At 37.5% G+C, this 1,138,027-nt stretch overlaps 13 protein-coding genes and 4 long non-coding RNA genes across 37 annotated transcripts; 9 read left to right on the top strand and 8 right to left on the bottom strand.

Moving 5' to 3' along the window:
• Nucleotides 1-10,291: 10,291 nt before the first annotated feature.
• Nucleotides 10,292-27,485, bottom strand: LOC124161096. 4 transcript variants are annotated; one of them, XM_046537296.1, is made up of 11 exons: nucleotides 27,306-27,485; nucleotides 27,130-27,220; nucleotides 26,106-26,279; nucleotides 24,183-24,329; nucleotides 20,477-20,681; nucleotides 16,109-16,194; nucleotides 15,002-15,130; nucleotides 13,972-14,180; nucleotides 12,507-12,722; nucleotides 11,762-12,027; nucleotides 10,292-10,394 (listed from the first exon to the last, which is right to left on the bottom strand). In XM_046537296.1, exons 1-11 carry the CDS (start codon nucleotides 27,349-27,351, stop codon nucleotides 10,341-10,343), a joined length of 1,623 nt encoding a protein of 540 aa, XP_046393252.1. In that variant the 5' UTR covers nucleotides 27,352-27,485; the 3' UTR covers nucleotides 10,292-10,340. The 4 variants fall into 4 exon arrangements, with proteins under 4 accessions (XP_046393252.1, XP_046393262.1, XP_046393269.1 ...); XM_046537306.1 differs by having other exon boundaries at nucleotides 27,301-27,485; XM_046537313.1 differs by lacking the exon at nucleotides 15,002-15,130.
• A 5,108-nt stretch (nucleotides 27,486-32,593) lies between these two features.
• On the bottom strand, nucleotides 32,594-45,016 carry LOC124161132 (myosin light chain 1). Of its 2 annotated transcripts, XM_046537374.1 has the most exons (7): nucleotides 44,926-45,012; nucleotides 44,627-44,654; nucleotides 39,937-40,077; nucleotides 39,013-39,180; nucleotides 37,451-37,537; nucleotides 34,992-35,058; nucleotides 32,594-32,808 (listed from the first exon to the last, which is right to left on the bottom strand). In XM_046537374.1, the coding sequence occupies exons 1-6, from the start codon at nucleotides 44,926-44,928 to the stop codon at nucleotides 35,012-35,014; spliced, it is 474 nt and encodes a 157-aa protein (XP_046393330.1). In that variant the 5' UTR covers nucleotides 44,929-45,012; the 3' UTR covers nucleotides 32,594-32,808; nucleotides 34,992-35,011. The 2 variants fall into 2 exon arrangements, with proteins under 2 accessions (XP_046393330.1, XP_046393321.1); XM_046537365.1 differs by lacking the exon at nucleotides 34,992-35,058 and having other exon boundaries at nucleotides 44,926-45,016.
• Nucleotides 45,017-45,993: 977 nt separating this feature from the next.
• Nucleotides 45,994-74,367, bottom strand: LOC124161117. 3 transcript variants are annotated; one of them, XM_046537344.1, is made up of 4 exons: nucleotides 57,148-57,314; nucleotides 56,944-57,054; nucleotides 56,691-56,819; nucleotides 45,994-51,044 (listed from the first exon to the last, which is right to left on the bottom strand). In XM_046537344.1, exons 1-4 carry the CDS (start codon nucleotides 57,185-57,187, stop codon nucleotides 46,570-46,572), a joined length of 4,755 nt encoding a protein of 1,584 aa, XP_046393300.1. In that variant the 5' UTR covers nucleotides 57,188-57,314; the 3' UTR covers nucleotides 45,994-46,569. The 3 variants fall into 3 exon arrangements, with proteins under 3 accessions (XP_046393300.1, XP_046393291.1, XP_046393308.1); XM_046537335.1 differs by having other exon boundaries at nucleotides 45,994-51,086; XM_046537352.1 differs by lacking the exons at nucleotides 56,944-57,054; nucleotides 57,148-57,314 and adding an exon at nucleotides 74,282-74,367 and having other exon boundaries at nucleotides 45,994-51,086.
• Nucleotides 64,169-199,028, top strand: LOC124161146 (protein unc-80 homolog). Its single transcript, XM_046537385.1, has 66 exons — nucleotides 64,169-64,327; nucleotides 64,950-65,078; nucleotides 65,169-65,217; nucleotides 71,698-71,724; nucleotides 72,188-72,208; nucleotides 74,308-74,453; nucleotides 92,448-92,613; nucleotides 96,354-96,582; nucleotides 100,483-100,622; nucleotides 101,810-101,893; nucleotides 101,983-102,045; nucleotides 103,912-103,982; nucleotides 105,505-105,705; nucleotides 108,027-108,199; nucleotides 114,121-114,314; nucleotides 119,333-119,481; nucleotides 127,415-127,441; nucleotides 127,912-128,047; nucleotides 128,125-128,313; nucleotides 128,988-129,247; nucleotides 129,287-129,322; nucleotides 132,447-132,685; nucleotides 135,472-135,662; nucleotides 137,409-137,557; nucleotides 138,987-139,110; nucleotides 139,674-139,899; nucleotides 141,125-141,272; nucleotides 142,710-142,825; nucleotides 143,469-143,659; nucleotides 143,753-143,968; nucleotides 145,719-145,854; nucleotides 147,282-147,412; nucleotides 147,760-148,000; nucleotides 152,041-152,129; nucleotides 152,874-152,891; nucleotides 155,891-156,107; nucleotides 156,902-157,107; nucleotides 157,207-157,326; nucleotides 157,416-157,588; nucleotides 157,682-157,859; nucleotides 158,425-158,672; nucleotides 159,575-159,782; nucleotides 159,912-160,101; nucleotides 161,017-161,186; nucleotides 162,672-162,920; nucleotides 163,022-163,154; nucleotides 164,143-164,280; nucleotides 164,571-164,764; nucleotides 165,795-165,905; nucleotides 168,846-169,075; nucleotides 169,175-169,370; nucleotides 169,471-169,689; nucleotides 170,271-170,416; nucleotides 170,813-171,140; nucleotides 171,241-171,444; nucleotides 175,536-175,652; nucleotides 175,996-176,142; nucleotides 177,226-177,349; nucleotides 177,446-177,652; nucleotides 177,745-177,929; nucleotides 179,522-179,687; nucleotides 180,461-180,664; nucleotides 189,174-189,329; nucleotides 189,895-190,014; nucleotides 197,103-197,254; nucleotides 198,039-199,028. The coding sequence occupies exons 2-66, from the start codon at nucleotides 64,993-64,995 to the stop codon at nucleotides 198,744-198,746; spliced, it is 10,806 nt and encodes a 3,601-aa protein (XP_046393341.1). The 5' UTR covers nucleotides 64,169-64,327; nucleotides 64,950-64,992; the 3' UTR covers nucleotides 198,747-199,028.
• Nucleotides 199,029-200,717: 1,689 nt separating this feature from the next.
• On the top strand, nucleotides 200,718-205,185 carry LOC124161156 (ubiquitin-conjugating enzyme E2 Z-like). 3 transcript variants are annotated; one of them, XR_006865332.1, is made up of 6 exons: nucleotides 200,718-200,879; nucleotides 201,441-201,701; nucleotides 201,788-201,899; nucleotides 202,047-202,256; nucleotides 203,932-204,202; nucleotides 204,290-205,185. XR_006865332.1 is itself a non-coding variant. In XM_046537393.1 (5 exons), exons 1-5 carry the CDS (start codon nucleotides 200,776-200,778, stop codon nucleotides 204,109-204,111), a joined length of 867 nt encoding a protein of 288 aa, XP_046393349.1. In that variant the 5' UTR covers nucleotides 200,718-200,775; the 3' UTR covers nucleotides 204,112-205,185. The 3 variants fall into 3 exon arrangements, 2 of the variants coding, with proteins under 2 accessions (XP_046393349.1, XP_046393356.1); XM_046537393.1 differs by having other exon boundaries at nucleotides 203,932-205,185; XM_046537400.1 differs by lacking the exon at nucleotides 200,718-200,879 and adding an exon at nucleotides 201,024-201,122 and having other exon boundaries at nucleotides 203,932-205,185.
• Nucleotides 205,186-206,041: 856 nt separating this feature from the next.
• LOC124174213 lies at nucleotides 206,042-208,446 on the bottom strand. The gene is made up of 6 exons (XR_006868905.1): nucleotides 207,771-208,446; nucleotides 207,599-207,658; nucleotides 207,391-207,461; nucleotides 206,987-207,213; nucleotides 206,723-206,846; nucleotides 206,042-206,169 (listed from the first exon to the last, which is right to left on the bottom strand). It is a non-coding gene; the product is annotated as an uncharacterized LOC124174213 (long non-coding RNA).
• Nucleotides 208,447-211,317: 2,871 nt separating this feature from the next.
• On the top strand, nucleotides 211,318-226,971 carry LOC124161176 (tetraspanin-31). Its single transcript, XM_046537409.1, has 7 exons — nucleotides 211,318-211,545; nucleotides 211,757-211,924; nucleotides 212,063-212,161; nucleotides 214,164-214,262; nucleotides 218,071-218,181; nucleotides 220,538-220,659; nucleotides 226,526-226,971. Exons 1-6 carry the CDS (start codon nucleotides 211,486-211,488, stop codon nucleotides 220,610-220,612), a joined length of 612 nt encoding a protein of 203 aa, XP_046393365.1. The 5' UTR covers nucleotides 211,318-211,485; the 3' UTR covers nucleotides 220,613-220,659; nucleotides 226,526-226,971.
• A 1,818-nt stretch (nucleotides 226,972-228,789) lies between these two features.
• On the bottom strand, nucleotides 228,790-573,409 carry LOC124161184. Of its 6 annotated transcripts, XM_046537441.1 has the most exons (5): nucleotides 573,277-573,409; nucleotides 410,256-410,363; nucleotides 348,687-348,785; nucleotides 243,826-244,183; nucleotides 228,790-229,789 (listed from the first exon to the last, which is right to left on the bottom strand). In XM_046537441.1, exons 4-5 carry the CDS (start codon nucleotides 243,972-243,974, stop codon nucleotides 229,639-229,641), a joined length of 300 nt encoding a protein of 99 aa, XP_046393397.1. In that variant the 5' UTR covers nucleotides 243,975-244,183; nucleotides 348,687-348,785; nucleotides 410,256-410,363; nucleotides 573,277-573,409; the 3' UTR covers nucleotides 228,790-229,638. The 6 variants fall into 6 exon arrangements, with proteins under 6 accessions (XP_046393397.1, XP_046393404.1, XP_046393423.1 ...); XM_046537448.1 differs by lacking the exon at nucleotides 348,687-348,785; XM_046537467.1 differs by lacking the exons at nucleotides 348,687-348,785; nucleotides 410,256-410,363; nucleotides 573,277-573,409 and adding exons at nucleotides 237,588-237,662; nucleotides 287,930-288,133 and having other exon boundaries at nucleotides 228,790-229,793; nucleotides 243,917-244,183.
• On the top strand, nucleotides 234,977-238,658 carry LOC124161211. The gene is made up of 3 exons (XR_006865347.1): nucleotides 234,977-235,072; nucleotides 237,578-237,714; nucleotides 237,829-238,658. It is a non-coding gene; the product is annotated as an uncharacterized LOC124161211 (long non-coding RNA).
• Nucleotides 573,410-628,717: 55,308 nt separating the features above from the next.
• LOC124174219 (deoxyuridine 5'-triphosphate nucleotidohydrolase-like) lies at nucleotides 628,718-629,808 on the top strand. The gene is made up of 4 exons (XM_046553315.1): nucleotides 628,718-628,821; nucleotides 628,908-629,329; nucleotides 629,412-629,463; nucleotides 629,540-629,808. The coding sequence occupies exons 1-3, from the start codon at nucleotides 628,718-628,720 to the stop codon at nucleotides 629,417-629,419; spliced, it is 534 nt and encodes a 177-aa protein (XP_046409271.1). The 3' UTR covers nucleotides 629,420-629,463; nucleotides 629,540-629,808.
• Nucleotides 628,734-631,456, bottom strand: LOC124174226. Its single transcript, XR_006868906.1, has 3 exons — nucleotides 630,992-631,456; nucleotides 629,840-630,192; nucleotides 628,734-628,812 (listed from the first exon to the last, which is right to left on the bottom strand). It is a non-coding gene; the product is annotated as an uncharacterized LOC124174226 (long non-coding RNA).
• A 129,865-nt stretch (nucleotides 631,457-761,321) lies between these two features.
• LOC124161217 lies at nucleotides 761,322-767,347 on the top strand. 4 transcript variants are annotated; one of them, XM_046537507.1, is made up of 5 exons: nucleotides 761,322-761,683; nucleotides 761,806-762,046; nucleotides 762,249-762,794; nucleotides 762,881-763,000; nucleotides 766,853-767,086. In XM_046537507.1, the coding sequence occupies exons 2-5, from the start codon at nucleotides 761,853-761,855 to the stop codon at nucleotides 766,875-766,877; spliced, it is 885 nt and encodes a 294-aa protein (XP_046393463.1). In that variant the 5' UTR covers nucleotides 761,322-761,683; nucleotides 761,806-761,852; the 3' UTR covers nucleotides 766,878-767,086. The 4 variants fall into 4 exon arrangements, with proteins under 4 accessions (XP_046393463.1, XP_046393454.1, XP_046393449.1 ...); XM_046537498.1 differs by having other exon boundaries at nucleotides 761,327-761,683; nucleotides 761,802-762,046; nucleotides 762,249-762,783; nucleotides 766,853-767,347; XM_046537493.1 differs by having other exon boundaries at nucleotides 761,327-761,683; nucleotides 761,839-762,046; nucleotides 762,249-762,783; nucleotides 766,853-767,347.
• Nucleotides 767,348-771,607: 4,260 nt separating this feature from the next.
• LOC124161241 (bifunctional purine biosynthesis protein ATIC) lies at nucleotides 771,608-794,133 on the top strand. Of its 3 annotated transcripts, none has more exons than XM_046537529.1 (13): nucleotides 771,608-771,845; nucleotides 772,369-772,424; nucleotides 775,932-776,138; nucleotides 776,993-777,148; nucleotides 779,036-779,168; nucleotides 779,860-780,035; nucleotides 782,780-782,940; nucleotides 784,377-784,535; nucleotides 784,878-785,096; nucleotides 786,501-786,667; nucleotides 789,030-789,133; nucleotides 792,352-792,512; nucleotides 793,723-794,133. In XM_046537529.1, the coding sequence occupies exons 2-13, from the start codon at nucleotides 772,403-772,405 to the stop codon at nucleotides 793,840-793,842; spliced, it is 1,785 nt and encodes a 594-aa protein (XP_046393485.1). In that variant the 5' UTR covers nucleotides 771,608-771,845; nucleotides 772,369-772,402; the 3' UTR covers nucleotides 793,843-794,133. The 3 variants fall into 3 exon arrangements, with proteins under 3 accessions (XP_046393485.1, XP_046393476.1, XP_046393492.1); XM_046537520.1 differs by lacking the exon at nucleotides 771,608-771,845 and adding an exon at nucleotides 772,164-772,286; XM_046537536.1 differs by lacking the exon at nucleotides 771,608-771,845 and adding an exon at nucleotides 772,203-772,282.
• A 6,977-nt stretch (nucleotides 794,134-801,110) lies between these two features.
• On the top strand, nucleotides 801,111-826,732 carry LOC124161260 (transmembrane protein 161B). The gene is made up of 13 exons (XM_046537549.1): nucleotides 801,111-801,274; nucleotides 801,442-801,545; nucleotides 801,779-801,923; nucleotides 813,976-814,089; nucleotides 818,569-818,648; nucleotides 822,288-822,518; nucleotides 823,016-823,132; nucleotides 823,356-823,496; nucleotides 823,885-823,975; nucleotides 824,352-824,435; nucleotides 825,283-825,379; nucleotides 825,851-825,996; nucleotides 826,214-826,732. The coding sequence occupies exons 1-13, from the start codon at nucleotides 801,272-801,274 to the stop codon at nucleotides 826,331-826,333; spliced, it is 1,473 nt and encodes a 490-aa protein (XP_046393505.1). The 5' UTR covers nucleotides 801,111-801,271; the 3' UTR covers nucleotides 826,334-826,732.
• Nucleotides 826,733-830,305: 3,573 nt separating this feature from the next.
• On the bottom strand, nucleotides 830,306-861,918 carry LOC124161269. Of its 3 annotated transcripts, none has more exons than XM_046537569.1 (17): nucleotides 850,705-861,918; nucleotides 848,788-848,832; nucleotides 847,416-847,514; nucleotides 846,970-847,115; nucleotides 839,638-845,527; nucleotides 838,918-839,276; nucleotides 837,938-838,064; nucleotides 836,429-836,575; nucleotides 835,879-836,001; nucleotides 835,669-835,776; nucleotides 835,202-835,362; nucleotides 833,925-834,233; nucleotides 833,648-833,753; nucleotides 832,912-833,107; nucleotides 832,469-832,598; nucleotides 831,992-832,069; nucleotides 830,306-831,114 (listed from the first exon to the last, which is right to left on the bottom strand). In XM_046537569.1, exons 1-17 carry the CDS (start codon nucleotides 861,893-861,895, stop codon nucleotides 831,082-831,084), a joined length of 19,248 nt encoding a protein of 6,415 aa, XP_046393525.1. In that variant the 5' UTR covers nucleotides 861,896-861,918; the 3' UTR covers nucleotides 830,306-831,081. The 3 variants fall into 3 exon arrangements, with proteins under 3 accessions (XP_046393525.1, XP_046393516.1, XP_046393534.1); XM_046537560.1 differs by having other exon boundaries at nucleotides 848,788-848,835; XM_046537578.1 differs by lacking the exon at nucleotides 848,788-848,832.
• Nucleotides 861,919-863,508: 1,590 nt separating this feature from the next.
• On the bottom strand, nucleotides 863,509-865,889 carry LOC124174230. The gene is made up of 3 exons (XR_006868907.1): nucleotides 865,799-865,889; nucleotides 864,848-864,973; nucleotides 863,509-863,601 (listed from the first exon to the last, which is right to left on the bottom strand). It is a non-coding gene; the product is annotated as an uncharacterized LOC124174230 (long non-coding RNA).
• A 236,048-nt stretch (nucleotides 865,890-1,101,937) lies between these two features.
• Nucleotides 1,101,938-1,128,157, top strand: LOC124161287 (sodium-independent sulfate anion transporter-like). The gene is made up of 11 exons (XM_046537590.1): nucleotides 1,101,938-1,102,148; nucleotides 1,108,026-1,108,221; nucleotides 1,111,114-1,111,334; nucleotides 1,112,255-1,112,432; nucleotides 1,113,501-1,113,668; nucleotides 1,119,982-1,120,143; nucleotides 1,122,386-1,122,526; nucleotides 1,124,281-1,124,426; nucleotides 1,125,002-1,125,166; nucleotides 1,125,571-1,125,724; nucleotides 1,128,124-1,128,157. Exons 1-11 carry the CDS (start codon nucleotides 1,101,939-1,101,941, stop codon nucleotides 1,128,147-1,128,149), a joined length of 1,767 nt encoding a protein of 588 aa, XP_046393546.1. The 5' UTR covers nucleotide 1,101,938; the 3' UTR covers nucleotides 1,128,150-1,128,157.
• Nucleotides 1,128,158-1,138,027: the final 9,870 nt, after the last annotated feature.

Raw genomic sequence — 1,138,027 nt, forward strand, 5'->3', positions numbered from 1 at the left:
ATGGGGGTAGGGTGCGGTGTTCCGCGTGTGTGATTGTCTCCGACCCGAGCCATCTCCCAGAGGGCGGAGGAGACAGAGGAGGCGGCTAGGCACATAGGAAGCAAAAATCCGGTTTCCGATATGGGATTCGCGGGAGGCAACCGTTAATCCTATATTGTGTTCCCTCCGGGTCGGTGGGCGGGGGCTGCTGGGTTTAATGCAGGGGCGAATCTTCCGTGTTTCATCTTTCGGCGAGAGGGTGGGGAGGGCCCATATGGAGGATTCAAGGCCTCAGTGTCAGAGGTACGTTGCAAGCCGCAGGGATTAACTCAAGATGTTTGGCGGAAGGTTGGGGAAGATACGGGAGTTCCTCAAATCCTCTCCGGGGTACATCCACCTTCTACCGATGGGAGGCAGACCTTCTGGTTGGTCGGGGTGGAGGAATTCAAAGGGTGGCGGGGCAGAACTTTTTTGACGGCGGGCAAGGCAGGCGGTGGGTTAAGGGAGCCGCGGACCGTGCCGGCGGGTGGGGTGTGTGTCGACCGGGGTTGAGTGATGATGGAATGATACAGTTAAAAGATATTCAAGAGGGTAGCTCATGCATATGAAACGATAATCTAGTGCCACACGCCCCGCGAGGCAATTTTTTTATATTCTTCCCTCCGCGTCCCTGTGTACCTCCCTCCTCTCACGCATGAACGGCACGAGGGTCGGGAGGGTGGTAGGGGGATTTTGGCGTAGTATTTAGGGAGTGGCCTCGGGTCACAGATATAAACGGCACCAATAAGATTTAACTAGATTTATTTGCCGTTATTTTGTAAATTTGTAGTCAGTAACAGCTTGTTAAAAATAGCTACTTCAGCAACATAAGTAGTTTCTCTTAATTTTCGTAACTTTTGTAAAATATTCGCAGAGATTAAGGTCATAAATGTGTTTTAGAAGTAATTTTAAATTGCATTTCTGGTGCATGTATTAGCATTACATTAGTATTAGCAAACAATAAAAACATTTACCAATTAAAACAAGGTTAAGGGATAAAAAGTTAATGTAGAAAAACTCACACATTTTGTTCGCGACGTTTCATATTAGGATCACTGTTTGTGTGGTATATGGAAAGAATAAAGTCTAGAAAATTTATAAGTTTTACAATTCATGGTTAAATATTTAGGAATGTAAAGTATTGGAAGTAAAAATTATCTAAAAGGCCATCTTGGCCAGTAACACAGTTACTCCGGGTCATATTTCGCCTTACATGTCGACGCATCATATCTGCATCCGGCCCTCTTAACCTCCGCTAGATACAACTCCTCCGTTTCGTTGGCACCGTGGGGGTTCACGGCATAATGGATGCGGAGGACGGAGGATTCGAATTTAGGGGGTATCAGAGGCAGTTAAGTTCGCGAAAGACACGGCTGGGATGGGGGAAGAACGTTGCTCGAAATGAGTGCCGCAGCCAGTCGTTGCCATGTTTTCGCAGTCGCGACGACTTAACAGCCCAATTTAGTGCACCACCCTGGTAGATGTTGTTTCTGTTGTTTTTGCTGTTTTCTCATCGTCGCCCAAATACTCCTCTCGAAATAACAAGTTGCCCCCACTTGAAATTCATGGGAGAAGGCGGCGCAGAAACTTTCTCGCGGCCCTCAGACCCTCATTCGTGTCGTGTGCGTGGTTGTAATTAAGAATATCCGTGGGGGCACAAGTTTTTATGATGCAGCGGGCAAATTTTTGGCAGAATGTTATTATTTAGGAAGTCTTCCTTCGGGTCTTCTACCCAGAAGGGCATTTCATGACAGCCGAATTTACATTACCGTAGCCTTTCCTTACTGTATTTACACCATCATGTTTTTACGAGTTACTTTCGCAAGCACTTGCGACATGACTGAAGAATATGGAAAATTTCTTAAAAATTTAAATTAATTGAAAGCTAAGCAAAAAACCACAGAGAAAAAATCATTCGCCTTGACCAGGACGAACGATTTTTTTCTCTGTGGATTTTTCGCACAATTTGTGCATTGCGGGTGACTCCCGTAAAGTTATTACCGTGGTTAGTCCCGGTATTCTTACATTAATTCATTGAAACTTATTTATTTCAACAATACTTACGCTTACGCAAAGCGAGCATCTTCTGCAAATCATGATAATTGAGTCAATTTTATGCTGGTAGTCGGTGACAAACGGTAACTTCCAGTGAAATTTATGTCATACATTTCAAGGAAACACAGTTGCTCTCAACAGGAATTTGGAATAAACATTTTATTTATACCTTCGAAGGTAATAGAGCTTTTTCACTTCCATTTTTCCAATGAATGGATAAAACATGCAGTAAAATATAAATTCGTGAGGAAAATTCGAAGGGATGGCTTCGGTAGTTTTGAAGAAGTACGGGAAAATTCGTTTGTCTCAAAACTTTGCTGAATATACCTACTTGAATTATTGTGGACATGGGCGTACCTTGCGAGAAGCAAGAGAAGGCAGCTGCCCCCCCCCCCCTAGAAGCATAAATCGCAAATGTTTTTAAGGAAAATAATATTTTTTCAAACAAATAAGTTTAAAAACTAATAAAGAGCTGTTACAGTTTCCTTAAAATGTTGATTTCATTCACCTTTTCCATGCTTAAATCTTACATACAACTTTAAAAACTATGGCTTCCCCCCCCCCCTGTGTACGCCCTTGATTGCGGAATTTACGGCTTCAACTTTTAGGGTAAGGTCAGCAAGCCATGAGACTGAGGGTCCAGATAGGACTTCGATGGGTCGGTAGCCGTGAAATACCAATCCATTTTTCTCTTTCTTCACAAAATTCTTCCCTCACAAAATTATGTTATGTGTTTAAATATTCAAGTAGTATAATAATAGGATACATAATAAAGATACACTGTTGTATGCTCCACAGAAGTTTTAATAACTGACCCAGGTTTAGACAATACACTATGTCATTATCTAGGTCTATTTCCTTGATAATGACATAGTGTATTGTCGAAACCTGGGTCGGTTATTAAAACTTCTGTGGAACATACAACAGTGTATCTTTACTATGTTTCCTGTCACCAAGTTCCACCAAATATCGCCGTCCAGCATTATGTTGAATAGTATAATAATCGTCTACTCTACATAGCGGATTTCTTCTGACGCATCTCATGCTTACTTCTCATTTTTATTGACTCGCAAAACCAGATAAACCTCTAAAGATTCAGTACTACGGGATTAAAGTTCTCCCACGTTTATACTCATATTTTTAACGTAATAAAATCATAAAAATCTTTGATTTTTACGTTGGTCCATGATCTCCTCCCAGAATTCATCGATATAAATAGGTCTGCATTCATTATGACTGTTTTCATGAATAAATTCACCTAATAAAGTGAATGTGTGAGCCTTTAATTACAAATTATAGAAATAAATTAATCAATTTCTAACCCAATTTAATGGCCAAAATGCATCGCAGCACGCATTGAAAATAAGCTCAACTTAATGTATTCATAATTGTATTAATTATTATTGTTTGTTGAGAATGATATAAAATTTTACAGTGGAATATTACTTTCCAGCTTATCATCACTTACCATCTAGAAGAGGACTCCCAAAATATTAAGTATAGCAATAAATCGTGGGAAAGCACATTCCCTTCTCCTGGAAGCTTAAGAAAAAATTCTTTCCACTACCGTGAGTCTTAATACAACACATACGAAATGTTGCGTCGTCCATACAAGCGTACTGCAATAATTCCAGTGATTCTCTCTTTTGCTCAATTTCCCGGACTAGTTGTCCGAACGGTAGATAACGGGCCTAGTAGGCCTTTGCGGTAGTCCCAATGCGTCGAATTTTCCCGCGTGAATCGTAGAGCGCAGCTAATGTGACACGCAATGGCTGAAAAAGGTGGCTGTGGTGAAAACCACTTTGCGCAACGCACAACATCCCACATTTAGGGGATAAAATCGTGAATGCATTCATTAATCCCATGTTCAGTAGTGTCTGATCTTGAAGTATGAGCTGAAAGGTATTATTTGTGGCGAATGGGTGAGGTTGAGTTAGATAGTTAGCCAATCATCGGGCTGTATACCGGAGAGATTCGGAGCCTGCAGGTGGTGCTTTATAACGAGGCGCCGTTTGAGGTAATCATTTCAGGGCTACCGTTTGAATTTTGAATGTCCGAGGTGAATGAACCCGGGCGACGAGTTCGATATATGCTATTTCCCCCACCCTCCTCACACCCTTCCTTCTCACCTTCCCATCCCATCGCCACCTCCTAGCTGGCTCGCTCCAACCCACCCAAAAGTTATCCCCTGGTCGCTGGTTATCTCTTCCATTTCCTCAAAAAAAATAATATGTGATACCTCTCGTAAAAACAAAATAAGCTGCCTTATCCTGAGAAGCGTAATTATAGTAGCGCGTAAAACTAAAATTTTTGGGACTGCCCCGTTTATCATAAATTATGTATCCCCGATGATAATATAGAGCTCTTATTCTTTCCAAATGTGGTATTGACCTACGCAATCCATGCCAATTCAGGGCTTATAATTTCGGAGGACTCATACTCGCGACTCGACTTCCTGATAGGCAGGCAGAAGACTTTGTCTTCATGTGGAATTGTATTCAGTTCTTACGCTAATTAAATTTTATAGTAAAAAGTTAAAGATAGATAGAAAAGTTAGATAATCTAAAAAAACAAAAAATAAAAGGTAAAGGAATTATTATATTGAATTTCATTATAATCCAATTTCATTTCATTAACTCCAGGAATTATTTAATCATTGAAAAATAATAATAATAAATTATTCCCTCTTTTCCTGAGAGCTGAAGCCACAGATACATCATCATACTAGCTACGCTGTTTCCGGAATTGATTTAAATTTTTTCCCTGCGAATTCAATTCACAATCCTCAGTAAAACCTTCGGTAATCCACTATTAACTTCAAGTGGAAGCGATCTCCTTACCTTTTCTTTAACGAATTCAGGAGCTTGTAGAGAATTTATGAAGTATATTGGTTGCGTTTCACACAAATATATTTTAACAGCCGGTAACATATTATTTTACTCAATTCTGAAAGATCCCTTCTTCCTCCCGGGTAATAGGCAGTTGGTAATCAATTATCGAGATAATACATGCATATATCAATTTGCATAAAACAAAATATGATTATAACATTTTTTCAAATCTGTATCGAATATAAGGAAATTTATGAAGTAAATTTTATTAATTTAATGAGATATATTAATACGATGAAACTTATGAATAAGTAACTGAATTTAAGAAAAAGAGGACCCACAAAGAGAAAATTCGAAAATGCTGGCGTTGTTACGATATCCACGTCCAGGGAAACTCAACTATGTAAAGAATTAAGTAATTTTGTGTTTATCATGCTGAAAGAGAGTTATTTTCAACATTGATAGATAGTTTTATCCGTTGATTTCTGAATTTTTATGACAAATTCCAAGTTGAGTTAAATGAAATGAATACCATGCATAAAACTAATACGCGACCTCTAAATATCAGACTCAGCAACATGAAACAATTATTAGTTATTGTAACATTCTATAAAAATAACGCAGAATTTTCACAAATCGTGCAGTTAATGGAAATATCTCCATTTGAGTCGGATACAGAGCTTAATACCAGCATTCCCTAAATTCACTCACCAATGTTATACCAATCAAAGTTAAATAGTAGTGAAATTTTACTGCTTTGTAAAAATTGAGTTGCATCGTAAAAAATTGCTTTTACATTAGAACATGTTGATTTCTTTTATACTCGGCGATTACCTATATGTAAATTGTTCCCCGTGAGACATTTCTGTAAAGCGTGTGTTGATTCAGAACAAAATGATTTCTTTTATTTTAGATATATAAGATCAATATTCGTTGGTGCGGCCTTCCAGTCAAAACGATATAAATGCCTTCCTTGAATCCGTTATATTGGCATATATTTTTAGCCTATGGTTATATATTAGTTTCAAGATTCTAATCACATTTTCTGAAATTCAAGGCTTTCTTCGTTACTTTCAGAATGGGCACGGCTTACAACGCTTAGCGGAGCAAGTGTGTAAATCGCATATTACCGTTGGAATGATCTGATTTTTAGGGGCAGAAGTCGTTCACGGCCTTGGAAGAAAATATTTGCGCCATATTTCCCTTATTCATTGCCCGTTTCGAGGGGCCTTCTCTCCGAATTTGGAAAGTAATCAACGAATGAAGGAGCGGTGCTTGGAGTTTAAGATAACGGTCGGGTATTTCTGAAGTTTAAGCAAGTTGGAGGACCGGAACCGCCCAAACTATTTTCATTGGTTCAGTCTTTTTCATACCGACTGACTGAAAATAATCGCTTGGTACACTTAAAGTGTAATTACTAAAATTTCATGGTAAGATTACGGATTTCACATCTGCATTCCTCGCTATTTTCTTTTCATTCTTAGAGGTGAAGGTCACAATAATATTGCTGCTTGAGCTTCAAAAGATACATTTAATCATTTTGGTACTCTGTGAACTTAAAACTTGTGAACAATGAAATCATTACTAACCAGACGTGCAGTGAAAAGTTTTGGCCTTCGCAGTGGAATATTATAACACGGAAAGTGTGTGCTTAGAGGAGACTCTATCGATAAAAACACCATTATTTCTCAGTAAATGAATGTTTGATTTGATTAATAGATTAATAATTATATGACCTGTTGAACTTCGATGCATCTTTTTATTAGATTATATATTATCTTATGTCCATTTTCAAATCAGAAAACAATGTTTCGTCAAACTCTGTTTTATAGGCATATTGTGATTTTCGCACAAAAGTTCCCTTCTCTTCCTAACAGTTTCATTTCATAAATTTTATATATGCGCCATTGTTTAGACTCTTTCTTTTAAATTTCTCATTATACCCTTATGCACATGTTAGAGACTTTTGTATTCTTGTGAAATAGATAATTTTTAGCGTGTTAGCTCCCAAAACGTGGCAATAAAGGAAGAGACTGATAGTTTAGGGACCATCAGAAATTTTATCCAGTATTTAACTTGACTAATTTTATTTTTAAAAGAAAGTTTAACTATATCGTAATATAATACAAAGTAGGGAAAGTGTATTTATATTTCTTATGTTTCTACAAACCAGAAGGGTCAAGGATAATGGCAATAACTAGAAATGGTATACAGTTTGTTTTATTTATAAGTTTGGTGAAAGTCAAAAATGGTCATTTACTAAATTCTAGCCGTCTTGATCGATCTTTTTTTTATAATTATCATATCCTTGTGAGTAGAGAATTTAGTAAACCTATTGCTGGCCAAAAAATGCATAATTTGAAATATCAGCAGAAGTACTGCTATCTTAAGGATACCAATTAATTTTCCCAAGTCATCGGCAAATATTTGTAGAATTAATAGAAACTAATTCCATGGTGAGACTCCCATCGATTTCTTTGTACTTTTCAAACCATTGTATTTGTTTTTAAATTGATGTTCTAACTGATCTGTGAACGCAATGATAGCAAGTGAAGCTGGCACAGCGATAAAACGCAACGTAAAATAGGGCCACGTATAATGAAAAATTAGTAAACCCATGCATAGATATCTGCTCTACAATATGCTAAGGCTGTAACCCTCTTTTTAATCTTGAAAAAAAAAACAAACGAGAAAAGGATGTCGCAGAGAAAAAGGGTCGAGAGGTTAGAGCCTTTTCGAGAAGAGAGGGAGGTTGTTGCACGTTTTAGGGCGAGGAGTGAAGGCGGTTGAGTCCAAAAGAAGAATACAAGGGACGCTAAGGACGTGCAAACATAAGAAACCAACTTGCAAGACAAGTTTTTTCGTCCGAAAGATACCTTTGATTTTTTTTTCTCTTCCACGGAACTTTTCGGAGCCACCGCTTCATAGTGTCCCCCGCTATACTTAGGCATTCTCCTCCACCTCCCCCCAAAAGGGCCATCCCTCTTGGCCCTCCTTTTCCTCGCTCCGAAGGCCTGACCCCGATCCGCGGCGACAACCCCCATCCCAACTCCAGCACGCGATAAACGGGAGCACTTTCGTCCCTTTGTTCTTCGCCGTGCTCCCGATGCCATCGGTGGGTCCCTGCCGAAATTTCCGCCTCGCACCCTTCCCACGCCCTTTGAAATGCCTCTTTGGTTTTTCTCTAGTTGCCATTTGAAATCAATTCTCTTACATCTTCCGCAACATATGCACCCGCCTCTCTTTCTCGGCGTCTGTGGGAAGTAAATCTAGTTTTCGGGGATTGATGTCACTGTATGCCTCCCGTACAAACATCCTCTTGACGCGAGAACAACGGTTTCTTTCTATCCATAGAGCAAAACTACTTTTTTTTAGTTCATAAAAACTGTTTGAGTCGTGATCGTAAGGATAGCTAAGCTTTGCCCTTTAGGACAAGTACTGGCAGAGTTTTTGATAAGTGCTTGACAGAGTCTTTCACAATGAGGCTTTCAATATTTTCTATGCATAGTTCATCGTTGCAAAATGAATCATCGGTAATGATCTTCAGTCATTCCGCGAGGTTTTGTGTGCATTATTTTTTAATTACGTGGTGCAATAATTTTAAAAATAGAATGGGGTCGTTCACGAATACCTGAAGTCGCTAATCAATCAAATAATTTGGTAGTAAAGATGAGTTATGACGATAAACATTTCTACCTCATTCAGCCATAACTTTTTCTCATAACATTTTCTCATAACTTGAAAATGAAAGAAATGCGAAAGTTGACGCCTAATTTCCATGAGCTAGTGACGTCATTAAAGTTTTAGCTCATTAAATCGTCCGGAGAGACCCAATCTCTGACGGAAAGAATCGCTCGTTAGAGTGACAATGAACCACGTGAGGCCGTGCTTGTTTTCGCCCCACGCATAGGATGAAATGTTTTTGTGTTTGCACGCCATGCTAAGATTATACCATACTCGGTTAGAATTCTTCCAGGTTACTTGCGTTCAATCCATAAGGAGAGGAGCTTCGTTGATTTCACATCCCTTTTCCCGTTTTTGTCGGTTTCGCAAGTCCTTCTTCCCAACGCACTCAATGGCCTACGAAAAGTATTCGATTATATAAATATTTTAAGTGTTTTTTTATTTGACTGGTTTTTCTAGGACTCAACACTCAAGTTTCAAAATTTTCAGGTCATTATTGGCAAATGCAAGACAATTAGATCAGTCTGTCTATTGAAGCACCTCTCTGATAATTATTAGGTACGAGCTATTTTTCCGGTAAAATCTGATTTCGAAACACTCCACGTCCATTAAAAGGTTTAGGTGGTAGTATATCGATGTAGTTATTTATTTACTAATTCTTAATCTTATTGATTGTTACAATAGTTTCCTATCACTCTGCCGTTCGATCGCTAGAATAAATACGTGGGAATAGAAGTTTTGATTGAACAAAAACTTAAATATTTTCCACATAACCTAAATATTTCCGTGAAACCCAAGGCATTATAACTTGTATCTATACGGCTTCTAAGAAGTGTAAGGAAAAGAAAGGAAGAGTATTGAAAACGGTGGTCAAAATTTTCCTTTAAAATAAGAATTTAGTATGATTATTGAATTAAGAATTTCTACCTATAAATATGCTTCAAAAATTAGGTCAGCACATTTGTACAGCATTTATATTATGTAGTAGCAGCGTTAAAAGTAACAAAGAACGCCTGCGGTGAAATTCATGCTTTGTTTATGGTAATAATAATGAATTTTGGTAATTAACTTAATTATGAAGTGCATGCGATCAAGTAACGAGTTAAAATCGTCCTTTTATTTACGCCATAATCACCAATAAAATTCTACATAATTGGTCCAAGTTGAATTCTGACCAGCGTAAGGGATTTAATTGTGAGTCGATAGTAAAATATCTGCTAATTTAGCTTTCTATTCACAAAAATCTCATTTCATTAAAATTTTGAAGATGAGATTGTCATTTTTAGAATCGTGCTGCAACTCAACACATTATTTTATACTAACCACAGATTTTCGACCAATTTTTTTTAGAGAAAATGAATGCCATCATTAATGTATGTGTAATTTTGTGAATATTCTTACAGTTAATAATGTTAATACTGGGCAATAAATTGACATGATTGGAGAGATTCGAATTACTATTTGATAGCCATCAGATACGCTTATATAAAATTCTACACAGGTAGTTGTTATCTAGCTCCTCTCCCTTCCTATATCACTCACCTTTCTTTATCTTAACTATCCATTTGGTTGTCTATTATCATATATTTTGTTTGTAAGAAACAAGCTGCAAAAATACAAAACGTTACAATTGATGGTATGGACATCTTTCGTTAAATAATTTAAATTCGTGATGAATTTTTAATAAATAACCAAGTTAGATGTACTTGAAGACAGTATTCATGGTTTAATTTAACAGGTACATAGGAATCTTCAACGATCTTGACAATTTTTCTTACTTATCCAACCCGGAAACTTGCAACGTCTCTGTAATAAAATGTGCAACATTCGTTATTATTTTAATCATGTTAAATAGTTCATAAATTTATTAGGTGTTGCGAAATATATTTTGGGGGGGGGGGGGAAACTATTTTATTTTTTTCAATTTTTCTCAAACCTAGTCGTGAAGTTTTCGTATTATAAGAAAATAATTTCTATGAAAAGTATCGGTTTTTCAATTATTTAACTTCGTAGCATACATTAAGACAATATAAATAAATTTCTTGTGGTTAAATTGTTCCTGTTTTATCTAAAACAAATATACGTAATTAGTGGCTTCCACGAAAATTTTTATTCAAGATTTAAAAAAGCTCATTTATAAGATAATTGTGATTTATGTTCAGAAAATTCTCAACAGAGACCTTTTTTTTTAATACACCCATAATTCAAACCATATCATCACCAAAAGTTGTACAGTATATAACATTATCTTCGAGTTGCCGTACCCATCATTAAGATAACTTGCCGACTTGTTAAAAAATGGGTTTCTTAAATGAGATACGGGTACGTACTGCTAAGATGATATTTTTCAAAATTATAAATCACGCTGCTCAGATAAGTAGCCCCATTTCAATAACAGGCAGATGGGAAGAATCGCTACTCAGAATTAATATCGATGGCTAAGTTCTAGCAACACGTATCTCAAAAATAGTAAAATTTCTGGAGAGGAAAAAAGTGATTTCTTTTTTTTAATTGAATTTAACTTTAATTGAAATTAAAAACCAAAAATACAATAAACTGAAAAAGAAGCATAAGTTTACAGAAGAAGGTGTTTTTTGCTTGAATTTTATTGTTTATTGACAGTATTAGCAGTATTAACTCAGACCGGCCAAATTTTTAGATGTAAGTTGTTAGAACTTAGCCATCGATAAGTGGATAACTAGCCTCCTAACCCCCTGCACCATGCATACAAGCACAATATTTAAATGAGCAGCGCTCAGAAAAGGAGCGAACTGTTTCTTGGAATACTACACCAGCAATTACCTAACCCATGAAATTTTTTTATATTTAAATAATGGATGCTGAGGCAGAGATTAGGCAAGTGTATCTCCCAGATAATTTTGTCTTGGTCAAAATTTTCTGGGGAGATGATTTCATTCCATTTTCACGAATTTATCCTTGCCTTAGATATATAATAGATATATACTCAATTCATTGCATGCATACTAAAAACATGAGGGAACGGAAGATGTCCGCAGTGATATTCATTTGTTTACTCACCTCTCCGCCATTTTCCATATTTTAGTCTTCATTGACATTGAACAATGGCAAACAAATGGTCTACATTAATCTATTAAAATTATCTTGTCATTCCGATCGGAAAAGATTCTGAATGCATTCTTTAATTTACTTACTGGATGTGAAAATAAATCAATAACAAATGACAGAATTTTCTGGACAATATCCGGCATCCAATTCGTTGGAGGTGGCATAGGTTGCTCCTGCTCGTATTCTCCATGGTAGAATGAAGTCAACCAGTCAACATAAATTGGCATGAAGTAATTTGTTGCCACCACAACTACTCCAGTTAGGATAAGAGTCGACAGTATGGCACTGATTACGCTCCAACTTATGTGAATTAACCCCTTCTCGTGGCTTTTTGGCGCAGTAACGTCCAATTCTAACAATGAGATCAGATTAAGGATATTACACACTATTAGATGAATATTGAATTAATATGATATAACCTTTATATCAGAGATGGTAAAACAGAGTTGATATAAAATATTTAGCATGAGTTATTTCAATTGAAATTCGGTATTTGTATCATGAGATAAATATACCCAAGAGATACCATGATATATTTTGCTCCATAAAATATCAAGGCCGTAGCGACTGGGGGTGGTCAAGGGGCTCAACCTACCATCAGGCCTCCCCCTATGAAGCTCTGGAGATACAGTGTACCCCTTTTGCATGAACCCCCCGAGATGTATTGACCCCTTCAAGTAAACCATCCTCACCTCTCTCCCCCATTCCCCTCCGAATTTTTTTCTGCTTACGACCTTGTAAAATATAACTGACTGCTGTGATTTGATGTGAGAGCCCATTTAAATGTTTAGAGAAACTTATTGAAACTTAATCATCCATTATTTTTCTTACCTAATTCGCTCTCAGTACTAGAGTCAGCTAATTTTCTCTCCTCTATTATTCTACATCCGCAATATTTCCTTCTCTCCCGTTTACAATGCTTGCTGATACATTTCAGATGCTCGTTTCTTGCCGTTTGCCATTCCCCATAAGAACTTTCGCTACAAGTCTCCACATACTCCTCGGGGTAATAATGAGGCTCCTTGTACCCATTCATCTTTTTTAGCTCTGAAAAATAAAATTTAAATCCTTTGTATTAAAAAAATTGAATTTGTCTCAATGTAGATTTTTCATGACAAAATCATAAATGTTTTATTGAGTATCAGATGTAATAATCTGATCGTTTTTCGAATGAATCACAGTACCGAAAAAATGTGTTCTTCAAATAAATAGGGAGAAAACTCATGAGGTACAAGATTAAAAAAGTAATAATGTTGGCGGAAATGACGGACTGTATTTTTCAATCATAAAGCTTCAAAATTACCACATAAAACCATCAATTGCAATCAAAATCAAAAATATTATTCCAGAATCCACCATAAACGGTGATAATTAGATCTCTTCCTATGTTTTTGTTTTCCCTGCCTTGGAATATGTTTACTAACAACAGCATATGCCAGTGGATGTCGCTAATTTAGGGTTCATAAGAACATCGTCAGTAAACAAGTTTCGAAGCGGTGTACACCTCTAAACTAAGGAGATACCTACTAATCAATGTCGTGGAATCCTGAGAGTCAACTATTGACTTCGCACTACAAAAACCTACGCAAGCCTTATGCTCAATCATCCATAGTTACTCGGTGTCCATCAAAATGTGATTTTTTAGATCGGAAAAATCGTTTTTTTTTTTTGTAAGTTTCCAGTCAGAGAGACCGGTCGCTAACTGAAACTTCCCCAAGTCACTGTAACAAATTTTAAAGAAAACCAAGGGGTAGTATTCCCTTTTCATTGAGTCTTGCGTTCAAAATGGAAACTCCCCTCTTAATGCTGATTACTAGGATCACTGCTACTTTTCACCAAAGCGAACCTGAAGGAAACGATTTATTTTGGCAAAAAAATAATCAAAGTGAAAATTTCAATCCGTTCGCCAATTTAATACCACTATCGTTCACATACTCAAATGGAATTTCAGCACTGGGTATGTCAGATTGCAATCGTTAGTCATACCAAGATTTCTCAATACTTTATCCAGCGTTAATATTTGTCTCAAATTATTATCTTCGCGGAGCACATGCACAATTGCATTCGAGAAATACTCATTTCCGAAAGAAATTTTTTTGGGTTGCGTTCCTTTCATTTTCCACGACATGTTCGCGGAGCACATGCACAATTGCATTCGAGAAATACTCATTTCCGAAAGAAATTTTTTTGGGTTGCGTTCCTTTCATTTTCCACGACATGTTCCCCATTTCAATTTAAGAATAAATACTACATTTAAATTTATAATTGGGTTTTACACATTTACTATAGGAATTACCTTCTTCAAAGTCCCCTGCACCGAATGAGTAATTTTTAGCCTCACCCTTTGCCGGGTTGTAAAGCTGTGCGTCAGTTTCCTCGTCTTCTCCGGTGCTGTATTCAGTGGACAGGGTATCATTTGACTTACATTTTTCGTCATTATGTGGATTCGTATTTTTTACGAGTTTGTTTCCAATATTTTCCCGTGGAGGATTAACATCAGGGGTGCTGCCGTAGGAAAAAAATAATGTATAAATTTTCTCTTTAAATATAACAGATGAATTTAGGTTTTATTTACCATGATTATGTAAATAGTCAAAAAATATCTATACGCAAAATATTATCTCCTAAAAATGTCAGTGAATTTTAGATCACCGGAGAGTATTTGTGTAAGTTTTCAGTAATAAGTTTTATCTTAGTTAAAAATTATATGAATCGTGCCACCAGGGCCGGTTTAAGCGATAAGCAAAGCTCGCGACCGCTTAGGGCGCCAGTCCAATATATTTATAATTGGTTTTTAAGCTCTAAAAATATCACATTCAATGCATAAGAGCAAGCATGTTTTAAGCTCGCGTTGTATTTATTTTAAAATGTATCCATGGAGAACCCCTAGAGAACCGGCTCTGAGTACCACCAAAATCTGTCGCTGGCGCTCTTACTGCCGACGATAACTCCTGGAAATGGAAAACTTTATTCACCCCCTTGTTCTCGACTTCGCAATTGAGAGTTTAAGTCACTTCAAGATCAAAAAAGTACTTGAATTCTGATCAGTGCTAATTCCCTCACTATAAGTGTACCTTATTAATAATTTTAGGTCTTTAGGAAAACTTCATTATTCTTCGCCTCACATACTCAAAATGTAACATATGCGGGTTAATAATAAATCAGTAAGAATGATCCTTCGAGGATTATAAATAAAAAGTATTTACATATTCATTATTTATTCCTATTTATATTTATTTATTATTTATCCCTATTTATACCTTGTCAAATCTAACCATGTTTGTATTACGTAGTGAGTTTAGTGAATAAATTAATTTTCCACTTACTATACTTTATCCAAATTGCTGGTTTTTTCCGTGTAATCAATTTTTAAACGGGTTGTTTTCACACATTGTTCAGCGTTGATGACACTGTTGATTTGTTGTTGTCTTCCAGCGGCCGACGATAGACTAGAACTTCATTCAATTTTAGAAAATGAATAGGTAAGGATAATTAATATAAAAAATATTGTAAGCAAATAAAGTTTGTGTTTTTCAAAACTTTTTTCTTCTTCGTTTCTCAACTTTTTCCGTATACAATTCATTTTAAAATTTCTCCTACAGTATAAACGCCAGTAATAATAAATATAAGTAAAATACGCCAGGATCCAGGTAATGAAGCTAAATTTAATTCATTAGTATTTCATCATACAAAAATTGTTTTCGCAACGCATGAATATGTCTTAACTTATATGGCAGCAAAAGCAGTAAAATTACCTAAAATATATTATTAGAATAATTCTCTAAGATCCAAGACGTCACTTTTAATAAAGGTTAAAACAATAAAAAGAATAAACGGTTTTGAAAAAAATCGAAGAAAACAATGAACATACTGATGCGCTTTTTTCCAGAGGCGATTTGGACAGTGTAATGCTCATGACATTGAATGGTGTCACCCCAGACTGAAACTAGACTTTGTGACAGTTATCAAGGTTACATATATGTACACTTATGTGATAGATAATAAATTATTTTGGAAAAAATTATTCTGATCTCGAAATTGATGTTCTATGAGTGATTCCACCACAATTCAACAAACTATTAACCTCTAAGTTCTCAAATTTTGGTCTAACTTTGCATATGAATGTATATAAACCTTACAATAAAACAGCTTTTACACGAAATGTTTGCATGGTTCATATGCAAATTTACATCACAACTATTCATATATTATTAGAACATTATGTCCTTTGCAATTGGCTTTCTACTGTTTTTGGACTGCATTATATAAATAAATTATGGCGTGGTCAACTTATAAATCCAGCCATCATATCATATTCCAACCCAAATCTTCAGTTCCACTCTTGCATAAAGTTAGTCAAAGTTATTTTGATCATATGAACCTATAGAATATTCCAAATCAAATAATTATTATGGTAACTAGGAAACACTTACCTGCTATCAGAATACTCTTCCTCTACAACTGGTTTGTGACTATTATTCACCGACCGCGGAGAATTCTTGGAAACATTGGATTGTGCCTTTAAAAGAGCAAATGTTTCAAGAATTCAACATAAATTATTTTTTAAATATGATTCAAACATTTTTGTTGATTGAATTAATCAAATATTTTTGTTTCAATAATTTAAAATTTTAATAGACTTTTTTCATCTGAAAATAGCCTCAAATGGCTTGTTAATAAAATCAATGAAATCAGTGAAAATTTATTGAGGAATTCTAAACCCTTATTCTGCTACCAATGTGGCGCCATTCAGCCACCAACTAGGTATTATTTGAAAGGCGATAGGGCTTGGCATAGGTAACTTTTCGGAATGTTGGTTGAGATGGACCATATAATGCTCTTGCGTAACTGCTCCTGCGAGGAAGTTTGGATCTATTTTTCTCAGCTTTTTTGCGACTTTACGGAATCATGATAACAGGTTCTAAGTATGAATCAACGATTAGAAGATAGTTCGTATTTTCAAAAGAATCACTCCAGGGTCCTTTTTTGCAATTTTCCTATGATCCGAAAATACATGATTTTTATGTAGTATAGTTTATATATGGACATTAAAAAAATACGTCGGAGCGAACAAATGCTGCGTTGCAACGTTTTGCGCGCGAAACTTAGCTTCCCGGTAACCGGCACTGGCCTGGCGCGGCCCTGTTTGGCAACATGACATTGATAGAAGTTATTGACATTCACAAATATCACTACTTTTATAGATCATAGAAAAATTGCAACTAAATTAAGAAGCGTTTCTATCAATTTTTTTTCTTTCGGGGTTAACTGTAGGACTAGATAATTTTTAAACATTTCCGTTATTTTATAGCAAAATATGTGTTTTAAAATATGCAAAGGCCATTTTATTAATCTTCATTAATTTTTTCAACGTATCGTGGAAAATGAATGTAGTATGTAGTAGTAGTTTTCCCTAGGTTTGAGGTACAAAGTTCATTAAGTTGACAAAAAGGCTAATTTTATGGTGCGCGGAGTCATTTATTGCACAGTTCGCGTGTCTACATTTTTTAATTTTTCATAAAACAAAAAATAAACCAGAATTGAAAATAAAATTTCCTTCAAAATGGTGTATTATTCATTACTACGGCATGCACTTAAGTCCAAATATAAGTTTGAAAAGTACAGCGGCACGTCATTTTGACACCGGCAATAGTCAAGGTCAAACTGGAGAGGAAGGGAATAATGGAAATGAAGGCAGCGAGGGAAGTAGGAGTAGAGATAGCATGAGTCATAGCCAGGCACTCGCCTGAGCAGACAAATCTCCAAAAGCCCAGGTTTCCTATAATCCTACTGCGCGATGGGATGATCGCGCGCCCATTACCTTTACGGAAGCTCCGTGTGTCGCGCAGCGGTTTTGAAGCATTCGTGCAAACCAATTTTCTGAATCCGTGATCTCGCCGACACAGGTACGCGGTTTTCGGAAACCAGGCATTACATGGAGCAATAGGAATACGAGTAAAATCACGTTATCGCCGCTAAAAAGATCGCAGTCGAGAAAAGAAAGCTCTAAACGATTCCGGAAAGCGATCTAAAATAACAGACAATGTGCGTAGTTAATAATTGACAGTTTTATTTGCCTAAATTATGAAAATTACTACAAATTACAGTGAAAGTTTGGATTATTCGTGTTTTCCGATTGTTCGTGCCACCTCTCCCCATTATTCCCCGGATAATCGGGAGTATGCTGTATGTACTAGTTTTTCCTGTGTTTGCTCCCCCTGCTGCAAGTGTTATATACCCTCTTTGCATAAAAAACAGAAGGCAGTATCCATCCCTCCTTGTGGAAATCTATAGATCAAAGGTAGAAATCGACTATCGAAATGTTTAAAAGTGGGTTAGGATATTTTAGGAAGGCCAAACCAACAGCCACAATAAAGAAAAGAGTAGCCCTATATTATTATCAATTTTAAGTTCAGTTTTCTGGTAAGAAAATAATGGCGTCCATCATTTGGAACCAGAGGGGATCTTGTTGGTAACCCTTATGCCCAAAAATCATTACTATCAATGCCTTTGCATATTGTGAGACCCAATGGAGGTTGAAAAAAATCAAAGACAAAAGGACATCAATGCTGACTTGAGGTGCTTCACTCCTTCATAGCAATATCAGATGCCATGCCATCCAGCTCAGCACCGAGGATCATGTTGTGTCTTTAGATGGTTGATGGTGGGAATAATAGGGAGGGAATGAATGTGGTGTACTCATGTCAATCGAATTTCTACATCCCCATTTCACTGTCCTGAAGAAGCCAACAGCTGCATTAGCTAAAGTGCCGCCCAAGAAAATACAAATGCATTAAGTAAATCCCGAAAGCAACAGAGTTCCATCTAAATTAATCTGCTGAAGCCTACACAAAGAACTCATGATAGGTACATACTCAATGAAATAATGTGTCAATTACAAATGCTAAGCCTTTTAACTTTCAATACAAATTTCAATTTTCCCTCTAAGATTTCTGTATTTCTGGCTTCAGGAAATTAAAATGTTGACCCTTTGGTCATTTATTTCCATTATTGTTGGGATCCAGGTGCCTACCGATGCGGTCTTCTGAAGCAGGTGGCTGACTAACACAGTGCCAGTGCATCATTGCAGGCCGAACCCAGCTATAAAAGGCCATGCCCCTGCATAAGCAGGGCAGTCTTCTGACACAACGCAGTGGCTTCCTTGTTGTAACATGGGAGAAATAAATTGTTAACCCATTTTATAGTGTTTTGATCATTGAAGAGAAAGCTACATGGTGGCAGTGGAGAGATCCACATGGCAGAATCCTGTGGATTGTCGATTATACAGTACATTGGAGTTGTATGGAGACCCTATGAGGGAGTAGTGTGGAGAAATACCATCCAGAGGACTTTGCCAAAAGGTGGAAGCAAACAGCACATTTGTGCTAACAGTAGGTGTGACGGTGCCATCCCAATTTTTGTTTGTGGCAGAGGATTGGCCACGATGGGTGCGACGTTGGGAGAGATACTGTGTCGTATCTGGGCTGAAGAAGCAGAGCGACAAGGAGCTACTGAACAAGCTGGTGTATGTTGCGGGAGAAAAGGCAGAAAACATACTACATACTTAGTTTAAAACTGTCAGCAGCAGATAAAAAGAAGTAACAGAAGGCGCACGAAGAATTCAATAATCACTGCAAGGGAAGGGTGAACATTGTTTATGTGAGGGCAAAGTTCAACCAATGGTGCCTGAAGGAGGGAGAGCCAATATATGAATTCATCGCAGACCTACATCGCCTCATATAATATTGTGAAAATGGGTCACTCCAGGGCGATCATCTCTGAGATCTAATTGTGGTCGGAGTTTACAATGCAAAGTTGTCGCAAGTGTTACAGATGGATCCGGACCTAACGCAGGAGGTGGCTCAACGGAAGGCACGTGAGGCGGAAGAGGTACAGTACCAACAGATGGTGCTGAGAGGCACCCAAAGGACAATGCATCATGGAGTGGCATCAGAGTGTGAGGTTAGTGAAGTAAAGAAGAGGATTAAACCAATTAGCTGCAAGCGTGCACCACCAGGGGGAGGCAGTGGGCAGAGCCAGCACCAGAGATGCGGCCGATGCTGGCGGAGTCCTCAACAGGCATTCGCAGCCAGCCCCACGAGGCAGTGCATGTGCCAAGCATGCAGTAAGAAGGGTCATTGGAGAAAAATGTGAAGATCGTGGAAATCCATGGGGACCGTCATAGTCCGGTAGTTATGGGAGAAAAGGCAGAAGACGTACAGTTATCTTCTCCTTTTCCACTCTTAAGAATAAAGTAGACCACTGATAATCCATTTAAATCTTGGGAAAAGTCTTATGAAACAGGATACATTATATTTTCATGAAAATTTTTCTTAAAGTTCTGGCCTTGGTTATTGATCCAAACTTTCTCTGCATCTGTTTTCCTCCACTCCCATTGGGGTAAGGGTAGGAAAGCAAAAGTTGGGGCATTGGGGACTGGCTAAAGAACTGATAGTCCAACAACAGGTGAACAGAAAACAAATATCCACAGACAGGAATGATGCCTCGGTAGCTTAAATGGCTACAGCACTCTACAGGAAATTGGAGAATTCGAGTTTGAATACCTGTCAAGGCGAATGATTTTTTTCTCTATGGAATTTTCACACAATATTCGCGGGTGACTCTGTAAAATTATCACCATGACTAGTCCCGGTGCAAGTACTTACATTAATCAAATGATAACTAACCAGTACATCACTATACATGAATATTAAGAAGTATGCTGCGGGAAGTAAAATTTAAATAACATGGTGTGAATTCAAGGTCATGGGCCAAATGAATCAGCTATCCAAAAAATTCACCTGCTCAGTTTCTAAGATGCTATGTGTGGGAATTGCCTCCTTATCAGGGAGTTGATATTTCCTGTTGGTATCATAACTTTCATTAGGAATTTTAATTGTCAGGGTGGGAGAATTTCTTCCTGTTGAATTAACACTATCATTCAAGTCTGTGCTGCTGTCTGCTGTAGTCCTTTTTTCCCACCTGTTACTGGTTGGAGTGATAACTCTGCAATGAAATAGATCAGAGAACATGTATGATTTAGGGCAATAATTCTTTAATCTGGAAAATTCTGGCACAGAAACAATGTCTTATATATCACACTATTTTAATCAGCATTTTTTACATTTATTTACCTATTTTTACATTAATTTAATGGATGTACATGCATCCGAGATCAATCAACATGGTGACAATCAACATAGCCCAATTTCATTCACTGCACTTTGCCAAATTAAATTTTTTAAATCCAGTTTTTCTGATTGCCAATGTGCATATTGCTAGCTCTAGAGCAAGAAGTCCAAAAAATAGTATGCGTATGCATGCACAAATCATAGAAATGAACAATTCTGAATACCTCAGTTATCCAGTCAGTATCCTGGATATCAGCATCATTATGAATCTGACTTAAAATAATTGAGCATTCGAAGTTCATTCAACCATAAAGCAACAAAAATAGTCATAAAATGAATGAGATCTAATTAGAACAAGCCACATCTTTCATGAAATAACATCATAAGCTTTCTCGGCAAACTCGGATAAAGAATTCTTCTTAGGATAAGCACTGGTTGAAAACTCAAGAATAATTTCTTCATACCTATCATTTTTTCACATTCCTATTCAAATTTTTACTTTTTATGCATGCATATAACATACAAGTCATCAATTTTCACATACCATATATTCTAGAATAGAAATATAGTATTCTGGCAGGACAATGTCTACTGGGTTTTGATGGTAATCTAAAAAGAGGTGAAATATCAAGACAAGTATGGATTCAATTATTTTTTTTACTGTATGGTAAAAAGAGCTATAGAAAAATTTTATCCCTTGCAATTCTTTCTTACTCGGTAAGAAGTTGAATTTCCAATAGGGTGGTTTCCTATTATTTTTTTTAATGCCTAAATCGAAATATTATTACTCCTGGAGTACGTATTTCACACTTTTAGGTTTTTAAATGACGATATCTATTTTTCGCGATTAAATGAAAAGTGAAAATTTTCAAGCGCGCGAAAACGCGACGCATAAGTATGAATGCCGGGAAATCTCTCCATGTGACGTATTTCTGGTTCCCGCTGCCGCCCTGTGAGGTGACCTTGAGGCGAAGCTTAGTGCTGATACGACGCAGGCTGCTAGCAGGTAGCTTAGTACCCTGCTGGCTGGTAGCACTTGGCTTAAATAAGGATTATTAATACCTTATCAAACGAGGAAAACTTTCCAACCTTAGCCAGTTTTAATAAGTGATTATTAAGACATGTTTCCCTGAGCTCTGCGCCTCATGCATGCATTGGTAACCTCAGACGATGTATAACTCCTATATTCTTCTATAGAAACTAGGTCCCTGTGACGTCACGTGGAGTGGCATCGCATGGGCGCCAATCTGGCCCTTTTCAAATGAGGATAAAAATGGACCATTGCCATTCCTCTAAACTGGTATATCTAATACGAAATAATTTGTACATTATGAATACACTAATGGTGGGTAACGAATCGCAATCAATGCCTTTCGTTTTCTTTGATGAAGGAAACAACCCTATTGTGTTCAAGACTTACAGCATTTCAGTGTCATCTTTTGAATTCCAGGAAAATTTATGGTCGATCCCTGAATTTATTTACGGTATCAGCATTAATCAGAGAGCCCATGTGTATGTTGAAATCAAAACATGGTGAGTATTGGTGGATTAGGGGGCACATGTCATTTTACATTTATTTACCTATTTTTACATTAATTTAATGGATGTACATGCATCCGACAATCCCCCCCCCCCCAGACACCTAAAAAATAGATAAGATTTACAGTTATCTTTATGTTCGTTTTGTTTTATGTATTGCGCAGCCTTATTTGACTCCATATTAATGATTTTCCTATTAAAATAAAGGGAATATTTCGTATAGTAATTGTTGAATGTGGTTTTTAATTTCAAATATGAGAAGAATGTTTGATGGTGAGTACCCCAGAAAATGTTTGTTGTACCTTGTACATAGTTCCTGTGAGGTGCAAGCATCCTTATTTATATTGCCAGAGGGTGTTCTGGTCCAATCATGAGTCACAAGAAAATGTCAGTGTCAAATTATGGGACTCAGAAGGTTTTGATGTCAATTTAAGATTCTCAAGATATGAGTCACCATAAGGAGAACAGGAGGTTAGCTTATGAGTCCACTATTATAGCAAGTGTCAAATTCATTTGAGCTCACTTAAATTGCAATACCATATTGCAACATAGTTCATTGCTCAGCACTTACAATAATATAAAGGGTTAAAATATTTTAGAAATTTTAGAGAAATGCATATATGAAATAAAATCATATGCAATTACCTACATCGCGGTTGAGCTTAAAGCCACCGAGTGTGTCCACTAGATTACAGATGGTGGGTCAACCTCTAAATAGGGAGGTTAGCTGTGAGATAAGCAAGTTTACTCTTCAAAGAAGCAGTCATGGTCAAAAAGCTATGGCATTCCGAGGGGGTATATGATCTTTCCTTGGGTAAGGTAGGCCACATAAATGATAGCTAAGCCTGTGAAGATGCTGTGAATTTGCAGCTTTAGGCCTCCAACAAATATACCTCTCATCTTCTGGGAAAGAGGCCAGCAGCTCTTCTCCATTCATTAAGGTGGATGCCATCAAAAAAGTGAAATATGCTTTCTATTGAGAAAGCCATTAATGAATTGAAAGGAAAGGCCTTGGTACCTAGTGAATATCCATGGAGAAAAAAATAGCATACTATGATACGCCAATGACATAGCTTTTATAGCGGAGACAGAGAAGGATTTTAAAAAGATTCTAGTTAATATGGGTAAGGTAATGGGTAGATATCATCTGAAAATAAGCATGAAGAAAACTAAGATATGTATTGGTATGTAGCAAAGGATAAAAGAGGTCAAGACTAACATTAAAATAAGGAAACACAAAATGGAAGAGAAATTTGAATTTTGTTATTTCGGTAGCAGAATAATAAGTGATGGAAGGAGCAAGAAAGAAATTATCAGCAGAATAGTCCTGGCAAAGAGAGAATTCCACCAAAAGAAAGATCCACTTTAAGCAGTAAATTTAACCCTTAGAGTGCAGGAATTTTTTTATACCTTTTGCCGTTGACTGCAGAATTTACCCTAAATTTTTATTCCCACCTGGATATCTTGTACTTGGGCACTTATTCTAACCATAAGGATTGATAAGGGGCTTAACTCTACCAGATGAGCCCTCGTGGCAGAGGGGGCCTCCTGCACAGGGGTTCTCGTCTGCACCGCCTAACAACTAAAATCGAGAACTACTGCAGCCCAAGGGTTAAACAAAGAAGTAAGGAAACAACTTTTCTGAACTAAAATTTATAGTATGCTTCTCTACTGAGGTGTTTTGGGGTTGCTCAATCTAACAACCTTACGCAAGTCACCATTGCAGCATCATGTAATCCATATATGTACTCTCACAGTGATTTCATAAACTTAAGGATTTTAAGGTAAATGAATGATTTTCGTTAATATGATGTATAACAGTTATAAAAAAGCATACTTTCTAAAACGAGGATCATTTATGCTAGATTTGCGCTCCACTGTTGGGATATGTGAGGTTCCTTTTGCAGCAGTCCAAGCTGTTGATGATGTGGTTCTGAAAGGCTGTCCCTTATTTGTATCACCAGTTGTGGATTTTATTTCCCTCCTGAAAGGGGTAATTAATTATTTAGTAATGGACAGAGCCATTTACAGCAAAAAAAAATCACTTTGTCGGTTCAGTGGTTTCAAATTTCACTCAAGGTATGAATGGGGTAGTGAAAAACAAATTGACAAGAAAGGCATCTTGAAAAAAGTGATGTGGGAATAGAATTTTGAAAGGACAATGAAGTCTAAAGATAAAATTATTGACTATATTGGCAAAAAATAGAGTCATTCACTTAGTCCCAAAATTGCAATTCCTTATAAGATTTCAATTAAACGGTGCCTTTTTAAAACAGTAGTCAAATTTACTTATGTCATTTTTCACATTTACATACCTGTTCTTAGGTTGTTATATGTTTTACTATTTCATAAAATTGTACTCAAATTTTAGATAAACCAATATCCAAAATGAAATTAATGTATGAAAATAATTAGCATATCATTAGCAATAAAATTGCAACTGGTGTTTCAAGCTTGTGAGTAGATTTACTTCGTAATAGCAATACGAGGGAAAAGTTTTCATTAATTAATATCAGCAGCATGCGCACAGCCAGAGAGGGTTTAGGGGGCTTTAGCCCTCAAAATATTTCCTCTGCCAAGACTACCCGGGACCTGCTAACCCCTGAGCATCAATCCTCAAACACGCCATTTTTTTATACCATTACATTTCATAAGATCTGTCAATAACAAACTATGAATTAAACTTTCAGCATTATGAAAATATATAGCTAATTAAATGAAATATCTGATGTTCTAATGCATGTGCATATGGAATACATAACATAAGTATAGGTAACTGGCATACGTCCCAAGCACCCTATTATGCAAATATCTGGCTGCATGCCTGGTCAGATTTAATCCCTCTCTCAGAATGAGGCATAAAATGCAGTTATATTATTCAGTAACAAAAATATGCAACTACATATGATATACAATTTCAACAAAGAAAAATAATTGAAGCATTAGGAAATGATTACAAATTACAGGGCGAAAGATCCACAGAGAAAAATCATTCGCCTTGACCGGGATTCGAACCCGGATCCCCCGATTTCCGGTCAAGTGCTTTAGCTAGTTAAGCTACCGAGGCGTCATTCTTCCCTGCGGAAATTTGTGGAATGAATGATGCCTCGGTAGCTTAACTGGCTAAAGCACTCGACCGGAAATCAGGGGATCCGGGTTCGAATCCCGGTCAATGCGAATGATTTTTTCTCTGTGGATCTTTCACACGATTGTGCATTGCGGGTGACTCGCGTAAAAGTTATCACCACGGCTGGTCCCGGTATACTTTAAAAACTACAATTACAGGGCCAGAACTAGGATTTTTGTCAGGGGGGAGGGGCAAAGATCAGTTTACGAACCTACAATTTAAGTCCCTCCTCCCCTGATGTCCTTGCTCCCTCCCTTCCATAATTAAAATAGAAGACATGTGTTAGCTATTTTTTTGGGTTGTGGTAGTTGAAATTACACACCGTATTTTTGCATTTAAGAATTTTAATCAATGTTATTGTTTAATAAAATATAAATTAATAATTATAATTAAATAATTTAATTAAAAAATGAAATAACTTTTAAAATAAATTTATCAAATTTTGCCAACCCCTGGAGTCTGCCGCCCAGGGCATGTGTTCCCTCTGCCCTGCTCTGTTTGCAGGCCTGACAAATTATAATCACTAACTCAAAAATTAATTGTTGCCAATCTTTTCATTACCTTTAATTGAATAAAAGTCATTCAGACCATATTATTGGACACTGAAGCAGCATTATTTTTAAGTCTTCTTACCTTGAGGATGCAATAGTAGATGTAAGTGAATGTGATGCAGCAACATTAGGACAATGATGGCCATGATGTCTCATCTCATGAGAAGGTTGACTTTGATGAGGAAAGCTTATTTTTCTCAGACCTGATGGGGCATTACCATTATATTTACTCCTCAGCTGTAATGGTGGAATTCCCCTAGTTTAAAAAAATATATTTGTATGTACTCCACATCCAACATTTTTCAGTGCAAAATCACGTATTGCTGTATGCACTCCCTACAATTTGAACACCAGCTAAGTAATGAATGCATTAAAGACCGGATTTTTTTTCGGCCAGGTACACTTCCCAGCAAGCTTGATATTTTGAAGTCAACTATTACTAATTAAATAACTCAATAAGTAAAGAAAACACTTGATGGCCAATACATGTACATAGGCAATTGTGTTTAACTCATCGTGTAATGATGCAATCAGTGCTTAGACAAAGTACATATATATGTAGCTACAAAGTAGCATTACAGGTGGTAATAAAGGCAGAAGTTAGCTTGAGACCCATTCACAATGTGTTATTGGTCACATCGATACATATTTGGAAATTTGATAGACATACCTAAGTAAATAATTATATAAAAATTAAACATGACGTACCTATTATGTAATTTCAGAGCAAGTGTTGAATATTTTTTAACATGAATCAATTGTAAAGGTAGTCATCATTTACCAAGTTGGATATATTTTTTCCGTATTTGTTTATGCCCTTTGATTATGTACACTTCTGTTTAGCAAATTCAAATGAACTTTTTTTCTTTTTCATGCAATTGAAATTATCTATAAACTAAGAATAATCAATACATATGTGTACATTAAAATGGTATCCTAATGTACTAGTGGTATGGTAAAGGTCATTGGAACACTGAGGTAACACATATTGTTAGCTGTTACGTCATTGATATTACCTAATTTATTCCAATTAATTAATAGATGCTCTGATTGATTCCTCAAAAAGGATCAAATTTGTCTCTTTTGTTCTATAGAAAATGGCATACCTCAGCTTTGTCCCGCGAGGATATATTGGCCGTGGTTTTGGAGCCAAAGTATCTCCTCTTGGAATGGGCATAAGTTCACATCTCTCATCAACTATAATTTCAAAATTGACCATTTAATGCAGTGCTTACAGGGTTGAGCTTATACTTCCAATATAGCCAGTTGTACTCCACCTTACTTGTTCTGAGATAGCCTATTGCACCGTCAGTTTTGGATCTCTCCATTTCAAGAAACAATTAATCATTTTACATTATGATTTAATTAGAGCAATATAGAAAATTTAATTTAAGTACACATAGGTATCAGGCACTGGAATGCACATAACATATAAGTTGGGCTAGGACTTGGAATGTGTAAATATTTATGTAACCTAGTAACCAATGCTGATGGATCCTAAGCTCTTTTTCCATGTCCTATTTGCTTGTGATTCACCGCAAGAGGCAAATAATGAGGCCACCAATATTTTTTATTCTTTCAGTCTGGGAGAACATGTAATTGACATTTATTAAAGCATAAAAAATTAAGCAAGAATTATTTGTAATGAGGTGAATCACATGCCTTTTTTTGTTGCAATATTCACTTATTATACATTTTTTGTCTACTTGCTGTTACTTTCTAAACAGTTCGATTTTGTAAAATGGTGTTATCCGTTGAAATAAATTAACACATTAACCCTGGCATAAAATTTGCTATTCATTATAGGTAGTGGCCACCTGGGCATAAACAATTAATGGCAGTATTTCTCCAAGTATAATCCTCCTCCAAATATAGTCCTCCCCCTAATTTTGAGGCTTCAGTTTTGGGGGAAAAAATATGTTTGAATATAGTCTCCTCTTTCCTTTTACCATAGGCATTTTTGAAAAAAAGGGGGGGACCCCAGTGAGAAATGGGTGGTGGAATCCACGTGGAACCCACGTGGAATCCACGTTGAGTGGTGGATATTTGGTGGTGGTGGATATTGAGTGGTTGGACCCACGTGGAATCCACGTTGATTTCAAGTGGATTTGTGGTGATTATCATAAAATGTTAAACAGAATTTCTAATTTGTGGAACTTAACTCTCTGGTGACATTGCGTCATTTATCATCCTGAAACCACGCTAGTTATGTGAAAATGTATCGCACATTCTATTTTTATATAATTCGTGGAAAGGCAGCCATGAGAGCACAGGAAAAATCGTAGACACATATATAGAAGGTTTAGATATAGAGTGGTTGAGGTTTTAATGGTTTTAGGACAGCAACAACTGCTGTTTTAATTTTTCCACCAAATTTCCACGTGGGTTCCACGTTGATTCCACGACCAAAAACACGTGGTATCCACGTTAATTCTCCACGTGGGTTCCATGTGGATTCCACCACCCATTTCTCACTGGGACTATATTCAGAGAAATATAGTATGTATGTATATGTGAAACCTCACTTCTGGGGGCAGAAAATTTAATTTAGATTATCATCAGGTGAATGTGAAAACTATCTCATAGGATTCTAATTTTAAGCATTCTATGATCCATGGGTGAGTCAAGCTGTCAATCTACATTATTACTTATATATTAAATCCATTCCCATAATTTTAAATGAATCATGCTGGCTTCTGTGTCCTCCATGCAAATATCCACTGGATCTTTTACTACTTCCCTCCTAACTCTTCTCCTGACCTCACTGTCTTGACTGGTGTCCTACTCGTAGTATATAGTCCATATTGACATATTGTTATCTGTCTATAATAGTGAATTCTATTCCCAGATAATGTCTAGCATTTTGTTCTGGGGATCCTCTCCTCATGCTAATGTGATATTTAAAATTCAAAGCCAAATTCAATTCATTGGCAGGAGACACAAGGGGGCTTTGGGGGGGGGGGGGAATAGCTGCAATCTTACTTTATCGTAGTCCGAGTCTGGACCAGGTTGGATCCAACACTCTCTCGTTCCATTTACTGCACTCCTTTCTCCCTTGTTGGAGGAAGCTGCATCCGGAACGGAGATAATGCGTCCTCTTCAGCTGGCCCTTTGCTCCTTCGGACGGGGGGGGGGAATTCTTCTTCCAGATCAATCTTTCTGGAAACGCTTGGGCCCCTTGTCTCCTCCTGCCGTGCGTCGCACTGATTTTGGGCATAGGCTCCGCCCGACAGTCACTTTGGAATTCTCCTCTTTCTCTTTCGTGCACCACCTTTTTATCATACCTCAACTAGGGGTGGGGTAATGCACAATGAAGGGAGGGAGGAGTAATACGCCACTCATTCAGGGAAAACCCGAGCTCCCCTCCTCCCACACACACACACTCACACACAACCATACAAAAATCGACGGAAAACACATTCATCCCCTCTGACTCAACCCACGCCTTCCTCCACGGGCCATGGTTTGGGGGTGGGGTTTTGGAAAGGTCGTGGAACGAGCGGGTAAACAGGTAGGGAAGAAAATGTGCCGAGTAAAATGTATTGTAATGGGGCTTGAACCATTACAGTATATATGTTTAATAATTTAGCCTTGTATTTTCTTCTTTTTTTCCTCTACAATTATGATGTGTCCTATATTTGTACATTTGCAACAAATCCTTGGACAAATAAAAAATTATTATTATTATTAGTCCCAGTCAGGTAGCATTTTTACCTTCTGATTTCTGTTTTTTTCCATCTACCACAGCACCATTGTCATCGTCCTTTTTCAATTATATGTTCCCATCCCTTTCTTTCCTTACCTCTGAATTTATTTGAATGTTTACGCTTAAGGCGTCGTGTGAATGAATGAAGTAGTATATATTTACATATGTAAAACTACCTATACATTTCTAATAAGCCCCGTGTGGAAAAAAATTGCTCATTGCTCCCCATCTCTGCTCACCACTTACTTTCCTGGCGCTCATGCTCTACAGAACATCCTGAAGGACTTGTACCCCATTCTCTCCAACCATAAATCCACCTCCCAGATTTTCACTCCTACTCCATGGATCACTTATAAGAAACCACCTAATCTACGTACCATCTTAAAAGCCACCCGCCCTCTTCAAAAATCGCATTCAGTCACCACTACCCCACCCTCACTGTGCAACCGTCCCAGATGTTAAACCTGCAAGATTTTCTCTCCACCCCAAGCCTCTTTCCTCCCAAAACTTAAATGCCTCCCAATATTTCCCTCTACCACCTGTACTTCCACCAATATCATTTACCTCCTTCATTGCAACTTCTGCCCTGCTTTCTGTGTAGGCCAATGCACCACCCCCCTCAACCTTAGAATAAATAATCACCATCCTCCTGCTGTCCCTCCATCATCCCCCCACACATCTCTCCCAGTCCCCACACATTCTTTGTCTCACAACTCCCTCGTCAGTGAATGCTTCAAAGTATCAGTTATTGCCTCTCTGCCCCCCACCGACTCTGCCCTCAATCTCCACACCCTCAAATTGGCGTGCATTTGGCATTAGCAAGCCAATAGCTTTCTAGGGTTGAACATCTCATGGTAAATCCCTCCCCATAACCTCACCCCTTTACCCCTTTTCCCTTGTCCAATACATTCCTTTCCTCCCAATTCTGGCTCAGGCTGAGGAAGAAGTCACTACTTATCCTATCATATTCGCTAATTTTACATGTCAGAGCAGTCACCTAACTTGTTAACAACCTACCTGAACCTATACAGACCCCATCATAGTAATTTATTTTTAATATCCTTAAAATATTTTTATTCATAAAAGATTTACACAGAATCTTGAATGTCAATAAGAGACACACTCAACAATACCATCGCATTTATTTAACAACCAACCTCAGCATGTGCTTTCCTGTACACGGCGAAAATGCCAATCAGTGGGACATCCATGTGATGCTATAGTGAGTAGGGAGAGAGGGCAGGAGAGAATTCAATTGCCCAAGAAATGTTTAGGATATATAGTCTTAAGAATACTCCCTCAAGGTGATACTCCCAATGAAAAAATCATCGAGTGTCTTTATTTAGACCGAATTAATATAAACTTGCGGCAAAAATTAGGGAGGGGGTCCACACTCTCCCTGAAATGGGGGTTTACGTATGCCATTGCCCCAAGGTATTGCTATGCATATGAACTAAAATTTAGTAGAATTTAATTCATCAGAAGTCATAACAAACCATTTATTTTTACTTTTAAAATTCCCCACCCCTTGAATGCACGTAGTGTAGTTTTGGAGCAATTCCGTTTTGAGCATACCAAGATAAAACATATCTGTGCCTGATTTCTTACTTCAACAACCTCAGCATCCTATTATGTCTTATAAATATCCAGGTGGCACATATATTTTAATGGAAGCATCTACCAAACTTGTCAATAATAACACCTCTGAGCCAAAGCTGTAGCCATAAGAAATTTTAGGATGGGTAGGGATCCCAAGGAGCATGCATGACCCCTGGTATTTTTGAGTATTTAGCTCTGAAAATCCCTTAAGAGCGAAATGGTTAATGTATGCTCATATAACAGCAGCTAAAACTTCCTTGAGCAAAAAATGACTAAATCTCGTTGGAAACGAAGATATATGCCCAATATGTCTTCTCCATTTGGGCCATGACCGATTTGATTTCCATAGAACACAATTCAATCAGCCCAAATAGCAAATTCAGTCATGTTACCTTCAACTACCCTTGACAGAAGTTTTTGCCATAGTTTTCGTTTTAATAGGCAAATGGATTTGCCATGTATGAGCTAAGCTAAAGCGAAATTGGAATTGGCTGATTTTGCTATTCCCATAAGAATATTAATAGTAAAGCCCAATTATTTGCAATAACACTGAGTAGAGCACAATTAGAAGGGAAAATATCATTTTGAATGATAAAAAAATATCATTTACTTCACATTACAGCAGTAGGCACCTCCTCAATGAAATATGAGTGTAACTATCCATAGGAATTCATAAATTTACCCTCAATATATGCCTTTAGGACTTTTATCATAACTTTTTACCATCACAGACATGATTACGTGATATAAGATTGACACCATAATTATATACAAATGACTTCCAATTTAGCATTAAGGAAAGCTGGCCTGACTTGGCAGTCATGCACATCCAACCTACAAATATGTTGAGAATACACATTTTAGGAGTAATTATTTTTGTAAAAATGCTCTCACATTCATATCATTTAAAGCTATGGATCAACATATCATCAACACATCTTCTTATTCTTTGGACCGACTAATCAAATTAGTGTCAATAACTCTCCCTTACCATTAACTGGATTCAGGTGCACCAGTAAAAACACTTCACGATATCCATAGAAGAGTTCATAATCATTGAAGGGTGCACATAGCTAGGCAAACCATTCACAATCTAATAATGGCCTCAATTTATTTAATGACTGGCAACAGGTACATTATAGTTAACAAAGATGATGGTTCCACTGAATGCTTGTTAAAAAAAGCTCATTTGATCTTAAAGAGAGGGCCATTGGAAATGATAAAGAGTGGTGTATTGTACATTTTCTAAAAAAGAAAATCGATCATACAAATTTCAGTTTTTATTTTTACAGTATTAATATGAGAGATGTTATGAAAACAGAAATTATGGCCATGAGATGACGTAACCATATATTCAGTTGTATTTGATGTTACAAAGCTCAAAAAATTGAGTTTGAAGACGCTGGCACTTCCATTTATTCTTTCTTCTCCTCAGCTGGTGGCTCTGGGAATGGACCAGCGACCATTTTCTGGAGAAAGGCTGGAAAATAATGCATAATATTTTAGCAAGAACATTAGCAAGTTTTCCCTGAAAAAAGACCCGATGAAAACTAGCACAACATAATTGAGCAAACAAGCATTGTGTTTCACATTAAAAAGCATAAGCACCTAATAGATTTGCGTTATATTGTATCACACAAAGTTAGAGCATTGCCATTAATTTTTTTTTATGATGCTTGAAAGACCAACACAAGAGTAATCACCATTTGAATGCAGCACTGGAGCAGTAAAGCAATTACTGTTTGATGAGGCTTTAAATGCTTCAGGAACACCACTTATCTTAGCTAAAGCTACCTTGCCTTCTTTCAACTCAAAAAATGATAACTCACTTTCATGCATTGCAGAGATATATCTGAACAGTATGATGGTTTAAAACAGATTCGAGATTTTTCACAGATGACTTGAGAGGATAATATATAAAATGATCTCACTGCAAATATAAATACATATTTATCTGGAAAAAAGTCATTTATCTGTGTATATCAACTAATTATGTACACATAATCTTTTCATTTTCTTAAACATGTATTTTCCCCTTCCATTTTCTCCCTTATTTTCAGACTTCCACTTCAACCCACAATAAATGCTCACAATAGAATCACTTGGCATGTGATTTTATGGTGAACCTTATGTCTCATATGCTCTAGTATTCCTCATATTGCTCAGCACTTCAAATTCCCCAACCACCAGCACAACTTCCAAACTTTCAGCTTACATTCCAGCCTCTCCTCAGGAAAATCCTGAGCCTACATCTGCAGGGGGTCCAGTGCTGATATGCATTTGAAACCTCAGCGGAACTTTTATTGCTTAGAGACATATTTCTCTACACATAAAATCCAGCTAAAGCCTCATCTACCCCAAATGCAGATTTCCTCGCCTACATTCATTTAACTAGCTAGTTCATTTTTCCTATCTACTGCATACAATATCTGCCCAATAAAATACTGATATGATTTTGTTTAGGCAAACTTTGATAATGTTATTAATCAAGAGAGTTTCCAAATATGCCAAATATGACCAACACATTTGTGTTCTCATTTGATGAATCACATCCAATAATTATGGATGTGATTGATAAGCCATGGCTCAAAATTTAATAATGTTACTTGTTTATCTAGAGAGTGAATCATTCAAATTTTATGTTTCCTAATCCAAATCCAATATTAAATCAGTGGATACATGAATGCGTCATATGAAAATATTTTATCACAACGAGGAATTTTACTGTCCATCAAATCCAATCTCTATTAATCACCTCATCTTAATCATAAGGCGATGATGATTCCAGTCTTTCTCTCATAAAGTAAGTAGAATTTTTTTGCTGCTTTGCACTAATCTTTTTCCTTCAAATACCTTTTCCTATTTCATCTCTTTTCCAAGAATACCATTAACCCTCATCAGGTAAATTTTTCTCCCAGCCTTCTTATCGACAATGAATACATCAAAGTTTGCTGTGATGAACAGAAATCCCAATCCCACTTAACAAAGGCAAGGTTTTTCCAGTGTTGAAACACATTAATACACAAACAGTAATCACAAAATTAACACAACATATAGCAGTTCAGAAGTCCACAAGGTATATGAAGTGCAAAATTTGAGTTAGTAATTCATAAGCAATAACAATTTATTCCTGAATGGGTCCGTATTTACCCATACAATAACTATAGTCATTATGTTTCCGCAAATCCTTAGAAGACCCATAGTTGATTCATCATTGCCAGGGGCTTATAAGGGTATTTTTTCAACCTTAATCATTAAAATTATGATTTAAGAGGGCCATTTTCAAAATTGGACTTTGGAATCAGTCAAAAAATGAATATGTAAGTGGAAGGCAAATTGGAGGCCAACTAAACTTGATGACTGATGGTTTCCTCCCTTCCTTTAAAAATTAAGAAAGAAGATAGCCTTATCATGACTTTGAAAGTAGATACCTTTAATACCAATTATGGTACCAACTACTAAAACTGAAATTCAGAATATACTTCACAAAATATGACCCACTTTTACATTTACAATGTAAAATAATCTGTAAGAACAGCTCATGCCATTATAAGTATTTAGATCAATAAATAGTGAAGCTAAGCGAGGAGAAACAATGAAAGCAGTAAAGCATTGGTTAATCTCTGCGAAGCTGGATTTCCATATACTTAACACTTTACTCACATGTCTAGCCTCAAAGGTTCTTAATTGGATTCTGGGAATGGTCCGGCTGCGAGCTTTTTCAGGAAGGCTACAAAAAATGTGCATATTTGGATAGGATAAAGGTTTTCTACAAAAAGTGCATTTCAATAATGGAAGACAGAGTACAACAAAACACATGCTCATCAAAAACTACAATAACAAAGGGAATGGTACTACAAATATACAACTTTAAAAATCATTCTTTTTATCCATGACAAAGAAATTAACTATATGAGAAGACAATTATATAAGGATATCATTAATCTCTTCCATCTTTATAATAAACCTATATTTTAATTTATAAAATTATTAATAAAAGAAGATAATTTGTCAAAAAAAACTTAGAGAAAGTCTGAAAAAGTAGGTGACCCTATAATCACGTCCCCTAAAAAAGGGTCAAAAGTTGACATGAAGGAAAAGTAGCACACAATAACCATTAGCTCCAAAGATTTTTTATGCTATTGAATTTTATGACAGTTTTAAAAGCTCCAAATTCATATCAAGAAAAATTCAATTTAAATAAATTCCACTTATATCAGTGGTGTCACTGTGCCGTAATGCCATTCTGGCACTTGTTAACAAAAGACATAATAGTCAAATACCAGTTTCATCAAGTTTTAGGCCTCAAAATTTCTAATACATATATTGATTTTCTACCAAAACAAAAAAAAATTGCAATAAAATGTAAATAATAACTTGTTATTAAAAAAAACCGGCCTGAATAATATTTCACAACTGAAAAAAGTTAAGTAGAGTGCGTTCTGGCACTGCTAATTTTGCCATGACGTCACTGAGTTGTATGCCACAGGTTAATCTATCAATGATATCTAGATTTGGGGAGCTAACGTCTGATGAAATCATAACATTAAAAAATATACTCAAAAATATAAACTGCACCTAAACTTTTTTAGAAATTAAGTTTCCTTAAATATCAATTTTTATATTCCGTGTAAGGAAAATTTTGGAAATTTAGAATGTATTTCAAAATATCATACATTGATAATTTATTCATTCCTACTTCTCACTCTCCTCATGATGGCACACTAAAATGATTTAACTTCTCAAAATATATTTTAGAAAGTCCTACTTATTGCACAGCACAAATCTACTTCAACTCAGAAAGGTGTACGTGAGGAAGTGATTGAGTGGTTGATTTCATAGGAAAGGGCATGCAAATGAATTTGTAACAAATGGGCAGTGCACATGTCTTTCTATCGAGGAGATGGTGACTACATACCAAAGAAAAGACTTTTCAACAAGGATATAGGAATACATTTAGCACAGAATACGATACCACTCAAGGGAAGATGACACCACAAAGTGGACGGGATGAAATGATTTTGTTCATACCTTACCCCACTCTCCTCCATTTGGCTTTTCTCTCATCAAGAGTCAATGGAAACTAAAACTAAAGGTGTGCATGGGAGTCCTGATTATTTTACCTAACGTATGCAAGAGCCACCATACAGGTGTAAAATACTATTTTACCATTCTCATGATTGCAATTTAAATTAATATGAATTAACTATTACTATGTGAGTTCAACTATAGCTATATGAAGAAACTATGCATTAAAAGACAGTAAATAAATTTAAGGGCTATAATGAGTTTGGAACATTATAAGTAAACCTTAACACAGATAATAATTATGCAAATATCCAGGAAATCTGGATTACATATTATACTCTTAACCACATATTCCAATAATTTTACTGACTAACAAATATTTTAAAACATTCAAAATTATAGACACAATTTCAAATCTAGAGTACGTCATACAAATAAAAATGCTTTGCACAAGGACCTAGACTTCTACAGCTTTGATTTAAGTCATTGGATATAATGCATCATTTAATACATTGGTGAATGCCCCTTCACAATATAGAGGGAAAAATGGATTTTTTTTCAGCCGGCAGATATCTACAAAACTAGCTAAGAGACAATAATCAAAACTCAAACAACATGAGAGCCATGAAGAAATCTTTAGAGGCCTTTTCAATGGCTGAAAATGAATTTACCTATCATGTATGTGCATTGATATACGATTATATTATATAATATTAATAAATTTTTATATTATTATATAATATAAAAATTTTCATCATTCTGCTAAAATCATCGTTGCAAAAAATTTGTAGCTCCAATTATCATCTGCTAAGTATGTATTAAGAATTATAACCCTGGGATCATTTTCCTCTGCAAATATTCAACCAATATTGGTAAATTAGTTCCATACTGTATATCATCAATTAATGGACCCATAACTAATTGTCAAATGACCAACAGTTCATCCAAATTCAACAAACGAGTTCCCATTTCCATCTCTCTTTGAGCAAAAAAAGATTGTTTTGAAGAGGAAATGGCACAACTAGACAGACGGCTGCCATTTCCTTCAAAGGGGATGGATCTTAGTCCATAGCAATTGTTGGGAGAGTGCTTACGAGCATATGGGATGAATCCATCTTCATCCTCTTGATCACAGCAGTCCTTCATGATGGTGTCTACTTCTGCGTCCGTGAGGCGCTCACCTAAGAAAAAGAAATTTATGTTAAATGAATAAACATACAGCATATTACCCATTAAACAAGTATATCCTATAAATCGGGGTTACTCAATACTTTCATACTTGTAGGCCATGTGTTCACATTTGAATGATGCAATGAAATTAGATATTTTCTTTAATTCGCAATTATACCAATACACTCTGCCTAATAACACTCTGCATTATGCAATGTACTAATTAATGAAAATGATAGTCGTGGGTCCCAGAAGAAATTATTTTTAGGTAGGGGTTGTTCAAAAATTACTGACTTAGATGTATCCATTACAAAGATGATTCTGAAAACAAAATAGGGATAGTCTGTGCTGTTTTCTCAATATCTGCATTGCTATCAATGTCCTGTAATAATGTGATGAGACGTATGTGAATACATGACTAAAGAGAGATTTTTTCTTAGACTTTTTTTTACGGGATCCCTCCCAATTATGATGGTGCATTCTCCCCAAAACCAATAACCCTTACTTTGTTTACCTATTTTCAAAATCCTATAGTTTTTCAGTCCCCTTCAATTTTTCAAAATTCACAACTTTTACCATGCATTCACTTGTGGATGGGCAGCTACATAGAATCTCTAAAATAACCACATTTACAGGGAGTAGCAAAGTTGATAGTTAATTTGATAGACTTAAAAAAAAATACTTGATGCTTAATCATGATTTGTTTTCCATGCCATAGAAACATTAACTTGAACAGAAACTTCCAAATCACCCACAAAAAGCTAATTATCATCTATATGCCAAAATAATTCATCCATTGAATGCATATTAATCCTTCTAGACATGAACACAATGATTTCAGAACAAGTCCTATTATCACCGTTTCTAAGCAAAATCATTTCTAAGTGTTGCTGGCAAAACACAGGACATTGAGAATAATTAAGCAGTCAGCAACTCCATATTATGCAGCGTACCAAGTTGTATATCATGAGGTGCCTAAACTTGCTGACCCAGACTATTTTTACAATGCGCGAAACTTCCAGAATCATCATTACGTAGCTAATAGAAACCACATAAACATAAAAAACAATCCCATTGCCTCATTTATCAATGGCATGGTCACAAGGATCGATAAAAATTCAAAAAATTTATTTCTCTATCAACTGTGATATTTGGCAATATTCTAGCACTGAATTGTTGAGGCCTTTACTTTGTAGAATTCCATATTTAATATTTGGAAGGAAATTTCTTAGCTTTTCTACAAAAAAAACACACTTTATTGCTGACTAGTTTCGGTTACACTGTTCCATTTTCATTAGTCTTGAAAATGGTACAGTGTAACCGAAACTAGTCGGCAATAAAGTGTGTGTTTTTTGTAGAAAAGCTAAGAAATTTCCTTCCAAACATTAAATATTCTAGCAGTAGAACTAGTAGTGGTCGACTTTGACGGGAATGTCATTGAATAACCAACTTTAATAGATTATTAAGGAGCTGAAAGTTTTCTCACCAAGGGACATGAGGGTGTGGGAGAGCTCAGCCTGGAGCATGAGGCCATTTTCAGCCTTGTCGTACAGCTTCAAGCACTCAAGGAAGTCCTCATAGGTGCCACTTTCCTTCTCCTTCTTAACCTGGGAGAAAATGGGAAGGAATTCGTCCAACTTCAGCTTCTTCTCGTCTGAAAAATGGCATGAAAACAACAAAATATTAATGCACAACACTGCAGCAGATTGCCATTTCTAAAGGCTTTACTCCGCTTTCATAGACGTGGCTGTTTAGTAAGAATTTGTTTAAATTTGTAAAACTGAATGCAACGCCACATTCAAAACTTTTTAAATGATAATGTACATACAAAAATATTTTCCTAAATTCACATTTTATGTTACATCATTGAAATGTTTCTTGCAGTAGTATTGAGCCATTCCATGTGAATTAAATACTCCACATATCCCAACTCTCTCACAATGCTTTTAAATTTGACACATTAAACTTTTAAGTAATGAAAATTTCTAATTATTAAAGTTTCACAACAATTGATAAGAAATTAACAGGAAACCAAAGTTGGGAACTTTTGTGGAATTTGAACATATTTATAAGATATAGCTCTATTAGTGAACTAAGCAGTTGTAAAATTTATAAATAGGGAATAAATGGAGTTTTAAACTAAAATGCAAAATAGCCTGTTTTCATGGATTTCCCAATGAATTTTCCATCATAATTTGCTTTGCTCTTAATGCATACCGTCTGGTGCAAAGATAACCAAGAGATTTTTAGGGGCCCAGGGCAGAATTAGGATACTTCAACTTCCTTCCCACCTTTAAGAACACAGAGAATGCTTCATTGAGATTCAACGACTAACTACCCCCTTACCCTGCCTCAGAGTGGCCATGCTAGGGAGACACACAAATATATTAAATGAAATAGTTAAACTTACTCTTCTTCTTGGTTCCTCCCATCTTCTCAACAACGGCACAGGTTGGGTTGAGGTTAAGTGCTCTGAGGACATCTCCAATGTGGAAGGCGTCCACGGTGCCATTTCCCTCAAAGTCGTAGATGGAGAATGCGAATGAAGCCCCTGAGAATGAATCCATATCATCGTTGTACTCCACAAAAGTGAATCATTGCAACGCTTTCAATAAAATAATTTGACAATGATATTCTCCACATAGTGAAACCAATGCTACATCTGTGAATGATCCTTATTTAAAAGTCATATCGAAAATAATACTGAAGTCATATAGAGTTTACGCTGATAGGAAATTGCTGCAGAACTAGCCATAAAATATTATCATTGGTTAAGTTGGTATATAGCCAAAGAAAGGAGCTAATTAAAATACGCAAACATAAAAATTTCTAAGATTGCATTTCGGTTCTCTGAGAAGTAAATATAACCGTGGGTTTATGGAAAAGGGATTAATTCAGGACCGCACCTCGAATTTACAGGCAAGAGGACAGAAAATCAATACATATCGACTTCTTAGCGGTGTTAATCGAATATTTCGCGGCAGTGAAGGCAGCATTCCATTTGCGATGGAACGGAAAACCAAAACAAAATCTAATTGGGCAAGAGACTGAGAGACGTTGCAATTAAAAAAAAACTTACGATTATCAAGTTAGAAAGGCCGGTATTCCCAAAACTCGACGCTTTAATTCAACAGGCTACAATATTTTAATGTAAATTCTTGGTGTTAGCTGATCCACCTGCGGCATTGTCACGCGGTTTCCTTTTATATCAGTAAGGTCGAGCGCATTTAGCTCACCACGTTTGAAAATAAGGCGATTTATGTAATAAAAATTAATGAAGAGCTTCAAACGGTAACTTGTGGTGTTACTCAGTTACGTTAATTGTGCTCTTTCTCCTTTAGAAGATATAATATGCGCGGACACGAAAGTTTCCGTTTCCAGATTCTCTCTAGATGTATTTTTTTCGTTGTCGATTACATTTATTGTGCAATATGTAATCCTAGGCAGCAGTAAAATAGGCGGAAGTAGCATATTTGAAAAGTCAAATTCTCCCTCACGCAATTCGGGCCACATTATCCCCTTCGTGGTGGTGGCAGTGCTAACGAGGACTCGTGTCCAACAGGTAACTACAAATGAAGATCCCGATTTTCGTGGAAAATCATAAGAAACAGCCCTCTCCATCGTATTATTCAACGAGAATTTCAATTCTCTCTTTCTACTTCCATATCATTTAAACCCATAGAATAACTGACATGAGCTTCATACTTATAAAACATTGCAAAAATAATTACTCCAAGGTTCCATTAAATTAGATAAAACTTTGAATCGTCCTTATGACATAACTTAATTCCTTCGGGTAGTAATTTATCGTCATCGAAATTTATCTCCAAAAATCAATGAATTGCCTCTCTTGTTACCATGTTTAGCTTAGTCATGAAAGGAACTGCACCAGAAATGGAAATAAATGTGTGCATTCGATATAAAAATTAGCCAGCATTTATTAATCAATAGCCATTGAAAACGCAAGCAACTTAGGACTACGATTAGAAACACATATTATGCAAGAGTATCAACACACCGGAGTAAAAAATGGTAAATCTATTTCTGAACTCAGTAGGTAACGTAGAAATTTTTTTAAAATTATGCGTCAATTTACACAAATACGTTTTATCCTGACGAAAGTAGGAGGCATTATGGATTGCCAAATTAAAGCTCTTTTCAAGACGTACAACACCCCGGCTAGACGTCACGATTCACTGCGTCTAAAAATGCGCGTAGATATTTTGGAAAGCGTCCAGAGTGACGTCCCTAGCCGCCACGAACGTAAGCCAACCTCGCGAAACGGCCGTATTTAGTCGAGAGCGCGTGTAGTCCGGGAAATTGGAGCATGCGACAGCGTTTCCCCAGCTTCCTGAAGATTTAATTACGTTGACATGTTGCTTAGGTACCGTTTTTTCAAGTAGATAAAATTAGTGATTCATACTCGGATAAAGCAATAAAAATGAGGCACACACATTCCTAACGGCCATAATAACATATTTTACAAGGAAATTTTAAAAGCACAATGGCAACAATAACAGTACATTTATGAAGTTGTAAAAATTTTCGCGGTCCATATGCCGTCAATTGATAAAACATTTGGGTTAACTCGCGCCTTGTGTCCCTAAAGTCGTCTACGTTTCTTCCCGTCTGCCGGGGACTTCTTCAGAACTAGTGTGGACAGGACTAGTTCTCCGGCAGATGGAAAGAAACGTTGACGACTTTTAAGACACTAGACGCGGGTTAACCCAAAAGTTTTATCAATTGATAGCATAATAGTGTTAGTTGGTTAAAACATTTTTCTTTGCAACAAAACTTATTCTAATTTGGTTCCGAAAGAAAAAAAAGTTCAGAAAGTTTCCGGAGGGTATCCAATTTCATGCAAAAAAAACGTAGCTATATTGATAATATTGTGGTCTGTAAAATTTTATCATTTTAATACTTACTTATTAAGATCATGGTTAAGATATCAATAAAAAAACTAACTCTTCTTGTGGCGTTTGTAAAATTCCCGTATTCCCGCGATTATGATATTATCATTACTTTTAAATTTTATTGGCTAGAAGAAATTTGACTTAAGGCAATTTTGAAATCTCAATAAATAAAGAAATGGGGTGTAAACACTTGATTCTTCCAGCAAAATCATTTGCAATTTTCCTGAAAGTTAATAGCTATGGATTTGCTTATAAACAGTGATACACTCCTTTATTGAACCTACCAAGTAAGCGCTAAAATAATACAATAAATAACATTCAAATACTAAATTTCTAAAAATTATTATTTACGATTGGTGGACAAATGAAAAAGTTTGAGGATTGATGAAGCCTAAAGATATTGATTAAAGCAACCAAACATTTTAATGGAGTTGCTGCTTCTTAAAAAGTTGGCATAAAAAGTATTTTGATACTGAATCAAAAATTCAAGCACAGCGCATAGAAAAAAATTCAGCGCAAATAAATTCCATCAGTTAACCCTTGAAAATAATCTTTGCGAGAATTTAAAAAATTAAAGTTTTACGAAAACTGGAACAATATTAAATTTTTGGAAACATTAGTAATAAATTTTTCGATAATTAATTTACAATTCATAAAATATTCTATTACAAAGAGTCCCTTCAACATTCTTTCCACGCATTCCTCATGAAATCATTAAAAATATTAAACAAAAATACCGTAATGTGTCATATTTCAATCCTACCGCATTAACAGCGGTGAGATTAGAATGGATTTCCATTGAGACAATTTCCCCTGGAATCGAACCATGAGCCTTTGGTTATGAATCTTTGGATATGGGCCGTGACGAAGGCCACTACGCTATCCAGGCTCCAGATTTCCCGTACCAGTTGTACTGAGGCCGATCGTATTGGCATACAAGATGTTAGGTTCTTACGGTCCATCCAAGATGGCAACGACAGAGAGAAAGGACTTCCCTGAAGCCAAGATAGGTTGAAAGCCTCAAACTTGCGCTAGAGCCCCACATGGCGGTAATGAGTAATATTTCAATCCGCGATCGGCGGAGAAATTCATACGAATTGCCATGAGGCAACAGGGATTCATTCATAAAGTTGAGGTCAAGCGTTATTTTCAATACTTCAGGTCATTACTGAGAGCGAATTCTTTCAACCGTAGTAGTTAGGTATTGCGTTGAGCGCCTGATAGGCAAAATATAAACAAAGCTCAGTAAACCCCTTCCCCAAAGTGAAAACTCGCTTCTCCGTAAAATAACTTTCCCTCAAGGATAAAAACGACCACTCAATTATAAAAATCTCTATGGAGTTCCACCAAATAATGGTGATAACTAAAATTTAATACTTCTATAATGTCCAAATATTTCGATAAGGACATAACATTTTGGTTAAGTTTTCGCCAGCGGGTCCTCACCTATTTCAAAAAAACTAATTCAATATCCACTTCATGGCCCGACTCCATTTGGTAAAAAATACACTCGTAAGGAGAGACAACTGATGACTTCACATCACTTAAATCACATCCTTCCACACCGGCGTGGATGACACCGGGAGTAAAATCTATCTCTTTTCCCAGAATTTGCGCGTAAAGTGGTAGTGATCTGGACACCATTTCCCCATTGGCGCAAAATCATAATTGGGGCGGCCCGTTCTTTTGGGGAAAACTTTGGGGAAGAGATACTCGAAGCAGCTCCTTAAATATCCAATGAGCCCGAGGACGAGCTAAGTATAGCCCTTCTCCTCGTATTCCTCCGCTGCGCTAGCCCCGAAGGCCGGTCGCCCATTCTTCGCCGCGCTGTTCCCCTCCCCGCCCCTCCGACACCCCCGGCCGCCACCCACCCTCCCGAAGGCACGCCTTATATGCCCACGATATAATTAGCTTCCGCGCCCCGTTCGGACTCTGACGGGGCGGGCGGCGAAATATCCCTTTTGGCGGACGAACCCTCCGGAAATCTCCATCCGGAGTTGAATTATGTTCGCGTTCTTAAGACTGTCTATCGATTTATCTGTCTCCCTATGACACCTCTTGAAGCATGCCACTCAACGCAAACACTCCGAAAATCCTCTTCGCCGCGTTAGAACAAACACAGTCGCACACTTTGGTTTCACTATAGGTCCATCTCTACAGCTTTACAGCAACGTTCACTGTACTTACGTTCAACATCCCTTGCACTCAGGTCCGCCTAGGTGGAGAGAGAGAGAGAGAAAATGGATTAGAACGAGAGCTTTTCTCAAGCTAATCCACGAACTCCGACTAATCCTTGTCTATACAATATAATAGAGAAAGCACTAGATGCTCGCGATAAAGTTCGCGCATCCATGATATCGTGGTAATTTCTTCAAAAACAAGAAGAAACTAACGGCACATTCAAACAATCCTCTTCGGAAACTGAAGAAAATTCACTAAAAGCAAGGATAGTAGTCAAACTCTCTCACAGTCGTAGACTAACTCACCATTGCTTCAGCGTATGTACTCCCTTTTTCTTGACTAGCTGCTCCGGAGCGGAATTTGGACCAGAAGTGGAAGGGAGGTTGTTTGGTCCGCCGCTTTTAACCTGGTAGATGGCGCGACGATCTCACCGCAGACCGGCGCCCCTCCAACCCCATATACGATGACGCCTGTGCCCCCACCACTTCCCCCTCCCTTCCCCACCCTGAGCCTCCCCCGCCGAGCCCCCTGGGTGAAATACCCACGAGCCGCGGGTTCCGGCAATACGATCACGCAAAAGTGGGACAAGATGGACCCTGGGGAATCTGTTGGCAGTTAGCAGCGTTCATCACTCGGGCTCATTAGGCAGCCAACCCTTTCCCTTTTAGGCTAGTCTTTTCCCACCGTACCGTCGTCTAGGCATATTCTTTTTGCAAATGGAACTTATGTGGAACTTATAATATGAATATCTCCTCTTTACATATGCACGTAAAACATTTTTGTCGCCACCATGGGCCACGTTTAGGTAATTTTTTGGTCGGAGAGAAGTATTTTTTTTCAGGGAAAAGGGAGAGAGAAGAGGGGAAGTAAATAATTTTGTCCGAAAACTCCAAAGAAGTTCGCCATTTATTTCTCAAGAGAGAAAAAAATGGAGGCATTAAAAATGAGACTAAAATTTATTTATCTTTTTATTGTCGTCATTTGATGTATTATAACTTAACTATATTCAATCGTGCGTTGAGTTACAAGTGAGGGGCTTAAATATCGTCATTTTACACTAATTCTTAAAACGTGAGTGCACAGATATCATATTTACTTTTAATAAAATCAATTTTTATGCAAGGATATTATTTCACCACGCCATCATTTTTTCGAAATCATATTCCCTCTATTATGAGGAATAGGGTTTCATATTCTCTTTAGAATCAAAAATAGGAGGAAGTAAGTAATGAATTATATTTCATGTTATTAATGAAGAAACTACTGATTCATATAATTTTAGTGTGTCGGCAGCCAAGATGTGCGTATATTATCAGTAAACGAAGATTTTTGCATCAGGGTGTCATATTTCTAGTCAAGAAAAACAACTCCCACCTTGGCCAAAAAAGAGGCTTTATTAAACAAAATATCAAGTTTTAAAAAAGAATCGGATACAAATTTCCCCGTTGGATTGATGGGGTGTTCGGAATCCTTTGCCAAACATTCGGCTAGATAGAGAGGTGGTCATGGGTGTGGTTTACATCCCCCTCTAGAGGTACCCAAGAATATCCATTGTGGCCCCGACTGAAGGATGCCTGGGACGAGATGCGTTTTTTTTTACCTCCACCGATGGACGAGCTAAGTAGGGCGAGGGCCTGAATGAAATAAGAATGGCCTTTTACCAGCTCATTCTGAATTTTACTCATTTTAATAGAGATTGAAACTGAAAGCTATGGAATAGGAGAGTCTCTTTATTTTCTTTCGCACGACCCGTGAAACAGCACAATAAGGGAATACGGAACTAATAAGGGAATTGTTGGAGCGAGCCTCTCACCGGCGCATCCTATTTTTAGAGCGTGGTGGACCACGCTTCTTTTTGTGACTCAACACGCAAGAATTTAGTTTTTAGCGCTCCTGGCAAGGTTGGAGCGTTTTCATTTTTACTCGCCCTTGGAATTGATTCGGAGTAATCAGTGCTTGGGTGATCGCTGCATCCCGAGGGCCGAGAAGACAAAGTTTTTCACGCGGCGGCCGAATTTCCACCCCACGCGCCGACCGGTCCGCTCCTTATCCGTCTTCCCCTCGACCGCCCCCCGCCACATCCTCCCCTTAGCCCGCTTGATCTCCTCTTCGCCGAGCGAGGACGCCTTCCGCGCCCCCGCCGTCTCCTCCTCGTTCCCGTCTTTCCTCCGCCGCTTGCGCCCCGACAAACTGCCTTCCTCGCTCTTTCCCCTGCTCTTATCCTTCTTTGTGGGACTCTTGGCCCTCGCACCTCGGCCTCCGCCGCTCTTTCCCTCCGCGGTCCGCGCGACCCGCCGCCTCGCCACGTGGCTGGACCCGACCGCCATTTTAGTTCCCGCGACGCCTCCCGCCGTATTCGAGGCGTCGCGCCTGTCTTCGTCCTCTCTAGCCTCGCGCCCCCTCTCGGCTACTTCCCTCCCGATCACGATGGTATTCACCTCTCCAACGATCGGGTTTTCATATTGCTCCTCTCGCGCGCCTGAGTTCGACCTGCCTTCGAGTGTCCCCACGGTATTATCGGACAGGGTCGCGTCATCCCATAAGGGAGGTGCGGAACTTGTGATTTCCGACAGTTTGTCTTCTTCCTTTTGTTCGTTCGCAACACTATTTGCCTCGTTCAGCTGGGATGAGAGGCCATCAACGGAGCGGCACTGGACGATTGTTTTTCTGGTTGAATCACTCATCTCTTCCATGCAGTTGAACATCCTAATGCTGGCTCTGCTTCCGATGGGAGCGATGCGTGGAAGTTCCGGCGGTCTCTCTTTTGATGCGTCCAGCCCGCCGTCTCTCACAGCGCAATCCTTCTCTTTCATCCCAGAGCCCTCCTGAGCATCACTTTTTAATTCTTCAGCAAGTGATCCCGACAGCACATTTGGTACACTTGTCGAGGAATCTTCAGACTGTGCCATATCTTCTACGAAAACCATATTTTCTACCAAGGAAAGCCTCCAGTTTTTCAGCTGTTCATACCTCCGGACTATCTCTTCAGTCTTCTTCACCAAATTCTCGTATTGCTCACAAATTCTGAAGTCATTCGATTCAAGAAGTGCATTCTCGGAATTTAAAATATTTTGAGACTCATTCGACACACTGCCGTTGTCAAGGAGGGGTTGCACGCAAGAAATTCTATCCGCTGACTCGGGTTGCGTATTATATTCAAAAGCGTATAAGCTTTCCAGCGACCTATTTCCTGAGACTTGATTATTCCCAATTGTTGGGTTTTCGTTTAAGTTAGTCATACAATTTCCATCTTCACTTGTAACTGCATTGTGATCATCTGCGTTTTTCACTGCAGTTTCATTGGAGTTATTTTTTTTCAACGACTCACTCGACTTATTTACATTGGAATCCAAAGGTAACTCTTTCGAGTTAGAACCGATTTGAAAATATTCAGTTTTTTCAATGGTGGATATTATTCTTGGCTGCACGTCGTTGACGAGTAGGCAACGTCCTGAGCATATGTGTGAGGGGTCACTTTCCATGCAATGTTTACAGCTTACAGCAGTCATTACATCTGTTGTCTCTTCTTTATGAGGTGTATTACAAATATTTGTGTGCGAGTCTAATCCGTTGGTTTTATCGCCACATAAATTACCCTTTAAATTTATGCCGTCGTTCTTTGTTATTAAATTTTTTTTGTCAGAGTTGTTTTCGGTCTGGGCCTGCTCTTCGTTAAGAGTTTTCTCGCTCCAGGCGATCTGCTCTGCGAAATCGTTATGAATCGTCTTTGCCGAAGGCTTACTTACAGTTTTCGCTTCTACGCAGAGACTATCGGGAATATTTTTCCTCGGGTGTATTATTTTTTCGCAGATTTCAGGGTCATTAAATTGCGAAGCGATTTCATTCAACTCTTTTAGATCCGTAATACTGATAGATTCAGAGCGGTCTATAATGAGATATCCGGCTGCATCGGCGTCATTGTCCTTATGAATACTTTCCTTACTGCACGATTGCGAGGTTCCGCTTAGTCCACGAGAATTAAGAACTTCCCTTAAATCTTCTTTTCTTTCAAAATAATTTCGAGAATGAACACCGTCTTCACTAGAAACCTCATTCTTTTCGAGTGCAGGAAGTTTTCTGCAGGAAGTTTCCTGACAAATGACATTACCCATCTTCTGTTCTGTTTTAGCTTCAAATGTATCTAGAGCATATTCCTCCCTCCCACGATCATCAAAATTTGACTTCGATAAAGTGTTCGTTTCATTTAGACGTTTTGTTGGCGCTTGACCTAATTGTGCGCTTTGAATGCTGTCAGTAGGAGAGATTGATTCCTTGGAATATTTTGACGTTTCTGCCGAGTCTCTTTCGCTTACTAAGTACGTTTTATCTAATCTGAAATCACCGTCACAACTCGTTTCACTATCATCCTCCCTTTCGCAGGAGGCCATAATGATACTGCTATAATCACTTATTTTTTTGGTGGATTCTTCGTCATTTTCTTTCATGGTACTTGCATTGTTTTGAATCTCTTCTGGTACTGTCCTTTCATTGTTTCTTTCACTAATTGCATTTTTTTGCAATATTAAGGTTTTCTCAGCAATGGACAAATCACCATCTAATCTTCTTTTGGCCTCACCCATTACTTCCATGTCTTTATTCTTCCAGGATTCCAAGTGACTATTTACATGGCTGCCTCTTAAGGGTGTCTGTCGTAAAAGTTCTTTATGATACCCTTCTAGGTACACAAAATCATTAGCCATGTCGAAAACATTAGAACCGTCATCATCTTCTTCCACAGAGTAAATCATATCGTTATCCGTCTCTGAGGCAGGATATATTTCTATTTCTTTGCATTCCTCTTCCGAGGTGTTTACAAAGGTTCCGTTTCTATTCCACGTAGTGTCCTGTATATTTATCGTGACGTCATCCCCCTTGGTTTTCATGTACAGATTTCTCTCTGGGTCGTCAAACTGCAGGAATTCAGGAGGAACATTCACCAGCTGTAGATCATCGGTACTGAGATAGTTAACTTGATAGTCTGTCTCATATAAAGAGAAGGATGATGACTCTAGGCTAAGAGAATGTTGTTTACTCTCTGTACAATCGATTTCATTTTCTAGAAGCAACTCATTAACGTTTGTAGAGAACGTATCACCGCCACTCAACTTAGGATCAGCAGTAAGAAGATTAGATTCATCCAAAAATTCATCCCTAGGAGTGTTCTCCACAATAAGTTTCGGTGGACTGTGGAAATCTTCCTTTTCTTTCTCACTTAGAGGACTGCTGGATGAGGTGTTGCCTTCGATGCATTTGGCAATATTTCCATCGTATATTACATCTTTGTCGAAGTCACTACTTAAGATAGTTGACGGATTTAATTTGTCTAAGTCACTATCATATGAACTTTGAAAGGAAGATTTAGAGTGCCCGTGGCTTGAAGGAATATGATTTAAGTTTTCTAACGACTGCCTTAAATAACCATCACCCCCATGCTCAAATCCTATCATATCTCCAGATTCAAAGTTCACATCTACCTCATTATATCGATCGGGCATTGATCCTCTGAAACAGCAAACGTTGTTTTTCAGCTCTTTGATTATGTTCACGCCCATATTAAACTCGTCCATTGCGTCTTCAAAATCCTCTGCCTCCTGGGACTCGGATTTCTGAAAACAGGAACTCATATCGCTCTTCACAGCACTTATTTCACCTCCAGGAGGATTAATACCAACGTTGAATGGCGCCGCGCCTCGAGGTGTCGCAACCCGGTCAAGTTCCTTCTCTCTGGAAATCAAAACATCAAAATTCGCATTATCGTCGCCGAATACCTGGGTTTCACCCAAAAAGCAGGATTCGCCGTCTCTCGCATTAAAGGTGGGTCTTAGCTCGTTATAAGCCTCCTCGGGCGGCGCCGAAGAGCTTGAAATCTCTCGAATCACCAACCTCCCGCCAGAGCTGTAGGTTGGCTCCACCACGGACAGAACTTCCTCCGTCTCGCTATTCAGTGATTCTTCCGCGCTTAATTCCCAGCTGACCTCCGAGGGGGAATGATTGGCCTCGTCTCCTGGAGAGGAGGGTTCGTTTCCCGCCGCCAATGAGCAGCAGTCGCCACGCTCCCCGACGACTACCTCTCTCTTCCGTCGCATGGCTGTCTCGCGGTTCGAGGCCTTCGGCTCCATCTCGACTGACACCGCCAAGTGACCCGTGCCGAAGTCGATGATGCTGATTTCCTCGAGGAGCCTCTTCAGTTCCTCCTCTACGGGCGTGAATCTTTTCTCCTCGGGAGAACTGCAATCCTTGGTCTTATCCTTACTTTTGTCCTTGCCGCTGTCACCGACATCGTCTGACACATTCACCGTAAGCGATTCAGAGCTCAGGTCGGGTCCGGAGGCTTCCAATCCCGCGGGATCTTCGCTGGCGTGGGTTTCGACATTAGGTCGAGGGTCCGAGACTGCACGCCGCGTTGAGTGTCGCTCTTGCTCATCTACAATGTAATGCAAGTTTTCTATGCCATTCGTATCGTATGCTGTAGGTTATTCAAAATGAAGTCAAAGTGAAAATGCAACATACAAAAAAGAATAAAATTTATACCATTAATGAAAAAACAATCACTCTCATCCACGTTCATTTATCACAATCAGCAATTTAAATGCCTTTCTACGTCAATATTTATGAGGTATTCTATGGTTTTACTCGACAGAAACATTTAATGGCAAATATGAGTTAATATGAACATAGATGGGATAGAAGAAAAAGATGGAACTGATCTCGATGATTAGGAAGTAGATGTATTTTACTCGGGCCAACTAATTTCAAATGAATTCAAAGTAAAAACACAATGTACAAAATATTAAACGTATGCCATCAAAAGAACACGAATTCCCGGTATCTACTTCTTATTTATAGAAATTATTAACTTAAATTCCTGTCCATGTTGGTGGTTATGAGGCATTATTTAACGAGCATTGTAATAATTTTATTCCATTTTTACTGAAAAAAATGGAAGACAACTATGAAATAATGTATACAGAGATATACGAAAATAAAATCATGGAAGATATTTCGATATTTAAGATTTGAATGTGTATTTTACCAAGTCAACTAATCTACGCTACGAACAATAAAAGTGGAAAATAAAAAGATCAAAAACTACAAAAGACCAAGTAAATTGTTGGTGCACCAGATGTCGTTTACAATATCCAATGGATCTCCGTTGGTTCGGCAAAAAGCCTCCCATCCATGATACTGCACCCTCCACCATGGAGCAATTACTTGGGTAGTAGGGTATGGTGGGAGCGCTTAATGGTTTGCCAGAAAGGACCTAGAGTACGGCCAACAAGGTGCATTTTTCTGATAACGTTCAAACGATATTTTTCCTAACATGTCCCATTTCAACATCGCTGTATTAAGAGACTCCATGGCCACACAAAAAATACAACATGCTCTCGCCAGAAGCCTACTTTGGTGTCTAATTTTAGCTTGCTCTCTTTAAGACTAAGTGATAAAACATATTAATACGAATTGAGTACTACATGACATAACTCTTACAGGCAAGAAATTTAAACGACAATATCCTTCATTAAATATAACAACACCAATAATTACTCATAAAGTAGGTAATAATTAAAATCAATTTCTGCTAAGTGTTTTCAAGGACTTTCAAGGGTTAGCAGAAGGATTTCTGGGCAGTTATAATTGGGCTACCATCATTATACACGCAGAGATATTCATATTCCCTTCTCTGAGAGCAATCCAGCTTCTTATGTTTCGCTAACGAAGACAAAACAGTAGATGTTTAAATCAGTTTTTAAACGCAATTCAAAAATGAGGAATCGGACAAATTGTACTCCTCAAAAAAAGCAAAATGCGGGTGTGGGTATCTGAAAAAATTCTGAAAGATCAATTCCTGAAAAACAACTTTTTTCGATTTCAGACGCTTTGAACAGCGAAAGTAAGAATTTTACTCTAAGACACAATGCCGCATGATGAAATCATGGAGTCATTGAATCGAAGGGAGTGTGTGTGATGCGCGGCCTAGAGGCACAACCGTCAGTTTAAAAATAGCTTCCCAAAGCTACTCGTCTGTTCCACATTGGGATCTCCTGTTGTGCAAACAAATAGCTTGAGATTTTGGAACGTTCACGACACCGTTTCCGCCGTTTCCAAATCAATATGTTATAGAACGTTAAAAGCAGTCAATTTCTGCGACATTTTTTAATTGCAAATTTAATGACACCGATTTTACGATAAAGACCATACATATACATCAATGGATTTTTATTTTGCAAGGTCATGTAATAACTTATGTGATTATATTTTCATACCCGACAGCCCAACATCCTTACTGAGGTGTAAGAGAATTCATATTCCTCAGCTGAGCATAACCATATCGGCAAGGTAATTTAGAGGGTATAATTTACATTGAAATTGCTTGTTTCTCCTAATTTTGCCTTTTTGTTTGCATCCAAGAATATAATATCCGCTTTTCAACGACATTCTTTTCCCTGTCTCAGTCACAACGAGCACCAGTATTCATACAATTTTTTCTAAGCTTGTTCCACCTAAAGACTACGAACAAGCTCTCTGGTTTTGTCACATAGTTCTCAGATACTTGTGACGTAGTTCACTTTGTACGTCCTGACAACCTCAATTCACCACCGACTACGTCCACATTTCCGCGCGATTGGTGTTTCTCCATTTGCTTACACTGCTCTTTCTCTTTGCCCCACTCCCTTCACCAGATTTTCAGCAAATTTGCTTCCAATTGAAGTCTACTAATACTCTTTCTCGTGCCTTGCAAAGCTTCAATTTCCATGTTTCATTCTTATCACAATTTCATCAGTAATACGAGACTTGAATTCTATCTCCAGCCAGTATCACCGATTCTTCTTCCCAAAGTTCCTCGTATCTCTTTGGTAAAATTACTTTTCTAATATCTTTGTCCTAACATTCACTATTCTGAAGATTAATGATTGTTATTTTTTCGCTCTCACTGAGTCCATATTTTTTCCTTGCCCAGTTTTATTTATTTAAACTGACATTTCAGTAACTAAGTAAAATAGCTCATCAGTGTAGTTGCTCAAATAATAATAATAAATCGACTTTATGGGACTAGAAAGTCCCATCTTCGCTCTAACCCCTCGTCATAGATTAAATTTTAGCAGATAGAACGTTGTCAAGTAACTCTTGAAATTACATGCAGCAAATTATGAGTTATGTCAAAAGAGACCTGGAAGTACGCTTTTTAATCAACAAACAAAATTATAAGTTAGTAAAGCTACCATTTAACAAGTGTAAAAACATATGAACAAACGTGGGGAAAACCTAAGGATATTGACTTATTGGAAAAAACTCACTGCATGAAAACGCCCACACAATAAGGAAGCGTGAAAACCTGCGAAAACTTACTTAGAAAGAGCTAATGTAAACATGGGTGTCTACAAATACAATAAATTACAAGAAAATATCACCCAATACTTGGAAAGAAAAAGAAAATTAGACGTGTTGAATCTTTCCTAGTGTTCCCATGATTTTTTGCATTTGGAGTTGAACTTGTTCTCGGAGAAGTTTTACATCTAGTGCCCTCTTGAAGGAGAGGAGTGATTATGATTTATGCAGCGATAAGTCAATGTTATTCCATTCGCGACATGCAGTCACAATGGATGATTTATTGAATCTGACTGTCCGGTGACTCCTATCTACAAAAAATCGTAGGATTTTCCTTCCTTATGGAAAATATTTCCTTTTCGTAGAAGCATTAAAGTATGTTTCGCTAGTTGTGGGCCCTGGTCGCTTCTATAGCGGCGAGGGTATTCCCGTCCCGCCCTTCCATTCCTATCCCTACCCCGGAGGCGTCGACGGGCTCCTATCGCGTCGGCGCCTCCATCCTTTCTCCTTCCCATTCCACTCCTCACCCCGGGTGCGCGGGCGTATCAGTCAGGGACGCCGACTTACAAAAAATATTGGGGGGCCCAAATCGGGGATCTTGGCCCGAGAAATTTTATAAGCAGTGAGTTTTAAGTTTTTTAAGCATTTTAGAAGAGATATATGATCAACATTAGAACCCTGATAACTCGAATCTCGATATCTGGACACTCCGAGGAAAATCGACAAGCCTGACACATTTTTCCTCACACCCATAACGAACTTTTGAGGGGGCTCGGGCCCCCTCAGGCCCCATGGAGTCGGCGCCACTGTAATCAGTTGTAGTACTGGGTCCCAGCCCCGGTGCGTTTTATCCTTCTTATGACCCCCCGTGGGTCCTCATACTCTGTCCGGTGGTGAGGTATAACTAGTTTTTCATTTTCCCTCGTATTCGGGTCGTGAACTATACTAAGTGTTTGAAAGTCGTCTCTGAGGCACGCTGGTGTATTTTTTGTAAAATTTGATAAGGAAGACGAAGGATGTGCAGCAAGCGTCGCGTCGTGAACTAGGTTTTAACCAGTTGAGATTGCTAATATGATTGGTAGTATGGACTGATATATGTAAATTAAATATGAACCTAATTCAGGCGTGAAGTTTAGTTGACAGCGCCTGAGATATGTCTTGAAAGGCAACATCGGCATAGTCAAAATGGGGATAAATTAAAGTCGAAACTAATTGCCTCCTTAGGGAGAGAGAAATAACATGTCTGAGACGAATTAAGAGGAAATAATGACTTATTCACTGCTTTACATATCTTATGTATGTGAGATGATAAACACAGACTTTCATCAATGATCAATTCTAGATTAATAACTTCGTCGCAGTACTTCATAGATGCGCAGAATGAATCAGAAATGCGCAGTTACGGTAATTGATCCCTGTCGATTGACTTGAGAATTTTTGGATAGCTTATTATAATAGTTTACTTCTTGCTAGGGTTTATGCATAGAAAGTTGGATTTACTCCATTTTTTTGTTTTCTGGGTCATTATTTTAATTACATATTCAATTGCACAGTATTTTAACATTTGAATTTAGGTATACTTGGAGATCGTCAGCATAAATACGATATTTAGAATAATTAATCACTGAAGGGCAATTATGAATGTGCAGGGAAAATGGTAGAGATCCTAGAATAGAGCCTTTAACTTGGCGATGCTTAGAGCATGGTTGTTACTAACCATTTAATTAATTAAAAATTCGCCATACATAATAGTGCGTTTCACAGGAACCGGTTTCTCTCGAATGTTTTCAAATGTACCCAGCGATGATAGCTAAAATGCCGACCTTCGAAACAGTAAGAGGAGAGCTTTGGACAGAGTGTATCGAGGTTGAACTGATTGTGAGACATTTTGGAACAGAGCTAATTTTTTACTCACGGCTCAAACTCTCCCCGTCTCCGCTTTCATTATGCCGATTATAATATAAATTATAGGAAGAGTCTGAAATTATTTTTAAGAAAATAATTGAGACGTACACACTGCCAGGTGTTCATTCCAATGGACAGAGAGTAAGTTTCGTTTCTATCCGTAACAGGGAATTTCGCCCGTATAAACATTAAAGACCCTAAAAGCGACATTTTTTACAAGTGCTATGAGAAATAATTTCACATTCATCACATAAGACCATAAAATCTATCATTATAGTTAGTGGGAAGCGCATTACTTTTTTAGAAAATCGTTGTTGACCTGCACATTGACCATATTACTCATTCCAAAGTCCTTTTTAGCATTTAGCCCTATTTATAAACCACTTTGAAATAGGAGTCCCCACTTAAGTCATTACACGTGGCAAGTAATATTTAAATTAGTATTAATACGATAAAAAGGAAGACTAACCAGTAAAAGTCTTGCTGTTAGATTCTAACTTTATACCTGAGCATAGGTATATTTAGTAACTGCAAAAACAGAGGTTAAAGAAAAGTACAAATGCGTTACATTATAAATGGTGGAGCAACATTATGATAGAATTCCAAAAAAACTTGTTGTACTTTTTAATACCGACAGTCTGTTGTTCAAGACGCGTTGTGATGCATAGCGTCACCTTAAGGTCAAATGAATAACCTGAGGAAGTCGCTGTGCGTCGAAAGGCGTCGTGAATGAAAAACTCTCGTACTTAAAAAGTGATCCGTGCAAAAGCTTTATTTAATTCTACAGCAACTAAAGATCGAGCGACATCATTGAGGAATTGATAGCATGGTTCCGTACCTTGACACTCCACCTTTTCAACCTCTTGTTTACAGCTTTCTGACGATTCTCGAGGAGCACCTGAAGTTAATTCCTCGTTTTTATCCCCTGACTCGGACTGTTCATTCTCCATTGCTAACAACGTAATAACTGTTACAAGATAAAATTTCAATTATAGCTTATATTCTTGAAACCCACATGAAACAGTGTAAGGTTATAAGGTTTCCTGATCATCAATAAAATAATGTATCATAAAACCGAAAACTTTTCTTACCGCGAAACTCCGCTTCCTTTATTAGATTGTTTACGAATAATCCAGCTAAAAGTTCCACAAGATCCAACGTCTGAGAAACAGGTCCTTCAATCTGATTTTCATTTTCAAGTGCTATATATGATCATGATTTAAGAAGTTTAAAATTGTTATGACTCTTCTGTATATGCTACTTGCCTGTTTACTAATAATTTGAAAATTACTCACCAAAATTTTTCTGCATTTGTTTATTATTATCCCATCTCATTGTTGATCGCAATGAGTATTGCTGAATTACGCGTTAAACCTATTAACATAAACACTAGTTAAAAGCCCAAGAAAACAAATTAACTTGAGTTTTTAATAAGAAATGCACCAATAAAAAAGTTTAATGCGCGTCCACTATAATGAACATCCAAATGCAGCAAAGTAAACAATGCTTTGGTTACAGTTAATTTGGTACTGGGTCTCAAGTGTTTAATTCATTGCATCGTTCACTTCGTTTATTCTTGGATTAACAAGTATGTGAAAAATTTTCGTATTTTCTAAATGCAAGATATACTAAGCAATTTCCATAAAAATCAAAACCAAGGTGAGATTAATAATTTGAAAAGAGTCAACATTGCTTTAAAGATAGCGTCAATAATAGATTTTAAAAGTAATGTAATTCAAACTGATATCGGATAAGTGGATAAGTAGAAATTTATTTACCGGACAGAAACAGCTGTTCAACAGGATAGCAGGTAGTAAAAATTCAATAGCAATTAGTTATTGGTAGTGATGAAGGACCCTGAGTTTTGGCGAGGTGTGCCCATAGCTTTCAATTTACGGAGATTGAATTAAATGAAAAAAGAGGAGTTTATGTTTCCAAAAAAGTGTCCCCTTGAATATAACAATGCACTCCTTGGGCCGCTTGGAGAACTTCAATTAATTGATGTGATTAATAGTTCCTATAATCTAGTTTCTCATAGTAATTTTCTTCCTTCTTTTGTAAGCGTTACTCCTTAATTGAGACTCACCCTCTGGCTTCAGCGTTCGCCAATTTTCTGAAAGTCCATCTTTCACTAAAGCCTTCAACTAATCGTAAGTCTGCATATTTATTGTATAAGGTAGGTCCTTTTCAATTTTTTCAATTTAAAATCGATTTTTGTTGAAAAACTAGTGAACATTAAATCGAAAATGTCAGATTATATTACTGTGTGAAGAATTCTGAGCCTGTTAGATACATTTCCCTTGGTACCCTCCACCATTATCCACTCTCGCAATGTTTGAGCGTAGTTTTTACAAGAGGAATGGATTATCTTTCACAATAAACATAACTACATCACAGCACGCAGATAAATGCTATCTAAAAGGCAAAATTATGTTGAAGGGTGTTTTTTTTACCTAAACAGCTTTCTCTAATTTTGAGAGTATTTAAAGGCAGGTTAGCCAATTTTGTACAGTTTCGTCTATCAACCCTGAATTTTAACCACATTACTCTTCTATTCTTACAACTCCAATGATTATGATATTTTATAAATAAGATGTAATAAAAACTTTAAGCTCGATTGTCGTCACACTTTTCAGTCTTGTTTCCCTTTTTCGTCCTCAAATTAGCATTTATTTGAGACTCTCGCCACGAACACTAACTTTATACGCACATGGGTCATTCCGTAAATTTTTAATCTAATTAACACTGGAACCCCGGATCTCTTATCTCATCAATTTTCGGCTCTCTGCGGAGTTCAGTTCTACGTACACTCCTCGAAATCCACCCTATATCAATCAGTTTCCCTTTTTAACCTCACAGTCACTCACTCAATGAATCTACACTAACGTTGGTACGGAAAGGTGAGGGCAGAGCTCAACCAAGAATAGCCCACACGCGTAATAATTTTGCACATTTAGGGTAGGGGAGATAGTTCATTTCCCTTGGTCGCCCGGCACTTGGATAGTAATTGTTTGTGGTTGTCCGAAAGTTTTATCCGGGATTTGGACACAGGACCCGGCAGTGAGAAACATAGAGCTCTACCCAGCTACGATGCCCCCTAAACTTTGCCATATTTACTTTATTCAATCCCTCCAGTAGTTTTTGTCTTCAATTTGCCCTCTTGATGAACCCTATCTATTTTATCCACCAAGTTCACTCATCATCATCATAAGTCAAAAATCCTAAGATTGGTTTTACGAGGCACAGAGGTTTTGAATTCTTACATTGATTTAAAGTACACAAAAAAATTTACTCTCCCTCCTTTCCTGAGAGCTGAAACGGCGGATACAGCACTGTAGTAGCTTCGCTGCTTCGGGTATTGGTATAGTTTTTTTCGCAGCAAATGCAATTCACAATCCTCAGCAAATTCATCATTAATATTAAGTGGAAGCAATCTCTCTTCCTTTTCTCTTCCAAATTCAAGAATTTACAGAGAGTAAAGAAAAACATTGGGCATGTTTCGTAATCATCATTAGTCAGCAAGCCTAAGATTGGTTTGACACAGCTCTCCTTTCCTCTCTCCTACCCGCAAGCCTTTTCATAGCGTCATATTTCTTCTCTTTTAAATCCTTCATGTCCTATGTAACTCATTCGGGGCCGTCCCTTGCCCTTCTTCCCCTCCACCCGCCCTTGCTTTCATAAAGCCATCATGCCTCATAAGGTGCCCACATAAGTTGTTCCCTTTTCTCCTTGAGGTTTAAGATGACTTCTCTTTACTCCCGCATTTCTAAGCACTTTCTTATTAGTCACTCGATCGACACATTTTATAGTCATCATTCTTCGGTAGCACCACCTTCTGAATTCTTCCTTTCTTGACTTCTCGGCAGCTGTCAACGTCCACGCATCGCTCCATTTGTAGCATTCGCTTTCCATATGTATCACATGTTTCACTACATATGTTGCTCCATGTGTATCAACTGATTATTTTTTTCCTTACTTCTATGCTTGTATTCTCAGCTGTAAAAAGATCCCTCTTTTTGAAGAAACCCCTCTTCGCCAGCGCTTCAATTTCACTAAATATGACCATATTCCCTTCTTCATATATTTATATATTATTTTTATATTCCATACTTCACTGATTTTATTCTCGAAACTAAACATTGTTAGTGATTTCTCTGTTACACTTTTTTCAGCCTCCATCATTTCTTGATTTCCACCAAGCAGGAGGGAAGCATTGAGTATGAGAGTGAGGGTTAGAGAAGATTCTGATAGGGATACACTCGACTGACGCCGAGGAAGGAAAATGACTGGGATCGAGGCGTTCAAAATGTGCGTGTGGAGGAAAATGGAGAGGGTGAGATGGACGAAAAGGAAATGAAACGAGCAAGTTCTTTGGGGTGATGGGTGAAGGGGGAAAACTACTTAAGGAATTGAAGAGGAGTCATGGGACGGAGCTAGATCCAAGGGGTTGCTGGAAATCTCGACGGATAGGCATAACGGTCATGGATAATCGGGGAAGAGGTAGACAGAGAAAACGGTTCACGGATCAAATGAAGATTAATGCACCTAATGCCGAACTGTTAAAATTATAGTCCCCAAGACATTTAAGTATCCATTTCCATAGAAAACGATATTTACAAATAATAAATATCGAGGCATAAGGCTACAATCTTTAAGAAACTAAGAATTCACAGAATACGATTATCAGATTAGAAAATGCAGGGTGGGGCAGAATGGACTCCCTACGGACTCATGACTAAAGAAAGAAAATATTCTTGTCTAAGCACACGAAAAATCGATACCTCCGCCGCAAAAACACTCAACAGTCGCCCACCGAATCAATCCGCTCATTTAGTATAACCCTAATAGTACTAGATGAGCAGATTCAACATAGGTCTTAATTCTCAAATCAGGGAGCCCATTCTGCGCCACCCGTTTCAATACATGTTATGTAACCCGCTGAACATGAACGTATGACAAATTGCCTATCCACCCCGGGGTAGTTAATTATGATACAGAATCAGCTGTCATGTAATAATCTATACCGGGGTGAAACAAACCCTTATATAATACCTACTCTTTTAATACGGAGCGGGCCCTGTTAGAATCTTTACGGTGTTTATTCGAGGTTTAGAATAGATCGTAAAATCTAAATAGAAGGGAAAGAAAAAAAAAACGTGAAAAGTAGCAATCCAGGTTACTATCCCTATTTACGTTATATTAACCAGCTCATTTATAATTATGTATGAGCCATTACACTTCTTATGCTTCTTAATTGGTCATACGACTTCTTATATAACCATCATTTAGTTGTTGGTACTTTTATCTCCTTAACAAGCACTTCTTCGTGCATATATAACGACAAAATTTCTAACGATACCTTTCGCAAATTCACTAAAGAGAGGAACAAAATGCATTAAATCACCATAATTAGTAGTGACAATAATTGTAAATATTTAAATTATACTTTAATCATACGCTAAATGAACTTAAATAAAATTCATAAGTCAAATTTTTCTTTATTAGGTATCCATCTTTCATAAACCTTAGATGAATCCCATTTAAATTGTTACAAGCCAATGGATAGTGGTTCCCACCAACAAAAATGCAATATAAAAGAACAGAAGATCCTTCGGGGGCAACCTACACCACAAAAGTCACGACCTAATCAAAGAAATGGATTCTCGAAGGCAAGAGATTGGTCCAACGTCAATGGACGCGTGAATAATTTGCATAAGGCATCAACAGCATCTAAAAACTTAAAATCACACGGTAATGACCGCGCACTCAAGTTACACTCAAGTCATCTTCAAGCAGATCTAAAATATGACAAAATTTCTGAAAATAGCCGGCTCGAAAATCAAAGTAACCGAGTAGAAGATGCCTCTAAAAAAAGGGAAAAGGACTCAAATCCAAAACCTGAGCGTGTACTAGAAGAAAATATAGAAAAAAATCTTCTCCGTATTCGGAGGAAATTAATGATTAAAGTAGAAGAAACAAAGAAAGAGCTGCAGAAAACTTCATTATCGATTGACAATTCCCTAAAAAGCCTCTTGAAAGGCGTAAGTCAAGCAGAATACGAACTAAAATCTGAAATATCTCCATGGGAAGAAGTACATAAAGATATTTCGAAAGATTTAGAACATTTGAAAAATTTGCTGCGTGAATTAAGAAAGGAGAAAGCCAAAATCGGAGAAAAATAACACAACGCCATCCAGCCTTATTTTTCAAGGAAATGAGTTCTTATTTACAGCGGTCATTAGCTATTTTTTTACACAATTGCCACGCTTAATGCAAATGTTAGGCATTTGTTCATTCCTTCAACAGCGGAAAACAACCAAGAAAGACCAAGAGAAAAGCACTACGACCGAGGAGTAAAGAAGGACACAAAACCAAGGAAACTAAAATAACAGGTTTGGAAGAGGAGGGATGGATGAATACAGTATACCAATCCTAGTATCGAAATGCTACTAAAGCAACGGGAAGTTTTGAAAATACGGGTATTCACTTATGAGCATTTTTTGTTGAAAACTAAAATGGAAATAAACGTTACAAGATTGAGTAGCTTTTCTTAAACACTATCCCTATTTATTGGAGACAACCGAAAGTTAAAGAAAAAAGAAAGCTTAGAAAAATGTATTTGTATCCCTTCCGCCAACGATCAACGTTAGCAAATTAAAAAATAATCGGTCGCCGAAACAGGCCAGGATCACAATTTGAAAATTTAAGGGAGTCTCATTGGGACAACCTAATTTCTAAGTATTATAATATTATTTTGGTATAAAAAACTAATCTTGGTTATTGTAAGAGGTCCTCTCTAGGTCTAGAGGACCTCTTACAATTAGCAAGATTAGTTTTTTATACCAAAATAATATTATAATACTTTGAAATTAGGTTGTCCCAATGAGACATAGGCACTTAGGTATTTTACCCTTAGTATACGACTATTATGAATATAAGGTAAATCCTTAATATTTCAGGATGAGTGTAGCTAATTAATTCTGGAATCAGAAAATGCAATGCAGACGCTTTTACTGCCGTATTATCTGATAATAGGAGCCAGTGCGATCTGGTACATACGTAAAATTAAAATAAACCATTACTAGCCAAACTACAATTTCACTCGACTCACATTTATTACGGCATTTTCCATGTTTTACATTACTGCATCTTTGGAAACAAGATAGGAAATTTAGAAAAATTTGTTCACGCAGGGAAACAACTAAGGTCAGGATCTCATCCCTCAACAATTTCGTAGAATGATCAGCTCAATGAACTAACGACTTTTCAAATTAGGCAGCGGATTCTGGTGGTGCCTCATCCTTTCCAATTAGCTAGCTCTCGAGGCAAATCGCTGGGGGAGACTGTTGACACAAGCGCATAACCCGTTAATATTTTAAATCGGTTCTGTTTGACTTTCCCACGAGAATCAACGCGTATCAATAAAAAAAGATAAAGCTTTATTCAACTGAAGCTAAAACAAATGAGGAAATTTTCGACGCACTTAACGTAAAAAAACCATCGTCACAACAGTTCCTTCAATGTCCATCCAGTCTAAAATGGTTTCACCTAAAGATAGTAATTGGAATATGAAATAGTAGCCGTGAGAAGAGAAACCCACCTACACGCCGGCATTGACCTGCTCTTCGTGAAGGGCTGCAAGGACTTAACAAATAAATGTTCTACCGTCACTTTATGACACCCACTTTAACTAATTATTCAATTCAAATCCTATCACCATATGCAAACTATCAATATTTAAATAGTTTTCCATAATATAATAGATTCTGCATAACTTATTTTGACTACATAATTTAACTAATAAAATTAGCCTATGTTGTACATTTCTTATTTAGGCGAACCACCAGAAAATACATTAATGACATTAAAAAGAATACTACGTCATTACAAGTCTGATTAAGCTTCAGAATGTTTTTAAAGATGCAATATGAAAAGAATGATTTTAAATAAGCAATCGATTTCGACCCAATCATTTTTCCGCGTAAAAGTCATATAGAAGAAAAAGCTTGGGCCAATCCATATACTAAGTAGGGCATCGTTTTTCCGACTAGATAAAACCAAGATATTCGTTCCCCGAAATTCTAAAAAAATCTTCATTGACGATACTTAACCCTTGTACACATACAATTTCAGATTAGACTAAACACTCACGAGAACCGCGTCTGTTTGTCGAGCGATATGGCGGGAGATTTCGTAACAGCTGTTGAGCTCAAAAAGCTGGTCAGTCGCATCGGGCATTTCCGCGCTTGCTCGGCAAACTCCGCTCCAGCATCCCTCCAGCAAACAACGAGGGGGCGAGAGTTCGTTGCGCGCCGAGCGAGAAAGACAGGGCCGGGTGAGGCAAGAGCGGATGGGTTTGACGCCGAGATCAATGAAGAGACGAGGCAGCCCCCAGGGCTGCGATATGGCCTGCTGTCATTTATCTCGCCACTAATAATTCCCCCCGTCTCGCCAACAATATTCCATAATCTTGTCGTAAGTTGATTTTAGTGTGTAGATACGGTAGTGTCCAAATTTCTCCCCTGATACATATTAACGCACCCCCACCGTGTAGTGTCTGTCACTGTGGAAATTCGGCGTCTGAAATTAGAAATAAAGGTGTCCGCAGCTGATTCAGATGCAAGAATATTCTCCAGTGTGTCCCGTTTCCATATTTGGAGGGACTAGCCCTGTTAGTAGTGCATGTAATCGGTAAAATTATTGAGAATTGTGTTGCGCAATCGGGAAGACTGCGCATCACAATGACAGGTCCTTCTCGCCCCCCATCTGGGCGCCTGATATTGGGGCGAGGAGTAGTAGCTCACCTTTAGTTCCGGGCTCTCGAGGAGGAAATTTAAGGCGATATTCATCGTGCGCCTTTGCTTGAAGCACGGAATAAAGACGATGAATCTAAAGATATTGACGATGTGATTCACTGCAGCGCACGCAACTCCTCCCTAAACCTGTTAGGAGATAATAACTATCCTCCTAAAGCATACCAAATTGCTTAACTATCCCTCAATACACTGCATTCAAGCTATGTCATGACAGTTTAAAGAACGCTTCTTATTCATTAGCTCAGCATCTAATGCCAGACGTCGTCTCTTTTACTCTATAGAGGTTTCTGTTCCTGAATCGCAGTAATTTCTCTCTTAGCCGACATGGAGAGGAGAAGTTCTTATGATGACAGCTTTAACGACCAGGCTCTCCCTATACCAATCCAAATATTTTTGTGGAGGCAAACCAGGTGAGTTATCGCGTATTTTAGCTGAATCAGCAATGTGGGTGTTGTTTGTATCCTCCGTGAATGATTAATACATGATCATATCACTTGCAGCCCTTTCATCAGGCCTAAATTGGGAAAGCTACATGAGGCTTCTTGCATGGTAAGTTCAGTTCTGTGCTATGTTTGATTGCATTCAGATTTGTCAAGGCTGTAGAAATGTTACGCTTTCAAGTGCGTATAAATGGGCTTCAGTAAACTTGTTCGCATTTGAAACGTTAATGAGATATTTTCTCCACTTAAATGCATATCAAATTTGAAGTGAAAAATATTTGGAGTTCATCATATTTTTCAAATTTCAGAATAACATATTCAATTAGACAAAAAAGTTTTACAGTTGGAAATTTTGAGAAGAAGACGACGAGTGTATTAACTTGAGTAAAGTAAACTTAAGTGTATTTTGGGCCTTTTTAACTCAACAAAGCATGAAACTTAGAATTAAAAATTCATGGGATGTAAAGACTTGAATTATTTTCAAAATTACGAGTAAGATTTAAATTAGAAAACAATGCATCGTTATAGAATCATGGAGATTGCTATCCCGTCATTCCATTATTATTTATCTTATCCAGGAAGAATAAAAAAAAACATTGCCTACGCTGGCATCGAGCCAAAGGTTGCCTCCTACTCCACTCACAAAGAAATTATTTTTCTGCTCTTACTGTGCAGTCCATTAACAATAGTACTTGAAAAGTCAATGTCACAAGGAATGAATATGAAATTATTTATATTTCTCTCTCTGTACAATAATATGTGAATACTGGTGAATGGCATGCTGTTACGTCGTATGCAAGTCTATGCAATTGTAATCGGTGAAATGAATAAGCTTCAATAAATGTTATGTTGCTTGAGCTTTGTAAAATTGTTTACATGCTGTAAATGTAATGCTAAAAACGTTACTTTATATTATTACACAAGGAGACATCGAGTACAGGTTTAAATATTTAGTACTTTTCACTTATTATGTCTGCATTCCAGGAATTATGACGTATTACACGTTCGTAAATAAGTTGAAAAGACCATATTTCACCTGCATGTCATAAATAGCCTATTTCCACAGGTGTATTCAATTCTTCATTAATTTACGTTTATCAGTAAATGAAACTTACTTAAATAAAAAATACCGTCGCAAGGACGTACCCAGGGTCAAAAATAGGGGGGCAAGCCATTGCTGTTAAAGTTGTAGGTAAGATTTAAGCATGGAAAAGGTGAATTAAATCAACATTTTAAGGAAACTATAACAGCTCTTATTATTAGTTTTTAAAACTATTTGCTTGAAAAAATATTATTTTCCTTAAAGACATTTGTGATTTTTGCTGCCCCCTCCTATCCCTGGCTGGGTACGCCCATGTACCGTCGTAATTTATCTTAAGACAGATGATTTTCACTGCCTTGGATTCAATAAATTTGATTTTCTCTCCCACGATTAAGGATTGGTATCACTTCGACCGGTCGTTCTTTTTATTTTTTCGTGACGGTTAAAACGTGCGGTATTAAATATAAATTATCAGGGTTCATACATTAAACCCTTTATCAACATTTCCCTGTCTCTCAAATAAAAAATTAATCTTTCGATGAAATACAGAGGTAAGATTTTCACATTAATGTCCAGGAAAATTCTCGATACAGTCTAATATGTATACCTTGAAAATTTTAACTTGATAGTGTACGTGTTCATCTTGTATGCCGTGACGAAACAAGAACGGTCGAGCGAGAGGGATGCGTCCCCTTAAGCCAACTGCAGAGCAGTTATTGGAACCAGTCTGTCTACAAACTGTCGTGTGTCTTACGAGAACGTTTGCCGATTCGTTAATCACTCACTTTGTTCACAGACAAAAAAAAGATCTCAACCTTAAGATTTCTGACGCTAACTAGTCCTCAAAATTGGCCATCACGACAAGGGAATGCGACCACGTCTAAATGGCGTAACTGATTCCCAAACACCTAATACGAAAGGATGCGATACTGAGTTTTCGCAATTAAGAACTTGTCAGCGTTAATCGAGAGATAAATTTCAATTATGTACGATGGCTTTCATAAGGCAAGAAGAAAATTTTCTATAAATTTTTAATTGATAAACCATCTTATTCCATAGCCAAAGGTACTAAAATGGATAACTAATATGTCTACATGCAATAAAACAATCCTATTTATTCGCATATTGTGAGAAATAGATCGTCCAAAATTCAAATGGCGGTTTTTGCATTATTTTTCAACTAACACATGAAAAGTAGCAATTTGAATTTTTTTTAAAACAGATAATGAACATTTTTCACCTATAATTAATATAGCACGGAACCAGCCGAAAACTAATGATAAGATTTATAAAACGGCCATCCCACGATAAAGCGTCGAAATATTGGCGTCACTAGAAATTTTACAATTGGGGTAAGAATTCCATAAAACCTTTCTTGGAATTTACCAAAGCTACTGACCAACGGTCCCCTCCACTAGAGGTACGCTTTAAACGGCATACGTTTTCTTCATTGCAACTCTATGTTCATTGCCTCACTGTTTTGTAGACTTCCCTCCCACCCAGAAACTCACGACAAGAAAGATAAACAGTTTATAGTTCTTAATAGAGCTATAGGCTATCAGTTTCCTTTTCCTAAAAGGAGGTTCTTTCCAAATATTTTCTTTACATTTTTACAAATGAATCTCAACCAATCATGTGCCCGATCCCATAACAAAGGTAGTCGTGGCAGCATTTACATCTCCGCCAGATCCGAGATGTGAGGTGAAAACTTGAGACGGGGTGATTTAAGGACCTTCGACATCGACCCATCGTCTCTCGCACTCATGGATGAAAACGTGACCGAAGCGTACTCTCTACCGTAACCTCTCACCGCCTATAGTCCCCGATCCCCGCCCTTCGTTTGAGCAATTTTCCGAGATAATAAACGAAGGCTTATTTTATCCCACACCTACACCTCTAGGCCGTTTAGCAGCGTAACAATGTTGTGAAAACAAGGCCGCAGCGAGCGATTGGGCGGGAGGGTGCTCCACACAATCCCTCCGAAAATTTGGGAGATGCAGTCTTAGGCACGCACGTATCCAGATATTTGCTTGGGGGTGCTAAGTTTGTATGTGGGTTGCCTATACTGATATTTTATATTTTATTGCCTATTCGCACGCATCGGAAAACCATCCATTTCGATTAACCAGCTATGTACTTCATTTTTAGAATGTAAAATGTTGGTTGTTGGCAGACATTATGAAATACAGCTACATAGAAAAAATGGAGTGTCCATAGAAATGAAGTACCTGCAGGCTAGTACGTAGTCTCCTCCGCAGATGTATCGCGGGTGGACGCCACTAGGGGAAAATACTTTGAGGGACTAGTGCGCACCTAGTCCCACCTCAACCCTCTCCAAATTCCCCCTTATTTTTTTTACGGCTACGTCCATACGAGAAATCGTTACATCTATATGCAGTGTTCATTAAATTGGGTAGGAACTCGAGCGTTCTTTAAAGATGCGTAAATCTAGGACGACTCTAGTGCTAAAATGACGTCAGGCGTCTTCCCGTATTAGCATCTCATTCGAACACTTCCCTTACTTTTTTTAGCGCGGTATCCTCACGTGGAAGCTATCAATTTCTAGGTTTCAATTATTCTTAAGGCGTTGAGTTCAGGGAATAGACTCACTTGTCCATTGACTAATAAGGAAGGTTGCAGCTGAGCCGTAAGGAAAATTATTATTTTCAAAACTATTTTCCCTTAATCCTACACCAAAAGTCGTTCCTACGAAACAAAAAATCACCTTCCCTGTTCGAAATAAGTTATGGCTTAGCAATTCATGATATCAAGGAACCAGGTACATTGAAAAACAATATAAGAAAATTAATTTTTCACACATTTTGACCACAGATTGAATTTACAAAAATAGTTAAGATTTACTGCAAGAAAAACCCTCAAAGATAGGCATGAGCAACACTGAACAAATAGGCGAAGGTATTTTTGGACATCGATTAACCTTAATTCAATTCGTTTTAAGATGGTATGGCCGTCGAATTCAGGCAATACCTTTATGGTGTTTAATGGGTGTTGCATACGTACAGGGGCAACACGGTAAATCGCTATATACTAATCGCACGCACATGCTACAGAACTTCATTCTTGTTTTCCCTTAAATCCTGTTTCCCCTCGGTCAATATATATTTTTAGTACCTGAAAACGTACATGCCCTAAGATTATCAGAAATTAAGGCCTGCCAATTCAAAAGCAAGAAAATTCCTTCTCGTGCATTTCAGTAAGATTACTTTTGACAACTGAAATTTCCAACATTTCCCAAGAAAAATACTGATCGCACAAAATCGCTAAATTCCTATTCAGTATGCACTCCATTGTGCAAAATTATAATTATCACTGCAAAAATTGTTCCATAGTAAAAGGTAAGAGCAGGCCAGTCCAAAGAAATCATGGGACCCAGGGAAAACATTGTAACAATGAGTCAGAGACGCTGTGCGGTTAATTGGGATCATTCATTCTGCAATTTCATACATACATTTGGAAAAGAGTACAACAGTACTTATCAGCAACAAGTAAATGATAATACACTCAATCAAGCACTTATACAGACATAGCTAAAACAGTTTTCTGCTCATTCAAAAGGCTGGTTAAGGCATCAGATCTGACTAAGATATGGGAGTGGGAGAGTATTTTAAAGAAACCAAAATCATTAAGCGAAAGCTTCAAGTGACATCAGTAACTTTCCACTCTCCTTTCTATGAGATAATAAACACATTCAACCAGAGGCGGATACAGAAAAGACTCAAGGGACAGGGGGGTGCAAAAGGTATCTTGATCTACCGTAATAAAAAAAATCAAGTGATGTAAAAAGTTTAAGAAAGTTTCATTTAAACTGACTATACAGATATACAAGACAATGCCATAACTTTCCAAGTTCAAAATTAGACCAAAATTCAACAAAAACAGAGTCCAAAACTGGCTGTGCATTGTGGAAGAAAGTAGCCAAATGAAGGATGGGACCCAGCTGTACTATTTTCTAGGCTATATAGAATGGAGATAACTCTTGAGTCACAGAAGGTGATGACCACGTCAATTGAAATGGTACCATATGTCAGGCTCTAACAGATCTAATCGACTGAAATCGTCTACACTGCATGTGTTGTAAGCTTCCATGCCTTGTTGTCAGAAACTCGATAAGCACAGGTGAGCCTCAATTATCCATCATTCCTTTTACCATCAATGGATTACTTGCTAATCATTTCCTTTATCAGGACCCCAAATACCCTTCGTTTCCACTCAAACTTGCCTTCCCATCAAAATTCTTATTTTCCTTCCTTTGCCCAACACCAAATACAATTATTTCATGAATGGGAAGGGCTCAAAAGATGTTAAGAAAGCATGACAGATAAACCAAATTAAAAATTACCATTAAAATAATCTTGGATGGATTATCCATGTCATTCAATAATCTGTAAGTGCTTTTCCATCCATTAGGATATAGAGAAAAAATAATGATACCTATATATTTTTTTATACTCCAGCCTAACTTTCAAATATGATTTTGGACAAGAAAAATTAAATAATTTGGTTGGAAAGGAGCTGAAAATATACCTTGTCTTTCATTTGAGAAGGTGGTATATAATGTGAGGTTGTGCCTTGTATTTAGATAAATTTTCTGAAACAAATGATGGCTTATGTGTATGATAGAATGAGCTTTTGTATTTGGTCAACCAAAGTTGTCAGCATGGCAAGTCCAGGCATAATACCATTATGAAGAATGCCCAAAATAACTTCTCATCAAAATGCTCAAGAATTGAATACTATACCTTGGCTTTTCACTAAGATTTAATCTCTGCTCATGGCCACACCTATCAACTAAGTATGTATATAATGAGGAGTCTCAACTAACTGTAATTCTTTATTTGACACAAAAATCTACCAGGTCTACAATTTCTGAAAAGGAGATTTAAACCAAATTCTACAAATGTGAAGACCTATCATACTTACGGTAAATAGTATTTAGATATTGGCCCAATGGGTTGTTAGCTACCAATGGAAGATTGCTCACTTACATTATCATCACAGCAATAGTTGTTAAATATTTGTCACTTATAGTATCATATTATTTCAGTTAAAATGAGCCTTTTAAACTATTCAATTCTATCAACATTTACAGGTAAATGTGAGAATATCAATAATTCAAATCAGTACTTCAGTAGAAAAATCTTGAGCATCCATAGCTACAAAAGCACTAAGAATGACTTCGGTTACTTTTCTATCGCAGTTGAAGCCAAATATGCAATCATATATGTAATAAGAAAATACCAAAATTCTATTATGTCATGTAAATATTTTTAGGATTTAAACATAAGTGTTCATGTGCTTCATGTGTTACATTTTCTTTGTCAAGGGGAAACATTTCCTTTCTGCTGACATGAATCTGTTCTTGCTATTGACTGTTGCACTGCTCTTTGTTTCCATGAATGGTGATAATTTATGTGCCTTTAGTCTACCATTAAATAATTAATTGTGTTGTCATATTTAAACTACCCTAGGTATAAGAACTCTTCAATGTTATCTGTGCGCTAGTAACCAAATGTTTGTTTCGTTTAGTTCTGTCAACATGCTCCAGGCCATCATGTAAGTGTACAGAATACAGATATTGTATTATTCACATTCATGCATGAGCACTGCTTTATGAGATATAATCCCACTCACTAGTGAAACACAGTAACATTATTTTTTACCCTCATGACATGCTGTATATAATAGCCAAGAAAATGCTTGAAATGTGTCAAGAAAAATATTAAAACAATGCTTTTTTCTTCTGACTGATGCCTTACTTATCCAAATGATCATAATAAATAAATAAATAAAGCTGGGGAAGAAAAATTGCTTTAAAGATAATTCCACAGATAAAAACTTAAACTTAGATGCTAAAAAGTGTACTAAAATAGCAAATTTCACTGTAGTCAGTAAAGGCTATTCAAATCTCATCATTGAATTGCTTAAAAGATTTAATCAAAACTTTTGACACAAATATTATTTACAACTAATACTTCTTTCTATTCTTTACCAATGCACTGTATCCACCTCATCATAGGAGCTGAAAGAAGCTTGTAAAGTAAGTACAAATATTTCTACACTGATTCATATTTTTAGAAACTTACAATTAGTCACCCTTCCCAGTTTCATTAATGTGGATTACACAAAAAACAACCCTTTTACAGTGGCTGTTGATAAAATCGAATTAGAATTTTGCTCCGTGCTACAATGATCAACTTAAGCTCATATGTATTGATAACTGGTGATCTCCAGGTTCTGCAATTATTTTTTAAATAAAAATTTGCTTCAGTTTTTTCATGCACTATTGCAAGCTTCAATATGAAGTCCAGGTTATTTTAGAATTGATTTCTGAGTGGCTACCCTAATCCAGCTATCCCTCCCCTGACATCAACAACCTTTATATGGAGACATTTGTAGAAACAGCATTAAACACAGTAGAGCATCACCAAACAATTTTGTTAAGATATGTGGATGATACATTTGTTTCGAAATATTGTGAGAAGATCCTAGTGGTATCTTTCCTTCTACATTTGAACAGTCAGCATCCTTTGATCCAATTCACCATGGAAGGAGAAAAAGATACACCCCCACCATTTCTAGATGTAAAGGTTTGAAGAAAGGAAGATAGTGCACTAGGACATAGTGTGTAAGATAGAAGACACACCAAACCATATCTTCACGCGCTCATACCACCATTTGCAACAGAAGACAACTGTCATAAAATCACTCTCTTTGATCACACTAAGTTTCCAATTTGGATTCTACAACAGAAGAAATACCCTATTTGAGGAGAACGTTGAAGAAAAATGAATATTGTGAAAACAATTCATTGAGAAAGTAACATCAAAAAACCCTAAGAGTAAGAGACTCCTAAATCTCTTGGATATGATACGCTGCCTTACACTGCAGGTACAAGAGACCAAATAAGTCGAATAATGAAAAAACTGCTATCCAGGAGTAAAATTTCCATTAAATCCCACAAGGCACAAAGGTGTTTACGAAATTTTCTGCAGCTGTAGAACAACATAAGAGAGCAAAATAAAAAGATCTATTGAATTCTGATTAAAATAATATGAATGAATGGTTCGGAAGAAAAACAGTGATGCCATGGCCGAGCACACAGCGTCAAAGGAAGGTCTCAATCATTAACATGGAAGCTTCTAATAAGCTACATAAATAATGCTTTCCATGACCTACAAGTCAGGAATATGAAATTTTAAGAACAGGTTTGTTCATGAATTTTTTATAAGAGCATCAATGCTGAACTTTTGAAATTTTAAGCTATAATAAGTTTATATATGCCATCTTTATGGTAGCAAAATTCATCATAACTTCACAAATTATTTTTTATTCCCATATTTTAATGGTTTTCAGCTTTTCCTGCAATATTTAGAACTTTATAAAGTATATAGAAACTTACACCATGATTTTTTTAGGAAATGTGATATTTTTATGTGAAATACATGAAGAGTTTTATTTGGATAGTATGTAAACACTTTTGATGAAAGTTTTGCTCCTTTGTAACATAATTTCTGCTAACTTGCAGTGTGAAAAAAATCTTCAATGGTTATTTACGTGACTGCCATTATCTTCAGTCTGATGGTGCGTATAACTATGATATCTGAGTAGGTGACCAAATATTTTGCCACAGGATGAGGATGTATCACTATTGTAAAGCTGAAGAAATATGACTTGCAGTTAGTATTTATCCCAAAATGCCATTCAAGCTATTGTGCTTATGCAATAATAGCTAACTACCTATGCTTGAAAAAGGTATCTTACATGTCTTTGCGGTTGGATGAATAGACAAAGTTGTCAATTGAATATCAATTTATTCAAAGAGTGCTGAGCTGTGACTAAATGGTTGTAATTTCTCTTTGAGTAACCAAAAAAAGATGGATGTTAACTGCTGCAGTGTTAACTGACAAAGAGCAAAACTAAGAACATAGAAAAGAATCACCTCCATATCCCCACATATAAAATGAAATGTTACCAGGAGGAAAACCAGAATTCTTTCAAGACATATATCCCAAGGAAATTTGACCAAATTTATTTTCCCTTAAGATATTTCTGGCTTCCTGGGTATTTAGAATGAGAATTATAAGCATAAAATTTTTGCAGAATGATGTACCTTAAAAGGGTTCTTTCAATTTCCAGTCATTTGAAAAAGTGCTGGTCCAAAACATCCAGTTTGGCTTGTCACCTAGTCTAACTGAAGCAATACGTTCCATCCCGAGATGGCGACTTGTTCAAGCTGCATTCCCGCATGTGATGCATTGTGCAGCCACTCTTCTACACAACCGGTAAGAATGGAATAACCTTTCATATGAATTGGTAAGCCTACAATATAAAATTACTTCTTGTAAATACTACAGGACATATCTATTGATTTTTTTAACACTGACTTGATATAACATAGCTAAATGATTATACCTCAGTTTAATAAATCGAATTTCTCATTTAGAAATTACCTAAGTCCCACCAATTATTAGCCAATGTTGAGCTGAGACAATGATGATGGTAGAGATGTTACAATGTATAAAAAAATGGTTAATGAAAGAATAAATAATTTTGGATTCCAATAGGTCAAAAATAAGGACAGTGGAAACTACTGAAATCATAAGTTATGCTTAACTTAAGGATATATATGCAGGGCCGGCTCAAGGTAAAATACTTCCCCGGGCACACTGCTGTTGCGTCGCTCCCCTAACGGGGGGGTTTGTGTGGAATTACCCCCTGTTAAACACTGTTTGGGCATTTGGTCACCCCGGGAAGTTGCTCGGGTTGCCCAACCCTGTGTTTACATATGAAATAGATAGCAGTGGAGATGGAATTCATCAACATGTAGCTTTAGTATTTCATGGGAAACTGGGATGAGGATCGTATTACACATCAAAGCTACAAAAGGATTCTAGGGGTAGGAAGAGAAGCATACCTCACAAACTTTATGGCTAATCAATTATATAGACTAACTATGATAGCCAACCCAATTAATACTTCTGAATCAACTTTAGTACAGTTCGTTTAAACTCTCGAAAGCATTAATATAAATTGTATGTCTTCATTGTGTGCTTATGTAGAGTAATATTTTCCCCTTCACAACCTTAAACTAGAAATTTTATACTGGAAACATGAATTGGCTTACTCTATACTGAAGCTTTATAATCAAGAAGTGCTACATAATGTTTTCAACTAAATTATGAGTGTAATCATGCCATAACGTTTTGGAGTTATTCGATTTACACCAAGTTAGTGAGCCACCTAGGGAAATCACACGTGTAAATACATACGAATACTGGAGGGAAAAACGTGACTCCCTCATCATGCGAGGAAGGGCAGTCCACAGAGACAGAATGGACAAAGATGAATCTTCTAATGACATCAATCAGATTCATTCTAAATGTAAAAATGTATTCACCAATTTTTTTATAACAAGAACTTTACCTTTTCTTCCACTTCAATTTAACTTTCGTGGTATAAATGTTTAACTTGAACTACGGTTGGTCATATATCCTGGAAATCGAGGAAACACCGCGACGATCACATTTCAAAATTTGCAGCACCTGTTGTTATGCCTTGTGATTTGTGAATCGTTCCGATCGGAGGCTTGGTATACATGTGGACGTACATCTAAATTCAAGATGGCTGAAAGCGAAATATTATTGAAAAATGTAAACAAAGGCGAGTTTTAAGGCTCGAGGCGCAGAGAAAAGTACAAATCAATTGGAAACCGTTATTACATTAATATTTGATGTACAATTAGGCCCCGGGAGTGATTTTGGTTTCAGATGGTTTGGGTTAACATTTTTGGTGAAGATCTTCACGTCGGTATTTATTGGGTTATTGGCCTTTTACATTATTTCGTGACTAGAATATGTATCAAAATTATTACGTGGTTTGGTTTTGATGTCATCTAGCTATGGGCAATCATGTTTGACGATTGTATCAGTGTAAATATTCGATGTGAACTTGGGGTAACATTTCTGATGAACATTTTGCTTACGAGGCATTTATCTTTATTTTCATCGTTGTGGAGTAAAAATTCAATAGTGAATAATAAATAGGTAAACATATCGTGTTATTATACAACTAGAATGCTTTTTTGATGCAAATTAAATCAATGGGAGTTATTTTGGTTTCAGAAAGTTTGTGTTAACATTTTCGGTGTACATCTTCATGTCGGTATTTATTGGCCTTACACATCATTGTGACTAGAATCTGTCTCAGAATCATACAGTGGTTTGCTTTTCTATTAGCTAACTATGTGTAAACATGATTTAGGAATATATCAGTGTAAATATTTGATGAGAACTTGGGGTAACATTTCTGATGAACATTTTGCTTACGAGGCATTTATCTCTATTTTCATCATTGTGGGGTAAAAATTCAATAGTGAATAATAAATAGGTAAACATTTCTTGTTATATTTCAACTAGAACGCTGATTTGATGTAAATTAAAGCAATGGGAGTTATTTTGGTTTCAGAAAGGTTGTGTTAACATTTTCGGTGTACATCTTCATGTCGGTATTAATTGGCCTTTTACATCATTTCATGACCATAGAATATGTCTCAAAATGATAAAGTGGTTTGGTTTTGATGTCATTTAACTATTGGCAATCATGTTTGAGTAATGTATCAGTGTAAATATTCGATGTGAACTTGGGGTAACATTTCTGATGAACAATTTTCTCATGCGGCATTTATCCTTATTTTCATCGTTCTGGAGTAAAAATTCAACTGTGAATAATAAATAGGTAAACATATCGTGTTATTATACAACTAGAACGCTTTTTAGATGCTAATTAAAGCAATGGGAGTTATTTTAGTTTCAGAAAGTTTAGGTTAACATTTTTGGTGTACATCTTCATGTCGGCATTTATTGGCATTTTACATCATTTAATGACTAGAATGTGTCTCGTAATGATAAAGTGGCTTGGTTTTGATGTCATCTTACAATGGGCAATCATGTTTGAGGAATGTATCGGTGTAAATATTTTATGTGAACTTGGGGTAACATTTCTGATGAACAATTTTCTTGTGCGGCATTTATCTCTATTTTCATCGTTGTGGAGTAAAAATTCGATAGTGAATAATAAATAGGTGAACATATCGTGTTATTATAAAACTAGAACGCATATTTAATGCAAATTAAACCAATGGGAGTTATTTTGGTTTCAGAAATTTTGGGTTAACATTTTTGGTGTACATCCTCATGTCGGTATTTATTGGCATTTTACATCATTTAATGACTAGAATGTGTCTCGTAATGATAAAGTGGCTTGGTTTTGATGTCATCTTACTATTGGCAATCATGTTTGAGTAATGTATCAGTGTAAATATTCTATGTGAACTTGGGGTAACATTTCTGATGAACAATTTTCTTGTGCGGCATTTATCTCTATTTTCATCGTTGTGGAGTAAAAATTCGATAGTGAATAATAAATAGGTAAACATATCGTGTTATCGTACAACTAGAACGCTTTTTAGATGCAAATTAAAGCAATGGGAGTTATTTTGGTTTCAGAAAGTTTGGGTTAACATTTTTGGTGTACATCCTCATGTCGGTATTTATTGGCATTTTACGTCATTTAATGACTAGAATGTGTCTCGTAATGATAAAGTGGCTTGGTTTTGATGTCATCTTACTATGGGAAATCATGTTTTGAGGAATGCATCAGTGTAAATATTCGATGTGAACTTGGGGTAAGATTTCTGATGAACAATTTTCTTATGCGGCATTTATCCTTATTTTCATCGTTGTGGAGTAAAAATTCAACTGTGAATAATAAATAGGTAAACATATCGTGTTATTATACAACTAGAACGCTTTTTAGATGCTAATTAAAGCAATGGGAGTTATTTTAGTTTCAGAAAGTTTAGGTTAACATTTTTGGTGTACATCTTCATGTCGGCATTTATTGGCATTTTACATCATTTAATGACTAGAATGTGTCTCGTAATGATAAAGTGGCTTGGTTTTGATGTCATCTTACAATGGGCAATCATGTTTGAGGAATGTATCGGTGTAAATATTTTATGTGAACTTGGGGTAACATTTCTGATGAACAATTTTCTTGTGCGGCATTTATCTCTATTTTCATCGTTGTGGAGTAAAAATTCGATAGTGAATAATAAATAGGTGAACGTATCGTGTTATTATACAACTATAACGCATATTTAATGCAAATTAAAGCAATGGGAGTTATTTTGGTTTCAGAAAGTTTGGGTTAACATTTTTGGTGTACATCCTCATGTCGGTATTTATTGGCATTTTACGTCATTTAATGACTAGAATGTGTCTCGTAATGATAAAGTGGCTTGGTTTTGATGTCATCTTACTATGGGAAATCATGTTTTGAGGAATGCATCAGTGTAAATGTTCGATGTGAACTTGGGGTACGATTTCTGATGAACAATTTTCTTATGCGGCATTTATCCTTATTTTCATCGTTGTGGAGTAAAAATTCAATAGTGAATAATAAATAGGTAAACATTTCTTGTTATATTTCAACTAGAACGCTGATTTGATGTAAATTAAAGCAATGGGAGTTATTTTGGTTTCAGAAAGGTTGTGTTAACATTTTCGGTGTACATCTTCATGTCGGTATTAATTGGCCTTTTACATCATTTCATGACCATAGAATATGTCTCAAAATGATAAAGTGGTTTGGTTTTGATGTCATTTAACTATTGGCAATCATGTTTGAGTAATGTATCAGTGTAAATATTCGATGTGAACTTGGGGTAACATTTCTGATGAACAATTTTCTCATGCGGCATTTATCCTTATTTTCATCGTTCTGGAGTAAAAATTCAACTGTGAATAATAAATAGGTAAACATATCGTGTTATTATACAACTAGAACGCTTTTTAGATGCTAATTAAAGCAATGGGAGTTATTTTAGTTTCAGAAAGTTTAGGTTAACATTTTTGGTGTACATCTTCATGTCGGCATTTATTGGCATTTTACATCATTTAATGACTAGAATGTGTCTCGTAATGATAAAGTGGCTTGGTTTTGATGTCATCTTACAATGGGCAATCATGTTTGAGGAATGTATCGGTGTAAATATTTTATGTGAACTTGGGGTAACATTTCTGATGAACAATTTTCTTGTGCGGCATTTATCTCTATTTTCATCGTTGTGGAGTAAAAATTCGATAGTGAATAATAAATAGGTGAACGTATCGTGTTATTATACAACTATAACGCATATTTAATGCAAATTAAAGCAATGGGAGTTATTTTGGTTTCAGAAAGTTTGGGTTAACATTTTTGGTGTACATCCTCATGTCGGTATTTATTGGCATTTTACGTCATTTAATGACTAGAATGTGTCTCGTAATGATAAAGTGGCTTGGTTTTGATGTCATCTTACTATGGGAAATCATGTTTTGAGGAATGCATCAGTGTAAATATTCGATGTGAACTTGGGGTACGATTTCTGATGAACAATTTTCTTATGCGGCATTTATCCTTATTTTCATCGTTGTGGAGTAAAAATTCAATAGTGAATAATAAATAGGTAAACATATCGTGTTATTATACAACTAGAACGCTTTTTTGATGCAAATTAAAGCAATGGGAGTTATTTTAGTTTCAGAAAGTTTAGGTTAACATTTTTGGTGTACATCTTCATGTCGGTATTTATTAGTATTTTACAGCATTTAATGACTAGAATGTGTCTCGTAATGATAAAGTGGCTTGGTTTTGATGTCATTTAACTATTGGCAATCATCTTTGAGTAATGTATCAGTGTAAATATTCGATGTGAACTTGGGGTAACATTTCTGATGAACAATTTGCTTATGAGGCATTTATCTGTATTTTCATCATTATGGGGTAAAAATCCAATAGTGAATAAAAAATAGGTAAACATTTTTTGTTATATTAACATAAGGGGACTGCCATCAATCATTCGGGCCAGGTGATGGACTTATGTTTTTGCTGACAAAGAAATTTTTAGTTAAAAAGAAAAATAGCTGTTTTTCTTTTGGCATTGAATTGAGGCAACAATACTTTCACAGAAAAATTTTCATTTCAAAAAATTATTTTCAGACACACTTTCCAAAAATACATAGACTATTTTCAGAAAAAAATCTGTATGTACCTTAAATATTAAGTACATGAAAGTAACACTCAACAGCTATCCATTTTGGTATTGTTGATAAGACTGCTTTTGATATCACCTACTACCTTTAGTCTGGTTCCTACCCTTGTAAATTATTGGTGTGAATTTACATGACAATGAGAAAAACTTATCATTTGCCAATATTGTGCAGATTTCACGGAACACACAAGCCCTTCCACCGCGACAAGGTAGTAGTCCTTGGAAAGAGACATGCAAACTGCTTATCTACATATTTACAGTATAGGTGTAACTATAAAGTAAAAAATAATGTAACTGAAGATAAATAAATTCCTTGCACATTCTCCTAACATTCTGAGCCTTCAAGACTTAGGAAAATAGAGAGATATGTACATGTGTTATTTATGAAGGATATTAAGAGCCAGTTGTTATTGAATGATTATAGACATGCTGCATATGATTAGAAATGGCTATGCAACTCGGCTTGACGTATTCATTTCTTAGCATGCTGTTTACAAAACGACTGGACAAAAATTTGCTCTCTTAGCAAGCTGTAATGTACATGACGTCAAATGTCAGTGCAAAAAATATTGCACAGTTTTATAGAAAGCACCTTAGCACTTCCATATAGATAAAGCTAAATAAAAGTCATGACCTTGTGGAAGACTTAAGGTGTTATGTATGGAAATGACTAGAATAATCAAATAAAAATTTGCTATCTTGGCCAGGCACGCCGACTCACAAAAAATATTGGGGGGGCCCAAACCGGGGAACTTTTCCCGGAAATTTTATAAGTAGTGAATTGTAAGTCTTTAATGCATTTTATAAGAGACATATGATCAAAGTTAGAACCCTGATAACTCTAATCTCGATATCTGGACACTCCGGGGAAAATCGACAAGCCTGACACTTTTTTCCTCTCACCCATAACGAATTATTGGGGGGGCTCGGGCCCCCTCAAGCCCCATGGAGTCGGCACCACTGATCTTGGCATACCTTCCAATACAAAAAATAAAATATGACTAGCACATAAAATGATACAAATGCTATACTTCTGAACTAGGAAGTATGCTCCATCAAATTTGAAAAGATAGTAGGAAGAAGTAAGTAGAAGATGCATGTGATGCAAGTCATCTCAAGATCTGAAAAAATGTCATGCAAAATATTTAAGGCACACAGGAAAATGAAAAGGTGCAGCTATTGAAGACACTCATTGATTTAACCTCTGGCAATTGGGTAGCCTACATGCATGGTTTTCAGTGGCTTCTCCCAGTGATTGTGTTGAACATTAACTTCCTGTAGGCAACGGGATCGAAAGGGTGATCGCCTGGTTGTCCTTTCAGGTCTTGCTCAGCAAACCTTGATATGTAAACCCCACAGTTAAGGCCATCAATTTGCAACAGATGCTTTGGGTGAAATGTCTTCCAGTCTGCAATCTCACCACTACATTTATGACCAAGGAATATAACCTACCGAGCAATACTGTATTTATACAGAGGCTTAATGCTATCACTGGAAGGGTCATAAAAATCAATTTCTTTTTCATTAAGCCTAACTACTAGGAGAAGCCAATGTGAATTCAATGGATTAAATAGAATAATTAGCTTAGTTACATCTGGAAGGTGATTTTCTGAAAAAGGGATAATACCTTCTCATCATATTGCTAACTACAAACTGCCGGATCTATAATTCTAGCAGTAGATATAGATGAGCTTACAATTGTTAGAAAAACTGCGATTACAGTATCATACAGCCAGCCTCTTTGAAAATCTGGTGATACACACTAGGCTAATTGCTCAACTTCTAAATGACTTATAAAACAATCAAGTGATTTAGATGCATAGAATTGACTGTATATTGGCCACTCCTGCAAACAGTTTTCAGAAGATTACTGTTCGAAGAAATTCGATCTTTGCAAGAGCAACACTCATTATTCATTAATGAATCTTTAATGGACTCTAGTTGTTCTCGGCTAGGCCTCTAGAAGTAGTGCTTGGTGGGTTTGCGATCCTTTGAGGTTTGGTGCAACCTGTACTGAGTTGCTAGTTTAGAGTTAGGGGGTACTCTTGCATGCTGCAGTTTAGGAGGTTCTGTGGTATGCTCAATCGCATCTCATTTCTCGAGCAGTAATTTTAAAGTGTTAAGAACATGGAGAAGGAGAGGCTCTGACTTTTTTTGATTGATGAATGATTTTATTTGCTTCAAACTCTTTTCTATGGAATGGAGTAACTGTTCTTTAGATTAATCATTATTGGAAAGTGATGATGAGCAAAGGTCCAATTTCGCTGTACTTTCAACTTCAAAGGCAGGGGCACATGAAGTATGATGATTTCGAACTTGAAAAGAGTGAACTTTATGAACGTGCTTCCATATTGAATGTTTGTCACTGTATGATCAAATATACATGTGTGAACAAAGACCCGCACAAGATAACCTACAGCATTTTACGAAGCACAACTCTGGAAGGCTACAATCACCATTGGCCAACTTGACAAAGTACAAAAACGAAGGATCAGACTGGGCTCTGACATTCCAACACTAGCCTTTAGTCACTACCATTACATTTTCATCAAGGATTTTGATGCCTTTGTAATGGTGTAAACAAATTACGCTTGCAAATCCAAGAGGTGGCTATTCAATAATCCTATTGTACTTTTGAGACAGGTACGCTGTTTTTTGCATTCTGAAAATAATTGTTACAAGATCATCAATCTCCTGTTAACTTTCCAGTTAAGGTAATGGGTTTTCAGAGTGTTGTGAAATGTTTCCACAAACATATTGGTATTACTGCTGGCATGAGGAGAATGTCTAAAGCACATAGCCCATTTATTACACTTACTTGATAACTATAATTTCAACTTACTCAATTGATCATAGGAAGTCATCAATATGAGCTTTTTTTTACCATTTTACTGAATTTTCTATACATAGAAAAATAAGTTTTTCTATCAATTCCTTGTATGGAATACAACTGTGGTTGGAGAACTGTGGTATATTAGAGTAGACTCTCGTTAATACGAACAACGTTATTACAAAGTTCTCGCTTTTACGAAGCAAATCGTTGGTCCCGACGAAAAGGCCTATCCAAGCTATAGGAAAAGAGACGTTATTACAAAACTTTCGTTTTTACGAAATTACGAACCTCAGTCCCGGTCCTGGTAGTTACAAAATGAACTTTATTACGAAGTACCACGCATAAGCTATGGCATTTAGATGGATATTCACTACGCTAAGTTTTAATAATCTCGCCACGTTTAAGTTGTTCTCCTGTACTGTGACCGAGAGCGTCATTTATGGTTATTTCTTCACCATTCGCGCAGCGTCATATAACGAACTTCATTCCTTGGGAATCATGGTGACAGACTCACAGCTCGTAAATTTGATGTACAGTTAGTTCTCTTCCTTCGCACATTCGATTTACGAACTTGCGGACATGAAAGCATTAAAAAATTTCGAATTTGGTGCCTTTTGATTTAGCCGTTGCTAAGCCGTGCGGCGTAGAGGAAATCGTACTCTGGGAATAATCTGAACAGTATCATTCATTCCGGTGTGAAGTTAGGAACTGTTCAACGATTCGCCCGTTGTTCCTTGCCGCGGAGAGCGATTTTTTCGGCTCCGGTTGCGTTGCACGCCCAGCTAGATCAATTCGTCACAATCGTGAGTTAGCGCACGATTGTTGTGAAGTGTTGCATTCTGCATCATAACCGTACTCCTCGATGCCTTGCATACAGTACGACCGGTCCAATGACGGCACAATAGGAGGTGCGGATAACCCTTCGCCAGCACGGTTTGCAGGCAATCGCTGTCCCCCAAACGCACCTCACACATGCCTAGTCATGCAACGTTGTCAAATGCATACAGAGCAGCGAAATAAGCCTGATCCACTAAAACATGCCCTTTCTTCGAATCCCCAAAACAAGTGATTCTTCCACTGGGTCCTTCACGCTCGTCGTCCTTTCCGTCTCCATTCTTCACGGAGGCCCTTATAGGCGTCTCACTTTCTCACCTGGCAACACTGCCCAGACGTAGACTATTCTGCATGTCATCGGACAACTCTCGGCGGCCGGACCTAAGTTTTATCAACTCAGGAACAAGGTCTTGGAACGCATCTAGTTCGTAAATCGGACTTACTGTACTCGGGAGGATATCAACCCTCGATTACGTCATGCCGCATGCCTTAAACTGAAACGATTTTTCCTGTTTATATATATTTCCAGGTAATTTAATCGCATTTATCACGTACGGTTTTTTCGACGATTCCTAAGAGAAACGTTCATACGAACTTCGTTATTACATACCTCCGGGCTATCGGTCCGATGAACTTCGCAATAACGAGCTTCTACTGTAACTAAATTTTTCCTGCTTCTAGGAAATTATATTGGTAGGTATCTGTTCTTGTTTATTTAGATCAGTACAACACGGAGAAGAAGTTAGGTGTTTGGGTTTCATGTTCACGTGGAAAGGTACATGATAGAGTAAATGTATTTCAGATGTATTTCAGGGCTTCAGTTCTTCCTCCTGTGCATATAACATTAGCAGAGCTCTATGGTATTCTTTCCATTTAGGTCAGACTTGGACCATTACTAATATCTGGAAACATTGCCTAAGAAACAATTCTACTTTAACATGCTATAAACAGTAAACCACCTCTTTCATAATAAATTAATCCATATTTAAATCTTTGCGACCCATTGTATTTAAATGAGTACCACTTGCTAGTTTAGTCAGTACATGAGAATTATTAGCCCATGTATAAAAAGAAAATGACTTCATATACAGTACACTCCCGATTATCCGGGCTAATGATGGGGAGAGACGGCACGAATAATCGGAAAACACGAATAACCTAAAATTTTACTTAAATGTCTGGTAATGTTCCTAATTTACGTAAAAAACAATATAATATTATTTATGCAGGTATTCTGTTAGTTAAGAGTGCTTCCCGGACTCAATGAGAGCTTTCTTCGCCAGTTCTCGATCTTTTTAGCGGCGATAAGATTGTTGTGCTTGTATTAATTATGCTCTATATAAGGCCTGGTTTCGAAAACCATACATCCGTGGCTGTGTGATCACGGATGCAGTAAAGTGGTTTGAACGAATGCTTCAAAACCGCTACTCGACGACGGATATTACTTTCAGGCACCGCGCCACTTATGTTAGTTGCGTCTCGCACAAGTTGCCCAGATTGCAACTGCTGCGGGACGTGTATCCCAAGGTCGGTAAAGGAGTATCCGTGATCACGGAGCGCGGCCGTGCATTGCGAGGTTTGGAAAATAGGAACACGGTGATCCCGTCAATGCAGCTAGCGCGCGATCGCTTCCGTTTTACGTAGGGGATTGTAACGGAAATAATAAGCATGGTGTATCCTCGCATTAATGCAGTAATTCCGATGATTTTGCGTCCGATTGTATTTTTTTAAATATATAGCAGAAAAAAATGAGCAAGAGTGACAATCATGCACGGATAATCCGCAACCCAAATAAACCGTAGCCGGATAATCGGGAGTGTGCTGAACTAATAGTACAAATAAAGGTTTGCCCAGAAAAAGACTGGAACTCTTAAAAGCACATGGAAACACAGTACCTATAATTCTATCAATGATGTCAGTGTATGAGGAAAATATTTGCCATTAAGCCTGTGGTATTTATCACACTGTTGTATGACTTTCAAAACTGATTTTATTAGTTTGAATTATTATTTCAGTTATATTAACTGGTCCAACAATGAGATTTCATGAAACCAAAATCGCTATATGATGCTATGAATAGTTTTTAAACAGTACTTAATATGCTGTTTGCATTTTCACTCCCGTAAATTTCTTTAGTAAGAGTAATTATCCTAAATGATTCATCCCTGCTCTCAAAATTTGGATCACTCAAAATAAAATTTACCATTAAACCTTAAAAAAATGGTGATCGAACTGAGTACATGAAATTCAATCACCTCATCAAGAGATAGTAATAGGCGATCATTAAACCATTTGGTAATTTTTTGGCCTCATGTTACCAGGGCATTAGCTAGGACAGGCGCAGCAAGGAGGAGTTTTGGGGATAAACCCCTCCCCCAGATTTCAGAGAAATTTTTCAATTTAATCCATTTTACTTAATTGCATTAATATTACTTATAGAATAGTGTAAGGATTAATAAAATATCCATCCTAAAGTGGTAAAACTCGCCATTTATCTGAAAAATTTTCTAGGGGAGGGCCCCCGCCTACCTCCCTCTTTTCCTAGTGGGTATTCCATACCCTCAGATCCCTCAGTGTTAGTTGCGCCTATAACATCCCCTTGCCTAATTCCTGACTGGGCACCTGAGCTAGAATGGTGTTCGGGGTACAGTGGTGGAACCCTCTGGGAAAATGTGAACATTTTTATCTCTAAAATTGACATGTTATGTATTTTGCTTCACAAAAATAATAGTCAATATTAGTTTTGCTTCCTAGTATTGGTGGAATTGAATTAATTTGTTTTATAGGTTAATATTTTTCTGCTAAAACTAATGCTTTTGGGGGAGGGGGGCAAGAGACCTTCCTGGCTATGCCTCTGCATGTAACTCATGAGAAAAGTAATATTATTCCTTCAAGAATGCAGTTGAATTTGTGTCCCCACTTCTTAACAAAACATTTAAAATAGCTCTCCATATTATCTTTAACAAGTATCTAAATACTGGCATAATTCCTAGCTCCTCCAAAAAAGCAATTGTGATACCTGTGTGTAAAAACGTTAACACTGTTAAAAAAAAATGAAAAAGTGGCAAGTCACTGCGCAATCAGACTTATGTACAAAGGCACAGTCAAAATTGTGTCCTGTAAAGCAGTGAATTCCTAGGACGCATTCGATAATGCATGGACACGAGATGACAAAATAGCCTCCTTCTAATCCCAAGCTCACATTCTCACAATTTTATGCCATATTGAAAATTAATGCAGTTCTAGCCTGCGCAATTACGTGCCCCATGTAAAGCAGCCTTTAGTGATTGTAGACCATCATTACTCAGTCAGTTTTTGCCAAAGTGTTTGAAAACCTGATTACTGATTAAGGGCAAGGATTTAGGTGCAGTATTTCAACTACTAGGTACAAACCTTTTTGCCTTTTCAGCTCTTTGTAGCTACAGATCTTACTGATCATTTTCAGGTAGAGTGTATTGTGATTTTTCCAAATGCATTCAATAAAGTTTATCATTTTTCTATCAGCAGCAAAACTGACAGCCAATGGAATATCTGGTCCCATGCTATAAGTCAAAGAGAGGACTAGCAAATAAAATCCAGAATGCAGAACCATCACAATTTTATGCAACATCTGCTTTTCCACAGGGCTCCCACCTGGGACCACTTCCTTTATTACTGTTTGTGAATGATAATTATCATGGATTTTCCATAGAGTCCATTAATGGAGAATGGTCTTAAAATCTGAGAAAGCACTCCATCTCCGCAGTTGACTTTAAAATCTTGTATTCCATTGATTCACATAGTGCAGTGTCAGCGGTAATACTACATGATGTCATTGACCTTCAGCAACGGTTAGCTTATCTGCTTTGTAGTACAAGATTAATTTATTGCAGATAAGCATCATTAAATGTAGTGTACTTACCTTTTGTAAATGGAAACCCTTTTTTTTAAATATACTAATTACATGAAAACATATTACATAGGGTCCACTAAAAACAGGACCAATATGTACTGTTGGACTACAAACTAACATTAGAGACAGATATTGATTCAACCGTAAGCAAATAAATATTCGAGTCCCTTGGTTTCACATGAAAGCATTGTAAGGATTACGACAAAATTTCTCAGTTACCCTTTTCTGAATGTCAACATAGACAGATATGCAACTGAATACTTTACATTGGTATGAGGTCCTTGATATCTCAAATGTGTAGCCAATTTGAAAAGGTACTGAAGAATTTTTAAAACAGTTGCATTAGTATATATGATTAACAGAAAGAAAGAATTATTTACTGGTTCAGATTTATTATCATAAATATACAGGTTAACAATTTTTATTCAAGATCTAAAAGCTTATTTTACATATATTAGTTGTATTTATTGTTATTTTTTGTCAAAGTTTTGGAGAGCAAGAGATTAAAACATTAACTTTGCTTCAAAAGTGTTCCACTGATGATATAACAAGAAATGTATACCTATGTATTATTAACAATTGAAAATTATCTTACAATGATGAAAATAAAGATAAATGCCTCATGAGCAAAATGTTCATCAGGGATGTTACCCCAAGTTTACATGAAATATTTAAACTGATATATTCCTCAAACATGTTTACACATAGTCAAATAATATAAAAACCATACCACTTTATGATTTTGAGACATGTTTTGATCTAGTCACGACATAATGTAAAAAGTAAATAAATACCGACATGAAGATGTTCACCAAAAATGTTAACCCAAACGTTCTGAAACCAAAATACCTCCCAGTGCTTAGGTTTGCATCAAACAAGCGTTATAATTGTGATAAAACAAGAAATGCTTACCTGCTTATCATTCAAAATTCAATTTTTTCCCTACAATGTTGAAAATCTAGATGAATGCCTTGTAAGGTTGGTTCAACAGAAATGCTACCCCAAGTTCACATAAAATATTTACACTGACAAGTACATGTTTACACATAGTTAGGTAATATAAAAAACAAACCACTTTATCATTACGAGACACATTCTATTAACGAAATAATGTAAAGGGTCAAAAATACCGGCATGAAGATGTTCATCAATAATGTTAACCTAACCTTTCTGAAACCAAAATAACTCCCATTGCTTTAATTTGCATCAAAAAAGCGTTCTAGTTGTATAATAACACGATATGTTTACCTATTTGTTATTCACTATTGAATTTTTACTCCACAACGATGAAAATAAGGATAAATGCCGCATAAGAAAATTGTTCATCAGAAATGTTACCCCAAGTTCACATCGAATATTTACACTGATGCATTCCTCAAACATGATTTCCCATAGTAAGATGACATCAAAACTAAGCCACTTTATCATTACGAGACACATTCTAGTCATTAAATGATGTAAAAGGCCAATAAATACCGACATGAGGATATACACCAAAAATGTTAACCCAAACTTTCTGAAACCAAAATAACTCCCATTACTTTAATTTGCATTAAATATGCGTTCTAGTTGTAAAATAACACGATATGTTCACCTATTTATCATTCACTATCGAATTTTTACTCCACAACGATGAAAATAGAGATAAATGCAGCACAAGAAAATTGTTCATCAGAAATGTTACCCCAAGTTCACATAGAATATTTACACTGATACATTACTCAAACATGATTGCCAATAGTAAGATGACATCAAAACCAAGCCACTTTATCATTACGAGACACATTCTAGTCATTAAATGATGTAAAATGCCAATAAATACCGACATGAGGATGTACACCAAAAATGTTAACCCAAAATTTCTGAAACCAAAATAACTCCCATTGGTTTAATTTGCATTAAATATGCGTTCTAGTTTCATAATAACACGATATGTTCACCTATTTATTATTCACTATCGAATTTTTACTCCACAACGATGAAAATAGAGATAAATGCCGCACAAGAAAATTGTTCATCAGAAATGTTACCCCAAGTTCACATCGAATATTTACACTGATGCATTCCTCAAACATGATTTCCCATAGTAAGATGACATCAAAACTAAGCCACTTTATCATTACGAGACACATTCTAGTCATTAAATGATGTAAAAGGCCAATAAATACCGACATGAGGATATACACCAAAAATGTTAACCCAAACTTTCTGAAACCAAAATAACTCCCATTGCTTTAATTTGCATTAAATATGCGTTCTAGTTGTAAAATAACACGATATGTTCACCTATTTATCATTCACTATCGAATTTTTACTCCACAACGATGAAAATAGAGATAAATGCCGCACAAGAAAATTGTTCATCAGAAATGTTACCCCAAGTTCACATAGAATATTTACACTGATACATTACTCAAACATGATTGCCAATAGTAAGATGACATCAAAACCAAGCCACTTTATCATTACGAGACACATTCTAGTCATTAAATGATGTAAAATGCCAATAAATACCGACATGAGGATGTACACCAAAAATGTTAACCCAAAATTTCTGAAACCAAAATAACTCCCATTGGTTTAATTTGCATTAAATATGCGTTCTAGTTTTATAATAACACGATATGTTCACCTATTTATTATTCACTATCGAATTTTTACTCCACAACGATGAAAATAGAGATAAATGCCGCACAAGAAAATTGTTCATCAGAAATGTTACCCCAAGTTCACATAAAATATTTACACCGATACATTCCTCAAACATGATTGCCCATTGTAAGATGACATCAAAACCAAGCCACTTTATCATTACGAGACACATTCTAGTCATTAAATGATGTAAAATGCCAATAAATGCCGACATGAAGTTGTACACCAAAAATGTTAACCTAAACTTTCTGAAACTAAAATAACTCCCATTGCTTTAATTTGCATCTAAAAAGCGTTCTAGTTGTACGATAACACGATATGTTTACCTATTTATTATTCACAGTTGAATTTTTACTCCAGAACGATGAAAATAAGGATAAATGCCGCATGAGAAAATTGTTCATCAGAAATGTTACCCCAAGTTCACATCGAATATTTACACTGATATATTCCTCAAACATGATTGCCCATAGATAGATGACATCAAAACAAAACCACTTAATGATTTAGAGACACATTCTATTCACGAAATAATGTAAAAGGTGAATGATACCGGCATGATGATGTTCATCAAAAATGTTAACCGTAACGTTCTGAAACTAAAGTCACTCTCGGGGCCTAATTGTGCATCAAACAATAATATAATAACGGTTTCCAATTGATGTGTACTTTTCTCTGCAGCTATAGCTGTATAATTTGCCTTCTTTATAGTTTTCATTTACAGGAGCACGTATTTCGAATCCGATTTCAGGTTCGGATTAGTACCACTGTGGCGCGGTGGCGCTTTGTTCTCCAAAAAAAGAGATATATCCGCTTGTTGTTACTCATTTGTTTTTTTGATTCCAAATATCAGCATAGGGGCGCTGTCTCCGATGTACGTGAAAAATGTATACCATACCTCCGATCTCTAAAATTCGTGATTTGTTGCATCGCCTGAAAGTATATCGAAGCAAGTGATTAATCGATTGTATCGCCCTGATCGAACTGCCATTCGCGCGAAATCACTCGAAATTCTTACGTGTGTCTTTTGTTGATACTGATGATGATAACTTGACAAAGACGCTTTTTGGTTTATTTATATAATTTTTCGGTGAAAGCATTTTAAATAACCTATTATTATCAGTAAATGGATTTACGCGGGTCACACGGTCTTAGACTGCCGTGACTTGGAGTCTCATTTTTGTAGGGACGACTTCTTCAGGTGAGCATGAATATAATATTTTATTTAGGGTTAAGTCGTCATATGAACTAAAAGTATGATCTTAAGTTCTTTGGGAAATAAGAAATTGACTTATGATTATTAAAAGCTTTGTTGGAAAGTGTCGTTACAACGTAAAGTCTAACTTTTTGGTATACAAAGTTACCGTGAAATAGATAAAGGCTTCATATTTTAACTGCTAAGCTCAAGATTAATGCACTGAATAATTGACTTCGCTTGAGTGATTTTTTAAATTTTTTTGTAGCATTTTCTGATTATGAGAGATATTTACTGGTTTCATTTGGTTTAGCTTCAGGAATTGTCATAGTCAGGCATGAGCCTCTACACCGGTAACAGTAGCCTATGATTTGAGCGTACTACAGACTCTGGCAGGGTTTTTGTCAAAAGGTTCGCATAATTTACGCTATGGGTATTCCTACGTTTGGGAATGTTCTTGAAAATGAATGAAATGAAGTAAAGTACAGGTTGCAAACTAGGAAGTAATATAACGGTGTATGCATCCTCTCCTTCACCTATCAAGGGGATCTTCTTGTTCTCAATGCCATGATGCCAACTCAAAGTTACAGAATTTTAGGTTTGGTTGTAATTGCTCTGCAATAAATTTAAGTAAAAAAGTTATGATTATTTAATTGAATCAATTAATAAACAATTTTATAAGCATGCTTATTAAATTGCAATTTTCTATTTCATGCCATGATCTTAATTTTAAAATTTGAAGCCAAATTTTGTAAAATTATATATTTGCTACTTGTAGGCGTGACACAAACCTAGTCAATCTTGGTGCTGCAGAAACAAAGTTACTGTATACTTTGCACTGGATTATTTTGGATGCTGCTGAAGAATGTGCTGATGCTGATTATGAAAAAGGAATAATTCACTCTTCCCCCTTCTATTATCTGTTCTCAATACCTTCAATTTCAGTAAGTATTGTATAGTATTTATATTCTCTATAGCGAGGCTGCAAATATTGACTTTGATGTTAAGGATGGGTACAATTCAAACAGGGGCGCCGACTTATAAAAAATATTGGGGGGCCCATATCGGAGGTCTTGCCCCAGGAAGAGATTAAATTGAAAGTGTGTCGCAGCACCGAAACACTACCATGATTCACACCACTTGATTCAGTTAACCTGCTTAACCTTATAATTATTTGTTTCAACACTCATCGTTGAATTTATTTTAAAAGGTAACTATCATCAAGCGTGGGAAATAAAAATCACCAATGTATTTTTGTGATTTCACAAAGCATAATATAACTTAATTATTTTCTTGAATTATTGAGGGGGCTCGGGCCCCCTCAGGCCCCATGGAGTTGGCGCCACTGAATTCAAACCAGAATTTCTTACTGTATATCCGTTTGTTGTATAATAATGGATTCCATTGATAACTTGATATACTTTTGTTCTCTCCAAGGTTTTTAAATTAGCTGCATCAAAGTTGTTTTTCGAGATGATGACTTTTGGGCTATGCTGGCCAGAACTTCAGATCAGGTCTGAGTGATGACAGATGGAAATGGCCCTCTATATGTACCATCCTCAGAGTGGCCTACCAGTGGCATGACCAATCAGTGTCAAGGACCCCAATTTGGGCGTGCTTTTGCGTATGAGTCTTTTCCAAGTGGTATTTATACCATTTTTCCGAACTGACGGCAGCTGGGTGGAAAATAGAAACTAGCCAATGAGAAGCGCAGCCCCTTTCACCTCTCCGTTCCCCTCCATCCGGCCGACTGGCTTTGCCATCCTTGGGCATAACGGTACTTTCGGGGGCGGCGGAAGATTCTCGGACGAATGCTGAGCGATTCGATTTGGCAACACTGCTAGATGGAGAGCGATGTGCACTGCACGGAGTTGGGAGCTGCAGGCTCTTCCACACTTTCTCATGTCGCTCTTCTGTGATTGGCTAGAGGAGTGGGTGGGTTTTGAGCACACTCAAGGTCAGCCGCCGTCAGTTCAGAAAAATGGTATAGTCTATGCCCATCATCTCTATTGAAATTGTGTGCTACTTTTTTCAATTTTGTCCCAGACGATATAAGGGAAATATTGCAAGCATTAATCATAATCTGATGCCCAGGATTAACAAACACATGTTCTGCCACTAGTGATTGTTTGCAATGTATGTTTTTAGAGCCCTGTGGTGCGATGTAGAAGATTGGACACCTTCATGCAAAGAATGAACCCCTAATTTGCAATATGAAGGAGTGTACTAAATTCCCTGCTTTTACAGCCTGAAATATGTTGGGCAATATACATGTAATCCCGGGCATAAGATTGTGGCATTTTTTTAGAGTATCCTTCCCCCACCCCCAAATAAATTATGTGCAGAACTTCTCCTGCTAAGGACTTTTTGTGCTAAGGCCTTTGATTTTCAGGCTCGGAGACTCTGAGTCTCAGAACTCTGTCTCCAAACTCCGCTATCCAAACTCTGATATATGTCAGAACCTGCCTACCAGGAGATCAAGACTTAAATAGCAAGTATGGCAGATGAATACCTGGATTTGGGAATTCAGTGGAAATTTGGTGCTTGGCTAAGGCATGATCTGCAGTTTGGAGCGACAAACCTTAAAGAGAGCTCAAGAGAGAAAGCCTCACCTATAAAAACTCTCTCTCCCTCCAAGACCTCATCTGACCATGTCTTTCCCCTCCTTGACTGCCAATGGCCTGCATGAATGTCCATCACCCCCACTTGGCTGGGGTCTCCATCGAGAAGATTGAGGAGAAGAAGCTTGGCTATACGCTGTCCCCCCCCCCATTCCCTGCTTGGTCGACAAGCACTGTTCCGGAGTTTTCTGTCTACTCGGCCACACTTGGGAAAATTGGATTATTGGTGCTGGCCTGCATTTTTGAGGGTGGCTTTTCCTCAGCTTCGAAGTAACCTCCCCTCCGTCGGTGATCATTCCCCTCCGACTGTGCACTCTTGTCTTTTCTGGTCTCCCTCTCTCAAATATCGGCCTTTGGGGTAGTTACATCGCTCGACCTCTGATAGCAATTCTCAACTTAGTTTTGGTGCTGACACACCTTTTTTTTCTTAGATTTTTGTATTGGTTAAGGTTTGTTTTGAGATTATTAATGGTTATTATTGAAATATGTATTTCTTATATTGAATATTTATACATACCTTCAAATGAACATGGCATGTAATTTTGATGCTATTGTTTCTCTCGCTGGCTATTATTCTTGTTTTTGTGGAGTTTTCCCCTCACCTTATCAGTTACAGATGGAAGGAGTTCCCTGTGTCTGGGCTTACGTTATGAATTTCCAAGATTTGACAACATAACGCCACAAAATTATGATTGATAAAGCAAAATTCCCTGCCAAGGAAAAGCATTATTTCCCTTGCCTCATCTGGGAGGATATTGTAATTGAAAAAAGATGCAGACAGTTTCAGTAGAGATGATGGGCATAGACTAAATAGCACTTGTAAAGGACTCATATGCAAGAGCAAACCAAAATCGAGGTCCTTGACACTGACTGGTCGGACCACTGTTTGGCCACCCTGAGCATTGTATGCGTACATATATGGAGGGTCACCATTTCCATCTGTTGGCCCTTAGACCTGATCTGAAAATGTGGCCAGCATTGGCCACAATATGGAAAATCGTAGAAATTTCCTACCTCGCAGGAAATTTTTTCCTTTCGGTAGAAACATTGAATCATGGCTTCACTATTAGTGGGCCCTGGTTGCTTCCATAGCGATGTGGGTTTTCCCGTCCCACTCTTCCATCCTTATTCCTACCCCGGAGGCGTCGTCGGGCTCCTATCGCAGCAGCGCTTCCGTCCTTTTTCCTTCCCTTCCACTCCCCTCCCTGGGTGTGCGGGCGTATCAGTTAAATTACTGGGTCCCGGCTCCGGTGTGTTGTAACCCTCAGAGGAACCCCCCCTTGGGTCCTGATCACTGGCCACAATACGTCATCTTGAAAACAACTTTGATGCAGCTAACCCAAACACTATGGAGGGAACTGAGATCCAGCACGGCGAAAGCCTCAAGCATAAATTTGATGTAGCTTGTGTTTTTGGCCGTTTTCATAATATCCTAATGAGAGTCATGAAAAGTGTTCAAAAATAAAGCAATGAATATAATGCTCTTATTCCAGTAATAAAAATACTGGGGGATATGGGAACGTTGTTCAAATTTCCTTCCTACCTCTACCATAGAAAATTCCAAAATTCCATTTCCAAACTGCGGTGAAAGTGGCCACTGGTTCCATTCATTGCAATACTTTTGAATTAGACTGTACTTATTTGTAATTGTACTGATGAAATGAAGTACTTTTGAAATGAGAAGCATTCTGAGTTGATGTTTATAATATATATTACTTTCTTTATTTCTCTTATAATATGAGGTATAGTATAGCTTTACTGCTTGCAAATAAGTTATTTTAGGAATGAAAAGTTACATAGTTCCTCAATATTTTTCTATTCACCTTTTCATGGTGAAATTAATATATGTATTTTTCCATGGTATCTAGGTCTTTACTTGATCTCTGAAATGGCTATGGCTCTAAGCCATCGATATCAAAAAGCCCTTTCACGGCTTAAGTGTTTCATTTATTTAACTGTTAGCTATGTATGCTCACTACTCTCTTGTGTAACGTCATATCCAAATTTTGTGTTGGTAATAATTTTTATCATTTCATAAATATTTGTTTTTTTTCTTATTACAGCTCTTTATTTACCTTTTTGCTCCTATCTGCCATCATTTAAAGGAGTCAGACTTTCAAACATTCCGTTTAGAAAATGGCCTCAAAATCTGGCAAGCATTATGGGACTACCATCACCCTGACACCCCTTGTTTCACAGCTCACTGTAAGCCAAAGCCCAGAGCACTTTGGGATAGAATGTCAAGCAGTCCTCAACCCCAATTTGGAGATGTTTTTCTTGGCGGAGTTGCTCGTAAGTGAAAAATTGTGGTCGCTTATTGTAATGCATGTTATATTTAGGATGTATTTTAAGGTGTACAAGCCTTTTTAAATGCTCATTTTCTTTCCAATACATTCCAAATTTATTGCTATATTAATTAAGGTATACATCAAGAAACCACTCCAAATCAATTGCTATGCAGTACATGCATTGAGTGGTTTAAGATTTGAGTGAAAACTTAATTATCTGCCAGTATATTAATAATAATCTGTATTTGCTCTGGGACAATTCTGTCCAATGGTGCAAGAAGAGCAGTCATATAAGATTAAATTGGTTTTCCACAGTCTTTCACGGGATAAAGCAACGAGAAAAATTTGTTTCAAAGATTCGTATGAAGAACATTAAAATAAAAATACAAATTGTTAAAGTTCATGGAAACACTGTCTTTAAAAAGAATTAAAAAGAAGATTTTATAAAAAAATCAGTCGAAATAAATTCAGATATTTTTTCGCTGAATTATTCGACACTTCTTACAGATTTTATTCTGATTGTCAATGAGTTCAATTTTTTGCATGAAAAAATTACAAATAAATTTCCATTTACATAAGCCCTAAAAGGTGATACATAAAGAGGTTGAACAGTGTTTTGGGTAATGCAGTTTTCAGAGTTTATATCAAATTTTTATTGACTGTACAGTAGGGCGGATCGCAAAAATCGATTTTTTTCAAATCCATCTGGCCCAATGAAAAAAAGTTGTGGGACCGATCAAAAATGAGGCCTGAAAAATTTGAGACCTGTACGTGAACCCCTGACCCTCGCTCAAATGCAATTTAGGGGGGGAAGGTCAAAATTCGAAAAATACAATATTTTATGGTCATTCCCTATAGATTTTGCCGAGTTACTGCCCTTTAGGGCAAAAATTTCGTGCATTTTGACGTATCTGCCACCGTTTAGCCACAAAATGCCTAATTTGAGTCCGCGTCCGCGAAGAAAATATTCCAACGCCCACGCAGCGTCGCGGATACCAGTGCCGCAGGCCGATCCCTTCCCCTCCACGCTCGCTTCTCCCCCTCCCACGCCTCTAATACAGCAAAATTCATCCCGCGCATGCTGCTAGGAGGTCGTTTATCTTTGATAATATAAATCAGAAGATGGTAGAAGGTAAAAAGCGATGCGTAGTGAGACGACTTGTCCTTTATTTTGCGCCTCGTCGGCGTTAAACAAATCGATGTTACCAACTTTTAGAGAAGTTATGAAATAATTTTAGACCTGCGCACGCAGGAAAGGAGACTACGGTCTATGAAGACGCCTCTCGAGTGGCTATGAAGGTTTGGGAACTTAGGTTATGCATTTCTATTCCGGTATTGTCCGACAGCTGTGACTAAATTGATGAATAAGGGTGAAGGCCGCCGGCGTACCCTCCCCGCTCTCCTCTCGAACGCCACAGATGCAACAAAATTCACACCAAGTGCGTCTTTCTTCGTTAGTCTTACTAATATTTGATGTATCAGCATCGTCCAGTGAGGAACAATCACGAAGGAATTACTCAATTACCTGCTTCCCAGTCTGTATTTCTTATGTTAGTGTCATTCCTCGTCTTTTGCAGCTGTCAACAAAGTTTTGGTAAATTCTTTCGCGAATCTCTCGTCCGTATGTATAATAAAAGGAATATTGAAATTTAAATTTGAACTTTCATCAATAGATTTTTAAATTCCACAGCGCTAAGCTCAGATATAGCCGAAGGAACCGGAATCTCTCTCCAATATATCATCAGCCTGTATGTCGATATTAAAATCCAGCAATGAAAAAAATCTCGGATTGGTCGCCAAACGCATCCTTGCAGAAACGCAAATTGGGTCCCTAGATTACCCTCCCAACGTTCATGTCGCAAATCAAAGTCAACATAGTGCAATTAGCAAAAAGACCACTGCAAGGGATGAAATATGATTTGATGCTTTCCCGGCGAATGATGTGGGTAAACTCTTTTCGGGGTTCAACAAAATTTATCCCTTAGGATGAGCCCCCAGTCGGAGCTTGAAATGTTGGCCATTATGGAAAAATTAACCCGGTGGGAATCCCGAGAAGAGTTTACCCACACTGCAAGGGATGTTGGAATTATGCTTATAGCAAAGGGATGATACCTCCTTTTTGGGCGGTATTCGCTTGGTACCATCATAATCAAATCCTTTTTAATTCTGTGTATCTAATTTTCACTCGGAAAGGAATCGATAATCGCAGATTTTATAACTTTTGCTAATCCTCCGACGGGGGAGGCAAACCTCCAAAAGTGGGACCCTGTTTCTTCAACTAACACCACACATTCCCCTCTAAGCTTGTATTGATAAGTCATCTTGCCTTTTTTCATCAAACAAGAGTATAGTCTTTCATTCAAATTAAATGGAACCCTTTGATGACGCCCCTCTTTTCTTATTTACAGGAGTTAGCATCTTTTTCTGTATACGTAAATAATTCTGGTACACTAGCTTTGATGTATCTTACGAAGTTATGACTTTTGCGTTAGCTAAAGTTGCGGAAACGAGCATTGCTGTTGCTTGGTTCTTGCATATACCTCCATCACAGTTGGCAGACGCATTTCCCCGAAGAAGTTCCAATTTGAGGTTATAGTCCTTAATGTTTATTTCATGAGGAAAGTAGAGATACAAATCGGCTAATTTCTCGCCAGTTTAATTTTATTCGGATGAATTGATGAAGAAAATTTTTTATACTATTTACCCGTACAAGAATTGACGATATCGACTCAACACTCTCCTTTGATTCCCTTTTTTCCTCAGTTGCCGAGTTTCTTTAGGGTTCAATCCAGCAGCCATTATCTTTCTTTTCGTCAGATTGTCTCTCAAAATACTTCTCATTGGGGGAACTTTATGCTCCTCCATGCACTTACACGCAAAAATATCGCATAATTTAAAATGTTCCTTTATAATTGTTTGAGTCTTATACTTCAATAAAACCCACTTTTGGCCTATTACGATTTTCCGTAATTTTTAGTACTTCCTGTGGTACCGCTAAATCCATTTAGTCACATTCATAATGGAAGAGAAGCGCGTCACCATAGTTCGCACACCTTCATAGCCACTCGAGAGGCGTCTTCATAGACCGTAGTCTCCTTTCCTGCGTGCGCAGGTCTAAAATTATTTCATAACTTCTCTAAAAGTTGGTAACATCGATTTGTTTAACGCCGACGAGGCGCAAAATAAAGGACAAGTCGTCTCACTACGCATCGCTTTTTACCTTCTACCATCTTCTGATTTATATTATCAAAGATAAACGACCTCCTAGCAGCATGCGCGGGATGAATTTTGCTGTATTAGAGGCGTGGGAGGGGGAGAAGCGAGCGTGGAGGGGAAGGGATCGGCCTGCGGCACTGGTATCCGCGACGCTGCGTGGGCGTTGGAATATTTTCTTCGCGGACGCGGACTCAAATTAGGCATTTTGTGGCTAAACGGTGGCAGATACGTCAAAATGCACGAAATTTTTGCCCTAAAGGGCAGTAACTCGGCAAAATCTATAGGGAATGACCATAAAATATTGTATTTTTCGAATTTTGACCTTCCCCCCCTAAATTGCATTTGAGCGAGGGTCAGGGGTTCACGTACAGGTCTCAAATTTTTCAGGCCTTATTTTTGATCGGTCCCACAACTTTTTTTCATTGGGCCAGATGGATTTGAAAAAAATCGATTTTTGCGATCCGCCCTACTGTACAGGTATCAGGGTAATTGAGTTTTTATCATTTTATTCATAAAAGTTGCTTTGGCTAATTCTAGTCATCACTTTGCATCACTTCAATTGCAATACAGAATGGCATGCTTAATCTTGTTGACCATATTTATCGATAGAGAAACCTAATTTATGAATTAATTTTATCATTTATGCAGGTTCTCATTCTATAAAAAAATGATTCTCTTTAAATGACAGGTAAAGCTGGCAGTGATGAGGGTGGCTTTGGGCTGGGGGAAAGTCCTCCTTGCCAGTCTGGTGGGAATGGAACTGGCAACATAATAGATGCTATCTTCATATCCAGGCCTGATGGAGCCAAACAGCCCCTGGATGATGAGGTGATATGCCTTTTAGAGTTTCAAGGAATTGATTTGACTTATATGAATTAGAGATGGATGGATCGGATACCTTGGATCCAAATATCCACAGGTATTGCCCTTCACTGGATGCTTCTGATTCAAATTCGAAGACCTTGAATCTGGACCCAAAATTTTAAATTAACGCTTCAGTGAATGCAGCATCCTATTAGAGAGAGTGGAAAGAGTTCCGATCCCCTCTTTGTATGCACCGTCGAACTACGATGCTTGTCCTACTCATGAACCATTTTGCTTAAAATCTCTCGGAGAGGTTATGCAACAGAATTTCATCCATGGAAAATTTTTAGGTAAAATATGATGGGCACATAGTGTGACTCTTCCCAAGAGATTGAACAGTCATTGGGGGAATCGCAGCATTGTAGGATAATAACCTCACCAAAAGTAACTATGTCACAGATTTCAGAAAACTACCCTTGGCCCTCCATAAGGCCGTGCCTCAGATGTTTTATTTTCGTTTCCAAGACTGCGCAGACCATAAACCATTGTCTTCGAAGGAAAATATCAAGTTACACAAGAACAATCGAAGTGTGCATGAGGAGAATTTTAATACTGTCAGTTAAATTAAAAGCTTATAAAAATGACTTTTAATCGGTTAACATATGTATGAAAATCTAAATAGCATTCCTTTGATCGCATGTACCCAGAAGAAACTTGAATAATTACTTTTTTTTACAGCAGACAATTAAAAATGCATTGGGATCTGAAAATATCCAAAGATCCGGCACCTGAAATCAAGTACATATCCGATCTGGATCAGAAAAAAAATCCTGGATCCGCCCATCCCTAATATAAATATGTATAAGCCCGGATAATCGGGAGTATGCTGTACTGCATTTGTTTTATGTGAAAACTTTCATTGACTTAAGTGTATATTAATAAGCCTAGTTAAAAATTTATTGTATGATAAATGTTGGTTATGGGAAGCTTAAGTATGAGTCTTTGATGCCAAAAAATCTTTTCCCATGTAGAATGAAACAACATTTCATTTTTGGGATGTCTAACCCTCATACGAATCCAGCAGTAACACATTTTTTGTGTGCATTGATATTTTAATTACCATGATAAGATAGGGTTTGATATGGCCCGTTTTTTGTTACATTTTGTTTTTGGCCTAGTTACTATTTTCTCGGTTTACTTTTTTAATGTAGAGTAACTGGTTGTCATCACCCAAAGAAACGGCCTTCCCAGAAACCATACCTGAGGAAAGCTCAAGTACTGAGGAAGAGCATGTGGTAAGTTAAAGAAATTCAATGAACATGTGGAGCTAATCTTGAGGATTTATGAAATTTTAGCTAACTGAAGCATTTTTCATTACTTTTAGGTGATTTTCCGCTTGCCGTCTCTTCCAGAATCAGATGGATTGAAAGAGTCATCAATATTTACAGTATGTATAGCATTATTGCATTGTTAATTTATTATCTTACAGGCATTTCTAACATGTATGAGTCTGATGTGACTGCCCGCCTGACATTTGGTCTCTAGTAGAGGTGGGTTTAACTGTTCATTTTGATGAACCGTTCACTTTGAACCTGTTCTGTAAAAAGAGCAGTTCAAAATATCTTTTCATAGTGAACAGGATCATTCAGGTAGAAAGTACTGTTTATCGGATGTCAGAGTAAATGAAAGTTTAGTGTGGTGTCATATAGTTTGTGCAGCTTGTCATCGTAATTTCAAGCAAATTCTGTCGTGCCCCTATACTTGGTTATCCATGTGCAGGACAATGTCTGCTGTCCACTTGTAGAATAAGCCAGATTTAATATTTATCAACCCAGCGTCTGATGCCTGTGGCTCAGTGCTCTGGTCCCTTGGGCCCTCCTGTTGATCCAGCCCTGCATTTGCCCCTACCTCACAGAATCCCACAAACCATCCAAGGAGACGATGGATAGCTTTTTGAGGGAAGAGAGTTTAAAGAATTTGTGCATGAATGTAGATTGAATTTTGTAACTAGCAGATCGGCCAACAAATCTTCAGCTTAACTGTCACGTCATAAGGTTGGTCCCACCTCACCCTCTTTGGCTAGCTTTGTCGTCATAATAATTTAATAGGCTACATCTTAAGCATGGGAACTTACACTGAAGTGGAACCCCCTCCATCTTTTCCCGTGTCAGGTATGGAAGTTGAAAGTGCAAAATTGTCGTAGTTAGATCGGCTCCCTTACTTTGACTTTTGACTTATGGAAAGTTAGAGCAACGTTACCTGTCATTGCATGCTATCCGGCGATGTGTACTTCAATATTTCATTTATGCATAGGAATGTAGTTCCATCAAGACATCGTCAGCTATTGCCATCTAGGAAAATCACAATTATTACCAAGATGGTAAAATAACTATCAACCAATGGTGAGCGAACGAGGACTTGACACTGCCGAGTAATCAACTGTAATAAAATCTGTAAATGCAAAATTACTGTGCTGATAGTAGAAATCCTCTTCTTAGCGACCAATCATAGTGAATCTTCATTATCTCTTCTTCATACTCTCCAAAATTCTGTATGATTCAAACTTTCACATTATATCAGCAAAACTGTGACATACCGTATTCCTCTGAATATAGTCCCCCCCCCCTAATTTTGAGGCTTGAGTTTCGGGAAAAAATTTAAAAATGGGTTTGAATATAGTCCCTCCCTTAACTTTTATCCCGGGCATTTTTGGAAAAAAAGGGGGGACTATATTCAGACATGTACGGTACTTCCACACAATCCCTTAAATTTGTTTAAACGAATGGGTTAACTGAGATGTGGGTTACCCTCAAGGGCTATGTACTATGCAAGCACAATTAAAAATTGCTATTTCCTGCACCATTCCTTTGAATCTCTTGGCAATGATTAAAAGCTCCTACATGCAGACTCCTATGTCAAAAATAATATTTCGCTCCAAATTTTGCGACGCAGCAAATGCATTTTCGCTAATCCGTTTATCTTCGTTAAATACCACGGAGACAAAAGAAAAACTGTAAATACGAAAGATTATGAGACTTCGGTGGGTTTATTCAACACCTTCAGATACAGCAAGCGCTCGGTTTAGTGAGTAATTTCCTAGGGATTATGTGCGTTCATTATACTGGGCTTCTACTGTATTAAATAAAGAATTGATCAGACAAGTGATTGTTATGTATGTGATTTTAAATTAAATCCTTTAAGTTGAGGAAAATATGTACATTGTCATTAATGCTGCTGTTAGATTATATGTGGCAAATAACCACGAAATATTTATACATATCTGGCATAAAAACAACTTTACTGTTATTTTTAGGTGACAGCTATTTCTGGATCAGATACCAAGCAGCAAAGGGTTAAAACTCAACCTACGCCGAAGAAAAAAGAGTAAGTTAAATTTTTTCATTCTGGAAATACATATTTTGTTAATCTATTACTTATTTTACTTTTAATTTAGCTTTCTTTGTGACGTCTTCTTTGGTATCCTATAAAGGGAGGTATTTAGATGACAATGGTTGGAAATAAATCATTTTTTGATTAACTGATTGTCTACCATCTGCGTCAATTTTCAGGCCCGAATGGATCATTTTGTAGCTTTCATCCTTTCTTCCTGCTTGGATTTTGGGTCCTATGCAAGCTTTCTCCTCTTATGTTTAATTTTTCTGGTTAAAAATCTTATTCTGTGTAAGAAATACTAAGAAAATCCCATGTGATTATTTAAAATTTCATTTTTCATTTTTTTTTTCATCAAATATTAGATTTTTCCTTCAAACATTACCACAAAATTATTACTCCTGGAGAACGTATTTCACGCTTATAGATTTTTGAATGGTGGTATCTATTTTTCGCGATTAAATGAAAAGTGAAAATTTTCAAGCGTGCGATAACGCGACGGTTAAGTATGAATGCTGGGAAAAGAAATGTGATGTGTGGTTGCTGCTGTGTGAGGCCACCTGGGTGTAAGGCTATGAACACCCCTACAATACAAGCTGCCTGTTGCCGAGCATGGCAGTAGCATGAGTACCCTGCTAGCAGGTAGCGCTTGGCTTAAATAAGGATTATTAATATCCTATCAAACGAAGGAAACTTTCTCTCCTTAGCCAATTTTAATATGTGATTGTTAAGAGATGTTTCCCTGAGCTCTGTGCCTCATGCCTGCATTGGTGATCTCAGGCGATGTAAAACTCATATATCTACTCTTATAGCATCTTGGTACCTGTGGCATCGCGGGGAGTGGCATGGCATGGGCGCCAATCTGGCTGTTTTCAAATGAGGTTAAAATTGACCATTTTCATTTGTCTAAACTGGGTTTTCTAAAACCAAATAATTTGTTTATTATGAGTACACTAATGTTGGGTTACAAATCACAATAAATGCCTTCTGTTTTCTTTTATGAAGGAAACTACCCTATTGGATGATCCACAAGCCCTTGAAAAATCAGATTAGATAATATGGTACATATACATATTATCAAAATTGAACATGGCTTTATTCTTTTAATGACGAGCATTATTCTGTGAGTTTACAGAGTTGAATCTATGTGCAGCATCCATGGCCATAAAAATTAATGAGAAGAGAATGAGGTGTATTAAATTAGCTTCCCTGTTAAGTATGAGGTGGTAGTAACACAGGCACATTCAAATTATTTTTGTCCCATGTATAAGTGATAGTATCTGCAACTATTGTTAGGTGTTATAATGACTATTATTTCCATATTAAATACCTTACCAGGCATTAAGCTTTCATTGTGAAGTTCGTTAGTTTTGCTGAAATCATGTGATGTGAGTGTTTTAATATAGATATGTATGTATAAATGATTCTAATTCACACGAGCCAAAACAGTGGGCTAAGTATGTATATTGATCCACTGTGCACATTGTGAAAATGAAATCAACTCTTTCATGGTCAGAGTGCCCCCTGAGAAAGAGCCCTTGCCTGTGAAGACTGAACCATGTGCTAAATCAGGAGGAATTACAGAAGGACAATCTGGTCGGAGTACTCTTGACTTATGTGCAGCCACATTTCTTGATGTTGCTGTACTTCGTTGCCTTTTTGTCTCTCAGTGGCAAGAGGAAGGCGTTTATTGGGCACTCCAATTCCTTTACCACAGGTGAGTTTGTACTCAGTTTATTTTTGGCTAAGCTTTCAATTTGTAAATTGATTTTATTTTATCATAATTCTTCCTAAATTTATGTGTCTAATTTAATAATTAAGGTCTCCTGCAGGGTTATTCCACTAACCATATGGCTAGGTCATTAGTCAAAATCGACTATAGCTGCGGCCTTGAGACATACCTATGGCTTTGAGCGATTCTCCTCTAAGCAAAAGATCATAAGTCAGGTGGTAGCTAAAGCTTGAAAGCATTAATATTATGACTTGCCTAGGAGGCCATCATAGCATGGGCCATACCAAATAACATTGCATGCCCAAGGAATTATTAAAGATATTTATGGAGTGTTATCGATTAAATAGTTATCGTTTCAAGAAATATATGAATATTGCATGGGGGCACATGCGGATTCAACGGGCATTGGCAAGGTATGTAAAAGAAAGACATCGATTTCATCTGGAAAAATGGAGGATTAAGGATATTGTGTAATCCATTCACTTATGAAGAAAATATTTTCGTTAAATATTTCCATGCATCAAGAGAAGTTCTTACTTACCTTGTAAGTAGAGATAGTGGATTCACTTAGCGTTCAGTTATAGTTAAAAAGTTAGAAATACTTTTTAAATGGATGCTCTGTTGAAGTGAACAGAGGAACTGGCTTTTTTTTGCTTTCTGTGCTACATTTGCTTACAGATTTCTTGCTTATTTGTTTTTATAAGTTATAGGTGACTTGAAATATCGGTACCGATATGTTTTATAGTATACGGTTCTCATTGTAGTACGGTTCATGAGGGAGGTTATCAAAGTAAGTTAGGGCAAGACATTTTTTTGGCAGTAAGGCAATCTTCAGTAAGTCGACGTGAAGGACAAATGCCATCCAAAAATCGAGGATAGAATGATAATTTCATATTGATGAAAAAATTTTATACAGCGACCTAAACTTAAGCCTCTGATAATAAAATTGATAAATGAAACTTAGAGTTTCAATTTCATCCTTAGATTTCATGCGTTGGCTGGATTTTTCAGGCTTTTGGGGGCAATTGATTGCACCCATGAGACAATAGTTACACCATTGGAAGGACAAGGTTAGCACTACAAGGAGTTCTAACTCTATTCATTAAATGTAAAATACATATTATTATTACTGTATGGTACAAATCACAGTTTAGATTATAATTTCTTCTGCTTCTTCTCATCCGTGATTTTTGCTCTTCACTTTTTTCGAAGCTCTCCAGCATCTGCTCCCATACCAGTGTTTAAAGAAAATCCATATTTGTCCAAAATAGGTGTCCAATTCGATTATGACCATGGAATTAATTTTTTCTCCACATTGTAACAAACTGCCTTCTCAAAAAATGACCAGTGTTTAACCCTTAACCGGTGACGTGCAATTCTTGTTACACTACCAGTGATGTGACGTCTGGGAGACCGCAATAAAACAAAAATTCATAAAACGTAGCAAACTCATTTTTGTTGCTTAGTTTACTGTTTCTTTGACTTCTCAGCTATTCAAACTTATATTCAATATTATGCATTCCCAATACAAACCAAATTTTTCAGTAAAAATTGTTATATGAAACAGGATCAGTAAACTGATATAAAAAACACTTGAGTTGTTATTATTATCGTACCTTTTTTAATTAAGTACTTAATTATCCACGTTATGCAACTAACAATTCTTCCTTACAAATTATTAATTATTATTATAATTGAAAAATCACTAGGAAACATTTTTAACAACTTTTTGAATTATTTTCACTTGCGTTATGTTTATTGGTTTTACCAATTTAGTGACGTGAGGTCTCAAAAGACCGCTACTAAAATTCAGTAGCAAATTTTCAGAAATAAATAATAAGAACGTTAAATTTTAAGAGAACTATGCCCTTATTATGAAAAATTATGATGCTCACGAGGATTATGGTTATTTTTAAATAGCAATTTTGAAAGTGTTCATAATTTTCGAAACGCAGCGGTCTCTTGCACGTCACCGGTTAAAGGTTAAAAAAGTTGAGCCGAACTCATATGTAGTACCAATTATAACTTTCATACTCACCTGCAAAAAGGGCGATAGGACTTCTGGCTGGGCCATAAGATATGGCCCCTTCAGAGAGGAATCTGTACAGACCGTAATTTCAGGTCAGGCCGTACGAAACTTACAGCCGGCCATAAGTACAGCCCTGTTTAGCAGAATAGCCCTGCTGAAGTCTCCCGATGGAAATAAGAGTCACGAACTGAAAATGTTCAGTTATAATCTATGTGTAGTTCTTAATTATAGTTGTAGATCATATGAGGTAAACTTAAAATTGTGTAATTGTTTGAAGGTTACGTGAAATCAATGATGAGACCTTCATGCAACAGCAGCCAAAACGTAGAAGCAACTCGTTGCCAATTCCAAAAATTGAAGTTTCAATTTACCAAAGTCCTGAGCTCAAGAAACGGGAGTCGAAAGACTTTATGGAAGTACCAGAAGTCAAAGATGTTTCTTTACTTACAGGTTAGTTGAAATTTTGTAATTGCTGGCTATTATATTATATACAGTCTAATTTAAGTTGGGCATGGTAATACCAAGTACATATGTAATTCTCGTAGGTTCTCAAATCTATGATGAATAGCTTTAGGTATACTATTCTAAAGCATATACATATCCCACTCTTACTTTCTAATGACCAAATCTCTTTATAAAACCATATCCGTTGAGTTGAAAATTTTCCCTCTATTGTATTTATCTGATTTCAACCATGCAGTTTATAGCCAGATAACAAATACCCTTTCTATCTTATGACACCATTTTATTTTCAAGTTAAAGATTGTTACCTGCCTGATTTTATCGGAAATAGGTTGTCATAAAATATGGATTAAGATGCATGTAGGCATTCAACATGCTTGACATTTTCTTCTGAGATGATTTTTATAATTTATATTTGAGTAAATGAATACCATGTATTCTATAGCTATTCTATGCTTAACAGTGTACTTCCTGAATGTAATTTGTAAATAGATAGTGCTAAAAATCCTTTGTAGTTCATAAGTTATGATGGTCAAGCTGTTTTTTTATTCCTTGTTTAACTCACTTTTATGTAATGATCTGCCCATGATATTTTACACCAAAGTAGGCCATCATAATTGTAATACATATTTAAAAAAATTTTATTCCATATACTACCACATCTGAGTACTTTTCTTTGCCATCTATTTTCTGTATAACCTATTCAAAGTTACAGTTGTGTACCTCTTCCATTAAGTTATGACATGATCGTATCAATAATAGTTAAGAAATTTAAATCACTAAACCCCATTTTTCTTTTTATAATGTGGTCTTGTTGGAATTGTATGTAGCTTATGACCATTTTCAGTGTATGGTTTCACCACAGTTATTATTATAATGGGATGTTTATGACTATTAAATAGTTTCATCTTTATTCTCTCCTTAATTGTAATTAGATTCTAATTTACTGCTCCTTATGCTTATTTTCTACAGTTTTGATTGTTTCCCACTTGAGTACCACTGCACTTATATAAGGTTATGACTCTAGTTGCCGTGAATTATTAAAATATAAGCCATCGATTCCTAAAAATCATAACATGTTTCATTCACCATTGCATCAAAAGATTTCATCACATGTTTTAGGAAGAGGTCAACTGTATTGAGTCATATATATATGTCTTAAGGGTATTTTTTTTTGTCAGGGGCTGTTCCAGGGAAAGTGTTTTAGCTATTAAATCCCCTGTGTGCCTGTAATGTGCTGTTTAATTCATATAGGGAGTCTGAAAAAAACCGTCTATTTGCTTCAATTGAAGAAACTATCTCTAGTACTCTGCCCTTATTTTCTGTACTCTGAATCCATTGTAGATAGAATGAGTTTCACTCCCTATCTAGGGTCTATAATCAACTTTCCTTCTTCTATGCTAAGAGTGTGGAGTAGAGTGATGTTAACAAATTTAATGCTGCTATTATTATTTTGGTCTTATACCATTCTATGTAAAAGTATTTATCCCTTGTTTAGTTCATTTCCTTGCATATTACTGATTTCGGATCAAAGTTATTATACATTTTAGGGCTGGAATAAGCTCAGAAATGATGAGCTTACAGGCTCACAACAGTTAAAGTGTAAATGGACACCCATCCAATATTACTTCAGGCCCAGCATTGCTCAACTTGCTGATCATAAGGGAACAGGTGTATCAGTATGGCTATATCCTTACCCAACAGACTCTCTAACATTCGCTACTGACTGCTGGGATAGGACCAAGGGTGATGAAGCCTAAGTGCCAGTAGTGACTCAACATTAAAAAATAACTGATAACTTCAGGCTTGACTCTGTGAAACCTCTCCATATTGTAAATAAAACAATAAAACTTAGTAAGGTTCGCTCGTATATTTAAATAGGCACAACCCACATTTCGTAACGTAGTTCACCTGAAAATGTAACTATGTTACGAATCCCGGGTCGTGCCTATTTAACCCTAGAACGACGGACTGGGTCCGATGGATCCAGTTGGTAGTTTTGGAAGTTTATAATTATGTCAAAAATGCACGAAACTGATTTTGACGCTGTGACTTTTCCTAAATGTATGTCCTCTAAAACATACCAAGAAATAACGAAAATGGGCTCATTACATTTTTTAGTATACTACAAAGTTACATAGTGGACGGACTGGGTCCATTGGACCCAGTCGACTATTTTCATTGCTATGGGTAACTCATTTCAACTTATCAGCAATTTTCTTATTTACTTTGTATTTTTGGGAGATTCTAGGCTTATGTAGTTATAAACAAAGTCGTAGGTGATACTTTTTACCAATTGGTGGGCATTTTTTATAGATTTGCTTGAAACCTTTTATATGCCGTTACAATGGCACATTTAGAGTGATACGATCAGAAACATGTATCCACATCGTTTCGTAATGGGTAGTTTTTGCAACTTTCTCTGGTTCGACTCATACACAGTGTGAATTATCTGCATTCAGTCCCATAATCTGGTAGTTTTATATGTGAGACCGTTCATCTAGTGTCTGCGGTGCTTTCGTGGTGGTAAGTCAGAAGTTACGCTCGCAAGCTTGAGTGGTCTTGCTGCCTACCGACATTTGCTTTTATTCCAGCTATCTAACTGAAGACATTGAAGAATTTGAATTCCATCATTACATTTTGATACTGTACATGGTCAGTAAAAACCTTTACAGATTATATAAAAGAGTATACTCTTTCATTCTAATGTACTACTTCAGTATTTACCTCATTTACCAAATCGTTTACTCCTCAGATGGATTAGTTAGATGAAGTGGTGTATTGATTTTCATCTACTATGATGTACAGCAATTTTATTATTCCTGTCTTTACAGGATACTTAGTAGTACCAAATTTTGTGTTGTGAGGTATTGATGTGACTGAATTCATAGAGTGACTATTGATATACCGTGTAGTTGAGGAGCTAAGAAATCGGGGTCGCCCTTTGGATATTACAGTCAAAATAACTATCAAGATATTTTTGAGATAATAATAAAAAAGCATTGTGAGCTCTTTGAGTTGCTTGATTATATCAGAAACATAATATGAGACATTGCTTTGCTAATTTTTACCTCAATTCATAACAAAGCACTTTATTCACAGGCTTGCTAATAGTGAGACACATTTAGAGTGCATTCCTCTTAAGATTGCAGGACATGTTCAGCATCTAAACATACAGCGCTGACAGGAGGAGGGTAGTAGTGACTCCGGAGGAGATGAATCCTTAAGTGTTGAATAAGGATGGAGAAGAACTGACCATTATGCGATTTTTTCTTCATCTCGCTAGAAGATGATAGAAATACGGAAATGGGGAATTCCTATCGGGGGAAAATTTTAATTTCGCACAATCTGAAAGAGGAGTGGTAAACAAAATCTCATGCCACTAAAAAGGGCAGAATGCGATGGCGTAATATTTTGCGTCATATCCTGTGCGCCGTGCGGAATTTTTATTGTCTTCTGCTCTTTTGCTAATTTGGCATCCTAACATCTTTGATGTTGTTAGAAAATGGACCACCATTGAAAGGCATATAGTTTTTCAAGCTTTCTAGAATGAAGAAAATTACTCTGAAATAAATAAGGTTGTGGGATTGCTAGTATTTATCATTTTTACAAGTCAAAAAAGAAAATGTTTCACAACTTTGGAGTAAACTAGACGGGCGACTAATATAGAACAGTATTATAGAGTCAAAATAATACTGTGGGTTATTCGATTTGATAATGCGACAGAAATGAGGAAAAGCAGAGGCGAAGATAAGTTGCAGACTATTAGAGAGATATTTGATGGGCAGCATGAATATTTGAAATATGTATTCGTGCCAGGATCCTGCATGACAGTTGACGAACAGTTATTGAGGTTACGTGGGCGCTATACCGTGCTTTAGACAGTTATTTTCATCAAAACCAGGAAAGTATGGAATTAAAATATTGAATACAATTAAAATTTTGTCTGCAAGTGGTAGAAGTGATTCATACAAGTGGAATATCCAAGAGTACACAGGTAGAGACTCTAATAAAAGTAAAGAGGTCAATCAAGGGAAAAGATTAGTTACAGGTATGGTTGAGGGACTAACCAGCCAGAAACATAATATGTGAAAGTAGATCGCCTACTTCTATTCAAAGGTTTAGCGATTGTAGACATCATGAGGTAAAGTAAACGAGGGATTCCACCCGAGCTCAAGTCTGTAAATGCCATACAGCCTACAGGGTTTCCTAACAAAGTGGTATCTCATGAATCTTGTGGAATCCAAGAGAAAATACAATAGCGGAAGAATTTAAATTGTGAAAAAGAAAATGTAACACACTCCTTGACAACCTTAGCAACCTAGGAAAATAAGTGTCGTAGGTGCAGCTACAAAAAGGATAGAAAAACACGAACATCCTCTTCACAATGTGCTCAAAATATATGCCAAGAGAATTCAGAAATTTTATGCTTGTAGTCAGTGCTTGTAGTAGCATAACAGTTTTTAATAACATTTGTAAATGCATCATACTTTTGTTTAATTAAATTTGTTCCATATCTTATTTATCATTGACAAATAATCCATATTGTAATTTGTGTTAATGAAATTGTGTTAATGAACATACATAAAAATAGGAAAGGTGGAGTGATATTTCTGATAGAGGGATTAATATTATGCTTCCCTGCAGTAATAGCTTCAAACAAAATAATTTAATAATGATAAAGACGTGAAGAAATATGTTGAGGAAGTAAATAAGATGGAAACCATCACTTAACTCAGCTTAAATTCATCATAAACTAGTAATATTGTAAAGAAAATGTTTAAGGGTCCATTGGACCCAGTCAGGCTACTACGCGATAATTTTTTTCAGTCTTCCTAGGGTTAAATATGCAAGTGAGCCTTACAAACTCAACATTAAAATAAAATATGGGGAGCACTGTCAAAGCAAAACATTTCCAATGCTACCACAGTAACGAATATTTGCAGTATTCAGCTGCAGGTCTCACAATAGGCGATAAATGTTGACCAAAGACATTATGAAATATTGGTACACAATTCTAATCAACCATGGCTACACCACATTCCTACTGTGGTGAAGATTGGGTAAATGTAGGTCTATCTTCAGGAAAGTGTGTAAACCGAGGTGCTAGACAGCCACTCATACTATATTTATCCCATTTGACTAGATTGTACGTATTGAGCTATGCACCTCTTGAAAAACGTGATTCTATCAGAAATCGTATAAATTGAAGCAATTCACTGAATTAAAGCACGTATTTTGGAGGTTGGCCCTTTTTTATGAACATCATTTTCCAGACACACGCAATACAGAGGGGTTGAAGGTATGAAATGTCTCGGGTGAGAATTTTCATGAAATTTGTTTTTGAGAGATGTGTTTGTTATGCCCTTATTTTTAAAGTTATACACTGTAGATATCTTTAGAGTTACTGCATTGTCCTACAACTTCCCCTAAAATTAATGTGTTGGTGTTAGTCATCTATTTTGTTTCACATTGAGATAGATATGTATTTGTATACCTACCCTTGATGTTTTCAAATTTATGAAAATCTATTATTTCAACATGTAATAAGCATGCATTTTAGCTGAATGGGTAATGAAATTGATAAACTATTATTTTTACCCTACATGTTTTAATTAGTGCTTGATCCTCTTAGCCAACTAGTGTATATAAATTTCCTTCGACTATTCAAAAACATAAATTCATGTTACTATTTCCTTAAGAAATGAACATCAAAAGCAAAAGTTTTTAAAGTACAGTCAAGGTTGTTAATAAAATCATGTAACAATGGATTTTGTCAGAGTCTTTCAGTAAGAAATTTACCTTTTTAATGTAAGTTTGAATTCTGAGTCAATTTATTAAAAATATAAACACCTGACGAAGTTGCAATGTCAGGGTGTAGTCTTACTTCAAGCATCACCTTTTAACAGAATCTCCTTATCATGGCCATAAACATTCAGATGAGCAAGGTAGTCATTCCAGGAGATCAAGTGAAAAAGTAAAGAAAAGAATGAAGATGGCTGACCTGAAAGCATTTGTAGAGACAAAGCTGCTGTCAAAGTCAGAAAAAACTCTGGAGAAAATTGGCCGTGAGGAATCCAAAACCAATTCTCTTTTTGATCAGGTAAGACCTGTTTTTGTATCTATTTGCTTGTGTGATTTTAAATGCAATTTAAACAAGTTACTGTAGTTTAATTAGGTTACTATACTTTGGTACAATCTATGCTGTATAAGATAGTCGCCATCAAATGCGTATATATAATGTCGTTTGAAAAGTAACACATTTAATGAGTTGCTCACCTTAAACGAGCTAACATGGCTAAGAACATGGCTAAGTTTTTAGGCATATGTCTAAAGATGCTCTAAAGTTAAATCACCTAGTTTATTCATAATTTTACTCATTTGAGAACTTTTTTAGTGTTATTGAGCTTTCTACCTTGTGTGTCTTTTGCCGAACAAACTGGTGTTGTATTCTCAAATACATATCATGTCACCATTCAAATACATAGTTCTATTTTCTTTGATTGTTGATTTAGGATGATGTAATGGGGTATGGTCATTCTAAAGAATGTGTTTCATGATACTAGTTCATAAATCACTTAGTAATAGAATTCTTACTTAATCATTTGTTTCTTAGGAAATTTTCAATAGGGGAGAGTGGGCCACAATGAGACAAAAATCTCTTCATCATTTTTTATATTTTTTCCAATTGATATAATGTATTACTATCTTATTAGCTGATAACTTCTCTATTTTCTACACTTTCTTCTCTGCTTACAATGATGCAATGTAAATTTGAATAGCTCTAAAGTTATTTTACAAAAATCCTTGCAAGCGTCTGAATGTGGTCCAATGTCGGGTCACAATAAGACATGGTAATTAGCATTAGAATAATACATTTTAGTAGCTATTTATTGCAAATTTTACTTAAAAAAGAAGTTTATTTTAAAAATAAACCTCTACTACATTAAAAGTAGGTGGTTCGGACCCCTCCCCTGGCTACGCCATTTTAACTTTTTGACCCCTCCCCTATTTTAACTTTTGAACTATAAAAACAATGAAAGTACATCAATCTGCAATAGAGTGAGGGCCACCATATGAAAAGTTGAAGCATGGTTAATTATGAGTTTTATGTTATTCTCAAAATATAACAGTACCTGTCACACAACTACAAAAATAAATATGCTCACTATCTCACAGTGGCCCATGTCTAATTGTTGCCCACTCTCCCCTCAATTATACTTGTCATTACATAGTAGTAATGTCATTGACATGCTTTTTTTTAACCAGAATAAATAAGAAAAATTCTACATCTGCAGTGGAATCTCGATCTATCGTTTTTCAGGGGGATGGATGAAAAAAACGATGAATGCGGGAAAACGATCGACACGGGAATGTTTTGCCGGGTTGCCTATGTCCCAGGAAACACGGAATTTTTTGCGAATTATGATATTCATTAATTATTGTTTCAATTAATTTCAAATTTGAAACAGGTTTATATAATTTTTTCATAGGGGGGGGGGATAGTGGATCTTGGGAAATGTGCTAATGTAACTATCCCACGGCACTCAGCTTCCCTATCGTATTTCAATCTCCTGGGTAAGATACAAACTATGTGTCTGTCGTTATCAGCCATAAATAACACGTTGTAAACACTTCGTCTCATTTTTGTCAAACGATGGATGCGGGAAAATTATATGACGGGACCGCAATCTTCAAATGATCAATGCGGGAAAACGATACTTCGGGGAACGATAGATGTGGGAAAAAATTACATTGTCTTTATGGAACTTAATTTGGGACCAGGAGCGGCGAATGATGAATGTGGGAAAACGATTAATGCGGGAACGATAGATCGGGGTTCCACTGTATTTAAAAGTGTTGGATACATTGCAATGTGATTTTGAACTCTGGAGATAACATATAGGTTATCATAATTCACATTGAGATTTGTGCTCAGGAATAGCCATGATTATTTTTTGTATGTAAGCTATACCTGATTACAGGATAGGTGTTCTATCTATGTATAGGTATGGTTTGAATTGCCTGGGCCTTGCCTGAAAGCATTCCTATTCAATAGGTAAAACTTTTATATTTTTAATGAGCTTAGCTTTGATGCTAGCTCTTTTCATACCCAGAATTATTTCCCACCTCAAACAAAGGCTCCTGTGCTTTACGTTTTTGTCATTTACCTTCATCCTCCCAGTAATACTTGGTATTCTTTAGTCTGAAATAATTTCTGTATGGTATTTATTATCAGTATTTCAACTCATTTACTTTAATTTTCTGATTACCTAGTCTGCTCCATGTCTAACATGCCTTAAAAAATTATGAAGGAGAAACACTCTGCTTTATATGAAGTAAATTGTTTAGTAGGCATTAAAGTTTTGTAACTCATTGAATTGTTAAAATAAAATCTTTGCATTAGTATGCAAGTTAAATTAGTTTCTTTTTTTTATTTTCAACATCTTAGTTCATAATAGAATCTTCTGAACTTAAATATGTACAAAATTGTATCACGGAAGTAGACAAAAAAATCTGATTAGAAAATTACAATAGTTCTGTTACAACTTCATTGTCAATGTAAAATTCTTGTGTATTAAATAACTCATTTTAAAAATCATATCAATCAGAATGTAAGAACCAAAGAAAATGGCACAAAACACAGTACATGTATTATTTCTAAGCTTTCAAGTAACTTAATCAGGTCTGTGTCAATTAGTGAATATTTGAAAAGTTAATGTAAAACACATTTTATGAGAAAATTTTAGTGCTAGTGTAAATTCTGTCCATTGTGTAATTGTTTCAATGTTTTGATGAAATAAATTTTAAGATTGAAAACCCTGAGTTTCGGTAGTTCAATACTCTGCTTTCACTCCACTCTGCCAAGTTTATTAAGGAATTTTCCCTGCAGACGAGGGAGGAAAAGAGCATGGGTGGTGATCAATTGTATCATGGTACAGGAACGTGCCAGAATGCCATTCAGGCACTGGTTAACAAAAGACATAATAGTCAACACTTTTATCAGTCTTGTTGCTTAAAAATTTCTAATATATGCATTTGTAACCAAAACAAAAAATTTTGTAATGAAATGTAAATAATAACTAGTAATTAAAAAAAGTATTTCACATCTATTAAAAGTTAAGGAAAGTGCATTATGGCTCTGCTAATTTTGCCATGACGTCACTAGTGGTAATGAATTGCATGTGTGGGAAATGGTTAATGGTTGTGGAGTGGGGTTGGACAATGCAAATAAGGTATTCAAATTTCAACTGTCAGCTGCCCAAATGGTTATGCAAGGTGGGAGGTTAATTTCAAAAATAAATTCTTAGTATTTTCAGTAGTCATATGTCATCTTCTGGACATTATGTTCTTTCCTTAGAAATTTTCATTACCAGAAATGTGTACGAGTGAGCATCATCCAATCATCCATCACCATGATTTGATCTATAAAAGCTCTGGTTAACACTAGAACTGCTGAACTTTCCAACCCCACCAATACCGCGGCATGGGACTTTTTTGCCCCATTGACAAAATATGTTGATCCTGTCATGTTTAAGTATAATTGACGATTTTTTTGTGGTTTGTGTGAACAAAACACGTGTTTAGGTAATGTTTAAAACGTTTTATTAAGTATAACTAGGAATACAGTAAACTTATTTTGACGTGTTGGTTGCAAGCTCAGACCTGCAGACGCGCCGGGCAGAGGTGACGCGGCCGGCGCTGTGTGAGTAGGCGGCCGGTGCAGTGCACAGATATTCCCTTCTGCGCTTATAACTGGAAGAATAATGGTATCTGTGCATCGATCCCCTTCGTAATAAACTGTTATTATGCTAACTACAAAATAAGTGTACAAAAAAAACTGTAATTGTATGTTTTCCCCATATGGAACAAATAAGTCCCATCCCGCGGTTCTAGGTAAATCGTCGTTTTTCTCGTGAACCAAACATCGTACAATATTTTCAATATGACCATTCGAAAGAGCATAAAAAATGAGCAAAAGTCAGTAAATTTCACAAGGATCAAACCACTAGTACATGAATGGCAAACATTTGCAAAGGGCGATGGGACAAAAAAGTCCCGTCTGCGGTTCTAGTGTTAACACATTCATTCAATCACACACAATTCAACTATTTTCATGAAAGTCGTCAGAATCGGCCGATAAAATAAGAAAGAAAAAGAGGTTTTCGCACCAAAATTCTGTTCAAATAGTGCTATTTATAAACGGCGCACACGATTCGAAAGAGTGAAGCTTGCTGAAGGCCATGCACACGATCGGAAGACTCGGAAGTGGATATTAGTCACGTATGGAGGCGGAGAAAGGGTTCCCGGCCCGACCTGCAGAGCACGTCAATTTATGTGCTCCATATATCGGCTTGGACGGTACCGTGTCAATTGACGTGCTCCGTGCTGAATGTGGTACTTTACCCACTAAAGGTACTTTACCTACTAAACCACTGGCATGATTATACTCACCAGCAGTTTCAATGCCAAATATGCTTGTTGTGTCCAGATATCCCCAGATAAAAGTAAACTCCATTTTTAAGTGAGATGTGCGTGAAAGCATTGTTGGAAAAAATTCAAGGAAAAAGTTGGAGGTGGATATTTTACATGTTACCATATTGTGGCATGTATGATTGAAATTTCCGAGTACAAGGAGTATGTAGTTTTAATGGTCCTAGTTGTATAAGTTTATTACGTGGATATGTTTCTAGAAGATGGACATCTCCTCAGAGTTACTGAGCTGGTCACAATTGGAAACAAATGAGTTGCGCATTAATTTTTTCCACCTCTATTTTTATGCATAATTTGACATATATGTATTAGTTTTTCAAGGAAGAGATGGTTAAGTTCCCCACGTTTGAGATAATTTCTTGCTGAAAGGGTGGTAATTATTACTATAATTCAGGCTTTTTGACACCATTCACATTTTTTTGTGAGCACAGTAGGTAACTGTTTTCATTGAAGTAAGGTTAAATTTTTAAGAGTAAAGATGAAGAGTTGAATTTTCTTATGGTTCGGCAATGAACCTACCTTATCGGCAATCATATGTTTTGAATATTATGAAGAAAGTGAGTGATTTGCATTTTTTTCTAGCAGAATTGAGGGATGCACTTTATTAACTTCTAAAATTTGTTCCAGGACTGTCATCATAGTTTAGATACAGGTGATGAGCATCTTTCTAGGCCTTGCTCTGCTCTTGCAAAAATATTTGAGCCTAAAGCTGACCAGTGTGAAAGAGTTAAGCCTCCAAGCAATTTAGTGAAAGGCAAGAGCATGCCAAGTTTGAGGTAAGGAAATACCCTTAGCCATGATTTAATGTAGAGGTTCTTCATGGATTTCCCTCTGCTATATACATTTGGTTTTTGTCCCCTTTACCGAAACTCCCTTGGTGACCACTGTATGTGTTTATCGTCTGTATAAATTTTGATAATGTATCATGCCATAAAAATAGTATTTTATCAATGATCAACCATTAGCAGAATTACCAACAGCACATGCATGGACAAAGAGATTGTCAGATTTGCCATTTTAGAAGGTTATTGAGGAAAAAAAATCTTGGGTAAAGTAAATGTCTGTGGTTTGTAAATGCCTTAGCTTCTGAAATTTTGCTTCATATTGACATAATATATGAAATATTTGACTTCCATGATTTTCTTTTAAATTATCCACGTGGGTCAAGTATCATATTACAAGAAATTATGCCTTTTTTCACCTGTTACCTCAGTTTTTAAGTTCTTATGAAATAGGTTTTCCTAATTTTTGTCGTAGGATAATTGTTCAAGTGTGGAGGTTATTTTCAGAAACCCATAAATACCAGATGCTATCATCATCAAAAATGCATATGACTATTGGGAAGTGGAAAATGAATCAGTATTTTAGTTTACTTCTCATAGGAGTTACAAATATGTATTTCCATACTATGCAAATTATTTTTTGCCCTCCTGGCTTGAATAAATATAATACTAAATATTTCTGGCTGATATATCCTGGCAAACATATTAAGGAGGATATTTTTGACAATGTAACAATTAATATTAATCTTTCCTCTTACTATCATTCGTGTCAATTTGTTTAGCTGTCCTTGATTTGTTTTATTGTAGTTCAAGCAATATCATAGGAGAGGGGGCCCGAGCCCCCTCAAAAATTTGTTATGGGTGTGAGGAAAAAATGTGCCAGGCTTGTCGATTTTCTCCGGAGTGTCCAAATATCAAGATTCGAGTTATCAGGGTTCTAATGTTGGTCATATGACTCTTCTAAAATGCTTAAAAAACTTGAAACTCACTGCTTAAAAAATTTCCCAGGGCAAGATCCCCGGTTTGGGCCCCCACAATATTTTTTGTAAGTCGGCATCCCTGGAATGATGTACATACCATCAATTGTGCATATAATGAATGAGATACTACAATGTAAGCTTGCACAAATTGCAGCCCCCTGCTGTTAATGTTCCTTATTGATACCCCTTACAGTTGTATTAATACAGAACTCTTTTTCAATGTTTGGTCCAGCATTATTGTTGTATTATTCAGGAGCTATTTGTCTTTCTGATATTTATTCAACACTGCAAAAGTTTTATCTGCGTTTATTTTTTGGAGATGTTTTCCCTCAGGTCTTTTCTTTAAAATAGTAAAGAAAGTATAATAAATAGTGTGTGTCATCTGAGTGGCATATTAATATCCTGATAAAGTAGCATGGTTATCAAGGCTGTGGCCATGAAAGCTTGGTTAATCAAATACCATTCTAATTACTTTTGTAACAATCAGAAGTAACACTTGTTTCTTTTATAAAGTTATATGTATACTTTCTTTTGAGAAATTTTTATGCAGCTCATATTCCTCTAAAATGCACATACATAATTGTTATAATTCGTCTCAATGATAAATATTGAATTCTGGACTTAAAATATACTGAAATTTCAAGTAGTGTTTGTATTCAGAAAGAACATATGCATCCATGAATTTTTATGTTGATGTGAAGGGAGTTAGCATCAAAAGTTTAATTTCCTATCTCCTATAAAGATACTTAAAAATTCTGTTTTTATTTCCTCTTGTTTATGTATCGGTTTAATTGGCATAGTTTTAGAGATTGACTAACTGGTAAATGTACTTTCCTAAATTGATGATATCCTTGTCACATTGTTCCAGTCTGCATATTCTTGAAATAATAACTTCAATTGATGGTAGTAGTCACTTTTCAAGTTAGTTGTGAAATACAAGACTCATAATACAGTGGAAACTTGATAAAATGATACCGCACAGTGCCCAAATAAATCCTTGCTGTGGTAAATTATTGTCTTAGGGGTAAAGCAAATATTGCCGATGAAACCTATTGTCAATGCCTATTTTGGGGCCAGATTTGTTATGGATCAATGCCAAAAGTAGGGGAAAGTTTGTATGACAGTCAATACCCTTACCTTATTTACCAACTATCCTTCAATGTTTAAGCGCTGTACTGACTCGAAAACATGCAAAAATTATAGCAATAATCCCAATGCATGACCAACCAAGCCACACTTGCCTACATAAGTAGTGTATTTACTGGAGCATTCTATTATTTTAATCAGTATCACATAAATTCAACTATGGTTGAGTAATCAAAATTGTAAAGTGGTTATTCTTTGCCTTTACCATATCCTATTTTTGTTATTTTTTTTTGATTGATACAAGCACGTTTAGCATATGTTACGGCAGAGAAAAAGAAGCAAAGGAATGAGATCCTACCTCGAATGACGTTTTTTATCATCTGATGTGATTCAGTGTATTATCTACTGTGAAAAATATTCTGCTAAGTTAGTAAAGAATACCACTGAAATAGCTGTTGTTTCCAAATGCCATTTTTCAAATTTAGTTTAGCACTTAGAATCATTAAAATACTTCACAAGAATATCCTAAACCGTGTAATGATATGAATAAAAATTAAGTATCTTATAAAAAATATTATCTAGACATCATTTTAGGACAACTATTGTGGGCACATAGGCTTTTCAACTAAATAGTGTAAATCAAGTCAGAAAAAACAGCGAAATTCATAATGGTTTGCTCTCAACTGCCCAGAGAACTAATGGTGATCGAATATGTAATTGCAGCTTTAAATGCTGCAATATTTTCCCTCAGTGTAACTGTAAAACAATTGATGGCAGCTAACAGTGTGCAATTGACACATAACACTCTGTATTAATTTCATTTCGAACTGATTGCTAGCAATCACAGCAACTGAGCACTATTGATGAATGTTTTTTGAAGATTGAATCTCTGGCAATGGTAGGTGACTACACCAAAAGGGTCTCATATTAACCATACCTATTTTTTCACATGCTAATCTTAAGTCAATTAACAGTGCCACTGTAATCTCTCATTTTGGCGAGGATGTCACAGTAAGCCATACTAGTAATAATGTAGTGCCACTGAATGTGTGTGGTATACATTTGAAGAAATTTATATTTACAGTAACCTATTCTTTAGCCCTCTCACATTTAAAGTTTTTTTCTGGTAAAATTTGAAATACAGCTTAATATGTATCTCCTAATATGCATAATTTTTTTTTACTAAAAATCATTTCAAATAGTATTGCATATTGAAGAAGGCCTACATCCTGAGGAATACAGACAATGTATAGGGTGCACTAGAATTGTTTGCAGTCCATGTTTAATGTCAATTTTTATTTTGCATGAAGTGTGAAAATTTCTCCTTATTCATTTATAGTCATGCCATCCTGCATTTGTCTTTCAGCAGACTCATTCAAATATGTATAAGAAGATAGCTTTTAACAGTTTTGGCCATCACATAAGCAGCCTAAAATAATATGTAATATATAAATACAGCTCAAACTTCTCTCATAGTTGGAACTTTTAGTCATGCATTTACTCATACACTCCCTTTACTCCTCTATGAAGATACAAAAACTATTAAATCCCTGTGATCTCTCTGTTAAATCCTCTGCTGAAGACAACAAATTTAATCTTGATCTAGCCAGCTACATACCATGGAAATGCTCTGCAGTACACCCTTGCTCTATGATATTAATCTTTTCTGGAGGACCGATCATTAAACAAATTCCATCATAAGTGGAACCAGTATTATTTCTGGACGAGCAATCAGTTTAAAGAGGATCAGCTCAACTAAAAGTTTCATGTATCTATTTTAATTTTTTAATCATTAAATTTACTCTTCTATTTATTTTTCAAATATCTCTCTTGAACAAATGGGGCACACAATTACTTGCTTGAGGTTGTATTGTGCCAGTGGAAACAAAGTCAGCAAAACTTGAAATTTCAATGAGCCCATAAAAAATCAGTCCAATTCCTATGCAAAAATCAACATAAGTTCAACGCATCTTAATGCCAGTACATGCATGTCAAATTATGTACTAAAATGTATAGTTTTCTTTCTTCAGGTACCTGCTTCAATTACAAAATTAACTCATCGTTTTGGCTCATAGCTTGGAAAATGTGAAATAGTAATTAGTAGAAATGCCTCACATGCTGCTTATGTTTCGGCCAATATGTTAAGATGGTGACAAAGGTCAGGTGATAGCTTTCAAGTGTTCATAATTTTCTTGATTCTTGTGGTCTTGTAGATTGATACACTAGAAGTCTAGTTTATCTCTTATAATATGATTAATGTGAACTGTATAATAGTTTTTGTTTTCATGAGTGCATCTATCCTTTGATGCAGTATCCTCTTTATTAAATGAACATATAATACTCTCATTCAACATATGGCTCTGTGGGGACATCTAAATGATAAAATATATTAATAATATATTATAATTAGCATTATCCTCTGTTTTCTGTTAATTCTGAATTCAGTTTTACGCCCTTATGAAAAAGAGGATATTGTATTGAATATAGAGGCTGTATGCCTGTGTGTATTATACTGATTTAGTATTTAGTTTCCCTAATATTTTGAAAAATTATGCCTGTATGCTTAAGTATAGTATTCAGGTGGAATCATAATTGCAAATAAGTAAACTGATCTCAATTAGTTGACAGAAATAATAATTCATTAAAATAAATCATTTTTCTCATTATCTTTTGTTAATTTTAAATTCTGAATCAAGCTTAGTGCTTATTAGATTTTTTTGCTTTTAAATTTTAATACTTAGAAGAAATCGTAATATTTAATTATAATCGCTAATTGTTACTAATAATTTTAAATTGCCATATTTGTACAAATCTAAGATGAACATGATTCTAAGACGACTCATATTTTATGAAACTCCATCAAGGAAAAATTTATGTAGAATAGTACCTATTTACCTTACATCTCCAAATGCAGTGGCGTAACTATGGGGATATGAGGGGATAGATCCCCCCTAAAGCCTCAGAGAAATATATATATATTTAAAACTATTGTCTAGTTTTGAAAATTAATAACTGCATCTCCTTAAGGTTAATTTTTTTGTGCCAAAATAATGTAAAATGTATATCCAAGCATGTCATTTTTCAAAAATTTTCCCCCAGACTCCCCATGACTCCCCATTGCCTGGGGGTGAGGGGGGGGGGTTGCCACCAGGCCATTCCATCCGTACGCCACTGTCCGAAGGTAGTCCTATTTTTGTACCCAAAATCTGTGGGTGATAAGTAATACGGTGCCTTTATCATCAGCATCATATTTTACTTACCAAAGATGCTAATTATTATACAGCTATTTTAACATCTCTCTTTTTGCAAAGGTATTAGGTGGCAAACTCAGATATCCATAATTTGGATTATACGACCCGCAATTGAAGTTGAGATTTTGAATCCAGTTGTAAGAAGGTTCCTCTTCTGGGGTTCGGAGGGAAAGAAACTATCTTAGAATGTGCAAATATGGTTAAAATAAAGTATGGTTAATTTACCACCATCTACTCAATTAGGTTGATAATAATTACCAATCCTCAGAGTGTATCATTCTATAATTATTTTGGCGAAATTATCATAGCTTTTGCTATTTTCTTTGAGGCAAAAGGCAATCAATGTACAAAAAATGATTGGTTGATATCAGACAACATGTTTAAATAATTTACTAAGCAAGTTGTGAGTTTTTTAATTAATTTACAAATGAGGTAAATTGTGGATCATTGGATCAATCGTGGATTATTGGATCACATAAACAAATATTTTTAAACTAAATACACATTGAATTCCGTTCGTTTTTACTTTTAAGTATTCAGCAAATGTGTTTGGTAACTTTTACTTGCTTATGCCTTAAATGAAAAATTTACTTGGTTAATTTATCATGTTATTTTCACTAAATGGCTGTTTCGTTAACAAAATTTCCTTTCGATGTGATAAAATGACACAACATATAAATTGTCATATCTTCTAACATTCCATTAAAATAAATAATAATATGTATCATCTTGAATTTTTGCATTCTTCTAGTTCATATTTGTATATTTATACTCATAATATTTTTAAAACTTTACATTGTTAGCACGGTTTTACTTTAAATTTGCTTGCTTACATTTAATTATTATGTTTGTATTTTTATCATTTGAAACTGAAAAAAGGCACACTCTTAGAAGAGTAAATACATAAATGTATCTTTTAATATTATAAATGTAATTCCTGCGATGGTTTCCTAGTTTCAAATCTAAACCCTGGAGAAATAAACGATAAGAATTTGAGGGAGAATGGAACACGGCTTACGTTAAAATTTGGAGAATTCATGTAAGCCTCGCACCCCCATTTTTTCACCGGCATTTCCGGAAAAAAAGGTGCGTGGCTTCTACAGGTGAATTCGGTAATTCAGATATTGTTGTTGAAAAGTTAAGACCTCTGCCTAGGTTTTTATCTCACCTTGCATAAAGCATATTGGACATAGTGATGTTCCCTCGTCATTATTGCCACTGTTACCATTTGTATCGGGAAAAGTTTCGGATGCATTTAATGTATTCCCTCAGAGCTCAGCGGGGAAATTTCATACATTAGGAACGAAACTGCACACATGAGGAAATGCTGGGATGCTATGCAGAAAAACTAAATACATTAAGCTCACTTTGTTAATTTGTTTTGTTAGAAAATTATTTACTGTATGATTAAAAGTTCTCAAGTAATAATGTATTCATAAAGGAATAGTAATGTTTAAAAAAACTATGATAAAATAATGTTATCATAATATGTAATTGGGTGTTTATGCTATCAATCCATAAATATCTATAGAATCCAAATGATTGAGGGATGAAAATGCTATATCTACTAAAGTAGAGCTGATAGAAAAAACTGATTCCATTTTTAGATTCAGCACCCCAATTGTAGTAAAAATCAGTTTAAGATTTTCGGCAAAAATTTTTTTTGTAGACCTGTGTTATTGATGCTATCTCTCAATACATTTATCTCATTCAAATATCTGCCAATGTGTCTCCTTCTACAAATGATATTTATGATGGAACTTGCCTTTGAGGTGTGGTATTACTTCCCATCTTGAAAGCTTGAATTTTTTCACGCAGATCAGATTCGAGAGTGTAGGGATTTCAAATTTTCAAGCAAATTTTCATCTTTTGAAGATAAGCCATTGTAAATTTTAAGAGAACTGTGTTATCATTAGCAAAGGGGTCTTTCAATTCACTGATCACCACTTTTCCTATGTCCAGCATAAATCTCAATTTTGTGTCCACAGCTGTGACATTTTCAAAGTATTGCCTGGAAATATTTAATAAGAGATTTTTTTCACTTGAGTATTTTTGAGTCTATCGAAATCACCAACCGGAGATATATGGATCCTGATTTATTGGCCTATCTAAATTAGATAAATATGTGATCTAAGTGTGAGCTCCAGTTTATGGAACAATGCCATTTGTTTTGTTCACAATAGATGAGGTCAATAGATGAGTGATATGTGATGCATATGGAAATCAATTCTTGCATTGCTGGTCAAATTTTATGTATGCACTGTGCAATCATCAGTTGGATTTCATTGATATTAGCATGTTACAGATTTTATACTGATATAGAAATATATGATATAGCAAGCATGCTCTCTCATCCTCTCTCTTGCTAAATAGAAAATTTAAAAAAACATTATCAGTCATACTTTTATGTGTTCCTACAGTAGGTGGAATGACTATGCATCACAGTGTTCTTTATCTATACATTACTCTTTGACAGTGATCATGTTAATGTGTTCTGAAAAGAAGTGTAAATTGTGTAATTTTGTTCTTGTATTTCCATCTCTTAATCTTTCCTGTATTCTGTTTCTCTTCTGGACAGTCTCTCATTATTCTTTCTCTCTCTTGCCTCAGCTGTTTGATAGATGAATTGACTGGTGGGTAAGTTAGCTTGATTAAAACTTGCACTTTCTAGTCCTTCTTGAGTAGTTTAGAAAATACTGCACTTTTAATTTAGTTACACATGAAGGGGCTTGGTCCATAGGGGAGTATTTATGTGATTGCTTCTGTGTCGTTATCTTGTTTGTGACTGCACTGTGTAACGTAGTACCTACACAGAAACACGTAATACTCACCCTACCGCATTTGGATTGACTTCGAATTAATGAATACACACCTTTAATTGGAATCCTTAGTTTCTCTGAAGATTTAGAAAAAAAACGTCATTCATCACAGAGAAACAGAAACATATTATTTCTTGTTTTTAAATCAATTAGTTGCTTTTTAGAAGTACATATTTATCTATTTTGGGAACTTTCACCTGCTACCTGTTTTATATAATGTCTCACTTATTTGGCATTGGCAAATTGAAGAATTAAATGAATGCTTCTCATGCTGAAATCTCTTTTTAGGTACATAGGGGAGGTCCATCCAGAGAAACCTAGACCAATCAAAGGACCTTGCATTCAAACCCATACTATCCCAAACCCCATTATAACAGTGACTGAGCACACTCCTACTCCATCACCTGAGTATATGAGGAGACAGGTAAAGTGCATTAACTTGTACATTGCAGAAAATATATTTCCTCTTGGAATAGTGACTGATATGAATTTCTTTGGTAGGGTTCAATTGATAGTCAGCTTGATGCAATTAGTCTTCAAGGGAAAAAGTGTCCGGAGAGAAAACCAAGTCTCACTCGTTCCCAAACTGATTCTAACATTACTTATGCTGTTGAAGAGATGCCTGAGGCAGCTGGTTCTGTATGTTACATAACTAAGGATGGTGATATTGACTACCAAGTTGTTTTGAAGGTAGGTACAAGTCTGTCATGTTATGTAGGGAGACCAGATAAAAATATTTGAATGCATAGTCCAAGTCAATTTGTGCTGAATAAGAGCTTTGGTTAGCAAGGTTATGATTTCCTCCTATCATGGTTTTCAGGGTGCTGAATTAACAAATGTTTTTTGTCAAAATTTTGCCATATTTTGCCATAATTTTGAATTTTAGTTAAAAATGGGGATTTTTAAATTTATCTTATCGTCTGTAATCTTGTTGATCAAGGTAGTGTTAGTGATTTTTTTTTCATTTTGTCTTTATTTTTATCATAAAGATTTTATTAGTGGTTTATCAATTTTATTCCTATTTAGGCTTAACTTAGAACTACTCAAAAAATTTGGTCTCTGCTTTAATTTTGGGTAATCAATACATGTATGAGAATTACATACTTTAAAAACGTTTTAATGGATTTTACTTTCATTGCCTCATGCATTGCTGTGAAAAAATCATAATACCTATACATATATATTTATAGAGATTATGAAGTTATTGGAATACTTAAGGTCTCTTTTTATCAGTTATCCTGCAGCCTGTATTATTATGAGGGCATAGAAGACAGATATCAAATTCATTAGTTATCTTAAATGAATTAAACATTTTAATGGAGTTATTTCTACTCTGCAATAAGTCATTTGATTTGGCTTTTCAGGCTGTCCATTCTGCTGCTATTCGTGACAATATTTGCACTCTGCGTGTTTGTGAAGTGATTCTGAATTTGTGTGAACTACTTATGGACATGGGAGTGCTGAAGCAGTGCTTAAGAGAGGAGGCAGCTGCTTCATCAGGAGCTGGTGGCCCATCTGAAATGTCTGCACCTTCTCCGGGGAATTCAGGTTGGAAGGATGCCACTGCCGCATCTGAAGGAGAAACAAGTGGTACAGCGAAAGAAGATGCTAAGGAGCAGAGTGCGTCATCTAAAGAAGGGAAAACACTGTTATCGGAGTGGAGTTCACCTCACAGCCTGATCATGAATTGTGTTGTCAGGCGAGTCTACATGCTATGTATTTATTTTGTCGACCCTTGCATAGTGTTTTATATGTAAGAGAGCAGTTTTTATCTTAGTTTCAGAAGAAATACATGCCATGTTGCTTTTCATTTCTTTTTCTATTGGGTTTAAAATATGGAATATTATTAAAATTTTTAGGTTTTTTGTTAAGCCAGTGTAAGAGTTTTTTTTACTCTTCTGGTTAAGGAACTCTCTACCTTAGAGTTGATATTATACTACTTACAGCTCCATATCTGAATCCTACTTTTTATTGATAATGAGGAAGTTGGGAGAATGTTATCCTAGTGGGTAGAGTAGTGCATGGCTGCTGACTGAGGTGTTCCATGTTCAAATCCTGAGTAAAGTTACTAGATGCCCTCAGGCAAAAATCCTTAAAGTGCAAGGTGGCCCAAGGAAAGGAGCTGTCTCCCCTTCCCTTACCCTGAATGAGAGAAATACACTTGCCTGTGACAAAGACTGGGATGAGATGTACCCTCACCTATTAAAACCAACCCCTGGGTTTAATCACTAAGTGAGAGAATGCAGATGTTATGTTACTGAGTAAAAATACTTATTGGAGATAAACATTTACTTTCATTTGATAGCATTATTTAGTTCAACAATTTTGTAATTCAGACTACTTGTTTATTGATTCTCATTTTTGCAATTCAAGTTTTGTAAGATTTTATCTTTTCCCGGCAAAGAGAAAAGTTAAAAAATTTAAGTTTTATTTGCATGATTAGGTTTACCTTAAGAGTTTAAATTTCCCATCATCAAAGCTTACCGCACATCATTGTACTTACAAGCACAGCATACTCTCGATTATCCGGGCTATTGATGGGGAGAGGTGGTATGAATAATCGGAAAACACGAAAAATCCAAACTTGGTCATCAATTTCTTGTAATTTTTTAAATTTATGCAAATCAAACGATCTATTATTATTTATGCAAACAATCTATTATTATAGTCTGTTAGTTTAGATTGCTTTCCAGAATCATAATGAGCTTTCTTTTCCTGACCGCAATCTTTTTAGTGGCGATAATGAAATTGTTCTCTTACTTTTACTGCTGCGTGTAATACCTAGTTTCCTAAGGAAACGCATCCGTGGCTGCGAGATCATGGATTCAGGGAAGTGGTGTGCACAAATGCTTTGAAACCACTCCAAAACATCGGAAACTCTAGATTTCAGGCACCACGCCACATAGTCGCGTCTCGCACAAGCTGCCCAGGATGCAACTGCTGATCCATGATCACTGAGCATGATCACACTCGTCAATGGTTGAAAAAAAGGAGCACGTAACTACCTAGAAGGTAAAGGGTGCGCGATCATGCCATTGCCCAGCAGCAGTTATAGGAACTTGCAGCAGTTATAGGACTAATGGCCAATTGTCTACGGTGGGGAGTGCCTGGCTATGACTCATGCTATCTCTCTACTTCCACTTCCCTCACTGCCTTCACTTCTACTATTCCCTTCCCTTCCAGTTAAACCTTGACTAGTTGCGGCGTAAACATGCCCGAGTGCGACAAATTCTCCGGTTCACTTGGGCTGTATTCAACCGCATGTGAAGCCACGGCATTACTTCTGAATTGGTGGTATAAAATATACAATTAGAGATCGTAGATAACATTACTCTTACTTTAAGATTGGTTTACCATTGAAGAACCTTGTAAAATTTATCAATAGTTTTTTTTCCGGCTGCTGATCGTCGTCTACAATGCTAGAGTAGACGTTCAAGTAAACTTGAAAAATTCCTTGTCAGCAAGTAAATAAAGTAATTCTATTTCATAAAGGGGATCATAATTAATAATAAGCCCAGTGTGGCCTTACATTTAAATGCAAATATCTTGGTGCTTTTGCATCCAATTTTATTTTCTTTATAAAGATTGCGGAAAACGTCAAAGTAGCGTGAACTTGTGCACAGATAATCAGCAACACGGATAAACTGCAGCTGGATAACCGAGAGTATGCTGTAACATGATATCTTTGCATTGTTAAAAAAGTTTGTTGCTTCCTCTAGTTCTACTTTCTATGTATTTGCATGTCATAGGAATCATGGTATTAGGCCATCTTAGCCCCGTATGCATAGTCGGACCTTGATCTCCAATTCAACCTTGTTCTCATAGAAGGGTCGATCAAGAGAGAGGCACCTCTATTGCACAGCAAAGTCACTGAAGGAGGCGATCTCCTTAGCTTCGATGATGGTCGCCTTGTCTAGTCATCAGTGTTCTCAAAAACTTTTCATGTAAATGCTGACATTTCCTGTGACGCCTCACAGAAAAAAACTAACAGAAGTGGAGCTAAAATGGGAAGGTAGTTGTTAGAAAAAGAGTGTCTCAAGGAGCAAACAGGATTTTGACCCAGAATAAAGCAATACTTATTAATACAGCATTGGAACACAAATGTAAAATATTAACAATTACCATTAATAGTCATAACATTAATGAAAATATTTTCATGACAAAAGAATTTGCATTGTCGGAAGGGAGATATTCAAAATCATTTGAAAACAGTGTAAGTGTCCTATCTAGCAAACAATACCGGGATGGCCGGTAAAAATATTTTTTAATATGCAGGATACAAGACCATTAAATAGTGATCCACAATATTCAACTTACCTTGATTGAACAAGTGAGAATTACTCATCAAAATTACAATATCACAGTTTGAAAAAAAAATAAAAAAATGGTAAATCCAAATTCTTCCTCCATTGTCTTAAAAAGCACTTTAAGTGGGGAGTGCTGCATTAGTGAGAAAAGCAAATTTTTAATTGCATTGTGGAGTGTTGTAAAACTTTTGATATTTATTAAATATCGCAACAGGTGATACTATAGTAGTGGGTCGTCCATCTTGTTTGTTTACAACAACTCCTTATAATGCCTCCTCCTTGCGAGAAGACACCTGTAACCAACCTTCTTTGATGGAGTCTAACTCAATCACTAGGGAGTTCTGAAGTGACCTCTGGTTCAACTGTGCAATGGAATTTGGAGTTGGAGGTGCTTATGATGCGTTCAGAGATTGAATTGGAGGTGTAGGTCAGACTATGCATACAGGTCTTTTTGTGTTTGAACTTTTAATAGATTGCATTGATGCCATTTAAAATTTTTCTTGTAAACATTCTCAGGGTTCTGAAGCATTTGGGCTGCCCTCATGGATGTTCTGATGGGCAAAGAGGACCACCAGCTGATTTCTTACGCTCACAGGGCCAAAGTATTTTAACAAAATTACACCGAGCCAGTGAAAAGCAGTTTTCACGTTTCCTTCGTGATTTAGTGAACCATAACTGCCTCTCTGAAGTGATGGACTTTTTTCATGCATATGTTGGCTTTTGTGTCGATCCAAGTTCTCTTCTATCTCCACTGAGTGAGTAAAACGTATAGATTTAAGACAAACCACGTAGGCCTGTGCGAGGAGGGATTTTTTTTAAATCGAGGATTATTGAGCAAATGTTTGAAAAAATCTTGAATATAGAAAGAGATTCAAAGTTTTCTTTCCTTATTTAAGGTTTTTCCTCTGCAGTTCTGGTCGCCTCTTTTTCTTAATAAAAGATATCCAACATTTAATAATTTCCTAATAAAAATATCCAATAAAAGATGCCAACATTTTGCCATTTATTTGTGGTATCATCTGAGAGTAGACAGGTCCAGTATTTAGAATTTTGTTGATAACAAGAAAGGGTATGAAATATATTCAAGTGAATCGACTGCCTTCAACATTACAAACTATACAATGTCACAATTATTAATTAGAGGAGATTATTGTAAAAAAATTCATAGTTTCCATAAATTCAGGGAATTCAAAGAAAGCAATGGATTAGAAATGTAAGGTACTATTCAATTGAAATTATTTTCATGTGAATAATGATAATTGGATGTGCTAGTGGAATTTTAGAAGGAAAAATGTTTTAAATTGCTGTTCAATTCTCTCAAAGACTACATGATGCCAAAAATTTCCTATTTACCTAGACCTTTCCTGAACTAGTGCTTGATAAACAGGCATCTGAGCACAAGAAATGCTAAATAATCCATCATATTTTTATTTTATATTTTGTTTAATGTTCCTGGGTAAACAAAACATGTGTTAACGTTGGCTTAAAGAGTTCAATCATGTGAAGTGTTTTTAATAAGAGATAATCATATTTTATATAAGTTTTTTAAACTATAAATTCTAGATTTCATCAAATAAACAAGACTTTCACAATTCCTGGTATGCATGCTGGTAACAAAATCTCAGAGAGCTAGATCAAAATTTCATTTGTGGAAATTTTGTTATGCAATTGTGACATTCTGACTAGGCCTAAATTAAACCAGTTAATTAAATTATTGGATGTATGCTAGAGCTAGAAATGCTTCAGGTTCTCTCGTGGAAATTTTTTGTGTGTATTTTTGTCTAGCCCTATGCCATGGTCAAGGCTCCACTATCTTTCTTGTAAGTTCCTTTTGGGAAATGCTGCATAGAAAATATTTTTGCTCAATGTTTCTCTCCTCCTTATGGGGGTGTTATATAGGGAAAAGAAACTGCAGACAAAACTCCATTTTCTTCTTGATTCTATGCCTGGAACTAAAAGATTTTGCCATTTATGTGGCGTGACATCATGAAATCGTCTCAAAAATGTTAGGGAATTAATATGACTGACTATGTTGCACAATATTTCAAGTCCCAGAAATATTACGTCCACTGCAACACAGATCGCAATCCAGCTCAAGACAAACTCGAGACTCAGTTTTTTGGGAATGCTCATCTCCAAATCAAGTGGTTGTTGACCAGTAATTTTTTCTCCCTTTAATCTAGAAAATTCTAAACTTGCACAGCCCTAATACCACGTATTTTTTTCAGTGTTAGGAATATTTTAGTGAATTCATTCCCATAAATATTGAATTTCATGACTAAAAACAGATATGGCAATACTTTAATTAATGCCATTTTTTCATGAGGGCACTGTACTTTTGGTTATATTTTCACTCATGAAGGATGGAATCTCAAGTCCATGGATTCTGTGAAATCCTTGGATGTGTTTCTATTGATCCCTCAATGTTCTGCCCCTTCTCTAATTATAATTGTCATAAGCAAAAAAGCATTGTCAGCGTATTTGATCAAATATATTGTATCATATCTTTGATATCTTCAACTATTCCATTGTCTTCATAGAACTTTAGTAATCGAACTCTCCTCCAAATGTCTAATCAATCTGAAATTTGTAGTTTTTACTTGCTCACCATAATTTTAATATAAATCTGTCATTAACGTAAACATTATCAGGGTTATTTAATTGGAATAAATAAACTGATGATATAGGTATGTATCTGATGGCATCGCTATATCCTTAGATGTATGCAATTTGCTACGTAAATATGTAATATTGATAATCGAGATTCAGGGGGTTATATATGTATTGCCCTGGATAGATACACTAATCAATTCGTATTAAAGCCATTACAATGAAGTGGTAAAAATGAAAAAAGCCGCTTTTAGGAATAAGAGATACTATAATAAGTGCAAGAGTACTGTTTTGAAACTTACTTATATTCAAGTTTACTTAAAATTAATATTTTTTTCATTACATGGACAGTCATTTGTGTTTGAACTCTTCCCCAACTTGTACTTACAACCTTACACATCAATTATAATTTCTCTCAAGAAATCTACCATCTTTCATTTGAAAAGTAATGATTTTTTTAACGTTGCTGTACCATTGAATGTAAAGCTAACTTCACGGTGGAATTTTTGTAATTTGTAGAAGAATTCAAAGTTGAAGAAAGATTTTTCAGAAGGTAGTACTAATTGGTTGCTATTTATTGGCAACCATATGCCTCTCAGCATTTTGCAAGTATTATGAAAATTTCTGAAATTTCCATAAGTCTGTTACAGAAGGCAGCTTGGGCGGAAAATGGTCAGTGTAAATTCAGCTTAAGTGGAGTTTTAAGTTGCACTTTCATTTAACTGTTTTGTCGTCATTCTTAAAATGGCAAAATTGGCTGAATTTTTGCCCTTAAATAATGGTTTATGTATGGATTATGTCGCAAATTTATACTTTACTTCATGAGCAACTCAGCTACTACATACTATGTTGGTGTTCTAGGTTTCAATCTCTCTTTAAGAAATTTCCTGCTGTATAATAGATGGTCTCTCCTATCTAATTTTTTCATTAGATCAAAAACGAAATGCTAATAAGTCTCCAGATACAGCAAGTGGTTCAGCAGGATATGCCACTAATTTTGGTGCAAATATTGGGCGTGGAGGAAGTAGAGGGATTGAAAGTCACATTATATCTAACGTTTTCAAGAGTCTGGTGTCCAGGATGGTGAATTGCTCCAAGGAATTGAAGTCCCAAGAAAATGTGGTAAGGAAAAACCTATCAAGAGTTTCTTTGAAATAACATTGATAATGCAGTAGGCATCTGTGAGTATAGGAATGGTCTGCTTTTTTTAATCCAGCATATTCTGATCGAATTTTGATCTCTAATTGACAGTGGAAATATTTATCTCTATCTGTATGATTACGGATGGTAGTAAATTTAAATGATCCAAAATAACATTTTGCCATGGTTTATCAGATGTAATAATGTCTTCTGTGTGACTCTGGTTAGCATAAAATATTCTTGTCTTCATATCAAATTATGCAGCTATCTCTTTAGAGTTCTTGGCCATGTACATTACTCTTTCCTACCCTTTAGGCATCATTTTAGTCTTCAATAACATTAATATACAATGCACATTATTTAAAATGCCAAAAACAAGGGTCATTAACTCACCTGATTACTGTGTGTTCAATGGAACTAAGGTGTCGTGCACGTTACGTCGCATTAAGGACAATGTCTACAAATCTATAACTGGTTAATATATCTCAGTCAAATATCCATAAGTACGTCTATTGAAATACATGTGTGGTTTATATTTAATTCATAAAATATAGCTTTCCCTCTTTTGTTCCACTTTAAAACATGTAACTTTGTTCATTTTTGTATTATGTACAGGACACAGGAGTAAATAGCTTCTTTATATTAAATATATTTTGAATATTATTACCTTCCTTTTAAAAACTGTTAACCAAAAGTGTTAGGTCTTTATTAAGACTGGCAATCAAATGAGAGGAGTTTAGAATTTCCATCATAAACATCAAGGAGGATAAATTGTTTAAGATTGCACTGTCATTCAGGTAGCTTGAAAGTGATTTGGCAGTGCCCTAATTGAAAAGCCTATTGCAGTGAGCTATGATTGAATACAAACAATTTTTGAATAAGATTTTGTCTTTAAGACTTTAAAGAGAAGGATAATAATTACTTCATTGGTGTAATGGCTATTTTAATTTTTATGGGTATTGTCCCTATTTATGTGGATTTTTTCTAATGGAACAGTCCATAAAAGACAGGCACACCATTTTTAATGTCTATTACTTCTCATTTCGCTATATAGCAATATCCATAAAACAAAGGAAAATATTAACCAGTTCTGTCATGCAGGGAAGTTAGGTATGACCCTTGGGTTGGTCATGCCGCAGTGAATGTGATAAGCAAGCTAATGAAACCTAATTGATTGCTTGACAAATTTAGTGAGTGTATATAATGGGTGCTCTGTTTTTTTCTTTTTATTAGGCAATAATTCATCCAACTATGTTATTTTGAATTTGTACTTCAAACTTGCCAGAAATGGCTACTAAGTTTCTTTAGAAAAAAATTGGTTCATTGTCACCCAATTTTTAACCTTGAGATTTTCAGTAATGAATTTTTATTTAATCTCTTTCTCTTTTTACTCTACTTCAGTGACAAATTCTATAGATAATATCATTTTTGGTGGACTTTGTGTAGTGGGAGTCATCAAATGCAAATTGAAATATCAAAAGATTGCTGAAGCATTTTGTTTTTTTGTGCTTCATTAACTGTTCATCTTAAGCATTTAAAAAAATGAAAATAGATCAATTATTTGGACACTATGAGCAAGAATTTCTTATCGCTTGTTCTCAGAGCAGAATCTTTGTTATAGTATTTATGTAAACGAGATCTAAAGTAGTGAAATCCAGTTTATGCCCATATGAATTCTGAATGCTAAGATATTCATTATTCTTGACTTTATTATTTGATACTTTTCAGGCTCTCTATGGTGATGTCCGCCAATTAATGACTTATATAAAAGAAGCTCATGGAGGCGTTTTTCGCCGAGTTGCCTTGAGTGGTTTGTTAGATTCAGCCAACCGTCCCAATAAGGGTCATTCCAATCAGCAGTCCAGTAAAGCACCTAAGTAAGACATTTATAACTTGATACCTATCTCAAATGATACTTTTCAATGCATAGTATACTTTATTAATTATGTAGTTATTTTTCTCTTCTTGTCATGGATTTGACCATAATTCTATTTACTTTTTCAATTTCCTTATGTCATATCTCAATAGTTATTTTTTTCCTTCATTTTAAGCTACTTGCTCTTCTGAGCTGAACTGAATAAGTAGGTAGAGTCACAGCTGGTACAGCCCGCACAGCCTCCATATGCAAATTAGAGGCTGTGGGGAAACACTGTGGTACAATTTTTCCTTTTCCTTCCAATGCCTATGCCGATTAAAAATATCACTTTCTTCTGTTGCAGTTTCACTCTAATTCCCACCTTGCTCAATTACATAGGTTTATGTAATATACAATTAAACTTCAGGTACACATTTAAAACAGCTCTTAAATGAATTTTGCTATGCACACAAGAGCAAATTGAAGTGGTGGTTACATGCAGTATAGTCCTATAATAAAATTATATTTAGGCAGTAATGTCACTTTTATATCTCTACACATACTTGTAATGCTAATGCTTCTCGTAAAATATCCTCCTGATGTTTTATGAAGTAATTTTAAGGGCCTATTTCATTGGATCTGGAGAAAATGTTTGAATTGGATTGACGATGTGTGAGAGTAGCATGTAATAAATTCAATTATCCACCAATGAGCTCACTTGCAGACAAAATCATTTAATATTATTGTGATAAGTAAACACAAGCAGTAAACTGGGACTCATCTGTAGTAAACTAGCCATTGATGAACAAAAAATGAGGGGTTATCGTCAAACATTTTTATTTTGTAAATCTAAATAAATGTGTAGAAATGCATTAAATGCGGTATCCAGGTATTACACTTCTTCCAAAAGGAGTTCAACTTTTTTTTAAATTCAAAATGGGTCATAAAAGGAGTACAAAGTGGTGGAGGAGGTGAGGTTGTAAATTTGGGCTGTTGGCATACGTTAAAATCTTTTAGACATTGATTCGTATTTTTGTGTTTTCTTGAAACTTTTCCACCTGAGATTTTCTTTTGCTAATTTATTTTCCTCAATTGTTTATAGATGTCATTCACTTGATTCATTTTTACTCATATTTTACATTTAATTCATATTTAGGTAAGATATATGTCAGCTCTGAAGTAATTTTTAATAGCCATTATGAATTGAGGTAAATTTTGGTTATTAAGCCTGTATACAGGCCAATCGAAGCAGCCTAATATGTGGAATTCTTTATTCTTATAAAATGAATGGTATACATGAGTTGAAAAAAACATGAGATGTACCAAAACATGACTCTTTTGATCACTTAATCACAATTGTGATATGTTATGTACTTGATTTTCAATATGCTACCTATGTATCATGCATGTGGAAGAGTTTATTTTATGTCATATTCAACTTCAATGTTAAGGAATGCAAATCAGCCTGAAGTTGAGGAACAGTCAGATCGTCCCATGGGATCATGTTATATAATGGATGAACGAGGAGGACGAAAATTCTTATTCAAGAAAAGGAGCACCTCATCCACTTTCCCAGTGAGATATTTTTCTCTATTTAGCCATTTATTTATTTATTCACATTCTACAGTAGTTGGTTTTAAAATTAATTTAAAAATGCATGGTATAATTTGGCTTTGCTTGAGGCCTAAAATTTGTCGGATTGTGTCCCTATCACCTAAACTTGGAGCTGATAGAGATACTTCATTTGAAGTTGGAGGCAACACGGCAAATTGGGAAAAAATTGTTTTTTCGTGGACACTGGTCTCATTCAAAAAAGTATTTTAATATTAACTCTTTTATATCCAAATAATGATGCATGCATAGTAGTCTTGACATTATACCATTTTTTTTAAATCAATGTGTGATGAGAAATTAGATGTGTCTGATATTAGCTGTTATCCTCATTATTCATTCAATTATTTAATCCAAGAAAATTGCTGATGCCCCCTGTATAAAAAACTGTAGTTATTTAAATTAAATGAGCCTATGTGAATACAACGGGTCAGCTATGGGCACAGGATACCAATGCTTTGGATGCCTTCACACTATCAGTTGCATGGTTATATTTATTGACATGTATTCTTTTTCTTTTTTTGCAGAGTCTTGCTGAGAGTGAAATTGGTGAAGAAGTAGGAGTAGGGACCATTGGTGCTGCTGCATCAGCTTTTGCCAGAGTCAGTCAAAGTCCAATCGGAAACATCAGGAAAAAACATCATATTCTTACTCCACGACAGAGTGAAAGAAATATGGGTGCACTTGGAGCAAGTGACCCAACTCCTTCTACGAGTAGTGAAAAGTCAAAGAAGACATCTCGTTTTCCCCTTGGTGAGAGCTCTTCAATTCGTGTGTGTATATATATATATATATATATATATATATATATATATATATGTGCTTTTTTTGTTTTCATTTTGGGCATTAATGATATTTGGGAAAATTTACTTTCCGTTTTTTGCAGAGGTAGATTGGGAAATGCAGTGATTGTTGGGCGTTTATGAAAAATTTTGCCTGCTTAAGTTCATTGATCATTGTTTCATTACATTGTTAGGCATATTTCGTGTCAATTCCTTGTAAATTTTTTTCATAATTTATAGTTTCTCAAGAATTTTGTGCACTGTTTAAGTAGGCTTGGATGTGAGCCTATAACTTCAGGACGTTCCTCCTTTTTAGGTCTTTTATGTAGTGTGGTACCGAAAGTGTTGAAGGTCTGAAAATACCTCTTCAAGAGATAATTTTTTTTGGCATTCTGACCTTCAGCGTTGAAATTCATTGCAGAAATGTACTGTCCAGGGTGCCATTTTTTTGCTCTAATCAGCTTTGGATCTAAAATTAATGATTGAATAAAACTGGGCAAATGTTACAGCCTAAATTTCATACCATGCAAAATTAGGAAAATTGATGACACACAATGAACCAGGGCTAATATTTTTTAGGAGAGATGGTACAGTTTCAGTATGTTTTCCGAAGCAATTGAGGCATTTTTTGCTCTGTGATATTCAGTTCCATATCCCTAAGATAAAGTATTTTTTTCCTCTGATAATAGAAATAAAATCGTTTCCATAGCATCTTAAGTCTAAGATTAGCCATGTAGTAACATTCTTTATTCTTCATTTACATACAAAAATAATTTATTTTTCATTCAAGGGGCTTGCATATTGTACAAATAATTGTATGTATTCTATATGCTTCTAAATTTAAGTATGAATTAGGCTCAATCATAACATCCTTTTAGATTTTTTAAATTGTCTTTTCAGCTTCTAATAGAAAGAAAAAAAATTACCTTACATAAATTAGCTTATAGAAATTTGGCACTTTAAAAAATTAGCTTAAGTGTTATGTAAATTTTTAGCTACATAAAATTTTTATTGCAGACCTCTCCCTGCACTATAGCATGGGCCAAGAATGACAAACATATATTATGTATTCCAACTTATAATATTAGCCTACACTCTATTTTTATTAAATTTAATGTAATGTGGCATTAAATATTTCTCAAATTAAATGTTCAGTTTAGTGAACTATTTTTGAGCATACTTTCCTTCTCCTTTAGTCAATTGGTTTAGACGAGATTATGGAAAAACTGATCAGAGTGAAACTCATGATGACAGTGAATCTCCAGTCGAAGGAACTTTTAATCGACAACCATCATTACATCATTCCTTGGGAAGGAGTGTGGAAAAAGTCAGTGTAGCCTCAGGGTGAGTCAAATTCTTCTTTGTAAAATTATCAATTGACACCTGTAGTGTTTATGAACATTCAAGAGATGTGTATAGTATGTACTACATACTATTTGAATATATTATTCAAAATGATGACTGGAATGTTCAAGTTTACCCCTGAGGTTTGGAAAAATTATTATTGTCCCGAAAGTTACCTTTGTAAGGTTTTAGGGTATGAAAATTTCATGCTACAATTTCGTTGGTCTAATGTCCAAAACATGTTACAGTAAAACCTCACTATTTTAAACTCTGTTTATTCAAAATACCGCCTAATTTGAAGTTATAGGCATTCCCCAGCAAATTGCATGAATAATTAATTGCATGCTAGGTGGTATGGACAATTTTTAATACTATCACATTTTTCATCTAAATCACTTACCCACTTTCATGGATTGCCCTGATCGGGGGTAGCAGGGCAATTATTTCAGCATGTGGTGCTGGTAAGGTACCCCCATCTAACATGATGGGTTGAGAAGCTAGTTGACCAAGTTATTCTAATGTTGCCAACTTGGTCACTGAATCGCCAAGACGTTCACCATCCATGGCCTAGATTCTTCTCTGCTTTCTGCCCATTCGGTCCATCCTGTGATTCCATCGGCTGCATTAACCTACCATATTTATTTCAATATAGTCCCCCCTTTTTTCCAAAAATGCCTGTGTTAAAAGTAAAGGGGGAACTATATTCAAACGTATTTTTTGTATTTTTCCCGAAACTGAAGTCTCAAAATTAGGGGGGGGGAACTTTATTCTATATTCGGAGAAATACAGTTTGTATTTGTAGTCTCCAGCATTTTCTCTCTCTCTGGGTCCATCCCTCTCTCCACACTGTCATGACAGATGATTGGAGGTGATAATCCTAGATGACCTTGATTATCATGAATTAGGGGTCAGCACTTGATGCTTTGACCATCTCAAAGGGAGTTGCTTTGGCCTTAAGAGTCATCATGTGAATGGAAAAAAGAAAGCATTATGTAAAGAAAAGTAACCATGATCAAATTATGTTCAGTGTACATATAGTGTTTTATGGTTTGCCCTCATTCTGATTATGTATGGTGGATAATACCTATTCGTCAAAAGCATTTGGAAAGTATCCCTGAAAGGTATAACTTTCTGCCTTTGCAAAATGGAATCAATTGCTGATGAATTAAAATGATAGGTTATTTCTATAATTTTGAACTCAACTTAAATTTGTTTTTACAATAGAGTTAATCCTGCTGTATTTCTTTTGAAGAAGACAATCCTTGATTTGAGTTTAAGGAAGGCGTAACTGTGTCGTTAGGGAATCTCAAAGTTTTGAGAACCCTTCCTCCCCCCTCCCCCCTAGTTTCAGTAATTAGGTAAATCTATGCTCAATTACCACAACTACTTGAATTACTATGCAAATTTCGGCTTCAAAATGTATTGTTTATTTTACAGACCAATGGGAAATACTTTGCTAAAAGCCAAAAAAAGAATGGAAGACCACTTAAAAAATATTGGATTTGGCAAGGGGAAGAAAAGAGATGGAGGGTTTGAAGAGACTACCTCAAGTTGTGAGTACTCCTTCACAGTTGATGAATCATTTTGTTGTAATACCAAGATGGTATTTAATCCTCTTTTGTGATGCCAAAATGGTATCTTTTCCTCTTCCTTATCACACTTGTTGCAAAAGCTTTGAGTGTGGTAAGTTTTTAACGAATTATTTATTTCATTCATTATGTCCTATTTTTATGCATCATTCTTGTTTTCGCCAGTCTGTTCATTCATTTTTAATTATTCAGTAATAGCTATTTTATTCATATCCACCTAATTTCATCGAATGGAAGAAAGATTTGATTGCCGTAGAAATTTCTTATAAAAATAGGTAGATGTTCTTTCTAAAATAAGCTGCTGATATTTTCTTGGCTTTGTAATGAGATTTTAAGCCAAGATTGGGCTAGCTAATCAATGCCAGGCGTACCTATATGAATTTACTTACTTTCATCAGCCATTAGTGAATTTTTTTTATACTTGATTTAGTATTAGCCTAATTTTTCAAGGACTGTCAACGTATAATCTGATGGCTTTTTAATCCAATAACTAATTTTGTTACTACTTAAAAGTTTGTATTTTTATTAAGAATTGGTTAAAAATGGAGGCTCATACTTTTACTACAGATATTGTTCTCAGTGCAATATAATTTTTTCTTTATTGTAGATCTTAGTCGAAGAAATTCCATTGACTTTGGAATGCATTCCAGAGACTCAGAATTTGTGGTCCTAAAAGAAAGGAAACTAGTGCCCCTTCAACCAGTCTTCAATGGAATGCTGCGATTTTCTTTCATTCTGGAAACATGCCATCCAGGATCAGTTCCAGATCCTCATTTGCTTGCAGCTGCTCTAGACCTGGTAAAATTATTATTTAATTTTTGCTCTGTTATTGTTTTTATTTTAATCAATTGTCATGCTGAAATTAACTCTATAATCATTAAAATTTTCTAGCCGCATGCTCCTGTGGTATCAAGAGCATCTTTCCTTTTGGAGTGTGCATATTTTGTTCATTGCTGCAATAAAGGACAATGGCCTGCATGGATGAAGCACAATTTTCCTGTTTTTCGTCAATCTGGTCCTCACTCAAGCAGAACGACCCCCTCTGGAATGAGGCGAACACATGTCCTGCAAAAAGCTGCTGGGAAAATGTTTTTTCAGTGGGCAGAGGTTGGTAATGTAACAAGAATATTGCATTTAATTTACCATTTACAATACAGGCGGTCCCCAACTTTCGTACACAATGCGTTCCCGAAAACTTGTACGAAAGTCGAACCATTGACTTCCATACTAATTAAGGGTTACGTTCCAAAAGAGCGGAATATACGTACTAAAACCTTTTTTTTCACGGAATTCATTTCAATTGACTTCATTTTAATAATATGTTCATAAAACTCCTCAAATCATCTAATTTCTTTCGAAAATACGCAGAAAATGCAAATAAAAGTTTAAAAAACAAGAACTCCGTTGGCTATCGAGTGAAACTTCCTCTTGGCGTTTAATTTGACATTCCACTTATTACGTCCACTATAAATAAAAAGACATATCAAGAAGCATAACAAAATGAAGTTGTTGAACCCGCACTCTGGATACCTTTTAATTTTTACACCAAAATTCGACATTTGGCAGGTGACACATTCGTGATCACGTATATTTCGCATGTTATTCAAAAAAGACAAAAGACAAACGGAATTCGGGTGATATTTCGAGCAATATCGTTGCTGAAGGTGTTACATGAATTAAACAGCACTCAAACAAAAAAAACACAATTAGAAAGAAGATCTTACTAGTTTTATTGAAAGCTATTTGATGATGTTTAGTCAACTTCTTTTGAAAAATATCTTCAATGAAGGCTTTCTTCTTCTCTTGATAAATGAGCCTGTAGCAGGCAGTCTCTCTCCCAAATAAATCACCTAGATTAGAGTCAACTACCAACCATTCCCTTCATATACGTTCGTATTGTTCGCATATACTGCCATTTGAAACAATCGAATGTTGGGATGCACAATAAACACCGCGGGAATTTTAAAAAAATTACAGACCAACGTCCGAAAGTCAAGTAAAAGGTGTCAATTTTGAACGTACGAAAGTGCGAATTGTACGAAAGTCGAGTGTACGAAAGTCGAGGACCGCCTGTATATTAATCAGTGTTCTCTCAAGCCTAGAAAAACTGCAAAGTTGGGGAAAATAATAGTGGTCGTTAAAAGTTATGGAAATTTTTTACTGTTCTTGGAAAAATTGATTGTTCTCATTCAGTCTGCTTACTGCTGATCTCTTGTTGTTCCATTCTTCCACTGACACTGTTCACAATGATGTTTTGAACTTGATACTCCATTCTGCCCCTTGTTCCCCTATAAATAATTTGGATTTTCATTTTTTACTGGTAAGTATAGAATAATCCAGGGCATGATGTTTAATAATTGAAATACATAATTTGGTATCATGCCCTGTATTACTACAAGTAAATCAATTTAGAACTCCAATATTCAATACCCACAGCAATGATTTATTTTTGAAAGGATTTTTTTTTGGTCAAACTATTTATATCGCCGTCTGATTGACCTAGACTGAAGCGCAATGCGAATTATGTATTTGTCAATGGAGATTGATTTATTTAACATAATGTTGAAAAACTGAGGAAAAATATTTGAGGGAGAGTAACGGAAATGTAACTTAATATGCATGTCTGAAATTTGTAAACTGTCAAATCTCATTTGTAATTTTTTTGTGTTTCTGATATTTTGGCTCTAATATTTAATTGTCATCTACCTACTTTTTATACAGGTATCTTTAAAATATTGTGTAACTTTTTTTCAGATATAAAATATCTATTTTCTTGTCTTCTTATGAGTAATCTGCCTGTATTTGGATTTCTGTACTTCATGAACTATAAATAAATAATTATGACCCTGTTTTGTAGGCTATTGGTGCCAGGTTGGAGGAGATGGTTATGGAAGACCGGCAGAATGTGGACCTTGTGTCATCCATGGTGTCTGATGAAACTAAGCAAAAAGAGTTATTACTTCAAGATGAGGAAGAAGACTTCCTTGATGAAGGTTACTAGCCCTTCTATTTTTCACCCTACTTTTCGAAGCATAATATGCTCCGTTCAAAAGGTTCAAGAGTGTTTGTTAGATGCAGACTTTGGTGTCCCCTCTCCCAATGAACCTCCTCCCTAAATGTATTCCCCCCTAATTTAACGCGCCTGAAAATTTTTTGGCCAATGCCTCGTTTGGTATGGTTTTTAACTCACCCTGCTTTGTGCTCACTCTATCTAGGTTGTCTTTCTGGTCCACATTTCTTCACCCACAATTTCTATCACTTCCTTGTGCCTCCACCCATTTAACCTTCTTCTTCATTTTTATACCCACATCTCATATCACATTCTATAACTTCAGCATCCATGTTTCAACTCAATATAGAGCTACGCTCCAAATTAAACTCATCACTAGCCTTTTCTTTACGTTCTAACCCAATGATCTTCTCATCATCTCTTTCTTTTGCATTAATGTCTCCATTGCTAGCACAATTAAGATTAATATATCCTTACTACGGCATTTATTTTATTTTGTGCATTCTATCTAAATACAGCAGACTCCCAATTATCAGGCTGTCGATTACCTGTGTTGCGGATTATGCATGCATGAGTTTCACACTCCTATGATATTTTCTACGATTTAGAAAAAAAAAGCACCACGATTATTACATTTAAGTGCAAGGCCTCAGTAAGCTGATTATTTCCATTAGAATTCCCTTTGTAAAACGGAATTATTTTATTTACTTGCTCATAAGAAATGTTTCAAGGTTATTTGGACATCTGCTCTAGCATTTCAGAAGATGATTAGTGGTGGAAAAAAACTTAAAACGGTTGAACACAATGGTAAATTAAGAGAAATGTCATCTATGTTCTTTGAATGTATTCACAAAGGCATAATTATTGCCGTGACTCCACATGCAATTTAATACAGCCCAAGGGAACCAGAGATTTCGTCGTACCCAGGCATGTTTACTCTGCAACCAGTCAAGATCAAACTGGTGAGGGAGGGAGTAGTAGAAGTGAAGGCATTGGGGGAAATATTAGCGGAGGCAAAAGGAATAAAGATTGCATAAGTCACTGCTAAGCGCTCCCCTATGTACCACATAGATAGTTTGCTGGGCCAAATGGAGCAGCAGGAATATGAGTGCAATCTCATTATTGCTGCTAAAAAGATTGTAGTCAGATGAAGAAAGCTCTCAATGGGAATCAATCCAAAATAACAGACTATGCGGATGGATTAAAAAAAATCGTTTGATATGTGTAAATATTAACATTACAAAAAATTGTAGTGAAAATTTGGATTACCCTTGTTTCCTGATTATTCACACCACCTCTTCCCATGATTAGCCCTGACAATCAGGGTTTTGCTGTAGTTGAATTGCTCCAAATGTTATACATACATGTGTATGGTAAATTTGTAAATAAAATTTAATTCTACTTCCTCAGCCAGTGTCCATGTCCTAGGCAGTGATTGCCCTATTGCTTTAAGATTGGTGGCATGTATCCTCTTGCTGGAAGTGACTGCTTTTCTGCGTGAAACCTACCAAACTCTTCCCAAATCTGGTCGTGCACCTCAAGTGAGTATTTCTAGTTTTTGATTGTGCTAAAATCAGATAGTAAACTGCACTTTCATTATAATGGAAAGAGAATTGAAAGTTGAAAAATGTGTAAAATTCAATTGAGATGAGACAAGAGTTCCAGTCTCTGTAATGCAATAAGTTCACAAGTGCATGTGATGTGATAAGGGGCAATAATAAGATGGCCTGCTCTAAGTGAAAAAGTACAAATTAATCAGGAGTTTGATCACATACCCATCAATTGAGCAAAAATTTTTGCTCTTTATGCGGCCTGAAATTGAAATGTGTTCATTAAGGATTGATTTTCTGCAGTCACCGGAGGATGATTTTATTTATGGTGTGCATAGGGTGGCAGGGGTGGTGGAGGCGGCATTGGTGGTGGTGTGAGTTCAGTCGTCGTTGGTGGTGGAATGAGTGCAGATCGTGGACCTCTGCTAAGTGGAGGAGCGGGTATCTCTGGTGGTGGTCCATGGGACAGAATTTACAATAAGGAGGCTAATCGGCGTTGGAGTATGGCCTTATCTTCAATGGGACACTCTCAAACATCAGCCCAGAGTCTTCAATCCATAGCTGGTGATAGAGATGGAGGTATGTTTAGAGTGCTTGGCTTCCTTTTTGTGTGGGAAACAAGTTCTTCTTAATTTATTTACTGAATAGAGTCACAAATCCTCCCTTACTTTCAAATTGTGCTTGCATTCTTAAAAACTTCACCTCTATATCGCAGTTGGTCACAGTTGAAGACTGACTCTCTGTGAGACACAGTGGAGAGTTAATCACTCTTCAGTCAATTTTGCTGGCATTTTTTTAATGAGATATTCATGTGCAATATAATAATAGCATTTATTCTACCTATTAATAAATTGCTAAATACAGTAGAATCCTGATTTAAGGTTTTTCAGGGGGGACAAAATTTAAAACACTAAATGCGGAAAAACACTAAATGAGGACCTGCCATTTTTTTCAGGTTTTAGGGTCTGTAATGATTGGTATTGCTTTTTAAGAATAAAAAATATTATTTTACGCAACTAAAAGGTGCTGCATGCAGCAAAAAATTCATTGATTAAGTGTTCTCTGCCCTATGAATGTTGGATAATACTTTTCAGGAATCAGCTTAAAAAAAATGGTTAGTAAAAATAAGTAATGAGAGGATGACAATTGTTTTAATGAAATATTTTAAGAAAATTTTAATATTCATCAACTTAAAAGCATTCCCACGTGGAATATTATTATGGACATTAGTGATTCCATTTTTACGTATATTTCAGTGGTCTCAATGAAATTTTAAATTTTTTTCTGTAAAAGTGACATATAGGTGACTATAGAATTTCTAATATAATAAGAAAAGGTACTCGAAAAATCGTCATAGCATCGATAAAGATGAGTGAAATAAAGGGACAGCAGAAGATCGCTAATCCCAAAATCTAAACTACCCGAACATCTTGTAAAAGGGAGGTTTCCTGGATTTATACCAACTCAACATTTTCTCTTGCCTCGGCGAAACGAGGGATTTATGATCCTTTAAAAAGCCTCCTGTGCGCACATTTTGGTTTTCGAGGTCATCCAAAAAAGGAGAATCTTATTTTTAGTATGCGTGCAAGTCAATGGTGATTCAACTCGATGATGACACCAGATTCGTTGTCATATATCCGCGGCAGGTCGAATGGAGCCGGGAGAAGTTGCTTATGCGGCGCGCTGATCACCTTGACTCCGACTCACCTTGTTTCCCGGCAGCTTTTAATGAAATTTGGTTGGACCTTGAATAACGATTAGCCAAACTTTAAGTTAAGTGTAAAGGTTAAATCTTTAACAGAACTGGATTTCATCAGAAAAATTGTCAGTGCCTCTGGAGTTTGGCAATTTCGTCAGGGTTATGATGTCGAAGTCAACCACCAAAGGATACCTGCCGGATTTTCGTATTTTTCCGCGTTCATCTATTATACCGTGAGTATGCGGTGATTTGTTTTCCAGCATGAGCGATTTATATAGAGTCATGGACCGTGATAGTTCGTCAAAACTCCGATTGTCATTCTCTTTTGACATTAATTAGCACCAGATAAATATTTTTGAATCAACAGCGATATCAACCAGCCGCATGTCGATAAATTGGCTCCGGGATATCTAAATTACGATGTAAAATAATGTTGTTCCGTAGGGAAAGAATGCTCTCACTCACGGTCATGACAGGGGAAACACTTCCTCTATTCTTTCGCTGTTCCTCCGTGGCAACTGACCTTGGAATGGATTATAGAAAGAATCTTCTAGTGAACTGCGCAATTGATATGGGGCCTCCTCTTTTGAACAGAGAAAGTAGCCGACTGAAAAAATATTGGGCAAATAATCGACTGCCCGTAGGGAGTAGAGTTGAAAGGGGCATAAGCTATCAATTGAAAACATAACGAGAAAACCACTATTGTAGCGGCCCTCGGAGGATAACTCGTGTCATCAGTCGTCACGTATCATCAAAGTCAAGTTCAAGAAGTGAAGGATAAGGTAGTTTGAGGTTATTAAGGGATGACTTTGCTCCATTAGATCGGATCTGATACAAAAAGTGCCTGGTGTTTGGATCAGAAGGGGAGTGAAACATTACGAGAAGACCCAGCTTGCGAGTTGAAGGTCGCAGCGCTGCGCTCGCGGAAGAAAGCAGTTGAAGAAGCGTTCCCCGGTAGATTCTATCGACTCTTGGTTAACTTTCATGAGACTGTTCTTTTCTTAGCTTAAATTCGAAGATTTGGATGAACCGTCATGAAAAAAACGTTAAATCGGGCAAAATAATCTTGAGCGGGACAAATTTTTACGACCATAAATGCAAAAAAACGCAAAATGCGGAAACACTCAATACGGATAATTTTTACATTGTCCTAATAGAGAATGAATCGGGACCCAAAAGAATAAAAGCTAAATGCGGAAAAACGTTAAATGCGAAGACGTTAAATCCGGATGCGACTGTACATATATACAATAAATAAAGCATTAAAGTAGAATATAGGGGTTACCATCATTTCTTAAAGCAGTGGCTGATCCTGATTTATAAACATTATAAAAATATAATAGGACAAAAACAATTTTGATGATCAAATATATGTGTGCAAGAGCAGAATAGAGAAAATAAAATTCAAGAATAATAAAAATAACAATGCAAATACAAAATAAACCATGAATTTAAAGAAGAATAGAGAATTATTCAATAAAAACTTGTAGAAATGATAGCTGTTAACAATGAAAATAGAAAATAAATAACAAATTAAAATTATCAAAATTATGCAACAACTTTTGGCAATTTTTCAATATTTTCACTCTCTTGGGAAATAAGCCATTGTTTTAGTTTAACCAGAAACAAAGCCATATAATTTTGACTCAATATTTCAACCGGGAGGGAACAGAACAATTTCCGCGCAAGAAAAGTGTACATCTGTTTGAAGGCTTCATTTTTTGGCTTAGGTATAGCTGTTCCTAAGCCCAACAGAGACATGCCTTTTTTTTACCTGATTTTACTTGAATATTCAATTGGTTGTATCCTGTTTCCCACAATAATTTAAAATATCTTGAGCACCTTAACACTTTGAGTGCCGGCTGCTAAATTTAAAGCCCTACTGAAAAATCCAGCCATTTTTACTATATTCATAAATTTTTTTAAAACATTAGCATCAAATATATATTTATATCAATGTGCATTTCAATAAAAATGGACTTTGCTCTTCATTATGAATGAGTTGAATAACATTTACTGCTAATTTTTAAATATATAATTTAACAATGAAGACCTACTGTTTTTGAAAAATAAAAAAGTTGCAAAATATGATGTACCGCCATAACATTCATAATAATTTTTTTGAATACGCTAAATTTGAACTATTTAAAGCATGGAAATCATAAAAAAGTGTTGTTCCAAGCAAAGCATTAAATATCCTGGATGGCAAAAAGGGTCAATGCACCCTCAACGAATGGTCTATTGGCCCAAAGAATTTTCACACTCAGTGGCCTAAGATGAGGATGCCGGTAGCTACGGAGGACTTTTCGTCCTTAAGACATAAAGTGAACTCTTTTTCCATCGAGCAGTTGATTTTTGAAAAAACAGAACCACTAAGCAGTAAACTGGAAAAGTACCACGGGCGAAATATTACGGCTTCACGCACACAAAGCCAATTAAATGGAAAGACGTAATATTACGTCCATGGCAATCCTCAGAAGGATTAGCAGGACGTAATATTACGTCCATGGCACACAAAGTGTTAAATACAAAAAATAAATACCTTAGTGGTAGAACATTAAGTTTTTGGAAAAGAGGTAACAAGTGCTCAGTTTTTGGCTGCATAAATATCACCCTTATAATTTTTTTGGGTAATCTGCAGATTTTGTTATATACCTAATAAAGTCATATTCTCAAACATTTAGTTTACCCATGATCGTATACCCCTTAAATTGAATCAAATTCTTTATTGTATTTCAAAAGCTGGATTTACAAGGAGTTGAATATTTTTGCTCAGGCACTTACTCCAGGTGGAAGCCCTATACTGCTCATTTTTTTCTACATTTTTCAAGCCCATATAACTGCATAATGTCTCTTGATTGAATATTATGTTTGTACTTTAGGAAAAATCCATACTATTAGAGAAATATTTATTTTATAGGAATGCAATCAGAAAGAAAAATAAGTTTCGTTCTTCATGAACCTGATAATGAGTCGGAAGGAAGCAGCAATACTACAGTGACTATGCAGGTATTTAGACAGATTATTTTTTTCCTGTGTTGTCCTAATAATATTCTCATGGCTTATAAAAAATAACTTTCCGGAGTATGTTTATTGGTGCAGGCTCCAAGAGAGGCTGCCCCTGAATTGTTTTATCACTGAAGTGCTTTATATATCCTTCAATTTTGAGCTTTTTCATATATTTCTATTTTCCCCTAAGTTAAACATTATGTTTATTATAATTTTTTAAATTTTTTTCTAATTACTGAACTGTGAACTCAGTGGTTCTGGTATGTGTACCTAGGATTGGAGTCATAAACCTAGGTACTCCGTATACTATTGGTACATACCTGGATCTAAAATCTAAACGGTTATGAAGTTACATCCTTTTATTACTTTGTAGATATTGCAATGGCCAACGTAAAGCAGGCCTTGTTCTCATGGCAGTACTTATCTCAGCACTTAATGACGAAAAAATTGTGATCATGGTTTTTCGATGACAAAACTATAGCTTTCAAAGCTAACCACCATGATTTGTTTCATGTTAAGGCAAACCATTCCAGTGGAGTTATCACAGGAAATTGGCTAAACAGATCCAAAATATTGCCAAAATTCAAAGTTTTGTCATACTTTTGTGAAAGAATCAATGAAAAATTTATACTCCTGAATTCACATTTTAAGTGTTCTGTTTTATTCCTGTTATTATAATTGGAGTATAAAATTTATAATCATGATTTTTTTATAATTTTATTTCCATAATTTCATTTCATGTAGCTGAAGCCAGTGGAATATGTAAGTGTGTTTTCCTTTTTAGTAAACCAGTATTTTAGAACATCAATCCCGAGTGCTAATTGTAGCAAAGGATTCTGTTGTGTGTGAATGTTAATTGATACAGCCCAATTTGATGAATTTCTAGCAAATGGCTCTGTTTGTGTCAATAATGGATGCGGATAACTGTTTCATATTTTTTTGGGCTTCATTTAATTGTGTGAAGCCATTACTTATATTTGAACAACTCTGACTTTGCACCTTTTACCTTTGAAAATGTTGAGTAGTAGTACATATTACTTCCAATGTCTAGTCCTCTTAAGACAGTGTGCTGAACAACTTTTACCATACACAAATTAATTCTTCTATGCTTAATTCCGTAGAATCACTTACTTATAGATTTCTACCATTGTCATGAAATGTTGTAAAGTAGAAACTTAAGAAAAATACTTGTTTTTAGTGAGGTTAAGGAAGCACAACCTTCATATATAGCTTTTCCTTACTAAAACTTACCCATATGTCCCAATACTTAGCCTCAATAGGTATGAAAATCAACTATACATAATGGAAGATGGCTATTTATTAGTATTATTCTCACATGATTGAGGTTGGTTCTAATGGTATCACTTATGCCATTTATAAATACTTTTTTCTCCAGCTTCAAAATTGTTTCTGTGCATGGAATTCTCTGCTTTATGATCTAAAATCAAATGAACCAATTCCCCATTGTAAAAACTTATGTAGAAGCCTATTTTATTTTACACCCATTTCTAGAGTAACAGCAGCATTTTTAGTTGATGCTACTATGTATAAATTAATAAAATTAAAATGCAATGCCAGTGAAAACTTCAGAAATTTATATTTACTTGACCATAATGATTTAAACATCCTAGGATATTAATTCTGACTTATTACTCACAGCATTTCATAATTAAATGTTCAGAAGTCATAAGCACTTAAGAAATTTTTTTACGTAAAATAAGTCCAGCTGTATGTAACAATCATGCTTCTCAAATAATTCTGAATGCTTGAAAATTAAAAAATTCTAAAGTAAAACCTTTGCTGCATTATTAAAAAAAAAGCACCAGGTTTATGAATGAAAACTCCAGTCAATGGGGAATAATGTCTTAAAATATGTCCACCTCAGATGGGATAGTTTTATCAATATTTGAGTACTAAGTACTTCTATGTTTGCTTGATATTATTGCATGCAATTTATTAAATGGCTATGGAACCAAGTGAAAGTAAAATAGTTGTTGGTTCTTTATATGTTTTTTTCTCCTTAATTTTAGAATATCCAACCCATCTGTTATTTCTAATCTCAAAAGCATCACCCATACACCAGTAGTTTTCTTGAGGGTTTTTCTAGAAATTAACTATTGGAAAAATGCCAGTTATTGACGAAAAGGTAGTAAGAATTCTCAGTTTAAATGAAAAGAGTAACTATATCCATTTTAACTTTGTGGCATTGATTCATAGTCATTTTGGAGGTGAAACTCAGTGTCTATACTCTAAAAGTTTCGATCAAGGATCCAGATTTATCCAACATGTTAATCCGCATGGAAAGTATTTATGAAAAGTTATTGTTTGGATCGTCAGTTAGTATCACTGGGCAAAGCAAAGAACATTCTTTCATTCAGTCTTCATTCTTTCCCTGTGGAGTAAACTGAGATAGACGGAGCAGGTGTTTGTCTTTTATGTCACCAATTGATCTTCTTGAAAACTATAGAAAGAAGCAAAAATGCTGTTTTTTTATTCAAATCAATCAAGTGAACAGTAATAAAATTTGCATTAATGTGGAGGAAAAATTTTGTTTCCTGGTAGGTATGTGGGGCCCTCTTGGCCCCAAGTATGCGAGATGCCAGCCAGGGGTAATTATCGCTCAAGTGTTACTAGTCAACAACTGTAGAAACAAAGCAATTGTATCAGAAGTAGTCTGGGACAATCAAAGTAATAGTATTCAAGTGCCATAGATTTGGATATAACTCTGCAGAAATTACGAAGGAATTTCGTTGAAATTCCGAAAAAATGTGTTCAAGGAACTTGTACTCTAAAGGACTTGTGTACAAAAGTCAAAGGCTTTCTGTAGAAAAATTTTTAGGAATATTTATGGAATTTTTAACTGGGATTGGGGAAAATATAGGCATAAGAGAGACAGCAGGTCAAAATAATCGCAAATTAAGCTTTGTGAAAAGAATTATTGGTAAGTGTGATGATAAATCCAAAGAAACGGGCTTCTTTTCCCTCGTGTAATCTCATTTGGATACCTGGGTGAATAAATGGGATCTTCATGGGATCCCTTGCAGAACACCTGAATTCTGCATCCACATGGACAAGCTTAAAAGTGGGGTGGGGGGAGAAGAAGATGCCTCTTTCTCTCCCCTCTTACATTTACGTAGCTTCAGCATTGCCAATCTTTTGGAGACAGCCTGCTAAAATCTGATCACCGGTCATAAAATTGTTTTTGCTCATCGTAGAACCTCAATCAAAAGACGCACTTAATATCTCCACCATCAGGAGCACAATTATTATTTACCTATAAATATCTAAGTATTCAAATAGGTTAAGTAAAAAATGTACTATGACTGGTCATATATTTTGATGACACCTCATGCTGTGGTGACTCTCTCTCGAGGAACCAGATTATCTTACCGAGGGCAAGGAAGGGTCCGGGAAAGGGTCCCGTTTGAGCAATAATTGGCTCTGTGGCTTGGGTCTCATTTATCTGGGGCTATTAGGGCCCCACATAGCTACCGTGAACCAGCATTTTTGTGAACCAGAGATTGAACAATAGAATTTTGACTTAGGTTTGAAAAAATAACCATGTGAATAAAGATCCTGGGTGGTGATTGGCCAGAAAAACTGAAGGTCCTCAATGTGTTTGATCATATAGGTGAATTTTCTCATGGCAATTAATGTACACTATATCTGGGTGTCAAGGCATGAAAGGTATCACAAAATTTTAACTGGATTTAGCATATTTGAATGGAAGATCTAATAGTTGCTCCTGCCTCTTCGAAAAGGGGGAGGAAATGAGAGAGCCTGAGGAAAAGAAAACGACAGTGTCCACAACACGTCGCATACCACAAGGTCGGCCATTCCTGTTAAGACGTGGCACAGGAGGGGGTCCCACTGCTCCCCCTTTGCCCTCTGTGTCCACTGGCTCATTCAAAAGGCGAAGTCTTAAACTGAGAAGGGCTCCAGCCAAGGAAGTGGTCAAGCAGGATCTGGACTGCGATTGTAAGAATTTATATTAATGTCGCATATACTTGTCAAAGCCATGTTTGGAAATGGCATACACTCTCCTCTGAATTTGAGAAATCTTATTGTCATTAACCCTTTTACTGCCACCAGGCCGATATATCAGCCCTCGCTGGTTGAGCGAAAACTGCCAGGGGCCGACTTATCGGCCCGAATTATATCACTTTTTTTCGTGATTGTGGCCTTTTCAACGGCTGTAATTTATGTAAACCCCCATAATCTATCTATGGTTATAAGATGTAAATATATCTTAAGAATTGGGGAAAAAAGCTAGACACATTAAATAAAATTAAGTAGCTGAAAAATTTTTAAATCTGAAATGTTGTTAATTCCGGAAAATAGCCTTGGCAGTCTTCGTACATCCCTCCTGAAATGGGCTGGCAGTATAAGAGTTAAAGTCTTAATGAAATTGCATCTCATTTGATGGTGCTATGGATTGGTGATGAGAACGTAGTGCCTCACTTGAATCCTGAATAATTACTGAAGTGCTTGAGCTATGGTGATGATAAAATGTGGCTGACTCAAGGGCAAAAATATATTATTTTGGAAAAAATGATTTTTCTCTTCTTCTTGAGCCTGTTCCAAAGTAAGGTTACACTAGACCCTGGGGAGCACAGCTTACATCGATAGAATCATTTTAATTTCTGCCTAAAACTCAAAGAATTTTCGATTTTGTTATCTTTCTTGTAATATATGTAATTCATAATAATCTTCATTATTGACCTGATTATGTTTTTATGCTCTGATTGCTGACATCCTCATTCCCTTCACAGTCAGACGCCAAGATTCTATCCAGTCTAAGCGTAAAGTCAGTTCACTCTCTGACAGAAGTGATACATCTGATCATGGAGGTGAGCATGGAGAAGTGAGTGGAGAAGAATCTCCTGGAGTCCTGAGTGATGATCAACCTCCTGAATCTCCTAGTGATAGCAATGAAGCTGATGATATTGCCATCACTAAAAATATGCCATGGATGAGGGTTAGTAAAATTACATCAAGGATCCTCTAAACTAATTTTGAATCTTATATATAGGAAACTTTTACTTGCTAGAGGCTCATATATTTTCTCTTGTTTAAGGTTGTTGTTTTGGTGGCAAATTCATTCAACTTCTACTGCAGTCATCAATCATTTTGTCATCCTTACTGTTATCGAAGGCACATGAGAGCTTGCTCAAGGTTGATAAAGTCAGTCAGAAAGGTAAATTTGTGAAAGATAAGCTGTATAAATGCTCTTTAGCCCTTTGCTCTAGCACTTAACCTTAACTTAAACTTAATTCTTAAACATAGGTTTATGGAGAAGAATTTGGGATAATTGGAGGTGTTGGTGTGGACATACAGGATGATAAGCAGCACCAAGAAAATGCTAAAAAGGATAAACTTCGTGGGCGTAAAGTCTCAGATCAAACCAGCACACAAGCATCACCAATTCGTCGGAAAGATAGTTTCGGAAAAAGAGATCGGTAAAGAAAATTTCCCAACCTACCCTAAACCATTTCATTTTTATTATATCCTCTGCAACTTTTTGAAGTTAAATGGTTGAAATTTTCTTTTAGCGCTGATAAAACCCTTGATAGCGGTCAAACAAATAAACTTGGTGGATACAAGGATTCATCGCGTGATATTGCTGATTCTGAGTCGGAGATGAAAGGGAAAGATGCACTGCTTGGATTTCGCCAAGGAGATAAAGGGAAGAAAGATACTCCTCCAATCTTGAAGTACATCAAAACTCAGGTATTGTTAAACTTTCAAGTGGATGAGGCTGCAGCCAATGATCCTTTTGGTGGTAAATCAGCTGCTTGTCATATTAGATGGGAAGTTCCAATTTTTTATTTTCGATATCATCCTCAAGTATGCAATATTGCCTTTCTCAGCAATTTGGCATCTCTATCTTGTCGTTATAGGAATTGAAATTAAATGTAAAAAAATTATGACCGTGGAGGCTATTTCGTCAGTTTTATTAGTTGCAATTCTTTGTTGGTAATATACAATTCATTAGATGTTATTCATCCCAAATTGATTTAAATTGGGTGGGGTATTGAGAGATGATAGATAGTTATGTAGCTTTAAAATTATGCTGAAATTGTATGCCGTGTAACATGTCTGTATTTTATATTCCATATGGAGATAACATTGTGTATGTGTATTTTAGGAGTAAAACACCTTTGTGTTTTACTCCTAAAAACCATGTGCGTATTAGCTCATGCGAGAAAACAGAAAACTCTTGTGGGACTGGAATGATGAAAATGCAAAAATGTAAATAAAATGCTGTTTACATTTATATTTCTTAATATTTCAGGTACGGGATGTTTTTCATGCTCCGATGTCAGTATTAGTGAAGGGTGCTGTGGTTCTTGCTGAAGAGCATTTTATTGAGTCTTTGCCATTGGCATGGGAACTGCTGCTTGAGAGTAGTCAAGAAGTAGCAGCATCAGCTGCTGCACTCTTCATTCTAGGAGCTGTGCGTGCTCCCGTTCAGGCTACCCACTTAATTCACGGCGCTCTCCAGGACAAAGAGCCAGCTGGTCGGATTAATGCAATCCTCAGGTACTAATTGTTCTTAATACATATCTATTCATTTATAAATAATCTCAAATTGGAGGCTTGAATACATTTCTTCTTGGAGATGTAGTACCCTGAATCTTGAAAAATCAATGCCGTTTTGACTTGTATAGCCAATGAAAGATTGCATACAAACCCAAACCTTGGGAGTAGAAGCCATAAGTGTCATTTAATTCTTCATAAGCTTGTACCTGTGTTGAAAAAGCTGTTAAAATTGTTTTTTAATGGACCAGGCCAAGTATGGCTCTAGCTGAAATAAAAATAGGAGTTTTGAGTGACAGGTATTGGAACAATACTGCAATGGCTAATAGTTATTTATAAAATTTTAGCCTTGTTTTATCCTATAGATTTGCTGCATTTTACATGTATCACCATTTACAGTTTGAGGTTTCACATTAGACCATATGTTTCATGGGGCATCAATGATTATATTACTTACTATCCCTGCTCAACCCTCTGATACTAGGTGCAACAAATGGGAGTTGGAAGTTGGGGGTAAAATTACAGGAAGAGATAGGTGTATGTAATTACCGTGAGGAGTCCATGAGGTAAGGAATTGCAAAAACATTCAAGATGAAAGATGAGTTGTTAGGCACTTGATGAGGAGAATACTGGCTGGTCTATGGGCAAAAATTACACTTCATATCTTGAATTTTCCTCTTTACTGTCAATATTTTAAACACTATCTCTGGAGTATACAAAAGTCGAGGGCAACTGTTCCGCCCCCCTCTTGTACCATAACCCACTAATCACTGTCCTCTGTTACTATGTAGTAACTGACCATATGGTCCAAGTAAATCACTGTTTCAAAGATTCAATTTTGAAATATTGCAATTAATATATGTAGTTATGCATTTACTGATAATATCCAAAATCTTTCTTGGCAGATTCCAAGTTTTATGGAAGTTGCGTTATCAGGTTTGGCCTCGTATGGAAGACGGTGCTCATCTAACTTTCAAGGTTCCTCCTCCTGGAATTGAATTCACTCTACCCTCTCCAAAGATAGGAATTGAAATGCTGCCTGTTGTTGACCCTCCATGGATGCCTCAAGTGAAAACAAAAGTAGAAGAAGTCACCATCAGTCAAGAAAGCCATGTAAGTTAGAATAATTTACGGTTGTGGAATACTCCAAATTCACTTGTGTACTATTTCTATTCTTTTAAAGGTAATGGGAAATCCTCCCAAACTATATCTGTTTTAGCATTATTATTTTTAATTTCACAGCGGTCACTTGTAACAGCCACGAAAACAAGAAAAAAACAGCAGACAGAATTGATTAAGTTGGCTCTTCAAGCAGAAGAAGATAAGAAACGAGTGGAGAGAGAAAACTTCCTAATAACCACAATTCCCATCACCGTTCAAGCTGCATATGAGCCCAGCTTGTATCATGCCATTGGTGATGACCACGATGAAGGTGAGTTTAAAAATTCCGTGCTTACAATTGTTGCCAGGTTGTGGAGCAAAGCCCTAGTTATATTTGTTTGTAGGCCTTCTGTATGACCTATGCTCCTCAACAGTAACTATTGTTATTGTTGCCAAAATGTTTGGGAGATATGGTCTCAATGCATTCAATGCGGGCCTGATTTTCATTAAAGTCATCAAAATCGGCCGTTAAAATAAGAAAGAGAAATAGAAGGAGATTTCTGTGCCATAACTTCCGTTCAAATACTGCTTTTTACAAACGGCTCACACGGTTCAAAAGAGGGAAGCTTGCTGAAGGCCATGCACATGATTGGAAAACTCAGAAGTGGATATTAGTCACGTGCGGAGGCTGAGAAAGGGCTCCTGGCCCGACGGGCAGAGCACGTCATTTGACGTGCCCCGTATCTCGGCTTGGACGGAACCACGTCAATTGACGTGCTCCGTACTGAATGTGTTAAGTGAGGTACCTCTACCAAATGAGCAACCTCCTCCCCTCAAAATGAACTCCCCCGAAAATATTTTTTACATATAGCCTTGGCCCTTGGATTTTGCTTTCCAACCCCCCTTCCTTCTTTTCACTCCTCTTTGCATTCCTGACCACAATATTTGATTGGAAATTTCAACATGAGTTATTATCGTATTCAGTCATTGTACTCTGTACTCAGCATATTGTATTACTTAATCCATAATTTATTTAACTTCTATAATTGCTATAACCTGCCATGTCAAATATTTTGACTCAAATGATATGTGATTAATATTGCAATGTTACTTCTTCAAAAGTATGACCATATTTTAAAGTTTTTTCTCACCGACTATGTCCTTATGCAGCATTTCAATGTATGCATTTTTCAAAGTGCTCATTTGTTCTGAAATGACTGGAAGGTTTTTTATTTTTTAAATCTAGTGGATGAAGAACAGCCTGAATCTCAGCAGAGAAGTGCTACTCACCATGTTCACTCTGCCCATTCCTTGTTTCCCTCTTGCCTGTGCTCTGCTGTGATTGAGGTTATCAATTTGTTGGATGATGCTGCTGTCTCTCCTGATGGAAATGCTGTTTATGAAGTTGCTTATCAGGTAAGCTGTCTTTTTCAGTAAGAAATATTATTCACTACCAAGTATCATCATGCATTGTGAAAATTGTATAAACTTACTTTTTTGTATTTTCTCTCGCCTCATAATTACATCTGACGATGAGAGTTGGTAGTGAAATGTCCATTTAACTAATTTGAGGGGACTGGAAAATGACGCCTGTAAGGTATGGATACATGCAAAGCATATGTAGCGTTTGGGTTGCGTGTAGCCAGGGGCAATGAAATACTTTTCGGCTGGAACATGACCTTGCAGTATCGAGGATTATATATAATTTTGTTGGAGGGAAGTTTGCATTTTGGAGGCTTTCACTATGGATAAAAATCCATCACAAATTTCTGAAAAGAGTATTACTTTTATGAGAACTTATCTCTGTTTAAGTGTTTGTGTTTATCATAGTTAATGGGTCCAAATGATAATCTTCTTACGTATGTTGTTTGAAGTGTCTTTGATGATACAGGCGGTCCCCGACTTTCGCACACAATGCATTCCTGTAAACATGTACGAAAGTCAAACCATTGAGTTCCATACTAATTAGGGGTTACATTACAAAAGAGCAAAATATGCATTTTAAAACCTTATTTTATGCACAGATTTTATTTTTATTCACTAATGCTTAACAATAAATTAATAAAATTCCTCAAAGTACAGAATGTCTTTTGAAAATACACAGAAAATGTAAAAAAAGTTCAAAAACCAAGAATTACGTTGTGGATATCAAGTGAAAGTTCCTCTCGGTGTTTTAGTTGTCATTCCACTTATAATGTCCATTATAAATAAAAAGACTTATGAAGGAGCATAACAATTATTGAACCCTCACTCTTAATGCCTTTAAATTTTTACACCTCGTTTTCCTTGGCGGGTGACATCTCGTCACAGCGTATCTCGGGATCACGTATATTTCGCATGTTATTCAAAAAAGACAGAAGACATACGGAATTAGGATATTTCATACAGTATTTTTGCTGAAGGTTTAAATGTCATGCATGAATTAAACAGCACTAAAACGGTAAAACACTATTAGAGAAAAGCATTTTTATTTATAAATTTTATTGGAAGCTGTTACATGGCGTCTGGTGAATATTTTTGAAAAATCTCTCCAGTGAAGGCTGAACTACAGCTTTCTTCTTCTCTTGATATAGGAGCTTGTAGTAAGCAGTGTCTCTCTAAAAAAAATCATCTTGATTAAAGGCAACACTGCGATCATATACATTTGTTTTGTCCACATGTACTGCTATATGAATCAGTTGAATGTTGGGATGTGCAGTAAACATTGTAGGAATACCAAAAAATTACAGACAAACATTCAAAAGTCCAAATAAGCATACGAAAGTCAAGTAAAAGGTTTGAATTTGGAATGTACGAAAGTGTAAATTGTATGGAAGTTGAGTGTACGATAGTCGAGGACCACCTGTATTAATATATTTTGAATATGTTTTAATCTCAAGCATTTTGGCTTTTTTCTGATAGGTGATATGGAATTGTTTAGTTGAAGACAGTGCCTTATTTCTCCGATATGTCTTGGAGAGGCTCACAAGAGAAAAACAAGATCTTATGTTCAAAGTATTACGCCACCTCATTAGATTTGTACCGAAGCTACCGCAACAGGCTGCCTTTGCCCTTTATAATTATATCATAGGATATGTCATGTTTTATGTCAGGACTCCACAAGAAGGAGGGCAAATGCTGATTGGAACTGCCCTCTCTATTCTTTGGATGGTAAGTATTACAGTATCATTTAATACCACGGTATGTTATAAGATATATTTTATATGTCGTACTGTTATGATATTATTAATTTATTTTTCTTATTAATATAGGTTGTACACAGTGTGCATGGCATTATGTTCAAGGATTTGAAGCAGATTCTAAGGAAAGAGCAATGTGATGCCTCAATTTTGCTTACAGCTAATGTCCCATCTGCCAAAAAGATCATAGTACATGGCCCACAAGGTGAGGTCAGCTAATGAAGTCATTTTAGCACAAAATTCTAATCATTAATGTGAAATGGTTGCCTAATCTATCAAATAGACATAAATGGAATGAAACTTGAATATTTGGTGAAATTTTTAATTTCCATAAAATAGTAATCCATGAGCATTGTGCACAAGCCACATAAAAATCAGTTTAAGACCTCATCCAACTAAACTAGACTTATCGACTGACAACCAAAAATTTTAAGTATCCCTTAAATGGGTGTTGATCAATATCAATCGATCAATGTGAAGAAATAGAATTCAACCTGTAGAAGCACCATAATGAAGGTGCTAGGAAAAAGTACTCATGATATAGCTTGAGGAATCCCGTTACATTGATTTTGAGAAAGTATGCAATGGAAAGCAGAAAAATAAAAAGAAAGTTGGTTTGGAATGGAGGGATGGATGGTGAGGCCTTGTTTGTGTATGCACTAAGGAATGCATTTTAAAGAGAATTAGGGATGGGGAGTCATATGCTTGAGTTTAACACATGTGTTTTCATTGATACCTCTGCTTTATAACTCATACACTGAGGCACTAGTGAAGATAAGAGATAGATGTAGGAATTAAATAGAACAGATATTTGTAAGAAATGTCAGGCATAACATAATGAATGGCAGTCACTGACTTGGGTTGATTAACTATTAAAATTATTGAAAGTGTCTGGGAAAACATGTCTAATAGTGAGAGTGCATCATATTTACCAATTAGTAATTATTGATTCATGAAACTATCTTGAAAAATATCTTAAATGGTATGCATGCCTCTATCTTGAATGGATTCTTGAAAATCACACATTATTGAAATACATATATTCATTGATAATCTGAATGTAATACTTATGAAATTCTCATGCATTCCTTGCATAATATTTTTTTTTACTTGAAGGCAGATGTTGTATTGACTGATTATTCTTGTCGGAGTCACAGATTTTTACTGTTAAGATTTCCAAATCCATATTCCAGATGATGCTGGTGGAATACCCTCCCAGTTTCCTGTACAGGAAGACACTCAGTTTTGCCAAATACTGAGGGAATCTCTTGACTTTTTTGGAATTGATGAAGCACGCCACAAGGAATTCTTCTTGGTGGACCACAAAACTCGTAATTTCATCTTTCAATGCATCTCTTTTCCTGTTTTTTATTAAATAAATGGAAATTTCATCTATTTTTAAGCCAAGAAATTACCTTGTCTGTCATTTTCATTTAATTCCATAGTGAGAATTATGTTTTCATAGCATTACTTAATGAAATATTTTTAATGTTTTACAATTTTTGATGAAGAGTTTCATTATTCTGGGAACTTATTTCAGTGAATTTTGTGTCAAATTTCTTTGCATTTTGTAATAAAACAAGTTGCATAAGCTTGTGTTACAATGAATTTTCGTTTTCAGATCAAATCCATAATCCATCAGCCTATGTGAGAGATTTTTATTTCTTCAAGAGATCTCAATACCCTCAGCTGGCATTGGTACATATGGAGCCAGATGAAGCCTATAATGCACTACAGAAGCAAGCACTTATTCTAAAATTTGTTGAAATTGGAAAAGTTCTCCTTACATGGGCTATATTGAAGAATGTGGATATGGTAAGCAGTGATTCATCTATCCCTACTTGTTCATTGTTTGTTGGAGGAATTTGCTTTTTTGCCGTGTAATTCAAAATAAATGCCAGAGCTTGTATCAGGCAGTGGCGGATACATATGGGGGCACAGGCGGCACGCCCCCCCCCCCCCCCCCCCCCCCCCCCCCCATCTTGCGGAGCCGTCCGCATTGCCTAACATTGCAGAACCACAATTATAACTTTTTTCAATTATAAGATGGGATTATCTTGTATATGCGTATTATTATCACTTTAAGTGAAAGAATCCAAAACTTTGCATGTGACTTAATTATTTGCCATTACAACAAAAGTAAAGGTAGCTCAAGATATATTTCCTCCACCCCCTCGAGTTTTTTCTGTATCTGCTACTGGTATCAGGCCTAAGTAAGACTGTTCATGGCAATGATGAAGTTGCAATGATCATTCATGTTCTTTCTGACAAATGACGTAAAGTGGGCTAGAACAAGTGATCATGTGATGGGTTGGGTCTGGGATATGTTTGCAGTAGCAAGAATGGTTTTCAGCTCAGCAAAATTAATCATTAGTGGTATTCTGATAAGACAAGAAATGCTGGAGAGAATTATAGATTACTTAAAGGATGGATTTGATTGGTTTGCAAAATTAAACGGATGTACTTAGTGGATCCAAGCTGTTGGTTAAAACTTATGGACCGTGGCAGGGACGGGTTGCATTTAAATAGATCATGATTAAAAAACTTTGGAAAATTAACATGTTATGCGGTGGAAATACATTTTTTGGGAAACACATTTCCACTGCTGAAAGGACTAGGTGGTGATGATCATGTGAGTTTTTGGATGCAGTCAAGGGTAAACATGAAATTTGACAGATTCTTCAGAACTTTGAGATGCTAAATATGAGTTACAGGTGGATTTATTAACTTTTTTTGTGGTCAGTAAGGTTGATCTCTATATTTTGGATGTGTGGATGTAATTTTGATGATAACTCTTTACCATTAACCAGTATATTGTCTAATAGTTTTTGTTTCTATTATTTAGGTGGTCCAGAGAGTTGTGTTTTTACATGAGGAGCTGATGAAATTACCATCTTTTCCTAGAAAAGCTTTGGAATCTGATATTGACTTATACAAAGGTGGAGAAATGGGAAAGGTATGACACATGTAGCTTCATTTTATTTTTTTGCAATTTAAGAGAAATGAGCCTTGTAGCTTACTTGTCTCAATGGGTACAGTAAAACTTTGATTTTATGCAGTTGGAGGGACCAAAATATGGGCACTGTGTAAAATCAAAGTGTGTAAAATCAAGAGTTGTTATTAAGGAGGAGTATAGTTTTCAGGATAAAACTTGCTCCTTATTTTTAGAAGGCTCAGTCATACACTTTTGTATAGTTCTGATTTAAGCCAGAACCGAAACCAGAAAAAGTCTCATATGTGAGGTTTTATGGTAAAAGAGCATGAAATCCTTTTCAGTCGCGTCAGATATATGTTTCCCGGATTCAATGACTCATTTGGAGGCTAGAAAATGAAGCCTAATAATCTTATTTACTCTAAAGCAACCACAGATGACGTGTTACCTTAAGAGAAACAACGTTGCATTCCTGAACAATGTTTCCCATGGTTGAATCGCTAGCATTTCTGGTACTAAGATTACTTCTGTTACCTAATGAGAAATTTTGGAATGGTGATACTAAATGCTCGGGGAGAAGCTAATGTTTTTAAATAATCTCATTAAAAGCAGTTTTCAAGAAATCCATTTAACCACCTGCAGACAAACAAAGATTGGAGATTGAAGAAATGAGATATCTGAGGATAGTCATCCAAATTAACCCCATTAACAAGGAGCAAAATTTTGCTAATACATCACGAATGCTTTACACCCTGTGGGCCTGGGTTCAAGTCCTGACAGTAGCAGAAACTTATCAGAGATGGCCCCATACCTACTTGAGAGTAATGTGGTGGGCACTTCCAGTGCACCACTCTGTCCAGCAGATGGGACGTTAAGTCCTGGTCCCTTTGTAGCCTATCATTACAACCTGTCTAATGCCAACATAGGGTTCCTATCCCCCCAGCCCTTACTTCATGGCGCTAATGACCCCAGCTGTCGGTTACCTCCTTCCAAATAGCATACCATAGATAATACGGAGCACACAGGACCGGGGATATTCAGAAATTCAGATTTTTTTCGGTGTTTAGATCACTTCTTTTTAGTGAGCTAATTAAATAACCGTACAACTATCGTCATGCCGCCAGTGATGAATAAGAAAATTATTAATAGTCCAGAACAGTTTTCCCTCTTTATAATTTTTACGCATTAAAAAAGTATTTTCCCATGAAATTTTAGCATTAGTAGATAGAATCTACCGGGTATAGCTTCTCTGTCGGCATTCTTCCTCAAATTCAGCACCGGGGCCCTTCGACTCACAAGCCGTGTGACTCATCTTCATGCAATATTTTGCTTCCCCATATCTGATAACAACCCTGGACACTTTTTGTATTTCAATTTAATGGTGCTAAGCCATTCCTGAGTTTAAAGGGACTGCCTTATCACTCACGTCTTGAATTTGACTTTAATGATTACATCATAAAATGATATAAAGTGTGAAGCTGAACCAAATTGGATTACCTAAATAGGAATCTGGGAATAAATTTAAGTAATCTACAAAAATTCTCTAAATGGGTTTCATCGTTAGACTACTCCATATGAGATCCTCACTCATTCTGAGAGTAATTATGTATGTTATATCATCATAAATCAGCATGCACATTTCATTAATAATGTCCTTCTGAAGCAACTTTTAAGAAAAAAATATTTGAAAGAGCCAGTTGGTTCTGTGGTCATGGATCGTGGGGTTTGTGAGGGTCCATTTAATCATACAGTAAAGTGTTGATTACCTAACTGACGTTCAGTCAACCAACCAAGGGATTGACCGTCAATCAGTCATAACTGCCTCTGCCTCTCCAACTCTTACTGTCTTATCCTACCTTCCCTTTGTGCCCCCCTAATTCTTCTATAGACTTTAATAATCACACTGGCTACCTCCTCCATCACCATAATGAGTGTTCAATTGTAGTTTACTAGTACAGCAAACTCCTGATTATCTGGGCTTATGATGTGGAGAGGCAGCCCGAATAATTGGGAAACATGGTTATTTCAAATTTTCTCTTCAATTTTTGTAATTTTAATGATTTACGCATATCAAACAATATTTTTTTATCTATATACACTGTCTGTAATTTTAGATTGCTTCCCGGACTCATTAAGAGCTTTCTTCACCCAACCGCAATCTTTTTAGAGGCAATTACGTGACTGTACTCATGTTCCCCTCGCTCCATATACTTCAGCGAACTGTCGACGCAGGCGAGCACCTGGCTATGGCTCATGCAATCTCTACTTCCTTCGTCTCTGATTCAACTTCCCCCTCTGCTTCCACATTAACTATTCCCTCCATCTCCCGTTTGACCTTGAATAAACGCGGCATCAACATGTCTGAGTGCGACAAAATCTCGGGTTCCCTTAGGCTGTATTCAACCACATGTGAGGCCACGGCAATAATTGCTCCTTTGGGCATACATTTAAAGATCATAAATACTATTTATCTTAATTTATGATGGCTTAGCCATTGAAGAATCCCTTAAAATTAATTAAAAGTGTTTTCCCGCCACTCATTATCTTCTGCTATGCTAGAGCAGACTTTCACAACATTCCTTGTCAGCAAATTAATAAAATAATTACGTTTTACTAAGGAAATTCTAATAGAAATAATAAGTCCTGCTTAGCTTGCATTGAAATGCAATGATTGTTGTGCTTTTCTGTATGATTTTATTTTTTCATAAAGATCGCGAAAAACATTGATAGAGTGTGAAGCACATGCACGGATAATCCGCAACACGGATGATCTGCTGGCTGATAATGGGGAGTGAGCTATACATAGTTTTTCTATCCTAAAATAATTTTTCTGTTTGTAAATAAGTTTGTGAGTGATGAGATTTCATTGCGATCGACAGAGATTACCTGAATTTGTTTTGGTTTTCATCCAGTACATAACATGTCTTTTGATATTGCAATATTATAACATTTCTTTGTTTCCAGGAGCTGTTGGGCCTGGATATGCTTCATAAATTTATGTGGGTTCGGTTGATTGCCAGAATGTTTGAGGCAATGGCAGGAAATTTTGCTTATTCTGGAGATATTCATTTATTTCTCAATGTCCTCAACGGTGCTCTCATTTTACATAGTGAAGACTCCTGCATTCTCCGCTATGTAATGGCTACATACATTAATGCAGCCCATAATTTCAAGAACATTTTTTCCACTAATGGGTTAGTAAATGTATTTTCTTCGTCATTGACTTGTTGCTTCAACGAATTAATATTTATCCTATTTAATGTCTATTTTCATCCACCTCTTATTTTTTTCAGTTATTTGCTTATCATGCCTACTCTCCTTCAAATATATTCAAACCATCAAACTAATACCTTGGTGACAAGAACAATTGAGTATGCTGTGAAACAGTTTTACTTGATGAACAGAAAACCATTTATTCTACAAATGTTTGGCAGTGTGTCTTCAATTTTGGACACGGATGAAGATAGCCAATATGGAGATGCTCACAAAGTATGCTTTTTTGACTTGCCTCTGATGTATACTTTTAAAAATTAAATGTTTTTAAATTCTAATAAGTTATGTCGTCACTCACAAATTTTTATTGTTTCAGGTTCCAGCCAAGTGTCTTTTTAACCTTTTGCTTAGCCTTGAAACTCCATCTCCCGATCCACTCAACATTGGGGAACTTGTTAAAGAGGAGAAGCCTTTAAAAGCAATCGACTTTTGCTACCACGATGAAAATGAAATGGTGACTGTCTTAGATTGTATATCACTTTGTGTGATGGTGGTTGCCTATGCTGCTGACTCTGTAAGAGGTCATCAAATGCTTGTAAGTAATTTTTCAGAATTTTCTTTATGTACAAACATAAATGTATTTATATCGGATGAATAAAAATTTAATTATGTTGAAGCATGAGGGCACTTTATGGAAATTGGAAATTTTATGAGAAATCATTCATGCATTTAGTAGGCACTAAGTAGGTAATTCACTATGCCCAAAAGAAGAAATGGTATGGTTTTTTTCATAAGAAATTAAAATTAAGCATGATTCTTTTTTCAAATCGATTGTTGAATAAGCTATGTGAAGAATGTGTAAAATATTGAACAAATATGAAAGTTTCATAGTGAAGACTTTATTAATTTCTTTTTAACATGAGGACATACATCTATAATCCTGAAACATATTCAAACTGGATCTTTGAGAATAAATTTCTTAAGATGACCTTCATTTTTAGATAATATGTAATATGAAACATTGCTGAAATTGATTGTTAATTCTAATGAGAATAAATGTTTAAAAAATTTCATTACATTTGTTAGTTGAGAGGTTAGTTATCCGCTGTAATTGGGTAGATACAAACTCAATTCATTTGTCTATTGTGTATTCATAACTATTCCAATTATTTACAGACTATTCTTGAAGCAATTCTTCCATGCTATCTTCAGCGAATTCAGTCTCCACAATATAAAAAAGAAGTGAAAACAGAAAAAGAAATCATAAATCAGTTAGCAGTTACTGTTAAAACTTTGGTCAACAATTGCGAAGCTTTAGCCAAGTAAGTCAAGTGGCAATTTTGTCTCATTCTTCCTCGTTTCTATGTTGTTTCCATCATAGTGCTATTAGTTCAGTTAATGAACTTTTTTATAGTGAAAAAAATCATGTGGTCTATTTTTTAATGCCTAGTAGAGTATCTGTATGTAAGATGGTATATCTATACAAAAAATTGTACTACTTCACTGAAGATTTAAATGCTGAAGTTTCATGAAATTAAAAGTGAGAGGGGTCGGTTGTGAGAGGAGTTTTTGAAAGGGATTTCATTGCAATTTTTGACTGTGGGTTTGATGTGAATATAATTCCTCTCTATTTCAGGGTAACCCTAGCACGTACTTTTTATTGAGGAATCATCTGTGTGTTTTTCCAATTGTTCATTTTCTTTCCCGTTTGCTTTCAGGAATTACACTGGGCCTCAAAAAGCTAGCCCAGACCACAAAGGTTCAAGCCAGAGAAATTATAGTCGGGGACCATATAGTCCAGGATTTGACTTTGATGAAGATTCTCATTCAAAGTATGTTAGTGATCATGGCAGGAGCAAAGCCCCTTATGAAAGAGATCTGGAGGACTCAGAAATACTTCGCAATGAATTTCGCCGACCTAGAGACATATTGCTATCAATGGTTGCTGAGTTCTTGACTAAGTGCAATGCTAGGCTTACTGAGCTGAACAAAAAATCTGGTCAGGAAGGAAAGCCAATAGAACTTTTGGACATTAAATCCCATGTGGTAAGTTGTTTGGCAAAATTGGATTAAATTTTGATATGCTTGAATGCAATTATTGAGGGATGAACTGTATTTGTGGCTCATTCAACTTTATTTATCTCAGCGTCTAGCAGATGTGGCTCATAGCCTACTCAAAGTATCTCCTTACGATCCTGATACCATGGCTTGCCGAGGTTTACAAAGATATATGAATGAAATACTACCTTCGACCGAATGGGCTAATGAGGCCATGAGACCTGCTTTAATCACAATTCTAAGAAGATTAGATAAAACTTTTAATAAAATATACAAGAAGCCATCGATTCGTGTATGTTTTGTTACTTACCAGATAGAAATATTTTACTTTGTCTGTGTCTATTTCTTACTTGAATGTGAATTGAATTAATTATTCACTCGGAGGAGATTCACTATTCAATTCTCTAGGCTGTAAAATTTTGATTAGTGAGTTCTAGATAGAAGTTTGCATCGAACTGATTTTCTGATAATTTCTAGGTACTTAAATTTTTGAATATCAAAGAATTGCCTCTATAATTATGTATTTTCATTTTTCCCTGTTTTACATTAACCCTTAGGTGCACGCATCTGCAAGTATAGCGCCAGTGCAAGCTAGCGGCTTTTTTGCCGCACTTTTACATTTTTGATTTTCCCTAATATACATTCAAATTTGAGGGTGTTTTAACGTATTTGGGTAACTTTTAATAAATAAATATACTTTTATAGCACTTTAAATATTTTTACATTCATTTGCAAACAAAAGTATGGCATAATTAAGTGCAAATTTCTTGATGAATACTTAGACTAATTTTTCTAAAGGAATTGCAGACGATAATCTAGACACTATCAAGTCAAAAAACACACAAAAAAAGGAAATGGATATGCCAAATCGTTAATGCAATCATTTAAATTATAAAAATAACAAACTTTATGGATAAAATTAATTTTTTCAGCCTTATTGACCATCACTGTCTCTGTAATGGCATTCGTGACATTTTATGACGCTGGTGGAATGATTATTGCTTATAAATCGAAGACATTCGTATATTTGCTGTTTTATAAATTTTATATTTTCCACGTTTAAAACAATCACCCGGCCTACATTGAGGTTCACACGTAGAAGCAGAATCTTTAGGAATTTTCCCAATTCTCATTGCTATAAAGAAAAGCCTTTGTGTATGCTGGAAGATTACCTTTTTACCCTGGACTCCAGATGTTCATCTACAAAGCTTAACGCGAGAGCTTCCATGAACTTCATTCTTAGTCTTCGATGGATTTTTTCAATATTATTAGCTACAAAAATCACGTGATTGCTAAGAGTAGCCATATAAAAAAACCGGAGAAATTGTGATAGAGTCCACCTTCGTGTTCGTCTTGAAGGGGAGTAATTTACACACTTCTGGCCCCCGGAATGGACACCTCCCTTGGTTGAGTTGTAGTTAAGGATCATTTCGGGTTTCGCAGTTTCTAGATCGATGTCTACATTGCAGTGCAACGTAGAAAGCAGAATTTCACATTTGTTTGGTTTAGTGAAGTACGAAATAAGAGTGCAGGTATCCTGGAAACCAAGAAATGAAGTTCCAGCCTATCGAATTTCGCATGGTAGAAACTCTCTGCGGATTTAAGGTTTTTTTCACGGCACCTAAGAAAGTTAGACCATTTTATAGTAAATACATGGCTAAATCAAGGCTTGAATGGTAATGTTTTGCTGTTATTTTCCCATTCGAATTCCTGTATTCCCGTTGCTTTCCCGAACACTGTTCTGCAAGTCATCAGGCCTGTTCCATCTGTTTTACAAGCTTTTCTCTAGCATCTGTCTAGCAACTTTTATTTACAGAGAGAGTGTCAATTCCAAATAAAGATATTATTTCTACACGGGCAGTAGTGATGCAATATCTGATTCTCGAGTACACAGGAGATGCCAGTTTTCCTTCAATATTCAATTTGTTATTCTCCACACTTTTTTCAATCACGTTCAGTGAAATCGTTTTCGGCAACAATTCAAGTTCAGTTGTGGCATTCTTAGGAAATGATGTTGGCCCTGGTGAAACTCGAACAATGTCTTTAGCTTTTATTTTGGTGTTAGCAAATTGTATCTAAGAGTTCAGCCAAAACGTTTAGCCGTTTCCGTTGATCTAGATAAACGTTGAAATTATGTGGGTGGCTAACAATATTATTATCATAAGACTGCTAACCATCGCTGGAATTTAATGCGTCTTCAAAAAAATTCTTCCTCCCCTTCACTTTCATGTGAGGAATCAAAAACATATTCTCCATATCGTGGTTGACCTCCCCTTCCCTCCCATACTCATTATCAAGCCTTTGAAGCACTCGTTAGAACTCATAGGGTAATAAATACGTTCTGACCTTGGAATATCATATACTCTACATTAGTCACCACCGGCTTAATTTGTTCACAATTCGATAAAATCATAATACAATTTACACCCACAAGGTGGTTACGATTCCTAAATCTTTTTATAATGCCTTTGCAGCATTATTTTCTTTTCCCGCAGGTAGATACCTACACGAAGTACCGACTCTTCGCCTTCAAACTCCAATGCATAATTCATTATAAAAAACGTGCATAACTTATTTTTCGGTCACTAGTTAAGTGTAAATAACGCATTTTTACACCTATGTAATTCAAATTTGAGTATGAAGATGAAATTTTTAAATTACGACATGTGGTTTGAGGTTGAGATAAATTATATAAATAATAATAACAGCAAAATAATACTGCAAATGCTTACAAAAAATATAATAAATACGAAACATTATATTAACATATTATTGAAAAAAGAATTATGCTTCCAAGTTTCCATGGTAGCGACAGATTATCAGAAGTTCCTTAGTATCGTGTGAACGCCATCTAGCGGCAAATCACCCGAAGTTGTCGCCATTCTCACTTTGTAAGATTCTAACGCAGTAGTTGGTCGTCACATTGACGCAAACATATGTTCTTGGCAGAAGGAAAGGTACAGAAATAGAATACCAAAGTCAACCACCAGTGATCCATGCGCAATAAACGCGCTATTTCGAATTTTTGAAAAATGCGGCAAAATCCCCGCTTAGCGTGCACCTAAGGGTTAAAGTATATCACTTGCATACATATACTCAAAGAAAATTATTTTTCATTCAAAGACATTTATTTGGGTGAATCGTGTTTGTTGCTGGATCAATTAGTAATATTACTACATTATTGCTAATAATTATTTTGCAATAAATTATTTTTTCTTTGCTAGTTGCTTGAATATTGTCACAGGAAATGATTTAAAGTAAGGCACCGAGTTCTTATGTGAAACTTAGCAGTTACTTTTAAAAGCCTTTATTGGGAAACCTTTATTTTGTACGATAATTATAAACTTAAGTATAAATCATTATTGTCATTATAGATCAATAATCCTAAGAATTTGGTTTGACTCAGCTCTCCACTCAACCCTTCCATTATCCATTCTTTTCATATTTACGTTTATATCTTCTCCTTTACATCCTTGATAACTTTCCCTATAGAGCTCATTCATGGCTTATATTTGCTGTTATTCCCTTCCATTTGCCTTTCATCAATTTTCTTCATCAGACAATCAAGCTTCATTATATGGCACATTATAGAATAAGTTGACCTATCCTCTTCTTAGGGTGTTAAGAAGACTTGATCTTTTCTCCTGCTCTTTTAAGCTTTTCCTAATCACTTTTTTGGTCAGTCTGTTTTATCATCATCAATTTTCTGCAGAACCAGATTTTTAATGCTTCCACACTCGATTTTGCTGCTGGTGTCCATCCCATGCTGCCATAAAGAAATAAACTTCAGATGTAGCATTGGATAAATTGTTGCCTTTCGTCTATGTTTGTATTCTATGCAGTAAGTAGGTTCTTCTTAGTGTAGAATGTACACTCTCTTTCCCTGGGCTAATCTATTGACTATTTCCTTATTGGTAAGTTCATCACTGATTACTGCTCATCCTAAGAAGTCAAATTCTTAACCTCTTTAAGGTTTTGATTTCCTAGTTTTGCATAGATCTTGGCCTCCATTATGTGATTTTTGTTGTACAATTGTGTCTATGTGATTTTTCTTTTGAAGCCTCTTTTATTTAATTAATGGCTTTTTCAATTAATGCATCAAAAGTTACCTTGAAAAATTCACACTTTTGTCTCACTACTTTCCTATTATTTTTGTTTCTTCTCTGCTGTGTCAAGATTTAACCATATTACATACGGATTTTATATTAACTGTGTATAAATCATCAGCCATTTTTACATTAAATAAGTTATCCCTTTCTGATATTATTTGCATCATAATGAAAAGATTAATACTGTCACTAGTTTTAAATTGTTACCAGCTGATGTATGAATGTGGTTTACGGCTTCTTTATTTAATAATTTTTCTTGAAATTGTGTTTATAGCGCCATACTGATTGGGATGCTGCAGCTGGTCTTTTAAAAGGAATTTATGAAACACTCTCCAGATATCCATACATAGTCCATATGCAGCACTTGAAAACTCTGTTCAATACTTGTCAGGTAATTAAATGTGTGTTATGTTACTTGATGGTAACCGTAGTAAGGCACTGTGGCACTTCCATTATCCAACTTGGTTTTTGAAAATAATGGGTGATTATAAGTTATCACTGTCATACTCATTGACATCCGACTCAGTTTTAGCATACATTTATCCGTAAAAAATATATGAAGATATTATAATCATGTTATAATTTTTCCTATCTTGAAAATCTTTGTGTACTTATTTTATGCGTATTCTTACCTTTGGATGTTAACCATGAATCTTGTTGGTTTAAAATAATGTTGCATTCCAAATGGGATGCAGTATTCCATAAATGATTTCCTTGAAATAATTAATTCCCAGGCTCTTATTGTTGGAGAATCAAGTAGTACTGGATTAGGCGGAGAGTGCATATCATCAGCCACGACTGCGTTGATGAGTCAAGTACCACCCCCTCATTTTTGCTCTACAGTCGTAAGGTTGATTGCTCTTCAAATCCTGGCAATTGGAGTAAGTTCATTGATGATTCTAGTACTTAGAAATGCTTAATTATTCATGTCTAAGAGTCTTCATGTAAAATGTAATGTGTAATAATCGATAAACCTTTTTGTTAGTTGTCTATTTTAATTATTTTTTCTATTTTTAATCCCATTGAAGTTCTTTAATTTTGAAATTGATCTTGGAAAACCATCTAAATTTAATCCATTGAACCATCTAATGTTTGATCCACTTCCTGAGATGCATTATCCTCAAGGTTTTAATCAACCATTGTAATGAATTTCTAATTGAGATCCTTATTTTTTAAATTTTATTGTTTACTTTAATGTAAATAATTGCTTAGTGCTGCTGAACAACTTATGGTGTAATATTTTTTTCAGATCTTCAGTCATCTGACTCTGGTGAGGGATTTTAATCAGTTCAACTTCTATTCAGACTGTTAATCTTTCAGAAATATGCTTGCATTGATCTTAACGATAATTTTCAAGCAAATTTAAATTATTTCCAATGAGACGAGTGCAGCTTGATCTTTGTGTGGCTGCATATACTTGCTACCTCCTAAATTACATACAGCATGGCAGGTTAAAATTGACATTTCAAAAAACTATACCTAACAGAATCATATGAAATGCATTAACCCAACACATTTCATTAGCTTCTGCACTGCACTTGACTATGGATAGAATGTGATCAGTGGTATTCATATCTTTCCTACTTCTCTAATTTCTAGCTGTCTTAATTTTCTCTCTTAGGCTCCTATTAATCATGCAAGCAATAGTAGTTAGGTTTAATCTTTTTCCAGGTTTCCATTGTAGCAACTACTAACTTTAGATTAAATTATGGAATGATGAGCCTATAGTTAATTTTTCATGTATGTCTTCTTCATTAGGTTGTAGCATTAACACTTGTGGAGAAGTTCCTGAGTAGCTTTAAGCACATTTCAAACCTTACTCCTCTTCTTCAATTTTCTATTAGATTTTTTCTTGTGTCTCCAATGTTTTTGCAGAACTGACAAAAACATTTTCTTTTAGAGGTGAAATATTTACTTGTGTTCTCAAATGGCTTTCACCAAACCAAGACATAAAAAAATTTCAGGAAACATATTCATTAGAGCAAGTTTGTGGAGGAGGATCTGTGTTTCCAACCCATGAGAAGACTGAGAATATGTTGATGAATTTGATCATGCCAATGTGCCTCAGAGTTGGAAGTGGAAGAAAAGGTAAGTTAATCATTTTAAACTTTGTTTCCAATATTCTTTTATTAATTTATAATCTTTCATTTGGTCCATGACATATTTTATATCAATCTCTTAAAGATGCTCCAAAAATGAGACAGGCTGATATAAGTTTTGCATTGACTATAATACTACATGCAATGAATCCTCCTGCCACAAAAACTGCCCCTGTCACTGCACAAAACATCAAGACAGCTTCAGAAATGAGAACTGGAAGTCTTTACAGTTCCAGGGATTCTAAAGTGGGTCATAAAATACCACACTCTCTTTACCAGGTTTCTTTTCTGGGTAAGTGGTTTTTGTATGACAATATGTATGCAGTGCCAAGTGTATTAAATTTATCTTACCTTGGTATTTATCTATTATTCCTATTTTTTTAGCACTCAAGATTATAATGGTGTGCTTTGAAAGTGAATTGGTGTTGGACTGGCCTAGAATATCAAGAACGATCAAGGAATTAGGACGGCGAAATGAATGTGGTGGGGTTTTCTGGAATTTCATTGATTTTGTTGTCACACAACGTTGCCCACTTTTTATTTTACTTATGCCGTTTATCATGCAGAAGGTGAGCACTTGTATTGTTTTAGGTTATTGACGTACATATTTTTATGTTTTAAATTTCCATACCTTAAGTAGACATAATAATTGTCTACAGCCAAGGATGTTGTAAGTAGGAGAGGATCATGTGTACTGCCTTTATGTGAAAGGTTTTTTTCTGAGCTAAAGTTTTTTTAATTATGTAAAATATTATTGCCCCTGTTAGAAAATTGGACTAAAATGTGTAAATATAAAACCTTTTAGGTACTAGGTATTAACACAAATCCAAATGTTGTCTGTTAAGTGATCTCTAATTGGTGAAGAATTTTCCTATTTTAATATAGGCTCAAAGAGTTATTTTGTAAGAATTTGACTGTGGTTCACCCATAGGAGGATCCGGGGGGCACGTGTCCATCCCCCTCCAGACCTTTAAAAAATATGCAAGATTTTTAATACGATCCCATTATCATTGTGTTCATTTTGTATTATGAGGTATCCTTGTGCCCCCACAGAACAAAATCCTGGATACGGCCTTGCTTGTGCCCCATCCCCTCCAGAAAGAAATCCTGGATCCGCCCCTGGCTTCACTTGTTACAAAAATGTTATATTTTTATAATTAAAAATTCTATCAGAAATCACTCTACTAAAACTTTTGTTTTGGACTGCATATCAACTTGATTGTGGTGCTGATCCCAGGACGTATGGCTTCATGTGTGGTTTTGAGTTTTTTCCATCAGTTCTGTCACCTGTTGGCATTGCTTTGTTTTTGAAAATATGCGTGAAATTTCAAAACAAAATTCTTCAGCAAGGATAGCTTTTTTACTTTCATGAGAGTTCTTTTATTGTTTGATCCACTGAATTAATGCAGCTATCTCAAGTTCATGTTTCATTTAATGGCTGATAATTATTTACTAATGTTTCTTAGATATCAGCTCTTACTTTAATTTCCCAATGTGAAGACTTGAAATTCATTGAAACATGAAAAAATTGCTATTGAGAGGACATATCCATAAATGAACTATTCATAATGTATAAATTGCTGAAATACTGTGCATAACTTGATGTGACGTAATCTCAGGCTTAAAATAGTAGTGTGTAGAAATTAGTGACTCTAGGATCCAGTTGATGTTTTAGTTTTCTCTTCATTATTGAGTATTTCATGATTAATAATTTTTTGTGTTCTTGTACAAAGGCCTACCTTAAAAATGGGCTTGATGGGTATGTATTTGATATCAAATTTGCTGGAAAATTGTGTAGATGGTAAGATCCTGATCATCAGATAATGCCTCTTCCATTAATCCTTCAAATGATGTGGAAGATGTGAGTGCCTTCAACTACAATTTAACTGAGTCGCAGCATTGATATTTTATTATTTTTTCATGATATGCTTCCATTGGTGGGTTTGAACCTGTGCACCAGTACATATTTAAATTATCCCACTTTCCGGTGTGGAGAAAGTTTGAGATCCATCACCCATTTTAATGTTCAGTGATGAAAATCATACATTAGGCTAATGTTCCTTTTTCCTTCCTAAAATAATAATTTTTTTTTCAACTGCTCCCAGAATGAACTTCGTGTTTTACTGGGCTAATGAATGCCTTGCTGTCTCACCACTAACAGCTTGCAGCCCCTCCAAGCTGTGACTCAGATCGTCACACACAATTCGTCATCAGAGAAAAAATGCAAGGCTTCAGCCTTCCAGCTCCTAAAAGCAAAGGGTCTTTGCTCATGGAATTAGCTCATGAGATGAAAGAATTGAAGGAAGAAATAGAGGATAGAAAATATGGTGAGATATGGTGTTCTAAATCATTCTGGAAATATAAGTGAATTGTTGTATGCATGTTTTTAAGATGTACAATGAATTTAACAGTAAAGATAAAGATATATTTATTGTTCTTGGACCTTTATGGTCCACTAAGAACATACAAAGGCTTACATTCATATTAGAGCTCAGTGCACAGAAGAATAAGATACATGCAAAAAAAATAAAAAATAAATTGTAACAGAATATAATGGAATATTGGTACAATTACATTTTTTCTTGTAATAGCATTTTAGTGAACATTAGATTTTTAAAAGACATCAGCGGTACAATTACATTTTTTCTTGTAATAGCATTTTAGTGAACATTAGATTTTTAAAAGACATCAGCGATTTTGCGGTTTTGATTCGTTCTGGAGTACCATTCCATAGCCTTGACCCAACAACTGAAAATGAATTATCAAATGCAGTGGTACGATGCTGAGGAACAATTAAAAAATCAGCTGATAATCTAGTTACAACATTGCGATATTTCTCTTTACTCTGAAAAAATTGCATAATGTATTCTGGCTGTTTGCAATTAAAAAGTTTGTATAAAAAAGAGGCAAGCATGTATTGCCTCCTTGTTTTTGCTTTAAGCCATTCTAATTTAGAGAAATAAGGGGATATATGTTCATCTTTTTTAAGATCATAAATGAACCTAACACACACATTTAATTGCCGTAGATTTCAATTTTTTTCAATTTGACTGTGCTTACAATGAAGGAGTTGTAATGTATATTCAATGTGATGATGTAGAGCAAGATGCAAAACGGCGAGCTGGGGGCGACGGGCACTCAGAGTCACAGACTCTTCATGTTGGGGGCCATCATCCAACTCCAGCACGGCACCGACCATCCATTATAGAGCTTTTCACAGGAGGGAGTAGCAGTGGAGGTGACTCAGGCAGATTTCAGCACGGTCATCAGGCAACAGACACTCAACCTCTTCACAAGGCAACAGGTATGCCATTACTTATTCAAATATATCAACTTTCTACGTAATGCTTAGCCACGACATGAGAATTTTTGTTTTCTTTTTTTCGTGATTTCATGTTCTTCAAAGTTATCAACTAATTTTAATATTAACTTAGTGTGCTTATCTTTAAATCTCATAATTTTAGTGAATTTCATTGCCTCCGAAAGTTTTTATTGGCAGTGGTTACAATAGAGACTGTTGTATTGTTTTAATGCAAAGCATACGCAAGCACATGCAACTTGAAGATGTGCTTATAAGTTATCACAAAGTTGTTTACTTTCTGTGACAATCAGCTTCAGCCCAGGCGTAATTATCTAATAATAATTTTAACAATTCTTTGAGACCCCAAATTATACTTTTTGAGTGATGTATAGGCTCCCTCTAAATGTTTTTCAATTTCATCAGCATGTGATTCAATTGAATCTAATTTCTGCACCCTCATATGGACATTATTCAAGATATTCAGTAGAAAATTTTGATTTGATTCAAATTAGATTTTCATCCATTGGAATTTCTGTCAATAGTTCATTACCAACAATTTATTATACCAATGCCTCGCTTAGTGCAAGGGATGCATTCCATGGGGTCTTTGCGCTTACCAAATTTGCGTTATTCGAAATCATTTTAACATGAGGAAGATAGGGATGCATTCCCAGTGGCATAGGTGTTGGGTATCGACTTTCCTTGAAACCATATATATTCCTATTTTTAGCCTCAGATAGCCTTATTTATGTAAACATTTATAATTTAAAATATCTTTAAACATCGTAGGTATGCATTCAAAGACTTTTTTCCCGTTGAAAAACATTCATATGTGCTTTTAAAATTCCCTCCTAATGTGCAGGTGGGCTAACATCTAAGAAAAAACATGCAATCTCAGGGGTTCACTATGCATCGCCGGCAGGTGACGATTTTTCAAACCAGTATTAAAACAATTCTTGTGTCATCCAGGCCCTTTTGTCTTGAGGCTTCCACTTAATGTCTCAGTGTAATCACCACCCTTGTCTCCTTTTTTAGATTCAAATAAAGCTACAGATTTTGTACAAATAACTGCTTGTGATAGAGGAACATCATTTAACCATTTATGATAAATCCAGGTAGCTAGAAGTCTTTCAGTTTTTTATCCATCAATGAACTTCGCGTATGTGTTGACCGCTTGGCTGCAGTTGGTGTGGCTGATGTCACTGATGTTTTAACTTCGTCTCCATTCAGAAAAACAATTTTGCAGAACTGAAAAAAACATCTCCTTTTAGAGGTGAAATTTTTACTTGTGTTCTCAAATGGTTTTCACCAAACCAATATATAAGAAATAATATAATACAAATAGTGCTGACTGACAACATTGTGAGCTTAAACTTACACGCAATATTGCTTTGATGCTCTCCATTTTCAAAGCCATAGATCACTTTCAATTTCTCTTCTCCGTTGATGCTTTTGCTTGATAACTTCTTTATTTTTCTATCCGCATTCCTATTTTTTGCCATTGTTCACTTGGTTTTTACTGCGTATGGCTCTATGAAAATCACCTTCTACTGCTGTAGAACTACCGCACAATATTCCTGAGATGAAGAGGGCTGCTGGAAGGGAAAGAAGCCAATGTGTTTGAGAATCTCTCTGGGACCCTTTTTACGTGTTGATACTATTCGTTCACAACTCGGCCCCCATTCCATTTCTCCCCCGTGAATCCCTATGACCTTGAAGGTTTTAAGCTGGATGCAGAAGTCAATTTGCCTGATAACTTAGGATGGCAAAAAATACATCTCAAACCATATTGTATAAAAAAAAAGCTCATTTCCACTAGCTCCAAGCTTAATTAATGATCTAAGTTAACTAACATCATTCAGTAGAGGAAATGAGATAAATTCCTTCCTTAGATTGGCTACTTGGACCGTATGACGAGTAATATTTTTGGCCATTGCACGGCAATGGACTTCGATGAATATATAAACAAAGAATAAGATTTGAGGCAAGAAATACTATTGATATGTGTAAATTGAGAGTGATATCATGTGTACATAGCTCAATTTCACGTTTTATCTTGGGAATGTTCAGGTTATTTGATTAGGCAAAGCAGCGTTGGGAAGTTTCCCCTAGGAATGAATTTGCACTATATTGAAATTGCACTAATCAAAATTGTGCTAAGCAATGCATGGGTGTAATCTTGTTTGCAACCTGAAGAACCCCTTGTCATAAAAATTGAGATCCAAGATAAATCTATAACCTTTTAGTATTATGATTACTTACGCAGAGTAAATACAATGTGTGGTACGTCTTAACTACTGCTTTATTTTGCACGTTAAAATTCTAATAAATAGGTTTAATCTTGTGGACATATGTTAGGTATCATTTTGAAGTAATTAAAGATTTTGCCTCCTAAGGACCATTCGTATATTTAGGAAATTAATGGAATTGTGTGTATTTTCATGGCCAGTTTAAATTTTGATTCCACAGTAAATTTATCAATTATCATATACTATTTCTTGAGCCATGAAAGTATGGTGCATAGTTACATAGCCAGTGGTAATTTCAATGTGACATCAGCAGTAATCTTAGAGCAAGGTAATGCATCACTTTTTCAATTACAATTATGTGGGGGAAAATAGCACAAAATTCAATGTGGACCTCATATTATTTCATGCCCTTTTTGTGTGCAACAGAATTTACTCAGGGAGTGGCGTAGCGAGGGAGAGCTCCAAGTGGCCTTGACCCCCCGAAATATAAAAACACAATTATGTTCCTTGATATAAGAGAACAAAATATTGAAGAATCATGAATTTACAATAGATTTCTTTGACAAATGAAGTTTTTTCGATTATGAAAAGTGTTAAAATTAGTTTAAAACCCTCTACTTAGAACCCTGTTCTTAAAAAATTTCCTCCCCTGGTTTTGGACCCCTCCAAACGTATTCCTGGATACCCCACTGTACTCAGGCTATGCAATTAAAACCCTTTCTCGAAAAGAACAAAAATTCTTAAGCCCTCGTCGGTTTTCCTTGTCATTATACAAATCTGTGTACATTTGTGTAACCCGGGTTGCATATATTTACGGGGTTGTCCTTTAATTTGATAAATAGAGGCGTCGAATTTTTGCAATCCACATCAACGCTACAAATGGTGAGACATTAACTTGATTCCCTAAAAATTTGTTTTGGCTCTTTATTGTGATTGGCACGCTCATTTTTGGCCAAAATTTGAAGAAAACTCTTTAAGTTTGAAATTTTTGGGGTAATTTCATGTGGAATTACCTCATTCAGGTGATTTAAGAGTTAAATATAGCTTTATTACCTATACACCCTTGCAATTTACGTTTTGCCTTAACTTACATCTTTTCCTTCATGTCCTGATGATTTCTCTATCTCTACATTGTGATATCCTCCCTTGTTTGCTTTTACAAAATATGAAATGGTCCAACATTTACAGCAGGCTATGGAAAGGTCCAGGGCAGTAATCATGCTTATTCAGTACAAATTACGATAAAAAACTAAGGAAAAAGGCATAAAAGTATTAAGTCTCAAAGAATCTCTCACAAAACCCATTTTCTCTTGTCTAAATTTGTATAGTCTTGTAAATTATTGTAAACTTTGTATGGTGTTTAATACTTGTATCAAGTGAAAGAAAGATCATTGATGAGAAGCTTACTTCCACTGTATGCCCATCTTCAAGTTTTCGGCTAATCTTCAAAAATAATGAAAAAGGACATCTCATAATGCTGAGTAAATTTCATTGAGACAAATGCTGTTTGAAAATTTCTTTTTTCTATGAATTTGAAAGGCTTTCACTTGCAAGATTTTCTTTTAATTGTTATAGATATTTATGATGTGGATAGCAGGAGGTAGCATGTTTGAAAATTAATGATATCCATCTTCAAATTTTAGATTAATCTTTAAAAACAATGAAAAAGAGCACCTCACAATGCTCTTAAGTAAATTTCATTGAGTCAAATGCTGTTTGAAAATTGATACTATTTTAGATCAAAATTCCAATATTGAGTGTTAGGGGGTTTCTTGGTCAAATAAAAACGCGAATTGAGTTAATCTTGTATTCCTCAATTTATGGAAAATTAAAGTAGTGTAGGGTTTACTTTTATAAAGGTTGTTACAAAATCATGAAATCCATATTTTTTCTTATATTGGAAAAAATGTTTTATCAGAGTATGAAAATACCCTTGCTGATCCTTTTTTTATTTTTTTAAAACCTTGATAAAGGGGGACATAAAAAGGCCAGAAAGATCATCTTGTGCAAATGCTTCAATGTATTTTCATCAAAGTGAATTCAAGAATTTTCTGTTAATATATTTTCCTCATATCCATTCTCGCATGTTATGTTTAAAATTCTTGTGCAAATAGAATCAAAACAGACCCAAATAATCCAAAAAACTTGTGAGCTCATTTTGACAAGGCCATATCATTAGTGGAGGTTCATTTTCCTCTACAGACAGTATCATTGGCCAATAGTGTTTCATAGACACACATAGTAATATTCTTTCAACATGATAGAATTTATGCATGAATACTACATAAAAGAATGTTGGCTGTTATTAGGGCCTTTCATGAAATTGCATTTACTCATATGATGACTGGCATGGCTTTCCATAATCCATGGTTTAAGCTGATTGTAGAGTTATACTTGAATTCAGCTCCCTTTTTTCTGTGATTTTACGAAGTAACTGATGAATGAAGTTTAAAGTAATGTAGCCAATTTCCTTTGAATGGCTTAAAGCTTTTTTTGCAATATATATATATATTTCACAAAATATTATGAACATCATAGGAAAGTAGATAATAAAGAGTGCAGTGATATGCTTGGCCACTGCTGTGGAGGAAATACTTATGATATCCTATCTTATATTTGCTCCTCAAAGTTGCATCTGCTTAATCGATAACTTTTAAGCTTACAATAAAATATTCTGGCTTGATCATGAATGGGAATCATTAATGGCTTTAAAAAAATCATATTTGCGAAAGAGGTTTAGCATTGTATAGAATTATTAATGAAATATCTGCCTATAACTCAAGTTAATGAGTAGTGATACTGCACCTACATATATTCTTGCTTCTTTCCAAAATTTAGGCATGTAGCTATTATAAAAATAAACCCCTAGCTTGAGTAATATTGTATATACACATGTATTAATGACTAAATAGAGAAAAGTATTCTTGAGTATCTCTCATATTCCATTACATACCTTTCATTACCATTCACTTGAACACTTAAGTAATGTACTAATTTGCTATTTGTAATTGTTTGGTACCAGGTAATAGGTACTTCCATATTTTTAACTGCTAAAAGAATTTTTTTCTGCATAAATTGATATGATATATAAATTGATGATTATAAGGTAAGGTAGTGGTAACTTTATCAGTGAAGGGTGGAAAAAGTGGAATGGCTGGGAGGGAAGATTTAAATACTCTAAACTGTTTATTGGTGCTGAAATTTGTGTTCAACCCTGAGACTTCCTAAGTCTTCATAAACATCAGTTGCTATGCTCTGGAGCAAATGCATCAGCAATACTCACTGTACCTGATGCTCTCTTCAGTTTGCTTGGAATACTCTCTCCAGGGGTTCATGAGAGTGCTCCTAAGCTTAATTCATAAAGACTTGTAGCTCTTCAGACAGTGTCATAAGCAATTTGGAATGCTCCCAAGGATATTGTCAAAAATCATTTAGGTAACAGGTACCTGTATATGAGATGAATAGCAAGAGTGAAAAATCAGATACATATCTAATGTGATCAATGAATCACTTAGTAATGGAATTTATAGGATACATATTGATTAGAAGTTCCTGTTTTTATACTACATATTTCACCTGCCTTCAAACCTGTACATCAGCTTTCTCAATATAAATTTAAATTTTAAGTACATAATTTGTGAATCAAGTGTATTCCCACTACAAGTAGAGTCAATTTAAGATTGGCATGATACATTTTCCAAAGGTCCTCTAATAATAAATAATCTTTTGAATGTGTATTTAAGAGTTCTGTATTTTTGCCTCGACCTGTTCTTTGCATTTGTTTAAGCATGAACGAAAGATTTTTTTCCTCAGAAGTATTATTGTGATGAATGTTGTAACATATAATCTATTCTGGTTTTTATGTATTCCAGGAGTTGCAATGATGATTTGTTTTTGCAGCACTGTGCTCAATTTGTAAAATGTTTGCATACATATACATATATATTGTATGACTTCTGAGAACAAGCCTTGATGAGGTCAACTTAGCCACAGGATCTAGGTTGGGTGAAGCACGATCAGTATGGTAACAAATGTAAAAGAACTGACTCGTATTTTTTGTGTCCCCACCTCATTCTCCAAAAATAGGAATGATATATAATGCATGATAATGCATAAAATCATTGATATTCCTACTACTAAGGAAAGTAGTGGGGCTATTGAAAAAAAAATGCTCAGTGTTCTTTTCTACGTTTGACCTTTTCAACTGTGTTTTACCCAACCTAGATCCAGTGCTTACTTTTATCTGAAACTTTGGTATAAATCTTAAAGAAAATTTTAGTATTGATAAACATTAACCTCATGTCATAAACTTTAGGTCATTTGGTCAATTTATTAATGAGTGAACATGAATTTTCAATTAAATTGCTAAGAATTAATGTTGATGTTGATTAAAAATGTTAGTTCTTTATTCAGCTACCGCATCGCATATTACGATTCGTGTTGGTGGTTTTAAATAGTCTTCATAATAAATATATACTTGGTATTTTTTAACTGTAATAGAACCTTCGCAACCACCGTATATGTCTGAATATAGTCCCCCCTTTTTTTCCAAAAATGCCCAAGGTAAAAGTAAAGGGGGGGACAATATTCAAATGCATTTTTTTTTTACTTTTCCCGAAACTGAAGCCTCAAGATTAGGGGGGGACTATATTCAGAGGGGGACAATATTCAGAGGGGGACAATACTCCGAGAAATACGGTATATCTTCATTAAACCAATCACCCAAAGGCACTTTTTTTCGATGCCCTCTGTATTCTTTTTCTAGTTAATCTCTTTGGCATTCCACCCCATTGTAACATTAATGAAGTGATCTAGTGATGTGTGTTTATCAATTTTGAAACATATTATTGATGTTGTTCACTTTTACTTTTGCTATTGATTTTGGAGCTATGTAGAAAATTGGTTTGGCATACCGAAAAGTTAATTTGATGTGATTGGACTTAATGTGAGAGGATTAATATGAGGAAATTTCTTATAACCTTTATCTTTTCATATTACATATCTTGAATCTATGGGGTGATTTTTAATTTAATGCATATGCATGTACACTTACACTACAGACTTGGAAGGGATTCAGTTTGTATGCCCCCAGTGGTATGGGTAGATAACTTTTTTCGGATGAATTCTATTTTTAATATCATTAGTAATGTTATTCCTGACATTTCTCTATGTATTGGAGGATACATTTACATTCACAATTTTTGTTTGTTAAAATTATGTGTACTTGTTCTCAGTCTTAGTTTCAGTCTAAATGGAACACATATTTTTCACCTAGAAATTATGAGGGCTTAATCTTCATTCCAGTTAGTCCTACTGTACATTTTATTTGACTTGGTTGGTAATTTTAATTATTTGAAGTCTTGCTGGATAAATTTATTTGCTGAATTATTTGGAATGCTTTTACAGCTCGTTAACCTGACAAAGCATGTTCATTGAAGTTGCTAATACTTTTTAGCCTGTTACTGAACTATGTCAAATTACGTGTAGCATTATTTTACAGTGTAATTATAGAAATTGTGCCAAAGAATATCTCTTCAACTAAAAAAGTTGCTTGTCCCATGCTATGTAAGTGCTTCTTTTTAACAACTCAGTTGCTTTTTAGATATAAAACTTAAAGCATGGTAACTTTTGTCAAGTGTTAATAATCATGTAGAAAATTAATATCTGATTAATTGCATAAGTAATTTATATTGTACCTTACTTAAGTAAAAAGTGAACTACATTGCATCATAAGTCATCATTTGTGCAAATGCTTAGAAATATAGAGTTTTTGTGGATGCAAAATTTGCAGTAAGAGTAACTTACCCTGGATGAATAGACTGGGCTAATTTGTATTTTAAAGGACTTAATGATAAATCCATTTCTTTGAATGAGCATAGGGAGGTATTTTCTGTAGTGAGATTTGTAATTCATACCAATAAAATTTTTACACTTAGAAAGTATCTCCAAAATAGTGGTGTGTGGTTTTTGTGTGTGAATTTTCTAAATTTCTGATGAAAGTAGGTCTTTTTGATGCTCCCAAGTATTTAAGTTTTGGCACTTCTATCATAGCTTCTCATGCTGTGGAAAATCTCTATAAATTGTCATGCAGCATAGTATTCAGCATGTGATCAATGGACGTACCACACACTGCTATTCCATTTTGCTGATAATAGTGCCTAATGAAACTTCCTCCACCAGTTAAACCCTTAATGAGGCTTCATGATGTTGATAGTGAGGCCAGTTTTTGTGCTAGTATCTGGTTTGTTGTTGTGTTGATGCAGAGTCTATGTCCAGTGCGAGCTTTGACTCCACTCAGTCCACTCTGAACCGGGATTTGAGTGAGCATGATGATGATCGCGATGATGATGATGATGATGAGGGGGAAGTCCACGCTTCTTCGTGTACTGGTAGTGCTGTCGTGGGAACAGGGCCAACAGGTAGACCATGCGTGGACGTAATTAGTAGATGTGTCATACCCCTGTATCCCTAGGTATATGTCACCTTTTTAGGCTTTTTCCCCTTTTCCCCCTCTTTAATTGTCTTACCATAGTCAATAAATAGTTTATATTCAACACTCACTCACTTAAATGTTATAATTTTCATATTGATTTTCATGTAGGTACTAAAACCCAAGTCAATCCCCAGCTTCTAGATCTCCTTATTCTTATTGATATCCCACCATCTAGTTGATTCCTTGCTACCTACTTCATCATTCATATTGTAACGTTTATATTCTTTTGGAAATCAAAGTGTGAAATTTTATTCAGCTTTGTAAATTTATCAGAGATTGTCTGCAAATCTTTTCCATTTCCTGAACTTATCATTTTCAATCAACTTCAATTGCATGGAATGCTTTCTTTAGAATCCCAAGCAACTTAGATTTTCAAGAATTTATTTTGCTTCCTAATTTGATGATGTGAGATAGCCACTATTGTGTTAACTTTTTTATAACATTGAATATTGTGCTTCTCTCACTGGCAAATTCTACATCGCACGTTTCAGATTTGTCTCTACAAGCCTCTAGTGATGATCATGTAATAAGTCAAAAGTCTTCATTTTTGCCCCAACAAGTGGCCTCACAACAACATGTTGCATCCACTGTAGAGAATAGATACTCATCAGGTAAAAGCTTCCTGTCAATCAGCTTCTAGAGACAGCAGAGTTACCATAGTGATAGAAAGTAGTGGCTTCCCTTAAGTTTTGCATAGATATTAGTGGATGCATCCATTTAAAGAAAGGCCTGGTTATAGTGATTACTTTCAATAGTATTACCTGTGTATCTATGTTTAGTTTGGTGATAAGGCATACTTTTTCTTAATGTGTACTGATGTCACAGCATCAGTTTTGTCAGCCTTCCTCAAGTACAGCAGGCCCTTTTTAAGAATGCAATCGAGTCCCACAAACCCAGGCTAATCTAGACTTAACCCTTTTGATACTATTGACAAAAATTTGGCAGGACGTTTCTTGACCTGGGAGACGAAAGCTGCAAATTTTTGTTGGAGATTTTTCAACACAGGAGAACAAATAGGGAAAATATACGTTTCCTTACTGTCCCCCTTTTATGACGGTCGCGGGTTCGCAAAGTCTAGTTTTGGGACCCAATAAAAAAGGGCATAGGCCATACTCTCCAAGAGCAGGTACCCGTACCCCTTGTCTTATATTACCCCTCTTTGTGGTTAGGGACCGTGGACATTCAGTTGTTCATTCAGTCAGTTTTCGAAGTAAATATTTGTTCCTTTCTCAAAAAATAGAAAGTAAGAATTGAATTCTTTGTCTTTTGAGCAGCATTTACAATTTTTAAATGAAATTCTATGGTAAATATTAACTTATATCTCGATATCGGTATAAACATCAACATGGAAAATTTTGAAGCATTAAATCTGTTAATATTGACGGTAATGTGACAATGCTCACAAAAAAAATGAGAAATTCAATTTGAAGTCTGCAATTAATGTGCAAGCAACAATTATTCATGCAGCTAATTCATATAAACAAATTATAAGTTGACCGCAAACCATTGCCGGGGGTAGGGTCATAGACCTGGAAAGGAGGGAGCCCAACTACCCTCGTAGCCCCACTAGCAAGGGTCGAAAAAGGTTGGTGCTGAGAGTGTATGATTATCCAAGAGACCCTTCGTAAAAATGCTCCATACAGAGGGGACAGAAGAGTCTCTTGGGGCTCAGTCCAGTGGTCATGCTAAGGAGAGAACTCCACCGTCTCGAAAGGGTTAGGGGTGTCTGGGTTTGTGAAATTTCCAGGTTATCCCCAAAGAAGTAAAAATAAAATTAAAAGTTATCATATATATTATTACCGCATTAAACATTTATTTATTGCATAAAAATACAAAAAACCACAGCTAAAACTTCAACATTTTGGAAAAAAAACTAGCTTAAAACTGTAAGCTATAGCATTTGACGTGCGAGAATCCACCACTCTTCTATGGTTTCCAGGTTATCAGAACCTTTGGGGCTATTGGTTTCCAATTTTGCATGACATACTAATGCCATGGAGCATTATTGAACTCCCAAAGTAATTGGTGCTGTCCGCAATGAATGTTTTTTGTTAATTTTGCTGTTAGCACACTGTCCACTCAATTGCTATGAAAACCTTGCTATATGTGATGTTATAACAACAACCAAGTATGTCTGCATATGAATAGGTCAGTTTAACTTGTCTTTGATACTTGACACTTAATGAGAAGTTTAATGGTAGATGCCCTACTCTATAAATCATTTGATCCTGTGTATAATTTTCTATACAATACTATACTCTTATGTGTCACTGCAAGAGAATTGCTGAGTGTAGATGAAGAATAAATGTGTAGGTTTTCTTAATATATTCTTATTGTGAATTTTATCAAAATTTTACTACTCTTACAAAACCACATATCATATCAGACTAGGAGAAATGAAGCAATTATGCTTAAAAAACTGCAACATGTAGAACAAGGTACATTATAGTAATAATTCGTTATTATGGGCTGGTGCCTAATTTCAAGAAGTGACATGAATACATGTAGCATTTGATAAACATAATTATATGAACAACAGGGTATTCAAAGCTAAAAAGATTACAAATGGAACCCACAAGAAAAAACTCTATTATAGGTTGCTTCGGACGCGTCCATTACATCGTTTTCTCAGTACCATTTGTTACGTCACATCATACAACTTCTGCGATTGAGCAACCTGCTGGTTAGGCACACCTTTTGACACGTTAAAAGGGAAAACATAACTCAAAGGATACTTACCTACTCAACTACTTCACTCACTTACCTACGAGGGTCGTTCAATAAGTCCTTTAAATATCTGAGAGATTGCGCTCTTAGGATCAAAAATTAATTTTGCCTAGTATGTAGAACTCTTGACTAATCAGGTGTTTGAGTTTCAGATGTATCCATTCGATACTTTCCTTGTTGTTACCAATTGTAATGAACAACTTTCATTTTTTTGTAAAAATGGATTAAAGTGAGTTTTGTGTGGTGACCAAACAGTTGTTTTTGAAAGGGTTTACACCGAAAGAAACCAAAGCTAATTTGAATGAAGCTTATGGAAGATCTACTCCTGAGTTTGAAACTATTTACAACTGGATAAGTGCATTTAAACATGGCCATACATGCGCATGCTCTTGTTCTCCATGACATCGTTCTGAATGGCCTGTCTAAGTGTCTATCCCCAAAATTGAATGAAGTTTATACTGTTTTTCCACATAAAATGTTATTATAAAATTTTATTTGGAAAAACAATGTTTAAACTTCATTCAATATGAATAAATTCCATAAAGTAACACGCCTCAAACCATCAACTTTATATCCCCGAAATGATTGATAAAATTCAAAATATGGTTGTAAGTGATAGACAAGTAGACAAAAGTGCGCGATATATTTAAATCCTCATTCATATTGCAATGCACAATCTCGTTACACACATGACACATGTAAATACCATCATTTAATCAAAGAATTACAATTTGGAAAAAAAGACAATATGGGTGGCTTATAAATTATTGGCAAGAAATCTTCATGTATGCAGTTAGTACTGGAAAATTAATAGGTAGCTTTGATTGTTGTGTTCAGATTTAATATAGATTTTCTATAGTTTGTGGTCCTCTTGTTCTCCATGTCTTTGTTCAGGGTTGCTTTTTCCCCAACCTATAAACTCATCCCTGTTCCAAGATGTGATGTCTTACCACCCCTTACCTTGCCATTAGTTTGTTTTTCACCCCTCTGTCCCCTCCAAGCTTGAGGTCACCACCACTCTTTAGCTTTATAACTCAGCCCAATCACCCTAGCTGTCTTACTTATCCTCAAGCAATTCTCCGTTCAACTCATTGGTTGTAAAGGTACCAAATGTATAACAATAACTGATCATAGTAATATGATTAACTTTCTGGGGGGCATGATTGTCTAACGGCACCGTGAAAACTTTTCCTGAGATAACTCTCATTTTCATTGAGATTGGTGAAGAGCCAAGAGAACTGTGAATATGTTGTAGAAGATAAGCCGATACGGAAAGTCTGGCAAAGAAAGTTGATGAATCACCCCTTGTCTGTTCATTCTCTTCGTGTACCTTATGTGGGACTTACGGACTGTGGGACTTATGTGCCCTTCAGTACCTACCAATTTAATAATTGGTAATACATTTGTGACAAAAATCTTATATGAATTTCATTGAACAATAGGAATAACTATGCAAATAAAGTATATACACACACCATGGTACTAATTTTTGGTATTATCTAATAAATGCTGCAATCATATTCAAATTATGTTTCATGAAAATGGTGACGTGGTCCGCTTTATAAATCTTGAAAAGCGTAGGTTTGAATTTTATAAGTATTAGCTTTGAATTTTCAATAATCTGTGGACCCTATTCGTGCTCTTTAATACCAATATATTTTGTCTATGAAAGCGAAAATCCTTAAGTCAATGAGAGGAATATGTTCTTCATCAAAATTTGTCAAATCTGTTCTTCCAAAGACCCTTAGCTCCTAAAACTTAAGCTCATCATTGATCCACTTTTTTAGATAGCTGGTAGTAAATAATCTATCCACATTTCTTGTATCCTAATTTTTCTTTTTAACATTATTGGATGTCATTTATGATAGAAAACTTTTTCAGTTATAAATGCCAAAATAATTTTATTTGGATTGAACAGTCACGGCCATATCTCCATCACCTTATCATTTAGTCATAAAAGAATTTGTTGTGAAGTGTAATATTTTTAACCAAAGGATTGATGTTTCTCTGGATATTTATTATTTATTAGTTATTTTTAAGAATTATTCACAAACCAGAAATATTTGCCTTTAATTTTGTACAAAAATGTATGTCTTATGACCCAAAAAATAGAATTAACCTTAAGGCATTGAGAAATAGCTGAATAGGAGCTTGGAAACCAAAATTTAGATTTCATCTTCAGCCTGTATTAGCAGTTTCATTGTGTGAATGTTTGTGTGTTCAATATCAGAATTTGTGTGTTTATTGAGTAAATGTATATTTTTTTAATCAGGCATGATTTATTGTAAAGTATGGTATAGCACTTATTTCATTGAATATCTAAGCATGCCTACTGAAAAGTAAAAATATTTCCTTGGTCATAAGTACACAAAATTAACTGAATTTCTCTTTAGTCTCTATTTTTACTGGTATTTTGAGTGTAGAGGAAGTATATAATATATAATGACTGAGGTAGTCAAACAGGGCTATTCTGTCACAAAATTTGGCTGTATTATTGTGGCAGAAGAAAGTATTAGAGCTCAATCTTATGCCCCACTGATTCTGTATCTGAAGATAGCATCCCCAAAATAGAATTTGGAGCTGTTTAACAGATTCAAAAATTATTCCAGTATTTGGCAGGGCTAATTCCTATTGCAATCCCCTGCCAGCACATATTTAGCACAAGGATCGTTAAACTCAATGGTTTCCTTGGCAAGGGACATGCAAATTGCGCTTAGGATACTTTGAGCAGGAAACTACATATCATGTGTGAAATTTATCATAATAAAACATATGCTGCAGTGAGAATGGGAAGTGATGGGGAATCACTCAAATCCCTTCAAATTTTTTGAAGAAAATATTATTGATGAAGTATGCACGATTTTTTTCTGGTAGAAGGAAAAAAGGTAGGTACTTGTGCCAGCAACTACAGCTGGCATTATCAAAATGTTTTAAATGCACACTCAAGTAGGTTGAAAGGGAAATCTTGAATGAAAAAAGCATTTAACTTCCATTTTCATTTATGTGTTCAAGAAGCTGAGAAAATATTTGACCATAGTTGACCAATCGTTGACTTTGTCATACAAATGGTCAGGAAAGGTTTTAAGTACATTCACTAACATAGGGGCTTGTCCCTTTACGATTCCTGTTAGAAGGATCTTATCCAAGGATGTAAGAAGTGGTTGCCAGCAAACTGTGAGTCTGCGGGCTCACTGCATTAGGTCAATGATATTGGATGTAAATCATCTCATTCCATTCACAGATTAGCAATAGTAACTTTTTCCACTGTCCCTTAGTTTTAAGCAATCTGCAGTGAGCAAGAATATTGGCCAACTCTTCCCAAGTACATATTTTGATAGCTCGCCTCATGCTTACTCATCATACTTACCAAGGTTGTTGTCTCTGTGGTCATTCATGTATTTCACCATTGTTGCTGTCTGCTTCTGCATCATCTTAGAGGCACTTACGTTGATGCTTAAGTTTTCCTCTGTATTGCAAATTTTTACTTAAATTTATGCAAAGTTTATACAGAGTAGATATTCCCCTAACTTATGAATCCATTATTCTCCCATATAATCACATTTGTATGCATTACGTATCAGAATTAGTCGACTTAAGATTTCAATTTGCTCTATGATAATTCTCATACTGACCACAGATTTTTCCACAGTCGGAGACATTAGCATTCAGAGTCAGCGTAATGTAATGTGGCGCAATATACAGAATCAAAATAGGCATTGTTTCAAAAAGAAAATAGTAAAGGCAGTAGAATATTATGCCCTCAAGATACAGAATAGCTCTGAAAATGATATTTTGTGATTTATCGAACATATTCTCATGATATTTTTCAAACTTGTTACATTATTGGCATAGATTCTCAAATTCCCAGCTTCATTTTCGGCTACAGAAGCATGTTACTTCCTTAGAGCTTCAGAAGCCTAAAAAGACATGTTTACACAATGTATTTGCCCATGCAGGTGGATGGATAAAAACTTTCACCATCACAATTGCACTGAGTGAACACCCAAAATTGTGCAAATGCATTAATGACTGTACAGTATAAGTTCTATTTTTGTGCATCTGAGCATTTGTCCAGCTAACATGCATAAATGCATTGTGTAAATATGGCTTAACTTGCCTCTTCCTATCTTAAGCAATTTTTGTAGTACATACTGCCTGAGGAGATTCATCAAGTTAGTTACTTACAGAATGATTTGCTTCTCTATGCATTTATCCATTATGTTATAAATAAATTGGCTTTACAATAAATCTTATCGATTTGGTGGTACCCTATGTATCCTACTCCAATTATGTGGTTAAGTCAAATTTTAATTTATGAATCAAGAATGAACCCAGATCTTTAATCTTTAAATGAAAGAACCTGATATGAAATAAATAAATGAAACCTTTCCCATGGAAGAAGAGACTTTAAACCTCCTTTATTTCAAATATTTGCATTGTATCTGCATGGAAATATATGTGTGTAGTTACATATAAGGCCTAGATAATTTAGGTTAGTTATCAGAAAATGAGATTTGCTGCAGCACGTAATATGTTCAAACTTAGATTACCCATTGCATGCCTACTAAAGTGGTAGTATTTTATTTACCTAGTCAAAGAATTTAATGCATCAGAAACTGTTATAGTGAATGATATCTGTGCCATTTTTTATTAATTCCTTAACATAAATAATTTATGCCACCAATGTCTTTACTAATTATAAGAAGACACTCAATACAAGTACGCATGAAAGTTAGATCATGATGAAGTCAAATTAATTAGGACATAAGGAATGCATATACATTGTATTTTTGGTGTTTTTTTTGGGAGACATGTGCATGCTAATATTATTGTGGGAATGTTAACTGGGCATGATTTGTACCTGTTGTTCATGGCTCTGCTTTACCTGAAAATCTACTGTGAGCTAGGGGTAGGTGAGTCTTAATGTGTCCTTCTCCTCACGCTCGATCTAATACTCCAGTTTCATTTCCAGGTGATACTTCAACAACTCCGCTGAGTCCTAGTAGTCCAATAGAAGAGGGATCAGTTGATATAGCTGGCCATCCAAAACCACGCTTGCAAAGGTCAAAGGCTCAAAGCAGAAAGACTCTCCGCCTGAGAAAGAGTAGAAAAAGTCACATTGAGGTAATCTTTTACTTCATAATCTCCTGTTTTTCACTTTAACAATGGTGCATATTGCTCATGGAAATGATCAATTCACCAACTTCATTTCTTTAACATTGAGGTAGGTTTTGGAACAAAAATAAGTTCTTAATTCCCTTCGGGTCGAATTCGGGTCGGGTTGACCCATTTTGGTACCTTTACAGAATAACATGTTATAAGTCTTAGCTTAGTGGAATAAATCTGCTGAATAATTTCCTTGAGAAGACTCCATTAAAGGTTTACATACTTGAGAAGACAAGCTATCAAATGAGAAATTTGGGAAGTTAGGAAAGTAGATATCCAATTAGGTTTGGTTGTCATAAAGCATGAAGAGTCCCTTTTTAGATAAAAATTGCAATAAGTCTAAAATAAAGTATTTCAGTAACTACTCACAGGCTCATCATCTTGTGCAAAATTAGTCATTGATCATTTTGATCATTTTTTTCTCAGAGTTTTTTAATCAAATCATTGCGAGGAATCAAGGGTGAGATCTTTAATGTTCAAACCTCTTAGTTCAAATAGGCCAATGAATCATCCTGCACCTATGAGAAAGATAACCTAAATAAAGGAAAGTAATGGCCTAAAGAGAGCTAATGAGAGCATCAAAATGAATAAAAAAATTAATTACCCTCAGAATAATTAAATATTTCACTCAGATTATATTACTTTAAAAAATTACCCTCAGAGTAAATTTGGCCTTTCAAAAGCAAATTGTACTTTGTTTTGGAAGAGAGACCATTCTACTCAACATTTTTTGAATTTCCAGGTGTCCCATATTAAAGTGGAACCACAAGAAATCCCAAGAGTGGCTGGATCTCAAGTCCACTCAGATGAACCCCTTGAGCTGTCGGTAGCTGGAATGCCAACTGCTCATGCAGCTGGCCCTTCGCATTCTTCTGTGACCTCATCTACTGCCATGACAACAGCTCCCAGTGCTCCACCTCCTGCGACTAAACCAAAAATCCAGCACCAGCCAAGCATAAGGAAAGCAGACCCACCTTCATGGGATGAAGACAGTGCCATGTCTCAAACATCTAGCACCTCGGGCTACCGTGAAAATCTCAGCACAGCAGAAAGATATGGGCTCCTCGTACTTGAGAGTCCTCCTCTAACCAGTGCACCTCTCATGCCGTCATGCATGCAGCATACACGTTCCTCACATGCATCTTCATCGTCAGTCTCAAAGCATTCACAAAAGCCAGGGTCTACGGTCCCTCTCCTGGCTTCTCATCCTCACCCTCCTCATACACCACCATTGGCTTCCCCAGATATGCATGAATTGGCATCCACTAGCAGTACATCAAGAGAAGCGAGCGGACACTATGGTAGCCCTCATAATGTACCTGGAGGTAGCTCTGTTGAATCATTAAACAGTGGTGAGGACACTGCTCTACTTAAAAAGAGTCACAAGGGTGATTCACATCAATCTCTCTTGATGGCATTTGAAACTCAAGATGAAGATACATTGATATAAGTTGTACCATAAATTTTGAGGGAGAAGAATGTTAGCCAAAATGTTAAAATTGAATCAGCAGAAGATGTATTTATTTTTACGAAATTGTTAAAACTATGGCAATTATGGTGATTTTTTATTGAATCCCACAAAAATTATAGTATAAAGTTTAATGTACGAGTGTAAACTTCTTTTTATCATGCTGAAATCTAATGTATGTTGATATCATAACTCCTCGTTTCCAAATGTTTTATAATTATTATATTTATGTAGATGATGAAGAATACAGTTTGTTGTTTACCACTGTTGTCATTTTCCTATACTCAACTTCCATTTATCTCTGTCATGACACTCCTCTTCTTACATTCCTCTTGTTTCTATTGTTCTCGGTATTCCCTGTCTCCAGTTTATGCTTTGTCTTCCTCTTCAGTTTCTCTGAGGGTCTCCAATCTCGCTGTCACACGTCGCACCTCTTTTAACGCTTACATGATTAACTCTTAACCCCTCAACACCGTCATGCATACCCAGTACGTGCCCTTTAAATTTCGTATACCACCATCATGCGCACCCAGTACACTTCCTGAACTTCTCTATCTAATTATTTTTCTCGGTCTGATATTATATTTTAAATTAAAACTAATTACTCCACTTTTTGAAAAAATATTTTTTCTTTCCAATAAAATATTCTTAGCGACTTTATGCCCTCAGGTTTTTTTTTTAAATGTTTTGATGAAATTCCATTTTAAACCAGCGAGTTAACGAATTCGGTCTAAAAAATCAATGCCTTTCGTCTCAATAGGCAGATCTAGGGGGTGGCACTGGGGCACATGTCCCCCCATCCCCAGACCCTTAAAAAATTGTTAATGTAAGATTTTTAATACGGTCCCGTTATCATTGCATTTCTTTTGTGTTATGAGGTATCCTTGTGCCCCCTCTGAACAAAATCCTGAATACGGCCTTGCTTATGTGCCCCTCCCCCAGAAAGAAATCCTGGATCCCTGGGTTGGAATGCTGGTTGTCCATGTAGTATAGAATAAACCTCAGGGGCATTAATCCTACGAATGACTTGTGGAGATCAACAATTTGACAGTGTGGGTATGTGGGCTGTGTCACTGCATTTGGTAAGCTTGAAAATGTTCTACTCCTTTTAAATTAAGTTTCTCTTTTGCCACCCCTTCGCCCTAGGTGATGATCACTCCTGTGACTTTACAAGAGTAAAGGTTGGATTTTTTTTGCGATTAATCATAGTTTTTTCCGCATTCAAACACCTAGGAAATGAAATTTTCATCGATACTTTCCGGGTTTTTTCTATCTTGAAAGTTATAACACTGAAACCCCACAACGTGAAATCAAATTCTGCGTGTGGACCCACATTAAGGGGGTCAAAATTGTAAAATTTGGTACACATTAAATAAAACATACGATATTATCTGATGTGTGATGCCAATTTCCCAAAAATCGCACTACTTTAAATGCCTGATATTGTATATCAAAAATGACACACGATTAATGGGAGTCTGCATACTGTTGGTTTCCTTCGAAACTGTAATCTATAACGAATTCAGAGACAAATTGAACGAATGAATCCGAAAATATGTGCAACGAGCGTTACTTAAACTGGTAAGCATTGAAGTGCATGGCGTGAGACCGTGAAGAAGTATCATATGGAAACCTAAAAATCCTCGTCTAGTTTGTGACTTCGTTCGTCTAGATAGTTAAGATATCCAGTACCTAACGACCGAATCATGACACCCTTTTCGTTAGTATTTACTCCAGAAATTTTGTACTTTTTTATATCCATATATTTTATGTCTATACACCCCGTTGAGCAAAACAGGGCCTTTTCCCTCTTGTTCACCTAGATTATGAAACTCGTCTGCCAACTACAGATATCTGGTGTTGCCCGCCATACAATCGAATAATACAGCGGCCCCACATGCGTCACATCTGCGCTTCTGCCATCTGACGTCAGCTTCAAAAAATGTTAATGCAAAAACAAAGAAAGCGCACCGAGCTTGGTGGGGCAGTATTTGCGGTTGTCAGGCGGAAAATGTCCGGAACGACGTTTATGAATGTGTTGGATTGGGATCCAGTGACAAATAATGAGCCATCCAAGGAATCACCGAGTCCTCAATGCAGAATGCGGATTAAACGGTTCGTGGCGTAAAATAATTTCGTGAATTATGTTTCACATATTCTTTTGTTTGGTAGGCAATCTTGCCGTTGTCAGCTTGTCATTCATATGATTCATATTATCTATGTTTATCTAAGATGATTATGCTGTCATATAAAGAAAATCTTACTGTTGTGGCAGTTGTTGTCTCATAGAGAACATACATTATTTCGTGGGTTCCCTTGGTTGTCGTATCGCTGATTGCGCGTAATGTTTGGGACTTGGTAAGCTAATGTTAATTGCGTCTAGGAATTCTCTTTTATATGCACTTACCAAAGAAATAATTTATAGTGAGTGTTAATATTTTAACGACTGAAAACAGTGTTTATTCAATTCGTTTTGAATACCTGCATTTACTTCGTAGTACATGTGAAAAAAAATTTCAGTGGAACTAAGTTTTTCAACTTAACTCACGATGACAACAGTGTTTGGCTTGTGGAAGTAATTTTTAATGAATTTTCGTTGAAGTATATTTAGATTCTGGTATTCTAGCAAATTCTTTTGCCATTGAAACGATTAATGTTTCTTCTCTTCCATTTCAGAGATTTGATGTCCATATATAAGGAACCTCCACCCGGCCTCTTTGTTGTTCCAGATAACGATGACATGACCATTATTCATGCATTAATTACTGGGCCGTTTGATACTCCGTATGAAGGTGGATTCTTTTACTTTTTCATCCGAGTTCCACCAGACTATCCATTGCGTCCACCACGAGTTAAATTAATGACTACTGGTGCAGGGACTGTCCGTTTCAATCCGAATTTGTACAAATGCGGAAAAATTTGTTTAAGCATATTGGGGTGCGTACCTATACCAAAGTTTTGTTAAATTGTATTATGATTTTTCATTTTTATTTATAAAGAACAAAATGTCCTGCTGCTTCTAGCACGTTCGCGGGACCATGTTGGAGTCCAGCCCAAAGCCTCTCTAGTGTTCTCATATCTATCCAAAGTCTTATGAATGAGAAACCCTACCACAATGAGCCTGGTTTTGAACGAGTAAGTTTTTGTATAGGGCTATCTTTATATCGATTCTCGGTAATGCCGAGCTGTTTTATCTGATACTACTTATGGGATTGCCCTCATGTAAAAAATTAAATTGCACTTATGAAATACTTAAAGTTTTCATTCATTGTATTTTAACAGGAAAGGTGCCCAGGAGATATTTCAAGGTATAATGACATTATTCAGCATGAAACCATTCGTGTAGCAGTCCTTGGAATGTTGGAAAATGATACTCTTCTTCATATTCCTAACCCACTTGTCGACTTTATGGAAAAGTATTTTCTGGAGTTCTACGACAGCTATGAAAGTATTATTAAGAAAAAAATGCAGCTTCATGGACACCCCATGCAAGTGAGTACACCATCCTTATTAAATTTTTCTTTGTACATGTCAGAAGGAAAGATGAAACTCATGTACTACTGTTAGTGATGTCTCTTTTACATTAATACAAACCCCATCTTGTAGATCTTCAGCATAGTCCTATTCAGTATAAATGACTGGTTTTACGGTTCTCATTATAAGTGGGGCATTCAATCAGGCTTCACTGAGGTTTTCTGTTGAAATTTGGGTCTGAAATGGAATGCTTGATCCACTATGACACTGAATAGGTGATACGTTAAGCTGCTTTAATGCTTATTGTGTTGGTTGTATTTACACAATGAAAGTGAACTTCATCATAGATGAGGCAAGGGCGTTATTGCGTAAAAAAGGATGGGCACCCTGGTCTCTTATCCAATGGGATGTATGTAATTTAGGTTCACTCGCATTTAAGATGTGAACTTTGACAATTTCTTGCTGTAGGAACCTTCCGTGGTCAATTTTTGGAGGACTATTTCAAGTAATTCTGCTGTCATGCACATTCAGATACCAATGAGCATGATGTTATTTTCTCAATGTATGTATGTACTTGGTGTGGATATCCTTAAAATCTGGGCTTAGAAAAGGGAAGGGAAATAATTGTTTTCTATTTTGATTCCAATAGGGTGGTTTCCTTAGATTTTTAAATGACGATATCTCATTTTCGCGATTAAATGAAAAGTGAAAAATTTCAAGCGCGCGAAAACGCGTCGCGTAAGTAGGAAAGATGGGAAAAAGTCCGTGCGACGCATTTCTGGTTCCCCCTCCCGCCTTGTGAGGTGACCTTGATTGAGGCTCTGAGCGCTGATAGGACGCAGGATGCTAGCGGGTAGCTGAGTACCTTGCTGGCTGGTAGCGCTTGGCTTAAAAAAGGTTTATTAATACCTTATCAAACGAAGAAAACTTTCCGACCTTAGCCAGTTTTAATAGGTGATTATTAAGACATGTTTCCCTGAGCTCTGTGCCTCATGCATGCATTGGTAACCTCAGACGATGTATAACTCCTACCCTCTCCTGTAGAAACTAGGTCCCTGTGACGTGACGTGGAGTGGAATCGCATGGGCGCCAATCTGGCCTTTTTCAAATGAGGATAAAAATTGACCCTTGCCATTCGTCCAAACCGGTATTTCAAAAACCAAATAATTTGTGTATTATGAATACACTAATGGTGGGTAACGAATCGCAATCAATGCCTTTCGTTTTCTTTGATGAAGGAAACTACCCTATTGTGAAGGAAAAAGATCATGTGAATTGTGACTAAAAAAAAATGCAATATGAAGTTATTCATTCAAAAATGATTGAACAAGTTAAAACCACACAAGTGCTGTGAAATTAATTGATTTTGATATACCCTCCTTGCCACTATTGCTTGCATCACTGAGATCTCACTGTATTTAATTTGTGGGTTCATAACGAGCTTGATATGTAGATTTATCTATATCAAATTGATATCATAGGTAATTAACAGCTAGGTAACTAATAAGTTTCCATGTGTATTTATTTCTTTAATATTACTAGTTATTGTTCTAATTAATATATAATTAGTTTGATGCCTTCTTGATTGACAAACCTTTTTGTTTCTGGATTCATCAATCTTGATCTATTCGTTTCTTTTTAGTTATATAATGGACTGAACCATGTCATAATCCATTATTCTTTGTGTTCACAGGATCCATTTGGAGAAAAAAGAGGAGTGTTTATGTATAAAGATCTTCTGGTTAGGCTCCAAAGCTTGCGTCTCACAATAATGGAGAAAATAGCTGCAAAGAAAGAAATTCTGAGAAAGGAGAAGGGTGATGAGTTCTCTAGTGAGGAATCAGAATTGGAAGATGAGGAGACAACAAGTTGATGTGCCAAAATATAATTTTGAACTTCCATTGATTCTGATTCACGGACTGCCTTGCCATTTTCTTTGAGGAATACATTTTACTGTGGACCAAGTATCATTTTTGTCTTTCACAAATAGAATTAAAGATTATTATTTTGTAGTTAACGAGATTTTTTCATTATACTTATGAAATTTGTAGATACCGAAAGACTACATCATGATGATGCAGAGGTTTACAAACTTTGTCAAGAACTTGTGCAGCCTCATGGTGGTGGATGTGGACTAAAATATCATTCTGTTGCTGGTAATAAATGAAGCTATTAAAGGGGAAAGAAGAGAGGTTTGTGAAGAAGTGAAACTCAGGTCTGCTATGGGTGAAAAATAGGGAACACTGTGGCCTAATGAATGACATGATGAATTGTGAGGGAAGAGGAGGAAAGAGGACAGCAACGTAAAGTACATGGGGTTGGAGAACCTTAATTAAAATAAGAATTGAGAAGACAGTAGCATTCTGTAAAATGTGGTACATCCCACTGAAGGTTGTGGAAAAGTTTTGCTTCCGAGTAATCCTACTTGGTAAACCTCTGCTAACAATAACTTTATCATATGGTTACAACAGTGAAGTAACTATCATATTCTTCTGTTTATTAGCGTCATGAATCAAATTGTCTTTCTTGTTCAATGGCCTATAATTTCTTTCGCTATTTAGGCAATGTTATTGCTTTAAAGTGCTATGGAAGATCAATATGAAGCTTATGTATCTTCAAAAGTACTTAAGTTTGCTTCATTAAAAATATTGAGATGAGTATCTATTATAATTTCTTTAATTAAAGCCCAATTTTCTCACTTTATTGCTATTTTAAATGGTTAATGTGAAGTGTGCACAAATTGTGTGCGAATCTGAGCCTATCCTGTATTAGGCAGTTATTACTGCTATTCTTTGCTTTATGGTTCAGATTTGTGTAAACGGAATGCAGAAGAGAATAATCAAAAGTATGGGAATGTTAAAACTGGATCTGTAGATATGATTTTGTGGATGTTTGTGTGTATGTACTTTAATTTATTTTTAAATAAATCATAGTGTTTGAGAAATAATTTTGTAATTGAGTTATATTAGTGTGTCCTCTCCACAATCAACATTTACTGTTATGTAATTCCTTTAAATAGCATTGATCTTCTCCCGATCTAAATAATTTCAGTTAAAAGTGTGAGTACCTTCAAGAGAGAGCTATGTGAATTTGAATGGCATTACATTTTGCATACTGTTTGGTATTGCAATCCAAACTGATTAAGTCCAAAAAATGTATCCAGCTGAAAAGCAGTGCCTGATTAGCTTATATCGGTGTGATATGCAGAGGGTAGTGGGATACGATTATTCTCGCCTGTGGAAGATCTAATTTTTCTAATTAATTAACTTTCCTTAACCCCTTAATGGGGAAGTGCTGAGAAGAGTGCGAGACGAGAGGTCTTCTGAAAACATAAAGGAGAAGGTGGGAAAACTTAGTTGGCTACATTGTAAGGTATGATGGCCTGATGAAAACAATCGTAGGAGGATAGGCAAGGAGGGCAAGGAATGGCCCTGAATGAGTCACATATGAGTCTTGAGATTACAATATGAACGAGTACAGTTGGATGTTCCTATTGCCCTTAAAGGAATAATGATGAACAAGATCACCTGGAAGGCCTCAAACTTACAATTTGAGGCTATCGTTAGCTATAACTTTGAATGAAAAAGTCAATGACATCCAAAGCTTGAACTTCACCCATGGTACAATTAAGATCACTCGAGAATACGATGTTACCAGTGTTTACCATGGTTGATATTTCTTGAGCACCCTTTTTCTTTGCAAGTTTCTACCAAATATTTTCAGGGTTATGGGAAATCGATATAGAGGGTATCAGTAAAGCAAAAAGTCAATATGTACTTTTTTATTCTGATACTGCAAAATCATTTACACCATTTGTCAACATCCGCTTTCTCTTAAATCATCCATTGGCTTGCTACAGCCACTCACCAACATCCTTTTGAGACATCCTTCTTCATGGCAGACGAGAACATGACCATAGACTGATTGGCATCTGAAAGAAAATATTTTACTGCAAATTTACTAATTCTACGGAAGGATTCCACACCTTAGGGCAACTACAACCCTCCAACTCAAAGGCGTAAATAAGATGATGTAAGGATTGACAAAACTATTATTAATATTTGCACGCTAAATCCCTCTTTAATATTTTTGATGGGACAAGGAAATAAATTAAGGAGTGGGAAAATATGAATCTAGGGTGAAAAATTTCCTATCAGTAAATTTTGAAAATGAAGTACTTCACGATTAGTGCGAATTATGATGTTTTTTCATTTATCATTCCACAAAGCTATGTTCCATTTCACGTACTGTTGTAAATATGGATACAATGCCAATTCAAACAGCAAACCCATTAAAACATAAGAAATTGAAAATATGATTATTATTTGGGAATTGAAAGTTTAAAGTCTCAAAGGATCATTGATAATTGAGCCTGCTAACTATAAATGGCTTTGAAATATACTATGAATCAGTAGAAGTATACATTTTTCTAGTGTACCCCATTTTATGGCATTAGATTAAATAAGAAGTATGAATCATCTTACCAAAAAGTATTCTGTCTACCTTCAAATCTTTAATACTTGGTTTGCTTCTCCCTGGGACTCCCAAGAATGTGAACTCTCTGGCCAGCTCATCTGTTATCAAGTATGTAATAGCACATGGCATTCCCTGCAGCAACTAGTACATTATTAACCACCATGCATCTTAAGCTTTTCTCTCTGCACTAGGTATGTTACACTAATTAGGTAAATTTCAATTAACAATGAAATATGTAATAAGTATACTACCCTTATATTAAGTGAACTTACCAATAATTCCCTTGAGGAAGCATCTTTTATAGTATCTTCCAGCTCTCTCAGTTTACTCATTGTATTCAGTGGCAAGTGAAATGTTTGAACAGCAATCCCTAGGGCAGGGGCCTTTACGTGCACTCTTCAAGGAATCAATAGTTGTCACAAAAAGCCTAATGTTCTCTAAGGTTTCTGATAACTGGATCTCCATAATATCCACTTTCTTCATAGTAAGTATTTTATTGCTTAAAGAAAATTAATACTATTACAATTCAAGAAAATCAGGAGTGTTTTACCATCATTGGTATATGGGATCATCACCATAGGATATAAGCAGCATCTGCATGAACAATTTACAACATCTAAGAATTTTAATGAAATAGCTATTAAGGTAATAGCTAAATTTCAATGCTCACACTTACTTATCATAGTTTCCAATATTAGTGAAGTTACTGAAGTTATCTTCTGCCAAATGTCCCATCAGATTTTCACCCTGCCAATAACATAAGGTAAGAATGTTAATGAAGCAAGTTAACTATAGTACATAATGAAGTAATTGGAAAGCTTGTCTGTCCACCCAAAAACTTTCCTTGTTATGTCAGCACTTCTAAGACCGTGGTCAGCACTTACCACTGCCTGATGAGGGTTGGCTTTCCATTATATTTGGTTGCTTATTACCATTGGAAGCATCTTCAGTCCCCGTGCAATGTGCGGCAAAAATAAAATTAATAGACTTTAAGCATTTCACCAACAAAGATTCCCTGGTATACAATAATTCAATTAAAGGAGTCTTTCAACCTACACTTCTGAAATTTGGGAGGAGATGGTATCCTCTTCACCGAATCATCCTCATCAGAGGTTTCACCATCACAGGGCACTCTTGCTCGCTTTCTGCCAAATCCACGCCCAAGAAGCTTTTCCATGTCTAAGTCAGAGATTTCTAAAACATAATTTGTATATTATAAATGCACTAATGCGGTGGGTAACGAATCGCAATCAATGCCTTTCATTTTATTTGATGAAGGAATTCCTTAAGTTTAACTACCCTATTAGCAGGATTAGAATAAAAGTTGATATGATGGAGAAAATTCTACCACATGACCACAGTTTCACCATCTTGAGTGCCCAAGTAGTTGATCATAACTGTTTCACCTACTGCCATCAAGACACGTTGTGTTGAAACTTAACCACAGCTCAAGAAAAGGCATTTAAAAAATGGCATCCCCAATTTGAACAAAGCTCTTCACCCCTGACAGGGACATATAATCACTATTCTCTCTACCAGCTTGTTCAACAGAATTATGGTTTCTGCTTTCAATAATCCTCCGCACTTATTGCTTAAATGGATGATTAAAAAAACTAATCTCTTGACAATTGTCTCACAACATCCACTGTAAAGTTTTCAAAGTCTATATTAACTTAAGATATCATAACTTATTCCCTGTGCTGACCTTACTTGGACGAAATTAGGAATGAAATCACTACCCAGACGGCACAGAACCCTCCGTATCTAATTCGTATGTACATAGTACCCATTGACTAAGGGGATACTGTGCCGCTCCGTCGCTTTTCGTCAATGGATACATACCATTCGCGGCCTGTCGACGAAGCGCGTACGCAGCATGTGAATGTCCGCTACTAAGCACGTACGATTGGATACATAGCGCGCAGGAACACGGCACTCAGGCTAATCTCAATCGATTAGGTCGAAATTAGTTATATCGTAACTCGCACGATCGAAAAATGTATCGAACGCAACACAATCGATAACTACCGACCGTAGCGAGAACCTTGATACGAATGAATTGTAAGTTCTCAATAGGTAAATAACACCATATCATGAATTCTAATTACCATGAAAGACTCACGACCGACAAAGTTTTTGTCGGTTGTGAGTTTTTCATGGTAATTAGAATTCATGATATAGTATTATTTACCCATTGAGAACTTACAAAACTTACTCGGCCACTTAAATAACTCTGCGAAAAATGAGATTCTCACGGCTAATTCACGCACCACCAGCATCCAGCATTGTTAAGTGGCTCGTACTTACTTGGAAACCTTGAGATGTTAATGAGAGTAAATTCTTATTAATTTTGACACTAAATAAGACATCACATAGCCCACGAGCATTAAAAAGCTTACCCTAAAGCCTGACGAAATAAGATTTTTAAATAAAAATTGCCGATGAAACAGGATTGCTGACACATCTGCTATTAGTATGATCGAATTCGTCAAAATGCAAGCAAAAATTAACGTATAGTTCAGTCTCAGCTACTTAAACTTACCCATATCAGGCGCTAAAGTATTTGAAAAATTATTTGGTATGAGTAAAAGTCCCTAGGTAACTGCAGTAAATGTATCAACCTATTAAAAATATGAAAGTCCTGCCAAATCACCAGCATAAACACTTGTAAAATAAAACATGTTATCTCTTAGATCACACCTCCGATTTTATACTTACTTTGCATGAAGTCACCACCGCAAGAAATTTTAAAGAGGCAGGAAAGAAAAAACCCACAGAAATACAATACATATATTATGTATTTTCTATTGTCAACCACAATAATATTTCCAATTTTCTCTTCTATCCCACATCTAATTTAGCGAAACAATTACTCTTATTCTCTTTCGAATAGAAAATTATTTAAAAGAGGACTGGTCGGTACATACAAACTATCGTCAATACTTTCTCCGATGAACGTCCACTATCACTGCACCAACTTGCACAAATCAAATCCACATCCACAAATATGTCACTTCTGCCACAATGTCTGTCTTCTTGGCGACAGGTAACAGTGAAGCAATGGTACCTTCCTCCAATCTGGGCACCTTCCATTCAGCAAGAATTTTCTCCTCGTCTTCTCGTCCAAGGCCACAGATTACTTTCTGATATCACAATGGTGCAATGTGAAGCTCACACACCTAAAATTAATAAATAATAAAATACCATGTAACTTATTAGGTCAAATCATTTCCAATTTTTGGTATTTCTGCATGAGAAATCAAATTACTAGGCTCGTAAATATAGTAAATATTTGTATGCCTGATATTTTTATTGTTTTAAACTATAGCATAAGATAATTTGAAATGATGAAAGCCGACGTGTAATACACCATAGGGCAAGCTAAGAAGCAATATTCGATCCTATAAACTTGGCAGCTTATTCCTAGTTTCTCCTTTAACCACACGTTTACCGAATGAATTAATACAAAAAAGACAACTAAAATGCAAGAATTTTCAAAAGAATTGCTGCTACAATATTTTGAATCACCATTTTTAGTACTGAATAGCCACTTCTGACTTAAAATTACATCCAAATAATTACAGCGAGAAAGAGTACATACCTCACAGTTTTTCGTAGGGGTGAAATGTTTTCTTCTTATCGCCCAAATGCACTTCTTCTTCAACTCAGGATCTTTTGGAGAGCTAAAAACTTGAACCATATGTCCCGGAGTTTCCATTACATCCCGACAATACACACACGAAAGGCATTTCTAACAAAAATATCTCACAAACACGTTTCTGAAGCCCAGTGAATGAAATTAAAGAATAAGGGAAACTTCCACATTACCAGACACTCTATCCTTCACTAACTTAACCACAAAAATCCCTGAAATGTAGTGAGACGTGACGTAAACGACGCGATCTCCAACGGCTTGTGAAGGCATGTGATCTTTCTAGGAGGATAGGGCACGATGGCACCAGATGGCACCACCCGCGAAAGAAAATAGTCCCAGACCGAATACAGTTTTATCGATGAGATACAATTTTATCGATGCATATGAATTTGCCAGTCCTCTTGCATCTTTTTTCGTCATTAAAGGAAATAAAGAAACAAAACCTTCTAAGTAACTTCCTAAGCGCGATTTTTGTATCTTGATTGTCCACCCTCGTATTTAGGTACGAAAACTTCCTGTGCCGTCTGGGTAATAACTGTGGACTCTGCTGTTGAATGAATATCCCCTTTACTAATGCACCCTGTGGTTGATCCAGATCTATCTTCAATTAATCTGCGCTCATGTCTAGAACTAATTTCTACCAACGGTTTATACTTTTTACGAGGCATTTTGAAAGTATCATGGAAGAAACCATCAAATCATATAGAAAACAATTGCTGATGATTACAATTTTTTCAAAGAGTAGAATATTCATGCGCACCTGTTAAAATGGAATATATCTCATATCTATTTTTTTAAATATATGTAGAATTTTAATTGAACTTCTTACTTTTGATTTCATGGTTGACACAGAGTGTCAATTTGAGGACCTCTTGTTGTACTCGGAAAATTATATTTTAAATTGGGCGCCATTTTTTGACGACAATGGACATGTGCAGGCAGTTTTGCGTCGCATCACCTCTGCTCATCAATTTAATTCAGCAGCCAACGCACGTCTTCTGGCGGAAATCATCCACTTAACTCAAGTGAAAAGAATCTCAGTTGCCTTAGTCGTCGAAATAAAATCTAAGGTTTTGCTTAGCATACTTTGAAATTTCAGATTTTAATGTGATAACCATGTGTGGAGGGTTTACTTGTTCCAAGAATGCGCTGACAGCTTTGAACATCTTATATGTCGTGAGTTCCTGTGTTATTATCTAATATTCAATTTACTCATAAGATGCATCCTATACGGGAGTGGAATAAATTGAGAAGATGTTGAAACGTGAAAGAAGTGAAGTGGATCAAAATCCTTCTTGATGATAACTGATACTTTGTGACCGTTGCACGAAATTCGTGAGGATTGATTATGTGACCATTGTGAATTTATATTGATTCTTTTTTTCAGCTTGTCGCTTGTATACTTATTGGAGTTGCTGTCTATGGAAGAGCGTCAGCCTTGGTCACCAATCTCCCCATAATTGGGGGAATTTTAGCATGTGGCATTATTCTCATCCTTATATCAATACTTGGTTTGATTGGAGCCATAAAGCATCACCAAGTGATTTTATTTTTTGTATCCTTGAATTATTAATATAGTTTATTTTTATTTTAAGCCATGTTTACCGATTTTCTATGCCGTTGATGTATATTCTATCCATCGTATTTTTATCATTGTGAATATCAAGTTTTTCTTCCTTAACCAAGGTATCAGTATATGCTTATTTTATTTCTGCTATTTTTGGTGCAATTTAGTGTGGCCTGTGCATGCTTGGCTGTAAACAGGGATCAGCAACGTCAACTGGCCGAGCGCGTATGTTATTTATGATTTTCAGACATGGTTTTCTGTGTTCCCATTCAATGTACTATGATGATGTGGCCCTATGTTAAAGTTGTAATGGGTATACATACCCTTAACCACTATAGTCTGCTCGCGGACTAAATCATATACAGTTTCTCATTCATGTTAGAAATAAGATGCGTACCTTATTTATTCCTATAAGTAATTCATGGGAAACATGAAGGAGTATATACTTAGTTTGTTATGAAAACGTTCTGTTAAATTTACAATGCAAAAGCTTCATGGGTTGATTTTAATAATGATTAAGGAACTCATGTTCACCACTCGTTTATTTTTAATTATGAATTGCAATGAGAAGGATATGGATTCTTGACTTAACAATCAATCATATTTTCTCTGGGTGTCCTTTTTCAGGGAAGCATTTCTGATTACGATTAATTCTATTGTTGCGTTAATTTTGTGTTTGTTGTGCTTGATGGCTGTATTAGTAAATATATGAATTCTATCGATACATGCAAATGATGACTCAAGTTACTGTGCTGAATCATTGGTGGAAAATTTTCATTATATTATTGGTGGATTATTTTCATCACATTTAACGATTTAATTATAACTATACTCGAAAAACACTGCACTTCTATGATGTTAAGTAACTGGTGCTCAACTTGGTACTCTGTTCCACGTAGGTGGGATGAGCTATTTTTCTTCGTTAATGTCTGTGGGTTTATTAATTCAATTACACTTATGGTTATTATGAACACTTACTTTTTAAGCCCTCCTAGTGGTTATTCATACGTTAGGGTTGAATATTTTTTTTCTATTTTTGGTAAATATTATTAGATCTTATAGTTACTCCCACTTCATTGTTTATTGTAAAGATACCTGATGTACAGATATATTGGGCAGAGTGTTAAATCGCTTTGGCAGCCATTAGAAGTCCCTCATCAGGAGTTTCAAGTTTGTAATCATAATTTTTTCTCAGCTCCCTTGTAACAAATAAGTCTGTGACTAATCTGCCATTATTCCATATGCATCATGCCTGAAGTGCCTTTTGCATCCTTGCTTTCCATGAATTTTCTACATTTTAGACCATTTCCACTTCAGTATCTGAAGCATAATAATGTCGTCGTCTTTATTTTACAAGTGAATTTAGGACTATATAGTCCTCTCTTACAATTAACTTGTTTGACAATCACATACATCCATGCCCTGGATGGTGGTCAAACCACCCAGGCGGGAACCCGCGACCTTAAGGTTAGCAGTCGGGGACTTTACCCCGGCGCCACCCAGGCCGGCAGGGCTGCTATAACCCAGTCAAATAGTAGAGTCAGGAAATTTAAAACTGGCCATGAAAATCAAGTGTTAGCCAGAAAATGTGGGGAATTAAATTTTATAACCTCCCTTTCTCTTTGTCTCTTGACCCACAGGGGAAGGTGGGGAAGGGAGGAATGGGGAGGTTACAACCGAGGGGAGTAACATAAAGTGCTAGGGTTGAAGGCACGAGAGCTAAGCAAGGGAGAGGTGAAATCTCATGCACCTGGGAAAGGGGATAAATATGGGGTGATGGGTAGGGAGTGGATATGTCAAATTGAGACAATAAATACTTAGCTAGAAGAGCCCTTGACATGGAGAATTTATTGGCAAAACAATTAAACTAATATTCTGAAGCACAACAACAAAATACTCAGCACTGAAAAATACAGTTATTATCCTGTGCTGATGACATGTGAATATGGAAATAAAAACAAATTAACAAAATGGACTTCCTTCTGACAGTCTTCTTATAGTTCTTACCAACCCCCAAGAGGACTCAAATTACATAATAACATTCTTAAGGGCTTTGGTCTTGCAGAGAACTATGCCACTGTAATATTTGATAATGTCTAAAATAGAATCAAAGTTTATTGCTTATTCAGTGTAATTAGAAGTTTTAAGATTGGCCAGGATTTTGAAGAATCGCATGTTGTTTTCATTTTGTGAGGTATTACCTAATAAGGAATAATTTTGTTTTCAGGGCTGGGAACAGGTTAATGATGATCTTCGTTTGAACGTTCAGCAAGTGTTTGGGTGTTGTTACTTGAATCAGACAGCCAAAGAAGACAATACCGGATGTGTAAGTATTTTTTTTACCCATATTAGATTTATCACCAAAATCATCTGAATGGCATTAGTAGGGGTCAGGCTACCGCAGGCTAGATTCACTCAGTAGTGTATGAGAAGATCACTGAACGATTTTTTTTACAATATCTACATTGGAATTCATGTCTTGTGAAATATCTCCAGCAAAATCTAGATTATCCCGGCTGATGATGGGGAGAGACAGCACGAATACAGTGGAATCCCGATCTATCGTTCCCACATTGATCGTTTTCCTTCATTCATCATTTGCCATTCCTGGGCCCAAATAAAGTTTCATAAAGATAATGTAATTTTTTCCCTCATTTATCGTTCCCCGAGGTATCATTTTCCTGCATCCATTGTTTGACGAAAATGAGACGGTGTGTTATAGGTGGCTAATGACGACAGACACATAGTTTGTATATTCCTCAGGAGATTGAACTACCATTGGGAGAAGCTGAGTGCCGTGGGAAAGTAACATAAGCGCATTTCCCTAGGTCCGCTATCCCCCTCCATTCAGAACTCGCATCCCCCCTTCTGATGCTTTCCTATTCTCCGAGATAAAACAAAAGGTCCCAGCTCATGCAGGGATCATGTTATAACCTTAGCTTTGAAAGAAAATATCAAGTTACACGAAAACAATAAAAACGTATTTCGAGCCTCTCCAATTCTCGCCCACTGAATATTTTTAGCCATCCTTCATCAAAGTTGCCAGTTTCTTTAGGTCAACTGCTGGATGAATCACCAATTGGTGTCTAACAATAACTTTTGGCAATTGGTATTATACATTTATTAGATTGAAATATTAGTAATGTGCACATATTTTAAAGAAGAATTAGACCAAACAAGACGTATTTTTATCCTTATTTAAGCATTTTCAGCAAGGAAATAATTGGAAACATACGATGGTGATTTCTGTCGAAACTCGACATACTCGCAGCTGAGCTTCTTGGCTGTTGATGGGGCATTATTTTCTGAAAACAGGACATCAGATTTCAATTTATGAGTTCTACTATAATCCTCACTTGTCAGAGTTACTCACGAAGGGATATCTCCTCAGGATATTTTGTTTCTGCGTACTAACAATCTGAATTCATCAGCTCATCTGGTGCTACGCTATTAGAAAAGAAAGGGTAAGTTGCCTTCTATTTAGGACAAAAAATTTCATGGGGCAGTCATATGGTCATGCTTCACCCTCTGCAGTATGCTCTGCATATGCCGTAAGCGATAGGATCAGTTCTGAACTTCACCTAGTACAAGTGGTTCCGTACTTTCTAGGGTGGGTTGACTTCAAACTAGCGAGTGTTTTCCGTGTGTGTTTTCTAAAGTCAGGTTTCATTTTTATTAGTGAGTATTGCTCTGCCTCAGATTGTCCGTTAGCACATGATGGCAGGGGTGAGGGTAGAGTGATATACCTAGTGAAAACAAGAAGTGGGATGACGCCGAGGATCAGGTGGGTGATCATGAGGAAACATCTCGCTTTACTCATTGCCTCAATTATATTAAAAATTTAAATTTTAGGAACATTTCCATAATAAACTATGTACATATTTCTGGCTTTTGTGATCCATCTCACTAACAATCACTGCGTCGGCAAAAGCAGTTGTTTTAGGCATAACATGCACATTGCTCTCGTAAATATGTGAACTTGAAATTGCATTTGATGGATAAGAGTTTTTACATCAGACAGAAATCCAATAGCAATGCAAATGCAGAGTGGAGTGCTAATTTTTTTTAGTAAGGTGGCGTGTTCCTTTAGGGTATTTGAAAGAAATATAAGTCGAATCTACCATATGACCTAAGTGATTCGATAAAGCACTAATATCCCTGTAATCAGCTAAAATCTTGTTTGAATCCCTTAATCAGTATCATAATTACTCGCCAAAATCTGTGTTTAGGCAACCTAGCCAAACATTCCCGCATTCATCATTTTTTTCATCCATCCTCCTGAAAAACGATAGATCGAGGTTCCACTGTAATCAGAAAACACGAATAATCCTAATTTTCACTTTAATTACTTTTTCTTTTCTTGACTGTGATCTTTTTAGTGGTGATAACGTGATTGTATTCATATTCCTACTGCTCCATATAATACATTTCCGAAAGCCACACACCCATGGCTGCGAGATCACAGACTCAGGAAAATGGTGTGCAAATATGCTTCAAAACCACTGCGTGATGTCGGAAATACACTGTCAGGCACCATACCTTCTAGTCCTGTCTTGCACAAGTTGCCGGGGATGCAATTTCTGCACAATGCAGATCAGTGATCACTGAGTGCAATTGCGCATTGAAATGATTGGAAAACGGGTACACTCAATTCCTGTGAAGGCAACGGGTGCACAATCATGCCTTCACACAGCAGCGGTTATCGGAAACCAGCACTAAAGGCAAATTGCCTATGCAGGGTGGTGCCTGGCTATGACTCATGCTATCTCTACTTCCACTTCTCCTGTTGCATTCACTTCGACTATTTCCTTCCTCTCCAGTTTCCTTTACTATTCACAGCATTAAAATGCCCAGGAATGACGAAATCTCCGGTTCACATGGGCCATATTCAACCGCATCCGAGGTCACTGCTACTTTTGCAACATGAAGTATACAATTAAAGATTGTAAATAACATTTCTTTTAATTGGTTAACTTTTGTCATTTCTTTAATTGGTTTTAATTGGCTAACAATTAGTTAACCATAGAAGAATCTTCCAAAATTAATCAACATTTTTCCCCGCCACTGATCTGCAATGCTGGAGCAGGCGTCCAAGTACTCTGGAAATATTCCTTGTCAGCAAGTAAATAAAATAATAGGGTAGTTTCCTTCATCAAAGAAAACGAAAGGTATTGACTGCGATTCGTTACCCACCATTAGTGTATTCATAATATGCAAATTATTTGGTTTTAGAAATACCGGTTTAGACGAATGGCAAGGGTCAATTTTTATCCTCATTTGAAAAAGGCCAGATTGGCGCCCATGCAATGCCACTCCACGTGACGTCACAGGGACCTAGTTTCTACAGGAGAGGGTAGGAGTTATACATCGTCTGAGGTTACCAATGCATGCATGAGGCACAAAGCTCAGGGAAGCATGTCTTAATAATCACCTGTTAAAACTGGCTAAGGTTGGAAAGTTTTCCTCGTTTGATAAGGTATTAATAATCCTTATTTAAGCCAAGCGCTACCAGCTAGCATGGTACTCTGCTACCTGCTAGCATCCTGCGTCGTATCAGCGCTCAGAGCCTCGCTCCAACATCACCTCACTTGTGGCAGCGGGAACCAGAACGACGTCACACGGGAGTTTTCCCGGCATTCATACTTACCCGTCGCGTTTTCACGCGCTTGAAAATTTTCACTTTTCATTTAATCGCGAAAAATAGATATCGACATTTAAAAATCTAAAAGCGTGAAATACGTACTCCAGAAGTAATAATCTTTCGATTTAGGCAATAAAAAAATAATAGGAAACCACCCTATTCCATTAGATGAAGGGGATTCAAATGGTAATAATAAAACTGATCTAGCTTTGCTGTAAACTGCTAATATCCTTGTGTTTTTGCATCCAATATTTTTTTTATCTCGGAAAAACATGGAAGGAGTGCAAACTCATGCAAGGGTAATCTGCTACACGGATAAACCACAGCTGGATAATCGGTAGTCTGCTGTTTATGGTAGCCCTTATTTTGGCTCTAATTTTCTATGGCTGATACGTTCTTAGTGCAGATCATTCTTTGATTAATTTTGGTGCCTAGCTGACTGCTCACTTTTAATAAAATTAAACTTTCTAATTCTTCTATTTATTTCTTTCAGCCTGTATCTTGTGCAACCTCGTGTCCGTCATGTTTGGAAAAACTTCAGGATGCCATAAATTATGCATTCAAGTTATGTGGGGGAATTGGATTATTTTTCAGTTTTACAGAGGTTTGTATCTGTTTATTCTTATTCTACTCAATGATATTTTTGGAAATATGGCTACTTTACCAGCAATAGTGAAAGATGGTATTTCGCCTGCTTTAACTGCATTACTTACTGCTTTTGTGTCTAGTGTTTCCTGATATGAATCATATCCTGGATTGCCTTCAAAATATTTGAAACATTATTGCTCCATGGAAATTACTGGCAAAAATATAAGCAATCTTATGATTGAAGTAAATTTTTTCTTCTGAAATAATTAAAATATGCTTGACTAGTGCAATTATAATTTTGCCGTGAAATGATCACATGATGATTTTCTGAGAATATGGTACATCTATTCACAAGTTTTGAACAGTATACATGTGACCGCAGTATTAATTTAGTGTAGCAGTGTCTTAAAATAGCCTATTTACAATTTTATCATTAATAATTTTTTTCTAATTACAGTGAAACCTCTATTTTACACTTTTGAATGGACCACTTACAAAAAGTGCAAAATTGAGGATATTGTAAAATAAAGTATCATTTTCTAAAGGCGGTATTGTTTGGGACCTGATAAAAACTGTGCAAAATCAGGGAAAATGTATAATGGGGGAATGTAAAATCGAGGTTTCACTGTATAGCAAAATGCCAAATCTGTTAAAAATTTTCCCTGATCCTATTGAGCCTTCTGCAGATAATTTACCATCTATTATAAAGTAAACCCATTTTTGAAGACTTTATCGATTGAGGTCAAAATGACTACTTTTACTACTACTTTACTACTACTACTACTGGCATTCTAGGTAGGCAGACAGGTGCAGATGTTCTTGTGTTAAAAATTGGCATCATGAATCTGAAAAAAATTACATAATAAACCACATCCTATTAATTATGTACTGCTCTAAAGAGAAAGACCTCTTAATAATAAGCTTGTACCTTAAGTATTTTTTTACCCCTTTGTCAACTTTTTTATGACAAGAATGTAGGAACTTAATTATATGCACAGAAGACAAGCCTCTCTTCAGGCTCTTAACCTGTTCCAAAGTACTGATCGTTCCGCAAATTCCATTGTATGTCAAAATGGCATTATTGCTGGACGAAGAATCATTTTAAAAAAACCAGCACATGTAAATTTTGCATTGCTAAAAATGTATTTTATTTACAAATATGGCATTAAATAATATGATTGATAATGTACCGACCGACTGGAAAAAAAAATCAGTGAAATTAGAATTTTAAAAAAGCATTTGCAAAAATAGCTAAGATGGGAATGCCAATCTGAATCAGTATCCTTAATGCATCATTATCCAGGGATTTACTGCATATGTTAATCACTTTAAAAACTATTTATTTCTTTTTGCTAAGTACTAATGGACTTTACTTTATCTCCCTAAGTCTTTCTTAATCTTTTAACTCTCCTCCATTCAATAGTAGGGTAGTTTCCTTCATCTAAGAAAACAAAAGGCATTGATTGCAATTCGTTACCCACCATTAATGTAATCATAATATACTAATCATTTAGTTTTAGAAATCCCAGTTTATATGAATGTTAATGGTTAATTTTAACCTTATTTGAAAAAGGCCAGATTGGCACCCGTGCGATGCCACTCCATGTGACATCACAGGGACCTGAATGCTATACGAGTAGTCAGGATTTTTACATCATCTGAGATTACCAATGCATGCATGGGGCACAGAGCTCAGGGAAACATTATTTAATGATCACCTATTAAAATTGCCTGTGGTCAGAAAGTTTACTTCATTTGATAAGGTATTAATAATCCTTATTTAAGCCAAGCGCTACATGCTAGCTGCCTGCATCATAGCAGCGCTCATAGCCTCGCACCACAGTAGCCTCACACGGCGGCAGCTGGAACCAGAATGATGTCACACGGATTTTTCCCAGCATTCATACTTAGCCATTGTGTTTTCGATGCTAGAAAATTTTCACTTTTCATTATCGTCATTTATAAATCTCAATGCGTGAAATACGTACTCCAGAAGTAATAATCTTTCAATTTAGGCAATAAAAAAATAGGAACCACCTTATGTTCCTATTTTCATTTTGGAATGAAAAAAATATTATGTACCTTCTTCCGGTTGCCCGAACTTTGATGGTATTTCCGAGATATATTTATTCCCTTGATGCTCATACCCTTTCTTGTGTTTGACACTGATCTTTCATCAGTGCTTTCAGTTATTGTTGAATTATGAAAGACAATAGCCATGAATTAGAGACCTGAGTCTGAAATGTCAACCATCAATTGGTTTTTAAAATTGACAATCTTAGACCATAAAACTTTTTGATTTAGATTAATCATTACGTATTATGCAATTATGTATGCAATTTTGTTCCAATAATTTTCCTTCTTTATTTCAGTTTCTTGGAGTATGGCTGACTGTTCGTTACCGAAACCAGAAGGATCCTCGGGCCAATCCTAGTGCTTATCTCTAGCTCTTCGCAATGTAATAGCTTCTTATTCCATTGGACTGACCGATGATGTATGTATTCGTTTCTTTTTCCTTTTATAAATGTAATTATTTTCATAGGTAGGTAGTATTCTATTTTTTATTCCCAGATTTAAAATTTTGCAGCATTTGTATTTTTTTTACTTCATACCATCATTCTCCTTTTGCCTTTTTACCCATGTTACACTTTCAAGCGTTTCACTTTTTTTTAAACACTTGAGCCTCTGCAAATTAATTAACATACAAAGTCTTCCAATTATTACATCTTCTAGTACCCGATCAGTCTGTTTTATTTTACATGTAAATTATTGCAGTTGTATGTATAGCGATCATAAATTGTTTAAAGCACAGAAGAAGAAGGTGTTTCATTTGTTTTTATAGTAACGATAGGAAGATGGCAAACCAATAGAATACTCAAAAAATTTAGCTGTAAAGTGTAGAGATAATCATTGCTTTTCTACTTTTCAACTTATGTCTGTATCATATGTTAAATGAAAGGAAGTGATTGTGTTATAGAATAAAATCATATAAAATACCACTATAATAAAACCTTGTGATATCAAAAGGAAAGGGACTGAAAAAACTGTGCATACTTCAAATTTTATTGGTTCAAATGTAACAAGACTTGTCATCGTCACTGGTCGTAAAATTGGTTTGACGCAGCTCTCCACTCAATACTCCTGTCAGCTAATCTTTTCCCACCTACGTATTTCTTCTCTTTAAAATTCTTCTTTACCTGGTCCATATATTTTGTCCAAGTGTTTCCTCTCTGGCCATCCAATCTGGCCATCATGTCTCAAGATGTGGGTTTTAGGGTTGTTCCGTCTTCTTATTAAGATTTTCATGAGGCTTTCCTTCTCTCCTACTCTTGTTAGGACTTCCTCATTACTAACTTGGTCGATCCATTTGATCCTCATCATTCTTCTGTCGCACCACATTTCAAAGGCCTCCATCCTTATTTTCTCCACTGCTGTCATTGTCCATACCTCACTTCCATATAGAAGCATACTCAAAATTGAGGTTCTTATGAATTGTTTCTTTACTTCCATGTTTAAGTTTTCTGCTGTAAGCAGGTCTCTCTTTTGGTGGAATGCTCTCGTTTGGGCTATTCTGCCGATAATTTCTTTCTTGCTTTTCCCATCGCTAATTATCCTGCTTCCCAAATAACAGAATTCATCCACCTCTACCAGTTTATGCTTTCCTATTTTAATGTTAATCTTGACTTATTATCTTCTACTGCATACTAATATGTATCTTGGTTTTCTTTGTGTTTATTTTCGGCTGATATATACCCATTACACGACCCACATTTACCAGAATATTGTAAATCCTTATCTGTCTCTGCTGTGAGGGCAATGTCATCGGCAGATCTTATCGTGCTATTTTTTTCTTCATGGATAATCACTCCCAAGACCTTTTTCTTTGATTTCATTAATTGCTTTCTTGATGTAAACATTGAAAATTAGGGGTGACAAAGCAAAGCTTTATCTCACTCCTTGCCCAATTCCAGCTTCTTCACAGCTGGGCCCTGATTTTATCACTTGCTGACTTGGTTTTTTTTTTTATAAACTGTGGATGATTCTCCTGTCATGGAAAAGAACTCCAATTTCTTTCAGGATTCCAAGCATTGTTGTCAAATGCCTTCAAAGTCCACGTACGCAATGAACGTTGGCTTGTTCTTTTTCATGCTCTTCTTTGAGCATGCATGACGGCCATTATTGCTTCCCCTTTGCCTTTGCTTTTTCTGCATCTGAATTGTTCCTCAATCAAATATGTGCTCTTCTGCTGCTCTCCGTTCTATTATTCTATAGATGATCAAAGTCAGTATCTTTGATGCATGTTATGTAGGCTTATGGTCCTAAAATATTCAAAGTTCTCAGCTCTTTTTCTCTTGGGATTGTAATGTTCCTCTCAAAGTCTTTTGTTATCTCACCTGTCAAATACATTTCACTGATGATTTTTTTACAGCTGCTGCAACGCCTTTTCTCCTGCATTTTTAATTAGCTCTGTGGGAGTACTGTCAATTAATTCCAGATGCTTTATTCATCTGAAGGTCTCTTCATCTTCATCCACTTCCCTCTCATTTCCGATAGCATTTGGTCTTAGGCTGCTTCCTTCGTACAAATCTTCCGGATAATGCTTCCATCTCTTCCCTTTGCCTTCGTTTTCAGTCATTATTTCTCCGTTACCGTATAAATTAGAGATGTGCGAATAGTATCCGCGAATACTCGAATACCTCGAATATCAGAAAGTATTCGATATTCGAAATCTCGAATAGTTATGCCAAAGGTACCGTCTCGAATACCTCGAATATTTTGAATTTCGCGTCATAAGCTTTCGCTCGCACGTCATTGGTAGAAGACTCAGAAAAATGAGAACTCTAGTCGTTTAGCGCATGCAGCGCCGTTTTAGGCAAGCTGACGAACTATATCAAATTCGCGGTTTAGAGCGGTGAAAAGAGTTCAACATGGGGAACCGAAATTGATAGGGTGAAAAAATCCGAGAATCCCAGGTGTCCCCCGTCAGGAGTAACTCAGTGCCGTGGGATAGCAACATAGGCGCATTTCCCACGATCCGCTATTCCCTCCATTCAGCATTCACCCCACCCAATCTGACGATTTCCTCTTCTCCGAAATCAAACAAAAGGTCCCAGCTCGTGCAGGGATCATATTACGAAGACTTTAGCCTCGAAAAAATATAAAGTTACCGGAAAATAATAGAATCGAGTTTCACCCTTCACTCTTTCTCCCCCACTGACCATTTTCCCGCATTCATCTTTTGATAAAAATAAGACGAGGTGTTTACCATGTGTCCTTTGTGGCTAATAACGACAGGCACTTATTTTGAATCTTCCCCAGGAGATATAACTACCACAGGGAGGAACTCACAATCAGTGCCGTGGGATAGTGACATTGGCGCATTTCCCACGATCTGCTATCCCCTCCCTTCAGCATTCGCCTCACCCACTCTGACGATTTCCTCTTCTCCGATATCAAACAAAAGATCCGACCTCGCGCAGAGATCGTATTACGAAGACCTTAGCTTCGAAAAAAATATCTAGTTACGCGAGAAAAATAAAAACGTGTCTCGCCCCCACCCCCTTTTCTCACCCGCTGACCTTTTTCTACCAACCTCCTTGAATTTCCCCCTTTCTGGAGGTCAACTGCCGCATGAGTCATCTACTAGCCCGAAAGGTGTCTAACAATGACTTTCGGCAATTATTATTACACTTTTATTGGATTGAAATATTAGTAATAAGCGCGTAATTTAAGAAAGAATAAGACCAAACACGACGTATTTATGACTTTATTTAAGCATTTTACGCAGGAAAATAAATGCCGGAAAGACGAAGAAATACGACGGGGGCTTAGAATTTTGGCGTAATGCTCAAATAGGGCACTTTCCTATAATTTTTTTATTGCCAAAATCGAAATATTAATACTCCTGGAGTACGTATTTAACGCTTTTAGATTTTTATTGGACGATATCTATTTTTCGCGATTAAATTAAAAGTGAAAATTTTGGAGCGCGCGAAAATGCGACGCGTCTGTGGGAATGATGGGGAAAAGTCCGTGTGACGCATTTCCGGTTCCCCCTCCTGCCTTTTGAGGTGACCTTGGGCGAGGCTCAGAGCGCTGATACCTTGCCAAACCTTACCTTATCAAACGAAGAAAACTTTCCGACCTTAGCCAGTTTTAATAGGTAAGTGATTACTAAGACATGTTTCCCTGAGCTCTGTGCCTCATGCATGCATTAGTAACCTCAGACGATGTAAAACTCCTATCCTCTCGTGTAGAAACTAGGTCCCTGTGATGTCAAGTGGAGTGGCATCACATGGGTGCCAATGTGGCCTTTTTCAAATAAGGATAAAATTGACCATTGCCATTGGTTTAGACCGGTATTTCTAGAACCAAATAATTTGTATATTATGAATACACCAATGGTAGGTAACGAATCACTATCAATGCCTTTCGTTTTCTTTAATGAAGGAAACTACCCTATTGTTTACATAAAATTAAAATATTCCATTAATCAGCTAAATTCCTGTTTGAATCCTTTAAAGGCAATCACAATTACTCGCCAAAATCTTGGGTTTCCTGCTGCATAGGCGACCTAGTCAAACATTCTCACATTCATAGTTTAGTATTCGAGGTATTCGAAATTCGAGGTATTCGAATATTCGAGCAATGATTTGATATTCGAATTCGATATTCGAATTCGAGAAATCTACTATTCGACCCATCCCTAGTATAAATATTTTTTCATGAAACTGTAGGTAGCTTTTAACACATATTCTGGCACTCTTCCTAACCATTATCCCTACTCCAGCATTACCATTTAGTGATCCTGTGTGTATCATTCTGTATATTCCACTCCAAAAGTCTCCTTCTTGGCACCACTTCATTTCGCTGATGCCTAATACGTCGAAGTTTATTCTTGACATCTCCATCTTCAAGTGTTCTAATCTATCGCAGGTATGAAGCGATCTCATGTTTCATGTTCCTATACTTAACATTCTACCACATTTGACTGATGTACGCTCTCACGTAGTTCCTGCCCGGAGATCCGAATGGTGGATAGTTTGCTACCAGAATATTTTACTCAAGAGAATTCCATCATTTCATGGTATAAAGTCAGTGGAGAAGCAGCAACTCCTTGGGGTGATAATGTGGTGGTTTCCCCTTGCATTCCAAAATGCTGAACTAAAGCCTTTAAAGTAAATGTTACCAATCCTGTAGTGAAATGTCGCTGTACTGACCAATATGGTCTCCGCAAATATGAAAAAGAGCTGCTGCCTTTTCCCCCAGGTGATGAGAGGCATAATTTTTGGCGGCCTCCAGTCGCTAAGTCACGGCATCTCTACAGGTTTTGGTATCATTTTAACTACCTTACCCAAGGATAGACTAATGCCCCCTCAGAATGCTGTCGCTTTTTGTCCACAATTGCTTATTTGACGAGTGAGCTTGCTTATCCTGCTGCTAACCTCTAGAGGTCGACCCACCATCCCCAACCCAATGGACTCACTTGGTGGCTTAAAGCTCACCCGCAAGAACAGACTTAGGATACAAATAAAGTTAGAAATTTCTATGAAATATTGTAGTACAGTATATTTCTATCAATGGGCTCAAGATATAAAGCATTCAGGGCAGTTGATGGCCAAAAACATTTAATATTGGGGGAATAAATTTTGGCAAATTCACTTACCTTTGCATCCTTAGATACTACTCTGTATTCCCCCTTTCCTGCTCCCAGGGAAAATCTGAAGGTGCCACTAACTTTCAACTTTCTCATATTTTTATCTTTGATTTATTGGTAAGGGACTGATTGTGGAGTTGTGTCAATCTCTTTTCTTTTCCCAATAATATATTTTCCTGTTAATACTCTGAATAATGAGTGAGAATCATATTTTGGGTAATAGTGGATTACTCACAATCATTTAATTCTAAATTAGTGTGAAACAAAGAAAAAAATGAAGAGGATCCTACAATCCTTACACCCAGGGATCTGAATTTTTAAGTACAACCCTGAATTGCTGCTTTGTGTAATGTTTGAAACTATTACTTCTGTTTTTCTGTTACGAAAAATAGAAATAAAATGAAACTGATAGAGCTCTTTCCTGCCCAAAGGGTTGATAAATGTACTTCTCTATTACTTGTTTATGGACATGAGTTAGGATTGAAATAATTTTCAGGTGAGGAATATGGCCTACTTATTGCTTAGTGTCTTAAGATCCATTTTTATTAAACATTTATAGTGTGTTGATTTTTGTATGAGATTGACTTTGTCTTCATTTTTAGGAGATTCCAATCCTTTTAAGATAAAGAAATTGTTTAAAATGCAACTTAAAAAATCGATTGGGTCATGGGAACATACAAAAAGTTTTTCCTCTTTATTGCAGGTTAATTCTTCTGTAATTGCCTTTAGTATTCATGGCCAGATCTGCCCACATACCAAAGCTGCCCTTACATATTTCAATACCAAAGATGATGAAATAAGGAATAAGAAATGAATTTGGGTTATTTTAACATTCATGTGGCCGAAGAGAAACAAAAATATTCTTTTAAGTTTCATTTATATTTTGTTGTTCTTTGAAAAACATTATTTTCTGTTAATTTATGTGTGAATGAATTTTAATGATTTGTAAATCATGCTTACATAAATGTTGAGGGGACAAATATACTATACTGTGTTATTTTCTAGTCCATTGTGCTTTCTGGAATGAATTTGTGTTGAAAAAGTTCATTCTATATGCTTTTGTCTTGTGTGTTGTGCTTGTAAATGTAATATTGTGTTTTTGTTCCTTGTACTTGATATCTACCTAATAAAAAGACATTTTTAGAAATATTGCCAGAGTGAGCTCTTCCTAATGAGAAAAAGTTACAGAACAAAAGACACAGTGGATACCTAATACTGAGCCGGAGATGAATTATTTGTTCTTTTCCTACTTATTCCTTGAATTTTTGGGCAACAATAATATAGTTGCTTTTATTTTATCTAAGTTTGTTTCTAATGAAACATGTTTTCAATTGCTCTAAGCTGTAATTTCTATATTTTGCTATGACAGCCTGGCATGAATTTAAAGTTTCAGCTGATTCTGTCGTATAGTTTTAGTTTGCTATTACACCTGAAATATAGCAGTCACCATGAAAAATGAACTCAGTGTGTATGATAGCTTTTATATTCTTAGAGCTGCACTGATGGAATGAATTCTTAATCGCCCTCGGTAGGGCCTACTGATAAGTCAAAGGGTAGGATCCAGACAAAAGATAGTCCACATGGTGGTGTCTTTTAAATAACCATGCTGGAATGAAAGTAGAAAAGCCTACTAAATATTTCATCCGCGAAAACATGGGAGTACAACCAAATGGGCCTCGGAAACTCATAAAATAGTATCCATCCACAAAATGTGGGTGCCGTTCATAGCAGCAAGGTTGAGGTAGTCAACATGCAAAACCCTTGCAGAGACTTAGCAGTAGTATCGAAGAAAGATGTGAATACCAAAAAAAAGGAGAAGAAGAACACAGCAACAAATTTAGGGACATGGAATGTTAGGTCAATGATGATGGCAAGCAAGCTAGAAAATATGAAACTGGAAAGGGAGAGTAGATGTTTTGGGATTGCGTGAGGTGAGATGGAGGGATAGTGGGGACTACTGGAGTGATGGGCATAGGGTTATACGGATTGGTTGGGAGGAAAGTCAACAATGGGTAGCTTTACTAAATGGGAAGCTGAGTAAGAGAGTGGTAAGTATAGATCAGGTAAGGGATAGGACTCTGGTATTAGAAATTGAGGCATGGCCCACCAACCTTGCGGTGGTTCAAGTCTTAATGCCCACCTGCTATCATAGGGAGAAAGTAGATAAGGTGAATGAAGAGCTTGAAAAAATAATCAGGGAAAATCTCAGGTAAGAAAAATCTAGCGGTGGTCTGGAATACCTCAATTGGGGAAGATAAGAGATGGAAACAAAGTAGGAGAATTTGGATTAGGAACGACTGGGGGGAGAAAGCATCATCATTTTGGTGCAGGAACAAGATATTCATCCCAAGCACGTGGCCCAATCATCATAAAGGTTGGAGGTACACATCTGCATCTGTATGAAGGTTAAACAATATTCCATTTTCATGACCTTTGTAAAAACTAGCAGTATTTGATATTTCAAATAATAAGTATTAAATTCCTTTCATTTACATTGGAGAATTAAGTATTATCTGACTCCATCAATAAGCAAATATAATACTGTGCCACTTTTTATTCGCATGATATCTCAGCATATCATGAGGTGCCATTTTATTGGTTGAAAATGATACACTTTCTGAGACGTATTGACTGAATTCTGTGTTGCAAAAAATTAAGTTGGTAGCATTAACTCTTAGACAAATTAGTGGAAAAAAATGAGGTAAACCTTTATGGAGATTTTTAGGAATTGAATCTGATGTAACCACAGTGATTGATGACAAATGGCTACTCTGATCTTTTTCCATAGGTGAAATCCCTCAAATAGATCAACCTTGCTATTCTGTGTCCAGCTTGTGAAATTTCAGTGGGTGCATTTGAAACTAAATTCAGATATTTATTTGACAGAATTCTCAGATTTTATTAATCAATAATCTTTACCTTCATAATTATTAGTGATTATCATATTCTTTTAAATAAAATTCATTATGGGTTTATTTGATTTTTATTTTATATTTTGATAGGCATCCATTTTCTCTAGAAAGATAGTGAAGTAATCATTATATAAAATAAAATATACATTTCTCTAAATATGGTGTACAGGTATGACCTCAAGAAGGTTAATTTGTAGAAATCATGAAGAAGTTGCGCAGTTCTTTTCTATCCAAATCATTAAAAGGCCAACGTCAAGCCTTCTGTTGGTGTCCTATTTCTTCCATGATATCACTAAATATAACAAAAATAGCTTGAACAATTTATTAGCCAAATAATATCTTTAAAATTATATTTTCCTTCTTCTTACATAATTTTGTACTATTCACACTAGACTTATTAGTGTTCTAACTTGGTCAACAGTGCTTAAGTTGTGCAAATGCCATTATTAGTAGGAGATATAAACTCAACCTTATGAATTAATGAATAACTGTGCTTATCATGTAAATCTCATGATGAGGATTACAGCAAATCATACATTGATTTAGCAAGTGAGGCACAAGGCCTCCTACTTGACATATTTCTAAAGGTGAAATTTCAGCATCTGGAAATATTTCAGAAGGTATTTGAAATGTATATGTTAAAATATATATTTATCTATAATTGAATAAATAATCCATGAAGACCCTTCATTGTTCAGTTCATTTGGTCTAAAATCACTTACAAATATCTTTTCCTTTGGCATTGCTCTATGTTTGAATGACAACCAATGGTTCTCAAATTTAACACATTTCAGTACACAAGATTTTTGGCTTTCATATTCCTTTTGGCATTTTCTTATTTGGTGTCTCAGTTCTCATTTTCCTCCTCTTCAGCATTTAGGGAAATAGTTACAGATGATGACCATTATGCTGTGATATAGTACTCATGAGGTCGCCGACTGCTTCGACATTTTTCTCGAAGGATGTAACAAAGTGCTATTGTGATCAGCAAGGCAATTGTAATGCCCATACCAATGCTGACCCAAATGATTTCTTCGTTGATCCCAGTGTGATTTCTGCCTGAAATGAAGTTTTTGAATTGTTTGAGAATTATTTACATTGGAGAAGAAAATTATTTTGTATTTAAAGTGATTTTTGTGATGAATTGACTTCAAAAATGTTTCTCGGTCCTTGCAGCTGGTGATGCTTTGTAAAGAAATGACCTTTTTTCATTGTCAGGACGTACTCTTTGTTCTCTGTCAGGATTTACACTAAGTCTTTCATTATTCCTGACAGAGTGGGGAAAGTATGTACAAAGGATGAAAAACAAGTTACTTCTCAAAACAGAGATGCTTTTACAAAGCATCGCCCTGTGTGAAATCCGAGAAAAATTTTTATATGGTTTGAAATTATTTGTTGAGCATTTAGACAAGAAAGAGTTCATAATACAGAAAAATTATTTGACCAAATTATCCCCATTGGTGTAATTAATTTCAAGAGTTTGGAAGGAACAAATTTGAAATTTAGGTATATATGTAGCTAAAGAAGATATAAAATGTTAAAAGTAGCTTAAGATTAATTTCTATTATTAAAATTTTGATACCAATGAAAAGCCATAATTACGTGCTCTAGATAAAGTTTAAGCATGTCTAAAGATGCATTGATAGTAAGCATAACAGCAACAGTTTAAATTGATACGAATATAGAATTAGGTGCTGAGCTAAGCAGTAAAGCCAAGGAGCATAGAAATTATTGATGCTGAAATGAAGGAGGAATTTTCATTTTAATTTCTAGTTTTCCATGGTATTTTAGGGTTGTGGAGATTCCCATTTAAGTGATTGTTAACCTTAAAGTAGTTTAAACTAAACAATCATAAACATGGAAGCAAATAGAAAAAGTGATGACACCAATTGAAATGGTATCAGAAAAATGTCTTCTGTCCCAGGGAATTCTTCGAATATCATAAAATATAAAATCACTAATTAGTCAAAAAAAAGAGGACTTCCAGACATCTTCTGTGGTAATTCACAGATAGCCTATTGCTACTCCTTAAGCACAAAATCAATTTATTGATACAACAAAAAAAATTATCTCTGGCATGGTTGGAAATGCAGTGAAACTTTCCTGAAGCTGGCTTTGCTGAGTGCTGTTTCTTATTTATGTATTTGGCTTTCAACTCTATATGTACTTGCTTTGTTTGATGTACTAAGAAAATAATTATTTTATGATGTCTCTATCAGTGGGCTATTGAAAATTCATAAAAAGATTAGAAATAAAATTCTGCTTGATTGCACCTATTATTTCAAGGACAGTGGAGACTCCATTGGTTGAATTATTCACTTTTCACTTCCCTAGCCAGAATCCTCAAACTCTCTTCAACTCTCACTGCCACTTAAACCATTATTTCAATTTAAGAGGATTAATTCAAGCATTAAGTACATATGTACTTCTAAAATAATCAGCCTCCTCTTTTTCGTGCAGAATCTTTTCCTTTAATTTTCAATGCATGGTATTGATGCATTCACAGTAGATGCCCTTTTCTATCTCATCTCACTGTTAAGTTCATCTCTCTTAGTAAAGTGAAGTAATTTTTTTATTTTCCCAGCCCCTTAACAAATATAAATCTCTGGTTAAGCAGGTTTACTTTGATGGTGAACATGATTTGCCAGTTATTTTATTACAAAGAATTGAAAAGCAACTTTTATTTTCCCTAATTTGGTTGTTGGTTATGCTGTAGGAAACATCATAAGTACATATTATTTTGTCTCTTATGCTAATTTAAGGCTACCTTTTGAATAAGAATTTCTTCCCTCCCTTTATATACTTAATTGTGCCTTATTTGTCAAACTAAACCCCTAAATATTCTCCTCTCACCATGATGTGCACCCTTACCACACGCACATCCACCTATCCCAATCCTCTACTTCCCTTTCTCTACATAGTCCTCATCATGCAGCCTCATTAATCTATGTATAACAAATTACCATCTGATATTAAATCACTTACTGCTCTGCCAGTGTTCAAAAACTGTGTAAAGAATTTATTTCTTGAAAAAGCATATTATTGCATTTCTGAATTCATGGTATCTAAGTGTGACTGTTGTCATACTTTGAACTTATTGCATTTGTTTTTTTTTTTACTGAGTCCTGTGGTGTTTTTTTTTATATTCTGCTACTTAACCAATGCTGTTTGCTATAATGTATCATTATCTTCATTTGCCATTTTTGTTTTTTCCCTTTGATGATTTCTATGTTACTTGCTAACTGTCAGAAATAAAATCATTATTATTATTATAAGAATGCATTATCTTCTTTCCTCAAGCCCTATATATTTTCAATTCAGAGCATGCATCTTGAGTAATATTTAGTAAAATTATTACATATTTTAAATAGTCTGTAGAGTTAAGGTTGGTAATTTTCTGTGAAATGCAGAATAATGTTATAGCAGTCATCTACTTCTTTTCAGTCTTTCCATCAATCACTTTTTCAGATTTATTACCAATTTCTAGGTGTATGAACTACTTACAGGGAAACATATTAGTCTGTAATTGGTCATTAAGGTTCCTGTAACTGATTTTGTCCCTTTTTTAATCATGCTGTTAAGTAAAAAGCTTTATGAAAATTCCACGCAATACCTATAACAAGAAGTCAATTACAAATTTGACTTCTCACAACAGTAATACCACAATACCATTTAGCTGCTGCTCAATCCTTTTAGCTGCAGCTTAAGAGTATGATTGTTTGCCATACCATCAATCCAGTCTTGCAGTGGACTCTTTTCTTCACCATAAAGATAATGGTGATATCACTCTCTGTGATTATTATTCCTCTGTTTCATTCCATGAATCTTAGTATGTTTTTCCATGAACATTATGCTAATGCAAAGGAGCTTGAATTATCTATATTTCTTCAAAGTGATTCAGAGGCGGACATCGTCTAGTCCAGTGCAAATATACCAAAAAAGGGAGTATCAGAGGATAAAAACGTGGGATAGTGGTCTCCTCAGAGGACATGACAGCCAGTCACCGTTAATGGAAAACTTTTGAGAGGAGCTGAAGCCTCCAAAGCTCCATCCTTGGCTAAGTGCTTGGTTTGAGGTATTACAATTAGTAACATATGTTACTAATATATATATATTCATCAAACCCTATGAATGCTCCCTTCCAAGAAAATTTGAGCATTAAGAAAGATCATTAAAATACTCTTATTAGCAGATTTACGTAGTTGGAATTCATTTTGTAACAGTTAAAGTTAGGGTGACCAGATGTGAAATCATTCCACAGTAAAGCATGTTAAAGCATAGCGCTGATAAATTTTTATTATTCTTAATTATGAAATTGTGGTTATTTTCCAAGTGTCCAACTTTTTTCCCTTTCATCCTCCTTTTTCACAAGGTGCTGCCCTCTTTTTCATCCCTTAGCATCTGGTCACCCTAATTATAGTACTGCGCTTGAAGTTCTCCATATAAAGCAATGAAGGTGGAATTGTGCTGGGGCTTCTGCCTTCTTCAAAATTTTACCTTTGTGGCAATTTCCTTAGGGGCATCTATTCTCCAGCACTCTATTTTATGGTATAGTTACATTTCATTGTGTGTGCCAATAGTTAGCATTGGATTTAACTTTCGGCATTATTCAATTAGCTGAATTTATGTGATGCATGGTTTTCCGATGCATAGGAATTCGCAATAAAATATCCTTATAGGCAACCTGCATTACACACAAGCACCCCCCAACGCATATTTCTGACTATATTCCTGACTGTAGCCAATATACAGCAACCTCATTCCATATTACAACGCAAAAATTTATGTTTAAGTATGATCATACTTAGACGTAAATAAAAACGATTAAACGAATAAACGATTGGTGATCCGGGGCGTATCCAGGATTTCTTTCAGGGGGGGCACAAGCAAGGCCGTATCCAGGATTTTGTTATGGGGGGGCCCAAGGATACCTCGTAATACAAAACGAATGCAATGATAATGGGAGCGTATTAAAAATCTTGCATATTTTTTAAGGCTCTGGGGGTGCACTTGTCCCCGTTCCTTCCCCCCCCCCTAGATCCACCTATGTTGGTGATGATGATTTTTTTCCACCTATCAACCAACTATGTGGGACACTCATGGGCCTCATCTCCTGCCACAAAATTTGATTCTTCGAGGCTTGTAGTGCATGTAATCCCTGTGTAAAGTGATGCATTTTCAGAATGATTTCAGAAAACCTTAGTTGCATTAAAGTGAATTGAATCAAAGTCTTGAATTAAAAATGAAAAGCTTATACTTTCATCATCAGTCCTAAGATTGGTTTGATGCAGCTCTCCAATCAGCCATTTTTTAACGCCTTGACAATTCTTCCGATTTACTGTCCTCATCACCTACTCTTTGTATCTCATCTTCCGCCTACCTCTACTGTTCTTTTCTTCCACCTATGCCCTCAATGATAATTTTCATTAAAATCTCTTGTCTCATGATGTGGCCAATCATATTGTCCCATCATCTACCCACTGGAAAAGAATCAGTGTTGTAAAAGGAAATCATTATTATCATTTTCAAACCTAGAGCAATGTAATAAACTAGAGCAATCATCATCTTCGTCACTAAGCCATGGCATGAGTCTCAAAATGTTCACGTCGAATTTCAATAGACATAACCACAGCTAAAATTATCTCTAGTTTTAAGCCTATAATGTAAATTTAAAGGATTTTTCAACTCCTGAATAGACATTTTATTTTATTATTTATGTTTTCTTTTTCTGTTTTAAGATTTTTTTGTAATACGCATCAAGGAAGGGTATTCAAAATGCCGCCTTTAGTTCGATGTGAATGATTCGTCAGAACTTGCGATTTGAGAGAAAAAAGACGCGCATTTAAAATCGACACGACAATTTAAAAATCCGATATCTTTTAAAATGCATACTTTATTTGATAAACTATTAATAAAATTATTCCAATTAGTTTTTAATTCCTGTCGAATGAGCAAACTTTGATTTTAGTAGGGTCTGTAGAATATAATTTATAGGTCGAAGTTATCGCTTTTGGTCGCAGAAGAACGAGGCTGCAAGGGATACGAACTCGATACGAGTGTTAAAATGGGTTCCTAGTGTAAATTTTCATGGTGAATTCCGTGAATTCCATGGAATAGCGAAGGTGAAGTTAACAAGAGTGTACTGTTAAGGATTGCCGTAATTTTACGTGGAGTGGTTTAATGTAAAGATCAACATCACAATGAAGCACTCGCACTTAACTGGTACCATATGGTATATACGATACACACGATCACAGAAATCGTGTAGGAAGGGAAGGCCTGAAGAAGGAGAAACGGGAAATCGTTCCAGCTATCCGCAAAAAACGATGAGGCATGAGGTAAAGCACTTTCCTCTAATCATCAAAATTATGTTTCATATTTGTGCAGTCTTTTGGGAACTAACGGAATGAGAATATGATGGTTCGCTTCAGTACCTATTGGCGAAAAAAATGTATATGGTATTATCTACTTAATAATAATCCGTTAACAGATGTTACAGTTATTGAAATAACCTCATAGGTTTATGATGCAAAGAACACTCATCGCCACTGAGAAGTGCCTACCGATTTTGTCAGCCGATATTCAGCTGCAAATGTGATAAATATTTCATTTTGCTTTGTGGGCCTGCGTTTTACAATTAGTATAAAATTTACGTTTGGCTTAAGTAATACATATCTATTTACTTTGTAAATAAGCTGCGGAGTACGCCTAGTACTGCGCATACTCCCCTGATTGCGTGGCTCACTGGTACTTTCCATAACTTTTTTTTAAGTGAAATATCAGTGTGTGGTTTTTTATTACTAGTAATTATTTTCATTTTATTACATTTTGCTTTGGGTTACGAGTGTGTGTATGTATTAGAAATTTTGAGGCAACAAAATTGATCAAATTCGATCTTAAACGTTCCCATCTGAAAAAATTGTATAAACCTGTATAAAATTTGTATACATTCTTATACATTGTCATGGCAATTGTGTAAGAATGTATAAAAAATTTATACAGGTGTATACAATTTTTTCATAGGGGTTATTTGTTGATTAACAGTTAATTGTTATTTGATTACAATGTCTTTTGTTAACCAGTGCTGGAATGACGTTCCGGCACCATATGACATCACTGGTCTTGACCCCCCAAATTTGATCAACAATTTGAAGTCTCTTGTAGTTCAATAGTTTTTCATCCTTAAAAATCTAAATTTGTTGAATTCTACGTATTATTAACAATAAAAAATAAATTTAAGGCTCCAAAATGCATAAAAAATGGGTATTTAACCCTTTCGCTTCGGTGAACGTACCCGGTATGTTTGCATGGTAGGCTGCTGTGAATGTACCTCTACATCCTCCTTGCCATGCGTTCAGCACTTTCAGCGTATGCGACGGGTAGGTTTCCGAACGGTGGCCCACAGCGAGAGGGTTAAAAATATTTTACTCAGGCTAGTGCCCGTATCTCCTGGGGAGTATTCCACACTCTGGACCCAGGCCATTATCCTAATTTGATGCTGAACCCAGCCCTGCACGCAGTTGACCTTATTGTCGCCATCTAAAATGTTTTAAATGGAGACTCATCAGAGAAGGCATAGAAATAAAAGGAAGAGAAGAACGATTTAATACGGTCATCGGCCTCAATATGAGCCATACTTGACAAACTCATATTAATGAAGAACAACTATCTCAATAACCAACTCCTCCCACCTCTCTTTCCTGACACAGATAGCCTCTATGCATATGAATAAAAAGATTTACCATCTCACCAGATTCCCTCGACAATGCAACTAGCATCGGTCAGGAAACATTTGGGCCACCCGATGGTGCCATAGGCCAAAAAGTTTTTAACTGCCTGGCTAAAAATATACTTTTTGCTATAATATATACTTGCAATGCAGTTAGTAGAGCAGTGGCATTACTAGGAATATGCTTTGGGGTGGATGGGGAGGCCAGAGATGGGAGTTGTCATTGGTGATTCGCCCCTCAGGCAATGGGGGTCAGTCGCTGTATTATTATTCAGTGACTCATCTCACTGCCATGATATTAATAAATATGTGTTCTTTAACTTTAACCCTTAGACTTTGGGAACGTTTTTAAACGTGTTGTATGCTGACTGTGGGAAAAATGTTTGATCATTGCTCGACTACTTACGGCAGTTCCAAAATTTTTATTGCTACCTGGGTGGAGACCAAGTGCACTTTCCCTCACTTTAGGGATTGCTTAACTCTCATCGGTCATCCTTCACGGCAAAGGGTGCCCTCCAGCACTTCCTATTGTATGGCCCATTTTGTATCATTTCCTTCCTGCTCTATGCTGTTAATATGCCTACGACAAGTGCCGAATTGTAGTCCCATCCTTTGGTAAGTAAGAAAAAAGGGTTGCTGCATATTAAAAGGGTTCACTCCTTGTGAGACACTCGGCCAGGCTAGAGGGAAAAATATTTCTTGGGTCCCTCCTACACAGGTTGTTAGTTTAAATCATGTACTCCCAAAGATAAAGGGTTAAGTTGTAACAGTTATTATATGTCAAAACTAGACAATAGTATTAAATAATTTTTTATTTCTCTGAGGCTTTGTGAGGACCAGCCAGTTTCGCCACAGTCTTAAAGATAGGTTGCAATTTCTATTTGATCTAACTTTTGCCAGGAAAGTTTCACCTTTGGGTGTTAGAGGTAACTTTGGAAAGAGGTAACTTAGTCCTTGGATTTGTGGAGAGGCCCCCGGGCACCTCCCCAGGAATATTTGTTCAAATTAAGCTCTGAAAACAGCATTTTAAGTACTCTCTAAGACTAAATTTATTTAAACTTTTGATATTTTTGTTTTCAATGTACTTGAATTTACAGGTTTCATACTTTTTTAGGACAAATTACCTCTTAAGTTGGGGGGTTCAGGCTCCTCCTGCACCCCACAAAACTCTGCCCAGGCTCTAGTTGCACAAATGAAAACTGTAAATGCAAGGAACCTATATCATGCATATCCAGTAACTTCTATTAATGGGTAAGATAACATTTTGGGACTAATAAATGAAGAACTATTCAAATATTAGAGTTATAAAAATAAAATAATGATACTCTGGATTAATTTTTTTCTCCACTGTGTCATTTCCATTAGAATCACCAAAGCTTATGGGAGCAGTTAAAATGTGTAATGCACTCACTACATTGGCTCTCCTCTCGTAATTGAGATGTAAAAAAAAAATGCAATAATGACATGCCAGTAGCCAGCGCATTATCAGTACCTACGTATCCAGAATGTTGAAATCCCTGAGATAAGCAATCATGTGGTCATTTGCACAGAGGTAGTTTAGTATTGGCGAATCAATTATAAAATTATGCTTATTGAAAAAAGGGATTCATTTACATTCATAAGCTCTGGCCCAGCTTTTGTACATACATATTTCACTTATGCAGTACCTAACTTTTAAAAAACATAATCCAAGTTACCTCCATTAACCCTTAGCACTGGGATTTTTGTAATCACTCCAAGAGATTTTAAATTACAATTGCCTCATGTGAATTCTAGATGGAACTTCAGCTCCAAGCTTAACCATGAATAACAGCCATTGTGAGCTAAACTCAACACACAAGTGCTAAGGGTTAAGGAATGTACAGTCTTAATTTTTCTAGTGATTATGCGTATACATGTTTGGTGTTTTTTTTAAAAAAATAGAGTCCCATGTGAAAACAATGCTTTTGGACAGAAATAATGTCTATGAATGATTTTTTGATAATGCAATGAGTATTTTCTTTAATATGGAAAATGTAATGGAAATTATTGGTATATGAACCTAATACTTTATTTTTATTAGAGAAAAGCTTGTAAACATTTCTGCTTGCATTGGTTTGACCCACAATGACAGACCTATTGTAGAATACTTAGTTGGAGATAGTGATATATATGTTGTAAAACTATTAGTTGTAATTCATACATTTTATTCAATACATGTTCATAATGACTAATAATGTGTGATTTTATGGAGAAAAAAATGACCAATTTTTGATTTGCATTTAGTTTTTATTTATTAAAGTTAAGAAAACAATCGTTAAAATATTTAACTTTGTTGTTATTATTCTAAGAGTAACTAACTATTAAAGAAGAACTTTTATTGTGATTCCCTTTGTTTAGTGTGAGCTTAAACATTAAAGGTTTACTTTCTGTTCATTTAACTTTTAATATGTTTAGGCTATTGTGGTGATAAGTATATTTTTGGCTATCATAAAATTTGAATATGCATCTTTACTTGCCACCGATGGGCATTTTATGTTAAAAAAAGACATTGAAATTATTGGGAAATACAGAAAAGGCCAGTGAACAAGTTAAAGCAAGCAGGCGTGCCGACTTATAAAAAAATATTGGGGGAGCCTATACCGGAGGTCTTGCCCCGGGAAATTTTATAAATAGTGAGTTTTCAAGTTTTTTAATGAATTTTAGAAGATTTATACGATCAACATTAGAACCCTGAAAACTCAACTCTCGATAACTGGACACTGGGGAAAATCGACAAGCCTGACGCATTTCTTTCTCACCCGCCCCCATGAAGAATTTTTGAGGGGGCTTGGGCCCTCTCAGACTCCATGGAGTCGGCACCACTGAAAGTAAGGGTACTATAACAGTAGCTCCGTTAGTTGCAGGAGAAACAATGTGAAAAGATTGAAAATAAGTTACGGGTTTGCTTGTTTTGGAGAATCTCTGCTGGCACTAATTCCATCCCCTTCATCGAAGACAGCTACGGCATTTAGGTAGGACAATCATCACTGAGGCCAGTGTGTCCCTACTCATTCAGCTTCTCTTGGTCACACTCAGCAGCTCTCTTTAGGAAAGGGGAGCAAAGCTTGACCTCATGGATACTCTGTGACTCAGTTGGATTTGTTTTAGTGCAACCCTCTGAGTTCTTCTGCAGTGGTATTATTTTGTATTCATAATTGAAATTTTTTGAGAGACTAAGATCACCTGCATGATTCTGGCCACAACTGCCTCCATAGTGAGGAATTTTCTGTACTCCAATGGATTCATATTTTTAAGAGATCCACGTAGGGATAAGAACAGATGAGCAGCCTGGCTTTGCTCTCAAATGCAAAAGAACTTCTGGGAGTGAGAAAGAACCATGAGAGAGACGGAGAAGAGTTCTATGAAACAGTTAAGAAAAAGTTTTTTCTGGAAAAACTTGCAGAATCAAGTTCAGTTAAAAATGAGCAATATATTTTTTAACTATTGTAAACTAGCTATTGGTAAGTATTAGCTCTTTTCACAATATGTTAATTATTGCCCTAATATCCTTTATAATCAGCTAAGTGATTATATTGAGTTAGATTTTATTAGAGTCACATAGCAGAATACCCTTCATTATGCATTTACTGCAGTCGTCTATCACAAAGACAGGTCAACAATTGCCTACCAGTACCATGGTGAAACCTGACAGCAAACTCGATAACACTGCTGGCTCAGCGTGGCCCAAATGAGGGCAAATTCAACCCTGTAAAGCGCTGAGCTGCTACTCTTCAGTATACCCACGCTCCACTCCACTGTGCTCCAAGGCATTGTACGGTCTAACTTTTGCATGACCCTTGTGAGAAGAGACAATCCACCCCTATCTGATAGACCAATGTACATGGTGAAAGGAGATGCCTATTTTTGAGTTGATGCACCATACGTATCTGCTAATGAGTCGAAATTTTAATAAAATGACTGTTCCTCCATAATTTGAGAGGGTATCTTGTGTTCCTTCCTTACAATTTTCATGGCATGAAATGATGAGCAACTGGATGCTATGGACTCATTTGACCTACCATTTTTGTTTCTTTTTCTTTAATTTTGCCTGTAAATAGGTATCATAGTGTGGCCCGTAGCAATTTTAATAGTAGCTTCATCCGAGCAGTTTAAATATCATGAGGAAAAGGTGACCCTGGAAATGAGCTACCCACCACCCGTGCAATGATTAAGCTGGAATGTCACTCTTCACCTCTAATTCCAAAATTCTCTCTGCTATGGTCCTAATACCAATAATGCGTCACATGTTGGCTTTGCCACTGTGGTCTATGTCAGAGGAAACTCCTGAAGAAATGTTGCAACTTGATTCTCCTATGGCATCAATTGTGTATGCCATGTGGATTCATTTAAATACAATAATAATGAATAAAAACTTACTTTTGGTATATATATATAAATGACTTCAGGTGTGTATTGAAACTCATAAAGCATCAATATCCATCAAGTTACTCTTTTTAAGTGATTCTGTAGATATAATTGAGAATTTCCTTATTGCCTGTTGATAGTTTTATTTGGAATCTTTTTTTTATATTTTACAGTTGTTTAGCTTTTTTCTTTGCAAGTGGGAGTACAATTATTACCATGCTATCATGAATAGCCTGGTAGTAATTGTAGATTATTACCAAGCTATTCATAGTTGTACTTGCATTTGTAACTACTTTTCATTTATTTCATGCAAATATAAAAGATTCACAATATTATATTTTTTCTTTTCAACTGTTAACATTTAACTACAACATTATTATTTGGCAATAATGCGGGAATGTCCATTAAAATATGTTCTTTTAATTGAGGAGGAGTAGTACATTTCTATTATCTTTGGGGTAAAATTATGGGTGTTTATTTTGGGAAACATGGAATCAGCATTTCTATCATAACTTGGAGCTCCTTGCAAGAAATGAAGGTCTTGATTCGCACTGTATACCTGCATTTTACATTTCCACGTTAAAATCATGCTAACACTTACATGAGCAAAATTACATAAATTCATGCGAACACCTGATCACAAACTTTATCATGGTTGAGTATTATAGAAATTATTTTATAATCCTAGGCTTGTAGTAAATGTGTATAGAAAATCATGCAACCTTTGACTTAGCTTAGATTTGATGTAACTTCAAATTTTTATTTGTGAAGGTAACTAGAGTGCTGTCTGCTGTTTTAAGGATACGTTTTTGACTTCATTGAAATTGATTGTTTGAGGCATAACTTGGTGAAAGCGATTCATAATTAACATTAAAAAGAAGAACTTTGTGCTTTCACATTACCTAATATTTATTCACGACCATGGTTTCAACGTTAGACGTCATCATCAGGTCCTGATGGTGACGTCTAACGTTGAAACCATGGTCGTGAATAAATATTAATGTGAAAGCACAAAGTTCTTCATTGAAATTCATGAGCTAAGCAGCTCTTTAGAAATCATAGTAATTAGTTCCAACCCACATTTTTTACAATAACAATAGCATTTTCAGGAAAATAGTCACATGATGGTAAGGTATGGAAATCAGGCCTGGTTTTTTCCATCTCCTGTAATAGCCTGACTTTTCAATCTCTCAGAAAATATGTCTATGTTATTGGTAAATTTTCGGTTGAAAATGTTGGAAGATATACACTGTGCCTCAGTCAAAGTTGATGGTTATATTACCTATCCAAAAGAAGTGATTGGGCTTGATAATTAAATTAAGCAAAATGTAGCTGATAGCAAGAATTTATTTCTTCTGAAAAAAGTAATTGACTTCTGTTTTTATTACAAATACAAAACTTTGATAGAAGCACGTAATGCTTATTTTTTCCTCAAATTATACTCTCTTTGTGAGCAGAAGCATGCATGTGAAGATGCTACCTTATTAATTAAATCTTTTAATTCTAATTTTTGGGTGCTGTTATGATAAGTCAGGAGTATAAATTAAGATTTGCTACTCAGCAAGACCTGTGCTAACAATACATAAGTGCATTGGGGGCAAAAAAACTGCAAAAAGTTTACATATATGCTATTGGATTTTCGTTTATTTCTATCAAAATGTGCAATATGAATTTTATTTAGTATTATTTAGTTGTAAAATTTTTTCGAATTGCAACCTTTTTGTGGTATGTACTCATTGATAGGAAAAGTTTTGTTGTCTTGCTTCAATATTAAAAAACCAAATTTGTAGCCATAAAAATAAGGATGTTAAAATTCTTCTAGGCATCCTTTACATCCCGAAGTGCAACTTGGGGAAATTTTTTTATTGGAACCAGTTTGATGAAGGGACCATTTTGACAGATATTATATCACCATAATGAGGAAGTTAGTTCCAAAATCTCAGTGAATGATTTAAAAAATTAAAATGATTTCTCAGATTTATAAATGTTCTTTGGAATGAGGATTGTTACTTTTGGCTTTCTGCCTGCATTTTTACATTCTTTTTTTGTATTTACTTTCTCTAAAATAAAGGATCCGGTATTTTAGAAAATTTCTCTTCCAAGTATTCATTCTTATCACTCAGCATCGAGTCATTCTTGGGGAAATAATATTACGTAACCTGTCCCAATCTGCTTTCAAACCTCTCCTCAAGTGGAATTTAAGGCATGAGGTTATTTAGAAATTTATTTTGTCTAATTTTATCTGATATATCCTTTTTAATTACACCAGTGATCCATTTCTTGAGCTAGCATTCATAATACATATTCCTTGCATTATATTTCAAAGATATGGAAATATATGGGTTTTAACCATTCACTTTGATGGCAATTTGCAGTCATACCGTTTTATAAAATTCATTTGTTGGAAGTTGTTTAGTTAATAAATGGCTTAACTAATTCTAATGGCATTTAAAATACTAAATCCGAATATTTTAATATTTTTATCCTGTTTTCGATTAGGACGAAATGGAACTCCTGTCATTTTCTTTCCCCATATAATGTGAAAGGTATGATCTAACAGAATTTTAAATTAACTCAGCAGTACTTAATAAGTCATTTTAGTGTATGTATACGAACCTTGAATGATAACACATTTATATGGTATCATGACCAAATGCATTATGACATTAGGCGAAATGCATTATGATTTTTCAAATGAATGTCATGAATGAAGTGTAGCAGTGCAGTACTTTTTACGTATGGGATGAGGATATTACTAGTATCAGGGTGAGCCTCAAGACCATCAGGGTGAGGTGCTTTGTGTAATTTCGAGATGAATGCAAAGAGAATCTGTACATGCTGTGGCATGCTTATGTTTAGTATAGTTGTTGAAGTGCGTTTTCGTATCAATATGTTGGTAAACTAATTTAAAAGAGAATGAGGAAGATAAAGAAGAAAAAAGAAATGGAACTGTGGCAGCTGGACCAAAGCGCTTACTGGATCCGTAAGAACTTCGGGTATCCCAGAGAGCGACCGACGGACTCCTGCCTTTCCCCATTGTATTCTCTGCTTGGGAAGAAGTGCTCACTGTTTCGGATAGTGGAGATTATTCCGATCTTGCCCGCGACTCGGCCGCCGACTGGCATCCTGTGACGTGGGAGGCGTCAACCTCTCCGCCCGGCTACCGTCCCAGAGGAGGGCACGCCGCGAGCGGACGGTGGGAGGCGGCGTTTCTCTCGGAGGGGTCGCCGCCTATTCGGCTTCTCTGCCTCCGCCTCCCGGGTGGGCCCTCGGGGGCGGAAGCATCGACGACCCAAGTCGCTCTGCTCCCCGCTGACTCTCTCGTGCCTCCCTCCTGTGGTGAGAGAAGGAAGGAAAGAAAAAAAACAATAGAATGGCGTGAGTGGTTCCACGTGTCGGACGTGAAGCGACGTGAGTTGCCTCTTAGGGTTTTATAGGGTCGCGGACGAGATGAGATTCTCTCCCGTGAAATGAAACTGATTTCCGAGTGTCTTAACCCAGTGGCATAACCAGTAAGTGTCTGCCCCCCCGCCCGAAATGTAAAAACACTATCACTTCGCTTCATCAAGGAAACAAAATATTGAAAAATCATGAATTTACAAAAGATTCCCTTTAAAAATGAAGTTTTTTTGATTTTGAAAACTATAATAAATTAGTTTGAAACCCTCTACTTAGTAACATGTTTTTCAAAAATTTCCCCCGGACCACCGTGGTTTTGGACCCTACCGAACGAAATTCCTGGCTACGCCACTGTGTTAACCTAAGAAAGAGTTCCTTTTATGAAAGTTCCATCGTAACTTCGTGATTCAGTGCTTGGATTTTAACTATCGCAATTTCTGTTTAAAAAAATATAGTTACGAGTGATATCCCTTGGTGTTAGGACGACGCTTAGTTTTTCAGTTCAGTTAGTAATTCACTGTCGACCGATCGTATTTTTATTTTTTGAGACGGATACTCGCTTGAAAGTTACAATGCCTTCTGTAAATATTTTCTTCTGAGGATGTATAGAGTAACTTAATAATCAAAAATTGCCTGTATTTCGAGTATAAATATTTAACTTTAAGAAAATACGCAGGTAAACTTTTCCAACATAAAAAACCGACAATTATTTAAAAAAATCTATTCATCTTTCAATTCAAGATTAAGTTAATTAAGTAAGTTACTCTATATATGCCAAGAAAAAAATGTTTACCGAATGTAACGTAACTTTGAAGCGCGTATCCGTCTCAAAAAAATAAAAATACTATCGGTCGTCAGTGAGTGGTGCTGCGCGTCGTCCTAACACCAAGGGATGTCACTAGTGACTGTATTTATTTTGTATTTGAATTGTTATAATTTACAATGCTTGAATTTTCTTTTCTTTATTCCGCTCTTCTACAGAACCCATATATTTGAGTATCAATATTGTTTTTGTGCTATTTTATATTTTTTTGATGTTCATAAATTTGCACCAAGCGCTGCTTTCAGCTATGATGGTAACCTCAATTCATATTTACCAACGGGATACCTATATTCCACTTAACTGTTTTATTTATTGAATATATGTACTTTTTAATCTACGAAAAAGTGAAATATCATTATTTATGATTATTTATTAGGGCCTATTCTATCTACCCTGAGAATGCCAATGTAATCGCGTGAGTTTTAAAAAGGTAATTCGTCGCGGAGAGAGAATGATTGTGCGGTAGGGATGCGAAGTAAAAGTTACGGACGCATGCAAAGAATAAAAGTAAAGAAAAAATTGAATTGAACTACTTTTTGTAGCTGTTATTGGTGCTATGATGCGCTGTGCCTTGATAATGCACTTTTTCGTATTTTACAGGGGCGCGAGTGGACCAAGGATCCCTTCCTTGAAATGACACTTTTTTCCAAGTTAATAACTAGGCATTATAGCATTTATTTCTGTATTTGGAGGCAATTCTTGTCGACAGTTGCAAAATTCCCATCGCGCCAAGTGAGTAAAAAATCTGAATTTAGCTGTTTTTTTTGGTACAATAAGTGGGCAGAAGTGATCAAAAATAATTTTTTTTGCCGCCACTTTTGGTTTGCGAGTAAACGGGTGTCTTGAGGAATGTCTTTTCTTCGGCCACATTCAAGGGAAATTGAAACACGTACCATCGTTCTGCCTTCACGATGCAAGTCGGAGACGGAATGCCTGCATCTAGCCTGCCCCTATTGAAATTCAAGGGCGCCGCTCAGCTCCCCCGTCTGTTGCTTCAAGGTAAGGAGGAAGTAAGAAAAAGGAAGAGCCATAGTGGCTCTACGCGTTGGACGTGAAATGACGCTCTTCCCTGGTCGAACACTTTTTCGGATTTTACAGTTCCGCAGACGGGATGAAGGTCTCATCCGGGAAATGAAACTGATTTTCACTAACATTCCCCGGATTGGAATGAATCGTTGCTTTTGAGGAAGTTGTACCACCCCGCGTGATTCAATCAGTGGATTCATAATTTTTGCGAATATCTTTAAAAAATAGTGATTGAGATTTGACAAGATACTTACATTGTTAATATTACAATAATTAAAAGAAAAGTTTAAAAACCGACGTTATTCTTCTAACTACATAGGAGGAAATAAACCACCCTCGCTCACCACTGCTTTCACTTGTTTTGTTGATAGGACATTTATAGGTCTCTTAGTTCATGTAGTATACAGCGAGCAATGTCTAAAGAAAGAGAATGAAAGATTAAAGAAAATAGTGGATTTTTTCCGCCAAATGAAAATGGCTTCGCTTCGCCAACGTGATTCAAGTCATTCGTCCTATCGAAAGAAAAATCTTCATAAATTTCATGAAAATTATTGTAAATAATTCATTTAATTTCAAATTAACTTTTTAGGACCAGTTATACACCTGGTGATGCCGTACGGTGACGAAACTGGTCGTATTAAACTTACGTAATGCGTCGCGTTAACTTTTAATAAATGTGAAAAGGGAATGTTCTCAATAGTATTCTCAATGTAAAAAAGTGTCAGATTTATCGGTAAACTGTAGAGTGAGAGATATTCAATATAAAAGTTCAAAAGTTATAAGAAAAATAGGAGTTTTCCGGGAACAGCTGTCAACCATAAAACACAAAAGGATACTAGATGAATAGGAAACTTTATATGAGATAAAGCGGGCAACAATCTTTATGAAAGGCAATCGAGAGCACCATACGGACAAAAAGAGAAAAGTTTGACGCTGAGGAACAATGTGAGGACGAAGGAACAAGGTACTTTTTCCATTTATGGGAGAAGTCTCGACGTGACCGTAATACCTATGCTTCAAAGTTTGTTCATGAGCAGCAGAAAAAAAGAGTCCCGTTACGAATCTTACTCGAGCGAAGCTTTGAGTTTACATGAGTATAATTTGCCTCTTCTTCAGTCACAAGATTTTTCGAATATTTTACATAATCAATTGATTACTTCGCGCTGCGTCCACGGGATAATATTATTTCATGTAGGAACTACCTAAGCCATCATTCCTTATAATACTACCTATTTCTGTCGAGAAAAGTGCAGTTAGGTATAATTTTCCTTGAAGAATACTTAGAATAATGTCTGATACCCTTGAGTACGTTGAATGTCACAGCAAATTGGATTTTTTCTTGATGAGATGTATAGGAGAGGATTTTTAACAATGATTATTTGTAATTGCAATTACTATTACGAGGTCTCTGAAGGCGTAAACTATTCCATCGGTAGTTGCATAAAAGATACGAATGAATTTATATAATCCTAAAAAAGTTATTTACTCACAGTTACTCGAAAATTTTGTGCAAACGTCGGCGAAAATGTGTATACATTGAAAGCAATTCATGTTCAAAAATTCACGAAGCAGGCGAAAATTTTGCTATAAATAATTTCAAAATTTCCGCCAAAATATTGCTACTGAGTGGATGAAATTCTTGAGGTTCTTTTACTTATAATGTACTTTAATTTGTAGTGTGTTTAAAACAAACAGAATTGAATTCATTCTGCATGGGTGATTTTTGTCTCTTTTTTTCCATCTTCCATCAATACTAATTGACTGCTTTGTTAAATGAAATCTGTACCTAATCTGGGATTGCAACTAAATATGGGTTTTAACGTACCTACTTTGAAGAATCTGAGATCGCTTGAGGAAAACACTCGACTATAACAGCGATAAGTCTGCTTTGAATCTGTTTCCCTTGGTGACAATTTTGATAATTGGGTTAACATTATTCTCTTCGCAAGGTACACAACGTTACTAATATTTCGATTTGAAACGAAATTAACTTGTAAAACGGCGTATCGGTGGAAAAAAGACTTCTTTTTCCTGTTAAGAAAGCCGTGATTTGAGAGCAAGGATGAAAAAAAATTCCGTGAAATTTAGCGTAATAGGCTTTTATGCGTACATGCCTTGTTTTAAACATTTCTTCACTTCCTCATTGTCGGTATTGTCACCCAATGAACACCCAGAAATGGCACTGGGGAAGAGGCATTAGGTTTTTCGGGCGATATGTGGCGAAGAGAAATGATCCGGCGCGGAAGACAGCGGAGGAGAAAGAGTAATGGCTTCGGGGACTGTGGAAGACGGAAAACAAGGGTGTCTGGGGGATGGGAGGGAGGGGAGAAAAATAGCGGTGGCAGTAAAGAGATCCTTTGAGAGGGGAAAGGATCCCGGGAGGAGTAGGGATTTCAAGGATTTTGTGGGTGGGATAAGGTTAGGGTTTCGTTTAAGGGATGTCTGTCCGCGGAGAGGTGGGGAAAGGGGCTTATGTGGTCCCCGGGGGTGTTTTGTGGATTTACTGGGAGTTGGGAGGGGAAGAATGGGTGGCCGGTGGTGGGCGAGGTTTGTAGAATAGCGCCGTTGGTCGTGGCACTTTGATCCAGCCACTCCCCGGGGCTATAGCTAACCGAGCCGTTAGAGATTTTGAGAAAATTCCTTACGTAGGGCCCTCCCTCCATCGTGGCCCAGTGCCCTCCAATGCCGAATTCCTCGTAATTTTTATCTTGGAGCGTATCCAAAGTTAATAAGCACCTGGGAGACATTTGGCCTGCATTTTCAAGCAATATCTCAGGAAAGCTTACGCTATGCTTCAACTTCTATAGCTCTTTGTCTTTTGACAACTCATGTAATTCCGGTTTATATGTTAAGTTGTCGGCACTTCGGAACTTACTCTCAATATTTCTGACTGGCCATGAGCGTATCAAAAGTTTATAGACAACTTAGGGGCGTTTGATCGGTATTACCGTTATGGTACGGTTCCGTCAGTAACCGTACCATAGTCAGTTCCGGTAGTAATGTGTCAGTAAACGTTTTTTCTTACCCTTCCTAGAGCCCTTCTTTCCTATACATTACGTTTGGTATGAGATACCCTTTTCATGTACTGGAGTCACCTGACCGGTTGAAGGATAAATATTAATCTATGCAGTTACATTTCATAAAGTAATTTTTTTGGCGATACATCTTTTAGAGATTTCATCGCTTACCTTACATTTTTTCTTAAATTAATAAACTGCTTAAATTTTATCGGATGTTGCATTTTATTTGTTTTCGTAATAAAAGAAGGAAACTTTTTTTAATTCCTGATATTTTACAATGCTTATCATTAGTCTCAGTTGTGTGTTGGATGTGCCTTTACTTGGAATTATTGATAGCTTTTTAAGTAAATTATAATGTGTCGTGTATATGAGCTGCGAGAATAATCGGGGTTCATGTAGCTTCAGTAATTTTTTAATGAAAAGATACGGAATTCTTATTGTTTATGATGTTTTTTGGCAAATACAATTAAAAAGTTCACCTTGGTTTTAAAACCGCATGAGGATTGTCACTCCAGCATTTCAACGGCTTGTTCTTTTATCGTAAGAAACATGTTAGTATCATTATTTTCTCTTTGTTGTTCTGCCATTGGTAACTCATTTTGTTGGTATTTTATGGAAAGTATTTTTTTAACCATGTGGCATAAGTATCCGTGAATAGAAAAAAAAGAAGGCGGAAATATCATCTCTCCAGTACTTTTCGTTTCTTTAAAGGTTTAAAATTGGATAGCAACCAGAAAGAAGGGTGCAGTTTAGTCTTATATATTTTGCCAAGGTTTTTGGGAAAGTTTAAATAGTATGTCGCTGAAATGGATAGCTTTGGCATCATCGTCGGTTTTGAGTTGGTAATCAGCGAATCAGAAAGTCGATATGTAATTGGAAGGCAGTCCCTGTAGTATGGAAAATCGTTCTGCTTCAGGTATGCTTGTTTCATTGCTGGTTTTGTGGTATATTACGGATTTTAAGATTTGAAGGTAACACTAAATAATTATATCAACACAATGAAAATACCTGCTCTTAAGATAAAGTAAATTAATATGCTCTGCTATTTGATTTTAGCAATGACGCATACAAATTGCCTAAATCTTGGCCAATAAGCAAGCATTTGACAGGGTTTAGAACAATATTTCTTATCTTCTTAATCTACCTTACCCAACGTTAATATGAATTTAAAATTACGGTTTAAGTGAAATTTAACTTGAGGTGGATTTAGGAGAGTTAGATTACAAATGAATGCAGATGAACAAGTACACCGCATTCACGACCGGATTTTTTCTTCTACTTCAGATGAAATGTAAATGAAAGATTGATAGAATTAACGAAAATATAAAATAAAAATAAAATAATGAATCAAATATTGGTTTATTTAACCAGATGAAACCTAGTTTCTACTGGTTAATTTGACGAGATGAAGCTAATTTTTGGTAAATATTTTAGAATTTAGATATCAATTATTTTTTTCACTCTACTAACCATCGCTTCTTCTTTTCAGTTTCAGACATTAATTAGTGGGTGGCTCAGTCCTCATCTCTTGGTGAGAACAATAGCCTCTTATTGCTAGGTTTTAATACGTACTCAGTTATTAGAGACGTACCATTTCGTTTGGAAGGCTTTAAAATACTTTGTATGCATTTTGAATATTTTGTATAACGTTACCGTTAAAAGCTGTCGCGATAGAGACAAAGCTGAGGAGAAAAGCGGTTCCTTCTCTCCACCAAGCGAAGAATTTATTCGCTGATACTACTCGAATTTCTGTTATATTGTCTTGTAGGGAAAGTAAGGGAAAAGGGCATTTGGTGAACAGGAGCGAGGACCGTTGAAACTTGCTGACTGAGTGAATACATTATGAACGAGCGACCCTCATGTGGAATTCATCAGTTAACGATAGCCTCCTTGTATTTTGTCACTCGCATCATCCATTGCCTCGAGGATTGTTGCTTTAGAATTCGTGAATAATTTTCCTCAACCAGATTCTTAGAATTCGTTCTCTGCGGCGGAAAATATCCTGTGAAATTTCCGAGAAATGTACTCATGTCTGATTTTAAAGTGTGCAACAGTATTTTTTTGAGCAATGGTATTGCTTGATATTGTTACATATGCGTTTTAATATCGGTCTTTCAGGTTTTTTATTTTTTTTGGTGTGGATTTGGACAACTGAGTTACAAATGATTTCGGATGAACAAGTATATCGCACTCCGGACCGAATTTTTTCTTCGTCTTCAGATCTGGTGTAAATGAATACCAATAGAATTAAAGTGATGAAACCTAGTAGATTTTCTCTATAAAATAATTCTCCTTTTACGTTTGTGGATGTTATCACAATTCTCAAACGAAGAGCTAGAAAAAAAGAGGACAGAAAACCGCGATGAACGTTCTAACCATTAATTGCGAAGTTTTAGTGGAAAGTGAAATGGTGTCTGCGTTTTGAGCATCCTAACGTCGAAAATGTACATAATAAAAGTCCTTTTATGAATGTAAAATAACAATTTTCTGTATCACTCGTCATTAGTTGCCACTATGGTTGTATTGATCGAAAGTATCTTTTGAGGGGATCGTATTGGTGTGGTGGCCAAAGTGTTGACTTCCCACCCTGTGGACTCGGGTTCAAATCCCGGCAGTGACAGAGAATTTTCAGAGGCTACCCGATTCCTTCTTGAATGTTGGGCGGAGGAGCAACACTCCGTCCATCGAATGGCACGTCAAGCTGTTGTCCCCTGGGTGCCTTTTGTTAAGAGCAGACTAATGGCGACGCCGGGTTTCTCTCCGCCCTTCTAGCTTTACCCCTACCTCATGGCTCAAATGACCTCAGCTGCCTCCACCAAATACCATACAGTATCCTTTGATAATGCAATCCGCTATATACTTAGTAATCCACGCTGCATACGTTGAAGGATGAGATGGCATAAGATTTTTTTGCTTCCCCGCTGACCAGGTGAGGTAGTTAGTAACTTATGAAGATAGTTCAATATTTTTTATGCCATGCCGGCCCTATACTATTCTTTCAGCTCAAATTATTTTACATTACGGCTGAAAAAGGCGTTTCACGTCGCATTATGATAAAACTGAGACGGAATTATCTAATTCATATTTTATACCCAAGATTTCTCGTATAATTCACTATTAATTGTATTAAATATGAAGCCATCAAAAGAATTAAATGTGGAAAGAACAAACTTCTTATGGCACAGCAATCGATGAACACAACGAGAAAGCACGATAAAAGTCTTCCGCGGAGACCATAACATCAAAAATTAAATTCTAAACAGGCAGGTTACATTCATTAATGCCGGCCATAGTTAGCCCTCTTTTTTCTTCTTTAAGCATATCATTATTAAAAAAGTTAAGAAGTATGAAGGAGAGATTTATATTTGTGCTGGTGGGTAACGGTAGATGACCAATATTTACATTTACTTACGCAAATTAAGCTTCAGTATGGAGAAAAATTTGGTTTTGTATCAGCATTTGTGTTGCAGTATGGTCGTCGAGAAAGTATATTACTAGTGTATCTTGTATGGGAGATTTATTTCTCCACAGGAAGTATATTGCTCGTATCTTAAATCGCGGCAGGATAGCATTTCGCATGACTTATTCTTATTTTTTTTCAATCATTAAGTAGGAAGTTCCCTTTATCATGTACCAAGGAGAAATTATTTTTTGTATTTTATGCGGTGATGGCGAATTCCCATAACCACCTCTTATCTTAATGAGTAAATCCGTAGTTTATTTAGCTTTTCGTCTCTTATCTATTGAATTCATGGAGAGTAGTATTAAACGATTGCCGTTTGAGTATTTTCCATAAATGAGGCATTTTTTATCGAGAAAATTGATTTGTAAACTCCTTCAGATATTCCTATTTATTTTGTGAGTATCTTAAAAAGGCTTGGGAAAATAAAAATGTAAATAATTAGAGTATTTTTTAGAATAATGTGTGAATAGAATAAAAAACCTGATAACCACTTTTTTATACCTTTACCTTACCCCTTTGTTGGAAGATACTCCAACGGTGGAATAAAAACTCATCTTTTTTTATGTAGTGCCCGTTCATTTGCAATTAAAATCCAGTTTCTATTTTCAAGCCGTTTGTTTATTTCCGTATTTATTTCTATCGTGGGAAATGAGATCAAGAAATGTAATTTTGATTGTTACTGTAAGGTCAAAAAACTACTTCTTACTGATAGATAATTAATTTTTGATGCAACGAGGATGAGAAGGAAGCCTTTCCCAAGATATCTTCACCAGTCTAAATATTACAGGCTATTTTTCACACCCCTCTACGACCACTGTAAAAATACGCCACCATCCAGTAAAAGGGTTTAAATTTGAGAGAGGGTCATTTGAGGGAATAGAGTAAGCAAAAAAGTAGACGCAGGCTTTGAGTAATCGAATGAGTAAGTGGGATATGTTTGTACTTTTTCCGTGGTGGAGTGCGGTGGAAGGTGCTGTGGAGGGAAGTGAATGCTGAGGGTGGTGGACGGAGAAGATTAAATATTGTGGAGGTTTGGAAGCCAAGGAGGCTTCACCATTGAATTGCAACGGGCCGTTTATTTTCACAGAGACTTCCTTCCCACACTCAGAGCCAGCACTCCTATCTCACACACTATCCCATCCGTCTGCTGAAAAAAATATCTTCGCTGCACCTAACTATGCGATCCGATCTTAAGTGGAATACTCTCTGCTGCTTCCTCTGTCACAAGTTTTCAAACAGCTCAAGGCCCGTTCAACTATCGCAATGAATTCTTCCTCTTATTTCCCTTCGGATAATTTTCAGTTCGACAGGAACCTTTCTTTCCTGTTTGATTCCGAGCTACTATCTTGTCATTCCGACAAAGAAACACACCCACTCATTTCTCTTCCATTATGCGATTCCTCCTTTATTCATTCATTTATTCTCAATCCAGTTTACTTTTATTTTACGGTAAGGGACTCCTTTTCGTCGTCAATAGTTATATGCACGTTTATAACGTATAATTTGAATGGTTGTTTGAATTTTATCTTTGGATATATTTTGTCCACAGGCTCAAAATGACTCTTAGCAGTAATCCGTCTTTCCTCCTGTTAAAATTTTTTTGAATTGAATATTCGTTAATAGGGCTCGAAAATCAACATTTCACTGTCTTTTACCCCATTGAAGTGGGTAATCTCCCCCATTAAAGTATTAAAATAATTTTCACCTCATATCGTTCTGAATGTATGTGTAGTAAATTGAAGTGATTATTCGTATTTTTAGAATTTTAGATTTATACAGTGTGATGTTTTGCAATATAGTTAAAAAATGTTAGCGGTTTTGAACAATTCGAAGCTAATCGGAATAGAGGTTGGGAGGCCAATCACTATTACCCTAAAATGCAATGAACCTTGAACATTGTATTTATTTTTATTGTTTTAATGAAAAACTGTTTGGCATAATAAACTTGGGCTTCTACTTCAGCAATAAAATCGCATTGATCTAGTCCATTATTATAACATGTGTTTGTATTTTTCCAGCATCATTGCGAAGCGCATTGAGTAAATAAATCATGAACTACCATCGTGATGTACATATAGGTAAGATGTATTTGCACATTTTTTCATTTCTTTGTCATTAGTTGTATGCTATTAGTATTTCCCCTCATTTTATCTGGCATAAATATTCTTTGAATATGCTCGATAGTTACATAACTGGTGCGCAGCTGTTTCCGTTGTCAAAGAAGAAACGCTTCCAACTTTTGCCGTATTTTCGTCCCCCATAACTTAGTTTACTTCTTCGGGGAGGACAGAGAAGGGAGCAAAAGGCGGAATTTAGTGGAAATTCTCGCTGTTTGAAGAAATGGAAATCAGTTAACCTTGGCCTTTGTAAACACCATTCTAGACACGCGCGAAACATCCATATCTTTTGCTGCTTGTAAATATACTCGTGTGAAAATTACGGGGGGTTGAACTCCAGCCTTGAGTACGTATGCTTTTTTTATTTTCAATTGAATTTTCTTCGTGGAGCTGAGCTACGTATCTGTAACTAATTGTAAGATGTAAATTAAACCTCCATATTGCTGCTTCGATGGTGTATCATTTTGAAAGCTCCATTGGTAAGTTCTACCCTATGGATATTATAAGTTGAAAATAGACATTTTCTTTTTATGATTGCAGCTTATCGCCGCGTACCTCTGTTGTTTGATCCTTATCATACTTTGGTGACATCGATCTTTACTGTTTTATTATAATGCATATCGGAAGAAGTCTTTTATTTTTACTAGCTGATCCTTTGCTTTATTTTTGTTTCTTTTTCACAGATTTGCTTCTCTCTCATCTTTATTTAGTGATAGGAATTTTCCGTCATTTACTAAATAATGACTACAATTTCATCAGTTAAAACACTCACTACAATTCTTAGTAACTAATAGTCTTGAGAGCTCAACTCTTTTTAACTCTAGCTTCATAATACTAGATTCGTACCCACTCATTCAAATTTTCTCCTCGGATCCCATCCTCATAATCTTAGTTGTTCCGTGTCCACACCGCTCATTTTACCTCGAAGCAAACCGAAGGGGAAATATTTTAAGTTTAAACGAGTGTATGAAATAGGAATTAATGCTCTTATGTAAACGAGGAATTTTATTATAGGGAGATGAACTGATTTAAAGCTGAAATGTCAGCCATTCTTTAGTCTGTCTTACACGAAACTCTAAAAATGTTCATTTTGGTAGATGCATTCAATGGCGAAGTACTGCACGCGTAAAAGAAAAAATAGTAATTTTTTACAGCTTGTATTCACGTATTTATGCATGGTTTTTTGTAATTTGTCACTTTACATGAAGAAATTATCACTGAGCCTCAGCCTGTACTTTAGAATGTAAGTGCACTGAAATGTTTTGCGTTAAACTGTCGCTTAAGTCGTTTAATTCAAGGTAAAAATCTTGCAAGAAGAGGCGTGAAATAATATATTATAGAAATTGAATGGTTTGAATCAACGGATTGCATGAACAATCGAACAATTGTTGGGCTAAGTCCTCTGAAATATTCCTGTTTTATCATGGAACTTAAACTACTTTTTAAGACAGGATTTTTTCATTTTATGTATGAAATGACGTCGTATGACCTTGAAATGAGCAGATATCTCGTAAATAGTGAACTATTAACATTAATAGGAGTATTTTTTGAATTAAAGTTTGTATTTTAATTACAACTTGCCCAATAGGCATATCAGCTTTAAAGTCAATTTTCCTCCTGCTTCCCAGAAATTGTCCCTATTCATTTATCTCCAGCTTCAGCTGAAGCATATCTCGCTCCACCAATTCGTCTCTCCCTTCTGTTTGAGCCTTAAAATTCATAATGTACAGTTTTTCGTCTCTTTTTTTCCTTACTTATACTGCTCTTCCTCTCTAACGGCTGCTCCCGTCTTCCTTCGTGTGAGTAAGGCAAAAAACAAGCAAATTACCGCGCTGTTGTCGTCGATGTCTGATCGTGTGACGAGGAAATAGAGATACCACCAGGAAAGCTGGGCTTTTTCCGTTCCCCTAATTCTCCTAAACCAATCCATATATCATAAAAATAGTTACTTTCTCTTGGGGAAAATCCCAGCGGTTTGATCGCGAAAAAGGAACTGGCTAGAAGCAGTGTTGTTTTCTTTGTTTGAATGGTGAAATTCAATCATTGTGAACGGCTAAGTTTTTGGATTTAATGTGAGATACGTGCAATAAAAGAAGAGTTGTATCGTACGCCTGTGGGGGCGAATTTTTTCAAGGTCGAGGTCAATATTTTGGGTATAACTGAGGCATGAGTTTACTTGTTTGCAGCTCTGGTTATAACTTCCTCGGTAGTCCAGGAAATGAAGCATTTTGGCTTGCAATTTTTTCAAACTGAATCGATTTTCTTGAAATTTTCACAATAAGCAGAGAATATACCAAGATTCAAAATCTATATCATGCCGACGGGCGCTTTTACCCTGGGGGTGGTTTCCACCCCATCTCGGGGGTGGAAAATTTTAATTACATTTTGACCACAGGAATCGATAGAAAAGTAAATTCTAAGAATAAAATGTTCTTTACATTTTTTGCGTAAAATTAATATTTTCTGAGTTATTTGCGATTGAAAGTAACAGTTTTTTGACGAAAAAATCAATGACTTTAACCGATTTTAGGCAAATAACTTGAAAAGTATTAATTTTATTAGGAATTTGTTAGTTACAAAATTGTAGCTTGTGAAAAATTAAATAAAAATCTTATTTTATATTTCCTTTATGACCAATTCGGACCGAGCTACAACTTGTTGATGGTTATCTATTGTTTGTCATACGCTAAATTTGAAAGATTCAATACCAAATAGCGGGAAAAATGTTTTTTTCGAGGAAAACTTATGCAATCTGTTTAAAAGTGTTTTTAAAAAACTTTCTTAAAATGAGAAAAAAAAATTTTATCATGAAATTTGAGCGAGTTATGATTAAAAATAAGATCAGTCCCTACTTTTTTCTACGAAAAAATCAGTGAAGATAACTCCTTATTACCAGACTAGTCAAAAATGATCAATGCCCTTCATAATTTCTCTTTATTTAAGTATTTTTAATTGATCCTAGAAGTTTGAATGATTTACAATTCTAAATTTTGAAATAATTGGAGGAAAAAGTGAAAAGCCATTTTCTACAATTTCGTTAAAAATGCTCTTTTTTTCAAAATAACTTCAAAAAAACTGGAGACATGAAAAAAATTCTAGAGTAATAAATTGTAGCTTCTTTATTTTCAAATATTTTGGTGTGCTTTAATTTTATATACAATAAATATTTGGTGAGATATTGATAATTAAAACCTTTATTTCCAAGGGAGCTCCGCCTTATTTAAACCCTTAAATCCCTCCTCTTTCAAAATTAATGACTCGAAAAAAATTTAATTCACATGACCTCGTAGTCAGTAAAAGTCCTACTAGATACAATTTAAATGAACTTTCTATCATAAAAAATAAAGGAGCTATGTTTGAAATACCAATCAAATTTATTTTCCAAAAATTCGAAATCCACAATTCAGAGCATAACATTCCTCATAATCAGCATATACTTTGTGTAATTTACGTTAGAAGCTAACGATACTCTCAAATTTGCTACAAAATAAACACACATACCCATAAGATGTATATAAACATACACATATATGAGTATGTGTGCTCTCGCTTACAGTGACTTGCGTGCATGCATGTGGTGGGAAGGCTGGAAGCCATACAGTCTCCGTTTGATAGTGTTTCATGTAATGTCTACCTAAATGTACATTTATTTGTTTATGTTACCATGACGAAGCTCGTTCTGTTTATCCTATTCTTATATCTTTTCTGTGCTGTGATTAAAATCATGAGAGAAAAAAGTGAGTAGATAATAAAAGGAGTAAGAAAGTGAATAAGAAGATACAATGTGATAAATAATTTATATTTTTAGGGTAAATATTTTTTTACATTAACGCCCAATAAGGGTTTATTATTATGAGTTGAAACGCCTTAAAATTATTTTCCAAACAAAAAAATAATTATACAAATAATTTAAACTAAAATTTACCCGTATTTAGCTTTAACATATAATTTTATAAGTTTTAGGTTTTAGGGGTAGTTTTCACCCCTAAAAAAAAATAAAAGCGCCCTTCGGCATAGTATAGATTTTGAAGAAGTGGGTATGATTAGTCTAATTCCAAATATTTATGCAAATCGATTCGGTTTGAAAAAAAGTTTTAAAGGAGGTATGATTAGTATGATCACAAATTTTTATCGAATCGATTCAGTTTGAAAATTCTTTTTTACATTAACCCCAAATAAGGGTTGATTATTATGGGTTGAAACACCTAAAAATTATTTTACAAACATAAAAAATAATAATAAAAATAATTTAAAGTACATTTTACACGTATTTAGCTTTAAAATATAATTTTATAAGTTTTAGCTTTTAGGGGTAGTTTTCACCCTTAAAAAATAAAAAGCGCCCTTCGGCATAGTAAAGATTTTGAAGTAGGGGGTATAATTAGTCTAATCCCAAATTGTTTTACTTTTCCTGGACTACGGTTATATATTTATTTTATTTTGCTTAAATAATTAGTTGAAGAGAGGTGGAATGCAGTGAATGTGTTTACTTATTTGCAACTGTGGATATAGCTTCCTCGATTACATTTTTATTTCATCTAGCTTGAATCCTTAGTTGAACACAGCTTAATTGTAGTGAATTATTAGGGCTTTCGTCTTGGTCGTTGCTTATGTGATGAAAGAGGAATATGAATGGAAATAAAGTTTCGTGTATTTGCATTTTTAGGGATTTAATGCTGCGTATATAGGACCACTCGTTTCTTTTAAAACTAGGATGTACTTATAGAGTCACAGTTAATACGTAAAACGAAAAGTCTTCTTGAGGCTAGCATTTGAATCATTGCTTGTAAAGGTGGCGCGAAATGTTTTTACTCGAGTAAATATTGTCTTTATTATTGAAAAACAGAGTTGAGTTCTGATAGAGGTAAATAGATGAATATTAATTATGATCCAATATTTTCTCCTTTTACTTTCATTGGGTAAACCATAACTCACTTTTTGCTTTAAAAGAAGTGGGAAAAAGTGGCAGGTAAGATAGTTGCAATGATAACCAGGCAGTTAGACCATTAGGTTTTTCCATTGCCAGTTTAACCGTGTTATTTATAAAATTTAATACTCCAGTCAAGGCAGAATTTTTGGCTATGGATACCATCATATGAGTGATGAAATAAAATTGAAAAAAAATCTGATATTTTTAATAATTTCCGAATCTGTCAAAAAGAAAGAGGTAATTTTGAATTAAAATGGCCGATTTTAGAATCTGTTGAATACATAACGCGCCCCTACATTTTTGTTAGTAACTGAATAACATGAATCGCTGTTGTATCATCGAATTTAATTGTGTGATATTTTGAATTGCCGTGGATTAATTAGCTAGAAATTGATCAATTCCGAGTGTCCTGTAAGTGCATTAAAATGCGATAAATTTCAAGTTAAGTCAACAGATTTTCTCTTTTTAAATTTATCATTTCTTTATCCGTTTTTATTCGTGCCTTAGTTTTTCACTGCGCGCACTTCATCAGGTGGGGTTGTTGCTAAAGTGGGGCTTGTATGTTCTAAACTAATATCGCGATGATCAAAGGGGAGGGATGGTGGTTTACTCTTGCCCTCGCAATATGCGAGTGACTGGTTGATTGAACGGGATTATTGAATGCCGAATTTTATGTCAGTGATTTAGTCATTAACTGGGCGCACTTAGAGAACCGATGAAATCAATTAAATTCGCTTTTCGAACACGTCTGTGATCCCTCACGTCATGTGACGCGCGTGTGATTCAAAGGGAGATCCTTCACTTTGACCCTTGTTTACGAGTGTTTTCCATCAGCATCTCTTTGATGAGTGGATCGTTTTAATCGCGATTCAGTGTTGTGGCTATTAAAAGGGTGAAGGCTTGTCATTATATTGACCTCATCGGCTTCAGCGTGTGATTTGGCTCTTTTTGAGGCGTGAAGGATGGAGGCCTTTACTCTCTTTGTCGTCAAAGAATGGTCGTGCAAAATTATCTGCGGTGATTGCAAGAGCTCGATGAAGGGTTAGTATTGGAATGAATCCTTTCACAATGAGAGAGGGCGAGAATGATAGACTTTGGTACTGTGGTATACGTTTTTCAGTATGAGTTTTTGAGAGTTTATGCATTGCAATTTTATTTTTTTATCCGCACTGAAAACCTACATCAGAATATAAATATATATAAAATCGTATTTGTGTATTTGAATATATGAATATTGTATAGTTTTTGCCACTTATTTGTCAATTTTTCCGCATGAAAATACTTTTTATTGAAAATTTACAAATATCGGTATGATTTTTCTCAACTAATTTATCAAAAGAATGTATTCGGAATATTGATCTCGAAAATATGAATTCCCGAGAAAATGTCTGTCTGTTGAAGTAAATCTCTTTTATTGCATAGCTGATATTTTATTGGTTGTATCCGATTACTTTATTTGAGGATTTCACGTTTTTTTGTTCTCCTTGTTTTTTTAGGAGATTTATTCCCGTCAATTTTCTGTTTGAAAATACTAACGCAATTATGTGCCAACATGAGTTTGAGTAGAGTTTTTGCCATTCATCTACCAAATTTTCCGCATGAAAATTTTTTTTGTTGGAAACTTACAAATATTGGAATGATTTTTCGCAAAAATATCCCAAAAATGATTCCTAAAAGCAAAAATGTTTGTTGTCTAGCTAATATTTTAAAGTTTTCTTCAATTATGTTTTGCGTATGAAATTACCAATGGTTTGAATCTTTTTAATGAATGAGTCCTTCAATGGCTATTGCTTTCATTGACTTTGCCTTTCCACTCGTTTTCTTTGATGCAGGTTAGCAACTTTTCTTCGATTCTCCAATAGTATGAAGTAGTCATTTAGTTTTTTTGTATTTAAAATATTTAATTGTCCTGCTATTAATGATTGTATTATCAGCATAACTGATCTTCATTACAACTCGTGGTTAAGGAATGCTAGATTCTCTGTGGTATCCCACTCTGTGGTATGGTAAAAATTTCGACATTGTTGGAATCGTCTTAAGTTCCGACTGATGTTAAAAATTGATTGATTTTACTTTATCATGCACTCGCCTATCTTGCAAGTTTGAAAGTCAAAACAGGATTTTCATTGAACAGTGTATTGGATGAAACTGAATGGCAATTTCCTTGTTGTTTCGTAGCTCTTCCTCTCCTACAAATTATTCGTCTAAAAAATTGGAATAGGGCTTTCATTGATTCCGAGAACGGCGGCCCAGTTACTGGAGCATTTGTCTGTGGTCGTGGAAATTCAGTGAATCTCGTTAAGCCTATCCTCTGGGATAGAAATTCCAATTAGAGGAGGAAAATCTTTTGGGGAGACAGTTTGTAAGTGTAGGCATACAAAGGAGAACTCTGGGTTTTGGGTCTTTTAGCATAATGAAAAGGAGGACGTTGGCGATTATCTCCACATGCCATGCGGCTACCAGGCCTCCCTCTACCAAATCATCCTTTCCCTTCATCACCTTCAATTTGTTTTTTAGCTCTTCACCCAGTGACATCCCTGTATTTTTCGATTTTATTGACACTAAAGAAATTTGCTCTTTGCCCTCACTCGTCCCTCGGCACAACCCAGCCTCCAAATTCTTATCTCATGTAATTGCAAAGAAATTATGGGAGTACCAATATTGAAGTAAAATCTCCAACACTCCAAGATAGACATGCAACATTGAGAAGAGGATAATCAATATTTTTTAAAACCTAGTATACTTTAGAAAGGAAGAAATTATTTATTATTTTCCTCTTCATATCGTGGGGTATGATGACGGAGTGTAGAGTGAGTGAGAGAAGGGTATAAATGCATGTGGATGGTCTTACATACGTAATTGAGCAGAATATAGAAAGGGTTTTTAATAAGATAGATTGAAGGTATGGCGACTGCCTACTTGAAGAAAACATTTGGAGAATGGGAGATTTGATTGTGGAAACTAATACCATCACGCTAGGTTAATTAAGAAGCTACCTACTCTAACCGTTATGTTATATTTGATAGCAGTAACATATGTACGCACCTTTTGGATAGCTCATCTGGTTAAATGTAGAAAATATTCTATATGAATCGTCTTTGATATACGCTTTTTAATCTTTCCATTTCAATCTCATCGTCTTCTCTCCCTCTCCCATCTCAAAGAAATATTTTTATTTCGTGACTGTAACGGGAAGCGACGTGGCTTTTTCTCTATCATACACACTATCTAGAAGTCACGAAAAAGGTGGAAAATCGACGTATTTTCTCACTCATGTTCTACGCTAAAGACTTCATTAATTTTAACAAGAGGCTTCGTGTATTTTCACCTTAAGTTTGTGTTTTGAAGCTTTCCATGACAATGCTTTTTCCATCTTTAGTTCCTACCGTGGAGGTTTTCCATGCGACGTGACTTAAACTGGGAGCCGTGTGGCACTTCTCCATCGCTCACACTACCACTCAACCATGCAAAAGCCGTGTGTAATTCTCTTAAAGGCTTTCGAGTGGGCGTGTGGAGTTTTCCCCGGAGACTTCCCTCAGGGGAGGGCGACGGTTTTGAGTGGGGACGTTTGTTGTTGCCCCGGGATGAGAGGGCGGAGTGCCGTGGTGGATGTGGGCCAGTTCTTCAATATGCGCGACAAATGAGGACTCAAGGAAAGCATCAAGTGGTAGGGAAAATGTCTGGTTACAGGATATCCCTCAGAAAATCTTGTAAACTCCTCGTTCTGGACCTTATTTGCACCTGAGGTACTTCAAGATATTCGCGAAATACGTCCGAATTACAAGCGAGGCAGGAAGGCAGGCAGTGTATCTCTATTATGATTTTATTTCTCTTACGGTGCGGCATGTCACCTCTTTTAAACCGAATCACCGTCATGACAAATGGTCGTCTGTAATCACAATGTAGTAAAACGTGTCTGGTAGTTGAGAGGATGAAGTTTCCGGCAGTTTATTTTCGACATTTTGGACTAATGTTTGATCATGTAAGCATATGCTCCTTGGTGATCAAGGCTGTTATATCCCTGAAAGAAAAGCAGATGGACAAGAAAAGCAGTAAAAATTGCGGGAGATACTTTTAGAATGTTCTAATTCTGTAACGCTTTTTTCTTTGGTACTGCATGGAAACCTGCCTTAACCGGTAGAATACTATAATAATATAATAATTTTATGTAGTAATGGATCATTTGCGAGAAAACAGAAATCTTCAAACTTCATTTCCATGCCGCTTTCAGGATTTCATTGATTGTATAACAAATGAGAAGTAGATTGCTTACATTGAAATATACGTTGGGCAAACCAAAGCGTAGGTATTTTAAAACAATAATACGTATCCAAATTGTAGCCCATGTAGAAACAACTGTATCAAACAATCGAATAAAATACGCAATGATTAACAGTTTTTTTCCTCTTTTTGAGAAGAGTGTTTGCACTAACGAGAGGACTGTCATCGGTGGAAAATTGAGAATTAAACATCCGCATATTTAATCTAAAGTGGTACTCTGAAGTATACATGGATGTAAGGGAGACGCTGGAACATTAAGATGAAAACTCCTTTTCGGGATTCAATAGAATGGGAGGGAAGATGTATGGAATTGACGATTTTCAAGTTTTGGCGATATAGTTCTTTAATAAAAGAACCCAAATGTGATCCTTTCGTCTGAATAGGAATTTAGCGCCTCTATACGATGAATTTCCTGTGTAGACGGAGGGGAATGGGTGAAGTTGACCCAAGGAATGCAACTGCCACCCTTGGATCAGTGTGATAGTAATTTGTCGAAAGTCTTTAAGTTTTAATCAGAAATTTACGGAAAATAGAGACTTAGGCTGCCATCTCTGCTGCTCTCTTTTGGTTCTCGTGCTGAATTGCATTAAGTTTTGCGGGAATGTTTACTCCCGAGGATGTTTGGGAGTAAAATGGGAGCTGAACGTCTGTACAAGGGTCATTTAATGACGGAGAGATGGATGGGTGTAACGGAGTTTCGAGAGGGAAATATAGGTTGGAAGGGTATTAGATTATGAAGTTCTCTCCATCCGTCTCTCGGTGATGACGGCTTCCCAAGGGACGTGTAATATACAGGCTCCTTGCATGTAATCTTCCGTTAAAGCGACTTCGTCGACACGCACTGTCAGATGATGGGGTTCCTCATAGGGTCAAGGGATCCTTTATGCTGGCAACTGAACGAGCTAGCTTTACGCGGCGAAAAAACGTGGTATAATAATATTATAAAGGTGTAACGTATCAGATGCAATGATCTTTTTAAAAACGGACAGCTGCGGCTTTGATGGGCATGACATAATATTAATAATTCCAATTATATAATAAAAGGAATGAATGCATAAACTAGTGGTAGGAGGATGTGAAAAGCCATGTTAGACGCACAGGCAAATGTTAGTGGTTCTGATGTTAAGGTTGAAATTTTATTAAATATCTCATTGTAAACGAGCTCTAAGCCTTAGTTCTTCAAAATATTTATCAACTACAAGTATTTTTATCTAAGGGGTAATAACTATTTACGGACGTATTGATAGCAAACCAAATACCTGATGGTTTGCTGACCGAAGCCCCAAGCTAAATGGGAACCTGGATTTAGTCAAGGTCGTGGAAAGCATCGCGTAGAAATACACATAGAAGAGAATACTTTTCTTCCGCTAAAACAAATGGAATTTGTTGGATTTCCCGAGCGAAATTCCAAAATTATGGTTAAATGTTAGAACGTAGGTTTCCGCGGCGATGGTTTGATCTCTGCATTTCTTCAGGGTTTCCTTCCGCGTCAGCTTGTTTGTGGACAACAGTTTCTTCGCACCTTCGACCTGAAGACGCTGGCAGGATAGCCAGCGAAACTGGTGTCCACAAACAAGCTGACGCGGAAGGAAACACTGAAGAAATGCAGAGATTATGGTTAAATATTTTATGCTTTTTAATTCTCTACGCGTAACGATACGGATGATGTCTGCGCTTTTTTCTACCCGAGGCTGAGGTTTGACTGATGTTAAAGGAAAAATAGACGCCAGCTTAAAGGTGAAATTAGTTAAGGGAAGCACTTAATCCAGGATTAATTTGAGAAAAATGCCAAAAAACACCATTTGGCGGTGAAATGTGAGAACAATAACAGGAAATAGTAGCGCCAAATAGAAATCCCTCTTCATGGAACCGAGTGTGAATGGCACTGCCATTGAGTTATAAGCGTGCAGATTCTGTGGCGTACACGTTGTTTTTGATATAGGAAGAACATAAGGAATGGATAAGTTTGCGGAGTGATTTCGTGATATTACTTCACGGTGCTTGGATTAAAACTGTAATTTTACATGTAATAAAAACTTAGAAGGACTTATTTTTTTAATAGTTTAATGTACGCCTATTTTCGTCGCTTTGTGACATCCTTAATACGACAAAACTGGTTGTACATTAATGTTTTACTATCGACGAAGTCGGACTAGATGTAGTGGAAGGTATCCATGGTAGAAAAACTGGTGCACTTGTAGACAGAACTTATTTAACTCACCGAGCCTCAACTCACAACACCAGGTGCAAGACTTTTTATTATCTCAAAAATTATTTGTGTTTTTTTAGTTTAATTTTAAGTGCAACCTCAAATTTTTACCACCGTATCCCTCTTTCGGTGAACTGTCTCGTGATAGTACTTGTGCTGACTCACATTAAGTTTTGAGGGAATATTATAATAAGATGAGGGATGGACATGCGGAAGTAAAATGGGCAGTTAACGTCTGTAAAAGTAGAAGAGATAGATGGGTGTAGGTTACGGTGTTTTGAGAGAGAAATAAAGGGAGGGAGGGAATCAGATTACGAAATTTTCTCCATCCGTCTCTCGGTGAATCTTATCGACAGAATCCATTACATCCGCCAATAGATGGAGAATTAGGAAAAAAATTAAGCATGCCAAGTGAGATTCTACTGATTTCGTCTAGGTTTGTAAGGCTGGGATAAACTGGGAGGCAAATATCCTGCGGAGGTGAAAGTTCACCGATAGCGTTCCGTGAATCACCGAAAAAAAACGCGACGTGTCAAGTTTGTCGTGCTGTATCATCGAGGCGTGAATGATTGTGGGCGCCAACGGAGGAGAGGTGAGGGAAGTCGGGAGGAAGGGGTCGAGGGTTAAAGAGAGGGATGTTGCCGATATATCGCCAACTAATTGATCTCTTCCCGTCCGCGCTCTCTCTTTCGGATCGTTGGGTGACTCGGCAGGCGAGAAATGGGCGAGTGTGAAGGGCGCCTCGGGTGGAGATTTCGAAAAGGGTCCGAAATTCGGTCGGTTGGATGGATTCGAGGAAAGAGTAAAGTGAAAGGATTGATGCTTCACTCACTCACTTAGGGTGAGATTTCGTGAACCTCCAACCCGCAATTTTTACTCGGGGTTAACTTGGGTGGAGATTTTGGAAAGGGCCGGACATTCGGTAGCATGGATTGAGGAAGAGAAGGAAGACGCTGGTGATGTTGACTAGGGTTTGCCTAGGGTTAGCTCCAAGCCCGTAACCCCCTTTTTTCCTTCTTATTTCGTCCGAATTTTGTTGTTAACTAGTATTATTATTACTTTTCCTCTTCTATTCTTGACCTTGTTTAATAACTTTATATGATATTTCTTGGAGTTTAGGTCAATAAAAAAACCAAGTTATAGCCAACGTTTCGATTTATTTAAAATCATCCTCAGGGCTCTTAACTTTGCACATATTTATTGATGTTGTGTTATTTGTTGTTAACGTGCTTTTTCGAACTAGATGAGTACATCTGATAAAGGGTTGCCGTCAAAAAGTTTGATCAGCTAATTAAATGAGCGGATGAGTTGCCATGTAGTGAATGAATGAGTGTTGTAACGCAACCCTTCCAAATCAGTCATTGGATTATTGCTCGAACATGGGATACGAGTGGAATCGTACTCGCCGTTTGAAAGTGAGCTCTTCACTTCATCGTATGATTGAATATATTCCGATATTATTGGCATATAATTATGACTGTCATTTATTTGGTTTCCAGTGGGGGGAAAATTTCAGAGCACTCGCTAAATTAAAATGGGAAATATTCCTCATTATATAATTACTTTAGTAATGTGAAAAATTAATATTCCTTTCTACATATGTGATGATTTGATAGTTTTAGTACTTTGTTATTGCTTGCACCATACCAGGACATTTTTTATGAGCTTCATTCACGTTATCCACCATTGACTTAGCTTTAATTCAATGGACGGAAATACAAGCACATGAATATAAGTATTCCTGATATCTTCGACTTTTAAAAATTAATTGCGGTCACAGCTTGTGAATATAAAATTCAACTTGGGAGCAAAACAAGAAAATCCGGCTTTTTAATAGGCATATTTTTCATAAATTAAGGTTTAGGTCTGAACATTCACTGTCTAAAACTATTGAAATTGAAAATTTAACTCCCTAATTTTTTTTGTAGAATCCTAAATCTGTTGATGGGGAAAAATGAGAAATGTTTGGGACACAGTCATCAAATCTCTAAAGTCCATTATCTCTGAACTCTGAGGGTTAACGAAAATGATTTCGTCTGGACTAATGCGGAGGAAATTCCAGCGACTGCACGGCTGGTGGACCATAATCAGGTCTTTGCCTTTCTTTATTAGCCTCTGAGTCATTAACCGCAAGTGGATTATTATCAACGGTAGTGAGTCATTTTGGAGGAGGCAAGCATTCAATTTGCAAGGATTTCCTTTATTGCTGGTGAGGAATCAAATTTTACATGAAATGTGTTTTGGTACTAAATGGAACCAAATATGCCTTATCATTTTTTGATTTACCATGAGATCCAAGAGATGCGTCATTTTGTTAACAGTATTTTTTAAAATTTTATTATTTCCTGTGTTTTTCTTGTAAAATGGATATTCTTCCTTTTAATGTGGGCTTTCAATGGGTACATGAGCAAATATAAACAAATTTGGAATAGATAAAATCGAGACTAGAAAAATTGGTGAATCGAAATTTATGAATTTTAATCCCAAATTTAAAATTTGAAACCTTTTTACTTGAATTCGGAATGCCCCTTTGAAATTATTCTCCCATGAATTTTCAAAGGAGTGGTTATCTTCGTGATCGGGAAGTATGGTATATTAATTACTCCTATGAGATTCCTATTTACCCTTAGATAGCGAAGGATAATACTCTCTATCTCATTATTACATTAAAAACTTTAACTTAAAAGGGCCGTGGTATGCTAATCGTTCAATCCTAACCGAGTTTTTCCTCAGGTTGTAATAGTTTTTGAAACTTTCACGTCGCGGTTAGTTAGATAAGCTTAATTTGCGTGAAAATTTATTCGTAAAAGGTTTTATTAGGCTCCTGTAGACATTATTTTCAAATACTTTTATGTAATAACTGCCACGTCAAATTAAACGTGAATTATAAACGAAGATAAAAGGGATTTTTTCGCCTAGAATTCATAACCAATATTAGTTATCCAGTGCATAGTACTCAGAGCAGTATGATTTTCAGAATTATAACGTATTATAGATAGAATGGCCTAAAAATTCTCTTATCGCCCGAGAGTGGGACAGAATACTAACTGATATACTTAAGACAACGGCTGTCATCACAATGTCCTCCAATGGAAACGATTAGTATTCACCCACCGAGTTTAGCATAGAGCACTTCTTCATCGATCTGTCACATCCATGTTGTGAGTCTTGAACGCACCTACGTGTTCACCCGTAGCTTCTAATTTCGGTAAAAAAAGAGGGTGCACTGTGACCTTGCTCCTTGCCGTCGTCGTGGCTACTCGAGCGATTGCGAGTTCGCCGTGCGTTGAATGTGAAATGAGAGAGCTGTGGAGTGGCGCAGGGATCAACCACACGAAAGGAAGGAATGGGAGTGTCTATGGAGTGAGGACGCGGGAAAGAAGGATCGCGTTGCATTTATTTATCTCCATACCACTGAAAACAGCTCCATACGGCCTACAGCTCCTTACACAGGCGGGACTCGAACCCGCGACCTCCTGTTTGGCAGGTGAGGACTCTACCCCGCCGCCACCGATGGAAGAGAATATGGAAGATGTATGTGCTAGACGAGGTCGATTGCGGTTGCTATTTTTTTTAGGCTGAAATGGTTTGAAAAGTATAATTACCTCTAGGCGCGAAGTTTGCTCCGTTGGTTATGAATGGAATGGAGAAATTTACTTGCAAAATTATGGCAAGGAAAGATGCCCCCCACTTTTGCAATATTTTAAAATCATACTACCTTGTAGCAGATTCATTGGTGAGCATGGCGATCTTAGTGGTGCAACTCCCGTAACTGAACTAATGATCCAGGCATATTAACCCAATTACGCCAAAAGTTTTAAAAATGCGAAAGTTACCATGATTTTTACATATTTCATTTAAAAAATACGTGAACAACAATGCCTGAAAGAAAAATCCATTTAACTCTTCTCAATCATTTTCCCAATCTTAAGTTTTCCCAAAAACGAAACAGTAAGGAAAACTCTACCATAACGTACTGAATGTCAAAAAGACATAGATTTTGAATCAGACATGGATTATCACGCAAATGATGGAAATATTTTGGTGAAAAGTCATTATATTAGGACTTATTACATTTCTCTCCCTAGTAAGTAGTTTTTTGTCACATCGGACCCAGCGAAATTGTTTATCTTGCTTTTCGAAATTATGATCCATTATTTGGATGAACATCACATGTAAATTTTTTAGGATTTGATGGGACATGGCGTGAATAAAGTTTGCGCCTTGCACTCATCTTGCCATTTTCTTGTCTTCTTTCTCTTTTGCCGCCCCTTTCCTGTCAGTCTCATGAGTAATACCGTTAATCTTGTTTCATGATCTCTATTCAGCCTCACGGCGACGAGATTGGAGAAGATCCTCTTGGTTCAATTCGCTTATTTAATGTATTTTCAAGTATTCAGTTATATCAATTCAAAGCAGTACAACAGTTTACTTGAGTATCATTTCTTCCCAAGGATCGTTTCTTAACATTTATCAACATATTCATCACCTTTGTCCGCCTCTCCCGAATACTGATGGTAAGTCTCGATCAAATTTGGCTATGTAACTTGTATCTTGTTTCTCTGATTTGGACAAAAACAACTAACCTGCTGGAAGGGATTGACTTCAGTAGCAGGTGATATAATGGTAAAAAAACACTGCTATCATGCCATCTACAAAAATAGTGCCTTTTCCATTCATTTGGCAATCAAATGTGTGTCTATATTTTTTTTGTAGGGTATCATCAGATTCTGGATGTTTGTCAAAGCGATTTTTTCTTGCTGTGCTTGCTGCTGGATAACTCACTGAAGTTAATCAAGGATTATGTCACCACTAGAGCATGATGTAAATCTAGTATTTGCTCCCATTACATAAACTACGACATCGAAAGGTACAGAACCATCCAGGGCAAAAACCGGTAGTACGCGCGGCGGCAAGAATATTCTCTTCTGTGAAAGTCAAGGGCGTAGCCCGAAAACTTCTAAAACCATGCTGTAACAAACATTAATTAGGAGGAAACAGTTTTTTCAGCCATAATTTGCTCAGTGATAAGTTGATCAGGACGCCAGTGTGACCTAAGTATGGTGAAGTGGGTGAAGTCCTGAATGCATGACTTCGCATCGTGACTTTCATTTGTTTTCTTCACCCTGCGCATAAGTAACAACTTATTGATGCATGTATTTCCTCTCCTAAACATCAGCTATTCAGTGTTTCTGACGTCACGTCGTTTCCCTCAGTCATGTCACACTGCTAACCTTATAAGGGAACGAAGCAAATCGCTCAAGGCGGCTGAATGCGCCTATAGTAATTGTGGATTTGTCTAGTATTCCAAAAGCGATGCTCTAAAAATTACAGGTTTTAAGGAAACCAAATTGAAATCGTATCAAAATTAACATCTTATAGCTCTAACGAATTACTGTCTTTGAACGTATGTGGGAAAAATTACATTTGGGTGCAATGACTATAAGTCACTTTTTCATTTCTTGATATGGTCCTCGAAAACTTTGAAAAAAATACCCATATTTTTCAAGACACTGGCCACGATTGGTCGTCAAAAAATACCAACTTTGTTGACTAAATATTATTATATCACCTTTGTTTAGAAATATGGAAAGAAACGTCTCAGCGAGTCTTTCGTAATGATTGGAAACGCGTCGTTGCTTACAGCAGAATCTTCGCCTACGCACTGCATATGATATTATTACAAGAAATTAGTTCCGTGCGGCGAAACGTCTTAATGATTGATTTAGCATTGAGTGTGTTAAGCTCACACTTGTTAAACTCATATTGATAATGCTGAAATAGACGAATAAAAATACGAAAGAGACGTTGTAGCTTTCACCCTGAAATCTCCACTGGGCTTGCCTTCACCGGCCGGTTCCAGTGTGACTCACACACCCATTGCCCTGCATTCCCTTCGCTGGGTGTGCAGAGCCTTGGTTCAGGCAAACACCCCTCCCCTTCTCAAATAATCCTACCACTACCTACACACCCACCCCCCATCAAACCCCCCCTCCCCATCTGGATAGGTCGGTGGGCTGGCCGGGAGAGCCCGGGTAACCATGCGTCAGCCAGGAAGCGAGTCTGGGTGAGAGAGGCGAGCGAGTCGGGTGCGTGTGTGAGGAGAGAGAGACAGAGGACAGGAGATAGACCGGGTGGTCGACCCAGTTGAGTGTCCAGCCTATGTTTAGAGAAACCGCCCGAAGGATATCAAGCTGTATCTCCCGACGCTCTTCGGTAAGTGGATCAGCCTCATTATTGCAAGTGCACAGCATTGGGTGCAATTAACTGGTTTCTGGCCGGTTGCTGAGACATGGGTCGATCCTATCTCTTGTTCTCTCCAGGGCAAGTACTCTGGGGCTGTGGACACCACTCAGGTGATTTCCTGGATATACGTAGCTGAGATTCGGCTGCCTTTTGGCAGATATGAGCCGAGATCCAGCATTCTCCTGTCCCAAATTTTCAAGTTTGGTACCAGAAGAGAAGACACTATTCTCATGGTATCTTGTATGTATCTTGCATTGTAATTTTTTTGGTATTTGTTTAAAAGGAAATTTTATGTTTGTTCAAATGTGCAATAAATTAATTGCCATGTTAAGTGTGACAATTGTGTGAAGCCCTCCCTTCAGTGCTGTCCATAGGAAGGCAACTTTGGTTGCCTGGCGCCCGTAAAAAGAAATTCCTATGAGGTTAGCCCACGACTCAAGAGATCGGAGCCTGCCGAGAGCTGCCGGGTATTAGCTTATGGTAGGCGGTCCCATCGGATCATAGGCCGAGGGATGGCGTGACAACGTATCTATAAACAATAAAATGCATTAAAAGAAACTGGAAGCATGCTTAGGATGGAAAGCAAAAATTAAGACTGCGAACGTAATATTGGTCATCTTTGGGAAGGGATGGCAATTATCGGAGGAAGGAAGCAGAAATGCAGTATTGCGAGGATCGCTTTTTCTTAGTTTCGAAGAATGTTAAGTTTTATGCAGAATTTTTCCATAAATGCTGCTCTTTTGATTACCTATACGAAATCTAATCATAATGGAGAATACCCGATAGTGTCGGTATGGCAACTAAAACCTTTCGTAACCACTTTCGGCTTTCGCTCGAATCCTGTTCAAGCTCAACTATTTATGCTTCGTAATATTTCAGTGACAATCAATGGGTGAAAATTTTTGCAGAATAATCGATCCATACTCAATACGTAATAGAAGGAACGTTAATCACAGAGTATCGCTCACCAGAATGTTCTTCCCTAGAAACTCAGGGTTGGGTATTGTTCTTCAATTCAATTCTAGATATCTCTCGGACTTTCTTCCATTTTCAATCCTATACTATCGACGCAACCAACGTGACCCCGAACTTAAATTTCACTGCCAGCCCATTTCAGGTGGGATGTACGAAGACTGCCAAGGCTATTTTCCGGAATAAGCAAGATTACAGATTTAAAAATTTTTCAGCTACTTAATTTTATTTAATGCGTCTATATTTTTTCCCAATTCTTAAGATATATTTATATCTTATAACCATAGATAGATTATGGGGGTTTACATAAATCACAGCCGTTGAAAAGGCCACAATCACGTAAAAAAAAGGGAAATAATTCGGGCCGATAAATCGACCCCTGGCAGTTTTCCCTCAACCAGCGAGGGCTGATATATCGGCCCGGTGGCAGTAAAATGGCAAATGTGGCGAATTATGGCAGAGTAGCGTGAGTAGTTCTTATCGTAGACTACCGCCTAATGACGTGCCAATTAGCCTAACTTCTCTTCACTGTCCGAAATAATTATATTTATCCCCACTCGTCCGTACTTAATGGTGACAATGGGCTCAGCTAACCGTAGCCAGTTAAAATTGAGGGCTCAGGAGGAAGCTCTGAACAAAGAAGGGGTTCTCTAGAGGGTGGATAGAGATTACCACTTATTACCATGAAGTTACATCCTCCTCGTCTCCATTCTATCCGTTCAGTTTCTCTGGCGGAAATTCGGAAATGAGAAAAATGCGTTCTCATGTCAAACGGGACATTGTCATTCTTCGTTTACAATTCAGCGTAAAATTCACTTTTGGATAAAGAATTCGTGTCGTGGCAATGGACGCTAACTCACCCAAATCCAATCGCATATGAAGTCGTTTTGTAAAGGCCGATCGTTATGTGGAAACGCATTCTTACCTCAATGCTTTTATTTATACAATTTATTAAAATTGCGCATTAAAAAACGTGAAATATCAAAAAAAAATAAAACTCCAATTCTGGAAATACTCTCCCCAGTCAAATGGCACTTTAATGTGTTTACCAGCAATAAGGCATTTAGTGAACTCATACGCTGTCCTTGTGCTTAAGGAACAAAATCGATTAATATAAGTTTACCAGATTTAGGCATGATGTAGAAGAAAGATGTAAAAGCTGTCATGAAAATGAAAAGTGGACCTTTTATGGAGATCTAGAGGCGGTAGGCCGAACCTCTACTCCATTCGACCACACTTCGTACTCGGTGTGTGGGTCGAAACTAAACTGTTCGAAGGTGAAGCACGTGGTCCCTCCAGTGCGAAACATAATCTGTGTTCGTTTCGTCTCTGAGGTGTAGTTTAATTTTGACCCGAAGTAGTTTTTCTCCGATTTCGTTTTGACCCTGAGTTTTGCTCCCCGGGTTTTATTCATTTTCGTTTCGTTTCTACATTTCGCTTCCCGAAACGAAACTATTGAAATTTTACTGATATTACTTTCGTTTAGTTTCGATTGCCATTCCTGGTATTAGCTGATCCCGTGCTCGTTGGAAGGAAATCGTTCTTATAATTTTTTGCTGTTCAGTGTGCCAAAAAATCCTGCAACGTGACCGTGAATTCCAAGTTTGTAACGATTTAGGTCTACGCACATACTGACTTACATAACGATCAATGGTGTGGAGTGGGTTATAAGCGGATCCGATGTATACGGAAATCATTTTTTCCATTGCTTGCTGTTACATATGTCATCATCATACCTTCTTTAATCCTATACCTAAAAATCCTTCTGCGTGACCATGAATTCGAAGTTTCCCACTTCTCTGGGTAGTATCCTTCCCGAGCAACGCAGAGTTGCCTGCTAGTCAATTATAAATTGTTATTAATAATGAAAAACACTTTGTTACTGCCACAAAATTCACAGTTTCTATTTTATTACCGGTTTCGGCTATTACACCATTTTCAAATACATACAATTTATGGTGCGGGCAGGTATATATTAAATATAGTGGTTGATAATGTGGGGGTGAGGGAAAAGGTTTGCATTCAAGCTGGGATTGGTAATTCGTGGAGAAGAATAGGGGGGGGGGGGACACAGTTTGTCAGGTGGGTTGTTGGGGTGGAGGATTTGGGAGGGTGATGAGTAATAAGGGGGATGGGTTGGGAAGTGTTTCGTTCAAAGTGTTTTTCATTATTAATATGGAGCCCCTCCACCACGTAAAAGCTTCAAGTTTCGATTTAATAAATTGTTATCCTTGGTTTAAAGTTTTTGGTAATGTATAAATGATGTAAGGGTGTGTATTTATTAATATTCTGGAAGAGTATGTAAATTGTTGTAGGGATAGGACGAGTGAGAAACTGAAGAATGTCTGAGGAAATTACGGTCGTCGGGAAGGAAGAAGTAATGGTGACGGAATGAAGACGAGTGACCCGGGAGGCTAGGATTAGTCTCCAAGAGCGTTACGTCTGGCACAGCGGGAAGAGGACAACTTCAACCATCGTTCAACACGCCTTTGTAAGCCAAATCATTCTCCCCGATTTAAATGAAATGCCGCGATAGCAAGTCTTACGTGGGATTTGAGGAATTGTGTTGGAACGAAGGCTCAAGCACGGAAAGTGGAGTTTGTCAATAGAGTGGCTTCTGATAACTTTATAGGAAGTAATATCCATAGTAGTACGTATGAATAAAAGCTTTTTTTAATTAAAAATTTTAACTGTAGCTAGTTGTAGAATTCCCCTTTTTTATTTGCTGATTACGGACCGAAAAATGCTTCCGAAGAGGTCTTCATACTTAACCCAATCAAAAATCATCTGCTTTTTCATCTATTTTTTATTCGTAGCTTTTACGTTTTGCATGCGATGGGAATTATGGTGAGGTAACTGCGGTTGAGAAAATAGGCTATTTTAAAGTGTAATGGAATTCAATGTAAATTTACAGGCTTAATGCATACGAAGTATAAAATATTTGCATTTATCGATGATAATTTAGTTCTTGTCATGACAGAGCATAACATATATGTGATGTTTTAGTTCGTTTGATCTTAGCGCTAAGCGTAACAAATATCTAGTTCGTATAAATATTTATCCAGCATTAAAAGAAAATTTGGGGGTGGTGATTATGCACTCAATATGATCGTGCATAAATGATAGATGGGTTGGTGTGGAGGCTAGTGTGTTGGCTTACCACATCGCGGGCTCGGGTTCAAATCCCGGCGGTGGCATAAAGTTATCAGAGGCTACCGATCCCTACTTGAGTGCTTTGGATGCTCTTTAAGTGCAGCACTCCGTGCGTTGGATGGGGCGTTAAGCCGTGGTCTTCTTGGTGCCTATCGTTTAGAGCAGGCTAATTTCGACACCGGGTTTCTCTACATCCTTGCCTTCCATACACTTACCTATGGCGCAAATGACCTCAGCTATCGGTCGCCTCCTCCAAATACCGATTAGCATAAATAATTTTAAATTATTGCAAAATGATATAATTTTTATAAACTAAAGATACAGTGAATCCTAAGCTACAAGTTTCCCTTACTTTTAGTGTGAAGAGTGAGAAACACAGGGTTGTCGGAGGAAGTGTTGGTCTTCGGGAAGTCGGATCGCCTGTAGTGAAGGACGGAGGTCGAGCGACCCGGGAGGCAAGGCTGCGATTCCCGAGAGCTTGACGTCCGGCACTCCGGAAAAAATTAAAGACAGGTCCAGCCAAATTAACATTCCCTTAAACTTTATATTCATTACTCTATTTTTTATGATTTCTGCTAAACATTTCTCCGATATACTCCGACTAGGGTAACTCTTAGAGGTGCTACAATTGATCGGTGACCTTTTCTATTATTTTAAGGCTTTACCCTCGTGAATAACAATTGAGCTATATTCAATTTCTAGAAAAAACATTGTTTTATCTCCTATCCCTTTTTCACAAGCATAAAATTTACGTTCAATGATTCAACTGAAACAAAATTTGAAGTACCTCATCATAATTTTCTCTGAACATCATTTTATGATCATCCGTTTTCCACGAAAAAATTTAAGTGGTCTTCTTTCAGTAATGTCAGCGTGTAGTTCCTCGTAAGCAAAATCACTGGCCATATCTTAACCTGAGATTGCTCTACCGGGACACCGCGCTCTCTCGGTTACTTGTTATACTACGCGAAATTACGAAACCTGAGATTGTTTTTTCCTATCCTTCTATTACCAAAATCTTTGCGAATACTCTTTAATGAAAATTAAATTGCCTGAAATACTTTGTGAAGCGCACTATAACAGCAAAGGCTGGCTGTTATGGCTGCTAATGTGCTTTAAGATTCGCTTCAGTGCTTGCGGTCGTAGTAGAAGGTAATTGACTACTACGCCTTCAGTTTCCGCTGCAGCTAAGTCCTGCATATGAATCCTCAAAGTAAAGTCCGTGCAAGCCCTAATGTGTTATTCTTGTACTTCTATTACACCTCGGCCTAATTGAAGTCTGGAGTCCGCTATGGTTTCCAACATGCGGCACTTCAGTGAATATTATCCTTTACCTGGCTTAGGCATGAAAGGAGTTCTTGGGATCGAGTTGCTATCGCGACCAGCGTGTTAATTTCTCATATCTTTGTGACAGGTTTCAAATCCCAATGGTGACATAGGTTTCATAGAAAACCCGATTCTTTTATCAGGCGCTGAGAGGACGATGTCAGTCCTAGCTATTAAGCTAGATATTAAGCTTTAGTCCCCTCAGGTCATATCGCTAAGAGTATGCTAACTCCGACACACCCTTGCCTCGTGTTCGCGAATGTTATCAGCTTTAAGTCACCTCATACAAAAATCGTAGGTTACGCATTTTTTGAAAGATTTTACATTTTTATTTTGTAAAATAATATGCACCGGTTAGCTATTAAGTATATTTTAATACTCTCGGCAGCGGAAATTGATTCTTAGTTGAACAGATGTGACGTGTACTTTTCTAATTTTGTGATAACATGTCTATTAGTATGTTGAACTCATATTTTTTTTAGCTTCTAGCACCTCGAAGCGTGGAAAGTTTAGCTACAGTACTGAGGATCATTTTTTGCAAGGGATTCACATTATTGGCCAATTATGAAGGATATTTGCCTGAAATTTGTGTATCTTAATGTGTGAAATTTGTGTATATTATTAATGATTATCTTGTTATTTCTATTATTATTATTCTGTATTAATGTCTGTTTTATTAGCTTGTATTCTCATGCCAAGCATTTCGCTGGGCCACTAGGTTTTCCGAGTCCCTGGGAAATTTTAAAAATCATCCTTGTACTTAAACATTTTCCTGATGAATAATAGAGACACCAAAAAATGAAAAGAACCATATTAGGGTGATTTTTCAATGCGGTAATTAATTAAAGAACGTTTTGTTGCTCTGATAGAATGTTTCCTGGAAATGTGAATCGGGCCGGATTAATTATGACGCTAATGGAATGAGGCAGAAAAAAAACAGGGGTGAAATGGAGAAACTTAACAGGCAGCCATATGACCGAGGAGAAACGCTCCCACGCAATTCGCTGGCGGTAGAGGCATACGCTGCGATAGTCGCTCCGCTTTAAGGGAACCAATCTCACGCAAGTTATCTTTACTCGTGAATCTTCCTGGGTCGCCCCTGTAGATGTCTGCGGTGACTCTCGGTGTGGGTGTACGTACTCTCGGAGAAGTGCAGCGCTCTCCTACAATCAACAGCAGTCTCCATTGGTGGCTACTCAAGTCGGTTTGCATCTCATCCGAACTTATTTCCCTCCGCGTCTGAAGAGACGGCTTCATTTCACCATTCTTGACGTAATTATGTCTTACTATTCCCTCATTAGGCCTTAATTCTTGCATTCATCGGAGTAAATGCCTCTCCTTATCTGGCTTTATATGAATTTTTGACTCTTACCTTGATTACGATACTCTCGTTGTTGGGACGCCAGATTTCCACAACCGTTGTTACATGCTGCAATAGAAAACATTTTCATATTTTGAGATGCAAATAATGTAGAACACGGTGGAATTCTAATCACAGCCGACTGTAATTTGCCAGTTACTTGTTTTTCGGCGTAGTATTTTCCCAAATAATTCGGTGGCGTCAGCACAAGCAATTACATACGACTTCAGTAATTTATCTAATCAACTTGATCGATATTTCTTTGTATTTTAGTCATGAATATTGATGAATTGTATTTTCTCTAAACGAGAAAAAATAGCGACATATTCGGAAATTCCATTCGCAGGAGTAGGTACTGGTAGTGCGCTAACAATATAAATATGCTACAAAGTTACTGGAGAAAATTATAGTATTTTCAGCGCGGAAAAAAGTAATAATTAGTGGAGTACTAAGAAATCATGCAACTGTTCATGAAGGATTCCCCACAGTTACTTTGAAACGTAGACCGTATTTAGCTCTGTAAGATTGACCGACCTCGGCTTTAACAGCTTCTGTAAAGATTTTACTGCTGAATTTGTGCGGTGGGGTATACGGTTGGAAGCGAGCAATTTGCTTTGTAGGTTTATTTTTTTTACTAAAAGTGGCGATTGTTGTAATACCCATTACCCTCGGGCCATCGTAAAACTAACCTAGTGAGATAAAGGCATCCCCTTCTTCTTTATTGGACCATCTTTATTTCGCGTCCCTTCCATGGATGCCTCCCCTCCGAATGCCCCCATTCTTTGCCGTTATATGTCATTGACGGGAAATAAAACCCCCGACTCCGGGCGTCTGCTGGATAATTACTGGAATATTCCGTGGCGGTTCTCCGATGGCACTCATCGGGCCTTCATTTCGTCGCCGCTTATTATTACGAGTCCTCAATTGATGCCCTTTTCCTACCCACTAGGAAGCAGCTCCTCTTTCACATATACTAAGCGCCGTTGTGGCTTTTAACTTCTTCGTTATTCAGTCTCCCATGGTGTTTATTTTTTGGTGGATTTTTTTTTCATAGCCACATCTCTCCTCTACAAAGGGAATAATGGTGGTGTGAAAAATTTACGCTAACGAAAAATTTACGCGAAATAACGCTTTGTTTAAGTATTCCTAGTCTCGATATGAAAGAATGCGGGAATGCGACTATTCTCTATTTTCAGAAGAGAGCGTTTAGGTTGAAGAGATTGCTAAAATCATGCAGAAATTTTGAATACCTGATGGTTGGAATTGGTGGTTGTAAAGATTTTGCTTCCTTTTTAATTATTTTTATCGTGAAAATATGCGTAATCTTCTCTTTTTTTAAATGAGGAAATCGGTTGACAATATGGGACTCACTTGTTTTCCGAGTCATGTTTTTAGTTATAGCCGTAAATTATATTTTTAGCTTATCTCTGAGTGATGTTTTGCATCTTTTAAGCGACTGGTACAAGTGTTTTAATCTAAAAAAACATTAAAATCAATTTGTGATAAAAAGATTTCGTTGCCTGAATTAATCGCCGTGCAAATTCACGGCAGACGTTTTCTATTGGTGCAGCGAATGAATATTCTGGTTCACTTTGCGCATGACTTCGCAAGTTGCTGAGGAATGCCGTGGCTCTCAACCCTTTCAAAAATTCCGTGCAGTGACACGTGTTTTTTTCAATCCATCGCCAGAGCACATATTGTCGCACCCCTCGGTATTTCCTCTCTTTCCCTCCCTTCACCCAATGCTTCTCTTTTCTCCCACGCACGTCGCATATTCTCCATTAGCTGTTCTAAAGCATTGCCCCGAAGCTTTTGTTTACTCATATCGCCTCTGCGATTAGAAATTTCAGCCTTTCCCCCCGAATGCTTTCCGCGGAAAAGTTCTCTCATTCTATTAGAGATCACTTTGAAGCGACTCGCATTTCAGCGTTTATAACGCCCTTGTTATTGCAAGATTATGCATCGCTGCAATTCATGTGCTTATGCCTGAAGTTTCAGTCGTCGTAATCGTTAATTGATATTTCCTTATGTAGTATGCTGTGTTCTTTTCCATTGCCGCTCTTTCATAAAATTTCTACGTGATAAAATAATTTCGTACGTGCAATAACTTTGAGCATGTTGTTTTTATTAGCTTCCAATTTTAGTCCATAGTCTTTAAAGTAAAATGTGGACGGGCGTCAAATTAACATAAAGATTTGAGCATATACCTTTAATTTTATGTAAATGTGGATCAGGATTAAAATGTTAAAGTTGACAAAAAGTTAGGCATTGGAGAATTTGGTAAGTATTAAAGAAAATATTTTGAAGACATGACGGAATTGAGGATAACTTAGATATAAAATTAAACAGTCATGATAAGTTTGGAATAATATATTGATTAATATGAAAATATTAGGCATTCTAGTCTGAAGTTTTCGGTAGCTCATATGCTTATTTATATTTATAAAAGATTTTTTTGGCACACACTATTATTTCGTAAAAATTAAATTAATGCCTCAAATTTTCAAACATTTCTGCGAGTGACCAAATACAAGTTGCTGATGTTGTAAGTTGTTGACGTATACATGAGTTGAAATTCACGGCACTCTTCTGTTGATTACACCGAGTGGAAATTACTACCAGTCTTCCTTCAATTTTTTTAAAAACTTAAACTGATGAATACTTTCTGGGTTTAAAATTGTAAACTGGGTTAAAAAAAAATACCTTGTGTAATTGATGTGGTTCGTATATTCTTTGCAACATTTATGCATGGAAGTGAATGTTATTTTTTAATGAAGTGACTGTTAGTGAATAAGAAGTTCCTTATGTTGTTGCCTCCAACAATTCGTATTCTTTTCTATCCATTCCAAGGAGTTTGTAAATATCAGGAGGCGCTGTATTCGAGCGTGGTAAGAATTCCGCCATCTTGGTTTGACAATTTTCGGACTTAGTCTCAAGCAGTGTACGTATATAATCAAGTATTCTATTCCTTATATTGCTACTGATTATAAAATGAAAATGCAACAATTACTTCTTGATTGTCGTCGGAGTTTTCCGATCGTTCGTCATACTACTGTGTATATTAAACTGTCCATATAGTCATATCGTGGTGATAATATATCGTCGTGAACGTACTTTCGTACTATTATTGCGACCGGTCCACTATCGTAAGACTTCCATTGGCTGTAATCTTATAAATTACCAGTAGAAGTGCAGGGGAATAGATATTTTACACTTGTAAAATGTTACTTTCGGCTAAGCTAGTTGCACAGCGCAACCGTGGTGATTGACAGTAATTTTTCCTTAGGAAAAGATATTCGAGGCATGTTTTCACGAAGCCTTCCCATAATGATAGGAAAAAGGTTTACTGTGTTCGTTTGCGATAATTTATTTTTACGTAACAACGATTATGACCGAATATTTCACCAAATAGTTAGCATTGACTCTTACGGGATTATCAGTGTTTTGGTCAAAGTATCCTACCCAAGCACCCCTATTCCTGCCACACTGCGCTCAACGCTCGGAACCAGTGGTGCCCCCTCCAGTATATTTACAACCTTCTCCCTTTTCAGCTACATAGAATTCGTACGGTTACGGCTGTATATATGAAGAATTGACATTGTTGTTGTTGAGTACCTTCAGAGCCATCGAATAATTCTGGTGACGGCTTACCACGGCAGATGGCGCCTGTTCCTATCCGGCGCTATGCTGCCCAGGCTGTGAGTTATGTAAAATAGAGCGTTCCAAAAGAGTAAAAAAGCTCGCTTGCCTCAACAAGCCAAACACAAATATAACAGTGAAGAATTCTATAGTTGGCTACTAGATGTATTGTCACACATCTCGCGTTCAAATGGATTTACTAAAGTCGCCACTCACGTCGATAATGGATCCTAGCGATCCGAATAATTTAAGATGTGCAAGTAGTGCTTTTTGATCTCGAGTCGAATATCGAGTCGAGTTGAAAACTACTCGCGAGTATCGAGTCGAGTCGGGTCGAGTGTAGCAACTGTGAACCAGGCATTACAGCTCGTCATACCAATCTTCGAATTTATGACTGCTCCTGCATAATTAATAATAATAACAATTAGGATAATTTTTTATAGTTTAACAAACCAAATTAATCGTGACAGTGAGACTTAGCAGCCATAAACAAATAAATCGATATTCAGCAGCCCTGAGGATGAGCCCCGAGTCGGAGTCTGAAAAGTTGGCTAATATGGAGAATTCAACGTGGTGGGAATCTCGAGAAGAGTTTACCCACATTCTCATATTTCCTATCCCATTGTGGGTTTTCTATTCAGAAAGCTTAGTATGATGTAAAAAGGAAAAGAAAATGAGGAACGTTGATGTAAATTGTATCCGAATTATGAGATGAATGAAAATTAACGTGTCTTATACAGTTCCATTAGCACAATTGAAATGGATTAACCTGTTGTGATACGCCGTCAATTTAATTGATGCATATATCAAAACTGCTCAGGAGAGGCCTCAGTAAAGGCTTTTGCACAATTGTAATAAATATTATATACGTAAATGTATCACGTAATATTTGATCCTTTCAAATTCTCCTTCAAAAATGGTTATGACGCCTCCATGATACAGTATTAAAATTTATTATACTATGCTTGCAAAATCGCACTTATGTGGCTGGAAAAGTACTTTCTTGCCAAAGTTGCAAGATTTGGGAACTTTGGAAGTTTTTATTAAAAGTAACATCAACGACTTTTATGCATCTTGGATCTTCATGGAGTTTAAGTGAACGAAGGGAACGAACTATAGAACTGAGCTAAGCTTTGCGGAACAAAACATTTTTTATTTATTTCTCACTTCGTTTAATCAACCATAGCAACTCTTTTTTGTGAGTTCAAGAAGGAAACTAAACGCAACAATATTTAGGAAAATTAACATCGGACCTACGTAGTATTAAAAAAGTCTAATGAATGGCACTCACAAGTGACATCAAAAACAGGGAATAACAGGCATTGCCCGCTAAAACCTAAAAGTTGCATTTTTTCCATAGAAATCTCAACAATTTTTACATATTTTCTAGGCGTTTGAGTGAAGAAAATATGGTAGGGTGTATAAGTATCACATAAGAAAGTATGAGCAATACAACGGTCGACTCCGATTACGCCGGATCGGAAGACGGTCGGCCGCAATGGCTATTGAAAAGGTATTCAGCGCCCATTTAGACTACTATAGTGGTTGACTGCTACGCATATAAAAGCCGAATATCCTAGGCCAAGGCACAGAACGACTTATCGGCTTTTAAAACCATATTACTACGTGAGTTTAATGATGGCGCATCCTGTCAGCAGATTTATGAACATTCTGGCCTCAGCAGCTCTGTTACCGAAACTACTCTACTCGACTCGACATTCGAAATGATACTCGAAACACTCGAGTCGAGTACCAACTACTCGACTCGACTCGAATTTTTGAGTACTCGCACATCCCGACGAATAAGGTACAGTTGGCGCTCTAAAAAAAACTTTGTTTTTGATGATATTATTAATCAAATTCACAGCTTCTCAATGCTAATTCTCGCGAGTGAAAATATTCCATCGCAATGGTTGTAATAAATGGATCGCTCCGCGCTCATCAGCAGACATGTTTAAAGACTGTGAATGCGCAACGGGCAACATTAAATGTAGCTTCTCCTAGATGGATCGGGCCCTCTTGTATGCAGTCTCGTTGGAGCTGAGCATGCCCGTCTGATGACCCGAGTGGCGCGATCCTCCTCTAAGAGCTCCACCGGAATGCTCGAAAAAGTCCTATAATCAAATTATGATGCCTACTCTTCGGGTCTTCTTTCGGTTGTCAAGCCTTGGGCAAAAATCGGGTGTGTTTAGGCTTAAAATGGCGTATTTGATTTGAGAAGTTCGCGCCATCTCACTGGCGTGCATGGAATAATTTCAAAAGACTAGCTCGCACCTCTACCGCTACGTAATTAGTAATGAGACGATGGAAGAGCGAATTAAATTTCAAGAATGTAATGCTCTGATACGCGTCTCTTTTTGCGTTGAGATTTGAAATTTAATAATTTAAACTTTGCCCATTTTCTACACTTTATACGGTACACTTCGACCGGTTACAACACTCCCGTGCCATCTTATCGAGGGAAACGGGTCAATTTAGCTCCAAGGCCTCAAAGATGCAATATGGAATTTATTTATTTCCATTACCCCATAAACAGCACATTTTATGGCCTCTACAATGGGGCATTAACAATTAACAATGAAGGACATTCACATACGCCCATGCCCTGGATAGGGGCAACCTACCCAGGCGGGACTCGAACCCGCGACCTTCGGTTTGGCAGACGAGGACTTTACTCCGCCGCCACCGAGGCCGGCAAATGAAAATGAAATGAAAAAAAAAACTCAATTGGCCGGATAATATCAGTCAATGCTCGTCCTTGAAAATTAAACATTGGGTTGGTGTGCGGGAAAGGGGACCAAAACCTCAGCCTCTCAACCGGAATGGACAAATCACTTATAAACGCATGTACACACCCACTCACGCATACAAGCAACCAAAACAAGGCTCTTTCTGTATGGGATGTTGGCATCCAAACTAAATCATCTTGAAGGTAGATTTTGTGCGCTATCGTGGCGAATTGACTGCGTGAAGACTTCTCGAGATCGCCACTGGGTCAGAAACTGCATCACCGCCGACGTTACCATGTCCGACTCGGCCTTCAAGCTCAAAACTCATAACCCAATCCAAGTCCCACTCATTGCCCTGAGGATGATGACAGAGTCGGACATCGAAACGCCGGCATTAGTGCAGCTCCTGACGCGGTGGTGATCTCGAAAAACTCTTCACGCTGAGGCTTCGTGGTTTACATGGCGGGATTATTCACAGAGCCGGAGAGACCCTGCTAAGGTTGGCGGGTTTTTGGACGACACACGCACTCGATAAACAGTCAGACACACACACATCCACCCACCCACGGATGGCTACGACATTTCAGGAGAAAACAGCTCAAAAATGAGCGTGGTCAAGGCTCAGAGCCAGAGAATATAATGATTATTTCCACTTACTCAGCTCGCCTACAATTGAAGATATTTCTATTTTTACACTGTGATATCAATGATAGCGAAACTGAAAGAAAATGATATTAATATCATTAACAAATGTTAGTAACACTCTGCAATCTGGCGTACCGTTAGTCCACACGCCAGAACTTAGAATAGTAGGCGCACATATTCACGGTACTCCTCCGTGGGTAACATCGAATAGAAATTCCTATCAATCGTTCTTATTTTCTCTGCCCTCCCTGATCACTACACGCTATTCTCTCCATTCTATAAAAATGAAGTAGAAGAAAGGATCATCCACGTGTTCTTTAATTAATTGGCCCGTCAAGCTTGACTTAGGGTCGATTTCACACCATTTTTCACTAAGTACAAGTTAGTACTTCGGTCGTTGGGCGGGAGAAGGGAGGTTGCACGTGTTGTTTATCAATATTTCATCGAGGGTTCCTGATTGCGTAATTACTAAATTTGGTTGCATTTATTTTCTAGACTCATAATTTTGAATGCTTTGTCAACCTGATCGCCACGGCCGAACCTTGAGTCGTTATGCTTGGTGACGGATATGTTCACACACAACAAGATTTCTATTTAAAAACTGGTGCCTGTCATTTTAGATTAATTTCGATGCTGATTTTAATTAATGGCTGACACGCACGGCGTATGCTTATTTCATTTCGATGTTATGATTCATCCAAGGTTATGATCGGTAAAACATTAAAGGGTCCAGCTCTTCATTAGATCTCCTCAATTCTCAATGCTCCTAGTTTGTCCTTGCAGTTTTAGTACTTACCGTGCTACCGCAGTTCAATATGTATAAATCTATATCTGTTCGCACAAACTGTAATTTTGAATGGGACCAACTTCATCGGAATCTGTGGTCGCGTGTTCAGAACTACTGTAAGGCGTGAAATAATATTGATAATTCATCTTTGGCGTAGTATGATAAGCTCCTTAAGTTCTTCATGTTAAACTCTATCCTATTTAAATGATTCTATATAATTTTCAGTCGCACAATATGAGGGACCAGCAATGTATGGCTTTTCATCCAGTATCAATTTTATATTCTATATTACAGCAAACCACAATGAAGTATTGTACGATGAGTAAGTTTGGCATAATTTTAGTTGGAGTGGGTATCCATGAGAAAGTTTCGCAATCATAAAATCTACTGAAAATTTTAAAATTAAATTTGAGGTGAAGGAGTCATACATGAACGATCGTAAGATACTAAATGCGTGGCGATTGGGTAGATAAATTAGGCTATTATGAATGTTTTATCCCTAAGTCACTTTTTGGAATATCCTCACTTCGCAAACATGCCACGAAGTTTTGTTTTCAATTTTCTTGCACCCTAAAAATTTATGACAACAAGATAAAAATAACTGGTTTCGAAATTGAACAAAAGGTGGGAATATTTTAACAGTGAAATATTCAAAACAAAAAATCAAATCTCTTCGAAGCTATCCTCGTTTGAGAACAAGAAGGAAAATAAACGGCGCGATTAATCGTAGAACAATCGACGCCAAACGTGAACGTGGTGGCCTTTATCTTGCGCGTTGGGACCGAAGAAACTTATTTTATCCCTAAGGGTTGAATAGATCCCCCTAATTCCAACTCGGTTTTCTCTCTCCCTTCCTTCTGCGTCGCGTAACACACTCTCGCAAACATTCGACGGAACACGACGGAAGAAACGCAACTTGTTGCCCACTTATTTTCACACCAAGAGACAGACGCACCTTGATGATGTTCCCGCCGTTCTTGTGTCTCCGCGATGAGTAATCAGTCGCCCGGGGTGCGGGAGCTCTTGTTCCCGCGCTCCGCTCTCAGCAGCCGCTACCGACCCGAGTGGAAGCGGCGGCGGTCCCGGGGAGGGTTCCCTCAGCAGCAGCAGCAGCACCGCACCCGCTTTGTGGCGCCAGGCGGCATCCTCATCTCTCCTCTCCTACACCACCACTACTACGCCTATCCCGCCACCCTCCCCTCCATCCTTCTCAACCGCCCCTCCATCCCCTCTCCTCCTCTTCCTCTCCCCATCCCCCAACTCCTCACCGAGTACCGCCGCGCTCAAGCTGCGATTTCAGGCGTGCGACTTGGAGGAACGTTGACGCTATTTCGTGCGTCCGCTCAAAGCCTCGGGAGTAAAGAGATGTGAACTCAAGAATAAGCCATTCTCACAGTTCATGGGTCTTATCCCCGTGTAGTCTCCGTGGGAGGAGGTCAGAGGAAGTGTTAGGGGTCTCCTTTCCGGGCAGGAGACATCTAAAGTTCAATTTATCTTGCAAGCCCCCTCTTTGCTTTACTAAGCAGGATCTCTCCCGACTTGCCGATGAAAAATGTTGATAAGGAGAGAATGTTATTTGTTTATTAATTCTCGATGAGTTGTTATTAATTCCATTTTATCAGCACCTTGTGATTTTCTGCTTTTTGAATGTGGATTTACCGGTTTTGACAATTTAAATCAAATAGAATATTGGTTCGGCCGCATGTGTCTTATCGTAGTATAGTCAATTCCATGAGAAAAAAAGAATTTGCAGCTATTAAGTTTGATTGCTTGACGCAGGATTTGGAAATCAATGCTCTTATTTGGATCAAATCATTGAGTTTTATTTTATATTGAGTGTTTTTACTCTCACTTAATTTGTGTTTACATTTCCCCTGCTTTATTTCTCGAACTTATTCTTTCCAGTCTTCAGCGGTCACAATCATATCATTTCATTGCAAGAAGCGTTTTCGTGACGCAATTAAGGCATGAGTATGCGATGACTGCGATTATTTAAAGTAGTTCACCATTCGGGCAATTCATTTAACAAAAATTATCAATTGGTTCTTTTATACTCTCCGGCATTGCCCTACCCCCTCCAATATCCTTATTATACTCTCACCTAATACTTATATGTAAATAATTAAATAATGAAGTTCTGATGTATTAAAATGTGTTTTTTAGGTCGTTATATTTTGAACTCCTAAATTTAGATGAGAGGCAGACGGCTCTGAGAGTCAAAATGTGGAAATGTGTGGAAAAATATCTTCAATGGTGTCTTTTGACGTAGCAAATGCCAACAAGAAGTCAATCCTCAACAGGACAGTTATTAAATGAAACCAGTTACCCGCGGAGTTGTTTGAACCCTTACTTTGTAATGCATTGACATTGGAAAAGAAATATGATATATTCATGCGTAGTCATCGATAAGCACGATTTATGAAATTTTATCGGAGATATCAATATCTATGCTTATGTTTCATGGTATTTTTCATTTCCAATGTTTACGTTTGAAATACGGCTCACACGGTATCTTTTGGTGCAACCTTAGTGTCAACTGACATAAGCCATGTCGTACTTATCTGCGCAAATAAAAAAATATGATAACGTGATACCCTGACATTTGTCCATCCATACTGGTGCATTATTCGCAGTATGGAAATAGTCAGCAGCAAGTTTTCCGATAGAGAAGTTACTTTAAGTGCTCAAAAATTTCTTGCTGGAGGGGACCTTTTGACGCTATTTTTTGCAATTTTAACGGAGTTACCAACATCTATGTTCATGTTCATGTTTCATGTTGTTCTTCATACGTTACGATTTCATTTAAAATAGAACTCACTCGGTATCTTTGATGTTGCCTTTCATTGCCACCTGATCAGAGTCTATTCGGACTTGCCTGTTCAAATAAAAAAAAATGTAATAACGTGATAACCTGACCTTTGTTCATCCAGACTGATGTATCATTCGCAGTATGGAAATTACCAACAGCAAGCTTTGCGATAGAAAAGGTACTTTAAGCGCTCGATTTTTCTTGCCGGAGGGGACCTACCGACGCCAGAAACATTCGTCGCATGCCATCTCCACGGAAAAAAAGCCCGGCGTGACCGAGCTTAGCTTCTCCCCGTCGCCCGCGCTCTCCCACCCGAGGCGAAATCCGCGACCTCCCCTCCGGACATCCCGCTCCAGTATTTCCCAAACCTCCGCTCCCCCCCCACCCCACTCCTATTCCCTTCCCTTCCCCACCTGTTCTCCTCCTCACCGCCATTCGCACCCTCAACTCTTTCCCTCGGCTCCACTCTGCCAAACAACAGCCGCCAGCATTCACCTATCTCTCACTCCTCCCGGGGCTTTCCCCTCCCTCTCCTTGACGGTACGATAACTTTCTATGACCCTCTCACACCTCCCGTCATTAGCCTTTCGCGAACTTCTGCCAATTTTCCCACTCTCCCTCCTCCCCCAAAGGCACTTCGTGTGATTTCGCCCCAACCTGTCCCGCCAATGACGCTAACGGTGCCACTCGCTAACTAACTTTCCCTCTGATGTCCCTACGACGTCCCCAGGCAAAAGTTCCTTGCCAACCCTCGTAAGCGACGGGGTGGTTATTTATTTCGTATCTTTCTCACTTCTCTCCGTATTTTGATTTCGTGTCTTGTGAGTTATATGGAAGTTTTAATAAGGGTTATACAGAAGAGAGGCCTTTTGGAAAACCTTGTGAAGAAGACGAACTAATCGGCCATATGATGTGGCAAGATGCTGTGATGAAAATCATCGTTTACGACAGTCGGAACGGAAGAACGGCAGAGGAAGATGTATAATGAAATTCACAAAACAAGTGTTCAATGATATAAAAAAGAAGTATTATGTTAGTGTTAAAATACTAGGTGATAGGACAATTGAGTGTCAAGCTGCGTAAAACCAATTTTCGGGTTCATGATCGATGATGGTGATAGCCACTTTTTCTCGCCTAACAGGTAAAACATGACTGCAATACCTTAGTAAAGATACTATTTTAACTTTGCTTCTCACTCTTCTACTACTCTCCACTCCGGGAAATTTATGGTTGAGAGGATATCTTCTGAAGGTAGGCCTCCAGGGGGTTGAAGCTAACCAACCTTCTTACAGCTGACTACGGAGTATAATAAGTCTTCCTCTGTCATACCGAAGATGTTAAGGTTTTTCCGCTAAATTTATTTGATTTGTCTTTCAATTTTACTCCTGGATTCTTTATTTGAATGGTTCTTCATCCGCGCTCTATCCCAATTTACCATCCCTAGTATCACTACAAAACACCAATTCCAAAAATTCAACTCGAGGAGTTACTTCCACGATGTAGGCATTTAATTTCCCACAGCTCTATAGATTTATCAAGCAATTTAAGGGACCTCATCAATATTTTTGATTCATACTTGGTGAATTGGAGACATAATACCGAATTGAAATCTGTCTCGATTGATTCCCTAACCTTTTCCCGAATCGTTTTTTCCGACGACCTTTTTCCCGAATTTTTTTTCCGAATCCATTTTTCCCGAATAATCTTTTTCCCGAAAGCTTTTTTCCCGAAACCCTTTTCTCCGAAACATTTTTTACCGAACACCTTATTTCCCGATTGTATAAAAAACAAGCTATTTATCGTAAAATTCAACAAGTGGGACTTCAAGTCCCTTACAATGACCCAACAGATAGAACCCTCAAAACGACAGTTCATATGATGGCAGCTTTAAAGTTTGTTCCAGTTGAAGACGTTGAAACAACTTTCAAGCTACAAAAGCAGGTTATGCAACAACAAAGAATGCATCTGAAGGTTGGAATAACCGCTTTAGGTTACTAGTCGGGAAAAACCACCCAGAAGCCAAAAAAGAAATGGTACGACATGCACGAGAGGCTGAAATCGGTTGTAGAAGAATATGAAGATTACAAGAATGATAGGATTTTTCTTGAATTTCTTAGAGCTATCGCGCACAATATAATTTTCTAAAAAAATAAAGTATCTTGTGTATGAATATATTTGGTTATAAAAAATATGAACTCATTTTTATACAATCGGGAAATAAGGTGTTCGGTAAAAAATGTTTCGGAGAAAAGGGTTTCGGGAAAAAAGCTTTCGGGAAAGAGGACGCGTTACGATTCGGGAAAAAGGTCGTCGGAAAAAACGATTCGGGAAAACGGTCGGGTACCGTCTTGATTAGCTATGAGTAAATATTATGATTTAAAGTCTCATATGTGCTGTTTCTTTTTCAAGTCTCAGTTACTCAATCTAAGTCTTTTTACAAATCTGGTTGTCTAGCAGTTGAATATACCCTTTTCCAATTTTCACCATAGGTTTCTATGAAGTAGCCTTGTAATTTTGTTCCTCCCATGTTGTTTTACACTTACGTTCTTTCTTCTTTTTTATTTTATGAACTATAATACTTTCCTTAATTCGTCGCCGTTGCGTGTTCAAGTCTCGTGGTAAATTCTCCTTAATCAGCAAGGTCACCACCTCGTTTATATCCTTTTCAATACATTTTAGCTGCAAACATTTATATATCATTTGTTTGGGGGGTAAAACAGCTTCTCAAGTCCTTTGTACGTTGTTTCTCCCAATCCTGTTGCAAATGCTAATGATCTCCCCTTTGTTTCACGGGCCTTTTTCCTGTTCCTCACCTCACTTCGTCATCCTCAGCTCCAATCCCAACCTCCGTCCCTCTTCCTCCCCCCCTCTCAATCGATCTTCCCCCACCCCTCGTCTCTCGCACCGACCTTACCCCCTTGCTCTCCTCGCACATCTCTCACCAACTGCCACGGCACCTGGCGGCGGTCGGCATAAACTTTGGTGCTGCGTGCTTTTCAAGCATTCCCCTGCAATCTTTTCGCTTTCACTCCAAATTAAAATATTCATCTCTTTGATAGGAATCATCTCCTTTCTTTGGGTTTTCGTAATTCCTTGCCTGTATATTTATTTAAACTTTGATTTTTCCTTCCTTAACGGCAACAATTTCAATATTTGTAATCTTTCTTAGGATTTTAACTCCCCAAGTCTCATCAGGAAGTATTACATTGGCAAAATTAATTTTTAAATAATAAATAAATAGATGAATTAATAGACCAAATATAATAAATAAGAAAATAGATAAATTAACAGACCTAATAACGAAGTTGCTGATATTTGGGGAAATATTGAAACAGAATAAATTTTTATAAATTATCCAGCATGATAAAGATTGAAATAGCTTATTTACCCTATCATAAAAGACCATTGATTATTTAAAAATACTGATCAAGAAGCCTGTTGAAACAAGTTGAAACATAATTGTGCCAGTTGAGAAATACAAATTGTACCTCCCGAGAGGAAATTATCTATAAACCAGAAGTTACAAAAAGTGTAATTTTAGGGAGAGGCTCGTGCAATTCCGTCTTTAATGGCCTCTACTGTAGCCGTGGGTTGGGTCCAGAGTGGTGTCATCGTAACTTCTCCAATTTCGTGGCGCAACCGTTGTAGGCGGGCAAAAAATACGGTGGGGTTTTTCGAGGTAGATAAACGTGTCCTTCCTTCGGCGACATTGCGACAGAGGAGTTTTTTCCTGCGTTATATTTAGTAAATGTAGACCTGACCATAGTTGAGATTGCACTGACCCAAAGTAGAGCGATCAAACGGTCAGTTATTTTCTTACAGGAGTTGGCGCAATTTCTCAATCAACTGTTCTTCTAAAGTTTTTTTATGCGATGTCTCAAATTAAATTATAAGAAGTGCTCGAGGAAACTTGTTTGATGGAACATTTCATTGATATAGTCTCAGTCAGAAAGTGAGGAGTTGTGAGTTTGAAAAAATAAAAATTCTTTGAATTAATATTCAGCTTTTCGCAAAACCAAGGAACGTGCTTTTTCCTTTGGTCTGACATTTTCATTCTTTTTGCATGGTCGGATTTCTGAAATTGCGGGATGAAATATGGAGTTTAATCCTCTCCTAGTTTTGGCACAAAATACCGCTAATTATTATCCTATATTTCGCAAAATATATGTTTTGTTAATATCTGGAGCAAAAACATCTAGTCACGTGTATGATATGTTATTTGGTAGAGTAGATTTCTTTGGTAACACAAGTTATTGGTTTACATTTTTTGTGATTGTTAAATTTTAAATATGAGAGATGCGAGTCTGCAAACATAGTTGTTATGATGCATTTTATCTTACAAATTTCAGCACAATCTTTCAGAATATCGAGTGTGAAATGTATAACTTTAATATGGATGCTTGGGGCGTGAACAGCCAATGAATTCTTATGCATTTTTTGAAAATTTATTTTGTACCTTATTCCACTGATTCCTGCTATTATTTATACGGCCTGAGAAACTTTTCCTTTTGGCAGATGCATAACATGCATAAAGAAACTCAAGATACAGTAATTTGGAAAATCTGAAATAATTTACTTTTCTTGTTCATTTTTGTCGCAAATATTGTAAAAAAAATTCACATGGTTGTAGATATGGCTCTTTTTTCCAGCAAAAATTTTCAATTGTTTGATTTATGAAGCGTGACGGCACGTGGGATTGAGTTGGAGACTTCTCGGTCGATAATCATGGTCGAGGAAAAGAACTCTTGGCTAGATGCCGAAAATCCCGGTAACTTCGTTGCAAATTGATTTTAAATCTTGCCGTATTTGTATGCACCGTCCATAGAGAATGTGTGCAGAGTGGATGTTAGAGTTAAGAGGATGCAGATTTCCTTCTCAACAGATCTTTTTTGGTGAAGGATTCCTTGCGTCAAATTTATGCTATGACTTCGAAATTTTCAGTGTAAGAATTGTGGACCCTGATTTGCCTGCACCTGAAACGTCATAAAATTACACCTAAGAAAACAATTGAAAGAAAAAAGGTTATAGAGGAAAATTTTAACAACTGTCTTCTTTATATACCCTGAAAATTTCCTCTTGATACCTAAGTTTCAAGCGAAGGATCCGTCACCAAAAAATAATATTCGGGCAGGAGGTATGCGTCCTCTTAGGGGAAATAAAAAATGATGGATAACTTTCTTCAGAACAATTCTTACGCATCCTTATTTTTAATTTTTATATTTTCGTCTACGGTAAACACGTTCAGGACCCGATATTAATTTATATGGCCCTCTTATGACGCATTCCTGTCTGTGGTGAGATCACTTCTAACTAATATGCCGAACTCGTCCATTGCCTCCTTCCGCCTAGCTTATTGAATCCATCCTTTCAAGTCCATGAGGATCTGGGGTGGCAATCAAGACGCAAGGTATGCGTGATGCGCCTCTGGCATGTAATATAGTCGTGTCGTATCTTTGGTTAACGTCTCACATGACGCGCATGTGCTGAGGAGGTTCTCATATCAGGCGTTCGACGTACTGGAAAATGCGATCGTGTGTACAAATTTTCAAATCATTTAAATTCCTTGGTGCATAATAATTGCTCTTTTTCCTTGAATTCAGCTATGTTTGAAAAGTATTTTTTTTGCGTTTTTTTAGCGCAAATAAGCAAATAGCGTAAAGTAGTCTTATTATGATCGAGATTCATGTCCCACTTCCAATGCTGCTGTAGGTAAAAACCACACCTCGGAGTTCCCTATACGTCAGAATCATTTTAGAAGGCTTACTGCATCGAGTCGCAAAAAACTGTGATTAGGAGAATGTTTCAGAAATCCTTATTAACCTAGCAAAGACTCCATGTTACGTGTCTAATTTTTTTATCATCCTTAGTGAAATGAAAATGTACAATTGTACAACCTTGGTAACTTTTCACAGGAAAATTTTATTCGTACGACGCGTTTCGACGCAGAGGCGTCATTATCAAGTCTTGATAATGACGCCTCAGCGTCGAAACGCGTCGTACGAATAAAATTTTCCTGTGAAAAGTTACCAAGGTTGTACATTTTCATTTCAACATGGATTTTCACAAAGTTGAAGCCGAATCAATTGAATTCATCATCCTTAGTATTAGGACAGCGTCTTACTTTTGTGCCATCGCTGATCTTGTGAGCCTCTGCTTTTGATAATCGATTTTCCAACTACAGATAGCTATTTTTGTTGAAATCGAGGGAACGGAAGGCAAAAATTAGTGCGAGGGAGATATGGAAATTTACCAACTTTGCCCTCGCAACATTGCAACGGTGAAAATATTGCGGGACGTAAGGCGGGGGTAGAAGAGGGGCGGAGGCATTTCCTTCCGCGAATTTATCGGGATCTCTGGTGGACGTGCTATGAGAGCTAAGAGCTGCTTTGAAGGCATCTGCATTCAAGGGAGCAGGGTGGTAAATGGATTGAAATCGATGAAAATGGGAGGAAAGGGATGTCAACTAATATATTTGGCGACAGGGCCATGAGGAAAAATTTATGCTAGGAGTAGTCAAAATGCAAGCGGTAAAAAACTCTTCAAGGGTTGGCCTGAGGAGAGCAAAGAGACGTGAAATTCAATGAGGGGAAGAGGAGAGGTGAAGGTCATCTTGCAGTATGTGGAAAAGATGATTTTTACTTTTCATATTTCATTTATTCACCGAAGGTGCTGCTATTTCTCCCAGCTATTTTCCTTCTATCCATCGGAACACTATTCGCATTACAATTTTTTGTTTTTCTACCGAGTGGAAAGTATTTTACATATATGTATAACAGCGGAGGTCGCCAACGGACCCCGGAGCACTTCATATATCAGACTTTTTTTTCTCTTTCTTTTCGCTCGGAATACGGCTGTAAAATGTGGGGAAGAGAATGTTGTCTCTTTTAAGTTTTACCGATTCAGGCGTGAGATAGTGGAAGTTGGACGTATTGAATGAAAAGTAGTTGCACTTTGACGCAATACTTTTTTTAATGCGCAAGATGCATTTCGGCTCACGGAGAAATTATCTGGTGACCAGATTTACCATATTGTACCAGATGATGGCTCTGTGAACCGACATGCCTATTACGCATTGAAGTATTGTGGATAACTGCAATTACCTTTCATTTCGAGTTGCCTCTTTTCCTAATTATTTCCATTCCGTAAATCTTGCTTCAGTCAAGCATCCTGGTGCACGCACTGGCGGGAAAAATTTTAAGTTTTCCTGGATATCAGACAATTACTTACACCACTTATTTTTTATCAGAGCGCGACCCGGATTTCAATGAATTATCATCATCTTCAGGCGCTAATAATTAATAATTTGCGTCTGAAGATGATGATAATTCATTGAAACCCGGGTTGCGCTCTGATAAAAAATAAGTGGTATAAGTAATTGTCTGATATCCAGGAAAACTTATAATGGAATACCACAAAGTAAATCAAGAGTTAGTGAATTTTGGGAAAAATTATTTTTTAGTCCAAAAAATACCCGACTCTGCAGAAAATAGAATAATAGGATTGGTCTCGATGAAGGGGTAGAGGAACACTAAGGCGAAAACCGAGAGACTAGAAAGAATAAGAGCTGGGAAGAGAAGTGGAAAACGTAGCCTGGGAAAAGGTCGAGTGGAACCCGTGCATTTAACATGAGAGCTCACTTTAAAAGGCCCGGATGAGAGGGAACTTTTAGAACTCGGAGAGGGTATAAGAGGGCGGTCGGGAACGAGCAGGGAAAAAGATGAGAGCGAGGGATGATTGCGTGATGGGGAAGCACGGTGCATGCGAGGCAGTCGGTGGGGAAGTTGTCAGGGTGACCACCACATTCGGTTCATAGCGTGAGAAGAGGGTGTTGGTTGGGGTGTGAATGGGGAGGTGTTGGAGACTCGAGGACGGTGAAACGAGTGGGGTATTGAGGGCGAAGGACCCTCGAAGAGTTTGAAGCATTCAGCAGAGGACAAAAGGGGGCAGTCCTCATGCTCTACGTAGGAACCCGCGCAAGCCACCGGATAAGATTGGGTCACGATCCGCGAAAATGAAAAAAACCTGTCAAGTGAAATGATTGCCTACGCTGTTTTTTTTTTAATCTCAATATTATGGTCAATTATTTCCATTAAAATAAGCGATTCGTCTTACTTTGCGGTAATTCTCTGCCTTACTTGTCATTAAGACTCTACAATTTGCATTGAGCCTCCTTGGTAAACGTATACAGGTATCCCTCTACAAATGAGTGAGGCTTTGAAAAGGAACTAATATCTTCGGGATTCAGTGTTGAGTTTTGAATTTTATTTAATAATTTAAATTTAATTGCAGCCTTATTTCTCATTTATCTTCGGAATTCAGTGTTAAATTTTGAATTTTAATTTATTAATGTAAGGTAATTCGCAGCTTCATGTCATTAAGGCGGCATTTTGCATGGAGACGTCTTAGCAAACGCATACAGCTATAAATGAATAAGGCCGTGAAAAGGACCTTGTATCTTTAGCGTCATTGTTAAATTTCGCATTTTTTGTCGTCTTATTCCTCAACTTTCTCATCAGAGGCGTGTTTTAGGGGTAATTAGGATACAAGCAGGGAAAATTTAAATGGTGAGAAAAAGTTTATCTGTTTTTCTCTCTTTATTGTGGTCAATTTGACGTTTTTGTAAAGAAACCAATTATTGTCATTGACCTTCTATTCTATGGTTACCGTTAAGCATAGATTATACAGTGCGGTTCGATTTTGGTTGTATTTTGTCTCTCTGAAACACTGCAGTCCTCAACTACACTAGGTTTCTCAGCCCAGCCTGTAGACATCATGTAGGTGTCCAGTGGTCACGCTAGTTCTGCACAATTTTACATAATTTACGGGGTTTTATAAATCTCCCTGTATAATATAAATAGGATTTTTATCTTCTCATGAGACTCATTTTTTATTAGATGTGTAAACAACGAAATGAAGACGAAATACCGTTAAAAGAATTTCACCATAAAATTTTACTTAACAGTAATCCTTATCCTGGTTTAGATAAATTACTTTTACTCATTGAAAATGTCATCCTTCGTGTGTACTTTTTGGTATCTCCGTAAATGTTTACTGCCGACTAGTCCGCAGTTACTTACCTAAATGTTTCATCCTAAGCATTGATCTCATCAGGAGCAGGCATTAGAAAACCTTATACAGCTGTTTTCTGTGTTAAAAAAATTTGACTGTTAAGTACAAAAGTAATCATTACCAAAGGTCAATCGGACTCGAGCTTACTAGTACGTTTGTATTGGTTGAAGTTTTTGCGAGGCGACCACGCATTTTTTGTGCTAAACCCAATAAATTTACCTCGTAACCAAACCTATATCTCTCCAGTCCAATGCGACTACGTAGGTTTCCGCGGTGTCGAGGTTCCAATGTCTCCATTCTTCCGGTGCTGACCTGAAGACTGACCTTCTTCGACCTGAACACGCTAGCAGCAGTGCCAGAGGAACCGTCGTCTTAAACCAACAACCGACGCGGTAGCACTCTCCAAGCCAGTTTTGATAAAATTGAAATGGGAAATTTAATTGTAATCCACGGTTGTTAAAGACGATTTGCATAAGTAAAAAATGTATGATGCAATAGCTTTGTTTTTCAGGAATATTTTTCTTGAGATAGAATTCAGTGTAATTCTAGTAGAATGATCGCGCCAAAAAGTAAAAAAATTAAAAAAATGAGGAAATAAACTCAGCTTTTGTTAATTTAACCAACTTGAACCAAATTTTTTCCCTGTTCCAGTCTTCAAGCTTGCAGGATTCTTTGCGAATACAATAAATTCTCCAAAACTTTTATTAGGGGAAGAAGTTTGCTGGGGTCAAGATCTGAAGAATTTTGCAGGTGAAAAAAAGGAAGTGAAGGAGGAAAATATGTGTTCTCTTTCCCTTGTGTTCTGCGCTTAGGATGAGGAAAAAAAGGGTGGAATTTTTCCTCCGTACAAAACTCTGGAGGAAAGGAACGTGTATTTTATCCGGGACGCGGAATGCAGTGTTGGCCACGCACGAGAAAACTTTCGTAGCACGGCCTCAGGGGTCGCCTTTGTTGGGAATCACTCGTGGATGAGGGAAACCAGATTCCCGGTTCCGCGCTAAGGTCTTCTTCGTGAAGGATCTCTCTCACCTGAGCTGAGGCATTGATCTTATTTGCCTGGGAGGAAGGATAAAGGGGTCGAGTTTTGTTTCTAAAGTTTTGTGCCCTGACCTATTGCACATCTTGAAAAATGAAGGGAAATGTTTAGAACCGTAGCGAAATGCATATTTTTTATTATTTATTTATTCCCATAATACCGAATACAGATTATATTGGCCATTTTACGTCGGAGTATTCAACAAATTCGGCAATTAAACGTGCACGAACAATCATACCCTGGATAAGGGCAACCTACCCAGGCGGGACTCGAACGCGCGACCTCTCGTTTGGCAGGCGAGGACTTCATCCCGCCGCTACTAAAATAAAAAAAATAGGTGTGAATCGAAGCTCGCGATGAAAAATGAAAGGAAACCACGTATCAAATTTAGCATGTGGTGATAAAAAATGTCAATTTCCATGTCCTTTTGCAGAATGAAATAGAAATATTTACCTTCATCTAACATATGGAGACTGTCTCTTCTCTTATTAGAAATTGAACCGTCCGCTGTTATCGCATCATTGGCCCCCTTTTTTTTTTACAGAATAATGAATATATAGTTTGATGTTGGTCTTTCTAAGCCTCATCAAAGAATTATCAGACACGCATCACACAATGGAGCGCATTATCATTGGCTGATCCTCATTGGAAGAATGTGAATAAGAAGAATCCGACGAATTTCAGAATGTTAAGAGCCGGAATGGTAAAGAATTGCTGGAATTGGAAGAAGGCTGTCCTAATGTATTTCAAGATCAAGAAAATGAATTTTTTTATTTGTAAGAACTAATACTTCGCTCCTTACTCAATCCTCTTCTCCTAAAACCTCAACAGAAATATCTTACCTTATTTCAGGATAATACGTAATATGGGGTATAACAATGAATTTCAGCATATGTTTTACAAAAAATAAATTGTACAAGCTTTGTCGAAGCTTTTCCATTTCAACTCTTATTTGTTGAGTCACAAGTTAAAAATGTACGTACGCATAAATACATTTACCATGTATTTTTTTATATCCAAGGGCAACAATTTGTCGATATTATAATCAGAAAAAAATTTCAGCTGAAATTAATTTTTTCTAATGCTGGAATAGGTACATATTGACGCGTGTGATAATATACGCTTGCATGAAAGCACGTTTATCTTTTGAAATTTATGTGGTGGTACAAGATTTAGTGAAGCAGATATCAACATGCTATTGCAGAACTGCGAGGATAAGGACAAATACGATGCTCGGGAGTGAAAATTAGAAAGCATCCCACGAAAACCAAGCCCTTCGGGGCAATGAGCATGTAGTGCTCTTCACGTCAAAATATGCACGGTATTCCACCATGACTAATTGCTTTTCCACGTTTAATGTGCATTTGAGCGCTGGATAGTCATGACTCATTACCGTGATCGACAAGCAGAAGAAACAGCAAGCTCGTATTAGTATGGATGAGTTCATCCGGCATTTGGTGGTCTGAGGTCTGATTGATTTTTATTTTTAGATGTTATGAGAAACTTGTGTAATTAATAATTTTCAGTTGGATATGGATTTTATAGATCTTTATTTGAGGTATTATATTATTTTCGGAAATATTTTTACCAAAAGTCTCAAGTTAAAGTTCGTAATTTTTTCATTATAATCAGATACTCCTGCATTTTCGTATATTATTTGTAGCATCAATAAGTTTTTCAATGACACTATTTGGTTAAGTAATATTATTCAAAATGCACATCAAAAATATTCGGCGATTCAGAAAAAGTAGCGTCATTGTAGAGGTAACGCTCTTGAAGGTTCATTTTATTTAATTTAATTGAGGCCTTAATAAAGTTTATCTCAGTATTGAACTACTTTTTTCAATCTGAAAGCAAACAGTCGGTGAAAATGCTCACCTCCGCTCTGGAGAAGAGCAACTGATTTCAGTTGAATAGGAAAATAGAGGAATGTTTTTATTAAATTAAATGGAGTGAGGGCTTGGTGATAAAATAGACAGCGATGGCGAAGTCCAAAAGACAAAGGAATTTGTTTATTGAAATTTATTTCTTTTCCTCTAAACCGGGCGCAATGAAAAATCGTAAAAGATCAATTAACTTGTTCTATGTTCCCGTAATAATAAAAATGGCTCAGGAGAAAAATAGCTCAAAACAATTTGAAAGCTTTAATTGCAAATATAGGGGAAACTAAATAAATGTTGATGGTGCTGCTCCCAGGATTGACTTTTGCTGCGGAGTGAATCAGGCCAAAATTAAATTTCTTTCCTCTCACAATCAGTACATTAAAATATTTAAAACTTGTGACGACAAATCGAAAATGAAACCGTTTCACCAATGCAATCTTGTAAACTTAAGGGAAAAATAAGGAATTTTATTTAATTTCACCAAACTTGAAATTTAGATGCACTAGGTATAAAAATAACTGTGGTAGGAAGCATACATTGAAGTGCATCTCAATCACTAAGAAGGCCATCATGTGACAGGTGGTACACGAGGAGTCCACCTCAAGGCCAATCTTTTTAATTTATTCCGCGATAATATATTCTAGGATGAGAAGAGCGGTTGCCGATCGGTGGAAAGGGATCTATTCAATTCAAAGTTGTTATTACTTCCGAAATAATCCACCTACCAGCTCGTATAAGTTGATTGTTCCGCTACTGCTATTTCTGGCCTAAGAGGCCTTGGAAACTGTAATCGGGCTTGAGTTATTGGAGTTACGCTTTCGAAAGGTGACTAAATTGAAAAAGAATTTCATGTAGAAAGAAGCGATGATATGAAGGCTGTTTAAAAATTTGTACTTAAATGCCCAATGAAGTAGGCATTGGAGGCAAACACTTCAAATTTCTCTTCGGCGGGATAGAAATAATCAATGGAGTGGTGCTTATTGTAATAATTTGGAAAAAATTCAAACTACACTGCTTTTCCTGGAACAAGAAATTCTCATTACACCTTCACTAATTTCAATTTTAAATTCATACAACTTTGTGATGCGTTGTTCCGCAATTAGGGATTAGAATACAGCCTCATAAAGATTTGAAGCTTTCTCCCTCTCAGTGCCAATGATTTTATAGGACAGGTACATAAATTGTTCGATCAGTTACTGAAGATGCCCTTATTTACGTAATATGTCTATACCAAAAGGAAACCGCAGCCTAAATTTTCGTCAGCCTTGCAAGCCCAGCACGTTGTTTCTTTAGTACATTTGGCGGTGTGATTTTGTTGTGGGCAAACATTGTACACTCTAAGGGAGGATTCTGATTACATAATTGCGTGAGCCTCTAGACCCATTTGCAAAATATCAGCGAGCGATTTACTTCTTCTGTTAAAAGCTAACTGGACCAATTTTAATATTATTTGTGACCTTCAGACATCTTGGCTTCCTCTTGGTTGAACTCTTTCTTTCTTCTATCAAACCAATCTTCTGTCTGTGACCTTATCACTTATTTTATTACTATTAAAGTAGGGTGAGCTTATTAACTACTTTAATTTCAGTTGTCCTTTGTTTTTTTATATAAAGCGCAGTGCACTCTGTTAGTGCTTGTCACCACTTGTATTTGCTTTCACTTGCCTTTTTTTTTCTTTCTCTGCTGCACCACCCAAAACCTGGCAGTATGGAATATGATACTTATGTCTTGATGAATTTTTCATATCAAGAAATTATGGTAATTTTCTTATGGCCTATTTTTCACAAACGTCTCAGGAATGTTGACGCAAAACAACATCGCGGTGTTTAAAGTAGACTCGAGGATGTATATTAATGTCCATAGTTGGGTGATGTGTGATGGAAATATCTCTCTCTTGGAGAGATCTGTCCACCCTGTCCTCTTCCAACCTCGGTTTGAATGAGACCGTGTCTGACGAGAGCATGCGAAGGCGACTCTAAAAAACGTTGCAGCCTACGGACGACTCGACGGAGTGGAAAAGGATATATCATGGGAAGTGAACTTGATTTGACGAGATGTGATCGCAGTGCGAGCAAAAAAGCGAATGGATGGGAGTACAAGAGCTCTCGGAAATAAAGGGATGCTCTGTTGAGGGACTTGATTTTTGGTGACTGTATGAATACATGCCATCTTGTCTTCTTACTCCACATCGAACCTTTATTCAGAGAATCTAATGAAAAATGATCGGAAAGTGGATAAATATTAATGAAAATGTTGTCCTTATACTTTGAATACTGGGTGCTAGCTATATTAAGAGTAAAATCACAGTTCTGCACCTTTTCGAAAATTTTACCCTTTTGTTAATGCTTAATTTCCTTCAGATCACAATTAATCATTTGCACAAAGTGAATTCAGTTGAGGCTTACGCGGAGGGGGGAGGAATGATTACGACCCTCCCGTAAATTATGAAGCTGAAGAGATGGAAATCGTTAATGTGGCTTTCCATGGAAAGTTTTTATTTCACATATTTAGTAAAATATTCTAAAAATTATTTATGATTGTCTAAAAGTCACTTGTGTGCACTTATTATTGAACCTCAGACGCGTCAGCACTGCGAGGTATTTCGTACCACCACGGCCGCGGCGCCGTGCGAAGTGATGAACCACGCCCCTTCTAAACAGTGACCTCGATGCGCCCCTGTTTATTCTACGAGATAAAATTTAATATTTATCATTACATGATTATAAATTTCCGTGTCTTTGATTATAAAATATACTATAATATGGAAATTTTTAATGCAATGCATAAAAGTTCGCTTTGACGGAATATGAAGTAATCTGCACTTTCAAGGAATTTTTTGTGTTGAGAATGAATAGAAGTTGTGAATACACTGCTCTAATACTTGGGGCTAACGTATCGATGGACTGTTTAAAAAAATCCTCGTAATGTGAAGTGCGTGGTGCATTCATTTACGCTGCACTGAATAGGTGATCTTCTAGACTCGTTGGATATTTGAAAAAAAAATGCTGCAGTGGATGAAGAGGCCCGATGAGAAAAATACGTGAGCATGTCTGCTTGAGAGGATAAGTGTGCGGTGGATATTGAATGGCGATGGGCTTACCATGATAATAGGAGTCTGGAGGTCACACAGTAATAACGCACCGGAAGAGCGAGTCAAGTGCGGAAAGGGCCGGAGGAAGAGGGGGATGTGATCATATTGAAGAGGGCCTCCTACTAGAAATGGGTCAAGGGTCAGCGAGTTATTACTCGCATGGAGATAATGGCTATTGTGGATAGGGTGCAGGGTATCAGGCCAGGAGGCGGTTGCGGTACCGTCAGGGTTTAGGATCAGGGGGGAAACAGTTCACTGGGTGGGAATAGCGTTACCAAATTGCCAGAGAGAGAGAGAGAGAGAGAGAGAGAGAGAGAGGAATGCGTGGATTGTGCAGGTAGCCATTGGTTGTTGTGCCACGTGTAAGAATTTACGCTCGGGTGACTGATTGTTTATTTGATCCACTCGGAGTATAACAGGGGAATACATAGTTTTTTATTGACATAAATCGCATTAAAGTTCTTTCGCGGACAACGCCGAGCTCGCTAAAACCACAAATTTCGCTAAGTACAATCGGTGTTACCCATTCATGTCGTTAAAAATTATTTTTGCATCAGGGTAAATTGAGGAGAAGCTAAGTATACGAGATAGACTCCACGCCCCCTAATCTTCGGCGTTTCCTGACAGATTGCCAGCAGAAGCGCAGTACAGGGACACAGTAGATGCTAGAGAATAAATGAGGATGTCCCGTTTGTTTTTCATTGGTTTTACAGATTTAAAAGCGCAAATACTGTGATGAGTCCGGTGTTTTACCTTCCAAATTTTTCCTCACCTTGAACCAAATTCGTATCGGACGTTGAAATGCTGCTATATTACATTTGCTTGAGGTTTTCGGCAAAAGTAAGTTATGATCGAAATGTTTTCAGTCTAGTTACCTCATATAATCCTTAAAGGCCATAGAGCCACGAGGTGCGGCGTCTCACCCGTAGAGAAAGGGAGAGACGCCCCACTGAACTTCGGTACACATGCCGCATTTCTCTCACGAGGGATAATTGCCGTAACGAATGAAAAATGATTTATTATGAATTATATCACGTTTTTAGCAATGTTATAACTGTTTTAGTGTGTGTGCTAAAACTAAAAATTGTTTTTGGGTTGTGCAGTATTTTATTATTTGTACTATCATTTGCCAAAGTCGTGCAACAAATCGAGCCACTTTCGCTCCACATACGATTGTGCCCGGAAACTGTATGAATTCAGGGTATGTGCAGCATTCCAACACTAGTGTTAATAGTTCAATAAATGGAGAACGGGTCATTAGGTGGGTGAGGTATTTTTTCATCCTTTTCAGTCTCGAGATTTTATCGCTTCCATTTAAGTGAAATTAATGTTCATCATATCCCCCAAACACGCCGTAGCATTTTATGCAGGAGGAAAGATGGAGAGTAATTCCTCAGAGAGATTTTAAAGAGTTTGTTGCTCGGCTCTTTTTGAGTGATCTTAGCTTTTTTAAGAAAGCTGGAAATCACGAGTCGCTCACTGTGGACATGGTACTCTTTTTTTTTACATCTATCAACTCGAGTTGATGTTTTTAATTTAATATCTACGACATAAGATAAGAGGCAGCTCTGATATTCCAAGTATTTGATGATATTAATATCTGAGTAAACGCGTAAAATATGAAATTAGTGAAGTTGATCGGCATTCATCGTTGCGTTAATAACAACAGAGTTCTCCGACGTCCGTCAATCGGTAAAGATGTATTCCTTTCCATGTATTCAAGGTATGACGAGGAAAACTTAATTCCAGCTAAAAGTCCCTTTTTCAATGACTTTCAGATTTCAACAGGTATTGTTTGATAATATGTTCCGCTGCTAAATAAGTGTGGAGGAGCATAATATATCCACGCTGCTATGTTGTTGATGATTAAGTTGTCATATTTAGCTGCAATCTTTTAAATAATAGTCCGATGAATTGGGGATAATTTGATATACTTACTTAGCATCATTAATTAACTTCTCTACTTGCATGAAGTAGGTTACATGATATTAGGAAATGTGTTTGTTGGCAATACATTTTATTTTTAGGGTAAGATTTAAATCAGTGGAACTGCAGCTGATTTCATAAGACCTTTCGAGTGAGAAGGACATAAGCACATCCTAATAGAATTTTCGTTTGAAATGAATTTATACGCTTGATTTACTTAGAAATACAATTACTGAATTAGAAACATAATAACAGATAATAATAACCTATAAGAACGATACCATACCGAAGTCGTAGGCGACTCGAGTAACAACTTCATCATAATATTTCTATACTAACCAGCCGAAACATTAAGTATGAGAAAGCCTCCGTACTCAAGTTATAATTATATAAACGAATGAAAGACTAAACTATACTGAGAAAGTGATTATTTTGATCAAAATTCATTCAATTGAGAAGCACATGACAGCAGCTCAATATTACAACAAATACGATAAATTATAAAAATTGTCGCCCCCAACAATTGAAGTCTTAATAGCGTAGTGGAAGAATACTTGGCTGATAACGGATAGAGCAGCGTTGAAATCCCTCCTATGCGAAAGTTTTTTTCTATCCTCATCACAGCTGTATTTTGTTTTGAAGTTTTTTTATTTTTTAAATTTAGGTTAAGAGGGTTACAAATGTGGAATTTGAGAATTTTTTTGCTACACCTCCTAATTTAAATGATCGTGCGACGGGAATCCTGCGTTGTTAGTGCGGTAGGAAGAATCTTTGCGTTTCCCTTGAGAGAACTCCTTGAGGGAAGAGCCACTGGTGAATGTGATTCCCAGTGTTATAAGGTTTCCTTTACAGGATCGTAACTGCTAATCTTATTAACCTTTGGGATGAGAACTATCCTAGTAATCTAAGGTTTCATATACGTAAGTTCTTAAAGGATAATAGATCAATTTTAGCTAATTTAAAAGAAAATTATGAGTGGTATTTTGTGAATTTTGCAGCAATTATGCTATCCAATTATGCCATCATCAACTTGTCGCCATTTCCTACCAAGTTAATTTTTCCAGTAAAGTTTTCCAGATTAATTTTCCCCTTTTCGGTTTTTAAATGAGCAAGACTGGCGACCATATTTGCTAGTTAGATCAATCGAAAAAACAAGATAGGACAAATTATAGTTATTTTATAAAATGTGCGGCATTTCTCTCTGATTTACCACATAAATCACCCTACATCGCGATTTTGGAGGATTTTCTTAAATAATGAAGCCAATGTTCATGTCAAATTATATTGCCATCAGTAATATCGATCACGAAGATTTCTATTTCGATACGTATGAGTAATTAGTCTACTTCCTGACAGAATACTCACCGAAGGATGTGAATCACGTCTTGATGTTTATATCGGGTATCTCAGCAGATACGTAATTGTTGGATACGGTCTGTGGACTACGGATACCATTTCCGAGTGTGTATTGCTGGAGTCAACTAGACCTTACTCGAGCTCCAAGGGAAGGAGGGTTACAGTGCAATGGCTAACCGTGTATGGATTCTCAGGGAGAGTGGTGGTGGACTTCGAATGAGACTGGAGAGCACGATGATTACACTTAAAGAGTTTAATTTTAGTCTAGACTGGGGAGGTGAAATGAGAAATGCGTAATTATCAACGCCATGACGGTAATTTTACGCAATATCTCATGACGGCCTATCGTTAGCAAATTAACATAGTTGTTTTCCTTTAAACTACTAGAATGCCTTTACAGCTTCACCGTTGAACGTTTTCAATTTGCAATTCCAGTATGTCATCCATCGAATCGCTCCAGCTAAAACTAGCCGTTTGTGAAATTATTCAAAGTGCATTACATACATTGTACCTCGCCAAAATGAGAATGGTTCAAAACGATATGAGAGAAAAATGATATAAGTGTAAGATTTTGTTTGCTCGTCAAAAACAAGACTGGTCACCATATTTGCTAGTTAGTTCAATCGAAAAAACCAGGTAGGACAATATGTAGTTATTTTATAAAATGAGTTAAAAATGCAATTAATACATTCTTTGAGTATGGATATCGGATGAATTGCAAAATCAGCACGTTGTCAATTAATGAATAAGGAAATTTCACGGACGCCGACATAATTCTAGGCATTCTTTGAGTAATTTAGGTACTTTTACATTTCCAATATCTCCCTTATTCGAAAAGAGCGAAATTTTAAGCTTAAAAATAAGGGCTTACTCTAGGAAATGCTATCCGGGGTTATGGGGAAGAATCTCCTTGAAGTACAGTAATAAAGCACATAAATTTTATAATATTTCCTTAAGTACCTACATAAGTAATTGAAATCCTCCAGCATCGTGTTGACCACCATTTTAATTTTGTATCTTAGACAAAATCTCGATAAGATATTTTCTTTTAAACATTAAAGACTTCTCTCATTGAACTTTTGATGGGTATTGTAGGATATTTTATGCTTTATAAATCAATAAATAATACGTTATTTTGGAACATTATTTCAAAAATTTCTCTCCAACCTCAATATTAGCAATAATGGTAATATCTATTGAAAGAGTTTTATTCTTTCATGATGATACTCCTTGATGTTTCCTATCGGGTTAAAGCTGAGTTGGTTGAAGATTGGTGAGATTATCAGTAGTCAGTCGATAGTATCTTTGATTAACTGATTGATAGTCTTTGGCTTGCTTTAATTCTCGTTAGATGTATTTCTTGTTGAGGTATTTCCGTTTCTCATTTTATTCAGTCCAAGGAGAAGAATAGGCATGGGCAATACCATGGAAGAATAGGAGGAGGAATAGTATAATGCCGTTAAAATAGTGGTACTCATGACCTAAGTTACGCCTCATTTTCATGAATATAACCTACCGATCAATCTATTTTGTGGTATTAGGAGTCATTCAGCTTAATATCAGCTTTCAATTTCGGTTCATGCAACATATGCCGTCCACACGAGGATTTGGTGAGATTATATATATATATTATCACTTTAATTCTTATGAGGAAATATTCATTTCAGTTACCTTTTGAGAGATATAAGGTAGGAGAGATAAATATGTGATCGGCATTTTATGAACTGTTTCTCGTGTCTCCCGTACAAACAATACAGCAATTATCAAATTTACAATGCATCGATCGTTTTTAGTTTCTCGTTAATTTTATTTCATGATAGCATTTTACAAAGGCGTTTATTTTTTATTTTTGTTATAATGACAAAAAACATTTGACTAATTCCAATGCCTATCAAAGTTGCTATTTTCGTCTTAACGGCCCTCGGAAATTACATTTCCACTTCAAGGAGTGAAGGGTAGCCTCCGCCTAGATCGATAGGGTATTGAAGCTCTCGATGAAAATATTCGCCGAACCCAGCCACGAGTGGAGTCGGGACCCTTTCCTAGCAATAGCTTCGGGCCTCCATAAATCATTCTGTGGGTTAAGCAAGAACCTCGTCGGTGAGTTTATTGTTCATTTTTTAATATTCATACCTTTCGGCTGAAAAAGTTGAGGAAAGGATTGGGGAGCTTGGGACGGTGGGAGGTTGACTTGAGAGTCGATGGGACGGTGGGATAAATAGGGGTACGGAAGGTGGAGAGGGACTAAGAATGTCAAGGCGGGGCGAGGGAGATTCTGAAGCGTAGGTTGGAAGCGTAGTTCGACGTGGAATGTGAGTGACGCAAGCGGGAGGGGGGATGCCGGAGAGGGTGAGGGCGACGTTGAGATGTGTGGGAGGGCGGCAGGGGGTGCTAAGGAGTTCGTATGGAGGTAAGGCAAGTGTGTAATGGCGTGGTTGAGATGCCTTTCAGTTCAGTGAGCGATCGTGAGGACAATGGGAAATATGTGTAAGCTACAGAGAGACGAGGTTTATTTTTGGATCCGCCCTTCACTGTAATGTGAGTCGGTGTGAAGAAGTCCCAGGTTCGCGGAGGATGCCATAAAGAGGAACACGGAAGATAAGTGACGGGAAGAGGTGTTTTAATATGGAAAAGAAATATTCTGAAATATATAGGAAAATATATATTAGGATATTGCTGAGCCCAAAAAAATTCTCATCGAGTCTAATCTGTATGAATAATTGAATTTATTGAAATATTGATGCAGTAATGTGGTTAATAACCACCATCCCAATGGAAATGCATGCATTGTTTTAAAGTAAACGGTTGTCATTGGAATAATTAGTTGAATAAATAATTAGTTGAATAAATGATTAGTTGAAATTTCTCTAAATATAACGAGCTGTAGGGGTAACATGAAATCATTGTGGTCATTATTTTGTATGCTTGACCTACCGAAATGATTTCATTCCGTAATTGAGTATAGATGCTTATCCTAATACCAGTGTAAATGTATGGATGGAGTAAAAATGGATGAGCTATGGTGATGGAATAGAGGAAAGATGGTTTTTATAAGGCAGGGAGCTTATCTGTTTTTAGAGGGATAAAAAACTAAATGAAAAAGAATTTACGAGGTGCTTTTTTCTTTGCTAAGGTATTGCATAACTAAGTCCGAGTTCGACTTTGAACTTGGAGGCCATTAAGTACAGTTATTGACAGCTGTCTTTTATTCGATGAGGTATCTGATCTCCTTATTGTGGCCGCTGAGCCCTTCTAAAAGGATTTTTTCCGTTATTAATGACCCACCATTTGTGAGAGGTGTTTTCCTTTTCAGTTTTATTTTCATCTTAATTATTTTTATGCTCCTGGAATCTCATAAAATTTGCCTTTGAAACACGTTTTTATGGCTGTCTTTAAGGTCAATTTTCTCTCCTTATTCGTAATTAAAGATTGACAGCCGAAATGGCTTTCAAGTCTTTTTCCTTGAAATTGTCTCAAAGTACGAAGAAGATTAGCGAGAGTTAAGTTCATTCACGGGAAAATGATATTGTGTTTTTCCAATTTTTACGGCCTTTTAGTGAAAACTAATTTTGGTCAAGATTTTACACTGATCCTGCTACTATGCTCAATTATTGCTATTGCGATTTATCGAACTGAATAGTATTGTTATGAATAAAGAAAGTTGTATTTATATTCTTTACAAGTTGCAGTAAGCACTATTTCCGTGTGAAGTCACAAATTATAAAGTAATAGTATGGAGGCATTTGACTTTATGGCACTTTACTTTTGTTTTCTCTCCCTTAAAAACTTGATTCATAAATACTTTTATAGTGTCCTTTATCCTGTTTGTGGTACTTCTCGTACAAGAATATTTGTACCAGGTAAATATTGAATAAAGTACACGGCTAATTTTTCTAAATTTTGGCTGAAAATTCATTTCATAAAATATTTCGTTAAATCGGTTTATTCCTTATTTTTGGAACGAGTGTAAACTGTCATGATCTGACCGTCTTCTATTGGCAGTTTGGCATTTAATCTAACAACCGATAGGATGCTTCCGATGGCTCCTGTCATCCTTTATCATTATCGATTAGTAACGAGAGTCGTAATTTGTGACGGAGTATAGACTTAATCACTGCTACAGGAGAAAGCTAATATTTAATTTTTTGAGAGATCTATAGTTTATAAATACGTACGCCAAATATTTGGAACTTAATATATTGCATACTGATTTCACGAACGTAATCAGTAGTAACGGTGGTTATCGTTTTGTAAGTATAATTATTCATTAAAAATAAGTAATCCTCGTTAGCAATGTAAATAGACTATGGAATTATTATTTTTGCTGAAATCCTACGGTTTCCAAAATTGTTAACATTTTATTAACATCTTTGTTACAATTATTCTTTGCTGGACCTAAGATATACCTATAAATATAAGACCTTATGTAATTCCTATGATAATTGAGGTGTGATTAGTGTTGATTGAAACGTGATTCTGACATCATTAATGAAATGTGGCTGTGTTTGTCGGTTAGTGACCGTATAGCACTTTCAATAAAATTTTCATAAGACCTCATTTGTTAGCAATATGCTACTTAAGTATCTGTAATTTTTTGGCTCATAAATTTTACTCCTATACTTTGCCCGTGTAGTCTTAACCGAACTGTTTTACAACGTCAGAGATGGAAAGAACTCCCAACATGCCAGATCTCGGAGTGAAACCTTCCGCTATTTCAAAGTCCTGAATGGATCTTACTTTTTTTTGAGAATCCATAGGAAAGGAAAGATATCTCGCGACCTCTTATTTCTACCGGTATTTTCTCTCCGAGGCACATGCAGAGGGAGAAATTTCGTTGATAGGGAGGGAAAAGTTTTAAAACTTGAGTTTAAGAAAGGAAAAATAAGTCAAAATACCAACTATACCAGGCAGAACTAGACGGAGACTCGGGGAACTTTGTCTTCCTCTTCCTATTACCAGTCTACTCTCCCATTGGTCCTTTTTTTTATGCGTCACGTAATTGAGGCTATTCTGTAACTTTTGCCCCGGAGGGAGAGTCTGTGTGAGAACGAAAGTTCGTTCTCCCCCAGAATCCCCTCCGGTTCCCCTTTTTATCGCTCGTGAGAAAATTCCCACGCCTTTATTACGATCGAGCGCCGCCATTTCGAACTTTCCTTACGACTTGAGAACCTCCACCGCGGGCGAGACGGGAGACACCCACTGAGCCTTTTGGAGTTGGCTGCGAGATCTTGTATTAGCTCGTGAAGCCTGAAGCGTTGGAGTTAGATGTTGAGTGACAGATGTCGGATGGCGGCTCAACCGCCTTTTGAGGGCGCGTGGGTAGGCCCTTGAGGAAGTACTCATCCGAAGAACGAAGTCAATTTTTATTCGTACTTGAGCTGGTATTGGATGAACGTGGCCTCCAACTTACTCTGACTGCAAATGACTACATATTTCATTTTTAACCCAATGACAAAGTTACAAGGCGCTACTCGAGATACGGCTAAATGAAGGAGAAAACTAGACACGTATTCGCAGTATATATGATCAAGGGCGGATCCAGGATTTCTTTCTGGGGGGGGGGGCACAAGCAAGGCAGAGTCCAGGATTTTGTCCTGGGGGGGGGGGAGGGGCACAAGGATACCTCGTAATACAAAACGAACGCAATGATAATGGGACTTTATTAAAATCTTCCATATTTTTTAAGGCTCTGGGGGGGGGGGGGGGGGTGCCCCGTGCCCCCCACCTAGATCCGCCGATGTATATGATATTTTTGACTTGTTTGTAGCGGAAAATTCGGTGCGATGAATTACTATAGTTATAGATTTTATTAATTTCATAAGAGGATTTAGAACTCTTTGTTCTCAGGCCTAATAAATTATTGTGATTGAACATTTTTATTCCCGTGGAAATGGCGTTTCCATTAATTATGCTGTAAAAGGCTCACGTGTAAAATATATTCCTTTAAACTCGTGGGTCTCTCTATTTCTCGGGTTATCGCCGCGTTTTGTTGTCAGAGGTAACGACAGTTTCGCCAGGATTCCACCGGGCATCTTCAGGTCAAAGTGATGATTTCCGTGTTTTTGCCGCGTATATATAGTTCTCCTTCCTCGCGGCCGCGGTGTTGTCGGCTGGTTACCCTTGCTGCAGCGCCGTGATTGGCCGAATTTCTGAACATTCTCTTCCAGGCGTTGGTTATGTTGTATCATTATTGGTTATGTTGTTGGTGTGTTGTTGTATTTCGTCACGCATCTGAATCTCGTGACGATGTCCTTTTTTTTTTAGGATCCTGGAGATCTTTTCACTTGTGCCGGCGACGTATGGGATGGTAACATATGTTTCTGGCTTATCATTGGGCTGCTTCTCCTTGTCAAGTGCCCTGTTGCGTTTCTCTACTTGCGCGGTCCTTTTCTGGATAATTTCTCGGCTATATCCATTCCTCTTGAGGGTCGTCATCAAGTGCTCGTTTTCCTTGGCCAGTGAATCTACATCCGAGAGTTTGTAAGCGCGGTGCAATATTGTTGCCACTAGTGAAGCCTTCTGGGGTGGATGATGGTGTGAGTGGCGAAAGCAAGTTAGTAAGTTCATTTTAGTCAGTTCATAGCAGATAAGTCAGGGAAGCAGCTATCTTTATAATCAATGGGAAAATGGGCTGTATTCAGTATTTTCCTGCGAGTAATTATCGTAGGCCATCGCATCCGTGATGGAGACGGAATGGTGACGACTTCGACGACGCGGCGCGCCCTTGCGTTGAAAAGGGCGCAAAATTTAGTCGCAGAGTGGGTTGAAAAGTATGACAGCAGCGTGATGGACAGGAATGCAATCGAAACTAAACGAAAGTGAAAACCAGTAAAATTTCAATAGTTTCGTTCCCAGGAGCGAATTGTAGAAACGGATTTAAACCCGGGTTGCTAAGCTCAGAGTCGAAACGAAATTGGAGTAAAAGCTACTTCGGATCGAAACTAAATTAAAACTCCGGGACGAAACGAAACGTGTATAATGTTTCGCACCGTAGGGACCACGTGCTTTACCTTCGAACAGTTTAGTTTCGACCCACACACCGAGTGCGAAGTATGGTTGAATGAAGTAGAGGTTCGTCATACCGCCATTAGATGCACGGGGCACACATATTTTTACCGCTAACAGGAGAACGGTGAACGCAAACCGGCCAATCGATTTTTAAGCTCAATGTTTTAACCGCCCCACACCTATGTCAAACGTAATGGGTCGAAACTATTCCCTCTTTTCCCCTTCTCACCGAAACATTTCCTTAATGTTAAAAATGATATCCTGGTTCTATTGAAAAATCTTCTTCCGGTGGTGTCGGGTTAAAGTCCCCGACTGCTAATCTAGAGGTCGCGGGTTCGAATCCCGCCTGGGTGGTATGACTACCATCCAGGGCATGGATGTATGTGATTGTTAAACAAGTTAATCGTAAGATACGACTATCTAGTCCTAAATTCGCTTGTGAATTAAAGGCGACATTATTATTCATTATAAAGGTCGTCCGCGCAATAAAAGTGGGGAAATTATTTTTGCAGTTAAAGTTACTATGGGGTGAATTGGCAGCACTATTATGAGAATCAGTTGGTCTGATATTAAGTAAACCCGTCGGTTTTAATGGGCTTGGTCATTGATTTCAATTTATTTAGATAAAATTATCCTCTTTACATTAGCCATTCATCAACAGGGAACAAAAATTTAGCCCACCCTCGATTCACCCTCTCACCTCTCTCCTTCCTCTTTTACGAGGAGGAAATCACGGGCCAGTTTTATAATTATAAATGGAAATTTAAATGATGCGGTTCATTTTATTTCTCTGAAAAAGGGTCACGTATTAATCAAGTCCAATAAAAACCACTCAGGAAGCCACATGGAAAAGTATTGAGCAGCCATTAAATATGTAAGTATGTACAAAAATATTAAGTATTGGTTGGTTTACGCTGGTATTTTAAAAATGTCGATTAAATGCATTTGGTTTCTGGCTGCTTCTGTCCTATTTGTTAATAATTAATAAGTATAACTTGTTTTTAACATTATGCTAATCACCATTATGGTATATTCATATTCACCGAGTGTTTTTTTTTTCATTTTTCCTATCTTAAAAATGAAGTTATTACCAAACGAAGCCATTTTTTTATTTGTTTACTGTTTCTCCTTTAGGTTTTAAGTAATTTATTTGAAAATATGAAATTATCTTTCCTTACAAGGTCTCAACGTTTGATGCGAAGTTGATAAACTCGTAAAATGACAGTCTCGTGATGGAAATGCCTTTGCATACAAAAAGTGATTGAAGGATTCCGTTGCCTGCTTATTGATTTGGGCTTTCCAGGAAGTGAAGCACGGCTGAATCGAGTCCTCGAGGAAAAGGCTGAGATGGGAGGCCTGCCTCCGTAGCAGTAGTCCTGCTTCGTCTTCTTACTCCCTCTTTATTGGGCTCGCAGTTTCCTGCCAGACCTTTCGATTGGGGTCGCACCAACGACCCAATGCACTTCGCCTCTATCAAACTCCTTTGTCCTCGTTCCTGAGGTGAACAAAAGGTGGAGATGAAAGTCAAGCCAATACTTCCACGTGTGGGACGCGCAGCATATGAAGGTGACGCACTGCCGCCTTCCTTTCCAAGAATTCCCCATACTTAGGAGCTTGGTTTTCATTTTAAGGGATAAATCTGTTGGCACACTCCCTTCCATTCATACTTACTCTTTTCGACCAAGGTTCTGGCGTTTCTTTCCGTATTCCGATGATGCCATATTCACCGGGGTATTAAGTGCCTATAAAACTTGGTCGACGGTAGTAAGTAAAGAAATCGTGATTTACACTTCTGTATTCATGTGACCACTATCGGAAGAAGTATCGACGGGTTTATTTAATCCGCAGATGTTCGTCATAATTCATGAAAATGAATACCGTGTCACGGAAGTCCGTACTTAGGAAGATTTTTCACTCTTCTCCGAAATGACATTCTCAAAACGAATAGGTAATTGTTTCTTGTAGGATTAAAAAAATGGGGAAATGATTGGGATGTAAGAAATGAATATACTGCGCTGTTCTGAAAGTATGTTTATTCTGAAATGCAGAAAGTCATGATCAATTCGTTGATAAATTTATGAATATTTTTATTTGTTCATTTGATGTATTTAAAAAAACTACTCTGGCCCAAAACCTTATTTTCAGCATAGTTTTCTGAACTATTCTTTGCTGAAAACGAAACTTGATAGTATTTAAAGTTGTTTTTTTTCTACTTCTCAAAGTGTGTTCAATAGCTGTTATTACACCACGAGGGTTGACAAGTATAAAAAGTTATATGCTTCGGTTAATTATAAGATTTTCAGGTTATCCTTATGGATTTCACAAAATGTGAGTTACCATACTCAACTACATATTTCACATTCTGACGTCATTATCTTTCTATGAAAACGCTGGAATGCTATAGCAAAAAGTCTATGTCGTTCACTAAAATATTATTACAAAAATACCACTGCTCAGAGCTTTCAATTACCTATTATACAATTTTTCAGTTCCGGTGCACCTGGTTACATTATGGCAAAAGCGTGCATTCTCTATTTATTTTTGTTAATTTGACACAGTGATAATCCAAAAATATTTGGTTAACCTTTTCCAACATTTTCCAGGACGTGTCAAAGAATTGCAAAAAACTTACCTTCACAAAATGGATGCTATGGTGTCAAAAAGGCCAAAATAGCAGCTTTTTTAAAGATTTGTATTCTGTTACAAACACCATTCGGCCCAACGTGAACTTCTATCTCTGGTACTACTAATCAAATTTTCCCTATTCCTGACCTCGCAATTTAATGGTGCGTTGGTCTTGGGAGTAAATTATCTCATTTGCAGATAACTTTTATAATTTTACTCACAACATTTCTAAAGGCGTTGGCAGTAGCTTTCTAAGTAAGGACTGTGTGCTTTCCTCCAATCCCAGTAATGCGTACATCTCTTTGGCGTTACGGTCGATTCCAGAAAATGCTAGCGGGTTATTGGGTCATTTCCTTCATCGATGAATTTTATGGCTTCTTGCCACTTCCAATCAGTGCAATACTTTTTTCATATCAGTCTCGTAATTTCTCCGAAGGCAAGTTAAATCGGAAAAGTTGGAGATTTGAAATGCGATTCAGAGGAGAGAGAAACTACTTTTTGGACCTTCGCGCTCCTTCCTGAAGGATATAATTTCAATCATGATAAAGGATTATATTTCAACGCCAAGTACATTTTGAGTGTAAAACTGGAATATATATCCATTAAGTTCCTTGGTAATTTTAGTCCTTTCTGCTGATCACGGTACATAAAAACTGTTGGAAATATTCCCTCAATTAGTTTTTCAGATGAGAAACTTCTATGCGTTTAGTTACGACAGGAAAAAGTGACATAGTACGTTAAGTAAGTCATAGTAAAGGTATACATATATGTAGAATGAGTCATAGGAAAGAAGCATAAAGTTAAGAGTTAAATTGATCCCCAGAGGGCAATGCGAAAGGTGTTGAGGCAGGTTGTTAGCGAGCGGTGAAGCGTGTATTTGTGTTGAAGGACGGAGGGGAGCGTCTGCGGCGACATCGGTTCTAGCTGTGGAGCGGGTGGTCTCAAAAAGTTGGATGAGTTTGAAGGTGAAGCGTGGGTGTCGGGAGACTCCTCTTATTTGCAGGTGGAGAAGTGAGAAAGTAGAGATATGGGCGATAAGGAGGACACGGAAGTTGCAAGTGGAGCGTAGAACTAAAGAAAAGTAGGAAACGCCAGAGGAAGAGATACCCTGAGCTGGTGAGTTAAGCTCAGACGTTCGAGGCATTAATATATTTCTATTCAAAAATTCTGAATGGCTTCCAATATACGGAATATTCTTCGTTTTGAATATATAAAAGTGTGTCAATGCTCGGTATTGTATTTCACTTAGGTGAACTAATAGTTACATCACGATTAGTACACATATCGTACGAATATTTCGGAAATATATTAAACAGTTATTGTTGGACGTTGCATGCGCAATTATTTCGTAATAATATCCTAAGGGGGATTTTATTAATAATGTGAGGTAATTTTGATTATTTTCTTGCACTCCTTCTCCCCCCGTAATTGAGATATCGTTAGAATTATCGTGGCTTGACCCCTCTTCCCTCCCCCTCTAATCTCACGTGAGATTGTTCAAAATGAGTATTTTAAGTGTAAATACATTAACCTAGGCTTCATTGCGTTGGATTTATAAAATGTACTGTTTGCTTAATTATTGCGTAAAAAATATTACGTGATACTTGCCAGAATCTTGAGATTGGGTGAGAACCGGCTTGATCCCCTTACGCCTCATGTAATTAATAGATGCCCCCAAGGAAAGATGAACCATTTCCTGCCAAAACGCTCAAACTTCGTGTGATTATGAAAGGTAATGGTAACGAGTATAAATATGCCCACGTAAACCGTATTACGCTGGCTAATTGTCGTAAAGATATCGAAATCAAGTATTTATTTAACCTTGGAGACAAATTTATTGCTCGTAAATATGTCCATCCCGGTGTAAAAGAGTTCCAGTGGCAATTGTAATTTGGTAATTATATATATCCTCATTTGATCGTTGCATGGATAAAATGAGAAATAGAATTAAGTTGCAATTGTTTAAGTATATACTTATTCTGTAACAATTTACTCAATGTATGGACCACAACTGTCACTATTTGAACGTGAGGTGCTAAAAATAAATTTTGTGGAAGATCCATGTGCTTGGCTTTAAATGCAGTGAAAATCAATACTTAGTAGCATCAAAAATACTTTTAAAGACCCGAAATTACCATTTTAGATAGTCTGGACGACCAATATTTCAAAATGATTTATAAGTTCCAAGAGTTTATTATTGGAGAAAGAAGGTCCCAGAATACCCGTTTTTTTTTAAATTTTCTTTCGTACATAAGAACGTACATTTTGCTCACAATTTGTAAAATTGAACATGGGAATAAGTGAATGAACTAATGAGAGGATAAATATTCAAATTAAAAACGTTTTGAATTTGTAGGTTTTATTGACGTTTATGTTTATTTTACACGAAATGGCTTGGGTATAAAATTTTCTGACTGGATGTTTTGTGATCGCAAATATTTTAAATTTATTTTGACTAAATTTTCTGTGTTGGAATGGAAGGGCGTACCCAGGATCAAAACTATGGGGGGAGGGCAAGCCATAGTCGTTGAAGTTGTAACATTTTAGCATGGAAAAGGTGAATGAAATCAAAATTTTAAGAAAATTATAACAGCACTTTATTATTTTTTAAATACGATCTGCTTGAAAAAATATTTTTATGTTCGCTACATGTCTAATATCACTTTTCGTGGGCTAAAATCACCATCCAGTCCTGATTTTGCGTCTGGGGGGGGGGGGGGGGGGGGGGGGGGGGGGGGGGCAGTTGCCCCCATGCTGGGATGCCGTGTAAGGATTTTTTTCTCAATTTGTCGAGCAGTTATCAAAACTCTGGGAAAATGATCGTGGTTCTTTCTTTCAGCAATACATGGTCGGTGGTGAACAATTCGCACTGCTCCAAATAGAGGGACAAAAATACTGTTAAGGTATCAGAAAAATTTAACGCGCCACTCAGGATAGAGAGATAATTTATGGCGTAGAGAGGGAAATCAGATGCACTTTGAGGAACTCAACCCTATAAAAAGATACGAACATAAAGCATATAGATAGGCATAATGTCGTCCTAATGATAAAATGGGAATGGTCGCATGTTGTTAAGGATAGGTGTATGGGATAATATATCGGGCTTATCTGGAATATATAACCGTGGAAAATCTCAAAACACTGCACGCCAGGAAATCGATTTTGATAGACCTTTTTTTGTATGCTGTACAATTCAATCTAAATGCAAAAATGTAAATTTAATGCTTTAAGAAAACCTTTGAGGTATCAGTGGGTACAAACATAAACCTTTCTTATAATTAACGGCCCAAATCATTGACCTATTAAACAAGAATATAGTAATTGTTTTACTCGGTAATGGATTAAGTAAAGCGGAATACTTGAGGAGGTTGGGGAATAAATATTTGAAATATTGTCTTTCAAACTTCAATCAACCAATATGTTTAATAATTAACGGTATGCTTCAGGTTTCCAAGAAAAAAGCTCATAAGGAATCGTGATCAATCAATGCTTTGTTTGATACATTGTAGCAGGGTATATAGATATTTAATTTTTTCATTAAGATCCCTTACCCTGCCGTAATAAATAATGTGGTTAAAAATTATCTAAATTTGGCAAACAAAACTTATTCCAGTAGAACCTTCATAGAGCTTACCTTATAATTTACATCGAAATATTTCAATCATAGCATCATAGCATAAATTGATTTAATCGATCGGAATTGGATGTTCCTTGAAGCACTACACGGTGGAGAAAAATAATATGTGTTATCCGGGTGTAAATTTCTCGTTTTACTCGTTTATGATACCATTTTATCCGGTTCGTTGCCATGCCATTCCCTTGAGGATAGAGTATTTTCTCAAAGTTCTTCTTGTATGCAAAGGAGGCCTATCGGGTTTGCTTTCATGTGCCTTTGTTATGCCTGAACATTGATACCATCAGCTTCGAGAGAACTTGGAGCTTCGAGAGACTCTTGCAGTAATGCGTAAAGGATATCAAATTCCTCTTCTCCGAAGTTCAAACAAAACTTCAGGTAACGTATAGCGTTGGTAATTTCGTACAAGTTTAATGTAGCGGTTTCTAGCAGAGGTAATTTTAATATCAGAGCAATAAGACATCGTGAGGGACATTGTACAGTACAGTAAGGAGTGAGAGGGTGGGATTGAAGAATGCGGGTGTCGGTATTTTCTCACAGAGATGAACCGACCCGTTAGGATTCAACAATATCAAGTATACTGAAGATGGCTTTTCAGCCTTCCAATGAAAAATTAAGTAAAATACTGAACTAAATAATTAACTTTTAACCGCGAAGAATTTCAAGAGAATCCTTGATTTGTTGTTTTGATGAAAAAAAGATAAATAAGTTCAGAACACAACTTTCCAGAATCACGATTCCGTGGAATGATGTTAAATGCAGGTTAGGGTTGTATAATTCGTATTGTAAATGTCTTGCATCAATTAGCATTAATCAATAAAATGCCCATGAATGAAGCACAAAGGTTAAAAAAAAACTTCGCTGTTCCACAAAATAAAATATAATTGCGACCGGTTTCGATACAGCGTATCATCATCTGGCAATTACAAGTATCAGTACATAGAATATATACCCTTGAAGGCGTTAGAGGGGCGGTGGAGTGGAGGTGGAGAAGATGGGGGAGGGGGTAAGGGAAGGGAAGGTAGGTTTGGGAAGTACGTCGCTGATGGGTCACTGCACGGGGTAGCCGAGGGTTGGTGTATGATGACGAAATACGGGGAGGGGTGTTATGGAGTGGTGAGTGGCATCCGTAATGGTTTCTCGGAAAAAACATTGAACAGTGGTGAATGGTGAGAAAACAATTGCTCGTTAATTAATGTGATGTTGGGTGAGGTTTGGCCCACTAAAATTTCCAACTGCTCGATTGCGTCAAGCCTTGGGCCGTTGTTTTCTTTATGTAGGATTGTCGGTTCGAAATCACTTGTGTGGTCGGAATCCAAGAGGTGTTTGGCAAGTGTGAGGTTTGTTTGTTGTTAATAAAACATGAACGATGTTCCTTGGCCCGGATGTTGAAATTCCGTCCAGTTTTTCCTATGTAACAGGAATTGCAGTGCAGTGACCCGTGCAGTGACCCATCAGCGACGTACTTCCCAAACCTACCTTCCCTTCCCTTACCCCCTCCCCCATTCCCCCCCCTTTCTCCACCTCCACTCCACCGCCCCTCTAACGCCTTCAAGGGTATAAATTCTATGTACTGATACTTGTAATTGCCAGATGATGATACGCTGTATCGAAACCGGTCGCAAATATATTTTATTTTGTGGAACAGCGAAGTCTTTTTCTTAACCTTTGTGCTAAAATTCAATTGAAAAAACAGAAAACAGACATTTTGAGAAAATCCTTCCTGCATAGAGGAATTAAAGAGTGGAATGACCTACCTGAAGTGATTTTTAAGATCTTCCCTTCAAATGCCAAAATTTTTAGGAAGAAGTGTGAAGCACTGACCTATTGATTTAGTACATAATGGTTCAAAAAGAGAGTTTGAAGTTGGGTCAATGCTTATTTTTTAGTTGTATTATATTAGAATTAATGTATTTAATGGATTGTTTTAAAATTGTTTTATTGGGATAATGTTAAATTCTTAGTTGTATGTGATTAGAATTAGGGTGTTATTTTTATCATGGATATATATTCTGGTTCTTTTTCTCTGTATTATGTGCTTCCTGATTTTATGTTACCACCCGACATTATGGTCGACTTGTAACAATAATAATAATAATAATAATAATAATAATAATCATGAAGGAGTTCCACCATGTTACGTCAACCACCATCGCATTTCCCATGAATGAAGTCAAGGTACAGTTTTAAGTAAGCATATTATCCAATCAATTACCGCGATAACTCTAATAAAATATTTAATTGCATACTTGCCTTTTATGGAATATATATTTAAGCGAACAATTACTTTATTCGGTTTTTAAGATAGGAAATAGAATTAAAGAAAAAAGATAGGAATAAAATTGAATCAGTTTAATGCTAAAGCATGCATTGACAGTTTGTCGGTATTGAAAAATAAAATTCGATTTCCTTTCCTCGAACGATTCACACTGATAATTTATTTCCGACCATGGTTACGACGGATATGGTATTTTTAAGGCTTGAATAAGTTGCAATAAAATCGAAAGATGTCATTTTCAGCCTTAATAATGACGTAGCTGTCGAAACCATGGAAAATAAATTTAATTTTCTCTTATTCATAATAATAGTGGTTCATGGATTGAATATTTTTCTCTCTCCATAGTGGTGTATAACTTCATAATTCGATCATTTTTGGAAATTAGAGATAGAAATAGAGTCAGATAGATAGTAAAATCTTCCTATTTTGATGGCATACATCGACGTATACGATATTTCAGTTTCGGTGGTATTCGGCTTGGTGATTCAGGTATTAATTGTGAATTATTTTATTTGTATCGAATGAAGTGAAGGCAAATTCTCAGTCAGTACTTTTTATGAACATATGCTGGAGGCTTATTTCAAGTAACTAAATTATATTGTGTACTGTTTTTTTTGTTGTAGGTTACTTCTTGTGGATAATTAAGGATAGAGGTAATTTTGGGAAGAAAAATTTTACCAAGCACAATTTTTCGCATAGTAATCAAATTTTATCGTCAATAAGTTGATTGATAACTCTATGACAGTCATAAATAGGGTAGATTGGCTTACACTAATTTATGGAAACATTTTAGCGATCATAGTGATAATAATGTTTATTTTTCAAGTTAAGAGAGAGGGTATTTATTGTAACTTAATATCTAGGGTCAGAGATATATTTCAGTTGGAGAGTGATTCAGGATTCAGGACGAATCAGCACCTCAAAAATAGGCTAATGCTATGTACTTTAGACAAAAATTCGCAATTCGACTCCAAAGGTTGAACATTTTGAGCTACTGAAATTGTTGAACGGGATCCTAGTTATCTACCATACAAATTTCTATCTCATTAGAGTTAAATATAAGCCGAGAAAAAGTTCGAAATTGCGTTATTGCTAACGTATTTAATCGTCATTATAAGTCAAAAATCATAAGATTGGCTGCACGAAGCTGCCCATTCCGCTCTCTTATCCACTATTTTTTTCATAGTGACATATTTCTTTTCTTTTAAATCCTAAAAACCTGTCCGATGAAACTAATTCGGGGCCGTTCCTTGTCCTTCTTCCTTTCCAACTATCCTTCTAAGATAGTTTTCATCAGGCCGTCATGTCTCATAATATGGCCAACCAAGTTGTCCTCTCATTAAGGATTTTAGAAGACTTCTCTTTCTCCCACTCTTCTTATCACCTCTACATTACTTTCTCTGTCTATCCATTTTATCTTCATCATTCTTCGGTAGCACCACTCTTCGAATGCTTCCACTCTTGACTTCTCTGCACATGTCAACGTTCAAGCCCCGCTTTCATAGAGGAACATACTCCATATGTATCATCTGATGAATTGTTTTCTTACATTTATGCTTATAATCTCTGTTATAAGAAGGTTCTCCTGTTTATTTTTTAAATTTCTCTTTGCCTGAGCTATTCTAATGACTATTTCTTTCTTGCTGCGTCCATACTTCGACGAAGCAATGTATTTAAATGGAGCGAATTCTTGGGTTCCTTATCAAGATGACCAGATAATAATTTCTTGGCTTTACTTTCGTGGAAAGCTATGAGCCTTATAAGATTAAGAGTGGTTTACGGTTAAGAGATTTTCGATTAAAAACGTCGTAGTATCGATTATTTAATCATTAGCCAAAAATGGTGGGCAACTGTTGATTTCCGGTGGCAATTGGCTGCACACACTAAGCGATTGTTGTGATTTATTTTAAAATTACGCTTTTGAGAGGTTAACTATGTTCATTAGTTGAAACATAGACCATAATCCAAACCAGTTGTCAGATATTGAAGTACGCTAATGCATGCCGTCGACTTATGAAGCTGTCGTTACATTTTTGATTCCCAGATTGCTTAGTTTCGATCTGTCGAACCATCGAAAAGGCCTTCCGCAAAATCCACCAGCTCTTCGAACTCTCATCTCTTGTGATCCATCTCATTGGGTTTCTTCCCCATCTACCTCCGCCGATCCCAAACACCAAGGCTCTCTTTTTTATATCCCCACGGATCTTATACGATCCCTCCGAAACCCTTCTTTATTTTTGCTCCCTTCGCAGATCAAAACCCTCCTCCAGACTGTTTCCGAACATCCACAATGATTACCTTCGCCTCACTCAATTTTCCGTCCTCCACTATCTCGCCGTTTGCTTTCCTTTCCTTGCTGCGATTACCATTTGTTTTCTCGAAGTAACTCCTACCCCATTACATCAATGAAGGGCAATTTTTTAAACTTCAGGATGCGGTGTTTCTTTCAGTATATTATTATATTTATCCTGTTATCTAATTGGTTTGGATGATTTTGTCCTTAATCTTATTAATTTAAGTACGTGTATGGTGTAATAATTGTTTACTATATTCATAAATTTATCTGTAACATAATGCGACCCTTTCTTCTCCAATTTATCATTTGAAAATTATGTTCCTCCTCTGCTTTGTATTCGTCTTTATCTTTTTCTTGGGTTTATTATTTCAATGTGCATCAGATTTCCCTGTTGTCACATTAAAAATATCATTATTCCTCTACCCTGAATTACGCGTTCTAGTTTTCTTACGACATTACTATATTTTTGAACTTATTTTTGTACGAAGTGTCAAAAACCTTGCTCGTTCCAACATAAAAGTAAATATCTTAGAGCAATCACGGTCATTGAAAACCCAATTTCGGTAACTTTTTCCATTTTCCAGAAAAAATATTTACTGAAGGGATTACTTGAATACAAGTTTTCTTAGCATCCCGATACTTCTATTTCTTGGTGAGTATGGAATTTCCAGTAGAAATAAACAGCTTTAACACGAACGCTAACGTCGTAGTCAGCCAATAAGTTAGATTACTAGTGTGTGAGTTTGCCATTTCAGTCTTGTCTCCATGCGCAGGACCCGAAAATCTCTCTCGCGGATTTAGGGTTTGTTCGAGAAGCTGAAATGGCGTATCTCACTTGGGAAGTTCTCACCCTCTTACGCTCAAGCCTTAATCCATTCCCTTGCGCCTTCGCTGTCACGTCCTCAGTAAGGAGAGCAATAGCATTGAAAATCCAGGCTGAAGCTGGGAGTGCTATGCTTATTCCAGCCATCGGGAGGATCCTGCAATACCTCTCCACTGCTCCGCATACACCAAAGTAATCCTTCCTCTAAGACTCACGCTCCTCGTTGCTTCTCCTTCGCTATATCTGCCTCTTGAATTTAGCACAACAACTATCTATCATCGAAGGATTGGCTTAAATAGACACGTTCACGATGTTGAGTTTCTCGATTGTACAGGCCAATTATTTTAGTAGGTGAAAAATGTGAAAGAAATGCAGCTTCCTCGGTGTATAATTTTTTAACTAATGAATTAGTCGATTCTTGGAAAGAACTCAACCCTACCAGAAGCTCTCAAGTGTTTTTGTGACGGCGTTTAGATCAATGCAAAATTAAAATACGTTTTTGAGTAAGCCCTTCCCATGCCAAGTGAATAAAAATATTTATAGGTGGCGCCACCGTTTTGGTAGTAAACTCGCATACATATATTTCAGTTCAATATTATTATTATTGTTATTATCATTACATCGTTACAGGAAGGCCATTGGCTTCGCTGTAAAATGAACTTACGATGTAAAAAAAATAAAACATGATAACGAAACCCTTGGTCCCTACCTCTTCAACCGCTTTTTAAAAATATGCAAATTTTTCGGGAAGGGCTCTTATAGTTTTGCTGGTCGGTCGTTCCAGTCCCTTATGGTCCTATTCAAAAGGGAGAACTGCTTTGCATTTGTCCTTTGTGATCGGCACTTTATCTTGAACTGGTGGTCGTTTTTTCCAACAAAGCTGGGTTTCGTAACGCCCTTACCAATATGTCATCTACAATAGTATATCTTGCATGTTATTTTATGCGTCTCTTCTTCTTCTTCATTATTTCCAGAATAGCAATAGTTTACCATTGGGATCATTTTTGCACTTTGATTTCTCTTTCACTTGGAAGGATCCAGGGGCGCCAACACCATGGGGCCTGAGGGGGCCCGAGCCCCCTCGAAAATTCGTTATGGATGTGAGGAAAAAATGTGTCAGGCTTTTCGATTTTCCTCGGAGTGTCCAGATATCGAGATTCGTGTTATCATGGTTCTAATTTTGATCATATGACTCTTCTAAAATGCTTAAAAACTTAAAACTCACTACTTATAAAATTTCCCAGGGCTAGATCCCCGGTTTGGGCCACCCTAATATTTTTTGTAAGTCGGCACCCGTTGAAGGATCCATTATGTGATATAGTTCTCCACTCTTCCTTATTCAACCCGCATGCATTCCTTGCTCAACTCCTAACGCTTCTAACTCTCTCTCCATGGCCTCTCCTTCATGTCTCTCGCTCCCTCAATTTACCACTCGCTCCTTCTCTTCGAGCGAATCTCGGATTCTATATTCATATTCGTTCCCCCCAGGTTGCCCTCTCTTGCCTTCTGTTATTTCCGTATCCGAATTCTATATTTTTCGTCTCGCACTCATCCCTCACTCACCATTCCTCCCTCTTCTTTCTTTCCTCTGCCACCCCCATAACAATCTGCCTCTCACAAGTGTAGTTGGTGAGCGAAATCAATAATGCTTTGCTTTACGTAGGCGTTATTTACACTAAATTCACTAATCTTGCTTTACTTTGTGGTATTCCATTACAAGTTTCCTGGATATCTGATAATTATTCATACCACTTATTTTTTATCAGAGCGCGACCCGGGTTTCAATATATTATCATCTTCAGACGCAAATTATAAATCAAATTATTAGTGTTTATTATTATTAATTTGCGCCTGAAGATGATGATAATTCATTGAAACCCGGGTCGCGCTCTGTTAAAAAATAAGTGGTATAAGTAATTGTCTGATATATAGGAAATTTATTGACACTGTCTCTACGTGAGTTAAGATGAGATGAAATCGTTTTATTATGAGTATGATTTGGGTCAGATTGACAACATAATTATTTTTTCCGAGGAATTGATGGGCAGTTCATATCTCCATGATTTTCGAATTTTCACCGTTTTGTTTCCATGGCAAGATGTGACATCTAAAGACACTGACTGGACACATTTTTTATTCATGCACGCAGTGTGTGCTGCAGCCACGAAAGTTGAGTCTGTGACATCTAAAAAAATCGAGAAAAAAATAAATTCAATGTCACCATATTCATGTAGTGGAAATAATAGACATTGGTTTTCTAAAGGAAGATTTTTATTGGGAGAAAAACGCATTTGCCGCCTATTATATTAAAGTAATGGTTAAAAAAAGGTTCTGAAATTCAATGTTGAAGTTACAATTTTGTAATTATGTTCTGGTGTCTTTTAAAATTACTATTTCTTGCCGTGTAATCTCGTATTGAGAAGAGTTTTTTTCTTCGGATATTGCCACTTTAGTATAACAATAGTCCTAAGTGTTCGTACCTGCCTACGTTCGTCTTTTGTAAGAGTAAGGTATAATATCCAAGCTTGGTGCGATGCTTGGCAGTTGGAATTAAATTTGTAAAAATGCGTCGTAATGAATTTCTGGAAGAAGAATAACTCCCTACAGCGTAACTATATCATTCGAGGCACCCAATTAAATGCAGTTTAATCCGTGAAATATCTAGGCGTTAGACTCAATAATGATCTATCGTGGAATAAACATATTCGAGAAATAACCGGTCAAGCTAATCGTAAAATGGGTTTTGTTAAAAGAATATTAGGAAAGTGCGACGACAAAGTGAGAGAAATTAGCTACTTTTCCCTCGTTAGACCACATTTGGAATACGCTGCCAGTGTTTGGGACCCTCATGAAAAAGGCTTAATAACAGAGTTAGAACGCGTGCAAAGAAGAGCTGCCAGGTATGTGAAAGGTCGTTACGATAGTCTTGTTAGTGTAACTGACCTCTTATATAAACTCGGATGGGAATCTCTGTCGGACCGTAGATTGAAAAATAGACTAATCCTTTTAGATAAATTCAAGAGCAGTGTCTTTTCTGACGAAGTTAACCATATCTTGCGGACGCCAACGTACTACGGAAAATCAGATCATATAAATAAAATAAGAGAGATAGATGTAGAACAGACAGATTCCGAATGTAATTTTTTCCACGATCAATAAGAGATTATAACGGCAGCAATAGAACTCGTAAATAGATTGCATGACTTGTAGTGTAGCCTACTAACCTATGTGAAACTTAATGCATGTTTCTGAATTTCTATTCTATATTCTATTTCTAACAGCATATAGTAGTATAGTTTGTTATTATACGGGACGTTTTTTGGACGGTGTGGTGTGCATGTGGGAGTCCAAATGCATGCTGAATGCTGGTGATTGATCACCCCCTGCCAAACACCCTAGAGGTGGCTCGCAGGGTATTATGTAGATGTATACATTTGAGAAGGAATGTAGCAGAAACCAGGAGTGTATGAGAGAGAAAATACTGCCTTGGGCCCGAATAATTTCAGCATGCAAGGGACGAATGGCGTCGAACGTAAATTTCCATGCTCAAGGATTTTCCACTCGTATTCCTTTTTAAAATAACTTCCATTATACTATCCCCGTATTTACACATCCTCATCATACCTTCCAAAGCTTCCTATCTTAATCAATTACACATCCTCCTCACAATCTTACTTTGCACGCCGCTTTTTCGAAGTCATCCTATTCTTTGAGGTGATTAAATGTCCGAGTGGCGATGTGGAGATAGCAATTCTTGATTAAAGAATCCTGTTCCCTCATTCTCTGCCTGACAGGGCGGGGCGAAAATAGAGTAAATTTTCCTGAGGGAGGAAAAGCAATTTTCCAGTGATTCGGCCTTGAATTTTGAAACGTTGAGCAAATCAAAGAAGCTGTAATTTTTTCTTTTGAAGGCACGTTCTCTGTGTAAGTTAATCATTGACTCATGTATCCTTTTTGAGATGAAAACCTATTTAGTCCATGTCCTTATTGTGGCTCATGGAAACTAATTATGGTTGCTCTATTTTACCTGTCTCTGTAAATAAACCTCTGTCTGCTGAGTGTGAGTTGCAAATCAGCTTGAACCTTTTTTTGTGAAAAGAATACCTAAAAATAAATTAAGGTAAAGAAAATAACTGATGCCAGTTTTAGCCATCTTTTTTCGAAGTAGGTACTAAACTCGGAAATTATCTTTAGTAGTAGATTTGATTTTAATAGATTATAAAGATTTCGTCTTTTATTGAAGTTAATAATCTTCATCAGTATTAAATGGTAAATCTTTTTTAACTCTTCATGAAGCATTGTGTATCATGTTAAAATTGCAGTTTCGTCGCACTTGAGAAAATAAGCCGAAAAAAGTGTCACTAAATCATAAATATAGTTTACATTGATACATTTATCCATAATCCCTCATCCTTGATTTGATTGATTGTATTGTAAAAGTAGACTTTGAAATGAAATTGTTAAATATGAGAAGGAAAATTATTTTCCTCGTTTCTGTTCTCTTCAAAATATTTTCGTGCTTGGAGCGGAAAGAGTACATTCATAAATCACATTTTAAAAACTCCAAACAATTTTAACCAAGTCAGGATATTTATTAGAAAACGTACGGCATACTTATTTGAGATTGTTTTCAGTTGGATTCCAGCATTAAAAAAAAACCTCACACTTTCTAAGGCTTAGCTGAAGTATGGCTGGCATTCTCTCGCGTTTGAAATGAGAATCACGGCAAGAATGTAGCCCTTCCTGTTAAGTTCTACCTTATAAATTTAGAGAGAATTCGACGATTGGTAGCCGGGAATGAGGTTGCATTTTACTCATTGTTATGTCGTTTTCAGGAATCCTGGAAATCCGCGTAGTTTGTGGCCCGTGTGTGTGAACGACGTTGTGCTGAAATTTCCCTGCATTTTCCTCTTGCATCTCCTCATTCAATGCCGTAATACTGATTAGAATTCACGCTGCCGTTTGAACGTTTAAATTAAGAGATGTAAATAAACAGGAAACAGCATAATCCCATATTTGCTCGTTAATAGAGGTGAATGCTTTTTCCCATCAGTTGAGTGGCCTACAAATTCATTTCTGATTTCTAATTTATACATTTCTCTTCTTTGGTGTAAATTTATTCGAATTCCATTTCTTTTTTATATTGTGGCGCTTTTTACGGTCAAATAAGGACGATTTCAATCAAGAGTTTCTAAACTAAAAGAAAGTGATATTCTGGCTGGTTTAGATATTATCCACACAGACAACATCATCTTAATCTCCATGATTTTTTAAAGTATTGAAATTGGCCGTTTACTCCGGAAATATGATAAATTGTTCTGTATTTTTAAACGATGATATGATGATGATAATAAGTTCTCCTACGAACAGTATATATGATACTTTATTGTCATTATAAGTTATTCGTAATATGTGGAAATTTTACGCGTAGAGAAGGGTTAAAAATACTTGCCTCCCCAGTTTTTTTCTATCTAGCACATATGAAATCACCACATATTAAATTAAGCTCTTGGTTTTGGGCAGAGAATCACATTGAAGTCCTCTCACACAATCACCGTAACGGGAATTGTTCAATTGAAACACATAGCCCTAATGGATCGTAAGCCATTATTCAAGCTACCTCAGCGAACTGATCCCCCTTTATCCTTCCACGCTTTTCTTATGGTCCTACAGCTCATATTTCCGAGTCCCGTCTTTCTTTACCAATGCCGAGCATTCCGTTCAATGAAGAATTCCCCACTGTATTTCACTACTGTCTCGTTTACACTTTTCTTTTTTTCGGCGCTAGGCCGGTTTCCAAGCACAAACCACGTTAATGAAATGTGCTCGGATCTTTCTCGATGTCATCGGCGAAGAATTCTCCGACCCTTTCACAGGAGGCCAAAATGATAGTAATTTGGAAGATAAGCACTTGAGAATTTAAAAAATAAATTTATCATCCAATTGATGTTCCAAGAAAGGGTGCCCAGTTATATTTGCCGTGAACTAGATAATAAAATTCAGTAAAATAAATTCAGTTCAGAAAATAAAAACAGTAAACCGTTAGCATAGTCCCATATTTACTCGTAAAGACGGTTGTTTTAACCTTTTTCCTATCAGTAGAGTGGCCTACAAATTCATTTCTAATAAAGTTGATTTTTGTGCATTTCTATTTTATGGTGTACATTTCTTCTTAGTCCATTTCTTTGGTTTATTGTGGCGCTTACTACGGTCAATTTTTTCGGTAGGTCAGCCATAAACAATGTGATGTTGATGGTGTACATAAGGTGTAAGTTTCCATCCTACATCATCACGTGAAATAGTACTATTATATATCAATGTTGAATACGTCCAACGACCTTCCAAACGTGAAATAAAAAAATCAAGAATTTCGTACTGAGAATTGACGAACAAATTGAGAGAGCATAAAAATTTGACTTAGGATAAGAAAATCCGCTATGCCGGTGGAAATATTTGTGGTTAACTCTTACGCACTGCGTTTTAGTGCTATATAGGTATTTATCGAGGAATCGGCGGATAATCAGGAGCTGAAAAGAAATGGATTGAGATAGTGGATTTAGAAATAGAGGAGTTGCATTTTTTGTTCCAGAATGTCCATGATTCACTTCCTGCTTAGTTTCGTTTTTTTTGTTGAGTCGACTAGGGCCGAGGAGGAGTTGTAGCTCAAGGTATTGACTCCGGAGAATATGATAGGCATGGTGTATAATGGAGATGTCGCTCTTTGTGGCCTTAGTCGTAATAAATATTTATTACGTACGTTAGTTTCGGCGATTACGGCCTGTGCTGTGTTCGAAAATAAGAAGACTCTTATCTTTCTGTTTGTCTATCCGTCGCCTGCTTCTCGGACCATTTGCGACAAAATATTACCGGTCTGAACCCTTTCGCGTATGAGTTGATGGCGTCCTGACGAAAGCATTTAGGTTCTGTTTCTTAAATTATTTATCCTGTACCCTTCCACTATCCTTTGCTTTCGTGCTCGATATTTCTTGCAGTTTTTGAGGTATTTAATTGTATTTTTTTCTTGGAACCATTATTGTATTGTGCATTAAAATTTTTCAAGGATGAATGTCAATGCTCATTGCATTGAAAAAATATTTTTTCTTTTGATAGTGGGAATAAAAAAACGAACTTCAATTGGAAACTCGAGATTTTCAATTAAAATTACCTCAGAATATTCCTTTAAGTGTGAAAACTACAGCCTTACACCCTTTCAATCACGAAAGTATTAAAATAGTGAAAAAATAGATCCACCCTACCAGAGGAAAACATCCTTTTTTTGCGCTTCGTTTCACGAGGTAAATCACCTTTTCCTCTTAAGCAAACTTCAGCCCAACCTCCACCCGAACTCCTCTCTCTTCTCTATTTGCGAAACCGCTCCCAACCTCCCGCTTCACCCTTTCTGGTACCGCTCCCTCGAGTTCATCCCCGCAGGAACTCCCTTGTCTGCGAAGCATCAGCTGCCGGCTTCCCTTCTCCTTTCTTCCGGCCATTCATCCCTTCGCCTCGCTAACTTCATCTATCACAAGCATCTAACCCACATCCTCGTCTTCTCTCTTGTCTATATCTCTCCTTTCCTTGTCATCTTCCTCGGCCGATACCCTTCTTACTTATCCCCCCGAAGCTACTCCCAAAGAATCCATCCCGCGAGTGCCACCGCTATGCGCCTAACTACGGCCAACTTCGTGATCCATACAAAAGTTCTCTGTCCGAGACGAAGGATCATGTACAGACTTGGGACTTCCATTCCTTCTCCATCATCATCTCCTCCTCCTTCCATCTTCCTTCCTATGTGCTTTTTCGTCCGCCTCACTTCTGCTTAACCATACAACCTTTCCCCTTTCAGTCTTTTGTGCATCTTCTGTAGTACCTCAATAATTCGACGAAGAATCTTGATATTGGATATTCCGTCACATTTGCGGAAGAATCAAGGTCATTGTTGATCACGAATTGTAAAACAATGTTACGTTATAAAAACTGCGCTGCTATGTGTTTACTCAAATTGCAGAATTTACGACGTTATTGTATCCTCCCATATCTTATCCTCCATTACAATTATTTCATTCTCCTTGTCACGGGACCTTATTTTGAACTCCTTTCAAATTTTAATGTCCTAATAAATTGCTAAGGGTCCAAATTTTTTCTCTTTTGTTACTGAATCTGCGTCTAGATGCTAATTTTTTACTTTCACGTCTTACATACGTTAGGAATCCCATACCTTTATTAAAATAATGGGGAAATTTGAGTTCTACGGCCTCTTAATTCACTGTATTAGATTTAAAATGTAATGGCCGTAAAAATGTTCTCTCTATTGTTTCCATTTTTAAAGAATTCTTAGAAATTTTAAGTTCCATTATACCTAGTCGAATTCAAGCAATTGTTTCACTAATTGAAGTGCATTCTACATCAAAATATTTATGACTGTGTATGAGGGTAACACACCATTCTCCAATTTGTAGTTTTTAATTCACCTATTGTGTACTGTGTATTTCTTCTTTATAGTATTCTTTGGTAACATATGTTGAATAACGCTTCCTCCTACATATGTTTCCCTTCTACCTCGCTTAATCCGTCTCCCTTCTGGATGACCCAGAAATGCTTATCCCTTGCCTTCAATCGTAATCCCCGCTGCGTCCACTTCTTATCTCTCTCCTCATCTCACACTTTCCCTCTTTGTGACAGCTCCTGCAACATATCTCCTCTCCACTCACTCCGTCCACTCAATCGATTGACCCCTTTTGCACTCCTCTCTCAACTGACCCTCTCACACACGAACTACGTCCCATCAAACAGTTTTGCCGCATGTCGGGTTGATGAAAGAATTTCGGCGCCGCTCTGCCGTCTCAAGTTTCCACTTTTCTCTTTCGTTTTCTGTTCGATAAGATTACATGAAAATATATAGAGGGATAAATAGCGGTTGGAAATTCTTATTTCTGGGGATCGGGTTGGTGTGGTGGCTAGAGTGTTGGCTTCCCACCCTATGGGCTTGAGTTCAAATCCCGGCGGTGGCAGAGAACTTTCAGAGAGTGCCCGATGAGATTACATGAAAATGTATAGAGGGATTCCCAGCTTGAATGCTGTGTGGAGGACATTTCAAGGACAAAACTCCGTCCGTCGGATGGGACGTTAAGCCGTGGTCCGCTTGGCGCCTTTCGTTAAGAGTAGGCTAATGCCGACGCTGGGTTTCTCTCCACACTTCCTTACCTACCCTACTTTCATGGCGTAAATGAACTTAGTTGTCGGCCGCCTCCGTTAAATACCATACCATACTAATTCTCATTTTCAACGGAGACAAAGATCAAGGAAATACCATCTAGAGAATTTTCTTCGACTCGAATACGATTCCTTCGGCCGGAAGAGGGCCGGTCCATCAAAGGAGCGTTATCGTGACTTTGCCTTTTTCCCTCGGTGAAAATTCATTCAGAGTGTAGATGAGTTTAAAATTTGATGCTTCGAAATCGTTCAATATTATTCAAAATATTTATGCGTGTTTTAACTGTGAAAGTAGTACATTTATTTCTATTTTTTCCGAGAAACGCCCTTATTTCTCAAAAGCAACCTCTCTGCTGATTCTATACTTCTTGTGATTCATAATTTACGAGGAAAAAAATAAAATAAAGGGTTTTTATTAATATTTTACTAGACTTTACTTGACTTCGAAATTAACGGAAGTGGCATGATTTCCTGGAAAACCTCGTTTCGTGGACAGTGTACATGAACTGTTTGTTTGTCACCAGTATTTCTACTAGTATTCGACAAATTGAATGACAAAAGATGCCCATTTTTAAGAAGAAAGAAGCTCTCTGAAGTAGGGACCTATTTTTTAATCGCGAATGCTGCGGATCGTGGATGATATCAAAGGATTAAAAATAACCGCAACAATTTCTTTAAAAACTGTGTTGATACGAGTATCTATATATTCGTACTACTTTCGTACTCGTATATATTTTGATGTGTATAAAGCATCTTTACAGTGGGTCCGCAGGCTGAGGTAATGAGACTGAACGAATCTGGAAAAGAAATAATTTTTCTCACAGTGCATTAATTTTAGAAAAGCTCCATTTGGTATTTACGTTCATCTAGAGTCAGGCTTGCCTCTGAAGGCGTCTGTGAGATAATTAATGACGAGCGCTTTTAACTCAGCAGGAAGACGAGGGGGAGGAAGAATTTTTAAATCACGATGACAAGAAGAGTAGCGAGAATTCATCTGCAAAGTTAGATGGGTTGGGGAGGGTAAACGCACGTTAACCCAGAGGAAGAAAACAAAACAACAAGAGTGTTGAGAGAGTCGTTTGAGGTGGTAGTCGAGAAAAGGCAAAGGAAGAGGTCCGCGAAGAGGGTTGAATTAAATAGGACTGCATTCATTCTTAAAGCGGGAAAACAAACAGAAACAAAGGCTAATTGGTACCGCGTAGTCTTAGGAAAATCTCGAGTTATACAAGGCGCGTTCTTTTGGCCAATGATGACACGGTGTTAGAAGTTTTGAGACTATTGTGTGAAGAAGCAGTGGGTGGAGGAAACAGGGGCAGGTTTTACAGATTTATTTAGAGGGAGATGATTAATTCTTGTATAAAGGCACTGTAAAGGAAATGGAAGTGCGATAAAATTCTATCTTTGAGGTGGAGAAGGCTCTCTGAATAATTTTCATGCGAAGTTTCATGGTTACGGAAGGTCGAGGAGGAAAAACCACTTACGAGTACGCAAGTTCTTTTTTTTTGCTGTTTACTCGTTTCAAACTTATTTTATCGTCTTGAAATTTTCGGAGTATAAACTGACCATAGAATAGATCCTGGATTGCATTTGCCTGTGTCTTAAATTTGAAAATTTAACACCAGTATTTCACACATGTAAACGTTTTTTGTAATATAAATTCAGGAAAATATTGAACAAGGTCATATCTTTACTCCCTGAAAAGCAAATGAGTTTTAATAAAGAATGTAATTACGTACTTAAAGAGGGCTGCATTGCATACTAAAAATCATTACATACGTAATTGCAATGGTATCAGAGCAATTAAACACGTACTTAAAAATCACTCCCACTTAATCAGTCTCTTAGTGACAATTTTCTCTTTTTTAACATCTGAAATATCCTATGGAAATTTTCAAGATAGTGTGATTTGGGCCTTGTCAGGTCATGCCTGTATCCCAAATCTCAGCCTTTTACGTCAGCATGTTCTCATATTTTTTTTCAAAATGATGACTTTAAGTTTTAAATGAGTAAATTGTCACCAACAAATTTTACTGTTTCTCAGTGGCAAAAAAAGTCTGAGAAAGTAATTTAAAGCCTGTAGGTAAAGTCTTCAAATGAACAAAAATGTTGTAAATGGTCAACTTTATGAGCCCTGATTATATCAATATGACAGCATAAGCTCTGAGTAAAAAAAATAGCTCGTCACAAAAAAAAACCGATCGAGGCTGTGTATGCGTCCTTATACAAATGTGACAACTTCCACTGTCGACGACTTCGTTTGAGTCTCTAATATATTCATGAGCATAACAAGCGGTCGGAGAAGCGAGCCAATTGTACAGGACGGTGGTGCACGGCATCATTATAATTATTTCATGTATAAAAGCTCCCTGGATGTGGGTCAATATTGAAGAGAGGCCCAGTGCAGGATTGTGATGCCTCTGGTGGGGAAAGTTAGGATGGAAAGGTCCTGTATGGTGAGAATTAAGGGGACAATGGGGTGGAAAATGTTCCTTTTATGGGAATTGTTTGTCTGACGAGGGAGTCGACGGACAGGGAGCACATGTGCTTGTGGGTTGTGGTAATCGTCTTGGAACGGTCTTTGGATGGAACTGGAGTGCGAAGTTGCGCCCTCATTTGAGGACATTAGCCATGGAAGAGCCGCCCACGCAGACGGAAGAAATGTGTGAACTTTCACTGCAAGATGATTTAGCATGGGGCCTAGATAGGTATGTAGAGTTGGTGGTTTAAGGGAAACTATGTTGGGGAATGTGTAGAAGGTCCTGCAGCGGGTATATGGAATCTGTCGCAGAGAGACTTTATCTTTGAACTCAATAGAATAATAAGTAAAACTGGGCGATTCGCCAAAAACTGCTACGCGCGTACAGAAAGTGGTACGCAGATGTTAAAAAAATTAGGCTAGGAGCCACTATGGACTCGGAGGATACGCACTAGGTTAGGCACTTGAGTTATTAAGAATAGACTAGCTTTCAGAGCGACACGGGTAATATCATATTATAGCTTCCACTATATTTCCATGTCCGACAGAAACGATAAATTAAGGGAGATGTTTTGCCGAACGGATAGGAATAGGAATTCGTTTTTCCCCAGAACCATTAAGGATTTCAATACAAGATACGGAACTTCGATTTCCTTTCTATTTATTGATGGCCGATGTCCTAACACCCTCACTACTCGCCTTTTAAGCCAGCTTTTGGGGCAGTGCGTTGATGCAGATGTTATGATCACTTATGTAAATGTAATGTTACGCGGCCCTACTTTCAGCTCAAATTCCCGTGTGAACAAAAACATTTTTGTAGTACTTTTATAAAAGTTAATCTGTGACATTGAATGCAAATATTTCCACAAATGTGCTCTGGAAGCTAAAGAGAATGAATCTCTCCCAATTGAACGATGGCGTTTTGTCTTTTTACGACACGAATTACTCTTTTATATCTTTATTTAACACCTTGAAATTTTCAGGTAAAAAGAGTAGACCATTTTTGATATTTGCCTGTATCTCTAATGTAAAACTTTTAAAATTCAGAAAATAATGAGACAATATTCTGACATTTGAGATCCAGGTAAATATTGACTAGACTATACTCTCAATCCCCGAATATTTCAAGAGAAAAATGTATGTTTTTCAGAAATTATTCGTCACAAGAGAGACTGGCTGAGTGGGAGTGATGAGTACTCTTGAAATATGCAGTTACATTCTCTTTGAAACCTACATTATAAATAAATCTCCATCCTCATCTATCCAAATGAATTTAAGCTTTGCCCGAAGCATACCTATATTTCAAGACTTTGAGATATAGAATGAACGTGAGGTTATTTGTCTAGCCATTCATGAAATTGTTTTGTCACCGCTATCGTAATCGGCTTATCTGAGCGAGACTAAGCCGTAACACAGTGTGCGACTGTTGCAGGAAATTTATTTTTGCACTGTTGGCCGTCATGAATTATGCATTTGTGATTACGTTTAAGTTGCTCCATAAATTTAGAGCCATTCATAAAATTATGGCTGAGGATAAAGCGTTATTAATTGTTGCGTGAGTGTTATTTAAATCGGTAAAAAGAGAAAAGGTTATCATCATCGCGCATGTCTAAGTAATTCTGTGAAGGTAGGCGGTGGGAGTTCATTCCGAGAATGAAGGGAGATGAAAAGCACTTGTATTGTCGGGAAGGGTATTGGTGGCGAAGGTATAGAACGAGAAGAGAAGTGAAGCAGACACAGCCCAGCCAGGAGTGGAGTGAGGGGGATGATTTATTGTCTGGACGTGGAGGATCCTTTCCGTTACATCCCCGGATCGGCTGGTTTTATTTGGCTTGCCCAAGGGCTCACTCAGTTTCACCCGTTTCCTTTGTCCTATCGAAAATATATACATTTATTCGGAGAGCTTTTTCGTGTATTCGTATTCATTCACCGGCTTTAACTGTGTTACATTTATAAGACGACTCATCCGTTGTATAAACCTCTTTCTTTACTCTTTATCAAACCCAATGAAGACATGAATTTAAATTCAGTTGGCCTAGGGAATGAGAATGAGAAACATCTGCCCGTATCTCTTGCACATTATAAATCAGCCATTAATGAATTTTGTGCATCATGAAAGCCTTTCCTTGTGAGTTGGATCTGTGGTGCACAGAAATGATAGAACTGTTTATCAGGCCCTTTACATTAATTGCATCTTCACTTGCGATATAAGTATGTGGATTAAGTTCATACGTATGTTATACTTTAAAGCTGAACTTAAATCCCTCTTTTGATTTAAAAGTAAGATGTACTTATAATGCCGGAGACGGCATTTCAATAAAGAAATGAATGTATAAATAAATAAATAAGTAATGTTCTAGATTCAAAAATTACCTTTTCCATACACGATGTTATTCTCTAAAGTGTAAAATGCATTGATGGCTATTAGCTGGCAAACGGCCTGTGAATTGTTTTTTTTTGTGTCTGTGGGTTCTTATTCCTGCTCTTCACTGGTCAGTCATGCTAGGGCAATAAATATTTTGTCTTTTTGAATTGCCCAATTATGTATTCAACGGTGTTTGGCGAGGTGTTGTGGAACATATTAATGATAATTGAAAATTAAAACTTTGTGCATGTCCACAGTATTTATTATTGTACTACGCGTTTCAGCGATCAATCACCTTCGCCATCATCGGCATTTGTACCTGATGATGGCGAAGGTGATTTGCTGAAACGCATAGTACAATAATAAATACTGTGAACATGCTCATAGTTTTAATTTTCAATTTTTATTAGTCCAATTATATTAAGATATACGAGATGACTTTACTTTTTGGTTCAAGTTTTGCGGTCCATGGTATGTAAATACATTTTACGGGTAGTTACTATATGCATATCGAGAATACCCCTAACGTTTCGCGACTTAAGGTGATCCATTTTTATGAAGCAATTAATCTGAATGCCGGAACATACGGGCATACGTAGTTTTCTGCTGGGCGGGTTGAGTGTGATAGGAAGAAGGGTAAAGAGTTTGAATTATTGGCGTTTATTTAATTCGAGCATTGGTTTAGGGTGTAATAGGAGGCCATTATACATAAATGACTTTGGATTTCTGCTTCCTAATCTCGATGACCTATCGATTTATGTAGGCATGAATATATTTTCTCTGGCGAGAACTTTTTAAAAATCTGTTTGGTAACTATTAGGAGCGTCTCCTACGTTTTGCGTCTTATGTTCCTTAGCAATTTTTCTGTGTTTAAAAAATGTGTAGGAGTCTAAAACCGCCATGAGATAAAAATGGGGTCTCTCTATGAAAGGAAAATCATCATTTATTGGTACATAGGACCATGGAAACGTTTCTTAAAATAAAAAGTATTGATTTTACGGTTTGCCTAAGAATCGAACTTGGGAGACATGAGGTGTGTAATAATGTGGTGTGAGGAAGATCATGGAGGTTTTAGAATGAGTGATGCATTTAAACTATTTTGAAGATAAGCGAAGGATATTGAAGTTGAGAGAGATCATGAAAAAAGTATTTAGGTTTAGAGCACGGTATTTGAATGCGGAAAACGAGTGTCGATGGATAAATCGAGTGTCATGAGCGACGGGTGGAAATTGAATGCCGGATTAATCGCTAGATCATAGCTGGAACGAAGATCTATGGCTATAGGTTTGAGGTGTGGGTAAGGGAACGTCACGTGGCCGGATGATGTGCACCAGATAATCGAATGGACCTGCGCGGCGCGGAACGGATGTGCAATATGGAAATAAGGATGTCAAGCCCAGAGATGTCCGGACCACCTCAAGATTTTATTTTTGGGTGCGGCCCATGGACGCCGCGTGTTATGATGTGCGTGCAAGGATCGTGTGTAATTTAGGAAAGTAATTAGGACTAGTCATATGCAAGGGATGAAATTGATTTTCTTCTCAGATAGATAGAAGGATGTAGGAGAATTTCATCGTCCTATTATTTAAAAATTTTGAGCGGATATGTTTTAACAAAAGGTAATGGCTGTACTGAAAATTAGTTTAGGGAAGCAATAACTAAGAAATTACGAACAGATCTACGATATTTCGGCGTCTTAATCCGAGCATTGTTGATATGGAATATCGAAGTAAAACTTTTAATTTGCAGCAAGCTATATGATTGGAGTTAAATATTCCACAAATCATCTCGGTGAGGAATGCGCCTTTGTAATTCTGTCAGTGGGCTACAAAATGAAATATAGCACTATGGCCTGCAGTGTAAAATGTAAATTGCTAGTTTTAAACCAGCTAAACGAGGATAAAAATAGTAAAATTTCCTTATAATTTATTCGTATGACGTGAGAATAACTATTCACAATTGTTGCTACTCACTTTATTTTCAGAAATCGTTCCAATAAAGTCATTGGTGCAACTTTAAAAAGTATAGAAATTCATTTGCTGGCGATAAACGTTCTCTTTCCTCGTTCCGAAATTCTCCGCCAAATTCTCTATCCGCCAATGTACTCTATCCGCTTCAGAAATTTCCTCTTGAAACTAACGTCTGGATCTGATGGTCTTCGACCGTCCTCTTTGCGTTGTAGGATATGAAGGGTAGACAGGATGGGGAAAATTTTTCCCCGAGGAGAAGAAGTCCCCTTTCTTATTTTCATTAATTCGAGTAAATAAAAGGCGCGTGCATAATCTGGCGTGAAAGTATACGAGGAGCTTAGCAGCCTCTTCTCTCGCCCTTTCTCCTGATTCTCTGGTCCGCCGGTGCAAAAACCGGGAGCGAAAAAGTTAAGGGGATGCCGAGCGAGGTTGAATGAGGATCCACTTGGGGGCAAGGGAAAGCTTCCAAGCGCGAAAAAACCGTCCAACACACCAAGAGGGAGAACGTACATATTTAATTTATTTTCAGAAAGAAACTCCCCCTTCAGCGTTATCCCATTTCTCGCCTCGCTGAGTTAAGTAGGGATCGCGATGAATTTTTATTATGAAGATGATTCTTGAGCTGGATGTTCGCGCGAGGTATTTAATATTTTTTTTCAGGATTGGAACTCGTTCATCGTCAAGCTCTACTTATCACTTACGGGACAACATTTTTACAGCGTGTTGCTTAAAATTAACGACAACAGCATCACGCGCAGATGATATTGTGTTAAAAGGTTTTTGAAGAAAATTTAGAAAATTTGCCGCCTCCTTTTGTGTCCTCTAATTTACTGTACACAGGTTTCTACATTTGGCTCATAGGGTAATTTTGCTTTTTTAAACCGCTCTTAATATCTATTGATCATGAATGAATGTTTTGGACGTAAGCATCTATACAAACCGGTTTTGTTTCACTAGAAGTCAATGATGAGTCCATACTCTTCACTCGAACGAGAATAAGAATTTGAAGTTCTCGCTCGTCGGCAAAGATAAGTATATTCCTTCCTGGAATTAGCAATCCATCACAGAAATATGGGAATTAATAAATATTAAAAATATCGGTGTTTTACGACCCTACCCATTACTTTAATTTTCACCGCGAAAATTTACAAATATTAATCCTGAATGGTGCATAAGCACTGATTGCAACGTTTACGCACCATTCAGGTTAAATGTTTATAGTTCATGGTTGGTTTCCGGGTTTTGGCCTCCGTAATAATTTTATTTATAGTAATTTAGATTTTTATTAAAGAGACAATAATCCATCGGTCTTTATGCCCACCATTTTTTAATTTTGCTTGGATGATGGCTCATTGAAAATGCGATGGAATGTGAAACATCTATTTATTTTTGGAATGTATTAGGATACAAATTCATCCATTCATTTTGTTTTGATAACATAACTTATAAGCGCTAAAATTTATATCCTACACGTTCTTAATATCAAGTAGTATCCCAAGTAGTCGAATTCATTGTTAATAATAAATGTATCTATCTTGTGCCACACGCGGAAGTTCCTATAGAGTGTAAGAGAATGAATCCTTTCTTGTAGATTTACATGATATTGCAGTCCACTTACTCTGCACAGCATGGAGAGCTCGTCTAACTCTTATGCATCCGCACCATCGTATAGAAATGGTTAATCTTCTTAAACCTGAGGAAATACCAAGGAACGGGAAGACTGCTTGAGGCAAGAAGGTGTGAACTTCTTTTCTTCGACGATCGAGAAGGCGTTTTTCTCGGAAATTTGTTGGCATGGTAAGGGAACTTGGGCGTAAACAATTCAATAGGAGTGTATAGAAATATTATACTCGAGGTCTGCGGTAAATTTCGCCGGGGGATGTATTTGTGCGAATATAAACTTGCATCTTTTAACAATAGCCTCGCCAATGATGGACATGCTTCGGTGACAAGAAAACTTCCCAGCAGCACCGAACACTGTGTAGCGTCGATGAAAACCTCCCTGTGCTTTCGAGGGAAAAATAACAATAAGTCATGGGCGTAGGTGGAAATCGCTAAACGGTTCATAAGATCTATAGCAGTAATTCATAAAAAATGTTATTCTGAAAATAAAATATCGAGTATGCTTACAAAAGGGTCAAAAGGTTTGTGCAGTGATTTGGAAAACATAGATACAAGCAAATCCTTTGAGTTTATCACTTTAATTAGGCATCTTGAGGTTTCAACAGTCATTATTTGTTCACACGACGCATTTTCTTTGAACTGTACGGGTGCACGTGTATGAGCACGTTTCCTCACTTTATTTTCCTGCTATAGCTCGGTTTCAAGCTACATACAGTGTGAGTGCACTGAGAAGGAACACGTGGTCGAGAATCATGCTGTGTGCTCATAGAGAGGAGTCCCTTTGATATCTAAGCCGAAGGACAAGATCTCGCGCTTACTATACTAGGGATTATATCAACTGCAATGCTCCTGTGGTAAATGTTACGTAGGACAGACCGAACGTTATAATAAAACCAGGATAAGGTAACATGAACGTGCCACGGAGAAGAAGCAGTTCCGCCTTTCCGCCGTGTTGGAGCACGTGTGGTTGGAACCTGGCCACACTGTGGATTTCGATAAGCCTAAATTCATGTGTAATAAATGCCGTTACAATCCTAGGCTAATCCGAGAAGCTATAGAGATAAGCATCCTGAGAACTACAACAGAGAAGACGGCTGCACATTAGCCAACACATGGAAAAGGGTCTTCAAAATCATTGACCAATCGGAGCCCACCTGAGAACCAACGAATCAGAACCGACCTCCGATCCCACAAGTACCTATATAAAACGGCCAAATTTTATGCATCGCTACTTCTGATCTGAAGACGCCAGCAGGTTGGCTGGCGAAACTGGCGTCACCTATGGACAATTCAACGCGGAGGAACGCCCGGAAGCCGAGACTAATATAGAGAGGAGTCCCTGTTCAATGAGCAGTATTCATGTGATAGAGAAGTGGAAGAGGGAACGCACGCAGAGGGAGCTTCTTTTGAGAGAAACGGCGTCTTAGCGGGATGCAGACACCGGCAAGTGGAGGTGACGGCAAAGTGGAAATTATTGCCGTTTCGCAGAGGTTATTAAGAATGGGTCCGCCACGGAGGACATTGCTTCGGCGGTGGCTTGCGTTGACGACCGGCGAGAAGCAGCCTTAATTGGGAAAGTGGAAGAAATGTGGACGTATGTAGGGCAAGAGTTCGCTGGGTGTAGACTTCGGGATAGCTATAGACGTTCGAGCTGGAAAAGAATGGGAAGATTTTTAGTGAGGGCTGCGGTAGAAAAAAAAAAAACCTATTACCCATACCCAAAATTATTTCGTTAATTTCAGTCAGTGTTTTTAATCTCAGTGATAAAGGAGTTCTTTTACGTATCAGGGAATGGAATCACTAGTTTTAAGTAATAATTTGTCCTTATCAAACGATCGAAGGATAAAATTCCCTCGTAATGATAAATATTTACAAGTAGTGCATGGAATTCGTAGCTAGAGTGTATCTATACATGTAGAATTTTCAATTTCTCGCAAATAAAATTGATACGAAGTGATGTAATTGATGTGGCTTACGATAAAAATTTTTAATTAATAACTAATAAATGTTTTACGGCGTTTCGGAAGAAAAAAGTTAGATGTGCTCTGAATTGTCAAACGGAGCCATGTTGAAAGTGAAAGAATTATTGGAAAAAATTATAAATGACATTAATTTTATCCTAATTATTTTTGATTTTGATATGAGACGATACTGCCATACCCTATAACTGCTGAAGTTCGAGGTATATGCAGAGTAATTAGGTCCAGGGTACTGTAATTTTTAACATTAATAGGCCATTGTATATGGTCTCACGTACTGCGATAACCAAGCCATAGTTTTCTTGTTGTAAAACAATGTTTAACTAATTAAACTGGCAATGCAAGGAGTAAACTTGAAATATTTTCGCATGCCAAGATTGATTAGAATACCTTTATACTCCCCTTTTCATTCACTCATGTTCATGTGTTACTTGTAGCATAAAAATATGTGGTATTTTGTTTTTATCAAGTAAAGTTTTTGAGATTCAACTGAATCAGATTTTTATGTTAATTTCAGTTTCTTTAAATTTACTTTTCTGTTGTATGTACTCGCAAATGAAAAATGTTTGTACTTTATAGCATAGAAATTAAGAAGTATAGATACGTCCCTTTTTCTTGTTTTCGTATTAGATGTTATCAAATGTTGCTGCGCTTCATTTGACTCTCTGTCAAGAAGGGCACGTCGGCGGTTAAGAACTAGACCTTTAGCTATGCTTTTACCGTACCTCTACCAGATTTTTTTCCTTCCTCCTCTTTGGAACGATTTTATATGCATGCCCTCACTTTTAATGTTTTTGAACAAGCCCATACTTTTTGTCGCGTTCATTTTAACCCACGTCATGTCGTTATTCTGAGGAGAAAAACTGCGCCACATAAGTCAGTCACGTAAGGTCCGGCAGTTCGTGGGTGTTCTGTTTAATATTTTTTTTCCATATTGGACCAAAGCTTTCCTCGCCACTTCGCGTCGCCTCCTGTTTTTTTATCACACGTACGTGATCACAAAAAATGGATGTCATATTTTTCTCTTCCATAAAGATATTTTTAACTATCAGCCTTACCAACCACCCTCTGGAGAAGTGTGCGAGCATTTTAACTGAATACCTATAATAATTATTGTCTGTTTTAGGAATTTCTGCCATTGATATGGGTTTCATGGTCAAATGTGAGGCCGCATTTGACCATACAACCCATATCAATGGCAGAAACCATGTGAGGCCGCATTTTATACCCTCCTGAATGTCCATTATTTTAAATCCCAGTATTCGCAGCATCATAGGCGTTGAGGAAAGTTATCTTTAAATCATCTACTTCGTTGTTCGACAATTTATAAAAGCAATTACGTTCAACGAGCAGCATACTTTTTTTGTCTCTTATGTGCTTAAATAGTATCCTTTTTTCGCATGTTTAGCTACATTCGGCACATCGGAAAAAATCAATTTTAATGAACGCCCCCGGATGATACGAAAGGAAATAAAAGTTTATTCAATTGCAAATGTAAGAAATATGATCGTATGCTAAGTTGCAAAAATATGTTACAAAATTCACGAAAATATCCATGGGATCCACCGAAGGGCTGCTAGGAACAGAGTGTGATGATAATGAAAGGCAAGGAAGATGAAAACAATGTGTAAAAGACGAAGAGTTGAAGCTTTGCTGAGAATTTGTTGCACACTTCCAAACTTCTCAAGTCTCTAATGACACAATGGAGCAGATTATTTGGATTCACCATGCTCAATGCTGTATATCATTTAGTTAGCTGCTTCAGTTGGTTATCAATGACATTTCTCGGTTTTTACTCAGAAAGCTAAATTTTAAAAGCATACATTTTTCCGCCCATCATGTGTTTAAAACTTATATCTCAATTGTCACTTCAGGTATGAGGCCTAACTGTATGAGATCTCTTCTTCCGGTGCTACGCACTTTTTCTCCCGAGATAGCTGTTTTAATATCCAATTATTAATCAATATGTCAAATTAAGACATTATTAGCAAAATTAAGATCCCAGAAAATAAGATAATTGAAACTATTCCTAAAAAAATGCAAAAATACATTTCTGGAATTTTAGAATGATTAAATGGCATTTGAATAACATTTATAGTAGGCACTTCTCTTGATTAGAACCATGGAAATCGATTTGTCTGCCTCAAGTTCCCCACCCTATGATTGTTTTACTATTTTTACCGCAAAATGACATGGTATGGCTTTCTGCAGTGGCGAGCATGGTTTGCCTGAGCACTCTAGCCAATGAAACTCACCTTTCACTCTGTGAGACCGCCTACGCAACTCGCCTCTTTAAAGCATTTTCCGGGACAGGCAGTTACTCGACACCACTGCAGCTCTCGTGAGCTTCCCACCTGTGGAGAATACATATCTTTTTTAGAGTTAGGTTCCTCATGTTTTTCACGCTTAGCGCCACCCACTTCTTTCACATTGCAATCATATTTGACAACTTGCTTCGTAGTGAAGCAGATCCTTATTATATACGAATAAATAGGAAGCGTTAGAAAACGGTGGTATTATCATCATTATTTCGTTTATTTTTAATGTTGTATTTTGATTTTACTTATTGTGAGAGTGCTTGATACGCTTAACTCGAGAGGCACCTTATCGAGTGAGGATATTCACGATACACTCACGCACTATCGCATTTAGACCATCACCATATCGGACTTCAAAATTCAAGAATTATAAAACGAATGACATTAATGGAGAGCTGAAAGAATGCACTAATCAATCTTTATTATTATTACACATAGCTGCAAGTAGACTATTGCCTGGTAGCAGCATTAGATGTATACACATGAATAACAAGTTCTAATACAAAGTTTAAATCTAATACAAAGTTTAGTAACAGAAAAGACACTGGTAAAAAAATACACATTCATTCTAATCTCATACTACTAAGAATTTAACATTTTCCCAATAAACCAATTTCAAACAATCCATTCAATACATTAAATCTAATATAATACAACTTACAAATGAACATTCACCCAATTAACCCAATATCACACTCTCCCTTTTAAACCACTATGTAATTAACAAATAAGTGATGAGCACTTCTTCCTAAACATTTTCGCAATAGCAGGGAAGTTTAGTTTTGAATCAGTAGGACCTTATTCTTCCTCTTTCTCTAATTACCTTTTGTTATCAGGCGTCAGAGTCCACCTACCACTTTCTAAACTACCTCCTATTCTGAGCGAGCCGCTTCACATCATTCATACTCAGCCCGCGCCGGGCTGCCAGTCTCTCCACATAACCTTCCCACTGCAGCCTTGGCCGTCCTCTTCCTCACCTTCGGTCTTGCTTCCATTGCCTCTCTTGGCTTCCTATCCTCCTCATCCTAACCACATGTCCATCCCATCCTAGTGCTTTCCTTTCCATTGCTTCCATGATTGAGACTTGCTCTTAAGAAATATATTTTTGCTTTCCGCAGAATAACTCGCTCATCACATTTAGCTGTAGCTGCATGATGCTAGTTAGCTTATTTCGGTGCACAGCGAGACAATAATTTGTACTCCTCTGAAGGAAATAATTTTATGCTGCTTGCTACTAATAAATAAAAGCGTATATCATAAAATTTTTCTCCAATTTCGGTTCATTTTATTGTTATCTTAAATTATTGAGGTGTCTCAGTGTTACCACGGCAGGAAGAGTCACTAGCGCAAGTTCGAATCGACATGCGACACAAATTACAGTGAAAGCGTATTTTTGATCGGGAAATGTTGTGGACGAAGCGCAAAATTCAATCCCCATGACATACCCTTTTCTCTCTAGTTTGAAGTAACTCTTGTGAGTAGAAGAATAAAATGGTTCCGAGAGAAACTTTCATGCGTAACGTTTAAGGTTGCTAATTGCATCTTTTATCTCGCGAAAAATTTCTTGAATGACTTCCCCGGTATCCATAATAGTACTACTTCTTCGTGCTCTATTTCCAATAGAGAATCATTTTGATTTAGAATCGGCTCAAAATACTAACTTTTGCGTTTTTAGGCTTTATGCGTCAAAATGAATTCGGAAAACTGCAACGTTTCACGTTGATGCCTATCAATTAATGTTTTTAGTTATGATCGTCACCAAAGGCGCACATGTGTGCTCAATACAAATTTTTATAGGGAAACTTAACGGGGAGCTGTGAAAATTCAAGGAATTTATAGCTTGTCCGGACCCATTCAATGTTTACTTTTGTTTGAATTTTTACGCTTGGACTTCCTGTGATTAAAACACTAGGTGTAAACGTATGTGTCATTCCTTTTTTACAAGTACAAAAATATTGTTTCGTAACCTTGTAATGATGAATGGTCGGCACCATGGAAACGCTCTATGGATGAGTGCGAGGGATAGTTAATTAAAGTATCCTGAGAACCTAATGCATATAACTCCATTCAAAAGGGGATAACCATTTTTAGTAACGGTTTAGGATTCCTAGTTGATTTTTCATTACAAAAACGTTTTTGTTATTGGTAGTCATGAAATTTCGTCTTTTTAGTGAACGATTGTCAGAGTTACGTGAAAAACATATTATTAATTAAAGAGAAATTAAACTTACTGTGTTTGTAGCCTATTAAAAATTCATTTTCTATTTATTAAGAAGCGTAGATTTCCTATGCTGCCAGTGTGCCTAGATGAATATTTATATGTCTAGTTCAGTGTAACTTATGCGAATGAATGCCAAGCCATCTGATCCAGATATAATTTCATCTACGTGCATATCTGTACTTCTACGCACAATATGTGAGAATTGAGATATTTGTGACCTTGTAGCAGCAATAGGCGAAAATTTTTACGCTGGAATCTTTTTCTTCCGTGATAGCTTCGTGGCATGGTGTTCGGCTAAGACTCGAGATAAAACTCACGCAGGCCACCAGGTATGCAACTGATATAAACATTTTTAGGTAGATATATAATTGAAGAAGATAGAGTTATGAAATGGCTGCAGAGGAGTTGACGAACAATTGTAATATTCAGCAATGTTATAATGTTTAAATTGCACATAAAAATGATGAGAACCAATTGGAGTTTATTTCAGCTTGAAATGGAAAGACAATAATCATTATATCGTATCATGGCCGCATGCCAGCTTATAATGTGGTATTATAGCTTCAAATCCTGATGATATCACGGTTTTAGTTTTTGTGTTGCAATATGGCATCTGCCCTTGTGTTTGTTAGGAGGAAATGGGGAGATAAATGTGATTGGGCAGGTGACGTGTGTTCTCGCATATGGGATTAGCGGTAGATATGTGCCGTGTCATTAATTCCGCTCTCGCAACCCCGCCGCTCGCTCGTGCCGTTTAAATGTACGTGGGAAATTACCACCCGTCTGTTATCGGAACGGGAAATGAATGGAATCGTAGCCGCAACTCTATTTAATGCGACGTCCGTAATGCAAAAATATTGTTCGTATGCATGTCCGAGCACTTCTTTACGAATAGTGTTGTAATAAATAAATAATTCACGAATGTAAGTCAAATTGGAATGAAGAGTAATCGCACATAATACCATAGCTCAATATTTTGAATTTAAGAGTTAATTCCTGTATTTTGCCTAATTTTTTTAATATTTAGGTTTCACCTCTCTAAGATATGATGGGAAGAAAAATCTCAGTGGAAGAACTTAAGGATATTGGAATGTGTTATTTGGGCTTTATAGCATACCTCAAGAAACGTTGTCCTGCTTGTATTTTATTTTATCTCTGTGTATGTAAAAATAATTCAAAGTTTAAGTATGTTTAAAGTTTAAGTGATTGTGTAAAAGGAGAATACTCAAATGGGCGTATAATGCTCCCACGACTCGTCCACCTTGCAAGTAAAAAGAGTCACTGTGATGTTGTGCGGGAAGGGGGAGACATTCACCGCAGGGACCAAACCCCAGCCTCTCCTGAGTATCCCCCTGAGTATTCTCCTTTTTACGGTTTTGAGGCCGTAGAAGCCCAACTCCCAGTTTTGCATTACGTAATTGTGGTTCACTTGCAGCACTCAAAATAATACGATGTAACGACGGAATTACAAAATCAGTCATAAATTACTAATTACATTCACCACAATTTTTTCCATTACGAAGTTACAATTGTCAAGGACATCAGAAGAGAGTGTGAAATTTCCTACAAAACACGTGATTTTTAGACAGTGGCAAAGCGTAGCAAAAAATTGAGTGAAAATATGAGAAACTTTATTCACAGAGCCATTCGATAAGAAAATCCCAGGCCTCTGCGTTGAGTGAAAGTACTTTTAAGGAAGTAGAAATTGAAACCGTATCACTAAATCCAGTGCTTAGCATATGAACCATTAAGTGGACACTGCAGGGCCCCCAAAGCGAGTTAGAGCAAGGTAGATTACAAAAAAACCTTTTTCTAAAAATAATATCTATGTAAACATATGAAATTTCATAGTGATCCCTTCTACAGTATAGAAGAATCGCTATCTCGGATGTACGAATATTCAATTTTATATGTAAGAACAATCTCCCTTAAATGCAATGGTTGAACGTTGTAGATAATAACGAAAAAAGTGGCACCAAGCGGCGATTATCCCCTTCCGGCCGGTCGGCATTGACAGTTGGATGGTAGATGCGTGAAACTCAGACCCATCACGGAACAGTCAAGCTTATGTGAGGAATAGAGGAGTTGACATTTACAGAAAACGGAGCGCCTTGAGGGTGAGGTTGAGTTGATTAGTCTATTTTCGATTGGGTGGAGGCGGTCAGTGGATGAGACTGGCTGGTTGTCGGAAACCACACATGCATAAGTCATTCCGCAGAGTATGGGATCGAGTTAAGCATCTATTAGCGAAATGAGCGAATGAATATTGAGGTTCTCGTCATTAATTTCGAGGTACGTCGGTTTTCCTCGTCATCGCTCATAATGAATGCTTATCGCTGTGGTTTCGTAGCATTAATCCTTCAAAATCGCAGAGTTATGGCATAATTTAAATGATGTTAATCACTCAGAATGTATTATCATCGTAACACTGAATCTGTGAACGCTTCAAATAAAGGTTATTCTCATGTTTATTTATGAAGTCCTGGTATTGTTGAGTATGAAATAATGTCAGATTAAATGGTGACGCGGAAATTATTGCGAGTAGGTACAGTCACTTTCAAAAGTCGGTCCACATACCCGGCGCAGCCGTCTCCGCTATTCTCCGAAGTCGACCTTCGCATATTCATTACGCGTTCCTTGTCCAATGGGGATCAATTTGACTTGATAAGGTGGTACAATTGGTGCAACTTGACTACTGTAACCCTCGCAAAGAGCCCCAAACACGATTTCAGTGGTTGGGAAGCCCCGTGAATACTGCCCCCACACAGCCAAACCATTCCACCATCGAAGAGCACGGACAAGAATTTATGGATTTTTCCGGTGAGTAACATATAGAGATGATAGAGGAACATATGAGTCGTTTGGTAAATTTATACAGCACACAAAGTACAAATAAGATTTTCGGAGCATTTAGAGCATAATACTTCAATATTTTTTTCCACATCGTGTTGGGAAAATACGTAAATATATACACCGATGTTAATATTGTCGTTTGTGTCACAGTTATCATCCATGTTCCGTATCACCCTTGTCGGCGACGAAGGATTTTCAGTAATTTTTCAATGTTCATAAGTGAAATAGCAATTACTCCCCAAGTTTTAGTATATTCGGAATATAAGTGGCGCCTTCATTTTGAGTACCGCAACTTACTCCCATCCTGTAAATAGAAAATAAGAAGAAGCATTTTAATTTCTTACCTGGCAAAAACTGCCGGTAAGGCAGTTGTTTTACGTGAGAAGATAATTTTTGAATTTAGTATATTTTTCAGAGCAATAAGTATATGAGCAATCGGATTGGCTTGAATTTATTTATATAAGATAAATATAATTTTTCGATGAAAGAAATAGCGAGATATTTATGTTCATTGAGTGAAATGGCAGACATTTAGACCACAGTGTGTACAAGAAAGTTTTGTCCTTTCCTTTCTCGGGAATACTCGTGCAAAAGTACTGTTCAGTGTTTTTTAAGAAAATTAGTGCGAGCAAAATCAGCGTAACATTATGATTGAGAGTTAACCATTTATGGTGGTCATGGAAAAACATAATTTACCTGCCCTTCTGAAATGTAAAAGGGAGTTTATTTGATTATTATTAAAATTATTATTAAAGGTAGCCTGATAATGATGGATAACATGGGTGATTTTATGAATCATCCCGCCCAGCGCCCCTCCCAACTTGAACTCACCACTTTAATTAACGGTGACGCCCATTCACATAAGGCCTTTTCATTCTATCCATATCCTTTCTTTCATCGTTCCCCCTTACCTCTATTCTCTCCGCTATGGACAGCTCTTCTTCATTTCTTTCGATCCACGTCCATCTCAAATTCTCCATTCTTTTTCATACTCACATCTCGAATGCTTTCATTCTTTACTGCTCCCTCTTTCGTCGGCGTCTAAGTATCTCCGTAAAGTGCCACACCCCAACCAGTATAATTGGTAGATAATAAATATATTTTGTATCAATTGCGCAGAAATAGTCATCTGCTACCCAACACGATATATTTTTATCAAATGAAAATTATGCATGCGCAGTTTTATACTTGTAGGATTGTGATCAGTATCTGTTAACCCGTAAGACAGTCTTAGGATATTCATTGCGTGAATGTGTTCTATTATTGCTGTAAAATCACTTGTATATAATAATGTGGAGGGCATTGACATGCATGATATCACCAGGTTACAATTACGACTGATTATACCAGCAAAAATGAAAAGAAAAAGGGGAAAGTCTTAGTTTGACCTCTCAATGAAAGGGGCAAAAATAAAAGATAAACCAAATGTGCCTTAAAATGGTAATAAATAGGCAAACAAGTCATATAATTAATGCCTTCGATGGGTTTATAATTATCGAAAATATATTTTGTGATAACTATTTAGACTTGATTAAGACTTTCGCGGCTCGTGGTGATTTAAGAGAGACATACGGGTGTATACCGCGTTATGTATCGGAATTGCCCCGACGTTTCGTCACCGACAGCTGGCCACTTCTTCAAGGGAATGGTTTTCATGAAGAAAAGGCCAGTCTTTCCCATTCCCTTGAAGAAGTGGCTAGCTGTCGGTCACGAAACCTCGGGGTAATTCCGATACATCAAGCGGCATACACCAGTATGTATCTCTTTCATAACTATTTAGCCATTCGAACTTTCGATCAATATGAAGATATGAGTCAATCACTTACTGATACCTGGAATATATTAAGCATTACTTAAATATTTTCTTATGGAAATTTTAGCAACGACTGGAATGAATATCATACCGAAGTAAATATAATAATTTAGTACACATTAGTATTTTTGATTTATCGTGCGATGAGGCACGTAGAAAACTGTAGGATAATAAATGTCCCAAGAAAATGCTTAGAAATAATGAATGCGCCTATCAAAATGTTTAAAATACTTAAAAATAGAGCAATATGCATTGATAAAATTTGGTAATAATGTGTTAAAGGTATAATCCAGACGGTTATTTTGTAGACAACCTTTAGAATGCTCTTTCACAGTCAGACTTAAATTCCAATTTTCGTTTTTTCCATGTGCGTTGCGACGCAGATACGTCTCGGTATTTTTAACGCAAGCCAGACTACTAAGACTATCCAGAATACTGCCAGGGCGTGTCACTGAGAACTTATGCTTCGCTTTGTGTTCTCGCACTGGGATTCGGGGAAGTCGCGAAGAATTTTGGAATAGAGGAAAATGCATCGGTAAGACCTTAGCGGACGGTGACAGTAAGTCAAACTGGCCCCTTCAAGGCGTGGAAGGAATAAGCAATACCCGAAGTTCGAGCTCATCGGAAAACGTAGGTGCTAGCGCTGGCCGTAAGGACCGACTTTTGAAAGTGACTGCACATACTCGGGGCATACATTTTTGAGAAAGCACGTAAAATCGTACGACGCGTCGTCGTACGTGTAAAATTGCGTCCATTTCGTCCATTGTTGATTGGTATTCTGACGTACAATTTTATTCGAAAATTTTTTGATACCTACGTTTATATGGATCACATTCTACATATAAAATTTTCTGGACTAGTAATTCAATATACACTCGAATGGAATGGTTTTTTGAGATATTACTTAGTGGCTAGGAGCGGTCGATTTACTGTATGCTGCAAAACTTAATGCATAACTCAGCTCATTTTCTAACCACAGAAGTAGACGTTCAAATACTATTTTTTTCCGTGACCACATGTTCTCTATACTTCGTCAAAGGTTCCTATCCTACCCTATTTGGTGGTAGTTCTCCTAGAAGAAAATCCTCCTTCACACCTTCCTCTTGAATAGATTGCTCGCAATATAACTGGTGCTGTCGTCCCTTATCTTTCCCTTCATCACATCGACCTTCCTTCTTCCTCCATCAATCCACTAGATCAATGCTTTAAATCTTGTTCGCCCGAGGGATTAACGCTCACTTTCTTCGTATGCATCGCTGCTCTCCAGTCTGTGAGATTGCGAAAGAGGGATTAAAACGCATTTACGAACAGAGAAGTGGAAGAAGTACGACTCTCTTTTACGAAACTTATCTTGTTTGCGCAGACCAAACAATCTACTTCCTCTTCTCTTTCAGAATTTGCCTCCAAGGGATAAACATATACTACTGCGGGGTGAAACCCCAGGACGACCTTGACAAATTTAATTTAAAATCAAATTTTATAATTGAAAGCTTCAACCTTTTTGCCTAATTGCATTTAAAAAGAGTATATTTCGCTATTTGTTTAGATTTTTGTTTGGTATAAAAAGTTATCGTGGGAAATTCGCAATTATCTTGTTTTAAAAGATTGCTCTCTCTGCATCATCAAGTATAAAACTTAAATTAATGATTTTTTTTCCACATCAGGTCTATGGATAGTAATTTTCATAATTTTTCATTTTAGGCTTATTAGCCTGACCTGTGGTAAAAATGTAAGGATGCTAAGGAGGTGGATTAGTGATACATGTATTTTCGATGACGGTACCACGTATTAGATGCGCAATATTTGCATTTATTCAAAAGCATTGATTGATTCAGGAGGTCAGGTACTATTTAGTTGTGGTGTTAAGATAAAGTGGAAAAAGAAGTTGATATTATATTTTTATGAATTGAAATGTTTTTTTTTCATGATCACCATATTAGTATTCTCTGTTTTATTAGAATCCCACCTCAAAAATAATTTTTCTTTTTTTCAAGGCTGTCCTCCCTGCTCTCCCTTTGTTCAGTTCACGAAAGTTAATCTTGTGTAATAAACCTTTTTCTCTACGTTTCTCGTCCATTAACTTAATCTTCTGGCTCATTTTGTTTTCTTTGGGTACTTTTTCATGCACACCCTTACTTATATCCCCGAAATTCGTGATACCTTTCTCTGAAGTTGTTCATCTCTATTGCAGATAACAATAGAGAAAATAGTTAAATACTAGAGACGTACCTTGGGAGAAAACGGTGAAAGGAGGACAGCCGTTGAGGGACGAAACCGAGAAAATAACTGCGAGAAAACTTTGTCTGCTTAATGTAAAATTCGTGATATTATTAAGTAATTGCAACTGTTGTTACTCATTCTTTTTACAATTTGGGGAATGTATTCTCCACATTATTGCAAGTAAACATGAAAGACTATAAAGGTACAGGTGTTCTCGTGAATAGCACGTTTCGTGGAGAACTTTCTCTTTTCTATCTCCAGATGGCAGTTGTTAAATATAGTTCCCTAAAAAGTACGTGTTTTTACTTTGAATTTAATCACAGATGGAGATGACGGTAAAAGATAAAAAGGCATGAAAAGATTTCATGATAAAAAGTTGGCGACTAGTAGGGTTATTTTTTCGGTAACAGAGCCATTTCTTTAGAGCCTTCGCTTTAAATTCAACCCGTTCCAGAATTAGACCCTTCTCTGAGTCCAGAGCGGCTTAATTAATCCGTCCGTCGTGTGTTTAAGGAATTATCGGCAAGAAGGGAGCTCGGCGGTGAAGGGAGTATCTGGCTACTTAACTTGGACGTGTTTATTTCCAAGAATCAACAGAATCAGGGAGCTTACTTTCTACGGTCCAGGCGTTAACTACGTATAAGATCAAACAGTCTGTCTCTCTGCAATCATACCCGATATTATAAATTTAATATTTCAGCGTGAATTGGCTAATTATTCTGTTATATTAAAGCTGAATAATTTTAAATCTTCATTATTTGAATTACCTATATTCGAATTTTTCAATTGGTACAGAAATATTTTTTATAGTTATAAATACTGTCTATTTACTTAGCCGCACAATAATTGTATATAAAATTACGATTTATAACCGAACAGAAAATGCAATTAGATGCATAATGAAATTGTTTATACCTACCCGTTTTAATACATGAGAGAACGACAAATATTTTCATTTCCGAGAATGGTTGAATATTACAGTACTCTCTTTCGAATGAAATTACTATTTTAACTAGTGTATTCCTCATAAAATTCATTTGCGATACGTTACGACTGGCGAAGTGATCCTCAGGAACATGCATAAAAAATTTACTGTAGGGATTCAGTATTGTATTGATTTTTTGCCATATTTGATGTGCTTTCTCACCGTGGGAATAATGCAAGTTTTATGGAAAAATGCTTCTACTTGTTTTACTATATTAAACTACATTTAACGTGTTTGATGTTCAATTTTAATGCTACCTATGATTCAGATGTGATTAATTGCTTTCCAGGAATACTTGCCTAAGTTTTACTCAAAGTTATTAAAATAAGAAACTATGTTTGATATTGTAAAGTGCTCTGATAATATATTGAAAGTACAAATTGATTCCATGGTGCTAGTGTATCGATTGATGATGGTTTTGTTTTCCCATCGCAGGTCATGCTGTAAATCTATTATTTCGTGCGACAGTTGTATAGAAAGAATAGCTTCCTCTTAAAATTTCAATTGAACCACTTGTTTTTCCCCAATTCAGTTTCCCTGCTTTGTTCGTCGTGTCAACTTTGCTTGCTATAGGAAAAGTTGATTCAATATCTGGGCTCCCATCTCTGGGTTGACCCGTAAAAAATGACTTTCCAGCAACTTCTTCTGCATATGACGGTTTTTTTTGAGAAACCAGGAATCTGCTGAAGGCAACACGAGGTGAATATTTCATATTATATTTTTATTATTTCACCTTTTTGTATACATACCCTAACTGTAAATGCACAGCTTATATTTTGTAATATGCTGTACCGATTACTGGATGCTGTGCCTTTGTCTTCATTTAACATGCCTTCTAGTTCACGGTTGAGAGTTGCGAACATACGTCTACACGGCCGAAGAATTTTTTTCTTCTTAAAGAATATATTTCTGCCCTAATATTTTTGACGTTTATTGTGAAGCTTTTTCGTGAATTCCAAGTTGTCAGAGTCAAGATATTAGGAAATACTTCAGAATGACCCTATTCTTTTTGGAAATGCCATCTCTCAGTAGTAAACTATCTACGATCTTATCCTATATTCAGTATGAGGCATAGATCATCATCAAATGACTGGAGTGCATGAGTTTCTTGAACTCTAGAAGTACTTCAAATCTATTCTATTCAAATCTATCCAAAGACCATCGGCGTTGGTGGCCATGAGGAGGCTATTTTTAGCGGCAATGATCAAAGTGAGAAATTGATAAAATTTGCGATAAGATTTGGCCAATATCAGCTTGCCATCCGGTGCTCGTTCCTCCTATGCTTGAACTCATCCATCTCAAGAAATCTTGCTTTTCCCCCTTTTCATTTCCACTTCTTCTGAGTCGTATATTTTCGTTCTTCCTAGAATGGAGCTAGCCTCCAATTTAACTTGTATTCTGCCGTAGGGAAGTGAAGTGGAGCAGGATGATAAGGCGTGGGAAGCTTTCCATGAGGACATAATAGACGCTTGGCTGTCAGGCAAAGGATGATGAGGAATAGAGGGGTATGGGATTCTTGAGAGGAAGGGATAAGGGGACGTATATTCCTGGGAATGAGTTGCAGGACGAGTCCTCGAGGAACAAATACGTATCCACAGAGCGTTGCTTAGGGGGGAGAAGTGATGAATAGAGGCGAAGGTTTGAGGAAGGTGTCCTGCTCGGGAATTCATTTGGCGACGATATTGCGGGATTAAGGGCGTTTTCCTTTTCTGCCTCTTTTGGCAGTATCAAATACGTTTTATTAAAGGGATCTTCTCTGACTTAGATTTGAGGAAACACCAGGGTAAGCCGAAGAGGTTGTGGAAATGAAGGTAGAACGCATTCCGGTGAAATAGTTCCTTTATGACTGGCAGGCGGATGGTGGCTATGAGAGTGAATGTGTTGCTATGAAGGAGGAGGAAAGGGAGTTAAGCAAGGGATGAAAATATTTAATCCCGCCATACATAGCAGGAGCCTAACTGCACTTCATACCTCTGTCTGAACTGTGTGAGGTGATACCTGTGTTGAGCCATCGACTCTCCCGTATCCATTAATAAACTCACAAATATCGAAAAATATTTTTAAAAGAGTGAATGCTTCTTGTCTTTATCTGTCTCTGGTGGATCTACAAACTTTGTCGAGTTAGTATTAAATCGTCTTTCAGGTAAAATTTTAGAGCGTATATTTTGTGGACTAACCCATGGAAATAAAAATGGAATACTATTGTTTTTCTTTGTAGAATATTAATCGAAAAATAATCGTCTAAACTTGAATCATCTTTCTTAATACTTTGACATCCGAATTGGGGTAATTTGCACGCGCGTCAGTCGCAAATGTTCCATCAATCTATAGTTTGTTTTGTAAAATCATGAGAACATCACTTTGGTTCTTGTAATAGGTCGCAGAAAAGTGTATGTAGTGGATTTTAGGGCGTGCGTGGAGGGAAAGTTTGGAAATGGGATAACAAATGAGAAGATCGGAGATGATGTTACCTGAAGCAGGCTGGGTAGAGATGGCTGTATTCAGAGGACCTCTCTTTCAGTTTGCTCATAGGATAATGGTTGGAAATTAATTTATTGCCTTTCTTTTTTTTCAGGAAAAATATTGACCTAAGCAACGGTTAATTTTTACAATTAGGTATATGTCCTTAAAAATGAACAGTAACTTAGAACCGGTGCCTGGTACCGGTGTCTTGGGATGATATATCCGCTGATTATGTGACGCGTGATAAATAAATGAATTACATAAAGGAGAGATAATTAGATGAAATTGATGTTATCGTAGACAAGATTAGCATTATTGCTAACACATCGTCCAAGTCAATTATAATTATTAACTCAGTGCATTTAAATGCCAAAAAAGAAACAGGAACCGGAAACCCGCGCTTGGAATCGGTGTGTTTGGGATGATATTTTTGCTGATAAGATGATAAATTGTATGAAATTGATATTATCTTAGACAAAATTAACATTCAGGCATACGAATCTTCTTAATCAAACAGGAACCGAGACCCAGTACCTGTAACCGTGTCTGTGGGATTTCGAAACAAAAGATAAATTAAATGCAATTGATGCTATCGCAGAAAAAATGGATATTAAAGTAAGCAAATTGTTTTAATCACTTGTTGCTTAACCGTATTAAATTGCTAAAAATAGGCAGGAACCGAGAATCAATTCTTAGTATCAGTTTTTTATGATGATTTTTGATATTAAAATGTTAATTTGAATAAGATTGTACCTATGTTATAAATGATTAGCATTCACGCAAAAAAATCGTGTAATAAATTTTTGATGTAGCGTATGCATTATGCTTATAAGATGATCATTTGAATAAAATCGATCTTATAGTTGAAAAAAATAACTTCCAGGCAAGAAAATGGTCTTTCGAAATTGTTTTTTTATCGTATTAAAAAGCTAAAAAAGGAAGATGATTTGAGAAACAGTTTTGGAACTAGCGTCTTTGGGATGATTTTTTCTCTAATTTGATGATCAATTGAATGAAGTTGATATTTCATTAGACTAGGTCAACATTCTGGAAAAAGTTCAAATTTAGTTAAAGATAATAAGCTTAAATAAGTTAAAAAGAGAAAATTGGAATGGAAAACAGGTATTTTAAAGATGATTTTAGGTAATTAGATAATCAATGAAATGGAATTGAAGTAATAGTAGGCAACATTAACATTCATGCAAAAAATTCGTCAAACGCAACTGTTAATTAAGCGTATAAATGAGCTAAAAGAGGTAACGGGAACGTATGTAATCGAGAATCGATGTATTTTTTATGATTATTTTGCTTTTTAGATTATTTTTATACCGTTGATGAGTTTTAAATTCAGGCAAAATAAAATGCCTTTGGGTGTTGAAAATTGAGCTCATATAAATACCTAATTAAGAACCGTAACCGAGAACCGAAGCTAAGCAACCAAACAAAAACGTAAAAAACAGGAACCGACCCTTCCCTAATCAATCCAAATGACTTTCGAAGGTAAATTTAAAATCTAGGTAATCTGCCAAGAGGAAATCAATTTATAGTTACTTAAAATATTAGCATAAGGGTTGTTTGCGTAAATAGGTGCAGCTTTGAGATGTTCCTAAAGAAGTGACATGCCTAAGTATTCATTATCTTCCAGGTATCAAGGCTGGGAATGAGTTACTCTTTGAGAGATTACATTACGATTGAGAGTTCTTTAAAACTATAATCGAAACATGCGAAAATGCGCAAAAAAACTAGAAAAGCCTTTAATCCACATAAAAAATAATGCTTAGATCTTATAATTTATTTGTATCCTTCGTCTACGTGGTTATTTGGACTAAAGCCTGCCAAGTTATCCTAAATTCCTGAATCGTGATGTATTTCTCATATGTATTTTCTATTAACAAAGAAACAATTCATAAGAACCTACATCTGGAGTATGCTCCTATACGGAAGTGAGGCATGGACAATGACCGCAGCGGAGAAAGCAAGGCCTTTGAAATGTGGTGCTACAGAAGAATGATGAAAATCAAATGGATCGACCGAGTTAGTAACGAGGAAGTCCTAAGAAGAGTAGGAGAGAAGAGAAGCCTCATGAAAACCTTAATAAGAAGACGGAACAACCTTATAGGCCACATCTTGAGACATGATGGCCTGATGAAGACAATCGTCGAAGGACAGGTGGAAGGCAAGAATGGAAAAGGAAGATCCCGAACAAAATATATGGAACAAGTAAAGAGAGATGTGAAAGAGAAGAAATACGTAGGAGTGAAAAGATTAGCTGATGGGAGAACTGACTGGAGAGCTGCGTCAAACCAATCCTAGGATTGTTGACCAGTGATGATGATTTTCTATGGCACAGTTGTGCATCTAGTGCTATTTCTTCGGTAAATATTTGCCATTGCACTGAGCTTATCCAGCTGGAGTAAACAAAATTCTAGACATTGATGTGAAATCTGTGCAACCCAGCTAAATTATTTCATTTTATGGCAGAAGGTCCAATAATAATCAACAGGAGGCATGCAGTAACTGCATAGATTTTTAATAATAGTTTTATAGGTTTTTATAGCAGAGGCATGACGAGCCAAGAAGGTGTGAATAGGTTTACTAGGGACGAGGGAATGCTAGACGTGTGGTTGATGGATGGAGAATGAATATCTGAGAAATTGGGAGGGAAAAATAGTGCTCGTGTATAATATGAAGGAATGCAAATCGCATGGTTGGTTGGGAGGAGAAGTAATGGCGGTAGCGGGGGTACCGACTTATAAAAAATATTGGGGGGCCCAATCCGGGGGCCTTTCCCAGGAAATATTATAAAGAGTGAGTTTCAAAGTTTTTTAAAGCATTTTAGATGCCATCTGATAAACATTAGAAACCTGAAAACTCGACACTCGATAACTGGACATTCCGGGGATAATCGAAAAGCCTAACACATTTTTGCTTCACCCCCATAACGAATTTTTGGGGGGGCTCGGGCCCCCTCAAGCCCTATGGAGTCGGCGCCACTGGGCGGTAGACGAAACGGAAGCCGGATGAGAGACGACGAGGGCACCTAGTGACGCTTCATTCTCCAGAGCGGCGTCCTCCGATTGAGAAACTCCTCTCGACATCACACACCCGAGCACCCTGGGCAGTTTGCCTTACAGTTATGCTTCTGCGTAACTGTAATTAGTTTCAATGTTGGGTTAGAGCCAACGGTGCCCTAGGTAAACTAACTAGGTGATCCTATAGTGGATATCCTGTTGCCAAATATGCATTAGGGGAAGCGTGGTGACCTACAAGTAGAAGGGCTAATTACAGGGTTGATTATATCTCGGGTTCAAATAGGTGAAGCTTTCGGACACCCGAGACAAAAACCGTACCCAGTACGACGTGGCCGAAAACAATAGCACTCCTACCGGGACCTACCCCTTAACTTGTGAAATGTTCACGAGTTTGGCTTCATTTTGAATGGGATCTGTCCTTAATCTTCAGGTTGAATCACTCAGTGAGGGAGAATCTATTAGTTACAAACTCGTCAATGGGTGATAGGAAATCTTCCTTATGATTCACTAATGGGGGTGTAAAGATGTTATTTTTCCACTGTTAAGGTATTTTTCCGCTTAGAAATTACATGAAAAAATAGTTATTTAAATATGTCAATACTGAACGGGAACAGATGGCCTGACAGAAACCTCGCTTCTGGAAAGCTTTTCCCCAGCTTATCTGAGTTGCCAAATAAATTCTTTATTTTAGCTTCGTTTTCATTTGTCTGTCCGAATTCTTCTCCATTAGCAAAGGAATAATTCAAATTATTGGCACAAAATGTTAAAATATTGTTAGTGTTCTCTTCGATTGCGTGTTTTTACCGTAATAATATGCTATGATTACAAATGTTTTTCAGCTAAACATATTTTTCGAGAGGGATATTTGTTCCAAATATATTCTTTATGAGACTAAGAAAGCCAACTTGGCCTACAACAGCTATTCATAATCCATATGAGATACATTTTTTATAACCTCTTACCATCAGTCGACGTGTGAGTTCAAGTATTCTGAAACGGATATTCATTAATAGAAATTTCCTCTTCATTATGCTATCGCAAGCGTCATGGATAATTGAGTGTGTGTATAAGGTTGAAAAAAGTATAAAAATTCCATTTAATATGAAAATGCATGCCTAATTAATTTAAACTTTATTACAATATTATAATAAAAATCGTCGTCTAACCACGTTGAACCAGTCAGAAGGCAGCAGGCCCTTACTTTTTATTTTCCACAAGGGATGAACGACGGGTGCCCCCGCTCGCTCACATTCATAACTCAGCACGAGCAATTCTTCAGATTTGGAGAATGGAGAGGAAATCCACAGGAACCGCACCTCCAGCATCCACCACAACAAAGCGGACCAACCGCTCGCTGTGTGTGCATTCCCAGTGTTCCATCACAGAGTCATTTTTTTATTTTCAAATGAGGGCCGACAACTGATCCATTCGGAATACGCTGGCTGTATCGCGATTTTCCATGTGCGCCCTGTCCTTTTGCTTTCCTAAATTAAAGAAATGTGGAGTTTTTTAATTTCCACCACAGGTTACTGAATGGTATCCTGATAGTACCTATCGTAGTCAAATAGACTGAACCTATTTTAAACCTAATACTGCGTTTGCACAGCTTTCTACATCTCAGGAGCAGGCCTTTACTGTGGGCGTATTTTAGATAAACTTTAATTACTGTGTGTGCCTACATTGGTCTAAACATTTCAAAATAATGAGATTTTATTTGATAATACCCACTATGCTCCCATTACAACGGATTAAAGGGTTTTATTTTCATATCTGTAGCTGAGAGATGCTTCTCGTTTCTTTAAGCGTGATATTTACTTTAAATAATTACACGTGGCCTATAAGTATAAGCAACTGTATTTATTGAGCATAATTTCAATCATTTTAAGTCTAATTTCTGAGTTATGTATTAAATTTTATTAGATTTATGCATCCTGTATTATGATGCTTGTTTAAGTGCAGACAAAGCGACCTAACATGGCTCTAATGACCACGATGGTCACCCGAGTGCGATGCATTATGCGAAGTTTGGAGGCATTCATGGGAATGCACTGAAAACTTCTGCATATCGTAAATTTTATCAATTTTTTTCATAATACACCTGTTCAAAATACAAATGTTAAATAGAAAATTCTTTGTCAATTTGAGCATGCGGCCCCTAGCGACATAAACGTTACCGATTCCAATCATAAGAAAGACTTGTTCGTCCTTATTACGAGCGCTGTTTTTTTTTCAACCTCCGATGGGTCATGAACAGAAGACAAAGAGATTGATTAAAAATTATTCTATTGCTAAATGTTGAGCACACTTTTAGTATCCTTTCGATATAATCACCTTGGCGATTGAGGAATTGGTCGTGCCGGTGAACAAGTTTTCCTACGCTATACCTTCTTCATAGGATGTTGCAGCCAATGACTTCCTCAATGAAGTTTTCCTTAGTCCTGTAGCTCATTACCCGTTTGAAAGCGCTTTCCTACTAACCACATCTTCATTTTAGCGTTAACGTGGAAGTCACACTACACTAGGTTGGCATTGCTCGGCGTTTGATCGAAAATGTCTCATTGAAATTGCTTAAGGAGCAGTTGGGCTGCATCGGCGCTGAGATGACGGGCGCTGTCATGGATCAGAACACTTCCGGAAGTCAGCATGTTCCTTTCTTTTTTTTATTGGGAATGGGCGTAATGTTTCGCAGTCTTTCACACTCTAACCATAGTGTATTGACATAATTCTCTTTTATCGGCAGAAAGCTCGAGACATGCCAATACTTGAGTCATCCAACGAGTTTTCTGGCTGTCGCTCATCTGTTGCACACTTGGCGGGAGATTAAATTGAGGCAGTTTAGTTAATGAAATTGCTGCTTACTTTAAACTAACAATTTATGGTCAGAAATTACCTGAGCGTGTGGTGCGTAGGACGCGCAGTTGCCTTATCCGCGCAGTACCCGCCTGTCGCTTTTAGTGTTTTTGCTTACCTATAGGGGGTTGAAAAAAACGTCCCTCGTATTAAAACGTAACTCCAAAGCTTTTCCCTCTTCTACCTTCAAACATCCGTTATATTATTTGTTTTTTATTAAACCTGGTTCCACCTTGTTGTTCTTTCCGGAAGGATATTCCTCCAGTCGCAACTTCTCCCTTCCTCCCATTCTGTCACGCAGGAAGGAAGGTGCCCATTAGTCTGCCCAAATCTTCAACCAAAGCCTCGCTAGCTTATCTGGCATGGTGGCTTTAAAATGTCAAACCGTACTCTGTGGGCTTCTCGCGCGAATTATGTTATTCATATCCTACTCCGTGTATCTTCTATATTTAAAAAATTCTGTCATAAGTAGGACTTTTTCACCTATCCTATTTTAATTTTTTTTATACGCATGCGCGTTCTGTCGTTCATATTATCTCCTCTACTTTCTTCAATCCCTTCTTAATTTTTTTGGTGTCACTCAGTTCATATTTTGCTCCACTTATCCTTTTACTTGGATTAAAGAAAATTTTGAATTTTTCTGATCTATGTAGTAAGTGCATAATTTACTCTTCGTAACACTCTCTGACGCACGAAAACAAGGGTATTCGGGACACACCAGCGCCAGCCGTCGACCTGAGTTTTATTTAATGGAAATAAAGACCGTGGACCTGCCCTTCAGAGAAGCCGGTGCCTGCTGGAAAGAAAACGAAACTGTCGTGTGAATCATGAATCGGCGCGCAAAAAAATCCCGAAAAAACAATCCAGGCCACGCTTATCTTGCTCGTGGCGACTGCGAAGAATTGTTCCTTTTGTATCTATTCTTCTACTGTCTTGAATCCTTGGGTGCATTCTCGTCACAGGTCACAGACCCTTCTCCGTATGTGTCCTCTCTCCGTTGAGGTAAGTGTACATACCCTTGCGCTGGGGACAGGAGGACAGGACGGAGGCGTTCATCTCCGGTGCAACGGGATTCATGAGAGGATTGGTAGAATCAGTGTTTGTATGGAATGTTATTTGGATGCGGCAACCGACAGTTGAGTTCGTATGCGTCATGAGGGAAGAGTAGGTAAGGAAGAGTCGAGAGAAACCTGGCGTTGGCATTAACCTGCTCTTAACGTAAAGCAACTAAGGGGACCATGACTAATTGTCCCATCCAACAGACGGAGTGTTGCACTTAAAATATCCTCCTCAAAATTCTCTGCCACCTCTAGAACTTGAACCGAAGCCCCTCGGGTAGGCAGCCAACACACCAGCCTTTAGTCTGGTGCCTAGCAGGACTGGTTTATGTACCAAAAATGTCCATTATTGTCGCTTTTTGCCGATTCTTCCTAAATCACCTAGGGTCGGTCATATATTACCGGCGCACAGGATTATACCTTGACTCTCTGGTGAGTGACCATGGGGTTTTCGGCAGAAAATTTACATCCGTTTGCGCCAGCTGAACGCAAAAATTGGTTTTATGCGTGTGGTAACGTGGTATCTGGTCGCTTAAAATCTCAGTCAACAATCGTTTTGGATGCTTCTTCATCATTATTAATTACTGTCAGTTATTTCATAGTTATTAATTATATGTTATATTATTATGGTATTTTTATACCAACACCATTGTTAATTTGCCCAAAATAATTTAACTATATGAGGATAATCATTAAATCTATCCATCCATCTAAAGGAAAGCTATCAAACTTTTTAATCCGTTAATGATGCCCCTCTGTGAACTAGCGAGGAGGGGAAGGAGGATAGAATTTAAGGAGATGCGAAACATTTGATGGCATGAAGGCTCATTATTATTTAATGACTCATTAGTATTAATGAATCGTTATTATTCAATGAAAAATGGTAAAATTTTGGCTGCATATTTGCTTCTTTTGGAGATGATTATTGAGATGGCTTTTGCTGCCTGGGTTTTAATTTTTGCAGTAATGTCTCCTCTGTTCACGTGGAGGTCTCTGGACGCTGTCGGACATTCCTCCCTAAGGGTGTAGACCATCCAGTGTCAATAGACATGCTGAATCGCTAAATGTCTCGTAGATTGAGTTAAATTTCGCGAGTGAATGCTTGGAGTTGTGTAGGATGTAGCAAGTTCAAATGAGGACTGAGCTTCTGTGCTAGGGTCGTTTAATCCTGAAGGGCGGATGAGTGCTAGGGGAGTTTTGAGAGGGAATGGAGTGGGTCGGAAGCGAATTAGATTACGAGGTTCTCTCTCGGCAATGACGGCTGCCCCTGGGGCGTATTAAATACACGCGCCGCTCCTTGCGAGTAATCTGCCGTGATGGCACAACTTGGCTCCCATTGTACTTTACTCAACGTGCTACGCCGGATTATAGCGTTGCTGCGATGCCAACGGCTCTTATGCGATAACAACTGAACGCAATTTATGTGCGCGAGTTGAAATATCATGGACTTTAATAATTTAAAGTGTGTCTAGTCTTCACTGTGAAGCTCATTGAACAGGGTTGCGTCTACGTTTGAGTGTAGTACTATTGATCGACTCGTAGAACTAAGAAAGAATTATGATGTTGTCGTTTCCCGGCGAATGATTTCTTGTAGTTGAATTCGGGATCTCCACTGGGTGAAAGTCTACATTGATGCCGCAGTTTCGAAAACCGTGTCGGTTTTCATCTTCAGGGCGAGTGATGTGACTAAAAATATGGCCCGAATAAGATTTACAGATCGGCTGCTGCATTTATGAAAGATGTTGACAAATACACTTATTAATGGTTATAAAAAATATGTATCACTTATGCTTGATATCAATACGTAGTTTTATCGGTATTCAAACAATAATTCAAAAGGCGTAATAATATGCAGTTTTGCCCAAGATTAGTCTTGAAAAAAACAGGGAATACACCGCTTTTTTAGGCCCAAAGAAAAACGGTGCCCGTTCAGTTTTAGTGGTAGAGATCTCCGGATAGATAAATAGGAAAACATATGCTTTGAAACTCTAAATGCCTTATAAGTTTTTCCTGGATATACACAATTCCTTAAACCACTTATTTTTTATCAGAGCGCGACCCGGGTTTCAATGAATTATCATTATCTTCAGGCGCTAATTATGATTTGTTTACCTTATTGTTACCTAGTTACTTGATGAATTTTAAAACGGACGCCAGAATAGGGGAAAAGGATGGGTAAAGATATTCATTTATAAGAGTACTGTCTTGACTTTCAATAATTTTAAAAAACACAAACCACAAAGTAAACCAAGAGTTAGTGAATTTTATGAATGCCTTGATATCAAAATATGAAATAATACCTTTTAATATCCCCAAAGATATTTGGTCGCTTAGTATCTGAGTGAACAATCGATTTGGATGTTTCTCGATTGCTGTTATTATTTTCAGAACGGCAGGTGGATCGCTAAAAATACGACCAGTCTAGTTTTGACTTTCGCGAGCTGAGAGTTTCGGTGTATTTGCGGGCACAAACAGAGGAAGGGGGAAGGTAGCGGGAAGAGATTGGAGGTGAAAGCGAAGGACGTCACCGATTCATCGCCTCCTAATCGATCTTTCCCTTCCACGCTCTGATCTCTCGGGTCGTTCGGTGATTTGACAGACGGGAAATCGGGCTGTGAAAGGCACTGTGGGGTGAGATTATGGAAAGACCAGAGCGCTCGGTGGCGCGGGTTAGAGGAAGAGCATACGAACGGTGACGGAATCGAATGCTTTGCCCCGGATGAGTTCCAAAACCGATGCCACCACTTCCTCGTGGTTCCCCATACGGCGTCTTGCTTGGTGAGATGGTTAAATTGAATTGATATTCGCAGTCAAAAGGTTTTCATTAATCAATTAAATAATGACTTGGTGTGAATGAAATCGTGTTCCCGATTAAATCGACACTTGAAGCTTTAACGTGATGGAAGGGCTCCGTATTATCAATAACAGACACTTTGTTACTTCCAAAATATATATTTTTTAAATTCGACCGGTTTCGGCTGTTACACCAATATCAAGTGCCGAAAATATCACGGATACCTTTTAGATTTTCGGATTAATATTTTCTTTACTTGATAATGGTTTAGCAGCCGAAACCGGTCGAAATAAAAAAAATGTATATTGTGGAAGCAACCAAGTGTCTGTTATTGATAATCGTGTTCCCGAGATGAATACCATTTCAATGATTCAAATTTCAACCATAAACTTTGGGAATATGTGTCTAAAATCTGATTTGTATATGCAATATATTAGCATTCTCTCATAATTTTCTCATAATTAGTTTTTTTGATAATGTATTCGAATGCACCGAATCGATGGCTTCAACAACGTGAGTTAGTGAAAGTCCATGTGAATTAATAGAAAATTATCAATGACGTTCATTTAGGGCTTTGGAGTCACGAAAATTTGCGTGTTTTCCTAAAATATGTGAAAAATCCAAAAGTTGTTATGACTTTCTTGTAATTTAGGAGAACTATTTGAAATTATCAACCGTACTTAAACAAGGAGAGTGATAATCACAAAAAGCAATCAACTTGTGCGTCTAGTTACTAATCATTGCTTCCCGTTATTTATTAGTTATAATTCCTTATTTATATCCATTCAACATCTTTTATTTATCATTTACTCCTCCGGTATTTTCGTTTGTACCTAAGATCGTAAATATGGGCAACTTTGGTGTAGGTATTTGAATTAGTGGGTAAGTCGATTTAACTTTTTCCAATATTTTGGATGGAGGATCAACCCCTTGGAAGATAATTTAAACTTATTTTATAATGAAGCAATTGGAGTCGAGTTGACGGAGTAACATGCTTGTTTTGTTATAGATTTGTTCTTAGTAAAAATTATCTTCAACTGTTTTATGGATGTAAAAGGGGAGATGATTATATTGATGTAGGATATTAGACAAATTTTTAAGTGTTTTGAATATTATTTTTAAGGGACCAAGAGGTAATATTTTTTTCAATTCCAGATCCTCGCACAAACGTGCCAACGTATCTTTCAAAGGCGTAGTGATTCGCTAATTGAAAATAATATGGCTATGCAAAAGCTTTTACCTGAGGCTAAAATAATTAAATCAAGTTAGATTGAATCCTATCATGTTTTGAATCCTGATGCGCTACGATAGGATATTTAAATTTCATTCGCCTTTAAGTTCAAAGGAGTTTGTGAATGAATATGCATAAAAATTAATGAAGAAGAAATTTAAGTGACTTCGCGGCTGCCAGAGCATAAGCACAACTTAGCCTTCCTTAATTAGATTTCTAGTCATTGACCTCTGTTGTATTAGCTTTTGGAAGCGAGTAGTTTTGGGTAACTCTATAACCTCTTAGTTCCTACATTTTTATGTTTTAAGAGAAGGTTATAATAGTGAGGACCATGCTATTATATTGTTGATTTAAAAGAATATGGAGTAGTAAATCTTAATTTGCAAAGATGCAGTGTCAATACTCGAATTTATTTCTTACAAAGGATTCAACTTGAAGTGTGCAAAATGAAATTTTTCTTTTTAAAATGATTTTTAGATTTTTTCTTTTTAAAATGATTTTTAGTAGTGAAAAATTTCTCACATTCATTTGATGAAATAAAACACTTCAAATTTTCATAAGGATTGGCATATATGCTTTGCAGCAGAAGCATTTTTTTTATTTGATGTGTACTTGAACTCTAAAAATATTTTGCGTGGACATTTTCAGAGAACTAGCTGGCGTTTTTTGTGTCCTGCTATACAATTCATGTTTTAGCGATGATATTTTTGCAGTGCTACTATTAAAAAAAACCTCGACAACTTTGATATGACTCGCAAATCATTTTTCCAATAGAAAAAAATAAATATTCACTGCAGGCTTCGTCTGTCATAGCAATGCCGTTCCATCGTAAAAATATCGTGTTTGACTGTTTTGTTTTGCATAAAAATATTTCGCCATTCATCTGTGACGTACAGACTGCGAGTCATGGTCGTATGTTCTCGACGGGTCTCATTTGTACAAAATAAAGGAGAGAGCACTGTGATCCTATTCTCTGCCATCATCGCGGACACTCTGTAACAGATGGGAGTGGATGTGATAACCACCGTATGGAAAGCGAGATGGAAGGATGACTTTAGTATCGTACGCGGGAGAGAAATATATTGGAGGAAAATAAGAGATGCAAGAAATACATGGTGAGGAGATCTTGTGCGGTAGCTATTATTTCTAGAGCTAATGCCATTTTGGCAGCTCGTGTGAATGGATTCCTCTAGTTTTTGTCAGCGACATTTTCTCCATCTTGAAATGTTGCTTTTCCCATATTAATTATCTTTTCGGCAATCACATGAGTGAAAATCGCCACTTATCTTTTCTCCCCGAAATCTCGCCGGAAAAGATTACGTCCTACTTTTTAACGAATACGGATGCATTCAAAAGTGGGCAATCTGAAAATATCTTACTGAGTCTAACTGATTTAATGATGGAAATCAAGCAACTTTGGATCAGATTTTTATATAAGGATGGTGGAATTGATTGAAAATTGTATGTGCCCGGACTCCTGATCCACTGTTTTGTACATTTTGTTCTAAAGAATGATAGATTTTCTTTGGAGTGGTTGACAATTAGAACTTCAGCTACCTTTGCTAGAATCGGCGAATGAAAATTATAGAGCTAAAAATTAATTTGAGAAACAAATCGAAGGTTGCAAAATCAACGCAAATTAGAAAAGCATTCATTAGAAAAATGGGGAAAGAAACACTCCAATGGCCGTAACAAGGGACCTCGTCACAGGTATAAACAAAACACTGTGTGGTATGCTGGAACGGGAAAATTCGCAGCAGTGACCAACCCCAGCCTCTCAACCGGAAACCCTTCACTAACACACGATCAACAGTGTAGAAACCTTCGCGAGGGTTGTGGGACCTCGCTAAGGCTGCTCACGTTGAAACCAATCTACATCTACATCTACAAATTACCCTGCGAGCCACCTCTGGGGTGTTTGGCAGGGGGTGATCAATCACCAGCATGCAGCATGCATTTGGACTCCCACATGCACACCACACCGTCCAAGAAACGTCCCGTAGAATAACAAACTATACTACTATATGTATCACTCGCTTAACTATGAAGAAACCTTCGCGAGGGTTTTGGGGGGCCTCGCTAAGGTTGCTCAAGTTAGAAACACACACACAATCACACAAGCAACACTTACTCCGTGGGTATAAACTCCGGGAGAATATGCTCAAAACTGAGCGATGGAACTGCCACCTGGACGGGAAAAGCGTACCGGTTTCGGAATCCAAGATTCCCTTCTCAACGTAACTGAGGACAAAGCTTCACTTCAACAAGGTTGAGTGACGAAAAAACCATTCTCACCAGATACAAAGAACACCTCTCATATTACAAAAACAATAAACCTGAGAAATCACAACCAGCATTGAAGACCAGCAACCAGCAGAAACCAGCATTGCACAACACCGTACGGACACAGACCACGAAATTACCCCAGACAACCTAACTCTGTTGAAACAAACATCAAAACACTTCCTCGACGCATACGAGAGCATTTTCATTTATAAAAACAAAGGGAAACTCCTTAATAGTGATGAAGGTCCCATCCCATATTCTTCTCTATTTTCTCTTTTGCACTGAGAACGTTACGCCCACAGTTATTTTCCACTCCGTAACGGTCATCCTTACGTCACGTTCCCCCACCCTCCGTCCAAGTTAAACCGTCCCTTTCCCCCTTTCCCCCCCCCCCTTCTTTACCTCCGTCCGTTAACTCTTCCCCTCCTATTCCGCCTCCCCCACCCCAAACCTTACGTCCAACCACAATTTCCCCCTCTCCTCTACCACCCTCTACACCACAACCATTCCCCTCCCCTTCACTCTCCTCTACATATATTTCAGCGGTGTCTATTGTTTTTTCGTCACTCAACCTTGTTGAAGTGAAGCTTTGTCCTCAGTTGCGTTGAGAAGGGAATCTTGGATTCCGAAACCGGTACGCTTTTCCCGTCCAGGTGGCAGTTCCATCGATCAGTTTTGAGCATATTCTCCCGGAGTTTATACCCACGGAGTAAGTGTTGCTTGTGTGATTGTGTGTGTGTTTCTTAACTTGAGCAACCTTAGCGAGGCCCCCCAAAACCCTCGCGAAGGTTTCTTCATAGTTAAGCGAGTGATTGGTTTCAACGTGAGCAGCCTTAGCGAGGTCCCACAACCCTCGCGAAGGTTTCTACACTGTTGATCGTGTGTTAGTGAAGGGTTTCCGGTTGAGAGGCTGGGGTTGGTCACTGCTGCGAATTTTCCCGTTCCAGCATACCACACAGTGTTTTGTTTATACCTGTGACGAGGTCCCTTGTTACGGCCATTGGAGTGTTTCTTTCCTCATTTGACCTTGAGGCCGTAGAGCTCAACTTTTTATCTATTCATTAGAAAATCATAAAAATTTCAATAAGGGGTAATTTATATGAACGATAAAGGACCGATAAATTGTAGTTGGAATAATGCTTTTGAAGTAGCAGAGTGTGACACGGTGTAGTGGTAATTCTTAATCCTGCGTAGGTGGCAGCCGATCTGACCAGTACATGGCCTCGGTTTTTTAGGTGCACCTTCCCTTTAGCGGGTAAAACGTGACCTGACTTTTTACATTTTGACAAGCTTTCTTTTTGTGCATGCACAAATACTCAGAAAAAATCCCTTATTTTCTGCATCATGTACACCCTGCAGATGATTGGTAATTTATTAGTTTAACTAAATACGGCATTTTAGGGATTTTTTTCCGTCATGTGCCTGTCAGGCTCATCGCGCTCCGATTTTAAGAATCCCAGACCGTGCCTTACGTAGGGTTTATATTGTTTAAATAATATATATGATGCAAATTTCCACTTTATTTTTTAGCGCACGACACGCTTCATTGTTTACTACTTACTTATACACTCACTAAGTTCGTCCTTGGTTGTGGGGGAAAGGGTCGTGTTAGGTTCAAGGGAAGTGTGAGTAAAGTTTCGAGAGTACCACATGTGCGTTATGTCTTCTCCCTTATCTTGGAGGAGCGTTAATAATTAGTCTTCAGGGTACAAATGCCGTGCGCTAGTAAATTTCGTGGACTATTGTGGCTTTTCATATTAAATAACTGTATGGAGCATTTGATACCTAGACTGTCGAAGAGCGAGCCTTCAATATTGGGTAGATATTCGATATCTTAAGTACTGCGTGTAGTAAAATATGAAAGGGTGATGGCTTGTTAACTTTATTAATATCTAAAATTATTACATTATGCGCTCAGAAACGTTATTTGTCGTACGGATGCATCGGGAAGTTCCTGAGTTGAGTAGTGTTGGATACTCGGGGTCCCTGATCAAATCATGCTTAGGCACGAATAGAAATTATCGCCAAGAATTAAGTGATGCATATCAATGGTTAACAAATTAAACAGCATTATTTTTCCAAGCTTGAATTTTTATAGTGTGTGCACCTAGTCAAGGGGCTACCATGTGTGAGAATGATGCGTCATGATGGCATCGGGTATGTTGTTCCATTAGTTAAATCTGGATGTTTAACTACCATTCATTCTCTTTCCGGCAATGCGATTCTTTTCTCTCCAACCTACCAACGTGTCCTCAACCTTAATGGCGCAATCATCTTAGCTAATAGTAGCACCGCCAATTAGCGAGCCAATTGCCCCAAACTCCACCGCTCTCCAAATGCCCAAAATAATGCTCTTAATCCGACACTTAATAGCAGAGATGGCTTCACCTTCCCATCGCCCTTTCAAAATAAACGCTGCATTTAGGATACCGAGGAGGAAATGGGGAACAAAGAGAGGTACGAAGCGGGAAGGAGATGACAGCTTAATAGCGTTACAACCTCTCCTCTCTCCACTCTTCCGTGATCGTGCCATTGGGCTTCCCAGAAGGAAAAGCAGCAACAAGGAAATTGCGTCCTCATGTCCGACGACGTCCCATTGTCCAACTCTGTTTGGATTTCGGATCAGAGTTTGCTTCTGGCGAAGGTGTTCTCGCCGGGGTAATGAGTGCGTGCTCGTCTTAATCCAATAGCACGCGCTGATTTTACACGATGACTAGACATATTTTGCGAAGTTAACCCCTCTCTCATGCCATTTTAAATAATATGAGTGACCTGAAATTCACTTATCATGTAGCGTATTTCAGTTATTTATAAATAGCTTTCTCTTTTTATTACTTTCACCTATTTATAAAATTTACAACTAACTGAAATACGTTCTCGTAAGTATGATAATGATGGGAATTTAGTGAATTATTGTGAAAAATGGGACTGTTTTAATGGGTAAGGTGCTGTTGTGGAATTTTTGTGTTGAAAATTCTTTTAGAGAAACGTTGTTGAATCAAGAACTCTGCTACACTCGTTTTTTATGTGAGAATCACATAAAGACAAATGGTGTTGTGAGTAATTTTGGTCTACTGCTCAAAACGCGAGGATTATTCTTGTATTCATTAGACCGTGATTGGAATAAAATGTAGGGCCGTTTTGAATTCTTTTTCTGTTCATTTTTGTGGTTTCTCTATAGTGTTTTAGGGCATACATATTAAAGAATTTATTTTAATTTTTAGATATTTGGCTAATTTCATTTTGTTTACCAGAGTTCACGATTGAAATAACCATGCCTATACATTTATTGAGGATTTTTGTTTCAATCTTTTAATTTACACGGGCTCAGCTACACGGGGGATTATAAAGTTCTTACAAATTACCCTTCTCCCAAGTTGCGCTTATTACCCAGTCGCGGGGCACCAGCTGCCGTGAATTGGCAGTTTTCTTTTATTGATTTTCCCCTGTGAAATTTACGCTCTGGCTATCCACGTAACCGACGTATGTGAAGTTATAAACATTCCTAATTAGTAAGTAAAGTGCTGCGGGTAGAAGCACTCTTATTCAAATTCACCCATACTTATACCCGAATAAATTTCAAAATTAGTTCAAAATAAGCCATAGAATAGTTGGTAAAAAATTCATGACCATAATGAATGCGGTTATTTTTTCCATCTCGTAAAATATTCGCTTTATGAATGATTCTTACTATACCTCTCTCAGTAATTTAACCCTAAGGTTGTTTGGATAGGCGAGGGTAGAAATCACCCCAGTTAAAGCTACGGGCGTGTGATACCACACATTCATGGTTGGGGGCCGGTTTTTTCCTTGATTCACCTCGCACCTTTGATTGTATCTGAACACAGAATAATTCTATCAATAACCGAAGTTGTACCCAATGGGGTAGCAAAAATACCCATTTATACTCTAACGGGTAGCAAGCGAGATAAAAGAACACTTTGAACTCATCTATGCTGAGTTAAGTGTGGTGAAGCTCCCCTATGATCATAAGTACTTGCTTTCTTTGCACAATATGTGTGTGTATTTCTTTAAAAGTGTTTACTTCCAATAGTATATGATGTATGAGCAGTTCTATCTTCAAATTCAGTTTGGCTTTCTCATATTATTTTTTTCATTTTCCAACACGCCATGTCGCTCACAGGCTCGTTCAATTTTCTCCCCGTCCATATTATTTTCAACATGTTCTTCAACGTCAACTTCTCGAACGCCTATACCCTCATCGCATTTCCTACGAGTGACGCAGTTCGCAGGGAAACAACTTTATGTAGATCTAACAGCATTCTGTTGCACATCAATATCGTGATTCGATATTTAGAACTGTCATGTAACTGAAATAAACACACATTTTTTCGAGGTTGTCACCCTCAAGTTATCAATTTTCAACCGTGGAATATTGTCAGGGATTTCGTTGGGATGCCGCTGAAAGGTTTTTTTAATTACTTGAAGTGTTTTGAATTACTTTTTGTGATGTTTTATTATTAATTGAATACACAATGACCAACATCAAAGGGAAATTGTATTAGAATCAATCTTTAATCCATCAATAACTTAAGGGACGTGATGGTTACGAAACCATTTTTACAGTAAAAGTGAGCTTCTCTTAATTTTTTGTGACGCTAATTTAAAATTTTTCGGAAAAGTGACGGAAAAATGCTTGGGAAACCACCTCGACTAAATCTAAACTCTCCCGTTAGTCACGTTGCCGCCTGGAGATGCGGAGCCTCGGTAGTCGCTCTGCTTTAAGGTAACCAGTCCCGGGCGAGTTATTTTGACTGGAGAACCTGCGGACGCATGCCGAGACAAACTTGGGACAAGGCTCGGAGATGTGCATTGCCCTCCATCAAGTACTAAGGGCCTCAATCAGATTCTCACTTTACCCATCTAAAAAACGATCTTCAATCATTTTCGTATAACATTTTAAGGTCTCAGTTTTATTGCGTTTAGCTTATTAATTTGCCTTTAATTAACTACTAATTTAGTGTTTTCGGTTCTAGAACATTTAATAAAATTTTTCATTTATTCCAACGCACACGACTCGTGGAGTTTATTAAGAGGAGAAAAATTATAACAAGCTAACTTCAGTATTTAAAAGTACGGTGTAACTCCGAATGATAAAATGAGGACTCAACTTGATCCACGGAATATTTGTTTTCAACTCCATGAAAAAGTAAAAAACTGAAAAGGGTGAAATTATTGCATTTAGTTAAATCGTTCTACTGCGTAAGAAGGTGCAACAGAAATATCTCCCCAGAATAAGCCTCAATTTCACCCCGAGGTAGGCCTCTGCGCTCCAACGAATTCTAAGTTTTTCAAGGATAAATAAAGCAAACGCAGCCTAAACTGCTTGATGTTTTTAAAACTTTCGCGGTCCATACATAGTCAATTAATAAAACCTCTGGGTTAATTCGCGTCATGTGGCAGAAAATTCAACCTTTCTTCCCCTCTGCCGGGGGCCTCTTCAGGACTAATGTGCATGGAAATGTTGTGATAAAATAAACAGATTCACCACCTTTCCAAAGCCCATTTGTCCGGAAGAGGTTCCCGGCAGAGGGGAAGAAACGTTGACTTTTAATCCACAACACGCGGGTTAACCCAGATGTTTTATGAATTGGCTGCCTCATCCCTTGAAAGGCAAAGAAAAATCGTGAAAAAAGTGTTTGTGACGCATTCAACTTTGAATTAACTAAGCGACCGTTGGGATACTCATTAGCGGCCATCGTAAAGCGAAGATAGTGAGAAGAAGGCGAAAAATCCATTCTATTTGCATTTCAAAATAGAAAACTTTTCTCTCCTATATGAGACCATCTTTATTTTCCATACCTCCATTATTGAATTTCTACCCCTCCAAATGTCCCCATTCTTCGCCTTTAATCTCATCAACGGCCCATAATCTCCAGACTCCGGGCGACTGCGGGATAATTGCTGGAATATTTCGCGGAAATTTTCCAATAGTACGCATTGGCTTTTATTTCTTCGCCACTTATCAGTCAGTCTTCAGTTGATGCCCGTTATCCACTCACCAGCTTCTCATGAGTGTTTTTCATGAGTTGTTCTCATTCTCGCCTGAGTGTTTTAGTCGCAGTTAATGTTTAATTTACTTATAAAATAAATACTGCAAGACTTAGGCCACACTTCAAATGGGTCAATAGGAGTTAATGACACCGATGCAGATATCCATCGTATCGATGTCATAAATATTGCAAAAATATGAATGGTAAGCATCTTAAAATGATAATGGCCCTGAAATTTCTGTGATATGTTGCTTCGTGAAATCCTGATGAATGAATTAAGCTGTCATTAGGAAATTTGAATTCGCGTATAAAAAGAATATTTTCATTCGGTCGTCTCCTGTTAAGGAATTTCATTTATATATTCTGCTGCTAATACTACTTTTGATAAAATTTGTATTAGGGGCAAATTATCCTTTAACCACCGAAGTTATGTTAAAATGACCGTGTATTATTGTTTTTAGGGAAAAAATTTGACGAAGATCGAGGAAAAAGATTCTAAAATTTCTATCTGTGGCCACCCCGCTCCAAGGAGAAATTATTCCGATGGTTGCTTACATTTTTTGAATTAAAGTGATGCATTTGTGATATTTTCATAAGACCACGATTTTTATTGTTCATTAGTAGCTTAAAATTTAGATTTAATTGAAATCAACTGTGCGTCAAATTTTGCCAATTTCTTCAAGTGTGAAATCGTAAAAATAAGCGTTGTATACCACTTATTGCGGCCTTTGAGTCAGCCTGTTTGGCCGACGTGGCTGCAAGTGAAGGAAGTAATAAGGTCTCAGGTGTTATTGCTGCGGAACTAATTGAAACGTAGAAAAAATTGAAAAGTCGAGAAACTAGTTCTGCAAAACAATTTGCGAAGTGTACTCAAAAGGAGTTATACCAAGTGAACTCATGAATAACATCATCTCTTACTCCCAAAAAGAATAGGGCCGAAAAATGTGATGAATGTATAATGAATACAGCTTCTGAACATACTACTAGAGAGGACAAGGGAGGAGAATCCTGGATATAACTCAAAAGAAGTAATCAGAACTGTAAGTGACCAAAACTGATTAAAACCTTCAAAACTTCTCAAGCTCTTTGGCGTCGCACTATATCTCTTATTTCACAAATACAACCATAAACTATCCTTTTTATCAGCGATCGCTTCACAACCAAAATAACCTTCCCTGGCTTAAATGAATGTTGAATATAAAAATACGGCAAAGAAGAGAAAGATTTTTCTTATATTGCAAGGATAAGGTAGATACTTAGTTTATAGATAAAAGTATGACCTTCTTTGAGGAAATTGAGAAAATGCCGGCTTCGTCGGAAGGAGACGGCGAACTGATCGTGGGCAGGATTGCCAACGACTCGTTGTGACACAAGGAATTTCCTTCGAATGGAGGGTGACGGGACTCCTCATTACACCTTTTACTTATTTATTCCATCTCTTAAGCACAGAAATCAATTGTGACGCGTTCTAGGCTGAAGAAATGCAACTTGTTGGCTATTCATTCCACTCTAAGAGACGTTCTTTGATAGTGTTCCCTCAGCTTGCGACTAGTATTCAGTCGTCCGAGTGCTGGAACCTTTGTTCCCGCGCTCCGCTCTTACAAATGGCAACCCCCTGCCCGACCGGAGGCTTAAGAAGTTGCGGCAGTCCTGGGGAGGTTTCCTCAGCAGCAGGCGCTATTCCCTGCCTCCAACTCCTCCCATTTCTTCCACACTACTACTACAACCACGCCTCTCATGCTCTCCAATTTCCCCTCCATCCGTCCACCCCTCCTTCCCCTGTAGGTATGCCCTCCCCTCCTTTCCTTCGTCTCGCTTTAATCTCTCCGGACCGAGTGCCGCTGCGCTCAAACTGCGTTTTCAAGTTCCCGATTTTGCGTTGCAGTTGAGGTCCTGTGCGTATCTGCCAATGTCCTTTTTTCCTTGCCGGGGCGGAGAGGCCGTCTTCAGGGGGATGAATGCCGCAAGTGCCATTAAGAATATAATTGAGGGAATCGCAAATTTTTGGGGTGTATTTAACAATGAATATGTACGTATTCAACAAATATATGCACAAAATAGTGGGAGACAGCAAATAAAAAATATGCTGTCTACCACTGGTATTTTCTCGTGAGTTTTAATATCGGATCTCGCTCGAGACCTTAATGATTGTATGCGGTCAAAGATTCAGTGTTGGAATAATATTTTGAGGGCAGGTGTGAATATTTATGTATATCTCTTCAGAATGATTGTAAATATAATCTATTAGTAATATGAATCAAACAAAATGAATGTGATACTTTTTAGACTCGCATTGGAAGCACATTTGTTATTGGGTTGTTCTTGAGTTAACTTTGGATAGCGTTTCAGATAACATGTTTTAGTAATGCACAAAGGGTAAGAAAAAAAGACTTTGCTGTTCTACAGAATAAAATATATATTTGCGACCGGTTTCGATACGGCGTATCATCATCCGGAAATTTCACATATTTGTACATAGAATTACCCTTGAAGAAGCTAGAGTGGCGGTGGAGTGACCCAAAGCCAAAAGCCTGAACTTAGCTACAATCGTGACAAATGATAGACAGCGCTTGAATTAGCCCGCAAATATCGCTGGTTTTTTTGGTTGCGTTCCCACCTTTCGTTGAATTTTGCTAAAATATAGTACATATATTTTTCCAGAAAGAGTGCTCAGGAGTTTTTTATCTGTCTAAAGTATCGTGATCATTGGAAGATGCAAGTTACCGGACCGTGGAATTCATGCTCCAATAATTTCCAAGTCTGAAATTTTTCTGACTAGCTGGATCCCGAGGTAAAAAAATGCATCTGGTGACCTCGTATTGATACCAGGAGCGATCCCTCCTCTCCAGTCGCAATGGGAGGGACAGCCAAAGTTTCGAACTTCAAATCACAAATGGAAAAAAGTTCAAATAGCTCACCGACCGCAACTAGGCGAAGACCCTCAGTAAACTATCCTTTACTCATCCCTCCTTGCTGATTGTCTTCTCTCCTAGAAGTTTCATTTTTTCTTACCCATCATGCAATTGAGGCCACGAGGTAACTTTTCCCGTGGTGGTAGAGAGTCCGTATCAGACGGTGCGTGTTGTTTGAAGTGTCATATCCCGGGTGAAGTCTTTGGATGCCCTCATTTCAATCTTCAGAGACCGAGGTGGCCAAGGGAAAGAAAGAGGTCCCTTACCTTGAATGCGTGACATGCTCTTAGTTAACTCTGGGGTGAGCTCTACCATCACCTGCCCTAACCAGGTGTAACATAACATAACAAGCCACCATGTTGTTTGTAAGTAATTTCAAACTAACAATGGTAGTAAGGGACGGGGAGATTGTTGTGAAGGGAAAAAGGGCAGTCGTGTATGGAGAGAAGGAGGAGGCAGACGTGTTAAAAAGAAAGATCGGGAGAAAGACTAAAGTAGCGGTTTATTGAGAGAGCAGAGGAAGAGATACGGCAGAATTCAAGATCGGCAGGGAGAAGAAGAGAACGCAGAGAAAAGGTGGCGCCTACGAGAGGAGAAGAGAACGGGAGGAAAGGGATACGAAGAACTCAAGTTCCACAATGGTGCAGTACATGGCGGTGGTTCAGTGAGTGGTAGTACAAAATATAAATGGGATTGTGATAATCATGGTGGCTTTTTTGATGATGTTTTTTTTTCTCCAAAGTTTTAAAATATAGAGCTGGTTTTTTAATTGTACTGAAATTATTTGTTTGGTTAGTAGTGGATATGTATTCTCAAAACGTTACACAGGCTTTGGGTTGATTCACCGAGTGAGATCGTGTGTATGGACGAAGAATAGGTATTATAGTATATTTGTATACACCAAATACAAATAAATAATTCTCATTTGAAAATCATGTGAAGTATGTGCTGTATATGATATATTTTTGGGATAAAAAAAATGATAAAATGAGAGACCAAGGTCATGAGAAGCATAAGGGGTGCTAAGTTCTCTCCCTTGGAGAGGCTGGCGTTGTGTTGAAGTGGGCTAAAATGGTGTCGTAAAGTGGGTGAGTAGCATTATGGAAGCTTTAGCGAGAGAGGTCTTGGCTTCTTCAGAATAAGATACGTTCGTAAAACTCGGAATCGGTTGAGGCTGTCAAGATAACATCTCCGTAAAATTAAAATAATCGCATTTGTCTTTTAAAGTTCTCCTGCGAAGTTTTCTTCCTCCGGGGGCTAATCGTTATATATTTATGAAAATAATGGCATTATGTAGCAATCCAACTTGCAGGCATTGCAAGACTATTTTGGGGATAAAATATGTAGGAGGTGAAATGAAATTATATTTACCCGGTTTATCTAATTAATACTAGGTGTGGTTGAGGTCTGGTGATGAAGGTGAAGGTGGCGATTCTTATGATTATGATTCCTCTTTGAATCTTATGCGCAATATGCCGAAGGATTATGCACATTAGACGACTACCTTTCAATGTATGCACATATTCTATATTATTTTTTAAATGAAACAATTGAAAATGATACTTCATCATGAATAAACAGGGTGTTTCAGTAGGAATCTGCAATACTTCAGGAGGTGGAACGGGACACAATTTTAAGCATTAATGGCCTATGATCATGGGGTCGCAACTCCTTAGTTACTGAGCAATGGCGTCATAAACATCTTTTTGGGGGCACTTTGCAGTTACCATAAAAACAGTTTTCCTTGGGTATCCAGCCTTTTCGATATTTTTTAATACTCTGGATATTTAAGGGCATAAATTTACTAAGAGTGAACGAAAGTTTGCGAATATAAGATTATAGATTGTTCGAACAATTGAGCATGGAAATCTTTAAAAGCGACACGGAGAACATAATATTAGAGCCCCACTATACTTCCAGGTCCAACAGAAGCGATACATTAAGAGAGATAGTTTGTCGAACGGATAGATATGCGAATTCCTTTATCCCCCGAACCATAAAGGACTTTAATAAATGCCGGTCGTAATTTCGTTGGAGCGTTTCCTTTTTATGAACGAATGCCTGGTGTCCACCCCCTTTCACACGCCTTTAGGTGGCTTGCGGGGTAGTATGTAGATGTAGATTTAGATATAATTGCTTGAAACAATCTCAAAATGGGTGAGATTACGCAGTCATATTGTGATACCTGCTCAAAAATCTGGTTTAATCGAGCTCAAAGATTAATTTTTTCATGAACTGGATACTCAAAAAAACCCGTTTTCATAGTAACTGCAAAGTGACTTTAGAAATTTTTGTGTTGCCATTGCTCAGTGACTAAGGAATTATGACCCCACGTTTATGGACCATAAATACTTAAAATTGTCTCCCAATGCACCTCCTGAAATATTTCTGATTACTCCACACACACCTTGTAGGTTTCAAGTAGGAGAATTGGGTTTTCCCAAAATGCTTTTCTTGTTTGCAATGTTTCCTGCGCTAATTTTTGGTAATACAAGCTCTTTTTTTCGAACCTGATTTTCTCGGATGAAATCATTCCCGCCGGTCATCCACAAAATCATTCGGATATTTGAATTACAGGAGGTTTGGGTTACATTAAATTTTGTATTTTCTGCTTTTTTATTTCATCTGTCCGCCGAAAACTCTGGTCTGAAATGTCTCATAATTATTTAACTCTTTAATGGTGACGTTCATGAATATAGAAATAAGCGTCGAAAAAGTATAAGCTGCTACAAATGGACTATCAAATCATCCTGAGATGAAAAAAAACAAACAATGAAGAAACGAAGGTGAAAACGTCCGTCAAAAGGAAGCCATGTGGCTATCATAAAAAACAAACATGGAAACGTGTGTGTGAATGCATAGAATTTTCCAATGGGAAGACAGTAGAAAAATAAGGACTCGACTCTCGGACAGTATTTATGAATAAATGCCCACACCCTCCCAATCTGTGAAACATTTTAGGGACTTAGAATGTGGTGGGAGTATTTGGCAATTTACCAGAAATTTTGAATTTCGTTCAGGCGGTTTGCTTGTGGCTCTCCTCCGAATACAAGCATAAATCCACCATTAACACTATGCCCCTCAACGTCCATTAATATGCCTTCCACCTGTTCTATCTAAACAATTTTTAGTATAAGACACGGTCTCAGGCGTTATTTTGTGGAATTGCTTCATGTTAAATGAAATAAAATAACTATGTTTTATTCCAAACTTTATTTTAAATCGTACGACCCAGGTTTCAACATCTGATGATGACACTAGATGTTGAAACCCGGGTCGTACGATTTAAAATAAAGTGTGGAATAAAACATAGTTATATTATTTCATTTAAACAATTTGTGTTGCCTAGAGGCTTATGATGCTATTTTCCTGTTTGTGCCCGGAATTCGATATAAACTAGGCATATCCCAGTGGTCTACCTTTCATGTACTCGTGGTCTGCATATCGTCCTACTTTCATTACTCAGTCTAACCTTTTTGGAGAAATTTTCCATGCGTGATATCGGGCATGAAATTTATCCTGTTCCTTTCTTGAGAATCCCCTTGCGATTTGGCCTGGAGAATAACTGCTGACGACGTTTTTTTCCTTTTTTTTCTGCTGACCCTATTTCTGATGGCGGCGGGATAAGCTGACGAGTGGTCAGATTATACTTTTTCTTTTGCTCCTGACACAAAAAAAAGTCTTTCATTTCTCGGGCACTCGGGGGGGGATAATGGAAAAAAGTAGGATATGAGTTGTTATTCATCCTTTTTCATGCAGCATCTTGCTACAGAATTCAAATATGAAACGGACAGTGTATTCTTCAGAGCGACGAAATTTTCCTTTAGAGCGGAGAGCATTGGGAAAGCGAGTTGAATCAAACTCATCCAGGCATTGGAAAAAATAATGGAAAGAACTTTCGTATTCTCAGTTCAAGCAATAAAGTTGGAAGGCATGAGTTAAAGCACTTGCACGACGATAAATTTAAGCATTCCGTCCTTTTCGTTATTACGCATTTCGTTGCACATCTTACGGGCGAATACTTTGTCAAATCAAATATTTAATAAATATTCTCTCGAGCTAAGACTGAGTATCTAGTAATCATATTTAATAGGCTTCTAAAAATTCCTTCTGTTTGTATATTTTGGAATATTAAAAAATTGCCTGTATGCTACATTTTTCAACCCATAGTTTCCACGGAGAGTCCTCTTTAATGAGAGAATATGTTCAATTTTACTGTTTATAATCTTATACTATTTTATTACATTTTCACATCCGCGTCGTTGTGAAAAAAAATTGTTTTCAACGAAATACTCAACAAAAACAAAAAAAAAACTTTTGGAAACGGTATTCCTTAAACATTAGCGGTAGTTCTTAAAATTAGTGCTGATCAAATGTTTAGTAATATATTCTGTAATTTAACTATCGATATTGATGGTAAAACATTATAGTGAATACGATAGTGATATTTCGCACATCAGATATGATGTTCCATAAAATGAAGCCTGAGCACATGATGTATACGATATTGATAAGTTATGTGATATTGCTGTGCGAGGGAACGGTATTTCGGCTTCTTATTTTTGGCGTACCTGACTGTAATAAGGTAGCATTTTGTTATAAATATAAACGTTATGTATAATACGTTTTCCTTCATTCGTACAAAGTTCATTATTCCCAATAATAAGAAAACAGAGTATTGTAGCGCAAGAGAATACATAGATTCCTTCGAGATAACGTAGAGAAATGAGATAACTTTGAATAGAGAAGTACTCCAGTAACTCCACCCACTCCCGAGGTTTGTAACGTTTCGTGGAATTGAATATCAAGTTCCGGTAGTGTAAAATTACATGGTTTTAGCATTTGGCCTCTTTGGTTTAACATCGAATTTATCTATCGCTTTCAGTAATATAATAATAAAATAAAAAAATAAATTTCATTAATTAAATCAAACATTTTTTCCCGTATTCATATATCATTTCTACAAAGTAAAATGTCAACAAATTTTACTTTTTAAAACAAGTTTTCTCACTAAATTCCTGTACATCCCCTTAGTCCACCTGAAATTTTACTGTGTTTTTTTACCGAACATTTATTGCCGTTTTATGAAAAAAAATTTCATCTTTACCGCATCTAAAAATAAGTGTCGGAAACATTGTTTGATCAGGAATGCTATTAGAATGCGAGTTTTAACGCCCGTAATAAAGGAGTGTCACCCATGAGTTATCTCCATCGTTAATGCAGGAAAAAAAGTTTTTACGCGTCGCTGTACCGAATGTTTTACGACCTCTCTGGAGGCACTGTCATACATTCAACAGTAGCCTTTACTTTTCTCTTTGATTCGCATTTAACGTCCACGTAAAAGTGCCCATTGTCGTTAAATACTCTCCATTAAACAAACTGCATTTTCAGGGCCAGACATCAGCGAAATAGCAAGCTCGGTTCGTTATCCTTAACATTTAACAATTATAGTAATTAATATGTATGTAAATTATATCCTTTGAGGTTTTAATGACCTTGAGTATCATTTTAAGAATGGTACATATTCTTACATTGCGCTAGTACGTTGATATTTTCTGAAAAAAAATAGAATTTCTGTTCGCAAGAAAGCTTGCGAAGTGGGTGCTTTGTAATGTGCTGTGACTCTGTGAAGTCGTTGGCTGCTAAAATCAAATAGCTGTTGATGCTTGTTTTAGGAGAAGAAAGTGGTAAAAGAAATAATTTTGTTGGTGAAAATTGTATCGCATAAGAAAGGCTTAAAGCGAGCAATAGTCTAGGGCAGTGGCGAAGCGAAGGGGGGGTCTGGGGGGTCTGGATCCCCTCCCCCCGAAATATAAAAGACACAATTACTTTCCTTCATAAAAGGAAACAAAATATTGAAAAATAATGAATTTACAAAAGATTACTTGGGAAAATGAAGTTTTTTGATTATGAAAAGTGTTAAAGTACTTTAAAACCCTCTTATTAGCGCCCTTTAGTTTTCAAAAACTATCCCCCCTAGTTTTAAACCTCCCCTCTGAACGAAATTTCTGGCTACCTCACTGTTCTAGGACTATGCATCATCAACGTAGTACCGCTATTCTATTAAAATTTGAACCATTAATGGGAGAAGAGTTGCATTACCAGCGGCCCGGACCTTGCGTTAGAAATCCTTTCATTTGGCGTCCCACCAATGCAAAAGGACAGCATTTATGTTCCTAATGTTCATTTTTGGAGCCATTTCTTCGCATTTAATTTAGATACCTGCGTCATCAATTTGCTAACTGTAGATATAAACAGAAATTTAGGTTCAAATCAGAGAGAAAATCAGAAAATTCATTTTAAAGTGATGTTGGTTTTCATTCGATAATTAATCGTTTCAGGCTTAACTCTGTGGTAGCTACCTACAGTTCATGATGAAAAATGACCAGTAGCTTACACAGAAAAAATTCAAGGGGGGGGGGGGCGAAAGATATCTTCAGCTACCTTTACTATAATCGTAATGAAAAATTACCAGATCACTTAAAAAGTTTTATTGAAATTGATTAAACTCATACAAGACAATTCCATCTTATGATATAAAAAGTAAAAACTACTGTTCTGATATCTTCGGCAATGCGGGTGGCCCCGAAAGGGGGGGGGGACGCCCCCCATATATATACGCCTCTGAAAATGACTTAGTTTAAATGCTCATAATTTATAAATCGACGCGGATATTCACATCTCGCGGGTAGCTTCATCATCTGGGGCCTTATCTGTGTGTTGGAACCTTTTGCCGGTTTGTTAATTAAAGTGTGCATTCAAAATAAGTTATTATTTATCATGAATGCATTTAATAACTCTTGAACTATTCAGACACAATTTTAATGGATAGTTTGCATCTTTATACCTCAGTGAAAAGTCCTAAATTTTGACGTTGAAATAGATGCCATAATTAATTTGCTCGGAAATTTCACGGACTTCCTTGTTGGATACTTGATATCCTGAGCATTTTGCGTTGAGTCTATCATAGGCCTAAGTTTGGATGCCGGGTGGATTTACAGTTCAGGCTCGGGAAGGGATCATTAGAGCTGCCCCGCGGGAACTCCCATGAATCCACGAGGAACTTTGTGTTTCAACTCTACCCTTACGTGAGATGACATGGTAACGAAGTTGACTGTTTGGGTTCGTGAAAATTTATTGTTAACCCAATGATAGGAAGTGAGGTAATTCAGATTTTTATTTCGTGCTTTCCTACGCTAAACGTTTTACAAGTATTGCTCATTAGCCTGAAGTATGTAATGGTTACTAGTTAGGAAATTTATTAATATTATAATTCACTGCATTACTCTTTAAAGATATTCGCGCGACAGATGATTTCTGATTTTATTTTTTCCGAATTTCGAGAAAATTGGTTCAAATATTGACTCACTACATTGTTTTATCCAGCAAATAAGTATTTAGAAAACCTGGAATGGTGCTTTAAAAAGTATTATTGCTCGCTGGAATCGTTGCTAAATAAAGGCCGATTCATGCTTTTGTCGCATGTTTCATTTCAAGGCCTCGTTAAATTCATTTTAATCGGTATAATATTTCTTAATTTCTCGATAACCTACATTTACCTAAACGCTCATTATTGGGCTATTCAATGCAATGACTCAAATTAATTGTTACTGTATTCTTACAGTGATGACGGCATTCGACTTGTGACCATCACCCTTTCCATGGAGGAAATCATCGATTCTCGCATTATAATTTACCGGAATGGCTTGCGATATTTTTTTACGATATTTAGGAAAAGAATTTTTCTCCTACTGATTTTAATGCCGAAATTATTTTTTCCCTCTTCCCTTCCCTCTACTACTGTGGTGAGCGAATAATTAACCTCCAAGTGAATGTAATTGATTGGTCATATAATGCAACTAAGTTTTAATTTATTGCCCTTAATGTTAATAATGAGTCTGTAAAGTTAATTATTTTAATTACTTTTTGGTGAAGGAATTGAAAATATGCTGGAGTTATATTCGTAAATGAGACGAAAATATATATTTGGAGTGAGTCATACAGTCATGTTTGTCCTTTTAATGAATTGTCCAGTGGCAGGCAAGGTACGGAGGAACGTACTGATACATAACTAAAAATTAGTACTTGGCTGTAATTTTATTTCTTAAATAAATATATTCCTTTAATTTGTGCTGTTTCATCCTATCATATCAATTATTTCGCTTGAATACTCATCATAAGTATTGAAAGCAAGGGAGCATAACTGTTGCTAGTATATATACTGCTTTCACTTATTCTATTCCCTTGCATGAAACGACTGCAACATGTTCAAGCTTCACCTAATATTGTAGCCGTTGTAAGAAACTCCTCTAAAAGAAAAAATTCTGATGATTTTGTCTGGTAGAGATTCATCGCACAGTGTACTGAAATCGAAAGAAAAAATTGGCCGAAATTCATATTAACTACGTTTTATGACTACAGCTGTAAAATTGCCATTATTATGCCCTCGAAGTATAAAATCTAAATCCAAGTGTCAAAATTTCTTTGACCAATCACAGACCACTGTAAAATAACATGGCAACAATGCGCGACGTAAGGAATTGTGCAAGCATTCAATTAAAATTCACTATCTCATTTTCAGTAGAAAATTATTCAGGAGAGTAGAAATAAAATAAATCAGTCAGTTTTAATATTTAACTTCCATTCGATTCTCAAAGATAACGTATGCATAAAAATTACAATTTAAAGTTAAAACGAACGAAAGAATTATAACAAATCCAACAGTGGATTTAAATATTATTATTCAAGCTAAGTCTATTTTTAACTGTTTTTAAATGCACCATCACTTCACCAATTTAGAACTCTACACCATATCACCATATTTATCAATGCAATTTGTTTTCGCTTCTGAACCAATATATCCTTGAATTGATAGCAGAATCAAAATATGGTACTAGTTTATTAAAGGAAATCACAAATTAAAATGAACGTTATCTCCCCTGCGAATTCAACTTTAAACATGCCGATACGATTGAGTTCTTAATATCTCTAAAATGGCCAAGATCGACAATTTGTCTGCATTGTTGAGGTTATTTTTGGAGATTGAGGCGATAAAGGAAAGATGACAATAGCTAAAAACTTTACTGTCTGTGACAAATGAACATTCTTGTTCAATCCAATACAATAATGTTACCATTTATTAGGAAAACAATTTGTTATTTCCAAACTTTATTCTCATTGTTATAAACTCTTGCTCACGCGAACACCATTCTCCTCGTTTGTCCTATTTGTTAGCCTTCGGACTCATATTTGATTCGTATAAATAAATGCAGAGTATTTGAAGCCCAAATAGAGAATAAAGTAAGCTTAGAGCTTTGTGGAAATAAAAAATATTCCTCACTTTGTAAGGCAGGGAATAGGAATTAGTATCGGCTGAGAGTAGCAACAATCGCCTTGAAGCTGTTCGTTTCTTAAATATGCTCTGCGGAAACGAGGTACTCTTGTCGTACATGCAAAATCATTCTCAAGTATTCACTGAAAAATATAGGACGAATTTTAATTTTTAAAGTGACCCCGATATGTTCTTAAGCTGGCAACAAAAGTCGTATGTAAAGGGGTTATAAACTTGCCTCCGGCTTATTTCAAACCTGCATAAAAAGATAATATTTTTATCAAAGGGAAGATGTTATAACTCTGTTTTTTCACCATTGCACTTAGCCATTAAAATTTCTGAGCATGGCAGAGCTGATTTCAGGAATATTCATGTCGCTAATGTATCCGTCACAGCAGAAGTGAAATATTCATTCGCGAGCGTATTAATATGTTTGAAACACCAGCTTTTTACAACATATTTTAGATGAATAGGAACAGTTATTTCGCTTTCAGAAGTTGCTGATCGAACAACTCTGAAAATTCATGCAATAATCGCTGGATGAGAATAAGAGTTACTCCATTAATTAATTGCAAATTAATTGGAGGAGGACAGATCAGGTGTTATGGATGCTATTTCGGGTAATTAACTGAGCCAAATTTTGTATGTTCGTAATTTTACCTTTAAAATTGTAATCCAGTGCGAGGTGATTGAATTTTCATCAAATGTACGGTGATACTAAATGGTCAAAAGTGTTTTTTTTTTCAATTGAATTTTTTTGAACGGTAGCTCCGCTTTGTTGAACAAATACCATCGGCAAAGGAGCGGGAGAAAGTGCAGAAAAGATAATTAAGAAAAATGCGTAGTGGAGAAATTTTAATTTATGTAAGCCTAAATGCTTTTCGTTTCTTTTGTTCATTTTTAAACTTCTTCTAGCTTAGAGTGAGTGTTAGTTAACGGATGCTTTTTTTTTGGCTGTTTACTGAGCCTAATGTTGTATATGGTCGTGCATTTTACCTTTAAGCTTGTAATCTATTATTATTAGCCTTTCGTATGAACAGAGTTCATTTTAATAGAGCAGAAAAAGATTAATGGAGTAGATATCACGATGATTTACTTTGATTAGTATTTTTATTCAAATAATATGACTGAAGTAAACATAGCTGGTTTCACATGGCCACCACAACCACGTGAATATATATGGTGGCGAGATAAAACCGGTAGATTTAAAATGAGATCATTTTTAGTCAAGTTTATGAATCCCTCATGATCGTAAAAAAAGGCTTAATTAATAAACGCATCTGTTCAAATTAACATTAACCCGGCATTAGCAGGCAATTAAACAGAAAAACTCAGTTTCGAAAGTCCAAATTTTTATTTTTTTTCTGTTCGCTTTTTTTCCATTTCAGCCCACTCTGGTACAGATGGGTTATAAATTGCTCTGTATCATGGGATCAAATACATAATCCTTCTCTTTGATCTTTGCTCGGGGTTCCTCGAACAAGACAACAATATTGATTAATAATTATTTAAGACGGAATAGCTTCCCTTACGTCTCGCTCACTCCTGCGGTCGCCCGTTATCTCTATGCCCTTTATCAAAAGCGAGACCCTCGTTCAAAGGGGCATTACTGCTAATAGCATGTAACTTCAGTATCAGATAAACGTGGGTGTTGAGCGCGAGCGTTGAAGAAAATTATGTAAGCAGTATGGATTGGATAATGGATTGTGAGGTTATATTCCAAGGTGAAGTGGGAGATAAAGTATTCGTATTGATAGGGGAAATGGAAAGGAGATATGTATAGCATTTTATGTAGCCTCAGGAGGATTCCACAGACGTCGAGCAGAGAATAAACGGTCCATTAATATCGAAGTATCTCCATTTCGTCTTTTTGCCGATTGCTTGCCCGCTGACCATTAATCCATGGCCCCATAAGCTGGTTTCTTAAGTCACGTATGTTACCGACATATTTATGACCTGAGGTAAATGAACATCGACGCAGAAATTTGAAATCTAAAAATGCATTTTTAAAATCCTCAGCCGTAAATTATTTTTGATCAAAATTAACCGTTTCGCTCAATTGTTTGCGATGGTCTTCGAAAATATGGAATTATGAAACAATGACCGTCAGATACTTAGTCAACAAGCATATTGGAATTCGATAGTTACTTTTTTGAGTCACAAAACCCATTGATGTATTCATAGTGTGGTGGCGAGACAAAAAAAATGATTCCTACAGAGATATTTTCACTTATTGTTAGATCGATGATTTTCGATTATGATATAAAGAAAAGAGCCACTGGACTCGAAGCAATGGAATATTGGTTGGTTACCCCGTACTGAGCGGTTGAAAATTGGCTGAAGCCCGTCCTTCGAAGGGCTTCTTATGTTGGCCCACCACCAGTATTCAATGGGAGAATGCAATGAATTTGATCGATTGGATTGTGAATTTCGGGTTGCAAAAACAATCCCATGTGATCCAAGCAATTTTTCTCATCCAAGTCACACTTTCATCCGCTTTATATGAGATGAGAAAAAATATCTCAAAGCTGCATGATTTCGCATGTCTTTAAGTGTAATTCAGTAAATGAGGTCCATCTTAAGATGAATATTTGCGGCTATTTCTTGGCTCCACTTTCGTATAAAAGAGAAACTGTTTACTATTTAATATGAGTTCAGTGAAATGAGCTCAGAAACGATATGGAAGTTTGCTCGCGACAATAAAAACGTCTGCTCCTATATTGATGCTTGGCACCGGGGAAAAAATTGTCGTAGATTCAAGATAAAATAAGATCGATGATAATCTTGTAATACTGTCGAAATTGATTAATATTAATAATTGATGTTGAACAATAAATATATCTTATAATTCCAAACACTTAAAAATTTACTATTGCTTCTTCCACGGCTGAATTAATGGGCAATGGCTTCTTTAAATTGAGCCATCAAGCAGATATGCTGCCAATCACAGTTTTTTCTTTCATATTTCCTCTCGCTTTTGCCCTTTGACCTGTGCCTTCTCTGACCCCTAACTTGATCCTTCCTTACCCGCTGGTCCTCTCTTTATCTCTCTGCCTGGCTTGCTCCATCGCCAAAGCTCTCTCTTTTATATTTTATCCTGAACCTTTTATATTTTATCTTATACGATCCCTCCGGAACCTTTCCTAATTCTTTTTCCTTCTTAAATTAAAACCCTCCCAAACCCTGTATCCGGACATCTCCTTCGATTAACTTGGCCTTACTCGGTTTTCATCACCGCCATTCCCTTACGTTTTCCTTCCTCCTCCACTGTCGATTTCTATTTGTCTTCTGGAGGACACACCCAACCCATTGCCTCTTAGGGTGAGTTATCATTTGTCTTTCCCATTCGGTGGCAATCCATGGTTTCTTCGGTTATGTATTATGTTCTCTCATTTCTCCTTGAGATGTTTTATTTATTTCATATAAATGTTTTCCGAAGTTTCCTCGCTGATCTTGTTCTCCAAGGAAATATGTGCTGCCTTTTCCATCATTATGTTTTGTCATATAAAGAATTCTGTATCTAAGACTCCAAGATTCCAAGTCTGTATTTATTCTTCCGCATCATGAATTATAAATGAGAAAATTGAGATAAGTTAAGGTGGTAGTAGCAGAAACAATAAATATATTAACGGTCAAATATCCGAGGAAATATCACGAGATATTTGTACAGGAAAAATACACTTCACTGCTCATCAAAACTTCTTTGTCATACTTCATCAGTATATAATCACATTGTCATGTCCTAGCTTCTTCATGCACGTATGTTTTTCACTCCCCCGAATTATTAATGTAATGATAATTGTTATATTTATTTTACAAGATGTTTACTTTTCCATTGAGAATGGGCTCTTTCAATGAGAACTTAGATGGTGGTTATGAGTGACAGTGAACTTCTCTTGCGGAAATTGTTGCAAACAAAATAATTGCATATCTCACTGATTCCCAGCTCAATCGTCGGCCTAACTTTACGAGGGAAGATAGATACAATGACCCAAAAAATATGTTTTGCAAACTGTCGCGTATATGAAATTGCTAACGTAATGAGATGAGTATAGTCCAAGGAAAGGGTTTTGTGGGTGGATAAGGTTGCGGGAAAAGAGTTGAAGGCGTGAATACGGTGAGGTTAAAGAAAGAATAAGGAGAGAGGTGCTTCATATAAGGAAAAAGAGGCTTGACATGGGTGCTGTAGTGATCTCTGCTAATACCAGATTAGTGTGGGAGGTTTATGGAGAATCAGGGTGCCTGGGTGACTTTGGTATTGGTTATGGATTCCAATTTCAACTACAATGTAATAATAATTCTGCAATCCTCTTCGTTGTTTTGTGCGATATTTTGTGAGGTTTTGGTGGAAAATGTTCTATCTATCGCCATTGGTTTTCAAACCCTGTTAATCTCTCGCTCCTTCATTTAATGGAAAGAACACGCACAGATAAAATACTTATACAATATCGGTATATCTACTTATCACATACTTACATACCGCCAGCAAAAAATCATACTATAGCCATGTCATATGTACTGGCTTAGTTATTTTACGGATGGACAAAATGAACTAACGGACTTCAATATCACAAAATCATGAGCAGAATATTTGTCTCATGATCATGAATGGGTGCTAAAAATGGGGTAGTATGTTTTCTCATTTTTCGTCATCAGTTTTCACTACCCTGCGCATGAAGAAAAAGAAGATTGGAGTTGGTACTGCAGTATAGAGTGTGAATATTCAAGCAGCCGCCTGCAGAGAGAAGGTTTCAGTAGAATGCATGGCACATTCAAAATGCAGATATCTATGGATCCTGAAAGTGTATTCAACAATGAGGAAAATGCGTACTCGCTACCCGGACAGTCAATTGTCGACATTTTCCTGATTTCCGCGGATAAGGATTCACAAAGGACGGCGCGCTGGAGTACGTTGCTCATTTCGTATGCGGCAAGATCCGGTCGTAGCTACGGAGGAGCCTCAGTCAATGTGAAGTAGTCATGAAATTTGCTTTTTGGTGCACGATTCACTTGGATCCCATGGAAAAAATGCCTATTCTTCGTCACTTGTAGGCTATCTATCCAATATACATCCACACCTTTCGAAAATCTTATGAATAATCTATTTTATCTCACGTAACTCAATTTACGCTACTGCAGTGTTTCTGTCCGAGGAAGATAGTATTGTGTACACATAGGTACTCTTTGGGATTCTCGTGTTACGCTCGTCACTGTGAGAAAAAAATAAATACCTCCTCTGAATATAATGTAAATTTTACGTAAAATAGCAATAGATTTTGAAATCTTCCTATTTTACCTGTCTTTTTATCAAAATTTTGCTAGCGTTGATTTCTAGAGAATTTTAGAGAAAATCTTTTACTAGAGAAAAAAATCATTTGTTCATTTATGTACTCCTTTATTTGTGTGTCTTTATCGGGTATTTTTCGGATTCTTTTTAAATCTGATTTACGTCTGAAAATTGAAATTTTGTGAAGACATGTCAGCCCTTTTCTGTATGATTTTGTTTAAGTTTCTGCCATAGTTTAATATTAAAGATGACGAAAGTTCTACTACTTGCTTATAGATCTAGTGAATAGCTGCTAGCACGTCGACCAAAAAGCACCAATTGAGGCAATATATTTATTGCCTGATTCACTATTTAAGGATTGTTTACAGCACTTCCTGATTGTTCTAATTATCGTCGCATTTATTTATGAGTTTGTATGAGAACTATTCAAACACTCTAACAATCTTTTCCGTAAAATTAACGTTTTAGTTTACGAAAAGGAGAATAATTTTTCACTCTTAGTTTGCCTGAAATTTATTCGAATTTAATGATGCTATATTATGCTATTAAATGAGAGCTAATGAATTTTTTAGCATGAATATTGAGAATAGACTTGGTGAGAATATATTTATGATTTCTGGTGTAAAAGATCATTCTAATCCGGAGAAATATGATATTAGGATGTGACTGCATTTTTGCATGCTGGCTGAAATTGGCCAATCTTGTGTTCTAAATTTCACATATTATGTCTTATTTTTGGGAGAGGAAGAACTTCAACAATTCATGAAGATACACAGAATGTTACATGAAGATGGAATATACTTAAAGCCAGCTGTAAGGAGTTTAAGTCTCTGTTTAATTCTCTTATTTTGACTAGCTAAAGGCGGCCAATGAGGTATCGCAAATACTTTTCCCTTACTCGGGTTAATGTGTTGCTCTTTCATTCGGAAAGTAATATTAGTTAGCAAATTGGTATCTAACTTGCAGCAAGTGGACTGTAATTTCTCAAAGCACGTCCACAGTCACAGTCCTTTTTTATGCAGGAGTTTAATTTCAACCGTGCATTTTCAATTTATTCAAAAACACTTTTTTTCATTTTGAAGTAATAGCTTTCGGAAACCGTGTATTCCTCATTGAAATGCTCCTTCTCTTTGAGGTTTTAGGATTGCGCCGAAATGAAGTCAGATTTTTAGGTACCCACTCCCTTTGCTTCAATACAGCGACTACGCGGAGAATTTGACTTGGTCTCGCTGCGTACAACACAGCCGAGAGTGGAAGCATTTTCTTTTCATGATGACGAATCAGTGCGAATCAAAGGGAAGTGTTGGGCGAATGCGACATGGTGAGAGGGGGAAGGATGGATCGTGAGTCCGATGAATTTTTGAAAGAGTAATGGAGATGGATGAATACAGAATTCAGCGTGGGGTTATGGGATGAACGGCGCAAGAGGGGAGGAGGTGGGTGTGTTTAATGGGAAGGCCACAGGCGGTGGATGGACAAGGCTCAGCACAATTTGGCACTGGGAATCCTGGACGACCAACATGCGGATGAAGCGGGCACCACCACTCGCAGAAGAGGATCGTGTGAGCCAGTCATAAGTCACAGTCTGTTACGATTGCTGCTTTTGGAATAAATTCGTGCGTACGGCCAGTGATTACCCCGCGGTTCAAAAGAATGAAATGCTGGTGTCGTCATTTCATTATCCTGTCCTTTTTTTTCCTTTTTTTCAACTCTGAAATTCTCCCTTTTATTGCGGCGATCTCTGACGGAAAGATACGCCCGCTATTGAGACGGGGAATATGCAATGTTAGATGAGGTAAATTTTTTAATTGACGTCGTAGTTGGGCATGTTTATTATTTCTGTAAAGGAGAATCTATCGAGAGAATCATTATTTAAATTTTAATCAATAAATTTAAATGCGTTGTTAATGGTACATTATCCCTGTATTAGTGAAGTAAATCTCAGTCTATTTCTTCGTAAATCACTCGCTATTTGGCGGAAAGAAAATGAAATTTTGATAAGTACGAAGAAAAAAGGATAAAAATACCTTTGGGGTAAAATTTTGGTGTAAAAATGTGCCTCAGAACTTTTGGTATTTAACATATTTTTTCCCCAGTTTGCAGTAGGGTCAATGATATAATTTAATAAACGAATTTTTTTTAAATATTCTTTAAGTGTACTGATACATCTTCATTTATCATTATCTTATTTCCTCCTTAAGTCTTTCGTAACAAATATTTTTACTGTAAGCTAAGAAATCGGCGACAGAGAGAAAACGTGGCACAAATTATGACATTCGGCGGCATTTGTTTTTTTTTTGAAACTTTTTCACAATCTTCTTGGAAAGAAAAGCCTTAAATTATGTGCTTACGCAATGCTAATAATTTTCACCGTACTAAGATACTATATCGTTATAATTTAGCATGTCCATTGTAAAATGACGGGTGTCCAGTTAAATTTTAATAATGTCTTCATAAAATATTTTGACGCGAAACTCATCTTTCATTTTTTTGTGAAGACATGATGTTTTTTTCCACGTTACATCTCAGTTGCCATGCTTAGCGCGCGAGGCAAAAAAAAGGACCCCTCTCCCAAGGAAAAATCTGAAGGCTTACAACCACCCATTCGACTAAAGATAGGGTTGCGGAAATTTGCCCCAGGTGATTCATTTAGATTCTACCCACGCAGTGTCTTCTACTTTTTCCTCCTTTCATCAACTTCCCTATTCTCTCGGGTAATCCTCTTAGTTGCCTTATCGCACCCTTGTCTCACCCATTCAAATGCCTCCTTCGTATGTTTGTGCCGTCAATGGTTAAAGGATGGTAACCACGACCCACAGCTCCAATTTTCTCTCTCATCTTCTCTCAGTTTTCCTTACTTCGAATTTTGAGCATCTTCTTTAAAATCTATCTTTAGTATCTGATGATGACGCCGCTGCATTGAGACTACTCCCCCCTACCTTCTTCCTCCCCATAACCTGGAACGTATTTAAGAACCAAGCCTTGGATTCGACCATTTGTATCTGATGATTACGTCACTACACCGAAACTAGTCATACCTTTAAATAAATTGGTAGAGTAAAATATAGTTTTTTAAAATTTCATTAGCATGTTCTTTATTAACTACCACAAAATAAGAATGAGGTCTAAAAGTACTCTTTTATCGTTTGTTGCTTCACTATACTATAATTTAGTGACTTAATTTGTCGAAATAATTATAAAAAACAAGCAGTTTATCAATATTTTTTTTAATCGAAACGAAATCATCCTGAAAGTTTTGCTAAATACCTAAGTTTAAAGAGGCAGAGATTGGAATTTCATTTTCCAGACAGTTGATTCGATGGTGTGCCCAACTCAAACGCTGAAGTAAAAATAAAAAGTGTTTAAATTCTTCTGAATCAGTTATACGATTCCCTTTTTAAAATATGTTCTGAATAACTTACGTAAGATATTTTAGGGAAGGTGATTTCAAATATCCTATTATGTGTTTTAACGTATGCGTCACGCTTATTTAGTATTTTTTCGGAATCTTTGGACGGTTATTGAGGTTAAAAGCTTTGTTGCGTAGCTACATCAGGAAGGTTTTCACTGAGTTATCGTATAGGGTAAAAAGATGGTTAAAATTCTATTATGCTACATTTTTTCAACTCCTTAATTTATTGTGAGGCACAGCTTTCACTTTTAAGAATAATATCATTAACTTTTTAGCTTATTTAAGCATCAAAAAGTTTCTTCAAGTCCATTAGTCCTAATAACATAGCACACAAATTGAGTGATCTTTTTTCCTCAGTGGATTATGCTTCAGAAAGCAATTTTCATAAATCTGCGTCCCTGAACTTTCTGTGGAATCTGGAATATTACTGAATGCAGGGCGAGAGTGTGTCGAAAAAAATCACGGCTCTATTGAAACTCCCACCCATAGGAAAATCAAGAGTCCAAGGAATGCCGGGAACGCTCGGAATTCCTTAAAATTTGCCGCCTATCTGCGACCAAAGCCATATATTTGGCTTTTGCAAAAGGAATCCATTTTCTCGGCGGAGAAGGGTAATAGGAAGAATTTCCCTCTTTCCCGAAGCAGAGTATGCGACGGAGAGAGCAGGCGAGAGCTTACATAACGAATGAATCTAAATATGAGAAAAATTATCCTCTCGGCGATTTTATTTCGACAATACGAACGATTTCCATCAGAAAAATCCTGCGGCAGGTTCAAAGAATTTAAATGTAAGCTTAATGAATTAATCATATGAAATGAAAGATAAACTTTATGAAAAAAATAAAGACGTGATGGCCGGCCCCTATCCTGCTGAGTTAATAGAAATAGCTTTTTAAACTCATTTTCACGGTTAAAAAATGGCTAAAATGGCAAGGAATTATTAATTGTGATTCTAGTCCCCTTTGTTTTTTTCTTAATGTATATTTATAAAGACTAACTAATTTAACCCTACCGGTAATATAATTACTATGTGATTCGAATTCAGTTACGTAACAGGATAGTTTTTCTTATTTTGCTTTTGTTATAATTTTGTTAGCTTTATGGGTCCTAGTAATTTCCTTGCCTGAAAATCTTGGAACCTGATCGCAGATTTTTTATGCTTAATACTTAAATCGCCATGCAATGTGAATTATGTGATCATGGAAGGGAAAAGCGTATGATATGTTACAAAGCATGGTCCCTCATCAAGTTAGGACAGCAGGAACTGTAGTATTATACGAACGAGGGTGCTGGCATAAAGAGATAGCAGAGCGCAGATACATAATATTACGGGATACCATGCATGCATGCATTCCATTTAGAGAGAAATCCCATTACACCAACGATCAGGCGGTAGTCCACGTTCGTGAACACAACATAGACCATTCTAGCTTCCCTCAGAATCTGAAAAATCTTACTATAGTAAGTTCCCTATAAGCACTGTATTCAGAATAGCCGCACCAGCCTACCAATTCTTACATGTATATCTATGAGTTGGTTTCCATTAAATTCTCAGTTGGAATTTTTTTGGTGATTATACTGTATTAACAACAATTGGAAACAATAAAAAAATTGACTTTAAAGTATTTTTTACGGCCCATTTTCTTCATGGATCGCCGAAAATGTATGGTTAATAGCAATAATATCTTTTTCTTCAATTCTTTTGGAGTTATTTCGTTACCGAGTCTTTTATTTGCCCAATTATCGTATCGTCCACGTTAGTATTGTTATTTTGAGTAAAGCGTGGTGTTGGTTTCGGAAACGAGAAATATGTACACATTGGCGGATTCAAGAGTTTTTTCTTGGGGGTCTCAGAGATATTTTCACATTAGAGATTAAAAACAAAATATAATAATTACTGTAGAAAATACTCTCTTTATTTTGATGCGAAAGTTATCAATATTAAATTAAACGAATGAGGTTCCGTAATACACTAAATAAAACGAACGTAATGGTAACCGTATTTAAAATCTTGTCTGTTTCTTAAGCGTGTGGGGGGGCACGTGCCACCTCCTAAATCCGCCTATGTATGTACATAAAGGGAGCGGCGATTGGATCTTATCACGGGGTTCTCGGGTGAACGCGCGCTATGAAAACGGGTCATGGGAGACGGAGTGATGACGAGGAAACTGCGTGTGATGCTACTGCTGGTGGGAGAGAGAAGGATGTAGAAAAATGAGGAGGAAGGGTGCAAACTGGGTGGAAGCGATCCTCTTAATGGGATATCGGACGAGTGGGACGATGGGCATAAGTGGACAGGGAGCAAGCACATTGTGTAAGGGCTGTGGCAGCCACAGTGTGGCTATCGTCGTGGAGCACGGATGGAACTTCAGTACGTGGTGGTGTCTTGGGTGATTTAGCTGTTGGAAATCAAGGGAATAAAGTGAAGCGTGATCAAGGGACACTATTTAGAATTAAATTTTTATTTTAAAAATTGGCTAAATTCAGCAAAATCGCTACCGATTTGATTGTGTAGTTCAAAAGTTTTTATCATATTATGAAGGAGGTTGACGTATCAGAGAAGGGAGAACAAGATTAATAACTATTTTGTCAGTCACGGTATTTGCAGTCCAAGAGGAGGAATCCACATGATGGACGAAGAAAGCGAAATTACGTTGGAAAAAAATGCGATTGCCCCAGAATACATTGCCCAACAGAATGCATTGTTGGTTCTCGAGGAAGTAGTTTGACATTATATGATGCTCTTCTTAAAAATTGCATCTATGAGTTTACACTATGCGACACCACTCGCGCAACTTATGTCGCAACTTTTCTCGCAGGTGTAAACCTAGCTTTAGGAAAAAGCTTGTTATACGCTTGTTGTTTTGCTATATGAATATGCGCTTCAAAATATTTCTCTCTATTTATTTTGGCATTCACGCAAACATAAGAGAACCGAATGGATTTAGGATTAGACAGATCAGTGCATACTTTATAACATGAATTGTTTTCCGTTCTTGCCTAAGGCGCATTTGGAGTTGGACGTGGATAGCTTTTTATATATCCAGCCATTTTTGAAATTAAATTGTAGTGCAAGAGTGTATTACTCTAGTCAGTTTATTTTAAACGATACCAACTAAAAATGAATGATTGAGGTGAATATTTTATATTACTCTTGCATAAAATTCAGTTTATGGCAGTATTTTGAAGGATTAAACACAACCAGAACTTGTGACCACCTTTCTGAATATGTATTTAGATGGCACAATTCCTATGTATGTAGCCATGTCTTAGTGCTTATTTTATTACTTTGTACATTAATTCATGCTAACTTATTGATGTGGATTCAATGGCATTCTTCTGGTTACTATAATTACGAAGTTAGCATGGAATTGCGTGTTAAGTTAGCATATTTGCTGTTATAATCATTATATTTTCCTAAGCATTTTTATATTTTGACGAGCATCTGGTATCTTTGACCTAATCTATCGGGTTAGTATGAGAAGGGAAGATATTTTATTCCTGAAAGGGAGTGAAGAAGGGATGGAATTGAGGATTGAGCCGCTTTATTCAAGCATCAATGCTTTTATGTCATTTAATCTCAAAATGGCGCCTAAAGAAAGGAAGTTTCATTTCTCCGAATTCTGCCATGTATCACAGAATACCGTATTGTGTTGGAGCAGAATACATTTTGCTTCATACTACTTTTCATGCTTGACATTGGATTGAATTACTTACTTGGTATTTAGATGTTGAATGTATCGGAATACGTCACATTGTATTATATGGGACGTTTAGGTTCTTGGAAGAATTAACGGTGATGTTGATGTATCATCAAGAATGCCTCAGTAATTCTGAGAAGGCTTTGATTGGGAGTGAGGTCTGAGAATCGATAGGGAACCACGAAAGGCATCGTATTACCAGAAAGAGGTTCAGAAGAGGAAAGAAGCGAGGATGAGGAGAGAAGTGGAGCAGAAGAGCCACCCAGCTAGGAGCGGAAGAAGGGATGATTTATTGTCCGGACGTCGAGAGAATACATCGTTGGATCTCCGGATCGGCTAGATTATTTGGCTATACCAAGGGCTCAGTTTCACTTGTTCCTTTTACCATCAAATGATTATGACAGCTTTTTTAGATCGTGGATTTTCCGTTTCTTGAGCATTGTCATCCATCCGTAACATGCGCAAATTCTGTTGAAAAGAAGATTCATCGCCATCAATTTTTATCAAACTTACTGTTCAGTGCTATAGAGGCTATCCTTGAGTATAAAATATCTGGGGCAAAGTAATGAGCAGAAAATGGCATATACATCTCTCAGAACATCTTCAATATTTAAATTAGCAATGTTAGAGCCTTTGATGGGGAGACCAGCATAGTGTTAAGAAATGAGAATGATGTTCTTTATTAGAAAATTTGGGCAATATTATCAATTCTGTATTCCGTGAATATAAATTATTTTTGACTTAAGACTTAGACTTCTTATTGATTTTACTGATGTAATTTAACAGCAGAAAAATATTTATGTGGCTTTAAAACTGTCTTTAATACATACCAAACATATTCTATAAATTATTTAGGTCAGTCAGATTGCATTGTAGGGCGGATTGTGGACTACCCTTCGGTGTTATTATTTAATCATGTATTACGATATTATTTTACTCATCTGCCATCACAGTGGTATCTTGAGGTTTTGATGGTAAAGGTGATAGACGAAGAAGGCCGAGAAAATGGGTGTGGCTAGACAATTTAAAGGCCATATGTATATCGGTCGTGAGGGAAGGAAAGAATAAAGCGAAGGTGCTGAGGATATAGAGCACGACAATTGGATGCGGAAAATTGGTGTCTATGGACGAAGTTGAGTGAGGCAAAGGGTGAGAGGAAATTGGATGTTGGAGGGTCAGTCGATTGAGAAGGACCGAAAGAGTGGGTGGCAGGGGGTGCTAGACTTAAGTAGGGCGGGGAGGTAGAAAAGGTGGGAGGAATGAAGGCGTGGGATATGAGACCGACGCAGAGGCGGCAGAGCCAAATAAGGATGTGAAGCCAAGAAGAGAGAGAGAGACCCCTTTTAGGATGTATTTTTGGCTTCAGCACATGAGTGCAGATTTTGGTGTGAGTGTACGCTAGAATGTGGGCGGAGAAAATGAAAACTACGAGTTGGATGATAGAAAAAATAAGATTTTTATCTTCGCTTTACGGTGGAGATGGCGATGAAAGTGATAAATTCTTCCATTTGGTTTTCTGAAACTAATGACTTATGTTATAAAAAGAATTATCAATTTTTACAGTATCATTTTATAGAGTAAATTATCAACTTAAAGTTGTATGACCAACGCACGATCAATAATAGACCTATTTATGCAATTATTCCAATGCCCTTAGGTAACCTAGATGATGAAATTTAACTTCATGAAACTAAGGTCAGTCAGTTAAAACGTTCGCCGATATTTAAAAAAGTTTTCATATTTTAATGAAGTTCTTCCATTTTCAAAAGTTATAGCCTGCCACTGTTTTCAAACCAATGTCTTCAATGATTGGTAAATGTCATATGATCAGCTATGTCTCATATGAAGATATTCGGTCATTTTATTACTGGATTACTCCGCCTGTGGGTTCTCAACTAACGACCGGCAAAGTTTTGTGCCCACACATTCATTAATAGTCAGCCTAAAGTCTCCCCTATGTTCCAAATTCAAGGAATTCCAACCCATTAAGCATTCTAGGAAATTTTATTCCTAAAAGTCGTTATCTGGATTTGCTTCTGTCTTTGATTGCAAGGTTAGAGTGAGTTGAAGGACTGATGCACTGAGGTATTGAGGAAAATTTATCCTCGGGAGAAATTTTCTTCGTAAGATATTTTTATTACTTCTCTTTTTCGATAGACTTGTGGTTATAATAATGCATGAAAGGATTCCAACCTGAAATACCTTTTCCCTTGCTTTTAGTGCTATTCTTCTCGGGTTCACTGACAAAGACAAGAGCCAGTATCTTGTGTGAAAGAGGTTGAGAGACGGGAGCGTGAACAAGGTCTTTTTTTAATAAATAAAATATTGTTGCACTTTTCCACAAAATCGTTTACTGCGTACAACCCGTTTCGGTTCACTGAGCCATCATATGGAACAAGACTCTGGATGATGGCTCTGTGGGCCGAAACGCGTTGTACTCAGTAAAAACTTTTGTGGAAAAGTGCTACAATCTTTTATTCATTTAAATATGTCAACTTCCACCAATTGAAGCCTGAATCTGTTGAACGTATGTGAACAAGGTTATTAGTGGAAAAGTGGAATAGATAGTCGAATCTAAATGCACGATGAATAATTTATTTAGTTATTTAATTAAGTCCAAAGCAGCAAAATTCCAACTACAGAGGACTCTAAATAGCAAAGAAAAGAATTTAAAAATATAGTAAGAAATGCGTAAAAAACAATGAACAAAATAATATTGAACGGTATTATCAAATTAGGAACAAAGAACAGTAGCATTCATAGGGTGGTGCGAGGAGTGGTGGAAAATTACCAGAAGCATAGAAATAAATGAGAAAAATATGGCATAGAAATGGGGTAAAAATGTATGAAGCTCTCTGCTTAGCCTGGAATATGTCTGGAAAGTTTACTTTGCGTTAACTATGCTCCATTTCTGGTTCTCCTCCTTTAATTACGTCCTTCACATATTGTAATCACCGTATTTGACCATACAATTCATTTCCGCAGCGTTCTACTTGTTCTCTTTTTCCAGGCAGTTTCAGCGCCAGGCCAGTGGTTTTGACCTTTGATCCTCATTTCGTAGATCTTTGTTCCCTTACTTTTTATCTTCGTTTACTCTTCTTCTCTCTGTGTGTTTTTGTGTAGTCGTCCTCCTTCCCAGAGGGTCTAGCTTTACTTTCGCTCACAACCGTTGGAAACCGCGTCATGTCGTTTGTCTGAGGAAAAATCCTCACCACATCACCAAGTCACGTATTGTTCTGCATTTAGTGAGTGTTTCGTTCCATATTTCTTTCCACTTCGGATTTGAGCCTTTTGCAGCACTCATTGTCGCTCTCCTCTTTAGTCAGAATTGTACTTTTTTTCTAAAATATGTTTCATATTCCTATATTTCGAAGGGCAAGCTTTCTGTTAGCCATGCTAATTTCCTTGTGGATTAGTGAATAAGTTGTGGAACTGACTTCTTTTCATTTTCTTTCCATAGGTATACCCTCTCATTATGTGTTATTGTAATCAGTGAAAATTAATCTAGTGCTTGGAATTATGATACTGGTCTTACTCAGGGGTGCAGCTAGGAATTAAGGCTGGGGAGGTTGGTTTAGGTGCAATAATACCGGGGTGTGTAGGGGTATAGTATACCCACCAGGATAAGCGGTAGGTGCGAGATTAATAAATTGCGGAATTTTAAGATAAGTGGTTCAAAATGGTGAGTTTTACGGCTCTCTGGGGGATATTTTCTTAATCCTTACACTATTCTATTAGTATTATCAATCCAATTAAGTAAAATGGATTAAACTTAAAATTTCCCTGAACTCTGGGGGGGGGGGGGGGGGGTTTATCCCCCAAAATCCCCCCCTCGCTGCGCCACTGGTCTTACTATCTCGCTGAGTTGAATTGGCGAAGAAAAAAATTAATGAAAATAAATTTGAGATCAGAATTTCCACTGAAATCTGGGTTAAATAGTCAACATATAATATCCTTATATATTATGGCAAACAGTTGTTCAACTCTTTCTTTGAGGTCCTTCTTTTAATTTACAATCGAATTAGGTTTCATGGGGAAAATATCTGCAAATGATTTTTTTTAGATAAATAGAAGAGAAATTGTACTTAAGGGAATTTCCAAATGAAGAAATTAATATAAGACCTTATTTTATGTAAAAATAGGAGTTATTAAATACTGACTTAAAAATTTAATCCGATCATGATATAACTGAAACATTGGCGATGACTGAAATATTGTTCATTAAAAGAAGTTCTCTCGAGGTCAAATTAAAAGGAACACTTAAACAGAATTGGAGAAATATCTTAAGTTTTACTGACAAGCTGATGCACAAATACATCGTTTTTAGTTAGTATTAATTTCAGAATCTAATGGTTGCAACGAAAATATCGTTTGAAACTCTTCAGTTTCGCTGGGCATAATGTGATTTCATGTCTTCAGTTCGACTGCTTTTAAATATATTTCTGTAGCTAAATAGGAATAAAGTAACGTAAATAAATAACTCCCATAATCCGTCGTATTCAATTGAATTATATGTAATTCTAATGGAACTAACCTTTTACATGAGGTTTCTTACGCAAGGAATTATCCAAATCTCAGATTTCATGTACCGGAATCACTATTACTAATTAGTATCCACCACGGAGGCAGCAGATACTTCAGTTAAATTTTAACCCAGTGACTCATTGAATTGGGTCACTTAGAAATCAGAGTAAGTTTCGAAGAGTAAAAATTACAAGACAAAGTAAATTAATACAAATAAGCTAGTGAAGTAAATATTGCATTTAAATCTAAAAGTAAAGATCTAACAATAAGTAATTAGGAGATTGCTGTTATGAGTCAGTATTCCTATAAACCTTCCATAAAAATTTCTGATAAAATAGGACATAAACATGAGTGTTGAAGAGAAACCTTCTCATGAAAAGGACTCTTGTACTTACCTCTTTTACCTCAAGTGTCCCTCTCAAAGGCCGTTATTTCGCACGAAGTGAATGGAATGTATATTAAGGCTCTCTTTAGCTGCGAGAGACTGGTAACTGGAGCTCTCAAGTCGATGACACTCACCTCGCCACGGACAGACCGCCTACGCCACTTTCCAGGGCGTTTAGGGTGGGCTGAATTGACGGCGGTTGCCAAGAACTCGACACCGCAGAAGTCCTCCCGGCCTTACTCCTGTGAAAAAATAAAAAAAATGAGACGAGTAGTGCTCCACATGTTCAGCTTCTCTCATTAAGTGACCCAAGACTTCTCAACTTCGCTGTGGTCAGGCACAACTACTATTCCTTAAGTGAAGCAGAAGTATCTTTCAGACTAAGTAGAAAGGTCGAAATAAAATGGTATAGCATTGCTACACTGTAGCTTTTGTCTGTGAGTTTTTATTGTTATACTTCTGAAAATATGAAGTGAAGAGTCAAGGAAAAAAGCGCCTGTTTGAATTACTCAGTAATATCGATTTTGGCTCTTTTTTGCATGATTGATTACGAAGCAAAGGAGCCAACTCGTAGCTAGCCAATTTTTATTCGTTAATTCGAAAATTAACTTAACATGTACATTTCAAGAAACAATTGATTCATTGATTCGTAAAGATCAAACAATTAACATAGTGTTAATAGTTTGTTCTGTTATTTCGATTTCTTTTCCTGAGGAGACCAAATGGGCATCTCCATCGAGGAAGTAGTCTTCACATTTTCCGTGTTTTTCCTTGGATGTTGTTACCAAGCATATCCGCCCTCTGAAGTCGATGACAATGTGTTGAAAAATACTTCGTCGACCCAGTTTCTTTTTATTTTCATTTTTTCAATTACTTTGAAACATAAAATGTGCAAGAAGAAAATTAATGTTCCTGATGGGAGATGAAACTTGTGGTCCCCACATAAAATTGGCATCGGTCGTGCACGCGAGAAATCGTGTACTCACATCACATGGTTAAAACTTTACTCGTTCACAGTAGTGAAAAATAAAATCAGGTTGTATCATCAATAATCGCGGCGGCGCCTCCTTCCTTGTTCCTTCCCATCCTTCCCCTCCTGAAAGAAAAGCTAGCGCTTACAGTCCCTGCCCCAGGAGTGTAACCCGCGAGCCCGTCCTAAGTGTCTCGTTTCCACTGTATCATCAATAACATCTACGGAAAATCGTAGAAATTTCCTTCCTTATAGGAAATTTTTTCCTTTCTGGAGAAACATTAAATAATGGTTTCGCTAGTAGCCTCTGTGACGGTGCGGGATTCCTCTTCCCTCTCCTTCCAACCCTATCCTATCCCAGGAAGCGTCGTCGGGTTCCTATAGCGGCGGCGCTTCCTTCCTTTCTCCCTCCTTGTCCTCCCCCTTCCGAGGTTCAGAGGTAAAAAGCGAAGTCTTATAGACCCTGCCCCGGGAGTGTAACTCCGCGAGCCCGCCCTAGGATCTCGTTTCCACTGTACCATCAATAACACGACTGGTGCCGAATTCAGGAACGCAAAACCCTGTTAGACAAAAACCATTGAAAAATACAATTAGAATACATAATTTAGAAATTTTTATTAAACAATAATTGTAATCAAATAAAATTTGTAAAAAAATAAGTATGAGCAATTAACATAATCAGTGGAACCGTTGTTGAGGAAAATCAAGTAATTATCTCAAAGAGAAATTCAAAATTCTTGTGGCGGAACAACTAGCCTCTCAATTTATTAATAAAAACGATTTGACTGTTAAAATGCATACTAAATAGTTAGTGAGAATTTCTTACTAATATAAAATTACATCCCAAGGTGTAGTAATCTTTATTTTATTGCGGCACATGCAGGTGAAATTTTTATCTAGTGTTACATGCATTGTGTTTACATCAAGAGGATGTATAAGATGCAAAATAAATAGGAGGAGGAAACCTATAGAATCGATTTCCAAACAGTTGAAAGGGATTCCAAAGGAATAAGGGAACGTATTCATCGAAATAATATCCAGGATGTGTCCTTGATACACTACTCGGGCTTTGAGGGCGGTGCTATACGAATCCTATTAGGTGACTAGGAATGAATTCGGGCAGGCATCCTGCTCGGGTATCTATTCGCTGGAAATTTTCTGTGCCAGATAATTCTCCCCTTTTGCTTCCTTCCTTTACCTCTGGAGCAAAATCCTGGGTAAGAGCAATTTTACATGGTACTAGTAGAGTTTGAAGTGAGCGGAGAACGAATTTTTTATAAATGTGATGCATTATGATAGGTGGGACGATATGAAGTGGTTTCTGGTGGAGTTGGGGGCATTACTGAGCAGAGGTCGTGAGGTGAAGGTCAAACAGCAATGAGAGTTCTTTTATACGCAACTTTAGTTGTCGACCCTGGGGATGTTTTCAAGTTGCCTCAGCTCTTCATGCAGCTCGTTTGTGTTATCTTAACCCAAGCTATGTTTCGCTTGGACTGCCTGGGGAAATTTCTAATTGCCATCGACTCTTCTACGCTGGTTCTCAGCATTTGACGAATCTCTTTTCATAGCTCAGTATATCTACCTCGAACACTAGTCTGCAATTACAGTATATGGTACAATTCTTCTCTTGTTCTTTGGCGTGAAATAGATTTATTTTTGTCTTTCAGCTTTAGATTTATAAATCTATTCTGGATATTTTTAATTAAATGTTTATTTTTATTGAATTTAAAATGTCAGAGACATAACTGTTGTTTTCCGTCATGACAGCGTAAATATCAAAATTTAAACTAAAGATTTTAGACCTTATACATAGGCGGATCTAGGGGGGAGGGCTCGGGGGCAGGTGCCCCCCAGACCCTTAAAAATATGCAAGATTTTTAATGCGGTCCCATTATCATTGCGTTCGTTTTGTATTACGGGGTATCCTTCTGCCCCACCAGAAAGAAATCCTAGATCCGCCCCTGACCTTACATAAATACTTGGGGGACGGTCAAAATTCTATTCCATTAAAATCTCTGTTAAATATCTCATGAAAATAGTTTCTCTTGCACAAGTGTACTTATCACGCGTAAGAGCCCTAGATAATTGATGGGAAATCTTGCTACCAATCTCCATTTGAACAAAGCCAGGTATAATTCAATTTATTCGCATCAGTTCTTTACGAATCGTGTCGCCTTCATGCGATTGGCGGATTAAGTGTCTACGCCTTGGATCCTGCATAATATCTGAGAAATCGAGAAAGGTCTTACCAGCGCAAGTTGCACATCTTACGATCTTCTAAAAATCCTTTTTAGGTACAAATTCTTGCATCTACGTCCTCAAAATTTAGTTGGAGGCTCAGGGTACTGTGATTGATATTGGTTTATGAGCGAATGCGATTTTGCATTTTAAACTTCTAGATAACGCTCCTTTATTCTTCCTCTCTTGGAGCTTTCAGGTGACTCTCCATGCATTTTTTGCACGTCTTTCCTTACCTTGCTTCGTTTGTTTCATCGATGGAATCTTGTAATTGATTTTGAACCCACGCCTCATTGTCGGATCGGCTTGATATTTTGTACACTTGGTTGCTTCTGATGACAATAAAATATTCAGTAATCAGACGTTGGAAACTTTTTTCCATTGTCCAATAATTTATTAACATTATTTCCAAATGGAGAAATAGTTTTGAATGTTATCAATAGATGGCGTCGGTTCTTCTAGAACTTACGCTACTGCAAGTTGTCGGGGGAATGAGTTCAAGCCGACATTTTGTTTTAACTTTTTAGCTATTGGTATATATTTTCATAAGCAATTAGTAGATTAATGCTAAATGCAATTTTTTTGAGGTACGATATTTTCAGATTTTAATTTTAAAAAGTAAGCGAGTAATAAAAATGGATTACATGATGCATTACTAAAAAGTAGAAAATAAAAATAAAAAAGTTCTCAGACATTTAGAGCTATGTATTTGAGAGTACATTACAAAATATTAATCCCAAAAATCGCTTTTTTAATCAGTCGAAGCTAATGATGCAATTTATGCGTTGCACCAATAATAATTGGCAGTAAAGCCGTAATATTTAGTGAAGTCATGTGTCATATTTTTTGCCATTTATTTTTAGATGTTCTAAATTCTTTTGCGATCTATATTTATAGTGTTAATATTCCGTTCCCGATTTTATTCCAATAGACTAATGACCCCAAGATGATGCAAGCAGTAAAGCTGGAAATCTTATTCACTCTGAGGCGTAGGGATTAAAATCCAGTCAACAGCTGCGACCAGAGCTGGACCCTTTCCACGTGGAGTCAAGGGCTAGAGCAATGTGGAAATGTACTAATGACCATCCTACTTTGGGGGAGAAGTAATATTTTTTCCGACCGCAACTGCGCTGTCCAAACGAATTTCCGCCATCCTCCCTGCTATTTGTCTCATTTAACGTGGAATGTTAGCGGGATCAACGCGTGAAACATGAGTAAAAACACTTGTTTCTGCTCTTGGTGCATTTTTTCACCAAAGTACCTTTAATTACCTGCGTTTTATGCCACATTCTTATGACTACCAATAGCCACCCTATTCACGTCATAGAAACAACAATTTTCAACAATTTTCTTTTCAAGGATTTCACGTAACGAACATAAATTGTTTAAGGGTTGGTTCATCTTTTCCCATTAAACAACGGTTTTAATAACTATATTTCTATATGTCAGAGATTATGCAATTAAAGTCCTACGAAAGCTTAAGATTTATTTCAATTTTTTAATGAGTTTGGTGAGGTCAGTGTAAGTGAAGCAGCAAGTCCTTGCATGAAACGAATGAAATTCCTATTTTATCTGTTCTCAAAGCCTGTGGCACTCAAAGTAATCAGTTTTTTTTATATTTTCAAGTTTGCGGCGTAATTAGAAATACCGTATATTCTTTGAGGATCTTTTTGCTACTATGCACGGGGAGAGAAAATTACGCTGCGAGTCCACTATAATTTACCAACTTTGCCATAATGCCACAAAACGTAATTAACACTAGAAAGGTCTGAAAACACTAGAAGGATTAACACTAGAAAATACTCTTAATAAATGAGAAGTTGGAAATAGTTTTCAAATTATTATTTTTAACTAACTCATTGAGGAATAACAAAAATACTCCAGAGAATTATCGTTTAGGTTCCTAAATATGATGAGACCATCACTTGCAAATATGTTACATAATATGAAGGTAGATCTTTTTTTGCGGTATATGCCAAGTTACGCATGGAAAAATCATTGATAGAGATGACGTTGCCTTGTGGTGTTCTGCATTTCGCAACTACCAAAGTGTAATTAATGTTGGAAAGCGGTCAATTCTTTGGAATCATTATCATTATTAGTCAATTTAGTTTATTATGCAAGTGGAATGCTCGTATCAGGCAAAAATCGAATCATTAAACCCATCAATTTAGTAAAATTTCTTCGTCTACCAAATTTGTAGAGCCCCTGATGTAATATGTCAGCTCCCACGCATGATTTCATAAAATTTAACATTTTTTTACCAATATATTTCAAGGTTGTCCTTTCAATATTGTCACCCTGATAAATATGACAGGCTTTTCTGAATCCATTACTCACAGTTTGAAATCGAAATATTTCTTTACAAGAAGGCAATCAAACTACGGCTAACGAAAATTGAAGTTGAAAGAAATAAACGGGAGCCTCTCGGTAAATAGTTTACCTATTGAATTTACTTCATTGAGAAATAAAAGTTTTGAGTGGATTTGATTAAAAAAATGAGGAGCAAAGGCTTAAGTTAATTTTGCACGAATTTAAAACGAGGCTACGCTCTGATCTTTCAATTGAATGTCTGCGTTTTTTTTGCTACAGGATAACCCTTGTACGTCAACGTGCCTCTTTCCAGATTTTTTGCTAGAATTTCGCCTGGCCAGGAACTTTATGTATGAGTTGCTCAGTAAAAGAAATCGCCGACGAAGGAAACTTCAATCATTGCTTTTTTTGCTATACGTCCGTGGTACCAAGGAATGAAACCGATGCCGAGGTCAGCTTTTCCCGCTCTATGGAGCGCTGCATTCTTTTCACCACTCGAGTTCACGGCAGTATTTATATTCGGAGAACGGACATAAAATCGGCGGTGTTGAGTCATCGATACGTGGGGTATAAAGCGACTTCAATGATACCCAGGTCCTCTCGGAATGCGGAGGTCAATCTTAAGACGTATGTGCAAATCCAACTCCCTTTTCTACCAAAGGCGAGATAAAGTACGACGAAACATAAACAATTGCTTGGGAGAATAATTCCCAATTTCGATAAAACAGTAATTTAATTCTTTGTTAGAACGTAGGTTTCCGCGGTGATGGTTTGATCTGTGCATTTATTCAGGGTTTTCTTCCGCGTCAGCTTGTTTGTGGACAACAGTTGACAACAGTTGACTGACAACGACCTGAAGACGCTGGTAGGGTAGCCAGCGAAACTGTTGTCCTAAAACAAGCTGACGCGGAAGAAAACCCTGAATAAATGCACAGATCAATTTAATTCTTTGCATAAGTCAAAGGAATTTCCAGTATTTTGTCTTTGGCACAGAAATAAGAATTTTTAATATAACCGTAAGTGTGAAGGAGAATTTCTCCTCAGAAAGGAGGTCATAAACGATGGGTAGTAAAATCTGCGTGAATTAGTGCCTAATGTTTACTCCACTTTTGGTGTAGATTGTCACGCATGCATATATTTGATTTTACGTGATATGAACCCTTTTTCAGCTTTAGAGTGGCGAATGGATTTGATGTGAACGATTATGCAGAATTTATATTATCGCGAGAATATTTTGAAATAATTGTTCTTAAAAAAAATAAATGAGGAATATCAAATGTGGCCTACGATTTTTATGCCAAACGATTATCGGCTGGAGATGCGAAAACACTTACGGTCCTAAGTATTATGAAATCGCAACTAAAACTGGTGTTTAGCAACAATAGCAAGTACTTGTGCTCGGCTGTGTTTTCGGAAATGTTGTGGTGCTTTGTTGTGTTTTCGGAAACATTGTTGTGCTTTGTTGTGCCCTTGGAATAATCAAGTATTTTAGAAAATAGAAATCATTTAGCCTTGTCGAAATATAATTGCAGAGTCCAAAGACTTGTGATTGAGATGATAGTGCGTGCATGGGTTTTATCCATAAATTTATTTCTAATGAACATGTTTCTGGAGAGGAAGAGAATTACTGCTGGCTGGCTGAAATAACACTCGCGCCGTGACGTGAGTACCGTTGGGATGAATGTGTGCAAGTCTGATAGAGACTAGGTACACGACGACGTGAAACAAAGTGCATATGGAGTGGAGCCGAGGGCTTGTCTCGTGGTAAGAGAAGGGAAGGGAAAGAAGTGAAAGATTGATGTGACCTTGAAAGATTTCACAGTGAGGGCACCCGATAGCGGGTCAAGGGCAGGCGAACCTTTGGTTCATACCTACAACGCGCAAGTTTCGGGGTGGAGGTCATTTAAGAGTGAGCGAGGGTAAGAGTACAGCGAAGGATGAAGTAATGCGCAAAGTTACCTGGGAAGGTGGTGTCGAGGCGGCTACTTTTACGTCGTTTGTTGGGAGAGGTTGGAAGACTAGGTTGGTGGTTTTGGCGGGCTAATTGTGACGGTGGACAAGAAAATGAGCTATAACTCCTAGGGTGTTTCCTCCCATTGCTGCCGATCTCAATATCGTTGCATTTTTACCGAGGCCACATGGAAGGAGAAGAAAGGAAAATGTGGTAGATTAGGAGTGTAAGCAGGAAGATTAGGGAACTGCGTTAACTATTGGTACGGCACCCCAATCCAGCGGGTAATGTTGGACTAAGGTTTGAGATGGACAGCGGTACTGTCAGGAGGTATGGGTAGGTATATTCAGATTCAGATTCAGATATATAGGTATGTTCAGATTCCAAGCATCGATGTATTCTTCACCTACGAATCGTTACTGGGGTGAGTAAGGGCGCATTATTGGTTTCCAAAATCTTTGGAGGTCATCTGCGAAACGCGCATAAAAAAGGACTTAAGGAATGAAATAAAATGAGAGCACCGACAAGTAGCACAAGATAATTTCGTGAAGAATTAGTATCGCTTTGGTGTTTTCCCACATTTTTATTGCAAATTAAAGTTCTCAATATGCTAATGCGTCATCATTAGTTGGATATTGCTTCTCAATAACTCGAGTCTCCATATTTTGATGATTTGTGAGCGTTGAAACGAGATTTGTCTATCAAATTAATTGTATAAAATTACCATTAAGACTATTATTTCAAGGTGGTAGAGTTTTAATTTCTCTAATGATCTTAATAAGTCTTCAAATTCATTTTCGAGTATTATTCAAGATGTAAAACCTTCACTTAATTCAACGCGACGAAGATATTTTCCATTAAGCCCTGTGTTTTTGAGACTATCATCAGCTGCATGTATAGCTATTGAGGGTTTTACATTACATTATAATGAAATAAACTGTGAATGTTACACCTTGATCAACATAGCCTATAGAACTAGCCTACGTTACTTTCACGACCGGTATCAATGCATAGTCTTTTAGGTTATATGTTTCGCTATTATTTATCTTTAGGCGACAGCACAGAAGATAGTACAAGTTGTATTGAAACTGGTTTAGGAAATAAAATCAATTTATTTGTGGAAAAATTCCTGTGACTTTGAATTTACTACTATCCTGCGGTAGCTTACGTTTTCTTCTAAATGAAGTAAAATATCTATCCCCAAATCGTTTTCTTCGAATCTTTTGATAAACGTCGTGTTGCTGTCCTTCGCGATTGACTCTGGAGCTGTTCGCAAGAGGTCTTCTGTTACTTTGCTGTACAGTAAGCTTTTCTCAATTTGAAAAACTGCTGCATTCAGATACTCACGAAATAACTGATGGAGGCGCAAATGGACGCTATTAATTCATGATGAATAAACTCTATATTTAATTATCCTCGGCGACGAACATCGTTACGTTGGGCTTACAAATGTATAATGTAGTAATTTCGGGTCCACTTTTGGTATTGACAGTCGTAGCTTGGAGAGTGCTTTAGAAATACGCCAATACATGAATCGTTAATTGTGAGAATTTATGACGAAATATATACGAAATATGCTCACAGTTTATAAAACCTCCTGGAATTCAATGGAAATTCTACTTGGTTGATTCCAATTAATTACCTTTTTTACTTTAATTTTATTGATTCCATTTTCCCTCCAGTGTCGTTGGTAGTGATATCATATTTCATTTATGGTTACTATATATCAGTAAGTAAGTATATGAAAATAAGACATTGTATCATGAAATTTAACCATTTTACATAGGCGTTTTATTTATGATAGGGTTAAATGATGCTTCTCCTGTTTTAAATTATAAATTTAATTCATTCAAACTATTTATAATAATCGAAAAGCAGTTTCGTTATTCACTGATAAACATTTTGTCCTGAACTTCTTGCTCTAGTGCTTTTTTTGGCTTATCTACTTGTCGAATGAAACACATTCATAATAAGAGGCTCTAAATTTATATTTAACCAAGGCGCAATATTCCTATTTTACGCAGAAGTTCGGTCTAAACAGACAAATTAGATAATGAGGTTTAAATCGGCATTTTTATACGTACTTACGTTAATTATTCAATCATAAATACTGTAATTGAGGGGTTCTAGAATTGAGACATAGGTTGAGCTGAACAAAGCGTATCAGGAAACCTTTGCGGTCTCAGCCGTAACTTACTTTCCAAACTTTTCAGAGTTCATTAAGGAATAAATGGAAGTAGAACCTATTTCCCATGGGAATGAGGGAGTCTGGGTTTGAAGGGAATTTAGTGGCCTCCCTCGTTTCTCTCTTCCCGAACTCTCTCTCGATCCCTCACAGCAGGAAGTACTCCAGACTTCGCGGACACTTACGTCTTTGTCAAACTTTTCTGTGATTTTGTCTGTTATAAAGTACGAGTTGGCTGTTCCATTACACGAATAGACCATATGAATGAACTTGAGTTTTTTTATTTAGACTAATAACTCATGAGGAAAAAAAAGAAAAAATGAACTGAAGTTTTATTCTTTACATTAATAACTCACGAGGAAAAAAACGAAAAATTATGCCTGTGCACTGTGATGTGATCTAGTGTACTCATGGCTTTTAATCAATGTCTTTCACTGAATATTCTCGGATTACGAAGAACGTGAGACAAGTCTTAACAATCAGTTTCTTTACACTAATATTCTTTAGGGCATTAATTTTGAAAGTGTCTTCGTGACTTCAGTGAATCAATGACAGCTATTGCAATACCATGGGATAAATTTATTTCTCCATTACCCAGCGTTTCAACCTGAGGGTTAGTTTGGGTTTGAATCTTGTTTCTATTGATTCGATTACGAACTCCCTCTCAGGAATGGTGTACCCTCTTAATATAATGGTGCCTTTTAGGGATGAGGTTTCCAAGTTATCATTCTGTAATCATGTGAGGCGATCTCATCATTAACTTGAGGTGAGCAAGTGATCTCAGTGTATTTTATGGATTAACTCACCTCACTATTGCTTTCTCAAGATATTCCTATTTCATTCCTTTTGTTGCGCAAGGGCGAAAAATACCCCATAGGAGCATTTATCCTTCTGCACTGGTTGAGGAGAGGTTAGTTTTGTGATGGAGCGAACAGATATTGAGCTAGTCGTCGGCAAAGAAAAACTATAAAAAAAGGGAGAAGCGACTGTGGACTTTTGCTAGCAACCCACTGGGAGTAGAGAGCGCTATTTTCTCTCTTCGCGTAGTAAATACTTTGAGGCATACATTGGCCTATTGGGTAATTTGGGGAATACTTCATGGGACTGTCGCTCTTTCCTCAGCAAACACTTGAGTCCCACTTCTGTCTGTGCACGGTATATCTTCTCCATATTAAGTGTTGTCCTTTGTGAGACATAAACTCTAACGAATCTTACGTATCTCATGCCTATGTTGCGGTAAGAGGATGTTATTTTGCATCGGCGGGATTGCTGACTTGGTAAGTTAAAGCAATTACATCGTGCAAATGGTCTCTGTGGCCGAAATGAAACGACGCTGGACTTTTGAAGAGGAAATATGAGAATCTATAAAAGTACCTATTGTATATTATGAGCTAATGTGCTCTTGTCATTTTAAAAAAATATTCCCCGCTCTTTTGTAATGCAAGGTTCGTTTATGTGGTCATTAATTAAAGGTTCCAACTTCAGAGCAAATGTTTTTCCTTCATGCTGGTTATTTATAGAAATATATTCTATTATAATTCTGTCGTTGAATTTAACGGTTCATGCATTATTTCACGCACGGATCCTGTGCAGAAGACTTTGAGCCTAGCATGATTTTTTCTTGCCTAGTGGAGGACAGCTATTGGAAAATTTATATGTAGTATTTCGAGATGATGGCAGGCAAGTACCCGAAGAGGGTGTAGAGTTTTTGATCAGGTGAGCAAGGTGAAAGTAGAAAACGATGATTTATTGAAGGAGCATCGAATGTGAGACCATACCCCGGTTAGGATTATAAAGGTCCAGGTTGAGGATTGGTGGCTATATATTGACGCAAGAATTTATGACCTTGAGTTCTCAAGGAGGGGTTACCGCGAATAGAAAAGAGGATAATGTTTCATTGTCATGGATAACTCTCTCAGCGTGCACAATCATCAATTAGACGAATTCCGTAGATCTTACTATCCCTATTAATCCGAGGATAGAAATAAAAAGAGGAAAGAAAAGTCTTCAAAATTACTTCTTTGGTGGCATTAATAATTTCCATTGATTTGGTCATCAATTCGACGCGCATAATGCCTCCGATTAAATCATTTAAATCTGCTCTGGAGCATATCAGCAACTTCTCATTTCATTTGATTGGTGTGTGATTTCAAAGCAAAGTTCTACCTCGCGGGCTCTTGTTTTCAAGCGTTTTCCATTACTAGCTCTTTGATTCTTGCTGTGAGATGGAGCATATTCATTGGATGGCCGTCAATCATCGTGTTAGCTTTAACGGTTTTGCAGCGCGTGTGATTTGACTCGTTTTGAGATGTCAAAAGTGTCTTTGATTGACAGATCTTGTATTGTATAATTTCAAACCAATCTATTACTAAAAGCTTTAATATTTTTTTAGGTGTACCGTATTACTAAAATGCTCCTGAATGCACTAGTACTTATTTAAAAAATGCAATTTGATTTGCGCTAAACAAAGGTCACAAAATATATATATATGTTGCCTAAAATAGATTTTATTATCATACATATTTTATTTTATCTATATGACCCGCAGTGCCATCGAAAATTTTTGACATGTGTTACAAATTGTTGCTTAAAAAGTGATGATAATTTTTTTTTCAATTATTCGAAGAATTTATTTGAAGTCTCAACTAGCTTCTTCCCTACATGCAACCTTTAATTTATAATTACACAATGGTTTTAGTACCGAATATTACTAAGGCAACTGATTATCGGTGGTAAATCACTGTGAAAATTTAAAGAAAGGGAATTTCAACCTCGCAATTCTTTAAAAATTTCATCGATGCTATGCTAGGTTTCACAGATCATGTTGTCCCCATAATTCTTGATGATTCTCCTAGTATCTAGAAACCAAGTGCACTAATCATCTAATTAGCTTCATAAAATGGTGAACCAGTTTTGAATGCAGTTTTATATAATGACATTACTCGTGTCATAAATTTTATTTCTATACTCAAGAGTGTTTAGAGAGTATATATATGCATATTATTCAATCTAGTGCTTAAAATTAAATGACGGAAGTCTTTTTAGCTTCATGTCATGTGCATGATGTTTGAATTCATGTGAAAAACTAAAATTATGGCTATTATCTTATTATTTCTCTCATTTGTCTCCTTTATTTTATGCCTCATTATTCAGTAAAATAGTCAGAATTTTAATTTTTACTGCTGAGAAAGACTTTTCATAAATTGTTCTGCGGTGTTATTTATTTTATTTTTTAGCTTGTTCTACTGAAAGGTAAAAAATTTAATTATTTACTAAAAGGTTTTGCGGGGGCTGTAGTGCGTTTGATTACTAATGAGAATAAGCCTGTGGGGGTTTGATGGGCGTTTTTTCAGCCGGATTACTTGGGAGACCGATATCCATTAACTCCTCAGACCTCGTCTTACAAATCTCCCTCCTCCTCATTGTGTCCTCCAATCTCTTAATATCTCTCCTCCCAAGGCCTTTCAATTTCTTTCATTTCAAAACCAACAGAACTGTTTGTTGACGGTCCTCGCTTTCAAAATTTTCCATAGCACATTAGTATTGGCAGCATTCTTTTCTTCTTCTCCATTGATATATTTGAAAGGGCTTATGGAAAAATTGATAGCGTTTTTTGGTATTAGGAGAAGCATTGTCATTTGAAAATGTAGACCCAAGATGGTGCGAATCTTGCGAAACATTCTGAATTCAAATTATGCCGTTTCCTCTTAAATAGGTTCATCCACCTTTTTGTTTGAATATTATCAATTTATTGCAGTGTATTGATAAATGGCTTCATAGAAAAACGCAAAGGATTTGGATGTTCCGAGTACGGAAAGAGACGGGATGAAAGATACATTGAGGAATAAATATTTGGAAATGTGCTGACGTGAAGGAAGCAGGATGGTGAACGTGATGGAAGAGATTATATTTTATTTAAGCTAGAACAGAACATATAATTAAAGGGAGTACACGAAAGTGAAAATCAAATACAACTTTGCTACGTACAATCAATTCTTAGCGTAACTATTGCTTTGTATATAAATTTAAAATAATGTAATTATGAATTGAAACAATATATGAGCTGAAAAGCGATAATTATTCTATCCCAATTATTTTAGAACGCTTTATGCATAGAACTGTATTGAAGTCGTTTCTACTATCATTATCCTATGATTCTGCGCAAGTGAATTAATGCATATGCGTCTTGTCTTTCCGTCGCCTAGGATGATTCTCATTTCCAAATTCTCACGAGGAAAATATCTATTTCTCTCACTATACATAAATGGGTTAACAGATTTTTATTAACATATTTCCTAGGATTTTATCTCTTTCGATTGGGCATAGAGAGTACCTCTTACAGAATTTCCCTCTGGGACGTAGATTGCTTAAAGTGATCTCGTTTACGCTCTGGTACTCAAAGGGAATGGAGTGGCGGAGATGTGTACACCACTTGTTAAGTGTCTGGGTTTGCAGAAGACTAGAAGTCTGTAGGTTTTTTTCAAAAGGTTTGGAAAAGATACAGAGTGGATAGAAAAATTACCTTCCTCGCACTCGATGAGCTCGTAGCTTTATTCATTTCGGAAATGTACCCAGACGTGTTTGTAGCAAAAAAGAGCATAGCTTACCTGAATTTTGAATTTATGACCGGTGAGGTCTCATTGTATGGGTTAAAATCGAATTTTAACAAAGCAATAATGAAGAAGTAAGACAATGAAGTAACTTTATCTGTTATCTTATCCCATTTCTCACTTAGATTGATAGCCAAATTGTTTGAAGTTCATTATATTCTTGGCAAATGGAAGATAAATCTTTTCCATTGAAGTGAGTGGTGTCAGCTTTGCTTTGCTTACACGAGGAAAAGGTTCTTCTACTTGTGGTACTTAATTTTTATCCGATGTAAAGACAGTTTTGATGAAAACTTTTAATGTATTTATACAGTGGGTCAAATTTTATCCATACTGGGATACTTTCACTCCTTTTATGCAATGGAATACACTTCGAATAACAGCTTAAAATAAATACCCTGGGTGTCATCTTGGGCTCCTTACTGATTTTTCTTCCTTTGCAATTGGTAGCATAAATTATCTTTATTTGAGATGACTTTCTATTCCTGGGTTGGGCCTCAATATTGAGGCCATTTAGTTTGGACAGCTTTCACAACTGTGAAAAAATGACTTGGGAAATCCATGTGGGTCACTGAGGTAAGGGTGATAAGGGGAGATGAGCGTGAGGGTGATAGGGAGATTTCAGTTCTGAGGATAAAAGGTTAGAAAAGCATGCGGCTACGTAGATTTACTACGAGTCAAATGACATTTTTGTTTGTATAATAAAGTTAAAAAATACTTTTAATTGGACTTAATACGCAGTGATATGTTATTGACAAATAGAAAATTTTGAACCCATTTCTTACACTAAAGAAGTAAGTGCGTTTGACCAAAATAAACCAACACCTTAAAAATATTAATTATAACTCGTGTTGGTATAATTCATTAGTGCAATGAAGTTGAATCTTAAATTGAGTTCTGTATTTCATTTAATTTTATTGCATCCTCAAGATTGATTGAAGAATTACCAATTTTCAGTATAGTGAAGAATATATTTTAATTTTAATCAGCTTTTATCTTCCTCAAAATACAGGACGGGTGTACATAAAAATCTGTGTTGAGATTATAATATTTCAATCGGATTTTCATTTCTCAGCAAAAGTTTTATCTGATGTTTGGGAATGTCGCGAGCATAATGCGTCTAAATTATAATCCCCAACCTGACGCATGAAAATATTTACGGAATGATAATAGAAATTTGCACGGCAGATAGAACCGTCTAGATATTTCTTAAATAATTTACTTCTGATATATTCTAATAAATTTTAGCAATTACCGAAGTACCTTTTTTAATTTTATTGACTTTGAAAGGGAAAAGGCGTAGTTTTTGGGATCTTAGTCGCTTACTGAGGCATTAGTGAATGGAATGAAATTTCACTGTATTGACATAGGAAAGGATTGTGAGGCTGTTTTAAGACAATGAAACATTGACTTTCTTACTTTTCGAGTCGCAAACGGCTATTGTAACTGTAGGTCTTTGGCGGCTGGTCACTTTGAATACAGTATAAATGCCCTATTGATTGCTGAGAAGGATATAGTACTTTGTGAAATTCATTTTTGATGCGATGGTAAACACGATTTTCGTTATTCATTACCTACCCTTTCTTGAAACATGCAGACCGAAAGGCCAATCAAGAAATTCTTTTTATTTAATTCTCTCAATGACGATGGAGGAGTTTTCTTTCGCAATGTAAAACGCGGCCAAAATTCTTACTCTTTGTAAATTTTGAGAACAATATATAAAAATCCTCTTATTATGCCCTCAGGAACCCTTCACCGAAAAAAAACTCGTTTCGATGCTAAAATATTTTTTTCATCACGTAAGCTTGAACTTAGGCTACTGAATTCTTGGGATTAGTTTTGATAATTTGACCAAACCTTCCGATAAACAGTACGCTTCGAACTCAGAATTTTTTAATGGCTGTAAGATTTTTGAGGTCAGACGCTGGTATTAAATTTTCGCTAATGAGCATACATTTTATCGGCATTAATTTAAGTGAATTGAATTTAAATTTCTGATAAATTTAGCTTACTTGATTATTATTGTGAATGTGGTACGTATTCGCCTTCAGTAAGCAGGAAAATTTCATGTTTGCTCGTGTGAATATGGCTAGGCTCGACTGCTTGCGGGGATAGATGAGGAGGCACTAGGCCCTCTGTGGTTGCCGCGTCCCCATTCGCCTCTACACTGAAGTACTGCTGCTCCTCGTCGGTCCTCAACGAACGACCGACCCGCACTAATGATCTCCTTAAGTAATTAATTGTTCCACTTCGCCCTCATTGAAGCCTACCCTTGACGCTCACTCCACTAATGCGGCATTTGCTAATGCATTGCCCTCTTTTTTTAAATAATACTATTTCTAAATGAAATTTATTTTTTTGGGTCACTGAATATGGGACATATCACGTACGATTATTCCTTAAAAAATGCTAGTGCCTATTATTTCATAATTTTTATCTGTTTTTATACAAATCCATATTATTTATTGTTACTATTTGTGTATTTGCTTACTTGCCTACTTGTATATTTATTATTACCATTTGGAGGTTTGGTTTCTAGAAACATTGGGAAAGGTAGACAATAATAATTTTTCGGCGTGTATATATGGAATGTTAATTTATCTATTGGAATGCCGCTTCAGTTTCGTATTAGTATTTGCTGTCTCGCACTGACTACGCAGTAAAATTAATGAAATGGAAGCGCATCCATCACCTCTGCTTCTACTGGAAGTCAGTCTCCAAGTAGCATTCCCAATCATTCATTCATTCCTCCGATGTCTCCCTTCTCAACGCCTCCATACATTGCTATTAAATCTCTTCGACGCAGGTAGGTTACTCAAATACAGTGGAACTTGGTTATAACGTCATCAAAGGGTCCAGAAGATTTTTAACGTTATATCCGAGTGACGCTATAAAAAAGCAGCCTTAAATCTGAGTGAAAGGACAAAATAAAAACGCAGATGTTCTGCTATATACAACACTGTTTATTGAAATCTACTCGTACATTGGAATATGTCCAGACACCAATAAAACAAAAGAGTTGCATCCCGTCACCAGCTCAACGTCCAGCTTGTGACCTGTTTTTGCTTTTTATGTTTCTACACATAGTTTCTTTGAACTCTGGGACATAATACAATCACACAACCACTTTTGCAACCTAAGTATCGCAAAAGTTTTGACGCTATACCCGAGCGTCGCAATATTTGTTGACGATAGAAACGGGTTTTCGTACAGCATAAAATGTTCAAATGTCCTACAGCATAAAATGGTCTGTATAAAATGTGACGTTAAACCCGAGTTGACCGTTACAGCCGATGCCGTTATAACCAAGTTCCACTGTATTTCATAATAGGTTTATGATTGCAAGAAACGTTGTCATCTAGGAATAGGAATAGAACGATTCACCGAGTAGCCGTTCCATTTTGAGGACGATTTAAAGCAAACGTTAACGTGTATAAAATTTTATCGGGATTCCGCGCGGGGCCAGAGCCTTTTTACCCTATGTTTCTACGATATCGGTAAAAATTTCAAGGGTTTTGAGGAGGTATAACATCGAAAACATCCAACGACCTATGTCAAGTTTAAGAGACCGCCTCGTTTGTGTAAAAGATCCGATTGGCCTTATGACTCCTGAAGTTTATAAAATTCCTTGTGAGTGTGGTGATGTCTATGTGGGGGAGACTGGGCGTACAATATCTACTTGTTTCAAAGAGCACCAAAGGCATTTCCGACTTGCCCATATTCGCGTATAGCCTGGATGAGGACCATAAAATAACGTGGGATGACATCAGAGTCTTATGGCGATGAAATCAATTTTGGGATCGTTTAACTAAAGAGCCTATTGAAATAAGACTGGAATATAAAAATAAAAAGAACTCTTAAAAGAATTATGATTGGCAGAGCTAGGTCTACGCCGGTCCACGGTCCTCCACGACAGCAATCGGGAATCGATCAATCCCGCTATTCCTAATGCTAAGCTTCAACGCTCACTTCAAATATTCAATCAGCAGCCGTGAGAATGGGTAGCGAGTCGGTAGGTACCCGAAACGTCGGCGCTCTCATATAATCTTACCCGCGCGGAATCCCGAGAAAAGTTTATACATTCTGTTCGCCGGGAAAATTTAAATTCTTACAAAACGTTAGCGTATAGATTTAATGGCTTTACAGTAAAATTTGAAATAGTCCGCATGCAAAACTTCAACATTAGATGCGTCCAATACGAGGGAATTTCCAAATACATATGCTTTTAAAACCAAAAAAGACCGGAAACATCGCATACGAAAAAAGATCTGATTTGTGACAACAATAGCATTCATATGGGGAATTGTATTTGAGCTATTATATTTATCACTGAGCTTGGTGACTGTCGTGCTGTTTTCCTTTATGGCATCTGACTCCATTTAATGACCATAAGCCTTCACATTTCTCTCGCAACAACACGGGTGACTCCAAATAGCGAACATTGACTATTGGGATCTTTTTATTGGCCTCCCATCTTTTTTGCTCCTCTCTTAAATTATTATTGTATTTATTATTGTTCCACCCCAACTTTTTTACGCCGCATTGTTCTAGATTGGTATGTCGTGTACCAGGAAAAGAAGTTTTTATTCATCGGCATTGACGAAAGAATATTTTTTAAGCTCGCTATGATCACATTCCGCGTTTTTCGCCTTTTCCAGCATCCCAAACAGCGGCGCGTGCTTTTTAAATTCATCGCCATGGCATGCATTGTCGCTCCCATTGGAATTTCCTCTCCCGTCGCCACATTCTCCGAAGCATCGACCTCTCTCGCTTGCAGTACGTCGCACGGACACGTTTCCCATTAGTCTTCGTGAAGCCTCGCCCTGAGCTTTGTTTACTCATCTCGCTGCTAGGATTGTGAATTTAAGCCCAATTTCTTTTTTCGGATAACTTGACCCGTTTTATGATTTATCATTCTGAACCATGTCAGATTTAAGCGCCCATCATTGTGACCCATATTGTCCTTGCTTTTTTACGAAAATTAAAGAAAAGGCCTCAGGAGTGAGATCCGCGGAGAAAACTTTAGCGTGCTTCAATGGCATAGCTGTCATAGCGGAGATAGAGAAGGACTAGGGGGAGACCTTGGTAATTATGAGAAGGATCATAGGCGGACATCAGCTGAAAATTATCATAAAGGAAACTATGATAGTAACATGCAGCATAAGAGAAGGCAAGGCTAAAATTAAAAAAGGGAAACTAAGACTGGAAGACGTGTATGAATTCTGTCATTTGGGATAACTAGCGACGGAAGATGCACGAAATAAATTATCAGTAGTAAAACCCCAATGAAGAAAGCAATCCAGAAAAAGGAAGGTCGACTAGTTTCAGTTTTACTCATGACTTAGGACAGAGTTTCCTACTGACATAAGGGAATGCCATGAATTCCCTCTCTTTTGTTCAGAGCAACTGTTCAAACTCATTACAACGCATAAGTGCATTGCTCATGCATAATTTTAGCGGTATACCATCATTCTGAAATGGAGGAAATTATCTTGTAACACAGTTCTAACCTCTTTCCCCGCACGAGCTAAATGATAATATTTCCACTATCATCTGACTTGCCGCACTACTTATTCAAGGTGCTTCCTATATTGTTTTTTGTCTCCTTCAACTCATTTTCATTTATCAATGTATGCATAAGCACAATGGATTATCTGCCTTCTTAGGTTCATTCAGCATAAAATCGGCATAACTAAGAAGACTTTGCCGGGGAACACTCTGAAAGTCACTGCACCTCCAAGAATGCTCACTTGCCTCATGCCGTCGGTGCTCTCCATGGACACTTTTTTCTTCAGGCAATTGCCATAAAAACACACTAAGGGCTTATCATAGACGAGGAACGCATATTTATTGATGATGTTTCATTTATTATTGTGGAGTATCTTTTCATTTTGAAATGGCGAGAAAAAGAAATCACCTGGAGGAATGTTCTTAATTTGCAAATAATTTTGCTGTTAAAATCTTTGCATGCATGCTCAAGATGACCACTCCAATATCACTATCACTCGTTGACAATCGAGGAATTTAAAAAGTTGAGCAAAAACTAAGTTTCCTCCATAATTTTCCTTCTCAATTCCTCTAAGATGAAAATTGCTATTGATTTAAAAAAATTATTTTAGGCTCTGCTTTTGTAATTCTCTCGTTTCCAAGTCCCACTCCTTTTTTTACGATGTTCAGGTATCTATCTCTTCCTCCCGTTCCATGCAAACCTGTAACACAACCTTTTCTACCGTTTCCAAGTAGGCTTCCGAGGAGGTTATGACGGTAAGCAGCGATTCTTCCGGGTTTCCTTCCGCGTTTATCCATTTTTACGGGACAATATTTCGCCGAAGCTCCAGTTACATTCCTTATGTCCACTGAAGTGTCGAAGAACTTTAGTCGTCTTTATATACACCCTGTTTGGAGTCTATTTTGTGGTCTTCAAAGATCTCAACGGGTCTTCAAAGATCTCGACCCTGATTGGTCGAGATCTTTGAAGACCCGTTTCCATGCGATGGCGAGTATGTAGCCGTCTTCACGGTTGAAGGTCTTGGGTGTTTTGGCGATTTAAATTGCCTCGCTGATGATCCTAGACTATCAGCGGCCTTCTTTATCTAAAAGAGTGGCGCTGCCGAAACTTCTACCATTTACTAGCTCCTTCAAAGTGATGCGGGAAGAAGTTGGTCCCCTGCCCTCGACCATTTTTTTTCCTTCAGCGTTAAGGATATATCACTGTTAATCTATTTTCATTAAACTGTACTCCGGCAGTTGCAGAGGGAATGTTACTGTGTGTGGAGTTTTGCCGTTTCCATCAGTGTCATAATTAGTATTTTTCCTTTTAGAAAATGGTTTCTTGTACAAATATAGACCCGTGTAGCGGTCTTGATGTTGTTAAATGTACACGATTTTTTTTCAAAACAGTACTTAATCTGAAAGTATTATCTATTCTTTTTCGATATTATAAATTAAACATTCAATGACGTGATTTTAAAACTATTTCACTTAAAATAAAATGCCATTCTTATTTTCTTTCCATTTACAAGTTATGTCATAGAATATAATGTGGCAGCGTAGTTAATAGGGAAGTACACTAGTGTTTCAAATGCACCAAACACATTTTTTAAATTAGAGTTCAGAATAACATAATGTCGTAAAACCACAGTGTAAATCCTAATAGTGAATACTTGATTCGAGATGACCGTCCGAAATATGGAAAAATTCAAAGGCCGCTAAAACGGGTGTCCATGTTGAATATTGGCCGTGACGTCACAAGGCAGTAGCAGAAGGCAGCTTCTACGCCGTTTAGTTCTACCACTATTATTGCATAGAAAAATTACAGAATTTGAGGGTATCCGTTTTTTGCTGTCATAAAATATCTTCAGAATATATATGTGGCTGCTTCTCTTTTGAGTAAATTACTTCATCATTGCGTAATATATTAATATTCATTTACGTGTCAACTTCAAGTTTGGAAAGAGTAGTACGAATGGCACATTGAATCTTTAATAAATAGGTAATGGTATTTATTTTCGCTGGGTATATTTTGGCACAATGCCGTTTATCATGCCAAAACTTTTTTTGTAAGAACCGAGTCAAACTAATAAACCTATTTAAGACGTTTGCTGCAAGACTTATTCGTTGCGTATGTATTCACGCCAGCCGGAACGTTCGCCCTTCACAACTAGAATCATGGGATGTTAGCCTTATTTCTGTGCTGGCTGGTTGTTGCAATGGTTCGTTGTCCAGGATGGGTTCAAGAAAGATAATCTTGGTTGGGAGAAGGAAAATTCCAACGATTTATAAATGGTATAGGTACCAAACTTTGATGTATTTATGGTCACTGATTTTTTTAAAAAGGAGCACAGTTTCAACGCTCCATAGAAATGCGAGACGTTAAGGCTAACAAGGGGAGACCTCGTACCTTGCTCCATCTTTTTCAATTAGGGCCTCAGTTAGGCTGTAATTAATTAATTTTCATGCGTTACTTTTCACAAGCCATATATATAAATTTAAAATATCCCTCGTCACGTAATGGGTCGGATGGGGTAGTGGTAGCGTGTACGAATTCCCACCCTAAAGACCAGGGTTTAAGACTATGTCATGGCATCATTTTTTGTTTTCTTCATTGTGATCATACGGCGTCAAGTTTATCATTAATTATAATTGCAGCAATCATTGACATAAGGCATTTTTTAAAATCATCATAATGGCCTTTAGGTATTTTAGCAGTGTCATTACAAACGCAGAGCTACGATGACTACAAGGATTGGTGTGCGCTAAAATGTTAATTTTTTCTTTGCTTATACTGACCAACTTCCACATTAAATATGAAAACCACTCTTGCAAGAGCACATGCCATTAAAAGCTCGCGGAAAGCAATAATATGTGTACATACATAATTAATAAGAACACAAAGTGAATATAAAACGCCATATATCTCGAACACTTGTAATTCACATTACTCCAAAGGGAGTTTACTTACTCAGTACCTACCAGTTTACCTCAGAAGCAGTGCTAAAAGAACCATTCCGAAATATTATTTCACTTAACAAATAGGATGAAATAAAAGTTGATAACCCTGGACCGGACGCGCTGGCGTATAAAATACGTCAATCTTTGAAAACCAAGGATTTCAACATTGTACGTACATTCTGGGCTAGAATGGTCTCGTGTATTCCTACAATGTACTTTGACTGCCTATATTGCGAGTTTTCAAAGTTCGAGGTATTGTAGCCAATTGTTTAGATCAGCAAGATGAACCCGTCACCAGTGGAGTACAAATTACGCCGCGCGACCTGCTGTGTACCTTTATATCTGTATCACCTATAAATGTACTAATTTCAACAAATAAAGATTAACTTTAGCAAAAATCGTTTGTTATCATATACGCACATATCATGGGCAAAGTACGCATTTTGCCCGGTCGTGTAAAATAACAGTCGCGCCACAATTCTTTAACCAAACTACTTTCAATTTATAAATTACGTAAGTCTACGCGGAAGATGCTATATTTTGACTTAACACACTTTCTGATGTGACTGAGGTACCTACTAAGTAAATTATTATAATATAAATATCAATTTGATCTTACAATACCTTCAAACGAACTTCAAAACAGAATATCATCGATAGGTAAGAGTCAGGAGCAGTCTTGAACCATTTATTCCGTACAGATTGTGCTTAAGGCACGGGAATGAATATCTTCTCCAGGCTTTTGTTTCGACGTCGAGATGAAATTTGGAACAAAAAATCATTTATAATTCTATTTTGAATTCATGTTTTCGGTACTAGACGACATTTTTAGGAAGCAAACTCCACCGATTCCCGGAAACTCTCGCCGCGCTAAAGAAGGCGACGTAATACAGCGATACTCCACTGGTGACTACTGCCTTGTGACGACACATCTCAATCAAGATGGAGGCACTGTGTTTCAGCGCAACATGAAATTTTCCGACTTTCAAAACGTTTTAAAGTGCATACCCCAGATGCAGGAAATAAAAGTGACTATACTAATGTTTCTTTTTTAGGCTAAACTTTCAAATTCAGCAATTAAAAAAAATTAGTGCACTTCCCTATTCAGATACTTTTTTTTTCAAATTTTCCATATCAAAGCTACATCGTTCCTAAACTGCGTTGATCATGTGGTTAAAATCTTCTTCATGTTCTCTCGGTGGCTTTCAATGCACGCGATTTAAATGCCTCGGTAGTACTTTATCATTGTGTTCGATTGATTCGTGAACGTTTTGAATGATAATGGATTTCGTATTATCTTTAATGGTGTTATTAACCAAGCTAAAATAAGCGATTTTACCTCATGCTATCAATTTTCCCGGCTTAAATGATGAAGCGGTTTTGTTTCAAAGGAAAATATGTGATGCATATTGATAGAATCTTCGGAGGCTATCAGTATTGAATTGAATGGATACATTATTTAGCCTAATCTGGAGTGGTTCGAGGTCGTTTTTACTCATTGATGATATTCAAAATCGATTAACCTTCCTATTTACTGCTAATATCAGTCTTCTGAATTTATCTGTGGTATAACTTTGATTAATATTTACCCGGTAGGGAAACCTTTAATTACAGCTGCTTTGTTCATTTATGGATATATGCTCTGTAACCGATATCCCAATGGAGATATAGGGCTCGCATGAATTAATCGAGTGTTTCTTCTAAAGCTATGGCTTCCAAGAAAATGAACAGAGCGTGAAATGCCAACATCACCGTTGCATATTCGACATATTAATTTTCCGTGTCGTACAGTATTTTAGGCTTTTATTTCAAATATCTCTTTTATTTACGTAAGTGAGCAATAAGGTCTGAAATTGCGAATTCCAACAACTATTTATTTTCGTACCTAAACTCTACAATGCAAACAAAAAGCTCATTTTCCGTGCGTGACGAACCGATATTTTTAAATTTTGGCAAAGCATGCCGGAACTTATAAAAATATTTAGATGTGCATATTCCAGGAGAATACTGTTAAAAATTTAACCAAAGAAATCCTTTTAAGATATTCCGTTACTTGAATAATATATTTTTTTAATATTCCGAAAAACTTGCACCTTCCTGATTTCATAGATTATCTATATTCTAATTTAATTATACCCAACCTATCACCAACCTGTCTATCTGTCCGGCTGATGGATATCTTTGGATCCTCAAATTCAATATAAAGATCGTTTCCCTGAAAAGGTAGTAACTTACGGAGGATTTTATTTACGTATTTTTATCAAAATCCTGACACCATCATCTTTTTCGTATATAATGAAAATCGAATATAATGAAAACAAAGTTCGGAATAAAACTGATTTGTGTATTTTTATTCCCCCTGAAGACCAGTCGTGATCCACAAGTCTCTTATCACCCTCTTGCTTTCGACTCTTCGTTCTCTCGTGAACTATTACCTCGTGGATGTGGCTTCGTTTTATTTAATTTCTACCCACCTGTCCCGTGCGAGTTTTGCTGAAGTCACCCACTAACCTAACTACCCTCTGCTGTCACTCCTTTTACCGGAAAAAATTAATTCCTACTTCAATTCAAAGGAAGTTCTTCCTTTATACTGACTTATTTTTTGGTCGTCTCTGCCCACTGATTCTTTTTTTCTCCCAATTTACGCGCGACCGTACATTCCACTCCACTTACCTACATTTTGCTATTCAGTTAACTCCAATCCTTTCATTCATCGCACTCCATACACTTCCCGTCTTTGCAGATAATCTGGATTATTTATCTCTGCTCAGAGACTTTGTACTTCATGGAATCGCGTCAATAGTTCGGCTCCGCTCTTAATTTGTATGTGCACAGCATGGTCTCTAATTGGATCATGATTGGAGAATGAATCGCAATTGAAGGAATAAAAACTCATGATTTGTATCCTTCATTTCTAGGAAACATTGTAATGTGCTATTAAAGTTTCTTTTTTATAAAAATTTTAATGTTCACATTTCATTCAATACTTACTTCCAAACTGAGTGCTCCTGCCTCATAATTGAGAGTTTGCATCTGAAGCCGTAACATATTTCCCTAAACAAGTGCTTCATATATTTCTGCGAAATCGCGTTTCAATTTCCCCATGAGGTTTATTTATCCCCTCACGATATCTGATTTCCAATACCTGTTTGCTTGTATTTTCAAGATGAAGATTTTTTTGTTTCTTGTTTTGTATTCACCTATCCACTTACCTGTAATATCACTCACCGCACGAATCAGCCTCTCTGCCTCCCTATCCTGTTTCTGAATTCCCTGCTCGAATTCCATTTTCTCAGTCTTCTCTCCACTTCCAATCACTCTCCAGCGCAGAATCGATTATCCTTAACCCCTTGTCTATCGCTGCCATACTCAAAATAAAGGTTGAAGTGGATAGGTGGGGGTGGGAGGAAGATTATTATAACCTCTCCCTTTGCAGGAGATAAAAAGCGGTTTGGGGAATGGGAAAAGAAGAAATGGGAGAGGTTTATGCAGTAGAATATAATTTGCTTCACTAACTCCGCTGCGTCTACGTAAGTTGTCTGCTGTGGTTCGTAGGCCAACTGGTGTCGTTATCGCTGCTTCTAAGTGTTCGCACCTAATCCTTCTTTAAACAATATTCGCAAGATCCTTTTTACTTTTCCATCCTGATTTATGACATGTTCTGAGCATACTTAGAAGAACTGAATGGAAAGGAAACTTGAAGGGACTAGGGTTACTTTGTATTGATCTCTGTATACTAGTCTATAATGACTTACCTAGTGTATTTGAAATGTGTCTGCAACGGTTAATTAACTCCTGTACTAGATTTAAATTTGATTTACGTGGAGATGAACATTTCTCCAAATTGTACACTGATCTGAATTGGTTGCCTCTTTACAGCCGAAGGGATTATATCCTGGGATCTTTTCTGTTCTCCTTATTCCAAAAACAGACTCCTGCATACCTGTACGATTTATTCATCCCCCGCAAAAAAGTTACTGGAATTTCCACCCGCCGTGTTTCTGGCCATCAAATTCCTCAAGCCCGCACCAATATATATTTCAAATATTTTCATCCAACTGCGTCTAGATTCTGGAACTCTCTTTCGCCAAATATAAATACGTCACAATCACTTCAGTCGTTTAAAAGATGGCTGTACTCCTGTTTGAAGTCTGGGGCTTAATTCAGTTTCCTCAACTCATTAGAGTTATCATCTTAAAGATGTGATGTTATCAAAACTCTGTACATAAATGTGAATATGTATGCTTGTGTTCATTACTGTCTAAGTTAAAACTTATATTTTTGTGTTATTGGTATTGAATATTTTATATTTTTTGTATAAACATCTACTACTTGTTAGCTAAGCAATAATCTCCATAATGCCTTATTTTTGTCAAAATGCCTTTTATTAAGAGTAGAACATTTCCTGTATGTTCTATTTTTTGCTCTCATAGGTTTTATCTAGAGCATAATAAAAATATTCAGTATGTGATACCAAAAGAAAAGATTGGTTTAGTTTGATTGTTCCGTCACTTCCTAGTGACTGGAATGGAATGGAAAGGAAATTAAAGGTGTGGATGGTGACTTAAGTTAGCCCAGCGGAGGGATGGGAAATAATTTATCTGCTTGCTTGATCGCTCGGGAAGTGGGACATGAATTGCAAATGATTTCCAAAAGTGTCTTCACAAATTGAGGGGCGCCACTTTCACCACAGTGAGATTATTGAGTTTCGGTATTTTCTATAGTATAAGTAGGAGGGAAATTTGAACAACATTCCCATCTCCCGCAATATTGTTATGACTACATCATTAAAGGGCAATGTATCCGGGATATGTGCAATGTTAAATGCCACATGAATTGTCCAAATCATTCTAGAAAATAAATACATCTCCAGAACTTCAATTTATTTTCGCTATTAAATTTACCAATCCATCGAAGCATATTTTCATACAAATAATGCAGTAGCCTTTTGAAATGAACGTGAAATATATAACCGATCTGCCGCAATGCCACTGCAAATAATATCATAAAAATTTAGTCTCACCAAGTCGAAATTCAGTATGACTTGGTGACACGACAAGACTGGTTCGTTCCCATGCATGACTTTAGAAAGCACGTAACGAGACACATGTATAATCTGTGAGGGAGTTGGCATAGTGGTACAGCAGCGAATTTCCAATTGCAGTTATATGAATTTTGTGTTTCGAATGCATCCGAGGGAACATTTCTTTTGAGTGACACACAATGGCAGTAAGATATTTTTCTTATCAAATTAAATGCATAAACTCCATTGCTGCTGTTATAAAATTTGTATAGCAAAAATTCATTATGTATTCCGCGGAGATCGTTATTTATTTGTCTCGAAATTTCATTTCACGAAGAAAAGGGAAAAAAATTTCTGGGGAAAGGGGAAAAAAATAGTCATGCATATTACGGACAATACAGCTCCAGCCTACATTCAAATGGCTTTTTCTCAGAAACGGTAAATCTTAGAGAAAAAAGAGATATGACAATTTTATAGATAATTTTCTCATCTACAATTTTGATCCGAGCAATTTTTATCATAAAACTAACCATTCGGCCAAAAAATGCAAAACACTCATTTTTGTGGCCTCTGACCTTGAATAAAATTTTTTGCACACACGGGATCGATGGGGACTTTTCAGGATTTCATTAGAGTGGTATCCTTGAGGTTCATGCAAATTTTCAGCTTGTTGGCAATTTATGCAAGGGTCAATGCCTATTTTGACCGGGCTAGTAATGCAGAGTATTTTTTAACGGTTCGTATATTTCCTTAGCATGATAATTTGAATTTTTGAGCTAATCATATTATTAATAGACTTTGAGAAGCACAAAAACTTAACGTCGAATCTTCTTATTAATATTAAGCAGCATTGAGGGTGAATTATTTTGTAAATCGTAATTAAACTACCGCTTATGCCTCTTGTGCCTTCCCTTTGTATGGGTAAAACTCGTGGAGATCATTTTGTCATTGACGTGACGTCGTTACCAATTTTCAATTAAGTCCTTAGTTTTTATCAAGTCAAGTTCACGTGCAAGACTCCTCAACTGTAACTTCCATCTCCTTTGGTTATCGAATATATGCTTTCAAATCTGTGATGCTCAAGGGTGGTTATAGAGAAGGAAGACTTGCGTGATGTGCCTCGGGCGTATAATGTGGCTGAATTAGTGCCGCAACGAATTTACGCTCACCTGTTTGAGAGATGCAGCAGGTGTTTGATGAGCAGGAAAATGCTAGCTTGGGCTATATAGCTTCACCCTTTTAAACTTACATATCCTATTTTATGCTTAAAATATCTTTATGATCGTTATTTTTTCTCTTATTTTATTATACATATCGGTAGTATATCTCCTGTGATTCCGTCATAAATCGAGTAAAATAATCTATATACTATTGCCTCTGCCAAATACCTATATTACCTCTACTTAAAAATGTATCTTCTCTCACTTACAACGTCACTAAAATAGACAAACGTTAGTGCGCAAGAGTATTGTATATGATCCCCGAAGAATTAACATGCCCTTGCCCAGCGTGTAATTTAGGCGGTGCTGAAAAGCTCATTTTAAGTAAAAAAAAGTAGTTTTCATTAAAATTTCGGCTAACTTCAACTTTTTTTATTTTTACACTATGCAAGATATATAAAAGGTGTACGGGAAGAAGGGCAAAAGGGAAGGCTCCGAATGAGTTTCATTGAACAGGTAATTAAGAATATAAAAGAAAATATGTACGTAAAAATAATAAAAGTGGCATATAAGAGAGCGAAATTGGGAGCTGTGTCAAACCAATCTTAGGTTTATTGACTTATGATACCGATGAATCATTTCAATGGCATTTGATAACATTTCAGGAATTGTAAAGAAAAATATGCCATTAAATACTATGAAACAGTTTGAAATATTATGAAAATAGTTCGGAAAGTCTCAAAGGATTATGAAGTTTTAATTAGGTAAATTGGTGGCCACCCTAATGTGGTACGGAAATGTACGTATTATTTTTCAATGGGGGCAATAGAAACGGAAGCTGGGGAGAGAGCAACATGTAAAAATGTCGGATTGTTCTCTGGAATTTAATCCGAGGTCTCTCATTAAAGTTCTGAACGAGGGGAACTTTTCGAACTCGGAAGATTTTTGGGTCGTTAAAGCACATGCATGGGAACAAAGCTTTCCTCTGCATGTTCCCATGGGAACCAGCAGAGGAAAGATTTTGCGGTGGGGGTAGGATCTTGGCGGTCATTGTTCCAAATAGAAGCAAGGAGGAGCACAAATGGGATAGCTAGGGGTGAATGGATGTGAATAATTTTAAATCATGTCGGTTTTAGCGATTGAAGAGCCTGGAAAACGAATCGAGTGTACAAGATATTGGACACCTAACGGTGGAAGAGGCAAGGAAGTTTCAGAAGTTTAAAAAGGGAGGTCTCACAAAAATTATGTGTCCAGAAATAGAGAAGAAAGTTCGCGAATTAACCGTGGGGCGCATAACCATTCAGTGAAAATCAAAACATGTTCTATTTTGCTCGCATAATCCTGTGAATGATGGTATGATCATTCAGTATGGTCTTGGTTCGAAGATTTTCGCGGCGTTGATTAGATGATTTCTCCATTCTATTCGGGTTTTCACCGCGTCACTTGTGTTTTAGTGACAACAGTTTCGCTGAATGCAATGTCAGCAAAACTGTTGTCACTAAAACACAACGGACGCGGCGAAAACCCGAATAGAATACAGAGATAATTCAGTATGATTATTCACATGATCAATACCCGTGCATAGCGGCCTCTACACATTTCTACAAAAGGTCGTGCTTAGCCACTTGGCTAAGCGTAATTTTATTACACCTAAATTTCCTACAAACAGGCTATTTGCGAGACCAAAAATCAAGTTTTGCCTATAATTTAGCTTTATTAATCAGGTGGATTGATAAATATAAAGTATTAAGGAATTATTAATTGGTAGATCAAACGAATTACCAAAGAAAGTCGCAGTTGTACAGCCGTATAAAATCACTATACGATCTTAATATCTAAGGCGGAATAGGTAGTAGGTTAAGCCGAATCTTGAAATTGTGCCCTTATTTCAAGAATTGGCAATAGATAGTTGCAACTAATGAGTTGAGAAGTGGAGCATCTCAGCCCTTGGAAATTATCTTCATTAGTAAGAATGCTCTGGTGAATGCAACGCTCCATTATACACTCTTGGTAATCACTCGTCATCCTCCGTGTTATTCACTTGGAAATCTACTTTCAGCCCGGCACTGCACTGTGTTTTAAATGGATGTAAAATTTAACACCGTGCTCTTCGTGAAGTTGAAGCAGATGCTGCGTTATACGCGCAATTAATCCCAAAACTTGATAGCAGTGAGAAATTATTATCTGAGTAGTGGGAAAAGGAGGATGCATTGCTCTAAATACCCCTTACCTTAATCTTACCCCTGGGCGTATCTCCCTAAATACGCAAAATTAATTCTCGAAAAAGTTTAACTAAAAGAATCACTTCCACCCTTTTTTAAACATGCATTTTTCTCTTTCCTACTTGCTGGGTGATCCGTTGAGGTATAAGATGCAATCATAAGTTTTTATTTACTTGCGAATTTTTCGTTACCACACCAAAAAATGCTTTATGTTTCCATTTTTCTCTTCCAAATAACTCGAGGAAAATCTGCATAAATTATTTTAGAGATATTCTTTTAAAACGGCGGTGAATCGATTCGCCAATGCCACTGGAGAGGTCACGTGTTGAACTTTTGTCGTGTAGCAATTTTCGTTGTGGATTTACTAAATGTTTATGTAAATACTAATAAATGTTCTTAATATGATCCTCATAATATGTAGGTACCATTTGTTTCAGCGTTGATTGTCATAGTTTATAGGTAATGCACTTTCGGTTACTCATGCTTACTTAGAACTGCAAGACGAAAACTGTCTAACCTTTCGTTAGGAGAAGGAGAGAGAAGAACCGGAATGAGATTTCATAATCATCTCAAGGGTTTGTTGACAGAACATGTTTAGCATGAACCAGGAGTTTCTTATGTATCTTTGAGGTTAATTCTTCTAACAAGAATAATTATAAAGAGAAAGTAAAACATACAGACGCCTTGTGCAGTGGTACAAATTCACTTTCATCCCAGAAGACGAAATATAGTCTCAAAATATTTCGTAATAAATGTGGCATTTAAATTATTGAAGGTGGTTTTAATTCAGATTATCGATAGCAGCAATTAAATTATACCATATGATTATATTGTGCAGCAACGTTTCAAAAAGGTATGACATACGTAAAATTTTAGCCTAGAGAAAATAAAAATAAAATAAAATAGCACATACCTATTAATATTTGTACAATATATTTTTTGATGAATAATGGGAGGGAGAGTCCATGTCAGACGAAAAGTTAGTTCTCTTCCATCTACGTCAAATACCCTTTTGCCGCTTCTTGCGGGAAGATTCCCACGCCTTCCTCCCTCCGCCATTTCGAACTTCCCTAACGACGTGGGCTCTTAGCAAGGACGAGAGGGCGTACACAAAGAACACCCGCTGAGTCCTTGGGGTGTGGCTGGGGGGCTTGTGTTCGCTCGGGCGCTCTCAAGCAGCGGCGGCGGCGGAGGCAAACGCGGGGCGTGGCGGGTGTTTTCCACCGTCTCTCCGGCGATTCCCTCCGATCCTTAAGATGGTCTATTCGCCAAGTACCTCTCACATCATGTAATTTCTCCTGAGCGTAGAAGAAAATCAAAACTTTGTTTCGACAACTTCATCAATTTATTTTGCCAAGTTCAGCTTTAAGTTGCTTGAAGTTAACTACTACATTCGGTGATAAATGGTGAGATTTTCTTTTCCAGCATTTAACACCGAGTAAATGTCGAAGACTGTTTTGTGCCCCAGAAAAATTGCTCTTAAATATCACTCACTTATTTTCCTTTCATTATCTGAGCCACTGCTGATGCTCTTTATGTGTTATCGGAATAATAAGCATGAAAAATTAGCACGTAGTAAATGTGATATTTTGTGCCTCAGTGAAATTGCTGTGATATGACAATCTATAATTAACCTATCATTTATCTAAGTTCCTACTGACGTTTTTCGGGTGTGTTTGGATTACCAACTATATACAATTTGCCAAGGGAATTCTTGACGCTATGAACGAAAATATAGTCTTCCTGTGTGTAGTCCGTTCTTCTGGCCTGAAAAAGTCGTCATTAATATGTAAGAAAGATAGGACACCGTCATTTTAAGGATTTAACCGTACAAAAGTTCTGATAAATCAAGAATGAGGTGTATTTTGATGCTTTAGACTAAATGGATAATTTTATCGCATTGAATAAATCACATTTTCGTACGTAGTAGAACCTTGATATCTCAGCAGCAGGCGGTGGAGCTGACGCTTGATCTTTCTAAGCATCAGGTGGGATGATAGAAGGTGGGGGAATGACGTCATAATAGGAGAATAAACTTGTTAGTAGATAGCGACGAGAGATATTGGCTGGTACATGCCAGCAGATGAAAAATATGATATTCATTTACAATGTGAACTGACGAAGATTTTGAATGCAAATCTCTACGAAATAAAGAAAATCCATCGCCAGAAAAGTAAGTGGCTCAATATACATCCTCTCGAACAGCCTAATGAAAAAATAGCAGTGATTAATTTGTTTTGTCTTTTATGACGATTTTGTAGAAAAATTTTCGTTTGTGGTAAAAAAACAGTTTTATTTTTTCACTGAACGACTAAGTACAATTTTTTATACGTGGGTATGGATTTACAATATGAACTGTATTGATATACATTGTGTATGGAAAGACATCTGATGAATATCGTGTATGTATATCGTATATGCATATTTATGCTTGAATATTTAGGAAGTGATGTAGAGACGAGAGATTATGTCTTATCCTTGGGACTTAGGGACTTGGGACTCCTTGTAGTATCATTGATGTGATGCAGCAGTGTATCAGTTTGGTTCAATGTCCCCGTGGAAGGTTAAAAAACAATTTTATATTAAATTTAGTATTTTTTCACTCATGATATTTCAAAAGAGACTCCAAATGTCATTCATCCATTGTCCTAAATTTTGTTGGTATTAATCTTCTGCCTCCGTATTTCATCCGTCTATTCTATCATAGTATTCTTGAAAATAGTATCCTCGTGAACGGACCTATTGCTTTGAAATGAGTGGTATTTTTTATCCGATACCAGCGGCTTATTTGCCCTCTGCCACCTGTCACTAGTAACGTCTCGTTTCGTAAGAAGAGTGACGGCTAAGCATTGAGAAATTAGGGGGTGCATATTAAAGAGGGAACTCTGTAACCTCATAATTGGAAGGAAGTAGCATACACTAATTAAATGCAGTATTCCAAACTTCCGTATGGATGTAAAAATAGAGCTCCAATGCATAACGCTAGTTCGGGGACACCGTGCTGGTGAATGTAATTAATCACGTTGACTTCTAATGAGCTTGACATTTGATTTGACTTTCTAGGAAAGACCTTTGCTATTTTTTTAAACAATTGTAATTAAATTAAAGCCAAAAAAATTAATTTTTTTAGCGCGTACCGAGTCTCAGCATTTTATAATTCTCAAAAATTATAATTTTCTCTGCTAGTGTCGATATTAAGCCAAGTAATTTGAAACAGATATGCTTTATAATCTGCTCGTATAATGAAAAAGCATTATATGAATTATATACAACGCTCCAAAAGCAATATTAGGAGATTATCATCGTTATTATGCCACGATTTGGATTCCGTTTCTTTTTTCACATAGATTAGGCTCGACGGCTTGACAAGGAGTGCAGGGGTCACATCTAAAAAAAACTTACGTCGCTGTTGCTTTTATAATTTGGTATCTCATCTTCCTGGTCTAACGTTACCTCCGGAGTGCCTCAAGGTAGCGTTCTCGGACCTTACCTCTTGAACCTATTTATTGATGACCTTGCCCCCATTGTCCGTTCTTCCCAAGTCAATACATTACTCCATGCTGATGACTGCAAACTATTTAAAAAGATAAATAATATCGCAGACTGTAATATGCTACAGGATGCCGTAAAAAAGACCACAGAGTGGTGCACTCTCTGGAGACTGAAATTGAACTTTAAAAAGTGCACCACAATGACAATATCTGCGAAGAAAACTCCTATCATTTTTGATTATGCTATTAACTCCTTGCCTCTTAATCGTGTGTCATCCATGAAAGATCTTAGAATTATTATGGACCAAAAACTTCTGTTCTCTGAACACATTCATGCGATCAAATCTAAAGCCATGTCTCTCTTAGGACTACTCTACCGGTTCACGGATATCTCCAGTACTAAGGCACTCCAATCCTACTTCTCAACCATAGTTCTTCCGGTGATCAACTATTGCTCCCCAATTTGGTCAATGTCTGCTCCCACTAATCTTGCCACCCTTAACAGTGTTACAACTTTTTTTGCAAAAATTGAAAAATTTAGAAACCCAAATCTCCGCGAATCACCTACTAGTGCAGTTTTATCCTCTTTATCCGTCCCTAGTCTATCCCTTCTCCGACTTCAATCAGACATCAAATTCATTTATAATACCCTTAACTCCCACTTCGACAGTTCTGACATTGTTTCCTTCCTCAACTTAGAGTACCTTCCCGCCAAACCCGATCTAATTCTTTACTCCACATTCCTACACCCAGGCTATCTGTAATTAAGCGCTCACTTTTCCATAGGCTTTCCCTTTTAATAAATACTCTACCCGGTGATATTGATCCGTTTGGTCTGGCACTTAAAAATTTCACTCATCGGGCATTCAAATATTTATCGCATAAATGACTAGATAGCCGGATAAATGTTTGTTTTTCTTTTTTATTCTATTTAAGTTTGGAACAAATAATTATTCTTTAATTATTTAATATTTGTTGTTATAAGTGCACTTTAAATTGGCAGTATTGCTGTATGTGTATCTCTTTATTAAAATTAAAAAAAAAAATAAAATAATGAAAGTACTGGTATGAGTCCAAAGATTGTTATATATTTATTTGAAATTCTGGACCTAATTTGAGCTTGAAATACTTTCATGATATGACTTTCAGACCAATTTATAGCTTAACCTTATTGAAAACTTAACTTCTTATTGAAAACCTCAAGCGGGTTTATCCATCAACGTGGTATTCATTATGCCTCTTATGTGGCAACAGCAACGTGGTATTTATTATGCCTCTTATGTACGAATTGTCGTACTACCTTCCTGGAATATTGCATATAATGTTTCGTATAGTATATATTTTTACTTAATTCTTCGTAAACGGTTAGATTTTTACAGCCGTTGTAATTATTCCATTCGTTTATCGTTGCCTCAGTTTAAATTCACCATTAACACTGCCTTGTAATTTTTGGCCTTACCCTCTCTGTGTACTTGATTGAACGAGAACCGGTGAATTGTACGTGGTGTGGCCGTTATCTACCGATTCGATCGATAGATTTTTCTTCCTCATAGCAAAATCTACTAGAATTGGTAGAATATTAATTGCGTATGCTTGGTTTCGCTAATAGTAGGGCCCGCCCGCCTTGTGACAGTACGGGATTCCTTGTCCCTTCCCTTCCTTCCTCGTCCTTTCCCTGGAGGTATCGTCGGGCTCTCATCGCGGCGATGCCTCCAATCCCTTTCCCTTTCAGTCCACCCCCTTCTGGGTGCAGAGGTAAAAAGCTCGCCCTTATAGACCCTGCCCCAGGAGTGTAACCCGCGAGCCCGCCCCAAGGGTTTCGTTCACACTGTGTACTTGATTCCATAGATTTTATTTCAATGCCTCACGCTTAGTAGTCTACGCATATTGATTTAATAATCTCCAATACCATTAAAGAAATGAAAAAAAGTTTAGAAAAGGCGTATGTTTTTTACATTTCATTATAATATTTTAAGAAAACTATGAGGGCTTCAAGATGGATATAATGACAAAAGACAGGTACGAAGACGTATAATAGCAAAAGTGTTGGTTGAAACAGTAATAAGTTTTATTTTTACATTATATTTGCCGTGAAAATTGGAGAAACTCTGTTAACTTTTTCTTACATATGAATTTTGTTATTTTTGTAATTTTTTCTAATATTTAAAAAGCGTTTTACATGAAATGGATATGCATTATCATATATATTTATTATTCTTAGGAAATTTAGAATTCCTTATTTTTTGAGGGTATTAATTTCTTTGATAGGAAGAGTAGAGAATATGCACTACAGAATCCCCAAAAAACAGTTGAGCACGAGTTCTTGGAGTTCTGCCGCAGATTGACAGAATAACAGCACGCATTCGACAGCTTTCTCATATATATTCAGTATCATCGCTGGTTTCCGCTCAATAAACCTCGGAGGATGATGGACGGGATGTGACGTTTGATTTCCGAGCGAGAAGAGAGGAATTGATGGGCATTGGTGAGGGTGATGGAAAAAGAATGTTCGCTCTGCAGCCTCCAGTCTTTGCAAAAGAAAACGATATTTCGTAGAAATAAAAGGAGGAACCACACATTAAGCATAACCCTGATTTTGAGTCTTTCCCTGTGATGTCGCCGTGTATGATGGCAATAATAAATTTTCTCCCTTTACCTTCATGAACCTTAATTTGATTTAATCATTTTTGTCGGTAGTTGCGCAAAAATAGTAAATTATCTCGTGAAAAAGCTCGGATACCTTGAATAGGAGCCATAAAAATAGCTCTAAAAAATCAGGTAAATGATTTGATAAATATAGAAATGGCTGCGACGATAATCACGGTATTTAAAAGTATTATATAATCAGTGATTTTTTGAGCAATTCGGGTGGTAAATGTGGCCTATACATGAGAAAGGTTGCTAACAGACTGCCGAACACTAAAAAAAATATTTAACCTTATTTTAGAAATTTCATCCATATCTTATTAAAACATCACAAGTAACCTCAAGATACATTGAAAAGTCCGGGTGGCCCAAAACTTATCGTTTTCCATCCAAAATTAGTTAAAAATTAGAAAAATTATCTTGATCACCCTATATGACCCTGTTGTATCGCATTAGGATATTCCAGCGTTATTTATTTGAGTTTCTTATAGCATAAAAATTGGGGGCACGAGTGTATTCCCTAGATAACTCTAAGTTCTGTGATCATTTCTTGCTACCAATGCCAGCCATAAATTTCGGGTTTTCCAGTAAATATTGGATTCTGTGAATGAATGCAATGTGGACTTTGTATAAAACTCTTTATTTCTGCTTTAAACTTTTTCATGCACTAATTTATCTATGACTTTATAGTACCCCCCTCTCCTCATGGTGGCAAAAACACAAAAAAAACATTTTAGGTTATTTGTATTGATTTTCTTATCAGCCATAAAGTCAAAGGTATCATCACTATACCAAGTTTGGAATCTAAATAATCTGATTGTTCATTGCGCTAAATTGTATGAATTCCGTGCATTTAGTTTTTAAATATTATTGTTTTATATCGTTAATATTTTCAACCAATTATCTGAAGTCATTTGTTCTCAATTAATTTTATATGTTATGTAAGTTAATAAGAGTTTACTTGAAAAAAAATAGATTCAGATTAAAGACAAGTATTTTATTTCCGTTTCCACATAATTGGGTGTGACCGAGGTTAGCGGAATAGAGGAATGCGTATGTAAAAATTAAAATCAGTCTCTCTCAGAATGTAACGCGAAAGGTGTTGAGGCAGGATTCTAGCGAGTGATAACGGATGCATTTAGGTCAACTGAATCTGGAGAACGTCAGCGGTGAGTTTGGTTTAGAAAGGCGAGAGAGAGAGAGTCGCTGAGGCAAGAAGTTGGATGAGTTGAAGGCGAGGACGGTAGTGCGCTCTTATTCTGAGACGTTGAAGTAAGGATGTAGAGATGGGAGCGGTAAGGTGGGTACTGGGACCCTCGGAAGAAGCGTAGAATCGGAGGCACGGAAGAGAATATGAGATATTTGTTTGCTCTTTTGGCCTACATTAGCATTTCGATATCTTTTCTCCATTCTTTTATATTTTCTCGATTCCTGAGATAGATGTTGACATCTATTCTATATTCCTGAGATCTTACCTCTTCATAAATCGATGGGGCTTAAAATTTCCATTATTATCGGAACAATTCTCTCATTAAAACAACTACCATGTCGTGCGTTCTGTGTGAATTGTACTAGGTTCTCTTGAAATTGTATGGGGCAGTACTAATTCTCGTGAATTTGAAAAAAAATAACCTGAATCTTGGTTCTGATTTTGATGCGGTAGGATAGTCAGTGGTATCATATTGGAGCGTGAAGGGAAAAATGATTTGAAAGTGAAGAAAAATCTGAAGTTTTCACGGCGTATGGTGTTGAAACATTTTTGTCGGGTTTGAATTCGTCTGGCTTTTCATCATTGCGTACATTTCGACGGGCAAGTCGCCCATTGTCCATCCAGCCCTGAGGATGATAGACGACTCGGCCATCGATACGTCGGCAAAAAGCAGAGCCTGACTCGGCAACAAACCCCGACAGCAATTTCTGAGTGTTTGAACTTATTTATGGCATTTGTCGGAACAGACTCGTGATTTGGAAATATCTATTATCTACATTCGATTTTTACTTACCATAGCGGTCGATGACTTGCGGAAGTATTGACCTTCAGGAGTTGCTTCCCAGGTTACCACTCGTATGAATTTTTAAAATTATAAATTAAAAATAGAGGTACTGACCGGTCATTAAACTGCACTTTCAAGTAAATTATGCAAAGAACCACAGTCGTAGGTTCAGTGTGATTCAAGAAGCACTGATTGTCATCAGTTCCATTAGTCATAATCAAAGGGATGAATGTCCTTTATCAGGGGTACTAAATCTTAGAAAATCCGTAATTGTAGTATTGTCATGTACGTTCTTTGAGATTTCATTGATTTATAGTTATGTACTCATTTTTACTTTTGAAATTAAGAAACTGATTCGATTTAAGATACCTATAAATAATGCGATTATACGCGGCTTCGAGGTATGAGAAGTCTCGAGAACAGTCAAGTTATAATTGTAAACAATATTTATCCCCTGGCTATTACTTTTCAGGGTATCTCAAAAAGGAACATGTTGTTTTTCGTGAAGTTTGCGTCACAATGAATTTAATCATTATGGCTCTCGGTGTTCCGGTGCCACTTGGTGACGGAGGTTTCCAATTACATTTTTGGAGAACACTTTCACAGTGACATACAACGCTATGGGGTTCCGGAATCCACGCAGCTTCTTCTGCTAAAATGTCTCGGAACAATAAGACAATATATTCTTTAGTATTTTTTTTGCTCCAACAAGGTAATTATATTTTTATATAAGGCCGTATAATCTTTCCCGTGTTGAGAAAAGCTACTATAAATTCATTTTTTGCTAAACCCTGAGAAAAATTAATTATGTATTTGATGATCCTTAGCTTCCCTTTCAGTGTTTTTACGTTCAATTACGATGATTTAAATGGGTTAACTGGGCGTTTAATATTTGCGGCGAATTCTTTAAAGAAGGCATCACTCATCTTGATTAATAATTACTCCGCAAGGGAGTAAGCCCTGGAGAAACCACCCTTTGGCCTCTTTTTTCCAGAATTGTCGATGAATTCCGAACCTGGTTCCATGATAATCGTGACCCGTGTTTAAAGAGATGCCATTTATGCTGAAAAAAAAGCGTTTCAGTTAAGTAGGAGATAATATGACTCGGAATGAAATGATCTGAGGAATAATGTATTGGGTAATTATAGTGGTAGCTTAGGTTGAGAGGCTTGCTTATTCTTGTGTTAATAAAGGGAAGAGAATATCTGCTGGGAAACGGAGAGGCTGAGGTAGGTGGTGAGGAAACTTTAAGCATTTAAGTGCGGCCCCAGAGCAGAACAACGGAGGCTCCTCGCCCACAAGCAGCACAGAATTCAATTACTGGCAGCCTCCTACTCTTTTCTGCAGACATCACATTAACTCACCCGCCATCCGCTATCAAAAGGGAGGGCTCGGTTGACAATATTACAAAGTTTTTATGAAGTCAACTAGTTGTTTGTCATCTTGTCGGGGTCAAATCTTGCAACATAATTGTAATCCACTTTATGATTAGCTATAAAGCTGAAAATTTTAGGATAAATCAGAACCAGACGACAATGCATTATATAGCACTTGTATTATGATTGGAACTGCATCTCAATTATTATTAAGAATTCAAATTTGAACGTGGAGACTGGTTTAAAAGAATGACCACCAAAATCCGATGGTGGGTGTTACGAGAATGATGCGAGAAAGATAACAATTTTTTTTACATCAAAGTTAGTTGAAAATTTGTCGCGAGAAAAGCGTTGGTTTTTATGAAAATTATTTTCTGACATTGTAATATTATTTTCGCCAAATTTAGAAATAAAAGGTTTATCAATAGATTTCGACAATAATGGAAATCGAGAAAGTGGAATGCTTAATTTTTATCCTTGACTTCTGATAGACTATCTTTCCGAAGAAGCGCATGGATATACAGTCGAATTTTTTTATTTCAGTGATATATTTTGTTTTTTAAAAATGAATTATTAGACTTCAGTTTTGACGAAGGACGTCGTATTAAAAAATAAATCCGATGCCCGTCGATTGTCGATAATCGTTGACACCCTAGTGAGCAATTTTTATGTACTGTGGACAAATTTAAGCAGGAATTTATACACAGGCTTTATGAATGCCTCGCAAAGTTAGGTTTTTAGAGAGTAGTACTGCAAAAACTGTTAACAAGTAAGAACTCAACGTGTGAGACGAGCAATCGCTATATGCATGCATTGTTTGCTCTACGCAGCTAAATGAGTTAATGAAACTTGACTCGAATAAATATACTCTACCGTAGAAACATCTTAATAATAACAAATGATAGAATATATTTTCAAGTTGTTTCCAGGGAGAATTTTTTAATTTAATACATTAAATTTTAGGACGTTACTTATTTTTACGCTTTTTTTACCGCATCATAGCGATTTATCCAAAATTAACACATTGGGCGTACCCTGATGTAACAAATAAGTAAGCATTAGATCAAAAGGTTTATGATGAATAAGTACATACGTTTCTTACATTTACAAGTAATCGTTGGTGAGCGCCAGCAATGGCTCAGGGCTGTTAGAATTATAACAATTCCCATTAACGCGAAGTGAAGATACAATGAGAGCAACGTGATAATGTACAGCAAGTCCTGCTGATGACGTGGAAAAAACAAAAAGAGAGAATTAAAACAAAAATGGGGGCATTCGGTTGTACGTGTCGCCAAGTCTGGACGAGTGTGTTTGCAAAAATATGCTCATTTGATATGTTGAATGAAAAGTGAACGTTTCAGAAAAAAAAAGATTTACCGTCACGTCTAATGTTAGTCACTTAGAATTATAGCAAAAATGAATCAATACAGTAAGAAATGAAATCCATTTTACTCGAGACCTTGATAAACACTTTTTTTAAATTTACATAGAAAATTTCCCAGAATTACTAATCCCTTGCAGATATTTATCGTTTCTCCCCAGGAGTTCAGTGCAATTTTTATAAATTGTTTCAAAAAAGGATTCTATACTATGAAAAATTACATCTTCTTTTCTGATTCTTGGCCAACGTCTGAATTTGATAGGCACGGATAAAAAACAACCACTTGAATAGACTAGAAATAATAACTAAGTATCTCCTTCTGACACCCTTTCTCCACTCTGGGTAGATATCTCCTCGTACAGGATTTACGGAAAATGATGATGCTGTTGAAAAATATTTCCTTGTTGGTACCTTTTTAAACGTTCTCACGTTGTAGCACTTTGATATGAGTTACCATATGAGTGACTCACACGCCTTTTTCTTCTTGATTCCTTACACTATTCAGTTCGTTGGCTGCACAGGCACCGCTCTCTAGCCCGTTGAGATAGGTTCCCAGTATCTCTAATCGCTGTCCAGTCTTTGATGCCTTGTGCCCATTAACATTTTCTTCTTACTCTTGGGTGCTTTCCTTCAACCCTCCCTCCCAATATCAGACTGAGGATTTCGTACTTTTTCCTTCTCAGAATCCAGCCAAGATAAGAGATTTTCCTCTTCTCAATTAACTTCCTTAGAGAGCGATTAAGGCCTGCTTTCGCAGAACCTCAGTCTTTGCAACTCTCTTGATCCATTGGAAGTTTAAGAAGCCGTCTTAAAAACAACAGTTTAGTTACTTCCAGTCTTTTCATTGATGTTTTTTTTTATCGTCCCAAGTTTTTGCACGTCTTACCACTTTGAATTTCAGGCTGAGTCCCCTTCTTCCTAGTGTTAAACATTTCACACCATCCTCCGACTCCTTCTCACATGCCACGTCCCTTTCCTATAAGATGGTTTTGTAATGGCAACCGTGGTTTTTACCCAGCTAACAGATTTTTAAAATTTATTTTAACTACAACCCTTGAATTGTATTTGCGATGAAAATGGAGTGGCAAATACGGCGGAACAGAATTGACTTTATACCCTCATGTAGCAAGATTAAAATAACAACATGGCTATGTTACAACATGTAACAACATGCATTCGTTGTGTTGGACTGTGTAGTAATTCATATAGTTGTTTCTTTGAAACTTTGCTAACTGCAAGTAATATTTATCGGTAGACCGCGGGAAAACTCGATTCCTTCAAAATTGCAATGGCGTCGTTGCGTCTTCAGAAGCCAAAGCATTGATATTTATGTATATTAATAGCCCTAAATGCGGTTTTGTAAAGCATCGTGAGCGAGGAATGTGAGACTCAAGATATAAGTAGGCGGGGAAAAACTTGAGCAGGTAGAGCAATTCAACTATTTGGGCAGCACATTAGAGGAAAACGGACACAGTAGCAAGGACATCAGGAAGCAAATTGCACTAGCAAAGGAGGCGTTCATGAACTGGAAGGAGCTTCTGAGAGGATCGTTATGTAATAGTTTAAAGAAAAGGTTAGTGAAAAGTTTGATCGGGAGTGTAGCTCTCTACGGGTCAGAAACGTGGATACTGAGGAAAGAAGACGAGAGGATATGGGAGACATTTGAGATGTGGGTATGGAGAAGAATGGAGATGGTGAAATGGACGGAGAGGAAAAGGAACGACGAAGTGCTGGATATTGTAAGCGGAGGAGAGGCAGCTTTTAGATGAGATACGGAGGAGACAGAAGGTATGGATGGGAGGAGTACTTAGTGAGGAGGGAATGTTGAAAATGGTGTTAGAAGGTAGAATGTTAGAGAAACGAGGGAGGGGAAGAAAAAGCAGAGGATTTTTAGATAGATTGAAAGGGATTAGACCTTACAGTAAATTGAAGAAGGCAGTGCTGGAAGGAAAGGGAGGCTCCCAGATCACTTCTTTAGTACTCCATGTAAACCTGCCTTAATCGGTAGAACACTATAATAATAATAACCCTAATAACCGAAATAACGGCTAACTCACTTGCTTTCGTGACACATGTCTTCCTCGAATGTTCTCCCTTTGCCACTGGTCGCCCACGAACTCTCGCTCTCTTCTGTTCCCAATTGCAAGTATCCGTTTTTGCCATTTCCACCCTCCCGGTCCTCCAAAGATAGAAACCGCTTTCGCACCTGTTTCCCAACATTCTCTCCATCAACCTCGTCCTACTCAATTCCATCTTCACTCTTTCTTTCTCTTGCATTTTATTTTCTTTCCGAATTCGGGCCTTTTATTCCAGGGCGCTCCAAATGAGTCACACATGGCGATGGTTGAGTCTCGCACATTTTTTGTCATATATTCTCATGAATCGCGTGAGGAGCGTATTCTCATGAACAAATGAATATGTTGCGTTAGATATGTTCTGATTTGACATATTGCGTCACCCACCCTATTTTCATATCGAGTACCACACCGCATTAATTCTGTATTCCAACGTAATCCTTATATTCCTCACGGATACTTGAAGCTGCATCTTTTTCCGTTTTCTTCTTTTACCACTAAAATTTCGCATGGGGAAATAGATTTTTGAATAGAAATGAATTATTTCAGTGTCTTCTATTAACCATTTAATGACATAGAATGTTGGAGACTATCAGTTGTATTGATAACTCCTAATGTATGCATTTAAAAATTGGTTGTGAAACTTCCTAAAAGCTTTTAAATCCCAGATTTTTATTGGAGCGTTTTGGAGTCTGCTGAGTTAGTCTTAAATTGAATGCCTTACTTCGTAGCTTCATTTGCTGCCTTCCGTAATTCTCGGGCATGTGCGCCCTAGAGTTTAATGTGACAATATCAGCCCTAAGTTTCTACTTAAATTCGGCGTAGAGAAAAGCGAACATGGGTGACTTGAGCATTTAGCTAACTCAAAACTTTGAGGATCTCGTAGAGCACTTCGATAATTCATATAATCGATGAGATATGAACTAAAAAATTCCCATTCGAGTTTTACTATCAATTTTTATAATGGTTGATTTCTTGTTTGAAAAATTTGTTCACTCCTAGAAAATTAAATAAAAAATTTGTTTTATCCCCCAATTTTTGAAACTATTATAATTCTTAAACAATAATAATAGTGGCAATACTACTGATGGAAGAATTTAATCGATTTGGAGAACTATCATATGTTCCTATCCCTTTCTTTCCTTACCTCTATATATACAGTGGAACTTGGTTATAACGTCATCAAAGGGACCAGAAGATTTTTAACGTTATATCCGAGTGACGTTATAAAAAAAGCAGCCTTAAATCTGACTGAATACAATTCAGTGTCCCTGTGTCAGTGACCTTGTAGAATGTAGGGGTGGGAAGGGATAAGACCTAGGTATGTGGGACAGCCCCCGCTCCCTCCAGACACCAATTAAACAAAAGAGTTGCATCCCGTCACCAGCTCAATGTCCAGCTTATGACCTGTTTTTGCTTTTGATGTTTCTACACATGGTTTCTATAAACTTTTGGACATAATATAATCACACTACCACTTTTGCAACCTAAGAATCGCAAAGTTTTGACGCTATACCCGAGCATCGCAATATTTGTTGACGATATAAACGGGTTTTCGTACAACAAAAAATGTTCAATTTTGGCTGGTCTGTATAAATTGTGACGTTAAACCCGAGTTGACGTTACAGCCGATGCCGTTATAACCAAGTTCCACTGTATATACATACCAGTTTACAACTTTAGCCGGTTATTACGAATCGATCAGAGGAAAAATAAACAGCAAAATAGTGTCGATTCCCAACGGATGAATTGCTTCCTTTGAATTGCTCACGAGCCACTGTCTTCCACCACCGCTATCGCTTTCTCAACTTCACACTCCTTCGGCCGACCCCTGGCGACGCCCGGAATCTTCTCTCTTAATTTTCTCTTCATCTCTTTTCCTCCCTGCCCTCTCCTCTCGCCCGCTATCTTGCTTTATCCCGAGCAATTCCCCTCGCACCCCTCCTCACAATTCCATTCATCGGCCGCTTGGGCCCTTCCACGTGCTCGGAATTCCCTCGGAATTTCTCCTTTTTTTCTTTCTTCCCCCTCTTTCTTTCTTTTCCAGTCGACCACTCACGAAAACGGTGGTGGCTGATGAGCGCAATGGTTGCTTCTTCAAGCAGGTAGCAGTTGAGAAAGATCTGAGGTTTTCCCGGCGTATGATGTTGTTGAAGTTATTTCGGGTTTCCCACCGGATAAGGTTCTCCAACTCTGCCGACGTTTCGATGGTCGTGTCTTCCATAGTCATCAGGGCTTAATGGCTCAGGGCATCAAGCCCTGATGACGATGGACGACACGACCATCGAAACGTCGGCAGAGATGGAGAACTTTATCCGGTGGGAAACCCGAAATAAATTCAACAACAGGTAGCAGTTCTCGTGAAAATAATGGTGAGGTAATATTGTGGAAGCAGAAGTAGATGACGTGAATCAAATCTGGAGACAAATATTTGGTGCTTGATTCTTGTTCTCCCAATAGATCAATCAATATTTAATCAATTAATATTTGAACTTTTTATTGCTTGGGGGATTTTCAACACTGGTGGGTTATATAAGAGAATTTTTTCTCATTCATTACTCGAATACGTTATATTCAGATAGCAATTGTTTCTGTGATTTTATTTGTTTCCCCTCTCATTGTGTCACTATGAGATTCGCAGAACCAGGTTAAAAACCGACTTGTCTTTTAAAGATAAGGGTCCCTGCATTTATTTCTAAGAAAGCTCTACCTAATGGTCGGTTTATTTTCCGGTAGGATAAAGTAAAAAACAACTTCGCAGTTAGTATTTGTTTACTTTTAGTGAAAAAAGAAAAGTATCCTTAAATTTAAAATGGATTCGTGTCTCAAAGTTTACTTTAAATGTTTTAAAGTTTTAGATTGATTTTTAATAATAGTGATTTGGGTTTTTAATAATAAAAATTGAAAAATGTGTCTTAGTTTTTCTCATAACAATCGCTGTTAGGAACCCTTGTTAGTGGAGTATGTGGTGGGTGCGAATTGAAAGTGGTGCGTATAAATTAAAAAAACAAGTGTAAAGCAGATTGTGGTAAACATATTCTAGATTAGCATTATGAAAAACCGGTCTTAACAACTTAAACTCGGAATACATCTCCTCGAACACGCTCCTAATGTTGCTTCAAAATAAGGTTGCTTGGAGTAATTGTCCGAAATGGGTTTTGTGAAGTAACCCAATGAATTTTCCATCTTGTAAGAAATCCTTCTTTTACGTGTATACTGTCACTACGAGAGTGTCACAAGACGTTGATATTAATGCACCCGTACCACACCCATATTTCTCAGCATGGAGCTTTTCACTCGCTACAGTTTTTCCACTCCAACTTCCGTCCAACCTATACCCACCTTTTCATATCATCACACAAACGTTCCTTACTTCCGGCATCCGTCATCCTTCCCACTTATCGTGTATACACCTATTCACTGTCGTCACATTTTTATAGGAGCTTTCATATCCGACTGAGACACAAGAGATGAACTTGCTGTCCGTGATAAAAGAATCCCTAGTTTTTCCCCTCGACGTCTGGTGAAGAAGTACACAATGAGACTACTACATTTTCCGTATGGGTGAAAGACCTTTTTCCTCTAAAATGTCCATTAATCGTGGGACTAAGAATACGAAAGAAATTTATTTCTTCCGATTTATTTTCAATGCTCTGAAATATTTAATTTATGAATATTTATCATATTCGTTAGACAATGGGAAATTTTTTCCTCATTAATGCATGGTCACAAGCTTGAAATTGAAGAATATCTTAATGAAAAATCATTTTCATTAAGAAAAAATGAAAATTCATGGAAAAAAATGAAAATTCATAGAAACTTTATCCTGATTCTGAAAATCTGGTCTTTAAGAGGGGAAATATGCCACATGATGATTGTTATATACGATTTTAACGCTTAGAATTATCTTGGTATAATTTATGATTGTTGATGATGTGATAAATGGTGTGAATATATGTTTTGACGTATACTTTGAAATTCATTGCTGAAAGGCAAATCCAGAATTTGATTTTTGATGCTTCCTCATGCCTTAATGACGGTTTTAATCCAATTGCTTTATTTTACTCGCGGCTGAAAATAGCTTTCTGTCAACTGTTACCAATGGCTTAAGCTTTTGGTGATAATTATAAAATGTATTAGTTTCCGCATGTAACTATAAGAATGTTATTATATTACTCCACCCACTGCTGTCATTTACTTTGGATATACATACACAAGAATGAAAATAACTACAATTTTGCATATTTCACATTGGTTTTACATTAAATAATCACCATTATGTGGAAGAAATACATGGCAGACCAACAACATAAGAGCGCTACTCAGTTGAAATTGCCCGGGAATAATTGCTACGGGCTTACACCATTGCATGAAGATATTTCGACAAAATCAACAATATCCTATCTTGTCAGCGTTGTGTATAATACAGAAAATTCTGCGCTTGTCTTATCCTCATAAGTCATTGCCATATACCTTCCTCCATTTGCCCCTATCCAATCTCAAGGCACACGAGAAAACAAGTTTGTGCTGGGGTGCGGCTAAGATCGATATTCTGGGGCAATAAATCAGAGAAATCTTCGCTTTCTAACCCGCCATCTCTTCTCTATTCCTATCGCCTCTGGACTTTTCTCCACCTCTTAATATTACTGCAATGGCGTCGAATGTCAAAGCTTTCGACTTAGACGTCGGAAGTACCGAAAATGTTGCTTTTATGGGTTACACTATGATCCTGAAAATTTAAAAAATAGATTTTCAGCAGCGTTTGTTGCTAAAACACTAGCTTTAAATGAGTAAATATCCATAGATCATACGGAAGCTGGTAGTGAAAGATCCTTCATTGATGTTAGTAGTTCGTCCCTTTGAGTTCATTTCCATTGGACTGTATAAAAGTATTCATGTATTGTATGAAATATTTTCCAATGTGGTATTATTATGAAAGCTACATCATTTATCGACACATGATTAAAATATCCTTGCAATTAATGTTTAAAAACAGAGTTAATAGATGTGTCATCTATTCATCACCGACGATTAACTAGGACCGTCTATTGTGAAAGGGTATGACCATTGTACCGTTTGCGATCCTTCTACATATTACATTCCTATTATCCATACAAAGTATATTTATCATTGTTAAATTACAAAACATCTCTCATAATACGAATAAAAAGCTCTTCTTTGAAAGAGGAATGTAAAGAGGTGATGACATTACCGTTGATGATGGTCATTTTTGAAAACGTTGGAAATATTTTATTCAAATTTATTGAGGCTTCTGCTTATAGCCACTTATTGTAAATGCAATTAATTTTAGTTTTCTTGCAATTATATTTTAAATTAAGTTTCATCTTTTAGGTAAATATAGATTAATTAGAATCCGTTAAACCTGTCTTCTCTTTAGCTCGACTCCGAAAATAAATGTAGGTGGTTGTATTAAGTCCATATGTGCTGATGTTAGTTTTTCTGCTATGTTGATCTAGATGAGGATCGCAGATTCTTTTAATTCTATCATTGTGAAATGACGCAGAAGAGAAAACAAAGTAGCTTTTAATCAAACTAATAATTATATCACTGATACCTAGTAAAGCTCGAATGCCATTATCCACCCATGGACAATTGACTATTATTTTGCCACCTGGAGTTGCATCGTTATGAAATTTCTATAAAGATTGTTTTTCATTGGTTATAAGTATTTTTATTTTGCAGTTTCTGCGTTATTGTATACATGAATAAATCATAAAACGAATCTTCAGTAGCGTAGTGAGACTTTTACGAGGCCAGGAGCACTTGGGGAGGAAATTAATGCGTTAAACGTATCTTGTTCAGCAAACTAAATACCGTGGAAGGGCCCTCATTGAATTAACCATCGAGCACAATTCAAGAGGAGGCCTTTCTCGGACCTGAAAATGCATCAGTGAAGCGTTGGCTGTGTTGGGCTCCACGATCGGAGCTTAGCAGCCAGCACATCGTGAATGCATGAGCGGTGGTCTTGACCCTCCTTGCTGCGGTGTAGACTGTGGACACGGTTCCCAGTTACTACTAGATGCAGTAGCCGTCTTATTTCAAAAGAATCTTTTTATTTGAGTACAGCAAGGACATTGCTCCTTTTTTCAAGAGCAAAATTTGAGAAGAAACTTTTTTTCCGTGGATTTTATTTGAGTCTGTTTTCTCTGTCACGCATTCAATAACTGGAAAGGAGATTCATTTAAAAAATTCTAGCTTATACATTGGCATTTCCCGTGCTGAATTTGTTAACGCATATATAGAAGTAAGTATTAATTTCCAGGTATTCAGGATTTTTTTATTTTATGCTAGGAAAAAACCGTCTTAATATGCCTCCTCTTCTTGCCCATAGCACATTCCATATTTATAATTATATCGATTCTAATTAACTAGCCGGATTTCGATTCTTGAAAGTGAATGCAGCGAATGAAATAACGGTCCTTATCACAAAGGACGGCCAAATAACAATTGACGACCTTGCTCTTAGGTCAGCGGATAGTAATTTACTCAAACGAAGGCATTCAGGTTGTTTATGTTGACTGCGTAAGCGGTAAGATCCAATCCAAACTTTATACAAGTCCGTGAAGTCATTTTACAATTTTCTTGTTTTCACATTTTACACGTAGATCGATAAAAAAAGCTCTCATTTTTTTAGTCTCCGATACACAGTTGTATTCTTGTATTGGTAGTCAGGTATATGCAATGATTCTTTCATAAAATGCTTACTCTATTCATCTTCATAAAAACATAACTAGAGATATATGTTTAAAAAGCGTCATTACATGACACTACAGCTCCACGTAGGGTATAGCAACAAAAACGCTGGCTAAATATTTTTTTAATGGTCTTAATTTTTTAAATGTATTTACTACTTATTTGAAAATTTTATTTCTGAGGAAGCATAAAAATACATTTTCCTGATAATTTTCGGAACAACTTTAACGGAGATCTTTATGCCGCTAAGGAGTTACGGATCAACTTCTGGGGAATTTCATTCCTACTTACTGCTCACTGGAGGGAGGTAATCGTGGTACATACTCCATAGTTGACGATTTTAATGCAATTTTATTGGAAGAAGACAAAGCTCTACTATACTGAGCCGTTGGCTGAAAGGATTATGACATCGAAAAGCTTCCTCGGCCCTCTTGAACGGGCGTCAGAACGATCCGTAGGTAGTTGCTCCTCTTTAATTCGAAATTATCTAACTAATAACTTCAGGCTTTACTTTGTGAAACCTCTCCATATTGGAAGTAAGGAAATAAAACTTTGTAAGGTTCACTGTTATTTAATTATGGGCACGACCCGGGTTTCGTAACTTGGTTACATTGTCAGGTGACTGATCTTGCATCATACATTTATACACAGAGTACACAAGTGGCAGTGAGGACATCTATCGGAAAGGAGTCTATCTATCAGTCCTTTTCCTTTCCGATAGATGTCCTTACTGTCACTTGTGTACTTTGTGTATAAATGTTAGATGCATGCAAGATCAGTCACCTGACGATGTAACCAAGTTACGAAACCCGGGTCGCGCCCATAATTAAATAACAGTGAACCTTACAAAGTTTTATTTCCTTACTTCGAAATTATCTCTCTCATGTCTCGCTCCTTCTCGAGCAGATTTTCGTGCGACAGCTCTAATCATTTACTTAACTCTCCGCCTTTATAAGGACGGATCTATGCTTTTCCAACCATCAGTAACCGCCCCAATCAGTGAATAGAATTATCGCATTTCCTTGAAACAAAGTGGGTCGTATAACTCATCCATAACACTTTTAATTCTTAGACACGTCTACCACGCACCATGGTTCTCTACCTAAATGTAACTATAATTTACCTCCAAGGAGGCCTTTTTAGATGAACAACTTCCCTGGTTACGTATCACTTAGTTCCCCATGCATCGTCCTCTCTACATACGCCCGCGCCGATCTTATTCCCATTGCAATTCTTCATTCATCCATGGAGTTATTCATAGTTGCCCATTATTATTACATCGCCTGATTATCGTTTTTCTCTTGCTTTGGGAATCTGATGGATTTCAAATATTCGAAGCCCTCTTGTTGGTTTCCTTACATTGCATTTTTTATTTGTCTCTCCTCACTGATGAGAAACTTAAGATCACATTATTCCGGAAAAAATATGCTACGTTATAAGAGATAAAATAAATGCATAAATTAATGTAACGTTGTTTAAGATTACGGAAGTGTACTTGCTAATGAATTTACTCTGAAACTTTAAACTCAGGATAAGAATGAGGTTATTAAGAAATTTAATTAATTTATGAGATTTTGCACGGTAGACTTTACCTTGTCTGAGTCCTGAAATTTCTCATATATTTACAAATCACGAAGAGTTTTGTGCCTGGAATAAGTAAGAAAACTCTGCTCCCATACGTGATTACTCGTTTCAACGTTCACAAGTATATTTTCAATCCTCCGTGTAATTCGTAAATCGCCAATTGAAATTCCGTCCAAATCGCCGCCACAGATTCTATTTCGAGGAGGGAATTCAGGTTCAATGTATGTTAATACACTCAGCAGCAGTACTCTTTCTTAGAAAAACGCAAATTCTTACTATGTGTGCATTTTCCAATCGCTCCTGCTGCTGCGTTTGCTGGAAATAGAACGAATTTGCCGCACACTCCAGAAGGATTCGTTTCTCTCATTGCCTTTGCTGCAAAAAGCCCGTGTTCCACGTGTCGCATTCCGCCCTAACCCTCCTCTCTCGCTCGCTCTCTCACTCTATTTGTGCCGCGTGTTTTTTGGAATAAAATTGTTTAGTTCCCGCCAAGTTGCGAGGTCTAAGGAACACCAGCTGCACAGTTAAGGAAGCTGTTTGCATGCAGATTGTGGCGCTAATAATCCCATTTGAAGACACCTCTTTGGAAAATACTCGGGATGTGCTATGACTCCACCTACCCAGAAAAATTGAAGTTGCCCAAGTAATTTAGTTCCAGATGTTCATTTCAATTGTAATTAACACTGGATTTTTTTTCCGATTTTTTAAGGCTCAAATTTAAGTCACTGTCATTCCTGTAATTTAGGTGTAGTTTGATAAGAAGCAGTAATATAAAAGAAACAATTTCTCTTTAAGGTTGATTTCGTCGTCGAATGTAAAGTTCTGATATATTTGATAGTTGGGTAACCTATAGGTGATTTCGAGAATGAATTCCTTCGTTAACCCTGAATCACAAATTTATTGAACTTGTTCAAGTTTCAGGATACGTAATATCTGGGGACTAATGTAGGTCGTGTGATTCAGGTTTAGTCTAAGCTTCTCACGTGTATGTCATATTTCGAAATGTAAAATAATTCTGGAACAGGACCTTTATCCGAGACTTTAAAACGATGTGCTGATTTTATTAAGGGGTATCAAGGTAAAATTGCACAAACACCTTTCTTTCGTCTCTAAAATTATTGATATTTGATAGTTCCTTTGATGTTACAGTGTAGTTAATGAAATAATAGCGGTTTTTAGTATTTATAAAGTAACAGTAAGGTTAAAAACTGCTCCGTGATATCCCATGTGTGAGTCTAAGTCGTATTTTAATAGTGAGAAAAAAGTAAGAAAACTGGAATAAGTAAGAAAACTCTGCTCCCATCTGTGATTACTCGTTTCAACATTCACAAGTATATTTTCAATCGTCCGTGAAATTCGTGAATCGTCAATTGAAAATACGTCCATATCTCCGCCACAGATTCTATTTCGAGGAGGGAATTCAGGTTCAGTGTATGTTTATACACTCAATACAACATAAAGCCGCGCGGTGGCGGAGGGGCAAAGTCCTCGCCTGCCAATCCGAAGATCGCGGGTTCGAGTCCTGCCTGGGTTCGTTGTCCATTCCCAGAACATGATTGTGTATGATTGGCGGAGTCCACATTACTTCCCCTGGTGGCCTTAAATGAGCTGTTTTCGAGGCTGTGAAGATGAAAAAAGATGTATTCTGCAACCCTGTAATCTTACGGGTAACGTTTTCGTAACGGGTAAGATTTCGGCTGTGAAAGGGGAGTGGTTTTCTAATAGTGGCTTCGATATCGGTAAACCAATATCATCTATGGGACAATGCATCGCATCGTACCTATACGTCGCGGCGAATATTCTCTGCCACTGTTTGACTGCGGGCTTCTTGATTGTTGTGCTGCATTGGAACATGGGCAAAACCCACTTGAAACACGCGCCCCCGGTGAAGAACGCGTCACCACGTGACCCTCCCCACTCCACCGGAACGCTCTCCTCATCTCCTCACCTTCCCCACTCCAGCCCGCTGCCTTCCCCTCACACCACGCGATTCCCCCACTCCCGCGTCTAAACGCACACCTGGTCTCACACCTGCTCTCACACCACGAACCTTCCCATCCCATTCTGATCGAAAGCGTCACCTCGTGACCCAGCGAAGCACCCTCATTGGACGGAGGGAGGCCAGGGTTGGATATAAAAGACGCTGCCCGGACCATGGAAGGCAGTCGGGGTTGAGGAGGCCGAAGCTAGGACTAAGAGCGAGCATATCCTCATAGTTCCTACCACAGGCCCTCAATCGGCCGGATGCCCCGTAAACTGCGGGTGGACCGGCGCCGCACTCTGCCGGATGCCCCGTAAACTGCGGGTGGACCGGCGCCGCACTCGCACCCTCCGCGAGGAGCGCGCACGCTGTCCCAGAGGGTCCTCTCCCCGGACACCGCCGCCCGCCTGAGGTCATCACCCGCGGAAGCAGACGGAGGACGAGGCCCATGACCCCGCCGTAGCGCCTGGACCCGCCGCCAACGCCGGAACTCCGCCAGAGCTGTCGCGGATCCACTGAGATTCCCAGAGAGGCAGTTCCGGACAGAGCCGGACCCAGCCACGCGGAAGCAGCAGCCGCGGACCTCGCTCGTCCTTACAGACCCCCCCCTGTAACTTTCTGATACTAATAAACGCACCTCCGGGTGTTTTAAAATTCCTATCCCGGCCTTTCCTTTACTAAACGCCATGATCACCCGATCCCAGGTCTCCCTCGCAACCGAGAGTGTCGCTGGAGCCGCGACATGATGACTCACTTAGAGGGGACCGTGAGGGACACCTTTTTTATCATTGCTTTTCTACTAGGTGGATTTATTGATCCCGGCAAGTTTTCATGTGGTCGGGGAAGCTCCTGATGGCTACTTTCCCTGTAAATTTTGATTTTTAAAAACAAACATAACACATCCTATTCAATTTTATCATTATTGCCACTCGGTATAGTAACATTTTTTTGAAAATTAGCGTGTAAAAAGTCCTCGTGATAAATTCTACTGCCCCGTTCAATGAGTTTATAGTTACTTAGAACATCGATCTTTTTAGTTGATAAAGGTTAATGTGCATGAGTTTCATTTTTATATCATTCTTATGCTACCTGCGTTTAAAATTTTGATTGACAGATAGAAAGGGTATTCCGTGGAAAATGAGTAACAAGTGTCGTATTTCACACGAGGGATACGTTTGCAAATCGCTTGGAGCATTTTGAGGGTAAAATAAAATAACGCTTGCTGATGTTATCCTATTCAAGGTCAATGAAATTGTTTGAATCGTCAACATTTCAGTGGCGCTCACTTATACACTTTCTATTGAACTTTCCCAGCACTTTCGGCTTTTCATTATGTCTTTATTATGTATTTTATTTTCTTCTAAAATGTTGCCTATTGATATTTAATGGTATTGTTGACTTATTTAAAAAAAATAGAAGTAAGAGGAGAAATATGTGGTACTAGATTGTAGATTTTTTTCCAGCTCATATGATCGGATGAGTGATGTAGTAATTTTCTGTAAGCAAGGTAGGTAAAAAGTAAGGTATAGAAATTTGAAAAATGACCTTGAAATACTTCATTTTACACCTTAAAAATGAGAGAGCAACCTTATTTTATCTATATCCCGAGTAAAAAGTACAATTTAACGGAGTAAGAGCTCCAAACTACAAAGAGAAGAAGCTCAGTGAAAACTTGATTACGCTTGGCAAATCGCCTTTTTCTCTGAAGAGAGCATCGTCCTACCTGCTGCCATACGTCCTATTCTTCCATTTGCTCTCCTATCTACCGTCCCTACCTTCCCTAACTGTCTCCCCTTCACTTGCCCCTACCCCTGAGAATCGTCTCTCTTTCTCTTTGTTCGCTACCCAAAACATCAGTCGGCAGCTTCCTCTTTTAGTTCCTCGGGCCATTCTCCCTTTCGCCTTGCTAACTTCATCGCACACAAACATCCCTCGTCCCCTCCTACGCCTTCAGCACTTCCCTGCCTTGTCGACTTCCCAAACCAATTTCCTTTACTTACTCACTGCCAGGGGCCATGAATTCATCTTGCCACTGCCTTCCACCACTAACTCCGCGCCAAACAATATCCAAAAGCCGCTCCAGCATTCCGCCAAAAGTCTCTTTGCCAGGCCAAGAGAACTTTGTTAGACTGGGAGCTCATCTATCCTCTCTCGGTCAAGGTATTTGAGCTTCCCTCTCGTTTTTCTTACGCCTATTTTTCCTCATCTTCCACTACTTGTCCTTCTATCCCTTGACTGCAGATGCATTTTTTTCGCATATTTTGTAGCCTTTTTCTCGTCCTGTTCACCATCACTGACGCACAAAATAGAAATTAATGATCATTGCTATTTGTAAATTATATCTGTAGCAATATTAAGATACTATGAACGAAGATAAGCAACCCTTGTGAACTGTCACAGAATTTTTATTTGGTACGACGTACCGCGTAGGAATTCGAGAATGACGCCTTAGCGTTGAAATGCGTCTTACCAAATACAGAATTCTGTGAATATTTAATAATGTTGTTTATTTTCATTCAGCTTGAAATTTCACCAATTGAAAGGCGAATCGATGGATTACTTAAGATAGTAATTTTGGAAATCACTATTGATTACCGCTTTCTTCGTTTGACTCAATTGGTGATATCTGTATTCCCTCAAATACCTGCAGATGGACTATCTCCTTTTGCGTATGGATTTTTTTTACAAATTATTATCCATAATGTTTCTTTGGATAACCGGACAATCCATTAGAACCGATAATCGTTTTGAACGACTGAGTAAGTGGAGAATTCTTATAACTTTTTCCTTAAAATTATTTTGCTCTATCTGTAATCCATCGTCCTTATTTACCTTATATATTTTTCTTCACTGTGATCACCTCTGCGCTGACGTACTACGATTGTTCCTTTTTCCTTTTTTGAATTCATCCAAAGTGTTGTAGTCTTCTTCAATGAGTCATTCCAATAATTATTTTCTATTCTTCCCGCTGAGGCAAATTCTCGAGGAGGCCTCAAGATCTCTTGCTGTTGCTTGTGCTGTTCTTTCCGACTCAACTCACTTCCAAAGCCGTTTCTAGCCCGTTGAGACAGCTCCAACTTCATCGTCCCTCTTTTTCCTCTCCTCGTCTTGCCCTCCCCTGTGCTTCCATTAATCGATTACACCCCACCCCCGGTCTACTCTCTCCGTCAGGTGACCCTTAAATCCCTAGTGGTCCCCTGTACCCAATGCATTAATCACATGAAAAATCTATTTGCAAACCTGGAAAAAAGCTCAATTAAGTATGCTCATCTCTCTTTTTTCGTTTTCTAATTTTCATTCATAGATCATGCAGTTTATTATTTGTTTCTATTATCAAATTAAAGCACGAAATACACTGTTTAATATGATAAATAGTAATAGGCCAAGGCGGAAAAGTAGATCAAGGAAATTCTAGCTGACAATCTGTAAGATGGCATAGCAAAAGCGAATGTCCAACATTTTTTTTTTACTTTCAGCGACCAATTAATGGTTAATGGTCCTTACTTATTTGAAAAGCTTAGCTACTTAGCTGGTCCGGAGCCTCACATCCATTCCTTAATCGCTCTCATGCCACTTTGCCATTGATTACGATTATTGATACTATTAGCCGCAAGGCAGACTACGAGTGTATGACTATGAACACTATGACTATGAAACTGCACCACAGCTGGTTTCATCCCTCCGAAGCTTTTCCTCTTAACATCAAGAATGAGTAGGGAAATCTCCCAGAAATTTTATAGCTATGAAAGTGTGAGGGTGAAAAATTTAGATGTGATGGCGGTGAAGAATCCATATTAAAATATTTGCTGATTTGCACAATACTACTCCAACTACTACAACACCGTACTCGTAAATGACCGCTCAAGGTCGAAAACGAAGTCGTTTTTTCATTTGTGATTTTTAACAATCTTAGGTAGATTTCTTACCATTAAGCAGTATACGCTGATCACTATCTCACTCAAACAGAAAATTTAAGGTCAGTTTCTTAGGCCACGAACTGTTGGATCCCTAATTAATTCTTTTCATCCCTACATATGAGATTGGTGGCGTCATAAATTTCACACGCGATCCATTTATTCCAAAAGATGAATGGGGTAGCTGAAAGAAATTTTCGAATCCTAAGTTTTTCGTGTATTACGCATTTAACTACTCTCAATTGCATGGGGAACACAAAACACTAACAAATAGCAGTAAAAAATTACTTTTGGCTTGGACTGTTTGGAAATTGAATGCGTCGACTAAATTGGACATAGACGTTATATATTAGTGGTAAGAGAACCGATTTGCCCACTCTGAATGACCTAGAAAAAATTCAGCCGGGTGTTCAAAGTGAGGTTACGTATACCAGTTTAACTCCAAAGAAAGAAGGCGATGTGTTGATTGTAGCTTTTGACCGTCGTGTGGTGTTTAGAGCGAAAGAGACATGAGCCAAAATGGGTAGCCGAGGGGTGGCCATTCGCATTTAGGAAGCTTAAATGACCAGACTGTGGGCATGAATATTCATGCTTGCCTCAATATCTGGTAACTTATCGCTTTGCGATCAAATCTTACATAGTGTATGCTTCACTCTGAGATAACATACTGATACCGCGAATTTCCACTAGTTTATGACTGTCGAACGGCTTTATGTACTCCAAACTCGCTATTACTTTGCTGCAGGATCTATGACATGCCGAAAGTAACCTTAATGAATTTTCCTTTTTTTATGCTATACGGAAATTTTAATTTGCAAATTGCGCAAATAGATATAGTATATCTTCTTACCTTGAAAAAGTTCTCATTCTGAAAATAAGTGTGAAAGCATACAGGAAAAATAAAAAAAAATTGAAAACATCTTTTTCGAAGTCTTCGGCCTTCAAATATTAATTTTGTCGCGACGGTGAAATGGATATTCGGTGTAAAAATTGTATACATGAGCAAATTTCCGTCAAATATGATGCTGTATGATATTTTTAATTCCATAGTTTTAATTAAATTCTTTGAATCGCTCTTGTTTGGCATTGATTCTCAGATTTCGGCTGTGTGATATCACTGACGTTCCTTTTTAACCTTTGTGCAATTTATTTGCGAAAATTATAAGTAATTTTTTTCTGCAGATTAGTTTTCTAAGTTTGAATTATTGTGGATCATCTATAGTTAATGATATTTTGTGCTAAGTATTTTACCTTCTAAAGAGGAAATAACACAGGATATGAAATTAATTCCGAGTAAAAATAAAAATGTATCTAAGATGCAATTTTTAAGCATAATATTTAGTTAATATTACTTAAACGTTTACTTTCATACTTTTTAGGAGACGATTAAATTCTCTTCATATTATGATCGGTCTTATTACGTTAGAAAACCTGAGTTATCGTCTTTTTTATCTTTCAGTGACTCAAAATTAGTTTATAGTATTATTAGTGGCAGAGTAACATCTTCAATGGGATATTTGTGTTTTTTTTGCCCACAGGTAGCTTCCATCTTTTCGGATGTAATTTTTGTCGGGATAAAATAGTGCAACAGCACAATGTAGCACACGAAGTTCGTTAAAAAATGAATAGAGGTTGTAAGCTAGGGAAACGTAGATAAATGGCGGGAACGTAGGGAAATGGCGGAGATAGAGGAAAGTTCAAGAGAAAAGGCGAATGTTTATTCTTGGGAGTGAGTCCTTGGTTGTGTCCCTGGGGACAAACTAGGGACCCCGAGGGGTGTGCGCAATGGTTTCTAAAGGGTATTAAGGGACGAATCGGAGAAAGGGATCGGGGAAGAAATTCCGCTCTGGAATCAATGCAGCGGTTATTTCTCAGGATTCAGGAAGCTTGCCTTTATTCTCTTTTAATGCGATGTGAAGCAATTTTGTTGAGGGTTTCCCCCTGCGGCTGATGTTTTTATGGAAATCGGTAAGGTGAGAGCGAGGAAAGAGTTAATGGTGGTGGGTGGCGGATACGAAAAGAGCCTCTGCGAAAAAGTTGCTTTAAATATGCATTGCTGAAGAGCGGGTGGGTTAAAAATGAAGTGATATAATGAGAGAATAGCCGGGAACGAGGATAATGCCGCTGTCAATATCATCACACCTTCTCCTGAGAGACTTTTCGCAGGATTATTACTTATATATAGCCTGTTTGGTTTTGGGACCGCGTTTTACTTTAGCATTTTATGTATGTTGCCTTCGAATTCCTAGTTGCAATAGATGAACCATTGAGTGCTGTCTTCTTCGATGGCAAACTATGAGCGTGGGTTCCTGGAATTTGGCACCATATACATATTAGCTATTTTCTGACTATTATTGTGGCTAATAAGGTTTTTATTAGGCTTCATACCGTAATAATCACACAGAATTGCGTATTTAAAAAAAATATACTTTATGAAACTATACTCTTCAATAGTTTTTTTTGAGAAGCTATAAGCCATTACTTTTTGCAAATATGTGTGGCTAGTATTTCGGTTGATTCTCCGTTGTGAATAAAGCAGCAGGATTGAGAAGTAATGCTAATACCTCTCTTTTCGTGATGATGGGAGGATTTTACTCTGTTGGATGATTGTAAATTTCTTCAGTTTTTTAACATTACCTTATCATTTTGAAAGATAATGAACACGTTGTTCTCTTATTAGTTAATTTGGACCATGCATTCGGCCTCTAAACAGTGACGTTGCGAGGGAGGGTCCGGAGGGTTCCCAGTAAAATCCCCCTACTCCCGAGTCATTCAAACAAAATTACTTGGCATCGTCATAAAAGTAAATATAATATTGAAAAATCAAGGATTCACAAAATATTTCCATGGAAAACGAAGTTTTTTCGATTGTAAAATGTAATAAAATTAATGAAAAACCGTCTACTTAGTAGGTAACCTGTTTTACAAAAATTTTCCCTCGGGCCCCCTTGGTTTTGGATCACCCCGAACGAAGTTCCTGGCTCCGCCCCTGCCTCGGAAGGCCTTCCTACCAAACACCTCATTTTAGTAATCATGACATCTATGTCTCAGAATCGGGACTAGCTATCCCAGCCACATTTTAACTTGGGAGGTTATGGTCGGGATATTACTAAATTAATCTTAGTTTTAATTTATTCCCATTTCGAGTGCATTTTTGATTGATTTAATGAATAATAAGGGAAATATACTGATACAAAACGAAGTTAAATTTTGCGTTATAGCACCATATATCAGAGATGGTTTAACTCGAGGGAACATTAAGTGGAAAGGTGACTTCCTAAGCCGTAAGCTTTCTGTTGGGCTTTTCTTTGGACATAAATATTTGTTATGGCTACAATTTTTAAGCTAATATAAGATGGCAAATTGGTTAACCACTGACTGACTCATCAAAATTCACAGCCCAAACTGTGGTAGGTGTGGATATTTGGCTTATTGGATGTAAAAGTGAAAAAAAATTCATCGGGAGGAAAAATCTTAAAACTTGAAAAAATCGATTAGTTTTCGAGATATATCGACTTGAATTAACATGGGAGCCTTATGGGACTAAAGATTTTTCGCTTTTATTTTGTACTTTAAAACGCTTGAGGAACATGATATTCAATGGACATAAAGTAGATTTTTTGGTCGATGTTTTGGTATGGTTGTCATGGCGACCAATTGATATTTAGTATTTTTTATTATTTTTTGAACGTTTTCTATGCTTTTCTTATGGAAAAAGTTTAGGATTTTTTTTGACCAACTTGCAATAATCGTACGACAAATTCCTTGACTTATTTGGTGGAGGATTTTTTGGTTGATTTTTTGGCTATCTTGAAATTTTCATATGTCGAAACAATTCCGAGGAATAAACGATTTCGATTTTACATTGTCGTGAAGGGCGAATTTTCAAACTCGGATTTCAGCCTTGAGACATGTGCCATATGAAAATTTGGACTCTTCTGGAAAAACCGTTAGAGGGTACTTCGTATCCTCACGTTTAAGCTTACTTTCGCCGTAACCCTCTTGGTTAATTCATAATTAAATTCCGAAAAATGTCCTGCAAGCGAAAAATCATTGTCGCCATTTTTTTGTGGAGCATACAATCTTGAATATCTTAGCAACCATTTCAGCTAGATGAATGAAATTTTCAGGGTAATAGCATCATTAAAATAGTCAACATTTGCAATGATTGCCATTCCGCTCGATCGATTCACGTGCGAGTTATATCGATACCAATCTCCTTGGATACGCTTCAATCGCTAATAACTTTTTTGTTAATCAAGATTTGAACATGAAAGTCATACAAAATACAACTGATAATGTCACTCATCCGACAAAAGTTAAATCAAGCGGATCGATTGATAAGACTCGAAGTTATGATCGATACAAGGTTGTATTCGACTGAGCCTTTTTTTGGGCTTATTTACATAGTTACGGGGATAAAAATTTTAACAATATGTAAAGAAAAGAATGAATTATGCGCACACATAAATTATTTAGATGAGTTATGTTTCCTTATGAAGATACATCGATATGAATTTATACCTTTTTGTATTAGGCCCCCGTAAGAAATACACGCATCCCGTCTATCTACGTCACCAATATAAGAACATAGGCTACATTTTGAAAGCGGGGATAGTAGAGAAGGCAGGGATAACGCAGTGACCATAGAATGGAAGGGATATCAATAGGATTGCGGATGTTACTGTACAGATGTCACTATTGTCTAAAGTACGATTCGATAACTATAGCAAATACGCAAATTGGCATAACTTAATAAGTGTAAACGTTAGACCAATGAAACTTGGTGAACGGGTACATCTTGGTATTCCTAACAATGCTCAATGGTAATATGTTTTGTATAAAGTCTAACGTTCGATATATATCGAATCTACTTTTTCTTAAAATATAACGTATTGCTATAACATGTAAGATTTAACATCCAAGGACATAGTTAACCAGGGATTAAAAAGTAGATACCAATAGACTGGATTTTAAACCAATAGCATTGCGGTATTTGCGGTACAGATGTCAGTATGATCGAAAAATCGATTCAATTATTATAGCAAATACACAAATTGGTATAACTTGAAAAGTATACCCGTTGGACCAATGAAATTTGGCGAAGGTGCACATCTTGGTATTCCTCACAAAGTCCAATAGAAATATGTTTTTTATGTAGTCTAACGTGCGATATATATCGAATATGCTTTCTCTTCAAATATATCGAACTGCTATAACAAATAGGATTTTACATCTAGGGGCATAGTTGACCGGGTATTATATAGAAGATTCCCATAGACTTTAAGTTAAACCAATAGCATTTCGGAATTTACAGTACAGATGTCAGTATGATCGAAAAATCGATTCGATTATTATAGCAAATATACAAATTGGTATAACATGAAAAGTATACCCGTTGGACCAATGAAATTTGGCGAAGGTGCACATCTTGGTATTCCTCACAATGTCCAATAGAAATATGTTTTGTATGTAGTCTAACGTGCGATATATATCGAATATGCTTTTTCTTCAAATATATCGAACTGCTATAACAAATAGGATTTTACATCCAAGGGCATAGTTGACCAGTTATTATATAGTAGATACCCATAGACTTTAAGTTAAACCAATAGCATTTCGGAATTTACAGTACAGATGTCAGTATGATCGAAAAATCTATTCGATTATTATAGCAAATATACAAATTAGTATAACTTGAAAAGTATACCCGTTGGACCAATGAAATTTGGCGAAGGTGCACATCTTGGTATTCCTCACAATGCCCAATAGAAATATGTTTTGTATGTAGTCTAACGTGCGATATATATCGAATATGCTTTCTCTTCAAATATATCGAACTGCTATAACAAATTGCATTTTACATCTAAGGGCATAGTTGACCAGGTATTATATAGAAAATACCCGCAGACTGGAAGTTAAACCAATAGCATTGCGGATTTTATAGTACAGATGTCAGTATAATCGAAAGATCGATACGATAATTATAGCAAATACGCAAATTGGCATAACTTGATTGCTATATAAGTTGGACCAAAGAAATTTTGGGAATTGGTCTATCATGATATTTCTCACAATGACAAATAGAAATATGTTTTGTATATGGTCTCACATGCGATATATATCGAATCTTCATTTTCCAAATTATATCGATTTGCCTTAACATTTAGGATTTTACATCCACAGGCATTGTTGACCAGGAATTATAGAGTAGATGACTATTGACTGGAATTAAAATATACAGCATTGCGGATTTTACAGTGCAGATGGCAGTTAAATCGAAAGATCGAATCGATTATTATAGCAAATATGCAAATTGGCATAACTTGAATAATATATGCGTTGGACCATTGAAATTAGGTGAATAGGTACACATTGGTACTCCTCACAATGCCCAATGGGAAGATTTTTTGTATGTAGTCTCTCATTCGATATATATCGAATATACTTTTTCAATATATGGAATTGTTATAACACATCGGAATTTACATCAATGGGCAAAGTTGACAAGGAATTATATGGTAAATGGCCATGGACCGGAATTAAAATCAAAAGCTTTGCGAATTTTACATTACAGATGCAGTGTAATCGAATGATCGAATCGATTATTACAGAAAATACGCAAATTGGCATAACTTGATTCGTATATCCTTTGGACCAATGAAATTTGGTGAATATGTACAGCCTGGTATTCTTCACAAAGCCCAAGGGAAATATGTTTTGCATGTAGTGTCTCATTAGATATATATCGATTCAGCGTTTTCTGAAAATATATCGAATTGCTATAACATGCAGGATTTTGCATCCGCGGTCGTGTTTGACCATGAAATGTAGGGTAGATGACCTAACGGGAAGATAAATCAATAGGATTGCGAATTTATATTTTCGCATGTGAGTATACTTGACAATTCGTTATGATTATGGTAGCAAATTACTAATTTCCGTATCTTTATTACAATTGACGTTAGACCGAAGACATTTTATGAATATGTTTATTAAAGCATTGTTCATGCTGCACCTATGAAATATATTCGCTTTTAATTCTCCCATTCGACACATATCGAATCTACGTTTTTGTAAAATATATCGAACTGCTATCAACGGGGACAGTTGAACATTCTTCAATTCTTTCTCCAATTCAAGTTTCATAACCGTATTAATATATTTATTGTAATCATTGCGTTTTGTTGTTATAAACCTTCCTTAGATATAAAAAAATGACAGCATTGAGAGACATACATCGTCAGAGAAATCGGAACATTACTTCATTATTCGAGACATATTTATTCGGATAATCATTTCATTAGTCTCTGTTCGTTTATTTTCTAATACTTATGTATTTAATTTCATTAAGTCTGCTGTATTCAAACGTTAAAAATCAAAAATGGAGGTGATACAATCCTAGGGTAAGGGATAAAATAAGAAAAATCGGCTACATTTCATAAGTTCATCTATCGAACACTTTATATTTTTCTATATTGCGTAAATCATTCATATCAAAACGGTTTCCCGAAGCATTGATCACCGTGGTTACTAAGAAGGTCTTAAGTATTGTTGACAGTGAATGAGCGTATTGCCCGCCTATTTTACTCATTTAAACGATATTTGGGGTGTTTCTTTCGCTTTTTGAACCACTTATGGGCACATGACTCGGAAACACGTGACACAACTATGTTCCCACCCCCCTAATTACCCGCTTGATGAATTCAAGCGCCCAATATACTCGTTTCATATAATACAATCGAGGCGGCATTCAGTGACTGTTGATCATTAGCAAATAGCAATCAGGAAGGCATGATAGGAAATTAATCGAATGTGTTGCAACACGTAATTAGCTGGGACGTGAAGTTAGAATGAGTGCCTTTTCTTTGACACAAATCGATTGTCGACTTTCTTAAATAATATGAACGATAGCGGGAAAGTAATTATTTGCATAAAAATATTTGTCAACGATTTAAATCTAATTAACCCTACGAATATCTGCACAAAATTACACCCTAATAGGAGTAAAGCAAACTCAGGAGTGTCTTAAATGTCTCACCAGCTTTTTATGAGGAGCTAGAAAGGGACGCCATTCTGCTTGACGTTTTTATAGCGCTCTACTCCGGTTTCATATCTTTCTGACAAATGCTTGCACTCTAGTGGCATTTAAAAAAACTCATGAAACTATTCTAGTCGCTCTCTGCAAGATGATTATTATTTTCTCCGCGTAAGGCATTTTGCGTACTTTTATGACCTTCACAGCAATTGCGCATCTCAAGTTTCTTTTGCAACCTTTTCTACTTCAGCAAACGTCCGTGACATTCATGTGTGTCATTAGAAATCAACCTGTCTGCTTCCTTTTTACCATTCATATGGTTGATGATATATTTCCTTCTTAACGAGCAAGCATTTTCCATTTTTGTTCGCGCGAATTATGGAAATTTATCCCTGGCTACTAGTCCTTTCCTAAACTCTCTGCGTCTCTCATCTTTTCACTTTCTTTACTTCCAACTTCTTTCACTTTGTGTGATCCACGTCCATTTTCAGGCGAACTTCTCCATGGAGGGGTAAATCTATACTTCTGAATGAAAATGTCCACTTGCGGAGAGAATTTATATTTTCAAATGAATCGTTCAATGAGCCATTCACTGCTTCAGGGAACAGTTATGGCACGGTGGAAATCAACCGTTGCCGCATGTCGCTCAATTGAGCATTTTCTCGCGAGCCACCTTAACGCCCAATAGATACCTTCCCTTCCCTTTTTTTGGCCCTCATTCGCCGTCTCCGCACATAGGGCCGAACTAAGGGCTTTTAATCGAAACATTATTTAAAAAATTCATTTCCTTTGATTCTAACTGGAATAGAGCAGGGAGTGTTCAATCACGCGATATTTTTATCAGTATTCGTGTAAAAAAATAATTAAACGCTCTCACAATCACGGAATTTATGACTTCTTGCCTTGATTTAAATATTGCATTGGTATCTAATTGGGATTTTAATAATCAATCTAATCTATGGCATTTAATAATCTAAATTTGTTACATATGGAGCATGATCTCTATAGAAGCGAGGCATGAATAGAGAAGTCAAGAGTGGAAGCATTTGAAATATGGTGCTACCGAAGAATGATTAAGATAAAATGGATCGACTGGGTAAGTAATTAGGAAGTTCTAAGAAGAGTGGGAGAAAACAGAAGTCTTCTAAAAACCTTCAGAAGAAAACTTAGTTGGCAACATTACGAGACATGATGGCCTGATGAAAACAATCGTAGGGCTGGTGGAAAGAAAGAAGGGCAAGGGACGGCCCCGAATGAGTTACATAGGAAAAGTTATTTAGAATATGTGAAGATATAAGTCACTATGGAAAGGATAGCAGATGAGACAGCGGAATGGAGAGCTGCGTGAAACCAATTTTAGGATTGTTGACTAATGACATTTAAGCTAATAACAGGGAAACATGTGGTGAGAAACCCTGCATTGTGACTACTAGTCTCAAATTTGATTTCGTTTTTTAGTTAAATCTGGAAAATGGTAATATGTGTTAGCCAGTCAATTTAAATGAATTTGAATTTTAGTTGGCGTTGATTGATATGATGATTATATGCCAGCCGCAAGTAATTATGGTAAGACCCATATAAATATTTCTCCTGGTATTGCATTTTAATTTAACATATATATATTGAAAACTGATCCGAATAATTACATTTTTTAATATTAGTGGAGGATCTCTAGGAGCTTAGTAACCTGTTTGTTATTAAAACTCATTTTGGTACCATTGAAATTGGTGTTTAAAATTTCGTATTTTTCACTATCATGAGCAAAATTATGTCTCTGATTTTCCTCGGTATTTAGTTTTTCGGTTTAAACTACTTTCATAAATCGTCCTAAAGTATATTTTTCACGGGAATTAATGTATGGAGAACATTCAAATGAAAACAACCGCTGGAATTTTTCTCGCTATCTCCCAATCTATTATTAAGAGCGTTGCCCTGAAAACCGAGCTTGCTTTTTTACATGCAATAATGACGATAAAAAAATTTCCTTGATGATGACTGAATTTAAATGAAAAGCCTCATTTCTTTATTTTCAATTTCCTATTTCACCTGGAATGAGAATGTATATCTACCGATTTCATGATGTGGTTTAGTATTAACTTTTCCGGAAGCAGGTCAGCAAAAGTAATACCCGAATTTATAAAATGAAATGCCCGTGGGTAATTGTCTAAATAATGGTAAGCTTTTCCTGTGACTGAATTGCGAGGTATTGTTCTCATTGTTTCACCAAAAGATGTACTCTCTTTCAAATGGATCACGCTCTGTGTAATGCAATTGACATATTTACATTCAAAAAGAAATCTTGTTTTAGCCCTTTTGACCTGGCTGGCGTGGATTCAAATCCCATTCTTTCATGCTCAACACGGGCGAAAAACATACTATAACGATAAATAGGTTACGGAGGCTAGAAAAGATTATCATGAACTTTATTATTATTACGCATTATTTATTCAAAATAAAATCATTCAGAACATCCATGCTTTGTTTACTGCGTAAATGAGACAGTGTCTGAGAAAAATGGAATAACAATTTAGCTCGATTTATAGCAAAATTTCAGAAATCATCATAATGTGTGTGACAGACTAACAGCTCCTATATGTATAGCTGATACTATCATAAATCATCTCTATATTTACCATAACACGCTTTATCACTTCCCTCTTACCTCACTTCGGCTTATACTTTTTCCCTCAATGTATTTTGTTTTTATAGACCTCTACACTATGAGACAAATTCATTAATTTCACCCAGGAGCCTTAAAGTCAACTAAGAAATCTGTACGTAGAGTTCTGTTTTTCTGATAATTATTGTTAATTACCAACAAAACTATAATTTGGCGTTGATTGTAAATGTAAACCTAACGAAACTCAAATTATTCATACATTAAATAAGTTTGGTTTTTTCATTCGGGTTGATAATATTTTCCCTTTCAAACTTTCGGAAGAAGAAAAAATGGTTGGTGGTGATGGATAGGTGTTCATTTTTTGCAGTGTGTATTCAGAGAGAGGAAATAAAGTCGTGGGGATTCTCTAAAATTATGTCTGCTTTGACGTGGGGTGAATGTTTTCCAGCCTGCTTGAAAGATTGATGCATGAACGGCTATGGGTTCTCAATGAGGCGGAGCGCAGAGGGCGTTATTCTGAGTGCACCCAAAGAGCGAGTAAAGTGCGACTGGCGTTGAGCGGCAAAGGAGTGGGACGTGTGTGACTCTGAAAGGTTTTCTAGCCAGGAACACCGAAAGAAGGTCAAGTATATGCGGGCCCTGAGTATGTATGCAAGTGCTGACGAAAATTCTAGGGTAATAGAACAAAAACTAGGGTCTAGGTGGGTAGCACAGATACGATAATCATGTTTTTAATCTGATAATTGTTATCAATGATGAAAGTGTGCATTTCAGTCATGTGTGCTTAAATAGCATTCATAGATTTACTTTACCTCTATGTTGAAAGCGAGAGTAAATGTACCTCTGTCAAGACTGATGACAAATAGATCAAAAGGGTTACCACCTATGATTAAAAAAGAGATTTAAGATTCGAGCAAAAATGAGCGTTTAAACTCATTCAGGTGAGGGGGAGAATTAAATAAAAATGGCGAAAAAATTACCAAACTCTTGGATGACCTATTTTTAACTGGACAATGAAAATTTTGTCTGCTTGCAGCGATAAAAAGTATCATGCAGCGAATCTCGTCAATATTGTGCCAAAGCTCCTGTTATAATTCTAGACTGGACTGATGGCGTTCGTCGTGAAGATTGTCTTTAAATTTTGACAACGCATTTGAAGACGTCGTTCTGAAGATGAAAGAGTTGTGATGGCTAGTATAACTTATGTCGTGAGTTTTTACTGGTGTATTGGTACCAATTGTACTAAGGAATATTTTATGCTTTCGGTATGAATATTTCATCTTTTCCAAAAGAAAATATTATTAGTATTCTTGAGGCACTGAGTTTGTGGGATAATATTAATGTCTTAGATCTAGCGGAGAGCAAGAGTTAAGCAGTAAATGTGAGAAAAAAATCAGTTAAGCATGCTTTTGTGACGAATGGCATCTCGGTGCCGTGCTAAAAGCCTTTATTAGGTCCGCTTTTCTGCATTCAGTGTAGGAAGCCCTCATATGAACGCGGTAGCGTCCCCACATGTGCAGGCTGTAGAGACAGACACTTGCTTCAGCATGGACGCGGCCGACTGGCCATCCAGAGAAGATATATATGCCCAATAAAAATTTATTCCGCGTCTATGTGAAAGTATCCCACGAAGAGTCGGCACAAATTTAGCAGGACGCAGGCTGTCAGCACTCATGTTAACATTCCTGGACGATCTCATTGTAACTGCTTTTCAAAGGCATGCTATACTCTGTAAACATAAGCCTGCAGACAATTATGAGCTTAAACTCAAACAATTTAATACTATTTTATAGTATTTTTAAATTACACTCTCTCAATAACCGCTATCAGCAGTGGCTTTATTTCCTTAAAATAACATTCTAAATAAAGGTACTAATACAATGTTTCTAGACAAAAATCAGGATCTGTTATGCTATCTTGCACAGTAAATAAGAATTAAAGGATGCGCATGAGAAAAATACTATGAAGTTTATTGAATGGCCAGTAAATTATACTGAAAATACTGGTCCATGCATCATAATAAGGCAAAGAATGAACAAAATTTTCCTTGAAGAAACTTTTTCCCAGCCTACATTACCTTCTCCTCAAACTTTCCTAAATTCCATCAAGTTACGGAGTTGGCCAGAGCACATTTCCCTCGGGTGTGGGGAAGTCTGTTTTTGATGGGAAGTTAAACTCCTACTCCTTTGCTCCGATCCTTTTCCATCTTGTAGTAGCGTAGGAAAGACCCCAAGCGTACCAGAAGTTCGCGTTGCCTATCAAACTTTTTCAGAAAGTAATTGTTAACTCAAATAAGATGGCAAGTAAATTCCATGGATTGAAATAATGAATATTTTTGCCAACCTTTTCCTCAGTGCAATGATCTCCAAGAATAAATTATGAATCAGATGTAAGAAATTGAATTGCACTTACTTTACTTATTTCAGAATAATTGAAAATACACGAATTCTGGAAATAAAACAAAACGGACGATAGTAAAATTGATTGATTAGGTTTTTACCGCTTAGTTTTTACAGTTTCACTTTGTATTTGAGAAATATGATGGCATAAATCGGTGATGGAGGTTACTCCTCAGGTAACAAGCGTGTCGTAATGAAATAACTGGCGTAGGTCAATGGGCTGCTACATTCATTGGGAGCTAAATTGATGGCTCCATGGTGAGACAAACTTTTTTGGAAGATTGCCAAATAGTAGCCCAAAATTTGATGGTAAATGCAATTATTCCATTAAAATCGTTATTCCATAATTATTAACAAAGATTACGACTGACATGTTTAGTTGTTATTTTTTGGCCCCGCTTTGCAGTCAGTTTGACGAAAGCGAAGGAGATTTACAGGAAGAATGCGGTATAATGCTTATTTTTTGTGCCAATGATGTGCCAATGATTCCCCACCAAGCAAAAGAAAATTACATTTTTGTTGAGATAATTGCGAAAGAAATGAGCTTGAATGTGTTCAGCAATAATTATGAAAAAAAACTTATTCCGTCAGTTGTTTAAAATGGAAATTTCGGGAAGATGCCAAACTTCTCTTGCGTATTTTAGTCTATGCTATACTTGACGATCTAGAAATGCTGTTTTTGACCTTCTCGGATCGTTGATTAGGTGGAATTTCGTTACCTTCCCAATGCTGTTTTATTCTATCCTGTTGGTTATGTTTAATGTGATTACTCGTAAGTACTGACAGTTGCGTCACTGAAGGATGAAAAGGTAGTGGAGGAGCAGCTCGCGGCGCATTTATGTTCTATGCCAACTTAAGTTATGTCAGAGCATCTGTGCTTGACATTACGGCCATGTAAAAGATGATCAGCCTCTGTCCCATGACAGGAAGGTTGTTGTGCTTTCGAGGACATTCTTAAGCTTGAGTGAATTCCTAATGTAACTTTCTTTTCCACTTCATCAAGAGGATTGTGCCATAGACGAATGTTGAAAATTAAGTGAACAGACAAAATATCAAATGAAGAAATATTTAATCAAATGAAAGAGATAAAAAGCATATTGAAATCGGTCGTAAATAGAAGAGTCCAACTTATTGGGCAAATAATGAGGCATGGGGGTATCCTATTGATAAACTTAGAGGGACATGTTGGTGGGTAGGCCCAGAGTAGGTCCATAACTACAGTATATAGATCAAATATTAAGGATGTTGGAAGGAAGACGGAGAGACGGAGGAAACTGAGGAGGAAAAGAGGAAGACGGAGAGACGGGAAGAATGGAGAGTACCAGCCATTCAAGCTGCTGCCAACCAATCACAGGATCCATTTTTTTCATATGAAATCTTCAACATATTGTGTGGGTTTTTGTGAATCATTTCAATGTTTAGTGAAATCACGAGTATTTTTTCCAATTTGTTAATGCAGCGCATTGTTTTCTTATTTTGATTGTTGACTTTCTGTTATCTGTTCAGCTGCTATCGTCTTTTTACACATTCCGCGCGGCGATTCGTATCTTCTTTTTTCATTTCATTCGCACTATCGCTCCCGTCTGCCATTATGATCTCTAAATCAATCCTCCATCCCTATACATCACGTGGACCCATTTTCCAAGTTCTCCCCTGAGCGTTGTTTACTCATACTGTCTCTACGATCATACATTTAAGCCGCGTTTTCCATCCTCTTTGCTCAGAAATGTTCATCCTCTCCTTATTTGATTATTTCCAGTCAACACTCTCGTGAGAATTTATCTTTCCTATTATAGTTGTTTTACGCAGAGAAGATATGTATTGTCTGATTTGTTTTTGTATCATTATTTATTAAAAATAATTAACATTCATTGATAATTAATTTTATTTAATGCTTTACCGAAATAACGGAATCCGTAACTATGCCTTCTCATTAGTTACTTAGACCTTAGACCTTCTTTTTAGTAGAAAATGTTATCAAACGCCCAAAACGTTGAAGACCAACTATCCCATGAAGGTTTAGGAATTTCACAAATACTACAGGCAGAATGGAATATAAAGGATTAGAAGCCGTGAAGAAATTAAGTATCATTCAGCAATATCCTGCCCTTGTTGTTTTTTACTTCTGTTAACACTCCATTCATTTGCACTCGTTTGGAAAACTACATCCTTATTGGCCTTAAAGATTCTCTTTTTACCGACCATTAATTAATGTTTTGCGTGTGCAATTATTCGTTTACTGTAGACCCTCTCTATACATTATTAATTCCTGGGGACCGATCGTGAAGCAAAATTCGTCGCATGATGAATCAGCATTATGTCCAGACGAGCATTCAGTACAAAGAGCATTATTGTATGTAAATTTCCCCATATTAAAAACTGCACTTCGTTAACAAATGAGGCGAAGAGTTACTTAATTAATGACTCATTGTGTGGGTGGAAAAAATCAGCGAAATTTGAAATTTTGTAAATTCACTTCAGATAATTGGCTGAATCCATCATAATTCTAACTCATCGTGAAGCGAAAGTTAACTAAACAGTACTACTTCATGTGGATTTTAATGAGCTAATAATCTTTACATGCTTCATAATATCCAATTCTCGTCACTTGCACTCTCCCTTCACGTTGTTTCACCGACCTCTCCTACATCCCACCCCTCCAATTCCTTCGTCCTCTTCTCCAAGCCGACTCCCCCGTTTGCCTCTAGCACTCAATCGATATTCCCCCCCCCCCCCCCCCGCCTTTCTCTCGCATCCCCCCATCCAACATCGCACATCCCTCAGCAGCTGCCACGTGGCTTGATGGAGGTGTACTTCGAAGTTTCGTGCTTCCCAGAAAAATTTACCGTGTTTCGGTTGTACTATATTCGCAGATGTATATAATAGACGAAGTGCTTATTGCGTTTCTCGGTGCCATGAGAGCAGAAGTTTAACCAAAGAGGAAAGTTTATGTGGTTTCCTCAGTAACATCATGTGTGGACGGCCTCTGTTGTAACTGTGCTATTACGAGAGGTTTCATCATAACTTCTCCGAGTTCGGAAGCGCAGCCCGTCAAAACGCGGAAAAGTATTTTTGTTGAGCTGTTGTCCCTGCTACGATGAAAGTGTCACAATCCTTATAAATTGCTGTCGAGATATTTCTTGCGTTGCTACGTGTAAACATGGACTCAATGCGTTTTTCTTACTCTAATGAAGCTCATAGGAACTTCTAAGTGATGATAGTTGAGCGAGTTAGTGTGTATAAGGAATGTTCCCATGACTTTTGCTCTATATCCATTGAATATACTTTTTTGCCTAAACATAAATGTCTAATATACCAACTATAATAGGATTTTAATCGGGTCACCCTCGTTCATACTCTAATATTGATGCTTTCTTAATTATCATTAAATACAAGTGATGGGTTGTCGAAGTACACAATACAAACGCCCATCGGTTTATTAGTACATACGCCCACTTTAGGATGAAACTCATTCATTTAATTACTAACCACCCTACGGTTAATAAATGGAACTCGAAACCAGAACTACCTCAAGTCATGCTGGTGCTTAACCACTTGATAGGCCGTGGAAATGCGGACGCTACAAAATCTCTCGTTGCGTATAAAAAAATGGAACGAAAGAATCGAAAGTCTGATTTCGGGAGGCTATAACTTAATTGGTCTTTATTGTACTAAAAATATGGGCGGGAAGTTTGGTAGTTATCCGATTTTGATCTGTGCACCACTGCGCCACCACCAACGGCAGCTGGTCCATACCGATGACAGACGTCGATTCTGCTCAAAATAATATCGCGAATTTCCTAAAATTTATTCAGTTTAGGATGCTTACTCATTACACGATCTTTATTTAGCACGTAATCACTGTTGCAATCCAATTTTTGGTCGTTCATGACCAATTCGCACCGAGCAGAACCTCGAAGTGGAAAAAACGGCGCCACGCCGCATGTCTTAAAGATTACCTCTGGACCCCTCCGCCATTATTGAGAGGTCTTTTTTCATCTGAGGTTAGGGGTATTCATAATCTCATCCAGTGGGTATGCTTAAAATTGAAAATTTTCTCGAGGAAAATATCCGACCATGAAATTCTACTATGCTATAGAGGAAAATTTTCCTCATGTGTTTGTTAACGTTGAACTTAACATGTTAATAAGAAAATTATTTCTGTATTATCCTCAGCTTTAATTCAAAATTAGTGAAGATGAAAATCTATTATTCGATTTTGAAAGGATTACAATTTTTTCCATTTGAGGAAAAAGAATGGAAATTTTTATGAAATTAAACAAAATCCATTCAAAGGTTTGGGGGTGTGCGAGCACGCGCAAATGATATCTGCGGGCGGAAGTTTGTCTTATTTATCATGACCAATAGATGTTGAACATGTTGTGCAAAATCCAATGATAAGGCTCCATTTTTAATTTTAATGCCCATGCTTTATTCACCCGCATGATAACGTTTCGGACGAATAATTAGCATTTTGAAAAATGATGGAGACCAATGACAAGTCGGACATATGCTATGAATAACTTGGCGTTAACTCGCTTGTTTATAGAAAATTAAGTTAATGAGTAACACTGATGTTGGAAAATTATTTATTAGGCTGAAATAATTTCCTATGCTATTGTCAATATCAAAATAATTGGATCTGGAATTCCATTTTATTCTCTTTCCGGAAACAGACTTAAGTTAATTATATTTGGCCCTGTTTACGTACTAAAATTGCAATTAAAAAAACTGATCAGGAATTGCATTTACAAACTTGTTAATGCAGCCCTCTGCTTTCATTTTAAACCATTTTTTATCATGTTCAAATTATACACATGTCATTGTCATAATTTGAAGGTGGCAGTGATATTAATATTCTGACAGATAGTTTCTCCTGTTTTGATATGATCAGAAGATACTTTCATTGAAAAAAAACGCCTTTTCAAGACTTTGAAGTATAAAATACGAATTTTTAAATGAAATTCAGTTTAAAACTTGTAGAGGTCAGAATTTGTTGCATTAGAAAAGAATTTACTCTGTTTTTTCAGTGCTTTAAGTCTGTATGCACTATTTTTAGTGAGTATAGTGGAAGACGGTTCCATTCATTTTTTCAGTATTAATACTTGGATGTAGTAAAGTAAAGAAGACTCAGAGACAAAAAATAAAATATGTGATCACTGCGAAAAATAGTAGTGATATGAGAAAATTTCTGAAAAACTCGATGGTAACCAGCCGGAAGAATGACTCAAATGTAGGGAGTGGGAAGTTAGGAAGAGAAGGTGAGGTGGGAGTCGGATAAGAAGGGAGATATAATCATATTGAAGAGGGTTATGCCCTGTAAATGTGATTAGGGTGGGCTGAATATGTTTTGTGTGGAAGTGGCGAATGATGTGAGAGGTGAAATATTTTGCTAGGATGAGTTAATCGAATTACATTAAAGAGTTATAGGTCGAACTACATTGGTTACATTAAAGAGGTAAGCACAGGAAAGGCAACTGATCGCTTCGTTGAAATATGGCGCCGAAATGGGAAGGGTTAAAAGAATTGTAATTAGGGACTCTTACGGAATAGTAGTTGATTAAGTGCAAGGGGTGTGTTGTCTGTAGCTAATATTATCCAGTAGTCTTCAATTATAATGTGTACTTTTGCTCATAAACAACACTACTGAAATCGTCGTTATCCATTTATGGGCTTTAATTGTTATCATTTAAAAACTGATGGAAATGCTGCCACGGGCTAAAATAAGTATCAGAGTGAATATGCATATGAATTTGACGTGCTCGAAGAACATTGTAAATATTGAATCCCTACTTATCTCAAAATACCGTTATTTATCCCTTAAAATTCCTTCTTTATCTCATACTTTCATACTTTCTTCTCTAAGATATACCATTTCTGAGAAAAAGCCAATCGAAAGTTAGCTTGGAGCGGTCCAATAATATTCGGAGGGCGAAAAAGTATAGTAGTATTACGAAGAATACATATTTAGCTAACTTTCGAATGGCTTTTTCTCAGAAATGGTGAATCTCAGAGAGAAAAGGTAAATTAAAATTTTGTAGATAATTTTCTGGTCAACATTCTTTATCGTAAAACTAACCGTTTGACCAATAAATGCAAAAAACCTTTTCTTTAACCTTTGGCCTTGAATAGAAACTTTTGCACACACGGGATTGATTGGGACTTTTCAGGATTACATTAGATATATATAATTCATAATAGATTCATATTTGTACATTCCTGTAAATTTTCAGCTTGTTGGAAATTTTTGTAAGGGTACCCCTATATTTTGGGCTAATTCGACCCTGATATTAAACACAACTGTCGTTCAATTCGAAAACAAGCGTGGCGTTACAATGTTTTATAGTGGCTCTGCGTTCTGATTGACTGAAGCACGGCACCAACGATGTCTGCGACGGGAAAAGGGACATGCCGAGTCATGGAAAAAAGGATGGGATTTCCATCATTCAAGTCATTGCAGAAAACGATCCCTTGAAACGGTAATTTTTTCCGCCATCCTTGGAGCGATCGCTGGAGCTGTCCCTCCAAAGGGATCGAAAAAATGATCATGAGATTCAGGCTTCACCTCCTATGTCCTGGCGTACAGTATGCAATACATCGACGTTTGAATTTTTTCCCGCGACGGTCTACGTGAAATGTCGTTATTAGTCATTAAATGTCGTTCAGTGCTTTCTGAACGATGACAGTAAAATACTAAAGCACGATTCACATAAATCACTAACGTTGTTTGTCAACATCTAAATAACCAGAAAACCTGAAATTTAGATGAAAAATAACAGAAGGTATGTCCTGGCACGGAGGAAGTTAAGGGATTCTAAAACAAGGTTACCCGAAGGTCGGGGAAAGAAAAAAGAAACGAATTAAATGAGAGTGATGTGCTGATGGAGCGGGTAGTTAGTGAAATTTGTGAGGTTGGGAGGAAGCGGCTAATTAGAGAGTGGAGGAAGTGAAGGTATGTCGTCCAGAAATTTTAAGTGCCTCTCTAATCCCTTCGACGAGCGATTTTACGAGGCTCTGTCCCAGAATGTCTCACTCGCTCCTTTTATCCAGCCAAAATTTGCATATTCCTGTTTGGCTGAGCCCTCGGATGCACGCTAACGACGACCTCTTTGTCTTAGTCGTCTCGTCGACGAATCTCCCTCTATTTTGGTTTTATCTCGCAACGATGTCATCGTACCCATTAAAAGTATTGCAGGCTAATGAGTAACATTAAGGTGAGGCGAATATTAAAAAAGTTGACAATTATAGTAATATATTTATTCAAAGATGTTATTTTGCTAATGATGGTACATTTTCTTTTTTTTCCGCTATTTTAACAAATGCGTGGATGATTATTATATAATGATGGTAACCTAAAGCTGATGGTAGCCTTCTAGGTTACCTAAAGCTCCTAATTATTGATATATTTGTCTGTAAATATAATGGAGCAAGAAACATTATTTTTACTATAGATGTAAGAGAAAAATATCTTGCTCCGTCTCTCTGCTGGTAATTTTCTCGTACATAAATTGTTATGCGTTGACATAATCTTTTCTCCTTATCACGTGGTATCTAAACCACGTATGAGAAAAATAGAAAATATTATCAATGAAAATTGCGTAGATTTGTTTTCCAAGTATTTTTAAATTTATTTTTTTAAATTCTTACTGGTATTATTATATTATGTTGTGAATTTAAATTACAAATTCAACATAGTTTTAGGGCAAAATTCTGGTATTTATAAATTCATCCTGAGCTTCAAAAAAATTGAAAAATACTTTTAACATGTGTGTTCTCGCATACCTTTGCATTTAAATCATTTTATCTAAAATCATTTGAAATATATTTACTCACATCAGCTTTAACAGTTATCTTATTAACCGATAATTAATCATGCATTTGTCTCGATAATTCAACGTAACTTCAAACGATATGCAATGCATAAAATATTATTTCGGGTCATTCACCCGTTGCCATTTCCGATGTACGAAAAGTAATTCAAAAGACTCTCATTTTGGACTTAAAAGGGGTATGTATTTTAAATATTACTATATTAACTCTTGAATCAAGTAACTTGCAGTGACATGTTTTTCCACCAAATACCCACCTCAAACTCTTCTTCTGAATTCAAGAGGCAAAGGCATTTCCTACCCTCCGCGAATAATCCTCAAGAAACCATAGTAATTATTCTGAGCGTCCACAAATTATTTTGCGGCACATGTAAAAATATCGTGTGTGAGGTTGTGCACGTTTCTCTCTGACAAATGTTTTTGAGATGCTAGGGAAGCCATAGAGGGGAGTATTGGATAGCAAGCTTGATGGTGACTTTATAGAAACAGAATGATCTTGAGAGATGTCGAAGAAAGGTGAAGAAGATGCCGGGGATCGGAGGGCGTAGGTTGGCAAATTGCTGTGAAATGGAATTCGGAGTGACGCAAGCGAGAGAGGGATGCCGAAGAGGGTGGGGGGTGAGAGGGAGGAAAAAAAGTGGGCGGGGTTGGGGGTGTGGCAAGAAGGGGTTCAAAGATTTGACGTGGAGAATGGGGAAAGTGTGCCGATGGAGTCGGAAAACCTTTCCATCGAGTGAGCGATTATGGCGACTGCCGGAGGTGGTTTTGAACTGTCGCGAGCCTGAGAGTTCTAGGCAAAGATCATCACACTTTGCGATATTAACTTGATATTTGCTTTTTTTAGCGTATTCATTCAGCATTTAAAACATCGATTTCAAGAAGAAGAGGTTAAAATTATAATGGCCTTCTCTAGTGCATTTTATAAACATAATCCCATTCATTCGCATGACGATCAAATGCTTTCTCATAACGAGGACATATTTACTTGAGAGAGCTGAATGAAGAAGCTAATTATTTTCACTGTCATGAGAATAGTTAAAGAGCAACGAAATATGAATATTTTTGCAAAATCGAAAGTTTAGAATATTTTTGCAAAGTTTCCTAAATATTTATTAACTTATCATGAAACGATTCGTTCGCAACATCAGGAAAAATTATACCGTAGTTGTAACGATGCCAATGTGACTCAATGAGTTGATAAATGTCTTTGGAAATTTTATTCTGTCAAAGTTTGTACAATAGGTCTTCTACCCAATCAGTTTAATTAATCAGGGTTAGTCCTTGTTCGCTAGGACAGACTTCACCATTGGTCACTTATTCACCAATTATTTACTGTACTGAATGCTTCTGTTTTTCTATTCTCTTCTGCATGATTTATTTTCAATTAAGTTCCGCTTAAGTGTGATCAAATGAACAGAATAAAAAATAAAATGATTGATATTTTAGAATTATAGCTACAAAAAATTTGGCATGTTAAATGGAAAACAGCCTTTCCTGGGGTTAGACTTCACTCACCCTTAGACTTAACATGTGACAGTTATGAAATAACTCTTCAAGTAAAGTCTTTCGTAATTCATTAGAGTAGACAAATTTACAATCCGGAAATCCTTTCGAAATCAGGTAAATATGAAAACTTTATATCACGATGTCTTATTGGAAAAGAATGCGTCCAGCAGGTTATAGTCGTAAGTCGTCTGGTAGGGTCTAATTTCAAAGTCAATTTTCAATTTCAAGTCTGCACTCAGCAACGTACTACTAGACTTAACATAACATCCCATTTTACAAGACGTATTTCTTTGTCTCAAGGTAAATTTTATTATTAAATCCAAGTTCGGTGCTGTCTTTCATCCCATGGAGTCGCTAACTTCTCCCATGTGGCCACCATCTCGGTAGAGAATGACATTTTCCTCCATTATTAATGGTCCACCATCTGTGTCCGACATACTCCATTCTTTTTTTCTCGTCCTTCAGCCATTATTTTGATGGAGGAACCTTATTAAAATTTGATCTTGAAGGAACTTGCCACCGTTTCGTAAATTTGCCATTTCTGCTCCGTGTTCTTATTAAACTCGGACGTCTTTACGAGTATTCCTAAGATATCTAGTTCTTTAAATTTCTACTGTATGTATGACAAAGCTTAGTTAGATTTCGGACCTATTTTGGATTTATTTTTTAGTTGATCCTATTTTTTAATCTGATTTCCCATGAATTTCAGATGTACAAAGTAAAAAATTTGTTCTCATGTTCTCTTACCTATACCAATTGAACATTCATTCTGTATTTTTTTGAACTAACTAAGATCACTCAGCAACCGTTTTTAGGTTTCTTCGAAGAGAATCTAGCGTTATTATCATAGGATTAATTTCGATTGCCATATCTTCTCTATCTTTTAATATATCAAAGCATTGATAGTCTTTGATGGACGATGCAACTTTCCTTGAGGGTAGGTTTGAAAGCGTTGGTGGGATATTGTGCAAAATAAATGAATGGCCATTTGGGTGTAGTTGTTCTTGATTGCGCTAGATTTGAACCGACTTCGCATTTAGATATACTCTTTACCCATTATGTCTATCATAAGAGTTTGCTATTTGAAGACGCATTAATCAGGAAAGTTACATTTTGTACAAAACAAACAGTTTTCTAAATTGTGGCCTCAATTACCTCAATACTTGCTCACTGAAGTGATATTTATTTTATCCAAGAACCACAGACTAAAATACTTCTAGGCTCCAAATTCTACGTGGTGCAATGTCTAAGAAGACGTGCCTTCCGAGCATAATGCTGAGGACTGCAGTTGATCGGGAGGAACCTAGGTCTATTAAAGCCATACTGCGATAAGGAAATAAGCCAAAATAACAGATCCTGCGCAAGTAGACAGAGAACCTCTAAAGTTTCATCCAGCAGGGAGAGTGATGAAGAGTTCGAAGTCTGTGTTGTTGGAGTGTATCCTGTCAGACAGAAAGTTAGCTCCTTTTCATCTGAACCACATTCGTCGCCTTTGAGAAGTTCCCCACGCGTTTTGTTGGACCATATCCCACAACTTAAACTTCCTTGATGACTTGGATTCTTATAAAGGACGATCAAACGTGCTTAAGGAAGGGAGACGTGCGTCGGCTGAACATTTGGAGTGGCTGGGAAAGAGGTAAAGTTCGTTCGGACACTTCCAAACGCCGTTGCCGCCAGAGGTAGGACGAAAGGCCGGGAAGCAGCGGATGGTTTCAACCGCAACCCCGAATAGTGACCCTCTTTAGATATGAGAATATGCTCACAAAGAAGAAAATCATTGATCCACTATTTATGACTTTTTTATTTTCATCTTAACTAAAGAAGTTTCTTATTCTATCATATGCAGCAACAAAAAATTCTAGATAATGAGATTAGTAGTCGAATCTCGGGTCGCCATTAAATATTTTGCTGTGAAATTTGTATTTTTTTATTATTCTCTTCAATACTTGGGACTTTTATGTCATAGTTTATAGACAATCAGTAATCTAGTTGTCGAGTTATATTTGGTTCTGTTCAAGTATGTTTTCTACCCTGGAGTATATCCTGTATGGTAGTTTATTGGCTACATCATAGGAAGTAATAGACCAAACTAGGAAGTAATAGGTACCAAACTGAAAATAACTTGAAATCAATTGATTTTGGCGTGACTAGGTGGAACGATGAGATATTCATGGTGAAGCAAAAAACCCAGTACTGTTCCACAAACTTTTATTTGCTGTTGACTAGTTTTGACGGCTGTAGCGTAATTTTCAATACAAACTGTTTGTCTTGATATTTTCACAATAGCCGTCGAAACTGTTTGTATCGAAAATGACGCTATAGCCGTCGAAACTAGTTGACAGCAAATAAAAGTTTGTGGAACAGTTTTTGCTTCACCATGAATGAAAATAACTTGTTATCTTATAAACTATATACTTACGTCGGATCTGATATTCCGAGAGAGAAAAATAAAAAAGCCAAATAAAAAGAGAGAGCCTCGGGTTCACTTAAGCCCATCATGTTGCACAACTGAATTGTAATGCCCGAATTTGTTCTAACAAATTCCAAAGAAAACAGGACTTGACAAATTGATATATTAGCTTATGTGAATTTTGCCTGGCTTTTGATTGCAATTTAATTATTTTCCGAGCCGAATTTCCCTGTTGGCTCAGTCGTATGTTTTTGCTCTAATACCATTTTCTTACCCTTCCACAGAAATTTATACTTTATGAGGAATGCTTTTCCATTTTCTATTATATCAAGTAAATATGTTAAGACATGAACAAGAGAAATTAGCGTATTTCCAGGTTATAATTTCCATAACCCTCCGAAAAACACGAAAGATAACTACATTTGTGTGACGAGAAGGAAACTTATACAATAATAAGAGCTGATACCAACGCTTTTATAATTATAGCCAGAAAAATAAAAATATGGAAATAGCCTGCACTTTTCGGAGCCTAGGGTGCACGGATGTTACAACCAAAGGAGACAGAAATCAGATTATATTCACAGGGATAGAGGGTTGCGCCGGAAAGTGTTGGTTAAGTAATGAAACTCCTTATCAGAGCCGTTATTCATCTCCAGGAGATACTGCAGCATCCCAAATACGTTTCAAAGCTATTCTAAGGATGCGGTCAGGAAAAAATACTACAGGGCGAATGTATGGATGTATGAATGAATGTACCTCGCGAATGTATGGATGAGAAAGCTGGAAGTAATGCCAGAGGAAGCTATAATGAAAGAGCACGCATGTATGTTGGGGGTGACCGCAGCAGAGAATCACAAAAATATTGTGAGTACATGATTATTGCGATGTACAACATTACTTGTTCATCGATGACTTCCCGGAAACTTACAAATCCTCAAGACCTGCTACCTTAACGTCCCACCTTCAACTACCACTTTGGTCCAAATCACTCCAACCAAACACTTCACCTTAATTTGACTCCTCACCAGCACCGCAAGCTTACTTCAATTATTATTCTTAGGGCAGCAATATTTGGCATCGAATGGTAGATTGTATTTTTTTATTGCAGATTACTGACAGCCAGTCAGATTTATACATCTGTTCTCCAGATCTGATCAATTTATTAAGCACCCAAAAAAGACGCTTTTTCATTAAACTGAAGTTCCTTTCTAGTGACATGAAGGGGTAAGCATAGAGGATTTAATTATAGATTATTCTCACCCCAAGAACCTACGCAGACGGAGAGTCCAAGTAAGGAGGTAGCAGAAATCCTGTCCCACCGTTTTTAAAACTCCATTCCTCATTCCTTACCGTAAAAAAACCATAATTACAAATTATTTTTGTTCATTCAAGTTGAACACACTACAAAAATATATATTAGCATAATATGAAAAAATAATTTGAAAGTATCCATAGAGCTTATCCAAGACAAAATGAAATTTCATATTGTAAAGGTAGTTCGAAATGGGAGCCACATCGGATTATAATACATTTTTCACAGATATTTGTAAATATATATATTATTATTATTATAACTATTTAATTGTCCCTCAGTACCATGTCATTGTATTTTTTAATAATCATCAAAGGAAAAATAATGAGGATGCACGTATGGTTTAATATGCTTTCCCGGACAATTTATATAGGATTAAATTCCCATTCAAACTCCTTGCATTGAAAAAAATACAACAGGCTTCCACAAAAGCTTTCCCTGTAGATATAACTAAATCAGCGCTGCGTTAATCCTTGTGAATGAAAATTTTGAAGCTTGGTTTCCAGTCTCAGTTTCAGAAAATGAAAAAATGCTCTTGAATTTTGCCATTTGTTCGCCACTAGGATCAAGCACTGAGGAAAAATATCACTACCTCGGTGAAATCATACCCTCAGCTCATTATAACTGCTGCTGATTAATTATTTTCGCATCCTGAGTTTCCTGAAACAGAGCTTTGTTTCGTGGCGTTTTCGTGTCAACTTCAAGCGGAAATTTTTAATGCTAAGTTTTAATGAGCGTTCCTTTTGTCCTTTCCGCATAACAACAGCATGGCTTCCCGTCCATTCTACCTTTCTCCTATCACCTTTCCCCTCTCTCTCACTCACACTCTGCGTCTCCACATTTCCCCATCAAGTTGAATCTATGTCAAACTAACAGCCTTTGTCATCCTATCACTCAGTGTGATTTTTCTCCCACCTTTGAGTGGTGTTTACTTACCTTCCATCGAGAAAAGTTTTCATTAGGAAAACTCAACTTGATAATTTTCCTCCTGCGTTTACAATCTGGTCAACGTTTTGACTGCTCATTCTCTCACGTTTGCATAAAATTAAAGCGTCCTGCGCGATAAGGAGAGAAGGAAAAACTGCCAACTAAGAAGCATGTGCTAAGCGGTAATCCTGCATACATCTTGAGATGCAAGAAAACTTATTTAAGTCCGACGTTGCTGGATGCAAGGGAATCAACTGAAAAAGGAATAGTGAGGATGAACTTCATTTGAAATCTCGACTAGTAATAGCTGAAAACCAATTTAGGATGCTAAGTCCGCCATTCATGCAAGAGCTTCAGGAAAGGAATGAGGAATGTTTTGCAGTTTTCTACAATAGTATTGACTCATCTATTTCTATCTCAAAACGTTGATATACTCTTTATGCTACATAAGACAGAGGATTTGTATTATTTTTTGCGCAGGAATATTAATTAACAAAATGTTCTCAACACTTTGGTATGGCGTTCGATTTATTACGGCTGCTTCTCAGTAGTACAGGGTATGCCGTCAGAGATAACCATGAATAACTTGTGAGCTATATATTTGACGGGCCATGGTTCTGAAAATGGTGCTGCTGAAATTTTTAATTGCTGTATGGAATTAAATATATAATTTTGGATCACAAACTGTCGGCAGTGATATGTAAATGATTCATAAAATGATACCTTCTTTTAGCTGAGCTTCATTATAGTAGGCACAAATGATAATCAAATGCTTTATGAATGCACCCTCAAAATCCAACGTTCTGGCCAATGAAATATCGAGGTAGTTTACGATATTCCAACTATTTAGCCAAGGCAATATAAGAAATATAAAAATACCAATGTATATTTTCATTAACATTGCAATCATTGGCTTTGTCCTGGGAAATATCTGGGATAGCTGAAATGCACGTTGGGGCCGGGTTCGGAGCAGGATATGGTTTCAGTGAAGACTAAGCCAGAGTGGGACGTAGGGAAGATAGATACGTTTTAGTAAAGCATGAGATCCATCCCATCCAGAGTGGCTAACGGAGGTGTCGAGGGAGGACGCTAGCGAGCGATTACGGATGTATTTAGGTCGGCGCGTAGCCTGGAGAACGTCTGCGGTAAATGTACTTTTTGCAGGCTAGCGAGTCACCACAAAAAATTGAGTGAGTTAAAGGTGAGGACTGAAAGACGGAATCGCAGTCGGAAGCCTATAAAAGTAGTGAGAGAAGTAGCGGAGAAGTAGGAGAAGGAATACGAGAAAGGCCTCGGGGGAAGTTTGAAATTGATTTGAAAATCTGAAGCTGGCTAAAGCTTTGAAGGCCACAATGGAATGTTCACATGAATTCAATCCTGATTTCGTATGTGACCGATGAACGATCTGATGGAATTGAAAATAAAAAGCCTGACCGCAGATGCCGTTGTTTTCACTTAACATCACTGCTCGGAATCGGAACCATCTTCAATGTCTGGAAAATTAAGAAAATTCATGCATTTTTTTATCGGCACTTGGCGGGATCTCAAGTCATCCATGCCGCCTTAATTTTCTATTTATAATTGATCTACTTTAATTAATTAATTAATAATTTTTTAATTAATCCATGATATCGTTTTAGGCTTAAAAACGTATTTTAGAGTATTTCATTGCATTCACTCCAAACATTTTAGCAAAATTTTTTTTTTTTACATTATCGAGTCAGATAATTTTGTTAAAAATTTAACCAAGCCCAGCTGTTTTTAAATATTCTTTCGCTAGCGTCGAAAATAATGTCTAATCTGTGACTTTAGTCATAGACATAATCTTAAGTAAGTATATTTTAATCTTAATCCTTATAAGCTTAGAAACGTTGGGAATGAAAAAATCCTTTGCCTCTGCATTCATCTTTCCTGCTAATCTGTAACAGTATATTCTGTCGTGTACATCGCCGCAACATATAATTTTAAATTGAGTTTTAAACGATGCAATCACTGTAAATTTGTTTGTTAACTTAAAGCACTTAAATAAGAAATCCTTCTTAAATAACACATTCACCAGCTTGTTTTCTATCCTGAAAATGTTCATAAAAAGAGAAGGAGCGGCGTTGACAAAAGCATCGCGCGGCCGTGCGTTACCCATGGCATAAAAGAGAGCGAAAAGGTGACACAGAGCCAGTGGCTTTACGACTCTCTCGACGGCGCTGTCACATATATTCCACTGAATGACATTCGTTACATTTTCCTATCTTCGTAATGTGGTAGTAAAACTTAACAACGCCTGGTGCCGTTCCATCAAACAAGCAGTTTTTTACATCATTCCCATCGTTAAATCACAGTGCTATCAACACTTCAAGGTAACAGTACTTCAAAGTACCGGGTGTTTATAAATGAATATCGCGGTTTTAACGCTTTATAATAGTTATTACATTATACTTACAGTTATAAATTATATTTCAAATGAAAGAGTTACTCACACAGTTTTGTTTTTTAATAACGATGCGCATATGCGTGAAATGTTTCCGCCGCGATCCGCTAGAAAGCGGTAATAGCGAATATGGCGACTAGTGAACAGAAAGCATTATGTGTTTTTCAGTTTGCAAAGACTGAATATGTGCAACGTGCGTTCCGCATTAAATTCGGTTGTCATCCTCCAAGTGACAATAACATCCGTAAATTGTATTACCAGTTTGAAGATACAGGCTGCCTTTGTAAAGGGAAGAGCATGGGACGACCAAGAGTTAGCGATGAGATTGTTGAGCGAGTGAGAGAGTCGTTCACTCGTAGCCCAAAGAAATCAGTCCGGAAGGCTAGTCGTAAATTAGAATTTCCTGTGTCGACTGCTTGGAAAGTTTTAAGGAAACGCTTACAACTACGTCCTTACCGGTTATAGTTATTACAGGATATAAAGCCTACAGACCACGGATTACCTGCCAACTTCACCATGGAAATGCTGTTTCATGACGATGATGATTTTCTGGATCATATTGTCTGTAGTGATGAATCGACCTTTCACCTCAGTGGACATGTAAACACTTGTAATGAGCGTATTTTGGGTTACTGTGCAACACACGTTGCACAGTAACCCCAAAGTTGATTCAGTCTTTGCAAACTGTAGAACACAAAACGCTTTCTGTTCACTAGGCGCAATCTTTGCTACTACCGCTTTCTATCGGATTGCGGCGGAAACATTTCACGCACATGTGTATTGCTGCTAAAATATAAAACTGCTTGAGTTGCTTTCATTTGAAACATAATTTATAACTGTAAGTATAATGTCATAACTTTTATATAGCGTTAAAACCCCGATATTCATTTATGAACACCCTATATGTTCATCGATTGGCTAAGATGCTAGGGGGTAAATTTTTCATTATGAATAATTTACTCATGTTTTTTCTTATTATTAAGTGTTGAATTATGGTTGCCATTTTGATAAATTCCAGAGAAAAATTACGAGAAAAAGTTGATTTATTCGTTTCAGGTCAGGCTGTTGTAGGTAGCCTTTCAAACAACAAGATGCTGATTTTTTTTCCATGGGAAAATTCCTTATCGTTTAAAATATTTTCTCTTTGACTTGCTACTCTACTTATAGGTATGTACTCTACAATAATGGTGCTTAAAAGATTCACCTCGTGAACATCTGCGAGTAAATCGCGCTTGCAAAAATGGCATTCTTTATATTTCGATTGAATGGATAGGTAAAAGTTGATCCCAACTTATAGCTGACGATTCTTTTTCCTATCCGAGCAATGTAACTTACTGCATGAGTTTTGCAAAACATATTGATTTTTATTAATAATTAATTGGTTTCTTTAGATTTTTTAATGCTCGAGTTTGTGGGTTAAATTTGCCTTTCGCCATTGCCTTCGATCTGCCCTCAGGAGAAGTACCGGAAAACCGTCGATGTTAATCAATAATTTAATATCAAAGAATTAGATCCACAAAAATCGTCCTCCTCCTCCTTTCTTGAGCCCATCCAATTAACTCCAGACTTTATTTAATCAAGATAGAAACCTAGGCTTTACCCGGCGTAAAAATGGCTCCGCTGACTTTTAATAAAACTATTCAAAGCTGAAGAATTATCTAACCCAGCTGAACCATTATGTTGGGAAATTGGACTGTAGAATTGGGATAGACTTATGATGGAGAGAAAAGATTGAGCATTTGGGTTGTCTAGAGAAAAAGAAACACAGGGTGTTTCAAAAAGGACTTTACAACTTTGAAAATTCATATAAATTTTATTAAACAAGGTACAGAGCTGGTTTTGGTGTTATTTTAAAGGAAAAAACTTCCAGTTTTTTTTATTTTAGACTAAAGATGTTCTATGTGGCTTCCGTTAGTTATTCTTCAGACATCCCAGCGGTAGTCGATTTCTTCCCAGATTCTCAATAGCATTTCAGGTGTAACTTGCTCAGCAGCAGCGTAAATTCTTGCTCTAAGTTCAGCTAGAGTGGCCGGCAAAGGAGGTACGTACACCATATCTTTTATGAAACCCCAGAAGAAAAAATCGAGTGGTGTCAGGTCTGGGGAACGGGGGGGGCATGCAATTGGCGCATCACGGCCAATCCATTGACCTAGGAAGCGGTCATTTAGAAAATCCTGGACGTCAGTCAGATAATGTGGTGGTACGCCATCTTGCATAAAGAAAACATTTCGTTCTCGGTTATCCTCATCAATCTGTGGTATTAAAAATTGTTGCAACAACAAGTTGTAAAGTCCTTTTTGAAACACCCTGTATTACGCAGGCAACAGGTCAAAAGTAATCTTTTAATGAGCAGGGTGATTATTTTCGTTCTTTCCAGCAGTTTTTAACTCAAGATGGCGAAGAAAGTGGAGAATGTCATTTCAATTGCTATTCTTTGAGCCAGATAATATAAGCTGTAGCCGATTCTTAAGGTATGCATATACAATTTATTTTCCCGCACGTGTAGATGCGTATACACTATCATTATAAAAAATTACGGTATACAATTTCACGCATGTAATGTAGGAAATGCCTGCAATTTCACGAATGCATGTCCAAGAAATAATTCTTGTTCCAATTTCGTACATCTATCTAGGCATCTGTCCAGACTTGTACTTGAATGGGTAATTACATTATAAATACACAAATATTCTCTTTAATTACCTTCCTCTCACTCATTTTCACATATCCCTCTTATTGTTTTTCAATTTCGCGTTTAATTTGCTTCATTGAGAGCACTTCCACTACATTACGCTTCGTTGGCCCAATAATTTATTCCTCTTTCGGTGATAGTCGACGATTACTGTGGATTTTTTATTTTTCCAATTTCTTTCTCTCTTTCCTCTTGCCCTCTTAAAGTGTTCTTTTCGGTACATGCAAGTGCTTTCCTCTGTTTCAACGCTTGTGCATAAACTGATGGAGTTGCACCAATTCCCATCATCATGGATCGAGGGAAAACTTTGACCGAAGAAGGAACCACTCCCATCCTTGCAAGAGGAGAACGTGTTTACAAGTCAGTTGTTGCTCATCCTATATGTATTTCCGAACAAATAAACAAAGGAAGTGTGTGGCCGTGACTAGAATTTTTGTGGTGTGGTAATATGGCGAAAAGGCATCGGCTCAGCAAATTCTTTCCTCCACTAATCTATTCATGTATAACCCTTAAGAGCAAGCTGTCGCTGTCTGCTTCAAGCAAGAAATTTATTCTAATGAGTTGCACCCATGCTACTTTGTTTAGGCTTGAGTTTTTTCTCTATTATTAAGTCACTCTCGTTAAGTTTTGGCTCACAATTAAGTAAAATCTGCTGTATAAGATGAAGGGATTAGTTCATCCTAAAGGCTTGGAATTGATATGATTCTCACTTCTGTTATCCACGTACTAGTTTTATTTTAGCTGATATTAATTAGCAACATCACTTACGACAACGCGAAAATAGCTTCCATGATTATATAACTTATCCATTATAGAAATTGGTAAATTCTAGGTGATAGCTCATCCCTGTTAGTAGCATAAGTGAATTTTTATCGTATAATAAGGAATCCACGTATAGCTTTGTTAATTTAGAGCTAACTAATCCCTTACCACATATCAGTTTTACCACCTTAGGGGCGATTTTCTTACATATGTAATGGAATTAATTCAGGGCAAACTAACAACTTCTGCGTTTTTACCACATAGTTTGGCTTGCATACATACATGGCTTGGCATAGTTGACTTGTTGATTGTATCAAACAATAACTTGAATTGTTGATTGTATAATTTCTTGCTTATTCTTTAATGACTCTCACTGTAGTCACTACATTTTGCGTAAACATGATTTCTATATTTCGTGGCATATAAGTTTTCACTATGCATTCAATTCATTTCTTCGTCTCCTCTGATTCATTCATAAATTTTCCTTGCCCAGACATCGGGATTCTCGCACCTTTCTGCGGCTCTTGAGAGAAGCCTTCGCGTCTAATAGTGCTCCGCTCGTCCACACCGGATGAATTCCTTCCTCAATTGCTCACGTCCCTCTCTCTATCTCCGCGCCCTCTCCTTCGCCACTCTCGCCTCCTCAATCTCACCCTCCGCAGTCGACCCCACCTCTTCGAGCGTTTCACGAATTCTTCCTTCTTTATCTTCTCCTCTTTTGCCGCCCTCCCCGTCTCTTTGCTATTTTTCTCAATTCGCCCACTCCCCAAGAATGCCGCCCCGAGTCCCCCCATATATTTTTGCCTCCAGAAAGGGTTCTTCTACATGCTCTGAATTCTCCTCAGACGCTATCACCATTTCTTCTCCTCCTCCTCCGCTCTCTTCTGCGACCTCTTTCCACTCCACCGCTCTCTTCCCCGTTGTTTGCGGAGGGAGATGCGTCCTGCTCATTGTTAGGGAGGTAGTAATTCTTCCGGAACGTGTGGTGAGATAGGCCGAAGTGAAAGCATTGAGAAAGAAAGTGAATTTAGCCTCGTGCCAGATTGCGAGTATTAAGTTGGTACTTTTGTCCGGTAGTTTATTAGCTTTTTCTTTCTCCTCAGTTTTTTTTGGCGTCATTCCACAAGTCTTGTCTTGCGTGACAAAAGTTTTTGAGTGGCGTTGTTGTTTTACTTAAGATTTGTTTGCTTCTTTTAATGACTCGCATGGTAGTCAAGAAAGCAGCGAATGATTACATTCCCCGAAGATTTGTTTGTCATGGAATGGACAGGTTTAGTGCCCCTAAGTCCTTGGAGTTGAAATGATAGTTAGCTTAAACTTCTACCGTACCTCATAATTGCTTACTGTCATTTAAATTGATAGCTTTTGCTCTATATGCATGATCTCTTATGTATGTCTCTCTTGTATTTTTACTTACGTCATAGCGGTTCCTAATGATCTAAATTCTCTTCTGTCTCGCTTATACTTCTCCTTTCTTTGCTACAACCTGTCTTAGAATCTACTAAGTGACCATTTTAAATCAGTTTATCCTTTTACGTGCAGTTGAAAAACTAACCCAAGGCAGGCTGATGAATCGAGTGAAGGTTGTGGCCACAGTGAGTGCAGGGTAAATCGAAGTGATTGAGTGCTAATTGTTGCTTGTCTTTCCAATAAAGAGTTGGGTTTGTGATGTTATTATCATTTTTTAATGTTATTTCCATTCGTTGAAGTTTATGACATTCTTTGATATTAGTAGAAATTTGTTTTTATCGGTAGAGTCATTTTAATTCATCCAAAATTAATGCACTTCTCACAAACGAGGTCAAAACATTTTCAATGTAAAAGCGGAGTGTTGTCTAGGAATCGAAAATGGAAAATGCATGCTTCAAATTTTGATCTTGTGAATAACGAGCACATGGTAATAAAAAAAAGACAACTCACCTGCTCATAAACAGTATTAAGCGATTGAGTATCAGTTGTTGGGTTTGAATGAGAAGGTGATATAAATGCAGAGTTCATAGATATGATGAAATGACAGCAAACCGTTAATCTCATTGGAAGGTAAAAGGAACTTTCTCATTCAATCTATTGTGACAGCACCCGGTAAATAACAGCCAAAAGGTTTATTTCGTTGTGTGTTATACTTTGTCGTTTTCTTTATTATTGTGTGCATTGTTTTTTTTTGTGTCTTTTTGAACAGTGAACAGTGAAAGTGATTGGAAATTAGTTCGCCTAGTTCCCACTATGTCGTCGCTGTTCATGCCCTTGCAGACGACGTTAGTGCGGGGAATGTTGGGTAGTGAGTAATGAGTAAAAAGGGAGACGCAGTAGGAGGCAGGGCAGATAGTGTCACACAAGCAAGTACCTAGTGACACAGAAAGAGAGAGAGAAAGGTTCTAGTGAACGCACCACGACGGAGTTAACACGCCGAGAGGAGGAAAAGTGGGGGATGGCGTTTGCTTTTTGGACTACGCTACGCATGTCCCTATACACATTGGAGGGTCGAAGTCCTGGAAGGAGTACGTGCCACGATCCAGCGGACGCAATCCGCCGTGTGTTTGCCAGAGTATCTTCTACAGTTGATCCTCGCCGGAAAGGAAGTGTAAGCTAACCACGGCCCAGTCTCCTATTTCCTCTAGTGGAGCTTTTAAAGCTTTAAAAAAATATGCTCTAGTACGTGCTTCATGCTCTCATGCATCTAAGGGTGAAGAAGAAGGACCATTTTGTTAATCTCTCACTGTGCACTATATACCTAATTGCCTTGACGATTAAGTCATTTTCTTTTAAAGACATTGCTAAGGGTGTTAAATCTCATTATTCATAAATATTGCAGTTTGTTGTACTATTCAAAGGGTATTTTGTGTTTTGAGGGTTATTTCTTGTTCTCATGTTTTGATCTATTGAAATTGGTATATGTTAAAAACAAATCAACAAACAAAAACAAATGGCCTGGCATCCTGTAATTTAAGGGGGAGATTTGTCACCTTATTCGGCGATTCCTCTAGAACCCTTCAATCTTATTATTTTATGCAATTCAAACGGCGCTGGTCGCTTGAAATCCACGTTCCCACATCTGGATCGGAGGAGGGGAGTGGTGAACGAAGGTCGAGACTCCTCCGACCCAGGGTAAAATAATTACGTGTGCGTTGCTCCGCTGGATAACCTCACTCGTCCAAATATCCTCGCAGCGAACGCAGGGGGTGGGTAAAAGCTTATCCGGGAGTTGGGACCGGCACACTATTGAAGTATTTTTTACGATTTTAATTTAGTTTTGGGAATATTTCAGCGACCACTTTTCTTAAACACCACACTTCCATATGGAGCAACGAATTTTAATGTGTTGAGAGATGATTGATTCCAATGTTTTTATTTTTTGAAATATTCTGGCGTAGTAGTCTGGGCTCTATTCCCGGTGTTGATGGAGAAATTTCATAGACTTCATGATTTTTGCCTATGTTCTTTGTGAAGAGAATTTTAATTACAGCACTTCGTCTCTCGGAAGGAAAGATAAATCGCATTTCGTGGAGGGCATTATCAGATAAATCCGACTCCGATATTCAGTCCATACCGTGCAAATTTTACTGAGCAAATATCGTTGTGTTTGTGATGAACCTCTCCACTCGCAGCACTCATTTGATTGCTTCTGTCACAACAACTTCCTGCATACCATTCTCGCCTTGTCGCACTCTCATTCTTTCTTCCACTCCTTTTAGCATTTATAAAACTACCCTCTTTTCGTGTTCACGGCTTTTCAAAGTCGTCGCATTTGTAAAGATGCTTTCATGTCCGACCTGGGACGAAAAGAACGCCTTTTCCGAGATAAAAGAATCCTGTTTTTTTCTTTCTCAATGCCTGCCTGAGTGCTCGGAAAGACTAGTGCTTTTCCGGACGAGTAAAAGCAATCTTTCCACTGAATTAGTCATGAATGGTTAAACGGTAACGGTGACCGAAAAAAAGATCTTTTTCATTGTTTCAAAGTGCTCAGTGAAAGTTTAAGGAGATCTTTCAATGAGACCTTTTTGTGATGGAAAATGTTCACCCTTGTGAGTTATCACTCAAAAATTTGGCATTGATGACAATTTTGTGATAAATTAAACTCATGAAAAACTTGTTTTAATGCTGGCAATCTCTCTATTTTGAATTGAATTGGAACGTCATTGGCTTAAAATCAAACTTAAAATACCTTGCTGTGATTCTGATAAAATTAAGCCCGTTGCGTTTGCTACTGGTTGATCTAATTGATACCCAAGTGAAACTGATGGCCAAGATAAATCCTAATTAATTTCTTGTAGTGGAAAAAGTGTCTCAGAGCAGTGTGGTCGCAATTTCGAATGCAGCAAGCTGTCGTGGTGGCAAGCTGTCCAAAGCTGTCGTGTTGCCTTAAAGACTGGTCCTTGCTCAAGTTCCAAAGCTAAAAACTTTTATAGAACGTTCTATTAAAAGATTTTATAAATCATTGTCCATACGACTAAGGGAATACTTAATTGAGGTCAACACGATTTGAGTGTAAAATTAGCTGTCCAGCCTTAAAAAGAGCCAGGGGTGGCCGCAGTGCCAAAATAACACAAATTTAGCATTCCATAAGCCATGTCCAAACTTAATCCTATTCACGAAAATTTTGATTTCATGGTTCTTCATATTTTAAAGTATGAGTAAAATGTAAGTAAATATGTACCTGTTGAAGAAAATGGGAGTCGTAAGAGAAATTTTAACGGAAAATTTACCCCTTTATTTTGGACGCCTGAGCTTTAAAAACTACATTGGTTACTGTTTTCTGAAAAGCTTCCTTCATAAGAAAATCGCGAAAAACTGGATATGTTCTAGAATCAGCGTCTAGAGTCGTGTTTATGAATGTGTTGCAATGATTACCCATCATTCTTTATCGTACCGAAAGAACTTATAATGGACTCATTCTTGCCTTGAATCTATTATGTCACAACCTCTGAATAGATGATGAGGTTTCGTTCCAGTTCAGAGCTGGATAGTGTACATCATTGGATTATAAATTTTTGTGCTTAGAGTTGAAGATGGTGAGAAGGCCAAAATAGGCTGAAGATAAACTTGAATCATCAAACATAATGCATGAGGAAATGAGGCATATTTCCGCAACCGTGAACTCGCACGCTTGGAATTTTGGCTGTCCCCGTTCACAGCCTTGCGATCGGAGCATCGTGGACGCATGAGCGGTGGTCTTGATCCTCTTTGTGTGCGGACGAAAGGTGCGGTTCCCTGGTATTGCGTTCTTTTTCTACCGTCTTATTTCAAACGAATTTATCTATTACATTGGAACCATATAATCGGCCGTCTCTTTTCTTTGAGACAAAGAGTTTAAAAGAGAGCCCTCTTCAGAAGACTACTGGAGTCGTTCTCTCATGAACATTTATAAAATGATTAATTTTAAATATATCAAAATATCTGCCAAGCTCATCTTATTCCGTAGTTCTTGGAATTATTGGAATCCGATATGGATCTCAGCGATTCCACCCATTGCGACGTTACCTCTCCTAGTAATTATTACATCTTTTTTATATCATTGTAAAAGCGTTCACTCCATAAAACAAAATTTCATGGTAATAAATATGCACGCATACAACACTAACATTAATACTTACGGGTAATAAATTAATATTTATACTTTTACTTATTTGAGTGGAATTGTGGCTCTATCATGTGCAAAATCTTGTATTAATTTTTCTTTTATGTATGTTTGACGTGTAGCTCGTTAAAAACCTCTTCGTTTCCACTTGGCAGTTAAAAATGCCTGAACCTCGCAAATATTTTTATGAGACTTTTGTCCTTTCTCTATCACGAAATACTCAACATTTCTTTCGATAATTTGTTTAGGTCAAAGTAAACTGAAATCAGCTCTTGTTAAATTTGTTAAGACTGTTTTTTTTACTTAACTCTTTCCTGCCAAATTTTCGCTTGAATTCTCTCCAGCTGGCAAATCATCAAGGCATTAAAATGAGGGTAGATTTTTAGCGTTCCTTTCTTTTACTTCATTGTTAAAGTTAAGAAGAAGTATTCTCTAAGCATTTTCTCAGCATCAGACTAATCGTTCCCGACTCAGACGATGATGGGGGAGGTAATGGCCAGGTAAGCAATGTGAACACTGAAGCCTATGAGTGTACTCACTTTGGGAAATGAAGGTGTACAAGGGTCTGGGTGCAGGAAAGGATTTACAATGAAATGGTGGCGGTGATGAAAGAAAAGTCAATGGTACTAAAAGGGTTGGTTGGAATGGGAAAGGAAAAAGAGCAGTTGGGGTTGGATTCGGGTAGCATTTGTGGGCAAGAAATATTGGAATTGGTTGGCAGAATGGAAGGTCTCTTATCTGAGGTGGGTTAAGAATATCCTGTAACCTCACTGAGACGTTCCTCACCTTTTATGTGATATTTCTGCGTTGTGATGTTCCTTCCACCAAGTTGGAATTTGAACGGTGATCATAAAAAGGTTGTTTTTAAAAATGTAAAGCACACATGATTTAAGGCGAAATAAGGTTTTTAAAAATGGGACATTATTGAAGAATGAATGTGTTATTTTCCTCTTCCATGACATTATTAATTAGTTTAAACATACTAAAATCATCTTCATGAACTAGCGAGGAAAATTTGAAATTGATATTTAATTTGATTCATGATGTTTCAATTCATCACAATCGTTGGCCAAACGTCGTTAATGGTAACCACAGGCTGTGAAAATTCAATGAGGAGATGCAGTTAAAAAGAGAGGGATTCAAAGTGAATATTTCGCTGAATTTCGTCGAGGTCCATTCATAATGCACGTCCCTCGGATTCATCTGAGAAGAAAATGAACCCTCGTTACAGACAGCTAGTTTTCAACTTCGCCCCAAATTCAGCGAATAGGACTTTGCACAAAGGATGGAAATCTCGTCGCGATGCTCATTTCGTATGCGGAGAGATCCAATCATAGCTCCAGACGAGAGTCTCCGTAATAACGTAGCCATCGTACAATTTTATTCGAGACATGCTTTACTTTTGACTCGTTAAAAAATATCTCTTCATTTCCGCATAGAAGTTCATAAAATGTCTATGCATCGCATATATTTTTATGACTTTTCATTCTTCTCATCGCAAGAGACTCAATTAACGTAAGGTCATATTTCGTTGGATTAGAATAGAATTTATTTTACGTCTTCTATTGGGATGCTACATTTCCGGTTGCAAAGAGAGTTGTCACCTGAAGTAAATACATAGACACCAACTTATAGTAAATACCCAGAAATCATAAAACATGAATAACTGCTGTAAATGAAAGTAATATATAAAATATACAATTTTTTGTTTATAAATGGCAATAGTCAATCTTCTCCTGCAATAATTTCGTATTTTTCGTGGAATCGCTGTTAACCTCGTGAGACAAATTGTTCCATCCTCGGACCATCCCCGCCAAAACGTAATTATATATACTTTAGGTCGTACGAAAATTCTCTTTCACCTTGTGGTGATCGTGCTGAACACAATAATTTTGATGCTCTAAATGTGTACTTAAATTACTATATGAGTTAACAGCACAAAGGACTTTATTGAAGGCAGACAGCCTCGTTCTCCCTCGGCGTACATTTAGCTCCACCCAACCCAAGTCACTCAACATGAACTGTACAGTACACTATAACGCATGCCATGGTTATTTTTAACATAACGGGCGTCCTTTGTCTCAATAGGTAACCTTGGTGCGGGTCCAAATAGGCGCTTCATATGAATGCGTGCTCATTGTCACAATTCCATCACTTTTCTATTAACAGTTTTAATAAAACAAGTACCCATCGTCTACACAAACTGTTCCAGCGTTTCGTTTAGGAGGTAAATATATTTTATTCAACCGAAACTCCTTTAAAAAAATCACCCTAAATGTTACATTTTATATTAATATGACTCTAAATCCTTATTGGGATTTTTATCTGCTTAACGTAACCATATTTAACTTCTTCCTTCTATTTTTCAATGAGTAATGAAATTTTTTGGAGAGCAAGTGCAGCTTAGAAAGCGAGAATATGGCACCACTTACCCGTCATCTTTTTGTCAATACTATTTCATCGAAAACCAATAAGGAGAGACAAAATTACCCTAATTACCCTTTACAGAGTTGAATACGCTGTATATTTTGTATTTAGCATCAAAGTTATACTTACTGCCTCAGAAACTTTTGACGGCTAAAGCCTTTATGAAAAGTTCAAGAAACAATCAAACATTTCTCATCGATCTCACTTTTTTTAGACCTGCCAGGTAATCGGATTTGATTTTGTGTCTTATAATTTGATTTTCACCGGTGATGAAATCATGAAGAGAATAAACACTGATAGTGTTTTCAGGCAAATTCAACCGTGATATCTAATGAATCATGGTCGATGTGACTTTTTTTATTATTGCTCTGTCCAGTCATATTGAAATTTCGAGCAAATACAGCTAGGAGAAATGTATTTTGAGCACGATGAACTTGAAAAGACTATTTAGGATGGCTGAGGGTAATGATTCATCAGGATGTAATGCGCTTGAGGATGTCATGACCAGTGTAAGAGAGAAATGAGTGGACGTTTTGGTGTTTGCCATGCTTGCCATCGCTTTGCTTTTCTATCTGTCGACTCGGAGGCCGAGGGGCAACGGGGCCCAGGAGAAAGGCGACAGTCCGTAGCGGCGATGTACGGTGACGGAGACCTGCCTCGTCTCTGATCACACGAGCCGCTCGCTCTTTATATGCAAATACTGGCGGAATTCATTTCAACGTTGAACGAGATATTTCCCCTTTAAATCCAAGGGCTTTGATTCAACAGATGTTACAACAGTCTTCACTACTTTTTGTATTCTTTTAATTTTGATTCGTCAAGGAGTAGTTTCGGAGAGAAATTTCTCACAGTCGAAATTAGTACAATCAAAGACCTGCGTTCGTAGCTCTTCTGTAAATTGATAATATTAGATGACAGAGGTGAGTTTGACAGAATAATTTAAATTAAGTACCCGCGCGTCCTAGAGCCTACATGCCAGACTTTCTGACGCGACATTAATCTTTCTTGGCGCTCTGTGCAAGGCATTGTGTCTCGGCGCTCCTCAATAAATTCACATAGTCCGCGGAGTAAGCGATTTATGTTACCAGCTTACCAGTTTAAGGACAGCGCGAAAAGGAAGAAATATGTTCATAACCTTTGGAGAATTATTATTCACCGGAAAAAATGAAAATCGAGTGAATGGAGATGTCAAATCTACCCATGGGCACACCTTTTATAAAAGTCCCCCGTAATTGTCAGCTGTTTGTGACAATGCATAGCTCTTGGAGTCATACAGCAATTCTACCGTAGCCATAGCAAGGAGTAACCATGGTTAATTTCGTCAACATATTCTATTGTAATTTAATTTCGTGGAGTATATTTTGTTCTGCAAGTCAGTATAAATTGATTATGATTGTGAGTTACAATATGCTTTTATTTTGTAGCAGCTGTAATTGGCAGCTGTTTGTGACAATGCATAGCTCTCGGAGTCATACAGCAATTCTACCGTAGCCATAGCAAGGAGTAACCATGGGTAAATTCGTCAACATATTCTATTGTAATTTAATTTCGTGGAGTATATTTTGTTCTGCAAGTCAGTATAAATTGATTATGATTGTGAGTTACAATATGCTTTTATTTTGTCAGGTCACCCTGGGAACTTAAATTCAATCCACATTCTGTGAAAACTCTTATTTTATTCAAAATTTTAAAAGCTTTCTTGGAATAAAAATGAAGTGAGCGATGAATGCAAGTTCTAGAACGAAACTTTAAAAATTGCTAATCAAATCATGACTTTGAAAAATTATCAAATAAAAAATACTTATCGGAAAAACTATAAAACTGAAAATATATTTAATCATGACTTTAGGTTCTCATGCAATGTTGTTACCAAGATCTCATCATCATTTACGGTGGTTTCAGTGATTATATTCTTAAATTTAAGCTACCGGAACGCATACCTCACTTTTATTTCACATATTATTTTCAAATATGAGCCCCCAAAAAAACTTCCGATTCTTTTAAACTTCTAATAAAAGTTACGATTGAAGAAACATGTTTTACTAAGTATTAAATAACAATGACATTTTAAAAACTGCTGGCGCATCGTCGAATTATAGCTCCCAATTTTCACTGACAGGTGCCGGAATGCCGTTCCAGCCGAAATCGCTAAAGTGGGTGGTTGTGCACCGAAGACGCATTTTCCTGCGAGAGAAGTTTTTTTATCCCTTGCCATCAAGCTGCTAAATGTTTTTGAGGGAAATTTGAGCGTAACAACAAAGTTCTTGGGCTCCCTCTAATTCTTGATTTTCTCCCGAAGGCTTCAGAATGATTCCCAGACTGCGCGTGAGTTCAGTTCGAGGTCACGCGGCTAAAGGAGATAATTCGTTGGAACTGAGTATCCAATCTCCGCCGCAGCAAATGAAACGACCCTCACTTCACGATGTAAATATCTTACAACTCCTATTGTATTAAATATTAATCCTCCAGCGGTGAAATTTCCGTCTTTCGTAATTGGACTTCATCGTTTTAATAATTGGTTGTGATTTATGCCAGCCTCAAATAACAGGCCCATTTTCTATATAGTTTACGAGACATGGCAATAGGTTAAGGCAGTGACGGATTATGTCATTCAAATCCCATAAAAAATATTTTTTCTAATTCGTGCCCACGGTTTGTAGCTACTGTGCCGGGATAGCTGCTATTGTATGATCTAGTATCAGTATGAAAAATGTCGCCCATTTAATGCTGCCTTAACCCTCCAGATAAATGTCTTGCCTGTATTTATTTGCTGGGTCTATTTCTTTACGGAAAAGTAACAACTCGGGAGTTGCGAATCACTCCACTCATCAGACGCTGAATTGTGAGCAATGTGTGCGACATTTTCCTCCCAGGTTCATTATTACAGCGTATATTTTAATACGATTTCATGCCAGCGCGAAATATGAGTAGCGTAGTTATTTGTACATACATCACATTGATCTTAATGTCACCATTCGATGACGTGACCCGTTAATTTTTTCTAAGTTTTTTTTTTTAATTTGTAAGAGAGGTGCAAAAAATATTTCAAAACATGTTACCATATTTGAATCCGGTGAATTGATTTTCAAAGCTAAGACGTCATTCCGAAATATACTCTTTTGCGATCATAAAAACCAATGTATAGATATATTAGTGCCGATGATCACCAGTTTTACCGGCTCTCATTGGTCATAAAATTGCTAATATATCGATCACCTTGAAGTAATTGTACGTTTAAAAATGCTTGCCTGTGAATCATTGGGAATATTATTATTTGAGCATTCTAAAGAATTATTTTTTTTAAACACAGAATCATCTTGTCAACAAAAGTGATAACTTCTGTGAATATGCACGGCACAAGCATAGATGTGTATTCCGTCTAAATTGCGGCGACCCCGAATGTATCAATCAAATTTTCTTACGACATTCCTAATTTTATTGGTTGTAACTCACAATTATTTAGGGTTATATTATTTCTAGTTTAGAGCTTTTTAACAAAGTAAGTCTCAATTCATAGACTTAAACCCCTTATTGGAAAAAATCTAGCCAAAAGGAAGTAGAGCTTCCGTTAATCCTCGTTCGAGGAGCACAATTTCTCTTCCCCGCGCTCGAGCACGTCAAATGAATGTGCATTGTCGGAACTGCCTCGTCGAACTCTCGGCGCCGGAGGGATGCAGAGGGAGACGCTCCGCTTTAACTGGGACTAATCACGACCAGGAGCTGCTCCAATCTCCCGGGAAGGCTCCCATGCTCCGATGGTCGTAGGCACTAAACCCTCCCTGGTTTCACGCGAGGGCAAGGCCTCCAAGCGTTTCAGTCCGTATAGCTGTGTCCCTACCGACTGTTACTTGAATTGAATCGCTTCAAAAACAAAATGGGCCTCTAACTCTGTCGCTAGCAATCGCTTTGCCTCTTCAAAGGCCTTCACTACGTGCGAATTGTTCTAGGAATCACACCCTTTCCCTTCACTCCCCTTTGCTCACTCAGTAGAACAAATAACCCTCCTTGTTAGCTCCTACCTTTGTGCGACTCGTCTCGATTTATTTCCTTCTATCCCTGTCGTTTTATCTCCACTTCACCCATACCTTCTCTTTTCCAAAGATTTTCACCCTCATTTTACAAATTTGTCGGAGCTGTTTTAGCCGTTGTGTTAGAGCTGGTAGTGGAAATGTGGAGGTTCAACCATGGAGGCTTTCCCTCTAGAATGGAATAACGTTTTAAGTACTAGGACTTTGTCGGAGATGAATTGGTGGGAAAATTTACGGTTTTCGTAATAAAAAAGGCATTAATATTTGAAGTTACTTAGTTGCGAAATCGATTTCCAAGTATATGGGGCCTAGGTATGGTTTCAGTGCTGTAATTTAAACTCTAACGGATGAGAAACTTGTACACGTAGTCTGGTTGATCTGTGTAACAGGCGATTCATATTGTGTAACAGTAATCAGTCTACTTGCAGTAGCTGTTAATGTGACGGTGAGTAGTTCAAGCGTCATTCTCAAATTAGAGGAATTACTTATTCCTGCTGGTTTTGCATGGTTTGTAAACACTGAATTTAGGCGGTTACGTGGCATCGCCAATCTCGCGTGGTATACTAAGTGATAAATGCAATGTATTGAAGCATGTAATACGATTGATGATTGATTTATCAAATGTATAGTCAAGTAGCGGAACATAAACACTTTTAATCCAGAAATCATACGTCTGAGATCGAAAAAAAATGTTATTGCATCACATTTCAATTAAAGCTTGCCCCATAGCGAAGCACTTTTTTTCAAAATTGTCGATCGTGCTAGTATTGTTGTTTAATTGCGTAAATTCACCCTAACGACCCTCATATTAGGCAAACAATGTTTTTGCAATACAGTTTAAGTCAGGCTTTCCCGGTAACGAAGCACTTATTTTTTTCAAAATTGTCGATCGAGCCAGTATTGCCGATTCGCTGCGTAAATTCATCCTAACGACCCTCATAATTAGCCCCATTCTCTGGTGCAGCTACCTGTCCCATTTATTCCAGACCCAGACCTTTGTTCGTTCACCTGCGTAATTGGGGAAAACGTGGTCTCCACTATATATTCGCAAAATTCATCCCACATCCCGCTCGACATTCTGTTTTAACATAATGATTATTTCGAATTTTTTGTACTCGCAAAATAATAAGATCGGAGAAATATATCAATATTAACTCTTGAATTTACCTATTGAAATACTTATTCAACCTGTGCGTGCATTTCTATATTTTTGTCACTACAGGCTATAACCACATAATTAAGTGCATGAATGTACATTTGAACGTATGAACAAAAAATGAGTTTTCCTGCTACAATTATATCACTCGACTTTAAATAGTAAATATCTGGTGTGTATTTTTTTATGAATGTCTACACAAAATATATCGTCACGTCTAATGGGACTTCATTAGCAAGGTACAGTTTGATTAACTTCCTGAAGTAACCTATACATTTTTTTAAATTCTTCTCCCTATATTTGAGTGATTCATGGATGATTTTTTCACTTCCTAATCTGTAGAAAGAAAATAAATTGTTTTTTTTTTTAATTATCAAAATGTTTATTTCGTAGAGAGCCTTTGATCCTATTGCAATAATTGAAGGATACGGTATTTGTTTCAGTACAATTTGAAATTTATCTCATCGCTTACCGTGTTAATCATTTAAGTACCATGATACTAATTGAAATATGCCAATTATAAGTCCAAAATAAAAAGGCTCTCAGTGAGTGTTGTAAGGGAATAAAAATTTTAAAAGCGGCGGAACCGTTGAATTTGTGTTCACTTTATGTTTCGTAGAGTACATTTACTGCATTTTAAACGAATAAATATTCTCTCCTAACAATATCGACTCTATTATATCTCTTTTTACTAGTTCTCCTTTTTTTTTCTTCCGCGGAACCTCTTCGTGTTCACGTCTCCCACGCTCGCCTTTCGCATCAGTCAACCCAAGTGTTGGAGGCACATCATGCACGCTCACGGAAGTCGTCGAGGAAATAAATTTTGTGCACTCGTCTAGCACGGGTGACGCGCCTTCATCTGGATTTAGGAATGGGTGTCTCTCCTGGATTACGGTGGCTTTACAAAGGATTTTATGCACCGATTAACTATTTTCTATTCCCGTTCCAAAGAGACTTCTCCTTTAGAAGTCAACAAGCATATTGAAACCACTTCAGGTGCGCATGTTTTTTTTCTGTTCAGTCTATATCCACTCTTCTTATACGAGTCAAAGAAGGAAATTGCTTTCGCCTTAGGCTAATTTATTCATTAGTTTTCCAGCTGTGGTGACCCTCTCGATTTTTTTTATTACGGGCGTATTTTCAAATTATATTGCAGCTGCACAGAGTGAGGATGGGAACTGAAAAATCATGCCGGGGTAAGATGCTTATGCTGCTTTTATTGCACTCAACGACGTGTTGTAAGCACCAGGAGGTATCTTTTAGGGGGAAACTCATTCAATTTCAGGTTCGTCACATTTTCATTTCTTGGTTCATTTCCTCCGCTTTTAATTATCTCTTTTGAACAAAAACGCACCAGATATTTTTCATTACATCCAGTTTTTATAATGCAATATAGTTTATTAATGGAGTATAAACTCCCTTCTTCCAAGGGTATATAACCCTAGACAATATTTTTTTCAAACTTTGGTTAGCTCGGTTAATAATGCAATTTTTGAGTGTCAATCTCTTGATTTTACGCATGAAAATAATAGCAGAGTGCAGGAATATATCATTTTACCTTTTTGTGAATCTGATTTTTTTGCAATGGGGAATTCCACTAAAAATGGATGAATAGGCGATAAAACAATATCTTTCATGCTGAAAATCACAGTGAAAACAGTTTATCACTAACCTGCGTATTACTCGTAAAATTCCACTTTGAAAACTGTATAATAATCTAGCGCTCCCATTGACCAATCACCATGTTGGCTGAGCGTGACGTCATATTCCAGTAAGCAAAAGGTTTACGTGGTGCCAGAAGACTACTTGTCCCAGTTTCAGAAAAACCTATGTATATCTCTATACAATTAATTTTTTATATGTTAATTCCATCATCAGTCACGTGAAATATTTATCCAGAATAATTGGCAGGTTTATAGAATTTATGGATACTGGAAGATGCAGCAGTCTTGAGAAATAGCGCTTAATACTTTTTCATCCTCCTCATCTACGGCGATTTCCACAGTATTTGGTTATTAGTCTCACTTTACGTTCCGGTGTCACCTTAGCCCCAACAGTAGGGTGGTGCGAAAAAAGTCAAGTTGCAAATTCAGTGTCGTAATAGCGTGGAAAAGTTGCGATACGTTAGTACAAGAAAAACAAAAAAAAAATTATTAAAATCGGACGTCATCTTCCGATCCCGCAAAGCACCTGAAAAAATGACAAAAATGAAAAAAAATGTTTTTTTTTGTTGTAAAAAAAATTAAATAAACTTTATATTTTTTAACGCTATAGCTAAAAATGATTACAAATAGTGTAGATTATTAGTAATACATACATATACATGGATTTAAACAGTTATATCCGATCGCGCAAGATCATTAAAAATGTATAAAAATTGCAAATTAGCCGATTTTTCAGAGTTGTGTAATAATTACTTGAGGTAATATTTTAGTCAAATATACATGTTTGATTATGCAGCTCTTCCTTTATTAAGATATGATTTAATAATATTTAAACATCCCAGAACTCTTCGGGGGGAGGTGGCCTTACTTCGGGTTCAACCCTTTCCCTTCCCTCAATCCAACCAATGCAAGGGTTATTGCTACTTACAATATTTACATTTTTTGTCCTACTTTTAGCTTTTAGTTTTTGAACGCTACTTTATACTACGATTTCGTGGTGAAGTCTGACATAATGGACCTTGATTTGAATGTAGCCCTAATAAATCCATCTCTGGATAGATAACCAAAAAGCTTAAGGGATGCCTCTGTTACCAATTTCACTCACGGCTCCACTGCTTGCGTGTGATATGGGATTTAATATCCCAATCTGTTTTACCGCCTGATTCAATGAAGGAAGCTATTTCTTCATTGGTCATTCTCCGAAGAAGAGGTGGAGCAGATAGTTTTACTATATTCCGGTCAATCAATTCTTTATATTCAGTTGCTTTGAAGTCCATGGTAGGAGTAATTAAGTTTCCGATGGGTTTGCCTTTTGGTTAAGTCTATGGCTTTTAATACTCTTTTTAGCCCTTGCTCTCTAATGTGCCTTCTATAGTAAAAAAAACATCGCCATCAATACGTTCTCTGGGTGAGCAAAGTAAGAGTTCCGTTCAATAACCGGGAAAACTACTTTATTTTAATCTTAAGTCAAGAATCAAGAGGTTTCTATTGCTGTGTACACACGAACAGGCATGCAAGATTTAAAATAAAAGTAACTACGTCTTTAAAAGCATCTGAGGGGTTTTCGGTACTTACGTAAAGTCGGAGAAGTCGATTTGGATAGGTAAGCCATCTAGCATGTGAAAATGGTCCTGGATCACGGTTTGCTAAGTCATTTGGAAAGTCACCACAAATAATTGCTTGACTTATGTTAATAAGATATCTTTGGCCCTTGCTCAAAATTTGTCTATCCACTTGTAGAATTTCATATTCAATTATTTGGAAATGCAGTATTGGAAGCTTTCCATAATCATTCAGTTTTAGAATTCCCACTTAAAGATTTTTGGCCAGTTAATTCACAATCCAAATACTGAAAAAGATGGCGGAAAAGTAATTCAATGAAATGAAGTAAACAAACTGCCCACTGCAGTTCTTCGATCTCTCACATAGTGCCACCTTTCTATCCAATGTTGGTGTTGTGCCATCACAGCAAACTAAATCTAAGTACTTCAACGATACTCCTTGATCAGAGAAATGAGATAATATGAAGGCCAAATGTCTTTAGCAGACCTGGAGCTTGGATAAACATGACTTACATACAAAGAGGACGGTTCTTTTATTAGGGAATGGTGTTCCTCTTTAACTGTCCAGTGGTACTCCTTCGAATCAATAATTTCTATTTCTAGGGTATCGTCTATCCTTCCCTCCAAGTATTGCCCGTGTAGTTCACCTAAATTAATTTGCAATCACAATGCAAAGCTGTAGTTTTTCCCTTCTAATATCACATCATTCAATGAACTAGAAGAATCTCCTTCAGTTATAACACCAATGTCTTCAAGTGCACTTGATTCTATAACAGCAGCTGCACGGTCACAATCACAATGCAAAGCTGTAGTTTGTAATTTTACCCTCATTTGCCGTGGTGACAAATTTTTCTTGGATGTACTAGACATTTAATCTTCAAAGTCATCAATTTGCTCATTGATTGTTAAATTTTGTGTCACGTCATTTAAAACCTCAACATCTTCACTATCGATTTCAACAGGGTTAACATGCTGCCTTTTAAAGCACAATTTTGCCTTTCAAGTCTAGTAGTCAGCTATATTGTCTCTTTTTGATCTACTGGATTAACTAAAACTTCACTAAAATTTGTCATAAGTAATTATTACATAACTCTGAAAAATCGGCTAATTTGCAATTTTTATACATTTTTAATGATCTTGCGCGATCGGATATAACTGTTTAAAGCCATGTATATGTATGTATTACTAATAATCTACACTATTTGTAATCATTTTTAGCTATAGCGTTAAAAAATATAAAGTTTATTTAATTTTTTTTACAACAAAAAAAAACATTTTTTTTCATTTTTGTCATTTTTTCAGGTGCATTGCGGGATCGGAAGATGACGTCCGATTTTAATAATTCTTTTTTTGTTTTTCTTGTACTAACGTATCACAACTTTTCCGCGCTATTACGACACTGAATTTGTAACTTGAGTTTTTTCGCACCACCCTACCCAACAGTGCAAACGTTCAAATTTATTAACAGTTGAAACTATCAAACTACTGCGACACACCGTAAGCCTTTCTTCCAGACCTCAGGAATTCTTAGTAAATCGCCGTCAAATATGTTCCGCTTTATTCCTCCAAAACGTTAACTTCACACATTCCCATATTGCAACAAGTACACATTAAGAGCAATGGGTAAATGACAGTAGTTAAATGAGAAACAAACCAAGCTTTATATTCCTAGCGAACGAGATTGTTGATTTAATTTATGTTACATTTCAATTTTGTGGCTTTTAAACTCCGCGCCAAGAAATCTTCATTACTAGAGAAGAAATAATTGATTGACCATGAGTTAATCTACCTTCAGATTGTTCCGAGAATGCGTCTTTACGAAGTCGGAGACAGCCTTTACGCAAAACGGGCAACGTAAAATTTTTACCCACCCTTCAAGTTATGAATCATTATCGTCGTAGATGTTTTTTATTGTCGCTATTATTTTGTTATTGCCATGGAGTGCTTCTGCTTACTCGCATTCTGACGTCACAGGGCTTTCTTGTAGCGCGAAAGAATTTAGTAATTTTGAAGCTCTGTAGCAACAAGATTATTGAGAATTATGAAGTCATATTTTGCATGCGTCAATAACTTTAACTTATTTATCTAGGCATGTAAAAAAATTACCTTTTTAATTTTATGAGATCTCCCCATTAGGTAGATGATCAGTGGGTGTTGCATACAAAATTTAGTAAATAATTCACAATTGCTATTCACTGGTCTTGAAATTAATCTCGAATGTAGTTCCCCGTCATAAAATAAACCTTAAATCCACTGCCCTCACAAAAAACTTTATATTACGATTGAATTGGCTCCAACTCAGAAAAGAAGAAAGCTCCATGTGAACTTTGTGTCACGCGAAGCACCTCCATATTAAAAGCAAATTTCCCCCCATTCTTCTATTTATTACCAGACCCTCTATTCCGCAACGACCAATTCCCTTTTTCATCCAATTCCGTTCTCCTCCCTCGAGTTTCTTTGCACACGAATTACCTTCTTCTAAATACATCCGCCGCCAGTTTCCTCTCTCTCCGTTTCTCCGGACGTTCTCCCCTTCGCCTTACTAACTTCATCTAACACAAACAAAGTCCGCTCATCTGCCCAATGTTACGTCTTTATCTTGCCCTTCCTCGCGAACTTCCCATGATTACCTCCCTCCTCCACGGCTTCTCCTTGTAACCTCATCTTATACCGCTGCCTTCTTTCGTTCCACTTTGGAACAATCTGCCCTAGCACCTTGCAAAATGATCTCTTCCAAGCACAAAGAAACTTGTGACGACCACGAGATATCATCTCCTCTGTCTGAAAAGGTACTCCTTCATTTGTGTTATCTCCATTTAAATTCCAAGACCTTGTCCTTCCTATTTCCAAAAACACTCGAGTCGCTTGTGTTTACCGCATATACGGTCTAGTACTCCACTTTGATATTTTGACGTTCCATAATTTATTTTATTTTTTATTTTATTTATTTCACACACCACCGAAAACAGCACTGTTCGGCCTTTACATCGGGGTTGATAACATTGAACAATCACAAACATCCATGCCCTGGATAAGGGTAACTTACCCAGGCGGGACTCGAACCCGCGACCTTCGGGTTGGCAGGCGAGGACTTTACCCCGCCGCCACCGGCCGGCACCGAGGCGAGGCCGGCCGGCATAATGTGGATGGAATGCACATTGCAATTCATCATTATAGTTTATTTTTAACAATGCTGGTATAAATTACTTTCCCTAATTAGATTTCTTTCAGCTAATGGCTTACTCGGCTCTATCCTTAATTCCCTGTAATCCGTTTTAACTTGTTATCCGTGCTTATATTTATAGCTTTATCACTCAGAGTTAACTCTGTTTATCAGGGTACATCATACTCATTATCAATCTGTGTTGTTTACGATGCCCATATTTTTTCCAAATTTCTGTGTGTTCTGTTTTTCTGATATTTTTTGTATTTTTCTCTTCCACATCCGTATCGAGCCTCATAATACCATTATGGTCCTGTGAAAAGATTAGACTTCTTGTATTAATTACCTATAATTGATGTCTTGCTAACCTAAATCAAAATCGTCAGAGTAGCATCGCGGCATAAAATGCTCTCCAGAAACTTCCGTTTCCTGCGTTTTAAACAACCACGAGCTAGCCAGTGGTATACATTTACGAAGCGAATCTAAATTTCCGTAATACACAAAAAAGAGAAGATAATATTATGGAGGCAAAGTCATGGGGAATAATTTTTCTTATTTTAAGTTTTTTTTAGCTTTGTTAAGTCATTGGACTTATTTAAAATATTTATTTTTTCATGAGTGACACATTCTAAGTACTTTCTTTACGATCAGCATGTTTTTATCGCGTAGATTTCCAAAAATCCTTTGGTGGAAATAGTGAACCACGACATATTTCTATTTATTTTTTATTTACTTACTGATAAGTCTCAACTCACGTTTGTAATTTTTATGTGAGCACTTAAGACACCGCATAATATGGCACCACACGAATTGAAACCAGTTCGGAACTAAGGATAAAAGTACAATAGAATATGTATGAGGTTGTTTATTTAGCTGTGATTAAATTTCACCAAACCAGCACCTCAATAGATAAAAACGGCCTCTAGTCTTTTCTCTCCCCGTTGCTTCGGTACCAGATTCCATTCTTTATTTCCATTTCCAGATTCTGCGACCTCTCCCCACCTATCACCCTATTCCGTGCCCAATACCTTTACTCAATCGATTAACCTCTCCCAACCCTTTCCTCAGGTGGCCTTTCTTCCTCCCAGCATTCTTCCCCAAAAGATTCTCCGCGTCCCAAAACGGTGGCATAGAACTCAGTAGCACTGGGCTTTTACGAGTGTCCATATCTCTTCATTTTCTATTTAGTCAACAAGTTAAAGTTCCCAGGAGCATGAAGAAATAAATGAGGTTAGGAATTTTTGCTTTAGTTTCCGATGGTGACATTTGGCAGGGTGAATTCGATTTACGGGATTCTACCCCGTCTCGAGTTAAGATCCCTTCGGTCGACAGAAGGCTGGTCCATCAAAGGGGAGAGTCTTGTCATAACTTTCCTTGTTCCTGGGTGGAAACATATATATACTACTTCATTCATTCACACGGCGCCTTAAGCGCAAACATACATATAAATTCAGAGGTAAGGAAAGAAAGGGATAGGAATATATAATGGAAAAAGGACGAGGACAACGGTGCGGTGGTAGATGGAAAAAGCCAGAAATCAGAGGGTAAAAATGCGGCCTGACTGGGACATATATATAAAGTGTTTGGAAGTTTTTATTCAAAGGATCTTTTCGTGTCATTCCTGCTTTGATTGCAACGGAAGATTTTAACTATAATTATGCTAATTAATCACCTCCTACCCTCATTAAGTTACTAAATCGAACCCATATACACGAATCATTCCTATGGCTCAAGTAGGTATAGAGTGGTCAAGTCTTTTTCCACTATTCTCTTTTATAACGTGTTCTTCTAGTAAACAGTAAACGAAGAAATTTCCAGCAAAAAATCAGTTCACTTTACCAGAATTTATACCCGAATCTCGTGGCTGCTAAGCGTTTGTGGCAACTTGGTTTTTAATGCTGTGTCTTGACTTTTTAATTGAGAAAGTGCTCCGGCTGTGTCGGAATTTGCACATTATTTTGGTAATGTATGTTTTTTAATGAAAATTATTTCCCTGAATTCATGATTATAATGCTCCCCATCAGTTCGTCAACGTTCGAAAACATTAGTTGGAAATACGTAACCTTTTTTCTCACCTAACTTAGGATAAAGTTATTATAACTACATCTGACCGATATTAAACTTGCTCCTGCATTTAGGGTGTGAAGTATTCAAGCTATGAACCCAAGAATGAGAGAGAATCCTTAATAGGAATGCCGATGGAATGAAAGATATTCTAAATGAGATATCTAATTCTCATGTGTAATCCAACTTCTGTGTAACGTGAATCGTGTGTGAAAAACATAATCAATGGAAGTTGGACCTTAAGGGATTCCTCTTCTACTTTGGAAGCCCATTACTAATCAATTCGAAATTATTCCAGTAATTATGCTTGAATTTCCTGAGCTTTAATACGCAATGAATGAATACGGCACCGTAAATGTGACACATATTCAGAATACCGATTGTTCGGATAGGTGGTTAATTGCTGGGAACTCTGACGAGCAATATTTTCTAGCATTGCTAGGTTTATAATATATGAATTTTAATATTATTAACTTTATTGAATACATAACCAATTATCAATATTTATATTAAGAAAATTGGTGAATTTCTGGTTTAAGATCGATGTTAACGCTTGATAAAGTAAATCTAGGAATTAAAGTGTAATGTGAATCCGAGGTAAAATTTTACAGTCATTATGGAGCAGCGATATTCCCTATAACCCCTTGTATTTACTGCCGTTTCTATCTCTATTTCGGCGAATAACTTACCTGTGCGCATTCCATATTTGAACTATACGCCCTTTCTCGCTTTTCTCCGGTTATATAACATCTTCTCCCCTACGTGGGATATAAATATCATCCTTTCTCTCAATAGAACCTCCAATCTTATCCAGTTTCCTATGCATGACTCTTGTAGTTCTATTCTAGTCCATCAGTAAACGTGAGAAATTCTAGTTTATTTTCTCTCTGTCTATTTCACAGCTATTTTCAATACATTGATGATGAGGGGACATTTGGTGGTGGCAGCAAGGGGCCACTCAGGGTACTGAAGTTGATTTCTCTGATTCATGTCATAGATTCCCTTAAGGGTCGTAGTTCTCTCTATCTTGAACTATGAGACACGATGGGAGAAAGGTAAGGTTGGAAAGGGTGGAAATTTATTTTTCACGTCCCAACCGTTCAAGTCATTTTCATCCATCAGCCTGTGACGTTGATCATCACCATGGATACAAAAAATAATTTAACTCGATCGGCCTCCGTAAAATCGACTTATTACTGGCTTCTGAAATTCTGGATGCGAGTGCCGGAAGATAAAATAGTAAGGTTATTCTCTTGGGGAAAACGCAGGAAGATTACCAACATCGCGAACCTAACTGCAGAACTGTTGTTTTGAAGGTGGAAGTACAATTGCACGCATTTTATCACTATTTTGAAGCATCCGTGTTCTAACTAGCTACGCACAGTAAAAGGTCATGAAATACTAGATAGACTCCGCTTCTTTATTTTATAAGCCAGACGAATCGAAGTACGTAGAAAAATTCCAAACGTAAAATGGAAGAAACCTTTTATAGTTATGATCAAGATAAGTACCTACATTGGTGGTTGTTCGGCAGAAGCTCTCGCAATTTCCTTGCCAAAATATTAATGTCTAATTCATTTAAAAATAGCCGGAAAAATCCTCATTGAAATGCCAAAAAAGCAATGGAATCCAAAAATTTTCTCAGAGGATCATATGACCCCGTTGGTAGTAAGACATTCAGCAGATAGAAACATTCTCTTACCCCTGTTTACTTTGGATGTTTTCAAAGCCATATATGAAAATTATCACAATCTGCAAATGGAGACCTATTTATGTATCGCTGAGGTTTATTTGGAAAAATTTGATTTGATTTATTCCTTACATACATGTAAACCCTTTTTTTTTCTAAAAATTAGTTACATGTAGTTTTTATCGCTATTATTTTATTTGTACATCATCAGCCGTGAAACTACATATGCTAAAAGTCTCTGGAGTCCTCCGATTTTGAAAGTTCTGTCATATTTTCCTGCCAAGCTACATAAATTTTACCTTTTTTATCCATTTCGATGTCACATTTCTTAAGTTATTAGCCTAGACGCACCGTTTCATCATTCTGAAGGGAATTGCGCAGCCTTTTCCATTAGATCATAAACTTGTTACTCCTTGTATTGTTACTGCAGTTGTTACTCCTTGTGTTTCTCAATGAACGAAATTATATCCATCTCTATCTAAAACAAGCTTTGTCTATGGACTTGGCGTTACTTTCCCGATTTGTATTAAAGCCGATTTCATGGTAATAGAAAAATAAACCCTCCCTTTTCGAGGAAAATTAAGTTTACGTCCACTTATCCGATTAAATTGAAGTTTACCTATTTTCTTGCATTTTGATGTTGTCTACCTTTAATTTTTAGCCTACACGCACTATTTTATCAATCTTAAGGGAATTGCATGACTTTTTCTAATAGGTCATAACCTTTTTTTAATTCCTAGGATTTTCCAATGTCTGAAATTAATTATCTCTATTTAAAACAAGCTTTATTTATGGACTTGCCGTTATTTTCCCGATTTGTCTAAAAACCGATTTCAAGGTAATAGAAAAATATACCCTCCTTTATTTAGGAAACCGTAAGACTACGTCCACCGATCCGACAAAATTGAGGTTTCCGGAAATTTGCTCCTGGCGGTCCATTCTGATTCCACCCACGCAGTCTTCCTTCCGCTCCAGGCCTTTTTTATCTTCTTTTATTTTTTACCTTCCTTTAGATTTTCCTTCTTTCTCGTGTAACCCTCCTAGTTCCGTCTCGCACGGCCTTTCGACCTTAGAAAAAACTCCTTTTTTCGTCTTCATTTTACAGTGCAAACACGTGCGATAGATCTAATAATATTCATCCTCATTGTTACTTGACTTTCAATGCCTTCTCATTTTTTACATGTCTTTCTTCGATGTTGCATAATTTAGTGAGTCCATAAAATTTTGTTTTGCGTAGCTGTGTTGCCCTTTTTAATTACTTTGGATTGTACACAGGGTGTAAATTAAGGATTTGGTCATAAACTATTTCTAGTAAGGATTATTTTCGACACTACGCTGTGTTGATTAGACGGAATTCTAATCTGATATTTTAGTTGAAGATGACGTTATGTTGTAAAACCATTATTGGAAGAATGCAATGCTGACTTCCTCTTGATATTGGCGCAAAACAAAGGCATTTTAATGCAGCAATACAAAATTGAACTGTGTCACAAATAAAGCAGCATAAATTGTCTTACCCATTTATCGTAACTTGAAACTAACGAAGTTGCAATTAGGACCTTGTCAATTGAGTTGTGCGAATAATCTCCTTTAGTATGCGCTATTCCCTCTCGATTATTTTAGTAATTCACGGGACAGTAATTTATCCCTCTAAGTCTTGCTGGAATCAAAAATGATGAGTTTTCTTGGTTGACTCCGAAATAATGCATTATGAATGCTCATTTTAAAGACTGAAACTTCAATTTTTACTAGTATTTTCAATTCCTATTTATTTATACTCCTCCAGGATGTAGCTCGTTTTCCCTCAATTTCATTTGTCTGATAAAGCCATGCTACTGTTCTTACTACGCACTGTTTTACTGTTACTTCTACTTCCTGTTCAGCAAATAGTGCATATTCTTTCTGTCATGTTCTCTTTCGAAAAACTCAGGTCTTCTACCGATTCTGTTTTCGACGCAATTTGTTCTTTTCCTCTAACATGATTCATTTTACCCATTTCAATTCGCTATATTATCTTTCAAATCTTTTTGTCGAAAAGATGTGATTTCTCATAATTAATTTGAAGTTAAAGGGTCATAAATGTTTCATTCTGGTGGCATTGAAAGGAAATAGTGTGTAAAAGACGGCTGTGATGGTAATTCGGAAAACATTAACGATAATATATCTTCGTTACTTGCCCCAATCCGATTAGGAATTTCTAATTCAATGAAAATCCTACTTTAGTGTTGAAGTAATGCCTCTGAAAAAGGTTTCTGCTGTATTCAAACTCAAACAAGGGGCTCAGAGCTCATCTAATAATGCTCTATCTATTATGATCAAAAGTTATGGTTATGCCGAATAAAATCTACATTAAAGCTCTTCACTGTATATAAGGCGAAAAGAAAGTGCTTTCAAGGCCGTGGTGCCTTGAAAGCATTTTCTTCCTTTTGCCTTTTCCTGATTTTAGGAAAACAACCTCTGGCACTCACGAACAAGCTCGGGAGAGGCATACGAGTGGTCACTGCCGGAAACAACGAATAAAAACGTTTTTGAAATAAAATTGAATTCGTGACCGAGGGAGTATATTGCTGCGATTTGTTAAATTAGAAACTTTGTATTCATCCTTTTATCTATCATACAAATCCTTGAATTTCGCTGTATTTGTGCCCATATCTTCCTTGCCCTAGGCTAAGTCTGATCGTCTATTGGCAATCAAGGCTAAGTGGTTTTTGTCCTCCGTAATATGTTACCCTCATGTCTTATAATCAGGCAAAAAGTATTCGATCTTGGCCATTTATTTTCTTTTAATGGTTCTTGATTTCTTTGTAGTTACGTTAGCATTCACATTTTGTTGCTCCGAACTTCAAAAATGTAAACTATTTACGTCTAGGCGCATATGTTATATAAATGCTGTAAAAACTAGAAAATGAAATGCACCGCAAAAGTGTATTTTATGTTCAGGACGCTAGTTCCAAATCAAATGAGCGATAAACAAATAGTTCTAGCAAATGATAACTAAAATTGAGCTTTATGAATTTTCACATAATGTGAGACCATTTCCCCCTAATTTTTATGCACATCCGCAGTAATGATGATATAGCTGTAGACTATGTCTGGGGAAGCAAATGATAATAAACAAATGTCAAATAGTCGTTTCAAAATTTGCTCTTCTCGTCTTATTTGCTTATATGAGAAAAATATAAAAATCATGGGCTTATATTTAATTAACGTAATATACATCATTAATTTTTAAAAATTGCCCTGATTTTATAACTAATTTAGTATTGTAGTAATGTCTTTTTAATATTTTCCAAACCAAGGGAGAAATATTATACTTATTGTCATTTTATCAATTATTTTACCTTTTTACCCATGAAATTCGTCATGGACATTTACACATAAAATTTTTCGCAAACCTCCAACGGTAGGAATTGTATTTCTGCAAAATTCCACGCTCTCTTTGCGAATGAACTGCTTTCTGTGTGGATGATGCTTGACCCTGGACCTTCCTGACAACCCCGCCTTTTCCTCCTCATCTATCCACTTCAGTATCCTCGATCCCGTATTCTGCTCTTACCGCGGGATCCATGCCTCCTTGATGCTTTCTTCGACTACATCTTCCATTCCCGGAGAAAGCAAATTCACCTTTCCGAGGATATGGCGAGAGCAGAATAGAAATGAAGAGATGGGTAGAGAAATAAATGCCAAAAGAAAAGGAAAGGGTATTTTTTTCATCCGAGGTCTATTGATGGTTCGTTGCCTTTAACCCTCTTTCAATCTTTGACGAAGGTTCTTGAAAGGACTGAGTGGCATTTTTGGGATTTGGACGAGTTTCTGTAATATACCCGTGCCTTACTGTTTCAGGTAGTTCCTTTTTATTATAATGGCTCGTTGGATAATCTGACATTTATTAGAAAAAAATCAATCTTATGAATGTGGAAAAAATGACAAAAATGAATGTATTATTTGTATTTGTGCAAAAATTACGAGATTAGTTGTTGTTGACCGAATCAGGAAGTACTTATTTTGTTCATTATATAGTTTTCCTGCAAATACTCCTCCATCATCACTATCATTTGTTAACAATCCTAAGATTGGTTTGATACAGCTGTCCGCTCAGTTCTTCTGTGAGTTAATCTTTTCACTTTTACTTAATACTTTTTCACATCCCTCTGTACCTGTTTCATAAATTTTATTCGAGGTCTTCATTTTTACCTGTTGTCCTCTACTCGTCCCTCGACGATTGTCTTCATCTGGCCATCATTTTTCAAGATAGGGACAATTTGGTTGTTTCTTTTTCTTACGAAAGCTTGAATTAGGCTTTTCTCTTCTTCTACTCTTCTTGAGACGTTTTCATTATTTATTCTTCCCTCTCTCTTTCAGAAGTTTTGTTCTTAGGCTGTTTCCGTTGATAAATAACTGATCTTCCAGTTATTTATTCCATCCCTTCAATTTATCTTCGTTTTCAATAATTAGTTCTCCTCTTGCCCCTTAGGGTATTACATCATAACTTGTATTTAATATTTCCTTGAAGTGATTCCTCACTATCCTATAGGCAGCCATTTCTTTTCCATGCGCAAGTTTGTATATACTAGTTTGCAGAGATATTTTTTATCCTCACTTCTCTAGCCTTCCTAGCTTCACGACATCTCCCGTTTCTTATTTTCATGAAAATATTCCGTACTCCTCTATTTTCGCATTCTTGTACTTATTTTTTCTTCAAGAAGATCTAAGACTTCCTGCGATATCCATGGTTTTTCATAACAACTCTTCTTCTACCAAGAACTTTTTTAACTGCTGCCTATAGTTCACCTCTGATGTTTTTCCAACTCTTTTCAAGTGATTTGTTGGTCACATCCTCTCCTATTTTGTTTTCCACGGCTTTTTCCATTCCGCATTAGTAAATTTCCCCTAAATTCATATTTTCTATCACTATTTTTTATCTTTCGGTGTAAAATCCATGGGTTTCAGGTCGTCACCCTTCTGGCTCACTACAGTGCGTTGCCTAAACCCATTTCAATCCGCGATTTCAAAGAGTTGTAAGGGAGAAAAAATGGTCTTGCTATGCTAGTGAAAATAAATTCTACTCTTAGCGAAGTTATCTGGCATCTTGCCAAGTATCTTTCCTTAAAGTGGAATTTCCATCACTTGTTGCGTTGTAATTCACCAGAGGCCATTGCAAATATATTTTAAGCGAAAACCATGACCTGACTGACAATTTTCTACTCCTTACTTATAAGTACTATATTACCAGTGATCTCAATATATTTTTCAAGTATGCTAATCTATACGTCCTGAAGATATTGGCAGTAGAAATTATAATATCTCTCTTTCGCTCTTATTGTTGGCAATAAATTAATTGCATGTTAACTTTTCCCATGAACGATCAGCTGATGAGTTGATGAGAAGATAATGAGACGTCAGAAAAATAGCCGATGGATTCAGTCGTATTCAGAGAAAGGAGGAACGGGAAAAATAGAGAAAATTAAGGTTGAAGAAGGCGATAAAAAGACATTGGTATCTTCTCTGGAAATTCTCAGAGTGATGTTGACAAATGGAAGTTAGAATGGAGAAGAGGGTAAAGATTAAAGATAGTGGTAGGAGAAGTTTATCTGAGACTCCGTGGTATATTTGTAGCAGACCATCCATTTTAGAGGAGCACTTCCTCGCCCGTACACCACCCTGCATCAACAATCCATCTTGCATCCCCTACCTAACCATCCGAAGTCTAGCACCACCCACTCCCTACGGAGATATCCCGCCTGGACCTCGTTGTATGATACCGCGCCGCGCTATCTTCTATCTCTGTTTTTCGTATCTTTTTCTACTCCACGAAAAAATGTCTTGGGGTTTCTTCTCCGTGTATTTCTAAATCATTTCTAATACCTTTGGGAAACGTTTTCCTTTCCCGTCAGTTTATATTCCAAAAGACTTAAAGGCACACTCAGTGGATGGAGAAGGTCCAATATTTAATAATAAAAACATTATGTTGAGTGAAATAAGCCATTCGTTATACACGGTCAAAACTCGAATTTTGTTTTTTATTTATTTTAAATTAATTTTGAATTTAAAATTCTAGAAATTATTCATTTATATTATTCATAAAATTATTATAAAATATGCCCCAAAAATTGTTACAGATACGACTCAAGTTAAATTTGGATTTTTGCCTATAGTCTCTAAGAAAAAAATGTCATATTGCAGGGATGTAGCTGATCTTAAGCAAAAGTATCCAGTTCGTTGATGTATGTTTACATACTAATTATATCTACTGCTCTTTCCATTGATTGCGCAGAAATGCTATTAAAAACATTCTTTTCTACGGCAATACTTCTAGCATAGAAACAATTCCAAGATATTGGATCCATTTACGTTTACTCAGCTCTCATGAAAAAAAATTCTTTCTCAAAATTGAAACTTCCTTTTTTATTAACTCACTGCAATTAATCCGAATTTTCTAACCGTTATTATTCTAAATCATAACTAGTCTCTTTATGGTATTTATAATTTATATTTTTCTCACCATTCGAAAATTAGTGCAATGGTAGGGCGTTATAAAAAGCAACTTATGTAATAAAGGACAGCTTCCCTTTGTGGCTAAATTAGGCTTGCCTTAATTATAATTGAACGTCTGATATGTGCCAATTCAGAGGTTTTTTCCTCCTCTATTCTGACTCTATGCCAACATATGGCATCGAGAGAACGCTAAATCGTTAACTCTGATAAATAGGGATAAATAAATAAAGCGTTTTTATATGTCACAATATTTAACATTCAAATTCGTACGATAAAATTCGTTCACTAGAGATTTGATCTTCACCCAATACTCAGGTATAGCGGGTGACGAGATGACAGGAAAATTCACTGGGATAACGTGAAGAAAGGGTTATATCAAGTGCCCGTCATGCAAAGAATGGTCCTGAACAACAATTCAGTTTTACATCAGTTATGTAGAACACGCTTAAATCACCAACACCCAAATTGAATCGTCTAGGATGGAAATATTACCTACCCCATCAACAGCACACGGCATGTAAACCCCTATTCGACAAATATCCTGCCTTGTGAAAGCATAGCTATAATATACGGTACGTAAAGCTGCTTTCCGTGAAAGCATGACAAGACCGTCGTTGGATAGTCAAAGAATGGTGATAAAAACTGAGAAATCGAAGCGTGTTTTCGTGAGGAGGGGATAAGGGGACCCATATTCCCGGGAATATTATCGAGGACGTATCCCTGAGGACCAGATAGAGATCCCTGAAGAGAGCTATGATCCCTGGGAGGCGGCAGGGGGAGAATCGGGGAAAGGGATCGGTATAGAGTGCCCACTTGGGGATCCAATCGGCGGCAATATTCCGGGATTGAGGGCGATTTCCTCTGCTTTCTCTTTGCGCGATGTGGAACACGTTTATTTACGTGTTCCTCTGCGACTGATTTTTGGGGGATACTCCAGAGTACAAGCGTGAAACAAGGAAATCCCGGTGAAAGTATAAATGAGGAGAGGACGAACCCTTAGAAAGGAGTTGCTTTATGGCTGGCAGGTGGGTTGGAAGATGAAATGTGGAGTACAAAGCCTGGAAAGAGGGTCTCTTGCCTTCTGCTATATAAATCCGGCGTCACTTTGGATGTACTATTCCTTTTGGCTATTCCCTGCACGCACTTCATCCAAGCAGGGCCTCACTTATCGTGAAATGCGTGAGGCAACGCTACCTTTCCCTCCGTGTGTAGCAGTCCTCACTCTTCTATCCACAGCTGAATGTGAGATTTTTTACGGCATGCTGTAAGACTCACTCTCTGACCTTTCGCGCTGTAGATTTTTCCCAAATGCTTCTTTTGTTGGAGCTATGGTGTATCATTTTCAGTACTCGTTGCCTGATACGGAATGCCCATCATATGTTATACTTTTGTCCTCTTTATAATAGCCTCCTTGCGCTTTAAAGAAGGCATTTAAACTACCCTCATATGTACCTATAGCGAGCAGTTTAACTCCTAACATAGAGTTTATCATGCTAATTGCATTTTTTGTATTTTTTGCATTTTATTTATAGAAAATTTTGGGTACCTATCTTTTGTATCATGAAGTTGTATAGGATTCTTCATGCATGCGCATAATACACGATCAGTCAGTGGGGTTTATATTAAGGCATGCACTGGGAAAATAATGGAGAATGATACCAGGACATTTTTCAGCGAGGTATACAAAATAAAAGACTTGTTGCCTTTGCGACAAATCCTCACCATGCCCGAATATAAGTGCCAAGAAGAGAAGAAACCTGTAGGAGCACGGAATCCAACGATTTCATTTTTGGATTTTACTTATTTATAGTAAAATCTTCCAAAATCGTTGGCACATTAAGGCATGGTTTCGCTAGTTGTGGGCCCTGGTCGCTTCTATAGCGGCGAGGGTATTCCCGTCCCGCCCTTCCATTCCTATCCCTACCCCGGAGGCGTCGACGGGCTCCTACCGCGGCGGCGCCTCCATCTTTTTCCTTCCCATTCCACTCCCCTCCCAGGGTGCGCGGGCGTATCAGTTGCAGTACTGGGTCCCGACCCCGGTGCGTTGTAACGTTCTAAGCTCCCCCCTTGGATCCTCGTACTCTATAGGAAAAGGGAACGTTAGACACCAGAAGTAATAAAAATGGCCTACTTATCACTGAAGAGTTTATCAATTTGCCGAGAAAATGAATGAAAGGCGTCAAGCGAAGATGTTTGCTGAGAGATGAGATATTCCGACCAAAGATTTGTTGCAGGCATGTAAAATATTGGGATAGGAGAGAGATATACGAGGAAGAACAAGTATCAGGGCAGAAATTCCTCACATTCTCATTTTTTTTAAGATAGGTGGAGACGAAGTAGAGAAGAGGAAAGACTGTGGTGGTATGTTTGATAGAAGGAGGGTTGGCTAAAGGAGGCGGGCGAGAAGGTGAACGAACTTTTAATGCCCTAATCTCTCTGCCAATTTGCTCAGAGATAGTCGCTTAAACATTCATTTCATCGCCTCCCCTTCTCTCCCTTAATTTTATCGCGAGGATTTTTAGGAACTTACTAATCTTGTACAAATCCTAGAAAGGGACGCAATCAGTAAGTTCCATCGGAAAATTAAATCAACGGATGCGTTGAAGCGTGGAAGTTAATCTGAGCGTGATACCATGACGTGTGCCTTTTCCAAGACCCAATTTAATTAATGACTTTAAAAAAATTAAGAAAGATATCTGAGGCGAAGGAAATATTTTAAAAGAAAATTTTGCACTAGTGGAAGGCAATTGATTTAAGAACCTGAAGAGTAAAATGACAACTTTTTTTCTTTATGCTTTTTCTGGGTCTAATGAAATATATTATGAGTCAGCATCTTCTGCTGAGTTAATTTGGATAAATTTGAGCTATTTCATCGCTATATGCATTAGTATGTACCTTTTCATCTTCACAAAAGTTTGCACAATTGCACTATCATGTATACGTAAAGGTCCCTGATGTTGCGCATTCGGTCCAATAAAAATTTCATCCCAACGGTTGATTCATCCTAAATATCTAATTTGGATTGATTTTTGTATGTGTAGGCATAGTAATATTAATGGTTAAATGGAATATTTGATTAATAATTCTTGTTCCATTGCCTAAGTGTCGCCACCGAAATGCTTTAGAACGTAAATTGAGTATGATCAATGCTGAAAATAACCATCGATTTTTGACGTTAATTTTTAGTGGTAGTCAGTAAAAATGTGTTATTTTGGTTACTAGTGGCTGAAGGTCGTCGTCATGCCAACGAAATTAACAAAAAAAGGACGCTTAATGTGAATAATCATGGTATAAGTGCATAAATTCCATTGAAAGTTATATTTTTAAGCATACGGTATTGATGTTTCTATATTTCAAAAACTCATATTTTTTCGATGCCTCGACTTTTAAAACTCTATGTGGTATATGCGCTTTCATTTTTCCTCATGCCTTTCTTTCACTGTGAAATATATCCTTATTTTCCATCGTTTTCCTCAACTTTCATCTTCCTTCGCAGATTAAATCATTGTTTCATCCCGTGTCTTATTTATTATTTGTTAAGTTTAAAATAATTTATTTCATATTTTCGTTTCGTTAACAACTATTCTCACGAATAGCATTTTTCTACCTTTGAAAAGTTATTTTCTTTAATTCTTCAATTTTTTATTGCCTCAACAAACTGTTATTTCTAAATATTTGTATGTGTTAGCCACTTTTTTTCCGTTCTCCTGTTTTTGACGCATTTACTATAGCAATAATTACATTTTACCTACTGTTAAATTAACTTCCTTTCACTTGTCCAAGGGATAAGAATTCTTTAACAAGGAGTGACCATAATTTTAGCTATAATTCGTCTTGCTTCGCCCTAATAATCGTAAAATGCACATATGAACTCACAAAATACTTCTACTTCTACTAGGAATTCTGATACGTCTGTTTTGTTCGCGGAATTTCCTCGTCGAATGTTTATTTGTGGGGCATGGTTCTCGTGAGTGTGTGTCTGGCGGTCGAAATGTCTATTTGAGTGAGAGCTTTGTGGCTCTTCTTGGTGAATCTGATTCATGGGAGGTCGCTAGAAAGGCGATTCGGTTGAATGTCTGATGCAAGCTTTCAAGCAGATGGAATAGTAAGAGGCTTACGCGGAGATACGGGAGGGAGACAAACAATGTGCGAGGAGAAAGAAGGCGAATTGAAGTAGGCAACATGGGTGGTAGAGAGTGGGGTGGTAATTTTACGGGCGTACTATCTTTAGTTAGGAGACTAAGAGTTAATTAATCAATGAAAATTAATGCGGAGTGCATTTCAAAAGTTAACCATTTAGAGGGGGCAACAGTCTTTCCAGTTGATGCTTGTTTTTTGTTGAATGTATGGAAGCATTTTAAACGGATGATGATAACAGATGTCCGCAACGAAGTGAATGGGTGAGAGCGATCCGTTTTCTCTCAAAATTTACCTCGGAAAATTTAAATTACATTGAGCATTTTATGGAAATATTTGTATTTTTTTCCTCGCATGAATATTAAAATAAGGCTTAACGAATATTGTGCGCGAAATTTTCAATTAATCACAGAAACAGAGGAGATGGAATTAAAAGGTGAAAAAGTGTGGAAGAAGTACACGTGGATGAGGAATTCGGGACACGAGGGTTGACGGTTGGACGACTCGCGCGGTGTATAGCAAATAGTATGACCCTCGTTTGCAGCGGCCGACGACACCGCAACGGTAAACGGTGTTAAACAGGCAAGCACTCTAGGCAATTTTGCTGAGCAAATACAGTTCCCGCGTGAATTTAATTAACTTGAACGTTTGCGTTGTACTAGTAGTCTACCAAAGCACTCTTGAGAACCTCTGTACATCGAAATCGTAGTACCGAGTTACTATGATAACCTTGGGAATGGTTCGCTCATTATTGAAATGTACTAATACCATCTCACTAATTACGCTGGAAAAAAAGAGATATATTTACGATTCCCCTTCTATTCTACCATACACCGCTTCCATCCAATAAATTTCATTTATTAAATTTCTGCCATGTCTTGCAAATAAATGCCTAAATTAAAATTTAACTTCATTAAAATCTAGCCACTATGAATAATTAAGTGAATACGGGGAATTTTTATTTTGAGAATTTTTAGCTTAAAAAATTCATAAAATAGTTGTGAAATCTGCTCAATTATAATTTTTGCACATTTGTATTATGTTGGAAACGAAATATATTAATGTTTTCTAGGTCTTCAATTTATTTAAACACCACCAAATGAGGAGCCTATACGGAGTTACCTGTAGTTTAGATAATGGGAAATACAATAGAGAGACTATCAAGCCTGAATTAAACATAAATATTAAAAGATTGCCTCCGATTTATATTAATATTACTGGCCCTATTCAAGAATTCCACAGTATTTATTCCTGATGAGGAATGAATGATGTGGAATGCTTTTGGGAATTACATTGAATGTATACGTTGATGCACTTAATATTATTATCGATACATATTGCGTTTTACAAATCTGCAGAAATAAGGATTTACTCAGAAGTGGTGAACTCCGCCAACGCTTCAATTTTTTATCATCGCTCGAACGAAGATGAACGTTAAAGAATGAACTTCAGAATTAAACGGCATATTTTTACAGAATATTAATTATTTTCAAAATCCATCAAACTGATTTTTTCTGATGTAATGCGATAAAAATTTTTATAAGGTAATGAATCTGACCTTATCAAGATGCCCCTGACCTTTAATGATCCACCCGGATGTATACCGAGCATCCTCTCTCGATCGCACGTATTCGCGGTTTCACGGGATTGCGCCCGGAGAGAAATCGAGGAGGTCCCCGGGAACAGCACTTCTAGCCTCGTTAAAACCGAACGGGACGAACCGCACAATTTGCCGCGATGTCAAGCAATTTTTTTCCTTTCAACCGAAGTCGCATCCTACCCAAACATGTCAGTCCGGCACATTTTTTATCATCCGCTTGACGACGCGCAGATTTCGGTACATAAATATTGGCAAAGAGAGCTTTCGCAACATTTTATGTTCTATTGCGAGTGATCAGCTGATGTCCTATCAGTATCTTTTTGCGCAATAGTCTTTGAAAAGTGTTATTGAGCGCAGGACTGCGAGAAAAATGCCTCCTTGTCTACTCAAAATAAAAATGCGAGGAATTCAATGTTTCACTCTCCGTTTGTTTATTATGGCTAGCAGGATGGGAATTTACATTTGAATACAACTCTTTCTTTATAAGAGGTATTATTTCTACTTTCTCTCTCGAATATGAGTTTATAACTAATATACGCTTCGCAACCCGTTTGAAGAAGTCGACAATTCTCATCACAAATTGTCATGTCCAAATGAAGCTTCTGCATAGGCCGTTGGAGGTTTTAGCTTAACCTGCTAGGTCATTGGACATATTACCCCCATTAACTTCGATTTTATATCCTGAAAATACGCTTTTCTATTGCATTTCGTTACCGCGGCTGCTGAGGTAGAGAACCCTAGACACATTACTGTACCGCCAGCTTCTATGTGGTCCGCTGAAGCTGCGGTCGTCTCTCCACTCACATTTGACACTTACGCCTCAAAGTGAGGGTGTTTACACCCACGTCCCTACATACCGAAAAGCCTCACGGTGCGAAACCGCTCTCAGAGGAAGGCTCTCATGGGAGAACTTGTTCCCTGACCGCAGGTGCAGCGGTAAAGCGTGTGACCCCAGTCGCGAGTTGTCGGCGACCACTTCAACCAACTGGCATCAACCCTGATTCCTACATTTCCAAACGTCATCCGCTATTCATTCCTCTCTTGGGATCCCAAAATTGACGTCGATCTTTGGAGATTACTTTTCTTTCTCGCCGTGGAACCATTTTATTCGCATACACTCCCTTTTATTCGCTGGTGGGCTTAATTTTTCACCTCATCGTGCCTCTATCGCTGTAAGTACATCTTTATTTCCTCCACCGTCACACCATAGATGCTCACAATTCACTGCATCTTGTAGCGATTTTCCTTGACGATGGGGGAAAACAATGGGAGTCCAATAATGGCGGACAAAAATTCTTGTTGACGACGAGAAAATGAACTAAAAGGGAGTCATATAATGGAAATAGTGGCGTTAAGTCGTACGCTACGTCGATCCCGATTTTTCTTCGTGGGTAATCACCCAGGAAATTGCATTTGTAATTTGCGTTACTTTAAAAAGGTAAACGTTTAAATCACAAGCCTCCAAATTCGGCGTTTCCGATAGACATGATTGCAGCCAGCCATTCTCATTACAACTGCGATAGTCTTTTATTAAACGTCTGATTTTTTTAAAATGCCTTTTGTGCAGTGATTTTGTTTTAATTTGCGGTATGTTGTTCAAACATTTTATTTTTTTACTATTATGAATATCTTTGGTTGAAAAGAAGTTATTGTGGCATTTGAGGAATGAAATTGAGAGATTTTATTGATGATGATGATGCTGGAGATTTTTTAAGGCTATAATCAATCCTCAGTTAGTGTTTACTCTAAATAACTCGTAGGATGTACACTAATTAATGAATGCACTGTACATTTTGCGTATGATAAAAGAACAAAACCTTTTGAATGCATCGACCATCTGTTTCCCACTCTTAACGATCAAGTCATTTGCCACATTCACATGTTACTTTTCAATCAGTATCACGCGTTTCGGAATTAAAATCGTTGCCCCTATTCCTGCGTGATATCTGAGAGAGAACAAGGAACTCAGAAAAAACAAGCAGTCGGTACATAGTGAAGTACGCTCTTTTTTTGGCAATGATTCTAATTCGGTGTGTTTTGTTTAGCCTTTTCCACGTATGTCAAAGTTTGTGGCTGTTGCTAATGAAAGCTACTGCTAATAGTCCTGACTGATAACGATTGATTCCATTATTTTATGAGTCCCACAACTGCTGGAATGTTCTGAGAAACATACTTTACAGATTTCAAAAATTCCATTTGTAGTTGTTGTTTCAACAAATGGAGAGATAACATCGGCTTTGACCGTATATGTGTATAAGTGAGCAGAACGAGTTTTATTTATTCGGAAAATTGTGCTAACCTACCTCTGTAATTCTGTTGAAAATTTGAAAAGCATCGTCGAATTATACGGGATGGGTTGAATTTCAGCTAAGAAAAACTTTGTATTAGGGTGAAATATAAACATGCTGAATAAACTAAATAAGATGATATATTCAGCTACTACTGTCAGTCAGAAAATAAACTATACAATTTATTATTATTTTCATATACAGTTCAATCATTAAGTATCATTTGATGCTTACCCGGCATGTGATTGTAATGAATTTCTCTCGGAATTGCAATCCGATAAATCCAAAGTTACGAGTCTCTACTCGGACGCATTCGTAAGGGAAATTTTACAATGATATCAAACCATAAAAGGCTACACATGATTGCACACGTTCCGGCGAATAGAATGACTTTTCTCTGGTTTCCGTACGGGTAGGAAAATCTAAGGCAGCCGAAGTTTTGAGACCCATCTAGCTAATAATTCTGAAAGCCACCTTGTAACCTTGTAGCCTACCTCGTAGCCTACCTTGTAGTCTTGAGAATGGGTAAAGAGACGGAACCCGCTGCCTTAGATTTTCTTTATCGCGCGGAATCCCAAGAAATGTTTATTTAAAATAGGCTTTGTTTTTCTAGTCTTTGCTTAACGTTTATCCATAATTTGCATTTATCTCCCTACTAGTTTCTGGAATTAATTTAATTGTAATCGTGAAGGGGAAGCAAAATAATATGTACAGAGAAGCGAGCCGAATAACGGTGTTTACGTATGATTGTCCTCATCATTCTAACACAACAGCAACATTTGTCCTTTTAAAAAAAATCCGGTCGAGTGACGCTTCTCTTTTTTCATTTGATTCCCTAATCCCGGCTCGTCGCTACATTTTTCGTGAGATTTCCTCACCGCTGCCCTTTTTCTTGTTTGCGCCCCTTCCTTTTATTTCTGTCTCGCGGAAACAAGGTCATTAGTCCGTGAAAATCCTCGCTCTAAGCCTGGCTTGTTTATCTTGCATGTTCGCTCAGAGAAATAAAATCTCACTCCATTCGATTTTTTTTGTAACTATCCTTAAATTTCGCTTTCCGATATATTTCCTGGGAGGATTTTATAATATTTTTAAATTTCACATACATAATTTCATAGGTTATTTTTCCTGTCCAGGCAGGTATTTTTATTAGTCCATTGCAATTTTAAATTAATTTTCCGAACATCTTTATGATTATTATTACTTTTTATCTCAGATTACTTGTCGCATATTTAATATTAGAAGACGAGCATTAAAAACATTCTCATTCATGCGATATCGCAATTTTATTGCATTTTTTTCGCTATGATACCTAAGTTTCTTGAAAATACGGCGTGACTTGAGGAAATATCGGTGCAAATTTTAAGAAATATTCTATATGAGCAGTCAAAATTGGTAAATGTTTGATGTCCTTTTTAAAACGCTCTTTAAAAGCCTTCGCCGTATTTTTGACACTACTGGAATTAGGTTCAATTAAAAAATTCTCCTAAAACATCAATCGGTAGTCACATAAATAAATTATTATTTCCTCAATTTTGCGGATGAAAGACCCAAACCAAGGTATTATTGACCTTATGCGGGAAAAATAATTTTCCCACAGTATATCTGTCGCTCCAAATTTTCTATAACATTAGTGAAAGTACGGAGATATAAAGTTTTAATTTGCATTTTCAATTCATGATGTATCAATTAGAAGCCACTGTGTGCTGCCATATCACTCAATATGGCTCACTTCAGCCTTGATGGCATTATAGAGCAGTCTCCACTGTGCTCCTAATCTCTAGGCCGTTAAAACCTTACTCTAGCCCACCGCTACTTTCCTCATGCCTCTCCATATGCATGGGGTGACTGTGCAATACCTGTGGGTCAGAGACGGACGAAAAGTAAAGCCCACTTCAGAGAGACGAGATCGTCCTCCTGAATAACGGAATTGATATCCCTGGGGCATAATGTTGATGCTGTGGCTTCGTATTTCGTGGGTCCGGTGGCGGTGGTGACAGATCTTTCAGAGGTAGTAGAGCGACCCTTCCTTGGGTGCTCTCCGGAGCAGACGCTAGATTCCTCGGTCCCTCTGGTGCCTTTTCTAGAGAGCTAATCCCAACAAACCCCAACGCCCAGGTCTAACTACACTACCTTTTCAGCCCTCCTCTAATGACGCAAGTGCCTTCAGCAGTAATCTACAGAAAAATATGCGGAATATTTTTATTTATACGATATTCTTCCATTTCTTTGGAAACATTAGATCATGGTTTCGCTAGTGGTCGCCCTGATGACGTCGCGGGGTTTTCCCGTCCATTCTTTCCATCCCTATCTTGCCCTGGAGGGGGCGTCGGGTTCACATTGCGGCGGCGCTTCCATTCCTTTTTCTCCTTCCTCTCCTTACGCCACCCTAGGATGACTGGGCGAATAAGTTTTTGGTACTTCGTTCCCGCCGTCATGCGTTATACCCTTCTTAAGACTCTTCCTGGTTTCTCATCCGCTGCCTCACGCAGTCGCTTGCCTTCCGTGTACCACTCAATTTCTTTTTTGTTTATGCAATTGGTGTTTGAATGCTCATTTATAGAGAGGTTTTTATTCCTCTATCCGTATCCGTTTTCTACTTATTAGTATTATCAGGTGAGTCAAAAGTCAAGCAGAGACTCCGATAGTTGTTCCTTCTATCCCTACAGACATTGGTCTAACTGGTTAGCACAACTGGCAGGAAAATTTGTGATATCAGCTCTAATTCGAGTAATTAAACTTTGTTTATGGTAAGTCATTACCTTTAGAGTTTCAGCACACGGACGCTCACTTCATTTTTAAAGTGCTTAACCCTTAATAACCCAATTTCGCTTCTAAGCAACATCAAAAATGTATACATTTTCAGCCCTTTTTGGGGAATATCAAAACTACTCATTATATTGTGGAGTACATCTTAATGAAGAAATATTTAGCTACCATGATAAACATGATTTGATGGAAAATTTTCAAGTTTTCAAAATGAAAAGTCTTGAAATTTGATTTCTCCCTGAAGTAGCTCTGGGTTAGAAATAGTTAATGACTGGATAACCGGTAAGTGTATGCGTACAAGTCTATGTATGTAGGCGGAAATGTAGGTATGGTTGTTGTTCGAACCTTTTTGATTGCATGAATAGAGAATAAAAGTATCATAATTTGGCTAATGAATTTATTTCAATGCATATATATAGTTTTCCAATGCTAAAAAAAATACGAAAAAGTCAGTGGTTTTTTTTAATAAAACGAATTTTAGGGCTTTTTGAAGCAGTGAGATAGTAATTGCATAAAGAAAAATGGCTATAATAGTTCAATTACACTAGTTCGTGTATTTCCTTTTGCATGCTCACTTATTATCAACAGCACCCAAGAATTTATCCCACGCTTATCCAGTAGGCTGTTCCACTTCAGCAGATCCCTCGGGCTTTTTTGCTACACTGTTAAATAATGCACTTATCTGCTTCCCTTTCTTTCCTTTTGAGCATAAAATGGATCTTTTTTTCCTTCCACTGAACAAACTGTTCATTTTTCGTCACTAGCCATTGTGGCGGTGACCCCTTCCCTTCCAATCTTTCCCTCCCTTTCACTCCTCCTCTCCTCTTCCTCATATCTCTATTTCAATCCCAAGTGTCCCTGACTTTTTCTCCACCCTCTCCTAACCACCTCCCTCCCTTCTCCTTTTACTTTCAATCGCTCTTATCTTTCCATCTCTTAGACATTGCTTACTTTTTGCGAACAAGCTACTCCCTTTCTGTGTTGGCTAAGTTGTGGCTAAAATATCAGGTGCTAGAAAAAGCCTTGTCGTTGCACATCACGTTGCGCACGGATCGCGAGAGACTTGGTTAAGGACGGACAGCGAGAATGCTCTTTTTTGCTGCTGATTTCTTCTATCTTGCCAATTTAATGTAATAAGTAACCTTTCGTTCATATGCAAAGGGCAACTATCGTTAATAGTTTATATATATATCATAGTTTTGCTTAAGTTTCACACATTTTGAATGCCTGCATATATTTTTTGCCTCAATGAAGAAATTTTTAAAAGTTTCTAATTTTACGCATCCATATTACACCGAAAAAGACTACTAACATCATACTTGAGGAAGTTACAAGAATTCCATGAAAATTATTTAAAAAACTACCAAACATTGGATTTTTAAAGGGAAAAGAGCATATTAAAGTGTTCCAATTTAAATACCTGCAGGAAAATAGTGATAGGAGGGATTGAAACATTGCCATAAGCAACGCGATAAGAACTCCCGTGACGGTGTCCCGAGGAAATGCATTCAGAGCATCATTCGAAACGCGAAAGACCTTAGAAATCGTGCATGCATTATGCTTTGTGATCCGGGAACAATAGAACAATCCGATATATTTTACTTGCTATTATTTTTAACGCCGTGAATAAATACTATCATGAAGGATAATTAAATGGATATTGTCTAAATACAAACGGAACCATTGTCCAAATAATGACATTCCTTCTCATTGACCATAATTAAAGGCATTATTGTGGTTTTAATATTAGGCTCTAATGGCAGAATTACTGTGAAGATATCCATAGAGTATTGAAGTAAGTTCTTACGTTTCCATCGATCGTATCGGAAATGCATTTTCCATCATCCTACGACCCCCATATATTTTTATTGCGATTTTTGGCGTATGATTTGAAAAAGTCATTATCCGTAGAGTCTGTAAACAGCGGGGGATAGGAATATAAACTCTGAGTGGTTGATGTGGTCACAAATCCCAGTGAATAGATCCATTTTCTCCATCAAACAAACATTATACGTTCGGGAGTTAAAAGCCATCAACCGTATGGAACTGCATACCAAATGCGGTCAACTGCAATGCTGATGATATATATTCCAAGGCAGTGCATTTCAATCACTCATCTCTTATATGGTGAAAGCTATCGAATATTTTCATGTGTATGTATTTTATGCATAAACCTTTCGATTGTTTATTATTGTATAATTTAATTAAGGTATGTCGGTACCCGGAAATTAATTCTTCTTATTATAGTAAGTACCTAATATTGTTTTAAGAAGGATTTTTTAAATAATTTTTAATAAATTTTAATAATTTAATTTTTCTTTGTTTTAAATTTTTGGTAACATCGTTTGTTTCTTGTAAGTCACTGGGCTTTTGAAAGCAAATGTGCGTATTTTTATCATATTTAAAATTGTTTATAAGGCGAATTATTTTTTCTCTGTGGAATTTTCGCACAATTTAAAATTATTATTAAAATAATTTTTGTCTCAAACTTTTTTATCTTTACCAGTAGCAATGTAATTATTTTTGTAGTAAACTAAGTTTATTATAGATACGCCTTTTTTCTACAAAGCTAAACTATTATACCGTAATCAAAGATTTCTAAATATTGGGGATTCGTTTCTACCAGAAAATATACTTGAGCAGAAAACGATAAATTAAAAATTCATAAAACCTTTTTTTGTCTATTTTGGGGCGAATTCCGTCGCTATTTTCCAGGTATATACCAGTCTCTATTTAGTCAATTTTTCGGAATAATTTATTTACATGAAAAGTGAATTTCAATTTTTTTAGGAACGCAAGAAATTATCCATCAACGTTAGATGTAACACACCGGGCTCTGAAAGCTTTTAGAGCGCTTTATAGGTAAAATAGGTTAATCATGAACATTACTGATTATGACGTCTAATAGAAATAATATAACATTTTTAGATGTTTTTTTCGTTTTGTTTTCTTAAAAATTTTGTTCCAAATTCTTTGACAACTCCGGTTATTTATTGCAAGTCACCAAACAAAAGAGACCACGAATCAAGTTTCACAAGTTGGAAGTGAGATAGACGTATTTTTATCATCTTTAAATTTTTTATTAAAAGTATTTTTTTTGTACAAAAAAGATTTTAAGCTCTACCAGTGGTAATGTAACTATAGTGGACTTGCTGTACGATAGATACACATTGTTTACAGAAAACGGGACTATCATACCGCAATGGAGGATTTCTAATTATCGGGAGTGCTTTGTTATCAGTAAATATAGTGTAGGAGAATACGACAAAATTTACGTGTATAACAGGTTCATTTATTAATTTTGAGGTGAGTTCCAATTATGCTATGGATGTACAATTGATTTGGAGGTTAAAAAATTCATTTTCCGTATAGACATATAATCAACAGAACATTAATTTATGCAATGTCGGTTCAAGGAGCTCACGCGAAGTATTTGCCCATTATGACCAAATGTTGCTTCCAAGTAGCATCAAAAGTGTATACATTTTCAGCTCTATTCAGGAACAATTGAAACTACGTGCTCTTTTGTACTGTGAAGTTAAATTGCGAAATTTGTATCTGCCACAGTAATTATGATTGAGTAGAAATTGTTCATATTTTTAAAATGAGAAGTCTTGAAATTTAATAACTCCCAGAAGCAGCCCTGGATTAGAAAGGGTCAATATCCTCCGTCTTACTCCCTTGTCCCTCATTTGAATGTGGTCGCTTATTCATGAAATCTCTTCTCATTGTCAGTAGCATATTTAATCTGTGGAATTGTATCACTCTTATTACTTTTAGCGAAGAATTATTCTCAATTTTCTCAATATTAAACGCCTTTCATTTGGCTCATGGGCTGAATTGTAGAAGCGCGTATATAAATTAATGGTGTGAAAGATTCAGACGTATGGCAGAATATGAGAGAGCTCCTTTATGCTTTCAGCATTTCCAGGAGTAATGAGCTGAAATTAAGTACGAATGTTTTTTAAATATGGCTTTTGAACAGAATACGAAATTTTAGCTGCAACTGCCATTTGATTGAATTAATTATTTCCCTCGCTGTGCTGTGATAATAAATTATATTTAAAATTTGTTAAAATGCGTTGCGATCCAATTTGAAGGAAATAATTTAGACACCCAATATCTACGTCTGAATACGGGCCCCTCAAAGTATTAAATATGTGTTTCATTAATATTCAAATTATTAAATCCTTATTAATTTATTTTTTAATTAGTATCCGGGATTTTTATTCTTTATTACGTCTTCTTAACAAACGCAATACACTTAATATAATTATGGCAGCATTTCCCCTTGATAGATTTCGAGGGAATCGCGTGAAGAAAATATAGCATGTATTTTCCTCTCCGTGACGGTGGGCCAGCAATAAAACAAATCAAGCTTATTCTTTTACTCGAATAAAGTGAGTTAACCCTGGCGCATATTCATTTTTAGATCATAGACTTTGATAGAGGTCTCAATTCAATACAAAGAGTCGATCGAGGTTAAATTGCGTTTGAAAATGAAGTAGCTCACATTTTCTTCTTATAATCATTCTCATCCAAAATATTTATATTTGAATTCTAAAGTTTCCAAAGATTAAAAAAAAAATACTGCTTGAGCTATGAGTTCATTCTCCAGACATAATTCAGCGTTGCTCTAATTACATTTTAAGATCGAACGTATTTAGTGTTTGTGCTCACCTGCTTTGAGAATTGAGTATTTTGAGAGCATTCATATACGAATGAATATGGTGATATGTTGACTAATTTTTGGCGTAAGGTTTTATGCATAACATATGTAATCGAAAGTACATTCAACTTTATTGATCCCGGTAAAGAGATGAATTATGACTGATGGGTCCTGCTCTTGGAAGACGAATATTACTGTACCGACTTAAATAATTTAGTATTTTGAGAGCATTGATGTATGAATAAATATGGTAATAATATGTTGACTGATTTTTGGCGTACGGTTTCATGTACAACATATGTAATTGAAAGCACATTCAAGGTAATTGATCCTGGCAAAGAGATGGTTTATGACTCATGGGTCCTGCTCTTTGAAGACGAATATTGATAAGTACTAACGTAGAAGCGAAGAAATAAGAGGAATGGGAAGTGAGGAAAAGAAGACAGACGCCTGAGGCACATTAAGGGACGCCCTTGAGACAATAGGCTGGAAGATTTATGAGGCGATATGCCAGGCTGGAAGATTTATGTTTGTTACCAAGGATACCGGCACCACAATATAGCCATCAGTTCCGTTTTTCTCGGCCCTTGATGCACAAATAAAAAGTATCGAAAAAAGATGCGATGGAGGATGATGAGAATAACATGAGAAGGAAGGGGGATTCGAGCGGAAAGCTTTTATGCGATAAAAATTTTAGAGGTAAGGGAGAGTAAAGCAGGGAAGGAATACGATATGGTTGCCAAGCAAGAGGAAATGTTTTGAAATTTTTCGTGAGCACATTAGCTTACCGTATGCTGTTTATATGCATATTTACCTGCTTTTATTGTCTCATTTTACACAGTTTTGAATCATAACTTAAAGTTGACGATCCTGGATTATATTTGCTGGCACATCAGACATTATTTTTTCATTGTTATTGTATTAATGTTACATTTTAACATATCTTTTCTTGAGTAGTGGAGGCTGAGAAGATAAGCAGAACTGACATGAATACAATGGACATAAGTTAGGTTAAATAAATGGAAGATGGAAGCATGTTTCAGAATAGATGGATACGTTATGGATGACCGAGAATGACCAAGAATAGTTGGACCAAGGCTACGTCTATAGCAGAAAGAAACATCGATTTTTTTGAAGGATACATTAAGGACTGATGAAAGACATAGCTTTATTTTCCAAGGTAAGGAATAACCAGGAAATTATAGAGGAAATGGTAGCACAGGGTGTCATTTGGCTTGGTTATCTATAAATAAGGAGGCTCGAGAGAAGATCAGGGCAAAGGATATGATTTATCATTCTGAGAAGAAGAATAGCGGAGAGAAGAAGAATATATTTTCATGTTTCTCCTTAGGAAATAATCTTTAATTATAGAATATACGTACTGTTGATTGGGAAAGAGCTTTCTTAAAGAGAAGACCCTTAGAACATGAAGACTTAGGGAAAAGACGAGGATTTTTGCGGGTGTGATCATAAAATCATAGTCTTTCTTAGATCAGCTAAACGTTTAAAAACAACTTTTTTACGTAGAAAGTGCAAAATCGAAGTATTAGAAGTAATGTTATGTATCGTTGACGATATCGTTTTTCTGTGCTTATTGATAAGTAACGATTAAGGACATTTTCTTCATTTCCTTGAAAAAAGTTACATGGAATTTTGCCCTCAGTACAATCCCAGCTTTCATCAAATATCAAAGGCTTCTTCTCTCATCAGGAAGCGTGAAATTGATGCGAGGAATAGACAACGGTGTAAAGAAACAACTGCTGAGATTTGAACACCTCGTAGTTATTTCCATGGGATCATGGTTATATAAGGCGGCAAGAAGTATAGAGCGTTTGAGTCTCGATTGGAGGGAGATTATGAAAATTTATTATCCACAAAAGCCGTAATAAAAGGAAAAAATCAAATAAAACTGAATCTTTTCACAACATCGATAAGATACTGATGAAATTAATATTTTCAGTTTCTTCTTTATGGCTACCGAATGAATGAAAAACGGGCAAAGAATTTCTTCCTAATTCTCCCATGTAAAATGCCAATTTTTTTCCCAAGCCACATAAAGTACATTGGTGGGTTTCGACGTGAAGGTTCAATCCATGCAGTTATGGATCATCCACTTCAGACATATAATAGAGAAGTAACTACGTTTCCTGGAACAATATGATGGGCCTTTTTCGAGGTTCAATTTTTTTTGGTTTTCCTTTAGAACTAAGGCATCTTAGGAGGATAGACTTTCGGTTGGTGGATCTCGCAAACATCTAGAAAGAGCTGAGTTGGGTGGGACAAATATTGTCGCCAAGACATGCAGGGAGAGGCACTTCCTCCTGAAGTACCGCACTCATATCTAGATTGAAAAACAGCTGATCTAGCGGTATTTTATCTAAAGGAATTTTTCGCTCAAAATTTGTATAGGGCTCCCACTACTAGAATTAACTGGCTAACATTATTCTTGGGAAGTTTCGCAGAGACCACCTCGTCCTGCGCTAATCTGGCTTATTGAATCTTTAATTATCAAGAAAAACTTTGAAAGGAGTAACCCAGATTACACGGTATGTTTCGTAAGATTAGGTCAAAGGATATCGACTTCGAGCCCCAAATGAGTGAAAATATTTCTTGATCTAATCAATGTGAAGAAGGTAGAAAGAGGCTTAAAATATGCTCGACTGTTAATCCTGGCAAGCATTCTGGGTGCGTATTGAGGTACAGAATGTACATATGCAGTTGATCGCAACGCGCTAAAAATATAATAGTGTTAAGTAGTTACTCATAAAATATATTGGGTCAAATGAAATTCACTAAAAGTTGTTGCTTCAATATTGAGACAATTTGCTATGGTATTGTAGAAGAATCATTCAGGGTAAATTGAAGGTTAGTCCAAATGCATTTTGCTAGTAAATAAAATATCATGGTTTCCCCACAGAACTTTATCGTCAATACCGGGCTGACGTCACTTTTGCTGTGATTTCAGCCGATGTATAAAGAGTAGGTGTTTGTCTTTTGCTCAGCATATCGGCAAAATGGCTTGTTATGAAGTACACGTACGCAGTACGTCGAATGCAAAAGAAAAATCAGCATTTTTGTTAATTGGGACTTCATTATTTTCCGGTGAACGGTGGCGATAAAAACATGGCCGATGACGATGGAAAAGGATTTCATTGAAACGATGGAGATTATCAGGACGAAATCCCGAGAAGAATTTTATTGCCATTTAAGTCAAATTTTCACCCATGTCTCCAGTTTTCAAATCTTCTATGCACTATATAAATATTTACATTACTATATATTCTTACAAAAGTTACTTTAAAATAACCTGTAGTTAGCAATTATTCACAACAGTCTGTGTATTTCTTTCTTTTATGCACAGATAAATAAGTCATCATTTTAATAGCCCATTAAATAGTTTAAAATCTGTCATAACCACTTCATTGTTGACGGCTTGTAGTTGTTTGAATCAAACTTGTTACGGATGAAGCTAAATGAATGTATAAAATGAGCCAGTTTTAATATATTTATAGATATCGTGCGCTAATGAAAAAAATGACCTCTGCTTGTGATCTTCCATCTTCTCGAATCTCTCGTAATATTAGGACTATGGTAACGGCTTTGGTACACATAAATATCCACCTAGCTGTAGCCAGTCAACCGAACCATTTGTCGAATTTTGGAATTAGGGATACGCACCATGGTCGACCAGAAGCCCAATGTCTAAAGTGAACTAGAACAAGAAGTTTCTCCATGGGCATGAATTTCTTTTGGCCGTTTTTTAGTTTTCTTCAAGTCTATCCGCCTCTTTGATTGAAGAGAGACGTAGATTAGCTCCTGTACCTAGTATAGACTGACGCCATGTAAGACGCAGCGGTCTATCATTGGTGGGCACATTTCACCATAAATCGATGACTTAACACCGAAAATTTTATATTCTCTTTTATTTTTCTGTCCTGCCAAATATCGAGCGTGGAAAGGAAGGCACTGTCCCAGAGTGCAGGAATAGGTACCGACCGCATCTATTCCATTTACAGCGCACATGGACGTACTACTAAATATAATCTATTACGTTTTTTTCTGCAGTAAGATTTGTACATACTTTGCCTCTTTAAGTAAAATAAAAGAGTTTATTTTTGAAGCACCAAACTATCTCCAACCTCGGTCAATAACTTGCCTAACGACTTTTCCTTCCGGCATATTATGTTTAGCAGAGAATAAGGTATCCTGGTATTTCAGTCTGATGGTATTTTGGGTTGCGAATCGAAAATTTTACCTAAACTCCAATTTTTTAACCTTTTATGCAATGCTAAATTTATCTCTATACTTGTCTTTGATGTAAAAAATTGTACCTCTAAGTTAAGTGATCTATACATGGACTATAACTTTTAAAATTTGTACAAGATCTTCCATTTAGAAATTTTTTGAGTTTTTACGGCTGTATTTCAATAATATGTTTCAGTGACGCGATAAATTATGATATACAGCTTCATTAAATATTTTTGCTAACCATTATTCTCTCCGAAATATTCTGCTCAATAGCTACACACTCATCTCCCACCTTCCTACTTTAACGTGACATTCCTTTAATACTCTCTTCTTCTCCATTATACCCTTACCCCGCGGATTCTGCTGCAACCATCCCCTTCAGGAAGGCTCAACACACCGTAAAGAGGGATAAAATTATCATTTCTATGATAGTTAATAGTTGAGTGATGATAGCTCAATGTCAAAATATATTCCCATTGAAATGTGATTAACTACTCGAAAAATATCTTTTTGTATATCCTTTCTTTTACATTCCATTCACATTATAATCACCCATTCTGTCGCGCAGGCGAAAATTGGCGCCACCTTTATTTCAATATTAATTTCTCATTTTCATTCAGGTCTCCTCTCACCACATATTGATGTCTGGTTACTTATCATCCAACCTCCTCCTGCAGTTATAAGAGCCACCACGCTTCGCCAACCTTATTTATGGTACTATCCATGGTGGTGTATTACACCGCTAATGATGCCGAAAAGAATTTATTTAAGTTTGGCCATTTTTATACTGCTATAAGCAATGGTATTTGGTGGAATGGAAAAAAAGTTTTGCAGAAGCTTGTTAAAATTGTATTGATGCAGAGGATTTTATTGCATCTGCATAAGAGTGACTCAAATTTACTACATTAGGGCTATTTTATTCTGATGTCACCACTATTTTGAATAATTTCAAAGAGAAGTTCACCACCCGAAAGGCAGATTTTCCCTTCCACCATCAACCATTATAAAAGCTATTGGGGCACAGAGGCAAAAAAAGAGCTATAAAATAAGCCAGGCGTTTGGTCTCACGCAGTCAAAATTTCCATCTGCATATAGAATGTGTAGGTTTACAGACGACTCGTCACATTTTTACGCTAGAAAGATGAAGACTTTCTAAATAGCTCAAAGAAAAAAACATAGAAATATATCCCCATGGTTTTAACGATTCAGTGGTCATAAAATGAGATTCAACAGAAAAAAGATGCAGTTAAACTTTTTTAGGGTGGAAAATGTTTGATTGAGAGAGCCGGTGGTGGCGTTGAAATATTTTATTTCGAGATTAATGGATTGAGGGAAAAAAATAGTGCTGGCTCTACGCAAAAAAATAGTCTCTAGCGTGACGTACGGCGCCAATGGGGTTAATTCTTGCCTGAAAGAAAAGGGGGCTTCACTAGCGGCAATGGGTTCACGATGAGATGAAGGGAAGTGCATTGAGCGTAATGCCGAGCGAGTCGGAAGAAAAGAGGTATTCGGGTGCAAATGTGGAAGAGCGTGGCCGTGAAAGACTTCGTTGCGAAAGCGGGTCAGGGTCAGACCGTCCTTCTGCTAGCGTCAATTTTTGGGCAAGGAGATAAACTCAAAAGAGGATAAGTATAAGAAGAGAAGAGAGGAAGTACTGGAGGGAGAAATTACCTTGTTGAGAGGGGTTGCAATGGGTACATCTTCTCCGTGGTGGAGGAAGGTGACGGACCTGGGCGGAGGATTATGTGGGGAGATGGATGGATGAAGGTATTAGCAGCTTAAGAGTAACTAGGCTTTATGTCACTGGACGGTGGGCAATAAGTATTTTATTCCTATAACACCATCTTTCCGTTTATTTTTAATGTGAAATATCAACTGAGAGGAATAGTTTTCTTTGGCTCCACGCCACTGCCTATACACTAAGTCAATTGGATATCGTATGTACATATTTGTTATCAGATGTAATTTATCGTACAATAATGGCTATTAATCGCCCCATATCTCTAATCCATGGTGTTGTTTTTAAATAAGGGTTTCAACCGTGTAATGGAGAGGGGACAAAGTAATGCTTATTATGGAATGAGACTTACGATATGAAGCTGACGGAAGAGAGAACTCTTAGAAACGCCGCGCCGTCTCTACCATGTTCCGACAGATCTGTCTGGCTAGTCTGATATCACGAGGATTGTGACTAGTTCCAACGTGAATTTCCCACCCAAAATAGCATATTTTGAGTATAAACTATGTATTAAAGGATCTTGCCGTTAGTGAGAAATGTAATATGTTACTTTGGAACTTGGTGTAGTTGGTGTCGTGGTTAACGTAAGCCATTGCTCCTCTTACAATGAAAATTTATCTATTATGAAGCGTATATATATATTTCTCACTTAAAGTCTGCTCGTCGTTTCTCTAATATTTTTTCTGATTCCGTTTCTCCAAATTTCTTATATGATAAATGTATCACCCAGCCATTAAAAAAAATGTAGTGCGTCAATAACTTAGAAAATAGGTTATATAGGAGTGCTAGAGGCCATTTTGTATTCTAGAGTCAGTTTTTTGGCAAGGAGATAAACTCAAAAGAGGATAAGGGTTAGAAGAGAGGAGAGGAAGTAGTGGAGGAAGAAATTACCACGTTGAGAGGGGTTTCTATGGGTACATCTTCTCTATGGTGGAGGAAGCTGACGGACTTGAGCGGAAGATTACATGGAGATACTCTGATTTACGTGCCATTTTGCCTCAAATTTATATTTTCATTATTTTGCATCCTTATTTTCAGAAATATTTTAGCTATCACTTGCAACACTTGAGGATAATAAAATAGTCTATAAATTTGTTCATGAAATTTTCCAATATGTGATCATTTATTTCAAACTGAGGATGAAACTTAATAACCATTTCAACGATAATTTGAAGTTCTCTACTCATTTATACTTTTCATCTCCATGTTCTGTTATAAATGTTACATGAATTTCTCGTTTGAATATAATTTATAAAGTGCTGTTTTAATTTTCATTCAGAAAGCGATGAATTTTAAGGGTTCAGCATTATAACTTAAAAGGTCATTATGAACATAAATTTGTTAGCAAGGGTCTAAATCTGGTTTTAATGAATACATATTCTTTAACTCGCTTCTATATTTGAGGGGCTGAATGAACTTTCACGTTTTCCATCATTTTTTACACCAGCCAGCTATTTCATTTTTGCCTTTTTATTTTTATTCATTTTTCGATAATGAAATATTTCCGGATTCTCTGACATCTAAGGTACAGCTATTATTTTATGATAAATTTTCGTCTCGTACCAAATTAGTTAGAACATAACTTTAGGAGTAATATGCTCATGACTGAAAAAAATGGTCAGGGCTACCTAGCTATCCTAACTAAAATACTAAATATCAAGGGCCGCCGGTTCTTAAGGCTAGACAAAGGGACAGATTCTCATTTACTTTTTAATGATCACATCATTTTCATGAGAAATACGAAGCCATCGTTGGGATATTTTAAACTTTTAAGGCATATAATATGACTTTAAGCCTGATAATATTTAATTTTGATCAAAATTAATGGCAATGAAACACAAAATCGCCTAACTTTTATAATTTCTCATTTTTTGTATCTCTTTACAGTCACACGTGTTGTTAATCTATTCAAAACTATTTCTCTTCCTATTTTTTTTTTCTCATTTCTCTCGACGGGCTCTTTATTTTAATGGATGTCATTTAAAATTTATTATTTTTGAGTTCCAATTAGTTCCGTTCCGATCGGTCCTTTCATCATTTTAAAACAGCATTGGACATAGGGCCACTCGAAATAATTAATGGGAGCGCTGTTGAATAAAAATCAGTTTCCGCTGTACATACTTCATTATTAATCATTTGAGGTATCGTTCTTCACTTTATTTAAGCCGTAAACCAATAATGCCCTACTTTTGTGGCTATTTCGATTGCAAGTCGATGTTTGCATTAAACCTCTTTTTTCTGTAGCTAAATTTAATTCTTCCTGTTTTTAATTGGACTTGTCATAACTATAGCCTTATTCATGACACGTATGGAGCTATAAAACAGGTAATGGAACTAAAAATCGAAATTTATTCCTATAGTTACCTACAGTAGGGCCATACCGGCATCCTTGCGGAAAAATAGGGTTTTACCATTAAGGAAAAATATAATATCTCGTATTTCTTAGGTGCGCAGTGTAAGTAGTTTCGTGATTAAGTGGAGCAGCGAGGTGAGTTTGGGGGATAAAACTCCCTCAAAACTCAGAAAATTTTTTAAAACTAATCCATTTTACTTAATTGAATATATAGTTTAAGGATATTGTTGAATATATAGTGCATAAAGAATAGTGTAAGGATTAATAAAATATTCCTCAGAAAGCCGCAAAACTCACGATTTGAATCGTCTATCTTAAAAAATTTCTGGGGGAAGGGCACCTGAAACTCCCGTACTCCATACCCCGAGTATTAATTGCACTTAAACCCCCCAAGCCTTAATTCCTTACTGCGTGCCTTTTGTGATTAACTTAAACCATTGCTGATTTTACGCTGAAAATTTATCCATTTTGAAGCTTTAACATATTTTTCTCTAAACTTCTGCTAGTCACGTCTCTAAATTTTTTTCCGATTTCGTTTTTCCGACTGTCTTGCTGTGAGAAATCCATCAAATAACAAATAATTTCTTTCCAGTGTAGTGTGTCAAAATTAGAATATTTGTTCAATCTGAAATCATTTCCATTTTTACAATTATTTACGATACCAGGGAATAAAATTACCTGAGCTCAATTGGTGAAATGCATAATATTCATAAGTTTTTACCTTTCTTATTTCCTTGATATTGATTGCTTGTTACCTTCCGTTAAGTATTCATCTTTTTTTACCAAGATGTTTAACAGAAAAATGGACCTATTATTATTATTATTTGAAGTAGATGAAACACCATAAGTCACATGTAACTCAAAATATCACGAATAGGCAGGAGTCTAATCTAGCAGTAGGGAATTTGAATTTTTCGGAATACCTCTAGAGTTACATAAAGTTGTCTCAACAGTGCTATTTCATGCTTATTGGGCTACGAATGATCAGATCACGAGACCTTATCTTTTCCTCAAGGCGGATACTGTACACGGAATTTTTTTTTCTTCCCAGCACCCATTCCACCATTCCATGCTTCCCAAACTTCCATGAATTCCACCAAGTAGTGCAGAGAGAAGAGCCTATTTCCCTTGGGAATGAGGCCGTCTGTTTTTGACGGAAAGTTAAGACACCTTCTTTTCCGCTCTACTTTTACCCAATATCTCTCAAAGGCATGGAAAAACTCGATGATTGCCTTACGTTCATACTGCTACCAAACATATTCAGTAACTTCGACTGCTTGCGCCAACGAGAATAGCTTGTGAATAATCGACACTTCGGATGATTGAGACAGAATAAAAGGAAAATGTACTATCTAAGCTAATATGTAAATAAAAATAAATATATTTTAGGTGTAAATTTACAAAACTTACGAAAGAAAATATTACAAGGTTGAAAATTCAAATTTGAGTTAAATTTATAATTGTTAATTTTTGGATATTTGGCTATCTTTATTTCTTTCAACCTGAAGTAGAGGCCTTCAAGTAAATTTCTCCGAGAACTACCAAGATTTATTTCTCTGAGACCTACCATGACTACTTTCCTAGATTTATATAATGTTTTTCAATACTTGTGCATAATGGTGGTTAATCTTCCTTACGTTAAAGCCGTGATGTTTATGCCCCTTGGGCAAACATGTGTGCAGGCCGTCGTCTCAAATGTTAACTATGAAATGCCTGTTTATGTATCCTATTACTAAAATATCAATGACAATGTTTTTTAAAATGTATAGAAACCGCCAGTCTTCTGGTTTGACTGAATATTCGAGAGTACGCTGGCTGTAAGTCTTAGCCTTTTCGATTGTAAAAGGGGCTGGATCAATCACTCCACATTACTTTTCTACTCATGTGTTAGTATCAAAGACTGTTGGTTTAAGCATCTAACGATTTGATCGTTGGATTATTCTTCCTCATAGGATAATCCTCCAAAATCGTTAGAATAGCAATGGCGTTGCCTGGCTTCGCTGGTGGTGGGACCCGCCCGCCTTTGTGACGGTGCGGGATTCCTCGTCCCATCCTTTCCTTCCCTATCCCGTCCCAGGAGGCGTCGTCGGGCTCATATCGCGGCGGCACCTCCTTCCTTTTTCCTTCCTGTCCTCCCCCTTCTGTGGTGCAGAGGTGATAAGTTTACAGCTTCAGACTTCGGCCCAGGAGAGTAACCCCGCGAGCTCACCCCAGGGTTTCGAATCCACTGTTGGTTTAGGCATTAGGCGTTTAGGACAGCATATCATTTATTGTGTATATCTCAGTATGGAAAGCTTGAAGAATAAACTGCCGCTTAAATCTTTTACGTGACTTTTGCCTCAATGGGTTTTTTCCAGTTCCTCTAATAATGATGTTACGAAATTTTATATTCACATTTTGCTCCGCAGCAGAATATATATCTGTACCCGATCGCAATCAAGAGTGTATATTGAATATCTGACTGGAACGAAACCACTTCACTCGCTTATCGCGATGATATAAATAAGAAAGAAATTGGCGTATGATATGTTCATTTACGTCAGACTTACTCCTTATGAGAATAAATCACATCACATTTTGATTTAAAACTAAACATATCTTAAGGCTTTCGTATAGATATTAAAAATAAATTAATATTGAGTTATTTTTAAAAACAAGAATGGTAACTACGCTGATGTCGGATAAAAGTGTAGAACATGATTAAAAAACTGAGCAAAATAGTCTTTGGAAAAGGAGATTTGAGTCTTCCTGGAAATGAGAATCAAGATTTTTACAAGGTATGAGTTACATGAACAAAAGGTGGGGTATTTCTTTGGTTATACTTTTTTATTGGTGCGATTGGCTTAAGAAAGAGTTGAGTATGAATTTTTTGACATGGACGGAGAATTATGGAGAGCTGGGCCGTGTCACTACATGCCTCATTTTTTCAATATATCACTGACGAAGTAGTGAAGCCTTTGCTCTAGCATTTTGCTTTTAGCCAATTTCCTGAATCCATTCTTCTTAAGTTGAGATAGTATCACTAGCTCCATTGTACACCACTCTTCTTTGTGTGACCTTTTACCGTGACCCTGTATGTTTCCGGTAATGCCATATTTTTGAGGCTCTCTACTACGTTAGCTTGTGACTTCGCGACCCCTAATTTCATGTGGGATTCCAATGGTCTTAAAAGCATTGCAGGAAGACTGTTGCATTACTTTGTTCGGCCATCCCCTTTGTCGCACGGCGATACAAGAAGTTTTTCTCTGTCACAGTTTTCCGTGCTTATTACTTCAACTTTTATGGACACTGCACTCTCTGGGATGAAGGCAGGCTTTCTTTTTTGATTTATTACGATCCACTCTCTCAAAGAATTACATAAAGAACTTTTTCGTTTAATATACTTTTTAACCTAACGTTTTTTGGTTTGGGCTTTTAAAATATACGTTACTTCGTTGCTAATTAGCCATACTGTATGACATTCCACGGATTGATTAAAGTAACTTTTAAATATTTGTCACCGTTATGATAAAGATAAACTTGATGACATTGTCCCACATTTGACGGCAAGAACTATGTATCGTATTTATGCATCATAAACCTAAGAAATTCAGTCAAACATAGACCATGAAACAATGCATTCTTCGATTGACTAACCAATGCCTGAGAATCCACATCCCGCACTAAATTTTGACGTATTTCTCCTCACTTTAACTCGCGTCTCCTAGTCTTCTCATTTTTCTCTTAATATCTCTCCTTAAAGCATGTAGAGAGGTAAGGCGACAGTGCACAGGTTCTTCCCTCACTTCGGCCAATACCTACCCTGATTCTCAGACGATCTCCGTCACTCACTGCAGTCTAAATGTACAGAATACGAATCAGTCGCCCGTAACTGAAATCTACCATTATTTCGATTTAATTATCGATTGAATTAATTATATTGTTTGAAGACGCCTCAAGTCCCTAAATCTATACGAGATAACGAGGAGAAAATGTTTTCGTTTGAGGTGGAGAAACGTTAGTTATTTAAATTTTGCGAGAGTTCCATCTGGATGCCTTTCAAAGGAAGATTTAAGTAGTCTTTGTGAAAATGATTTGGATACAAGGAAGCGGAGAAAAAACTTCAGAAATAGGCTTCTCGTTGGGGCAAGAAAGGAGTGGCTGTGTTCAAAAGAACGCTTTTTTGGACGGGGCAATGATTTGAGAAGTAAATGGAGACGTGACGGTGGAATAAGAGGTTCAGCGATTGTAGGTGAAGCTTTCATTAAATGCTGGAAGGGACGAGGGGACTTCGGTGAGGAGAACGACTGAGGCTTCGAGGGAATGACCTTGCTCCAGGGTGACGGAAACGGTGAGCTGAGGTTGAAGTCTTGGCGGATTTTTCAGGTGACTGGGGAATCATCGGTAGGACTGAATTCAACTTTGGATCTGCTTCCAGCACTGAGCAGATTCATTTTTTTCGCTTTTTTCTTTTCTGGTATTTTTTTTATAGAATTTTAATTTTTTCTCCATTAGAAGTGGTTGTTAAGCGACCTGTATTAAAAAATACTATGAAAATTTATTTCAATTTTCTCCTTTAAATCTTATTTGTTTTGAAAGTCATCTGTCTGATGCCTCATATTGGTTGCAAATATACAGACTATTAACTATATGGTAGATTAAGCATTTCTATGAGTTAAATGCTGAATAATCCAATTTTCAACTTAGCATTAAAAGGTTTTGTACGTTTTTATGAAATAAAGACAATTTTACCCTTCTGCCCATTTTAAACAATTATATAAATTAGCTAGCTATCCTGAACCATTGAGATGATTGACCTTAATTAGGTCGAAAATGGTCATCACTATCTCCGAAAACAACGTTCCCAGATGGGTCACCATTCATCTATTCATTGCGATTCACGGGAAATTATCGGAGTATTAGCGTTTGAACAGCATCTATCCTATGTGCATCCATCAAAGATCCATGCACAGGCTATTATATATCAACTGTAATCCAGCAGTTCGACAAATACTTTTCCTATCATAGGTATAATACCCATATGTCCATCGCGCGGAATCAAATGGGTTTAAACGTGAAATTGCTTAAAAGTTTTGGTTAACATTTTAAGACATGGTGCATACTTATTTCATGCTTGCTGTCCTTATAAAGTGTTTATTTCTCGGTGAGCAAAATAGTTTTCTCGCTAAGAATTCTCCATTAGCCTACTAGGCTCTCTTTAAGCTATCAATTGTTGATAATCCTTTTGAAGCATATGAATGACTTTTTTATGAAAATGGCGTGTATGTGGAGTCCAAAAGTATATATGTGCTTTCTAAGAAAGTCTCAAAATTTGTGTTGAATTGCTGCTATAGCTAAGAGTGTATTTGGGTGCAACGTTTGAAAATTGGCTTGTGTGGAGGTCAATATATGGTTTTTATGTGTAATTGACGGGTTCGTTTGAAAAGCTTTGACTCTGCTTTCGATCTGACTTCATTTTTGAAGATGGTCTTATCAAAAGTTCCCATGAAATATGAGCAAAGAATGATGGAAAAGATAAAATAATCGTCATCTTCATCTTGTGGTGTTCTGCCCGTTGGCAGGTCCCACGCTCCAATGCTGTCTCCATTCCCTCATGTCTCTAGCCATCTCCTTGAAGTCTCCATATCTACCAATTTTTCGTTGTCAATAAACTTCAGCCTTCTCCTTCCCCTTCTTCAGATCTCTTCAACCGTTCCCTCCAAAGCTACTTTCAAAATTCCATTCCCTCTCATCAAATGTCCCTGCCAGTTACCCTTCTTTTGATTTATTTTGTCCATCAACGTTCTTTTCTCATCTATCCTGTTTAACACTTGTTCATTCCTAACTCAATCCGTCCACCGTATTCCCTCCATCTTCCTCCAAACCCATATCTCAAACGCCCCAATCCTGTCCCTGTCTCTCATCCCCATCGTCCAAGTCTCACATCCATACATAAACACACTTTACACATAGCATTTCACCAATCTCTTCCTCAATTTTAATTCCAGTGCCTTGATACACAAGGCTCTTTCCTTCTTCTTGAAAACTCCTTTCGCCATTCCTATCCTTCTTTTTCTTTCTCCTATACTTTTCCAGTCTTCAGTCATCAAAGTTCCTACGTAGCTGTAGGTTCTCACATTCTGTATTTCACCTTCTTTTGTCTTCACCCTCATACCATCTACATTTCTCACTTATATCACTTTAGTCTTCTTAACGTTTATTTTCATTCCATATTGTGACCTCTCCTTTCCCTTGGGCTACAACCTTGTCGCGGTGGAAAGGCTTGCGCGTTCCTATGACCCCTAGAGCTGCACTGGCGGGATTAATTCTAAATTATTCCCGGTAGGGCCACCCATGCCAGATAGGTCGAAGGGTAGGAGGTAGACGAAAGGTAGTCCACGTGATGGTGTCACGAGAAAAACACTGTTGAAATGGAAGTGGGAAACCCTACCAATTATCTCTTCCCTGAAAACATACAACCAAATGAGCCTCGGAATCTCATCGCCCGGGACCCGTCCGCAAAGGGCGGGTGTCGGGCACGGCAGCGAGGTCGGCAAGTTCCTCGGGGTCGTCAACATGCGAAATCCTTGCAGAGACTTATCATCATCATCAGCAGCAGCAATGAAGAAAGAAGAAAAGGAGACCAAGAATATGGAGAAGAAGAAGTCGGCTATAAATGTAAGGACGTAGAATGTGAGGACTATGATGAGGGCGGGGAAGTTAGAAAATATCAAAAGGGAAATGGATAAAGTGAGGATAGGTATCTTGGGATTATGCGAGGTGAGGTGGAGGGATGGGGGGGACTATTGGGGTGATGGGTATAGGGTTATATATAGAGGAGGGGAAGAGAGCCAGCGAGGGGTAGCTTTAGTATTAAACGGGAAGATGGGTAAGCGTGTGGTAGGTATAGACCAGGTAAGCGATAGGATTCTGGTGGTAGGAATTGAGGCGCGGCCCACCAACCTTGTGATGATCCAAGTTTACATGCCCACTAGCAATCATAGGGAGGAAGAAGTAGATGAGGTGTATGGACAACTCGAGGAAATAATTAGATACACACCGGGTATGAAAAATCTGGTAGTGATGGGGGACTGGAACGCTTCAGTTGGGGAAGGGAGGGATGGAAACGAAATAGGAGAATTTTGATTAGGAATTCGGAACGACAGGGGTGAGGAAGCAGCAGAATTTTGCAAGAGAATCAAGTTATTCATCACAAGCACGTGGTTCAATCATCATAAAGGGTGAAGGTACACATGGAAAAGTCCAGTGGATGTAGGGAGATATCAAATAGACTACATTATGGTAAGACAGAGGTTTAGGAATAGTGTGAAAAACTCGCGCAGCTTCCCAGCAGCAGATGCGGATTCAGACCAGAACCTAGTGAGAGAATACTTATGAAATGCAACGTAAGGTTCAAAAGACTCATGAAAGGCAGGAGAGGAAGGAAATGGAATGTAGAAGCGCTGAAGGGGAGTATGAGGAAAGAATATCAGGAACTAGAGGACATTAGTATACGGGAGATTGAAAGTACGAAGACTGTTGAGGAAAGATGGGATAATATTAAAACTGGAATAGCCGATGCGGCGGAGAGGTCAATTGGCTACGTTGACAGCAGAAGGATAAAGAAGCCGTGGATAACGGACAACATGATAAGGGAAATGGAGGAGAGGAGGAAGTGGAAGAACGTGGACACAGAACAGGGCAAAAGAATGTATACACAAATTAATAATCGATTACGGCGTGAAACTAAGAGAGCAAGAGAGGGGGCTTGGTGGAAAAGACAGTGTGAGGAAATTGAAAAGTTACAGAAGGATGGAGAAGTAGGCGCGTTGTACGCCAAAGTTAAGTAACTATCTTGCACCATCTGATCACATAGTTAAATGACAATATAATCAAAAGAAAAACGTACCCTGTCCTTACAAACTAATCCACTCATACACACTCGCACACCGGGCGGGGAGAATAGGACCACAATAAAGATCGGGGGGGGGGGGGAACGCCTCTTTTGCACTGAATGGGGGAAAACAATTCTGGGATTCAGTTTGGGGTTCGTAGACGACACTGGTCCGGAATCTTCTTAACTTGGGGAAAAAAATGTCTTAGTTCGTGGTTTGGGGCGAGGGCACTAGTACTTATCAGATCCGGGTCGCATCAACGCTGAGGGCTGTTTCTGCTTTTTGCGGCTCCTGGTGAGGGCTGTTGCCTTCCGCCGTGTCTCCTTGATGGGGTAGCGCGGGACGGCTTTCCTTTGGCGACGGAAAATTACCGGTCAGTCTCCTTTCTCCTGTCGCGCCTCAATTTAGCCGGTCCACCCACGCCACGTCCCGATAAACCTCCTCCGGCTGCGTGTCTCGCTAGTAACACTTCAAAAGAAAAACAGGCCGACTTCTTCCTTTAGTTTGGCAATCTCACGCCCAGCGTGACCGCGTGACCCGACTCGTTCTCTTTCTCCTTCCGGCGGCCAAAATCGCAGGGTTTTTATCCCCATAAGTCAGGATGGTGTACCGGGGGTGGGGACAGTGGGAGGGCCTGTAAATGGATGCTCTCTCGAGTCATATCACCATGGGGGAAGTGGAAGGGGATGTCTTTGTTCACTTCACAACACGGGGACTCGGGAAAGCGGGAATTGAAGTTGGGCGGGGGAGGGGAAAATGAATCACGCTCACATCGTTCGCTCGCACACAGGAAGTCGAACACACACACCTACAAAAAAATAAACCTCTGCTTGACCATGAGGTAAGGCTCTCCCTCTCTCAAAGCGTCCATTCAACCCGTAATGTCACCGGCCAAACGGCGACGGTTACAATATGTTTCCATTCCTTCCTCCAACCCTGTTACCAATATCTGCAATGACTCTGTGTCCTCGGCTAAAACCACCATATCATCAGCAAATCTAATGCATCTTATTTTTAATCCACCAATACTTATTCCCTCTTCTCTTTCATCCAATGTCACGCTTATCATGTCTTCAACATACATATTGAATAGAGTTGGTGACAAACAACATCCTCGCCTAATCCCTATACCTAGCTCCAACCACTGTCATGTTTTCATTCACTTTCACTGCTGCCTTTTGTCCCAAATACAATTCACTTATTAGTCTTCTTTCCAGTCTTTTCCTTCCAGTCTACTTTCTCCATCTTCATAATTTCGTAAAATAATCGTACCATTGACAAAAAAGCTGCAATCATTGAAACTAACTTTTTCCCAGCCCTAAACGTATATTCCATTTAGTGATGAAACCGTTTTTCTGTCGGAATTATTGCGATTGTATTCATATTTTTTCGACGTTTTAAATATCTATTGGGTGTTCTTGGGGTGTTTGAAACGCCATTTTAGTGCATATTAAGGCGCTCGTAAGTTCTCTCCTTGAGATGAAGGTCTAGTCTTATCCACTTTCTTCACACGACTTAATTGTTTTTTTTTTGCTTTCTACTTCCAATCTCCACCTTTTTCCACTGAATTCACCTGTCCGCACGTCCACAACTGGGTGCTCCACAATCGAATTCTATTCCTTCCATCTGCTACAAAAACCTCTGATTGCTCGAATGTGATAAGATCTCGAGGAGTCGTTTGAAAAGGTGTGGCTAATTAGGGAGCACGATTAAGCGCCAGGGTCGAAAGAGAATTTCCAGTGCAGCCGATGAAGTACGTGACCCAAAACGATGAAACATTTAACTTACATTAAGCTTTTTATATGCCATTAAAGGAATTTCCATTCCTTTCAATTATTTCATAAATATTTTTATGGCTTTTGTTTTACTGTAAAATTGGTTATGATTGAGCGATTAATTGAGAAAAAAATCTGTTACGTGAGACAATGATACTTCCAATTGAATAATAGATGCGTAAGGAATCGTTTCGGGTTGAGAATTTTGATATTACGAATAGAAGTAGAGTGAAGATATACATTAAACGTCGATTATTGAACGCAATATGGACGAGATCTCCTGATTTTTTTCTTGGACAATTACGTTACGAGCCCCTAGTAATTTCTTCATAACAACACTAATAGGTTGTCAAATTTCGCTGGAATGCACTGTGTTAATTAGAAGACCGCAAAGCTTTTCTCCTTTTAGCTTACATATTTTCAGCATGCTTTAACTGCTTCTGTAAATACTTAAGTTTCACATACAATTACAATGCCTTTTTTCAGTGTAGAAGTGAATGAAACAATGTGATTGGAATGAAATTCAAAGATAAAATTTCTCATATTTTTAACCATCTGCATCGGAAAATATATATTTATGAGTTTATTTTATTCTTAACTGATATTTACTTAGTATTGGCGAAAATCATGCTAAAAATACCTTCGATTTCTTACATACTAATACATTGCTAACCGGTATTACTAGACTGATTGCAGGGTTGCATGCATATTTCGTCAGCGGTCACAATATCTAAACGTAATAGCGGCTATAGATTTTATTTGAAGCGACTTCTTTTGTTTTTATAGCTCTATAAGGGTTTAAAATGATTATTTCAAAAAATTAACCCACTGCATCTTATCCCTATGAGTCCGTGCGATTCTCTGTAGCAACGATTCTGTTCCTTAATAATTTCAGCGGAGTGTCGTAATATTTGTAATTTCGTCATAAATTTTCATAACGTCGTGTATTGCATATTTTAGGTAAGGTGAAACGCCAGGAGCTCTTCATTGCGCCTATTTTTCTGCTGATGATCAAATACTGAAGCCTCGTTTTATGATTTTTGAATGGAAAGGATTTGCAGCCAAGAGTGTGACTGGGAATATATCCAGCCCGGAAACAGCTTTTATGGCAATTTTTCCACATGTGGAAGGGAATGAAATTTTGCCAAGCTGTAGTACCCCATCAAACAGGAACAGCCCGTGATTTAAGCACCCTCCTGAGAGGCAGCTGTGCCAAAGACGGATGGAACTCGTTAAATTGGTGTAGAGCCCTTAATGAAAGCAGTGGTTGGAGCATATAGGAGATGGATTCCATGAGCGAGGAAAGAGTGAGGGATTGGAGACAAATTTGATTGAAATGAAGCAAGCTAAGGGGATTCTTGAAATTAACAGCTCAGATGAGCCAATTTATTATACTCAGATTGCAACCGATATATAACAAAAATTGACGGATTATTATTTTAAAAAATAATCGTGCTTGTGAAAAATAGGAAAACCTACGTCACAGTTAGTTTTTTTTGTTTTTCCAAAATATCAGTACCGCATAATTCAATTTCACGGAAAAATGACAGCATTTCAATTACTCCCGTCGTATCAGTATGTAGAACTGTGTAAGTTTTGGAAACACTGCTATGAAGACATAGCTCAAACCAAATAAGAGCGGATGATAGCAACGTAGCCTCAGCATGGAGGGAATGCTGTTTTTTTATTATGCTAAAATGCTTTTATTAGTAGTATTATTTTCTCCACCCCTTCTTAAACTGCCAAATATGTTGGCCCTAAGGTACAGTGTGCAAATGTTAATCGTGGGGTAATGCCAGCTACCATAAGTCGCCTTTTTTTCTTCGTTTTTAAATTATGTAACCGATAATACTTTCTCAAACGAATAATAGCCACCACAAACATCTTTTTCACGCTGCCTAATTTCTTGAAGTTTCCAGTGCAAGCTTAATAAAATTAAAGCCACAACTGCAAATTTAATTTCATACACATAGAGAAGAATTATTTTCTCATTTTATTAAAATAAAGTAGCGAATTTCAACATTCTCTTTCTTCATCTAGTTGATCACTCTTATAATTGTAGCTTTTAATTATTCATAGAGCTAAATAAATATTCATCTTCTTGGAAATTTTCCTTCCAAACGAGAATATCACTTAATTTTTAGGGTTGTAATATTTCTTTCAGAAAAGCTTTTACGAATTCCAGTTTCACAATTGTATTGTACGTAATTAAAATTTTTCTTCACGTTCTCGTCTCTGAAAACTCATATCCTAAAAAATATTATTCCGGTTTTCCAATTGATTTAGTGCGACGGTATGATATTTTGAGTATGTTCGCTATCTGAGGAATAATATGTTTTATCATTTAGGAGTGAATTTCTACCAACTATGGTCTCCTTGAATAAATAAATTGAACAATCACGGAAACAATATATTTTTCATGTTCAGGGAATTTTATATGTACGCAGAGATAATCAGAGTGATAAATGGACATACTTCCGTGTCATTAAATCAACTAGTGACGAGATAAAACCAGGGAACTTCCACGAAAATCTGAAATTTCTACTCATCTTGTGTGTAAGCATGTAACTCACAAAAAAGAACGAGTGAGATGGGAATCGATAAACATACTTTCCATTTTCGTCAGAAGATGGTATATCTAGAGCAAATCCAAGAGTTGCTCTCCTAGTAAAAATTACTTGAAGTAAATTCATTCAAATTACCGAGCAATGTGTGAAAGTGAAACTAAAATATTTTGCATAATTGGATTAATACATAAATGTGAATCTGGATGGATTCACAACTGTTATTACATAGCTTAAATCTATTTTTCTGCTAATTTTGAGCTACGTTTGTAATACCGTGTAAGCTTGGTGTAGGCTTGTAGGTTTCCCATAAGCTCAAGGCTGTAAGCAAGTGAGATAGCAATGTGACTATGTCAGGGAAGTAAATTCTCTCTTTGAAAAGATGCCAGTCATTTATTTAGCGCTCTTTTATTCACAGCTCGGAAAGTACGGTGTTCCATCTTGCTGCAAGTATTTCCATAATTCAATAAGTGAAATATTCTCTTCATAGCTCGAGTTACCTTCCCATCAAAAAATGAAAAGAACTTATTTATGTGAATACAGAGGAAACGCGAGGCATTGTATATCCTTCGCCTATATTACTTGCAAATATGTTATCTGTTTCCCAGCTGATCATCAAAATGAAAGATGAAATGGTAATTCTGTTTTTAATTTGACTCCTCTCTCTGGTGGCCTGCTAACCAATTCCATCGCGCTGAATTAATTGTGCCCACTGTATCAGATGATATTCATGCTCATGTTTTTTTTATTTCAAAATTTATCCCTTGAATGTGGCTGGTTTCCATTTTCACCGAGTATTCGTTTCGATGCTGACACTTTTTTTATCAAGTGGATTATACATATTGCAGTTATATAACCTATATGAAGTGAGGCATTAATTAAATTATGAATTGATCAAGTATTTTACTTGCACAACTGATTACCATTAGATCATCATTTATTAAGATACCCCACGAAAAATGCCTTATTAAAATATTGATTCACCAAATCGTAGGAATAAAAGACGTATTTAATCTAAATTGAACCTAATTCACGAGGTCTAGTACTACATCTTCTGCTGCTTAATCACCATTATTTGTACTTATTAATGTTGCCACACCGAAAAAAAATAATTTATTTTCCGATTTATTAAAACTTTATTAATTAATTTATTTGTTGAATTTTTGAATAGAATGAAATGATAGCGGATTTTATATCTTTTATGAACTTTAAAATGCACTTAATGCTTTTCTGGCCATAGTTAATGGCCATTGTTCACAGCATCTTCAGAATTGTTTGAGTGAGGTTGAACTTCGTCGCTGGTAACACCTGGGAAATCGCTTAAAATTTCACGAGGAAGAATACAAAGTGTAGCAGAGGGTGAAGGAGAACGACGAGACGGCGAAAGAAAGAGCGGACGGCCGCTGCGACGAATGTTTACGGAGTTCAGAAAATAGGTGAGTGACAGTAAGTTAGTTAAGAAAAAAATGAGAGAGGCGGACGGAGAATTGGAGGCCGTCTGGTGACTGGAATTCTTAGGTCACGACTCCTCAGGGAGCAGTCGCTGTTGTCAGAGGAAGTAGAGGGTACAAAATGTAACATTTTTCATGTCTGCCTACCCCTAAAATTTCAAACATGTAGTGCGTCCAATTTGCTTGAATTTAATAATGAAGAGAATGTATAGAGGAACTTAATTGAGATCCTACGCTTTTTGTCTTTTCATTGCTTTTAGTATTCCCTGTGTTAAAGCTCTCAATTTACTTCATAGTATATATGATGATGAATACAACTTATACATTACTCTATGATTTTTTTAGACTGTTTCATGTACTGGATCATGGTGTATTCACCTAAAAGAAAATAAATATTCCTCTACTTTTTTTGAGCGATTTAATTCAAATGTATTAACTTTTAAGTCAGAAACTGTGTACCGATATCGGTTTGTTAAGTTTATTTTTTTTTAAATCAGTAAGAAGAATCATTAAACAAATTTGGAATGACGAGAGTATTAATTACCTGTTCTCTAACTGGAACTAATTTATCATGGCCTTGAGCCGTTGGTAATAATCGCATGAATTTTACTTGCATAAATTTCATGCCATAACATGCTATAACTCCTCCTTGTATTCAGTAACCTTCGCCTTTTCCGATACCCCGTGCTTCAGAGAATGTTTTTTTTTTATTCGTCCCCTGGGGGAAATTCCGTCGCACTCACGAATGACAATTCTCTCTCCTCTCAATCATGGCCGCTTCCCAAGTGATGACGATGTCCTCCTTCTCTCGTTGCTACCCCGATGCCCATTAGGTTCCACAAAGCTTCGCCCTGGGCTCTCTTTTTTGAACAATTTGCTCCTGTCTCCTGAATAAAATAAAACAGCTGTCCAAGTTTTTTTAAATGACTTTTTTTACTTTCTCATTCACCACTTTAAAGCACCCAATGCGACCAACCCATACAGCATGCCGTTATTTCACTCCAAAATATTCTGTCAGTTTTTCACTTTTGGCCAACCTGTAATTTTTTAACTCAAAAATACCGTTGATGAATTGTTGCTAAAGCTTAGATTTCAGACGTAATAATTATGTCCATGTGAAGAAATATTCAACTGCCTTAAGACTAAAATGAAAATGAACGCTTTTTTATGCAATTTTCTGTTCGTCTCTTCGTATGTAGTTCAAAACCAGGCTTTAAGTCTATATAAATTGTTTCATCATCATATGTTATGGGGGAGAGGGGTTAATTTTGCTGGTATTACTCTTCCCTTTGATTCAATTTAGAAGCCGGAACGAACTCATGTTGATTAGTAATGGAAATGCGAATTTGATTGAATATATCTATACTCCTTCGAATGAAGGCGAATAACCTCTTTAAAATCATGTTACTTTAATTTTTTCTCTTTTTACAATTTTAAGGATGCAAAACGATTCATAATTATATGATTGTGGAATTTCTCTGCAACTGACGTGAGTGAATAACGATTTATTTTACCAAATAAATATTGAACTTTACAGTCCAGTTAGTGACTAAATATCAAATAAACAACCCCTAAAAATCAAATAGTACGTTCGTTTTCCTTGTAATTCAGACCGTTGATCATGCATGATGTTCCCAATGTAGCAATGATTTGACGTTGGTCTCTAATTTCGCATCATGACGACCATGAATAGCTTGAACTGGGACACATTTTATGAGACGGGCCTTTTATTGCCGTCCGCTCCGCTGTTATGTTGTAGTCATGGAAACTATTCCCCGTCTCATCCATCACGTCCCCGTCAAGCCAATTCTCCACTGTTTACCATTCTTTTCCCGCCGCATGCCTCTTGCTACTTTGCTTGCTCCACCCTCGCGCCGGAAACTTTTTTCCGTGAGAATTTACGGAGGCGCGTGCCCGTAGTTGGGAGAATAATTGATGGCAACCACGCCGCGATGGATACGCTACAAATGTGTATTCTGAATAGATACAGCCCCCGCTATCTCATAAATACTAGAGATTCGGAGAGTTGGAGTAAAATACTAAAAATAAGAGTTTGGTACTGCGTTCTCTTACTTGAATACGAGTTTCTTTTCTGCCTGCATCTGAAATCACTTGCATTTCAATTGTTAAAAGTGGGGAGAGGCTAAGCACATTTTCTCCTCAAATGTATTAGACTACTAATGTTTGTGCCATTGAAACTATACTTTTTTCTGTGAGTATACTGGTGTGTTTCTGATTTTATTCTGCTCACTGCAATAAATTCTCTAGTTTAACTCTGGGCATAATACTTTAGATTCATAGGAATAGGAGAGAAATACTCTAATGCAGTGAATTAATTCAATCGTGACACTGATCAAAGTTTTTTCAGATCAAATTCACTACTGCCACCAGGAACTCATGGCGTATTAATGAGATTAGTAGGTGTGCAAAAAGAAAGAAAGTTAAAATGACTTTTTAATCTTTGAATCATAGTATTTGCTTACGGTAAAATTTAGTATATATAAGTTTGTAATGCCTCCACTTCTCTGTTTTAATGCATATACGCGGAATTTACTTGCAAACAAATTAGAGATAAACAAGAAATGATCCACCCCTACAATTGTTCGTAAATGGTATAAATATTCTTTTAAATAGCTTAGGTATAAGTTTTTCTTTGCATTGGCTTCCAGGGTTAATAATAGTTAAACTTTATTGTATCACCAATAAAATTTCCCTCCCTATTTTCTATGCGAATTTAAGCTATTCTCCCTGTATTTAACTTATGGCATTCATATTATTCATTCCAATTGTGGGATCTACCTTCTTTGCTGCTTTTAATGTGCGTAGCTAAAATATATCGGCCTAAAATAAGTCACTTATCATATAAAGAGTTCCTTCTAAGAGTATCTTGGTATCCTGATCCTCCATGATTATTTCTCAATAATCTCCTTTTGCGGTGGTAACAAGAGTATTGGTGCTTGAAGGCCTCCTTCTAACGACTTGGCTACATCCTATTGATGTGATTCATCGCCTTCCACGCGCCGGTTCTAATTCCGATCCTAATGCAAAAGCTGCGCCACTGCCTTTAACCTTCATTAGAACTCAGGAACGCCCGCTTGTCCCTCTCCCATCACGACGTACGTTTAAGTCATTTGTACTTGTCTACCATCTGATTTGGATTAATGTCCCAAGGTTTCACAGTTACCCATTACATTGGTGCTTAGCCGGAAAGGCCTTTGCTAGAGGATGCCTGCACCGCTTTCGTACATTTCCCCTTCCTAGTTTATTACCAGGCAAATAACTGGCTTTGTTCGGCATATGATGATACTCTTTATTTTTTTTAGTATGTGAGGAATAATCAAGCTATTCCTAAGTAAAAAATCACACACTATACTTATCCAATGGGTTAGATAAATTTCATATGAAAAATCTCGGTCTTTATTAAAGGTTATAAATTAACTTGAAATAGTATCAACGAGGTTAGTCAATAATGAAGAGTCAATGGCAAGCATTGATTTTACGGATCGTTTAAATTGGTACTTTACGCAGAATATTAGAGTCTTTGCTTCGTTTTTTAATCCCATGATCTCATTGTATTCCATAGCACTTAAATTATGCCGATTACTTTGATGAATGTCACCAATTTTGTGATGAGGAAATTTAAAAATCGTTACCTTTGAACAATATCACTAGTCACTCCAATCCTAAAGTGCCTCGGCAGAATTTTAACCTCAAGTATGGTATTGTTTCTATTATGTATACACATTATCATGTTTAAATGAGAGTGTAATTATTTTGCAATAAGAATATTAAAAGATTATGTAATTGGAATACATCAAGTATAAATTTTGCCAATGTACACTATCCATGGGTACAGTTTATTCTTATCAGTTATCGCAAAACTTAGCAGCCTTGGGGATCTCGGACTATTGGACCGTTTTGATAGCATTTAAGGGGACTTTTAGTATTTTTGGTAATTAAAACCCGCAAAGCTCATTGGTAGCATAAAAATTATTCCTTTTGTAAACCTGTAAATATTCCCAAAGAAAATAAAAGACATGAATAAGGGCTAATGCATCAATGACACAGATTGAATTTATTTCCATGGCTTTCAATAGCTTTTACTCCATTTTATTATTCTTTTCCTGTAAAAAAGTTTACATTATGCGTCGATCACTAAACCTTTTAATCTGACTGAAGCGTTCGCATTGAGGATTCTGTGCAAAGCACTATATCCTATTTACAAATGCATGCCTTAAGAAATGTCGAAATTTTCAAACCTGAATGGAATGGGTTATAAATAGATTGAGTTATCCTGTGGGGTAAGCGATATAAAGTGGTTTGAGAGAATCAAAATGGGAGGTCATTTCTAATGCATGAATAAAAAATTTCGAGAAACCAGTAATTTTTGAGAAACGGTACATAACACACCTTGTGGAAAATACTTTAATTAAGAAAGCACTCCAGGAAATGCTCAAGTCGGTGCAAAATTAGCGACTGCGGTAGTATTGGTGACAATCTCGTACAAGATAAATTAAATTTAGTAAGTTCATTCCCTTCGTGCTTTATTACATTAATTGCTTACCGCGTCTACTCCCTGCCTGCTGGGGCCAGAGTAATTACTCTCGGTTACGAATCAATCAAGCACAGTTCTGAAGCAGCAACAGATTACATCTCACACCTTGCAACGCACCTTGTATTATTGCGGCCGTTGCCTTCCGGCTGCGCTCGGTTTGTCCGGGAAGAGGACCCCTTCCGCCGCCGGCTCCGCTCCCTGCAATCGCCGCCGACGACCGAGCCGCTGCCCCGGGGAGCTTCTTCCCTCTGCACACTCCGCACTGCTAGTAGTACGCCTACCCTATTCGCGACACCACCTCCGCTCCACCCCACATCACTCCGCCCTCTCTGCATCCCACTCCTCTCTACCTCTCCTTCACTCGCAGTTACTGCGTCTAGTGTGGACCGCGGAATCACCTGGTCGCGGACAAATCTTCTGTCATCCGGACTTCAGTAAAATCTGTCAGGCATCACTAACAAAACAATCGATGGGCCTTTTTACCTTACTGATCCTTAATTGGTTTAAAACTTAAATTTTCATTTGAAATTTTCAGTGTTGATTTTTAGATCATTCACAGCATTTGACCTAATCCGAAATAGGTATGAAAATATTTTTCCTCTTCTGAATTATATTTGAGGTAAAATGTTATCATTTAGACACAGGAGAATGAAAGAAAAGGGTTTACTGGGGTATGGTGCTGGCTTCACGGAGTTGTACGCTTCGGTTCCTTTAATAGTATCTCCGAAGTTAAGCAATGTTAGGCGCTGACTTGGTTAACCGTTAACCATGCTGGCTGTCTGCAAATGGCCGACAGGATAAACATGGGGTTGGGGCAGTGAACGAAGAAAGGTCTAAGTGCGAGACATCATTTGATCGTTTCAAGGCCTAAGGCTAAGATTAAAAGTGGAAATGCGTCATAAAAAAGGAAAAATACACACAGTTAATCGGGAATGAATCTTTATCTTAAGACGCATTTGCATATTGTTTACGTCATGTATTATTTAGTGCTTTCTTAGAATGACCTCCCTCCTTAGCTTCATTAGGTGGTTTATTACTGTGTGAAGAATCTGAGTTTTTCTCGGCAAATGACTAGAATAAATTCTTCTCCTATTTCCAACCGGGTGTGAGTCTGCATGTTGAAGGTCGACGTTTTTTTGGGCCACTTTCTTCACATCTTCAGGGCTGATGATGCCAACATCAGCTCTGAAGATGTTGGGAAAGTCGGCCTTCAACATGCAGACCATTTAGCCAGTTGGAAACCCGAGAAGAATCAATTCAAAGTTGCGGTGCGATTTGGTTTGCTTGCATGCTAAATATCGACCATCCCACTTGTATTTTTTCCCACTTTTTTAAATTTTGAATCCAGTGGAAATGGTACCTAAGATCAAAGCTGGATCCAGATTTTTTTCTGGGAGGCGCACAAGGGCCTAACAGGCAAACGGTCTTCTTATATTTTAGATTAAAAACAACAATTACAATGCAAAATATTTTCTTTGTTTTAATATGATAAATATTACTATGAAATTGAATGATTTAGGCTCCTTAATATATAAAAAAAGCGAACGTAATGATAACGTATTCTAAATCTTGTCTATTTTTTCAAGCGTCGGGGGTGGGGGGCACGTGCCCTTTCCCCTAAATCCGCCTATGTCCATCATCCCTATTTTTGTTTTTGTGTTTAAAACACTTTTCTTCGTTGAAAATCCTAACCAATATCCATATCCCCAGTGGAGTCGTTCTCTTCAAAAGAATTTTAGTCCCTATGGGGTGTTGTGCTCTGCCGTATAAATTAAATCGGTGATGATTCATATGTAATCACAATAGGTAAAAATATTTTTGTACTTACTTTTCACCTCCATTGGATTGGGAAGTTTTAAAGTTGGTATAATGAGGTCATTTTTGATTGAGATATAAAACAAAAAAACTCGCATTCCAATAAGAGAAAAGAGCGCCGAACTTTTAGTTTTAGCACTGCACTTCAAAACTCTCTGCATAGAACTAAACAGCTTTCGTCGTCTTTAGCGTGGCCCTGGGCTCTCGGTTCATTCGTAATCCTGGACTCGTTCGGGAAATTACGAAAGCAATCAAGGGGAGTCTTTCACTTACCTCTCTCCCTCTCGCTTCAAAGGCTAACTTAAAATTGGTCTCCCACTCCGTGTCCTTTCAGCGGCTTAGTGTGTTTGCCAAGCGGAATGAATACGAAATTAACCTTCCTCCAAATTCAATTACGTCTAAATACTTTTTATATTGTAGAATTTTCTACAGATTTGATAAACATTAGACTCCGAATATATGTTCTGTCCAAAATAAAATATTGTAACTAGCTATCTATAATATCAATTAAACTGAATTGTGTTCGAGTTATAATGATTCGTCGTAATGTTTCATTTAGTTGTAAAGTTCTTCGTTGTTCTTACTGTGGAATAATAGAATAGTTGTTTGATGTGTTATATTTAAACAAAAAATGTTTATACTTATTTTTCCAGTTCCTTATAAGCACTCCCAAATCGAAATTTTCATATTTAATCGTTATCCAACTTTACTCCGCGTTTATAAGTTACCGCCTCGGGAGATTGCATTTATGATAACTCTGTATGACGGAGACTCAAGTACACAAATTGGAGCTGAAATGCCAAAATATCATCGAAAAAAGATTTTTTCCAACTCTCTCGCAGTTTCCGGGATACATCATCTAGTTACTTCTGGAGTTGAAGTGAATTTAAACGATTTTTAAAAATTCAACGCAAGACATCCTTCGATTTTCACTCGTACTTGAAGTAATAAAGCTCAAAAATAAACTGCAATTACGCTATCTGCTCTTATATTCTGTTATAAATTGGCATGCTAGAGTGTATTTCATCTCTATTGCTAACTTTTGAGAATACTTATCAGTTAGCAGCTCCATTATTTCCAGCATTTGTTCAAAAATCATTCCTTCTACAGGACGTATCCTCATTAATGTTATTATTAAAATTAAAAATCATAATAATATGTAGTTTACCAAATACTCATTTTATTTAATACCAAAGGTGGATCCAAAAAGCCTTGCGCCAGCAAATTTAACTTCATAGTGGTCTTTTCTTAAATTCTGGAACGACAGCTGTGCTGTGCCAACAATGGGAAACGACCCATTTGCTCCACCGCTCTCGTCAATCATCGCTTCATTGGCAGCGGTGATGTCTCTCCATAGCGACACTGGTGACCTACATGTGACCCCTTCTATAGTCTTTAGATCCCGTTTACCTATGTAATACTTCGTCCATTCTTCTACTATCATTTTACCCTGGTTTTAATAAGTGTCGTTGCGCTGGTTTTTATTTTTTAGCCCACCACAATCTTTGATGCAAGAGATTTAATTGTTTATCGCTTCTGTTTCCGTTAATTTATGATTATCTTTTAAATTAGAACGAGGAATAAAACTGATTTTTTAAAATAAACGTCGTAACCTATGTCTCCATTCCGCAAACCTTTAAACGATTGTCGTGTTTTTTTTGCCGTATCGAGCGCCCGAGCTGCTGTTTCAGAGTTTGTTTCTCACACAAAAAATATTAAAATAGAGACCTAAGATTTTCCTTCTTCGATGTAAGATATATGGTTCTATGCAGTGCTTGAATGAAATATCATTATCTCCCCTAATTATTGATAAAATCCCATTTGAATATCACATTGTTTATCTGTGTCATGACGCCATTCAAATCTTGCCTTCAAATTAAACATTAGCTCTAAATGTCTCCTGGATGAAATTTCAACCTATCTTCAACTATTCACTGAAAAGTAGTAAAATTTAAAGTAGCAAAGTAGCTGTGCTGAAATTAGTCTTCCTCCAAATTAAAGTTGATCAAGAAAACGTGGAAGCCAATACTTTCGTGGTGTTGACGGAATTTATTGCGCATTTATTTTTAGTTTATTCGTTTTTTGAGGAACAGGTTAAAAAATTACAGAACGAAAATATTGCAAATTTACGAAGTATGACTTCACTAATGCGCACCATAATGAATGCTAATTTTAAACTGTATGTAATCGTGATTTTGGAGACTTTGATAATAGATGGAGATGCGGGCCAATTCATTTGGTCATCAAGGTAAATCACCGTTTGTTAGTTTTGTAACCGCTATCCATCTCTATGATTAAATGGCATTGGATTAATTTACGCATTGCATTGAAGATTACAATGTTCTTACAGATGTCATGGAATTTGTGCAATGCAGTGAAGTGGCTATATTACTTCATGGATGTTATCATATATCACGACTTGAATATGTCACAAAGTACCTTCTTCAAAATGAAAGTGGTTGATGACTAGTATGTTCTCTCTTGCCGTTCAGTCTTAATAAATAGCCGTCTATGTTACGGCCACAAAGACAATGAGAATCGGACCTACCTTTTTACTCATATCTATTACAAATGAAATGCCGACTAGGAATATTGCAGGGGCAATTAATTACCTTTAATAAGTTTTGTGAACTAACCTCTTAATTTGCGTTATGTCACTCATTTTCCTTTGAATTGCATTTTTTCTTAAGTTTTAGTTTTAGTAAAAATTAGGTCCCTTAGTATGAGTGATAAAATGGCAAGAAATCACTCTTTTAAATTAAATTGTGCATTTTTAACATACCAACCTCCCGTGGGTATGAAATTTTTTATGAAGTTGGAAAACTCAGACGTTCCTCTAAAACCATACAATTTTACACCGTTGAAATTAACTGAACGTTATTTGGCCATGCTGGCTGGGCCCTCTGTGCACAATTTTTGGTTGAAGAGTCCATCCATTGAAAATTCCTCGTTTTATCCGAGCTCGCTTTCACAAGTATTTGCTGGGCTCGCTCATCTGTATCTATATGAACTGTGTTCTTGTGTAAAGACCTACGGACCTGTAGTGGCGTAGTTGTGCAAAAATTAGAGGAGCGGAAAAATGGAAGGTCTGTATGTAAATTAGCCAAATATGAGGTTTGCATCCTCTGTTTACATCAGAAACCACGTCTAGCAATGACCGAAGTAGTGGCGTAGCCAGGATTTTGAAATGGGGGTTTACCGGAGATTTCAGGGCCTTTCCGGGGTGCATGGAAAACACCCCTGGGCAAAGGGGAGTCCGGGGATTTTTGATGCTGAATACGTAATTTTTAGGGCTCGAAAAACAGTAATTTTGCACGAGTATTTATTAAAATAAAGTATGTTTATTTATTGAGGCCATCTTACTCGTTTTTGGCGCACCTTTCAAAGGCTCACGGGGGGGGGGGGGACCCAGACCCCAGTATCCCAGAACCCCCCGTAGCCCTCCGTGGCTACATCACTGGGCAGAAGGGAAGCTTCCTGGTTACCACTTTCGCATTGAAAACTATGTGCACAGCTCTAAAGCAATATAGCTTCAGAAAAACGAAACATATTTCACTAAATTTTTCTTTTGGTTTATCTTACCTGCGAAAGGATCGCGTGCAGCAATCATGATTTTCCTGCAAGTAGTCAGATGAATCACCACTTCATGCAACTTTAATGAATTTCAATCATTGTATAATCAGCCATTTAATTCTTTAACGGGATTACAAAATATTTTATTCGTGCTTTGCGGATGACTAAGCCATATAGAACACTGTTATACAACATTGAGCTCTCTAAAATCAGTCGATTAAGAAATTTCTCATTTAAAACTTACTTTTGAAATGCAATTCTAATATTTGTTACGAAAATAAAGTGCTCTGTATTATGTACTCGTTGGTTTTTATTGATATTGCAACCTTTTAAGGCAGTTTGTTTCATAAGCCTAATCTCTCCTCTGTGTGGACTCAAAAGCGGTCAATTTTTATGTTCTGCAATTAATTAAAAATGTCGCTTGGAAAAATAACCACTTTGCTCTCTACAATTTAACTATTAAGCTATCAAATACAACTGCATAGTTGTAGAAAGTAAAGTTGTTATTTTTCCTAACTTAAAATGCAATTCTACAAGGCTATGGCCTCAAAAATTCATTGGATGTCCTTTTGTTTTCAAAATGTAATATTTCTTTTCGTGACTCAGTGTGAACCAACCTTTTTTTTTAAATTGGGGTTTATGGGCAGCTGAAGGTTATTTCGTTGTTGAACTTCGAGCTCGAGATCACATTGTTCTTTGTTCGTACTCCGAGCACGAGACGCCAAGTGGCTTTGCGAAGTGGGGCTATCGAAGCGGGAGAAAGGCAATTCGCTCCTCAATCGCAAACGTTGTTTGATGAGGCAATAGTGCTTCGAGTGGTGTTCACGCTACGGGATTGAGGAGGAGAAGAAAAATACAACGAGAAGGAAAGCTGGTAATAATATTGGCTGCCGCAAGAGGGACAGAAAAACGCCACGAGCAATTGTAAGATGAGAAAGGAGTCTCCAAGAGTTGAGGACACAACCCTTGAAAGGTAACGAAACGGCCACGAATCGAGGGGAGCGGAACGCAGGGTGGATTTGAAAAACATTGAGTACTGATAGAGAGGACTGTTAACGCTTTTTTGGTCAGCAATTTAGGGAATTATTAATAGGAGGTTACACTCCGGCTTAGCCGTCATATTTTGGTGCCTTAATACTATTTTTAAACTCACTCTGTCATATTAAAATTTTCAGCGTGTAGTGAATAGATTATTGGCGTCTTCTTGTGTTATATAAGATAATATTTACTAGATATTATCTCGAAGGTAAAATTTTAATATTTTAGGTTCAGGCAAATATTGGAAGTGGTTTAAAATCTACATTCTGAAAATTTCATTATAATTGCGCGAGATTTTAACTAAATGTAAGTCGCGAAAAACGGTAAAACGAGCAGTCGTGAAGGAATCCATGCTTCCTATACTCGGGATTTTCATTGAAAATATATAGGACTATTTCGTGAAAAAGTATGTAATTTTATCTTTATCAATAAACTTTACCGTCATTCAATAGTGATGTGATGTGATTTCGTGTAACAAGTGCGCCCTTAAGGTAGAACCCCTTATATTCTTGAAAAATTAATTTTAGTAATTACTTTTTATGCAATAATTATGATTAAACGTTGTTAATTCTCCGATTTTTTGTGCACTAACGCCTATGTTGAGCTCGTTAGATTAGTTATCTTTAAGAATATTCATGTCGCCACGGCCATCAATGTATTTGGTCAAAAAGAAATGATAATATTGTAATATAATTATTATTATAGTTTCCATTTTTCGTAATTTTCGTATTTTTTATGTGATTGCTGCTACTTTTAACGGCGAAGCATGAAAGAATCACAGGTAAGGGAGTTTTGTAATTTTATAATTCGTTTACGCAATATGCTTTACACAAATATTGGTATAAAGTGATTTCGATTAACAGCATTTTAAATTTCCTTGAACTCTATTGGGGAAATTATTTTCAACTATATTGACTTTAACTCAAGAGCTAACATAGTTGAGTATGTTGATTGTGGGTAAAACACGGTGAGAAATGTGGATTCTTGCGGAGAATATTTACAAATCTTCATGTTTGAACGGTAATATCAAACGGATCAACGTGGAGATAAAAAAAACGATTGATAAATTCTTATATTTTCCACCTATGCTCGTTTAGTGCTATGTAAAGGCTGCATCTGGTGAAAAATTATTCGAATGTCTTGTGAGTAATGAGAATACAAAGAATAAATAATGAAGTCCTCCATATAGTCGGGTAGTCTGAACTCCATTTTCCACTTTCAAAAAAGAAAAATGTTTAATTTAATCCCTGAAGTGAGATGAAAAAAAAATTTATGGAGGAAAAAATAAGACTTCCTCAGAGAGGAAATTATAAACCTCCATTCATAAATATTTATGGGTAAGACCTTCATTCTCCAAACACAAAATGCATTTGAATGCATCTCTTGAATAAATCCTTGCTTTCGTTTGCGTTTCCTTGATGAAAAACGTCGTCATTGCATAATGCATTCGACATAGCCTTAGCTCTGTTAAAGATGAGCTATTGTGTTGTTCGATTTCATCTTCGTTTTCTTGCTCGTAGCTTAAATATGCAGCGTAGGCTGTAGGATGAAATTTTGAATTTAAAAACTATTTTCTCTCTCGATCTCGAAAAGGTTCCTCTAACACTGTCGACCCGTCAGCGCCCAAAGTTTTTTTTTAAATCACACATCTTTCATTTTTATAAAATATGATACATATGAGTTCAACACAATGAACAAAACTCAAACTGACTAAATAATAGAGGAAACCTACTACTAAGTATGAGCACCAAAATGTACGCAAAAATTCACATATTAAATGCATTGCAGGAGTATTGGCTCGGCACTGCACTAGGTACCATATGGCACCCGTGGGCGTTGACGGGATAAGATAAATGTCCAAATGATTTGAAACAAATGTAGCATTGATTGTATTTATGTTTAGAGCGAGATAAATTCTAAAGTTGGATAAATGAATCGGAAGTCGTTGGAATAAATTGCAGGAGAAAAATGTGGCAGATTTTGAATCAAACTATATTCAAAGCAGGTTTTGAGCTTGATTTGATTCTTTTTTAAATTCATTTCTAAAATCAAGCCTGGCAATTTTGTTGAATGATTTTTTTTTGTATAAGTAATTTTCCCATGAGAGCACAACCATAATGTCCTATAGGAACCTTCGTTAATGTAAATTTAGTACCCGAAAACTGATTTCAAAACACAATCTACGGCATCTATTATTTACAACACTCTTTACTTATAGTAAATGCACATAAATGATTCGAGTTTTTAAAAACCCATTCCAGTATTTCATGCAAATTTAGAAATATATATCATTTAATAATAAAGTACAGCTTGATGTAAGAATCTGCAGCTGCGGTTAATTACTGCTGTCTACATCCGTAACTACGAAAGGTTTGCCCTATCAGTATGGAATCAGAGTTGCTCATACTCTATATTTTGTAGAGAGGGAAGTTATCCGTGATAGATTATTGGTTAGCTCGAATAATAACGATTAATTTAAGTATTATTTCATGATTTATTCCAAACTTTCTCAAGTATTTCAAAATAGGAAATAATTTATTCAAGTGAAATATATTATCCTCGTGGCTTATCGCTAAGGACTGACTCTGGGGCCTCGTCTTCTTTACCCTACGTCTGATATGTCCAGAATAGTAAATACAGATGTATCCACTAAGGAGTTTTTGCTGTCCGATGCAGATGGATTAAGCAACTTTGTGTACTAATGCGCCTGTCCCTACGATCTTTTTTTGCACGGTATCATCCTAGTTGTTTCTTTGCGAGCCCGTCAGGGCTCCATGGAAGGAGTGAAGCCAGTTTAGTGATAAAAAGTTATTCTTTATTTACCGTTGGCGAGAGACTAAAGATGTGCCTTGCTTATTTTTACTCGATTACCTCATTGGTATCTTGGATTCTCAAATGAATATTTGAGATCTCAGTTGAATTCATTATCACTCAAATGAATACTATATAGTGTGTACCTACTCAAATCATCGCCCAATAACTCACGTGAATACGTTGACTATCCATGCATTTTGTGTTGGTAATTAGGTTCCAGATTCTTGCATTTATCGAAATAACTGGGTACCTAGGTACTCGCCGCTGTATGCAGTTCAGATTCGGTGTCGTTTAGTGCGGAATCAGAGAACTGGATAGCCTGGTATTCTGTGCATTCATTTAATTGGTTACGTAACATTTAAAGTGCTCAAATAGTAATTCGCAATTTCGTCAAACATTCATCATGTAACCAACATGCATTCATATCCGTAGAAAGGTGATCACTTTGTATCTAAGTGACCAATCCGGTATCTAAGTATCAGAGCGCCCTGGCGCGCCACTACTTAAGCCACACCCCACATTTAGATGAATCTAATGACTCCTTTTCCCTACATTTTTGAATTTACGAAGGATAAATTCTAATGAGTGATAATTATCTTTTATCCCAAATTGAACTAATTTTGTGACCGAAGTTAACTTTACCCCAAAATACTTCAATACCCTTTCTATAGTGGCATTTCTCCCTTTGTTGACACCAAGTGTATTCAGTTACCCCTTAAATTATCAGTTAATCAATTAAACATATTAGTTGCTTAATTAGTTATAAGTTAACACCGAAAGTCATCTTATACATTTTATATCCTTATCGGCGCGAAGGGTCAAGGTCTGGGAGGGAAAAAGCTAGTCTTTAAGCTTCAGACCCCGATTTAATGTTGAATGTGATACTTCCAGACACATCCACCTTCGAAACCCATACGGTATGGCTTTTTTGAACTTCAAAACTTCGGAGAGCAGAGGGTAGTCCTTGATAAAAAGCTATGAAATTTTTACCGCCTCATCCTACTAGTTCAGTTATGAGAGTTTCATTATGTTTCCCCTCATTAGATTAATGAATGAGTGGCCTCAATCTCTAAGACTCAGAAAAGGATGCATAAAGGATTGTGGATATTGGCACTCAATAAATGCATAATTCACTTTATTTTAAACGTTTTCAGGTAATATATTTATATTGGTTAAGCTTTGCCTTATAACGTGAATCGCTTCATAATTTCACTGATATTTTCTGCATACTTAGTGTATCAGGTAGCCCAAATTTTTTAATCTGCTGACTTTTAAGTCAATTCACTTACATAGTTATAAAAAATAATATTCCTTTATGGGTGGACAGCAGTAAATGTATTATGAAAATGAGTCAGAAAAAATCTTGCTCAAATCTTATCTTTATATTTATTTATTGATTATTTATTTCTTTATTTATCTTTACATTTATATTTCTTATCTTTAATCTAGCTGAAGCGAGTTCTTCATTATAATTCGTGTGAATCAGTTGACGATCTTCTCAAGTTTTCAACTCCGTAGTTACGCTAAGTTTAGTAGTTTCAAATAAAGCTATAGCACTCCATCCTATCTCCTTCAGCCATTGATTGTCTATTTTAATGCTTACAACAATCAGAGGTACTTACATAAAAAACTCTGTCTCTTATCGAACGTGTTTTTTACTTTTCGAAGTAAGTCTTTTTTTAGAAAATCGATATTTTCAAAGAGGATGACGGCGCTGCTTAAATTGTGCCATGAAACAATATTTTATTTGCTCACACACTTTTTTAAATGATATATTCCTCTCTACTTGGCTGAATTTTCTTTTCTTTTTAACGCTATTAATGCATTTAGGCGTATGAATAATAAGCTACCTGTGCTAAATTCAGGCATATTCTGAATTGAGCTAACATGAAATTGGAATAATGGAAAATAAAAATGGACTTCGCGTAGGAGTAGTTTTTGCCATGCCTGCACAACTTTGCCTTCCGGCTTCGATCATCTTCCTTACCTTAAGTTTCCGTACCTTTGAAGGAAATTTTATTCTAAATAACGTTCGCAGCAAGTTCTGAGAATAGCTTTTCGGGTAAACGAAATGCAGCAAAAATTGCTTAATCGAACGTTGCATTTGTTTGGAATAATCATGTATCGGTTAATTTTATTTCATTGCTCGGGGTACTCGCATCCACTCTCCAATAAAACCAGTAGGTATGCGTTTTCTTATTCAATATAATGTAATAGTAACCAAAATTAGACCTTGCTGACAAATTAAGGTGGGAGAACTAAAATCAGCTTTATTTGTAGTGTAAAATTCCTCGGAACTGAAGAATTGAAAACGCCTGGCTCTCGATAAACGCAAAGATTAAGCGACGGGAACGTCTGCGAGAACTCTTTAGATTGTGTTCTTGTTCTTAGAAGAGGATAGACGTGCGCTTGAGAGAGGAAATGCAATCTCGATCATGCCGGATTCTGCATTGAAGAGCGGGCTTGGAGAGTGCCTTGAAATACTACGCCGAGGTATTCCTAGTTTCTCCGTCTTTTTTATGTGAGAGAAAGCAAGAAAACTGAAACTAGTCCGGATCTGCGCTAATTCCCTCTAACGTTAGTGCCTCCACTCAGTTGTGTTGCTTACTTTAAGCTTTTGCCGGGAGCGAGTGGCAAAACATCTCTAGGAGATCAAAGAAATGCGTTGGTGGCGGAGGTTGCTCTTCCTTGAAGTTTTACTACCTAGAGATTGCATCAAATACCGCGGAATTGTAATAACAAAACTACACTCATGCTGAAAATCACAATTATCTTTTTGTATGCATAAATAATTCATATGACCTCTTGATATCCTCATGTTTTTACCCACCTTTTTTATGCTAATAATCCAATTCGGCAGAAAATAAATTTTATTGGATGGAAAATATCTATTCATTTTTTCACTTTATTTTACATGTGTATCAATAAATCGGAAGTGTACAGGTGTTTCAGGTATGCCATTTCATTGAAAATTTTTTGTTCCATTATCTACTATTTCATCTTCAACATGGCTAATTGTTTGTTACATCATTCAATTTTTCAACTATGCTGCGACCATTTTTCATTAAACCCTCATACTCCGAATTATTTTATTAAAAATTATTTACAAGTCAATAAATGTGAGGTGAAGAGTACGACTAAAATAGTATTTCAGCATAATTTGTTCATACTCGAGTGTTTGCAGGATCCCAAATTTTTCAAAACCCAGTACAAAATGTGCGTGACCTTTTACCATCTTCCTTTACGTGAACGCTCGCCCTGAAGCTGGAGAGCGTTGTCTAGGGTTGGAATGGGTTTCTCAAAGAGCTGAACGGAAATATATCCCCCACGGTGACGTCACCTGGGAAAATATCTTCTCGTAAAGAGCCGCCATTTCAGCCTCGACCACCGTCAGGGTCTCTGTCTGGGCACCCGCTGTGGCTAGGCATCCCTTAAAGGCCTCCTTCAACGGGAAAATCTGGTGGACGGCGCAGTGGAGGAGGAGAGGGGAGAGATTTCACAGAATGGGATCCCTTTATCGCGGCTCTATCGATGGTGGTGCTGCGGCTTCATTCGCGGATCTCGAGGTGAAGTGAACAGCGCGGGTATCGGGTTGGTGTGGTGGCTAGGGTATTGGCTTACCACCCCGTGGGCTCGGGTTCAAACCTCAGCGGTGGCAGAGAATTTACAGAGACTGCCCGATTCCTGCTTGAATTTCGTGTGGAGGACATTTCAAGCGAGTCACTCAGTCCATCGGATGGGACGTTAAGCTGTGGTCCTCTTGGTGCCTTTCGTTTAGAGCAGGCTAATGCCAACGCCCGCACAGTGGGGCCAAACCCCACTTTAGACAGACAAAAGTCAAAAACTTTTACTAACAACCCTAAAATATTCATATATATGTTTTAGAAACCGCTTTAATGAAATCCAGTATTAAGTTTTCAATATTTTCGATTTTTTTATTTTTTCAATTTTATTACTTCAAGAATTTTAAAAGTAACTTGATCAGTTGTAAAAATTGATTATATATAAAAATTTGAAATAATAAAAATAAAAAGTTCACGTCAATAATACTAATGGTCAGAAAAAATCTGATATAAAATTTGCAAAATTATTTTAGCAATATCTTTGAAAAAACATTCATGCTTAATAGAAAAAGAAAGATTTGCTCTTAAGTTTGCATGTACCACTTTCCAATACACAAAGAAAGATAATACAGCATTGAATAGGTAGTTTTAACTTTCAAAAATAAAATACAATAGAATATGGCTTATTGCGCGTAGAGACTGAAAAAGTACTAAATTGGCATTCCGGAATCGAATAAGTACACCTCAGTTGAACTGGAACAACCTTTTCGGGCACTTCATTCACGACAGGGTGGGAGCCTCGGGAATGACCTCTCTACATTTCAAAAATCTCAGCCCTTGTGTAGAAAACTTCACCGCTTGTATCTATGAGTAGACAAAATATATAATGCATGCGAATTTGATTTATTACAAAATAATAATATCTTAATGGACACTGTTTATATTATAGTTTACCCGTTGCTATGCGGCCATAGCGGCCGGATGGATTCCCTTTCGGCTTGTCATGGGTAGCTTATCTTTTATCATAAAACTCTTTTTGCAACTCGATGGCAGTTGATTTATTTTACATTATTTAGCTCATTTTTCAATTAATTATGTATCTAATAATCACGTTAAGATTCCGTCCGATTATATAACCTTTCTCTAATTAAATAAAACTTTTCATCGTGAAAAATCAACGACGTTCCATTAATGATAATTAATTTCCCCACGGCTATTTTCTCCAAAATATAAATAGTAAAAGCAAATTTATATTTTCCATACTTATTTCAATTGATTGCAAATTTAAAAAAATAAAATCAAAAGGGCCAGTGTACTGTAATCATAGTTTAAAATCGACCGTCCATTTAGGCGTCTGCGACTCCGGGACCAGTGCTTCGCTTTTCTCTCACTTTGGCACTTATTTCTACGCGAAGGTGCACACATACAGGTACCAACCCGTGAAATACACTGTTATGCAGTTCAAACATCCTGTTACCCAACCTAATATTTAAAAAACCCCATTTCAAACTTTCATTTTGACTTCTGTCCACTTAAAGTGTGGTTTGGCCCCACTGTGCGCCGGGTTTCTTTCTTCCCTAATGGAGCAAATGACCTCAACTTTTGGTCGCCTCCAAGTACCATCCCATGCCAGTGAACAGAGAGCGCATCCTGCAGGCCAGAAATATATACTGTGGTTGCGTTAATCTCACATCACTGAACGTTATCACGCATCCTTTTATTACCACCGATTAAAATCGATTAAAATAATACCCACATTATGACCGAATAACTACGCAATTAACGATTTCAAGTCACGGAAGATATCCCAATTCAACCAACCACAGAGTATACTGCTGGTCAGCAGGGTACGCTCAATGGGAAGGGCAGGGAGGAGGGCGGCGTCGGTATTTGTCAGCTCTTGACGAAAGGCGCCAAGGGGACCAAGGCTTGACGTCCCTTCCGACGGACGGAGTGTTTCGCGGCGAAGTAAAGCATTACCGCAAAAGAGCTGTCTGTAACTATTATTTAAAAGCTATCTCACGTTTCAGATAAATTTTTCGACTTGACGAGGTAAGTTAAATTACGATAGAAATCGCATAGTATGTATCTGCAATAAATAATAATTAATCTGAGTTTGGATGCTTTTTGGATTTTACATGTAATTGAAAGCAAATTTGGCGATAAAAAATTCGTTATATCGAAGACGCAATTACTGATACTAAAATATCGGTGTCTAATTATCTATAAATATTCACACGGCGCAATTTTTGCATTCGATTGGTTTGATTATGGAGGCTTAAGTAAGGGTAGTTCAAACTAATTAAGTGCGATGAAGGAAAGGAAGAAAATAATAGATCTTCGTCGGTCGGAGTCGGAGTGCACCAGTCACAAAATTTTAGCAAAGCAATCTTTATAGAAAATGCAAATGTCATAAGATGACAAGGAGACTATGGGATATATTTTTATAGGATAGCTCTTGGTAGATGGAGTCAAGCAGCTCTTTAAGGTTATTAACAGTAGATAAAGCGAGTCGTGGCTCTCAGAAAATTTTGCTCCGAATTTTTTCATTCTATCAAAGAGTATGAGCATTTTTTATGATCATTAGTACCTTGGATTTTGACAAAACTTTTCGTTTTCATTATTTTCTCTCTACTAATCATATTTTCTCGTGCACCGTCACTTTGTACCACGAATCTGTAAATTGCTTACAAAATTTTCTTCCGTATTTGCAAGTGGTCATATTAATATCATGGGGCTTTGTTGGCGTGAACCTTACTGCATAGCTAGAGCACTCTTTCCATGCATTCTGACCCTGTGGTAAGCTGCTTTGGGTGGATGAGAGGCGAATGAAATGGGTTCTGGGTGGAAGGAGGAGTAGAATTTGAGGCTAGGAATAATTCGCCCTTTGGGGAAAAAATATGTCCGAATAGGCTGGATCGGGGCGGGCTTGAGTTTTGGCTTTGTTCTAGAGGGAAGGAGGGTTGTTATCATCTGCGAGCCGGAGGCTGCGGTAGCGAGTATAAGCGCCTGGGGGGAGATAAGTGACAAAATGGGCGGCGGTGGAGTGGGAAATGGATGGAGTTGCAGCGGGAGACCGGAGGGCACGACGGGACGATCGAGGAAATTAGATCCAGGAGGAGGAGGAGAGATACAGAGAGAGAGAGAGAGATAACGAGTTGGGGTGGGGGAAGGAGGAAGGCTTTACGCTAATCCACCACATTTACGCATTGCGTAGCAGTAACCGAATTAAACGCTGTGATTCGACCTCGGATGATTTCTCCTCGCTCTTTGGTTAATTCGAATTTGTATCCTAATTTAAGCGCTTTATCCTTTCACGCTATCTAGCTTGCGCTATCCAACGATCCGTCTAGAATGAGTAAAATGAGCTTAATTATGTGAATCAATAATAATTGAATTCAACTTTTGTTTTTATTTTATTTTATTTATTTGAGCGATTTGCCCTTTCAAGCTTTGTTCCTTACATACTACAACAAGCCTTCTGAAATGGCCAACATGAGGTTAATTATATGAATCAATATTTGGTTTTAAACGCTACTCAATGCAATGAGAACCGATGTAAATACACACCAACCAAGTTCACGAACTAAAATTTTATCTCAATCGCGGAATGGATTCTAAATTATTTATTTTAAATTTAGAAAATTTTATCATTGATCTTTGGTTTTTGGTATTAATTACTTTTCGAAAAACCTATTTCTCTGTAATTCAAGGATAAAATTTCTTGCTTTAATACTTTTTCTTTAAAGACACGAACTAACTACTAAGCAACCAAATTGTTCATTATTAAATAAAAAGTTAGCATTTAACAAAGACTTCACTTTTCATTCCATCAAATTGTGTGTAATAGTTTTAGCAAGATTCGGATCGTTTATTTGAAAAAATAAAACCGCTCGAGAGATTATTTAAAATGTAAATACGTCGGCGTTTGTGTTACTCGACCAACCACTCCCTCCGTGGAGACCCTGCAGAGATAATAGTGCAAATGATGTGCATGGGGAAATTCGGTTCGAAATGGTGTTTCTTCTCCCTCTTATGCTATTGATACGTTTGTGGGCAAAGCGTGGTGTCAGTTATTGCACCAAGCTTCCATGTTTTTCACTTAACAGCAAGAGAACATAAAATTTTCTCGTTGATTGCTTTTCTCACTGAGTCGCATCTTCCTTAAAATTCATATTCATGTTCATCATGGAGCTTTATGGAGAATAACTCGTGTGAGACATGTTTTTTTAAATTTACTGTTCAAATTTTCCCATGAAAGCTGAACCTTTTCCCGGAGTAATCTAATTATCTTTTTAGGAATAAAAAAATATGTATTCGGTTTTTTTTCCTCAAACGATAGTATTTGAAATTATATTAAACTTAAAATAAACCGTGAGTGTATAACAGGCCATTCGTGTGTTCTGAAAATTGAGCCGTTTCGTCTAATTTTGTCATTGTATGACTTAAGTAAGTTCATTCGATGAGTTTTATATACCTACTTTTGTATTTTTAGTCTGGCAATTTGTGAGCTATGGGAAAAAAAATGCAAACGGGATATCTTGAATTGTGCTCACATTTACCAATCTAATGTGTTAGCGGGACCCAGGATTGGATTATCAGCGTAACTAGCTACCTACCATTGCCTGAATTTCGAGTAGGGGTACCTCGGCGAATTAGAGAGACACTGTAATTGAGTCGCAGCCATTAACAACTGTTGTCATGGCAATCAACGTACGCTAACAACACTCACCATCCTCGCACTCTCGCGGCGTACACAACTCTAGGGAAATGTCCATGCCATGGATCCATGCACTGAGAGTGCAAGGAAAACAACGAAAAGAAAGGATTCTGTAATTATCATCTGAATCGTATGGAACATCTACGGAATCATCCCTTACCTTTCCATATTCCACTGCACCTAAATCTGGTGATTACTGCCAAAATATTTTGATATTAATTAACGGGCACTCTCGCGTAATCTATAATCACCCGTCAGGCAAAATGATTCCCAAATACATAAAAAAAAGGGGTAGTACTTTTTTTCTGTAATTTCCATTCGTTTTATGAAACTATTCTGCTAATAAAACGATTAAAGGAAGTAGATATTGTGCTTTAAGTATATTGTGACAGGATAGCTCCTGAGCCTACTTGAAAAGTGAGGGGATAAAGTTACTCATTACACTACACTACACTACACGCGCTACTCATAACCCTCTTCTCCCCATCCGTAAAACCTTTTCTCTTCTTTTTTTGGACTTTTCTGAAACAGAAAAACTATTTGTGTTGAAACTCCTCCTTGAAAATATGGTGTCGTCATACCCTTCCACCCGTTCTACTGTACGTCGTCTCCATCCCCTCCATTCGACCACAGTCTCACTTTCTTTCTATTAATTATATTCGTCTGATGATCAATCTATCAATTTTTCTCCCCAACCAATCCCTTAATTCCCGTCTGTACAGCATTTACGTTGCACCCACAGACTCACAATGCATCTCGTAAGGAAATGCTAAATATTTTGAATCGCCATATCACTACTATCGGCGCTAAAAAGGAAGAGCGCTGAGCTTTAGACATTTGTGTAACATCCTACCAAAGCTGCATAGGGTCGAGTTATACTTCATTTTGCCCATTGTTTTTTCGATTATAATAATAAATCATTAAACATAGCATTGTGCGAATCCCTGACAGACATAATGATTCCCAGTGATATTAGAATTGTAATATCTTTACTACAAAATGGTGTCAATTATTACATTATATGATTGGTCTGTGCTATTACTTCGATTTCACAGTAATAATTTTTATTTGGGTAATAATAATCTGTTAGCTTCAATTAGTTCTCATATTTTTGTCATTCATATGTGTTCAGTTAGTCAACATGGTGTATAAACTTTCTTCCCATGTGTTGAACATTGTTTTAATTACTGCTTTAATAATTGCCATACCGTTGCTCTTAGTTGATTGTCACGGCAAAAATGATCATTCGAAAATAAAGCATTTCAGCCATAGGATTATGTCCGTGATCTCTACTTAACCAACTCAAGCTCGTAATTTAGCAAGAACCACTGGCCTACCACACACTTACAACCATGATTTGAATAGTTATTTACTTACATTCTTCGCTGGAATAGTAATCGGAACAGGAGGATAATTGGCCTGGGAAGGAATGCACTATATCCGTTCGTATTTTCCTCCTGTACCTCAATCTCCACTCCACCCATATTTTCCTACCAGTCCACCCTATGCCTTTTGGGTCTTATATCTGTGGGTGGATTGAGAGAAACAGGAGCGTGTAATAAGGGTGTGGGTTGATAGAGCGATGAAAGAGGCGTGCTTCAAGCGTAATGAGAGATAATACATCAAGGCCTTCACTAGCGGGAGGGTCGAGGGTTACCTAAATGTTTGGGAGATACTGTCTTCCGTTGGCCCCCCTTCGGGCGAACCCCCTGAAAAATGTGTTCATCTGTGGCCTTGCTATATCGCAGGTATAAGGGTTATAGAAAATTCTCCTTTGGACCAGCGAATGTGGTATTTTTCCTTTGCTCAAGGCGTTCGCTTCATTTAGTCGCATACCTAGGCAAAAAATTATTTATTTTTCCTCTGGGAGCACTTAAATGTTCTCGGATAACGACCACATCATCAATTACGGTTAGGGTCTCCAGGATCCGTATCAGTTGTTTCCATTTTCTATTCTGGCCCTGAAATATGCTTCTTAAGCTAAAATACCGACTACAGGAGACTATGAAATGATGCATAGCCGTGGTGAAAAATATGCAGCCTCTGCTCGCATGTTATTCCATGCCTCAACGGTGGTGACTTCCGAGTTATCAGTTCTAATGCAACTTGGAAAGGTGGTAGATGTAATGGTAGAGAATTGCCTAAAATATCTTCCTCTGATGGTATTCTCTTTATAATTTCATATGCATTATAGGATAATATTATATACCTAATTAACTATTTCTACTTTGGGGTAGAAATAATTTATATCATTTTCCGCCTGAGTATTCTCGCTTCTGTTAATGGGCGTCTAGAAGTAAATATGTTGTGGCCCAGTCCTTCTTATGCAAGTCGCACGTGTTCATTTAATACATGATTTCAATATGTTAAGTATTGCAAGGATAATTTTTTCGAATGGTTCTCAGATATTTTTCGCTCTTGGATACCCTTAAATTTATCACTATGGTGATGTTTTTGTAGTTGTGTTTTCGTGAAAAATTTGACTCTAGACTCAAATTTATAGCTGAGAAACCTGGATTTGTATCTCTTTAGCGGTCGCATTGAGCACTTTAAACCTTTTCTCGGGAATGAATTGGTTGGAAACCGACAGCAGACAGAAAAAAACTAATTTTGCATCTCATTCTGAAGCCTATCTCTCACTCGGTGCTGGAGCACGAGAATAAGAATTAACCCTTAACCGGTGACGTGCGGTATGAGAGACCGCTGCGTTTCTAAAATATGAATATTTTCATAAATTGCTATTTCAAAATATATATAATCCTCGGGAGCGTCTTAATTTTTTATATTAAGGACATAGTACTCTTAAACTTTAACGTTCTTATTATTTATTTCTGAAAATTTGCCACTGAATTTGAGTAGCGGTCTGCGAGACCTCACGTCACTAAATTGGAAAAACCGATAAACGTAACGCTGGTGGAAATGAATCAAAAAGTTGTTAAAAATAATTCCTAGCGATTTTCAAGAAAAGTAATTATAATTAATAATTTGTAAGGAAGCATTTTTAGTTGCATAACGTCGATTATTAAGTGCTCAATTAAAAAAGTACCTTAATAAAAGTAATAACTCAAGTGTTTTCGTTATCAGTTATATGATCCTGTTTCAAGTAACAATTTTTACTGAAAAACTTGGTTCGTATTGGGAATCCATAATATTAAGTTAGTAAATTTTATAACAGTTGAGAAATCAATGAAACATTAAACCAAGCAATAAAAATTACTTTGCAACGTATTACGAACTTCTCTCCCAGACCGCACGTCAATGGCAGTGTAACAGGAATTGCACGTCACTGGTTAAGGGTTAAGAATAATTGCGACGGAAATTAGACATAGTTGTAACGTCCTTGCAGTTGTGGAACGGTTTATGCCACCTTAACGAATACAACGATGGTAATTTTGCTGCCTTTCTTAGTTTTCGAAGTGAGCGGGAATTTTTAGTTCATTATTTTATTGTTTAATTTAGCTCATGCACTGAATTATAAAAATATCACAATTAATACCGTATGAGTCGCGTAAAATTTTCATTTTGAGAGACGTGTTGACAGGAACATTTTACTACTGTGTACATTGAAGTCATTAATAATTGCTGGCTGTTTTTATGGTTAATGTCGCTCTCGTGGGGACTACCGATGTTCAGTCGCCCTAATGAGGGTTCACCCTCGACTGCGAGCCTAATCCGACCCTTTCCCGGGGTCCGAGCTCGCGACGGATGGACCCAAAACACCGGGAGGGCCCCCACCCATGTGGGCCACGTGTAGTACAATTTTGATTTTATAGTTCCTCTCGTGCTATCAACAATTTATTGCCTTTATCGTCTTCTTGATGACACCAGAAATACGGTCCTTTTTTGATCGTCTTTCTACGATGATTTTCAAGAATTTTGTCCAATGTGCGCTAAAAGTCCCCTTTTGACTTGGCAACGCTGCAGCCATCAACTTTGGGGTGGGATAGGAAAGCCCTCTCGCTCGACGCTCAACAATGGCAAACCCTGTTCTGACCTGGGAATTGGAAAGTTGCAAAGAATTGAAAATTGCATGCTAACAAATACGTCCACATTCATGCAAAGGAAAAACTTGCCAACTGCTCATACAGACAAGATGAGAAGGCACAAGATGTGAATTTTCATTCGAAAGATCATTCGAATTAAATTCATTCGTCTTTCGGTGGGTTATGACGTACTAAGTAGAGATTAGAACGGTACGAATTGATAGCGGAAAACCACTTTCATAAATCGTGCGTTTTGTGAACTCGTAACGAAGTACATAAGTTAAAATAAGTTGTTTTCGCTGAAGGGCAACGATCATTCTGCTTCAAGATAGTGCACTCTAGAACATGATCACAAGGAAACTTACTCTTCAAATGACCATATCATTTATATTATTCACGGAATCATTCAAGCAAATTGGGAAATGCTTGAAATTTAATTCTTACGAGAGGAACTATAAAATCAAAATTGTACTACACGTGGCCCACATGGGTGGGGGCCCTCCCGGTGTTTTGGGTCCATCCGTCGCGAGCTCGGACCCCGGGAAAGGGTCGGATTAGGCTCGGAGTCGAGGGTGAACCCTCATTAGGGCGACTGAACATCGGTAGTCCCCACGAGAGCGACATTAACCCTCTTTACTTTATAGCAAATGCACATAAATGATTCGAGTTTTCAAAAACCTATTGCAATATTTCATGCAAATTTAGACATATATATCATTTAATAATAACGTACAGCTTGATGTAAGAATCTGCAGCTGCGGTGGAGTAATTACTGCTGTCACCATCCGTAACTACGGAAGATTTGCCCTATCAGTATGGAATCAGCGTTGCGCATACTCTATTTTTTATATAGAGGGAAGTTATCCGTAATAGGTTATTGGTTAGCTCGAATAATAATGATTAATTTAAGTATTATTTTATGGTTTATTCCAAAATTTCTTTTATACGACTTTTTTTTAACTTGTATAAAGTATTTCAAAATAGGAAATACTTTATACAAGTTAAAGTTATCATCCTCGTGGCTTATCGCTAAGGACTGACTCTGGGGCCTCGTCTTCTTTTCTCTACGTCTAATCTCTCCAGAATAGTAAATACAGTTGTATCCACTAAGGAGTTTTTGCTCTCCGATGCAGATGGATCAAGCAACGTTGTATACTAATGCGCCTGTCCCTACGCTCGCTTTTTTGCACGGTATCATCCTACTTGTTTCTTGGCGAACCCGTCAGGGCTCCATGGAAGGAGTGAAGCCAGTTAAGTGATAAAAAGTTATTCTTTATTTACCGTTGGAGAGAGACTAAAGATGTGCCTTACTTATTTTTACTCGATTACCTCATTGGTATCTTTGATTCTCAAATTAATAATTGAGAGCTCAGTTGAATTCATTATCACTCAAATGAATACAATATAGTGTGTACCTACTCAAACAATCGCCCGATAGCTCACGTGAATACGTTGACTATCCATGCATTTTGTGTTGGTAATTAGGTTCCAGATTCTTGCATTTATCGAAATAACTGGGTACTCGCCGCTGTATTCAGTTCAGATTCGGTGGCGTTTAGTGCGGAATCAGAGAATTGGATTGCCTGGTATTCTGTGCATTCATTTAATTGGTCACGTAAAAATGAGTGCTCAAATAGTTAGTCGCGATTTCGTCATACATTCATCATCTATTCATCATGCATTCATATCCGTACTAAGGTGATCAATTTGTATCTGAGTGATCAATCCCGTATCTGAGTATCATGGCGCTATTGCGCACCACTACTTATGCCACTCCGCAGATTCAGCTGAATGTAATGACTCCTTTTCCCTCCATTTTTTTAATTTACGAAGAATATATTCTAATGAGTGATAATCTTTTATCCCACATTGTAATTTTGTGACCGAAGTTAACTTTTCCTCTATATGTTTCAATACCCTTTCTATAGTGGTAGTTCTCCCTTTTTTGACACCATGTATATTCAGTTACTCATTACATTATCAGTTAAACAATTGAATATATTTGTTATACTTTCTTATAGCTTAATCAGTTATACATTGATACCAAAAGTCATCTTATATATTTTATATTCTTATCGGCGCGAAGGGTCAAGGCCTGGGAGGGAAAAAGCTAGTCTTTAATCTCCAGGCCCCCATTTAATGTCGAAAGTGATACTTCCAGACACATCCACCTTCGAAACCCTTATGGTATGGCTTTTTTGAACTTCAAAACTTCGGAGAGCAGAGGATAGTCCTTGATAAAAAGCTATGAAATTTTTACCGCCTCATCCTAATAGTTCAGTTATGAGAGTTTCATAATAGTTCCCCTCATTAGATTAATGAATGAGTGGCCTCGATCTCTAATACTGAGAAAAGGGTGCATAAAGGAGTGCGGATATAGGCACTCAATAAATGCATAATTCACTTTATTTGAAACGTTTTCAAGTAATATATTTATATTGGTTAAGCTTTGCCTGATAACGTGAATCGCTTCATAATTTCACTGATATTTTCTCCATAGTGTATCAGGAAGCCCAAATTTTTTAAGTTGCTGACTATTTAGTCAATTCACTTACATAGTTATAAAAAATAATCTTCCTTTATGGGTGGACAGCAGTAAATGTATTATGGAAATGAGTCAGAAAAAATCTTGCTCAAATCTTATCTTTATATTTATTCATTAATTTTTTTATTTCTTTATTTATATTTACATTTATTTTTCTTATCTTTAATCTAGCTGAAGTGAGTTCTTCATTATAAGTCGTGTGAACCAGCTGACGATCTTCTCAAGTTTTCAACTCCGTAGTTACGCTAAGTTTAGTAGTTTCGAATAAAGCTATAGCACTCCATCCTATCTCCTTCAGTCATTGATTGTCTATCTTAATGCTTACAACAATCAGAGTTACTTACATAAAAAACTCTGTCTCTTATCGAACGTGTTTTTTACTTTTCGAAGTAAGTCTTTGTTTAGAAAATCGATGTTTTCAAAGAGGATGGACGGCGCTGCTTAAATTGTGCCATGAAACAATATTTTATTTGCTCACACACTTTTTTGAATGATATATTCCTCTCTACTTGGCTGAATTTTCTTTTCTTTTTAACGCTATCAATGCATTTAGGCGTATGAATAATAAGCTAACTGTGCTTAATTCAGGCATATTCTAGTATTCTGAATTGAGCTAACATGAAATTGGAATAATGGAAAATAGAAATGGACTTCGCGTAGGAGTAGTTTTTGCCATGCCTGCACAACTTTGCCTTCCGGCTTCGATCATCTTCCTTACCTTAAGTTTCCGTACCTTTGAAGGAAATTTTATTCTAAATAACGTTCGCAGCAACTTCTGAGAATAGCTTTTCTGATAGTTGAAATGCAGCAAAAATTGCTTAATCGAACGTTGCATTTGTTTGGAATAATCATGTATCGGTTAATTTTGTTTCATTGCTCGGGGTACTCGCATCCACTCTCCAATAAAACCAGTAGGTATGCGTTTTCTTATTCAATATAATGTAATAAGGGAAGTCCGGTAGAGATGCCCCACCTAAGGAAATGTCTTCATATCTATGACTGAGGTAGTAGTAAGAATGTGGGACTTCACGATATAATACAACATTTATTGATTATTAACAATATACCAGCAAATTTTGATTAAAAAATATTAACCCCAAAATATTTAAACTTCTCCATAAATATGCATTTTGCCATCTCTCAAAACTGTCCGGGTGAGACGCCCCACCTCCTCGGGAGAGATGCCCCATGCAGCTCTAGCTGAATGCAATCAGAATTAAACCTGTTTTATAATAACACATTCAAATTAACGTAAACTTATGGTAGTAATATAACATTTAAACACATTTTGAATCAACGTTTGTAAAAGTATTGTTCAGAATTGCATGATTCCAGTGAAAATATTCTTTAAATATTGCACTGAAACTCGTATGAACTAATGAACGACAACAAAAGAAATAATATTTTACAGGAGCTTCTTACCTAATTTACAATGGTTTAAACATTGCTCGTCTTTTTTTTCCTCGATCAGTTTGGTTCCACGCTTGTTTGCAGAGATTTCCGTAAATTGTGCATGATTCGTGCAGCCGATAATGGCAATCGAACATTTGATCAAGTTTACTGTTAATTTTGTGGTAAAATAGTTATCCTCTCATTCCAAAAATCTGTCCTGGTCATCGTCAATGATCAGTTTTTCCTTATTCTTTTCCGAATTTGCTATTTTGGAAACGTTTTATTTTTTACTCCTCGTACTTATCTTTCCTTATTTTACATATTCGCCGAACGTCAGTACTTTCGCTGTATGTTTCAATTTTCTCGAATTTATTTCGAAGGTGGGAATGGTGATATTTGATTCAACGATTTTTTAGGTGCCATTTTTGAATTCTAATGATCTTTTGACGACTTAAAAGTTGCTTAAAGGCCTCTCTGGATTATTTTCTCTGGAGCCTAGTTCAATGCCTGGTGCTCCAGGCATTGAACTAGGGTCATGTACTCCGGACAGTCGCTAAGAGTTTTGGGTTTCTATCGCTATTATTCCATAACTTATGTTGAATAATGTTAAGGTATTGTTGATGGGTCCATAGGAAATATGTCAATCTCCCTGAAACCAGGACTTGGTGGGAGTCCATTCAGACTCTGTAAATTCCTTTTCCGGCCTTTGAAAATTAATGCCGAAGGAAGAACTTGGTCTTCAGCGTTGCAGCACGAAATCACAGTGCTGTTTTTTCCTATCTCCGTAGATGTCAGAATCTGAACATCTTTAGCACCTTTTGTGGATAAAATCTTCCCTAGGACGTTATTTAGCCGACAACCACACTCGTTCATTTTGTAGACTTCGGCCGGCCTGGTAACGAAATCATTCTCCTGAAATAATTCTGAGAGTATTTTAGAAAAGTAAGTAACGCTTTCTCTATTTATACCTTCACCTCTACCAGCTGACAACCCTTAAGACTGCCTAGCACTAATTTTTCTTAAAAATGAATTAAGCCAGTCATAACCCGACACCTTCAGTTCTGCATTGAAGGACTCGTTTTTCAGCAAACTGATAGGCTATTGATATCCTAGTGTCTCAATCAGGAGCAAACCCAGATTTTTCCAGGCGTTGATTATGACTGACAAGTCGCTTTTCCTGCTGCATGCCAAATGGACCCAAAGAAATTTTTGCTTGCATTACCCTCTTCCTGCATCGGTGAAGAGTCCAAGAGGGGACTAGAAGTACCTCGCAGCCTCACTTATTCCGCTATCACCTGCTCTCAGTCTCATGAAAGGTTGTTTAAATTGCTCTTCGGCATGATCTAAAGTGAAATTTTTTTTAAACAATCGATTGAATCACTCAAGTGAATAGTGAGCGATGATTGACATCACCTAAACGAACGACTTAGTCAGTCACTAATGGAGATGGGATTTATATATTACGCTGGTCAGGAGGAGGCAGTGCTGAGAAGAGAGATGTGCCTGCTGCAACAAGTGATTTCCTTTAGAAGATGATGATGAATCTGTTGCGAATGGTTCTATCATTATTTATTTTGTAGCCTAGGTGGCCTTTCTGATTTTTTATGCTTTAAGCAATAAGTCATGGGCTAAGATTGTAAGGGGTATAGCATAAAAAGCTCTAATAAACTGATTCGATAATATTGGAGATAGTCTCCATACCCATCTCCACAAATTAGACTGTATCAAAGCAATTAAAAAATTAGGAGGCACTTTTCATTTTAGCACTCTTCCATTGACGTACTTACTAATTACTTCTAACCAGTGGCGGATCCAGGATAAGGACAAGGGGAGCTAAGTGTGGTTAAAAATTCTAGCAGTAGTGGGGGTCGGAAAATTACCATTCTATCTAGTGTAAATTGGATACCCAAGGGAGGGGGGGCATGGCCCCCCCCACGTATTTATTAAAGTCATCCCCCCCCGCAGATTCCCCCGATACATCAGCCACTGCTTCTATCGTATTGGTTATAATTGCTTGAAAACAATACAGGTAGGGCATCTATACCTTAAGGTAGCACTGGGGCATCTCTCCCGAGGAGAGGTGGGGCGTCTCTCCTTTCAGTACGGGAGAGTTGCCCTTACAGCCAGCGGGCCAACACATGGTCTAAGATGACTTGTCACTGCTTTTGGACATTTGATAAACATGCTGCTACAAGTTTTCACCCCTTAATTCAAAGTATTCAAACATTTTAACTGATGCCGACCATAACAATTATGCTCTACCTTATAAGAGAGCGGAAAATTCGGAGTCTCACTTGAAATGATGCTCTAAAGTAGCGTAAAAAATGACGAATCACCGCGAAACTTTTGAGGCTTGATATTAGCTGTCAAACTAATTAACGGACACCACCAACAGAGCAATCTGATGTTTATTTTTAAAACTACCACAATCGGGGCATCTCTCCCGGTGGGGCATCTCACCCGGACTTACCTTAGTACCCAAAATTAGACCTTGCTGACAAATTAAGGTGGGAGAACTAAAATCAGCTTTATTTGTAGAGTAAAATTCCTCGAAACTGAAGAATTGAAAACGCCTGGCTCTCGATAAACGCAAAGATTAAGCGACGGGAACGTCTTCGAGAACTCTTTAGATTGTGTTCATGTTCTTAGAAGAGGATAGACGTGCGCTTGAGAGAGGAAATTCAATCTCAATCATGCCGGATTCTGCATTGAAGAGCGGGCCTGGAGAGTGCCTTGAAATACTACGCCGAGGTATTCCTAGTTTCTCCGTCATTTTTATGTGAGAGAAAGCAAGAGAACTGAAACTAGTCCGGATCTGCGCTAATTCCCTCTAACGTTAGTGCCTCCACTCAGTTGTGTTGCTTACTTTAAGCTTTTGCCGGGAGCGAGTGGCAAAACATCTCTAGGAGATCAAAGAAATGCGTTGGTGGCGGAGGTTGCTCTTCCTTGAAGTTTTACTACCTAGAGATTGCATCAAATACCGCGGAATTGTAATAACAAAACTACACTCATGCTGAAAATCACAATTATCTTTTTGTATGCATAAATAATTCATATGACCTCTTGATATCCTCATGTTTTTACCCACCTTTTTTATGCTAATAATCCAATTCGGCAGAAAATAAATTTTATTGGATGGAAAATATCTATTCATTTTTTCACTTTATTTTACATGTGTATCAATAAATCGGAAGTGTACAGGTGTTTCAGGTATGCCATTTCATTGAAAATTTTTTGTTCCATTATCTACTATTTCATCTTCAACATGGCTAATTGTTTGTTACATCATTCAATTTTTCAACTATGCTGCGACCATTTTTCATTAAACCCTCATACTCCGAATTATTTTATTAAAAATTATTTACAAGTCAATAAATGTGAGGTGAAGAGTACGACTAAAATAGTATTTCAGCATAATTTGTTCATACTCGAGTGTTTGCAGGATCCCAAATTTTTCAAAACCCAGTACAAAATGTGCGTGACCTTTTACCATCTTCCTTTACGTGAACGCTCGCCCTGAAGCTGGAGAGCGTTGTCTAGGGTTGGAATGGGTTTCTCAAAGAGCTGAACGGAAATATATCCCCCACGGTGACGTCACCTGGGAAAATATCTTCTCGTAAAGAGCCGCCATTTCAGCCTCGACCACCGTCAGGGTCTCTGTCTGGGCACCCGCTGTGGCTAGGCATCCCTTAAAGGCCTCCTTCAACGGGAAAATCTGGTGGACGGCGCAGTGGAGGAGGAGAGGGGAGAGATTTCACAGAATGGGATCCCTTTATCGCGGCTCTATCGATGGTGGTGCTGCGGCTTCATTCGCGGATCTCGAGGTGAAGTGAACAGCGCGGGTATCGGGTTGGTGTGGTGGCTAGGGTATTGGCTTACCACCCCGTGGGCTCGGGTTCAAACCTCAGCGGTGGCAGAGAATTTACAGAGACTGCCCGATTCCTGCTTGAATTTCGTGTGGAGGACATTTCAAGCGAGTCACTCAGTCCATCGGATGGGACGTTAAGCTGTGGTCCTCTTGGTGCCTTTCGTTTAGAGCAGGCTAATGCCAACGCCCGCACAGTGGGGCCAAACCCCACTTTAGACAGACAAAAGTCAAAAACTTTTACTAACAACCCTAAAATATTCATATATATGTTTTAGAAACCGCTTTAATGAAATCCAGTATTAAGTTTTCAATATTTTCGATTTTTTTATTTTTTCAATTTTATTACTTCAAGAATTTTAAAAGTAACTTGATCAGTTGTAAAAATTGATTATATATAAAAATTTGAAATAATAAAAATAAAAAGTTCACGTCAATAATACTAATGGTCAGAAAAAATCTGATATAAAATTTGCAAAATTATTTTAGCAATATCTTTGAAAAAACATTCATGCTTAATAGAAAAAGAAAGATTTGCTCTTAAGTTTGCATGTACCACTTTCCAATACACAAAGAAAGATAATACAGCATTGAATAGGTAGTTTTAACTTTCAAAAATAAAATACAATAGAATATGGCTTATTGCGCGTAGAGACTGAAAAAGTACTAAATTGGCATTCCGGAATCGAATAAGTACACCTCAGTTGAACTGGAACAACCTTTTCGGGCACTTCATTCACGACAGGGTGGGAGCCTCGGGAATGACCTCTCTACATTTCAAAAATCTCAGCCCTTGTGTAGAAAACTTCACCGCTTGTATCTATGAGTAGACAAAATATATAATGCATGCGAATTTGATTTATTACAAAATAATAATATCTTAATGGACACTGTTTATATTATAGTTTACCCGTTGCTATGCGGCCATAGCGGCCGGATGGATTCCCTTTCGGCTTGTCATGGGTAGCTTATCTTTTATCATAAAACTCTTTTTGCAACTCGATGGCAGTTGATTTATTTTACATTATTTAGCTCATTTTTCAATTAATTATGTATCTAATAATCACGTTAAGATTCCGTCCGATTATATAACCTTTCTCTAATTAAATAAAACTTTTCATCGTGAAAAATCAACGACGTTCCATTAATGATAATTAATTTCCCCACGGCTATTTTCTCCAAAATATAAATGGTAAAAGCAAATTTATATTTTCCATACTTATTTCAATTGATTGCAAATTTAAAAAAATAAAATCAAAAGGGCCAGTGTACTGTAATCATAGATTAAAATCGACCGTCCATTTAGGCGTCTGCGACTCCGGGACCAGTGCTTCGCTTTTCTCTCACTTTGGCACTTATTTCTACGCGAAGGTGCACACATACAGGTACCAACCCGTGAAATACACTGTTATGCAGTTCAAACATCCTGTTACCCAACCTAATATTTAAAAAACCCCATTTCAAACTTTCATTTGGACTTCTGTCCACTTAAAGTGTGGTTTGGCCCCACTGTGCGCCGGGTTTCTTTCTTCCCTAATGGAGCAAATGACCTCAACTTTTGGTCGCCTCCAAGTACCATCCCATGCCAGTGAACAGAGAGCGCATCCTGCAGGCCAGAAATATATACTGTGGTTGCGTTAATCTCACATCACTGAACGTTATCACGCATCCTTTTATTACCACCGATTAAAATCGATTAAAATAATACCCACATTATGACCGAATAACTACGCAATTAACGATTTCAAGTCACGGAAGATATCCCAATTCAACCAACCACAGAGTATACTGCTGGTCAGCAGGGTACGCTCAATGGGAAGGGCAGGGAGGAGGGCGGCGTCGGTATTTGTCAGCTCTTGACGAAAGGCGCCAAGGGGACCAAGGCTTGACGTCCCTTCCGACGGACGGAGTGTTTCGCGGCGAAGTAAAGCATTACCGCAAAAGAGCTGTCTGTAACTATTATTTAAAAGCTATCTCACGTTTCAGATAAATTTTTCGACTTGACGAGGTAAGTTAAATTACGATAGAAATCGCATAGTATGTATCTGCAATAAATAATAATTAATCTGAGTTTGGATGCTTTTTGGATTTTACATGTAATTGAAAGCAAATTTGGCGATAAAAAATTCGTTATATCGAAGACGCAATTACTGATACTAAAATATCGGTGTCTAATTATCTATAAATATTCACACGGCGCAATTTTTGCATTCGATTGGTTTGATTATGGAGGCTTAAGTAAGGGTAGTTCAAACTAATTAAGTGCGATGAAGGAAAGGAAGAAAATAATAGATCTTCGTCGGTCGGAGTCGGAGTGCACCAGTCACAAAATTTTAGCAAAGCAATCTTTATAGAAAATGCAAATGTCATAAGATGACAAGGAGACTATGGGATATATTTTTATAGGATAGCTCTTGGTAGATGGAGTCAAGCAGCTCTTTAAGGTTATTAACAGTAGATAAAGCGAGTCGTGGCTCTCAGAAAATTTTGCTCCGAATTTTTTCATTCTATCAAAGAGTATGAGTATTTTTTATGATCATTAGTACCTTGGATTTTGACAAAACTTTTCGTTTTCATTATTTTCTCTCTACTAATCATATTTTCTCGTGCACCGTCACTTTGTACCACGAATCTGTAAATTGCTTACAAAATTTTCTTCCGTATTTGCAAGTGGTCATATTAATATCATGGGGCTTTGTTGGCGTGAACCTTACTGCATAGCTAGAGCACTCTTTCCATGCATTCTGACCCTGTGGTAAGCTGCTTTGGGTGGATGAGAGGCGAATGAAATGGGTTCCGGGTGGAAGGAGGTGTAGAATTTGAGGCTAGGAATAATTCGCCCTTTGGGGAAAAAATATGTCCGAATAGGCTGGATCGGGGCGGGCTTGAATTTTGGCTTTGTTCTAGAGGGAAGGAGGGTTGTTATCATCTGCGAGCCGGAGGCTGCGGTAGCGAGTATAAGCGCCTGGGGGGAGATAAGTGACAAAATGGGCGGCGGTGGAGTGGGAAATGGATGGAGTTGCAGCGGGAGACCGGAGGGCACGACGGGACGATCGAGGAAATTAGATCCAGGAGGAGGAGGAGAGATACAGAGAGAGAGATAACGAGTTGGGGTGGGGGAAGGAGGAAGGCTTTACGCTAATCCACCACATTTACGCATTGCGTAGCAGTAACCGAATTAAACGCTGTGATTCGACCTCGGATGATTTCTCCTCGTTCTTTGGTTAATTCGAATCTGTATCCTAATTTAAGCGCTTTATCCTTTCACGTTATCTAGCTTGCGCTCTCCAACGATCCGTCAGGAATGAGTAAAATGAGCTTAATTATGTGAATCAATAATAATTGAATTCAACTTTTGTTTTTTTTTTTAATTTTATTTATTTGAGCGATTTACCCTTTCAAGCTTTGTTGCTTACATACTACAAAAAGCCTTCTGAAATGGCCAACATGAGGTTAATTATATGAATCAATATTTGGTTTTAAATTCTACTTAATGTAATGCGAACCGATGTAAATACACACCAACCAAGTTCACGAACTAAAATTTTATCTCAATCGCGGAATGGATTCTAAATTATTTATTTTAAATTTAGAAAATTTTATCATTGATCTTTGGTTTTTGGTATTAATTACTTTTCGAAAAACCTATTTCTCTGTAATTCAAGGTTAAAATCTCTTGCTTTAATACTTTTTCTTTAAAGACACAAACTAACTACTGAGCAACCAAATTGTTCATTACTAAATAAAAAGTTAGCATTTAACAAAGACTTCACTTTTCATTCCATCAAATTGTGTTTAAAAGTTTTAGCAAGACTCGGATCGTTTATTTGAAATAATAAAACCGCTCAAACGAGTACTTAAAATGTAAATACGTCGGCGTTTGTGTTACTCGACCAACCACTCCCTCCGTGGAGACCCTGCAGAGATTATAGTGCAAATGATGTGCATGTGGAAATTCGGTTCGAAATGGTGTTTCTTCTCCCTCTTATCGTATTGATACGTTTGTGGGCGAAGCGTGGTGTCAGTTATTGCACCAAGCTTCCATGTATTTCACTTAACAGCAAGAGTACATAAAATTTTCTCTTTGATTGCTTTTCTCAGTGAGTCGCATCTTCCTTAAAATTCATATCCATGTTCATCATGGAGCTTTATGGAGAATAACTCGTGTGAGACATGTTTTTTTTAAATTTACTGTTCAAATTTTCCCATGAAAGCTGAACCTTTTCCCGGAGTAATCTAATTATCTTTTTAGGAATAAAAAAATATGTATTCGTTTTTTTTCCTCAAACGATAGTATTTGAAATTATATTAAACTGAGAACCGTGAATGTACAGCAGGCCATTCGTGTGTTTTGAAAACTGAGCCGTTTGGTCTAATTTTGTCATTGTATGGCTTAAGTAAGTTCATTCAATGAGTTTTATATACTTTTGTATTTTTAGTCTGGCAAATTGTGAGCTATGGGAAAAAAATGCAAATGGGATATCTTGAATTGTGCTCACATTTACCGATCTAATGTGTTAGCGGGACCCAGGATTGGATTATCAGCGTAACTAGCTACCTACCATTGCCTGAATTTCGAGTAGGGCTACCTCGGCGAATTAGAGAGACACTGTAATTGAGTCGCAGCCATTAACAACTGTTGTCATGGCAATCAACGTACGCTAACAACACACCATTCTCGCACTCTCGCGGCCTACACGTCTCTAGGGAAATGTCCATGCCATGGATCCATGCACTGAGAGTGCAAGGTAAACAACGAAAAGAAGGGATTCTGTAATTATCATCTGAATCGTATGGAACATCTACGGAATCATCCCTTACTTTTCTATATTCCACTGCACCTAAATCTGGTGATTACTGCCAAAATATTTTGCTATTAATTAACGGGCACTCTCGCGTAATCTATAATCACCCTTCAGGCAAAATGATTCCAAAATGCATAAAAAAAAGGGATAGTACTTTTTTTCTGTAATTTCCATTCGTTTTATGAAATTATTCTGCTAATAAAACGATTAAAGGAAGTAGATATTGTGCTTAAAGTATATTGTGACAGGATAGCTCCTGAGCCTACTTGAAAAGTGAGGGGATAAAGTTACTCATTACACTACACTACACGCACTACTCATAACCCTCTTCTCCCCATCAGTAAAACCTTTTCTCTTTTTTTTTGGACTTTTCTGAAACAGAAAAACTATTTGTTGAAATTCCTCCTTGAAAATATGGTGTCGTCATACCCTTCCACCCGTTCTATTGTACGTCGTCTCCATCCCCTCCATTCGACCATAGTCTCACTTTCTTCCTATTAATTATATTCGTCTGATGATCAATCTATCAATTTTTCTCCCCAACCAATCCCTTGATTCCCGTCTGTACAGCATTTACGTTGCACTCACAGACTCACAACGCATCTCGTAAGGAAATGCTAAATATTTTGAAACGCCGTAGCACTACTATCGGCGCTAAAAAGGAAGAACGTTGAGCTTTAGACATTTGTTTAACATCCTACCAAAGCTGCATAGGGTCGTGTTACACATCATTTGGCCCATTGTTTTTTCAATTATAATAATAAATCATTAAACATAGCATTGTACGAATCCCTGACTGACATAATGATTCCCAGTGATATTACAATTGTGATATATTTACTACAAAATGGTGTCAATTATTACATTATATGATTGGTCTGTGCTATTACTTCGATTTCACAGTAATAATTTTTATTTAGGTAATAATAATCTGTTAACTTCAATTAGTTCTCATATTTTTGTCATTCATATGTGTTCAGTTAGTCAACATGGTGTATAAACTTTCTTCCCATGTTGAGGTGTTGAAAATTGTTTTGATCACTGCTGTAATAATTGCCATACCGTTGCTCTTAGTTGATTGTCACGGCAAAAATGATAATTTGAAAATAAAGCAGTTCAGCCATAAGATTATGTACGTGATCTCTACTTAACCAACTCAAGTTCGTAATTTAGCAAGAACCACTGGCCCACCACACATTTAAAACCATGAATTGAAAAGTTATTCATCCCAATTACTTTCTTCGCTGGAATAGTAATCGGAACAGGAGGGTAATGGGCCTAGGAAGGAATGCACCAAATCCATTCGTATTTTCCTCCTGTACCTCAATCTCCACTCCACCCATACTTTCCGCCCAGTCCACCCTATGCCTTTTTGGCATTATATCTGTGGGTGGATTGAGAGAAACAGGAGCGTGTAATATGGGTGTGGGTTGGTAGAGCGATGAAAGAGGCGTGCTTCAATCGTAATGAGAGATAATCCATCAAGGCGTTCACTAGCGGGAGGGTCGAGGGTTTCCTAAATATTTGGGAGATACTGTCTTACGTTTGCCCTCTTCAGGCGAACCCCATGAAAAATGTGTTCATCTGTGGCCTTGTTATATCGCAGGTACAAGGGTTATAGAAAATTCTCCTTTGGACCAGCGGATGTGGTATTTTTCCTTTGCTCAAGGCGTTCGCTTCATTAAGTCGCATAACTAGGCAAAAAAGTATTTATTTTTCCTCTGGGAGCACTTAAATGTTCTCGGATAACGACCACATCATCAATTACGGTTAAAGTCTCCAGGCTCCGTATCAGTTGTTTCCATTTTCCATTATGGCCCTGAAATATGCCTCTTAAGCTAAAATACCGACTACAGGAGACCATGAAATGATGCTTAGCAGTGGTGAAAAATATGCAGCCTCCGCTCGCATGTTTCTCCATGCCTCAACGGTGGTGATTTCCGCGTTATCAGTTCTAATGCAACTTGGAAAGGTGGTAGATGTAATGGTAGAGAATTGCCTAAAATATCTTCCTCTGATGGTATTCTCTTTATAATTTCATATGCATTATAGGATAATATTATATACCTAATTAACTATTTCTACTTTGGGGTAGAAATAATTTACATCATTTTCAGCCTGAGTATTCTCGCTTCTGTTAATGGGCGTCTAGAAGTAAATATGTTGTGGCCCAGTCCTTCTCATTCAAGTCGTACGTGTTCATTTTATATATGATTTTAATATGTTAAGTATTGCAAGGATAATTTTTTCGAATGTTTCTCAGATATTTTTCGCTCTTGGATACCCTTAAATTTATCACTATGGTGATATTTTTGTAGTTGTGTTTTCGTGAAAAATTTGACTCTAGACTCCAATTTATAGCTGAGAAACCTGGATTTTTATCTCTTTAGCGGTCGCATTTCTCGGGAATGAATTGGTTGGAAATCGACAGCTGACAGAAAAAAACTAATTTTGCATCTCATTCTGAAGCCTGTCTCTCACTCGGTGCTGGAGCACGAGAATAAGAATTAACCCTTAACCGGTGACGTGCGGTCTGAGAGACCGCTGCGTTTCTAAAATATGAATATTTTCGGAAATTGCTATTTCAAAAGATATATAATCCTCGGGAGCGTCTTTATTTTTTATATTAAGGACATAGTACTCATAAACTTTAACGTTCTTATAATTTATTTCTGAAAATTTTCAACTGAATTTGAGTAGCGGTCTGCTAGACCTCACGTCACTAAATTGGAAAAACCGATAAACGTAACACTGGTGGAAATGAATCAAAAAGTTGTTAAAAATAATTCCCAGCGATTTTCAAGAAAAGTAATTATAATTAACAATTTGTAAGGAAGCATTTTTAGTTGCATAACGTGGATAATTAAGTGCTTAATTAAAAAAGTACCATAATAAAAATAATAACTCAAGTGTTTTCGGTATCAGTTTTATGGCCCTGTTTCAAGTAACAATTTTTACAGAAAAACTTTGTTCGTATTGGGAATGCATAATATTAAGTTAGTAAATTTTATAACAGTTGAGAAATCAATGAAACATAAAACCAAACAAAAAAATGACTTTGCAACGTATTACGAATTTTTGTTTTAATGCGGTCTTCCAGACCGCACGTCAATGGTAGTGTAACAGGAATTGCACGTCACTGGGTAAGGGTTAAGAATAATTGCGACGGATATTAGACATAGTTGTAACTGCCTTTCTTAGTTTTTGAAGTGAGTGGTAGATTTAGTTCACTATTTTATTGTTTAATTTAGCTCATGCACTGAATTATAAAAATATAACGATTAATACCGTATGTGTCGCGTAAAATTTTCATTTTGAGAGACGTGTTGACAGGAACATTTTACTACCTTGTACATTGAATTCATTAATAATTGCTGGCTGCTTTTATTTCCATCGTGCATTGATTCATGTTACTCATCTTCTTCGTTACATAAATAAAGACTACAATCCTTTATGAACGCCCGAATTTGATTAAAACCGTTTTATCTCTGAATTAAAATCACGTTAAGTTCTCCTCCATCAGAATTCTCAGCGGAGCTCTTTCAGTTGATATTGCCGGACATTCACTGCGAAAACATTTTTCCAGGTCTAAGAATACAGAACACTTCTCAATGTCAGTCCATCGAGATTTCAAATTCGGGCGAAAATATTCATGAGACTTGCGGTAGAGTCAAGCCCGTTCGCAGCAAAAATCATTCAGGACCTCCATAATTCATGCTCAAGGGAGGGAGAGATGTATTGACCCTGGGATCTGCCTTTAATTTTCTTTGTTTTCGGGGCTCTTTCGAAGCTAAACGATTGGTTGACCCCGGGTGGAATCGGTCCACTGGTTAGGCTAGTAAGGCAGGGATAGAGGGAGGAGCGACTATGCTATTGGTGGGGATGGAGGCTTCGGACGACGTACGTTGGAAGAGGAAAATTGGCACGGTGTTAGAAGGAGTGTTGTGTGACGCAAGCAGAGGCCGAAAGGGATTGGGAGTGGTGGGGGTAGAGGGAGGTGGGGTGAGCTGGGTAAGTGGGTAAGATAGGGGAGGGGGTAAGAGGTGGGGTGAGTGGGTAAGGTAAGTGAACCGTGCGATCGAACGGACGCCGTTGGGAGATGGATGGAAACCGCAACTGGACACGCCTGATACCCTCCCCCCGCCCCTTCGGTTTGTTTTGGCCTCCGGTGCCCAAAATTGGGATTCAAGCGTGAAGCCTCGTTCACAACAGCTTAACTTGACGGAAGATCTGATGCTTTCCCGACGAATGGGTTGCATTACAGCAAATTCAACTGATCTGGCGCAGCGTGGTGCGAGAACTCAGAAAAGTCTGTGTTGGTTGACTACGACTTAAAATGGCGAACTTCAGCTGGAAACAATTCGTGCCGTAGAGTTTAGAGTCCCTTATAGTTAGGAAGAGCTCAAATTTCAACAGCAGCAAAGGAAGATAATTTTGCATCTGGAGAACAATTAAAACCAATTTAAGTCCTTAACATATATTTCGCATTAAATACTTTTTTCTGTAGTTGAAGGGTTGTGTCTAGAATTGATACGGTTAGTAATAATTCTAATACCTTTAAATTAAGTTATGAACAGGGCTTTAAAGTTTTTTGAGTTTCCAGCCTGGCTTATTGGTCCCTTACTTCGAGCCTTTCAACATTCTGGCGTTAAGGTAATGCACCATGTAGATGAATAATTGCTCTATCCTTCAGAAGGATGAGCTACGTTCGACTTAGCATTCATACATTGACCAAAATTCAAGTTCTATGAAATGCGGAAGGAAGAGAAACCTAAGGGCCACCAAGAATGGACAGTTTCGCTTATCTCGACGAGTACGCATGGGAAGGACCATCACAAAATGTGGACTTCGAAAATGCTACACTCATGGCTATAGAGAAGCATTACTAACCCCGACTCATACGAGAGGCTAATCAATTATCCAAAATATCTCATTTCAACAGGGAGGACAGCTATTTACTCCCTAACGCCTGGAAGAGAATCTTTCACTAACCGACCAGTCAGGACGCACATGAACGGAGCCAATGCCAAAATAAGACGGGTAAGAACTTGCATCCGACCCTACAAGACACCTGCTGCAACGCCGCCACGAAATAGTCGCCACGAAGATGAATCGACGCAGATGACAACCCGGAAGCCCAGCTGCACCATCCGAAAGCCTCCATCAGCATTTGCAGCAGTAAGATTTCCCGAGTTTCTCACTAGGGGTGTTTTTGAGACTAGCCTGTCACCTTTCTCAGAGGAGACTGTTGAAACAACACTACGGTCGATTTCTGGAGGTAGGTATTATCTTGTGCACCTTTATGCTCAATCAGCCGTTTGTCAGGCAGGTTTCAACGATGCATAAGTGACCGCATCCATACGAAATGCGGCATAATCTAGTCGTCTTGAGTACTAGGTTGTCTTTGCTCTTTCGTTACATGCTCTGGTAATTATTGCGGTCGGTGAATGAATAGCTTCTACTTAGTGTCTATGTCGGAACAAGTTACTTTGTTGTGAGTCAAGTTTCAGGGTCAGGCGGTGGTACTACATCCACGTAGTTCACTGATTTTTTGCCATCTATGTAGTCCTAGAAAGAACACATCTTCGTCCGTCAGATGTTGAATCGTATTCTACGCTCCATGATATCTTGTGCTTCTAGTCTTTTAGAGGCGAAATAATTATCTTCATTAACTATTTTTCTCGGTGAAGATATGCTAAAACCAACCGGCCGTAGTTAGTGAGTGATAATTCCGCTCTCCGGAAAAAAAAACAGAAAATGGCAAAGGTGGAGGTGTGAGAAAAGGCACTAGAAAAGAAGATTCGTATTTTGCCAACCATTTTGGTGTCGATATGGGTAGAGAGAGTGGGTAGTATTTCCCTCGGGAGGAGAAAATCTTTTTTCCCCGAGTCCTTTTTTTTCTTTATAGTTTTTTTTTTATTTCCTTCTTCCGGGGAAGGATTCTGGGGCCAGAAAAGCGGAAATAAAATGGGTTGACACTGCTCTTCTTACCCTCACTAGTCAGTTTTCGGTGCGAAATTATGGTGTGGGGAGTGCGGGTGGAAGTGAAAGATAATCCAGAAAAAATGAAAAAAAAATGAAAATAAAACGATGAATCGCGGAAAAGAATAAACGCTTATGGAACTTGGCACATCCGAGTGCCTTTTTTATATACTTTTATCATTTAGAGCCTCGTTGGATTTCATTATGGCCGCAACAAATTCAGATTATCATTTTTATTCCTCGGCATAACTCAAGAGTGATGCTGTGTGATTTCCTGGTGATCCTTTTTTTCCAATTTTAACTATATGCGTCTAATATTTTTCAATGGTTGACAAAAGGTATGGTTGGCTTAGTCGCGTATCAGTTAGTATTAATATATTTGCATCTAAATAATAAATGTCTAACTTTTTAAAAATTGAGCACTGATCTCTCTATTTTCATCTTATTTTAAATGGGTGTCGAAAATTTTTTCCCCTTTTTTGTAAAATTCAAAACTAATGCTTGATAGTAGGTAATAGAAATAATCCCTTGTATTAGATAAGTGTCTTCTCTTAGAGCGTTTCTACGCGTCACTGACTGACCGTTACACCCAGTTTTTGTCCATATATTTCCCCTTTGACTTAATAGAAATCAATTTAGGAACTTTCTGGATGATTCCTCCAAAAACAAGTTAGTGAAGGCATACACTGGCTTTGGTACCACCCTGTGACCCCAGTAGAACCGGAGATTTTAAACTTCAAAGTCGTCGTCACTGACTGACATAAATGAAACTCCGTTTTGTGACGTTGTCACATTTCTTCGCATTGCTCTGAAATTATGAGTAGTTAGCTTTTGTATGTTTTGCAACAATTGAGGTCAATTATCCATTAAAGGAGTCATTAATTACGATATCACCAGACGGACTTTCACAGCGACCTCTCCCCTCCCCCCTCCTGTCCTCCTCAGCTTTCTCAAGCTCTTCCATTCTCGGCTCCGAGAGGACAACACCGAGCCAACTCCCTACCCCCCCCCCCCTCCTCATCAGTCTTGCGAGACATGTAAAGGTGTCATGCTACCCACCCTTTCCACCTAACGGTATAAAAAGTAACAACTGTTCAAGAAGTATGTGAGTTTCTGGATGTGTTCTCATTGAACATGAACTCAAGAGCCGTTGAATTGCAAAGAGCTCCCACGGCTCGATTAGGGAATACAAACCTGCGGGTGGAAAAACAGTTAGATGGGGATACATACAACATAATTATCCCCCGCGATCTATTGAAGATTAACTGTACTGATTTCGTGCTGACTGTCTACTTCCGAAAGACCTACTACTGTGTTTTTAGTCATCAACATCAACAGTTTGACGTAGTCGGGGAGAGGGTGGAATTCTCCGGCTTTGAAGACGAGAATGGAAGAGTGGAGCGATTCAACATATGTCTACTGGCTAACATCACTGATTCGGAAAAGAGACGTGTGGCAGAAGAGCAGCACCCAATCATCTGGTGTGATGTGTACGAATGCATCAGGCCTCGAGTCTACGCAAAAGGAGGAGGAGGAATGATTCAAAGTGATTGTACTGACGGTCCAAAACCTGTGTGTTATACAGACCATAGACAATCAAAAGTGGATTATGGTACCACAGAGGCTACTAAAGGTACCCGTCTGAGAGTGATAAAGTTTATACTCAAAATTGAAGATGATATGTATATTTATTAACAATAAATATATTAAATACTATATTATGTGTTTTTTATTTCCAAATGAAACACCAGGGTAAATTTTAACAACAAAAGTTTATTTTCTTCAACCACACACAGATGAGTTTGTTACATTGTTCACCATATACATGGTTTCATAGTTCATTTCCCCACTCATACTTATGTTATAATCCTCTTGAAACAATTGAACAGCACGTCTGAGCGCAGACAGTTCTCTAGCACTCTCGTTTAAATAACCACATTCGATTAAATATCCCCAGATACAATCATATTGTCTCAATTGTATAGCATCGTAAATGATCAAAGTGAACATGATGATGTAAAACAATAAAATGATACATTTGACTAGAAAATCTAACATATTTTATTTCGTATACACCAATCAGCTAGCTTAAAACAATTTTTTCTGGCACACTGTAGATTACCATCCATATGAATTTCAATTAAACATCCCTCGTTTGTGGTTAATTTATTGAGAGAGGGACAACCATAAAGTTCCAGATTAGCCACACAAATACCCTTGGGAAGAAGACTGGTTAAGAAGGCAGCTTTTTGTGCACCCTTTGTGAATAGATATTTAAAATTTTTAGTATAATTGTGAAGTATGCTCTCCAATTCAGAATAATCTACATCCCCATAATATTCTGTCAAGCCGTGATAATTATTTCTCAACCAAGCAGACTCTTTTGTAAAGAGCAAATTCTGTGGTGATTTAAATAACCACGAATTACAGCATTTATTCTGAACAGCAATGATTGTCAATTCTTTGACAATGAATTTTCCATTGCTACCAGTAAATCCTTGAAACTCGAGAATGGCGCTCATCGTGATATGTGATCAGCTTACAAAGCCGTTAAGCTCAAATGCCAGGGGTTGATCGCATATCAAGATAAACTAACTTACGGAACTTTCATTCACGCCAGAGGTTAGCTTATCTTTCATCCACACTCAAGCTGACAACTTTTGATTATCAGCCGAACCAAACGCTATGAGTTCCATCTCTAATTCAAGTCGTTCATAATCACAATCTGTGATATTCTTTGTTAGTTTGGTGGCGAGAAAATGTCTCACTTTGTCACGACTGACAGACAGTCTCTGAAGGAAAAGATTAATCAACTTGGAGAGTTTCATCAATGCATCCCATTCATCCTTCTTTAAGTTAAAAGATTTTTTGATAACCAAATGTGTCTTCCCAAAGTAATTTGCATACACCAAACAGGAAGTTAAAAAATGCTTTTCCCCTTTGTAAAAGAACAAATCCACATCCTTTTCACACTTCAAGATGTTTACCCACTCGCTTTGTGAAACATTTACACTTTTTTTTCCAACTTGATTAAATTGCACCACTGAATCAAAGTCACTGCTGGGATCATATCCAAGACATACAGTCTTTGTTTTTGCACTGTTCAAGTAATACACAGTTTGAAGCACTAAATTGTTAAAGTTGTGGAATGAAGTAGGAATGGGGAGTTCAGCTGGTCTCTTTCTCTTCACCGGTGGAGGATGTACATCCGGTGTCCCCAACGTCTGCATGACGACTGATGCATGGTGACGTGATTGTCTTTATTTAGAGGTAGATGTAGGTGGAGGGATGGGGGAGCAGTCATCGGGGCAAGGATCAACTTCCACCTTTAGACGGTTGTATTGAAACCATTGCGCTAATGAATGTGCATCTCTCAATGCACAAGTGCTGTTGCGCAACTTGTGACAGGGATTGAGGCAGGTAAAGGCAAGAAAGGAACATTTTTCGGGAGGGGGGCAGTTTAGCTCTTTTTCGAGAGAGATGAAAGTGCGTCCCGTGAGATCTGTCAGGAACTCACACTCTGCTTCGCTGAATGCGTAGAGAGCGGTTGCATCCTCAGTCATAGCTTCCAAGGTAGATGAAAGTTCGGCGTGAGAAATGAATCCCTCATTGAATGAAGTCTCATCCCGTTGTAGGGGGTCTGGGAAACGTAGCTTCTTTCCTCCAGCGGTGAGCTTCCCATGTTTCTTGAAACTGCCCCAAAATAGACGATTTGAATCAACGTCGACGGCTGCAAGCTCCGTCACCCCGCCTTGGCTATAAGTCACAGATACCACGATCTGCATTCTGCAACAGACTCTTCTCAAATAATCACCTCCTCTTTCTGCTCATCATATTTATTCGGGAACAGCACCGCTGAGCTCTGGGATGACATTTGGCTCGCCTCACCCGCTTGAAGGTCTGATGAAACAAATTCAGGGCTCGGCAGTCGTTGAGATGAGGAGTGGTGTGATGAAAGTGTCTGAGGAATTTGTGTAGTGTTTGACCTACTGATTTACTAACGGTATAGAGGCAGCAGTATTCACCGCAAATATCCGAATGAAAACTTTGAATTTGAACGTGATTGCGAGTGACTGAGAATGGCTTTAAAAATTTTCTTACATTTGAGACGAAAGGAGGTAATCCGTACGAATCAAAGTACTCGGCAAAATATTTGTTTAAATATACCACCACCCAGTGTGAACCCGGTAAATTTGATGGATCTAAATTTATTATGTAAACTCCATTTTGAGGTGATTTTGGTAACTTATCAGAGGCGTAAACTCCACGGAATATACTGAGTGGTCTTAGTACCGTGTTAATTTGAATTCCATCCATGACTAAAAGTTTGTGATAATGTTTCTATTTTTATCAATTTCTAACGTTGCATCATACTCTGAGAAAATAAGACACGTAACCGTTCTCGATAATTCGTTCTCGAATCTCGCCTCTATTCTCACAACTCCTCTATCACCCAGACTTATATAATCTTCGTTACCCGAATCATCGGGTGTTAGATCGAAGACTAGCATAAAATAACCGTGTCCAAACATGTCGTAAGTGATTTGATTACCTCTATTGTAATGCTTTATCCCACTACCTGAGAATATCGTGTCATACGCTCGTGCCCAATACTTTTTACTTGAAAAATTGCATTGTAATCCCTCGGATGGAATTTGCACACCGTTCACGAAGAGTGAAAAATTCTCGAGCGAATAATGAGAGAGAGCAAATGGGTTCTTATTCAAACTTCCCGCGTAAGCCTCATTATCAACCATTGCAAAAATAATTGTATTCGGTATTCGTCCCACGATCGCATTGTCGAGGCTCAAAGTTCGTCCACCAGAGGGAACAGTAAAGGTTTTCAGTTCCGTACGTTTGTAGTGATATTTAGCATTGTTGTTTTCCAGGATTTTATTATGTGCAACTAAAATGGATGGGTTAATATCGAAATGTTGAACGTATAATGTTGCGTCTAAAATTTTCAATAGTCCATCATCACTTCCTCCCATAAGATAGAAAGCATGATTAGATAGCAATAGTCTTATACCTATGTCTACTCGATCCATCATTAATTGAACCTGGTTGAAAATATCTACATGCAGTTTACCATACAACTCAACCTCTGCACTGTTCTTAAACCAACCTTTGCGCCTTGTATAGCCGGAATTTGATGCATCTGTCATGTTAATATCGTCTCCCGAGTCCAACTCCCACCCCACATTTCGTAAATGTGTTTTGCTCGCATCAGTACCATAATTTAATACATTTTCCAGGTAGCTTCTATAATGGTAATTATCCTCTGATGGTGTGACCAACGTTCCATTGAAATAAACGTTACACTGCTCGAAGAGAGAGTGCAAAATATTATTTACTACTCCTGGTTGATTAGTAGCTGATTCATTGTAATCAGTCCCGTCTTTTTTACAAAGTTTCACTTTAAGTCTAAGATATATACTATTCAAATCCTTGTACGCATCCCCAGAGTCTTTGATCACGAATTCTATAACCGATCTATTATCTAGCGAAGATATGGGTTTGTAGGACACAAGTCTTTTTGCTAAGATGTTAGTTTGAATCGGTGGATTGGGTTGGAATAAATCCAACGAAGTCAGCATATGCTCCGCCATTATCACGAAAAAATATCTCCTCCAACGACCTTCTTTCCTCTTCGACTTCTCATTGACTGTCGCTTTTTTCTCACATCACTAGGTTTTATTTTATTTAACCGTGGACGTTTCACGATTCTCAACCCTCCTCCAGACATGCCTTTTATCTTTTCCTCGGCCTTACGTTTCAAGTTCTGACCTGCCTCGTTTATTCTACTGCGCATTATCTCCTTCACCGGTTTTGTACCAAGGTCTCCAAGAGCTGATGCTCCAGCGCTCGCGACCTCCTTACCTACGGTCTTCAACCCACTAAATAGCAAAGGTTTGGCAAATCTCCATAGACCAGCGAGAAAACTTCCGATACCCCGTCCCTTTTGCACCCTATAAGAAGCCCTATACAGGGGTCCTATCTCTCCTCCCACCTGTTTAGAATAATAACTATAATATCGATCCGACACCGGCGCCATCTCTCCGTAAAATGATGTATTATTGTTAATCAGTTCTTTTTTATAAAGTGTAGCACCACTATCGAGCTTTGCTCTCCACTATGAAAAAAAATTGATTCACCGAATTTATCCGCCAAAAGAATTTCGATACTCTCAATATTGTTTTTCTCGACAGGGTAATAGTAAATAGGATTGAATGTTTGATATTCCCCAGCTTTTGAATTCATGATACGAATGCAACGACTTAAGCTGTCTCCGACTAGCTGAGGTTTTATTATATCTGTGTAAACGTAAAGATTAGTTGATGAGGTTGCAATGCTTCTTTTTTCTCTTTTTCCTATGCTACCTTCAGCGTTAATCTCTACCCTGGCACTATCGATGATTTCAGTTAGCTCATCATCTGTCAACGTTGAGTCTTTAAATGGTAATCTAATAAGAACAGACGATAATAACGATAGGTCATTTTTTATCTTTTCCTTGCCTTTTCCACTAAAGCCTGACAAAGTTTCATTAAATAATCTGGCAAACGAATCATACGTCCCCGGAGACAACGAGTATTTTACTCCGCTCGCAAAAATTTGCACAGACCGTGGTAATATGCGTTCATGAACTCCAACCTGATTAATCCTTACACTCAGTCTATCAATATAACGCATTACTTCATTGGAAATGTAAGTTTGTTTTTGTGTACTGGTGGTAATATATGGTCTTGCAAATGCAGCCGCAATACTGCCGTAAGTACCAATGGGAATTGTAAAGTATGAACCATCTTGAAGTTTCACATTTATAACATCTTTATCCCCTCGAACTAATCCCTCTTCAGTCCGGGTCCTATTATCCTTCGGAGGTAATTCGTATGCTCCGCGAGACGCTGGGGTAAAGTTATCGATAACTGCAGGTGTGTCTTCGGGAACTTTTTTTACCTCAATAGAAGGAATCGAAATTTCCGCAGGTGTGTCTTCGGGAGCTTTTTTTACCTCAATAGAAGGAATCGAAATCTCAGCAAGACCGACATACCACTTATTGTTTTCCAAATCAATTCGATGACTCAACTTTGTTCGATAATGAGCGATTGTATTTCTCGGGAAAAATTCCCTCGAGCTATCGCTGGGTAGTGTGAGATAAAATTCGTTCATATTTTACGTACTGAAGAAGCTGATATCCATGAGTTAAAAGATGATGGGTATCCGTCCCATTTGATAAAGTACTCCAAATTAGGACCACTCCCTCGATGTCTCAAAATTTTCTCGATCCTGTACTCCGTGTCAGGAGACACGTTAACTCTGACTAATTCTTCCGCATAGAAACTACCCTTTATATCCTCCCCGTTAAAATCCACCAATTCATACGTTGGTAGGGATCTCGATTGATCTACGTTTGTAACTTGAAATATTTCCTTCGTATAATTTGGTGTGTATCCTTTGGTGAATGGAAGCCTCTCTTTGCTAATCCTTACGTAATCACCTTTATTAAATTTTGCATCCGTCTTCTTTAAGCATTTTCTCCGAGTAGCAATGATAAATGCATTTTTTGCATTCACTTTAGAGGGAGCGATCTCAATGCTAGAATGCGTACTATGGTTATAAGAACTAATGAGTTTTGGAAGCACATCGATATATTTGTAAGTTGCGTATTTTGTAAAATATTTATACATTTTTGTCTTGAGAGTTCGATTAAAGCGTTCCACGAGGCTAGCCTTAATTTCCGGGTTATTTGAGGTGTAAAACTTTACACCTTGATTCGAGAGAAAACTTTTAAACTTGTTATTAACAAATTCCCCTCCCTTATCGCTCTGAATTTTCAATGGTTTGCGCTCGTGAAATATGACCTTAAATGATTCTATAATTTCCTCTGGTCTCTTTGACTTGAGAGGACTAGCCCACGCATAACGGGAAAAAATGTCTATTACGGTTAAAATGTAACAGAACCCATTGTTGTATTTTTTCAAACTTCTCAAATCATTTAAATCGCACTGCCAACACTCATCTATATAGTTTACTTCGTAACGGTTTCTAACAAACTTTTTTCTCACCGGCTTGTGACGCGTGTACGCTTCTTGAGATTCCAACCACTCGCGAATTGTTTTTATCGGTACTCCAGTCGCTTTATTTAATTTTTTATCTGTGGAAAAACCAGCAGGATGTGCGGGGTTGTTGTACACGCTAGCTATTACGTCGTGTCCCACTCTGGTCCGAACATTTTTGGTACCCTTTTTCGCTTGGTTCGCCTTGGAATTGCTCTCGGAGATGTCCATCGCTCCTTTGGAGATATTCTTTGCTCCCTTGGAGGTGTGCTTGGCTCTCTTGGAGTTGCTATTATTCGCTTCATTTTTCTCGGTGGAGAATCGCTTTCGATTTGTTCCTTTATTCGTGCCCATGTCGAATCCAACTCTGAATTTGTCCTCTTAATTTCGGCTAACCGCCTTCTCATTGCATCGCTACCCTCAACTAGTCGTGCTGGTGGTGAGTGTTTCACTATCGGAACGTGTACGGGAGATTTAAAGTCTGACACTGAGTCGAGATATTTATCGAGTATTCTTTTATACAAATGCCACTTGTCAATGTCCTTGAGTCCTTTCCTCGCCAACACACCTTTCATTTGCTTGTCCAATGTACTTAGCCTAGCCTTTGCATGGCTTCGATCAAAGACTTCGGGACTCACTACGAGCATTTTTTTTAAACTCATTTTCCCAGCAGGCTACCGATCACACCGCTTAAAATAGAACCTAATAATAATGGTAGAAATCCACCTTTTTGTACGAGAAGCAATCTTTTTCTCTTTAAACTCGTTCCCCGTTCAGCCAACGTTCTCAGCGTTTTTCGATGCTTGGATAATTTATGTTTCAATCTAATATCAATCTTATGGTTTCCGTTCAGCGTATTCAGGCAACAATCACAGATGGCTTTAATCAATTCGTTGTCGGAAGATTTTAATATCGCAGCGCGCAATTTCGGTCTTGCACACTTTAATGCATGGAGCAAATGTTTATTGTTCTTCAATCTTTTCATCGTGTTGGGGCATGTAAATGACGGTGGCCCCGTCTTCGGGAAATATTTTTGTTCTAAAACGGAATCTTTCGTCTGTATCCTGTCCGAGGTCCAAAACTAAATAACCAAATGGTTCTTGCGTAGCCTGTTTATATACTCTCTCCAATTCCCCCGATTTTTCCGGATATACCTGCCTAGCCAAATGTCCAAATTGTAACTTATCTCTAGGATTTTTGAACGCAACAATATACTTTGAATTCAAAGAAATATTTCTCGAATGAGAGCTTTGATAAAAAATGTTCTGTGTTATGAGAAATACTGAAACGTTAAAATGATGACTTCCTCTGGTGAATAATTTACACACATCTTTGCTGTAGGCTCCCTCACTCATCAAATCATCTATAACGTACAAAGTTGGAACGCCTTCAAATTCTTCAAAAGGCGGTATTTCAGAGTAAAATTGAACTGGTATTCGTATTTTAGGTTCACTTCCTGGGCTACAACACCAAACTATTGTATGTATAGGACTATTTAACATATGATTCAAGTTTTCTAAAAACCTTGTCACAAATGTAGTCTTCCCACAACCTGATGGTCCTGCGCAGATGCAGGTAAAAGGATGTTTCCAGGCTAACGTCATGATTAACACTGAAAATTATCATTTGTGAAAATGTATTTAACATGTCTCAAGGGACACCAAACGCTTCATCATGGGTTCGTTTTCGAGGTATTTTATAGTGACCCCAAGGAAGGGTATTAATACCATCTTCACAAATGTATCTTTTGTCATCAGTGGCCGTGAGAGTAACTTTATTCATTTCCATAGTGTAAATTTGATGTAATTTACTGCGGATAACGCACATTTTTCGAAATTCTGTAGAGTTTTCTTGTAAACAGTGGATATAATCATCGAAATTGATGCTTTTTGCAATAACTGATTTTGTGATTCCTTTTGCCTTCTTTTTATCGTTAGATCCGTGAACTTTGTACGAGTACAGTTTACTTCGCAACCCCACAAAATGGGTCATAATTTGTCCATCACATTCATCTTTAAATTTTCCTAACACTTTCTTGTTCTTTTCCGAATAACAGGGGTGGTTTTTTGGATAATTCGATGTATCAAATGTGTCTAGGTTTCCGAGCATATCACTGTAAAAGTCAGAAGTTTCTATGTCATATATGAAACTATCTGTGTCACTATAGGCTAGGGAAATTTTTCTATCGTACATGGGAAGCATTGTCCGGTAGTGAAAATCATACATTAAAGTTTTGCTGAGGTCTAGAACGCAAAAACCAATGTAAAGGGGAATATTCATTTTAATAGCAGTTTTTCTCAAATGAACACCGACAAGAGACTCAGTAAAGATTGTCCTGTCCAAAAACTGTGATTTATTGATTAGTTTCTCCAATATTTTTTGACTAGATACTAATTTCATGTTTATATGTTTGCGTACATTCAATAGAGTACGTCCGTAAAGGGAATTTGACATGTACTTATAGAAATCCTTTTCAAAGTCACTTGTCGCCATTTTTCTACGATTTGTATTGAGATCAATGTATGGTTTCAACCATGGGGACTGGTTAAACTCTATAACTCTATGCACTTTTACAAGTTTCATACCTAACGAGAGAGCCTGTTTCAGATTTACGTAGTGAATTACATATTTTGACTTGTCATGAAGAGTAGTCAGGAGTTTTTCATGTTTTCCACCGGGTGGAATCTTATTTTCAGGACAAAGAGGAAAATCAGAATGTAAGTCGTGAAGGTTTTGTGGGTAATTGAGATCGACTTCGAGTACATATCCGACTTCAGCCTCATCTGAAATATCCAGAATTTTTAAGCTTTCAATTTCCTTCGATGTTAACCATCTAAAATTTGAGCAAGGTAGTGGTCTAGACAATGCCCAACCGTAAAGATTGTTAGCATCCAGATATGTCAAATAATTCGTTTCTTTTACAGATTTATAATTATCCATATACCTATTGTTAGCATCACAATATCTCTTACAGCATTGCGAAATTCCACCTCGGATTCCCTTTTCAAACATTAACAACATATCATAGTCCGTCAACAATTCCAATTCTATTCTCGTGTATTTCAACATTGCATCAAAGGTTAATGATGGTGCCGTGTAATACCATGTAGGATCTAATTTGTACATGCTATAGCAGACGTTGCGAAAATTTTCAAAGACGTCGGCTAAAAGTGTCACATCGCTTTTCAGGTAGATATCACTATATTGTCCGAGAGTGTTACAGTTGAAGGTATTCCACACATTGATTGCATGTTCATAATCTTCGTTTGAAATATGTTCCATCGTAAGCCTACTAAAAAAATTTTCTATCGTTGGCAATTGTTTTTCATCGAGTTTTTCCCAAGAATCAGTGTATTCGTAGGGGTAAACTCCCTTTCGAGCGACAAGAGGTGTTTTTTCACCAAATATTTTCTTAGTAAATTTTAACTCTTTCAAATTTGTAACCAATGAGGCTAAAGATGCTGACATGAAGCGATAGGTATCGATAAATCTGATGCTGAAATTGTCATTAATAGATTTCCCGAAAGAAATATACTTTTCTTCTGAATTTGGAATAACGAATATCTGTCTCTCATCATAGTCCAGCTCTCGTACAATGAAATGACCATCATATGCTGTCAAGTTATGTACAAAGATTGATAGAAATTTTGGCATTTTATAATTGATGTTACAATTATTGTGTGCAGGTCCTCTATACATTCCTGTCAAATGGTCGTGATCCTTAACCCTATCCTCGTGCAATTCTTTTTCGCAAATGTGACACGTGTTAGCAGTTTTAAATTCTAATTCTTCCTCTCGAGTGAGAGGATTTATAGGAATTGTTTTTTTTGTAAATAGAATATACTTTTTCAGCCTCCTGTTTCATGCACTGAATAAAAACTCGCGCTGCGTTTGGACCACGATAGAGCTGAGGTTCCTCGCATCCTTCTGGTGTCATTAACAAGTAGCAGAAGCTGAACGGCTCGTGTTTTTGTACGTTGAGTGTGAAAGAGGCATGGGGATTTGGTTCGCACGTGCTAACATTCTCGAGGAGACATTCAAAGTCTGCGTAAATCACATAAGGTACTCTAAAGGAATGATTGACATGCGTAAATTTCAAAGTTTTATCCTCTTCGCTAGGCATTACAATTTTTGTGGGTTCACCCGTACCTCGACATAATTCTTTGTGAGCTTCGAGTCTCGCTTCGTCACTGTAATGAATGAAGCAGCGTTTGCAAATAAAGATTCTACTACAATGTTTTGTAATTTGGGAGCGTACCAGTCTTTCAAAGTCCTTGATCCAACAATAATGAGCCGTAGTCTCGTTGGTGATATAAAGTAGGTTGCGATGGTCTTCTAGCTCTTGATCTACAATTTTAATTGGGTAAACGTTATTTTTATCGTCCAGTCCAAATAAATTTATGGAAATATTGTTCACACGTTCGAAAGTGGGGATATCTTTCAATTGGACAGGGTATGTAATACAATTCCAGTCGTATGCCTCATTACATTCATTCGTTTTATACAAACTAACACGATGAGGGTTTGTGATAATATTATTTGCCCAAATTGCATACTTGAAACATAAATGACCTTTGTTTTTAACGTTAATTACAGCCTTTTTCCTACTGATCTTTGTTGGGAGTGGAATGTAACTAGAACCTCTTAACGGTTTATACTTGTTGATTCGCAATTCCATTCCAATTACTTGATTCAATGTCCAACCGGAACCTTTGCCCTGAAACTCAGATTTCTCCTTCATTAATTTTGAAAAGGCCTCGTTAATTATTTCGTCAATATCATCAGACACGAGCACGCGACGATTTTGTGTTTTGAATGATGTTTCCATTTGCTCTCCCTCACCCTTTTTAAATTGACAAATAAGAACTATATTAAACTTTAATGAATTATTTTGATTAACAGAGTCACTTAATTGTTCAACTGTTGGTAGCTTAATGTCGTCTAAAAAGGAAACTACGTCACAAGCACCGTCTTCTTCGGGGGTAATCCAAAATGTTTTTACTCGCGATCCAACTGCTGATTCAATTTCCTTAAAACCCCTTCCTAGTTGCACAGTTACATTACGCCTATGTTCGTTAGTATTTTCATGCGGTAAGACTTCGTTCAAGCTATAAAAATTTTCACAATATATACAAAAACGCCTTCTTTTTAGTTGATCTAGTTTATCTTTCATTAAACTAAAGGATTCCATATCATCTATGACATCATTGTTAAATACAATTCGTTCATAAATATTAATAATAGCCTGCTCTAGGTCTTCTTTTGTTTTATATGTATTGTTTTTGAAATTGTTTATAATGTCTTGAATGTTTGACATGATTAATGTAGAAAATCTGGAAAGATAAAGAAACCCTTATCAAAACCTTATTCCCAATAGCCTACTGCTTTGATTATGTGCTATTCATTATACTCACGGTTGTAGATGGATTGAGGATACGGGTTCTCTCTCACAAAGTATCTGTTGGTTTGAGAATGCACGATTCTTTGGTTCACAGAGCAACGCAGAGATACTCAATTATTAAAAGCTGAACTGCAACTGATAACACCTCTCTTCAAATTGTAATATTTATACAAAAAAAGCTAGCATTCCCCCATTGCTATGACTGGAAGCTATCGCGTTGCGTTCGTTCCACTCGGTGATTATCTTACGAATGATTCTCTCACCTTCCCAGATTCAATGTGCAGGGAGTGGTAATTGGGGTATTCGAGGTTATTGGTCCTACCTTTTTGGTATATCGAAAGCAGAGTGAAAGTAGCGTTATTCGAGGTTAATTATCTTTCCTTTCTGATCGAATGAGTGCGAGGTGAGAGTAACGTTATTCGTGATTTAGGATCTATCCTTTCTGACTGAATGAGCGCGAGGTAAGAGTAACGTTATTCGAGATTTATGATCTACCCTTTCTAGTCGAATGAGCGGGAGGTGAGAGTAACGTTATTCGAGATTTATGACCTATCCTTTCTGGCCGAATGAGCGCGAGGTGAGAGTAACGTTATTCGAGGTTAATTATCTATCCTTTCTGAGCGAAGGAGTGCGAGTATGATATTAGCGTTATTCTATAACCACCATGTGAACTAGTTTCAATCGGATGAAGCCTGCTTTAACGCATCACTCGGAGTATGCATATAAAGAGCATGCATCGACCTGCAATTTTACCATTACGCTTTGAGATGTATACCATTTTGAATCGTGAGCAATTTGAGGAGGTGAATACTTCCTCATCAGCTATTTACAGACGAGGATATTATTCTGGTATTAGATTTCAATCGCTATACCAACTTTGTCTATCGGTGTTAACATCTTGTGTCGATAAAAAAACAGATATTTATAAGTTAGAAATACCTCGAACTATTCAGACTGATGCGGTGTATTTTATTGAATTATATAGGATGATTCTATGGAAAAATTGGTTAACATACTTGTCAGATGACTCAAAAGATCAATATGAATTAGAAATTTACAATTTTGGACTTGATTTTGAATCGCGTCTATCTCAGTATGCATTTCAACTGCTTCTTCAAACACCAATTAATTTTCTTCACATTCTGGAAAGTTGTATCGGAAATCCTATTCATGTCGTAATTATGAGTTATTACTTCTTGTGCAATTCTGGAAGGCTTATGTTTTGTAGGAATTGTGCTAGTAGAATTCGCCCACATAAACCGATGAGTGTATACGTTTATTCTCATCATACAGTTATATATTCATTAACTTCATTGGTAGAATTAATTGAAAAGGAAGATAATTGGTGCTCGAATTGTATTCGAAAACCTTTGTTTATTTTAATGGATCACTCAGAGTGTGCATATAGTTTTCAAGAACACAAGCCCTCGTCATTATTTGATTCATCATCTAATGATTCTATACCAAGAGAAACAAATCACTCATTTACATTCGCGTTTAACACGCATAGAAGAAGGCGACATCTGTGTCACGTGAAGGAATTTAATCTAGCTAGAAAGAGAAGACTCGTTCACTCATACAATTCAAGCGATACCTTTTACGATTCATCCTGCTCTTCAGACTGATGTTATGGCTGTACCCCCTCTCCATTTTTTCTACGCTATGCATTACTGTTCTTAACCCTTCACCTAGTATAAATACCTGCATTGCTTCCTTGGTTAATCACACTCGTCGTTCCACTGCAATCGTACTCTGACTTCGCTGCTACCGCCACCTCATACTGTGAAGAAGCTGCTCATCTGTTGACGTGTTCCTTCTTCATCACCAACTTTCCACGCAGTTCGTCAGCTCCTGCGACACCTAGTTCCCGCACCGTCTCTGCTGCCGCCTTCTACCGTGAAAAAGCTGCTCATCTGTTGACGTGTTCCTTCTTCACCACCAACTTCCACGCAGATCGTCATTTTCTCCAGCTCCTGCGTCTCCTGGTCCCCGCACCGCCTCCGCAATGGATACTGCTGCTGCCTTTAACGACGTCTCCTCCGCTTCTGTGACCTCCGCTGCAGACGCTGGCATCAATATTCCCTTGGACAGGGACTCCACCTTAATGGGGTACATATTATTTAGTTTATTTTGAATTTTATATGATATTATTTATATTGGAGGTAAGAATCCTTTCTTTATTTTTCTTGCTTCAGAATATCCATCAACGTCAGAAAATTACATCCACTCGCCACACTACCTTACGCTTCTTACTCAATGCCTGCTGGGTTTGATTTAACCGCTATCGAGGAAAGCATTATCCCTATGGGGGGTCGGGGTTTAGTCAGAACTGGACTCTGTTTTGAGATTCCAAAAGGATTGTACGGTCACCTAGCATCTCGTTCCGGGTTAGCGGTTAAGTTTGGGATTGCTGTCGGGGCGGGTATAATAGACGCTGATTTCCGTGGGGAAATAATGGTACTTCTATTCAATCATGGTGGCATGGATTTTTCCATTTCTCCTGGTGATCGGATATGTCAGATTATATTTGAAAAGATTGCCACGGGGGTTACGTTTAAGGTGACCAATGAAACCCTTTCAATGACTTCACGAGATAAAGGAGGATTTGGAAGTTCTGGTAATACCACTTAGTTTATTGTAATTCAATGTGTCTATTTACATGTCTACTTTTTTAAATTATTTCTTTCTTTTTCCATTAGATTGCTGACCTGTTCAACATCGTCGTCTCCTTCTACCTCTTCCACCTCTTCAGTAAGTATTTTATCAATTAGTAGACTTTTTAGCTGTATAGTTGAATCCCTAAAATTTTTTCCATTCTTTTTTAAAGGTTCGCCAGAAATTATTGGACACCCAATCGTCCAATGAATTTCTGAAGAAGGAGGAAATGGAAGATGGTGTTAAATTCAAAATCCTAAAGGTCGAGAAAATAGGCACTCGCTTTGGGGAGAAACTGATGGGAAAGGTAATTGTTAACGGAAGAATGAGAAAGTTAATTCTTCCCAGTATTTTTACTTTGACAGAGAAGGAAATAATGATGTATAATTATGGAGGGGACGAAGTTTATGTATTTAAAAAAAACAATTTAATTAAAATTGAGTAAAGAATTTATGTTGTATTTTTTACTTACCTTCCTTCCCGCTCACTCTCCTCTTCCATTTGCATCACACATTGAAGATAAATCAGCACCATCCATCCGTATTACATCTAGGGATGAATTAGCTGCATCAGTAATTGTGATGTCTCTCTGACTGGTATAGTTCCAAAAGTGATTACTGCTTCAGCATCTTTTCTGGTTCCGTAGCAGATGTAAATATTGAAGTAGTCTCCATATGATATCTGATGCATTTCTAGGCCTCTCCCGACATATTCCATATCTTCTACGTATGTAATTGAATCCACAGCTAATGTAAGATGTTCTATGCAAATCCAATATATGCAGTAACTTTCTTCTACTTCCCACAGAATAATCTGTATCATGATCTAAAAGAAAAAAAAACTTACTATTACTCAAATTCTATTATCTAACTCATAACGGAGATAATATAAAACTATAAGGTTTGAAATAAAAGTTGATTCAAAGAATTATTTGCATTAACTTATTTAAATTAGTATTTGCTACCGTCACATACACACTCATCAATTCATAGCTAAATCAATCGAATTATCGTGATGCGATCTGATACAGGGATGCACTTAAATTGTTACCTAACTTGTTACGGTTGTGTCGATGGATTTGTGATTTTGAATTCGTCGTAAGACATCAGATTTCTGGACGTCAGAACGAGACGTAAGAAGGAATAATAATTCCACGCGTAATCGGAATGGTGACAATACCCCTGCTGAAAGAATCACGTCGGCGATCAAACTATTTCCTTTCATCACCGGGAATATGGAGTAAAAAAAAGCTATGATAGCATTAACGTAAGAAATGATAACCGTCATATACATGAAATTATAAGGTTTGAAATAAAATTTGGTTCAAAGAAATATTCACATTAACTTTTTTAAATTAATATTTCCCTCTGTTACATGAATGTACAGTAATACACTGGTAAATAAAGTACAGCATTCTCGTTTCGAATTTCATTTCGTCATCCCATTGTATAAAATGGTATCGCACCTTTTTCTCGAGATCCTAGGATCCTAGTTCCCCATTCCATACTTGAAGATATCCTCCGAAGGAATAACGACATGCAATAATATTACTGAACATAAATGGTTTATTCAATTTATTCTAACTTTGCTAAAATATACCTTAAAATAATGGAAAAAATCTTACCTTTGAGTCCTATCATGACGGTTGTATCTCCGACAATCCAGCTCGTATGTATCCATCGGGAAGAATGAGTTCTTCTTTGTCGCTGACGAGAGGATAAGTGGAGGTATCTTCCTTTGCTTCTTGGTAAGAAGCTTTAACACGTAAGGGGCTAGTCGTAAAATTGCTCGTAAACCTCGCTTGGGTGATCATAAATCTGAGGTGCGGAAGTCCATTGTTACAGCGGTGAGTGGAGGGTCCCTTTTGAGCGGTGCCGTACGTGACACGCAAGAGAGATGAGTGGGGGGGGGGGGGTAGGGAGTTGGCTCGGTGTTGTCCTCTCGGAGCCGAGAATGGAAGAGCTTGAGAAAGCTGAGGAGGACAGGAGGGGGGAGGGGAGAGGTCGCTGTGAAAGTCCGTCTGGTGATATCGTAATTAATGACTCCTTTAATGGATAATTGACCTCAATTGTTGCAAAACATACAAAAGCTAACTACTATTATGCAAGATAAAGAAAATCCACGAAATACGTAAAATAGTTCTAAGTGTTGCCCAAACGTATGCAAAATCGTGACTTTGTGTAAGTAATGGTTTCCTCTCTTTGGCCATAAAAATGGAGCGTCACTGACTGACGGGAATTGTCACTGACTGACACATGTGATTTGACGCTTGTTAACTTTTCTTTTTCATGGAATGAGCATTGCAAAATATATGTATTTTGAACACAGAAATTTATATAAAAGAAACATAACAGTTGTATAGCCAGGGGGTATGTCCAGGGGGTCCGGACCCCCCTCCCCCGAAATATAAAAACACAATTATTTTCCTTGAGAAAAAAGTGTTAAAATTAGTTTAGAACCCTCTACCTAGTACCCTGTTTTTAAAACATTTTCCCCCTGTGTTAGACCCCCCCTGAACGAAATTCCTGGCTACCCCACTGAAACATAAGCACATAGTATGTATTTTATCCAGTAATTTTGCTTCGATTTCTATATTCTCGCTTAAAATGGTGGGTTCTCCTAGCACTATGATGTATTGCGTAAGGAGACATCTTAATTATATTTATAGCAACTAACTCCTCATGGTGAACAAAGAGTGTGTTCCGTATGGGTGACATGCCGTGCCACTGTTAGTCCAGCATTTCATTGGAGGCAGAAATGCCGTGTACAGGGATCTCTGCAAATTTTATTTTCATGCTGTTTTAATTACACACTCACACTGCATTTATTACAGGAGAACCCGACTTAAAAGCTTCCCAGGTCATGTTTCTGCCTTTGCCCCCGACTACATCAACACCACATTTGCCATGATCTGTTACGACTTCATTGCCGCTCTCTATTCTTCCTGATTAATTCCTCGCATTCACCTCTTTGCCTTTTCCTCTCATGATGCTCGCGCTGTCTCTCTGCTCCCGTCTTTGCCATTTTAATAAATCCTGACATATGTTACAATTAAGGATTTCAGATCTCAACAATCATTCTGCTCCTATGTCCCGCTTTCACAACAAACATACCGAAGCGACGCGACGACAATGAAGGAGACGGTGATACGCGGCATGCCGAAGTCAACAATTGGCAAAAAAATAAAATACTCCGCTGCATAAACAAACAATTTACCAAGAACAATAAAACTGATATAACATTATTACTCGAGGAACATATTATGCCACGAATTTAGTGTACCAGTCGGGGCCAATGAAGCGCACGTACCAAAATTTGAAACTTGAGCAATACCAAAGGTTAAAATGTCAGTCAGTGACGGCCCTCAGGAACAAAATCGGTGAATGCTGGGGAATTTTTTTATTATGATCTTTCATCCTTGGGATGGACGTGATTTGGATACGAAACGATTTATCTCCCGCATCCCTAGATTTTGGTCAGCGGAAAAAAATGTATGTCAATCGTCACTGACTGACACCAAAACGACGCACTGTTGCGTTACATTCCTCTGCGTGAAAATGTGACTTTCAAATATTGATGAAATGGATTGGTAAGACACAGTCATGATTGGGGAGAATGGTTAACTGAAAATTTTCATAGAAAATCTTATCTTAGTTGCGAAATCTTCAGTAATAGAATGCCTGAGCTGTAAACGGAATCATTTGCTCATATGATACGAGAGCTCAATTCCGCGGCGTTTTTGTAAAAAAATGGTTGGAGCATGGGGAGAAACAGGTACGGATTATTAAAATTTGGAATATTTACATCATGTCAGGACTTTGAACGGTCCATTTACCTCAAATTGAATTTTTGAACCCTAGTATGACAGTTACGTAGAAACGCTCTCTACGTAATTAATTTGACAAATTATTATCAGAATTGGATGCTACTTTTATTTGCACTGGGTGTGATTAATCTTGCCCGGATTTGAGGGAAGTCGATCCGCCATAATTTTCTTATATTCAAAAACTGATTTCTTTGTTTACAAGATTGAGTACGGAACTTGAGTAACAAAAGCGTGCCTCCAAAATACAAGCGTGCTTTCCATAATTTTATCCATCCCACACCAAATTCACGATGGAATAATTTCCATCCCAGTACCTTGTTTTCGTAGAAATATTGCAAAATTGCCATGAAAGATTAGTGATTTCTTGAACACTTATCCAAGAAAGTCGTTAAACATTTTCCTGTGCTTCTTTGGCTCCATGAGAATTCTTAAATCTAGCAATACTTAAGTGGAATCTTCCCTTGAATAGGAAATGAAATTCAGACTTAGTCCCCTTCAGCTCTTGCAATTAGTTTCAGCAAATTCTACAAGGATTATGTTTTCCTAGAGTTTTGCTAGTGGTATGTGATCCAGAGGATTGAGAAGTTTTAAACTCTAAGTCGGAAAAGGAAAGACCCACAATTGCACGGAGAACGCGACGAGACGACGGGGTTACTGCGATGAGAAAGGAAAAAGAAAGATATGTCTCTCGTTCTCAAACTCATTCCCTACCTTCATTGCTAAAAGCTCAGACGAAAATATAACTTGGTATTATGGGCTGTTTTCTCCCCTTTCTCTTGCGTCATTCCATGTAAACCATATGAAGAGATGAAATATTTAATGACTATCTACAGATGAAATATCCATTGTATTACGTTTTCAAATTTTCCACATCTGTCTCGCCCCGAATTAAGTATCATTGCATTCTGTAAACTTCAAAATGGTACAGTTATTTTACATTAGTTGTATTAACATTGATAAACTGCTAGTAAACTGGTACTATAAAGTATCACCTTTAATAATAATTTATGGTGATATTTAATCACAGATATTTGATGACATCATAATTATGATACATGATAAAAGTTAAATACAAATATCAATAGCAAATAAAACAAATAAGAATATGTCATGGTAAATAAATTTAATTACGAATCATTTTGATTAATTTAAATCAGTGATTATTTTTAGGTACGCTTTTAAACTCATTTTTGTGTGCATCAATTCTTATACTTATATCTTGCGTCTTCTAGGGTAAATAAAAACGCTAAGAGGTTGTATTAGATAACTAAACTTAGTCATTTTGTTAGTGTTACATTTTGGGCTCAGGAGTTCTTAGTTATATCCGTATAGTTATGTTGGCATTTAAAATACCCAAGTTAATATCTACATCTAGATTTTCATTACTGAAAAACACAATAACTCAACGTAAAGATATATACTAGGGAAAGAAGAGGAGAGGATTATCGAGGAAAGGAATGGAAGAAAGGAATGCACAACCTTAGCGTTGGACGTTAACAACCTAAGCTTGAAACGTTGGACGATCTCGAGAGCAGATGCTAAAACTTACATCACATTGCAATTAATATTAATTAAACATTTCCCGTCTTAAAAATTGCCGTAACAAGGAATCAAATTAGAACATTCGGTCTTTCTAGAAGAAACAACGCATAATGGAGCAGAACCCTGCCTCTTAAGCCTTTTTTTCTTGCCGACGAGAAGACTGGTAGACTAAGAAAAGGACAACTTTAAAGAGGTCGAGGGAATGTATGTGCAGTCGGCAGGATTTTAGAGGCGTCGGAGGGATAGAATGGCCGGCGATTGCGGAGGTGTTAGCCGGCAAGCGGGTCATTAAGGAAGGGGCGCTTCCAGGCCGACGGGGGTGGAGTGGGGCACAGAAAGAAAGGCCGGGAAACGCGGACTAAGGCCCCTTCCGGGAGAGTTGGCGCGGATGTAATGCGCGGGTGTGTGTGGAGTGGAAGGGGAGATGAGACAGCTCAGGGCGTTGAAGAGAGACGAGGCAGAGGTGGAGATGTTTATGGGCAGCGGCAGCGAGGAAGACTTCCCAGGACCATGGGATTCTTTTACAGGTCTTTATACCCAAATGTACCCAATTTGTAAGCAAATCTACAGAACTAACATTTCCCATTATGCCAAAGGGTAATTTTAGCTTGGTAGATTTGTTTAATAATGATATTATGTAGTTGTAATCATTAAAAGACACTTTCCTAAAATAAAACTCTCATTTTTCCAAAATATCTTGAATTGATGCTGGTGAGATTGCAAAAAGAGGTAACTTGGGTAGCAAAGTACTGCATGATAGAGGTTACTTTGTTAACAGTCACGTTCACCAGTGCAAATTTATATACAGGATAAAATTCGCCCTGTAAAAATCAAATGGCTTATCCAGGATTCGAACCTGGATCTCCAGCTTGCCGGCTACCAGATTCATCACCAACCCAACTATTTACTAGGCGAATCTCAAATAAGCCAAGCGATAATTTCATGGCGTTTGTCATCCTTCGTGTATATTACTTAGCTAGCGTTTTTTATATCATTGTACCACGTTACTTAATTCTTGATTGTGAGAAAAGCCTTGCAACTAAAATTTTGAAAACTTCCTGATTAGATAGGGCGCTGAATTTTTCAGAATAGCTCAGAATTGGATTATTTTCATTACGGTGCAATGTTCTTACCCGTTTACTATGATCGGATCAGTATTTCCAGCAATATTTAGAATAAAAAATTGAAAACGAAGTTCCATAATGGCCGCCAAAGGAGGCACTGCAATTTTTAAAAGATCAATAAAGTCTCCTAATTGAAATGACCTTCTAAAACTAATTGTAACTTTCTCATCAATCATATTTGAAATTTTACATAATTAAAGGGTACCTAGGCCGTAATTTCCGTGGTTTTTTTCATTAAAATATCTTATTTTTATATTTAAATATTATTTAATCTTTCATGGCTCTGAATTGTCCTTTATAGTGCTTATCATCTGAAATTAGCTACCGTGGATATAGGTATTTACTCTTTTGGTCTACAAATGAAAGATGTTAGAATTTTCAGATGCCACTTCCCTCGCTCCTTTTTTGACTCATAAAAACGGGTAGCAATTGATGAACACCGCAAATCTTAGAAAACTCTAGCCATTGCCAATTGCCTCTTCACGTTTCGCGTCTGCAATATTTCGTAATTTCGCTTAAGCTGTCATATTATTATAAAAACAGCCAATGACATTTAGTTTTCAGGAGTAGTGGCATATTTGTGGACAATTATATGATTGTAATTGTGTAATATTAGACTTTAAGTGAGGCCCCACCTTTTCATCAGAAGTTTTTTTTTCCCTTTAAATCGATTTATTTTTTCACCGCCCTCGAAGAAAATTTCAGTGGGCCTCTTTTGACATATTCATAATGGCACTCCGTCTCAGAGTCACCTTCAATGCTCTGGTTAGGAAAATCATCTTAATGAAGCGCATGCCCATTATTCTCTCGACAGCGAAATTTTTTTCAGTCATCATTAAAAAAAAACATTTCTTTTGGTTTTGAGAAGTTCGAAGAATACCAATGACCTTAAAGGATTCCCTTTGCTGCTAAGAAGTTGCTAAGGGGTTTTCATGACAAAAATCCAGTTTCTAGTCGTTAAAAACTCAATAGTAGGTATGGAATTACCTAATTAAAAATAATGATGGATTTTACGATTCATAAAATAAATTTACGCATACCGTCTTGTAACTCACGCTAACTCCTACTTTGAAATGAGATATGATGAACTTAAAGTTAATAGCTGTATTATTTAAAATACCAAAATTCCTTACTCTATTGACCTTTTTACGTTACTGTATTTTTTCTGTGATTTATGTATCCTTATGGTTAAGAATACCGTGTCATTCGCCTTTTTTCGGAACCTACTATTCTTGAAAGATATTCTTTCGGATTGGGCTAAAGTAGCCTCGTGCGAGAAAAAATAGCTAATTTTTTACAACAATATATCTTAAAAATATTTTGGATTTTCACTCTCCTAACTTCTATCCAAGCATTGCGTTCAAAAGTCGAACCTCTAACGGTTCAACTTTAGTTTGGATTCAAACAATCACTACACTCAGAAATTGTAGGTGCAGGAAGAGATTAATGGTTTACTTTTAAAACCACCGCGCCTTTTCAATGTTTTTTGTCTTTGCATCTACCGACTTGCTGCTATAAGTGAGTGGAAAAATATTATCGCTACGCCTCGTGTCAGTAAAATCCCATATCCTGAGCGTTCGTCACGGGCGTGTATCTTTTGGTGGTGGCTTTCACGTCGCAAACACTTCAAAATTGAGTGAAGTCCTCTCGGGATTTCCACCGGTTGATTTGATTTATAGGCACCAACGTTTCAATGAACGCCTCGTTCATCGTCTTCAGGGTGAATAATAAATTAAAAAAAAAAAAAAAAAAAATCAGTAAAAATTTATTATTCACCCTGAAGACGATGAACGAGGCGTTCATTGAAACGTTGGTGCCTATAAATCAAATCAACCGGTGGAAATCCCGAGAGGACTTCACTCAATTAATACGCCGGGAAAGAATCTCATCATACTTCAAAATTCCTTGCGCTTCTCCTTCCATCTCCCTGAGTCTCGTCATCCTCTAGAGTGTTTGCTTATTTTATTATTACTTATTCAATTCGAATTACTGTGGTTAGAAATAAATCTAGAATTTTGAATGTTTACACGTTTTAAAGGTGCGGTGCGCCTTTGATTGAAAAGCGATTGTAACATTCACGTCAGGTTATTCTACCCGATATTCTAATTTATCCCGCGATAATCCCTATGGAAAGACTGTGAGGATTATGACCCCTGGTTTTCGGATATGGTGGGAAGATAGTATCGAGATGAGAGGGTTCAAAAGCTGATCAACAAAACATTTTGTTAAAAATTAAGTTTCAATGGTACTATTATTTTACCGTTACTGATCCATTCCATTTACATTGCATGGACTTCGTTGTATTTATAAGTTTTAATGAACATGAAAATGCATCTCTCATACTTTTAAATTTAGCTTTTGATGAAAGTCCACCTGAGAACTCGAGCCTTTTTTTCAGTGATATTAATCCTTGGAACCTTTGGCAAATTTGAGTAAAGTCATATCTAAAATTTCGCTCCTAGTTTGGTGAGTAATGTATATTTGATTACACTCAAGACCCTGTTAAAGTATTTTACTTCAAAGATTTAAAAGAACTACTTCATCAGAAATTGTATTAATATGTTTGAGATCGTAGACTCAGAGAATATGACACTATACTTGGGAATTCCTACAAACAAAATTTTTTTTTTTTAGGACTTCCCAAGGTGTGGCCTACGGAATGGTGCGAGAAAAGAAGAATGGGTATGAAGATCGTTTAGTATGGAGTTCGAATGACTGCAGAAAATAAGTCGGAGAGTACGTTTAGGAGCCATCGTCAGGAAAATACAGACAGTGCCTTGGGAGGAGTTAGAATGGATGGGGCTTTTCATGAAGATATGTGACATTGAAAAAATACGATCGGGTGTAAGTTAAGGTACTAAGGTCCATATGATCGAACTGTGCCATCGTGTACGGCAGAATTATTTACAGTTTCTCTTTCTCATAAAGTTATTTAATTAGCATTGTGTTTCTCATTTATGAAATATTTAGCATACATTTATTATTTATATATCATTTTCGAAACTGAGCCTGCCATACTTGAAAAAATGATGGAGGTTATCGAGTCAAGTCGTCATATAATTGAATTGTAATAGATGAAAAATTCCCAACCGTCTACACAATATGGTCAAGGTTTGCTGACACGGTTTCTGGTCGAAAATGAACACTTCGTGTACCCCAGCCGAATCGTGGATTTTCCATGGGCGTTGGGAGCTTGCGTTGGCGGCAGAGGAGGATTATTAAATAACGTCATTCCGTAAGTGAAATATGATCATTACGTTTCTTTCGTAACAAAAGCATCGCTCGAATTTCACCTTTATTTAAACTTCACCTTGAGCCAGGATAACAGGTCGATATTGTACAGTTAAGAACACTTAAAAATCGAATAGAATTAAGCTCATACAAAGTTTTGGAATGTGTGATCAATGCAGCCGTGGAAATGCTACATTAAAATGGGCATGACGATATTCGCTTAAACGTATGTTTGTTTGTTTATGGAAACGCTGACTTTATAAAACTTTTTATTTAGGATGTCCAGTAAACAGACTTTATCCACGAAGGATGTGGGCATGATGGCGAATGTGGTAGAGAAAGAATAATGGCACCGGAGACAGTTGGGGAAGGAGCACAAACGACTGCGGAGAAGGAGGCGAGCTATACTTAGAAAAAGGGTCAACAGACTCTCTGCAGGAGTGAGAATTGAAAGGGCTTTCCGTGGGGACCTCTGGTATTGAAACGACATGGCGAATGGGAGCGGATCCTGTCCGTAGAATCGGAAATGAACAGTTTGTGTGCCCCACAGCCAGTATTTCGTGGATTATCTGGGAGCAGCGTGACGAGGGATCGTTGGCGGCGGGCGAGGATTATTGAATAGCGCCGTTTCGTGGTGGAACTTTGATCCAGCCCCTCCCCTGGGGGCAGTGCCAAACACGCCTCCAGTCTTCCGCCATTCCGGGCAGCTTCCTCATGCTCAGCCATCCCCTACGAGCTCCACCCTTATGCCTCAAGAGGGTGCATCACTCTCGCACGTATGGTCTGATATCTTAGTCTTGAAAATTGTTGCAGAAAAAGAAGAAGACGTAAAAATGCCATCAGTTTCAGCATTGAACTCGGCGATCTAGCGAAAACGATATTTGAATGATAAGTGGAAGGGAAGGAAGCAGAAGCAGCAAAAGAAGGCCTCAGATAAGAGTAGGTGATGAAGCATGCGAAACAAAATATTTAAGCAAGATTGAAAAGATTAGATGATTGAAGAAGCGAATGTAGATCTGCGTCAAACCATTCTTTGAATTGCAAACTGTTGATAATGATGGAGCTCTTTTCAACATTTTCTTTTATCTAAAATAGATGTAGTTTACCTCAGTAGCTCATGGATGAATTTAACATTTAGAAAAGTGTCTTAACAAGGGTTCAATATGCAATCCATGCAATTTAATGGTGATAGCGTAAGTTTTAAACAAGAAATACATTGCATCTCACAGAACAAAATAATGTTAATAAATCAAAGAATTAAATACCCAGAAAATTCGGTTCTAGGACAGCATATTTATTTTGAAAAAAAAGAAAAGCTCGCAAGGGTCAACAAATTTTAATCTCGGCTGTTTCAAGAGGCGTTAAAAATTTTTAAACAGAAAAAAAACAATTTCAACATGGATGGCGGCCACCAATTGAGTAACTCCTGGATGCCTGTTTTGAACATACTATTCTCCTCAACCTCTCCCCCTTCCCTTATTCCTCCTACCACACCCAACCCACCAAATAACAGACAGTTACTTCCACAAAATATTTTTAAAAGTTTCTAATTTATTTCTGCTGCTACACCACTATCTAATACAGAAAAATGTTTTGTGGGAGTAACAAAGTGTCTCTAAGTGATAATATGTAGCCCTTCCACCACGTACCTACAAGCTTCAAGTTTCGATTTAACCAAACCCACCAACTTGGAGAGTATATATTTTAACCCACGCCGGTAGCAGCCCAATCACCAGCCTATGTTCGCGACCAGAAAGGGTCACGAAACGTCGGGATATAGCCTAGCTCACGCGGTAAGACCCGAAAAAGTTTATTCTTATTTTTATCAACCATGAACCGTGAAAGCCTCAATGAAGACTTAGCAAACAATATGGCCGGCGGAGGATAAGGGATGCGTCTTCTTAAGGTTTCCTGGGAGTTATTTTTTTTATCTCTTGCCTCGGCGGCACCGTTAGCATGCGACTTGGTGATGTTTGACGCATCCCATGGTGTCCCAACGACGCCCGATAAAGGCTCAGGAAAGGGTCGAAGTCGCATTACTCCGTCTTATCCCCCTCCCCCGCTCCCCATCTTCCTACTCTCAGATATCCTGGCTCAAATTTTTCCAATTTGTTTCCCTCGAATCCCAGGGTGCCACCGTTTCCGGAATATACGTAGAGTCTCCCAATCTTCGTTTTTATTCCGCTGACCCTGTTTCTAAGGGCGAACGCGATAAGCTCGTTTCATTCTTATTTGATTTATTTTTTCGCTTCAATCTCTCGCATGCGTTCTTCTCCGGCTTTGCGGTGAATTGCATTCGAAATAAACGGCGCAGGAATTTTTTTTCCAGCCTTTCTTTTTTCTTTCCAGTTTTATGCTGATTCAGCTTTCTGCCTTAGTGGGTGTTTTATTTCCGCGCGGCCTTAGTGTTTCCTCGGAAAAAGAGAAATATTTTTAGAAAAGGAGTAAAATAGCGGAATGGTCATGAAACACGTCTATTGAAACGAGAACGTCTAGAAAACTTGCCTCAGGTATTTTGTGAGTTATTTTTGGGAAACTGTGGAATAGCTTTTATAAACTATGGAATGCTTTCGTAACCGCGGAATATTGCGTAGTATATCACGTTGAGAGCCCATTTTTTCGAATTCCTCGTTGAACATATTTTTACTTGCATTATTACGATATTATTTCCATATATAATCATATTTTAATAGTTAAATGATTTATATTTTTTATAATTAGTGTAGAAAATCAATCCGATTCCGCTGAGATGGTGAGATGAAAATCTTGTTTTGAGTAGTTCCACCTCTTAAGAAGCTGAGGTATATATTCTCATCGCCAGTTCAAATACTAACTTCAAAACGTTCCTTAAGTTTTAAGAGCTTCGATTCTGCATTGAAATCCAGAAATAAATTTATCAAACAGAGTAACTAATATGTTATCAGACTCTCAATATTGTTGCTCAAGAGTCGTAAGAACTAGATAGGTACTTTTCGCATTTGGCTTCGGTTCCCCTGTACGAAACGAAATTAATATGGAATGCATCGGAGAACGGAGTATTATGACACCATCACGGATTTTGAGTCATGAGTCTGTAATGAGGAAGGCAAAGTGGGTGTGGATGCAAGAGATTGATGAATTTATAATTGTTATTCTCAGTTCACCTTTTACTTCCGTAGCATCTAAAACATTCAGAGACTGAAGACGTTTAAGCAATGAGCTTTTTGCAATTAATGTCAGGCTATTTCCGACGCCAGGTTTCCCTCCATCCCTCTTTCTCTACCTTCCCTTAAGGCGCAAGTGGCCATATTGGCTCTCGGTCACAACTTCCAAATACCAACAATTTGGCTCTTAATGCATATGGTGGGAATGAATTTTATGTATAAACTAATTCAATACTTCCTGTGTAGGTTCCAGGATATCTTCTCTTTTAATTATATATAGTGCATTTTTGAGCAGTGCTCATTTTGTTGATACTCCTATAGAGGGTTCATTTTATGGTGCATTTAAAAATATATTTGTTGATGGTTTAAATGTTATTTCGAACTTTAAAAAAATGAAAGTGATGATGTTGATGGGCAGTAGTTAATTACTTCTGAACAGGAAGAGTAAAAGTCTTAAGGGTTGGATGAGAACAAGAGGGAATTTTAGGGGCATTTGTGGCGCCATGAGCATCGTGGTGGCGAACTGGGTGGAGCGTTAAGTTAATCATCAAGTTTGAAACTACCGGTGAATCCTCAGCTCAACACCAGCTTAATTCCACGCATTGCGAGGCAGCCTAGGGACTTGGCTCTCATCTGAACGCGTGTAATTTACACGCCAGTGGTATGGCTGGGGATTAGCTATACCCTTAACTATTTAACCTAATTTTTGGATTGTGGCACTGATTAAAAAGTGGACTATCCTCTGCTGGATTGCTCGAAAAGTATCAAGATTTAGCGCCAACTTAATCCAAGGCGCGGTGATCACTTAAGATGAGGGTCTCAGGAATCCCTTGAACGCACTAGATGTAGACGCAGTGGGTATCAGAGAATGGGTAATGGGCTTAACTTGGTTCTAGTAGCCCCTGATAACGTCTCCAAGGTGCCCATCTCCTGTTGTAAGGCGTGCGAGCGGCGCCAATGAGTGAAGAATTTCTCGTAGCTCTCACGCGAAGTACAGTGTGGGAGGTTTTGGTGTGAGAGGGAAGGCTTCTGGATATGAAATAATCAAATAATTATCCTATATACTGTACTTACCAAGACATTGACAGTAATATCATCAGGATCACTGGAAGTAGAAGAAAGTAATTCCCGAGCGATTATTCTGGAAAAATTTTACTATTTTGGCTGTATTTTTTAGATATGTATTTCTGTTGGGTGGATGTAGAGATTTAAATAAGGCACTAATATCAAGTAATACTATAACATAGCTGACACTTGAAACCAAACTACTGCTACCAAGGTGCTGTATTGACTGCCGTGTAAGTCTCTAAGTTTTGAACATTCAAGGAAACATTTCACGAGAGAAAGGCCTGTATAGCCTATAGTCTATAAATAAGGGTAAAAATTATTTTTCCCGTGTAGCGTCGTAATTTTCTGAATTTTCTAGAAATTATTTTCGAGCTCTTACGCCACTCAATCCTCTTCTTTCATTAGCAAAAACATAAAAATCTCCTTTTAAACAGGCAATGAACAATCTAAAGCATCAATCAAGGAAAACATACACTAACATGTAAGTTTATAAATTCAAAGCCCAAATAACAAACAAAATTAAATTAATAAAGTTAATAATATAAATAAAAATGAATTTTAAGAACGCACGACATTACAATAAAAATATTACGTCGTTTAAACTCGTGACATGAATCTTGCCTCGTCTCCTTGGACGCACGGTGGAGCGCTGATTTGACGTGAGCCCTGGTCGTCGGCCGTCGGAGAAAAGGGAAGCGCCAGAGAATAGACCGGACAAGAGATGCCCTACGCCGCGCTCCAGTTAGCTGTCCCGGCGGCGGTCGCATGTTCAATCGCATGGTCCCTCATGCGGAACACATCGGTTTGCGATCGTTATCGCGTGGTTCATGTCGCTCCCTGCCGTATCATCTGTCATTTGAGGTCGGAGGACTCTGACGCGCCAATGATTTTGTGGGGCAAAGCTCCTTACCTTCGCGAGTCTGTGATAAAATACTCGTGAGAATGCTTTTGTTCCATTCTTAATTTGTCCTCTTCCAATATCGATTTGTTGAAAGGTTTTCTGAAATGCACTTCAATTCTTTTTATGTAAACCTGGCTCTTCCTGAATAATTAAATAATCAAATGGATAACCGCTTCACAGGTAGTGTTGATCGTATGAATATTGGATGAGTGTGGAACGACTGTGAGAATTAAAACGTCATATATGTCACATAAAAGAGGAGTTTTGTGAGGGCATAAAATATTCAATTGAGCAAGATAAATTTGGGAAATGTTTGCTGTAACACATATTGTTCACCCTGAGAATGATGTTGAATGAATTGCTTTCATTACGTTTAGGTATTGCTAGATTTTGAAAAATGGGACGGTAAGATTTTTCTCGAAAGAGTAGCTTCCCGTAATTTTATTTTTTACGCGTGGCAAGTATGCAGTTATAAATTGTTTCCGTGAAAGTAATTTTTTGACCATGTCTTAGATAGGAAATAAGGAATTGATGCACCTTATTAGTAGATTAGAAATTGAAACGTTTACATGGGAAAGGTACTTATGCTGTGGATGAAATTAATATAAAGGCTACAGACGAAGTGAAGTACCTGAGAGTGGCAATAACCTCGAACCTCTCGTGGGTAACACGTATAAGGAATATTTGCGGCATGGCCCTGAAGATATTAGGATTCGTCAAGCGTATTGTGGGCAGATTTTCGGATGAGAAAGTAAAATAAAGGTGCTATTTCGCACTCGTCCGACCGCACCTTGAATATGCAGCGAGCGAGTGGGATCCGGTACAGAAAGACTTAATCCGCGAACTGAATAAAATACAAAGGAAGGCTGCGGGATGCGTCAAAAACTGCTGCGGGCGTACCGACAGCGTTACCCAGCTGTTAAGCAAATCAGGCTGGGAGCCGATGGAGACTCGTAGGCTGCGCTCTAGGCTTAGATTGCTTGAACAATTGAGAATGGGTATCTTTAAGAATGACACGGATAACGTAATATTAGAGGGCTACTATATTTAAAGGTCCGAAAGAAGCGATAAATTAAGAGAGATTTTTTCCGAACAGATAGATATGCGAATTCCTTTTTCCCCCGAACTATAAAGGACTATAATAAATGCCATTTGTCATTCGTTAGAGCATCTCCTTTTTATATGCAAATGGCTGGTGTCCTATCAACCCCTGCCACGCGCTTTTTAGGCGGCTTACGGGGTAGTATGTAGATGTAGATGAAGTCATTGAATGTGAACTTTACTGGAAACGAAAGAAAGAGGTTTGCCAACATAAGGTAGCTTATATTAGTGTACAAACTTCGTAAATCGTAGCAACTGATCTATTGTACCAATTGGCTTTCTACCTTGTCCATGCCATTAGCATGTGCATGTACTACCTTCTCCACGAATAAACGAAATTTCGATTTTTTTTCTGTCTTACTACCTTTCCAATGTCAGCGCTTCAATTTTTCTCATTTGGTACTTTCAATTCTCAAATTAAAAGCACTTATCCCAAATTAAAAATATCAAGATTTCGATGTACTCAGGCATAGAATAACATTTGTATTGGCATCATATTTGACATACTCCAAATATATTTAAGTGCCTATTTTAGTTTTTCTGATACCTTAGGGGCATAAACATCTTCTGGAGATTTTTTTACCCGCCCTGGTTGAATATATTTGATTAAAATAATATTTTGGCAGTGGAAATAACGTGTGCCAAAGTTATATGGAGTATTTTATTTTATGGACGTGATAGGTTTGCCAAATCAGGGATGGAATTAATCCTCACGCACCGATCATGGCGTTTCTCGGCGCGGATGGTGCCAGAATCTGCCCCATGTCCCCATGTCACCCCGTTAGCGGAATCACACCGTCCTTTGTTCCACTCCAAACGACCCATGACCCTCTTCTTCCAATTTTTTTTATCGGCCATGGGTCCGCACCCATCTCTGCACCCTTCGCTCTATTCTCCGATTCCAACACCCCATATATATGGTTATACCGGGGCGAGGGTTGTTGAGGTTGAAGTGGCTGTGGAGAGCTGACAAGAGAACGACAAGCAGGGACAGAAGAAGTGGGTTTTTGGGAAATCGATTGTGCGTGGGCTACATTCACTCCCCTCTCCGTCAAATTCTGAATAGCTCGAGGAACGAATGGTATTCCTCGATTCGTATCTTCGTCCTACTCACTCGTTCGTCGCGATAAAAATAGACACCTTCCCCAAAAAATTTTCATGCCGACAAGTTCGATGTAACTACATTTTGATGGGCTCCCTCGTGTACACTGTCCGTGTTTCAGAAGGGGGAACGCCCCCAAAGTATTTAATGCGCGTTTTTCTGTGCTACATCTCGATAGTAATTCTTTTCTAGGGTGAAAATTCGAAAAAAAAATTGGAATCCCGGCTAGTGATTTTTTCCTCTTTGTAGTTTTCGCGCTTCATGTGCAGATGCGGGTGACTCTATAAAGAGTGGGCTGCTGGTTGGACCGTGGATAGTAGATTGTAGTAGAATAATTATTTCTAGTATTTGGTATCTATTTGTAATAGCGAGTAAAATGAGAAAATTAAAAAGAGAATCACTGCAGCTTATGTCTTCAAAAAATTTATTTTAAATAGAAAATTACGGTTGAATGATTATATACTTCTTTGCTTGGATTTCAAACATTATTTCGCAAGCATTGAGCATTGTAATTATCACAAAAAATGTTGGGCATTTAATCCCAAGCTAAAAAAATATTATCATTAGATTGTGGGTATTATTTTCTATTTTTCACTTGCCGACTGCCGTTGTACGCATTCGTACAGGAAGGATTACTTTTTACAAAAAGTTTTGCCTGAAATATTTTGAAATTATCTCATTCTATTCTGATATCATTCTAATATGCGTGAGATTTTATTGCAAACCACTGAATTAATGCAGCTAATTTTGCTCCTTCAGTGTTGTGATTTCATAATGGAGATCCTGGGTGAGCTGCAATAACCATATATGTGCCGCACAGTGCGGTCCTATTTATGCCGTCAGTTTGAGGGGAAAAGGGGGATCCGACATAAGCCGGGGAGTATGAAAGCTTCCCTCAAGGAACATGAGAGCTTTCCCAAGGGGCGCTCTTCGACTAAACGTGGAGCTTAATGAAGATTTGTTTGGTATTTGCAACGCATCCCTCGAGAGAGACTGCATGACAACAATACACGGAAAATTAATGAGGAAAGTTTACTTTTAAGCGTGCACTTCTATTGGTGTTACGTGCCTGATGATGGTAATTTTCTTTTGCAAAATTATCACACTTTTTCCCAAATATATACTCAGTATTATCTTATCATATTTTTGATACCCAATTTCGGTTTTTTGGTACAGTTGTAAAATAATACTCATTAAAAGTTGGTATCAATATCGCTTTCAAAAAATAGGTAGTAAAACTACGTAATGTATTACTTAGTAAGTATTGAGTTATTTTGATAATATAAACCATTCCTTTTCAATTATTTTTATTAACCTTAGTAACCATATCTACTCATTTTCTCTACATATGCAAAATATGATCTTTCTTTCTGGTACCGTTTTTTCCCTATGATTCGCAAATAAAGTCACTCGACACCAAGTTCAAACTTTAGGCAACAAGATCCTTAATTATCGCAACAGCAACCATGAGAATATGCAGATCTTTGCTCATTGTAGTGTATTTTTTATTGTACCTACGTTTATTGTAAGCTCTTTCATTGGTTGTAAAATGAAACTCTAAGAGACTGATTCTTTTACAAGAAATAATGACTGGAAAGAAATATAAAGGCGTAGGGTGTATAATACAGTTTGGGTTCAAACAGGTAAAGTAATCTGCTGCATACAAGCATTTAAAAGGGTAGAAGGAATTTTAGTTCACTATTAGTCTCGTTCTACCTACCTAACTTAAAATCACAAATAACTACTTGTGAAACATCTATTATGGAAAAAGTTAGCATCGGTTGTTTGGGAAAGTTCATTCCCTCTCCCCATATTCGAAAATTCTTTTATTAGGAGCGAAATTTAATTGTTTTATACGTTTTGATGTCTTGAAAACCTAATTATAAATATGTACCATTAATTTGACTTAATCCATGTATATTTCATTGAGATGGATTACGTCAGTACTCTTCCGAAATCGTAGAAATATATTTGTCCATTTTTCGAGTACTGTTTACAATCCATTACAAAAGAAGCTCTGCTTTGATAGCCTTACCTTAGAATTTTTATTTAATTCCTCCATTTCTTGGGGACAATAAATTTTCAAGTATCTTCATCACAATTTCGTTAATATGTGCGTCATTGTCATCTCTTTTGCGAAGAAATTTTGAAGAACCAACTACATACTCTAACACTTAAATTGCCGCCTGCGCATGTTGCTATACTTGTATTTTAGGTATTTCCAATTTACACTTTGCTGAAATTATTTTCAAATATTCTACTGTCATAAGATTTTTTACTGGCAAGTTTTTATTTGAATTTCTTTATTTTGAATTTCATAGAAAGATTGAACTGTTTGAAATGCCCTTCTTGAATTGTTTAACTTAAGTCTTGTAATTAATAACTTCAGGGCAATAGTAAGATCAACTTGTTTAAATGTACCCATAGAAACATCCATTCCCATCCATTAGCTCTGTATTCTTCCCTGCTAGTCTTTTGGCGGAGGTTCATGTTTTGGCGTCGATGTTCTTTCTTCCACACCAACAATCTCTTCCCATTCCAACGAGCGAAGGGGGCTCGGAAAACATGATTCGACGAATAAATCGAAGGAATATTAATGGCTTCTGGAAGATCGACTGGAATGAAAATTTCCGGTGTGACCAGTATTTGGCGCAGTGCCTTGGATAAATAGAAATAAATCATCCAATGGAAATATCGATGAATGAGCACATTTTAGTTCGCCATGGTGAGTTGCGTTTTGTAGTGGTTCGGAAAAATTCCCCTCCTTTTCCCCAAAGCATGTTCACTTTATCTTTGAATTTCACCTAAAGCTTAGAAGATAGATTTAGATTCATTGAGATTAATTAATGATGATGTGAAGACAATTTTCATTGATGAGCGTTGAAATTTGCGTGTCAAGTTAATTGATGGACTAGCACACTCATTTTCTCGTTCCTATTCTTCTTGCAGTTTCTGTAATGAGTTGACCATTATTTCACATTCTTAGGTACTCTTCACGATCAGTAATTTTAGATAAGTAGGAGCTTCAGAGGTGTTTCTCATCGTATAAGTTGATGCATTCATTTAGAGGTATTTTGAACGATGAGAATGAGAACCCCATAGTTATTCACCTCTTTTACTCTGATATATATTTTTAATGCGCTAATTCTCATCGAAGAAATAATCATCATGTACTGAAATCGAACAAAAATCGCCCGCATTCACAGTAATTTTTGTAAATCCTATTTATCGTCCATATTTAATAGAATGATTTTCCTTCTGTTGACTAAATGTATTTCTTTTACACATTGCGGGCGACAACGTTGATGGTCACCGACAGCTTGCTGAGTTTGTTTGAATAAAACACTATTTTGTTTAGTTTCAAGCATCTTTTGCATCTTTCACTGGCATAATAAACTACATTCAAACTCTAATTCTAAATTAAGTGTTAGCTTTGTATTTGCTACCAGTTAATTTTAGGCTTGTATAAACTGAATCTCTTCATTTTCATCCCAAGTTCCTCGCCAATGAAGGATCCTGGGCAATTTTGGCCGTTGATAAGTGAGTAGCTTTATCCACTGTATGATTATTGATATCTACTTTAAATCTTGAGGAGAATGATCTTAGTCATAAAAGCGGTCATTATTCTTTAAACCTCATCTTGAAAATTTATTTTCATTGAAAAACGAGAGCTGAGGATGACTTCACCACCGCTAAATTCTTTGGCAGATTAATTCTTTTGGTCTTTTAGTATTCTTTGCGTTGCTGGTTGAAGCAGAAATTAAGACTCTCGCGTCTAATGAGGGGAAACTATTGTCGCACCCATTTGGTCACGACGTATAGCGTGAAGATAGGGCGTGGATGCTGAGGGAAAAGATATGAGGCGACGGTTTCAGGGGAAGTGAGGGGTGGGGGTCTCCAAAGTGTTTTGCTGCGCAGTGAGCTGGAAGATGTTAGCGAGAATCCAAGGGCAGTGTGGTGGAGGGAAAAGATTAAACGTCGGCGTGGAAAAGAATTTGCTCGTGGCGAAGACTCCGCGACCGACTCGCAATGGGGCCATCCATTTCCATGGGTTCCTTCGCGAAACCGGAAAAAATACTCCTTCCCTCCAATTCGCCCACTCTGGTTTCTTCCTCTTTTCCCGTTCTCTCTCAACCCATGCCACACGCACTGCCACATCTCGAGGCTTCCTCCGTTTGAGTCCGCCGCCACCTTTGTCACCAGTTTTCCTCTGAAAATTCCACTCTCTCGCTCGCACAAGCACCAATTTCCTTTTCTCCAATGCTCCAATCTTTTCTTTCCTTCCTTAACTCCAAATCCTGTTTAGGGTTCTTCTAACCCCACATCAATCGAGCAAACCCGCATTTCTCTCTGATTTCTTTTCCCCGCGGTGGATGTTCCAAAGAACGCTTTGTGTACGACGCGTGTAGCAGGCGTAGACATGTTCCCTCTGAAATTTCATTAAATGTGTAATATGGAATTTTCATCAATCATCTGGATCTTCCTTATGTTTTAAACATTTTAATGCATTCATAATTGCATGCAACAATTTGTTGGAGTTCGTTCGCTGCATTCAATTTTATGATTTACGTATCTCTTTGCACAATAAGTATATTAAACTGCAAACAGCTGGTGATAATTATAATATTAATTAATGGGTAAGAAACACATTGAATTGATCGCAATTCACAATGATACCAACTCGCATGTATTCGTTTATGTCCTTAAAGAAATTATTCAGTTTATTTAGTTTTCCAGAAGAAATGTTTCTCTTAGTATTTTTGTATTTTTTTCATACCTGAAAGCATCACTTTTCCGAAGAAATTCCATATTTAATGCTATTGATAGATTTTTATTTATAACAATTATCACTTTCAAATTACTATGGAAATATCTTAAAAGTTTAAAATTACGCTTAAGTTCAATTTTTCCACTTACAATTTCTAATGAATGTGAAGGTCGATATCCTATCCAATAAGAGATAGAGTTAACTGAAAACGTCGACTGATTTTATTTAGGGATGAAGAAAAGAAGTCTTTATCAATGAATTCTTTTAAAAATTGTTTCCCGCTAAGATCTTAATGAGAAACTTCCACTTTTATTCCTTTGCTCCATTAATGGGACGTTTCATTCACTAACCCGGAGTGGCCCTATTACTAGTTAGTTTTTCCTGTCGCCTCAGTCTTGGAAAACTGTTTCAGTCTTTTTTCCTCAATTTCGTTTCGGACCGAGCCGAGGACGACCGGATGAAAAAAAACTAGCCCCCTCCTCCGATTCTCTATGGAAGAGGGCATCCAGCTTTTATTTTATGTCCCGAGTAAATTTTCTCCGTCACGTGGCCAAAAAAAAACAAAGAGACGCGGAACGTGAATTGAATGTTTGCACCGTGACGAAATGGCGGAACTGAGGATTTGTTCAGTCGCGACTGCTTTTCGGTTCCAATGTTTTATCCTTAGTAGGATGGGAACATAAAATCTTCTATGGCAAATTATATTGATATCGTCAATGAAATTATAGTCTCATGGCCCACAACACTGGAATGGGAACTACAAATCTATAAATGCCTCTGCCCATGTGTATTTTTCGAAACAACCTGTTTTATCAATTAGCGCAATCTTTAATTTACTGTTAAGATGAACCTGAAAGTGACGATAACCCAGTGAAATATTGGTTGATGCTGTATGTGCTTGTGGGTGCGTATTAAACTAGAGTTTTCGAGTTCAGTTCCTCGCCTCAAATGGAAGTATGTTTTTGAGAAATGCCAGTTTCTTCATCGTTGTTGCTGGCGTCGGCTGGTGATGTAAATTGAAGCTAAATACTGAGGACAGATAACCAACTGGAACCGGTATGAATAAAAGGTACATAATATTTAGGTCGCACTGGAAGGAAAAACTTGAGATTCGTTGTGCCAAAAAAATACATTAATGCCATTGAGGGATTGATGTGTTTCAATTATTGAATGTTCCCATAGGTGATTTGTTTGCTCCGAATTCTTAAATTATTCTTTTCGTGTCGAAGCTCTTTCACCCATACTGTAAGTTAATTTCTAAGTTAAGAAGTACCAGTGTTATTCACAGAAGTAAACATAAACACTTATTGAGGCAAATTATATTTTACTCTTCATTAAAAGTACATCCATTTTTATTTAAATTACATTTCTTACTCTACTTAGCCTTACTAAGTTTTTTTAACCTGCATCCCTAAATCCTTTTTTTTTCAAATGACTTTTTTTCTTTGATCAACAGTTGCTATTATACCTGTATTTCAATAGTAACAGTTTCCAATGAATAGCTTTAACGGTTAATTTTTTTTTAGACCGAAGGATTCGTTTTCATCTGTTTTTTGGAAACCGTTTTACACAGCGTACGACTTAATTTAGCTATGCAATGATAAATTATGACTTTTTATGAAAAATAGAGAGTAATCTCCACAGAGAAATTACCATTTTTTCATAAGCATTGCAATAGAGTACCCCTTATCGCCGTTCATAATCGCAAATATATGACTCTATAAAAAAGCGCGCCCATTCCGTCGGGAGTGATTAATGCTATCATAAATAACGGGCTAACAAGCTAAGGCTCTATAGAGTGCATAAACAGGGAAAGGCGATTGCCATAACTCATTGCGACACCCACGCACATTATTTTTGGCACTCAATTCATTTTTATTATTATCCTGAATCTTTTGGGAGCGGATATTGAATCCCCGTGTGATATCCAATGCTTTGCTGCTGCTGCTGCTTAATTGGTGTATTAATTTGAATATTGAAGCCTTTCATCACATGATATAAATTAGCGTCAGCCTTTAGCGATTCGTTTCCATAGCGGGGCTTCATGGGCATAATCGAACTTTTTATTTCCTTTGTATTATGTTTTTATGATAAGGCTTGGAGGAAATTTTTTAACAATTTAATTCACCCAGCATTTGCCATGTCAATGAATTTTTGACGCTGCGGATATTTAAAAAAAAATACATGTTTTCATACGATCCTTTTTATCCCTATCGAATTCCTATTTTTTAGTTACAGGTCTCGCTGAATTAAGAAATTAAATTATACAGATGAATAACCGCTAAGTATCGAGGCGATCCAGAGGTATAACCTTTACGAAATAATCCAACAGAGCAAACAATTTACAAAAACAAATCCACCAAGGAAAATTCTATTTTCAGTAAAATATAATAATTCGTGCAAAACTTCAAATAACTTCTGGTAGAATACCCTGTGGTTGATAATTGCTATCAATAGCTATTTTTGCTCACAACCAAACTTTGAAAAAACAATAATCAATTATATTTCGTCAAACATTTTCTTTTTTCAACCGCGACTGCAATAGCCAACTCAATTACTTTGAAAAAATCATTATGAGTGTCTACATTTTCTTTCTTACGTGGATATATATTACTTTTCTCCTTTAATGTGGCTCACCAGCACACCTAGTAAATACGGAACTCCACTTTGAATGGAAACTAAATTTCAAAAGAGTTTCTTATCCTTATTTTTTTTATTCGTTGAAAATTCTGCTTGTTCTTTCCTATTATTTGAATATATTTTGTAGTTAGTTATTTCTTCTCTTCCTAAAAGACGTTTTAAAAGGATTCGCGCTCTCGTATTTCAGGTTAATAAAAATATTATTTGCTTCTTGCACAAAATCCAAAAATATGGCTCACTTTCTGCAACTGCGATATATTAAGCGAAATAAAAACTGTATTATTTTTTAAAACCTTTATACAACGGCATTAAAATTACTTTGCCGCTGACATGGCGTTTTGGTGAAGTTTACTTCTTTATTATTTTTGCATTCCTAGTTGGATGTGTTTCAATCTGGCATTGCATTCAACGCCAAGCATACTTTGATCTGTTTCATATTTTATGATGTTAAGTGATAGGTTCTTCATTTTCCCTTAATTTAACGTGTTGAAAGAATTTTTGTTGTTTATTTCTCTCCGGTGATGGAATTGGAAACATCTGAGAACGGATCAGTATAAATATCAAAGGGCAAAATATCCTACATGATTGAATTTCAACAAGACATGAAAAGAATGTATATTATATTCTCAAAATTTCCATTTTTCTCGGGATATCCTTTGACGCCTTGGCATTCGTTGTTTGGGGCTCCTTGTGACTTCATCTCTCCGTTCCAAGGGCCGTAGTCGCAATCTTATTGATATGATTTTCTCCTACGGATTTCCCTAAACTTTCAACACTCCTTATTTTTGCTTTTCATTCGCATTCCTTTTCAGTGCCTCTCGGGCAAAATAAGGAATTGGGAAACCAATAGCTGTTACGGATTTTCCTCAACCTTATATTTATGCATAAATGCTATTATGACTTAGTTTCCGGCTTAAATTTCTCATAGTCCTTACATCTTCCCCTCCATTCCATTTTACTGCCCGCAAACTACTGATAAGATGAAACATTTATGCAAATAATCAACATTTTGATTTATCTCAAAGTTATGAAGCCCTTTGTCTTATATATGTGTATGTAACTGAAATTATGTTTCTGCTCTTTCCCCTACAGCTATTTACTTTTTTTATATAACCACTTTCATTTGTTCATACATTCTCTTGAAGCGAATTACGAGCCCTACTATTGCAATTGTTCATAAAACTTCCTCAACTTACATATATTGTTTTGACATTTGAAAAATGTTATTATTTTCGTTAGTTAGACTCGTGTTATTCTCAAGAAGTGTGTTGGGGGATTCAACGCGAAGTTTGTGTGAGTCACTATTGTATAGACAGCGTGCTTTCATTATAATGTACACACTACGTTGCTCACTGTAGGTAAAAGCTGTCCATCAGGGAAGTTTGGAACTACGTTTTCTGCTCTTTTTTGCTTAGACATGTTAATTCAGCGGGTACGGCTTCACAATCTCGTTGTCTCTCCAGCCGTTTAGCATATAGTATGCTCACAAATGGCCTCCTCGTCGCCGTTCCACATTTTCTTGTCATCCATATTTAGCTAATTCTACATTCTGCGATAATTTATTTTTCCTTTCTCACTCCCCTTTAACTCCATTATTCCTTTGCTTTTGATGCCGCACATAATTGCCTCACGTATTTGAAGGTAAATGGGGCGCCAAGCTTCGATAAAATCCTTGCAATTACCATGCATAATACCTATGTGGGATCATCTCTTGTAAGTGATGGTGGTTCAGCGGGTATTAGTAAAAATTCTTCTTTCAAATAGTTATCAGACAAATTTCGAGCTATAACGTAGCTTTGTTAACGAAATGGAAATTTTATTTTCCAGATATTACATTCAGAGTTATTTTCCACAAGTTGCCCTTTCACTGGAAACGGTCGTGTAAAATAGTGCCATTATAATGTCACCCTGATATGATCTAATCGCAAGATCTGATGCAGAATGCTAGTATTCGTTTATTTCTGATGGCATGAAATCTAATAAAAATTAACGATCTGTTTTAATGTGTTAATATTATTTAATTTTTTTCAGTTTTACATTCTACATAAGCTATCATTTTGCTAGGCAGTAATTTATGGTAGTTAGGTTGTTGATTGATGCTGAACATCACCTTGGTTCTTCATCTTTCCGCAGGGGCATTATCTCCAAAGGCCGATCAAAGCCCATTTACCGTGAAGCCTCTTTTTGGAACGTAACTGGTGCTTACATCTTTATGTGGATTAAAAATTCAGAATTTTATTCTTCATCAAAGTCTACTGGAAGGAAATACAAAAAAACGAGCTGTTAATTTCAATCTTCATTTTCCGAAATTGCATGAAGTTTTAATTCCCGAAATAATTTTAAAATGTCAAAATTAAAGAGTAGACGTAAGATCCGTCTATTCTTAAATCACCTTCTTTGAAAAAGTGTGAGCTGAATCTCACTAATGATGAGAAACAGAAATCTTTCCTAAAATTCGTCTTATTATCTGTCACCTTCAAAAAAGATGGCATAGTATCAGATTATGTTCAACGCATCCTTAATATTAGCTATCATATCTATATCATGTAACATGGCTGAAATGGCGCCAAGTGACTGGCGTATTGTGCGACCGTCGAATGCCCGAACGATTCAGGGCCAATGTATACAAGACCGTAGTCCGCCCAGTGGCCCTATTAGTCCAGGAAATGAAGCATTTTGGCTTGCAATTTTTTCAAACTGAATCGATTTTCTTGAAATTTTCACAATAAGTAGGGAATATACCAAGAATCAAAATCTATATCATGCCGACGGGCGCTTTTACCCTGGGGGTGGTTTCCACCCCATCTCGGGGGTGGAAAATATTAATTATATTTTGACTACAGGAATCGATAGAAAAATAAATTCTAAGAATAAAATGTTCTCTCCATTTTTTGCGTAAAATTAATATTTTTCGAGTTATTAGCGATTGAAAGTAACAGTTTTTTGACGAAAAAATCAACGATTTTAATCGATTATAGGCAAATAACTTGAAAAGTATTAATTTTATTAGAAAATTGTGAATTACAAAACTGTAGCTTGTAAAAAATTAAATAAAAATCTTATTATATATTACCTTTATGACCAATTCGGACCGAGCTACAACTTGTTGATGGTTATCTATTGTTTGTCATACGCTAAATTTGAAAGATTCAATACCAAATAGCGGGAAAAATATAATTTTCGAGGAATAATTATATGATCTGTTTAAAAGTGTTTTTAAAAAACTTTCTTATAATGAGAACAAATATTTTTATCATGAAATTTGAGCGAGTTATGATTAAAAATAAGATCAGTCCCTACTTTTTTGTACGAAAAAATCAGTGAAAACAACTCCTTATTACCACACTAGACAAAATTGATCAATGCCCTTCAGTATTTCTCTTTATTTAAGTATTGTTAATTGATCCTAGAAGTTTTTTTAATTTACAACTCTAAATTTTGAAAAAATTGGAGGAAAAAGTGAAAAGTCATTTTCTACAATTTCGTTAAAAATGCTCTTTTTTTCAAAATAACTCCAAAAAAACTGGAGATATGAAAAAAATGCAATAGTAATAAATTGTAGCTTCTTTATTTTCAAATATTTTAGTGTGTTTTAATTTTCTATACAATAAATATTTGGTGAGATATTGATAATTAAAACCTCTATTTCCACCTCCAGCTCCACCTTATTTAAACCCTTAAATCCCTCCCCTTTCAAAATTAATGACTCGAAAAAAATTTAATTCATATGACCTTCTAGTCAATAAAATCCCTACAAAATACAATTTAAATGAACTTTCTATAATAAAAAATAAAGGAGCTATGTTTGAAATACCAATCAAATTTATTTTCGAAAAATTCGAAATCCACAATTCAGAGCATAATATTCCTCATAATCAGCATATACTTTTTGTACTTTACGTTAGAAGCTAACGACACACTCAAATTTGCTACAAAATAAACACACATACCCATAAGATGTATATATACATACACATGTGTGAGTATGTGAGCTCTCGCTTACCTGTGAGCATGCATGTGGTGGGAAGACTGGAAGCCATACAGTCTCCGTTTGATTGTGTTTCATGTAATGTCTACATAAATGTACATTTATTTGTTTATGTTACCATGACGAAGTTTGTTCTGTTTATCCTATTGTTATATCTTTTCTGTGCAGTGATTAAAATCATGAGAGAAAAAAGTGAATACATAATAAAAGGAGTAAGAAAGTGAATAAGAAGATACAATGTGATAAATATTTTTTTTTACATTAACCCCCAATAAGGGTTGATTATTATGGGTTGAAACGCCTTAAAATTATTTTCCAAACAAAAAAAAATTATTATACAAATAATTTAAACAAAATTTTACCCGTATTTAGCTTTAAAATATAACTTTTTAAGTTTTAGCTTTTAGGGGTAGTTTTCACCCCTAAAAAATAAAAGGCGCCCTTCGGCATAATATAGACTTTGAAGAAAGGGGTATGATTAGTCTAATCCCAAATATTTATGCAAAACGATTCGGTTTGAAAAAAAATTTTAAAGGAGGTATGATTAGTATAATCACAAATTTTTATGCAAATCGATTCAGTTTGAAAATTCTTTTTTACATTAACCCCCAATAAGGATTGATTATTATGGGTTGAAACGCCTTAAAATTATTTTCCAAACAAAAAAAATAATTATACAAATAATTTAAACTAAATTTTACTCGTATTTATCTTTAAAAAATAATTTTTTAAGTTCCAGCTTTTAGGGGTAGTTTTCACCCCTAAAAAATAAAAAGCGCCCTTCGGCATGATATAGATTTTGAAGTAGGGGGTATAATTAGTCTATTCCCAAATTTTGGTGCAAATCGATTCAGTTTGAAAAAATTGCAAGGTTTTTCACTTTTATGAGCTTCATTTCCTGGACTATATATGGAACACAATGCTGGCCAGCCACAGCAAATCAAGAACAGGCCATGCATGTCATGGAAATGAGGATGCTGCGATGGATCCTAGGCATCTCCCGCCTGGATCACATCAGGAATGAAGACATTCGGAAAAGAATGGGAGTTGCATCGATCACAGACAAGATGCGGGAGGCTCGACTGCGGTGGTATGGGCATGTGGTGCGTAGTGATGAGAACTCCGTGGCCAAAACAGCAATGCGGCTGAGTACTGAAGGACGCCGACCACGAGGACGACCAAAGATGCGCTGGCTCGACAAAATTAAGGCGGACATGAAGACCATCAACGCCACGCCAGTAGACGCCCTGGATCGAGCCAAGTGGAGAAGGCTTTGCAGAAAAGCGGACCCTGCAATAGCGCGGGACAAACGCTAGGATGAAGAAGAAGAAGATCCTTAATATTAGCTAATTTTAAAATTTTATACACATCTCTGACTTCAAGGGAAATCGGCCTTATGCTCGAAGGAAGGAGAGCTCCATGTGACCCTTTGTCCAATCCATCGGTTGATACGATATATATAGAGACGTGAAAGTGGCCAGAAAGGCGTGCGCGGAATAGCAGATGCGAGCCCTCACCAAGGCGTGAGGTGGAATCCAACTCGTGAAATCAGAGTCCTACTAGGTGGCATTTTGGAAAGAGAGCATGCGAGAAGAGAATATTGCACTTGAGTGAATAGAGTGGCCACAGTAAATTCAGAAAGACAGCGGGATAGGTTGATGAGAGTTGCAGAAGACAGAATGTTGGAAGATGTAATTGAAGTAGGGGCTGAAAGAACGCTTTCCAAATGATAGTTGGTTAGATGAATCATTACATTGTGATCGATTTGTCGCGATTAATAGCTACACTGGGAATTGGAGTTTAATTTATTGACCTTGAGTTTGAACTTCAGCCAAATTAAGTTCGTACATTTCAAATATCCTTCAGATGATTCCAAACTAAAATGAAAGGGAGAAGCAGTGCACTTACCTCACTTGAGGAATTCTTTTGTATAACCCGACAGCAAACAAGTCGCAACATCAACTTTCCCTTAAAATTACATTTTAGACGCAAATTTGTCAAAATATGGCTTCAGATAATTATTACAACGTATTTTTTTCGCTTATTTTCTGCCTTTTTAAGGATAAGTATTGTCCGTTCCTTCTTTTCCTTACATTTTAAAATTCCGTTACCCACCGATTCGCAATATCTTCTCCACGCAAAGGGCCGGAGCTCTTTCAATTGCTAACAATTCGATGAAACCAGAATGGATGTTGGTTTAAAGAATACACGAGGGCATTTGGACGAAGAAAAGGTTACTGCATAATGACGTTGCGACTTGTTTGCTGTCGGGTTATACAAAAGAATTCCTCAAGTGAGGTAAGTGCACTGCTTCTCCCCGATTGGTCTATTTTCGGCTTCATTCTGGATTCAGCCCATGGGAGGCTGAGCTAAGGGGCGGCATTCTCACTGCGATCCTAAGTGCTTATCCAATGACATCCAATTGTAGACCCAGACGCGCTACAGTGAATACAAATTCTTCCTTTATTTAGGCCTTTGTAATGCATATTGATCAGATTTTAGAGAAAGAAAACTTACCCTCCTTTCATTCTAAGGCCTTTACACATCACAATGTAGTCGTGTCGTCGTCCCTCTGGAACCTTTGTTCAGCCTTTCCAGTTTTTCGTCGAGCAATGTGAAGGATTTTCATTAGAAATGAAAACGATTCATACTTGCGTAAACGTCAAGCGCGTGTTTTTCTCAGTCAACATCACGGATTCAGTATTTTCTCGCTTGTTGTTTTTCAAATCTTAATTATTTAGATGCTTATCATTGTATTTCAAACCTTGTTATGATATCAACAGTGTTCCCTCTATTTCATTTTCTAGTATGGGAAGTTGCTCTTCGGTAGGGACCGTTCAACAGTTATATTTGCAATTATGTATTTTTGATTAATACTTAGTATAATTCATACTTGCCGCAGTTTAGCAAATTCACTCGCCTAGAGAAATATCTCAAGCGAATTCTCTGTTAGTATTTCGGCGATTGCGCTCGGTCAGTGGAGCACAATACTGATAGGGAAAATTTATAGATTTTTGGCGCACACACGCTCAGAGTTAATGTATGCATGAGAGATATTCTGAGCCAATGAGCACGTGACCATGATTGTAATGGCATGATTTTTGATCACTTGATCCCTAATGAGTCAGATTGGCTGACTACAGCGATAGTGTTCGATTTCGTGTTGTTTATTTCGATTTGAAGCTTTATTTCCGTAAATGTAATGTATCGGGAGAAGGAAAGTGCCAGGTTTTGAATCAAATATATTTCTCAATCAAATCAGTTAACTTTTATAATTTACCATAATAATTCTGAAGTTGAGGGTTTCACTCTTGGCCTCAGATTTTGTTTCCTACACAACCACCTTGATGCTGTTTATAATTGCTGTGAGGTGGCGACGGGGTTGGTGGTAACGCTATCAAAGTGAGACTAAGGAAAGGCAATCGTTCAAACCGAAATGTGATCGTTACAACTTCCATGACCTGAGGTTATGGTTGCCTTATCCTATACAATATGCCTATTTGGATTTTATATTCAGGATTTAGAAATGAATTAGCACCCTTTGTTAACGATGAGATGCGAACTTCAAAAGGTTGTAACTTAGTTTTGATCGCTTTTCTTGCTATTTTTATCATCTTGATGGCGTTACAATGCATACATTTGCCCAATGTTTACATTAAACTGGATTACAGTTGGTCATAATTGTATGAATCAGTGCAAAAAATATATTGAATTGATCACAATTCATAATGATGCACCCAAGTATCCGTGTACGTCCTCATAGGAATAATTTAGAGTTTTCCAGAAGAGGTATTTTTTTAGTATTTTTTGTCATATATTTAAGCATTACTTTTCCCAAGTAATCTCATATTTTATAATATTGATAGAACTACATTTATAAAAATAATTATCTCTCTGAAAGTGCCATGGCATTACCTTAAACGTTTAAAAGGGCACCTAAGTTCATATCTTCCATTGAGAATTACTAACGCATATGGAAGTCGATAAACTTTCCAATAAGAGGCCGGTTAAACTGAAAACTTCGCGTGTGTTGTGCAGAAATTTTTGGAAACACGTTATAACACTTACTGTGGCACACGTGAAACAAATTTTTCTCCATTCTGTTCGCAGTGGTTTAAAAACTGTTGGAAATTTTACCTTAGGAACGCAAAAAACAAAATGCTATCGGTGGAGAGCGTAGTAGGTTGTGTTAATTTTCGACTAGACCTCGGTCAGTCAGCAGTAACACGGAGTTTGCAGCGCTCGCTGAATTTATCGCTGCTGGGAGAGCACAGGCCACAGTGGCAAGACCGCTTCTGCATGTACGGGACCATCTGACAAATGTGCATACTTTGACCACCACTGCGGTCACCCCTACACTATTTTCGAGCATCCTATTCTCGCTGCCTTTCCTCTCCAAGCTATTGGATATTCTTTTTATAACTCTGTTTTGTAATTATTGATAATACCAAGGTTTATTTCATTCATACTTAATAAATTTGGTGTTGCAACTCAAAAATACTATCTTAAATAAATATTTTCAAAGTCGCGAAAATCCGAGTACGTTTTTCTCATATTTTCCAAATCATTTTACAATAATATTTTCACGAGTATGTATCAACGTTGCAGGCATTCTTGCATTGAGTGCAACAAAATTTCTCAGAAGCAGGTCGCAATTTCCTTTAAATTTTGAGTCCTTCTGAGCCATATGTGGCTTATCAGAAGGTTCACTGCCTTGTGACTCATGTGTTAATCGTAAACAAAAATTGAGTATGACTTCTTACATTTAGTTTCATCTTTAATTTAATAGTTTGGTTACCATTTTCCTTTTAAATAGTGTTTAATACCGCTTGATACTTAGATATCTTCAAACATTCAGGGTATATAAAGTGGGCCGGTTTTTTAATTTACCTGCAGCTAAAATTTGACCATTCCGTCTCCCTACCGTCTCAAATGATTTTATATAATAACATGAAAAGAGGTGTATGCTACGAAACAAAGGCGAAATACGATCAGTTGAGCGAGAGCCTTGCGTCCTGTTGCACAGAATTCGTTTGTGTACTTTTAGAGGGAATGTTTATCTCTATCGCGAATGGAATTTTGAACTCTAGTGAAGGGAAAAAGTCCTTTTTAAGACTTTCTTTGGCCTGTTTAAAGTTTTCTCATGATCAATTTAAATTTTAAAATTATTGCATTAGCGAAAACAAAATTAATTTGCGCTTCCATTTGAACCTCTTACTTGGTCAATGGGTGAATACCAATATATAAATAACCCTACCCTTCCCTGAGCATGTGGTTGAGTACCTTATAGGACTTGGATGTTGACCGAAGAATTTCGTATCACATCCCGGGAGAAGCCTTTGAATTTTCCCTCAAAATAATCGCCGAAGTGCGAAATAATAAGAAAGGCCCAGCATTAGGAATTGGACCCGTCAACCTGAATATGTGATGCATCCTCGTGGCTTAGTTCAGTGAGAGCGCTTCCCTCACCTATCTAAACCAACCATCGGATCCGCTGACTAAATTACTCACGTGGCTCATGCTTTCTGCATTGTTTATAAATACTGATGAAAATATTAATGCTTTAAAAAATACTAGAAAAATAATATGTTTTAGCTATAACATCACTTTAATTAACTCTGAATAAAAATATGCCTTGGTACTATCCATCAGTACATCGTAATCCACTCCTCTACTTTTTTCACACTGCTCGTGATCTGCTTTCCATTTTTTATTCCGGCGTAGCTCCCGACGACGCTGGCGCCTGTGTGTTGAAGATAAGAAGGAAAGGAAACCGTTAAAATTATTTACAGTTCCCCTCACAATAGCTTTGTATTTCATTTATAACGACTTTTCCTTTCTTCTTTTTGTAACATTACGCACAATATCCGTACCACTTCCTTGACATTTCTTTTCCAAATGACGACGCCATCACGAGAGAGATAAGCCGAGCGGTCATTTTCACTTAGTCGGCGAAGGAAAAAAAGTAAAGAAAGCAATTTAGGGAATGCGCGGTTAAGAGTCTCGCGTCGTACGCTCTTTCTCTCTGTATTGATTCGGGGACGGAAATATATTTTGCTCTCACAAGTGTGTCATTACGATGGAAACGTGATAAAAATAATAAGGGAGTCTTAAAGTACTTATTCGTAGTGAGATCTTATTCAAGCGGAAATTGACAAGAGAGGAATTTGGTTCCTTTTGGCGCTCCCGTCCAGTTTTGTGCATTGTGCCGTGAGATGTTACTTTTGTTATTAGTTTTGAATACCTGAAGAGTATTTATGTTATTCCTATGATAGTTATAACGTGATTTTGTAGAATCTCCATTTTAAAACAAAAGATAAATATTGAGACTACATTACACCCGAAAAGCTGAAGAGAGCGAAATAATTCAAGAGGTGAGCGTGCATTTTTAGCTTTGAGTGATTGGTGAGAATGGCTAGATCCTCAATAAATTAATGCGATTCCTTCAGGATTTAGTATTCGTCAATGCCGAGCATCCCCTGATTTATTCTCTTGGTCACCATTTGCTACTGCAATTTTTTGCCCCCAATTTAACCCCCGTTCTCCCAATCAACTCTCTTTCCCTGTAATTTTCTCCCTTGGAAATCCAATTGCAGCTTTTTTTAAATAAAATCTATATTTTTTGTGATCACTTTATGAATCAAAATCGAACGAAATCATTTCATACCTTCGAATTGACTTTGCATCATTATTTCACCGAAATTATGTGGAAGTATTCTTTCTAACAACTCTACACCTTTTTTCATAATCACCAAGGGTCAGACTTTTATGATATTCTGAATCGGTAGGAATAGTGCGGCGGTATATCCATCCCCAGAATTTCGATGGACGATATTAATAATTTACGAATGAACTTGGCTTATTTTCCATGTAAAATGTAGTTACCGCATTCATATTCGGTTTTAAATTCATCAGTAGGCTAGCGTATTGACATCATTTATTTTTATTTGCTACTTTTTTTTTCTACTAGTAAAAGTCATTTGTTTTGCGGATACACCGCAAAAATAATGCTTGCTATGTCCACCAATAATATTCGACACAGCTTTCAGTCCGCTAAAGAAGCTTGTTCCTTTTTTCCATTGCGGCTTGTTTAACACTAACATTAACATTAACTGTGCAAGTTATGAATTTTTCAAATTGACCGCAATCACTATGCTACATAGCAGCTTTTTGTCGTTAATAAATGATTAAAAAAATACTCCTCTCTTCCTGTAATTGGCAAGAGCATTAGTGCCCTCTGTTGGTATGATATGGTATTTGGAGACCGACAGTTGAGGACATTTACACCAAGAGGGAAAGGTAGGAAAGGAAGGGTGTGGAGAAACCCGCTTTTGGCATTAGCCTGCTCGTAATGAAAGGCGCTAAGAGGGACTACGGCTTTACGTCCCATCTGACGGACCTAAAGCACTCCGTCCGGACTGAGTGCTTTAGGTGAAGTACCCGCCACAAATCACTCAAGCAGGGATCGGACAATCTGTGAAAAATATCCACCACCGCCAGGAATCGAATATGGACCCACTGAGGGGGAAGCCAGCACCCTAGCCACCACGCTAACCCTATCCCGTGCCCCTTTACTTTCTCAGCAAAACCCTCCCGTACGATTTTTTTGTGTAGGTACATATTTCATCCTGAACCATGGATTTTATTTCCTTATGACACCGTACATAAGGGCTAAATTCTTTCGTATATATTTTATTAAGGCCTTTTTTTGCTGGACGCGCATGTATAACGTGGTGAGGGCAAAAAATATTTTCCCACCCCATCCATCATGACTCCTCCTTATCTCTTCCATTCGTTTCCTTCTTTCTTTCTCTCTCTCTCCCATCTCGCACTCTCTCCTTCCCAGAATCCTCCACGAGGCATTCCTCCATTCCCGTACAGCGAACGTGAGGGCACAGTGTATGGATTACATGAGGCTTGTTCTACCGCGACTGTGACGCTGTTCCCTTCCAGGGTCACGGATTGATATCACTCGTGAATTGTGATTTCGCGGTAGATAACATGGACCAACGGCCAGCACTATCCGTTCCCCTCGGTTGGGGTTTGCTTCGAATGGTGAGGATCCATCCATCTGGTGCCTCGCAATCTCCATCACCGGATAACCACATGTTTCCTCTCTCGGCATCAAGTTGATGGGGAATGAATATCTCAAATCCCTTGGTGTTGATTGATTGACTTTATCCACTCCCCATCGATCGATTCGGTATGATATGTTAATGTTACCCCCTCTACGGGTACTCTGCTCTCTTATTCATATGTTCGTGCATATTCCATGTAACGTTTCCATTGCTACACTTGTAAACTTTTCAATTTCAACTCTTTCACTACCGTTGTAATGGCCATGTGCAATGGACATATAATTTTCAATGAGGTTGGAAAATTTTCTGATTCTTTTTTTCATAATCTTAGAGCCCTACTGCTCGTTATTGCTATGAGGACTGGTGAAGAAATGTGCGGCTTCTCCAATAGAATATTTGTTTTCATGAGACATGAATATATTTCTGATTTATATTTGAAACTTTTCCCTGATAATGTCTGTAATTTTGTGTCTACTAGGATGAATTTATGAACAAGGTAAGCTTTTTTTCGAATCCCCATCCGCCCTCTCAAAGTTCTGCATGCATGTCTAATTCCGCTAATTAACCATCTAGTATTTATTGTCTCTATTATTGTCATTATATCATTAGAGCACCACAGCTCAAATGAATTCCGCATGCTTTTAATTTTCGTTTGTTGTTCGTTTACTAATTTACATTCTTGATGAAACCTTTGATGGTTGCAGTAATCTGGAAAATTTCCAGTGAGTTTTAATTGTTAATGCATTAGAATTCCAGAAAATTGAGTCTGAATTAACTGCCTATCTCTGATTGCATTATCAACGAGAGAGGGTGTTTTTGAAAAATAAGGTTTTCTCTCCTATTCTCTTCAATAGTATTAAGAACCAAACGCTCTGCTTTATAATGTATACTCGCTTTGCTCGCTGCTCTGCCTTTTTTGTATTCCGCTCGTTACTTACGGATCTTTTACTTTTCAATTGGCTAGATTAGATATAAGTAATATCATAGAGTAAGTATATATAAGAATAAACTTACTCTATAGTAATATTTACACTTTCAAGTAAAACGAGCGTATGGTACGTCGGTTAAAATATGAAAATAAAATATTAATGAAGAGGAACGTTTTTCTGAGGGGCTAAAAGAATAAAATGGATTTCTATGAGTCTGACAGAGTTTCTAACTTATTCAATTCAAATACAAAATAACTTTGAGGGCATGTTCCCCTGTAGCACTCAATTTATACCTACTTAAAATCATAACATAACGAATTTACGAAATACAGTGAACTACAGTAAACTAAATTTTAATTGATAAAGAATTATAGAAAGCGAGTAAACACTGCAAAAACCTAGTTAGGAATACCAGTTTCTGATCGTACGCTTCGCAATTTGGATTCATATCGAGTATTGAATAGTAGGTACTCCTGTTACTTCTAACAAACAAGTTTGATAAGTGTAGTTTGATAAATACTATCAACATCGCACCCATCAGATCGATAAAATAACAAAGACCAAATGCATAATAAACGCTACGTAGCGTGAGCATATGAAAGAAATTCCTCCCAGAAAAACATTGCTCTGATTGAAAATTATAAAATTAGTAGTTCAATGTAGGTTACCTCAAAATAAATACAAGAAAGTGGAGAAGAGATGTGCCTGCACAGGGTACTGAACCCGGCCCCCCGACGCGTCATAACAGACTCTATCGACCAAGCTAATCAGTTGTCATGATAAATATTAAAAACGCGTTTATTAATTATTTTTCACATCATTCAACCAAATTCTTGAAATATGAATAAGGTGTGACTGCAGTTCATCTACGTAAGCTTAAGAGAGGACGATACACACAATAGAATTACGTAGGAACTAAATATCAATATCTAGAGAAAATGCACAAAGTGGAGATCCTTAGCATGAATTGGGCCTAGTATGACGAATTTAGAAATGACGATTTTATTGAAAGATTATTCGTCATGATCGCGATTGATACCACTTTAGGAATACCTCTATAAATCTTTAATGAGTCGGTATACACAAACATCTCCTTACAGCTTTAATATCCAATATAATGCGAAATTAAATCATCTGGTGAGGTGCAGATGCCAAGTTTTGATGAACAAGGCATCATAAATGTCATGCTTTAGAATATATTTAAGCTAAATAACTTTGTCACTCAATGAAACGTGCTTTTTGTAAGACAAATAATTGAATAAGAAATACCTATAATTGCATTTATCCTCCATATTCTATTATTCACTTCCTATGATGCATCAGCTCACAAAATTGTAACAGGAAAAGAACGTAAAGAAAAATAAAACGCTACAATTAATTTTTACCTAGACCTATCTTCTAAGGAAAGTTTGTTTAGATATCTTTCTACTGCAATCGTGTATCGGCAACAAGAGAGGAACTACATTATGTACACTTGTTCACTATGGAATTAATAACAACCTCACTTTCGATTCTATAATCGCACTTATCCTCCATATTCTATTATTCACTGCCATTGATGCATCAGCTCAAGGATAGCATTGCACATTAAAAAGGTTAGTAACAGAAAAAGGACGTAAAAAATAAAACGTTATCGCCATCACAAAGAATGAAAATAGAATCATTTTTACCTACCTATCTTTTAAGGAAGGTTTGTTTACCTTATATTTCTTCTCTTTTCGTTTGAATACGCTTTGATGTGATAAAATTTTTGTTCATACGGAAAGAAGCTATTAAAAGATTGACTTTTCAAAAATTACTAAGTAAATATCCTACCTTATCTTTATTATCCTTTCGTTTTAATTCCTTTATCTTCTATTCCAATTTAGCTCCTCTTGTGAGCATAAACAAATATGTTGCTATTATGTTTTATTTGTATCTGATCGCCGCGCCGCCATTGGCATTTGGTGGCCATTTTTTTAACTAATCCCCATACCAAATTTTAATTGAATAGGCAGTTAAATAAGTGGAAATTTACTGTTTTCATCATTTTTCCTGGGGTTTCAGACAATTTTAGAGGGGGTCTTCATAAGACTTTTTGTCGTATCTCGTCTCGTTCACCCCAAACATTTGTATGAGTGAGTGAGTGGTCGTTAAGGGGCTTTATGGAGTATAGATTTTCATGAACATTCCATATAACGTTGCCATGGCTATACTTCTAAAATTTTCAATTTCAACTCCGTCATAGCATTTTCGTTTGGTTCTTTTGTAATGGTATGGAGGAAAAACATATAATTTGGATTTAAAGAATCATCAATTACCGAGAAAATTTTTTATACATCGATTTGCGTGATTAAATAAAATTTAATTTATAAAAGAGTGAAAAATTGAAAGATTGCTGTTAAATTATGGCCTTTGAAAGGCATTCGAAATATGCATGTCAAAGTGAACACGAAGCATAGTCAGGTGTGACCGCATCAAAAATTTCTCCTTTATGGCTATTTAAATTTATTCGCATTGATAAAATCACTTTTTCCGAGAGTTTAAAAAAATTAATTTGGAGTCAAATAATAAATACCTACATATTGTGAACACTGTCAACAGAAAGAAAAAAATAAACGATCCACCGCTCTCCGTGCAGACGCTAATGTGGGAAAATGATCTTCGAAATACAAACCAAATTACAGTTTCATTCGAAATAGAACATCGCGGTTTTATTACCCGAACATCGATAGAAAATTTCCATTGGCATTCTCAATTTAATCTATAAGCAAAACAAAGAGTCAGAAAATTAAAATAAACTTTTTATCGTAAATAAGTTATTTTCAATAAGCCATAAGGTAATATAACCCGCTCTCTCTCTCCCATTTGCATGAAATATTGAGAATAATTGAAATGGTCATCTAACTTACAAATGCCAGAGCTCTTGTTTGCTTTGTATGCATACGTTTTTGCATCGCGAAATTTCATATTTATATAGCCGGAGTATGCAGCAAGTTAGCTTTGTTTTACCATATGCACCTGCGATGATTGGCATTAACGACATCGACTCCGCATATTTATCTTTCAATAAAGCTCGTGTTTGTACGAGTTTCAAACACTGCAATGGATAGAGCTCCATTTACTCAATACTTCAATGTTTATTTGGAGTTTGAATTTTAGGAATCGTCTCCTACTCTAATTTATCGTTGTAATATTTAGCATAAACAAAAGAATTTTATTGGTAAAAAGCAATAGATTCTACGATCGTTTGAACTTGAAAAATATCGGTGTTGAAATTTTTAGGGTAGTTTTGAATTCTGAAGTTTGTAATGTTAGCCTCACCTGCTAATTGGAGGTTCGTGTCCTTATTGGTTGAGTTTTCACCCCCCAGCCAGGCCCACCATCACCATGGATATTTGTGGTTGTTTCTTAATTTTCATGGAGGATTTTTCGTTTCTATTATAAATTCACTACGAGACAGAAGTCATACATAGCTAAACACAATGTTGCACCCTCCCACTTATTAATGCTACGGAGAAAGGAAATGGCGTGATTAGTGAATAAGGTGACGGAAGAGCAGAGTCTGTTTTGATCATCGCCGCTAGTGGTGAGGATTGGCGGAAGTAGATTAATACTCGCAAGTGGATATAGATATTTACTCATTCTATTAATTCCTACTCCTTTATTTCTGATGGAACCGAAAAAATTCATCTTTAGTGACTTTCATGAAGTCTTGAAATGTAACATTTCTTGCTCCTTGTTGTTCTTTCGTATATTTTGCATGTCATGGTTAAGGCTAAACTTAAGCCAGTGGGTAGGTACTCATAAATTTCTGCCAACATTTTCCACAAATCGCACCGCCAATCATATTTCTTTAATTAAATCACTAAAATAAAGCATTTTAGGTCAAGTTAGGAAATACTGAAAATCTGGAATTGCATTTATAAAAAAAGAAAGCTGCAGAAGATGTAACGCCACGCATACGCCGAGTACCATGGATCGACGAACACATGCCTTACGGTCCCAAATCCATCTCTCATTGCAGGACAAAAAATTCACATTAATCCATTTGTAAACGCGTCATGTTTTTTTACCTTGGCTGTTAAATCCATGCAAGATAGTCGGCCGAAATAGTAGCCTGTCGGGGAACAACGGGAACCATTTCTTGCCGCGCTCTGTTCCACTTACGGCCGTTACCGCAAACCCAAGTGCATTCCGTCGCCTGGAACTCTCGGTAAACCAACTCTCCCTCGTCCGAGACCTCCGCTCACCTCTATAATTCACCCAGCCACGGCTCGTCCTCCCTGCATTCAACAAGGCCTTGCACTCCTCGTCTCTCCTCATTCTGTGCGCCCTGGCGGTGACCGAGTTGTGAACCACACGGTTTCCCGTCGACCCGTTATCCTACCCTCTCATGACCTTTGAATTAGTTGATAGAGCATGGCGTCATTAGAATTACGTTAGGTCCCGTGCAGTATGGGCGACGTGCTTTTTGAAATATCTAGTCTCTCTATGTAAAATTGTCGTAGACCTGGATCTACCAGATGAACAATTTCCACTGGCAAAAACTGGATTCGTTCTTTGGTTGTACTTCGGGCATCGAGGAATATATTCTATACGAGAGCTTGCATCAGTCTCGTAAACGTACATGGGTTTGAGCGTGCAGTGGCGCCGACTCCCTGGGGCCTGAGGGGGCCCGAGCCCCCTCAAAAATTCGTTATGGGTGTGAGGAAAAAATGTGTCGGGCTTGTCGATTTTCCCCGTAGTGTCCAGATATCGAGATTCACGTTATCAGGTTTCTAATGTTGATCATGTGACTCTTCTAAAATGCTTAAAAAACTTAAAACTCATTACCTATAAAATTTCCCGGGGCAATATCCCCGGCATGGGCCCCTCCAATATTTTTTGTAAGTCGGCATCCCTGTGAGCGTGAATGGTAATGAAATTTTCATCACGGCATAAATGAAGCGGTACATGTTGGTAGAAGCTGTACAACATTTTTCTCGAAGTAATTTTCATGGAATTTTGTTTGATGTAGATATTAACAATAAAAAAACTTCCGCTGTTGGCTGAAAGTGTCGATCAACTGGCGAGGATTCACCGTACGCTTGAGCCTATGCTTACTTGTTTGATGACTTGATTCTGTGGACTTTTGATAGCCTACTAGACTTTCCCCTCACGCTCAATATTACTTGAGTGAGTGGCTGCTTTACCAGATATTTTGATTGCCTTTGAAAATAGATTCATTTTATTTTTTGATATCCGGCCAATGTTTGAACTGCGTATCAAGTCAATTTTAGCACGGTTTAGCATATTTGCGCCGCGATTCCTGAGCATCGCTTGCTGAATATCGTAAAAATAATTAATTGAAGTGCGATACGCACTCAGCCGCATTCCCGTCCACTCGCTGCTTCGAGTAAACTTCTGTGTACGTATACTGTGCATACAATTCTGCCTTCGGAGTCCACTACACTTCCCTCTCTCAGCTCCCCACTCCATCACTTCCGAGACCTCCTTCCTTTCCCATGACTATCAAACACTTCCCGCCCACACCAACTCTTTCCGGTCTTCGAGACTGTTCGCATACAAGCTTTCCCTACTTTGCCGGTGAAAGCATAAGCCACCAACTTCCTCTCACTCGCTCCGGGCAACACTTTAGCATGCCCTGCCATATTCTTTCTCGCTGTCTCTCTTTATACGCCGACCGCCTTTCACTTCTCTTTATGTGTTCATTCTCCCCTGCTTCATTTACAAATTCGGCGTTCCCTTCTCGTCGGGCGAACTTCCTCTCCAGCCACCTCCTGCCCTTCTTCCGGACTTGTCCTGTGACTTCATCCTCCCACGTGCGCTACGCGTGTCGCATTCCTCGCGTCTCTTCACTTTCCTTCCCATGAGGAGGGCAACGCGACATTTAAGTGCAACCTGAAGGAAAGATTCAAGTTATAAATGCTTGATTTCTTACCTGCTTGCTAACACTTCTGCTTGATATGATGATGAAAGAATGCTTGATAACTCTTCGTAAATGTAGTTTTTTTTTAATTTGGCTTTTTATATGTGACGTCCTTAAGAGTTATGGAGTAAAGTTCCTCAAAAGTTTGAGTTAAACTTAAAAGTAGAGTTAAGATTCTTAAGTTCTTTAATATGATGGTAATTCAAGGGATTATATAATTAATTAACACTTTTTCTTGTTGTTTTAGGTGCATATTGCACCATTGTCATTTAATCTAAATAATCATTGAAAAATCCTTAACAAATCTACAAAATCGCAGGTGGTCCGAGGAAAAAATGTTTCCTCAGGTCCTTAAAATATGAACTTTACTCTTAGGATATTAACTTTATGGTTTAATCCGTGATGAATTCTGCATTTATACATATCTTTCAAATATATAGATGGAAACTTTCAAAATATAGTTTAGGGTAGGTGCGTAAATAATTCATTTTGACTTCACAATCAGAACTGGTTTGCTAAGAACTAACACAAAGAGAGGTGAGATGTGTGTGTCAATCCAATGGAGATTCTTTTTTGGTGGTACACTTAATATCAAATTTTGTCAAAATGGCGTATATATAGCTGTAGTCTTTATTTTTCTACGCATATGCAAGCGTCTACATGAGAGTCTAATTTATTTTCGGATATATAATTCAATTATCAAAAAAATACCTCGGAGAACCCCATTTTTTAAATCCAGTTCAATGCGGGTATATATTGAAAATTTCTCGAAAAAGATATCTGCTTTACTTTTCGGGAGGAACTTAAAATATTCCTCCTGCAGAAAGAAGAGCTGCCAGAGTCTCCCGCTTTTCCTCCCTCATCGGTATTCCTATTGTGTGCTCCCAGTATTTAACTTCCATTCATCATCCCCTTTTTTGCGACCAACCTTCTTCTCCAGGCATACCACTTGTTTTCCCGGCATTATTTTTTCGTTCACTTCCCCCAAGCATCATCCTGGAATAGTGTTTTTATTCCAGAGAATAGCATTACGGCCCATGGCGTATCAAGAGTCTATTTTCCGAAAGAATTGTTGTTTTTTCATTTTCCAGGTAAATTTGTATAATCAACTTTTTGTGTGCCTTGCCATCTTTCGTGCGGACAAGCGGAATCTTTTGCATCCACTTCTATGTTAGCTAATATTTTTTGCCAGTCGTCTTTCACAGTATATTGTTATACTTCTTTTTCCTTAATTTTATTAGCGGCCACCGCGCTTATTTTTCTGGTTTCGTATTAATTTACCATTCTCTTATATTTATAATTCTTTTTAAACGTAATCTTTGATAAAATAAAAAGTCATTTAAATTCCATAATTACAATTTTTTCTCGTCAAAGTTGCTCCTACTAGTTTCATTCCTTCCTCCTTTTCTCATTACATTATGTCGTGTTTTACTGACACCTCGTTCCTTCCTCTAGCGAATAGGATGTAAGCTCATGAGGGATACTTCCCTTATTTTTCCAATTGAAGTTTTTTTCTTGAATTTCTCGAGTGAACTTTTGGGTTGAAAGTTATGAATCCCATAAAAACTCCTTGTTTACTTAAAGTCCATTCACATTGTCGACCATTACCGTCCGCCGCTTTTTCTCATTGGCTAGCTAATATTTTCGTTACACATTTTCAATAGTCATCTTTTCATCTTTTTAATTCCCTTTTTACTCTTTCGCTCCCATGCATAACATTGCTCGCTCACATAATAATAGGCTTCTTCAGTTGTTATTTTCCTACCCATTTCCTCTTTCCAAACGTTTTAGCATCCAGTTACTTCTTTTTGTTCATAAAATTGCGATTTTAGTAAATGCCTCATTCACCTGTCCTAACCTTTTAGCATTAAATTTGCATTTTTTCACTATAAATTAATGATTTTCGTCGTAGATATAATGGAGATAAAAAATAAAGAAGTGGATGTTGTTTTTGTAGAATCATTCGTCGTAGGTCAAGACAACTCTCACCGTATCTGTCTTTCAGACTGTCACTGTTACTCCATTCCATGAAACTCTATACTTCATTTCTCTTCAGTGGTGGTAACATCCTCCCCACCCCCTTCACCTCTTACCTTTTTCTTACTGCGTTTTACCTATGGTTCCCACCTTATGGCCATCTTTCGATTTACTTTCTTTTAAAACCCTTGCATTTGCTGCCATGCGGCTTCACTGTCTTTGCGCAATTTATTTCCGGATTTCTTCCGCGAAGGGAAATAGACCTTGCACGATTTCAAGTATATTATTCACTCAAACACGTCAATATCTCTTACGTTTCTCAGTAGGGTAGACAGTGTATGGTTGAGCCAGGTTTCGGTAGTGACAGTCGTCCCATCAGCAAAACTATTGGGTATAGCGGACTATGCAAGGGGATAGAGGAGCAGCTTGCACATCTGAACCTATGTCACAGTATTTTATCAGCTATCGCGCGCCGTAAACGATAGCAGGAGCCAATATTGGTTTTCAACTGTCAAAAGTAAATATTTTTGTCCGATTTCTTTTGATGATTTTTGTTTCATGAATATAAATAGAAAGTTGAGTATTTTTCCTCGATATAACATTCTTGGTTCAATAGCTACGATTACTTTGTCAGAAAGTTATTTTGTATCGACATGGCTTTTGTTTTTTTCCGAAAGAGTGCTATGAGTATAGTTGTGACATTTTTCCTGGGTACGGTTGTGACACACGTGAAAATTGTTTCTCAAGAATCGCTTCTTTCCTTACTTCCTTTTCGCAGCTCTGAGTTTTACGGTTCATGATGCCCCTTTGTCAAAGACTCAGAAGAGTGCGATGTGTAATGGTACCCATACATTGTAATCTGATATTTTTTCTCGGTGACCTAATTGGGGTCTCAATTATCCAGAAGCACAGCTGCGGCGCTGCGGGGATATCGGGTTTCGCTAGGGAACTGTAGACGTTGAGATGAGTGTAGGAGGGGAAGAATGGCTGAGTGTGCGACAGGAGAAAGGAAGAGAAAGTGAAGAGACGCGACCAGCGCATGCCGGCCGCTTTACGATATACGCGAGCGCTGTAGGGCCCCCTAAGCTTTTGGCCCCCTAATCATTTGGCCCCCTAAACATTTGGCCCCCTAAGCTTTTGGCCCGCTGAGTTTTTGGCCCTCGGCGATCGCCGACCAACCGACCTGGCCAGACCGCCTCGGAATATGGTTACGAAGAAGTGAAGAGTTCTTCACGGAAAGCTGCAGTAATGCAGAGTTAATCGCATGTCTTTGCTGAGAAATGTTCGTAAAAGCGATAGCCCTGGTTGCGGGAGAAAATTAAAGCATTGTAAGTATGGGGTATGTTTCTCTCGACAATGTCACTTCGCCTTTCGGAGAACAACAGCAGCAGCTATCAAAATACTTAACACGTAGCGTGGACATTAATTTTGGACTATCTCCTTAAGGCATTTATAATTCGACAGAATTCCTTCAAAGCATAACTAGAAATGTTTACTCAACTTCTAAATTAATTTTTAATGAATACTGATGTTTGTATAATCTATAGCGTATATGTGAAGACTGACATAACAATTTTAGATGCTATTCGGAAACCAAATCACCACTAGCGGCGCTGTCGTCGCTGACGTCATAATCCAAAATGGCCGTCAGTCCGGGTATACTTCTCGTGAATAACAACACATTTCAATTGCAATCTCCGTGATTCTCCTTATTGTTGTGGATTCGATTGCGCATATCGGCACCGTTCTTCGTTTTCGGACTAAATTGTATTCTAAGGAACATGAGTAGCAAAGCTTTTGTGACCTATTAAGAAATTGTGTGATATTTGGGTGGAAATTGCAGCCAACGAAATATCTTTGAAGGGGAGAGCGTTTTAAACGCGGGTTTGATGATCACTGTGGGGCTTCACCAAGGAAATGGCTGTGAATTAAAAATAATGGCTCTTGTTTTTCAAACAAGTGGCCTTACCAAGGAACCGCTTCAAATAAACGGTCTCATTAGCCTAACAATTGATGAAAAAATCGAGATCCGGAAGTTTGATTGTTCTCGCAAAGCGGGAATTGTTTAGGAATAGGTAGAAACCATTCGTAGACAACCCAGTTACATTAGTAGCTATTAATGGTTAATAATTTTATGCTATATTAATTTAACCTTTAGTGTTCATGAATAATAATGCAAAAAATGCCAATCATTTATTACTAGTTTGTGGATGTTGCAGTGTCCATCAAGTCAGTGGTAAGAGTACCATACAATTATGGCAGAAGAAAGCTAATATGAAGGAAAGAAATTTAACAAATAAGCAGTCATAAAGGAGAAATTTCAAGCTTCTTACTAATTTCAAAATAAATTAAATTTACATTAAAATTGTTTTTGTTGGGATATGACTGAATGGAGAAAACTTTTTTGCCAGGTACCTTAAAGAAGAGATGTTTTAACCATAGACCACGACCACTTTGGGCTACACTGACCTCTTTCTCTGGTACATATCCTTCAATTCTCTATCCTATGCCTCGAATAAAAAAAATAAATAAAGTTACAGCTTCGATCAAAAACTATAATCAAGCCGAAAGATAATTAGTTAGTTAGGTATTACCTAAACAATTCACTGGTCGTGTATGACTGCAATTATACATGTAAATACTCAGATTAAGGATTAAAATTGGGCCCACTGAAAAATGTACAGAACTAACCTACCTGTATGAAATCACCAATTCATCATAGATGACAGCAATACAACCACGTACTGACTCATAGGCGGATTTATCCCCTCCCTCCCCAGACCCATGAGATACCAGCAGCCCCTTTAGCTAAGACCAATTATACCCCCAAAGGTTAGACCAATGCTTTTCCATAATGGCATCTGTTTCTCAGAAAATATGCGCAGATAAAAAGAAATTCATGTATTTTATGTACGCCCATTGTCCCTGCATGGAATACGTACCTTCTTCCCTCTAAAGGAGTATGGAGTGAAAAGATGTCATTCACAGTAAGCTACATAGAGAACATAAGAAATACATTCTAACATGCAAAAGAGGTAACCTTGGTGACATGGACAGCAAGCAACTGGGGTCTTGAAGGAGTTAAATGAAACAAGATAACAAAATTTATATCAGTCGATATATGTTTTCCAAAGAAGTCGGAGATATCAAATGGGAGATGTATACAAAGATAATACACAAATGACATGATTAGCATTGACAACATTATCATTCATGGTACACTTGATGCGGAAGTACGTGGTTTAAGTACATTATGAAACCATGGAATAAAAAAAAATACAGTACAAAGCAATACAATAAGTAAAATATGCCCAAGTGGTGTAATATCCAACAGTTATAGTCATATCTTGGATGATTTACAATGTTCAAACTAGATTTAGATTTTAATAACAGCCAGTTTGCAAAATGGAATTAATGATATTTATCCTTCTTTATAAGGAAGGCAAAACACTGCAAAAAAATACACTTGATATGGAAGTTTGTGGTACATTAATGAAGGCAGAATGACAAAATATATAATACAGTGCAATACAATAAGTAAAATATGTCCAAGTGGTGTAACTCCCCATAATTATACGATGGTAATATCTGGGCTGATTTACAATGTTCAAACTAGATTTAGACTTCAATAACAGCCGAGTTACACCATGGAACTAATGTCATTCATCCCCCTTTTTAAGGAAGGCAAAACAATGCAAAAACAAATAAAATTACACTTGATATGGAAGAATGTGATACAAGTACATGATGAAGCCATGGAATGAAAAAAATTATTATATACTGCCATACAATGTGTAAAATATGTGCCAGCACGGCAAAGGATAAGTTAAGCTTCATTTTCGTGAGCGATAAAATTATTTTGCACTTGTTGTTTAAGAAGTACCTCATGTTGTCAGGCTGAAGTTCCGAAAACAAAGTAACTAAACTGGCCAATTGCAGAAAGGAATCGAGGCCAGTCATCGTGTATAGGTTCCTCTCACTGACGATCATGTCAGCCACCGTCGAGTGAAAGTCACCACTAGTTAGTTACCTGGCACCCAAAATCCCTTGTCTCATTCACACATTGAGTGCCAATACTACATTGTACACCCCTAACATCTCCATTTCCAATGGATATCAGGGCCTCAGCAGCTGCAACCTCTTGAGTTTACATCGAAAAATCTTTAGTGGGCTCATCAATGGGGCTTGCAATAATCTGGTGGATATCGGCCTCATCACACTCAGCAACTGCCTCCACAAACCCTCCACTTTGGATCTAAATAAAAAATAACCAGATTACAATGATTCAAAACAGTACTTGGCATTGGTAAAAAACAATAACACGGAAAAGATCCCTCACAGAAGAATGGTAAATGACAAATGTCCTCAGTGAAACTCTTTCCAAATCTCTATGAATTCGGGCAATTGAGACAACTAAAAAGATGAAGCCAAAACGAAAAACTTCCTGTTCCCCTTCCTCATTGTTTAAAGTAAATGACGCATTAGGGACTTTTAAGTATAAATTCCATAAAATTAATTAAAGCTTTCAATGATCATCATTTGTAAGTAAAACTGAGTTTGTTACTGTGAGACACATGAAATGATAACCATCTTTCAGTGCTGAATTTGGTAATACTTAGCTAAGATGGACCAAAGAAACGACTGAAGATTTAAGTTCTCTACAGTAATATGTAAACTGATCTTTATCCAAATTATAAGAGATAAAACGATGATATAATATATGAAAACAATTTTTCGATCCGATAAGTTGATGCCATAGAAATTTGGCCAATAGGTAAACAACCAAGTGTATGGCCTTAGTGGAAACTTTATTTTTGAATAACCATAAATACCATAATTTCTTATTTTTCTAACAATTTCTCTAGTGTTACTCACGCAATTACTCAAGATTGACTGTTCCCATATTTATCTAAATTACATGCCTCTAGTTGAAAACCTAAAATATCTAAATATGGTGGTGGACTGCAAGATTTCAAATCCATATAAATTTTTTTCAATAGCTGCATCACATCACGCTGATATAATGCAACCTTTTGCATGATGTATGCACTTTTATTTTTCGGAAACGTTTTTAAACATCTATAAAAAATAGGGCTGCACTTCCAAGCCACAATTCATTCGAAAAAATCACAACTTATGTAGTGTCCCAATATACTACCACAACCACTAAATACGAGAAAGATAGCAAGTTCAGCACTCTATAACCAAAACAGCTAATAACCACTTCCTTGTTACTACTCAGTTAGCCTTAACTATGGTTGCTAATCAATGAATTTTGATTTTTAATATACGGCTGAAAACTACAAGATTAAATAATACATTCCTTTGAAATACCTACATTAATTGGCTCTCCTCGTCGTCCATGCCGTCTGTGTACTCAAACTGGAGATTTTTCTATCGACGATATTGGTAAATTCATAGACGGGACAGCACATCTCTTCAAAAATCGATGTCTTGCTGGAAAATCTATTGAGAAAGAACACGTTAAAACATAGATAACTACAAGGAGGTTAACATTCGCATCGACTTCACAACGTGATCTCAGCCACGTTGAAACAAATTAAGAGAAAAAAAGTGAAATAGAAAAATGTATACGTACCCGGTAATATATAATCGTTCTTTATGAAGTGCAAAGAACACACCAGCATGCTCTTCGTCACCTTTTTCCCGATTTTCAGCCGGTGGATCCACAAATTCCGTCGATCGACCTTCTCCATCTCACACCAATCATTCCTGCGATAGAAAACATCGCCTTGCTTTGGAAATTCGTGAAATCGAACTACGGTGTCCCTACAGGCCTTAAAGAACACTGTGGCACACAGCAATTCTTGTTATATTTTCCCTTTTCTTGGAAAAAAGTCATCGGAATATTCTCCATCGCAAGCAAACGACACTACTTCTCCTCAGAAGAACCTTTTCTGAATGAGCCGTGCGCAAAAGTATACCCGGACCAGTGATTCTACTTTCGCCCGGTAGTTGGCGTGTAGTTGGCTGGAATCACGAATACTGCCTTATTCGTTGTAAAGAGTTGAAGTATTCCCAGATTTTATTACTTTTGTTATTAAGTTGCAATGTTATTAGAAAAAGATTATGATGTATTATGCCAAATATTTCTTGCAATTAAAAAGATTTTAGACCATTTTAGAATATTTACAAAGCTGTCATTACCGACCCGAAGTACTGTCACTACCGCCCTTGGGATGTGGTCGGTTATGACACTAATCCTTTCATTATAACCTGCTTCTATAAGCTAACGATTGTGTTCAGGAATACAAATTTAATATTTAAATGTGAAATATTGTACAAATGACAATAAGAAACACTCTTTGTTCAGCTTAATAGCATACTTACAGAAGTAAGGGCGATTAAATGAAAATTGTTACAACCGTACCCAGTCTCCCCTATCAATATTGATATAATAATAGTATTGTCATCATCTTATTTTATCATTCCTAGGATTAGTTAGACGCAGTTTTCCGCTGAAATCTCATATCAGTTAGTCTTTCCTTATTTCGTGGGTATATCTTTTCTTTTATACCCTTCATAGTCAATCGCATTTATTTCTTTTTATCAGGACGTCCTTAGCCGTCCTTTTCTCCACTTATCATTCGAATATTGGATTCATTCGACTATCATGCCTCATGACGGGTCTCATAAAGTTGTGTAATCTTCATTTCAGAATTTCAGATAACTTCTCTCTCACTCCTCTCAGTAATTTCTAAGCCAATCTATTTAATCTCTGTTGTATCAATGTTCGAATACTTTTAGAGCCTCTGCTGATGTCAACCTCTATTCCCTAATTTAATAAAGGCACATTCTCTGGTTATAGCAGTTAATGAATTTACTGTGATTACCTTTCCAGCGGCAAGGAGAATTGATGTTGGGATCGGGCTCGGGTTGATGTGTTGGCTAGAGTGTTGGTTTCCCATCCCGTGGGCTCAGGTTTAAATCCCAGCGGTGGCGGACAATTTTCATAGACTACCCGATACCTTCTTGAGTGATGTGTGGAGGGCATTTCAAGCGCGTCACTCCGTCCGTCGGATGGGACCTTAAGCTGTGCTCCCCCTGGCCCCTTTCGTTAAGAACAGGCTAATGCCAACACCGGATTTCTCTCTACCCTTCCTTACCTACCATTCCCTAATGGCGCAAATGTCCTCAACTGTCGGTCGCCTCCTCCAAATACCATACCGGTAAGGAGATTCTTCCTTTTGAAGGATACCCTTCATACATGGGCTAAGCAACTATATTACTCTTGCCTCTTATATCGTTCGTACTCTGCTTTCTAATTACCAAAACCCTATCACCTCTAAAAGCTTTTGTTTTCATAGTTTGACGTTTTCCTTGCCGCCTCGCATCTACAATTTTTCATTGAGCACCAGATTATACCTGGTAATTTCCCTCACCATATTAACTCAAATCTGTATCAAGTTTCTCTGCCGCGGCTATTATCTTACTGGTCTTAAGATAATAATTTAAATCATTGGTGATAATGGAGATAAATGAAAAAGGTGATAACTTATGCAATAGCCCCGTGGCTTGTGGCTGTTGCTTAAGTTAATACCTTTTTCATTAATGACTTTCTCCAGGAATAAAAATTGTGGGAAATAGTAAAAACCGTAGCAGAAGAAAATAGGATTATTTAAGTTTAATTTTTATGCTGGAAATTTTTTAATAGGTTTTTTCCGCCCTATTAATTGGTTGCATTCCACAAAGCATCCTGAGAATCTGTTCCATTTCTTTCACATTTTTATACCTAAAGTTAGGATTGAAAAAAAATGAAATATATAGAATGCACCTCGAGGATTTATGTTTTACTTAAAATATAGAATTCCATTTAAATAGAGCAAATATACGCTTACCAAGGGTCGTGTTTGAGGAAAAGTGTGATTTCTCTAATGCTGAATCATTTTCTGTATCGTGAAGTCAATAAATACAACCAAAGAAATGAATAACTCTTTAGTAACAGAAAGGAAAATTGGAATGAAAATAATGGAGAGTTTAAGATTTAGAATTTAGCGGGTGAACGAAAAAGAAACTAAAAAAAATAAGTGCTACTCTGCAATTGGGTAATTTATAAAACTACTCCTACAAAAATTCACTACCCTCCAAACACTAACGAATTAAGCTAAAGTATACAATTTGCACTGCAAAATCTGAAATAACTGGACCTGAAATTTCCAAACTTATGCGTACATGTAAATCTCTTACTTTTCCGAATTTAATCTCGTAGTTTGTTATTTTTTGGGCAGTTTCCACATGCTGTAACGTAGGAACAGTTTTGTTTTGGATTATCAAAATATTCCTTTTGGATTCCATAAGAAACGAGGATATTTCCTCAGCAAACTCGTAACAAATCTGGTCTTTTGGCGTACGTGCTTTGAAAACCTAGTGAGCCAATAGAGGCATTCACAAGTATGTAGGAAGAAAAAACTACTGAAAACTTTCAAGCTGACCGTAGAAATAGAATAAGTTGACAACTGGTAATATTCTAAATTTGATGAAGGCTGGCAGTTTCTAAGGAAAGACGTCGGACCGAGAAGAGTTACGGACTTAATTCAATGAAATATATAACTAGATAGAAAGTTCTACGTCGACGTGGAGAAACAATCCTTCCAGGTTTATTCTTGCTTATCCATTAGCCATTAGATGGAAGTTTTTCCCATTTTGCAGTCGGCTTCTTCTATCTTCTTCACTGAACTGGTTATGGTGGCTTGAGTCTCCAAACGCGTCAACCCACCAAAGCCCACACAAGGATTTAAAAAAGCACATATTATACCAAATTATTTTAATTGTATTTTTGCCCGGTTGAAGACAATCAAAAGTGGTGGGAAATATAATGGAAAGTAACTATCCTTTCTACTATGGGAGGAGGGATTTGAACTATTAGTAACTCTATGATAAAACTTTGAAAGTGTTGGGTTCACTTAGGTGTGTAGTTTTGACTCAACTTGAAATTTATGTTGACAGTGCGATTGACATGTTAACCCAAATCTATTAAAAATCGTCGGCATGCTTAGGAAAGGATCTTATCCTCTGACACTTTAGGCGTGGCCTTCACATTTTTTCCGATTAGCCCTTGATGAGCTGTAGTCACACCTGTATTCCCATGCTTTGGGTTTGAGCAATGAGTGAATATTTCGCAATTTTTGTTCAGTGAAGGATTTTGATGCAATAATTTGTTGTTGCCAGCGCGGCATTAATGGTTAATTTTTACTCTGATAATGACTTTCTGACTTCAAAATAAGTCATTTCATTGGATGGTTATCAGAAGGAACACTAAAGCAGTGTTCATAAATGGGACTCTCCTCTACTCAACCAATTAAAGCTAATTTTAAGCTTCATCGCGTAAATTCTTTAAGCTGCGATAAAATGTTACTTTAGGAATACAACTTAACATAGTATTTTTTCTTTCGTTATAATATCATAATAGGGTGGTTTCCTATTATTTTTTTATTGCCTAAATTGAAAGATTATTACTCCTGGAGTACGTATTTCGCGCTTTTAGATTTTTAAATGACGATATCTATTTTTCGCGATTAAATGAAAAGTGAAAAATTTCAAGCGCGCAAAAACGCGACGCGTAAGTAGGAAAGTCCGTGCGACGCATTTCTGGTTCCCCCTCTCTCCTTGTGAAGTTACCTTGATCGAGGCTCTGAGCGCTGATAGGACGCAGGATGCTAGCGGATAGCTGAGTACCTTGCTGAATGGTAGCGCTTGGCTTAAAAAAGGTTTATTAATACCTTATCAAACGAAGAAAACTTTCCGACCTTAGCCAGTTTTAATAGGTGATTATTAAGACATGTTTCCCTGAGCTCTGTGCCTCATGCATGCATTGGTAACCTCAGACGATGTATAACTCCTATCCTCTCGTGTAGAAACTAGGTCCCTGTGACGTCACGCGGAGTGGAATCGCATGGGCGCCAATCTGGCCTTTTTCAAATGAGGATAAAATTTGACCCTTGCCATTCGCCTATACCGGTATTTCAAAAACCAAATAATTTGTGTATTATGAATACACTAATGGTGGGTAACGAATCGCAATCAATGCCTATCGTTTTCTTTGATGAAGGAAACTACCCTATTCCTTGCTGATAAAGTCAGTAAAGTTATTAATTTTCCGACCGTATGCTCACGGAAAACGTATTTTTTCTCCATAGGGAATGGCCATAAAATGTTGAATGAAATACATAGCAGTGAAATTTTATGTCCTTGTCGTTTGGTTAAACCTCGTTTCATATCCATTTTATGGATCCCGAAATGGTGAGAAAAACGTTTCCTCAAATGACGCTTTTCATTAAGAGAGGAAAAGAACGTGTAATTTGGAAAGAGTGGAGGTACGGATGATTAAATAAAAAAGATTAGTTTAGTAGAGTTGGTCCAATGTATCCAAAGTGAAAGGTCCTATTAGGTTTCATATAATCTCTTGAGGGGAAAAATCTAGGGGAACGAGGTGAGCGAATGTATTGTGGCTATATGTATAGTGAAAGATGAAAAGATTTGAATGAAGAGATATGAAGCCTTGTGATAAGTTATAAATGGAGTTTTTCTTGATTGAAAAGGCGCTCAGTGGTCCCAAATCAGTAAAAGCTAACCAAAATTAATAATTCTGATGACGTCGCGTATTCACTCCATGTAATGGAAAATCTCTCTTTTGATTATTTCAAAGTTGAAGGTTTGTCTGCTGCTCTTTCAATATTTTTAATCAAAAGGTATTTATTTTAGCAATATAATAAAATTAAATGTAGCCTATCTATCTTTTTATGCTATTTTTATGCATGCTCTTAATAATTTCTGGAGCTATTTAGACTCTACGCATAATTATCTTGCTACATCAGCATTCAAGTTTGCTGCCTCATACTTGCCAACAAAGACTATTTTGCTGGAGAAAGTAAAAAAAAGATAAATCGAGATATTCCTCTGAGGAAATTTTAAAATTCGCAATAGTTTCGTGAATCATTAAAAAGGATGGAATAAAAAATGTCACATGGATAAAAATAAATGGAAATTGGGAGGGAAGGATAATAGGGCAAATTTTCCTCTTCAGTTGTAGCGATGGGTAAATTTAATAAGAGGAAATGACCTTGCAGAAAAATACTTGAGAAAAAAATAAATATAATGGTCTCGGGAACTATAGGTACGTGCACTCTTCTGTGTTGCACGCTAAGGAACGGGATAAGAAGTGGCAGTCTTCCTCTTCCCAATTCCAAGAGTTCCGCGAGAGTATTCTTTTTGGGTTTCCGAAAGCGTTTGCGCGGTCTCACGGAGAAGGAGACTCGCTCTTCGCTGAGAGAGCCAGAAGAATTCTTTTCGACGGAGAAAAGCACTCGCGGACGCCATTATCCGTATTCTCGATGGCGCGCGATCCCCTTTTCTTCAGAGTAGGATGGGTCTCCCTCACGTAGGCATTGATCTCGCCCAGATGGAAGGGTCGAGGGCTGGTTTTCGAATGGGACCCCATTCACAAATCCGGAACTCTTGAAGAGACTCGGCCCCGCTGAGAAAAATCGCATAAGCTCTCGTAAGAGAAAGATTTGGTGAGAACCCATCCTTTTCAAATCCCGAATCCGGAACTCTATGAATATATGAAGAAAATCCTTGGCTCAAAATTGAAAGATGTTACAATAGTAGTGGAAGGTCATTCACGGAGCAGGATGTTGAAAAGGTCGCCAGGAAAATATTGGAATATGATTCTTTCCGTACTTTTTGGAACACGTCATTGGAAGACAATAAAATCCAATCGTACGGGGAAAGAATGACATGCCCGCGAATTGAAAGAAAGTCGAAAAATAATGGCTTTTCCATTTTTCGTCCGCGAAAAAGCGACAACAGTTGCTCGGAACGCGTAAATTAGCCTGCATGATTTGATTTTTGGGTGTGAACAAATTAGCGTAATCCTTAATTTACCTAATGAAAGACTTGGTCCTCTATCCAATCTTTAAAGGGAACCGCAGCGGTCAGTGGAAAGTTTCCGGGCCAGAGTGAGTCATAAGAGGTCGACTTTAAGTTCACCTACAGGTAAATAAGAAAATAAAATATTTCGACATTATTCAATGGATCGTGATCTATTTATTTAACCATCGAAAGCTCCTGAGAGCACCAAAATTAATATTTATCTCCAGCTCACTCTTTACCCATGTATAATAAGCAGGAAGTCGCCTTGGGGTTTTCATGAGCTCACAGAAATGACATTGAGAATTTAAAAATATGTTATTCAACTTGCTCCCATGAAATGGTTATGAAATATGAGGGGCACTATAAAATAAATCTTAACGGATTCAACTAGATAAGTTATTAGTTTATAAGTTTTCTATCCTAAATGATTAAGTAATTTAAAGAGGAAAAACTCCTAATACCCTATTTATAATTCTGAATGCATACCTGAAGTAAAATGCATTCTAAACACTTGCTTCGCCAATTAATTCTACGAAATGTGCCGCGCCCAGCGGTCTCAATTGATGAAATGGCGAAATCTGCAAATAATTTGAACCGTGGAGATCGTATATTCTCGGAAACTGAGGCTCAAACCACTCGTACCATTTTTATGCTCTGTAAAACCTACGCGTAAAAATTTACCTTTACTCGCCGCTCACATCCGTGCCTTGAAACGGTATTTTTATTCAAATTTAATGTTCGAAGTATAAATATAGAAGACAGTCAAAAATGCACCGAAAGATTCTTTCGGTTGACTACGAGACTATTATAATGAAATATTCAACTTCTTCAAATCTTCAATAGATAGACACTTTACTGCGATAAATTGTATCTAGGGCCTCAAGAACTCCTCTTTTGCTGAGTCATTTTCTGAAACATATACTAAATTTAGCTCGAGTTAAGTCTTCGCCTAATGTTCCTCAAACAGGAAATATGTTAAAGAAGGCGCTATATCCGTGACTGAGAGCTCATAAATTTCATTTCTTAAAATCTGAACTATCTATCTTTCTAGGAGATGGATAACGCTGGTTCCTATCTTCATAGATGTTCTACTATTCTATCTTCACGAATGTAATTCAGATAAATGCATGAACACATATCCTAGCTTCATGTGTTAGACTTGTAGGCTCTAGAAATTGTCTATTTCACCTAGCATATGGCCGGTGGTTTCGTGGTTATTTCCGGCCGGATATTTCGCGGTTAAATAACTAAATTTCCTTCAGTTTCCGAAGGTTCTGGAATCTTGTGCAAAGTGTTCCAGTATTAATAATTGGTGAGTATTTAAAGAGAAAAATTTGTAATACAGAGTCAGTGTTAATTGTCTCTTTCCCAAGGTGGTGATTGCTGGTTGAGATAATTGGAAAACTGCTGAATAAAAATACAAGGATATTATTTGCACCGGTATGATTTCCACCACTGATTAGAAATATATTTTTTACTCATATATTGTTTTTCTGTATGACGCGATTAGATCACTTTGCATGGCATTGACTCCTATTCAGGGTCAAATTATTGGTATTTAGAGATTTTTCTTGGTATACAATGTAATTTATCGAATAACTTCATTTTTCCTGACAAAATTTAAACACTCTTCTTAATGAAACAGAGCTAATTTACGAAATACTTGGAAATAAAATGAGCAATATAACATGCTAAAAGTAAAATATGATTTCTTATCTACAAGATTGATTGAAATTTATGTCACTGTAATTTTTTATAGATAAGATGAATTAGTGTTGAAATTTCTTCCCAATGTTGAGTTTTAAATAATGAATCACTTGCGCCACAATGTGGATTCTTTATTTAATTGGAGAGAAAACTGATTTTACGACAGTTAAATTGTATCTTCTCACTACAAAAAAAAATAAATTTAATGGCAATCCATAAATTGTGGGCGAGTCGCGACTTGTTCAAATTTTATTGGGCAATGTAAAATTCATTAAAGTGAAAAGAAAGCTGATGCCTCTAAAGAGTACTTTTGTTGTAACTTTGGTAAAATCAAATATTTTACTTATATGTATATTAATTTGATTAAAACACAAATTATAATGTTTCATTGCACAAATAAATATGGGTAATGTAATTGAAAAGTCATCTTTTGTGACGGAAATTCATTCCGGTATTGGAAAACCCTCCTGTAAAAGAGCAAAGCTTCTAACTCGGCGGTACTTATATCCCCCGGTATTATAGAGAGCAGTAAAAACCCTCTTGAAGCTGAGTCAATGTCGTTTTCCTGCGTTTCCATGGCCGTATTTATATGCAGCTATTTTAAGCTTCGGCTTGAAAAGCGGGGAAATGGGGTTGTAAAAATATTATGGCACAGAGCAGTTAAAACGAAAATTTCCCATGCGTAATCATATACCATCCATCATTCCCATGCTGTTGTTTTACGATATTTTATGCTTTAGCACGTAAAAGAGATTCGAATGATTAAAATCGTCAAAAATATAATATTTTTCTCTCTTTGCTTTGGCAAGGAATTTTTTTTATTTCAGGCTCCGACTTAATAAATGATGGTGCATTATGGTAAAATGATCTTGTTATATCGTTGGTTGCCAAATCTTGTTTTAAACCTTTGTTTTATTTCTGCATGTTGAAAAGCAATCATAATTCATCTAGAAACATCATTCATCTCTTCTTCTATATTTTTACATGGTAAGAGAAATATCCCAAATTGAATGGGTGGGACATTTGGTTGCAGATAAGTGATTTATGAGGAATAATTGCAATGGATAGGGATTTTTTTACTATCGGCTCTGGTCATAAAAACAGTATCTTTTTTTGTAATTAACTTAATAGCATGTAAGTTCTTACTGTCAATTTTGGCTGTAAATGGGTGTTGTCAGCAATAATTATTCCTTTTAATCAATTCGATGAGTTATTTAGTGATCAAATTGTTGGAAAACGTCGTTTTCCTTAGAACTGGCTTTGGTAGTTTTTATTGCATTTTACTTATTTTAAATTCGTTTTTGCTGTTATTTGATACAGTACAGTCAGGGATAAAAGATCCAAGCGGCCGAAGTTATATCAAATACTTTCCATGCATTCAATTTTTGTTTATATCTAAAATAGATGTGAGTTTTGTCATTGTCTCACTGCAGTAATCCGGATTATTCAAGTATTACTCCAATTTAGAATCTACAGAATTGTGGCAGTAAATTCCTCTCCGTATGTCAAACGGTTAATCTCAATCTCCATCGCTGCCGACGTTTCGGTGAAATTTTTTTCCATCGTTATCGGCCCTGATGATGCTGGAAGAGAATTTCATCAAAATATTGGCAGGGATGGATATTGAGGAGATTACCCGAATTAAATCCACAGAAGAAATTAACTGCCACCATTCGCCGGGAAAAAGTGAAGTCCTACACTTTATAGAATTGTCTTTTTAGATAAGATCAAAATCTGAGTTCGTTACTGGGATAGCAGAAATTTAATTAGATAATGCAAGCAACCAATTGGGTGAGGGGGCTCTCATGAATCAGTTAAGTTGTGAATGCTTTGGCCGATCACGAAAAAGGTTATAAAAGTTCCCCAACCCTTTATTTCCTTTCCAGATTCTGGGAATAGTGAACATGACCCAATATGGAAACGTCTTAAACCCGAACAACCCTTATCGTAAAAGGATTGAATTTAATTCGCTTTAACACACTCAATACTGAGAAAATTTATCATAACACACCGCCACGCGGAAAAAATATTTTGCAATAATATCAGATATTATATCTTCCTTAATCGTATACAATCATACATAGTTCAAAATTATTAAAATTTGCACTATTAATAAAAAAAATATTAAATATTATAATAAAATTATAATAAATATATTATAATAAAAAGAAGGCAAAAAATCTGCTGCAAGCAAACGACTTGTATCCAGTCACAGGAGAAGACACACTGAGACGCTGGGTACAATTGCAGGGTCTACTAGAAGACGCGGAGGCAGATGGCGGGCCGAGAAACCTAATGGGACCGATGCCTTGTATTCAAGGCATCCGCGTCCTAGGCTAGCGCGGGATGCCTTGAATCCGCATTGAGTGTGTTAAGAGGAAAACAAATTGAACTCCATTCCGAGGACGTTGAAATTTCTGCTATTTGTCTATTTTAAGCAGGTTTGGTAATATATACACGCTTTAGAGGCACAACATTAGCCGAGGAACGAAGGTATGATGGGAATTGTGAATGAGGCTTGTAGCCGCAATCGTTTCATATTGGCTACACCGAAGGAATAATGATTATTCCGCTTTGAAATGGAGAACTTCACGTTCAAAGAGGAAATGAAGAACAATTTTTGGCCACACCAAAGTGAACCACTACATTTAAGGTGCGTTCTATAATTAATGCGACCAGATTCAGAACAAATCTATTATTGAATACATTCGTACAAATAATAAAAATCTTTAAAATAGAACACTCTTGTATCGATACATGCCTGGAGGCGGTGTTTCTATGCCTGAAAGGTATCCTGGAAGGCCTTTACCATAATGTCCTTTACAGCCCTGATAACATGCGCCTAGATGCTTTCAATCGTGTCCCAATGTTTTCCTTTCACGGCTCCTTTTCACCGAGGAAACAGAAAAAGTCAACGGGAGTCAGGTAAAAACTACAGGGAAGCTGAGGAACCAATCGGGTATGGGCCCTGGCCAAGATATCGTTGACAATGAAGGCAATGTTACTCGGCGCCTTTTCGTGATGAACTTTCCATGCGACGTTGATGTCGCTTCTGCAGCTTGCTATCCTCCTTTTCAGTTTTTTTTTTAGCTATTCCAAGTAAAACATTTGAGTTCACCGTGGTCCTTGTAGATTCAAATTCGTGGTGAGTAATACCTCTGATGTCAAAGAAGACAATGAGTATGGTTTTCATCCTGGTTGGATCCATGGATTTGAGGTTGATGGTCGTCCACTGCGAGGTTTGTTGGTGATCTCCTCTCGGCCCTCCATGAACGACTTGTGCCACAGAAAATCTTTGAACAAACAACCCCTACCAAAGGCCTGCTGAATTAATGGAAACGTTTCGGTGGCGAATTTTCCAATGTGGAAATATTTCAACGTCCAATTTTACTAATATTTAACGCAAAATTTGATAACTTTACGTTTTTCCACCGAACGACACATTGTGTCGGGTTACATGAACACAAAACGGGATTCACGAGAACGCACGTCCAGGCTCTCTTGCAGCTCCCAGCCAAATGAGGCCGGGCGTGTTTTGAATCGAACATCCCCCTCCAGCAAGCTCAGTAAGTTACAATACCCTGCGGCGAACCGTTGCGTCAGGAAAAATTTGGTCGCATTACTTGGGGAACGCACCTTGTATAGTGCCCGTTTATGCAACTACATAGTTTAAATTTACCTAAGATTCTCAATAAAATATCTTCCGAACCGTACCTTCTCGCCATTATGCGACTGAATAATGCCTTTAATGGACGAAGTTCCATCATCATGTTTTATCGACGGTCTTTCTTTTCAAAGAAAACGTCCTTCAACGTAACAGTTCAAATGGTGCGAAAAATTACATGCGAAGGTATCAGTGACGATAACATTGTTGTAGAAGGTGGTGGTATTTACAGGGCATAGTCTAGTATTTATTTCCATCAACAAGTAAAAAGAGAGAATTCTTTTTTGCCATTGTCACTATTCAGACGTTCATTGTACCTTTCCATACCAATCCTGAGATGCACTCCAGACATACATAGAAAATGGAAACGGAAAGGTAACGGGAAAGGAATGCGATGGCTCTTCATTTTGAATCGGATTATTAGCCGATGGTTGGCTAAGCTTAATTTTTACGTCACCAATTGGCGTTCGGGATATTAAGGGAAAAGGAACTTGTTCATTGTGACTTAAGAGTGACGAATTCAAACTCCTATCAAAAGAGTAAGCTGTATGATATTGGAGTTTAGGAAATATTTAGGATTCATATAAAATTATTAATTGTTTATTTCCAGTTCTTTTAGTTTGAAAACATTATAATTTATTATCACTTCTTATATATTGTAGCGAGCCGTACAGAAAGTATTTTTTTTTCTAATTATAATTGCCGATTGGGCATTTTTTGTTTTTGCTCACGCTACCGTGACGACTCGAGCAGGGGTTAGTCTTGGGGTCGGACATAGCGTCCGGTGTAGTGTGTGTGAGAGAGTGAATGAGTCATGCGTATGGTGGCCGGTGTGTTGGCCCCAGTTATCTAGGACCAGCTAGTGACCCATTTATTTCCGGCCCCAGTGAAATCACCCTCCCTCCTCACAACCATTTCCACCTGTGATTTTTCCCCTCCCGAGGAGTATAAATGCCCGTGAAGGGAAGGCGTCGTGAGCATAATTGACTGGACGAATTAGGGGAAGGTTTTTGATGTGCGTGATCGCCGTCATAACGAGCGGAGTATTTTTGGTGGCCAACGCTGGCATCAGCCCGGACGAGTTACGGCAGTGTCCCACGCCCGGTGCGAGAGGAGTTACCTCGGTGCCGTGGATCAGGTGATCCACCTTCTTGTGCTACAAACCATTTCTCCGTTCCAGCCTCAACAGAAAACTGTAAGAAAGTTCTTATATCATCTGTTTATGGTCAGACGACCGTTAATTTCCCCTAATCAGAAGAGAGAAATTGTTTTCTCCAAGATCATAGTGCATCGCGTCCTTTCAAATAACTTTAAGAAGTGCTCAGAAAAGCCACATTCAAAGAGAACAAAAAGAACTTTATCCAAGGATACAAGTTGATGGTGGCCCAAATAATTCACATTAGATTTTTGTTGTTGTACTGTAACTTGTACTATTTTGGAGGGTGGGAAGCATCACGATATCATCATAGTCATTATTTTGTTCCGAAGTGGAATCATTTCAATCATATCATCCTCATCAGGGTATTATTCTTATTGTTTTGTTGTGTGAAAAATGTAATAATTCATGAAGGATAAAATATATCTTGTATGTTTAAGAGTGAGTGATGATTTGTTTGACTCCAGTATTCCTTTGCTCGAGACGATCGTGATTATCTCCCCCCAAATCACGTATGTGACGACGCGTACGGTCACAATATATACAATTTATATCACTTTTTTTCTTCATTATTTTTTCATTGATTTACTTTCACTCAACATAAACATTCAATGTAGGTATCTATGGCAATTTTCAGGACATGATTTTCACACTTGGCGTTCACCACTCCTCTTTTCCTACGCAGGCATGATTTCCCTTCGAGTTAAGCATGGTTTAAAAATGCTAATTCTATCCAGACCTTAAGGTTGTGTCAGAAGGTAGTGTAATAATTTTAAGGATATGTTTTGCCATTTTCCAGCATTGCGCCGTCAAATCTTTCACGCTAAATTAATTTTACTACCGTATAAAAGGTATTAGTATTAATGAAGTGGTATTTTCAAGGGCGATGAATTAGCTAACAGTCAAGTGCTCTCTGATCACCCGTTTCGGGAACATTGTTAACTTCACAGATAAAATGAATTGACGCGCACCATACCCGCTGCTGAGTACTAGTTTCCAAAAAATATGTGTCCAAAAATTTCAAATTGAATGCTTACCGTCTGCGTTTAGATACAAAAGGATTTGGCTTACGTTAATCATTAGAACTAAAAGCATTGATAGAGAATGAATTGGGACAGAAATTTTGTCACATATCATGAATAATATTTAAAGCTTATTTTTTTCTAAAATTAATTTTCCAACATACTTTACCTCTGCTGCTCTAAGTCATCTCTTATTAGGAAGTGCAAACATACACCATCATTTTTCTCGATTTCTGTGCAACAGGGTATAAAGCGGCGGTATTTGCTCTAAAAAAAATTGTATTGCCTCGAGGCCTTATCACGTGATGCGTGCCTTTTGAGGGCTCCAAGTGTGACGAAGAAACGAAACAAAAAAGAATGGAAAGGGATTTCGGATGAAGGGATCCTTTACCATAGTGATTTTATATTGATGTGTACTTAGGAGGAGAAAGATGACAAAATAAGCTTTACAAATTAGCTACATTTATCGGGTAATGCTCAGTGGAATTCCATATTCACGGGACACTTTTTTCCGGCGTTTCAGTCGCACGTCCGGCGTCAGATCTTTCAAGAGCAAAAACATGAGCCCACTTGGTGGGAACTCCTTACCACGTGAATTTTCAACAATATACTTCTACTATTTCCTCTCTCAATAAGTTCTATTCACTAATTCAGTTCATTGTTTATCCACTCGCCCATACTTATTATCTACATTGGATGTCAGTGCGTGGTAAAAGTTCGAGGTAATATCGAAGTAAAATAGATACACTGTTGTCATTGAAAAATATTTATTGATATGTTGGAAAAATCTGGCTCTGTTTCTCCTCTAGTCCATGTAGTTTGTTAAAATACGGTATCAAAAGGTTGCAGGTAAATAGTCGCTAAGTTGCAAAAATTCAAGGCAGCAGTACATGTTTGGGAGGTATATTATATGCCTAGAAATGAATTGTAAATACCGTTTGTCATTGATGCCGGCCAACGTGGAAAGTTTGTATTTCTATTTAGTGGTGGCATTATGCCTGTCTTATCGCTACGAGGCGACATCGTAGAAACCCGAGGAAGCAGTAAATTGAGCTAGTTGTTTGGGTAATCTGAGATACGGCACCTGCTGTAATATGAATTCCCGGCAAAGTTCACTTCACCGCTAAAAAAAAAGAAATAATGTTGAAATTGACTCTGCGAACCCGGCGAATGTAAAGTGCTCTAGGGATGTTTACCATGGAAATAGGTGGGTGTATCCGTATGGAACGTATATTACTTCGCTGTGGGGTGAATGTAAGTACAGCGGAATGGAAATGGCGTATTGGAAAGGCAAGTTTAGAGGCAGCGGAGGAGTAGAGAAGGAATTGAATGGGTGGTTAACGGCTTAAATGTCCGGCACGTGGATAATATGAGTAGGAATTTGCCCAGGGGAGGAGAGAAGGCAAAGATGGAACGAAGGGAATTTGTAGAGGGGAAGGGATCTAGATGATAATGCCCAATGCCCAAGGCATAGAACTTCGGCGTGAGGGAGACGCAAATGGCGTGGAGGGATATGATCTTAGTTTGTGGTGAAGGAAGGCATGTTGCTATAATAATTGGTGAGAGAGCATGGGAAGATCACCAAAATGCGAGAAAGTTTCGGGAGAGAATATAACTAGGAGCCGGAAAGATATAGACATAAAACTTCGTGACTACCGCGGAGAATCAGAGGAGAGGGTGGAAATGAATTCATCGCGAAAAGGTAGAAGGAATGGTAAATAGCTTTGAGTTTAGGCGTGGGTAATGTATACAGATAATTAAGCTTGGGGGGAGACACATATAATAACTTTCAGAATAAATTTTAATCCCTTTTTCCTTCGTATAAATACGGATATTCATCACAAATTGACACATTTTTATAAAAAAATATTTGTGTATTTAAAATATGATCATAAGCGTAAGCATGTGACGCGTTGCCGCCAGAATATTGTCGTCTTGGCATTAAAAAACCATTTTGTTTGTGTGGCCAGCCGCGGATTTAACGAAAGGCAGCCACCTCCCTTATTTCTGGAAAAATTGAAAAGCTGGTGGTCTTTTAGGTGGCTCTCAAGTTAAATTTCATATTTCACTAGCTAAAAAATATTTGAGAATAACTGGTGAATACGTAAAAGCCACTCGTCTACTCATATCACACGCCACACGCATTATCGCTGAAAGGTATCGCATACCACCAAGGTGGCGCGGTAAATAATGAGCAAAAAAACGGCATTAATCCATCTCTTTGTGGAGGTCACATTCAAGATCATCATTTTCACTTTTCATCATTCATTTATTTAAAGTAAATAAATAGCCATCATTCAAAACCATTCTCCAGCATGTGTAAGCGTCTACTCAATGCTGTGTGAATTGTTATCCTAGAATATGTCCTTTCTTCTTCCTTACCTTCACCTGACCCTCTCGTGAATCGGATATCAGAAGTCATTGTGGCACCTGTACAATGTCCTCCATGGCGTTCAGTTCATTCATGGTAACTTGTTACTTCACTGTGCTGGTGCACCATTGTTTAGCTTTAACTCGGTTTACCACCATCAAGTTTAACTCGGATAATTGCGCAGATAAGTTTTGTATGAGGAGCACCGCGGGCGAACAACTCTATCTCGCTGGGAATAGTACGTAAATGAAGGTCAAACAAATTAGTCGATAGTTCACACCGCATGGCCACCAGTGACCCCTAAAACGTTCTGCTTTCCCTTCAACTTTTCCCTTTTCATGAAAAATTATTGGCCCGGCTAAAGCGAAGTAACTGTAGTATTTCTATTCAAGTGCCCAGAATAAAGGTGTTGGAATGTTGAGATCATTCTGTGGATGGAGTGATGGGATTGGTTGCTACGAATTTGTTGAATTTTTTGTTGCAAAACTGGAACTTTATTTTTTATCATGCATAACATCGATAATTATTAGAAAGATCCGACAAGCTGCTGTCTTACTGTGGGTATCCAATGCTCATCGAGGAACGGACTTTGAATAAGAAAGTTATTACAAGCTATTAACCAAGTTACAAAATTTATCTTAGCAAAGCTATATAATATTGACCTAACCCATACTTTATTAGGCACACTTAACTCCCCATTGTATACCGAAAGTATAGCAATAGTCTTTATTGCATATGTTATGTTTTATAAGATGACCTCTCTCATCCCTTGAAACTCTGTTTCAACGTTTTCTTTTTTAATTGCGTTGAAATCACCTTGGATGCTTGCTTACCTTGGGAATTTGGAATCGTCACGTGTTTAATTTTGAGAGCAATCAACGGCGGGCGTCGGGGTAAGTAAGCAAAGTGCAAAGAGACGCAGTGGGAGCAAGGAAACTTCACCGCCAGTGGGGTCATTGACTGTGAGGCGAAGGAGACAAAAAATGGAGCAAAAGACAGCCTCTGAAAGAGAGAGGAATGGAGAGCAAAAAAATGAAGGCGCGACGGTCGGAAGCAGAAGGGAGGCACGGGGAGGGGATGGATTTGAGTGACGCAAACGAGGGGTGGAAATGGGACTCCTCGGCTAGTGGGTGGAACGGGGGTGAGATATTCGGGAAAAGGGCGGAATCGGAGGCTATGGGGGAGGGGTGGGATTTTTGGTGGGGGAGGCAAGCCTTGCGTTCTAATGGAGCTCGAGGGGGTAGCTGTCAATGATGGATGTTGGGTGACACCATCGCAGTGTTTATTTTGGTGCGATGTCGATGATTTTGGGAGTGGTGGCGGGGAAAAGAGTAAACCGAGTTGAGTCAAACGTACTCATTGGTGAAGTTTTCAGAGTACTTTCACCTCTTCAGGAAAGTCCGGTTTCGAGTCATAGAGGTGTGGATATTTTTTCTGGAAAATAAACCGTCTTATACTGCGTGGATATTAACTCCCGTTTATACTCCTGAATTGGCTTTTAGAAAACAGGATTCTTTTTAGAATACAGGATTCATTTTTTTTCTTTTCTCATTCAAGTTTAATGTTTTGCGTTTAGAATTTCTCGTTTTAACTGTTATAACGTTTAATGGTTTACTTTTACGGACTGGAATACCGTTGTGAAATTTCAGTAATATGTTTAAATCTTATCTTCGTGTTCCACATTTTCTTTGCATGATATTTTAGATAATTTTTCTCTCAAAGTTCTCATAAAAATTTTTTTCTTTTAATACCATTTTAGAGTGTTGTTTTGTTTGTAGAAAATATAATGAGGATTTTTTCGGAAATTTAAAGCCCTTTCATTAAATGTAAGCTCCCTTAATGTATATCATATTTGTTACCTTTCCGCAAAACAGCAATCCACATTTTATATCATAGAAATCAAATCTTATCTGGGAACCATTTGGATGACCCGATGGAGAATGCTTGTTTCTACTAAAATATTTGTCTCCTGGGCAGGAACGTATGGATTTTTCTAGTATGAATATTTTATCAAATTCTCAGAATTGCCTTTGCACATAATTCCCTAAAACTAAGTTAACCAATGAATTTAGGAAAAATGCATAGCGCTTCTTTTATTCTTAGAGACACGAAAGAGAGATTTATATAGATTTAATTAAGTTAACTTTGGGAAAAATCCGGGTGTGGACATTTTGATGACACCTACGTGAGTACTTGTAGCACAATCCCACTTGGATTCATGTAATATAATGGATGCAGACGTGACCAGCGTAAGTAAAATTTTGGTATTTATATACCGAAAACAAGCCTATATCATGCATTCTTATGCTTAAATGGTATATATTTGATATACTATTTACGTATTTTTATACTTATGTGATTGAAATACCCATCGTGCCAATGGTATCATATATTTTGTATTGTGCATTATTGGTATATACTATCATTCACACGATAATGCTGAATATTCTTAAAATAAAATTATTCAGAGGGATCTCATCAAATTCAGGAATGCAACCCGAGCTCTTGTAGCATTCAGATATGTTTTATCTTCATGAAGCTGATATAATTCATCTGAGCTCATTATTTTCAGCAATTTCGCTTTTCTGGAAATTACTCTCGGTAAGGTAATCCGAGCTCTCTCTTCATGCTTACGAAGTATATTTCTCTGGCTTTTCCCCATTACATCGAAAATATAAGGTTAAGGCGTTCAGATGTTCACCCAGGGAGGAAACATCATCATTGAATGCATGTTATTCACGAACGTTATCTAGATGGCTTTCTCGAAATACTTTCACCCGGGTACTTTCTAAAATCGCCATAAAAGTTTCCTTTCCAGTCTCAGATAGCAAAGTATCAGAGAAATTGACGTCCATGAAGGTCAAATGGCCCATTCGAGGTGACTATTCAATAGCAATGGCTGTACGCCAGGCATTAAGCTGTAGTACCTACACCACTTTATTCGCTAGAATCATTTTTTCCTAAGATCTAGTGCTGTTGGGAACATCCCTGTAATATCTTCGGCACAAGAATTCATTCCATCCAATATTTTCTGATAGAATGAGGATAGATAAGGTAATAAATCTTTCTTACCAATGTTCATGAATTTTTATGCGAAATGGGCAATGCTTTTTTCCCCAAATTCATTCTTTATTTTAGAATTCCTAGAATTTATTATGATATTTTTTTAATTTAAAAATTCCAAAAGAATGAATGCATAAGTAACAAAATACTTGGAATATATCTCGGAATATGTCACATAAATGATGTGCAAATAACATTTTGTTAATGGTATTTTATTCCCAAATCTCCCAAACCAAGCCTTTACATCGCCTCTCCTCCCTTCTAAATTCACTCCCTCATTCCATCAATCCTATGTACTTTCAATAACTTCATCATACAAGCTTTGCCCCAGCCGTTTGGCTAAAATAAGTAACTAAATTAAATAAATAATAAATAAAATTTTAAATCTTCTCTTATATTTTATTATTTTTTATACCGTTATTGTATTTTGTCTAATTGATGTTTTGTTAAAATTTCACTATAAATTGGCGTCACCGCTGAATGTGAAAAATAATTTTTTTTAATTAATATAAATGGGCAATTCCATTTGTGACGGAATTACCTTTTGAGAAAATTATGCAAAAGGATATTTCGATTGATTTGTAAAATACAAAAAAAATGGAAAACTTGTAACTGTGCATGATAAAGAAACATTTATGAAGGTGATTTTCGTGTACATAAACAAAATTAATTATCTAAATACCTTCTAAACAAGCCCATAATAAAAATGTGACGGAATTAGTGCGAGGTCAACTTCCAAAGTGCAATGATTTTAAACATCTTCAAAGCTCTGTGAATCGAAGTATAGTTTGAACACTTTTAGCAAGGCTGTGAATAATACTTCAAACATTGATTTTTTGAAATTCAATCAATTAGCTGTTGATTTATAAAGGTAAAATATTTCCAGCCTAAATTTTAATTTGTGAGAAAAAGTTGACATTTTCATGGAAATGCCCAAATAAGTAAGAGAGAATGTACTTTTCCTCCTCGCATCCAAATACAGAGGGGAAGTATTTTTGCTGACGGCAGCGCCATTTAGTGTGAAAGCGGACAACGTTTCGTGGGACCAAATGTCCAGGGAGAGAGTCTCACAGTATACACTTTCCTTCCTCCCTGGCTTACTCTCACTCCTCGCCGTTATCGGTGCTTTAATTTTGCCAATTTGCGTTCCTCCGACCCTCTGGTCTCCGCGCTATCAGAAATAAACGCAAACGTTTCTCTTTTTTTTCCTTTTTTTAGCTCGCTGACCCAGCATCACGTAGCGTCACGGTCCTCCCTGGCAGTTGTTTCCTTTAATTTTTAAAAAATTCTTTCTTTTTTGTTTTTTTTTTTAATATCATGCATGAGTTCACCCCAGGCTTCACGGGGAATTATTTTTTAGTATACGGTCCAGTGGTTACCACTCTTCAATATTTTTTAACATAGCAACTTTGCCCTTTTTTAGTTTTCTGAGGTAGCTTGGGGCTAATTCTCATCTGCAGGGCCAGAATACGAAATAAATAAAATACAGGCAAAAAATATGCATTTTAAGCGCGTGAGAGGTCGTAATTTTTCAACGTGAGCTACATGAAACTTATAGTGACAAAAGGTTTGATGATTATGAATTCATGATTATTCTCAGAACATGCAAATTTTAAAGATAATTAGAGTACAAGCTCAGGATTATTCTACTTCAGGAAATTACGTTAGTTCCATCTCATGTCTTACTTTGGTTTTAGTCTGCACATTCATTTTAGAGTCTCTTGAACTAAAACGGGAAAAAAATAAGTTGCGTGAAGAGTTCTCGGAATCACAATCGGGTTAGGAACTGCATTATTGGCGACGTTTCCATATCCGACTGAGCCGTCATCCTCAGGGCTATGAGGACGAATAGCCCCGATGACGATTGCCGACATCGGGCATCGAAACGTTATCAGTAATGCAATTCATGGCCCGGTGGCTACCCCGAGAACTCTTGAATTAGTCTATTCGCCGGGAAAAAAAAACAAATCTAAAAAAATAAATTGATTGTTTCCTAGCAGCTATGATCATTAATCTTCTCTTTAGTCTTATCCTGGAGAGTCGACAAAGTTAATACCTGATGACCCGGAACAATTTTGGAATGGTGTGCGGAGAGTGAGAAATAAATTACACTCGCACGGCGTGGTTTTCTTTTTTTATCGACAGTAATTGGCTACGGAAGATCACGTGACCCGTAAGCGATTCCAAAATTAAAAAATCTTGGCACGGTCATCTATCTTCAGCTTTTAGGCCTGATGAAAAAAAGCTTCTAAGCTATGTTTCGTTACAATTTTTTATTATTATGTACAATTAACATCATAATCTAAAGAAAAAAATGATGTAATATACATGCTTACGGCCATCGAGTAGGTTCTTTTTGTATCAATTTCTTTTGAGTTTGAAATAAAATTGGAAATAAACTATATAGGCTGTATTTGTGGAAAAATGATTCTGCGATTATTCTTGCGTATGCATAAAATATGAGTAGATGGTAAAATTTTCTTTTGTAATATGTACTATCATTGCGACCTATCACGAAGGGGACTGCACCATATTATCTAATAGAAAGCTAAAATTATGGCTTAACAAATGCGTTGACAACTTTTTCAATTCCGTAAAGCTTTATACGGTAAAACTTCTAATGGTGTCAGCACTCCCGTGTCGTTATCTCAGGAAAATACTTTTCCTCTGGAGAATGACACGAGAGGTTTGAAACCGCTCGAGGTTTTACTAAATAAACCTGCGTGGAATTGGCGAAGTTTTCCAATAATATATTCAAATCAAATCCACAATTTTTCAGCCCCGTATAAGCGAATAAACAAACATACAAACGAAAGGGAGATGACTTGAAGGGATAGGAACAAACATCTAATTATCCATGAATTCGAATTTTTACCAAGTAAGCTCGCAAACAATTAACATTAAATTAACATAATCACGGTCTGTATTGCGTTTAACCATTCAAGGTTAGTGTCAAACAAAGGTATAACGGCTTCTAAGCTACCTCTGTTCTCCAGAGTATTTCCCATAATTCGTTTGAGGGACTGATGGCCTACGTACTAGCAGTTCCATGGAGTCGTTCCCGCATTTGTCGGCAATGTTAACAGAAATCGTTCCACCATAGGGAGAGTGAAAGGCTAGGTTAGTGTGGTCGGGTAGAGTGATGACAGGAGAAGACATTGGATAAATCTCTCTTTGACTGGGATGAGGGGCAAAATCTGCCAAGGTCAAACTTCAGTGAGCTCTCTGGGGGACTCTGATGAGAAGAAAGCCTAGGGTCACCAGTAGTCCCAAAGGCAGGGGGAAATACGGGTTATGTCGACGGAAGAAGGGGAAATAGTGGTTCTGAAAGGATAAAAACAATTAAATCGAAACTTGAAGCACGTACGTGGCGGAAGGGCTCCATATTAATAATGAAAGACGCTTTGTTTCTTCATAGTTTACGCAAGTTTATAAAAATTTCTATTTTATTACCGATTTCGGCTTTTTCATAGTAATTATTTGAAAATAAACTAAATAAAATAAATAAAAAAGGGTAAAACAGCTTTATGACAACGCAACTTGGATTGACTTGATTTATTTTTGCCCAGACTGATTAGAATAGTATTCAATCAATTACAGTTCTGACCACGCACCAATCGTGCGATCAATTTCCCGAGTACTTTGACAGCTTATTAGACCATCGATGGATGTTGCTGTGTCCCTTGCTACTCGCTACATTCAATAAGGTATTCGAACTTTAGTCAACTAATGACAATTCAACTTACGCCACTGCAAGTAGTTGTGAACTTATGGATACGCTCATCAATTTTTCACTACCGTAGCTACGTCATGTAAAGCCAATTCAAAGTATTTTGAATGAGGTTTTAGCTCATTAAAAGAAGTAAGTTCTTTTCACAACGAAGTAACTTGACTTAAACGAGCGTTATTCTGTATTTGAAAATTCAAAAAGAGTGCCTTTCGGTTCTCGAAAAAAAATAAAATAGGTGGCATTAGTCAACTTAGGATTGTCATTAGCTGAAAAATATCGAAATTTCTTAAATTTAACCAGTGCCAATGAAGATAAGTTTTTCTCCATCGTGAGACAGAAAAAATATCAAAAGTATTCCAAATGGAACCGTAATCTTGACAAAAATCGTTAACACCATAGGGAGGGTGAAAGGTGGTAGTGCGTTAGGGTGGAGTGAAGACATGATATGAGATAAGATAGATCTCTGTGACTGGTATGAGAGGCTAAATCTGTCGAGGTATAACTTCAGTAAGCTCTCCGGGGGACTGTGATGAGAAGAAAGCTAAGGGTCATCTGTAATTCAAAATAGATCGGTTGATGCTGTAAATGTAGGAAAACGTAATTAATTCGCTTCGTTAGTATGAATCCAAGTTACGCCAGTTAAAGTTGTTCATAACGGGGTTGTACAGGGTAATACTGAGCCATGGAAGTCATCTCTTTTGGGAGTGGATGCGAGGAATTGGGAAGGAAGTTTCCGGGAATAGCAAGCGAGGCGTGGAATTGAGGGGCTCGTGCGTATGAGAGGTGAGGAAGTCGTTGGTGTGTTCATGAGAGGGTGTCTCAAGGGCATGGTTAAAGCAGTAAGTTCACCTCTCCCCCAAGGGACGGAGGAGGAAGCGTCGAGTTGCGTGGGTCGTTGGAGGTCCAGCCGTTCCAAAGTTCACGCGCCACATCGGCGTCTGCAGTGATGTTTGGGGCGACCCCTAGTGGTCGAATGAGGAGGCTCCAGTTGGCTGACTCATCAAATGCAAATTCGGGGTCGGGTCCCTCTCTCTCTCTCTTCATGCGGAATTCATCAGCGTACGATCGCTTGTCGTGTGATTTATGTGCGTGGGATGCTTGGCATTCATCTTTAGGGGTTCCGACCCCGAATAAATTTACGGGCTCAGAACTGTTTATCTACGTAGAAAGTTATACGCAATGAAGTTCCCTTTGAAGAAAAGGCATAATTTATTGACATGAGTATATAAGTATTAACACCTGTTGCTGCAGGAAATAATGCATAATTTTCACGCTCGAATGGACCTGTTAATTCTATTCCTTTTTAATAGATGATTCCTTTTTTAAATTTCCGTTTTGAAAATTTGATAATTTTAATCTTATGATACTGATTTTTTCTTCTAATTGTCAGTGAAGTCGTGAACGTATTTAGAGAAAGAATTTGCAGGTGTTTTTTATTCTTTATTACTGTGCAAATTGTATTCTTCTACTTTACTTAACTTATTCGCACTACAAAATAAATCATTTTCAAACATATTGTAAAACTATCCTTACGAGCTGTCAAACAATGGAATCGATTATGGAAAATAGAACAATTTATACTCAATACCGCGATACGTGAGATAAGATGTATGAGAAAAGGGTTAATAATGACAATAATAGTAAGTGGAGACGATTTAATAGAGAACGTGGAGGAATATATTTGCTTTGTGGGCGATTAATACGTAAGAGGAGTGTTTCAGGGATTTTCAAATATGGCTTTCCATAATCATGCAATGTGGATTTCTCTGGTGTTAACGCGGCCAGTTTGAAGTAACCAATTTCACTTCCAAGCGATGGGATTAAGTTCGCCAGTGGTTTCGGCTTCTTAGAATATCTGCCATCATCTATGGGCCACGAGCATTATACTTGCACGAGCCTATTTAAAGTAGTCATTTGTAACACCCATCCTGGTCAGTGCAGTAGTCTACACAATATTTTAGCGAGTCAAAGGCCTTGTATCGACTTCCTAGGGCCGATTTTTTTCTCACGAAAATAACAGTATCGTCAGTGTATCATCATTTGCCCTAATGCATATTTTTTATATTTTTCTATTGGTACCATTTTCTTTTCAGTTTTCTCTATTATATTGTTTAAGGTAATGCCACTCCCTATTAGAATGTTCCTCTCTTCGTACTCTCTTGGATTTCGCTTTTTTGGACTAAAGATCAATCGACGAAGAGGGAGAAAAGATGTTGATAAGTTGTTTTAAATTTTAGAAATATATACATTCATTTAATAATCTGTGTACGTCGGATTGGTCCACGTAACTAATACGTACATAGTTTCTGAATTATGCATAGTCAATTTTTTTTTATTCTCTATTTGTTTTGATTAAGATTGTAAATTATGGCTGTGGGTCTTGCGAATTTTTAAGCGTAGAATAGTAAAAAATTTAGCGTAGAAAATTTTATGGGTAAATAAATTACCACATTGATTATTGCGAAATATTTCAATTTTATCTTGCTCTATACGTCTCTATTGGTTCTCACTCTGCCTATGTTTTTGTATGTAACTCATTAATACATATCACCGCATAACTTGATATCATACCGTCAGTATATATTATTGATCTATAACATCAGCGTTGATGTATACAAAATGTATGTCCTGTTAAAAGGCTAGACTATCAATGAGTGTTATTTACACCCTCCCTTAATGAACCAATGGTAGATACAGATTTATTCTTCTGATAGTCAGTGAAGTTGTGAATGGATTTAGAGTTAGAATTGGCATCACTTTTTTGTATTCAATATTACTGTGCATATTGTTTTCTTCTACTTTACTTATTAACTTTTCACACTAAAAATAGTTTACTTTCAAAGATATCGCATAATTTCAATGCTAATGGCGTGGGCCTAATTTGAAATTTTCATTGTCCCGAAAATCCTCTACATGGTGAAATAAATTGAATTGAAATCCGCATTTCTTTCCTGTCTAGTGTGAATAAAATGCAGCAGTTTTAATGAAAAGCCTAAAGAGCCACTTCAAATATGTTCGCGGGGATACGCTAAGAAAAGATAAATTTTCGACATGATCTGAAATTAAGCTTGACTATTCGGAAACTTTTGTGGGATAATGTCTGTTATAAACGTTAATAAGATATTTACAATCACTCCAAAAAAAGTGTCGTTGTTTAAAATTTTCAACAGCATGAGCTATTTCTTTCCAATTCCGTTTATGTAATTAATTTCCGAGTTTCCATTGTTATACCATAAGTACTTTCAACTTTTTTAATTATGAAATCCAATATTGCAAGCGTAATTTCCATTGCCTATTTTCCCAGAGGAGGAGGCTATTAGGAGAAGCAGACTAATAAATTTTTAGGCAAAAACGCTATATTAGGAGTTTCAAACTTCAATTTTTATTTCCTGAACGTTCTCTCTGGAAATAATGACTCAATGGTGCTGGTCGCATACATTTTCAATTTGGCTCAGAACTCTAGGTGATTGGAAAGGGTTTAGTTACATGGAGAGAGGCCGTATAAATTAATCATAAACTTTGTTCAGAGCTGTCAAACTGCTTTTTGATTCATTAATACTATTCTCATAATAGCTTTTTCAGCATTTCCTTTCGGTATTCTTTCCATCCTTTTGTTGATGTGGTCGTTTTTTCCTGTTCGAAGAATTTTTTTAAAGATAATTTGATTTTTAAAATTTTTACGTTTCTTTTTAAGGTTTGGCTTCAAATCAAGGAACTCTTTTAACGAATTCCGTTCTTACCGAAGTTTTCAACGGTATGTAAGTTGATGACTCTTTGTTTTCTTATGCACTGCTTACTTTTCCGTAAATGTACACGTGTTTATTTCTCTCTTTTTTTCTCGTCTACTTATACATAGCAAGACAATTTGAGAAAGGTGGCTCTGGGGCAGTTAAATAGTTACCATGGGATCAACAGGACGGAATTCATCCAGGCAGAATAGATTTTGGCCTTATCCCAAATATCCTTGCATGTGTGCCCCTTTTCTTGACGATTTTTATTTTATACCAGGATACAATCCATCTTCAAATTAATATTTAAAGAGGTCTGGACAGCATTAACTTCTTGCTCTTTCTGATATCGCAATTTTTTTCTTGGGCTTAAACTGTTCGTAAAAACTGAATGCGTTATTTCTTTATAATTTGCATGGGATGAACATAGAATTCCCTCCCCAATGTATATCGCTCAATTTTTTTTTCTTGGTGAGATGGATTTATGCTAGAACTATTTTTATCCATAGTTTTCCATTTACATGATATTTTAAGTGCCCTCTGAACACTAAATTACCACTCGATGTTTCTCAAGATATGGTCTTTTGGCTTCTTGTATATTTCCACACTCGCAATAATTCAACTTCATCGCTTCGTCGAAAAATGTTCTCAGTATATTCTGTCATATTCTCGCAGTAATTGGGAATTCGACTCAAACGCTGGCGAAAACCTCATGGTTAATTAGAGTCAGCAGGTATGAAAAAAATCATTTCCGGCACGTGTTGTATTGCACAAAGCTTGAAGAAATTAACAGTATGGTTATAAACAATAATTACGATTATTCTTGGTGTGATAGGCGTTGTTTTTGCTGATATTTATTCTCAATTAATAATATTACAAAATTATCAGTAATCGTTGCTCTCAACAATCAAATCGAATATCCTTGTGGAATATATAGTTGAAAATGGTGTGAAGCAGTTATTCGTGTTTTTGACCGTGTTCCACCGTTTTTAAAAATCTGGAAAAATTAGGATTATGGATTGATAAAGGAATAACAACATATATTTTTTCGGCGAATCAATTGTCTCCTGAAATTTTTAATTTAACTTTGAAATTTTCAAACGTACGTAAAATTTTAATTTTCGATGAAAATTTAAAAAAATCAGAATGGTAGAACGTAGTGAAATATACATTTTAAAAAAAGAAAACGTTTTTTCATAGATAAAAACTGGATATGGTTAAAAAACGATATATAGTGTATAGTTTTTTTTAATTAATTTTAATTGTTGAGGCCTGAAACTTTGGTGAAACACAATTTTTAATGCACTCTAAGGGCATATTTTTTTATTTTTCAATATATCTGGGGACTCTTTTCACCATCTTAACCTGCTAGACGCTTTTACTCTTTATTTTTAATTATGAATGATAGTAAATTGGAACTGAATTGCGGGCAAAAATACCTGAAGGACCGGTACGTTTTTTTCTCTTCAGATAATGTAGCTCTAAATTTTTTTCATCGTTTGTCGCTCTATGTTGCAATCTAGTACTTGTGCTTAAACTGTATTTCAATTAGAATCCTATCGGAGCTACATGCACCGATCCAAAGTACGCAATGCGTCTGCAGATTGCCCAACAAGTGGGCCAGGGTAGATTTATGGATTGGAGTTTATCCGGGCGCTGCAATTCCGTAGTTAAGGTTCACTATGCTCGCTGCGACGTACCGCGTGCAATTATGTTTACATTTCATGGTCCTTTTCATTAATCAAAATTAATTATTTTTGTCCTCTTTTATAAATTCCTGGCTGCCTATGTTAACGTGATATTTTTTCATTACTTCTTTTACTCTTAAAATCATTTTCCCAAATGTTTGCATGCTTAAAGTAAAACTGACGCGGCTACACGGCTCAAAGTATCGCAATTTTCTGAAAGTTATCGTTCACCCTTTTGCCCGGTTTTTCTGGCAGCTGCTGTTGCACGTTGGGAAGCTAGAGATAACATAAAGTAACAGAGTTAAATACAATTCTATTATCAGTAAGTTCTTTGCTGTATCTTAAAATATAATTAATTATCACACTACAATTGCTAGATTTCTCGTACGACAAGGTAATATTGTTGGTTAGCCAAAAAAGAGTCATTTCAGAGATTTAGCAATCAGCGTAAAATGCTATAAGTCAATTTAATTCTAGTCCTCTTTCGTCGCATTATCGTGTAGCTCTCTCTTTCGTGTTTTGGAAGTCATTAACCTCACACTCACTCATTACACAGTAGAGTTCTAAAGGAACCATCACCGTTGATTAACTATTTGCGAAAAGGAAATGAACTCCGGGAAAGCAATCCCGACCCCATTTGTTGTACACTTCCCTGCTTCCAGTTTCAATCAGTAATCCTTACCCCTTTTCATGGGGGGCCACCATTGATGGGGGCCACTTATTTTCGCTCGAGTGGTATGGCGCAGCGATAAGATGTAAGGGGAGAAAGAAGAAGGAAAGAGATAAAAGTGAAGATTATTGGAGTGGCGAGGGAATTCCGCGGCGTTGCGGGCAGGAAGTTGTTGCCAAGAGGAAGGGGAGGGAGAGATGGATGGCGATGGGGAGATTGAACGTTGTAGTCGGTGAGGGAAGGGATTCGGAATGCACGGTCGACTTGCGACGGGCCATCCATTCCCACGGAGGCGACGCGACCCCCTTTACCCCCCGTCACCCAGCGCCCCAGCACTTCTTCCATTGGCCAGCACCCTGCCTGGCTCTGTGTGACTCGCTCCTTACACCCCTTTATGCGCACTCTTTTCTCCCAAGAGATTCCTGCCTGTCATCGCTACCGCTCTCAACATTGCGCTTCATTGCATTAACGATTCTGTGACTGAGATTTTGGTCAATGTCATTTACATAATGTCTGTTTTTCTGTCCGCTATCTATTTCCATACGGCTGCACGGATTGCAACCATAGTTAGTACATAGGTGTATTTCATGCTCTCAAATCTCGTAGTGCTACATTTGATTGCGTCCGACGCGTCCTTTGCGTCTTTTTCTCATTACCGTTTGTTACGCCACGTCATAAAACTTCCATGGTTCGATATCCTGTTGGGTATGCACACGTCTTGACCGAGAGAAAGTAGAAACATAAAAATCCCAATATGTGACCATGAATTCTAAGTTCAAGGTTCCCCATGTCTGTAGCTTCTATTCTTCCCGAGCAACACCGGGCGTCCTGCTACTTCCTATATATTTTTATGGCATGAACAGCATTTTAAATGGTAAAAGAAGAAAAGCAACAATTTCCTCATGCTCTCATGCCAATATAACGTCTATATTGATACACTGACCATTTCAAGATTAGTTTGCAAGGTGAGTTGAGTACTAGCTAACGATGAGAAAGAGACTGGGTTTAAATCCTGCCAATGATTGATAAGCGTTTATTAGAAGACATTTTGGTCTATTATAACATAATACTAATGGACTCAAGGTTTGAGTGATGTTCTGACTGGAAAACTAATTAAACTAACTAAACCCCCCCCCCCAAATATAAAAGCACACCTACTTTGCATCACAAATGAAAACCAAATATTGAAAAATCATGACTATACAAAAGATTTTTTTGACAAATGAAGTTTTTTCGATTATGAAAAGTGTTAAAATTAGTTTAAAACCCTCCACTTAGTGCCCTGTTTTTCAAAATTTCCCCCCCGGTTTTGGACCCACCCCCCGAACAAAATTCCTGTCCACGTCACCGCTTCAGAATATGCTGTGTGCTGCAGAATATATTGTGGTACTGTATTCTGATTTCATTAATGAAAATTTTGGCCCATTTTCATTCTTATATATATTCATTTCTACATTTAACTTTGTCGTATTAATCCATATCGTTTCAGGTTATTATTACTTTTGGTTTTACTGACACATGATGGATTTTATTGCTAACAGTGCTTGCCAAATGTCCGAACTTCCACTTGAAATAATTTTTCTTTTATATTATTAATTTACTATCACATAGTTCACCCTATCACCTAAGATCTCTTCTTGCAGCGCCATTTCTACATTTAACTTTGTCGTATTAATGCATATCGTTTCAGGTTATTATTACTTTTGGTTTTACTGACACATGATGGATTTTATTGCTAACAGTGCTTGCCAAATGTCCGAACTTCCACTTGAAATAATTTTTCTTTTATATTATTAATTTACTATCACATAGTTCACCCTATCACCTAAGATCTCTTCTTGCAGCGCCATTTCTGCGGTATCTATTACGCTCTGCTCTGCGGTATCTATTACGATCCGTCTTCCAATATCAAGCAACTTTTTACTTTTTGTTTTCCAGATGACGCGCGAAATCCATTATGCCTCGCACGGGTGATATTATATCCCCAGGGCTGGGTGGATATCGACGATTTTGTCACCAAAACCATTTTTTCTTGTATTTTTCTCTCTATTTTTTAGCTGGAGTGCCCTTAAAGGCCATGAAAGTTTTCTTCTGTTCTTCCTTCCGCTGAGCTTCTCAGCCTTCGTCCCATTATCAGAGATCGTCTCGCTTAGATGAGCACCAACCATCGCCTTTCCTTCGAATAAAGGTCGGCTCTATTTTTCTTTATTTTTCTCTGAATTTCTCCTGCGCCAGGGCAAGTAAACAAGCAAACCCACGCCGTGACTTGAACTTATCTACCGTGACAAAGGGGCAAAGCGCGAGATTACTTCAATGGCGTATTTCCCATGAAATGGAGGTAGAACTACTTTTGATATTAATTTTCTGTAGCTGTGTAGCGTATTCTCCTGCGGCCTCACGTGTTTGCATATTGGGTATAGTGGAGGTACTCGTTGATTGGCAGTAGGTTTTCGATTTTCTTCGGAAATGGAAGTTTTGTTCATTTCAGAACCATCTATAATTTATTTAGAGCGTTATGATCTCGAGACGGGTTGCAGAACTTGGTAACCAATCTGCTTTCAAGCTTAAATATTAAATACGATAGTATAATCCACACTTAATATCGACGGAATCAGGGTTTTTGGCAGCTCAGTTCCATTTTCTCGTTGGAAAAATGCCACAGAGCTACCGGAACTCGGTCGGTCAATGTCAAATTAAGCGTGAAGTTTAATATTTTATTTCATGTTGACAATTTCCACAAAGTATCTCCTTTGGCGATTTCTTTTACTGTTTTTACGCCTTAGTTAAAACCGGCGGTCTATTACCGGGTATTTCAAAATAAATAGCGGGGTTTTGATGCTGTATAATATTTATTACACTAAACTTGCCGCAATAAAACGTACTTCAAATGAAAGAGCAACTCAAACAGTTTTACATAATATCCTACCGGTGTTCAAAGTGATCACAATAGGGTTGTTCACCATATTTTTTTAATTTAAGAAATCGAAAGATTGTGCTTCAGAAGGAGCAATGGCAATAATATTACGCTATTTTCTTCATTGTACATGTTTAGAGAAGGCTTTAAACAGTGAAAATTTTTACGTTACGCCAAAAAGCCCTACTTCCATCTTGAATTGATGTGTGACGTCACAAGCCTGTAGATGTCCTACTGCAGTGTTGTTTAAGTGGCTCAGCAGGGTTATTCCACTTTTTTTTAAAGATCTCCAGCGTCTGCCGCCAGATCAGTGTTTAAAGAAAATCCAAATTTATCCTTTAATAAGAGTAATAATAAGCAAAATTACCCTTACTTGTACATATTTATTGCTCATCATATCATAAATAGCACTACAACGTACACATTTCACGAGCTGTCTTTTTGATACTTATAATCAGTATATTCCGAATCAACTGATTCAATGAAAAACTTGACTCACAATAAATATAAAACATGATAATCGGTTTTCCAATCACTCTGCACTCACTTAAAGAATTTGCACTCCTTGAAGTTCGAAAGGGTTCTCCACACCTCACTTCCCACTCATCACTAACGACTTAGAATCAGTTTACGTTATTTCACATTGACATTGCGAGGACAATGAAATGAATAGGCTGAAACAAATTGCTAAACCGGTTATTGTAACATCAAAAAACTTCGAATTTCACTATTACTCTTACCCGTGCTCTTACCGTAACCAAAATATGACCAAAACAAACAACAGCGCAACGAAATTCGTGAAATGTAAACACTGGTGAATGCTCAAAATGAATAGGTAATAAAATCAAACGGAACTTAGAAGCGACCAAACGATTGAAAATGAATATGCGTTCGATGTATCCCTAAAGTACAACTAGCTCAAATATGAAACATATCCCCTTGGTAATAGTTAGATACCTTAGATCGAAATGTATAGGGTTGATTGAACTAGCATGGAAGAAATAAATAATTTCGTCGAAGGTGTTACATTCACAACTCACTTCACTCTTTACTTCATCGTCTATATGCAATCATTCACTTAGGGGTACATTAAGGGCACAAATTGTTTTCACTTGCACTAGCGGCACAATGAAAGTTCACTGCACGTAGTTTCCTAGCAAATGCAGCTATACAAAACTTTCAATTCCTGTCAACACTACATACGTTGCCTGCCTAACTTGAAGAATGGATTTCATGTCACCGTGATCCATCCGGAAGTTTCATGCACAACATAGGCCATTTCAAAATAAGGAATAACTTTGGCAAATGTCCAGTCGGCATGCAGAGTGCTCAGCTTGGCATCGAGCGATCGAGAGTGCAGGCCAGCCGTACAGGCTTGTTTCGTCATCACCTCTATTTCAAGATGGCCGACCGTTTTTGGCGGCGTTGAAATTTTTCGAATTTTGATTGCTAATAATTCCATCATTACTTTTTCAAAGCATCTGTCATTCATCCCAATCAAAATGAAATTACATCAGAAGTGATATACATTCGTTTTTTTAGACCGTTCTGATAGGCTTGAACAACCCTATTCGTTACACGATACACAGGAAACATTGGGTGCACATGCACATTGTTGTCAACAAACAAAAACGTTAAAACCCCGCTATTCATTTTTTAACAGTCGATATTTTCACTCCAAGTCCAACTCTTATCCCTCCTCTCCCAGAAGAAGTGTTCTCAACTTCTCTATCTCTTTTTCTTCCTCTAGAGCTTAGTCTCTCCGAGGCAGAGACAAATAAACAATGCAGTAAATTGAATTTTCGTCCGTGATGCGATGGCGTTTCCGAGGATTAGTGGTGACGCATCTTTTTAGTTGGAGGAGTCTGGATTAAACTCCCGACAAGCAGCGACATTGTCATCTACCGTAGCCAGCGTCAGTCTTCCTGTGGCTTGTGCAGTGGAATGGTTGCACAAGAGGTTGCGGAGCAAAATTCCATCACGAGAATTTTTTTTATATTTTTAGCAGTCGAGCTCATCTACTGATTCATAATTACAAACTTTTTTAATTTCGAACCTATTTTGGTTAATTTGTATGAATGGACCTGAAAGTAACTTTTCAGTTTCAGCTCTGAACTTATTCAAATTAGTCTCCTAATAACTGTGTCTTATTTCTATTTCTAGCACTTTAACTCAATCTGTCTTTAATGCGTGCCTTAAACAAAATGGAATATTTTTATTGTTTTCATGTGCGATTTTTAACTTTGATTGTGTATTTTAAGGCAAATCTTCATCTTTTCTGTCTGCTTTCACGGTATTTTTTATACCGACCACCAGAGCGATTCGTATTCAGTGCACCTTCTGCGTCTACTCCTCATTTATTCACAGTGGTGTCGAACCGAACATACAAATGGTTGAATGCTATTAAATGATAGAGGTAGTATTAGTAGATGATTACTCGTCGCAGCAGATTTTACATAGCAGCAATTGAGTCAACGGGAATGACTACGACAAATTTGCTTCTTTCTTATCATACATCTTGGCCAGGATCTATTGAGTATAATTTCATACCGAAATCTTTAAATCCTAATATTGCATTATATTCTCATAACAATGACAAAAATTCTTATCCACTTATAATCTCTAGTACTTCAGCCTTTTTGTGAAAATCTTTTTTCCTGAATGATTCAGCGAATTTTAGCTTGTGATTGGCGTTCGGATGAAACTGGACGGCTTAATGAGGAAATATTGACGTCTTCATGAATTGTTCGAGGGGCGTTTTTTTACGAGCTTATGATGAATGATTGATTGTAAAACTGTAGGTATTGAAATTCACTTAACTGGACTACCAGCTTTTTCCATTAGCTAATGGATCTCTAAATTTGGAAGTAAGACATCAGCGCTGTTAATCGGTAAGTATAAAATCATGTAACGTCAGCCATTACTTTCTTTGTTGTTAATAGGAGAAGCATATAAACAAGTTGTAAAATAGTGAGATTCTAAAATATGATAATAAATTTGAATAAAAGTTCAACCTTTTTATCGCCATTTCATGTATATTTTCTCAAGATATTATAATACCTCACCCATTAAACTCTTCACCAATACTCCATCCATTGTAATGAACGGAATTTTTATTCAAACATCCATATTCGTATTACTGAGTTTTTTTCGAATGAATAATGCTTCATTTCAATCATAACTTTCTTTTTAAAAAAATAATGGCCATATCTCAAAAGTGGAAATAACATATATAATGCACGATATAATCATTATTATCGATAACGTTTAATAATTATCATTATGATAATTAATAATTATTATTTTTCTAAATTGAAAATCTATCAGGTGGTATATATAACGTTTACATTTATTGTTATCCGTTTTACTTTTTTTGACGACTAAGAACAAGATTCTGCCCCTTGCATTTTAAATAACTTATCACATTGGCAGCCGAATTTTTTAATTGATTTTTTTGTATGCCATTAAATTTTGACTGAATACTCCAAATGAACTCAGTCCTTTCTTTCCACATCATATTTATTTTCAGTTTGCCTGGCTTTGACGGCATCAATGCCAGGCAAACTGAATGATCAATGGCTCGACTCAGAAAACCTTTCTTAAAACGGATTTTTAAAAGTAGCACAAAAGTGTGCTTGTGATTCCATTAAACTTCAATTATGCCCACTCTCTAGTCCAATTAAGAATTGCAAACAAGGTATCAAAGGGGTAAATTCGTGAGATGACATTTTCCTTGCCTTCTGTTTCCCTTGGCGTTTGTAAATTACTTCTAAATGGGGTCTTTTGATGGCGGCAGTAGTTGGAACCTTTCCCCTTCCCTGAAACTCATTAGGTCACAATCAGGGTGGCATATTCAGTGTCCCACCGTTTTGTTTATTTCTAGCCGTCTACTTTATTATCACTATTTAATTGGATTTCAGGTCATTACTCGTACGTAATATGCTCCAAATTTGAATACATTACCTCCAATGGGCTCAATAAAGGCCTCGCCTGCATGCCTTCATAATTCTACATTTGACATTCATAGTCTTCGGTAGATCCTAGTTCACTGGTTTTCAATTAGGACTTTGCTACAGGGAAAAAGAATGTCTTTAAAAAATTTCTTAAGGAGAAAATATTAATTTTAATAAATTAATTCTGAATAGACTGGAGGTACTTGCTGAGATAGCCAAAATTGGAGTTTTGGTCTGTTAATATACTAAGCTCTAGGAAAGTTGACTGTCGAGATAATTTCATCATAATGGTTTCAATTTCATTCAAGAGATAAAATTCTTCCTCCATCGGGATTTTACATTTGTGTATTCATTCACGCATGAATGAATTCATTGCTGATATCAGGTAAAACATTGAATTACATTTGTCAAACTTTTGAATATGAAGTTATTTCCTTGAATTGTCATGCATAAAGGTGCCTAAATGAATCACATAGATATTTTATTAATATTTTCTCCCTTTGGACAATAGAAAATATATTTGGGAACATTTTTTCCTAAGGGGATTTTCGCTGGAATGAGAGAAGACTCAGTAATACAAAATATTTTTATTTCCCTCAGGCATAAATACTCCTATTCCTATTCAACTTTCGAGGGATATATAAATTTGTATAAACATGAAACTGTGCACGAGATAGCTGTAATACTTAAGTTGACGAATTATTAATAACTCACTCCCGGGGAAGAGGCGAATATGAAAATAATTGAAACGGAGTTATGAAGCTGAAGCGGAGAGGTACGGACTAATTTTTTACCGAGAAAACCAAGCCGTAGTGTAACGGTGATGATGTTCCAAGGAAACCCTTCGAGCGACATGGGATGCGACATCTGTGCGTTGGGGAAGAGGATGAAGGATTTAAGGAGACAGGCCGGATATTCATCCAATCCTGGGATCAATTTGGCGGCAATTTGTCGAAGTTAGATTGAGAACGTTCCCAGCTCATCTCTCTCTCTCCCTCTCTCTCTTTCTCTCTCTCTCTCTCGGAGGAATATTGTGACCTCCGAACATAAACTGGCAATTAGGCGACAGATGGCGAGTAGTGTAAGGTTGGAAAGGGGGAATTGCGGTGGCGGATATAAGGGTGGGTCATAATCCCCCCTCCAATTTTATCAAAAATTTTCACTATTTATTTTTTGAATTGTTTTCTCACCCTTAAAAGTCTAAAATTTTTCAATTTAATCGGTTTGTTTTGGAATGAAAATTAATTTTTAGGCTTCAAAATGCGTAAAAAGTGGGTATTAAAAAAATTGAGTGCTGGCTAATCATGATAATGAGACTGGATTTCGAATCCTACCAGTGGCTGAAAAACCTTTATTAGTAATCCAATTTCTAAAGGTTTAATTCTTCTTTCGTATATTTACTGTTCTAGTGATAATGTTTCCCTACCTAACCAGGAAGCGTCCAAGGTATAAGATAGGTTTACCAATTGGTATATGATATTCAGTAGGAGATATATAAGCGATAAATGAGGTGAGAGATGGCGGTTAGTCTCAGATTGGAAGGGGGAAAGTGACAGTCGATGGAGGTTTTCTAAAATGGCTCGATGACCTCAACAAAGCTTCGTTATTTACGACAGAGTTGAACGAGATTTTGTGAAAAAAAGGCGGGGAAAGGTAACCGGAAAAAATATCACTATTTGCTCATTCTCTCATCACGATATAATTTCAATATGTTAGATGCTACGGTCAATATAAGGTTAGATTGCAAGGGAATAGCTTATGGCTTCACCATGCAAAAGTAGCTGAGAGTGAATTCTGTAAATGGTATCACTCCAAGGTTTTCTCGTAGTTAACCACGACTTCTGGTGGAAGGTTCCATTCATCTGCCGTGTTAAGGGTTACGCTTTCACTGTTCTGGTGATGATTTTTTTTTCCACCTACACCGCGGAGTTTTCCACATGCACCATAACTAAAATTAAAGCTATTTTTTCGTTAGAAATATTTGAAGAATGCACCAGTGTTATAGAGTCAAATATCTAGTCTAAATTGCATCAAATCTAATTTTATCAAATTTTCTCAAAGTATTTATTACTATTTTTTCCTGATTCATTTTTACAGTGCTAAATTAGAATAAACTTGTTTTAAGCTATGAAATGTGAAGAATTTTTAGGAAATAAATGAACAACCTTTTTTCAATGCATTCGTAGGAAGATCTTGAACCGCAATATCCAACAATTTTGACTTTACACACATGAAAAAGTGAAATGTAACGAATATGAATTAAGTCTGATTGTATCTGTCACGAAGGAAATATTGAAAAGTTTTATTCAATTATTTTTACATTTTACTGTGTCGTGTGTAGGTAAAGTTGAGCTGAGAGTAGAAAATCGAATTTTATGGGAAAAATATGCGTTACACCTTCTGAATCTACACATCTCGTCTTTGAAGATTACGTTTCATCACAGAGAGTGATACAGCGTTTTTGTCCTTCCATATTGATTTTAGGAGATTTTTTTCTCTTATACAGCTAACGAAACGCCTCTCCGAAGAAAAAAATTGTCCACTTCATGGCAAAACTCATGTAGAGTGGGACGAGTTGAATATATGGGAATACGAATTTGATGTACGGGATTTGGACGACGGTGGCGCCGCTCAGAGGACGTGGCTCCACAGGGAATGAACGCCGCGCCGCTGCTTCCTCGCGGTGGAAAAGAGAGGAGCAGTACCAAACAAACGAAACCCCCTCCTCTTGCAACGCTCCCTTGCTTCCGCTAGAATTAATTGAGAGTCGGAGGTGTCCCCATGGAGTCAAAAAATCTTCAGCTCGTGCTCCTCTTTTTCCTTTTTCCTGGGAAGTTTCGATGATGATTACATTTGCATGTATTACCTATCTCATCAATGCTTAGGAAAAGCAAGCATCTATCTATCTATATATTTATTTATTTATTTAATCCAGGTTGAGCGGAAGCACAGAAAACAAAAAAGATAAAAAACACTCACAGTACTAAATTTTCGGTGGCACACATCCACCTTCCTCAGAGTTAGGTAGGAGACTGTCCTAGGAGTTGACAGTCTCCTACCTAACCCTGAGGACGGTGGATGTGTGCTAAAGAAAATTTAGTACTGTGAGAGTTTTTTATCTTTTTTGTGTCCTGTGCTTCTGCCCAACCTGGGATATTTTTATGTTATTTACCTCGTCGAGGAGAATTTCGATTTATCTGTTTATTTATTTACATATAAAAAGAGGATGTCTGTTTTTCTGTGCAATATGCATTTCCATCTGGCTGCATGGATTGCGACCAAAGTTTGTACATAAATGCATCTCGTTTTCCCAAACCTCGTAGCGCTACTTACGCTCGCATCTTTTTCTCATTACAGTTCGTTACGTCACATCATACAATTTCTGTGGTTGTATATCCTGCCAGGTAGGCACACCTCTTGACACGCTCGAAGGGAAAACATTACTCAAAGGATTCTGCACTTAACTATTAATCCTCTTGCTGCAAATCATTTAGTTGGGGTATGCGTCCACGCAACGTTTTTCGACTACGCATTACGGACATACGACGATCGATGTTTTGGAGCGGGGTACACGCTGATCATGTGCACTGTACACGGAAATCGTTTTTTACATATGTATACCACCACCTGCTTTGTTAATTTACTTAAAACTCCTGACGTGTCTGTGACAATGAGATCGAAGCACCAAGTTTCCCACATCTTTTGGTACTATGATGCTTCCCGAGCAACGCCGTGTGGCCTGCTGATAATAGTGGTGTCTGGTACCAGAACGCACCGGAACGGCGTTCCGGCATTGGTCAACAAAAGACATAATGGTCAAATAACACTTTTATCATTTTTCTTGCCTCAAAGCTTCTAATATATGCATTCTTTTCCAAAAACAAAATAATCTAAATAATAACTTGTTGTTAAAAAACACACGCATAGCAATATTTCATTTCTAAAAATGTTAAAGAATGTGCGTTCCGACGCTGCTAACTTAAACATGAAATCACTGGCTGGTAACGCATAAAATTCCAGAAATGCCTATAAACATAGAGGACAATTTAGTTTCATGGTGTTTCATGAGGAAAGATATTTTTATTAGATTATTGTAAGAAGTACGGCAACTCGGTATGTTATGATGGGAGAGAATGAATGAAATTTACAAAAAATGTCAGCAAAACAGCTAAGGGTATATATCGTCATTGACCTTTCACTTAATATATTTACACAAATATTATTTATATTATCAATGGTAAAATTTAATTATTTACGCGGTATGACACTTTTGGCTTAACTCCGCATTTTTTATTGAGTCAATGTTTTACGCATGGGGGAAATAAAATAATTTCACATTGCTTCATTTTTGCGGCAGCATATTGAGCACCACTAACTTTGTGACAGGTTGCGAAATTTGACTATATATTTGGCAATATTTTCTTTAGAACCATGGATATATGAGAAGGATGACCCAGTTTCGTTGCGAAAGGTTCCCCTTTGCATATTACTTTTTCTCGATAAAGAATGCGCACTTAACGCACAGGTGTCATTCCGCGTAAATAATTGAATTTTGCCAGCAAATGTATAAATAATAGTTTTATATGTTAGCTGTAGTAGGTCAATAAATGTCGATAATATTATCAATAGTTGTTTTGTTAATTTTTCCCCTTCTTTTTATTTTGTCCAAGTATCGTATTCGTATCTTATCGCAGTAAAATATTGAGTTCCCATACAAAAATGCCTTTCATCATGAAGTACCATTGGCAATGATGTTCTTTTATATGAATAGCTATTTTTGTCATTGTATTATAATACCCATTATTTACTACTCGTGGATGCATAATTATCGATTTTAATCTTGCGCATTGATTATTGCGGTCCTGAAGATGTTAATCTCATACTGTGTTACATCATTTCCCACTTTTTATCGGGAAAAATGTATGTAGCTATATTTTTCTAGTGGTTGGAAGCTATCTCGATAGAAAGCGCAATATGTGATTCGAATTCGTTCTCATAAATTTAAAAATAATGATGTAGTACCTACCATTCAACTAAGATAAATTACATAATGCTCTGCTTTCTCAGTAAAAATTTAATGATTGATCTTCATATTTACAGTCATCATTCTCGAAGGAGTTACTCATCACCTTATTCCATTGTACTCTGCCGACGAGTTTTTCATGTAGCCTCTCATCCTGGCATGCTGACCCCGTGGTCCGATTTGGAACGTCTGCTTTTGTAGAAGTAATTCATTCACTGCGAAGACTAGCGAGGTAAAAAAAACTCTCGGAGATCTATGATGTCGTCCGATGGTTCTAGTTGGTTAAACTGCAAACAGTCCGCATGTCCCGCTTTCAGGGTACCATCTGCCTTCATTCCGTTTCCCAAACTAACCCACTGACCTCGGCAAATATTCCTTTTGACGCTAACACACACCCAGATGTCAGTCATTTCCCCAAAAGAAAAAATCACCCGGCCGACCATTACCCGAGAGTGCGAGCGGCTGCTATACTAGCGTCCTATCCGGGAGAGTTGGAGGAAAAGCAAAGAAATGCCTGGCGCCGCACCTTCCACACAAAGCGGTCCAGACCGCCGCGGCGCCGTTCATGCTACCCACCAGTATTCAGACCGTTCATCATTTGTCCGCTCCCACCGCGCACCCGCTCAGATTCAGCTGGACGTCCGTGGGAATTATGCCGCAAGAACAGCACATAGAGGTAACCTCTATGGAACAGCAGTATGAAAGAGAAATTCCCCCTTCAACCCGAAGTCTAGCTGGATTAGAAGTGTTGAGCCCAACTTGTTTCGAAATACATCGGTAGATTACACACATACAGCATAAATGGCAAGTCAGCCAGCATTTATTATATGGGTAGTGACTTATTTCATATGTTAACAGCTACTTAACTTGGCGCAACTCTGGAGTGGAAAACTCGTAAATAGCGTCTGATTTTTCACAATGACTTATAAAGGCGTAACTCGACTTCGCATTGTCTTTGGTTCAAAATAGCTCAATGATCTCATTAAATTAAAAGTAATTAAGAAAGATATTTGTGCTCATCTATATTCTATAAAGTCCCCTAATGACCACTCATTCATTCATTCATTCACTCACTCATACAAATGTTTGGGGTGAACGAGACGAGATACGACAAAAAGTCTATTGAAGACCCCCTCTAAAATTGTCTGAAACCCCAGAAAAAATTATGAAAACACTAAATTTACAATTATTTATCTGTCTATTCATATAAAATTGAGTATGGGGATTAGTTCAAAAAATGGCCACCAAATTCCAATGGCGGCGCGGCAGTCATACAAACGAGCAATCATAGCAACATATTTGTTTATGCAAACAAGAGCTCAAATGGGAAAGAAGATAAAGGAATTAAGACGAAAAACTGATAAATATAAGGAAGGAAATAAGGAAAATAATATTTGAAGTGTCTATTTCTTTGCGTCTTCTTTCCGCAAGAACAAACATCTGTTTAAATCAAAGCGCATTCAAATGAAAAGCGGAGAAATATAAGGTAGGAAATTAGTTGTTGTTTTTGGTATATTACATCGAAAGTGTGGTGGTTATTAATTTCAAAGTTAACAGGAGCACTAAATGCCATTTTAGAAATATGATTCGTGCTGTTGACTATAGTTCGTATCTTGTTGGGGATACACGATTGTAGTGGAAAGACTTTTAAACAAGTCTTACATAATATTGGTAGGTAAAAATGATTATATATTTTCATTTTTTGTGATGGTGATAACTTTTTATTTTCGTTTATGTTTTTTTTCCCCTTAATGTCCTTTTCAATGTACAATGCTACCCGTGAGCTGCAGGAGTGAATAGGCAGTGAATAATACAAAATGGAATATAAGTGCAAATAAAGGTATTTCTTATTCAATTATTTGTCTTGCGAAAAGCACGTTTCCTTGAGTGACTAAGTTATTCAACTGTGAAAATTATCGAAATCTTGACATTCACAATGTCTTAAACACCAAAGGCTGTGATCCGTTACTCACCAGATTTATTGCGCATTGCGTTGGATATTAAAGCTGAGTTATTTGTGTATCCCGATTCATTAAAACTTTAAATAGAGGTATTTCTGAAGTGAAATCATTCGCGATCAGGATAAATTAGATTTCGATAAAATTCGTCATACTTGCCCCAATTAATACTAAGGCGCATTTGTTCTAGATATTGATATTCAGTCCCAACGTAATTCGCTTACGAAGGCGAACAGCTGTTACATTTTATTCGTATATCAAGAATTTGGTTGAGTTTTGTGGAAAATAATAAATAAACGTGTTTTTCATTGTAATACGTAAAGTCGTTATGTTATGATATTACGTATGCATTGGGTGTTACAGTGGAACGTGGTCTGAACCTTTTTTGTATTTGAATTGAATAAGTTAGAGAAACTCGTAGAAATTTATTTTACTTTTTTAGCCCCTCAGAAAAACGTTTCTCTTTATAAATATTTACAATCATATTGTAGCCTACGTACCATGCGCTCGTTTTACGTGAAATTGGAAATATTGCTTATACCTAAGCCAGCCAGCTTAAAAGTAAACGATCCTTAAGTAACAAGTAGCAAACAAAAAGTGTAAGACCTCCCACAGTGAGCATAACAGGCCGCAGGCCTCTTTCGGGGGGGCCTAGGGGGGGCAGAGCCCCCCCAGCGAGCAAAGCGAGTCATCATGATACATATAATCAGCGTCAGTCTTCATTAATCGATTACTGAACTGATGAATTGAACTGTAAACAATGAAATTCTAATAGCCCCTCTTGAGGAGAAGCAAAAAAATGCGCATCTAGCCATCTTGAGAAGGACCTCCGCAGTTACGCTCCGTTTAAATGCGTGGGAAACCGTGCTACTTTGAATTTTTTCATAGAATTCAGCTTGGCTTGTGACTTGAAAGATAAATTACTTAGATCCTAGGGCTTTAGCCTGGCTTAAACTGCTCCCATGCACATTACTTTACAGTGGATTGACACGCGGCGATTGGAGGAAATGTTTATTCGTTTGTTTGGGTCATAATAAGACAAATTGTGAACGAGGCTACTGTATTCAAGCGACATTTGGAAATGAGTATCCGAATGCCAGCTGCATGGAATTCAACGAAGAAGAAATACGATGAATGAAAAAGGCGACTAAATCTTCTAAAAATGTTTTTTTTTGGGGTGTAAGATTTTCCAATTTCCCAGATAGGGAGCCCAATTGCATAATTTGCATTGAGAATTATCCAGATTTCCCAATATAATCCATATTAGCCTCTTACGTATTAATATGGTACGTTTGATTAAGTGACTACCTACGAGCCGAGGTCCGTTATGTTGACTGAAGCGTAAAGTTAACTCTCGTAGCCAGATCCTTCATATTCTGATTTGCATAGATACGCATCGTATGCATGATGAGACACGTGTTCTGGCTCGTGTGGAATGAAGCGCGGCCCGGGATTTCCAAACGCTGTGCACCACTGCCGTACATTGAAGTAATTGCATCCTAGATTTATTAGTGTAGTGTTTGATGCAACAGTTGAAATAAATCTAACCACTACTGTTCATTCCAATTACTGCTTATATTGTTCGATGTGAATGCAAATAACTTATTGTTCACGTGGGCAGCAAATGAAGATTTTTGGTTCATCTAGATTGAAAAAACTACCGCAGTCCATGAAATTTAGCTTTTAATGATTTGGCTGCCACGAAATCTCAGCCAACCAGGCTTCAGGGAATGGCCTTAATTTGAAACTTAACTGAGTACACGAGCCCTTCACGTGAATCGAATGCGCTGGTACCTACATTGTTGCCAGAGCGGAAAATTACGCCCTTGGTCGCCACGTCCGGCTCCAACGCCCTCCGCAATGGGGAGGAATTTGCTTTCATCTCATAAATAAAATCCGTGACCCATTTCTATTGGCTTAGGCTTTGCATTCTCGCTGCAATCGACTGTGACGCCGGCGAAAGATGTGGTGGTATTGCGAAATACTCCGCCTAGGTGGATGTTCGTTTCTTTCCATTTGGTCTGTGGCTTCCCCGTGGAATTCATTCCGCTCTTAATGGATGGAGGCATCGCTCGGTGTTTCTTCTTCATTAAGGCTCCTCTTTCTCTTCAAGTAATTGTTATTTCTCTCTTCTCTTTTACCGTTGCTGAGGAAATTAGACTTGTTTATTTTCCTTGGGTCTGACCTCAGTTTATTTGACCACGGCACCTTGGCCCCGTAATATTGTTGTTCTTTCTCATTGGAAGTAATTATTTTGGCTTTTTATCAATTACTTTTTACGTTCCTCGCCATAATTAGGTAAACGAAGGTGTCTCTCTGCATGTTTAAGCAGCTTACGTCATAGATCTTGCTGGCGACCAATTCCTTTGAGATTGGGTTGCATTCTTAAAATATTAATTATACATGTTTAACAATATGACACCTTATTGAAAAGTAGCTCCAAAATTGACATAGTTTTAAAACTAAATACTCTTTGGCGAACGCAAAAAACAGGCAATTTGTAAAATATCTCTTTGTGATACCTATAGATTCTTAATATTCCATAAATTTTCGATACTACAATTTTTCTTAGATCGTAAAAATATAGAGCATTAGTTTATTGTATTTGTGCCATTAATTAATATTTTTTCATTTTAATCGTATAACATATTACTTGCACTGTAATTAAAATAATTTTGAGAAGAAATACTCATTAATTTGTCAAAATAATTAACTGATCATCTTATTCGTGCTTAACATTGTGAATTAAAATTACATGGCAATCATTATAAGTAAATCTTTAAGTTTAATTAAGTTCGTTTATTAGTATTCATGATTTAAATTCGATTATATTTCAATTGATATTTTTTTTAATTTTCCATTAATTAACAAAAAAACTCATATCACATAGATTACAAACAAGATTCTTTTTCTGTCTTTTATTTATTATTGCAGTCTTTTCAAATTAAATTGGCGTTTACCGCAAATATTGGAAAGGCATAAAGATACAACTAGCAAAAATAGGAAAATTAAAAATTTCAATGTTTTCATTATTTTTTCGCCAGCTTGTTTTATTTTATATCGATAGACTATGCAGATCAATATCAGTGATACCTGGAGTTATGACTATCCTGCCATTGATTACATTCAAATTTGCACTTTTATGACTTGGACCGCGTACAAAAAAATTTTGGATTTCTACTTTAAAACGAGACTGAATGATGAACTTATTGGAAATGGTCATATGCTATAGTTTAATATTGTAACTACTCTGTTAAAATGACATTCGAGTAAAGATGAAGCAAGGATTTCTCAATATAATTAGAATTTCTGCGAAATTCAAAATTTAAAATGAGGAAAACGGGAAGAGACTGGAATTATTAAAAAAGAATAGATAGACTTTCCGATATATCGTGAGCTTGCATTAATCAATCGCCACGGTGTAACAAGGTGGGGTAGTCATCGGGTTGCGAGGCTGGAATACAAATATCTCAGGGAGATATTTACTTATAAAATGACATTACTGGATAATATACAAACTCAGGGTAACCTCAAGCACTAACGGTTCACTGTGGGCAATATTTTTCTCCAGTCAGGCTCCACCCAGCACAGCAGTATATTTTCACTTTTATCAACCAGACCCTTAATCAATTGGATGAAAGTCGGCTTTTTAGATAAATAAGTAAGGGATTATGTGCTGGTACATGTTCGAGCACCGGTGAAGGTGGATATTTTTGCGAAAAGCCGCACAGACACGCAAAAAGAGAAATTACGACCGTGGTCAGTACTTCATGTTGTCTATGTCAAATAAAAGAGTTGATTATTCTTAATTCTTTACGCCTCTTTCAACAGATATTTGTTAATTTCTTAACGTTAACTTATATTCCCGCTGGAGGACACTGGTTGGATCTTAAATTAATAATAAGACTTCAACTCAGATTGATAGACACTTCATATTAGGAACATCTCGTTGGAAGGTATTGTTGCAGAGAGTACATAAATAAATATGTTTGGTCGCAAAACAATGAGGATAAAACATCGGCGATGAAGAAGGAAACATAGAACAAAATTGAGTAGTATACAAATAACACAAATAGCAACAATATTTGGCATGGCTTTCTCTGTCTCCAGATTCATGAAGACGGGCCCCATCATCCTATCTTATCACCGCCATTTTGAATTATTAGCTCTTTTTTCTTCCGTCTTCGCGTTTTCGAACCTCTATTAGTTATGTGTATCCATCCATTCCTCCCTCATCCCAACTTTCGCTCTGAAGCACCCGTAGAATCTCATGCTCATCCAGGAGCCGTCAATGTGAAAGATGACAGATAAAATCTTCGATCACAAGATGCGATTTTCCATCCGCAGATATTCCGTTTGCTAATTCAATCGTGGCTTCTCTACGCGGAATTTAATAAAGAAAAACGGAAATATGAATGGGCAACTCAAAACAATGTTTGGGTGTTCGAAGCTACTTTTTCATATTGTACCAAGCTATAAACACGGCAGTGATCGAAGCAGCAAAATAAATCAATCTTTCAACCATTTGTCCAAGAATCACTGTGGCAGAATTTTTTAGTTCTCTAATCTCACGGGATATACGAAAAAAATATTAAGTTGATGTCACTTGTGGTTTCCCTAAGTGTTACCAATAAATAAATGCTAACTGATTTGTCACTTAGGTTGTTAAGATTCTCTTTCCGGATATAGTCATCAAAGAGCAATAATTCAACAGAATTGGGGGCGCTTCCAACCGGACGCAAAACCAATCTTTCATTCGCTAGATCATCACGGAACCCCACCCATCTTTCTCTACCTCCTATTCCTCCTACCTATCAAGCAAGTAACCTCCACTTTCCACCTCATTTCGTCCAAATTTCCCACTCTCACTGGGAAAGCGTTGGGAAATGACGTTTGAATTACGGCTGAGGTGGAGCCTCCGAGCCTACAGCATTTGATGCAGAGAGACTACATTAAATGCTGTACGGATCAACCTCACTCATAATCCAAGCGTCAATTCCCAACTCTTTCTCAGTCCCCCTGGGTATTCCTCTCCAGTTCATCGTCTCAACTTCATCTCATTTAACCTTTCCCACTCCCTCAACCCATTCCCACTTCCTTCCTCTCGTAAACTCGTCCTGACACCAATTGCTCTCCGTTCCTCCGGGAATCACTCCGTGTAATTTCATCACTCTAGCGCCGTTGCCGCCGTCTGCGGCCGCGGCATTTCCCCCAACCCTCTCCCAGCAGTCATCCTCGGAAATTTTCGGTCTCCTGCGCGTGCAAAGAGGCTGTGAGGCCTCTGCGAACCCTTTTTTCCTCCATCATTTTATCTCCCTTCTCTCCTTCAATTAGCTGTCCTTCTTCTCCTTCCATTTCCCATTTCTTTATCTTTTAATTCTTCATTTTCCATTCTCGAGGGGAGCGGTGGTAAGCCTATGAGGTCGCGCATTAGTCTACTGACCTACGCGGGTTTAAATTGAAACCTTTTAATGCCTTCAATAAAATATAATCATAAAGTATCTGTACACTTTTCCTGGGAAAGGAACAGCCCCCTTAATTGCACACCTCTGCGGCTTCGATTGGGGCAGCTCTACCCTTATCTATCTAAACCAACCTTTCGGTTGAAGAGCTGATTATTAAGTGGTTGGCTTAATACACATGTGACTGGCATATGGAAGAATCTTGATTATTATGATATTTTATTCTTAAATTGTAACAGTTTAAAGTGTCATTAGGTCATCAAAAGTGAAACGAACTTTTATTTTTTTTGTAATTTAAGTCTTTACAATTGTTGAAAGAAAATTTATTTTTAGAAATACTTTCTCATAATTGAACAGTTGATAGAGATTAAATGAAGCTGGAAATATGTAATTTTAGCTAAATCCATTGAAGACTTAAATACACTGTGTTAATTCTCTTAAATCTATCAGTGTCCTATGATGAACTAGCATTACAATGAACAATAGTGCAAAATTATTAAATTTGAACGTGCTTTGATTGCAACGGGAACTAATTTTACACCATTTCCAATCATACAACCATCTATTGCAGACACATTTTGTAGTTTTTTTTAATACCATAGCGTTTGTCAGTGTCACTCTCAGAAATTTTCCACCATGCATAAAATTGCTACAATGGAGATTTTTAAAGGAAAAGCTAAAATATGAAATAACATTTACTGTCTCGGGACCATAAACCATTTCATATCTTCTCAAATACAACTTATTCATTTCAACAGTCAGTCATAATAGACATCATCGATGAAAACGAAAATTACAAAATACTATAACGTAAAATATTGAATGAAAAATATTGATGGAGAACGTTCCAAAATAATCTGGGTCGAATTTTTTGGTGGAACGCAAGGGAAAATGGGTTTTTATGCTTCAAATCAGTCAGGCGAGGTGAGCTAACAAGACCCGTAAAGGGCGAGGCTTTGCGGAGAATAATGGACAGGTTCCCGGTCGAGCGAAGTGGTAGAATGAGGAAAATGGATGAGGCAGGTTTGTGGCGGGAGGAACGATGATGTTCCCTGCTCCTGGTAATTACAAAAAAAAGACTCGCCTCTACTCTTAAGGGAATATACTTAGAGGAGACGACCCCTGAAATCCTAATGAAAAATGCTGTAATTAACCGTTAGTGGAGAGCAAAATTTCCCTCAGGCCCGAAAATCTGAAATAATCGCATTTTTTCGCGGGAGAGCTCAATATTTTATAGGTTCGCGGAAAACATGAATTTTAATCATCTATTCTTAAGAGGATGGCTACTAAATATTCAGAGCTAACAGCTGACATACATTAAAATACAAAGCATCGTATTAATTATATTCCCTCCTTTCAGCTCTGCTGACATATATTTTCATAATTCAACATAAAATCTTTGGATTGCGGTCCTATTTCGGAAAAAATACATTAACTGCTTATGTAAACAAAAATTACGTTGCGATGCCTAAAACGATGCGATGTCAACATTGTCTCGAGTTCACCCTAGTTTAGTGCTCGTTAATAAAATCTTAAGTGAGTTTCCTCCCACGATCTCTTCGTTGTCTAATTTCAGAGAGGGGACTCCAATTTATGTTCAAGATCATAATCTTGAATTCTGAGATATTTTCACGTTGAGTATGTTATTAATTTAGAGAGAATTGGAAAGTTAGGGGTTTAAAATCAGACGTAACAACTTTTCCAGAAACAAGATGAGGAAAGTTTCAGCAAAATCCTCTGTACGAGTCGCTATGAATACTTATATTCCCACCCTTTTGTCATTAATAAAGTGAAACGATGGATGGATGCGAGAGATTGGCTGAAAGTTTTGAAGGAAAAGCTTTAAAAAGTAAACGTAGATACATGGGTATATGTGAGCCTGAAGCAAAAGGAGCATTAATGACAATTTGTAGAAGTAAAAATAGTTCAGACGACGTCCGACGTCTCTAGCCAGTCTCACGCTAAGAATTTGGAATTCGAAGACGTCCAATTCTATGCTCACAACGTCAAATATTTTTTCTTTCCAGGTCGCTGAAAACAAGGATGTAAAGAAGTGTTTCAAAGACTGCTCTTAGGATAAAAAGAACTTGCGTTCGTCATCATCTACATTCCCAGTTAACTCTTCTTCGGAGTACAAAGTGTTTCCGCCTGAATTGATGCATCGATCATATTTGGAGCAAGAAACGATGGAATAATGGAGCTCTTGTTTTCAAGAATGCCAAAATATATGACTTGGAAGCTGAGGACATTTTTATAAAGGGGAAAATTTTGCAATATTAATAGGAGGAAAGGCCGGAAGGGAGCGATTCTGTTGCCATACCGGAATGGGGTTTATTCAGACAGCGGGTGGGGACAGCAAAAATACTACAGCCCATGAAAAGGTTGGATAAATCCATCCACCGAATATCTCTAAGGAAGTAATAGCCAGTTGTTAATATATTTGTCGTGCTACATTAATTGTACATTTGAATTAGGAAGTGCAGCACTCTTGCGGTAGAAGGGTATAATTCCTTGATATCGTGATAACGAAACCTCGAATTAAAAATTAGTGTTATCATTGCCAATAGTTAAATTTTGATACCTAGATAAATATTTAAGTTCTTAATCAGGCTGCTGAATAGCGGAAATAACCTATACAGGGTATGATGAGCATCATAAGTCTACCCTTCCTCCCATATCCTTTCTTCCTCATTCTCTTTTCGATTAGTATTGGTCATTATCTCAGCTCTATTGACAGTTTCTTCGTGGCCTTACTTGATTTCCCTTGCTTTATATACTAGACTGGTTGCTTGAGCCATATTCGTGAAGTAATATTATTATACATTCCAACATACATGAAGAAATAAGTTTGCGGGATTTTGGATCGAATTGAGTAAATCTTTAAGGTTCTCTTGGTACGACTTTAAAATGGAATCACGATTTATTGTTGATGATGTTTCCTCTTTTAAAGGTAAATATATCATTTAGATCTAGGATGAGCTTTATCCTAAACTATTCAATTCAACGTCAGCTTGAAACAATGAGGGAGTTTGAGACGAACCATCGTGTCTTAAAGAGCACCCCATTTGTATAGGCTGCTGGTAATAATCTATTTATTATTTACTATTTATTTGGACCATTCTATTTCATTTATTCTAATTCTATTCTATTAATTCTATTTAATTGGTTTTGGCTATTATATCTAGAATTCAAGATTTTGTAAAAATTAATGTTGTTCTTCAAGAAAAAGGATATTCGAGAAAAAGTAAACTAAGAGTTTGTTTGGGCCTGATCGTGACAAAAAGATTCTAGGGTAGCATTACATGACTCCTCATTCTTAATGCCAATTTTGTATGAAGGTCTGCTGATATGTATATCTAAGGCTTAACCAGTTTATTATTTGCGCGATTGTCTTATTTAAACGAAATAAAAATTGAATTAAGGAGTGATTACGTATCTCTGAGTGTTGAGGTGCATTAGAGACATTTTTTAAGGGCCGATATTCCATTTTAAAATTAGATATCAAATTCCACGAGGAAAAAAGTATCCTCGCCCTTTGTAGTTTATCTTTTTTATAAATGTTTTAAATCCTTTTATATTCCATCGTTAATATCCATTTGCATTTTATCACCAGAGGAATTTTAGTTTTATTTTAATGAACACCATCCATATTCGTTATTTATCTCCGGATATATATATTTCACTGATGTGCCACGTTTATGGTAAAACCTTATTCTAAAAAAATTGATAAATCTATGTGAATTTGCGAAAAACACATCCAGGTGGCACTTCGTTTGTCGTCTACTACTGGGAGATCACGGGTTGATGTAAAGCAAATCGTATGACAAGTGTCAAATGGCTGGGTCAAACCGTAAAATGTTCCTCCATAGACGTTTACGGCAACCTTAAATTTAATTACGGCATAAATATGTGGCGAGCCACATTTTGGGGTCGCGCCACGCCATTAAATAATTCCTTGTTGCACCACTAATTATGACGACGAGGCATTAGTTGAGACCGTTAATTCCAATGTTAAATTATATAAAGGAAACTATTTCATGTGATTACCGATTAATCAATACCTTACGTGAACACAATCGACATTTTGTGTTTAAACTACAGTACTCTTTCTATTTGAGGAATAGTGACAATGATAACAATTTTTACTGACGAAAATGCTACCAGGAGGAAATGATGAATATGAATTTTTTGGCTGTGATTTTGACGTTATTTTTCTCAAATATTGTCATTTTGTCATATAACCATCGGTATTCTCTAAGTCTCCCGTGACCTTATAAGAGATATTGGATTTTTCTCACATTGAAGATTTTTTTTCCGTTTTTTGGAGATGCTTAACCAAAATTACAACAGTATGAAACGGCGTATTGAACATTGAATGTATTATGATGTGTATATGATCGTTGTAGCTATCTCTGAAAATTTTATGCGATAATACTCCATTTCTTCGCACGAACAATTGTCTTTAAATAAAAAAAATACGTCAAGGCCTCCGCAGTATGTCTAACAATAACCATGATTCCTGTGATGGTGAGTTAAATCTCCGTGATGCCGAAAAGATTACCATTCCGCTGGAATAATCCTTTCACTTTGTAGGAATTTTTTTCCGTGGAAGAAAAACGGAATCATCACAAGTCTTATTCGAAAAACAACTTTAATTGAATTGAGGGATCTCTAATGAAAAAGCTCTGTCCTATAGTCTTTCCGCGTTTTAGTTTCCTTGGTTATTTTCTCTCTCTCTCTGTTGTTTTATCTTTCAATCTTTTGTCTCTCCTCCTATTCGACTCTCAGCTGCTAGATTGAAGCATCTGCGCGCACCATTAGCTATGACTCAATTTCCAAGAAAGTTCTACAAATGGTGAAAGGATGAAAATAATGCTGGAATTTTTCGTTATTCATCCAGGTCTTCTTTAGTCTTTTCAATTTCATTCAGCTTCTCTACTCGATTATTTATTCACCCGACCCTTGAACAATTCAAACATAATTTTGAAGAAGATATTTGCGTCAACATTTGCCATCGACAAGTAAGCCTTTTTACTTATTTTTCTTTGCGACTGATTCTTTCCAATGGGTATGGATCTTGTTTGATTGCTTCAACCTCCCATTGAATAATGTGATGTGAAGTCCTTCCTTATGTTGGGATGAGCACCCTTTCGGAATTGTAAACATTCCTACCCCCCTTGAATATGAATACTGCAGTTTGAATTGACCCTATGATTTGGACATAATGGAATATGTGGAATTCTAGGAAAAAAATACAATATTCCATAGTTGTAATATTAGTAGACTCTCTAATTACAGCATATCGAAATGAGTCTAAAATAGAAGTTGATAGAACGGCGATTTGACCAAGAAACAACCACAATATTTCAATAAATCATTTGGTAAAACCTTACTGAAAAACATTTTAATTCTCTTTTTTGTTTTTTTTGCATCCAAACTACTTAGCAGCCGTTGTCAATAGCTGGGCTTAATTCGATAATGACCTTAGTTTCCACGAATGGGAGTGTTAATTATCAAGTTCAAGTTATCGCGGATATACCAGGCTTTAATTGATAAGTGAAATCACGATCCAACTATCAGCCCTTTTTTGATGGAACCATTCGCTTTTTATTAATCCTAGGCTTAAATGTTGCTTTCAAATCTCAATAACTTAAAATTGGACTTTTGAAAAAAATGAGTTTCCATACACGAGAAATCACGGGGCGTTATGCACACTGCAATGTAGTGGTATAAAATAGCTTCTTTTCATCTCATCAAACGTGCTCTTACAATTGTTCAAATTTCATAACAAAGAAATTCATATTTTAACATAAGCAGTATCTGAATTCTATGTGATGCCTACGCATACAAATCTCCGTACTAATTTTTGCATCCTAATTTAACCCCTGGATTTATTTCTAAACGGGTCAATATTTCCTCACATAAGGCTCATAAATTATTTCTAAATGCATACATTTTGTGTTGAAATTATTGGTGGTGTAACGAACGATCTTTTTTCCGAGCAGTGAATGGCTTTAATTATGTCCATTCGTGGATTTGTTACTAATTGTTGAAGATTTGGTAACTGTTAAAGATAATAAATAAACTGTAGGCATCCTCAGATTTTATTTCTCTCTTTTAAATAAGATCACCGTTACCTCTTCTAAGTTTTAAAATATCGTTGAGAAGGTAATTAACGTTAGATATGTAGAGATTATTTTCCTACCCTCAAAAGATGCCTTTCTAAGAAATATGTTTGAAAATTGCTGTTTTTCGAAGAAAAACGTCTGTTACTTGTTCTTACTGCTGTCAAATTATTAGAATTGTTTTTCCTAAGCTTCATATTTCCATACTAGTGATAATATGTGGTTATTGTATTTATACAGTCCAAAGTCATCCATTTTAGATTGCTCTCATGAAAATAAAAAAGATTTTTTGGGCCTATAAATGCACTTTTTTCTCTTTTCGTTATAAAAATAAGTGCTTTTAATCATTTCTGGGCTTAATTCTCGTCATAATCTGTTTAAAATTATTTGTTTTTTTTGCTGTACCTAACGTGCATGTTATAAATTACAGCTATGGATGTGTTGTACTAAACCCCACATTCTTAGTGTATATTATAACAGTTCTATCTACGAAATACCACTTTTGCCCTCATTAAAATTCCATCTATGTTTAAGACAAAAGCTTACTCGCGCTTAGAACGCTATCTCCTTCTTCGCATATCTCTTATCTTTTTCCTTCTCCCAATTCCCTAGAGCTCACGCTATCTTACTTTTAAATTCAATCCGGTGGAATATCCTCTTTCTCGGAGGAGGAGGAGATTATTTTAGGAGGCAGGAATTCGGAGGAGAAGCGGAAACTATTATCTCTAGACGAGCAGCTACGGAAATTTGCCCGCAAAAACTCTCTCCTTGGAGAGGGTAAGATAAGAGGCGAGCAGTAATGAAGATGGTGGGCCGATAGGCGCCTGTTGAATGGTTACGGCGCAGTTTGTAGCACAAAGAGCAAAGACGGAAGCAACCGCTATGGATTGGCTTCCGTATCTAGATTTTGGCGGCGCCATGCTGTGGGCGGGAATTGTTTGGGAAAACTTGTACTCTTCTTTGAGATTCTTCTTCAGTTCTTAATTAGTAAAATTGAAAGCACTAAACTTCGTATTTCTATTAAGTAATCGTCATCTCTCTCTATGATGTAGAGGGTTAGTAGAAAAATAGTACCGCTAATAGATACATTATTTTTCGCCATTTTGCTATTTTTAGCTTGTTACCAGTAAAACTGGATATTCTATCTTCAATCTTTAAATCTTTCTATGCCTCAGGTAACATTAACTGCATGCTATTATTTACGCACTGTGGCTGAAGAATAAATGATAACGTAAGTCTATTTTATTTTTCGTTTACTGGTTCCTATTCATTCTCAAGAACAACGTCCGGGCTTTTTTTGCTTCCCTGTATAATACCCTGGATACAAATAGAGATACACATTAAATTTCAATAAGTCTAAGGGTGACTTTTAATTGGGACCTTCTTATTAATTGAATAAAATTTATTCAATAGAATAGTGAATAGAAGTGGCGGAAGAGATGCATTTTAATGCCCTATGTGTGTAGAGTTTGATCAGTAAATATTATATGAGATAGTGAGAAGCCAAGGGGTACAAGTGATTTTTTCTCTACAGAGTTATACCCCGTTCACACTGCGCGTACCGACCTTGGTCGCATAGTTAATTGGTACCTTAATTGTGAGAAGAAATACACAAAAATTGGTTGCCAAGGGATACGAGTGTGTGCTGACATCGAGTGAAATATCAAATGCTTTATTAAATATCTAATTGATCTCGTTTGTTTGTTTGTTCCTAATTTCTGTAGCAAACTCTTACTCACAAGAAAAAAGAAATCACTTGTACCTCTTGGCTTCCAACCCACTCATACGTCATGTTCAAAGTGGAGAAAGTATTTGAGCCTCTCCGTTGCCCTCACTCACGTTATCTATGTATCGTGCGGTGTTACCATGTTTAAAACCTCGAAATAAAATATTTTTTTGTTATGATAGGAATTAAAAATAAGGTTGATATTGTTATATCCTACTTTACTCCATACAGAACTCTGAACAATGAAATGGTGATTCCCCGAGTGAATCCTAGGAATTGTGCACCTGACCTCGAGGATTGTGCTCCATTTATTTACATGGGGAATTACACGACTTTGAATTTTTTCTAACCTCGTAGAGTTCGCAGTGAAATTAAATATGGATTATAAAATGCTGTGGCCTCTTGCCAAAGTTTAGGCAACTCAAGAAGCACAATGATCGATAAAAATTTGAATTGTAAATTCTGTAAGCGAGAACAAGTAAGGAGAGCAAGAATTTATATCTTCTGCCAAAATTCTCATTATCCGTTAAGGCAATAAAGTGCATAAATCCGCTTTTTCTTGCAAAATATACTATAGTCGGCCATGTTGGAAAGTCGCTGAGCTACTTCAACTGATCCCCTGCGCAACGTATAGCAATCATCATGCCATACTTTTGAGTTACATTGGAATACCATGATATTACTTAGATTGTGTCGATCGATGCCCATAGCCAAGAGTAATTATTTAGCCCATACTTTGTCATTTCATTTATCAAGAGGTCAACATTTATATAGCTCACCACAGATAGTAATTAAAAACAAATTCCAATCCCATATAACATATTTTGTGCTTCTTATGGTGAGGAGATTGCAAATAGTGGGTTGCTTATTGCCAGGTCCGCAAAAATCAATTTTTTTTAAATGATCATTTCTCATTCCGTTGACGCGCAGTCTGAAAATAGCCAAGTTTGTACTCTAGTATTATGAATATCTCTAAATGCGATACGTATGATTTTCGACGAAGCCCATCTATTTTACAGAAATTAAATAAAACTTTTAGCTGTAAATTCCGACATCAGATCGCGTGAGAAGAGCAAGAATTTCCTTCTTCCGCCAAAAATCCCATTGCCCTTCAAGGCATTGTGTGCATTTATCCCTTATCTCCTTGATTCTCATTTAGCTATAGCCCCTTTTGTTTACCATCCCATATCTCCTCCCTGCCAATCCGCGAAACTTGTTTCGCAGCGCGCTGCCTCACTCGGTAGCCCCTGTCTCTCGTGAGCCCTTGATCCGTGTTTCCCTTGCTCCCCTTGTTTTATAAATACAAGATTTTCTCTCGGTGCATGAGGAATGACGCATATTTCTCCAGCGCGTGCTTCCATCCGATATTGCCGAGAAATCTGATGTGAATACTGCATGTTGAACGCATATTTTGTGGTTGAATGTTTTTTTTTTCCTGAAGAAAAATTCCCCACGCCAATGGATGGTGCGAGGGCGGAAATGTCAGTTCTTCCCCTCGCTGTTCTCAGCGATGCTGCTCTTTGGAGCGAAAATTTTCCGTCTGCGTCAAAAAATATTTTATTTTTTTCTCGCGTACTATTTGAAAGATAATATAGGCAGTAAAAATTGCATTTTTCGCCCCGAGACTCTTTTTTTCCTTCACCTACAACACGAGATGTTTTCCGCGTCGCATTTTTTTCCAGAAATCGATGGAAATGTTTTTGCGTGTGTAAAGTAGTGACAGTTTGATAAACGTGCAGGATATATTTTTTGTTGCTTTAGCTTTAAATTTTGATGGATGATTTGCGTTGGCATGAAAGCATGTTTTTTTCTAATCACCTGATATTTCATCCAAATAATTCCACATGTGATATTTGAGGAAATATTAACTCGGTAATAAGATAAGTCATGAAATTACGACCATCGTTGAAGATAATTAAGACGTTAATAATTGAGCAGAATAATAAATACCTCATATTTATTTTTTAAACTGATAATTCAACAAGTATTCAAAATTTGATGTAGATCCGACTCGAGTAATAGCCAAGAATGTTAAAACTTGGAAGAGAATAAACTTAAACTTACTAGTTACTACTAATTTGAGGTACTTAAGCTCGAAACCAGGCTCTTGATGACTTTCGGAATTCGTGAAAACGAGTGATAATATTAATTCGGATGCTAAATGAACGTGTGCTACAAAATCTATTAAAATATTGTTCAGGAATTGACATTTAGAAATGCTAGAATGCAATTGCCTTTAAAATATCGGGGTATCAGAAATGTGATCGGGACGCGCATTTCTCAGTAATTTTGAAATTCAATAATGTGGATAAGACTAAAAGTTAGTGGATGAAAAGAGACCTGAACCTATTTTACCTTTCAGGTGTATTTGATTTAAATCCATCAGCCCTTATCTCCTTGGAAAACATACCCTGCACACGTATTGGTAATCGGAATATTTTTACGTCTCATCTCGCATCCTAGTTACCATTTTTCGAAAGGGCAAAAATTATTTAGTTTTAGGCAATTGAAGAGGAAATTTAAGGCCATGATTGCAAGTTATTGGTCCCATTCTTGTAATATGGTACATAGGCCGTACTAACATTTCGCAAACTATGTTTTCAAAAACTATTTTCACAACTAACCTCAATTGATTTTTAAATTATTTGAATTTTTTGGACGATTCGACCCCTAAAAACCTGTGAATCACCTCTAAAGTGTACAGTAGTATGTATTCATTCAGCTCAAAACCCTTCAAAAAGACAACGATAACTCATGTTGACTTATGGGGTCATGTCTCGCAGCCAAGTTCCAGGGTTCCACTCCTGATCGTTCGATTGAAAAATGAACGATACTATTGAATTTACAGGGTTTGAAGTAGACTAAATAGACCATGCAACGCTTTTTTAGCACATTCGTACGATAGGAAAAATTCCAAACAGCTTTTTCCCACTTCTTCCACCTCCAAAAATCGGGTCCAGAACAGTCCAAACTGGTCCAAATAGCACCTGTACCAAGGGTCTGGCTTGTATGAAAAATTTCGATGCTTTACGGTCTTTACTACGATCAGAGACTATTGTAGACTTAAAAGGAAATGAGAATTGTGTGCTTTCTTATCGCCATAGCTCAAACTTCCTGAAGCGATAGCCAGAACCAATACTTTGAAACTGAGTTTCGCGGAGAATCGAACGGAAGCGACTATCGTCTCGGCGCGGCGGCGGCGGCGTCGACGACAGAAATATCTGCCCGGGTGAAAAGCTCCCCAAACGACGCCAGGAACGTCCTCGCCCCCTCCCCTCGGGAGGCGATCTCTTGCCGCCGGGAGACTCAGCAACGATCCCCTTAAATGGTCCGATCTGAGGTTAGAACGGAGAGACGGGAATGGATGGGTTTTGAAGAGAGGAACTCATAACAGTGAAGAATGGGAAAGCAGTGAAAAAAATTGGTGGTGGAGGTAGAAAAGATGAACGTTGAAAAGACATTCCGGACGAATAAGGAGGCTGATAATAGACTTGATTCTTTCTGTTGATGTACGTGTGGACGAGAAGAGGTACTTATTTTTCTCCCTACTAATCCTCCAATGCTTTCGAACGAAGAAAAATGGCAATTTGCTTTAAAAAAAATGGGTTGGTTTAAACTAAAATACTTCAAAGAAATCAAGCCATTCGGAATATTCTTGTTCATATTTTTCCTCATTTTCTGTTGACACGCTGGTGTTTTGGGTAAATGGTGCCGCAATTATTTGCTCAAAAATAGCCGATAACCAAATCACCGTTAGTCAAATAAATCATTGGGAACAGGCCATATTCTTTTATCTAGCCGATTAGTTGAAGCTGCTATTTTCCATTAACTAGACAGTTTCTGTGATAGAATTTATTAAATGGCTTTTTTCGTGTCTGAATTTTCATGTCAGACCTAACGATTGCAACGAGGTAGAATTTACCAAAGCAGTAGTATTGTAAATCTCCGGGATTAATGGATGTACTCTTTTAATCCATTATATTTACCTATGAGCTTCACTGGAGGAGCAATCAAATGATATTTTACATATGTAAAGCGTTTCTGATGTTATGGAAAAAATTTCCATCTGTCGGAAACGTGGGAGTATGAAAAAGTTCAACTCTTTACCTCTTGCTCGTACATTCGAGGGAATGTGATTTTCCTCTGATAGATTTGACATAAATTAGCTTGGAGTGAGTATTTTACGTAGGCTTTCACAGTGTTCAGATGAATTCTATTATTGCTATTTATTTCTCGTTGCTTCAGTATTTTTGCTGTCTGTCCCGCGCTACGGAAAAATCCTCGGGTTCTTAATGCACTCACTCGCACACATGGGCATGCACTAGGCATAGAAAACCCCGCAAAAAAAACAGAAGTTTTGTAGATACGCTTTAGCTCAAGCGAGGATAATACAAAATGGAAGGAAAACAATTTTATTGCTTCCTTCATTAAAATTTAGTAGAGATAAAAAAAAAGCTTTAGATATACCATGAGCACGGGTGAAAAATACCACGTAACTACAACATTTTTCGGCAACAAGTGGTGCTATACATAATTCATAAGCAGTGGCAACCAGGGGTGCAACTACGAATTAAGGCTGGGGGGTTTTAGGCGCAACTAATACGGGGGTTCCTGGGGGTGTGGTATACCCGCCAGGGTAAGCGGGAGGTGCGGGGGCCCTCATCCAGAAAAAAATTAAGATAAATGTTGAGTTTTACGGCCTTTTGAGGCATATTTTATCAATCTTCAATCCAATTAAGTAAAATATATTTAACTTAAAAAATTCTCTAAGCTCGGGGGGGCCGGGGGGGGTTTCATCTCTCAAAACCCCCATCGCTGCGCCACTGGTCTCAACAGTGTCCATTCAAGAGCATTTTGTCGTGGACACTGGAAAACAATATTTTAATGAGGACTCCTGGAATTATCTGTATATTATTGAACGGAGGCAGAGTAAAGTGTGCAGAGAGTGGCAGAGGTTCTGAAGTGATAGGGGAACTGGTTGAGGGGCATGAGGTACTCGGTGGGTCTGTAATGCGTGCACGTCCACCTTTGAGATGAAGTGATGGACACTGCAATGAAGCACGGGGAGAGTAGGGAGCGCGGTAATAACGAGTATCGGGAGAGCGAGTCAAGTGTGACGCTGCGGGGGCAAGGAGGGAGCGCAGGGGGGGCATAACACGCCCTGCAAGCAGGTCAAGGGCGGGCAGACCCTGAGCTGAGAGGCGAGTTGGGAATGCTACTGCCCAGGGACAAGGGGGGGGGGTGAAACAATGGGGGGGAAGAGTGCGGTTGGGACGCGAATGATGCTTCATGTGTGCATTAGGGGTGTTCGATTTATCGATCATTTTACACTGTATTCGTTTACTCGATCAGTTGAAGCTATCTTCGTTAGTTAGATATACCGAAAACATAATGTCATGTCTGATTGAAACTATCATTGATTTGTTGCGATCATTCTTACGATGGTCACTTTCAATGTTGCTGCCAGGTATCTGTGGCTTTTTTAATCATTACGTATGACCGTTGATTTTTAATTTTCAGTGGATGAACGATAAACTTAATCGATAAAAAAGTATCGATGATGAACGATCTATTATTATCGAACTTCCACTATCCTGCCCTTGGACCAAAACTTCACATGGATTCCGGTTTCTCGAGCCACATCAATTATTTATAGTCTTTGAAAGGCAACAGCAAAAACTTTCCCTCGAACAAGCCTGGTTTGTGAGATAGCCTTTATGGAGGTAGGGAAGTATTAATTATGGATGAATAGCGTAGGAAAAACTACCACTGAGGGAACGGATTATTGGAAAATATAAAATTTTCAGCAATCCTTCACAAACGACATTAGAGGACCTTTTGTATCTGCTCGCAAGCCATGTGAGTACATTTTTTAACTAAACCTCTGGAAGGATCGAAGGAAATTTCACTCTTTGAACAACACTCGATGATGTGGAATTTAGAATAGAATTTATGGTAGGCAAGCTTAAGAAATCATGAAATGGCTACATTCCAACCGAAAGAGCCAGTACTGCGGAGAAATAAAATGTATAGTCTATAACCCAGACTCAGGCATTAAATTTGATTGACAGACTTTTCTTGTTCAATTTTTATGAGTATTAATAAATTAATGCTCTGAAGACTTTAAGTTTCCGATCAATGAAGAGAACAATTGCAAGCCCTTACTTCAGCGAAAAATCGAAGCGCTAACCCCTGTCACTAAAAATTTCATGACGTCACTGACTCTCACCGAGCGGCTCACTGCTTCACCGCTATTTCTCTGAACCTTGAATGCGTTACACGTGATTCCCTGTTATAAACACTCTTGAGCGGTACTTTACGCCAAAGATTGGGTCTCTCTGAATGACTCAAAGAACTAGGACTTTGATGACGTCAGTAATTCATGAAAAGTGGGCGTAAACTTATCTTTTTTTTCATTTTTAATTCACAAAAAAGTGGTCTAGTGAAGAAGGCTTATTTTTTTCGGCGTGATTAATTTTTTCTTTTCGTCGATCAAATTTTCATATTAAAATGCGGTTTCGGTTCCAAGTGAGGTTAGTCACAAGTGTATTAACCGAAGCGAAGAGCGCAAGCACTCCGTTCGCAAATTTGGCCAACCCCGTCCCTCGTGCACTCTGTCTCTCAGGAAAAATTCATGCCTCGGGCACGCTGGCGGAGATAGAGAACCGTCTACGAAAAAAAAGAAGAGAAATTTCTGAATTTTGAAAATACTCAATCTTCCTTTCACGTCAAAGTAGGAAAATTAGAGACGTAGATGTTTCCTAAAATGCTTCATTAATTGCGGTGAAACCAGAAAATGAAGAGTGGATCTCCGAACAATAAAACAATGTTTTATTTTTATTGAAAACTTCTTTAGTTTTTCAGTTTTTGAAGTTTTCGTCCAAATACAATAAAATTTTCCAGCCAATGTTTCCTTTTTTCGTTTTCAAAGGGAATTGGCCCAATAGTAACATAAATGTATTTCGCCACTATTGAGTCGAATCCATAATGAAGTTTTAAAATTAAAATGAACCGTTAGCAAGGCAAAGGCAAGTTTGTTAAATTCTTACTAAAAATTTAAATATAAGAAAGAAACATGAATTAAACTATAGACACGGTAATGGAGTCGTTCACTTAGACCCAGCATCGTAATTTATTTGAAGAATTCGGTATTTTAATTATTGATGCAGTAGCTTTCAAAAAATGGGCCGGTGAAATTTTCCGATTATTTAACCTCTCAACTCAACTCGCCTTTCATCTTTTTTTAGGTTCCCCGATAAGTTCTGGAGGCCGTATTACACGAGGCACGTAATTGCACAATCTGACGTGTGTACGGAGGCGCAGTCAAAATATCGTCGTTTGAAGCGATGAATAGCTACAACTCATGCGAGTATGCGCGGACGTGAGATGGCAAAGTAGCCCCTGTTCTAATTTCGTTCATGCATTCGCGCAATTCCACGCCATTTTAGAAATCAATGCAGTTCTAACCTGCTCAATTCCGTGTCTCGCGTAAAACGGCCTTAACAAAGACTGCGATGAATTATTTTATTCGGTGTGGTAGAGGTGCCTTCTGGTTTTCAACCCAGGTCAGTCATTAATCGCCATGCACCCTGAAAATTACTCAACCACAACATAACCAGTAGAAGGTCAAATACAGTATCGCACTGAATGGTAATAAATCCCATAATGTCAATTGATTAGAGGTTTCCGTAATATATAGGAATGCGAAACATATTTGGAGATATCAAACAGGTTGTAGATGACAACCTTGAGCATATGGACACTTTTATAAGTTTCTTACGCATTTCCTAGCTATTTAAGAAATTATCCCTTTTTTCCGATATTTATTAACATCTAGCAAAGGTTTAGTTAGATCTATTTTTCTAAAAAAAGGGGTTTCTAGAAAAATCAAAGATAATGAAAGGAGCGAATGACCGTAGCCGTCGAAGCACCTAATAAAACTAATCCAATTCCCCAAATTATCGCGGTCGTTGCTTCGCCATATCGAGCAGGCCTCCCCCCCCGCCTAAGTTCGACTACCGAGGTGGGATGTCCTAGGGTTGGGTTAGGAGTACGGAGAGGGGGTCACTTGGAAGGGGAAGGGTGTGCGAATGGGGGAATGGGAAGAGAGGGGAGGGTGAGAGCGGAAGCAGCCCAGCTGGGGAGGGCGATGATATATTTCCGGGATGTGCAGCTCTGATCCCTGGGTAGGCTGGTTTTCTTTGCGGCTCTCCCAGGGATTGCTGCGCCTGTTCCCTTTTTTTTGCCCGAATCCATAAGCAGAATTCCTTCTCCTTGGGCTATTGAAGCCCGGAGAAGCCTATAAATAAATCTGCTCTTTGAGATATCAGATAGCGACCTGCTTGTCGGCGTCGGTAATTGGTACCAGGCCCATCATTAAAAGTTTCCTCTTTTCCATTCATCAATATTGCAATCCCTATTATAGAGAAAATAGGTTAAATGTTGCGCTCAAGAAATAATTAATGAATTCGGAAGAGCAGAAATCAACTCTTATGATGTCTTCGCTTTTTATTTCACAATGGTGGTGATTTTTTTATCATCTCATATAGTGCTACTGTAAGAGGAAAGATCCAATTAGGTACTTAAAAGTCCACAATCATATAATATATTGATCAAAATTTTACCGTGCGTATTGTTACCGACAACATATTGCGTATTGTTAACAAAAAACTTTCTCTAGAATTTTGACCGAAGAAAGAGCCCCTATGAAAAAATTGTATAAACCTGTTTCAAAATTTTATACAATTTATACAATTACCATGGTGATTGTATAAATTGTATAAAATTTTGAAACAGGTTTATACAATTTTTTCATTGGGGAGTTCAAATTTAGCGTAGGTCGGTGAAATTTTCTACTCCAATTCACATTGTTTGCTCTGGAAATTGGAATTGGTATGCAGATTCGAGTAATGTTCATGTCAATATAATAGGTAAACTACTAACAGGATCCTAAGTATTCCAACATGGCGTGCTGGGCAAACAGTCGATGCCGAACTCGTGATCTTTCGTACCTCAAATGCCTTATCGATCTTCCTGATGCAGTCTTGGAGTTTCAATGCACAGCCAGAAGTGTAGTTCCTAGTGAGGTGTTTATTATTAAATGGCCTGGCGCATGCATCCCAAACGCTTCGCTCAGGCCCTGGCAAAGTTTCCTCAGACTTCCGCTCCAAGTATTCCAAGATTTCCAAGTTCATTACTCCAGAAGTGTTTGCAAAACTCAGCACATCTCCTCTGAAACAATTTTAGTTCAACTTAAGTTGTGAGCGCCAAGGACTTCATTCAAGGTGTGTCTAAGTGTGCACTCTTCAAAACATTGGTTCCTAATGGGTAATTAATCCGCTCAATAATTGGATAGTCAATAATTACTTCAATTTTCCTATACGTTCGCATTATTTTTGGAAATATATCGGAAGTTATTATAGTTGTCATTCAATGAGAGGAAACTTGATACGATTATTAGTAAAATGAAGAATTACCTTGAAAAAGATGACGTGAAAACAAAGTAATCCATATTTCCTCTCCATAATTCATATTCATAATCCGTGTTCCATAATCTCATTTGTGGTCCTTTATTGATGTAACGGTACATGTAGGCTTTACATTAGTAATTAAAATTGGGTAAATTCTATTAAAAATTGCGCGAGAACTGAGCTTTATCTCATAAATGATTGATTAAGTAGATCTCATCCTACATTTTAAATCGTAAAAACATCATTAATTAATTTTTTTATAATTTTAAGTGCACCCAGTATGAAAACACAATAATAGGGTTAACTATTTTCACATTAGTCATAGTTACAATTATATTACAGAAAGAACTTAATTCACTGATAGTACAATTAATTAGGTACCAAAACAGTCAATGCCGGCTGAATGCCATATACGAAAATGTGTACAAATTTGTAATGTCACTATCATAAACGAAATCTGTCAGCGGAACACTTCCTTAAGTAAGTTTATATGTAATTCACTTGAAAGTGCATTGAATGAGGTACACATACTGTCAATAGGTGTATTCATACAATAATTTGTATTCACTCTTCAAATAAAGAATGTCATTTTTATCCTTGCTTTTTTATTGGGGCTAGAAACATCATATTATCTACTACAGCTCGTCACGATTTGCTGTTTGAAACTGGTATTTTCCCTGAAGAATTCGGGAATACTGCGACAACTCGATTTCAAGTTACCCAAATAACTTAGTCACAGACCGATGCTCTTTGTGTTATGATTCACACTCACTCCTCTTCCGTGCCATTCAAAAATCCCGTCCTTTTCTGCTTTTGTCTGATTTCTATGTAAATGAGAGAAGTTTTCTTGTCCATGACCAAGGAACTCTCAGTGAGAACCGCCATTGAAGTCCTCCGTCTTTGTTCTTCTCGGGCTGAACGGGTTTTCTGAACTTCTTCCCCATTCCCAGATATACGAACTTTCCCTTCTACGATCATTTCTGCGGGCCTGCCAGAGTAAATGCTCGCCTCTTTGAGTTAGGGGAGGTCGTGCCTCTTTTGAAAAATCATTTTAGGCCAACATAATTCATTCTGTAGTGCTGTATGCCACCCCCCAGAGATTTTTCGTTTTATTTCGGGCCAGTGAGGCTTGAATGATGTAGAGAGAGCTATGGGAAACCTCAGTGGGGGTGGCGGCCGAGGAGAGAAAGCAAAATAAATAGAAGGATAAAGGAATAAAAACTGAGAGAGAATTTCGGAGTGGATGATGGAGATGCAGAGGCATGAATTGAAAAAAATAAGGAGCTGGTGTGCTTTGAGGCTGGAAAAACGTTAATGGAGCCAGAAAACTCCGTTGAGGGTAATTATTGTTTTAAGAATGAGAATGGACGAATGAAATAGGAATGAAATGCGTTTATGAAATATAAATCAAGATGAAAATGAAATGAGCAGCGCGGTAGCACAGTGGGTACTGACTAAATGGTCCTGAGTTCAATTCCTGAGAGATTCCTCCTTCGATTTAGACATCTCTGAGGTAATGCTTATTCTGCGTGGTTGTCCAAGTAAAAGAAATGACCGCCTTATCCGTAATGGGTGAAATTTGTCTGCCTGTGGCTTAGTCTGTGGCGAGGTCTACCTTCGGCTATCCAAAATGAACGATTGGATTTAAGCCCCGATGTGTGGGCGGAAAAGATACTTAGGCCATTCCAAAACGTACGAGATCTACCCGGTAGGGATTTGGGATGAAATTTTTTATTATCACATAAATTTTTTTCTTAGATTGTTTCCATTTAGATATTATAACATAGTAGTGTACCTATTGATGGGGAAAAGTTAAAAGAATTTAGAATACTTAGCTTTGAAAAAGTACAGAGAATGTGATTTGTTTAATGAATGTGCTGAATTGACTGGTGTTTTGGGTTTAATTCTCAGATTCAATTGCTAGGGGAATGTTATCATTTGAATTATTAGCAAAAAATGGAGGGAGACGTATGAAGATTTTCATAAACTCTTATTTCGTCGCATGGTTGGGAAATAAGTCATCTAAAATTCTGATTCTTTCTAATGCCCCAGTCCGGCGATTATCAAACTATTGTTCGGCGATGTTCGGCGTTCACCGTGTGTAGACTTTCGTCTAATTTTCTTTCAATTGATGATATTTTTGTAAAGATGAAAAATGCTAATTCGTAGTAATAATTTTAGCCGTAATTTTCTATGTATGGAAGGGATAGCATGAGTTTTTAAAAACTTCGATACATATGTTTATTCTTTTTCTCCATGAACCTTCTCCCCTCTATCTGCTTCTGATCTTGACATAAGTAATAAAATGGAAAAGGATCCAGAATTAGTTGGAGAGCTGGAATATATTTATAATAAACAATTCTAATGCATAGTAAAAGTTAAGCTGTAATTTTCGATGTAGTTAAGGGATAGCATGAGTCTTTAAACTCTTCAAAATATATTTGTTTCTTTTTCTCCATGAAGCTTCTCCCCAGTATATGCTTCTTATCGTGATGTAAGTGATAAAACGGAAAAGGATCCAGAATTAATAGGAGAGTAGAAATATATTTATAGTTAGTGCGAAATTAGTTCGTCCATTTTTTTTCTCAAAGTATTGTGTATTTTGGTTCTCTGTGTTTTCTTTTCCGCAGTTTATGAAATTTGAAGTAAGCCTAAGCACAGGCTTATTGCCTTACAGGCTTCCTTACTTCCTTGAATGGATATAATAATCTATAAAAAATATGTATGAACGGAAGAATAAATTATATTATTACTATTTTGTTGCTAAAGTGGAAGAAAAATTTTCCACTCTCACGAAAAATCACCTCCAAATTTTCCTTCGCCACTTAAGTTAGGAGCGACGGTATAAGTTCGTAGGAGGGGAAAACTAGGTTAAACTGCTCCCATCTTATCATCTCCTCTGCTTCGCTGCGCGGAGTCGGAATTCCCGAGGCGACTCAATCGAGTGAAAACAAATGGTCGGCTGCCGCTGGAGAATGGAGGCTTTGGGACGCGAAACACGAGAAAACGCATAAATACACACTTTCACCCATATGAACGCAAAATTATTACATCACCCCGGCAGAATTTTTTAATTAATGCCTTTATTCTACTTACATAATTTTCGCCTTACTGACCTTGGAGTAAGATGTTTTTTTTGTGCATGCCCAATGGGCATGCACCCATTGCCCATGCACCCACAGCATTCAATTAGTAAAAGATAATATCATTTAACTCATTATTAACTTTGTTGTATTCCTTTATAAGTTTTCTTGGATATTACACCATTACTTATGCAGGGTGCTAATCGAAGGATTTTGGATTCAATTCTCGGGTGAAGCTTTCGGACTTCCTATGCATGAGGCTTAGGGAAAGGAATCAGGTCCTCTATCCTGAGTGCGTGAAATTAACTCGATTGTATTCGATTCCCACGGATTTGGGGTGACTTCTACCCTCACCTGTTCAAACAAGCATTCAAAAGCAATGGTATAAGTAACAGTGTAATATCCAAGAAAACTTATAATATCATTTACTACCAGGCCACCCGGCGTTGCTCGGAAGGATGGCACCCAGAGAAGTGGTGGGTTCGTGTTAAGAGGTGTGCCTACCTGGCAGGATGTCCAACCACACGTATGACGTGACGTAACAAACTGTACTGAGACAACAACGTAAAAGACGCATTGCACAAAACCAAAAGTAACATTGCTGCATATATTTAGTTATTTACACGCCTGTGGCTTAGTATACGGTGTACTAACATAAATCCAAACCAACTCTCGGGTAGCCTTTATTATTTATAACAGCATATGGTAGCATAAGTTTAGCATACGTAGGTAGTATACGTTTTTTGGACTGCATGATTGATCACCTCCTGCCAAACACCCTAGAGGTATACCCCTCGTAGGGTATTATGTAGATGTAGATGTTTGGAAGAATGATATGCGTCTATGTGCAAACTTTGGTCGCAATCCGTGCAGCCGTATGGAAACGTATAGACAACCAGACATCCCCTTTTATATAAATAGATAGGAGAAGAACATTTTAGAGCCAAAGTTCTCTGCCGTCGGAAGGGAGCGTAGTGGCCTAGTGGGCAGAGCTTTGGGGTTCTAATCGAAGGATTTTGGGTTCAATTCTCGAGTGAATCCTTCGGACTTCCCATGCATGAGGCTTAGGGAAAGGAATCGGGTCCTCTATCCTGAGTGCATGACATTAACTCAATTGTATTTTATTGCTATGTATTTGGGGTGACTTCTACCCTCACCTATTAAAACAAGCCTTCGGTGTAAATGACTGAGAGAGAGTGAATACGTTGTCCATCATGCGATGGCTAAAAAGTTTTTAGCCAATGAGAATTTATCGTACACCTAACTGTACTCTAGGTTTCTTGATGACTTATGTCGTGTTACACTTATTGCTTGCCACTTGAAAACAAAAAAAAACAGCACAAGGAATAACTAGAGGATAGCCCTTCTTCATTTTTGCTTACTCTCGAATGAGGAGGGAAATTGAAGTAATTACGGATAGTTAGTTGACGTAGTGAAAGGTTTTCCAGATTCTTTGTTATTTATGAAATTAGATGTTTGCGCAGTTTGTAAAATACTGCAGAATCGCTGAAATTAAATATCAATATTCTTTGGTGTTAGAACTTTCTTTCTTAAGTAAGTAAGAATTCTTTGTGCTAGTTTCAAACCGCAGAAATATTTCGAATGAGATTTTCGTGAATTTTCGATGTGATTAAGAGTGATCGATATGACACTGTTTGCACTTCCGTAATTTTTTTAGCTGCCTTAAAGTTATAAATGTATTTAATTCCCGAAACCTATTTAAATGTTATTTCACTGAGCTCCCTTACTATAGATGAATATAATCTGCAGCTGTAAGTTGGTTTTGTTTATTTTCATTTTGCATTCATATTTTTCAGTAATTTTTCAGAAAAAAAACAGTGAAAAGTAATACTCGTGTAAATAGATGGAATTCAAAAAATATTTTTGTGAATTCCTTCGGATATAAAAATGAAAGGCAACATTCATTAACTGTTCTCACAATATTTCGTTTATGTAAAATAGAGGAGGAGGTTAGAGTGCAATTAAAATTCGAGGATAGGTACCTTTGTTTATTTTTCTTTGAAGATGCAAAAGTCGTGTAAAACGTGAAAAAGTCGACGGACGGCATAACAAACAGTTTAATGAACGGCTTGAGAGGATTTTGAAGGCAGGAATGGACGCAAAATCCTATAAATTGGCGTTGCGCTCTCGCAGTAACATGAATTGTGCGCTTACCGCTGCGGAGATTATTCTCCGGCCCTATTACCATCATATTCTGTTGACCCAATGATAAACATGTGATTCGAATTTTTTGCTCTTTACCTTATAAGCTGCCTCCTTCCCCACTTCTTCGTTCCTCAAGAACTGTTTCTCTATGTAGCGATCTCAGTTTTCGCATAGCAAGTTTCCACCACTTACTACATTTTTAGTCCTCCAAGCGTTAATGCGGTGAATTTTTTCTGCTGTTTTATTTCTCTAGGCCTATTCATAAATGTCGAGCTTTGATAAGTCCGAAATTTCCGCCTATCTTTTGGACACTACCAACGGCACAATCGGCATAATCTATATCACCCCTTTGTGCATTCTAACTTTCTCCACTCACCCTGAGAATTCCTTAAATCGCGATCCTACTCCCCTCTAGTGGAGAGCGCCACATCCACCACCGCTTTGTCCTTTTCAGTGTCGCATCCTCTCTGCTCGTATTTCTCCATGCACGTAGCCGATGCATGGGAAACCCATGCATCGGCTACGAAATGGTTTCCCATGCATCGGCATTCCAACGTGGTTTCGACAAATTACCCTCTTGCGCTTTCCGCAAATGAACTCCCGGGATGCTTATGCTGTGGAATGCTCGCCATCAGAATCATCGCCTACCCCTTACCTTCCTATCCAGTTAGAATTACAATCCGAAAGTACCTCTTTATTTGAAAAAAAAGCATCCGTTTGCTCTCATGCCTCGTACCTCTTTGTCCATTTACATTTCTCAGCGTTCCATGGTATATCGCAACATCTCGGCAGATGACAAATTTGTCCAGCATCGCCCTCTGTGACATAGTGGACACAATTGAGTGTTGGATATCGGCCTACGTGCCGTTAGCTCGTGGAGGCCCTGATGGGAGTGAACGGCGAATGCTATGCAAACTTCGGGACAGCAGTCTCTTGGAGTGCCCACGCAACAATGCAGAGATGATAACGTAGCACGCGCAATCGTTGATGGCTAAATTGGTACCCTCGATTTGAGACATTATTTGAAGTCTTGGTGGAATCTGGTTTGGTAGGGTACCACATTACTCATTCAAGTAATACATATATTCTGCGGCTATCATTTCAGGCTTCTTTTTAATCTATCATGTCATCAGCAATAGTATCGAACCTCAAAACAAAAGGAAATAAATTAAAAATCAGTTCCACATGATATGAAAAATGGTAAAAGTTGCAATAAGATGAGTCTTTCATTGTTTGAAATTACGTGAAATTTTTAATTAAAATTAACGACTAATGACTCTAAAAATGAAATAAGTTACTTGGTAGTTTAAGCGAAGTAAAATACTATCGTAAAGTGAGATTAACCGCAATGAGTTTCATGACATACCAATGAAAACACTTGCTTAGAGTACGCTACATACTGCTCGACTGTTTCGAACTAGATGAAAACTGGTGGTTGAAAAAATATTTTTACCCGATCGGCTTCAATTCCGCTTACTCACTGAAGCAGGGGGGTATTTTAACCTAAGAATATTCACCAACTCATTATTTTTATCTATTACGAACTCGTTATGGAAAGACAGCAATGAATTTATTATTTTGCATCTATTGTCAACTGTTCCGTTCGCTGTCGAGTTTCTAACGCAGTTCAAAAGTTGTGTAATGATTTTTCTGGAATTATCATCAACTTTATTATCATTCTTGCCATAGCTGTCTTAAAAATCTGAATCCATCAGAGCCGTCATTATTTTAATAATTTTTTTAATTAGTTAATTTAAGAGTTAATTTTTATAATTCCACTCCGAGATTACGCTTTTCTATCTCTCTGTATGTTTACTTCTTTAGCATTTACCACACATGGCATTCCACTGTCGGCAGCTAACTTAATTTGATGCCAATTTCACGTTTTAAATATTAAGAGGTCTTGTTGACTTTCAACTCTTAAAGCAATAATATTTTTAACTCCAATTATTAGCATTTTTTGCTGAGATATTTATTTGTTTCTATGGCTAAAGTTACATTCAAGCGTAGGTACTATATTAAAGCCTTTTATTCTTGATGCAGTTGGATTTCTTTGCCGAAGAACGTTAGAGATTATAAGCGTTATCACGGAGTTTGCTCCAGTTGTTTCATTCCACGTGACTAACTTACGACATACAGTTCTTCTTTTATAAGAGAGCGTCGCCAAAGGGTTATTGGTGCATGTGGACTACGGATGGACTCCTCGGAGCCGCTAGCAGCATACTGAGCTGCTGCAAGACGAAGGGAAACCAAAAGAGTGTGAAAATCGGAGGGTAGTTAAGCCAAGGATGAAGGTCAAGTTACGAAGTCGCTGACGAGGCCTATCCACTGGACGCTGGACCTTCATGTGGTACGTCGCGGTGGAAATCAACAACGACAGCGACTTTTTGAGGAAGTGGACAGAAATGGACGGAAACGAACGTAAGTATGTCTCTTATGATTTCGTGTATCGCACTTTTTTTTAGGACTTAGTCACGCACACTTCAAACAAATACTTTTATTTTACATTTCTCCGGCGTTTTACTATATTTTACTTAACGGCAATCTTAATCATTCCGTGGAAGCAGTGGCGTAGCTATGGAGAGGATGAGGGGATAGACCCCACCTCCCTTCCCCCAAAGCCTCAAAGAAATAAAAAATATTTAAAACTATAATTTGACTTGTAATAACTGCATCTGGTTAGAGTTAAATTTTAGGTACCAAAATGACGCAAAATGTGTTTCCAGGGATGTCATTTTCCAAAAAGTTTCTCGGAAGCCCCGTTTCCTGGGGGAGGGGGTCTCCACTCCAGGCCCCTTCATCCCCCCCAAAGCATATTCCTAGTTACGCCACTACATTGAAGTGATATATTGAAAAACTTTTCGAATGCTCAATGAGGCTCATAAGTACAGCTCAAAGTTATGGTCGGAAGTGATATGCATTTAGCGTCTTTGTTTGTAGGATAATCGTGTGGCAAGGATACGAAGTCAATATCCCTGTTAGGGAAGCATCCATGGAATTAAATTTTTTAATCGAGAAATAATATTTTTAATCCAAATTTGCGAATACTTTAAGATCACCTCGTGATCATCCCGTAGACCAAATGAGTCCAATAAAAAGATAGGTATCCAGCTGCTAGCCTAAATTTTGGCCTTTAAGATCGAGGTCAAACCCTTTATATCGCATAGACTTGTATTTATTTTTTATGGTATAAAATAATTTTTAAGCTTTTAATTTTTTGTAGAATCCACTTATAAGTGCCTTAGGTTCAAAATGTCCAATAATTAGTTGAATCCGCAAAAGATCTTTCATTTATGATGGAACGGTTCCTCCGCATACCACCTTAACCATCTAGTTATATCAATGAAAAATATGAAATCATGTAAAAGAAATCGGAGTTATAACTAATCATGGTTATAAAATGGATAACCTTAGCTACCCTCTAGTCGCTGACCAGAAATTAATTGTATATTATTACAGAGCGCATTTAAGTAAGGTATATTGTGTGCATCACTAGGAATCCAAATATATTTGCTTCATGGAATCACACCCATGCATACCTTCATAATTATCCTAGACTACGTTCCAAGTTTTTTTATGATTGCTACAGTAGCAATCGGACTTAATACAGACGCTTCGTAATTAAAAGTAAATGAAAAGATATTTTCGTTTCAGATTACTTTTTCCTCCTGAGAGGAAGATATTAGCATATTTTCATTTCGCAATCCTCAGTTGATTCCCAAAGAAAGTTCCTAAAGGTCATCTTCAATAAAACTTCTCAAAAATAAACTTGATTCAATTCAATGCGTTAGTTGAATTACTGTTAATGCTCCCTGGAAAGTTTTGGTTAACTCTGTTTGCCTCTAAGTAAAGTTTGGTGAGGGAAGTTATTTGCACACGGTAATCATTTTAAAAATAACACCCGTGTAATTATCTTTTTATTAATTTGAAATGTGACATACTTGTTGGAGTTTAGATGACTTGATACTAAGCAAAAAACTCCGAAATAGAATTGAAAAACGGGTCCGTTTATTCCGGTTTCAGAGCTAGTCATGGGCCCGTTTTGTTAATATTGGCCATCGATGAACTAAGGAACTAATGAAGTGCTTACTGACTTCCTTTCATTATTATTATTATTTTTTGAGTTTATGCACTTTCTCAGCTGATTAAAACCAGCTGGAAATATTCACCTATCCCAAGGTCAATTTAGGATTAGGCTCGGATGCTAAGGAAGAGAATTCACCCTATCCTACACTGTCCGATCATGCCCGACCCAGGAATCTTCTCACGATCTGGCAGGTCTGTAGTAAAACAGCTTTTTGCCCGAGGTTAATCAGTTGTTTTTTAATTCCCAGGTCTTCGACTTCTTTTTTGAATCTTTTAGACAAGACTCCCTCCGCAGAGATTATCAGTGGGTGTATGCTGACGTCTTTCAACTTCCAAATATTTTTTATTTCACCGGCCAAATTCTGATATTTTTGTATTTTCTCTCTTTCCGTAGACTCAACATTGTGATTTAGTGGCACTGCTACATCGACTATGTTTGCTCTTTGCTGTAATTTGTGGATCAATAAAATATCAGGCCGATTGTAATCTATGGTTTTATCTGTAAGTATCGGTCTATCCCAGTACAAAATGTGTGTATCTGTTTCTAGTACGGCGGGAGGATGGATTTTTATCACATAGTCATCCATTTTCAGTCCAAATCCTCGCACGCCTTTTGAAACGTGAATATTTGGGACGAAAAATAAGTATATTAAACATGTAGGAAAATCTTTGATGGATATATCCACCAAAGATTTCCTGATGAAACTTAGGTTCTCCGCCTTTATTTCAACACCCTCGCATTTTTTTGTTCCAGTCATCACGTCTTAATTAAATTTTTGGATACTAAGGTTCAGTGGCGCAGCGAGGGGGGGGGGGGTTTGGGGGATAAAACCCCCCCAGAGCTCAGAGAAATATTTATGTTTAATCCATTTTATGTAATTGGATTAGCATTACTTATAGAATTAATCTAATTAAGAATAGAAGTGTTAGAATTTATCAAATATCCCTCAGAAAGCCGTAAAACTCGCCATTTTAAACCATTCATCTTGAAACTTTTCTGGAGGAGGGCCCCCGCAAATCCCGCTTACCCTGGCGGTTATACAATACCCCCACACCTCCAAGTATTAGTTGCGCCTAAACCCCCCCAGCCTTAATTCTTAGCTACACCCCAGCTAAGGATAATTTTTTGTGAACCTTGGAGACTATTTCCACTTTCAAATAGCACTTTAGGCTGTTTCACACGGGGCGTACGTAATTGCGCAGGTTGGAACTGCATTAATTTCTCATTGTAGCGAGCAATTGCGCGACTGTACGAACGAAATCAGAACAGGGGCTACTTTGCCATCTCACGTCCATAGATTCTCGTACACGTTTTATATCTAGCAATTCACCGCTTTACACGACCCAATTTGGATTGTGCCTTATACACACTTCAGGTTGTGTAATTACGTGCGCCATGTAAAACGTTCTTTAAATAAGTTTACGCTATTGAAAATAGAGGCATGCAGTTTTCTTTTTTTTTAATGAGATCAGATTGGGAAGATTAATGTTTTATTTTCTCTTTTTTATGAGAAAATGCTACATAAAAGACAGTTCCCTGGTCATCTTAAAAGAAACCTTATAAAATGAAGGCAGGTCATTTTTTATACCGGTTTAATTAGTTATTAATGGCCATGAAAAGAAAATTCCTTTATATGAGCTACATATAATATATAACTCAGTAGGTAATATCATACTCTATGGTAATATTGAATCTGTAAAAGTTAAAATCCTTAGTATAGAGTCGTGGTCTCTTTTACTTACCGGCGGCAGTCGTCATTTAAACGCCTACTTAGTTACGTTAACTTTCTTGTTCGCTTTTGCGAGTTTTTTTTTTTTGGGGCTTCTAAATGTAGGAACTGTTAGATTTAACCTAAATGGCCGCCATTACTTTATTACTCTATACAATTTCAGGCAGGAAATCCTCATTATTCGTAAGTAATTAGAGTTTTACTCCTTGTCTTTTTTTATGACTGTTCCATCTTGCTTTGATTACCTAAATTTTATCATTTTTATGCACAGGATAAACAAAAAATACTTTTCCTCGTAAATAACAGTCTTTACTGTCAAGTAAACAGCAACTGTGGAAAAGAAAGAAAATATTATGGCTTTGAAATTTTAAAAAAATTAAAGGGAACGAATCGTCTAAAAAATGAATTGTTGTCCGTTAGTCTCGCTAAAACTGGAGAACGACTGGACCTATTTGACTAATTTTGGTTTCAAAATGTTCGTAAAAGTCCAGGGAAGATTTAAAAAGTGAGAATATAATGAAGAGGGGCCCTTAAGGCTCTGGAATGGGCCCTGGATTATTTCCATAAGAAATACATGTAAAGTTCCTTATTAATGCCATCAGACCTTTTCTCTTTTACACATTTAAATTAGTGGTTATGGTCACTCATATTTGAAGCATATACCAATGGAAAGAAAAATAAATAAAAAGTCTTATTCTTGCCAACGATTTTCTTTTTCCACGTAATTTACGGTGAATTTTGAAAGGAAAAAACATTCATAAAATGCTGAAATTTGAGCGTTTTCGGGTTACTATCCCTTGACGACCGTCAGTATTGTTAATGCAGTTTAACATCTCATTCTAATTACTTTTTTATAGTCATTCAAAAGTTCATCTGTCATTATTTATTCACAAATTTAGAGTGCGAAAGCTTTCTTCACTTAATTGCGCTAATATCGCTATTAACCATTTATTGCTTATGCTTAGACGGTCATTTTATGTAGTTTGACATAGAAACAACGTTTACCGCTAAGTGCGTGAGAACTTTATTTTCTTTGAATTTTACAATACAAAGGGGAAGAAGCCCTAACTTAGATCGTCGAATTCAATCAAACGAACTACTTTACGTGCTAACCTTATTCATGTCCAACGAGAGATAGATAATAGTATTAGTCGTATTGGTATGGCAGAATTGGTTTATAGAGTGGCTGAAAATGAAGTGGATGGGCTTAGAATGCAATGAAGTCATGCACATCAAACGCAACAACTTGGAGCTCGACACAATGAAATTGAGCGATTCCGCAGACGCAGTGCACCAGTGATCCTGGAACGAATAGCATTCGCCTACGATCCAGAAGTAGAACATAGTGCCGATTAACATTTCTCAATATTGTAAGGCCCTAAATAACAGCTACGAATCTACTGGGTTATATTGTGCTGCTGGGAAAGTAAAATTGCCACAGTTGGTTCCACCACTAGATCCAATGCGCTCAATAGTTTCTGGGATGGAAAATAATCCTAAACTCTTCCCCCGCCAACATTCAAAAGGATAACAATAGGGTAGTTTCCTTCATCAAAGAAAACGAAAGGCATTGATTGCGATTCGTTACCCACCATTAGTGTATTCATAATATAAAAATTGTTTGGTTAAAAAATCCCAGTTTAGGCAAATGCCAATGGTCAATTTTAACCGCATTTGAAAAAGGCCAGATTGGCGCCCATGCGATGCCACTCCACGTGTCGTCACAGGGACCTAGTTTCTATACGAGTAGGAAGGAGTTTTACATCGTCTGAGATTACCAATACATGCATGAGGCACAGAGCTCAGGGAAACATGTCTTAATAATCACCTATTAAAAATGCCTAAGATCGGAAAGTTTCCTTCGTTTGATAGGGTAATAATAATCCTTATTTAAGCCAAGCGCTACCTGCTAGCAGCCTGCATCGTATCAGCGCTCAAACCCTCGCCCCAAGGTCGCCTCACACGCCGACAGCGGGAACCAGAATGACATCACACGGCGTTTTCCCAGCATTCATACTTAGTCGTCGCGTTTTCGCGCGCTTGAAATTTTTCACTAAATTTTTATTTAATCGCTAAAAATACATATCGTCATTAAAAAATCTAAAAGCGTGAAAAACGTACTCCAGGAGTAATAATCTTTCGATTTAGGCAATAAAAAAATAATAGGAAACCACCCTATTGAAGTCAAATGACTTCGTATGGCGAGACGCATATTGTGCAGGACAATTCCATGCCCACTTAGAACCTAGTATAGAGCAATTCCACGTAAATGTCATACTGACTGGTTAAATAAAAACAGTGGTTGGAGGCTCTGATATGGATAAAAATTTGCGCTATAAAGTCTAGACTTTCGTTATTAAGTGCTGACACTAGCATGAGTCGCGTGTGCCTCTGATAAGAGACATTTTTTTATGTGCTCGCCACAGTTTTTAGCCACATACTAAATTTAATGAGTCTTTTACGTGCAAAAAACACCTGTTTCGCTAATTGATTTTTATGGCCACTGTATTAATAGTTTTTTTATTTTTTGAGGTTCGTTCATTATTTTGAATAATTTTAAGGGTTTTCGCACAATTATTTTTTGTTTATTTTGAATTAAAGAAGTCATTATGTAAAATTTTTTGGCTGTGAATAAATTTATACCAGAAGGGAATCGCAAAAGTCAGTCAGTGACATTTCTGGTCAGTCCGTGACGATGCTTTTCAAGAGGAATTACTCCTCTGTAAAATCAGTTATTGTAATGGGCTTTGCAGCATTATGAAATTTTCATTTGGTGTTCTGAGATGTATTTTACTGAAACTCTGATCGCTCTTTGTTTCACAGCAAACCTTAGAGGTTTTACTCTGAGCTGAAAGTTCGTTTCATTTTTGTCAGTCCGTGACAGTGAATTTTAAGTCACGTAAGTCCTGTATTTTTCTAGACAAAGTAGTGTATCAACCAAAGTTAAACTTCACACCATTGTGCAGCAATTTGGAAGTTGAAAAAGTTTTGTATGTCAGTCTGTTCGCGTTACGTGTGTTTTTAAAAGTCCAAAAACCTATTGTGACGGTCAGTCCGTGACGCGCGGATTCGCCCTATACCATTATAGTATCATATATAATTCAAATTTACTTTCGTATAAGAAATAATTTACCAAATCTTAAATAATTGCAGATACTAGGACAAATTTATCTCTTACTGGGAGCGCTGCTGCCACTAATAGATACAGATTATCAACCCTTAAGGCCTGGTTACACGATACATTAACACGTATAGGTCAATGTCTAAATGTATGAACGAGAGAATGAACGCCAAAATGCACCGTGTAACCACCTAACTTTTGCGAATGCATGCACAGAAAATAGAACCTGTTCTAATTTGGTTCATGCATTCGTACATGTTCCGTTACGGTCCACCAAAATCATTCACGCAAACGTACATTAACTTGTGGTACGTGTTAATGTACCGTGTAACAAGGCCTTAACACATTTATTTTATGGGAAATCCAGATGTGGAAGTTCACAGGCGTTGCGCTCACTATTCAATGGCGAAGCTAAATGTTGTCCAAGAACTACAATTTTTTTCGTATTAGAACAACGATTTAGTCTTAATGGTCAAAATAGCACTGGATCGAATGCCGCCCGACCGCCATAATATCGTCATTACATTTCGATTAGATCGAAGGTGATACGAAGTTCACCAGTCACCTAGTGGTTGATGAAAATTGAATGAAACAGAGGACCAAAACACAGTAAGAATTTTGACCATGTATTTTGAGTTGAAATCGTAATTTTTTTTAATAATTTAAAACAACCCCAAACACTGTTTATTACTAAAATCCTTTTTAAGTGCCCCTGCGCTCCACACTACCCATTTATTCTCACATTTCCACGGTTCTATTACCCGTAGATCGCCAAGAGTACGCTGTTGAATCCAATATAGGTAGAACATTGCATTTTTTCGAAGAATGATGTAATAGCTTTCTAAGCATTGCAAAATTGCTTTTTTATCTCGTAAAAGAGTGTTTGGTAACCCTTAAGATGTTTTCTGCTTAAAAAAATACCTCAAGATTGTTTCTGTATCATTATGAGGTGCATGGGTTCACAATATATGCCTGTTATCAATTCAAGTCATAGTTTAAATCTTCCGCCCAAACTTCTCTCGCGCGAACATCTCCAGTAGTTTATGGTGCAACCTATAGAGCTCTGCTTTAAACATCGTGTGCTGTCATCTGGCCTGTGGTGGAGTTACTTGGTGTACATAGCGTATTCGCATATCCCTACGAAACAGTACACATTGGTGCACATCACAGGTGCACATGGCATTTATTTCTTTTGACGTTTCAAGTTAACTTTTTAAAGTTTTCCCTGCCGTGCTCATGAGGTCATGCATGAAGTCCTCGGCACCCGGTGACTCCCAATAGTGCAATTTCTTTGGGAATTAGGTAGGGGAAATTTTCTACCCTGGCTTATTTCATGCAATTTGTGTTAACGATGTAAACAGAGAAGAGAGTGGAAGCAAAGCCAAGGCACAATGTGATACCAAGTAGGATGACTTACTTGGAGGGTTACAAAATCAACGGAGCATGTCGGCAGAGTTGATTCTTGACGATTGGCTTAGAGTAGGTATTTTTTACACTTTTGGTGAAGAGTTGTTATTGTTCCATGCCCTTATTAAGGGTTCATTTCTTTCGTTCCATGTATCAATGAATTTCATTCTTCCTTCATGCTTTGTGGAAGATAGTTGTGAATTCCACTTTTTCACTCGTATACTAAGGTAAACCCTTAAAAATGGAAAGTAACAGCGGAAAGAAGGCAAACTGTCCTAAAGGACCTCGTTACTACGTGACCGGCGCAGTCATGAACGTTGAAGAAGACAGAACTCACGAATTTAAAGGTCATCGAAATATTGCAATCGAAGAGATTCCTCCGTGGTGCATTGATGCCACAGACAAACATAGGAAAACAAGGAATTGTATCTCAAGGTATTGAATATGTGTATGTGAGAAGTCGGTGAAATGTGAACAATACTTTTAGAATTAGCAAAATTCATTCATAGAATTGGCTTTTTTGTCAATGGAGACGTGGATGGATGCAAATTTTCTGTTCGCTGAAACTATTTATGTTATGTGTCTCTAGCTTATTCACCATATCCATATCACATGCGGCATGCCCTTTTCGTTTCAGGAACATATGTGGATTTTTAAACTCAGGATTGGGAGGCATAATATACCTTGGTGTCCTTGACGATGGCAGCATTGCAGGAATTTTTCTATCTCGATATCAGCGCGATCATCTGACGCTGAGTCTAAAAGATACACTAGGAAGGTTTCGCCCCCCTGTACCAAGTCATTTGGTGTCGATTGACTTTGTACCATGTGTTGACCTCTCTGATGTTAACTACAGACAAGTGGCTAAGCGTTGTGGCAGTGAAAAGAGTGGAAATGTATCTGATGATTTTATGAGGGAACATTCTGATGCAAAAGACATTGATAATTCAACTGCCAGGGGAAATTCATTGAATGATGATGCCAAAAACAAATCTCTTAATGACTGTGATAATAATTCTGGGGGATGGGATTGGGTGCTGGAGAAAGTTGATATCACAGACCTCCCAAGGGAGATTAAGTACAAAAATGACCCTTTAAGGAAGCGACCACATCTCCTGCGGACATATAAACAGTGTTGGTGTGATGATGATGCAATCACCAGAGTTACACATGTAATAAACCTGTAAATAGTAATTAGGTGATAATATTTTAAGCGCCGTATACTTTTATTCCCCTTGAGTTTTTACATGCGATTAATTTTTTTTATAGGGCCACAGATCTCCACCCTATGTGGTTGAAATTATTGTTAGACCTCCTGATGCAAGAGACCCAGAAATCAGGAAACACCTTCCTTCATCTAGTGAACTGCTGCTTCAACCAATTTTTCAGGTATACTTCACTGCTGGAATAATTGTAGTTACTTTTAGTAACGTTAATGTTCCATAATGGCCTGGGGAATAAACCCATAAGTGTTTTTTGCGTTATGTTCCAAATTTAGATAAGTATAACAATTAGATCTGTTTTTCAATCATCCTTAATTGTGAATCTCACAAAAAAAATTCTGACCCTCTTAGTAATAGCTTTGAGGGACCAATTTAAAATGATCACTCAATTTATCACTTTCTGAATCACATGGTCATTTCCTGCATCCTTTTTTCTGCCACTTTCCATATTTGCAGCTGTCGTTGAATTAAAAGCCAAGCATGGCATTACAATCGCTGTTATTATCTGTTCATTTTATCTCTGCGGGTCAGCTTTCGTGAGATCCCGGACACTATCGGAGGGCCTCGCTGAAAGGGGAGGGGCCTCGCTTAAGGGGAAGAGGTAGTACCGAGAGAGCAGGAGCGACCTTAACGTTGCCAAATGTACACAGGCGCCCTAGTGTCACACTGAAAAGGTGTGACTCATGCATGGCCACAGATATTTTGGGCCCGGCGGTGAAACAATGCATACAATGTATAGCTACTTATTTAGAGGGGATTGAGGATAATCCCATCACAGAAGCCAGGATATTGTCCGCTAAATGCGAGACCGCTGGTGAAAGGCATACATAAGCGTAACATTTTGATAAATGGGGATTGCAAGGGAATTCGTGAGGATGAGGATGCAAAAAGAATGGAGAAAAGTAGCACGACGGGTATTTTATTAAATAATTTATTTTGTAACTTATTGCTGGAGTGGTGTGGCTAATAAATCAACCTCCTCGTCTTCCCTCCCGTTAGTGTACATATTTTCGGAGTCACTTTCGGAGCCTTCAATAAACACGCTCGGATGTTACTCTTTTAAATCAGAGGTATACAAAACTATATAGGTTGTAATACCCAAAAGTAAATACAGAGTTGAGGAAAAGGGTTAGGGTTTGGTAATGAAGGGATCGGAAAAGTACTGAGAGGGAATAGGTGGAGGGAGGGAGTCGGTGCTGATGGGAATGCAAAAGGTGAATAAAAATTTTCTGGAAAGGCGAAGGAAAAGGATTGAAGTGGAAGAATAAGGAACAGTAAGTTATAAGTTGGATTTAAATGGAAGAATCGAAGAGCACCTAGAGAACGCGCGAGATTTGGCAGCTATGTAGCAGATTCACGAAGTTGACGCGACGGAGGTCTAAGAGCGACTGAAATTCCGAAGTGCTAGGCCACGCCTACTGTCTGCTGATTGGGAGAGGGAAAGTCACATGTAGATAAACTTTCCCTCCTCTCACCCCAACTCGGTTAAGCCACACCAGCTCACCCACAAAGATAAAGTGAACAGACCTTAGTGGCCGTTCACTCTGATTGGCTGAAAGACTGTGCCAGCGATGGTTTCAGCTACGGATAAAAGGACATGCCGAGTGATGAAAAAAGGGATGGAATTTCCATCCCTCCAGTCATCGTGGTAAATTATAGGGTGATATGGTCATATATTTCACCATTACTGGAGCAATCGCTGGAACCATCCCTTGAAAAGGATGGGAAATTATAGTGTGATTCAAGCTTTACTTTGAATGCTGAAGAAAATACCCTAGCTTTGCTATTTTTTTATCGGATGGTATTTATGATTATCCTATTCCAGAATCTTTTACTCAAGAAAGCCTTTCCCCTATTTGCATAGTTTTGGGTTCTGCTGGATCTTGAGATTTTTGGCTTTTGCCACCATTGCAGACCTGTGTGACCATCCAGGTAATGAGTTTTGGTAAGAAGGATATAAATTTAAATATCAAGATTCTGTAGAATCCAAAATCCTGGGAAGACCTTAATTGCTGTACATGGCTTCTATTAAATTTACCTTTCCCCTCATTTTGGAAAAACTTCAGCTTAAGTCACTGTTTAGTGAAAGTGAAGATAAGGACCGGTCATGTTGCTGAATAAAAGTGTCAAAGGTGCCTCAAAATAGCCTTTAAGTAAAAGGTCTAAGGGTGCACATTATTTTTAATGAAGACGAAAAGAGGACATTTTTATATAGGTGCTACCATGTATATAAGATAAGATAATCAGCAGATAGCTACCATATTCAAATGATTTTTAGAACTCCTCCACTGGGCATACAAGTAGGGGTGTTGCCTGGAGGATTTTGTGAATACAGTTCTAACCTTGATGCTTACTGTAGGAGATGAATCTTTTGAATGCCCAAAATACAGGTTAAGTCTAACATTTCATGTGGCATATGTAGTACTGAGGATTAGTAATTTGAATATTTATATCCGAGTTAGAGATGGGCAACTCAAAAAAAAAAACTAAGTTTTAATAAAATAAATTTGTTTGGTTGGCCTTGAAAATAATATGAAAAAATATTTTTTTTTTCTTTTCAATAACTTGATATAAGTTGGTTTTCATGGTATGTTGTATCACATAGTACCCTGTATTTTATTATCCTATATTTTATATCTTTTATGTTTAACTAGCTTCATTCTTCATTAGTTTCTTCATAGCATGTCTCAGCTATACATGTGCTTGAGTCCACTGACAATGAGTGTTAACATTAAATTTTATTGATGCCATTCATCTCATTGAGAATACCTTTCACTAAAGTGTCACATTTTAAAATTGATACTTCCATGTTATAGGCAATCTTTGGAAATGATAATGCAGTAAACTCATTATTATGAAGTTCATGGGACCGAAAAACAGGAGGTTTGTATTAATGGACTTTGTGAGAGCATTTCTTTTAGGAATACTATCAAAAAACATAAATTGCCAAAATTCCTTGTACATTCAATCTCGCCTACTTATAGTCACACTGCAGAATAGCTTCAGGCTATGAACAAGATGCATTCCAAGACCTTGTTCATAAGTTGATAAACTATGCAAGGCATCGAAAAGTGTGGTTATCCTGCTGGCTGCAACACAGCATTGCAATGTTGCATTAACTCGCGATTGTGATGAACTGATCTAGCTGCGCATGCAATGCAGCCGGAGCCATAAAACATTTAGTGTTGCATAGGCCAATTCCAAATTCACCTGATTTGAAGTTTTGGGCATGCTAGAATTTGACGAATGTTTGAATCTCTGAAAGTCGAATGTTTGTCAGAAGAGTACTTATCACACGGCCTATTTATGATCGATAATGAGTGGATCACCATGATTCCACAGGCATGAAGCTAGAATATCTCCTACTGAAGAAAGAACCATAATTGACGCTCTTGGGCTAAGTACACGAGGAGAACTTACACGTAGTACAATGATTATGACGTAGCATAGTGCATATCCGCCTAAATACTGTTGCTTAGCGGCGGACCTTCATAACAAAGTTCATTTTATCATGGGACCTGGACACTGGGACCCGGAATGAGGTTCGTAATTTAGTAATAACATTTCATGTTCAATAGTTGGATTAGCCTTTTTTTCGGGATCAATGATTTACTTCATAAAAACATGAACTTCGTAATAATGTTTATACTAACGAGAGTCTACTGTACATTAGTATATATTTATCAGAAATAATAAAATATACTAAATTCCCGGAGAGATGCCATTTACGGTAAAAATTTAAAACAAGAAAGAAAAATGATGTTAAAATAATACTTTTTTTGGACAAAAATAACCTTTTATTATTTATTTGAAACGTCCACAGAAAAATGTTTTTCCCATCACTTTTATGAATGAACGTGTGAAAATAATTTCTCGAGTAAAAGTGAGTTTGGATTTAGGAGGGCAATTCACTTCCTCACTGCTGATTATAGGCTGACCCATCAAATACATGATTGTAACTATGACTAAGTATGCTCATGGTTAACAGATACTCTTCTATTACTTTTATCAATTTTAGGCAGAGGATGGCAGCATTTATGTAAGAAGACATGCCTCCCTTGCACGTCGCTCTCTTCAGGACATGGTTGAGGAAGCAGTTGAAGATGTTCGTAGGGTGTATTTTCCTATTTTGAAAGAAGTACAAATCCATTTAGGAATTTTAGAGGCTCTTGTTGAAAAGATTGAGACGTTGAGAGTGAATGGCAATGGATCTGATGATACTGCCATGGATGGAAAAAAAGGTGTCGATTTACTGCGAAGAATAAAACAGATCTTATAATTAACATTTATTTTTTTGTATGCCATTTATATATTTTATACTGCATGTCTTTTTTTATAAATTTTAAGAAATGAATAAACATATTGTATTCCTTTTTCAAATTATTGTATCTTGTATTGATTTGAAGTGATCATAATCTATCACATGCATAATAAATCTAATCTATCACATCTATAATAATATATCATAATCTAACTGCATAGACCATGCTGTTAGATTGTGTGGTAAATATATTATAGTTATTATAGTGTGATCATTCAATTGATGTTGGTTTTTACGTATTCTTATTTAGAATGTTCTTTTGTTTTCCAATGTTGATGACCCAGAGACTCGATAAGAAAGTGATTGGAGGTTGTATTGTGTCTGGCGATATTTGTATAAAATGCCCACATGATACAGATACTTAGAGATGTTTAGCTGTGTAGTTATTTTTGCTTTTTATTGGCCAAAATTTGAAGGCAAATGATTCTTTGACTCGGCTGCCACTGAGTGTATGGCTCCATGGTGGTTATTATTTAAAAAAAAAAAGAAGCAGCGATATATTGAAAAACATTGAAGTCAGCTGACTTCAATGTTTTTCAATTGTGTTTTTTTTGTGTAGTAGGACTTATGCTGTTTTGAAATTCACAGCTTCGATTGTTCAATTATTTTGATAAAAAATACTTTGAAAAATGCTGATTTGATTATAGCTGAATAATGTAAAAATGTAGCTCTAGTTTGATGGGATTTTTTAGTAACTATGGGGATGTTTCAAAAAACAACTTATTTATTGACTTTTATAGTTAATAGTTTATTTAGGTGAATCTTTTTTATCCAACTCGTGCTAAATTGTTTCAGTGATTAAAATGTGGTGTACAGGTGGGTCTTATACAGCTACTGTCCCTCCTATATGTCCTCAGCTTGTAGCATCTGCTGCCTATCCTGGATTATTGAAGATATATGTGAGATATCCCTGTGATTACCTACCCTTCAGAATTGCTGAGAAGAATTTCATGATATAACGGATATTTTGAGGCATGATGACATCGTGCAGTTGCTTCATGTTGAATTAAAAAAACCTTGTAGATTTCACATAAATAATTTAATATCAACCATTTTTGTTGCTATGCAACATCATCAGGTGCATTTTTGCATCTGATTTTTGTGCATTTTTGCACCTGACGGTGTTGCACTGCAACAAACTGGTTGATATTAAATTATTTATGTGAAATCTACAAGGTTCTTTGATTCAACAAGAATTTCATGGTCATCAACGTCAAATACCTGTGAAAAATCTTTAAATATATTGTGTTAAGCATTTTAGTCCGTTGAAGTTATTATTTTTTTTTTAACATTTCTACTGCATCCTCTTTTATCTTGTCATTTTGTAATCCAAATTCTTTCAAGATAAATAAGTAATTTTTAACGATATAATTTATAATCCTGCCTGTTGCTAAAACAATCATCAATAAACAGGCAACCTCATTTACGGATACTAATGGTCCACAAAAGTGTCTGCAAGTCGGAGGTGACCTGAAGAAAAACTAATTTTAATGCTTAAAATTAAACCGCTAGCATTGAAGTATGTATATGAATTTAAACCAGCCAAATGAAATCCTTCAATTAAAATAAACTCAATTTTTGTGAGATCTGTCAGAAAACTCATGACGATGGTGTCCATAAAAGAGTAAAATTGTGCCTAAAAAGTATCCATGCCAATAAGTGGGAGAGAGTGTATACTTGAAGTTCTCTTCTTATACAAATGCAGGGATGCCGACTCACAAAAAATATTGGGGGGGCCCAAATCGGGGATCTTGCCCAAGGAAATTTTTTAAGTAGTGAGTTCTAAGTTTTTTAAGCATTTTAGAAGAGTCATATGATCAACATTAGATCCCTGATAACTCAAGTCTCGACATTTGGACACTCGTGGAAAATCGAAAAGCCTGACACATTTTTTCCTCTCACTCATAACAAATTTTGATGGGGCTCGACAGGCCCCATGGAGTCGGTGCCACTGTACAAATGCATATCCTTCTACCATGGAATTGAATACTGCCTCTAAATCCAAGGTGTCCATGAGCAGAGGTTTCACTGTATACAGGTCATCTGGTGCAAAGAAAAATAATAATCTACTTCCCTCTTTTGTGAATGGGTTTCAGTTTTGCAGAATTTAAATGTGTAGCTATAAAACTGACCATCTCTGAAATAATCATTCTTTAGAGGTGAAGAGATTAGTAATTTATTTTCAGATTTTTTCATTGTTGGAATATCAGCAATTTCAACCTAGGGTTTAATTTTAAGGTTATTTATGCACTTTAAAATTTTATTTTCTGTTGTTAGAATGAGTACTATCGCTTATGAGGAAGACTTCTTACACTGTCTAGCCTAAAGGGTATTTAGTTAGGCTGCATCCTATATGGCTGTGATGATTATAATAGATAGGGGCATCATCAGTGCAATTGTGATCGGCCCTTCCATTGTCTTGCTTGTGAGGAATTGGCCCCTAAGAATATGAAGCCCCACGTCCCTCAACCCACATCAGTAGGATAGTCCTCACCTGTGGCGGATGCAGGCTAAGAGGGTGGACTAGTGGCAAACCTGCCAGCATTAGTGAGGATATGAAATATAATACCATTTTATCTAGTGTTAATTATGGATATCTATAGGGAGAGGCTATAGCCCCACTCTGGATCCACCACTGGTCCTCGCCTAATCCCCCTTTGCATGAAAAGAACTGCTCATTATACTTTTTGCTACCAACAGTCCCATTTTTTTTAGTGTAGCAATGCATCAGCTGGGCACTTTTTGGCTACCTTTGACTCTAGGATTGATTAATCTATAAGTAAGTAGGAAAGTCCGTGCGACGCATTTCTGGTTCCCCCTCTCTCCTTGTGAAGTGACCTTGATCAAGGCTCTGAGCGCTGATAGGACGCAGGATGCTAGCGGATAGCTGAGTACTTTGCTGAATGGTAGCGCTTGGCTTAAAAAAGGTTTATTAATACCTTATCAAACGAAGAAAACTTTCCGACCTTAGCCAGTTTTAATAGGTGATTATTAAGACATGTTTCCCTGAGCTCTGTGCCTCATGCATGCATTGGTAACCTCAGACGATGTATAACTCCTATCCTCTCATGTAGAAACTAGGTCCCTGTGACGTCACGCGGAGTGGAATCGCATGGGCGCCAATCTGGCCTTTTTCAAATGAGGATAAAATTTGACCCTTGCCATTCGTCTAAACCGGTGTTTCAAAAACCAAATAATTTGTGTGTTATGAATACACTAATGGTGGGTAACGAATCGCAATCAATGCCTATCGTTTTCTTTGATGAAGGAAACTACCCTATTATACAATAGGGAAATTGCATACTTTTTATAAACAGCAGTATGCTGATATACTACAGTAAACACTTAGTACCGCAATATATCCACTTTGCCCTCCCCTATGAAAAAATTGTATAAACCTGTTTCAAAATTTTATACAATCTTATACATTGCCATGGTAATTGTATAAAATTTTGAAACAGGTTTATACAATTTTTTCATAGGGGCTCTCTTTGCTTGAGTTATGCATTGCATAAGGTACATGCTGTGATGTTTTAGTCATGTAATCCAATTATCAGATTACTTGGCCGTGATTTACTTTCATGACTCAAGTAGAAGGGCAATTAACTTATTTTTTTAACTATGGATGCACAGTAAAACCTCTCTAAGGTATAGCCACCACTCGTTCCAGGATAAAATATATTCTGGATGTTGTTGGGATATTGATTGCTGCTAAGGGTATTGATTCCATGTCAATCGACAGATTTTTTTGAAAAGGCAATTTAGCTGGTTGGTGGATTCATCTAAGAAGTTAACTCATGCAAAGACTAGAACTTAGGGGAGTTTGGTTAAATTGAATATGTTCGAAGTATTTCCTTATGAACTTTCAACCAAAAATTAAATTTGATTTCCTCTCTTTTACCACACATTAATGCAATAGCTGCTCGTATTATTTTGACATGTTATCACTTTTCCTTGACCATGATACCTGCCATAATAATGTGCAGTTCCTAACGCATTATTTTTGTTATAATTTTCTTCAATATAATGATAATTTAATCAAGGTTGTTTCTTATTGTCTTTTTTATGTTTGTATGTATCTTTTGACAATGTCTATTGTGATTTTACATCATTTAATGACTGATAAATTGATTGATCTTCTCCAAAATATAATGAAAATTGATGTCTGGGAGAGCTTAGGAAGATGGAAACGCAACATTTGCCATGCAGTCATATCCTTCGATAAATTAGACTTAAACTATGTATCAATTATAATAGCAGATTATTTTATACAGATAGAATTTATCACAGGCCCACATTTGCTAGTTTCGCGAGTCAACGCCACTTCACCCCGGTTGAATCCTCGCGCGCACAAATTTAAATTTGCAAAAGCGCTGTTTGTTTGTTACATCCATTGTGACCAACACAAAATAAAGAAAAAATAATTTAAATGCAAATAAGATAGTTGCAAGCATTTCCTCTCCTTAAAAAACAAATAAGCTCATTTAATTGTAATTAAGTACGTGAAGTAGCCTCATATGGGCAAAACGCATATAAATAATATTTGACAAATTGTTATGCAATTATCACTATCATTCAGGTTAGATTGGTGACACAAGCACAGCGTGCAATCTTGTTCACCTGTTGATCAAATTGGTGCAAGTCGTGCTGAAAGCCGGCCTCTGGCAATTTTAATTGAAGTGTCAAGGGAGTAAGTATTGGTTTATATACTAGTGTAATTAGTTTTTAATCATTCGTGCGTCATCACGACATATTTTGTAGTCACTTGCCTCCTTTCAATCATAAAATATCCATTCAGTAAGTATTACCCTCGAGCTCTTTTGAATATCACGTTATGTAACTCGTTACTCGAAATATAATGCATGAACGTGAAATGGGAAGGAATTATCAGGGCTTATCTCCTTCACTTGAGCGTGAACGTGAGGGCATGCATTTGCTTCTGACCTTTGTTAATGAGTTTATCCGGCTATTCTGTGGTGATAGGTTGTGACCTTTGTATGCAACTGCTATGTTGCCCCGAAGTTCACCATATCCTTGTGCGTCATTTATTTTGAGTAACTGATTGTGATGTAAAATTTCTTTTGCGTCGGCTCTTTGCTCGGGTTTGGTATTCGCGCTATCTTCTTCTTAAGTATGGATATTGTTGTATGATTATTTGAAGGCATCAGTTACTTCAGTGGTTGCTATTAATCGCATTTTGGTATTTTTCGCAGGTTGTGCTAACTCGAATTTTTAGATTCTAGCAGAATGGCTTCAGGAGGAAGTTTAGGTGAGTGGGCAAAATTTAGTTGGTCGGCTATCATCCTTATTCTTTATTTGCATTTTTGTCATGTTGTGAAGTAATGCGATTCTGAACTTAAATTTTAGTGTACTTTGATTTAGTATATCTTATATTTGGAACTAGGTCTTTGTACATCCGTTACTACTTACATTATGAAACATGAATCACGGTGCTTATTCTTTGCTGAAATTCATTATTGATGATATCCATGTCTGATATAGTGCCAGTGATTCAAATTTAATTTTACCTCTTCTTAAATAATGATAAAGTAAGTGCATATTTATGTTTTCATTAAACATACCTCTTTCTCATTTGATTCAGTAATTATTATTCTTCGATTTCATGATAACAATTTAATTTTCGTAGTTATTTCAGTAAATTGGGGGTATTAGCAATGTAATTTTTAAAATATCCAAAAACAAGTAATTCCCTTGTCGAACTGAAGTTAGGCGCATTACATTTATTAAGGTCTTGTTGAGGATCATTCTTCATTTGATGATATCAATATGATGTATACACAAGGAGCATTGCTGACTGGAAGACTATGTCTCTCTTATTTGATGCAGAAGTGATTAGGCACAACTTTACAGTTGGTAATGCATCTTTGCACATCCTTGGTAGGAACTTGAAAACATTATCAAAGTTGTACGACTCTTGTTTCTGTCCCCATAATTAGTTAGATGCAGAAAAAAATTAGGATAGGAAACACCCCAAAAAATCAATCCCTTCCTCAGACATCCAGGTGAGGGCACAGTTAATAGGGTAGTTTCCTTCATCTAAGAAAATGAAAAGCATTGGTTGCGATTCGTTACCTACCATTAGTGTATTCATAATACACTAAATTGTTTTGTTTTAGAAATCCCATTGTTAATAGTCAATTTTAAGCTCATTTGAAAAAGGCCAGATTGACATCCATGCGATGCCACTCCACATGACATCACAGGGACCTAGATGCAATACGAGTGGTCAGGAGTTTTACAACATTCATGAGGCACAGAGCTAAGGGAAATATCTCTTAATAATTACCTATTAAAATTGCCTTAGTTCGGAAAGTTTCCTTCATTTGATAGGGTGTTAATAATCCTTATTTAAACCAAGTGCTACCTGCTAGCAGTCTGCATCGTATCGATGCTCATAGCCTCGCACCAAGGTGGCCTCATACGGTGGCAGCTGGAACCAGAATGACGTCACATCGGCTGTTCCCAGAATTCATACTTAGCCGTCGCGTTTTCATGTGCTTGAAAATTTTCACTTTTAATTTAATTGCAAAAAATAGATATCATCATTTAAAATTCTAAAAGCATGAAATACGTACTCCAGGAGTAATAATCTTTCGATTTAGGCCATAAAATGATAGGAAACCACCCTATTGATGCTCAGTTGTTGACTACACAGATCCGGGTCCATCTCGGATGGTTGTGTGGGCAGCATTTGCTGAGAGGTAGGCCATTCATGAGCATGAGGCTTTTCTCTCGGTTGGGAAGTTTCAAAGGCTAAAACTAACCCTACCGTTGCACATGGGTCATTCTATGTCTAATCACCCACAAGATTTTCAAAATGACTCCTAATTATTCAGATTCAAATGAAAATTTTTTCACTAGCTACTACAGCCTATTTAATAACTCATGTAAAAGATTTTCTCTTTCACTCTCATAGTGGACAAGGCATGAGGGGTCGAAGTTTGAGATGCTTGCTCAGAAGTGGTGGTAGGGGGATTCAAGTTCCAGAGGGCAGGGCTCATGGTAAAAATTCATAGCTCAGAAATCACGCAATATATTTGAATGAAATTTCGACCCCTTGTCTGTGCAAGTAGGTAGCTTCCATAGTAGTCTTTTTATTCCCCCTGCGTTGCTATGTCAGCCAAAATAAGTTCAACAATTGATTTTTTTTAGCTCAAAAATATTTTCAGAATTTTCACCAAAAGGCAGAGTAGTTAACTCATCCAATTTTTTTTATTGGTGTTAAATATGTGCTCCAATATACTGTGAAATAAAAACTGGTGGTGTTTTGACTGCCACTATAAGTATTTCAGGTTTTTACTTTTTTTCTTTTATGAGACAAACATGTTTCCTTAATTTCTTTATATTCAACATAATTGCTGACAATTCTCTTTTAGGGTGACTCACCTACATCTTTCAATTAGCTTTATGGCACAAGTCAGCATTATTTATCAGAGATTTCATCAGACAACTCCTTAAACTAATTTCTGTAAGAGTGATATAAAAGGCAAGAAATGGCTATCTGACCAAAGATCCTTCTCAGCTGAAAATCACATAATGTGTTCAAATGAAATGGTGCATACTATTTCTTTTTCATTCATGCTCTACCATCCGTAGCATAGGACTTTAATCTTACTCTCTCTCTTCCCTGATCAGACATGCATATAAGTTCACTTGAGGTCAAGTATTACCTTTCATAATGAGAGTCAATGGAATGAAAAAAGAGAACCAGAATGAAAATAATAACCAATATAAAAATGAACTATGGAGATACAATATACCTAAATTCATTTTAATTTTCCCAAAATTACACCTATAAATGAGATCATTGGCCATGGAAGTCGACATATCAGTTTCAAATATTCAAATTTTTTTATAACTATTTTAAGCACTTAAATTCTATAGATCATCAAGGAATAAGGCAAATCTTGGGGGAGGGTCTTAAAGAGGAGTCATAATTTTTTTCTCTTAAATGACTCCCTACAAGCATCCTCCTCTTAGGAGACAACAAGTCCAGGGTTACCTTTCCTCTAACTCTTAAATATTAGAATTTGTGGACTGAGATCAGGGTGTTGGGCATGACATTTCTCAAAATTGAATAATATGTATTAACCTATATGTACCACAGGTGTCTTGGAGTTAAATTTTTTGTTGAAAAATCAAATTTTTAGAAAGGAGCATCTATCGAGACCAAGCCAAAATAAGTATAGCTATTTCATTAGAAATCAACAATGACTCAGAAGTATGCAAATATGCTCTTGGCATACTTACTTAATGAAATTTATGATTTTCCCATCCATGGAAATGGAGAAAAAACACTATAAGCAACCCTCACAACATAAAGCACATTTCTGGTCGAATTTCTGGGCAGCATTACTGGTTCGAATTGGGTAATATTTTTAGCCAATGGAGTAAGATATAAGTGTATGAGAATGTATTGTTGGAGATCCAGATAAAATTACGTTCTCTTGAATAGGGCCGTAAAGATAAATGTGTAGTTAGACCATATCAATCAATCAATCAATTTATTAGTCGTTAAATGATACAAATCACAATAGACATTGTCAAAAATAATACATATATATACAATATACACTTACAAACAATGAAAAGGATCACTACACTACATAGGATTGTTTTGCTCATCATCACTTACTTGCACCAATTTCCTTGTCTCTATTCTACTATCAGTGTGTGTATGTGTGCATCTTTGCTTTCCCTCTTGACTCTTGTGTTCTATTCTTCGGTTGGTCTAATTTTTGCATTTTTATTTTAGCTCTCATTAGCGTGTCCAACAAGGCAGGCCTAGTGCCATTTGCTCAAACCCTTCACAAAGCACTAGGATTAACACTGGTTGCATCAGGTGGAACTGCCACCTCCCTGCGCGCTGCTGGATTGCCTGTGAAAGATGTTTCAGAACTTACTGGAGCCCCAGAAATGCTTGGGGGAAGAGTCAAAACTTTACATCCTGCTGTACATGCAGGTACTTACGCATTTTCATTTTTAGTGCATTGTTTTACGTAGTGCTTAATATGAATCTAGTCCACCTCTACTGAAAAATGTTTGCTGATATCCATGGAAGCATGCAAACAATAGAGATATGTATGTAGGTTCAAACTGCAATAATTTGTTTTGTCTTAGAAATAAGTTTGTGTTTTATAGCATTGCTAGTGTGGTGATGGTAAGATTGTTGACAGTTTGAGAAGCTCCCTGGCATAAGAGTTTCCCAAATGGATGCATTATTCAAGTTGATGCAGGCATTTGTGAAATCATGACTATGATGCTTCATTCAAGTTGACTGCCTTCGGTTTGTGGTCAGTCAAAATGGGTAATTTGATCTATTGGCATTCTGTTATTTGAGGTGTTCATATTGAAACATGCTCATTATCACTAAAATACTGGAAAATTGAACTAAGTTTGCATTTATTGTACTCCGACACGAGATGGACCACAAATGGCATTTGCTTATAAAAAAATTACAATCATTATTTTTCCTTATCTGGATTAATTGATAAATTACCACATTTACTGAATGAAATGATGTCTATTGATGCCTCCCTATTGCGATGGAACTGTGTTGTTCAAATTGTGTCAGTTTCTTTAATGAAAAAAGTATGAGAAAAAGGGAAAAGTTGCAGTTTACATTATAAAATTTTCACATTTAAGGGTTACATAAATTATATTGTAAAGATATGAAGAATAAGTTTTAATTTTGGAATGTGGGAATCTTTGGTAAATGTTGAACTTGCGTTTTGAAGTTAGCACATTTTGCAAAATTTTCAATAGCACTGCTGCTAATGTAGTTGATTTCACAGTTTTGATTTCTATTTCTTTTAGGTATTCTCTCCCGAACTACGGAAAGTGATAAAGCTGATATGAAAAAAATGAATTATGAGATGATCCGAGTAGTTGTTTGTAATTTGTATCCTTTTGTGGACACTGTGTCAAAGCCTGGTGTGACTGTAGCTGAAGCCGTTGAAAATATTGATATTGGTAAGTCTTGAGCATGACACGCACCTTGTGAGAGTTCTTATTTTAAAGTTTTTTTTTGCAGATAAATCCCTTATTTTTTTGCATCCATTGCAGTCCTCCCCATTGGAAAGTAAAAAACGATTCAGCATCTAGCATCTTGTATTCTTGAGTATTTCGATGGGTAGGAGAATACAGGTTAAGATTGTTGAGGGGTGATGAAAGTTGAAAGTGTTAATCATGAAAAGAGAATATGTAATTGGTGAAGGTAGCATTGTATGAGTAATCAATGTTGTTGATAATAATTTAAAATACCATCATACGTGTATCCGCTCGGTGAAATGGAAGTTAGTCCCAGCTTTTGCATAGCCTAGCTTTTATGATTAATGAAAGCTAGATTGTTAGAAATTAAAAGAGGATTCAAATTTTCATCAGGTGTATTCCCCAGTGGGTGCATAAATTCCAAGCAAACCAATTCCAGGCTGCTCAAACCAATAAATGAAAATATATTTTAATATCAACTGTGCTGTGCTGTAAATACCCCTGTATTATATAATATTTGTATTTGTAGTATTGTATAATAATTGTATTTCTTCCTTGTTTATTCTTTATCTTTTTGATTTATTCCTGCTAACTTAAACCAAGTCCTGTTCAAGCATTGCTTTAAGGACTTTTATCAGTCAATATGTCTGAGAGTTAGCTTGTTTTAAATTTTTATTTGTTCCTTTATAATTTAGCTGTCTTATTTAGTAGCTTATTAGTTTCTTCTATTATTCTTTCTGTTAAATTTATAATTAATGTTATTGAAGTAGAAATTCTTCATCTACTTAAGTTAAATAGTCCCCTATGAGGGCTGAGGATATCTTTGTTAGAGCGGTGTGTATTCTAGTATGGATGAATTGGTGATGGTTACATTGCTTTAGTAATTTAAACAGTAGATGATAGTTAAAAATTTCATGATATTGGTAACCACTATGTACAGTGCAACCTCGATATAACGACACCCCACGGTGCACTAATAAACACTCGCTATAGCGAATTGTCGCTTTACCGGAGGTGGAGCAAATAATAGCCAATATACCTGTTGCAAACAGATATACAGGAACAGGAGTGGTGCGGCGACAGATAAACATCTATCCGATAAACATAAGCATAAATCCAGGCGAAAGGCGATGTTTTTTTGCATCACTAAATTCCCTTACTCAAATAACGACTAACTATTCAAACAATTTATAAGCGCCGCACTGAATAAAAATCATGCAAAGCATTGTTTCGTCAATCATCATATTTATCGAACGACAGTTTACCACATAAATTTGAGACTGAGCACTCCATTTACTTCATTTCTAACAGATCGCTAGCAATTACAGAGGTTAGGGAGTCTTGATGAAAGTCTTCCGGCGGTGAAACCCTCGCTATGGCGAGAGCCAACGCCATAGGGTCTCGTAAAAACGAATTTTTTAACACGCTTATTACAGGGTCAATTGACGGTGCATCGGCTATCCCTCGTAATAGCGGGGGTGTCGCTATAGCCCGTACTCGCTTTAACGAGGTTCCACTGTAGTATGGAGCTTTGTCATCTTAGGTTTTAGTGTTCAATCAAAGCTTAATTGTAAGAAAAGATAGGTCAACTTTTTGTCAGGTGTGTTCCTATTTTTCACAAATTGTATCCTCAAGGCATTGGGGAACATGAATTGGTGCTCTTATTGTCATCCATTTTCTCTGAACTCCAGTTGATATATATGTATAAAATAATTGGTAATTGATCTTTATTCTTGTCAATTTGTACATCAGTTGCTCCCTTTTCACTATTTATTCATTCACTAATGAAATAAATAATTACTCACTTTATTATTATATTTTCTTATTACTTATATTTAATATACTAATAATTTACTTACTTTTCCTAAGGTGGAGTGACTTTGTTACGAGCTGCTGCTAAGAATTACGAGAGAGTAACTGTTGTTTGTGATCCTTCTGACTATGACAAGGTATTGAAGGAAATGCAGAGTGGTGCTACCAAAGACACATCTATTGACACAAGGTAAAGAGCTGTGATTCATGATTACTTATCTCATTATTTTTCTGAGAAAAATTTTTATCTGACTTTAAGTTTTTGTCCTTAAAAGTTTTATTTATATGATGGGTGTATTTGTTGAAGAAATATTTTCATGCATGCATACATATGTATGATAATGATTTTTGAAATTCTATTGCATAGTTATTTTATATCAAAGATATCAGACTACATAAAAATCTAGGAAACATTGCACTTGCCAAATCCAAAGACCTCTGCACTACAGGTGATTGAAGTTAACATGTCCATATTAGTACTATAAAGCGTAAAGGTCTACGTATTTGAAAGGGTCAAAGACTTAGTTAAATGGGTAGCGATCAGCTAAGGAATTGACGCACAAGAGAATTTTTTTGTTTTCCACGCAACTGTAATTATCTTACGCACCAATGAATTGGGCATCCTCAGAAGTGAGGACTCTGTTATATCTATTCATGATTGGTTAATTTATCCAGATAACAAAGTTTTCTTTAGAAGAATGAAGAAGTCTTTGTGTGTCTGCATACTTTTACAGTATGTGGCTATGTTTACCTATTTCTCTTAAATGTTCAAGTTCTAATAATGTCATTGTTGTCCATCTTATGGTTTTCAAAATTTGCAATTTTCACGATGGTTTATACTAAATTCCATATTTCTGACAATATTTTTTAATTTTAAACAGGAAAGTCCTGGCTTTGAAAGCTTTCACCCATACTTCAGAATATGATCTAGCTATCTCAGATTACTTCCGTCGTCAGCATTCCAGTGGCGTGTCACAATTGACATTGCGCTATGGTATGAATCCTCATCAAAAGCCAGCTCAAATATTCACAAAATTGGAATCCCTTCCCTTGAAAGGTATGAAATATAGCTTCTATATCTTGTTGCTTTGCATTTCATTTCATATTTAAATTGAATAACCTGTAGAACCATGGCTTGATATAACTTTTAGTAAAAACTTACGAATTATGTAGTTTTTTGGGATGATTTTTTGGTTACATAACTAATGTTGAGGATTTTCCTGGATTTAATGAAATTTAATTTAACTGTATTGGGCAAGATTTTGTGAAACATCAACTGATATGAAGAAATAAATATACTAATGGGTTGTTCTCAAAATTTGTAAATTTTTATGGATTTTCTGTCCCAGTATCATCACCAAGTCTAACTGATTAGCTGTGTGTGAATGAATCAACTTATCCTGGTGATTATGTGGAGGTGCTTCAACACCTCCGCATGACATTCTAGACATGTCTACAATTTTGAAGTCTTAACAATTCCAATACCATTTTGAAGTAATTTCATAAGGACAGTTGTGGAGACTGGCAAGTTTAGTTTTTAATATTCATTCAATTATGTATGTACCGTATAAGCTTGTGTAAGAGGCGCACACGTGTAAGAGGCGCACCCCTATTTTGAGGATCGAAGCTGTAAAGAAAAAATTTTGCGGCATTTTTTTAAATCCTATCATGCGGTGTTGCAGATGTATGCCTGGAATTTCGACAGTAATCGAAATTTCCTCTTTCAGTACTATTTGAAAGAGGAAATTTTGATAACTGCGGCGGTGATAGCGGCATAAGAGGGAGTAGAAAGAGTTCCGATCCTCTCTTTGCATACGCCATCGCTCTACGTTGCTTGTCCTACTCACGAACAATTTTGTTTAAAAGCTCTCGCAGAAGTATTGCAATAGAATTGCAGCCGTAGAAAATTTTAGGGCAAAACACGACAGGCACATAGCATGAACCTTCCAAAGAGATTGAACAACAATCGGGGAAATCTCAGCGCCGTAGGATAATAACCACGTCATAGATTTAAGGCCCCTTGCACACACACCGATTTTGGACGGCGGGTAAAATATCGGCCGTCCACATTCCAATAGTGAACAATGGGAGAGCATTGGAGCTTGCACACGTACCGACCACACGCCGGCACCGGCAAAATGCCGGTTAGCTGCCGGCCATTGTCACTGTGGATCGCCGGCGCCGGCTAAAAAACATAGCAACTTATCGTTTGACCGGTAAAAATCTGGCGTGTGTGCAAGCATCGCTTCGCCGGTAAAATATCGGCCGATATTTTACCGGCTTTCCAAAATCGGTGTGCGTGCAAGGGGCCTAACGAAACTACACTCGGCCCTCCATCAGCCAATGCCTCTGCCGTTTTTTTCCTTTCCGAGACTCCACAGGAAAATAGGAAAATTTCAAGTTACAGGGGAACAATTGAAACGTGTTTCATCCCTACCCCATCTCACCAACTGACCTTTTTCGGTCTACCAGGTTCAATTTTCCGAGTTTCTGGAGGTCAAATGCTAGGTGAGTCACCTTCTGAGCTCGGAGATATCTCGATATCTTTCAGCAATCGTAAGACACGCACGAGGTTCTAAAAAGAATTTGACCGAACGCGATGTATATCTGACAGCATTTAAGTTTTTTGAGCTCTAATTGATTGACACAAAGATTTATTGCTAAAACAAGGCTACTAAAATTCAACATAGTCCAAACAGCACAATTTCGGAAGAAACAAGCGTAGCATAAGCGCATTCAAACAAGACGAGACGGACTGGAAACTTCAGGCAACGCAAACTGCGTATATCACATTGCTGTGCCTTCGCCCCTTCGCATTAAAGGCAACGACGTCACATGCAAGATCGGACGTGTTCTTCCCTTGCTCCTTCGCTCATAGCCTCGTAGCTTGAAATACGGAGGGGAGGGAGCGCGCTCCTTCCCCTCGACCTCGCCTTCAGCGCTCTTCACTTATAAGCATTTCCGATTTCTTCTATCCACCATTTAGTCCAACAATGAACACACTCGTTCGAATTTTTTAAACCGCAGGTTTAGACACCAATATAATTTTCAGTTGCAAAAATCCTCATATTGGCGTCTGAAGATGATTTTTGAAAAATCAGGTGCTCAACGTAATGGAAATTGCTCGGCAAGACAGATGTTGACTATTAACCAGGTATGTCCTTCAAAACGACGCGTTTCTATACGTTTGATTAGCGATTACACTATGCAGTATAAATGCCGCGGGATGCCCACTCGTGGCAGTAAATTTAGCGCGCGCTCCGGAGCGAATCACCCCGCGCGATCTTTTCAATGTTCACCTCTGGGGTACCGACGTGACGGCGCGATGCTTGCAAGAAATTCAAACAGGAGCATTTTAAAAATACGTCACTAAGGGATAAACTCCCCTGCCTGCCGTTTGATTTTGACCCAGGGTTTCAGATGACTGACTCACGCTGAAAACCAAGGCCACTCAGTTCCCCTTGGACTTGCGACCGGAGAAGGGGAGGGGAGGAGATAAGAAGTTTGTGTAAGAGGCGCACCCCCATTTTCGGGTGCAATGTCTGGGAAAAAAGGTGCGCCTCTTACACAAGCTTATACGGTATTTGATTATAAATTGTCCATTTCGTATTAGTTGCCAAATAAGAATAATTCTACCTTTGGCTATTTATACTGGCTTGTATAAGCGAGGGAAATGTTCAAGGAAGGTAGGGTTGAATTAGACTCTAGATATCAATTATATTATTCTTGCTTTTGAAGTTGTAAAACCGAGCTGTATATTCTTTGGATTTTTATCTAGATTTCCCTCATATTTTATTACAGTTGTCAATGGGTCACCTGGTTTTATCAATCTCTGTGATGCCTTGAATGGATGGCAGCTGGTCAGAGAGCTGAAGAAAGCTCTTGGTCTCCCTGCAGCTACGTCTTTCAAGCATGTCAGCCCTGCTGGTGCTGCAGTTGGTGCTCCTCTTACTATTGAACAGGTGCTTATCCTACCTCTTGTTATTTACTGATGTTGATAGAGCTTGTGGGAAAAACATGAAACTATGTTATCCCTTTCCTGCCAGCGGCTACATTTGGAAAACATTTTTGTGCCATGAGTAGCATGAGAATATTTTAAACTGCTCATTACGGAGCTCTTTTTTTTGGGGGTGAATTGCCTGGGTATTTTTGTCACTCAGATTTGGGACCCTGCTCAACCCATCCCTTACACTGGCCACTGGACTACACACTCTAAGATATGAAGTGAAACACTTTGCACTTTCCACATAAAAAATTTATTACACTAGAGTCGACATGTTTCGCTGCACTGCTGCATTATCAAGACTAACCCAAGAAATTAACCATACCAATATATATACACAAATTGCACACTCGCAACACACTCTAACCCTATCATAGCACAAATCCACGGTCAACTTATTCCATTACCAGTGTTTTTTTTTCAACCATACATTGTATTTGATTTTCAATAATTTACTCTTTTAAAAGAATCACAAATATTTTTTTTAAGCATTGTGGAATTTTGAACTGGTTTCTAGCGTTAATAACAACAAAGTTAGTGAATACAAGGCATTAAGGCTATAAGCCCCAAAGTTCATTATTTTTAACGCTACAATCTCATTTAAAAATTGCTCATGCACAGAACAAAATGAAGAATTCGTTCCAAAGTATAAAAAAATTGTAGTATGCACAAAATACGTCATTGAAAAAACTATTGACAGTATAACCACTTCCCAACGGATTCCTGCAGTGAGGATGGTCATAAATGAGTGTGAGGGTCGGGCTTAATTGCCGAGGAGTGGCCCTAAGGACTCATTAAGGCCGGGCCTGAATGCATCCAACATTGGCAATCTCAGCAGTCACTTCCCTTCCCTCGCATCGGACAGAGGCGACGTCTGGTCCTTTGCGTTGAAAAACATGTGAAAGCTATACCCGACGTCAGGTCCTCTGAATATCAAAATGCCCGTTGGCTCCACCCAATGTCCGGCGCGAAAAGGTTAAGTAAATGGATATATTATGGGCATATACCGTATTTCTCCAAGTATAGTCCTCATCCAAATATCCTCCCCACCCCCCTAATTCTGAGTTTTCAGTTTTGGGAAAAATTTGAAAAATTCATAGAAATATAGTCCCATTCTTGTTTCTTAGTCACCATTCTGATGCCTGTTGGAAATGTCAATATTTGTCCTGCGCAAAATCAGTTACGGATGATTTCTTTTTTTTTTTGCACAAGAATTTCAGATGGGAAAGGAAAGTAAATTTTGTGAAGTTGGAGACAAATTTTTTGTTCTATGTAAATTTATTAGTGTGCAAGAATTGGCAGTGTATGGTATTGAAAAAAAGGCTTCAGATGTTGAGCATTTGTGTTTAATATAGATAAAAGAGTTACTAAAGCACAATTTATATATTTCTATAGGCCAAGGTGTGCATGGTGGATGATATGATGGAGCAGCTGACTCCCTTAGCCATAGCTTACGCTCGTGCTCGAGGTGCTGACAGGATGTCTTCCTTTGGTGATTTTGTTGCTCTCTCGGACGTTTGTGATGTCCCAACTGCACGTATTATCTCCAGAGAGGTAACTATGAAAATGATAAAATTTTTATTCATCTTGCATAGTAAATAGACTACCTATTAGAATAGCTATTTTTAGTTTGTTTACCAATTTATTTTAATTACATTTATCTAATTCAGTACATTTTTATTGTATTACTCCTTTTAATTCAGTGAAAGTTATATTGAAATAAATATTAGGGAATTTTCTTGTAAAAACTGATTCCATTATTACCGCTGTTGCTGTGTGACATCCGTGAACACGATACTGGAAATTAATAATTAACTGTAAATTTATAATAATGAAGAATTTTCCCTTAGTATTTTCTTAAATAATTCATTTCCTTAAATATCTTTCTGTATTTAGGTATCTGATGGTATTATTGCCCCTGGGTATACTCCTGAAGCCCTAGAAATTTTGAAGAAAAAAAAGGGAGGGGCATACTGTGTTCTCCAGATGGATCCTGAATATGAGCCAAAATTGACTGAACAGAAAGTGATATTTGGCCTGACTCTGGAACAGCGCAGAAATGATGCTGTGATTGATAAGGCTCTGTTTGGAAATGTTGTGGCTGGAACTTCACCAGTAAGGATTTTTTTGTTCTCAATCTTAAACCAGTTTCAACTTGTTTGGGTTTTGTTACTCTTCTACTCATATGCTGTTCATCTTTTCCTAGTGTTTTTATTTCTTACTTCCATTTGGTGTCTGCATTTTTAATCTCTTTCTATGCCTCATTATCTCTCCAACTTAACATCTCATCTTTGAAAGTCATCCTTTCTTTCACCTTATTTTCCTTAATGGCATTTCTATCTTAAGATCATCCTCACTTTCTATGTTTATTCTGATTAGTCTTTCTCCAAATACCTTTGTTTTTCAAGTAGCATGTACTCTTTAGTGTATTTTGAAAATCATATCTATGGTATTATTCCAATTACACTGGGGAATTAATAATCTCCTTGATAAGGTTTCCTTATTAACCCATTGAAGACAAATTTTTGGGATGTGAATTGAAATGGGAATAAATTGTTTAATATGTGGTATACCCAATTTTTTAATTCCTTTTTTGCCTTATTTTTTTCCTATTACATTTCTCTGCCTGTACCATATTCAAATTCACAAAAAAATACATTTAGTTTGTATTCTTTCTCTATTGGTGAATCTAAATTTGAGATGTTTCAGGTGGTCAATGTCCCAAAAGTAGGATGCCAATTATTTTGCGCTTATTTTTGATGTTTTATTTTTTAGTATAACTTATTTTTCCTCATCATTGAGTGTTTTTGACTTCATTTCAATAGTTAAAATTATTAAAACATGACAACTACGACTCAAAACAAATTAATTGCATTTGATGATTAAATTAAGGTATACATAGTGCAAGTTATGAAAAAATTCCGTTTGATGCAGTCAGAATTCATCAAATTTTTCCTTACTGTTCTCATTTCAATGACTGAAGTTATATATACTTGTAGAATGAAAAGTTAATTCTAGACATTGATATGGAGAAGTGTATAATCATAGTGAAAAGTGTTTTTTCCTTGGCCATGTTACAATTGTTTATGTTCATGATGAAATAGTCATTCAATAAGGATATTAAATGGCCTTAGAGTGGTATGCTAATTAGACTAAATTTTTGTTGTACAGAGCAATTTCTCTTACTTTAAGTGCAATGTAAACGTTTGTATTTTGTTTATTTAGTTTTGTTATTCCATTGTGTTTATCTTTTCTTCTTAACACAGTGTTGAAGTTGTTCATTAATGTCTTTCTTTAAGAATGACGTTCTCCATCTTGTTTCTGGTTAAGTATTAAAATTGATCAACTTGAATATCCTGTCGTCTTAATAAACCTAATCAATAATTTAAATCAATTTAAAAAAGAAAATCAATAATTTTCAAGGATGAAACAGTCCTTAATGTCACTGTGTACCTTCTCACTTTTGATATTTCCTACTTTAATCCCAGGTTTAAACTTATAAATGTAATGTATTTTTAGCTTGCCGAATCTGCTGTGAGAGATATGATTGTGGCAACTATAGCTCTGAAGTACACTCAGTCAAACTCAGTATGCTATGCTAGAGATGGCCAAGTGATTGGTATTGGAGCTGGGCAGCAGTCACGCATCCATTGCACCAGGCTTGCTGGAGATAAGGCTGACAACTGGTTTGGATACTTCTTGTTCTTTTTCATTTTTGCCCTTCACACTATCGTGTTGAACCAATTTTCTACCATTAGTTTTACAAAAGGAATGAAAAAGAAATCCCAAAGATTAGTTTGAATCGGTTTCAATGCTAATGAAAGCTTTTAGTGAAATTCCATCAGTAAGTCTATCAGCCACATACAGTGCAACCTCGATATAACGACACCCCACGGTGCACTAATAAACACTCGCTATAGCGAATTGTCGCTTTACTGGAGGTGGAGCAAATAATAGCCAATATACCTGTTACGAACAGATATACAGGAACAGGAGTGGTGCGGCGACAGATAAACATCTATCCGATAAACGTAAGCATAAATCCAGACGAAAGGCGATGTCTTTTTGCATCACTAAATTTCCTTACTCAAACAACGACTAACTATTCAAACAATTTATAAGCGCCGCACTGAATAAAAATCATCGAAAGCATTGTTTCGTCAATCATTATGCCAATGCACAACCGACGAAGCCATTTTTCTATGCACTGAATTAGTTCATTTACGTGATCATTCTATTATTTTGGCATTTTCCACTGAAAATTCAAAAATTAACTGATAAAACAGTATCGCGGTTATTTAATGCCTCAAATGTTTCCATTGGTGTATGTTTATTGTTTCTGTACGTTAAGCGGCAGTGAAGTGAAATAACGCATTACATTTGTTTCTACAGGCGAAAACGGTGGAAGGTTGTATAACGTTCCCGCCTTGGAAGACTTTTTCTATCAGATAATGTAATATCTTCATCATCTATGGTAAAAAGTTTGTGAAGCTTGAAAAATGATGTGATTAAAATTGCCGTTGTTGAAAAAAGTTTCTTTTTGTGTGTTACGCTCGTGACGTATTTGAAATAATACACCGAGTTTACCACGGCACTCCAAACCAGAGTTAGTTGTTCTGTGAGTTCTTCCAGCGGCCACCAGGGGATGCTCGGCCACCCACGTGACAAAAGAGAGCACCAGTACGACTCCGACCACTGACGCGAATAGTTCACCCTTGTAAATCCGCAACGGAGAATAAATACGTCCATCCGGACAATTCACGCTGAGTATCACTGCTTCGTACATCCTACATCATCGCTAAGGTGCACTACCTACCTTTAGAGGCATCATTGCAAGAAATGCCTCATACTGCAAGGGTTTTGTCGGGGAGTTGTATGTAAAAAAGTTCCGTTTCGTCTATGTTATATGACGCGGGGAATACTTCTAAAGATACTTATGATCGGAGTCCTTTCTTCCACGACTTCGGATTTACACCGCAGGCATCACCAGCAATTATGAGAGGATTTGGTGCTTTGCATTAGTATAATCAACCTTCCGCACTCTTAAAATTCTCGAATCGCAATCTATCCCTGAAATACTCCGCTTTAGGCTTGGGCGTAGCCCCTTTCTCAGAAGTTCCCGCAGATTTGAATGGGCAAAACCACCCGAACAAAGCTCCTCACAACTCTTCATCGTCTGCATTCCTTGGGCGCTTTTGCTTTTTTTAATTTTGCTGAGCGAATAGGAAGATAAATTAATTTCGACACTCTCATATTACTCCTTTATTTTTATTTTCTCGCTTAGACGTGTTTGGTGTTTTTTTTGCCATGTTGTTCTACCATCAAATGCTTTCTATTAACGCAACTCACGGACGTACGGGTATGCTGCCGACTGCTTTCTGCCGTCCGAGGAACAAAAGAAAATGAAGCATTCGCGAATGCTAATGCCACAATATTTTCACCAAAATTAACCACTTATTTATCGAATGACAGTTTACCACATAAATTTGTGACTGAGCACTCCATTAACTTCATTTCTAACAGATCGTTAGCAATTACAGAGATTAATTTGATGTAAGTTTTTCCAGTGTTGAAACCCTCGCTATGGGGAGAGCCAACACCAAAAGGGTCTCGTAAAAACGAATTATTTAACACGCTTATTATAGGGTCAATTGGTGGTGCATCGGCTATCTCTCGTTATAGCGGGAGTGTCGCTATAGCCCGTACTCGCTTTAAAGAGGTTCCACTGTAAGTGGTTTAGTATGCTATGCACATGCACTATTTGTTGCTGCAGTCAGATTTTCTCGACTCTTCAAAAAGTGCCCTTTCAGATTGTACTCTGCAGCTGTTATGTTTGTAACTCACCTCTTCAATCTACCGTAACTCTTTGCTCATCCTACAACAACTCAACCCAATATGTGCCTCTGTTTACTCAGCCCCCTTGTAACAAAGTCACAATTTTCTTTGTCGTAATGAATTCACTGTATGGAAGTTTTACTGTATGTCATCTCCAAAAGAGCGAATTGAGAAGAAAATATCTTAGATTCCATTATAAATTTGAAATTGCAGGTGGCTGAGACAGCATCCAAATGTCATCAATATGAAGTTCAAGAAAGGAGTGAAAAGGGCTGAGATTTCAAATGCCATTGATAACTATGTCAATGGTACTGTGGGTAAGTGTGAATTTATTCCATTTATTATTCTTGTGGCGAGGTGAGAGTGAATTATACATATTGCCTCGAGTTGCTTGAGGTTATTTATATTTTGTTTGAGGTAATTACCTTGATTAAATGTTTATAGGATCATGTTGATTTGATAGGAGAATTACCATTCCAATATCATAAGTGCAAATACCTTACGGAACGATTCAAACCGGGGAAAACAAACCTGTTAAGAACTTTCAACCAATCAGGGATATTTGTCTTAGGGAAAATAATTGAACTGTGAGGGAATAATTGGTTAAGGGTGAAGATTGGTGAAGTGGTCAGTTGTGAATGCAACAAAACTGTGCTTCAAGATACATTTCCGTTATTTTCGTCATCCTTCCATAAATTTAATCGGTGGAAGTACTATTTTTTTTCATGTTTCATTTGTTCTTAAAATATCCTCTGCTTTCTAAACATCATATGCACTGCATTCAGAAAGTAGCAGGGAATAACGTATCACAGAACTTCTTTTCCTGTATCTTGCAGCAATGCCATTAGTGGTGGGACTTTTTCTGAGATATCGCTGTACTTACCTACATCTACATAATACCCCGCAAGCCGTCTAAAGGGCATGTCGCAGGGGGTGTTAGGACACCAGCCATTTACACATAAAAATGAAGTGCTCTAAGGAGATTGGGACTAGCATTTATTAAAGTCCTTAATCGTTCAGGGGAAAACGAATTCCCATATGTATCCGTTCGGGAAAAAAATCTCTCTTAATTTATCGCTTCTATCGGACTTGGAAATATACTATGGCTCTAATGTTATGTTCTTTGTGTTGCTCTTAAAGATAACTTATAGGATAGCTGACTGAATGGATCTTCTGTAGACATCTGTACTGCTTTGTAATTAATTCAGGAAGATAGAATTTAAGCTCACCATATCACATCAATGGTTTTGGAATTAGTTAATTGTAGTGCATCTCTCCTATCCAGCAATCAACCATTGGTGAATTTACTCTCCAATGCCAGACTTTGCTTTGGGAGATGACCAAGAGCAAATGCATTAGCTCTTGGTCATCTCCCATGGGTAGCCAACCAATCAACCAATTCCTGCTAATTTCATATTTTATCTTGCTTAAACATGGCTTTCATGCTTCTGACCAGGAGCTAACATATGACTTGTTGGGTACCTGGGGCCGTATTCTGTATTTCGTTGGTAGTGCACTGATCAGTTTCCCTTTCAAGCCCACCGACTGGACACCATTCTTTACTGGCAACGGTTTCCGTACCGACAACGGCACTTTCAGCCATTCTGTAAGGTCGTCGGTGTCAAACCAGTCAGTACGGTTCCCCCTCCTTCCCAAACAGGGAATAACTATATCTAATATCCGAAGTTAGAAGTCATCTGATGTGTCACCACCAATGAGAGAAGGGTAAAAACAAGTGAAGACTCATTGGTATGCAGTTTGTTGTTGTCGTTTTAAATCTTTTTATTTGCATAAATTACGACTTATTGTTAGATTTAGATAATCGGTATTGGATAACTTGTTAACAATGCTTATATAATGTGTGGTAGCTGTGCCTACAGAATTGAAGGAAACAATATTTCAAGATCACAATATAGTTTGTATGTGATGGAGATTGTTGTTGCTGGAATGAATTATTGAAATTATCCTTGAGATCGTATATTCTTTTTTTATATATTGGTTCCGTATATTGCTATTTATTCATGATTTGGTAATTAGTTGTCATTAAGTAAGTTCCGTCTAAATGTTATCAACTGAAGGTTTGAAATGGCAAACCTCATTATTTACTCGGTGATGAGGTGAAAACAATAAAATGTATAATGCACACCAGGGAGTTCATGAAAGGTATGCCATTGGCACCGTAGTATGCGAAAATCATATACCATGGAACGTGAACGTAGGATTCAAAAGCAAATTTAAATGTTATATTAGAGGAACAAGTAAGGAAATTGTTATAAAAATATGGAGCTGGGTGTAATTAAAAGAAGTGTAATGACTAGGAAGTAAAGAAATTGTGATTGGGTGAAATACATATAAGTTGCACATTCCAAGTGAGAGAAAATGATAATATTGTGGCAAACCTCATTATTTACTCGGTGATGAGGTGAAAACAAAATAAAACATACAATGTGCACCTGGAGTTCATGAAACCCACTAGGCGGTGGCCGTACCGACATCTTTTTGGTGTCAGTACGGTTACCGACGATCTCCTGTTCTCACATTGGTGCCGCACCGATCGGGTTTGTACAGAATCGCACAACTGCTTGCCGGGAGTCAGTATGATGTCTCACCCGACGAATCGGTGCTGCACCAATCGGTTTGGAGATGCAGAATATGGCCCCTGGTCAGACTGCTACTCTCTTCAGGTTCTTTGACTCCAGTCGCAATTTTTTGCTGAAGTTAATGGTTCTATCTGTAATGTCACAAAGGGATTTCCCCTAGTTACAAGTTCATTCTTTTCTATTTATCATTTAGTAAAAGTGCTTAGACATACAGATGTACATATCTCAAAGTATATACAGTGGAACCTCGATAAAACGACACCCCACGGTGCACCAATAAACACTCGCTATAGCGAATTGTCGCTTTACCGGAGGTGGTGCAAATAATAGCCAATATACCTCATATTACTCCTTTATTTTTATTTTCTCGCTTGGATGTGTTTGGTGTTTTTTTGGCCACGGCGTGTTCCATCAAATGCTTTCTATTCATGCAACTCATGGACGTACGGGTATGCTGACGACTGCTTTCTGCCGCCCGAGGAACAAAAGAAGATAAAGCATTCGCGAATGCTAATGCCACAATATTTTCACCAAAATTAAATACTTCTTTATCGAACGACAGTTTACCACATAAATTTGAGACTAAGCACTCCATTAACTTCATTTCTAAGAGATCGCTAGCGATCACAGAGATTAAGGAGTCTTGGTGTAAGTTTTTCCGGCGGTGAAACCCTCGCTATGGCGAGAGCCAACACCAAAAGGGCCTCGTAAAAACGAAATTTTAAACATGCTTATTATAGGATCCATTGACGGTGCATCGGCTATCTCTCGTAATAGCGGGGGTCTCGCTATAGCCCGTACTCGCTTTAACGAGGTTCCACTGTATGATGGTTGTGTTCTTTCAGTTCAGAACTAATAATATTGTCATTCCTAGACACCCTGTGGTGATCCATCCTCTCATCTGCTTCTTTTGCCTTTTTATTGCATTTTATCAGGCAAGGATATGGATGAAAAAACTTGGGCTGACATGTATGAAGTTGTCCCAAAACAGCTCTCTGATCAAGACAAGAAAGACTGGCTGAAGAAGATGAATGGTGTTGTACTCAGTTCAGATGCATTTTTCCCATTCAGAGACAATGTGGACCGAGCAAAGCAGGTGAGGATATCTATGTTATAAAAAGAAATGGCTCTTGTACCACTAACTTGTCACCGCCCCATTTGAAACCTATTCAGGGTTTCTAAGGGCCCTTGAAAAGTTTGAATTCTGGGAATTATGGTTGAATTTTCATTAATATTTTTCAGTGATTTTTTGGACTTCATGGTTATGATTTTTTCAACTTTTCATTTCAAGGGTAAAAATCTAATCACTCATTTCCTTACATGTCCTTCATTATAACTTCACCAATACATATATGTAGAGCCTATAGAAGTCCTTAATTTTTTCCAAAAGAAAGTCACAATTTTTAAAATAGTATCTCCTGAGTATTTTTGTCTGAAATTTGCTAATTTTAATTTAACTGATGGAAAAAAGATCTAAGGCACAGATTCTTTAAATTCATGGATTGAGGCTATGGTATTTGGTGAAAGCGAAACTGGTAATTTAATATTTCTTAAATCCAAAGTGTGGTGAATAAATGTTAAAGGAGCAATTCCATGAAAGAGGCATAAATTCTTCTGGCATACATTTGTATCGTCAAATTGCTGGATGAATTGTATAATCTTACAAATAATCTACTATTACTAGATTGCAATAAATGGTATTTAAAATGTGATTGGCTTCTAAACCTTAGAGCATGGTACTTTACATTTTGCGCTTTCTTAGAGGTATCTACTTTTGCTATTGCTGCAAAGCACGCTTTTCCGTTGTAAATGTTCACCTTAGTAATTATCCACATTGCATTCTTGTGACCCCACTGTTGGTAGTAATTCTCAATCACATCCAGTAGGGGTACCCGTGGCAGATAGGTATAATGGTAGGAGCTAGACAGAGGTTAGTCCACATGATGGTGTTACATTAAAAAATTCTGCTGGATTGGGTATGGGAAAACCTATAAACTAACTCTTCCCTGAAAACATGGGTTACAATCGAATGAGCCTCGGAAACTCATCGAAATTGATATGGCCCTTAAGGTTAAATATGGAGCAGGAAAGTTTAGTACACAAGGATAATCTTTGAATGAGGATCTTAGATGGGTTAATCAAGAGAGACCCTCACGATGAAGCTAGGAAAGCAGTGGATACTTAATTCAAAGATGGACATATTACTGGGCTCCTATGTCAGTGATAGTATTTCATTTGTGATAAATTGCTGCGCTGTTGATATTTAATATCCTACCTCTTTTTAATTGAATTGTATTTCTTTTCAGAGTGGTGTTTCTTATATCACAAGTCCTTCAGGATCAACCAATGATGCTGATATAATTAAAGCTTGTAAGGAGCATGGAATTTCATTGGTTCATACCAATACCAGACTTTTCCATCACTAAGAAAACTTTGCATGCAATAGCTTAATATAAAAAGAAAATTTTGTTAATGACTGTTATCAAATTTAGATCTGAGTTTTGTCAATTTTAATAGCATCAAAGTTAAAGGCTCAACATTTCTCTATTTTTATGAAAGTTGATATTTTTCTATGAATATTGTTGATTTTGAACAATTTAGATGTTTTTATATCTTTGTAAACTTTATACGAGATTTGTGCCATACATATCAATTTGGTAATTTCTGCTTTTTAGAGCGCTTGTATTCATTGAAAATATAAATGTATGCCCTTATAATTCTGCATCAGAATGTTCTTTACTATTTTTCCTTCTTTACCTGTTTATTTCCTTAATTCAAAGTCACAATGTTTGCATCTATCCTGGGTGACAGCACAATTTGTGCAGTTATTAGGAGGACCAAATGATATCTCAGCAAAGGATGACAATGAATACTTTCAGATGCAATGTGTAGAACACAAGCCTTCCAAATGTGACTGAAATGTGGAGCGAGGGAAAGGTCATATAACTTCGTCGCAGCACAAAGCATTCTTAAATTCGGAGGGGGGGGGGATTTTCCTCTCCTCCTGAGACTCCTTCTCTTTTTTTCATTATTCAATCAGAGGAAGAAAACCTGAGCAAGAAATACAACAGTAATGTAATCAAGGCCAAAAAGAACATTGCTGAGTCTTGTGGAAAAGTAGAGACTTCCATACAACCAATGCTCTTCAACAATCCCTGGGCTCAAGCCTTGGTTAGGCTCGTAGTCAAGGGATTTGGGGGCTACTGCCTTCACACCTGCTTTCCCAATTGTTCTCTTGTGGTTCTACTATCTGCAATACATCCACTGACAAGATCAGTAGCCCAGGGACATCTATCCTTTGACAATCTATTATTCAAAGTACATAGCTACATTTCATTATGTCTACTAGTAGCAAGTGGTAAATGAAACTTTCATCATTATGGGAACAAAATGCATTGCAGACTTAATAAGATATTATGGTTTTCTGATGCTTGGGTGTTGACAGCAAAATATCTATGAAATGTGCCCCCTTCCTGTCAGTGTTTGGATGTACATAATTAGAGAAAAGGGGTGGTAGGGTAAACTACCCAGTTATTGGCACTTTAAGGACCTTGACGAAGAAAATTAACTCTTGTGACCGTTGTGTCACAACTTCAGTTTATTTATAACTTGCCTTAGATCTGAGAGACATGTTGCTTTAGTATTCCCATGTTAGCGATTTATATTATACATACAGCTATTTACTAAAAATAATTGTCTAAAAAGTCCAATAATCCCAGTTATTGGCACACTTTATCCAGTTATTGACACACTGAATTCCAGTTATTGGCACACCAGATTTTCATGCACTGCTTAGCACATTTTCTTTTAAGTTATAATATAATAATGAAATATAGCCTTTTTCAGCTACTGAATCGATCATTTTCTTACCTGTAAGTATATTAAAACAGTGAGAGGTGGTAAAATATCTTTAAATGAAAATCCAATGATGTAACTTTACAATTTTCGTTTTAATGATTTTACGCACAAAACAAATTATTTGTGGACCGAAAAAGTAAAACTTGACATGTTTATTATGTATTTTGATTAATATTTGTTTTGTCTCTTTAAAATATCTATAGATCACTTTGGGAAGTACTGTCCTCTGGAAACTCATAGCATTCATGACAAACAAATAGATTTAAGACAGTATCATCTGGAAGATGCATTTGGTGTGTTTTTGGGACTCAATTTAGGTGATACAACTTCTTGCAACAGCTGCATTCAATTCCTATCTTCTTTTGCCCCACAGTGGAGTCACACATACCATTGGTAAATTCCTTCCACTGACAGGTGTGAGTACGACTTTTCTTCCAATGCCAGTGAACGATGAGATTCAATGGCGAAAGACTTTAGACATTGTTTTTGTGATAGATGATAGTTGGTGAACGGGGGAAGTGAGCTCTACGGCCTCTATAATAGAGGATTCAAAAGGGGGTTCTCAAATGGCCGTAAAATTTGACACCACTCGTCAGAGGAATAAGCAAAAAAATACTTCACCAGAATGCCCTCCTGTTGCAGTTTACGGGAATTACTTCCACGCGACTACCACAGACACAAGCACACACCCCCGAATTGACACCTTCGCAAGGCGACAGCCTCGACCTCGCTAAGGTAACTTGGGACCTTCGCAGAGCTGGATGGACTCTTTTACTCCTCTTGAATCGCCTATTGTTTTTGTGGTTAAGCTGTACTAAAAATACTTTGGGATGGTAGCTATTCCTGCTAATTTCCTAATATCAATGTTTTTAGCTGCCTTTAGCATTCTCTTTGGCTCCCTTTTGAATGGTCATTTAATTGCCTTTTCTTTAAAAGTCTTTTTTGTTGCCTGCTTCTGCATTTTTTCTCCTCCCTTTCCTCCTTTCTTAGTTCCTTTTCTGTTTGAGTTTCTTATTTTATTATGTTTTTCTTTTCATGGCATTATATCCATTTTTCTGGGGTCAATTTACGTCTTGTAAAAATGGTACCCTTTCGATACTTCTTTTTTCCTTTCTTTTTCGTGTTTCCGGCCAAAAAAGAATGATATTCATTGGGGTTACACTATATGGTCCTTCATCGTGGCATGGACCCTCTGTTAGGTCTGACCTGTGTATTTGTGGCGCAGCAGGAATATCAGATTATGCTGCCTCAGTCTCCACAGAAATCTATCAGTCGTCGTATCTTCTGTTTTATGCTGGTTATGTACAAGTACAATTACTTTCTCATCCGTTCCTTCTTCCTCATTCTCCATCAATTTGCATTGTAATTTGATAGCGCTCCCACAATCTATATAGAACTCTGAATTCCTCTCCTTTTCCCAAATTTTGTAGAATACTTTAAAAATTTTCACTTTGCTCTTTCCCAATCATCAAAGAAAAATCATCTTATGGAAGTGGATTCATCTTACAAACTGAGATATTGACACTGACTTTGGATGGACGCTTTCCTAGGCACTTAGAATAATCTATTGCGTTGGCATTCCATGGATATAGACCTAATGCCCTGAAACCATTCTTAAGTATTCTAGACAAGTCAATGTTGTTCAATATGGCTGAAAAATGGGAACAAAATCCTCTTTTTTATCGGCGTTAGGGTTTTTGGTCTATTCGAGTACGGCATCCTTCCACTTAGTCTTCATTGGCTTAAAGGCAGCCACATCAGCGGGTTGCAATATTTTTGTGGTATTTTGGTATAGAGCAATTAGAATAATTTGAAATTCTTTGCATAGCGAACTTCGGTGGCATAGCAGATGGGTTTTGTGGCAATATATAAACAACACTACTGGTAATGGGATTTTATTTTCCAAAAGATAAAGATGAAAAACGTTCCCAATAAATTAAAAAAACACTTCTGACCTCATCCACCCATTGTCACTGCGCCCTATCCCCCATTTTTTAGGAACCTTTTGGACAATTTTATTAGGGATCCTCTGTAGAAGGTAGATGATCATAGGAGGACACCTATTTCCTGAGGATGAAAAGGTTCTTATGACGGTCAGCGTTGCCTTCACGTGACGGTGGGGGTAACTTCATATACATTTTTTGATCCAGAGGGGCAAGCACTAAGTTCTTTTCAGGGCATGACATGAAATTAGTTTAGTCGCCAATTAACACGCTATTCAGATAAGAGAGGATATCAAACTTGTTTTGTTCTTTAAGAATATCCTCCACAGGTTTAAACCAGCCTCTGATATATATATAGGATATCGCTCACACATGCACTTGCATCAGTTACTCCTTCAAATGGAGGGTAAGGAATTTCAGGGTATCTGCGTAAAAAGCCATGATACCACTTATTTTCGGGAGTATTACCCTTAAAAGGATTTCCGCGATTATTTTGCTCGAATTCTTTGACATTATCACTTATCAATTGTTTTGCTTGGAATTCTTTGAAATTATTAATTTGACTATATCCAATTATTGGCACCCATTTTTCTAGTTATTGGCACCCATGCCAAGTACTGGTTGCACTCATTTCTATGAGCCAGAATATAAAATACGCATTTATACTAGCAGTACAATGCATTTGGCATAAATATATAACTGTAGTTGATGAAATTTCCAAAACTTGGCACCCAGTGCCAATCACTGGAATTTAACAATATTTACATACCAGTGATTGGCACCCCATAAAAGTCAATTTTAATTACGATAACAGGCTCTAAGTAAAAAACAACCTCATTGAGGTATTACTATCATTACAAATATCTAAGTTTCGTACTATTTAATGGGTTGATGTTGATAAAAAACGCATCCAAATGAAGTAACATTCTTAATTTTCCGCTAAGAAAACCTCCAATTTCTCCAAAGAAAATGCAGCACTTGGTTATATGGTCCGCAGTCACTTCTCAAATGGAGTAAGGTGGACGGAACCGCTGACACATATTAAGTAAACTTCTTTGCTTCTAAATACAGAAGCATCAAAAATGCAATGCATCTCTGTCTCTTAATATCACACAGTTAATTACAGAGTGCCAACAACTGGGGGGGTGCCAACAATAGGACATTCTACCCTACTTATTAACTGGACTGCGTGCTCATTTTAGAAGTGACCCTCATTCGATGCTGCCATATCATTTACCTAATGAACTAGTTTGAGAATCGCATGAATTTTTTTCCTGTTGTAAGTAGACAATTAGAGAAAGAGGATGACTTTCGGTTACCATCAAGAAACACGGTACACATCTCCACAGAAAATAGGTAAAGGTACTTACATGTCAATTACATTTCAATGCCTGGACATGCTGGTATTACTAAGGTCATAGAGTACCTGTATTCAAGTTGGTATATATTACAAAACTGCCACTTCCATCATAATGACCGAAACACGTACTTCATCTTCATGCCGTTTCGGTCATTATGTCTGAAGAATGAGTCTTTTTTTGGCCTCTCGTAGCACGCCACTGCTCACAGCTACTTTGGTGCCACGTATACGACGTGACAGATACAACGTACGCAGCCGTGTATGCACACAAAAACTAAAATGGAAAGGATCCAAGTATTAAAACGAAAAAAAAAAAAAATGTCGGCGCAATGGGTGGATTCATCTAAAAATCAGCGGCAGGGAACTAGTTAGTCTACGTAGTGGAGCATGTGAGATCTTAAATTGAAGCTGAAGTTGACTGCAAAACAGCTAAGGTTACTACAGTTGTCATGATATTGGGAAGAGGTCAACTTTGCCTAGAGTGGAATTTATGAATGAAAATGAGTTGATGAAAGAATTGTTGGTTAGAGTCTGTTAGTAAGGTATTGCGTGGGTGGGAACTGGACAGGTGAAAGAAAAATGAGATGATGTTGGAGGATTTTGATGTATACTTATGAAAGAAAATGGAGAAGGGGAGATGGACTGAGTGGAAATAAAATATGCATGTTTTAGACAGTGGCTGCTGTTCTTCAATATGAATGATGCTTCATTTTAGAATAAGGAGTCCTCTATCCAACTTCATACGGAGTGTCTGGACATGTCCGTTACTCCTTACACAATTTAGTACCAAGACTTATAGAAATACATTTCCTAAGGACAATTCCTGCAGCTGGGAAGAAATCAGTCTCAAAGGAGGTTTGCAGTAGGTGGCTAATATGGGAAATGAAGAGACTGCGTGTGCTGGTGTGAAAAATGTGCAGTGGGCTTATATTTGAATTGCTTCAAATCATGTCACACAAAACAGATTTTCTAAGGTAAAATCATTTGAATATTCACATATATACGTTTGAAACATTAGAACGTGATTACCTTTATGAAATGATATGGTAATAATAGTACAGAGAAATGGGCGAAGTGATAAATTTTCAAGTAGGCAAAATGGGTAATCCTATCGAAAGTATCCTATCTGTTATGAAATTGTCAACCCCAAATAACTAAAATACATCATGTAATTGTATTCTTTTAAATGCATGGAATGTTAGAGATCTCGCAGCTTATTCGAAACCATAAATTTAAATCTTTCAAAACTGAAAATTTATTCATTAGTTCGTAGAACAAGATACATAAAACAATACATAAATATTTATTCAAATCGCTCAAAAAATTATTATATAGATGCTCATTATATTATGCAAGTTAACAAAAAGTTTCAACGATACTGATCATATATTATGAAAGATATAAATTATTGAATGATACTATGCCGAAAAGGCGAATTCATTTAAATCTCATCCTGCCACTGGGATGGGATTTAATCAAATGCCCGCCGCGCTTGAGGGGTTATCATATTAATCAATTATAATTGTATAATTTATCTTCGGGTCCATGTAGGTTTTCACTGATTCAGTATGTTAGGTATGTATCTTTCCTCTATTTCTCCAATGACTTTATTCGTACCTGTACCATGGAAGAAGGAGGAGGATTCGGAATGGCGAACACATATCTTAACTGATAGTGGTTCCATTGAATGGGCCTTAGTTTGGCTGTAATTAATTAATTTCCGAGCGGTATTTTTAACAAGCGTTATATAATCCCAAGATAGCACCATTCTTCTAACAGGGTTAGTTGGTCTAGTGGTGAGTGCGTCTAGCTCTAACCTGGGGGGCTCGGGTTTGATACTTTGTCACGGCAGTATGTTTTTTTTTAGAGATAAAGAACGCGTGTATAAATGAGATGGCAGCTGTTGAAAAGGATATATGATGGTTGACTCAGCTGTAGTCAAAATTTTTTGTGGGTGTTCATTAATCCTTTTATATAAAGGTCAGTTTATGTACTAATAAAACATGTCAAACAGTATTTTCCTCTCATGATTTTTTAATAAAAATATGCATAAAAAATTTAGAAGAAAATATGCTGATACGTATATGAGAGGATTTTTTATGTGCCCTCCCCCAGATAAAAATCCTACATCCGCCCCTGGCCTTGCTAAATGATCATGTTTTTACTTTCAAGTAAATACGGAACATAGCTCTGTATCTTCTTTTTTTCGCGGAGATATGTCCCAGCATTCTATGAATAAGTGCTTGATATCTTGAGGTAAAATAATTCGTGATCACCATTGCATGCTCCAGCGGTGAAAACCGAAAATATGTTGTCAGGGATGAATATTACTGAATTATGACGCAAAGTATTATTGCCGGATTGAAATTTGTAAGAAGGCTTAGTTTAAATTTTGTCTCTGTGCCTCCTTAATTAAGTTCTTTTTCGATTTTAGGATGACGTATGGTGTGATCATTCATACGTGAAATGAAAGTTAGCGCCATTCATTAGCGGCATGAGAAAAAGGAGAAAAAGTAAGAAACGCCAAGCGCAAGATCCTAATTTTTACCTCCCTGTGCCTTCGGCTGCCGCAGTTCGATTTCTATTTCCATCATGGCCATTGAATGAGCTAATTACTTTCCAGCTAATATTATTCTAGATCCTGACCCGGCTCCCGGGACCTTTTTTAAGTTTCGATCTCTCTGCTTTAATACAATGGTATTCATTAATAAAAGTCATTCGTCCTCATAACATTCTTCTTTATAGTTTAGTTTGGCCTGTGTTAATGCTTGTTAAACAAGGGGATATTATTGCTAATAAATGGTTATACATTTCTTTTGTAGAGCCGGTAAGTCTTTTATCCGTCATTAATTCACTATTTTCAGGCTTTACTCGGTGTTCAGCTCGTTATCACAATGGTGATGGCAAGTATCATTCAGAAGTTAGGTCCACATTACTCTTTGGCTCGATGGCTCCTTTGTTCAACTGGGTAGGTTGTTTTTATGATTTTGTTGCTATGTATGCATGTTCAATTCACTATTTGTGACTCTTCAGAGTCAATCACGGCTATGGATATAGCGGCAGACGCGTTGACATGCTGTGATTAGAAAACAAATGATTCGTCGGTTGTAGCTCAGTGATTTGTATTAAAAGATTTTTGTCTGACATGAATATTAAACCTTGCATTCATGAGGCTGTAATCCGAATATCCTATCATTTTAGGTTGACGCGGTATTTATATCCAACCAACGAAGAGCTAAAGACGTTAGCTGGGATCCCTAAAGTGAAAGGAAAAGGCAAAAAATCTAAAGAAGAGAACGGGAGAAATTTTGATACATTTCATGTGCCCAGAAATTTAGAAATACAGGTATCCTCTCATTTATTTTTTTACATTCTTGACCATAGCATTTAAAATTTGCTTGAGAAACGCAGGGGAAAATAGGTCATCTTTTTATTTTTGGGCTTGTTTAGATTATTGAGTATGACTTGATAGGATATGGATAGGATATGGACCTTTGGGTTGCTTGCTGTGATTATGAAGCGTAGCTGGCTGAAAGAAAATTGGGTTGGAAAGTAAATTTCATGTCTTATTTGCAAATAGGTCAGTATATTCGTAGACGATTTCTAGCTGGGTGGATACCTTTGGATTGCTTGCTAGGTTTGTGAAGCAGCAGAGATATCATTTATGCGAAAAAATAAAATGCATAGATTTTGTAGCCTCGGATATCATTGCTGCTTCTTATCAACATTTAGGAGTTCCTTAAGAGAACTTGATCTTCTAAAAGGTGTACATAAACCATATAGGCCATTCTTTTCCACTCATGGCTATGTTTTTAGCTTTCTTTGAGGATGGTACATATCACATTGCTTTTGGAAAGGGTGTCTGGTGTAAGCAACCATGGGTGTCAATCCATGGAACTTTTCTTGATACGCTTTTCATTTTTTCCGTATTTATTCCTGAAAAAAGAATCCATATCTGTGATTAAAGATCAGTTTCAGAAAGAAATGGTACGTTTCACTTTTGAGAGCAGTAGCATGCGTTATGGTCAAATAGCAGGGAGAAATTTTTCGCAGGTGACCTACATGTGCAAAAAAGATCTGATGTTTTCTGGGTATATGCCAGTAATGAAGGTTGCTGCAGTGCTCCACGGGGTTATGTCCTCCATGGCTACCAATGATTCGGAATATGGGTCTTACTCCATCCTCAGGGCTGAATCATTTGTGCTAGAAAATGATGCTATATGATTTGATTTTTGTGTTACCATGAAATGGTTGTTCTTGTAATTTTAAATGAAATGAGAATGGAGATCACCCCACCAATAAACTCCAATTAAATGCTTAAAATACGTAATCTTAAAGTCAAGTCTCCATTGTTGGTTTAAAAAATATTGCCACAAAAACATCAATGGAAATATATGCACATTGGGTCCACTAGAAGGAAAAAGTATCCAAAAATAACTTGCTAGGCCATAACACTTGAGAAAAAATTGTTGTGAAAGTGTTGCCCTTCATTGATCCTCACATGTTTGCCAATTGTGAAAGGATTTGTGGTACCTAAGACGATTTAGTAACTAATTGGTTCCTAGGCCATCTGTCATGACTGCAGGGATCGAGAAGGGATATTCCTAGGGTAGATATTCTGGGAGAAGGTTTTTTTAAATCACATTTTAATGCATTGTAAAGGCATGGCAGAGATAGAGTAGTGGATGAAGCACAGCAAGTGTCAGAACCCTCAAAACACTGTTATGTTGACGAGGGCATTGATTGCCCTTCTTTAATTTCACCATTCATTAGATTATCTTGCTCTCATGTACATAGCTAGTCCCCTCAAGCTCTCACCTTTTCTTCTTTCCTTCAATCTTCTATTTTTCCCTTTCCGACTCTCCCTATTCAGTAGCTAAAATGGTGCAGGTGAAGAATGGCACAGAAACTGAAGCAAAAAAACTATCAACAAAATGGCCATGTATAAATTATCCGTTTAACCCTCTCTTCAATCAGGAAGTATAATTCTCGTTCTACTTTCCGAAATTGGTTGGCACTTGTTGTACAAAGCAACTGCAGTAAAAAATGACATAGTGTTCTTGTATATATGGAAGATATTCAGATTCGTTATTAATGGATGCATATGCACATCATATAGTTGAATGCAAGACAAGAAGTAAAAAAAAAACAATGGAACAAAAAAAAAGTATCAAATAGGAACGCAAATCCAGTGTGACTAACAATCACTTAAGAATAAATGCAATGCAAGATTTTGCCTGGAAGGAAAAACAAACAAGAAAGTAATTTTAGGTTCGAAGATTTTCGTGGCTTTGATTAGATGATCTCTGCATTCTATTCGGGTTTTCACCGCATCCGTTGTGTTGTGTTTTGATACTTCCCTCGCCTGATCAGAGAAGCTATTGAGATAGCAAAAATGCCAGCGAATTTCAATAGGGATCAAGGCTACAGCCTGCATATCGCATGGAAAAGGATTCTCCGACCACCAACAATGGGAGATGGAAAACCGACCAGTGAGAGAGCAGCAGCGGGTCAGGAGCCGCTGCCTACATAAGGTGGGAAATTTTATGCCTATAAAAGGCAGAAAATTTACTGAGTTTCCTCACCTTCGACCTAAAGACGCTGACTGCAATGTCAGCGAAACTGTTGTCACTAAAACACATCGTACGCGGTGAAAACCCGAATAGAATGCAGAGATCAAGAAAGTAAGTGTACTGAAACGCTGTAAAATATAGAACAATCAACAGACCAATTTGGCTTGGTTTGAGTCCCTACAATTTTCAATCAAAACTTCTATTGTTAATTTAACTAACAGATTTCTACATCGAGGAATATAATTCGCTAAAACAAAGAAGATTCTTATCATCATCAGCTGGTTTCCTTCGTACTGGCAGGCCCGAAACACCAAAGTTGTCTCCACCTCCTCCTTGGTTTCCTTATGTCTTTTTTTTGACCCCACCTCATCTGTCATCTTCAGCCTTCTTCTTTGGCTTCTCTTTTCTCTTTCCACTGTTCCCTGGACCGCTGTATTTAAAATCTGAAAATATGTCCAATCAACTGCCCTTTCTCTTTTGTATACTTCTCAATCATTTTCTCTCTCCAACTCTTCCCAGCACCACCTCATTCCTCACTTTTCCACCCACTTCAATCTCCACTCTTCACTCTCCTCTGCACCCAAATCTCAAAAGCATTGATACCATCCCAATCTCTTCTTCCCAAGGTCCATATTTTGCATCCATACATTCCACACACTGCCCCGCACCATACACTCCGAACATAGCATTACACCAGTGTCTTCCTCAACTCTAGGTCCAGGCTGCTACATAACACCTTAATCTACCGGTTTGTGCTGCAAAAACAGCTACTAATTCTTTGAAGGGTGTAGATTAATGATGGTAGGGTATAGCAACCCACCAGGGGCGCCGACTTATAAAAAATATTGGGGGGGCCCATATCGGGGGTATTGCCCTGGGAAGAGGTTATATTCAAAGTGTGTCGCAGCACCGTAACACTATCATAATTCACACCACTTGTTTTCAGTTAACCTGCTTACTACCTTATAATTATTTGTTTTAACACATTGTTGAATGTTTTTTAAAAGGTAACTGTCGTCAAACATGGGAAATAAAAACATACTAATATATTTTTGTGATTTCACCAAGCATAATATAACTTAATTATTATCTTGAATTATTGAGGGGGCTCCGCCCCCCCTAACGAAACTTTGAGGGGGCTCGGGCCCCCTCAGGCCCCATGGAGTCGGCGCCACTGCATCCCACTAAGTTTGGTCCTGAGGATGGGTGATGGGTATTTAAACAAAAAAAATGCAGTTCCCATCGGGGGAAATTAAGTATGTATAATTATGATGCTGTGTGTCACCTAGCAAGCTACTGATGTTTGGTTCTGAGAATCCACTGCTTTTATGGATTTATTTATTTATTTATCAAATTGTCCTCATACAGCATAGTTTGCCATTTTATAGTGGCACAGTATAACAAACATAAAAGCACAAACACAATCAAACATAATTAATTTAAATAAATAACAATACATTGAAGTAAGAAGCTCTTTGACCTTAAGAGCTTACATTAAGGTAGGAAAGAGCGCGGTTTGTAAAGGAGTGGTTTGGAATGGAGAACGGGTCAATGTGATCTGGAAGGGAATTTATGAGGGAAGAGAGGCGGGAGAGGATGGAACGTTTGGTTAGTGACAATCTGGGAATGGGCACATGGAGGAGCGAATGCGTTCGAGTGGGTCTGCATGGAACTTTTAAGTTTAGATTGGAGACGAGATCGGGACAGTCAATGGAAGAGTTTAGAATGCTATGTATTAGTTTTAAATCAGATTTTAAGATTAAATTTGGAATATTAGATATAGAGAGAGTGTGCAAAACAGAATCAGCGGACATATTACGAAGATGAGGGGCTCTGCACTTAACTATATTAGTGAAAAAATTTGTCACACTTTTAAGAGCCAAAACATTGGATGGGGCTGAGATTGTCCAAATGGGGGAGCAACACATTATAACGGAAATGACAATAGTTGAAAAATATGCGCGTAATGCTATTGGGTCTGCAATTTCTGAGAAGCGGTAGAGGAGGCCAAGGAGAGACATAGCTTTGTTTTTAATTTTTGTAATATGCTCACAGTAATTTAATTTTTGATCCATTAAGACACCTAAGTCTTTGATGGTGGAGACTCGTCTGAGGGGAAGGGAGTTTAAACTGTACCTGAAATCATAAGGGGACTTTTTTAGTGAAATGGAAATTATGTTGCATTTATTAGCGTTTAGGCGGAGATTCCAGGTGTTGCACCATTCTGAAACCTTGTTCAATGCGTCCTGTAGGTTATGGCAGTCTGCGATATTGTTAATTTGCTTAAAAATTTTGCAGTCATCTGCGTAAAAAAGGGTTTGGGCTTGAGAGGGATGTACAAGGGAGGCCAGATCGTCAATGAAAAGATTAAATAAATATGGCCCGAGTACACTTCCCTGAGGTACTCCGGATGTTGTGGGTGACCATTGGGATGAGCAGCCAGGAAGTTTTACACGCTGGCATCTATTGTTGAGGAAAGAGTCCACTAGGTTTAAAAAATTTCCATGCAGGTTAAAGCGATGAGAGAGTTTGTGAAGGAGAAGAGAGTGGTCAAGAGAGTCGGCTTTCGAGAAATCTAAGAATATTGGGTCAAGTTGAGCTTTATTGGAGATGGAAATGACTGCATGATGCTGAAAAAGAGCTAAGTTGGTCAGGCAGGAGCGTCCCGGAAGGAAACCATGCTGATTATTTGATAAAAAAGGAGAAGTGAAGTAGTAGAGCCTGTTGAGAATAATCCTTTCACAAACTGAAGATAGTATCGGAAGTATCGATATTGGGCGGTAGTTTGAGACTTCATCTTTAGGGCCATTTTTATGTATGGGAATGATGTCGGCAATTTTCCATTGGGAGGGGAAGGTGCCGAGGGAAAAGCAACTGTTCAGTAGGAGGCTCAATGGAAGAGAGAGGGAGGAGGCGCAATGTCTACTGTGGAACCTCGTTAAAGCGAGTACGGGCTATAGCGACACCCCCGCTATAACGAGAGATAGCCGATGCACCGTCAATAGGGTAGTTTCCTTCATCAAAGAAAACAAAAGGCATTGATGGCGATTCGTTACCCACCATTAGTGTATTCATAATACACAAATTATTTGGTTTTTGAAATACCGGTTTAGACGAATGGCAAGGGTCAAATTTTATCCTCATTTGAAAAAGGCCAGATTGGCGCCCATGCGATTCCACTCCACGTGACGTCACAGGGACCTAGTTTCTACACGAGAGGATAGGAGTTATGCATCGTCAGAGGCTACCAATGCATGCATGAGGCACAGAGCTCAGGGAAACATGTCTTAATAATCACCTATTAAAACTGGCTAAGGTCGGAAAGTTTTCTTCGCTTGATAAGGTATTAATAAACATTTTTTAAGCCATGCGCTACCAGACAGGAAGGTACTCAGCTACCTGTTCGCATCCTGCGTCCTATCAGCGCTCAGAGCCTCGATCAAGGTCACCTACCAGGCGGGAGGGGGAACCAGAAATACGTCACACGGAGAGATTTCCTTACCCGTCGCGTTTTCGCGCGCATGAAATTTTTCACTTTTCATTTGATCGCGAAAAATAGATATCGTCATTTAAAAATCTAAAAGCGTGAAATACGTACTCCAGGAGTAATAATCTTTCGATTTAGGCAATAAAAAAATAATAGGAAACCACCCTATTGACCCTATAATAAGCGTGTTAAAAATTCGTTTTAACGAGACCCTTTCGGTGTTAGCTCTCGCCATAGCGAGGGTTTCACCGCCGGAAGACTTTCATCAAGACTCCTTAACCTCTGTAATTGCTAGCGATCTGTTATAAATGAAGTTAATGGAGTGCTCAGTCTCAAATTTATGTGGTAAACTGTCTTTCGATAAATATAATGATTGACGAAACAATGCTTTGCATGATTTTTATTCAGTGCGGCGCTTATAAATTGTTCGAATAGTTAGTCGTTGTTTGAGTAAGGAAATTTAGTGATGCAAAAAAACATCGCCTTTCGTCTGGATTTATGCTTACGTTTATCGGATAGATGTTTATCTGTCGCCGCACCACTCCTGTTCCTGTATATCTGTTCGCAAGAGGTATATTGGCTATTATTTGCTCCACCTCCGGTAAAGCGACAATTCGCTATAACGAGTGTTTATTAGTGCACCGTGGGGTGTCGTTATATCGAGGTTGCACTGTAATTAGTTTGGGGCTCAAACCATCGGGACCAGGGGCACGATGGAGAGGGATTTTGGAGAGATACTCAAATACTTCTTTGGGATCTGTGATAACGTTAGATAGACAATGGTCACGAATTGGCGTGGGGATGTTATCAATTTTATTAGAGAGAGTAGATGAAGGAGCTAAGCAATCAGTAAAGAATTGATTGAATAAGTTTGGTCTATCTGGACCCACAGCCTCGAGATTGTTATAGGTCACGTGAAGGGGGATGCGTGGAGACTTTCGGCGACTATTCACAAAGGACCAGAATTTTCTTGGGTTGGAGGAAATGGATGAACACATGCCCTGAACATCCTCCTTGTGATCACGGCAAATTAGCGTTTTGGAACAGCGACGAAGGTTAGTGTATGTAGTTCGAGTTTCCTCGTTCGGGAAAGATTTATAAAGATACCAAGCACGATTCTTGTTTCCAAGTGAGCGAATGGCATCTGCTTTGAACCAAGAGGGGAATTTTTTTGACTTAGGTTTCACAATGGGCTCAAAATCTTCGATGTCAAAAAGAATAATGTTATCTTAATGTCATCAGTCAAAGGAGGTGGATATTGTTACCTCTCGTCAAGGGGAGAGTGGGAGGGATTGGGGGTGGACAATAAAAGGGGAAGGGATTTTTTTTTCGGGAGAGAAAGGGGACGGTGTGCGTGAGAAGGGTAAGGAACATATGAATGATCTCTTGGTGATAGGTGCGCATGAAAGAACGAGAGCTTTCTACAAATCCTTCGTTTAACACAGATTTAATGAAAACAGTACGTAGATAGTCGTAAATACATAATCATACATCAGATTGCCGCTTCCTTGCGGGCATGTGCGAGAATCGACTGAATATAACATCAGAAGAAAACTGAGCAAACACAAGTGAAACGACTAATTCTCGTCCGATTGATTTCATCAGTTCATCTTGAACCATCTGATCACAAAGTTAAATGACTATATAATCAAAAGAAAAACATACCCTGTCCTTACAAACTAATACACACATACACACTCTCACACCGGGGGGGGGGGGGGGAGTAGGGGGAATCGGAACACAATAAAGATTGAGAGGGGGGGGAAACGGCTCTTCTGCACTGAATGGGGGGGACAATTTTGGGGCTTCGGTTTTGGGATTTGTATAAAACACTGGTCACAGGGACACTGGTACGGAATCTTCTTAACATGGGGGGGAAAAATGTCTTAGTTTGTGGTTTGGGGCAGGGGCAGTAGTACTTATCAGATCCGGGTCGCGTCAATGCTGAGGGCTGAGTTTCTGCTTTTTGTGGCTCCTGGTGAGGGCTGTTGCCTTCCGCTGTGTCTCCTTGATGGGGTAGCGCGGGACGGCTTTCCTTTGGCAATGGAAAATTACCGGTCAGTCTGCTTTCTCCTGTCGCACTTCAGTTTAGCCCTTCCACCCACGCCACATCCCGATAAATCTCCTCCGGCTGCGTATTCACCAACAGCACTTTAACCCATTATTCCCCAGACTGCACATAGGGCTTTTAACTCCGGTTATTTCGTATTTTACGGTTAATTATGGCCTAATTAAGATTAATTTTCGGACAAAATTAATATATTCAGCATAATATATGATTTGCATAATGTTGCGTTTACGCAACGCTGGGAAAACTCCGGAAAATAAAAGCAAAAAAAATTTTGAAAACTTAGGTTGCATATTTTATTTTTCATCGTCTTTTCTGATGTAATGTCCAATAATATGTTGCTCGGAATTAAACGTAGCGCTTTGAACAACATAATTATCCTTGATTTGCAAATTTGACATCTTCGCCGGGAATTATATGTAGCCTGCGGATGAAATGCCGTATTCTCCCTTGAAGGGCATGCTGCGGTTAACCCCACATACATGTTATTTTTCCCGCATGTGGACACCGATTTTTATGCCAAATGTCATCAGCCATTGTATTGGGAACGATTTCTAGTCTCAGTAAAGTTTTACGATCTCGGACCGAAATTCTAACTGAGGAATTGCTTTGCCCGTGACTTAGGCGTAAAATCACCACGGATTCACCACTGCACTGTCAACCCCTTTTTGGAATAGAGGCCACCTCCATTTTTTGCTCATAAAGTAGATACGGTAACATGCAACATAATTATCGAGAAAATCTACCCCTCCCATTCCCTGATTGTAATCGTTGATGATATTTCGATTTTCTACGGGAATCTCCGGGAATATCTTTTCGTCCTTACTATGGGTATTATATTCCCATAATTTAAAGCAACAGCGATGACAGAGTTATCCTGCCGTCGCACTAAGAGAATATTTTTTGACCTGTCAAACGAACAGTAGAAATCCCCGTTTGGTTTTTTTGTCAAATCTCTCAAAGACATGAGTGCGCAGTTTTCCGTTCGATTTCCTCTTGCTTTTCCCGTTGAAAAATGACAATTATCACTTAAGAGTTACTAATAGATTGAAACTGATGAAGAAATTATCAAAATACTTGGGAAGAATTTTCGGAGACTAACAAAAAAATTCAGCAAATTTATTACAACCCTTTCTTCTAGTGAACTTACAAATCCTAGGCATATCACTTTCAAGTTCCGCCTCACCATATGGCAAAAATTGATTGAAAAAGCCTGTAGATGAGGTCAGACACCACAATGTATAACCTACTCTAAATTGTTCCCCACGAATGAACATTTTAGCTGCGTGCTACCTGAAATATGAAACCATTTGTTGGGAAAATTCCTAACTGAATGGAATTTTGGTTAAGTCTATTGAGAAAAAGTCCAACTTTCAAAAATGTATCACTTTGTGTAGTTGAGAATTATCGGAGAGCTGTCGATATTTATTTAATTCATCAAACCAAATCCTCGTCATAAATTGCCTCACAATTGCGACAGACATCTCCTCTTGGCTTGTCCAGCACAACTTAGTGCGTGGTAATACGTGATACCCCGACAACATTACCATTCCAATTATTTTTTTTATATCTGCCTCACTCTGAGTAAATGTATGGTTATTTATCTCCTCAGCGTAATTATTGAGTAGCTCAAAATTAATTCAATTCATTTTCCACAGAAATAAGTGACGGAGCTCAATTGGTGAGTGGCCTCCATACTGAGTAATAAGTGTTTCTATTCCCTTTTTCACTCAGAAATTCGGGACTCCTACGGAGGTAGATTCTATTTTTTCACATTTAGATGAACCGCTGTTTGTTCTCTGCATCTTTTACCTGGGCGTGCGCGTTTACTGGACGATTTTTCTTTTGATACTGCTTGGGTAAATTTTGATATACCTTGCAGCACCTCCTGTAATATTCGAAATACTGAGAAGATGTAATCCCCATTGTAGTTCCAAAGTTAAGAAAATATTATAAATCGCCTCTCCTGTCAATTTATATTCTTCAGTTACCTTCTTGACGCTTCTTATAAAGTATACGCCTGAGGCGAAGAAATAACGAATAAAATTTTCTCCAATTTTAACTCTGAAGGAAACCCCTGAATAAATTATTTAGCAAAAAGCCGAGCAAAAACTATTGCGGTATGATTGATATAATTACTGGATGAGAATTAAAGATGCATTTCAGAGGACAATTTCACTGATACGAACTCAACTGAAGCTAGATTATTAGCCTTACATCACCTAAGCGATAGAAGAAAAAATAGGTAACTCAGGATTGCACGGAGAAAATTCCAATGAGCGACTAGAGGAACGCTCCACCTTCCATCACAATCCTGCTTCAACTAATAGGTTTCTCACCCTCTCATTCTACCATCTCTGAAAGTGAATGCATCTGAAGCTGAATTTAACGTCTACGAAGTAATCCTTTCACTCAACGACATGGGAATTACATTGCCCTGTATCGGTTCCACGTGTGCGCGCAACAGTTTGACTCCACGAAGTACCAGAGTGTTCGATGTAAAATTCGTAGCGATGGCCATGTTGGAATTCAAGATACCATTCACCCTTTACTATGCAAACTCACAACCTGTGAGTGCCACAAATGCATCTAAACTGCCTCCAAAAGACTACGTTGTCGATTAAAAGCCATATTGACGATTTTTTTTATGCTTTGAGACAAGCCCTCTGGTCTACCAGAGAATTCCCATCGTTGCGTAAACGCAACATTATTTACAACAACCATATTTATACCAGTAGCGATGAAAGTTCGTGACAAAAATAAACATGATGAATAAAGAAGCTTAGAACTAAAAGAAAACATTACCTCTAGCAAGATCGCCCAATAAATCTTTGTAAAAAAATATTTACAGTTTGTAGTACTACAGCGCTTCGAAATAGGCAAATTTCGAAGTAAAATAAAAATTATTATTTTAATGAATATTTTTCCAAAAATAACTGAAAAAGAGCGAATGGTATTTCAGGAATTCAGAAACCCTGAGAAAAAAATATCCTGAAGCAAAGGTTTTTTATAATAATTTCAATTCAATAATGTTGCGTTTACGCAACGCTGGGGATTAATGGGTTAAAAAAAACTAGGCCAACTTCTTTCTTTAGCTTGGCAATCTTACACCCAGCGTGACTGCGTGACCCGACTCGTTCTCCTCCCGGTGGCCAAAATTGCAGGGTTTTTATCCCTAAAAGTCCCCCTGTTTTTATCCCTAAGGTGGTGTACCTGGGGTGGGGGCAGTGGGAGGGTTCATAAATGGATGCTGTCTCGAGTCATATCACCATGGGGGGAGAGGGGGGGGGATGTCTTTGTTCGTTTCACAACACGGGGACTCGGGAAAGCGGGAATTGAAGGTGGGCGGGGGAGGGGAAAAAGAATCACGCTCACATCGTTCGCTCACACCCAGGAACAATCCACAAACACACAAAAAAAATAAACCTCTGCTTGACCATGAGGTAAGGCTCTCCCTCTCTCAAAGCGTCCATTCAACCCTTAATGTCACCGGCCAAATAGCGACGGTTACAATATATTCCTCTCTTCAAGAGAGCTCTGCACAAAGAAGTAAAAATGTTGGCCTTTCAAAAAGCATTTTCCTTGGCAGAATTGTGGTGCAAAAGGATTAAGTTGCACAAAAAGTAACTACTGCAGGATGTGGTTCAGTAATCACACTGCATGATTTTGCAGTGAGGGACCCTTTGAAACAAGAAACATGCAGCTCCTATCTAGGGAACTTTAGTGTAATTATGATGTCACGTGTTACCTAGCCAGCCACCGATGTTTGGTTCTGAGAATACACTGCTTTTATGGGTGTCAAAAGGAATAATTTTATCTTCATATCATCTGTAAAAGAATGTAGAGAGATTATTTTTGGTGGCTGGAAAATATTTTGAACGTTATTTACTCATGACCTTTTTTCATCATACAATGTTTATGAGATATGATGTGTGAAATGCCTATATGAACCTTTTTCTCTAAAGAATTTGAGTCAAATCTGTTGCTGACATTGATTAGGAGCTATAATTTGGACACATGCATGTGCATAATTAGTTTCAGAAGATGTAAAATTTTATTTAATTATTCTTAAGTAAACCATAAGTTGGTTTCATTCAATAGAGGAGTTCACTTCTATTTTTAAATATGCAATAGATTAAGATTTTCCTATTCAGAAAATATATGGTAAACATACTGGACGAATTTCTTTTTTATGCAAGGCTTTTAAATTATTAAAGCTGTTTCATCTGAGTGGAAGATATATAATATCTTTATGAATTGTACTTTTCAGCTAGAAACTGCTACTGTGACAAGTTTGGATGTGGTCCATTTGAAGTTTTATCCAGAGTACCAGTGGCTTGTTGATTTTTCAGTATATTCTATCATTGTGTACCTACTAACTGAGGTAATGCTGCATGACATATTTTTAGTTGGTAGTATATTGGTCTCTACTCATTTATGTAAACAATTAGGTAATCCCGGAAGAATACCATCTATATTTGTAAATATTTAGGTTAGATCAACTTGTGACCCTGATAAACTCAATAGAGATGAAGTCCGTACATGAACCGTAGATCATAAAATTTCCCAATCTATAGAGTGGTGCCACAATTGCTGTCTTGAAAAATGAGCTTCATCTCTCGTGGGGTATCAGCCCTTGGTCTCCTGCGATAACAGAAATTGTACACACTATCATGTGCACATTTTTTAAATTAGTCACATGTAATGTATAATCAATTTTTTAAAACTCATATAAGATGAAGTTATTTGTTTGCTTCCAAAATGTGCACTATCTCTAGATCACTTAATATTATGCTATCTCAGGTTTTCGACTAGTTTATTTACGTAGTATATAGCTTTATGATAAGTTTCTTCAGTAATGTAATGTGGTAACAAATGTTTTTGTTTACTTTTCACTTACATTATTGGATACTGGGAATGCATTTTTTCATGTTTCATTTAAATTTAAGAGTTTACTTGCTTTTCCATAAGTGGTGAACATAAGTGATTATGGTGAAGTGCATATGCCATAATGGTGAATTTCAATCTACATGGACTTAGTCTTGGAGTAACATGCAAAAAATAGAGGAAATAAAGTCATCCACATTCATGTGCGTTCCACTCCATTTGAAGTGAAAGTGAATTTTTTGGCCCATAGTGTATGTATTTCACATGAGTGATAGTTTCCTCTGTTTAATTTGAATTAACCTGAAGTTTGTATTCGGTTTTTAGTTTAATGAAAAAACATAAATTTTTATGACTGATGAGTAGAGGTCCGTGAAAGTGGTTTTATTTTTTGCTAAAATCCGTTTTATAACCATGTGATTTCGGTGTTATAGAAAATCTTGGCGGTGTTATTGTAATGCTACAATTTTCCCACGTTTATAGGCGTTTTATTATTTTATGGTACACATTTCATGAATACGTATACTTTTATTAAGCATTTTACACAATTAAATACACCAAAGGATGAAGTTCGCCATGAAAAAATATTTGACTTAGCCGGGATTCGAACCCGGATCTCCCGATTGCCGGTCAGGCGTGCTACCAGTTACACCACCAAGCCATCTTCTCAGAGCGAACTTCGGGATGGGTTTTACCGAACAAGATGTTGACGTCACAAGTCCACACTGTGGCACATGTGGCGAGGGTCGTGCTTACTAAGCCACTGTCGGGGAGAAAAACCCTTATTTTCCGCTGGTCTGCGGAGACGATTTTCAAAGCACTGAAGGAACAAGTGACTTTGTACGCAGTCACGCGCACGGGTGCAAAGTTAAATACACCAAACACAACATTTAACACAATTTTGATTGTACAAAATTTCAGATAAAATGAAATGAAAGAAATGGTTCAACTTACATTGGTTCAAGGTACATAAATGGTTCAAGTATGTACATAGTCTTGGTGAATAGGATCGGCAAACAGCATATTCCCACTACCTCATATGTGTATACTTCGAGAGCCATTCCAGAATTTTTGGATTGTCAAGTTTCTCTACACTAAATAAAGCCTTAAAAATTGCTTCTGTAGTAGCAACAACAAGCTCCTCCTTTGCTTTCTTTGGCTGATTGTGAGTGACTGTGTGTTCAAATGATAGCTGTCGTTTTGCGGGTCCCCTTTCTTTCGCACGTTTATGTGTATCGCTACTGATGTGCTTTAGAAATGTGTCACATCTTTCAAATTAAAATATTTTATCACAAACTTTGCTCAGTAATACTCTGTCTTTCACATAAAATCTTTCTCAGCTGAATTTACTTGCCCTGGTATGAACATTATCACTAGCTTTTGGCATTTTAAAATTCCTATCCTTCATTCGATATTTTAAGTTGGAACTACGATAAAAAAAACAGTCCAACCACAAAACACAACCACTCATGATGGTGTTTTCAAAATGAGTGCTGGGTAGCTACGGTATAACCATAGTACTGTATAACTTCCAAATTGGCCGAAATGTTTCATGTCTTGGGTTACCTTTCGATACCCCTCACCCAGGTGTTGAGGGAAGGTAGGACAGCAGCTATATACAACAAAATCGCTTAGTTTTGATTACAGCTGTTGCCAATCGATCTGGAAAGGCAGTGAAAGAAGCACACATAACAAAACATAATCGGATTCAAAGAAACTTGAAAAGTTATTTCCCATTTATCGATCCTGAAACATCTAGAAGGAGACGCTTTCTCAGCTGAAGAATTATATATTAGATTTGTCCAATGTCGAAATGATTTTTTTTTTGCATTGTAGCTCAGTGGAGAGCTGAATATCCGACGATCCGTCTGCTAATGAGGAGAACCCCCTCTCCTCCTATCCTTTCTGTTCCTTCCGTCCCTTCCCGCAACTGCTAGCACATTGTGCTTTCTAATAACTATACGTGTCTATGGATATCTTTGAACGAATCAAATCGCGCAGTTGACGCCGCGGCACCGTTGACGGCCGCCGTGGTCACCACGGCGCCCATTTCAATCCGGCCCGGCGGTGCGCCGTCTACGGCGTGAAATACAGGCAGTGCTACATTAAGGCCGCTTTCTGAGGAAACAACTTTTCGCTGGCCGCCGTTCACGTCACGACGCCGTGAAATTCTGGCCGCTTTCAGACGAGACGACTCTCAGCCACGCTGTGGGCCGTGCAGTGAACTGCGGCCCGGTCCCAGCAAGCGAGCGGCTGTGTTTAAGTCAACAAAATTTTTACATTAGACCCACGCTCAAGGTTTTCCTGCTACAAGTTATCCAATAACGCTTTCTAATGCGTCGCGGTGAGTCACCGGAATTACTGCTCGGCATTGACGCGTACCGGGCACGTGAGCTTGTATATCCGCGGCCGCGTTACATGTCTTTCCGCACATTTTTAATTCATAATATCTAATTCTTCAGGTGAGAAAGCGCCTCATTCTAAACATTTCAGGATTGATACATGGGAATCGAAGATAGAGGCTAGGATAAATTCAACGGAAAATTCTGGCGGAGAAATCACTACAGTGCACGATAATACGCGGCGTTATGAGCGAGACTAAACGAGCCAATTGACCTTGGAATCGAAATGAGATAGAGCAAATGAACTTCGGCAGCGTTAAACAATGAATGCTTAGGCTTTAATAGATTATGACTCATTAGATGTGATTTTTTTCGCTAACACTACTAAAATCGCAGAAAACGCGAAATTTCGTTTTTATCCACCGATTTCGCATTATTTCGTGTTATTTTGCGTTATTTCGTGATATCGCGTCTCGCAAAAGTCACTGACCTCTACTGATGAGTTATAGAATAATATTTTCAAAGGTGTAGTAATTACAGCAGACTCCCTATTATCTGGCTGTGGTATATCCGTCTTGCGGATTATCCTTGCATGCCTTTCACTCTTGCTCAATATTTTCTGCAATCTTAAAAAAAAATAAAAATAAAATCGAATGCCAAATCATCGGAATTACTGCATTAATGCTAGGATACACGGGGCTTATTATTTCCGTTAGAATCCGGAAGTCATCATGCCCTAGCTGTACTCACGGGAGATCTGTGTTCCTGTTTTCCAAACCTCGCAGCGCATGACTGTGCTCCGTGATCACGGATACACGTCCCTCAGCTGTTGCGATCCGGGCAACTTGTGCGAGATGCGATTACGTGGCGTGGTGCCTGACAGTGTAGTTTCCAACGTTTTTTGTACCACTTTTCTGTATCCGTGATCACACAGCCACAGATGTGTGGTTTTTGAAACAAGGCCTTACATGGAGCATTAATAATACGATTACAACCATGCTATCGCTACTAAAAAGATTGCGAACTGGCGAAGAAAGCTCTCAACGAGTCTGGGAAGCATTCTTAAATAACAGAATGTGTACCTGCATGCAAAATAATGTATTATTTGTTTTAAGTAAATTATGAACATTAAAAGACATTTAAGTGAAAGTTTGGGTTATCCATGTTTTCCGATTCCGTCTCTCCCCATCATTAGCCCGGATAATGGGGAGTGTGCTGTATATGCATTATCCAGATTATAAGTCATTATGATGGAATTTCTTTGGCATTCATTCCCAGTTGGCTTAAATCACAAAAAAATATTTAACAAAAAGTTTAACTGTAAATAGAGCACTAAGCGGGTTACCCCTTCAACTGTTTTTATATTGGATATATGCTATTGTATTTGGGTCTCTTCACCAACATGTTAATATTTAACAATGAAGATGATTTTTAAGAATATTTAGTCTTGTACCCATGGCAAATTTTTAGAATTTGAGTCAATTTTATTCAACAAAAATAATGCATAAGCCACATTCTACTTCCCTAACCCTAAGTTGATAATATGTACATATCTTGCATACTGAGTATGTTTTTATTTTGTAGTTCTTTTCCATTGTCCTGAACCCGTTTGATGTGAGTTTGAACTCTTTTCCCAGGTCTATTATTATCTATTACCAGCCAAGGATGAAGTTAATTTAAGTATGCTGTGGTCACTCTTGGTTTTGGGGTGCTCAATGTATCCTTGCAGAATATATTTATGGCATATTATTAATTCTTAGATTTTCCTTGTAAATTACAGTGATTTCTTGGATGTACCGATTAGCGTAGAGAAACACAATTGCTTAAAATTGTATTTTAATGGTTCAAGGAACTCTTCCATGGTTTAACCAGATCTAATGAGAATGCTTTTTTTTTGTATGATGTTAGGCACGATGTGGTGGAAGTTCGTAATATTATTGAAATGACACATTGCAATATTTCCACTTATAGATTTATTTTACACTACGCGTTTCGTCGTTACAACGACATTTTCAAGTGTGAAAAAGTCTTAAAACATCTCTTGGAAACAGATCATTATTGTAACTTTGACTTAGAAATACTCCACACGGAAATAAAAGGGAAAAAATTAGACTCCCTGGAAATCTTAGAAATCCAAAAGTTAAAACCGAGGAACATTCCATTGATGAACGAAAATCTTTTTCATTACCCCTCGCCATTACTGGCGATACAACATCAAAAACACAGACACATACAGAATACAGATCTCCCATGAAATGCCAGAAGTCATTCCCAGCCGCCCCCCCCTTTTTTCTTGACACATCTGAGTTTGGACCCTAGATTCCCAACCGTCACAGTTGACCCCGAAAAAATACGTTACTATATCCAAAGGTTTAATTAAAAAAAAAAAAAAAAAAAAAATGAGTGCAGGGTACCCTCACCCATCCTAGGACCTTTCTTTCCTTCCTCCTCACCCTGCTTCAGTTCGAGACCCTAAAAAAGACCCTTCACCCCCACAGCCTTCAATATCCTCACTTCTCGTCACCCAAACCCCATTCTCCATCTTACTCCCCCCCCTTCAAGCACCAAGATATATAAGGAAAATCTTTAAGACTTTTTTCACACTTGAAAATGTCGTTGTAATGACGAAACGCGTAGTGTAAAATAAATCTATGAGTGGAAATATTGCAATGTGTCATTTCAATATTAATGAGAATGCAATTGATTTCATTATAATTTGTGCTATTTTATACATATGTATGTATTTTGCTGAAAATGCATGAATGTGACTGAACAGGACAGAGTTATGACATATTGGGAACTTTTCTGGACTGATAATCAGAGGATCCTGGGTTCAAACGCTAGTGAAGCTGCTGTATATCCCCAATTTTTAAAGCCTTTCTTATCCGATGGTGGATTTTCCTGTATTTAGAAATAATTATATTTATTTACTAAAGTATGAAAAAGCTAAATTATTCTTCATATTTTACTTGAGTCATTAAGTCCATCAAGGCAAAATGCTATATTTCTGAAGCTGCATTTCAAGTACATAATATTATTTATGAACAGCAGACTCCCGATTATCCAGGTGCAGCTTATCCGTGTCGCGGATTATCCATGCACGAGTCCATACTCCTTTGATGTTTTCCACAATCTTTGTAAAAAAAATAAAGTTGGACGCAAAAGCAGCAGGACATTTGATTTTTAATGCATGGCTACACTGGGCCCATTATTTCCATTAGAATTCCTGTAAAAAAATGGAATTGTTTTATTCACTTTCTGGAAAGGAATGTTTCAAGTATACTTGGATGTCTGATCTAGCATTGCAGACGATGATCACAAAAAAAATTCTTAGAGTAATTTTCGAAGGTTCTTGAATTGTAAACTTATCGTAACTGACGAAAAATATTATCTACGATCATTATATGTATATTTCATATCTCAAACGCGCAATTATTGCCCTGGACTAGCATACGGTTGAATATGGCTCAAGGGAACTGGAGATTTCGTCACACTCGGGCATGTTTATGCCGTGACTAGTTAAGGTCATTCTGGAATGGAAGGGAATAGTAAAAGTGAAGGCAGTGAGGGAAGTGGAAGTAGAGACAGCGTGAGTCATAACCAGGCACTTGCTTGCGAAGACAGTTTGCCATAAGCCCTGGATTCCTATAACCACATCTGGGATCGCCCGCCAGTTGCCATAACGAGATTCGGTTTTCCTGTTTTCCAAGCATTGCAGTGTGCGATCACACTCTGTGATCATGGATCTGCATTCCATGCAACTTGTGCGAGACATGGCGTGGTGCCTGACGGTGTAGTTTCTGACGTTGTGCAGTGCTTTTGAAGCATTCATACAAACCACGTTTCTGAAGCTGTGATCTCGCAGCCATGGATGTGCAGTTTTCGGAGACTAGGTATTTTACGGAGCCGTAAGAATGCAAGTGCAATCATGTTATCGCCGCTAAAAGATCACAATCGGGAAAATAAAGCTGCTAATGATTCTGGAAAGCAGTCTAAAACAACATAAAATGTGCATAAATAATAATAGATTGATTGATTTACGTATATGATGAAAATTTCAAGAAATTAAATTTAAAGTTTGGATTATTCGTGTTCTCCGATTATTTGTGCCGCCTCTCCCCATCATAAGTCTGAATAATCGGTAGTATGCTGTGTATATCACATTGGCCGCTTTTAGCTTTTATAGCATAGCTAGGAAACTAGAAATCAGCTTAACACGGGTTGTGGTCAATGTCTAAAGTATGGGGCAGAGTTATAATGTGACCCATTCTTTGATTTGATCTGAGATTTGGTCTCAATATTTAAAGGTGTACCGTGAGAGAACTGTGCATGCTGTGTGCCATCATTAGGTTGGACTATTAACCTTTAGGAGGAGGGTTTGATTTCCTTCATTATGCATATTTTAATTTTTTATTAATTAATTATGATTTCATTTGTACATAAAAGAACATAATGTTTGATTTTAACGCATAATGTATCCAGAATAAAATTTAAGTAAAAAATGATAGATGTACCAACATAAATTAGCTTATACCAGTTGCAGTGGCTGTTGAGTTTCGTGGATCTATGTCACTTATCCTGTGTGAGCATAGGCATCAAAGATTAATCGCTGATCATTTATGTGGAAGAGGTTAAAAATAATTATGTACTGATTTTTCTCAAACTTTTCTCCGATCTTCAATTAACCCTCTTACCGTTTGTGGCGTCTGTCAACTATCTCCTCTAACTACTATAGTGAACTGGTAAAATCAATACATATACATACATATTTTTGGGAAAGTTTTTCATCATTTACCATCTTTTGACCTGAAAGTGTATTTTCTACAGAAAATTTATGTTTGCCTCATTTTTCTGTAGAAACAGAACTGAAAAATATTAATCTACTTAAAAAATTGTAATTATAATCAATAAATAGTTGTAAAATAGTATCAATAAATGGTACTCACCTTTCATAATGCCACTCATTGTAGAATAACACCAAAACTGGAATCTTTCGTCATCAACCATGCTTGAGATTCAAGAGAGAGATGGAAAACATCTTAGTATGTTCAAACACAGAATGTATAAAATACAATGCAAGCGGCACTCAGCACTTGGAGACACTCATCGATCAGGAAATTATGAAAAACCAGATGTATTACCGTATATGTCTGAATATAGTCCCCCCTTTTTTTCCAAAAATGCCCATGGTAAAAATAAGGGGGGGACTATATTCAAACGCATTTTTTTAACTTTTCCCGAAACTGAAGCCTCAAAATAAGGGGGGGGGACTATATTCGGAGAAATACGGTATATGTGATACACTGGGACTGAAGAGGTTACAGATTCATCTGGTATGTTCCTTAAAAGTTTTTAGAAAAGTCCTTGGAGCTTTAGCTGCGCAATACTTTCGTGGTGGGGAGGAGTCTGCTGGAGAGCGTGCTACAGTGGTTGTATCAGCATTAGCCCATCTAGTCTTGTCAATGGCTGTTCTAGTTGCTGATGAAAATACTCTTGAGTTAGGATTAGACACAGCCTATGCTACCCTGAACCGGTCGTCTTCTGCTGCATTATCTCTAGTGGGTCCTCAGAATCTCCTCTCCCACAGGTACCTTATTTTCTCTTTTAAATGCTATCATTAGAAGCCAGTGTATTTGTTGATGGTACCATCGTGTCCTCTCATGCCATATTTTCCTAATCACTTACGAAATTGAGACTTTTATCTCATTCGAGATACATATGTTCTATGATTGTTATCTGCTCCATTATTTTTGTACTATTTATTCTCCATTTTAATTCAAGGAATTGGAATTATTCTTAGATTCAGTGAAAATGCACCAGATGCCACTGCCATCAAATTTTTAATGTGAATGTCTATGTGGAGCTAACCACTTAAACATTAAGAACAATTATAATTTTGTTAATATTTGAGTATAAAATTAAGTAAGATAGTGTTTCACTGGTGTGATGCTGATTATACCAATAAAAATATTTAATACTTTGCAAATGATTCTTCTTTTATTTCTTATAAATTGTATTGTGTGATTGCTTCATAAATTGGTAAAAATTATATTCATGTACAAATTTTGTCCTTTACTTTTGCAGAGGCCCTGCATCAAAAATAGTGTTAAAGTTTTGCATTGCCTTGTGGTGTGGATTAGTAGGAGCATTGTTTACTTTCCCTGGCTTGAGAATGGCCAAAATGCATTGGGATTGCACAAGGTAAGGATCATTAGGAAGAATAGAAGATGCCCTTTTGAAGGAGCTTTCTAGTCTGAATGGCATTTGATACATAAATCATTTGGTTTGTACTTATTCTTCAGGAAACAAAACTATTGTAATATTTTCATGTCAGTGTAAAAATATAGTTATGATTAAAAGTATTGTTTTAGTACATATTCGTCTTAAGCTCTTTTTTATTTTCGTAAATTTTATCAACTTGTAGGTATTGCAGTGAGAAGAAATGGTTGAAGGTGCTACTTAATCTCAGCTTTGCATCGCCTCTTCTGTTAGCTGTTCTTTGGGTCAAACCTGTTAGTAGAGATTATTTAACAAACTGGACTTTTTCTGGAATGAGTGGACCATTGTAAGTGGAAGTTAAATCTATTACAATTACCTATTTTAGGTTCAGTTAACTGCCCAACCTGTTTTATCTCCATTTAAAATGTAACACATGTAAATGAGCTATCATCTTCTATGATTTTACATACACATGTACTGGGTTTTGGGCTTCTAATTACAATATCCTGCTGAATAGTTACTCCATATTAATGCGTATGCATATTGTCATCTGTGCATATCCAAGTGTCAATTTATAAACAAATTGTTAGCATTTAATTATTCATTTCTTTAGTTTTTCATTACTTTTCAATCGGCATCACTTCTAAAGGTGATTATTTTGTGGAAAACATTTCTCAAGCCTAAGCATTTTATTTGTACGTTATACAGGAATTCTCATGAGGTCATTTTTTCAGGTTGACAGAGGGTACTTTTGATACCCTGCGTCTGATTGCTGTTATTGCTGTGGTGCTGCTGAGGCTGTCATTGATGCCTATATACTTGCAGGTAAAAATAGGGAGAATGGAATTGATTTTCGATCATCAGTGGCGTGTTCCAATTTTTGTGTTCCTGTATTTCCATGATTTCCGCAGTATCTAATTTTTTGCCTTTCATTTCAAATTGGAGAATTTCTATTTCTAATTTGCAAGTCCTTTTGTCCTTCATCTATGAGATGCTAAGCCGCAATTGACTAATTGTCTTCTTTAATGAAGTAGCTTTTTTATTCTATTACCCTGGTGGTAGAACTATCATTCTACACACCAATAAATATGGCGAGAGTGCTGTCTATCTAATGTAATTTGATAATCTGAATAAAGCTTTACTTTGTGCTTAAGGTAATTTTAAAATAAATACTGGATCTTAACTCTCTCATTTTTTTCAGACTTACCTTAACATGGCACATCATCGCATTGAGGAGCAGAAAAAGGAAGCTGGAAGAATTAAAAATATAGATCTGCAACAGAAGGTGAATATTTTTTTATTAAGAAAGTGCATCAATTGAATCAGTGGTCTCTATCTCTCCATACTCTTTCATTTTTGGGAAATACTCAATAAGAACCTGTGATAACGTTGCCCATTTGTTTCTGTGCGTTATCTACCTTGTTAGTTTTTGATATTTGAAGATGGTTTCATTAATTTATTTAGCTGATAATACACTTCTAAATACCTACTAATGAAGGTGATAATAAAAAGGTGTTTACAATAAATGTGTTAAAGAGAGTACCCTCTGGTAACTCGGTACATATTTGTATATGTATCTATAAACTCTCATCAAAAGCGTGAGGTATGAAATCACTGATGATGAAGTACTTCTGTACCTTCATTCCTTGCAGTCCATGTTTTTGTTTATCTGCAGTTGCAATTTTAAATTAGCTCAACTGGAGTTTCTTATTGAAGCTTCCTTAACATTTTTGGACAATATACTTTATGAGATTACCAATATGAATAAAAATATTAGTCATTTCTTCATGCATGCCTTCTAACCTGTGAAAATGTTTATATTTCTGAACCAAATCCTCATTTAGTGCAACTCTGAGTTGCAAAAAATCTTACAATGTATGTTTAAAGCTTACCTAACATAATTATTTCAAGCCAGTCATCATATTTTGACGTATGACTGTATAGTCATTCATTTTGATTTCATTGTTTCTTGACACATTTGCTTCTTTCCTCATATTGTGTACCATCTGAAAAATTCAAAGTGGCAAACTTTTCCAGATACGTATATTATTTGTTGTGAATAATTGAACAGAATTTCCTAATATTTGTTACAACTTGTAACTTTTGATAAAAAATTGAATGCTTCTTTCTAGATTGCTGCTGTTTTTTATTACCTCTGTGTGGTGACTCTTCAATACGTGGCTCCTCTTCTAATGTGCCTCTTTTTCACTTTGATGTATAAAAGCATGGGTAAGCTTTACTTTGTGATTTTTTTCCACTTTCATCAGTTTTTGCTGCCTTACAGTTGATTCATTCCATCATTTTTGTGTTTGATAAAATGGACAATGTATGAATTATTGGTGGGAATGGATTTTTTTTATTTAAATGAATCAGGCTCGCTTTATTCATGTACTGCTAAGTAATTTTTTTCATTGAACGGAGTTTGGTATCACCTTGTGCAACACCATGATGATATCTCAACTCCATAGGTTGTGCTGTCCTTAGATTGCTTCAACTTAGAAAACACAGGGTTTCTATTCCTTGGCATTATCTTCATCCCTAAGATGTCTTTACAAGGTTGCATGCAAGTGGTTTGAAGGTGTTGTGTATAATTGAATTTGAAGTTTGATTGAACAGTTGACAGTACAGTCCTTGGTGTTTTAATATCATGCCAAGTTACTTTATGTATTCCATACATTATTTCACTTTTTCTTCATGAAGGTGGCTATAGCTGGTTGGGCCAACCTCTGGTAGAAGAAGAGTGTTCTGCAGAGGAAAGCTCATTTGATCAACTGAGTGCTGAGGAAGATGAAAGCATAGAATTATCTGCACGACGTTTTACTTTGGCACTCAACATCTTGAAACAGGTGAGTTCTCTTGGTGTACCTGCCTAGAGTAAGTGATTTTTAGCTCCTCAAATGAAATACGTTTGATGGCCTTCATCTTGAGTTATATGAGGCTATGTTATGGTTAAAATGATAATCCCATCAAAACTGCTTGCTCAGGCATAGTTGCCAATGTAGCTCTGAAAAATTTGACATTTTTTGGGAGTGAGCTAATTCCTATCATTCTTTTTATGCGCAGGTTTTTTCTGCGGAAGTTTATCGAGGCCTCCTTGGATTTGGTCTTTGGTGGTGTTGTTTTGCCATTTTTGTTACATCTTCCCTTGGAATGGTGTATCAATCCTACTTTGGTCAGGCCTAGTGCTGGACTGATATTTTTCTGATACTTGTTACCATCATTATTGTTGAGAACTTTTAGTGTGCTGAGAGATTTTTATACACATTTTTTACAATGAATTGACTAATAATGGAATTGAGTGTGTGCTGGATCTTTGATGAAAAGTATTCACCTCATAGGTGTGGAATAGTTGGCTGATATTTTCTACTCTTCACAGGTATTTCACTGGATATTTTTCATACTTGAAATCATACTGCCATTTATTTATTTTATGTGTTTCCTTCATTTCTTTCATACTTGACTGAGTGGATTTATGTAGGATGTGATGTTTATCAGTGCATATTTTTACTAACTTGTTTTTACTTGTTGAAGTTTTCAGATGAGAAGCATTGTATGTTTTCAAATAAATAAAATTTAATGTTATGAGGCCTTTACTTGTATCTAAAAAATGAAAGAAGACAAAGTTTTTACCTTAATAACATAGGTCTGGATTTTTCCTCACTCGATGGACTGAAAAATGATTTTTGATGAGAGGCAGCATTATAATGTGAAACTATTTCCCTCTCCCAAGTACCAAAGATCTCAATGGAGATTGATATCCTGAATGTGAGTAATAATTCCCTTCCCTCTATTTTTACTGCTTATGTTTGTTAGGAATTTTATTTCTTATTCTTATTTAGGTATTTTGGTTTGACTTGAGTGACCTTATCCTAAGGCATAGTTTTAAATGATACTGAATAAAAAACTTTCTCATACTTAAGAATCATTGATGAGAATATGAGTCACAGATAATGTGGTTGCGTTTTTCATGTGACTTGGCCAGAGGAAAGGTAGCATGTATCTGAATTTAGTTACCCCCAAAATTTTCATTGTTTATATTGCCATCAAATTATTTTTTTTGAACTTGTATTGTGTATGGTTACCAAGTCTTGGGTGCCTAATACAGTGCAACCTCGATATAACGACACCCCACGGTGAACTAATAGACACTCGCTATAGCGAATTGTCGCTTTACCGGAGGTGGAGCAAATACTAGCCAATATACCTGTTGCGAACAGATATACAGGAACAGGAGTGGTGTGGCGACAGATAAACATTTATCCGATAAACGTAAGCATAAATCCAGACGAGAGGCGATGTTTTTTTGCATCACTAAATTTTCTTACTCAAACAACGACTAACTATTCAAACAATTTATAAGCGCCGCACTGAATAAAAATCATGGAAAGCATTGTTTCGTCAATCATTATGCCAATGCACAACCGACGAAGCCATTTTTCTATGCACTTAATTAGTTCATTTACGTGATCATTCTATTATTTTGGTATTTTCCACTGAAAATTCAAAAATTAACTGATAAAACAGTATCGCGGTTATTTAATGCCTCAAATGTTTCCATTGGTGTAGGTTTATTGTTTCTGTACGTTCAGCGGCAGTGAAGTGAAATAACGCATTACATTTGTTTCTACAGGCGAAAACGGTGGAAGGTTGCATAACGTTCCCGCCTTGGAAGACTTTTTCTATCAGATAATGTAATACCTACATCATCTACGGTAAAAAGTTTGCTAAGCTTGAAAAATGATGTGATTAAAATTGCCGTTGTTGAAAAAAAGTTTCTTTTTGAGTGTTACGCTCGCGACGTATTTGAAGTAATACACCGAGTTTACCACGGCACTGCAAACGAGAGTTAGTTGTTCTGTGAGTTCTTCCAGCGGCCACCAGGGGATGCTCGGCTACCCACGTGACAAAAGAGAGCGTCAGTACGACTCCGACCACTGACGCGAATAGTTCACCCTTGTAAATCCGCATCGGAGAATAAATACGTCCATCCGGACAATTCACGCTGAGTATCATTGCTTCGTACATCCTACATCATCGCTAAGGCGCACTACCTACCTTTAGAGGTTTCATTGCAAGAAATACCTCATACTGCAAGGGTTTTGTTGTTAATGGGGAGTTGTATGTAAAAAAGTTCCGTTTCGTCTATGTTATATGACGCGGGGAATACTTTTAAAGATACTTATGATCGGAGTCCTTTCTTCCACGACTTCGGGTTTACACCGCAGGCATGACCAGCAATTATGAGGGGAGATAACGCTTTGGTGCTTCGCGTTAGTATAATCAACCTTCTGCACTCTTAAAATTCTCGATTCGCAATCTATCCCTGAAATATTCCGCTTTAGGCTTGAGCGTAGCCCCTTTCTCAGAAGTTACCGCAGATTTGAATGGGCAAAACCACCCGAACAAAGCTCCTTATAACTATTCATCGTCTGCATTCCTTGGGCGCTTCTGTTTTTTTATAATTTTGCAGAGCGAAAAGGAAGATAAATTAATGTCGACACTCTCATATTACTCCTTTATTTTTATTTTCTCGCTTAGACGTGTTTGGTGTTTTTTTGGCCATGGTGACTGCCATCAAATGCTTTCTATTCACGCAAGTCACGGACGTGCGGGTATGCTGCCGACTGCTTTCTGCCGTCCTAGGAACAAAAGAAGATGAAGCATTCGCGAATGCTAATGCCACAATATTTTCACCAAAATTAACTACTTATTTATCGAACGACAGTTTGCCACATAAATTTGAGACTGAGCACTCCATTAACTTCATATCTAACAGATCGCTAGAAATTACAGAGGTTCAGGAGTCTTGATGAAAGTCTTCCGGCGGTGAAACCCTCGCTATGGCGAGAGCCAGCACCAAAAGGGTGTCGTAGAAACGAATTTTTTAACACGCTTATTATAGGGTCAATTGACGGTGCATCGGCTATCTCTCGTTATAGCGGGAGTGTCGCTATAGCCCGTACTCGCTTTAACGAGGTTCCACTGTACATGTAAATGTTGGAATATTTATGCTATGATTTCATTGTGCTTACTAATTTTCCTTGTCTCGATAATATTTTGAAATTTTATCAATTATCTTCTGAAGATTTGTGTTTATTTTGGTCCTTATACCCTTTTTGATTGAGTTATCTTGGAATCAGTATTTTCCTTCCAATTTTGTCCTTCGATTTCTGCCAAAGGTTGATGTGGCATTGAATGGTAGTGGTGTTTCTCAGACACTCGAAATGAGAAATTCCGCGGAGAAAATAATTATTTCTGGTCTTTGATATTTTGGGGTATGAATTATTTCAGGCCCTTTTGAAGAGGATCAGGTTTTGGTTTTGTGCTTTCTGAGGCAATGCTGTACTTACAATTATCTTGGGCAGTCGTGTGCCCTCTTTACGCTCTATATGGATTGCATCTTTCTAATCTCCTTGGAGTGGGTGCAGTGCACTCAGCATTGAGATATTCCAGTGGTGTTAATCTGAATAACCTTACGTCCAAAGTCAGACCAGTAAAGGAGAGTTTGACATAGCTATAGATAGTGTAATTTCTTTACCCACTACATATGCAGAAGTCTCTGTTGATAGTGGTGTGCAGCACTGTATAATGATATGTGTGACCTTGAATCATTACTCAGTGCAATTTTCTGCTAAAAATTAATGAATCAGTACTTAGTATATTCTACCTTTTTCAAAAGTATACTACCTTTTTCACGAGTATACATAAAGGAATATTAATTTTAGGAATATTATTTAGTTGGATTAGCCAGAAGTTTCTTTTATACATGCGTCCGAGCTCCCAGCCAGTCAGCTGTCTTCTCACATTTTCAGGAACTCGGTATGTTCACATACTATACTTCATCTTTCTTGAAGTTTCTGTCAAGGCATTGTGGGGTTAGGTGGGGGATGGAATATGGGAAGGGATTAGGGCACATTTAGGGGTTCTGTGTTTAGGTTTGACAGGAATAGTGGAGTCCCAAAGATTCATTAATAATTTGTTATTTGTTTTAGCAAAAGAATGTTGGAATTTAACTAAAGCAGGCTTTAAGGAAATTGAAATGGAAGTGAGATTTAGATCGTTTCAGATTTGCCTTTTGCTAATAAACCACGGGGCTCATAATATCTTTCTATTTTATTTTTGCATGTTTGGTAGTTGGATTATTATAATTTAGTATTTATTCATGAAACTCCCAGTTATTTATTGTCTTATAATATGATACATGTTGTTCTCTAACCATGCTAGATGGTGACAACAGAAAATTTTCAAGTTTTAGACCACATTTTTGGCACACAGGAGTCATTAATGCTTCAAATTTATACAGGCTAACATAAGTTCTATTTTTCATAAATTATACATTTATTTACATAAAAATGAAATTGTAATATGCACACATTCAGAAACATACCTACACATCAAACAACGTGATCAGATATAAAAAAATCAGTATTATTTATATCATAAATTATTAAAATGTTCACAGAATATATTCTATATAAACAACATTTGAGTTTTAATGTACATATGTAAATGTCCTTTTGTCTTTCATAATGTTATCTAGTGATTAGATGGTTTTAAATATTTTCTTGGTTACATTTACAAAATCAAATTCTCCATTCATAATAATAGGTTGTAAAACATATGTAGGTCATTTGGGAAAACATTAAAACCCCATCATTCATCACAGTCTCCTGTTTTCCCTTATAAATTTTGAAATTCATTCAGAATTAAAACTGAAACATTGTCATAACGATAGTGTTATTATAAACACATATATTGCTCTCTAACATTAGTATGTTGAGCAAACTGCAGCACGTGATCATAACATGTCTTTGTACGGAATTCGTATTAAACGATATTTGACTCGGTCCCACACAAGACACGCACTATTCATCAACTTCAAAAAACTTTGGCAAAATCTAATCTGCTCAATTATTGTTCATGGCACAAAATCATAGTGAATCGAAGTTAGAATTGTCACTTCCCTGAAAAGAAGGAAAAAATAGAATTAAAATTTGAGATTACAATATCCACTGCCCAAATGCAAAAATTTTCCAAAAACTGCTAGGAAAACATTGGTACATTTTTTATAATCCTAGCAAGTGTTGCTGTTTTGGAAGGTGTAAATGCTTCATACATAAATTGAATGGATGTTAACAATTGGACTTTGAATGGTTACAATCAATAATAGCTAAATTATTGAGAATTTTGGTTAGGCCGAGTAAAAATTTCTGAAAGATTACTGACATAATTTTGTAAAGTAAACTTTACTTTATTATTTTTTAAATTAAATTACATATATTCAAAAGCTACAATTAAATTTGTAGCAAAACAACTATATTTAAAAAAATTTTATCACAGACACGCGCAAGGACAGATCAGAGAAAGAGGTAGCAGAGGGCATTGTTTAGCCCTACAGTCAAGAGAAGAGTTGGGTATTCCTAAGATGGAAACCTGAAGTGAAGGAAATACTTACTTGAGAGAGTCATCTTCCCCAAAAAGATCCCTGTACTGGTTGATAATAGTAATGTTTAATGTCCTTCGTGAGAGAGAAATTTTCCCTGTAAATGTTGCTATTTTGGAAGGTGTAAATGGTGCATACATTTAAATATTTGAACGGATGTTACTTATGGTTATGATCAATACTAGCTACATTATACCTTCAAAAATTTTTCCAATTGCAAAATGAATCTGTCCTCTAGCCGAAGTAACATGAATACAGTAAAATCAGCCATTAAGTTGATGCTAACTGTAATTCTTGTTTCAAATTAACTCTCAAAATCTAAATTTGGTTGTGGCATAATTTCCATTTTGAAGATCACTATGTCATATTTCTACTTTTTGGTGTGTATTTTCACTTACCCGAGAGGGCTTATATAAATGTGTCTGTGGCATCAGGAATGTGGATCCGACATCCCTCTCTGCCATTGTGTGTGCCTCCTGAAAAATCAATTGCTATCTTCAATTTTAGGCAAATATTTGAACTCGACTGATGTGCGATTTTAGATGAAAAGTAGGCTGTAATATTTTTATGATAATGATTACTTTTACTCTTTCACATGATTGCATTTTCTGATATAGGTGCTGTTCAGTATGTAATGAATATTAACTTGCATTGTCAGTGCCTGGTTTGCACATATGATGAGCTATGAGTTTGTTCTACATGCAAGAAAAATATCTGTTGTGGGACATAGCATGAAAAATATTTAGATGCATAACTTTCTTTGTAAGAGGTGGATTTTAGCCAGCTATATTCACCATTGTGATGGGTCTGCAATCTTGTGCTAGATTTTTAGATTTCATTTAGGTATCATTTAAAGCCCCACAGCAGATACATACGTCATTACTGTGGTGGAGGCCATGTTGCGAAGACGGCTTTGATCCACAGGCACTTGGAGGTGTGTGCAATAGACTCTTCTTTGGAGGATGAACTATAGTCTCATCGTAAGATCTTGCTTCGGATACAGTCCTAAAAATAAAGTCAATATTAGGTAATTTTTCTGTGATAAATGTCATTAATATTTCAACTCTAATTTTCATCAAATATTTCCTCTTCCACATTAACAGAAGGAAGCCAATGCTTGGAAGAATTTAAAATCCATCAATCGTATGTATTCTTGGACTATCACACACCCATTATATGATCACATTAATACCAGAATTGGGATCATCCATAGTTAATTAAAATTAACTTCAAGCCCTAATCTTCATCAAAGTGCATGTTTGTCATGAGATGAATTTTAAAAGTAAATCCTGCATCAAAGAAAAAAAACAAAAATCACCTGTCTCCAGTTCTTAGAGTCGTGAAATGGGATCCATTGCTAGCCAATGTGTGATGCAGATGACCATCAACCACTCTTCCTGTGCCTGAGGTATCATCCACGTCATCTTCTACTTGATTACTTCCGCTACTCTCTTGGGGCCATTTGTCCTTCACCACTGTGGCAGATACTTCAAAGCCAGCGGAGACAAGGGCTCCTATGTGGTTTCATTAGCAGTGGAGAGATCATAAAAATTAGCTTGTATCAAATTTCTCATGGTCTTCAACTGAGAGGCATCAGTTTATTACAATATTTTACCTATATTATTGTTATCATTTAAATTTACAGTTGAATATCAGGCAGTAAAAAGGTTACTTTGGAAGCAATTACAAATGACAATGAACATTGAAACTTGCGAAAGACAAATAGGCCCTTTTGAATTTGCTGATGGCCATAAAATATTTTATAAAACACAGTAAACTCCTTCGTGAGGTACACTTTTGAAGGGACCACCTGGAAAGAGTGAAGCTTACCGGGCAGAGTGAAATAGAAGATTCGCTTGCATGAGGAATTGGCCGGGGCCTTATAAAACTTGTGCAATGTGAGGGAAAGCATACATTAGGAGGAGTAATTAGAGATTTCACTATATCATGAGAATACCATCTCTCTTCAGTAGTTTTTGTGTGTGCATAATTGCTGTTAGCTGTTGGGCTAGAGGGAGCTATAATTACATATTTCTCAACACAGGATTCCTCACCTGTTGATGGTTTCCTGCTTGAGGATATTTTTTTGTGATTCCCTGAGGTTTCGTGATTGCCAATGGTTGGGCCAATTGGCTTCTTATTTGGTGAGTTTTGCCGTCCCTGTAAAAGTAATTGATACTGTTTCATTTCTTGTTATTATTTAAAGACATTTCTTTGCATGCATGATGGAATAATTTTTAATTGCTGCGGTAAAGAGAACACTGAATTGCTGTAGTGAAATGGTATTAGTTTGTATGCAAAAATATTTAGTATAGAAATCTGAGTGCTTACTTCTGTCGCATCAAGGAAAGCAAGTAATTTTTGATCATTGGCAGCCGAGGTCCTCCTCTCTCGAGCTTCTGTCTCTACCACCACAACTCCAAATGATGTCATAGGCGATTGAGCTGCGGCTGTGGCTAACAATGGTGGAGCAGGCCTATATTTAGCTCGAGGTATCATAACTGTAAGAGATCTATCCTGCTCAGTGAATCCTGTATTCATTGTTGAGGTCCCCATCGGTGGAACTGGTTTTGCTTCATTCATCCTCCTCTCTGGTGGCTGACCCTCCCCTTTGGACTTGGTGGCGTGCGTATTTGTTGGCTAGGAAGAAGATGATGAATGATAACTTTGCTGTAGAAAAGTTTTGAAATGATTTTCTGTTCCCATTTTTTGAGTGATCAGATTTTTTTGTGTTTTTTGAAGGCATTATAGTGCGTAGGTCATATTTTTCCTTGAATGATGTGAATGTGAGCTGTTAAGAGGGCACATCTCCTCTCCTCAACCGTTTTCTTCTGTGACATGTTACTCGCTTAAAATGTATTCTATCATATTAATTTTTCCTGGATTGCATAGAATGTAATTAGCATATGCCTACATCACAAAATTAAAGTTTAACTGCAGTATTTTCTCCAAGGAACAATTTTTACATTAGAGATATGGTTAAATGTTTCGAAGTTTTTACTCTATTTATGTAGTGTGAAAATTTCAATGCGATTGTGTAAATTTTAAGTGAGCAATAATTTGTCACATAATCGGCAAAAGGCAAATTGGCCTGAAGTGATACATGTACCCTCTTAAAGGAGCATTTTGGGAATGGCAGAATGGATTAAATAAACCATTGTGGATGAAGCCTTCGTACCACTAATATGTAAGTACATATTGATTGTGATAGCAGATGTTATCATCATCATAACTTATTATGATTCATAAGTCAACAATTATAAGATTTAATAGTTTAGATCATTTAGTTAGAGGATTCTTGAGAGGAATCTGTTAATGTACTTATTTCCCCTTTCCTGTTATTTCCACTCAACCAAAGTTTTAATTTGTTTAAGTTGTTTCAAATATGACTGCATATAATTTTGTGATTGAAAAATCTATTGCGAAAAAAAAACAATTTTTTCATTAAATTACAAATATTTTTATTAATATTATCTTTGATCTTTCATTGGATGCTCTGACCATACCAATGCATCCTCAGTAGTGTCATGATTTGAACAATATTATTATATAATTATGTATCTAGTTGATTATGACCTAATACTGGTATATTTAATGGAAATACTTACAGGCCGTTGATGGGCCACAGGAAGGTAAGTTAAAGGTGGAGGTGGCAAGGCACCATCAAAGCTGCTCTCACTGCTGGTATCTGGGATTATGGCAGCTTTGTCCAAATTCCCTCCACTCTTAATTATTCCAGGGGGTCCAATGTATCTCATGAACCCAGGTGCTTTAGAAAAAAATCGAGAATAACCAACGTTCTTGTCAAACAGTGTATTTCAAGATGTAATTCTCTGTATTGTGTACTTCATATTTTCCTTAAAATGGGCTCTTAATTAAGTTTCTTAATTAATTTTAATATGGGGATAGGCATCTGTAAATTTTATCTCGTTTTTTTCCATTAACTATGAGTATAACAATGTGTCATAATTTTCTAGTGATGTGAAATGAATAAATGGTGAAAGATCCTTAAGTGAATTGAGAAAGAACCCGAAAAAACATATTTCGGTTCAAAATAATCGAAAATTTAACCTACCTGTATGCCTTCTGTCAGTTTTCTTTCTCTTCAAGCATGCAAACATGATGCACACGCAGACCAGTATTAGAAGTATGGCTCCAACTGTTACCAGAGCTATCAGCAATACTGTAGAAAAGGAGGAAATTATTTATGCGAAAGTGTGAAGGATTACTCAACGTTTGTTGAAGAATTATCTGCTACATATTTCCTCATTAATAGAGTACATACCTTTTAGGTTAATTTGACATTTATCTCCTGAATACCATTGGAAGCATTTACATCCAATTTCTCCATTGGTGTTAGTGTAGCACTGGCCATGATATTTACATAGTTCACAACCTAAAAATTCGGCTGAAAATAAGTAAAAGAATTATTAATATTTCATGGAGTTGTTTCTAAGTGATTAGAAAATTTCTTTGTAAGATCTGCTTATATTTGCCATGTTATAATATTGAAAATTGTGTTAAAATTTTAAATAACCATCCTTATCACATTTAAAGCTAGTGGTGTTGCTTCTTTAAATGAAAATTCAATTTTCCACCAGCAATATAAGTTGTAGCGACTTGCTTTGGTAGGTGCTGAACGGTTGGATGGTAGAGAAATTTGCAGCTCTTAACTTTGATTTTAGCATTTAACTTTTATTTACTGCATTTTTAGATGAATATTCCATTACTAAATCTTGTGTTTACTTCAAAATGGTTAAACCACATAAATGATACAAAGCTCGACTTTTCAACACAAGAATTTTAGTGAATTTCAGAAAATCAATGATGAGTACCAGAGCACACTCGTCCAGGAAACTCTAAATTCTCCGATAAATCAGCATAGCCTTCCTTGCAACTGCAGGTATAAGTTCCCCGTAGATTCATGCATTCAGCTTGTTCTGAACAATCATTGAAGTACGGGTCACTGCATTCATCAAAATCTGCAAAAATGCATTGAAACTTGGCTTCAGTTGAAGTGTTTTGAAAAAAAAAATAATTTGAAAAAAATATTTTTAGATGATGGAGTACTCCAGGAAAAAATTCTTAAGGTTTAGATTTATAGGAGGGTGTATTGAAAAGTAAGGTCTCCAACGATGCTTTTTCCGAATGTGAGTCGCTAGGAAAAATTTGACTACAGCACTGCATTCCTTGGTTCCTATACTAAAATTTAAGACCACTCACATTACTTTGTGCCATTTAGTCGCTGTGTAGCAGTTGCTAAGGATGAAGCTCCTGCTTAGCTTGCCCGCCAGATGTGAACTACGCTAAGCTATTTGATTTTTGAAAGCGAAAATGTTTTCCCAGATAGAAATTCGTCACCAGTTAGTGGAAGTACCATATTTGTCTGAATATAGTCCCTCCTTTTTTTCCAAAAATGTCCACGGTAATAGTAAAGGGGGGACTAAATTCAAACCCAATTTTAAAATTTTTTCCAGAAACTCAAGCCTCAAAATTAGTGGGGGGGGGGAACTATATTTGGAGAAATACGGTATATGGTAAGAAGTGTATAGCCATTAAAAATGTGTAGAAATGGTGCTGGGAGTTTTCTAATGGTCATGAGCAGTGGTCGGGGAGGACAAGTTTGCCAGAATCAACTGAGAATTGATGACGTGGAGTGCAATAACCGGAGAATAACCCTTCATGAAATAAAGGAAGGTCTAAATGAAGATTGTGGCAACTTTTCCATGCAGAATATTGTGTCGGAGGTCCTTGGTTACAACATGATGTCTGCCAGGTGGGTCCTAGAGTAGCTCACTGGTGAACACAAAAAAAAGCACATATGTGTCACATCATACAACCACCATAATCAACAAAATTCAGCTAGGATATCTTCAACCATACTATATACTGCCCAAAAGTCACCCAGAGGGACTATTACCTTTTTCCCACTTTCAAAAAACTCCTCAGGGTACAGAGATTCAAGTCAGACAAGGAAATGAAAGACGCAGTCAACAGTTGGCTTTGCAATGCTGTGGGAGAGTGGTACGATGCCAGTATTAAAAAGCTGGTTACAAGGATGCAAAAATTAATTGATCATCAAGGCGACTATGTAGAAAAATAGCTAAATGCTCAGCCTATCCAATGATACACAAAGTTGAGAGTAAATTTATGTTCCGTTTTTAAAGAAAAAGGAGGCCTTACTTTTCAATATCCACAACCAATGCATTATAATTGACCTTGTAAAAGAACTATGATACATGTTTCAAATAAGGGATAAAAATACGTAAAAGCATATTTTTACAGAATGCACTGAGCTGTTACTGTTGAGAAAATCTTATGAGAAGTAAGTGCGTGCCATTTACCATAGATTTCTAGGAGCCCCTCTTTTCGTCTTGCAAATAATTCTGTTCCTCCTACACTGTAGTTGCTTTGCTTCAGGGTCTTCTCAAACATGTCCTTTAATTTGTCTGGGTCCATGTTATCCGACAGCTGTGGAAGGAATGAAGAAATAAAGGTAAAACCTGTCTCTCTTTCATGCATAGAATGTAATTGTAATACCGATATATACAAACAAAGCGTTTCTGCTCTTCAATTCTATACAGAACTAATGCTATCAATGGATACTGTTGGGAATAACAATATTTTAACATAATGGAAATTACAAACATGACATCTATGCAACGTTATTTTTACAACTCCTCGTGGATGTTACAAATAGGATATCTGTGTAACATTGTCAAAATATCCATCATGAAATAACATGTTTTGAAAGTATCAACTGTCTGCTGCTTGGGCTAGGTTTAATTATTTCATTGTAATCTGTAACAGAAACTAATATTGAGCTTCACCGGAAGACCTCTGTCCCAGTGGTACACCATTATGGGTGGAGTACTGGTAGATAGACTCTAAAACAAGTAAAAAATATGCGATTTGAGTGGGTGGGGGTGGCTACATTGAAGTCAGGGACTAAGGCACAATCTCTCTTTGTCCTCCATTGCTAACCATCTGTTCTGATCTGAATGAGGAATGTCCTTGTGTTTGCCATGTTAATTTACAAATTCGATTTTCCTAAATATGACATTTCTTTATTCCTCCATCTTAGATTATTCCTCTCTCTTTGAATTGGAGAATCATCAATACAAAATTTCCAGTCATTCATTGGCCTTATAAGTGAGCCATAATTTTTTTCTCATTTGTTTAATGCAAGTCAACTTATGTACTTCCAATGAGTGTGTTGTCAAATTATTTTGCTCAATATACACATATGAGTAGTACTTCTATTAAAAATTTATATGCTGTAAATCTTAAATTGCTCTGAATATGAAATAGATACCACCCTTACCTTAACATAGAAATTGACGATAACACCATCTTCTGGCTCTGTTCCATGAGAATCATTGTCATTTTCCTTACTTGCCACTAATTTCTCCTCATTTCCATTGCCTTCATTTCCAGTGGCTGACACTGATTCTTCCTCTGGCACCTCCACTTTATCAGAGGGTGACTCAAATGCTGCAATTGAGATGCCATGGAAAAGGTCTCTTATCTCTGATTGCATAGCCACTCGTTCCAAGGCATCTTGTGCAGTCTCATGAAGTTGCTGGAACTCATCAGTCTGTGGGTTTTCAAGCTCATTGGTGTAAAAGAGCCGTTGCTTGCCAATTCGATCCAGGAGTAGCCTCAATTGATAAGTGTAAGTTGCTGCAAGGAAATGCATTTATCTATGAATATTTGGTGCCTAAATTCAGGAAAATTTAATAAAATTACAGTTGATACCATTAATTGTGTAAGTATATGGAGATTTCACTCAGAAACTAATTGAAATCAATAGGAAATAACTTTGCAGATGGAAATGAGTATCAATAAGCACATTTTATGATGCAGTAGCAATATAATATGAAGTCATTTTGAGGACTTAACACAATTTTAACTTAAATTTGACTAAATTGAACTAAGAACTGAGGGAGGGAATATGAAGCTACGGAATTATTTTTTTCATAAAAAATGCTTGGATGTAAATTATTGTGAAAGACAGAGTTAAGAGCTGCATTTTTATACTCACGCATGCATGGTCTATCTGGGAAGAGTCTGGCAAACCCTGGTCTACAGTCACACCGTGGTCCATCCACAACAATTCCATCTTCCTCATCCACTATGCAAATCTCATTCTTAGCTGCATCACACTCAGGGTTGCAGGATGGGTAGTTGTCCTCTCCTCGTGGAACCTCATTAGTAATGATGCTGGTTGCAAAACCCTCTCTAATGTCTTCTTTTTCCGTGCCATCGATACCGTATGTGATTGAGCCATCCTTCTCGTTTGTAATTATTTCACCATCTTTATCTCCAAATTCAGGTTTCATGTCATTTTCTTTGTTACTCACAATTGACACTGTGGGTCTCAATGGGAATGATACATCAAAGAATGCACTCGTTGGTTGGTTATCAATGACCTCAATGGGCTTGGATGTACTGCTTGAATCCCTTTGAGAGTTGTCTGCATTGTGTGAAATGTCTTGGGCTTTGGGTCCTTGATCATATCCAACCGTGTGTAATATCCAATGTGTAGGTGCTGTTATCGTGACGGTTGTTACTGCAGTAGTTGTGCTTGACTGGACTGTTGTGTGCACCTCAGTAACAGTGCCCACAATCGTTGATACAATAGTGACTGGTCTTGCCTTCTCAGGGGCAATTGTCTGAGTGACAATGACGGTCCTAGTCTGTGGTGGACTGCCAGGACGGCTCTCTACGACTGTTTGTGTAACTGTACGTGTTTCTGTTTGTGTCCTGGTAATGTATCGTGTTGTTGGGGTTCCTGTTACAGAGACTACCACAATACTTGTTGCAGCATCATTTGATCCAGCAGCACCCAATCCTCCTTCTTCTTCAAAGTCATGCTCTAAGTCTTCATCTTCCTCCTCATAGAGAGGCGGAGATGAATTTCCATGTCCTCCAGAAGGTCGACCATTCCCTCCAGCTAATGCCCCATGAGAGGATGGTGATAAGAATAAATCTCCATGGACTGATGGCTCCGTAATTGGATTCCTTGTAGATGTTGGACGGGTGTATAGTCCACCGTAGATAGTTGAGGCTCCAGAGTGCAAAATTGTAGGACCAACAGCATCAGTTATCCTTGAACTCAAGTCATTTGAAGGAAGTTCAGCCGTTGGAATTGCAGTGAAGTGATTACCATCCCATACAATGGGCCCCCCACTACTTTCTACCTGAATATCTGGGGATGATGGTGATGATGTTATAATCTGAGGCTCCTTTTCAGCAGAGAATGAAGGGTTGACTGGTAAGATTGGCTTGTATGGGATGCTGCTATCCCTCAAAGTGAAGCCACCTAAACTGCTGGCTCGAGTTGGCTGAATTATAACATCTCGTTGCGGAGGCGCTGATGTGTGAACTGCATCCTTGTGTTGTGAAGTGCTGGAGAAGGATGGTTGCCAAGGAGTTTGACGAGATGATGATGATGGTACTCTTTGGACTGGGACTGGACCAGGTGGTTTCAATGGACGCAGTGGCCTGTGCCAAACTTGGGATGGCCTACTTTGGGTGACATGATGGTTGTGATAATTTGGCCGTGGTCGATGTGGATTCACTGGCCTTACTACAACTCTCACTGGAGGCCTTGAAATTTCTGGTCTTGCAGTATTCTCTTGTATTGAAGGCGTATCAACTATTGGCTTCCTTGTTGGTGGCAAAGGACGTGGTGCTATCCTGATAGGCTTATCAAGGAAGTCTGGATTGTAGTCTTGGGGTCTAATGGCAGGCCTGTTAACAGCTCCTGGAGGAGGTCTCTGGGAGTTTGGTGGCTGGTTGGTCGGCTGATTAGGTTTTGTTGGTGGCTGAGGTGGCTGCATGTCTGGTATTTCAAAGCGATATGGTGGAGCTTCAGGCAAAGTGAATGGTTGCTGATGATTGGATTGTTGATTTTTATCACTTGTACCCTTTGAAGAGTTAGCGTTGATAAATTTATTTATTTCCCCTATGTGAATGGGAATGCTATCATCTGATTCATGAGAGGGTGTTGGGAAACGATTTTCTGCATTTGAATTGGGAGACTGAGGTAACAATGGTTTTTCTTTAATGATAGGACTTTCTGGAAGGGTGTTAGGGCGGCTATCTTCTTGTGGGCGTTGAATTAATGTCTGTCCAGGTCTGACCGGACGATTATTTGACTCTTGAAGGACCTCTCCATCTTGGGCTCCTTCTGCTTCCTCTGGATCTTCAAGATCTTCGTCATTTCCTTCAAACCATTGATGTTGAGTGTTACCATTCGGGAATGGTTTTACTTGGTCCCTGTGAGGATTCCCTTGTGGTCCATTCTCCGAGTGATGGTTGAGTGGAATTATGATCGGCCCTCCATTGTTGTTCAGTGCAGGTCTCTGATTTCCCAGTGAATGGGGACCAGTCCCTGGTCTTGGAGGTGGAGGTGGCATCAGATGATCTGCAGGACTGTTTTGGCCATTCAATCCAGTTGTATACCCAACTGACAATGGTGGTGGTCGGTGTATTGCACCAATGGATGCATGAGGACGCTGTACATGGTTCAAGTGATGACCATTGTTCCCTGAGTGGAGACCGGGTCGTGATTGGCCGTAGTAATTTGGTGGTGGCACTTGAGGTTGTTTGTGGCCCTGTGGTCTAGTGTGCCCCACTATGATATTGTCAGGGTGCAGTACCGACTCTGATTCTCCATGTACTCCAATGATGGGCTGCCCATGGAGAAGGTTTTCCTCTTCTTCATTGACCACTCCTTGGCTTTCATCAGATGATTCATCGTTAGTGATAATGCGAGTTTCCTCTGGGTATGCATCACCTTTTAAGATATCTGTCACTGGAGGTCGCCCAATTTCAACCACTACCTCTCCACCTGTGCCCATAGGTACTTTATGCATCTGGGCCTGTCCAAGTGTGAGATGGGGTGACAAATGTGGTTCTGATATTGGTCCCAAATGTGGCTCTGAATGTGGTTCTCCAGCATTGAAAACAGTACCTGGTCGAGTGCCTGATAACGGTGCTCTAACATCGAGGAATGAATCTGTTGGATCAGGCCTGTGGGCATTAGTCTCAGATCCAACCGACAAGGTGACTGCATCAATTGGTATGTTAAATGACTGTGAGGGTTGTATTTTGTACCCTGTGGAACGGTCAATGGTGTTATGATTATATTGCAGTGCTGGATGAGGATTGAGATTTTCTAGTGGTGAACCAATGATGATGGGAGGAGCAACGTGTATGTGAGGCTGATAATTCCCAATGTCTCCTTGAATTGGTCCAGTAGAAATGGTTGGACGATGCTGAATGAGTTGAGGTGATGGAGGTGGAGGATTTGGCTCAGGAACCATATGTGGAGGTAGTGGCTTGCCTATAAAGACTGTTTCAACTCCTGAAACAACAGATACCCGTGTTGGATTGACTCCAGAGTAAGAAGGATAGCGTGGAGGAGGTGGGGGCTTCATTTCTGGTGGCACATCATTGCCTGGTCTTGTACGTGGGGGTGGTGCAATCACAGGTTTTTGTGGGTAATGATGTGATGGTTGATTATTGGCGAGTATAACAGGTGGTGGGTTGCGTACAGGGGGTGGAAGTGGGGGAGGAGGAGGAGCGTAGTTGTGAGGAAGCATCTGTGCAACTCCACCATTATTGGATGGCCTAGGACCTAATACAGATGGTTTCCCAACAATGACATCACTGTTAGTCGTGATAACCTGGCCTGGTTGGATTGGAATGCCATTTTGCAGGAGGAGGGGATTATCAAGCGTTAAAGTAGTTGGCATAGATGGCTTCACTGGTGATGGAGGTGGTCGACGCTCTTGTGTGTCGGGGAAACCATGAATTGGGAAATTCTGCCCATAGTATGCTTCAATAGATTCACCATGAGTTGATTCAGAAGCCACTGCATCAGAATTATGGTTTGGTGATGAAGCAAGACCTCCCACTGGGATGTAAACTGGGTCTCGTATGAGTGGTGCAGATTGAGGGGCTGGTGGTCGTGGTAGATCTATAGGGGGAGGAGTGCGTGGAATGGTTGGGGGAGGACGAGTTGTGATTGTGTGATTGTAGCGTAGTGGAGGGGATTTCAGGTTATTTTGAATCAGTCCAGCCATTGCATTAAAAACAGGACCCAGGGCATTAAGTCCATTTAATGACAGAGATCCCAAATTAATCAAATCACCAACTCCAAGGTTTGGCCCCCCTGAGGCAGCGGCTAGAAGACCTCCAGTGCCTCCTGCAGATTGAATTGCTCCAGAGCCTGCTCCAATCAGTGCACCCTCTGGGTTCTTGTTTGAAGGGTCTGACACTGGAATCAATGAGACGTTCCCATCCGGTTGCATGGAGACTATAACTGCATCTCCTGGTACAAGTGTAGTTGCTAAGCCATTTCCATTTGCCACCACTGTTGATGCTGTGATTGTGCTGGTTACATATGATACGGTTGGTCTGGAAGCGTGGTCATTTTCACCTAGATGAGATTCATCTTCACTAGTAGGAGATGATGAGAGGCTATTTAAGAGAAACTCTGGGGTGTCTGTATGGGCAACATTGTTCGAGGAACTTGAGGTGTGCAATGTTTCATCAACATCTTCATCATCATCATCCAACGTTACTTCACTATGTGACGATGCTGCTGCTGTTGGCTCATCAATGTTATCACTTTCATTTTCCTGTGGCTGGATGTCATCAAAGAAGATGATAGTTGATCCAATTACCACATTGCCATCAGTGGTTTTTGATGGTGAAATACCTTGCATGTTTGAATCATCATTTTTATGAGTGGCACTTATCTTTTGTGATGGTAAGGAAGCAGTTTTTGATACATCAATTGCAGATCCCTGAAATGCTGTTATCTCCATAGGAGACCCTGAGAGCATCACCGTCGCAATGATTGGAGAATGAGATGACTGCATTGAGAATGAGCTGCGTAGAGAATCAAGATAAACTGAATCCAGTCCTGCTGTGATTGCTTCAGTTGCCAAATTGGTTGAAACCCTGGTGTTTGATCGAGTTACCGTTTGGCCATTCTCTAGCAGTGTCGTGAAGTACGTAAAAGTTGTTAGGTAAGTCTTGGTAGCAAAAACACTCAGTGGTGGTAATGATGTAGCCACCTCTTCAGTAGTTTTTACTGAGTTTTGATCCTTTGAGTATGAAGCTGGGACATTTGTTAGACTTGGTGTTTGATATCCTGATGCCGTTTTGGTAGGGGCCAGGTAGAATTTCTCAGTCACCACATCAGATGAAGTGGCTACGTTAGTTTTTATAACTGTGCTGCCTTTTTCCAGGAATGTGTTGTAATAGGTGTAAGTGACAAAGTATGTCTTAGTGATATCTGTGGTGGAAGTTGGATTGATTTTAGTGGCAATAATTGAGGGAGCTGGTGTAGATGCTTCTGTGATAACAACTTGTGTTAAAACATCCTCTGTGCTAATCACTTTCACCCCAGAGGCAGAATCAGATAGAGTTTTAGTAAGGGTAAAAGTATTAAAATATGTATTGGTGTCATACAAAGTTGGCTCTGATGGCTGTAGATATCCTGAATCTGATTCTTCTGGTGAAGAGCCAGGTTTTGGTGATGGATTAGCTGGTGCTGTCACTGTGTTTGCTACTGTTTGGCGTGTTGTGAGGACGACTGGTATTTCTCCATCTATGATGGTGTTGAGGTATGTAAAAGTTGTCCGATAGGTGCTAGTAACAAACTTTGGAGGTCCATCCACTTTGGAAGTCAGGGCTTCATTGACATTGGTAGAGACGACTGGGTTTTGTTGAATAGTTTTTGTGGGCCTGACTTCCTCTGTTACAACATTGGAAATTACATCTTCTCGACTGGAGACAACAGTGCTGCTTCCTTGAAGGAAGGTTGTCAGGTATGTATATGTAGTGGCATAAGTCTTGGTAACAAAATTTGCTGCTTGTGATTGCAGGGACAAGAGAAGACTATGTTGGTCCCCCTGAAAAAAAGTAAAAAGAAGAATGTCAGAACACAAAAATAGCATTCATAATTTTAATGCAAAACTTTTTCTAGACCTTTCATCAAATGTATCCCAAATTTATTATGATTCTCGTAAATTTCACTTTTAATGTCTGATTCTAGATGCTGATTTCATTGAAACATTAATGATTGCAAAACTAGCTATCATTTTTCAGGTCAAAAATTATTAGAAAAATTTTCACTTTTTTCTCAAGTACATATACACCGATTCTTGTAAAGAATATTGACATATGTATATGTGTGCATGTATAAATTGGTCTATGGCAGGGCATATTCATGAGTTTAAAAATCTTCTTTGGCTTCTGAACCAATACCTGCTTCCTGATACATGCCTTAAATCTCAACACCATTTCTTATGAATTGGGTAGTTTCCTTCATCAAAGAAAACGAAAGGTATTGATTGCGATTCATTACCCACCATTAGTGTATTCATTATGTTCAAATTATTTGGTTTTAGAAATCCCAGTTTGGACGAATGGCAACGGTCAATTTTAACCTCATTTGAAAGAGGCCAGATTGGCGCCAATGCGATTCCACTCCACGTGACATCACTGGGACCTAGTTTCTATACGAGTAGATAGGAGTTATACATCGTCTGAGGTTACCAATGCATGCATGAGGCACAGAGTTCAGGGAAACATCTCTTAATAACCACCCATTATAATTGCCTAAGTTCAGAAAGTTTCCTTCGTTTCATAGGGTAATAATAATCCTTATTAAAGCCAAGCGCTACCTGCTAGCAGGGTACTCAGCTACCTGCTAGCAGCCTGCGTCGTATCAGCGCTCAAAGCTTCACCCCAAGGTCACCTCACTTTGAGGCAGCGGGAACCAGAAATATGTCATATGGGCTTTTCCCATCATTCCTACTTGGCCGTCGCGTTTTCGTGCGCTTGAAAATTTTCACTTTTCGTTTAATTGCGAAAAATTGATATCGTCATTTAAAGATCTAAAAGCGTGAAATGCGTACTCCAGGAGTAATAATCTTTCGATTTAGGCAATAAAAAAATGATAGGAAACCACCCTATTGTAACTGCAGGTGTTATATTTGCTGATTTTGATACTTCACGTAGGCAGTAGACTTTTTTTTATCAAGGGTACACAATAAATTGGAATACAGAGTCAAAAATATTTCAATCCCTGGATGAAGAAGCAATTTGGATTTTTCTCTGGCTTATTAAGACCCCAATTGTTGGGTTAAGTTTTTTGATATCAAAGTTGCTCTCTAGCATCAAGGCTAAGACGCTGAAGAGGAAGAGTGACTCAGTCTCCAAACCTTTGGTAAAGTAGAAGTTTTTTTTCCTTTTAGAAGAACCTATGAGCTTTTTATGATGGGCATTCTCAGGAAGAGCATCAAGTATCATCCCAATTTTTTTCAATGAATATTGGATAAGCAAACTTTACCTGTGGCTTTCCTCCACCTGATAAAGCAGTTGGTAGAGTGAGATGTATCTGGTCAGTTAGCCTGCTTGGAGCTAGAGTTATTGGTCTCGATGCAGTTGACAAAATTCGCAGCACATCTGGACCACCTGGTAGTGTTGTCTTATCTCCTGTAATTAATTTCCAATTTTATGCTTTTGTACTATGGCTACAGACTAGTTTTGATTTGTACATTTGCTCGCTGTATTTATTGAAAAATGAATTCTCTTTGGCTCTCAGAATGAAATATGGAAATAATAGCCTTTGAATTGGATCAAAATTCTATGAGAAGTGTTTATGTGAGAGAAAGAAGCAATTATTCTTACCATTAAAATTTGTAGTCAAAATGTTTTGAATTATTTTTATAATGGAAAAATGGAAAACATTGCTAAATAATTCAAAGTTAAGCTTAAGGTGAAATATTTACCCACCTGCCACAATGACTTCCACCCCATTACTCATTACACGGGTTGCCAAGTTGAATCGGGCTGCTTCCACATTCATTCGTCCTTGAGCCCCAAATGTTGCTCCTACCCCAAAGGAGGAAAATAACACTGTGATGAAGCTGATAAGATTTAGAAGTTGCTGTATGAAAGTGTTAAGTCAGTGATTGATTTGCAGTGTATTATTTTACCACAATAATTGAACAAGATTTAAAACATCATTTATGGTGAGAGGCAGTGAATAAATTCACGTAAAAAAATTCCATACCAACATGAAATGAGAAGAGTGTATGTTAGAGCTTCAATTATCCATCATAATAAAGGGCAAATCCCTAACATATAATCAGAAGGATGCAAAATTTGATCCATTCTTGACTATTATCATAGCAATTTTACTTAGGAAAGAATTTAAACTCAGATATTGGTTTTTTGATTTGACTTGGCAATCATTTTAGGAGAGGAGAATGACTGTTGACCCTCTGATGGTTTGGCTAAGAGTGAAGAGTTCCATTCCCATTCAGCAGACCAATACCTCCACTGCATAAGCGCTCAACAATCGCCCACTGAATCAAATCCACTCATCTAGTACTACAAGGGCTATCTAGATGAGCGGATTTGATTCGGTGGGCGATTGTTGACCGTTTATGCAGTGGAGGTGTTGGGATGCAGATTCTTGTGATATTACATAGGGGTCACATGTACTCAAAGGGGTGAGTGTGCTGATGTCAGAATTATGGTAGGAAGTTAGTATGAGTATAAAGTACATATAGTAGGACTCCTAGGTGGTGAGTTATAGTGCCTGGCAGCATGTGGAAAATTCCCTATATTTTTGTCTACAAATGTTTGTTTAAAAGTTTTCTATTGCATGGAATATGCAATCGGAATCAGTGGATTAACACTCATTCTCCTCCCTTAAATGATTGCCTAGCCAACCCATTGAAAATATAGTACTGAAGATATTTATCATTTCCAGAAATAATTTGCGTAATTGGATTCTCATATCTTCAAATATTAGTATTTTAGCCAATTAGATGCTCGACTTAATTATTATAATTTCAATTTGATTTCTATGCCATGCTTTCTCTTTGTCTTTTAACTCCATTCAATTGAAAACTAGTTTAATTTTTCTTTTAAGCTGAATAAGTGATGGGAAAGGAGATTAAGGGAAGGGTGGAAAGGTTGAGTTGGGGGATGTTTGGCTGACAGGCTTGGAAAGTGAGAGGCAGATAATCTAACAAATGGTGAATTAGGCAACAGATAATCAAGGCTTTAATGAGATGGATTCAAAATTGAGTTGTTTTTGATTTATTGCTTTACAATTTTATGAATGCATGCCATGCACAGATGTAATGGTTCTTACCTTCCACACTTATGTCATTTGATTTTGTGATTGAAGCTTCAGGTACTGCTGCAAAGCAGATTTAGGAATGAGGAAAAATATAAGGTAAAAATGCAGTATTCTTAATAGAAGAATGGTATTTCAGTCACTACAAATATCAATTTATACAATGGTTAGCACTTATAAAAAATAAAGAATACAGAAGAAAAATGTATGAAATAGTAGGTGCATTTTGAAGGCATTGCAGAATAACATATCTATAGATATCTATATATAGAACTCTCATAGGTGAAAAGGCAAAGGAATTATGTAAACATGCATATCGATTAATTTTACAGACTAAAATTTTGTAAATCATAGAAATGAATGTTTCAAAGTTATTAGTTCTAAACAATGTGGCCAATTTTTGTTTCCTGATCTAATTAGTTTGTGGAAGAAATATATATTTACAGTAGAATACAGTTTGAAAGAGTGTTTGAACCTTATAATCATGTACCATGCAGAGTGTTTATGTACTACATTATATAATTCTATGTTATAAGGCTGGTTCAGCTGCCCTAGAGGAAAAAGAGAACTGATATTTTAATTTAAGGAATCGATGTTTGGTGAGGCAACATTATAATTGAGCTCTTTTGAATGGATGATATGTATTTTAATTATTATTTATAAAATAATAATAAACTACAATCAATAGCATCATTAATACTTTGGTAAATTGACATAGAAATGTTTTGAATTTATCTGAGCTCTGAGTTACCTACTTATAATTAAGTTTATTTTTTTTTCAAAACATATTTCCTTCATAATTTCTCTGAAATGTACTTTGAAAATTTTTGTATTTGCAGTATCCATGTCACTTATTGAAACATAATGAGATCAGGTGTTATTCATGGGATTAAAATGGCTACTTTGCGGAATGAAATCAAATATTTAGCAAGAAGTTGCTGTTATCAGAGGCACTGTCAGTTTTATTCACTCTACATTAGAGATACATAGGTATTTGTTTTGTGAAATCTTTGTGACCACCAGCTTAAAATTTCTCATGTACTTAACCAGAATTTGTTTCCACTGATACTGAGAGTGAGCACTGCTATAAATTGAATAATTCAAGGTGTATAAGAAACATTTAAAGAATTCTTAAAGTCATGCCAAGAATTCAAATGAAATATTATTGATGATATCAATGACACACACTGTACGTGGCTGACTTACAGTATGAAATTATATGCCTTTCTCTCCGTCACAAGGATATTTTGTGTTTCATTAACTGCAAGAAATCAATATTTTTGTTGGATATAATACTAGATACCCAATTCGAAGGATTACTGTATATTGTTCAGTAAATGTTAAATCTTGATTCACATTAAACATACTATACTCTATAGTGCTCATCAACGCTAAGGCGTAAGATACTTAGGACATTAGATTTCAATGCCTCTGTTAACCAGTTTGTCATCTGGAGCAATTAATCTTGGAAAATCTTGGTTAAAACTTTATTAGTTGACTTAATGTTATTATTAGGTATTTGCTTAGAGGGTACAAACTAAAAAGTTGATTAATTATATCTTAAGCATCAGTGCTGGGATATATTTTTCTGTTGAGTAAACAAATGCCGGAGCATTTAAAACAGTATATCATAAAAAATTTTAAGCATTTTTGAACCTTGTATTCATATTTTAAAAATAAAATCTTTGCGTGTTTTATAATCAGTCATTATTTTTTTCAGTTTTTATTATGAAATTAAAAGACGAAGTGGCTCATATTGGCATTCTGAAAGTTTTAAAAGAATTAATATGCATGCTTTTTAGTTTGAAAAAAGGGTTTAAATTCTTGCAAAAAAATTCCAAAGTATAAATGATTGAGGAAGTGACATGCATGCATAGTTGTTTTATTGCAAATTACTATCTTTAGATAGCTATCCTTTTCTATATCACTGACCTGGTGAAATAGTTGCTGTTGGTTCCAGGAGTCGTGTCACAGTCCTGGTTTTCACAACTTGTTTGACCTCTGTTGTTGAGGATACAGCGGCCAGTGATGGGGGTGCAGCTGCTGCCTGGTCCACTCCTGCCTCCACACTACTCTCGACTCGAGATACCACGTATGTGTACGTTTTAAGTAATGTCTCTGTCAAAGTCTCTGTTACGTAAACAGGTGGTGGTGGAGTCGTTGAGGAAGGTTCAATGACAACTGTACTTGTCGGCTCAATGGTTGTCTCTGTCTCTGGGGTGTCTACAATGTCAGAGGTGGTCGTTTCAATGATTGGTATTGTGGATGTAGACGAAGGCCGACCTCGCAATCTGGATAGTCGGGATCTGTAGGATGGCTGTCTCGATGAGGATGCTGAAGGTCTTCGCCTGCTCGGGAATACAATGGGTGCTTTGGTCCTGGCTCCCTGCACCTTCTGAAGGAAATCTCCGCTTGGGCGCCTGGTGACGCTGAAGCGAGTTGGCCTCACAAAACGAGGACCTTCTGGAGTAGCACCTGTATCATCTGGTGAAATGTTTGCAATGGATGACTTAGGTTCTTGGCGGAGTAGTTCCGTCTCTCCTGTGAAGGTCTCATCTCCACTCCAAAATGATGGTTCGACAGTTTTTGGGGGTGTTGCACTATACTGATCTTTTCCTAGTGAGGCCACCCATTCTCCTGTTTGCTGGACTTCTTCCTCTTTAGCAACCTTGATTCCTTCCCCTGGAGCTTTTCCCTCTGGCTCTAGCCTTTCAACTTTTTCATCTTCTTTCACTGCAGATGGAACTTTTTGATCTGCATCTACAACTTTGTCTTGGATAGCTATTGAATTTTTTTTGCTGCCAAAATCATCAATATTCAGTCCAGCAGGAGGAATCCTTCTTGCTGTTGGGGTTTCTCTTGTAGGAATAGATGAGGAAGTTGTTTTGGGTGTATCATCCAGAGTTTGAGTGGGGGTTATTATTGGTGTTACTCTGAGCGTGGGAGCTGCTTCTTCAGATTCCTCTCTGGATGTAGTGGGTGCGATAGGCTCCAAAGGAGAGCTGTCCACCACAGCAATACTTTGTCTATGAATTGGCCGTCGTCTGGTCACTGTGATGCGTTGCCTTCTTGCAGTTGATTGCGTGCTGGGTGCTGTTTCCAGTGAAGTTGAAGTGGTCAAAATTCTCTTCCTGGTCACAACTACTCTTCTTCGTCCAGGCGTTGCTTCATTACCTTTTTCAGAACTGCTCTGTTCTTTTTCTTGCGACCTAAAATTATTTGTTAAAGTGTTTTCTTCTTTAGTTTCTTGAGGCCCCCTGTTTGATAATGAATTTGATTCATCATTTTCTATTGAAACTGGTTTTTTTCGTCTTAAAACTTTTACTCTTTTTCTGTTGCCTCTATTAACTGTGTCATCATTTGTGTCTTCTTCGCTTGCTTGAGGCCTGATTCTCAATACTTTTACTCTTTTTGATGGAAAATTGGCCTTTAAGAGGTCTACTACATCCTCAGCACTAGTTCCATCATTGTCCTTTTCAACACTTGTCCCATCAGAGAAATCTGTATTCCTTCCCCTTGATTGATTGTCATTTATTGCTTCTTTTTGCCTGTCCTCTGATGATTGAGGCAATTCTTTCTCAAGGTCAAATCTCTTAGGCCCTCTCCATACTCTTACAGGAGAGCCATCATTGGATTCCCCACTAACTTTTCGGACAGGTACACGCACTCTGACTCTCCTACGCTTATTTTCTTGGCCTGGGTTTGGGTTTTCATTTACTCCTGTCTCATATTGTGTTTGCCTCTTTTGTCTATGTATTGTTGAATCTAGGTATTCCTCTGCGAATTCATCGGAATCATCTTCATCTTCAACCCCTTCGTCAATGCTAAGGACCTTTCGCTTGAGCGGGGCTAACTCAGCGGGTCCATCGGCTAAAAAATAACCGGTCTGGGCATGGGTGTCACTCTCAACAGCAAGGATCTTCTCGTTGGTGGCAGAGACTGGTTGCAAATTTTGAGACGGTGATGAATTAGTTGTGGTATGGCTGTGCTGGTCTACATGCTTGCTCACATCTCCCACAATGCTTTCCAAGCTTTCTGTTTCATATGTAGTAAATTTAGCCACATTGTCATCCCCTTGTTTGTGAAGTGGGAAGGCATTAGGTATGTAATTTACTGTTGAAGGTGACAAGAATACATTTGGATCCTTGTAAGGTAGGGAATTTGTAAATTTATCTGGCTCATTCTCTACTGGATTTTTGTATGGGACTGGAAACTCTGGCAAATCTGTTACATATTGAGCAGTTGGAAGTCTCTCTGGTGATATAGCTTCCCTTTTTACTAGTGAACTTCCTGCCTCAATGCTAATAGTTGACAGAACTGTGCTGAAATCACCTGGCCGTCTCCCAGATACATACAGGGTTATTACACTTGTTTCATATTGTTTTGGTGCTGGTTGTGGGCTTTGCTTTCGACTTGATGAGGGTTTATTCTTACGGGATTTTGGGCGTGGATTTTCCTCAGCTCTTGCTGGCCTTTGACCCTCTTCATCCTCTCGTTCTTCATCTACTGCTTCTACTCTTTTGTGAGGTCGATTTCTCCTTCTTGATGATGACGACTTGCGTCTTTCAGTTGCTGGACTTACTGAATCTAACTCCTCTTCCTCCTGAATTACTTCCTTCGTAGGGATATCAGAATTAGTTAGTGGTATAGTGGGCTGCTGTTGCTGAAGCAGTTGAGCTGCCTGAAGTGGGGATAACTGTCCTGGTAGAGTGTTAGGCAATCCCTGTGGCTGTTGCTGATTTAAGAGTTGGGCTTGGAGGAGTGCAGGAAGGAGAAGTGAATTCAGTTGTTGTTGTGGAGCTGCAGTGGGAGTCACCACTATAGTGTCTGTGATGAATTCAGTTGCTGTCACAACCTGAACAGATGAGTCAACTATGGTTGTCATGATAGCTTTACCTCTCAATGTTATAGGAATGACAGTGGAAGTTTTCTCAGTTAATGTGGTGACAAATGTTGTGGACCTTGTTTTGAACTCAGTTGTTGGAGTAGGAGGTGCCAATGCAGCTGCAGCATTGGGCTGCTGAAGACCCAAGAGAGGATTAACATTGCCTTGTAGCCCAAATTGTCCAAGGAGTAGCTGTGAGAGCAAAATATTTGCCAGGGGTGCACTGGGCAGTAGTCCATTTTCTCCTGCTATTGTGCTGACTACTTCTTCTACTCCATAAGCAGTTGAAGGTACAACATGTGAAAATGAAGTCTTCCTTCCACGGATGACTGTTGGAGTAAATTCAATGCTGGAAGTAGGAGTTTCACGTGCTATATATTGTGTTACATGTACAATTCCTGGAGTTGGCGTTGCTGTGACATCACTTCCAAGGAGGAGTAACCCAGGTGAACCTGCTATCTCAGTTGCTTCATATTGGCCAGGAGTCAAAATTTGTGTTGAAAAAGAGGCTGTTACAACTTTTCTATACTCAGTATTCTTTCCATTTACCACTGGAATTGTAGCCTCAGTGGGAACTTTATGGGTGACAGTTATTTTTTCATCCCTTGATGACTGATATTGACGTCTTCCAGAATAATCATTGGTTTCCAAATCACTGGTCCTGTATCCTGTTCGACTTCTAGATGCTGTTGATTGTGTACGTCCCCTATTTGTGTATCCACGTCCTCGTGATCTTGATTTTGCTGGTGCTGTGGGTGTTAATTGGGTATCTGACTGACTCCTCAACCTTGGAGGCTTTGGACGTGGTTGCTGCTGACTGGCTAATGTTGTGTCACCTTTTGTACGTCTTCTGGATGCAGGACTAGTTGAAGTTGGTCTCCGAAAATTTGTTCTCTGTGTTGTCTCCCTGTTGTTGTTAGTGTTTGTGTTTAAATTGGTATTAGCATTTTTATTTCTGTTTCCAGTTATAGTGAATTGAGTCCGTGAGGGTGAGGTAGGTGCAGATGGGCGAACACGTGGTTGATGCTGTCCACTATTTCTTGACCTTGAAGGTGGTTGACGTGGCACCTCGCTTTGACTCTGCAAGCTGTACTCTTCATCAACATAAACATCATCCTCATCGGTTCCAATTCTTGCTTCTGCCTCTTGCACAGGAGAACTTTTCCTTGACGATCCTGGCCTACGGAATCTGCTTGAATATCCTCTAAGTGCTCCTCCACTGCTACTTGCACCCCTGGTCCCATATTCAACTTGTCTCTTACTTCGAATCCGCCGGGGAGAAAAAGGCCTTATGATAACTCTTGGTGGCTCATTTTTGCTCTTAACATCTTCTGATGCTTCGTAGTCATTATCAGCGATGGAATCATCTGAAGCATCTCCATCTTCTCCAATATCTTCGTCAAAACCATCATTTGCATTGGATTCTGCCTCCTCCACTATTTCATCCCTTTCTTCCTCATTTGATTCTTCCTCTTTGTTTGCTTCTTCCTCAGCCTGCTGTTTTTCTTGCTCCTCTCCAGGTCGACGGAACAGTCCTCTTCTTGGGAAAAGGCTACTGGTAGGTCTAGCTCTGTTGAGTACCTGCAGGCGTGGAGCCTGAGATGACCTTGGTTTTGGAGTGGTGGGAGCTTTAGCAGGTGACTTTGTTGTTGCTGACGAGGATGCCTTATACCGTCCTCTGTTAGGTTTCCTATCTTCAGTGGGTAAATTTTCTTCACTACTCGGTCTTCTCAGAAATCCTAGTCTTCGGGATGCTGTGGTGCGTTGTATTGGTGCTGGGGTTGTCTTTGGAGTCACCTGTGGCTGATAGAGCGGTGGACGACGGAGGCGCAGTGGTGGTCGCCTGAATGGTGAAGTTGTCCCCTCAGTAGTGGGAGTTAATGCAGCCTCTAAGGGAGTGCTCTCTGTTGGTTCTGTTACTTTAACTGTCTCTTCTCTATCTGTACCTACATCCTCATCTTCTTCATTCTCAGCAGATTCTTCATCTTCATCTTCCACTGTGTTGCGATCTAATGTTGGGGCTGATGGTGCCTGAGTTGGCCTTAAGAATGCAAAGGTGGATGATGGTCTTATGCGGAAGCGTGAATTTGCTGCAAATAGTGCTGCTGAGGATGATGTTCTACCAAATGGATATTCAGAACTGCTTCTTCCACCACCAGCAAATGAAGATCTGTAGCCTCCAGGCCTGGATCTGCTTGCACCAAATGGAAGTGTCGAGGCAGCTGTTGGTATGATGCGGGAGGAACTTCCTCTAACCCTGCTACCTCCATAGAAAGATGAAGAACCATATGCAGCTCCAGGTGAGGATGATCTAGTTCTAGAGAATCTTCTGCTGTTTGAAGCTGAGGAAGGTCGAATGTCTAATGATGCACTGCCCCTGCGACTGTTAAACCTCCCTCGCAGTGAAGTACCAGCAAAATCTCCGGTATGGGCTGGTGTTGCTGTCACAGTAGGAGTTTGAGTTACCCTGGTTATAGTGGTAGCACTTGTAGGACGCCTTCTTGGATTGAAGGTTGGTCTGTTTCGTGATGCAAATGGTCTGATAACAGGAGTAAATGTTCTTTTGCGTGAAGAGAATGTTAATCTTGATGTAACTCTGCCTCTTCCTTGATTGTTTCCATCTTCATCATCACCGTCATCCTCCTCTTCACCTTCTTCACTGGCATCATCTTCTTCATGCTCCCCTTCTTCTTTATCAGGGGTTGCAGAACTTCCTATATCTCCTAATGAGCTTTCAAGTGTAGGTGCAGTGGTGGCACTTAATACTGCTGTAGATGTAGGGGAAGGTACAATAGCACTGGCATCATCTGTCTTTGTGGCATCACCTGCCTTAAAACTTGAGGTGCTCTCAATTATTTGAGCATATCGTCCATTTATCACTGTGCCTATCACACGTGACTCATACAAAGTGGTAGTTTCTCCTTTAACAATGGAGCCCTGAATCAATCTTACAAGACCTGTCTTTGGAGCAGCTGTATTTACTGGGACAGATGTTTTAGCTGTATCAATGACAACAGAAGATGTGCTTTCGACAACTTGAGCATATAAGTCTCCTATATATGTACCAATGGCCATTGTTGAAAAGTAAGTGGTGGCAAATCCCTCAGCATCCACTATGCTCCCAGCATTCAATGAGACTACTCCAGTGGGTTGCAGGTTCGGTTTTGCCAAAGCTGGTGTACTGGTGACTGATGGTTCGACCAAAACTTGGGTAGAACTCTCTAATACTTGGGCATATCTGCCATCTATATATGTACCATACACATCAGTGGAGAACACAGTAGTTCTAGAGTCCTCCCCTACTGAGCTTCTTCTTACTGTTTTTAGTAAACCTGTGGGCATTTCTGATGTCTTTGTGGGTGTGATAATCTGTTGCTGCACAGGAGGTGATGTTCCAATTGCACGGGGTGTTTGAGTGTCACCTGCTTCAACATTAGTGACTGTTTCTAGTCTACTGTTTACAATTGTGCTTTTTCCCACGTAGGATGTTGTGAAGTAAGTGTAAGTGGTATAAAATGTTGTTAGCTGGGGAATGCCTGAGTCAGTCGGTGATGATGGCTCCACAGATGGTACATCACTCTCCGCTGGTTCTTTAGTTGTGATGGTTGGTACTGTCTCAATAATTGTTGGCTTGGTTGTTGTTTCAGGCAAGAAGGTTTTTGTTGGAAGTTCTATTTCCCTCGTTATTGCTGGCTTTCCTGTGGGAGTCACTATATTCGACACAGTCTCCTCTCTACTATTTACCACTGTACTTCCTCCTTTATAGGCTGTTGTCCAGTAGGTGAAAGTTGTGAAATATGTAATCGGATAGAGAGACTCCGGTAGCTCAGTTGATTTTAATTCTGGCAATATTTCTGTTGATGAAGGTTTGATGCTGATTGATGCAGTAGGAAGAATAATATCTGCGGTCTTTGTAGTTGGCTCCACAGTAACTGCCATTATATTAGTGACAGTTTCCAATCTACTTATAACATCTGATGATCCTCCACGATAAAGTGTGGTAAAATATGTGAATGTCGTAAATGTCGTTTGAAGTAGTAGTGATGTCTCCGTTACCTGATTGGGAGTGGGACTAGGCAGTGGAACTGGAAGCACAACTTCTGTGTTGCTCTCTGAGCTTTCTTGATCATCTGCTTCACTGACAAGTTTTTCTGGCTCACCTGCCTCTTCAAATTTTGTAACCCCAAAGAATTTCTCAGTTGTTACGATTGAATTCTGTTCTGATGTGTCCACTGACATGGTAGTTGATGTGGTTGTTGTTTCAACCCTTACATTTGAGTCATCATTTTGGATGTCATCCATCCTAACATCCTGCTTTTCTTCATGTTTTTCTGAAGGATTGGATATACTGTCAGCTTCATCATTTATTCTTGCCTCAAGACTTTCAGTGGTTTCCTCCACTGGAGTAGTTTCAGCAATTTTGCTCCCTCCTCTGCGCATAATTGTGCTGCTATATTTGTTTGCATTTGAAAAAGGCACAGAAGGACGCAATGATATGCTCAGATCTTCTTCATCATTTTGAGTTGACTGAGAAGACTCCCCTGAGGCAGTGAATGGGATTGGACTGGGTTTTTCTGTAGCTGTTGGTTGAATCAATCCAGAAGGAGTGATTATGTTGGTGTAAACTTCTGTTCTACTTGAAATCTCTGTTTCTCCATCCACAAAAATAGTAGTAAAATATGTGTATGTTGTATAGAAGGTCCTCAGCTGTGGTTTAGCAACAGTTTGGTCTGTAGATTCTCCCGTGGACTCCAAATTGAGACTTGGAGTGGAAAGTAATGGAGCTGTTGGAGTACTGCTGCTAGGATCAGAATCTGAGAAAAACATGGTGGTTGGTCTACCTACTCCAACACTGGTTGGAATGTTTTCCTCTTCATCGCTGCTGTATGATGGAGATGGTAAGGCTGTGGATAGTTCATGATCCCTAACAAGACCGGCTAAAGCTGGTTCAGTGGCTAGATTAACATTATTTAAAGTTGATGTTAGTATGTTTGTCACAACAACTTCTCGGCTAGATACACTGGTAGTCGTATCATGGAAGAATGTAGTCAAGTACGTGTAGGTAGTGTACAGTGTCTTGAATATCAGTTCTATTTCCTCACTATCTTCCTCTTCACTTTCTGCTGACTCCTCATTGTCTGAAGGCGCAGCCTCTTTGATAGTGGCTGTTTCTGGCTCAGCTGTGACTGTTTCATCACTAAATGTTGTAATTCTGTCTTGAGGCAATTCTGGGGTTTCTTCAGCTAAAGGCAGCATAGGAGTAGTAGCAGTCTCTTGTTCTGTCTTGGCATCAGTTGTTGGAGCCTCTGTAGAAAGTGGGACTGTTTGTGTTGGAGTGACAGTGAAACTGCGAGTGAGTAATGCAAACTCCGAAGAGGTCACTTCTCTTGATCGAATAGATGTTGATGTGGTCTCACCATCTGGGATGAAAAATGTTGTGAAATATGTATAGGTCTGATAAATAGTGGTTGGTATGATTGTGAACAGTAAAGTAGGTTTTTCATCATCTGAGCCCTTTTCACTACTTTCTGCTGATGTCCCTTTTCCAACTGTTGGTATAGCATTCTTAGAATCACCATCCTCTACAAGAAAAACCTGTTCTTCAGGCCTTGTATTTACCCTGCGGCCTGTTTCCACCTCATTAGCAATCTCATTTTCTTCAGTTGTACCTGAACCGACAGGGATTGTAGTCAAAATTTCATCTAACTCATTGAATGTAGTTGTGATGGCAGGGGGAGTGGTATCATCAACAGTATCCTTTGTCACTATGGTGCTGTCGGATTCATCATCTACAGTTGTTATTGGAGAAGAAGTGGAGCTTTCTTCATTCTCAGATGGTGGTCGAGTTGTAGTATCAATAGGGGGAGTTGAGGGTAAATCTGTGGGATTGACTTCATTTAAGATACTGGTCGTAGTCTTAATTATTTGGTTGTACTGTCCGTTTATATACGTCCCATAAATCAATGATGTGAAAACAGTTGTTGTTCCATCAAAAGCTCTAGTTCCTCCAATAGATCTTATCAAACCAGTTGGCAATGTCTCTGTACCTTGCAGAGCAGTAGAGGAAGGCTCTAATGGTTGTGTGCTTCTTATCCTTCCCTCAAGGTCTTCCTCGGCTATTGAAGATTCCATAGCATCTACTGATCCATCAATGTCTATCGAAGCCGGTCTTGCATGAGCGTTTTCGAAAAAGGTGGATGTAGAAGTCACAATGTCTGCCATTGGCTGCGTGATAGAGGGCTGTAATGAATCAGCATCAATCTCTTCTTTTTCTTTCTCTTCTGTGGTTTGGGTTTCGTCTGGAGCATCTGATGTTGGGTACACAATCTGCGCATCTGTGAGATCATCTTCGCTGCGACCACTTTTCTCTCTTCCATGGGCAGATATGCCAAAAACAGGTTCAACCAAAAGAGTGGGAATGGTTGTCTGCATGCTCAAGCTGTGTCCAGTTACTGTGCGAGTCACCATACCCGGAGTGTGAGAATAGAACGTTTTTATTCCTGTCATCACGGTCTGTTTTCCACTACCAGATACGGCGTTGGCATTGTAAGCTGGCCCTTCTTTCAACGAACTGACCCTACTGGGAGGCTGATTGTAAGCTGACACGGCTGTGATCTTGGGAGTGACACTAGCGGTAGAGGGAGACGCTTCTTGGGATCGAGGCATGAAGATAATTACCGTGCCATGCGCGGTTGTCGTGAATTCTGCGAATCCGACGTAAGTAATGGTGGGGACGGCTACGGATCCCCCCGACTCTGCGTTGACTAGATCCTCCTTTTCGTGTATAACCTGGAACCCCCTAAATGGCAATGCTTTCCCCAGCCTTTGCCGAGAGCTGAGAGTGCGGTATTCTTTCCTCGGACCTACTCGCGCCTCCACATTATGGTCTACCCTGACAACCACCTTCGCTTCTTCATCGCTTCTCAGTCCCTCTTGTCCTACTGTGAAGGTTGGAAGGTTAAACCGGTGAACTTTGGATGGGCGGATCAAATGAGACCCATCGTCCTTTGAGTCTAGTTTTCTGGCCTTCAGCAGGTTTTCCGACTCCTCCTCCTCTGTGGCCGCGTTCTCTTTGGCGTGTTTGAGCTTTGCCAGTTCTCCCAAGGCCGGCCTCGGAGGCCTGAGTGCTGGAATCCTCGGTGGGAACCTGTAAACCGTTCGTTCTGATGCGCCCGATTCCGCCGAAGCCCGCGAAGGTGAAAGATTTCCCCTGATCTCTGTTTCCAATTCTTTCTCACCTAGGCCATCGTATCTCCCTCTCACTATCCTGGTCTGGGCGACGCCTCTACCAACCGTCACGGTCAGCATCTCGGTCGGTGCATGCCCGTCCGATTTGGCGACCGATTCCTCTGCACCCTGGATGCTGAACCCTCCGAGCAGTTCCGAACCTTCGATGAACACACCGCGCATCCCCGCACTGGTTCCCGCGGAATCCTTGATACCGGCGCCGCTTTCCGCGGCCGAGGCGCGTGCCGACTTGGGTAGCACGAGGTTAAGCTGTCGGTTATCGACGTTGACCACGATGCGGTCATCAACTCCAGTTCGGACCACGAGTTCGCTAGCCTTGGAAGGCAGAGCGGTCGCCGTGGAACCTCCTTCAACTGCAGTCGTCGCGCTCGGGGATAGAGCGGTGTTACCGAAAAAGAACAAGTACGTCTTGTCTCCCTTTACGTGCGTCCCAGTGAAGACGTCGTACTTTGTTTCCCCGCCGTCCACCAGAGCACCACGAGTTCCAGTCACCGTCACGACCTGGTCATCGTCGGACATGTCATCCTTGGCTTCGTTTTGTGTTTCGGACGCCGCCGCAGTTGGTATCGGCGGTGTTGCAGTCTGGTATGTCTCAGTCGGAGGGACGGTAGCCGAGGGTTGTATCTGGGTAGCTGCCCCTTGGACCACTCTGGACGTGCTGGAGACCAATTGAGCGTACGTCCCGTCGATGTAGGTGCCGCTGAACTCGGTGGTGTACAGCGTGGTGGCCGTGCCGTCTACTCGTGTGGAGGTGGCGCTGGAGAGAAGGCCAGTTGGGCGTATCCTTGCCATGGAACCGGCCGAGGGGACGGCGAAGAAGACCCGGGAGGATGTGCTGACGATCTTGGCGTAGACGCCTCCCTCCAGGTGAGTGCCGTACACCTTCGTGGCGAACTCGGTGGTGGTGCCGTCGAGGACGAAGGTTCCGGCCGTGGAGGTCAGGATACCCGTGGGTCGCAGGCGTCGATCACCACCCTCATGCACGAACATGGAAGTGGTGACGGGGCCGTCGATCCGGGTGCTGACTTCTGCGGGGCGGAAAGAAAGTGGGGCGGTGTCCGGGGTCGGGAGGGTAGTGAAGGAGTCGAGAGTGTGACAGTGACAGAGAGGGAAGTAAAGAAAGAGACAGGATAGATGAAGAGTGGAAGAACCGTCTCCGTCTTCGGGAGACATACACGTACACATCCGCTCACACACAATTACGAACTTAAAAGCACCATTTGAAATGAAAGATAGATTGACAAGGATTAAGTGTAGAAATATTCCCTTTTGAAGGAAATTTTTGCGAAATCATTCAGGAAAAATATTTGCACTGAAATACACGAATCTGATAATTTTTGAGCCCGTACAAATCGAAATGATCGCAAATGATCATTTTAATTAGAGGAAATATTTTAGCCAATACTGCTGAGATAAATAAGTCGTATTCTGATACGTTACTATAAATTAAGGAGACAGCTTTTTGATATCCCGTGATTTCGTTAGGTATTTTTTAAGATAAGAACTTCCCCGTTTACTTTCCATTATTATTAATATATTTTAGCTTTATTGGCCACTTCTTTATCCACGTAACTATTTACCCAATTGGAATATGTTTTTCAAATGTCTTTTGTCAATTTACCTACTGGAATATAAATATTAATGAGCTTTAAGTTATATTTAGCTTGTTTTAGATGCATTTCTAGAGTTGAAAATTTTACGGATTTTTTTCCATTTGTAACGTGCAGTAGCTACAAATAAATTATCATGAATGCGATGCGGATTTCGGTAATTATTCAATTAAAATTACATAAATGATATACCTATAGTCATTTTGGGGCACACACAGGATAATGAGGATTTTCGTTCCCTCCAATAATTGTAATTCTCATTGATTTTACTTCTGTATTTAATTAATCGATTTCTAAATACTACCAATTTTTAACGGTCAGTCGATTTCCAGTTGTACTCATACAAATTTTCGATTGAAAACTGTTGTTAATGGATGAGGATGAGCATCGACAGTCGACGTCCATTATTCGCGGCACCTACTTTTGAAATCGGGTTTCATCGATTGTTTTTAGCCATAAAATCATTGGCGAAGATCGCCCGTTGAAATATCTCATAGTAATGGTTAAACTTTCTATCTTCTTCATTAATTCGCAGACTTTCGGCGAAAAAAACTTCGTCGAGGTCTGCGTCTCTTTACTTTAAATCTTTTATACCTTATAAAGGGGAAGGAGCGAAGTCGTGAAATGCATCCTCTCGTGATAGCTGTCTTCGCACTGTGCTAATATTTTTCCTGTTACCTTGAAATTGTAGGTGGGATTACTTTAAAAATGTTCAAACTTGGTTTTTGGATACATCTCATTTCAAAAATCATGTAAGTTTGTTGTTTGTCTCGTGATATCAACTTAATAAACATTTTTGTCCAGGATTGGAAGTTATTTACATTGGGGGTAAAATATTTTCTACGATTCAGTGTCCACAGATTATAAAGGTTGACAGTAGACAGAAGACGGTGCCGTTTATAGTCAAGTGCGTCTACGATAACATATATTTTGGGCTATATACAAACAGATTTAAGGACATGTAAATGATAATCAGGGTTCACTTACCGGAGGCTCTCCTCTTCGATCTGACGACTTGGTTGGCCTCGGGCGAGGACACTTTGTCGTTCGGGCACTCCTGGTCAGGCGAGGACGCAGATTCTTGCCCTGAAGTTAAAAACGTAATGGGTTTATTCTTCCGAAGGATGAAAAGTGCTTTTTTCTGTCAAATGATTAGTACAAACGTATAAAAAATTTGCATCGAGTAATTTCATTTCAATTCAGAAAACAAACTACAGAATTTTTTTAAAAGTAAAATATAGACATTGTCGGACGACGACCCTGGGAACGGCGCTCAAAGGTATTATTCAGGGTTAACTAATTATTTTATGCTACCGGAATATTTATTAAAAATTCCAAAATATAGAGTATCAAAAATTCTATTACATTTCTTAAAATTTTAATTTTTTCCGTAAAACGTTTTCAGAGAGACCTCGATTCATAAGGACTGGTTTTGGGCCCGGAATGATTTTAGGATTCAAAACACCCCTAAATAAGCCATCCTTTTGCTAAAAGATAATTCAATTTGTATTCAGGCTTAGTTGATGGACATATTATTTGTCGAATTTAAAGCTGTGATGCTTTTTACAGAGTTTTTAGGCCTATTCCGAATTTTTTCGCCGTGCCGTACCATTATGTGGTCAATATTTCGTTGGCTAAGTTACAGGATCAAATACTATTTGTAGTCATGGACGTATGTGACAGCAATGCCAGAATTAAAGAGTCAATGGTCACGTAGGGTCCCTATAAATCAGCATAGCTTAGTCTTTTACTTGGAACAGTTTCATAATGACGATTTTTGGGAAACAATATTTTGGCGACTTATTGATAAGGTGTTTCGCTTAATAACGATGTTGCTTGTGCTCTTTTTTTAAAACATTAAAGAGTCTGCTTTTTCGATGGGTTTAGGAATTTCGGAAGGAGGGGGATAGTATTTTACTGTCTTATTTTCTCTCCCAGCCGAGGATTTTTATGCGGGCTGCGTGCATAGGCAAAGTTTCTTTTGGGGAGGGGGGAGCAAGGAGATCCTTCCCCCCCAAAGTAAATGGTAATTTATCCGAAAAAAGTATGAAACCCATAAATTAAAGTACAATGAAAACAAAAACATCAAAACTATAAATAAATTTTAGTCTAAGAAAGCACTTTAAAAAGTTGTTATCAGAGGCTAATTAAACAAATTTTCCAGAAATACTTGGGGCTATGGAATGGTTTCCATAGCCCCTAAACCCTAAGCAGGATTGCTGCCCCCCAACATAAAATTCTTAACTTCGCCTATGGCTGCGTGAGTATTCATTTCTAGTATACATTTGAACGGCATTATTTATGGGCACCTGTTGAGTGTGTGGTAACTTACTTTCGTCGGCTCCATCTGCGCAGTCCTCCACCCCGTCTCTCACCATTTCTGGCTCAAGACACCTAGGGCCTCGTTTCCCGTCCGAGCCCATGATACAAGGGCACCTGAACTGCAAAGGTCGACAGGCTGCGGAAAGAATAAATCAGTTAATAAATGGCAATACTTAAGTCTCGAGAGTCAAATTTCAATAAAATAAAATCATAAGGTAATTGGTTTGGCAACATGTGACACTAATAGCTCCAAATATTTAAATTGGCTATCGTACTTCATTTTAATTTGCTTGAATATCTTTCAGAATTTTTGTAGCAGTGTTAGTACTTAAACTTTACTGCTCCAATTTCACATATGACACGGAGGCTTGATAAAACGTCAATTCTCTATTTTAACCAAAGTGCGAGTTTTAGAAGTGGTATGAGTTGTTTTTTATATTTTTATTTCGTTAGCACCATCGTTTGTTTATTCACTTGTATTATATTGTTTATTTATCTATCAATAATATGATATAAAAATTCCATTGATAGGCGCGACCTTCAAATTACTCAAAAAGCGATGCTGATATGGTCTCGAGAATACAAGTCCATTCTCTTCCGGTATCAATATCCACGTAAATATTAAGATGCTGCTAATATATACGATATCTGCAATTAATTAAAGAATAGAATGGAAGGATCCATATTTGCTCAAAGGTGGTGAATCAGCTTGCACATCGTAACTGGTTGTTAAAATTTTGATTTTAAGTTTTATCTAAAATAAAAAAAAATATTTAAAAATAACTGTGGACAATTTACGAGTTTCCATCTGTACTTAGGCTGGTTAAGAGCTCGCTATAACTGAAATTAAGGCACCGGATATTATGAGGGTAGGAAATAATATTTATTTTTAGCGACTTTACTTTGTGGGAGGTGTAGCGAAGAGTTAAAAACTATTTAGTTTTGATCAAATGAGACTCACCTTCATCGGAGCCATCTTTACAGTCTGCAACACCATCTTGAACGAGCGATGAATCTATACATTTTGACTTATCGGCACACACGAACGCACCGTCTGAGCAACCTAAAGAGGAAAAAGACAACAGATTTAGTCGCGATTTTATCAAAAAGTGTGAGTTAGACTAAAATGAACCAGAATATGACGTAATAGAAAGCTATGGTCTGATTGTATTTAAAAGTTGATGATAAAGGTAATAATTTCTTGCATTCATGAATATTGAATGTCTTCACCTAAATCAATAATTGACATGATTTCAATCGAAAAATAACTTCTGTAAGAGCTTAGTTCTCTTCTCAGAAAGTAGCATTGCTCGAGCTTTTTACTTGAGAGTACTAAATGAATGAACTGCATAGTATTAGTAAAATAGGTTCAGGTCATAATCTTTGAGGTCATTATATTTTTCTTCCAGAGATTCTTCAGGTTGATGATTTCCGGGTTAGATGCCATTGATAGCTTTGAAAATCCTGGCAAACTTTGCCCAAGTAAGGTTTATTTTCGATTTTTCTTGATTTTTTTATTTAACATTTTACTCATCATTCTTCCTCCAATTACCTATTTAAACACTATCATGACTATCTGTCATAAAATGTTGTGCATCTCTTTGTGAAATAATTCCATGGAATATTAAGTATTTTATTTATTTTTTGCTTTTATTGGTGGATTTTTCTATTAAGTAATCTTCGACAGTTTTATGTCTTCCCCGAATACTCAGCTATTCCATTCCAATGGGATACTTTCATCTACAGCTTATGCTTTGTAATCGTACTAAATGTCTATGCTTACAACTTTCGAGTATCTTTGCATGGAGTTAAAGGCCCATGATTGAAATGTAATGCATCTTACACCTCCTTCAGACGATCTAAATTACTCTAGATCCGAGGGAGAAAGGTGGTAAACAGTTTCTGCGCTTAAGACTTGCATATTACCAAGCAATTCTTCCTCTAAATGAGATAACCTCCGTTACCTAAAATAGGTGACGGACCGCCGTTCCGGTATATTCCTTATGCATGAAAAAAATACCATGATATTACAATATTTTCATAAAAATAGCTTTTCGGTGAAATAATCACCTGTGGAAACATTTTATTGGCCTCATACATTTAAAGAATTAACTTTTTTGATTTTTATTTTTATTTTTTTTTAGTTCCGTTCTCATGCAACAGAGAACTCGGCGGAAAAAATGTATCGATATATTTGAAGGGAAAACCCGTTACCAACCACGTCAGATATTCGGGAGATAAAAGTGGAGAGTCGGAGAAATAGTCGAAAGCTAGGGCGGTGTATGAGTTTGGAGTGAAATGAAACCGGCACGTCATAGCGAGACTGGGACAGGTCGTGGAAATGGATGGAAATGAGAGGCTCTGGCGTCGACTTCGCCTCTATTTTCTAAGCTTCTGATGGGGCCGACGCCGGTGTTCCTTAGCGGTGCCTGCGGCCAGGTGGTCTAAAATTATTATTTCTCGCGGCGTGAAAGTTTTAGGGTCTATTTCGGATTGACCTTTCGCCTCGCCCCGTAGGAGACACTTGCTCGCCCACCTTCCGAGTTTCAGCTCCGGCACCTATTCCCCGACGCTCACCGTGTGACCTACATCCCGTCGAAAATTAGTGGCGTCTCTTTTTTTCTGCCTGCATTCCCATTCATGAGAATTTTGCTACGTACTCACGCCCTGGTCTTCTATATCCTAGTTTTTCTCGGCAACCGACGCGCCGTCGAGCAGTCTTAAAGAAGCCGTCATTGATGCCAGAAAGTTTATAGTTTTCCGAGGAGAAGTAAGTGACTTTCACTCGGGTCATTCCTGACTTCTTGTGGGTTTCATGAATAATTGTATATTTCACTTGCATTATCGGGATATTATATAATATGTTGCGCATCTTATAAGAGGAGGGATAGGTGGATGCAAGTTGTTTAGTCATTGCTTATTCTACCCTTAAATATCTATTACTAATACCTCCTAAAAAGAAGGGAATCGCTAATTTCCATCATTACTTTAAAATTCATATTTGATTGCTGGAAATTTATAAAAGCTTAAATTATGAATGGAATCAAAAGTTGACGCGAATGGTTGTATTCAGTACTCCTAAGTCTTATCTGCGAGCTTTTACGATAGGAAAGCACAATTGATCGAAAAACACAATGAGGATTAAACTTGACGTTCACCACCGTGATATGAAGGCAGCATAGTAATGCATTTTCTATCACTTTGAGTGTAATGTATGTTTGCATTGGTAGGGGTAGCTTTTATTAAAATAAATAATTTAGGAACATGGCTGAGGCATCCTGAAAGGAAATGATTGTTTGCGAATTTGTACAGGTATTCATTCTGGAAGAATTCGCGGTAAATAAACAACGCCAATGTCATGTCGACGAACAATAATCGGTGGCATATCGAGCGGTATTTCCCTAATCTGAGTGATCTCTACCCGTGGGTTTCAATGTCACTAAGGAGATTTCATTTGGCTATATTTCAAAGTCGCAAGCAAGACGGTGAGACCTTGTTACGGTAGTTGGAGTGCTTTTAACCCAAATCCATATTGATCGTATCCACATTGTGTGCTGTGGTGACAGAGTTAAATATCCGTCTGACATACAAGCTATCCATCCCTCCGTGGTATAGGCGTAAGTGAAAACAGTTACACGCAGGAGTGAAATTCAAATTTCTTGTTGGCTATTTAGGCATCCGACAATTTAGATTCTCGGAAATAATGAAATTACGTAGATGGTAAGAAAAGTTTAGTTAGCAATTGAGTGTAGAGGGATGTCGGATGTCGGCGTAATCTTACAGTAAGGGGGCCGCAGAATTACTCGTCATGTGTCTGGCCGAGCATTGTAGTATATGAGGTCTTCCTTTTCACACAGTGCAAGTAGCTCTTCAGGTTATCCTGAATAATTGATTGGGATTGTTCACCGAACCCAGGATAGAAAGCCATTGGTTTAATCACTGCACCAATCGAATGGCTTGCCTTTTGCTAATTAATTTCGGAATAAATATCAAGTTGAAATTCGTATCGGTTATTTTAATCAAAATTAAAAGATTATTAAAGCAAGATCTTAGTTTTGAAAGGTCCCTCTAAGGGGTTAAAAATGCGGTTTATTCTTCCCATGAATATGAACTTGAATTTTTTCACCGATTGAAATAGTTATGCATTCTGATTACTGCTTTAATTGCGCTGAGTAGCGGTTCTATTTAAATTCGTATAGGTGCCATTATGAGAAATAGCCACCCTTACATCATATCATTACGATATTCAGTGTGAACCCTAAAAACATGGAAATACCCCCTGTAAAGTCGGGTAAATTTGCCACTAATAATCCGTAAATAGTGCTGCATTATGATCGAAAACTTATGAGAACGGAGCTCGGGTTGGCGCACTGGCTTCCCATTTAGAGGACCCGGTTTCAAATCCCGTCACTGATGGGAATATTACAAAGATACTTTTTGAGGCACATCCATACTGTGAGATGGAGGAATAATCAAGTACAAAACTTTTTTCGTCCGACCGCTCGTTCAATTCTTTTGTCCTTGGATGAGATCCCTATTAGGGTAATGCACACGCCAGGTTTCCCTCCATTCCACATACCCTATCCTGCCGCAATGGGGCTAAAGGTCTACGCTGTTGGTGACCCCCTAAATACAGTACACCCTAGCTTAACGATGGGCTCGAATTACGGTGGATTCGGCATACGATCTGAGCCGACTTTGCGCGCGCTCTTTATGATTTAAAATTTCGACGGTTGATGTTGGTGGTTGTTTTCGGGAATTGCTGCGTAGTTAACATTTTCTTACTCAACGTTTCACTCCTCCTACTGGGGGCGTTATCAAGAGAATAATAATAAGAGAATATTCTCTTGATAACGCTCCCAGCAGGAGGGGTGAAACGTTGAGTAAGAAAATTTTACCTACGCAGCAATTCCCGAAAACAACCACCAACATTGATAAAAGAAGCTGTGAAAATCTTCTTACGAAAATTTCGACGATTGTTTCCTCTTGCGCAATATGTCATCAATTATGTAATTTTACACCATATTGTCTAACAAAAAATTTAAAATAGCAGCATTTACATTGTCTTATGCTCTTTAAAGTAATTCATCTTCCGCAAACAAAGCATATTCAGCATATGATGGGAATGGCTTTACGAACGGCCTTCTGGAACGGATTAATATCGTAAGTCGAGAGCCCACTGTACCACATCAGCATACTTTACGAGGTCCACAGGTGCATAATTGTCATCGGCCACGCATCCCACGTATCCCGCGAGTCGTCCTTGCCCGGCTGGAGAGATCGCGTCCGCCCTGCCGTTCCGCATTATTTGCGTACCAGCGGCCGCCTCCTCTGCAGCCCAGTGGGTGGTGGATTTTGTTTTCGGGTTTCACGACGTAGTCTCGTGTTCAGCCGCTTCGTCTTCAAAGGGGGAAGCCGGCGGAGAGAGAGAGGGAAGGGGTGGGCCACCGACGGAGTGGACGAGCGATCGAGAGAAGAGAGTGGGCCGGGGGAGAGCGTCAGGTGCGTCAAAGAGGGGAGGCGGAAGTGGTAAGTGGGTCTCCTCTCGGCGGGAAGAATTCCAGCGCAGGAGGGGGGACCGTGGGAGTGGATGGTAGCGGGGGAAGGGGGTGCGGAGTGTCGGGGGGGATATGAGAGACCTCAAGGGGACGACTACGCACTTCGGAGCAGGAGTCTGCCTAAAGTAATCAATTACTGTTACTCTAGCACCTGAATGATTTCCGATGAACTGTTTTGGATAATCGAGAAATCGAATTATTACATGAATTCTCTGACAAAAACATAACAATCTGATTCGAGGCTCGTATAATCCTTTAAGTTTTCATGTTCTCACCCATGTTTTCATTTAAGCTATGATATCCACTACAGAACTCGAGAATTTGGTTGCTGTTGTATTTGGCTGGGTATTTATTGTATTAAGACTCGTTCAAAATAACTTAATTTGTTTTAAATTGACGTAATATGACGTTGTAAACTGGAGAATAGGGTCAATTATTGCATAAAAACTTCAAGTGAAGTAGCTAGACTTGGATTCAACATTAGTTGTATACATTTTAACTCATAACATTCAATTTCGATGAAATCCATTGCATAAATACCGATTGAATGTAGCCGGTAGCAGCGAAGATATCAATATTTATCTACGGTCAAATTCAAGGTGGAAAGTATTCTGAAATATCTTTCATGATCGATACGTGGTCATGACAATGGTTTTGGGAATTCTTTATTATCTTCTCCTTCTTATCTGGGCCACTATCAGTCTCTTTACGTTAAGGTACGTTGTTGTGAACGAAGCTTTAATTTGAGCACACAATTAATAATACATTTACTAACTCATCCATGTGAATACCCGAGTGAGTATAAATGATCAAATAATCATTGGGGTGGTGGAACAACAAGAAGCGATGTTTACCTCTGGCTCATCCATACCTCGGAGACTCCAACGGGCGAGAGAGTACATTTCGCGCCGCCTGCCGCGACACTGCGATACGGACAGAGGGGGGAGAGTGGGGAACATGACACAGGGTGCGAGAAGGCTGCGCGACAAATGTCCATCCTTGCATGATCGAGATAAGAGCACTGGGCTCTTGTTTTGTGCCCCACGTGAGCTCACGTCTCGGAGGTAGAAATCGAAAAGAGTTGGTTAAGGTGATGTAACAGTGGCGAGAAAATGTAGGTGATGGGACTGGTTAGGCAGTGTGATTAAAAGTTTCTGCGGAGGTGAATGATGTTGTCACCGTCTTTATTTAAAGAAATTATCCCTCGAATTATGCCTGCTTATGTTTACCTTTTATGTTTCTCCAATAATGATGATATTCATTGCATAACTTTTGCAGGTGGAAAAATAGGTATTGCATCGGAATTATTTTGGGATAATATATCTTAGTCATTAATTTGTTTGTTTATAGCTTTAACCGACGACAGTAAGCTTTCACTAGCGATACGCGCACTACCAATTAGTTGTGATTGATTCACGGAGGAAAAGGGGTCAATTTTATCTACTGTCTTCCATGTTGAAGTCTAATGCCACAATGCCAATTTACCTAGGGGAATTCTGAGCTTGATTTTTTAGTATTTCCAACACCATCGAAGAAAAAGGCGAAAATAATTAGCTGCCCTCCACATAGCACCTTCGATACTGACTCCAAGTCAAGTGCAATTACTTAAATCGATGGAATCATAGTTACAAAATGACGGCATATTTGATTTATAAAGGTTCTGTGTGGTGTGTTATGAGTGCAGTGAATTGTATGAGTTTGTCCATTGTAGTCAGAAGCTGTATTATTTTCTCCGTTGAAAGAGATGATCGTTTGACGTTTGCAAATGGGACCTCCGCGGTGCAACTCCGTATGAGCGACTGATGCCACGATAACTGAGAGTGTAACAGAGTACCGAACCGGTTTCGCTCTTCACTGGGAAAGGCCGCCGCCATCATACACGGTGGGTTCTCTATCGGAATCACTGACACGGGTGTGAAATAATTACAATATTTCCGAGGAGGAACCTACTTCTCCACTTCCCACATACTCGTGGCGATGTTTATTCTCGCAGCCTGATAAGCGGGCCAAGTTGAGCGGAACGTCTTCAGCAGACGGGCGAAGGACTGAGGAGCAGGACGGGGGAGAGGAGGCGGAGAAGTGGAGGATGAGGAGGTGGTGAGGTGTTCAAGAATGGAGTACAACTCTTCTTTCTCTCTTATTTTTTACTCTTTCTTCCGTCTCAAGAGTGTTGAGGATGTCTCTCCGGATCTTTATGGCCTTCTCCTCCCCTCAACCGTTTCTTCTCGAGAATTCCTTCCCCTTGCTTTGATAGCCTGGTTCCCACTCCTGGTACTTGTGCCCGGTTCATGCTGTCACAGTGTGACCCATAGTTACCGATCGACGTGAATTCACTTTACTTCTTTTCACGGCGTTGTAGCTTATATAAGTACACCTTTGGAATGGGCAACGACTAGTCTTAGGTAAGCGGCTAAGTGAAGTCACATCAGGAATTCCGTCCTACTCCAAAGTTCTACTTTTTTACGGACACCGTAATAATTGCATACGGTACTCGTCGTTGCTAACCCTTCTATATAGATCTGAGGTATTTGATGAGATAGATGGGTAGGTAGTGGTAGATAAGGTGGACAGAGACTTTTGATGGACTGAATACAGAGTCGTTACTGTGTTAGATTGGAGAATGTCAGGCAAATGGTGAAGGGAGGAGGAGGGTAGGTCTTGTGGATAGTATTAAGGATGCTGAGTCCTTGGCAGAGCTGAAGATTTAATAGACAGTGAGATTACAAATTAATGCATATCTCAATTTGTATTTATTTCGAAAAAATTCCTTTTTTATGTCTAATAATGGCAATGCTATTATTTCTTCGATGAACTTCTGGTGATTCAGTTTACACAATGAGGTTTTCTAAAATCGAATGCTACAACGGATTTCTTGGAATATTTTCTAGGGACATCAGTCATTAAAAGCCTTCGATTTTAGTTTATATTTACCATCAATTACTATTTTTTTTGTTGATTTTAAGTCACAAGTCCAAGTTTTTGTTCTTCGATAGCCTTCCGCAATGGAAAATAAATTTATTTCTGCCTCGTGTTAACATCGAAAGTTACTGAGGCATCACTGATGGTCAGAACTATCGATAATGGTTTCGATTAATCGCACAAGTTTACCTGTCAATCCTCCCGAGAGTGAAGGGGGTACTCGCCTCCCCTATCCACTGCCCCTTCGACCTTCCCGCCCCCCACTCCGCTTTCCCTAACGGTCCTCTAAAAAGAGCACGCGCTGCCGCATTAACTTGTTCTCCTCCCCGAAGACGGCTTCGTTTATCATAATCTCTCAGCCGACCCGCCGTCGCTTTCCGATCGTCTCGAGCGACCGACTATCGACTGATCGCTTCTCCCAATAAGGACTCTTCTCTCGGGCCCGGGGACGTTGGTCCGGCTGGTTTTCGCCAGCGGTCCTCACGCGTCAATTGTTTATCCACGTACGTACGCCGCGCGGTGCTAATGGCGGGCCTTGTTTGGCCTCGCGTCGTGACCTCCGTATCCCATTGAAGATTTGGCCATTGTTGTGTCCCTTCTTCCCCCATCTGTTTCCCTTTTGCTGCGGGGAAGATATCCGTGAAATTTTCGGTGGAGGATAATCGAGAGTTTTTTTTCAAGTAGGCCGACTTCCCCGAGGCGAGAATATCTAACCGCGGATACCTAAGCAAGCAGAGGAGGTATGATACTTTCTCGCTTCGCTGGGTGGTGAATCATAAGTTATTTTTTTCTCCTAGAAAGTAGTGGTTCAAGGGAGCCAAGGAGTCATGCGTGCTAAATTCTTTAGGAGCCACTTTGCACATTCACCACATCTTGAATTTTTAATAAGTGACTCCGTTAATGATTTCGCTTATGCCATATAAAAGCGTGATAATGAGAATAAAATAGAATTGCACAACGAGCTTTTTTAAGCTTTGAAGAATGAATTTTATAAAAGTTCATCTTTGTAAAATCATTGGTCAAATTTCCCAAAATTCTAATTTCTTTTGGGAAAAATATCACTTACATAGGGTCCAATCTTACTTTCTACCTTGGGTTTGGCCTGGCAAAATAACAGAGATTCATAGTTACATACAACCTCCTGGCAGTACAAGAGTTTTGAATGTGATTCATACAGTTAAAGTAAGATTGATTTACTTAAAAGAAATTTGACCGAAGGCTATTTCTTTTTTACCCTTGAATATTAAATTTAGTAAAATTGCTGTAATTTGAGAGTCTGTATGATGTAAATAGTAGATACCGTATGTAAATATGAAATTTTAACGACCGATAGTTGGTAACGGATGTAGGACTTTCACATTAGACCCATATTTATAGGTGTGTTTAAATACATGCATGCATCTTCCTGTTGGCAAGTGTAACTAGGTTATCCGTAATTTCGAAAATGAGAAACCGTATTGTGAACTATCCCAGTATGTATCTGTAGGTTTTGTGTCTGTAGGGCAGCGCTATCTGTAGGTTGTAATTTAATCAACTCCGGAAGTTGATGGCTTCCCCCAGGTAAAGAGGTGGATAATAAATTAATTATACTTTTATTATTTAACTCCGAAAAGGCAATAAGAGAATCAAAGTGTGGATCATGGATATTTAGTTATTTATCGGATATTTAGAGTGCGAAGCCAAAATTTAAAGAACTTAATTTAGCTCTCGTCATGCATTCGTGGTTTAGCTATGCATTTATTTTTCGTATGAGTAAACATTTTGTAGATAATATGAGTGTAATTAAGAACAAATCTAAATTTGTACCTATAGTCAAGGAATTTCTTTTTTCTGAATTAACGAGCCACCATTCAAGGATTAATCTTGTGAGGGTACGTCAAATGTTGAACTGGCACTACCACGTAAAATTGTTTGCTGAGATTACTGATGAAACCATGTACCTCTAAACATTAATGACTTGATAGTTTTATTCCGTCAAACACAGTTTTTTTTACGACAACTCAAATTATTTCTTCAGATATACTCCTCAGTGGCCCTCACAAACTCATTCGAGTAAGTATTTGAATTATTAATACAAATTATGTTTCTAAAAATATTCTGTAAGTTATTAAATCTAATGTTATAGGATATAGAATTCAATGTTGACGCGAATAAAATTTATGGTGAATTGAAGTGATTCCTTTTTGGTCTTTTAGAGACATTTCAATGTGGATGTTTAAAAACCTTTTCCAATCCAAGGAATCCCCTCGATTTATTTCGTTTATTTATTTCCTTCCAGAAAAAAAAATTAAATGCTAAATTTTAGAGTCGTACAGGGTCCTACCGAAAAACACTCGAAAATATTAGAGAGAAACTTGATATTTATGTAATTTAGCCGTGTTTTTCTTTAGTGATAGCTCGCAAAAAGGATATTAGGTAAATACGTCAAGAGTGTCATTTCTCACTGAACCTTCGAATTCATGGGAAGAGAGAGAGCTCAAAGGTCTTGGCATTTTGTTCCTTTAAAAATCTTAAATTCAAGTCTCTTTTTGAAGACGAGCCTTGTATGAGAAATTGCGCACGCTACTTTTTCTGGCTAACAATATGTCCACTTTATGCTTAGACCAAGGGCTACGATCAAGCTCGTTGATGTTTTTTTTTCCAGTCTCGCCAAACTTTCACCACTCGAAAATTACTGCTTTTGCGACAGCGTGGTTTGGTTGAGTCACATCGATGTTGGGACGGGGAAGTAGGCGGTGGGATTTTCTCCTTCAGCGATTCTGGGCCCTACCTAATGCAAGTCTGGTTTCCCCTCGATTAGTCAGCAGCCTTTCTCAGAAATATATTGAAATGAGGAGTATGCTGTGTGAGATAAATGCCAGGGTTCTTCTTTGCCCTAACTTTAATTCTGAGGTGTTGGTAACCCGTGAATGCGAAAAAAGTGAAGTATTCACCAACGTGAAAAATTTGCGAAGCCTTTAATGCCCGTAGCGGAACTGTATCGTAAATATTAAAACACTGCCGTTTTATTTGCTCTGAATCATTCGTTCACATCACTCCGAATACCTTACGTACCGTTTTCCGTGAGTCGCCTTGAAGTATGTAAGATTTTGGTAGCGTGAAACTTGTAATTATTAAATGTACCGAACAATGGAATATTCTTCACGGACTGCAAGTATCTCAAAAGACTTATCGACTGGTGCGATGATTTTGTTGAGTTGAAAGGGATTCAAAATCTTCAAAATGCAGCAACTTTCTGATTGAAGATAAAAGCGATAAAAAGTGACGTGCGATACGACTATCGCAGGAAAAAATTCTGCCATATTATAATATCATTCGTGGACTTGTCAATGAGTAAATATTATATTCAATATATACTATTACGGTTACATTAACTAAGATTGTGACCAATCTCCGAGTATGAGATTTCGTTCTCCACATTGCACAACAATCTTCTAAAATGTAGATTGTTCCGTGAACAGAGGTCTGCGTCCATTCATATTTCAATCTTGAATTACAAGGATGTTTTCCCAGAGGCAATAAAATATTTTTTTTTCGATTTACTAGATGTTTGAGGGTTCCAGCATAAAACCATTTAGCTCCTCAAATTACTTTCATGCATGCGTGTGAAAATGATAATTAGACAAACTTTCTTCATCAAATTTCACTCCCCCGTCAGATTCTCTCAGTTGAGGCCTTCGCGCGAAGAGGGATCAATTTCAGGGAGTGGAGAGAAATTCACGACCAACGGATGGCCTTTTAATCATTAAATTTTGAACATGGACCCGATGGGCTGAGCAGGGTTGTAGAAGGAGGGAAGAGAAAGTCTTGGAAGATAGTGAAGTGGTTTTTTATTCTTTTTTTTACGAACGAGGTCTATTAATTCGGTTGGCTCAAAACTAAAAATGGGATAGGGTATTTCATGGATTCCGAATTCGGTAGAATTCAAGGAATAGAGATTCGAACAAGAGTCTTGTGGGTGAAATATTATACTGACAGAGAATTTATAATTTTATTTGAGATCTAATAATCTGTTCACAACAGATTAGAGTGCATATGGGGAAGGAAATATTTTTGTATGCATATGCTGACGAAATAACGATTTTGGGTAAATGAAAATGAGGATTGGACTTGAAAGAGATTCGGATTTGGTGGAAAAAATTCGGAATCGGTATTCGATGCCCATCATCTACACCGGAATCTATTGTTCATTACCAGCCGTCAAAAATTGCCGATATTATTAATTATTTTTGAATAAAAATTACTGTAAACTGTTTATTATTTGCGATAAAGTACGATTTATTGATGGTTTCAAGTAAGGCCTGACGATTTGCGCTGTTGGATGATGCCGATGGTGAAACTAAAACTTATTTTAATGGAATGCTCTAAAAGGTTTTTAAATAGCATCATCACCGCAGTAAATCCTTCATATTTTGTGATTTTTCACAAAATTAATATTTCCTTGGTTTCCCGGTAGATTCTCCGTGGGAACAAGTGTCGCGATGGCAGCGGCGAAGGAGGCGGAGGAGGAGGCTGGGAGGTGGGGGAGGGAAGGGCGGAGTAGGAGGGCCCGTTATGAGGAGGAGGCCGTAGTGTCCGGGAGAGGAGGAGACAGGTGCGGAGAGGCCCCCCCCCCCCGTGAGGAGGAGAACTGGAAAGGGGGTCGCGCCGAGGGGGTGGGGGGGCGGGATGCTCGGGGGCAGTTGGGGCACCAGGTCAACGAGGACCGCGAAAATATTTGTCCTGCTGGGGGAACGTGGGGAGTCTCACGCGTCGCCGAGGTTCATCCCCGTCATCCCGCTCACATTGTCGGGCCATGTGGATATTCCGGCTTCCTTTTGCAGCTCTTGAAATACCGCTGAGCAATCACCGAATGCTTCGGGGGGAGGGGAGGTTTGAGGGGGATCCATGCATCCCGCCAAGGCCGGTTTGGGACAATTCATCTCTGTAGTCGGGGTCAGGAGCCGAGGTTTGTGTGCGTGGGATGGAGTAAGAACAGGGAACATGCCGCCATTCAAAAGAGTCCATCAAGCTTTGATTCTTGAGGCGCTACATAAAGCGGGGTATAGCTTAATGGCCTCGTGATCATTTTCAGTTTCGGGGATGGTTTTTTTAGGTTTTAAGTCGAAGGTTATTTGATGCGAACCAACTTTTTCCATTTAAATCCAAATGTGAACAAATTGGCTTCATACGCGCATGTATAACTTTAGTGAGAGATTTACGCAAAATTTTTGAAGTTTGAATTCATAAAAAAGAAGTTTATATGCATATGCGCCGAATAAAATTGAGTTTATACACAATAGCTTTGGAAAAATTGAAAAAAAAAGAAAGCTGAAACCTTTACAGCATCCTCTCTGACTGTGTGCCAGGCAGGATTTAAGTCCGTGGTGCAGGGATACCAAGCGACACTGAAGGTTGAAAAAACTAGCATGAAACATCGTAAGGCAAAATTTGAGTCTACGTAGCAAAATGCTGCGCAAAATTGTGCATGCTTTGATAATGAAAGTAAACTACATTCCAAGGGCAATGGTACAATCTCAAATTTCCTCAGAAAATCATTTTGCCTTGACAATGGAAGCACGATTGATGAAAATTCTTTAGCATTAAAGTATTTGCAAGCTTACGGGAATTGTTCAAGTTAATTTTACTGAATGATTTTTGTTGAATTTGTTTACTAAGGCATAAAAGTATTTGGAAGTTTTACCTAGAGAAATCGTGTCATATAGACTAGACCGAGGGGTCGTGGAAGGCACATATGCTAACTGAACGCAGTATTCATGGATGTTACCATCGTGATATCCTGGAAAAACTGCATTATTAGAGAGCGACAAGAATGCCTGTGAACAAAGAGGCCCACAGAAATTGACCCAAAATCATGCTTTAGGGATAAAGTCATTTAATAACTTTGGCTCTTGATTTATTTCACGTTTGATGTGTGCAATGCAGTTGACGATTTCAATCTGTAGGAAATTTTCCGAAGCTCAAAGTGGATCAAAGTTGTGAAAAATTTGATATAAGTTGCTGTAAAAAGTGTTATATATATCGAAATTTTAATTGAATTATTTATTTTTTACTAAACCGAACTATTTAAATCGTCATACTTGCATCCTCATATTAAAAAATTACTTTCATAATATTTTTTCGTTATTCAAACCCTTCTCTTGAAGTTGTACGAATAAATCAAAGGCGAAACACTCAGAAAAATATGCGGCATGGAGGAGAACAATGCTAGATTGTCAAACCCCCCTGGTAGCGAATTGAAATTGGAAAAAAGGAGACACTAACAAAACAATTCTCTTGCACACGAATTCTATGGAACTGAGTTCTGAGTGTATGGACAAAAAAAATCCATAAATTGAAATGAAGTGAGTTCCAAGGCCATTGAAAGTGTATCTAGCAACGATTTTTTTGCCGTTGGCATCATAGACTGTTTCTTCGGGTCGGTTATTTTAGAGATGACGTTTTAGTGAATGTCGCAATTAGTTATTTTACGACCACTGGCTCGATCTAGGTCGCCATCGAAAGGCGCGACGTGCGGAATTAATAATCGGATGCCGCCTCGCCTTTCTGGTTTTTACACCGCTGGGTTTCGGGAAAGGAGGTAAAACACATTCCAGATCAGCCAGTGACTGAGGTGGCTGCTGTTTTTTTCTTAGTTTTTATTTTTATCGATTCCCTTTTTTTTACTGGCGTGACTTCATGGTACTGTTGAAAAGTGGTAAGTTGTGAGTTTTTGAAGGCCTACAATGATAGAGATTGTGCCTGGGATGAAAAACGTACTTTTGGTATGAATATAATATTAAATTTTGGCAATTGTCCTCGTTTCTACTCTACTTGATTGATGTAATTTTCGACTAGAGGGCAGAGTCAAAGCCAATCTTCATTAGTTGGCCAAGGGGGAAAAATAATATTTCTACACCCAAGTTTGCAACCATCTTGTCTCAAGTTTTTTGAACAGGATCTCGACTTTTCTAACCAAATTTTTGATTCTAAATCGAGATTTGCATAGTAATAAATAATTAAGATCATTTATTGTCCATTACTCAAAAGTATTTTTAAAATATTTGTTGTTATTAAAAATCAAAAATTTAAAGTGTTTTTGAAAATTGTTTTCTAGTTTTATTGTAAATGTATTAGTTCACATGTAATGTTTCTGAATGCGCCAGGAAAAGACATGATGATAATAAGTGTGGAAATGTACTATGTGACTTCTCTTTCCTTTTCTGGTTTTGTGATTGAAATCGATGCTCAAACGCCTTTCATATGCTCTATTTAGCGTCTTTTACCCGGAAACAAGCTACGGATCATTTTCATGCCAACATTGAACTAACCATTGAATTGAAAGTAAGAAATGAGTAGCGATTGGAAGGGTATAAGAAAAACCGTTCCTTTCTTTCCTTTAGAGGAGTTTATGTGATTAGGTGAAATCCTTTGTTTACTTGAACTTCGTAAATGCGTCAATAAAATTGGTCTTGGTTATGGGGAAAGGCGTCTGCGATGCCTTGATGTCATGGCCATTGTGGTCAACCAAAGAATCCGAGTAAAGGGAACAATGTGGAACAATTATTAATGGCGATACTCAATTGAATTCACAGAAGCTCAGTTCGATTTGCTGTAAGAAAACGATAGCCGCCATTATAGTGACTCTCTTTTTGTTACGTTCCGCTGTGAGCTCAATTTACCGGCGTTTCCATAAAGTAAACGATAATTTTAAAATTTGTAATTTTGCTTATTTTTTGTCTAAAATCGATGGACTGGCTGGTTAATCGTAAATCCTGCCGTGTTTTATATACGCAAGACTGAGGTGACAAGGAATTGGAAAAAAGATTTTTCGAATGGGTAGAATATCATTTTTGTGCACTCGATGCGTCTATACCGTTATAGATTAAATAAACTGCTTTGTGAAACTGAGGTAATATCATCGTTGGTTTTTAGTTGCCTAGATCAGGTTACGTTGTATATGCATCGTGAAATAACACTGCTCTCAGAATGAAGTACCTAATTAACTCGTTGTTATGCGCTGGATTTTTCAAAACTATCATTTTGAAGTGTTTTCATAGCGAGCGAGAGCGCTTGGTCTTTACCATAATATTGGACTATATAGATTCTTAATTGGACTAGATAGATACCATAATATTGGATTGAATATAGACTCAGCGGCAATTTTAATGGCGGCTATGAATGCAATCGTTCCCATCTTAGTGAGATGCCTTGAGACCATTCAAGTGCAATTTTCGCCTCAAATCTAACCGGCAGCGTATTTTTTGAGTCATAAATAGGTACACACAATACGTGGAACATTGCAGATGAATTCATAAATTTATTACGATTAATGGTCGATAAAATAGAATGGTTATTGATCATCGCTCAGTTTCTTTCATTTAAACATTAATATGTGCTACTTCAATAAATGCGGATAAGTTACATGCCCTTGTTGGTGGGTGGTATCTCACGTACTTTTTGCAGTGCAAGAATACATTTTTATATATTTTCCCAAAACATTTTATGTAAATAATAATAATTCATGCACGGTTTAGTGATTTCAATTTTTCATTAGAACCTAATTTGTTCGAAACTTATGGATATTGAAAGTAGCGGAATATTTAGGATAAAATCTTATTTTACGAAATGTTCCCTTGTCCATTCAGTATTTTGGTAGATACTATTTTCTTAGCATGTTGTATGAAGATGAATGATAGTTGAAACATCATTTCGGACTATTTTGTTTGTGTGAGAACATCTTAATTTCGCCCAGCGATAAAGGGTAACTTAGGATTTTATTTGGTCTTCGGGTACAACAAAAACTTTAGGAAGGTGGAAGCTCAATTATAGCTACAGGCTTGGATCAATGGCATTTTTTAAGATTTAGTCTATGTAGAGCCACTTCAACCTGTTCTACGAATTGCAGATCTTTCGCGATTATATGCTGGTTTCATGAATTTAGTCACCAATCATACTTATTTTTAAATAATTTTTTTATGAGTTGTATAACATTTTCTAACCTGCGGCATTTTGAGTAAATTCCTAAAGTTGTCCTGGAATTTTCTCACATAAATTTGCCGAATAAATTAGTGAAAAAACCTAGGCATTTCTTCATTTTTCCTCAAAATTTATTGCATTAATATTTCCGTGTAGGTGATGGATAAAAAAGTATCACCACTGGCATGACTTTGCGGAACTGAAAGCCTCTTCCGCGGCGCTTGACATCGGATATGAAGGGGGGAAAGCCGAACGTTCCTGTAATTGGACACTCTGAAAAGAGCACTTCCGCTTTCACCGGTTGAGGCAGTAAACATAAAAGACCGCAAGGGGGAAAAATACGGGAGTTAATATTTACATACGTTTAATCCCTAATTTTGCGAGTGGCCAAGGTTTTTTGCACGTGTTGAACTGAAAATCCCTCAGCGTCAATTTATGGACGATTTCTCTCTGGAAATTTCTGATTCAGCGTGCTTTGTTTTGAAGAGGAATGAATCTAGTCTAATTTGGGTAGATGAGATCGTGTCGAACTGGGTGAGAGTTATAGGAACGTCAAGGCTGAAATGTGATCTGTTCATCAGATATGATTGGAAGCTGAATATTTTGGCCATGCTTTTCTCAATTTTAACGTAGCTTCTACATCTATGTTTTAAGAGAGAAATGAAGCGTTTTCCAGGGATGCGTGATGTAAGCTATGATATGACATCAGAAAATGTAGGGAAGGTACAACAAAGAAAAACTCAGAAATGACAAAATATTGATGCAGTGGAACCTTAAAAATGTAATATTGGAAGATATTTACCCCCATTCGGTGAAAAAGATCAGGATTGCATTCAATTATACCCGCCGAATGGATTTGAAGGAAGAGTCCCTCGCAGGGATAAGTATTAGGGTAACAAGGACGTAAGGAGAAAGAATATCCGGGAACTGGAGGGAGTATTTTGAGAGAGGGATAAGTGGAGGGCTACACTATACCAACTTTAGAATTGCAATGTCTAATTAATGATAAAAAACCTTATATACCTATAAATCTCAAATTTGCCATGCAAGAAACAATAATGAGAGTTAAAAAGATGAAAAGGCACCTGGTGAGGCTGCACATCAAAACGATAGCTTTAAACAGCCTTAAACGGTGCCTAACCCGAAAAGATTTTATCAATTACAAGAGTTGCTGTTGATTTTGACGGGGTAAGAAAAAGAATACAGAAGTTCACAATTTTGTACGTAAAATCATCCAAAGAAAATTAAAGGAAGAAACAATAAATTGTAAGTAGCGGTCTTGAAAATAATTCTGCCATACGACATGAGATTGGGATTACTGTTATACGACAGGAGATTAGGATTTGGATCATATCGTTTCCAGATCTGCATTTCGATTTAAGGTTTCCGCGCGGGCCGAGGGCTTTCGGTGGCGCTCCCTGTACCACCTCCACGCTCCATTGGCCAATTGCGTCGACCGGACCTCCTCGTGTATGGGATGCACCCACTGCTACGGCCGGTATGTGGGACACGCAAGGCCCCCGGGCCATTCACGGAGGAGTGGTGTGAGACGGCCGGGATGATCTCGTGAGCGGCGGAGAGTGTTTGCCGTGGAATGGACGGGAGATGAGGGGGAAGGTGAGTTGGGAGCCGAGAGGTGGTCTGGGCAGATGCCCCGCTCTCCTCCCGTGACTGAATTATTGATGTATCTTCCTTCCAAACGGGGGTAAAGACGCTTCGGTTATCATGCCCCGAATCAGTGCAGATCATAGCTTAATATTTTCCTCTTCATCGATTGGGTGATAGTGCCGAACGGCTGGCTTTCGAAAAGTTTTTTCGTACGTTTTTTTCCGGGATAATGTGGACGATCCAAAGGTCAATAATGGATACTAATTTTATAATGGTAAGTTCTCTCGATTTTTATGTCGGATTATTGCTAAAGCTTGACGAATACGCGTCACATTAGATCAACCTTGAAAAGCGTTGCAATCTGGTAATTCTTTGCCTTCGAGACTGACCTTGCTGCGTTGTGAGAATAAGTTTTCTTGCAGTTATTTTACATACTATTTCATCGAGTGTACTCGACTACCATTTTATTTAAGCCATATGTCAACGATTTTCTCAAAAAAAGGAGAGTTTACAACCAATACTTGGGTTAAAATATGAAGGAAATGCTCTTTTCCGCATTAAATAATACCGTGAGACTTTAAGAAAAACGTTGTATGAGATTCAGGTATGAAGTAATATTTTTTTAAGCCTCTCGGAGAATCTTTCCCAGCGAGGTCGGGCGAAATAAGTACTTATTCGGGTTTCCAAAAAAGGTTCCCAAGGCGCTGAAGTTTTTTCATTGTTACGGGATGGCAATGATGAGCCAAAAGAACAACATATTTCCCAAAAATTGGATTTATACCGCATATTTGCGAGGGAAAGTAACGTTGCTCTACTGTGATGGGTGATTATGTATGCTAAAATTAAAATTTAAGTTAACATCGTCATCACAAGCGTTCGGTAATGCGGGGGTAACAAAAAATTTATGGAGTGCTTCTTGGTGAGAACTTGTTAGGTATACTTAAGCTAGCTTTAGTTGCATGCATCTAAGGAACTAGAAGTTGTTGCTTTTTACTTTTGTGAATTTTAAGATTTTGCTTTTGCATACTATCTCTAGATTTACTAGCAATTGTTTAAAGCAAAATCCAAGAAACGCTTACGACTTCGACTGAAATGAACTTGGAGGCACTTGAGATCAAGGAGTATTCTACATCATAAATTACATTATTTATTATTTTATATCATTAATTAAAATAATTATTTTCCTAAGCAAACCCCTGAAATGAAATAATGGGTCATTTTTAAGATTATCGCGTATGCTTCAGTAAACAAATGACTATTGACTATGAGTTACTCGTGCTAAATACATGAGAATCACCCGTATCAGAATTGGGAGTCGATCCAAGATAAAGAAAACAGGAATAATTCATAGTGCTCACTCTTAAAAAATATCCTTCATCTTTAATAGTAAAAATATGAAATTCGGGAATAAATATGACTGTCTCGCTTATGTGACTCTGAGCTCCTACTATAATGCAGAAAATTCCATACCATATTCTTTTCCGAAATGACTTTGGGCCCTTGGGATTATTGTGTGTGGTTATATTTATCGCCGCAACTGCTCCGCGGTTGCAGAGTTGGACACGTATTTGAGTTGAGAATCCATTCCCGGCCGCAGACGAAATTTTCTTTCGCGAGGGAATGGGATGGACCGCGTATGTGGGATGCTGCAGAAGGAGGGGAATTTTGAAAAGGTGGGGGGGTGAGGGAGGCTCAACCGCCCCCTCCGCCTCTGCATACACTCTTCTCTTTCTCTCTCCGGCAGCGGAGCGAATGACCTGGAAACAGGCCGGCCCGTGGGATACATCCACACCCCCTCCGCATCATTTCAACTCCCTTCCCCTTCACTTTTCCCACCCCATCCCCCTATCCCGCTAAGAAACAACGTAATCCCCCCACCCCATCTCACCAAACACGATTCTTTCTCTATCCTCGCCTCCTTCCACACCGTATAATCTTTTTTTCAAACCTCGGCACGTCTCCATAAACTCATCTCTCATACCGCCAATCTTCTTATGTTTGCCTCTTTTCTCCTCCGTATCTTCTCCGTCCGAACGCCACAAAACATCCTTCCCGCCATATAGTCCTCCATTATACAGCTACATTTCTTTTCGTGTGTGGACAACGGTGATGAATCCCCAGAGAGTTCAATAGTAAGCGCGTCGGCCCAGTGCGGATCAATCTTTTATTCATTTTACGGCATCTAATTCTCTCGCTCCCAAGATGGGGGATCACAAATCCCCGAGACGAAACCGCGAAGGACGTCTAAGGGGGACTCCGGCCGGGATAGTGTTTTTTTACGAAAGGCCCGCTGTGGTTTTGTTGGGATCATGAGGGAGAGCGTTATTTTTGTGTTCGATTCTTCCCTTGCCGGTGTTCGGGTAAACGCCCCCTCCTCCCGTCTATTTTCACTCCTTCCTCTCTCTTCCAACCCTTTCTCTTCGGCCGCCCCCTTCCATATCTCCATGACTGTTCCTTGGAGACCCATTTACATGTAAGGCTTCCCTCTGTCTTCCCTTTTGTCTCGTCGGGCTCACTTTCTACGGCAATTCGATATATTAAGGTCCTGGGGAATCACAAGTAGTGGTGCTATGCAGCTATTAATTCCTGTATTCTAAAAGTGGTAGATTGTCCTTAATAATTATTACTGGCTTCTAACTTTAAGTCCTTCCTCAGTATTCTTTATTTCTTTCCCTTTAGGTAGATTACCTTGAGCGTGTGATGTAGCGAAATTTCTGAAGCGATCGTGGCTTCATCGAAATCTTTGGAAATTTCAACGGTAATATTTGTTTTTAATTAATTCAAGCGAAGTAAATAGCTTTGATACTTTTGTGGAAGAAAGCTACCATTATATAATAAGTTATGGAGATGATGACTTTATTTTACTTTACCAGCAATATTTCCTTGTTGATTAATTGTGATGGATTCCCTAACATTCTTTATTAAGACGAAACTTACTTTTTGCTTTGCAACACTTTGTAACGAAGTTAATGTTTGTGGATATGAAGGCTTTCCCTAACTTACTCTTCCTATCACTAATCAATGCTCACAATCATACTACCTGCCATGCTTCTTATCCCAGTTATCCTCCTTAAATCTCTTATTAATTCAGGTACTCGGAGCTAACTGATCAAGAGAGGGGTGTTCAGCAAATGTGAGAGTGAGAGGGAGATTGCTTTTTGTCTAACGCACATATAGCTTATGGATGGGATGCAGATTGATTGATCACAGGTAGAGCTGAATAAAGAGACGTGTCCTGAATATATGAATATTTATTGCATTATATCAGCTTGTATTTCACAATTTAATTAATCGGAAGCATAGGCACCGTTTATAAAATGACATCGATAACTATTGATTTTCAATATACCGTAACTTTTAATGAATGCTCTGGGAGCTAAGAAAGTTAAGGGCTATATTGCTGCCGTAAAAGAATAATATTTGAATTTAAATACGTTCTTATGATCGAACTTTGCTGGCTAATTTTTACATGATCACTTCTCTACAAACATTTATGTGACCAAATAATTAGCTAATGGTTTTATTCTGCTCCGAAGATGTTTGTTGGAGGTTTTTGTTTATGTATCTAAACGCAATTCTTAGTTGACATAGCAGGTGTAATTGGCTACATTGGCTATAGGGGACTGGTCATGATATCGATTTGACGGGAATGGTCGGCTCACGTTTGAATGATTAGAGATTTCGAGAAAAAAGACCGATTGTAGTATTTTTGATTTTTTACGGATGTTTTGGAGTTCTCTTTTTAATATCTCACTTTATGAAGTGCCGTTTTGTGGGTGCTTACCATATTCTCATTCCCACATTCTCCGCCAGGACGTGATTTCTTATATTCTAATTACTTTCAAAGTCTTAAACCCAATTTTTAATTCACCACTCACCCAAATCACTCAACAAACTGTTCATGCTGTTTTGCTTTCTATTTTATATAATTATTCTAAAAAAAGAGGTTTCCTTTTGAATTGGTATGATGAAGGCATCGATGCCTGTTGAATGCTTTCACCTAAAGAGAAACGTCAGCTTGGTCTCTTGCCAATAGATTTTAAGCCGTATTGCGTTCGGCTCAGCCCATGGCCAGATCTGCGATATCTTTTGTTTAAGAATAACAAATGCCAATGAAGGGAAAAGCCCGGAGGGATCGAGCCAAGGCGGGACATTAAATTCCAGGCGCCGATTTGCTGAATGGGCATTATAATGTCCGTTGGAGTACGCAATTCGAATTTTAATTTTTACTTTTATATGCTATGTTTTAATTTATGCATTATTTTTTCAATACAGGCGCGTTTTGAAAAGATTTATAAAGGAGATTGCCATTAAAGTGAGGCGTTAATTGAGGTTAGTTTGGGCATCAGAACCGCAATAATTTATCGCGCTGAAATGAATAAGAATAATAAAAATATGAAAAGAGCAGCATATTTACTTCAATTATGGCTTTTACTGCTCATCAGTTTGTGCGAAAAAGTTTTTATTAATAATATTTATAGTATTAAACCATATTTCTATAGAAGGTGACATTATCGTGTCGTTGAATAAAAATACAGAAGTGTGTATTTATTCATCAATGATTTTTGTTTTTGTATGCTGCGGTGACAAAGATGCCTCCTATGTTACAGTTCAACTACACCTGTTAAATTTCAAAATGCCATCCTTCATAGGAGATTTTTAGTCATGTCATCGTGTTATTAACCTACCCACAATGGTTGCGAATAATATATACGTAATGCTTTTCTTGGGGAATACGCAAGAGCTCTACGGAGGGGAGTGCCAGAAGCGAATAGGAAATTATAAAAGTGATGGCAAGGAAAGGAAAAATTTGTACCATTACCATTTAAACGCCAATGTGGGAATGGTAAAAACTCGTTCTCAGGACGTGGCATTTCTTTTATCATGAGGTAAGAATCGTCTTCGTGATGAAACTCCCGGAAGATCGAAAATGGTCTTCGTGCTCCGATGGTCACCTTTGTGGGGAGATGAATTTTATAGCCTGAGAGCTATCACAGTGTTCGAAGGGACCACTCCTTTTTTTCTGTCTTAGTGTCGCTATCTTCAGCAAATTTTATGCCTGATAAGTGTCGCATATTTTAAGCCATCGAATGTGGCTTGACATTTACTCTTTTCCAGTGACCGCTGAAACGTGTTGTTTATTGTGTGCGCCGTTACAGACGAGAATATTCAAGCCCTCGAATGGATGCCATTTTGGGAAAGATTCCATTCCGTGCATTTAAGTGGATAATAATGAATCCCTCAGAAGATTAAATTGGGACTCCCGGTGCGGATTAAGGGTAAAGATCATAGGTTCTGGAGTCGGCTCATAAACTCAGGTACGCATTAAACGGTCCCTCGTGTGGACGTTTCCTGGTAATTTCCAAGCTAAGTGGGGTGTGATGTAAAGCTGCCTCTGATTCGATATGAAAAATTAGTTTGAAATTGACATGAAGTTCATAATAATATTTCGAGGATGATTCCTTGAGAAAATAGCCGCAGATTGACCTGGTGGCATTCTCCTCCGGGTGCTAATTTTTTTTTCGGAAACGGGAAAACTGCGCATTTTTTGTGGATTAACTTTCTCCTTATTCAAAATATCTGTTGAATGCAATGCTGTCTGGATTTTTCATGTTTCATATACTGGAGCGAAGAGAATTATGATGAAAAAATCTGTTATTTTCGCCACAAAACTCGGTATTTCTCATTTCTAGTCCTCGAGTTTCATTTATTTTTTCTCGAATTTCTTCTTAATTTACGATAATGTACGTATTACCCTAGACAGTATCTTTTTTATATATTGACTAAATACGAGCACAATGCCGTTCTCCTTTATCAATCTCATTCTTGTTCCCATAAAAAAAAAAGTTTCTAAGACTTGATCTTCAAACGAGTATACCTCACGACAGACTATATTCCTTAGAAAATGATCTCCGGCAATATTGGAATCTATTTCAGCTATTTGGTATTTAAAATAGGTTAATTTACGACAGTTATTGCTTGGTCGTTATTTTTACTTGTTATTTCCCAGACAAGGCCCGCATTGTAATGGTTTTTACCAACATACCTATTTGAAACGTATTTTATTGGCCTCGTTTTCGGAATATACCGAAATTGAAGAAATTTAAATGGAATAAACAAATGCATAAGAACCAACTGCCTTACGCATAGGGAGGTAAGAATTGGCATTCGAAAACATACATGAAATTGCCAACGGGTTATAAATAAGTTTGGCGGTAATTTTGACGGTAAACGGGGCTTTTTTTTCTTCATATTACTTCATAACGTACCAAGGGCGTACCCAGGATTAAAAATGGAGGGGGGGGGATACAAACCATGGTTTTTCAAGTTGTAGGTAAGATTTAAGCATGGAAAAGGTGAATGAAATCAACATTTTAAGGAAACTGTAACAGATCTTCATAAGTTTTTAAAATTATTTGCTTGAAAAAATGTCATTTTCCTTATAGAAACTTGCGATTTTTGCTTAGGGGGGGGGGGGGGGGGGGGAAGCTGCCCTTTCCTGCCGCTCGCTGGGTACGCCCATGTTACATACATTGAGCGTACTGGTTTCGCGATGAAGACCGACGTAAAAGACTTCTAAAATCGCTTGCTTCTTTAAAAAAATTCTGAAGTAGTATCGATTAAAAAATAAGTCGCATTTGCTCTCAACTCAAATAAAAAGAATAAAAGACGCCTTTTTTCCATTTCCATCATGCGTGAGGAGTAAAATCAAGTGATAAACGAAAAAAAAAGAGCGTAGGCAATAAAAAAAGGTCTCAACAAAAAAATCCAAATATTAATTCCTCCTTGTCCGGTTTTCTTGTTCCCGGTGACTCAGCCGACGTTGGGCGATTTTAAATGCCATCCCCACTTGGTCCATGGAGTGGGAGAGAGGCGGGACCTTGGAAAGTCCGAGTGAGGCACCTTTGCATTCCACCCACTCACGACGCCTCCGCGCTGTCCGGCAGCGAGGAGGGCGCTCTTACGCCGGACCGTGCCCTCAAGGGGATTGTCACGAATATCAACACTACAGATATTCTGGGGTGTGTACACGACTGATTCCTGACCGTCCTCCAATAATAGATATCTTCAACGTTCTCTCGGCCGCTTTTGACCCTCACCCGATTTTACACCGATTGTTTGAACAAACTTAGTATTATATGTTTAGGGTACAAAACAACCCTTCATTCGGAAGAATAAATTTGAAATTGCTACAAACATAGAAGAATTCGGATTTTTGGTCAAGTGTTGAGGTATTTTCACTCCATTGCGAGGTGTAGCAATAGCTACGACAGCACGTCAGTGAATGCGAGGCTTTGTGATCGCCAATACGACAGCATGGAGAACCCAGCGCAGAAAGAATTAATCTGCAAACTAAATAAAATGATAAATAAAACGGCGCGATTTGTCAAAAACAACTGAAAAAACTAATGGTGTTATAACTTTTACTCGAATTTGGTTAGGAGCCGCCAGAGAATTGTAGACTACGAGCTATGCTTAGAATTCTTGAGGTATTTACATCGTAAAAGATTTCAGAGTGACACTCTTACACCATGTTATAATAGCCCTGTGTTTTCTGGTCCGATAAACGATTAAACATGTGATGCTTTTACGAACGGGTAAGTGTATGCATTCATTTTTGCCGTGATCGATAAAAGGTTTCAATAAACTCTTGATCGAACTCAGGCAGTTATATCTCTAACAGAATACATCTATTTTTTTCGTAATCTTGTGAAGGGTAATTCCTGCCTCAAGCTCATTGAGGCACCTTGCAAGGTAGTACGTAGAAAATCCAGTATCTACATTCGTGGGGTTGGTTTACAAATCGCCGAGGATGTGTGGGGAAGGAGGGGTCTTAAGGCTCACCCCCTCTGTTCTCGCCGATTTTCCTCAATTTAACGATTCCAATGGAGTGCGGGGTTTCCTCTTAAACCTCTTATGCCAGCAACTCCCTTCGCGATGAACAAGGACGGCTCCTCCGGAGTTCCTCGGGCAAAATCTCTTCAAGGTTATGCGATTCCTCTCAAATTCCTCCCCAGTCCTTCATGAGGGTTTTCCTGGAATTATCTGTCAGCTTGAAGGAGAAATTACTGCCCTACGGTTTGATGGCTTGTATTTATTCACTAGCGAATCCCATATAAATCAGCGCCCACCGTATTGGAATCGCGTATGAGGGATCTTCCTGAACTTAGCTCCTCACGTTTTTGCGAAGTCCATCCTTGGGTACGTATAATTCAATTCTATTTATTCTTTCTTGTCCTGTCTACAAAAGGTGATTTTAGAAGTCTCCTTGCTTTCATGTTGATTACCATTTTGATGTTGGTCTGCCAAAAAATTTTTTAGGCTGAATTACTGTTGTACAATCGATGTTCAAACTTTTGATACATTGCCATTTTATGATCTATTAAAGAAGAGCGAATAATAATTGTTTCTTTATAGCATATTATGACGTATTATAAATAAAATAACAGTAATGTCAATATAAGGATAGCTATACATAATTCAATCAGGTAGGTATATATTTAGTGTATTGTACTGAAATAGAATCTGCCGGGATATCTATAATCTTAAATGAAATTCATACTGAGGATAACAATGATGTAGTATTTGTCTTATGAAATAAGTTAGGGAGAAAAAATGAAATGATGAAGGTGAATTTTGCACTTTAAATAATGCTTCATTGATACGCATTAGTAGTGAAGCTAAATACTGAGGCAATAGAGATGCCTGATGACCGACATACATCGAAGTTCATATTTCCCTCGACCCTTTCAATTTTTATACCAACGAATTAGTGAATATCAAACGCTATTAATTGTGGCAACATAGCCCTGAATGCTTGTGAGAGAAACGTAATGGGTAAACAAAGAAGTGCATGATATAATATCCATTTCTCTGGCTCCTTAGAATCAGCTTTTCGTGGGCGACTTCCTTTTTCGGATAGCATTTCTCGTGAACCAGGTAACCGATTGCCCTGCCATAAATGCGAGTGCCCTTATAGCAACCCAAATACAAATTTCATGAGGCTTTGCGGTGATGTAACTAAAAGTTGAAAAGCGGGAACGCAATCCAAAACTAGAGCAGTGGATTACAATTACGTTGGAAAATCTTTTGTTTCTGCCGCCAAAACATTTATAAGAATAAATAGCTATGCGACAGACAGAGTTGTGGAGTATTTTCTGTGTGCAGATGCTGTAAAGTTGTGCTCGTATTTCTATCCGGGGAGATCTTATCATATATCAAGTAATTTCGAAAAAAGGTCTGCAACTCCAGGATCAGTTGGTTTCCTAAGTATTCGAATTTGATTGTGAATGGATTTGTGTATCTCCTGCGTCATTATTTTGGCCGAATTTTTCTGATTGAACTTGATTTGTAAATGAATTGAACGTTAGGTAAGTGGATATACTTAAGTTTTCTTCTTTCCATAGTTGTACTGAACATGATAACGAATATTTCTGGTCATGTAATTGGTGACTGACCAATCTTTCAACGCATGCCACATTTGAGACAATTATAATAACTTTATAATATGTACGTTACTGCGTACGCATCATAACATTTTATAACTGCTTCGTATGAATGGTTTCATTTCAAAGACTAAAAAAGTAACCAATGAAATGCAATTTTCATGGCTTTCCATTGAAAATATGGTCTCATGAACTTCTCTGCTAGCAACTTACCCTATCCAGTGATGCTTACTATGTTGATATATGTTTAAATGTAGGTCCCATCTGTATTCATCACATGCTGGGCAAACCTTTAAACGATGATGAATAATTTGTTTTGACATTTCAACTTACTGTTTTACTTGATGGCTTTTTCAGTTTTCTGTTCCAGTACGAGACTTACGAGCGTGATAGAGATAATTCTTTAGTGTTTATAATAAAAACCATTCAGCAGAATTGAATGGGTCAAAATTTTTTCTTCAGAAACTATTTTGTGGGATATTGGATTTAAATTTTGTGATAACTGTGTACTGTAAAAGAAGTATTCACATTCTTAACCGAAAGCGATTTAAATCGGTAATTCATTTACAAGTTCTTGGTTCAAAATTTTTGCTTAAAATATACAAGATTAATTCCGATTGACACTAATTGCGTTCTTTTTCACTCTTTATCCCATTAGCATCAGCTGAGCTCTATAAGGAATCAGGGATACCCTCAAAGATCACTGCTTAAGATCCGGGTTTCTCTTCATCCTCTGAGAATTTCCCACGGTTATCCTATCCTTCTACGTTCGATATCGTTGACCTTTCGTTGACCTTCTCGAGTCGTGATAGGTGGAGGGCGCGGGGATGCGCTGAAGGACGGGCAAGGGAGAATGGAAAGGCGAAAAGTAAGAGGACTTGGAAGAGCCTGAAAAGGGACGTGAAGAAGAGAAATGATGAAGGATTGAGGAAGTGCGGTGAGTGAGTCGAAGTCCAAGCGTCTTCTTCGCGCGAATAGTAGCCGCGTAGGAGTGGAGACGGCCGAAGATGGCTTGCAACGGATTCCTTGGTCCTCCTGCTAACCCACTGCCCGACCTCACTTCAAGGTCACTCACGGAGCTGAGAGCTGGGGATGTTGGGGCACAGTATATAAAACTGGCCTGCAACGGAATATTTCTGTTTGCAGGTGAGCGGCAATTTATGCATACAAACACGTCAATGAAAGTAACGGATGAACCGTGAGTATTGGATATTGTTGGCGATGCCAATTCATAAGTTATCATGTACTTTTTTTCTTTAAAAACTTCTTTTTTTATATTTATTCATATTTTCTGAGTAGTTATTATTAACTTCAATCAGTGATTTCATAAAAATGTAGGAGATCTCGGGGCATAAAGATGGATGTCCTAATTGAATTCGGTTAACCTTTGCAGTTCAGCATCACTATCCATTATTAAGATTAAGATTTTCTCGCGACAACTTTGTACTTAAGACGAAGGGTATAGAATATTTGGTCAAATTCTCTCTTCACAAAATTCAAAGTTATATAACTTCTCGATTCGTTGCCTCGAAATTTGCACGATTTCATAGTGTTTCACTTGGAGGGTTGTGCGAATTTGACTTTCTCGTTCACTAAGCAGTTCTCGCAACCACGAGTTCATTTAATTTCCGTTCAATTGACGCCATAAAACACGTCGATAGACATGTTGAGGGGTGAAACTTCCACTCGTATTCTTTATGGTGAGCGCGTAGCTCCGAGTGTGGGAGAATCGCTTGGAAAGGGGGAGTCGACACGAGTCAACGAGACGCGCACTTGTGGTTTCAGCTCTTCGATCGATCGCCCTTTCCCCATCGCCTCTCCCATCCGATACACGATTGCGATCCCCATCGCCTCTCCCCTTCGCCCCTTGAGGTTCTGCACCGCATCGCCCGCCTCCCGTGCCTGCTCGAGCGATCTTCCATTGTGCAGTTTTCAACTCGTGGAGATTTCAACGACCGTCACCGCTCCCCCAAATTCTACTTGCGACACTTCTTGCTACTCTAAAGCCGCTGTTTTGCTACCTGATAGCTACTGTTTAAAGAGGGCCCATGCCTCACACTCAATCGGTATTTTTTGACGATGTATTACCAGCTTAAAAATTATTTCATCGTGTTTTTAGTATCGAAACCTAGGTCGCAATAAATTTCACAATGGAAAATTAATGGAAAATTGCAAGTGTTTGTTTAAATATGGAAAACTTCAACTTCATCACGATTGAATCTTCGGATTTAATGCTATCATTTTTTCTTTTTAAACGAGATTACTCAATCTTTGTTTGTCAGTCAAATTATTTCAAGCCCACTCAAGTGAAACTATTTACTCGGTAAATAATAATTTCCGGTTAAACAGAAAAATCAAAATTGATCTTCGTCCACAGCACAGTTTTCTTAGCAGAAATGAAAAGCAATTACAACGGTTTTACAAAATTGCATTCTGCCCACGAGTAATGGCCTCGGTTACTTATGTCAGTCCTCTCCTTTGTCCCAAAAAAAAAAGAATTCCTTCCGAAGAATCAAAGTCCAACTTTGTAATGTGAAACAGCAATGGATGTCTTCATGTAATGGAATTTAATTTTGGCATCCTCGGAAAATGCTCTCGGGAGGGTAACATCACATGTTTCGGAGCACTGAGTCCTCAATGGGCCGAGATCAGAACCCGCGTAAAGTATCCACGGTTGCTGACTCGTCTCGCTCGCTGAATCGTTCGCGAGCGGCTAATAGGATCGAGTGCATTGCCCCTGGTAGCTTTTAACTAAAGCGATATACAGGGGGCCGCTACGTTCGCCAATCATATTGCTAGTGACTGGAAAAAATAGAGGAGAGGAGAGAGAATCCCTCTCGTTTGAGTCGTTCCGGCCGCGGGACCGAAAAATGTGCGAGGCACGAGCTGAAAAATCAATTGCCCGTGGCACGACCGTTTCCGAGCCTTCGATTTCAGGAAAATGGCAGAGTGAGAAAAAAAAGGCTATGGGCATACGCGGTTCAAATCGACTTGCACGCACTGAATGCTTTCATGCTTTCGCTCTTGACTGCGAAGAATGGATATTCCATAACATGTGACATTGATCCTTTCGTCCGTAGAATTTCGTAAGCTCAATAAATCGCGTCGAGCGTTTACTGATGCTTGTCCAGTGAAGGCTTTATGTTTTGTTGGCAGACGCATTGAAAGATTTAAGGTTAATGGGGGACATGCTCGGTCAGGCGTCAATCACGACGGGAGTAACAACCTAAAGAAAGGCATTTTCGTGCGAATCGAATATTCTTTCACATTTATTCACGCATTCCGATCGCCTTTTGCCGAGGCTGGATAACTATATTTTCCATTTTTTTTTGTCTGATACACTTTCATTCCGAGCAAACATGATTTTACGCCTGGTTTCTGCATGTGATAGTTTTTTTTATAAGAATATCGTACTCTCCAAGAAGCGTAAAATGCCTTTGAAATGCTTGATGCAATTCATAAGGTTTTACATTTATGGTATAATTTTAACGAAAACGATACTTCCACTGCACAAACGCTCAACAATCGCCCACCGAATCAAAAACGCTCATCCAGTATTATAAGGGCTATCTAGATGAGGTGATTTGATTCGTTAGGTGATTGTTGAGTGTTTGCGCAGTGGGGGTATCGAAAAGTGCATTGTTATTTCGGTGGAAATGCCTCATTATGGAGCAGTATTATTTTTACATACCCGTTTTATCAGAAACATCTGTCATCAGGCTTCTAATCCACCTTCGTGTTTGAGAGTGGCTCTTACCATCTTTTCCTGAAATATAGAAAGAAACAGTCAGTTGCTAAATCTATGATTCAAATAAAGGCTATTTATGTTACATTTCTATCTTTACAGAATACTTATGCAAAATACATTATCGGTAGGACCTTTTTTCTTGACTCGAGCAAAATATATGTATTATTTTTTAAACTAAACATGACTATCATTACTAAACACTACATTTCTTTTACATTTTCTTTTTTTTAATGTCAGGATTTAATTAACCCGGTTGTTAGTTTATTTTATTAATGACTCATATGATGTGCATGCAAAATATGCCATTTTTTATATTATTGAGCATTATGTTTAGCAAATAATTTTATCTCAGGCACATTGTAGACAAGAAATGAAAGAAATAAACGGATAAAGGTGATAAGGTTATAAGGAATATTTTGCGAATCCATTATGTCTCGAATTTTTAGACTGCTTCGATGGCAACATAATTATAATGACGGATGACTTCAGGGGGCCTTAGTCTTATCTTCATCTTAGACTCATATTTTCTGTTTTGCAGTTAAAAAAAATAATTTTTCATTTGGATTTGTATGAGATTGTTTCTCATTCTATCTTAAATGAAAATAAAGGGAAATGTAATGTTAGATTTCTGAAGAAAATTTTGTACCAAAAATGTTATATATTCATATCTAATTTTACTGCGTTACGGTATTTTATCGCTGTTTTCTTATATTTTCAATCATATTTCTGATTACTCGCGGCTGAGCTTTAAGCAACCGAATGCGTCCACCGGGTTTCGAATGATGGGTCGACCTCTAGAAATAAGAGGATAGCTGCGATGTAAGCGAGATTACTCATCTAATAAGCAGTCGTTCACAAAAAGCGACGATATTTCGAAGTAGAATGGGTCCATCCCTGGGTAGGATAGTACATCTAAATCAGGGGTTCCCAAACTTTTTTGTAACACGCCCCCCCCCCGCTACACATATCAGCTTTCCATTTTGCAATACCCTATTTCCACGGTGCCGTACATACCAACTCCTACTTGCACAAGTACTTGTACTCGTACAAGTATATGCCTACTTGATACGGTGAGTAGGTAGATTTTTTTATTCACTGTTGAATGCGGTAACGCAGAATGTAAAGATTACAATTATGAAAACTTAGAAGGAATTTATTTCAAAGATCTGAGGAAATTATTTTTGTAATTTTTTTATTTATTTCATTTGGGTGTCACGCCCCCCCCCTGGACTTTCTCCACGCCCCCTCAGGGGGGCGCGCCCCCCAGTTTGGGAACCCCTGATCTAAATGATACTTTAAGCCTGTGAAGATGCCGTGACTTGGCCATGGGAGGTGGCCAACCATTTTGCTTCCCAACTCCCGACCCGAGGAAGAGGACAGCAGCTCTTTTCATGCGGGTTAAATTGGAGACTACATTGGCCTATACAGCGACACTAATTTCACTGCATGCGTGGCAGCGTTCACTTAAACGGCCATAGCACCGCGATGTGGAAGGTAAGGGGAATCCACCGCTTTATTATCCCGAGGAGTCCCATCTCCTCCAATTTTTAATCATCAGAAATGATGGAACTCCCTTGGGTCAAATATATCGGAGGTAAACTACTCTCCCATTCGGATCTCCGTGAGGGTACATTGGTTAACTATGATAACATTATGAGGATAGGAACATGAGACTGGAGGTCGCTTAAGATCTGCCGTAGATTATAGATCCTTAAGGCATAAATAAGAAGATGCGAACTAGAAATCAGCGAAACGAAGTGGCCTGAAGAGGGAGACTTTTGGAATGAAAGCTATAGAATTATACACAGGATCTCTCAACAGTAACGCTGGCGTTAGGTTAGTATTCAGAGAGAGCGCTGGGAGGTGCGTGGAAAGTTTTCTTCAGTATAATGAAAAGTTAGTAATGGTAAAGTTAGAGACCGAAGTAAATATCGTAGCGGTATAGGTTTACATGCCTATGAGAGACGAAGACAAAAAAGTTGCCGATGTCTACGACAATATAAAAGAAATAATCAAACAGGTAAGAGGTGAAGAAATTTCTATTGTTGTAGGTGATTGGAACGCGTTATTAAGGATGTAAAGGAGGATAAATACGTCGCAATAAAAGGGCTAGCAGATAGGATACCGGAATGGAGAGCTGCGTCAAACCTATCTTAGGATTGTTAAATTATGGTGATGATTGCCAATCCATAATTATTCCGCTCTTATAATGGAATACTTCTCCATTCTAGAATACCACTCTTCCTTATCCTCTTGTTTGAGAGTGAGAAACTCTTTAGAGAGACCTTGATGAAGAAATTTTCGTTTGAACGCGAATACACGCGTCAGATTGGAGGAGGTGCGCAGTTGTTGCAGTGGAGGGGTCGATGTCGGCTGGGTTGTTTCCTCTCGCCATCCCAGGCCGAGCGGCTTCTCATGGAACCCGAGAGTGTGGGAACGGGAGCCGCGAATTCAATTGGCCGGTTGCCATTTAAGTGGCGCCACATCTCCCATGTGATTCAAAAGTCGAAATTCTAAATTGCCAGTCAGCGAACTGTTTTCATCGCTAAGTAGCGAGTCCCACAGACATGCTGAATCATTCCCAAAACGAGATTACTCGAAAGAAAATTAATGTGTACCATCTGTCTCTCTGTACCTAATGAGAGAAAGTATTTCCATCGAATGCTAAATTATGTTTTGGCTCTTCTTCTTCTTCTTTGGCTCTATTCCAAACTTATTCATTCTTTGTTTACATTTCATATCAATATTGAGTGATTGAAAAGTTAAACATTTCTACTGTTAAATGGGTCTTCTTAAATGGACTTTGGGCCCATAGGGTGTGATCTTTCCTTTCTATTGAAGAGGAGTCAAGCGAACTCATTTTTAATCTCAGCCTTCTAGTATGGAGAGTAAGATTTCTCGGAGTTACCTTTATTTAATGAATTTTAGTATTATATAATAATATTGTATTGTGTATATTAGATATCTAATATAATTACTATAATAATATTCTAGTTTGTAGAATAAGGATTTCTCGGAGTTACCTATATTTAATGAACTCTATTTTAAACTTATATTTAGAACTATTCCCCTGTGGGCGGCGCAGCGGTTCAAGTATTTCAACGAACCACTTGTCCTACCGCAGAAAAGTTTCTCGGGTTTTCCACCGGTTGATGTTTTCCATGTCTCCCGTTCTTTTTCCCCAATTTTTCGATCCTACCCATTACCATGGTCATGGGTATATTCATTTAATTGAGAACCTGAATCTAAATTTTCAAGTTTCTTGGAAAAATCGTGACAGTCTAAATTAAGTGCCTTGGCAATTTCCTGGAGCTTGGCGCTTTCCTTAGATAATTGATGTGCTTCAGTGGAGTTTATTTCAAACTTGTTATATCATTGCACTCATTTTTTCATATTTTATTCACCTTTTAAGATCATATTTTGAATTCAGTCTCAGCATGATACGTTGAAATTGTCCTTGATGAGAGGATAATTTTATGCCGTCATAGTTTATTGAATTTTCCAATGAGGCTTAATAAACAACGACAGTTTGATCACACTTAATGAATGATTCGAAGTTGGTTGTTACTTTTTTCTACTCTGAGGAACAATGAGTATTTTTCTGAGCCGACGGGGGTTCTCCACTACATTTTTTCTGAGGAAAAAAATGGAACTTTGCTTTCTTTATCCATCTAGATCTATTCTTACGTGATAAAATTATTAAATGCAATCATTTATAAATCTTGTGAAAAGGTATCATAACTTTTTATTGTTCAGAATGGATTTTCACAAGGTAAAGCCAGAAATAATCGAGTTGAAATGCGTTCAACTTTAAATGGAGAATTCTTGGGAGTTTCCTTCATGCACAGAAAATCTAAATATTAAATATTGACGCATTCACATATTCATAGATCGTAGACTGGAAGTCAAAGAAAATGTGGTAAATCATGATGGTCAACTCCAATATTTACAAATACATTCGGACGTCGCAGTGATGACATAATTGGTGAAGCTCCAGAATGATGTATGCTTATCTCGTTTGTTTCGTCTTTAAATGGATGTATCCTCATTATATTTAGCCAGTGGAACGTTGAATTTTGTGATAGTTAGAACTTTATCACTAGAATTCGGTTCCATGCCTCCTACCTCAATAAACTACATTAACCGCGATAAAAACCTCTTCGAGGGGTTGGGAAAAATGTACAGTTTCGAGATGATGGGATAAAAATTTGTGACAGTGACCCTCAAATTTTGTGGATACGCCCGTGATTTCCGGAAGGAATTGAAACCGCTTGGGTTGGCAGGCCTACTAAGAGGCTGGGAGGGGGAGGGCGGAAGGAGTGGGCGTGTGGGGTGGTGGTGCGAACGAGGCGTCGGGGTTAGGGGTGCGCGGAAGGAGGTTGGGGTCGTTCTGGGGTGTGAGCGGAGCGGAGTGTCGGGTGACAGATCTCTTCTCGCCCGTCACAACTCGTTGCCGCCGCCCGCCGTGGAAGCATCAGCAAGCCCCTCCCTCCCCTCTGGTCATAGCCCTCTCTAACTCCTCCCACCCCCACTGCGTCGTATGCGTGGATCAAACCTCTGGCCTTTGTCAGGTGATTCACTAACTGCAGAAATGTCAGGAAGGATTGGCGGCGTCACTTTGTGGAATTCTGATACCTTCACCCACGCGATAAAATAATAAAACTTTTAGTCAATTCCACACTTTTTTATTTTCCGATCAATATTTCGACAATTTATCTTGTCACTATCAAGCTTCATCTTCTTCATACGTCGACACATTCATTTGTCGACACATGTGTCGGAAATATATACAAATGTGGAATTTACTGAAAGTTTCATTTTTTTATTGAGAATGGAGCTTGGCAAATGCGCTTTATCGTTCACAATTAAAGGCTCACATGTGGGAGAACAGAATAATAATAGCTTATGGAACGCACGCTAAATTATTGCAACCCTCGCGTTTTTTCCACGCGAGTCAAATGTTTTCATGTTATATTATAGAATATAATATGCTAAATATGTGCTTTAAATGTTACTTACTTAATTATTATTCTTATGAGCATGTTTTTTTTAAATATTTAAAGTTACCATTTTGAAGGAGCATTTTGAAAATTTATCAATGTGTACTTGACAGAGGTTTAAATCACAAAGGGGCAGTCTCAATTCCGCTTTTATAAGGATCAATTAATATTTTTAATACAGCATGGCGTGAATTATGTTTTTTTAAGAGTTAGTTTAGTATTCTGGAAAGATCTCCAAAGTATATTTTTTTCTTCAAGAGTAAATCACTGAAGACTAACCGATTTTTGCTTCAGCTTCTCCTGTCTGGTATGAATGAATTAGCTACTTGCGCAGGCCATAATCCACTGTTTATGAAAGCCAGTGTACCTACTTCAAATTTTAGATATTACCCGTCGGTATCATTGACACTGCATTGCAATCCCAACTAATTGGGCTAAAATCGTGTCAGCTTTTATGTTATGACGGCACACAATGTTTACCTCGCATTACGAGGAAAAATATAGTTTATGAGAGCACTTGATTTAATATTAACCGAGATTTTCTATTTAGAAGCTTGCGTCTGATGAGAATTATCCCGAAAGCTCTCTCAGAAAAATTACCGATAACAACCATTCTCTCTCGGTATCATGGTATCGTTAAATCTTAAAATAAAACCTTGCCAATCTAAAAGCTAGAATAAACTTCATGAAACCTAGATCGGCACGGAAATTTTATCCTGCGAATGTCTCTGACTATTATCAACTCACCTTTCTTATGCCACATTCAAGTTGTCTTTCTGCATTTTGTTACTGTCAACGGTACAATACATTATTTATAATCTCGCGAAAATTGCTCTCAACGATGACGCTGAAGCAAAAGGTCATTGAAATCGCTCCATTTTCGCTCCGGCCAACGGTGAATGTTATTAACTTATGATTACGCCATTTACCATCCTGCTAAATCTCTCTCCATTAAGTATTTTTTCCATTAGCAATTATAATTTTTATAACCTATTTAGTAATTTTCTTCCAGTTGCGGATTCCATAGGCAAGAGCAGCATGATATCTCCTTAAATCAACGGAAAACTTTGGAAAATGAAAACAACTCAACGGTTGACTTCATCGGCGCACGTACATTTTCTACTTTTTTAAACCTATAAATTAAAAATGGGTTCCCATTTATCAGGTTATCGTCGTTATTCATTCCGGTACTTAACCCTCTTTATGTGGTCAATGATGAAGAGTGGACTAGGTTATTACGCAGTCAATTAACGACGTCATTTATGATTCGGGCCTTGAATGGGAAAGCGGCTCATGAGCCACAATGATAAACCAATTCAATCTACAATAAAATAGTAACTTCACGACCTTATAGATATCAAGGCGTCTTATTAGCCTTACGGAAGGCTATTTTGCTGTTTTCTCCACTACATTTCCCGGGAAGCATATATAAGACGCATATTTTATTTTTATTATGTTATACCACAAGTCATGCCATAAGTTAGTCCACATCCGTGTATCCTGTTGAATATCGAACGCTAGTTATAGACTAGTTCATAGATAGGAGGTCTGGGCTTTGGCGTACGTCGTCGCGTTGTACTGAATGACCCAGTATTTCAGCTCGTTTCCTTCCCATTGCAAATGCCCTCCCCCGACACCCCACCTCCTCCCACTAGATGCAACCCACGCGAATTAATGGAGCACGACCGATAGATGTACCTTTGGTAGTGCTCGCTGCAGCTCTCGCCTGGAATCTCTGCGGAAATTCATCCTATTTACGGCAGTTCATACAAAACCACCTTTCATGTAATCAACGTAAACGTAACATTTAAACTAACTATATCATCTTCAGGTGGTATGCCTTATTGAGGACACTTTTCCTTATACTCCCTTTGGTATTTCCATTCGTCATAGTATGAACCTTTATCTTAGGAAATGCTGGTTATGTAGAACGGATGCAGCTGCCGGGGTTGTCTAACTTTCTTCACGAGCGTTCGTATTGGAACTAGTGGTCATTTAGTTCTTCTCAGTTCACTTCTAGTGAAGCAAAATATAAAATAAAATAAAAAAAATAAATTTCCTCCATCATATTTTTCCATATATTATCGTGAAAAATTGAAGCGAATGAAATAAATTTTTTATGAGTACTGACTGCAAAACATGTATATTCGCTTAGGTCACGATTTAAAATTGATTCTCTTGATTAGTACTCTTACCGCACTAGATTTGTTTTTGCAGTATAATTAGCTAAAGTTAAGAAATTTTTGGCTGCTTTAATTATAATCTAAGCGTATTTAGGACGGAAAAGCTAGTGAAAATGTCTTCATTTCGGCTTGTTCCTTTCACTCTTTAGGTTATTCAAAAGTGGATAAAAATTCGTTGTAAAGTTTCCAGAATGCTTCAATGTAGAAAACGTTTCGGGAATACGATCATAATAAAATTATTAGCAATTAAAAAAGATAGGCTTGGTATTGAGCGACATTAAGAATTATTTTAAGAAGGATATTTTAAAACAGGGATACAAACGGTTGTTGCCTAGAATATAATTGATTTTTAACACTATATCCTTGACGTCAGGTTTTTGGTTTAAGTATTTCGTAAGCTAGAACCCGTGAGAAAATCCTCTTCAAAGGAAGTTAATTTTCAATTTTCGCAACTTGTCATTAATTTACCTCATCTGTCTGGTACAATTTACCTATCTCCCACGCTAACAAAGGGAGTTTTCCACGCGCAAACGCTCTCTCGTGTTTTCGGTGGAAATGCGTTGTAAATTCATTGAATCTTGCGTAGTGGATTCATTTAAGAGTGAGTATTAAGCAGACTGGAATCCACTTCAAATATTCTCTATCACCTTCATTTCACCTTGCCCAAAACCTTCACCCACTCTGTAGGATGTCAAATAACTCCCCTCCGGAGAAAACTACAAATTCATGCCATTTAATCGTTCCAGGAGATGCCTTGAGAATGAGTCACGTCCCCGAACTAGTTCTTGGATCCGTCCTTAACGCGCAGGAAACTTATTACCCATGGTAAGATCACGACATACCCCTCTGGCAATTTGGAATTCGGAAAACATCGCATGAGTAACGCCGTTGGCCTGCGAAACACACGCAAACGCGTGCCCCACAGGGATGGCGTGTTTCAGGTCGCTGATCCGGGATCCTCGTAACCTTGGACTATGGCATGAAGGCTACAAAAGACGAGATGAAAGACACACTGCACAAATTGGAACAGCTCGAACATGTTGGTTTATGCACGGCGAGAATATGATGATACACTGCGATATTTTTGCGAAGGACGTTCATATCACTCTCGCTCTCCTGCGAGCCAAACATGTCTTGAACATGAAAATTATCAAACTTTGACCTCAAGCGAGTGCGGTCGGCTACGAATATTTGTCATCCAGGTGCTCCACGAATCGCACATTTGACCGCAGCTATTATTCTGCACTGTCAGTTGCGAAATTGTGGAGCAATTTGTTTCCCTCATGCGTGTTTTTCCCTCTCCCTCTCGCCGCGTTATTGTGTCTCCCTTCCATCTGGCTTTTGCCCGCTTCCCTCGGAATGCCACGGCCAATAAGGCCTGCGGGGCATAGGGATCGGGAAATTGCGTTGCAGGAGGGTGAGAGCGTCTTTGGAAAGAAGTTGGAGCAAATGGAAAGAGGGACGGCTTCAAGAAGGCCCGATCAATTTGATGTGCACCCGCAGGAGGGGGAGAGAGCGAATTTTACGCTATTTTTTTTTCTCCTTGATGGCATAATCGCATTGGATGCCACGCAGTCGAATCAAGGCTAGTCGCCACGGGAACGGGAGAAGAATGGTTAGAAAAACCTGTGGAGAACTTGGGCACGTGAGAACTAGAGATAAAGAATTGATTTACATTTAGTACCAGTTTCTTAAGAGTAATGTTCCCTGAGGGTCCAATTCATGTGTAGGGGAGGTGATTGGGAAGGGAGTCAGAGCGTGGAGATATCAGTTTACACTTTTTTAAATTGTGAATATATATAGATCTTGAAAGAAGAGGACCTAATTTTTTTGGATTATCTTCCTTCGCTCACTGCGAGAATATTTTTGAGAATCGGACCACTAAGTATCCCAACTGCAATCCATGTGTGATATTTTATGTTGAAAGGAATCGATTAGGCTGACACTGATAAGCTCACAAAAAATTTTCACTCGTAGATATTCATGAGAATCATTTAATGGACTTGCGTGACGTGCCAGCGGCTGCATACTTTTCAAGCCTTCACGGAAAGAAACTAACAATTGAGAATAATCAGGGTATTTTGAAGACTGATATAATGTCCTATAATTTCGTAAACGTGTGCCTTCATTACTTCGCTACCCAATTCTTGCCGACCTTCATCCCGCATGTCTGGAATAACTCCATTACTTCTTTTTCTTCACTCTTCTTTGTTCTTGAATTTTTTTCGTATTTTTGTTATTTTTCACTGCAACTCCCTTTTTCATCTGCATAGATGTTTATTCTAAAGTGGTAGAATTTTAAAAATAGACGAATTACTGGTACAAGTGTCCATTTTTGCTCTAATTGCGGCAAATTTCACTTGTTTTTGTCTCTATTTATTCTCTGTTTTTCATTCCAGAGATTTCATCAACCGTGTAGCTGTGTTTTTTTCTGCTAACGTTCTTTTGGTTGAGACAGCCGTGAAACGTTGGAGGAGACTGCAACGAGCGGATATTCCAACGCTCGTCCCACCGCTGTATTCTGCGGCTCCTCAGTTCCAGGGAGAGAAAAAGGAAAGGACGGAGATGAGGCTGAGTGTGTCCTGCCTATTATTCCCACCCGGAGGCGCTGTTGCAGGCGTCAAGGTCGATCTGAGGGAGTGCGCGGAGCTCTTGAGTCGATCATACTTACTTTCACTTAACCCGCGTGCCAGGCTAAGGAGCAATTCAGTTAGTATGAAGCTGGTAGGTCTGTTTACGCATTAAGAATCGCTTTAACGACTCTATCACCCTCACAGGAGCACTCGCGAATTTCGATGTAACGATTTTCTATGCTTAGATACATATGGTAACTGGAACGTTAGGGCACGTTAAAGCTTTGCTCCCTCTTCGACCATAATTTCTTATGTTTTTTAGATATTTCTCCCCGAAAGATGCAATTTTAATAATTTTACAGGGGTTATCAATCGGGTTAAGTACGGAGGGTTAATTTAAAATCCTTTTATCTAGAAGAGTTGTAAGAGGAATATGATATTTTCACCGGTTTCTTTTCTTACTGTTAGATCGTCTCTGTTGTATTATTACGTGCGTTGGATGAAACCTGAAAAACTGTTGTACTTGAAGGATATAAGTTGTAGTGGGATTATATAAGTGCTTTTTTTCTTTCTTAGCTCACGTCTTGACTCGTAAATAACAGGAAAAAACTCATTAGAATTCGTTATTATGGTAGAGAAAACTCGAACAAAATCTTCGTAAATGGGGTTATACAACCTTTAATTTGAAATTGATACATCTACTTCATACCGTAGCTGTAAGAGAGAATCTTGAGGCTTTTTTAATTGCTCCTCGTGCATATACTGTCGGAGTGATGTAGCAATCGGAATACCAAAAATACTAATGAAAGTCAATCACGTTGGCCATAAAAACTATAAATTGACTTGTTTTTTTCTTGAATTCCTTTCCTGTTGTGACCTAAATGCCTCTCAATTATAAGTGTTCTGGAATTAAAAAAATAGTAATGAAGTGATTCAATCTACCAGAACGACATCGGTCAAGGCGCTTAGCTCTCGACAATGTGACGGAAATAAGAAATTTGCATTCAGTTCCAAGTTCGTTGAAGTTTCCAATAGAAGGGAGACTCCCTTTTCTGTGACAATGGCATGCAGGCGGGCTCCTCCCTGAGGAAGCGTTGGAAGGAGGCGTGGAAGACGAGGAACTTGGACATGATGCGTAGAGGGGCGAGGAATAAAAGTCAAACCGAAAGAAAATTCAGGCCAAGGAGAGGTTAGTCAAAAATAGATGAACATGTCTATGAAACGGTGACAAATAAATTAGCTGTTAAAGGTGTAATAACAAATGCGGTACGTTCGGTTGACGATTAGATCAAAAAATTTCAGTTTCAAAGCTAGAATGTGGAGAATTTAGAGGCTGGATGTGAATTCAATTCTTTATATTTGCTTATGCACAGAAATGGCTTTTAGATTTGCAACGTATTCCTTTAGTAACTTATGGTGTCTAACTATGGTCATTACGTACATGCTATCTTGAATTACCCGTACTTCCTTATTAGAGTCAAAATGTACTAATAGCAATAAACAGGCGCAGTAATTGCGCTCGTGATTAACGGAATTCAATGATGGTACGGTGTGGCTTTAACGCTATAGGAATCCAGGTCAACGGTGTTTCAGATTGACACAAAAAAGTATTACATGGAGACACTCACAATGTTTGGATCCAACAGATTTTTTGTGGGCGTAAATTTTGTTAATCATCTCTAAAGAAACTACCGCTGCTGAAAGAATCCTAATTCTAAACGTTTTCTTTTACCTTTCATCTCCATTGAAGTTCTTCCCCCCATATCAGTTGACACCTCCGCTTTCATTGTTGGGAATATTCCTTTAATTGTGACACCCGTGCATTGTCTTTAGATATTCCGCTGGTTGACTTATTATCTACGCTTGAGAGTTTTGAGAAAATAAACTATTATAGAATGAGCTTATCTTGTGATAATTCTAATATATTTATTATCTTAAGCCTCCTATAACATGGCTGAAAAAGATTTATTATACCATTCTTGATGATGAAATAGTGAGATTTGATGTTGTGTAAAAAATATTCCAATGTTGTTTTTTTATCAATGGAGCGATTAGGGGCGAGGAGAGGAAGTCCGCTGAGGATATAGCAATACAGGAAAATGACTGAATGGCCGGAGGTAGTAAAATGTGGGCTGTGGAGTGAGTTCCGAAAGACAGCTAAAGAGAGAGGAAGATGGGTTGGAGGATGCGGCCGGCGTGTGTGGGAGCGGGGCAATTATCCACATTTTGATTCCATGTCGCAATTATCGCCGCGGCCCGAGCCAGAGAGAGATCTCGCGGCTGTTCATTGTCTCTGGCTGTCCCCTCACTTCCCTCATTACTCATCTTATGATTTGCATGCGCCATCTTCGAGCCGAAGAGGCGGCGAGCTGGAGTTGGGAGTGGACAGGAATTTTAGGGTGAGGTCTAGGAGGACGGGACGTTCACTGTTTACCATATTCCTTTGGAGTGAGTTTTTAGATTTCTTTGCCCCAGGCTGCCGGCTAATTCCGATGGATATCACGGGAGGGACGGGATGAATTTCTCGATTTCGGCAAGAGTGTAATTAAGTTGGCGAATAACCCAGAAGCCTTCTTAGTGATTGCGTGCCGCGGAAATATTTCGCAATATCCCAACAAGGAAGAAGAATGGCTCCTTTTTTTGCAGAAGGAAGGAAGCACTGGGTCAGGTCTGATCATTGGAGAGGAATGTGAATGTATCGCTGTTTTGTATTTAATGCGCAGTTAGTGATGAATCGGTTTGCTCCTGTCGGCTGAATATACGTATTAGTTTGAGGATTTATGTTATTTTTTTGGGTAGCGTCTATCGGAAAGGATCGAATGTACTTGTGTATATATTTTAATGTCGCGTCTTTATAAGAGACTTGAGACATTAAGTTGATAAGTGGTTGTAGCAAACTCTGTCAATGTTATGTAAATAATTAATTAGAAAGAATTCGTGATTGCTAGCGTTTTTATTAGCTTTATTCTCTCAATAAATCTGAGTTAAAAATTTACATAGTTACGATCTTTCGATTAAGAAATGATGGTGGTTCAATAAATTTAATCAAAAAATTTCAGAAAAAATGTCTTGGGTGTTTATTCCGGTTGGTTTAATAATCACACTGTCCCTGAAGATATTTGTTCAGTTAATTCGCCGAAATATGCCGGTGGTGATTCGAATTTTTTTATCTACGCGCATTTTTTAATTTTTGCATGCAATAAGAGGACGCGTAACTCTCGCTCGACCGATCTGTTTTGATTAAGCATTACTAGTTTAAAAGTTCCATCTACTAAATTACTATCGTCTTGAAACGTTCATAAAGTAGAATATATCAAAAAATTTCCTGCACCTCAAATTTTAAAATTATAACTCCATATTATTTCAGATCTATTTTTTAAAAGGTGAGGTAAACGAAATTGTCATATTGAGATTACAGTATATACTCTGAAAATTTCAAGATGAGGATTCGATTTCTGAACGAGTGATTCGTCATCAAAAAAGACAAAATATGACCAGTCAAGAGGGAGTGACGTGTCATCCTAAGCATAACACGCATTTTTCATTTATCAGATAACATGTTTCGGATTGGGCGACCAGGAAGTTTTCGTATTTCGAGTTGTTTCCTCGCGGATTGGCATGTTTTTGTTTCGGGTCAAAATACCTGGACCTCTTCGTCTTGCCTGTGCCGGCAAAGCGTTCCCACGGTTCCGCTGACGAGGTAAAAGTTGCTTGCCCGCCGATGATGAAAGAAGAAGTTCCTTGCGAGCGAGACGAATGATCGAGGCATGGTCGAAGAGCGCAAGAAGAAGAAGAGTCGGTAGGAGGACTCGAGTGTGGGAGGGACAGCGACCAAGATGGACCGCCACCACAGCAGAGAGAGAGAGAGAGAGCGCCACTTGTGTGTGTTTGTGTCTGTTCATTAGGCGAAGAGAAAGCATGATCGGTACCAGCGCGGCTTCGAAAGTCGCGGAGAAGAAAAGAAACCTTCCACAACGTGTACGAATGCATGAGGGTATCGTAAAGTAATAGAAGTTGGGAAGCTGGAAAAAGCTGGAAAATTTTCGACGCGGAATTGATTACGAAACGATCATAACGGCGAATCACGACCTGTGAATAATGCTTATCGTCGTTGCGTCACTCATTCTCAATACATTCGCTTGTTTTTGATGACTGGACCTCTGGTGATTTGTTGATGGTTGGTTGCGCCGGGGCCCGGAAAGAGTAACGTTTAGCATAGGTTATTTTGGGAAGTTGCTACCGGTCAATCCAACCTTTACTTGCTAACAGTTGACCGTAAATATATTCACATAAATTGTGCCGATGTTTCAGTATGGATTTTCACCTAATATTGATTCCTATAACTTGAATAATTCTGCTTGACATATTTTTTCACAATTGCAGCATAGATGAATAGTTTTTATGAAAATAATATTCCATCCGTCAATCACATGATTTTTTAGCCATAACGCGAAAGTGCATTGGAGATATTAGACTTTCTGAGATCAAAATACTGATGCTAATGATATCAATCTCTCATTAAATATTTTCATTGCTTTTAATTTTTCATGGTATTTTAATTTACATGTCTGAATTGAAAATATAATTATTTTATCAAAATCATTATAAATACTTTTCTCAATCGTATCGGTCACTCATTCGATACTTGCCAAAACTCGTGTGCTTTATAAGACGAAGATTTTCGTTTTATGACTTATTTTGAAATAGCTTTGCTAAGTTCATTTCAGAAAAGGAAAATGAATATAGGGCAGGAATGAAAATGATACCATGCATTATTCACATTTCTCTTGGAACGGCAATGAAAAATATGTGGGACGCCAACCTGATATATTGGTATAAAAGTGACGGACGCGTTAGTGACGAGAAAGCGACTCGTTTTCAAGGTCTGGCATATGTATCGTTTATCGAGGGCAGTTGCGCGCGAGAATCGCCACCGTTCCCTCCAAATTCACTAGCTTCGAAACATCTCCTGATTTCCAGAGATTCCCAAGAGAAAGGGCTATTTCCGCTACTCATTTAAAATCTGCAAATGAAGGCGAAGGCGAAGAAGAAAGGAGTCATTTCAGGAGAAATTACGGGTGTAATTGCATGGGAAATATTCGATTTGACCGAACAATTTACGCATTATTCGTTGAATATCCCATCTTTGGCATCGTTTTGGCAGAGTTCACACCGTTTTCTCCGTTGGGCAGGAGTTAATGGGTCATGAGACAGTTTTGGATCGCAAGCCTGCGCTGATTAATCACGTGCCTAACCACTTTCACAAACATTTTCCTATCTGAAAATATCAATTATGAACGGTCTAGGGTTTTCATATAAAATGATTCATTTAGCATGGAAAGTTTGAATATGTCGATCAAAATCATATAATTGCTCAGCGGATTATCTTTCGCGAAATAATTTCATGAATTATCATTTTGTTCACCTTTGTATACGGAAAAATTATGTACCTTTAGCTTTAAATCACGGCCGTAACACAAACAATGATTTTATTGCTGACATGAAATTATATTGCGAAAATTGATCTTCAGTTTGGTTGATTGAGACTGGCAAATGTGCCATCTGTTTTTTTTCTATTGTGAATGGGAAATAGAGTCGATTTATTATGATTACTAAGCATAATAATATGAATAATATTTACCATCTATGAATTGGCATCAATTACTATCCATTGAAGAGATTTACATGCAGGCATATAATGAGGAATAATAAGCAAAGAATATTTTAAAGGGCGCATTGTTCAGAGAAAATTTTGAATGCGTTTAATTTTACTGACTTCAGAGAGAATATATGGACAGGCAGCATTGGTAGACGCGATGAGGAAATTTTGTAAAGTTGAGTTCACGGAACATAGCTTAGTTAAGTATTTCAATCAATTTGCTATAGTAATTCGCACAAGATTCAGTAGAAATTCAATTCCGATTTATGGAATAAAATTTCAGAGAATGCAGAGTTCCTCATCCGATTTTTTTATGTTACTGTCTCAGCAACCACTTCCGTGTGGTGAAATTTATTATATGTAAGAGAATAGGTCGTCAACAAACAATGAATCGTGATTCATTTACTACCCATCATATACACAATATACATAAATGCTACCCACTAGTTGATGAAACGGGCGGGTGCTTAGGGTGGATAAGATGCCAGCCTTTAACCAGTGAGGCAGATTAATGTTTCGATAATGGCATGACTATTATCGAAGTCCTTTACTGTACTCAAGAAAAACTATTTTATCTATAAGATGGATAGTTTTATGCGTGACTTCGTGAAGTTGCTTCATGTCGAATCAAAAACCCCAGTAGATTTTACCTAAATAATCTTAATATCGACCAGTTTTGTCGCTGTTCGACACTCTAGACTGGACACTACGCCGAAACTGGTGTGTATTAAATTTATTTAGGTGAAAACTAGTGGTTTTTTTGATTCAACACGATTTTCTCTATGTATGCCTTCGGCGAAGTGCCTCTTTTATTGTGCCTTGTCCGTCGGACTTGTAAATTCAGCACGGTTTGTCACTAAAAGATCGTTATCAAATAACGGCTGAAAAATCTTTCGGAAGTTTCCCCTTGGTCCCGAGGCCTCCTCATACCGCGACGGGCGCTGCCATGCGCTTCCGGGGTCGACGCGGCACCGAACCCGACTTGCTCGCGCCTTGTCGCTGCTTTCACTAATCCATTGCGAAATTACGCTCAATGGTCCAGCGCTCCCAATGCAAGCAAGACTTCTCCTCTTTTTCTTCTCCGCACCCAACGCTGCTGTTCCTCCCTTTCCCAGCAAACCTCTCCGCCTGCCTCTCTCGACTACTCCGCAGTATACATTCATCCGGGTTATTTTCACCCCGTTCGGTCTCCAGCTAGAGAGGTAACGAAGTTTCCTCATAAGATGGTAATGTATTCAATCGGAAAATAACCCAGGGCGGTTTACTCTTGGTGTATAATTATATATTTGTGGTCGAGTTTGAAAACCATTTCGCGATTCAAGTCATGGGCTTCTCTCGCCTAGGCAATTACGATTTTTTTTTAACGAATATGAACATCGGCTGTGATATTACTTTACACCCCTATAGCTATTGAAATTCTTGTATGAACATGTGGATGAGTAATCTACTCAAGGGAAAAGGCTGCAAACGTGAGGAGAGAGAGCCGGAAGAGGACGTTCAGTCCTGGCAACGTTCGCTATTCAACTTCTGTTTAGGCAATTCATATTGGGCGGTTGGAATCATAACAATATGTATGGATAGAGTGAGTGCATCAAAAGTGGGTGCGTTGGAAATGTCCTAAAATAAGTCATAGTGCCTTAAGTTCATCACTTTCCTAAGCTTAAAAGCACTCGGGAGAAAATATTGCTCAATTTTTTGGATGTCATCTTTGTAGGTGTAATATTTTTGCTAATCAGACCTAAAGGAAGTGATTTTGTAGCGAGGAAAAGACAAGTATCCAAGATATTCACTGCAGATGCATCATATTTTCATTTCAGTCCACTGAGTAACGTTTTATTCGCTCAAAAAAAACAATCAAAATTAGAAATGGAATGAGTGATGTGCAAGATGTTATTTTTGGAGATTTATTATCTTGGTCTGTAGTTTAATCAGGTTTTTTTTTGCTCACAGAATTGAAATATTTCAGCTAGTGAAAATTTACGCTGCAGATAGGCAACGCAATGGGGTTAATGAGTTTCTTCTTTTCCCTCGACTTTTTATTCATGATGAATAAAATATGCATTTTTTTATCCTCGACACCAATGACACAGATAATTTGGCTGAAATAGGCCGTGGAAGTTCCTGTTCTCGGGACAAGATGAGCGAATGTTTTGACTTTCATACCTTTGGCGCAGATGCGGAGGAGGCGGGTGAAGAAATCTTTCCCATGATCCTGGCGGGGAGCGGGTAGAGGAGCCACTTGAGAGCATTCCTCGAGCTCTTGCCAGCACCTTTTCAACGCGGCTTCTATACTTTCCATCTCAGGCCACAGCGGCATTGCGGGCATATAGCACTCAACGTTCTCTGAAAGCTATTGCTCTTTTTGCTTTAATTAAATTTTGATTTAATCTTTATATGCTATTTTTGTTATAATGTGATTGTTAATATGACTGTATATTTTTTAATTGGATATTTTGTATAATATCCAAATCAGTGCTGACTGTGATTGCATGACATACTCATGCTCGAATGTGAATACTTTCAGATTGTACTTTTTGAACGAGATTACTATTGCTGTGTGTGCTTTTCTGATTATGATCTGTCCGAGTTTTTGTAAACCTATTGATGCTCCAAAGAAAAAGTCCTAAGGAAAAAAACTATCAATCTAACTTTTTTTTATTCACGTCCACTACTTGAGAGAGTTCCCGCTACGAATTTTGTCCGTTGGCAATTATTTTCTTATAGCCCTTGCATTAAATGGTGAATGTGAATCCTGTTGATCGTAAAATATATTCCTGATTTTACTTGGAATTATCTTAGTTTCAATTCTCATTTTATGATATCCAGGTGAACTGAGTAAAGGAAAACCCTCCTTGGTGGTTTGAGCATTACATATTAGTGGCTTTCTTCTGGGAGAGATCTGTTCTCACCTATAAATCCAACCTTTCGATTGAATCATTTAGAATGTGATAAAAAATGGCTCCATGACGAAAGGGATGTAAAATCAATTGTATTAAAAGATTTATCTCTCGTAGTGCTAATGTGGAACACGTAAATAATTTGGCAATGGAAAGAAATCGTACTAAATAGCCATTAAGTATAGTTTTGCCTAACTTACATATTATAAGGTTACAGTTTTGAAGTTTACATATGATGTAGAGTTTTCCTCATCAATGTGGAAACTGTTGTCTAATTTCTATTAAAGCTTTGGCTTTTCATGATGCAATGCACTAAAATAATGAGATAAGTATATTTTCTTCTTGCATTTTCATGACGGATAGAGAAAGGTACTCCTTTTCATCCTTGAATCTTGGCTCTTTGATGCATGAACTTACGCCATGTCCATTTAATACTTTACTGAGTAGTTGCCGCAACATGTAGGATATCTTCAATGATGGACCTTTATATTACAATTTTCTAATTCCGCTCACTTGATAGTACAAGAGATTAAGCGTAATACCTTTAAAAGTGAATTATTCAAGCATGAAACCCTTTCCCATATGGTACTTATGCAGTTATCTGAGTCAGCCAATTAATGTGTAACCTTTTATGCTCGCATCGAGACGCGGTCTTTCTGGAGCGAATGCTAAATCTCCACTTCACATATTCATCAGAAGACCTTGCTCATCTTCGCTTGATGAGCTCCACTCTCTCTAATGCAGCTGAGAAGGCGTGCAATGCAGTTTCCCCATCAAAGGTGTGATGTGTAATATGTGTCATCTTTCATATGTGTATAAGATGCTTTAGGCGAGTTCCCTTTCTGTTGTGTTCTGTTCTCTCCATTTAAGTTTTTGTGATGAAAAAGAGGGTACCGTTGGCAAATATAGTAAGCATAACGATGCTCTTTTATAGTGAAAATAATTCTGTATTGCACGTAGTAAACTCATCTTCCGAAGTAGAGTGTTCATCAAGACTGGGTAACTTAATTCGCAACTTAATTTTCCATAAATTTTGAGGATGCTTTGTATCATTTGGTCCTGGGTTGTTTATTTTAGTAGTGAAATTTTGTAGATTTTTTGGACGTGGAATTCAAATAATTTATCTCCTCACTGGGTTAAATTCTCGCCTGGCCGCATGTTTGAATCCCGTGTGGCTAGAATGCCCCAGGCAGGTGTTGGCAATCATCCATTCTTTGTTGAAATCTCAGGTGCAAAAAGGTTTCGTGCAATTTTCGGAGTAAAGGAGATAATAAAACAAAAAAAATTGGATTATCCCATGATACTTATGATTTGAAGTTTGATTCTCATGGATTTTGTGGGAGACTGGTACTTCATAGGCTCCTCGGTTATCGTCCTGTTCTTTAGCCAACCGCGCTCTGTTTAGCCCCTCAGTGGTAGCGCAATGTGTGGAGATTATTTCCATTATTTCTTCCATTCCAGGTTCGTACAATGACTTTTTTTCCATCTTAAACGTGCACTTCTTTTATCGGGTATCAAAATCGCGATCGCATCTCTAGTGTGAACGCAAGTCTCCCGAGCTACGAGCGCAAAGACGTCCGCGGCGAAAATGAAGAAGACAAGCGGCGCGGCGCGTGAATGTGAGGAAAGCTGTGCGAAAGTAGGTCTGCTGCATGAACAGCTCCGCAAATAGGAAAAATGGCTGGAAATTTCACTTCGGAAAACATTTCGAAGAAAGTTCCCGCGGCTGTCGGGGTAGCCATTAATAAAAGCCGCCATTGGAAGAGAGGGGAATGCCGGGAATGAGGCGAGCGGTCGAGGGAGAAGATCGCCAGCCGCGGTGGATGCTGGGATCGGAGGAAGGCGCATCTTCTCTCACGAACTCTGTTAACTCAATTTTGGATAAGTGAGGGTAGAGCTTTAGCAACAAGTGTGATAACACGAATTCTCGTACATCTACATCTACATACTACGCCTCAAGCCGCCAAAAAGGCGTGTGGCAGGGGGTGTTAGGACACCAGCCGTTTACTCAAAAAAATCAAATGCGAAATTATGATTAGCATTTATTAATGTCATTTATGGTTCGGGGGAAAAAGGGAATGGAGTCCGCCTCTAAATTCAAGTATTTAAGATGTTGATTATGATTTCATCAGGTATATGAGCGTGGGACTCTTCACTCAGTAGCCCAGCACTCTACCTATTGTGCTGTCTCCCGATCATTTTTAATTTCAAGAAAGTTACTTTCCGTACATTAACACTAGACTGTTTCTCGTGTCCTCTTACCGTTGAAATATTGTCAATAAGTTTTTACGTACAAAGGCACAGAAGGCCACGTCTCGCTAATGTCACGGAGCGTCATCCAAATGGATCTTTACTTGGGAATTCGAAAATTTCAACTCATTTTAAATTACCTAAGAAAAATATGAAGCTGAAATTTACGCGAAAATACTGTTCTTTTTTTCGGTATTTTTACGTGTTGAGTTCAGGCGTTCATGGCTATGCCGGTGTCACAAGTGTGAGCTACAAGCCAGGGAAATGTCCATTATTCCTAGTCCAGTCACGAAGTCACGAAGGAGAAATAGATCACTATTTTAATAAAATTAAATTACTTGTATTTCCTATGATAATTATATAAATGTTTATGGTAACATAAAAATTTCGGGTTTCAAATGGCAATTTTACTCAAATACTTAACTTTGTATTTGTGGAAATTTCGGCAATTTTCCGTAAATACTTAACTTATTATTTGTGGAAAATTGCGTGTGATTATTATTTCACTAATATGTTAGAATTCCATCAGATTAAACCTGGCACAACTGCTGATAATAGATAGCCACCTTGATAGCTCTTTGTATTGTATTCACTTTGAGGCAGCGGTGTCATGGAGCCGGAACGCGCCGGAGCGCCGGTTAAGAAAAGGTAGGAGTTCTTAAGAAAAGATTAAGTTCTTTCTTACGATAAGTTGCACCTTTCCGTCATATTCATCGTGCCGGGTTTTTCATAATAGTCAAATAACACTTTTATCAATTTTGTTGGATCCAAATTTCTAATGTATACATTCGTAACCAAAACAAAAATTGTAAACAAATGTAAATAAAAACTTGTTAAGAAAACGGATGGAGTAACATTTCACATCTAAAAAAAGTTAAGGAAATTTCGTTTTGGCACTGCTAATTATGCCACGACGTCACTGCTTTGAGGTCGGTCGAGCATTCGTGTTTGGGCGCGGGGTTGGTGGAGGTGAACGGAAAGAGAAGGTGCGACTGGGATGCACTCAAGAAGCCGCCCACAATTACGAGGGTCGCCGCGGAATGCGCGTATCATGTTGTGGGAAGGCGGCCAAGATGGCGGATAATGGCGAATATTTCAAAATTACGAGACCCGCGAGTTTCGTATCCTGTGAGAGGAGTGAATGCGAGCCATCCTGTCCTGAATATTCAACCTGCGCCTCGCCGCCCCGTGACCTTCTCCTCTTGGATTTCCCGTGGATGCACCTCGGACAGTGAATGCAAGCCAACGGAAGGATTTCCAAAGATCCAACGTGACTCCTTGCGATTGCCTTCTTCTCTAGCCAATTCGCCGCACACAAGGTCACGGCGGCGCTCAAATCAGTCCCCATCCACCGCCCCTGTAGCCATGAAGTCCTCACGTAAAAGGCATAAATACAAAATGCAATATTGATGGGAATGTTGGCAAAGTTGGCGACTTGCATATGTTTTCCATGTGCTCCATCTATCTCAGTATCAGCTATGGTTTATTTCCATTCCATCTCAGGCGGCTTGTTTGCATAGTGGATTAGGTGAATACATTTACGGTACAAGGGTGCGTCATCGGAAAACAGGGAAATAGTGTTTATCGTGTAAATGTAGCCCATCATAAATTATCGATTTGTATTTCTCCTCAAATGTTGAATTATTTTCTTGTTTTAAACTGTGAAGGGTGGTCATGTCGGCTGAGTTTCCCTAACTTCCAAAGTTTTTATTGCTTTGGAGTGGTAAAAAGAATTCTATCTTAGGGAAATGATTGAAAAACTTCTGAAAGCGATGGTTTCGGTTTTATATCCAATTTGTTTTGCTGCTTACAAACTTGCAGAAGCTAATTTAAAGTATTGCAGAGCCCAAGTTATAACGATAAAAAATGTAAAACAAAAACATTATTTTGATGAGTACATAATTTTTGGTGGCCAATGTACCGGCTGATGTACTGGATGCTCGAAAGTGGTTTCCACGTTCATGGTTGCCCTTATTCAAGGTTTAAGGACAAGCAGTCCCATTTCGGATAGATATAGGAAAAGATATTCGCCTCAAAAACCTACGCCGGAAACTATCAATCTCTTTTATGGAGAGGCCTACTTAAGTCATCTTAGCTGAATGGTTGTCCGAAAGGGCAGAAGGGAAAATAATTTTTTTCGTCATGAGCTAAAGAGCCTATTAACTCTCACTGTTGAAAATTTATGGAATAAAAGCCTATCTATAAAATAGTACAATTTATTGTCTCTACGTTCCGTTGGTAATCCACTATATTATTTTTATTTTCCCATTATCGGTGCCCATCGCTATTACATGCGATGCGGTTTTGCTCTTGTAATAGTAATGATATAAATCTCAACAGATTTTGGTTCTATCATGTACATTAAGCCATTAATGTCTTTAAATAACAGCGTGCGTGGCTCGCTGGACTGACTGACCTAGTCACCAAAAGTGTGCTAATGTTGGCTTGCAACCTTAAATCTGTGTCAGATGACATATGCTATCCTAAAAAGTGGAGACATAGGTGTTCCATATTTTTATCCTCACACGAAAAGAGAAATGAGTTTATTTTTTTCCGTTTCGTCCTTCAAAAGAACTTTAAGCAAGACCTTGATAACATGAGATCATGCCTGTCCTCGTTGGCAGAGATTTGTAGAGGTATTGTGGTGATTGTGTTCAAATTTTTCTGAAGTGAGAAAATAACGACGAAATTAATTAGCTGCATATCACCCTCAGAGAAAAACTAATGTGTTACTCATTTTTTCGGCCGGCCCAGAAAGAGCTATTGAAATTATATCGCTATGTGAACCGGAGGTATGAAAAATCAGCAGATGTACTATTATCTCATTATGCCTAAATTGTCCCTAAGCTTTTTCATTTTTTCTGTTAATGTTACATCAGCAGCACTTAATCTTCAAGTTAATAAAGACTTAAATTTCAAATGTATTGATAATTTGAAATCTAAATAATGTTAAATATATTTAATGGAGAGATCTAAAAATTATTTCGCAAGAAATAACTTTTAATTTGACTTAGCAAAAGTTACCTATCTTTATTTATATCTGCAGAAAGGCACCTGTATTTCCACCAAATTCAGTTGACTTTTTACAGATGATTCAATGAAAATTTCCCAGTTGAAATGACAGTCGTATTGGAACGTCTGTTCTGGATTTTAATGGATATGTCGAATGAAATTTGAATACAATATAATATCGCAACCGTATAGAAATTGAAATCTCATAGGTGATGAGTAAGGGAAGAAGAACGGAATGAAAATGTGATTTTTTTCGTTCTGCGCAAGTGTTTCTAAGTGGATTTATTCAACAACACTCTAGAGTAGTTGGTATTTGTTGGAAATCTGTCTGATTACGAAGAGAGTGTGAAGATGGCCCGGGGCGTGTCTGATGAAACCCCTTTCCTACTCCTCCTTCCTTCCTTCCTCTCTCGAGACCATCCATCCATGAGTCCCCTCACCCCCTCCACCCCTCCGTCCATTGTTCCCTTCCCCTCCCCCTCCCATTGTCGTCCTTCTCTCCCTCGTCCCCATTTAATTCGCATGTTTATTCTGTGGTCCACTTTTTTGTTTCCTCGTGCCCCACTCAGCTCCTGTTTTTTTCTTACGAGAAGATGCAACTTTCCGTCTTATTCATAATACCAGGTTTTTCAAAATGAATAAAGGGGTTATGACGCATTATAATATTTAATACACTAAAATGACGGCTATACATAATGTATGAAATATAAAATCAACTCAACCAGTTTTGCTTGTAGACACCAGTGCGCATGTGGGCACATAAGTTTTTGTCTAGTAAGTAAACCTCTTAAACCCCTTAGCCGCTATTCATTTTGAAACACCCGGTATATCTAACGCGACTGAACTTTTATGTCCATTGCATTCGTTTATCCTTTGCGATTGACGCGTTCCTATCATTTGTAAAAGGAGGCTTTTTGGAAAGTTTTGGATGCTTCTCGAAGGAAATTTAAAATGACTTCAGTAATGGTGCAATATTTGTAATCCTGAATGCGCAGAAAAAAAGGTTGTATATCAAAATTAAGGATTTGATTTTTTGTGGCGTATTACTTGTGTGGTGTGTTGCTTCGTGGTGGGTTACCGCTACGTTGTCCTTTCAAATTTTTAGTTTATGGTGGCTGTAGAATTCGTATTTGATCAGCTGAACCGCACTTCTTCACACATCTTCGTTATAATCTAAGATTACCTGAAATGATGAATGTTTTAGTTGATTCCTGACGCATAGGGTATGCATTATACATAGGTAATCCTTTATTGAATTTTACCTGTACGCTGAGTGCGCATGAGAATTATTTGCAATTCTATCATTATTGTCTTGTGGAAAAGTCTTTTATTCTCCAATTTACGAATCCTTCGCTGTAAAATTACCATATAGTTTATCAATAGACTTTTTGTAGTGTTTCCTTTTTATTACATAAGTTGAAAATTGTACGATGCATTTCAGTTGTCAATTCGGTGACATGAATTTGACATGTCATTGAGCAACTAATAGCCTCATATAAGCGAGCAAAACTAAAAGTTATTTTTTCTTGAAGCTACTTAATTTTCTGCAGGAAATTAGGAAGTGATTAATGCTTACAAGTGCAGATATTGTAAGTTTCACTGATGGAGTTGCTGTTTGATATAGGTTTTAAAGCGTAGAATTTTAAATTAGTCTTGTGGCAAAAGCCTTAGTTACTCATAATTATATGATTGTACTTAAATATTTAATTTTTTGTACAACATGTGTCACCGCTTAGAAGTTTTATGAGGTACATTTACTTTACAAAATTCTTGTTTATTGTAAAAACAAAATTATTAGAAGAGTAAGAAAATATAATCGTGAATACTAATTAATTTCACTAACTGAAGCTTGATGTTGTTCTTACGAGCATCAAAACAAATTGGTGAACACTAAATTCTAAAACGATAATTCGAGACAGTAAAAGCTGGAGTCCTGGAGTCTGAAGAAGTGAATGAGGAACTTTTGAGAAAAAAAATTTGCACGCCTATCACTTGCATTTTGGATCCACGCTGTGGAATTTTTTATTGGGAACCACGGAGTATTGATCACGAGCGAAGGGAATAATCCTTCCTAGGCATCATCAAATTTCACCGGCGTCCATGCGCCAAATCAAAAATAACCCCCGGGCCGTGTAGTATATTTATCAAGAGGCTCTCCTGAAAAGATAGCGAGTTGGACAGCCGTGATATCCATTGAGGAGGATGACAACGTACCAGTTTCGCACCGCTCCGTTTTCGGGCTCTAATTGTGGCCGAATTCTCACGACTTCCATCGCTCCAATTTCTTCGCCTTGTGTGTGCGCGGCGCCGAAACTCGACCCCTCGCTCCTTTTGAGGAAAAACCAACCCCGCTCCTTCAAACGCCCACTCCAAACCACACCGCCCCCTTCCGATTCATCACGAGCCGAAGAGCGAATGGTCAGTTATCTCCACTCGGCCACCACTGCCCGCCTCACACTCGCGATCATCTCGCCCTTTCAAGAGTTCCAGTCACGGATGCCACCTCGGCACCGATGTATCAATGTTTTTTTGACGATACATAGAAAACATCGAGGGAAAAATAGTACTGAAGGAGCGTCGATACGATTTTTTTTGTGTAGTGCTGGATATTACGAAAATATTTTGAAATAAAAAGGTATGCATTAAATTATATTTGGCCGAAAAATGCGCTATTTTACGGTATCAAAAGCCTCTAAGTGATGACAAAAATCGTCTCTTGGATGACAAACGTTTCTTACGTGTGGGATCAATTGCTCGCGTAGGAAAACAAGTTTTCCTCATTGTTTTAATGATTGGTGCATTAAACGCCTCAAATAAAAAATCTATGCAGAAAAATTCTATGCATCAAATCACGGATATTTTTTGTCAAAATAAAAAATGATTTAGCGGTGAATATTTATGAAAACACCGGAGAAATGTTCTATCAATCCTTTTTAGCCGATGCGGCATCTCGATTTGGGATAACTTTTGTCGATGAACAATGAATCAATGGCGAGTATTTTTAAAGACGTCGATTTTTTTAGCCTTGCTCCGATCACTCCTTCATTTCTCCCCTCCCATTATCCCTCTCGTCAAACTTCTTTCTTCTCCTCCTTACGCCTCCCCTCCCCTCTTTCTAAGCCGGCTCCCCTCCCCCTCCTCCTCCTCCGTTCCCCTATTTCTCGGACGCACTCCTCTTCTTTGAGACTCGTCCGCTCCCATGTGCCGCTATACTCCTCTCCTCCTCGCGTACGTAACGGGATCGGGCTCCGCTATTCGCGTTCTCTACCTTGCGCAGGCCTTCTCCCTACCCCTCCTTCCCCTCCCATTCTCAATGGTACCTCCCCGTCGCCGATGAGCGGGAAGGTGGAGTGCGTATACATATATCGGTGATCGCCTTATCTAAAGGCGTAGTGGGTGGAGTAGGGGATTCTCCGTCCGGATGTCCACCCTTTTTAGTGTGGAATGTCCCCCCCCCCTCGGGGGCACGGACGTGAAGGATTCCAATCAGCTCATTGTTGATGCGTGACCCCCTGAGTCTCGTCCGCAATAACTTGTTTTATCTATGTTTATGCTCACCCGAGAGCCCTTAGCGTTAATTTCTCATCGATCGTCGTCCAGAATCTATATTGATCATCTATAGTTTTAGGGTATCATATCCTTTCGGAATGCGAAGTACATAAACAGAAATTTTCCAGTCTGAGAGAGACAAATTTCCATCAGAAGGAGCAGAATACTGCATCTTATTGAGATTTCGTCGTGTTTTTGTTTCACTATCAATAAGAGCATTTTCTTTTATTGAAACTTGATTGAGTTTTAAAAAACAATAAGTAAGTTTTACTTTTGGCAATTGGCTATTCGTTATGGTCTAGGAGAGGCTGTGTTGTTGTTCTTAAGTTTCTAAATACTGGAATAATAGTCACTACGTGTTGAGCCAAGTAATTCAGGATTGCTGTGAATGATAATTTTGCTGATTGTTAATTGAGAAACTTTTTAATCTTAAAATCTTTTCAATATTTGAACTTCTTAATCGTCTAGCAATTCATTTCAATTGAACATTTAAAGTTAATTAATTACCCCTACGTTGGATATTATCGAGTAATTTAATGAGTACCTTTTATAATATTGCCTATGGAACTGTGGATTATTGGTATTTTACTATGATCAGCATTTTGGTGGATTGATTATAGCATTTATAATCACTTAGAGCAATTACTACCGCATTATTTCCCGCTTTTCCGAAAAAATTGTAGTCATCGTCGAAGAATGTATATTCGAGCTTAACAAAGTACCTTGAAAAAAGGACTAATTCTTCGTCAACATTTTTTTAGTTCATGTGGCGGGGAGTACTTTTTCATTCAAAATTTGCAATATTGCAAGTACCGTACTTGACGTATAAGACACACCGGCGTATAAGACACACCGGCGTATAAGACACATCCTCATTTCAATATGTACGCACAAGAAAAAAGTCTGTTCGAAGGCGCGGCACCTCAATAACAAAAATGATTTCGTTTTAGTCCTTAAGCGATCTTATTAAATTGAAAGGAGATATCGAATGAGCTTGACCGTATAAATGCAAAACTGTTTTAATATGTAATATAAAAATAAACAATAAATAACATAAGATAATCGTAACGACGACTAAAATAGTTTTTAATAGAAAAATAAATAAATATTAGTAAATATAATTAATTAATACTGAATATTGTACCCATAGAGGTCGAACCTACACATATAAGACAGGAGATTTTTTGGCCTATAATTCTGGAAAATAAATATGCGCCTCATATGCCGTCAGAGACGGTAATTGAAAATTTTACTCAGAAAAAAATTGCGTTGAAATTTGAGTGTTGAAGATGCGGGTTATCGTCTTGAATGGGTTTGAAGCTGGGGAGAAGTGGGGGGTGGGGTGGGGAGCAATGCGGCCGTAGTGGCAAAGATCAGCCTGAGGGGGTGAGAGGGGGGGGTACTCCTTTCTTTCATCCCTTGTGCTCACTTCGAGGAATCGCTCCTACCTCTCTCCCTCCTCCTTTCCTTCTCTCTCTCTTTCTCTCGCCCTCTCCTCCGGAGCGCATAAGTAGGGCAGCCGGGAGAATGGGATGTGAGACAATTCTCAGTGGAACACGTCCATTGTTTGGCTGGTGTAAACCTTTTGCGGGGGAAAAAAAAAGAATGTGCCTCGTGACGCGGTGTTACACTGTCCGACTAATTGTGAACTCGGTTATTTCGGGCTCAAAGTGCTGCTACCAGAACCACACTTTGCCAGATAAACTGGAGCGATAACGGAGAAGACACAAAGACCGCAGTGCTCTTTACATTTACTTGAGCCAGGGTAAACTGTTTTGTGTTTCCTTCTGATCAGACTAATTTGGAACAATCATTTGTAGTCTTTAAAAGCTAGAGTTGTGAAGTTATTGCTTATTCGAAAATGAAAAGGAGACTTCGTTGATTTCCACTAATTTATTTTGTCCATACGACATGTTTCGGACCATAGTGGTCACGATCAAGTCGCTTGATAATGACAAAAAATGTCCGAAAAATGTCGTAGGGACAAAATAAATTAGTGGAAATCTACGAAGTCTCCTTTTCATTTTCGAGTATTAACTTCCACATAGTTGAGCCTAATACAAGTGAACGAATTATTGCTTATTCTCAATACGTATTGCGGCGTGGAATAAAAAGGTTTTTTATTTACTGATCATGAATTTCGATGAACATGTAATTATTTTGCAAGGTTATGTTAATGAATTTTCACAACATTTTGGGACCGTACTAAAGCTTCAATGTGAACAATTTTATTGTTATCGTGAATGATATATCAGGCTAAACGGGTTGTGGTGCTTTGTAATAGTTTTTACCATGAAATGCTGAGAGTTATTAAAAATAATGCTGGTGTGTTTATTTAAAACATCTATGATTAAAAAAAATGGAAATCGATCAATCACCAAGGCAATCGCGACGATGTGCTTCCTTTATTTTGTTTTTCCTCCATCTAGAGAAGCATGAAGAGAAAAAAATATATAATTCTCGGGCCAAATCAACCCTCGAGCAGCATTCACCTTGAAATGAAAAAAAAAGAGAAACGGTCCGCGTCCAGTGGCTGAGCATATAATTTCGAATTCGACGGCATATTCATCGAATCCATGCGTGACAAAGGCGATGGCCCGTGGATTGAAGGGCGGTTCGGTTAGACTTCCCTGCGGGAAAGATCGTTCAGTGACGGAATCCAGTCCAATTCCTCTCCAGGGGGACAAAACCCCACACCACCTGTGAACCCTATTTTCCAGACCCCCCTTCCACCTCACCTTCTCCCCCCATCCCCCCACTTCGCTAAATGACAATCCCCTCCCCTCTTTCTTCTCCTTCCACTACTGTCGTCACATTCCCGTTATCGTTTCGCGTATGTCACCAGTGTCATTTCCTTATGCCTCACTCCCCCCTAATGTTCCCCCCCCCCCGCCTCTTGGAAGCGTCATTCCATCCGGTACTGCCTCCACCAACCACGCCCCCTCCCGCCTTCCTCCTCGACTCTTTGTCCCCTTGTTTTTTCTCCTACCACCAACCTAAAAATGCTAACGTCGTCCCGCTGGTGATACCCAGTGCCACAGTTGGCACACGGTTGGAAATCTTCCGAAGTCCAACGATGGCCAACGGAGATGGGATGTTTACCCATACCGAGGCTATTATTTTCGACGCAGAGTCATGCTTGGTTAAGGCTGTCTGGTACTTTTGCTGTAGATTTGGACGCGAATATAAGTTTTGTGCCTGAATGGTAAATTTTGATGTTTTTTGTTATGACGTCCGCATTCTATTTTGATTAAATCGAAACTTGAAGCACGTACGTGGTGGAAGGGCTCCATATTAATAATGAAAGACACTTTGTTTTTTCCATAAGTTTATAAAAAAATTATTTTATTACTGGTGTCGGCTATTATACCATTATCTGATAATGGTGTCATAGCCGAAGCCGGTAATAAGATATGTAGAAATTTTTATAAACTTGTGGAAGAGACAAAGTGTCCTTCATTATTAATACTCTTTTGGTGTTTATGGTTTCAAATTATTTCTTAATCTTGGTAAATTTGATGAAATTCAAGACCACCGAAGTGAATTAAAGAGAGGAATGTGAGGGCTTGCAATTAGAAAATGCTGCTTCAGCTTTAATGAGGGAATCAAGCAATTTGTGACAGTTGTCTTCGTGATGAATGCCAGAAATACCTACGATACATTCAAAATTAGCATATTTGATCATTTGCTAATTTTGAAAACACACGTGCGCAATCAAAACCTGTAAGGTATTCTTCACCCAGGGTTGACTGAAGGAAAAAATCTTACAGAGGAATCGAGAAAGAGTCTTTCGAGCAGAAATTTGTGGAAGGGGGATGTGAATTTATTCTCCGTAGCCCTAGGCAATTTTGTTTATTGTAAAATATTGATGTATTAAAAAAACATAGGACCACAATGTAAAAGCCTCATTGTTCCCATCTTATATCCTAGCGTGTGGACTTCAAATACGACGATTCAGCAAAAAAATCCCGGATACACCGGTAAACAGTACGTACAACCCATCCCACCACGCCTCCCCCGTTTGTCCGCCCTCCAACCACCCCCTCCTCATGAAACCCACTGCCTCAGTTGGCACGGCCGGAGCTCCTCTGAAGACCCCGCCGCCCTACGGGGTCTCGCTTACGGTCGACACGACAGCACGGCCTCCGCCATTGACATTGGCTCGGACAATTTTGGCTTGCGCTCGGACAAGGCGGCGTCGCGGGAGGGATGCGGTGCGTCGTCGGCGCGACCGGCAAGGAGAGTCACGGGTGAGACGGAGTAGAGGTCTCCGGAGGGATGAGGGCAGTGGAGATCCTTATGGGGCGGTGGAGGGGGTGTTGGGGAAGAATGGAGGGGCAGTGGGGTGGGTGGATGGCAGAGGAGGTAGGGTTCGTGCACTTCCGCGCTCATTCAATCAATTCGGTACCCGGATATCGACGCGAGGGGTTGGGGGGCTTATTCTTCTTGCGTGTGGTCTTTGCATTCCTTCAACTGCGCGTCCTCATGAGTCAAGGGCGATTGTGTCAGTAGCGTCCGTAGGTTATCAGCCTCTATTTCTTTTAAGAAGACCCATCTTTCCGTATCGACCGGTTGTACTTCGCCTTTTTTTTTGGACGTACTTTGACTCGTTCAAAACTTTTCACCTTCAAATTTTTATATTGCCTTGATAGAGTGCGCCCTTATCATTATTCGCATGTATCTCAAAAACAAAAAAATACCCGAGAGAGTACCGAGACTACGTTCAAGTTTGATATGCAGGCAAAGTTTGACAAGGGTTTATTTTATATACCCTGAAATTTTCAGATAATAGCATTGTATTTGAACTAGAAACACGCGATGATAAAAGAACTGGCGAGTGGTAGTACTTCCGCGTCTACCTAAAAACAATTCACGATCATGATGTATATTTAATATGCATTTCGGAAAGTTAATACGAAGGGTAAATAGGAAATTACTTGAGATTGCTTGAGGATTATCAAGTCTTCAGCAGACGCTTTGCGTCTATAGTAAATGTTATGATCGCGTATCATACTCAATAAGTCGCCATAATCTGGCAAAGGATACATGACTCAAATCACGTGTAAGATGAAAATTAATTCTTGGCCTTAAGATAATGTGCACTAGCTAACTGTGGTACGTACACATCATATTGATTTATGTAAAATTTCAGTGCGTTATTTTAATTAGGAATTTTGGAGCAAGCATTCCCTTTCGTATACAGGCGACGGTTAGACTTTTCATGCTTCAGTGGCATTTAAATATTTCTTTTTAACGGAAAGAGTTTACCTAGTAGCCGAGAAATCTTTAAGCAACAGCTATTTCTGCGATTCTAAAAGAAGTGAGGCAAGCTAATTTTCTCAATTTTATTGCTAATTATCCAGTGTGTCTCAAGGCAAGGCTCGCAGATTGTGAAATCTCCTGAGCTAATTCTTAAGTGGCAGCTTTTTAGCGTTCCAGTCCATTCAATTCGATTCACACCTCTTTTATATCCGAATCAGTTAATGGTTCAGCAGTTAACTGCGGATGTGAAATTATATTTTGCAACCGTTTTAGGCTAGGGAAAAACGCATCTTGATTAGTAAGCTCTGGGGCCCACTTGGAGGTCAGCATCCTCGAACACAATAGCTGTATTAGTACATTATGGAATTTTTTCTTAATACATTATTTCATATTAAACAAATTATTTGAAAAAATATATCTCTACCCGTCTGCTAATGTGACAATGAGATGAATTTGTCATAAAGTAACTTGCGTGGTTTCAACGAACTTAACATCTAAAAGTTAGCGGCATTACATTGTTGCTAATGATTTTCCTCCAATTGTTTATAATTTTAGTTTCACTGACAACTTAAAAATTAATATAAATAATTCTTGATGGCGGAAAAACCTTTCAAATTGTACCGGATTCTCCTTAAACAATATTTTGAGAAAGGAGGTTCTTAGGCGATCCAAAAAATTATGAAACTTTACAATGTAATACCACGCTCTTCTGCGAACCATTGGGGTGTTTTCTTAGTCTGAATGAAGGATGAAATGATTATTCTTATTGCTTGATCTTTGAGCTATGTATAATGATATGAATGTATCATTCACGAGCTAGTTGAAAGCGCTTCCGACTTGGTCCCAGTATTTTAGTTAATATTTTATTCACACTTTTATGATAACTTGAATAAAATACGAGGCAGTGGGGCAGGATGGTCTAATGAAGATTTAAATCTAAATTTATCTGGAAGCAAAGATCAAATTAAGTTGTTTTTTTCTTTGAATTATGTGAGAATTATTTTAACATGCATCGTCTGAGACGGTGTCTACAGCATAATGAGGCATTTGGTATTTGTTGTATTTTTTTTCTCTCTCGGAACTCTTGGAGCTTGATTTTGCTTGCACGTCATTTGCTTCGTTCATCTGGAAACGAGGCTTAAGTGGGACTTTAGACTTTCTCAACGGGAGAAAAGGTGTTTGGATACGACTTGATGACAAAAACTCTGACCCGAATTTCGGCCCTAAGGAAATCGAGGGGAAAACTTTTCTCGTTCGATAGGCGGTGTCGGAAAATTTAAATGTGGTGAGATAAATTGTTACCCTAACATCTTCAATCTACGCGACTCAATAATCTTAGGTTATTTTATGCAAGAGGAAACGAATCGTGTCCTCTGCATGAGCAGATAAATCATGAGATATCATATGCCAGACTGGTTTATAATTACAATGGCGGGTAACGTAAGTCAACCAATTACTGCCAAGCTTATTAAGTTGTTTCAGATGTGCGATTTCAAAATCCTTGGATTACGTTGATGCATTCAATGAAGCGTAAATGATACTTTTATTTAGGTATGAATATAAAATAACCAAGGGCATTTGAAGGGAATATAAGTCACAATGAGATATGAAAGACATCCTAGTTTGACATACATCAAAATCATTATGACAAGATCTGAAAATTTTTTTTATACCATTTAATAATGGGTAATAACGTGTATAGAGATAAAGGTTAAGCATAGAGCTTGTCATCATTCAAGATTGTCATTTTATCGATTTTAACGCTAGTTTTATGCTTGTGCAGTATTGGAGCATCTTCACTTTCATTAATGCCCTGTCTCTCTTAGTACTCTCTTGAAAATTCTTATGAGCATCGCCAAGTGAATGATTCAATTGCAAACATTTCTGCCGCATCAGTTTTCTTGTGGAGAAACCCCCCACTAAGTACTTGATTAATGAAAATTGCCAAAAAAATTAAATGAAATTTTTCTGACTTATTACAAGGGAAATGATTTACAATAAAGTTTATGGTTATTTAAAGAAGAGATTAAAATTTTGTCTGTTTAAAAAACCTGATGAAAGTCTGTAATATTTCATTCGTTTAAGAACACGTTGTAAATAAGAGATTAATTTTAAGTTATTTTTTTATGATACAGTTATTTTAATTGCATTTGTATCATCCGATCTGTCGAATTTAAAAATAAGCGAATAAAATTGGTAAATCTAGTAAAACAATGAAAAGACAAACGCCCTGAAATTGAGATCAAGAGGAAGGTATTGAGCGTGGTAATTTATTTAGAAATTTTAAACTAGGAGGAGGACATCTCAATGGATATCGAAACGGGTGCTACTAGGTTTGGGTCCCAGGAAAATATATTTTACCCGCGCTCTTTTTACTTCCAGCCAATACGGCGAATGACTCACCGCAAAGTGTCGTATTTAATGTGGCAAAACTCAGTGAGGTACCTCGCTTTAACTTATTTACGAGGAAAAGCTCATGGAACTCTTTGTAACACCCACACTCTGCGTCTATATTTGAGGAAAATTGCCAAAAACGGATGGCATTTCATTCGAGCGGAAGTATGTCAAAGGAGAGAGGACGGAATTTGCAAAACGTTTCTGAGATGCACCTTTCATCGCAAACCTTGTTTGAGGTGCCAGAAATCTCTTTGTAAACGCCTGATGTTGACGGAGGAACCGCGCGGTCAGCTTGCGAGCGAACACACGATGACAAAACATTAGGGCGATATAGTATAACCGGTAAATTCAGAAATGCGGTAAATAAGTTATCCAATCAGCATTTAAGACCGAACCTGATTTACCGTTAAGATCGCCGCATAGAACATCATTCCAAGGACTCCAATAGCAGTTCCCCATCCTCCGTTGCCTCCCCCCTCCTGTGACTGCCTCTTTCTCCGTGCAACCTCTCCCTCTTTATCGACACTTTGCCCCTTTTCTTTCTTCCTCTTCGTCCTCCTCTCTTTCTGTCTCCTTGCCTCATCGCGTCCTACCTCCATCCGCGACTGCCTCCCATTCCATGACCTCCCTCGGATCTCGTTGGGTGAGTCCGCAAGAGACCTTTTACCGGGAATATAGTCCCGCGTCCATCCCCTTTCCCCACTCCTCTCTTTTCATCCTTCCACAACACAGCCTCAGATCTCCTCATGAATGTCCTCGAGAAAAAATTTACCTGCCCTCAGGAACATATCCCTGCAGGTATCCCTGAAAGATTTACCTCTTATCAATGTTACCTTTCCGTAAATATTCTCTCTTACTAAATATGAGCTTCTAATTATTCGGCGCATGAATTGTATTATTTACCTGGATATATCAATTGATGATGTTTATGTTATTTGCATTCTCCAATGTAGCGGCATTACAGTTGTGTGTACTGGACTAAATATCTGATTTACATATCCGTAAGATGATTCTGAATTGACAAGTTTTGTTTCGTTTTGATGACTTTAGTTTTATACTATTCCTACTCTTTTGTTATTGTAATTATTCAATTTAAATTATCTTTTATTATTAATTCATTATTATTTAATTATTGATATTATATTATTTTAACTAATTAATTTAATTATCAAGGCATTTTTTCTCATTTTATTATTTACATTACCCTATATTGTCATATTAAGGAGACCAAATGTGTAAATGTATACTTAATTTGTCCCAGAGAATATAATCCTACGACAATAAATTTATAGTTATTGTAAAAGATTGAGCACGGTAAGGAAAATAATAATTTTCAAACAGTAATCCATCTTTTTATCTTTTCCCTTTGCCTTCTCAAGAATATTTTTCTTGATGCACATTTCCATTGAAAATTAAATTATCTTGTAGTTATTTCCATAGAATAGGTACCATATGTAACGCATATAGCCATCAAATCAAGATATATAATTTCCTTTCAATCCTACTCAGTGCCCCGATAATCGAGCCAATACCATTCAGACTTCTGACTGACAGCTGACACCATTTAATTGCTCTGGTACTCCTAGTTCTCATGGGAATTCTTGAGGGGCCTTGATTTTATATCTAATAATAGTGAATTTTTCTTATGGTAATTCCTGTAAATGTCATCACCGTTTACGCGTCAGTTTTCAATTCTCCTCAGATTACGCTCTTTGGTATACTATTCAAGTGTCTTCACGACCGATTAGCATTCAAGGGTTATGGGATTGAAACTCTCAGAAATTTGCGCCGCATATTCATTAAACGTCTGATCGACCTATACCATGGCAAAGTCAGAACATAAGAGTTATATGTTTATGAAAATTGGGTGATTGAAAGGCTTACTGAAGATCAGTTGGACCGAAGAAGTCCGTAATAAACGCTTAAAATAACCCAAACGAATATTTTGTTGGCCCGATGAATGTCTGTCATGGAAGTGCTATTCGTACTCTCACCTCTCTCCATTACAAATGTCCTCCTTCTCATGTTTTAAAGTCGATTCTCCCCCTCCTTTTCCCCTCCTACCACCACACACGACTCTGTTTGGTCATGACGAGGTGCTCCCATCATTATACTGGAAGGTCAACTAAAAATAAATTGAAAAATGACGTTCTTACCCGAGTTTTGTTTGACCTGATTTAAAAGACCAGTATGGTCGCCGTTTGCTTTTGGTTCCCGCTATATGGCACCTTGCTGGGAGAATTTTCGTGAGCCGTCTGTTCGTCAATTAGTAGTTTGGGAAGCAATCGCCTTCACCGTCAACATGGAAATTTTACAAGTGACTTTTTTCCATCCAAAGATTAGCAACGAAACTCACCGTTTTACCTTCATGTTTTCCTTGCATATCCGTTGTAAAAAACTATGAATCTAATTAAAATACGATTGTTTTAGAGTGAAAAATAAAATGAGTATTAGCTGTGAATCCCAAACTTTTGTATCCAAACTGCGTTGTGATAGCCTATATCTCTAATTAAGCCACGGATATTGAACTTCAGATCTGCATTAGCCACGTTATTCCTCGGTTGAGGCATTAATCGGTAGACCCTTTGGCGTAGTTTGTGGAGACTTCACTCGGTCTATTGACTACACCGGGTTTCTCAACCCAGTCTTCATTCCCAAGTTATATTAAATGAGTCCCATATTTTTTTCGTAATATATTTGTTCAAGATGCAAGGGACTCAGCTGTGCGCATATTAACCTAGGTGTTCCGTACTTTCTTCTACTGTTGCCTCCTCTTCTTATATGCATGTGCCAAGAAGTCAGCTGTGACAAGTGAAGGGGCGAGATACGCATTCCAAGAGGAGCGTTAGAGATTTTCCCAATTGAAATGCGTAGAAAAAACCTCTTTCCAACCAAAGAACCCATTCCGAACACGCGCCCGGCATACATTCACACCAGGAGAGATTTCCTGAGTCTCAGATTTTAGAGAAACTGTGGACTTGAACTTCGTTTCTCTTCCAGGCGTTGGAATCACTGGCCTTCGACTATTCGCGTACAATCGCGTTACATCAGCACTCGGGCTTCTAATTCGCTTCCGTTACCTCCATGTTAGGCCTTGACCCCCCGTAACGGCACGGGATGAAAAATTGCTTTTGATACGAGTTCCAAAACGATTCCGGGTCGTTTACCGAAATGAGGTTTTTGGGAAATCTGCTCGTTTTCCAAATACGCTTTTCGCCCCTCCCATCGGCTTTATCGCCTACGTAACTGTTTCGGACGACTTCAATCTTAATAAATCAATAAAATTTAGGGAGCTGAAAACCACTCAATACTTGTATGATTGCTATTCTTTTCGGTACTTCATAACATTCAACCATAATAAAAGAGTTGCTCTTTGGTATTTATGACGATGTCATTATCATACTTGCTTTGCAAAGATTACTATTCCGTATATTTTCGATAAGGCTGTGCATAAAAATTTGCGAAGTTCAATTGATTTGTCAATTTCTAGTACTATTTTGATATAGTACATACAGATAAGAACCATTCTGATGAACCACCTGAATATCACAATCGGACGAGATGCTAAAACTGTGTAAAAAATATTGCCTTTATATTCCTTACTGCATTGGTGCTCCAAGAATTGCTGAATTTACTCATCACTTACAGTTAATTGTTTGGCTAAGTGAATAAGAACCGGTTGAAAATACATTCCTTTATTCAAGGCTATCAGAATGTTAATGTTATTCAAACTGCATACTCTTGGCACGGTTTTTCATGAATTCGCAATACACTCGCGCCTTGTTCAATGATAAATTAGTGTAGGAGACTTACAGTCATTGCCACATGAGGCTAAATCAGTATCCACTGATGCACAATATAGACATATTGAAACAGGTTTTCTCAGAGATAAAAATGCTATTGCGTTGAGAGCGGACGATCAGGGATGGACTTTGATGGTTATAGAGACAAGTGGAGACGGCAATTCTCAGAGCGTGTAACGTCTTTTGCTTTTCTACGCGCATAGCAATCCTAATCCTTCTCTGCTATTATGTGGAGTAACATTGATAATACTTTTATTTTACCCTCTATGGCTATTTTCAATGTCATCAAAGGAAAGCGGTTCATTTCCCTACCGCGTCTACTCTTTAAACTCATACAGTTTCCTGCTCTAAGGTTTTCTGTATCTACCATTCATATCCTTTGTCTATTCACAGCTGTATTGAAGTTTAAATTTAAATTGCACGTACTTCCGACTCATGTAGCTGTAAGAGCCATTATTCCTTGTAAGAATATGTGACCTCGCTGTAGAAGTTTTCGTGTTCTATCCATTTTTAAAACCAGCTTGAGAGTTTTTACTCTATATGTATTTAGGGTGAAAATTTTTAAAATATGGTATACCTGTAGAGGTCCCGATTTAATCTTGAACAACTCTAAGAGTCCATATTTATATACCAACTAGTACATATACTTCTACGTCTCTCCTTTTTCTATGACAGAACTGTCCTTTTTGTTTTCCTCATCGGCGATGTTAAGGAAAAGGCTTGGTCAGTTTTTGCGAGCAAATTCAAATGACCCAAATGCAGAGATTCAGGAAGTACAAAAATGGATCAGGCATTCGTTGCGTAAATACGTTCGTCGAGGAAGAACGTAGTAGAGTGGAGAAGCTTCTGAAAAGGAAACGGCTGCGTCTCTCTTTTCACCATCCGTGTAACAGTGGGCTTGAGGATTTGAATGAAAGTGTAATTGCATGGTATACCTGAGAACAAATGAGGCATGAGAAATTTAAGCGTCGTTACGGTCTATCTGCCTTTGTCCACATTCTCTGAAACCCTGTCGCTCCAAATGCGATTTCACTTTGCTTCGCCTAGGAGGAACAAATTCCGATTTGAATACCTTCGAGATCGGATGTGAGATGGCGGCGTGAACGAAGCGAGTTTTCAGTGAGCCACTCTCGAAGACTCTGGTCAAAATGACCGCCTAAAAGGGAAGACAACAGCTAGGAAAACCCGTTAGTTACTCACATTTCGTCCTCATACATTCAGAGGTTAGTTTCGCAATTGACTATTGCGCAAGCGGTGGGGAAGATTTAATCCCGTGTCCGACGCACAAAACGATCATTCCAAGCGACGAACATGTAGAAACGGGTTTTTTTTCAAATGGATGGATCCCTCCGGGAAAGGAAAGGGTGTTGCCAAATACTCGTGTGTGCCACTGCGCTCTTCTTAATTGCCCAGACAGACGGTCTGCCATAAAAAGGTCGCTTACTGGACCCTCCACCATTCCAAATTAACCATATACCAAGCCTTTCTTTGGTGGGTTGTTCGATGATCGGACTTCGGGAAACATCATCGATGCTTTTCACCGAAGATTGTGAATTTTCACTTAAATGGGAAACTTCTACTCTTTATTTGACGAATATTGATGATTGTTGGTTGTTTATATCATAAGATTTGTACACCGAGCGCGACTTCATATGTCTACAGCTTTGGATACCGTGATAATAATTGTTATCCACGATCTAGCGTTGGAAGTTGAGGCCATGGGCTACCCTTAACAAGTTAGAGTCATCAGAAATCGATGACCGTCTTTTGTTGGTTGCCATTAAATATTGCTCACAATCGAAAATATATCTCTATCAACCATAATCATAAATCAATGAATATGGACGAATATCCATTCAGCGTTTGATATGTTATGCCAATAATGATCGGTATCAGTGTTTCTCGGCCTGAGTATCGATAGAAAAATATGGAATAGGGCCAGAATATAGGTGAAATATCGAAATAGTATACTTTCGAGTGAGATTCGAGAGAGAGAGAGGAAAACACGCCACCTTCCCTCCCTAGCCCACCTGTCCACCTCTTCCCTCCCGAATCTCCACGCGCCCATTGCGAGCGAGGGGGTGCCGGAGTTGCTGCATTCCTTCCGCGTCGCTTAACTAAGGTCCCCTCGGCTTTCTCCTCTCCACTCCCACTCTCTCTCTCTCTCCTGTCCACCCCGAGGCCCTGTCTCTCTCTCTGTCTCTCCAGCCTCCCTCCTGTTTTCCCTCCTGCCAACCGAAAGACCGACTTCTCCCCTTTAGCGCGGCTGCAACTTTCCAATCTTTCGCGAGAGAGTGGGATCACTTTTTCCGTTCCATCGGCTGCATGCGCCGCCGAGGGCCTCTGATCTTAACAAGAGATTCCTCGGACTCGAGCGGGAGGAGTCCAAACTGCTACCCTCCTCCACCCACCCACCCACCTCGTTTACCTTCGACGGGACCTTTCGAAGAATTCGGCCGAATTGTGTCTCTTTGGCTGGGCAAGGTGGTTGGGCGGCCTCCAGACCATTCGAGAGGGAAAATTGAAATTGGATCAGAGGGCAGATAATGGGGGAAATGGAATATTTTCGTCCATTTTACGGCTTGGTTTTTATTTTGCGGATTCAAAAACTGTGACCTTAGAAATGGCAAGCTCAATTTATTGTCGATGGGACTTAAAACTGTTTACACTGTCAAAAGGAGAGAAAGTAAGGAGACTTTAAGCTTCGTGACTCATAGTTTATACTTTATTTTTACACACGCAAGGTTACTACGTGGAGCGGAGGAATACGTATTGGCGCTCAAATAATTGCCCTCCTTTTGAAATTATGTAAGACTAGCCTCCTGCTGACTGTCTGGTCATGAATGTTTGCGGAGAAAGCTGCATACGTTAAAATTGCGTTTTCAAATAATCGTGGGTGACTATCAGGCTGTGGATGTTAAGAATCTATAGATATAACGTATCATGAATCGGCAAATTTCAAACTTAGACCGAAAACAAAATTATAACATCAGTTTTTTCCCTCGTATTCCTTATTTTGCTAATTTTCAACAGTTATTTCAGGCGAACCGCTCCAGCATTGACGATATTTTTGAGGGGAATAATTTAACTATTTCATTTATAACTTTTTAATTTAATTAATTATTATAGTCTTGAAAAAATTAAGTTTCTAACAAACCATCCATGTAGTTAATTGAATATGAGTGAAGGAAGTGACCTCTTATTGAATGATGGATGTAAGTGTATTGCATAATTTATGAATTTCGTGCAGAAAGCTATGTAATTATTAGCAAGCAGCATACGCTGAGGAATATTAATGACCCTAAACACATTTTTATGATATAGTCCTGATACTGAGATCGAGGAAAGTTATTTTGAAATGTAGGCATTGGAATACCGTTTTTAATATATCCCCTGCCACATAGGAATGCGAGCAATAAAACCTTTTCCGGATATGCGATTGTTAGGGATTGGATTAATTTATTACTTTAATTGCAGGTACTTTCATTAATTGTGTCAAGGTTATACTTCGATGGAATATCTGCTGCATATTCTAACATTTATGCTTGGCAATTAAGCGCTAAGCTACTGGACACCTTTCACTATGGATATTCCTTTGGGTAAACTGAAATGTCTTTCCCACAGGGTCCACCTTGAAGAACCCAACATGCCGCGTCGGTGGTAGAGATTGTTCAGGGAAACCTTGGTCGATATTTGGGTGCTTTTGGGGAAAATCTCAAGGGCATTAACTCACACGTCAAAAGCAAAATTTGATAGAATTTTACTCAAAAGCCTCTGTGCGTGTAGATGCATGTTTTCACCATTTACGGATGCAAAACACTCGATGAAAAACTTGGCGGACTAAAGCTATTAAAAATAGCAGCAAGTCATCAAATTATATTCTTTGAATGATTTATCGCTACTTTTAGAGAGATGTTTTGCCGAACGGATAGATATGGGAATTTTCCCCCAAACCATGAAGGACTTTAATAAATGCTAGTCGTAATATTGTTTGGGCATTTGATTTTTATATGTAGATGGCTGGTGTCCTAACACCCCCTGCCGCACGCCTTTTAGGCGACTTTCGGGGTAGTATGTTGATTTAGATGTGAACATTTTTTAGTGAATTATTTTATGATATGGATAACTATAAAATTTGTTGAAGAATTAAACGTAAAGCATAATTTATTATATCTACATACTAGGATATCGTAAATATAAGCAAAACGCTTACTGAAAGGCAAAATGAGTTGTGACACTAAATGCTGCTTGCAAAATTTTGAATACGGAATACATATATATAATCAAGATTTTGACCATTCCAATACATCACAGGACGGTACATTTTATTAAAATAAACTCCGATTCCATTCAATAATGAAACTGATGTTTTATATCCTAGAAGACGCCTGCGTACATTTGTAATATTTCTATTTCATTGAGAATGCTTCTCATTTGATTCGTAATTTTCGCCAAGCATAAATTTTAGCGCTTAAACGGAAGTGACTAATACGCATTTATAATGCTAAAAAACCCTCTGATTATTGTAACCTAATTACCTAACGGAGGAAGAGATAAATTTTGATCGTTTAAAAATTCATCTCTTCCTCCGTTAGGTAATTAGGTTACAATAATAAGATAAACACATAATTATTTACGAATGGTGATGATGATTACTCATCAAAACCCGGTTCGCTTCATGTAAAAAAAGTTAAGGTATAAGTTAAAGTTTAAACCCATATTGGAACACCACACAGTTAGAATGAGTTGGTAAATTTCGTTCGTGAAAAAAACTTCAGAGCTCGAAAACCTGATGGCAGTGCAAAACTATTCTAGGTAGGGCAGATATGATTCCGAGAAATATCCTGTTTTCAGCTTACTCTAAGTGGTGAGCCATTAATAACTGAGCATGGTGGAAAAGTGAAAAAAATGTAATAGGAAGATGCCACATGTCTCCTCTTCCCGCCTTCGCACTATTACCTTGGATGGGGGCGCCTTCTCTGCCCACTCCATAGACAACAACGTACCTCCCGTGTTTACCGCCTTGGCGAAGAGGAAGAGCAATATCTGCGGGAAGAGATGGGCTTGGTTGGCGCTTACCACATGACGCTCCCGAGGACCTTCATGCAGAAATAAACCGTGAGGTCACGCCGTGATGAGCACCTTATCGAAGCATCCTTCGTAATCCGTTACGTCGTATGTAAATTCCCTCGCCTCAGCCGGGATGTGGCCATTTAATTTCGGTTGCTTACGAAACATTTTAAAAATTATCACGTCACGCGGATGCTGACGCGTGGCCGTTCATGCGTTGAAATAAGTGTAACCATCCGGAAACTCGTTGGTATATGCTTTTTTTAACTATTGATAGCCATTTCCTTGATTTTTAATGTCTTCTTCAACGCTGGGGAGTACTCGTTGTGGAATGATATGTCTGTCTCTTTCCACGGTAACGGTCCGCCCTCGCAACTAACCGGCTCGGGGTCGAATCTCGTCACCGGTAGGATGTTTTGTCTGTCCAGACGTTGATTTATTCATCAGCTTTAAGGTCGACGGAATGGAAAAGCGGTGTGACTTCTTCGTTTTAAAGGCTGTTAAAAACAGATAACACAGATGCTATCACTCAGTTAACAATGAAATGCTTTGAAAGGTGGCTTCTTGTTACATTAATTGGGCTAGAATCTGGCACATTGGCTGTAAGTTAAGGTTCATAATAATCTGAAACGATTAGGAGCCATTAAGAGTCCGTGCTCATCAATTTTATGAAGACTTCTCTCATTTTAAGGCCACAATAGAGAGAAGCGGAAACATCGCATTTGACTTTCAAATCAAACGCTTTCGATTGTTTTTTTTGTTTCAAGATTACTCTTTTCTGTGCATTTTGATGATGTGTGGACGCCATCGACACCGTGACAAGGCATTAAGTGAGTCCGTTTCCCAATGTGCGGTCCGTGATAGCGAAATTACTGCCCCGGGCCGGGCAAATACGTTGGGAAAACACGGAAAAGTCGACGCGGACTAAAGCGGTAGTCTATTAAATACTTGTTTTCATTCTTCCCCTCCGTTGGGAGGATAGGGCGAGGTCGGTTCGGTGATCTCTAGTGTCCCAAATAACGGAAAAAGGAACGTGGGGCGGGATGAGACGGAGAGGGGGGGAGGAGGGGGTTCCTTCCCCCCCCTATTTCCTTCCACGACACCTCTCCTCCTCTCCGTACCACTTTTCTCATCGTTTGGGTGTCCCACCTCCGGCTCGCCCACCGAATTCCTTCCTTGACTACACCTTCGTCATTCATAGAAATATTTTCCGGAATTCTGCAACTGTTTCACTAATGAGGAACCATCACTTCCGCCCAAAAGATCTCTTTTTTTCGTGAAGAGTTACTTGTTTACAACTTTAAATTTCTACGGTAGATCGGAGAGGCATTTTTCAATGTTTTCCTGCATGTTAAATGTGAAAATTTTTATCCCAGCACACTCTGGTAAGTTAAAATTTCTATACTTGAGGCAAAGTGGAATGTTAATAAGGGTTTAACTAATACGCCTTAACAACCTCAAGATGATAAGGTGTATTTTAAGGGCGTGATTGGTTGGGCTGAAAACTTGTAAAGACGTCAACAGAAACTCACCCACCACTCACATTTGTTTGCATCAAACCTTTTCGTTTCATTAGATTTAATTTCATTGAATTTTAGCTCCCTCCATTCCCTGATAATTTCCTGTTTTCCGTTAATCATGAAGCGTTTGCTTAATAGGTGCACCTATATCTTGAAATAGTAACTCATTACTCCTATTTAGAAATACTGTAATCTTAATCATGAAAAATCTCTCGGTTTCCTTGTACTAAGTGCTGATTTTCTCGAAAAATGTGTGGATATTATCTTACCCAACGACTCTTACCTCTTAAAAGTCTGAGTTTTATTCCTATGAACAGTACGAGGCTCGTTCTCTGTGAGGCTGGCCTTGCGTGTTTGGAGTTAGGTGCTAGTTATAAGGATTTGGCTTCGAATCTCAGTAGAGTTTAATTATTTAACCGTCGTGAAGTACTCTGCAATTGCTTTGTCGCTTTAAATAACATCTCTGTTTATCTCTCCACACACATGGAAATGTTCTTCTTAGTCTATCCCTCTCTTCTTTTCCATCGCCTTTTAACCTTTAGCACCGCCGCTGACTACCCGGATCCACTTTCTCTCAATTCGCATAAACACGGAGCTTTTTTGAAATTTTTCTAATTTTGTCGCAGCTTTCTACTTTCCACGAATTATTGCCGTGCCTTCAAACTTTTTCGAAACCTGCCACTATTAGGCTTTTAATCGCTGGTCCCCACAAGAGGCAAAGGCCTCTAATCGATTTATTCGCTCGCGTTTTTGTGATTTATGTGGGCTTCTCTCACGATAGAAGGGAGAAAAGGACAAAATAATGGATCATCAACAAAGACACTGATACATTGGAAAGGAGTTTTTTCATATAATACTCATTTGAGTTCTTGAAATTACAGAGAGCAGCGACGTAATTATAAATGCGTTCCTAGAATGCCCTAAGGGATATAGGAAACCGCATCCTTCGATTTAAATCAAGATGAGTGATCAAGGGGAGAGATTGAGAATATTTTTTCTCCAACTTTTAGCTTTTGTTTTTTTCAAAGAGCTGGTATGCGCCGGCATATTTTTTTTTCTTACGGTCACGCCATACGGTTAGCATCTGTGCTCTCTGAGAACCCTCAGGCCATGAACGAGTCATCCGCGTTCTCTCTCTTACGGTTGCTTTCGGAGATAAGTTTCTCGGCGAATATTCATCTCTTTGCTTTCATCTCAACCGAGGACGTTTTTTATGATTATAAATGGTCTATTGAGCAACTCTTCCCGTTCAAACGGATCTCCACTGCGGAAAGGCATTTACATAATAAGGCATAGGCGCCAAATTCAGTTTTAAGTTGCTGAACACCCTCCAATAACTGACTCACGCCTGATCCTTCTAAACGCATTAGTTTTCCAATTTATTTTTCTCATTAGTTTGATTTGGCTACAATCTGAGCATGTGCAATTCCTAAAAATCAATTTACTTATATCGGTGTATATACCCTCTGGTATATGTGATAGAAGCGATTAAAAAATATATAAAGTTTCCGTGGAACGGGAGTTGTGTGTTTAACATAGATTAACCGATACCAGACATGATATTGATGGGGTTGACCTAAACGTAGAGTTAATCCCTGTTTTTGATTATTTTACTTGTGACTTTGGCCCCCAAGAAAGGTTGATTAAATTTTCCTAATATTTTCCAAGGAGAACATCCTTGTCAACTTAAATTTAAATATCGAAGACCATTGATAATTTTGGCCGCTGATTTAACAACTATATGATGAAACGTGGAATACGTTAGACAATTTCGCTGTTCTTTTCCATTTGAAAGCCACGGAACATAACTAATTACTCTACTTCCACAAAATGGTTACCATAAAAAGGTAATTTATTCTGTATTGACATCTTCTTCCCGAGAAAAAAAAACAACCGAATCTAACATACGTCATTGGTTGAGCGACTCTTCTGCCTCTGGTTATAGTAGGGTAGACTAATTTCCTTAGACCTGATCTAACCAAATTAAGTATGGAGGCGTAGAGGTGTGAACGTAACAGTAGCGGGTTTTTGAAGCCCTAATTCCTATCGGCATCGAAAAGCGAAGGAAAAAGGATTAGGCTTGAAATCTCAATTAAGGGAGCGGAACAGAGGCAAAAATCATCCCCCCCCTTTCCAACAACCGTCTCGGGATTACGGCGATGTGTTTCCGTGACAACGTTTTCGAAGGTCGTTCCAATCGGTTCTCTGAGCATTCCAACGGCAATTCTAAACGGTGTGATGCAAGAAAAAGTCTCCGAAAGCGTCCTTCTCTTTCTCTACACTGTCGCTGGGAGCTGCTCCTGCTGCGATCTTCCTCGGGCTGACTGTCGGCGGTAAAATGCCTTCGAGACAGGATCGTCCTTCGCCCCGTCATGACTCTGCGTTCCCTCGGGGCGCGAGCGTGGCATAGGACACTGAGAAACATCAAGATTTCACCGCATTCCATCCGCGAGTGCCCTTTCGCAAACTTGTATTTCCGAGCCGTATCCGAAACTCCGTCTCCTCCCGCGTAAGTAATGCTTCGGGGGGGGGGGGGGGGGGGGGGGGGGGGGCGGCAAAATTTGAAAAGTCTATTAAAAAAGTTGCTTTATTTTTCCGATTAAATTGTTTAACAATAATTACAGGTTTATGAATTGTTAAACAATAATATTAACCAAACTTCGTAATAGCAAAAATACGGTGAGTAATTTCAAGTAATGCATCTCAAAAAAATAGTCTACGGAGGTATTATATTTTACTGGTGGGGAAGGCAATGCTATTGCAAAGTATTCACCGAAATTTATGCAAGTTGGCATAATTTCAAAATAAGTCGCGAGTGAATGAACTTTAGTCAACAAGATAATTTTCATCTATCACACGCACCCTTACGTGCAGTTATTTTATTTTTTTCTCTCCTAGGCTCCCATTTTTACTGCGCACCGCGAAATTTAACTCTACTGTTGCGTAATTATTTTTCCCAGCTCCGGTACCTTTGCTCTGTTTTCCACGAGTAAACTTAAAGGATTAACTGCAGGGAGAGAGAGAGAGACATTACTTAACGTCTCTCTTTGGTTCATTGTCCCCGGTGGAATGAGGCAAAGTAGGCTTTCATAAATACCTCATGCGAATAAAGATATAATGTAACACACTCTCGGCGTACCCGAAAAGAAAAAAATATCGTTGGAAAGAACGGGGTGATGATATTTCCCGGTTAAACTCATTTTGAAGCTCGCGTGACCGATGCTCGTGGGAGAGATGTCGGGTTGAATGGAAATTATAAAGAAAAAAAAATAGACAGTTCCCCATCTCGCTCATAACTCTTTTTCCCCATTTGGTATCGCCCCCTTCCCTTCTTCCCTTAACCCTTCACCTCTCCCCCTTCCCCCTCTCACCTTTCCCCTTCGCGAAAACCCACACTCCGATTGTTTGACGTCTCAGACACTCGGGCAGTGGGGCTCGCTTGTTGTTCTCCTCCTTGCTGGAGTGTGTAAGTACTCTGGGTCGGAAAAAAGATCGTCGGGCCTTTGTAGCTGCTCGGACCTCTTCATGTGGAAATGTCAAGGGATGACGTGGAGGTGGTGGGGGGGGGGGTGGGGAGGCGGGGGAGTCTGCAATCATCTCCGAGGTTACGAGCAGACGGGGTGAAAAAGCGTGGGAAGACGGAGAGAGCTTCGTCTCCTGAATGCTTGATTTCAATGAGACCGACCGCCTCATCGCTGTGAGATAATCGCGGAAACATGCGAAAAAAAGAGCTAGGCTTAATCTACCGTATGGTGCTCCCTAAAATTTAACTAAGTAATATAGTAATTGAAAAAAATAAAGAGAATAATCAACCTACCTACATGTTTATGACAATCTGGTTTTGAGTCGGTTCATAAATTTTATTTCAATACGTGCCATTGCTTAGCTTTTGTCATAAACTTGTCAGGATTATGGAGGTTATTCTCCTTCCCTCAGACTGTAAAAAGTGGTTGTGTTCTTTGTAAAAATGTGAAATACTTGCTGGAAATGTCTTCACGAGATAAATTGTCTAACGGTGTTTTTATTCGCTCACAATATACCCACTTTTCTAGACTGATTCGTAAGTTTCCTTATGATTGCAATCTAAAAAAACCGTTTAACTACCGTATTGCTATTCAGTAATGATATAAAAAGCTGGTTTTATACCTTAATGCCTCATGAGATATTTCATATTGGAAGTTGACCCGAGAAGACCTTGGGGTCGGAAATAGAATCATTAGCTACTTAGGAAGCAATTTTGTCTCCAATGCTAGTTTGTAGTCTAGAGGTCACAAGATCCTTGAATGCATTTTTATTCAAAGACATTTGAATGCATACTATACCAAATTTTCCTTTTATTACAATTATAGTTTGCTCATGATGAACAAATGATACTTAATGGCCCCATAATTTTTTCGGATGGAACAATTCGGCTTTTTCTCTTTTCCATGCTCGTAAATAGATTGAAATACACGAATAGCTATTTTGATGCTTTACATTTTATATAAATTAAGGTAGAATTGAAAATGTATAAAGAAGGTTGTTAGAGATAACTCAATGTTTGCAAATTGATCATCATCATGGGTATTATATGGGTTTAGATTTAAAATCTTTCCATGCTATTGATCAACAGGTCAGAAAAGCGGCGTGGACAGGCAGACTGCAGTGCGGAATTCAGATGGGAGAAGATGATGGTGAGGATGCTTGATCAGTCCTTGCTCAACAGAGGGCGAAATTTTGCGCAATCACGGAAGAGGACGAGAGGTAAGAATTTTTTATTTTCTTTTGCCTCCCCGAGTTTGTTTTGATTCTCAGCAAATAACGCGTTTGAGACTTAACGGAATCATCTCTCAGGTACCACCTGTTTGAGTACGAGGTTTATGAACTCTGCATTTGGCAATCAAACCAACCGCTAACTAAACTCACGCTCTATTTACCAGTTTATCTCTGATGTATTGCCAGGGGCCCTCTGAAACTACCTCCACGGCTCAGTTTTTTTGGTTATTTTTAACTTTTATTTAAATTAAAGCTTTCCGAAATTCGTCTCTTAGAACCATGGAAGGTTATAACCTCCTTAGTCCCGGGGCATACGCAGTTATATTTGGTCTGAATTAAAAGCTATCTGGTTAATTAGATGTCAGCAAACAACATAAGGGATTAAGGCGTTTTTTTATGACGCTGTTAGCCGTCAGGAAGCACTGAACATTGTGCATTAACGACATTTCACTTTGTCAAGTGTTTAAAATGTCAAACATGGATGTATTGTATACAATACGCCAGAACCGAGGAGGATAATGTGCATTTACGCTTTGAAAGCGCTTCGGAGGGAATGGAATCGAAAAAAAAAGTTCAATGCAGTGACTCCCGCGCCAATTTTAATGCCACTTGCGGCCGTTTCATTAACGTGGGAAGAAAGACGCGAGTGATGCCCTCATTAGGACAATTAAGGGGATAAATAATGGCCACTTCTCTACGGGAGAGCGATGAACCAAATGGGCAAATGGCCATAATAATAGTCGGCATTTTCTCTATCCCGCACCTAATGGGTGCAAGCGCACGCTCCTCCAATGACGATTCCTCAGCCTCTTGCCTCCTTTTAAACGATCATTTTCTGGTCCTTTAGCCGCGACGCCATTATAACATGGCTCGAGAGGCGCCACCGGGCGTGCGATACGATCGCAATTATCGCTCTCTGCGCTTCTTTTGTCGAGTGACCATCGACCAGTGGATGCGCACGGCAGGGCGTTTTGGAGGGGGATGGGGGGGGGGGGGGGGCCAGGGGTCGCGGGGTGAGCGAGCCGGACCGCTTCGAGGCGGTCAACGGCCGAAAAAGACGGAGAGCGCTCCGTTGGATGCGCGGGGTCTCCCGATGGCTATATGGCGCTTCTTGAGCCGTAGCCGGGCCCCGAGGCCTGTGTTGAGGTAGGCCACGGCCCCTCTCAATGTCGTAGTGTGGCGGAGCGAATGAGTTGGTATCACTCATCGCTACCGGTGTCATTGTACACCTTAACATGAATCGTTCCGGTTGTTTTGCGGCCTGTGAAATTTGAAAATCCTATGCTATAAATGAAGAAATAAATTTTTGTTGATATCCCTCGATTTACCACAAATATTACCCAGTTGAAATCAATCGATTCGGCTTTGACTTTGTGAAAATCCATGTTGAAATGAAAATACACAACCCTGGTAACCCTGGTAGTCTCAAGTGAAGTCACTTGAGAATGACGCCTCAGCGTCGAAACGCGTCGTATCAATAAATAATTTTCCAGTGAAAAGTTATCAGGGTTGTGTATTTTCATTTCAATACTACCCAGGTCGGGAAATACACTGTATAAAAAATACTCATAAAATTTTAAATTTTCGGTGACCCCGCCACTTTCCTCGAAGTTAGGAACAATAGACAATAAATAGACATCTATTTAAAAAGTTATAGAATTTCCTTCGGTATAGCAAAGTAAAGGGAGGCTGTTAAAATACCTGCTCGTAAAATTCTACCAGTGATGCATCTTATTGAGATTTCGCAGATAAATCATGAAATAAAATTTTCTAAACGTAGTCTTAGACACCATGACGTTATCTTTTTCAATAAACACTTTCTAGTTAACGAATCTTATCCTCTCCTACTACCCGCCACACAAATTATGCATCTCCACTCTCTGAAAATTGATTGTAGTTCTTTACAGTGTAAAGATGGCTTATATATTTCAAGTGATAATTTTGATAGCTGAGGGAGGTATTTAAGTATTAGGTTTTTCGCGAAATCCATGTTGGATTATCACTTTTATAATAAATTATATATGATTTCAGGTGAAAATCTACAAAAGGTAAAATTTTTTCTGACAAAACTGAAAAACTCATGAAATTACATGTCACGAATATAACGGTCTCCATGAATTTTGATTATTGGTTATAAATTATAGAGCAATAAATGATAAGGCTTGTTTATAGCTGGCTTAAATTTTTGAGAAGGCCACCTGGTGTTTATCGGATCGGTGTTTTCCCCTACAGTCATTACTATTATCGTAAATTCTTTGCTCGCCTTCTATTTTGTGTCATCGTGGACAGGATAAGTTTCATAGTTACTACTTTGAACCCATGCACTTAATGAAACTCTTTTATGAGCGGTAAATCGTATTTTCATTCCTTATTTGAGCATTTATATACGAGAAGCCGTGGCTATTGAAACGTGGCAACTGCATTTGGTTAGAATAACTTATCTATCACTATTAAACATAGATATTAAAACTATTATTTAATTTTCACTTTATATTGCTCTGAAGAATAAAATTTCATGTGCAAATCTATTTTTGCTAAGTTAAGCGATGACCTCAATGCAAGCTGATCGTCTATAGCGGTAGTCTGAAAATGCCTTGCCAAAATTTGCGCCCATGTGGTTTATTAGTGACTCTGTTTCAATTCTCTCCTCTGCTGTTAGGCCAGCCAACGAACCTCTAAATTAATTTAGCTGTCAAGCTCTAGATATCATTCGGGCATTAATGGAATCCCAGTTATATTAGATCGAGCACTTTCGTCGTGCAGTTGGTCGCCGCAGAGCTGTTGGCAACGTTGAGTCTTGAGTCGAGTTGCATTTTCCTCTCGATGATCCAGCATCTTTCACTGAAAATCCTCGTCCGCGTCGCGGTAGAAGTTGGCGCCTTGCAAGAGTGGACAGGATAGAAAGCGCCCTTCAAACGGGCGTGGCATATTACCATCCCTCCAACCCCTCCTCCATCCCCTAACACCCCTCCGTCGCCTCCCACCTGCTCGCTTTTTTCACGCCCTCGGACTGAAGTAAAAGACGGTGGCAGTGCACGCCATTCTTCTCGGCATATTTGTCGCGACTTATCCGGAGCTTTTAAAAATCTCTTTTATCACCCGAGGATAATAGAGTCTACTCTAAATGTGACGCATGGAGCCCTTTCTGGAATTCTTTTCCTTCATGAAAAAATACCGCTAAGTATCTTCTTACTAGATGTGTGGGGAATAAATAAATAAAAAAAGTCGTCAGGGAAAAAAATGGCAGGCATTGACATCGTTGGCTTATGAAGCATGAAGTGAAGCGTGACATTGGTTGTAGAAGAAAAAGAAAGTTCATTTGCTTTTATTCCTGTAAATTGTGCTGTTTCAATTTAAAGTGTATTATTGGAAATATTTTTGGGATGCTATCGTAATTAACAATTGTACCTGCTTGGGTGGATAAGATGTAACATAATTACAATTTTACGATAGTACGGGTGAGACAAATGATGAATCCATGTTGAACATTTGTGATCGTTTTTGTGAGTTGCCTGATAAAAAGTTGGTTAGTAAGAAAGTGAGGAAAAATCTTGGCCTAGTCGTCGTATCCTTAATGAATCATTAACGAGCAAATTTTGAGTTGTTATTGAAGTAATGATTGCCTTAATTTTTAATCCTGACATTTCATAAAGTGCTTTACAAATCCATAAATTACCCATTATTTTTTCTTTTGAGGTGGCTGTGACTGCCTGCTTTTCGTACCTACCTCCTTAAACTTAGTTACCTCGGAGTGACTATTCTCCAGCATCAGCTACTATGCAATCAATGAATTGGTCCATTTAACATTGACTGAAACAAATTGAAGTGGATGGCCTCGGCGCTTCTGAGCTCTTGCGCGGAGGCAATCATGTTGAAAACGACACCATTACCGCTTCGCCGTTAGTCGACGAACTCAAAGGAAATCTCCTTGAGAGTTTTAACACTCAGTTGAGTCATTTGTGGTCCACCGAAGAGCTAGTCACCTTCAACGAATATGAATCAAAAGCGATAAAATATGAGACCACTGTATAAAGTTGAACGTATACCGCGTGCTGAGAGTTCTGTTGCGCACAGTTACGCCAGTCCATGGAAAATAGCAATTTCAACTCCTATAATATTTTGAATTTACATTATAAAGACAAGAGCAATTCGTAAACACGGTAAATATATTGTTTTCGTCTTATAATGGTGGCAAGAAGGGTGGCATCGAGGTTTCCCTTTCTCTTGAAGGAGAATTATTCAATTCAATTTTAAAGTTTGACTTCCCCCACTTAGAGGCTGTTTTAACATCTCATTTTCGGAGAGGATGAACAAGGCTCTTTAATTTCTCCTGGAGAAAATATAGAGCCTTCTTAAATGGTTTCAGAAATGAATATTTGAAAGAATTGGTACAATAATGATGACCTTACATGACCTTATTTGTTGATATAATGTATTGGTGCGGCTTGTGCTTAGTATTTTATGTCAGTCATTGAGAATAAATAATTCATTTTTGATTTCTCTGCACGAGGAAGGACAGGATTTCGCGGAAGCATGGAAAAATCGGAAGTGATGATCAGCCTTAATTGGAGTAGGTCACAATCTTATTCGAATAATTTTCCCTCTCAAGTCGGCTATCTTTCCCATTGACAGTGACCAGTCCACTTGCTGGGCATGATCTACATAATCCCACCAGTTGGGCTAGAGAGTTCGGCATTCTGAGAAAAAGGGACGAGGAAACCATGTGACCCGATAGTTCTCGCCACCTTCCGACATTCCGTTCCCACCCCCCCACCCCTTTCTCTCAACCCCCACCCCTCTTTTCCCTCTCCCATCCTCACGTGGCACTCTTTCTGAATAGCGATCCAGATATTCAGATCATACCCGGAATTTATTATACTCTTCTTGTCATCATTGAAGTTGCATCGTTTAATGGCGTTCCTATTTTCTTAAAGTTATTTTCAATAGAGTGAAAACGAAAGATACTCTGGTATTAGATAGAGGTCCTAGCACAATATTTTGCTGGGAATTTAATGCTGACACATGAAAAAAGTATGATCGATTGCTACCACGAGAAGGGAGGTCCTTCATCACTAGGTACTTCGAATTAATCATCTAATTTCCAACGAATCATGGAAGTTCAATTTCGATTGTCGACCAGTCTATCTTCGGATTCAGTTTTACATTTTAATTTTAGGCAATGATGGCATTATCTTTTGCAAGAATGATTTTATTTCTATTCAACTTCCTGTCATAGTAATATATTTTAAATATTTATGCCTAACCATATAAAATAATGGATCGTCAGACATTCGTCAGTTGGACCTTAAGAATTACAAGGAAATGTACTGATTATTATCTATGGAAGGAGGCTTTGCACAACTGCTCAGATAACTACATCTGTGTATCGCCTCGGATCGTATTATCTTCATACGTCCGCCAACGCACGGCAGCAGTGGATTCTGCGACCTTGCCTTTCGCGAACGAGGCCGTTGTCCACTGGACAGTTCCGATTACCTCTGCGCTGCTCGTTCAGACGGTGGGAGTGGAAAACGCGGCTTCGTCAGGAAAAATCGCCACATCATTTTTCAAATATTCAACGGAAATTCCTTTTCTGCGTCTGGATGAAGGAGAAAGTTGGTTACATTCGAGCTAAGCGGGAAGGCATATGCGTGTTTGTTGACGTAATGGGGAACTCCTAGAAAATTTTCACGAAAACATCCACCGAAATATGAAAGCGTAGTTTGCAGACGAAAAGACGAAAGTAATACAAGAAATAAGTCGTCAGTTTCTTAGCCATCGTAGGAACTCAGGGACCGAAGAAATGGACCTCCATTTACTTGCTTTTTTTCTCTTCGATATACTTCACTGTATTATCTAATCATTTAATACTTAATGTTCCATTATTGTATAATATTTTATTCACGAGAATAAAATTGAAAAAAATACTTGAAAAAATGTATAGCGTGGCTCTTTTCTCATTTGAATTATGGCGAGCCTGACGATCACTCATGACGGTGGATTTTTCTGCCATGTGCCGATATTTATTATTCGTTTACGATTCATTTCTGCCGTTGGAATTGGTTACAACTTATCATGTAAAATATTTGCTCTATTTCCAATGAGAGTCCAACTTTTTGTATATCTCTCAGTAATAGGTAAATCCTGACATATTTTTGACTGCCCTGGTGGCACTGATTTACATTGATGAAAAGGCTCGCAGATATACTAAACCGACTGGTAAAATTCCGAGCATAATAAACACTCCTTTGTGGCGGATAGATAATAGGCGAAACACGCATAATGGGAAACAGTGGTTATATCGCTAACGAGCCGACCTAGAAACGTAAAGGCCACGGATTCTTATCCCCCTCATTGGGTAACGATTATGGATTAACCATAGGATCGAGGTACTGGGTCACAGTGTGTAATAACAGCCCAGCAGTTGTCTAAATGCTCCCCGCGTGCCGCTGCAATATCAATAGATCAATGGAGCCCGCATGCGATCGGTCGATTCGAAATTGGCCATTCGATCATCCGGTTCGATCTCGTTTGCATCCGGTGCAGAGGCGTGGAGGTGGCACGCGCGTGTGGAGTCGTTCATGCGAGCGTCAGTGCATGTGGCGTTTATGTGTGGAGGCAAGTGTGGCAGAAGTCGAATGTGTGTGTGTGTGGAGCATTCTGTGTGCTCGGACTTTCACCGTGAAAGGGGGAGAGGGGTGAAAAGAGGGTGGGGCCTGTTATAGGGGAGGGAGGCTGGGGAGGGGGAGGAGGCTTAATGTCGCGTGGAAAAGGGGGAGGGAATGCAGCCTCCGGGGACTGGTGGGTGTCCCTCTTCTGAGAGAGGCTCTGACGGCGGCGGCAACATATCCCCCTTCGATCCCTCTCTCGTCCTCCAACAGAAGACACCTCCATTAAAAAAAGTCTCTGATTTAAGGAGATCCCTCAGAGACATTTAGAAAAATGAAAGCATGGTTAATTAGTGACATTTTGTACTTGTAATACCTTTGAATAACCAGAAATTAATAAGTTATATTAATTCTCCTATTTGGTTTCAAAGTTCTTAAAACTTCTTTGTGTCATGTTACTGTTGTTGTTTTTGTTTATAAAGTTGAAACTTTAATTGTAATATAAAAGCTATGATTGAGATATGCCACTATGTAGGGTAAATGGAACCTTTTGATAGGCCTTATGTCTTTGAAGGACCAAGTTGAATAAACAAATAAAGGCATTGTTAAAAAAACCATGCGATTCCATACTCACGTTAATATCGATGAAAAAATATTTTTCCTAAAAACATGATATCTTCCGATGTTTAGGGTAAGCTCATTGGGTTAAAATTAAATTATGAATATATTTTCAATGCATATTTACCCCTGCAGTTTGAGAACAATGATAAATTCATTCAAATTAATTAATGAACACCTCAGTTACTGCATAAGTATATAAATAGCTCTGATAATGAAACGATAAGTGACCCTAGTTCTCTTTGAATGACAATTTTCATGCAATGGCACACCTTTAATCATGTTTTCGTCAAAAAAGTCTATTCTTGTTGTAATATACAACTTTTTTGCATAGACTATCATTTTTATGTATTTTTTAATTTCACAAATCAAAATATAAATTCACTTCGTTTGTCGATGAAACCCTAATAGTTCAGAAAGTTGTATCCAAATGTTGCAGAAATAGAGGTTGACTGGAGAAGAAGTGGAGGCGAAGATGGATTAACCGCGTACTGAGGGCTGCAGACCTATTTAGAAGGAAGAGTGTCTAGAGAGTGGAAGAGGATAAATAGGGTAATGTGTAAAAAGAGAGGAGGTAGTTAGTAAATCGAGGTTATGAGAGATATACAGAGCAATACAAGAGGCCTTAGGTTATTTGTCCAGGATTTCCTGTATTTTCACGTCAACGTGCCCCATAGAGTTGATTCATCTATAGCTATCCTATGGCTGATCATTGCGGCCCTTCAAGCTATGCTGTTTAGATAAATTTAACCCTACGGAAACGGTCCTTTTTCATTTTCTCATCGTCATTCTACCTAATAAAGGTGATAAGTGAGATCTTGGGGCCTAAGTGGAGTGATTGGGTTCCCCGCTTGGCACATATGGAGACCTGAATCACCACATCTTCGACTCCACGCTCTGATGATAACTTTTCAAACCTTTCCTTTGGTCTTTTGTTCTCCATCGCCACGCAGCAATCTCTTTTCCCATTGATCCAGACCACCACGCCCCTTTGGTTCAAGGTACCACACATCCTCCCTCCTTTCTCCCTGCCTTCCAACATCTCCTTTCACCCTATAGCTCAAAGAGATTACGGCACGGAGATTACCCTGTATCTACCACCGCCGCTCTCCCTTCTGTCTCTCCTGAGCAAAGTGTTATTTCATCCCTTCCATTTTCGTTCCATCGGGTTGCGTCACAGGCCTCCGAGGGGGTTGGCTGATGAGAAATCAGCCCCCTAGGGGGAACACGGAAGACTGTCGTGTCTCCGCGCCATTCCGGACTTGGAACATGCCGGCGGCGCTGAACTCGGGTAAACATGCCGAAACAGAACTTTCCCGTAGGAGGCACACCTAGAATCCTCATCACCTGCTTCTCTCTTTCAACCTAAACACACCTATGGTCCCACCTTATAAAAGAGCGGTCAATAAAATGAACGATTCGAATTTGCATGTTCAGTCAATGCAATGGGAATAGTAGTGACTTGTGGTTTTAGGTGCAGTTTTCCGTAATCAAATCATGATTTGGATGGAAAATATAACAACTTTTGAATACCTCATCAAACGCTTAAAAAAACCATCTTTATACTCCAAATACAAGGGAAGTGTTAAGTTTGAACTTCATGAAAACTCAGTGCTTCGTAACTTTCAAGGTAGCTTTGAGAACGCGATAAGCATGTTATGAAGCTTAACTTACTGCTGTAGTCTGGGCTGTACTAATAAAAGTGAAATAGCCGAAATAATGAGTGCTTGGCGAGAGCCCACTCAAACCCATGTATATATGGCTTGAATCAAAGGCTTTCGATTGACTTACACTCTTATGTGACATTGAGAATACCGAGTACGTAAAAACGCTTTAGTGCTGTCAAACAGAGGTAGTTACAGAAAAATTATTTGATAGCCTCGTTAGTGAATATATGATGCAATCATGATAGTTTTTGGTGCTATTAATGAGACTTTGAGGTGGGTTACGGCTTGAAAAATGTGCTTTTAGGTATTCTGGACTCCAAGTCCATGAGAAGTCTCTTGTAAGTGCTTACCAGCTTTGAATTCTGATAGTTTCTTCATTATAAAATAGATTTTCACAGAGAATTTAACAAGGGGAACACACTCGAATTGTATCATGTGAAATTCAATGGATATTGACGATTAAAACCAATTACCGAACCAGGGCACAGCAGAATTGTGGACGTGACATTTCGCTCGAAGGAGGGTTGGCTTTGGTCCACCCTTTCGCTTTTTCATGACTTGCATGCCATTCAGTTATATCGCTCTTCGGTCAATTATCACATCTCTTTAGCGTGCATGTCTCGCTGCTCTTTGCTATCCCGCCGAGTGCCAAACAAGGGTAGTTTTAATTCCTCCGTCTCCATGCTCTGCACCTCCTCCTACCGCTCACTGGTTGCACCTTCACTTTCATCCCCTACACACATTCACTCACATACCAGCAACATCTGCCACTCACTCCTTAGCCGCCCCTAGCACCAACACTCCCCTTCTTCGTCTACGCCCCCTTCCTTATCTCCCCTCTATCTTCCAGCTTATGACCCCATCCGTGACTCCAAAGGAATGAGGATGAGGCATTTGGGTTGCTTTGCTTCGTCTGTATACTGAAGCATGAGGGTGAGTACAAGTTTGGAGGGAAGTGAGTGAAATCCACGGGATGGTAATGTTATTCATATTGGTATGTCGGTGAATGCGAAGTTGATCTAGGCTTTCGGTAGTTTTGCCCATCCACAAAATAATGCCTTCCGCTAGCATGAGTGAATAAAAGCGAAACTGTATTTAATGTAACAAATTATTTCATCTTAAATTTTTGTACGTCTATGAAAATATTCGTAGTGAGCCTCACTATTTTAATTAGGTAAGAGACATTGGAATATTTTTATTGGAATTATTCTCGCACTACGAGTTTTGTTGTTACAACAACATTTAGACAGTACCAACGCATTGATCGATGCCGAAGTTTTATGGTTGCTCCAGACGTCTAGACTTTTCGATTACCAACCGTTTATGTTTTAACCCTGAACCGCTATATTTCATCGCTTATAACGTTTCCTCATTGGAAGCAGAGGTGAAAAGTAACCCATAGTTAAATAAATTATTGATATTTTAATTATATTTACAATTTTGTAACGTGTGGCTTAGACTACTGCACTAAGGTCGACTATTAATTGAACCAACAATAATTTATTTGTGCCGTCCAAGGCAATCCACCGCCTACGGAAGTGTTTCCAATTCTCGGAGAGTGCCCTGGCAATTACGTGAGCAAGGTACCAAGAACGGTATCTCTGTCTGATCGCTTTTGAAGAAGAGAATTGGGTTTACTGCGTTGATGATATTGCACGAGGTTAGCGTAAAGAGTAGAGTTGTCGATTAGTATCCTTTGAAAACATTAATCTTATACTTGCCTAAATTTTAACGCCCAACTGGGTTCTCGCGTTCATTCGACCAGTGATTGTTTTTAATAGTAATCTATGTTGCTAGTACATGTTGTCGCCTTTGAAAGAGGTTTAGCGGAGCATGAATCCCTTTAGTTTACTCTTTTGTTGAATGAGACATAAAATCACAGCAAGGTACTAATGTTTTTCGAGCTGCACAACCTGTCGAGAATCATGCCTGAAAAATTAATTTTTCAAATGAGCTCTGGAAAAATTGTAGAGAAACGAGGTAACGAGTGAGTCTGGCAGTTAATCAATTGGATACCCTCACTATAAATTTGCTGGGGCAGACAGCAGATATTCACGGTATTCAGGGATTTATCTCCAGAGGAGAACAGTTACCAACGAGCCGTTTCAAATGGAAGGAAATGTTCGAGATGTTTTTGGGTTTTAATCCAAATGAAGCATTTGCTAACTCCTAATAGTGATAGCAATTGTTGTGCAATAGCTGGCTCAGGGTAAGTAAGTAATTAAGAGAGCATGCGGAAATCCGGTGTGATACCTAATTTGCTTTTCCAAAAAAATGATTCAGTTTGAAGCACGTAAATATTGCTACTGATTTTAAGTCTTAAAATGCTTCATTATTAGTCATGGAATCTTCTCAGAATTTGTAAATTAGTCCTACAATAATGAGTCATGAGGTAAAAATATAGATTTAAAACTATACCCAATGTCCTTATAAAGTATATGCAACATTGTACCATTATTTCTGCTTGTAATACATTTTATATATAATAGAAATAAGAATTAAAATAAGAACCGCTTTCAAGCCTTACTTCTTTAAGTACTGATTTCATTAAATTGTCGTTAATTAAATTTCCTAAACTTTTAATGAATAAATTAATAATCCATGAATCAGAAATTGGTTGGAAGAATACATGAGCTGAGGTGAGAAGCCAAGGGGTACAAGTGATTTTTTTTCAAAACTGAGTTAGGCACAGAAATTAGTACTTACGGTAAATATACAAAAACTTGGTTGCCAAGGTGTTTTCGTGGGTCTCCAATATATGCTGGCATTAGTAGGAAATCAAATGCACTTCTAAGTATCTAGTTGATCTCGCTTGCTTTCTTTACCTGATTTCTGTACCAAACTTTGTTTAAAAAAATCGCACATACTCTTGGATCCTCATCACCTCATATTTTCAGTCATTGAATTGCTGTCTGGGAGCTATATCACGTTAATGATCCATTGATTCGTTCGTTTAATGATCCATGTTTCGTGAGCCGCAAGTGGCGCTGCTTCGGCCTTGTCCTTCCCTCGGGCCCTTTATCGTAATCCCGCCCAACTCCCCTCCCGCCCCCTCGTCCTCTCTCCTAACCGGCACCCTCCCGCTCTTCTCGCCGTGTCTCTCTCCCTTTCTCGTTTGTCGCGCCGGGTGTGGGAAGCCCAAGACGCGAGTCCGGCGGCGGGCCCAACATGCGGCCGCAGCAACTCGCTTCGGATGTGCTTTCTCTGCCTCGCGCTGGAAAATGGGACGCCAGCTACCTTCCGTATCCGGAAGGTGATGCGGAAGAAAAAGGACTCCTTCCTCCTTTACTCTTAATCTCACTTCCACATCGTCAAAAAAACCCTTTCCAAAGTCCCCTTCCCCCCAGCCATCACGACAGCTACTCGCTCCGTCTAGTGCCCGGTAGGACCGGATTTTTCATTTATTCCGAATGCAAAGGGAAAAACGGGTCTCAGTCAACCTATAATTGTGTGTTGAGTAGTTTTGGTGTGGAAGCTGTCGTGTAGTGTGCCTGTCACATACCATCTGGAGGTAACCGGTAAGCCAACGGCAGTTTTCTGTTTTCTAATCTCCTGAAATACTGGTAGCAGCGTAGAATGATCGACCATTGTTAAATTTTGTGTTGCAGTGTGGTAAAGTTAAGGGAAGCGGGGCTTGAACGCGGTTCCCTATTCCACTTCTTATTTGTTCTTCCTATTCCATTATATAAAACTTATTACCAGTAGAAATAATAGTACAAGTATTTATACGCAATGACAATTTATCTCGTTTTATATGTAAATTTCTGCCTCTTGACTAATTTGCAAATTCTGAGACGATTTCAGTGCTAATAATGAAGTATTTTTTAATCTTAAAATTACAGCATTATTTAGACTCCGACGATTACAAATTTCCATAAATGGATAATTTTTCTACCTATAACATTTATATTTGACTGGGCTTAGATTCATATGACATGCATAAAAAATAATAGTGAGAAGAACTGACTCCACCATTACGAGTGCATGTAAACGTTACCATTACATGAGTCACGTTTGATAATCTTCCATAAGTGAGCATCCCGACATTTGCTAATTCAATCTTCTTAGCTGGCGTAACAAATACGCTCTTGTGATTTGAAGTAACTGTATAAAATCCAGATACAGTTGGAAGAGAAACACGCTCGCCGTATGCTGAATATCTACTTGCGTAATAGAAAATATAAGGAGAGTCTTAAGGCGTCGAAAGAAATGGTGGAGGAACCGGCGAATAAAAAAAACTTGATGGAGAGAAAGTCCGACGATGCGAGGGTACTTAAGTGGCAAAAATGGAAGGAGAAGAGAAGCGGGGAGTTGAACGGTGGAATGAGAAAAGAGGGGAACTTCGAATTGAGGATGGGACACTGAGGAGATAAGTGTGCGAATGTATGGGCAAAACTTTGGCGGGTATCATCAGTATGGAGGAGGGTGTCAGAGACCGTCAAATGGTGTCAAGACGTGTGAGAGTGCTAGAAGCGTGAGAGACCCACCTGCGAGGTGCGCGAAGAAAACGTCGTTCGGGTGTTTTTAGTATTCTGGGTATGCCACGCAGATAATCGACGCGAAAATGAAAGGAACGGAGAAAGTTATGGGAGTTTAAGGCGACCCATAAGAACCATTTACAACCTTTTAGTTCATTGCTGCCTCAAGTCTTTCTCTTATATGAGTAAATTTATTTCGAAATTAATCTGACCCAAATATTTTACTTATTTAAGTTTCTAAGACTTTAAATTCATAAGTACATCATCCATAAACTCAGCGATTGGTCTGGAATGTATTGCCAAACAATGGTTTTCTGGAAGCTGTATCAATACAAATTCACTAATCATTCTTAACTGTGTGATATTCCATCATAAGGTCTTTTGGATAGTTAACGTTTACTTATACCACTAATGTTTTACATAAAGCGGGTTTCGAGGAGTAATAATCATCTTCAGGCGTAAATAATAAAAACCCAGGTCGTTTTACGAAGTTGTGGTATACGTAAATAAATGTTAACTATCGAATAAACCTTATTTCATTCAAAATTACTGTTGTTATTGAAAAATATTTACTCAATTTGGTCTAAAATAGAAAAAATGTATAGTAATAAGACTAAATAATTTTAGGACTCGTGTGGCCTCCCACGCTATCATTAAAGCAAATTTCGTTTCTTACCCTGGCATATTTTTCTTAGCAACACGATTTCTTCGAACATATGATATGTGATGCTGATGACTCGGGTTTTAAAGAATAAGTACTATTTCACATTTTTGACTCAATTTTTGCCGGGAAGCTTTCTTGAAATTCTTTTGAAAACGATTATTACCTCATATTTACATTTAAATGGCATCCATCGCACTTTTGCGTGATGCAACAGAACATTCCGGCGTTGAAATCTCCAGCGTCGGCACACAATTATGTTTCCGTAACTTAACCGATTGTTGTAGCGGAAGCAGCTGAGTTAGGATGAAGTTGGATTCTCTCATGGCTGTCGGTGTACGGTATTGTAAAGGAAGGGGACCGAGAAGAGGCCGGTCGAGGACTATATTTAAAGGGGCTCCAAAATGCTTCCGTGAGCTTGGTTGGAGGGCGTGTCCTAATTTTATGGAAGCGGCAGGGTGACAAGGGCGCCGACGCCTTCATTAATTTCTTTTGTTGTTGCAGTTACTCCTCGAGTACAGACTTAAAGTAGTTGCGATTTTTTTCCGGTGGCTTGAGAAAATGACTAATAACGATGCGGAGAAACCAGTTTTGGTAATACGAGTTTCATGCATAAGCCTCCATCATCATAATCAAGGCTTTTCTCGAAAATAAGCAACCTATCCCATTCCCCACACTTCTCTAGCTTAATTCAATAATCTCACACAACCACTATTTCAGTTCTCCGCGTCCCATTTCAATGATTCCAGCGGCATGCGAGAAATTCCAAGCTATATTAAATGGATTTTCATTCCATTACCAATGGCAAAATATACATTAAATCCTTACTTAAACATGCATGCACATACTCCTGATCTGGTTTGCTATTCATTTTGATTAAGTACTTCACTTACTTCAACATATAAAAGTAACAGAAGCAGGCGAAATGTGGTGGAATGACATCCTGTGAATGTTAAAAGAAAATAGAGACGGCACTCTTTCATAGGTTTATTTAGAGTACGACGCGTTTCAACCGTTAGGTCATTATCAAGTACAATTGTAGTTGATAGTAGAACCTAGCGGTTGAAACGCGTCATACTCTAACGAACCAATGGAAAAGTGCCATCTCTATTTTATTTTAATACTTACTGCACCATATGTTCTACGGAATTCTATTCCTTCCATTAATAATTAAAAATTCAAATTTATTGACAATAATGTATATGAAATATTGGGTACTTTAACTAATTGTTTCATAACGTGAAATTTTTTTGTGAAATGGGTCCTTATCTCTGATTATTTGGGGTTAGTAATTTCTGAGGGAGGATAAGAATTTTTCAAATCATAATTTATATGTTCTTTAAGTGCGATTAATAGGAATCAATATAAACTGTAAAAGGATTCAATGAAAAAGTGAAAATATTGTTTTTACGCTCTTGGGATTGATGTTGAGAGAATAATAACGGTAAGTATCGAGAATCACTGAGATAGCTAGTGCTTGCAATTTTTTTTGCATCATGTATATTTTAATAAGAGAATTATACGGTAAGAAAACAATTTTAAATGAAAGAAGATGAAAGTTTTGCGTGAAATTGAGAAAAAAGGATTAGTTTGATCTTAAAAACAAATATTTGAGTCAAAGCCAAATATATTTGCCCATTTTGAAGAGGCTAATTGATGTCGAGTCAGATAAGTAATTAACCGTTTGAGTGATGCGGGAAAGTAATTTGACCGTGGTCAAGACTAATACAAATACGTTTGCCTCGCATGCAAACGTTTTATGTAACCTGTTGAATGTTTCTTGAAGTAATAGCATCTCAAGCTGTAAGTTCATCCAGTATTTCATTCTATTTAATGCCGTGGTGAAGAATGTTTTCGTGGTATTTTGCCTCCTCGGACTAAAATAACTCCCCAGTCGTGGCTTATGCGAGTGCCCATTACATCATGCAACCCCTCTTTAAGCGAGGAGAAAGAAACCGCGTTTTGCCGCTCATCGCCATTCGTCGCGCGGCCCATTCGAACGGGCGCACGTCATCTTCCGCCAATGGGATCGCATCACGCGCCGGGACGGACAGTTACTCGCCTAAGGGTTCTCCATCCTCCCCATCCCTCCTCGTTTAACCCTTTACCCCTCCCCCCTCCACCGCCAGCCTCCCAACCATTAAACCCCCTCATCTTCCTCCTCATCGCATCAACATCTCCTGCGCACCCCCAGACACGGGGGCCCGGTGACCCACAAAAGAGGCAGGCTCGAGGCATTTGACTTCCAAGCACGAAATTGGGATTCTGCGGGTCGGCACGAGTGGAATTCGCGCATAAGCATACGTCGTGGGGGATGCCTTTGCATGTGTGATTCTTCTTCCGCAAATATTTCAAGTGCGGTTGGAAGGCAAATCCATGATATGGCCGTACATTATTGGTATAAGTTATAACGAACATCAAACGCGCTTATTTTCACGGTTTGAAAAAATATCAGTCTCTCTGAAAATCATTTTTTAACCTTAATGTAAATAAGTGACAGGTGATGATATTTAGCTTTGGTGAATACTTTGATGTTAAATCCATATACTTAATTCATAAGCAATGTAAACACCTTCCTAAGACTATCGCAATAAAACATCGTGGATGTTTAATCATTGATCGCAATTAAACATCCACGATGTTTAATTGCGATAATCAACAGTTGTATCATTCCAAAGACCAAACCTTACGATCAGGCAGCGTGGGTCAAGACGTAACATTTGGTGAAGCGGCTAGAGATTTACTATCTGTCATGGCAAAGTAACTATACATTTTTTTAAGATAAAATATTTAGCTTGAAGGTAAACAAGTGTTATTTTTTGGGCTAGAAGAAAGCGAGAAGTCCTTTAAAAAAGCGGTGTCGCTAAAATGCATTAATGAACTAATAATTTGCTTTGCTTAGGCAAATAGAATTTTTAAAATATATTTTAATCAATGAAGCGATAAATCTATAACGTAAATATTAATCAAAATGCTAAACAATTTTCTTTGCACAATTACGTTGGGAAGAACTTACGACTTTTAATTTTAATTAATTACTTCTCTCGATAACATAATGTATAATAATTACAATTCCACAGTCCGATGTTTGAAAATTGAATCCTTATATCGAGAAATGACTGAAGTCCTAAGAGAGATAATAATATCAGAAGGGGTGCGCTAAAACACGGGAGATAACACACATCTAGCAGTATCAAAGCCATTAAAATCTCAATCTCAATCCTAATTTTTGGTCGATTTTTATTTATATTATATTAGATTGTAGTTGATCCCTTGTTCAGTTGTTTCCTTCCGTCAGATTTCCTCAAAAGCAACGAGCCAAAACATCGGATTATTTAAATTTTTTAACGAATTAATGATCATTAAATAAGTCAGTTAGAGGTGCTTGTATCGAAGGAGGATATAAATATTCAATGTGGATAAACTCTTCTCGGGATTCCGCGCGGGTAAGATTTTGTAAAATATAAAATCTTTTGTTTTAATAAAATATTTTTTTGTACAAAATCTTACCCGCGCGGAATCTCGAGAAGACTTTACACTCATTGTTCGCCGGGAAAGTGTAAAATCTAACATAGTGAATGTGGATGTTTTCGGCAGATAGTATCTCGATTGAAATGATGTTTTTGTACGAACTATCAGAAATTTATAACGTAGATATTGGGATATTGGGATTCGGATAAAACGTTGATATATAGGAAAATTCTAGAGAAATGATTATCATACAACTGGGGAGGTTCACCTTTTGAATGAAGTGAAAATTGAAGTTAAGTTATTAATTTTATCCTTATTTGAAATCGGTGAAATGAAATTATTTAAATAAAAATATATTACTGCCTTAATAATTATAAATGTCGCATTTTAATATACGCCTTCGGTAATGACTTTTTAAAGTTTAGTTTTAGTATTACGAATTAATTATAAATGGTTCTATTCAGTTTTGATATTAAATATAGAAGATACTTTTTCAGTCTATTTACGGCCTTATGAGGACCCTTCGGGCATAATTTGAAAGCAGAAGTTTTTATGCAAGGAAAAGTTTCTTTGGATTTCTTAGCAGTGCCCTTCCACGGATTTGTTTTACTATTTAGTCATCTTTAGAAAACGGACGGTTTCAATAATTCTGCACCCAATACACACCCATATCGTCAAGGTATACTAAGCATTTACTTAATGGTTTCAAAAATATGGATAGGCAAAATAAAATTTGACTGCATGTTTAGGTATATTTTTAATTTTTGACCATTAGAAGTGGCTTGGGAAATATACCCTCATATTTACCTGATTTTTCATTTGGTACTATTAGTGAAATCTTAAATTCTTTATGAGGCATAATATTTTCTCCAATTATATAGAATTGCCGTGGCGAATCTCCTTTGGCTCGGCGAAAGAAAAATGTAGTCCAGTTCACTCGAGCATGGAAGTAGTGAAAATAGTATTTCATACAAAATCTTGGAGTAGAATCAGACGGATAGAAGAATTAGTTACTACGCCATATATGAGAAATTTTAGCTACTGATCTCTTACGACTCTACCAATAAAATACTAATAATGCGGTGTTATTTCCTGACCGATTTGAAAAGATTGATTTGGAGAATATGCCTTTCAAATACTTTGCAATGATATTTTCTATATTTTTTGGTGGAACTTACACCAGCGTTAAGAGATTTAGTTAGTTTAAATTTGGGAATTGTGTCACATACGCTGGTTAAATCTGATTTTCAATGGCAATTCGAGAAAAAATATTTCTATCATCTATTTTTTCGAGGACACCAATTAATCCTTAATTATCACTCCGGACTCAGCTCGTGGAAAAAGAAACCGGGTAATTGGTGCGTATCCATTCGTTCCCCCGTGGTATCGGATTTTGGGCACGAATCTGACACGAGGAAAGAAAGAAGAAAATAAAACTCTTATATGGTGCACCCACCTTGCGCAAGCGCCGTGCAGCACCACGCCACCGCTAAGAGCACCGCGAGCACCCTCCACCTCGGTGGAGAACCTCCTCCTCCGCACCACATGTTCCGTACGTCCAGCACTACACTCGCGGAGGACACATCAGAGTCCCGGCTTCGAGAACCGCGTCTACCCCTTGGAGACGAGGCGCAAAGCCTCCGGACACCTCTCTTCGGACAAAGAGAAGGCCGTGAACCACCACACTGGTCAGCGCACCGGGGCGCCTTAAGGTCTTGCTTGCGACCCTATGAAAGGGAGGGCCTGCGGAACCACCGGACAACGAAGACAGCGACCCCGCCCACGTCAACGAAATATCAGAACTTTTTGGAGCCGGCCTATGGGCTCAGCAGCAGGTCATATCGCGGCGGGCAAGACAATATTGTCCCCCACCGCCCGGCCGGCTTACGGGATCAAGTAACAAAAAAAATAACACACTCGATAGAATCCACTGGTGGGTTGTCACCAAATCGGTCGAAAGCACAAAACAAACCACGTCCTCACCACCAAAAAAAAAACTAAAATAGTATTATAATTAAATGGTCTCCGTATTTTGTCACTTATAATTTTTTTTCCGCGCACAGTAACGGTCACCGGTATCGTGTCCGTGTGTGTTGCTCGAGAGAAACAGTTCCTCGCCCGCGCTCTTGTTCCAAACGGCTCCTTCCTTCGCACCTGACCGCCCGCGACTGAGCCTCCACATTCACAGCGGGAGGAGAAAGGAGGAGGAGTAGGGGAGGGGTTGGGGGTTGGAGGGGAGGGGTGGTAGGAGAGAAAAAGAGAGAGAGAGAGGGAACGGTTTCCTACGGTGCCCACCCATAACCTCCTTCTCCTCCTCCTCCTCCCTCTCTCCACTTCATCGGTATCCTACTTCGAGCTCTGGCGAGGCCAACCTCTCTCTCTCCTTCTCCTCCCCTTTCTCCATCTTCAGCTCGTCCTCTCTCCCTCCTCTTTCTTTTTCTCTCTCTCTCTCATCCTCTCACGGATATCCGCGAGGTCCTCACCGGAGAAGCAAGTCTTTCCCTCTCCGCAAACCGACCACTCCTCCCGCGGAGAGAGGTTCCTCCGTCTGACCCACTCTCGAGCACTTCCCCCTCTCCGCCCTCCGCGGCTCCTCTTCAGTCCACAGCTCCTCCTTGTTGTACATCTTCTTCAATCCTCCATCCTCATCCCTCGAGAGTCTTTCCCTCTTGTAGAAGCCATATGCCATCTCTCACCCTTCTTGCGATGGCTTCGGCCCGTCTCCGGCTTTCTTTCCTCAAGTCGTGATCGCCGTGTTTGTCTCTCTCTCCAGACGAATCGTCTCGGCGGAATCGCATGCCAGTTCCGCATGAGGAAGTCGGTCCTGTTTATTTTTTGATGGTCAGGTGTTTACGTGCTTATTCGCTTTTGATAGTTGGTTTTTTGTCATCAACATGGGTCGTCGATCTTTATGATGTTTTTCCATCAAAAAGTTGTCATGAAAAGCTATTATTTTGCATTGAATTGAAGATTTAAAAAAATAACTCTCTGTCTGCCTAAAGTATTTTGTCCTTAATCTGTTCGGGGAGTTATTAATAAAGGTTTTTATAGCTTATAATTTACATGTAGAATATTTTATGCAGAAACTTTTTTTTATAATTTCATTAGCAATTTAACCAAAAAATAAATGTGCTCATTTTGAGGCAATATCTAGCATTATCCAATATTATCGTTATGCAATTGGCTGGTATCTTCAGTTACTCCAACAATTTGCTTCAGGAGCCACGCGATTGATATACTTAATAATTTTTCATTCCTTGTAGTTATCCCTGTTAGTATCACTGTCTTCTACAGGTAGTATCTCGTAGAAGACATGTTGCAAACTTTACAGTGCAAGAACGTGGATTTTATCAATTAGATAACGATTGATCGAATACTTAAGACGCTTTTATTTTCAAAATTATATGAAAGTACACCGACAACGAGCAATATTTTTGGAGACTTCAACGCCTGAAAACGTGGCACGTTAACCTACAACGTTTTTTGCAAGTCAACATTTATTTTCAATTGAATATGGTCCAAAAACCCTAAGTTAATGGTGGAAAAGTCTGCGAACAACCAATTTTTTCGTACAACCACATAATTACTCCAGTATGTAGCATTGTCCAATGGGATGCACTGAATGTATTTTTTGCCTCGTTAACCCAACCACTTCCGTCATTGATAATTCCGTGCACCTCACGACTTGTCTGACACCTTTCTACCGAGAGGGCCTAAAAATACACGCTCATGAAGATTACCGGCTCACGCCGAGGCACGGAGACTCCTAGCCTACTTCCCATCGGAGAATTCCCTCGGCGATCCCAGCCTCTCGCACACACTACACATCAATCAGACTACAACGGAGGCATTAGAATTCCCTTCAACTCTCCCTGACTCCGAAATGGAATGTTCAAACCTTTTTTCTCGCTTCTTTTCCGCGCTACTTGCACCGGTGGATTCTTGAATTTTTTTTTAATTCCAAAAATTTTCGCCTCTTTAAACGCACAAATCATTTCACCCTTTCTCCGTTTCGAAACTATGGCCACGCACATAACGAACGCGAAATAGATTGGCTTTCACTCTTTCCCGATGCCCCCCTCCCTCTCCTCACGGGTCCAAGAACCACCCAACTTTTCCCAGCCTTGCCTCGACACACAGTAGTTCCAAATTGGAAACCGATCGCCCGCAGGACAGACGGAAATGAATGGCTTGGGTAAAAATTTTGAGGAAAGCATTTCCTCACCTTAAACTAGCATGCGCGGATTCCATTCCCAAATTAGTGTGGATTGGAAAGATATTCACACAACTATGATGTAACCACACATTAAATTATTTGTCAATCGCGTACTCATCGCATGATTTCCTTTGTAGGCGTATTATTCATGCCAGGCTTATATCCTTCTCGCGCGAGCGAATAAAAGTTTTGAGGATGCAACTAGTAATTCCAATTTAACCTCTTATTCTTTCGCATTGCTGCTCCTAAATAAGAGATTTATTAAGGAGAGCTATCATGAGCCCACTTAAAATGTGAAGTTGAAAAAAGGATTGAGAATGAAAATAAATGGGAGACGATTATGAATATATTTCAGTGCATATTTTAAAATCTTATAGAAAAATATGCAGTGGATTTTTGTCCACATATACCAAAGTTCTACTTGAAATGATAATTCTATAGTTGAACAACATTTGGCGCACCTAAAAACAGAGGTAGTTTACTCAGGGAAATAACTGTGATTTAATTCAGAAATAACAATATTGGATGTATTGTTGATTTTAAGCGTAATTGTTTTTCGTTATATTACCCGATTTTATTCCCGATGAGCGAGGGAAGCGATTTACTACGTTGCTCCCATAGTAATTTGTTGTAAGAAGAAAGAGACCTCAATGGATATTTTCATCCCTCTACGCATCGCGGAAAGGCCGGGCAGTAAAGCGTTATTTCCTGGCGATGTGAAGTTAGTCGAGAAAATTCTTGAAATTTTTATTTAAAAAGAAACAGTGAGGCGGAATTGGATCGGGATAAGGTTTAACGAAAATCTGAACAATGAAATCGGATAATAGGTGGTGGCCGCTGATTTAGCCACTGCATTTTTTTTCAATTTTTTCTTTAATTTGCTCCATTTGAGAAATAATATTAAAACTTTCAAAAATAATGAATAGCTTACTAGCTAAATTAATGGATTAAACCGTGTAGGTACAACATATAAGAATATTTTAAGATATACCTAAGCATTTTGAAGCTTTTGATTGTTTATTATGCTATGTAAATACATACCGACATAACCGAATTTATTCCATTTTTAATAAGTAGAGTAGACGAACAATTTAATGATAATAATAAAACTAACATCAACTGGTGGACTCCCGTAAATATTTTTCTTATTCTTACTGAAAACATATTAATTCCCAAATATGTCTTAAAATTATTCGATTTTTACCAGCGCTCATTTATCTAGAGTATTTACTGGTGTTCCTAAATTTTCTAAAATAGTTGTTTAATGATTGATGTGCTCAATATTTGAGAAATCGTTTCTTTCACTTAATACTTGTAACATGTAAGCCGAAAAAGTCATGATACTCTTCCGTATTATGACTCATTCGGCCATTATTTGAAAGTAAGAATTATTTTGCCGTTATCTACTATCGCTAGCTTCATGCACCATCGAGTTTTATTTTTATTATGTCTTAAATTTACAACATTATATTTCATTTTATGACACCGATTTGACCATAAACTTAGTTTTGGTGGAGTAAATTAAAATGTTGTTGAAGGTGGGAAATTTTTAAAAATTACTACCGACTTCTCTGTTTATTAAGTTGCAATTCAGGTACTGTCTCATATTAATCCTTGAAACCTAATGTATAGCTCTATTTTCCATTTGGTAATACTTGTAAATAAGGCAAAAATTACTTTTGTATTCTATACATTTTGTGTAGTGCGATAAGCAGTCCCGAATACAGTATTCATTTATTTATGATATATAACTAGAAGTATTTCACTGTGGGCAGAATAACTTCTTCTTTTTCATTGAAAACTGATCGTGTTCCTTTTTTAATCCACCCCATATAAGATTATGATTTGTTTTCGTCAACGTTTGAGATTTTTTTGTTGCTCTCTGTGATTCTTCATAATGAAACCTGTGTCCGTCGGAGCGTAAAGGTGTTGAAATCATCACCAAAATGAGGTACTTCTATAAAAAATATATAATACTGACCTATTAGAGTGATCGTCGATCCCGTGTTGTTACGTTATCCAATATATACGCACCGAACGTTTGACATTTGTTTTTTCATTTGTGATTCTTCATAATGAAACCTGTGTCCCTCGGAGAGTTAAGGTGTTGAAATCATCACCAAAATGAGGCAATTATATAAAACATACATAATATGGACCTATTAGAGTGATCGTCGATCCCGCGTTGTTACGTTGTCACAATGTATACGCACCGAACGTTTGACATTTGTTTTTTCATTTGTGATTCTTCATAATGAAACCTGTGTCCGTCGGAGAGTTAAGGTGTTGAAGTCATCACCAAAATGAGGCAATTATATAAAACATACATAATATGGACCTATTAGAGTGATCGTCGATCCCGCGTTGTTACGTTGTCACAATTTATACGCTCCGAACGTTTGACATTTGTTTTTTCATTTGCGATTCTTTATAGAGAAACATATGTCTATCGGAGTCGAAAGGTGTTGAAATAACAGCCAAAACGAGCTACTTCTTGAATAATACGATATGGAGCTACTTTATTCCAGCTTGCTTTTTTGTTCTTCCTCATTTGATTTTTACCTGTGGCATAGGTAAGCGTACTAGTTAAGGAGGATGGTTGTTTGATTTACGTTGTTTCCGCGTCGTTATATTGTTAGTATTCGGTCCGTTCGGTGTGGTCCTGGCCGCAAACGACCTCAGTCATCCTCCAGCCTCTCTAGCACCGCCGAGGATCATCCTTCACCTTTAGAGACGCATGAAGCGGCGCGTGATCGACTCTTTCCATCGCCACTCCTACCGTTGTCCTTTGATTACGTGTTTGTCGCCCCATCACATGCGCCTCCACGCGCTCTTACTCACTCAACACTCTCATTATTAGACCGTTATGCTAATCATAATATTCCGTTCGGTGGATGCTTGATTGCGGCAGGTGTGAAATGACGATGTTTGTGAGAATATTTTCATTCAGACGTAATTTAGGATTGCAATTTGAGTTTCATCTTTTTTACCTGGTGAGACTATGCGCAGAACTTTACTGAAATATTTACTGAGGGAATTCCTTTAAGCTTGCTGGTATAGAGCTGCTAAATTGGCATGAGCTTAGGGCGAAAAATACTTTTAATGTAAATAATTGAAACTTTATGACCCAAGAAAAAGATTTTTTTTTTTTTTAAAGAATGCTATCTTGAATATTTTGTGTTTTCTCCTTCGACTGTCGGTCATTGCTCTTGTAGTTATTCATGACAAGCTTCATTAGTGTTTCAAACCGGAGACTTACAGGTTAAATTTTATCATATTATTTCTATTTTAAAACCCATATTAAAGAACTAAAGCGTGAGCAAAAGTTTTATTAACCTCTTCAAACATTGACCAAAAAATTAGTTTCATATTTCGAATGTATGAGTTCATATTTCAGCGTGTTTTGGGAGCCTCGAAGAATACTGCAGAGCAATTTTTCTTTCCTGGTTCGTCATCTTGTGTCCACGCCTTCTTACTTGTATTCCATAAAAGATGCCTGCTCATTGCAATCGCACACAAAAACCACATATCAAAAACCTCCAGCTACAATGGGTGCAAACTGTATATAGAGTGCTTGGATCCATATTTAAACTTTTGATCTCACCCGAGAGCTTAGATTGTGACATGACCGAAGCATTGACTCATTCTTGGATCCGTGATCTGCTCTGAGTCATGGCATTTCTGGGTGAAATGCCCAAGGTTTGCATTCGCAGCATCACCGAGAAAACTTGGAAATTTGCTTTACTTGCTATTAGCTCAAGGCCAGCTTAAGTAGCAATATTTTTATTTCTTAGAATAAATGATACTTTTTAAAATATATTTAACGAAAAAATATACTGTGAATGGAAATTTCATCAAAAACGCTGCGCGTTATTACAGTTATAAATAGAGGGGATTTTGCGAGGCATATTTTTATCTGGTAGAGGAGCACGATTCTTTAATAACTGTTAAGTGAGAACATTATGTTTCACATCTTTAAAATGGATTTGATAGGAAGCTGAGGCTTTCAGGCTGCTACATAGGCTTATCTTGGTATCTCAGCAATTCTGAGAAGGCATCGTTAAGGTGCATAAAAAGTCGTTGAATTGTTACTTTCATGTTTATATTTGACGAGAACAATAAAATGAGGGAGTTTTTAAAATCGTGCAACTAAAATATATCCGTAATTTTTCTATCGGTGCAATTATTGGTAAGTATTCAAAACTATTTTTTCTCTCTGCTTTCTACTCTCTGCAAGGAAAAACAAAACACCTGAATTTAAGGAGGTTTTAAGGTCCTAACGAATAAACCAATTTCATTGCAACAGTTTCTCAATTGCATTTTAGTTGGGTTGTTTACTTGGAAAAATCCTTTGATCATCAGTATTTCTCTAAAAAGTACCTGTTTTTTTGGACGTAAAATCACGCTGCACAACTTTGATCGCTTAATACCTCCATATTTTTCTTATTTTCGTAGCATGAAATTGCGATATAAGGCAGCTAAATCCATTCCTAATTGTTTAAGCATAACATACTGCCTTTATCAATAAAATGAAAGAAATTGTCGTGAACAACGCAAACGTCTGCAAACTTTTACTTTTAACCATTTACGTTAGATAATTGAGCTGGCGATTTAATGTCCTAATATTAAGAGGCTGGGGACAATTTCAATGATAAGAGAGTATTAAAGCAATTTAATTGATTCTTCATTGTCTCATGATGGATTAACTGCAAGAGAAATGATTCTTGAAGATTTTTCTCAAGAGCACCCATGGCAGATGAATCACCGGCATTCATCAATCGGAATGCAGCAAAAGCTATAAATCCGCAGCTACGCGCCTGCAAGGTCCACTATGGTCCTTGAGATCCCTCGACTGCCGTTGCTGCCAAAGAGATGCAGGGAGAGTGGTGGGACGGCAATGTTGCGTGCGCCGCTGGGAAGGACGCACCGTGCCCCGTGGGCTGCTGGGAGTGGCGCGTGTTCATGCAGCGGGGCTCAATGCAGATCTTATGGCAATTCAATTGACTTGAGTGCATGTCTCAGTTATCTCAGATGAAACACCTCTGCCTCAACTAAAACAGCCGTGAGATCGAAATTTTCTCTTTTCATCCGGAACGAGATTATCATATTTCTCTATTATTATTTTTAATTTTTTGACCAAACGGCTATAGTTACAGCAATTTCATCAAAGACGCACCAAGTAGTTATACAGACCGCATTATGGATTAATGGAAAGAGAGGAATTCGAGAGGTGTATTATATACCTGGTAGAGGAACACGACTCTTTAAGAACTGTTAAGTGAGATGTTTTTTTTTCACAACTTTAAAAGGTGTTTGATAGGCAGCTGAGGCTTGAGGCTGCTCCGTAGGCTTATCTGAGTATCTCAACCATTCCGAGCTGTCCTCTTTAAGGCGTATAAAAAGTCGTTGCATTGCCGCTGGAAGCATGAGATTTATTAGCAATACTTGCAAGAGTACATGATATTTAAAGGTGCTCAGCAAGTGATAGCATTAATTTCGTCTTTTTTGTTTCCAAAGGATATGTATGTGAATATTTATCCACATTATGTCACTGAGATTCATCTTTATTGCGCGTTCTGAAGATTCAATTCACTTTAAGCCCATATTTAAGCTGCATTTTCATGCCTTTGGCCTTGAATGCGTAATGGATGTGCCATTATTGCTGATATCTTGATTGTGCATTTTTATTTTTTTCAGTTAAATAAAAAATTGCGAATACCAATAGTCGTATTTAAGTAAATAAAGAGGGTAGAATAGGTGGAAAATATTTGATATTTTGTTCTCTAATTTAATGATTTTTTTGCTCATTCTGTTCTTTATAAGCAATTTATTGATGCTCATATCTTTATTTAAGAGTTTCAGATATAGCTTGTCTATGAAATTCATATAATTCCTCACAGCTTAAATTTAAAAGAAGCCTTAGGTAGCAAATATTGGTATTAACATATTATTAGCCTTGGCCTCCAAAGAAATGAACATATATTCTCACGAAAATCGGGCAAGACTTTCAAATGTCCTAAATGTGAATGCTCTTCTATTGACAAAAATATGTTGATGGGCACTGATAAAGACACTTGCACCTTAAAATTTCGTGAAAGGAATTGCTCATTCACAATGCAATCCCGAAGAAAAAGCTCAGCAAAAAATTATTTGCTTGAAATTTAAGTTCTTTTTTTCACATTTTTTAGTTTTATTTCATCCTTTAGAGGCGGTGAAAGTGGAGGCGATGACTTCGATGCAGCAAAATACCGTGAAGGTATAAAATAAAGACTGCACGAATCCGTCGAAATACGTGCGGTTACGTCTCATTTTCTACACAATGCGAGGGCGCTCTTTCCTTTTGGCGGGAAACCGAAACAGCGACGGTGACAAATGAGCATAAAAGAGGGTGAAAAAAAGGCGGGAAAAGTCACGCGAACTTAAGTGGGTGAATGAGAGAAGGAAGGAATGGAAAAAATAACAGTGGAGCTGTATCAAGGAGGATGTGGAAGGGGAGTGAGAGAGATACATATACAGATGTTCAAGAAGATAGAAGTGGGCCTCCGCGCTCCCCCCATTTTTTAAAAAAATCCTCATTTTTTGTGAGGAGAAAAATATGTGGGATTATGCGAGGGTTTGGGAACTGGGGCTCGGTTGACTCAATGAACGGCGGGACAGGAGACGGGAGGTGAGGAGTGGAGGCCGTCGGAGACTTTAACGCCCTGCTCTTGGGGTTAACGGTTGGCGGAACGGATCATTCGGGCTAGGAGCTGAACTTGCTGCTTAAACAGGGGGAGGGGTTGAAGGAAGGATTTGGGAGAAGATTGGTATCTTTTAAGCTTCTTTTTGGAAGTTTTTAATTTCAACGGAAGGGTCGCACATATCATATGTATGAAGATTCATATTCTCTTCGGTACGACTCAGTTTTGTAGTGTGGAGGTATTGTATATTGAAATTTTTGTATTGTATACTGAAATTGATTGTATGCTGAATTTTTTGTGATGCGTTCTTCGTTTTCTGAGGAAATCATGTTCATGAAATTCTATAGGCGCTCATTGAAAATTGTAGGGAGAGGCTGTTGATTGATTTTCTCCTTGGGTCCCAAAATATCTTTAAACTCGCATAACTGAAGAGCTGTATGGATAGACTATGCCATCTGGCTCATACTTCTTGTTGATAACATTTTATACGAGCCAATTTTTCGAGCTCTGCGTAAAAGTATGCAAGTTGAAGAGGTGCCACTTGAGTAATCTGCCACATTAGGAATAGCTGCTTAGTAAAAAATATTTGTCTCAGATGTTTATATGATTGTCAAGAATAGTTGAGTTATGGATAGAGAGAAAATCGTAGCATTTCGAGGTGATCAAGCAACCTACTCTGTATGAGTGCAGTGCATAGACCTATGCCATAGTCCGCTGTGAGCTCCATTCTCACCTATCCAAGCACTCCTTGTAGTCAAAGCATTGCAAATGAGTGATATTGTAACTTCAACTGGCTGTAAATGTTATGATTTTGAAGAGTGTGACGGTGTTATTCTTGAGGAAAATTTGAGAAACAGTTCGTGGGGAGCTAAGTAATCGTCAAGAAACGAAGGCCTCATTATGGCTGCTGAAAATGCGGACTGAAAGATACCTTCTCATGTTGTATGGGCTCAGTTGAACTAAAAAACTCAAATTACTACTTAGAAGTTACTACAAATTACTACTAAAAGTCTCAAATTACTACTTAGAAGAATAAAGAGAGAGATATAATAACTTTCTCAATCGCCGAAATTGATGGTTGAGATCTGGTTTAAGCAGCGAAATTAATCGAACGTTTTCAGCGGGTTGTTTTGGTATCGCGTGGGAGTGCCATCCGGCGGCTGTGAGATGTCGTCACTTCCGTCGACCTTGCGACGCTGAATCTCTCTGGTGTGAAGGAGGGAGACGACGAAACAAAAGAAGGTTGAGGGATGCGGATGTGAGAAGCGCCCGATATTTGAAACGTTAGAGGAGTGGATCCTCGCAGAGATAAAGCACGGGGTGCTGTGGGAATCGAGAGAAAGAGATGAACCGACAGATTGCGATGAAGAAAAGATTTCATTCCGGACGGGGAGTCCGGCCTAACATTTTATGAGATGCGTGGCACATATGCAGAGAAAGAAGGCTTGCTCGTGGGCGGGGTTAGCACCTATCTGTTAGCCTATCTTTCGTGAGCAATCCCCGTGCGTTGTTCATTGTCCCTCATTTCTAGTAACCTAATTTTGTTGTTAGTTGGGAACCGCAGCACATGAAAAAAAACTGGAAAGCTGCCTTCGTATCACGGTCATTACCTGTGAAAAGCGGCCTTTAGAAATCATTTTTGATACATTCGATCGTCAGTAGATCGAATAATCGATATTCTATCTAAATCTCTCGCACGTTTTCTTGGATTAAGTAACACTATATACCGGAACGCTACACCAATTGAACGGGGAGAGTTCGTTCTTAAAAATCGCGCTGGTGGAATTGAGTAGTCATCACCTGCTTAGCTGAAGGTACTGGGTTCCAATCCAGGCAAGGCTTTAATCCAAGTACTTCAGTTGGATAGGTTTCAGCCATCCAGGGTGATCGTAGGTGCCTTTTTATCGGTTAAATCCTCCGATTTAAAGGATCTAACGTACTTCTGTCGAGGACATGTGGTACAAAAGTAATTAATGAATGTATACTGTATGTTGTACGTTCAACAAGAAGGAAGGGAAAATTTTTGAGTTAACTGTGATATCATTTTTTTGCGCTCGGATACCATTGCAAATATTAACACCTACCCTAATATTCTTTATAGATTACCATACGATAAATAAGGATCCTCTGGAATCTCAAATATCACATTTTACCTGCTGTGCTACATAGCATAGCTAAAAAGACGGCGTAAGAAAAAAGGGGTACTTGATATGCTGGAGATAAAATCATGTGGACACTAAATGAATGTGTTATTTACCATCAATTTTCTTAGAATTTAACAAGCTCAGTTAAAATTTAGATTAAATAATACAATAAGGTCACTTACAATGTACATATTATTAAATTAAGTTAACTTTCAACTTTTGATTTTAAAAATACAAAGTATTTTGACCTTTTCCAAGTAGAGAAACTATAAATATAATTTTTAAATGGATTAATAATTATTGAAAATTTTAGCTCTCCCCAAAAAGTCAATTCTTTTCATCACGCTTGCTTGAAATTCTTGCTGGATGTCCTTGAGAACTTGACACTCTTAGTTGATGAAAATAGAAAAATATACAATAAATAATATACTAGATATGATGTTTCTTATTTTTAGCGCGGAAATTGAAATATATTTATAAGTTTTAAATCGGTGGTATACCAGAAGAAAATATGAAGGCGATCTGGAAAATGAAGCTAGTAATAACGGAGAACAAATAAAAAAATGTAAAAAGTAACTCAGAATTTGTTTTCGTAAACACAGTTACAGATAATTTTATCCAGGAAAATGTCGAAAACTGACAAATTCATCAAAAACTGACGGTCAATGGGAAGGATTTCACCCAGAAAAATGAATTGAAATAGGGCTAATGGTTGAGGCTCGCACTAGGTCACTGACTGAATAACCTTCCCTCCAAGGAGGTGCTCATTATTTTTTGCTCGTCAAAGAAAGCCCATAAAAACTCCAACGAGTAAAGGGAAAGGTAGCGATGAGCAAACAATGGAAGGAAGAACCACAGAATATGGCAAGAGCAAGGCTATTTGTACCGGAGGAAGAGAATTTGTGTGAACGGGTGGAAAGAGTGCGGTGGACGTGGCGAAAAAGACAGATTGTTAGGCGTTAATAAACACCCATTTTCCAGAGCAAAACAATATCTTCAAAAGTACAAAAAGGGACAGAAATTGATGCACATGATATGAAAATATAGGCCGACGGGAAATAAAGGCAAAGCTATCGGAATCTTCAAAGGAAAAGTGAACACACATGAACTAAATAAAATAATTTTTTATTTTCATTTCAGTGAATATTGTGGTAACTTTTTGCCTTTAAGTTGCAAAAAAAAGTCGTCGAATTTAATGCCTGATTCGAGTTTCTCACCGGATATGCTCTCTTTACTGTTCTCTCCCTCGTTCATTTAAGTTGATCACTAATCTTCTTTTGTTATAAATGGTTCGCCTTTAATGGAGGGAAATCCCATCGTCTGTTTGAGAGACGCCCAGGACCTTGAGAAAAATCAATTGTAATGATATTAATAAAATAAGACATTGCAATATTTCCACTGAGTTTTATTATGAGACTACGCGTTTCGTCGTTACAAACAACATTATCAAGTGTTGAAAATTCAATATTATCAACACGAAACGCTTACCTAGTGTCATATTAAAGCTCAGTGGAAATATTGCAAAGTCTTATATTACTTATATCTTACACCTTATCGTGCCCAACATCATACAGGACAATTGTAATGAGTTTATTAATGACTAGAGTATACATTTTTAATAGGATAAAACTTGCAGACTGCTCCTTGGGAGAAATTTACGATTTCGAATTGGTTTACTTGGCGATTATTGATTTATTTTCGAAAAATATATATTTCGAAATTTTCTTTTGAAGAATTGAAGAAAAAAGAATTTGATATATATTTCGAAAAATTTCGAAAAAAAAAACTGTCACAAAACATTTTTTCGGTGTAAAGCAACTACACGTCATTCATTCGGCTTGTTTTCATTTTTATGTGGGGTGAAACGTTAATTTTCGATATTTTCGGTGTTAAGGCCTAAAATTATTAGCAGAATCAAAGGAAATAAATTTTTATAGGGGTTGTTTTAACTCTGAGTTTTGAAAACGATAAATATCTGCGTAATGAAAAGGAAATAACCTCGGACTAAGTAGATATTAGAGTAGCTTTTCGGGGTCACCCACAAGTAAACATGTAGTACGGAAATACCACCGAGTTAAAACAATGCGCCGACCCCGGGATTCGAACCAGATTTTCCCGAATTTGTTAATTTCCAGGTTAAAATAGTTTGTATCCTAGTTAAAGGAAATATTTTAGAGTCTTATTTTACTAATATTAAGTACTTCCACCATATCGTGCCCAACATCATACAAGACAATTGTAATGAGTTTATTAATGACTAGAGTATATATTTGAAAGGGTATTCGAAGCACTGTGGTATTATCGCAACTAACGGCAAGTACTTTTGAAAAATTTGATTTGTTCGTAAGTTAGCTGCAATGCATTGGGGTCCAAATACGGTATCGTGTTAAAATTTAGAGGCTTATTAAAAAAATGTGGTATTTTGTCTATGTATATCATTATAATCTGCCTAGTTTTGGACATTTTTCTTAATATTTTCAGGTTTACGAGTTTCTAAGAGATTTAATAGGATAATCGGTAATAAAGTAAAACATTCATAATGTAAATCACAGATTTTCCGTTTGAATGACGAGCATACATTAAGATGAAGCTGTATCACTATTCAAGCGAATATTCTCGCTTCAACAGTCGGCAGATATGCAATTCTATCAATTAGGTGAGTACAAACTTTGATAGGTACTTATTTGCTCCACCCTGTCGTTGTAAAAGTCTTGGCTTACAGACCACGATTTTCCAAAGTTCAGGTTGTCAAGGTCAGCTGGCTCACTTCCCAGAAATAAACTAAGGCAATCGGTATGCGAGGAGTCATATGTTTGAATGAAGGCAGGGCATATCAAATCCGCAAATGCATAATTATCAGATCTCCTTCCGAAGGTGTTCTGCTCAGTCTGAAAATATATAAATCTAAACACAGACATGTCACTGCTATTAGATCGTTTGAAAACTTAACTAACATTTTTTTGTGATTGATGTAAAATATTCTCTCAGCTTCTTTCCGCTAAGTTCAAATTTAATGTATCATCCGAATTCCATACATTCAGTTTTAGGAGTCATTTCATTTGATTTGCTGTAAGCAATGTGACAGAAATGATATTATTTGGACTACGAAAACACACCCTCACTTGAAACCTTTACTAAAAATGGTTATGAATCTCAGGCGTCAGCTTTGATAGCCTGAGAGGCTAGACAGCTGTTGTCGAGTGCATTTAATTGGGTAAGAGGGTAGTTAAGGTTCGAGAAGAAACCTTCAAAATGTGAGGTATCATGTGCTCCCCGTTAATTGACCAATGTAATTCTATACTAATCGGTAAGAAAACCATTATGTGACTTCCAAGGTATTTCAAAATTTATTTTAGTTTTTATGGATGGTCCTTACATCGCACCGAAAAATATATTTCTGTTACTACTAACATACATCAAGGGTCGGCTGCACGCTAAAACTGACATGTACCCATTTGAAGGGCAAATTTTCTTTTTGATCAGTAACCTTTTGGCAATAGGTTGAAAATGAAAACCGCAAGTATTTTGTATTTCTCCGAGATTTTCAAAAATAGAATTGTAGTAATTGGTCTTAAGTGCTGCAAGTGTAAAATTATTGAAAACAATTAGTTACGCTTGAAATAGCTTTGGGAGGCCAGGGTCACCGAATCTAGATATATGTAGTCCAAAATGAACAAACAATCCTATCTGAATATTAATCGAAATCTTATTCCACGAAGATGAATTATTTTTTCTGTGTTTTGAAAACAAAGGAGATTAGCGAGCTGATCATCAAACCCTATAAGGTAAATGTATATTCCCATTTAATTAGAAATTATTTTAAAAATTAGCAATGTATTTTAATGATTTTGCATTAGCAATTATAAGTAAGAAAAAAATCTTTTTCACTATGTGCCACAACTATCAAGTGAACGACCAGAATTATGTCCACATAAGCAACACGAATTAAAAATGGAAAAAATAAATTAACAGAATTTTTAGACTTAACTTTTCAGAAATTTCTAGCCAGTCTCCAAACCGGTGAAAGTCTGAAATAATCAACAGGATGTACTTAGTTTCAAATATTATACCACTCAAAGATTCATGAGGGGAAAATGTGTCTTTCTAAGATTATATTTATCAAAGGTTAGTTTGCACAGGTCATTTTATTCACCTTGCTAAGATTATATTTCAATGCGGTTTACTAAGTTTGCTCCGTGTATTTTTATTTGTTGGTGTTATTTTCTCTTCAACGCCGAGGCGATTATGACCAGGCAGGTGTTTGCGGAAGGAGTGGGAAATAGTGAATTTAAGAATAATTTTAATGGGAATTTGTGAGGAAAAATGTATTTTACGAGCCAAAGAATGATGGAAGGCATATGCGTTTACAAAAACTTATGCGTTGTGCGGATTTATTAAAAATATATATGTTTGCTGAAGTATTTTGGGGACATCGGGAGAATTACCGTGTTTTAATATGCGGAAGTGTGCTTTTTGCATACAGTTGCATAGAGTTCAAATTATAATAATAATTTAAACAATTAATTCTGGTTCTCAGTTGTTGAAAATTCAATTGAAAAATGTTTTGCGCTACAGTTCTACGTAAAACTTTTTATTTTATATTAAGTTAAGACAAAGCAATCATTCGTTGTTAATAAGTGTAGAAGATACTAAATATGTTAGAATTTCCTGATTCGTAATTGGGAAGTAATCGTGCTGTGAAATGCCGGACGAAGAAGAAAGGGAATTATTTGCTCGATTTTCTAGATGAGAAATGAGACGTCGGGATCCCTTACGATCTATAATGCTCCTTGAAAGTATTCAATTTTGCATTGCCCTCTATATTCATGTCTTCTCTTTAAACTTTTCTACAACAACCCCCTTCTTTTATAAACGGCAACATAAAACCTCTTTTTAAGCAAACAACAAACAACGTAAAACATCAATCAAGAAAAATATACCTTAACATATAAATTAACAAAATAAAAACCCAAATAAAAAACAAAATTAAATAAATAATTTTGAATAAAATAAATAAAAATTAAGTTTAAAAAGGCACGACGTTACAGACGCCACTCGCCTGCCCTTTCGCTTTGCGGTCTCCCGAGATATGTAACGGCTCACGCAAGGGTCCAATTATGAAAAGCAGTCTCACCTCTTTTTGTGGCCTCAGTCCTTTCCTTGCTCAGACGATTCTAAAACCTGATCTAGTTTTGACCTACTCTGATATTGCTTTCTAAGTTTCTTCTTAACAATGTATTTTTCCTGTCGTTGGAATGAATGATTTTTGCGGCACGAAATAATTAAATCCAGCTGAAAGTGATAGAATTTATTTATTATGAAAAAAGTTTATAAACGCCTTCCAGTGTGTGCTAATCATTTATCACTAAGAAACATTCCTTTTCTAATTCCCTAATTTAATTTGAAATTTTATTTCCACGAGGACCCTTTTTTCACACATTTTCTTCTCAATGGAATATTAATTTGTCATGAAACTATGCGTTTTTTCTTGTAAGTTACATGACAAAATTTAATCAAGAATTCACCTGTTTACTCAGTCACTCTCAAAATTCAATATTTTATTTATATATGTTATTACCTTGAAATCTTCATTTTGAGTAAAACAATTAAATTAAGACATAACTTTTTCACTCAAACTCGATTCACAAACTGAAAATTCTATGCAATCCTTTTCTTCTTATTTTCTGCATGATATTCTGACATTAGAGGTAAAAACTATGCCCTAGATAATTTTAATTTCATTAGTTTTGGAGACAGTTGTTCGTCACCAATTATTTTGTTCTCCCATCGGTAAGCATTATGATGAAGAATTATAGCATTTGTAAAACTTCCGGAAAGTGATGAAATTAAGATGGAGCATTTCATATTTTGATGAAATACCATGATGATAATGGTCAATCTTTACCACCACAGTGCATCTAAAATTAGATTTTCATCTTCATTTTGGTATTCAAATTAAGCATCGAGGACGTATGTATTACCCAAAAATACATTTATTACAAGTTAACTACTTTGCCTAGAAAAAAGGTGAATTTGACACGGAAAAAAATTTCAATTTAATTTTTTTGTTGCATTTTTTCCTACCCGTGGTATCCTATCTTTGTTATCAAGCTCAAGCCCCTTACATTAGTGAGTCACCTGAGTTAATCTAAATTTAATTGATTAGATTCGTAATAGTATTTGAATTTGGTTGAATGGTTCAATTCCGATGATTGCATTGATACCTATGATGTTGACTTTTTTTCTCCGCGACGATTGATTTTCCTAATGGTCGATAATATCCCGTAAATACATCAAAGAAATCAATAACATTAATATTTTAGCCTGCTATGCATTAGATAACCCATCAAAGTCGTCATATTACCTTAGACTATGAGACCCCTATGTGCTTTAATCGATAATGCATGCGAAATTCATTTTGTTACCTTTCATGCTAACGATGGTGTGATCCTTGTGATGAAACCTTAATGTATTTCGAAATCTTCTTTTGTGTTACGTAAGCATTTGCTTTCTTCCGAGAAGAGCCCTTCATTTAAACCAGAGTGGTGGAAGCTTTTCGCTGCAAAGGGAAGATTTTTGCCTCAAGAAGGAGAAATGGTAAAGGTGCTGCTTTCCCGCGAGAACAGTTGAACGACAGAACGCGTCGTTACGTAAATCGTGCTTCCGTTCTTCTGAGGAGCACGTTAGAATGCCAGACTCCTGTTCGTTGCGAGAGAGGTTCTCATAGTTTCACAGGGAACTAACGGCGAAAATTCGAGAGGCCTTTGTTCTTGGCGGAATATGTGGCATCATTCTGATCGAAAAATGTGGCAACGAGCGATGCAACTACACAATTAAAAATATCTCAACACAGATTCTTTTTCTTCGAGATTTCCTCGCTTCCTGAGGGAAGCTTTCAGCGTTTCCCGAAGCTCAGGACGGGATGTATTGCATCAACTGCAGATGTGATTTTTAATGCGCTCAAAGGGCCATGGGGGTAACCTTGTTTTAAGGCCATCATTAGGTTTATGTATATTTATGCTGATGAGGGCAGAATTTTTTTCTATCAATTATTGTTAGTGTACTGCGTTCTTGAGTTCACTAATGCTATTGCTCCGTATATTTTCTTTCCAATCCACAGTTCAATGTACAGACATTCATGTATTTATATCTATGTTTTAAGACCAAATAATCTTCCTTGTAAATATTTATAAGTGTTTATGATACAAATATTATTATAAACTCCTTTCTGTGATCTAATCCCTTCATTATGCCGCAATAGCATAATTCAAATTTATATTTTTTCTGTGCTCTGGGAAAAAATTGGGCGTAACCAAATATTACAAGGGATCTCGAAATTTGACGAAACTATGCAAATATTCTTCCATTTCTGAAGTTTTACGGTTTTAGCAGCTAGCGCGATATTGCACGCAAAATTTTATCTTTTCGCGTAACCTATGATATTTTAAGGAAATACTACGACGTTCTATAAGCATTATTTTGAGAAAAATATTACGCTGAGCGAAAAAGTCGTCAACGCATATGATGAAAAAAATGTTCTTTTTTTACTTATGGTGTAAAATAAATTCTAAGTTAATGTGTATTTGACACCGTCGCTATCTTAAGTCTGATTGTGCGTGCGATCATGAAATTTTCGTCTGCTCCTAAGTAGTTTTTGTGGCGGGATACAGGGGGTATATTTTTTGTCGCGCAGAGAAAAGATGACTTGAGTCGTAAGAATTTAATTCAAAGAGCTCCCCACCTAAAGATTGACCGAATAGCCATAATCACTATTTTAATAATAAACTTTTGAATCCAATGACGGTTTTCGAGCTTATTTATTGCCATCCTTTTAAATTTATCCCGGAGTGACGGCATTCACGCTACGGCGCAGGGATTCGACGCCAAAGGCAGAGGGTTGGGCGCTGGAATATTGCCTTCATCGCTCGAAAGTAAAAAGAACGTACTATACCTGAATGATGTGGTGACCAATTCGTCCCGAATGAAATTTTATATAAGAACATAACTCAAACAAATCGGCATTATCGTTTTGAATTTGGTGCGGCGTTGCGACTTTAATAATTATTTGAGTGCTACGTTTTAGTCAAACAGCAGTACCTCAAGAGGCCTCATGGTCTTCAATGTAAGTCAGTGCGCCAAACAGCCTTGCTTTGAGCCTTTTTTGATTATTTAGTAATTTTAAAGATCATTAACTCATAATATGCAAAGAATTCCTATTTATTTTCATATTTAGTTATAACTGAGTTTTGTCTTTGCAGTCAGAAATAACGTCCCATAATATCTTTAAAAATAAGATATTTTCGTAAATCTAACTACATTAATAAAATTAGCACGCTCAGAAACACATGGGATGCAATTTTTAGAGTAATCCGACATAGCCTGAATATTGTCCCTCGTTTTCGCGATCCGGACCAATGTCCTTCTATGGCAGATATTTCCGATTCCGAGTATACTTGATAAGTAATGTTAAAACTCGTATATTACTCGATTGGAGTTACCGTTGATTAGAAAAAGTATCCCTGTATATCTTAGTGCCGGAAAGTCACAGCATTTTCGATCGCGATGAAGTCGTCGCAACTGTGAAATAAATACTCATTTCTTTTAACTCCTTTCGTTCGTTATATTTGAGCTCTTTTAGAAATTTTACCGCCCTCAGTTTTGGACTATAAGCTCGGAAAAAAATGGTGGCTCCCTCTGTCAATGCTTCTAGTAGCTAACGTCATTGTACCTAATTAAATCGAAACTTGAAGCACGTGCGTGGTTGAAGGGCTCCATATTAATAATGAAAGACACTTTGTTTCTTCCACAAGTTCATAAAACTTTATATTTCATGACCGATTTCGGCTATAACACCATTATCAAATACAAGAGACATGTGGTAGGAGCAGGTTTGTATATACTATGGTTGCTAATGTGGGGGTGGGGGTTGGAAGAGGTTTGATTCCTGTCATTGTAGCTGTTTTGTGGCTGTTCTTTTTCTAGCCCTTCACGCACAATGTTAGCAAAAGTGGACTGCTTCGAGTCATGAGCATAAACATGAAAGGGTCGACCGATGCGCAGCGGTGCCTGCATGACAAATATTCTCCTCGTTTGTTACTCCATCTGGTCTTTAATCCATTACCGGCCGAGTAAAGAAATACTTGAAAATAAGTAATTTTTTCATTCCAATTTATCTAATAACGTGCTAAATAAAGTAAATTGAAAATAATATCCTAAAAACATTGTTTCTGGTAAAAAATTAGTGTTGCGTTTATGTAACTTAGGCCGAATACGGTATCTATTGGAAGTTAGGCAACCCGCATCGTCAATATTGCCCTCGCGTAGGAATGTGCCGCTTTTACGGTCAGATTTAATTCTGCGCCTTTTTATGCCACTTAATTATTATATTTCGTCATATTTGATGGTTAAAAATCTTAGATTGTGTCCAGTGAGACTTAGTATTATGATTTATCTTGGGTATCAGGTGACTTGATAATTTACAAATTTTGAGTATTTTTAAAATATATAAATAGTCATAAAAAGTCATTCTTATCTCACTTAAAATCAGTTTAAACCAAGTTTTATCGATAAAAGAGAATTATATATGAATAAAATTCATTTGAAATAACTTTTTTGTATTTCTTAATAATGTTGCGTTTTCGCAACTTTGGCCGTAATTGGGTTAATTACTCACTGTGCCAATGAAGTGCTAAGTGCTACGACCGTTTAGTCCTTTGGAAAAAAATAACTTTTCTGCTCACCATTTGTTCGGGGAAACATTCTAACCACGCGCGATTGGTACTGGTTAAATGGCCGATGAATGAAATGGAATTTCCGAGGGTGTTTTACTATCACGAGAGCGCCGATGCCAAGAATCGAAGCTGAAGAATAACTGTATCCCCGCGATTCCTGCCGCACGAAGGAGCCGCCTGGATTACAAAACACGGCGAGGATTTCTCACTATTCAAGTCTCACACCAGGATATTAACCTCGTAAACATAGCCAAGAATGGGATTATTCCTTATTGTGTGCCACCATTTTTAACGCGATTGCACAAGCCTATAGAAGTGACCAGGCATCATCAGCACCTCGGAATATTTGTACTTTACTTACAACGTTATATCAAGCTTTATTGATTCTATGACCACATTTAAATTATAGTTTTGTTTTCCACGAGAAATAAAGAAGTGTTTTATCGCTTTAATAAGTCAAATTTTCGCTTTTGCGGATTTATGCGGTTTAATCAGATGAATACTTTCGCTAATTTAAATTTTGGAAAATAAATACTAGAAACATTACAAAAGGCTATTTCCGGGTTATAAAGGAGCATTAATTATCCATAGAGTACTACCACGAAAATAAGTTATTGCAATTTACTACTTGCGCATCGATGAAAGATTATGTTTCAATAGATAACATGTCGTCTCCGTAAATATTGATTTAAAAAAATGAATCAAAAACTTTTCTCCATTTGAATCGTAAGTAATTTAATTTATTATCGCATTTTCTCATCACACGGAAGTGCGAGGAAATGTAAACGTCTTCCGGCAAAAACCATTTTCAATTTATTTTAACAATCATTATGAGTACCTATTTCAATTTTATTATTTTAAAGAATTAATGTTTGCCTGTCCTAATTCACTAGGAGTTGAAAGCCGTTTCTTTCACCAAGTGAGCAGCTGAATTTTCATATAATTTTTATCGCCCGTTGCAATATGTTTAAGTTGGAAATATATTATCTGCTACTCCTGATGGTATTCAAACGTCATATTATAATTTTGATGCCAGCATAAGGAAAGGAGTTGTGTTCATCAGACTTTCAAATGCTTAATTATGCATCGATTACGGAAATAATTCCGGACTCGTTGTCTTTCATTTTTTTCTCTCCACTCACTGATTTGAATCTTTACTCCCACCCGTTTATCTGCAACATTTTGAGGCTTAATTAAGAAAAATTTCACTTGACGCGTTATAAAAAGCAGTAATGCAGTTACTACGTGAAATATTAACTCCAAGGACCAATTCAGATGCTCTCAAGGAGCAGTTCACATGCTCCCGACAATCCTTTTTAAGATGAAATATCAAGGTTTAAAAGTTTACCATTCAAATTTCGTACTATTTGAACTACTCTGACTTTTACATTCTAAAAAAGAGATAACTTGCATAAGAATTGGAAAGCCCTTTGTAATTCTATTAATTGATTATTTTTCATGCCGCAAAAAAGGCTTTTGAAAAAGAATTTGTTGAGGCAGTTCTTTAACTTGAAATATTTTGGTCAATGAAGTGGAAATTTCTCGTGAATTGCCATTTTCTTGAATAGTAGATAAGAGGTATATTGTCTTCGTAATTCCACCTTTAGTGCGAACCTAAATAATAGTGATCTGTTTTCCATTTTTTTGGCAGTTTTCTCACCGAGAATGAAACATTGTTTTTCTATTCATAGATCATGATCACGTCCCTAAGCGAAAATGGTGCCAAAAACGGTAAGGGAATGCAGCGCTACCGTGTGAGTTTCTTAAATTACGTTTTGTGTTATTCATTATAACCTATTAAAATGATCCAAAATCAAAACTTTTAATATTATTAAAATTATTCATAGACTGATCGAAGTTGTGTAGAAGCATCTCACATAAATTGTGCGTTAGATTTAAATTTTCTATATAATGCGGAAAGAATTAGGTAATTATGTGGTCATAAAAATGATACATTTATCTCCGACCACGTGAATTAAATATGCGTGACCTATAAAATATCTGGAGAAATTCTGCCTCCGTAAAATTATTTCCTATGGCTCAGGAATGCACTTTTATTAGTCCATAATTAAATTTTACCACGCATCATTGAAGGAAGTATATTTACGGTCGACGTATGAAGCGATGGAAAAAATTTATTACAAAAAACTTGTCGTGATATTTTAATTTATTCTTTAATCATACTTGATTTAATGTTGTCTCAGTCGGATTCCTATGCATTTGGAAATAGAACACTCTTATGGAGGTTATTTGATGATTTGTGGCAGTATTGTGCAGGAAGATGAGGGTGATGATTTAAAAACTGTAGTCCCATTTTTTAAATTATTATTTTGGTTTCAAAGTTCCGAAAACTTTTTGTGTCATGTTATCGTTTTTTGTTTATGAAGTTGAAACTTGAAATGTAATATAAATGCTATGCATGTAATATAAATGATGTATATAAATATAATAATATATATATGAATATAGAAATATATAAATGATGAAATGTAATATAAATGCTATGCACCCAATATGCTTTCAAAGTGCCAATATGTAGGATGAATGGAACCTTCTGACAAGCCATATGGCTTAAAAGGACCAAGTTGTATGTGATAATGAAGGCAATGTATTAAAAAATTTAATGAATTATTTTGGCCGTCCATCAAGGTGAATGTCTCGACAGAAATAATTTCGGCCCAGTGAAGTGAATAATACTGACTCTTTTGAAATTATCTTCGATGAGCTCGTCCACTTTATTGGTATAACAGGCTCTGTCGTTTCAAATTTTTTAATGTTCATTGGTGCCTAATGGAATCCATGACGTTCTAGATTGACGAGGTGTAAGGAAAGCCCCTGATTGAATTCCGCGACGATATGTTACGACACGGAAAAAGTGACGAATCGTCTGGAAACTTATGAAATCGTGCTTCACTCTCATCTCCTGGATCTTTAATTTGTTTCTACCCAAGGACGTGTGTCCGGGAATGAATATGCAAGCGCATTGAGGGACCGGTCACGTCTTCGGAAGGCAAAAACAAATGCCGTGGAGAGTGGGAACGCCCATTGACGGGAGAGACTGAGAGATTGCGATCCATCTGAGATAGGCCGAATGCACGCCGACACGTCTCGGTGAAGGGAGTTGAGAAAAGGCGAGGGTACACACTCAATTCTCAAGTAGTTGGAGACATATGAGTTTGCGATAGCATTTGCGACGCGTGAATTCTTCGGGTCTTTGGGCCATGACTTTCCATGAATAAATTGGCGGCATACTTTTTACCTGGTTGCCAAAGAATCAATGAAATGAGGGTTATAAAACCCTTTAAAACCCTTTCTTGAAGAACGTCATTGTAATTGTCAGGCCATCAGTAACGACTAAGGCAACGTAAGTTGGTGTTCACTGAGGAGAAAAAGATGTTATCAACGTTGTATAAGAGACAGTGGAGGATTAGATAAAAGAAATTTATGAATTATGTAAATTTTATTCATTTATTATTATGGCTAAATTGGCGGCGCACTATTTACGTAGTTGCCAAGGAATCCTGAAACGAGGGTTATAAAACCCTTTTTAAACATTCCCTGGAAGAACGTCATAGCAATTGTCAGACCATCAGTAACGACTAAGTCAACGTGTGTTGGTACCCATTGAGGGGAAAAAATGCTATTCACATAATATTAGAGACAGTGGAGCATTAGATAAAAGCAAATCATGAAGCGTCTAAATTGTGTTCAGAAAATTGTTTGTTTGATTGTGATACGCTGCGGCTACTTAGTTGCATAGCTGACTTATACTAAGGTTTTTTGAGCTAAAATGGAAAGGATGCTTAAGTTTGTTTCTGGAAGATAGGTCATATCCTGTAATAATTCCAGGATATTAAGCCCTTAAAAAAAATAATAGCATTTAAGTTCTTTGATGCAATTGATGACATTGTCGTTTTTGATAAAACCTGTACAAATTCCGTCATTATCCCTTGAATTTAGTGTCTTTATTTTATTGCCTTTTTATAATCTGGAAAAAAGGGTTACTTAACGTGGGAACTTAATTATTAAAAAAAAAACTGTTTTTAATATACGTTATATTTTAATTCTAGGGTTTCTTCAGCACGAGAAATTTAGTACCAATGTTGTGAATTTCATTTCATAGATAAAGTCTCCGAATATTTCAGGAGGCCCTGTCATCCCGTTCATCCTCCTGCTAGTAGAGTACTATCGTTGTTGTTAATATTCGTTATATTTTAATTCTAGAGTTTATGCAATGCGAGGAATTAAGTACCCATTTTTTGAATGCCATTGCCATGCTCAATTGACTCTGTTTTCTCAATACCAAATTGACCCTAATCCGTCCGAAGATTTTTTCAAGAAATGTCTTCGTGAGTGCACAATCTCCGACGCCAAGATACGTTCGCTCCCGGCATCGGCGGAGCCAACAAACGGCGACCCGCGGCGGCACAAAAGGACAAGGCGACGCTCTGAAAATGCGCAAAGATTCAAAGAGGAGCGGTTCTTTCGCTCCTCCTTGTTATTCCATCGGATATGGGTCACACACACACAGGCACACTCACGCATCCCCTTCCCTCCCTTCCCTACAGGTGTCCACCTCCTCCTCACATAACAACAGCGCCCTCTCTGTGTTTCCGTCTGAAGTCGATTCACCGGCTCTTTTGTTTCGTGCAGGCCACGCTCCGCCCCGTGTGAGAAGGTAGGACGACGGTTGGTATTCAATGTCTTTTTTTTCATCCGTTCGATGCCTCGGGGAGGTATAATGGGCTTGGCCACATGGGCGCTTTGCTTGCCGCGGTTCCGCTTGGAGGATAGATAAAGGGAGAGAGATTGGTGTTCATCGTGGTGAAGGATTGGGAATAAAGTGGGGGATGACTCGACGCTTTAAAATTGCGAACTATAAACTCGTCCTTTTCATCCTTCCTGTCGTACGTTTATTTGATCCAGCTGATGATAAAAGCCGCGAAAAATTGGCGATGTCCTACTTCGTGGTCTTTGCTCCAATTTTATAGTGATTTTGAATGCCGAAAGAAGAGACGAATGGTAGAATAAAGGATGTATGTGACTGTAAAGTTGGAAATTATATGAATAACTCAAACTCTGAACCTGCATCAAAGGCTCAAAAGGTACGAGCGTGTATTGCAAAAGTTAACTTTGGGGATGTCCTGATTTGGAACTGTAAACGAGGTTTTCTCATCTCGCATAATAGATAAAATAGGAAGTAGTGATAAAATGAGATATGCCATTTAATGTCGGAAGCTCTGGTAATCCTAGGTCCAAATGAGGCAACATGGATGCTTCAGCAGGGGCTTCATAGGCTAAGTTTAGGTTTTTAAGCAAAATAATATGCTGTTAAACTCCTAAATTTTTAGCAATATTTCATATGATACGTTAGGTTAATACTGTATTGATTTTTCTGTCCCAATAAATCGGCTATTTTCCTTTCCAACAAAAAAGTGGTTAGAGTATTAATTGTATTTCTGTGTACAAACTAAAGAAAAATAATGTACCGAAAGAGTTTTTTCATTGAAATAATATACCTTGGATCACATGTCCGTTAGGAATTTGAGTTTATTACAAGGACTTAGAAATTTCTCTAACACTATATACGGCGGAGAAAAATAATGCCACGAAATTTTAATCGTGGATAGCTGATGCAAGTAGGAACCCAAGTTAGGAATGGTGTTTAGGTCGAAAACGCACCATTTTTAAACTACAGAAACTTTGAGCCAAGCCCTCCGATTTGCCGTGAGTTTGCCCTAGTGCCGGATGCTCCGGACAACTCATGTTGTCGAATGATTTGGCTGAATTTGCATTTACCTTTGAATTGATAATTATAGGAGAATATTTATAGCCCCATAATCTCATCAGTTTGAAGGCAAGATCAAATCTCTACGACGTATTTCCATCATATTTCATCCTTATATCGTCGAGCGCTAGGTAAAACAGACGCAAAGGCTTGTATTGTAGTTTAGCAATAAAAGTAACAAGCACCGCGAGAAATGATTTTGGATGGGACGAGACGAGAGAGGGAGAGATGTATATTTGGAGGAAAAACTCGGGGTAACACAGACAGGATTGACTTGCGGTCACTGCGAATGAGACCAAGATTGAAATTGCAAAACAACTCATTACTTGGAAGGCCTGATGTATATAAATGAATTACTACGACGAAAGTGCTGGTTTCAATGCTTTTCATCTCTAGTGTAAAGATTTTTTAAATCAAATGTTATGATTGAGAAGAAGGAGAATCATCAGGTTCATAAAAAAATCTGTTCATAAATATTTTATTTGCTAAGATTTTTCAAGTATCTCAGTAATACTTAATTTTAATTTTCAGAGTTGGCCCATGCTTCTGGTTACTGGGTAACCACCTGGATTGTTTATTTACTCTTAGGGATATAATAAATGAAAAACTCTTCAGTATGATGATGTCATGAAAATATTCTCTTATTGAGAGGACATTACTTTCATGCGAGGGGAGAGTCATATGTTAAATAAATATTTTATCCGCCAACATTTTTCATGCACTTAAGTAATATTTAAGTTGAGTTTTCAGAGTTGGTCTTTGATTTTTGGTCATCGGCCAACCACCTTGAGTGTTTATTTACTCTTAGGCATACACTTGGGTATATGATTGCCGTAAAATAAACGAAGAAAGGTAATCCACACTATGATGATGTCATCCATATTTTCGTACCGAGAGGATATCATTTTCATGCAAGGGGAGAGTCATCTGAATGGAAGGTATGCAGAGAGAAGCTGTGGCAGTTAAGGGAGTGAATGGGAGTGAGACACGGTTGGGTCGGTTTTGCGATCGCCGCCGCCGCCGGTGTGCCTCAGAGGACGACTCATGCGGCGTGAATTCAGGGGACGGGGAGCGCCAACGACGCAGCACCCGAGGCGTTTCGGGAGGAGTGGCTCTGCTGAAGTCCGGCCACGAAGTGCCCAAGTTGGAGACCAAAAGGTGAAGGGTCAAGGGAATTTGAAGGGCAGGGACGGACAGATGGAGTGGGGGATTGAGAATTCGGGATAAAGAGTTTATCGGAACGGAAAGAAACTGGGGATGAAGCAGCAAAAAGGTGCTAAATTCGAAAGACGACTTTAAACAAGTCAATGGGATGTTGGCATAGTCAAGGAAGGTCTTGGATGCCATTTCACCTCCCCGCACATTATCGGGGAAATATATCGAGGTAAATTCGAGGTTATCGCAAAAAAGATAATTAACAATTATATGGCTCTATGTTAAATATTCTATATATTTTTCACATGTGTTTCGTTGTTTACAAGTTTGTCTACGAATATATGTCATCGAAGACTATTGAAAAATATTGAAATAACTATTTAAAAAAGGCTATGGCAAAATGTACCGTGGACGGTACTTTGCTAAAATTCATGCCTAGAAGCGTATAAATGTAGCTTTGCTGCAAGTCTTTTGTCATTCGATTATTTTTTACTGCAAGCCGGCATCTTTCATCCAAAAATTGCTACAAAATAAATTTTTTCGCGCCTAATGAAATAAAATAAATATTAGAGACAGTATGTATTATGGAGAGTTAATAACTCAGTGGAAATGGACGAATATATATTGACTTTTTTAAAATTCCATCCATCCATCCAACCAAGTTGTATTATGAGGATGAAAGGGATAGACTCTTTGAGGTCATATGCTTAACCCTGAATGCATTGTATAAGAAATTTCAGTTGATCCCGGTTGACACCGAAGATTTGAGCATATAAACTGGGAACGTTAAATATTTGATTGTAATCGATGAATTGGAATATTTATCTCTTAAAATCTTATCGAATACTTTATTACTTTAATTGACAAGGTAAATAAATTCACAAGAGCAAGTGATTGCCCATTCACCAGTAAGGTAGAGGGTTTTTTAGTTCATAGTATGGAGTCAAAAACGCCCAGCAACGAATACTTGAAACGGGCCTAAGTCTATGTAATAGCTTCCATCACAAGGATATAAGTGTATTTGACTAAATTTGTCGGATAACGCGTGTTTAAATATTTAGTATTGCCTATCATGGAATAATACCCTACCAAAATGGAATGCCGCAAAGTACATTGTACTCTATTCATACTTCCATTAAATGAGTGTCTTCTTAGAATGCTTCCATGACTGAACATATTGCAAGAATAAAAATAAATTATGGAGTAAGAAAAAGGATCTGGGAATCAGTTTTTAGCGTGTGAAAGAATGGAGTTGATCAATTCGAAGGAGGCATATTCGTTTTGAAATAACCTCACGGGGCTGATGTTTGATGATGTCGAAAGAGCAGAAGATTATGCCACGAACCGCATTGAACAGACGAAATTCCCGCCTTCGTATGTAATTCAAATTGGAATTTAGGTCATAGGAAGAATTCAGGAAGGATGTATAGTTTCGATAGTGAGTCAACGTCTCATCGATTTCAGTAATTATCTAACGTGTGAAATAATGCTTTCGATTTTTCTGGGGTGCCGGATGAGACTCCCAACTATTTTATTCACACAGTGTTTCCTTCGCTTCAAAGGAATTCCTATTGAAGCCGATGCGAATAAGGTTATTAACGCGTTAGCACTTTCTCTTCCTTGTATATATTCAGTCGGGGCTGAATTATTGCCTGCTTTCAAATTATTTGATTGCTTACGAATAGATAATTTTCATCCGAGTCTCTCACAGCAATAGAAGGATGAGAAGAGCATGCAATTTTTTCGTAATGGTGGAGTGAATGGCAAACATCATTACCAAATTAAGTCTCACTGTGGGGTTGCTGTTCATGGTGGCTGGTTGTAGGGATTGCCTTAATGGCATTGAAGCTTCTGCGCTGTAGTCTTGTTTTGTTTTTCCTTGCCTCATTTGACTGCTATTGTATTGTGCCTCATAAATGTTTCATCGGTTCATTTACAATTGAAGGAGGAGACGGATTGTGAATAATACTCTGAGAGATAACGTGACCGTGAGTACCAAAAGACCAATTGGTGCAAAAAATTACCAGATAAAAGACGTTGGTGGAGGCTACTCGGGCTTTCCAATTTCAAGAACGCTAGTTCCTGCCGGTCCGGAAGCATTTTTACTAAAGACCGCTGGGTGTTTTTCTGGGTGTACGATCTATCGTTTTATCATGTCCCAGTATTTTTACAGATTTGATTTTATGTTTTCACCGCCATGTAATTTGTTATTTCTGATACAAACACTGCAAAATTCATCAAAATTCTATCGAGTTAGAAATCGGCATCGACAATTGGTGCATCTTAAATCATAATAATTCCGGACTACAAGATAAACAGCAATTGGGTTATTATCATAGGCCATTACTTACATTCATATTTGATAAATGCTTCACCAAGTTTCCTGATCCGCTTTAATTTGACTTTTTGATGCTTTTAATTGTAGACACGATGTGATTATGAAATGAAAATGGCTTCGCTTTACGGGTTATGACCTTAAATCGATCTAATCAAAATATAGGCCACAAAGATGGCTCTTCCCAAAGATAATTCTTCCTATTTTTTAAATATTTTAAATATGGGGTAAAGTATAGAGAGTAATCAAATAGAAAGTTTACTGCATATGCGTTATGGCGCATGATGATTCTTCATACTCCTTATATGAGGCAAAGCTTATCGCTATCCCGTACCGAGGAATATAAAGTTAGAATTTTATACCTTATGTTCTTTCATTTTAAAGGGTAACCTAATGGAGGGATTGTCACGATGAATAGGTAAATGCTCTGTCAGACCATTACTCGATACATTTAAGTTGCCGTGCAGTATATGTGGTAAGTCTACCTTTTGTAGATAGACAACAATAAAACGTAATTACTGCAATATAATTATTTGAGGACAATGAAAATACCTCCTCGAACAAAAATTAGGTGGATTATGCGACAAATTTTAAAACTATTCAAAATTTAGAGCAGGCAAATTTGTAAGTCAGATTTTATCAAGCTTGCACCAATAGAATCGAGGTCGTTGAACCCCGAGCACGCTATGCTCAGAATAGCAATGGAGCAGCTAAGGATTAAAAAAAAGATAACTCCAAAATATTTGTTTTCTCCACTTATAAATTAAGTCAGACCAAGAAAAAATTTTGTTATACATGAAATTTATGGACAATACTATGGAAAATCAAAAATATTAAAATCAATCGATGAATGGACGAAGGCCATGAGTTGAAATATCTTTTCGATTCCCACATGTGTTACTGAGGGAACTTAAGGGCTATTATAGTAATTCTATTAGTGAGAAAGACATCTCATCTAAAAAACATAGCATTCCTATTTCAAGCGTAGGTGTGGCTGTTAATACGTTCCAGCAGTTTTCGGGAATTCTTTCTTTCTCATCTCATGATTTATATTTTCTACAATTTTTACTGCTAAAATTAATGCATTTGCTAATGAATGCATTACAGAGACGCCACTCAAGTTGTTTGCGTTTTTTCTTCCCTACACGTTAGAATTCATTGTATTTTCTCCCGTAATATTTCCTTCGATTGTATCTAGAAGTTAGTTGTGATAATTATGTTGTTTCAAAAGAGCACGTTGACTGTAATCTATTACTTAATCTCCGCTGTACTGTAAAATACAATACTCTGTGACTAGAACTTTTCAAATATGACCATATGTCGCTACCGAATCAGCTATCAAAGTCCTGCATCTTGGAATTATGTTAAAATAATGTGATAATTCGATTTGTACTGCATAATTCAGGGTGTAGAAAATTTATGTCGCGAAATTTTACCCCAGGATAGCTGATTCCAGTAGGAAGAAAAATCACCAATGAAGGTCGTAAACACACAATTTGTAAACTACAGAAACTTTGCACCAAGTTCACCGATTAGCCGAGAATTTGCCCTGTTGCCGGATGCTCTGGACAGCTCATGACTTCGAATACTTTGCCAACCGGTGATCGCGTTGCATCCAAGGCAGTTTGCAAGCTCATTGGTAGCGCGGGAGAAACTCGCGGCCAATCGGAGCGCTTAACACAATGTTTCTCTGATTTAAAAGTTGTGCACTTTCGACCGGAATATCACTAGTCATTTTAGTTTCTACTGGCGTCAGCCATCCTGGGTTAAAATTTCGTGAAAATATTTTTCTGCACCCTGGATAAACATGCTGATAAATATTGACATTTCATAGCACGTTTCCATTGGCATTATCCAAAATAGCAGCGATGCATACAGAAAAACCTTTGTTGAGAAAAATCTTGAGCCCGGCATCCTTCACAAAATTATTATAATTTTTGTTTCACCTCAACGGTCCGGAGAATAATTCCGTGCGCCTCGGAGCGAATACATTTTGGTCCGCGCGGGCTCTTGCCTTCCCGTTGCCTAACTTCCTTCGCAGGATGCGAATGGGCCCTTTTAATGAGCATCCTCCGAGAGGAGCGTCTGAAAAAAAGATCCATAATGCCATAATTGCCTCCGCTGAAAGAGGAGAAAGTCTCTCTTGCCTTGTCCCCCTTCCCCCTTGGCCCAAGTGCGCGCTCTCTCAGAACGGAAATTTCCTGCCATTATTGATATATGCCGCACACAATGGCACGTTGCGATTCGCCGCCGTGGTCGAAGGGCCGATCCCGCATCTCAAAAAACAACGCCCATGTCCCCGGCGCGCTGCTGCTGGCCGCTTGAGGTGGCGGTCGCGATGGCAAATACTTTGCTGAGATCTCCACCTCGTCTTTTTCTCCCTCCCAAGGCCGCAAAGACGACAGCCCTAGAGGAAAGACGGCTCTCATTGTGTCTACTGAGCATCGCCGTTGTACCAATATTTGACTCGCTGGCATAACTCGGAGGGGAATCCAAATGTATTAGTGCGAGGGGACCATTTGTTTCAGTAAAAACTTAAGGTTACAGTTATAACAGTTTTTAAATATTTTTACGAACAAAATTCCTTCCGTTTTCTTTGGTAAATGAGTATTTTTTGGGCTTATGTTTTCATTTCCACATTTAAGAATTTTTTGATGGGTCTTACAGGCTATCTTACTTCCATGAATAGAAATAATATAATGTATATACATATGTTTTTAAGAAAATATAGGTTTTAAAGAAAATATAGGTATTGTTATATTATTATTACTACCTTATTTCTTCATTTTTACTTTCTAAAAATGGCGAACATATCTACAGATCGCGACGTACATTTTAAAAATTGTCATTGGCTTTACCAACTCCTGCGTTCGTTCCTGATATTAGGGTGGTTTCCTATTCTCTTTATTGCCACTCCTGGAGAACGCATTTCACGCTCTTAGATTTTTAAATGACGATATCTATCTTTCGCGAGTAAACGGAAATTGAAAAATTTCAAGCAAAAACGCGACGGCAAAGTAGGAATGATGGAAAAAGCCCGTGTGACCTATTTCTGGTTCCAGCTGTCGCCGTGTGAGTTGACCTTGGAGCGAGGCTTTGAGCGCTGATACGATGCAGGCTGCTTGCAGGTAGCAGAGTACCCTGCTAGCAGGTAGCGCTTGGCTTAAATAAGGATTATTATTACCCTATCAAACGAAGGAAACTTTCCGACCTTAGGCAATTTTAATGGGTGATTATAAAGAGATGTTTCCCTGAGCTCTGTGCCTCATGCGTGCATTGGTAATCTCGATGTAAAACTACTATCTACTCGTATATAGACTAGGTCCCTGTGACGTCACGTAGAGTGGAATCGCATGAGCGCCAATCTGGCCTTTTTCAAATGAGGTTAAAATTGACCATTAACATTCGTCTAAACTGGGGTTTCTAAAACCAAATAGTTTGTATATTATGAATACACTAATGGTGGGCAAGGAATCGCAATCAATGCCTTTCGTTTTCTTTGATGAAGGAAACTACCCTATTGTGAGTGAAATTCTAAAATCCTGACAAGTTAAGTAATCATAGAATTTCTTTTTGCCAAGTAAGCTTTCCAGATATTAAAAATATCTGGAAAACCGTGTGAATTTCTCCTCATATTTTGAGGTTAAACCTCGATTTCTGAGCATCCTACTCCCTAGATATCATTCAGGTGATATCATAGCCGTAAGAATTATTTTTGTTTTTATATCATAATTTTACTTCCTTAGCTTTAAGGGAATTATTTTGCTTCTTTTGATGATTTTTATTTCTCGTTGAAATGCCGGAACTTGCATATCATTGGCGGCCTGCAAATGATATTTCTTATTTTTTTAGCAAATGTTTAAATAACTCTCATTGATTTTATAACTACACATTTTTGTGTAAACTTTATCACCAGATCTCAAGATGCCATCACTGAAGAAAGTATCAGACTTAATGACGATGAATACCTTCGCTCTGTCAAAAAAATTGTGATAAAAATTATAATCTTCTCCTCTTTTCCTTGAAATTGCGTTTTAAAAAATTCCGTGACTTGATTTCAAAAATCCACTTAATAGTATCTTTCTTCCAAATGCTAAAAAATGGCAGTAAAAATCAATAAATACCTATAATAATTTATTTCAGATGATAGCCGTAGAAAGTCGCATCCACTCACCAGTTTTCTGTTTTGATTCACATAGTTTCTAAATATTTCTTCCGAATAAACGGCAAGAAAATCGTTCATTGTAATTCGAGTTTAACGCTGCAGAAAGTTACTTTATTTGTTATTCTAAGCATTTTCCATTTTTTGGTTGCCATAACAAAATACCCCATTGGTTCACTTAATATGCAGAAGAGGTATTTTTTTCTTTTAGTATATAGAAATCATTATACTTACCGTGTAAACAAAGAGCAATTATCAGGAGTGGAATTGTGTGGAAATATCATCAAGTGGAAACCTTAAAAAATGAAAATGATATTTTTTCCGTTCCATTATCATACAAATCTTCATGTACATATTCATAGGGAACATTATAAATAGGGGCTCATCAAAGATAAGGCAACCCGTGAGAGAAATATTGGAATAAATCGAGAAAATAGTGAAATTAGACATTTTAGGTTTCTACCATGATTATTGTCATAGCAGAAGGAAATATTAACACGTACCCTCCAATGCACTACAAAAGCTCTTCCATTAAAATTGCGTCATAAACATAAAACTGGGGATTATTTTGAAAAATGACTCATCAAAGCCTTTATTTTTATCCTTCTAACGTTATTTAGGATATAAATTATTACCAGATGATCATAATACTTTTTCCCCACCGTTGTTAATGCAATTGAAATATTTGACAGGAGGATATTCTGTTTTTCTCTTGGTCAAATTAAAGTAACAGATGAATGAGAAGATTTACTTATTTAGAAATTGTTCTAGAGCTCTCCACCAGACTGTTGGATTCATTTCTGCCGAAGTTTAGGAAAACGCCTTGAAATTGGGAAGCTATTCGTTTTCCGAAACGTTGGAATTATCTAATGTTATTATTACAGAATTGCAAGCAGTACATCAATGGACCATAAATCGTTGGAATGGAAATTTTAAAAATCCTTCCTACTCTTTCTAAAATTGCTAGAGTGCCGCCTAACCTCTGAAGATCCGATGAAGTACTTAAATTTTATGAACAAAACTCTGTATTTGTCAATAATTTCGTAAAATAATGTTAGTAAAACTGTCAGTAATAATATAGAAAGAGGTTATCCTTTTTAAGCCATTTACCGGCGAAATTTAATTTATGCCTTGAAAAATGAGGTAGATAAGTTACACGATACCTTCATTAGCTTAGCAGCATAGTAGAACCACAATATTAACTAATAAATTTAAAATTTAGCTTGTAAGTAAAAACTCAAGTTTTTCTCTTGCCTATAATGCCACTCCAAATTCCCTACTTTATCGTTAACCTCTAAATTCCGGCGACTTGTTGCTACCTTTCACGACAGGGCATTCCGTGACAAGGCTGGCATAAATTGAGAGGAAAATATGCACCACCTAATTCCGCACCACTTGACTCGCCAAATATTTTCGGTTCCTACCTGCCTGCCTGCCGTCTCCGCCAAATGGAGCACAATGTCACCAACCGAATCTGGGCGTGGCTGTGCTCCAGTTGGCCGCCGCGATTACGACACCCAGCAACGATCCGAACTTGAGCGAGCAAAGTGAGTTCGAGCCGAGGTTACGAAAGTGCGTGATTCACGTGGATCCCATCCGGGATGCCTGAGTGAAACATTTGCCCGACCGTACCTCAAACAAAACCCGCTATTCAGCGCACGAGCGCGCTGTTAATTGCCAACGACACTTTATGATGGGGCTATTGTTTTTTCTGGAATACATTTGGAACTAGTTTTCAATCGACACGCGTGGAAAAATCGTGTAGCCATTGCGTCAGAGGACCCTCGATCTTAAATTCGTTCGCCTCCTAATCTGTGCGAACAAGTGGGAAAATGAATGCAGACGGGAGCGATGCGAAGTGCACCTATTCTCAAATTTAGTGCCTCTAGTTACATAAAAAATCTCATTCCAAGGGCATGAATCTCAATTGATTCTCGTAACTCTTTACCAATAAATTTATAGCATGGTCCTAAATGCTGTTATTTGGATTCACTCCACTGTTTTTTTCTTGCACTAAATTAATTAGCAGTCTGCATCCTGGCTGGCGGATCATTTATTGTTTCTGTATAAAATTAACAATCCCACAATGGTACTCGTGAAGCATTTAGGTTACATATTTATTGCTTCCGTATGCAAGTATTATGCCGCAGACTGTAAGTGTATTGTATTCAAGTGCGTCGGATGGTTTATTAAGCCAGGTATGCGATCACGTCATCTGAGGATAGATATCACTTTAAAATTCAGAATTTGCTTTCTTTTATTCATCAGATCCACCGAATGTTTTGCCTTTGCAACTCACACATATGCTGATAGATTCCACGATTTACTCGAACATAATTACCGATCCAATGTAAAGGAAGTGAAATTGGTTTGCTGATAAAGTACTTATCTGTAGATTTCGAATCAATGCATGCACTCTCAAGGACTCCGTTTTCCAATTGCATTGTTTAGCGTTTCATTATTGTCTACGGAGCACATGTATATGCTATTTATCGCTCGTATCATATCTATTTGCTATTTATTTGCTCGTTCAAATACATTGGATTCTGGAACAATGCATTCCAGAAAAAACACCTATAACTACCGTTATTGGTGGAGTTAGTGAATTAAAAGAATCGATAAAAAAAATTGGTTACCTAGGAAGCCATTGAAAAGATCTCAGTATTGAGATATGGGATGTTTTAAAATATATCTCCTTGGACATCAGGGTAATACACAAAATATTACTGAGATATTGGGTTCTTCTGTAAAATTTCTTCGATATGATCTATTGTTACGTGTTATGTGATTCACGAAGTATGTAGGTAATTTTTCTGCGTGAAAGAGATGCGAGGAAAACATTCCTCACAGAACTAAAAGCTTTGCTAGGGTTATCACATTTATCTGGGGTGAAAAAAATTAACCTCGTCCATTCTGAAAGTTTTGACAGTAAACTAAGCTCCGTAAATTATTAATATTTTCTTTTCGGTATCCATTCTGCGTTTGTTTAAATAGGTTAGCAATGCTTTTTTTAGCATTCCAGCGAGATTAGTCAGGTTAACTGATCCGTCGTTTCCTCGCTCGTTGCCCTACACGATGGAATAACCCTCATGATAGTGATAGTGATTAGATGCTAGTGATTATATGAATTTTTACATTAGAAAATATCCGTATAAAATTTTTCCCCAATTTATAAGCGCATTCGTGGTTAATAGTGGTGCCACTAAGTGGTACTTCATACACTTAGTTGAAAGATAGGGTTGTTGACAGTAGGTAATATTTTTGATGTTCAAATTAGAAATGATGTTGATATCACTCTAATTAAAACGTAATTATTATCGACTAAGAATTGTGAATGTGGATCCTCACAGGAATACATAAGAAATTTTCATGTTTTACAACTCCACGAAAGAGGGTGTCATCATCATTATCACTGGTCAACAATCCTAGGATTGGTTTGACGCAGCTCTCCACTCAGTTCTCCTATCAGCTAATCTTTTCACACCTGCGAATTTCTTCTCTTTCACATCTCTCTTTACTTGTTCCATATATTTTGTTCGAGGTCTTCCTTTTCCATTCTTGCCTTCCACTTGTCCTTCGACGATTGTCTTCATCAGGCCGTAATGTCTCAAGATGTGGCCTATAAGGTTGTTCAAGAGGGTGTACATTTTTGAAATCGCTTACACTCCTCTTACAGCTTCTGTCGCATTTCCTGCACATGGGGGCTCATTGTTTTCTCATATAGAACTTTGGCGTAATCAATTCTATTGTTATCCTTAAAGTCTGATTTTAATAAGCGATTGCCGAGAAAGTGTATTCTATGAAGGGAGATACTGCAGAATAAGCAATCGTCTCTGATATTACGTAAGCGCGATTTATTCGTCTGGAATTTCTGATGGATTCTAATATTTACTGTACATCTAGAGAGTTAGAAAAAATTAAACAAAACTATTAAAAATCCTTTGAGCGTAAAATATGCGTTGAGCACTGAGTATTCAATTGCATATCATGCAACTAAAATGTGGATGATGTGAGTCGTAAAAAAACAATGCCTACTGTTCAAACAGAAAAATTTCTTGGTCTCATCACCTCTGTAAATTATGTTTGTTTCATACAGTAATTCTTTTTTTACAATTAAGCTTTCCAGAAGTGCTAAATTCATGGCCGTTATATGTAATGTTTTTTAGCTACATATCACACCTATCATGGATCATGAGAAGCGCGTACTACTGCGGGTTCATATCTTTAAAATAATATTCTGTAATAAATTTAACTAAGTATTTTCAGTTATTACCCCTAGCTTCCGTTAAACTATATTTTGCATTTTGATATAAAAGCACATCCGTATTTCTATCGACAACTACCTTGCTGTTTAAAAATGTTGATTTCGATTTTTCGATTAATTTGGGCAAAAAATCGAATATTTAGAAAATCAATGTTTTGCGGATTTTCTCATTATTTTCGCTTGCTCTTAAAAAGGTATGACCAAAGAGAAGAATGCCCTGTACTACTTTTGACGATTGATTGTGAGTGACCTCGCGACGACCTTGAATGGGAGCAGGCTACTGCCGATGTCTTGTTGGTAGCTCCCGGCAAAATTCCTCCTTTCCCTTATTCCTGCCTACAGGCTTCGATCTCAGCTTTAAAGGAATGTCACCTTCCACGTAATTGTTAAAGCACGCCCATTGCCACAGCTGTTGCAATACCGATGGAGTGTAGCCAACCCTCCTATCCATTTTAGAGTCTCAATATCTTCCGTCTTTTGAAATGGGCGGAAACAGACAATGAGAAAAGTATTTTATTTGAGTTGCCGTATTACTCTGTACCGATTGTATTTAATTGTTATAAAGTATGGGGTCCCAGAAGTTACATTAGGTAGTGTAATTTTCCTCTAACTATCGGCTGAAATGATCAAAAAAATCAATCTTTGGATAAAATATTATTTTAAGACATTGCATAGCTACGAACTCTTTTGGACTGTTAAGGAGCCGACTTAGTACGATTGCAATTAGCGCGTCCTCTGGAAGGTTTGGGTTTAAGGAAATAGTACAGTTGCCGAAGTTGCTCTTTTGGCAATTTATTTTATTCATCAAACGTTAATCTGCAAGTCAGAACCAATTGTTACTTATGTTTTGTATCTTTTTCAGAATTCTGTGATGAAAAAATGAACAAAAAAGTATTTCCCTCTATATTCACACGCTCTACGGGACTCAGATAATTTTTGTTTGAATTCGCCTCATTTTAAAGCGAATGACTAAACGTGTGAATTACAGCCACTTGAACCATAGCGTCGAAAAATTCCCGTGTAAATAATTCTCCAAAATTACCTCATAGCTTGAGATAATATATCATATTCACTCGTATATCCTTACCAAGAGTAACGATGACTATTCTGCTTTCATTAGAGTCGAGGGTTTAGATTTGATGACAGCAGTACGATATGAAGTAAGGATTTGGGGAACTGGGGCACTAAAACACGTCTACTACTGCGACCGAACGGAGTTTTGGATGCTGCTAGCCAACTGGGTCAGCTGCACCACCATCACAGACGTGGTTATCGTGGACAGATAGCAGTAAATGCCCAGTTACGTTACGCTTACGAGGGACGACCTTGGCAGTGTCACGCCTCCCACGCGACCGGCTCCCCATTCTGCCTCTGCCATTCCTCCAGCTTAGAACCCGCGAGTCCATCTCGACACGTACCTGGAGAACAATGCCTCGTCGCTGAACCCGATAGCGCATGTGCCGCGCGGCTCCCTGCTTACCGATGGAACCCGTCCTCCGCTGTACCGTTCACTTCACGCGCTGCTCGCATTGGGGTGGCCCAGAGCGAGGGGTCAGCGATGTCGTGGCGTCCCCTTTGGCCCCGGCTGAGGAGCCTATCCGCCGGTCTCCTGGCAACGAGCCCTGCGCAACGGATCTTGGCCCTTTTGATCAAGGGGGGGCAGTCATGGTAGCACGATCTGCTGGATCGATAGCCCCTGTGTTTGTCTGGAGGGCCGACTACAGATCCTTTGGCTAGCTCAGTGTTTGCGGAAACGGTACGATGGCCGAGTAACCAATTCGGCCTGGGTCAGTTCACTGGGGCGGATGAAGGACAGGTCGGCGGCTGCTATGATCTTAGGTCCGCTCTTAAAGTTCGTCTCTTGACTATATTTTGAGAGTGGGGACTGCCACCGAGTCGCTTATCCTTTCCCAGCGATTGAATATTTCGATTTCTCCATTCCATTCATCAATGAGGAAGTCAGGTGAGTCATGCGTGTGAATTTCATAACGCGAGAGCTAAAATGGGTATTGAAAATTCGATTCTTAAGAAGAACTTTAACAAAAGTAAGATGATTATCTACAACTACATAATATGTGTGTGTTTGGTGATATGAGTGCACCTCAGCATTTAGTCTTACGGTTCAGGAAATATGATTCTGAATTAATTTTTTAGAGAATAAGTAATTTAAATCAGCAATAATAGTTAAATAATTACTTAAACATATATGCAGGTTTTTCTCATCGGATGTTAAGATTTTCTATTCTTTCTGGCGATGTTTATTTTATCCCACTGTAGAGTATAAACCAAATATTTCCCTTTAGAGTACAGTGATCATGAGTGGAAAAAACTCAGCGAATAATTTTTTCCGCTTACGTATTGTGTAAATTAAATAATTATTCGTATGGCCTGTTGACGCTTCACAAAAACACTGACTGCTTACTATCTGTAATACTTAGTCATAAATATATCATATTCGAATCGATTTCCATGAATTGATATCGTAAATGAATAAATCCGACGGATATAATGGGCTTGCGAGATATGCTGATATGATCTGATAGATTTCGATTAAAACAATTATTCGATTTTTTTGAAAATCCACTAACTGTAACTTGAAAAAAAAACCGCCGCAAAAATATAATATGATTTTGACAACGATGTGAACTTACTCGTAACTGAGGAAAATGGAAAATCATTGAGATATTTGTAAACTAAATTATATCTATCCCCCCCTGATTCAACCCGATGCGATGGTTGGTTTGGATTGGGGAGGGTGGAGATATCCCTGAAATGAGAACAGGCGAATGAAAGCCACACATGAATTCCACACACCGTAAGGACAATTCTTTGCAGCTGCTCTCTCGCTCTTCTAGGTTCACATTCGGATGCCCGTAGACTCCATCCACGACTTGAACTCACGACATTTTTATCAATAATTATCGATAGTTAAATGATATTAAACGCAGCTATTATTTACTAACCCATTAATGATAACGTAAGCGTAAATATGCAAGTATAACAGCTGATTTCAGAAAAAAGTGTGGGGAAATGAGAAAAAAAGTTGGAGCAAAGGAGCAAAATAGTGTGGATGGTTTAGTTTTCAATTGAGCGATATGTTGCTTCAACTTAGTTTCAAATCCACAAGTATTTCAAACCAGTAATCTCATCAAAACTTATCTGCGTGATGTTTTCGGTTTGAGTTTCTTCTCGGCATCAAAAGCGGTAATTGGAGAGTACTGTTACCTCAAGAGTGTGCAATATATTTTAGGTAAAGTGGAACTTAGTAAGGCTTCATGTATCTCATTGGAAGGATGACGTTTGCTAGTCCCTGTGAGTCAATGTTCTAATGAGATAAGATTATTGATTGTTTTTCGTGTATGCGAAACTGTAAGAAAAGCATGGTATGAGTATAAGAGAAGACTTTTTGAGACATATTGGATTAGATTTAGATTTCCACTGGAGACAACAAAATGGGTCAATTGAACTCGATAATAAATACTGACAATGAGTGCAATTTTGAAGCGTTCACCGTGTGATTGTGAGAATAAAATGGCGATGATCTAATTTTCCGGATGAAATAGCTCTGACTCTCACTTTGATGTGGCTAGAGAATTCTGTTTTTGCGCTCTGTAATGTTCTCTGACCTTGAGAGAGAAAGTTCTTTGGCCGTTCGATGATTTCACCGGCACGCGACACGTAGCTAATAATAATAGTCTGTTACCCTGTGGTTCTATGTTTTGGAATGGCAGAAAGCGCGTGATTGGTGGTGAAACATTTAGTTAAACTGATTGAGGACGTCGCTAAGAAAAATTTTACTCCACAGCAAGTTAAAGGTAGTGGGTATATGAATTAAAGTTGCCAGTGACGATGCTAAATGAGTGCATAGAAGATCATGATGCAGCTTATAATTCCAAAAAAAAGGAAGCTGAAAATCTCACTTGGATATTGTTTTATTCTCTGAAAAATTGAGATGCGAGGGAAAAATCAAACATAAGACAATAAAATGAGATTGTTCAATCAATATTTCCAGTGGAAGATAAAATTATGATAACATTACTTTTCAATACATCTTAATCTTAAATATTTACCTGTGCATTAGACATAGGAGAAAGTCATACACCTAGAGAACCTTCAATAATAGCCATGAAAATAACTATAGTAATAGCCTTCATTAATGGCATGTAAGTAGTGGAACAAATTCAAGTATGGACATTAAAAATTCATGACTTTCTTGAATCTTCATTAGTTTTTAGTGGATCAAATCCTCGTCTATACAATTTTGTTTCTTATTGTGAGAAATTAAACTTGCAAAATTCTGGCATACCGAAATACCTACTCGTTAATTACAAAGTTTGACTGCAAGATATGGAGACCTAAAAATACCCATGTGCAAAATTTATTTTGTAGAGGACCGTAGCCGAACTTGTAATGAGTTACTAGGCCCTGCACTTAGATTACGGCGTTTTTGGTTCTGTTTTTGGATCAATTACCTGTGTTTCACAACTTAATGGGGCAGAAATTTACTAAAGGTGAGAAAAGTAATGAAGTCTCATTTTTTCCCAAAAATAGATTGCATAGGTTTTCTTGTATCAAAAAGTTTAAAAGAGGTCACTTTCAAGAATGTCAAAGAATCTAAAGTAACGAGGTAGTCGTGGATAGATTTTGGACAGTGTATAAACCTGAAGTGTAATTCAATAATGCCCTGAAAAAATTGCGTCGGAGGCGGATTTTCCGCCTCACATTTTGGAACAGAAACCCCGAGGAAATGACTCTGGAGATGAAACAAGGGGTGAGAAGAAGTAGTGTCGAAAAGTTTAATAGAGATCACTATTAAGAATATCCAACAATCCAAAGTAGTTACTGATATAGTTTGGGATAGATTGAAGGTCAGTGTATTACGACCGGAAGTGTATTTCAGTAATGTCCAGAAAAATTACACCAGAGATGATTTTATCCTCCACACATTTTTGAACAGAAAACCCGACTTTAAAAATGAAACAAGGGGTTACGAGAAGGGGCCTTTTGCCCCCTCGTGGCGTCTTAAGTAGAATCTCGTTTGTTGGATAATTTATCTGACTGAAATAAAGCATTATCGATCTGGTTTCTTAAGTCGGTCATGATTGGAGGGTGGGTGGGTGAATGAGACGTTAAGACTTCCTGGCAAAGTGTGCCGAGGCGAGAATGATGATGTGAGTTTCGAGGCTCCCGATCGCATCGTCTGCGGAAGGTGTCACAGCGGGAGGGAGAGGCCTCGGGGAAGGATGGCGGGGAGGCCGCAGGGGGACGGGGACTCGCGACGGAGGACATCAGACACGTTCAGCGATCATTGGGCTGCACCCTCTGGGCTTCTGTGACAAGCAATTTTTGCCTCGTGTAGACTATCGACGACTTGTGGAGGGTTACTTAGGTCTCGTTCTCAACAACGTACCTTGACGTAACTACGGAGATGTGCCATCAATTTCATTTGATTCACTGTACTCGCTAGATTGACCTAATGTCTGTATTTGTTTTTTTTTCGCTTGTCTGGTTTGGGTTTGTGGGTCGTTCTTTTCTTTTACTGAATTTAGCTAGTTTTATGCAGTCTCATGGATATTTAAAATTGACTTAACATAACTATGCATTTTAAAACTTGAAATTGAAAAGAGTGTATACAAGTTAATTTCTACTTAAAGGGGCGTAGCTCAAACTAAATAGTCATTATTTGAGAAAAGCATCAATTTGCCATGAAAATAGACAGAAGCATGAGAGTAATCTAAAAAGGTAAGGCAGTTGCAATAAAGAGAGGCCATGGACGACACTATCGACATTTTTATTTCACGTTAGATAGGCGCTCACTGTTGTGGTTGGTTGAGCGTTTTAGTTGTCAGGTAGTATTAAATCAAGTTACTCCAAGTTAAGTTGTTGCGAACGCAGCCTCTGCATCGAAACCTAAGCTCAAAGACTGACTCAGCTATAAAATATTGACATCAAATAGTTATAATATCATAATATCAAATTTTGCACATATTTCCCATTTAAAATAAATGGGAGTCGCCCTTGTCTGGAAGGCCCGGATGGGATTCAGCCCGGCTTCAACTTCACCCGAACGAGGTTCTTAGCAACTAGCATTCCTTTGTGTAATATTTGGAAGCCTGTTGCGTGAGCGACGATGAAATATATATGAATTCCCGTGATAGTAAATTTTCCTGCCTGGGGATCGAACCACGGACCTTTGGAGTTTCGGGCCACTTCGGAGACGACGACGATATCCAGGTTTCTGAACCCCATGTCAATTGTGCAATCTAGCGCCATGAGCCTCGGTATATGGGAGAGAAGATGTACCATTCTTCAAGTATGGTATGAAATAAGCAAACAATTTTAATCCCATCGCAATAGTACCGAGGCTCATGGAGCTATATTGTACCATTGCCATGTGAATTAAGTAACTTGAATAGCTTAGTGGTCTGCGCAGTGGCCCAGAAAGTCAAAGGTCCGTGGTTCGATTCCTGGTCAAGGGAAATTTTTATCGGGGCCATCCATGTATATTTCACCGCCTTTCACGCGGCAGGCTTCGAAATATTATACAATGGGATGCTAGTTGCTGTACTTAACGTTCGGGTGAAGTTAAAGCCGTGCTGAACCCTGTCCAGACCTTCTAAACGTGGCTGACTCCCATGTATTCTAAATGGGAAAAATTTGCAAAATACAACCTAATGAACAGTGTATTTAATGAATTTTGAGTTCCAAGAATTCCATTTCGCCTGAATAGCATTCCATTGTGTAATGTTCAGGGATATCGTATTATCTGTGAACAAAACGATCGAAGAATGTATCGATTGATCGGGTCATCGTGCCAGCCGAGCGCACGCATCTCCATACGCGGGCCTCATCCTCCCCTCTCGCATCGCCCACCCCACAACCAACACGTCCTCTCGCTCGTCAGGAACCAACCCACCCCGCTCCTGACCCGGAATCAAAGCCGTGCCTCAAAGAGGTTGATGGGAGCGGGTCCAGGGAGGCTCAAGAGGCCGGCTCGTAACAAGCCTCTCTCCAAAAAGCCTTTCCCTCCCAGCCTCTCCTTACTCCCGTCTCACTCTTGCTCTTGAACCCCACTAGTGGGCTCTCATTTCTCCGCCCTCGCACGCAAGAGTGAACCGGCGGGGCTGGAGGGGGTAATTACTTCGTCTCCTCCTCCTCCGCCTCGAGGAATTTCTGGTTGCTATAAGTCATGTCCAACATAATGAATGTGCCCCATAAAAAAACCCACCAAAGAACTTGGGCTTCGTGATTTGAGGCTGTCGAAGGTGCAGTGCGAAGGATAACTGACGAACTGAGTATGATGCATGAAGTGTAAGCTTTGTTGCTGAGTTGTACTCATGTACTACACCATGTTATTGGACAAAAAGTCAGGGTATATTTGAATATGCTATTTGGTATGCTAGAGGTGGGGTGGTTAGGCTTTCGATTTTTCGCTCGTAACTATGACTTCTCTTTTTTTTGTGCCCGTATTTAGTTGCCATTACTTTTCAAAGAATTCATTACCTGAAAATATATATCTTATTCCTAAATATATAAAACGTATATAGGAACTCTCGATTTAAAACGAAATACAAAGGCAAACTTTTTCTAAGTCTGGAATATTTTTGTGATATGAGAAAAAATAAAGTTGTTTACTTCACTGGTCAAAGCCATGAAAAAAACTTAAAAGGTATTCACAGGTGTTCTAACGCGAAATTTTACGTGTCAATACAAGAAAATCAGAATTTTTCTTGTTGTTCCCACATAATATCGCTATAGGTAGTGGGAATTAGTTTTGATTAAGATACACGGCGATGGTTATAAATATTTTGATGAAGAATCCACTTCATAGAATTCAATCAAAACTAAGTTAAAATAATGTATTATGAATATTATTTCCACTTCACATGCTGTGGTGAACTTTGGCGAAAAAGTAATTTTGACCCAGATATAATAACTCCTTCAGATATATCTAGATTGGATTTGAATGTTTATTTGAGAATTATGGAATGGTGCACCATGAAAGATATGAGCGAAAATCTCGCAAGAGTCATTTCACGCATTTTAGCAATATAATAACGTCAATGGTGGTAAATTAAGAGGAATTAAGAGTAAAACGGAGATCTGATTGGAAAATTAAGGCTCAATGAATACATGTATCAATAGAACTTCACGGTGACTTAGAAATAACTCACTATCGTATCTCTGACTGCCTATAATTCTTCACCAGTTTGTGCTCCATAGAGATGGAGTATGAACTATGGGGTAATTAGGTTTCCCAATCAATCAAAAGGAGCCGCATCTGCTCTTGGACGACTAATGAATTCCTCAATTGTTTATCTAAGGTGTTACGAAGACATTCAAAAACCTTAATGTATTCGAAGGTCTTACAATTAGACAAGATGCGTGTCACCGGTTTTCGAAAATTAACTCGTCGAAAACGCGTTAGAAAGAGTCGTTAGTATGCTGGAGATATCTTTTTGTTGACAAAAAATTTTTTCATGGCGTATGAGTTCTTGCATGTTTATTTTCATAACTATATGAATTTATCGTGTTAAATTCACGCGATTGGCTGATTTGAACTTCCGTCGTCGCATCGAGACATGAGAATAATATATAAAATCGTCTCAGGCTTAATTTTGTGGAATATCCATGATTATCCATTTGTGCTTTAATCATGGATGAGAATAATACACTACAAGAGGTGACGCAACTTATCAACAATGGCGATTGTGACGCCACTTAGTTTGTTGGAATACTTTGTTTACCCGTTACCACCTTAATGCTCACCTCTGACGCCCCCTCACTTGAGTGTCAACGCTCCGCTGACGGAAGAGGGACTTGCGGCCAGACTCGTGGTCAACAAATTGACCGAATACAACTTTTCCGAAGGACGCATGCTGGGATTTTTCTTCAAGGAGGATTTTGAAGGAGATGAGCATGCTTGCTTGCTCTTTCCTGATGTGCTTTCTCGTGTGTGGTGAGAACAGGAATAAAAAAAAATATCCAATGACCTGATTCTCTTTCCCGACTTTCTTCCAGCACGCGTATATTTTTAAAAGGGGAACTCAGGAAAGCTGAGGAAAGTGATCGGATCTGGTGCGTGTTTTCATTTTGTCCCCATCCATCCGTACCCGTTATAGGTAAACAGTGATTACAAGTATCTATAGGAAAACTTCGAGCGAGGAAATAACGAGGGAAAGACTTCAATGCATTCGTCTGTCTGGTCCCTTCCGTAAAGATGAGGTCGTTAGCGACGTGTCTACTCCTCAGTAATTGGAAACAGGAGATCAAAGTGCGGCCGTTGAAGTGAGACTCGGAATTACTTTGACTTCTTCATCCGCTTATATTTCTAGAAAATAAAAACTCTCCATATTTTCTCTTGACTTTTTGTAGGCCATTTAGAGAAATTGTGATATCGAAGTGTTCAAATGAAACACCACAACACTACGTGAGTCTATATATCATTAGTGCGCATAAGGGTGCACTTTAAATTCATGCGAGATTTGCCTCTCTAAAAATTGATTCTTCAAGTTCCATTTCTTTTTCTCGCGATTAACTTTGAAAACCCATAACAGCAAAGCACACTGTGGTACAGTTTTATTAATTATTTTGTTCATTGTTAGCATTTTTTATCCCCGAAAGATTAAGATTTAGACATCATACAATTTTCCCCGTAAATAAATGATTCGTGGCCTCTCTCACGATTCGATTTGATACCCATCGTGAAAGATTTCCATTTACAATTTTATATACTTAGCTTTCTTGGGGCCTTGGAGAGATGAATAAATCACAAGATGGCGAGCCCGAGAAGTTCATTCAACAAATAAATTGCAGATGTTGGGTCGACTTTATTGCCGTGCGAAAAGAAAATTTGTTTCCGTGATTAGGTCCTGAAGTCTGAAACTGTCTCCCATCCTCTTCATCACCAAAATTGGTTGCATGAGCCATGCGCGGAAAATAAATCCTGTACCTGGATGAGATTTTTACCCTCTTTCATGTGTTATATCAAATGCCCAAGTAGGTACTGGGCAGGACTGTGTGACACGGAGAGACCATCTTCTCTCTGCGATGGAAACTACTCTCTCTTTACCTCGCTGGTTCCTAGCAAGTCGTCAGCTTTAAGTGGCTTGATTTAGCGAACAATTATCATAGAAAATTTCTCCATTTCCATATCAGGAAAGTGGAGCTAGAAGATCGAATGCCATCTCTCCGCTATTTTTAAAAAGTCGATTCCAAAGAAAACAATTGAGTTATTTGTGTGCACCGTGATGGTAACGCAAGGTAAATACAATTCGAACCATGTGCCTAGTTGGAGAGAGATTATTTTACGATTTTCTCTGTGATTCCGTCCATGGGTGGGTGCCGAGGCAAAGTTTTTATCGTCATAGCGAAATAGTGACACTTGATGGTTTTTTTTCTCCTTTCAATCTTGCCTTCGGTATTTGTGAGTCAGTCTATGGTGTCATTTCAGCCAATATCTTGCATTTTTTGACATCTATAAAGACTTCATTTATGTGTAAAACACCTCCAAAAATGAATCAAGTGCGAAAGCTGTTAATGGTTGATATGTGTCATTCATGGCTTTTTCACCGGGTAAATTCCGTTATGACCTTGCCAACGTTCCAAGTCTAGAGTCGAGATCCATCATTAAGGCCAATGATAATGCAAGTTGATACATGCCTTTGTTTCAGGGAAAATGATAAGTGGTTATTTATGTGTTGATCACAGGAGATATTACAACGAGACTTGTTATAAGGCGGGCGCACTGTTTTTCAGGCCTCTTTCATTTCCATTTTTTTTACTGTCTTGTGTTACTTCACCTAGGACCATTTGAATTAAGGAAATAATACTAATTTTCGTAGCATCTCTGATGGAAAGAGTATGACTCATTATTATTCCCAGCGAACTTTTGAACTTGAATAAATAAGCTACTACATTCATACCCGCAATGACTCTCAAATTTTTCGATTGTGATTTAGTTTGATGTGCTCAGGTATGACAGACTAACTTAGCTCTGAATGTTGTTTTCAGAAAGTCTTGAAATTGTTGAAGTGTATAATGTTAATTAATCCCTTGAAGTTCATCAAGCAGATGGAAATTAAAAGATATGTCCTAAAAGGATTTTTAAAGCTGAAATTGTTTCCATATATTTACTACAAAACAAAGTCGAAGGAACAGCAGTAAAGATCTCTCGGATTTCACACCGGGTAAGATTCTGCATATCTCCTTACAGCGTTTCGTGACTCGTCTATCGTTCTCAGAAATTCAGTTATCCAATACGATTCCGTTCCTAGATTGGGTTTATGTACAAATCATCGCGTCTAAGGGGTCTCTCAACATCTCCTAATTGGCTGTCAGTCCCCTCGACTTCCAAGAGGTGGTCTCATATTCTTCTTGTGTTATAGCCACTATCTTTATTGATCGTATTACGATACTATCGGATCTGAGGATATTATTTAACTAAGCGATCCCAATACCAATTGGATCGGGACATGAGCTTCGTTTCTTTCAAGTGAATCATATGGTTGTGATGGATTCTGTGCTCAGCTAATGCCGATTTTTTGGGCTGCCCTTGTCGGAGGTGTCTGTGAATTTCATCCTACCTGGTTTCTATTGTGCGGCTCGTCTCTCTAATGTAAGATTGGCCGCAGTCACATGGTATGGCGCTCACTCCTGTAGTTTTCTGTCCAATTGGGTCCTATGCCTTCACTAGTCGATTTATTAATTTTGAAGGATGGCATCGAAGGGGAATGGTATCGATACCAAACTTCTTCACGATCCTGGAGATATTCCCCGATATGGTGGATATGTATGGTAGGAATTCCTTGGCTGTCGAGGTGGACTCTGTCTTCGATGAGTTCTTATTTGTTGCAAATACCCTTTTGAGGGCCCATTCGGCGGGGTAACGTCCTCGCCTGCCAAACAAGAGGTCGTGGGTTCGAGTCCCGCCTGGGTAGGTTTCTCCTGTCCAGGGCATGGTTGATCGTGAATGTTTACTTGTTAAAATTCGTTGAATACCCCGATGTAAAATGTTCAATATGAGCTGTATTCGGTGGTTTGAGAATAAAAATTGTAAAAATAAAATAAATTAGTTGAGGCCTATTGAGTATCTACTTGGCGTTGGCTGAAGTCGTTATGGTTTAAAGTTTACTCGAGGTGCCTTATTTCTTTACGGAGGTTTTTCCTGTCAGCGATGGAGACGGACCTGCGTAAGAGGGTAGATGGCACCGACATCTTCTGAGATGGTTGGTAATGGCGGCATTTCTCATTCAAATAAATATAGGAGTGAGTGGGTTTCCTACTCACACTATGATCCAGGCTACCGCCCCTTGAAGAAACATTTTCCACGGCATCCAGTCCGAATATTTTCATCTCTTATGCCCTTTTCAGTTTGACCGTTCGGACACACTGCTTTAAGGCCAACGCCCACTGTTGGCGTGGTCGGTATTGGATGAGAGCAGTTAGAAAAACAAAAGTACTTGAAGGTCTTATTGGAAAGAGCAGAAACCCCTCAGTGTCTACCTCACACGATGTCCAGAAAAGCCGTCTGAAGGACGTCAGCTGCCTTCTTGGGCATCAACTCCCCCATAAGGACGTTTTTCTGGAGGAAGGTAGGTAACATACTCGTCGAACTGATAGATGCAGACGATTACGTTCAACGTCGCTGGAAAACTTGAAGAGGTAATTCGAAAGGTCTTTTCAGAGTACATTTTGGCTTGGAAAGGAAAGTATTTTTTTTAAATAAACGGGCGAGTTGTATTTATTCGTTGGCGATGCTGAGGACTGATATGCTGCGAGTATTTATCATGATGTATGAAGCAACCGTGGATAATTAAAGCTGGAGAAATTTTCATTCTTACTTTCCCGCTGGCGGAAAGTTTTAAGTAATTTAAGCTTGAATGAAACTGTTGAAAATTTCTCATGAAGATAATATACTGTGAAATTCAAAAACCGCCGTTAAACTATTCCTAATCCTCCGAAACTGCCGCGTATAAACTTTTCCAAGACACCATTTTGGTTATTAGATTGTTAGTAACCAGTTTCAATATTATAAATGAGTGGAAATGATCTGTCAATCATGAGAAACATTGGTTCGAAATTTGAGACTAAGCTGCTGGACACAATTGCTTGAGAGATTATGTTCATATATGATGTATAATAATTTCACTCCCCCACAAAAATTAACCACTTTTGCGTAAAACTTTTGAATGCAATATTTTAAGGAACATCCATTGATATCGGAACTTCCTAAACGGTTGCTAAAATTCTAGATAAATATAGTGAGTTCTTATAGCTGTCAATTACAATCAACAGAGTTGGAAATTGCTGGTTCCATAGCTATTAAAGTATAATCAGACGTAGATTGCGTTTTGCTTATTGTGTGAATTTGGATGCTTGAGACAGATAGTGTGTGTTTTCTCTCCCATTCCATTTAATATATGTATTGTACGTACTTATGGGTTACTTTTTGCGATTCCTCCCAAGGACGAAGGTATAATTTGGTTAGGGGTGCGGAAGGAATATATTTTATTTATTAACTTATAAACATGGAAACCTCTCTAAAAACTTAGGATCTAACAGTGACATTCCACGTCCTAATTGGCTTAGCGGCTAGCCATTCGTAATGCTTTCAACCCGATGCAAAGGGAGGTTTATTGTCCCTAATGTGCTCGTCGATACAACACCCAACGAAAGTAAGAGACAATGGAGGGCCGATTTGGACCAGGCATCAAGAAAATTGCTTCCACATAGAAACATGCCAGTCAGCGTGGATTTCTCCCTCACTGGCCGTTTTTCGATGGGAAACGCCGCGGGAGGAAGAAGGTGCGTGGAGGCGGGGGCGGAGAAGATTCACAAAGCGAACGGCTTGAAGAAGGCCCCTCAACCAACCTGCGTGAAACGTGACGATATAACTCTTTCTGGGTCACATATTTTATTAAAGGAACACACACGCCGCACACATTCTTATGGATGTACCTAAAGAAAGAGCCAGGGATAAAGAATGCCTTTTAAATTCAAGAAAATTAAAGAACAGGAGATTTTATTATTCTTTTTAGGTATTCTTAGGTCCTTTCTGAATATTGATGGCTAAGTTCTAACAACACGTATCTCAAAATTTGGCCGGTTTGAGTTAATATTGCTAATACTGTTAATAAACAATAAAATTCAAGCAAAAAACAAGTCTTTGCTTGCAAATGTATGCTTCTTTGTAAGTTTTATGTATTTTTGGTTTTCAATTTCAATTACAATTATATACAATAAAAAAATAAGCCTTTTTTGCTCTCCTGAAAAGCTACCGTTTTTGAGATACGTGTTGTTAGAACTTAACCATCGATATATGAGTGAAATTATTTTTTAGTCGAAAAGTTCATTTGAGAAATAATCCTACTGATTACATATGTAATATATATTATCCCCAGCAAGGAATGCAGGAGGAATGATGCATTATATGTAAAAAGGGAAAAAGATATAAATTATGCAAATGGACTAAAAAAAATTGGAGATTTCATTGGGTTTTATCCATTTGAAAAGAGGTGTTAAATTTTTGAGAGTAAATAGATACCAGTGTAAATGTGTATTTGGTATTATTTAGATATTTAATGTCGTCCATGAGTTATACTGAAGTCACGATGTGGAAGACTACAATTGGAGGTAATTAACTATAACTCAGGTGGTAAATTTGCTAATTTTAAGTCCAAAGGATATGAGAATCGATTTCATTAATGAAATGGTATTTATATATGAAAAGGGCAAATAAAACTTAAGTCTCGTAGTTCGATGTAAGGCTGTGGCGAATTTTCAGTCAACGCGATGGAATACTGGCTATAGTGTCACTGATTTCACCCGATATATTAATGCTTCGATTAGCTTATCGACGTAAGCACGTGGTAAATCGCTGTTGGATAGATGAAAGGAGTCGATATTTCGGCGTTGCGTGCATGACACGTTTTACCCACCTTTTGCAAGTCCGGAATAAGCTCTGCCCTTTCCTTTAAAATTAATTTTCGGGTAAGAACAGCGAGTGAATAATTAAATTTGAGATCATTGCCACAGGTACAGCAAGGTCAACTGTTTTTCCTCGTGAACAGAGTGAAAGATTTTTCAATTCGCGGACTGCGATTTCTACACCAGCGACTTTGAATGGGGAATATTTAAGAGGACGAAGGCCAAAGAGACCGAGCAGTATAGATAGGTGGCAACTCATTTGAAAAGTCGAGTGCGAGGAAAGTTGGAGTCCTTGACACACCTGATCGGGCAGTCTCAAAGTGAGGACCTTCCGTATCGAGACACTTATTCAAGGTCCTGGTCCAGACCTTTTAACAGCGGTTGATATGGTCCATGTCTGAAAATAAATAAGTAATGCGCGGAAATGGAACGCCTTCATAAAGCGAATGGCTACATGTAGATTTGATTAACCGCGCAACCAAATCCACTGAGAATGCTATTTGGTGAAGGCAACCACAGGTAACAATAAGGTGATTTTCACTCTAAGGAGATAATTAATATAGGAGAATAACCCGGCGTTGCGTTAATCATGCTCTTAGAATCTTGGCCCCTGAGATGGAAGTCAGTACACTAGTCACGGCACAAACTCGTTCAAACTCCGCACTCTTCACCGTATTTTATTAACACGGAAAATGAAATGGGGAATATTTTACAATTGTTTATTACAAGTAAAAATGCTGAGTAGGTAAAAATTCTGAGTAATGAGGCTACTGGAATAATATATATATATATATTTGGTGCGTAGAATAGGATTTCAAGGTTTATCAGATAAATATTAGAGTTCTGTAGTTTTGTAAAGATGCGAAAGTAAGTCTTACCGTAATAGTAAAGGGGGACAAAATAGAGTGGTTGGAGCAATTACTGCATTGGAGTGCCTCATTGGAGAAAAAACCGACGACATCAAAGAGGATATGAGGAAGAAAATTTCGTTTGTCAAGGATTCGTTTATCAATAGGAAAAATGTAATGAGAGGCTCGTTACGTAATGGCCAAAGGAAAAAGGCAGGTGAAGAGTCTGATCTGGTGTGTAAGGCTTTGCGATGCGGAAATAAGTTCGCTAAGGAGAGGAAAGCCCGGATGGAATTTGAATGGTAGGTGTGATGAACAGTGAAGGTGTATGGGCGAAGAGGAAATGGGACGAAGAAGTGGTAAACATGGTGGGCGAGGAGAGGAAACGTCAGTAAGAGATGCGGGGAAAACCGAGGGTCTGGATGAAGCGAGTGCAAAGGAAGAAGGGGATGATAAAAATAATGCGATAATTAAGAGAATAATAAGGGAAAAATGTTATGTAAGTGGGGAAGGAAGAGGAAGACAATATAATGTTAGGATTGAATAAAGGGAATCTGGCCTTATAATGAAAGAGTTGAAGAAAAAATGTTCATGTTGGAAGGGGACAGGCGGGTGTGATTAGCAAAACTCTCCAAGTAAACCAACCGTTACCGGTTGAATGCGTAAATGTACGCCATTTGAATAATTAAATACTTCCATTGAATATTAGAATTTTTGAATTGTTTTTCCACCATTTATGGTGAGAATTAAATGTTTAAAATTCAATGCATTAAATCATTTGGAAAAAAACCATTATTCTCATGTGTTTGAACACATTTGAGCTAGTTTTTCGGAAGTTCCTCAGATCCTCACTTAGTTAAAGGATAGCGTGAAGTTCATAATACATGAAGATCCATGACCGAAGGAGCACGGCATATTACAAGTGGCAATGATCCAAAAACTGTTCGCGACCACGAGCACGCATGCTTTTTCACTTCCCACGGCCCTAAGATTGCTTGCGATTGACATAGAATGTGTTAGCTGAACTTATTTGAATTTAAATAACGCCTTGAATACTGAGGAGAAACCTATTGGAACGGGAAGTAAATGCGAGGGTAAATTTCTATTCGTAACAGAGAAAGATGCTACCGGTGAAGATCTTTCCCAGTGGTTTTACCTCCTGTATGTGCTTCCTACCGTTGCGCTTTATTCCCGTTCTGAGATCTGTAATTCTAGGAGCCTATTCATTCTCGGCAAGTGGAATATCTAGCCAAGATTTATCTAAGACTTTATTTGCTCTCAGAGAAACCAAAGTAAAATTTTGAGTCCTTTATAGAGAAACATCACAAAAGTAAATTTTTCCCCCAGCTCTAAATTACATAAAATGCCTTCTCAATGTACAGAGTGTACATTAGGGTGTTGCTTATTTTTTATTTTTTTCTCAGATTTTTGATTTCTACCTCTTAAAATATGCTATGGGGTGCAGAATGGATATCCTAAAAATTTCAGCTCAATTGTTTAACATTTAGAGGTCGCTCAAAGAGCATAAATGCAATAACATTAAATTTTCCCGATTTTTTAAAGTAACATCATTTTCAGGGGTAACGCACGATTTTGCAGCCCTTTAGGGCCAAAATTCGCACCATTTTAACGTCCGCTCAACAGTTTTCCAGGAATAAAATACTTTTCCGCGAGCTACAGCAGCGCGTCACACCCCTGACAACGAGCTGGTCGCTCGCAGGCCGCATTCACAGTCAGCGACCGTCATTGCCTTACGCCCCTTCGCGCCTTCCCTAGCGTAAATCGGCTTAATACTATGTTGGCGTTTTTCATACCGAGTGTTTGCTGTAGTTTATCCTTTAAAATAACTACATCACTGTTCTTCGAACCTAATTAATGATAAAAAAAGAACTTTTCATGTTAAGAATCCAAAAAAAATATGATAGACTGAGAACCTAAGATATGAAAGCTAGTTAGCTAAGTAAGCTAGTAGAAAACTCTATTTACGCTTGCCGAATCAATTGAAAATGTTTTATTACGTTCGCTAATCTCTACTCTTCAACGCAGTCGTGAACAATCTCAGCAGTGGCCCGGCCACTGGCAGTTCCGGTGAGTTATGAAATCTTTAATGTTGTCTTTAATTCATCAATCGGCCATGAGATCTATAGAACCATTTGATGACGTAATATGCAAAATAATATCTACTTACTTGATTCACCGAATTAGTAAATATTTCCTTTAGAAGATAGTAACCCCTGTTATCACAACATAGTAGCAACAAGAACCGTTGCCGCTCCTCTCGCGCTAATGCCCAATGCATCAAAGATCAGTGCAGTTTGGGGTGTAATTAGGATTTTCCCACCCATCTATCTTCTCTTCTATCTACTCGTCATATCTTCTCTTCCTCTCCACTCGACGCGCTGACTTCTCTTACTCCTTACTCTCTATTAAGTGCTAGATAAGGATCTCATTATTTGGCAAGACAAAGGCGCGTTGTAGCTGTCCCGGTAAACCAAGTCCACCCCAATCAGCCAGTTTAAAATGCAATTCATATAATGTGCATTTATCTATGATGTGGGAGATTAGTTTTTTGGTGCTAGCAGAAACTTGAAAGTAATAATTGTGAGGAAGTTTTTCAGATAGAAAAATATTTTGAAAACTCTCTAAGTGCTAACTTAGTATCTTTTGAAGCAGGTATCCTGGTTGCCTCTGTATTTTCAAGAGCACTTTATCCACATCATTTTGAATAACTCCCAGAGCATTTACCGCGGCAATATCAAACGACTGATCCAATTTTTAATTCAATTCCATGCCATTCTTTAGCTGTTGCATAGGTCGCCGTCAAAAATAAATCTTGAATTATTACAGCTCACTGCACACTGTGCACAGTGTCTCTATTTTATATATTCCACGTATTTCTTGAATAATTTGAATTCTCGACATAATGGCCCGGAATGGAACCACGAACCTCATCGTTAGTCTCGTATTTGCACACACTCCCTGTTTCAGGGTTAAGTGGTGGTGATAGAACACCTGCAGCACTTCGCGAATCAAAGGCAGTTTATTTTTCGCGAAACAAGCGGCTATAGCTGCTGGGATGCCGATTAGGAATACTTCAATAGACTTGCGCGCGATAAACGACATTGTTTTTATCAATAGCGTCTCGACTCCGAAAATTTACTCCACGCCATTCAAAATCCAACTACGATGAGGTTAAAGGGGGTGTGAAACACGCTAACTCGGGTAAGAAAACATACACATAGTTGTCTCTAAACATCATTCTCCATGGTTCCATCTATTCTGCTTAGGCCGGCCGCACACTAAGCCACCGGTGGTCGCCACCGGTGGCAGCCACTGGTGGCCGCCTTTCGCCACCAGTGGTCGCCACCGGTGGTTGCCACCAGTGGTCGTCTTTCGACACCGGTGGTCGCCACTGTCAGTCAGCTTAGCTCGAGAAGGTAGTTGAACCATGGACTCCGATACGGAAGCACTGTGCGTACTGCTCCTACTGAGAAGATCTCGCCGACGACGGAAAAGAAAACGACGGCATTGGGTACACCCGATGTTATTACTACGGCCAAGCCAAGGGCAATTCAGTTTATTATTTGAAGAGTTGAAAAAAGATGAAGAAAAATTCTTCAACTACTTCAGAATGAGCTTAGCATCGTTTAACAGCTTACTTGAGTTGACAGAGTTTCATTTAAGACATGAAGATACCAAGATGAGGAAAAGCATACCTCCAATTGAAAGACTCGCAATTACATTGAGGTTGGTATTAAAAATAGTAATAATATTAAAACTTATTTCTATTACATTCTTTCTTCTCACCTATGCAAAACTTGAATTCCTTAGGCTAATTTGACATTCGAAGAAAAGGGAAATAATGAGCAACAGCTTTTTTTTAACTTCACACTTTTATTGAATACAGTACTGGCTTAAATTTAGTAGAACTTACATTTAGTAGAAATATTATCAAAATTGAACATTTATGGAGCTCTGTTGCAGCTTTTTATCGCTTAATAATTTTAATAATTCAATACTGACACAAATCAAATCTCGTACAATAATTATTCCTTATTTCCTCCAAACATGTTGTCTATTATGGAGCTCGCTTCTGACATAGCTTCACTAATGGTGGGAGATAAACATGGTGGTGACACTTGCGAACTGTTTTCTGTTGTAGTAGCATACTCTTGCTGAGATCCTTGCGAGTAGCGTTGATGTTGAAGTGCAGTAACATTTTGGGGTCCATTATATCCACTTTGAAAAGTATAAGACTGTGTCGTTGGTTGATGTTGATAGTGAGACATGGGCTGTTGATTACAAAAATTATATCCTGGATGTGTATGCGATTTATATTTCTTAATAATATTCATAATTTCCGTTTTAGCATCCAAACGGTAGTCTTCGTGGATTTTTTTGAAATCCGGCACCAAAGAAATAAAAAAATTACGATCTTCATCTTCATCTGCAGACGATTTATTTTTAATATTATCGGACAATTGTTGTAAAAGTTCATTTTCTCTTTTTTAGATATTTGCAAGACGTACTTTTTTGTTAATAGGTTTTGAGTTGTCTGGCGAGTAAGAAGCATTAGCTTCATGGACTTCTTCCTCTGCATTCTTTACTGGCCTAACATCCGACAAATCAGACAAAAATGATAATTGCTGGAAGTATACGTACTCCTTTCGGCTAGAAGCTGCTGAGCCACTTGCGATGCTTTTTTTCTTGGCTACCTCTCTATTATAACTATCCCGGAGACTCTTCCACTTGCGTTGCAATTGAGCAGCTGAAATGGCAAATCAAATTGCATTGGTTGGCAATAAAAGAAAATTAGATACTTTGGTAATATTCGGAGGGCACTATTATACAGCGCTATGCGGTGGCTTTTGTTAGGTTATGTAATCATATCATAATATAATCTAACCTGTCACCAAATATCCCCCTCCCCTAAGTAAATCCCCTCTAGTAGTAGTGGCCTCCGTAAAATACCAAAGTACAGTACCGAAAAAATATTTAAAGAGTTTATGACTTGCTGCAGGTTATATATGACAAGTGCAGGTTTAATAATTTTGGTACCTTAATGCTGAGTATTACTTATTTTACAATTTAACCTAAATTAAATAAGACACCCGAACGTTTGGTTAAAAAATGTCATATAGTTATTACAATGGTTTGTACTTGTTTGCTTTAGGTATTTGTCAACTGGATGCTCGTTTGGTGACTTTGAGTTTTGCTATCGTTGTGGTGCATCTACAGCTAGAAACATTGTAAAAGAAACTTGCGCAGTAATCTGGGACAAACTGAAATATATTTGTATGCCAGAATTGACTGAAGAAAGATGGCTTAAAATAGCCGATGGATTTAATGATGTCGCTAATTTTCCGAATTGCTTGGGGGCAATTGACGGAAAACACATCAGAATAATTAAGCCGTTAGAAAGTGGATCATTATATTACAATTACAAACACTTCTTCTCTTTAGTGTTGCTTGCTGTTTGTGACGTGAATTACATGTTTACATTCGTAGATGTTGGAAGTTATGGAAAAGCATCAGATTCCACCATATATAAAAATTGTGAACTGTTTCGGAAAATGCAGGATGGAACACTAAACATTCCATCACCAACGCCAATTTCAGTGAATTCTCCTCCTATTAATTATTCATTTGTTGGTGACGAAGCTTTTGGACTTTCTGAACATATGTTAAGGCCATTTTCTGGAAAACATCTGACTCGTGAAAAAACAATTTTCAACTATAGATTATGTCGAGCAAGGCGCTGTATTGAATGCTCTTTTGGAATTCTCACAAGCAAATGGAAGATACTGAACCGGCCATTAAATGTATCAATAGAGTTCGCGGAAAAAATTGTTACGGCATGCTGCCTTTTACATAATTTTGTTCGCGAAAGAGATGGATATAATTTTCAACACAGTTTGAATATTGACCTTGAAGCTATTGAACGCACCGATTTGCCACACCGTCGAGGAGTCATCAACAGAGATGTTCTGAGAGATTATTTTGTAAGTGAGGATGGAGCTCTACCATGGCAAAACGATAGAATATAAATTAACGTCTTTGCTTCATTTAACTTAACTACATATTTACTTGTTAGTTGGATTAATATGATTTCATTATAATAAATTTGTCTCCTTACCTGCTTTGCTTATTTCTGCGGTACCCATTTCCTCAAATTTATTTACAAATCGTAAACACAACTCCTCCCAGGCTTTTGTTTTGTTCAATCTGTCACTGTAGGCATCACATCGCAAGTCCCATATTGCTGGACGGGCTTCCGCTTCGGATATAAAAACATCGATATCGAACTCCATCTTGAACAACTGCTCGCACGTACTGTCTGACAACAACTGTGCCTCGTGAGTTTTGACAGCGGCGATGTGACGGTGGCGCCGGAGTGGCGTAGTGTGCGATGGAAGTCAGGCCACGGGTGGCGACCACTAGCAGCGAGGCAGGGCCACTGCCTCAGCTTGTGGCGCAGCGAGCGCTGTGTGTGCGACGAGCCCGTATGATTACATGCAAAAGGCAATCCTCAGCGTTTGTCTGCCACCGGTGGCGACCACCGGTGGCTAAGTGTGCGGCCGGCCTTAATCTCAACGAAAGTCTTATGAATTTATAACAATGTAAAACAATACAGGTAACTCCTCCCTTCTTCCACCGACTCTCGTTTGGGAAGGCGCGACGGGTGCGTATTACGCACTGCGTAAAGCAATGACGGTCGCTGACAGTGAATGAGGCCTGCGAGCGACAAGCTCGCCTTCAGGGGTGTGACGCGCTGCTGTGGCTCGCGGAAAAGTATTGTATTCCTGGAAAACTGATGAGCGGACGTTAAAATGGTGCAAATTTTGGCCCCAAAGCACTGCAAAATCGTGCGTTACCCCTGAAAATGATGTTACTTAAAAAAATCGGGAAAATTTAATGTTATTGCATTTATGCTCTTTGAGCGACCTCTAAATGTTAAACAATTGAGCTGAAATTTTTAGGATATCCATTCTGCACCCCATAGCATATTTTAAGAGGTAGAAATCAAAAATCCGAGAAAAAATAAAAAATAAGCAACACCCTAGTGTACATAGATAGAATGAAAAGGATTCGGCCTTACTGTGAATTAAAAAGAATATTTCACTGTGGAAGGAGTACAGGATGGGTTATTCACAAAACAGTCTACGTAAGCCAATATTAACAGAAGAATACTTTACTAGTAGTTAAATTAGGAGCACCAGCTACTCTTATAGAGCTTAAAATCTTACAGCTGGTTAACATCTTCCAACTCTCTAGTTGTGCGACTTGGAGTCTTCTTTGCTGAGCATCTTGAATTGGGGTCCTCATACAGTTATAACTTTACATCCTTAAGTAAACAAAAATACTTCACGCCCTGTAAAATTTCGTACGGAAGTTCACCTCACAGGGGTCCTCATCGCGCGCTCATTATTATCTGGCTTTCATATGATATCTGTCGAGTGGAGTCGTTCGACAAGCACCCCGTAACGCTTGGCGGGTCATAATTGGTGGCCATTACTTGTTGGCAGGGCGTCGGGATGCGGCGAAGTCTCCTGTAATCTTGTTCCACCTTTACTCCTGGAGGGCACGGTGAAATGCGTGAGTGATCTGTGGCTACTCGTAGAGGGGCCATCCACCCTTGAGGGGGTCGGAGAATTAGGATGGGCGCACTCTGCGGTCATTTCGATCGAGAATTGCCCACGGCTCTGGAGCACAGGGTTTATGTTTGGTTTGATAAGGTACATTTTTTATCGAGGAAGCGACCGAGACGGCAGCCAAGGTTATTTGCGCCATTAAGAGGGTGCATCACTACCCCGCTTGCCTGTTCTGATAGCCTGACTTTTTTATTGTTTTAAACATTCACTATTATCTTGATATTTTCAGAGAACATGGCCTTAATCCTCCTAAATATTCAATTCTCTCTTCAAATTATACGAGAATTTTTCCTCGGTACTTTCTCTAAAGGCCGTTTTACACGGGGTACGGAATTGCGCAGGTTAGAGCTGCGTTAATTTCTGAAAAGGCGTGGAATTGCGCGAATGCATGAACGAAATTAGAACACGGGCCATTTTGCCGTTTCTCGCATGTGTTCTAGCAATTCACCGCTTTACACGACGCATTTTTGATTGCGCCTTCGCACGCATGTCAGATTGCACAATTCCGTGTACCATGTAAAACGGCCTTCAGGAAACATTATTTTATGCCTGAAATAAGGGGAAATTTTGTCAAATGTCTAATTGGATCTGAGGTTTCTGCGGATTTTCTCCAACGACTCGACGACTTTTGGGCATTCCTCCTCGTAGTATTGTCTAAATACCACGACAGATTATCCAGCCATCCTGCTGGCGTCATCATATCAAAAGTCATTCTAACCTGAAGACGTCAGCAGGATGCCTTTGCACATGACTACGCGGACGAACGCCCAAAAGCTGTTACCAATTATAAATGTCTAATATCTTCATCTTGAAGATATAAAGATAACAGCGCAAGCTATAAACATGTAATACGTGATAAATAAGACAAAATATTACCAGTCTAGCGGGAGTCATGCGTTCTCTTAAGGAAGGGTAGGGAAGAAGAGGTGGAGAAAAACCCAGTATTAGCGTTAGCCTACTATTAACGGAAGGCGCCGAGGGGATCGCGGCTCTTTGTTTCATCTCAAGTGCGTAAGGGCGTAGTATTTACTTAGAAGAGCCATCCACACAGAATCCAGGCAGGGATTGCATCCAACCAATTGATTCCAACTCGGATTCGACCCTAGGCCCTCTGATTGGGAATCTAGCTAAAGTCATAGACTACTTTTCCGGATCCCCATCATTTTCGGTAGGATCATTTATTTGATCAGTGATTGGAAAAAAATTAATCAGTGTGATACCAAAGAAAGCACAAGGCATGTACTCTGACCCTTTACTAGAATTTTAGTTCATCTTTTTTATCATCAAATACGAAATACTATTAAGAAATGATTACCTGTACTGAAAAATAATCAACGAATTATACAAAATGAAAACTATACTAAGGTTATCGTGCATTATATGATGGTCAGGCGCGCCGACTTACAAAAAATATTGGGGGGGCCCTAACCGGGGATCTTACCCTGGGAAATTTTATAAGTAGTGAGTTTTAAGTTTTTTAAGCATTTTAAAAGAGTCATATGATCAACATTAGAACCCTGATAAGTCGAATCTCGATGTCTGAACACTCCGGGAAAAAAAGACAAGCCTGACACATTTTTTCCTCACACCCATAACGAATTTTTGAGGGGGCTCGGGCCCCCTCAGGCCCCATGGAGTCGGCGCCACTGCATAATATAACTTAATTAATTTCTTGAATTATTGGGGGGGCTCCGCCCCCCCAAACGAATTATTGAGGGGGCTCGAGCCCCCTCAGGCCCCATGGAGTCGGCGCCTATGAATTGATGGTTAATTATTTTTTAAAGATTGGCGAGAAAATTTTAGCACATGTCGTCTTTCGAAAACTTAAATATCTATTGCGGAAGGTCATCAATGCCTATTGCTAAGGAAAATTAGCTAGTCGATACGGCAAGGGCTTTAGAAAGTTATTTTCAATAACAATAATTCGAAGCATGTAAACTGACGTTTATTTGAAAAATAGAATATATGCCATTATTTGAGAGTATTAAGCTTGTAGTTGAGACTTTTATTTTTTAGTATTCCACGTAATGCGTTTTTACTAGATTTTACGTATTACAATGTCCACTTTAGTGGCATGTGTTCTACGTTAGAGAAGACGTAGGTACATTTGATCATATGCAGACGAATCGCGAAGTTCTGATGATATTTTCACGGTGGGAGATCGGTGTGGCTAAATGCGCTATCCAAAAATTTTTACCTCTTCCTGTTTTGAAAATGTTTTCCTTTACGTAATAAGATATTTTCATAAATGAACAACACACTCGATCCTATTAGAACTTTAGTGTTTGCATTTTTCCGATATATTTGTTTCGCTAAGAATATGATTTAGTAAGTGAGCGACTCTTTCAAAGACTTCCGGTTCCATTATTGAAAGATCGAGCAGATTATATTTTTCGTAATCAGCAATCTTTTCCGGGTAATGAATAATGTTACCAAAATATTTCGATACGCTCTAAATGGGCGCTCTTTCTTGAGGAAAATATGAATATTCAAATTCATGGAAGTTATCACGAAAATTTAGTTTGCTTTCTTCGCATGAAATCCTCAGTCCATGTCCTGTGTAAACAGTGGCAGTGTGTTGGGTAAAACTATGGATCAAACCGTGAACATAACGTGGTATAAGAATTTGTGATTTTTGAATGGGCTAATCTCATTCAATTTTCAAGGACTTGCTTTTCTCTTCCAGAGAATTCGCGTGTTCCTCGAGAGAGGGAGAAATTTATCGTCGAAACGAGCTTCCAACTGATAAAAAAATCGTATAATTTCCCCTCATTTTCCGGACTGTAACTTCACGCAGCAAAAAAAAAGATTGAGCTGAAGGAATTCAACCAGTGCGCATTAAATCGCTTCCGTCTGCTTTCAGGCAGGGTTTAAGATGTACAATACTGCCAACGACCTCCCTTTGGATAAAAAATTATTTTCCCTCATTATTTTATTCTCTTTTTTTTACGACTGGAGTTTGATAAAATTATGGAAAAGAAAGGATTAAATTGCCCGAAACTTTCAGACATGCCGATTTTCCCTTCCATCGACTCGGTGGAAGTATTAGAAATATTATATTGCCGTCACGTTTCTATCCGCCAGTCAACGAACTCTCTGGAAGCTAATAGAGAGGGAGAGAGGTCTAGAGGTGCGAGACGTTTGTGATTAAAGCAAAATCTCATTCCGAGTATTTGGGTCGACGTTGAGTTGGGCGAGATGAGGAGAGGAGGCGGCGAGGGAAACGGAGAAGTGAAAACTTTCGGTGGAGTGGATGCTGTTTTCGGGAGGGCGAGTGTGTCAGGCACCTGCCTCCTAAGTTGGGGGTCATGGGATGAGAGTGGCTGCGTGAAGAGAAAGGGGTTAGGAGGAGGAAGAAACGAGAGGGAGAGGGGTGATAGACCTAATGGGGGACGCTCGGCTAGTCCTGAGCTGGGGTAAGGTTGGGATTGGTGAGTGGAAGTAGACCATTTCAATGGCTCGATCAGTTCAACTGGTTCCTGTCAAATGATAAATAGTTTTGGGTTTACCCGCGTCTTGTGACTTAAAAGTCGTCGACGTTTCCACCCCTCTGCTGGGGACCTCTTCAGGATTAATGTCTCGGCAGAGGAGAAGAAGTGTTGACTACTTATAAGTCACATGACGCGGGTTTATCCGAAATAAAAAAATATACTAAACTATTCCTTGATCAAACTATACTAACCAAAATTTTAGGCCAAGTTTTCCGTAGTAATTAATTCTACAGTTTATCAGCGGCATTGACAGCATATGGTCCGCGAATATTTTAACAAATTCACCAGAATTGGTTTATTTGTTAGAGTGTAAGGCTTTCTGATTGCGAATCCAGCCCTATAGTTACTCTATCTGATCCCCATAATTTTTGGTTTGATCGTTTTTGGGCTACGATCTCGAAAACATTTCACCACTCTGATACCACGGATACTGGATAAAATTATGGAAAAGAAGGGATTAAATTGCCCGAAACATCCTGACATGCCGATTTTCCCTTGCTATACTCGGCTGAAACAAAAAATACTGCTTGCTATTGATGATTGGTAACGATGCCGTAATATAGCCATAATATCTGTGTTTATCACAGATATAAAGTGAGAAATTTAGTAGTATAACTTTGTTAGCAAAAATAGGAAGAAAATTAAAAATGCCTGTTTTCGTGTTGAAGATAATTCCATTGAAGTCCGCAATTCCATTCTACTCAAGTATAACATGTATCGTAAATACACAGGTATGCTGCTAGAATTACGGGTTATTTTCCAGTCTTAAAATACCCAATATATTTGTATAAAATTATTACCTTTACTCAAAAAGAAATAAGAAATATGCTAAATGAAAACTATACTGTGGTTTATGCACATTTTATAGAAAAAATGAGTGTTTTTAAGAGCCACATGGAAATTAAGGCGCGGTTGTTATTGTCTTTCGTAAACTTTACTGAAATATATATACAATTGAGGGTCATAAAGTTCTATTTAATAAAGCTTAGCTAGTGGGTAAGATGTATTAAGAATTGAAAATCCACAGTATTCATTCCTCTAGCTGAAATATTGATTATTACTCACCTGAATTTTTCGACTTGAATGTGGCGCTGGCAATGCATACTTCTTCCTATTAATGATTGGTAACGATACAGTGATATAGCTATAATATTATAGTAAGTTAAAGCAGTAGGCGTGACTTCGTTGGAATCCTTTATCGTCGGAGTTTCTCTTTTCTTTTATATAATTACGCTGCCATTTTGGCGAACATTACCATTCAACCAGGTTCACCTCACTCATTGAAGCGAAGCTGTCAGTTCGGTGTATAGTAATAGTAGGTAATGTGACATAGCGGCTCTTTTCACATACCATTCGTGACCTTTTCGTTTGATCTACGTAATGAGTAGTAGTAGACTATTACCACCATTTGGAAAGAGCAAAGTTTTTATTCCTTCAACTCAAATAATATTTGTATTTATCACAGGTATAAAGTGAAACATTTAGTAGTGTACCTTCGATAGCAAAAGCAGTATGAAAATTAAAACAATGCCTGTTTTCTTTTTAATAACAATCCATTGAAGCCCGCGATTCCATTCCACTCAAGTACATATGACGAGACCTCTCGGTATCGCGTCATCGCCCTCAGCAATCAAGTCAATTAGACAACGTCGCACTATGACACTACAAAGTGGGTCATTTATTCTAGTTGTAGACTTTGATTCAACGAGTTCATGCCTTAAAGTTCCTCTTTGCATAATAAGTACTGGAAATGAGAATACATGGCACGAATTAGCATTCATTTTGCTTCATTGAGAAATACACGAAATATGACATTTGCTCTCTACAAGTCGGCCTTGCGATTTATCAGTTTCTCTAACGCCTGACAACGAAGGACGGCGATCAAGGACCATTGATTATGCATGTCATACAAAAAATTATGACCATTAAAAATCAGTAACTGTAAAAAAAATCGATGACCATCGATTCCTTTTGTATTCGGTGGATGTATTTTTCATTCTCTACATCAAAGTGCAAGTAGACCTAGAATGCTTATTCCTTGTTATTTCGGGAGCCGGGGTGAATAATTAAATACTTGGATGAATACTTTGACACATGAATGCTCCAATAATTTCAATGAATACAATAGACTATTTCGCTTATACTATGTAACCCACTTGGTAACTCGCCTATTTTATGCTTTTCAGGTGTTCATTCAGTACTATTATCCGCATCGCCAGAGCTATTACGTTTTATCTACGCCTAAGCTCATTGTTTCGCAGCTCTCAACCATTCGTTCAAATAGTAATATGTGGATTTTTGTAATGAGGTATTCATTTAGGCAATCATTCGGGCTGGTACTCGAATAACAACGGATAAATACATTTTACATACACCAATGTAGGGAGCCGTCAATATTTTGCTCCTATATGCTGCGTCTGCATTAGAAAACGATGAATTGATAACGCATCAGAAAACCTAGGCGGAGAGAAACTTGAATGCGAAGAAAAGAAATAAATTTATGCCTTTTGGTTCGAAGTTAGCGGCGTAATGATTGTGATGAAAGGGAGGAGCGTGGAAAGTGGGAACGAGAGAATTGGAAAACAAATCATTTTCTCCCGAGGTCAATGTGACTTGCGGAAACGGAAATAAATGAGCGATTGAAATAGGTGAATGGGTAGGAGGCGGGGTGAATGACACACTGGCAGAAATATATAAAAGTATAATAATGGCTGGCACAGGCGTGAGATGAAGGAATCCTACTTCTCCATTCCATTTTACACAATGATGCTTTGAGTAATAAGGCCTCTATACATTAATATAGACTACAATAGATAATGCAATATTGCATTGTGATAACAGCTTCAAGGGTGGTAGGGAGAGTAATAATATATAGAATAACTGACTTAACTGAAGAATGGGAAACTCTTGACATTAAGCTTTTTATTGCTTGTACTTTGATGGCGGGATATCTCTGTTAAGAGTGAGAATACATTACAGAAAGCAGCTTCGAACAAGGATATTAATTAATGTACTCATAAAGTATGTTGGTTTCATAAACTAAGATACAAATTTAAAGTACTCCCTTCTTAATTTGTCGTGTGTCCCTTTTTCTAGAAGCAGCTTCGGTTAAATAACGATTTTTTTATTAGTGTTTGCGATGAATTGTATGGCGGTATGATCAGAGTGCTTTAAAAGTCCGTTAAAATAAAGTTGTGTGGAGTAGATAATAAGAACTTGTACTTAAATGGACATGGAATAAAGGTGACATTCTCTTTATCGAATCCGCGAATCTTTTTCTTCTTTATCTTTCACTTATACAGATATACATGATTACATTACTTTTGACAGACGGCCATAATACTTATCATTATATGAGATTGAAAATCGATAAATTCAAAAGGGTTGTTTTTTGAACGAAAAATAGATATATTTAGTGAATGACTAGATAGCTGAGTATAGGTAATCATTGAAAATAAATAATGAATGTTTTTTGCGTTAAAATTTATTTTGATTCCGGAGAGTGCATAAAAAGCCAAGACATCTTTCATTTCACGTTAATTGGATAAACTTTGCCGTTATTTTTCATGAGTCTGCGCTAAATTATAATATTTTGATCTTCCCTCGGTTTTACCGTACGTCTCTTAGTTTATCGCGCTCACTTATTTTTAAAATGAAATACTCGTTTCTGGATGATTACATGTGATGGACTTTCCGATTAATGAATATTTTGGCTCTCCCTCAAAAATTTAACGAAAAGGGGTAAAACCTTGGTTTCCCTATACTTCCAGCACGACCTAAACAAGACAACTAATATCATTCTACTTTGTTACATAACAAAGTTATTTATAATATCATCACATCTATGATACCTCATGACGGTTGCAAGCCAATCAAATCACGTGTAGTACAGATGTGAAATAAAATTAAGTGGTCAGTCAGTGGTGAATCCTGGATAGGAATAAGAGGGGGGCTTAGTAGGGGGTAACCGAGCGGTAGTTGTGTGAAACCGAACAAAATTATCATTCTATTTAGTGTAAATTGCCCCTCTCTGGATTGAACACTGGATTGTAACATACCAAAAGCGTGTATAATAGGCCCTAAGTTCAGAGCTTATTTCTATTTCAATTCGTTAAAGTAGGTAAAAATATCGGAAAATATAACAAAATACTTTTGTGCATAGTGGCAGCCTCCAAAAAATTCGATTTCATCTAGTGTGCGTTTCGACCCAATGCGGAGGGCTATAAGCTCTCTATGACCCCCTCCCAAATAGGTCCGCCACTGTGGGCAATATATTATATTTGTTTATCATTATCGCATCTATTATTACTGCAAAAACTTTTCACACACCGTGTTCTTTCCTGATATTTCCAGGTCGAGTAGTGTTTTTTTGAAGGATATGTATGGGCTATTTTGGCTGTTTTGAAGCGTTAGCATCGTTAGAATATTTCGTGATGGAGTCTCAGCGATATATTGAAATCACGAAGGGCAAAGGCAATCACTCCCGGAAGGTAAGACCTTCCGTTCCGTGGGAATTCGTGATTCAATCTCCTCTCCTTTCTCTGGGCCTCTTAAGAGTATGGCACACAGATAAGAAGTCAATCTCTCACCTGGATGCACCGATTTCACTCGGATTAAGCTCAAATTGGTCACATCTTGCGGAGGTTTTAAGTCGTCGAACGGTGAGATTAGGTGAGAAGGCTGTTTCAAAGTCATTATTTTGAGAAATTAGAAACACTGACCTATGCATAATTTCTGACAACTTGAGGGCACACTTTAAATGCAAATTCTCCAATCGAGTGATGTGGGAACCATTTATTTTCCTTTGATAAAGATATTTTCTTTGATTTCAATACCGATGCCGGGTCAATCATTCTTCTTTCGTTTTCTAGGTCATTTCGTCCCATACAATTTTTGCGGTAAAACGCTCGGAATTTTTATTTTTAAAATGTGCCATGGGAATGGAAACGATGACCCTTGACTCTTCAGGTCAAATTGTAGGCATCTTAATCCCACGAATATTTTTCTTGCTCTGGCGATTCCAAAATAGAAATAGGCGCTGAGGAACAGATGTAATGCAATGAATCTTTTTGACCGTAGCTTGTGTAGCCCTACACCGTTTGACTTTGGCATTTCTCATTGACTGGCGAATTATGTTACAACCTCTTTCCCCCATTGGTCCAAAAATTAATTAGCCTTTCTCTATTAGTATCTCAGATGATTGTTTCCGCTTTACATCTCATGCCGTTATATTATAATAAGGTTTTTCTGCTAAATATTTTGTATACCCAATGAGCAGGGCCAGTTCTAAAAATTTTTCTAGTGTAAGGGAACAACATTCCGCCCCTCCTCCTCAACAATAACCTGAGAAGCAGAAGGTATTCTCTCCGGATACATTTTAAAATTCATACAAATGCTTGAGCAATAAGTGTCGAGATTTATATATCAGCGTAAATTCATAACGTGCTTGCTCTTATATATTTAATGTGATGTTTTTAGGGCTTAAAAACCAATAAATTTTAAAAAATCGTAGTAAAAATGTAAATAAATCAATAAATACAATACAAGTCAGCTATATAGAAATTCAACCATTTATTTACACGGCAAATTAAAACAAACTTAATACGTTTTCACTTAGAACCCTAGTAAGGGATATTGAACATTGGTCCAAGTGCTATTTCGCCCCCTTTTGTTCGGCGCCCTACGCGGCCGCGTACTTTTCTTACAGCTTAAACCGATGCCCATGAGAATCGGTTTTCAAAACAAGTTATACCTATCCCAACTGAAAAAAATGAAATTCATTTCCGATGAATGACAGAGAAAGGGCGTCACTCCATTAGTAATTATCAAAAAAATATTAAAGATTAGAGTTCCATTTGTACTGCAAAATCGTTTAAGAATAAAAATTTTAACTCTCATGAAAAATATTTATTTTTTTCAAATCTTCGTGTAAGAAATACATTTCTAACGGAAATGAAAGGACTTTAATATTTTTCTCTAAATCTATCCTCATTACTCACCTCTAAAAGCTTTATGTAAAGAACTGTTATCGCGACGGATAAACGCTTTCAGTTCATTATGAAACTCTCTACTCTCTTGTTTTTCTCCGGTTACGATAGAGCGCGAGAATCCTCAATGCAGCATTCACCTCTCTAATTCAATAATAAGAGGACATTTACTTCCTTGTACACATCATACAACGATGACGTTCGTGGGACTCATAAGAGTGCGAATAAAAAAACGAGTATTAGCAACGTGTTCCGGAATTCCTCTCGGGAAATTAAACGTGGGCAGGATTGGCAGATGGGTGGGGAAGAGATTCGGGGGACGGAGGAATTTCTGGGGGGTGGAAGAGGAAGGTGCGGAGGTCGTCCGAGGAGGGAGCGTGACCCATTGAGAGGCAGCCTTGTATTGGGGGGAGGGAAGTATTGGGAAGCCCTCCACTCGGGGATTTTCGGTCGAAACGGGAGAAATTTCACGGAACAACAGCTCTCTCTCCCTTTCTTTCCTTCTCTTCCTCTCCAAGTCCTCCTTCCCTTGAGTCGCGTTTTCTATGCATACACCCGCAGAGAGCGCCCTCTCCCCATGTGCCACTTTCACTACGCCGCTTCCGCAAATATTCCTATTCCCCTTTTCAAACTCGCCTCTCCTAAACTCCCTCTTCAGCCTTTCTCTTCGTCCTACTCCGCTGTTTCTCTTTCCTCTCGGCCGGAATAAGTTAGTCGCTTTCATAAATATAGAGATATCCCGGAGAAGATATTTTTCCTCAATCCCTGCACTAAAATGCTCCGTCAAGACCATAGTTGAAAGCTTGAGCCTTTTATTTATAATTATAAACAATAAATTATATTGAAGTATTTATTGAAAAATATTACTCAAGTGAATTTATGATTATATTTGGTAACTCAGTATCAATTCTGAGTTACCCTCCCCCCTGAAGCATAACTGAAAGCACCAATGTCCAATGTTCATAGAGACAAGGTAATGGCTTAAATGGCGCGTACTTTGTGAAAACTTTAAAATTCAGTGAATTTATGCGGCAAAAATACTAACCGCTCACTTTTAATGGTATTTATATTCACATTTAATGTGAGATTTTAACATATATAGTTAAATTTTAAGAATTGAATGGGATATTGCGTCTGCTGTTTGTTCAAAAATATAATTTGCTTCATAATTTATTGGGTCATTTCATAGCTTTGCAATAATATTCGAGGTACATTTTATAAAAATTCGTCTCTAAAAATGTAAAAAAGTGCTACATATCCAGCTGTTTTTCGTATTAAAGTGCTTTTCCCGGCTTTAAAACAATTTTCAATGTTGGCAAAATTTCGTTCGCCAAAAAATCAATGTGGAATTTGGATTACATTTGTTCTTATAAAATAGCTTATGCCTTTCTATTAAGTGTAAGAATTAAAACGTTCAAAAGAAAGAAAGTTTCAGCATTTCAGCCTTCTTCTTTCCCTAATTATTGGCGCTTGAAAAAAATACTTTTTTCTCTGTCTCGCTGGCTTGTGAGTCTTGTTCCAACTTCATGAGGTATGTACAATAGGGAGATGGAATTGGCAAAAATTGTAACTCACCATCTAAAATCCACAATATATACCTTTTTATAGATATGACGCTGCACCTGGTATGGTATTTGGAGGAGGCGACCGACAGCTGAGGTTATTTGCGCCATGAGGAAAGGGTAGGTCCGGAAGGGTGGAGAGAAACCCGGCGTCGGCATTAGCCTGCTCTTAACGAAAGGCGCCAAGGGGACCACGGCTTAACGTCCCATCCGACGGACGAAGTGTTGCGCTTGAAATATCCTCCACTCAACATTCAAGCAGGGATCGGGCAGTCTCTGAAAATTCTCTGCCGCTGCCGTGATTTGAACCCGGGCCCACCGTGTGAGAAGCCAACACTCTAGCCACCACACCAACCCGATCCCCCGCTGCACCTCCTCCATGAATTTGAATAGAATGTCCTTATTAGTAATTTGATGCGTCATTCAAATCGAAATACTGCCATGTGGTAGATTGGTGTAAAGGTTAATCATTGCTGCGGGGCTAAAGCAAACTCTACGGTACCCATGATTTCAGTAACGTTTCGTACTAATCTACTCCGCCGCTTTTCATAGCTGATTTTTGTTTTTCTGTCGTTGGCTGTATTCTTAGCATGTTTAATACCGACACCTGTGAGGGAGAGTATGGTATACAACCTTGGTTAATACTTGGAAATAATTTCGAGGTTATTATTGCAATTTTGAAAGAAAAACAAGGAAATCAGTGTGTATGGGACCTTTCACCCCTCTTGGCAAAGATCTTGACGTTTAGTAGAGCGGATAAAACTATAGGCAATTTCCAAAATAATTATATGTGTTATGGCGTCGTCCTGTTGTCGGAGAATTTTTTCACACATAAATTTTAATGGTTTCAATAATTGCCAGAGATTTGAAGTTTAAATAGCTAAGAGTGCTCTCAATGTTTCGGTAATTGATCATAAGTTAGATACACCGACAGCTGTATTTATTTTCCTACTACATTGTAATAAATACTATTCCACAGATCGTGATCAAAGTAATAACACAATTTTCTCGGTTGTGAACTATGGATGATGATATTTTATAATTCCAACTATATTCACCAAAAATTTACCAATGTTTTCCGAGTACTTATTCCATTTAAAGTCAATTTTACTCTATGAATAATATATTTAACATTCATATTTAGTTCTATATTTGCAGAAGTTGTGGTAAATGAAAACTTTTTGCATTTAGAATAATATCAGCGGTAAATATTGACCAAAAATAAATATTTTTCAGCAAAAAAGGTTTATAAATCAGGATAAGTTAATCGTCTTGCACTATGAGAGACTTTAAGCACGTCACAATGGCAAGTGGATCCAAAACAAAGAACATTAACTGCGACGTTATGGAAGCTTTTAAAATACATCTATGTTTGGAAACTATAAACATGAACGATTTCATGTACTCGTGAAAATTTTCCTCCGAACATTCCGTGTAAGTCCGTAGACTAAAGGGCTTTGAGATAGGAAGAGGAAAAGCACACATAGATGGAAATCTTCTACTTGTCGACACATTAAGGAAAATAGAAAAACTAATTATTCTGCGCACCAACTCTGGCTCAATAGCTGTTCACCATCATCACCGCAAAATAAGTGCAACCCACATAGGAATCCACTCGGCACGAAGCCATTGATGTCCCTCGTAATGATGGGTTGGAAGTCTTTGCGAGCCTCCGACAAAGCGTCTTTGTGGGCAGCTGCGAGAGGCGTATCGCTCATTGGCAGCTAGAGAAAGGGTGATGCGTTTCGCTTTAAGCTGTTTGCATGGCTATGAATGATGGGACTGCTGTTAACGGTAATAATGTACGTCAATCTTTCTCGCAGAAGGGAGACGTGCATCAAATATGGTAGTAACTAATGCCGCACCTATTTCGACTATCTTCCTAGTATTTGGGACGATGGCATATCTTGACACCCCAGATTACAGTGCACTGGAATAATCCCGCTTATATCTTTTGTTATACATCGGGAATGATGCACGTTTTTCTGTTTGTCAGTCGCATTAATTCTGAGAGAAGATTTGGATGGGGGTTACCTTTAGGAGTAGATTTTTTCTAATATTGTGAAAAATGTGTTCCAAAAAGCAACTCAAAGAGATGAAGAGCGAGCTCCGGAGAAACCTGAATGATACTGCGTTATTTTGATTGGCTATTATTCTTCAATGAACAAGTTTTTCATGGCCCACCATGTGTTCAAGTTTTTCTTCAACCCTTTGTACACTAAATTTCATGCTCCTGACAGTTTTAAGCCTAGCACTCTTACTGAATGCTGTTGTATAAGATTCTTCGACTGTTTCGACATCGTCGTTCTAAAAGCCTAAATTCTATTCAATGATTAGTTCAAAGTTCTTTTAGGAAATAATGATTCTGGAAAAAGAGAAATGGTCATGAAACAAAGCGACCGAAAAACTAAATAAAAGACTATTCTGAATTTCACCAAGGAGTGGAACACATGCTCAAGATTTTATAAATTAAAATTTTATCATATACTTTGGCAATAATAATTATACTTTTATCAGTGGAGATAATACCGGCCATATGTATCTAACATTTGTTAGTTGGGTGCCTCTAATCTTTAAAACTACTGCCCATCATATGAAAAACCAGGAACTCAGATCACATTTTGGTTCAAATTTTAATTCTTGTAGCCATTTTGCGTGCGTTTGAACTTTAAATTACCTTTGGGACCCTAACCGAAAGTGCGACGGCATGTGATGAATTGCCACGAAAATGCATTCTCAAAATGGTTTGGAGACACAAATAATTGGGTCGTCCTCAATTAAAAACTATTAGACGAAAATCACGACTTGAGTATCCAGGTGTGAGTGAGTGCCGCGTGGGATGCGTATACACATATATTATAATCGCTGACCTATAGCGGCGGCCGCGGCGGTGGCTCTTTGGCGAGTGTGCTGATGGGCCTGGGGCGACGGGAGGGCTTTTGGAATGTGTGCCCACGTGGGGGGGGGGAGCGACCTCCTTCCACAGTCACACCCAGACTTCCTTTCCGCGTCCGAAACGTCTCTTCCCATATTCGGCCGCTCCGTTCAGTCTCCTCAATAAAGCCTTCTTTTCATTAGCCGTGTCAAAGGATCTCTCTAAGGTTCAAATTCCCCATGATATAAACATGAATGACCATCAAAGTTCTGTGCTGGTGGGCTTATAATCTGCTATGAATTTCTTTTGAGTTTAAGTTTCACATTATAATTCATTCAGATTGGATATGGTGATGGGTATGTATAACGATCTCTGCATTAAGCTCTTGTTGCCATCTGTGAACCACCAATATCTGTGAACACGAGAATAATAATAATTGAATTTTATGAAAGCTATCGCATGAACTATTTTAATTAATTTTTGTAATACTTCTCCCAGTTATGAATTGAATTCTTGTCCATTTTGACAATTCTCACCAAATTTTAGAGAGGGAGATTAGTATTTGATAAAATGGAGACTTCAACGACTGCATGAGTCTCATGAAAAGAATCCTGAGGGAACCCTTTGAACACCCGCATCATAAAATGTTAGCAATGCCGTCTTCTGTTCGTTAGAGATTCGTATTGTAACTGCTTGTACCAGTGCTGGGAAAGGAAGTCCTCTCCCTTCTTCGTTTGAGTTCAGAGTGTGATTTAACCGCTAACACAAAAGCCTATAATTATCGGGTTTAAGCCCTGAATGGGAAAGGGAGTAATTGATTCCGTCGTACATTTGCAGGAAAAATGACGCAACACCGCCAAAAACTAATTCTAAGCAACTTCTCTACTGCCAATGGTTGTATAGTGAAAGTTTTTCTGAAAAATATTCATGAGGATGGTTTCTCTAGAAACTTTTGAACCAAATTATTCCTCAAATTAGCATTGTTTTGATGAGCTAAATTTTATTGTAACTGCCTGCCAATTCTACGCAGTGTCAATAAATTAGAAAGAAGAGTGAATGGTCCGTTATAGATGCCTCTTTTTCGATAAAGTCTTGTTAGTCACGCTACGATGGCGGTTCTCAATCAGTTTAAATGGTTTTTTTCATGCGTGGCATAGTTGGATTCACGAATTTGAATAGGCGCCCTTGTCCGTGGATGCATTGTTTGGAAGACGTTCTATCCATTGCGTCAGGGTCTCGAATGAACTTTTTGTAATGTCAATGGGAAATAACTAATACAATATACTATACGATGATAAGCCTCAACCCATACACCTAAAAGAGCTTAAAGAGTTTAGCGCAGGTAAAGTCTAGCTCTCCATAACATCTGAATGTTCTTTTAATATTCCCAGCGACGTCACCTACCACTTCAATTCGTTCGCAGGGAAAGCAATATTCTAATTACCCGGGTGTATTTATCGGTATCTCAAAATAAAAACTGTGACTAAATCAAATATTTTACATGTATTATATTTTTTTATATATTCTATTAATATTAAAATCATTTAATTTCCTGTCAATTGTATAAATATAAATAAAAATTCGCGATTTCATCATAAAAAAGTGTTATCTTTACGGTAAAATCCAAAATTTATTTATCGTATTTGAGGTCTAACTCAACATGTGGTCTCGACTGTGAATTCCACCAGAATCATGAGCAACTTTAGGTGTCAATCCTCAGGAGTTTTTATGACGGTGTAACTCAATTAACGTAGTTGGAGTAGATTTAAACGCCTTCGAGTCACAATGCTATCATAAATTATTGCTCTAACTCCATAATATGAGTCTAATCACTGATTTCTAGTGAATTTTACGGCTTTAAGTTAAAACGCAGGTGTACAAAATAAACGAAATCTTACGGCTAACGCTTAGTTTCGGGTTGAGGTGCATAATCGAATGAGCAAGGATTTGACTTCAAATTTGATACCCAAAGCTCCCTCTGTTCTGAAATATGTGTCGTATGGAGGTATCTGTTTATATACATAATCGAAGCTTTTGATACTTCTATCACAGGTGCTCCACGAATGGCGGTGAAGCCGAGATACGTAACCCGTGTGCATGAAAAGGAAGGCCCGAGAAACTTATTTCTTGGAACGCACAGTCCCAAAAGATACTCATCAGAATAAACTTGAGAGGGGTAAAAATCGTCCCTACACCTTATAGATTTTGTTTTCGGGGTCGGAGGAGCGGAGCTGTTGAAATAGGATGTGAAAGTTTTCCTTACTCCGTGATAATCCTCGGACAACGATGCAGGAGGTTTGGAATGACAGCACATAATTACGTGAGAAATAGGGAGGCAGTGTATACTCACCTGATCCTATTAGAATGAATCAAAGAAAAACAAACTCATGCAGGGCAATCCCTAAGAACGGACAAGTTGAATTTTTGATGCCAAGACGTGACGTACACGGAGGAAACAAGAAGTTGATTATTACAGAGGAGTGGCGTAACGTTCCGGCCGTAAAAAGTTATGAGCATGGTCGAGATGGTTAGCTTAATTGGCATTCGCCCAGTTGCCCAAATATATCATCATTCCAGCTGCGCAATGGGTCAAATTTGAGGGTCGTTGCATTTTGTGATGGAGGTGAACTCTTTGTAGGGCGTTGCTCCAAAATCTCTTTTCGAGATACCTATGAAATACAAGATGCCACTTTGAAAGTAAAATACACACAATTTTGTGCAGCAACACGCCATTTAAATATCAATTTGTGAATCCACTAAGCCTATTGATGTTTTTATCTCAAATATTAATGAGATCCTCAAGATTAATGAAATAATTCTTGACGCTTATCATTATACCTCGTTACATTTCCAAAATTATCCTCACTAAATTTGGAAGTCTTTTTTATGGTCTCTTCCCATGGTCCTTATTAGTGATTATCTGTCAGAAAATGCTAAGTCTCAGAATGTGAGATAGGTAGCTGCTGCTACTTACCTCAAAACTGGCCAAAGAAGGCAGCCAAATAACATATATTCTAAAATTATTATTTGGAAGAGGCCTTGATCCATATTTAAAGCATAAAAATATGACCTAGTGGAGAGGAATCATTGCTCAGTTGTCAAAGCTTTTATCGATCCTTTTATCATTTGCAAACTTGCTCGTAAAATTTAGTGATTTTGTCTGGGACAGAGAGATATTTCGTGCATTTTAAGAATAGCAGAAAGACCCGAACTTTTCACTTGCACAAATTTCCAAGTTTTGCTTTCCGTATAGAGTCTGGATATCATATGGGCGATCCAGAACGCGATAAGTAAACACCCTCTCTAGCCGTTGAGTTCATTGCCACGCTGGACCACCCAACAGTGCTTCTCTAACCGCCCCCGCAGAGATGGACGAGAAAGGTCGTAATTCTTCAACGCCCATCGCTCACCCCGTCACCCATCATATATATTAAGACCTGAGGACCTTCAACCTGTCAACCCCATCTCGTGGAATGCATAGTCCACCGTCCATCTTGAGCAAAGCCCTTCCGTGTTCCCACTTAAGCGCTAATTGGGTGCTTCGTTTCGTAACCTTTTTCTCCAATCGGATTGTGATAGCCGTAATGTCCTCCTGTGTGGATGTGATTAAAAATTAATTAATTTCGGCAAAAACAGCGAAGTAATTGACAATTTTTTAGGTTAGAGTCCGTTTTTAGGTTAGGACCGTATTTTTCAAATTAGAGATGCATCATTCATGCTTGATTTTGACATTAAAAACACAATTTTCTACTTATTTATCCTTTTATTATCGAATAGATGACTTAATATTCGAAACCACACGAAGTTGTTATCGTAGTTAGTAGACAACCTGTATTACTATTTCTGCTCTTATATGTTTATACATTAAGTACGTCAATGAAGGCGTGTTCCTCAATAAAATTCGTGAGAGCATGGGGAAAATGATTAAATACCGACTCTAACCCAATACTGGCTTAATAATTTGCACCCATTGTTATCTGATGCATTTGTACTCATATATGGGGTGAGCATGGCTGAAAAAATTTGGAACTTAATGGAAGTGTGATTGCTTCAGTCATAATCTGCAAACTGAAAGGGTTAAGCTTTGAGGAGAAGTATTTATTCATTTTGGAAAAGAATCAATGTAAATAATCGATAAAGATAGGTAATATTGGGAGATATTGCGATTAGCTCCGAAGAAAGAAGTGGTAAAACGTGGCACCCAAAAAGAGCCACTTCCCCTCGACGGAGGCCCATCTCCCAATAGGTGCCTCCTCCGCATGCCTTCCGTAAAAATCCTCCCCCTGGCGCCGGGAGGGACCTTGACCTCAATTAACCCTTTCCACCCCTCTCCCGTGTTTGGGGTGGGGGAGTTGGTGGAAAGGGGGGCAGAGAGGATCAGCGGGTGGGCGAGGAATGCGGGTCGTCGAGGCTGGAAATGGGTCCAGCCGATGGGCGCCCCGGGCACTCATCAGTTTCCTCCGTTGCCGAGAGGGCGATGGGATGGGTGCTCTCTGCACTTGTCTTCTTGCTCCATGACCGATTTTGACATGGCACTCTCTCGGTAGCCAAACTTCCAAAGTCTTCTTCTCAAAAAAGTTAACTACATCGCTCTATTGGTTAAGCGAGGCTTCTCACTGCTATCACGTTAGTTCCGGAAGCATTTCAGTGCTATAGTATTCCTGAATCCATTCCTATCCATTCTTGCTATAGTTTATGTGTAAAATTTTTTCTCGTTAAGTCTGCGAGATTTATAAACAAGGTAAACCTCATTTTAAGATGTTGCTAGTTCTGTTTTTTATCTCGAAAATCCAAAGAATTTCAGTATGTTATTTAGATTGTATTTCCCACGAAACGTTATCTTCAACTGAAATTTCATTTATAACTTTTTCTAACCAACCCAGCGTAGATATAACATCGTATCTCAACTACTGTTTCCAAGTTTCTGTGATGATCGTGGTTCAAATAAACTGTACCGGTCGTAACGTAGAATTTCGGTCGTAAGGAGTAAGATATTGCGAATTGTCATTAAATTCGTGGATAACTATAGCACTCTTCAAATATTCAAAGGATTAATTTTAAGTGAGACTAAAAGGCGAACATACATTTGTTTCTATCCTGGTTGTTGCAGTGGATTCGTAAGACTAATCAAATTATCGAGACAGCCTTAAGGGTATCTTGCTTATTTTGGCTGCGTCTATGGCATAAGTGACGCGTGACCTTCGTTAAAATAAAAGCCCTTTTTAAATACATAGTTTCACAACCACTTCATAACAGATGGTCCGAGAAAACAACTGTGGGAAGTCTGTTATGAGTTTTGGGTGAGGTCAACCTTTAAGTGGCGGCAGCGGGTCGGAGACAAATGATCAGATTTTAAATTATTAGGACGGCAAAAAATTACTCGTACAAGTTACTCTAAAATGAATTTTATTTCTATTGTTTTTACACTTGAAATTTCATAATTTAAACCACCTTTCTATAGAGATAATAATAATTACAATTTAATGCTCTACAATATTTTCCCCCCGTCGCCGTTAACAGAAAAATTCATGTGCCCTTTCAATTTTTCCTCAAATGTTGCTCCTGTTAGATCGGATTGTTGTGATGGTTTCCCACCATTTGTCCAGGTTCGAATGCTGGCGATGAAAGAGATTTTTCGGAGACTCGCTTGAGTGAAATAGGATCGTAAGATTTCCTGGCTGAGATCTTTGCTGAGAACACTTCAAGTACAGTACTCTGTCCGTCGGATGGAACGTAAAGCCTTGAACACCTAGGTATCTTTTTTTGCAGAGCAGGCCGATGACGATGTCGCGCCGGGTTTCTCTCCACCCTTCCGTACCGGCCCTCTCTTTAGACGTAGATAGCTAAAATCATTTGCGCTACGAGGGAGGGCCGGCCGTAGCGAAAATGATTTTAGCTGTCTACGTCTAAATCGACATAAAACTCTGCAAGCCACCTCTAGGGTTTTTGGCAGGGGAAGATCTATCACCAGTATGCAGCATGCAAGAGAATTCCCCCACACACTATCGGTATGGAATGTTATTTGGAGGAGGCGATCGACAGCTGAGGTGATTTGCGCCATAAGGGTAAGGAATAAGAGAGGTAGGTAAGGAAGGGTGGAGAGAAACCTGGCGTCGGCATTAGCCTGCTCTTAACGAAAGGCACCAAGGGGACCACGGCTTAACGTCCCATCCGACCCACGGAGTGTTGCGCTTGAAATGTCCTCCACACAACATTCAAGCAGGGATCGGGCAGTTTCTGAAAATTCTCTTCCGCTGCCGGGATTTGAACCCGGGCCCACCGGGTGGGAAGCCAGCACTGCCACCACACCCACCCGATCCCCTGCAGTATCGGTTGCCTCAACAAAATACCGCACCGTTCGTCTCGTCAACCCATGTGCGTCACTTCTCACTCATCAATTTTAAGTCTGTGTATTTCAATTTCATCTCCACCTCATTCTAAGATGAACATGCTGGAACGTTAGAAACACCTCCGAACTGTTGAGTTATGATCTGCGCCCCATGCTTAGTCAACTCCGACGAGGAACGTGAAAGGCGGATGCATACAGATGAGTTCCAGAGCATCAGAGAAGCGACTAAAGGGTATGAGGGCGTGCATATGGTCGGATGGATAGTCACACGGGGAGATGGATCACGCGCGGAAAGAGTGAAAGTCAACAGAAATGAGATGAAAGTGGGGAACATAGAATATTCTATGCTCCCTCCTTGATGAAAGGAGATGCGTCCGACGAAGAAAGGACTTCGAATTTAGGGTGGAGCGGTTAAAGAAGCGGAACATAGGCTGACAGTTCCCTCGGCCTTGATGCCTGAAACACGAAATCCGAAACGAAAGATTTTTTGGGCCAATAAGTGCTCGACTCGTCTCGAAAATGAACATGCACTCCGTATTATCGCGCCGGTAACGTTGCGTGGGGATTGAGGATATGTATTGGGCGCTAAATAAGATGCCGGATTTGAAAGAAATCTGTTACCTCCAAGGGTGACCCTAATACCTTCATCTTCACTCTCTAGTAGACCCCCAGAGAGAGAAGTGAAAGTATATATAATATAAAAATGAAAAAAGGGGAGTAGATTTTAAAAGTACCAAAGTGCTATGCCGCACAGACAACTACTGGGATCGAATTGTCAAAGAAGCCATACAAATCAACATACACCAAAAGAACCTAAACAGAGACAAAGGCTTCCAGTTAAGTAATACGTGGAAGTCAGTGATCAATCACTATAAATCACCCTAATTCAGAAAGGACCAATCAGGGCCCACTTGAACGGCCCTCATGAGTATAAATACCGGAGACAAAACTTGGCTCAACATTAACACCTGATGACGATGACGGGCTTAGTCATGGAAACGTTGGGAACTACAACCCGATACGACACCCGGTGGGAAACCCGAGAAATATTCCTGCATGAAAATATTAGTTCAAGAAAAATACTGTTAATATTGATAAGTAAGATGACCGTCATTATGTTATGTTCTACGGATACCTGATATACTTTTCAATCGTGAAAGCTCCCAAAATGCGCGAAATTACCGGGATTCATCTTATCGATTACAAACAGAAAAAAATGATTTTTTTCGTCGGCCGAGAAGAATGAGGGATTTGTGAATAAAATAAATAGTTTCTTTGATATTTGGATATGATGAATCATAAAAACATCCTACGGAAAACGATTAGTATAATAAACCTACCAAGCCCTTAAACCAAACTGGATTCATGGAAGAATATTATCTGATGTTGATGTTAAATATTTTAACTATACCAGAAGTAGTTTATATAGGCTAGGATATATTTGTACCAAACTATGGTAGCTGCCGGCTGATTTAACATAAAATAATTCTCGACGTAAATTATACTTCGGGATTAAGATAAGTTACCATATAACTTAGTAAATACTTCATTTAAAGGAACGAGCATGACCAAACGCAATTTATAATTGGATGTTTATTTATTCATACACGAAGATTATTAAGGTTTACATATATAGGAGGTAGCGCTAAATTACTGATAAAGATTTGATATGAGAGAGTCAATCGACACAACATCATTTCATCTAAATCCATTTTTAATTGCTAAGATCGCCGCCGGAGGAACACCTTTTACACCCTTATTTGCTTCATCTAAAACTTTAAATGGGCCAATACATTTTTGAACCAATTACTTCTCAGTAAAATAAATTAATTTTATTTTTAGAAAAATTTAGTGATAGAATATTTGCAGTTATGAATCAGTTATTTACTTTTAACCGTTTCCCGTTGCAGTAAATATTTGGTCCGTCAATTGTAACATTACTCTGGCTAAAATTATACATAACACGCATAAATTGGAATTGACGAGAAAGATTTATTTCAAATGTGAAAATATGATTGGGTTTTGTGAAATGTGTCAAAATGGATGCAATTCGTAGCCGTGAATTTTTGATGAATTTTTTCTCATGATTTCCTTTCACTTATTACCAGTTCCTTCTATCGTTAGCCTTTTCCATCCGTTGCGGTGAAAATAAGGTTTTGATCAATTCTCTCTTCAGTAGGATTTATCCTTTTGCCACTCCCCGGGGTTCAGTTTATATGGACAATATATTTATTTAATAATAATATATAATAGCTATCAGTCAGTGCCGTCGCATAGTTTATGTCTACCAATCAGCGGGAAAACATATTTTACCGGACGGACGAAATCATAAACTAGGGAAACAACTTGCCGAAGGCATTACAATAACCTATGGTTCATTTTATGACCTAAACTGCACCTTTATCACCCATGCATCCTCTTTTCGACGTTCACGATCTTTTGTATCCAAGCCGTAGGAATCTGAAGCATAAAAAAGATATTACATAAAACCGAGGCATCGTGGGCAGACTAATTGGAGTATCGATAGCCCAATTGCCCCGTAATTTAATAGCTCATAATGAACACTTTTACGCCTTCAGTAGCGATTCTTCTCTTTCACATTGCTCCGGAGAATCGCGGAGGTGGTTGCACCCTATTAAACCGATAGAAGGGGCTTTGCCAACAAATCGACGAAAGGTCATTGTAACGATGCATCTCTCGCTTAGCAGGTGCGGGAACATTATTTGGCGGGAGAGCGATGCTTGCAATCTCGTCGGCAGTTCATGATCGGTGGGTCCGGTATGCGGCTTATTCAAGCGTACCCATAACGCGCCGCCACCGCCTCTTGTTTTTTTTTCTTTCTTCGCGAGCAGCTTCTTCATCCCCCGAGAGTGCATTGAGGAGGCTGTCTGTCGAGTCACGGGAACGGTTAATTTTCTCTGGCGCGTGATGCAATTCCGTTGCTCGATCCAGGTGCGACAAGGCAATATGCGGCAACACTGCTGCGACAGAAATGCATGCGACTGCTTGTACTCCTATGCTGAGCTTAATCAGTAACTATTACTTCCAATGTGTGGCTTATTACTTGATACTTCGATTGATTATAATTTTCACGACCACCGTAATTTGGAAAATGGAGAATCGTCGATTGGGCCAGGGGTAGGCAACTCAGCGGCCCATGCGACCTACGACAACTTCATTCGTCTTTCATGGCTGTTCGCTGTTGCTTAAATCTTTCATTCCTTAAAATTGTGAGGGATATTGATGAGTATGTTTTTGGCTTAAATTCAGTACAGTAATTATTTATTTTATGATTATCTCCTTGAAATACAGATAAATGCGTCCCATGTAGGCTTTTAAATTTGAAAATATGGTTTGCAGGCATGATAACCGCAGACCTATGGGGTAGAAACAGAGTAAAAATTGGAAAGAGAGATTTTGACATTAAGAATGAGGCCAATATTCGATAAAAATTTAAATCTTGTAACCTTCCTATTGTCCCTCTAACCTTTCCGTGACAGCAAAGGCCACTGATTTCATAACTCCATCGAAACATTAGACTTTGAATGAAATCGATTTTTGAGGCTTTGCTAACTTATTACATTTCTCATAGCAACATCGTCATTATTCGGCAGCCACACATTGTGAATACTGAAATCAGATTCCATCCCCTGTGAACCCATATTGAGCACTTTCCTGTGCTCAACTTAATAATATTAACTTTCCTGAGCCTTTTATCCTATTTTTATTCAGGCCACTATGAACTTAACTTACCTTTTGGTGGACACCGCAATTTGGGAAATGGAAACTCATCGATTTGGGCAAGGGTAGGTAACTCACGTGCAAAATCCGACCCCGAAACAAATTCATGCGTGCCTTCAGGGCTATTTACTAAACACGTGTGCTTCTGTTAAAGGGAGTTTTGTCTTTACAAATGAAATATTATGAGTTACGCCAACATTTCATCAAATTTTATTTCTCCATTTAATCATTAATGGTAATAAAGCTTCAGTAAGTATCATGATGAACTTTCCTCTACCTGATAATTTACCGTTGGACAGCAACGAGGACAAAAATGTTACATTTATATCATTTTTTCATTCAGTAGTCGTATTATTTAGCAGAAATAAAAATGTCATTGAACAGTAGAAGAATAAATATTTAATGTGTTTTTTTCTGTGCAACAGTTTATCATTATGAATGTTGCCCGTGAAAATTAATTGTAAATATTTCTTGATCTTCGAAGGCGTGGGCTAAATCCGATATGTATCCGGCCCCATCTGAGTAATATAATTTTATTTTTTTCACTGGGTAGTCGTGCTTTTTTGCAGATGTAAAAAATGGTTTGAAAGTAAAAGTATTATTTGCATTAATTTGTGAAAAACTTTTTATCATCACTCGTGATGCTAATGAAAGTTAATGGTAAGCACTTCTTCTCCGTCTTTGTAGGTGTTGGTGAACCTCGTTAAAGCTAATAAATTTTGTAAACTAATAGTTTTTTATCTGAAAAACAACGCTCTGCTTGCACTTACTTCGAGGGACATGGGAGTAGCTAATCTCGGAACAAAATTCTAACTCTCTCACTGTCATCATGACTAACTAATTGCACATCGAACTTTCACAGCCGCTGGATAACATGGGGAAAGGTATTCATCACCTGAAGGGAACTCGTCACGCTCATCTCTTTTCTCCACCTTTATCAAAAACTGTAATCATTCGGAGAACGGCATGCAATAGCGACGGCACGAGAGGTAAAAGAGGAAAGTTCGTGATGAATGGAAAACACCGAGTCAAATTATCGGACTGTTATTCAAGGCATGCTGCTGTTTGATGGCCAAATCAACTCAAGCGTGGTCAACAACTCTGAGATAAATACTACGAGCGGAATGATCGACCGCCCTTATTGAGCGACCTTAATAAAACTCACTGCAACGGAAAAGGCCCGTTAATCTGGGAGTGAGTGAGGAAAAGGAAACTTATTGGGCTATCATAAAGATTCAAGCTGCCATTTGGCTGATGCATTTGGATACGAGATGGAAGATATTGTGGCATGCACGGTCGGGGATTTTGCCATTGTCACATCAAATATTTTGAATCTCTAGCGAGGTAATACGCATTTTCGCTTCCAACGCCTTTAACCTGTGGGGTTCAGCCTCCCCGAAATTTCTTAAACATGAAGTCCTCGGAGTAGTAACATCCCGAAAATGCGCCTCACCAAAAACAATTTTTGCTATGATCATGCCGCAAATGTTCTTCCGTCGAATTTGCATTTGTACTGAAGTTATTACGAGGTACAATTACTGGTGTTTGCTAACATTTTGGTACTGCCGCTAGCGGATTTATAATGGGTAATAAATCCGCTAATGTATTTATATCTTATTTTCCGTATCTAAATTTTACCTGTATCATTTAATTCTGAGGAGCATATGCCAAAATAATACAATACCAAAAAATGTGACATGAGGTTTTTTATGAGATATTTTACTTCAACGATATCCAAAATTGTCATTAATTTAAATAACACTTTGTTGAAAGCTTTTATTTTTACGCTTTTGCAGAACGTGTGATTGTTGTTGCGGAGTGTTATAGTGAAATTTATTTAGTTTTCACAAAGCCGTTCGTTGGATTTTAATTTGGCAAAACTTTAAAGAGAACTAAAACGCCCGTTTTGCACCGATAGCGAAAAAAGTTATTCTTCTTTCTACTTAGGGTCGAATCATCGAAAAGGATATCTCAATCAGTATTAGAAAACATCTATCCAGGATCTTTAATCAGTATTATTTGGAGAAATGAATGAAAAAAATCAAAATATATTCTATTTCCGTACAAATACTCCTTACTTTCTCATTCAGAATTTGAATTTGAATTTAATACTCAATGCTTGAATGTACACTTTTTTTTAACAGGACAACACAAATGGAGCTTTAGATAGCTCCAATGGTTAAAAAACCAGCATGGATGCTACTATCTTAAAAATAAATTTCACGGCAGAAACAAAAAGAAAGTATACATAATTTTTTTGAAACATTATCACTATGAAACATATATGTGATACAATAACTTACAATAAGCAAGAATAAAGTATAATATGTGGACAGAACAAAATTAATTTCTTTTTCCTCCTTTCACAAAATATAAAAATAATAGAGGAAATATAAGGAAAATAACAGTTTTTCTCTGCTGTTATTATTAAAATCAACAAAATATCCATAGTACGGTTGACCAGGGGGGCTCAATTAAGAGCTAGGTATATAAAAGTGCAGCGTCTATCATATTAGATCGGCGAATCAATTATCTTCTAAAGTGATTTCTTTGAGCTTCGCTGCTGCTGATTCAGTGAACTGAATCTCAGGTCGTACGTACAACTATCGACGCTAGTTAGAATTTTTATCACCATACTACCTAGAGAGGAATCCGAAAGAAATGCATTATTCCGTGGAATGCGAGGACACAAATGACATATTTCATTGACATGCCTATAAACACGCAAACAGATTTGCTTGATAAGCTTGCAGAGAATATATCACTCTTATGAGCAGTCAGTGAAAGAGGTACACGCCTCAAGCAACATCAGATCTCAGTGGCATTGGCTCTCTACAAAACTGGTGCTGATTCTTACCCACTGGTTAGTTGGCACAAGATCCAGCTGTATGAAGTTATTGACAATTATAAGGAAACCCTTGAATACCCGGAAACCTACGATCTCACGCCCAGTTTAATACTAAATTTAGCTTGCCAGATATCAGCTTTTATAGTATTATTATGATGTGTAGTTTGGGAAACATGGTTATCTTTAGCTCGTGTTTTCGTCGATATAGCTCTTTCGATTTCCATAATTTCCTTTAGCGATTACCTCTAAGTGGCTTAAGGCTTAACTGGCTTGTATTTTATGACTTTATCTATACCAGTACTTGTGGTCATTTAGAAAAATTCATGTTCATATATTCTCGGAAAACAAGGAAAACGGATTGTTTGAGGCGCAACTTTGTGAGAGCGATTCATTATTAAAATTTAAAAAAAGAACTTTGTGCTTTCTTATTAATATTTATTCACAAATTTACGACCATGGTTTCAACGTTAGGCGTCATCACCTGGACCTAGACATACACCTGGTGATGACGTCTAACGTTGAAACCATGGTCGTAAATTTGTGAAAAAATATTCATGTGAAGGCACAAAGTCCTTCTTTTTATATTTATTCCTTCTTTTTAATTTTAATAAGGAAAACGGAGTTGATCATGATAATTTCTCCCTTATATTTAACTTTACTTATATAATAGATTTTTTGCTTTAAGTATGGTGGATTGAATTTATTTCCAATTTTGCGTTAATTATGCCATATTGAAAATTTATGGTATTGGTGAATAGTTTTACTCTCGAAATAATTTTCGAGACGAAAAAAATTCACCAATGTCATGTCATGCCATGTCATTGTGCAAGACAATGTCATGAAAATGAAACCACAATTACCGCGGGGGATCACGATTATACATTTTTTTAAATATTGGGTCGGTGTCCGCCTCGAGAACATTGCGAAAAGCCTATTTTTCCGCTCGACGCGTGGGATAGGCCTGAGGTGGAGAAGTCTCCGACCCTCTGCCGTCGTCGGAGGCAGCGACATACAGTCACGTCCACGCGTGCAATCATACGACACTCACTCACGCTGTCACACCCTGGGAGGAGAGGGGGAAGATCGCGCCAACAATGGGACGACAGGAGGCGACTCCCATCACTTTCATTTTCGATCGTCCCACGACGTTGTCCCGTCGTCAGTGGAGACTGGAGACAATGGGACAGTGAGATAGTGGCGCTGCTGGGTGCACGACGGCAGCGGCGCAAAGATGGGCGGATAGGCGGGAAAAAACACGTGGCTTATAAAGGATTCGGGATACGAGTCAGAGAGGATGGAATCGAAGCAATTAAATAAAGGGAGTCACTTCCTGCAACCATCTGCTAAGGAGTTATCTTAACTCGGGGACATTCTTGGCAGTGGTGTCAAGGTGCCGAAACATCGTTCCGGCACTCGTTAGCAAATACATAATAGTCAAATAACCCTTTTACCAATTTCGTTGCCACAATATTCCAATATATGCATTCGTGACCAAAACAAAAACAATTGTAATGAAATGTAAATAATAAATTTTAATTAAATACACTCACATTTATACTTCACTTGTAAAAAAAAAGTTAAGGAAAGTGAGTTCCGACATTGCTATTTTTGCCGTGACGTCACTGATTCTTGGAGTGAATGCGCCCAAGTGGGAGCATTGGTGTAAGGAAATGGAGTGAAAATTGCCATGTTTAAGGCCGCCCGTTCACTGGGATGGGTTGAATATGTGCATAAAAGATGTTCCTCGTGGCCACACGAAGGAAACTTTCCGTGCAGATGGTGTGATGGTGCGTAAAATCATGTTCATAGCCAATAAAGTTTACGTATATATGACAGTGGTTGGGAGCACAAAAGTATGACTTTCATTCAGAGACAGCAGGCAGTGGGAGTCATAGCATTTTATACATTAATATCATTAGGCATACGCATAACTGTCGCCTCCTGTTGCTTGCGTGTCAGCTACTCGCGTGAATAATAACTCACGTAATTCCTAACTCATGAATCAATCCTCCTTTCGTAAATCTTTCGGTTTTCACTAGAGCTGAAAAAGCAATGCGGAAAATTTAACTCGTACTTTACTTTAAATAAAGTTCCTGAAAAATTAGGTTCCAAAAATGTCCAAAACTGCAGGCGTATGAACAACGGAATCTACAGATGCATGTATTCAACAATATTCAATCAATATCATTGAGGAAGAACGTTCTAGTAATGAATTAGGCGCTGGAAGCTAATGATTAGAATACCGCTTTAGTGACAAAAATCGTAGGAATACTAAGTGAAGTGACAAAAAGTCTTTAATACTACCAAAATGCTTGAGTTGCAGTATCCTTATAAAACTCAGAACGGTCGCGGGTAACTTTGAAAAATATATAGTTTTTGATTAACTGTTCTACCCTCAATTTTTTAAGTTCATATGCCAAAATCTCATTAAAGCTGAGCTCATCAAACCACAAATTGTCAATGAATTGAAACAAAATGAAGGAGTCTATCTATCGCCCATTATATGTTTTAGTAGAACAAAAAGAGCTTAATATCAAAATAAATCATGTTGATGCAGGTAACCTCCGACAGAGTCGACATTTTTTCTGAAACTGAGCTTAACATTTATTTGACAAAAAAGGAATTAAACATTTATCTTCTTCCTTAGTTCGTGCTAAACCGTTTCTGTAAATTAAAGTTCCTGCATAACGTAAAAATTTAGACGTTATATGCAACAACAAGGGTAAATTTACGAATGTTGAATATTTAAACTCAAATTATATCACATTATCAGCAAATTTAGATCAAATGTGGCAAAAATGTCAAATAGCAAGGTCCTTCTGCTGGGAGATTAGCGCTAAGAACGGCTAGTGATTTTGTTATTGGTCGAGGGATCAATTGTCAGCGTTAACGTTTTGAAATCGCTCAAAGAATTTTTTCCGCTCTAGAGGCAACTACTTTTGAATTATTTCATTTTTTTCACGTTCCTTTTCTTTCGTTGCATAAAAGTGTAATTAACTGAACAGAGTGAGTTTTGCTAATTTTAAAAATGTTTACAAATCGATTTCCAATATCCATAAAGATAAAAGGAGTAAAACCATTCGCCACTGTATCAGATTTTCTTCGCTCTGTAGTTCTCAGTTTTTAATCCACCGACAGAATGAACCGACAAACAATTTAGCGCAAAGGGACTTCCTTGAGCGTTATATAATTATATAATGACCGCAGGTGTTCTTAACATAGGAGTGTCGATGAGACTATTATAGACTTAAACTCTCAGGAAATTATTATTACTCCATTCTTCCTCCGGACAGAAATGTGAAAGTGAGTTTTGTTTTTGAAAGTTAGCAAACACTTTGGAATCAATCTCAAATGTTTCTGTCGCGTGTTCTTCCGCCGTCCGCCACTCCTCGGAATAAAGATTAATTTCTTTCCGTTTCCATTTGGCCATAGCCAACCACACGAAATTACACGTTGGAAATAAAAAAAATAATGTTACGAAATAGATGATAACTCTCTCCCTTAAGAAGTGAATGACGAAGACGGAGAAAGTGCTTAATATACTCCCTCAAATCACGCGCCATACACCATTTGAGCCCCAAGTCATATACGCTGGGTGACTGAGAGGTGGTTGCTCGCCAAGAATTTCTTTTGAAGGTAGCCAATGCTTTTTTCATATTCCAGGCATGAGAGGACAGCCAAGCGGCTGGGCTTAACTCTTCCGGGACGCAAGAAGTTTTACGCTTTGCCTGTGGTATCTTTTTAAACACTTGCGTCCATTTACCGTTAAAAACTACAAGTATTTATTTCAAATTGTAAACATTCCACTCCATCACGCTTGAATAATTGGATTTAATCCGTGAGGCTAGCATTGCAGTACAAGCGGAACTATATCTCAAAGTGAGTTTTAAGAGCCGAATAGCCTACTTCCTCTACTATAGTCAAAAATTGTATCAATTGAATGCAATACACTCCATTCGTACCTTGTGGATGATGTAGTAGTCCTAACCTAGGTCGTAATAAATTTTATAATCGTGGAAAATTGAAAGTATTAATTTCAATATGGAAAAACTTAACCCCATCACGCTTGATTCACACGGATTATATTATTTCACTATTCTAGGTAACTATGAAGAGATAGTCGGAGGTTATTCATTGATTGCTTAAATTTTACAGTGCACTAGAGAAAAATAATACCCCCCGCTAAGCTTAATGCCTACAAGAGCATCTGCCGGGTTGCGGTTGGTGGGTCGACTTGTGGGTGTAGAGGTTAGCTACGATGTGAAGGAGTTTACTCGTCGAATAAGCAGTCGTGGGCAATAAGCGACATCATTCCGAGGTGGTATGAGTGTATCCCTGGGTAGCGTGGGTCATTTAAAAGATATGTTAACCTGTGAAGTGGCCATGATTTGGCTAAAAATTATGCTTCCCAGCATCCGGGTGAGAGGGTAGCAGCTTTTCTTCAAGTGCGTTAAGGTGGAGACCACAGTGGTCTGTTGAGTGACTCTCATATCACTGCAGGCGTGTCAAATTTACTTTAAATACTATAGTACTGCGATGTGAAAGGCAAGTAAAAACACCTATTTACGTATGAACCATCCCAATGAGTCAAATGCACTCCATCCAATATTTTGATAGGGGATATGAGTGGAGAGCCAAGTCAAACCAATCTTAGGCTTGACGATGCTAGAGAAATAATAAACCTACTCACAATTGTGGGGAAAATTTAATGTAGCTTAACCTAACCCCACTTGCATACTAATAGGTTTAAGGCAGGTATTTCATTAAATATGGTTGGTAATACATGAAAGAACCTTGCAGGACATAGAAGACTTGAACACGGAAGATGCAACATGCCAAATGCAAAGCTACGTACCTCTGTAGCCATATGTCCTACGAAGTATGGTATGTGCACTCTTTTTCATGAGTTAATTCGGTGATATTTTAAGGCTATGAGCCATCATAGTTACTGCTAATTTCATATAGGACTGGCCGTTTTACTAGATGATTTCAAAATGACAATACGATATGGGGAGAACTTAATATTCATTACCAATTCCATTTAATTTAATTGTTATAGTGAAAATACCATCAGATGGAATAGAGCTGGCGTAATTCGCATACAGCTATGATAAGTTTAACTGCGCACAAAAGGAATGATGAAGTGATTGCCTTGTGGCATACCATTTTTGCTGCAATTAATTATTCATCACAAGTTCAATCAGGAGTAGTTGTACAAACAAAAAGAATAGAAATGTGATGTGGCCATCATATTTCTATTCTTTTTGACATATGGCATGCACAAGTAAAGTAACGTAAGTCCAGAACCATTGAGACCAAGGTAAAACGATTTAAACTTCGAAGTGCTCATCGAGCACCTAATATGGCGGGAAAAATGTTCCGCCAAGTAAATTGGAAAGAAAAATTCTAGGTAAATACCAAAGAGGACGACCAAGTTGCTTACCATCCTGAAGTAGTGGTGCCAATAAAAATCAGTAGTTTGCTGCTTTATGAAATCAATATAGCTGAAAATTAATTGTTGGATTTTTTTCGAGAATGACTGAATAGATTGTGGGAAAGGTTTTTTCTGATCTTATTCCAAAAAATTATCCAATTATTATGTAATTCATAAAACATATTAAATATACGTGTAAATTCATATAAAAACGCAAGAATATGCAGAGTGCTTAAAAATAATATACGTATTTAGAATGCATATATTTTTATTAAACCTTAAGACATACGAATAAGATACTTAAATCACATATTTAGGAAACTCTCAAGTTCAGATTAAAGATGTTTAATGTGCACTCCATCAGCGAAATGAGCAATATCGCATCCATATTCAAATTCCTCCCATACTCTGGCAGGCACGCCCTTCGTCCTGATGTTATTGCAGTACGGATCCCGTTCTTTTCCTCTTCAAGGTGCAGTGGGAGTGGTGGTACGTACATAAACCTTGTCTTTAACGAAACCCCAAAGGAAGAAGCCACTGGGTGTTGCTGCATGCAGTTCTAACTCCTGACTGGCACGACGAGTTGATTTTGAAGGACTACGTTGGAAAGCAGTTTGAATTCGTGCAACGATATCTTCAGAAACACGATGGCGGCCAGAACTCATTCCTTTTCATGCACATACGGTGTTTATAAAAACTGCCGATACCATCTGCGAATGTTCCACCCGTTCGGAGTATCTATTTGGCACCTGAATCTGAAACGTCTATGCACTATAATCGCGGAATCGCACTCCGTAAACTTGAGGACACAAAATTATTTCAGTTGCGGAGTGGCTATTTCAAACATAGGACAATTACCAAGGAAAAAAGAAGACAAATAACATCCAGCTGCTATAAATAAAAATTAGACTATGTGTTCGTTCCTCAATTAGCCGAGCCGAGGCGTAACGATTGATAGTTTGGACAAAATAATACTTCGTAATACGTATGCATATTCCTTTTTAAACACTCTGCATTTTGGAGAATACAAAGGCTTTAGCTGAAAAAATACCGAAACAGTATGTAGGTATGCACCAAGGCCAAATATTATCTTTGTAGAAGTAAACATTTAGGCATCTACCAGCAGTGGCGCAGCGAGGGGGGGGGGTTTGGGGGATAAAAACCCCCCCAGAACTCAGAGAAGTTTTAAAATTTAATCCATTTTACATAATTGGAAAAATATAATATAGTTATAATAATTGTAGTTATAATAATAATAGTGTAAGGATCGATAAAATATCCCTCAGAAAGCCGTAAAACTCACCATTATGAACCATTTATCTTAAAAAGTTTCTGGGGGTAGTCACCCGCACCTCTCGTATTCCATACCCCCAGTATTAGTTGCTCCTAAAACCCCCCCTTGCCTTAAAACCTAGCTGAGCGCCTGTGTACCGGAACCATACTGACTGCATCGTTATATGACCAGGAATCATATGGTTATAGCCACGCGCCAATGGTTTCATGACAATATGTAAGCAGGGTAGTACCAGGTTAGTACCAGGATGGTACGTATTGAAAATATTGTGAATTAAAAATAAACTTATTTTTGAAATAGTTAATCAAGAAGGAAAAGCTCATATTCTAGCACTAATTCGTCTTGGAAGACCATTAAAATAGCAACGATTAAAGTAAAATTCCTTAAAAATTGGATCGGAAACGGAAATTGACAATTTTTCGCACGAAAGACGAGCGGAATTTCTGCTCCACCAACTAGGCGGTCAGTTATTATATTGCATCATCGAACATTTCTCTTCAATAGACTGATTTCACGAATTTTCGTACCCCTAATGCGTCAGAATTTTCGTACTTTAACGGGAGGGACAACATCAGTTTTAGCAAAGGAAGGATACTATGCCTAATTAAAAACCAAGACATCATTTCTTACATACTAATTACTTACTAGATGTGCTTTCGTAAGCATTACCATAAACATTTTAGTAATCATTATATAATACCATTTTTGTGAGCGACTGACTCGACGTGTTTCTTTGCATGTTACCTAATCATTCGTATAATGGGTATTAGGCATGATTTTCAGCTTACCTGTTTCTGTTCCCACGTATGACACAAAATTGAGCATCAGTTATAAAGCATTATTCATTATGCTTCCTCATAATAGCAGGACCAATTTCCGTGAAAAATTCTAAGGCCAATGAGTACTTAAGTATCTACAAACAATTTCAGTGGGTATATTACCTAAATCTCCAAGCATACCATTTTGAAATACTTGATAGCTTATGTTATTAGTTATACATTATTGATAATAGCCTCCTTTCCTGCTAAAACTACACCGTAAGTAGAAAATTTGAACGTAAAAATGAGATAATGATTGATAAGCGGAAACCTGAAAGCATTGGTCTCTGCTACATTTTAAGATGAAGGGAGGTATCATTATTCTTGAGGTAAAAGCTCTGAGCGTGTTTGTTACTGGAGTCAAAATTACAAGTTGGTTTCGGACTTTGGCTTTTGAGTAAAAGTAGCAGTAATAAGAGGAAAGAAAATCATTTTTATAAAAGTAACATAACCATTTTACCACGTACAAACCCTTTCGCGTAAAAGAAAGGTGAGGAAAGTACCATGCTACCGCATCAGTGACTCACTGAATGAAAACTTTCGATAGAAATTTTATTTTGGGGCTTCACACTCTACAAGCTGTGGTGAGCATCAATTGAACGCATACGCGGCGAACGCTGGAAAGCCAATTTTAGCAGAGAAAGTCGCGCGACTTTGGATGGAATGAAATTCTATGTCCACGAAATTGTCATCGTCTTGACGAAGGAAGGTTCGAAAGAAGATGTCAAAATGTTGTGAAAGTTAATGGTCATCAAAAATAAAAAATGTGAGAGAAAACACATTAATTTTTCCTTTAAAAGGCTATGTCTTCATTCCAACTGTGAGGAGTCATTTTTAGAACGAATAATTTTTGTGGTAATAAGTTGGTGATGAGAAGATTACTGGGGATCCTGCAATTATGTTCTCGCGGTGGAAACTGATGCGATTAATGGGAGTTTTTACACTACTTGGTTCTGGACATTTCTCTCTGAAAATGCAAGCTTCTGTTGCAGCGGCGGCGCCAGGGGTGGGCCAGGGCCAATTTTTTTCGGCCAACCATCTGGTTCACCCAAATAAGACTTTAATAAGACACCCAAGTTTCAAAATCGAAGTCCATGTTAAACTTTATTTTATAAAATAAAAATAAACTGTAAATAGGTTTTGGCTTATGGAACACCACTCTGTTAATTTGCTAAGCAATTGTTAAGGCCTAAGGCATAATTTGTTTTTATTGCGTTGCATGTCAGGAAAGGGGTGCCGTTCACGTAAGGCCAATAAATAAATTTTTAAACTATATTTTATCCTTCGTATTGACCCACGTTCACTCAAGGTTAGGCCAACCCATTTTATAATCCGGCCCACCCATGTCAAACATGCCAGAGCCACTGCTTTCCCGTTGTTTTCTTTCGCTTCGATATAAGAAAAGATGAAAGGATGAACAAAATAGCTCTGGAGATGCTTGACCAGGAAGAACTTCCAATTGCTACTCGCCTAGGTATTGTCAATCTGCCAACGAAGGAGTGATTTTTAAAATTTCCAGATGAATTGCGTAATTTCAGGCGTTACTTGGTGGAATTTACTTATCACAATCAAAAAGTAGCAACAATAACTTTACTATTCCGCACATTTTAACGCTTTTCTCAGTGCATAATTAGCGTTGGATGCAATGCGCTACATTTGATGGAGTGATTCCATAGATCAAACCACTTTGTAAGTTACTTTATACTTCATTGATGTTAGTTTTACATGATTAATTAACGATTGGTAAAAATATTAATTCCTTCTTTTTGGGGGGCGTCCATTAATTACGCAAGGTGATTTTGGTGATTTTTGGTCCCCCTCACCCTCAGTGAGATATCATGTCTTCCGAAATGTCGGAACCTGCTCTATAACTAAATTTTAGGGGACCTAGAATCTGAACTGCAAAGGGCTCTGCTGCTAACCCGCACGGGTTAAGGAAGGTGTTCTAGTCCTTAGAGCGCGTAGGGGATACGGCCGCTCTCGGCCGCGAATGAAATCCCACCAAGGCACCGCTGTAAAGTTCGGTTACAAGGACAATTTGCACTGCATATTCTAACTGCATCCACGGCAGAGTCTCTCATTCCTCGCAAATAATGCTCCATCATATCCCCTGAAACGATTAGAAATCCTTTTCCTACAATTAAAAAGAAATTTTCCGTAATAATAATATCTGCTCCTATTACAATTCCTCATATCAGCTAAGTATATATAATTATCAATAATCTTATCTATGACAAAAGGCTTACCTAATCTAATTAACAAATATAACGTTAATGGCAAAGCTTCCCTAATGTCGGAAGATTTTTCTCGACCCCCACCCTCTAATCTGTCGTGAGATTGTTCAAAATAAGTATTTTCAGTTTAAATACGTCAAGATATCATTCATTGTGTTCGATTAAAAAAAACGATTAAAAAAAGTATTTTTATTTAAGATTAGTCAATTCAAACCAGTTTTCTCGAAAATTTTCTTGGTTTCTTGCGGAAATAAATTAAGTTATACTTGCCAGGAGTATACTTCTTCCTACGTGAGATTGGGTGGGAATCGACTTTTCCCCCTCCCCCCTAAACACCTCATGTAATTAATGTGTGCCCCCTTTCCTGTAAGCACGAGGAACACCAACGAGGGTTCAAACAATACCCGCCACAAAAGTGCCCTTGCGGCCTCTATATGTTCTCTCTTGAACCATTGGTAAGGAGTTCAACAAGTCACCGGGAGACTGCAGCACCATTCGGGACATTTTAACCCAGGGCGGCATTTGTACGAGTTACTATCCAACACGAAAATTCCCGCGCTATGTGATTTAGAGTGATAGACGTTTTAAAATACTTGCTGAGAACAGGCACAAAATCCATGTAATGGATTCAACGAGTTCGAAGCTCTTCGCCTTTTACTTCAGTCTGGGGATAATTATTGTAATATACCTAATAATAATGTACAATTATTTGTTAACTATAGTATATAAAACCATTTGGCTGCGATCACTGTGCATAATTAACTTTAGTATTCTTATAATTGATACTTGTTTGAATGCATTTATAAATGGCTCTTAAAAAGGAATAATTTAAGCACCTATATTAAAACTGGTCTAGACTGAATGGCACAATTGTTTCCATTCCTTGCCAACTGCATTGAGATGATCTTTTATGTTCGTCTACTTTGGTACTCTACTTTAAACCCGTACCTAAATGTCGGTCAAATGGCTACTTTCATTGAAAGCTAGATTAAAGGGACATGACCGTTGTAATGCCGTCATATTTGTGTTTATTGATTTTATGTTTATTGATAAAGTTGTTGCAACGGGTATTTTGGTTGTTGTGGGTGTTGACTGTAAAATGAGAGAGATTGTGTCGCGTTACAAATATATATCAAATAAAAGAGCATTTTAAAAGTTTAGTTGTTGGAACCAATTCGTTTACGCGTGTGATATTTCCACTGAAATCTACTAGAGAGCGATAATAGCAAAGGTGGCGTTACACCGTAACAATCCAAATCAAATAACAAACGCAATCAAGCAAGACTTACATTTGTTTATTTAAAAGGAAGACATCAACACGCATTAATTACTTTTTTGTTCTTGAATGTCAATTTAATTGCATGGAATCAAAATGACGTGCAGCCAGTTAATTAAAACCATGTTGGATTGGATTTTGTTCGGAATCCAACATGGAATCCAAAAGGAGCCCATTGACATTATGCTGAAAGTATAGATGCGTACGATAAGCAAACCTACCATCTTCGACCTTCTCTTACAATTTGCGCCATATAGCTGCTGTCCAGTACATAGTTCACTTTAAAGCAAGAGGCCGAGCATCTCGGACAGACCAGAATCAAAAGGTTTGGATCGCGTGAACCCAACTTTTTTTTACCAACAGGGGCTTGTCTACTTCTAGACTTGTGAAAAAAATCATTTCCTCTTCTTTTCCCCTTTGAAAAAAATAACCCTGTTTTGCTACAACTTGAGTATTAGTTGAAGTTATATGCGTTGAACAGAAGTACTATACTTACATGCTATTAATTCCATTTTTATCCATCCATTGGTTTATATCCATTTTTAAATAACTATAATTTGCACATCAATCTTACTCATGGAACAGAATTACTTACATGCTTAATTAAACAGGTGAAAATAATAAGTTGTCAATGCTTCAGGGTTTGCAAGTGAATGTTTGGGAAAGTTATTTCTTTCGTTGGTCAATTTGCGTCTTAAGGCCGTTTTACACGGTACACGGAATTGCGCAGTCTGACGTACGTGTGAAGGCGCAATCAAAATTGCGTCGTGTAAAGCGGTGAATTGCTAGAACACATGCGAGAATGCGTGGATGCGAGACGGCAAAATAGCCCCTGTTCTAATTGCGTTCATGCATTCGCGCAATTCCACGCCATTTTAGAAATTAATGCAGCTCTAACCTGCGCAATTCCGTGTACCGTGTAAAACGGCCTTTAGAAATTAATGCAGCTCTAACCTGCGCAATTCCGTGCCCCGTGTAAAACGGCATTTATACTCTGCGAAAAAAAGTTTCCTTGCGATTCCTCTTGTTTCTTTATTCAATATTTCTTAACTCAAGGCTAATTTATACTCTAAAGGTAATTGCCATATACCCAATAAACTTGCAAGTCGTAAATAAATTACGCACTGAATTTTGGGTTAAATATCGCATGCAATCTATTGCGCTTGATATTGAGTAAAACGCTTGGATACGCTGAATATCCTAAACTAACCTTCTCCGCCCTTTTCTTTGCAGGGATATAATATTAAGTGGCTCCAGGTATCATCCATCTAATTCCAGAACAAGAAATGAAGATGTTAGGTCAGGCCAGAACCAAACTGAGTGCTGTATATCCTTTTGCTGGTACCTATCAGGCTTCCTGAAGATAGAAAAAACTAATTTCGGTATGATATTGCATTAAATTTAATTTCCTTGTATAACGGTTCACCTGAACTCCTATTTAAGAACCTTATTACGTATGTCATGACTATGTATCCATTAAATATATCCTTGTTTTTTTTGGTGAAATTAATGCCACTAAAACGATGCACAAAAATTGGTAGTTAAATTCCTTTTCCGGCCTGATCGGATTTATGATCATCATCATAATGAATAATAATCGGGATAATGCTACTATATTAAATTTTTAATTCGAACGGTATCGTAATACTTAAGTCGTCGTCTGGTCTGACAATGATGCTATATTAAATTTTTAATTCGAACGGTATCGTAATACTTAAGTCGTCGTCTGGTCTGACAATGATGCAGTGGGTTATGCAAGATCGAATTAAACATTTTGTGCACCAATGAACTGCCGGTTATTTGGTCTGATAATAATTTAAACCTGCATGTTTTTTAGACCTTAGAGTTTCCAAACAAATGGTGGGTCAATCGTGAGTTGCTAATATATTCCTAATGGAAGCAATTATATGAGAAAATTTTAGTGAAACGGTTGTTCCTTTTTAGCACAAACGTTTCGGATGCGATCTCATGGATCAACACATTATTGCACCGAATGATATAAATTGCTTCCCTGACTAAAATATTTCTAGTTATTTGTGCGTTTAAACGGTTCGGCGTCATTATCGCGGTTGTCATTATTTTAATGAAGCTTTGCGCGCGAGGATAGAGAAGAGGATAGTGGTCAATGCAATTAATGTAAGGAAATATAGTATTGGTGCACCAAAACCCTGGAATAGGTAAAGAGGAGTTATTCACAGAGAAATCGTAATGCGTGAATCTGAATATTATTGATTCTTGTTAATTCGGGTATATGTCTGTACAACGGTGCATGAAGGATAAGAGGTTGAAATCGAGAATCGACGAAAATTTCAAATAAGGCATACCCTAAGAAATAACTGGCGTTCCTATTTCTACGACTGTCTATGACCTTATTTCCAAGCATTCACAATGCTCACTAGCAATCCATATTTTTACAGTTGCCCTCGACCAATATTTGGATTTCCATTTACTTTTTTCACCAAAACTATATCTGTTACCAACACTGAAATATTCAACAATGTGTGATCAATTCTAATTATTGTCCTCCAATCCGCTTGAAAAAACAAAAATGGAATCAGTGTCAGCAATTTTTAACGCTAGACATAAATTGTTTAGGTATTACTCCATGAAGCACAAGGTATAAAAATTTCAGAATACAGACTAACTAGTAATCAAAATATTTGAGTCAATATAAAGATGCTCCATAAAATTTATCCTGTTGAGAAGTGACGGCAAAAAATAAATACGAAAGTGCATATACGACCAGTAGAGAAAAAGTAAATTTAGATAGCCAAGGCTTTCTTCTATCTCAAGGGCAGAGTAAACTGCATGAGTTAAAATAAGAATATGCGATCATACAACTTTTAAATGGCATTTGAATCGTCATATCCACGAAATAGCCATATATATAAATCGTCACTATGCCGTTAAATCCATAATTAGATGTTGTTTTTTCTCATGAGAAAATCTGGATAGTATAATCTGAAATAGCACGTCATAATTATTTATTATAGATTTTTTGGAGAGTTTAAAGCGCGGTTTCTTTTTAAAATTATTTTTTTTGGCAAAAATAAACCACGGAAAAATCAGCTTGATCGCACAATATGTATTTAGCCTTGCGAAATCGCGTTTGAAAATTTCAGGAACATGCTTGGAAGAATGCCGGCTTTACAGGGGCAAAACGCGCGTTTTTTCCCCATTTTTACTGCAGAAAATACGGTCATCGGAAAAAAGAAAAACTTTCGGCGATGTCTTTACTATAGTTTTCTCTTTAATGGCAAAAAAACACTAACTACTGGTTAACAATTTAATTTCTCTTATATTTCAACAAGGAAGCCGCTAGAATCGCGTTTGAAGACTGCCCCACTCATTCCGGGGCACGGCCTTTAGTATCTGGGTTTTTCTCTCTCTCTTCTGGGCTCTTCTGGCTTCGATTCCGGCCAGCGCTGGCGCTGCATTAGTCAGCCATCTGCTGGCAGTCAACTGCGTCGGTCTACGCCTGGATCCCAACATATACTAATTAAAGTCTCTGTTTGTAATGGGTTAAAAAATATATATAACCTCACTTCAACCACAATATTCCCGTACTTTGCGGAGGACTTGGAGTTAGAATTGAAGTCACTACTCTCTCTCATCTTCATTACTAGTGTGTTTTCTCCACAATACAGTCTCTGGTAAGGATATTGTTCTTCTAGGCAGAGTATTTAGCAATATTATTTTGCTTAATGATATTTTAACCTTACATGCTGATCTTATCTTTAATTGTGAATCCACTTATCAGGATTCTTCGACGAAAGGCTTGGTGAATGCCTGCACTCCGAGGAACGACTGATAAATACTTGTCAATATGAAGTTACAGACATTTTAATAGAAATTATTACGTAGAAATTTTTTGGTGTTTATTCGTGCATTTTTGTTAAAAGATTTGGACTGCTCCCTCAACTTCTGCCAATTTTGAGCACCCTAAAAGTTGAACATAAAAATTATGAAAGATAAACCAGTATTTGCTTATAATTACGTCCATTGGTACTGAATTTCTGGTCATATTAGTATGACAAAAAACGGTTTTACAATTTTAAGCCAAATGTCAATTCAAAAAGTACAAGAAAAATTTCAAGAACTTACCTCTTAAAAATAACATAATACTAGGTAAAACCTGAAAAGCACCTGCAAATTTCTAAGCTCGCGAACTCTAGGCTCTCTTAAAAAAGCACATAAGTATCCACGTGGTAGCCTAGCTGCTTAGAGAATTTGGCAATGGGCTAAATGGTCCCTTTTCCCCAAAACGCCGCGTGAAGCCATGTACTCTCAATATTTAATTGGGCCAACAATTTTTCTCTCCGGAAAATTATTTAAAAATAAATTCGTTCAAAATGCTTTGGTAACGCGATGCTGATCCACGAATAATATCACGTGATAATTAGTCTCAGAAAAAATATCGATTCTATGAATCATTGGCGGTTTAATAAATTAATAAACATACTTAATCCATTTAATTACAAGATCATTTTTATGAAAAATAACTCGATCCGCTAACAAATATAGCAATAATTTTATTTATAATGCTTAAAAGAATTTCTTGTGAGTTGAAATGTTTTTCAAATGAATTTAAAGCTAAGATGAATAAAAAATAATCTTTCCCAGGCTCTTTAATATCAGTGATCTCCAATGCAGTTCCACTTATTTCCCTCTGTAGAGAATTATGGTTGCTATGTGACGAAAAAAGGTAAAATATGCTGAATATCAGATAAGAAAAAGAATCTCTGATTGCTGAAACCGGTTATGTACGAGTGCTTTATTTTGACTCAGTATTATCTTCCTGAACTTCGACTGGAGAGAAATCTGATTTTGACACATTCTCAATCATTTTTTGATACATTTTCAGATAGTGACTGGTGGATTAGTTGGCCTATCGGTGGAGAACCCCATGCGTCACTGTTAGGGGTCTATATATGATCCTGAAAATTCAATTTATTTCAGACAAGGATTATTATTTAGGCTTTAAATGCTTTGCAGATATTGCTTCATTAAAACTTTCGCGGTTACTCGTCATGTTAGTAAAAAATGTTAAAAAAAAAGTCGTGCTAGTTTTACTAACTTGAAGTCATTTGTCTTTTAACACTTTCTCTATGAGCACTGTGAATTCTTTTCATGTGGGAGATTTGGACCAGGCTGCACGAAACCACTGTCATGGTATCGACTTCCGATTGCTAATTGATACCGGAAAGGTAAGAATAATATTTATTGATCGACGGCAATTGAAATAGAATAGCCTTCTAAAATAAAATTGTCACTAATGAACACTTTTAAGAACTATCGTTTGTACACAGGAGCATAAAATATGTATAAAAAATAAAATAATAAAACAATGTCAAATAAACATAAACAATAAACAGCAAAATTTCAGGCTATTTCTTTTTGAACTATTTAATCAGTGTGCAGTGTTCCTTTTTTGTGATGCATCGCTATTGATGCCAAATCAAAGGATTTCTTGGTGTAATATATAATTAAGATGGCATGTAAATACTTTGAGTACTGTTTCTACGATTGTATTCATTTTTATATATCGCTCTTGCCGGGTGAGTAGCCGGGGGAGGCTCTGAGGGCTTCAACTGAGACCTCTAGCACCAATCCTCCTGACGCTCCAATTTTCATTATTGCTTCATTTCGTGATTTGTGCCAATAACTACAACGCTGAATTCAACTTTCAGCATTATTCAAACAAAATATGTAACAGATTTAATGAAATGTCTGGTTACCCAATGTGCGAATTGAAAAGAAAATATCAGGATAGATCAATCGTATGCCACTCAAGCTCCACCCGAAAAAAAATTTGTCTACGCCAGGCTCCTACTTTTTAACTCATATGCATTTGTATTCTCGCTTGAACGAAGAAAATATAGATTTTCCATTGTTACTACGGCCAACTGTGTCGACTTTGGTCCTTTCCAGGTAACTTCGGTCCAGACACGTAAAAATATTTATAATTCTTTATTTTGCCATTTGCATTGAGTTATCGACTAACATAGTTCTTGCATCAATCGACAGGCAGCAGAACTGGCTTCACTCACTAACTACTTTGGGTTTTAATTACAAAGTATCATAGAATAGAAGGAATTTTTAGCATTAACTGGTCACGTATGCATTAATAAATTGCTATATAATTATAATTAATAATATGATTTTTCATAGCGGTAATGTTGATTTTTACCCAAATAAAATAAATAAGAAAAATAAAAATGCAGGTCAAACACGTGGAACACTTGAAAACATTATACTAGGAGATATTTTGAGTGGAATATCTGTGCATCAAATCATGTTTTAGGACTAGATTTGCATACTTTTATTAGATTGGACCAAAGTTACCTCAATTTAAGACAGCTTTGGCACAATTTTTTGAAAAAGAAAATTCTTGTAGTAATAATTGATGGAGGTTCAGAAACAGCCTTAAATTGAAAGTACATCATCTATCAATAATTTTAACTACTTCGTGTCAATTTTTTATCAATTTTAGAATTAAATACATTTTATTCCAGCAAAGCAAGAAAATTTAGGCCAATGTTACCCCAGTTGACGGTATTTGTTATCACTGCTCCAATCCACCCCACCATCCCTTCGATTGACTTATTTTGATATGGGGTGGCTTTGGGAAAAATAATGAATTTTACTCGCTATTTTGCAACTCTTAAATCGAGCGGTAGACAGCAATAAAAAGTCGTTTATTCTCCATGAGGATGACCTCCACCAATTTTCACTGTGAGAGCCATGAAGCTCGCGTGAGAGAGAGAGAGAGAGAGAGAGCGTACAAATGGTTGAAATCCCTTGCCTCGCCTCTTTTACCCGAACGCACGAAGCAATCTCATTGCCGCTGAGAGGCATAACCCACGGCCGAGAGTCCGGTTGTGTCCGGTTTGACTACGGCCGATCTGGAAAGCCAAGATTCCCTGTGACGATGGAATAAGAATGTGGATCGCTTTAAAATGTTTCGATGAACCTAACGGCTGGGACGACCAACCTATGCTTCTCCCTAAGGTAGCCCTAAAACATTCTCTCTCGACCAGCACATCCTATGAATCTATTTCCAAAGTTAATTTACCGGATTACGGGGAAAAAACAAGAGATCGCCTCTAATTCAGTCAATATGATAAACAGGGTAGAAACACCTGCTACGCAACATGAAAGCGAGATAGTCTCAATTCGGGTATGGGAATTGCTTCATAGTCTATTCAACCCTGAGCAGTACGATCTCGTAACAGAAGAAGTTCTCTTAACAATGCTTAAACGTTTAAGATCTTAAACACAGCAAGAAATCGTGATTTCTTTACATTCAACGGCGGCAAATGATGGATTTAATAATAGGAAATAGATATACAATGACGAAGGCAAGTAAGTGCTCGATGAACTGTATCTAAGGGCAATTTTAATTATCTGCGTAGCACCTTCATTTTGACCCATATTTATTATTAAACTTGCTTGAATGAAGAACATGAGGACCACACGCTAACAAAACAGAGCTTTAAAAATTCAATTAAGGAATAAGAAAAATATGTGATAAATACGTCTACCCAAATTGGAATATAGTTGTAGAATACTTTCTACATAGAGGGTTATGAAAGTCATTTGTTAGATTATGGATCATTAACAGTTGACTTATTTTTACCTGATCATGCTACGGCGATGACTCAATGAGGTTATCTACCATGGCAATACCCAAAATATCGATAAAACAGCTAGTTATCGCGCTAATGATGAGTAGAGTAGGAAAATCGGGTAGCGAGACAGCACACAACAATCGATAACGTTATGATTATACTGTCGTGATTCAAGGCTATCACTACCAAATTCCATTTGGTCATATTTTAAAGGAAAGAGCCAAGGCTTGGAGGTTCCGCTCGGCAACAGCGTTTCAAAGCCCTGTGTAGAATATTTGCAGCTTAAGCCAGTGCTTAAACTACTGCCCAATATATGCTCCTACCCAAAGCGCCTATCAACTTTTTTCACCTCCAATATGACATTAGTCCAACATCCGGCATCGCCATAGCATGCGCGTTGAAATTATATTTTATTATTTTTAATTTTTATGAATTTAAACTTAGTAAAAATAAGTCCTACGATCAATCTTAACCGACCTTTCTCTATCATTCAATCTTGCAACGATGAAGACATTACAAGACCATTTCAGCCAGAATTTTAAATAATATAGATACTTAATGATAGATAAAATGTTGTAGTTGTGATGAAAATACTGGAATGATTGTAATTGTACCCGACGCTTCACCAACATGATATTTTTACTCCATATATTCGAAAGGTTTTCAACACAGCAATTGCCGTTGATGGAAATGAATGTATTCGTTGGACTTCAACACTTTTCATGAACATCAAAACTTATGAGGTGAGTTAGGAATATGGAAGGGAGGAATGAAAGAAGATAACATTTTTTAGTTTCTTGTACTATATTTTTATAGTAATAATAATATCACTGATGATAATCTCCGATTCAGGAAAAATAGAAAAATGTTAAGCACAATCCGATTCCTAAAGTCTTCGGAAAACCCGTAGAGAAACCGTAAACTCATTTCCACTCTCGTTATCTGAGCGATTATTCCCGCTTCCGCCTGCTAATTTTGGTGATTCCAGCACCACCGATGTCATGGCAATTTGTTTAATCTCATTTAGGAATTTTTAGCAATTAAACGTATACGAGGAAGTTTATGATCACAGCAGCTATCCTGAAAACCATGTGAAATGCCCAACCAGTAATTATGAACAAGGTATACCTTTTTCGACCTAGCTAATAAGTAAAAATTAGAGATAACACGTCAATTATCACGATAGGAAGGGAATCCAGCTAGGACATGAAGAACTCCATAGATAATGATAGTTGTCACTTAAAAGCCAAAGCAGGTGAATTTCTCTGATGAAGGTCTGTGATAAAATGTTTGGTGCTTAATTGAAGCTTTGAGTACTCTTCCTGGTTTTTCGTTCGGGTGATCTACTTAATACGCAGGCACCTCGGCAGGTTTTAGAGGCGTCAACTTGTCACATAATTCTAAGGAATTTGTAAGCGCATAATAAGACTTTCCCGTGTGGGGTTTTCCGTCCCCCATCGGGCTCGTCCCCAGGTGGCGGATAGGGGAATGCTCGGCAGATATGCAGGGTAGGTGGGAAATAAAATACCACCCGCGGACCAAAACGGAAACCAAAATCCAGGCGTGTGCTCCCACATTGGGCGACATCCTGGTCAGCGTCTGTTGTCCATGTGAGGACCGGCTGCAGTATAAACCTGGCTGTAGGTATAAAAGCCGTACTGCCTTGTACGTTAGGGTTTGGGTACCCAAAGGCCAGGAGAAGGACACTCCCAGGTAAAACCGAGGCCAGACCAAGGTCTTCAAGCTGCAGTGAAAGCAATCGGTCTAGGAGAAGAGGACTCCGATCACAAACTCCTGGTCCTCCAGGTTGGGGGTTGGACGCAAGGCTGACAACCTTACACCAGAAAAAAATCTTGTTCAGAAACACCAACAACAAGCCTCGGAAAAGGACGGACATCAAGGAATTAGACCAAAGCTTCGTTTTAAGGATTTGAGATTCGGATCATGGAATGTACGAACCTTAGCTTTACCAGGGAAATTTAAACTAGTCATGGAAGAACTAGATAGTTACCAACTAGATTTAGTAGGTCTCCAAGAGACAAGATGGCCATTCAATGGCAAGCTGAATTCATCTAGTCATACCCTTTTTTACAGTGGCTGTGACGATGGTAATCACTACGCAGGCGTAGGAATTGCTGTAAGAAAAACATTTATGGAATCTGTGATGACCTTTGAACCTGTAAATGAAAGATTATGCTACATAAGGCTGAAAGGGAAATTTCAGAACATATCTGTGATTTGCTTTTATGCACCTACAGAGGATGCAGAGGATGATGTAAAAGACTTTTTTTTATGACAATCTGGATCAGCTGATGACAAGTATACCAGACTATGATATGAAAATTCTACTTGGTGATGCAAATGCAAAAGTAGGAAATGAACCAAGCTGGAAACAATATGCAGGAGGAAACAGTTTGCACGAAACAACTAATGAAAATGGAATGAGGCTCATAAGCTTTGCAAGCGCAAAAAATCTCAAGATCATGTCGACCATCTTCCCAAGAAAAGATATTCATAAGTATACATGGGTCTCTCCAAATGGACAAGTAAAAAACCAAATTGATCATGTCTTGACTGAGGATAGACATAAAAGCTGCATCATAGACGTTAGAAGCAAGAGGGGAGCAGAATGTGGAACGGACCATTACTTGATAATAATAAAAGTAAGGCAAAAAGTGTGCAAAAACAGAAGAGATATACAAAAGACAAAACAAAAGTTTGATCTCAAAAAACTTGATAACCCAAATATTAGGAAAGAGTTCATGATTAAACTTTCTAACAGGTTCCAAGCCTTAGAAAAGGAAGAAGAGGATTCTATAGAAGGAAAATGGAAAGTTATTCGAGATTCAATTCAGGAAGTAGGGAAGGAAGTAGTTGGGTTCCAAAATAATAGAAAGAACAAGAAAACTTGGTTCAATGAAGACTGCCGGCAAATGATAGAGGAGAGAAAAAAAGCCAAGGCAGGACTACTTACAGATGACAACCATGAAAAAAGGGAAGAATATTTAAGAATTAATAGAAAGACAAACAAGACACTGAGGACCGCTAAAAGAAATTTTGTGAAAGATCAGTTAAAGAAAGCGGAAGAAGACAGAACAAATAACAATTCTAGAGAATTTTTCCGTTCGGTGAGATATTTCAAACAGGGTTTTAAACCTAGAACATTTGGGGTCAAAGGTAAAGATGGTAAAATTACCTGTAACCAAAAAGATATCCTTAATATATGGAAGGATTACTTTAGCAACCTCCTTAATGCGGGCAGGATCCCAGCAGAAGAAGAAGATGAATTATATATATATCCTCAAATACAGATCCAAGATCCATCTGAGGAGGAAGTATGCAACGTGATAAAAGCTCTAAAAAACCACAAAGCTCCTGGAGAGGATGGTATACCAGCAGAATTCCTCAAGGCCGGGGAAAATGCTCTCTTAAGAAAGCTGCATGCACTAATAGTGAAAATATGGAACGAGGAAAAAATACCAAAAGAATGGAACCTCTCTATAATAGTCCCGCTGCATAAAAAAGGAGACAGGTTAGTATGCAGCAATTATCGGGGAATATCTTTAATAAACACGGCTTACAAAGTACTGTCCAAAATACTGTATAACAGAATACAGGAATACTCGGAAGAAATTATAGGAGAGCACCAGACAGGTTTTAGAAAACAAATGTCTACGATTGATCAAATTTTTATCATTAAACAAATCTTATCAAAGTATTGGGAGTTCAATAGAGATGCGCACCTCCTATTTATTGATTTTAAGAAGGCGTACGACAGTATCAACAGAAACCAAATGTGGAAATATCTCAGGAGAATGGGAATCCCAAACAAACTAGTCAAACTGGCTCAGATATGTACAGAAAACTCAAGTTGCAAAGTACAGATAAATAATGAATTTTCAGAAGGTTTTGATGTAGTCACAGGGGTACGACAAGGAGATGCACTCTCACCATTGCTTTTTAACCTGTCATTAGAAAATGCACTTAAAGCCGTAAAGGAGCAACAACCGGGGATTGAAGTCGGCAAAAAGATAAATCTGCTAGCTTTTGCTGATGACGTGACCTTATTGGCGGAGGATGCAAATGGGTTAAAAACTCTTGCAGAGTCTCTGATAAAAGAAACCAAAAAAGTAGGATTAGAAATTAGCGAAGAAAAAACAAAATACTTAATTGTTGGTCGACACGCAGAAAATATAGAAGCAGAGGCTTTAAAAGTCCAAAATTACACCTTTGAAAGGACAACAAATTTTAAATACTTAGGAGTAACCATAGAACAGGAAAATAAAGAGGAGGTAGAGATAAATGCAAGGTTACTTCTCGGGAACAACTGTTATTGGGCTCTTAAATCATTGCTAAAATGTAAACTTCTGTCAAGAAAAACTAAATCAAAACTGTACAAGACAATAATACAACCAGTAATACTCTACGGATCCGAAACCTGGACTTTAACAAAAAACCAGGAGAGGAAATTGATAGTTTTTGAAAATAAGATCCTCAGAACAATATATGGTCCTATTAATGAAGATGAAGTATGGAGGATCAGAACCAACAAAGAGCTCAGAGAATTATATACAGATCCAGATATAATAGCGCAAATAAAAAGCAGGAGATTAAGATGGGCCGGTCATGTAAAGAGGAGAAAAGATGAGTCCATGCTAAGAACGGTATCTGAAAATCAACCCCGAGGAAAACGTCCGCTTGGGCGACCCCGACTAAGATGGCAGGACCAAGTGAAAAGGGACTTAGGGAAGATGAGAGCAGATGCAGAATGGATGGCGGATAGAGATAGATGGCGACATGTTGTTGGTGAGGCCAAAAACCTCCTGAGGTTTGAGTGGCCTCATAGGTAAGGTAGGTATAATAAGACTTTTGAATGTCCAAGTGTGACCTAGAATATACGAAATCCTCTTATTAAAACTACATCTATCCGTTTAGCAAATCGCTCCTATTTTATCGTTTCTGTAGGAACAGGCAACAGAGTAAGGCTCTAGAATGATGTTTACCGTGTCGCTCTGAAAATACTTTTCATTGTTCCAGCAATCTGTGCGTGTCGGCCTCTGAGTCTTTAGCAACTGCCAACCTCATTTGTTTAAGCTTTAAAAGGCTCTCTGTTCGCACGTAGCAATAGTGTTTCCTACATTTTCTAATATCCATGGAGAACATGGCTAGTGTAACACGGACGAGAACCCGAAAATGAATATAAAATGTCACTGTTACTTTCGCAAACTACGTACAACGAAAAACATTTTAACTACTGAATACCGGACTAAATATTATGCTTCGCATTGAACTTGACAATATACTTCACGCCAGTAGGCTTCTATCAAAGATCCAAAAAATTAAATTATCTCAAGCTGATCATTCATAAACAAAAGAAAATAATTGCTAATTTAATTTTACCGGGACTAGCCACGGTGATAACTTTACGGAGTCATCAGCATTCATCTTATCCCGCGCATTCTACAAATTTTCCCGGTAGTATAACTGGCTAAAGCATTCGACCGAAAATTGGTAGATTCGGGGACAAATTCCGTTCGAGGCGAACAATTTTTTCTCTAAGGAATTTTCGTACAAAATAATTGCATTCGTCCTTCAAATGACATATCGTCCCTCAATTACAATGAAGAAGCCGTCATGATTTTATGCAAGGCTATAAATCTGTCAACCTTTCAGTACTTTATACCTATTCAATCATTTTCACAAACGGTATAAATGAATGCTAAGTTATTTCATGATTTTATAGCAGATAAGTGAAGATAAAATGATAAAATCTTTATTTTTATCCCTATATGCTGAACAACTACGTACCTATTGAGTAGCCAAACCTCTTAAAAAATAAATCATTGAAGGAAATCCCTGGATCCCTCAAAAGATTCTATTACGGAGAACTTAATTGAAATTCAGCAAAGCCCCACGAATCGTGCAAATAAATTGCCTTGAGAAGATAACTCCTAGCGTCCTCGCAAATGACACAATGCCGGTGACAGTACCGTAAGATAAAAATAACTGCAGGTCTTTGAATTCGCCGATAATGATACCACGTAGTCAATTAATTCATAATTAATACACAATTGCTCTTGGAAGAGAATGTACAGGTGACGAGCGATTAATATTAATCGTTACGTCGATATCTATCCATCGACATCAAAATGCGGCCTGAATGGCAGTCTATAACCTCCGTGTGAGTCAAATATGAGGCCAGGGTCAAGGGTAGTCGAAGGTTTTCAGGCGAAGAAGAAGCGGAGGAGTAGCGCCTAGGATTGGGGGCGGGGAATTAGGAGGGGACTGCTTCGGATTTCCTATGGGAAGAGGAGGAGGAGGTCCGTGTCTCCGTCAGCCTAGGGAGGGGAGTGGTCGTGCTGGCGACAACGGGGAAGTGGCCCGAGAGATGTCCTTTAGAAGGCCAAGATAGAGTTGTGATGCGTTGTAAGCATTGTCATTTCCATTCATGCCATTCACACCATTGTTTAACGGCAAAATAATGAAATTACTAGTGGTAAAGGCTGCTTGGGTGCTCCACCGGATACTTGCGTTATGGCTGCCGACGTTTCGGGGTATGAGACATACTCCATCATTTTTTTATAATAATATATAATAATAATATATAATTTATTCCATTTACAATCAAATATTACATTTTAGAACATACTTAAATATTTTGGAATATATAGGTACCCCTTTTAGTAGTTTTGGGGCTACCATCATAAACTTTTTACATAGGTCTGGTGCTAGCACACATGAGAAGTAAAATTTCTTTGTATTCAGTTATTTGTTCTATTGCCGATTGCATTCATTATTACAAAACGTATTTCAATTATTTGGACAAGGATAACTATTTTTCTTATTTTTCTTATATAAACGCATAATTACATACATAGAATATACAATATACCTTTTATTGTAAACTTTTTTAACCCACCTTTCTTAGTAGAAACTCTACTTCCTCACACATCATAAGCCATTTTTTAACGGCGGATTTAAATCCCCATCTTTTTTCCGAGTTTGCTACATTACTCGGCAACATGCTAAACAATTTAGGCCCTAAGTAATCGTATGACTGTCGATAAATTTCGGTCGTCGGCCTAGGTATATGGAAGTTTCTCCAAGCTCTAATGTCATAGTTTTGTGGTCGGGCCTTTTCACCACTACGGTTATAGAATATTCTAAGGACTTTATAAATGAATAAATGCCTTAGTGGGAGGACATCTAATTTTTTGAATAGAGGAAATGAGTGGCTTTTCCTATACGATCGTGTTATAACCCTGATAACCCTTTTTTGCGCCACTATCAATGGTTTAATGTTGATAAAATATGCTCCACCCCAGCAGGCTATTCCGTATTGCAATCTTGAATTAACGAGAGCATAATATACCATTTTTAACACTGATTCAGGGCATATGTATCTGAGGAAGTAGAATTTTCTTACAATAGTAATCATTTCTGATTTTAATTTATTTATGTGAGACTTCCATTTACAATTTTGGTCAAAATATATACCTAAATATTTTATGTGACTAACCTGTTCGATCAAAATACATTTATCACAGGAAGTAACATTATCTTTTATACAATTTGCACATTGATAGTATAGTTTACTTTTGTTTGAGGTAGATTTACTCATGCTAAACATAATATATTTCGTTTTTTCACTTAACAACATATAATTAGCCGAAAACCACATATTGAGTGTTAATAGATCACTTTGTATGTGATCATATAGATCATCAACACTATTGACAGAGTAACTTAGTGCAGTGTCATCTGCGAATGACGTTAATTGACCTTTAAACCTGCCAGCACATAAATTGTTTACATATATTAAAAACAGTATGGGTCCCAACACAGAACCCTGTGGGACACCACAGGTGAGTCGAATCTTTTCACTGTAGCAATTTTTGAGACGCACACATTGATCTCGATCACAAAGATAACTTTGAAACCAATCATATGCGGTTCCACGTATACCCGCTTCCCATAATCGATTCATTAGTATGTTATGATTAATGGAGTCGAAGGCTTTGGTAATGTCTACAAATAAGCCAGCAACTCTACAGTTCTTATTCAGTCCGTCGTTCAGCTCTGAACAGAATTTTAATAATGCATCCTCTGTACTCTTACCACTCATAAATCCAAATTGGTTTTTATTGAAAAAACTATGCTGATTTAGAAATTTAAGAAGTCTGACTTTAACAACTTTTTCTATTATTTTAGCAAATACAGATAATAGGGATATTGGTCTGTAATTATTTACGTTCATTTTATCACCTTTTTTAAAAATTGGTATCACTATTGCAGTTTTTAATTGTTTAGGAAATATTCCAGTATACATACTTAGATTAGCAATATGGGCAAGGACCTCCGAAATATTTGCATTTACTTCTTTTATAACTTGTGTGGAAATATTATCAACACCTTTAGATTTTTTAGACTTTAATTCCTTAATAATGCTGCTAATTTCTTTCGCATCAGTAGGAACAAAAAACAGTGAGTCAATTGAATTGGAGGTTGGGAATATTTCTTTGTATTTATTCGTATTACTTTCAAAATAATTGTTCTGGGTCAATTCTTGAATTACTTTACCATAATGTGAACTAAATTCGTTTACAATGTCCTGGCACTTAGTGACAACGATACCATTACTAGTTCTAATTTTTACACAATTCTCATTTCCTTGCTTTCCTCCCGTGAGTGAATCTAAAATGCGCCATTGAGCAGCGGTATTATTGACATTACTATCAAATAGGTCCCTGTAATACTTTTCTTTGCGCTTTTTAATATCATATTCTAATCTTTGCGTGTACGATACGTAGTACCTATTTAGCTTTTCATTTTCAGGGTGTTTCCTCATTTTTTTATACAGAAAATTTCGCCTAGAAATTCTCCCGCACAAAGCGTAAGTCATCCATGGCCTCTTCATTCCTCCCGATCTGTTACTGTCTGACACGTATTCAGCTTTTTCAATGCAGCATTTCAGTTTATTTATAAATATTTCATAGGCTTCATTGACATTTTGTTGTGAATAAACATCATTCCAGTCACATCTTAGCAAACTATTATTTAGATGGTTAAAGTTTATCCGGCAATGGCTTCGATAAACTCGTTCGTATATATTAATGGGTACATTAATATTTAAAGAACATGATACAGCATGATGGTCTGTTAAACCCCAATCGTCCGCTCTTCCCTCATACTTATAGTTATCTCTACTTCTGCAAAAAATGTGATCTATACATGTACTACCCGTTTTGCTAATTCTAGTTGGTACTCGAATAAGCTGGTCCAGTCCATGACTAGCCATAAGGGTTTGATATTCAAAGGAAATATCGTTGGGTTGTAATAAACATAAATTAATATCACCAATTACAATTAAATTCCTCTCACTAGAGATGGTTAATACATTCTCCAATTCACTCAAAAAATGTTCAACAGGATTAAAATTAAGTCTATATACACCAATAATGCTTATCCAAGAAGAATCATTTATCCCTACTGATATTTTAACCATATCAGCAGTTTTTAATTCACCCAGATCAATAGAAGAACACTCATAAGTATCTGCTACATATGCAATAACTCCTCCAGCCCTATAGTTATTGTTACACACATCAAAACTCCGATAGCCAGTTATTTGATACATAGATACTTCAGTGTCATTGACCCAAATTTCTGTCAAAACAATTACAGCGGGTTTTATATCGAGATTAATTAGTTGAAATACAAATTTATCAAAATTAGCTCTTAGACTTCTTATATTTTGATGCAAGACAAGGAACCTGCCACCATTAAATCCATTATCATTAACAGTACTCTGCATTTTGTTAGTAAAGATAGGTTGAAGACATACATAACTCACTCACAGAATGCTTACAGTTTCTCCAGGTCATCAGAGGATTTCAGAGTGATTACTTGATCATTCTCCTTCTTCCTCATGAGTATTGTCCCATGCCTTAGCCATAAATATTTGTATCCCTTTTCTTTCTTCGCAAGACGCGCAGCAGCGAAGAGTCTCCTCCGACCTGGACTCAGGCTCTCGTTTATGTACACCGGAGTATCGGTCGCCAAGCCCAGGTGCCGTGTGGAGAAGGTCCTTTTCACTCGCCTCTTTTGAAGAATTTCTTCTTTTGTATACCTACGGACGAATTTGACTATGATACCTCTCGTTCCGCCTTCGTGTCCCTTCTTTCCCAATCGGTGGCATGTGTTCACCATATCGTCGGTTATTTTAACACCAAGGGCGTCCCCCACACTTTTCACGATTTCTAAGGTATTTTCATTTGGTTGCTGGGGAATGCCGTGTATTTCAAGGTCATTAACGCGAGAATATTGCTCTTGGTCGTCTAACCTCTTTTCTAATTCACTCACTCGAGATTTTAAGCCAACATTTTCTTGCCTAAGTAAGTCTATTGTCGCTAAATATTCAGCAATCTGCGTTGAGTTTTCTTGAAGCACTTTAGTATTTTCATCTAATCTATTGTGCACAAACTCAATAGCCTTGTTCAAGTCCAATTCCATGCGTTTCCTGTCCTCTTTAGCTTCTTCTAGAAGGTTTATAATATGAGAGATACTAGCAGTGTCCGTATCCGTCAGTGGAACTACTGACATGCTCTTACGTTTTTCCGCAGCACAGGTAGGACAACGCCAACTTTGCTTTTCAGCGCCAATATACTCGATATCCTCTTTGGACAAGTGAACACAAGTAGCGTGACACTGAGTTTGACATTCACTGCAGGTAATCCTTAGCTGGCGCTTAAGAACATTCACATTACATACACTGCAATTACCCATTTTAAACTGCGGTTTCCACTTAATATTAGTAACTCGAGCTTCTAAATTGAGTAGGAAGTTATCCTCGTAATTGAATGCACTTATACTCTGGACGCAACTGAACACATCACTAAGGCACCTGCCTGTCTCGAGCGAAGCACCAGCCCACGTCTGTCTCGCGTGGAAGCTCAACCATGACATTTCAAACAATTTCAGCACTGAGGATGGAGTATGACTTGTACCCCAAGGAGGTTATTAATATACTGGAAGGAGCACCACTGGTTTCGAGCGTGAAGCGAAGTGTGGCCGGATTGGGGTACTTGGATATGACAAGCCACGCCCACTTTGACCAAAACATTGACAATCCAATAAATGTCAGTGCTTTCTATTTGGTAAATTTTTTTCTCATAACCCGTTAATACATTAAAGCAATCTATGGAACAAACAATCTAAACCTTTTTTCTTACTTTATTGGTAGGCTTCGCGTAGTTATGACTCAAACATCTTTTCCCAGGGAAAAATTATTATCAATCACCACGGTTACATTCTGCAACCAGCTCAGCTGAAAATAAAATGTTAGAAGAGTAAAATAGTCATTTACCTGCACTAATACTCGTATTTAATTTTAATATAGCCAACGGAAATGTAACAATTACAATAATAAAGTATATTTTCAAGGAAATCCCCACCAGTAAAGTGGTTAACAGACACAGTATTTAAACATTGATAGAAGTATCGCGAATGATGGGAAAAATCCAATTACAATCATGGGCGAAATATTGGCGATTATACTAACATTTTTCACTCTTTGTAGTGCATTTTCAGAACACAACTTAGCCACATCAAAATAACCGTGGGAGACTCAGTCCAAAAATTGTCAAACCAAGATGGCGGAACTTTGACCACGCTATAAACTCGGAAACAGCGCCTTCAGATATTTACAGCCTCCTTGTCGTGCCCCGAAACGTCGGCAGCCATGGAGGAGGTTACCCGGAGGAGCATCCGAGCAACCTTCACTCCCAGCATACGGCAGGAAAGCATCTGATCTTTTTTCAATTAAATTACTACTTTGGAAAAATCTACCATTTACAAAAGAGAATATAGTTACGTAAGCCTAATCGACGGGAAAGCACCGGATATTTCATTAGAGATTGTCAAAAATCTTTGGCATTAGATAAAAACCTTTTTTTAACAGGAAGAACTAAGTGGAATAACATGATAATGATTAAAAAGTAAGTCAATTTGACCACTGCTGCATACAGCACCACCCAAGGAAGAATGCAATAAGAATAAGGACCGCATCAGCAAGTCACTTAAGTTGAAATTTTAAGATATAATTTATGTTGGTAATAAAGGTATACTTTATTATTTTGCCGAAACATAATTTCTTCACCGTTGTTCAGGATATATTTATCTCTTGTAATGGTTCAATCAATACCAACGGGTTTCTTTGTATTTAACGAGTCAGGATTTATGAAACTATTCGTAGAGGACTACCAGATTTATTCATTCATAAATGCCCAAGGGGGTAAGTTTTTTCGAAAGATATGCAAAGGATATTCTACAGCGCAGCATTTCCAATGCAAAGAATGTTCTTAGGGTGGCGTCATGATGTTTGTGGTGAAAAAAGACGACCGCGCTTGTCAAGGTGCCTCGACCTATCACATTCCACGTTTCATTCAATAAAAAAATATGCTTCGGAAACGCTATGGTATGCTAGGAAGCTCGTGAAAAATCTATAAGAGCTTATTTATGTTTTTGTGAAATATCTACGATACTTAATTATACCTCTGACTCACTTTGCGACTTTCCTTGTATTTAGCGATGTTGATTGCGAGATATACGGTATGACAATATTCCAAATTACTACGAAGATACTAAGAGTATTGTTTCCTTCGATTATAACGGCCTTCCGGCTGGAGTGATATGGAATAATAGTATGATTGAAGGAGCACTGGCAACACTATTGCACTGTTTATCTTTCTTTATCTCAAAAGTCAACTCAGCATGCTTAAACTTCGATTGAGAGGAAGGACCATTTTTTCCAACAATAGGTTCGTCACTTGTTGTCGTAGTGATACCGCACAAGGACAGAAGGTATTTTAGAGCATTTCTATGTCACTCCTAACAAATTCCTCAAGGGCAAAAGGGAGGGAGAGTTGAATATATTACTATGACTAGTTTGCCGTAAAGAAATTAGTGAGAGGTTACGAGAGAGACGTGGTATCGGAAACTTGTGGCAGTATGACTTTGATTTTCTCGATGTAGAATAGGAGGAAAGAATCCCTCCACCTGTGAAGAGCCATTTATTTACACAAATAGTTTTAAGCGTCTGCTTTATGAATTCATTAAAATAATATCAATATTAGAGTTTCCAAATGTGATAGCTTCCAAACTGCCGAAATGGCACCTTATTAGTGTGATTAGACTCATTTATTATTAACGACAATATATTGAGCGTGAGATTATCAAGATTCCGTTCATTTCATTGGCTTACTTTGCGTGCCGAAACTGCAAGCGCAGGGAGATAGGTGCACCTTCAAAATGTTTAAGATCAAGTGGATCGATAGAGATGAGTGTCAACCAAGATGACCCATAGAAAAGAGAAATCTTAAGATAACAACAAGACCGGACAACTTGTCGGCCACATGAAGATCCATACATGAGAGTCTGATGAGCAAAAGGAAAGATAAGCGGGAATTACCGCATAAAGAAGACTGTGGATTAGTTATGAAAGACAAGCGATGACGAATGAACCAAAGAGAAAACATACGTAAATATGGATAAATTTCTCGCGGGTTTGCGCGCGGGTGAGGATATCTAAGGCAGCAGACGCATCGGGATCCGTCTCTATCATCATCATCACTGCTCAGCAATCCTAGGATTGGTTTGACGCAGCTCTCCACTCACTTCTCCTATCAGATAATCTGTTCACACCTACGTATTTCTTCTCTTTCACATCCTTATTTACTTGTGCTATATATTTTGCTCGAGGTCTTCCTTTTTCGTTCTTGCCTTCCTCTTGCCCCTCGAATTGCAATCGCAGGGAGATAGGTGCACCTCCAAAATGTTTAAGATCAAGTGGATCGATAGAGATGAGTGTCAACCAAGATGATCAATCGAAAAGAGAAATCTTCAACCCATCATGTCTCAACTATGTGGCCTATTAGGTTGTTCCGTCTTCTTGTTAAGGTTTTCATGTGGCTTCTCTTCTCTCCTACTTTTCTTAGGACTTCCTCGTTACTAACTCGGTCGATCCATTTGATCTTCATCATTATTCTGTCCGTCTCTTTACCCATTCTTATTATTTAGCAGCTCGCCGGGAAAACGTAAAATCACACGCACGTAAATACGAAAAGTTTGGATAGTGGGTGAATTGAGTGTAGAGGTGCTTATAATGATAGTTGTGCTGACATAAGATGATGGGACATGTATCACACACTTTACATCTTTGCATGACACCGCATGTAATTATTTAGACACCTCATAAGGATATAACGTGAAAATAATAATTAATATCACGTTCAATCCGAGCGATATTACCTTGGAACCTGCCTACAAGCCATGCAAAATGAAATGTTAAATGCTAAATGGCATGTAGGCAGGTGCCACTGGCATCTAAACCATAGAATTGAACATTTTACAAAATCTACACAATAATAGGTTGATTCAAGGAAAATAATGAACAAAGGCTACGACCCAATGGTGCCAAAGAATCTTTCTAGAAAGATGATACGAGTCTTTTATCGTTGAAGGACACTTCGTCTTGGAGACAAAATGGGGCGACATCAATGTTAATCCTCTTCTTCAAAAGCAAAGCATGGTGATTAAAACAGCCATGACCGCATAGATTCACCGCTGATAAAATTCACTGACACTGACCGTAAATTGGACACAGTATTAAATAATAACAACTGCGCCATGAACACCGAAAATGTTGACCTTTAGGATTACTTAACTAATTTGAACTAAGCAACCGAGGCTTACATCCAAAATTTGTACGTTTTTAGTGTAATCTAGTAAGTAGCATTTACCTATCTCAGCCAAAAAATACCCTCGATCGATCACATCAAAAGAGATAAACAGCTGTCATACCCTTACTCCAAATAACTGAACGCTCGACGGCCGTGAATGAAAGTCAGTCTACGGAAAAAACGACTAGCACAAGGAAAGGAAACTAATCTACGTAACGATGAGTTCTAATGCGCATGGCCTAAACGAACCACATGAATCCCTGTGATCAAGGTTACGCCACTCAAGCAATACTTAAGCTAATGAAAAGGGCCAATATTGCATTTTTTTAATAACATGTCGCAAATATTGGCTGAGCGTGCAAAGCCGACGATTAAACATTCCAAGGATTCCGAGCCTGGGTCTCCGGTTCCAGAGATCAGAGAATGAGGAGAAATTTTTGGTGCTTTCCCGGTGAATAGATTGCGAGAAGTGTTCTCGGGATCGCCACCGTGTCAGGAACTTCATTACTGTAGACGTTTCGATGGCCAAGTCGGGGATCGAAGCGTCAGCAGTAATGCAGTTTCTGACGCGGTGGCGATCCCGAGAATCAGGGTATGAGATTGAAAAATATGCCCATCGACATTGGATCTTACGAAAACTATGCATATACACTGCTTGAGCTACGAGCTCCACTATGACCATGGCCTAGGAAGAGGAGATGAGAATGGAGGGGCAGCCAGACTACTTCGGTGAGAAAAAAACTGGGCAGAACAACAACAGGTTACACTGCTGCGCGAGAGTGATAAGCAATCGTCCGTTGGAGCGAGCGATTAGGGAATCGCGTTCCAAGTCAAGTTGACCGCGGTGCGGCCTCGGCAAAGGTAACTATGTTTTGGACATAACCAAAGGTTTTTTAGGACAAAATTCCCAATAAAACTTCAGAAATTCTTTATTCTACGTTTCAAATGATATCCTTGAATGAGAGACTCCGTTTATCACCTTTAGCGGTGAAAAGAGATATTGAGTTTCAAAATCAATGATATTCTCATCCTTACAACGGTGTTATCACAGAAATACGGAAGCTTCCTATAACTTCCTCAATTTTTCAACTTACCACAGCCCAACCATCTCCAAAAGTTAAGAATTAGAGAAACATTTAATAAGGGTCTCATATTTCTAGTGAAATCGTCGCATTAACATTTTCAAGAGAAAGCTCTTTCAACACTTACGAGAAAAAATCGGTCGATCAACAAATATTTCAACTAGTAAACCCCCAGCCATTGTCGTATTACTCTTTGCATTGATCTTGAGTACATATCAACAATTTTCGTGGACCTGTCCCCTACATTTACGACTTATCTCTGATTTTTCTGTCAAATTCAATTTTCACAAATCGTGTTTGGTAGCATAATTACAAAATTAACTCTATTGATACATCTACTTTAAAATTTCATAATCAATGTAAAATACCAAGCATATCAATGAAATTTCCATTATTAAATGATTTATCTTTGAAAGGAGTCCCATATGTTTCCTCGGGGTATGGCCTCGGTTGCCGCTACATGCATATCATAATTCGCCGCCAAATTAACGGAATTGAAATGTATTCCCATATTAATACCTACTAAATAAGTATGCTCTTAGTTACAACACTGTTGGAATTATAATCTAACCTGTAAACGTAACTGTGTGTAACCTAACTGTGTAGTATACACATTACATGTATTTAGGTTACCTCCGTCGAATTAGGAATGTAAGACCTGGTAAAACGTAATAGCAATTCAAAAATGGCCCCTTGCTAGCATACGAAAATTTGGCTCATTGAAAGATCTGGGGTATTTGTTCTCTCGATATACAAGTTCTTATATTAATTGTGGAGACGTCATAATAAAATTGGAAAATGAATATGGGTAAAATCGAGTAAAAATGATAGAAATAAATTTTTATAATACGGTCCTACACACTGGGACACACAAAAGAAAAGGATAGAAAACGAAATCCTAACTTAAAACTTATAACGCCACTATTTTCAAAAAAACAGAAATTTTTCTATTTCATATGATTCACTTAATGGAAAATTTTCGCCACACCAAGAACAAGGTGTTCAGCACAAATATTACGCACACAGTGCGTTCGGAGAAGGATGGCTTACGAGCAGTCTTTAGACGATGATTACATCGGCTTTCTGGAATACCTACCACAAGAATTTAATGAACAATTCATAGAGGCGAGTGAATTACTAGATGAGGTGATAACCATTTGTGTAAACTCTCATTCCAAAAGAGTCGGTACCCAGTTATACGTACACGTTCGTGGGGCGGGAAGACGCTTGAGAGGGTTAGCTGCATACTTGAAGCGAAACCGATCGAGGAAGGAGGAAGAAGTAGGGGAGCCGTCAAGGGAAGAGTGAGATCAGAGTGCGGGGGAGCGTTCGTCACATTTTATAACTTCCCCTCCGCCACCGATACCGTCCTCGTGACATTCGTAAAGCGTCCTTATTAATCTGTTTTCGTGGCCAATATATCCTGAGACTCTTGCAACACTGCAACGCACACGATGCCCACGGTTGACAGAGAAGAGGGGAGGGAAACGGAGGGAGGGGAAAGGAGGGTGGTGGGAACTTTTGGGAGGGAAATGCAACTTAAGTAGGAGAAGGAGAGCAAGGAGCTGGCAACGAAGAAAATGAATAAAACGGCGCGACGCAGGAAAAATAGCTGAGAACCACTAAAGTCATCACACGCAGTGGTATCCAGGTCAGAGGGGTGTCTGAGGTTCTAACTCCCTCATCGATAAACAAAAACGTAGCATTAAAAAATACTCTAAACACACAATTAGGAATTTCTAGGCTCGGAACATATTCAAAATGTTAAAATGAGCGTAATTTTTTAAATGCTGGAGTGAGTGCATCATGTTGTTAAATATATAACATGGAGTGAGGGGGGTAAAATTTCTTTCAATTAGCCCCACAAGAACTGTGCACTCACATTTATATTAACGGACGGGGATTTTTTGTCCACGTATTGCTATGAGAACATGTAAAACAAAAAATTATGCATTTTTTTCGAGAGACGTTAGCCGCAGAATCTCGTATTACCAGCGAGCATCCTCTTCATCGGGGAAATTTATTTACATGATAATTTGATCTATCGAATACATAAGTTTTCAATGATATTCCTCGCAATTACAAACATTACTGTGAAAAATACTAAAAAAAGCGGATCGCATTGCACTCATCACCGCGCCGCGGCCATTTTTGAAAACCGATTAAAATGCGACCGAAGTGGCAACAGATATCAACCTTCTGTGGGATGAAATTGGGCCTCCTCTATGCAGTCTCCTTGGATTGGCCAATTCCGATGATAGCCTTTTTTTGTATACTTTATTTGATTGGAGATTGTATTTCCATTATATTCAGTACACACGAAAAAGTAAAAGGATCAGGATTAATAAACCTTTTTCCGAGTATTTCATCTTCTAACTCTTTTTTTCCCATTTTAAGAGTTGGGGGTTTCAATTTTTAACTTAGTTTGCTTAAGTATGTTGGCCTTTGTTTGCTAAGACTACCGTGCAATCACCTTGAGCGCTCTTGTATGCATTAACTCTGAGGCGTCATTGTAAAATCTATACATATTAAGTTTGTAGCGCAGTCAAACTAGAGGGTCTATCTCAGTCATTCCAAGTGCTACCGGAATGAGGTTTAGTGTGTTTGACGCTGAATATCTGCTCGCACATTTTAGACTTGGTCCCAGCGCCGTCGCTCGACACTGCGTAAAGTTGCGGGCATAAAACGTGCAAAACGGGACAAAAACAGTCTGCCCAAAAAACGGGAGACAAGCAGGGGCAAACCACAAAGCCAAAGAATTTATATTCGATGTCATTTCGCTGCAAATTCTTCTCCTCTCCAGTTTGCGCCTCCTCCCCGTTCGCTCGTCCTTCTCCTCAATTGTTCCCACACCCGCAAAGCACCCGATCCCCCCGCCCATATTCAATCCTACCCGCCTGGAAAAGTTACCGGTCAGACTCCTCCTCCATTTACTTCCTCCCGCCGTTGAGGTGAGCCCAAGAGCGATAGCCCAGCGAAGACGAGCAGCCCTAACCCACACCCCTCCCAACGCCACGGGCCGAACGACGCGACGACTTCACTGCGCTTCCGCCACGGACACCAAACGACACAAAGGACACCTTCCCCACCCACCCCTTTCCACTCTCCCGTACGCAATCCACGCCCTCCCCCATCCCTCGTCCCTTCCCCTCCCACACCTGTCCCGGCCATACCAGAAGGAATAAATGAGCCTCCCGCGGAAATGACACACACATAACTTGAAACGCCGCCGATAGAGAAGGGGTGCTTCCGTCTACTATTTCCACGTATCATTTCGTGTGTGTTTGTGTGATCCCAAGGAGTTTGGGCCGACCAGCCAGCAGCGATGCTCAAGTCGGAGGTGAACCGGAGCAGCAGCGTCCTCACGATATCATCGTACGTGGACGCCGACTCGCCCGCAGCGGATCCTCCGAAGATCTCGGACAGCGCGGAAGGAAAGGGTAAGTCTCTTTAAGACACGACGTGGAATTTCTTATCGGTGCACCGAAGAGGTAGACAACACGTCTGCGCCGATGTGTTTCTGGGACATTCGCGGTGACATCCAGACCAGATAAAGACCTAGTGAAAAATTCCCAAGGTGTGAAAACGAGGAAACTAGTGATGGTATCATTCTGTGATAATTCACTAGGAAATAAAATCAATTGACTCGACAAAGATTGAAACAGATATTCAAACTGAGTGAGATTCTAACGAAATGCAGGGCTATTTACACTGAGCACTTATCATGGATCTTATTCCAATAGATACATCATACCTATTGACTATCTGTTCTTGGTAAAAGAACAATTTGGATGAAGTATAAACATTTATTAGTAGTAAACTAAAATACGGATTCATAAGTACTGTACCAAATCCCGATTTAAAAATCCGGATATTTGCATTGTGATGGGGTGATGATAGGAAGGGGACATAAAATCACGTCCACTTGTCCTCGTTAACGTCCATTTAATGCTAAAATATTTGTGAATATAGGTAGATACCAAGCCTATGGTAGCGTTGAAAAATTATGATCAATGATATTATCCCAAGCATGCAATCTCCCAATCAACTCCCTGCAATGGGATGATTCCTAAATAAAGGAAGAGTAAACGCTAGAATGATCCATAAAAGGTGCTATATTTTACGGAAATAAATTCGATAACTAGAACAAATTATGCGATAACATTTTTTTGGAGTATAGGAATTCCTCAATATTGAATTTCCTAATCTTTAACTCATTAAAAATCTCATTTTATGCCTGAGAGTTTTAAAAAATGGCACCTGTTGCGGCATAAACGTAACGGAGGCGCATGAAAGTTTATGGTTGCCACTGCTATTCTTGAAAGTGAAGCATAGACCCTCGAAAACATAAGAACACCTGAAATAATTCCATTTTCCCGAGTCGACGATAACTCTCTTCGCGTAAGTGTTGAAACCAATTTATAATAGTTTAACCACTATCACTACATCAACAAGTACTACAACAACAATCATTAAAGTATCCCAAAACTAGTATCAAAATCAAATAAGTTGCCTTAATTGATAGACAGTAGAGAAAAAAATTAATATTTCAATGCATGAAAATATTCCATCCGCAGTTCACAGAAAACCTATAAATTCCGACATAGCATAATTATACATTTGTCAAATTTTAGCATCAAAATTCATTTTATGTTTACAGCGTAGTATTTTAAAAAATACGGAATCCAGAGTAAGAATTTCACCATACTTATAACTAATTACTAGTTACTAGTCACCAAATTAATTTTTGGAGGCTAAAAACAGAATCAAATCGTTCAATTACATCCTTCACTTGAAAGAAATAAGATTCACGCAAGATATCAACCCAGATTTTAGTTAGATAGGTGCAGGAGCATCTCACCTTGTTCTAAATTTTACGAAAAACTGTTTTCAGAATCTGATTTCCTTTAGGGGTCCTCGAGGATCATTAGATACGTTGTCCAAACGCTTCACAAGGAAACGAATCCAGAAATTTTAACTCTAAAGTCCTATTCTTCGCCAGCCTTAGCACGTTTCCGTAAGGAAAAGTTGTGCAAAATAAGGCTTATCGCATTTGTTTTTCACTAATTTTCCCAAAATTAAATTTTTGTTGACCAATTCAGAGTGGACAATTCTATAAATTATACCATGTAAAACGTTTAATCTAAGGTAGTCTTCTAATCTAACTTAAAAACATGGCATGTAACTCAAACTTACGACAATTTCGCATGAAAAGATAAAAAATATTAAATCGTGAAAAAATTTACCCTGTTAAAAACATTGAATCCAGGTTCTCCCAGGATTTAAGAACTAAATTTCATTATGGAATTAACATTAAAATAGCACTTAATGTAAGAGCTAAAAATGATATCAGCAATCTTTATTCTTAATTCAGTACTACTCGGCGAATATTCATACGCTAAATATGCCTCCAAGGTCACAAACAACACTATCAATGCTGAGTAGTCTTAACGTGATATAATACGCAGGAATACTGACGTTGTTTCTTCCAATCGCTCTTCATTGTAGCCAAATTTTCTACTTTAAAATAGCGTTAAAAAGCGAAGGTGAATCGTAGTAACTGCTCATCGTCCCTCAACATTTAATAAAGGATTTAATCTGAAGGAAGGAAGGGGCGTTCAAAAATTTTCGAGACATTTAATCGTTACGTCCGACACCTTGGGAGATGGATACATCTTCCTATTTGGGTAAACCAAAGCCATGAAGAACAAAAATTAGCTTTAGGTAGAATAAAATATTTTTGAAAACAGTGCAATTCAAATCATTCTATCGCCATTAAATTGGCAATAACCCAAAATTAAGTTTTAAGTGACCAATTCAGATACGACAATTGTATAAAGTACGCCTTGTAAAGCGTTTTATCTATCATTATCATCTCTGAATCTTACTTAGCAACATGGCTTGTGACTCAAACTTACGGCAATTTGGAGATACACGGGCAACGAACAGTGAAGGCTATAATCAGCATGGCTACCTGTTAGCATGCACACTGCCTACGCTTTTTCAATGACTTTCCACTGCCATCTAGAATTGATCTATTCTGGTTCTTTTCGAATTTCTGGAATAATAGTAAAATAATATCAACCATAACGAATAAATTTGATTGTTTTGGGAAGAAATTTCCGATGTAATTTCGGAACATGATATAAAATTAAAAAGTACCACCCTGTTACATCGATCTCTTCATGTAAAATTCTGAGGGTCCATTCAAATTATCCGTTAAACGCTAAGCGGAAGTGAAATAATGTCAGAGAATTATCATCACTATCAGTATTTTATTTGGCCTGAAAGTTTCACGAAAGCATTTTGCTTAATCAGATCAGCCGTAGTAGTGCTAAGCTTAGAAATGTAAAACCTTTTTTACTGCGAAAGTCCATGAAAATTCTTAGAAACATTTCTTGTGTAGTAAAGGATATTAATTTCCCAATTACTATTTACTAGCGACCATTGGACATTTAAAATTTCATAAACGACCTGCGAAAATATATTTTCTAAATCACGAGAAATGATAAATGATCTGAGGCAAAGTCGATGTGATCACAGAACTTGCACTACAAACATTTTATGAAACAGCAAAAATGGCAGGAAATCAGATTCAGAAATAAACCACTTGTCCATTCCTAATATTGTAATTTTACCAGTAGTAGTCGCAATTATTGAACGATCGGAAAATATTTTTCACAAAAATAATTAAAAATAAAATAAAAAATCTGTAAGGATGTTCAATATGAACATGAATCTCAGTGAATGTATGAAGATATTCGCGGACTTCGCTAATTATTGAGTAATATATCAATTATTAGAAAATAGATTCCATGTTTCCGTTCCACGTTCAAATTCCACAAAAAAGCCTATCAAATTTTTTCAATAGGAAGGATCAGATGCCATATCCTTCATAAAAATAATTAAAAATAAAATAAAAAAATCAGTAAGGATGCTCAATATGAACCTTATTCTCTGTGAAGATATGAAGATATTCGCGGACTTCGCTAATTATTGAGTATATCAATTATTAGAAAATAGATTCCATGTTTCCGTTCCACGTTCAAATTCCACAACAAAGCCTATCAAATTTTTCCAATAGGAAGGATCAGATTTCATTGGCGAAGAAAACATTTATGGAGATTTTCAAAAACGTTCTGTTTAAACGAGGCTGTGAAAAAAAGAAACAGGAAGAAAATTTAAATTACTATCTAGTTTTTCTGGCTAAGATTGACTTCATTTCCGTAGCAATTTTCAATCAATTTCCAGCAATGTTTATGTTTTATTACAAACTGCTAATTGAATGAAATACGTCCTTACTTAATTTATGAAGACCTATCAGCAACTTGTTGCGCGTTGGAAAGAGCACAATTTATTTCTTGATTACCTCGCGTGCGTCATTCCGGTGAAAATTTAATTTTTTACGATATCAAGAGTAAGAAATCATTTTTACTAATACCTCAAACCGAGACCTTATAATTAGTGTTGGTAAGTATGATTCAACGAGGAGAGCTTGCAAAACCCTTGAACCCCGCGTTGGCATAACTGGAAGATGCTACACTGGCCATTTTTCACCATATTATGATCATTTTATTTACATCTCACTGAAATATCAACACAATAAGTTATCTCTGACGTCAGCTCTTTACTTCCTGTGCGTAGGTAACCCACCAACCTACTATCCTATTTCATGTTTTCCCAATTTTTTTTTCAGCCATTCTAAATATAGCGACTACGCAGCGGTTCAAATAATTTCTGTAAACAAGCAAATCTCCTTTTTGTATTGAGGATACCATTGCATCATCGATATCATTTCGATATTTCCAGCACCTAATAAGGCATAGTTCAACTTTCTGAGATCTGACATGGAGAATGAGGGAAAATGATGTAGAAATATTAAGGTGAAATATAAATAAATCAAAATAGACGAAAAATCTCATTTTACAACAGATCATCCAACCACAGAAGGTTTCAAAACTGTCCAAACATGAAGCTATTATGCTAACAATGATAAAAATAATTAATCTGTCCTCAAAAACATTAGAGACACTGAGGAGACATATCCAAAGATTCACGACAGCATTTTCCTTAAAAATTCATCGAATCCTTCGCAACTCAAAACCTTTTTTTATACTTTACGATATTTCAGGTTTTCTTTCGTTATTCTTCACATAGAGATGCACCATGCCGAATCTTAAGATAAAACTCGCGAAAAAAATATCAAAATCGAAAACTTACGCGAAAGGGTTGAAATTTCTTCTTTTTCCGAAGAAAGAACGCATATATTAAATCTGTCCCATTAATCAGGTATAATTAATCGATAATAATATTCGACCGCGATATAGTTTTATTCATTCCAATATTTTAACTTTTTGGAGAAAAATAACCGAGTATGAAATTAATTCGTATCACAGTCGCTGAAACCCTATCAAAAATAATGATTTTGAATTGCTGTATCAGCAGATTACATATCCTCAGTCAATTATCACACATTACAGATAGATCGAGTGAACCTATTAGCAAACACGGATGATTCAATGCGTCTCAGACGATCACACAGCCCATCATAGCCAATCGCAAGTCCGTAATACCGATCTCAGTTAGCGCGAATTGCACAGATTGGCTGGATATGAATCCGTATTACGCAAGGAGTATTTAAATAACTGGAGGGTGCACCATTGGTTCCGAGCGGGGAGCAAATGTGGCCGGAATGGGGGTGCTTGGGTAGGATAAACCACGCCCTCTTTGACCAAAACATTGACAATCCTATTAGGGTCAATGCTTACTAGCAGGTGATATTTTTGGTCATAACTCGTAAATACATTAAAATATAATATATGGAAGGCACAATCTCAACCTTTTTTTCTTACTTCATTGGCAGGCTTCGCGAAGTTATGACTCAAGCATCTTTTCCCAGGGAAAAATTATTATGTATTAATAACCACGGTTACGTTCTTCAACCAGCTCAGCTGAAAATAAACGTTACGAGAGTAAACTAGTCTTTTACCTGCACTTATACTGGTATTTAATTTTATTATAGCCGACGGAAATCTAACAATTACGGTAATAAAGTATATTTTCAAGGATATACCCACAAGTAAATTGGCTAACAGACACAGTATTTATGCATTAATAGAAGGATCGCGAACTGTGGAGAAAATGCGATGGCAATCACTGGTTATATGCTGATGATTATGGTCGCATTTTTCACTGAATGTAGTTCATTTTCAGAACAAAACTTAGCCACCTCAAAATATCAGTCGAAGACCAAGTCCAAAAATTGTCAAACGAAGATGGCGGAACTTTGACCACGCTCAAAACTCGGAAACAGCGCCTCCAGACACTTACAACCTCCTTGGTATTACGGCAATGCTTCATCAGTGCCTCCAAGCGGTTTGCACCCGCAATCACCACGTGGTTCCACCCTCATCCTCCTTCCGCATTTGATTCCGATCCGCATAAAGGGTCGGTCGGATCTGTTTCCCAATTCCTCAGCACCTTCCACTCAACGGCGTTAATTGGCATCTTATTAGAAGGGCACCTGCATAGGCGTGTAAATATCCCTCAGTGCTCCAGCCTCTAATATCCATTCAAAGATGAGTACGCTTGATGTGTACACCAAGGAGCAAGCTTCCAATGAGAAGGAGGTGGTGGAATTGATGTTTTTCAAGAGCAATCATCGCACCACGAGGAGAAAAACACCGTAAATCACCTGCTGCACTATGCACACGAATGCAATCAACTTAGGATACCTTGGAAGGCTCGCTTTATTGCAATTTACTGCTAACTACCATCTGTTGCATACCGTTTTGTGGCAACTGCAGCTGTAACAATCCCTCATGAGATGCACATTGACATAAGCCATTGAAAATTTTGTACTGCGACAAAAAAAAACTAAATTCAACTACAAAAACTTCTTGAAGGAAATTGCTGAATTGAATGCATTTGAAAAACAAAATACATGAGGTTCACCGAGAGGACCAAACACGTAGCCAAGGAGGGTCATTAAGGAGCTTCAGTGCCCCTAGTTTATTTTTTTCAACTTTCCCACAAACAATGCTTACAAACGACTAAAAGCTACGTTAGTTAGCATACGATCACTTGTACTAAAAATTATTTTGTCTAAAAATGCATATTCCCAGAATTTTGCGTTAATCTCACAATTTAGTATTTTATGTGCCAATGAAATTGATTCACTTTTGCCATTCAAAGTAAACACTGAACACACACTGCCCTTCGCTTCGACGAAATATTATTTTTTGGTCTGCTTGACCAAATGAATGCATGACAAAAAGACGTTTCAAGTCAACGTTTGTTCACTTTTTTACCCTTATACAGGAAGTTATTAAAATATCCCGAATACTACGCATCCACAGCAGCCATGTGACGTCATTGATATGATGTTAATTGTAAGACTAAATGCCACTACGGTGAAGTATACATAGGTGCGTATGAGTTTACGAGCAGAGTCCTCCTTAGCGCGATCATCCATGTTATCACACGTGACGGGTTTGCACTTGACCGCGGAGATCAAGCAAGCGTTTGACGCACACTTTACTTCCGTATTGCCCTTCGATTTGAATTGCCTCCGGGACAGAACGAATCGCAGTAGCGGGAGATATCTAGGTCACGCACGCAGGTTAGGCGATGATGCACTCACGTTACTACGCTTGTGATGGGTTTTTCCCGCACTGCGAAGTAGAAAATTCTCTCAAACCTGCGCATTTCCGTTCTAAACCGGCTACCTAAAGTGCGTATGTTTGCGACATGCGGAGCAGGGATTATATTATGCGATATTAATGGCCGTGAATTGTGGCTAACACGCTTGTTTTTCATTGTGTCACTGGGGAAGGGAGCAAGTTAGGTCAGCCGCTGAAAAGAAGAGCGTGGCGGCGCTGCAGTGGCGAAAAACAAAAGAAGGCGAAAATCAGCCAAGAGCGACGCACGTGGCCTGTTTGTGATGTGAGTAGCGATGATTGTAAAGAGGCAGGCACTGTTTGCTCTTCTGCCTACTATGTTTGCGCGATGCGGGAGTCATGTGCGATGAAAACATCTCGAGCCGTGACGGCCGCCGTTTGCCCAAGTAGCCGTGGTTATGAAATGGTTGGCTCGCGAATCATTACTATTTTAAGCTTGAAATTACTTGTTAGGTACAACCACCCGATAATTTGTCCGCAGGTAGCTTTATCGTAAAATCAACCATGAGAACATAATTTGTTCCCTACATATTGGCATATATTGATAATATCTCCGCAATTAGTGTGTTCGCTTAATAAACGCCGAGTATATAATGTATTATATTACCTATCCGCACCTACCAACATGAATTGCTCCATAGCTTATGACGAATGACAAACGATGTGATTAATTAAATTTTTTCATGCATTCTTTTCCCTTAAAATTACACCAAAAATTGGCTAAAATAAAATAAATCAAACTGATGAAGATAGCGATTTTTTCCTACCGCTTCCTGATGTCAAAACGTAGGCATTCTCAACCTCGGAATACGGTTGACTTAACCTGATTGGGCATTTTATTCTCATTTTCCTTACCCGAAGCCTTTCCCTCCATGTGACTCCTTTTTTGCAAAAACATCTCGTATCTCTACGGTTGAAATTTCTCAAGGGTACACCTAGCTCAAAATACAAACCTTTTTTGGCACGTGATAGTCCGGGTTGAAATATTAAGTGAGTATCTAGACGACTTCAAGCAAAAAAAATCCTCCAAGTGCAACATGGCCAAGGGAAAGGACCCATACACAAAATGTGTGAGAATTCACACGCCTATGAATTAGTATGGAGTGAGCTCTATCCTCGCCTATCCCAAACAACCTTCGGGTTAATAACTGAGTGATTAGTCAGGTATTAGTCACCATTCCAAGCATTTTCCTCCGCTTTACACCAGCTAATTAGTTAATCACAAATTTTGTAGCTTAATTGATTTGGCTCAGTATTAAGATACCTTCAGGGTGACGCAAAGCAAATGAAACAATGGAGAAGAGATCCCAGGAATATAAATAACACTGAATTAGCACCTCATTTCCTGGTACACTGACATCAGCACACGGCGTGCCTGACCATCTTCCGATATTAATCGTGCACGTCTCTTTCAGGGGCGGAGTGCAAGGGGGGCGGCGAGGGCAAGGGCGGCGTGTGCGGGAGGGGCGATGGTAGGGGCGGGCCCCCGATGCCCTCCGAGGTGGCGGCGTGGGCCAAGGCCAGGGCCCGCAAGTTCTTCTCGATGAAGACGCTGCGCCGACGACTGCCCATCACCCAGTGGCTGCCGCACTACAACAAGGAGGACGCAGTGGGTGACCTGGTGGCGGGGGTCACCGTCGGCCTCACCGTCATCCCACAGTCCCTCGCCTACTCATCCGTCGCGGGCATTCCCCCACAGGTAATTACTTCAATTCTCTGCAAGGTGCCTCATTCAGCATTTTTCCACTCAGCGAATTTAATAATTTACCGGTACCTCATGTAATGCCCACGTCCATATAGAAAATGGCGGACAACATTACCATAATTTTGTATTTGTGTACTGTAAATTTGGGCCCTAGAGCTAGTCATTTTCAATGCCTTCGTGTAATTTATTAACAACCAACCTTTGATACGAGGAATAGGTGCTTCATATCAATTTAAGAATGGATTTGCTTTTTTTCTCATTTGTGCTATATTTAGAGGTTAGTAACGCTTCGTTAAACAAAATGGCAGACTACGATTTTTCAAATGACGGATGGCGTAGCATTACGCCCGTAGCAGAATTTGTAGGATTTCACGTGGCGTAATATTACGCCCATAGTGATTGTAGCGAATGCTACGCTGAATGAAATTCTTATGAAATTGCTGTAGAGAAGTGTTTATTAACACTTTATAATACAGACCGAATTGGTAGCCGATATAGCTTGTATATATATTGGCGGCGAACTGCCTGGAACGCCTCGTCGGAACTTCCTCGAGCATTCTGGAATTTCTCTGGAGAGAGACAGAAAAATTCCGGCTGGCGCCAGGATTTGAACGCGGGCTGTCCGATTGGGAATCGAACACCTATCCAACTCCAAGTTGAAGCAGATAACGCGTCACATGTTAATTAATCTGTTGAGGTAGGGTTTAGCATTTTTAATGGTGACATTTTCTTGAGTTACATGAACGATTTCACCATAACACTTTTCACTGTCCCCATTTAAATTTTCGTTTCACATTTCGCAATTATTCCTTGCTGAGAAAGTAATTACCAAATAACAGCCATAAATTCTATGCATGCTTGGGTATTATGTATGCCTATAGTAAAGAATTTCCACCCCGATCCAAAATGTTCGAAAATGGTTCCAATAAGACCATGATAAATTTAATGAGGAACAAAGATTACTCCAAAGAAAGGAAAAAATGAATTAGGTACACTTAAAAAGCTCATGTATGAGATTAATTCATGACCTTTGAAGGTCAATTCAAAACTTGCGAATTGATTCACGAAACAAAAGGATGGACTTTAATCGAATTATAACGTAAAGTAACCGCCCAAAAGGTAAAAGATAGTAGTGATATGCTTAAACCTCACATCCTAATGATTAACGCCGCCACTGTTCAAATTCCATTCCAGAGAAAAAAGCGAATAGGTAATGCCATAATTGAGATAATGCTAGGGAAAAATCAACCCCTCATCCCTCACGCTTAATGCCAAAATTAGCAAAATCCTATTCCGGAGAAAAAACGGATTGCCACGCGATGCCAGAATTGAAAAAATAATGGATGAAAATGCCAAGTTCTACCATTTTGTATGACATTGTATGACTCGATTTCGATCGCTAGAGGGGCTCTGCCCCTAACCATGAATAGGCCTGCGGCCTTTTCTGGTCAGTCTCCATAACGCAACACCGAATCCCCCTCCGTTGTTGAGATAATAATTCAAGAAGCAGTGAAATTCCAAATTATAAGTGTTCCGATCAGTCTTAAAATTGGTTTCTCGACGTATCACTTTGTCTAGATCCAAAAAATGACATTTTTGAATAAAAAAACAATTTTTTGACCCCCTAATAACTCCAAAAAATATGGAGGCAGTTGGTGACACTGTTATAGATAAAAAATTAAGGGTTTCGGCAATTTTCCCCAGTCTTTCAGACAATTTAAGAGGGGGTCGATTACATGACTTTATGTCGTATCTTGTCTCGTTCACTTCATTCATTTACATAAGTGAGTGAATGAGGAGTTGGAAGTGCGTGTAACACATTATTGGATTATAAATTGAATATTATTCATTATATCGATTCTCGAATATAACGGAAGAAGCATCAGAATTAGAGGTAAAATATCGATCAAACTTTAGGCGGTCACTTCCTTCACGTTGACCATTAACAACGCCAACCGATTTCCTTTTCAGCCCTAGCTCTGTGCCACGCATCTCTATTCTAGACCGCATGAGGGCCGAATCCCTCCCATCTTTAACATGCGCACCTTTGATTTTCCTTGAGACGAGCGAGGGTCAACCTATAACACCAGACGTGGAAACTCTGGGTGCTCTCAGATAATTCTGCTTTCGCATATCTTTCCGTTGAGCGTATAGTGTGGGGAGAATCCCTTTATTTCTGGTTGTCAACGGGTGAGTGCTCTCATGAATACCTACGTCGTCATCAGCGGATTGTTAGAATCAGCTGGTTGTAACCGGTAGCGTGCCGAGTCATCGCGTTAACGACGCTCGTAGATGGAAGACAGTGTTTAGGAAATAAGGAATTGGGACGCAATCGCTATGCATGCCCTGGGCCCAGCGCGTGCCTCCCAGAAGGCTTTGCGGGGGGTAGAGGTCGTCATTGTGGCTGTCGGCGAAAGGACGGATGGAGCGTCCTTGGAGACAGCAGTGTCCGGATGATACAGCTCCGATTGTTGTGATTCTACCTTGTGATAAACCATGTGCCCACACAACGGGAAGTGAAGTCTTCTTCCTCGTTCATCCCATCTCGCCTAAGTCTCTTTATTCATTGCGATAGCCTTCTATGGCTATCGCAAGAGGACGCATCAGTCAACTCAGGCGGCGATTTTCTATGACGATGGTATACAAAAGCTTGCTGTTAAATACGATAAATGCCTTAACCCATTATGAATCAATGTTGCTTCTAAGTAACATAAAATATTCACATCGTCAACTCTATTCAGGAAATATTTAAACAACGTGTTCTTTTGTGCTGTAAAGTTTAATGGTGAAATTTTAGCTGCCACAATAATTATGATCAAGTAGAAAAATTTCACTAAAAAAAATGTAGTTTTGAAATTTAATCTATCCCAGAAGCAACTCTGCGTTAGAAAGGGTTGATATTAACGGATACTATGAGGGAAGGTATTTTTCAGTGTGGGCTTTTATGTAAAAAAAAGTGGGCCCCATGGTATATATACAACCATTTTTAAAATTTATTATGTTACAAGAAGGTTACTAATTTTGTCTTATATTTCAAAACGGTATTTGCATAAAAAATGCGCTTAGTACATTAATTAGACCGCTATCAACATTGCCTTGTATCAAAATTTTATGAGTTCTGCCTTTTAATTTTTAATTATTTTCACATGCGTAATTATGTAATTTAGATACGTACAGGCAAGTGTTAATCAGGATCCACTCTGACTAACCTTAAAATTTGAAGTTGATAGTTCACGCAGTCCGTAACCAAAAAAGACCGGTCGAGCTGGAGATAAGTCGCGGGGTAATGGAAGGGGAATGAGGAAGGAACGAAGGGGGAAATGGCGGGCAGAACGGTCGAAATAGCGTTTAGGCGTAGAATTGGGATTCCGTACAAAAATGAATAAGTCGACTCGGCATGAAAGATCACTGAGAATCACCGCTTATTGATCCCTTGGGTATGCTTTTACTATTTTTACCTCGTTTAAGGGAATTGGAAATATTGTCATTACAATGTAAAACACGAACTACTTAAGTTAATGGGGCTGACCAGTCCTGACAAACTACCTGGGCCATAATATTTTCACCACCAGTAGATGCTAATGATGATCCCTTTTGCTGATCAAAATACGCTCAAGGAAAACTAAATTTCCGTTTAATTCGTAGTAATGATTGCAACATCTCTAAAAAACTGTACAGATAAGTAAAAAAGCTAGTTCATCGTTACTAGAGAACCAAGTTATAAGACCATCACCTTCCACTGAGCGCGAATTTTTTCAAGGAACAATGCCATTGCGTCGCAAACTTACCACCCGAAAGTCCCTGGTGAAATAGTTAAAAATTCTCATCTTTTGTGCACTTTAAAGCATGATAATTGAATGTTTTGCATTTTTGCCCGGCTCTTAAACGTACAAGAGCCCGTCTCAATGTTTATGCTCCTGCTGATAAGAACCACTACTCGAACTAAGAACTCGTTCCAGAGGAAATCTCTAATCAATTCCTGATAAGTGTGGCTTTTTTTCTTCGAATCGAATAATACTTGTCTGATCTTAGAATTTATCTCGGAGGTTGTGAAAAAATGGATTGCATTTCAAATAATAAAAGCCTTGGAAGCACGCTACGAATGGCTCAGTCAATTCACTGAGGTCACGGACGAAAGATGACAAAGAAAATATTTACCCCTTCCATGGCATTCGGAGATATCGTACCTTTGAAATCGTATCGGTTGCATATTAGGGATTGCCGGGACGAGGATTTTCAGTTCACTGTCCAACAAAACATATAGAAGGGCACTTATGTCCATGATAACGATAACACGAGCGACGGAGCACTCATACGGAGTTCGGATTTCTTGTGTTTGTTTGATCTGAATCCGATATCATCCAGTTTCCACCAAAAGATCTGAGACAAGATGGTATTCGATAATCACCCAAAATTCCGATCTGTTGAGTGTCTATGTCAACAAGAGATAATACACTTTATCGTTCCTGTAAAAAATTACAGTGATCCATTACCGGCATTTTACTGCATTATATTTATGACTGTTTTTGGACTCTGAACACCGCTATAATGGATATATCAGGGAAATGGTGACAAAATAGTCAAACATAACAAAGTTTCAGAAAATATGGACGAAACTTTTCCTCATGGTGAAACCCTTTGTGAAACATGTTCACAATCTACCATTTGGGAATTCTACCACGTTTATGTCGAGTTCTTGAGGTAAACATAAGGATATTAGTATATTAGTCCGATGTATCTACGATAGCTTTTAGGATCCGTTCTGAGGATTCAGAATATTGCCACTACTAATTGAACAAAAAAGTACTCACTGCGCATTCTATTTACCATCTGGCAGCACATACTGATGTATGTGTATTTATGACTGAAATCACTTTTGTATATGTTTAGTTTGTTTTATTTTCTTGAGTTCATTTGTTGTTTGTTTTATTTGCCTGTGAGCATGTTTGTTTTTATTTTGATTTCTTTTTGCTGATTTGATGGTGGTGGTGGCTATGGTGATGAGATATAAATAAGTGATTCTGAGAGAAAAAGCCATCTTGAAGTGAATGTGTATTAAGAAAAGATTAAAATACAGTGTGTCAAGTGATATTTTCCTTGTGTTAAATCGCTTTGATACGTTAATACTGCTACAGGAAATACGGTATAACATTATGAATTCGTGCGGATAGATATCTTGAGAAAACATGAAGGACTTATTGATGTACATGTAAAGCAAATACTGCCACAAAACCATAGATCAAGTTTAAACGAAAGGCATTACTGAACAAGAATCCAAGTTGTAGCTGAAAAATTCAACCAGACATGCCTCTGCGAGTTTAGCAATCAGTTGGCTTCTAATTGCAAACCGTATGTAATGTAAATGATACCAAATTAAACGTGTGACGAGATGAAATAAACAATCTATTTTGAGATGAAATGACACAAAAATCAGCTTTTTACGTTGATATTTTCTGATAAGAGTCTACAACCTAACAAAATTTCTCACTTCCTTTTTCTCCCATAATTTTGTAACGACTTTTTTCGAATAGGTGGTGATCGTAAAGCCCTCGCAGCGAGTCACATCTGTCCATATCTTCATAAAATGTAAACGTAACAATGAATGTTGTGTTTCAACGACACTCAATTAATTATTTTTAGTGCGAAACCCTTACGTCATATCTTCAGCTCACCTTCATGAAGACCTAAGCAGTCAAATTTTACGACTATCCTCGCACATCCACAGCTGAGGTTGAAAATTATGAAAAGAAACCGTAAAAATTTTTTCACCGATGAAAGATATCGGCACTTCAACAGGAAAAACATGACATGGTACCATCCGCAAGGGTATTTTTTCTCCAAATATTAATCAACACGATTTGCCTTTTTCAGTACGGTCTCTACGGGTCTTTCCTGGGTTGTTTCGTGTACATATTGTTCGGCAGCTGTAAAGACGTGCCGATGGGGCCTACGGCCATTGTCTCTCTGCTCACGTACCAGACGGTCCACGACATGGGACCGCAATACGCCATCCTCCTCTGCTTCCTCGGCGGCTGCGTGGAACTCCTCATGGGACTACTCGGATTGGGTAAGGGTCATTGAGCCATGAAGATATGAATCTAATTTTTAGATGACAGGATACCATAGGCAATGAATCATACTTACACTGGTTCCATTATTGCGAATGATAATGATTACTTTTGCCGGGGAATGATATTGCCCAGAGAATTGGGAAATTTGGAGCTTGAAATTCATGGTCACATAGCAGGATTTTTAGATAAAGGAACAAAGCTGGTATGATGATGGTATACCAATATAACAGCAAGCAATGGAGTAAACGATTTCCGTATACCATGCCTGGGATTAGGTTATACCCCGCTTCACAACATAGATTGTTATGTGTGTCCATACGTGCGCAGATCAAAAACGTCGTGTGAACCCCCAGCAAAAAGGTTTGCACAAAGAGGATTTATAGTTAAGAGTAGAATCCTTTGAGTTATGTATTCCCTGTGAGCGTGTCAAGATGTGTGCCTACCCTGTAGGATGTCCAACAGCAGCTGAGTTGTATGACGTGACGTAAAATAAACGGTAATGAGAAAAAGACGCTAAGGACGCGTCGGACGCAATTGAAAGTAGCACTACGGGGATTGATAGCATGAGATGAACCTATTTACGAAGTTTATTAGCAATCCGTACAGCCCTATGGAAACGCATAGCGGACAGACAAACAGACATTCTCTTTTATATATTCAGATGAACTGATAGTAATCCCATAATTCTGAAAAGGCTGAAAGCAGTTGAAGGACGACGAGAGCAAAAACGGACAAGATTTTTTTGTATTTAGCTATATTTTTAGTTTTACACATTATTAAACCATTTAATCTATGCAAGCTTGCGAAAAATTAAAATATGACCATAGATTTTGTTACACATCATTCATATTATCTCTCCATCAAACAACTTGTTTTAGTTGGTAATTAATAGGTCATAGGATTCAGTATCTCTATTAGAGACCAAAGCAACACTCCTAAGTGAAAGGTAGGTTTTTGAGGATACATAAAAAGAGGTTTTATCGTCGGTTTTTATTTACCTTTATTTCATGTGGCATACTATTCGGGGTCAATACACTAGAATCCATAAAGAAGCTGTTATACATAGGGAGTGAACGATTACCCTTCTCGATTCACAGGATAAAGAAATCTTGACTGCGAGACTCACGAAACCTTGAATATTAATAAATATGTCATTTTTTTACATTTCTCACTAAAGTGAAAAAAAGCGCCGAATCATAGCTTTTTAGTATGGTCTAAATTACAACATAAGTGACGACTTTCCACGTACCACCCCTAATCATTAGAAAAGGGTGCGCATTATAATATTAGCCACATAGAAAGAAGTTTCTTAAAAAGCTTGTCTTAATCGTTTACTTGGGAATGACGTCAGGTAGTGCGCCGTAGTCGTCACGTTTTAAAGCTAATAGACCTCGTATCCGACAACAACCGGCATAAATATCGCCGAGGGAAACACGTTTTTGGGGCACGTTTTATCGATGTTGGTCGCTTATTTCTTCTGGCAAACAATTAAATATTCCACCGCCTTAATGGATTTCTTCGGTGGGAAACACCGTCATTCCTTGTGACATACTATTAGGAGTCAATACACTAGAATTCATAAAGAAGTTATTATACACAGACAATGAATGATTAGCCTTCACGCTTTACGGGATAGAAAAAATTAACTTTCATGGCTTATGAGACCTTTTATATCAAAAATATATATTATATATTATTTTTAATTTCGTGATGCTTAAGCTAGTCGCAGTTTGTGAAATAAATTTTGTAACATGGGAATTAAGGCTTCCGTAGCGGTTGCTGAACATTCACCTTGAGTAAACGTTCACCGAAAGCTTACCATCCAAATAAAACAACATTTAAAATATAAACAACAACATCAGCACTTACATAGAAAGCTCTTTAGAAATTAATTTGCAAGACTTTATCATTATGAATGAAATTATTCATTTTCGAATGTAATTTTTAAACAGAACTTTTTTCATGAAGAGTTGGCCCATCTACGTTAATTTATACTTTTTATATGTATTCTAATTTCACTCAAATGCATTATGTTTACTAAGCGTTCATTTTAGAAATATTTTAGCTCTACTGCTATTCTAACTCACCTTGTTTCATTCTGATAGACATTTTTTCTGTCAAGAAACAACGGCAGCATCATCTTCAAGATTAAATAATTTACCATGGATAAGTGTATTTTAATTGTAGCAGAAAGTTGCTTTTGTAACTGTCACTATGACAGAACTTTAAGCTTTGAATAATATAACTAAAATCATGTTCCTCATGCATACATTATGTACCACAAGCATTCACATGTAATTGATTTTGACGCTAGCTATCTTATTTCCGCGTGCACGAAGTAAAGGAAAGTAAAATAATGCTTTCTTCGCCTAAAGGTTGCAACAGAATCTGGATTTCAGTTTTTTTTACAGTTAATTAGTTTAACTGGTAATGTTATTTCCTCTAGTCTGTTTAACATATAGCAACAAAATAGTAGTAATCCAATATGGTAATTGGTTTCTTACGCGAACCACTCACTTTCGGAGAACAATATTTGGTCGTGATTCAACACACTATATTACTTCAACATCAAACAATTTAGTGAGTTGAGAAGTATTTGTAAGTGTGAGTAATATTTATTTATTAGTATATTATAGTGTTTCAGGCCATATTTATTTATTCCTTCTTAACATGGGCTTTCAGGGAGGACCCCAAGTTACTATATTAGTTAGAAACTCCAGCAGAAATTAATTTTTTATCCCCTGACTTTTCCAGATTTTCCAAGAAGAGTATTTCTGTAGATCTGTGATTCTATCCTAAAATAACAATTTAGGGGTATATTGAATTATTCATAATCCCCGAAAATGGACCTGAAAGTTTCTCTCTCTCTCGTGCCCGACCTCCTCTAGGCTTCCTGATCGACTTCGTATCGGGTCCCGTGGCATCTGGGTTCACGTCCGCAGTGGCGCTGGTCATCGTCACGTCCCAAGTGAAGGACGTGCTGGGAATCTCAGCCTCCGGGAGCACGTTCACGGAGATGTGGGGCAGCGTGATCGAGTCCATCACGGAGACGAGGCTTTGGGACACGCTGCTAGGGTGCGCCTGCATAGCTGTGCTGCTCCTCATGAGGGTAAGCCAACCCCTGTTGCGTCAATCGCAAATCACTCACGCACGCAGCGCAGGGGGCATAAGAACTTTGGTTTTTCGTTTGAGAGAAGGCATAAAACAGCTAAAGACAGCATAAGTGGAAAAGGCACGTGATAAAGTGTGGAGAAACTCGGGAATTGACATCTACCAATTTTTCATGCTAGCATCTCTAGAAATGTGATTGTGAACGTAAAAATGATATGTGAGCATGAAAAATTGGTAGGAGTCGGCTCCTGAGTTTCTTTACGCTTTACCAACCACCTGTTTCTATCTAAAAAAACTATCTATAGATGCTGAAAAATATATCCAAATAAGACAAATACTACTTAATTTTTGACAGATTATATTAAATGATGATCAAAACATTTTGGAATATTTCAACGAGTCTAACTTGACAATAATGTAAGCATTGGTGTGGCGAGAGTTAATGCCTGAATATGTAACGTGAGGCCTGAGAAAATACTGAAATATAAGGGTACTGACTGTAATTACCGATGACTAAGCTTAAGCTTTAGGTAGATTTACGTTCTCATCGGCCAAGAAAAAGGACCAAAAGAACATATTCTATTATTAAGTGCGCCTGAGGAGTGATTTTTCTCTTTTATAACCAACGAAATCAACCACTCTAAGGCCGTTTCCGAAAGTCCAATATATTTTATCCTCACAAGGTGCGGAGGCTCTTCATTACGCCACAATTACGTCATCAATAGGAAATTCAGGTCAAAGGTGTTACTGATTAAGTAATTTTGCTGTAATGAAGAATCACGTATATGATGAATGTATGACATACTTGGTACTTGAAAAAACCTACATCTCCTTATCATCACTGTATTATAACAGTATGCCATGGGATGACTAAAGGAAATGCATTAACTCACCTGCCCACATCTGCATCCCTTTCAGCTTCTGACGATGGTGGAGATTGGACCAAAGGATGACGAAAAAAGGAGCGCCTTCCACAACTTTGTCAACAAAGCAGTGTGGCTCGTCGCGACGGCAAGGAACGCCATCTTGGTGCTCGCGTGTGGCTCCCTCGGCTATTGGTTCGCACTACGCGGGGAGCCGCCGTTCCGGCTAATCGGTGAGCACCATTTCTCCGTGCACACACCTGGGGAAAAATTGAACAGGACCTAAGGTCGTTGCGGGCCCTGGGTGGTATGCAATGGCTCTCAGCGATAATGCTTCGAAGGTGTGATTTGTGTAGACAAGTTTCCTAAAGATATTCGTCACTTAATCTTAAAAATTCCTTTTTTAACCCTGCGAAATAAAAAAAATCATTAGAGAGCAACCATAATTTCAATTTTTCCTGAAATTACAAGAGCCACCATAAATACTGGCAATATTTTAAATTTTCCTGAAATAACATGGGGGAGGGACGGCCTCTTCCCACTTAATCCGTCACTGCACAAAACATTCAAGAAATTGGATGTTACATACTTGAATTTCAATCGTTATCGATCACAGAAACAAAAATTTGTAGTTAGTACAAATTTATTAAGCTGCCATGAAGCGATGAGCCGTATTTGACGATGTATAGAAAGATCTGAAACCCTTACTAATGTAAAATAATTTGTTTCGAAAATGCGTTCCAGGTTCATAATATGACTCAAGTTCCTCTCTCCACAAGTCTAATTAACTCATTACATTACTGTGTAAACAAAAATGTCAATAAATTGCTCCGAACATTTTTATGTTTACAATCTCTCCTGTCGTCTCCTATCCTTGCCTATCACTTTAATTACGCTTCCAAGTTTTTACTTTATCAGGTCTTTCGGATAATAAAGTTCAATATATAATTCAAATATTACTCATCATAGAGGCAGCTAGAAAAACTTGTCGGAATGGAGAGATTAGTTTGGAGAGGGATATACCCCGGCAGAGGAGAGGGTGCATTTGGAGGGTTACCTTATGACTGCTTCGGCTAAATATTTCGGAATATCTGCCTCGTTATAGTTATGGCGTTCTAATACTCCAGATTTTTCACTCAATAGGTAACGATACTTTTTGTTCGAAGAAGAGACAGCGAGAATTTACACGTTAACTAGTTACTTTTCATCATAAAAGCCATCCTTAAAATCAGTATGGATAAAATTTGTAGCGACAACGTTTTTTTTTACACGTGATTTTTTGAAAAATTGTATTTTTTCAGGTTATATTCCTCCCGGATTGCCTACATTTCAACCACCTCCATTTTCGGTCATAAAGCCGGACAACACAACAGCAGGATTTGTGGAAATGGTGTCGACCTTTGGATCAGGAATGCTGGTGTTACCTCTACTTTCGCTTCTAGAAGACATCGCTATCTGCAAAGCTTTCTGTGAGTACCTAGCTTAATTTACCCTAAAAAGTATAGAATCTTAGCAGCCTTCTGCGTTGATTACTGACCGGATTCTTCATTTCTTCAAGAAGAATATGATTTCGCGAGAAAAACTTCGAAACGATTATAACTAGCAAAGAAACGAAAACCAAGGATGGACCCTGATGCTTTAAAAAAGGGTCCTCTCATGTCCTGGGCAGAATAAGTCTCGAGAGCAACCAATATTTTTTAACGACCACAAGGACGTAAAAACACCACAGCTACGACAAGATTGACTTGAATTTTGATCATGCGTGATTTTTACCGACAAAAGACTGCACGGGTCATTCAAAATTCATGTTTGTTTGAAATTTAGGTAAGTTTCTAATCCTTTTTTTTTAGACCAAATGGAATTCAATAGTACCTAGTATTAGAAAGTAGTAGTAGAAGTAGTTGTAGAAGAGTAGAGTCCATTTCAAGTGGACTTCTGTAATATTCTTCAGATCACTCTGTCTCAAATATATACTACATTAAATTACTTATTAGCCCGGTCAAAATAGACATTGACCCTTGCATAAATTCCCAACAAGCTTAAAATTTACAGAAACGTTACTAATACCACTCTTATGCAATCCTGAAAAGTCCCCATCGATCCCGTGTGTGCGAAAATTTTATTCAAGGTTAAAGGTCACAAAAATGGGTTTTTTGCATTTTTTGGCCAAACTGTTAGTTTCACGATAAAAATTGTTCAGACCTAAATTGTATATCAGGAAATTATCTACAAAATTGTCACTGTACTTTTTTTCTCTACGATTTACCATTTCTGTGAAAAGCCATTCGGGGGAGCTGTATTCTCCGTAATGTGCATGACTATATTGCTGCGCTCTAAGAACATTATTGGACAGCTCCAGCTAATTTTCGAATGGCTTTTTCACAGAAATGGTAAATCCTAGAGAAAAAAGTACAGCGACAATTTTGTAGACAATTTCCTAATTTACAATTTTGGTCCGAGCAATTTTTATTGTAAAACTAACCATTTGGTCAAAAAATGCAAAATAACAATTTTTGTGACCTTTGAAATTGAATAAAATTTTTTGCAGACACGGAATCGATGGAGACTATTCAAGATTTCATAAGAGTGTTATCCTTAATGTTCATACAAATTTTCAGCTTGTTGGAAAGTTATGTAAGGGTACCCCTATTTTTTGGGCTAATTTGACCGGGCTATATTTATTTTATTAACTTATTATTTTCTATGGTTACAATAATATTATTTCAGTAACTTCTGGCATCCAAAAAAATACGCACAGGAAAATGGTCATTACTAAAGATATTCTTCTCCGTTATGCATACAAATATAAAGTTCACTGCAAGGATATTTACTGCAAAATCATCCGACTTTTCCACTTTGTAACTTATCTACCAAATACTGCATGGCGAAGGTATGCCTACCCATTTAGCCTCAAAAAGTAGCTTACCACAACACTATATCAAAGCTCGAGTTTTTTGATAGCGTAATCGGATGATTTAATTTGATTACTAATAATTTGTACACTAAAATAACCGACATACATCTAGAGCCATGTTTGGCAGTGGGAGATAAATTCGAGGTTTACTGAAATCACCGCTGAACTCATTTCGCACAGAATCTACATTGCATTTAATTTCAATGACTTGTCACAGTCAATTTTCAAAACCCACCCTCCAATCCAAGCTTAGGATATTTTGAGAGCCTTAACAGTGATTAACTAATTAAAATATATGGAAACTAGTGCACCCATACGCAAAAATTATTTTAAAATCTATCATTAAATTAAAAATTATCATAGATTAAGAAAATATATATTATAAACATATACAATTATATAAATATTTAGCTTCACAGTGCCATTAAGTACTTCCTAGCCATGGAAATGGCCAACGTTACACGACTTAAAACTGCGATCAGAGAAAAAGGAAAAGAACAGAGTAACTACGGCAGGGAATTACGACGGAGCGTTCAATAAAATATACTTCCTGCCCCGTGATCGTCTCAATGACCGCTCAAAGACAAGAATGAGTTGCAACATGATTTCCGTCGGACCGACTTGGAAATCAGAAATCTTGTTTTTCTCCAGGGCATTAACAACAATTGGGTCAACCGAGTTTACGTCACGAAATTCCACGGAACATCAACACACGGGGTTAATTTCGTTCTCAACCTCGCCGTGCATCGCGAACGGTCGAGATGACCACTGACTGAGAGCATCGATCTTTCTCATGATCTTGAAACAAGGGAGGACGATTTCTCGCATCGAACTCAGGCAACGCCACTTAAGAGTAACCGATGCAAGGTGAAGAAGATGGCTACTGACGCCAACAAGAAGCACGGTGTTCGTAAGAAGTCGAAACTACGATCGCATAGCTGACACCATGGGATGAATTAACTTCTTAAAAGGGACAATGAACAAGACTAAGAAAATATAAAATTGGACCGTATTAACGAATCCTAAAAATTGATGGGTGGGGGAAATTCCGTAATCAGTCGCGGGCGGTGAACGAAGGCTCTAATAAAAAAGCGAGACATGAAAGACAAAATCTGTGAGTCACGCAGGGATGATTCAGCGGCAATTCAAGTCTTTCCAGGATCAAGAGAAGGTCGGGGTGAGGAGAAATATAACGTTGTCTCCATGAAACGTGACACCATAGAATTCTTATTCTTCATCCTTTAATATGGCAGGAAAATTCTAAATGCAGGGTGAAATTATACATATAGGTATGCATATAGTTTGACTACCTAAAAGTATAAAGCCCCGTTATACACACAAGAAATACAACCTTCCTCCTGAATGCGCACTACCCGCTACACACACGGGTCGCCACCCGGAAATTATACTGCCCATCCCTACATATCGAAAAAACTGCATGAATACAGGAAAAACAGTGCTAATGGGGAGGCCGATATGAGCTGTTGGGATGCATTCTAAGATGGATGCTGGAATAATTTAAAAGGCATTCACAGGATCGTACCGAGGACATGGTATTGTATAATGCAACATAAAAATTGTTCCCATCAAAGGTTACATTAATTGGTAGACCATTGATATTGATAATAAAGGAAGCAAATTCAGAGATTTCCATCCATATGACTGTGGAAGAGGAGGAAAAATTACCAAAAAAGAAAGAATATGGAATGAAGCAGTGATAAGAAAATGGAGAGGACAGGGCATGCTAAGACCATTCAAGACAAATACCAGTAGAAATACCAATTGGAAAAAGAAAGGCAATCTTCATCCCAAACTGAAGAGGGAATTCAATTTAAGAAAACAGGCCTACACTTAAAAAGAATACATGATAGACAGCACAGAATGACAAACGAGAATGACCACCTTCCATGTGAATCCACAATTGGAGAGAATAGTATGACTACTTTATCTGCACTCATTATTCCCAAAAAGAAAAATAATATCATAAATAAGGTTCTCGAATGCAAGGTGTATTTTGCCATGTCATTATACAATGCTTATACATGTTGCATCTGATAATTTTCTGGACCCTTTCAAACCCCAATTTTATTGAGGGGTATTGCAGATACAATATAAAACACAGGAAAGTAGTGAGTCAACATCTCCAAAGAAGCAACCTCAAACTTACCTTGATTCACATTTGTTGCACTACTGCTATGCACTTTGAATAACATGTAACTGATATTATAAGCAGTGACGTCATGGAAACATTAGCACCGCCAGAACGCACTTTCCTTAACTTATTTTAGAAGTGAAATATTACTGTTTTTTACAAGTTATTATTTACATTTTATTGCAATTTTTTATTTTGGTTATGAAAGTATAATAAATAAGTATAAACTATAAATTTTGAGGCAACAAAATTTGATAAAAATGATGTTTGACTATTATGTGTTTTGTTAACCAGAGACAGAACGGCATTCCGGCACGTTCTGGTACCATGACACTCCTGATTATAAGTCTTCATGAAGCTTTCATGTCTTAAGTGCCTAGAAGAGTTTACTTCACCTCTCCATGAAGTGGAATGGTCAGCGAGTTAATCATAAATGGAATGACAATAGAGTTAATCACATTGAAATAACAGCATGCATGAATCTATCTCAGAACAATGCTAGTACAGTAAAACCTCTATGTAGTGAACCTCTCTACATCGAAAACCTCTATACATCATACCAACCCTCTGGTCCCGTCAGTTTTACATGTAAATTTATAGGCAAACCTCTCTATAGTGAACCTCTTTATATCGTAAAACCTCTATATATCATAGCAACGAGACACCCCCGAGACGGCCTAACTACCTCCGCATTTCGTACCGAGACAACTAGAGACCATCAATGCAGCCGCGAATACGAACATGGAATGACATTATCAGCGATAAATGTTTCACGCTTATTTTTTTCTTATACACCTTTAATAATTTTCACGTTAACCATTAGTTTGGGCCATTTTGTTCCATATGAGAGCATGCCTAACAGTAAATAAGAAAAAGGCATCCAACTCTCCTAATCATATTAAGTGGTAGTTAATGATGATGATGACAGAAGACATTGTTTTCTCTCAAATCATGGTCAAAATCTTGCGATAGCAATCGCTTTCATTTACTTATGGCTTTATTTTCTTGTAAGTGCTTACATACAATGTTCAGTTAATAAAAGAGGCGACCAGCGCAGCTTATAATCACTTGCTGGCGAAAATATTTCAACCAACTTCTCTCCCATCCATGGAGACAGAATTACTCGACCGCATTGCTACTTCTGCTTCTAAAATGAAAATATTTCATGAATATACTGCAACTCGAAATAAATCAAATACAATTTTGCTATTATTTCATTCCCACATTTCCCGGTGTAGCACTTTCTTACTACCGCCTTGGTAATTTTTTCGATGCTTTCGTGAACGATCGTAGTTTATAATTTATTGCGCTTAACGACATATGTCTTGCCTGCGTATTTATGCTGCAAAATCTGACTCTTCCATCGGGAGTCCGGGATGTCAATTTCTAGCAATACTGACGAACATCAATCCATGCGCGACAATGTTAGGTGAAGGAGACAGCTAATTAACTGATATGCGGTAGGGCAATGAAATTTCTTACCGTCGCCGCCGCATTCTAAAGTAGTTCGCCCAGCATTCTCGCCGGGAAATCACGTCCTTTCGCAGACCTAGCATTTTTGTGTGCCCCTGACAGATTTTTTCTTCGGAACACTACTTGCATTATATTTTGGAGAGAGAGAATTCAATGAAATTTTCAAAATTGTGCTCAATTTCTTGTCTATTTTTTGCAGTAGTCACATGTTTATTTATATTTTTATAATTTTTAACAAGTCACATGCTATAAGAATGATAAATCAGTTCTCTAAAAGATATTATCAGGAGTATTTTCAATTATTGCCCATAAAATATAAAAATTACTTAATTAATCATAGGCTGATGATGGATTCGAGAAATAAAAGAAGGCTACTACTTGACATTACCACATAATTAGCTATTTCTCTAGCCATCAACGAGGGCTGGCAGAAGGAAGATGTAGCAGTGACCTTTGGAAAGCCATCATTCACCCTGACATCTATTTTAAACAACCAAGGAAAAACATAAGAAACTGTCTATCTAGGCTGCACAATTAAAACACTCAGGCAGTGAAATACCAGGATGAAGAAATTATGTTGAGAAATATAAAACTATTGTACTTTCCTCCGAACACTATTAGTAAATTGAATAATTTCTTAGGTAAAAGGCATTAACGAAAACAGCTGGTGATTTATTTATAGTGAAAATGACATTAAAAAGTGCTCATGTAATTGAAAACATTATTTCGAAAGAGTTTGAAAAAAATTTTAAGCAAAACCAATAACTAATTTATTTTCTAAAAAGGCCTCTTTAACTAGTTACTTTACCTTTGTGTAATCCTTTTCCTAATGTATAACTGTAAATATATGTTCACTCATGCATGCATATATGTTTAAATATGTATAGTTATTTAATGATTAAAAAGACAGTAGCACCTTTCATTTCCCAAGGATATGAAAAAATTGTGCCTTCCACTAAAACCTCTCTATAGTGAACCTCCATACATCAAATTGCCCAAATTTTGGTCCCCTCCATTACGATGTAAAGAGGTTTTACTGTATTTATGTGTACCACCATATTTGTGCCAAAGCCTAGTTCTTTGACGAATTATTTTTCTTGGCCCTATTTCCGGTAGAAATATGATTACTTTATGAGGGAATAATGCATGTATTCATTTTTTTACCAAAATGTTAAGAGAGAAATAGACTTTAAATGTTTCCCTTATTTTTTTAAATAAATTACGTGATCAATTTCATTCTCAGCATCCGGAAAACCAGTGGATGCAACACAAGAGATGATATCTGTTGGGCTTTGCAACATAGCCAATTCATTTGTACAAGCCTTTCCTGGATCTGGTTCACTATCAAGGAGTGCTGTAAATAACTGCAGTGGTGTCAGAACACCACTTGGAGGGCTGTACACAGGTAAAGTGTCTTATGAGATAATTAGTTTTATTAGAGTAGAATGGGCCAATGATCAATAATGCCTTCCAGGAATGCATAAGAAGTTTCTCTTCAAGGCATTTGCTTTTTGGTGAAATATTTCCTCCAACACGGTGGAAAAAGAAAAGGGTCACATTTGTCAAAAATAAATATTCACACATCAGTAGTTTTTCACTCAGAAAATTCACATCAACATGGTATTCTTATTTTTTTATTTTTAATATCCATTGACAGACACAATATATGAGCATATTTGATAAACTGGATTATATAAAACAAGAATAATTAAATTTTTAATGCATGTAAGATCCATTAGACTTTTTTCATTTCCATGACAGGGGTTGATGAGCTTCAAATCATGGTAATCAATTGGGGAGCTTTCTGTCTGCAGTATACATTAAAACAAGCCATATACATACTTCATTATTTTTTCATGCTGTAGTAAAATGGTAAAGAAGAAAAATTCATATATTTTCTCATAGAATAGAATATTTAAACAAATTATCCTATCATTATATTTATTGCCTCCAAAAACTGTAGACTGCTCAAAGGCAGACAGAAAAAAAGTTTTGAGGGGACCAGAAGTTCATTTATTAATAAAATCATTATTTAGAATCCACTTTCCTAGAGTTTAAGAGTTTTGTGTCAGTAAAAAAAAAGTAAGACACCCAAGTTTGAAGAGCTCCATATATTAATTAAAGAGATCGATTTCAATGCAGCAAAAATCACGAGAGAGACCATTCATTTCTACATTAAGTGATAAAAATTAAACCAACGCCACAGTGTTTTGAGCAGTAATTTTTTCTGAAAAAGTGCCCATTTTTTGTGCTTAAGTTCACCTTGCCCAACTTTGCAATCATAGGCATGGCACATGCACAACCATGGCTGTTGATTGCATGCAATCATCCATGCCACAACAATGGGTATGAATGGGGGGCAATAAAGGCATGGTCAGGAAACACCCAAGTTACCAACCTGCCTTGATTGTGCTATTGGAGGGGTCAAGACGCAGGCTTATTAACCCTTCAGCTGCGAGACACTGACTGCATTGATGACTTTTAACCAATATGGGAAAAAATAAACAAATTCCCTAGGTTTTTGGCACCACATTGAGCAGAAAATGATGGACAAACTTCATATTATATTTTTTAGCAGATTTTGGCGATTCAAATAATTTCACATAAAATTACAAAAATTAATCATCAAAAATTCCATTTGCTCCTTAGTGGGTGGGATCATCCTTGCAGGCCATTGGGAAAAGGATTGGGAGAGGATTACAGTTAAAGTGTGTTTTGGAACAGTATTCCAATTTCAATTATGTATGTCTTTATTTGTGTTGTATTTTGGCAGTGCCTCATCATAGGTTGCTGTTACCTATTATGGAAGGTGGCACCATCTTGAGAATTTTTTTGGAAAAAATCAGTCTATACTTGGCAGTTAATATGTGTGGTTGTCATTTTCCCCTATGAGTCGAACAAGTCCAGCAACACCTCGAATCTGCTAACAATAAAATGTTTTTTTTACCTGCTTTGCCCCTTTTGGCTGAAAAAGGCTCCTGCCTCTTTGAGAAATTTTCCTGCACTGAGAGAAAGACTGGTGATCTAACTACTGCAGCTGAAGGGTGAAATAATACAGCCTAACTCACTCAATCAGTGATCCAAACCTTGGATTGGTTTGGCTTTGTGAGCTCACCTTTGACATGGGGATGGGAATTTCACACTTTCAGGGAAGAGATGCCTATTCCTTTCCTATGCCCCTTGACATCCGGGGATTTTTTTTGAAGTGCCCAAAGGCTACGACCATGGTTTAAGCCTCAAACCCTTTTGATCAAAAATGCCAACTAAGCTACCATATCAGTGGCTTAGCCAGAGGGGATTTCCAGGGGGTCCACCCCCGGAAATATAAAAATACAATTACTTTCCTTCATAAAAGAAAACAAAATATTGAAAAACCTGTGAATTTACCAAAGATTTATTTGACAAATGAAGGTTTTTTGATTATGAAAAGTGTTTTAAAATTAGTTTAAAACCCTCTACTTTAGTAGTACCCTGTTTTCAAAAACTCTTCCTCCTAGTTTTGGACCCCCTCTGGAACAAAATTCCTGGCTCTCTCATTGCACCACATCCCCAAACTATGTAACACACAGAATATGATTCTAATGCTTGTTCACCACTTATTTATGGGGGAATTTATTTTTCAACTTGTTCACCACCTTGTTTTACAGGGCTCCTGGTGATCGTTGCACTTGTTTTCTTCACCCCATATTTCTACTACATTCCAAAAGCCACTCTGGCAGGAGTCATAATTGCAGCGGTTGTGTTCATGGTGGAGGTGAGAGTGGTGAAGCCAATGTGGAGGACAAAAAGTGAGTGGCATGAGACTTCTGCTATATTTAATAGGAAATTACCTAATCCCCAAATATAAATTTCTGCATGGTTAACAAATGTACTGAGGTCACAGCATATAGAGTTTCAAATAAGAGCAACCAATCTTTGGCTCATTGTTATTTCATTTCTGATAAAATAAAACAAACAATAATATGTAAAATTTTAGCGACAGGACCTCAAGCCAGGAAATGTCTTACAGAAGAAGGTGCTCAGTGGCATAGCCAGGGGAGGGGTCCAGGGGGTCCGGACACCCCCTCCCCCCAAAATATAAAAACACAATTATTTTCGATTTGATGCTTTCCCGGCGAATGATGTGAGTAAACGTCTCTCGGGTTTCCCACCGGGTTAAAGGCTTCATAATGGCCGACGTTTCGAGCTCCGACTCGGCGCTCATCATCAGGGCTACTGGATGCTGTGATGCGGGAATGGGCCTGCTTATATGCTGCCCTTCTCCGGTCAGGTTCCTCGGGATTGGCTGGTAGTTTCCCGCCTGGTGGGGTTGACTCTGGATTGGTCTGTCCGTCGTATCGTCCTTTCCCTGTATTCGGTCAGTTTTTTCAGAGCGGGTTTCCAAGTGCTGCTAAGGGAATACCCTGAATCGCGATTAAAGTTCTTCCTCTCCAGTTTAATTTCGATGGCCTCTTTGGTGAGACGGTCCCAAAAACTTTTGGCATGACAAAGTATCTCTGTTTTTTCAAATTGAATTTTATGGTCGTGTTCGACACTATGCTCAGCAATGGCAGATTTTTCTAGCTGATCAAGCCTCAGATGCCGCTTATGTTCTTTAAGCCTGGTTTCGATGGTGCGGCCAGTTTCTCCAATGTATGCCTCACCGCACTCACAGGGGACACGGTAGACACCAGGAATCTTGAGACCGGCTGGGTCCTTCGCTCGTACCAGCTGTTAACAGTGAACAACAACGAAGTGAACAGATACAGAGCACATCAATTGAAATGCTCTGCTGGTGGGACGTGTGTTGGCTTTCTCCGCCTCCGCACGTGGCTAATATCCACTTCCGAGTCTTCCGATCACGTACATGACCTTCAGCAAGCTTCCCTCTTTTGACCAGTGTGCGCCATTTGAAAATAGGTAGCAGTACATATTTGAACGGAAGTTATGGCACGAAAACCACTCTCTATTTTTCTTTCTTATTTTATTGGCCGATTCTGACGACGTTCATGAAAATCAGGCCTACATTGAATGTGTCCAAAGAGTTTCTCCTAAAATCAAAGCACTCTTTAAGAAACTTATTTTATCTTTCAGCATGCATGAATAAAAGGGATAGTTATGCAATTATTTAAAAAATAATTTCTCACTATAATATTGATGGTACCCTCAATTTAACCACAGTGTCATTGGCCTAAATTGTGAACTCATTCTGATTCCAGGCAGGGATGAATGACTTAGGTTTAACAATCAGAATTCGATGTACCATTATATGAAGTGTGTGCCATCATTTTTACCTATTAATATGGTGCAAAAAATAAAATGATTTTCAAGAAACATACATTATTTACTGTAGTTTTCGATAATGACAAATCTGAAGTGGGAGAAGATTTACTTCGAAATAACCAAGCTTAATTTTTTAAGGGCTGTTTTTATGAGTCTCAACTTATGATGGGGAATATCTGCAACTTCATTAAAAAAGGGACTTCATTATAACACGGTTTCGTTTGGAAGCCTCAAGAATTCATAAGAAATTTTTATTAGTTTTCTTATTTCTTCCCACCAGAGAGTGATTTAATACCTGGAATAGGAACCTTCATCAGCTGCCTAGCATTCAGAATAGAAATTGGAGTGCTGGTTGGTGTGGCTATCAACGTTGTATCTATCTTGTATCAGGCTGCAAGACCAAATATTGATGTTGAGAAATTAACGGTAAGAAATTATAACAATTAGAAACTGGATACAAATAAAAATTTATAATTACGTATTAGGATAATCAATGACAAAGAGGCCAAAAATAATCCATCCAGGTCCATGAATCAGAGAAGTTAAAATACCTCATGTAAATAAACTGAAAGCTCAAATAAATAAAAATATATTCTTACAAATGACTCCTATGATGAATTCAAAGCTGTATTTATACACTGAATTTTATAATTTTGTAATAAGAGAATGTTAGTCGCTAAATTTTAATTTGCTATAAAAACGCCTTGTGAAAATTAAGTGTACTTTTGAGAAGACTTTATAGCATAATTCATGATAAGCATCTCAATATGGTTTCATGGGAGGTAAAAAAAATCCTGAAAACTATTTATTATACAGCCAACATAACCAACAAATCTGAGTGATGCACCTTACTCCCAAATAACATTTGTAGGTGCATTTATAATTAGAGATAAGATGGAATGATAAAGTTAAACGGAGGACATTTTAATGCCTACAACATTACTCAACTATTTTCTACTCACTGATCACAATAGAGCCATTTTTTTCTTCCCTAAAATCAGACTCGTAAGGGTGTGGACTACCTCATGGTTACCCCAGATCGTTGCCTTATCTTCCCATCAACAGCCTATGTTCGAAACCTGGTGACAAAGCATGGTGTGAAACAGGGGGTTCCTGTGGTAATTGACTGCTCTCACATTTATGGAGCAGATTTCACCACAGCCGGAGTAAGTAAAAGTCAAAGTTATTTTAAAAATGATGTAATTTTTCCTTCAAAAAATGCTTTCACTGATTTACACAATAATCCAAGCATTAGCTGAAACAAATGTATTTCAATATGAAATTTAATGAATGAGATATGTAATGTGGATGCAAATTTGAAAAAAATCATTTCAAAAGGTGAATACCACTTTATTCTTGATTCTAATTGTCTAAAATTTAAACTTAATTGACAGATATATCCTACTTTAATAAGTGACAAACAATATCCTTAAAATGGCAGTTAAATACATATCACAGTTGCCTGCCCTAAGGAAATATTAGAAAGGCTTAGAATGTTGAAGTTTTAAGGCTTGCAAATATTTCCAAAAAAGGATGGATATTTTCAAATCATATCCATATTTTTATACAGGTTGTCTCCAACATGACAGAAGACTTCATCAGGCGAGATCAGCCTCTTCTATTCTTCAATTTAAAGCCTGGGGTTGTTGAAGTATTTGAGGGATTGCAGCCAAAAGGATTGGTAGTCTACTACTCTGAGGATGATCTAGACACTATTCTTAAAGGTAAAACATATTCCCCACTGAAAATTGGTCTTTGGTGCTCAACATAAATATAATATTCCCAAAATAAATACATATTTATGGCCAAATATTATTCATAAAATTTCAAGTAATAATTGGATAGCAGCAATGTCAGCTGCTTCTCTTTACCATTCACTTTCCTTGCTCACTAAAAAGTACAGCATTGGGAAATTATTTCACTCAAATGCTACGCAGCTGAAGGACCTAAGTCGTAGGACGTTATTTATCATTAGTTAATGTAGTCTCTGAAGTTGATATTGCCCATGCTGCAGCCTTACAGCTTGGAACTTGTTCCTTTAATGACATAACAAATTAAAAAAAGCAACTACCATACAGTTTTACCTGTTACTTGTCCAGCACAGCTGTCGAGACTTTTAATCTTTCTCTGCAAAGTTTTAAACTAATTGTGCATTAAGAAGTATTATTTTATTCTACTTCTCTTTATTCCAACACTGTTTACTTTAAAAAAATACTAATGTGTATGAGAAATGCGCTGTTTGATATGCCACAGCAGCTGAGTAGCGGGTAGTTGTTGTATGCTCGCTCGGAGTAGATTTATCTTATTAAAGCAATGGTTGAAATCAGCAGGGGGAATATTCTGAAGATGAAAAAATATTTCTAACAAAAAGATAAAAGACATAAGTAGTTTAAAAATGTGAAGAAAATTTCCAGGACATCACAATAATTGCAGAAATACGGTTATAATCGAAAATACAATCAATGATTACATTATGGGTATCTGGCATAATTTCTTTGAGCCTCATCAATCTTTTTGAAGACCAAATGGAAAAGCTCAAATAAGAAAACATTGAAACATATGTAATTGGAAATTGCAATTTACATATATCTCTGAGAGATGTGAGGTAGAAATGTAATAATTTATGAAATTATGCCAGGTGCCCATTATATGGCCGTTAATATTGTGTGGTTATTGCAATTTTTTGAGGATATTCCATCACCTATTTAATATGTATGCATATATCTTTTACCTTATTGAAGAGGTTACAAATAACAAACATTCTTTATCTGGACCACCTTGTACTGCATTGGGATGGTGGGTGAATCACCATATCACCGCATATGGTACATGAGCTCTTTCAGCCCACAAGGCCCCCTGAACCAACCCAAAAACCAACGTACCATAAGGCCTAGATCAATTCATGTTGGATTTAACCCCCCCTTCTACTCTCACAAAAGCAGTTCTTTACTTGGCCGGGGTGCATAGGCAAGGGTCACGGGGGCATATGCCCCCTCCAGACCCTTAAAAAATATGGAAGATTTTTAATGCGGTCCCATCATCATTGCATTCGTTTTGTATTATGAGGTATCCTTGTGCCCCCCCAGAACAAAATCCTGGAAATGGCCCAGCTTGTGCCCCTCCCAGAAAGAAATCCTGGATCCACCCCTGCTGTGGTGTTTTCATCTTTCTTGATTGCAGTTATATGCTCTAGTTCTCAGCTACAAATATTTAGTCAGAATTTGTAGTACTACCGTTGAAAACTAACAGAGAAAAGGCACATTCATACTTGTTGATGTATGTGTACATGATTACTATTGCTATTATTATTATTATTATATTAAATTTATTTTTGTTTTTATTTATTTCTCTCTTGCTGCTGATGCCCAATGAATCGTATTGGCATTGATCTTTGTTTTGATATTGCCATTCTATTCATGCATCCTCTATCAAGATGAATGATAAAATATATTTTGCCAATAAAGAATTCCAGAGCTAGGTACTCATTAAAAAATAGATACAAACTTGTGAAGGACTTACATCCGATTGTTTATGACTAAGCTTAATTTAGACCAGGAGTGAAGCATGCAACAATCATTTTCATGGGCAACTATACTAGAGCTGCACTGATTAAACCAGTGATTTCAGCCCAAAGGTTGTTGGAATGGCTATATAAGAATGGAGCTAACCCAAGGCACCCTAAACTTAGACATATATGGGCATGTAAAATTCACAAATTCTGCACAAAAGGGTTGAGTTCCTTCCAAGGGCCACCATACTTTTCCTTTTATTTATTCCTGAACTATATTTCTCATGTAATCACTCTCTTATGATATGACCTATCCATTTCTGGTTACAGTTCCTCTCTCCTCCAATGTTCGGCACCTACACCTCATTTTTCACCTTATCTGCTCAATTACGTACCAATGAATTATACTATAGCATATAGGATATTTCATTTTCATATTTAAAAGTTATTTAATTGCATTAAATAAGAGATGTTTACAGACCTAGATGCCAAGTTTTCCCAACGTTTTACCAAAATCATAAATCAAAGCCTAAATTGAAAATTTAACATAATTTCAGTGATTTTCTTAGAACTTGAGCAAATATTTTATTTAATGACTCCCTTGATCTGTTTCAGAACGATTTGGTGTGGCAACTGTATGAAAGTTCATCAAAATTTGGAGAATGTTCACAGTGCTGAAATATGTTCCTTAGTTGTTTTTCCAGCAAAGTCTACAATTCTGTAGGATGTTTTGCACTCTTCAGCAATAGGAATGCCATCCAAACAGTGAAGAGTGGTGAGGATGCTTTTGAATGAAGACTCCACGAGAACAAATGAATGATCAACAATCAAGTTACCTGACATAATGCTGAAAAGAAGTCTATCAAGAACTTAAGTTATGCCAGTGCATCACTAAAATAATATCTGTGTTCATCGCTGAAGTTAGCAAGGAATATAACAGTGAATCAATGTATCTAAAGGATATGGAGACCCAAAGTTAAAAGTGATATTATCTCATATTATTTACTCATTTCGTAAGACATTAGAATCAGGGGCGCAGCTAGAAATTAAGGCTTGGGGGGGTAGAGGGGGGTCAAGGTGCAACTAACACCGGGGTGTGTAGGGGTATGGAATACCTACCAGGATAAGCAGTAGGTGCAAGATTAATAAAGTGCGGAATTTTAAAGATAAATGGTTTAAAATGGTGAGTTTTACGGCTTTGTGAGGGATATTTTATTAATTCTGACACTAATAGTAATATCAATCCAATTAAGTAAGTAATGGATTAAACTTAAAATTTCTCTGAGCTCTGGGGCTTATCCCCCGAAACCCCCCCCCCTCGCTGCGCCACTGACTAGAATGATCAGTGCTGAACGTCCAAAGAGGTATATTCTGTTAGGTTTAATTAGTAAAAAAAGGAACTGATTTTCTCAGAGTCATTACGCCCAAGTTCCTCCAAGAAATGCAAATGACTTCCAACCAATGGTTAGAAATGAAGCATATTTGTACAAATGTATCCTCATTTATTCATTCCTTTTTCCATTTTAATGAATTTTTTTTAGGAAATGTACAGAAAGAACAAAAGCAATATTTATAGATTATGTGATTTATGTATTGAATGGAAAAATTTTCAACTGTGATATTTAATAAACTGATTAGTAATTTGTATACTTTTATAATAACCTGAGTGAATATACTCTACTGATTTATTTTTAAAACTATTTTCTTTCCTGCCGCACCTTATTGTAGTTCTATGACTAGCCTACCTTTGTGGGGAGGGACTATAAGCCAGCCATTCAGTGAATAGTCAACAAACACGAAAGCCCCATAGCGCAAGGAAAAAAGTAAACAAATTCTAAGATTCATTTACGAAGATACCTTCTGACATAACATATAACACTAATAGCTGGCTTCCAAAAAGCCCTATTTTAAGGTAAAAATGAAGTCCCAGAGCCAAAATCTTCGAGATTTGGGTGTTGTATCCTCACGCAGTATTGGATACATTTGGGGGCACTGAGGGTGCACGCCCCCCCTTGTGGGGCCACTTGCCTTGTCTAGTGTGGCAGAACCACAATTGTAACTTTTTTAATCATAAGACAGTATTATGTTGTATAAGTGTGTAATCAGGTAAAATGAAACATTCTCAAACTTTCCATTCTACATACTTATTTTTCATTCCGATAAAAGTTCTCAAGAAATATTTTGCACACCCCCCTTGAGTTTTGTCTTTATCCACTATGTGCCCCTACACTGTTGCACATGATCTTCCTCACGATAACCATTTACCATAGGGTTGTGTCTGTGACAGTGGCTTTTGAAGAATAATGTTCATCCAACTTCCTCAAAGAAATTTTGGTTTCTATCTATCTACATAATACCCCGCGAGCCGCCTAAAAGGCGTGTGGCAGGGGGTGTTAGGTCACCAGCCGTTTACAACTGAAAAAAAAATGGAGTGCTCTAACGAGGTTGGGACTAGCGTTTATTAAAGTCCTTTATGGTTTGGGGGAAAAACGAATTCCCATATCTATCCATTCGGCAAAACATCTCTCGTAATTTATCGCTTCTATCGGACCTGGAAATATAGTGTGGCTCTAATATTATGTTCACTGTGTCGCTCTTGAAGATATCCATTCTCAATTGTTTGAGCAATCTAAGCCTAGCACGCAGCCTCCGAGTCTCCAACGGCTCCCAACCTAATTCGCTTAAAAGTCGGTTTATAGTAACTAAGCCTAAGATATTAAGTATTTTTACATTTGAATACTTATTTATCGGAGATGTTGCTGATGATCCACTTTTACTACTTGAAGAGAGAAAGCTGATCAGACCTGGAAGTTGCAAGTGCATGCAACATGTCCTAAATCACTGAGTTGATTAGTCAGTCTAACATTCAAAATTGCAAAAAAGTTAGAAATTGGTAATCTAATGCCTGGGGTAATAAGAAAAATCTTCTTACGTAGGGGAGGAACAATCTTATGTAACTATAATTGCTATGGTTATCAGTACAAATCTCTGTAAATCACCAGGGGGAATTGGTGGTTGCTGATGTCATGCAGTTGGTATAGTCGCTAGGCATCTTTCTACGTGTCAAAAAATTTTTCAAATCTGCCATCACTCAAGTAAGGAACCAAAAATTTGTCCCTTAATCAAATGTTAAATCTCTTCTATAGCTCATGAATCGCATTTTAAAACACACTTTCGGAGATGCATCCAAAATTATATACATATAAATAATATAAAGGAACTTCTTCTTGCCCTAGGGTGGGCACACAAAAAACTTAAAGATTGATAGAAAAACGAAAAATAAAATAAAAGTGAGGAACTTACGCGGAAAGGTTGTTTCTACAAATTTTCGATGGGACGTAACCCATCTTTCTCAAGTGAGAAGAGGAGGGAAAGTGAGGAAAGGGCATAAGGAAGGGTGCAAGGCAGAGAGCAAAGATGGAGGGAGGAAAATCGGTGGACGGGGATTGGTTGTGTTCTTTCATTTTAATTACAGAGATTGACTTGATCCCAGCAGTGGCTACATTTTTTTCATGCCTCTTCATAAGATTGGAATTGGGAATAGTTATTGGGATTGGACTGAATGTTCTATTTTTATTATATGGCTCAGCCAGGCCAACAGTGAAGGTGGAAAAGTCATTGGTAAGTAGTATGTCTGATATATTTTAGGATGAATTTGAGAAAATTTACGAGACTTCAATTTTTCATGCAGCACCTGCTTTATGTCAATTATTCTATTTTAGAGCTCATCTGGATTTGAATACCTACTTGTCACACCAGATCGAAGTTTAGTATTTCCATCAGTGGAATATGTCCGTAATTTGGTTACAAAGGCTGGAGTTAAGATGGGGTCGAGCTCTATCCCTGTAGTGGTGGATAGTCGTCATATTCAGGGTGTTGATTTTACTGCTGCAAAGGTAATTATTGAACATATGTGTGTAAATAGTGTATTCTTAAGTTTTAATGAATCAATAAACTGAATGTAGCATATGGATATCACTTCCACAAGGAGTAAAGTTGTTCAAATTTATATTTTCTGTTGATATTGAAACTGAAAATTTTTCTATTCCCTGGGATTTTATCTGTATCTGTTAACTTCCTTGATGTATCAAATGTATGTAGTGAATTAGGAACATAGTTCAATCTTATTGTATAAATATTCAAATGCCTTAAGAAAAGGTGTACTCAAGCATTTGATAGATATATCGTTCCGTTCTTCAATCTAGTTCTTGCCTGACATTCATAAGAATATCCTGTATGAATTTGGTTCCTTTTTCACTATGAATTTCTGGGAATTTCTTGTGAATCCAATCTTGTGAATGGGTTTCTTCGTGTATAATTTTTTGATAACTTACTTTTGTTTGTATTTTATTCTCACCAATTAATTTTTTTATTCCAGGGTATTAAGTCATTGATAGAGGATTTTGAAAACAGGAAACAACCTATTCTTTTCTATAATTTGAAGCCCAGCATTGTGGAAATATTCCAAGAATTGCGGACGAAAGACTTTAAATATTGTCACAATGAAACGGAATTGAATGACCTGTTGAGGCGTAAGTTTTTTTTTATTCTTATAAGAGATTTTGCAGCATAGAGATTCAATTTAAATATATTGCATTATGGGAATTCCCTCATGGGAATTATTACTTTTCACACCCTATATTTCATCCACAGCACCTTTTTTAATGTCTTAATTGGCTAAGCTTTCAGCACTAGACTTTAATTGCAGTGAAACATTCACACATACTACTAAATATTTTAGTTTGCTATGGAATATCTAGATGACCAATTCCTTTCTATTTTTTTGTCATTATTCTCTTTCCTACAAATTTGGATGAATCTATGAATTTACTAATTCGGGACTTACTTTTTTAATTTCAGAATATTCAAATAAAATGCCTCTCAGTGTTCGACCGGACATTGCATTGCGATACTGAACAGAATATGGCACTTCAAAAATGTGGTCTTTGGAGATGCCTGAGTGACATTATATTTATCAGTTGCTGATATTTTAAGTGCATTTGAAAGTGTGGTGCCTACCTCAGTGAGTGTTTAGTTTAAAGAATAAGCAAAAAACGGTGAAAAAGATGCAATGTGATACCTGTATGAGCAAAGGCCTTAGTCACTGTTAACTCTGCGAGACAGATATATATGGCTGTGTTTGCATGGAAGAGACAATTTTCAGTTGCTCTGAAGATTTCACCAGTCTTATTGTTTTAATTGTATTATACAATTTTAAAGTATGTGTGAGTAATTTTATTAATATTTGTGATTTTATGAATATTTTCAGTATTTGCCCATGATGTTTGATATGATAATTTGTTCACTAAGGTGTATTAATCTTAATATTCTTTCATATGGAGAGATTTATCATGATTTTAGCCTTTGGGCATGTTGCCTGCAAATGGCAATCTCTTGGTATGGTTGTGCAGGATTGTAGTATCTACAACTTGGCCTGCCAGTTTATGTCCCCACATTATTTTGTGGGTTCCTATCCTAATTGTTATTATTGCACTAGTGTTTTTTGTTTTGTAGTACAAATTTGGAGTTAAGGTTGTTCACATTGAGTCCTCTCAATGAATTTTACTAAGTGCTCTGAACCAAAAATATTTAAAGAAATGTGTGGTTTCTGAATAGTAATCAGCTCTTTTTGATTAAAAACCTAAAGAAATATTACCTTAAATGCCTTTTATTTTTCCAATGAAGCCTTTATTTGTGAAGTATTCCTTCGTTACCCTATTGGAAATTTCTTATAAGAAAATTTCTTATCAGAAATTGGACATATTTCTTATAAGAAAATTTCTTATAAGAATTTTTCTATAAGAAAATTTCTTATCAGAAATTGGGCATATTTCTTATAAGAAAATTTCTTATAAGAATTTTACTATAAGAAAATTTCTTATCAGAAATTGGGCATATTTCTTATAAGAATTTTTCTTATCAGAAATTGGACATATTTCTTATAAGAAAATTTCTTATAAGAATTTTTCTTATAAGAAAATGTCTTCTAACTATCAGTTACAAAATGTTATTTATAACAAATTTTCTGATGGAAATATTTATTATAAATAACATATCAACATGCTTAAAACACTTGCGCAAACTTCTATAAAAAGCTACATAAGATTTACATCCCTACTGAGAGTACAAAGTTAGCATTATACCTAATTCAATCCAAATGTAGACGCCTATATCTTATACAGCAAACCTAATGATTTCCCATGAACCAAATGTAGATGTCTATCATCAGTGTACATCAAAAAGGACATTGAAGCTCTGTAAAGTTCACCTGGCTGGCCAGACAAGGCGAGATACCATAGAGGTCTTTCAGGGCATGGGTTCTGTATAGGGTTAATGTCCCCACATGCTAAAAGAAACTAAAATCAATGAAACCAATGATAGCCTAGAATGATGGACTGATAATTGAATATGACTTTGGCAATCACTATGCAATGAAAGATTCAGGAATTGCAATATGGAATATCATTTAACCTGGAAAATTGAAGAAGCAAATGAAATAAAATTCAAGTTCCACTGGAGATAGGTACTTCAAGAAATTATATGGGAAGGAAGAGTAAAATTTGATAAATCGCAAATGCATATGAGCAATGTTTATTTAAGATACCAGAGAGAATGAGACCTCTACATGCAGATTTGGATAGATAATGAAAGAAATAGGCAAAGCAAAATGGAATTTGATGCCATTTTGGAGAAAAGGATACGTAGAATATGGCTAACAATAAGTGCAAGATTTAGGGAAATTAATAAGAATCACAGAAACACTGATTGAGAATAATAGTTGATGTATTTTCCATAAAATAATAACTGTGCAGATGTTGGCATACTCATACAAATTCATTCTCATTCTCTTCAGAGACGACTTAATCACTCACTTTGTCCATTAAAACACTGTTTTCATTAAAACTTCCTCTTATGTTAGATATGCCACAATCTGAAAAATATACAGGTCTATCTAAATTAATGATGAAAAGTTTAAAATTCAACGAAACTATCTGTTTAAGGTAACATAATTTTAGGAGTGCCAGTTTTTTAATACTTACCAAATGAGGTCAATGCCTTATTTTGGTTAGAAGCACACGACTTATTTTATTAAACTGCTATCACAAAGGCATAGTGAATGATTAACATATAAAAGCAATCCCTAGCAACCTAACAACCAAACAAGTTTTGGTTGTTAGGTTGCTAGGGAACCATGTGAACAGTATCCTGCAACGTATGCAATCGTAGTACACATCGTGGTTATTCATGGCCCATATGGAACTTCCATCGGTCAAGTAATCTGTAGACTCGAAACAGAGAGATCTTATAAGTCTACAATTTTTCATGTGCCCTCAGCTATACCTAACAAATAGCATTAAAGAAGCCTCCGCTTCTTGGAACCATTTATGTCAAATACCATGCTGAAAAAAACCATGAAATTAGCAGAACATTACTTAAAAAAAGAGTTATACATAATTTCCAAAAATTATCTCATGTAGAATTCCTTAAATAATTATCAATTGCCAACATAAGTTATGGTGACATGCCTGCTGGATAGGCATGGGCAAAAAATACCGGTATTCGGTAGTACCGAGTACTATTTTTTTTCTACTTCGGTAGTGCCGGCCAGTATTTTTTTAGCGGTACTACCGGAGTATCGGTACTAGAAATACCGGTACTTCGAGGGTGCTGCCATCTTATGTGTTATTAATGAACTACCTACCCAGCTACTTAAATAATTGAGTGTTGATAATATATCAAGCGAAGACGGCCATTACCAAGAAATAAACACCAATTCACAATGACTTTGAGCAAGAAGTGTTTATTTAATTAATGTCAAGGATATTTCTCAAGAAATCATAAGAAGGGACAAGAAAATGTAGATGCAGACTTATACAATAAGTGCACAACTTGTATTTAAGCTCACTAAAAAAAATACCATCTGCAGTGGCGCCGACTCCATGGGGCCTGAGGGGGCCCGAGCCCCCTCAAAGATTCGTTTGGGGGGGGCGGAGCCCCCTCAATAATTCAAGAAAATAATTAAGTTATGTTATGCTTTGTGAAATCACATAAATATATTTGTTATTTTTATTTCTCATATTTGACGATAGTTGCCTTTTAAAATAAATTCAACAATGTGTGTTGAAACAAATAATTATAAGGTTAAGCAGGTTAACTGAATCAAGTGGTGTGAATCATGGTAGTGTTTCGGTGCTGCGACACACCTCTTCCCGGGGCAAGACCTCCGATATGGGCCCCCCCAATATTTTTTATAAGTCGGCGCCCCTGACCATCTGTATATTTTAATTTAAACTGATGGTATAAGCGCTGATACAGTTAATCGACGTAGGAAGAGACTGAAAAATAGTGATACTATCATGATATACGCTAAGCTTGTTTACAATAGTCATCAACTTTTTTAATGTATTAAAAATGTTCATCCGTTTCTCGTTATTTTACATACAACCAATCAAGTGCACCACCAAAAGAATACCAAATTAATTTTGCTCCTTAATTATTAAGATGTGTCCTCCTTCCTTAGCTTATTTCTTGTTTTATCGTCGTTTAATGGTACTTTTAGAAAACTGTGAGTTCGAGACAAGTGTTATCATTATTGATGTAGAAGATATTTATTTACTCAAATAAGGCAAGAAAAGTCAAAGTTATATCGAACTCCACACATGCATTTCTTTATTTGAAATAAATGGAACAGCGACCTACACGTCAAATTTTATTCGATCGCAGTATTTTAGCCATAACTAACACCGATTCTTGTTGTGTAAAATCATAAAATTAAATGTCTTAACATCAGAGGGGCCTTTTCTAGGTAATCTCAGACTGAAAGCTCTGTGAATAAGAAGACTTTTCATTATAAGTTCTCGGCAGAAGACGTTCTAATGTTGGCCTCGAGTCCGAAAAAAACCGTTGGCTTTAGGAAAACAAGTCATCTGATAGAGTTCCCGAGAGAACTTTACACTTCAAATATGCCAGGAAAACGCCAAAATTTTATGGTATTCACCAAAATCATTGCCTTTAAAAACTTCATCACTATCACCGTTTTCACTATTGGAGAATCTATCCTCCATGTATTTTTCCGATAAATTTTCGTAAAAAAATCCAGTTAATGATTTTTTAAAGGGTATTCTTGCTGTATGTTACGCTAATTTGCCGAAATACCGGATAATTAGGGCAATACAAGTGTTAAATCTCAACTTATAGACATATTTTATCAATTATGAAAGTACCGGTATACCGGTATTTTTTCGCCGGTACTACCAGGAGAGTACTATTATTGCTTTTTAATGCTCATCACAAAAATACCGGTACTTTTTCAAGTACCGCCCATGCCTACTGCTGGATGAAAACCTAAAAGGTATGCGACCCACGCAGCATTATTGTAGAATGGTATAAGAAATGCAGATTTCTTATAAGAATTTTTGTAAGACTTATAGAATCCTATAAGAATTTCTATAAGACTTATAGAATCCTATAAGAAATCTGTAAGAATTATAGAATCCTATAAGAATTTCTATAAGACTTATAGAATCCTATAAGAATATGTAAGACTTATAGAATTCTTATAAGAATTTCTGTAAGACTTATAAGAAATTTTCAATAGGGTAACAACATTCACATTAAAATAAGTTGGTATTTCTTCCTTTATTTCAAATGCCTCTTCGGTTTGTGCTTGGGGCTGATGGATTGTACTACATATTTTTTCTAATTTGATTATTGCAACTATGAAAACCTTTCCTTGCCTTGGTTGCAGAAAGATATTGTTATTGCAAATGAATGTTGAACAGCAAATACTTCTGTTCCTAGGAATACTGACCGCCTGCACAGGACCGATGAGTACCCTAGACTAGATGTAGACATAACAAGTTATGAATGATCAATGGGCAATGACCTGGTGGTTTGGGTTACAAGCTGTTATGGTTAGGATTTCTGTAGCTATAAATGAATTAGCAATTTTCTACATCGTTTCTATGTGTTGTTTTACAAATAGATATGATGTTAAGAGTGAAGATTTGCTTATACGTTTTATACCTAGGGTTTAAAAGGCCTTCAAATCTACCACTCCCATCAGTTTCCCAGCCAGATACGAACATAAGTACATAATGTGTTTCAGTTCATTCCCACCAAATACTTTTTTTACTTCAATTTGCCTAATAAGCAAGCATTCCATGCAAAATATTTATAGCTGAAATGCACGATTGAGCCAAACTGCTGGTGGAAAATGGAGGTTCAAGCTACTGTGGAGAAGTGATGTGCCGTAAATCTAGATCACCTCTTAGAGTAACTTAAACCCAACATAAAAAGTAGATAATTTCACATGTGAGATGCAATACTATATAATTACGTGATTAATTAAAGGAATTCCTTGCCTTCCCTCTCCCCTCAGTGTCGGACATTTCCTGCACAACAAAAAACATTGAATATATACTGTTGTGCCAGAAATGCCCGGCTTTTTTTATCGGCTTATCCACCACCCTATTGAAAATTTCTTATAAGTCTTACAGAAATTCTTATAAGAATTCTA

The sequence above is a fragment of the Ischnura elegans genome, chromosome 1, assembly GCF_921293095.1.
Source record: "Ischnura elegans chromosome 1, ioIscEleg1.1, whole genome shotgun sequence".
Taxonomy (NCBI): Eukaryota; Metazoa; Arthropoda; class Insecta; order Odonata; family Coenagrionidae; genus Ischnura; species Ischnura elegans.

Coding starts and splice junctions, on each gene's coding strand:
- LOC124161096 (XM_046537296.1), bottom strand. CDS start 27,351: ATGGAGAGATCCAAAACTGACGGTGCAATAGGCTATCTCAGAACAA. Junction 14,181..15,001: donor AGCAATTTGGATAAAGTATA/GTAAGTGGAAAA, acceptor TTCCTACGGCAG/CACCCCTGATGTTAATCCTC. Junction 12,028..12,506: donor TAGTACTGAGAGCGAATTAG/GTAAGAAAAATA, acceptor TCTCATTGTTAG/AATTGGACGTTACTGCGCCA.
- LOC124161132 (XM_046537365.1), bottom strand. Junction 40,078..44,626: donor GAGTGCAAGGGATGTTGAAC/GTAAGTACAGTG, acceptor ATTCATTCTCAG/GGGCTTCATTCGCATTCTCC. Junction 37,538..39,012: donor CCACACCCTCATGTCCCTTG/GTGAGAAAACTT, acceptor TCTTTTTCTTAG/GTGAGCGCCTCACGGACGCA.
- LOC124161117 (XM_046537335.1), bottom strand. CDS start 57,187: ATGAGATGGGATAATAATAAACAAATGCAGAAAAATTTTG. Junction 56,820..56,943: donor AAAGGAAGCGGAGTTTCGCG/GTAAGAAAAGTT, acceptor ATCTTGTAACAG/TTATTACGTTGTTAGCAATG. Junction 51,087..56,690: donor TGAAAAGGTGGAGTGTCAAG/GTACGGAACCAT, acceptor AATAACCTACAG/CATACGATACGAATGGCATA.
- LOC124161146 (XM_046537385.1), top strand. CDS start 64,993: ATGGAGAGGAGAAGTTCTTATGATGACAGCTTTAACGACCAGGCTCTC. Junction 119,482..127,414: donor AAGAGCATGCCAAGTTTGAG/GTAAGGAAATAC, acceptor CTCTTGCCTCAG/CTGTTTGATAGATGAATTGA. Junction 180,665..189,173: donor ACCTCTTCACAAGGCAACAG/GTATGCCATTAC, acceptor GTGTTGATGCAG/AGTCTATGTCCAGTGCGAGC.
- LOC124161156 (XM_046537393.1), top strand. CDS start 200,776: ATGTCCGGAACGACGTTTATGAATGTGTTGGATTGGGATCCAGTGACA. Junction 201,702..201,787: donor ATTTGTTTAAGCATATTGGG/GTGCGTACCTAT, acceptor TGCTGCTTCTAG/CACGTTCGCGGGACCATGTT. Junction 202,257..203,931: donor TTCATGGACACCCCATGCAA/GTGAGTACACCA, acceptor TTGTGTTCACAG/GATCCATTTGGAGAAAAAAG.
- LOC124161176 (XM_046537409.1), top strand. CDS start 211,486: ATGTGTGGAGGGTTTACTTGTTCCAAGAATGCGCTGACAGCTTTGAAC. Junction 211,925..212,062: donor ACCAAGTGATTTTATTTTTT/GTATCCTTGAAT, acceptor CCAAGGTATCAG/TATATGCTTATTTTATTTCT. Junction 214,263..218,070: donor AAGAAGACAATACCGGATGT/GTAAGTATTTTT, acceptor TATTTCTTTCAG/CCTGTATCTTGTGCAACCTC.
- LOC124161184 (XM_046537448.1), bottom strand. CDS start 243,974: ATGCCAGTCGGCGGCCGAGTCGCGGGCAAGATCGGAATAATCTCCACT. Junction 229,790..243,825: donor CCGAAGTTCTTACGGATCCA/GTAAGCGCTTTG, acceptor CATTTCAGGCAG/AAATCACACTGGGATCAACG.
- LOC124174219 (XM_046553315.1), top strand. CDS start 628,718: ATGGATACTGCTGCTGCCTTTAACGACGTCTCCTCCGCTTCTGTGACC. Junction 628,822..628,907: donor AGGGACTCCACCTTAATGGG/GTACATATTATT, acceptor TTCTTGCTTCAG/AATATCCATCAACGTCAGAA.
- LOC124161217 (XM_046537498.1), top strand. CDS start 761,853: ATGGAAAGTAACAGCGGAAAGAAGGCAAACTGTCCTAAAGGACCTCGT. Junction 762,047..762,248: donor ACAAGGAATTGTATCTCAAG/GTATTGAATATG, acceptor TTTTCGTTTCAG/GAACATATGTGGATTTTTAA. Junction 763,001..766,852: donor TGCTTCAACCAATTTTTCAG/GTATACTTCACT, acceptor TATCAATTTTAG/GCAGAGGATGGCAGCATTTA.
- LOC124161241 (XM_046537529.1), top strand. CDS start 772,403: ATGGCTTCAGGAGGAAGTTTAG. Junction 772,425..775,931: donor GGCTTCAGGAGGAAGTTTAG/GTGAGTGGGCAA, acceptor TTTTTATTTTAG/CTCTCATTAGCGTGTCCAAC. Junction 780,036..782,779: donor GGAATCCCTTCCCTTGAAAG/GTATGAAATATA, acceptor ATTTTATTACAG/TTGTCAATGGGTCACCTGGT.
- LOC124161260 (XM_046537549.1), top strand. Junction 801,924..813,975: donor CCAGAAATTTAGAAATACAG/GTATCCTCTCAT, acceptor TGTACTTTTCAG/CTAGAAACTGCTACTGTGAC. Junction 824,436..825,282: donor ATATAGATCTGCAACAGAAG/GTGAATATTTTT, acceptor GCTTCTTTCTAG/ATTGCTGCTGTTTTTTATTA.
- LOC124161269 (XM_046537560.1), bottom strand. CDS start 861,895: ATGTTCGTGCATGAGGGTGGTGATCGACGCCTGCGACCCACGGGTATC. Junction 847,515..848,787: donor AAATGACATAAGTGTGGAAG/GTAAGAACCATT, acceptor CCTTTGGGGTAG/GAGCAACATTTGGGGCTCAA. Junction 835,363..835,668: donor AACTGACAGAAGGCATACAG/GTAGGTTAAATT, acceptor TTTTTTCTAAAG/CACCTGGGTTCATGAGATAC.
- LOC124161287 (XM_046537590.1), top strand. CDS start 1,101,939: ATGCCCTCCGAGGTGGCGGCGTGGGCCAAGGCCAGGGCCCGCAAGTTC. Junction 1,113,669..1,119,981: donor CGCTATCTGCAAAGCTTTCT/GTGAGTACCTAG, acceptor TTTCATTCTCAG/CATCCGGAAAACCAGTGGAT. Junction 1,125,725..1,128,123: donor TCTAGACACTATTCTTAAAG/GTAAAACATATT, acceptor GATCTGTTTCAG/AACGATTTGGTGTGGCAACT.